This window comes from Macaca mulatta, chromosome 8 (genome assembly GCF_049350105.2).
Source record: "Macaca mulatta isolate MMU2019108-1 chromosome 8, T2T-MMU8v2.0, whole genome shotgun sequence".
NCBI lineage: Eukaryota > Metazoa > Chordata > Mammalia > Primates > Cercopithecidae > Macaca > Macaca mulatta.
In genome coordinates, this window is record NC_133413.1 from 61,762,957 (window position 1) to 62,916,389 (window position 1,153,433).

At 38.5% G+C, this 1,153,433-nt stretch overlaps 4 protein-coding genes and 3 pseudogenes across 10 annotated transcripts; 3 read left to right on the plus strand and 4 right to left on the minus strand.

Annotated features, from left to right (window-relative positions):
* Positions 1-151,061: 151,061 nt before the first annotated feature.
* On the minus strand, positions 151,062-655,179 carry PXDNL (peroxidasin like). Its single transcript, XM_015145355.3, has 23 exons — positions 654,471-655,179; positions 493,133-493,204; positions 432,860-432,931; positions 392,627-392,698; positions 333,696-333,767; positions 324,035-324,106; positions 315,316-315,485; positions 312,688-312,805; positions 297,991-298,160; positions 291,554-291,820; positions 287,035-287,151; positions 285,044-285,202; positions 264,273-264,385; positions 261,466-261,622; positions 250,182-250,290; positions 248,283-248,440; positions 245,215-246,709; positions 212,610-212,744; positions 209,855-210,063; positions 184,170-184,284; positions 179,697-179,826; positions 154,236-154,349; positions 151,062-153,476 (listed from the first exon to the last, which is right to left on the minus strand). Exons 1-23 carry the CDS (start codon positions 654,632-654,634, stop codon positions 153,378-153,380), a joined length of 4,359 nt encoding a protein of 1,452 aa, XP_015000841.3. The 5' UTR covers positions 654,635-655,179; the 3' UTR covers positions 151,062-153,377.
* On the plus strand, positions 165,763-166,490 carry LOC144330949 (18S ribosomal RNA; annotated as a pseudogene).
* Positions 166,611-167,994, plus strand: LOC100499551 (MTRNR2-like). Its single transcript, NM_001195073.3, is given in 1 exon segment — positions 166,611-167,994. A coding segment is annotated over 1 exon segment (75 nt). The 5' UTR covers positions 166,611-167,525; the 3' UTR covers positions 167,601-167,994.
* LOC106999760 (ribosome biogenesis protein BRX1 homolog pseudogene) lies at positions 264,549-274,738 on the plus strand (annotated as a pseudogene).
* On the minus strand, positions 563,072-569,019 carry LOC114680378 (transcription factor BTF3-like; annotated as a pseudogene).
* Positions 655,180-661,502: 6,323 nt separating the features above from the next.
* On the minus strand, positions 661,503-744,337 carry PCMTD1 (protein-L-isoaspartate (D-aspartate) O-methyltransferase domain containing 1). Of its 7 annotated transcripts, none has more exons than XM_077942722.1 (7): positions 743,155-743,336; positions 704,545-704,946; positions 689,136-689,238; positions 682,928-683,119; positions 677,127-677,298; positions 674,737-674,860; positions 661,503-664,623 (listed from the first exon to the last, which is right to left on the minus strand). In XM_077942722.1, exons 5-7 carry the CDS (start codon positions 677,178-677,180, stop codon positions 664,256-664,258), a joined length of 546 nt encoding a protein of 181 aa, XP_077798848.1. In that variant the 5' UTR covers positions 677,181-677,298; positions 682,928-683,119; positions 689,136-689,238; positions 704,545-704,946; positions 743,155-743,336; the 3' UTR covers positions 661,503-664,255. The 7 variants fall into 7 exon arrangements, with proteins under 7 accessions (XP_077798848.1, XP_077798846.1, XP_015000823.1 ...); XM_077942720.1 differs by lacking the exon at positions 682,928-683,119 and adding an exon at positions 729,704-729,795; XM_015145337.3 differs by lacking the exons at positions 682,928-683,119; positions 743,155-743,336 and adding exons at positions 729,704-729,795; positions 732,214-733,956.
* A 207,455-nt stretch (positions 744,338-951,792) lies between these two features.
* Positions 951,793-1,060,620, minus strand: ST18 (ST18 C2H2C-type zinc finger transcription factor). The gene is made up of 20 exons (XM_028852671.2): positions 1,057,742-1,060,620; positions 1,055,629-1,055,659; positions 1,021,553-1,021,743; positions 1,013,231-1,014,022; positions 1,008,007-1,008,141; positions 1,006,302-1,006,392; positions 1,005,149-1,005,253; positions 1,002,519-1,002,712; positions 1,000,044-1,000,255; positions 990,925-991,170; positions 983,962-984,077; positions 978,460-978,522; positions 977,628-977,696; positions 974,165-974,227; positions 973,983-974,063; positions 972,875-973,096; positions 967,039-967,127; positions 959,250-959,353; positions 957,209-957,352; positions 951,793-954,282 (listed from the first exon to the last, which is right to left on the minus strand). Exons 1-20 carry the CDS (start codon positions 1,057,794-1,057,796, stop codon positions 954,142-954,144), a joined length of 3,144 nt encoding a protein of 1,047 aa, XP_028708504.2. The 5' UTR covers positions 1,057,797-1,060,620; the 3' UTR covers positions 951,793-954,141.
* Positions 1,060,621-1,153,433: the final 92,813 nt, after the last annotated feature.

The following is a 1,153,433-nucleotide window of genomic DNA, read 5'->3' on the forward strand; positions in this document are numbered from 1 at the left end:
ATTTTTTCATGCATCTGTTGGCTGTATGAATGTCTTCTTTTGAGAAGTGTCTGCTCATATCCTTTGCCCACTTTTTGATGGATTTGTTTTTTTTTTTTTTCTTGTAAATTTGTTTTAGTTCTTTATAGGTTCTGGATAGCCCTTTGTCAGATGAGAAGATTGCAAAAATTTCTCCCATTCTGTAGGTTTCCTGTTCACTCTGATGGTGGTTTCTTTTGCTTTACAGAAGCTCTTTAGTTTAATTAGATCCCATTTGTCAATTTTGGCTTTTGTTGCCGTTGCTTTTGGTGTTTTAGACATGAAGTCCTTGACCATGCATATGTCCTGAATGGTATTACCTAGGTTTTCTTCTAGGGTTTTTATGGTATTAGATCTAACATTTAAATCTCTAATCCATCTTGAATTAATTTTCGTATAAGGAGTAAGGAAGCTATCTAGTTTCAGCTTTCTACATATGGCTAACCAGTTTTCCCAGCACAATTTATTAAACAGGGAATCCTTTCCCCATTTCTTGTTTTTCTCAGGTTTATCAAAGATCAGATGGTTGTAGATGTGTGGTATTATTTCTGAGGCTCTGTTCTGTTCCATAGGTCTATATCTCTGTTTTGGTACCAGTACCATGATGTTTTGGTTACTATAGCCTTATAGTATAGCTTGAAGTCAGGTAGCGTGATGCCTCCAGCTTTGTTCCTTTGACTTAGGATTGTCTTGGCAATGTGGGGTCTTTTTTGGTTCCATATGAACTTTAAAGCAGTTTTTTCCAATTCTGTGAAGAAACTCATTGATAGCTTGATGGGGATGGAATTGAATCTATAAATTACTTTGGGCAGTACGACCATTTTCACAATATTGATTCTTCCTATCCATGAGCATGGTATGTTCTTCCATTTGTTTGTGTCCTCTTTTATTTCACTGAGCAGTGGTTTGTAGTTCTCCTTGAAGAGGTCCTTTACATTCCTTGTAAGTTGGATTCCTAGGTATTTTATTCTCTTTGAAGCTATTGTGAATGGTTCATTCATGATTTGGCTGTCTGTCTGTTACTGGTGTATAAGAATGCTTGTGATTTTTGCACATTAATTTTGTATCCTGAGACTGCTGAAGTTACTTATCAGCTTAAGGAGAATTTGGGCTGAGATAATGGGGTTTTCTAAATATACAATCATGTCATCTGCCCTCGCCAGAACTTCCAACACTATGTTGAATAGGAGTGGTGAGAGAGGGCATCCCTGTCTTGTGCCAGTTTTCAAAAGGGATGCTTCGTTTTTGCCCATTCAGTATGATATTGGCTGTGAGTTTGTCATAAATAGCTCTTATTATTTTGAAATATGTCCCATCAATACCGAATTTATTGAGCGTTTTTAGCATGAAGGGCTGTTGAATTTTGTCAAAGGCCTTTTCTGCCTCGATTGAGTTAATCATGTGGTTTTTGTCTTTGGTTCTGTTTATATGCTGGATTACGTTTATTGGTTTGCCTAAGTTGAACCAGCCTTGCATCCCAGGGATGTAGTCCACTTGATCGTGGTGGATAAGCTTTTGGATGTGCTGCTGGATTCAGTTTGTCAGTATTTTTTTGAGGATTTTTGCATCGATGTTCATCAGGGATATTGGTCTAAAATTCTCTTTTTCTGTTGTGTCTCTGTCAGGCTTTGGTATCAGGATGATTTTGGCCTAGTAAAATGAGTTAGGGAGGATTCTCTCTTTTTTCTATTGATTGGAATAGTTTCAGAAGGAATGGTACCAACTCCTCCTTGTACCTCTGGTAGAGTTAGGCTGTGAATCCGTCTGGTCCTGGGCTTTTTTTGGTTGGTAGGCTATTAATTATTGCCTCAATTTCATAGCCTGTTATTGGTCTATTCAGGGTTTCAACTTCTTCCTTGTTTAGTCTTGGGAGAGTGTAAGTGTCCAGGAAATTATTCATTTCTTCTAGATTTTCTAGTTTATTTGCATAGAGGTGTTTATAGTATTCTCTGATGGTAGTTTGTATTTCTGTGGGGTCGGTGGTGATATCCCCTTTATCATTTTTTATTGCATATTTGATTCTTTTCTCTTTTCTTTTTATTAGTCTTGCTATCAGTCTACCAATTTTGTCGATATTTTCAAAAAATCAGCTCCTGGATTCATTGATTTTTTGGCGGGTTTTTTGTGTCTCTATCTCCTGAAGTCATATTTAAATGAGATTAACATTCAAATCAGGAGGCAGAGTAAAGCAGAGTGGCCTCCTTAATAATAGTGGGCCTCGTTCAATCAGTTGAAGACCTGACTAGAACAAAAAGCTGATTCTCCTTCCAAACAAAAGAGAATTTTGCCTTTCTGACTGCCTTTGAACTGAAACTATTTTTTTTTTTTTTTCTGGCTCTGGAGAAAAAAAAAGCAAAAAAAAAAAAAAACAGAAAAAAAAACTGTTTTTTCTGGCTCTGACTCTGGTTCTGGCTCTGGCTTTTGCCAGTCTTCAGACTGAAGGTATTTCAGAATATCTAATAATCACACAAGTAAGAACCTTTTATATCCAATCTATGCAATATTTCATCATCTGCGTATGAGTTTCTATTTTCCTAACAATACACACACACACATTTTGTGTATTAGATTTATTTTTCTACACTAACTGTAAATTTTTATTTCTTTTTGCTAAGAAATGTGTTACACTTTTCTGCAATTTAGAACTCCCCTCCTGTGAACTGCCCTGTCTTACTGTTTGCCTGTTTTGTTATTTCTTTATTTGTTGTAGAAATTATTTATATAATCCTAATAGTAATAATGTCTAAATTATAAATGTAAAATGTTTTATCAGTTCTAAAAGTGATTGTGGATTGCTTTTTTCATTTTAGTATCATAATTTAAGAACTATTAAAATTTAGTCTTACTGTAGTATAATTTGTTGGTCATATCCATTTGAGTTTTTGTTTCTTTATCTTAATAGATATTCATACTTTGGACCAATAAAGATTATGCCAGGTATTTTCTTCTAAAGTTTATAATTATTTACTTTTATATTTATATCTCTAATTCAACTTTACTTTAATAAAGAATAGTGTTTCAATGTTTTGTTTATCCATATGAATAACCAGTGGTTAGGGTATAATTGGTTGATTCTTCCCCCACTCTTCTGTGTGTACCCGAATCATATAACAGCAATTATATGATATATAAAACAAATGTATAGCTTGGATGTATTTTGGTATTATCACAACTTTCCAATATTTCTCTCTGGTAAAGCAATATTTGTCTTCAATCTATTTCTTCAGTGTATTTAGGGATATTTTTGGCCACTGACTTTTCCAAAATAAATGTATACATTGCTTGTTAAATTTTATTTGAAAACACATGCTAACCTTATTTTTAAAGAATCTCTGCTTATAGATACTTTTTTAAAAAAATCAATCTGCTTTTACTGACTGTATTTAAGAATGTGTATGACTTCTCAGTTAAAGTCTTCTCATATGTATTCCAACAAATACATAAAGAACAACAAATTATTCTACATAAAGCAACTACAAATATTTTCCTAGACTTATTTCTATTAGTTCTAAAGTTATCATAAATGTTAACTCTTTTAATACTTACATATTCTCACTCTTTGTGAGAACATTTCTGTGATGATATTGAGAAATACAATTGATTTTTCTAAACTTAAATTTAGTCACCTTGGTGCATTATCTTACTTATAAAAACATTTCTCCATAGACCCTAGAGGATTTTCCATGTATCCTTTCAATGATCTGTTAACCATGACTCTGGTTTTGCCATGGCAAATCATTATACCTTTTTAAAAAATTTTCCTTGCTGAAAAGGACTGCCCATACAATATTGATGAAAAATGTTCGTAGACACATTCTTACATGATTTTAAAGAAAATGTAACGGGATAATTCTGAAGTAAGCAAAATTTCCTATGATCTTTCTCAAATGAGGAATTTTATTGTTGGATTCATTATGATCAATCTAGTTTTCCCTGTAAAATAAGTTTTGCATTGAATTTTTCATAAATGTTTTAAAGTTAAATTATCCTGATGAGATTTTAGTTGCTCATGATTTCTATTTTCATATAAAATTGCAGAATTTATTTTGCTAATAATCCTTTAGAGTGGTGGTATCTAGAGCTATAAGTGAGTTTGGTCAGTATTTTTTTCTGGATTTTGCATTATTTGCTTTCATTTTTTCTTTAATACCTATTGGCTTCAAATAAATAAATTAGAGAATGTTCACTTTATTTGCAGTTTAATCCTAATTTGGTTACTGTAGCATTTATTTATTTATTTATTTATTTATTTATTTATTTATTTATTTTTTGAGACGGAGTCTCGCTGTGTCGCCCAGGCTGGAGTGCAGTGGCCGGATCTCAGCTCACTGCTGCAAGCTCTGCCTCCCGGGTTTTTACGCCATTCTCCTGCCTCAGCCTCCCGAGTAGCCGGGACTACAGGCGCCCGCCACCTCGCCCGGCTAGTTTTTTGTATTTTTTAGTAGTGACGGGGTTTCACCGTGTTAGCCAGGATGGTCTCGAACTCCTGACCTCGTGATCCACCCGTCTCGGCCTCCCAAAGTGCTGGGATTACAGGCTTGAACCACCGCGCCCGGCCAGCATTTATTTTTTAGAAATTACTTCTAAAATTATTTGTGTTGTTGCTTTGAGGAGGCAAAATTTAAACTACTGGTTCAACTGTTTTGTTTTTTTAAGTATTTTTTAAATACCTATGTCCTTCTGTTTCAATGGTCATAAGTGATTACTTTGGGAAAATTTTCCAATTATTTTATATAAATTTAAAGTTGATTGGCATGACATTTTTTCCTAGTAATATGTTAGGCACTTATGAATACATAACTTTGTCACTACATGCATTTATGCAAACTGGTTTTCTTTCTGTTTTTATTGATAAATCCTACCAGATACTTTTCTGTTTATTATTTTTAAACAATCAAAGTTTTGATGCTCTATTGAATGCATTTTTATTATATTGGTATTTGATTTTACCTGTATTGTATCATCTTTTTCTATTTTGGGTTTATACAGACACAGATATTTAGTAAATTATTAAGTTGGATGTTGATTTTATTAATTTTCATCTTTTTAAGCAAACATAAGAATTTAAGGGTCTGAAATTCTTTTGAAATATGCCTTAGCTACGTCTCATGAATTCCTATCAAAAAAATATTTTCACAAGTACAAAATTTTAAGGTATTTTTGTACATTTTCATTTATCAATGAGATATTTACAGGTGGGATTTTAAGTTTTATTTAGATATATAATTTGTAGTTTATTTTATTGTAAATTTATAATCCAATATTTTTGTTGTCAGAGAATGTCATATGTGTATTAATTTTTTTGATGTCTGTAAGAGTTGGATGTAGGGCTTAGAAAATAACCAATATTCAAAATGTGTCTTGTATGCTTAAAAATATTGCACATATCTAAGTTTTGTTTTTTATTTTCCAGCATTTTTGAGGTATAATTGTAACCATGGAACCAGCTCCAGCTGACTAATGATTGCTTAAATTGTTTCAGGTGGTACAGAGCCAAAATTGCCCAGCCATGGTCAACAGAAAGGGCTTTAACCTCATAACTCTGAACACCACCAGCCTGGCAGAACAGCAGAGACTGTTGGCATCACCAGGGACTAGCTGGGACCACTATAAAAGCTTGACTCACCCTCAGCTCGGAGCGACAGATTCGAACGTTGTCTCCTGTCCCCTTGCCAGCTGACTTGCAGTAAAGCTTTTCTTTTCTCAAAAGATAGTGTCACGGTGTTGGTTTCTATGCCCATCAGACAGTAAGCCCATTGCTTGGTAATGTAATTTACAAACAAAATTAAAAAATACTTAAAGTGTACAACTTTATGTTTTGATATATGTACACACTGTTAAATGACTACCACAGTCAAATGAATTTGCATAGCAATCACCTCACATAGTTACCTTTGTGTGCATGCATGTGGGCTGATGGTATTTAAGATCTATCCCATTAGCAAATTTCAATAATATAATATATTCTTATTAACCCCAGTCACCATGCTATATACTAGGTCTGCAGAATTTATTCATCTTGCATAACTTCAGCTGTGTGCTCTTTGACCAACAACTCCCTATTTCCTCCACCCTGTAGGCACTGACAACCATTACTCTACTCTGTGCTTCTGAGAGTTCAACTTTCTTATATTCCACATATAAATAAGATTATGCAGCATTTGTCTTCCTAAACCTGGTTTCTACATTTGCTTGCTGAGTTTGCAAAATGTCCACAAGATTACATGTCATTTATGACATTCAGAATGGCTATATTCTTAATTGTTTATGTTTGTTTAACTGATCAAATTCTTAGAGAACCATGCTATAATCTTGCATGCTAATGTCAAATTTCCTTTGTAAGTCTATCAGTAATTTTTCATCGGGTGTACAGAAGGTATTTACCATAAAGTAAGTTAACCTTTGTATTAACTGAAATGTAAACTCTATTCAGACCTTCTTAATGTTTTGCCTAATATTATTTTTTCTGTTCCAGGATTCAATTCAGGATACCACATTTCTGGCAGTGGCAGGTTCTTAGATTTTCTTTTTTTTTTCTGACTTTAATAATTTTGATGACTACTGTTTAATTATTTTGTAGAATGTCCCTCAACTTGAATTTGCCTTATGTTTTTCTAAATTAGACTGGGACTTTTGGGATTTAAGGAGAAAAACCAAAGATATACAGTTCATTTTCTTCCAGTATATTAGGGGTATATACTATCAACATGACATCACCATTGAAGTTGACTTTGATCACCCAGTTGAGGAAATGACACAAGATTCTTTTGGTGCCATTTTGCTAGGCAGAAATCTCCATGGTCAGAAGTGCCTATGACTTGGCGTCACTTGGTTCTGGGCTCACCACTGGGCTCACCACTGGGCTTACTCTGCCCACCCAGCCCGACAGGCTGTGCTTGGTTCATGCCTGGATTTTGCAACCACTATGGGCTCTGCACTAAACCCAGGGCTGAGGCTGGCATGCCATGACCTGCTTCCACCTTGGGCGCCTGCATCTGGATGAGGGGAATTCAGTGATGCCCAAAAATTTGGAAATGCAAGCAACTGTGGAGTCCCAAGTGGTGCTATGCCTCTTTCCCAGGGAGTCCCAAGGTCTGAGTCCCCAAGGACTCAGCTTGGCAAACAAGGGTGGTGGGGGGCTTGTTGCAGTTCATTTGTGTTATGTTCTTTTGTTTGTTCTCAGGCCCCACAGCATGGTGTATGGTGGGGTGGGGGCATGTTACAGTTTATTCATGTTACAGTTCATTTTTACCACTTGTAGCTTGGCGAATAGGGGTGTGTGGTGCCCAGCAGCTTGGCAAACTTGAGGGAGGGTTTATGATGTTACAGCTACATTCACATAGTCTGTTTGGTAGGTTCTGTGTTATTGTCCCATGTCCAAGAGGAATGAGGTGCACTGATACCAGAGAGTAAGCAAGATGGAGAATAGATTTGTTGAGCAACAGAAGGAAAGTTATCAGCAGAGAGGCGACCCAAGAGTGGGTAGCCCTCTGTGTGAGAGAAAGTCAGTAGCCCAATGTGTGGCTGAGACCAGGACTTTTATGGGCTCAGAATGAGGGAGTGAATGCTGACTGGTCCATGGGTAGGCCTAGAAAAAGCACCATTTGATTGGGTAAAAGGCATTGAGGAACTTCTCACTTCAGTTGTGGCTTTTACCCAGAACTGGCAGCTCAGTTCAGGCTTTAAATTATCTTTGGTTTGAAGGTCAGGTTTCACCAGGGACCCACCCCTGTCTGCCTAGGGATGTGTCTATCTCCCGCCACTATCAGTAATAATTACCAATACTTACTCTCATTTATAAGTAGGAGCTGAAAGCTTTGTACACACAGACATAGAAAGTGATATGATAGGCATTGGAGACTCAGAAGGGAGTGAGGTTGGGAAGAAGGTGAGGCATGAGAAATTACTTAATGGGTAAAATGTACATTGTTTGTGTGACTATTACACTAAATGCCAGACTTCTATGCAATATATTCGTGTAGCAAAACCGTCATTGTGTCCCTTAAAGTTATACAAACAAAACAAAGCAAAAACAGAGTATCTCATAATTTATTTTTTTAAATTAACTCAAAATGGATCACGGTGGGGAGCAGTGGCTCATGCCTGTAATCCCAACACTTTGGGAGGCCAAGGAGGGTGGATCACTTGAGGCCAGGAGTTCAAGACAAGCCTGGACAACATGGGGAAACTCCATCTCTACTAAAAATAAAGGATAAAAACACTTGGAAGCGCTGTGATTTCGATGATGATTGTGCTTTTTAATCTGTGTTGTTTGTATAGTCTGCAGATGTGGATTCTGCCTCCTGCAAGAAGTAGCTCACCATGACAAAGCTGCCTTTGCTTTTATCACTTTGCAAATCAAAGAAGGGAGACATGTTGGGAACAGCCCCCCCACCCCCCACCAAAAAAAATCTGGCCATAAACTGGCCACAAAACTGACCGTTTTGTTCAGATCAGCTGAGCATAGTGTGGCCATGGCATGCAGACTGAGAGGTGCAATTTAAGCTAAACACCTTAGGGGACCAATTAATAATTACTCCATAGGAATCATTGTGCAGCGCCTCTGCCTGTTCTGCAATACAATCTTCCTAAACAAATATGTTCATTTTTTCTGACCAGGTTCAATTTTGTTTACAAATAGGTTTTTGAGGGCGGTATGCCTCAATTACAGGAGCAGATTTATTATGGTAAATACTGAGATCAGAAAGCATGTGTAACTGTGTCATAGAGTGATTACATCCAAGCATTATTACCAGCCAAGATTGATAAATATGCCCAATAAGTATAATTGTTCTCTGTGTCAGCCCTTGCTGAAGGAATACTCATGGCAATGGTGGTCATCACTATCATAGCTACCATTAAATTACTCATTGTGACTGGTTGTACTGCTTTCCTCAGGTTTTCTTCCACCATCTGTGACAGTTTCATGATCTGTCCCCAGGTGGGTGGCTGTGTTCAGTGGGTGTTGCGCGTTACAGTTGAGGTCCTCCTCAGCATCAGCCTCAACATGGCTGCAAACAGAGGATCCTCAGGATCCTCCCGGAATCTCTTCCTTGGCATCTGGCTCATGATAAGGTTTCAGGTGTCTTGATGGTATCCAAATCAGCTGTTGATTTTGGCCTGGAGAAACACAAGCATACCTTCTACTCCAAGTTATTATTTTACCTATTTCCCAAACTTTTGATACCGGATCTCTCCACCAAACCAGTTGTTCTGCTTCTGTATTTGCAGCTGGTTTCTGTAGATGCTGTTCAGCTGCTGATAACATCTGGCCATTGGGCAAGCTCAAATATTTTAAAGTTAATAATGCTAGATTCTACTGTGTATGGGCTGTCCCATAATCCCTATTTCTTCTCTTTTTTTGGGGGGTTTTGTCATCAGTTGTTCATCTGTATGAATTTGTAACTGAGCATTTTCAATTAGCTGTGTGGAATGAACCATGTATGAAGAATCACAAATCACATTAATAGGTATATCAAAAGCAGTCAATACCTCAATTACAGCTATAAGCTCCACTTTCTGAGCTGAAGTATAGGGCGTCTGGAAAATTTTACCTTTATATCCAGAATAAGAAGCTTTACCATTACTAGACCCATCTGTAAAACAATGAAAATGCTTAGCAGGATGCAAGTTGTTTACCACAGGAATTGTAAATGCAAACCGTTCATAGTCTTGCTCAGCTAAGGGGATAGTAAAGAAAGTCTTTTAAATCTATGACTATTAAAGGCCAATTTTAAGTTATCTAAAGCCTCCAGTTTCTCTTTACTCAGAGGCCATTGTTCTATCCAAATTGGCTTATCTGTTAACCGTTATAAAGGTATAGATTCTGGAGGCTTAACAATGGCCACCATCAAAATTGATATCCCAAACCTTGGCAGGAACTTTGTCTTTCCACTTGAAGTGGTTCTTTCAAACCCTGCACATTTTTTTCTAGTCCCATACCAGGGACATACCTCATTTCATGCATCATACGTTGATTCTGAGGGCTATATAATTGTTCTGGAATTAGAACTTATGCTCCCCATTGTTGTAATAAATCTCTTCCCCATAAGCTTATAGGTGCAGAAGTTATAATTGGTTGAATAGTCCCAGGTTGTCCATAAGGCACTTCACAATGCAAAATATAACTACTTTGATATACTTCAGGGGCTTTACCAGCTCCAACTATGTTAAATTGAGTGGGTTGAATTGGCCATGTGGATGGCCAGTGCTGTATATAAATGACTGAAATGTCCATTCCTGTATCTACCAAACCTTTAAATTTCTTTCCCTGAATAGTTATTTCACAGGTAGGATGTTTATCAGTAATTTGATTTACCCAATAAGCTGCTTTGCCTTGTTTATTTGTGCTTCCAAATCTTCCTGTTTGTTTAATTTCACTTTTTCCCATTCCCACATACGGCACAATCAGGAGCTGTGCTATGCGCTCTCCTGGCCCTGCTTTCCAGGGAACAGAAGTAGATGTAACAATTAGAATTTCCCCATTGTAATCTGAATCAATGACTCCTGTATGTATTTGTATCCCTTTTAAACTTAAACTAGACCTTCCTAAAAGTAATCCTTTGTCCACGCTGGCAAGGGTCCACAGACTCCTGTTGGGACGTTTTGTGGGGGTTCCCCAGGCAGAAGGCTCACAGCTTTTGTGCAGCATAAATCTAATCCAGCACTACCGTCTGTGGTATTTCCCAAAATCGGGTTCCCATCTTTATCAAACTTAGAGTGACACTGTTTAGCCCAATATTTTCCTTTTTTACATTTTGGACATATTTCGGGCTCAGCCATTTTCTTTTTTCCCCTATCTGGTGGCCTAACTCGCTGATGTTTTCTACATTCTTTTTAGTATGACCACGCTTTCTACAGTTAAAACAAGCTCTAGGAAATGGAGTATTTCATTTATCCACTCTCAGTCCTGCCATTGCCTGTGCCAGCAAAGTAGCTTTATGCAGATTACCTCTGATACCATCACAGGCCTTGATATAATCAAGTAAATGTGCTTTCCCTCTGCTAGGTCGCAGAGCAGCCTGGCAATTGGGATTAGCATTGTCAAAAGCTAGTAACTGCAGCACTGTATCCTAGCAGCCAAATCTGCAATCACCTTTTTAAGAGACTCCTGTAACTGAGCTATAAAATCCACATATGGTTCTTTTGGTCCCTGTTTTAGAGCACTAAAGGAAGGGTATTATTCTCCACATGAAGCGATTTTTTTACCCAAGCTCTTATGCACACTCCTCTAAGCTGTTCTATGCCATCATCCTGCATGACCACTTGTGTGTCTAAACCAACCCAGCCACCAACCCCCAATAGTTGGTCTGCAGTTATATTAATTTGAGGTTGGGGCTGGACATTGCGAGCAACCTGAATGGAAGCTTCATCTGCCCACCAACTTTTAAATTGTAAGAACTGAGCAGCAGTTAGACAAGCTCGAGTAAGAGAGTCCCAGTCAGTAGGAATCATCCGACTGGAAACAGCAAATATTCTTTAACAGTCCCATTACAAAAGGAGAACCTGGTCCATGCTGATTTATAGCTTGTTTAAATTCTTTGAGTAATTTAAAAGGAAAAGGCTCAAATGTAGCTATAATATTTCCCTGTTGATCTGGGGGGTGTATTCTAACAGGGAACTGCTGAGCCTCTAAATCACCATCTCATCTAGCTTCCTGAATTTCTACCTGAATAGGACTAAGAGTGGTCGCTCGAGGCCCTGCTCAAACAGTCACTGGGGCAACTACTTTTCACCTAGTGTCCTCTGGAAAAGAATGATCTGGAGGGCCATTTTCTTCAAAATAATAATGAGGGGGTGCAGAAGGGTACGGATGAACCTCTCCCTCCTTTGCCACTTTAGCTTTAGCTGGCAAATAAACCTTCTCTGTAACCTCTTCTGTTACTTTGTTATACTCTCCTTCCTCATCATCATCAGTGTGAAAAAGTTCCAAGGTGGAATGAACCAGACCCCACACTTGTCCCATTGTTACCCTGACACTTCTGAGCTCCCCTTCTTACACACTACGGGGATTGCTTTAAGAGTACTCGGGTGTCCTCCAGCGAGTTCCATATTCTCCAACCGCTGCTCCAGTGACCCTTCAACCTGAATTTGAGCCCCCATGATGGACGTCACTTGTCGAGACCAGCTCAGGTGGGGAGATCCTAACCCAGTGGTGCTAGAGGAATTAAAGACACACACACAGAAATATAGAGGTGTGAAGTGGGAGATCAGGGGTCTCACAGCCTTCAGAGCTGAGAGCTGCAAACAGAGACTTACCCACATATTTATTAACAGCAAGCCAGTCATTAGCATTGTTTCTATAGATATTTGATTAACTAAAAGTATCCGTTATGGGAAATGAAGGGATGGGCTGAAATAAAGGGGTGGGTCTGGCTAGTTATCTGCAGCAGGAACATGCCCTTAAGGCACAGATCGCTCATGCTATTGTTTGTGGTTTAATAACACCCTTAAGCAGTTTTCCTTCCCAGGTGGGCCAGTGTTCCTTGCCCTCATTCCGGTAAATCTACAACTTTCCAGCATGGGCATTACGGCCATCATTAACATGTCACAGTGCTGCAGAGATTTTGTTTATGGCCAGTTTTGGGGCCAGTTTATGGCCAGATTTTGGGAGGCCTGTTCCCAACACAATGTGATGTGTGCCTGTAGTCCTAGCTACTTGGGAAGCTGAGGCATGACAATTGCTAGAACCCAGAAGGCAGGGGTTATAGTGACCCGAGATTGTGCTACCGCACTCCAGTCTGGGTGACAGAGCAAGACTCTGTCTCAAAAATTAAAAAAAAAAAAAATTTTTTAAATGAATCACCAACATAAGTGTAAGGCATAAAACTATAAAATTTTAAAATAAAAAATAAGAGAAAATTAATCTGACCTTTAGCTGGCAAATAAATCTGCTCTGTAACCTCTTCTGTTACTTCATTATACTCTCCTTCCTCCTCATCATCAGTGTGAAAAAGTTCCAAGGTGGAATGAACCAGACCCCACACTTGTCCCATTGTTACCCTGACACTTCCGAGCTCCCCTTCTTACACACTACGGGGATTGCTTTAAGAGTACTTGGGTGTCCTCCAGCTAGTTCCATATTCTCCAACCATTGCTCCAGTGGCCCTTCAATCTGAAAGGCTGGTGAAGAGTTCTTAGACTTGACATCAAAATTACAAGCCATAAAAGAAAAAATCTAAATTGTATCTTGTCAAAATTAATTGTTTTTACTCTATAAAAGCACCCATTAAGCTGTAGGCTTGAAGAAAATATTTCTAAACCACATTTCTGACAAAGGACTCATGTCTAAAATATATAAAGAACTTCCAAAACTCACTGCTAGGAAAAAAAAGCCCATTAGAAAATAGACAAAAGACATGAGCAGACATTTCTCTGGCATCTAAGTGTATTAAAACATGTCAGTATTATTAGCTATTAGGAAAATGCAAATTTAAGGCCATAATGAAATATTCCTGCATGCCTATCACAATAGCTAATTTTTTTTAATGACAATAACAAATGCTGACTAGAATCTGGAAAACCTGATTACTCATATATTGTTGCCAGGAATGTCAGATAGCACAGCTTCTCTGAAAACAGTTTGTCAATTTCTCTTCCTGCCTTCCTGCCTCTCCTTCATTCTTTCCTCCCTCCCTTCTTCCCTCCCTCCCTCCCCCCTTCTCCCTCTTTCTTTCTTTCCTTCCTTCCTTCCTTCTTTCCTTCCTTCCTTCCTTCCTTCCTTCCTTCCTTCCTTCCTTTCTTTCTTTCTTTCTTTCTCTCTCTCTTTCCTTCCTTCCTTCCTTCCTTCCTTCCTTCCTTCCTTCCTTCCTTCCTTCTTTCCTTCTTTTGAAGGAGTTTCACTCTTGTTGTCCATGCTGGAGTGCAATGGTGTGATCTTGGCTCACCGCAACCTCCACCTTGAACCAGGTTCAAGTGATTCTCCTGCCTCAACCTCCAGAGTAGCTGGGATTACAGGCATGTGCCACCACACCTGGCTAATTTTCTACTTTTAGTTGAGACGGGGTTTCTCCATGTTGGTCAGGCTGGTCTCAAACTCCCGACCTCAGGTGATCCATCTGCTTCAGCCTCCCAAAGTGCTGGGATTATAGGCGTGAGCCACTGTGCGTGGCCCATTTGTCAGTTTCTTACAAACTAAACATGTGTGTTGGTGAAAGAAGCCCCACACCACCCAGAGGAACCCTGAGTCTGGCAGAGACAAAGGAGTTAGAAAGAGATAGAATAAGCATTTAAAAGGCGGATCCAGGGGACTGGAGCATCAGATGCTTGCTCACAGCCCAGAGCTCTTGGGCTCCACTCAATTAATTGGTTTACAAGCTCTTTGTTCTTAGGGCAGATGGGAAGGGGAGGGAGGAATGAGGAAAAGGATTAATCAATGAAGGAGAATTCGTGAGTCATTCAATAAGATGTATAGTAGTGGCAGTTTCTGTGAATTTCCTTGAGCAAAGGCGTGTGTCTGAACTACTTAAGATCTTTAACTTGTTGGGACTGAAATGGGTGGGAGGGTGGCAGCGTGTTTCAGGAGGAGCCAAGGTGTTTGATTATACTCCACTGCTTCAAGGGAGTGTTATCTCCCTGAGCAATCTATGGAATGCCGCTGAGCGGTTATGCTCTCAGGGCATAAAGACATGAAGGCAATAAGGAGACTTTTCTCCTCAGAGGCCACCCATGGCTTCCCATGGGTGTCTCACACAGGGGAGACCAACTCAACTGGCACCCCAGACACTCTCTTTCCCACAATGCGCTTAGCACATAACCCAGCAATTGCACTCCTGGACATTTATCCCAGAAAAATAAAAATGTATGTTCACACAAAGTTTTGCATGTGAATGTTTCTAAAAGCTTTGTTTGTAATAGTCAAACTACAAAAACAACACAGACGTCCTTCAACAGTTGAATGATTAAAGAAACTGCAGTACATCAATACCATGAGATACCATGTAGCAATAAAAGGGAAGGAACTATTGATACACACAACTTGACGGCTCTCCAGGGGATTTTGTTGAGTGAAAAAAGCCAGTTCCAAATGATTACATCCTTTAAGATTCCATCTAATTAACTTTATTAAAATGAGATGATTATAGTCCTGAAGAAGGCATTAGTGGTTTCTAGGGATTAAGTGAGAAAGGAAAAAAAAAATTATCTGAGGAATGGGGAGCCCCTTTAAATTATCAAGCTCAAGGAGGCATTTAAAGTGTCATGTCAGTCAGGTCACACTCCCCCTTGAGCTAAATAATTACCTCTTGAAGCCGCTTGCTATGCTCTAGACTAACTCATGCCAAGTAGCCATAAATGCCATACACTCAATATCTCAACAATGTATAGCCAATCACTAATCAATGTTATTTTGCAAGCCAGTGACAATTCCTGATGAGCAATTTACATAATTACCCCCTCTCCTGATTCATCATTTTTTTCTTTAAAACCTTGAGCCTCTCCTTTGTTCTCTGGAACACTCTCCATGGCAACCTAGAACTGTGCCCTGGATTGTAGTCCCAGGCTGCAGTCCTAAACCTTGGCCTAAATAAACCCTCTGTATTAATTTAGCATCAGCTTCTGCCTTTTAGGGCAATGTAGTGATGGGTGAAGAGGGAGGTTGCAGCTTATAAAGGGTCACACAAGGGAGGTTTGTCCTCTAGCTTGACTGCAGTGGTGACTCTACAAATTCACACATGATAAAATCACCAAGGACTAATTGCACACACACACACACACACACACACTCACATGACTACATTTAAAACCAATAATATTGGAATACAGTCAATGGTTTATATTAATATTCTCCTACTGCAATATTTGACTTTATCTAACCAAGGTGTTACCACTGGATGACACTGGGTAAAAAGTGTGTGGGCTCCATTATTTCTCACAACTGCATATGAACATACAGTTATGCAAATAATATAAATAAATCACTTAGACCAAATGTATCTTTTAGGTATTAAAAAAGTTAAAACCTTTATAATAATATTAAGAATTATCATCATTATTACTAGTCACTTGTAGTCTGAAGCCTGAGTCCTTCCTCCTTATCTTCTAAGTTATTGCAAAATATTGGATCAAAGTTTGGTTTTCTTCTAACAAGTTCATGAATCTTCTTAAAACTCATTCTGAACTGATTATCAATTACTTCTGCCTTAGCTCGGTTTTATTTCACTGAATAGCCACCTTGTAGCTATTTAAACAGAACTCACTTATGATGCACCAAGTACTGTATCTTCCCCAAGAGACATATTCATAATTTATATTCCCATCCATTTTAAAGTGATTCATTCTTGTCATAACATTGTCTTACTAATTAGAGTCACATTTCTTCACCATTTCCTTCCAAATCTCTCAAATGTGACATCTAAACAGCCTCCTTTTAAGACTTGTATTCATCTGTAAATGACTCCTTCAAGGTCATTGATACCTTTTTGCACTGCTGAGAACACTTTCTAAGTCCATTACTTTCTATAAACCTGACATAAATAAGTCCACATTAACGTTTTCCAGTTGTCATTCACAGGAGCAGTAGAGTTTTGAAATTAAATCAGTAAAATAAAAGTCAGAAAATCTTCCAACTCAATCATCCTATTGATTTACTGAGAATGTTTAAACACCTAAGGTAGTGGTATTATTTTTCAAAGAAATCAATGTTTCATATGATGTTTTCTTTGCAATGGCAAATACTACTTTTAAATTAGCTCAATTTATTAATATTGAGATGTGAGTACTGGGAACAGAAGAGTGTGATCCCTTTAAATGATATGGAAGTGGGTAAAGGAAGTGCTGGGTAGACCAGGGCATGGTTCCTGGCTAGGGCTCTACCCCAGGGAGCTAGGTGGATACAGGCACTTCTGCCTTTGCACCCAAATGTTGCATTTTTCCATGACCACCCTGGCCCACCACGCCCCCCATCCTGGGCCTATAAAAACCCAAGACCCTAGCAGGCAGATAGAGCTGCTGGACAGCGACAGGAACACATTAGCAGAAAAAGACAAGTGACTGGACATCAAGAGGACATCGAGGGGAGCAGACCAGTGAAAGAGCAAACCAACAGATGCTGGCACCCCCGCAGGCCACTGATCAGTGGAACAAGGCTGAGTTTGGCCGGGGTAATTGGAGGAGAGCCGGGCCACTGAGCAGCCCAGCTCTAGGCTAAGACCATCTCCCTTCTGGCTCTTCCACCTGCGAGAGCTACTTCTTCTCCACAAAACTTTGCACTCATTCCCCAAGCCCGCGTGTGATCTGATTCTTTCAGTACCCCAAGGCAAGAACCCCCAAGTACAGAAATCCCTCTGTCCTTGTGACAGGGTAGAGGGTCTAATTGAGTTGATCTACACAAGCTGACTATGCATGGCAAAATTAAAAAAACAAAACTAAAAGAGCACCCTGTAACACACACCCACTGGGACTTCAGCTGTAAACATTCACCTCTAGACACTGCCGTGGAGATTAAGCCCCACAGCCTGTTCATCTTTATGACCGCCTAGAGGTTTGAGTAGTGGGGCACTGAAGAAGCAAGCCACACCCCATCACGCGCCCTGTGAGGAAGACAAGGGAACCTTTCCCATTTCAATATTATTAAGACTGCTTGCTAATAACGAGATTTGAAATGGGTACTCTTTCAAAATGTTAATATACACAATATGCCTGTGCCTTTATGTTTTTTACAATTAACGTTATTATGTGTTTCTTGCCTTGAGATCCTTTCCAAGGTGCCCAACTATATTAGTTGCTTTTTGAGTTACTTCTTGAATTGAGATGTCTTCAAGACATTAAGCCGAACACAACAAATTTGTTTAAAAGGAGCTTGTTTTTAGTGCTCTCTATGTAAACTCTTTAAATGTTCTGACCTAACGTCTCAGGCTAACTCCTATTTTTGCTTTTGAGAAGCCTCACTTTAGGGAGCAGTTGGATCCTCTTATCCATTTTATATTTCAAAATCTAAGCCTCTAAACAGACATTCCATGTTTAAAGGGCTCCCAGAACTCCTGTGAGGTGAAAGTAGAGGTGGGGAAATGTGGTTTGGTCACTGTGAGAGTTGCCCACTTGCTTTTGTCACACAAAGGCAAACCTTCAAGCTCTTGCATAATGGAAGGAATGATTGAGGCTAGGCCTCATGCTTTTTATAATGTGGGATTTTTATGCTATGTTGTATTTTTCTTTCATCTTTTTCTGGCATGCTAACTATTTTGCATACATAATCTCTTAACTGATTTCATTTGCTCAGGGATCATAAACATTTTATATGCTATTGAAAGAAATTTTGCCTTTGATGTAGGATGCCTGGAGCTTAAATTTAAAATGTATCATTCATTACTGCACATTTTTCAACATTCTAAAATATATTTCAACCAAAACTATATCACAAACCAGAATAAGTAATGCTGATACGCTATTTGAAAGTTACAAGGACTAGGTCATTATCACCACTAAAATCACCCCTGTTTTGCCTCTATATGGATGGATTCACATAGAAGTCTAAGTAAAAGAGAATTAAAATATAGCTAAGATGTTTAATTCTCTCTTTCATATAATTATGTATAATAATGTAAATAAAATAGTCTGTTGAATCATAATGGTGTTCAAATAATATAATTTTAGCAACTCTATCTTTAGGAATGGAAGATAGAGTGCAGACTATCCTTTAATAAATATAATGGCAATAACTAATGGAGTCACCCCTTGGCATCTAGTGAGGATTGGATCCAAGACCCAGCGATACTAAAATCCATGGATGCTGAAGTCCCTTATATAAAATGGCTCACTATTTGCATATAATCTATACACATTCTCTCCTATAGTTTAAATCATGTTTAGGTTATTTATAATACTTAATATATCAATGTCATGTCAATTGTTATCATACTGTATTTTAATTTGTGGTTTAAAAAATTTTTAAATATTTTTGATTAGTGTTTGGTTGAATTTATTGATGTGAAACCAATGAATAGATGGCTGACTATATATAGATGCATTTTTTCAGTTAGTGAAGAAATTTTATAAACATAGTTGACTGTAATAACACACACACACACACACGCACACAACACAGTTCATGTCTTTCCAATCAGAAAACAAACACAGATTAGGTTAGCTTTTCTCAATAAATTTTCTTAGAATATACTTTCTTCATAGTTTCCAGTTGTCTATCAAATGGTTCATAACTCCTTTGGCAGTTTCAGAAGAAATGGCAGAGGCAAGTTGGTCTACAAACATTCCTCAATTTGCATGTATTTCCCATGGATAGTTTTACCTAGAGATTTTCTGATGTGTGTCAGTACCTTAGGTCATTTCAAGCAAAAAAGAAGGTTCAGTAAAGCCGATCCTAATGTAAAAGGTTGATACGTTTTAATCATGAATTTTTGCATTCAGCACTATTTATTTGTATTAATGACATTTTTGTTGCATCCTTAATTTTGTACCTAATAGGAAAACAAGCATGGCTAATAACTGAATTGGTTCATATCTAGCTTAAGTTAGTTAGCTACCATTCCTCTTGGACAACCTATTTCCACAGTCATACATTATTACTTATTTTTGTTGTATTCCTCTTATTAAAATATCATTCATTGTGCCAGCAGTTCATCAACATGCATCACTGACTTAAAAGGATTAATTAAAGCAAAGAATACTAATTCCTAATAAAGATAAAACTAACATATAAAGTATAAAAATAAACAACTGATAATAATAGAAATGGAAATGGTGAACATAAATCAAGAAATGTGATTTGGAATATGAGTGAGAAGAAAATATTGAAATGTTCTGATTGCACAAACATTCTGAAAAAGCAGACTTTGACTAGAAAGAACAAAAATAATTATCTAAAAATTATTGTTCTAATACTGAAAATCCTTAGTTTCCTGTATATTATGTTTTACAAATTTTATTAGAAAATGGCATAAATCTAATAAATGTATCATTCTCATTTTCTGAAAATTTTGGTTATCTAAAATTTGAATTTAGGTTTTCTAATACATTAATTTTTGCCCAGAAGGCTTACAGAAAACCTAAACTAAGGAAATATCATTTAAAGGAATACCAGTAATAGCAAAAACTTATTCAAGTTACTTTATTACTAGCCAGGCACAGTGACCCACACCTGCAATCCCAGCACTTTGGGAGGCCAAGGAGGCTGAGGAAGAAGAATTGCTTGAGCCCCAGGAGTTTGAGGTTACTGTGAGCTATGATTATGCCACTGCACTCCAGCCTGGGTGACAGGGTGAGACAAGTGAGACCCTTTCTCTCAAAAAAAAGAAAGAAATAAAAACTCTTACTGAGAAAATTAACAACTTGTACCAAAGTTAATTTTTAAAAATCTTATGATTTAGGAAGAAACAGAATGGATGTTGGCAGAATTAGTTATCATTATAATGATGTGGAAGTTGCACAAAAGTAGAAGAATAATTATTCTTACATAAGTGAAGTCATAAGAGAACACGAGGCATCCCCTGCCTCAGCCTCCCAAGTAGCTGGGATTACAGACATCCGCTACCATGCCCCACTAAATTTTTTTGTATTTTTAGTAGAGACGGGCTTTCATCATATTAGCCAGGATGGTCTCCATCTCCTGACCTCATGATCCACCCGCCTCGGCCTCCCAAAGTGCTGGGATTACAGGCATGAGCCACCACACCTGGCGAGAACATGAAGCATCTCTTAGCGTACATGTGGTAGTCATTTAACAGAGAGTGCTTTCTTGGTGGTTTTCCCTAAGTGAGAAAGGTTCTCATATTTACTGAACATTCTTTTTGAGTCATGGCAGAGACTGAAATTATATTTCAGAATTAGACTGCATTTCCAGATACAGCAAGAAAGTGCCTTAATGCCAGCCAGCAGAATTGTCTGTTATATCCACAGACAATCCTTGGTGATGGATAGCAGACTTCAGGGTCAAAAGACCCAGGGCGAGTATGGCTTCGGTCAATTCTCGACATGACTGCTGGATTGTCAGTCGTGAATGGGCAGCAGGACCAAGCCAGACTTACACAGATTTGTTCTCTGTCCAAGGAACAGACACACACTACATTTATGAAAATGAGAGGATTTTAAAAATTCTTCAGATAGGCATATCTTAGCTTATTTGGTTCACTGAAATTCCTGACACTCTCACTTCACTGATGAAGTTTTTTTTTTTTTTTAATGTTCAGAAAAAGTATTACAGTTTCTTAAGAAAGCAAACTGTGGAAAAAGAAACTCGACAATTGAATAATTGAATTTTACCCAATTGTTAAGTCTTTGAAAACCATGTCTAAATTCAACAGCAAAGCATGGTGAAATTTATTCCAGACATGAATGCAACCAAAGAGATGATAAAAGATTATTTCCTTGCTTTCTTCAAAGCCAAAAATTTAGACTTTCAGTATATTTATTACTCATGCACCATGAAAAATGTCTTCAAAGTTTCTGAAGTTGTCAAAGGCAAGTTGTTTCCAGTACTGTTTTACAAAGCTTCCAACACCCCTTCTTTTTCCTAGGAGTATGATTTTGAATTAGAAATGTCTGCCTTAAATAAAGATTAATTAGAAAAACTAATGGTATATTAAACTTTGCTTATTGCTCAAGCTTTTTCTTTTTGAGTTTTACATAGATTCATTTGTGAATTGCAAAACGTATAACTTTCTGATATGAGTGTGCAAACATACACGTGTATACAAAATGCATATTATTGCAACTTTAGTTTTTCTTAAATTTGTTTTTTCATCTGTGGTATAAACATGATTAACTGATCCACAGTAGCCAAAAGTCTGAGAAATGTTATTCTAAATGTAATATAATTTATAATTTTATTTTTACTTTAATACAATATGGCATACATAACAATTGACTAACTGTTGTCATTAATTGATTAAATATTAATTAACAAAAATTGTGAAATTAGTTCAAATTAATATGTTGTTTGCTTTATGATTCTTGTCTCATCATATTTGTGAGTAAAGAAGTAGCTACAATTTTTTTTTAGTCCTATGGATTATCTCTAATTGCTAGGAAAATAAGGAATTTACCTCGTCTGGTATATCTTAAGGCCTTGCTGTTCAAAGTTGTGTGTATTTTATCCTAAGGTGGGAAGGTTTGTAGGTTATAAGTAGAAAGGAGGACTTTTTTGAATTATATATTTAGAAAATCATTTTGTAGAGATAAGCAATGGGGAATGCTAGAATAAATCACAGCTACTGGATTAAAGTCAGTGACATCAGTATGAACCATTTAGCTTCATATAAATACTGATGGATATCCATGCATACATACATATGTGTGTGTGTGTGTGTGTGTGTGTGTGTGTGTGTATGTTACAGAGGTGTGAAGAGATACAATTAGTATCCATTCATACATATGTTTCATAGTTCTATGCACTAAAAATGTCTAGAAATAATAACATCCCAGAAGCACATCCAGTGCCCTTATCTTGATTTCTGATACTGTTCTCCAAGTATAGAAACAAGAACTCTTTGGAGAAATGGCTCATTCAAGGGCTGGGAAAGAGATTATACAAGATGAGACTAGAACGTCTTGCAGATCCAAAAAGTAAGGAAGAACTAAAAAATAAAATGATAGGGTTGATTGAAAGAGATACAGGAGCCAAGTGAAAGAGCTCTCGATGGCAAGCTGGAAACATTGAAGTGAAAATAAGTAAAATCATATTGGCAAATCACCCAAAGTATAAAATAAATATTAATGAGTTCTTACCAATATAATTAAATGACTAAATAAATACGTAAATGGAGGAGAAGAGAAAAATCTCCCAAGGAGAATACCAAATTATCTACATATTCCTTCTTCAAGAAACTAGACCACTATAGGGACAACCCTTAGTGACTTGTTTACAAAGAGTATAGTAAAGAAGTGAGAGGAAGTAAGTTGACATGGAGGCACCTGAGGAACACTACCTCAGTCAGATGATCAAGGGGAGCATCATCAGTGATGAGTCACATGACAGCACCGCCCTTGACACACATGACATGTTGGAATTGCACTTACCTCTGTCGTCTTCTCCCCAAAACACAAAACCCCAGCCTGACTTTCAGAAAAACATCAGAGAAACACAAGCTGAGTGACATTTTACTGAATGTCTCTGACCAATATTCCTAAAAACTATCGAGGTCATCGAAATCAAAGGACTTTGAGAAACTGGCACAACCCAGAGCAGTCTAAGGAGATACAGTGACTGAATACAGTTTTCTGGAAGGGCTCCGGGAGCTGAAAAAAACACAAATAGGAAAAAACTAACACATCCAAGTAAAATATGGAGCTTAGCTTAAAAAATGAACAAAAAATTACTCTGACTACTCTAGAAAGAATGAGATTTGGGGCATGCGCTTGCCTACATAGTACCCTTTCTCTCTTCTTTATAATTACCTGTATGTACTTAGCTAAGATCCTGTATTTGCCAAACTCCTTTGTGGGAGCATGGCTCTATTTACTTACATCCAATGAGATGTAAGCCAGATCGTGTGGAACCTCTGAGAAGACTGCTGAGAGGCAGCTGTTTCAGCTGGGGGGCGAGGTCTTACCCACCACTTCTCTATGCAGCCTGAGATAGTGACATGATGGAAGAAGCTCTGTAGCCATTTTGGATTAAAGTGACCTTGAGGATGGCAGCCTCACAATGAAGATGGCTGAGTAGAGGACACACGAGCCTGGGTCCCTGATAACTGTAGAAACATCACACGTGCCTTTTCTAGCCTACCTTAAAACTGCTTATTTTGCAAGAGAAAAGTGAGCCTTTTAATATTGAAGGCATGAGTTTTCTGCATTGCACATCTGAACTTACTCTTACCTGACATAGGCAATATTTGGAAGTGTCAAGGCTAGTTAATAGAGTATTAGTAGTGTGAACCATTTGATATTGCTTTTCTTGTAGGTGAAAAAAAATTCAAGCATTAGCAATTTAATTTCGTTCATTCTAAATAGTGTTAGTCTAAGTAAAAGTGTGACTTAGTCTAGGATTTGGAAATGGGAAAATCAGAAAGGTTCAGGGTATATGTGGAAGATCAAACTAATAAGACTTAATGATGAATTATATACTTTGTAATTAAAACAAATGAAATGAATGTGGCATCTAGCTTCCAGGCATTAGCTATTGGATGCATCCTGGACAGAAATTGTTGGGTGAGGTGAGGTGAGTGCTGGGCAGAGGTAGCATCTGGCTCCTGCCAACCAACGACACCCCTCAAAGCAGGGCAGCAGTTTTCCCTGAAGCAGGTCTGAGTCCAGCATGTCTGGGTGCTACAATCTTCCAGGGGGTTGCCTTATTTTCATCACTCCTTACTTCAGTTCATTCACCACCATCCCTGGATATATTTCTCAAGGAAGCAAACACTAATTTGCTGTGCCATCCCCTTGTTTGCTATTTTTTAGAGACTAAAAAAACAAACTACTACACCAAGTTTTGACATTTTTCTCTATACATTTTAACACTCAATCATCTGTTCCAAACCCAGTACTCCTCGCTTTCCTACCAAAACCCTGATTATCAATTAATCTACATACTGTCCTTTTCATACCTGAGGTGTATTTCTTCTTCTGTGTCTTCTTTAGCTTCTCCAAACCTATTTGCACTCCTACTTCTCTACCTGAATCCAGTTTCTTTTACCTGATCTTCTCTTCCCCTATCACTGAATCCAAACAATTATTCCTTCCTCTGATCCTGTTCAGCACTGAATTATAACATTATTCCACAGATATATCGAATAAGGGAGTGCTTTGACTGAGCCCTTAGATTTGCTGCATTTGGTTCTTCTAATGATGTTATTAACTCCTTAGTAAGTAGAAACAGGCCTTATGTGTCTATTTTTGGTATTTAGCATTCAGTTTAGTATTTATGTTAGTCATGAACACAACATAGCTTAAAAATATAAGAATTGCTGTAATTTCTCAGGGTAGTTCACCAAGTAAAGGCAGTATTTGGTGTAGACACGATTAGTCATTTCTATTCATTTGTGCCACCTTAAATGGTAGAATATTACATACAAGGATACATTGTCTTTGTTTGGTAAAGAACAATGTCAAAAAGACCAGTTATTCAAATCTGCAAGCTAGAACATCAATATTGGTCATATTTAAATTTATTTTTGTAGAGAAAGTTTTATAGAAGCATAAACTATGGCTTAAAGAACAATTTAAAAATTGAAATCATACCATATATCTTGTTTTATTAATTTATGTTACCATAATCCTTTGCACACATTTTAGTAGAACTGCTAGATCCCAAGAGTACATTTGTTTTGAAGGATTTTGCAGCCACATTTCCTCTAGATGTGAAAACACAGTGCATATGTCATCTCTTTCCTAAGAAAGATGATGCCCTTGGCAGAGTTACCATCTAAAATACCCAGGACCACTCTACACAGAGCACGTGTGTCATCCATCATTTCACTCAGAACATTACAGTCCTAAAGAATGATGTCTTTTTTACCCTGAGGGCTGCATCACTTTCAGGAACAGCCATGGAAATATTTGCCAAATGAGCCACATTTCTAAAGAGGGGGTGATTGCTATTTTGGTTGATCAAAATATATCACTTAAATTGGATAATTTTAATATAGAATGTGAGGCATCGCACTTTTCTAGAAACGTGAAATATTTCTATTTCAAGTCAGTCATTACTCTGTGGCTTAACGCTATACGTTCTTACCTGAATGTTGTCTTTAGACTGTCCCTTTTGTGTTCCTTTTGTACATTCACTTACGGTTTGTCTACTTCATTTTTTGTCACTTTTCAGTGGGTTCCTGTTAAAACACTTGATACCCTGGCTAACCTAACAAGAATGAGTCAAACTGGGACTCAGAAAAAGCTGGCTTCACTATAATGTTGGTAATACTACCAATATTTTGCATGTGGAGAAACAATGATTAAGCAAAAAGCAACTATCCGAGGATAATCCAGTAATAAATACGTGATGCATATTCAAATGCAGGTTTCCTAAATCTGCATGCTTCCCATTGTATAATTATAGATTTCATAAGTTGTGTGTTTTATGTTTGCATAAACAGGCACAATTCCTCTTTGCTTTTGAAATAAGTCTTCGACTTCAAAAATGAGCTACTCTGCTTCCAATTTACTTTAAACAAAATACAATTTAGGAGGGTAAGAATAAAGGAAATAATATTTAGAGAATGCTTGCTACATGTAGCTGACATTAAGCTACAAATTTTATATGTTAATTAATCATTTCCAATTGGTAGCTTTCATCTAGCATTTTGCAGAAACTCTTAATCTCATTGGCAGTTAAAAGTGCACTGTAGGGTGGATGAATTTAGCAAAGGCAATCTATCCTGATGATTGTATTCACAGTGTATAGCTTCATGTCATTTTTAATTAAAGATAATAAATTGGTTTGACATGAATAGTTCAATTTCATGCATACTCATTTATTTCAATTATCTATTCAATAATTAGTAATTCCAACCTTATAGAACATCTTAAGGTAGTAACTAGAATCCTTAGTTTTTTTATCCTTTGACATTTCATGGGCTTTCATATTAATATATGAAAGGGACTTTCAAAATGTTGAAAATTCAACAGTGCAGAAGCAGACAATGGCCCTATTCTCATACAACAGGGCTGACTTTGCAGTAGGCTAAACAGATAATAAACGTAGTAAAGTAATACTAAGTATAATTTTTTTTTCTTTTTTTTTTTTTTAGAAAAGTCTAGTCAGGCGCAGTGGCTCATGCCTGTAATCCCAGCACTTTAGGGAGCCGACGCGGGTGGATCACCTGAAGAGTTTAAGACCAGCCTGGCCAACATGTCAAAACTGCATCTCTACCCAAAAAATACAAAAATTAGTTGGGCGTGGTGGTGCGCACTTGTAATCCCAGCTACTGGGGGAGGCTGAGGCAGGAGAATCGTTTGAACTCAGAAGGTGGAGGCTGTAGTGAGCTGAGATCATGCCATTGCACTCCAGCTTGGGCAACAAGAGCGAACCCTGTCTCAGAAAAAAAATAAAAAAGAAAAAAAAAGTCCTTTGTTTCATTAGGCCTTTCTCCCCTTGTTATCCAGCCTTATTTCAAAGTGGCACTGAAAGTTTTTAGCCCCTCTTTATTTTTAGTCATTCAGATCAAATGCCTACCATGATGAGCAATAGTGAGGAAACAGGAACTTCCAAGAACCTTCCTAGAGCTCACTATAGAGGTTATATAGTGTTCTTAATTACCATCCATCATTCAACGTGGCTTTTCAATTGCAACATTTTTTACACAATCTGCTTGTCCCTGTTTTACTTACTTATAAATAAGAGTAGTTTCTGCCAAACACGTTTCTCATTTGTGAAGCACAATGGACACATGCAATTAATGCATTAACTATGGTAGACCACATGGGCCTCTTTTTTTTTTTTTTTTTTTTTTGGCAATTGTATCCTTTATTATCTATCCACAGTGGTTTCAAACAAGCATTGGGAGCAATCACAGGTAAACACTTTCCCCAAGTTCTCTGGAGAGTGCATCATAATTTAACTCTCTTGTATACAACTCACTGTTCCTTCTCTACTGACTTCATTCTTTTTTTTTTTTTAATTATACTTTAAGTTCTAGGGTACATGTGCATAACGTGCAGGTTTGTTACATATGTATACTTGTGCCATGTTGCTGTGCTGCACCCATCAAATCATCAGCACCCATCAACTCGTCATTTACATCAGGTATAACTCCCAGTGCAATCCCTCCCCCTTCCCCCCTCCCCATGATAGGCCCCGGTGTATGATGTTCCCCTTCCCGAGTTCCAGTGATCTCACTGTTCAGTTCCCACCTATGAGTGAGAACATGCAGTGTTTGGTTTTCTGTTCTTGTGATAGTTTGCTGAGAATGATGGTTTCCAGCTGCATCCATGTCCCTACAAAGGACACAAACTCCTCCTTTTTTATGGCTGCATAGTATTCCATGGTGTATATGTGCCACATTTTCTTAATCCAGTCTGTCACTGATGGACATTTGGGTTGATTCCAAGTCTTTGCTATTGTGAATAGTGCCGCAAAAAACATACGTGTGCATGTGTCTTTATAGCAGCATGATTTATAATCCTTTGGGTATATACCCAGTAATGGGATGGCTGGGTCACATGGTACTTCTAGTTCTAGATCCTTGAGGAATTGCCATACTGTTTTCCATAATGGTTGAACTAGTTTACAATCCCACCAACAGTGTAAAAGTGTTCCTATTTCTCCACATCCTCTCCAGCACCTGTTGTTTCCTGACTTTTTAATGATTGCCATTCTAACTGGTGTGAGATGGTATCTCGTTGTAGTTTTGATTTGCATTTCTCTGATGGCCAGTGATGATGAGCATTTTTTCATGTGTCTGTTGGCTGTATGAATGTCTTCTTTTGAGAACTGTCTGTTCATATCCTTTGCCCACTTTTTGATGGGGTTGTTTGTTTTTTTCTTGTAAATTTGTTTGAGTTCTTTGTAGGTTCTGGATATTAGCCGTTTGTCAGATGAGTAGATTGCAAAAACTTTCTCCCATTCTGTAGGTTGCCTGTTCACTCTGATGGTAGTTTCTTTTGCTGTGCAGAAGCTCTTTAGTTTAATGAGATCCCATTTGTCAATTTTGGCTTTTGTTGCCATTGCTTTTGGTGTTTTAGACATGAAGTCCTTGCCCAGGCCTATGTCCTGAATGATATTACCTAGGTTTTCTTCTAGGGTTTTTATGGTATTAGGTCTAACATTTAAGTCTCTAATCCATCTTGAATTAATTTTCGTATAAGGAGTAAGGAAAGGATCCAGTTTCAGCTTTCTATTTATGACTAGCCAATTTTCCCAGCACCATTTATTAAATAGGGAATCCTTTCCCCATTTCTTGTTTTTCTCAGATTTGTCAAAGATCAGATGGTTGTAATGTGTGGTATTATTTCTGAGGAATCTGTTCTGTTCCATTGGTTTATATCTCTGTTTTGGTACCCGTACCATGCTGTTTTGGTTACTGTAGCCTTGTAGTATAGTTTGAAGTCAGGTAGCGTGATGCCTCCAGCTTTGTTCTTTTGACTTAGGATTGTCTTGACAATGCGGGCTCTTTTTTTATTCCATATTCAAATCAGTTTTTTCCAATTCTGTGAAGAAACTCATTGGTAGCTTCATGGGGATGGCATTGAATCTATAAATAACCTTGGGCAGTATGGCCATTTTCACGACATTGATTCTTCCTATCCATGAGCATGGTATGTTCTTCCATTTGTTTGTGTCCTCTTTTATTTCACTGAGCAATGGTTTGTAGTTCTCCTTGAAGAGGTCCTTTACATCCCTTGTAAGTTGGATTCCTAGGTATTTGATTCTCTTTGAGGCAATTGTGAATGGAAGTTCATTCCTGATTTGGCTCTCTGTTTGTCTGTTACTGGTGTATAAGAATGCTTGTGATTTTTGCACATTGATTTTGTATCCTGAGACTTTGCTGAAGTTGCTTATCAGCTTGAGGAGATTTTGGGCTGAGATAATGGGGTTTTCTAAATATACAATCATGTCATCTGCAAAGAGGGACAATTTGACTCCTTCTTTTCCTAACTGAATACCCTTGATTTCTTTCTCTTGCCTGATTGCCCTAGCCAGAACTTCCAACACTATGTTGAATAGGAGTGGTGAGAGAGGGCATCCTTGTCTTGTGCCAGTTAACAGTGAGTAAAAGAGCTAGGGTAAAAAACGCTGATGTGATGTGTCTCTTTTAAAAATACTTTTACATGATGTGTCTTTAACTTAAATTCTTTGATGAGTCTGAAAGAAGAGAAATTCAGTGATTTAAGTGTTCATTTTTTACTAGTGTGCAGACTTCCTCTGTGTAACATTTATTTCGTTGCTTCTGTTTTATCGAGCCTTTCACCTTCATTTAACTTTGCTGATGTTCTAATGAGTCAAAATTTGAAAAAAAAGAGCGTAGTTTTATACTGATAAACATGGACCCTGAAAAAAATAAAAAGAACATGCAAATCTCATTATTACTTTTATAATTTAGTTTATGCTTTTAGCTTTCCACATTCAAAAGTTTCCCAAACTAAATATCTAACCAGAAATATTTGAAAAGCTGTTTGAACATATCACTGTTTTTTTGGAAATGACCTGTCTACATTCCTTGGAGAATGTTTAATTGTTGTATTTATTGTAGCCAATTCTTTGAAAAATTAACAGTGTCTCCTAACTTGCTTTTGTAATCTTTGTTAGCATACAAAATTGCAAATAAGGATAAGAAAAAGTAATCTAATGATCAGTATGAAATGTATATATTTGAAAATGTCTTTCTCTTATCCTAAAATTCATAACAAACCTAGGTAAAAATAAACTATAGGGGACAATCAAAGTCTACCCTATCTGTGATTAGAAATTTTGTGACATTCTTTCCTAATCCCTAGTTGGCTAGCACAATTGGAGGAAATCATCTTAATGGATACATGAGAGTCATTGATCATAGACTTTTCCCTGTCTACTTCTTACTACACAAGGGAATTTGAATTAATAAAATTATACAATTTCTCTTCATTTACTTAGAAGAATTCTCTCTTTCTAGCTGCATAGTAGGGGATAATATCCTCAGGGATATGGAGACAAAAGAATTCATCCTATGCCAATTTATTGTGGTAGGAAGACAAATTATCCTACATTAACGTAAGCCTGTGGGAGCTCCTTCCAAGGACTGATGGCAATATAGAAATACATAATACACCTAATGTAAAAGATACAACTACCATGTCTCTAGAATAAACAGAAGAAGGATACCTTATTTATCTTGCAATAGGCAAAGACTTCTTAAAGAGGACACAGAAAGCATTAACCACAAGATAAAAGGCTGACCTTATTAAAATAAAGAACTCAACAAATTAACAACAATCCTTAAGTTTGTGAATACATAAAGAAGACTGGGAGGAAATAGCTTCGATGCATACTGAAGAGAGGTTTTACTTCCATAATACATAGAGAACTCATAAAATCAACCAGAAAAATGGAGAAAACTAATTATCAGAAAATTAAACATTAAAATGAGAATGAAATATTACTGCAATCATTCTCAAGTATCTAAAACAAAAATGAGAGACAACAGCAAGTGTAACATGGACATGGAGCAATTAAAACTCTCATACAGGCTGGGTGTGGTGGTTCATGCCTGTAATCTCAGAAATTTGGGAGGCCAAGGTGGGAAGATTGCTTGAAGCCAGAAGTTCAAGACCAGCCTGGAAAACATAGTAAGATCCTCATCGCTACAAAGCGCGCGCGCACACACACACACACACACACAGAGAAAAACACTCTCATACATTGCTGAGTGGGAGTGTAAATTGGCTGTCCACCTTGGCAAATCATTTTGTAGTATCTCCTAGAGCGAATCATACATTCACACTATGACCTAGCCCTTTCATTCCTGCCAATGAGTGCTTATCCCCAACAAATTATATGCAAAAGAATGCCCATACTAGTATAATTCATAATTGCCAAAAATGAAAACAATTCACATGTCTATAAACAACAGAATGAATAAATATAGCAAGACATGTTTATAAAAGTGTATTTGACATAGCAACAAAATAAAACTAATTATTATCATAAACAAGAACATAAATAAATTTTACATCACAAAAAACATTCATGCTGAGTAATTTCATTTGTTCGAAGTACAAAACCAGGCAAAACTGGTCTGTAAAGATGGTGGTCTGAATAGCATTGGTAACTGACTCAGAGGTGACCTGAGGAGGTCCTCTCAGATGGGTAATGTTCTATATGCTGATTGTCTCAATGATTTCCTCCTGACATGCTCCCTTTGCCCAAATCCAGTAATAATCCATAGGCCCTATAATCTACAGATGCCGAACATTTGGCTCAGCCTTCCAGGACACAGAAAGGTGGAGATGAGAGAAGGAAAATCTGAAAGAACAAATGAATATCAATCCCATTTCAAGATTTTGAGCAAATATGTTCTAGAGCAGGTCTGGAATCATCTTTAGTCAAGGGTATGGCTTCTTATTTCAGTCTTCTGTTTTTTTTCTGGCAAAATTGTGTTATGATTAATTAGGTCAAGAAAGTGCCACCAAACAAATTTGGAAGCATAAAATAACGTCTTAAAAAGTAAGAGACACTAATAAATAGTGGTTAAGAGCTTGCATTTTGGAATCATAGCTGGGTCTAATCTGTGCCCCAAGGTTCTTATTTCCAAACTTCCAGCACTAACATTTACATTGTTAAGATATGTGAGGGTTCAATGAGATACTGAAGGTGAAGCTTTTGATACAAGGCCCAGCACACAGTAAATGGCAGCCAACTGACATTAAGAAGCTGTGTTGCAATAGATGAAGGTTGTATAGTTTTCAGCCCAGGTCAGCGTGAAACAAATGACTCCCGAAGTAATTTTGAGGTACATAGGGAAGTGAGAGGGTTCTGAAAAACAGAGTGGTCAAATATATCAGTCAAGTCAAATGCAGAAAATGAGTGATTTAGGACGTCATACTTACAGCAGATGGAATTTTGAGTCCCTGGAATATTTTTAAAATCATGATTAATGAATATAGTAAATACAATAGGAAATGGAAAACCGATAAAAGATCATTGGGAAAGTATCTGTAATAGTCAGTAGGACTCAAATGTCATTGTCCTCCAAATGACAAGGACATCAGAAATTTCATGAGATTGGCATGAAACAGGAATATAAAGTGCTAATGCACTTTGTAGGGAAGAATTTATTAGCCTCAAAAATAGCATATTCAGGGAGAACAATGGTTATTGCTGGGTTCTGAATCCCTTCCCCCCCAACAAAGTAGAACAAATCACTCTTAAGATGACTAAGGACAACAAGTCCACATGTGACTGCAGTTTCAGGAAATACAGATGTGAGAGTCTTCAAAATACTGTAAAATAGTGACAAAATAATAACAAATCTGATAGATTGAAGCCCCCATGCACCACTGTAAGCCTGAGGACGCCAAGGGCTGGAAAGAGCCACAGGGTACAAGAAACACAGCAGCCAAATAAATAACCAATTCCAGTAAAATCCTGTGCAGAGGGAAATCTATGCTACAAAGAACATCATCGGTCAACTGAAAAAAATAACATATAGATGATTAGATTTTTAAAGCTCATTTTTTTTCTTTTTTTTTTAATTAATTTATTATTATTATACTTTAAGTTGTAGGGTACATGTGCATAACGTGCAGGTTTGTTACATATGTATACTTGTGCCATGTTGGTGTGCTGCACCCATCAACTCGTCATTTACATCAGGTATAACTCCCAATGCAATCCCTCCTCCCTCCCCCCTCCCCATGATAGGCCCCTGTGTGTGATGTTCCCCTTCCTGAGTCCAAGTGATCTCATTGTTCAGTTCCCACCTATGAGTGAGAACATGCGGTGTTTGGTTTTCTGTTCTTGTGATAGTTTGCTAAGAATGATGGTTTCCAGCTGCATCCATGTCCCTACAAAGGACACAAACTCATCCTTTTTTATGGCTGCATAGTATTCCATGGTGTATATGTGCCACATTTTCTTAATCCAGTCTGTCACTGATGGACATTTGGGTTGATTCCAAGTCTTTGCTATTGTGAATAGTGCCGCAATAAACATACGTGTGCATGTGTCTTTATAGCAGCATAATTTATAATCCTTTGGGTATATACCCAGTAATGGGATGGCTGGGTCATATGGTACATCTAGTTCTAGATCCTTGAGGAATCGCCATACTGTTTTCCATAATGGTTGAACTAGTTTACAATCCCACCAACAGTGTAAAAGTGTTCCTATTTCTCCACATCCTCTCCAGCACCTGTTGTTTCCTGACTTTTTAATGATTGCCATTCTAACTGGTGTGAGATGGTATCTCATTGTGGTTTTGATTTGCATTTCTCTGATGGCCAGTGATGATGAGCATTTTTTCATGTGTCTGTTGGCTGTATGAATGTCTTCTTTTGAGAAATGTCTGTTCATATCCTTTGCCCACTTTTTGATGGGGTTGTTTGTTTTTTTCTTGTAAATTTGTTTGAGTTCTTTGTAGGTTCTGGATATTAGCCCTTTGTCAGATGAGTAGATTGCAAAAATTTTCTCCCATTCTGTAGGTTGCCTGTTCACTCTGATGGTAGTTTCTTTTGCTGTGCAGAAGCTCTTTAGTTTAATGAGATCCCATTTGTCAATTTTGGCTTTTGCTGCCGTTGCTTTTGGTGTTTTAGACATGAAGTCTTAAGATCAACAAAATTGACAGACCACTAGCAAGACTAATAAAGAAGAAAAGAGAGAAGAATCAAATCGACGCAATTAAAAATGATAAAGGGGATATGACCACCGACCCCACAGAAATACAAACTACCATCAGAGAATACTATAAACACCTCTACGCAAATAAACTGGAAAATCTAGAAGAAATGGATAATTTCCTGGACACTTACACTCTTCCAAGACTAAACCAGGAAGAAGTTGAATCCCTGAATAGACCAATAGCAGGCTCTGAAATTGAGGCAATAATTAATAGCCTACCAACCAAAAAAAGTCCAGGACCAGATGGATTCACAGCTGAATTCTACCAGAGATACAAGGAGGAGTTGGTACCATTCCTTCTGAAACTATTCCAATCAATAGAAAAAGAGGGAATCCTCCCTAACTCATTTTATGAGGCCAACATCATTCTGATACCAAAGCCTGGCAGAGACACAACAAAAAAAGAGAATTTTAGACCAATATCCCTGATGAACATCGATGCAAAAATCCTCAATAAAATACTGGCAAACCGGATTCAGCAACACATCAAAAAGCTTATCCACCATTATCAAGTGGGCTTCATCCCTGGGATGCAAGGCTGGTTCAACATTCACAAATCAATAAACATAATCCAGCATATAAACAGAACCAAAGACAAGAACCACATGATTATCTCAATAGATGCAGAAAAGGCTTTTGACAAAATTCAACAGCCCTTCATGCTAAAAACGCTTAAAACTCATTTTTTAAAGCAAGCTAAAGAGAGTATCTATAGAAAGACTTTGAGATTTGAATAAATAGCAGTGCTGGCCCTTTACAGCAGGGAACTGGTGACTGGTTGTGGAAAGAGTCAGAGAGAGGTGCTTGTACTTTTTAAAATGTTTCACCATGATTATGTGTATGTGTGTGTATGTTCACGCATGTGTGTGTGCATATTTCTAATAATAAATACTTTTTCTGAGTAAAGTGGGAGTTTTTGAAAGGCTACCGGCTCAGTTGCACAGAACATGGGCTCTGGAGTCAGACAAATTCCATCTCCTCCCACTTACTGGTTTACCTCTATCATGTTATTTAAATTCTTAAGCCCTAGCTTTATATCTAGATTACATAAGGATGACCTATGGTTGTTATTGCAATAAGTGAAGGAATTGGTATAGATTTCTGAAGTTTGTTAGCTCCCTCAGTATGTTGAAAGTCATCACCATTAGGCTCTGGGTACCTAACTGTTTACACAGACAACTGCAGTGACAACTAGGGCATCCGTGCTAACTGCAGGTCAGAACAAAACTCTGTAGTCACTCTGCTCACTAAGATGAGGAAACATGGAACATATTTAGAAAGGGGCACAATAAAATGCTATTGGGCGGAGGTTTAAAGGGCCTGAAAATCCTAAATTTGCAGGACCACCTGTTCCTTAAACAAAGTGAAATAATTTTTGTTTGGTTTGTGTTCGGTTCATTTTAAGAGACTTGTGACAGCTCTTATATTGACAGTAGTTATTTAAAACTTTTAAAATTACACATGAAATCTCTCAGTCTATGTGAGGAAAACCTTTAACCTCAGACACATGGAAACTTGGGTTCAGTGTACTTCATTTTAAAAAGTAAATAATTTTTATTTTTGACTTCAGGTTTATATAAATAATTAAAAATTACTTAAACACTTAAACACGCTTTTCTTGTTTGATTCTTTTGAACAACAACAAAAAAATAACTTTCAAGACAAGCTCCATGAAGATGCTTTGCTTTTTACTTTTTTTTCCCTATGGATAACTTTATGGCAAATGCTCCAAGATGTCAAAAACCTAAAATAACTGTGCATTCAGAAAAAAAAATTTCAAAACTAAAAAAATTTCAAAGAAGAGTAAAATGACTAGAAGAAACAATGTGGATATTTATTTATTCTTATACTTTTCCAGTCAAATACATTTGAGGTCATTTTTAAAAATAAATACAAATAACAAAATGGAAACTATAGATGAAGAAGAAAGATCGGGATACTTCTCAGCAACAAGGAAAAAGAGGGAATTGAGAGGTGCTGCCCCTCCTCACTTGAGGGAAGGCTCCTTAACCCCTCTCAGGGTTACGCATGTATTTTAAACAATGACAATAACAACAAAGGGTCACCTACAATGACAGGTACATGCTATTGCCTCCATAATTAAATTTAAAATTGTATGTATTTGTAGAAGAATACAAAAGTTAAATATATTCCAGAACATCAGAAATAAGCATATTTATATTTTTATCAGAGAAATAAGCCTTTTGATTTTTCCTTTTAAAAAGATTTTTATTTTAGAAGAGATTTAGATTTATAGAATTATTGCAAAGGTAGAGCAGAGAGTCCCACGCATCCTAATCCCTAGTTTCCCTTATGAACACCTCATATCAGTATGGTATGTTTTTCACAATTAATAAAAAATATTGCTACATTATTATTAATGAAAGTCTATACATTATTCAGATTTTCTGTTTTTCTCTATTTTTTTCTCTTCCAGGATCCCATCAAGGATACTACCTTTTACTTTGTAGTTATGTCTCCTTACATTGCTTTTCGTTGTGATAGGTTCTCAGACTTTGCTTATGAATGTCATTAGAATTTAGGAAATTATGTGTCAGATATTTTTTTGAATATCAATCAATAAAAATTATCTGTTGTTTTTCTCCTGATTAGACTGGGGTTATGGATTTGAGGAGTGAAAACACAAGGGCAAAGTTCTATTCTCATCACATTACATCAAGGGTATGTATTATCAGCATGACTTGTCACTGTTGATATTAACCTTGATAATCTGGTGAAGGAAGTTTTTGTCCATTATTTCCACCATAAAGTCACTGTTTTATTTCTCCCTTCTATAAAGTAATCTTCAAAAGAAATTCACTATATATACCACACTTTTCACTTGGCTCCTCTATCTTTTTGATATATCCCATGATTGTGTGTGTGTGTGTCTGTGTGTGTGTGTGTGTGTGTGTGTTGTGTTTTAACATTTTCTTATTTTCTGATCCTACAAGATGCTCAAGGCTGATCTTGTATATTTTCTGTCCCAGTCAAAGAGTCAGCCATTTCTTTAAAGAGTTCTGGTTTCTTTTGTCAATGAATGGTACAAAAATCCAAGATCTAGGATATCTTTTTATCTAGGGCTTTTTAACTGACAGGACAAGAAGATATTTAGGTGTGTATATATCTATGTATAAAAACATATGTATAAATATTTCTATATATAATTTTATGTATATTAACATAAACATGAGTTCATACTGATATCTCCAACTGTAATCATTTCTACGGGGAACAGTCGCAACTTTTCTCCTGGTTTGTCTGTAAGCTCCTACTCCAACACTTAAAAACAGGGCTCTCACCCTCTGCCATCTATTTACTAAATTGTTCAATTCCAGTGTACATGTATGGTGGCTTCAGACTTATTAACCCATATCCCCATGGGAAACAACTTTATCAACTACAATGCAATTCTTATGCACGTTTCTTTTGTCCAGTTTCTTGTGCACAGACTCCACACTGATTTTCAAAGATATTTAGGTCACCAACTAATTGCCCACTTCCATCAGTGAGATTGTTTCTGACATTTTTAATACTATTAGATTATTTTGTCACATTATATACCTCATCCTGTTGTCACCCAATCTCCTGAATAATTTTCTAAATTTGCGTACATTAAGGTGCAATCTTTGTTCTGTAACTTTCTATGGGTTTTGACAAATGCATAAGCACATGGATCCACCATTAGAGTATCATATGTAATAGTTCCAATACCCTATAAAATGCCCTATATTTCACCTATTCATCCTTCTCTCACCCCAAACGTCTGGCAATCATTGATGTTTTTTATTGTCTTTATAGCTTTTCCTTCTACAAAATGAAATATAATTGAAATTTTACAGTATATAGCTTTCAGTCAGGCTAGCTTCTTTCACATAACAATATGAATTTAAGATTTAGGTCTGTTTTTTTGTGGTTATATAGTCCATTTTTTATCCCTCTATAATATTCCATTGTATGGATATTCCACAATTTGTCTATCAATGTCTATCCATTCACTTCTTAAAAGTCATCTGGATTGCATGTAGTTTTGAGTAATTATAAACACATCTACTAGAAATACAAGCATGTAGGATTCCATATGGACATAAGTTTACTGGAGTGTAATTATTGCATTGTATGATAAGACTATGTTTAGCTTTGGAAGAAGCTGCCAAACAGCCTTCTAAAGTGGCTGTGCCATTTACTTTCACACCGTGAATCACCAAGAGCTTCTGCTGCTCTGCATCCCCACAGCCATTTGTATTTTCAGTGTTTTGAATTTTAACCATTCTCAGGGGTATATATCAATTTTACTGTGATTTTCATTTGAAATTCCCTAATGACAAATAATGTTGAGTATATTTTCATGAGTTTATTTCCTCTTTGTATAACTTCTCTGGTGAAATGTTTGTCCAGATTTGGATTACTTTTAACTAGGTTGTTTGTTCCTCGTTGTTGATTCTTAAGAGTTCTTTGTATACTTTTGATATGAAATTTTCATTATATTTGTATTTTGCAAATATTTTCTTCCAGTCTCTGGCTTGTCTTTTTATTCTCTTAACGATGTCTTTTGCAGAGAAAAAAAATTTAAGTTTGATCAAGTCCAAATTATCAATTTTCTCTTTCTTGTATCATGCTTTTAGTATTGTCGCTATAAAAATATAATTAAACCATTGGTAAGTATTTTTTCTCTTATAATGTCATGTAAAAGTTGCATATATTTTACATTTTACAGTTAGGTCTATAAGCAAATTTGAAATAATTTTGTAAGAAGTCTAAGGTCCTTGTCTAGGTTTGGAATATTTTTAAAAAATTTTTATATACAGACATTTTAATTTTTCCTCAGCATTTGGTTGAAAGACTATCCTTTCTTCATTGAGTTGAATCCTTTGTCAAAGGTCACTAAACTATATTTCTGTTGGTCTATTTGTGAGATCTCTATTGTAGTTCATCCTTCTATATGTTTATTATTTTGCCAATAGTAGACTGTCACTATTACTTGTGCTACGTGGTAAGTTTTACAATCAAGTAGTTTGGGTACTTTGACTTTGTTCTTCAGTCCTGTATTGGCTGTTCCAGGTCTTACCTTTCCATACAAACTTTAGAATCAGTTTGTCGGTATCTCAATCTGTTCCAGCTGCCGTAACAAAATGCCATAGAATGAAGCTTTAGCAACAAGCCATTTATTTCTCACAGTTCTGGAGACTAAGGTGTCTGAGATCAGAGTGCTGGCTAATTCTGTTTATGGAGAGAGCTATCTTCCTGGCTTGCAAATGTCTGCCTTTTCCTCTGCCCTCCCATGGAGCAGAGAGATAACCCTCTTTGTCCTCTTATTGGTCACTAATCCCATCACAAGCACCCCACTCTCATGACCTCATCTAACCTAATTAGCTCTCAAAGGCCTCATCTCCACATACCATCACACTACGAGTTAATGCTTCAATATATGAATTTGGAGTGGGGTGCAAAATTCTATCCATAACAGTCAATATCTACAAAATACCTTGCTAGGATTTTTATTTTCATTGTGTTGACCCTAGAGATCAATTCGGGAAGAAATGATATCTTAACAATGTTGGGCCTTCCAAACCACGAATTTGGAATATCATTCCATTTATTTAGATATTCTTTGGCTTTTTATCAATGTTCTATATTACTTTCACACATATGTTTTCTGTAATTTTAGCTTAAATATTCTATTTATGTGATATTTAAATAATATTACATTTTTAACCTCAAATTCTAATTATTCATAGTTATAGTATAGGAAAGCAACTGAATTTTTGCATAAACTAAACTTAATTATAAGTTGCATAAGCTTTTTATGTAATTTTTTGGGGTTCTCTCTATATAAAATCATATAATCTACAAATAGAGTTTCTTTCTTTTTAGTCTGTATACATTTATTTTCCTTATCTTGTCTTACTGTAGTAGGTAGGAGTTCTAGCACTATGTTGAATAAGAGTTGTGAGAGGACCTCCTTTGTTAAGTATGATTTTTACTGTAGGTTTTCTGTGGCTACACTTTATCAAATTCAGACCGTTCTCTTTCGTTCATAGTTTGCTGATAGTTTTTATAATGAATGGATATAGCATTTTGTCAAATTATTTTTCTGAGCCAACTGATATGTTTTAATTCTTTTGTCTGTTGATTGGATACATTACATACATTTATTTTCTAAACTTGCACAACTGTAGTAAATCCTACATTGTCATGATGTACTTTTTTGCATTATTAGAATTAATTTACTAATATTTTGTTAGTATTTTTGCATCTCATTTCATGAGAGATAATGTTCTATTTCTTTCTTTTTATCTTTTATCTGGTTTTGATAATAGGATAGTTCCATACTTATAAAATAAATTAGAAAGTTTTGCTCTGCTTCTATTTTCAGGAAAAGTTTATGAATAATTGGTATCATTTCTTCCTGTGTTTTGTACAATTCACCAGTGAAACTATTTTGACTGTTGATTTATTCTTTAGAGAGCTATGAGTTATTGATTCAATTACTTTAATGCATATAAGCACTGGGAATTCAGGCTGCCTTTTTGCTTTGTGTGAGTTATGGTAGTTTGTGTCTTCCAAGGAACTGGTCTATTTCATCTAGTTATCAATTTTGTGGCTAGAGAATTGCTCATATATATTTACTTTTTAATTCACTTAAAGGGCCTGATATTAGTGTTGATCATTTTTGTATTTTTGATATTGGTAATTTCTTTATTCTCTTTCTTTCTTTCACCTGCCTAGAAATTTATTACTCCTATTAAACTTTTCAAAGGTGGATTTTTTCCATATTTTAAATTTTATTAATTTCTGTTCTAATTTTTGTCATTTTCTTATGTTTTCTTTAGCCTAAAGGATTCTTTTGTCTCTATTTTTATGGTGAGAGCCAGATTATGGAGTCTAGATCTTTCTTCTCTCTTAAATATACTTTGAATGCTACAAACCTTCCTCTAAGCACTGTTTTGCTGCTTTCCACACATTTTGATAGTGTGTTTTATTTTCTTTAGTGCAAAACATTTTTAAATTTCTCTTAAAAATTCTTGTTTGATCCATATATTACTTAGATGTGAATAGTTTAATTTTCAATTGTTTGCAGATTTTCTAGGTGACTTGTTGGTACTCTTTTCTAGTTTAATTAAATTGTTCCTAAGGACATATTCAGTATGCTTTCAGTTTAAATGTTTTCCTTTATTTTGTTAATGTGCTGTATTACATTGATTGATTTTTATATGCTAAACTATCCTTGTATTCCAGGAGTAACCCTCACTTGCTTATGGTGCATAATCTTTTTAAAGTGCTGCTCTATCCTGTCTGCTGGTATTTTGTTGTAGATTTTTACATCAGTATTCAACAGTGTCATCGGTCTGCATTTTTGTTTTTTTTTTTTTGTTTCTGTTTTTGTTTTGTTTTTCCCTATACTTCTTTGTCTGGCTTTGTATCAGGGTAGTGCTGACTTTATAAAACGAGTTTGACTGTATTTCCTCCTCTGCAAGTTTTTAGAAAAATTTGAGGAAGATTGGTGTTAATTTAATTCTTTTAAAATTTTTAAGGTGTGTTTATGATGCAGATTGTGGACTATCTTGATAAATGTTTCATGCAAGGCTGAGTTGAATGTGCATTCTTCAGTTGTTGGATGTGGCATTCTGTAAATGTTAACTAGATCAAACAGATTGATAGTGCTGTTCAAATAAAATATATCTTTACTGCTTTTCTAGCTGCTTGAGCTATACATTACTGATAAGGTATGCCAACATCTCCAAACATAATAGTGGATTTATCTACATCTTCTTTCAGTTCTACCAATATTTGTCTCGCATATTTTGATGATGTATTGTTTGGTGTTTATGCATTTAGGATTTGTATGTTTTCTTGGAAAATTTGCCCCTTTATGATTATATAACGCTCTCCTTTTCATTAATAATTTCCCTTGCTCTAAAGGCTTGTCTTTAGTTAATATAGTCATTCGAGCTTTCTTTTGATTTTTGTTAGCAATATACATTCTTCTCAATCTCTTTACTTTTAACCTGTCTTTATTTTAAAAGTAGACTTACTGTACATAATAGATAGTGAGTCTTGTTTTATCATATATACTGGCAATCTCTGCATTTTCACTGGCATATTTAGACCGTTCAAATTTAAGGCGATTATTCCTATCTTTGGATCAATATTAACTATGTTTGTAACTCCTTTCTATATATTGCCAAAGACTTCTTTTTCTGTCCTCTATGGACTTATATGAGTATTTTTATATGACTCAATTTTATCTTCTCTTTCAGGATATCAGTTATACCTTTTTAAATATTTATTTTATTATTTTTTGTTGATTTCTTAATTTTTATTTTAGATTCAGGGGTAAATGGGCAGGTTTGTAACATGGGTATATTTCAGGTCACTGAGGTTTAGTGTATGATTTATCCCATCACCCAGGTGATAATAGTATTACCCAATAGGCAATTTTTTACCCAAACACCTTTCTCACTCTCCCCACTCAAGCAGTTCCCAGGGTCTATTCTTACAGCTTTGGTTTATGTGTATCCAATGTTTAGCTCCCGCTTATAAGTGAGAATGTGCAGTATTTGGTTTTCTGTTCTGGTGTTACCTCACTTAGAATAGTGGCCCATAATTCCAGCACTTTGGGAAGCTGAGGCAGGTGGGTCATGAGGTCAGGAGTTCGAGACCAGTCTGGCCAACATGGTGAAACCCAATCTCTACTAAAAGTAGAAAAAATTAACCAGGTGCAGTGGTGTGTGTCTGTAATCCCAGTTAATCCCAGCTACTTGGGAGGCTGAGGCAGGGAAATCGCAGGAACCCAGGAGGCGGAGGTTGCGGTGAGCCACGTTCACGCCATTGCACTCCAGCCGAGTGACAGTGCAGTGTGAGACTCTGTCTCAAAAAAAAAAAAAAAAAAAAAAAAAAGAATGATGGCCTCCAGCTTCATCCAAGTGGCTGCAAAGGGCATGATTTCATTACTTTACTTTTTATGGCTTTGCAGTATTCCATGATATATATGTACCACATTTTATTTATCCAATTTACTGTTAATGGGCATCCACTTTGATTCCAGTCTTTGCTATTGTGAATAGTCCTTCAATGAACATGCAAGTACATGTGACTTTTTGTTAAAAAAAAAAAAAAAAAACAGTTTCTTTTCTTTTGGGTATACACCCACTGGTGGGATTGCTAGGTTGAATGGTAGTTCTGTTTAAAGTTGTTGAGAAATCTACACGCTGCTTTCCACAGTGGCTAAACTGATTTACATTCCCACCAGCAGTCTCTAAGTGTTCCCTTTCTCACATCTTCACCAACCTCATTGTCTTCTGACATTTTTTTAATAGCCATTCTCACTGGTGTGAGATGCTGTCTCATTGTGGTTTTGATGTGCATTTCTGTAATGATTAGCAAAGAGTATTTTTTCATATTATCTGTTGGCCATATGTATGTCTTCTTTGAAGAAATGTCTGTTCATGTCCTTTGTACACTTATTTTCTTTCCTTTTTTATTTTTATTTATTTATTTTTTTGAGATGGAGTCTTGCTCTGTCACCAGGCTGGAGTGCAATGGTGTGAACTCAGCTAAGACGTTCTCAATCTCCTGACCTTGTGATCTGCCCACCTCGGCCTACCAAAGTGCTGGGATTACAGACATGAGTCTCCGTGCCTGGCCCCTTTGTACACTTTTAATGGGGTTGTTTTTTGTTTGTTGAATTAAGTTCCCTACAGATTGTGGACATTAGACCTTTTTTGGATGCATAATTTGTGAATATTTTCTCCCATTCTGTGGGTTGCCTGTTTACTCTGTTGAGAGTTTCTTTTGCTGTACATAAGTTCTTTGGTTTGATTAGGTTGCACTTGCCAATTTTTGGTTTTGTTGCAATTGCTTTTGAGGACTTAGTCATTAATTCTTTCCCAAGACTGATTTCCAGAATGGTATTTCATAAGTTTTCTTCTCAGATTCTTATAGTTTTAGATCACACATTTAAATTTTTAATCCATCTTGAGTTAATATTCGTATGTGGTGAAAGGAAGGTTCAATCCTCTGCATAAGGCTAGCCAGCTATCCTAACAGTATTTATTGAACAGGGAGTCTTTTCCCCATTGCTTCTTATTGTCAACTTTGTCAAAGATCAGGTGATTGTAGGTGTGTTGCTTTATTTATGGGTTCTTTTGTCTGTTCCATTGGTCTATGTGGCTGCTTTTCATACCAATACCATGCTGTTTTGATTACTATAGACTTATAGTATTGTTCTATGTCAGATAGTGTGATGCCTCCAGCTTTATTATTTTTGCCTAGTATTGTGCTGGTGATTTGGACTCTTTCTTGGTTCTATATGAATTTTAGAGTAATTTTTTTCTAATTCTGTGAAAAATAACATAGGTATTTTGATAGTAATAGCAGTGAGTCTGTTCCCCTGTGCAGTATTGTCATTTTAACAACACTGATTCTTGCTACTCATGGGCATGGAATGTTTTTCCATTTGAATGTGTCTTCTTTGATTTCTTTCAGTAGTGTTTGGTAATTCTCATTGTAGAGATCTTTACATCCCTGGTGAGTTGTATTTCTATAGGGGTGGTTGTAATGTCATCTTTGTCATTTTGGATTGTATATATTTGAATCTTTTGTTTTTCTTTATTAATCTAGCTATAGATCCATCTTGTTTATTCTATTGAAGAGCAACTTTGGGTTTCTCTGATCTCTTCTATGGATTTTTTGCATCTCAAATTCATTCAATTCTGGTCTGATTTTAATTATTTATTTTCTACTGCTAGTTTTAGGGTTTGCTTGCTCTTGTTTTTGTAGTTTTTCTAGGTGTGGCATTAAGTTATTAATTTGAGTTCTTTCTAACTTCTTGATGTAAGAGTTTAGTGCTATAAATTTTCCTCTTAACATTACTTTAGCTATATCCCAAAGATTCTTGTATGTTGTGTCACTCTTTGTGTTAGTTTCAAATAGTTATTTTTATTTTTGCCTTAATTTTATTCCTAACCAAGTCATTCAGGAGGAGGTTGTTTACTTCCACGTAATCATGTGGTTTTGAGATACTCAATTCAGGTCTGATTTTGATTATTTATTTTCTACTGCTAGTTTTATGGTTTGTTTGCTCCTGTTTTTGTAGTTTTTCTAGGTGTGGCATTAAGTTGTTAATTTGAGTTCTTTCTAACTTCTTGACGTAAGTGTTTAGTGCTATAAATTTTCCTCTTAACATTACTTTAGCTATATCCAAAAGATTCTTGTATGTTGTGTCACTCTTTGTGTTAGTTTCAAATAGTTATTTTTATTTCTGCCTTAATTTTATTCCTAATCAAGTCATTCAGGAGCAGGTTGTTTCGCTTCCGTGTAATTGTGTGGTTTTGAGATATTATCTTGGTATTTATTTCTACTTTTATTGCACTGTGGTCTGAGAATGTGGTTGATATGATTTCAGTTTTGTTTTTTTTTTTTTAATCTGTTGAGACTTGCTTTATGGCGGAGCATTTCGTCAATCTTGAGTATATACTGCATACAGAGAAGAAGAATGTATATTCTGCTATTGTTGGATGGAGTGTTCTTTAGCTATCTATTAGGACAAATTGGTCAAGTATTGAATTTAAGTCCAAAATATCCTTGTTGGGCTTCTGTGGCAATGATCTGTCCAATACTGTCAGTGTGATTTGAAGTATCACACTATTCCTGTATGGTTATCTAAATCATTTTGTAGATCTCTAAGAACTTATTTTGTGAATATGAGTGCTCCAATGTTGGATGTGCATATATTAAGGAGAGTTAAGTCATCTTATTGAATTGAACCCTTTGTCATTATGTGATGCCTTTCTTTATCCTTTGGAATGGTCATTGTTGGTTAAAGTCTGTTTTATCTGTTATAATAGTAGTGATGCCTGCCTTTTTTAAAAATTTTTGTTAGTGTGATAAATATTTGTCCATTTCTTTACTTTAAGCCTATGTGTGTTGTTAGTTGTGAGATGAGTCTCTTGAAGATAGCAGACAGCTCAGTCTCGCTTCTTTATCCAACTTTTCACCCTATGCTTTTTAAGTGGAGCATTTAGCCTGTTTACATTAATCATCAATAATGATATGTGAGGATTTGATCTTGTCATTCTATCATTAGCTAATTGTTACGCAGACTTGATTGTATAGTTGCTTTATAGTGTCAACAGGCATACCTAAGTGTTTTTGGTGATGGCAGATATTTTTTCATTTTCATACTTAGCACTGCCTTTAGGACCTCTTGTAAGGCAGGTCTAATGATAACAAATTCATTTAGGATTTTCTTGTCTGAAAATGAGTTTATTTCTTCTTTGCTCAGTTGGATGGAATATGAGATTCTGGGTTGGAATTTCTTTTCTTTAAGGATGCTGAAAATAGGCCCCCAATCTCTTCTGGCTTGTAAGGTTTCTGCTGAAAATTCTACTGTTAGTCTGATGGGATTCCCTTTGTAAGTGAACATCCCCTTCTCTCTAGCTACCTTTAGGAATTTTTTTTTTTTCACATTGGCCTTGAAGAATCTAATGACTCTTATGTCTTGGGGATGGTCACCTTGTCCAGTACCACACAGGGGTTCTCTGTATTTCTTGAATTTGCATGTCAACCTGTCTGCTGAAATTACAGAAATTTTCATGAATTATTTCCTCCAATATATTTTGCAACTTGCTTGCTCTCTCTCATTCTCATTTAGAAATGCCAATGAATTATATGTTTACACAGTCCCATATTTCTTTACATAATCCCATATTTCTCAGTTTTTCTTCATTTGTCAATATTCTTTTTTCTTTATTTTTGTCTACCTGCATTGCTTTGAAGGAGCTGTTTTCAAGCTCTGAGATGCTTCCTCAGCTTGATCTATTCTGTTGTTTATGCCTTGTTTTATGAAATTCCTGTAGTGAATTTTTTATTTCTAATAATTCAGTTTGCTTCTTTCTTAAAATAGCTATGTCATCTTTTTACTCTCTTGGATTGTTTTACTGTTTTCCTTAAATTGGGTTTCAACCTTCTCTTATATCTCATTCAGCTTGCTTGCCATCTAGTTTCTGAATTCCATTGCTGACATTTCAGCCATTTCTATCTAGTTAAGAACCATTGCTAAGGAGCTAGTGTAATCCTTTGTAAGTAAGAGGACACTCTTAACTTTAAGAGTTGCCAGAGTTCTTGCACTGGTTCTTTTGCATCTGTGAGGTCTGATGTCCCTTTATTCTTTGAAGTTGTTGTCCCTTGAATGGGGCTTTTTGTTTTTATGTTCTTTATTGCCCGGGAGGGTTTGACTGTGGTATGAGTTGTATATAGTCGAATGGCTTCATTTCCAGATCCTTTCAGAGGGCCAAGTTTCAGCTCAGCAATCCTGAACAGATTCTGGAGCTGGAATCAGGCCCTTAACTTTGTCCTCTGGCCCTTGAGGGGTAGCACTGGCTGCACCGCAGGGCTGAGTTGCTCCCAAACCACTGGCAACAGCACTCCGTGGGGGTTGTGTGCAAAAATGCACTGGCAGGCAGCATGGGGGTAGTGTGTGAAGGTGCTCCAGTGGGGTGGTGGCAGAGTCATGGCCAAATGCATTCCAGTAGGGCAATGATTGGTGGGGGCATCTTGGAGGGACACACTCTGGTGGGGAGCTGTCAGCAAAAGGACTTTGGTGGGGTGGCAGGGGCTGCCTGCAAGAGCACTATGGCCACAGCGACTGCAAAAGTGCTTTAGTGAGACAGCTGAAGATGTTTGTGAGCTGGTGTTGTCAGACAGGGACTCTGGAGGGGGCCATCAGAAAGGGGGTGGGGTGCACAAATGAAACTCACCCCTGTGCCAGAAGAAAGGCAGCCATGCTTTCTCCAAGTGCAGCAGATAACAAAGTTAAAGCCACCTGGAGGAATATGGAGAGTGTTGGGGGATGGGTGCCTATAGCATCTTCCACCACATCCTTTCCCCCACTAACTCAACTGAGCTCTGTGCAGATTCAAGCTCTATCTTTGCCAAATCTCTGGGCAGTTTCTCCTGCCAACTAAAAAGACCTTGGGGCTCATGGGGTCATCTATACTAAGATTCCGGAGATCTGTGGAGATAGAGGGCTGATCTATATTTCGCTCACCCGTTCCTTAGAATCCATTCAGAACCAGGAATGAGTCCTGATGCTTGACCTCAATTATACTTCTGATTTTTTTAAGTGCTTTTCTTACAGTTTACAACATAAATTTTTGGCTACTTCAAGGCCACCTTAAAATGATACTATTTTTCATGTTACTTCAGGCAACTTATAATGGAGGATCCAAATTTTGACTCTCACATCCCTTGTGACAAAGCTTACATTTAACTTATTCATAGGCTGTAAATTCATGATACTTTATTACTATTATTACTTATAATAAATCATTATCTTTTACATCATTAAGAATTATAAATAATAAAACATATTAATTTACCAAAAGTCATTACTTCTCTGTTGTTCTCCATTTCTTTACATTGATTCAATATTCTGACCTAAATGGTTACTTCTTCCAGAATAAAAAATAATAATAAACCTTATAAAGCAGGTCTGTTGGCCATGAATTCTATTTGTTTTTGTGTGAGAAAGATTTTATCTCCTTTTACTTTTGAAAGGTAATTTCACAGGGTATAGAATTTTAGGTTGGTAGTTTTTGTTCTTTCAACATTTTAAAGACACAACTTTGTTTTCAACTAGATTTTCTTTTGTTTATGTGGTTTCCAATAAGAATCTGATGTTTCTGCTATTCTTCCTCTATAGATAAAGTATTTTCCTCCACTCTGGGTCTATTTAGAAGTTTATCTTTGTCTCTTGCTTCCTGGAGTTTTAATGTATGTTTAAGGTGAGAGCTTTTTGGTTTTCTTGTTTTTGTATTTATTTTGCTGGGTGTTCTATAACCTTCCTGATTCTGTGATTGTCATTAATTTTAAAAAGTTCTCAGCATCATTACTTCACAACTTTCTGCTCCATTGATTTTTCTTCTCCTCATGATACTTGATTACACCTATATTACATCATTTTAATTGTCCAACAGTACACATAGATTCTGTTCTATTTTTTATCCCCCCCAACTTCACCTTTTAATTTCATTTTGGGAAGTTTCTGTTAACTTATATTCATGCTTACTGATCCTTTACTCAACTCTATCTTGCTTCCTTCCATCCTACTGATGACTTCAAATGACATTTTTAATTTGTTGTAGTGTTTTTATTCTTAACATTCACTTCTGATTTTTAATTAAAAATACCATATCTCTATTATGCATCTGGTCTTTTATGTTCTTACTTTTTTATTAGAGCCCTTAACACATTAGAAATCATTTTTGGTGTTTTGTTTGGGGGATTTTTGGTATTTTTTATTGAGATAAGACTTAAATAACATGAAATTAATCTTTATGAAGTGAACAATTCAGTGTCATTTAGTGTATTCACAATGTTGTACAAGTATCACCTTCATCTAGTTCCAAGACGTGTTCATCATCCAAAACAAACCCCAGGCACATCAAGCAGTTATCCCCTACTGCCTTCTCCCCAAAAACCACCGGTCTCCTTTCTGTTAAATGGATGTATTTATTAGGCTAGTTCATATAAATGGAACCATACAGTATATCGCTTTTCACGCTTGGCTTATTTATATTAGTATGATGTTTTCAAGGTTCATCTATACTGTGGTATATAGTGGATTTCATTCCTTTTTAAGGCTGAATAATATTCCATTGTGTGGATATACCACCTTTTGTCAAATGTCAAATGTCCCTTGATAAGCATTTGGGTTGTTTCCACCTTTTGGCTATTTGAATAGTGCTGCTATGAATATTTATGTGGAAATATTTGTTTGAATATCTATTTTTATTTCTTTTGAGTGTATACTTAGGAGTGAAATCCCTGGGTCACATGGTAATTCTATGTTTAAAATTCTGAGGAACCTCCAGAGTGTTTCCCATCGTGGCCACAACATACTGAATTCCCATTAACAATGTACAAAGTTTTTAATTTATTCATATCTTTCCCAATACTTGTTATATTTGTTTATTATTATTTTTTGATTGTCACCATCTTAGTGGATACAAAGTGATATTTCATTGTGGTATTACTATGTATTTTGCTAACGATTAATGATGTTGAGGGTCTTTTCATGTGCTATTGGCCATTTGTATATCTTTGTTAGAGAAGAAAATAATAAAAATAAGAGCAGAGATCAATGAAATAGAACACAAAAAAAAGGGGAAAATCAACAAAACAGTAAGTTGATTCTGTAAAAGATTAGCAGATTTTTTAAAAGTCTAAAATGTTGGAGCAAGAGAAAAGAGAGAGAAAAAATACAAATTAATAATATCAGAAGTAATATATTGAATTTCAGTACAGATCCTACATATTTTGAATCCCTTCTGTCAGTAAATTACAAGACTTAGATAAGTTGTACAAATACATTGAAAAAATTAATTCATTAACATAAATGCAAGAATAAAATTAACACTGCATATTAATCTTAAGGAAATTACATTTGCACTCAAAACTTTCTATAGAAAAAATTTCCAAGCTCTAATTGCTTCACTGGTGAATTCTGCCAAAATTTTATGAAAGAGATCAATAATACATTTTTAGAAAATAGAAGAAAAATAGCTTTACAATGACATTATAAGAAACAAATGTTATAAACCAATTATTCTTCATAACATACTGGCTAAAAGAAAATAAACAAAAGTAGTATAAATCAAAACTATTATTAAACAAGAAGTATAATCCATTATTACAGAGTAGGATTTATATTAGAATTACAAGTTTGCTTTTACATTAATAAATATATGTATGTAATTTAATACTTAAATCATAAATAGAATAAAAGACTATGTGTAAGGTTTAACAAAAACTGTCCTTTCCCTTTCTTCATGAAAATTTGGTCTTTGGTTGATTCCCTGCTTTTGTTTCTATAGAAACTAATGGCATGCTTTACTAGACAATGCTGTTTATGGAAAAGCTGACCGTGGATAGATACATTGCTCCTGTAGTGGCAATTATATATACAATATTCTTTCCTTATCCCCAATTTTGTTTCCATACCTTCAGTCACCCCACTCAACCATGGTCCAAAAATACTAAGTGGAAAATGCCCCCCAAAATTCCTAAGTTTTAAATTACATGTCATTCTGAGTAGTGTGATGAAATCTTGCCCTATTCTGCTTCATCCTGACTAGGATGTGAATCTTCCCTTTCTCCGGTATCTCCACTCTATGGGGATCTCCTGTCTGCCTGTTAATCACTTAGTAGCCATCTCGGTTAACAGATGGATTGTGGTGATATCACAGTACTTGTGTTCAAATCACCATTATTACTTAATGATGACCCCAAAGCGCAAGAGTAGTAGTAATGGCAATTCAGATATACCGAAGAGAGGATGTAAAGTGCTTCCTTTAAGTGAAAAGTTGAAAGTTCTCAACTTTATAAGGAGAGAAAATCAAAGGTATGCTGTGATTGCTAGCATCTATGGAAAGAACAAATTTACCTGTGAAATTGTGAAGAACGAAAAAGAACTTCAGACTAGTTTAACTGTTGTACCTCGACACCGTAAAATTACAACCACAGTACATGAAAGGTGCTTAATCGAGATAGAAAAGGCATTACATTTGTGGGTGGAAGACATTATCAGAAACATGCTCCTAATTATGGCAATTGGGTTCAGCACTGTCCATGATTTCTGGCATCCACCTGGGGTCTTGGAATGCATTCCCTGTGAAGCAGTGGGCACTGCCATATACTGTGTGGCCCTTCTATCTTTTGGCTTTTTTAAATGAGATAACTTGTGAATGGGCAGGTTATAGGGCACTGAAAACTATGGTTATGGAGCTATTACAGGCTTTTGGTGAGAGAGTGCAGCTTCTAAGCCAGCGGAGCTCCTACACCAATAGGAATTTTTAATAGAAATCCACGTTTATGATTGTATATCTTCACTGCATTTTACCATGGGTCTTATTGCAGACACCGAATCAACTCTTTTTAGGTACATCTGTTTAATAAAAGCTAAAGAGTTTGATATATAACTCACTGAATCATGCAGTAGTTCTTATCATGTCAACATATTAAGTTTTGATAATCAGTTATTTTATTGGTGAAATATTCTATAGTTTTAAACATATATCTTCATTGAGAATCAAACCACGCATTTTCTTGATGGTGGGAAAAGAAATAGTGTTATATTTCAATAGATCACTCTAAGTGATTTATTGAAGTATTATTCTTTAAAAGTTAGGCAATACTGATTAATTATCAATCAGGTCTGCAATATGTGAAATTGCAAAGCAGGTTATGGTTTATAATGATCTTACATGGTTCTCTTAATCTAATTGTAATTTTTCTTTATCATTTTCTCTACTAAACACTAAAATTACAAGTTTGTTCTCTTGAACAAAAAAAAAAATGTTAATGTATTCCTCCTGCTAAGATCAAACTATATTTTTTTGGTGACTGGAGGGTACGTGTCCTGCTGAGGTAACATAAATTGCTACACTTCCCTAAGAGTGTTCAGTTACAGTAACAATCTACCCTGCCAGGTCCCAGCAGGAGAAAATGACTCACTTCTAAATCTAGTGAATATCCAGACACATTTAACATCTTAAAGTGTACTTTTACCAGATGATTTTTAATATATATGTCATAATATATATTATGACAAAATTATTTTATGGATTGTTATCCCAAAAAGAACCACTCAAATCTGAAGATTATAAGCACCTATTGATTAATTACTCACACTTGTCAAGGGTTTAGAAGGTTATGGCAATTTAATAAAATTCACAGACAGTCTGGGCATGGCAGCTCATGCTTGTAATCTCAACACTTTGGTAGGCCAAGGCAGGCGGATCATGAGGTCAGGAGTTTGAACCAGTTTGGCTAACATGGTGAAACCCCGTCTCTACTAAATATACCAAAAAAAAGTAGCGGGGCGTGGTAGCAGGTGCCTGTACTCAGGAGGCTGAGGCAGGATAATCACTTGAACCCCAGAAGGCAGAGGTTGTAGTGAGCCTAGATCACGCCACTGCACTCCAGCCTGGCAACAAGAATGAGACTCCGTTTCAAAAAAAATAAAATAAAATAAAAAATATTACAGGCAGAAACAAATTTTTCCTCTTTTGGAAAATATACATTTTTATCTCCAGTCTCCAGAACAATATTAGGTGAATGTAGGCTATGATGATTTGAACTTTGATCTTTTAAATTTGCAGTGACACTAGAGTTGATATTTTGCCACTGAAACATAATATAACCGCATCTTGCTGGGAAAACATCAGGAAAAGTGGTAATTCATAATAGTATATTAATGAAAATCAGACTGACTCCTGACTCCTGTAAGGAAGGATGTTATAGAAGTTGGGAGGTATAAAATGCTTAAATTATCTTCATCTCTTCTCATTTCTCACCCTCTGCATCCTTATGCCCCAGGATGTTTTGGAAATCTCCAAGGCCAGCAGAAAAAGGCAAAATATTTTTCAAGTGCTTAAAGGAAAGTACTGTTAACCCAGAATCCGATTCCAGCAAAAATATTCTTCAGGCATAAAGGGGAAGTCATGACTTTTCAGATGGCAAAAACATACAGAACTTGTCCCCAATAGGTTTACCCTAAAAGAATGGCAGAAGGAAGTTCTCTAACGGTCAAGATCTGTGGCTAGTCAGTAGCCTAGTCAGTTCTTAGAACTGACACCAAAAGCATAATCCACAGAAGGAAAAAATAATAATATATAGAACTTCATTCAAATGTTTAAAAGTTCCTCTGCTAAAATTCTCATTGTTTTTTACCCACAAATAAGGCCTGTCTCTCTCTCTCTGCTTTGAAAATATTTTTCTTGGTTTTTAGTTTTAGAAGTTTGAAGATGATGTATCTTGCTGTGAATGTATTGGAGTTTATCCTGTTTGGTGTTCCCTCAGGTTTATGTCTTTTGCCAAATTAGGGAAGGTTCTAGCCATTATTTTTTCAAGTACTTTCTCCGTCAGTTTCTCTTTTTTCTCTCCTTGCAACAGTTTGATAACATGAATGTTAGAAATTTTATTGCAACCTTCTCTGTTTCTGAGGATCCACTCCTTTCTTTTTAGTCTATTTTTTCTGTTAGGCAGATTGAATAATTTCAACTATTTTATCTTTCAGTTCACGTTTTCATTTTATGCCCCCTCCATTCTATTGTTACACACATATATGGAAGTTTTATTTCAATTATTATATTTTTAAGTTAAAACTTCTATTTTTTTGTTTCTTTCCTGAGACTTTTCATTTTTTTTTTACATTTTTATAAAGCATATTTATAACTGCTCCTTAAAGTATTTTAATAATGGCTTCTTGAAAGTCTTTAATAATTCTAACATCTGTATCATCTTGGTATTGTCATCTGTGGATTATCTTTTCTCATTCAAGTTGAGATCTTCCTGTCTCTTGGTATGATGCATGACTTTCCATGGAAACAAGCTGGGATCTTCAGACTCTGCTATATCAAACATTTCTGGAACCCTTAAGGTCATTATATTTGTTTATCATTATATTTATCATTATATTTGTATATCCATGTTATTGAATGCAATTGCACTTTGTTCATTCATATCAATGTATAGTATTTCATTTCTATTGAGAGAGTACACTTATTATATATACTTTACAATATATAAATTGATAGGTTAGACTTTATTTCTGCATATACAGATAAACTTTATGTTGAAACCATTTTATATATTTTTTAAATCTTGAAGCTTATGAATAGCTCTGCAGTGATAATCCTTGATGTATCTTTTGGTGAATATATGTCCTTATTTTAGTTCACTAGCTACATAAGAGTGGAATTGTTGAGTCACAAAGTGTACATATACTCAGCTTTGACAGATACTTCCAAACAGTTTTCTGATATGGTTGTACTAACTTATTTCCCATTAGCAGTGTATGAGAGTTTCAGTTGTTCCATACTCTTGACAGCCCTTGGATCACTGTTTTATTTTAAGCATCATTGGTGATTGTATCATTGCACTGTGGTTTTAACTTGCATTTCTTAGACGAAGACTACAGTGCTTCATGTGTTTATTGTACATCTGAATATCCTCTTATTTGAAATATCTCTTCAAAACTTTTGCCCATTTAATGTAGAATTGTCTTTTTCTTTATTATAAATATATTGGAGTTCTTTATATTCTCTGAATATGCATGTGTTTTAGAATCTATATCTATACTAATGTAGATATAGATCTATATCTAAATGATTATCTTCTATGTCTCTGTAGGCTATCTTTTCAATTAATGTTATCTTTTGATCTGAAGTTCTTATTTATAAGTAAGTGTGATACAGCAATTTTTTTTTGTGGTTAGTGCATTTTTTTCCTCCTTTAAGAAATGTTACCTCCTTTAAGGTCATAAAAATATTCTTCTGTGTATATTTCTAAAGGTTTCATTGTTTATATTTATACCTATAATTTATATTTATATAAATATAAATCTATATATTTATATCTATGATTAAAGTGGAATTGATTATTGTAAACGGCATGAAGTAGAGACAAGAGATTTTTTAAATCTAATAGATTAAGAGTTACTTATTTACAAGACCATTTTTTTTCCACCATTACAATGCAGCATTACATTTTTTTCGTTAACAGGTAAAGTACCCCTATTCCTGGATTCTATCCCTGTTTCAATTTCACATTGCCTCATTTACTATCACTTTATAATAGATCTTAAAAGAGAGAACATTAGGAAGTTTGAATAAATAATAATTTTAAATTATCTATTACAGAAAAATCCATCTTTATTCTTTCAATTTTTTTATTTTAACTGAAAGACAGCCTTGTATGTTTCAATCATGTACATATGGTGTTTTGAAGTTTATATATATTGTGGAATGCTTAAATCTAGCTAATAAATGCATTTTTTGTGATTTGATAAAAACACACAACTTCACATTCTTTACTCTTTCAAAAGTAGAATGTATCTTAATTATAGTCACCTTCTGTACAAAAGATTTCTTGAAATATATTCCTTCTATACAATTGTGGTTATGTATCTTTTGACCAAAATGGATATTTTTCACATGTAATAAAATTTTTTAGTTTTTATTTCTTAATTACTAAATTTTATGTATAAAATAAAATTCTTCATGTGATTTTTAAAATTTTCTTATATCTAAGAGAGATGAGCAGGTCTAATAGCATTTGGAGACAAATTTACATTTGTAAATATAAATTAGCTATTTGTTTGTTTCTGGATAAGTCCACAAACATATCCAAATATTTTTTGCAGATAAAGCTGATGATATCACATAAATAACCTTTTCTGCAAAGTTTATATTAATTATTAGGATATTTTATGAGAGTTTGCAATCTTATACAATCACTTATTACAATCTTATACAATATTTTATAAGACTTTTGCAATCTTATATGACCTTATATAAGATCATTATTTTGATCAATGATGAACTGCACATTCATCTCATAAAATTATAATGAAGAGGCTGTGCCTGGTGGTGCACACCTGTAATCCCAGCACTTTGAGAGGCTGAGATGGGCAGATTGCTTGAGCTCAGGAGTTTGAGACGAGCCTGCACAACATGGAGAAACCTCATCTTTACAAAAAATGCGAAAGTTAACTGCACATGGTGGTGTGCACCTGTAGTCCCAGCTACTGTGGGAGCTAAGGTGGGAGCATTGCTTGAGCCCAGGAAATCGAGGCTGTAGCGAGCCCAGTGTTACTGCACTTCAGCCTGGAGCTGTTACCGCCCCTAGAGACCTTCTAGTGGGACAAGATGTGGAGTCGGAAGACAGTGATATTGATGATCCTGATTCTGAGTGTAGGCCTAGCCTAAGGTGTGTGCCTTAAATTTTTTTTTAAGTGTGTGTTTGCAATTAAAATTTTAAAAGGTAAAAAATTTTAAAAAAGAAAAAAGTACATAGACAAATGATAGAAAGAAAATATTTTTGTACAGTTGTACAACATCTTTTGTTTTGTTTTCTTCTTCTTTTTTTTTTTTTTTTTTGGAGACAAAGTCTCACTCTATCGCCTAGACTGGAGTGCAGTGGCATGATCACAGTTCACTGCAACTTCTGCCTCCCAGGTTCAAGCGATTCTCATGCCTCAACCTCCCAAGGAGCTAGGATTACAGGCATCCACCACCACGCCCAGCTAATTTTTGTATTTTTAGTAGAGACGGGGTTTCACCATGTTGGCCAGGCGGGTCTCAAACTCCTGACCTCAGGTGATCCACCTACCTCGGCCTCCCAAAGTGCTGGGATTACAGGTGTGAGCCACCGCACCCAGTCGTGTATTGATTTTAAGAGAAGTATTATTACAAAAGAGTAAAGGAGTATAAAAAAGTTAAGTTTATAAGGTAAAAAAAGTTATGCTACGCTATGATTAATTTATTATTAAGAAAAGAAACTTTTTAAAAATTAAGTGTAGTGTAGCTTAAACATACAGTGTTATAAAGTCTACGGTAATGCACAGTAATGTCCTAGGGCTTCGCATTTAGTCACCACTCACTCATTGGCCCAGAGCAACTTCCAGTCCTTCAGGCTCCATTCTTGATAAGTTCCCTCTACCGGGGTACCATTTGTCATCTTTTATATTATATTTTTACTGTACCTTTTCTATGTTTAGAAACACCAATACTTGCCATTGTGTTACAATTGCCTACAGTATTCAGTAGAGTAACATATTGTATAGCTTTGTAGCCTAAGTGCAATGGGTTATACCATGAATCCTAGGAGTGTGGTAGGCTCTGCCACCTGTGATTTAATTATGTATTTGTCAGATCATATCCCCATTATTAAGTGACACATGATGATAAATCCTAATTCTGAAAAGAGTCAGGCATACTTAGGTACTTTTTTATTATCTCCCTGCACCTTGCCTAGCAGATTTAGCCTCAGGCCCTTGGCTAACTACTGACCATCCTGAATGATTTATAGCTTCAACTGCCCATGAGACACGCTCCCAGGGATTTCTGATCTAGAGGTACATAAATTTATGACTTAACTACTTTGATGTAAGTGATTGACAAACAGACACTTGTACAGATCAAGGAGCTAAATCAGTTTATAAATTTAAACCAGCCATATACAGATATGAGCATAAATAAATGATGCATAGAATCTTTGAGACTATCTCCTTATCCTCGGAGTACAACTATGTTGGATTTATATTGTAGCCTACTAATGATACAAGTTGGAAAGTTGTTGATGAAAACATCCACCCACTTTTCTTACAAACAAGGTTAGATATTTTCTCTTCCTTACATTTCTACAAATCTATGACTTGCAAGCTCTCTCTCTATATGCTCTCAGATAACTTATACTATAACTTATATCTATGACACTTTGGTACTAAAAACTGCTAAGCTATTATATGTACTATGCAAATATATAACATAAATACTATGATTTTCAATGGTCAAGAGTGTTACTTAAATTTTATTTAGTTGAATTCCATATAGACCCCCAAGTGATTAATTATATGTGAAAAAATATAATTTTAACCAAGATAATGTCAAATAAAAATGATATATAGGATTAGAGAAAATATATCAAGAATCTGCTCTTGAAAGCCATTGTAAGTTGTCAAATATCCACTAAAGAGCGAGACTCTGTCAAAAAAAAAAAAAAAAAAAACCCACAATGATATATCATTTTATGCTAGCAATAATGGCTATTAGTAAAACACCAAAACAACAGATATTGATATGGATATGGAGAAAAGGAAACATATATTGTTGCTGGGAATGTAAATTAATTTAAACTCCATGGAAAATAGTATGGAGATTTCTCAAAGAACTAAAGACAAAATGACCATTCAACACAGCAATCTTACTATTAAGCATTTACCAAACAGAAAATAAATTGTTATATCAAAAGGGCAGTTGAACTTGCATGTTCTTCATGGCACTATTCAAAATAGTAAAGGTGACCAACAATGAGTGTCCATCAATGGTTGACTGAATAAAGAAAATGTGGTACATACCCACCACGGAATAGTATGCAGATATAAAAATGAACTAAATCATGTCATTTGCAGCAATGGGGGTGGAGCTAGAGGCCATTATCCTGAGTGAACGAACTCAGAAAACCAAATACTACATGTTCTCACTTACAAGTTGTATCTAAACGATGGGTAAATGTGGTCATAAATAAGAAAATAATAGGCACTGGGGACTCCAAAAGGAGGGGGAAGTTGAAAAACTAACAAGTACCAGGTTCACTATTTGGATATTGGATACATCAGAATCCTAATCCCCACCGGTATGCTATATACTCATGCAACAAACAAGCACATGTACCTTCTGGATTAAGATAACATAACATAACATAAAATAAAAGTTTACAGTTAAAAAAAAAAAAAAAAAAAAACCTGTTGCAGCCCAGCACAGTGGCTCACACCTGTAATCCTAGCATTTTGGGAGGCTGAGGCAGGCAGATCACGAGGTCAGGAGTTCAAGACCAGCCTCACAAACATGGTGAAACCTTTTCTCTACTTAAAATACAAAAATTTGCTGGGCCTGGTGGCACGTGCCGGTAATCCCAGCTATTCAGGAGGCTGAGGTAGGAGAATCACTTGAACCCAGGAGGTGGAGGTTGCAGTGAGCCGAGATGGTGCCACGGCACTCTAGCCTGGGAGACAGAGTGAGACTCTGTCTCAAAAAAAAAAAAGAAAAAAGAAAAAAGAAAAACCTGTTGCTAAATCAGCAGTCTGATTCAGAAAATATTTACTTATTTTACTTCAAAATTGACCCCAAGTTTTGTACTCATATCCATTAATATATTTTCCAGTTTTTTTATGCAATCATTATTTTACTCTGAGGCAATAAACATTTCTATTTTTCTTTGGAGTGCCAATTTGATCAAAGTTGCAATTATCCGTCTAAAAGCAATGTTTAATATACCTAAATTGCTTGTTTCAAACATAATTTATTGATGAAACAAACATATTTCCAGCTCTTTTCTCAATGGCCACTTCCACTAGAAAGGCTAAAAAATAAATAAAACATCAATATATAATTATGGTCTTGTAGTTAAAGACAACCCTGTGACATCATTTTGGTCGAAAAAGGATTTATAGAATTATAATGGTAGGGTATAGAAGGTGTTGGTGCTTTTAGAGTAAGGGTGCATTCACAGCTGGTGCTATTTCTCATTCTCCTTCCCAAGCTTCCCCCCTTTATGATGGTCATGATGTTTCGGACGATCCCATGTGTCTCACAGGAACGAGCTGACAAGCATAATGGAATGATTTCCAGAATGGCTACGTGAGGGGCTTGGCAATTCTCTTCCCCGTAAAACAACCAGTTAACTGATAAAATATACAAGAAACACCCACTTACCTTAAAGTCTCTGAAAACTGATCTAATTTCATGTAGCAAATGGAGAAACAGTTATTCAAAAATACCTGCTAACTTTCTGTGAGAACAGCAAGAATCTGTAGCATTTACAATCTGCTTCAACTAACTTCCCATGCATGTTATAAGGAGTCTCCACCTTGACAGTACAACCAAGAAAGAAGGATCCCTTTTCTCACTGGTGGTAGCCTGAATAGTATTTCGCTCACGTAGGAACATGGTACTGGTAACTATTATCTCCCATAACCCAGCTCTCTGTGTAGAAGCCTTAATCTGAGAAGGCACAGAAAGAGGACTAGGTTTCCCTTCCTTCACCCAGCTGACACACATAAGGCAGAACCTCTATCCAGACACGTTAGCCTAATAAAACTAGGACCCATATCTTTCCGGCCACAGCTAATGGTATGACAGAAGTTCATACTAGGAAAGAATGATGGGAAGACCAGGAGCTATCAACCCTCTCCTCCACCCCCATGTCCACTCATGGAACAATGGTGTCATTCTTGAAAAGAAAAATATAGTAATCAAAACACCTGAAAAATTTAAGCTATAGAGAGGAAAAAAGAAAAGGAGGTGCCAGAACCTGCCTTAAAGAGAGTGCAGATCTTAGATTTAGTGAACAAAAACTTCAAAAACAGCTATTATACATTTTTTCAAAGGACTGCCAGGAACTGTATCTAAAGAATTAAAGTATAATGACAAGTTTTTATCAACTAGAGAATATCAACACATAAATAGAAATGATAATGAAGAATCAAATGGGAATTTTAAAGTTGACAAGTACAATAATAAAAATTTAAAACTTACTGAAGGGCTCATCAGTAGATTTGAGTTGACAGAAGTAAGAACAAATGAACTTGATAAAATTAAAAGGTAATTAATGATCAGAAAAACAGATAAGAATGAAGAAAAAGTTAACAGAACCACAGATAAATGTGGGACAACTTAAGCAGTCTAAAATATGCACAATAGGAATACCAGAAGAAGAGAGAGAGAAAGGAACAAAATACCATTACAAAATAGTGGCAGACACTGCAAATTTGATGAAAAACACAAATACTCTACATATTTAAGAAAATAAACAATCCTTAAGTAGGCTAAATACAGAAATATCCCCACCAAGAAGCATCATAGTCAAAAGGTTAAAAGCCAAATATAAAAAGAAAACTGTGAAAGCAGCTACAGAATAAAAATTCAGGCCAGGCACAGTGGCTCATGCCTGTAATCCCAGCACTTTGAGAGGCTGAGGCGGGTGGATTACCTGAGGTCAGGAGTTCAAGACCAGCCTGGCCAACATGGTGAAACCCTATCTCTACTAAAAATACAAAAAAAAAAAAAAAAAAAAAAAAAAAAAAATAGCAGGGGTGGTGGCTGGCGCCTGTAATCCCAGCCACTCAGGAGACCAAGGCAGGATAATCGCTTGAACCCAGGAGGTGGAGGTTGCAGTGATCTGAGATCGCGCCATTGCACTCCAGTCTGGGCAACAAGAGCAAAACTCCACCCACCCCCCAAAAAGAAGAAAGAAACAATAAGTTCAAGAAGTTCTGAGATGGCATATTAAAAATCCTGAAGACAAAAAGAGAGTCTACCAAAAATCTTATTCCCAGGTATACATATTATTCAAAAATGAAGAAGAAATGAAGATGTTCCAAAGCGAGAAAAACAGAAAATTGTTGCTAACCCACTTGCCTTAAACAATATACTAAAGGAAGTTCTTCAATGCGAATGTGACAACAGATGGTAATATAACTATACACACTCCCACATATCAAAATAGCTTCAGTAAAGGTACTTTTGTAGATAATGATAAAAGACAAAATAACTATATGATAAATTGTCTTTTTTTCTTCACTTATTTACAGGGCAAAGAGACTGAATTAGTCATTTTTAAATTTCCCACAAAGAAAAGCCCGATTCCAATGGCTTCACTGATGAATTCTACCAGATATTTAAAGAAAACTTAAGACTAATAATACCTCATAAATTTTCAAAAAGTTGAAAATAGAGAGTACATTCAAACGTAATTCTATGAAACTAGAATTCCTTGATATTAGAACAAGAAAAAGACGTCACAAGAAAAACTGCAGACCAATGCCTCTTATTAAAATAAACATGAAAATTGTCAACTATAATTATCTGAAACCAGTGACATGCGAAACAGATTACACACCTTCAACAAGTAAGATGTAGCTCAGAAATGAAAGATAGGTGTAACGTGTGAAAATAAATCAACGCAATATGCCATATTGATAGAATAAAGGACTAAAACCACATTACTTAATCTGAAAAGACGCAGAAAAGCCATCAAACAAAATCCAACACCCATTCATAATAGAAACACTAGACAAACTCAAAGTAAAAGTGACCTTCCTCAATCTGACACACAGCATGTATGAAACACCCAGAGCTAATATCATAATGAATGAAGAAAAATAATGCTTTCACTCTAAAATAAGAAAGAAGATAATGATGTTTGCTCTCACCGCTTCTGTTCCACTACACGCTACATGTTCTAGTCAGAAAATTTAAGCTAGAAAAAAAAATCCAGATTAGAAAGGAAAAATAAAACAATGTCTATTTACAGATGACATGGTATTTTATATCTACAACCCTCAAAATTTACTAAAATACTAATAAATGGGTTCACAGAGATTAAATGATACAAATTCCACATACAAAAATTAATCATCTTTCTATACATTGGCAATGAATAAAGCAAAGAGGAAGTTAAGAAATGATTTTATTTATAATAGCATCAAAAGGATAATAAAATACATAGAAATACATTTATCAAAATAAGTGCAGTATTTGTAAACTGAAAACAACAAAATATTGTTGAAAGAAATTAAGTTCTAAATTATTCATATGGCAATGAGTTAAGATTATTAAAGTGACAATACTCCCTCAAATTTTATCCATATACCATGAAATTCAAAATTCCAACTAGATTTTTTGGAGAAGTTAACAAGCTCTTCCTAAAATTCACATGGAAGTCAAAGAACCAGAATAATTCGTTAAAACAATGTTGAAATAGAAAAAGTTGGAGGAGTCACAGTTCTCTTTCAAAAACTACAAGAAAGATATGTGCTGAAATAAAACAGTGTGGTGCTGGAATAAGAATAAACATATGGATAAATGTATTAAAACTAAGAGTTGAGAAGTTAACCCGAATATCTATGATCAATTGATCTTTGGCAAAGAGTTCTTAGCCATGACACCAAAAGCAAGATACATAACTTTTCCTCTGGGACGATTCTGTTAAGAAGATCCAAAAACAATTGACAGACTGGGGGAAAATATTTGTAAACATGTTATCTGACAGAAATCTAGTTTCTAGAATATATAAGGAACACAATGGAAAAATACAATGTACTCTAATCCAAAAATGGACAAAATCATCAAGATTTATTTCACCAAGAATACCTGCTGCCAAATAAGCACATGAAAAGATGTTCAACATCATCAGTCGTTAGCAAAGTGCAAATTAACACCATGATGAGATGTCACTTTGTGCATATTAAAAGAGCAAGGCAAAAATATTATATATGGTATTGACAATACAAAAATGCTGACCAAGATTTGTAGAAACCGGTGTTCTCAATCATTGGTGGTAGAAATTTAGAATTGTACAGACACTCTGTAAAATAATTTTGCAGTTTCTTCATTGAAAACATAAGTAATCACACATTTAGTAGATAATCCAGCAATCGCCTTACTGGGTGTTCATCCCAGAGAAACAAAAAGTTATGTGCATGCAGAAACATGTACATGATATCTCACAGAAACTTTATTTAAAATAGCCCCAAACTGGAAACAATTAAAATGTTTCTCAATAGGTGAAGGATGAGATATACTTCTATGCTTATATGGAATACTACTCATCACTCGACAGAATTAACTATGAATACACATAACAACTTGGATGGATCTCAAGGGCATTATGCCGAGCGAAAAAAGCTTATCTCAAAATGTTGCATACTATATGATGCTACTTATATAACATTCTTAATGCGACACAATCATAAGACTGGAGAACAGATTAGATTCCCCAGGGTAAGCAATGGCATACGGGGTTGGGGCAGGGCTGCGACTAAATGGGTTGCACAAAGGAGATCTTTGTGAAGGTGAAATAGTTCTGTATCTAGATTGCAGTGGTGGTTACACAAATATGAGCATGAGATAAAATGACACAGAGTTATATTTACACATTGAGCCAATATTAATTTCCTGTTTTGATGATGTATTAGAATTATGTAAGATATATTGAGGGAAGTTGGGTAAAGGATGCAGGTCTTTTCTGGAATATCTATCCAACTTTCTGTGGTTACATAATTACTTCAAAATAAAAATTTAACAAGAGAAATTTACAACATAGTTTTATCTAAAAAACATAATACTAAGTGAAGTAAACCAGTCAAAAATACTGTTTATTGCATGATAATGTTTATAAGACATTATCAAAATAGGCAACTATAGAGAAAGACAGTCTGCAAGTGGTTGCCAAGGACTGGAGGTGAGGTGGGGCAGGACAATGGTGAAGAACAGGTAGTAGGTACAAGGATTTTTTGGGGGATGATAAAAATACTTTAAAATTATATTATGATTGTATTTGCACAACTCTCTGAATACACTACACCCCATTGAATTGTGTACTTTAAACAGATGAACTTTATAGTGTGTAAACTGTAACTCTGTACAACCGAATAAAATGAAGAATATCTGAAAGTCCCTGAGGTTTACTAAGGCCCTGGCCTTGGCCTTGAGCTCAGAAGTTGATGATGCCATCAGGATCCACTGAAACTAGATGGATCTGCAACTTGTTGTGTTTCATAAGCACTACATACTTTGAAATTATAGATAAAGCTCTTATTAATTAGTTTTAACCATTGCATGGCATTCCACTGTATGAATACACAATGGTTATGTATTCTTATTTCTATATACAAGTAATTTGTGTATTTCTCCTTATACTCATAAAGGGGAATTTTATATTGAAGAGAACAATTTTTGTGTTATGACATGAGCCTATCTTAAACTTTTTAGATGAAGGCATATTTTTCTATGAAGCAATGGACCAATTACTCTCCTACTGACACACTGTGTCATCCCTGTTTTTCAGGTTGTTTCCTGTACTTGTTATTGTCAGACTTTATTTTTCAGTAAATTGCTTTTAAATTGCACATCATTGTGAATTGTATTTTCCTAATTTCTAGTAAAATAGAGTAGGTTTTTAAATGCTTATTTATTTTACATTTACAAATCAGAAAAAAAATCATTATATGATTTACCCATTTTCTATTATTTTAATTGCAGCATTTTTCCTTTTAGATTTGTATGGTAGCTCTAGGAATCTTTATTGCAAATATCCTTTCCCAGCTTCTGGCAAGCCTTTTTTTGTTGTTTGTAAAGTCTTTTTTAGATTCCTAAAGCCTCTGTTCTAATGGAGGAGAAATAATAGTTGTCTTTAAAAATTGGTGTGTATTTTGTATAATTGTTAATATTTTATTTTCATACTTTGATTTTTCTTAAACCGAAGCACCTTTCTATGTTTTAGGTAATGTTATATTTTTTTCCATATAGATAATCAATAGCCCCAGTATAATTAATTAAATACTCCATTCTTTGTGAATTCATACTACCACTCTAAGATGCTGACTCCAGAGATGTTTTGAGATTTATTTTACTAGATACGTGAGTGCACTATCTGGCTGTCATTAACATTTTGTATTATATATAAGCCTCTAGTTTTCAGGACCATGAAGTGAATATAAATTCAAACTCATGACTGATGACATATGATTATGAGTCTGCTGGATGAAATTTGTCCACCCAGTGTCCTGATGAGGCAGATGAATTTGACCTTGTTGCTGCTTTACACCAATGGGGAGATGTTTTGATATTCATTGTTTTGCTGAAGATATAGTCAAGCATCAGAAGTTCCTCAGCACTGATATGGTTAAAACGTCTTATGTCACCCAACGTTCAGCCTATTTTTAGTATAAAAATTCACTAAATTAAAATGATTTTAATTTTTGATATTTGAAATAGTTGAGATAATTATCTCAAATTATAATCCTCTAAGAAAGTTCTAAGCATATTTCCAAGGGGGGAGGGGCGCGGAGACTATTTTAAGATATTTAATTAACTTCTAAATAAATACCATACATACCACCCCACAACTCTGTCAAAGCAAGATAGCCATATTTGCTATGTATTTCTAATGAAGTCGCTGAAATGTTTCTTATGTCACATTTTCAAAATTCCAAGTCACCTATACTGTAACATAGTGTAGCGTATTTTCACCTTCAAGGAAAACCTATTATGTGGCATTAAACAATTGCTCTCCTAAGCTTTGCTACAGCTCATAATTTTTGTTATAGAATGTAATTACTGTTTTTTTAATCATGAGATTAGCTATGCTAGACTACACAGGTAACAGTTCACATTTTCTTCTTTGCTTTTTAAGTTATGCATGAAGATATACCGATAAACTCTCTCAACTTAATCTCTGAGTACATTACAAATGAAACAGATGTCTCTGAAAAAATTTGTATCAAAATAATTTTTTAAATTTCAAGCTCATTTTTCAGTAAACCTTATTATAAAATTAAAAGTGATTATCTTTAAGAAAACATTTGCCTTCAATCTTTTCTCTACACAACCAATTTAAAAACTCACATATTTTAGAAACATTCTAATTTTCTGACAAAATGTGAGAGCTATTTAACTATGTTTTAAAAATATGAGGCATGAAAGTATGAGAAGCTATGAGGTTGGTTTGTTAGAGATTCCACAGGCACTAGCAATGTGATCCCAACAACATACAAGAAGTTTTCATTAGGATTACACACAACTGGGCAGAGCGGTATTGCAGACTGCAGCTGATCAGCTTTAACGTTTTCAAAAATAAAAAGAAAGAAGAAAAATTGACAAATAGGTAATGCATGTATTATTAAATACCTTTTGTTCGACTGTTACCATCACCTGTATCAATATTTATTATTTCTATTGCCAAAACATTATTCATATACACTGAAAAGACAAACAAAACACAATTGTTAATGTTGAGTTTCCTTGCATTTTTTCCTCCATATTCATGAAGAACTCAATAAGAAGGAGGATCACAGAGGTCACAAGACTAGTGAGGGCCCCCTAGCATTAGAAGGCAAGTGGTGTTGTTATTCATTTTTTCTTTTGTTCAGATTTTTCCCAGCCAAAGGTTTCCAGGTCTACAGATCCTAGAAGGTGATTACTAAAGTCTAGGAGTTATTTCTTTTTAAATGAATGTATTGCTCAACTAATTCATGTTTGTTGTAGAAAAACTATAAAACACAGATAAGCATACAATAAACAATCACTTCAAATCCCTACAATTGAGGCAAAAACCCTATGCCAATTGAAACAATTTTAAATGTAGATGTGTGTTTTTTATGAACACAAAGAGTGAAATTGCCTTTGACTATGATAAGTCCAGAAACCAGAACATTCTGCTACTGTATTGCTAATTATAATTCTCATAAATCAAATCAATCTCTTTTCTCAAAATCAAATTCAAACATGTCACTATTTTTTAAAATAAAGAAATCCATCCCAATGTACCCTAAAAGGTTCTGTGCTTTTATTTTACATGATCTTCATCTTTCAGAGCCAGAAAGCAAGAAATTTACCTAAATTTATCTAAGCTTTGGCTTTTTTTGGACATATAATGTTTACATATCATAAAGTAAACAACATGTGTCAACACAAAAGAAAGAAAGCTGTGAAGTAATTTGAGGCTCCACTGCAATGTTCTAATTTTATGGTCTCCTTTATTTCCTTGAAATAAGGTAAATGGAAATTAGGATGGCATTTAACAAGAAGAAGATGCAGGGGCTCTAAGGAGGAAAATGAGCAGGATCCTTGTAGCTGTTTCCAGTGTGCTTACCTCTTGTGTTAGGTAGGAGAGTATTTCTGGTTTCATTACCCATGAAGAGGCTTCCAAATGGATGCCTCCCCATAGGGTTCCCAAGCAATCATTCCATTAGTCAATGAATAAAGAGACACTCAGTGACTAAGTCATCAGACTAATAGCACATTCACGGGTTGTAATAAAGGAAAGTTAAACAAAGCCTCTGCTTCTCACAGAAAGTCCAGAGTCAGAGACATACCTCTTGACCCACATTCCACACCCAAAATATTCCCTTGTCCTCTTAACTAGGAAACTGATTTGTCTTTTCTTTCCATTCTCTGTGACCATACACTAATTAAACAAATATGTGTTGGGTGTCAATAAGAAATAATTCCTGTCGTTAACAAGAATCCCTCCTTAAGTTCCAACTTGAATCTTTCTGATTTCAAAGCTGCTGCTCTCAGGTAATAAAGTATACTGCCTTTTACAGAAATAGTATTATTTCATTTTCCTTCCGTAAGTTTTTGTCTAACATGTGCAACACACATGCAAGGGGATACAATCTCCATCACTTTGATGAGAACCTGAAAACTAGAAATATTCAAGCAAACTTTCCAAGATAAAAAGCAGGTAAATTGCAGAGCCAACATATGAACACTGTTATTCCAAATACGTGAGTAGAATAGAGATGAGGTGGACACAAACAATGCCCAGTTTCTGACCCAGGGTAACATCCTGAGTGGTAATGCCACCTAAATTAGGGATAGCAGGTTTGAGGAAGAAGAAAAATCAATGATCATTGTATCAACTGAGTGAATAGAAATTGGAGGTAAGATAGAAGACAAAATTTATCATTTTGTTTTCAAGAATTTTGCAGACGACAGTCAAGGAAAGGTTTAAGAATATCTAGATACACAAATAAGATCAAATCAGCATGAAACTTTATTATTTTAATTGCTTAGCTTGTTAGGTTAGTATGTTTCTAATAAGATGACAGAAACTTGAGGATATTTGTTGACTTGAGAAGCAAAAGGCAGAGATGAAGGAGCAACTGAAGAAGGGAATTTGGAAAGAGTGTTCTAAAGAAACAGGAAAGAATGGGATCAAGAAACAAGAGTGCAGGTTTAATTTAGACAAAAGACACTTGATTTCAATCAAAAAGACATTTGATTTCAATAACCTTAATTAACTTCTATGGTATTCTGCTTTGATGTCACTAATTTTTTACTAGCAATATTTGTCTACCTGTTACTTTGAATTTTATGACAATTGAATTATTTTTAATCAACTTCCTTATGAATGTATAATACAAATATACATGGTATGGTTTTTATTTTTGTGATTGGACACTGCATCATATTAGTAGTCATTAGGGCAGTCTGCATACTACAAAGTGTAGCAGAAAGGGGGTGACAGAAAGATCCTCTGTAATGTTGAATCTCAGACATTCCTATCAGTATCAGGTCTTCAAGTTGAATTGGGCAATTATTGCTACTTCCAATCCATGGGCCTCTGCCCATGACTCTTCTTGTCTTCAGAATTCCAAATCTCAAAACTATAATAAAGTTACTAAAACATTATTAGTGTAATCCATTTCAAATGAACTGCCACATACATATAAATAAGCAATAGATGGTTTAAGGAAAGAGCCATCAAATCTAAAAATTTAAAGCAAAGATTCCAGGTTGAAGCTTGAGTTCAGTTAACATGGTTTACTCTTGGACTCTTGGTTTTTTGCCAGTGGTGGTAGGACATCTTTGCATGCTTTTGAAACTTTTTAAACATGTTTATGTATGTCAGTGAAAGTTGTTAATCCAGGTGTTATTTTTCTCTATAATTAAGCTTCCTAGTCATCCAACATTTTGGGTAATAGCATAGTTACCATCTCATTAAAAATGTGAATGCCAATGAAGAAACATGTTTCTAGAATGAAGCACCTTCTTTCTTTTTACCAGGTCACTGTGACAGAGATGAGACATTTGATTTCAATAACCTTAATTAACTTCCATGGTATTCTGCCTTGATGTCACTAATTTTTTACTAGCAATATTTGCCTGCCTGTTACTTTGAATTTTATGACAATTGAATTATTTTTAATCAACTTCCTTATGAATGTATAAAACAAATATATATGGTATGTTTTTAGTTTTGTGATTGGACACTGCATGATATTAGTAGTTAGGTCCTACCACCCAAATATGTTGTGTCCCAGCCCTATGTTTGCTTCTTTATAACTTACCACAATGAAAGTTTGCTCATGAGTGTTTAGTAGGTTTTTGCTGGTATCTCCACCTGGAATATAAGATACAAGCACAAAACTGTCTTTCTTTTCACTATTCAATTCTCACTGCCTAACCGAGGGTATGGATTAGTCACTTAATGTTTGCCGAAGAAATGCTTGAATGAGCCAAATCTTTGTAAATGTTCCAATTGATTTGCTTTCTACAGACCTGGATTTTGATCTCCCTTTTTTTTTTTTTTTTTTAGTTTAGTAACTTTAGACTATTTCAATGATTTTCTTTAACAGTAAGATGGATAGATAGATAGATAGATAGATAGATAGATAGATAGACAGATATGTGAACTTTATCAATGATATGGTTTAGATCTGTGTCTCCACTCAAATCTTATGTCAAATTGTAATCGCCAGTGTTGGGGGTGCTGCCTGGTGGGAGGTGATTAGATCATGGGGGCAGTTTCTAATGGTTTAGCACCATCCCCCATGTACTGTCTCATGATAGAATTCTCATGAGATCTGGTTGTTTAAAAGTGGGTAGCACCTCCACCCTCCATCTTTCTTTTTCCTGGCCATATGAGATGCCTTCCTTGATCCCCCTTTGCCTTCCTAAGTTTCCTGAGGCTTCCCGAGAAGCAGAAGCTGCTATGCTTCCTGTACAGTCTGCATAATCATGAGTCAATTAAACCTCTTTTCTTTATAAAGTACCCAGTTTCAGGTATTTCTTTATAGTGGTGTGAGAATGGATTAATACAACCCAACTCAACTCATTATAGATGAACAAACATATTTTTTTTACTGTATTCTTAATTACAGTGGTTTGGTTTTATATGTGTGCTTGCATCTTGTTTACAAATGATCATATTTTTAAAATCCAGCTGTACTTCAAATAATCAAATAAGTGGATTATAAAAGTATTTTCATTTTAACCACTATAAATACAGATGCTGCTAAGTTGTTAATTTCCTGAAAATAATCTCTTACATCTGTTTAAATCCATTAGAATACAAATGACAAGCGAGTTCTTTGATACTTATTTTGATGTCCTTAGAATGCATTTATCTCTTTCTCGGAGAGTTAATTGTTTATTTTTTCCTTAAATATCCTTTTAGAAAGATATCATTAATGTTTATTCTTTTTTCTTCCTACTGTTTGACCTCATTTGTAGGTTTTCCACAAAACATAACAGCTTGGATTTGGTGAATGGTTCATCACACGAATCAGAATCTCTCCCTAGCCCTAGTTTAAGAATCCTTAACATGATTTATAACTTCTCCCAATTTCTTTTTACCTCCACTTTCCCATTTATTAACATCTTTACAATTTTACTCTCCCTTCTAAATATATTTCTTCTCAGCACAAGTCAGTGTTTTAATACACTCTTGTGAGGACAGGGAGAGCACACTAACCCTGGAGAGGAGTGACAGCCTGAGAGATTAGAACATTATATGAGAAATTTGACTAAAATTAGAAAAGCAACAGATGCCTTTCTCCCGAACAGGTCTCAGGAGCATGACTTGACCCAGGAGGTTTAGTACATGGTCCTGGGATTTAGCCGTGATGAGGAAAAATGTGCAGTGCCTTGGGACACTTGCCTGTTTAAATCAGTGTTGCCAATCATTGTCTTTGCCCTGAATTTTTAAATATTGACTTCCATATTTGCAAGGCAAATGCTCTTAATTTCTGATGCAGTTAGTGAAGTCTGCCATCTACTTTGTCCCAAGCCCTTTAACTGACATAAAGAGAAAGGAATTTTAAGAATCGAAGTATGTAAAAGCCAAATTGTTCTCTCTCTCTCTCTCTCCCCCCTCCCCCCACCCTCCACCACCCAAACACACACACACACACACACACACACACACACACACACGAAGAAATAACAGTCCAGCGAGTTTGAGTTATTTACCTGTTATCACAATGGATGGGACACCTTCCCTGCCTCTCATTACATTTATGCCTATGGCCCCTGAGGAAGAGCAGAGCTTAAGAAGAAGTCTGGCTCCCTGATCTCCATGTAACTCTACCAACCAGAAACAGATGACCAAAAATATAAATCCAGGTATTCAGATTTCTAACGTGATCATCTGGAGATTTAAATGAATTTTTATGATTAATCACGATGATCTAAATAAACAAAAATACTTATATTAATTGTATTTTGGCCACATGATAAGAGTCATATGAATTCCAACTCTTCGTGGCTGGTTAGCATGTTCAACAGAACCCCTGAAGATAGAAAGATATATCAACAGGTAAATACAACCTCTCCACGTTTATTATACATTGAAATTAGAAGCAACAGGAAAAAGAAGGTGAATGGAGGTAAATGACTCAATTGAGAAATTAGAAATATGGCCAAGTTCTGCTATAAACATACTTTGGGTTTTGGTTTTCTTTCTTTGTTGCCATTTTTCTTTGCTGTACTTGAGCAAAACCATGATTACCAACCGTATATGAGGTGCGATCATTCTTAAATACACTTTGACATAGAGATGGTAAACCCAATAGAAACATGACTCATCCCCAAATGTATACACTATAAATTCATGATGCCCGAATTGAACAATTAAAGATTTAGAAGGATTAGTCATCCACATTTATTTTTTTAAATAACTGTAATTGCAAATAATGTACTTTACATTATACTGTAAGATGTAGTAATGACTGAATAAAATCTCAATGTAGGATAATTATATAAGAGTACCCCAATAATACCTGTGATGATAATAATGTCTCTACCTGCTATCAGTGATGAAAAAGAGTATGAATAGGAAACCTGGTTAGCTCAATTAAGGCTTTTAATAATAAGGTGAGTACAACGTGATAAGTACAATGTTTCGCATTAAACATATTGGGTATATTGAATATTATGAAGGAAAATGGAAAATTCTAATTATGAAATAAAACTACAAAGATAAGTGATATCAGAAAATGGGAAGTAAAAAATATAGTCTTTGTTACCCAAGAAATTAAAACCCAAGGTTTTAGTTTTTCTTTTCTCTTCATTTATACTTTTCATAGATAAGATAGTTAATATTTAACTTGATATTCTTGAGCAAAGTTGAATTACAAGAATTTTTAAATTTGCATTATAGATTCCAAACTACTTTGGAATATTCTCCACACATTTAAAGGACATCTTTTTCAAAGCACCATGGCTTTAGAGATAGAAAGGGTTTGACAGGGTGCTATTAATTATGACATTTTCACAATTATTTTCAAAAACTAGCTGGAATTTTTATAAATAATGTATTAACCTGATGCGATGAATCTAGATAGCAAATTATCTCTTACACTTTTTTTAATAAAAGCTAATGGCACTTGTGGAAATACATCGATCTGACTCCATCAGAAAACACTTGTAACATGGTAATGAAAACCTGAGTACCATAGATAAAACACAGCAAATGAATTTCCTCATGTTATGAGAGCAATATCAAGCACAATGTGAATGTTGCTATTAATTCTTATTTTCCATTATTGTTGCAAAATGTTGTTAAAAGCATTTGTGAATTCAAACTAATTAAATCTTTTGACCTACTCCAAAAGAAATGATCCCCCAAGACATAGCTTCAAAAATCTAATTTTCCTTCAAACTGTTGTATATTTGAGGGCTTTAATTAATTCATTAGTTTATTTAATATGATAAAATTAATCTTGATTTTGCATTTCATTTTAATAACTTTGATAGCTTAAGAACTGCATTTGATCTTATGATAATTTTGCCTGAGATGTGTTATAATCTTGAAGGATTTCTCTGAATTCCCATTTGCAAATAGTCTCAGAATTTGCAAGTATTTGCTTGTTGAGCACAAATACATTTAATGGTAAAAGTAGCAAAAATGCAGACAATCACAAATAAACACTGAAAATAAACACAAAAATGTGTTTCCAAACTTCTTTATATAATTTTTTTACGGACTTAGCCTCTGATTGGAGAAGAAGTGCTAATGTGAAATTCGAAGGCTTCCCCCAGGAGACTTCTGATGACTCTTTTAAAGTGCATTATTCAGATTAGAGTGAGCAGCTGCTCCTGTGCCCAACTGTGAATAGTTCTGAAAGCTTTTCTCTATAAGTCACTGATCCAACTGTCATAGTTCACAATAATCATGCTTTAGGTTAAGGCCTTAAAATGTCCCCATTAAAATACATATGAATTAATTGGCAATGGGGTGACAGGTAGAGGGAGACTAGATTAATCCAAAGATTTTCAAAATATTTTTGAAAGGTTTCATGAACAAGTTTTACTCATAAAGTTTGAAACTTAATTCCACATTAATTCATTTATTCACAAGTATTTATTTGTATGGACTAGACACTATTCTTGGTATAGTAATGATTCAGGCATATGTACCAGGGGAGCATCTGCTCTGCTGTGGCCTGCAAAAGACCTTTGGGTTTCCTGAAGCTCTCACTACTTATCCCACCTAGTGTCACTTAGCCTGCACTGCTTTGTATTGTGTATTGCATGGGATAGCAATCTCCTCCACCCATGGTGTGTCAGATACTGGAGGGGTGATTTTATTTGACATACAGCACTGATCAATGTCTCACTGTGAAGTTTAGAGGATGCTGATGATAGATTGAGCACGTGTTTTATACATGTATATTCTTTGACTTACAACTTATGTATAGTGTCTTCTAGTTCTATTTCCCAATGAGCTATTTGAGTTAACTGGCTCATTTCCTACTGAAAATAAATTTGAACTCCACAGGAAAATATCCTGATTTACTTAATTGCAAAAGGTATGTCAATATTTGAATACCCAACTTTTCAATTCCAATCATTAGGGACTATTTTCATAATATGTTGAATTCAAGGACTTCTAAAATATAAGCAATGATTTGGGAAAAGAAAAGATGAACTTGGAAGCTGTAGAGTCTCTACAGTAAAAAATAATTGGTTATGTTCTAGCTGCATGGCTCTAACTTCTTCAATCATAACAATGTTTACTTAGTACCTACCATGCACTAAAAAGAAGTACAAGACATTGAAGACATAACTCTGAAACAATAGGTGCCTTATAATAATCAGCTTATGGTCTAGGAACACCTAAATAACTACAAACAGGGCAATAAATACAGTCGTGAGGTTTGTACAAAAAGTCAGGGAGATAAATGGAAACCACATCTATTGTATTTTGAGTGATCAAGGCAGGAGTATTTGGAGAAATACAGCAGAAATCAGCCAAAAGAGGAGGGAGATAGAGGATAAACAAATTCTTTCAGAAAGAAAAAACATGGACATAAGGTGGACAGATGACATAGAGTAGAGTTTATTGATGAAACTAATGTGAATTTCTATATTTTCTCTCAAAATGAGAACCATTATGCTTGTTATACTTACCCCACAGGGATGTATTTATAAAGAGCAAATGAAATGGAAATGTTAGAGAATATATATGAGAACTGGAGTATTTCTAGTTTCACTAGGTGGCTTCTATTCATAGTAAAGACTTTTCTAAAATTCTTGTTAACTGTTATTCAGTTTGTTGAAGTACAAGTAGAAAAACAGTTTTAGTTAATCAAATGTTTAAATATTATTACTCTATGTATAAATATACTATATTTTATCAATTCTTTACAACATTTTTGTATCTTAGCTAAAATCCCTTATATATTTTTACTTTATAAATTTAACATATCAAAATTTTTAAATACCTAAATGTCTAACAAAACATTACCAATTAATAAATGTCCTATAAATCTAATGAGTTAAGCTCATAAAGTTAATATATTTTAAGTTCACTTAAGTATTTCAGGGTTGCTTACAATCTTAATGAAAATCCCTTTATACATTTTAATATTAAGTGTAAACATAATTAATCTCTTTATACATTTCAAATAGAAAAATGAGGCTTATCCGTTAGGTCTCTATTGTACCAAATTATTTTAAACATAACAAATACCATTACACTAAATATACATAGTTGTTACAAATATAACACAAAAATATTCAAATGATGAGTGTGATTGGCTTCGTAATTTTGAATATTTATTTCTGGTTATTCTGAAATTCATATTCAATGCTTATCTACTACCAATTGTATTATTCCAAACAAATCAGGATTCTCTTTTCAGTATTTTTATGTCATCCATAGAGATATTTTTTCAGAATGCTGGTGTCAATACTTGCTTAATATACTTATTGAGACCATGAACTCCTGTAGTCACAAAAACAAATTTCTATGATTTGCTAAGAACTACATTCCTACATATTCACCTGATTTAAATAGGAAACCTACCAACCAAATTTTCTAATCTGTTCATCGAATTCAACTAATTAGTTTACTGCCAAATTCTATTCTAAAATATTTTTCCTCTTTCTCCTATGTGATAGGACCACAATTTATGTAGCTATTTTTATTTCGTTCCATTAGATTTTTTTTATCTGTCAAAAGTTTGTCACATAATTCACATTTGACATACAGTCAGTACAGGTCCTGCCCTAGGCACTGATGTGGAATGAAGAGACACAAAATTCATTCTCCCATGAGGCTTACATTCTCATGGGGTCATTATCGACAAGGGCTTACATAGAAAATTAAATAAGATTATGGAATAGTAACCAAGTAATTTCTTTCATTAGTTGGTCAGATAAGCCCATTCCCAATAGAAAATGAGCAGAAACTTTAAAATCAGGGAAGAAACGTGACTGAATAGAAGGAACTGCTAGTGCATTAGGATTGAACATAATGTATTTAAGTGTCTCAAAATCAGGCAAGCAGGCCAGAACATAGAAAATTAAGGAGGGAAGTGTTGGACAGATACCTGCAGGCCAGATCTTTCAGACACTTTTAGGCAAGGATAAATAGAGTAAAAAGTCATTGTATAGTGTTAAGCAAGGGTGGGCATGGGTGCATTAAAAAAAAAAAAAATTCTACTGATTACCATGTGTAAAGTAATTTTAAGAAGCTAGATTGTAGATTGTAAAGTAGTGAGATAAGAATGCAATTAATCAGGTACCAGTTGTTGGGAACTCAACTAAAGAAATAAACATGAAGGTGGTAAGAAATGGTCAGACTCAGGATATATTTTAATGTTAGAATATGTAAGAGTTACTGAGGGACTGAATCTGGTCTTTGAGGGTAGAAGGGAAAATCAATTACTGCTGATGTATTACTCTGAAATTTGGAGTTTGAGAATCATGGTTGTGAGAGTTCTATTTTGGACAAGTTAAGTTGAAAATGTCAATTTAACATCCAAAGGTTGATGTCAAAGGCACCATTGATATACATCTGGGGTTATGGAGAAAAATCAGGGCTAAGAAACATATTTTAGAGTCATTGACATATAGGTGTATTTAAAGCCATGAAAAGAGCTGAGATAATATAAAGAGTAGGTAGACAGAACAAGATCAAAGGGCCTGGGAACAAGTGATGCAATATTTTGTAGATGAGAAAAAAAGAAAGACGAGCCAGGAGGAAAAAAGAAAGAAAGAAAATAGATGGTGAAATATTTTATAGAAGGAAACACTGAGTATTTTGTTTTCTTAGAAGACCAGGGAAAAAAGAGTTCAGGATGGGAGGTATGGTCAACAGTGCCAAATACTGAAAATCAGCTGGGTGAGATATAAACAGAGAAGTGAACATTGGATTTGACAACACAGAAGTAAGGTCAGAGCCTGACTAGACAGGGTTGAGAAGAGAATATGAGGTAAGGAAATTATGATAGTGTCCGTAGAAAATTCTTTCAACAAATACACGTTATCTTGTTCTTTTTGTTAGTCTAGTAGAGAGATGAGACAATATCTAGAAACCTATGTGGCATCAAGGGGTCAGGAGACAGTTTAATATTAAATGAACACATGATTTTATGCTGATATAACTAAAACAGTGAAAATAGAGATATGCTTATGCAGGGGAGAGAAGAGATAACTGGCAATAATTTAATATTTGAGATGTAAGACCAGATGAGATGTACTACTCAAGTAGAGATGGATTTTTCGTAAGATCTTTGGTAGCAACTAGAACAGTTTGTTCTTATAACAAGAAAATAGAGAGCAGGGAGTAAGAAATGTAGTAAGAAAATATGACCAGATTGCTTGGTCATACTTGAAAGATTTCAAATATCCATTTGAAATCTGTGATCATGAATTTAAGTTAGACTCTTTAGCAACTATCTTGTTATGTTCTCAGGCAGAATAGGGGCTAAATGAAGCCTGCAATCTTTGATTTTCTATCAAAGTAATTTAACAGGAGAAAGAAGTGAGAGAACTAAGAATGTCTGCAAAAGAGAAATTACAGCGACGTACCATGAAATCCAGGCTGGCCAGGGAGGGTTTGACAGCACAATAGGGCAACTGACAATGAGAAAAAGAAGTGGTGATGCAGTTTTGTTGTTGGCGATGAGATTACTGATGTAACATGGAAATGGACCGGGTGGTGCTGCTAAGTGAAAATGTTGTCAGTGAGGAGATGCAGTGAAGGCAAATATTATCTACAATTGTTGACGTCACAAGGAATAGAGATAGAAAGGGAAATGGAAGGGGAGATGTTAAGCAGGACAATAAAGTCACAAATGAATGAAATAGAAATGACTAGGAGACAAGTAAATTATAACCAACAAGAAGAGGTAGCAGAGGTAACATGAAAGTTTAAAATTCAGAATGAAGACTTAATTAAAGGGAATAGTAACTAAAAACTTTTGCCATTTCTAGACTCTGTTATTTTTAAATTTTTCAATGAAGTATATAAATACCAAATTTCTTCCTTTTAAATTACTACCTTATAGCCATAGAAATATAGATGGCCTATAACAAATACAGTTTCTTAAAAACCCACAATACTAATGCAAATTTACCCCATATAGAATGTTTAGCTTGTTAAATATATGTATATTGAAAAAACTCAAAATCTTCTATACATCTTAAAGTAAGAGTTGATAATCTTTTTTCTGTAAAGGGTGAGAGTAAATGTCTTAAGTTTTATAGGGCAAGCAAGCTCTATGGCAATTACTGAACTCTACTACTGTAATGTGAATGCAGCCATAGATAGTATGTAAATAAATTTGTGTTTTTGAAACAATACAACTTTATTTATAAAAACAGGTGATGGGTTAAATCTGACCTCCTGGTCTTAGTTTGCCAACAGTTGAGTCCAACAACCAACTTAATTAGAATCTCAATTTTAAACTCTAGTGGATTATAAAAATCAATAATAGCAATGCCTTTATATCTATATCTCTAAATATATATTTAAGTGGACAGTATTTGGAATTGAGTTTTGACCTATGAATATTTTGCCTTACAAATATTTGAAATTTTGGAGATTAAAGACGACTGAGTTATGCATAGTTGCTCAGCATTCTAAAGACACAGCATGTAGACAAATTCAATATAACATACTTATCATTGGCTGGGCGCAGTGGCTCACGCCTGTAATCCCAGCACTTTGAGAGGACGAGGCAGGTGGATCACAAGGTCAAGAGATAGAGACCATCCTGGCCAACATGGTGAAACCGCGTCTCCACTGAAAATACAAAAATTAGCTGGGCTTGGTGGCATGCGCCTGTAGTCCCAGCAACTCCGGAGGCTGAGGCAGGAGAATTGCTTGAACCCAGGAGGCATAGGTTGCAGTAAGCCGAGACCGCACCACTGCATTCCAGCGTGGTGAATGTTACCTATATGTATTTCTTCAAAAGGTAAAATAAGATAAAAGATGTTTGAGGAAAAAAGTGTCATACTAGTTGCTCTTAGAGGAGTTCATTTAAATACGTGTTTTAGATAAAATTGTACATCCATCATTCATGATCTACAAGATCAAATAAAAATGAAGTTAAGGGCCGGGCGCTGTGGCTCAAGCCTGTAATCCCAGCACTTTGGAAGGCCGAGGCGGGCAGATCACGGAGTCAGGAGATCGAGACCATCCTGACGAATATGGTGAAACCCCGTCTCTACTAAAAACACAAAAAAATTAGCCGGGCGAGGTGGCGGGCGCCTGTGTTCCCAGCTTCTCGGGAGGCTGAGGCAGGAGAATGGCGTGAACCCGAGAGGCGGAGCTTACAGTGAGCCCAGAACGCGCCACTGCACTCCAGCCTGGGTGACAGAGCGAGGCTCCATCTCAAAAGAAAAAAAAAAAAAGAAAAAAGAAAAAAAAAAATGAAGTTAAGATAAAAATGGCTTAGGGTAACTTTCAGTTTCCAGTCTGGCATCTAAGGGCTCCAAAAGTTATCACTTCCATCTCTACAAGAAGATAAAAGAAACTGAACAAATTGAAAATCGTCAATTCCTTTTAGATCTTTCAGAGAATTGAAGTCAACACGTCAGTCACTGTCCCCCAAAATTAGAGAGACAAAGCAAACTAACACAGGAATAGAAAAACAAAATACCACATGTTCTCACTTATAAGTGGGAACTAAACATCAAGAACATATAGACACAAAGAAGGAAAAACCCACACCAGGACCTACTTTAGAGCAGAGGATGGAGGAAGGTGAGGATCAAAAAACACCTATCAGGTACTATGATAATTACCTGGGTGATAAAATAACCAATACACCAAATCCCCATGGTATACAATTTACCTATATAACAAACCTGCACATGGGCACTTGAACCTAAAATAAAAGTTAAAAAAAAAATTGGAGAAACAGACAGGCACATACAAAGTATCACAATATGTCAGAGCAGAAGTCAAGGAGCAAAAACTGCTGCTAGAGCCAGTAGTGAGGTAAGAAAACGTAACTGTAATTTAAAAACTGTTGAAGGTTTAGTATGGACAAGAAAAAATCTACCCCTAGTCATATAAGATTCAAACTGCAGAAAATCAAAATGAGAGAACATTCAAAGGAGTCAAAAGCAAAAATACACTTTATCTATAGAGAAGCAAGGATAAGATTATATCTGATTTCAGACACGATGCAAGTAAGAAAAGATGATAATAAAATATTTAAAACAGTGAAAGAAGAAAATGTGACCAACCTAAATTTCTATTTTCTATAAAATTATCCTTCAAAGATAGAAGAAAAATACAGATTTTCTGAGATAAACAAACGTTGAGGAAATTTGTTACTGTTAGACCCATCTTGCAAGAAGTGTTAAAGCAATTTCTTCAGAAAGAAGAAAACTTATATAGGTCAGGAAGTCATATGTACATTTTATTAGTCTGCTTGTGATGCAATAACAAAATACTTGAAACTCGTAAATTTATAAAAAATAGCAATTAATTTTTCCACAGTCTGAAGGCTGGGAAGTCCAAGATCAAGGTGCTGGCAGATTCATTGTCTGATAAGGACTCTCTCTTTCTGCTCCCAAGATGATGTCTTGTCGCTGTGTTCTCTAGAGGGAACAAACACTGTGTCCTCATATGGTGAAAGGGGAACAAGGGGTGGTAGCTCTCTGAAGACCCTTTTATGAGGTTTTAATCCTATTCATGAAGACAGAGCCCTCATGACTTAATCACTTCCTCAAAGGCCTCATCTCTTAATACTGTCATGTTGGGGTTTTCATTCCAACATATATATTTTGAAGGAACACATATGTTCACACCATAGAGCCTGCAGTGATAGCAGCCTTGAGAACATTTATTTCTCCTTGGCTTCACCCCTAACGAGGTGCCATATGATTCAGAGCTTATTTTTGGAAATATTTTCACAATTACCTTTAAAAAGTTTAACAATAGCAATTTGATGTCAAACTTAATGGTATGAATGTTATCACTTGTGAACTAATAGTACCTTGCATGGATATGTTTAAGATTAAACATGGGCCTAGAACCATTGAATTGGGAAAAATGAAGAAACATTTTAGGAGAAGGAAAATATAAATTTTTGTAATTGCATTCATCTTCACCTGTGATTCTCACTCTTCTCAACCCAATAAACCTTACTTGCATTCCTTATGTTCCCTCATAGTCATTATAAAGACAAGATCATCTACACAATTAAGTCAACCTTTCGAAGTTTTTTTTCCTATCTGCTTAAGGCACTTATGTTTCAGTTGTTCATTCCAATTTCCAATGAGATAACTGCTCTAAGGCTGACAGAGATGGGGTATGTTCATGTTATGTTTTATTGCCTTTTTTTGTTATTATTTGCATTTCTTACCAAAAAAAATAATTTCAAGTTCAATCAAGAATTTGCTGTTTCAAACCTTTGATTGCATTCTCTGAGACTACTTGCATTATAAGTTAATTGAGAAATGGGTTAGAATAGGTGTTCATCTCAGTTAACACCCATTTTTATACCTCAAAGAGATCTGAAAGACCAGCAATGCACTCAAATCTTTTACTAGGGAATTTTATTCACAGCTGTTTTCAAGCATTTATTTCCTATGAGTGATAGGTGTTATTTTTTAAATCACATTGGTGGTTTTCACTGGTGCAAAAGAAAAATGTTATCTCTTTGCCCATTGATGAGTGGCGTAAGTAACTATCTGCCTTTGTATTTCATGAATTCAACTAGCAAGCTTAGGAAACAGACTAAGGCATCTGAGCTGGTACCTGGGCTTTGGTTTTGTTTTGTTGTCTTATTAGTAGGAAGGTGGTAAACAACTCATAACCAATTAAATTGTCATAAAAGTTTACATACGAAATGCAGTTATCTGGAGCGATCAATTCTGCCCTGTGTTTTACTGAACAGTGTATGTTTGATATGTAGACATTAGCAGAAAACCAATTTATAGTGCTTAATATTATTAATAATGAGATATTCATTAGTGACACAGGTTAGTGAAATATCACTACAAATAATTATGTGTAATAACTCATTACCCAGCATAAATGTAAATGCTCTTTAGTTTCAAATTTTTTGTGATGTTCAATCTCCTTACTTTGAGAGAAAAGCATTTACTAGTTGCCTGTCAATTATCAAAAATGCAAATATGCCCTAGTGACTTACCATCCCTTTTCCAGTTTTTTGTTTATTTGTTTGTTTGTTTACAAAATATTACTAATCTTTGCATGAATGTAAAGCACCTAGTTACGTGGTTCATTTGGCTCAAATTTTAATGAAGTATATCCATTAAATTATCCGGATACACCTACTCTAAATTAAGAGTGTTCTAAATATTTCAAGGAAATTAACAAAAGAATGTATATGCTGTCTCCCTATAACTGAATGAAAATTAGGTAAAACAGAAATCCCAGTGAAGAGTCAATATTATTGAAGTGAGAGAAAAAATAATGAGGTAACAAAAGGATCAAGCAGAACACTAATGTCTTTTGACATCTCTCACAAATCTGAAGTGGACAACATTCTCCCTGACAAGCTCAGCCTCTGTGCTCTGTGCTGCCAAGTGCTGCCCACCCATCAGTGTGCAGAGGCAGCCTGTGGGCAAGGCTACCTCATGGGCAAAACCAGTATTTTGTAAAAAGCTTGAAGGAAGCGTTTTTATCTAAAGCTTGACAAGCATTGATTCCACCGAATTTGATTAAAAACATCTATTAATGTCAACCTTTAAAAATAACAGTGAAAAGCAAACAAACAACTCCATCCAAAAATAGGCGAAGGATATGAACAGACACTTCTCAAAAGAAGACATTTATGTGGCTAACAAACATATGAAAAAAAGCTTATCATCACTGGTATTAGAGAAATGCAAATCAAAACCACAATGAACTACCATCTCATGCCAGTCAGAATGGCAATTATTAAAAAGTCAGGAAACAACAGATGCTGGCGAGGCTACAGAGAAATAGGAACGCTTTTACACTGTTGGTGGGAATGCAAATTACTTCAAACATTATGGAAGACAGTGTGGCGATTCCTCAAGGATTTAGAACCAGAAATACCATTTGACCAAATACCATTTGACCCAGAAATCCTATTACTGGGTATATACCCAAAGGATTATAAATCATTCTACTATAAAGACACATGCACAAGTATGTTTATTGCAGCACTATTTACAATAGCAAAGACTTGGAAACAACCCAAATACTTATCAGTGAAAGACTGGATAAAGATAATGTGGCACATATATGCCATGGAATACTATGCAGCCATAAAAAAGAATGAGTTCAGGTCCTTTGCAAGGACACCGATGAAGCTGGAAGCCATCATTCTCAGCAAACTAATACAGGAACAGAAAACCAAACACTGCATGTTCTCACTCATAAGTGGCAGTTGAACAATGAGAACACATGGACACAAGGAGGGGAACATCACCCACTGGGGCCTGCTGGGGGGCAGGTGAAGGGGAGGCATTAGAACAAATACCTAATGCATGTGGGGCTTAAAGCCTAGATGACAGGTTGATAGGTGCAGCAAACCAGTATGGCACATGCATACCTATGTAACAAACCTGCACATTCTGCACATGCATCCCAGAACTTAAAATAAAATAATTAAATTTAAAAAGAAGTTCCTCAAATAGGACTCAGCTCAATATCTCTGAAGTTCTCTCAGTCTTCTCACCTCTCTGTGTTGCTTTTATACTTCAAGTTTTACATCTGTTCGAGGCCCAGAGGAAGACGGAACCGACTTACTGCAGCTCTCTCTTTTTTGTTTGTTTGTTTGAGACAGAGCCTGACTCTGTCATCTAGCCTAGAGTGCAGTGGCACCATCTCAGCTCACCGCAACCTCCACTCCCTGGGTTTAAGCTGTTCTGCTTCAACTTCATCAGTAGCTGGGATTACAAGTTCCCACCACCATACCCAGCTAATTTTTGTATTTTAGTAGAGACAGGGATTTACCATGTTGGCCAGGCTGGTCTTGAACTCCTGACCTCAAGAGATCTGCCTGCCTCAGCCTCCCAAAGTGCTGGAATTACAGACCTGAGCCACCATGCCCGGCCAGCTCACTCTTAAAAATCAAAAGCATGACTCCCTAGTAAGCCCTCACAACAACCATTGTGTCTTATGGGCTTATAACTGGCCAAATGCTCATTTCTGAAATAATGCTTTTGGCCAAAAAAATTGGAGCAACTAACATTGTCTGAAGAAATCAGTGTGTGAAGGGAGATGGGAGTAATCTGATTTAGGTAAAATAATCAATGCCTATCACGAAGCAGGAAAAATGATCAATCTCTTCTCAAAGCACAGAACTGCTAAAGAGAGAACGACACATGGAAGCATTTTGGAGAAAGAGGAGCACTACCAACTGTACATCCAAAGCACAGAGATCTAGAAAGAAGAAAAGTTCCTAATTTTCAAGTCTTCACGTAGGTCATTTCTATTTCGCATGCATCCACTGCCAATGTGTGTGGTATCCTGGGACTTTAGGCATTACATCTTGCCTTAGAAATTAGCTCTGACCCGTATTTGGTTCACATGAGTCTATAACGAGCAAATACAATATAACAAAATATTTGTACTTTTCATGAACTGGTACATTAGTAATGTGTTCATGGTTAAATAAACACAATATTAGAATACTTAATAATAAAGTGATAAATACTGTGTCAATTATGAAATAACTATTTTACTAAATAATGAATCAAGAAATATTATTTTTAAATGCCAACAGTTTGATCAAAACTTTGGTTCTACAAGTTTTAGTAAAAGCACGTCTATCAGTTTTGAGATGGTTCACTACTACAACAAATGTCAATCTCTAAATAATTATAAACAGTACAGAGAAAGAAAGCTGATTAGCAAATGCAGCAAATAAAGTCAGGAATAAGTCTGCTTTGTCCAACAACTTCTCACCCAACAGCCATCACACATTTAGCATTTGATTATGCATGTGTTAGAGAGGCATGACATTCCATAATACAAAATTATAACTAAAAGCCATCTGTTTCTGCTTATGTTTTAGCAAGTTTTTATAATATGAAAACAGCTATTTTTCACCAGAATAGACAGCTGGTTTGTCTTAATGTAGCCGGTCCTTAAATTTGACATGCCAGTCAAGCCACGAGGGGAGAACAAAATATATAATTTGATATACCAGCAATGTCATTGCAAGAGAATGAAATGTAGAAGCCAGTATGTGTGTGTGTGTGTGTGTGTGCGCGTGCGTGTGTGTGTGTGTGTGTGTGTATGGTGGGGGGTGTAATAGAAAGATAAAAATTAGAAGGGAAGAAAATTTTATTTACAAACAACAAGCATTACATAAATTTCAGATGATTCACATTTAAAAGATATACTAATATTGATTTTTTCAAAACACTGTGCTTAAAACAAATGAAACCAGCAAAATCTCCCTGAGATTATATAAATAATTTAAGGTAGGCCATCCTCTGTCCTCAGCCCACTTGTATGGAACACTCCACTACAAATGTAAGGAAACTTAAACAATTTCTTCACCATCATGCCTCTAATTCACAAATGAAGAAACTAATTAAGTCCACACGAGGCAGAAGAAGAAAAGTCCAGATTACAACTTGGATACTAAAACTTTATCTCCACTGTATCAGACTATTTATCTGATGCAAATCATTCCCTGTGTCTCCACCTAATCTGCTAATATTCACCTACATACAATTACTCATTAAGATCCTTCCGGAATTCAATTGAAATTCTTTTCAGTCAAACATTTCCCTAATTCTGCTTTCCACTAAAATTCGGCTTATATTTAATAAATTACAGGAAGCTATTCATGATCACTCACATACTTCTTAAAGTCCCTTGTGTCTGATCATTAAGATTCATTGTCAACAAATGTACATAGAGATGATTAATAGTATATTGGTTTTATACACATTACACATAGTTCAATAAGTAGTTAATTTAACTGTAAAACATATCCAATGTTAAAGCAAATTACAAGTAATGTGAGAATTTAACCAAGGCAAACTTTTGGAATGAGCTGCCAATTTCACTTCATTAAGGTTTTGGTGAACATTTACTTTCTGTTTTCTGACTGATTAACTTTTGAACTTCTATGCCTCATGCTAATTTAAATGTTACACTGATTATGGCAAATAAACATAGAATCCACAAATCCCCTCTATGAAAACTGGCAGTATTGAGTAAAAATTAGTATCATCATAAAGTGTATAAACTGTGCTTTCTGATCTAGCTTTTAATTTATGACCACACTTCTCAGCGGGTCTTCAGCTTCCTCATGCTCAACCCCCCAAAATTCTATTAAGCTTTCCCAATAGCCCTGCTACTCACTGTGCTGAATGAACTATTTCTCTCCCTTTCTGTCTTCTCCAACTGCTAGCACCCGTTTATTATTTTCTATTAGTGGATCACCTTTATTTCTATTTCCTGAGAAAATACAAGCTCTAAGAAGAAAATTACCAGTTTTTTCTACCATCCAACTAACTACAAATATTCTTGTTAGTATGTGAGAGCTGTATCTTGTTCAACATAAGAACAATCCTTCTGCTTGTGAACGGATTCTACCTTCTCTTATCTTACTAGAGCTTAACTCCTAAAATTATTTCTTCTTTCTCTTAAATCATCAATTTCCATCTGTGTAATCACATCCAAGAAACTGGATGAAATTGCTTCCACTTATTCAAAGTATCTCCTTAACCAAGGCAGATGTTACAGTGAGCCAAGATCACTCCACTACACTCCAACCTAGACAAAATAGTGAGACTCCGTCTTTTAAAAAAAAAAAAAAAAAAAAAAAAAAGTATATCCTTAACACTTTAAGCTTTTTCATTTGGGTATTAGGCCATTTTCATACTGTTATAAAGACATACCCAAGACTGGGTAATTTATAAATGAAAGAGCTTTAATTGACTCACAGTTCTGCAGGGTTGAGGAAGCCTCAGGAAACTTACAATCATGGTGGAAGGGAAAGAGGCATTTCTTACATGGCAGCAAATGAGAGAGAGAATGGCAAAAGACGAGGGAAACTTATATTAATAAAATCATCAGATATTGTGAGAACTCACTCACTATCATAAGCACAGCATGGGGAAAACCGCCCCCATGATTCAATTACCTCCACCTGGATTCTCCCTAGCCAAATGGGGTTTATGGGGATTACAATTCAAGATGAGATTTTAGTGGGGACACAAAGCCTAACCATATAAATTTGCCACCTCATTTCTCTGCTCATTTTAATGGCAAAATTCTTTTAAAGAGGTGCCTAATCACAGTCTCCCCTTTTCATCTCCCACAAAACACTCTAATGTGAGTTTTCCCGCCATCACTGCACTAAAATCATTCTCATCAAGGCCTCTGAGAGCCTTCTTTTCTTCAAATCAAATGACCTAATATCTTACTATTCTTCATCTACTCAAACCCTTAGCAATGATTAATATGCTCAAATCACTATTCAACTGTTCACTGTTGTACTGGAAACTGCCGTTTTTCACTTAGTCTTAGAGAATGCACTTCCTTGCTTTTCTGCTGACCCCACTAGACATTCTTCTCAATTTCGTTTGCTGTCTCCCTTTTCCCCTTACCTAAATATTGAATTGCCCTAGATCTCAGTTTTTTCTTTTTTTTTTTTTTCCTTTCAAACTGCACTCCCTCTATTTGTGATGTCATGCTGTATCATGGCTGTCAGTAGGATGACTACAAAATAAGTACCTCTAGTTCTAGACTTTCCCCTAGAGTTCTATGTTACTTGCTCAGTTTTCCATTGACATGCTCAATCACACCAAAATTTATATGAGCAAAAGGAAATGTCTGAATCCTGATGACTCCACTCCTTAAAAATAATTTCCTTTTTTAGTCTTTCCAAACTCAGAATGACCATTTGAGTAATTAGGCCAAAACATACATAATATGGTTTGGATCTGTGTCTCCACCCAAATCTCATGTTTAATTGTAATCCCCAGTGTTGGAGATGGGACAGTGGAGGTGATTGGATCATGGGGGTGGGTTTCTCAGGAATGGCTTAGCACCGTCCCCTGAGTGCTATCTGTGAAATAATGAGTGAGTTCTCATGAGATCTGGTTCTTTAAACGTGTGTGCCATCTCTCGTTTCAGCTCCAGCCAAGTAACATGTCTGCTCTCCTTCACCTTCCACCAGGATTGTCAGTTTCCTGAGGCCTCCCCAGAAGCCAAGCAGATGCCAGCATCATGCTTCCAACCATGAGTCAATTAAACCTCTTTTCTTTATAAATTATCCAGTCTCAGGTATTTCCTTATAGCAATGCAAGAACAGGCTAATTCAATACACTTTATCCTTTATTCTTTGCTTTCCAGTAAACCTATATTCAATCAATCAGAAAATCCTACTTCGAACTACACCTTGAATATGTCCACTTTATTCTATCACTTTTTACTGGTAATACCTTCCAAACAGGTCTCCATAGTGACTTTCTTGTCACATGCATAAGCATTTCTTCATGCAGCATTCAGAAAACTCTTCCAAAAATGCAGAAGAAGTTCTCTTGCTTGAACCTACCACTGGCTGTTAATAATACTTAGAATAAAATCCAACTTCTTAGATCCATCAAGATCTAGCATCTCCCTACCTCTCCAGTCTCCACTTCTCTTCTCCTTGTCTCCTGCAATCCAAATATCGGATTTTTTTGTTCATCTTCAAATTTTATATATAACTTCACTCTAGCAATTTCACCTTTAGCAATTATTTGAAAGTTGAGTAATTTATTTTAATTCACTTTATGCCTTTTTCAAAATCTAAGTGCTATTGTTCTCATCCTTTGATCTGATTGGTGGTTAGCAATTATTTGAAATAACAAAACAAACAAGTAATAATGTTGAATTTATATAGATATTTATTGTACTGCTGTTAATGATTATATGAGATATTAAAATGACACAAATAATGTGAAATATGTTTAATAAAGTTTCTTACATGGAGTAAATGAAATAATAGATTCAAGAGTAAATTTATTGATGTGACACTATATACTAGCAAATGAAAAAAACTGTATTAAAATTTCCACAGTATAATTCTGAATATATTAGAAATAATGAACAACCAAACATGTAAAAATGGAGTATACACATTAATATGTTAACAGTAATAATTTAAGTATTGGAGAAAAGTTAATTTTAATCTTATTTGAGCTTATTTGTTTAAATATGTTATATAATAACATGTATCACTTGGGAAATAAAGAAAATGTATATCTATAAAATGTTAAGGATTATATTTACAAGAAGATTTTGAAAACACAGCCAGTTGATTGAGCCCTCATCTCCCTCTACTGAGAAATGCATGGGACTACCTCTTCAAATAAATACCAGGACTTACAGGGGACAGCGTTTGATGCTTTGTATTATATTGGGGGGTTTGATGGACTGGACTGGCGTGAGAGTCCGTCCACTAGGGTGGGAGCCTAACAATAGGAATTGGAAAGGAGTTGATATTAAGAAGATCTGTCTTTGCTGATATCTGGGGACTCCATGAAAGAAGGAAACTGTTGACCATTCTGAGTCCCTAGAGTCCCAGAAAGCAAGAGTGAGTATAAGGATGATGTCTTTTGGGACTTTCATAAAGTAAAAATGAGGCCATAGTAAAACAAAGAGCCTTTCTTCAAGAACTTCAAAACAGAACCGGCTTTTAGTCCTCAAGTGCAGGGACAGAAATGGGAAGCCCATTTGCATTTTGTCCTCACTGGACCTCTGCTATTTAGAATGCTGCAGCCACCTTGCCTAAGCACACATGGGCCGACAATAGAGAAGTGGAGTGCCCATCTGAATTCACAAGAACTTACCACCAATCAGATAGAAAGATGAGAATAATCGGACTTAGATTTTGAAAACGAGTGAAGTGAGTTAAAATAAATTACTCAACTTTCAAGTAAAGTTTCGTTCAAAAAAGAGAAAGAAATGAATTTTATAAAGACAGTGAGACAAACAAAAAACTTCAAACTGCTCTGATCATTTTCTACTGCTCTGTAACAATAGCAACACTGCAGTTTAAGAAGCCAATGTTTGTTTTCTACAGTTACCGTGGTTTAGGAACACAAGTAAGGAGTACTGCGTCCTGTGTTCAAGGTCTGCAAGGCATCAATGAGGGTACCAGCCAAGTTGCATTCCCATGTGGACATGCAGATATTTCCAAACACGTTCAGGTTGTTGGCAAAATTCATTTCCTCCCAAGTTTAGAATTTAGGGCCCCAGCTTCTTGCTGGCTATTGTCTGAGAGTTGCTTCAGTTGCCATGGGACCTCTCTGATGTGGCATTTTTCTTCTTCAGGGCCAAGAGGAGTAACATCCATCGTCACTGTCGTATTCTATTGATTGGAAATAAGTCCCAGTCCTGCCCACATTCAAAGGAGAAGATTGTGCGGGAAGTGAACACTAGAGAGGAGAAATTACTAGATATCATCTTAGAGTCTGTCTGCCACACAAATAAAATAATGAAAAATGTAGCTAAATTAAAGGAATTGGGTCATCACTGAGACCTATAATGAGCAAGAAATATATCAAGTGAGAGATCAAAAATTAAGAGGTTAAAATCATGAGGGGAAGGTCAAGGAACTGAGTGATGGAGTCAGAAGACCTAATGTATGATAACCTGGGGTCTTAGGGGTCGAAAACACACACAGGATAAAAGAAATAGAAGATTGTGGAGACACAGTAATCCAATAAATAACAGGAAAACAGTTCTCTTTACTTGATGGAAACAATGTAATAGAAACACTGAAGTCTGAAAATCAAATGGGTTCATAGAGTTCCAATCTATATTGAGGAAAATACACACACATACACATTTATACACACACATATTTATACAAACACACCCAACCCCCGCCCCCCCCACCCCCACACACAGACACACACACCAGGGAATCTTCCTGAGTATACAACTAGTCTACGTTTTCCAGTCTTCTTTGAAAGTAGATGTAGCCACAGATGAATAATTTTTGTTAATAAATTCTGAAAGGTATACCACTTCCACACCTGGCCCATGGAAATTTATGAAAGCTCTTCATGTTCTGTTTTCACACATAGGGTAGGTGGAATGGAAGCCACTCCTCAGGCAACTTTGTAAAGCACACTTGAGCTGGTAGAAGAGTCATCAGACGTGATGACAAGCTACAGGAAAAGCTGCCTGCTGCCTGGTTCACCTGCCGCCAAGACAGAGCATATTTGTCAGTAAGTTTCATGCTCACAAAAATAGAAGTAAATCCTTCACTTGCCTCTTAGAATCAACACTGTAGAAATAAAGACAAAAATACAAAGAATTTATGAAAAATAATATTATTTTGAAGTCTGTGGACCTGGAACAAATAGAAGTTTTATAATTTGGGGCTTTGCTATAGATACACTGGTATATTCACATCAGCATATATCATTCAGTTATTCAAAAGAATAAATGAGAATCAGTGAGTTGAAATTATTTTCGTAGTGTCTCACCCTTGATATGAAGAAGAAAAACAAAAAGTGGGAAAGTGTGTTTAACGAAGTGTCATTAAAAACGAAAAATATCAACATTAACTTTAAAAAAATCACTTTATGGGGCAGGTGCAGTGGCTAACACCTGTAATCCCAGACACCTGTAATCCCAGCACTTTGGGAGGCCGAGGCAGGTGGATCACATGAGCTCAGGAGTTCGACACCAACCTCAGCAACACGGTGAAACCCCGTCTCTACCTAAAATACAGAAAAATTAGCTGGGCTTGGTGGTAGGTACCTGTAGTCCCAAGTACTCAGGAGGCTGAGGCAGGAGAATCGTTTGAACCCAGGAAGCGGAGGTTGCAGTGAGTCAAAATTGCACCACTGCATTCCAGCATGGGTGACAGAGTGAGACTCTGGTTCAAGAAAAAAAAGTCACTTTATAAATACTTCTATGTTTACAGAAAAAGAATGTTGAAGGATATACATGAGATTGTTATAAAGACAACTTAAAGAGAGAAAGGAAATGATACTAGTAATGGGAAGAAGAATGAAGAGGATCCAGCTAGAAAAAAATAAATTTTAATACACTAAAAAGAATTAATATGATCACATTCATAATTAATGTAAAAGCCTCTTTATGTATATATGTATAAGGAAGTTAAATAGATATTTATTAAACAATTTTAATTATCTCAAATTCGCTTTCTATAGTTATATGGCAGACCTAGAATAGGATAGTTACCAATGATGCGTAATGTGTTGTTTCTCAAAGATACTGGGGGGCAAAGGATGCATGGAAAAACACGGTCATCCAATTATTGTCCTAGATCCTGTATTATAACCTTAACATTTTAGAAAATTTATTTTCTCTCACTTTAGTGTTTTAAAAAAAATTCATATAAATGCCAAACCTTCCAATCTATTCAAATTGAAATGATGCAAATATCTATTCTATATGTATTTATCTCCATATATATTGATCTTTTCTTTGTCTTAATCTGTTGTTTTGAAAATCATATCAAAATAGGAAAATATAAGAATGATCGATAAATTATTAAACATATTATATATTCTTCAAGGACATAACACTAAACTTTGTTACCTGGGATTGTTTTAAAAATGGACTTGCAAAAACCAATCATCTGCTTTCCTTGTTTCTATCAGTTTTATATATTAGTATTTTACAAGAAGCCAATTTATTATTATGAAATTTTTACTTTAAGAACTCTCATTTTGACAGCACTCTTTACATGTTGGCTTAATAATAATTTAGTAATTCAAATCAGCCAAAATGCTGTTTTGCAATTTTTAAAGGAATAATCTCCATTTACATTGAATTACAAATGTATCAAAATAATGAGAAATATATTAATATTCACAATATGAAATACACAAATTTAAGAATGAGTTTAGGGGACATTATTCTATATGCAGAATAATCAGTAGCCAGAAAACAAAACTAAATACTCAAGTTGTTACTGGAACTTTGTGAAGAATGACATTTTCTCTCTGAGTCTTCTTTCAATGTCTAAGAATTACTAGTTAATTAAGTGAAATCTTTAAAAAGCGTTTGGATCCTCAAAGTTTTGCTGGATGGCGCTTGACTTTCTTAATGTGCTCAGTTTGTTTTCTATAGCTTGCCATTGCTGTCTCATGTCAGAATTCTTTAGTTATTCCTTTTGTTGTTGTGTTTGGTTTGATTTAGTTTAATTTGGTTTTGGTTTTATTTGTCTCAAAGTACGATACTACAGACCTCTTTTCCATTGGGTAGTCCACTACTCTACAGTATACAAAATAGATATTCATCATCTCCAAAATTTTAGTAATTTTTTTCGCTGACTAATTTGTCACTTACTGACCTAACCAGTGAATATCTAAATATGATAGTAAAGAGCTGCTATTTTTGAAATAGTCCCTTTAGAAAAGTAATAAACTTCATTTTATTCTATCTATTAGAAATATAAATATTCACATTTAATTTTTGTAGAGCATTTTTCTACAGCATTCCAATAAGCCATATATAATGGATGTGGTCTTCCCCATGAAAGAAAAAACAAGTGGTCTGCTCTCTGGCAGTGCCTTTTTTCCCATCAGATCAAGGAAGTACATGCAGTGTAATAATATCACAACATCCACACATGAGGAAAGTCATCTAGTCCATCTAGTCCACACTATTCTGTGTATCCCAAATAAATATAAATAAACTCTTTTAGAAATCAATACTGATAATAAGAAGAAAGAAAAATAAATTAGCAAACCAAAAACATTTTTGGTTTGTCTATTAAAAAAAATGATCTATTTGCATCTCTTCCTTTGAGAAATGTCTGTTCAGATCCTTTGCTCATTTTTAAATTTGGTTACTTGTTTTCTTGCTTTTCAGTTGTTTTAGTTCCTTATATATTTTAAATATTAGTCCTTCATCAGATGTATGGTTTGCAAATATTTTCTCCCATCTCGTAGGTTGTCTCTTCACTTTGTTATTTCCTTTGCTGTGTGGAAGATTTTTGGTTTGATGCAATCCCATTTGTCTGTTTTTGCTTTTGTTGCCTATACTTTTGGAGTCTTATCTAAGAAATCATTGCCCAGAACAATGTTGTGGATTATTTTTCCTATTTTCTTCTAGTGGCTTTATAGTTTAAAGTCTTACATGTAAGTCATCCATCCATTTTGAGCTATTTTTAAAATAGGATGTGAGATAACTTCTAATTTAATTCTGCTGCTTGTGTATATCCAGTTTTCCCAGCACCGTTTATTAAAGAAACTGTCCTTTCGCCATTGTGTTCTTAATATCTGTATCAAAAATCAATTGACTGAGAAAAGCTGGGTTTATTTGTGGGTTTTCTATCCTATTCCATTGGTTGATGTATCTGCTTTTTATGTCAGTGTCATGCTGTTTTGGGTCACAATAGCTTCATAATGCATTTTGAAATAAAGGTGTTGTGATGTCTCCAGCTTTGTTATTTTTGCTCAAGATTGTTTTGGCTATTTCGGGACTTTTTTGGTTTCTTATGAATTTTAGGATTTTTTTCATATTTCTGTGAAAATGACATTAGAAATTTGATAGGAACTGTATTCAATCTGCAGATTATTTTGGGTAGTATGGATATTTTAACAAGATTAATTCTTCCAGTCTATGAACATGAGGTATCTTTTTATTTAATTGTGTCTTCTTCAGTTTCTTCCATGATATTATATAGTTTTCAGTATACAGATACTTCACCTTCTTGGCTAAATTGTAAATGGGATTGTTTTCTGGATTTCTTTATCGAATAGTCTATTTTTAGAATATAGAAATGTTACAGATTTTTGTATGTTGATTAATGATTGGCCAACAGCTATAAAAAAACTTCAACATCTCTAATCATTAGAGAAATGGAACTTAAAAACACAAGATATCGTATCCTGCCTGTTAGAATGGCTACTATCAAAAAGACGAATGATGACGTGTTGGTGAGAATGTGGAGAAAAGGCAATCCTTGTACATTGTAGGTGGGAATGTAAATTAGTAGATGTATTTTGGAAAAGAATATAAGGTTTCTCAAAAAGCTTAAAATATAATTGCCATATAATCCAGTGCTTCTGGTCATATATCCAAAGGGATTTAATTAGTATGTTAAAGAATATCTGCACTTCCATATTCATTTCAGCAGTTTTTACTTTAGCCAAGAAAGGGAAGCAATCTAAGTGTCCATCAATGGATGAATGGATAAAGAAAGTGTGAAAAATATAGATAGATAAATAGATAATGGGGGAGGCTATGCATGCATGAGGGTAGGAAGTTATGGGATATCCCTATACCTTCCTCTCAATTTTGATCCTCACCTAAAATTGTTTTTTACAAAATAAGTCTAAAAAAACCTTACCATAAAAGTGAAACTTTTAATAGTATATAGTATTTCTAAAGTGAGCATCTCATTTGATATTATAGCTGCCCTGTTTATTTATTTAAATAGATGCCTGTATAACAGAATTGAGTTATTTGTGTTTTTTTTTTTTTTTAGTTGTACTCACAGCTCTAATTTATTATAGCAGAAGGATATCAAGAAAAATCAGCAAAGGTAAAAGGTGAATGAAAGTCTCAGGAAATCAGGCACAAGCTTCCAAAAATTCTCTCCCAGTAGTTACACAGGACATGGATGGCAACATGTATGAAATGCTGTCTGCCAAGGAAGCTTATTAGAGACTCACTCCCCAGGGGTTTTAAAACTTATTTTAAACTAACAAATAATAATTATGTATAATTTTGAGAGTAGTGTGATGTTTTGATCTATGTATATATTTTTAAAAGATAGATTGAGCTAGTGAGCATTTACATCACCTCCCCAATTTATCTTTTTTTGTGGTGAAAACATTAAAAATAAATTTTAGCAATTTTGAAATATACAATACAGTATTATTAACAGTGGTGAACATGGAGTGCAATAGATTACTAAAACTTCTTCCTCCAGCCTAACTGAAACTTTGTACCCTTGGAAATACTATATACTATTAAAAGTTTCACTTTTATTGTAAGGTTTCTTTTTTAGACTTATTTTTTAAAAAACAATTTTAGGTTAGGAGCAAAGTTGAGAGGAAGGTATAGGCATATCCCATAACTTCCGAACCTCATGCATGCATAGTGTCCCCCATAACAATATCACCACAAAGGTGGTACATTTGTTCTAACTGATGAACTTATATTGGCACATCATTATCACCGAAAAGACTATAGTTTACGTCGTGGTTACTCTTGGTGTTGTACATTTTCTGGGTTTGGGCAAATGTATAATGACATGTAGTTATCATATAGAATAGTTTCACTGCCTTTGAAGTCCTCTGTGCTCTACCTATTCATCCGTCTCTTCTAATCATTGGCAACCACTGATCTTTTTATCGTCTCCATAGTTTTGCCCTTTTCAGAATATAATGTAGTTTGAATGACACAGTATGCAGCCTTTTCAGACGGTCTTCTTTCACTTAGTAATATGCTTTTAAGATTTCTTCATGGATTAAGAGCTTATTTCCTTTTAGTGTTAAATATTATTCCATTGTCTGGATGTATGTGTTTATCCATTTACCTATTGAGGGTCATCTTGGGGACTTCAAAGTTCGTCAATTATGAATAAAATGGCTACAAATATCCATGTACAGGTTTTTCTGTGGACATAAGTTTTAAACTGCTTTGGGAAAATACCAAGGAGCATGCTTGCTAGACCAGATGGTGAGAGTATGTATAGTTTTGTAAGAAATCATCAAACCATCTCCTAAAGCGTCTGTACTGCTTTGCATTCCTTCCAGCCATTAATAAGGATTTCTGCTGCTCCACATTCTCACCAGCACTTGCTGGTGTTATGAATTTGGCCCATTTTAATAGGTTTACAGTGGTATCTCATTGTTTTAATTTTCATTTACCTGATGGTATATAAATGATGTGGAGCACTTTTTCTCTCCCAATTTGCCATCTATATGTCTTCTTTGGTGAGGTTTCTGTTCAGGTCTTTGGCTTATTTTTAGTTGATTGTTTTATTATTGTTACATTTTAGGAGTTTTTTGTATATTTTGGATAACCATCCTTTATTAGGTATGTTTTCTGCATATGTTTTCTTTCAGTCTGCGGCTTGTCTTTTCACTCTCTTGACAGTATTTTTTTGCAGAGTAGAAATATTTAATTTTAATGAGGGTCCAGCTTATCAATTACTTCAAGGATTGTGTCTTTGCTGTCATAACTTAAAAGTCATCATCAACCTCAAGATAATCTAGATTTTATTCCATATTATTGTCTAAGAGTTTGATAATGTTGTGTTTTACATTTAGGTATGTTATCCATTTTGAGTTAATTTTTGTGAAAAGTGTAAGGTCTGTGTCTAGATTCCTTTTTTGGCATGCGAACATCCAGTTGTTCCAGCACCATATGGGAAAACATGATCTTTGCTTTATCGTCTTGCCTTTGCTTCTTTGTCAAAGATCAGTGGACTATTTCTGAGCTCTCTATCCTGTTCCATTAATTAATTGTCTATTTGTTCACCAATACAATATTGTCTTGATTATTGTAGCTTTATAGTAAGTCTTAAAGTTGGGTAATACTTGTGCTCCCACTTGTCCTCCCACTTGTCCTACTTCATCAATTCTGGGTCTTCTGCCTCTCCATGTAAGCTTTACAATCAGTTTGTCAATACTCATAGACTAATTTTCTGAGATTTTTATTGGGATTGCATTTAATTTATAGATTGAGAAGAACTGACAATATGGAGTCTTTCTATTCATTAACATGAAATATATCTCTGTTTGTTAGTTCTTTGATTTATTTTATCAGAGTTTTGGAGGTTTCCATGTATAGATTTTGTACATGCTTCACTAGATTTATACCTAAGTATTTAATTTGAGAGGAAGTGTTAATATAAATGTATTATGTTTTTTATTTTAAATTCCACTTGCTCATTGATGGAATAAAGGAAAGTTGTTATCTCCTATTTATTAAACTTGCATGCTGCAAACTTGCTATAATTGTTTATTAGTCCAAGGAGTACTTTGTTGATTCTTTCCATTTTTCTGCACAGATGATCAAGTCATCTGCAAATGAAAACAGTTTCATTTCTTTCTTACCAATATGTCTATCATCTATTTCCTTTTCTTATCTCATTGTAGTAGCTAGGACTTCCAATACAATGTTGAAAACCAGTGGTGAGAGGACATACTTGTTTCGTTTCTGATTTAGTGAGAAAGTTACTAATTTCTCACATCAAGCATGATGTTAGCTTAGATTTCCTGTAGATGTTCTTTATTGAGTTGAGTAAGTTCACCTCTATTGCTAATTTACTGAGAGTTTGTATCATGAATGTGTGTTGGAGTGTTTCAAATTATTTTTCTCCATTTATTGTTGAGATCATGTGATTTTTCTTCAAAAGTCATTGATGTGATAAATTACATTAGTTGATATCTGAATGTTGAACCAGCTTGCATACTTCAAATAAATCCCATTTTATCATGGTGTGTAATTCATTTTATAAGTTGTTGAATTCAATTTTCTTTTTTTATTATTATTATTTTTTTTTATTTTTGAGACAGAGTCTCTCTCTGTCACCCAGGATGGAGTTCAGTGACGCCATCTCGGCTCACTGCAAGCTCTGCCTTCCGGGATCACCCCATTCTTCTGCCTCAGCCTCCCGAGAAGCTGGGACTACAGGCACCAGTCACCACGCCTGGATAATTTTTTTTGTATTTTTAGTAGAGATGGGTTTCACCATGTTAACCAGGATGGTCTCGATCTCCTGACCTCATAATCCACCTGTCTTGGCCTCCCAAAGTGCTGGAATTACAGGAGTGAGCCACCACGCCCAGCCAAATTCAATTTTCTAATAGTGGGTGTTTGTACCTGTGTTCATGAATAATATTGTCTATAGTTTTCCTTTCTCATAATATCTTTGTCTGATTTTGGTATTAGGGTGATTCTAGCTTCATAGAATGAGCTAGAAAGTATTTCCACTGCTTCCATCACAAATAAAGAGATTGTAGAGAATCTGGTAGAATTCATTTCTTAAATTGTTTGGTAGAATTCACCAGTGAACTCATTTGGAACAGATGCATCGTGTTTTGGAATGTTATTAATTATTGATTCAATTTATTTAATAGATATAGGCCTATTCTGATTGTCTGTTTCTTCTTGTGTAAGCTTTATCAGATTGTGTCTTTCAAGGAATTTGTCCAGTTCATGTGTTATCAAATTTGTGAGCATAGAGTTTTTCATAGTATTCCTTCGTTATCTTTTCAAGGTCCATTGATGTCCACTTAATATACTGATGTCTCCTTGTTCATTTCTGACATTAGTACTTTGTGTTCTCTCTCTTGTTTTCTTAGTTAACCTAGCTAGACACTTGTCAATTTTATTAATCTTTGTGAAGAAGCAGCTTTTTTTAATTGTGTATTCTTATTAATTTCCTGTTTACAATTTTATTGATTTCTGCTATTCCATTATTTATTTTATATTGTCAATTTTGTATATAATTGTTCTTTCCTTTCTAATTTGCTAAGGTGGAAACTTGCGTGATTGATTGGGAATACAACAATCATCTTGGCAGGGTTGTTTTTTTTCTGTTAACACTCAAATATTTTGCTTCACTTTTTTCTTGCTTATATGGCTTCCGAGGAAAAGTCAGATATAGCTATGATATTTTGCTTCTCTATAAGTCATATGTGTTTTTCTCTAGCCTCTTTCAGGTTTTGTTATTTATGTTTGACATTTTTTTTTTACTTTGAAAATGATACATCTAAGTGTAGGGTTATTTTGACATTTATCCTGTATTAACATTCTCTGAATTTCCTGAATCTTTGGTTTGGTGTTTGACATTAATTTGGAGGGATCCTTGGTCATCACTGTTTCAAATATTTATTCTGTTCATTTTTTTCTTTCTTTCCCTTCTGGTATTCTCATTACATGTATGTTGCACATTTTGTAGTTGTTTCACAGCCCTTGAATATTTTGTTCTTTTTTTTTTCATTCTTTGTTCTCTTTGCTTTTCAGTTTCGGGAGTTTCTATTGATATATGCTCAAGGTCATACATTTTTTCCCTCAGCAGTGTCCAGTCTACCAAAAAGCCCATCAAAGGTATTCTTCATTTCTTTTACAGTGTTTTGATATTTAGCATCTGTTGTTTCTTTCTTTGGATTTCTATCATTTGTTTGAGTTGCCCATCTGTTCTTGTGTATTGCCTACTTTAGACATCAGAGCCCTTAGCATATTAATCACAGTTATTTTAAAATCCTTGTCTGATAATTCCAACATCCCTGCCATGTCTGGTTCTGGTGCTTGATCTGTCTCTTCAAAATGTGTGTGTGTGTGTGTGTGTGTGTGTATATATATGTGTGTGTGTGTGTGTATATATATATATATATATATCGAGAGAGAGAGAGAGTTTTAGTATGCTTGCACCTTTTTATTGATAGTCAGATAAGATGTACTGTATAAAAGGAACTTCTGTGAATAGGCGTTTAGTAATGTGGCGGTAAGGTGTGGGGCTGGGAAGAATCCTATAGTCTTATGATTAGTTCTCTGTTTTTCAGTAAGTCTCTGCTTCTGGGCTATGACTTTCACAAGTGCTTCTCTATTTTTTTCTTCTTTTTCTCTCATTCCATATGCAAGGCTGAAGTAGGCTGGACTTGGGTATTGCCCTTTTCTCTGGTAAGTTATGCTCTGGCATAACTCCAGCAGGTTTGGCTCTGGTTAACTGTATCAGTCAGCGTTCTCTAGAGGGACAGAACTAATAGGATAGATGTATATTATGAAAGGAAGTTTATTTAGAATTGTCTCGCACAATCACAAGGTGAAATCCCCAACTGACCATCTGCAAACTGAGAAGCGAGGAAGCCAGTCTGAGTCTTAAAACCTCAAAAGTAGGGAAGCTGACAGTGTAGCCTTCAATCTTCGGCCAAAGGCTTGAGAGCCCTGGCAAATCATTGGTGTGGGTCCAAGAGTCCAAAGTCTGGAGAACTTGTAGTCTGATGTTCCAAGGCAGGAAGTATCTAGCACAGAACAAAGATGGAGGCTGGAAGACTCAGCACATCTACTCCTTCCAACTTCTTCTGCCTGCTTTATTCTAGCCACCCTGGCAGCTGATTAGATGGTGCCCACCCAGATCGAAGGTGGGTCTGCCTCTCCCAGTCCACTGACTCAAATGTTAACCTCCTTTGGCAACACCCTCACAGAGACACTCAGGAACAATATTTTGCATCCTTCAATTCAATCAAGTTGACAATATTAACCATCACAAGTCCACCCCTTGAAAACTTGAACCCATACACATCTCCAGAAATCATATATAATCTTCAAATAAAAACAATAGTAAGGTCATAATTATGCCTGACTTAATATGGCTATCCTTCGTACAACCAGAAACACACTAATCCTTAACCTAAATGCTATTACATAAAGTTAACAAACACTTAAATACTGATATGAAGTCAGTAAACATTATGCCACATGATAAAGAAAAAGAATGAAATAAAATGAAGATATTTTCTTACTACAAGTGTATACATGCACAAACATGTTCTTAACAAAATAAGGAGGAAATACTCATCACAATTACAGTCCTTGTTTCTGCAACTGGCCATGTGGTTATAACTAGTATTGATGACTACCTTCTTCTACTACTCATTCTGTATCCCTTTTGTTTTTAGTAAGCACTTCAGTGGGTCATGGATTTTTTTTACCTGGTGAGATGAAGCAAACCTTCATTCCTGAAGAGTCTGGACCATTAGTAGGTCCTGTCTGGATTGGGTTGTTGTAGTTTCTCATTGACCTTAATCGCAGTTCATGATAATACTAAGAGATGCCCTAAGGGATCTCCTGTATTTCACACATTCTTCCTCACCTCCATTGTGGGCAGTAGATTGATTTCATCTTGATAGTCTAGATCAATCACCACAGCCAACACTGTACCTCCCTTCTTAGCCTGTTGACTTAGAGGTAGGAGGATCCCAAAGTGGCCAAGTGGCAATCTTAATTTCCAGTTTAATGGAATTGTTGTGTCTCCTGGTGGCAGCCTTCCTCCCACTGAAACTAAGACCTCTTGGCCAGGAGAACATAATGCATTGGGAACAGGAAGCAAAATCTTGCTAGCGGGTCCCTAGGGATGATGGTGAGTGGTGTCATCTCCACTTCTACCCCTTGAATTCTGGAACTGTGAATCCTGGTATACACAGCTTTCTAGAGTACTTATTTCTCAAGTTAAGAGGGCAAAACTTGTTATGAACAGAGTGCCCCAGCATATTTCAAAATGGTTCATTTTCCTTTTCTCCTGCTGGAAGTATGAGGGGATTTTTCTGGTTTCGCTGTGAGAACACTGTGGAGCTCCTGAAGGTAAGACTCACAAAAGCATGGTGGAACCCTGGATATTTTAATTCTTAGATTTGTCCACACCTGGACTCCAACAATTCTCGATTATGTTTCAAGTTCTCCTACTCCAACACAGGTTCCTGTGAAGGTTTCTACTCTAGCATGTTGTAATTACTTTTCTCTACCTGTCTATCTCTTCAATTTTGGCAGCAGTAGTTTGCCTTGTGACCTCACTTCCCTTATGAATCTCAGAAGAGTTGCTGACTTTGTATTGTGTTTAACTTTTTTCCTGTGATTAAGACAAGAGCAACATTCGAGGTCCTTACATGTGGAACCTGACCAACTGACTTTTAATATGGATTAAAATTTTTATATTTCTGACCAGTTCCTTTTTTCTAAGATTTTTAATAAAACATAAGTAAATGACTTTTCTACAGCTTCATCCTCATCAACAATAACAAAAGCACAGGCCTTAAAAGATTCAGGAAAATAAGCATTTTATACACTTTCCATATTCTCATACAGAAAACAAATTTCAGGCACCTTAAACTACTCTTATAGGTTGAACTCATCTTCAATAACCTTATTTTGTAAACTGCAGATTAAATGTTTTGTACTTTAAAGTCACAATGTTTTAAACTTTTTTGTTTGGTCGGTTTGTAATCCGGTCAACATGTATTTGTGAAATGCCTACTAAGAAAATAAGCACTGTGTTAGACTGAGAATGGAGGAAGATAAAAGGTGTTTTGTTATTGTAAACACTATAGTATTTTATAGCAGACAGTTGTGGAGAAATATAATTATACCATAATAAACTTGTTATATTTATATGAGTTACAAAGGGCTTAAGGTTCCATCTGTTTATTTCAATTGAATATATGAACAGAATTCAGATGAGAAATATTTATGGTTGTCCAGTATGGACTTTAGCTAATCTTTAGCTATCATAATATCTAATTAATGATTATGCAACTTTTTCTATAAAAAATAAAAATGGAGGGATATCAGCTGATGTGTTTACAAAATGTCTTTCTTTTCTTTTTACTTTTTACTAAAGTAGTCATAATAGCAAAAGATGAAACTTTATTTTAACAGAAGAAAATTATTTCATTTCTGTTATTCATAAGACACATTTTATATTTGCAGCAAAATAAATGTTATATATGCCAGAGTGCAAAGTTCTGTAATGAAATTGGAGGTGGAGAGGAGAAAGTTAAGGCAATCTCTACCAGGGAGAGAGGCAGAAAAATATCAGCCCCTGCCAGAGCAGAAATGCCCTTAGGAAAAATGTGGCAACTGAAATAAATTGTAAACTAACCTAGCATAGGGATTAATAGGGCCCTTGGAATTAAATTTCTACCCAATTTACTTTGTCTCATGCTGTCTTTATAGTAAATTTTAAGACTCGGACCTCAAAATAAATAATATACATTTTTAAAGCAAGGTATTTTGCAAGAGTTGGCTGATTTTGTTTTTATGCCACATAATATGTCTCTATTATTAAATTTTAAGTAATACCTTCCTATTCTTCTATGTGCCTATTCTTTTATTATTTTCTCACCAAAATAGTTATTAAATTTCATTCCTTTCTCCCTTCAAAGACACCTTGCTGTTTTACACTTTCATTATTTTTCTTTTCTTTTTTTTGGAGACGGAGTCTCACTCTGTTGCCAGGCGGAAGTACAGTGGCTGGATCTGGGCTCACTGCAACCTCCGCCTCCCAGGCTCAGCCTATCAAGTTGGTAGGCCTCCTGCTTCAGCCTACCCAGTTGCTGGTACTACAGGAGCACACCACCACGCCCAGCTAATTTTTGTGTTTTTAGTAGAGAGGGAGTTTCACCATGTTGGCCAAGATGGTCTTGATCTCTTGACCTTGTGATCAGCCCGCCTAGGCCTCCCAAAGTGCCGGGATTACAGGCGTGAGCCACTGCACCTGGCCTATTATTTTTCTTCTTGCTTTAATATTCTTCTTGTTTTATTCTTCTTGCTTTAATATATACTTTATTTTTATTTCATATAACTATTTATTCCACTGAAATTACTGAAAAAATAACTACTTCATTTGGATAGAGATTGAACAAATGGTAGTGACTCAAAATGTATATTGGTGATTGAATTTATTTATTACACATACCAATTATTTCTAACTCTACTTTTTTCAGGTGGTTAATAACATATGGAAAACTCTTTGACCTGTTATGTTCCTTGATACTTCACAACAAAAACTACTATTTATTTACTACTATAAGTTTACTAAATTCCTCTAATTTACAGAATACTTAATTTACTGGATACTTAATAGGCATTATCAATTCAGTTCTTACATCAGTCATATAGGATATATAATTTATGACCATAGTTTAGAAATAAAAATGATACTTTGACAGGTTTATTCATTTGTCCAAGTAACGCAACTCAGTAGAAAGTCAGAATTTAAACATATCTACCATGTATGTGCTATTCTTTATCATCTATTTTACCTCCACAAGGAAAAAAATATGCTCTTAATTCAAAAGCTTATATGTTCCTTAGATGAAATAGAGGAACGTGAGATGATCTCAGGTATTAATTAGGCGAATGGCAAACAGAAATGAAAGGAAAACAAGAAAGATCTCAAATTGGGAACTGTGTGGATGGAAAGCCAGATGTTTCAGAAACCTACAGAACAGGAAGGAGGCCCTGACCAAGCTCTTCAGATGGCCTCCAGCTATATGTCACTAAATTGAGAGAAATGCTTGAGTTGAACAAGGAAGTGAAGACACTAAGCAGTGGCACAAACTAATTTCAGAAGAGTACTTTGATTTTGGCTACTGGCAGATGGAATTGGGTGGAAGAAACAGATCAAAAGTTTACTATCTAGGACAGGGCCTCTAGAACCTAGAACCTGAGGCCAGGATTCAAGTGTTGATACTTTATTTGGAAAGTGCAGGCTCAGGGCTGTGAATGCAATGAAAAATGGAAGTGAAGCACACAGAGATCAAAGCTTCAGGATGAGCCTCGAAGACACGGGGGATTTCTCAGGCAGGGCTGTAATCGTATCTCAGAGTAGTTTACAAAAGGGACAGAGGAAGGGGGTGCATCCGCTTCACTCCCTCCATGTCCGTTTCCTGTCAGTGGAGAGTTTCTCATGGTGGGTCATTCCAGGTTGTGTCCCCCAGAGCGAGTTTCAGCGGGCGGGGGCCGAGGGCGCGGGCCTCCGGCCCCGCACTCACTCGGAGAGGCCGGCGGGCGCCGCTGGCCCAGGGCAGTGATGGGCTTAGTGCCCGAGCCAGCAGTTGCAGAGGTTCCGCCGGGTCCCCCAGCACTGCCGGCCCGCATGCACCGCGCTGGAATGAGCCTCAGCCGCCTCCCTGCGGGGCAGGGCTTGAGACCTGCAGCCCACCATGTCGGAGCCCCCACCTCCGCGGTGGGCTCCGGCGCTACAGGAGCCTCCCCGACAGGCGCCGCCCCCTGCTCCATGGTGCCTGGTCCCATCGACCGCCCAAGGACTGAGGAGTGCAGGCGGGGCTGCGGACTGGCGGGCAGCTCCACCTGCAGCCCCAGTACAGGATCCACTAGGTGAAGCCATCTGGGCTTCTGAGTCTAGTGGGGACTTGGAGAACCTTTATGTCTAGCTAAGGGATGGTAAAAGCACCAATCATCACTCTGTGTGTAGCTCAGGGTTTGTAACTACCCCAATCAGCACTCTGTGTCTAGCTCAAGGTTTGTAAATACACCAATCAGTACTCTGTAGCTAGTTAACTTAGTGGGGACTTGGAGAACTTTTCTGTCTAGCTAAAGGATTGTAAAGGCACCAATCAGCACTATGTCAAAACGGACCAATCAGCTCTCTGTAAAATGAACCAATCAGCAGGACGTGGGTGGGGCCAGATAAGGGAATAAAAACAGGCTGCCTGAGCCAGGTAGGGCAACCCCTTGTCCTACCCTTCCGTAGTGTGGGAAGTTTATTCTTTTGCTCTTTGCAATAAATCTTGCTGCTGCTTACTCTTTGGGTCCATGCTGCTTTTAAGACCTATAACACTCACCGCGAAGGTCTGCAGCTTCACTCCTGAAGCCAGTGAGACCACGAACCCACCAGAAAGAGTGAACAGCTCCAGATATGCTGCCTTGAAGAGCTGTAACGCTCACCACAAAGGTCTGCAGCCTCACTCCTGTCAGTGAGACCAGGAACCCACCAGAAGGAAGAAGCTCCAGACACATCTGAACGTCTGAAAGAACAAACTCCGGACACACCATCTTTAAGAACTGTAACGCTCACCTCGAGGGTCCGTGACTTCATTCTTGAAGTCAGTGAGACCAAGAACCCACCAATTCCAGACACACTATGAAGGAAGCAATAGCTGAATCCGAAACACCCATTATGGTGTATTACCTATGAAACTACAAGGCTGGACTAAAAATGTCTGTGAGTTTTCAAGTCTAAACAGATATTTATGCTCTCAAACTTATCCAGTCTATTAATTTTGTATGCCTGTCTTAACAAATTACCACAGACTGAATGGCTTAAAAATATATAAATTTATTTTCTCATATTTATGGAGACCAGAAGTCCAAAGTCAAGGTGTTGGCAAGACCATGGTACCTCTGAAGGCTCTAGGAAAGAAACTTCCACGTATATTGAGACTCCTGGTAGCTCCATGCATTGCTTACCTTGTGGCTAATTCTATTTTCTGCCTCCAACTTTGCCACATTCTCCTTCTGCCCAGGACTCTTCCTTCTCTTTCTCTGAAAAGGACAGTCATCATTGCCTTTAAGGTTCATTCAGGTAATCCAGGATTATCTCATCTCGAGATCCTTAATTATATATCCAAAATCCTTTTTCAGATAAGGTAACATTCAGGGATTCCAGGAATTAGAATATAAAGCTATTTTGGGAAGCCACCATTCAATCCACTACAGGAATAGGTTGTTAAATGCAACAGTCTTTAAAAAATGAATACTCTCCAACATCCACTGCAAATGTGGCCTGAATTGCGAAGGTCAATAACTAATCTTCCCAGGGGCTGAGTTGGAGGCCCTGGAGAACAAGATAAGGGAATTTTTCATGTTTCAGCACTAGGGAAAGATGGATCAGCTAAAAGATGCCATAGCTGGGGCAGAGAATATTTGTAATCCAGCAGGATTTAATAGTTGCTATAAAGTAATGCCATCTTGGTGTTTTCCATCTTTGTCTGCTCTTTGTTGGGGTTAGTGAAACTGACCCAACAGTCACATAAATAGTTTTTTGGATAAACAGAAATTGACGCTCTGGTCTTAAAGGTTAAAGCTTACATTTGCTTCATCTGAGTTCCTTCCTCAGGAAACCACCTTCAGGTCTCAAAAAAAGTATTAAAGAACTGAAGCTCACCAAATCGCCACATCCGGACAACATAATATGCCACCTTCATTCATCATGATTGCTTCCTTGTTCCTCCCTAGTTCTTGTTTTCTTACACATTGTTACATTTCTTTCCTGCTATGGAAACCCCTAGTTTTAGTCTGTCAGGGAGTTAGATTTGAGACTGAGGTTACATTTTCTCTGCTGCAGCACCAGATTTAAGCCTTCTTCCTTGGTAATACTTGTAATCTCAGTGATTGACACTCTGTAAGGTGAGCAGCAGGGCCTAGGCTGAAGCCCTGGTGTTTTTGGTAACATTACATCATGAATAACTTGGGTGTGCTTCACCACTGAAGGTATCCAAGTGTGTGAATGCAGGGGAAGGTTGAAGGGAAGCAGGCAATTTTTCTGTGTATTTTTAAGAGGCGGTCTCACTCTGTCATAATTTGCGTTTAATTTAAAAGTTACAGGAAGCTACCTCCCAATCTCATGAAAAATGCTGCACATCACACACAAATCTTAGATTTAGTGGTTCCACCCCAATTGTCTTGACTGAGTAAGGGATGACTATCTATGGAATGAAGAAAGGTAAATAGGGTCACCTGGCAGAAACCGTTAGTTGTTCACAAAAAAAAATAAAATAAAATAAAAAATGTTCTGTTCTTTCTTTCCTAAGAGCAGAATTGTAGCTTGTGGTTACGATATACACTACATGGAGACTGCATATATCAGTCATTTTACTGCTAGATGTGGCCTCATGACTGTTCAAAACCAATGGATGGTGAGTTAATGCAGCACAGGTGTGTCCTGGAAAGTCTTTAGCATGCACCTTGCCATGCCATTTCTCCATTGTTGCTGACTGGAGTAACCAGAAAGACCTTGAAAGTTTCATGTTCCAGGGAGTAGAACCATTGTCAGCTGATGTCGCTGAATGATTTTTCAAGACAAATACACTATGGAGCTGCTCAGTGAAGTATAGGATACACTGAATTCTTACACATGTGAAAAATAAAATACTTCATCCTTTGTCTTATTATTCTGAAGTCTCTTATTACAAAAGGTAAGCCTTTTATTTTGGAAGAATTTTAGATAGTTCACTTCAATTAAAATTATTGTTCAGCGATTATTGTTATTACAGAATGCACTGGCTATTGTGGGGAAGAGTAAAAACACAGACAGAGAGAGAGGATCAATGTTTTAAGGAGCTTTAGGTTATTGGAGGTATCCGAAGAAATAACAGAGTAAAATACCAGACAAATAACTAGAATATGAACTCTCATATAAGTTCTAGAGCAGATTGTAGGAAGAGCCAAATGTGCATTGGGAAATCAGAAAAGACATGACAGAAAAATGTAACATTTGGACTAGAGATTTGGTTCAGATAAGAGGTTGTCAGGTGTAAATCCAGAGGAGAGAAAAGAGCAACCGAGTAGTTTTACACACTATAGTAAGAGTCATGTGCATATGCAAATCTGTGATAAGCACATAACATGTTTAAAAAATTAGCTACATCCTGTGAGGAATATAAAAAAATAATGACTGCTTCTCCTCTCAATGGACTTGCAAGTTAGCAAGGAATACGACACAGCCACAGAATTAACACTACACACAGAATTTAATGAGTGCTACAAGGGATATATAAATAACCTGTTAAAAAGGAAGAGCTCCACAAAACTCTTAACCCTTTCAAGCAGCAATATTGTCTTCATTTGTAAAATTAAAAAGGTACATGACAGAACCCACAATGTTATTGTTTTTAATGTTAAATGAGCTAAGGACTGCAGAATATGCGAGTGCCTTAAACATGGTAAACATGCTGGTGTGGAGATTGTTGTGGTTTTCGCTGTGGTTGTTGCTGTGTTTTGCGTTGGGTCCTGGGGGTTGTGTAGAGTTTGGATAATCAGACTTCACATCAATTTTGGTAGAAAGACTAGCTTGCACAAACTGTAAAATCAGGAATATCCAGGGACCATTCAGAGCATAGGGGACAGTTTGCTTTCTTTGTGACATGATATAGACAGGGTAGCAGATGGCCTCCCTTCACTGCCATGCTAAGAGGTTTGGATGTCGTTTGATTGGTGGGGACAGGCTATGCACTGAATGCATTTGAGCAAGGAAGCTGTAAGTTAAAAGTTTTCGTAAGTTTTTAGGCCAGATTAAATTTCAGAGAACCTGGAAGTAGAGTGACCCAGATAGAAGGCTATTTTCATAGTCTAGTGAGAGGTAATTAAAGTGTAGAGATAGAGCCACAGATGTGGGGAAGAAAATGAACTGAAGAGTTTGCGAAACATCACAAAGATATAATTTATAGAATATAGCAATTGATTACATACGAGAACTGGTAAAGTGAGAAAGAGAAAAATTTTTAAAAAGCTGTCAGATTTTTAAGTGGTCAGGATCATGAAGGTGATAATTTCAAGAAAGAAGTAAACAAAAAATGCTGGTTTGTTTTGGACATATTCTTTGATGCAATGGTGGAACATGTTGGTAGGATTCTCACTTAGCAGTTGGAAATTTCTGATTGGCAGTTGGAGTGAGAGCTAGCTAACATGCAAGCTGTGCTCTTAGTGGAGAGAGCTGAGGCAAAGAATATAAAGTAAGGTTGTTTTGATACTCTGGCCTGGAGATTACTCTGCTCTTTATTTCGAAGGGGGCATTCAATAAATATGTGTGTCAAGACAGCTGCGGAATTTGGCAATACCTCTGTCTCCTCATATTCATACCAGCAAAGTGCAGACCTCGTTAACAGCCCTGTTATTCCTCATCTGTGCCCTTGTTGCTCAGGATGTCAGACAATGCTGGTAATGAGCCTGAGAGTATATGTATAATTCCTTTAGAAGATGAATACAAATGTTAGCTTGGCCTTCATTCCCTCAAAGTTGTACTGTTTGTCACAAGGAAGAGAAAAATATCGATTCAGAATAGATTAGTAAAACTCTACCTCGTTGTCATAAAAAAAAAAAAAAAAAAAACCCTGAAGAACCTACTTTCTTGTTTTCAATACACTCATTAGGTTCATTACTTCAGTTGATTCATTACTTTATCTCTCATATCTGTCTTGGTGATGGAAGTTTATTTGAAAGTTTATTTCCCCCAATTTTATAACAGTTTCCAACATGTGTTCATGTTCCAAAGAGCTTCTGTTTTTTTCTTCCAAACTCAGTATTCTTCATTAAGTATCCTAGTATTATCAGTATCTCCTGCTCGCTGATCTCCTAGTATTATCAGTATCTTTACACACATGCACAGACACATGTTATTGAATAATTCATAATTTAGGATAATTCATAATCTTCCCAGAGAGTACACTAACTCATCTAATACTGAAAATAAAATTCAAAAATGTGAATTAGTCCCTTCTTCAGTTACTATGAATTTAACAAACTGAGATGTAGCTGCTGCTTTGAATATTTTTACAAATGGAGATTAATGTTACATGACATATTTGAACAACTTACTTAATTATTTACTTATAAATATAATCCCTGGAATTAGCTGACTTAAAATATTGCCCTGACCACATTTTGGCTGTATATTTTTTAAGTCACTATAACTCTCTTAAGTGAAAGATATCATTTGCAAAATAGATGCATAATTGGTTCTCATCCCTCTGGGATGTGAGCATGAGAGATAACTTAGTAGTGCCAAAGATGATAATTAGGGGTAATGGCAGTAGTCGTCCTAGTGACAGTAGCAGTAATAGTAGTTAGTGGTGGTACTATTGGTAGTAGTGATGGATCAGTTAAGAATTTACTTCAAAGTCTTGATGGATATTGAAGAGGGGCCATTCGGATGTAGATAAGGATAGAGGACTATGCAGAGTTGCCCAAAGATAAAATGAAGAGTTAGGAGAGAGAAAGTTAAGACTGACCTGGGACAACTCCCCAAATTGAGAAGATGAAGGAGGACGAGCCAGCAGTGGAAAACTGAGAGAAAAAGAAGCGACGGGGTCAAAGAGGAAACAGCAGTGAACCTTGCCAGATGCTGAGGAGAGTTTCAATAACCTGAGCATTGAACAAGTGTGAAATGGGTTGAAAATTATCTATCTTCAAGGCAGTGAGAACACAATACAGGTAATAATAGGCTTAAGGAAAAAAGGTGGTAAACCTAAATATGCCGTATGAGATTTTTTTTGTGGTAAAAGAAAAAAGAGGACAAAGATACATCAGTCATGGGAGGTTGAGAGAAGAGCATTTTTGCAAATGAAGCACAGAAACACAGCCAGGCCCATTTGTTTGCACATTGTGGATGGCTGCTTTCTCTGACAGACAGAGCTGCCTCCCTAGGACAGAGTTGAGAGGCTATGACAAAGGCTGCATGATACACAAAGCTGGAAGTACTTACCTTTTGGCTCTTTATGGAAAACGTTTACCAACCCCAATTCTACGTGATCCTGGGAAAACTGATTTTGGAACTTACAGATAGAAACATGTTTACTCCTCCTCAAATACATGTATTCAAAAACTATCTATCTATCTATCTATATACACACATATATTTTTATGAAAAAATATTTGTGCAGATTATTTATGTAGGTACCAGCTCTCCATTCTTGAATGAATAGCTTCTAAGTTCCATAAATAATCCACTGTCCCACGATAACCTTTTTTATTATGTCACTAAACAAAACCAATAAATTCCATCATCATTCTCTCAATTACATAAAACTAAATGCAAATAAAAGTTTAAAACTTTTCATCACCAAAATAGTGTTAGAAAAGCAACTTTATAAAAATAGAATAATTTTTCACATTTCCTACTATTTGAAGGTGCATTTTAGAGTAAGTGTTTGAATTTATGTATAATAAATCACAATTTGTGAGCATATTTAATCATTTTATATTACAATTATTTTTAATATGAATCATTAAATAAATTATCACATAATGAATTAAGGAATAATAAAAAAGCATTTATTACTTCTAATATGTATAGTGTCATGAGTACAGAGAATTAACAAACTTGTTAAACACCACCTTAGTGAGTTATGGTTTCTATAGTACTCAATAAAAACAGATGCCAAATTTAATTGAATTTAATTATACATTTCTCTTGTTGGAGTATATTGAATTTGAAAATGCTAAAATTTACTCATTAGTTCTAGGCACAAATAGACAATATGTCTCATATATTTCAGGAAATGGGTAATAATATCTGACTCCTCAATTTTCGTGAGAAGCAAAATGGAATGTGCTATTAAAAGTCTTAATGCTAGATGTGTTGCAGCTGCCAAATTCTAAAATTTCCAATTAATGACTGTACAATAAACATTAAAATAATAAGCAAAATAATTAAGAGTGAAGCTTACATATGGCTTATATGCTTTTAACTAGGCGCTTAGTTTCCAAAGACCAAGAGCTGCAGCACTAATTTCATTGAGAGATTTTTTAAAAATTAGTGTTCTTCAGAGAATCTAGATGAATATTCAGAAACAGTTAAGCATGTTAAGTAAACTTTCACATAAGAATGTTTTTTAAAATTGTGTTTGAAATGTAACCAACACATTGGTGTTGATTCTTCCTTAGACAGTGTCAATATTTTTTAAATAAACCTAAAATGCTTGAAATTTATCTGTTTGTATACTTTGTAATGAAATTAAATTTACTATTAATTTTCTTTATCAGAGATTTTAGAACTCTCTTTAGATTTTTATGTTATAATATTTTTGATAAATGTGCCTGAATTTCTAGCATCTTAAGAATTTTAAATGATCAGGCTAGGCACAGTGGCTCACGCCTGTAATCCTGGCACTTTGAGAGGCCAAGGCGGGTGGATCACCTGAGGTCAGAAGTTCAAGACTAGCTTGGCCAACATGGTGAAACTGCATCTCTAATAAAAGTACAAAAATTTGCCAGGTGTGGTGGCGCAAGCCTGTAGTCCCAGCTACTCAGGAAGCTGAGGCAGGAGAATTGCTTGAACCTGGAAGTTGAAGGTTGCAGTGAGCAAAGATTGCACCATTGCACTGTAGACTGGGTTACAAGAGCAAAACACTGTCTCAAAAAAAAAAAAATTAATGATCAACAATGACTTGGCTTTTATTGTTGCACCTTCTCTTGGAAAAGTAAGCAAAACTGCCTTTGATGGTAAGAAAAAAATACCTTTTTTCTTTTGAACTTGAAAATGTTTTAGAGAAGAGATAGAGTAGATGATATTTGAGTCACTAATAACATCTAGATGCCTTAGCTGCAGAGAACAATCAACTCCTAGACTTCTTTAGAACTATATTCTCAAGGATGCAGAGATATTCTGGCCTATCTGTAACACTTACTCTGAGGACGACGCAACATCAACTAAAACATTTGCTACTTAAGTTATGTTATTATTGGGAACTTAGGTCTCTCAAACTAATGCTTCAGAAGATTGCCTCTTGCTCAACAAGAAGAAAATGTCAGGACTTTCTCTGTGGCTCGATGCTGTTGGCCATGAAGAGTGTCCAGGGACTGAGCAGGTGCAGGCTCTGTGCCAGGCAGGCCAAGACATGCATCCAGCTTTGCTGTCACTAGCCCATCATCCAATTCTGCCTAGGGAGAACAAAGTTGGGAATTCAGTAAGAAGTTAAAGATGAAAAGGGGGACTGCTATGGCAACAAAAAATGCTGGATTTCTGTTCTCACACACTCTGCATAAATGTCACCAGAGAGGGGCTCAAAAACCACTGCTCCCATGGCCTGTGTAGGACACAGGGACATCAGAGGCACATGGGGATGACTCTAGGTGGAGCTCAGAGAGTGAACAGAGAAGGCTATGACTGGAAGGGGCTGTGTTCTCCCTATGGCAGGGCACAAGGTGTGCTTTCTCCCGGCCAACTGTGGATCTCCTGAAAGAGATGCAACTTGAACCATCGCCAACAGATCCCATGGTGCTGAAGAGGACTGCCTGGTGGCTGCGTGACACTGACAAGAGCTGCTGCATAGGGGCTAAGTGGGAGTCACCTGCGTCCATCTGGAGAGGGTTTCACCTGACTCAGAAAATTACCAGGTGTCCTGGTTGGGAAGTCTGAAAAATCCACGGTGGCCTTTACCTAAAAGGCAGCTTTTAATTCTTTTGGAGATTTAGGAACATATTGGAAATATGATTATTATTAATAAGTTGATAGAAACTTTATACCTCATGGCATTTTCTAACTCTTAATTTGAAGTTCAAAAAAGGAGCTCTTTGTTTTCCTCTACTGAATTAAGAATTCCTTTTGTGTGTTTGGCATTTCAGCAACCTTGCCAAGATATCTGTCACCTCCTAATTTCTTATCTTCACTCTCTTCCTCTCTCCGTGGGGTCTCCAATATCTCCAAATTTTGGTGGTCTCTACATAAACTTTAAAAAAAAAAAAGCAAACAAAAATAAACAAAGGCTTATTTAACTCATTTCTCCTCCTCACTTGAGAGGAGCTTTTTTTCCATTGCTATAATTGTGAAACAAATGTTCTATACCCATAGCTACTATTTCCTTACCAACAATTTGTTAGTATGCCGAAATGCGTTCTTTCACATTTACTCTATCAAAATCACCCTTCCAAAGACCTTAACCATTTGCATCCTACCTACAAAAAAGAGTCCTGTGTTTTTTCTTCATTTATTCTCAGTCACATCTTGAGAGTATTTTCGTTTTTTGCATCATTTCTATGGTGGGTTTCAGGTGTCAGAAATAATGAGCAAAGTCTCACTGATGCAATGAACAAGAATAGAAAACTTTTATTAAAAGAGGAGATTTTGACAAATGTGGTTAAAATTACAACTTTAAGAAGTAAATAAGACATTTATAAGACAATATAAATATATATGATTTTTTGAACTAAAAAATTACAATAACAATACTTAATAAAATATAAAGATAATATGACTTCTAAGCATTCCATCGCACCAAAAACTTTTCCTCCTCTTCCAGCTGCAATAGAGATAAGAGAATTTACCCAACAAACATATTGTCTATAATTTGACATATGAACGTTACACTGAATAGAACTCAAAATGCCAACAGCCATTAGTAAGTGTAAAATTGTGCTAAGATTAAATGACAAACCTTTGCCTTTTTAGTTTTTCGTTTGAATATGACTTTGTATATTTAAGAACATCATAATTTCAGGAGAGTGTTAATAAACTTTCTGTCTTGATAAATTGCTGTCATTATCTCTAATAATTTAGATCCTATAAATATATGCACACTTTGGAAAATAATAATTGCATAATTCCTAAGAATATAATTGATAACACATTAAAATTATGAAATTTTAAATAAATTTATCCATATCTATTGCCTATTAAGAATTCTTGGCCAGGCGCAATGGCTCACGCCTGTAATCCCAGCACTTTGGGAGACCAAGACTGGTGGATCACGAAGTCAGGAGATCAAGACCACCATGGCTAACACGGTGAAAACCCATCTCTACTAAAAAAATACAAAAAATTAGCCAGACATGGTGGTGGGTGCCTGTAGTCCCAGCTGAGGAAGCTGAGGCAGGAGAATAGCATGAAATCAGTGAGCCAAGATCGCACCACTGCACTTCCTGCCTGGGCGACAGAGCAAGATTCCGTCTCAAAAAAAAAAAAAAAAAAAAAAAGGAATTATTGACAGAGTGAACATCCTTGCCCTACTCATAGGGGTACATACTAAGTGCTTCACCAACACACCAGTTGTACTTGAGTCTATATTGGCAGCAAAATGGCGAAAATGCTAGATATTTAAAACACTTTAACAGGTCTGTTGAAGGTCTAAGCTAAATGGAAGACGAATAGGAAAAAGCTTTGTTTATTTACCCTCATTGTCTTCAGATGGCTTCTAACCCATTTCTACCTCCAGCCTTTTCCCCTCTCCAGAGCATATCTCACAGCTTTTCTGTTGGTCCTGAACAGGCTAGTGCAGAAGCTCTATCTTACATGCAATGCAAGAATTCTTCCCACCTGTCTGCTTAGTCATGATCCTTGGCTGAGCGGCCTGCAGTGGGAAAGGGGATTGTGCCAGTGTCTTTCTCTTTCTATATGGCTCCTTTTTTTCAAGGAATTCAAGAATCGGGCAGTGGAGTGTCAATTAGAGGAGACAGTTCGTACATAAGGTAGTACATGGCATGGCATGCATTCTGTTACTAGAGTTCTCTCTTGTTAATATGATAGTGTTCAACATGCTTCCTATTTAGTGTATCTCCAAATGTCAGTACTCACATGCAGTATCTTATGGACTCTTGAAACTCTTCAGTGCTTCCCAGTGCAAGCAGAACATTCACTAATTGCCAAGGAGACTACTTGTTGCCCAGTTTTTCTATAGTAACAGAGATTAACTGAACAAATGAAAGCCAAGCTAAACAAGATAATTCTCAGCATAAACTGTAGCTTTCAGTGGCTGCCTGACTAAGGTCTCACTGATGGGAACTGGAAATGATATAAGCCATTTTCACATAGAACTCAGCTAGTCTCAGCTAGAACTCAGAGGTATCACATGCCAGCTTTGACCATACAGAGGACAGTGTCCTAGGAGATGATGAAATAACAGATGGAAGGATCCTGGATCCCTGAATGATTATGTGGAGCAGAGATGCCTTTTCAATCTGCACCACCAACCTCTGAAGAGTTATGTCAGAAAATTTGTAGGCCATTGTATTGTAGGACCTCCTTTTTATTAGCTTAGACATTTCTCTTTCTAATAGTCCAACTCAACTACTACGACTTACCCTCAGCTCCTGCTTTGTCTCCCTCATCCTGACAGAAAGCACCTTCTTGGAAAGATCTTACCATAAGGATTGTGACCTGTCTACTTCCTGAGTTGTCCAAAATACCCAAGAGAAATTTACATACCATTGCCACTTCAAACAATGGAGGCACTGCTCCATGTAGCTGCTCTTTCAATTAAAGCAGATAGCACTGCAAACCTCCTACTTTCTGATTTCTACAGGCAGAACACAGTAAAGAGTCTGTGCATCCTGGCTCTGAAACATGTTGTGAGAAGGGAGATCTCAGTGTTTCCTTCCTCCATACCCTGGCCTCTTCCTCAGTACCCTTCCCTAGAGTTTTACATGTGGTTTACTGGAGGAAGACCAATGAAAGGAAAATGCCACTGCATCCACACATTATCTAGCTTGGATAATTCTTTTCAGACATTTAGGCTGGGATGGGGTGAGTTATTAATACTCCCTCAATCTGTTCTCTATTCAGCACTGTGATGGTTAATTTTATGTGTCTACTCAACTCAGTGTCCAAATATTTGTTCAAATATTGTTCTGGGTGTGTCTGTGAGGGTGTTTTTGGATGAGATCAACATTTAAATCAGTTGACCGAGTAAATCAGACTGCCCTCTCTGATATGTGGGGAGTCCTTATCCAGTCAGTTGAAAAACTGAATAGAACAAGAAAGGCCAAACATCCCCCGGGGCTGGAGGGAGTTTATGTTGCTTGATTGTCTTCAAACTGAGACATTGGTTTTTTCCTGCCTTGAACTGAAACATTGTCTCTTCTTGGGTCTTCGGCCTGGTAACCTTCAGACTTGAACCACACCATCAGTTCTCCTGGGCCTCAGGCTTTGTGCTGCAACTGAAACTATACCATTATCTCTGTGAGGTCACTAGCTTTCCAACTACCCTGCAGATTGGGACTTATTAGTCTGCATCCAAAATCCTGTGATCAATTCCTTATAGTAAATCCCTTTATATGTATGTGTGTACACACACACACACACACACACACATATTCATATACACATTATATATACACATATACGTACACACATATACATATACACATATATACATACACACCCATATATATATGCACACTATATATACACATATGCATACACACATATATACATACACACATACACATATATACATATACACATATATATGCATATACACATACACACATATATACATATACACATATATACATACACACACATAAATATACAAATTATCTACACACACACACACACACACCCCTAGGTACTCTGCTCCTCTGGAGAATCTGACTAGCACAAGCACCTTTCCTTTTAATGTGGGAACTTATCACCTAGTCTCCTTAACTTTGGGACTTTAACTAAAATTCTGAGACCACAAGAAAAATTACACTTATTTTCTTAGTAAATATGTTTTAGTATCAAATCCAGTGAGAAAGAGAAAAATATACTTCAATATAGCATGTGTTTTTGACCTAAAATTTAAAAAACAAAAAAAACCCTTTTCAAACAATGGAAGCAACTAGAAGCTAAAGGATTCCAGGAATGGGTGTGGAGGGGAGAGGACTCAATCAGATTTTGTGTCAAATAAAGATTACCTATATGGTAATTTTAATATTTAGTGAAATAAAGATTACTAATGTGTAAGTGTCCTTACTTCCCATGCATATTGGTAAGCAGGCCATTTAAAGTTAGATTTGAGCACATTTCTGTCTCTCTCTTTTGTCAGATACCAAATGAGGTCAATTTAGAAATAAACCTAATTGACATGAGTTTGTATAAGTAAATGCTGTTGGACAATTTTTCTTAGAAGTTGTAAGTAAAGTAAGAAGAATAGTATATTTCTGTCTCTATTCATGTCAATAGTTTTTAAGATTAGGTGGTTTTGGTTACATGGATGAGTTATTTAGTGGTAAGTTATGAGATTTTTCATGCACCTGTCACCCAAGCAGTGTACACTGTACACAATATGTAGTCTTTTATTCCTCAGCCCACTCCCAACCACCCCCCAAAGTCCCCAAAGTCCATCACATCACTCTATATGCTTTTGAGTCCTCATAGCTTAGCTCTCACTTATAAGTGAGAACATATGATACTTGGTTTTTCATTCTGAGCTACTTCTGAGTTAGAGTAATGGCCTCCAACTAGATTTAAGTTTCTGCAAACAACATTATTTTATTCCTTTTTATGGAATGAAGCATTCCATGGTATATATATATATATATATATATATATATATATATATATATACACCACACTTTCCTTTTTTTTTTTTTTTTTTTTTTTTTTTTTTGAGACAAAGTCTCACTCTGTTGTCCAGGCTGGAGTGCAGCAGTGCCATCTCAGCTCACTACAACCTCCACCTCCGGGGTTCAAGTGATTCTCCTGCCTTAGCCTCCTAAGTAGCTGGGATTACAGGCACCTGCCACAATGCCTGGCTAATTTTTGTATTTTTAGTTGAGACAGGGTTTCACCATATTAGTTGATCTGGTCTCGATCTCCCAACCTCAGATGATCTGCCTGTCTCAGCCTCCCAAAATGCAAGGATTACAGATGTGAGCCACCACACCTGACCCACATTTTCTTTATCCATTTGTTGGTCAGTGGTCACTTTGGTTGGTTCCCTATCTTTGCAATTGCAAATTCTGCTGCTATAAACGTGCATATGTATGTGTCTTTTTAATAGAATGACTTCTTTGCCTTTGAGCAGAGACTCAGTAGTGAAATTGTTGGATTGAATGGTAGTTCTACTTTTAGTTCTTTAAGGAGTCTCCATACTGTTTTCCAGAGTGACTATACTAATTTACATTCCCACCAGCAGTGTAGAAGTGTTCCCTTTTCACCATATCTATGCCAACATCTATAGTTTTTCCTTACATTTTAATTGTGGACATTTCATGTTGTTAATTTTAAAAACTATTTACACATTCACCAACTTGATTTCCTGCAGCAATTCTGGGATCCACCCAGCTCCCTTAAATGGATGCCAGAGAGGACCCCAGGGCTTAGAGTCACCATTGTTTTCATATCAGGGCAAGGAGAGGTATTCAGAGAATTATACTTTCCTTTAAGTAAAAACTTTGTATTTTTAAATTATTTTAAGCAAGAATTAATTATTTTCAGCTTTTATTTTAGATTAAGGGGGTACATGTGCAGGTTTGTTACCTGAGTACACTGTGAGATATTAAGGATTGGAATACAATTGATGCTGTCACCCAGATACTGAGTATAGTACTCAATACTTAATTTTTCAACATTTTTCCCCTTTCCCTTTCTCCCCCCTTGTATTAGCCTGTTCTCATGCTGCTGATAAAGACATATCCAAGACTGGGTAATTTATATAGGAAAGAGGTTTAACTGACTCACAGTTCTGCAGGGCTAAGGAAACCTCAGGAAACTTATTAATACAATCATGGCAGAAGGGGAAGCAAGCACATCCTTCTTCAAGAGCTGCAGGACAGAGAAGTGTTGAACAAAAGGGGGAAAAGTCCCTTATAAAAACCACCAGATCTTGTGAGAACTCACTATCACAAGAACAGCATGAAGATAACTGACCCCATGTTTCAATTACCTCTCACTAAGTCCCTCCTAAGACATGTGGGGAGTATGAGAACTACAATTCAAGATAAAGTTTTGGTGAGGACATAGCCAAACCATATCATTCTGCCCCAGACCCTTCCAAATCTCATGTCCTCACATTCCAAAACCAATCGTGCCTTCCCAACAGTCCCCCAAAGTCTTAACTTATTCTAGCATTAACTCAAAGGTCTAAGTCCAAAGTCTCATCTGAGAAAAGGCAAGTCCCTTTGTGTCCAGAGTTGGTTCCTTCTGGTGGGTTCATGGTCTTGCTGACTTCAAGAATGAAGTCATGGACCTTTGCAGTGAGTGTTACAGCTCTTAAAGATTGCACGGACCCAAAGAGTGAGCAGTAGCAAGGTTTATTGTGAACAGCAAAAGAACAAAGCTTCCACAGCATGGAAGGTGACCCAAGAAAGTTGCCACTGCTGGCTGGCAGTGGACAGCTTTTATTCACTTATTTGTCCCCTCCCATCATGTTCTGTCTCTGTCCTATCAGAATGCTCTTTCTTCAATCCTCCCTGTGATTGGCTACTTTTAGGATCTTGCTGATTGGTGCATTTTTTTTTTCTTTTTTGAGGCAGAATCTCACTCTGTCACCCAGGCTGGAGTGAAGTGATGTGGTCCTGGCTCACTGCCAGCTCTGCCTCTCAAGTTCATGCCATTCTCCTGCCTCAGCCTCCCAAGTAGCTAGGAATACAGGTGCCCACCACCACACCTGGCTAATTTTTTGTATTTTTAGTAGAGACTGGGTTTCACCCTGTTAGCCAGGATGGTCTCAATCTCCTGACCTCATGCTCTGCCCAGGTCGGCCTCCCAAGGTGCTGGGGTTACAGGTGGGAGCCCCGCCTGATTGGTGCATTTTACAGAACACTGATTGGTGCATTTTACAATCTTCTTGCTAGCTACAGAGTATTGATTGGTGTGTTTATACCGAGTGCTGATTGTTGCATTTGACGATCCTCTTGTAAGACAGAAAAGTTCTCCAAGTTCTCACTCGACCCAGGAAGTTAAACTGGCTTCACATCTCAATCCCGGCTCTAAACAGGACACCCCAACTGCTATTGGGAATTGGGCGATGACTGCTCTAGCTACTTCCTGCTGGATGGGGTGAAGAAGGGGCCCTGCAGTTGTAATGTTCTCCTGAGGGGAACTCTCTGGGCCAGTTATTGGGGGAAACAACCCCCAATATTTCAATGTAGGTTCTTTCTATTTTCCATAAGTGTCAGCTGTGAAATAAAGAGAAAGAGTACAAAGAGAAGAATTTTACAGCTTGGCCTCCGAGGGTGACATTGCATATTGGTAGGGCCATGATGCCCACCTGAGCTGCAAATCCAGCAAGTTTTATTAAGGATTTCAAAAGGGGAGGGGTACAAGAACAGGGAGTAGGTCATAAGATACATGTTTCAAAGGGCAAAAAGGAGAACAAAGATCACATGCTTCTGAGGAAACAGGACAAGGCCAATTCAGAACTACTGATAAGGGTCTATGTTCAGCTGTTCATGTATTGTCTTGGCAAACAACTTAAAAGAAAACAGGGTTCGATAGCAGAGAACCGGTCTGATCACAAGTTTACCAGGGTGGAGTTTCCCAATCCTAGTAAGCCTGAGGGTACTGCAGGAGACCAGGGCATATTTCAGTCTTTATCTCAACCGCATAAGAGAGACACTCCCAGAGCAGCTGTTTATAGATCTCTCCCCAGTAATGCATTCCTTCCCCAAGGTATTAATTATTAATATTCCTTGCTAGCAAAATAATTTAGCGGTATCTTCCTCACTTACACGTCCATTTATAGGCTCTCTTCAAGAAGAAAAATATGGCTCTATTTTGCCCAACCCCACAGGGAGTCAGACCTTATGGTTGTCTTTCCTTGTTCCCTGAAAATTGCTGTTATTCTGTTCTTTTTCAAGGTGCACTGATTTCATATTATTCAAACACACATGTTTTACAATCAATCTGCACAGTTAACTCAAATATCATAGTGGTCCACAAATATCAAGCTGAGATATACATTTTCAGCTTACAAAGATAACAGGATTAAGAGAGTAAAGAAAAGATAGGCATAAGAAATTATAAAAATATTATTTGGGAATTGATAAATGTCCATATTAATATAAAATCTTCACAATTTATGTTCCCCTGCCATGGTTCTAGCCAGTGCCTCCGTTTGGGGTCCCTGACTTCCCACAACATCCAGTCAAAGGGCCTGTGGATTGATCCAGGGGTCCCTGGTAGAAGTTGTGAGTTGAGCTTATTTGGGGTTCTATTAGTAAGACCATCTGTAGCTTGATGGCCTCACTCCCGGAGGAAACAAATTTGATAAGGAGGTTTAAAATGCTGGGTCTAAAGGCAAGTAATAGCAAGATGACTGTCATGGTACCTAGAAAGGGGAGAAGCCATGTCACCCAACTCCAGAGGTTGATATAAGAGTTTGAAAGGCATTGTCTGATTTCAGAAGCCTTTTCCTGTAAATGCCAGTGGGATCTTGTACTCTCCCTAACTGATTAGTGCAAAAGCAACACTCTTCCCCTAAGAAGGTGGAAAGTCCTCCCTTCTTAGGAGTGAGGAGGTCTAGGCCTCAGCAGTTTTAGAAAGTCACGGCTGCCAAATAGTCTATTTGGGGTTGTAGAGTAAAGATAGATTCTATTATTTCTTGCAAAGTGTCTGAGAAATCCTTTGAAAGTGTGTGGTAGTAGGATTACGAAGTGGACAAACTTGCTATTCTGGCTCCTGTAGCAGTGGCCATTCCTAACCTTGTAAGTAGGTGTATTCGTTATATGGCCCTGTGCTGATGGACTTGAGTTTTGAGGAGCACTGATAGGGTCTGATGTCCTGGAGCAATGTCAATGTTGGGACTTAGGAAGACTAAGGTGCAAGTGCCTGTCCAGTTGGTAGGGAGGCAGATATAGGTTGAAGTTCCACATAAGAAGAATATGCCTTGGCTGTATAGACAGAACTGGTTGTGTATGTTAAAAAGGTGTGTGAGTTTGTTGTTTTCATTTTCCCATACCCCTAGAGTACTTGCCAAGGTGGCTCTGGTGAGCAGCTGGAAAGGGGTGTTGGGAGCAAACTGAGTGGCTCCCTGTGTTCTATTTTCCCATTAGAGAAAATATCATTTTGTATCTGCTAGAAACCATTCAAGGGAGTGATAGAAGGAGGGGATGAGAAGGCATTCACTAGTGGTGGAGGCACTGCTTCAGGGGGTTTGGGGGGTGAATCGTCATGCAGGGAGCATGTTTGCCATCACAAAATCCAGACTATTTGTTAAGCAGGGAGAAGGTGATGATTTTTGGAGGCCCTGAGAAGCAGACAAGCCATCTGAATGGAGCTGTTTGGGTGACTCAGAAGTTACTATAATCAATTGGGGCTTAAAGTTGTAGGGTGTAATTACACTGATGGGATAGTAGGTGCCCCAGAGGCAGGCCTGATAAAAGGTTGTGCTGGATGCATAAGGGGACTTGGAAAATTAAGATGGTATTCATGGTTACAGGGTCCTGTATGGCTTTTCATTGCTCATGTAATAGGTGAGGTTGGAAATATAAGAGAGTAAAAGTTGGATTGTGCATCCTGTTAGGGTGTTCTTAGTCCTATCAGAGATGGGGAAGTTGGCTAATGATTGCATATTTAGAAGTTGGAAAGGGTCTTTTCCTTCATAATGAGAATGGTAGGTTAAGTTAATAAAGACCCAGTTTTTTGCAGGAACAGAAGTGGCAACATAAGCAGTAACTGATAGAGAGATACAAAGTCAACAGTCGTTTGCCAGTGAAGGGTTGGACTGGTTTAACAGAGAGTGGGTTAAGTTGAGAGTTTTGTAGAGGTAATTAGGAACCAGTGGAAGGGGAGGGGTGACTATCTGGGGTATCCCAGGAAGCAGGAGGAATAGATAGGCAAAGAGTAAGTAGGAGGGTAAAGATGGTACCCTAGAAGATGAAATTATTTTATCCAGTCTAAGTTAAAGGTAGGAGTAAAATTGTTGTCAGAAGGAAGGATGATAGAAAAAAGGTTGACGTGATTAGGATTTTTGTCCCAGCAGGAGCTACAGCTGCAGTCCTACTGCAAAGAGTATGTTAGTGTACTGCTTAATAATGTGACAAAACAGTAAAAAAAATTCCATTAATAGGGCAAGGAGAGGTGTTAAAGATTATGTAGATTTTCACTTATTTTTTAAGTAGGAAAGGTTTTTCCTCAGGATCAGCTGTAGGAGTCCTTTTACTCTGGGATGTTTCCTTCCAAATTAGGAGATGCAAGGCCTCCAGTGGCTCACAGGTGTATCGAGGCTGGTCTGGCTGATCTTGGGACTCCTGAGCTGTCGGTCGTGCCGGTTCCTCAGGGGATGTCCTAAGTTTAACTTAGGTGTAGTGAATCCAAGATTCCATTCCTGCCACCATAACTGCAGTGGGGATAGAGAGGATTACTAAGTATGGTTTTCCCACAAAGTATCCATAGATGGGGAGGTACAGGGGAGGGATTTGACCAACACTAGATCTCTTGGTTGAAACAATTCCATTCTCTTTACTCTGTGACATCCTTTGGGTAGATTTTTAAGGTTTTGTTGATATTTTGCCAAAGAAGTTATATATTTGACCAAGTTGTCTGCTTCCTGATCAAGTAGGAGGTCATTTGTGAGAAAAGGTCATCCATACAGCATTTCATATGGACTGAGTCCCATTTTGTGAAGAGAATTTCAGATTCTCAATAAGGTCATGGGCAAGAGAGTAGGCCATAGGAGGTAAGTTTCTTGTGTTAGCTTCCATAAATGCCTCTTGAGTGTCTCATTTGCTTTCTTGACCTTCCCTGGGGATTGTGGCCTCCAGACGCAGTGAAGGTGATATTGTATCCCTAGTGCCCTAGAAATTCCCTGAGTTACCATGGCTTTAAAAGCCAGACCATTGTAGATTTGCAAGCCTAGGGGAAGACCAAATCTAGGAATTATTTCATGAATTAGGACTTTAACCACTTCCTGAGCCTTCTCTGTCATGTAGGGGAAGGCTTCTATCCAATTTGTAAAGGTATCAACACAGACCAACAAGTATTGAAATCCCCTTGACCTAGGCATATGGGTGAAGTCTAACTGCCAGTCCTCTCTGGCATAGTGACCTATTCTTTGTTCCCCCAGAGGGGCCTTACAATGACCCCAAGGGTTATTCCTTTGGCACACCTCACAGACTTTGACTACTTGTTGGATGCTCCGGAGGAGATTTGGTCCTGTAAATAAGGATTTGGCCATTTGATGAGTGTTCTCAATACCCATATGAAAAGTTTAGTGGAGTATCTTAAGTATTTTCCACTGGCTAGCTTCGGGTATGAGTACCTTTCCCTCTTCTGTTGTTAACCACCCCAAGGGGAGAAAACTATGCCCCCATGAAAGTTCCCATTCTGTTTTGATCGGGGAGTACTGGGGCTTAATCTCTTGGAGAAGGTTGTTCCATATCAAAGACCCTTCCATATTTATTTCTAATGAGAGGTTCCACCTGGCAGCAATTTTGGCCTCACTGTTTGCCCAACAGTTTCCTTCTGCCTTTTCTCCTTCACCTTTTTGATGGCTTTGGCAGTGTAAGACTGCCACCTCCTTGGGTTTTTGCATTGGGTACAATATCTCCATGATTTCATTGTGGTATTTAATGGGGGTTCCCACAGGGGTTAGGAACTCCCTTTTTTTCCATACTGTAGCATGGACATGTAGGATTAGGTAAGCATACTTGCTATCTGAATACACATTTATTCTTTTTCCCTTTCCCAGTTCTAAGGCTCAGGTAAATGCCACTAGTTCTGCTAACTGGGCTCTGGTCCTTGGGGGAAGAAGCTTATTTTCAAATACTGTTACATCACTAACTATGGCATAACCAGCCCTTTGTATCCCATTCTCCACAAATGAACTTCCATCCGTGTATACGATAAGGTTAGGGTTAGCTAAGGGGACTTCTAAGAGATCCTCTTGGGTGGCATAAGTCTGGGCTACAATTTATTGGCAATTATGCTCAATTGGTTCCCCACCCTCTGGGAGAAAAGGGCTGCACATGTGTGTATTTGAAGCACCAGTCCCTCAAAGAGTAGCACCTGGTATCTAAGCAGGCAGTTGTCTGATAGCCATAAACTTCCTTTGGCACCTAGTATGCCATTTACATCATGAGTAGTCCAGACAGTGAGATTCTTTCCTTGTACTATTTTGATAGCCTCTGATACTAAGATGGCCACCACCACCACAAACCATAAACAGTGAGGCCAGCCTTTTGCTACTACATCAATTTCCTTACTTATGTATGCCACTGGTTGTGAGGTTATCGCACAAGTCTGAATAAGGACTCCAAGAAATATCCACGCTCTTGCTGTGGCATATAAAGAGAAGTTTTATCCTGTGGGAAGGCTTAAGGCTGGAGCTTTTGCTAGGGCCTGCTTTAAGGTTTTGAAGGCTGTTTCTGCCTCTGGCTCCCATTCTGCTAGATGAATATTTGCCCTCTGTGTCTCCTTGATTAGAGTATAGACTGGCCTGGCCATCTCGCTATATCTGGGGATCCATAGTTGGCAAAAGTCGGTGATTCCAAGGAACCCCCACAACTGTTTTAATTTCTTAGGGTGAGGATAAGCCAGTATAGGCTGTATTCATTCCTTGTTGAGGGCCCTAGTTCCTCTGGCTAAGATTAGGCCTAGATATTTGACTTATTTTAGGCAGAGCTGGGTCTTTGGTTTAGATACCTTGTACCCTTGATTAGCTAGAAAGTTTGAGAGATCTAGAGTAGCCTGCTGGCATGACGCTTCCAAACTGGTAGCCAAAAGTAAATCATCCACATACTGAAGGACCAAAGTGCCTGGACTTGAGAAGTGGCCTAGAGCTTGGGTCAGTGCCTGACCAATGAGATGAGGACTATCCCTAAATCTTTGAGGCAAGACCATCTATATAAGTTGGAACATGTGTTCTGTGGGATCCTCAAAGGCAAAGAGAAACTGGGAACCAGAGTGCAGGGAAATGCAAAAGAAGGCATCCCTGAGGTCAAGAACAGTGAACCATTTGCTTCTTCTGGTATTTGAGAGAGCAACGTATAAGGGTTGAGTACAACTGGATATAGAGGAATTACTACCTCATTGATGAGTCTAAGATCTTGTACTGGTCTCCACTGACTGTTTGGTTTTCATACCCCTAGAATTGGGGTGTCGCATTTTCTTACTAAGCCTTGAGTTTTAAAGGTCTACCAATATCCTGTAATCCTTTATGAGCTTCAGGCCTTAAGGGATATTGCCTTTGATAAGGAAAAGTGGTGGAATCTTTTTGCTTGATTTGAACCAGACAGGTATTTCTTGCCCTTCTGAATTGTCCTTCCAATGCCCAAACTTCAGGGTTGATTCCCTCCTCAAGTAGGGGACAACAAATGGGTAACTTGTTCACCATATTCATGTAGATAATAGCTCCAGTTTCGGCTAATATGTCTCTCCCTAATAAGGGTGTGGGATTTTCAGGCATAACAGGAAAGGCATGTGAAAAGAGCAAAGTCTGTCAACTACAACTGAGGAGGTGGGAGAAATACCTGGTTACAGGCTGTCCCAGCATTCTTCGGATGGTAATAGACCTTGAGCAGAGCCATCTGGGGCAGAAGATTAACACTGAGAAGGCCGCACCAGTGTCCAGGAGGAAGTCAATTTCCTGGCCTTCAATGGTTAAACTTACCCGGGCTGAGTGAGGGTGATGACATGAGCTGGCACTTACCCCAGGTGCCCTCAGTCCTGTTGTTGGATCATCTGGTTGGGGGCTTCTGGCCCAGAGAACCTTTGTCCTCTGGGCAGTATGCCTTCCAGTGATTGCCTCAGCATAGTGGACATGGGCAAGGTGGTGGCTTGTTTCTCGTTGGGCAATCTTTTTTAAGATGTCCTTGCAAACCACACTGATAACAAGCCCTACCAGGTGATTGGCCTGCTCCATTTTCTGTCCTGTCTGAACAACCAAGGTTTGTTTGTCTGAGGGCCACGACTAAGGCTGCAGCCTGTCTCTTATGTCGCTTTTCCTTTTTTGGCCTGTTCTTCTTGGTCCCTATTATAGAACCCCAAGGTTGCCAGGTTTAATAATGCCTCCAGATTTTGTTCAGGGCCCAAGGCTTGCTTTTGTAGATTTCTCCTGATATCTGCAGCTGACCGTGTAATGAACTTATTTTTGAGGATCAATTGACCCTCAAGGGAGTCAGGTGATGGGGGAGTATATTTTCTTAAGGCCTCCTGTAGCCACTCAAGGAAGGCAAAAGGATTTTCTTTCTTTCCCTGGGTTATGGTGGACATCATTGAATAATTCATGGACTTTTTCCTAGTTCTCCTTAGTCCTTCTAGAACACAGGTGAACAGATGTTTGCAACTCCAGTCCCCATGATCTGAGTTGAGGTCTTAGTGGGGATCCATAATAGGGACAGCTTGCTGACCAGTAGGGAATGTCTCCCTTTCTTCAACTGTCATTCTATCATCTATTTGACTAAGATACCAGATATCTCCAAACTCTTGAGCTGCAGCTAAAGTCACATTCCTTTCATTAAAGGCCAGGGTTTGTTCTAATAATAGCATGATATCACTCCAAGTGAGGTCAAAGATTTGCCCTAGACCCTGTAGGACATCTATATACCTATCAGGATCATCTGACAACTTCCCCAGGTCTCCTTTGATCTGCTTTAAATCAGAGAGAGAGAAGGGGACCAATTCTTCTTCCCCTACAGCTTGAAGGGGGTGTAACCAATAGCCCAGGGACTTTTGTGGTCCCTTGGAGATTGCTTGTTTACTTCTGGGTGGGGGAAATTAGAGGAGGCTTATCATTAATAGGAAAGGGAGCTGTAGGAAGGCTAGGATATGGAAGTAAGCTGAGAGGTCCTCCTGTGGGATGTAGATTGCAAGCTTTGCATAGTTGTGGATTATCCTTCAATGAAAAGAAAGCTTGGACATAAGGTATTTCACTCCATTTGCCTTCCCTCTTACAGAAAAGGTTAAGCTGCAGGATAGTATTGTAATTTACACTTCCATCAGGTGGCCACTTCTTCCCATCAGAGAGAGAATATAGGCACCAGGCCATAGTGCAGAAAAAAAAATGAGCTGCCTCTTTTTCAGTGTTTGAGGGTCAAGTTGGTCCCAATGGCTTAGGATGCATTTCAAGGGTGAGCCTGTTGATGGCTGGGTGTTTCCCAACTGAAAGAAAAAAACAAAACAAAACAAAAAAAAAACAATAAAACACCCTGGACCCTGCTGTTTGGAATAATTGAGCTCACTGAAGCAGCAGCAGAAACACTAGTTTTCCTCCTAGACCACAATGAGGACTGAGGAAGGTCGGATTTAGTGGCCCTTACTGACACATTCTCAAAAACCTGCACCCTTGCCTTTCGTCTTAGACCACAAAGAGGATCAAGAAAAAAATCTAATTTAGTGGCCCTTACCAATGTATTCTTTTTTTTTTTTTTTTTTTGAGACAGAGTCTCTCTCTGTCATCCACGCTAGAGTGTGGTGGTGTAATCTCAGCTCACTGCATGCTGCGCCTCCCAGGTTCACACCATTCTCCAGCCTCAGCCTCCCAAGTAGCTGGGACTACAAGCACCCACCAGCATGCCTAATTTTTTGTATTTTTTAGTACAGACGGGGTTTCATCATGTTAGCCAGGATGGTCTTGCTCTCCTACCTCATGATCTGCCTGCCTTGGCCTCCGAAAGTTCTGGGATTACAGGTGTGAGCCACCATGCCCAGCCACTGATGCATTCTTGAAAGCCTGTTAGAGTCCTAAGCGTTTTCTCCTGTTGGTATTGGGACCTTACCCTTGTTCTATAAAGACGACATGCCTCAAAATGGAGCAAAGAGCCATACCCTGAGGGAGGGAAGGGATCTCCAGGGTTGGAAGAATGATGTCTTTTGTCCTCACTTCTCATCATATGAATAGGAAGGATGCAATTTCTGAGACTCCTCATATTCTAGCTTTCGGAATAGCCTTTGTTAGGCCTGCTAGTGGGAGGCGGGATCCTAAAATTCCAGATAGTACCCTCCCTGAAAGGCCTTTGGGCAAAAATTGTCTTTCTGATTGGTGAGTCTGGGTGCCTAAGGAAGGGAACAGATAATCAAAATTTATACTAGAAATCATTCTTATAGGAGAAACTAGAAAAGCACCAGAAACAGGGAGTGGCTTTTAGAAGCGGGCTAGCCTCGGAGAAGAGAGGTGGGAGGAAGTTTGACAGGTATTAGGACCCAGGATGAAAAGGTCAGGATAGATAGGAAAGATGGACAAGTCTCGCTTGGGCAATGTAACTTTGAGAGTTCTGCTCATGGCTGCAGGGTCAACCAACTTTTTGTCAGGAAGCTGAAGTTGAATGGCTTCCCTCTCTGTTGACCCTCGGCTCAGCCCTAAAGTATAAGAAAAGTGGAAGCTGGTTCTGTGCAAACCAATGTTCCCAATTCTGAAGAGTTGGGGATAGTTAGAGAGCCCTTTCCCAGAAAGCCTGACACCCTTGTCTTTAGTCCGGCAGCCAACAGGTGCCCAGTGTTTGGCCCCCAAATTCTAAGGGAAAACAGGACAGAACAGCAAGCAAAAGGAATCCAATGATACTGCATGGCGATACCCTGGACGAGCTCCCAAAATGTGTCTGGATTTGGTTCCTTCTGATGGATTCACGATCTTGCTGACTTCAAGAATGAAGCCGCAGACCTTGATAATGAGTGTTACAGCTCTTAAAGATGGCATAGACTCGAAGAGTGAGCAGTAGCAAGGTTTATTGTGAAGAACAAAAGAACAAAGCTCCCACAGTGTGGAAAGGGACCAGAGTGGGATGCCGCTGCTGGAAGGAGGTAGCCAACTTTTATTCCCTTATTTGTCCCCTCCCATGTTCTGTTTCTGTTCTGTCAGAATACCCTTCATTCAATCCTCTCTGTGATTGGCTACTTTTAGGATCCTGCTGATTGGTGCATTTTACAGAATGCTGATTGGTGCATTTTACAGAGTGCTGATTAGTGTATTTTACAATCCGCTTGCTAGCTACAGAACACTGATTGGTGCATTTTACAATCTCCTTGCTAGCTACAAAGCACTTATTGGTGTGTTTTTACAGAGTGCTGATTGATGCATTTTGCAATCTTCTTGTAAGACAGAAAAGTTCTCCAAGTCCCCACTCAACCCAGGAAGTCCAGCTGGCTTCACCTCTTACCTTCTGCCTATGAGCCTGTAAAATCGAAAACAAGTTAGTTACTTCCTAGACACAGTGATAGTAAGGCATTGAGTAAATACACCTGTTCCAAATCAGAGAAATTGGCCAAAACAAAGGGGCTACAAGCCCCATATAAGTCTGAAATCCAGTAGGGCAGTTGTTAATCTTGAAAGATCCTAAATGATCTTCTTTGACTCCACGTCTCACATCCAGGTCATGCTAATGCAAGAGGTGGGCTCCCACAGCCTTGGGCAGCCTTGGAGACTTTGTTGGGTACAGGTCCCCTTCCAGAGGCTTTCATGGGCTGACATTGAGTGTCTATGAGTTTTCCAGGTATATGGTGCAATCTGTCAGTGGATCTACCATTCTGGGGTCTGGAGGACAGTGGATCTCTTCTCACAGCTTCACTAGGCAGTGCCCCCACTGGGGACTCTGTGTGGGAGCTCCAACCCCACATTTCTCCTCTGGCCTACCCCAGCAGAAGGTCTCCATGAGAGCTCCACCACTGCAGCAAAACTTCTGCCTAGACATCCAGGCATTTCCATACATCATCTGAAATCTAGGCAGAGGTTTCCAAACCTCAATTTTTCACTTCTGTGCAATTGCAGGCTCAACAACATGTGAAAGCTGCCAAGTCTTGGAGCTTGCACCCTTGGAAGCCACAGCCTGAGGTGTACCTTGGCCTTTTTTAGCCATGGCTGGAGCAGCTGGGATGCAGGGCACCAAGTCCTGAGGCTGCACACTAGGCTGCACACAACAGGGAGCCTTCGGTCCTGACCATTAAACCATTTTTAACTCCTAGGCTTCCTGGTCTGTGATGGGAGGGGCTGCCACGAAGGTCTCTGGCATGTCCTGGAGACATTTTCATCATTGTCTTAGTGATTAACACTAGGCTCCTTGTTACTTATGTGAATTTTCTGCACATAATTTCTCCCCAGAAAATGAGTTTTTCTTTTCTATTGCAGGGCAGGCTGCAAATTTTCCAAACTTTTATGCTCTGTTTCCTCTTGAAACCTTTGGCACTTAGAAATTTCTTCTGCCAGATGCCCTAAATTATATCTCTCAAATTTTAAGTTCCAAAGATCTCTAGAACAGGGGCAAAATGCCGCCAGTCTCTTTGCATAGCAAGAGTGACCTTTACTCCAGTTCCTAGCAAGTTCCTCATCTCCATCTGAAACCACCTCAGCCTGGACTTTGTTGTCCATACCACTAGCAGCATTTTGGTCAGAGCTATTTAACAAGTCTCCAGGAAGCTCCAACCATTCACACATTTTTTTCTTTCTTCTTTCGAGCCCTCTAAATTGTTCCAACCTTTTCCTGTTACCCAGTTCCAGAGTTACTTCCACATTTTTAGATGTCTTTACTGCAGTACCCCAATGTCTGGTACCAATTTACTGTATTAATCTCTTCTCACACTGCTAATAAAGTCATACCCAAGACTGGGTAATTTATAAAGGAAAGAGGTTTAATTGACTTACAGTTCCACAGGGCTGTGGAGGCCTCAGAAAACTTATTAATATAATCATGGTGAAAGGGGAAAAAAAACAGTCCTTCTTCATGGGTCAGAAGTGCTGAGCAAAAGGGGAAATGTCCCTCATAAAATCATCAGATCTTGTAAGAATTCACTCACTCATGCAAACTGAGAGTAACTTCCCCCATGATTCAATTACCTCCCACTGGGTCCCTCCCATAACGTGTGGGGATTATGTCAACTACAATTCAATATGAAATCTGGGTGGGGACACAGCCAAACCATATCACTCCTCTAGTAGTTCTCGGTGTCTATTGTTGCCATTTTACATCCGTGGGTAACCAGGGTTTAACTTCCACTTATAAGAGAGAATATGCAGTATTTGGTTTTCTGTTTCTGCATTAATTTGCTTAAGATAGTGACCTCCAGCTGCATCCATGTTACTCCAATTAACGTGATTTCATTCTTTTTTATGGCTTCATAGTATTACATGTTGTATATATACCACATTTTCTTTATCCAGTCCACCATTGACAGGCACTTAGGTTGATTCCATGTCTTCGATATTGTGAATAGTGTTGTGATGAACATGTGAGTGCATGTGTTTTTTCTTTGGTAGAACAATTTGTTTTCTTTTTGATATACATCCAGTAATGGGATTACTGAATTGAATGTAGTTCTCTAGTTCTAAGTTCCAAGTTCTTTGAGAAATCTGAGGGACTTATACTTTATTTTTATTTCATTGATTACTTTTGTTTTGCTAGTTATTGAATTTATGCTTATTAATTTGTACTTAATTACTTTTTATATAGACATGGTTTGTCATTTCCTACTCCAATTCTCATATAATAAACTGGGGATTTATAAATGAAATGCAAACATGATTTTCATAGGAAATATTAACTCGACTAATTGCTTGGTAAAAACACTCAACTTTGTATTCAAAACAATATCCCAGAAACCCAGGTGCCTCATTCAACCTGTCTATATTCATTACATAGTTTATTTTTCATTTGTTTAAAAATCATATTCTAATAGTATTCTTCAAGGTAAAGTTTGTATTATTTTGCATGTTCTGAAATAAATTAAACTGTGTCTGCATTGTCGACATTGTTCAATCTTTTGTTTTTGTCCTTATTTTGTTTGGTCTAGAAATAGAAATAAAACCTTGGAAACCTTGGAAATGTGAAGTTATAGAAGACTGAGCATGTGTCACAATAAAGACAATGTTTCTGCCATTCTGAGGAATTGGCAGACCTAGTGATTTTCATGCTATCAGCATCCATGAGAGTTTGCAGCCACTCCAGAGGGAGAGAGAGGGGCAGCCAATTAAAGGCTGAGATGAATACAGATAAGCTGGCTGCCAATAAAAATATATATTAATAAAGTGTTCAACAGTTGAATTTAAAATTCATGTAACAAAGGAAAAAAACAGTATCTGCATCCTTTGGTTAAGAATGAAACAACACAAATAAATAAACAGTAAAGCTTACAAAAGTATTAATGAACCTTCTCACTCTCCCTTCAGGCTTAAAAAAATCCTAATTATAGCAGCCAAAAGGTAGAGCTCATCACAGGCAGGTGGCAGCTCCAAGTAAGTAGGCTGGGCTGATTTCTCTCTTTTTCTTTTCCTTTTTTTTTTTTTTTTTTTTTTTTTTTTGAGATGGAGTTTTGCTCTTGTTGCCCAGGCTAGAGTGCAGTGATGTGATCTTGGCGCACTGCAACCTCCACCTCCTGGGTTCAAGAGATTATCCTGTCTCAGCCTCCCAAGTAGCTGGGATTACAGGTGTGCACCACCACATCTGGCTAATTTTTTGCCCTTTTAATAGAGATGGTGTTTCACCATGTTTGTCAGGCTGGTCTCAAACTCCTGACCTCAGATGATCTGCCCATCTCGGCCTCCCAAAGTGCTGGGATTACAGGTGTGAGCCACCATGCCAAGCCGGCTGATTTCTTTATTAAAAGTCCTATTCCAGCACTGAGCATGACACTGAAAAGATGGAAGACTTTCTAATTCATTATAAACAATACAGGGAGAACTCTTTCCCAGTGAACAGCGGCATCATGTTTAGCAGCATGGAAATTGCCACACTTGCTCCCCCTACCTAAGGGAAGGGGTTTACCTTGAGGCCAGCAGTGCACTGAAATGTGCCTCTGAAAGGGAATGCTTGTTCTCTGGTGGAGCTTGCCTGGAGCCTGCTGGGGCTGACAGTCCACACTTAGACTCTGCACACACCACTGCATTTCATGCGTGAACAACACATGGCCCAGGGACACTTTCTAGCAAGACAGCACTGTGTCTTGGAAAGGGAAAGGACCTTAGGATGTGTATTAATCCATTCTCATCCTGGTGATAAAGATGTATCTAAGACACAGCAATTCACAGAAGAATGAGGTTTGTTGGACTTACAGTTCTATATGGCTGGAGAGGCCTCACAATCATAGTGCAAGCAAGGAAAACCAAGTCACGTCTTACATGGGTGGCAGCAGACAAAGAGAGAGAGCTTGTGCAGGGAAACTCCCATTTTTAAAACCATCAGATCTTGTGAGACTTACTCACTATCATGAGAACAGCGTGGGAAAGACCTGTCCCCCACAGTTAAATTACATCCCACCAGGTTCATCCTGTGAAACGTGGGAAGTGTGGCAGTTACAATTAAAAATGAGATTTGGGTGGGGACACAGCCAAACCATATTAGGGTCATTTGTTCTGGGTTCTTTTCCTATTTTTGCTGTTTTGAGTGATCTTATGCACATCATTTAATGTTACTAAGCCTCAGTTTTTCAACTGCAAAATGACCATACTTGCCTCACAATACTAATGTGACAATCTAATGTTTGACAGCAAATACCAAATTTAATTGTGAAATGCTAAAATCATTCTACTTAAATTCAAAACCAAGAGGAATGTTCTTTGTCATTATTTCTACTCAAAATTGTGTGGAAGATTCTAGTCAATACAGTAATAAAAAATTATGGAAAAAATAGAATGTATAGGATTAGAAAGGCAGAAACAAAAATTTGAATACTATCTAGAGTACCATAGTTTTTCCAACAAACTCAAGATAATCTAGAAATATACTAATAGGACTAAAGAACTCAAAAGTGTTCCTAGCTCTATTATCAATATAAAAATTTATTGTACTCCTGTATGTCAGCAATGAACATACAGAAAGCATACTTTTAAAGGCATACATTTTATAGCACCCACAAGAGTTTAATATTTATAGGAATTCATCTAAAAAGATATGGAGCATATTGATGAGGGAAAATGCAGTACTACTGAAAGAAGACCAGAAAAGACTTAAGTAAATGGAAAGACATAGGGTATCATATGTGAAAACACTCAATACAGTAAAATATCATTTGCCTAAATTTACCTATCAATTCAATGCAATTTCAACTAAAATCCCAATGGGATTCCTTTTAGGGAACTTTTAAAACTGACTTAAGTGTTCATATGGAAATGCTAAGGTCTAAATCAAGTCAAGACACTGCTGAAGAAGAGAGGGGCTCCATTAGCCCTCCTAGATATCAAGACCTGCTATAAAGCTATGGTGATGAATGTCTTGTAGAACTGTCACCATGATAGACCAATGCAACAGAGCAGACAGCCCAGAAACAAACCCACAACACAAGGAAACTTCATAAGTAGCAGAGGAGGCTTGAAAAAACAGTGGAAGAGTGCTTTGATGAATAGTGCTGTTTATCCTTGTTGAAAGATTGTAATTAGATATACATAAAAAGTAAATTTCAGGTAAATCTAAGATTAATGTGTAAAAAGAGGAAAGTACTTTAACATTGTTTTTGAAAAATAATTTCAATAATTTATGAAAAAATTATTGGAGAATATGTTGTACTCAAGGCTCAAAAAGATTTCTCCAAAAGGCACAAAATTGTAATTATAAAGGAAAAACTGATAAAGTCAACTATTTTAGAGCCTGACACTTCTATATTACGAAAGATACTGACAGGTAGAAAGACAAGTCTAAACTGCAGAAAACATTTCCAATACACGCAAGTGACAATGGATTAGAATGGAAGATACATAAAGAACTCCTAAAAATCTATATATATAGATAGATTTCATATATATAAATAATATAAAAATGTATATTTTATATATATATATATATATAGAGAGAGAGAGAGAGAGAGAGAGAGAGAGAGAGTTGGAGTCTCGTACTGTTGCCTGGGCTAGAGTGCAATGGTGCGATCATGGCTCACTGCAACCTCTGCCTCCCAGGTTCAAATGATTCTCCTGCCTCAGCCTCCTGAGTAACTGGGATTACAGGCGCATGCCTCCATGCCCGGCTAATTTTTTAAATTTTTAGTAGAGATGGGGTTTCACTATGTTGGCCAGGCTGGTCTTGAACTCCTGACTTCGTGATCTGCCCACCTTGGCCACCCAAAGTGCTGGGATTACAGGCATCAATATATTTTTTAAATGAGAATCCTAACTGAAAATCAAGCAAACAATACAGAAAGATAATTCATAAAACTTATAGGACATATTAGCGGAAAATAAGCAAACAAAAATACTCTCCTTTTTATTTTTTGGCAGAGAAATGCGTATTAAAATCACAAGGAGACAGAATATAGCAACAAGATTTTGCAAGTGTAACAATGCTAAGACTCCTACGTAAGCATATGGGGACATAAAATTTCTAACATTCAGCTAGTGGAATTTTAAATTTGCACAACCCCTTTGCAGAGTAATTTGGCAATATTTGAGAAATATATGCATACACTATGAACCAGCAATTATATTAAATATATTCACATATACACTTGTGAGTATACATTCATTGCATTCTCTCTACTATTCCATTAAATATTTCATAATGAAAATATGCTTTCTTTGAAGGTGAAAAATGTTTGTGTATGCATAAACAGAGATGAGAAGTAATTTAAATCTTTTTAGCTAACCTGAAAACTTACTATATGCGTGCTTCTATAACACACTATTTTATTCTTAATTGTGTCGCTAGTAACCTCTCCACTTTTGGAAAATTGTTCTAGGCATTTATGTTTCCTGTTAGAAAGGGAATTATGGAATAAAAAGAATTCATGTCTCTATCTTCCCCACTATCATCATCACATATTTTGCATTTATTTATTTATTTATTTATTTATTTATTTATTTATTTTGAGACGGAGTCTTGCTCTGTCGCCCAGGCTGGGGTGCAGTGGCCGGATCTCAGCTCACTGCAAGCTCCGCCTCCCAGGTTTACGCCATTCTCCTACCTCAGCCTCCCGAGTAGCTGGGACTACAGGCGCCCGCCAACCCGCCCGGCTAGTTTTTTTGCATTTTTTAGTAGAGACGGGGTTTCACCGTGTTAGCGAGGATGGTCTCGATCTCCTGACCTTGTGATCCGCCCGTCTCGGCCTCCCAAAGTGCTGGGATTACAGGCTTGAGCCACCGCGCCCGGCCATATTTTGCATTTAATGTGTGCTCAAAAACATTAAGAGTTTGAGAAGCTTGGCGCTCACTAATTCAGGTCCAGCAAAGAAAGCAGGATGTCCTTTGGGGGTGAATGTCCAAGAAGGAGTCTTGGAAAACTATTGTTTCTGAGCTACATATATGCACAAGCTCTGGTTTATGGATTCTTCTGAATTTTTAGGACTGGATAGAATACTGACAGGATAGTGTTTAGGGGCTCATCTCCATTGACATAATTCCATTCCAAACCTCCAGTGTGGGTCAGTATCCCCGATGTATTGAGATACCCTGGGCACCGGACTGTGAAACTAGAGGCCTGTTACACGGTGCCCCCAGAAAACAAACATGAATGCTTAAAAGTAGCAGTGTGAGACTGGGAGCGCTGGCTCACGCCTGTAATCCCAGCATTTTGGGAGGTTGAGGTGGGCGGATCACCTGAGGTCGGGAGTTCGAGATCAGCCTGACCAACATGGAGAAACCTCATCTCTACTAAAAATACAAAACGAGCCGGTGTCATTGCACTACAGCCTGGGCAACAAGATCAAAATCCCATCTCAAAGAAAAAAAAAAAAAGTAGCAGTGTGTTCCTCAGGATGAAAAGTTTATTTGTTTATCTCCAGTGTCTGATATAGTAGTTACTGCCATTAAGAAGATTATATCTAGTTTTAATGTTTTCTAACTCCCCTTTTAAATGTACTTTGGTCTAATCTGTTTTTAATCTAATTTTGCAAATGTTTAATTGCATTCTGCTCAACCACTAAGAAAGTATTGTGATACACTCTAAGTAGTTTTGATTATATCATGAATTATGCATTTCTGTCAAATGGTTATTTTCTATGGTTTTCCATGTCTCTTTTTTGTGATATATAAGCATAAATAACTTCTAGATATGAATAATACATCAAACAAAGTAGAGCTCAATAGTATTAATGCACTTTTATATAAAAATCAATGGCTACTTTTTTGGCATTCAATTCCAACTTACTGCCTGTTCACAGTGATATCTGCTCATTTGACATTCTTGAAGAAAAACAGAACTGAGACAGCTGAAATGTATCATTCTTTCTATAATAAAAATCTGAAATATAGATCTGTCAGATGACACAGTTTCTTTATAATAGAGGGATACTCAAAAGCCAGAATAATTTATTCAACTTGTATACTTTATTGATTTTTGGCTGGGAATACATAATAGAGCCCAATATCTGGAATAGTTCCTTCACCATTTTTTTTGCCTTTTTAAAAATTAAATGTTTTGTTTTTAGATTTTGTGGATACATAGTAGAAGTATATATTTCTGGGATACATGAAGTGTTTTGATACAGGAATGCAATTTGAAATAATCAAATCATAGAGAATGGGGTATCCATCCCCTGAAGCATTTATTCTTTGTGTTGCAAACAATCTTATTACCCTTTTAGTTATTTAAAAATGTACAACTAACTTATTGTTGACGACATTCACCCTGTTCTGTGTTCATAGAGTATGTCTTATTCATTCTTTTTAACTACATATATATTTTGTACCCATTAACTAACTGTTATATAAGTTTGATATATAGAAATCAATGTAGTTGTGATAGACACCAAAGTCCTCTGATCAACAACCATTTGCAACCTTTTTCTCTTATGTAGCCACCCCACTACAGAAACTATGAAAGCTAATCACTCATGTTCCAAAGTTCCTTTGCTTTTATGGGTGCTGAGGCAGCATGGTACTAGCCAATATAAGCAGAAATTGACTGGAGGAAAGAAGTTCTGTGCAGGTTTTGATTTTCTAACAAAAGGGACAGAAAGCCTTAAGTATAAATGTCTCCTGGTGTTCACAGTTATATGAAGAACCTGAGGCACCACATATGGCAGGAAGAGGAAGAGTACAACTAAGAGGTTGGCTCTGCCACTGCATGAATGCCGACAGACACTATATTCACATTTCTATTTTTAAGACATTATAAATAAGGCTGATATTGTTTGGCCCTGTGTCCCCAACCAAGTCTCATCTCAAATTGTAATCCTCACATGTCCCAGGGTGAGGCCTGGTCCGGGGTGACTGAATCATGGGGGTAGACTTCCCCCTTGCTATTTTTGTGACAGTGGGTTTTCATGAGATCCGGTTGTTTAAAAGTGTGTGGCACTTCCGGCTTCACTCTCTCTCTCTGCTGCCGCCACGAGAAGACATGCCTTGCTTCCCCTTCGCCTTCGGCCATGATTGCAACTTTCCTGAGACCCCCAAGTCATGCTTCCTGTCAAGCCTGTGGAACTGTGAGTCAAACCTCGTTTCTTCATAAATTACCCAGTTTCAGATAGTTCTTTACAGCAGTGTGAAAACAGATAATACAAAGGCTAAAAGCTTCTCACAAACAAAAGCTACTTCTAACTCAAACACCAAATAAATAATCTTTCTATTAATCTAGCTAGTTGATTTATAAAGAATTAATTTCCATTTTTTTCACATATCTCTTACAATCACATACTACTTTTAATATTTTCTTTATAGTTCAGATTCTCATATCTTATGCCAGAAATTCAGTTAGCACCTTTATTTGTCATTAGAGTGATGGTGAAGGAGTGCATTTAGCTCATAATGGATCTATTATCACCTGTTCTCTGTGTCTCACCCATTTTGTGTTGACATAATCTACCCCAAGTATAAAATCTGGGTCCTCATGATAAAGGGATAAGCCTCTGAATAGTTCTGGCTAACAGAAACTTTCTTCATGATAGAAATGCCCTTGAGTGTACTGTTCAGAATGGTAGTCACTAGTCACATTTAGCCATCGAGCATATGAAATACGCTCAGCACAAACGAAGAATGCAAATGTTAATATTACTTAATTAAAATTGAATGTATCTTTGCCTTGTGACTACCTTATTGGACAGTAGAGACTACAGAAACCAAGAGAGAGTGGTCTAAGTTCACTATGACTGTGGCTTTCAGACTAAATTTTAGATTTAGTTGTCTCTGGTGCCTTCCTGGTGCCTTCCTGTCTAACCAAATTTGCACATGTTCTTCAGACTTAAGTTTCTAAAGCACTAGGTGATTTCACCTGGTTGTTCAAAAGTTGTATGGGATACTCATGAATTAAAAATTAAATTTCAACTTCTGATATTGACATTCAAGATTCTTCATAACTTAGACTCTCTTTTTCTGCTGAAGTTCCTCCATATATATGTTTACGTTTACCAAAATGGTCTACTCATTGTGTTATTCATAATATATTCATAATTTTCTTTCCTGTTTGCAGTAATTTTGCCACCTGCAATGTCCTGCATGCATCCGTAGGTCAAATTAAAAAGTTTTGTTATCTTAACAATATTAATTCTCTAATTCATAGACATAGGATGTCTTTCCATTTATTTAAGTCATCTTTAATTTTTCTAAACAATATATCGTTTCCAGCATAAACATTTTTCAGCTTTGTTAAATTTATTCATAAGTATTTTTGTTAAATTTATTCAAAGTATTTTATTCTTTTTTGATGCTAAAGTCTTTTTTGAGTCTTTTCCTTTTTTTTATTTTGCTTATTACTAGTTTATAGGAGTATAATTGAATTTTATATATTGATGTCATATTTCTGCAATGTTATTGAACTTGTTTATTATTTCTAGTAGTTGTTAGTGGGGTTCTTAAGACTTCCTATATATGAGATCATGGTTTTCTTCAAATAGAAATAGCTTTACTTCCTTTCCAAAATGAATGCTTTTTTTTTTTTTTTCATTTTCTTACCTTATTGCATGGCAAGAACTTCCATCACGTAACTGAAGTGTTGAGAGTGGGCATCCTTGTTTTGCTCCTGATCTTAAGGGCAAAACATTGTCTTACAACGTTAAATGATTATGTTAGCTTTGGGTTTTACATAAGGGCCATTTTCAAGTTGAGACAGTTTCCCTCTATTTCTAATTTGTTGAGAGTTTTCACTGTGAAAAGACATTAAATTTTGACAAATGAAATTTCCATATATTTAAGATAATTGTGTGAGTTTCTTGCCCTTTATTCTCTTCATATTGTGTATTATATTAACTGACTTTAAGATGTAAAACCAACTTTGTAGTCTTGGGATAAATTTCACTTGGCTGTGCATGTATCATATATACGTTGCTGTGTTCTGTTTGCTAGTACTTAGTTGAAGGTTTTTGGATCTATATTCATAAGATAGATTGGTCTTTAATTGTAATATATTTGACTGATTTTGGTATTAGAGTAATACTGACCTCATGGAGTTTGTTTGAAAGTGTTCCCTTTTGCTGTGTTCTTTGGGGGAGTTTGCAGCAGTTCTAGAAGGGAGGTTTATAGCAAAAAAAAAAACAAAAAACAAAAAACACACACATCAAAAACAAAAAGATCTCAAATGAACAACCTAAAGTTACACCTTAAGGAACTAGAAAAAGAAGAACAAATCAAGCACAAAGTTAGTGAAATGAAGGATATACTAAAGAACAGAGCAGAAATAAAAGAGAGAAACTAGATCAACAGTAGAAAAGATCAACTAAGAGTTGGTTTCTTGAAAAGATAAACACAATTGCAAACCTTCAGCTGGACTAAGAAAAAAAGGCTCAAATAAATAAAAGCAGAAATGATAGAGGATATATTAAAACTGATACCACAGAAATGCAAAGTATCATACAAATCTACTATGGACAATTTTATGCTAACAAATAGGATAACCTAGGAGGAATGGATACATTCATAGACACATACAACCTACCAAGATTTAATCACAACAAAATAGAATATCTTAAGCCCAGCCGAATTCTACCAAACATTTCCAGAAGAACTATCAGGCTTTTTCAAACCTTTCCCAAAAAAGTTAAGAAGAGGCAATATTTTCAAACCCATTTTTCAAGGCCAGTTTGATCCTGATATTAAAGCTTTATGAAGACACCACAAGAAAATAAAACTACAGGTCAATATTCCTCATGAACATAGATGCAAAAATCGTCAAAAAAAATATAGGTAACTGGGCTGGGCACGGTGGCTCATACCTGTAATCCCAGACAGGGTTTCACCATGTTGGCCTGGCTGGTCTCGATCTTCTGACCTCAGGTGATCCACCTGCCTCAGCCTCCCAAGATGCTGGGATTACAGGCATGAACCATTGCACACAGCAATTTCTGCCTTTTGATCAGATTTTCAGACTAACTTTAAAGTGAATATATTTCTCTCAATCAGCTCCCTAAGCATGAAAGAGTACATTTTCACAAAATTTATTCCTACCAAGTGTATATAGTATACTAGTGCTGCTTCATATTATAGCTAAAAAACTGTTATATTTTTGCTTTGCTTTACTGTTACAGGAAGTCTTGAACATATTTTGTTTTTGATGTTATACAATAAAGTGAATGAACTTTAAGCTATATTATTATAAAGTAGACTCTGCTTTTACTCTACAACTAGGATACTTTAACATCTGTCTCAACTTTCCTTGCACAAAAGAATATTAAAAATGTGTTTTGAGAATGCAAATAGCTGCTATAAAAGCTTAACAAGTCAATGGTGGATTTTTTCAAATATCTCAACTGCAAAAGCAGAAAAGTGGTGTCATGTTGACGTAGAAGATAACACATATACTATATGCGTTTATCTTTCCCTACAAATTTTCACTCTGATTATTGGGTTATTAGTTATTGAATATTGATTCCCCTTGCTTGCTTCTATTTTTAATGTTTGTTGATAACTAACCTCAAGTATAGACTGGATTTCTGTTCCATCTCAGTACACAGTCAAGCATGAAAAGCCCAATGTCCATGCCCAGTCTCTACTTTGGAAAAGGGGCAGCCCCCTGAGCTCTGTGATACTCCCAGACATAACCATTATCTGTCCTGGCCTTTCTACACCACAGGTAATTTAGGATTTTGTGCCAGTGTGTTTGTTGTAGGCCTGAGATTTGCATGTGTTTTGGTGTGGGGGTGGGGAAGGGTGAGGGCAAATCTGATGGTTTGTTGATACCATCAAAAAGAAACAAGCTCACTTACATTCCTAATCCCCGTCTTTGGAAACCGAAAACTGTGTAGCTTCTTTGTAGTCCTACATCAACAAGATACCACTTTTCTGCTTTTGCAATTGAGATATTTCATGATTATACTATTTAAATGGCTGTAACAGAGGTCTTTATTTTTTGTCTGGTTGTTCTAGTGTCATTTTCTTTGCAAAAATTATTTGAAGATGGTGAAAGTGTTGTGGGTGGCCTCCTAAAATTATAGTTGGTTTTGAAACTACCACTGTTGCTGCTACCCGTAGAGCATCTTGCTACTTGGAACACCGTCTGGGGCTTCGAGTCAGCGTGACTTCATATTTAAAGGTCAGCTCAGGTTTTTGGAAGTCAAGCCACTCCATTTTGGACTGCCAACGGCAACCCGGATGCCAGTGTGGTGTGCTGGCTCCTGTAATTTCCTAGCTGTTAATGTAATGACACATGGCTTCCAACTGTGCTTCAGTAAATTGCTTCTTCTTAAGATGCGTTACCATTCTTGGATCTCATAGTGCACACATATTTCAATTTTAAAGCAAAAAGAAAAGGAAGAAAGAAAAAAACGGTCTATCTTATTGCCTAAAGGTAATTGTGTAAAAGAGCCATTCCAGCATCGTGATACAAAAAGACTCTGGTTCATATTTCATGCTGATTTCTTCCTTTTGCTCACACAGGAATATCCAGCAGTGACAAGAAGAACACATGAATCTTTCATCTGTAGTCAAGAAAACTAGTTTATACATTAAACACTTTCAGGATATACATATTTTATATGTCTAATTAATAAATTTAACATCCATTTAGTCCAACGAAATCAATTTAGAAGACCAAAATACTCTATTGTGGCCTTCATCACTTACAAATAAGAAGTGATTAAATAAATGAATACATTATTTATCAAATTTCCTCTTCAAGATTGCAGAAAACTCAGTGATACCGTGGGAATTCTTTGAACAAAAATATAATTTGTATCTTTTCCATAGCCTACTATAATGCATGTATATTCATCAAGAGAAATGATTTTAGTTAACCTATGCAAATATGAACTGTTTTTAAGAAGAATGGATGAGAAAGCAAAAGAAAATTTAAATAATTCATAAATGTCAGTTTTCCAGAAACCAAATGAAGGATTTTAACATGAGGGAAATGAGAAGATAGTGCATTCCATTAAAAGAGGCATGTATTCAAAGTGAATGGGGAGAAATCTGATTCTTGCAACCCAAACTGCTTTAAATTTTTTAACATGCCATCAGTCACAATAAAGAAACCAAAGAATCTACTCCTCAGAATTTGTTTCCTTACTGGCCCTGTTTTCATATAAAAATAATTAAACCCAGTTATAATAACTATGAAAGTATTTGGAACCATTTGCAGCAACTAATGTAAACAGTGTTCTTTATAAAAATAAAGACAAAATAAAGAATTCCTGGAGATCCAGATGCCTGGATTTTCTAATCTGAATTATTTTAATTGAGTGAAGAAATCATAACCATACTTTGTCACAGGAGAAGAGTGAAGAAGGATCTTAACCAAATGTTGTTTAGGATTTGCTTTTGAAGTTTTGTCTTGTATAATTTATGCATTAAAAATACGTAGTCTGTCACCAGGGACAGCGGCTCATGCCTGTAATCCTAGCACTTTGGGAGGCCAAGGCAGGCAAGACCTTTGAGGTCGAGAGTTCGAGACCAGCCTGCCAACATGGTGAAACACTGTCTCTACTAAAAATACAAAAATTAGCTGGACTTTTTGGTGCGTGCCTGTAATCCCAACTACTTGGGAATCTGAGGCAGGAGAATCGCTTGAACCAGGGGGGTGAAGGTTTTTGAGCCAAGATCATGCCCCTGCACTCCAGTCTGGGTGACAGTGCCTCAAAAAAAATAAATAAATAAATTTCAAAAATGAAAAGAAATGTAGTTTGAGTGGAGGTAGGAGAAAGGTCAGACAAGACTCTGGGACTATATATATACACAGATAAATATATACAAGCATATACACAAGCATATACAAATATATATATGTACATGATACACATATACACTGTGTATATGTATATTTCAAAGAAACATTGCTTCTGTGACAATATCAGTCAAATAAGTTGGTTTGCATGACTCTTCTATTTTCATTTAAACTTCAAATCCTTTGAGAAGTTAGGAGCACATCCTTTACATTTTCTGCTGCTTAACATCTGAGACAACATGATATTCAGTACTCTAAGAAGCAGTGTTGCTTTTTTTCAAGGCATATAACTGACTTTTATCATATGGTCCCATGCCACAAGGCCGTGACTACACATACTGGTTATAAAATAAGCACTATACATTTTGGTCATCATTATGCTCTCTTTTTTTAAAAAAAAAAAAAAAACAACGGAGTCTCTCTCTGTCACCCAGGTTGGAGTGCAGTGGCGCAATCTCGGCTCACTGCAAGCTCCACCTCCTGCGTTCACGCCATTCTCCTGCCTCAGCCTTCGGAGTAGCTGGGACTATAGGTACCCACCACCACGCCCGGCTAATTTTTTATATTTTTTTAGTAGAGACGGGGTTTCACCGTGTTAGCCAGAGTGGTCTCAATCGCCTGACCTGATGATCCTCCCGCCTCGGCCTCCCAAAGTGCTGGAATTACAGGCATGAGCCCCCGTGCCTGGCCTTTTATTTTTTTAGGAGTCTTACTCTGTCACTCAGGTTGGAGTGTAGTGGCACAATCTCGGCTCACTGCAACCTCTGCCTCCTGAGTTCAAGTGATTCTCCTGTCTCAGCCTCCCAGGTAGCTGGGATTACATGTGTGCTCCACCATGCCTGGCTAATTTTTGTAATTTTAGTAGAGACGGGACTTTGCCATGTTGGCCAGGCTGGTCTCAAACTCCTGACCTCAGGTGATCCACCTTCCTCGGCCTCCCAAAGTGTTGGGATTACAGGTGTGAACCACTGTGCCCAACCTCATGCTCTCTTTTTATAAAGGTACCATTTCAAATGCTTGTCATTCCCAGTAGTGGTGATATCTTAATAGATGGGTGATTCCTAAGCAGTCATCACCTGGAAGACTCCACTTAGGTGTTTTTTCCCCACTGGGTATTTTTATAACCCTCCACTGCTAGTGCAGAGGGGAACAGTGACTAAAGGTCTGTCACTTTCTTCCCAAAATGTTCTAAGATTCAAGCTTTTTTCTCATATTTTCCATTACTCCCTTCCACCCCAAATGCCTACAGTGACGCGGCCTATGCATCAGAGACCTGTGTATTAAGTGCTCTGTGCTTACTTGTGGTCAGAGAGAACTGCAGAGGCTAAAAGTAGAAATCATTCAGATGTGATCAAAGTGAATTAATGCTCATCACTCAATTATACTTCACAATTATAACTGCTTTCCACAAGTTTTGAGATACTTTTTAGTTTTGGGTTCAGTCTAAATATTTTATAATTTCCATCCTAATCTATTTTTTGATGAAAGTATATGCATATACTATCATTTTGTTAATTATTAGTTTTCTATTTTGAGTGTATTTGTTATGAAGTAATATACAGTGTAAAATACCACTCGATCGCTGAAATTTGTTAAAATATAAAGTGCAACACAGGGTCAGTTTTTCAAAATGTTTCCTATTTTCCACCAGTTCCATTCCTTCTCTTAGTATCCTTCAGAATTTTTTACTATCTTAAATCCTTGGGGTGCTAATAATCCTATTTGTTGTGATTTTTTCACTAATCTGTGTGATGAGCCGTTTCCTCATATGGTTTGTGATTTCTTTATTGGGACAGGGCAACTGTTTACATCCGTTTCCTAGCTTGGGATTTCCAAACCTTAAGGCTAGTGTCAATTTAACTGCAGACCTCCACAGGGCATGGGATAAGAGTTTCTTCCATCCCAAGCTGGGAATAGAAAGGACCTTCTCTGCAGCATCCCTGGATTGGAGACCAGATTTTCCAGGCATCCTCCATGGGAAGGACGTCCTAAGGAAGCAACTTGGTTTATGCTCATAGCATTGTCCTGGCCCCAGGCTGCACCATCTAATCCCAAGTGTGAATTTAAAACACCAGCCTCAACTTTACCAGGCCCTACCTATATCTGACTTTATTTTGTCCCTGGCTTGCCTTTTGTATCTCTTGATTTAGGTTCCTTCCGTTGTAAAACTCAGAGACTTTCCGTGTTTTTTTCCTCTCATATTCAATTACATATTTCATGTTCTGTATCATATTTTGTTCAGCATTTTAGAAACCTGAAACAGAACAGGATTCTGGTTAGTTCAGTTTTCCATGTCATTAGAAATTTGGGGCATGGGTTTAAAACATAAAACGTAGTCTTGCAGGCTCTTTGCGCTTCTAGTGTCTGGGCTTTGATTTAACACTGGGCACTAGAGCTCCTTGTCTTCATTGTGCTTGGTTCATTACCAGGATCAAATTGGAATGTTCTCCAGATTCATCAGCATAGACCTGTGTGGCTCCAGCCTGCTCCTTTAGCTCTGCCTCCATGCTCTGCCCTTCAGAGTCACTTGTACATCCAGTTCATGTGTTTTACCTTTATACATTTTTTCTTTCTTTTGTGGGCAAATGGTATCACATTGTCAATCACATATTCCATGCCCTGACAGCAAGTCGTGTTGTTTCTTTCACATGTTTTTCCAAAAAACAGATTACTTGATACTTTCCACTTCTAAACGATTCTAAATTTCTAAAAATCCAAGTTCTCCTCTAACTTGACTTAGTTTCTTTTCTCTCAAAATATCATTACCACTTCACGTGTGTAAGTCTTATCAGCTTACGTAGCTTTTACCCAGCTCATTTATTTTTGATGTGATACTTTCTTTTAAAATCTGAAAAATGGAAATTTCTACTACACACACACAAAGGCACATGCACACACATACACACACACAGGCACACATCCTAAAATTAAAAATAGTCATTGCACTTAGACTGGAGAAATGAAGGACAGGGTATATATCCTTGGGAAATATTTGAAATTTTTACCATTTGCAATATTATTTTCAAGAATAAAAACAATATTAAAAACATAGACAAACAAGTGTTATACAATAAAATGTACAAAGTAAAAAGCAATTTATATGACTGAATTATAATGATGTCTATAAAGTTGGCTGAATTTTCAAGTTACCTTGTCAATCGACAAACAGTTTTTAAAATCCTCATGTAGTCAATCCAGTTCCATTTTAAATGATAATTTCATTCTGTTATTTTAATATCTGTTTATGTTATATGAGCCAGTCATATTAACCACGTGACATCCAAGTTAATGTGTGGTTAGTGTGTAAAAAATAAAATCAGCAATCACATAGGTCTTGTTTAAATGGCAGTAAGATGAACAACAGCAAATGAATATTATGAGAAACCTAAACTTGACCAAGTTCATTCATAATTGTCATTTGTTACTCTCATCTGCAGGTAAGCTTACTGTGACTGTTTCTGAGGAACGCATTACACTTACATTCAGAAGATTTAGCTGCATTTCACCATGTTGGGTCTTAAAAGGCCACCAAATGTCAAGCATCTGAGATTTGTTAGGTTTTATCTTTTAAAACTTAGTATAATAAAAAATTGTTTTGGATTTTTAAAAGCCATGAAATATAAAACTGTTATGGCATATTAAGATTTATCCTTTTAAACTTTTTTAGTAAAAATTAATTTGGATCTTGGGAATCACTAACACATTTAAAAACAAATATACTACAAACTCCAGAAACATCTTTCCTCACTCACGATAAAAAAAGCTACCAGAATATTTTCTCTAAAACTAATACTGCATTTTACAAAAGAACTCTAAATATTGGGAAACGATGCCTATTTTTAAAAGTTTATTTTGTAATTGAAAAACAGTAGCGCTGTCTCTTTGAGGCCCTCTCTTGGCAGCACACTACATGAAATATTTCCTCAAAGGGTTTGGCTGTCATGGTTGCTTATGCTTGTAATTCCAGTGCTTTGGGAGGTTGAGGAGGGACGATTGCCTGAAGCCAGAAGTTTGAGATCAGCCTGGGGAACACAGTGAAACCCTATTTCTACAAAATTAAAAAAAAAATTAGCTGGACATAGTGGCATGCACCTGTCCCGCCACCCACTCAAGAGGCTGAGATGAGACTATTGCTTGAGCCCAGGAGGTGGAGGCTGCAGTGAGCTGTGATGGCACCACTGCACTGCACTCTAGCCTGGGTGACAGAGTGAGACCTTGTCTCAAAAAAAAAAAAAAGCCTTGGCACAAAGTATTCTTTAAAAAGATCTATCAACCCCACATATGAGTACATATTTTTATATCAGATTTTAAAGGCTCTGATCTAATATGAAGTGAAAATCACCTAAATTACTTAATACTCAATTCTGAGTATAAATACACTTGTCTATGGGGTTCTGTGTCAAATGCTGTAAGAGAGTGCCCAAATTAGAAGAACCCTACAGCAACACCTTTTGTAAAAGTCAGAAACACTTTCAAGTCTGCTTATAGTAAATTCAGATTGCTCCTGAATTTCAGGCTTGGCTCTATTTCAATTTTGACATCTCAGGAATGGTAACAATGACAAGTAAGAGGAAGGCAGACATTGAGCAATTCTGCTTTAGTCTCTTTCTTTCAGAGAGTTTGCATTTTTCAGCCACATGCAGAACTAACAAGTTCCCTAAAATAATGATATTCCTTTACTGACTTTTTCCTTATGTCCCAGGACTTAAGAGACTAATGAAGGTTAAGATAAATGCCTTCCCAGCAAAATCTGACAATTGTCTAGGTTGTAGATCTGAGAGAGGGGGGTCAGTGGGGAGAACAGCATCACAACATTGTCATGAAAGTATCATAGACCCTTCCAGATGTTTTCGTAAGTGTGAAACTCATTATTTCAAAATTCCTGCAGATTATGAAACCTGGAGACCTCTCTAAATTCCAAAATTAGAGATTTTCCACAATACTCGTATATTTTTTAAATATTCCATGGTATTCTTTTTATTTCCAGATGCGGTATATAAAACTGACAGCTTACAGTAAGAAATATTTCTTATGATAAAATATTTCCTATACACTTTATTGCTTTTAGTTTTGAATTATTTCAAGATGTGTTAGAAAATGAACAAAATAAAAGATCTTCAGTATATGTAAGATTAAATGAAGTAAGTTGCTTAAGTCAGTGGTTTCCATATCAATGATGTGACTACAAGTTAAAAGTGCCAAAGTCCTAAGTGTCTCTTCCTGAGAAATTTCCCATTCAGGGCTCAAGAGCACAACACTTTTATTAGCGTTTCTCTGGGGAATCAGTTGGCATTCCTCAGTCTCTGCAAACTGGACAGCAGGTTCCTTTTACCAATTCAGGACTGGGACAGGGAGCCGGCGGACAAATCTCCACCACACAGGTGACCTGGCCACTCTGAAAGGCAACATGCACATATCACCTCCATGTTTTTTATAGTCAAAGTACTTAAAAGACAAATAAATATTTATTATAATACATAATCTAATAAGCTGACTGTCTCGATACAATAAAAATTGTTCATAGTATAAGCTCATTTTTGCATGGTTTCTATTCAATCTTTCTTTCCACACATTTGCAGCGCGAAGAGCAAGGCTGCCCTATAAAATGTTACCTACCGTATCGTACCATATGGTAGGATTAGCTGAGGAAGTTCATACATTTCTAGATGGCTGGAAAGAATCAGCTCTGTTCAAAAAGCAAACTAAATAACAAATATGGAGCATGTTTTTTTGTTTTGGTGGACACCATGACAACACTTTTTTATTTTTCCGTAAAATTGGGTAGTTTACCAAGTGCCCACAGTGTTTATAGTGAGCCTGACTGGAGAATAATGAGATGAACTCAAGTCCCAGGCTGGCTCAGTTTACTTGTTGACATAAACTTCCTTAGCCTCAGCTCCTTTGTCCATCAGTGAACATGGAAAAAGCTCGTTGTCTCTGGCAAGTGCTCATAAGATTGTGGCTATACTTTTTTATCAGTAAGCAAAAACCTCAAAATTTCACACCAGTACCTTGATCTTAAAAATATACCTAGAATCTATTGATATAAAGTTTTTTTTTTTCTCCTTTTGAATTTTTCAATTATGCTTCAAGTGGCTGGCTAGGAGAAGTGAAATGGGGGGAGCTGGAGGGGAAAACTTCTCGCAGCACAAACCTCACAGACGCAGTGAGTGCAGTCTTCTTTCATCCAGCGCTCCTCAGCCTTCCTTGGAACTCCTTTAACATCTGTACACCCTGCCTGCCTCAGGCGTGCCTCCAGCTTGTTTATCTGAAAGAGGAGGCAAAGGAAAGAAGAGTGGGAATTGAAGCGGATAGCAACAAAGCCAATCAATAACGTGGTTTGATGAAATGCTCTATTCTGTAAGCACACACCTAGAAGGCAAAAGAAACTTCAAAGCCTACATGATTTTTCTTAATATTTTCCCCCAGAACTTAATGAGCTTGATTCATCCAGTATCCAAACTAATAAACAGTTCTGTAGGTGTTAAAAAATATTGAACATGGACCTAGAGTCTGAAAGAGTTAATTTCTAAAGGAAGGGGAATTAAAATCAAATGAATAAAATTACATATTTGGAAAATCTTCTCAATAAGCATAAATGTAAATTCAACTAATAAGTATTTTTATTATTTGTCACCCAAGTTGTTATAAAATAATATGTATTTAACAGATATTTATTAAGTTTCAAAGATGAAAGCAAGCAAACCAGGGTCTCTCTGGCTTTACAATTTGGTAGAAAGGCCAATAAATCACGGCTATAAGCCATTAGATAATGACGGTCTTTAGGAATCCCAAGGAGAGCAGAAGGGAAGTTGATATGGTTTGGCTTTATGTCTCCACCCAATCTCATGTTGAATTGTAATTCCAAATGTTGGGGGAGGGACCTGGTGGGAGGTGATTGGATCTTGGGGGTGGATTTCCCTTATGCTCTTCTCATGATAGTGAGTTCTCAGGAGATCTGATGGTTTGATAGTGTTTGGCAGTTCCTCCCCCATTTGCTCTCTCTCTCCTGCTGCCATGTGAAGAAGGTGCTTGCTTCCCCTTTCCCTTCCACCATGATTGTAAGCTTCCTGAGGCCTCCCAGTCATGCTTCCTGTGGAACTGTAAGTCAGTTAAACCTACTGTCTTCATAAATTGCCCAGTATCAGGTAGTTCTTTATAGCAGTGTCAGAATGAACTAATAAAGAAGCCACACTCAGTTCTGCCTCAGGCAATGAGGGGAGACCTGATTTTATGGACTGAACTGTGTTCCCCCAAAATTCATAAGTTGAAGCCCTAATCCTCCATGTGACTATATTTGGGCATAGGGCCTCTAAGGATGTAATGAATATTAAATGAGGTCATGGGAGTGGGGCTCCAACCCAATAGCACTGGTGTCTTTGTAAAAAGAGGAAGAGACTCCAGGTGTGCTCACACAGCGAAGGCCATGTGAGGACACAGGGAGAAGGTGGCCATCAGCAAGCCAAAGAATAAGGACTTGGAAGAAACCATCCCTGATGACACTTTGATGGTGGACTTTCAGCCTCCAGAACTGTGAAAAAATAAACTGTTTAAGTTACCCATTCTCTTGTATTCTGTTATTGTGCTGAGCAGACTAATATATGTTATACGGAGAAAAGCATTTGAGCTGTAAAAGATGACCATGTCTTTCAGGAGAACAAGCAGGGAAAAGGCATTTCAGGCAAATGGAAAAAAAATATATATGTTAAAGCATGGGCACCACAGATAGATCGGTATTTCAGAAATGTACATTTTTCTCCCCTCCTTCATTGGGGACATCCACAGAGAACATGTTAGTGGGAACTGAGGTGGGATGAGTGGGCAGCAAAGAAAATTAGGACCCTAAAAGTCACATAAATTAATTAAGCGCAGTCTCCAGGCAATGGGAAATAACATCACAACGATCACTCCAGTGGCAACATGAAGGATCATTGGTAAGAAACTAGCAACGAGACCAATATGGGCTCCACTGAGGAAGGAGGCAGTGAGACTAAAAGAGCCATGTAGCAGGTAGAGGACATTGGCTAGATGTGGGTTTAAGAAGAAGAGAAGAACCCAAAAAATCGCGATGAACTCAGGCTTCATTTAGAAAGCAGAAAGTCTTGATGTGAAAGAATTTTGATTCTATAAATTCTTTTCACCACTTGTGCATTGAAGTAGGACAGGAGGGTTGGCTCTTGGAAGATAATTTAGCATGAGTGCCTACACTTGGGCAGTGGCATCCACCCATTCATTACTCAACAGATATATTCAGTACCTGATATGTACCAGTTAATACACTAATAAACTAGCAGGACTTGATCCTTGACTTTAGTTGAGTTGCGAGAATGGAGAGGATAAGACAAATATTACAATGCAGGCTTGAATGGCAAGGCTTCACAATAACCAGATGTGAACCAAATAATCCATTGCTCGAGTGGGGTCATGGGTTTGAAGTATGAAAATCACAAAAAATCTCTGAAGATATTAATGAATATGTCCTAGCAGACTAGGACACATAGAAAACTTTTATTTCCAAAAACACCGGGAAAATGCATATCTATTATAAACTTTAGGCACTTAGGACAGTAAAACTCTTTCAAACTTAAATAAAATGACAAATTAATAAATTATTTAAGGGAAATAGTTTTGCTTTTTTTGTTTTGATTTGTTTTTTGAGAGAGTCTCACTCTGTCATCCAGGCTGGAGTGCCGTGGCATCATCATGGCTCACTGTATCCTCAACCTCCTGGGCTCAAGTGATCATCCCTCCTCAGCCTCCCAGGTAGCTGGAACCACTGGTGTATGCCACCACATCCAGCTAGTTTTTTGTTGTTGCTGTTGTTTTGTAAAGATGGTGTCTTGCTATGTTACCCAGGCTGATCCTGAACTCCTGGACTCAAGCAATCCTTCTGTCTTGGCTTCCCAAAGTGCTGAGATTACAGGCTTAAACCACCACACCCTGCTCTAAGAAGGCAAATAAATAGGGTTTTTGTTGTTGTTGTTGTTGTTGTTGTTTTTGAGACAGAGTCTAGCTCTGTCACCCAGACTGGAGTGCAGTGGCGAGATCTCGGCTCACTGCAAGCTCCACCTCCTGGGTTCATGCCAACTTTCCTGCCTCAGCCTCTCAAATAGCTGGGACTACAGGTACCCGCCACCATGCCTGGCTAAATTTTTGTGTTTTTAGTAGAGACAGGATTTCACCATCTTAGCCAGAATGGTCTCGATCTCTTGACCTTGTGATCCGCCCACCTCAACCTCCCAAAGTGCTGGGATTACAGGCATGAGCCACTGCGCCCGGTCAGGAAATAAATACTTTAAGAATCTTGTATGTACCAGGACAGAGTGCGGTGGCTCACACTTGTAATTCCAGCACTTTGGGAGGCCAATGCTGGTGGATCACTTGAGGTCAGAAGTTCAAGACAGTCAGCATGGTGAAACCCCGTCTCTACTAAATATACAAAAAATTAGCTGGGCGTAGTTGGGGGCACCTGTAATCTCAGCTACTTGGGAGACTGAGGCAGGATAATCAGTTGAACCCAGGGGGCAGAAGTTGCAGTGAGCCAAGATCATGCCATTGCACTCTGGCCTGGGCGGCAAGAGCCAAAACTTCATCTCAAAAAATAAAAATAAAAATAAAAAATTTAAAAATGATCTTGTATGGACGGTAAGTATAAGAAATACAGTGTATGGGAGTTTTGTTCTAGGCTTTACTACAAAGTCTTGATAATAAAAGGATGTAACTTTCCTTTTCCTATCACCCCATGTATTCATTGTTAGTATACAGAAATGCCATTAATTTTTTATATGTTTATCTTGGGTTTATGTTGTATCATCTAACCTTGTTCAACTCATTTATTCATTTTAGGAGTATTTTTGTAGATTCCTTGAGATTTTCTATGTAGGTATCTGTATCACCTGAAAATAGTTTAATTTCTTCCTTTTCAATCTATAGGTCTTTTCCTTTTCTTGACTTATTGCACTGGCAAGGACTTCCAGCATTAGGTTGGATAAGAGTGGTGAGAATGGATATCCTTGCCTTGTTTGCAATGCCTTGCAATTTTATGGGTAAAGCATTCAAACATTCACCATTCAGCATGTAAATGGCAGGGTGATGTTTCCCTTTTGCTGCTTTCAAAATGTTTTCCTTTTTGATTTTAAAAGTGTGACTATGATGTGTCTTGGTGTGCATTTCTTTGGAATTGTCCTGACTTTCTCTCTTCTTTCTATCCAAGACTTGAATAACACAAATGTTGGATGTTTTATTAAAATCCCACAGGCTTCTTAGGCTCTGCTCATCTTGTTTTTGTCTGTGCTGTCTCTGTTGTTGAGAATGTATAATTGCTAGTCTTCTATCTTTCAGTTCACTGATTCTTTCCCCTCTGATCTATATTCTGAGTCCATCTATTAATCTTTTTTATTTCTGTTATTATAGTTTTCAGTTCTAAAATCTCCATCTGGTTTCTCTTTGGGCCTTGTATTATTTTGATGAGATTTTTCATCCATTTTTCATTTGTTTACAGTGTGTTTGAAATTGCTCATTGAAGCATTTTTTATGATTGCTTTATTTATTTATTTGTTTGTTTATTTATTTTGAGACATAGTCTCACTCTGTCGCCCATGCTGGAGTGCAATGGCGTGATCTCGGCTCACTGCAGCCTCCTGCCTCAGCCTCCTGAGTACCTGGGATTACAGGCATGTGCCACCACACCTGGCTAATTTTTGTATTTTTAGTAGAGACAGGGTTTCAGCATGTTGGTCAGGCTGGTCTCAAACTCCTGACCATGTGATCCACCCACCTCAGCCTCCCAAAGTGCTGGGATTACAGGTGTGAGCCACTGCACCCAGCCTATGACTGCTTTAAAATCTTTTTCAGATAACTGCAATACCTCTATCACTTCAGTGTTGATTGCCTTTTTTCATTCCATTTGGGATCTTCCTAGTTCTTGGTATGGTGAATAATTTCCTATTGAAACCTGGAGGCTTTGGATCTTACTGAAGCCTTCTATTTCAGGTATTTTCCTCTGAAACTGCTGTGGCGTGGGAAGAGGGGTCCCACATCATTACTGCCATGTGGGAATAGAAGTCCAGGTTCCCTCCCTGGCCTCCGTTGACACACAAAGGGGTTCTTTTCATTACTTTTGGGAGGAATTGGGGTTCTGGCTCCCTGTCAGGCCACCTCATAACCCTCCTGGATGGGAGGTGTAGTATTCTGTGAATCCTCCCCACACGGCCTCCATGCATCTCAGGATGGAGAAGGGCAGGGCAGCCTTATCACCCCCTGAAAAATGGAGAGCACTGGAGCCTCCCCTAGGCCTTCTCTGCAACCACCCCAGTGAAGAGGGAGGGGAGCTTCATTCCCGCTGAGTGAGGACGCAAGCCCAGGCTCCCCTTGTGACCTCAAGCTTTTGAGTGCAACCATCTGGCAGGACGATTCCCTAATTTCCTACTTGGCTTTCTCAGACAGCAGTCTCAAGGGGTCCTTAGGTGCCTCAGTATAGCCTGGGGAGAGTGAAAGCCACCTCCTCACTTGGGCTTTGCTGGTCTTGCTGGAGGTGGGGGCCACAGTTTCTTCTGTGCTGTTTGGCTGGGGAAGAATGGTTATTGTCTAAAAGTTACCTGTATTGCTAGGCCTCCACTGTTTTGGCCTGTTGTCTAGAGGGACTCAGGTTTTGCTGGGCCTTTTTCTGTGTCTGTTGATATGCTCAGGTTGGTTGCTGGCTTCTTCAGCTTGAAGCCTGAGCTACATGAGGAAAAAGTGCCCAGGAAAGAGCATCACATTGCTCCTGGAGTCCAAGGTCCCTGATCAGTCTGCTTTCTTGCTCTTCACCATTCTGAGTCATCTAATGTTTGTTTTAAACGTGATATCCAGGGGTTGTAGCTGTCTGTACTATAATCAAGAGGCGTCTGGGTGCAGTGGCTCATGCCTGTAGTCCCAGCACTTTGGGAAGCTGAGGCAGGTGGGTCACTTGAGGTAAGGATTTCAAGACCAGCCTGGCCAACATGGTGAAAACCCGTCTCTGCTAAAAATACAAAAGTTAGCCAAGCATGGTGGTGAGCGCCTGTAATCCAAGCTACTCGGGAGACTGAAGCACGAGAATTGCTTGAACATGTGAAGCAGAGGTTGCAGTGAGCTGAGATCGCACCACTGCACCCTAGTCTGGGCGAGAGAGTGAGACTCAGTCTCAGAAAAAAAGTAAAAATAAAAGAAAAATAAGCAGGAGGCAAAAATATATCTACTCTGCCTTCCCAGAAATAGAATTCTCATTAGACACTATTTCATATAACATTTTTACTTAATTTATTCAAACTATTGCAGTTGTAGATTTCCTAAGGATATGTAATCAAAAGTGTAGCCTCCTCAGCCTCACTGCATTCCCCAAAAGGCAGCTGCTGTGTCAAAGTATATAATACTGACAATGATTGTGTCATTGTTGCCCTGCATTCCAGAAGCATCCTTATCTGCATGGTTCCTGCTTGGGGTTGAGCTGCTTCACTCCCCAAATTCAAATCTTGAGGATCTAACCCTCTGTACCTCAGAATGTGACGTTTTTTGGAAATAGGAGTATTGCAGATGTAATTAGTTATAATAAAGTCATGTTAGAGTAGAGTGAGCCCCTACTTCAATGTGACTGATGCTCTCATAAACAAAGGAAATCTGAACACAGATTGGCACACAGGGATAATCCCATGTGAACATAAAGACAGAGATCTACAAGCCAAAAAACATCATATTCTGAGGTACTGTCTAGTGAGACTTCTATTGCCTATCTCCTTCTGCAACAGGAAGGTGTACTCCAGATAAAGATGCTCCTTCCTCTGGGTTGGAGGACTGACAAACTGCGGAGGATAGACACAGATGAATCCCAAAGAGCATGCAACGTGAGTGAGAAACAATCCTCCTTGTTGCCGTAAACTGAGATTTGGGTTGTTACTGGAGTGTAACTTAGCAAAACCTGTCTAATTCATGGCTTAATCTAGACCATGCTGCTGTATAAAATGCAAGTGAAAGAAAAAAACTCTCACCATAACAACAAGAATTACCAAGTTATTTTCTTCAGTAATGGCCCTGATACAATGATGTAAGTGTCTTTTCACTGGGAGCTGTACAGAAACAGTTATGGGAAATTTAGAAGGGGTTTCTTATTAACCAGTTCATGTTTCTGAAAACCTTTTGTATGCAAAATTAAAAGGGTTAATGGAAAATACTGCAGAATTGTAACTACATAAGCTTGAACTATAAAGTCAAGGGCACTCCAAGATTCAATGTTGTAAAGTTCAATACTTTTGCTCGGTGTACTTAAGATGCATCTCCAGATGTTTTATGCAAGAGCATAGCCCATAAACCTGAAGAGCCAAGCTCCTACAAGATACCAGGACTTTTAAATGGGCAAAGAAACCTCTCTGGGTTGAGAAATATGAGTAAAACATAAAGCAACTCCAGTGTTAGTTCCAGCATGTAGCAAGCTTGTAAATCATCACTCCCATCTTCACGACAAGAAAAATTGGACACACTGAAAATCAATAAATTTCTTAAAGAGCTAAGGTTGCAGGGCAAACCACTAAGGTGAAATCTGAAGAGACAGGAGGATAACAAGAGAGGCAGCAATCAAGATCTACTTACCTGGAACAGACTGACTGAGCATTGAGCCATACTGGTGGGAACACCCTGATGGTTAGTTTTATAAGTCAGCTTGGAGAGTGCTTTTGGATGAGATTAACATTTAAACTGGTGAATTCTGGGTAGACCTCATCATCGAATCCGCAAACATGTCATATACCAACGCCTGAGCCCTATCTATCACTCTCATTGCCACTTCCCTAACAAGCGCCTACAGTGCTCGAACTATTCTTCTCATCCTAACAGGACAATCTCGCTTCCCAACCTTAGTCAACATTAACGAAAACACCCCCACCCTATTAAACCCAATCAAAAGTCTCACAATCAGCAGCCTACTCGCAGGATTCCTCATTACTAACAGCATCTCTCCCACCTTACCTCCCCATCTAACAATATCATCTCACCTAAAACTCTCGGCCCTGTACATAACCGCTCTAGGCTTCCTAGTAGCCTTGGACCTTACTCTTATAGCCAATAAGCTTAAAATGGATATCCCATCATACATATTTAAATTCTCTAACATACTAGGATATTTTCCCATTACAATTCATAGCACAGCTCCCTACCAAAACCTACTTATAAGTCAAAACCTAGCTTCCCTTTTACTAGACTCAATCTGACTAGAAAAATCTATACCTAAAACAATCTCACATACCCACATTATCACCTCCATCCTCACAACCACTCAAAAGGGTATAATCAAATTTCATTTTCTCTCTTTCCTTATCCCTCTCACCCTAGTCTTATTTCTAATAACATAACCTATTACCCTGAGCAATCTCAATCACAATATATACACCAACAAACAATGTTCAACCAATAACTACCACAAATCAATGCCCATAGTCATACAAAGCACCCGCACCAATAGAATCCTCCCGAATTAACCCCGGCCCTTCTCCCTCAAAAATCACTCAACTCCCTATATTGTTAAAATTAACCACCACCACTAACCCATCAAAATCTAAAACCCATAAAACCAACCCTACCTCCATCGCTAATCCTACTAAAAGACTCCCCAGAACCTCAAATCCTGAGCCCCATGCCTCAGGATACTCTTCAATAGCCATTGCCGTAATATAACCAACAACAACCATTATGCCTCCCAAATAAATTAAAAATATCATTAAATCCACATAAGCTCCTCCATAATTTAAAATAATAACACAACCAACCACACCACTAACAATCAATGCTAAACCCCTATAAATAGGAGAAGGCTTGGAAGAAAACCCCACAAATCCCATAACCAACAGTACACTTAATAAGAATAAAATATATGTCATTGTTTCCACACGGGCTCTAACCATGACTAATGATATGAAAAACCATCGTAATATTTCAACTACAAAAACACCAATGACCCCAACACGCAAACCCAACCCACTCATAAAAATAATCAACCACTCCCTCATTGACTTACCCACCCCATCTAATATCTCCATATGATGAAACTTTGGCTCACTCCTTGCAACCTGTCTGACCCTACAAATCATCACAGGCTTATTCCTAGCAATACACTACTCACCAGATATTTTCTCCGCCTTCTCTTCAGTCGCACACATCACTCGAGATGTAAACTATGGCTGAACCCTTTGCTATCTCTACGCTAACGGTGCCTCTATGTTCTTTATCTGCCTCTTTCTACATATTGGCCGAGGCCTATATTATAGCTCATTCCTCCTTCTAGAAACCTGAAATATTGGCATTATACTTCTACTTATAACTATAGCAACAGCCTTCAGAGGCTACGTACTCCCATGAGGCCAAATATCATTCTGGAGTGCCACAGTAATCACAAATCTTCTATCAGCCATCCCATATATCAGAACTAACCTTGTCCAATGAGTCTGAGGCGGATATTCAATTGACAATCCCACCCTCACACGGTTTTTCACCCTTCACTTCATCCTACCCTTTATTATTACAGCCCTTACAATTCTACATCTACTATTTCTACACGAAACAGGATCAAACAACCCCTCCAGAATTTCCTCTCACTCCAACAAAATTACCTTTCACCCCTATTATACAATCAAAGATATCCTAGGCTTAATCCTTCTCCTTCTCGCCCTAATAATACTAGTATTATTTTCACCCGACCTTTTAAGTGACCCAGACAACTATACTCCAGCTAACCCCCTAAACACCCCCCCCGCATGTTAAACCAGAATGATACTTCCTATTCGCATACGCAATTCTATGATCTATCCCTAATAAATTAGGAGGAGTGCTAGCACTCCTCCTATCAATCCTCATTTTAGCACTTATCCCCATACTCCATAAATCCAAACAACAAAGTAAAATATTCCGCCCACTTAGCCAATTCTTATAGTGACCCCTAATTATAATTCTACTAACTCTCACTTGAATCGGAGGCCAACCAGTAAACCAACCCTTCATCATTATTGGGCAAGTAGCATCCATAATACACTTTATCACAGTCCTAACCTTAATACCACTTGCCTCCTTAACCGAAAACAATCTACTCAAATGAACCTGCCCTGGTAGTATAAGTTAATACACTGGTCTTGTAAACCGGAAGTAGAAACTTCTCCCCAGGACAACTCAGAAAGAAAGCACTCAACTTCACCACCAACACCCAAAACTGGCATTCTAATTTAAACTACTTTCTGTATTCTATGGGGTGCAAGCTTTAAATGCAACTTAAGTACTAAGTTATTTTATCAGACCCCAATGAAAATCGTGCATTACTGCTATCCAACATGAATATTATACAGTACTATAAATGCTTGACTGTACATAGCACATGCTCTTACATATTTGCTAACTACCCTTGAAAACATGCTTACAAGCAAGAACTCTAATGATTTAACCAACCGTAGAACATAACACTAACATTCAAAGATCAAGCATCTTCCCAAGAATATCAACTAACACAACTGTTCATTTACCATATATAGCACATTAAATCGTTCATTGGGCATAGCACATTTTAGTCAAATAAATCCTTGTCACCACAGATACCCCTCTCAGTTAGGGGTCCCTTGTTTACCATCCTCCATGAAATCAATATCCCGCACAAGAGTGCTACTCTCCTCGCTCCAGGCCCATAACACGTGGGGGTAGCTATAGTGAACTGTATCCGGCATCTGGTTCTTACCTCAGGGCCATAGAAATCAAGATCGCCCACACGTTCCTCTTAAATAAGGTATCTCGATGGATCACGGGTCTATCACCCTATTAACCAGTCACGGGAGCTCTCCATGCATTTTGTATTTTTTATCTCGGGTGTGCACGCGACCCCATCGCAGAAAGCTGGCCCCCCCACACTGTATGTCGCAGGATCTGTCTTTGATTCCTAGTACATACCATTGTTGATCGCACCTACGTTCAATATCCCAGCCCCGCATAAATATCATAAGGTGTTACTTAATTCATGCTTGTATTAAAAACATAATAGCATGTTATTTAATTCATGCTATACGACACGTCCTTCTTTACACTATAAAATCACAACAAATTTTTTACCAAACCCCCCTCCCCCACCTCTGACTTTTTCCCTAAAAATATACTTTTGCCAAACCCCCAAAACAAAAGCCTTAATCCACTTAGCCAGAGCCTATGTTTTCATCTTTTAGCTGTGCATAACTTCAACTGCTACCCCTCAACTAACACAACCCTCATCTCATCCCACTACTCTCAACCTTAATCTCTTCTTTATTCTATCCCACCTATATACTTATCCACTACCAGACCAACACCCTTATTATCACAGCCCCAAAGATAGCACTTCACAACCACATACTCCTCCAAAAATCTAACAAAACCCCGTTTATGTAGCTTAATTTACCTAAAGCAAGACACCGAAAATGCCTAGATGGGTTTATATACTCCATAAACAGACAGGTTTGGTCCTAACCTTTCTATTAACTCTTAGCAAGATTATGCATGCAAGCATCCTCGTCCCCGTGAAAACACCCTCTAAATCACCACAGTCAAAAGGAGTAAGTATCAATCATGCACAACGCAGCTCAAAACACTTTGCTCAGCCACATCCCCACGGGAGACAGCAGTGACAAACCTTTAGCAATAAACAAAAGTTTAACTAAGCTATGCTACATTCAGGGTTGGTTAATTTTGTGCCAGCCACCGCGGCCATACCCAAGCTAATGGAGACTGGCGTAAAGAGTGTTTTAGATCTATTCTAATAAAGCCAAACTCCATCTAAGTTGTAAAAAACCCTAGCTGATGTAAAATAAACTACGAAAGTGGCTTTAAAATTTCTGAACACACAATAGCTAAGGCTCAAACTGGGATTAGATACCCCACTATGCTTAGCCTTAAACCTCAATAGTTAAAACAACAAAACTACTCGCCAGAATACTACAAGCAACAGCTTAAAACTCAAAGGACTTAGCAGTGCTTCACATCCCTCTAGAGGAGCCTGTTCTATAATTGATAAACCCCAATTCACCTCACCATCTCTTGCTCAACCTATATATGGCCATCCTCAGCAAACCCTAATAAAGGCCACAAAGTAAGCATAAATGCCCCCGCAAAAACGTTAGGTCAAGGTGTAGCTTATGAGATGGTAAGAAATGGGCTACATTTTCTACCTCAGAAAACCCCATGATGACTCTTACGAAACCTAAGAGCTCAAGGAGGATTTAGCAGTAAATTAAGAATAGAGTGCTTAATTGAATGAGGCCATAAAGCATGCACACACCCCCCGTCACCCTCCTCAAGTATATTTAAGGATCAACTTAACTAAACACCACCTCATATTTATATAGAGGAGATAAGTCGTAACACGGTAAGTGTGCTGGAAAGTGCACTTGGATAAACCAAGGCATAGCTTAACACAAAGCATCCGGCTTACACCCAGAAGATCTCAACATAATTTGATTGCCTTGAGCTAATGCTAGCCCCAAACCTAATCAACACTAATACCAAATTAACCTCTACAAAATCATTTACCCATACAAAAGTATAGGCGATAGAAATTTTATCCTGGCGCTATAGACACAGTACCGTAAGGGAAAGATGAAAAAGATTAACCAAGCACAAAATAGCAAGCACTCACGCCTATACCTTCTGCATAATGAAACAGTTTCGCAAAGAGAACTAAAGCCAAATTCCCCGAAGCCAGACGAAAACTAAAACCAAATTCCCCAAAAACAGCTAAAAGAGCACACCCGTCTATGTAGCAAAATAGTGGGAAGATTTATGGGTAGAGGTGACAAGCCTACCAAGCCTGGTGATAGCTGGTTATCCAAGATAGAATCTTAGTTCAACCTTAAGTTTACCTACAGAATCACTTAATTCCCCCATAAGCTTAATTGTTAGTCTAAAGAGGGACAGCTCTTTAGACACTAGGAAAAAACCTTATATAGAGAGTAAAAAAACCCAGTTCCCATAGTTGGCCCAAAAGCAGCCATCAATTAAGAAAGTGTTCAAGCTCAACATAATTATCTTAAAAAGTCTCAAACATTCTACTGAACTCCTCACATCACATTGGATTAATCTATTATTTCATAGAAGTGATAATGCTAATATAAGTAACATGAATATTTTCTCCACTGCATAAGCCTACATCCGACTGAAAAACTTCACTGATACTTAACAGCCTAATATCAATAAATACAAACAAAGTCAATATTATTCATACTGTTAACCCAACACAGGCATGCTTTTAAGGAAAGGTTAAAAAAAGTAAAAGGAACTCGGCAAACTTAACCCCGCCTATTTACCAAAAACATCACCTCTAGCATTACCAGTATTAGAGGCACCGCCTGCCCAGTGACACATGTTTAACGGCCGCGGTACCCTGACTGTGCAAAGGTAGCATAATCACTTGTTCCTTAAATAGGGACTCGCAAGAATGGCACCACGAGGGTTCAACTGTCTCTTACTTTCAACCAGTGAAATTGACCTGCCCGTGAAGAGGCGAGCATAAAATAGTAAGACGAGAAGACCCTATGGAGCTTTAATTTACTAACGCAATCAAAATCATATAAATCTGCAGACTTTAAACTACTACACCTGCATTAAAAATTTTGGTCGGGGTGACCTTGGAGCATAACTAAACCTCCGAACAACCTATGCTAAGGCTACACAAGCCAAAGCGAGTCAACATCCATAATTGATCCAATAACTTGACCAACGGAACAAGTTACCCTAGGGATAACAGTGCAATCCTATTCTAGAGTCCATATCAACAATAGGGTTTACAACCTCGATGTTGGATTAGGACATCCTAATGGTGCAGCAGCTATCAAGGGTTCTTTTGTTCAACAATTAAAGTCCTACGTGATCTGCGTTCAGACCAGAGCAATCCAGGTTGGTTTCTAATGTGGGTGGGCCTCATCCAGTAAGTTGAAGGCCTGAATCGAACACAAATAGCAGCCTCCCAGAGCAAGACTGACTTCTCCAGCAGATAGCTTTCTGCTTCATCTGCACCATCAGCTGTCCTGGGTATTCAGTCTGTCAGGCCAAGATTTCGGACTGTCCAGCCTCCATAATGGTGTGAGCCAATGTCTTTGAATACACATATCAGACAGACAGACAGACATTTCCTATTAGTTACAGTTCTCTGGAGAACTCTGACTAATACAAACACTTAAATGGTAATTTTAAGAAGTTGCTGGAGGCTTCCTTCACTTTTTTGTTCCAGTCAGGCCCTGAACAAATTGAAGGATGCCCCCCTACAGTGGGGAAAGGCACCTGCTTTTCTCAGTTCACCAATCACCAATCCTAATGCTAATCTCTTCAGAAATACTCTCACAGAAACGTCCAGAAATACTATTTAACCAGAGAGCTGGGCATCCCACGATCCAGAAATTGACACATAAAATTGACTATCACACTCAAGGTGGCATGGGAAAGAATCTGTTGACCTGAAGATATGTCAGTAGTAATTTCCCAAACTAAAATGCAAAGAGAAAACTGAGAATGAAAAACTAACAGAAAACCTAAGAACTACAGGGCAATGTAAAAATTGTGAGCGTGACAAACTACTAAGTGTTACTGTCTTAGTGAGGTAAGGTACTCATGAAGTTTAACTGAAGGAAACTTACAAGGTTCTCATAGAAGACATCCAAGAAACATCCCCTCCTGGCCCTGGCAGGGGCAGGGGAAGATATCCTTTGTGAAAAACACCCAGAGCCTTCTCCATAAAAAAGGCCTCTATACCAAGGGGAAGGAACTTGAAAGGGTACAGTACTAAATTCTAAAACAAACTGGGAAAAGGGATTCTTATCCGCTGCATCCTACTCCAGGCTTCCTGACTCACCTAATCGGGAAAAAGCCAACGGAAAAACCAGGGGTCTGTCCTCCAATGAAATAAATTACCTGCACACCAGCCAGGGAAAGGAGTAGGAGGTGGAGAAAAAGCCACACTACTGGAGCAATGCTTAAGAAAATCACAGCCTCAGAGCGTAAGCCCACTAGACAGCTGAGGATTCATCAGAAGATGATATAATATTTCCCATCCCCACACCTAACCAGCACATCAACAGGATGCCAGCATAATAACAGTGATTACTGCTGAAGCAGCTGAAAGACATGGACTCTCTCTAAGGAAGAATACATAAGAAAGGCCAAAGTCAGTAGGAAAAACAAAAACAAAGACACTGGAGGAATTTAAAGCCATGGCATCTACAGTTACAGGAAACACTAAACGCAGCACAACATTCAGCCTTTTCAATACAAAAACCTAAAAAGGCTTATGACTACAGTTCCTATTACCCAAGACATCATGTATGGCTTTAAACAAAATTTACAAGGCATGCTCCAAAGAAGGGGAAAAAACACAGTTTTAAGATGCAAAGCAAGCATCGGAAGCAGACCCACATGAGACACAGATGTTGAAATTATCTGGAAGGGATAAAACTAACTATGATTAATCCATTCGTGGCCCTAATAGAAAAAGTAGGCAACATTCAAGGAAAGATAGGTAATGTAAGTAGAGAGAGAAAAATGCTGAAGAACAATTAAAAGAAAATGCTAGAAATCAAAACTATAACAGAAATGAAGAATGCCTTTGATGGCTTCATCATTAGACTAAATGTATTAGTCAAGATTCTCCAGGGAAATAAAACCAATAAGACGTGAATGTGAAGAGGTTTACTGTAAGGAATTGGATCCATGTTTACAGAGATTAAGAAGTGCCACAATCTTCTGTCTGAAAACTGGAGACCCAGGAATGTCAGTGGTATAGTTCAAAGATTGGAGAGCCGGAGAACAAATGGTATAGATCAGTCTGAATCTGAAGACCTGAGAACCAGGAGTGCCAAGGGCAGGAGAGGCTTATGTCCCAATTCAAGCAGTCAGGCACAGTTAATTCAACCTTCTTCCACTTTTTTGTTCCAGTCAGGCCCTGAACAAATTGAAGAATGCCCACCTACACTGGGGAGGGGCGCTTGCTTTTCTTAGTCCACCAATTGTAATGCTAATCTCTTTAGAAACACTCTCACAGAAACATGAAAAATACTGCTTAACCAGATAGCTGGGCATCCCACGATCCAGAATTTGACACATAAAATTAACTATCACATTCAAGGTGACAGGGGAAAGAATCTGTTGACCTGAAGATATGTCAATAGTAACTTCGCAAACTAAAATGCAAAGAGAAAACTGAGAATGGAAAACTAATACAAAATCTAAGAACTACAGGGCAATATTTTTAAAAATGTGACTATTTAGAATCCCTTATAATTCCATATTAATTTTCAACAGGCTGTTTCATTTCTGCAAAATTGGTGTCCAAGTTTGCTAGGGCTGTCATAACAAAATACCACAGACTGGGTAGCCTAAACAACAGAAATTTTTTTTTCTCAAAGTTCTAGAGGCTAAAAGTCCAAAATCAAGGTGCCAGCATGGTTGATTTCTTCTGAGGGCTTTCTCTTGACTTGCAGATGGTTATCAACTACATCCACATTATGAGGTACTGGGGATTAGAACTCAACATGAAAATCTGAGGAAAAGACACAATTTAGTCCATAATGCTACACCCTTTGAACCCCTAAAATTCATGTCTTTCTCACAGGCAAAATAAACAATTCACCCCATCGCAATAGCCCCTAAAGTCTTAATCCATTCCAAGTCCCAAATCTCATTAAAATATCATCTAAACCAATTATGGGTAAGACTAGAGTATGACTGATCCTGAGAGAAAATTCCTCTCAATCTTTTAACCTAAGAAACCTAACAAGTTATTTGCTTTCAGAATACAATGGATAAGGACTTCCGGTAGATCATAGCAGACAGGAGGCAGGACAAGATTGCAGCTCCGGATAGTGCAGCATTGCGGAGGCTGTCATTGTGAAACTTAGCTCCAGATCAACTGCAAGAATAAAACAGCAATCCCGAGAGGATCTACAGACCCTCTGAAGGAAGCAGACTGCTCCTGCAGGACCCAGGAGTCACCCCAAATACTGTAAGTGCCCCAAGTGCAGAAGTGGGAAAGGGAGACCCTCCTTTCCCAGACACACACCTCCACTGGCGAAGCTGAAGGTCTGTTTGTGGGAGATGTTCCCGACTTTACCTGAAGCTGAGTTGAGTTAGAGCCAAGCCAAGTGAAATACCAGGGGGGAGGAGGCAGCAGGGAGACCCTGAGAGCTCACTGAATCCCCAAGCCGCCCATTCCTGCCTGACACCACAGGGATCCGTCAGGAGAGAGCCAGAGGAGCAGGGGATAAAACCCCACTGGAGAGAAGGACTTCCCTAGCTGAAGTTTGTAACAATTTGAGTGGGGCCAGAAGCCTCCTAGCTGGAACTCTGGGGCGGTAGCAAATCCAGCTAGCAGACATCAGAGGCAGGGAAGAACTAAAACCCTTTTCTTTTCGTAGTTGGGAGGCTGAAAGCCTGAAAGCCTCTGGCAAGTTTTCAAGCCTGCCCTCCACCTGGAAACACACTCGGGGCTGTTGCAGGTGGCACAGTGGGAGTGGGACCGGCCCTTTGGTTTGCATGAGAGCTGGGTGAGGTCTATGAGTGCCAGCTTTTCCCCACTTCCCTGACAACCTGCATGACTCAGCAGAGGCAGCTATAATCCTCCTAGGTACCAGGTACACAACTGCAGTGACCTGGGAATCTCATCCCCATCCCCCACAGCAGCACAGCAAGACTGGCCCAAGGAGAGTCTAAGCTCACCCACGCCTAGCCTGGTCCCCACCTGATGGTCCCTCCCTACCCACCCTGGTAGCAGAAGACAAAAGACATATAATCTTGGTAGTTCTAGGGCCCAGTCCCTCTCTGTACTACTACAGCTGGTGCTTTCTGCAGAGCACCACCTCCTGGCCGGGGGTCAACCAGCACAAAAATAGAACATTAAACCACCCAAGCTAAGAACCCTCATGAAGTCCGCTTCACCCTCCGCCACCTCCTCCAGCACAGGTGCTGGCATCCATGGCTAAGAGACCCATAGACAGTTCACATCACAGGGCTCCATGCAGAAACCACCAGGACCAGCCAGGAGCTCAATAAACTCACTGAATGGCTAGACCCAGAAGACAGACAACAATCACTGCAGTTCGGCTCACAGGAAGCCACAACCACAGGAAAAGGGGGCGAGTACTATATCAACAGAACACCCTGTGGGACAAAAGAATCTGAACAACAGCCTTCAGCCCTAGACCTTCCCTCTGACAGAGCCTACCCAAATGAGAAGGAACAGAAAACCCTGGTAATATGAAAACACAAGGCTCATCAGTGACCCAAAAAATCACACTAGTTCACCAGCAAAGGATCCAAACCAAGAAGAAATCTCTGACTTACCTGAAAAAGAATTCAGGAGGTTAGTTACTAAGCTAATCAGAGAGGGACCAAAGAAAGGCAAAGTCCAATTCAAGGGCTTGTATCAAAAAATGATAATGGAAGTGAAGGGAGAAATACTCAACAAAATAGAGTGCTTAAATAAATAACAATAAAAATTCAGGAAACTTTGGACACACTTTCAGAAATGCAAAATGCTCTGCAAAGTCTCAGAAATAGAATTTAACAAGTAGAAGAAAAAAATTCAGGGCTCGAAGACAAGGTCTTTGAACTAACCCAATCCTACAAAGACAAAGAAAAAAGAATAAGAAAATATGAACAAAGCCTCCAAGAAGTCTGGGGTTATGTTAAACGACCAAACCTAAGAACAATCAGTGTTCCTGAGGAAGAAGACAATTCTAAAAGCTTGGAAAACATATTTGGGGGAATCATCGAGGAAAACTTCCCCAGCCTTGCCAGAGACCTAGATGTGCAAATACAAGAAGCACAAAGAACACCTGGGAAATTCATTGCAAAAAGATCTTCAGCTAGGCACATTGTCATCAGGTTATCCAAAGTTAAGACGAAGGAAAGAATCTTAAGAGCTGTGAGACAGAAGCACCAGGTAACCTGTAAAGAAAAACCAATCAGATTAACAGCAAATTTCTCAGCAGAAACCCTACAAGCTAGAAGGGATTGGGGCCCTATCTTCAACCTCCTCAAACAAAACAATCTTCAGCCAAGAATTTTGTAGCTAGTGAAACTCAGCATCATATATGAAGGAAAGAGACAGTCATTTTCAGACAGCCACCATTATAAGAACTGCTAAAAGAAGCTCAAAATCTTGAAACAAATCCTGGAAACACATCAAAACAGAATCTCTTTAAAGCACAAAGCACATAGGACCAATAAAACAAAAATACAAGTTAAAAAGCAAAAACAAAAAAGTATGCAGGCAGCAAAGAGCACAATGAATGCAACAGCACCTCACATTTCAATACTAAGATTGGAAGTAAATGTCCTCAATGCTCCACTTAAAAGATACAGAACTGCAGAATGGATAAGAACTCACCAACCAACTCTCTGCTGCCTTCAGGAAACTCACCTGACACATAAAGACTCACATAAACTTAAAGTAAAGGGCTGGAAAAAAGCATGTTATGAACATAGACACCAAAAGTGAGCAGGGTTAACTATTCTTATATCAGACAAAACAAACTTTAAAGCAACAGTGGTTAAAAGGTCAAAGAGGGACAGTATATAATGGTAAAAGGCCTTGTCCAACAGGACAATATCACAATCCTAAACATATATGCATCTAACACTGGAGCTCCCAAATTTATAAAACAATTACTAATAGACCTAAGAAATGAGATAGACAGAAACACATTAATAGTGGGGGATTTCAATACTCCACTGACAGCACCAGACAGGTCATCATGACAGAAAGTCAACAAGGAAACAATGGATCTAAACTATACCATGTAACAAATGGACCTAACAGATATATACAGAACACTCCATTCAGCAACTATAGAATACACATTCTATTCAACAGCCCATGGAACTTTCTCCAAGATAGACCATATGATAGGCCATAAAATGAGCCTCAATAAATTTAAGAAAATTGAAATTATATCAAGCATTCTCTCAGACCACAGTGGAATAAAACTGGAAATCAACTCCAAAAGGAACCTTCAAAACCATGCAAATATATAGAAAATAAATAACCTGCTCTTGAATGAGCATTGAGTCAAAAGCAAAATCAAGATGGAAATTAAAAACTTCTTCAAACTGAAAGACAAAAATGACACAACATATCAAATTCTCTGGGATACAGCTAAGGTGGTGCTAAGAGGAAAGTTTGTAGACCTAAATGCCTACATCAAAAAGTCTAAAAGAGCACAGACAATCTGAGATCACACCTCAAAGAACTAGAGAAACAAGAACAAACCAAACCCAAACCCAGCAGAAGGAAGGAAATTACCAAGATCAGAGCAGAGCTAAACAAAATTGAAGCCAAAAAAAGTACAAAAGATAAGTGAAACAAAAAGCTGGTTCTTTGAAAAGATAAATACAATTGATAGACCATTAGCAAGATTAACCAAGAAAAGAAGAGAGAAAATCCAAATAACCTCACTGAGATATGATACAGGAAATATTACAACTGACACCACTGGAATACAAAAGACCATTCAAGGCTACTATGAACACCTATACACACATAAACTAGAAAACCTAGAAGAGATGGATAGATTCCCGGAATTCCTACCTACCCAGAAGAGAAAACGTATATTCCTTCCTCATATACTTAGAGTCCACAAGAAAATCTAATATGAGTTTATTAGATCTTCTCATCTAGACATTTTCTGCCTCACCAGGCACCTTGTACGTTGTTTTGACAATCTTGATTAGCTAATCTCCAGCCACACTGAACATCACTCTGTTCCTTACATATGTCATAACCTATTTAACCTTAACTGTTTCACCTTCTATAATTGTTATTTAGTAATAACATTACCTGTCTCCTAATTTTAAAAAGCCTCTGGAGTGTCTTTTATTCCTTCCTTTCAACCATCTACCTTTACTTGTTTAATAAAGTGAGGAGACTGGGTTTTCTGGAATAGTTCTAATGTATGTGTTTTTTTCCCAGGCCTAATTAATTTTAGGTTAACAAATTATAGTGGCCAACATAGTAATCTCCATATCTCTGTTTATATCAGTTTGTTTATTTGTTTTATGTAATTGGCATTCAGAACGGAATTCTGTCTTTGTGACCACAAAGTATTTTTCCGACCTCATGTACCATCTTTCCAATACCTAACTGATTACCAAGTCACAGTGAACTAAATAATCTTCCTTAACTATGGTCTCTAGTTAGTCTACTGTCAACTTGTCATCATCCACACCCTTTTCCACCAATCTCAGAAACAGAAAATGCTTCCTGGATCTCTTTCCTTTTGTGGTTTTGGGTTAGAGTCTACCAATGAGAGGCACTGATACAAGATTTCGAAGCAGACGCCGTTAGTTAGTATCCTAAGTGCAGTTGTCAGAAGATGCATAAAGAAGGGTTGGGTTTGGGGATCCTGCACAAATGACTGAGATGTGCTATGGCTTCCTGGTGAGCTCCCTCCAGTAGCTGTTTCCATGACCTTTGTTCTCATTGCTCCAACAGCTGTGAGAATCTCTGATTTCTCTTATTAAAACCTTTTCTATTTGTAGTACCTCCAGCACATGCATGCACACAGTTTTGTAATATCTGTGAAGACCTCACTAACATTTTGATAATAATTAAACGTGTAAATTCTTATATCTCATCCCATTGTTCATTATATACCCTACACACACACACACTCACACACACACACACACATATCCATGCCCCCTCCACAGTCAGGTAAACTAGATACAATCTTAAATAGAAATAATAAAATGTTCTGCATGTAATTATGTGTTATTCTCACAATAATCAGAATCAAATAAAAAGGGCAAATATAATTTACTGGACCCAACTACTTACACAAGAGCTATAACATGTCATGGAAATTTGCAGACCACTTTCGTTAGCTTGATGCCATCATGGTTAATAAATCAAGACCAAAAAGTATCATTCCTAGACATTCCAAAGTTACTTAACAAAGGTAAAACTTCAACAGCTTGAAATGTCAAGACTGACCTTATGTTGCAGCCCATAAATGTAATGTCACCTAGAGTTAGGAAGTAAAGGTTAGAAATCTTTGGCTGAGGTTTGGAATCCCCTCGCATCTAAGGGATGAGTCTCAAGAACATTAGTAATCTCCCATGATGAGGCCCATTATGGGATACAGATTCTCTTAAACATTCTAGATTCTGTTTAATCTATTTCTTTGCTGTCTAATTTCACTTCCAGAAATATACATGCCCTTTATCTCTATGCTCATTTTTCATAAAACAAAGGGTTTTTGTAAAGAGCAAACTTTTCACAGGACTTACTGCATCCACACTGGTGAGTAATAGAAAAACCACAAAGTGGCATACATTGGACAATCAGAAATGTCCTTCTCCAGCTAACAGGCTCACTGTTACAACCTACCTTTCAATGTGGGCCATTAAAAATTTATTTCTCAGTATAGTAAGTGACAGATCAGTAGTAAGTACTAATTTCACAAATACTCAGGGCTTCTCGCATCCCAAAAGACCGTTTGCCCTCACAAAAGTCTGTCTGTCTTCATCATCCCCATCTATCTTTGGGTGCTCCCCATTCTAGTTGCACCTGACAGTCACCCAGGAAATCTGCAGTTTATCATTGCTGTCTATCCTGGGTTCTTTATTTTTCTCAATCCCCTTTAGATGACCTGGGTTGATTTCTGGCTTCGGTCAATATTCCTTATTGCTGGTGTTATGTCATGTTTATTTATTGTTTAAATCCTATCAGTCAGGCATTTGCTACATGTCACTCAGTGTACATGAGGCACTGGGCACTGCTGCAACTTCTTTCCACCTCTAAAGCCTGGTCATAGCTTGAGTAAGTCACTGACCTCTATAAGAGATCACAGGACCTTCTAGTTCTCTCATGGAACCTTGCCCAGCCTGTCATACACCTTAGATTATGGAGAGATCTAGAACTAACTTTTCATGCTCCAACACAAAGAAACTGGTTATTTTTAAACACGGACTTTATACCAGGCTCTGAAGATACCCCTGTGAAATAGTCTCAACTATTAAGAAATTAACAATGGAATGAAAGAGACAGACGATTAAACAGGCAAAAACACTCCACCTTGATACATTTAGAGATAAGTACTAAGAATGCTACTAAACACCTAGAAGGGACAACTACTGCAGTCTTGGGATATGTTTAAAAACATACATCTCTGGGATGTTTTTAATCACTACTGCACACATCAGATACACAATTATCACCATCAATATGTAATGAAATTGAAATTGAACTGAAATGTTGCTCGTGGAATCTACCTGTGTCTATAAATCCATAAATTAAATTTATGAAAAAATAGTTTGTTGAGTGATATATGAGTTAATGTTTAAATTGTTCGGGCCCACCTTCTTTAGCCCAGTGCTGAGGACTTTTCTTTGCTCTTATAACTTCTCTTCTCTGACACACATTAACTCACTGGCATGAAACAGGGTTTGCAGACTCTGTGACGTCCAGAGTTCTCAGTCACCCCAACCATTTCATGCTATCTATCTTAAGGGTAACCTAGAAGCAATGCCTCATGGCTTTCAGATTTTTATAGGACTCAGATTGGGCCAAGCACGGTGGCTCATGCCTGTAATCCCAGCACTTTGGGAGGCTAAGGCAAGTGGATCACCTGAAGTCAGGAGTTTGAGACCAGCCTGGCCAACATGGTGAAACACCATCTCTACTAAAAATACAAAATGAGCTGGGCATGGTGGTGGGTGCCTGTAGTCCCAGCTACTCGGAAGGCTGAGGCAGGAGAATCGCTTGAATCCGGGAGGCAGAAGTTGCAATGAGCTGGGATTTCACCACTGCACTCCAGCCTGGGCAACAGAGTGAGACTCCATCTAAAAAATAAAAGAACAAACAAACAAACAAACAAAAGAAGCAGATTGGATGGCCAGGCACAGTGGCTCATGCCTGTAATCCCAGCATTTTGGGAAGCCAAGGTGGGTAGATCACCTGAGGTCAGAAGTTCAAAACTAGCCTGGCCAACATGGCAAAACCCCATCTCTACTAAAAATACAAAAATTACCCGGTCACAGTAGTGGGCACCTGTAATTCCAGCTACTCAGGAGGCTAATACAGGAGAATCACTTGAACCTGGGAGGCAGAAGTAGGTTGCAGTGAGCCAAGATCATGCCATTGCACTCTAGCCTGGGCGACAGAGCAAGACTCCATCTCAAAAAACAAAAAAAGGAAAAAAAGATTCAGATTGGACAAGTGATTTCAATGGTCAGTATTTCTGGTCAAGTGAAGGCACTGATATGGACCGCAGCTGCAGGCAGCTTAGCCTCCCAGTGGGAGCCTCTCAGGGAAGCATACGCACCTGGTAATCACACCCCTTCACCTAGGACTAGACGTGCTCACATCCAAAAGAAGCAATCATATTTTAAGGGGCTTGTAGTTCACAAAGTCCTTCTGTTCTAGAATCTCTTTGGATCCTCACAATAGCCCTGAAGGTCAGATGAGGATACTTGTTCTGAATGATTAAATAAATTGACTGCGTCAGGCCAATAGTGAGGACAGAACTTCCTGATGGCAGACCCCGGGCTCAGTCCATCCCCCTACAGTGTTTTCTGCTTTCAAGGCTTTGATGCTATGAAGAAAAGCATATACCTCACAGTGACATTACTATCTAAGAAGCAGACAGCTTGGCATCATGCCTTAAAAGAAATCAGACGTATATTTTTGAATAAAAACATCTACATTGCTATTTCTAATACAAGTCTTTTCCTTCTTGTTGATTCATCCTTAAGTTTTAGGAAAAATGAAATAAGGCATGAGCCAGAACAACTGACAAAATAAGGAAAAGTAGAGCGGGTTGTGGGAATGTTGTTTTCCACAGCTTTGTCAGAAAAAGAAAGCCCGAGAAAACAGTAATTCCTAAGAAGCTTCTTTGACTCTACTCCAAGAAAAATTGATAAGAAAAATATACATCGTGCTGTTAACAATTATATCCATCTGTGCAGATGAAGCAGGCATCAAGTTCACAGTTATTCAGACAAGTGCTGGTGAGGCACTTGGAAGCAGCAAGTGGAGCTGGTGCTGACCAAATTCGTGCCAGTCAGAGCCCTGAGCATTAGGTAGAAAGGATAAGGCTCTCTGCCTCTTTGTAGTGTGAGTTTCCCCAAGCCCTCCTTCCCTGACTCAATTCTTATTACAATACTACTCCCTGCTGGCGCAGTGACTCACACCCATAATCCCAGTACTTTGGGAGGCCAAGATGGGCAAATCACTTGAGTCCAGGTGTTCAAGACCAGCCTGGCCAACATGGCCAAACCCCATTTCCACTAAAAATACAAAAATTAGCTGGGTGTTGTGATGGGCGCCTGTAATCCTAGCTACTCGGGAGGCTGAGGCACGAGAATCACTTGAACCCAAGAGGTAGAGGCTCCAGTGAGCCAGGATTGTGCCACTGCATTCCAGCCGGGGCAACAGAACAAGACTGTGTCTTTAACAAAGCAAAAGTAAAAGCAAGCAAAGAAAGCAATACAACTCCCTGTATAGGTTTTTATTATTCTGATACTGTGCTGTATTTGTGGAGAGTTACTGGACAGATCTTTTATGTTTAGTTGTTCCAATGCATACAATAAGGACATGTTATCTGAGGAGAAAACGAACCTGTTCTCTGAGTGCCGTGATGGTTTCCTGAATTTCCGCTGCAAACGTGCTGAAATCTTGGGAGAACTTTGTTTTTTCCAGAACCGTCACATTTCTTGCATCTTCACCCACATATATTTTATCTTGTTGCCTGTTTATAACAAGAAGCAAATAAAATGCTGAAAAATAAAATTGTGTGAGGATTTTAAAATACCATCCAATCTTCTTTGGTCATTTGGCAGGTACGAGGCATTGTGACTGGTGTTCTGTGTGATCTTAAAAGGAAAATGATATGAATGGGATTCAAAATTAAAATTAAATGGCAGATAAGATGATAATCCAGAGTGTCACATCTGGTTCATGTGATTTATCTAAAATGATAAGAAAGTATTTCTTATGACATAAAGGGAATGTCATGTTGTATTACATATATATTTGATATATTATTTCGATCTTAAAGTATGTCTTTTGCTAATGAATTCCTCATTTGACCTTAAACAGTGAAAAAGCAGTGACAAATTTAATATAACATGTTATCCAGTAGCCAGGTAGGAAAGTTGCTTTCTCTATTATAAATTCATGTCAAGAACTAAAATAAGATAAGGATACTATGAGTGATGAAAATCTAACATTTAACCTGATGCAAAATAGCTCAGTCTTGTTGATAATAAAAGGATATAAGGAAATCATGGGTTGAATTTAAGATAGGTTTCTTAGAGTTTACTGAAATTATCAAGAAACAGAAGCAAAAAACCAGTTTGGGAAATAGAAATGAAATTTCTTTCTATTTACAATTATGATGTATTGCTAAAAATATTTTTAGATAGATTTGATTTATTGGGTATGATATCTGTGTTTCAAGTTCTCAATTTTTTTCCAAATTTTGTAAAAAGTTACTCCTTGTGAAGAAACCATTATAACTTTCAAATTGTTCTGTTTTACTCTATTTGAAATGTGTCTTCCATTGTTTACTAAGAAAATGGCTTGCCAGAAACAGTACATTCTATGAGCCTATAAAACAAGTTATAAATCAGAGACATAGTATAGAGTTTACATCAATCAGGAAATTTTAAAAAGGGAAACACAGAAAAACAACAAAAGTTACCAACAGCAGTAGTTTAGGCACTGGATAACTCCATGTCCTCTGAGACACTGCGAGCTAGAGGCACCATGAATGAGTACTGACCACATGCTAGCTCCTATACAGTACTGTGTTAAAAGGTTTAAATGTACAAGTGTTGTTAGGGATAATACTGATGCAAATGGTTGGACATTTTACTTTCACAATGCTCTCTTCTGTAAATCTTCAATGTCTAATCAAAGGTTTTTAATCCTGAAAAAGCCTGAATGACTGTATGAAGATATAACCAACAGTCTATAGACCACATGTGGGCACACAAGGAAGTGGCTGATGTTGGTGAGCCCAGATGTTGTGGAGTAGGAGAGTATTCACAATTTAACAAGTATGTGTGGGTATGGGCCATGCATCAGGCATTCTGCTCAGGTAGATGGGTGCAGCATGTGAGGGTGCTGCCGTTAGGCTCCTCACATTCTTTCAAAAAGAACAGTTGGCAAAGAAGCAAGACATATAGCATCCGCACTAGGAAGACAATAAGAGGTATAACCTCTTATTTGTAGGCAACAATACTACATTTTAAGCTTTACTGATGTACAACTGATACACACAAAAACACACATATTTAATGTATACATTTTGATGAGTTTGGACATGTGCATATATACCTGTGATACTACAAAGTACTCAATATAAATATACTCACCACCTCCAAAAATTAACTTATTTTTTTTCATGTGTGCATGTGGTTTGTTTTGGTTTTTGTTTGTTCTTATGATGATATTGAATATGAGATCTATCTTCTCAAACTATTTGAAAGTGTACAGTACCATTTATTAACTATGGGTACTAGGTTGTACAGCGAATCTCTAGAACTTATTTGTCTTGCATAAGTAAAACTCTTTACTCATTGAGCAACAATTCTCCATTTCTTCCTCCTCCTAGCCCCTGACCACCAGCATTCTATTCTCTGCCACTCTGAGTCCAACTCTTTTAGATACCTCATACAAATAGAATCATGCAATATCTTCCTTTTGTGACTGCCAAATTTCACTTAGCATAATGTCCTCTAGAACTACAATGACATAGCACCTCACACCTGTTAGGATGACTATTACCAAAAAACGAAAGATAACAAGCGTTAGTGAGGATTATACAATGTTGGTGGAAATGTGGGATGGTGTAGCCACTGTGGAAAACAGTATGGAGACTCCTCAAAAAGCAACATGGAACTACCATTTCATCTAGCAATCCCACTCCTGGGTATACAGCCAAAATAATTGAAATGAGGATATCAAAGAGATGTCCGCACTCCCATGTTACCTGCAACGTTATTCATAATTGGAACAATATAGAAACAATATAAGTGTCCATCAATGGACAGATGAACAATACTGTATTGTACACTGACAAATGCGTTAAGAGGTATGATCTCATGTTGTTCTTATCACAATAAAATAAAATTAATAAAGTAAAATAAAATATATAAAAAATAAAGTTTTACCCATAAAAAATAGTGTATGCTATTTAAGAAGACTTGCAAAATGCAGTAAAGTGTAAAAGAAAAGTCATCAGTACTCAATTAAAAAATGGGGGAGGGATGACCTATATTCATAAGAATAAACGTTTAACATAATTATTTATATTTTTAGTTTGTTATTTCATTTACAAATAGGTTTTTTCCATAGTAAAGGTAGCACATGTTATTTTAGAAAAATATGTTAAAGCAGAAGTGCAGAACAACAACAACAACAAAAAACATTTAAATTAATCAAGAAAAATGATTCTTTTATCTCAAAAATTACTTCACATTGTTGATTTCTGATTAAAAAAAAAAACATTTAGAAATCTCTGAAAAGCACATAATACGAGGAATAAAATCCCCGGTAGTCTCAAACAAACATGAATGCATAAATAAATAAGAAGGCAAAGCTTTCTACCTGGGAGCAGAGCAGTAATGAGTATGGGAAGCTGTATAAAGAGAATCCCATGTCAGGTCCACGTAGTTAGTGCCTGCTCTGCGCAGGCAGGAGTTGAAGTGCTAGCGTGCACTTTGTGTCATTTAACTGCCCAGTTCTATAAGACACTTTAACTAGCCTGTGTTTCCGGTGAGAATACTGCAGCTTAGAAAGTTCTTAACATGTCCACAGTATACAGAGCTGTTAAACTGCACAGCTGGGATGCAGATTAGGATTCAAAAAAAAGGGCCTTGCTCTTAACCAGTACATAGTCTATTTTCCATCCATAGAGAGTGGTGGGTAATTTAAAGAATGATCAGATTTACATTTTAGACAATTTGGAAGGATGGAAGAGAGGCAAGGAGCCCAGGTAGGAAGGTTTCTGCAAAAAATGAAACACAAAAACTTGTATCCTCAAGTTAAAACAATAATCTTGAAAAGTAGGTATTACATGCCCATTTTACAGCTGAGAAAACGGAGATTTGGAAATTTTATATAACATGCATAGTTATGAAGCGGTAGAAATAGGATTTGAATCCATGTGCCTGACTCTAAAGCCTTCACACTTCCTGTCCAACAACACTATCTCCTCTCCTCAATCTTAGAGTACAGGGCCCATATATTGTTCGAGTTTACAGCTGTAATTGAAGAAATGGATGCCAAAAATGGATTTTGAATTTGGCTGAATTATACCACTTAGGAGGCAGCTATGGACAACAAAAATAGGATATATGGTTCCTTGAAAGAATCTGCATGGCCTATGGAGCTGTGAATTGCAATGTTTATTTTGGTAACTTAATTTCACAAGTAGGTACTGACTCCTTATTCAATGAAAAGGAGTTACTGGACATATCTATGCACAAGGTAATGTTTCTGCTTTCAGAAGCTTCCAGGTCAACAGTAGGGAGAAACTTTTGAAAGCAACACTTTGTATCAAGCTAATATACAAGTTACATAAAAGAAGTCCTAAAGGATTTCAAAGGAATAAGATTGACATTTCTCAGTTTTCTAAGAATTCAAAAATATTCCATCCTGGTCACAAATCAAGCCTTGCTTGCCATGTACTATTCATGAATTCAAATCAACTTAACATGAATTAACTTAAATAGATACTATTACCTTTCTCACAAACAATATGCTATTTCACATTTTCAAAAAGAATCTGAAAAATATCAACCCATAATGTCATTTAAGGGGTCAAAACGAGCATCATGCAATGTAGTTTTCTGAACTTTATTGAGAAAATTCATTGTCAAATACGCTCTGGCTGGGCTACTGCAGAGTGAAATGGAACCCAAACACATTACAGAACTCATTCTGTGTTTGCTCCTTTTCATGTGGTTCATCTTATATGTAAATAAGTTAACTGTGGTCTCTATTAAAAAAGATTAAAAAAAAATTGTAGGTTTGAAGCAAATCTATAGTAAGTTGCCTAAAGAAATGAGATATTTCTATACATACCTACTTCTTAGATGACTTAACTCCATATCTTTCTCATCAGGATAGTTGTTTCCAGCTGAGCGTTTCTTTTGAGATTCTTGTGTCACTTCTCTGAACTGTCCTCTACTCCTACAGTCTGTGGAGAAAGAAGTAACCACAATAGCATCATGTGAGATGGGATGTCACGATCTCATCTAGATCATTTCTTTAATGGTCAGAGAGGGTAAGAGTGCCAAGAAGAAAGAGCAGAGAGCGAGAGTGAGAGAGACTCATTTAGTCCATTGCATTTTGCTGGGTGACCACAGTCTCAGATACTTGCTTTTGCATGTCACCGAATCTCTGTTTTGCAGCAGCAAGTGGGATGCAGAGCAGTCTGCAGAGCCTCTGGAGGAGCCCCAGGGAGAGTGATGTTGAATCTTAGTAAGGGCATAGATTGCACAGCGTCTTTTATCCACTAAGGACTTGGTACAATGAAGAAAGAAGCAGAAAAGTCCTGGGTGGAATGCTTGAAATTTGGCAACTCCTCAAAGTGTCTCAGGCACACCTGATACCCACTAGGGATTTGTTTTTTAAGATGCCCCCTGTTGCACGTCTGTACTGTGCCCTCAAAGTGGTTAAAATGGTAAGTTTTATGTTATGTGTTTTCATCACAATCAAAAAGATATGAGAATAACATGAAAAACTTGTTGCAAATAAATATGGAACTTTAAAAAGTGGTCTCTGATATAGTATGCATGTCCCCCTCAAACCTCCTGTTGAGATGTAAGCACCAGTGTTGGTGGAGCCTGGTGGGAGGTATCTGGATGTGGGAGTAGCTCCCTCATGTCTTTGTGCTGTTCTTGCCATAGTGAGTGAGTTCTCGGAGATCTGTTGTTTACAAGTGCGTGGGACCTCCCCCTACTCTCTTGCTCCCGATCACATCACGTGCCCTGCCTCCTGCTCCCCTTTGCCTTGGCCATGAGTGAAAGCTTCCTGAGGCCTCTCTAGAAGCTGAGCAGATACTGGCACCAGACTTTCAGTGTGGCCTATAGAACTGTGAGCCCATTCAACTGCTTTTATTTATAAATTACCCAGTCTTGGGTATTTTTTATAGCAATGCAAAAACTGCCTAATACACTCTCTGAAATTTCATATGAAAACAGATGGTCTGGAAACTAAGATATTAGAATGAAAATGAAAAAGAATGATATAGGAATCAACATTCCCAGATAGTAAAACTATTATACATGAAGTTCAAAAATAAAAATTCTTAATACTGATGGGAAAATGACTGAAGAAATAAAGCAGGATAACAACCCCAGAGCATCTTACCATGCAATCAAATTTAACACATTATATTAGGCAGCACAAATTGGAAAATAGAGAGAGAGTACTTTTGTTCTGGGCAACTAGCAAGTTATTCCTAAAAGAAGAGAAAGTGAAAACAACTTACATCTTCACCTTATCATACATAAATTAAATTCAAGAGGGATATGACATGAAAGATTATCAAGCAAACATGAATATGAAATGTAGGATGATTTTTAAAATGACACAACAAGCTGCAAATGCTATAACACTAAACAAAATAAGAGTAAAACTTATACATATGAACTCACTGATATTAAAACATACCAGAAATAAACTAAAATGGAAATATCCCAAAATGACAACAGTGACATGTCTAGAAAACTGGTTATGATTGTTACTTGTTTTCTTTTTTGATTTGTACTTCTACCTTTTGTTTTCTTTTGTCCTTGTTTTCAATTAAAAAAGTATTTATAAAATCCAAACACAGTTCACTGAAGAAAATCCAAGCCTTCTTATAAGGTTTATAAGTTAATTATCATATTGTTGTATATTACCATAATTGGATAAAAAATTTCTGGAGGCCAAGTGCAGTGGCTCATGCCTCAGCCTCCCAAAGTGCTGGGATTATAGGCATGAGCCACCGCGCCTGACCTATTACTACTTTTATAATGATGAAGTCAAAACATTCTAGATAAAGCTGTACATTATACTAAGGGACCCACAGGTGCTTATTTTCCCCTACTGTTATGCTGTTACTTCAACTTAGTACTTTACTGATAATTAATAACCCATAAATATTCACAGTTCTGGGTAAAAAAAAAAATACATAGAAATTTTTAAGAAGAATACAACTAAAGAAAGTAAACTTCAATCACAAAATAAAACTCAGTCTTTCTATTTCTGAATAGCACACAGCTTTTGTCAATAAATATTTATGGAGTTCTTACTGAATTAAGGTATTAGGCTAGGCACTGTAGAGAAAATAAAAATGGATAAGCCATGGTTCCTGATTTTCAATAGGTTGCAAGTATTCTCCCCACTACAATGCAGCATCTCCAGCTAAGCCAAATATCTTTCTTTCCAATTCTCATATAAAAAGGAAAAATGTAGAGAAAAGGCTCTGCAGATAAACTCTCATCATCTATGGTCTTTCATTATTTTGTAGAAAGATAAAGCTTTAGAATTTATTTACTTTAAAGCACCAATAGATTGTTCAAGGTCGTATAAATAGAACCCCAAAGCAAGGAATCGTATATATAAAATCACAGGTATACAGAGATGAGTACACCTGAACAGAAACAACCCACAAGACTGCAGTGATGTGGCAGCTTTCTTGTAATGTGACAGCTAAAATGTTGTAGTTCTGACATCATTTCTTTTAATTCACTTCATTATTTATTCCTAGATACTGCCAAAGAAGCAGAGTGTCCTTGATTGCTGAATATTTGGCTGTTAAGTAAACAACATTACATTTAAATTCAATGTTAGTATAGTAGATGCTTTGATTTTATCCCTATGCATATTTATCTTATATAAATATATACATATGCATACATATATATCCATGTGTATGTGTATATATACCTACATATGTTGAAGCTCTGTTCTTAGGCTTTACATGAGTTATTTATTTGAAACTTTACAATAACCCATACTCAATATTATCTTCCCTATTGTTAACCTGAGGAAATTAAGGCACAGAAAGATTATATTATCTCATACGAAGTCTTACAGCTTTTCAACCGAAGAGACAGGGTTTAAATCCAGATTATATTATCTTGTACAAAGTCCTACAGCTTTTCAACAGAAGAGACAGGGTTTAAACCCAGACAGTCAGACTCAAAAGTCATAATGCTACAGCACAGAACGAGGAAAACAGAAGAAGGTTAACTCCTAGATTTCTGCTTATGCAACTTGCAAATAATAGGGTCATTATTTGTTAACTGAATGAATGGATGGAGGGAGGGTGGAAAGTAAAAGGAAATGACTTAAATTTAGCTCAGCTTAAATTTCTGGTCTATGTATGACATGGGGGCGATAGCAGATAGGGTTTTTGAAGACAGCAATAGATGTGGATGAAGATGCAGCCAGATAACTCGTGTTCAAGGGGCATAATGGTGTGTGTGTGTGTGTGTGTGTATGTGTGTGTGTGTGTGAATCTTCCCATTCAGGGCAGCCTTGGTTGCCCCCACCCCAACCCTGCTCTTGCCTTTGCTTTGTGAATGGTGACCTAGATTCTTAGTGAATGAAACAAGGTCCTTCCCTATGTAGCACCTTCTTGCCTCTGCAGTCTCATTTCTCCCTAATGCACAATCCACAGCCAGTTATCCTGCTCCAACTTCATTTGGTCTCACTTGACTGACAAATGCCATAGATGTCATGTCAGCCTTCTCCAGGAAGCCTTTCTCAACTGCCAAGAGCAAGTTGGATGTAAACTCATTGTACTCTCTCAACACTCTCTGGATACAATGGGTCTCACTCCTCTCATTCTCTGAGAAGAGCAGAAGAGAAGGGCCTTGTCCTACCTACCGGTTAATCCTCAGCACCTGCTTGTGGCATGTGCCCAGTAAATGCTTTAATAAAATTAGAAAATTCTCAAGACAACAGGTTGCTTTAGGAATGTGTCTGAATATTGCAGTTTATTGGAGTGGATTGACAGTCCATGGTGAATAAACAAGGTCAAGTTTGGGAGACTGAGCTATAGTAGCTCAGGCAATCATGTGTCTTTCCATGAACTGATCAAAACTATGCAACTGTGGAACACTAGTATCCCAATGCTGCACTCCATAGATTAAAAATACGTCAAAATTGATTTTTTAAATTGGCAAAAATATATCTGATTTTCATTTTCAACACTTTCAGCACCTCTTATTTGCTTGCAAAAAGGGAAAAAGTACAAATAACTGAGAGCAAATTTACAAAACTGACAATAAATTTTCGGGACGCTTTGAGAATGAGTGCATTCATATTGCATATGAAACATCTCCGTTGTCTGGGGTATATGCCCTGGTTCTTTATCTCATACCGAGAAAAAATTCAGGACACGGACACACACGAGGAGTAGGTTTAGAGGAATAAAGTTTAATAGACCAAAAAGAAGAGAAAGAGAAAAAGCTTCCTCATTCTGGGAAAGCTGTTCGCCCAAGAGAGGGTCTCTGGTTTGGGACCTAATGCAATCAATTTTGTACATAGGCTTGAGGAGGCAGTGATTGATTTACATAGGGTCCAGGGGATTGGTCTGATCAGGTATGTCATTTACATAGCCTAGGAAAAGACCAGCCCTCCCACCCTAGTCTTTTATTATGCAAATGCAACTTCTTCTTCTTCTTTTTTGAGAGGGAGTTTCACTCTTGTCGCCCAGGCTACAGTGCAATGGTGCAATCTCAGCTAACTGCAACCTCCGCCTCCCGGGTTCAAGTGATTCTCCTGCCCCAGCCTCCAGCATAGCTGGAATTACAGGTGTGCACTACCCAGCTAATTTTTGTATTATTAGTAGAGACAGGGTTTCACTATGTTGACCAAGCTGGTCTCGAACTCAGCTGATCCGCCCACCTCGGCCTCCCAAAATGCTGGGATTACATGCGTGAGCCACCGCATGCGGTCGCAAATGCAGCTTCTACCTGGCGGCCACCATGACACCCGCACATGTGGTGACAAGAAAAAGGGAGCAGGAACCGCCATGTTGGATGGACTTGGCTCTTAGCAGCATGTATTTACATACGCATATCTATGCTTGCAGCCTGACCTTTAAGACTGCTTTTTGTTAGAGAAGAAATGATTTGGGGCTGCTTTTTATTAAAGGAAAATTCCACGGAGAACTTTTACCCTCGCTAACTTCCCAAAATAATTTCTTAATAATTCATATATTAATAGCAAAATGGCTTCTAATTCTCATAAAATAACTGAGTATATTAATACATCATATCCTTAGATGATGTTTCACCTCAATTAGAATCAATACTGAACTGAACTATTCCCACAATTGTTTTGAAGTGAGAGGGTTCCAGTAGCAACCCATTAATATTTCTTCATACTCTTACTGGTATTTCACTTTCTTATTACAATTGTTTTAGGAATCTATCACAGTGTAACAGGTTACTACAAACGCAATGACTTAAAATGATACAAACGCATTTTTATGGATTGCTGCGTATTCCCTCAAAATTCATATGTTGAAATTCTGGCAAACCACGAAAAGTAGGGGGAGGGGCATGGAATGCATTCTCCCACACAGCCTCAGTTGCAACCAGCCCTGCCACCACTTGATCTTAGACTTTCTGCCTCTGGAATGGGGAGACACGTTTTGCTGTCCCGTTTGTGATGCTTTGTTACAGAATCCCAAGCAAACTACCACACGCAGCACATCACACCTTCGGTGGCCAGAATTCAGGAGTCCAGGCACAGATTAGCAGGTCCTTTGCTCAGTCTCATGAGGCTCCAATCAAGAGGTTAGTGGGGCTACATTCTCATCTCATCTGAGGCAGAATCTGTGTTGGCAGAACTCACTTCCTCGTGGTTGTGTTACTGAAGGCCACCTGGAGGCCACCCACAGTTCCCTTCCATGAGGCCCTCTCCATAAGAAATAAAAATCAGAAAATGTTATCTCCACAACATAGTGGTTTGCTTTCTCACAATCAGCAGGGGAATCTTTCTCCCTCTGTCTACTAAGACAGAGTCTAATATGAGGTAGCTTCATCGTAGGAGGGACACCTCATCACCTTTGCTGTATTCTACTGGTTAGAAGCAGGTCACAGGTTCTGCTCTCACTAAAGAAAAGGGATGACATGAGGGTGTGACTCCTCAGGGTTACCTTAGTGTGTGGTCATCTCAACAACTATCTACTGCACACCGCACTCAACTTGCTCTCATGAATCAGGGAGATAGTTCTCACCATTAAAAAATTCACTGTAGTATGGAAATCTTGTAAAAAGCTAAAAATAGAACTACCTTTTGATCCAGCAATCGCACTACTGGGTATTTACCCAAAGGAAAAGAAATCATTATTTCAAAAAGGCACCTGCACTCATATGTTTATCACAGCTCTACTCAAAAGAAGAAAAATATGAGATCAACCTAAAAGTCCATCAATGGATTAAAAAAGGTGGTATATATTCACCATGGATGATATGGTTTGGCTCTGTGTCCCCATTCAAATCTCATCTCGAATTGTTAAGTCGCACATGTCCAGGGAGGCACCTGATGGGAGGTGATTGGACCATGGGGGCGGTTCCCCCATGCTGTTCTCATGATACTGAGGGGGTTCTCATGAGATCTGATGGTTTAAAAGTGAGACACTTCCCCTTCACTCTCCCTTTCTCCTGCCACCTTCTGAAGAATGTGCCTTCTTCTCCTTTGCCTTCCACCATGATAGTGAGTTTCCTGAGGTCTCCCCAGCCATGTGGAACTGTCAGTCAAAAACCCTCATTTATTTGTAAATTACCCAATCTCAGGTAGTACATCTATAACAGTGTGAAAATGGACTAATACAATGGACTAATACTCAGTCATAAAAAGAGTGAAATCATGTCTTTTGCAGCAACGTGGAGGGAATTGGAGGCCATTATCCTAAGTGAAATAACTCAGAAACATAAAAGCAAGTAGCTCATGTTCTCACTTATGAGTGGGAGCTAACAATGGGTACACATGGATGGACAGAGTGGAATAACATGCTGGAGACTCTGAAAGGTAGGAGAGTAGGAGGGGAGTGAGGGCTGAAGATTGCCTATTGAGTACAATGGTACAAAGAAGTATACAATTAAAAAGCATTCCTATATCTCAGGACTCTAAGAAAGAAAATGGTGACAAACTTCTTCTAATTTTCAATTTCGTTTTTCTCTCTTTATCATTATTGGAAAAAATGTTATTATTGTGTTATTGTGTATGTTACTATGTACTATATATATTATACCTATATAATACATATTAGATATTAGATGAATATATAATTTCTTATAGTTATTACTTCTGCCTCTTTTATTTTTTAAGCCAGCTATTAGATTTATTCATCACTTCCGCTTATATCTTCATTCAGGCTTTCTCAGAACATTCATATTTATTTAGCTGTCTTTTCTCTACCATCTTTAGCTGTGTGTTTTGTTAATTTATTTTTATTATTTCATTTTTAATAAAACTACAAGTTTGTTTCTGTATTTACCTCTGTTACCCATAAATTTTGATAATAATGATGTCATTAGTATTTTTAGATATTCAACTTAAATTTTGTTGCCTTATTGATAAAATATTTATTTGGTCTAATGACTAAAAAAATTCTAAGTAGCTATTTTCTTTTAAACTTGATTATTTTAGATTAGTTGCATTGTGGTAAAAGATAATGAAGTTTGCTTTTGGGAAATTTAGTGTTTCTAGTGACCTAGCATATAATCAATATTTGAAAATCCTTATGAATATTTGAAGATAAAGTTAATTTTAGCTTATAGGGACAAAGTTAAATACATCTTTCACAAATTGATCTCATTAATAATATTCAAACACAATTCTATTAAGCTGTGCTGAATGGATGCTAAGCTATTTCAAAATTGAGATTGAGAAAAACTTCTTTTTTCAGTTAATGCTTTTCTTACATTCAACTGTGTATTGTTATTGCCACTCCCGTTTCTGTGTGCCTGACTTAACTTTGATGTATGCTTTTATATTTGACCATGTTCAATATTTTACTTATGTATGGCCCTTGTTAATGGTATACAGTTAAAATCTGCTTTTTAGATACATAAAGCAGTCTTCGACTTCCAGCAATTCTCTTAAGGCACTGAAACTTCAGGCACATTTGGGTCTTATGAAGATTTTAAGATTTTTGTTCTTCAATGTTTCCTTTAGACTGCACATTGTTGGTTTTCCCTAGTGATTTGCAGAGCATATATCCTGTTTACCAAATATTTTGCATTTTATGGGAACATATTTGAAACTAAATTTCATTAATTATCAATGTCATACTTTAACAATATTAGTAATTACAAATGTAATGAGGATTTCCAAATTTTCTAATTTTTATCATTTATCATCATGCTTATGCTAAGTCAATTTTATCAGTAGAATTTTGATTTCCTTGATTATGGCACAAACAAATGGACAATTACAAAATTTGCTAAAATAAGTAGATTGGTAACAAGGACTTGTGAATGTTGTTTAATTGCACCTGCAATGCCTAACGTATTATGCGAACACTCTTGATCCTATTGATTAGCTGATATGAAAAATTAGCTTAAATTGATGTTAAAATGTCAAGATTCTTGCATTTGTAATTGATTAGCATAAGATTCTACAAAGGAAGGTCATCAGCTACAAGACAGTTCTCATATTTACTAAAACGCACATTTCTAATGGGAAAATACTAAGAGGAACATATCTGATGGAAAAATACCGAGAGGCCCTACTTATCTGATGATAAAATAAACTTCTAGTATTAAGAAACCATTTTCTTAAGCAACTTGGTGAAGCCCTGCTAATGAATTGCCTAATCCTGGTACAGAAAGATTTTTCTTTCTTCTATGATATAATAGATTGTAAATAAATGCAAAATGCTGTATTTGGAAGATAACTTATTCTTAGAACTTATGAGAGGGTTATTTTCAAGGGAATGCTTTGTACTCTATGTAAAGTCAACATCATCAGTAGAGTTTGATTAATATTGTATATCACTGAACACTCATCCTGTTTTGTATCATTTCAGGGCTACTTATTTGCCCCATTTCCAATTGTAGTGTTCTCACCTTGATTTCCACAAGTTTTGCATGTAAGATATTAGGTACTAACAGACCCAAGAAGAGTGGGAGATGTCCTTATGGTGTTCTATTAAAAATAGCGAAAACTTTCAAAGACAAACCTGAGATCACTGTTGCAATGTAATTGCTTCATTAAAGCTTTATAGGAGTTGTTGAAATCTTACTTCTTTAGTAATACTTAGAAGGCATTGTATAGGTTCAGCATGAAACAGCCACAGAGCATCATGAAATATGATGGTAATAAAATTAGTCTCTTATGAAAGAAATTAAAGTTTAATTAGTTTACAAACATAAGCACAATTTATTTGAAAGAAAGTCATGAGCAAACCTAAATATATTTACATTTGTACATAAAACATACTGTATTTACAATTACTTGATGCTTTAAAGACAGAAGTTAATGTGAAGTATGAAGCTGGAAATTACAAGACCAGATGGTTCAATAAATCCCAGTAGAAAATATACATCTGTTGACTCTTTGTGAAATTGTTTTACTTGAAGGAAGTTTTATTTGAGTGGCATGAAATCTTAGTACATCACTTATCTTGTCTTAGGAAATATCCCACCCGCCTTAGATGTAAGTTTTTAATTTCTAAAATAAATGAGGGTAAATCATTTTCTGTTCCAGGTTGAAGAGAATGCTTTCTATTTTGTGCAAAGTCAGTTTTATCAGTAGAGTTTTGACTGATTTATGACACAAACAAATGTGTCAATTGCAGAGTTTGCTGAAATTAGTAGATTGGTAATAAGAACTTGAGAATATTATTTAATTGCATCTCTAATGCCTACAGTATTATGCAAAGACTCTTGATCTATTGATTAGCTGATACTGAAAATTAGTTTAATTCGATGTTAAAATATCAAGATTGTTGCATTTTCAATTTTTTAGCACAGGATTCTAAAAAAGAAGGCCACCCAGCTAAAGAAGAGTTCCTGTGTTTACTACTGGCGAAAGAGATTTGGAGAAAATCATAGAAGGTATAACAAAAGGAAAACTAGCGATGAGGTGACTTGGTGGAGTGCGGAAAACAAATGGACTTGGCAATGGGGAGTCTGAGCTCTATCCCTAGGTCTGCTAATAAATAACTGAGGGCAAATTACTTAAACCTTTCCAACTTTTGCTTCCTAATCTTAAGATGAAGTGTTGGGTTTTTAATTTTGTTTCTTAGTCAAATAATCTCTTAGGTCACCTCCAGCTTCAAAAATCTATAACTGGCTGGGCGCGGTGGCCCACGCCTGTAATCCCAGCACTTTGAGAGGCCGAGGTGGCGAATCATCTGAGGACAGGAGTTTGAGAACAGCTTGGCCAACATAGTGAAACCCTGTCTCTACTAAAAATACAAAAATTAACTGGGTGTGGTGGTGGGTGCCTGTAATCCCAGCTACTCAGGAGGCTGAGGCAGGAGAATCACTTGAACCTGGGAGGCGGAGGTTACAGTGAGCCGAGACTGCCATTGCGCTCCAGCCTGGGTGATAAGAGTGAAACTCTATCTCAAAAAAAGAATTAAAAAAAAAAAAAAGAAAATCTGTACCTAAGATAGCTAAGGAAAGAAAAGAATCTAGGAATATAATGTGAAACGTTCTATAGAGTATGTTAAGTGATATAAAATATTAAATCTCAAAGAAAATATGAAAATTTTTGCTTTATCTTTTATGCTGGTAAAATAAGATTCTTGGCTTTATCATTATATTCATTCATTTATCAATCTTGGTTAGTGTGATCTTTTGATAACTACGAATTTAGCATTTGTCTTATGAGGTTTCCCTTTTCCTTAAAAGCAAATCAAATCAAAAAACATTTTGAACACTTGCTGCTTATAACTTCACCAGCTATGGATCTGTAGGAGCTCTCTTGGTTCCTCATCTTTTCTTAATATTTTCAGTGGGCACTTACTGTTTCTTAGGCCTTACCTACAGCACTGAATTACTATGTTTCTGCTGGGTAAAAGAACAATAACTCCAATGAAGCAGCTGATTCATCTGATAATTATCACCCAAACCACCCTACTGTTTATATAAGCTCTGAGTCAACTTGTAAGTTGTTTTGCCATAATTTGGACACTGTCAGTGGAATAGCATTTTCTCATGTACCTAGAAAAATAAAAAGCCCTCCTCGTGGACAACAAGCAACATAATCTTTCGCCAGAATATCCCATTATTTGAATCAGAATATAGTCTCATTATCCTTACCAGTATTAATCCTTCCAGAGTGCTGTATTAATGAGCTAAGTTGTAAGTATACTGGTTTTCTCCTACATATCTTGTACCAAAGACATCCATTCACCTGAGGCAAGAGTATACACAGAAGCAGCACAGAATTCCTGGCTTGCCTCTGCCATGTTTCTACATTCTCTGGTACCACTGATAGCAGTTCCTGTGCAAACACAGCATTCCCGGAATGACTTCCAGTAAAATGCTGGGTGGCCAAAGATAAATGATTCTACAGAGAATATCAAGAAGTGGTCCCTAAAGGAGGTCATCTGAGCGGATAGTATCTGATGTGGCTTCTTCGGATGCATTTGCACATATTTTTTCACACATACTTAGATGCAACTTGCTCATATTGACAAAACCGGAGTCAGTATACACACACAATGGAGAGTATAAATCTATGTGTCAAAATAACATGGGCAGAGAAATTAACCCACAAGGTAAAAGCAAAAAGTTGGCAACCCCAGAGTGGAACAAATAGGATGCCTAGGGAAGAAAAAATCCCTGACTTTTTTGGAGATTAACCACATGATTTTTATTTTTTCCTCATGGAGGGCTTGTAGGTTTATTTTTGAGTAGGAAAGAAATATGTCAGATTGGACAATTCTGTCAATATCCACAACATACCTTTAAAGCTATGCTTACTTCTGGGGATCACACTTTAATAAAGACCTTAATGAACTATAATGTTCTGAAAGAAAAACAGATTAGCAAAATCAGAATAATGAAGCAACTCTAAATCATGCAGCATGAAGAAACTAGGGAGTTTACGGTGAATGGTGTCTGTTTAGTGCAAGAGAAAAAAGTCATTATAGAAAAGAAAGTCATCTTCAAAGGAAAAACGTAATGTAAGGAGAATTAGAATTATCCCACGTTTCTCCACAAGGTGAAAATGACCAAATGGAAACCTGTTATGATAAGTTTCATCTTAGTATAAGATTAAAAATGAAACCTAATGAATTATTTTTAAATGAAATAGATTGCTCAGACGATGTGGGCTCAGAGCCCATGGGATTTCATCTTCTCTCTTCCCAGGCTAAAAGACAGGAGGGGGCCAGATGAAACAGTAAACAGGTAGTACCAGTTTTGCTTTTCACTTACGATAATCCTGAGGATCCTTCTAAGAGCTTTTTCGTCTTCAAAGAAATCAGTATTTTAGAACTGAATTCTAGGTCACCCCTTAGCTTCAGATCAAAACTGGTTTACTCAGACCTTGTGTCGGTACATTCCTAGCTCCCACAATAGTGTGAAAAAAATGATTAAACAGGATCTTCTGTGACCTTGAACAACCAGATATGCTGGATAATGCTGTCAGACAGGAAAGCTCACATGCCTGTGCTCTCCCCAAAGAGCTCAGGCCTTGGTCAGCATGCACCTCAACCAAAGACAAGAGGAAGAGTCTCCCTTGGCCCTTACATGAGGTCCTCATCACAGGATGCTCATTGCAGCATGCAGACCCTGAGCTCACAACGATTTGGGAGCATGGTGCTCTGAAGATGAGCACCCCAAAGATGGGTCTTCTTCCCCTCCCCCACAACCCAAGGGGACAGGCCTCCCCTGGGCAAGTGGCATAGGGACATAGAGGCCACAGTGTGCTTGAGAGGAGAGGGAAGCCCTGGGGAAGAATGCAGCACACAATCCTCCTGAAGGCCACAGCCCTGGGGGAGCCACGCCCAGCTCTCCCCAACTGAGAACTCAGAGCAGCTCACCTCTGAAAGGACTTCATGTTCAGATTTCTGGGGTTGCTCCGAGAGCTTCTGCCCTCAGAGCATGCAGCGTGTCTCCACTTCTCAGAGGGCCAAGAATGAACTGAATAAATGGGTTGTCTTCCTGCTCTAGCCTAGGGGAGGCTGATGTCATAGCCCAGCCCAATGAACCTGTCTCCTTCTGCTAGGTTTCTGCCATGGAGATAACCTTGACAACTGGAGCCAAGATAAAAAAGTCACTGTCCATGAAAGGGTCCTGAACAGTCATCAGAGAGAGAAGCCACTTTCTCAGTGAAAACATGACCCAAGGGACGGAGATGACAAAAGAACATCTGTTTAAAATAGTAACAATAATAAATATTAATAATACAAGCAGTTAGGCATTTCTGATGCTGCAAATGATGCCCTAAAACTTAAACAGATGATGTTGGAACTAAGAAGTTAAATAGATAAATTTAAAAGGAGGTTGATCTCTGTTGAGACTGATTGGTGAATTTGATATAAGTGATCATGTGCAAAAAATATGTCAGAGCATTTAGCAAAAATATAAAAGAGAGTAATATGAAGGAAAAGAAAAGAGACTTGGAGGGTAGACCTAACGCTCAAATAAAGAATGTTTCAGAAGGAAAAAAACTATTTGGAGGATACATAGAGATATACAGTAATTAAGGAAATATATGCTTGTTGAAGAAATATGCAAATCTGTGAATTGAAATTGTTCCCTAAGTTTGACACTGGATTGATAAGGAAAGTTACATCTAAGCATATTCTGCTCTAATTCTGAACAAAAGATCTTACAGAATCCCATTAAAAAAGAATTAGAGACACCTATTTAAGCAAGGGAAAATATCCAGACTGGCACCTATCGCACCTATCCTTCCAATTGCAATATAAGAAGCTAGAAATCAGGGAAGGAACACTGGCAAAGAGTAGAAAAGATCACAGTCCAGGAATCCTGTGCAAGTAAGATGTTCTTCACTGTTCAGCAGGAAAAAGATACTTGAGCATAAAATATTATTTGCAGAATACTTTACACAAGTACTCAATTTGAAAGCTTTACTTGATAGACCACTTTAGGAAAAGAGAAAAGAAAAAAAAAAAAGCAATGAGTAGTAAAGGCAAGCATTTTCCACCTATATATGCACACACCTATACATGTGTACACTTACTCTTGTGTAACCTGAACATGTATATATCTATACATGCATGTACACAACCATTCATGTATATACTTTTGTGTACACATATAAACATACCCATACATGTTTACAAATATACATGTGCCCACTAATACATGTACACACATCTACATATACACACTCATACATGCTTATACATATAATACCTATTCATGCATATGACTATACATGTACATATGCATACTTAAATATGTATATATCATACATACACATAGCTATACATGCCTATACTATATATACATCTACATGTACATGCTTATGCATACACATGTATATATGTACACAACTACACATGCACACACCCATATGTATACACACACATGCATGCACACACCTATCCATGTACAGTTATATACACACATACATACACATGTTGTTAAATTAAGTTTAGCCCAAAGCTACCTCCTTACATATTTTAAGTTCAGCCTAAAGGTTTTTCCAGACATAGTGAACTGTAACCTAACTGGATGTGTAAACAGACTGTAGTTTACACTTGTGTCAATCACTAAGTTTTGGCCAATCAAAGGCAGCCAACTGTTCTAATTGTGTTCAATAATGCAAACGCTGGTCTGGAACCAATCTGGCTGTTTCTGTACCTCACTTCTGTTTTCTGTACATCAGTTCTCTTTTTCTGTCCATAAATCTTCCACCACATGACTGTGCTGGAGTCTCTGAGCCTACTCTGGCTCAGGATTCTTCCTAATTAACAGATGGTGTCAGAAGTGGGACCTGAAGTAGCACTTCCCCTGATGCCCAGGAGCAACAAGTGACCAAGTGAGGTCCCTGCCAGGCCCACTGTGGTCACTGCTCTCTCACAACAGCTGGGGATCCTGGTAAATTCTCTCTCAGATTCCAAAGCTCCACAGATTTGTTTTTACCTCTCTCAGTTTGTTTGAGCAAATTTTTTATCTGAACTGCGTTCAGAAAACACAACAGAAACTGGACTGATGCAGAATCACATTGAATCTGATATTAACTTGCTTGGATCTGGTAGAGGCCTCTTATGTCTGACAGAAACTGATAATAAATGGAAATATTGCAGGAGGTGTAAATTTCAGCTTTTGGAAATTCACAAGGATTTTTGTGTTCTACCGCTTCCTAGCACTTTTATTTTTTTGTGTGCTTAGGTAGGAAAAAAAATCATTGACTAAGTTGATTAAGGAGATCTGATAGCCAAAGCCAAGATGTAAGCTAAAAAGGAGATCCTTAGTTTCTAAAGAACTGAATAATCCACCTTCCAGCTATGCCTACATTTGCATGTATAAATATCAACTCTGGAAGCAGCAAACACTTATAGAAGTGGTAAAATCTAACTAAAGGTAATTTAAAATTAGAATGGAATGTTCCAAATGAATAACACCACACTTTAAGCAGTGAATCTGAAAATGAGAATTCCTAGCCAGGTGCGGTGGCTCACGCCTGTAATCTCAGCACTTTGGGAGGCCAACGCAGGTGGATCACTTAAGGTCAGGAGTTCGAGACCAGCCTGGCCAACATGGTGAAACCCCCATCTCTGCTAAAAATACAAAAATTAGACAGGCGTGACAGTGGGCACCTGTAGTCCCAGCTACTTGGGAGGCTGAGATAGGAGAATTACTTGAACCCCAGGATCTTGCCACTGCACTCCAGCCTGGGCAACACAGTGAGATTCCATCTCAAAAAAAAAAAAAAAAAAAAAAAGAAAAGAAAAAGAAAAGGAGAATTCTTGAATTAGTCTCATTTAGGGATGCCTATTGATAGGCAGAAGCTTCTAAAAAGATTTTATTATTTTTACTTTCTTTAAAAGACTTTTTATACATGGAAAATAAAAAGTTTAAGTGACTAATTGAAAAGAAAATATCTGTTAACCTTTTGGTTTAGTTATTATTCTTCCCCAAAGGCAAAAAGAAAGGTATCCCAAAGTGTTTACAAAAGATAAGACCTTCGGTAAAGTAGACTGTCTTCTTTCTCACAGCAATCCATGCTGAATCCAGTCATGGAAAATGCTTTCTTTGCCCTATTCCTTAATGGACTCCATGCTGAACTCAGTAATTTTAGCTAAGAAATAGTAGCTAAGTTAAAAAGAACACCCATGGAACTAAAATATGCCTTTCTGAAATTTAATTGGCTATCTTTAAACCTTTTTGTAAAAGAAATCTACATTTATAAAGGAAATTTGCATTTTTAAGGATATCTGCCTGTGTACATTAGAAACTCTTGCCATTGTTTTCAATTTACATGACAAGTCAAACATTTTTTAAAGTGCTTTACATACTATCTTGTCTTAACTGAACTTTTACTTTTACTGTTTTTTCCTTGGTTTGAGCTGATGATACAATATTTAGGCCTAAAGTCTTAGCTCTGTGCTGTCGAAATACAGATTTTCTTGTTTAGCCTGGGAGTTGGCCCTTTAGAAGTACAGATTTGGGGTTGCCTGGCTGGAGGTTGCTTAGGGCAACGAAGCATGTGATTGAAAGAGGGATAGTCTAAAGAGAGAAAGTAAAAATTATTTATAAGCTAGCTTTATGAAAGCCAGAAGATCTGTTTCTGTCTGTGTTCATATGTCTACTATATATGTTAAGTGTATGTGATAAGATTTGGTAAATAAAACTGTTTTTAAATTGTTGGCAAAATACGATTGGTTTCAAAATTGTCAGTTAAATATAAGTAGGTACTTGTTTGATTTGACTGTGAGCTTATGGTTTGGTTTTGAGAGTCTGGATTCGGTGATCTGGACAGATGGCCATGGTGAGGTCTGGGGATAAATTCTCAGTTCCTAGAACAGCACCTACAAGCCAGGATCAAGCCCAACATGGCCCCTTCTTCCCTGGCCCAGTTTTGCCTCCTGGCTTCTCTGGAAGGGGTTGTATCCTCCAGTCATCCTCCTCACAGCTGTTTTCTGTCCTGACTTCTGCATCAGGCATGGAAATTCAGGACTTAGACAGGCACTGCCCTTCATAGTCCTCCTGGGTGCCACGTGGCTAAATGGCATATGGGGGAAGACATTAGCGAAGGTACTGTAGCAGGACAAGTCACAGACAAAATCCCTCAGACACCAAGTTAAAGAAGGAAGGGCTTTATTTGGCTGGGAGCTTTAGCAAGACTCACGTCTCGGAAACAGAGCTCTCCGAATGAGCAATTCCTGTCCCTCTTAAGGGCTTACAACTCTAGGGGTCCACATGAGAGGTTGTGATTAATTGAGCAAGCAGGGAGTATGTGACTGGCGGCTGCATGCACCAGTAATTAGAATGGAACAGGAAAGGGATTTTCACAGTGCTTTTCCATACAATGTCTGTAATTCATAGATAACATAGCCAATTAGGTCAGGGGTCGATCTTTAACTACCAGGCCCAGGGTGTTGCGCCAGGCTGTCTACCTGTGGATTTCATTTCTGCCTTTTAGTTTTTGCTTCTTCTTTCTATGGAGGCAGAAATTGGGCAGAAGATAATATGAGGGGTGGTCTTCTCCTTTAGTACCTGGGGGAAGACATTTTCAGTGCATGTTTTCTGATTGTATGAAAGCTTTCCCATGCACAAGGGCTGAGGTTATAACAGTAGCTAAAAGACTATTCCTGGAGAAATAGCCAGAGATAGAATACTTATTTCACTGGACAACTTATAAAACAGTTAAGCAAGGTATTATAGATACTATAGTACTGGGCAAAGCTAACTGAATTGACTGAATTGTTTTGGTCAAAGATATTGTAGATTAATGACAATCAGTCCCACTTCTGGTGTAAAACGTAAGTTGACACCTTTATTATATCATTGAAAGGCCTCTCCCCCTAATAATACAGTCTCATACACCTTCCACTAATAAACTCTGACATAACTAAATGCAGCAAAGCCTTGATGCACTATGTCAAGGTGTATTTTCACAAGGTAAAGAAAGCTTTATATGGTGATCTTACTGAAGACAATCAACCCCTTCACAACCTAGAACCTGAAGACTGAATCTTCTGAGAACAACATCAGCATTGGCCTTTGCCATCACATTGTAGCAAAACTTTGAGACCTTAAACCTTGGGTTCATGACCTCACAATTCAGAAGGTCCCCTCCACACTCTTCCAAATGTATTCCCACTGGAAACTTTAAGGTAAAGCTAACCAGGAAAAGTTCTCCCCAGAAGAAGATGACACCATTGATATGGGTAGCTTTTTCACCAGATCGAGAATCAAGACTTATCTGCTATCATAAGACTCTTATCTTTCTATTTTTTTCATTGTTTATACTTCTATGAACAACAAAAGTGAAAAAGGAGACTGTTGTGTGGACTCATGGGGTATACTTTAATTTTGTGAAAAATATTGAAGCCAGCCTTATACACAGACAACTTTATGCTTTGATAGATGGAAGATGAAGGGCCAGTGTAAGTGAGAAATGTTCATGGTACATTTGTTGTCTCATAATCAGTCAGAAACAGAACATTGATACCCTCCTCTTAAGCTACATCATAGGTTAAAGAGAACATTGCTGCCACAGGTTATGGAGAAAATTAATAGGAAGCCTTCACTCTTCCTAATGGGCATCTTTTGTTAGGTTTCTTTTCCCATGGTTTGGAATAAATGAAGCAATGATTAGAAATTTATCCCTCATGATAGGCTCTTACAGCAGATAATACTGTAAATGCTATGTTATACAATAGACTTTATTTTTTTTCTTTATTTTATTTTAGAGATGAAATCTTGCTCTGTAGCCCAGGCTGGAGTGCAGTGGCACGATCTCGGCTCACTGAAAGCTCTGCCTCCCAGGTTCAAACAATTCTCTTGCCTCAGCCTCCCGAATAGCTGGGATTACAGGCACCCACCACCACACCCAGCTAATTTTTGTATTTTTAGTAGAGATGGGGTTTTACTGTGTTGGCCAGCCTTTCCTGGAACTCCTGGCCTCAAGTGATCTGCCCGCCTTGGCCTCCCAAAGTGCTGGGATTACAGGATTGAGCCACCGTGCCCAGCCGGTTATACAACAGACTTTAAATGCTCCTGTGAAAGTTGTGCTAAATAATAAAATTGCTCTAGATTACTTAGTGATAAACAGAGAAGTGTCTGTGCGGTTGTTGGCACTTCTTGTTACCCATGAAGAAATACATCACATCAGATATTATAGAGATTCAGTTGTAAGGAATTAATGAGCAGGCTGCTTGGTTAAAGTGAGTAGATTCTTTACCTAGCACATTCTTTGACCTATTTGATTTTATTTGGTTGGTTTGGTTTACAGGACCCCAGGTAAGGAGCATACTCCAAGCTCTTGGTATTATCCTCCTGATAATCATAACAGCAGTCTCCCTGCTGCATTGTATTCTCTCAAACATTTTAAGCGTTAGCATGCAGCCATCTGTAGAATGTCAAACGGCCTTTCTTCAACTGGAATGACAAAACTCAAAGGAACATGTGACCATGAGAACATCGTAGCCTATGAATGATATGCTGAGACAGAAAACCCAAAATGATGGTAACGAGAGTGGTGATCAGGCCCTAAGTATTGTTCACACACTCACCTATGTGAGAACCTTACCAAAAAGGGAGAGGAGGCTTTAAACAAAATTATGGGAGGTCATTGTTTTGGACTGGGCTCCTGCACTAGGCCCCAACAAACCAGACAAAAACAAAATGGAGGCACTTATGCTAAATGCAACATAACCAAACTGAAACTTTAAGAAAGGAGATAGGTCCTAAAATGACTATATTCCCCCCCTGTAAACAGCAGATTCCAACAAAAGAAGATTGCCCCTACTCTAACCCTCACGCACACACAAAATTACTTAACGTTTAGGATGATGATAGAGTGATGTTAATTCCTGAAGTTTTGGTCTATCTCCCAAAGTTGAGAGGATGACCAGAAGAGAGAAATTGCTAAATTAAGTTTAGCCCAAAGCTGCCTCCTTACAAATTTTAAGTTTGGCCTAAAGATGTCTGGGCGTAGTGAACCTGACTGGAAGTGCAAACAGACTGTAATCAACTCTTGTGCCAGCTGAGCCTCATAATCAGTTGGCCAATCAAAGGCAGCCAACTGTTCAAATTGGGTTCTAAAATAAGGCAAAACCCGAACTGTGACCAATTTGGCTGTTCCTGAACCTCACTTCTGTTTTCCGTACATCGTTTCTCTTTTTCTATCCATAAATCTTCGTCCACCACGTGGCTGTGCTGGAGTCTCTCTGAGCCTGCTCTGGCTCAGGAGGCTGCCCTTTGTCAATTAAAGTCTGTGAAATTCAATTTGTCTAAGGTTTTTAACAATGTACACATCTGTATGTGTACACACCTGTACTTGTATACAGACATAGATGATACGTTTTATGTATTATGTAAATAATGCATATGCAAATAATGGGAAAAATAAATAAGGCTAATTTGAAAAGGGAAGCTCTAAATAACAGTAAATGAAGTAACTAAATTAAAGAAAGTCCCCACATTAATGAAGCCCTCTGTACACTAGGACCTCGTGGTAGGCAGTACACAGGGAGAAGGAGCAGCACAGATGAAATGCAGCAGCTACTTTGCTACAGAGAGGACCAAGGGACTGAAAGAAATCTACTTAAGCATAAAAAAATTCAAATAAGCCAGGCGTGGTGGCCTACACCTGTAAGCCCAGCACTGTGGGAGGTCAGGAGTTCAAGACCATCCTGGTCAACATGGTGAAACCCCGTCTCTACTAAAAGTACAAAAATTAGCCAGGTGTGGTGGTGGGCGCCTATAGTCCCAGCTACTCTGGAGGCTGAGGCGGGGGAATCACCTGAACCCGGGAGGTGGAGGCTGCAATGAGCCGGGATCGCGCCACTGCACTCCAGCCTGGTGACAGAGCAAGACTCCGTCTAAAAAAAAAAAAAAAGAAAGAAAGAAATTCACATAAAAGGAAGCAAGTACGTTGCTGCTGGGTAAATGATGAAACCGTTTCAATTTAGTAGTAAGCCTGGGATGTTCACCCTCACCTTTGTTAACAGATAGCATTGGCAGAGAGCTCATACAGATTGATTAAAGGACAAAGACCATGAACACACAATGCACACAGCCAATCCCCAAAACCAAAAACCATGGAAACAGCTGTTTAAACATACTAACAGAGAAATGAAAATTAAAATGAGCTTGAGATAATTAAGTTTTTACTCACTGCACTATCAAAAAACTGAGGACTATATTACCAATTGCTGGTCGGGAAATAAAGTGGGTATTAATATAATTGTGGAATCATAATGTTTATCTTTTTAGAAATAAATATGACAACACCTTTTTTTCATTAAAAAGCCTATATCCTGCACCTCAGCAACTTTACTTTGGGAATTCTATAAGAACCTAGCCTATGGAAATATAAGTCCTGATATGCAAAGTATGGCTGCATAAATGTTGGTATATACAATCCTATCCATTAAACACTAAGCAATATTTTAAAGGAATTACTTATATAAGAAATACATAGAATGACTTGAGGAAATTTATAAAAAAAATGCATGATATGGAAGTAGTTAAGCGCAAAAAGGAAAACAAAAACACCATGCTGTTTTAGAATGGTCTCTAGTTTCTGTGAAGAGAAACTGAAATTCATGGGTTAAAAACTGTGGGTAGGGCCAGGTGCAGTGGCTCATGCCTGTAATCTCAGCATTCTGGGAGGCTGAGAGGGACGGATCACCTGAAGTCGGGAGTTCGAGACCAGCCTGACCAACACGGAGAAACCTTGTCTCTACTAAAAATACAAAAATTAGCCAGGCCTGACAGTGCATGCCTGTAATCCCAGCTACTCGGGAGGCTGAGGCAGGAGAATCATTTGAACCCAGGAGGCAGAGGTTGCGGTTAGCTGAGATCACACCATTGCACTCTAGGCTGGGCAACAAGGGCAAAACTCCACCTCAAAATAAAACAAAATAAAACAAAAACAGTGGATAACAAACTTCTTCATTGAACATAATAAATGACATGAAAAATGCAAACCAAATCCTTAACACCCCAACTTTTTCCAGTTTGATTACCCATACAAACCCATAGTCTTACAGCTAAGTGACACAAATCCCAGCTGCATTATTTAGATCTCATGCCTTCTACCTTCAAAGAATAACAAGATATAATGATGTAAATCTTGATTGTATTGAATTATCACTGTTTAAACAGACTCAGAGTCCATTTCAATGTGTTTAGGAATTTAGGAGAAGAGTTTCTCCAGGATTTTTAAAAAATGTAGTTAAATTTGGAAGATGCTGATATCAGTATTAACCAGTAGGCTATTATTCATGGGAAACAAAAATGAAAAAAAAAAAATAGCCCTGTTGAAAATAAAATTATTCTATAAAAGCAACATAAAGAGCTGAGGGTTAATTTAATCATACATTTCATTCTAACAAAATGAACCACTAGGACTGCTTGGAGTGGCCCTTTACATCCCAAACGAAGGTCTCTATTTTACTCTAGGATAATGCTAGTTAAAACAACTAAATCCACTGGGCATGGTGGCTCATGCCTGTAATCACAGCAATTTGGGAGGCTGAGGTGGGTGGATCACTTGAGATCGGGAGTTCAAGACCAGCCTGGCCAACGTGGTGAAACCCTGTCTCTACTAAAAATACAAAAATTAGCCAGGTGTAGTTGTGTGGGCCTGTAATCCCAGCTACTCGGGAGGTTGAGGCTGGAGAATCACTTGGAACCCAGGAGGCAGAAGTTGCAGTGAGCTGAGAACGCACCAATGCACTCCAGCCTAGGCAACAGAGAGAGACTGTTTCAAAATCAATCAATCAATTAATCAATCAATCAATCATTTAAGCGCCATCGTTTATTTTAATCTGAGAATGAGATTAGCAAAGGAGAGGGAAGAAATCTATTAATACAACATGAATGAACACACAACAAAGACAAGTGTATTGAGTAGTGACATAGTTTCTAGGTCCTTTAACACACCTTCTCTGTCTGGGAAATTCACAACTTCAGGTCTCAGGGATGGACTCAGTGGAGTCAAACCAGCAATTCTCAACTGCCTTAATTAACTCAAGCCATTAAAATGTATACCCTATCTGAAACTACGGAGCCACAGCCTAGAAACTAGTTCCTCAGAGATCTGAGTGATTCAGCAGGCCCCTAATCTACGTAGAGCAATGTTTCTGTTAATTGGGAAGTGTAAGAAGCCCATCCCATAAGAAAGTGGTCCACTTTTGAGCAGTTACTAAACACCTTTTTTTAAGCCACTCATTTTAAACTGTCTTTTAATTTTTCTGAAAAATCCATGCTTGTTAGTCAAAAAGTACATAGAAAAATACATGTGTATCCATTTGTAATGGTTCTCATTACAAACATTACATTATGGTTGGAACTACATAAGGCATATTCATATCCTTAGGTAATTTTGCTACTGACATGACTTCTGAGCATTTTTATAGTGTCATTAAAAAAAAAAAAACTGTATTTTTGTTTCCAATTAAGTAGTAGATGTTTACTACTGGCTTATTCATTTCCAGAGATTTTTTAAAGGCACTCACAGAGAAAGAGTGTTATTATTCATTGGGACCACAGATCTTGATAAGAACACTGCACAAACTCAAAACCCCAACCCACTCCTGGTCTGTTACATCCTTGCATTGCATTTTCCATAACAAACGTTGCCCACAGCAGACGCATTACCATTTAAGTAACCAGAGGAGCCCTCTTCCTCCGAGTCTTCAATGTGGAACAATGGCAATGGGGGGAGGGCAGCAGAGGAACTGCCCTTGGTGGGGGCCTGCTTGCTGTCTCTGTGCCATGCACCTACCCTACAGGTGCTACCAGGTGGCGGTGGGCACAGAGGAAAGAGCCGAGTCCTTCAGGTCAGCTGTGGGACCTTAGAAAATGTATTTAGTTTCCAGGAGCCTATTTTCCTCATATGTAAATCAGGGATAACAACACCCACCTTGAAAGACTCAGGACAATTATACGAGCTAAGTGTTTCCATGAATCACCTATCACATGGCCAGAGGTGAGAAGAGCTAGAAATGGTATGCGTCAGTATAAGGGGCACCCAGCCCTGGCCTCTACACGGAGCGATTGCTTCCTTGCAGGGCACCACTCTGGTCATCACAGCCCACACCCTGCCATGCCATCTATCTCTCCCTCTGCTTACCAGGCCCTATGTCTCATCCCAGGGACATTGGAGAAGAAGCAAAGGAGTGTTAGTAGTTGCCATTAATATGGTTTGTATACTGTTCCTTGTTCCCCCAACATTCTGAAGAGGGGGGACTATTTCATTATTCCTGGATCTAATTACCAAGAACTTGAGGTAAGGAAAGAATGCCGCCCTCACTGCAGTACTACATTCCTTTTTGCTGTGTCCAATAAAGCACCACCACAGTGAAAAAGACAACCTTGACTCAGGTGTCATTGAGACTGGCTCTGTCACCCAGGCTGGAGGCACGATCTGGACTCACCACAACCTCTGCTTCCAGGGTTCAAGTAATTCTCCTGCCTCAGCCTCCCAAGTAGCTGGGATTACAGGAGCCCACCGCCACGCCTGGCTAATTTTCGTATTTTTAGTGGAGACAGGGTTTCGCTATGTTGGCCAAGCGTGTCCTCAAGCAATCCACCCACTTTGGCTTCCCAAAGTGCTAGGATTACAGGCTTGAGCCATCGCACGCAGCCAGTGTTCTATCACGCTTCTAGCAGTGGCTTTCAATTTCCTCCCCTGACCACAAATCTCTAGTACTACTTAGGTACTGAGAATGATCATTTCAGTCCTAGAGAACATCAGAACTCCCAGGCCCATGGCCACTACATGGAGCAGGTATGAAGCTGTGGTGGCACTTGTGTCGTTGGCGTCCAGAGGAGCCGCAAGTATCCTCCATGTAACAAACACCTGTGACGTCTTACCTGTGAAGACGTCAGCATATTCTGCTGGAGAACCGTCAAGTCCTCAGTTCACCTCTAGGTTTCAACAAATGATACATCTTTTCTCTGGCCCTGGCTCCACCACTTACTCATATTTGGACTTTGAGAAAGTCGTCTAATATTTTTGAGCCATACTTTCATCAAAGGAGAAAGAAATCCATATTTCTAAAGGGATATTGTGAGAACAAAACGGACGCTTATAGAAGCACCTTAGGGAAAGTTTGGTTCATAAACGGTGATGTTGTAGATACCACCAATTCTGTTGTGCCATTAGGGAAAGTTTTTTCCTGACTCTATCAAAATTTCCTTGTACTTCCAATGAGCACTACTGCCACATCTTATAAAGAATGAATAGTCTAAGTTAGCCAAGTTACTATCAACTTTCATTTCTCTCTTGTTAGATGAACACCAAGAAGTAGATATAGTCAGTACCAAGCAGTTGGCGTTTGATCTTTGGTGCAGAAATCTGAAATGCAGTAAGAAGGCAGAGGCCAGTTTTGACAACAAGTGTCCCCATTCTAACAAGGTTAATGTGGAATGGAAGAGGATGGGCAGGTTGGGAGCCTCTGTTTTTCCTGGTGTCCACCCCTTCATCATCCATCAGATTTCCAAAAGGAAAGTTCTGTGTTGTTGGCTTTTTGTGTATCTTTGTTTAAATCACATCTTTGACACTGAAAACAATTCAAGCGCATGAACATGCACATCAATCTAGATGAACATGCACATCAATCCACTCACTGCATTATTACTGACCTGCACAGCAGTCTTGCCACACTCGCAGGTCCACCTTTGGGATCTCGCTGCAGCTCAGGTAATCCTGTGGGTATTCTGCCTTTACAAAGACATCAGCCTGCACTTGCTGAATGCTGTCACCATTGTCACAAAGCACTCGGCCCAGGGACGCCTGCTTCAGCTGAGTGAGTTGTGCCGGGGTAAATACTCCAGGATTTTCATACCAGAACCTGATAGTCAACAAAAAAAGCATTGTCGCGGGTCTGTGGCCTGAGAACTCAACTGCATGACAAACAGCCACAATGCACCAAGAAGAGCTCAACATAAAAGGCGCATACTGAAAGGATTATGCTTGTTCTCCAACTGAGTATCCTTTTAATTCCCTCCAATATTTACAACATTCTTACAACATTCTTAAATCCCATGCTTCCAAACTGTCATCACTTTCTACCTCAAGCTTTACGAAATGATTCAAAGGAAAGTTTTCTAAGGTTTTCCCCCCAAAAAGAAAAGTCCATTATTACATTTTTAAAATTTATTTATTTATTTATTTATTTATTTATTTATTTATTTATGTATTTTGAGATGGAGTCTCACTCACTCTGTAGCCCAGGCTGGAGTGCAGTGGCAGGATCTCGGCTCACTGCAACCTCCACCTCCAGAGTTCAAGCAACTCTCCTGCCTCAGCCTCCCAAGTAGCTGGGATTACAGGCTCCCGTCACCATGCCTGGCTCATTTTTATATCGTTAGTAGAGACAGGGATTTGCCATGTTAGCCAGACCAGTCTCAAACTCCTGGCCTCAAGTAATCTGCCCACCTCGGCCTCCCAAAGTGTTGGGATTACAGTTGTGAGCCACTGCACCTAGCCCTATTGCTACATTTAAATTCCATGAACTAACCTTAGAAATTGTCTGAGCAAGGTAATATTAACATGTTTGCCTACAAAAAGAGTATCACTTTTGATAATTAACATATACTATTTGGTTGTATCTATCAATTAACTAGAATAAGCACATTCAATTTTAAATGAAAGGATATGATCAATTTTAAATAAAAGATTAAAGTCAATCTTTGGGTTAATTCAGTAAAGTCAATCCTTGGGTTTAATCATTCAGTAAATATTTGAATACCATATGCCAAGCACTTTTTCATACTGGGTATAGAACAGGAAATTAAGATGGTAAGCAAAAAGACTTCTTACCACTCTCTTGATGTTATGGACTGAGCTGTGTACCCCTAAAATGTATATGTTAAAGTCTTATGCCCCAGTACCTTCGAAGGTGACTCTATTTGGAGATAGGGCCTTTACATAGGTATTTCAGGTAAAAATAGATCATATGAGTGAGCCCTAACCCAGTATGACTGGTGTCCTTATAAGAAAAAGAAATGTGGACATAGATACAGAGGGATGACCAAGTGAAGACCCAGGGAGAAGATGCTATCTACAGGCTGGAAGAGACACCCCAGTAGGAATCAACTCTGCTGATGCCTTGATCAGCATCTAACCTTCAGAATTGCGAGAATAAAAAATTTCGTTGTTTAAGCTATCCAGGCTATGTGACTTTGTTACAATAGCCTAGCAAACTAATATATATGGAGAAGACAGCTTACCCCCCAAACTGAAGCTTTTTCAATTATTTTCAGTCTTTGACTACATATATTCTTAAACTATTGCCAATTGAGCATATTAACCCAATTGTGTGGGTCAAGAAATTCAATGTTAAAAATGATTTTAAGGAAATATACTATTAATTGTTACCAATGTGCAATAAAGGGAATTAAATCCTTTGCTACTTTCTCTATAATTTGTAAGTGGAAGAGATTTGAAAGGAAATTTAAAGAATAATTTTTATTGTAATTTTAATTAAAAATACAGCTCTGGGCTTTGTTTCAAGTCTTATATACATTATCTCTGCAATACTACAAAAGGTTATATTGTCAAACAGATTTACAAGATTCCTAGATCTTACTCAATACTAAGCTTTACTAATGATTCAGAAGATACCATGCCCTGGAACATACTGGATCCCAAGCAATAGAAGAGCACATGTCCACTCAGGAGAGGGTGCTTAGGTTTGTGTTTCCTGGTTTTTATTCATGGTTAGTTTTGGAACAGTAAAGATATTACATGACTAACTTACATTCTCCAGCCCGCTGTTTCCCATTATTTCATGATTAAATTTATTTGCGATGAACAATTTAGATAAACCAAGAAATTTTAGAGAAGAGTTCCCAGCTATCTTTCCACTCGTAAATGCCCTCATAATGTAATTTTACAGGGAGATCTGGTCTAGGGTCAGCAGGTCTTCCTCCATGAGAATGAAGGGAGGGAATCTCAAGGCTGCTCTCAATTCCTTCCTTCTCAACATCACTGAAGGTTGCAGACATCTTATGGAATAGGTATAATTGTTATTCACACTTTACAGATGAGGAACCTGGTTCCAAGTGATACATGTCCAAAGTTAAACAGCTGTGAGTAGTGAGACTCAGATTCAAGCACAACGTAGTCCATCTAGCTGTCAATCTCTTAATCACCCACTTCTATTGCTTTTTGAGAAATTCTGTTTCTTCTCTTCTTACAAAGATTTACAAAAATAAATGCTATCTGATAATAATGGTGGTTACAAAAGTTCTGTCACCAAATGCTGTCTGATATTTATTATACTCAATATGCATTAAATCATAAAAAATGTGAATCACAATAGGTTATACATATACATTTCAGGTCAAAAATAACTTCTGTGATGTTTAATAAGTATAACAGATAATCCTTCACCTATCTCCATCTCTTAGCCGCTGAAACTGGGTAACAAACAGGCACATAAGTGTTGGTCCCACTCTCGTACCAGGAATCAGGTCTTCAACCATAAGGGCAGGCCAGAGGTCAATGTCACCTGGAGAGCCATACAACCTGGAACAGAGACAGGCAGACAGCACATGTCTGAGACCAGAAGGGGCATTGAAAATATTCCTTTTATGAATGACACCAAGCATTATTGTATCCACACAAAAATAGAAAAGTAGATATGATTATTACTGTGTTCTCATTTCACAGGGGAAAGCACTGAGATGAAGGAACCCTCAGGGATTACCCCACAGGCAGGGTCATAACCTATCCAAGGACATATGACACGAAGCCTCATGCAATGTCCCCTGTGCAATTCTTTATAATTATTCTCTAAGCATATGGAATATAACTGTGTATGTGTGTATATATATATATATGCAAGTGTCTGTGTTATGCTCATGTATAAATGCATCTAGCTAATTCCTTCAGAAATACATAGAAAATTAACAATTCGGCATTGAGAAATGTCCACGTCAGTGTATATGCTAGGTATGCTAAAAAGTAAAAAGTCAGAAGAAAATCATAATTTGAGGAGATGATAAGATAATGAGTGTTAGGTAAGTTTCTCTTGCTAAAAAGGCAGTTAAGTATTTGATCTAAGATTTGAAGCAATTTTTTAAAAACAACAAACAAACAAAAAAGCACAATGCAAATGTTGATTATAAGCCAACAGCCATGGCTCAGTATTCACTTAGAGAAAGAAAATATGATCCATATCCTTGACACTCCTAGTAGGAGTCACTCTTATTGTTTTTTTTTTCTCTGTACTCTAATGATAAATGTGACACCAACTTAAATTGTCCCTTGTTTTATTTTATTTCATATATATGATTCCCTAAACTACAAATAGTTCAGTGTGCATATTTTAACCTTGTCACAAATGGAAATATAGTGTTCATACTTCCTTTTTCTCACTCAACAGTTTACTTGGCGACGCAATTGTGTGGTTGCATACATTTGTACCTTCTTCATTTTGTCTGCTGTATAATAAACAGTCTATTATTGGAAACCATTCCAATTTAGTTTAGTTACACTGCTGATGAATACTTGTGAGGTTTTCAACTTTTACACTATGAACATTCTCTACATGTTTCTTCATATGCACAAGAGTTTCTCTAGACTAGGCATCAGCAAATTTTTACCATAAAGAGCCAGAGAGACAGTATTTTCAGCTTTGTGGGACAACTGTGGGTTCTTTTGCAACTACCCAACTCCTGTTTTGCATAAAAGCAGCCATAGACAACATATAAACAAATAGACATAGTTGTGTTCCAATAAAGCTTTATTTACAAAATTAGGAAAGTAGGTCAGATTTGACCAATTGGCTGTGGTTTGCGGATCCCTGCTCTAGATTATGTTGCGCAAGAGCTAGAATTCTGAGTGCAGAGTATAATATCTTCAATTTTAATAGTTAATGCCAAACTGCTATCCAAAATTGATGTATGATTCATATTCCCGTAATGAGTATACAGAATTACTCTGTGATACATATCCATATGTATATCTTCAATTTTAATAGACAATGCCAAACTGCTATCCAAAATAGATGTACAATTCATACTTCCACAAGAAGCATATCAAAACTCTCAATGCCACCTGGAAAGTCATACAACCTGGGACAGACGGGCATATTATTCCTTGACACATTGTAACTTATTCCATTTTACTTTATTTTGTTAGTCAACTCTCATCACTGCTGCCCTTCCCCGCTTTCTCCTTCTTGGTTTCCATCTTCATTGTCCTCTTATTTATCTTCATCTGGCTCCTCTTTGCTGCCACGTCAGCTCCTCTTCCTCTTCCTCTGCCTCCTCCTCCTCCTTTCTTTTCTTAATTTCTGATAATAGGTGGACTTTTTAGATTTCCAAGTGCTTGCTTGAATGTTTGAGGGCCGTTTAATTCAGGTGTGAATGTTGTGTTATTGTTTCCTCCTGTTTCAATTCTTTTTTTGAGAGATTTTTCCTGAAATGTTTTGATTTGCATTTCTGTTTTCTTGTTACATACCTTTATTTGAAATTGGTCTCTCTCTCTCTCTTTTAATTCCCATGCATTTTCATGAAATGAATTTCTGGTTCAATAGCATACTTTTCTATCACTATAGGGAAGTGCAGTCTTTTTGATGCCTGCTTTGGTGGTAATGGGGAAAAGTGGGAGTTAAAATGTTTTGTTTCTCTTTAAGTGCTACAGCATCCTTAATTTAATTTCATTCTGCTTTCATGTCACTATCAAATCTGAAGGGGCACTCTACCCTTTCTCTACTTACCTCCTTCTTACGCCCCTACCCTCCCCCCAAAAAAAGCCATCTCTGGACACTCTCAGATTTGTAACTAGTGTTGATAACTCCCAGGTTTCCAGAATTTCATTTGACAACCTAATACTTGGTGCTGGAGTATTTCCTTCCAGAGGATTTTTTTTTCTTTCTTTTTTTTTTTTTTTTTTTTTTTGAGACAGGGTCTCACTTTGTTGCCCATGCTGGACTGCAATGGTGCAATCACACCTCACTACAGCTTCAAGCTCCTGTGCTCGAGGGCTCCTCTTGGCACAGCGCCAGGATGCCCCATCCTTTTCTATATTTTACCTTCCCTCCTTCCCATTCCTTTGTCCATGGAGATTTTTCGAATTAACTTACCCTTCTTTTCCCCAAACCCACAATGTCAGGCCTCTGAGCCCAAGCTAAGCCATCATATCCCTAGTGACCTGCGCGTATATATCCAGATGGCCTGAAGTAACTGAAGATCCACAAAATAAGTGAAAATAGCCTTGATGACATTCCACCATTATGATTTGTTTCTGCCCCACCCTAACTGATCAATGTACTTTGTAATCTCCCCTACCCTTAAGAAGGTTCTTTGTAATTCTCCCTACCCTTGAGAATGTACTTTGTGGGATCCACCCCCTGCCCACAAAACATTTGCTCCTAACTCCACCGCTTATCCCAAAACCTGTAAGAACTAATGATAATCCCACCATGCTGGCTGCCTCCTTTTTCGGACTCAGCCCCCCTGCACCCAGGTGAAATAAACAGCCTTGCTGCTCATACAAAGCCTGTTTGGTGGTCTCTTCACATGGACACACGTGAGACATTTGGTGCCAAAGACCCAGATCAGCGGGACTCCTTTGGGAGACCAGTCCCCTGTCCTCACCCTCACTCCATGAAGAGGTCCACCTACAACTTCAGGTCTTCAGACCAACCAGCCCAAGGAACATCTCACGGATTTTAAATCAGGTAAGAGGTTGGAGAAGAGATTTCTCCAACCCCTCTCACTATCCCTCAACCTCTTTCTCCTTTCAGTCTTGGTGCCACCCTTCAATCTCTCCCTCCTCTTAATTTCAGTACCTTTCCTTTTCTGGTAGAGACAAAGGAGATGTGTTTTATCCGTGGATTCAAAACTCTGGCGCCAGTCACGGACTTGGGAAGACAGTCTTCCCTTGGTGTTTAATCACAAGGGGATGCCTGCTTGATTATTCACCTATGTTTCAGAGGTGTCTGACCACATGGGGACGCCTGCCTTGGTCTTTCACTCTTAGCAGCAAGCACCGCTTTTCTGGGGAGCAAACAACCCCTGACCCCTTCTCTTCATGTCTCCACACATTCTCCACTTTACTGGGGGGCAAGCACTCCCCACCCCTTCTCTCTGTGTCTCTACCCCTTTTCCAGTTTCCTGGGGGGCAGGCACCTCCCACCCCTTCTCCACTTTCCTGGGGGCAAGCACCCCCCACCCTTTCTCCACTTTCTTGTGGGGCAAGCCCCTCTCACCCTGTTTCCACTTTCCTGGGGGGGCAAGCACCCCCCACCCCTTCTCTCTATGTCTCTACCCTTCTCTTTAAACTTGCCTCCTTCACTAAGGGCAACCTTGCACCCTCCATTCCTCCTTCTTCTCCCTTAGCCTGTGTTCTCAAGAACTTAAAACCTCTTCAACTCTTGCCTGACCTAAAATCTAAGCTTCTTATTTTCTTCTGCAATGCTGCTTGACCCCAATACAAACTCGACAGTGGTTCCACAGAGTCAGAAAATGGCACTTTCGATTTTTCCATCCTACAAGATCTAAATAATTCTTCTCGTAAAATGGGCAAATGGTCTGAGGTGCCTGACGTCCAGACATTCTTTTACACATTGGTCCCTCCCTAGTCTCCGTTCCCAATGCAACTTGTCCCAAATCTTGCTTCTTTCCCTCCCGTCTGTCCCTTCAGTCCCAACCCCAAGCATCTCTGAGTCTTTTGAATCTTCCTTTTCTATGGACCCATCTGACCTCTCCTCTCCTCCCGAGGCTGCTCCTCGCCAGGCTGAGCTAGGTCCCAATTTTCCCTCAGCCTCCACTCCCCCACCCTATAATCCTTTTGTCATCTCACTTCCTCACACCCGGTCCGGCTTACAGTTTTGTTCGGCGACTAGCACTCCCCGACCTGCTGCCCAGCAATTTCCTCTTAAAAAGGTGGCTGGAGCTAAAGGCATAGTCAAGGTTAATGCTCCATTTTCTTTATCCAACCTCTCACAAATCAGTTAGCGTTTAGGCTCTTTTTCATAAAATACAAAAACCCAGTCCAATTCATGGCCTGTTCGGCAGCAACCCTGAGACGCTTTACAGCCCTAGACCCTAAAAAGTCAGAAGGCCGTCTTATTCTCAATATGTATTTTATTTTATTACCCAATCTGCTCCTGACATTCCATAAGCTCCAAAAATTAAATTCCAGCTCTCAAACACCACAACAGGACTTAATTAACCTTGCCTTCAAGGTGTACAATAATACAGTAGAGGCAGCCAAGTAGCAACTTATTTCTGAGTTGCATTTCCTTGCCTCCAGCCACATCTCTAGCACACAAGAACTCCAGACACCTGAACCGCAGCTGCCAGGGGTTCCTCCAGAACCTCCTCCCCCAGGAGCTTGGTACAAGTGCTGGAAATCTGGCCACTGGGCCAAGGAATGCCTGCAGCCCCGGATTCCTCCGAAGCCATGTCCCATCTGTGTGGGACCCCACTGAAAATTGGACTGTTCAACTCACCTGGCAGCCACTCCCAGAGCCCCTGGAACTCTGGCCCAAGGCTCTCTGACTGACTCCCTCCCAGATCTTCTCGGCTTAGCAGCTGAAGACTGACACTGCCCGATCGCCTCGGAAACCTACAGGACCAACACAGACGCTTTGGGTAACTCTTACAGTGGAGGGTAAGTCTGTCCCCTTCTTAATCAATATGGAGGCTACCCACTCCACATTACCTTCTTTTCAAGGGCCTGTTTCCCTTGCCTCCATAACCATTGTGGGTATTGACGGCCAGGCTGCTAAACCTCTTAAAACTCTCCAACTCTGGTGCCAATTTGGACAACATTCTTTTATGCACTCCTTTTTAGTTATCCCCACCTGCCCAGTTCCCTGTTTTGATCGAGACATTTTAACTAAATTATCTGCTTCCCTGACTATTGCTGGACTACAGCCACATCTCATTGCCACCCTTCTTCCCAACCCAAAGCCTCCTTCTCATCTTCCTCTCATATCCTCCCACCTTAATCCAAAAGTATATAGGATACCTCTACTCCCTCCTTGGTGACAAATGATGCACCACTTACCATCCCATTAAAATCTAATCACACTTACCACACTCAATGCCGATATCCCATCCCACAGCATGCTTTAAAAGGATTAAAGCCTGCTATCACTGGCCTGTTACAGCCTGGCCTTTTAAAGCCTATAAACTCTCCTTACAATTCCCCCATTTTACCTGTCCAAGAACCAGACAAGCCTTACAGATTAGTTCAGGATCTGCACCTTATCAACAAAATTGTCTTGCCTATCCACCCCGTGATGCCAAAGCCATGTACTCTCCTATCCTCAATACCTCCCTCCACAACCCCTCCATAACCCATTATTCTATTCTGGATCTCAAACCTGCTTTCTTCACTATTCCTTTGTACTCTTCATCCCAGCCTCTCTTTGTTTTCACTTGGACTGACCCTGACACCCATCAGGCTCAGCAAATTACCTGGGCTGTACTGCCGCAAGGCTTCGCGGACAGCCCCCATTACTTCAGTCAAGTTGAAATTTCTTCCTTGTCCATTACCTATCTCGACATAATTCTTCATGAAAACACGTGCTCTCCCTGCTGATCGTGTCTGACTAATCTCCCAAACCCCAACCCCTTCTACAAAACAATAACTCCTTTCCTTCCTGGGCATGGTAGGATACTTTCGCCTTCAGAACCTGGTTTTGCTATCCTAACAAAACCATTATATAAACTCACAAAAGCAAACCTAGCTGACCCCATAGATCCTAAATCCTTTTGCCACTCCTCTTTCTGTTCCTTAAAAACAGCCCTAGAAGCTGCCCCCACACTAGCTCTCCCTAACTCATCCCAACCCTTTTCATTACACACAGCCAAAGTGCAGGGCTATGCCGTTCGAGTTCTTACGCAAGAGCCAGGACCATGCCCTGTAGCCTTTCTGTCCAAGCAACTTGACCTTACTGTTTTAGCCTAGCCCTCATGTCTGTGTGTGGTGGCTGCTGCTGCCCTAATACTTTTAGAGGTCCTCAAAATCACAAACTATGCTCAACTCACTCTCTACAGTTCTCATAACTTCCAAAATCTATTTTCTTCCTCACACCTGACACATATACTTTCTGCTTCCTGGATCCTTCAGCTGTACTCACCCTTTGTTGAGTCTCTCACAGTTACCATTGTTCCTGGCCCGGACATCAATCCAGCCTCCCACATTATTCCAGATACCACACCTGACCCCCATGACTGTATCTCTCTGATACACCTGACATTCACTCCATTTCCCCATGTTTCCTTCTTTCCTGTTCCTCACCCTGATCACACTTGCTTTATTGATGGCAGTTCCACCAGGCCTAATCACCACTCACCAGTAAAGGCAGGCTATGCTATAGTATCTTCCACATCTATCATCGAGGCTACTGCTCTGCCCCACTCCACTACCTCTCAGCAAGCTGAACTCGTTGCCTTAAGTTGAGCCTTCACTCTTGCAAAGGGACTATACATCAATATTTATACTGACTCTAAATATGTCTTCCATATCCTGCACCACTATGCTGTTATATAGGCAGAAAGAAGTTTCCTTACTATGCAAGGGTGCTTCATCATTAATGCCTCTTTAATAAAAACTCTACTCAAGGTTGCTTTACTTCCAAACGAAGCTGGAGTCATTCACTGCAAGAGCCATCAAAAGGCATCAGATCTCATTGCTCAGGGCAATGCTTATGCTGATAAGGTAGCTAAAAAGCAGTTAGCATTCCAACTTCTGCCCTCATGACCAGTTTTTCTCCTTATCGGTCACTCCCACCTACTCTTCCACTGAGACTTCCACCTATCAATCTCTTCCCACACAAGGCAAATGGTTCTTTGGCCAAGGAAAATATCTCCTTCCAGCCTTATAGGCCCATTCTATTCTGTCGTCATTTCATAACCTCTTCCATGTAGGTTGCAAGCCACTAGTCTGCCTCTTAGAACCTCTCATTTCCTTTCCATCGTGGAAATTTATCCTCAAAAAAATCACTTCTTAGTGTTCCATCTGCTATTCTACTACTCCTCAAGAATTTCTCAGGTCCCCTCCCTTCCCTACACATCAAACTCGGGGATTTGCCCCCACCTAGGACTGGCAAATTGACTTTACTCATGTGCCTTGAGTTAGGAAACTAAAATACCTCTTGATCTGGGTAGACACTTTCACTGGGTGGGTAGAGGCCTTTCCCACAGGGTCTGAGAAGGAAATTTCTTCCCTTCTGTCAGACATAATTCCTTGGTTTGGCCTTCCCACCTCTATGCAGTCTGATAGCAGATCAGCCTTTATTAGTCAAATCACCCAAGCAGATTTTCAGGCTCTTGATATTCAGTGAAACCTTTATATCCCTTACCATCCTCAATCTTCAGGAAAGGTAGAACAGACTAATGGTCTTTACCTCACCAAGCTCAGCCACCAACTTAAAAAGGACTGGACAATACTTTTACCACTTGCCCTCCTTGGAATTCAGGCCTATCCTCAGAATGCTACAGGGTACAGCCCGTTTGAGCTCCTATATGGACAGTCCTTTTTATTAGGCCCCAGTCTCATTCCAGACACCAGACCAACTTGGACTGTGCCCCAAAAAACTTGTCATCCCTACTCTCTTCTGTCTAGTCATACTTCTATTCACCGTTCTCAACTCCTCATAAATGCCCGGCTCTTGTTTACACTGCCAGTTTACACTGTTTCTCCAAGCCTTCACAGCTGATATCTCCTGGTGCTATCCCCAAACCGCCACTCTTAACTCCCTCTTAAAGTAAATAAATAATCTTTGCTGGCAGGGCTATGCTGAACCTCCTTAGGCACTCTCTAATTAGAAGTCCTGGGTCCTCCCAATTCTTAGTCCTTTAATACCTGTTTCTCTCCTTCTCTTATTCCGTTTAGCTTTTCAATTCATACAAAACTGTATCCAGGCCATCACCAATAATTCTATATGACAAATGTTTCTTCTAACAACCCCACAATATCACCCCTTACCACAAAATCTTCCTTCAGCTTAATCTCTCCCACTCTAGGTTCCCACGCTGCCCCTAATCCCTCTCAAAGCAGCCCTGAGAAACATCGCCCATTATCTCTCCATACCACCCCGAAAAATTTTCACCACCCCAACACTTTACCACTATTTAGTTTTATTTTTCTTATTAATATAAGAAGACAGGAATGTCAGGCCTCTGAGCCCAAGCTAAGCCATCACATCTCTTGTGACCTGCACGTATACATCCAGATGGCCTGAAGCAACTGAAGATCCACAAAATAAGTGAAAATAGCCTTAACTGATGACATTCCACCATTGTGATTTGTTTCTGCCCCACCCTAACTGATCACTGTACTTTGTAATCTCCCCCACCCTTAAGAAGGTTCTTTGTAATTCTTCCCACCCTTGAGAATGTACTTTGTGGGATCCATCCCCTGCCCGCAAAACCTTGCTCCTAACTCCACCACCTATCCCAAAACCTATAAGAAGTAATGATAATCCCACCACACTGGCTGCCTCCTTTTTCGGACTCAGCCCACCTACACAGAGGTGAAACAAACACCCTTGTTGCTCACACAAAGCCTGTTTGGTGGTCTCTTCACACGGACACACATGAGACACAAACTTCCAGGGAACGTGGAGTTCCAGTGGCAGCTCTGAGAACTTGTTATTTTCAGACTTGCCATTGAAATTCATGCCATTTTCTGTCTCTCACTAATTCTGAAGGTATTAGTCATGTGTTATTTTGTGTTCTCTCTGTTGATCTTACAGATTCGGAGAAGGCTGTGGTGAGAAATTTAGAAGTAAGGGACAATTATTTTCCTAGGTCTAACCTGAAAAAATGTCTTTTTCAAAATTTGTGGTAATCTGAGGGGTGTGAAATGATGTTTCATTATGATTCTGGATTTTCCTAATGAATTATACAATTGAATATCTTCTACATGTTGATTGAAAATTTAGTTTTTTCTTATATGAAATGTGTATTTATACCTTTTACCCTTTTTTAATTTTTTTTTTTTTTTTTTTTTTTTTTGCTTACTGTTAATTCTCTACATATTCTGAATGTTAATACTGTGATCTACGTCTAAATGTATTCTTTGTATTTGTGGTGGATTATGTTGGATTCTCATGAAAATATTTTCTTAATCTTAAGGTCATTTTATCAATTTTTATATCAATTTTATAATTTTTTGTACCTTACTGAAAATTTCTTTCTTTCCCCAATGCCATAGAGATAGTCTCTTTTATTTTTTGTGAAGTTAAAATTCTGCCTCTCAGATTTAAGTCCCCAATCTATCTGGAATTGATTTTCATATAAGATATGAGATCAGAATGCATACTCATTTTTAATCCAAGGGTAGCCAGTTGGTACCACACCACTTACTGAATATGTTCTCACTTCTCACTGATGTTTCTTGCAGCTCTTTCGACTTCCATATATGAGCTGTTTTTCTTGTGGCTCTCTATTCTATTCTACTGTCCTAATTACTGAAAGCTTTATAGCAGTGAACTTGGTTTCCCTGCTTGGGCCACATTGAAAGAAGAAGAATTGTCTTGGGCCACACATAAAATACACTAACACTAAGAATAGCTGATGAACTAAAAAAAAAAAAAAATCGCAAAAATAAATCTCATAATGTTTTAAGAAAGTCTATGATCTGTGTTGGGCCACACTGAAAGCCATCCTGGGCTGCATGCCTCCCACAAGCCGCAAGTTGGAAAAGTTTGTTTTATAGAAGAGTTGCTAACTGGAACATCACGCCACCCTACTATGTTCCTCTTGGCCATCAGCTTTACCAATTTAATTTTAAAATCAGCTGTTGATGCCACAAAGAAGCATTCTTCATTGGCATTACAATAAATATATCATTTGGGGGAAGCACTGACATATCAGTATTACTGAATCTTTCTACACCTAACATTTAATTAATGCTTACAATAGAATTTTGAGATGTTCTTTATTTAGTTAGGATGTTCCATTTTTCCTAGGATACTAAGAGCCTTTCTTAAATTCTAGAGAAATGTTGCATTTTACATGGATTGTTTTTTCTGCCAGTACTGAAATGATCACTTTTTACTTTTTATTCAGCTTATGACCTAAATTATATGAACACTTTAAAAATCTTGGACCAATTATATTACTGAAATGAGCCTATTATGGTCATTTTATATATATGTATGTATATATGGCACTCAACTTAAGTTTTCAATGCTTTGTTTATAATTTTTATACATATTTATATGAGATGCTGTCTTGTAAATTTCCTTGCCTCGTACTGTTATTATTTATTTTAACATCAAAATGTTACTGGCCTGAGAAAGTAAGTTAGTGTTCCTTCTGTTGCATTCCCTAAATGATTCCATGGGCCTTTGGAACCACCCAAATTACATTTATAAGTGGAACACTAGGCTTGATTTTGTATAGCAGTTTTAGGTTCCCAGCAATACTGAGTGAAAGATACAGAGATTTATCATACACCCCTGCATTACTTCTTTAAAATAAGTAAAAAAAAAAAAAAAAAAAAAAGGATATATTGATCTCTGAATGGCTAGAATTAAATTATTGCAGAATATGAGAAATAATAGTAATGGAAATCAGAAAGTTACATAGGGTCAGATTTATGTCTATGAACTGTAAGAGTCCAGAAAAAAAATAGTACTTAGAGGTTTTAGAAGTTAGAACATTGAACTTTTCCCAGAGAGTATAATCCTGGCTTTGTTAATTTCAGTTCTTCATCATTGATCTGTTTCTCATCTCTTAAATAATGCAGCTAAGCGTCAACTATTCCTGTCCTTATTGTTCTATATTACTTTACCATGGCTCACCACAGCAGGTCCAAGAAATGCTGAGAGTCTTTGTGCCTATCCTATATAAGTAACTTATTAATCCTGTATAGCCTATGTTTGGAAAAATAAATCCTCTCCACTTTCCTTAGAGGGAAATCCGAGATCCATAAGCTCTCAAAACATTTCTTATTAATTCATCTGCATTACTCTGGAGAATATCAATTCTATTTTTTAAAATTTTTTCAACTATAGACATTGTAGCTCTTCTTTTGTGGTTATAATTGGTCATTAGTAAGATTATAAAGCAGCTTCTGTGTTAATAGCTTTGGTATGTCATTTCACTCATCAACTTTCACCCCCAAACCTAATGTTAAATGTTTGTTCCATAACTTAAAATGATAATCCATTATAAGGCAGCATGGTTTTATGACTGCAAAGAGATTTGTAATCTGACATGGCATCTAAGGGACACTGTCCCTGAAGGTGAGAATGACAATACACACCAAATCCCTTTCTGTTGTATACAGCAGCAAATACAAAGGGCGCTGGTACTTTTGGCCAGAATTCCCCTAAATGCAGACAGCATGAGAGAGTACTGCCCAAAGCAAGGCTGCAAACTGCCATCATAAAATCTCCTGGCTTTGGTAATGTACCATCTAACTGTGTTTAAATTTACCTTCTAACCTTTTCCATGATTGCAAAACAAAAACACACATGAAATAATAAGAGTAAACAGTCTAGCTATGTTTAAAAAAAAAGTGTGCTTTTGTCGGTACTTTGATATACAGAGAGTTGAAAGAAGATTTGCAGACCTTGAAATGAGCTATTTCATGCCATAAAGACCACAGTGTCAATTCATATCTAATTTCATAATAACAGTTTGACTTAAAGTAGGCTTTAGAAGGAAGGATAATAATAATAACTTTCAATCAACTGGATCATTCACAGAGACACAAGGGCAGAGGTCCTGTATGGAATTTTTTCAGGGTTATACATGCTCACCTGATTCAGAGAGTGAAAGACAGATAGTGCAGCAATGTATGGTTTTAATGAAACAAATAAAAATCCTTCCCCAAAACACAAAGCAAAGGTTCTTTGTGATCAAGTGCCCTTGTGGAAAAGCTTTCTGAGAGACATCTGGATTTTCAGAGCAAATATGATCATTTAGTAGCTTTTAGAGAAAAAATATATTTGAAACATGTCCTTTGGCAAAAAAAGGCAAAATGCCCTTGTGTACTCTCACACAGAATAAAATTTCCTCTGCCTCAGGAAGATTGCATCCATTTAAGGGAAGTAAATGACATTTTACATCAGAGAAATTAAAACAATGAAAACATCCTATCCCACCAGCATGATTAGTCAGATCAGACACATGGTACAAAATAATCTTATGGTTACCAGCACTGAAATAAAGGTGAATGACAAAAAAAAAAAAAATTCTTATGGTTATTTTGAGTCACTAACAACACCAGACAGAAAAATTGTTTCTTTACCTGGAAGAAAATTTTCCGAGAATACTTTTTATTAAAAACTATCTTGGGCCTCTAGATATTTTCTCAAAAATCTTAAGGACACCACGTTTTTGTAAAAATAAATTTTTCTACAATTAAAAATGTATGCATTTTAGTAAACTATATATAAAGCTCTATGTTAACAAACATCTCTGTAACAGAAATAGCACAGAAAAGTAAACAAATGGGAAAAATGATTCAAGTGATTTTTACTTTTAAACAAGTATATAATACTATTCATTTATGGGAGGAGGAACTTTTCTTTCTACTACTACTTTAAAGGAGGAAAATAACCTAAGCTATTTATACAAGATTTTACATAGAACTAAAATATAATAGTCATCAAATTTTCAAAAGCAGAATACAGAATATAGAACTCTGTAATTATATCTAATAATAAAAATAATAATTTAAACTTTGTTCCATGATTAGAAGAAAAAGGAAAGAAGGGCTATAAATATAAGAAGAAAATTAAGAAATAGAATAAAATCAATGAAGGCAGAGACATCAAGAACAAGACAGAGATAAGTCCAGGCAGTCATTGAGACTGAGCTAGACTTCCACATAAGAAAAGAGACAGGTCCATATCCAATAAAAATTCACATGTATTGAACAGTAGCATATTTGAACAATACTTACATCATGATAGCTATTAACAATTAAATCATTTTTAACTCCAATGGGTAAATTTGCTTTTCACTGTCACCTCAGGATGAAATACAAGTAAGTTTTTTAAAAGCTATTTTATTAAATTCTACCTACATACAGTAACCCTTTGAAATCCTGGGCCTGAGACATGTTCTCCTTTTATTTAAACGGTTGACTAAATAAACATCAAGTATTAAGGACACACAGTGTCCAGGTGAGACTACCCACATCATAACCACAGAAGCAGAAAAATAGCTAAAAAGGAAAAAAAAAAAAAAAAAACACTTTTCACTGTGTAAGACAATGTCATTAAATGTTATGTTTACACACTACATAAGATTAGTTAGCATACATTCTGGGTAAGTAATCTACAGTAATAAATCATGCTTTTAATTCCTGATTGAGAAGTTAAAGATTAACTTGCCATTTAATCCACATGTTCTTAAGGGTTCCCTGAGTTTTCTAGCCACCAGTCTAGACTGAAAAAGGACTAATTAACAGCCCCTAATTTAAAGAGCATAGACCAGTCAGAAGGCATAAACAGATATTTAAAACATAAACTACATTTTTATACCACGTGATATAGTTTGGCTGTGTCCCTGCCCAAATCTCATCTTGAATTGTAGCTCCCATAATTCCCATGTGCTGTGGGAGGGATCTGATGGGAGATAACTGAATCGTAGGGTGGTTTCCCCCATACTGTTCCCCTGTTACTGAATAAGTCTCATAAGAGCTAATGGTTTTATAAGGGGTTTCTCCTTTCACTTGGCTCTCATTCTCTCTTGCCTTCCACCATGTAAGACATGCCTTTCACCTTTCACCATGATTGTGAGCCCTGCCAGCCAAGTGGAACTATAAGTCTATTAAACCTCTTTTTCTTTATAAATTACCCAGTCTCCGGTATATATTTATCAGTGGCATGAAAATGGACTAATAGACCATGGTATTGATAAAAAGCAGATAATGAATAAAAGAATAGCTATTCATTGGTGGAATTCAAGACACTTAACAGAAATGTTGGGTGATTTATTCTTTTTTTTTTTTTTTTTTGACATCAGAGTCTTGCACTGTCACCCAGGCTGGAGTGCAGTGGCATGATCTCAGCTCACCACAACCTCTGCCTTCCAGCTTCAAGCAATTCTTCTGCCTCAGCCTCCGGAGTAGCTGGGACTACAGGTGCATGCCACCACACCTGGCTAATTTTTGTATTTTTAGTAGAATTGGGGTTTCACCATATTGGCCAGGCTGGTCTCGAACTCCTGACCTTGTGATCTGTCCTCCTCGGCCTCCCAAAGTGCTGGGATTACAGGCGTGAGCCACTGCGCCCAGTGGGGTTATTTATTCTAAGCTCAAAAATCACACCCCTATGTCATGATACTGGTAGTAGTAAGATAGATGACTGATAGAAAAAGAGATAATGATAGATATACAGAGATGACAGAGAATTAGAAACAAGTGACAGATGACTGATAAAGATAAGAGCTAGAGATAATATAGATAGATAAGAGATAAAGAGAAATTATAGAAATAGATAATAGATATATAAGTACGTAAGTGGATAAATAAATGATAGATGGAAACTTCATCTCTACTAAAAATACAAAAATTAACTGGGTGCGGTGGCACGCACCTGTAGTCCCAGCTACTAGGGAGGCTGAGGCAGAAGAATTGTTTGAACCCAGGAGGCGGGAGGTTGCAGTGAGCCAAGATCGTACCACTGCACTCCAGCCTGAGTGACAGATGACAGAGCAAGACTCCATCTCAAAAGGAAAAAAAAAAAAAAGAAAGAGTCTTTTCTACATACCAGCCAAGTGACAAGCATTTTATTTCTATTATTCTATTTAATCAACTATATACACTTGATTTATAAATTTCATGTATGTCCTCAAAATTGCAAAACTATTTTGGCTTGACGCTCTGACTTTTTTCCAATCTTATGAAATCCATGACAATGTGAGAGCTTCTCCACTCAAATCTGATTTCCCACTGTTCTACTCTTTCACAATCAGAGATGAACTAAGCTTTTCCTTCATTCAGCAAAGGAAGCCTATAGTCAGGACCTCCTCAACTATCCACCACAAACCATGCCACTGCACAGATCTCATAATTGCCCCCCACTCTTACAATTCTCCCTTTTAGATAACATTCTAAACTGATGAAAATTATGCAGTTATAAAAATGAGCAGGCTTCATTTTCTTTCTCCAGCTCATCAGTCCCAATAGGGCCTATTGCATTGAAATTTAAAACCAATGTTAAGTATGGTAATAGGGCCATCTTTGTTTCCAGGTGGGCATTCTCCAGGGAGGGGCCATAAGGACGTCTCACTTTGTATGCCAGGTCCCAGCAAATAGAGTAACTGCTGGCTGTCATGAGAGCCATGTCTAGAAGAAGTCAGAGATTGCCTCTGTGTGAGAGTTTAGCAGGGCTTGTCACAGATGCAGGAGGAGAGACAGGTCACACAATTGCTAGTTTTTTGCCTTTTCTAAGCCAGTGAGTGCTTCATCATTCACTACAGTATCAGCTGTGTACCTTTTATTAAGCAAATAGGTGGAATAAAGTAGATACAATAAATATTTATGAATTAATGTAATTACTAATTGAATAAATACACGGATATTACAGTAAAAAGAGATGTTTCTATTTCAAAACCGCTAACAATGTTTTTGTTGTTGTTATTTTCACCTTAAATATGTTTTCAAGTTTTATCAAATGTCATTTTGGCATACTCTGAGATGACTGAATAGGTTTTATAACTGTATATTCTAATAGAATGCCCTATATTGATACTAACTCAGTTTTATATTCTGGACTTATATTAATTATTCCTTCTTAATCATGTTGGACTATTCTTAAACTATTGATGATTTGACTGACAAGCATTTTTTTCTAAATGTTATTACCTAAAAAAAATGACTTTAGGGTTAACATTACAGATCCTTTCTTAAGGTTTATACCAGAGCCATGCTAATTTCAGATAATAAATCAAGTAGGTTATCATCTTTTTATATATTCCATAATACTGCATAATGTGTTCTTTAAAATTTGAAATGTTTTGTCTAGTTAGAACTCAGAAACTATTAAAAGCAATTTTTCAATTATTTCAAATTAATGTAGGCTCTGTCTTGATATTGGTTTTCTTATTATTCTAAGACCAAATGGAAAATTATTCAATTACTATGATTTTCAAGCTATCTTTATAAAAACACAAATAGTAATTTTTTAGAAATCTGTTTTTTTATGTTTTTGTAACTTAACTTTCAGTTTGGGAATATATTAATCAGTCTTTTTTTTTCAACTTTTTACTTTATTAACTTTTGCTTTTGTATTTATTCTTTCCAACTTGAGTTAGGCACTTAACATAAGTGAAAAATATCTGCTATGCTCATCCTGTGAGATTTTTGGTTGTTGATTACCATAACCTCACCTATCTAGACTGATACAGGTTTTCAAATACATACATTCTACTTCCTATGTGAGATGTTCTGCAGATGAGTACATTGGTACTGGTTCTGTTCATTAAATGTGAGGACTCAAGTCCTTCTTCAATTTTATAACTCTTCTATTGCTAACCCTTCAAACTGGGTCTCTCTCTCATTCCTGTTTTCTACCTCTTGGAACTTCTATAAATGTTTTCAATCTTTTGTCTCTATCTCTAAATCTCTTATTATTTATTCTTCTCATCTATCTGTACTACACGCTGAGTGAATTCTTCAGATTTATCTTCCAGTTCACCATTTTTTTATTCAGCTATTTCTGGTACGCTGTTTCACTATCTATTGAAATCTTAATTTCAATTATATATATCATGTCTTGAAATTCAGTTTTTCAAATACCTGTATTTTTACCTTTTCCTTTTAACATGGTTTCTATTCATTCTCTTAGTTATGTTAAATGCACATACTTTAAAGTCTCTCCTATTGTTTTAATCTCCCTAAGTTCCATTTTTATTTTGTTTTGTTTTGTTGCTTTTCATTTATTCTCATTACTATCTTGCAGCTATGTATTTGCTGAAATGAATTTTAACTTGCATGTGTGAGAAGGAGAGAACTTCTTGGGAGTTTGGTTTGTCATTCCCGTGACTGTCTGTATGCACTGGGTCATAAAAGAATGCCTAGAGAGTGATTTCACATGTGCTTGTGCCAGGATTTCAGCGGTTTCATGTGCCCTGGGCTGTTTTTCATGTTAATTTATCTTCTTGTCTTTCCAGCACCATGGTGTTTGAGTAAATTCAGATTCTTTTCCTGTGTAACACAGGCTGGCATTAGAATTTCAAAAATTTTCCTGTTTTATTTTAGCCTCAGTCCCTGATGTTTACTCGAGAAACCATATTGCTGCTTCCTCTTTCCTGATGGGAAAGGACTTTCTAGTTCCCTTCATCCTGGCAGAGATGAGGCAGGATTTCAGGCTTTCTGCAGAGAACTCTGTTTCAGGACTCTGATTGGGTGGATTCCATATCTCCTTACCCTGAATGGGTACTAAAACCTAAACTTCTGATAACTAGGACCAATGTCTATGACTGATAATCCCGGGCCAAGACAGCACATTCATTCCTGATTTCTCTCTGGCTTTTAAGTTTCCTTGTCCTTTCTGATATATAAGAATTGCCCTTTTTTTTTTTTTTTTTGAGCTTGTTTATCTTTAAAGCCATTCTTTATAGTTTTACTTTTTGTTCAATGGTTCTATGTATTTTTTAGCAAAAAAGAAGATTATTTTACCGATTTGATTGTTTGCCAAGAAATTCTCAACCTGCCAGTGAAAAGAGGCTATTCTTCAAATGCCTTATAAAACACATCATTCTCTGTTTAAAGTAGCTTTTATATCACATTTCCCCATAATGGAATAGGCAAGAAAAACAAAGAAGAGTTTTTAATATTATATATAGCACAAATATTTACATGTTTTAATTCATTTTCAAATATTTTCAGGTAACTAAAAGTAGAAAATAAACTAATGACTTCATTGGCTATAGAAGTCACGCCCCCCCACCGAAAAAAAAAAATTCTATTCTAGCTAAAAAATGTTATGAAGTAACATTAATTGTTAATGAGAAAATTAGGGTATAGGCAAAATTATCCAAATGTTGCATAGAACATCTGGCATTATGCAAAATGAAAGTAAATATTGGCTTAATTCAGTCTTTAAAAACATTCTAAACTGATTCAAACTAGTTTTTGTCTGCCTGAGGCTCATAAGTATTTGCAAAGGAGAATATTTTAGAGCCATTTAAAAGCATTCAGTAAGTTTCCTGTGGCAAACAATGAATAATATGCCCAGGGAAGTGGAAACTCAGATGGATCATGCAATTTGCCCAAGATCACAAAGTTAATTACTAGGAACTCAGAAAAGCACCAAGGTAGTATTTTCAGCACATTTTCCGAAATTCCCTGCCTTCTCCATATTAATTCTGGATGAAAGAAGTACAAATATTAATTCACAGATATCTTTATTACAATTTATAAAGGCTTTAAAATATTTTCTGTACATTCTATAAATTTGCATGATAACAGTTATTGCTCTCTTCACACAAAAACATAAAGCACATTGGTTGCTTTCCCCAATTCCAGCCAAGAAGTGAAGATGTGGATTCAGGTTCTCTGAGGATCTCTATTTGTTTAATGAGGTGACAAGTCGACCTCACTAAATGGCACAAAGCACAGATTTCCAACAGCAACAGTGGCGCCATTTCTATTGTGAGGTTAGGAGAGATTGATTGGCATAAAAATTAATAACAAATTTCCTCAATTTTAATGTAAAGAGAAGACTAGAGAGTATACAAATGGGAGTATTCTCTCTCTTTTTTTTTGAGAAGGAGTCTCGCTCTGTCGCCCAGGCTGGAGAGCAGTGGTGCAAACTCAGCTCACTGCAAGCTGCACCTCCCGGGTTCACGCCATTCTCCTGTCTCAGTCTTCCAAGTAACTGGGACTACAGGCACCCGCCACCACGCCCGGCTAATTTTTTGTATTTTTACTAGAGACGGGGTTTCGCCGTGTTAGCCAGGATGGTCTGGATCTCCTGATCTCGTGATCCACCCGCCTCCGCCTCCCAAAGTGCTGGGATTACAGGCGTGAGCCCCCGCGCCCGGCAGAGAGTATTCTCACTTGCAGTCATTTGAAAATATATTTCCTGAGCAAAAGAAAACACTGAGTTACACATCACTGACTATGAATTTTACTTAATTTAAAGCCAGTCTCCTGTGTTTTCATTCTGAAGTATACATTTTATGTGAATGTCATGCTGCTCTGAAAGGAAAAGGAAAGAATTGCTACCTACAGAAAGACAGGTTTCCACCTTACTTAAAAAATGTTTTTTCTTTAATTTTCCTGAATTTTAATTTCCTAAATTTCCATAATTGGAGACCAGTGCAGATTCACTTACACATGGCAATCAGATGTGTGCATAGAGTTAGCATCCAGGCACTCTGCTAAGTGCTTGACATGCTTTAAATTATTTCATCTTCTCAGTAAACTGATGAGATATATACAGTGATTATCCTCATTTTAGGGATGAGAAGTATGAGCCTATGAAGAAGTACAAAAGGCTCCACAGTGAGAAGGAAATGAAGAGAGCACGTATAGCACTATGGTCTGACATCAGAGCCTTTATGCCTGTATTGCTAAGTGCTGGATTATGCTGTTTCTCAGTCTCCTTCTGTGCTAAAGTTGAAGCAAAACAGAAAATAAAAACAAACATTGGCAGTTGCATAATAGCAGTGCACCACCCTTCAAAGATATGCATGGCCTAATCTTTGGAACCTGTGAATATGTCACCTTACATGGCAAAAGAGATTTTGCAGATGTGATTCACCAAAGGATATCAAGAGGGAAAGACCATTGTGCATTAACTGGATGGGCCCAGTGTAATCACAAGAGTTCTTAAAAGTGGAAAAAGGAATAGGAGAGTGAAAAGAAGGGGCCACAGCGAAGGAGTGTGGGCAGCCTCTAGAAGCGGGAAAGATGGGAAAACAGATCCTCCCAAGAAGCCTCCTGAAAGGGCACAGACCTGATTTTAGCCCAGCAAGACAAATTTCCGACTCCTGGCATCTGAACTATAAGACAATAAATCTGTCTTTTTTTAAGGCATCTAGTTTATGGTAATTCATTATAGCAGTCACAGGAAATAATATAGTGGCTAAAAGCATCAACTTTGGAATCATATAGATTCAGATTAAAACCCGCATTGTCCACTTGACAACTCCATGTCCTTCGGAAAGTTAACACCATGAGATAATGAAAGTGTTAATGGAAAGTGTGAATGTGCCCAGGGCATATACAGAAGAGATCCACCTCAAACTATTCTATTCATGTTGGAGCACGAATAATTATTTTAAAAAATAGCACTTCATGTAATAAATTGTCTTACAAAATGAGAGGTGATGTATGTCACAAAACACTCCTTTTTGTGCAACATATGCTGACCAAATATGAAGAAATATTATTACTATTAGATTAAACCTACCCCATCCATAAAGCCTAAGAGGTTAATAAGAAAAATATGGCTTCCATTTGGGGACTTTTTTGATACGACTGTCTCATATTGAGATGAGAAAACTATAACTCTGAAGAGAAACAGAATCATTCCCAAATCCTGAGATATATTGGAAAAACTCATCAAAGAATATCCTTCTTCAATTGTGCTTTGATTCTGCAACAGTAGGCGTAGGCAAACTGTTCTTAAAGGGTGACTAGTATACCTTTGGACTTTTCAAGCCATACAGTCTTTGTTGCAACTATTCAACTCTGCCAGGTAGTGGGACATAGAGAATGTTAAGTAAATGTGTCTGGCTATGTAACAAACTATTCACAAGAACAACAGCCAGCCTGCAGGCTGTGGTTTGCCAAACTCTGTGTTAAAGTGGCATCTTGACCTGAAGGTTGTTCACTCTAACTCTGAAGTTTTAGCACTCACAGTGCCGTTTTTTATTCTCAAAAGTGCCCTGGGGTACATAGCCCTGGTCCTACGGCCACATAGGACTAGAAGTCTCTGCTCTGCCCAGGATCCCACAAAGGCACTTGGTTGTGTATCTATTCATCTTGGAAGACCTCAAGTGTAGACAGGGACTGTCCTAGACATATGGCACAATGGTCATCCCTTGTCTGCCTCACATTTCACAAAGATGAGCACAGTCAACAACCCCATGAGATACAACCTGCTCAAACGAAGGGAAAGGGTGTGTCATGGGTCTGTATTTGCTGAGTAACTACCCAGAGGCAGAGTTCACAGGAAGCAAGTGAAGATGACTCTATAGAGCCCTAACCACAAGGGCCGCTCCCGAGACCCTAGAGAGGGCCTGCAGGATGTTCACGCAGTCACAATGTGCATAAAGTGTGTGTGCATATAAGCGTCAGGCCTCCTTGACTTTGTAGACACTATTTCAGATGCTGGGTGAACACACTCAACAAAAGAACTCTCAGAAGACTGGGATGGGGCTCAACAAATTCAGAACTATCACCTGCTCACTCACCCTCCAGAGATCATCAATGCAGGTATGGTGTTCATTTCACCTGTGCTGTCTCTCCCTCAACTTCTGTTTAAAACAGTGACTTAATAAATGTCTGTGAAATGTAGATATCAGTGCATTCAATGCAGGAAGAAAGGTAAGTCATTGTAAAGGAAAATATTTTTTAAAAATGATTTACTGAGTTAAAGAGATTGGAAAAAAGGGAATTAAAATTATGAGACCAAAGAAACAACCAAGACTTTCTAAGTACACATTGAATTGAAAAATAAAGGGTGAAACTGTGAAAGAGAGGATCTAGAAAGATTAAAAGACGATATAATTTGGTTTCAAAGAGGATACGAAATGTCACAGAGGAACGGAAAAAGCAGTAGAAAAGAGGACATTGAGAAGAGATATATAGAAAAACAGGAAATAAATGGCTATGTTCCTTCTTGCTTGCTTGCTTTTGTTTTGGCTGAGAATAAAAGAGCTTTCCAAAACTTTAAAAAATCTATTATTGCCTAATGAGACCCATACTTAACTCCAATTTACTCTCAGGGCAGTTAGCCCACCACCCCCGACTCTGCCAGCAGAATGCCACTGAGTAATGGGACTGTCACAGGACAATTCCACAGCTCCCCACTGCTCCTTTCTTGTTTTTCGAAGGGAAGATTATCTAAGACTATAGCTAATTTATGGCTATCTACGCCTCTCTTGCTACAGGTACTGACACTAATGGATCTTAGCTGCACTTGGCTGAGAAATAAATGGGTTCTATAGATCAGCAATAAACACAGCTACAGCAGGGAACGCAGCTTCAGCAGACCACCTATGCCTGCGAGAAGAAAGGGATGGACTAGACAGGGAATGGGAATTTGACTGCAGGATTCATGTGCGTATGATGTGTGATTGGGATGATGGCTAATCTGAGTTTTTTCTCTTTCCATACGCCAAAGCCAGATGCCTGGTTGCAAGCCTCTGGCTGCAGGCACCATGTATGCTGCTGGATGGGGTAGTGCAGCACAGGGACCTGGGAAGACCCACTGTCCCCGGAGGCCTTCCCAAGGGGAGTGCAGAGCACCTGTGGCTCCACATGACTCAGCAATGACTGTGGCCTGAGAGTTCCTGGTTGCACAGAAACATCAATCTGGGATTTAAAAATAAACAGGCCAGGTGTGGTGGCTCAGGCCTGTAATTCCAGCACTTTGGGAGGCCGAGGCAGGTGGATCACCTGAGGTCGGGAGTTTGAGACCAGCCTGACCAACATGGAGAAACCCCGTCTCTACTAAAAATATAAAAATTAGCTGGCATGGTGGTGCACGCCTGTACTCCCAGATACTTGGGAGGTTGAGGCAGGAGAACCGCTTGAACGTGGGAGGCGGAGGTTGAGGTGAGCCGAGATTGCACAATTGCATTCCAGCCTGGGCAAAAAGAATGAAACTCCATCTCAAAAATAATGGTAATAATAATAATAAACAAATAAACCATGCATACTGTAGTCCAGATATTCTTTCCAATCAGCCCTGCTGTAAGATCTTGTGTTGGAAGCAATTTTCAAGCTTTTCCTCACAGAAGGAAAAAAAGGACTTACTCATATTTTCAGCCTCTAAACAGTCACTTTGCACTTGAAACCTGCAAACTTATTTGCTATACTTTATTTTTGAATATTTTGATCGCTGTCTCTGCCATTGCCACTCAACTGTGGTCTTCACACAATTGTTGTATATGAACCTATATATATTAGGCCTGATACAAAACCAAAATATGTTATTAAGGGTTTTGGCAGATACATAAAAAGTTGAACACATTTTAGTTTACTACTGTTCTTAAAGTGACTATCAACTGGGGACCATTCTTGTACAGCAAGTCCTTATGAAATAAAATATAAGCATGCCTGCTAACAATTCCAATTTTTTAGTTCCTTAGCTAGACATGGGTTTTGAATCAGTTCTAATGTTTATATTCATGTTACAATTATGACCAAATTATACTATTACTTTTAAAGATTTTGGAACTGTTGTTTAAATTTCTGGTTTGCTATTTAGATATGTTAAAAATGCAAATTGTTTACATAGTTCAAATCCCTAATCTAAGGCCACAGGAAATATAACGCCTCAAAAACAAAAAACTAAACCAACAAAACTTATGCGCTCCATTAATCCTTCTGCTTGTTTAACAAATACTAAGAATCAGGCATTGTTAGACACTTAAGGAGATAAGCCACACTCCTCCAGAATGTTCACATTTTAATATGGAGGTTGCGTATATAAATAGTTGCAATGTACTATAAGCATTTTAATATTAATAGGTGCAAAGTTCTGTGATATTACCAATGAAAAAATAGTTCTGCAGGGGTAACAATATTAGGTGCCATACAAAGGAAGAAATGCATTGCAGGAGGATGTAAAGAGAGCTGCTGTGAACATTCAGGTGTAAGTAGGGAGAGGCCTAAAATACATAGTTAATTACGGTAAAAATTTTTCATTTGAACAATTGCTCAGGAGCTAAAATTTTAGGGGAAAAATACAATTTAGAATGAATGTAAACTTGTTTCTGGCTATGGTGTGATGGAAAGGAGACTAGTTTTCCCATCATAAACAATCACAATCTCAGACTGAGGAGCCTGAGAAGAGGGAAACTCATGACAATGGCCTCAGTTTCCGTCTAGGAGAAACTTCCCACACACTGTACAGAGCACTAGAATCCCAGCACAGCAAGGTGCAGCTGCACTCAAGAGGCTGCCATCCCAGTTCCAGAAAGCTGAAGCAGCTGGGAACAGGTGGCGGGGCCTGCAGTGGGGAGGGGGCAGACATTTACCTTGGGGCCCCTCACAGCCCTGGGGATGGCTGGCTGACACCTGAGCAACAGGAACTGCATGAGGTGTACACAGGGCAACTGCTGCAGAAGGTTGAATCAGAACACGGTGATGGCTGTAACACCTCAGTAACACCCAGAGAGCAGTCAGACAGCAGTTTGCCAAGTCTCCGAGTCTTAACAGAATAACTTCTATCCTTATAAGGATAAATTCTACTCAACAGAGCTGAAAACCAAGCCCTGCCAAGATTAGCATGGCCCACAGCATTTGGAAGTTCAGCCATCCCACGTCAGCGAAGCTTAGGAGACATTCATGGAGTTTCTACATTTTCACCCAAATGAAGCATAAAACCTATGCAAATACAAGACAGAATCACAGTAATTGATATTCACTTAGAAATTACAAGACAGAGAAAGAAGCAAAATTGGAATTCACACTTAGGAAAGTAATGAACCCCTGAATGATGGCTGTAATGTTTAATTTATCAGAAAAGGACATTAAAGCCACTATTATACATGTATTTAACAAATTAAAGAAGGTATGCTCTTATTGAATTAACATTTAAACAAATATAAAAAGAAAATTAAAAATCATAAAAAAGGTAAATTCTAGAACTAGTGCAATAATCAAAATGAAAATTTCAGTTGATATATGTAAAAGGAGATTGAAGATGACAGTAGAAAGTCTGTGAACTAGCAGGAAAAATCAATAGAATATTTCCAACCAGAAGAACAGACGGGAGAAAAAAATTAAGCAAATATAAAGTCTTCTACACTGCCAGTGGGAGGGAATAATATTACAACTGCTTTGGGTAACAATTTGGCAGTTTCTTATAAAGTTAAACACAGAGTTACGAAGTGACCTAGAAATTATACTGTTAGGTTTTTATTCAAGAGAAATGGAATCATAGGCCCACAAAAAGACTTGCATATGAGCGTTCATCGCAGAGTTATTCAGAAGCGATAAAAACGGGAAACAGCCCAAATGGCCACTTCAAATAGAAAATTAAACAAATATTTGTATATTCATACAAACAATACCACTCACAATGAACAAAACATATGATCTACAGGTGCACTTCACAATATGTGTGAACTTCAAAAAATCCCAAGCAAAATAATCTTAAAACAATACGTACGGTATGATTCAATTTATGTAAAGTTCTAGAAGAGACAAAATGAACATACAGTGAGAAAATTCCAATATGTGTTTGCTGGGAAGGGTCTGGGTGAGAAGACAGACTGCAAAGACCATGAGCTATGCTTCCGGAATGATGACAATGCTCTTTGTCTTCACTGGGGTAATGATTACAGAGGTATGAATATTGTTCAAAGGCATCAAATTGTACACTTAAAAGGTGTGCATTGTACCACATGCCACTTTTGATACATGATGTTAATTGAAAATTTTAGTTTAGTTTAGACAGATTTTGGTGATTTAAAGACAAAATGCATTAAATTGCATTCAGATATATACTCTGTTGGTAACATAGAATTTAGACGTGAAATAAAGCATAAAGATTTCTATAAAGTATTTGCTATGATTTCATACAGTATATAATGAGGAACAACTGAATATCTTCATTTCTGTAAGTGTTAAATTTTGGTAACATAATGGTAAAGATTTCTTCAGCTGAATTTTTATAATTGTAAAATAATCTATCATAGTACTACACAATTTTCAAAGGCAGGAATAAAAAGTAGATTCTCAAAGTGAAGAAGTTATACACAGATTGTGAGTATCCCTTATCCAGCTTGGGATCAGCAATGTTTCAGATTTGGAATCTTTTTGGATTTGGGAATATTTGCACATACATAATGAGATATCATGGGAATGGAATCCAACTGTAAACACCAAATTCATTTATGTTTCACATACACCTTATAAGATATATTGCAGCTGAAGGGGGTAGTGAAAGTCTTTTTTCCCTCGGGGATGCTTTTGTGCACCTCTTTTAACTGAAACTGGTCATATGAGTTCGGGATGGAATTTTCCACTTGTGGCATCATGACAGTATTCAAACATTTTTGCTTTTTGATTTTTGAGCATTTGAGGAATTTTGAATTTTTGGATTAGTGATGCTCAACCTGTATATATTTATAACTTCTAAAACACAATTACTAAGACTCACCACTGTCTACACAACTGATGTTAAATTAATGTCATACTTTAAGGCGTTAAATTATTTTGCATTCTGTTCTTGCTAGACAAACAGAACTGCATGCCTTCTAAGAAATGGACCTTTGGGGATAACTGACTGACAATCTTATTTTTAGTTGGCCTCTTGTCACTTTTTATTTGCTCAGGCATGTGTGTCTTCTGTGTTGTAGGGATATAGTGTTGACAGAATGAGTTTTGATTGGTTAAGTGTGTGCATTTTTAACTTTTTGAAATTGGGGTTAAGATCATGTAAGAATCAAACATGATGTTCTCTGTTGTAACTTCTCATTCTTTTGTATAAAAGATTATACAAAAGATTATAATCATAGTTCATTGATGCCACTTAATAGTTGATGAAAAAATAAATTGGTAAGAATAAGCGTAAAAATCTAGTTTTCACCTAAGAACATTTCTCTTGTCAAAGGTGTTCAAGCAAAGAATAATTTTCCAATCAAGGCCCTTGGAAAATTAAAATGAATCTCACCCAAGCAAGTCCCACTTTCCCTAATGAAATATCTAGAGAGCAGCTGCTTTGTGCTAGGCCCTGGGCTGAGCTCCAGGGATTCAAAGATAAATTAGACAATGTATCTGCTACCAAGCAGTACATACTCTTGGAACCTGTCATTCAATTAATATGTTCTCTAGAAAAGCAGAAATACTGTGCAATGAAAATGACCAGGGATGGCAAGGCTCTAAAACTGGCATTTAGAGTCAAACAACAAAATTTGGTATAATTGTATAATATAATATCCTTATAAAAGTATTGCTTAGAAAAAAATGTGATACTTAAGACTCTTGTGCTAGCTATATCATAAAAGACTATAAACATGTGAGTAGGAGAGAGCCATCATCAGTGCACCATATGCATAAATTAGGAGATAGGAGAGCTGAGGGAGAAAGGAAGAAAACGCTGAACAGAAAGAAGCAGAGACTAGAGATGAAAACAAGATGCTGGTCCTCCAGAGGTTTAAGCAGCTCAGGACTCTCCTGTGATGTAAAGAACAAAGTCACTGCCTCCAAAAGGGATAGGAGAAAAGGACTGGTCCTTGACTAAGAGTTCATGGTAGTCGCAAATCTGGGGGCTGCTTTTTGGCCAAGGGAGCAGCCATTTGAAGGCATGTGGGAGAGAAGCACCCTTTTCCTGTGTCTGAGATGCCAGCAAGGAAGGGATACTACATCAGTGAAGGAATAGAGGGCACCCAGGAATCTGTGAGTCCTCTGAAAATACACACAGAATGTGGGGTCTATTTTTCTATCTTTGCTGTATCTTCCTGCAAAAGAAGTTTCATAGATTCTACTAGATTTGTGAGATGGTCTTATGTAAAATGGTCAACAATCACTGTGTTATGGCAATTAAAGTTGCTCCTGGGCCTAGTAAATACTCAGGAAAGGTGAGGGGGTAGCGCCGATGCAAGGTCTTTTAAGGCTGGCATGAATGTAAAAGTTGATAAATAGTTAGCAGAGGAATGACAGCTGAACATGCAGAAGAAGGAAAAGTCAAGCCCACGGGAAAGGGGCGACCTTTCCTGGCACAGGAAGACAAAGACAGACAATGCAAGTTTTTGGGAAGGAATCATGCGATTTCACCTCCTGAAACCCAGAAGTGGAAAGAGGGAAGAAATTAATTTTTTTTTTTGTTAATTTGTCTGTTTATTTTTAATATTATCAAGTGAAGCTATCATAACATAGGTACATATACAGAATATAAGTTACTTAATTGGTGAAATATGATCTATTTTTTTAAAGAGCTGAGGCAGGGCTGGGTGTGGTAGCTCACATCTGCAATCCCAGTACTTTGGGAGGCTGAGGCAAGCGGATCACATGTGGTTAGGAGTTCGAGGTCGACCTGGCTAACATGGCGAGACCCAGTCTCTACTAAATATACAAAATTAACCAGGCGTAGTGGCACACGCCTGTAATCCCAGCTACTCGGGAGGCTGAGGCAGGAGAATCACTTGAATCTTGGAGGTGGAGGTTGCAGCAAACCGAGATCGCACCGCTGCACTCCTGCCTAGATGACAGAGCAAGACTCCGTCTCAAAAAAAAAAAAAAAAAAAAGCCGAGGCAGTTACACATTTTTGTGATTATGAGTGACAAATGAAGTTATACTTACTCAAAACCAAAAGTAACCATATCCACAAAAAATCACAAACAGTATTATGTTTTCAAAAGAAGATTAAAAAATAGCTTTAAAAACGGTCTCTCTGGGAACTTACGTTCACAATTCAGTGGATAACTGATCTTCACCTTCTGCTCATTACATGTTTTAGGAAGAATAAAAAGAAACAGTGTGATTCTTGAGAGCAAGAATACTCTTATAAAAAGAAAATAATTCATTTTCATATGATCCCGGAATAAAACAAGCTCTTTAAAAAATAAAACACTTTCGACCAAGAAAACAAAATGAAAAAAAGATTTCCTGAGCTCTTGGTACTGAAGGAGGCAGGATGTTTGTACATGTCACAAATCCTACTGGCAAATGCTGCGGTCTGTGGATCTCAGAGCAGTGAACTCAGAGGAGTAGATGCCGAGGAACCCCACCCAGCCCCTGCCTGCCTCTCCCGGAACTCCTCTGCTGTCCTCTCCTCTAGAGGGCAGTGTTCCATGTACAATTCCACTTAGAAAAAAGTGTGTCAGTTTCGCTGGTGCGTCTTAATGTTATGGGGGTGAGATGAGTCCAATGCTAATTCTAGGATTAGACTCCTTGGTGCAGCAAGACCCATGGCGTTTCATGTCTCACACATATCACAGGGGCCCTGGTGCCAGTCTTGACCCTACTTCTCATGTATCTCAAATGTCCTTCTTGGCACTCACAGCCAAGTCTTTCAGAGACAGCTGCCATCTGCTTTAGGATTGGGTTTCCACACTGTTATGATCTAAATGTATCTCCCCCAGATTCAAATGTGGAAACTTCACCTCCGATGTAATGGTATTGACAAGTGGGGTCTTAGGAGATCAGGTCATGAGGGTGGAACCCTCATGAAAGTTATTAATGAATTATAAAAGAGGCTTCACATTTGCTCCTTTTGTCTTCCCTCCACTCAGCCACGTGAAGATACAGGGCTCGAGACACATCTTAGAGGCAGAGACAAGAGCCCCCACCCAGTGGACTGAAGTGATTTAAAAACAAAGTCCTAAAACCACACTTGTGAATTGATACAAAAAGGAAAAGAAGTAATAGGGTAAAGAAATACTATGTAAATTAAACTACTTAAAGCTATGTTATCTTCGGCATTCCTGAGAAATTGCAATCTACAGATTTGAGGACTAACACTGTAAAAAAATTCCAATTTATTTATTTTGCACTCATAGTTGAATGAGTGTATGTTTCATATTTTACAAATTTGCTATGAATGGAAGGGGAAAGTCAGGCATCTGTAACAGCCTAAGCGAAAAGCATCTGGCTTCTGCTGACTTCTGGCAACCCACCCATGCCAGTCAGCAATGCTCTCCTCCTCCTGCTGATGCCAAGCACCAGGATGCACAGAGTTCCACTAGTTCAAACATTCTCCCAGGCAAGGATAACGACGCAACATTTAGGCTGCATAGACTCTTGGGGCTCATATCCCATATACATGAAAGGAACAAATAGAAAGGTCACTGAGTGAATGCTCAATGCAGTCTCCCCAGCTGCTGTCCGTTTGAAAGGGCACTCATACTTCACATCGGCCACTGCAAGGATGGACAGTGGCCCGCAGTGGAGGCTAATACAGCTAACACTAGAACCACATGATTTAGGAGGAATTTGGGACAGGAAATTTGTAAGAAGAAACATTCCGGGTATTCTAATTTGTGGTGAATTTACAAGTTAGCTGCCAATTGAGAAGTGGGACTCAGATTGCACAAAACATCATACTCCTAGCTTTTTCTAATCCAGATAATCTACCCACAGGAAACATTTAAAATTCTGATAGGATTGCATACATGGCCACAAGCCTATCTGTGCCATCTTTGAGCTTCTCCTGGATGACTCTAGTAGCTGTGGGATTCCTGGCTGCTATGCTAGCCTCTCCTCCTTACAATACACCTTCCAGATGTCTGCCAGTTACTGTGTCAGGGAAGAGTCTCTCTTCAGGTCACTCTCCTGCTTTAGAGTTAAATACGGAGTGAAGATCAGATTCCCTTGCAAGGAGCACAGCCTCTTTAAAACCTGTCCCCTATTACCTTTTTGTTCTCTCCTCCTGACACTCAACCCCACGCCTTCCTGCTTTCAGTCCCTCACCCCAGATGCTACCTGCTGTTCCCCATCATCTAGCCTCTTACACTGAAACTTCTAAGACTAGATCAAATGGCATCTCTTATCAGTGGCTTGCTGTGAGCCTTCCATTTCTCACCGCTGTGTGCTCACAGCATTTAATCACGACTTTTACCAAGCCCTTTCCACACTGATCACGGCAGCTCCCTGGCTCCCCCTACATGCTGTCAGGCTTTCCCTGTGTGGATGCTGTTTCAGTCATCTTGGCTCCCACGCCTACCACAGGGCTGGATCTGAGCAGATGTGCAATATCATAATGCCCCTGACAATTGAAATTATCATGTTATAATAAAATATCTACAGCTAACATTTATTGATTGCCTATGATGCAGGAGGAATGGGGCCAAGTATCTGATGCATTTTATGTAATTTAATCTTTAAACAATTCTGAGAAGAAGGTGCTACTTTCTCATTTTATAGGTATCCTGAGATTGAAAACTGTTTACTTTTCACAGGCTCTCGGTACTGTTGGGTGGTAGAACAGAGATTTAAACCAGGTCTTCGTGAATCCAAATCATTGTCCTTTCCAAAAGAAATGTGCAAATTCAATCTGCGGGGTGCTTTGATTTCTTTTAAATACATTACACATTTTCACAGTTTGATATTCCACATATGTGACAAATTCTATTGGCATAGAAGTATTTATAGCCTTGGTTTTGCAAAGAAAGGCCTAATCTTGGCAATTGGCTACAGAACTTATAATTTAAAACTTCTTTGAAAGATTTCACACAAAAATACCTTAAAATATTAATAAATATTAGTCTCCTATATTTAACCTACTGCAGACAAAAGTTCTTTATGAAACTTTTAAAAATATATATATATTTTTAAAGGAGGAAGGTTGGTGAGCATGAGAAACAGTTGAATCTCATTCCTGGAAATGTATACTTATAGTTTTAATGAAACTTCAAATCCTGTATGTAGAAAAAGTAACAGTAATATTTTAATGAAAGACATTAAAGGTGCAGTGAAAAAGCTCCAACTTAAATTCCGACCATGAATTAGAACTATCACAAAAAATAATTTGTTTTTATTGTCACTACTTTTCTCTCCCTAAGAAGGCCTATGTGATGGGCCAGTTTATTTTATGAATTTATATCAGAATGTATGGTCTCATATCAACAAAAGGGGCTTGCTTGGATTACCACAGAACATAAATGGGCTAGATATGCTTGCCTTGCCTCTCCTAACTGAAATGCAAGTTAATAGGAGGTAGCAATATTTGCATTTCCAAGGAGGTGGGTAGAAAAAGGAACAGAAAGGGGGACTTCAGTTTCTGGTGAATCCTTCCTTTAATATTAAACCTCTCCAACAACAAGTACTAAAAGCTCTGCAACACCCCCAGGGAACCAAATTCCAGCCACACAAAGTGACCTTTAACACTTTTACCTCTCCTAGGAAATGTTTAAATCCAAGCAACATTTGCATACTTACTTTCTCAGTTTTTGTCTAATCTCTGAATCTTTAATTTCATTTTGAAGATCCTCAAAGTTCTTAACTGAAGTCAAATTACAGAAAACTCTGAAGTCAACATATGGTGGGATCCCGTGGTCTCTACCCCTTTGGATGATGGTGGCAGCCGAGTCCACTGCTGCAGAATAAGCCGCGGAGAAGAGCCTCTGTGTCAGCTCAAGACTGAGAAGGTAGGAGGTTGCCCGCCATTTAGCTGCCACGCCAAACAGCCCCCGGAGGACCGGGTCTATCCCACCTTCCTTAATTATTCTGGATGGTGAAAAGAACGCTTTATTGAACGGAAGGTGGCCTTCGGAAATTTCACCTAAGGTGTCATTCAGTCGGTAGAGAATAGGATTGATTAATATGTGGCCAAATCTAAAGGCTGCAGTAGCAAAAGAGTTAATGATGCCCGCATTCACGTTGGGGTTGTAGCCCCGGTAACCCCTCAGCATCCTAGTGCCAGGGTCCCCCAGGACCTTAGGCAGCCAGTGGCTGTAGGTGATGTGCTGCAGCTCCGCACCTACGATCTTCCTGGCTTCCTGGTAAACCGTGTCTCCGTCCCAGTGGGGGTTTAGGGCGGACAGCTCCCTGGCCAGCCTGTTGTGTTCCCGGAACCACAGGGTGTGCATGGCGGTCAGAGCCAGATGCTCGTTGGCCCGGTGGTCCCCGGCCAGGAAACAGGGGCTGTCCTGCTCCTGTCGCTCGCACCCAGTGGGTGGGTCTGTAGAAAAGGGCAATAAGTGCTTTCCCGAAGGAGGCCAAGGCAAGCCTGTCCTCAGGAGTCCCCGAAGCACGGAAGGGTGTCTGAGAGCCTGGGATTCCCGCTCCGAGCTCCCGTAAACGTTGGAGCCATCGATGTAGGCTGTTTGCTGGTTGATCTGCTCTCGTGCATAGACTGAACCCACCTTCGCAGAGGGTCGGCCGCTGGCACACGCGGGGCTGGAGCGCGCGAAGAGCATGCAGGTCGCGTGGGTGCCCCGGGGGTTGGCGTGCCGGGTGTTCATGGGGAAGCACGGAGGGTCGTTGGTGCAGACGGAGCTGCACGGCCGCCCATCCAAGAAGCGGGCTGTGCTCAGCGCGGGCACTGTGTGGCCCAAGTCGTGCTCTAGAAACCAGCCCCAGTGCATAAGCATACGTGTGTAGCTGTGGTCGGGGGTGACGGCCGCAGCGCGCGCCCACACTGTGGCGACCAGCCGGGGCGGCGGGAGGGGCTGGCGGGAGCCCACGGGAAGGCCGAGCCCGCGGGGCGAGCGGATGCCATCCTGGTAGGCGGGTTGCAGCAGGCGCGCGAAGGCGGTCAGCGCAGCGCCCCACGTGGGCTGCTGCAGGTTGTTGCACGTGCCGTCGTGGGCGCGGTACTTTCTGTGGAAACATGGGTGGGAGCAGTTTGGCAGAGGCCTGCGAGCTGTGCATCCAGATAAACTGGCGATGAGGCCGAGGGAGCGCGGGGACACCAAGTCATTGTACCGGAATTCTGAAAGACACGCGGCAAAAGCCATGAGGAGGGCGGGCCTGGGAGGGCGCGGGCAACTTGGAACTCCAGGTGCTGCGGGAACACCCCGCCCGCCCTGGGTGGACAGAAGCCCTTCTTACTTCTAACAACATTTCGTTAGGTCACAACAAAAGGGGGGTTCATTCTATAACACTAAAAGATGTTTCCAGAAGATCCCTGGATTATTTTTGTACTGTTCATCCTGTAAACAATGGCTAGCTGCTAGAAGCAGCAAAATGGAAAGAGAACAGGTGCCAGCCAGCTACTAACTTCTACTCTGTGCCTTTACAAGAACGATGTTGGCAAGGATTTGTTCATCCACATCCCAGAATTGTTTTGTTGATTTTTGTTTGTTTCATTTCAGAATTTTTTCTCTCAAGTTTTGTGCTTCTAGAGAACAAGGTCAAAGAAATGTCACTATGGATCATGTGAATATTAACCCACATGATATTTGACAAGGAGGGATTAAGCAGCAACTTTCTGAACTACTATAAGCTGTCATTCCCTGGCAAACAGGCAAAATAATAAGGGACATGCTTGGAGCTCTACCTTTTAACAGGGCTTAAAATTCCAGCTTTCTCCCAATGCTACAAAGACTGTTCACTAAGTCGTACGAAAAGTTACCATCCCTATTTAATCCCCAGAAACTGGCAAGCGATAATGGGACCATTTGCACTTTATCTGTGTTAGCCAGCTCCTGGCTGGATCCTGAGATATCCTAATCTTGGGAATCTGGATATTTTGGCTAAAGAAGCTTTGAAAACCCATCATACTGGCTGGCCGGGGACAGTCATATGCCCGTTAGGGAAATTGTACAGAGCTCTAAGGACTGAAGCAAGCTCACAGATAGGCCTTCTGCACCATGTCTCGGTTGATTTTCTGAAGGAGAATAAAGAAAGGGTAAGCCGATAGAAGTTGATGCTGTATTCACAGCACAAATAGTATGTAGCAAAGAATCTTCATTTATTTCATTTGAAAGAGAACAACTTAGAAAATCTGAAAGCTTTCGATATCATCTCATTTGACATATACTAAGTAGATGTCTGGTTTTAAAAAGAAATACACAAGAACTTGCATATACCAAAAAGCAAAACAACAACAACAACAACAGAAAAAAACAAAAATCAAAAGAATTGGGGAGGGATTATAAATATTATAAGTGGAGAAGAAATTTCAAGTAAATTCACTGAATGATTCAGGTGATTACAAGGATAAAGTAGAAAAATATTCCCCTGGTAATAAAGCATTTCTCTGTAAGACACAATAATATCTTTTACATTTGAAATGCAAGTTCACTTAATATAAGTTTCCTAAATTTGTTCTCTATACTTATAACTGTCAAAAGCTGAGACAAGTTTGAATATATATTTATCATCCTTACTTTGGAATTACAGTTCCTATGAGAAACATCTGTATTTATTTGGTAAAAGTAATAAGTAAATTAATTTCTAAATCCCAAGATATTCTGGAGATTAAAAGTTCAGTGTCCATTGCTAAGGTGGTAGTCAGTTTTCTGTGGGCAGTAGGCCGAGAACAGAATGGTTTTGCGGCTGACCTTTGCCTTCCAAGTCCACAGTGAGTCCCTGCTTCGCACGTTCCCGTATCAGCTGTAGCGTGTGCTCAAAAATCTCCCCTGCTCTTGCCGTTTCCACAATCAGTGGGTCACGCGGGTAATGAAACTGAGCCAGCAGGTCACTGGAGGTGTGAGGTTTTCTGCAAATGACAAAACACATGATTCTTTACAAAGCAAGACTGCAGAATCCATGAAGCTTGCAAATACTGTGCATTTAAAAAGGCATTTCCCAAACGTTCGAGAAGAATGAAAGCTCCACCACTACCATAGAAGCTCTACAGAGGAGCTGTGGGCTCTTTTCCTATTTTGCTAACAACTTGATTCCAAATGTTAGTCCCAGTGCTGAACTCAAAAATATATGTTTTTAATGAATGGATGATTTAAACAATAGTTTTATGCAGTAAACATCCATGGTGGGGTTCTAAACTGGAGGGGTCAATGAATGGATTCTAGGGGGCTCAGTAAACCTTCTGAAGTACTATGCAATACCTCGGTCTGCAAGACTTGGCATTTTGTACCTTCTCTTCCTTAGTGTAATCTCCTAGAAATTCCCGCTTGCCTTTAGAATCCGGCTCAGGCCTCACTCTCCCTGTAGAGTTTCCCTGAGAGCTCTGACAAGCTATCACTCCATCTTCTCTATTACTCCTGTATCCTTAAATACGTCTCTTATATACTCAGTAAGATGTACTTGAATTGCTGACATATTGTCTCCTCTGCTAAAGAAAGAACTAGGTTACTGATGAGATATTGACCTATTATTTATCTTGTATCCCAAATACCAAGCCCACTGACCACCACACAGTAGCAGTCTATGCACATTTGTAGAACTGAACTAAATATGTTAAAAAGAAATTTAAAAGCACTGAGAATGTGAAGCAAACTGTCTTAGAGACTTTGGTCGACTAAGGTACATCTCATCCTCTATGTCTTGAATCTTAATAACTTGAGGTCACAGAATAATAATAATTATGCTAGTAGCTCACTTTGGTTAAGCACTTTCTATTCTCCAGGCACTGCTGAAGCACTTTTTACATATTATCTCATTTTTTCTTCCTAGCAAACACATCCATGAAGTAGATCCTAGTGTTATCCCAATTTTACAGGCAAGGAGCCTGAGGTACAAAGATGTTAAGTTACTTGCCCAAGGTCACCCAGACAGAAAGTAATGAAGTGAGCAATCAAGGAGAGAATATAAATCGGCTGCGTGGTTCTAGAACACACGCCCATGACCACAAAGCCATTCTGTTTATGGATGTGCAGGAAGCCAGATGAGACTCAATTTGGGATTTTACAATGTCCCTTTTTGACCACTAACTGCAAATACTGAATATGTACTTCATTCCATTATGATGAAACCAACAATCATTTTTTTTGTTGTTGTTAATACATCCTGATGTCACAAACACAGAGAAGTTAATGGGATTGGAAGTTTTCACTAGTCCACAAACATTCCAATTCAAATTAAAATAAAGTAAAATGACAAATATCCTAAACATAATGTTTGTCGTAGCCTCCCAGTTTATACCGAGGTGTGTTCAACTTAATAATCATTCTCAATTCACACATTGCAGGAGCACTGCATCTGACACTGTTTGGTGGATGCTGAGGTAACAGAGCCCATTACCTAGTGTCTATTGTCAGCCTGTATAGCATGGACCTTTGGCATATATTAATGCCATTTAGATTCTATGGGGAAGAAGTGTCCCCTTTTTTAAGGTGAAATGATAATAATAGCTAGCTCAGATGGGGACGCATACACAAGGACTAAAGAAAGCATTCTTTTGCAATTTTATGCACTATAATGTGACTTATGGAGATGATAAAAACCAAGTAGAACAGAAATGAAAACAAGTTTTCAATCTATATAAAATAAATTCTTACTGTGAAAATAAATGTCTTCGTGTGGAGTTAATTGCACTGTCAACTCTCTGTACAGCATCAAGAATGGAAGACTCAACAAAGTCATCGCCAGCTTGTCTACCCTGTATAGCTTTAAAAATCAATTCCATGATTATAAATATCAAACAGACTTTGAAGTTAGGCATGATATGATATAAATGGCATTACATTTTTAAGAGAAAACCTCTAAGACAATGAAAATGTTATACAATATCTACATGATAATGCCCATTGCAGAGAGTAGGTAATTATCTTGAAGCAAAGCTTCATCTAACAATAACAATGTTATTTAGAGAATTAAATTATTCCAAAATCTAGTAAAGCTATGTGAAATATTTCCTTTTGAACAACGCTGATTCACGCGGGATCCAGGTTTGTCAGCAATTTGTCATCTTGGAGAAGGCATGAAATACCTATCTCTTCAGCCACCTTGCTGTAATGTTAAACATTAAAGCAAAGTGAATATTGTTCCATCCCACAGAGGCTTCTTAAGGCAAGAATTGAACTCTCAGTAAGATTTATGGGAAAATTAATTTATGCTTTTTTATAGCTCTCCAACATGTGAAAATACTGCAAAGTTGAATCCTGTAGACAAAGGAAGCTATTTACTTACAGCTGATAATTTCCAATCTATTGAATCTTCTTCAAATACTGGTTTAAGAAGTTTAACCATAAAAGAACAAATACTAAATAAAAATAATTATGAATGAATATTTACAGTTCATATCAGAGATATAATCAGCACAGTATCTAATTCATTTTGAGATATTAAAAGTAGAGTAACATTTTATATGACACAGACAATGAAAACAATAACTTTTTAGCACTGCTAAATACTGAAAGCAAAAGTCGATATAGCTTTAAATGTTGAGTTTGAAATTATTGTCATTTAGGGGAAGTAAAAGTGATTACAAACTTAAATAGTAATAGGAAGGTATTGTATGTATTATCAAAAAGAACTCACAATGAAGTAACCAATGTAAGCCTAAGTCAAGGTGTTACCACAATATAGTATGGTGCTATTTTAAATATATGTATCTATATATGTGTTTATATACATATTTAAGCATATATATTTCACAATAGATGTGCCCATATAGCATTCTACATCTAGATATTACAGGAAAAATCCTGTATATTATGACCATCTATATACCCTAGATTTTATTGTCTTAAAAAGACCACTAACATAAAACAATGTAAAGAAAAAAAATACCAGTGGTAGGGAAATATTATAAGGAAAAAATAAAATTCAGGACTATACTGAAACTCCTTCTTGGCAAACTAGATTATGTTCAGCAATTGTGAGTAAGTAGGTGGCTCCATTGTCAAGTCATTGCAGCCTTTATCATGACCACAAGATTGAGGCTCAAAATGGCCAATGTTGCTTTTCCTAGTCCAAAAAGTACATGGGATTGACCACATATTAGCTAAAGATAATTGAAAGAAAAAAAAAAAAAACACAAAAATTGATTAATTCAGTTGGATGAAATTAACAATTTCCTTTCAAGTAAGAATATGAACAAAATAACTAATAAATGACACAAATAGCTGACAACATTTGCAATCTCAAACTCTGATCCAGAAATGATATTCTGTTTCATACAAAGAAACTTTATAATACACTAAGAAAAAAATATATAGGCAAGTTATAAAAGAGGAAAGCTCAAAAGTTAATAAGGATATAACAAGCTCAAAATCACTTGTAACCTCAAAAATGAAATTTAAAGTGTCAATGAACTACCATTTTATGCTTATTCTGGCAAAAAATAAAAAGTTGGTTAAAGCCAAATTTTCTCAGAAGTGAGAGTTCCTATAAATCCTTAGGCAGCCTGATAGGACTGTGGAATTGACACCTATTTTGGGGATTGTATTTAGAGCCATTTTTGGCTGGAAAGAGATTGTGGTTGTTACTTAGTAAAATTACATATGCACACATCCTCTCATCCAGCAATTTCAATCCCATGCATATATGTAGAAAAATTATAATTGAAATCCACAAGAGTATGTATGATAATGTTTATTGTAGCTTTGTGCAGTAGGAATTGTAGAAAATTGGTTGTACAGCAGTGGAAGTGTGGGTGTATTAGTCTGTTCTCACATTGCTATACAGAACTACCTGAGACTGGATAATTTATAAAGAAAAGAGGTTTAATTGGCTTACAGTTCCTCAGGCTGTACAGGAAGGATCACTGGGGGGGCCTTAGGAAACTTACAATAGTGGTAGAAGGTGAAGAGGAAGGAAGCACGTGTTACATGACTGGAGCAGTAGAGAGAGCAAAGGGAAAGAGGCTACACAATTTTAAACAACCAGATCTCATGAGAATTCACTCACTATCACAAGAACAGCAAGAGGGAAATTCACCCCAATCACCTCCCACCAGGCCCCTCCTCCAACATTGGGGATTAAAATTTGACATGAGATATGGGCGGGGACACAAATCCAAACCAAACCAGTGTGCAAGGAAAATGTGGTGGATGTCCAACGTGCATGCAACAGTTAGAATTGCAAGTGCATGCAACAGTTAGAAAATGTGGTGAATGTTCAACGTGCATGCAACAGTTATACATGATGTAAATGACGAGTTGATGGGTGCTGATGAGTTGATGGCTGCAGCACACCAACATGGCACAAGTATACATATGTAACAAACCTGCACATTATGCACATGTACCCTAGAACTCAAAGTATAATAATAAAAAAAAATAAAATAAAAATTTAAAAAAAAATATTCCCAACATAAAAAAAAAAAAAAAAAAAAGAATTGCCAGTGCATACGTGGACAGACACTTAAAAGATGCTTAAGGTAAAAATTAGAAAACTAGAAAGAGATTACCATAAAATGATTGAATTAAAATATATAATACTTAGATGTAGTATAGTTGTTACATACATAGCAAGGATGACGGAAACAGAGTATGGACATAAAAGGGAATTAATTAATTAGTTAACTAATTGAGTAATTAATATAATTACTATGATTACGAGAAAATAATACTATAAATATAGCTACATTAGTCTGCTTATGTGTTCAAAAAAAGTCAGTAGGAATGAGCCTACTTAATTTACTTTTACCTTAGAAATAAAGAAGCTAAAATCAATCAAATCAATCTGCACTGGCATGTATGACTTGATTATTTAATCAACATATTAGATTTTCTTTGTCCCTTTTACTCCTTCACTTTTGGACCTCAAATATAGAAAGCATCATTAACTACATGCTTCTGTTTGTGTCAGGTATTGTCACTGGGCCACTGCATCTGGGACAAAATATGTTATCAAAGGACTACTTGGATTGGGAAGTAAGAAGGTTGTGTGCTAGGACTGAGTTACCCTACAGGATGTAGTGCTATTGACATGCCAAAATTTAAAAGGCTATTCACTATGGTGGTCAGAAGTTGATGTAAAGTATAAATTTCAGGAAATCATCATTTAATATGTGAATGTGAATTGGATTGATATTTTTGCTTTTATTCTATTTATAAAATTGTTTTGCTGCTATAGTTGTATAAGATTTACAAGCATGGGCCGGGCGCGGTGGCTCAAGCCTATAATCCCAGCACTTTGGGAGGCCGAGACGGGCGGATCACGAGGTCAGGAGATCGAGACCATCCTGGCTAACACAATGAAACCCTGTCTCCACTAAAAATACAAAAAAATTAGCCGGGCGTGGTGGCGGCGCCTGTAGTCCCAGCTACTCGGGAGGCTGAGGCAGGAGAATGGCGGGAACCCGGGAGGCGGAGCTTGCAGTGAGCCGAGATCGCGCCACTGCACTCCAGCCTGGGCGACAGAGCGAGACTCCGCCTCAAAAAAAAAAAAAAAAAAAAGATTTACAAGCATGGGGATTTTACAGCCCTTGTCTTCATCTTTCAGCGCATCCATTAAATGGAAAGAGCAAGCCTTGCTCAGCACAGAGCTCAGGGCTGATGTGATTATCAGATAGCAAAGACACGCAAAGTTCTTTCAAAACTGCATGTCACAATGCACATATAAGGTGACTTTCATGATTAATGTGTTTTAAAACCCACAGGCAATCTGTATCCTCACACGATTATCAATTGATACTATGTTATACTGTCATTTCCTTCAATACGATTTGCTATTTATCTATAAGAATCAGAAGTCAACCAGCGTGTAAAAGTGAAAAGGAGAAGAAAATTTGGAAAATAGAATAGTATGCAAATACTCTTTGAAATATTTAAACTACACAAATAGAAAACACATAAAGTTGTTCAGATTCTTAAAAGCACATTAAATACATGATATATTCAAACAAAAACATTCTTGATAACAAAGCTTTCTCGTTTTAATGTTAGTTGTGTTTTTTTAAGTTTATGTGGTTTAAGAGTAAACTAAAACTAACTCTTTTATTATTCATTTGATTTCAGTGTTGTTTGGTACAAATTGCAAAAATAGTTTTATAAATTTCTTTAGAACAGCACTGTGTTATGTAAGCAAATCCAATGTGTTGGGGGCACATTAGAATTAATCAATACTGTTGTAGTTATTTGTCTCAAAAATCATCTCAGTTAATGGCCTAAGGAATAGAATAATCAGAAAATTCTGAGCATATTCTCCATCTTTTCGTGCAAAATTTTACAGGAGTAGAGGGACAATTAGATCATTTTTCTTTGTTAAGTCTCAGGGTTAATAAAAATGAGAAAAAGGCCTCAGTAGATTTACAAAATGAACATGTTTAAAGTTATTGATGCACATCTACTTGCAATCCTGTCCCTGTATCTATGAGGCTATCACCATTATTGATGGTAAATTTAAATGGTAATATTGAGTCCTTTCAGAAAATGGGGAGCTTAGGCCACGTGGCCACTCACTGCTCTGCATGAAAGGCCTGGTTCTGGGTCACTTGGGGACTGAACCTAGAGATGGGATGGGAAAACTAAACAGCTGTGCTCCTCTGTCACCATTGCTAAAATATGCCTAGACCTCAATAAAGGCTGAGATTTTTTCACAATTACCAATGGGGTTTTGAGTATCTTTTTATCCTCCGCTATTTCCCCCTGGGGAAGAAAATTACCAGATGATGTAACTATCATAACTAAATAGGTCTTATCACTCTCAGTCTTTCCCTAAAAAGAATGATGCTAACACTGACATATGTGAGGGCTGTCCTAGGACACCAGAGACATGACCACAGCATACACACTGATGGTAATGACTGCCTTTATGAAATCATTTTCTTTCAACAGCAGAGAATCTGTCTTACTCATCACTTTGCATCATTAAACATGGAAACGATTTCATTGCCCTGGAGAGCTCCACTGTTTTTCACAGACTGGAAAAGGAAAGGCACCATCTACTTTGTTTAAGGTTATGGTGCTCAGATTACAACGTTTTATTTGTTTTCTTTATAATGTTTAAACTATTCAAACACTACAACACCAAAAATCTGGAAATGCTACTTACACATTAAATGTATATGTTAAAATTTTGAGAGCATTTATCTCAGGATAGAAGTATGTGGTCACTGTGTATTTTAGTACAAAATGGATGAGAAATGTGTTACTTTTAACATAGTTAAATGTAATATAAACATAAGTGTATGTATACTAGGCAGATGCTGTTGTTTACAGAAATATTTCCCCATTATTGTATTATTAAAGTTTGACAAAATTAAAACAGAAAATAAAATTAAAAGCTTGGCAAGAGAGCAAAAATAGTTTTTAAACTAATTTACACCCTATTCAGAGTAAATTGTAAAATGTAGTAAAACAGCAATTTAAAACTCTTCAATCACCAATTTCACATCATTAATGTTTGAATAAATATAACTAGTGAAAATATTTCAATACCTTATTGTCCACTCATAACTGCAACAACTTCAGTGGCTTAGAAATTGATGTTTGTCTACACCATGACAAATATTGGGATTAAAATGTCCAATAATTCAAATAGTGAATCGTTTATACAGAGTTTTGAAAAATAACTAGAACTCACAAGAATTTAACAGGTTAATTAATGTATAGCATTTGGAACACATGTTAAATGCTCAATAAATGTTAACTCTTATTTTTACTAGTGATATTCCTATGAGTTTAGTATAAGTTATTTCATTAACTTCAAAGAAAAGGTCCCACTAACCTAAAGTCAGCTAATGTAGCCTTACATCTTCAATCAGTTTAGTTTGATAATAATTTATTGGGTTAAGGATACAGTTGAAGTAGCGAATATTACAGGTGGGAGGATAATTTGGAAAGTTATTTCCAAACCTACATTCAAAATGATGAAAGACTGAGCCATAGAACAGGAGTCACATAAAGAAGAGAAGTGGATTTTCACATAGGTGGGAACTGAACAATGAGATCACTTGGACTCAGGAAGGGGAACATCACACACCAGGGCCTATCATGGGGAGGGGGGAGGGGGGAGGGATTGCATTGGGAGTTATACCTGATGTAAATGACGAGTTGATGGGTGCTGACGAGTTGATGGGTGCAGCACACCAACATGGCACAAGTATACATATGTAACAAACCTGCACGTTATGCACATGTACCCTAGAACTTAAAGTATAATAATAATAAATAAATTTAAAAAAAAAGAAGAGAAGTGGAAAAGAAGCAATTTTGGGGGAGGAAAGACCAGTGAGGCACTGAGGTGGGGTAAGGGAGCCAGGGAGGAAGATAAATCATGAGGGCAGCTTCCTGCTTCTGCTATGAAGGCATGGTAGGAGGAGACAAGGTATTCAGGGAAAGACCAGGGGTTCAGATTCGAATATGTTCAAGATCAGTTTTTAACACGAGGAATTGCGAGGACCGTGGGTCCACCAAAATGAGGTGCCCAACAATTAGACACTAACTAGGAATTTCAGAGTATATTGTATTGCTAAGCATTGTTTTCATACAATTTAAACCAGTATATGCATGTTACATGCTCCAAGTTTTTCATTTAATAAATTATGGGTCATCTTTGCATTTTTCACCTTGTCCACATATTAGTTCAATGTCTCAATGGTAAGAATTTTATCACAGACATGCCATAAAGTGCTTCCTCATTACCATTGCACTATTTTTGTAACTATTGTTTGAATTCTATCATGGAAACATAGAAATTCTATGCCAGAAAATACTCTTGAGAGAGTTCAGGTCCATCTTTTAAAAAAATAAGAAAATCAATTCCAGTCAGGGGTAAGGAAGTTATCCAAAGTGGCTGAGATCAATGAAGTCTGATGGCTTAACTCAGGGTTTTCGTCTCAGTATCTCACACTTCTAATGTTTCATATAAATGTGTTATGTATTCAGTCAAACCGAATCATTTTCACTAGCAAGAAATGGGTCTACACTTCACAACACTTACGAGCACTTTGTAGTTAATATAATGTAGTGGACTGTTAACAATAAATTATTCTTAAATATTTTTAAAAGCCAATAAATATATAAATATTTTATCTAAATAAAATGTGTAACATTTAGATACAAAATATTATCTAGAAAAAAGAGAGAAGTGGGCAAATAGAATTAATATTTGCTGATATAAAATACATTAACAACATCCTAAACAAAAGGATAGCTTCCCAGTAAATACTGTATCAATCTTACAAGTTATTTATGTAAACTGTTTACAAATCTATTAACTCTAAAGGGAAAATGAGCTTTCTGAAAAAATTACAACTGTAGAAATCTTTTTGTTCTTTTGCTATCATAGATGCCCTGCTACAAACATCAGTCAGTAAAACGTGAATTTTATATAATGCCTAGATGGTTGTGTACTTTTCATTATTCCGCATCACTTTCTATGGCTGTAATTCCCAATGTAAATTAGAAACTCAAAAGTCATGATTACTTACTTGTGTCATTTACTCCACAAATGGAGTTACAACATTCTACTATGACTAAGTGGGGGCAGCAAGATTGGAAAATCCTCCTGCAATGTATGAATTTTTCCTTTTAGTTATAATGACTTGGTGAATGAAAGGGTCTCGCTCATAAAACATTAAATGTTACTTTATTTTGCCATATTTCCCCTTATTCTGCTAGTTTGGGTTTTATAAATACATATACACTCCTGTCTTGGATATTAATTTTTCTCAAAACTTTTAAATTTGTATTCTTTCATCTTTCTTTTACTTTATTAAAAAATATTTCTAACATGAAATTTATTTGGTATAAATTACTTTTCTCTCATATTGACATATAAATGCCCCAGAGCCAAAAAAGTTTTTCTTTGTTGAATAACATTTATTTTATTGCGTTATTATCTCCTTATAGCCTGTTTCAACACCATAGAACAGAATATCTCTGAATGTTATCACTGTTCTGAAATCTGGTAAATAAAGTGATTAATGCATTTTACTGAATGTTTTACTTCTGTTTTGTTTTTGAGATGAAGTCTCACTCTGTCACCCAGGCTGGAGTGCAGTGGTGTGATCTTGACACTGCAAGATCCACCTCCCAGGTTTAAGTTATTCTCTTGCCTCAGTCTCCCAAGTAGCTGGGACTACAGGTGCGCACCACCATGTCTAGTTAATTGTTTGTATTTTTGGTAGAGACAGAGTTTCACTATTTTGGCCAGGCTGGTCTCAAACTCCTGACGTTGTGATACACCTGTCTCAGCTTCCCAAAGTGCTGGGATTACAGGCGTGAGCCACTGCACCCAACCTGAATGTTTTACTTTTAATACGTATGTGTAACTACATTCAGTTAAATTTCTGTTAAAGACGATGAAATTCTTGTGTTGGAGATTCTGAAATGTTTTTTTCACTGTGATTATAGTGCTTCTGTGTGTGTGGAAGAGCAAGACAGAGAGGCAATACAGAGAGAGAGGATGTTTGTTTGCATATGTGTTTAATGGCAAAGATTTTTAGCATTTCTAAAACATTGGGATATTAATTTAAATTCTGTAATAACTTTTTCCCAAACTATCTCAAGGGCATTTTTCCACAGGTCTCATAAATAGTTGAAGAGCAAAACCTGAACTCCATAAATTTATAAGAAGCACAACTACCATAGATTTTAAATCAGGAAAATCATGAACTCATAGAGAATAGCAGAGTGAGACTAGGATTTTGTAACATTAATAAATTTTAGGTTGAGGATGGTGGCTCACGCCTGTAATCCCAGCACTTTGGGAGGCTAAGGTGGGCGGATCACCTGAGGTCAGGAGTTCAAGACAGGCCTGGCCAACATGGTGAAACCCCATCTCTACTAAAAATACAAAAATTAACATGGCATGGTAGGCGCCTGTAACCCCGGCAACTCGGGAGGCTGGGGCAGGAAAATTGCTTGAACCCGGGAGGCGGAAGTTGCAGTGAGCCGAGATTGTGCCACTGCACTCCAGCCAGAGTAAAAAGCAATTTTATAAGATAAACAACCTCTGACACTATTAGGACAAATATTTGTTGATTACTAAACTACATTGTTACAATTTTAAGAATATTATTCTACAAGAAGACATTTTTACAATATGGTATAATGAATGCATGCTGACTGATGTGCTGCTAATGAAAATATACATTTTATTTAAAATACCTAGACCAGGGATTCTCAACCCCAATGCCTTGAGAATAAATCCATACTCCTCACTGAGGTTTGAAGATCCTATGACAGGGGTCCCCAACCCCCAATACTGGTCATAGCCTGTTAGTAACACAGCAGGAGGCGAACAGCAGGTGAACAAGCATAACTGCCTGAGCTCCACCTCCTGTCAGATCAGCAGGGGCACTAGATTCTAACAGAAGCACAAACCCTATTGTGAACTGCACATGTGAAAAATCTAGGTTGTGCACTCCTTATGAGAATCTAATGCCTGATGATCTGTCACTGTCTCCCATCACCCCCAGATGGGACCATCTAGTTGCAGAAAAACAAGCCCAGGGCTACCACTGATTCTACATTATGGTGAGTTGTAGAATTATTTCATTATGTATTACAATGTAATAATAATAGATATAAAGTGCACAATAAATGTAATGCACTTGAATCATCCCAAAGCCATCTCCCCACCCCTGGTCTGTGGAAAAATTGTCTCTGACGTAACCAGTTCCTGGTGCCAAAAAGATTGAGGACCACTGACCTCAGAAGTTTGATATCTCAGAATATGTAAGTGGAAGAATATGAAAGTATTCATATGATAGGAAAATGGCAAATCTTTATAAATATGAGTTGATAAGCTAAATCTATTTTTTTTTTGAGGCGGAGTCTCGCTCTGTCGCCCAGGCTGGAGGATAAGCTAAATCTATTTTAAGTCAGGCCTGTGTTATGAAATATTATTGTACATAATAAAAGAGTTACCCAATCTCTTTTATAAACCCATAAGGCCTGGAAAAACTAAAAGGTAAAAAAGAATGTGTAAAACTATATTTATGAAATTTGTTCATTTTTAAGGAAACCGAAAGATGAGCAAAGCCCAAAATAGCATTCCAGATGCTCATAGCTAAACTCATTTATTTCAACTGTTGATTAACAATACAGCAAAAACTCCTGAACCCATTTGCAAAAAAAGCAACACTGATGTCAACTCCCATATGCAGACATACTGTGCTTTCCTTCAATGCTTCCCCATGTAGAGAACACACCAGGCAATCTTCACAGCCTGTCTCCACTTGTAAATAACCTCAGCTGAGTTTCAGTACAGTCTACGCAAGCCTGTCTACAAATGGACTCTCCCATCTCTCTTGTGAACTAAATAATGAAAAAAAGAAAAAAAAGATTTTTTATAAGACTACGGTAAACAGTATTTTAAACAATCATTATATATAATCAACCCGCAGAGGGTTCTAGCTATATAACTAGATTGATGATAGAATGTAAAAAGCTATGTCAATTATGTTGGCCAATTATAAATGCCTGCAAACATTGAGATATTTGTTCTGGTGGTTGTAAAGCTTACTTGGGAGTTTGATGGATTGATTTCTAATTTTAAACTGGGATTAAACATACTAGACTAGAATACGTAGTATATGTTGAATTTCATATTATGCTTCAACCTGCAGCTCCACATTTTGGCTATAAATACATCTTGCATTCTATAATTTTTGGATTGTAAGAAAACATGATACACATTTGCAAATCTTTGCTATTTATGTTCTTTTTTAAATTGTTATTTTTCACTTTATATCCCTTAAGACTGTTTACATTTAAAAGTTTTTATTTTAAAAAGAATAAAACAGCTTTAACTATAAACACACTTGACCAGAAAGAAAGCATAAGAGAGCATGATTAGTGAGGTCAGTCAGATAGGATTAGCAGTAGAAGCTGTTCAGAGACAGTTATTTGGATGTTGTAAATGGAGCTACTTACAAACACCTACCAGTGACTGTAAGAAACATGTTGGTCACAACAAGGCCAAATGAATTCCGAGCCACACATTCGTATCTTCCCTGGTCAGGGAACCCTGCATCGTAGATAGTCAGCGTGCCTTCACCATCTACATGGAATTTACCACTCTCAGTTATCTGCACACCTTCCTAGGGAACAAAAAAGAGTTGCCACTGGATGGGTATGGTTCCTTAAAAAATCATTTATTTACTTTTTTCAATGTGGGTTCGTTTGTTCAACAGACATGTACTGCATGTCTGCTGTGTGTCAAGTACTGGAGGAGATACATGAATCTAGTGGAGAGAAGGAAGAGAGGAAAAGAGGTTTCTAGGAAGTGTGGTTTTTCTCTCTCTAATTATTAAATATGATAACCAAAAGTTAAATCATGTAATTATTTAATAGAATAATTATTTTAAAATTATCACTCCAATGAATGGAGAGACATAATTGATTCATATATTCCTTACTGCTAAAGATAATTCTGACAACTACATTTGGTCGGGCACAGTGGCTCATGCCTATAATCCCAGCATTTTGGAAGACTGAGACAGGAGGATCACTTGAGCTCAGGAGTTCAAGACTAACCTGAGTGACATAGCAAGACCCCATCCCTACAAAAAAAATAGAACAAAAGTCAGCCTGGCATGGTAGCATGTGCCTGTAGTTCTAGCTACTCAGGAGACTGAAGTCAGAGGGTGGCTTGAGTCCAGAAGTGTGAATCTGTAGTGAACTATGATCATGCCATTGTACTGTAGCCTCGACAACCTCACAAGATCCCATATGTAAAATAAAAAATATTACAAATTGACAAGGAGAAGTATGTTCACAAATCCATCATCCAAAAACATCAAAATATTTTTATTAACGTATTTCTAATTTCCCTTCTATTTCTTCCTTGCATGTACTCATATGTTTTGTATAGCTACACTGATATGTGTATTTTATATATATATACACAATTAAAATATACTGTAAGAAGATAAAAATAACTAAATTTTATATGAACTATTATTAAAGTGCATTTACTTTTAATTAATATAGATTTACATACTTTTCATTATTATGGACTTAATTTTAAAAAGTAAAAGAAATTGGCCTTAAGAAATTGCAGTTAAAATGGTGTGCCTCTCTGCCCTGCCTCTAGCCCCAAAAGACTCACAAGAAACAGAGGATGGGAGATATTTTTTCAAAAGAACTCACACTCCAGCTATAGCCAACAGGCCACAGTGTAACCGTGAACGTTTCAAGTGAAAACAATGTTTCACAGGTCTTCGGATTCTCACAGCTGACTTTACCCAATTCTGAAAAACAAGTCCAGGCGATTGGTAGCTGGTAACTCAGAGTAGGGAGTGACAGGAAGTTGCAGGAACCTACCAGATGAGAGGGCAGATGAGAGAGACCAGACACAAGGCATGGATGAGGCAACCAGGTGCACAGGTCACAGGGCCCAGCGGGTCCTTCCTTCAGAACCACACCTTCCCTGTCTCAGGCTGGCTCACTACTAAATTTTCTTTCAAAGTTGCTCCCTTCTCCTCACCTATTGCCAGAGCTCCAGACTAAATTTATAGCTCTGAAATATCTGCTTGGAGTCTCAGCAATCAGATAGCTTTCCAGAACATTCCTTATCTGCTTATGGTAAGGCTTTTCTATTGCTGGTAGCAAAGGTATGCTAACTCATCCCTTTTCCAAACTCGTGAGCTGAAGAGGACTGTTATGAAGGGTAAATGTGATTGTGTGTGTAAAATGTCTGGCATAGAGTCGGAACTCAATCAGTTTGTGATTAAAAGCTACCTTTTACAAAGTAGACGCTGAGATATTCTGCTGATGTGATTATATAATGATGCATGTCATAGAGTGTAGAATAAGGCTTTAGAGACTGCCCAAAATGTATATTTTTCACACTTTCTATTTTTAGCATAAAAATATTTTAATGTATAATATCAAATTAAAAGGGGTTTTAAAAAATATTCAGACTAATGAGAGGACGTGAACCGAAAGACTCATGATTGAGACCCCTAAACTTACTCTTCATAGAGACTGACATGTGAGACTTGCTACAGCACAAAAGAAGGCCTTGTTAATATATGGCAGCAATAAAAATAAGCCAAGTGGGTTTTGGAAAACAGTTTTGTAACCTTTCACAGATTTTATATTTTGTCAAAATGTTTCAAAAACTGACATTCAGGCGTGCAAATTTGTTGATTTTTAAGAACACTGAAATCTGAGACCGACCATTTTGTTTTGATGAAAAACTTAAAACAGAAGAAGCAGTTATGTTGGAAGAACATGGTTTCCAAAAGATGTAAGATACATAAGTAAGGAGCTATTGTTTCTTTAAAGCCATTCAGGGTTTGAAACTTTAGAACTACTTTTTCTTGTTTCTTTAACATTAGGTTTTCCATTCCTTTCCTGTTTCAGCCAATGACCTACTTTTAATCCACTTCTGAGTTATTAATTTAAAATGGTTTCTTATTAGCCACTAAACTCTTAATTTATATGTGTCAAAACCAATTTTCCTTAGAGGAATTCAGTTATGCTTATGAAGTTTTCATCACCAGGCAAATGAGAAAGGATAAACCTTATCAAAACACTGACCCAAAATCAGATACAGTTACTTAAAAAAAAAGAAAGAAAGAAAAATAAGAAACAGGAAATAAACCTGCTGCAATGTAAAAAGTATTATTTGCTAGCAAAAGTTGCAACAGTAAAAAATCAATATGAGAATGATTACCTCCACTTCAGTGGGTCGATACATCTGTCAGTGTTTTTAATATTACTGTACTTTAGTTGAGATCTTACCTTATTCCAAGTAATTATGGGCTGTGGTTCTCCTTGAGCATGACATGAAATGTTTATATTCTTTCCAACCTCGACACTTGTATCCTGAGGACGTTGAGTAAACACTGCAAGAGCTGTAGAAACAAACCAAAATAACATCATGTCAAATAATATCATTTTTGTCAATATATGCCAGCTGAGTCAAAGGTATGAATCTGAATGTCACATTGGTTAAGCACACTAGTTTTTTAAAAATCAATTACTTGGACATCTAGGGGAATAACAAGCATCACACCCATGTTGGCACCAAGTAGAGCAGAGGTGAGAGCAGGAATTAGGCAAAAGGAATGCCCTGAAACTTTCACTACATTTGCATTTTTAACACGTATCTCTTCAGCTGAGCTGTGGGTACAGCATTTTCATTATTCTGTCTCAGTACTTTTTGTTAAGTGTGAAATAAAACTATATGGTAACATCAAAATTTATTTGTGGCTAAGATAAAAAGATCCAGCTCTTCAGTGAGCATCTCATTTCCTCAAAAAACACAAACTACCATAACACACCTAATATGAAATAGATAATTGAGATAGCTCTATAACTATTGAAAAATGAATTCCTAATCCTTAAAACTCCCCAAATAAGAAATCCCCAGGAAGGAATTAAAATTATTTTACCAGGGAATTTGACCCAGTGTTTAAAAAATGTAACAGCAATTTTATAGACTCTCCTCTATAAAATAACAGAGGAGGGAATATTCCCCAACTCCTTTTGGGAGGCTCATCCTAATATCAAAACCAGATGATAACTATAACAAAGAAAAAAAAACCACAGTCAAATACTTCTCATGAACATATACACAAAAATCATTAACAAAATATCGGCAAATAGAATGTATCAATATGAAAAGGTTTAGACATCATGAGCAAGTAAGGTTTATTCCCAGGATGAAATACTGGTTCAATATTTGAAAATAAATCAATATAATCCATCGTATTAATGGCTAAAGAAGAAAAATCACATAATAGTATCAATAAATAAAAAGTGCTTGCATATATTCAGCACTCATTATAAGTTAAAGACCTCTCAGAAAGAAAATAAAAATAGAGGGGAACTTCTACAACTTGGAAAAGAACATGTACAAAAGCCCTAGAGTAAGGAAACACAGTGAATACTTTTCACATAGAAAATAAGGCAGGGATATCTGCTCTCTCCAGTCTTATTCAACACAGTACTGCAATTTCTAGCCTGTGCATCATGGCAAGAAAAGGACATAAAAAGCAAACAGAATGGAAAAGAAGAGATAAAACTGTCCCTATTTGCAGATGAAATTATTGTCTATGTAGAAAATCCTAAAACATATCAAAAATACTCCAAAGTGAGTTCAGCTAGGTCTCTGGATACAAGACAAATGTATTAATATATAGATAGTATTTATTTTATATACAATCAATGAACATATGGACATGGATTTTTTTAAAAAAAATTGCTCAAAAGCATGAAATAATTAGGTATAAATTTAACAAAATATCTACAGTACTTATAAACTAAAAGCTAAAAAATACTGTAGTACAAAATCAAAGATAAAAAAATGAATAAACACATATGCATGGATTGAAAGTCTAAAGACAGTAAACATGTCATTTCTTTACAAGTTGATATACAGGTTTAATGTAATTCTCATTAAAATTCCAGCAAGATTTTTTCATAGATATAGATGAGATTATTCTAAAATTTATGCGGAAATGCAAAGGAACTAGTATAACTAAACAGTTTTGACAAAAAAGAATAAAGTGAGAGCAATTAATCTACTGGATTTTAAGATGGGTCATATAGCTGCAGTAATCAAGACTGGTATTGAGGAAACGGCAGACACAAACACAAATATCAGTGGGACAGAGCAGGAACCCAGTAATGGACCCACACAAATATGCTCTATAGATTTTAACAAAAGTGCAGAAGCAGTTCACTGGAAGCCTTTCAACCAATGGTACAATAGCAAATGGATAACTATAGGCAGAAGAATAAACCTTTACTTAAGCCTCATACTTTATAAAAAAAGTAAATCAAAATGGACAACAAACTTAAATATAAAATGTAAAACTATTATTTAAAAAATAGGAGAAAATCTTTGCTATTTAAGCCAAAAGTTCTTTGACTTTGCATAAAAAGCTTGATCTATTAAAGAAAAAAATTGGTAATCAGGACTTCATCAAAATAAAAAATTCTGTGCTGTGAACACCATGCTGAGAGTATCAGAAGGCAAGTTATAGACGGAGAAAATATTTGTAAACCACACATGCAGAAAGGAATAGGGTCTAAAATATATAAAGAACCCAACAATTCAACAGTAAAATACCAAACACTTCAAACAGATAATGGACAAAAGGCATGACATTGTACTGAAGAGGATATACAGATGGCAAATCAGCATATGAAAAGGTGCTCAAAATCAGAAGTCATTAGTGACATGCAAATTAAAACCACAAGGTGATATTACTACACACCTATAAAAATGGCTGAAATACAAAATAATGAAATTACAAATTGCAGGCAAGGATGCAGGGAAACTGAATTACTCATACATTGTGGGTGGGAATATAAGATGGTACAGGCACTCTGGAAAAGAGTTTGGAAACTTCTTTAAAAATTTAAACATGTGGCCGGGTGCAGTGACTCATGCCTATAATCCCAGCACTTTGTGAGGCTGAGGTTGGCGGATCACCTGAGGTCAAGAGTTCGAAACCAGCCTGGCCAGCATGGTGAAACCTTGTCTCTACTAAAAATACAAGAAATTAGCCAGGCATGGGGGTGCGAGCCTGTAATTCCAACTACTTGGGAATCTGAGGCAGGAGAATCGCTTGAACCCAGGAGGTGGAGGTTGCAGTGAGCCACTGCACTCCAGCCTGGGCAATAGAGTGAGACTCCATCTCAAAACAAAACAAAACAAGTCCAAAAATGCACAAGCCAAGCCCTATGGTAGTAAAATATGCAGTCTTTTAGGAAAGCTACCAAACTGTCTTCCTTTTTTTTTTTTTTTTTTTTTTCTTTTGAGACAGGGTCTCACTCTGTCACCCAGGCTGGATCTTCGATAAAGGAAATAAGCGCTTTCATCATATCTTTCTTGTATGTTTCTGTATTTCTGAAAAAAAATTATGGTAACATCAAACATTTATTACTGACAAAGATAAAAAGGTTCAGTTCCTCTGTTGGAATCTTATTTTTCTTATGTATTTAAACCTCATGCTATATTCTAAGTTAACACATGCATTTCAGAATGCTGAGACCATGGCTGATTGATGCCTGACAATGCATAATGGACATCTCATGAGGACCAGGGTCAGCCTATGAGGCAGTGACGCTCCTGATCCAATCAAGACGTCTCCAGTGTCTCACTTTTCACATCATAGCCTCCTTTGTCTGATGTCCTTTATTGCCAGCTGCTTTCACCTCCTGTCACAACAGATGCTCATTACCACGAGCTGTGCCATCACTTGTAATATTTTGGAAATATCTAACACCACACTCTAAAGCAAAGTTCTTCTAACTATGCCCTTGCATCTCCTCATTTGGACTTTACCTAGACTTGGAAGGCGATCTGCTTCTTTCCTGGTGACCAACAATCTTCTAGTCTCATTCCCTTTCTTTTTCAGCCAAGCTCCTGTGATTAAATAGAAGCTTGAAAGATCCAATCCTTCAGGATGAATCCCAAGCGGCTAACTGTGCTTAAATGTAAAATAGAGCCAAACAGCCATTTCCTGACCAGAGGTGACACACATACTCTGAGATCCCTGAAAACACACATCTTTTTAACTTCAAGACCTTCAGAGCTTACCTGAACCAACCAATCAGAACTCAGCAAGTTTGAATCATTCATTTGCATAAATGAACCTGATTGGGAACGTGGGCGGAAACTTTTGCTACGAAACTTGAACTCTCTCTTTGTTCTCTGGAACGCACCTTTGTTTTACACTAGGGGTTGTGTCTCTCCAGTTTGCAAACTGTTCACTGGAATAAAATCTCTCCTTCAAATTCCTTTTCAAAGAACTTTTATTCAGGATCCCAAGTTTTATCACCTTTACCACTTTTCTTCCAAAATGCTAAACTCCTTTACCCCATTGTTCTTTCATTCAACTACCCTCCACCATTTTCTTGCATTTCTTCTCACAAAATATCTGGAGTAAAAACAGAGTGATCCTATGTCCTGGTTTGTCAGGAACAAACTGCCCTTGTCAATCCAGATCCTATTTTACATCAACAGCAATGAATTTCAAGCATTCACTTCTCTTTCAAGTCACCTACTTCATCTCTTGGAATACCCTTCTCCTACACAATATTGACTTCTCCACAAAGAAAACAGAATCCATCAGACTATAAATTCCTCAAATCCTATACTCCTCTTCCACAGAGGTGTCATTCAATCTATACACCCATTCTTACCTCCCCTCCTATCCTCATCTAAATTGAAAAAATAACTCTTCTTTTAAAGGTCACTTGCAAATCTCACCCCATCTTGCCACCTGAGTGATCTTAAATTATTTAATGCTCATGCTCTTCCATCTTTTCAGCCTCTCCTTCCTTTAGAAAATACCTAGGAAAAACAGGCCCTTCCCCTTGTTCCGCATGACCCAGCCCCATCTCCACGGCTGTCTCTTTACTGTTTCCCTCTTCACTTGTTTCCAAGAAACAAATACGTTTCTCTGCTTATGGCCCTTCTATCCCCTTTATGCCACACCACTTTCATTAAGGCTTCGATTTCCTTGACTGTATGAAACTGCCCTTGTTCAGACCCTTAAAAAAAATTCCAATCTTTACTGAATGCAACTTTTTGTGGCTTTTGACACATTTGATTCTCTCCTTCTGGGAATAACTTTTTCTTAGCTGTTAAGACTCTTGTCTCCTCAGGGATTTTGTGTAACCCAGAGGCTGGGAATTCCTCTATGGTATCACTCATAGCTTTTTCTTCTCTCTACATGCCAAGGGGTTCCAATTGTTGGTCTTCTCACCTTTTCACTCAATGCACGACCTCAGTTCTAAATTAGTTCATTAATAACCATGGAGTTTACATCTTAGGTCCACGCTCAGAAACCAATCGTTTCATGGATACCTACATTAATTCTCAGAAAGGATACCAAATTTAACTTTTTCCCAAGCTGTATTGACTATGTTTTCCCATTTGTTAATTGAATTCTTTTTATTAAATTAGGGAATTCTTTATATGTTACAGATATCAAAACACAAAACACACTTGTCAGTCATATATATTGCAAATATCTGCTATTTCTGACTGACAAATAGAATATCCAAATTTTAATGTAGATAAGATTATCCTCTTTTCTGATAGGCTAATAGTTTCCTGTAATTTGTTTTGCAAATCTTTCTATACTACTATCATAATAATTTTACTTCTTGTTCAAAAAGAGTTAAATGTCTTAAATATTAAAACATTTTTATCTGGAATTGATTTTGATGTGTAGGGTGATATAAAGATGTAATTTCACCTTCTCCCTGTGGATAATGAGTTTCCCAGAACTATTATTGAGAAGCCATAGTTTCTGCTCATGCTTACACATACCGTTTTTTTTGTTTGTTTGTTTGTTTGTTTTTTGTCTCTTTGGTAAGTTGTTAATCCTTGGGCCAATCATACAATATGTTATTCCTGAGTAGTATACAGTAATACCATCTTGGTATTTGGATGATCTAGGTTATTTTTGGATTTTTGTTATTCCATATGCCTTCCAGAATTATCCTTTCAGTTTCCATCAAGAACTCTTTTAGGGTTTTGATTGGAATTGCATTGATCTATAAATCAATGGTGGAAGAATTAGCATCTTTACAATAGTAAGTCTGTCTTCTTCAATTTCTTACAATGACATTTTATTTTTCTTCTACACAATTCTTGCACATCTTTTGCTAGATTTATTTTTAACTATACTTTCTCGTCATTTTAAGGAGTTGTTGTTTTTAAAATAAAATTAGTTCTAGATCCTTGAGGAATCGCCATACTGTTTTCCATAATGGTTGAACTAGTTTACAATCCCACCAACAGTGTAAAAGTGTTCCTATTTCTCCACATCCTCTCCAGCACCTGTTGTTTCCTGACTTATTAATGATTGCCATTCTAACTGGTGTGAGATGGTATCTCATTGTGGTTTTGATTAATTGGATTAAGAAAATGTGGCACATATACACCATGGAATACTATGCAGCCATCAAAAAGGATGAGTTTGTGTCCTTTGTAGGGACATGGATGCAGCTGGAAACCATCATTCTTAGCAAACTATCACAAGAACAGAAAACCAAACACCGCATGTTCTCACTCATAGGTGGGAACTGAACAATGAGATCACTCGGACTCAGGAAGGGGAACATCACACACCGGGGCCTATCATGGGGAGGGGGGAGGGGGGAGGGGGGAGGGATTGCATTGGGAGTTATACCTGATGTAAATGACGAGTTGATGGGTGCAGCACACCAACAAGGCACAAGTATACATATGTAACAAACCTTCACGTTACGCACATGTACCCTACAACTTAAAGTATAATAATAATAAATAAATTAAAAAAAAAATAAAATAAAAAAAAAAATAAAAATAAAAAATAAAATAAAATAAAATAAAATTAGGCATTTTGTTGCTGGCATGTAGAAAGAAAAATAGTTTTTACTTGTTAATGTCATATCCAATGATCTTCCTGAACTCTTAAGTCTGATAGTTTATTTCTAGATGTTTTTGGATTGTGTATGAGGAAAATCCTATTATATACAAATAAAATTGTATGTATTTCTTCTAAAGTCATAACATTTGTTTTCTATGTCTTGCCTTTTTGTAAAGACTAGACCTTCCATTACAACACTGAGTACATGCAATCTTCTTCCTAATTTTCAAAGGAATATTTCGGCCAGGCGCGGTGGCTCATGCCTGTAATACCAGCACTTTGAGAGGCCAAGGCGAGTGGGGATCACTTGAGCCCAGGAGTTTGAGACCAGCCTGGCCAACATGGTAAAAACCTGTCTCTACTAAAATACAAAAATTAGCTGGATGTGGCGGAGCGTCCCTGTAGTCCCAGCTACTGGGGAAGCTGAGCCAGGAGAAGCGCTTGAAGTCAAGAGGTGGAGATTGCAGTGAGCAGAGGTCGCACCACAGCACTCCAGCCTGGGTGACAGAGTAAGACTCTATCTCTAATAATAATAATAATAATAATAATAGAAATATTTCTAACATTTCACCTTTAAAAATGTAATTTTCTATGGTTTTATTTCTACAAAAAAGGGTGTTTTTTGTAGAAAACATTTTATTTCTATATTGCTAAGACCTTCTCTTAATAATTAGTTAATAAATTTGATTGAATGTTTTCCCTGCATCTATTAAAATGATTTGTCCTCCATTAATCTAGTAATATCAGTGGAGTCAGTGGGGCAATGTTTTTTACAGAGATTAAGATTTTTTTGTCCATAATTTCTTTTATTAATTTGAAGTGTATTTCCTCTTATATTATCTGCAAAACTTTGTTTAAGACTGGGTTGACTTTTAGGACATTTACAGAATTCATCTGTAAATTTGCTGCCACTACTCCTTTCTTAACTTTTATTTAAACAATTAATTTGTTGGTTTTCTAATACATCACTTTCACTTTTCTGATTTGAAACTTATAATCGTATTTTTATGCTTTACTATTTACCCTTAGTATCTGTGGCATTCATACTTACAAGCCTGAAATTAATAGATTAACCAACCTATTAGCCAACACCTCATCTCAGATATGTAAGAATATTATAAAACTTTAATTCCAATAACCATTTTTCCAACATATATTCCATTGTAAGTCAGTATTTAATTGTATAATTTTATTCAATGTCATACCTTAATGATTACAATTATTATTGAATGTAGAAAATATTTTAATATTATCTATATGTTCGTCAGGTTCTTTATTCACTAGTGAATTTCTTTTTTTGAATCTCAGCTCTTTTAAGATTTTGTCTTTCTTCAAGAAGATAATCTTTAGCCCTCATTCTTGAATGCTTTGATGGGTATACAATACTATATTCTCAGTTTTATTTTCTGAAACTATCTTTACTTAGCTCTTATCCATGAAGGAGTTGATGCTTATATAATATTAGATTTACAGTTATTTTTGTCAAAACACTTTGAAGAATCGATTCCAGCATCTTTTGGTTTCTGTTGCTACTAACATAAAGCCTGTTGTTAGTTTAACTGCTGTAAGTGATTTGCCTTTTTTCTCTGACTGTCACTTCACTCAGCTCTCTGCTCAAATGTCATGTCCTTCTAGAGGTATCCCCTGACCTCTCTTTTTAAATGACATGTCCTGGTACATTTTTCTGGCCCTATGCCTTGTTGCTTCTTCATCACACTTAACACTCTCTGGAATACAGGATATTTATTTCCTTTTCTTTCCCTTCAGATGAGAAGCTTATTTTCCAAGAGAACAGGGATTCTTCTGCTGTATTTACTGCTAAGTCACCAGTGACTAAAATAGTGATACCACATGGTTTGTACTCAATATACATTAAATGTATTTTGTACCATGTACCAAACGGTTCCAGAATGTTTGCTAATAATCTTTTTGGAACTACTAGGAAATAAGAAGGTTAAAAATACTAGAATTAAGACACTATGAATTCTAGTATGCTCTACTGCAGATTAATGGCATTGATATTATTCCCCCCAAATTATGATAATCATGAGCATTTATTAGATGAGGAAAGTGAGTCACAGAATTATGACAGAACATAACACAGATCAGTTGCTATAGACACAATATATCATGATTTTAGCATTCTATAGATTGCCTCTTTACAGAGATGAGGTAGTAAAAACAGGGTACAAAGGAACTCTTTATAAAGGATTTCTAATGATTGAACATCTATACCCAAGAAATATCAATTAATAGATCATGTCACCCAGATAAAGAGCTCTGTCCTTTCCACATTTTATCAAGTATATGGATAAAAACACACAAAAAATCTTCATTGGCCGGGCACGGTGGCTCACGCCTGTAGTTCCAGCACTTTGGGAGGCCAAGGTGGGCAGATCACGAGGTCAGGAGATTGAGACCATCCTGGCTAACATGTTGAAACCCCGTCTCTACTAAAAATACAAAAAAAAAAAAAAAAAAAAAAAGGAGCCAGGAGTGATGGCACGCACCTGTAATCCCAGCTACTCAGGAGGCTGAGGCAGGAGAATCACTTGAACCCAGCAGGTGGAGGTTGCAATGAACTGCGATTGCTCCACTGCACTCCAGCCTGGGTGATAGAGCAAGATTCAGTCTCAAAAGAAAAAAAAAAAAAAGTTCTCACCAGTGTTTCTTGTTTGCTTGTTTTTTGTTTGTTTGGTTTTTTAGATGCAACATATTTGGAAGATATGACTGACTCCAGTCAAGAATGGAAAGGTATCGTTGCAGCCTGGTAGAATGGCTGAAATAAACAAGTTAAAATTTAAAAATGTATAAATTTGGGGAATTTTTTAGATTAAATAAAATTTTCTTTACAAATAGAAGATGTAGATAATGAGAACAAATAATTAGTGTGGAGGCAAGGTGGCGGCAACCAAGAGGAAACAGTATGGAGGCGTGGCAATTCAGACAAAGAACCCAAAAAGAAACAAAAAAGAGGACGAGTGGCCAGCTAAGCTGCGAGCCACCGCAGAGGAGGTGGAGGAAGAAGATGGAGACTGGATCCCAGGCCGTGTTTGCAAGGGGGAGTGAAAAAACAAGGAATGGATATTCATCTTTTCTCCCAGAGGAATAAATAAATTTCAGAACAAGACATTTTATGCAGGACTTGAGAATGTTGATGCCTCATTCTAAAGCAGACACTAAAGTGGATCGTAAGTATAAATAATTTGTGATTAGCGAGCTCTGTGAAATGAAAAACGGTAATAAATGCATATACTTTGAAGCTAAGAAAAAACAGGATCTCTTTATGTAGCTTTCAAATTCATCTCATGGACCATCTGCTAAATTTCTTGTTCAAAATATTCATACCCTAGCTGAACTAAAGATAACTGGAAACTGTTTGAAAGGTTCTCGGCCCCTTTTGCCTTGACCCAGCTTTTGATGAATTACTACATTATGGTTTGTTAAAGGAACTCTTAATTCAGATCTTTAGTACACTGTGCTATCATCCCAAAAGCCAACCATTCATGGTCCATGTGTTCACTTTCACCTTTTTGGATAATAGGATATGGTTTCAGAAGTTTCATATCATAGAAGAAGATGTTCCTCTTGTAGAAATAGGACCTTGTTTTGTCTTAAATCTCATAAACATTATTCAGGGAAGTTTTGGAGGATCAACTTTATATGAAAATTCTCACCACCAGGCACCAAAAATGCATTGCCATGTCATAATATCCATCACACCTGCAAAATACAGAGAGAGTCAGCAAGTGAAAGATGTGCAGAAACAGAAAGAAAGCGCCAAAGATCGTTCTTCCTCCTGATCCCCCTGTTCAGACCACAGTGGAATAAAATTCAAAATCAACTCCGGAAGGAACCCTCAAAACCATGCAAATACGTGGAAATTAAACTGCTGCTGAATGATCATTAAGTCAACAGTGAAATCAAGATGGAAATTTCAGAACTGTTTGAGCTGAACAATACTACACAACCTATCAAAACCTCTGGGATAAAGCAAATACGGTGCTAAGAGGGAAGTTCATAGCCTTAAATGCCTACATCAAAAAGTCTCAAAGGGCATAAACAGACAATGGAAGGTCACACCTCAAGGAACTAGAGAAAGAAAAACAAACCAAACCCAAATCCAGCAGAAGAAAAGAAATAACAAAGATCAGAGCAGAACTACATGAAATTGAAGCAAACAAGCAAAATACAAAAGACAAATGAAAAAAATAAAAGCTGGTTCTTCGAAAATATAAATAAAATTCATAGGTCATTAGCAAGATTAACCAAGAAAAGAAGAGAAAAGAACCTAATAAGCTGAATTAGAAACGAAACCGGAGATATTACAACCAATACCACAGAAATACAAAAGATCATTCAAGGCTACTATGCAAACCTTCATGTGCACAAACTAGAAAACCTAGAAGAGATGGATATATTCCTGAAAATATACAATCCTCCTACATTAAACCAGGAAGAAATAGAAACTCAGAATAGACCAACAGTAAGTAGTGAGATTAAAACAGTAATAAAAAATTTGCCAAAAAATGTCTAGAATTCACAGCTGAATTCTATCAGACACTCAAAGAAGAATTGGTATCGATCTTACTGACACTATTCCACAAGATAGAGAAGGGGGAATTTTCCCTAAATCATGCTATGAAGCCAGTATCATCCTAACACCAAAACCCAGGAAAGGACATAATAGAAAAAGAAAACTACAGCCTGGCACGGTGGCTTACTCCTGTAATGCCAGCACTTTGGGAGGCCGAGGCAGGTGGATCACAACGTCAGGAGATTGACACCATCCTGGCTAACACAGTGAAATCCCATCTTCACTAAAAATACAAAAAAAAAATTAGCCGTGCGTGGTGGCTGGCGCCTGTAGTCCCAGCTACTCGGGAGGCTGAGGCAGGAGAATGGCGTCAACCTTGGAGGCAGAACTGGCAGTGAGTCAAGATTGCGCCACTGCACTCCAGCCTGGGCAACAGAGTGGGACTCCATCTCAAAACAAAAATAAAAAAGGAAGAAAGAAAACTACAGACCAAGATCCCTGATGAATATAGATGCAGAAATCCTTGACAAAATACTAGCTAACCAAATTCAACAGCATATCAAAATGTTAATCCACCATAATCAAATGGGTTTTATAACACGGATGCACAGATGGTTTAACATATGCAAATCAGTGTGATACACCACATAAACAGAATTAAAAACAAAAATAACATGATCATATCAATAGATGCAGAAAAAGCATTTGACAAAATCCAGCATCGCTTTATGACTAAAACCCTCACCAAAATTTGCATAGAAGGGAAATATCCTAAGGTAATAAAAGTCATATATGATAAACCCACAACCCAACATAATACTGAATGGGGAAAAGTTGACAGCACTACCCCTGAGAACTGGAAAAATACAAAGATGCCCACTCTTACTACTTCTATTCAACATAGTACTGGAAGTCCTAGACAGAACAATTGAACAAGAGAAAGAAATAAAGGCCATCCAAATCAGTAAAGAGGAAGTTAAACTCACTGTTTGCTGATAATATGATTGTATACCTAGAAAACCCTAAAGGCTCCTCCAAAAAGTTCCTAGAACTGATAAATGTGTTCCGCGAAGTTTCAGGATAGAAAATTAATGTACACAAATCAGTAGCACTGGTATATACAGGAGCAACCAAACTGAGAATCAAATCAGGAACTCAACTCCCTTGACAATAACTGCAAAAAATAAAATAAACTACTTAGAAGTATACGTAATCAAGGAGGTGAAAGAGCTCTACAATGAAAAGTTCAAAACACTACTGAAAGAAATGATAGATGACACAAATGAATGGAAACAGATCCTGTGCTCATGAATGGGGATAATCAATATTGTGAAAATGATCATACTGCCAAAAGCAATCTAAAAATTCAATGCAATTCCCATCAAAATACCACCATCATTCTTCACGGAACTAAAAAAAGCAATTCTAAAATTCAAATGGAAGCAAAAAAGAGCCTGCATAGCCAAAGCAAGACTAAGCAAAAAGAACAAATCTAGAGGCATCTCATTACCTGACTTCAAACTGTACTATAAGGTCATGGTCACCAATACAGCAAGGAACTGTTATAAAAATAGGCACATAAACCAATGGAACAGAACAGAGAACCCAGAAATAAAGCCAAATACCTATGGCCCACTGATCTTCATTAAGGCAAACAAAAACGTAAAGTGGGGAAAGGATACCCTATTCAACAAATGCTGTTGGAATAATTGGCAAGCCATGTGGAGAAGAATGAAACTGGATCCTCATCTTTCACCTTATACAAAAATCAACTCAAGGTTGATCAAGGACTTAAATTTAAGACCCGAAACCATAAAAACTGTAGAAGATAACATCAGAAAAAACCCTTCTAGACATTGGCTTAGGCAAAGACTTCGTGACCAAGAACCCAAAAGCAAATGCAACAAAAACATAAATAAATGAGACTTAAACTAACAAGCTTCTGCACAGTAAAAGAAATAATCAGCAAACAGACGACCCACACAATAGAAGAAAATCTTCGCAATCTATGCATCTGATGAAGACTAATATCTAGAATCTACAAGGAACTCAAACAAATCAGAAAAAAAAAAACAAACAATCCCCAAAAAAGTAGGCTAAGGACATGAATAGACAATTCTCAAAAAAAAGATATACAAAGGGCCAACAAACATATGAAAAAATGCTCAACACCACAAATGATCAGGGAGATGCAAATCAAAGCAAATATGTGATACCACCTTACTCCTGCAAGAATGGCCATAATCAAAAAATTAAAAAAAAAAATGATGTTGGTGTAGATGTAGTGGAAAGGGAACACTTTTATACTGCTGGTGGGAATGTAAACTAGTATAACCACTGTGGAAAACAGTGTGGAGATTCCCTAAAGAATTAACAGTACAGGCCAAGTACAGTGGCTCATGCCTGTAATCCCAACACTTTGGGAGGCCAAGGTAAGTGGATCACTTGAGGCCAAGAGTTTGGGACCTGCCAGGTCAACATGGCAAAAAACCATCTCTACTAAAAATACAAATGTCAGCCAGGCATGTCAGCATGCACCTGTAATCTCAGCTACTCGGGAGACTGAGGGAAGAGAATCGCTTGAACCCTGGAGGCAGAGGTTGCAGTAAGCCAAGATCGCACCACTGCACTCCAGCCCGGGTGACAAAGTCAGACTCTGTCTCAAAAAAAAAAAAAAAAAAAAAAAAAAAAAAGAAAAGAAAAGAAAAGAAAAGAAAAGTAGAACTACCATTTGATCCAACAATTCCCCTACTGGGTATTTACCCAGAGGAAAAGAAGAGATCATTATACCAAAAAGAAACTTGCACATGCAGGTTTATAACAGCACAATTTTCAATTGCAAAAATATGAAACTAGTCCAAATGTCCATCAATCAACAAGTGGATGAATAAATTGTATATATACACACACACATGCCATGGAATACTACTTAGCCATAAAAGGGAATGAAATAATGGCATTTGCAGCAACCTGGATGGAATTGAAGACTATTATTCTAAGTGAAGTAACTCAGGAATGGAAAACCAAATATTTTATGCTCTCACTCATAAGTGGGAGCTAAGCTATAAGGATGAAAATAGATAATAATGATACAATGGACTTTGGGGACTCGGGGGAAAGGATGGGAGGGTGGTGAGAGATAAAAGACTACACATTGGACGCGGTGTACACTGCTTGGATGATGAGTGCACCAAAATCTCAGAAATCACCACTAAAGAACTTACTCATGTAACCAAACACCACCTATTCCCCTCCAAAAAAATCCCATTGAAAAATAATAATAATAATAATTCATGTCGCAGTGACCTCTGGGGATGTTACCAGTGAAACATCATGAATGAGTCCACACCATCCATGAAAGCGCTCCCACATTGCAGCTATCCCACAACACTCTACATAGCTCACAACACATGTTGCCCTTACTGACTGACGGTGCACATTTATTCAGTATTTACCTTCTGCTTACAAAATATATTTTAAAATTAAAATAACGGCTAAAGTATCTATCTAGGAAGGAAGTTACACATTTGAGTCTGAATTGGGACACAGAGAAATACCTGAGACCAGGAAGGGTCTGAAAACACAGGTAGCAGGGTATTAAGGGAGCTTTTCCATCTGTCTTAGTATTGCTGCTAAGGCCTATGGCACAGGGAGAAAAGTGAGATGTGTCCCAGCCACCAGGTGCAGAGGGCCAGCAGGATTGCACTGCCTCTCCCCTGTGGGGCTTACTGAGCAGATCCAGAGTCTGTCCAACACCACCAGGTGACTGTGGGAGAGAGGGTCCCATGTCTTTGGGCAGTGCAGTGCTGAGGGGAAGAGTCATCATATAATTTGGCTCTGTGTCCCCACCCACATCTCACTTTGAATTGTAATCCCCACGTGTCAAGGGCTGGACTGGGTGGAGATAATTGAATCATGGGGGTGGTTTCCCCCATACTGTTCTCGTGATAGTGAGTTCTCACGAGCTCTGATGGTTTTATAAGGGGCTTCCCCCTTTGCTTGGCACTCATTCTCTTTTCTGCCACACTGTGAAGAGGTGCGTTCTGCCACGATTGTAAGTTTCCTGAGGCCTCCCCAGCCATGCAGAACTGTGAGTCAATTAAACCTCTTTTCTTTATAAATTACCCAGTCTCAGGTATTTCTTCATGGTAGCATGTGAACCGACTAATACAAGGCCCTTCATTTTCTTGGATATGGAGAAGAGAGTTGCCTCCCATAAAATTGAAAGTGTCACGCAGAAGCGGAGACTAGCATTTACTTCCCTAGTTAGATGTCTGCTTGGTCAGTGGACTTGATGACATGGTAGAGGTGAACAGCAGCAGAGAACTAGAAAGCAGAGGCAAACCTGAGAGACAGAGCAGCATGGCAACGTGACATGCTATAACAAGTCAGTGCCAATTTATTTTAGTGCAAAAAAAAAAAAAAAAAATGAAATCCATGCACAGTTTTTTCCTAATATGCCTTCTCCATGAACTTTCTGAAGTCCCTCAGCACTGGTACACAGAGAGATCACTGTGATGATTACAGATTGATCACTGTGGTGGTTAGTGGTAACCACAGAAAATGGTGACTTAAGCTGTCTTTCAGGTAATAAATGATCTGTAGGACTGTACATTGAGTGAGGAAACCCTGTTAGCTGGGGTTGGTTCTAAGAGGACGTAAGATTGGCTGAAAGACCAAATGCTGGAGCTGGATGTCTCACATCAGGGAATAGAGTACTGGGAGGACTTCAATATGGCCTCTGAATAATACACACATGAAGCCTGGGAGCTGGCCACGCAGAACACCCTGATGACCAAACAAGGCCACGCAGCAACAGGAGGAGAGGTCGCCACACTGCTGACTTCCAGTCAGTAGGCTTTTCTCCTCCCTTTTTCTGTACCCTCACTGGGAAGGACACCTCCAGAACAAAACCCATGTGACATGGACCCAGGGTCACTTTTCCATATGTCTATTAAGTTAGTCCCAACTCTTTTATTATTGAGTTGCTTTCTTTACTGACAGAAAATGCTATGCTTTTCGTGCATTAATTTCCAGATAAAATGGAACAAATTTGTAGATTACATATTGTTTTCTAATATGCCATCTGGGTATATTTTAATTATTGTAGGTTTATCATGCATTTTAGTATCTAGTATAATTAGCCCTCCTTGATTCTGGTTCTTTTTCAGAATTTTCTTAGTTATTCTTTCTTACGTCTCTTACCTAATTTTGGTGATTTGTCACTCAACTCTATGTTAAATGACAGTGATGAGAGTAGAAATCTTTGTTCTGTTCCTTTCTTTATGAAAATATTATCTTATTCATTGATTAAGCAAGATTCTAGCTAATGAGTTCAGTAGACCTATTTTATGTTAAAGAAATATCTGTTCAAAACTATGTTATGAAGAGTTTTTGATGAGAATGAATGTTGAATGTTTAACAAATGCCTTTTTAGTAGCTATGGAAATACTCATGATTTTTCTTCCTAAATCTATTAATATAAAATATGTCAATTAATAAAATATATTCTTTCCTACTACTGGTTTGCTCTTAAATTTCTGGAATAAATGCCACTAATGTTTTGAATGTGCTACTGGATTCTTTGATACCGATGATTATATTTATTTATTTTCAATTTGGATTTTTGTGTGGATATGTAAGAGCTTTGCTTTTTTATCTTTCATTAATTCTTAGAGCTTTATTATCAAGATTATGCTTGCTTTTAAAAAATACTTTATGACATTAATATTTTCTAATCTTTGAAGCAATTTAAATAACATTGGAAATGTTATTTAAAGGAGTGATAGTTCCTCCTAGAAAAGTGCCTGACCACATGATTTACGAAACGTAGCTTTTCCACAGGTTTAACACATGGAATAATTAACAACCTCTACAGCCATGCCAGAGAGTCATAATTTGAATATCTGTTCTGCTCTGGTCTCTGGCAACTTGTTTTCTCCTTGTAACATTCTGTTAGATTTCTCTCTCTTTTGACATAAATTTTCATTAATTAGATTTTTCTGTAAAATTAGTAATTTTATCCATTGCTTACAAATATTTGCATATAATTATCCAAAATACTAGTGGAAAAAATAAAATGCATAAGTAAGGGTTAGAAGCACCTCTGGAGTGAAAAGACACTGTCAAAAATGCATGAGGGATATGAAGACAGATATGAAAAAAGCCAGCATAATGCTCTGAAAACAAAGAGCTAAAAGGAATTGAAGACAAAGAGAGAGAGCTAGACATTTGGGCAAAGAAGATCAACAGATGAGTGGCACCCAATCATTTTGGCCTCAGGAACCCTTTACTTTTAAAAATTATTGACAAGCACTAAGATGTTTTATTTATATGGCTCACATGTGCATCAGAAACTAAAACTGAGAATTTAAAAATTTATGTGCTCGTTTTAAAATTGTGATTATAAACTCATAGCATTTTTAAATAACAAATTTTTCTGAAAATTATATTTTCTAAAAAAAGTAGTGAGTAGAGTAGCATTGTTTTACAAATCTCAATAATAGAAGAACTGCTTCCAAATTCAATCTCTTACAATTAGTTGTTTTGATTGAAGTCTATGAATAAAATATTACCTCACAAACACATGTTTTTAAAAGTATAGGAGTATTTTTAAGGATTTTTCAGATAATTGTAAACTTTCTTTGATACTATACCAAAATTTGACAATTTCCTTTATGACACAAACTACTGAAAGGACATATATGTAAAGGTCAAAATTTAATGAAAGTAATATTTCCCCATTTCATCAATAACAGCATCAAGTTACATTACCTTTCTTTTTTACTTTCTGCTACAAACAAAGGATATAATGATATACTCCTACCATTTGGCACCCACTGTCTTGGTTCAGGCTGAGGCTCCAGCAGTTTTACCCACCATGACTTTTGCACCATCAGCGCAAATGTCAACCCAGCGAAGAGGCAAATTACTGATACTATTAGGAGAAAGTTTTAACCTAGGAAATCCCCTCAAGGGTCTGGGGATCTCCCTCAACCAGCAACCACGGAACACACTTTGAGAAGTATTGCAACATACACAAAATGTGGAGGTTCCCCAAAAAGAAACAACTAATGAGACAGAAGCAATGTTAAAAGAATTAATTCAAGAGAACATTCCTTAAATAAAATAGTATTTGATTCTTCATAGTAAAACAACAACAAAAACAACAACAACAACAACAACAAAAACACCTAATACCCAAAGGAAATTCAACACTAAGACACCTTAGGCAGAATAAGACTGTCATAGCACATGAAATTCATGTGCCCAAAATATAGTCAAGGAAGCCGATTTCTAGCTGGAAACAGATGAAGGTTCTGCAAAGTATTACTGGGAACAGGTACTGGGGGGAAAATGTTGCTCATAATCTCAGAGATAAAATGATTCAACCTGCTATACTTTTTCTTGAATTCATTCACTCTTCCCTGCCCACCACTGTGATCCTAGTTTATAGATCTCGTATCACTTGGTGACAGTAGTAGCTCCAGTGGTTTCTGACTTTCATTTTTCTCTATTCCACGCTATCCTATCCTCTTTAGGTTAACAAATATTCTTTATACATATGTATATACATATATATATATTTTTGAGATAGAGTCTTGCTTTGTCGCCCAGGCTGGAGTGCAGTGGCATGATCTTGGGTCACTGAAACCTCCTCCTCCAGGGTTCAAACGATTCTCCCTCCTCAGCCTCCCGTCTCAGTCTCCCGAGTAGCTGGGACTACAGGCACATGTCACCATGCCTGGCTAATATTTGTAGTTTTGGTAGAGACAGGGTTTCACCATGTTGCCCAAGCTGGTCTCAAACTCCTGATCTCAGGTGATCCACCAGCCTCAGCCTCCCAAAGTGCTGAGATTACAGGCATGAGCAAGTACCACACTCAGCCCAGGTTAACGAATATTCTGAATAATCAATGTGATCAAGACTTTCAATAGCTTCATAGTCTGAAGTCTAGATCTGATGTGTTCCAATTCAACTAACCATCCCAACTAACTCCTTCCATATGGCTCTCACTATTCACAAAATCTGGTGCTACACTTAGGGCTCTTTGTTCCTTTGTTCTCTAAAAAACTTGTTTGCTTCCATATTCATGCCAATTGCTAGTGGCATTTTCTCAACTATGGATATTTGGTAGATTTACCAAATTCTTCTACATATGCCAACTCCTAGATTAAATAGTGTATTCTAATACTAATTTCAACAGGGGCAACCTAGAGTGGTCTTAGAGAGTTGAGGAAGCCTCCTTAGGGAAATGAAGTGGCTTCTAGATTGAGATCTAAAGCATCAACAGGAGCAAGTCAAGTGAAAGGATTTGGTAATGGGGAAAAATCAAGATGAGGCTATTTGATGTCCTTACCTCATATTTGGTTTTAATAATATGTGTGGACTTACTATTGGTCCCATTTTAAAACATACTATGTAAATACCACCTAATTTTTGGATTTTACTTGAACACCAATTCAAAAGTAGTTTGAAACATTCTGCATACTCGCTTTTGTTATTTCCTCTTAGACAGAAAGGTTTGCCAGGGCACATCATAGCTTGACACCTTTCCACAATTGCGTTTTCAAATCTTCCCACTCGTTTGAGTTGCTATTTGCACATCTTCCCTACAATCCTTTTTCCCTCTCATAGAACCTCAACTTCCTTTAAAAAAAAAAAAAGTTTAATATGTCTAAAATACAAGGGGAAAGTAATTTCTAACAGACCATATGTAGACAGTAGCTCTGTGTAGGGTTTCATCTGTGTTCAGGCATCATGAACATGTCAGCATTCCCAAGGCTTCTTCTCACACCTACGTTGACACATGCAGCAGAGCTTTGCTTTTCCTTCCCCTATGCTCTCATCAACATATGTTACCTCTGAATTGAGATCTACTACGTCAGAACAAATTGCAGCAAATTGTGGAGAGACTCGGGAAATTATATTTAAATGTACAGCAGTGCTGAAAATGCAGTTTAGGTGCTGTGCATTTTGTAATTAAGTTCCATCATTTCACCATAAGCCAGAAACTAAGAAAAAATTTCAATAGTAATTAATAACAACCATTTTTCATTTTTATATTGGAATTATCTTTAAAAATTCAGATCTTACATTTTTTCCCTTTTTACCTCTCAGTTGACAATAAATTATGGATGAATAAGACAATCTCATTCCACAATATATATTATGTAGGATAAACCTAAGTACAGTTGTCACATGAAGAGTCTGAAGGGAGTGTCTTTACTGTATTCCTAATACCACTGAGCATAAAACATACTTCAGTGTCAGAGTGAGATTCAGTCTGTCAGGCCTGAGAAGCTGCATTCTTTTGTAAGATAGTCTAGGCAGGTAGGACTAAGTAATCATAGTAATGGTAAAAAATTTTGTAAGAAAATCTGAAATGGCATTTTTAAGGAAAACATAATCATAATTAGTATGAATGAAAGTAGAATTCTAAAAAATGAAGTTATATAAAAGACTGATTGGAAGAAGATATCAAATTTGCATTTCTTAGGTCCTATGACTATATATATATAGAGAGAGAGAGAGAGAAAGAGAGAGAGAGAGAGAGGTGCACACTTCAGAATGCGAATATGAATCACAGTATGTATTACCTTTGGGTTTTACAGTCAGCTGCACAGACACTTTTTTCACCCCCAATGAACTGACTGCTTGACATTCATATTGGCCTTGATCGTGCTGTGCTGCATGGTCAATTCTCAAAGTGCCAGAGGAGAGAACTGTATGCCGGCCTTCCACAGGGAGCTGCCCTCCTGCAAAAAGAGGTAAAGAAAGTATTCTACATGGCCCAGAGCACTGAAAGCCAGAGCTGCTGGTTGTCCTGGGTAAAGGGTGAGGCCTGTCTTTCAGGAAATTCTCGGTGCTAGGCTGTACTGTGTGGGTTCTGCCCTAGCATTGCAACTCCAGAAACACAGCATCCCCATGCCACTTGTCGCCAAACATCTGCTACTGCATCGTAAGGAATTCTCATCTGTCATCAGAACAGCCCAGCCTCCTAATGAATTTTTAACCTTCATGTTTGTGCCCCTCAGCCTTACTATAATCAGAAAGCAAATTTCAAAACCAATCTGATTCTTAAACTAGATTTTCAGATATCTTCGTGACAATTGTCTATCATGTGTATGCAATATTTGGAATACAACGTGATTGAAATACACTTAAAATTCAGAGGCAGCATATCGAAAATGGTGATTTTGTGACATTCATGCTGTTACTCTATACAGACAACCAGAGGCCATTGTACTTTTCACTTCTGAGCTTATATGAGCTTCTGAATCCTTCTTAACACTTTATGCTTATGGTCATTAACAATTAAATCAGATTATCATTTTCAACTAGATTAGTGAAAACTTGTGTCTTAATGAATGTCTTGTTATAGATGGAAAAAGGAATAGCTAACCCTATTGAGCGTACACACACTGTGCCACCAACTGTTCTAAATGTTGAAGAGTATAAATTATTCAAATCAATCACCACAACTACCCTATGATGTAGGAGTGTCATCACCCCCAACATAGCAACAAGGACTCCAGAAAACAGCAGTTAACACATTTGCCCAAGGTCACATGACAAGCAAATGGAGGAGGAGTGGAGATGTGAACCAAGGCTTTATGGAGATGTGAACCAAAGTCTACCTCCTATCAACTAATCTCATAAAGAACAAAGCAAAAAAATTAATACAAGAAATTCATAAATGTAGATGTATTTTGAATTTTATTTAGTACCTTAACTAATATGGAAAGTAGGATTTCCGAGCCGGGAGGAATCTCAGACAAGCTCTCATCCAGCCAATTGTCAATCTTGTTCTGTTATGTGCCCAGGTTCCCTGGAAGTGTCTGGCCCCTTGGTGGGGCATAGGGGGTTAGATCCTTGCCAGACCCACGCCCAACCCACCCACACTTCAGGAACAGCGGCTCTTTTTTGCGGCTTCACTTCGGATTTCATTTCACTTATGATTTCATTTTGTACTAGATGAAAATTCTCCCACTAAAAAAAAATGTTTAAAACTGCTACTCTTGTGGCTGGGCGCCGTGGCTCACTCCGGTAATCCTAGCACTTTGGGAGGCCGAGGCGGGCAAATCACGAGATCAGGAGATCAAGACCATCCTGGCTAACACGGTGAAACCCCGTCTGTATTAAAAATACAAAAAAAGTAGCCAGGCGTGGTGGTGGGCGCCTGTATTCCCAGCTACAGGTTGAGGCAGGAGAATGGCGTGAACCCGGGAGGCGGAGTTTGCAGTGAGCCAAGATCACTCCACTGCACTCCAGCCGGGGCGACAGAGCGAGACTCTGTCTCAAAAACAAAAAACAAAAACAAAAACTGTACGCTTTCCAATAATTTTATTTTAAAAATCAGGAAGCCAAGTCCAACAAGGGATGATCTCAGGAAGGCCACACACTCAAATGCCAAAACTCAAAACCCACAAAAATTATGATGATGTTATTTTTAGATCAAAGATTATTTTCTGTGTAATTTTTTCATGTCCATGATATACCTTCGATAATTAATTTAAACCATGTTTTTTACTCTCCACAAAAGAAGGCGTTTACTTTCCCCCACAATCACTTGTAGATGTTCTAATACCTGTTTTTGTCCAGACAATTACAGGAGGTGGGTTGCCGTCAGCTTCACAGAGCCACTCTACAGCATGTTCTTCCAGCACCACTTGATCCTTGGGGGCTACTGTAAATTGTGGAGGAGCTAAAGAGAATGAAACATACATCAAAATTGAAAATTATTTTACAAATTTTCAGTGCCAATAGAAAAAAGAAAATGTGTTCAAATATGTCGTGTGATCAGAATTTGTTTCCAATTATATATAAACAAGGTTATAAAGAGGGTGGAGATGCTTCTGTATGTTTGTGCCTGTTTGCAAGGAAGCCAGAAATACACACATCTGGTCTGCAAAGCAGAACAGCAGTAGCCAATGAGAAGAAACGATTTCTAAATCTTATGGCAGCTGTTTCCCATGATTAAATCATATTGGTTATCATTTTACTAGATGTGATAAACATATTTAAAGCTACAAATCATACTTTAAACTATTAACAAAACCATTTTCTCCAAATTTTCACATGCACAATAAAATTTGAAACGAGTTGATTTTTCGATTTCAGAAAGAAAAATAAGCTCCTTAAGATTAATGTTCCTACAACACTTGAAATTATACTTTTGAAAAAGTCACATTTATGTCAAAATTCAGAGTTCCAAATATTCAGATTTTGTATTATTGATTTTATATAAATAAGAAATAGCTAATTATTGCATATACCATTCCTGAAAAGGGATTCTGTCCATGACTCTTTGATTGAATAAAAAAATAAATCAATGTGGCCATTTAAGAAGAGCACAATGATCCCCAGTAACGCCTAAGTAATCAGAAGAACTTTCACAATTGACTTTGTAACTGGAAAGGGGTCCCAATACAGACCCCAAAAGAGGGTTCTTGGACTTTATGCAAGACAGAATATGAGGCAAATCCATAGAGTAAAGTGAAAGCAGGTTTATTAGGAAAGTAAAGGAATAAAGAATGGCTACTCCACAGGCAGAGAAGCAGTATAGGCTGCTTGGCTGAGTATACTTACAGTTATTTCTCGATTATGTGCTAAACATGGGGCGGATTATTTATGAGTTTTCCAGGAAAGGGGTGGGCAATTCCTAGAACTTAGAGTTCCTCCCCACTTTAGATCATAAGAGGTAACTTCCTGACATTACCATGGCATTTGTAAACTGTCCTGGTGCTGGTAGGAGTGTCTTGTAACATGCTAATGCATTATAATTAGCATATAATGAGCAGTGAGAACAACCAGGGGTCACTGTCATCACCATCTTGGTTTTGGCAGGTTTTTTGCCAGCTCCTTTACTGCATCTTGTTTTATCAGCAGGGTCTTTGTGCCCTGTATATTGTGCCAACCTCCTATCTCATCCTGTGACTAAGAATGCCAAACCTGCTAGGAATCCAGCCCAGCAGGTCTCATCCTCATTTTACCCAGCCCCCATTCAAGATGGAGTCACTCTGGTTCAAATGCCTTTGACAACCTGACAAATCATTTCTCTGCCTTGTTAGATTTTTGCACAATTCCTCCTACCCCCTTTCTTGCACCTGCATCGGGAAATACAAGAAACATGCCAAAGTAAATAATATTTGGCAAAGTGTATTTGTTGCACGTTTCATACTGTGTGCAGGTACTAAAGAGTTTTTTAAAGTCATCATCGATTCTAAGTAAGGTGCTGGACTAAATAACTATGGTATAAGATAAATTTCCAAGTCACACAAATTCACGGAAACCCTCAGGAATGCCTGCAAGCTATTTGTAATAGAGTTCTAGAAGAGTCAAGCTGGAAAACAGCCCACAAATCAGCAGTCTCAGGCTCCTCACTGCACAGATGAGAAAATTCAGACTGTGGGAGGGAGGATTGAATTTCTCTCGGTCAGAGCTAATAAGTAGAAAAGATAGTAGAGAATCTGGGCCGCTCAACCCCCAGCCTGATGTTCTTTCCAGAACATTATACTAACTCCCAAAATTACTAAGAACAACTTAAAAGGAACAAAAATATTTCTACATTAAAAAATAGATTCATGACACAGTAAAAGAGCTATATAACAAAAGATGATAGTAGTTAGGAGAAATAATGCAGTCCTGGTTCTAGGGTTGGGAAATTTGATTTCAACTTTTGAATAATACTAACTTTGATAATTATTAAAATATTAAAATTTTATTTTATTTTAATTATTAAAAATATTAACATTTAATAATAACTTTAATAATAGTTAAAGTTCACAGTTAGCCAAGTCTGTGTGAAAAGAATTGTTAAGCTTCACGTGTTCTCACTTTTAACAGAACCCAAGATCCACATCTTAGCAAAGTATAGAAAACATTTAAGAAAATAGTCAGTTTACATTTGTTTCTAACACTAAAATGAGCAGCTTGCTAGATCGATGAAGAAATTATGAACATCGCCAAAGCAGGCAGAGAAGGTGGAATAATTAGACAGGAATGATGAAGCTGACGTCTTTGGGCTTTCCATTTAAAATGATGGCCTTCTGAGACCCACCTCCAGTGCTAAAATAGCACATGCTGAGATGAAGTGTTTTGCTATTTTATTAAAATCTAAGATTCTGGCTATTCATTAAGGTGCTGCCTCACGCATAAAGCATTTTGATTTACATTGCTGATAACCATAGGCCTTTTTACCTATGTGTCCACACTGTGATTCATATCTTTCATTGAAGCTTTTTTGTGTCATTTTATTTATTATTTATATTTGTTCCAGTCAGTCTGAAAAAGGAAGTTTATCTGTGGCTAACTGTGATTTCGGTTTAAATAGACATTAAAAGATCAAGAACATGGGTAGAAACCTGTTAAAATGACACAAAAGGAGAGCTCTTAAAATGTTTAATCTATGACTAGGCAAATAAAATCAGCCTTTTAAAGAAATGTATAGAACGATTAACGGACCATTTTGAAATCAATTAAAAATCTGGACACACAGATCCAAAAGTGACACAAGTACATGGTCACAAATAACAAAGGACAAGCAGATGGCCATTTCAGTGCAAACTCACTGGCAACAAGAAATCATTAACATATTGCGGTATAAGAAATAGGCAGGATGGTAAATGTTACCAGAGTTCTGTTAAGCATTGACTGACGCAGATGAGCAGATAGAAGCATACGAAGGAAGTACATGGAAAAAGCTGAGAAACAAAAGCCTAGCACAGTGTCGAATACAGGCAACCACTAACGTGTGAAAGTGATCAGGCATTAGGTTTCTAAAAAAACAGACATTGAACACAAAATGATGTAAGCAAAACAAAACCCAAACACAATGTCTCTGAAAGCATTTTTCAATCTCAACATATTAAAAGTTTAAAAATAATGTCTGGATCCTTTAAAAGTAATTTCCCCCAAGAAAATATTTCATTTCTGCACCTTCTTATTAGAGGAAGGAAAGTATTTTCAGGATATTAGCAGTTCTAGGGAAAAACACAATTTTTTTTTCCTGAGACATGTAAATAGGAACAAGAAAGTATTGATCTATTGCTACTTAAGGAGTTGATGCTAAGCGGTTCAAATTAAAAAACATTCTCTGAATGCAGGAAGCCTAGGCTAGAGGAAGCCTTGTGCTTTATGGAGGCCAAGACCACTCTTGGGGTCGCTGGAGCTCACTGTCCTGAAGCCCTCCCAACTCAGGCACTGCACTAGGCTGGCCACTTCCATTTTTCTCTGTTCTAAATTTCACAAGGTTCAGTGTTTTGGTAGACAACATCCCATGCAAATCTTAAAATAATGAAACTTAACTCAATCAAAATATTCATGACATTGGGAAGCCCTTAAAACGGATCATGTGAATTACCGTACTCTCATCAACTGATGAAAAACTGTTTTAGAAAGAACAGGACTTTTGGTATGACTCCAATAGCACTTATATTATGCTGTTTACTAAACTCTAACCCTACAGGAGGATGGCATGCAAGCACACATGCACACACACACACACACGCATACAAACAGGTACACACACACACACACACATGCACGCACACACACCAGAAAGCAAGGGCCCACCCCAGGCTGAGAACTAAAGTACAAAGAAGAATGTGCCTTCTTTATAACACGATTGCATGCCCATGCATATAAATTAATTTCTGGATTCAGAATAGTTTTATTATTGCTGTTGTTAAACAGCCTGGCCTTGCAGGAGCCTTCAACATGTCCTCAAGCTCTGTTGAGTAGACAGTTTGGTAAGTGACTATGAACACAGGGCACAGCCTTTTCACTTCCATATCTGTACTGTCTTTCCTGTATCTGTAAAATATTCTGAAGCACAAATATCTCTTGACAGTTTCCTTCCAGATTAATGACTCCATCTCTTTTGTTGCTAATGGTTGATTCTGACCTTTGGATAAAGATTGAAGTAGGAAAGAAAAAAAACAACTTTTAACTTGAAACAGATTGGCTTTGAAAGTTTTATTGTGTCAAGAAATAATTGGCAAATAAAAATCTCTCTCCACTGATGTACATGACGTTATTTAAGTTGAAAAATAATTTTCTGAGTATGGCGGGAGGAACATTTCAATCATGACCTTCTGCTCCCATACCTTGTACAATTATGTTTGCTGTAGCTTGAACAGAGCCGTAGCTATTGTTAGCATGACAGGTAAATCGACCATGATCCCGTTGTGTGATGTTCTGTAAGTAAAGTCCACTGGACGTTGCCACGTGCCTGGATCCATCCAGCTCCAATCCATTGTCCCTGGTCCAAGTGATATGGGGGTGTGGGTGGCCTGTGGCCATACATTCCAAAGTTGTGCTGGTGCCAATTAAAACCTCTGTGTCCTGGGGCTGGATTACAAAGGCTGGTTTGACTGATGGTAAGGGGAGAACAAAACAAAATCCAGCAAGTAAGAGTTAGGAAGATGTATTTATTCTGCATTGTGGTTTTAAGATTATTGTCATTTTCAAAATGCCTTTAAACTAAAATATTACATATATACATTGAATTCCCAGAGAATTAAATCTAAAATAATGAAATGTGGATTTGCTGTGAGTACATACTTTTTAAAAAAGATTGCTTGCCTTGATATCATGATATATTATAGATACTGCAAAGCACCTACACAATACATATTCCTTATTTTCGGGGCTAAATGGTTAAACATTCCCTCTTAAGAATACTCACATTTTTAAAAAATTTAGGCACATGTCACTGGGAATAAATAAAAGTGCTAAGTCTAAGTAGTCATTTCTTCCTCCTGTTTGCTACCTGGAATTCGGGCAGGAATGCATTTGGGTTACAGGAGCCACTTTGTGATTAAGAGGTGAAAATTATGAGGAATAAAGAAACCTATGTGCAAAGCAGATCAAAAAGCAGAAAGAAGTATATTATTGGCTCATTGGGGTAAAGTGGTAGCTCTGTGACAGACTACCCCTGTCCTACTTGTGGCATACAAATTAAAATACACATGCACACACACAAACCCACACACATAGATGTTATGCATTTAAGCCATATCTAGCCAAGCTTTCAATTACTTTCAGTTAAACGTATTATAAATTGATTCATCAAGTATCCATGTAAATAGAAAATTTAGATTTTCATGTAAGGAGTTCCAGTCTTACAAATTCATAGGAGATTCTCTTTCTGGAAATCTCAAGCAAAAATTAAAAACTTGCTAATGTGTTAAAAATGCCTAATGATTGAGTCTAAGTTTGGGGAGGGGGGCTCCTCCATTCCTGAGATGAACATACTCGGGAGAGTGGAAATAAATTAAATTAATCCAATTCAACAATAAATGTTTAATTTAATTCCTAACAATAGTGAATGTCTTATGTACATCAGTAACATGCTGGATGTTGGAAAGATACACAGATGAACAAAAGCACTCCTCCTTGTGTGCTCCTACTCCAGCTGCATGAACAGAGGACAGAACACATCATCCATAAAACCACAGCATGCCTCAGAAGGAATTGTCTCAGAGTTAGATGTAAATGTGATAGGAGAACATTCTGGCAAGAGGTAAGGGAAAGTATAGGGAAAGCTATTATAATAATTGAAATAAATGTTCTGAAGTCAGTCAGTAGCAGTAGAACTGGAAAAGGAGATAATCTGATGCATCTTAGAACTAAATTTTTACAGAATTGTGGAAGGAGTCGCACTCGAGGGTGAATCGGAGGTTGCCGGAGGAGAGTAATGATATCAATAGAGATAGCAAACACAGGATGCTGTGGCTTTGTGCGGGCAAATGTGTTTGAGAGATGTAAAGATTTACATGTGAAGATAAAAAGAAAGTCCTGGCAACGTCCATTGAAAGCTCAGGCAGGATCTCAGCAATAAACACTACAAATTTTACATGAAGTATGAAAGCTGAAGGTCTGGGAAGAGCTCAGATGGAAGAGGAAAAAACTGTGATTAGGGCACGGGGGACTAGAGAAAGGGAGGGGAGGACAGCACTATAAGGAACACCACATTTTAGGCAGACAAATGAGATTTAAAAAAAGAATTGAGGACACTAGGAGAAGATCGAGAGGAAGTCATCTCCTCAAAGTAGAAATGAAATTGAGGCAATAATTAATAGCCTACCAACCAAAAAAAGTCCAGGACCAGACGAATTCACAGCCAAATTCTACCAGAGGTAAAAGGAGGAGCTGGTACCATTCCTTCTGAAACTATTTCAATCACTAGAAAAAGAGGGAATCCTCCCTAACTCATTTTATGAGGCCAACATCATCCTGATACCAAAGCCTGGCAGAGATACAACAAAAAAATAGAATTTTAGACCAATATCCCTGAAGAACATCGATGCAAAAATCCTCAATAAAATACTGGCAAACTGAATCCAGCAGCACATCAAAAAGCTTATCCACCATGATCAAGTGGGCTTCATCCCTGGGATGCAAGGCTGGTTCAACATACACAAATCAATAAACGTAATCCACCATATAAACAGAACCAAAGACAAAAACCACATGATTATCTCAATAGATGCTGAAAAGGCCTTTGACAAAATTCAACAGTCCTTCATGCTAAAAACTCTCAATAAATTCGGTATTAATAGAACATATCTCAAAATAATAAGAGCTATTTATGACAAACCCACAGTCAATATCATACTGAATGGGCAAAAACTGGAAGCATTCCCCTTGAAAACTGGCACAAGACAAGATGCTCTCTCTCACCACTCCTATTCAACATAGTGTTGGAAGTTCTGGCTAGGGCAATCAGGTGAGAGAAAGAAACAAAGGGTATTCAGTTAGGAAAAGAAGAAGTCAAATTGTCTCTGTTTGCAGATGACATGATTGTATATTTAGAAAACCCCATCGTCTCAGCCCAAAATCTCCTTAAGCTGATAAGCAACTAAGTCTCAGGATACAAAATCAGTGTGCAAAAATCACAGGCATTCTTATACACCAGTAACAGACAAACAGAGAGCCAAATCATGAATGAACTCCCATTCACAATTGCTTCAAAGAGAATAAAATACCTAGGAATCCAACTTACAAGGGATGTAAAGGACCTCTTCAAGGAGAACTACAAACCACTGCTCAGTGAAATAAAACAGAACACAAACAAATGGAAGAATGTACCATGCTCATGGATAGGAAGAATCAATATTGTGAAAATGGCCATACTGCGCAAGGTAATTTATAGATTCAATTCCATCCCCATTAAGTTACCAATGGCTTTCTTCACAGAATTGGAAAAAAACTGCTTTTATGTTCATATGGAACCAAAAAAGATCCCGCATTGCCAAGACAATCCTAAGGCAAAAGAACAAAGCTGGAGGCATCACGCTACCTGACTTCAAACTATACTACAAGGCTAAAGTAACCAAAACAGCATGGTACTGGTACCAAAACAGAGATACAGACCAATGGAACAGAACAGAGCCCTCAGAAATAATACCACACATCTAAAACCATCTGATCTTTGACAAACCTGACAAAAACAAGAAATGGGGAAAGGATTCCCTATTTAATAAATGGTGCTGGGAAAATTGGCTAGCCATAAGTAGAAAGCTGAAACTGGATCCTTTCCTTACTCCTTATACGAAAATTAATTCAAGATGGATTAGAGACTTAAATGTTAGACCTAAAACCATAAAAACCCTAGAAGAAAACCTAGGTAATACCATTGAGGACATAGACATGGGCAAGGATTTCATGTCTAAAACACCAAAAGCAACGGCAACAAATGCCAAAATTGACAAATGGGATCTAATTAAACTAAAGAGCTTCTGCACAGCAAAAGAAATGACCATCAGAGTGAACAGGCAACCTACAGAATGGGAGAAAATATTTGCAATCTATTCAACTGACAAAGGGCTAATATCCAGAACCTATAAAGAACTCAAACAAATTTACAAGAATAAAACAACCCCATCAAAAAGTGGGCAAAGGATATGAACAGACACTTCTCAAAAGAAGACATTTCATACAGCCAATAGACACATGAAAAATGCTCATCATTACTTGCCATCAGAGAAATGCAAATCAAAACCACAATGAGATACCATCTCACAGCAGTTAGAACAGCAATCATTAAAAAATCAGGAAACAACAGGTGCTGGAGAGGATGTGGAGAAATAGGAACACTTTTACACTGTTAGTGGAACTGTAAACTAGTTCAACCATTGTGGAAAACAGTGTGGCGATTGCTGAAGGATCTAAACTAGAAATACCATTTGACCCAGCCATCCCATTACTGGGTATATACCCAAAGGATTATAAATCATGCTGCTATAAAGACACATGCACATGTATGTTTATTGTGGCACTATTCACAATATCAAAGACTTGGAATCAACCCAAATGTCCATCAGTGACAGACTGGATTAAGAAAATGTGGCACATATACACCATGGAATACTATGCAGCCATAAAAAACAATGAGTTCGTGTCCTTTGTAGGGACATGGGTGCAGCTGGAAACCATTATTCTCAGCAAACTATCGCAAGAACAGAAAACCAAACACCACATGTTCTCACTCATAGGTGGGAATTTAACAATGAGATCACTTGGACACAGAAAGGGTAACATCACACACCGGGTCCTATTGTAGGGAGGGGGGTGTGGGGAGGGATAGCATTAGGAGATATACCTAATGTAAATGACGAGTTAATGAGTGCAGTACACCAACATGGCACATGCATACATATGTAACAAACCTGCAGGTTGTGCACATGTACCCTTGAACTTAAAGTATAATAATAATAATTTTTTACAAATGCTCATGGGTGCGAGATCAGACTTGACCTAGAGGCAGAAGGGAAGGAGGCTTTGGAAGGAGACAGTGGTGTTTCAATTAGAAATTACTTGGTGTAATCCCAGCACTTTGGGAGGCCTAAGCAGGAGGATCGCTTAAGGACAGGAGTTTGAGTCTGCAGTGAGCTGTGATCATACCACTGCACTCCAGCCTGGGTGACAGAGTGAGACTTTGTCTCTATAAACATTTTTTAAAGAAATTACTTGGGAACTATGTGAGAAAGTATCATATTCAATCAATTGGTAACTCAAGTGACTTTTTTTCCTGGAAAACCTCTTGATTCCTGCAGTTTCCTCCATTCACTTTGCCACTGCCCTATCCATGCTGCCACCAGCTCTGCCCTGTGGCAATTGCCACTGCTGACTTCTTCATCCTGATATGCCTATCTTACCATGCCCTCCTGTTTGTTCTCTGAACTGCCGCCGGCATCATTTTTCTAAAAGAAAAATCTAATTTTGATCATCTCAGTGTAGCGTCATGAGTAGTCTGAGTGATCTGACACCACTTCACACTCCTCACCAAATCTCGTGTCATTCCCAGCCTCTCCTCTCTATGCTCCACGATCATCTCTTGAATGTGCCTTGCTCTGTCTTCCCTATGCTGTCTTTTCTCCTAAAATGATGCTTCAACCCTACTTCTCTGGCTCTCTCTCACTTGTTGTTTCTTTCAACTTAAAGGTCACTGCTCTTGGGAAGACCTGAATGAATGCAATCCTCCAAGGCTGCTGCTCTAAGTGCTCCCCTCCAGTGGGATGGGCTGGAGCTGGCTCTGGAGGGCCAGTTGTCAAATTTTCAGTATTCTGCAAACTGATTGCTACACAAAGTCATTCTTAAAATTTTAATTACATAAACTTACAATCAAATAAATGTTATTAACATCAAAACTAACAAATTCATCCCTATTTTTTACATTTTATTATTATCTTCGGTCTCAGGGTTATTATGCCCACTGTGTCTGCATGCTAGAAATGCTATATTATGATGAACTTCTGTGCATCTCTTCCAAACTCCACATTAAGTGATATCATTTTGGTAACCAGGAACTAGCCATGGTGAGATTATTTATACAACAGATACTGACAAATGCTGCAAGTCAGGGCTCCCTGCTCCTCAGAGTCAATTTACTAACATTTACCAGCACACAACTGTCCTTTATGCTTCTCTTCCCTCTTCTTACACATCACAAAGCTTATTTCTTGAATTATGGCTATCATCTAATATATGATAGCCTCAGTAAGGTGAGAGACAATGTATTTCCATCATGTCAACATGCTATTAATGAACATTTGTTGCAGTCATCGCGTCTGGTTTATATAAGCCACTGAAATTATGACAAAGCAAAGCCCCTGGAAGGTTAAATAAGGAACGTGGTTGATAACCATTCAATCTTCAACAGCTAGCTCAGTGGGCATTCAATAAATATGTGTTGGATGAATTCATGATGAATGAACGATTGAATGAATTTCTGAAAAGAGTAATATTCCTGCCTAGGTAACACTGGTTCACTCTGCGTAAGGATGCTGGAGAGCCGGATGGGGAATCAAAAGGAGAAGAGAAAAGTCTTGGAACCACAATGTGCTGTACCAGAAAGGAACAAAGGCAGGAAATTAAAATAAACTTCAAGAGGAAAAATTCAAGTTTCTCTAAAACGAAATTAGAAAAACAACAGCCAATGGAAATAGCTTCACTTTGAAGCATTATATACTCTAAAGCAGGAATATTATGTCATTTTCCAGTGCAAATAACTGATAGAAGCAGAAAATAATAGTTTTACCTGGACGACCGGAGTATCTGAGCATGGCACTCTGTGTCTTGGCTTCCCCAGCGGAATTTCTGGCCATGCACTGATAGACACCTTGGTCTGACTCTCTGGTGTTTTGGATCATGAGTGTGCCATCATCAAACATATTAAGTCGAGTATCATCTTCCAAATCCAATGAATGACTGGAAATATATGTTATACATGTATATTATTTAATCCCATTCATGTTTAAAACTCTTAACAAGACTGAGAATATAGTACTATATAGCTGTGTTTCATGTCTACCCAATTTGTTAAATTTATTTTACCTGAAAACTTTAAATTATTTCACTTTAAATCCTAGTTATCTTCTTCCTATTTCAAGATTACACCCTGAACAAAGACTGTGAGTCACCATTTGATAGAGGGAAATGGGGTTGAGATGTTCTGCCTTCCTGAGTGGCATGAATTTAGACACTGAAGCAAACACTCCCATATGACAGACACTTCAGCACATTTTTATACATCTGAATGCCCATTTTTCAGAAAAGAAATCACCAGATGGTAATATGTAATCCTTTTACCTCCTTCCATGAGTCATTCAGTATTCTTTCATATTTTGTTAAAGTGTAAAACAAATATTCCTATTCAAAACAGCATGGGCTCAAAGCCAAGTAGAATTATATGACTGAGCAGTAAATAACATACCTACCTACCCAGTTGTTGAATATCAGGCCCCTTTCTCTAACTTGAACCATTTGGATACACTAGAAAATTCCCATTTATCAATTAAGTGCATAATCCATTGAGTGCAATAGGTTCAGATGTGCAACATCATATTACATCAATAACCACAAGAAAGGGAGTGCCTGCATGAGTTATTTTTAGCAATAAATGCAAAGCTACTGACACAGAAACATACGTTAGAAATTTTTACAGATTTTTTTTCTGGCCAAGATTTTTTTTCTTTAAAATATTTAATGATTATGTATGAGAAGGTATATAGATTTTCACATGTGTATGCTTAGTACTAATGAACGTGCTAGACATAGACAAAGGAAATCTACTCTCCTCCATTTTCATCACTCAATACATATTTATTAAACACTGGCTAGATGTCACCCACAAAAACATCATTCACAGAGAAAAAAAAGTCCAGTAGGAGAATCCCATAGTTCTCCCTCTAATTTGTGTACTTGTTTTATAAAGCCAGGTAAACATTTTCCTACAAATTTCAAAATGTACCCACACTAAAGAATAACAACCTATTCCCATATAGGTAAAAGCAGTAAAGCTTGTTAAAGAGATGAAGAAATCATCATTCTTATCTAACCATTTTTGTCATGAAAGATAAGAAAGAAACAGACAATCGTCATATTTCACTTTTCCGTTGTAGAGCAGAATCACAGAGTGAAGGCAGGAATGATGGAGACAATCTGATCTTCTTCAGCCGTTGGGTGAGAAAAGCCCAATGTGAAGAAAAAGTACCAATTAGCCAAATAAGAAATTTAAGTTGTCATTTTTGAACAGGTTAGTTTCAGAAAAAGCAGGCCCGCTTTTGAATAGCCAGCAATGCAAGACAAAGGCAAGAAAAGGAGAAACTGGATGCTCCTATCCATATCACCTGTGAAGTTTCTCAGTATAAGTAGCATGGAACAAACATCAGAAAGAATTTTTTTTCAAGACCGGGAGCAGTGCCTCATGCCTGTAATCCCAGCACTTTGGGAAGCCGAGGCAGGCAGATTGCCTGAGGTCGGGAATTCAAGAAATAATATTTTTTCTTAAAGTGCCCAATTCAAGAGGCTCATTTAGTATTAAGCAATTTAATTATTTTAAATGCAATTCTAAGATTATCTAACACTGAACCCAAATAAGACTACTTGCAAAGGAATATGATAAATGATGAAATCACATTTTTCAGAAGATGATTTAAGTTCCTGGAATTTTGTTCCAAAACTTTGCAGCCCAAAATTTCAAAGGCTACCAGATATGTATGTGCTATCTATCATCTGGCTACACAATGCAATAGAATTCACCAAGATTCATTATGTTAAAAATGATATAAAACAGGCAGTAGCACATTACACCCATAAATTCAAAATGCATCATTCCTTTTCCTAGTAATTTCCCTCTTTGTTCATAACCTCTTCATTATGCTCATAAAACTTGTTTGCTCATGAATCATGATGTTCCTTCCCAAAAAATCAAAGTCTTCATGTTTCAGTATATTCCATTCACATTGTCACTTTGATGCAAATAGCAATCATATGTAAAAACACAAAGGTTTGCAGAAGTAGAATATATGTGAATATATTCTATTTTTCTTGAAAATGTATACATAAACATATTTGATTTAATGAAGACATACAAATAACTTCTATTAAGGTGTTTCATTACAACAATCATTTGTTAAGTGCTTTCTAAGAACTAGGTGTTGTAGGTAGATAACAGAAATATAGATAAATAAGTTATCACCACACAAATTAAAACCATCTTCTACAGACATACACAATGACTCACACCTGTGATGCCAGCATGATGGGAGGCTGAGGTGGGAGGACTGCTTGAGGCCAGGAGCTTGAGACCAGCCTGGGCAACATAGTGAGACCCTGACTCTAAAAAAACCTAAAAATTGTCCAGATGTGGTGGCATAGGCCTGTAGTTCCAGCTACTTGGAGGCTGAAACAGGAGGATTGCTTGAGCTCAGAAATTCAAGCCTGCAGTGAACTATGATTGTGCCACTGAACTCCAGCCTGGGCAAAAGAGTGAGACTCTGTCTCAAAAAAACAAAACAAAACAAACAAAAAAAAAACTCCACATAGAAAACCACCATCAACCACAAATTATAGTATAGTTGTAAAGTTTGCTTATAATCTACCAGAACTATCAATCATATTTACCATGTTTAGAATCTGAATTTATCTAGAATGGCCTAAATTTCCATAGCTAAACCTCAACATTAAGAAAAGTGTGGAAGACAGCCAACTAGATGCAGCCAGGAAGCCCTTCTCCCACCAAGAGAAGTCAAAATATTGAAAAAGCCATCACACTTTAAACAGATCTTTTGAGGGAAAACACTGATGATTGCTAGAGGGGAAACGCAGACACTGACGCTGAATAGGGTGGAAGCTGGGAAGCCTGCACAGATTCGCCAAGTGCCAAGACCCATTCTTCATCCTGATCAGGTCCTAAGGAAGAGGTGAGTGAAGGAACTGCAGGGCACCACACCCCCGCCATGGACCTCTGGGATCCTAGCTGCAAGAGATCCCATGACCCCCATAAACATTTAAATTGGTGGGGGAAGGCAGCGACAGAGCTTGAGCCTGCATGGAGCCCAGGTTTTACACATGGGGCAACTCCAGCAAAATGTGACCATAGGTACCCGTGCCCCCAGGCTCTCCACTTTGCTCTGAGTCACTCTAGCCCCTGTTGACTGCTGGGTTGGGATACAGCAGGGCTGCCTTTCCTACAGGACTGGGGCCAATCTGATCTGCATGCCCCCTTGTCTCTGGACCCTCCCAAGGACCCAGCCTAGCTGGTCCCATAAGAGCATGCATACAACACAGCCTCCACTGCCCAGCCTGAGTGCTTTGCCAGCAGCCTGAGAGCGCTACAGCCTCCCCAGCACAGCCAGTGCTTGACCCCAAGGGGCTAAAGGAGAAAACCACAGACTCAATCCCAGCCCCCGAGGGTCCAAGCACACACACAATTGAAGGATATCAAGCTGAGATCTGTGACCAGAGATTGATCAAGGGAGGAACCCCCAATCTCAGAACACTGTGAAGAGTGAGATGCAGATTTGTGTTCTGGCACAGGAGCTGGGTGTGCCTCCCTGCCACAGGGCTAGTATGGGAAGGATGTGGCCTTTCTGCTAGCCACAGCCTCTGCCTGAGGGAACTCCATGGCCTGAAACACCTGACAGCCCAGCCATCTGGGTGCAGAAGGCTTGGGACAAACCCAGAGGATCGAGTAAGCTATAGGGTAGCCACCAGGAGACCTAGTCAAGGAAGCACAACCTGGGCAGTCCCCGCAGCCATCTGCTGGGCAAAAAAACCCAAGCTGTGGGCACTACACCAACTGCATAGCCAAAATAATTCCACCGTGCCCTGGGTCCTCTGCCCTTGACCTCCTACACAAACACCACCGATGGACATCACAAAGCACAGAGGACCAGTGGGTCACTAGGGAGTTGTGAGTCTCCCTATCGTTTGGCTCAGGTTTCCCCTAAGAGTGAGAGTAGCACAGCCTGTCAGGGCCCCTCTGGGCCTAAGAAAATGTAGGTGTGTCAACAGTGATCAGAGGGGGCCCCACAAGGCCCAGGAATAAACTTGGCAAGGAAATATATCTCTCACTCCCTGTCTCTCCCACCCCAGAGCACTGCAGCAAACAAGAACAAGCTGAAATAGAAAAGAAGTGCACAGCTGAGGAAGAGTCTGTCAGTCAGCCCTTACTCTTAAGCATCATCTACTGAGCTGCAGCCTGAAATATACCACCAAACAAAAATTCTTTCAGCACGCATCACCCATGAAACACAATGCAAAAATCTAGCCACAAATTAAGTACCCGCACAGAGCCTTGATATTCGGAAAGCACACAGAAGCAAAGTCATGCAACTATATTCAACATACACCACAGTCAAGATCTCAAGGGAAATAAAGAACATAAAAACAAAAAAGCCCCATACAAATGACAACAACTTCAAAGAGATAAAGAAACACCAGCCCTCTTGAATGAGTAAGAATGAGTGGAAGAACTCTGGCAATTAAAAAAGTCAGAGCATCTTATTACTTCCAAAAGACTGCACTGACTCGCCAGCAATGGATCCTAACCAGATTGAAATGGTTGAAGTGACAGACATACAGTTCAGAATCTGGATGGCAAGGAAGCTCAATAAGGTAAGGAGAAAGTTGAAACCTAATCCAAGGAAGCCAATAAAATGATCCAATAGTTGAAAGATAACGTAGACATTTTAAGAAGGAACCAAACTGAACTTCTGGAATTGAAAAAGTCACTACAGGAATTTCATAATACAGTTAGAAGCCTTAAAAACAGAACAAACCAAGCAGAGGAAAGAATCTCAGAGCTCAAAAACTGGTTGTTTGAATCAACCAAGTCAGACAAAAAGAGAGAAAAAAGAATTAAAAAGAAGGAATAAAATATCTGAGAAATATGGGATTACATAAGGAGACCAAACCTACGATTCATTGGCATTCCTGAGGGAAAATGAAGAAGAGTAAACAACTGGGAAAATACATTTGAGAATATAGTCCACAAAAATTTCCCCAGTATTGCTAGAGACATCAGCATGCAAATTCAAGAAATTCAGAGAATCCCTGTGAGATATTATACAAGATGCCCCCAAGACACACAGTCATCAGATTCTGTGAGGTTAACGTGAAAAAAAACAAAAACAAAAACAAAAAAAACTTAAGGGAAGCTAGAAAAAAGGGACTGATTTCTTACAAAGGAGCCCCATAGGGCTAACAGCAGACTTGACTGCAGAAGCCTTGCAAGCCAGAAGAGATTGGGGACCTATTGTCAACATGCTTAAAGAAAAGAAATTCCAAACAAGAATTCCATATCCAGCCAAACTAAACGTTGTAAGTGAAGGATAAATAAAATTCTTCCCAGACAAGCAAATGTTAACAGAACTGGTTACCACTAGAAAAGCCTTATAAGAGGACCTTAAGGGAGTTCTAAACATGGAAACAAAAGAATGATGCCTACTACCACCAACACATATTTAAGTACATACCCCATAGATAGATCCTATAAAGCAACTACACAATCAAGCCTGCCAAACAATCAGCTAAACAACAAGATCAAAACATCACATATCAATATTAACCTTGAATGCAAATAGTCTAAATGGCCCATTAAAAAGGCACAGAGTTGCAAGTTGGATTTTTAAAAAGACCCAAACTTTTGGAGTCTTCAACAGACTCATCTCACATGTAATGACACACAAAGGCTCAAAGTAAAAGGATGGAGAAAGATCTGTCATGCAATTGGAAAACAAAAAAGGGTAGGAGGTTGCTATTCTTATATAAGATAAAATAGACTTTAAACCATCAACTATAAATAAAAGGACAAATAAGGGCATTACATAATGAGTTCAATTCAACAAGAAGGCAAAGAAATTCTGAACTTAAATTTGACAGTTGACCAACTAGACTTGATAGCTACAGAACACTTTGTCCAATAATAACAGAATATACATTCTTCTCATCTGTACATGGAAGATGATCACATACTTAGCCATAAAGCAAGTCTCACTAAATGCAAAAACATCAAAATCATACCAACCATACACTCAGACACAATGTAATAAAAATAAAAGTGAATATCAAGAATAGCTCTCAAAATATGGAAATTAAACAACTTAATCTTGAATGACTTTTGGGTAAACAACAAAATTAAAACAGAAATCAAAAAATTCTTTGAAATTCATTAAAATAGAAACACAACACACCAAAATCTCTGGAATGCAGCAAAAACAATGTTAAGAGGAGAATTTATAAAGCTAAACGCCTACATGAACAAGTTAAGAAAGATCTCAAATTAACAATCTAGAGGAACAACAACAACAACAACAACAACAACAAAACAACTAGAATAACCCCAAAGTAAAGCAGAAGAAAAAATATAACTGGCCGGGCACACAGTGGCTCATGCCTGTAACCCCAGCACTTTGGGAGCCTGAGGCAGGAGGACTTTTTGAGCCCAGGAGTTTGAGACCAGCCTAGGCAAATGTAGAAAGACCTTATATCTACAAAAAATGAAAATATTAGTTGGGTGTGCTGGCATGTGCCTGTAGTCTCAGCTACTCAGGAGCCTGAGGTGGAATGATTGCTTGAGCCTGGGAGGTCAAAGCTGCAGTAAGCTATGATTGCACAATTACAATTTAGCCGATCTAGCCCGGGTGACAGAGTGAGACCCCATTTCTAATATTTTAAAAAATCAATTTTTAAAAATGAAATAACCAAAATCAGAGCAGAACTATATGAAACTGAGACACAAAATCCATACAAAAGATCAATGAAACCAAAAGTTGGTTATGTGAAAGGATGAATAGGATTGATAGAACATTAGCTAGATTAACAAAGGAAAAAAGAAATTAAACAACTTAATCCTGAATTTCAAACTGTTGTAGTATCATCTTTGTCATTTCTGATTGTGATTATTTGAATCATCTCTTAAACCAGGAAGAAACTGAAACCCTGAACAGATGAATAATGAGTTCTGACACATGGGCAAAGGGAGGGGAACATCACACACCAGGGCCTGTCTCGGGGTGGGGAGCTAGGGGAGGGATAGCATTAGGGGAAATACCTAATGTAGATGATGGGTTGATAGGTGCAGCAAACCACCAAGGCGCATGTATACCTATGTAACAAACCTGCACGTTCTGCACATGTATCCCAGAAAGTAAAGTGTAATAATAATAATGAGTCTGAAATTGAATAAGTAATAAAAATCCTATGAATCAATCAAAAAAGACTTAGACTAGATGGAGTCACAGCCAAATTTTACCTGACATACAAAGAAGAGCTTGTGCCAATTCTACTGAATCTATTTCAAAAACTCAAGGAAGAAGGATCCTCCCTAGCTCATTCTATGAAGTGAATATCACCCTGATACTAAAATCTGGCAGAGGCACAACAAAAAAGGAAACCATGGGCCAGCATCCCTGACGAACATAAATCCCAAAATCCTCAACAAAATGCTAGCAAACTGAAGCCGGCAGTACATCAGAAAGTTAATTTACCACGACCAAGTAGGCTTTATTCCTAAGATACAAAGTTGGTTCAACATACGCAAATCAATACGTGTCATTCACCACATAAACAGAATTTTAAAAAATTATATGGTCATCTTGGTAAATCTGGAGAAAGCTTTCTATAAACTCCAACCTTCCTTCATGATTAAAAAAAAAACCTCAACAAACAAGGCATCAAAGGAACATACCTCAAAATAGTAAGAGCCATCAATTACAATCCCACAGCCAATATCATACTGAATGGGCAAAAGCTGGAAGCATTCCCCTTGAGAACCAAAACAAGACAAGGATGTCCACTCCTATTCAACATAGTACTGGAAGTCCTAGCCAGAGCAATCAGGTAAGAGAAAGAAATAAATGACATCCAAATAGAAGAAAAAGTCAAACTATCTCTGTTTACTGATAATACGATTCTATACCTTGAAAACCCTAAATCTGCCACCAAAGCCTCCTAGAACTGATAAAGGACTTCAGTAAATTTTCAGGATACAAAATCAATGTATAAAAAATAGTAGCATTTCTGTACACCAATAATGTTCAAGCTGAGAGCCACATCAAATATGTAATCCCACTTACTATAGTCACAAAAAGAAAAAATATCTAGAAATATATCTAACCAAGTAAGTGAAATATTACTACAAGGAGAACTACAAAACATGGTTGAAAGAAGCCATAGATGACACCAATAAATAAAAAAGCATTTTATGCTCATAAATTGGAAGAATCAATATTGTTCAAATGGCCACACTGCCCAAGGCAATTTACAAATTCAATGCTATTCCTATCAAAGCACCAATGCCATTTTTCACAGATTTAGAAAAAAAAAAAAAAACTATTCTAAAATTCATACGAAACAGAAAAAGAGCCTGACTAGCCAAAGCAATTCTAAGCAAAAAGAACAAAGCTGGAAGTATCACATTATCCAACATCAAGCTATTCTACAAGGCTACACTAAACAAAATATGGTGCTAGTATAAAAACAGAAACATAGACAAACAGAACAGAATAGAGAACCCAGAAATAAAACTGCACCCCTACAGCCATCTGATCTTCAACAAAGTCAACAAAACTAAGCAATGGAAAAGGATTCCCTATTCAATAAATCGTGCTGGGAGAACTGGCTATCCATATGCAGAAAGACGAAACGAGACCCCTATATATCTCCATATACAAAAATCAACTCAGGATGGATTAAAGACTTAAATATAAGACCTCAAACTGTAAAAATTTTAGAAGAAAACCTAAGAAATACCCTTCTCAACATCAGTCTTGGCAAAGAATTTATGGCTAAGTCCTCAAAGCAATTGCAATGAAAACAAAAATTGACAAGTGGGACCTAATTAAACTAAAGAGCTTCTGCACAGCAAGATAAACTATCAACAGAGTAAACAGACAACTTACAGTCTGGAGAAAGTACCCACAAACTACACATCTGACGAAAGCCTAATATCCAGAATCTACAAGGAACTTAAACAAATCAACAAACAAAACACAAATGACCCTATTAATAAGCAGGCAAAGTACAAGAACAGACACTTCTCACAGGAAGGCATACAGGCAACTAGCAAACTTATGAAAAAAATGCTCATTATCACTAATCATCAGATAAATGCAAATCAAAACCACAATAAGATGCCATCTACCACCCATCAGAATGGCTTTCATTAAAAAGTCAAAAAATAACAGGTCTTGTTGGGGCTGCAGAGAAAAGCTAATGCTTCCACACTGTTGGAAATGTAGATTAGTTCAGCCACTGCGGAGAGCAGTTTGAAGACTTCTCAAAGAAGTAAAAGTTGAGCTACCATCCAACACAGCAACCCCATTACTGGATACCAAAAGAAAAATAAATCTTTCTACCAAAAAGACCCATGTGTCCATATGTTAATTACAGCACTATACGCAATAGCAAAAACATAGAATCAACACAGATTCCTATCAATGGTGGATTAGATAAAGAAAATGTACTACATACACACCTTGGAATAATATGCAGCCATAAAAAATAACGGAATCATGTCCTTTGCAACAATCTGAATGCAGTTGAAGGCCATTATCCTAAGTGAACTAATATAGGAACAACAACGACAGCAAATAAATACTGTTTGTTTTTACAAACTTACAAATATTCTCACTTGTAAATAAGAGCTAAATATTGGGTACATATGGATGTAAAAATGGGAACATTAGACACTGGGGAATACGTGATGGAAAAGTAGGGAGGGAGATAAGCATTGAAAAACTACGTATTTGTTACTATGCTCACTTCTTGGGTGACGGTTCAGTCATATTCCGAACCTCAGCATCATGTCGTATACCTTTGTAACAAGCCTGCACTTGTATCCCCAGAATCTACAATAAAAGTTGAAAAAGAAATAGAAAAGTCTGGTTGGTTTTTACATCTCTTTCATCAAGTCATTGTCTTGCTCAACATCTTCTAATGGGTCTCAAAGTTTGTAAACTGAAAGCCCAAGTCATTAGTTTTGCCATTATTATGCAATCTTTTTCTATTTCTCCCCAAGATAAAACCTTAATTCTTACAAATGTGCTCTACACACTTTCCTGAAACTAACCTTCATTTATTTTCATTCTGAGTTTTTAATTATTCTTTCTTCAGCCTGGAAGGTTTCTCTCATCTTTGAATCTATTCAGTTATTCTAAAACTACTTATTAAGTGCTGGTAATCATTTCATTTTCCTTCTGAGAAGCGTAAAGAATCTCTAAAATTATCTTGACAAATGACTGTTTTCTAAAATTTGTTTAAATTATAATAAAAGGAAGGGATTTTCATGAAATCGATTCTTAGCTATGAGTTGAGATTTTGAGTCTTTGTGTCTTTTGTGATCAATGTTGATAAGTGTTCTATAACTGCTTGAAAATATAGTATGTTAGCTTTGTATATAGTAGATATCATCAGTGTTCTAAGTTATGTTTAGATATTGCTACTAATTTTTGTTCCTAATCTTTCTGGGAAAGCAGTATTAAAATTTCTTGCTATAATTGGATTTATGTAAATATATCCTTATAATTCTCTCAATCTTGTTTTATTCTTCAGCAGCTATTTTGTTAGGTATATAAATGTTCATGAATTTTAAATTCAGGTAAATTACAATTTTTATCATTAAGTATGATCTAATGATATGCGATTACACTATAATATTCTTACATCATCCTTATCTTGATCAGTATAACTTAGTTGATATATTTGTTTACCTATCGACCTTCCACCTTTCAGTGTCATAATGTTTCAGATATACCTCTTATAAATAGCATATAGCTAGATTTTAAAATTCAATCTTATGTCTTCAAATAGACTATTTATTGTTTTTATTAATATGTTTAAATTTATTTCTGATGAGTTATTTTATATTTTCTCTTTCCCAAGCCTTTTCTCTGTCTTTTTAATCCATCCCCGCTTCCATTTTGTGTATTGATCCAGTTTTCTTTATCCACTTTTTTTCTTCTCCTAGTGTGGAAGGATCTTTCTGTTAGTATTTCATCTTAATTGTTAACATGCACTCTTGACTTAACAGAATTCACAGTATCACTCTCCACCTAAAAAATGAGGCATGTAAAATAATTTAATTATTTTCTCTCTCCTTATAACTCTTCTATTAATATTGTCTAACATTCTACTTTTTTCTTACTTTAAAGTTGTTCAATCCTTAATTTAGTAATCTAAGTTTATTCATATTTATCAACATGTTTAAAACTTTCTTTGTTCAAATTTGCTTTTTGCAAATCACATCTTTCTTATTGGATCAAATTCTTACTTACTGAAACACATCTATTTGTAGTTCTTTCATCAAATATTCCTGAATAAAGCTCTATTCTTTGCCTAAAAATGGTTTTATTTTACCATGTCAGATAATTTAGCTGGATGTAAAATTGAAGGAAATCAGTTATTTTTCCTTAACATCCTAAATATATTTCATTGTCTTCTGTCTGACGTAAAGTTTACTGCAAGTATAATTGCTGCACATTTGAAGGTAATCTGCAAATTACTTGTGAATGAAAGATTTTTGTCTCTGACTTTCAATGTTGTGATCACAATGAAGAGTACAGATTTATTTTTTAAATCGTATTTTGGAATCAATATACTTCTCATTCTGAAATTGTGTGACTTTTTTATTTCTGGATAATTCTATCGTTACCTTTTCAAAAGTTTCCTTTAGCTCACTCTTTCCCACCTGCCTTTCTGGAACTCCTACTGGATAGACACTAGACATTTGCATTGTAGCCTCCATGTCTCATAACCATACGTAAATCTGTTTATTCCCACATACCTACTTTCTAATCTTCCAATTCTACCTCTGGTTGTGTCTAATCAGTTTTTAATCCACTCATCTAAGGACCCTAAATCCAGGCCCTCTCGAGGGGAGTAGAAAAGGATAATGATAATGAAAGGACAGATGGGTGGGTAGCTTCTGAGTTAGGGTATTTTTTCTTACCCTAGTTCATGTCGAACAGATGTTTGTTTCAAATTATTTGCTATACCACACTTTATGCTCCATGCACTTTCAGGATATATATTATCTTTCTATAAAAAATACTCAACAGTAAATAATCAATAAGTTAATAGTTGCTCATGTTAAACATGTTAAACATTTCTTGTCATAAACTCTTCTTTCATCTTTAATTTTTTAATATAAAATGATTAACATTTTAACGAACATTTTTACCCATACTTTTTTTCTTTATTCTATTCTTTCTTTTTAGATTTCTTTGTTTTCCTTTCAACTGCATCTTAGCTTCTTTAGTCACTATATTTGAAACTTTTATGTCATAAGTTAAAATAGGCAATGTGATTTTTTCACTTGTTTCTTTCTAAATACTAGTGAGTATCTTTGTAACCTCGAACACATCATTTTAAAATTTAAATTGTAAGAAGGCAGAAAAAGCAGTTTTAAGACATTACAAGCAGTGATTTCTGTTTCTCAAGCACACTTGAGCAATCTCAAGATGGAAATAAATTGAACACTTCTATCAATTGAAATCTTTCTCATGGGCTAGATTCCAGATTTAATACTATTCATAATTGCCTTCTATATAAGTTATTTTTAACCTATACTTACTAGACTTTTTACAAGAATTTAAAACACATGGCTTAGTTTCTGGCTACAATTATAAATCAAATTATATGCAAAAAGAAAAAAAAATGTATAATATGTTTTAGAATATTTTATACAGACAAGCAAAAAGAATCAGAGTTGATTATACACGTGACAAAAGAAAATCAGTGAAAGTTTGTACAAGAATGGAAGGGACACGTGAAAACCATGCTAACTATCAGTAACATAACTAATGATAATATAATTATCCAAGTGCTATCATTGAATTATATTAGGTATATAGTGCACTTTATGTTTCTATTTTACTTTAACTACCAGTTCAGTTTTAAAACAGATATATAGACCAATGGAACAGAACAGAGGTCTCAGAAATAATGCCACACATCTACAAATATCTGATCTTTGACAAACCTGACAAAAACAAGCAACTGGGAAAGGATTCTCCATTTAACAAATGGTATTGGGAAAACTGGCTAGCCATATGCAGAAAACTGAAACTGGACCCCTTCCTTACACCTTATACAAAAATTAACTCAAGATGGATTACAGACTTAAACGTAAGACCTAAAACCATAAAATCCCTAGAAGAAAACAGGCAATACCATTCAGGCCGTAGGCATGGGCAAAGACTTCATGACTAAAATACCAAAAGCAATGGCAACAAAAGCCAAAACTGACAAATGGGATCTAATTAAACTAAAGAACTTCTGCATAGCAAAAGAAACTATCATCAGAATGAAAAGGCAACCTACAGGAGAAAATTTTTACAATCTATCCATCTGACAAAGAGCTAATATCCAGAATCTACAAGGAACTTAAACAAATTTACAAAAAAAAAATTCAAAAAGTGAGCAAAGGATATGAACAGACACTTCTCAAAAGAAGACATTTATGTAGCCAACAAACATATGAAAAAAAGCTCATCATCACTGATCATTAGAGAAATGCAAATCAAAACTACAATGAGATACCATCTCATGCCAGTTAGAATGGTGATCACATTTAACTTTTTAAACGTTTGTTTTTACTATTTAATTTTATACTCACAGGTTTTTGAACTCATTGGTTTTATGTTTTATCAACTAGTACCATGAGCATAAAATAAGTGACTAGCTTTTTAAATAATTTTGCATGTCATTTATTGCTAGTTTGCTTAAATAATCCTATACTGATTTACCATAGGAAAGTTGCAATATCAAATATGAAGTATCAGTTTAAATCTGAAATAACTTAGATGTGGCTATATCAAATTATATTCAGCTTTAAAACAAACCAGTTTGTTATTAATCCCAACATTTCCTTCTAGAAATAATACAGAATTATTTTAGTCAGTTACAGAATCACTAAGATCTGGAAATGTATAAGTTTTTTGTTTTTTGTTTTTTGTTTTTTGTTTTTCTTTTGAGACGGAGTCTCGCTCTGCAGCCCAGGCTGGAGGGCAGTGGCACAATCTCGGCTCACCGAAAGCTCCGCCTCCCAGGTTCAGGCTATTCTTCTGCCTCAGCCTCCCTAGTAGCTGGGACTACAGGCGCCTGCCACCACACCCGGCTAATTTTTTGTATTTTTAGTAGAGACGGGGTTTCACCATGTTAGCCAGGATGGTCTTGATCTGCTGACCTCGTGATCTGCCCACCTCGGCCTCCCAAAGTGCTGGGATTACAGGCATGAGCCACCGTGCCCGGCCGGAAATGTATAAGTTTTAAGAAAAAGGCCTTTACATAGCTTGAGTTAGTCAAAAGATAAAAGTTAAAAGACTTTTTATCTTTAAGAAACTCTGAAAATTTTATCAATTTCTTCTCTAGATAAAGAAGTTAAATTGAGTTAAAAAGATAGCTGAAATCAGAAAGAGAATCACAACCCATGTCCATGCTCAGTATTTACTTGTTGTGTATCCAAATAATCTCAGGTTTGGGGTTTCCTTCTGCCCGACAGGTGAAATAGACAGTATTTCCTGATGGTACCTCCACATCTTGGGGCTCAAAAGTAATTCGGGGGCTCTCTGCAACAAAAGAATTATTAATATATTTTTCAAAGATACAAAATTATGGCCTTCTAAGATGCTGAGAAAGAGATATAGGCAATTTAAATTTATTTCTACATTAAAGTTTTACACATCGAACTGCATTTACCCAGTAATACATGCACCAGGTTAGAGATTAGACATATATTTGACTTATACTTTAGAAGTTTGAAAGATTCACTGCACGAAGGGATCTCCAATGAAGTAAATTAAGTAAATTTTCCTGTGCTTTTATTTCTAGGAGCTCAACACAACCATATTTATGGAAGGAGTTTTATTTTATGGATCAATTTTTCAAACCAAGTACTTAAACTGAGCTTGCAATTTTGCAGGCACTCTTCCTAGACAATTAGCCATCTAAGCACCCAACCACCCACTTTACACAATTTACAACAAGTGATATGTCTAGACCTCAAACCTGGTTGAGCAAAATTCTTATCTATATAAATGAATGATTCCATCTTCCAATAATAATTGAGTGGTAAAACATGAAAACACTTAAATTATTTTAATAAGAAGATGGAGTGATTGATTTTGTAATGAATCAGGTAATTTTATCGAACTTAAATTATAAAGAACAATGCACAAAAGGAACTTTTAGTTTTCTATAGTTTCACTTAATTCCCTTTAAACCTTTCTAAGTAACAAAACTCTTCTTTTTATAAGTGCCTTATCTGAAATTACCTGTCATTAACCATGACTATTATGTCTGTAGAACATTCCGTAGATCTTTACTAATCTTGCATACTTCATTGAAAGTCCATATAATTAATATCTTGGCTTTATTCTCTTTAGATAAGTGATTTTATTCATTTATGTAATTAAAAAAAATAATTCAACATCAGCTATGTGCCAGACAAGGCACTAGGACTAGTGATGAAGCAATGTTCAAAATAGACAAGGTCTCTGTACCAAATGGTTCACAGTTTCATTGAAGCAGTTGAAAATAAACACACACACAAACACACACGCGCGCACACACACACACACACACACACACACATATTAACATGGGCAGCAACTGCTTAGATGGAAAATAAATGATGTTTTGATGGATTATAAAAAGGAACCTGATTCAGTATGCAGGGATAGGTAGGACAGTGGGAAGGGGGTTTAAATGAAGGCTTTCCATGGAATTCATATTTAAGAGGAGAACCATGAAAAGAAGTAGAATCAGAACACTGTAGGCAGGAAAGACAGCATGTAAAAAGTCCTTGGGTTGAAGAAAGACTTAAGAACTTCCAAGAATGGAGAACACTGAAGTGGCTACAACACTGAGAAAAGAGTAAGTGACTGGAGGAGCACAGTGTAGCCAGGAAGGACTGTACAAAAAGAATCAACAACATTAAGAATTGTGTGTTTTATTTTAAGGTAGGAACCTATATAAGGATTATGGGTGAACAAATGATGTAATAAGATGTGTTTTTAAACAATTTTTCCAAACATAAAGGAGCAAGAAAAATGAAAGCTGGAATATCAGTTAAGATGTGAAGCAATCCAGCCAAACTTGACTGTGGTTTGAACTAGAAGTTAGTAGTAAAGATGGGAGCTATGGACAAGCTTGAGAATTTTTGGCAGTAAAGACCAAGTCAATTTTCTTCTCAATTTGAATATAAATTAATTATATTGATGTGATTTTTAATTACTTGTTTAGAGAAATTCAAAAAATGACTTGCCAGTGAGAGAGTGGAAAGCAAATTTTTGCTGTAATTACAGCAGTCATGTGAGCGAATCTCCAAAACACTGATTTATCACACACAAGCACACACACACAAGGGTGTTCATTTTTTTCTATTTAACCCGAAATACAAGAATAGAGATACATAGAGATATATCCTTATATTCACTTGAAAAGCTTTAAATGAAAATCAAATAATATTGTAATCAGCCACAATAAATTATTTAGGTAAAGCCTATTGTGTTAGTAAGGTTGTCAGAATATAACCATATGCTTATTAAATCCAAGGCTTCCATTATTTAAAAATTTACAATGAGACAGTAAGACTGATTTTCATTATTTTAGTCATATTCATGATCCCATTATACATTTAAAAAATCAATTACGGGATTTGTTGAGGGGCTTTCTCAGCAATAAATATTAGCAATTATTTGATCTAAAGTTGAAACCCCTAACTTATTGATTATTAACACTAAGTCATACCAAGGAATAAGTGGAGATTTTAATGTTGGATACCACTTCTGGTGACCTTGTTGAAAATCAGTTTTCTCAATATTTTTCCCCTGAAATTATGGAAATTAGATTAAATGTTCCTCGAAGACTCTTTCAGCTCTTAATTTTATGTTGATAAAACCATCTTTAAATGAAAATGCAGATGATGGAAAGAAAATTGGCAATACTTTTACCACATTCCTTAAAAACACTTTCCAATAACACGTTCTTCTAAAATGCATATTATATAATAAACCTTTACAGAAAGAGAGCAAATGAGAGACATTTCTATGTTATGTACACATTGAAATTTACGTACGGCAATTGAATTCCTCTACTGTTACTGAAGCAACTGCACGTCCTTGGAGTCTCCTGGGATATTCACATGTAGCCGCAGCCTGGGTGTGGCCGTGTTGGGCAAAGCCTTGTAAAAGCTCCCCCAGCCACATCAGATCACAGTCACAAACCAGGACGTTGGAATCCAGACGCCTAGGAATGCAGGCAAGAAGTACAACTGTTAAAAGGGACTATTAATTTATATGATAAATCTTTTGAGTGGTAATATTTAATTTCCCCCTGATTTACCTTGTCTGTTACATTTTTGACTCCAGTATTCTATTAACCAATAAACAGATTTTAAGAATCACTTAACTTGTTGCATATCTTGCACAAAGTAGACACATTTTCATATTAACCATGTTTTTGAGAAGTCACTTTAAAACTGGAAAAGCAGTTTTCCCTTAATGTGCACTATGTCTATTACAAATAAATAATTGTGAGGTGAAACGAATCCTTATTTGTTTTAGAGAAATGTAGAATTAAAACTGTAAGTATGGCCAGGTGCAGTGGCTCACGCCTATAATTCAAGCGCTTTGGGAGGCCTAGGCAAAAGCATCACTCGAGGCCAGGAGTCTGAGACCAGCCTGGGCATTCTAGCAAAGTTCCATCTCCAAAGATAAAAATTTTCTTTAATTTCTTTATGGTTTCAACTTTTATTCTAGATTCAGGGGGTACATGTGCAGTTTGTTACCTGGGTATATTGCATAATGCTGAGGTTTGCGGTCCTGTTGATCCCATCACCAACATACTCAACATAGTACCCAACAGTTTTACAACCCTCACTCCCCTCCCTCCCTTCCCTCACCAGTAGTCCCTAGTGTCTATCATTGTCATTTTTATAACTATGAGTATCCAATATTTAGATCCCACTTATAAGTGAGAACATATGGTTTTTGGTTTACTGTTCCTGCATTAATTCACTTAGGATAATGGCCTTCAGTTATAGACATGTTGGGCAAAGGACATTATTTCATTATTTTTTATGGCTATATATACAATTTTTTTAGTTAGCCAGGCATGGTGGCACCCGCCTGTAGTCCCACCCACTTGGGAGGCTGAGGTGGGAGAACCACTTGAGCCCAGGAGTTGGAGGCTGCAGTGGGCTGTGAAGGCATCACTGCACTCCAGCCTGGGTGACAAAGTGAGACCCTGTCCCAAAAGCAAAAACAAACAAACAAACAAAAAAGCTGTAAGTATGGAAGGGTTCCAGTTTGCTTTGTTTATGTGTTATAGAACAAGGAAGCTGTAATGCGGTGGTGGTATTTCAATATTTTTGGATTACTCAAAAGAGTGGTAGAAGCTTTGCTGCCCAAAGGAGGCTTATAAATGTGATGTGTGATCCACGCAGCTCCCCCAGGAAGTTGGCTTTTTTCTTTTGTAAACTCCTTGGCATTAATATGGATAGGCATGTGTTCTCTGTGTTTTCCATTTGCTCTAAAGGACAGAAGCCAAGCTTTCCTTTTTTGTAATGCTCAAAGTCCCGGTTAGAAGGTCCCCCTCTGGAATTGCCACATACAGACTGTAATAGGAAGGCAATGGCTCTTTTCATTTCTTTATGATGTTTCCTAATATAGGCACACAAGTTATTCATTTTTGCCAAGGTTTACTGTGCTTCACTAATTTTTTCTAGCATATTTTTCCTCATGAAATAAAATAGATCACCAAAGAGATTTATGTGTATGTACCTCCATTCTTGCCAAAAGATGTCTGGCAAAAAGGTATAGAAATGATTAATACTTTTTTCATTTCTCCCAGTGGGTTAAAAAGGGAGCTTTTGCTAAGTGGAATTCACAAGTCTGTCTATGGTGGCAACTGGATCACACTCTATGCAAGGAAGTCCAGCAATGAAACAGTAATGTGAACATATTTACAATAGGTGTTAGATTGCTTCTACCTGATTGTAAGAAGTAGTGTCCTATGTGACTGGAGGAGAATACAAAATGCCACAATTTTAATAACTTTTAATCAAAATTATTCATGAACAAAAGTCCTTACAAATATGGAAAACAAGCACACAAACATAAATTAAATCTAAAGATATCAATTTGCAAATAAAAATATCACTTCATTGTATTAATTTAGAAATTTGCATCAATGTCATGATACTGGAAGAGACAAACCTGAAAGTAAAAAATTGTGCTATTCTCTAGACGTAGAAATTAAAACACTTCCTAAAACAACTGTATACATTTTAATAAAATTAAGAAAGTCTTATTATCTGACAGTTTCATAAAATGTTTTGTAGATACCCAATTCATATGACTAATTTTTATAACTGTATCTAAATTTTATTATATTACCCTGAAAATGATAGCTATATTTAGTAGCTTTAAATTGCTAAAGGGAAAAAGATTTGCACTTATTGAAAAGTTAGTTAACCATATAGATATTATTTGCTTAATGTTTCCAACAAGACTTCACACTAACGTGAGAATATAAAGCCATGGCTAAAGTAGGGAATTCTGTCAGCCTTGTCGGGAGTGAAGTGTAAGTCGTAAAAGTCAACTAGCACTTGTTCAGGAGAGCGCTGTTGGTTCAGCGGGCCTTGGCTGTTCCTTGTCACTGACTGATTTATTGTACCAGCTACATGGCTATAAAACAGATCTTGTTCAATAGTATTGTGTTCAACATTCACATTTACATTTTGAGTTTAATTTCTTGTAATTTTCTCAAAAAGGAACATACAAGAACTTACTCCTCTAAATATAAAGGAGTAAGTTCTCGCTTCAGCATCACCATGACGTTCGTCTAAATTGAACATAAGCAAGGATGTGAATATACATCCCCTGGGAGCATCCCGAGCATGGCAGCCTCACCATGCAGTTGTCCCATTTCCCAGAGTCATCACTGCTTACTCATCGCCTTCCCTCAGTTATACCTTCCCTTATGCGTCCTCATGCTTATGTGTTTTGGTAACAACTAAGCACAAGATTTCATTTCTTTCTAATTATTATTTTCAATTTAAGATACTCATCCATAGTGGAGTTGCAAAACATGAAGAAAACAACAAAAGGATACAGATTTTCACTTGCCAATTGAAAAACTCCTTTTGTGTTTGGAAAATAATCTAGTAGTAAAACTATACTTTCATATGATAATCTGAGTAATCTTTATAAATAATTTTCAAATTTATCATGAGAAAACGTTTTCAAAATTTTGCCTATAATTTAGAGCCATGATTATTGAAAACTAAGAAGCAATAGGGTCAATCAATAAGAAAGATGTTTCTTATGAACTTTTATTAGACTATACTAAATATTGAATACACTATGTTTAAAATCATTATTTTACTGTTCTCCATTTTGAAAGTGCTCTTACATCAAATATCATACCAAGTATAATAAATGAAAGCCCCTCTGATGGTATGCAGTCAAGAATCACAGCACTAAAATAATTACTCACTTGCACATATTCTCTGCTCAATGAAAAATTTCAAAGGAAAAAAGTGGTGCCAGGTAAATTAATCTTTTCCATTTGAAAACAGTAACACCTCACTTGTACTTACACAATCCCTTTCACTTAGAGATCCAAAAACACTTTTAAACAAAACAAAATCAAGAACATTTTATTGATTTTTATAGTCCACTTGTGAAGGGTGTGATTGTCATGAGTTAGAAACGGTATGACAGATGGAGAACCCAGCGTTGGATGACCTTCATAGTGCCAAGCCTGGAGTCAAGGGCAGAATTCCCGCTGCTTTCTCTGCCCTCACATGCTATCAGTGAGTGGACACTCCTCAGTTGAAAAACTTTATTGTTGAAGGTGGAATTTATTTAATAGTAGGCGTAGCCCTCTATTGCTCTCCTATATTCTGTTGTTCTCATCTAAATTGTAGTCTAAATAAGACAAAAGTTGAGGATTTGGAATAAACAGATGCCCAGTTTCCACCCCATCTTGGACCCATCAGGATTTCATGGACCCTGAGCAGTTTGCTCAAATCATCTGTGTGTCAGTTTCCCACAAAATAAGTTCATAAAATAAAGATACTTCATCAAAATAACACACTAAAAAAATCATCTGAAAACATTTGGATGCACAGTGCATGCATGTAAGGTGCATACTGGCACATCACTGTAAGGAGAACTCCCTCAGCCTCTTTATTGGCAGTTATTTTTGCATGTGTGTTCCAGCAATGGAGTGAATGCTGTTTCAGTAAATGTAAGAGGAGGCTGGAACAAAAAAGCTGCTACTAAGATTTAACAGGAAAGAATAATAAAAAGAGATTAGAAAAAACTAAGGGATTTGGCACTTCAAAACTTTCTCTGAGTCACAGAAGGCAAAAATGACCCAGATAGAAATTTATATAGACAAGAAACACTGCATGGGAATTATAATTGCAAATATACAAAGACAGTGATTCTAACCGTATTTGATGTAACAAATTCAAAAAAAGAGAGAAAACAGACAAGTAGAAAATAATACACAATATTTCTCCCACCACCAAAATGGAACATCCTATGACCCTGTTACAAAATGTCTTGGCATTTTGCATATCCCACATAGGACTGAAAAACAAGAATAAATGGATGTGTTATTCCAAATGGCTGGTGCAGCCAGTTCTGACAAGTAAGAAAACTTTGGCAGTCATCATGGATGGAACTGGAAGCCACTATCTTTAGTGAAATAACTCAGAAACAGAAAGTCAAATACCTCATGTTTTCAAGCTTACAAGTGGGAGCTAAATAATGCATACACATGGATATAGGGAGTGAAATAATAGACATTGGAGAATCAGAAAAGTGAGAGGGTGGAGTGGGCGTGAGGCATGAGAAATTATCTAATGGGTGCAGTGTACACCATTAGGGTGATGGCTACACTAAAAACCCAGATTTCACCACTATGCTATATATCCATGTAACAAATCTACACTCGTACCACTTTACAGATAGATTAGATAGATAGATAGATAGATAGATAGATAGATAGATAGATAGATAGATAGATAGATATGGTCAGTTGATGACCATATCCAAGACTTTTGAGGGCTTAGATACAGTCAAAGAACATCAAGAAGACTGGGAAGCAGCATTATGTGTGTCTGACATGAGAATTACCAAGAGAGTAGGAAATAAAGACTTGAAGAAAAGGATTAGGAGTGGATGAAATGTCTCCTTGATTAAACTCAAAGATTACGAGCGTTATTTCTGGGCACCAGTTGGGCCTGGATTTATTTTCCTCAGGGCTCTGATTTTTACTTAATCATAACATTCTCTTGCTCATGGACCTGTGTCTAGGAACACAATATTAGAAGAGCAACCACAACAAAAGTGGCCTCTGTATTAGGCCATTCTTGAATTGCCATAAAAAAATAACTAAGACTGGGTAATTTATAAGAAAAGAGATTTAATTGGCTCATGGTTCTGTAGGCTGTACAGGAAGCATAGCACCAGCATTAGTTCTGGGGGAGGCCTCAGGAAGCTTTTACTCACGGCGGAAGGAGGAGCAGAAGCAGGCACTTCACATGGTGAAAGCAGGAGAAAGGGTGGAGAGTGACACAGGTTGTAATGACCAGATCTCAAGAAAACACACTCAATATTGGGAGGACAGCACTCAGCCATGAAGGATCTGCCCCCATGAACCTCCCATCATTCCCCACATCTGACACTAGGGATTACAATTGCACATAAGATTTAGAGGGGACAACATCCAAACTATATTAGCCTCTGATATGGTTTGACTGTATCCCCACCCAAATCTCACCTTGAAATGTAAAAATCCCTAAATGTCAAGGGCCAGGTGAAGATAATTGAGTCATAGGGGTGGTTTCCCCCATACTGTTCTCATGGTAGTGAATAAGTCTCACAAGATCTGATGGTTTTATAAATGGGTGTTCCCCTGCACAGGTTCGTTTGCCTGCTGCCATGTAAGACATTCCTGTGCTCTTTCTTCATCTTCTGCCATGATTGTGAGGCCTCCTTAGCCATGTGGAAATGTGAGTCCATTAAACCTCTTTTTCTTTATAAATTACCCAGTCTCATGTGTGTCTTTATTAGCAGTATGAGAACAGACTAATATAGTAAATTGGTACTGGGAGTGGGGCACTGCTGTAAAGATTCCCAAAAATGTAGAAGGGACTTTAGAACTGGATAACAGGCAGATGTTGGAACAGTTTAGAGGGTTCAGAAGCAGATAGAAAACTGTTTGAAAGTTTAGAACTTCCTAGAGACTTGAAGGGCTCAGAAGACAGGGAGATGTGGGAAAACTTGGAATTTCCTAGAGACATGTTTAATAGCTTTGACCAAAATGCTGATAGTGGCATGGACAATAAAATCCAGACTGAGATAGTCTCAGATGGAGATGGGGAACCTGTTGGGAACTGGAGTGAAGGTCACTCTTGTTATGCAAAGAGACTGGTGGCATTTTGCCCCTGCCCTAGAGATCTGTGGAAATTTGAACTTGAGAGAGATGATTTCAGGTATCTGGTGGAAGAAATTTCTGGTTGGCAAAGCATTCAGGAGGTGACAGTGCATAAAAATTTTGAAAATTTGTAGCCTGATGTTGCAGTAGAAAAGAAAAACCCATTTTCTGGGGAGAAATTCATGCTGGCTGCAGAAATATGAAAAGTCATGAGGGGCCAAATGTTAATCACCAAGACAATGGGGAAAATGTCTCCAGGGTATGTCAGAGAACTTAATGGCAGCTCCTCCCATCACTGGCCTTGAGGCCTAGGAGGGAAAAATGATTTCATGGACTGGGCCTGGGGCCCCCCTTTTCTATGCAGTTTCTGAACATGGTGCCCTGCATCCCAGCTGTTTCAGCTCTAGCCATGACTAAAAGGGGTCAACATACTTCTCAGGTCATTGCTTCAGAGGGTGCAAGTCCAAAGCCTTAGCAGCTTACATGTGGTGTTGGGCCTGTGGGAGTACAGAAGTCAAGAATTGAGGTTTGGGAACCTCTGCCTAGATTTCAGAGAATGTGAAGAAATACCTGAATGTCCATGCAGAAGTTTGCTGCAGGGATGGGGCCCTCATGGAGAACCTCTGCCAGGGCAGTGTGGAAAGAAAATACGGGGTTGGAGCCCCCACACAGAGTCCCTACTGGGGCACTGCCTAGTGGAGCTGTGAGAAGAGGGCCAACATCCTCCAGACCCCAGAATGGTAGATCCACTGACAGCTTGTACCATGCACCTGGAAAAGCTGCAGACACTCAACACACCCCATGAAAGAAATCAGGAAGGAGGCTGTGCCCTGCAAAGCCACAGGAGCAGAGCTGCCCAAGACCATGGGAGCCCACCTATTCCATCAATATGGCCTGGTCGTGAGACATGGAGTCAAAGGAAATCATTTTGGAGCTTTAAGATTCGAAAATCCCACTGGATTTTGGACTTGCATGGGACCTGTAGCCCCTTCATTCTGGACAATTTCTGCCATTTGGAATGACTGTATTTACCCAACACCTGAACCCCCATTTTATGTAGGAAGTAACTAACTTGCTTTTGATTTTACAGGCTCATAGGAAGACGGGACTTGCCTTGTCTCAGATGAAACTTTGGACTGTGGACTTTTGAGTTAATACTGAAATGAGTTAAAACTTTGGGGGACTGTCAGGAAGGTACGATTTGTTTTCAAATGTGAGGATATGAGATTTGGGAGGGGCCAAGGGTGGAATGATATAGTTTGACTGTGTCCCCACCAAAATCTCATCTTGAATTGTAATAATCCCCATGTGTCAAGGGTACTAAATCACAGGGGCAGTTTCCCCCATATTGTTCTCACAGTAGTGAATAAGTTTTATGAGATCTGATGGTTTTATAAATGGGAGTTCCCTGCACAGGCTCTCTTGCCTGCCACCACGTAAGACATTCCTTTGCTCTCTCTTCATCTTCTGCCATGACTGTGAGGCTTCCCCAGTCATGAGGAACTGTGAGTCCGTTAAACCTCTTTTTCTTTATAAACTACCCAGTCACGGGTCTGTCTTTATTAACAGTGTGAGAACAGACTAATACAGCCTCCAAGGCCAGTGATGGATACACCTGTGTGAGTTTTCCATTATGTGCTCCCTGACTGACATCTGGGAAGCAGGCATCTATCCTTTTCTGATAACTGGAACTTATATTTGTGTTTGGGGTCGAGGACTGGGGGAGGGCGGGGGGCGGTAACCACAAAATAAAACATCAGTAGTGTAGAAGGCTACACACAGATGGGAGTGAAGAGACAGCTGGAATGAAGGAGGGTGGAGACAACGGTGTAAAAAAGTGATGGACATCAGCCCACGGACAGGAGTAAGGAAGGCGTGGAGAACACAGACTTTGCAAGCATGGGGATTTTTGTTTTGTTTTGCTTAATGTAGGAGGAAATGAGTAGGAAGACAACTCCGTACAACAAGGGAAAACTGAAGCCTGGCCCGAGGAATCAGATTTTCTTTGGAACTTCTCACATCTCTTTACTCATAAAAAAGTTAAAGGAAAAGGAAGCCTTGGGAGTCTTTAGATTTAGCCAGCAAGGATATTACAGAGAACCAAGGAAAACTTCTATTTTCAATACTCCTTTCAAATGTCACTTCTAAGAGAATACATGAAAGCCCAGAAGACTATCTGGGTTCTCTATCGCTCTGCAGTTAACAAAACCATTTTCTCCCTAACATGCTAGAACTGCAATGTCTTTCACAGCAAAAGCAGGAGAAGGCAACCAACCATAGTTTGGGATTTGTTTTGGAGGAAATTATAAGGTTTTTGTGTTAATGCACTTGCTTTCACTTACAATCTTTTTAATGAATCCAGATTAGAAAAGCTCCCAGCCGGGATTTTAGATAATTTGTTGTTATGCAAAAATCTGAAAAACAAAAGATAAACTTTAATCACCATACAATAATAATGAGTTTGACAAACAAAACCTTTCTTTTCACCTAACTGTGAATCCCATACCTTTTTTGAAATATTTCAGTGAGAAAGGGCAAACAGAAGTCAGAGTGTCATTTACACAACCATCTGTTTTAAAGATTTACATATCTCTATCTACCACTACTGTATGGGTATTTTTTCACACCTGTATACTTTTGATTTTTTTAGTTTACTTAGAGATTATAAATGCTAAAGAGAAATCCATAAAAATAAACATTTAAGTATGACGAAATCAAAGTAAATAGTCAATGTATTCATTATCAGCATGCAATGTACACATATATCAAATCAGCATGTTGTACACCTTGAATGCATACAATTTTTATTTGTGAACTAAATATTTTAAATTTAAAAATAATGGCACAGGCCAGGCATGGTGGCTCAGGCCTGTAATCCCAGCACTTTGGGAGGACAAGCTGGGCAGATGACTCGAGGTCAGGAGTTTGAGACCAGCCTGGCTGACATGGTGAAACCCTGTCTCTACCAAAAATACAAAAATTAGCCAGGCATGGTGGCAGGTGCCTGTAATGCAAGCTACCCCAGAGGCTGAGGCATGAGAATTGCTTGAACCGGGGAGGTGGAGGTTTTAGTGAAGTGAGATCGCACCCCTGTACTCCAGCCTGGGTGACAGAGTAAGACTCTGTCTCAAAAAAAAATAAAAAAATAAAAAATAAAAAAAGTGGAACAACAATATATGACAACAGATGCCTGCAGGTGCCTGAGTAACTGATGTAATCCTGCACGTGTGGGATCACATGGAGATGTGCAAGCTCTGCTGCTCAGTCAGCCATTTCTACATGTCCAGGGCCAGATCACAGAGAGGTGCACTTATAAGGCCGTGCCCCCTGCGAGGTGATGGAGGGTGGTGGGAGGAGGAGAAGATCCAGGCCTCAGTACTTCTCCCTCTCCCTCCATCCAAGCAGTCCTGCACTGGCTTTGGCTTTCTCCATACTGCCTTGGCTATACCCATTCTCCTCGTTATGACCAGAGAAATTGTGACCAAGAAAATCGCCAGCCAGGGACTGTCTAGTAACGAGGACCAGTGAATACATATTCGCAAAAAGCCCATGTGTGAAGAGAGAAAACACGATGGTCTCTGCAATACAGAGAAAAGATGGAAACCAGTTTTATTAAGACTCAAGGATATTAGCATAAATAATCAATTTATATCTTAAACTTAACAATTAGCTACATCCAGCCACTTTATGAACTATACTTCATGACTAGTACCTCTGTCACAAAATTAAATAAAATTATGTGGCCATATTTTCTTATCAGTGTTTTGCCTTTATGTTTTTGGCTTTATTTTAACTATATTAAGCATTAAGGTCGGGGGAGTGAGCTGGGGCCAAACTATTTCTACTATTTTGGGAACTTGAATTTCACTGATGCACATCTGAGAAGATAAAAAGTTTTCCTGATCCTTCCTATTTTGATTCCCTGTGCTTGTCTTTACCGGCCCCATCTGATTCACCCAATTCAGAAGCATTGGCTAGAGATGATGACATGAAGATGGATATTGACAAAGACTCTCTGCTTGACCAAACTCTACACAGGTTCTCCTGAGCTCTTTTCCAACTAGACCTGACTTTCTGCTTTCCATGTCCATCTCTACATTGTCCAATTTTAGTAAGAACCCTGCTACTAAGTTTAACCAGCACCTCCTGCCCCTTGACACCTGAAATTCCTCATCCGCATCATTTCCCATGTGATATTTGATCATCACAAAGAGTCCTGTTAAATAGGGTCACCCTGAGCCTTTCCCCTAATGTTTCCTCTGGGTGATTTTTCATCCATTGACTCTACCCTGCTCCTGGGCTATCAACTCCCACTTGCTCACGGTGTATTTGGAATTCAGCCCAATCTTTCTCCCCCAGTGCATAACTCCATTGCACTGGGGCCCTATACCTATACCTGTCACCATGGCCCTCCTTGAATAACATCTTTCTTGCCATGCTTTAACAAGCGTTGTTGAATAACTTTTTCTTCAACAATGTGCAGATGTATGACGCAGTAATTCTCATTCTCTACATCAAGCCCTAGCCGTATGCCATTTCCTTATCTTGGGGAACACTGGAACAGAGTTTCACGATGGAGAAACAACTTATAGTAGATTGCACTGAACCTTGGGAAAAGCCAAATTACCAGGACAATTTATGCCTGCTTTATTTTTGCTAGGTAAAATCAAAGCTTTCTTCATTATTTTATAAGTAGTGCAGTTCTGCAAGATAACAACAGTAGAAAGACTGTTGTTCTTTCTTTAAATGTATTTTAGAGGCTGGAAATTGCATCCATGATTGAATATTGAAAGATATTATTTATTTTCCAAGCCAAGCAGACCAGAATTTATTGCTTAACAGGCAAAACAAATCAAAAGAAAAGTAAAACATTTCCATCATCACAGATTTTGAAGCAAGGTATGAAGCAAGGTATGTAAATATTGAAAAATCATTCTTGAATTTTTTTCTTAATTTTGTACAAATGGTGACAAAATATCCAAATCAATGATATTTTACAGCAGTTTATGTCAAACATGTTATATGATTCCCAAATCAGATATTACTGCTACTTGATATTTCTATAACAATTTCCTTTCAAGCAGATTAATCTAAGTCTCAGTCCCTTTAGGTATAAAGGAGAAATTATGATAATAATTGTCATTGTTTATCTCCTAGAATACTATCCTAGTAGTATTCAGTAAATTAAAACAGTAGTACTGTTTTAGCAGTACTGATTTGCATGGGGTGCAAAAATGTGTGCTTGTAGTTTCTTTTTTTTCCTTTCTTCTTTCCAACTTTCCTGAAATTAATCTTCATAACAGTTCTGCAATGCATTTGTTGATTTCTGCTTGTAGACGACTTTGATTGCTTTACTCCCAACAAGAAGCTGAAAAGCACTTCTTCCTATGTTAAAAAGTTTAGATAGATAGATAGATAGATAGATAGATAGATAGATAGATAGATAGATTTTTTTTTTCTTTTGAGACAGAGTCTCACTCTTGCCAGGCTGCAGGGCAGTGGCAAGATCTCGGCTCATTGAAACCTCCGCCTCCTGGGTTCAAGTGATTCTCCTGCCTCAGCCTCCTAAGTAGCTACAGGCGCACGCCACCACACCCAGCTAATTTTTTGTATTTTTAGAAGAGACAGGGTTTCACCATGTTGGCCAGAATGGTCTCGATCTCTTGACATCGTGATCGCCTGCCTCAGCCTCCCAAAGTGCTGGGATTACAGGCAGGAGCCACTGCACCCGGCCAAAAAGTTTATATAATTATTTGCTGCTGCTGTCTTCTGTCAAAGATGCTTGATCAAAAAAATAGTATTTGAGCAGTATCTACTTTTATACAAAGTTTATACAGAGTTTATACAAAGACTTGTCTCATTCCTGTGACAGAAACATGCATATTATCCAAAAAAGTCAAGTAATGAATGAGCACTTTCCTCATAAATGTTCTAAGAAAGTAAATCTTCTGCCTAAGGTTTAGGTTAATGTTTCAAGATGTATTCCTTGAAAATCCAGGAGACTTTTGAGAAGCAGAGTAAAAGTCATATTCAGATCCTACTCCTTGAGAAAACTTTTTGAAATGGCCTCAGCTTTAGTGAGGTGCATACCAGATAGAGACAACATTGTCTAGTCTGGTGGACTCTGTGTTCTTTAATACCAACCATAAATTTTTAGCCAAAAAGTCCAAATTCTGTAATGCTTGACATACTTTAATGAAAGCACTACTTCGATTTTCTGCCTGAGCACCAAGCTCTAAAGCAACTTGAACATTCTAATCCATGTGGCTCCACTAAATGTGCTTGGATTCTTTTGCTTGGTAACATAATAGTAAGTAGTTGATTGTGTTTGAAGATAAGACTTATCTTTTGGAGAAAACCTAACTTGGTAAAGTGAAGATTTTCAAATCAATCCTTCTTTTTATAGAAAAGAGGGAGATGCAGGACTTCCTTGATTGTATTGAGATCATGACTTCACTGACAAGAGCATTCCTACCCAGGTGTTAGAGGTTAGTACTTATGAATATAACACAAAGGGGCTTTTGTCAAATCATGACAATAAAGAACCATTCTAGGCATTGTGCTGCTGCTGCTGAATGCACATTACTTGGCTATGTGCAGTTCGCAGATAAAGTCATGGTAAATTTGCTTGAATTTAGAAATGCCTTAATAGGATAATTTTAGCAATAAAAATATTATTTCAGCAAACAAATTTCAAAGTTACGGGGAAAAGAATTTTAGTCCAAAATAGTGAAGTAGATATGCAAATCTTCCTCAATCTCTTTTGAGTCTCCACTGAAATAATTACCGGGATGCTTAATATGAACAAATATATCCATATTCATCAAGAGGGCAGAATGTGGAAGGTCACCAACAGATAAGAGTATTCAGCAAATTCTAGATAAATAAAATGCATGAGAAAATGTTGACAGATTAAATAGGAGAGAAAGCTGCAGCCCAGAGAATCCTATGAGGCGGAGCAATCTGACTATGTGTCGCCCAGAGACCCCAAACAGTTAAGGCAGGGGCAGAGGAGGGAGAAGTGAGATTGGAAACAAGGGTTCACAAAGACCTGGATGGAGAAACACAATAATTAGTAGCCACCATCCAGAACACCAACAGCTAAGAGGAAAAATGTTAATGATATAGTGATAGATGAGATAGACATAGAAATAGAGATTTTTTCCCAAAGAAATTGAACAAATTGAAAGAAGAAAAGTAATGGAATTTTTGTGGAGCTGAAACCGAAGCGAAAAAGCCTTCCTCATTCTGGAATTTTAGGAAGATAAACCTGCATTTTACTTCCAATTGTGCAAACTAAAATTTACACCAAAGGGGAAATTTTGTAAGAAAATAAACTTATGTAAAAGAGAGCAGGTGAAACTCACACTACCAATTGAAATGCTTCTAATTTCAAATGTCAATAGACAATGAAGAATCACAAGGCATGGGAGGTTAATTAGGAACATGAAAAAGAAAGACCAACATTTTAAAAAAGGAAAACAATGCCAGAAGAAACAGAGAAATTCCAATAACTAGAGAAAAAAAGTAAGAGAGCATTACAATTATTACATGTACTCAGAGACTTCAATATATATCATACTTATAAAAAAAGGATAAGTTTCTATAGAAGATAAATAAATGGGAAACAAGAAAGATCTCTTAGGAATTAAATTCTGATTAAAAAATATTTTCACGTAGTAAATGTCAAAAATTAAGTAAAACATACCAAATTAGGAATCAAAATGACAAAATAACAGATATTATAAAACAAAAGATAAAAAATGTAGAGATCCAGATGATCTAATATTCAATTACAGTATGTCTAGAAGAGAAGACAGAAGGAATAAAGGGAAATATAGTCAAATAAATAATTAAAGATAATCTTTCAAAATTGTGGATGGATTTGTCTTTACATTGAAAACTCCAATAATTGAAAAGTCACATTCCTTGATGTAAATTGATAAGATTTTATTTTGATTTTAACTATATATTTATTTAGAGACAAGGTCTCACCCTTCACTCAGGCTGGAGTACAGTGGCACAATCATGGTTCATTGCAGCCTCAACCTGCTAGGCTCAAGCAGTCCTCCTTCCTCAGCTTCCCAAGTAGCTGAGACTACAGGTGCCTGCCATCACGCTCAGCTAATTTATTTTTATTTTTATTTTTTGTGGAGATTGGTTTTTGCTATGTTGCCCAGGCTAGTCTGGAACTTCTGGGCTCAAGCAATCCTCCCACCTCAGCCTCTCAAAGTGCCGGGAGCGCAGGCCATTACACCTGGCCTGTAAGATTTTTAAAAATAAAGAATAACCATAAAATTTTAAACCTCTCTGTGAAAATAAAATTTATTTCCTATAAAACAGAATGATAATAGGCTAGAAGAAATAGAATGGACTCTTCAAAGATCAAGGGAAACTTCTTGAACTTACAATTTTATAACAGATGACCTATCAACTAATTATGAGGAAATAATACATACAATTTCAGGCATTCAAAGATTATCAAAACGATCTCCCTTAAGACTTTTCATAGTAAGTTCTTCAACATGTGTTCCAGCAGAACAAAGAAGTAACACAAGAAAAAGGAAGAATGGAGATGAGAAACCATGGACTTCACTCAAGCAATTAGTGAAGGGAAATTCCAGGTTGATGGCAGATGACACTAATCCTAATGAAAAGTCAGTTCAAATTAGAAAACGGGTTTCTGGTGTAAAAGAGAAATGACATGGTTTATATAATTTGGTGACATAAAAAATGTGAAGATATTGCAAAAGCACATAATGCATTTAGAATGTTCAGGAAGAGCAAAAAATATATACGAAAGTAACAGTTCAAATATGAACCAAAGACATGACATTATTTTAAATAATTTAAATCACACAAGAAAATTGCCCTTTTATTAAGACAATTATTTTTGAAGTGGCCAGATTCATAATATTTACACAAAGAGAAAGAAATAAAATGTGAGCATGTTTCCTGACCCTACAATAATTTAGTTAAAATAATATATACTTTCAATTGTTCAAGGTAATTTATGGTCAACAGCAAGAAATTTCATTGTAGTTGCAGGGTAGGCTAAACATGTTGAATATCTGAGTAATATAAAGATAATAACATAGCTAACAGAGTGAAGATGTGTATATATATATATATTTAGTTCACTTATCGGTATGTAATTGACCTTCTAGTGTGTGTGTGTGTCTGTGTGTGTGCATGCATGTGTGTGTGCATGCAGGTGTGTGTGTCTGTATCACACAGGGATAGCATAAGCAAGATAAATTCTGATCTTCAGAGTGAAAATTGGTATCTTCTACAGTGGAAAAGGAATGAAATAAAAATCTATTACCTATTTGTGACAGTTAATACTGAGTGTTAATTTGATTGGATTGAAAGATACAAAATATTGATCCTTGGTGTGCTTGTGAGGGTGTTGCCAAAGGAGATTAACATTTGAGTCAGTGGACTGGGAAAGGCAGACCCACCCTTAACCTGGGAGGGCACCATCTATGATCAGTTGCCAGCGTGACCAGAATAAAAAGCAGGTAGAAGAACATGAAAAGATTAGACTGGCTTAGCCTCCCAGACTACATCTTTCTCCTGAGCTGCATTCTTTTTGTCCTCAAACATCAGACTCCAAGTTCTCAGACTGGCTTCCTTGCTCCTCAGCTTGCAGATGGTCTATTGTGGGACCTTGTGATTATGTAAGTTAATACTCCTTAATAAACTCCCCTTTATATAGCATCTATCTATCCTATTAGTTCTGTCCCTCTAGAGAATCCTAATAATTATGATGGCAACAACCAAAGAATATAAAAGAGAAATAGCTAAAAGAAGCTGCCTTTGGAAAGAGGGTCCAAGATCAAGTTTTTTTTCAGGAGCTCTATTGTGTGATATGATTTGATACACATGTCTGCACTACAAGGTTAAAATAGATACAAATATATTTAGACAATAGGAAAGAAACCAGAAACTAAAACTTTTTTAGTTGGTCCATTCCATGCCTTCCGAGCCCACTCATGGATCCCAAGCTAAGAAGTCCTTTCTATAAAGGCAAGCCCCACCACCACTGCCATGGGCCTGCCTGCCAGGGCTTCCACACCTTCCCAGGCAGCAGGACTCTCCCCTTCCCATCTTCACAGTTTTCAGGGCTGCTGTTGGTGAGGATTTTGAGTCTTGATGGTTTATTGGCTTCACAGCAAAAATACAAGGCTTAGTGGTTTATTGCTACACCACAGGAATACAAGACTAACAATTTGACAAAAAAAAAAAAAATCCTTCAAATTAAAGTTGGTGTCTCATGTGTTTTGAAGGTATCAACCATTGTGATGCTAAATCTTGAACAATCCATCTGTTTTGCACCATGGCTGTCCTGCACAGGGCTGGCTCCCTGCTCACACAGGTTAGAGCAGAAAAGGAGTAGTACAGCACATTTTCCTACCTCATTTCCTATTCACGATCACATGCCTCCAGCACAAAGTAAACAAAAGCAAACCATGTGATTGTATGGCTTGCAACTGCTACACTTCCATAGGCAAATGAGGTTGCAGTAACTGCATAAGAAAGTGGTTAACTTGCTCTCCTTAGTCTTTAATTTTACTGATCTATTTTGTGTATTATTTAAGGGCATCCTTTTTTAAACATAAATTTTTAATTCAAATTTTCTTTTAGGGAAAACAGATTTCTGGTTAAGGTTAGCTATGTAATTCCACACTTTCTTTCTTTTCAGAGAAAAATAGCATATCATCAGCTAGATACAATGAATTTATTAATATAAGGTATTAGAAGAACTGAAGTAGTAGAGTATCTTTATTTGATAAAAGACAAAACAGAAGAAGGCTGTCCAAGTGCCCCTGTGGTTTGTCATTGTCTGTTTAATAAGCCTTTATTGAAATACAAAATACATCCGGAAAAGTGCAGACATTGTGATGTAGAGTACAATGCCTTGCCTGAAAGTGAACACAGCTGTGTAATTACCACCCAGGAAAAACAAAGAACACAAAACATTGCCAGGCCTACAGAGGCTCCTCCTGCCATTTCTAACGTCCTCTCTCCCACCAAAGGTAAGCAGCATTTGACTTCTCAATACTGCATATATTACTCCTATCTCTTAAAATTACTTTTGAGGATAAAATAGAACTATGGAATTTCCAGTGTTCAGATTATTCTTCTCAGAATGTTTCTGACATCCATCCATCTTGCAGTATAGTATTCTATTTTATGAATGTACAACAGCTTATTTCTCTACCATTTTGTTATTGGAGACTTGAGTAGTTCTCAGTGTGGAGTTACCAGAAATAATGCTGCTGCAAATACAAGAACACATCTTCTGGTGCATACATGTGTGCATTTCTGCTGTGTATATACTCAAAAGTGAAACTGCTAAGTCATAGGGGATGTATATGATCAGCTATACAAAATTCTGCTGTAAGGTTTTGTTTGTTTGTTTGTTTCTTTCTTTCTTTCTTTTTGAGACAGAATCTTACTCTGCAACCCAGGCTGGAGTGCAGTGGCACGATCTTGGCTCACTGCAACCTACGCCTCCCGGGTTCAAGCGATTCTCGTGCCTCAGCCTCCCGAGTAGCTGGGATTACAGGAGTGTGCCACCAGGCTCAGCTACTTTTTTGTATTTTTAGCAGAGACAGGGTTTCACCATCTTGGCCAAGCTGGTATCGAACTCCTGAATGAACTCAGGTGATCTGCCCACCTCGGCCTCCCAGAGTGCTGGGATTACAGGTGTGAGCCACTATGCCCGGCCCCTGATGTAAGTTTTTTAAATAGCTTTCCCTCATTGGTGAAGTGCTTCTTCCTCTCTTTTGCCCTATTTTTTAATTGGCTATTTCACCTTTTCTCCATTGATCTTAAAGTATAGAAAGCTTTATGTTAACTCTGTTTTATAGTGCCAAGGTACAGGCTATGCCTCTAAAGCTCACGGCAAAGTGGCCTGATCTCCATGGCAGTCAGATGGGTTGTATAAACGGAAAATGTAAAGCAGAAGGAAAGGACATCTAAAGGGTCAACACTTACAGTCGCTCTAATTTCGGAAGGTCTCCAAAGGTCTCTGGCTGTAGCGTTTCTAGTTGGTTGAAATGAATGTACCTGGAAGGCAAAAATTCAAGTTGGTTATTCCTTGTGCTGGTGAGTAAAATAAAATGTTTGAAGAATTAGCAATTGCTTCAGCTGAAATTGTGAATTTCACTGGCTCCAACCACTATATGTCACATACCAAAATCAGAAACTCAGATATTTTGTCGCTTCTGTTCTTCACAGTCCTGGGTCTAAAATCCTGATGTTCCAAAGGGGAATCCGAAGTCCACCCAGAAAGGGGGATGATGCTGCCCCCTTTTCCCAGGGAGCCTCTTGAGTCGATGCTAACTGGTTGTTGAAATTACTCTTTTACTCATTAAAATGTTTAAAGTAGGTGAAGTTAGGGTAATAGTTAAGATTTCAAACGTAATAAGATACATTACAAGTGACCACACGCTTATTTACATTTCAGAACAGGGAGAAGTGTCCTGTCTGAGGGAGTCAAAGGATGACCTATTTGATGTCATATGATCATCATACTCGAATTAATCCTAACCCTGGGGGATCGATGAGAAGTAATGTGTCTTATTTTAATCCTTTTGGAATTAGAGTTTTTCAGACCTCGGTATCCCCTCTGTGCAACTGATCCAGGAGTTATTTCCTAAGCTTCCATTTCAGAAAGGCTTCTCCTAAAACAGGGCAACTGAAGACAGAAAGGCTGGCATTTCCTTCAGAAATCTTGTGATGAAATGGAGAAGCATGCTTCCAGAGCAGACAGCTGAGCAGACCTTTGCGAAGCAAATCTTCCCAACAGACAGAAGGATCCATGGGGAAGGCTGCACACTCCTCTTAGAAAATTTAAATGTATTCCCTGAACCTGACTTCTCAACACAGCTTTTTCAAATACTATCAATGAAACCAACAGTAATATACAGTAGTCTATAGTGAACTGCTGAGGAAAGCACTGCAGATACAAAGTTATCATGAAAAGCAACAAAGTTTCACCCTAAATTGGAAAAAGAGGATATTGTACATGTATGTGGGAAGACACAGTGAATGGTACTTGATTTTGTCAATGGGAAGCTATCTGACTTGAAGTAAGGGCAGGAAAGTAAAAAGAAAGCTTTACAGCCCATGTTTGCATAAAATGTATTTATTTCATCACAATTAGAAATATTTTTGAAAGGAGAAAAGAAGAATGTTTAAGAAAAAATACTTTTACTTCATTCCTAGGCTTCCTTCTTATAAATCATTATTATAGGAAGAGCACTTGGGACACCTAATGAAAAAGTAAAATAATCACAAGAGAATGAAAACCATGTCGCTGGAAACGTATGCTTGTTTCAGATTACCTTAGGTTGGATCCAGAGTCAGTGCTACACTATACCACTCTCTGAAATTCAGCATCCTGGCCCTTGTCCCATGCATTCCTCCCAGGAGTTCTGTTCATTTTAAAAGTGGTGACATTTTACAGTGGTGACATTGTATAAGACCCAGCAATAACTGCCTTAGGGATAGCATGAAACAATTTTACCTTGGTTGCCTTGAATTATACACACACTCACACTCATAACAGACTCTCACACATACAGACACTCTCAGCTTCACACATACTTTCATAATCACAGACACACACTCTCACATTATTTCACACTGATACACTCTAACACACTCATATGAACACACCCTCGCATGTTGACAGACTCCCTCATACTCACAAATGCTCACACTCACACACTCACTCACATATACTCATATACACTACCACACTTACGCTAACACACACACACTCGGACACGCGTGCGCACTCACACTTGTTCACATACACTCTCACATACACTAACACACACTGTCACACTCAGATACACATCTATACACTCGCACACACTCACCTAATCTCACACACTCACACACTGTCATGCTCACACTCACACTGTCTCGTACACTAACACACTTTCACACACTGACACGTGTATTCACATATATGCTCACATACACTAACATAGTCACACACACATAGTCACTCCCATGCACTCACACACTGTCACCCACAAAATCATTACCTGCATCACTGGTCTAGCACATTAAAAAGGAGGTAGGGGCTGGGAGAGTGAAAACGGATATGAGGGAGGAGTGTTGGGGGGTGACTGGCTGCTGAAAGCGGGGAAGAGAGAGAAGTCTCTGTGACTGCAGTGAAGAAAGAGCTAGAAAGAGGGTCCATTACAAGGTTTCTCTTCCCAAGTGAAATGTATCGCATCATTGGATTCCAATCTCTGTGTATACTGGACAGGCCCAGGTCTGTAGAGTACAAATAGACATTTTATGAAGACTAGGAATAAGTGCTGATGAGGGCATCAAACTTAGCATGAAGTAAATAAGAGCAATAGCAAAAAAAAAAATTTATTGTCCTAAGTGCTTTACATGTATTTAGTCATTTTTAATTTTTTGCAACCGCACTGTGTGGTAGGTTTATAAATACCCCAGATAAGGTAATTTGTTCAGTTTCACACAGCCAGCCTCTCTTAACGGCAAGCGGGATGGCCATGCACGGGCTCAGCTGACACAGAGTACCCAGAGATGAGCTATGGAAACCTGATCCAAGAATCCCAGAGCAGAGCCTTTCTCGGGTATGGAAACAGATACTCCACAGGGAGAAGGAAAGTGCCCAAGGCCACAGAGCCAATCAATGGTAAATCCAAGCCACAAACCCAGCAACACTCAGGCTCTTTACACTCCTGTTCTCAGTTTGCCTACATTAGTGGCTTTTTAAATGTGAAGCTGTGGGGTTCTTAACTGGAGGCAAGTATCGCATTCCAGTCATAAAACAAGCTAACAGGTCACAAGAAAGGAGTCACAAGCCAGGTCTGTGGTTTAGCCAAGCTAACAACTCCCAGATTTTCAAAGTGAATATTCTAGCCTATGTATAAGTTCAGCAGAAGTGTTTTGTTGTTGTTGTTGTTGTTGTTGTTTTTGCTTTCAACTTTTTAATGCTTTGGAACAATTTATTATAAAGAAAACTTGAGTTTAGCATAAGAATTTTCAAGTAGCACTAGTATTCCTGACATCATTGATCAAATGTGTATCCTCCATAGTTTGCACAGGTGTCTGCATTGCTAGAACTAGAAAGAAAGACAGCTTTCACTTGGGAGGGCATCTTACACACTGAGCCACCTAAAACTGGGGCAAAGAGACAATCTAAAGGGTAGAATAACATACAACAGTTTATCTAATATCACATAGCTACTATGTGATTTACAATCCACAGTAATTAATAAATATAGATTTAATATTTAAATATTTCACAGGTAGCAATTCATACTTACTATGAATTGCTCATAATTCATGAGAAATGCATAATCTCCTTTTCCACAATGCACCCACTGACAGCCCACTAATCACAGAGCCCTGTCTATTCCCCATCCCAGCCATGCTTCCCTAGAATAAATCACTGCAATCTTAGACTCACCCAGGGATGCCCTGAAGGACAAATGTTTTCTGCTGGACTTCAATCTAATACACAGTAGGGTAAGCAACTGGTATTGGAATTCACTACCAATGAATAAGAAAAATGCATGTAAGATTATTTCCTTGCAGGAAAATAAGACAACCCAGAGAGTTCTGTTCGATTATAGTGCAAGTATATTTAAGTTTTGTGTCCATATGATTTGCCAAATTTTCTAACAAAAATTGTTTTCAAAATTTTTTTAAAACTGTAAGTCAATTTAAAGCAGTAGGATGTTTTAGGTTATATGTGTTTGATTTATGTGATGGCTTTAATAGATTCAGATAAGGAGGGAGTTAGCTTTGATCTCCACTCCCTTCTGAGCTTTGATAAGATAGCAAGAGTATCCTCTCCTATACCTTATTTTTCTAGGCTGTGGATAACCCTGTCATTTTTGGATATCTATTGCAGGTAGATAAATATGAATGATTACTTGAGAGGATTTTAAATCTGTTTAAGTCACTTCATCAAGTTTACATGTAAATGAATTAGTAGTTATCCCTTCATTTAAAGCAGACAGGAAATTATTGCCATTGTCGTGTCATGTTGATTCATACTTAGCTTCCCCAGATGCTTTCATCAACACCCCTGGCTTCAATTATTATCTCTATGCAGAAGACCTACAAGTTACATCTCCAACCCAAATTTACCTCTAGGACCTAAATTCATGCACCCAATGTCTTCTTAAAAGACATTGTCTTTTAAGGATTTAAGACATCCTAGATGTCTCAAGGAACCTCAAATCCAATGTGTCAGAAACCCAGCCCAGGATCTTCCTTCACCATACTGGCTGTCCTCCATTTTTGCTTGTCTCAGTTCATGGCACTGCTGTATATCTATTTGCACAACTCAGAAAACCAGTACTGACCCCTCCGTCTCCCTCACTCCCTGTATCTTACCCAATTCTGTGTGTGTTTGTTTGTTTGTTTTTTTATTTTGCTTCCTAAATGTCCTTGAATGTACTCCATTCTCCTCTTACCCACTACTTCCACACTAGAGCAAACTATGCCCTCAGGTACTAAAATATAAGAACTTACCCAATTCTGTGTGTGTGTGTGTGTGTTTTGTTTTGCTTCCTAAATGTCTCTTGAATGTACTCCATTCTCCTCTTACCCGCTACTTCCACACTAGAGCAAACTATGCCCTCAGGTACTAAAATATTAGAACAAAATGGTCTCCCTACATCCATCTGGTCTACCCTCAAAAGAAATACAAGACCCTTAAATGACTTTTAATTTCTATAGAAATAAAGACAGAATTTTTTAACAGAGCCCAAGTTCTAGCCTGTTCTTGCCTGAAAATGCCCTTCCAGTCTCCCCTTTATCCCCCTCTTGCCCCACCTCAATCCCAGTGCTCTGGCCTCCTCCCAGCCACATACCTGCCATACTCCTGCCCACAGCAGTCTCTGAATGATTGTCTTGGTAGCCCAGTAAACCTTCCCACCCTTCTTGCCTGGTAATTCCGGACTTGTTTTCAGATCTTACTGTGCTCTTTCCTTGGAAAGCCTTCCCTGCACTCCTGGTCTAATGCCCCTGTTATGGGTTCACCCAACATTGTACTGTTGCAACGTTATATTTCTTTGAGTGATTATGTGATCCATGTCTGTCTGCCCTAACTAAACTCTAAGGTCCCTGAAGACAGAAATCATATTGGATTTAAAGAAATATTCACATCCCTAGTTTCTTAGCAGAGTTTGACAAATGGATAGTCAATGCATAGCTGATCACTGAAAGAATGAATGACCAGTCAGTATTTTTGCATGAGCATCGTCTTTGTAAATGTGAGGATAAGACATTGAACTCTTCATATGTTCTATGGTATAAAACAAAAGATGGGAGTATGAACCCTAATAAAAGCTTTCTGAGTTAATATCAGCTCAACAACCTAAAATGGTATTACATTTCCTTGGGGGAAGAACCATCCCAAACATTTACACAAGCCTGACTTTAGTAAGATCTGTAATAATGTATGTTTAATTGTATTTCCTAAAACTTTATAGAATCCTTGAGCACTAATGAACCTAGAAGGCATCTAGCAAAGTCTTCCTGGGGCTTCTCCAGGAGAATCCATCTCACTCCAAAGGGACATGTTAGAATCACACATTTTTGTGAGCACTGAAAACACATGTGACATCTCTTATCTGAGTAAATATTTATTTATACAACCACCCCGAGGCATCAGGCCACCAAACTGAGGACAAAAATCTTCCTACAATCTTTAAAACATGCAGAGCAAGAACATGTGGCCAGAGAACGACAACAAAAATAAGAGAATGATTCTCAGGGTGAGAAGTTGCTGCTATCGCTTTAGCTTTCAGCGTGAACTCACTGAGCCACATAAAAACAAATGTTCTGTGCCGTATGATCACCTTGGCAACCTCCATCTAAGGCAAGAGCAGAGATGGAGAGAAAAACACTGTATTTATCTGTATCTAACGGCACAATCAAAATAGCATATACAGTCAATGTTCTCAACCTTTTTGTATAAAGTAGCTGCTTTTTATATTCTCAAAATCCATGAGATTATAAAGAAAAAAGGCGTACTGTTGGTAGAAGGAGGCTGCACACCAGAGTGTGTCTGTGTGTCTCTGTGTGTCTGTGTATGTAATTGTGCATGTGTCTATATGTGTGCAAACACAAGCTAAGGATATCTGAATCTGAAGCCAGAAATACAGGGGATATAGAAAATAAGATGTCAGCAATCCTAGCACATGAAACAGAGCTTAGAGGAAAAGCAGTTTGCTGATAGCTGGCTTGGAGATCCACCGTGTCCTGCCTCACATCCACGGGCTGGGTGCATGGAGATGACACCAACTTTCTGTATAATAATTTCAGCTGAGATTAAAATAGGCACTTTTTAGCTTCATTGCACAATAGCAAGCAAGAATTATCTATTACACCAACAAATTATTCATAGAGTTTAGGAATTAATTAAACATCCGAATGAAGATCCTTATTTCAGAGCACAGTAAATTATTTCAACTGATTTTAAAGGAAAAACTGACTGAATTATCATAATCCGTTGTTTCCAGAGAAAAGCTTTCCAGCATCTCATTTGCATGCTGTGCTAAAGTCAATAACAGTATATTCTACCAAAATTCTTTATAAAGAGAATTATGTTTATTCTTAAAGAGTTAAAACCAGTTAAAAATCATACTGCACAAGCTTTACTCCTTGGGAAGTTATTTCAATCCTAAATTAGAATAGTTACAGAAAAAGGCTGGGCACGGTGGCTCATGCCTGTAATCCCAGCACTTTGGGAAGCCAAGGCGGGTGGATCACTAGGTCAGGAGACTGAGACCATCCTGGCCAACACGGTGAAACCCTGTCTCTACTAAAAATACAAAAATTAGCTGTGCATGGTGGCACGTGCCTGTAATCCCAGCTACTCGGGAGGCTGAGGAAGGAGAATTGCTTGAACCAGGGATTCAGAGGTTGCAGTGAGCCAAGATCGCACCACTGCATTCCAGTCTGGGTGACAATGCAAGACTCTGTCTCAAAAAAAAATAGTTACAGAAAAAGTCATGTTTCTACAATAGTTTAGATATTGTGCGATTGAGAGTTATGAAAAATCTTTCACACTCTTTGTTCAATCTCTATCTCTTTTTGTCTGAACTAATAGCTATAAATGTTCCACATAAATCCAGTCTCTTCTTTCCAACCTACACTATGTTGAATTATTTGGTGGTTCTTCCTGAAAAAAATGCAGATTAGTTCATCCACTTTATTAAGGATCATCAATGTCTTCTCACCGTCTTTAGCAGGAATTCAAGGATTTTCAAGATTCAGCACCAACTTTTGACTTTCTCCTCCCTCATAAGTCTGAGCACTCTCTAACTAAATTCAATATCTCCGGAATCACTCCTGTTTTTTTTCAGTGTCTAACATTCAAAGTGTTTTCTCACCCATTAGATCTCAATGGTACTTTTTTTCATTAAGGACTTAGTGACTGCTTGTGTCAGACGTAACTTCACTCCTCTGGCTCCTTTAGTATATTAAAACATTTATAAGTACTTATTGAGTGCCTGTGAAGTGTAAGACAAGATCCTTGACCTTCTCAGTGATTGGAATTAGGTAAGTGGTAAAATACAAGGAATCGATGACCACAGTCTGGAAGAATATGTATTATGATAATGGGATGCAAGGAATACCATGAGAATCCAAAGATCTACATTCGATTTAAAGATAAAGAAAGGTTGTACAGAGAAAAGGATTCTTTACCTAACTTTTATGGCAAACAGTAATGACCTAGGAGCAAAAGAGAAAAGACAGTGTAGAAAATGGGGAGACAAATGTATGTGAGGTGCAGAGGCATTAAAATGCAGGGCTCTTGTACAGAATAGTAAGGAGCTGAATGGGATAGAAGCACTGGTTGCCTGCAGAGCTCTGGAAAGATGGACTTGGGCAGGAACCGAATCACACATTTCCTTTGCACTCAACAAGGTGGTTTGAGCTTTACCTTAAAGATATAAGGACACATGACAAGATTTAAAGAAAAGAAATTTCTTAGTGAAATTTTTATTTTACAATATTACCAGCATCTATGCAAACAAAGGACTGGACATTAGCTAGAGAGAGAGACTCTAGCTAGAGCAATGGTGTGCAGTGGTTTTCAGCTTAGGATAATTTTGTTTTGTCCTCCTCCATCCCCCCAGGGAATATTTGGCAATGTCTGGAGATGCTTTTATTTGTCGCAGCTGGAGGTGGTGGTGCTACTAGCCTCTAGTGGGTAGGGACCAGGGTGTTGCTCAACGTCCTATATGACCTGGGCCAGCCCCACAATATTACTAAGCCCAAAATGTCAACAGTGCCAGGTTAAGAAACACCTGAGCTACAGCCTGCTTTATTTTCTGAGCAGGAAGGAGTGGTGGTGACGATGAACGCCACGTGGAGCCTCAATTGAAGGCTGCAAGAGCTTTTCCAAAGGATCCTAGAAAATGAAATGATAGAAAATTTTTAAAAGGGTGCCAAAGAAGAAGAGGAAAGAATTAATAGAAGCAAAGTGAGGAAGACCCTGCACAAGACCAATGGTACTCGATGGCACCAAAAGGGCTATTGGAAGATGTGACTGTAAAAAGGAGGCAGGAATGTGTCCCAGTGAAACCGGCTGGAACAGAGGAAATGGGCACTAACCCACAATCATCTCTTGTCACAAGGAAAACTAGTGAGATGTCTATTAGCTTTGCCCTCAATTTTCCCCTTAAGGTAAAAGGCAAAGTCAAAGGTGAAATATAAGAGATATGTCGAAAAGAAAAGCAGGGGTGTGAATTTTCAATTGTGGCTATATCACGCAGGACAAGGAGCTCAGCTCCTTTTGCTCATCACTGCTAAAGCTGGGACTGAGTTCTTAGTCCTTTCCCTAGTGGATTTTCAGCAGCATTGGAGTGCATCAGTTAGTCCCTCTCCCTGCCATGTTCTTCCCTGGCTTCCAGGACACCATCCTCCCAGATCCTCTCCCACCTCAATGGACATGCTCAGGGCCCTTCACTGCTTCCTTCTCTTTCCCCAGGCTCCTGGACTGGAGTGCCTGGGGCTGAGTCCTGAGGCTTCTCCTTTTTTCCAGCCAAATTCAATGGCATCCAATACTGGGAACATGAGCACTTTCAGATGCCAAAGATACCCACATTGCACAGCTAGTCCTCACCGCCGCCTTACATTGGAGACCCATGCCCTACTGCCAGCCCCATGCCCATGGGGCTGCCTAGTAGACATCTCAAACTTGTTGTGTGCAAATCTGCAATCCTGATTAGTCTTCATGCCCACTTCCCAGCCTGTCCATCTCAGCTGAGGACCATACTTCCTTCTAGTTGTTTAGGGCAAGAATCTCAGTAATACCTTCAACTTCTTTCTTTCTCCAACATTCTACATCTAAGTGATTGGTTGCAAAAGAAATCCAGATGGTGCACCCATCCCAAACCTACCCTGCTGCCTCCTTAATCTGAGACCACACCACTTCTGGCCTATTGTACAACAAAACAACCAACTGGTCCCTGCCCTTGCCAGGCCATAGCCTATTGTCAACATAGTCATCCTTGTTGAGATAAGAGATTTTAGATGTTCTCACCACACAGACAAAACAATAAGCGTATGAAGTAAAATAGGTTAATTAGCTTGACTTGGCCATTTCACAATGTATGCATATATATAAGCATCATGTTGTACATTATAAATATATACAATATTTATTTGTCAAATAAATCTCTATAAAGAAGAATGCAAGAAACATAGAAATCAGAGTGATCATTGTAAGGCCTGTTGGATCAGGTATGCCAACTGTCCTTCAAAACCCTCCAGTGCTCACTCAGAATAAAATGCACATCACTCAAAATGATACAAATCAAATCTGTTCCTCTGATCTACACAGTTCTGTGCTACCTGGGCCTGTCTCTCTGCTCCAGCCACATCAGTATCCAAGCTGTTCCTCTCACATGCCAGGCTCACTCCTAACTTAGGGTGTTAGCAGTGGCTGCCTCTCTGCCTGCACTGTGCCTCCCTGGCATGCATGTGTCTCCTTCCCTGCCCACAGTATATCTGTGTGTGTGTGTGTGTGTGTGTGTGTGTGTTTACACATTTAAATATTTGCCAACGACTTGCATTACACTATGCAATATGCTTGTTCATTTATTAGTTTTAAAGCTTGCCTTCCCTGCTAGAATGTTAGCAGGTCCATCAAGGTCAGGAATTTTATGTTTTGTTTAGTGCCACAGCCCAGCTCCTAAAAGAATTTTGGCATGCAAAAGACACCCATTAAAACTGAAAAATGATAATATTATCTATATTGCAGGGCAGCTGCAAGATCAGAGAGAATGCGCAATAGACGTTTAGTACAAGGTTCTAGAAAGGCAGAAGGCCAAGTCACCTATGAAATGTGGGAGGAGTATTGGATCTAAGGCAAGAGGGGCACCTTGGGAAGAGTCCGCAGAGCCAGCGAGAGAAGGAGCTCCATTGTGCTCCTTGTCATTGCTAGACCATGGTCAAGTTTTAGTTTTCACCTTTATTGACCCATCGAGAGCATGATCCTACTGAGAAACTCATCTCACCTAGTTCTAGAAGATCACACTCTCTAAGACTTCTTCTTAACAAACATGAGTTTCTGGAAAAATTGAATTATTTGAGGATCTACCTGAAATTCGAGATGGGTTTGTTGTTACTCAAAATAGTACAGTTATGTGATTTTGTGGTTTCCTTCAACACAGTGGAGGAAATAAAGAAATAGAAGCTGAAGTTGGCTCATATTTGAAGCTAAAGGACAGCAGGAGCATAGAACAAAGCGTACAGAGGAAAAGAACTATAGGCCACATGCAGAGGGACTTAAATCTGGAAAGCATGGACAGATTTTAGATGAGATAAAACCGTACCATGAGGTGAGGCCTGAGACATGACCTAAGAAGCACAGGAGACCTGAGGCTCATCAGGCGATATTTTGGAATTTAAGATTCCTGGGGCCGGGCACTATGGTTCACGCCTATAATCTCAGCACTTGGGGAGGTCAAAGTGGGTGGATCATGTGAGGTCAAGAGTTTGAGACTAGCCTGGCCAACACGACTTTACTGGTTTGCCTGTGAATACTGAGATATGTAGGGGCTGGTCTGTATTTTTTTAAGCACTAATTAAAGGGTTTCAGGCTCAGGAAATTGATGTTGTCAGTGCTGCAATTTAGGGTCACGGTTCAGTCAAAGGTGGTACGATGGAACAGAACAAGGGATGAATTAGCTATGCAGATGCTATCGTGGTCTAGGAAAGAAGAAATGAGGCAGCGGGTCTCATGTGAAGCAGAGATAATCCCAAGAGAAAATGCAGAAATGGATCCCAGAGGCTTTTACAGGGGAAGGATGGGGCAACAGAAGCTTGAGCACTGGACACATGGAGGCCCGCACTCATCTTCTTATTTGACTCCTCAATCACTCTGTGATGCTGTGGCTGGTGATACTTCATGCCAGGGCAGTGGAAGATTGCAGATCACCTGTAAAAATCACCTAGCACCTTTCTGATACATGGCAGAAGTCCAAGGCAACTAGAGAGTAGAGGAGGTTGAGAAAATCCTTATGGTTTAGAATGTTAGACAGGGGCCAGCAGTAGGGAGGGATATTTGGTCTTCTTCCCTCCAGAGTTAATAGAGCATACAATAGAGCAATGCAATAATAGAGGGGCTGGTTGCTGATGGAGAAGTGACTCCCAATGCTGGGCTCTTTGTGAAACACTGGAATGGACAACTTGGTTGGTGCTGAGGTCAGCATGGGGACTTTTACTTCATGCTTCCAAATTAAAATCATCGGGTCCCCTTCCCAAGCTTATGTGCAGAGATATGCAGGGCCTGGAGCATGTACTCCAAAGCCGTTCACTGACCGGGTTTCAAGGAGGGGGCTGCAGGCCAGACTCAGTCAGGCAGGGCAGAAAAAGGATAACTAGTGGGCCATCCCTGAGGTCACCGCAGAGCCACCCTGATCCAGGGACATCAATCACCAATCAATCAAATGCACTTCCCCCTTTCAAAGGGGGAAGTGTTTGAGAAGGGGGAGAAACGCCCAGGATGAAGAGTGCAGTGCCAGGCTTGAGAAGAAATGTGAGAAAAACACAAGAAGGGGAGAAGGTAAAGCCTCCTTCCCTAGTAGACTGTATTTGCTATATTTCTTCTCAGCCCTGAACCTGAATGCCCCCATCATCCAGCCAAGTTACTTGCTAAAAGATTTCAGTTGAATTTAAAAGCAAAGGAATGGCTGCCTGCTCTGACATCTTCACGCGCCATGATTTTACGGCACTGTGTCCGTGCACAACGCTCGTAAGATCAGACCGCACCCCTGAAACCATTCCCATTAAAAAAACTCAAGTGGGGAGGTGCGCACAATTTATACACCTGCTGACATTTTGAAAATGAAACAAGTACAAGGTATTTCAGAGAAGGGCAGCATAAAGTGGAAATTTCAGAACTCTTGCCATCAAGAAAAGAGAGCAACAAAGTTAGATCCAGAGGAGGAAATAAATGTGTGAAGAGGAGCAAAGACAGCCTCCTGAGATGTGAGGACAGGGGTGAGAAGTGGACCTGATGTGACATGGATGGTGGGATTTCTAAGAAGTGAGAGAAGCACAGAGAGAAGTCAGAGAAGAAGGATCAAATCACAAAGGAGATATTCCAATATGTCCCCCTCTCAGCCATAAAGTGAAGATCTGTTTGGAAGAGTAACATAGAAAAACAGAGACCGCGGCATTGATTCTGTAACAGGGAAACAGCAAATGAATGAATATAACACACTCCATTTTGTTTCTTTTTAATTATACTTTAAGTTCTAGAGTATATGTGCACAACGTGCAGGTTTGTTACATATGTATACATGTGCCATGTTGGTGTGCTGCACCCATTAACTGGTCACTTACATTAGGTATATCTCCTAATGCTATCCCTCCCCCATCCCCCGACCCCATAACAGGTCCCAGTGTGTGATGTTCCCCTTCCTGTGTCCAAGTGTTCTCATTGCTCAATTCCCACCTATGAGTGAGAACATGCGGTGTTTGCTTTTCTGTTCTTGTGATAGTTTGCTGAGAATGATGGTTTCCAGCTGCATCCATGTCCCTACAAAGGACATGAACTCATCCTTTTTTTATGGCTGCATAGTATTCCATGGTGTATATGTGCCACATTTTTCTTAATCCAGTCTGCCATTGATGGACATTTGGGTTGGTTCTAATTCTTTGATATTGTGAATAGTGCCACAATGAACATATGTGTGCATGTGTCTTTATAGCAGCATGATTTATAATCCTTTGGGTATATACCCAGTAATGGGATGGTTGGGTCAAATGGTACTTCTAGTTCTAGATCCTGAGGAATCACCACACTGTCTTCCACAATGGTTGAACTAGTTTACAGTACCTCTAACAGTGTAAAAGTGTTCCTATTTCTCCACATCCTCTCCAGCACCTGTTGTTTCCTGACTTTTTAATGATTGCCATTCTAACTGGTGTGAGATGGTATCTCATTGTGGTTTTGATTTGCATTTCTCTGATGGCTAGTCATGATGATCATGTGCCTGTTGGCTGCATACATGCCTACTTTTGAGAAGTGTCTGTTCAAATCCTTGGCCCACTTTTTGATGCAGTTGTTTGTTTTTTTCTTGTAAATTTGTTTGAGTTATTTGTAGGTTCTGGATATTAGCCCTTTGCCAGATGAGTAGATTGCAAAAATTTTCTCCCATTCTGTAGGTTGCCTGTTCACTCTGATGGTAGTTTCTTTTGCTGTGCAGAAGCTCTTTAGTTTAATGAGATCCCACTTGTCAATTTTGGCTTTTGTTGCCAATGCTTTTCATGTTTTAGACATGAAGTCCTTGCCCATGCCTATGTCCTGAATGGTATTGCCTAGGTTTTCTTCTAGGGTTTTTATGGTTTTAGGTCTAACATTTAAGTCTCTAATCCGTCTTGAATTAATTTTTGTATAAGGTATAAGGAAAGGATCCAGTTTCAGCTTTATACTTATGGCTAACCAGTTTTCCCAGCACCACTTATTAAATAGCGAATCCTTTCCCCATTTCTTGTTTTTGTCAGGTTTGTCAAAGATCAGATGGTTGTAGATGTGTGGTATTGTTTCTGAGGGCTCTGTTCTGTTCCATTGGTCTATAGCTCTGTTTTAGTACCAGTACCATGCTGTTTTGGTTACTGTAGCCTTGTGGTATAGTTTGAAGTCAGGTAGCATGATGTTTCCAGCTTTGTTCTTTCGGCTTAGGACTGTCTTGGCAATGCAGGCTCTTTTTTGGTTCCATATGAACTTTAAAGCAGTTTTTTCCAATTCTGTGAAGAAAGTCATTGGCAGCTTGATGGGTATGGCACTGAATCTATAAATTACCTTGGGCAGTATGGCCATTTTCATGATATTGATTCTTCCTATCCATGAGCATGGAATGCTCTTCCATTTGTTTGTGTTCTCTTTTATTTCGTTGAGCAGTGGTTTGTAGTTATCCTTGACGAGGTCCTTCATATCCCTTGTAAATTGGATTCCTAGGTATTTTATTCTCTTTGAAGCAATTCTGAATGGGAGTTCACTCATGATTTGGCTCTCTGTTTGTTATTGGTGTATAAGAATGCTAGTGACTTTTGTACACTGATTTTGTATCCTGAGACTTTGCTGAAGTTGCTTATAAGCTTAAGGAGATTTGGGGCTGAGATCATGGGGTTTTCTAAATATACAATCATGTCATCTGCAAACAGGGACAATTTGACTTCTTCTTTTGCTAATTGACTACCTTTTAATTCTTTCTCCTGCCTGATTGCCCTGGCCAGAACTTCCAACACTATGTTGAATAGGAGTGGTGAGAGAGGGTATCCCTGTCTTGTGCCAGTTGTCAAGGGGAATGCTTCCAGTTTTTGCCCATTCAGTATGATATTGGCTGTGGATTTGTCATAAATAGCTCCTATTATTTTGAGATATGTTCCATCAATACCAAATTTATTGAGAGTTTTTATCTTCAAGGGCTGCTTGAATTTTGTCAAAGGCCTTTTCTGCATCTATTGAGATAATCATGTGATTTTTGTCTTTGGTTCTATTTATATGCCGGATTACATTTATTGATTTGCATATGTTGAACCAGCCTTGCATCCCAGGGATGAAGCCCACTTGATCATGGTGGATAAGCTTTTTGAAGTGCTGCTGGATTCGGTTTGCCAGCATTTTATTGAGGATTTTTGCATTGATGTTCATCATGGATATTGATCTGAAATTCTCTTTTTTTGTTGTGTCTCTACCAGGGTTTGATATCAGGATGATGTTAGGCTCGTAAAATGAGTTAGGGAGGATACCCTCTTTTACTGTTGACTTGAATAATTTCAGAAGGAATGGTCCCAGCTCATCTTTGTACCTCTGGTAGAATTCGGCTGTGAATCCATCTGGTCCTGGACTTTTTTTGGTTGGTAGGCTATTAATTATTGCCTCAATTTCAGAGTGTTATTTGTCTATTCAGGGATTCAACTTCTTCCTGGTTAAGTCTTGGGAGAGTGTATGTGTCCGGGAATTTATCCATTTCTTCTAGGTTTTCTAGTTTATTTGCGTAGAGGTGTGTTTATAGTATTCTCTGATGGTAGTTTGTATTTCTGTGGGGTCGGTGGTAATATCCCCTTTATCATTTTTTATTGCATCTATTTGATTCTTCTCTCTTTTCTTCTTTATTAGTCTTGCTAGCAATCTATTGACTTTTTGATCTTTAAAAAAAAAAAAAAAAAAAAAAAACAGCTCCTGGATTCATTGATTTTTTTTTTTTTAAGGTTTTTTTGTGTCTCTGTCTCCTTCAGTTCTGCTCTGATCTTAGTTATTTATTGCCTTCTGCTAGCTTTTGAATGTGTTTGCTCTTGCTTCTGTAGTTCTTTTAATTGTGATGTTACAATGTCAATTTTGGATCTTTCCTGCTTTCTCTTGTGGGCATTTAGTGGTATAAATTTCCCTCTACACACTGCTTTAAATGTGTCCCAGAGATTCTGGTATGTTGTATCTTTGTTCTCTTTGGTTTCAAAGAACATCTTTATTTCTGCCTTCATTTTATTATGCACCCAGTAGTCATTCAGGAGCAGGCTGTTCAGTTTCCATGTAATTGAGTGGTTTTGACTGAGTTTCTTAATCCTGAGTTCTAGCTTGATTGCACTGTGTTCTATGAGTTTGTTATAATTTCTGTTCTTTTATATTTGCTGAGGAGTGCTTTACTTCCAACTATGTGGTCAATTTTGGAATAAGTGCAATGTGGTACTGAGAAGAATATATATTCTGCTGAGTTGGGGTGGAGAGTTCTGTAGATGTCTATTAGGTCTGCTTGGTGCAGAGCTGAGTTCAATTCCTGGATATCCTTGTTAACTTTCTGTCTCGTGGATCTGTCTAATATTGACAGTGGGTTGTTAAAGTCTCCCATTATTATTGTATGGGAGTCTAAGTCTCTTTGTAAGTCTCTAAGGACTTGCTTTATGAATCTAGGTGCTCCTGTATTGGGTGCATATACATTTAGGATAGTTACCTCTTCTTGTTGAATAGATCCCTTTAACATTATGTAATGGCCTTCTTTGTGTCTTTTGATCTTTGTTGGTTTAAAGTCTATTTTATCAGAGACTAGGATTGCAATCCCTGCCTTTTTTTGTTTTCCATTTGCTTGGTAGATCTTCCTCCATCCCTTTATTTTGAGCCTATGTGTGTCTCTGCACATGAGATGGGTCTCCTGGATATGGCACACTGATGGGTCTTGACTCTTTATCCAATTTGCCAGTCTGTGTCTTTTAATTGGAGCATTTAGCTCATCTACATTTAAGGTTAATATTTTTATGTGTGAACTTGATCCTGTCATTATGATATTAGCTGGTTGTTTTGCTCGTTAGTTGATGCAGTTTCTTCCTAGCATCGATGATCTTTACATTTTGGCATGTTTTTGCATTGGCCGGTACTGGTTGTTCCTTTCCATGTTTAGTGCTTCCTTCAGGAGTTCTTGTAGGGCAGACCTGGTGGTGACAAAATCTCTCAGCATTTGCTTGTCTGTAAAGGATTTTATTTCTCCTTCACTTATGAAACTTAGTTTGGCTGCATATGAAATTCTGGGTTGAAAATTATTTTCTTTAAGAATGTTGAATATTGGCCCCTACTCTCTTCTGGCTTGTAGAGTTTCTCCTGAGAGATCTGCTGTTAATCTGATGGGCTTCCCTCTGTGGATAACCCAACCTTTCTCTCTGGCTGCCCTTAACATTTTTTCCTTCATTTCAGCTTTGGTGAATCTGATAATTATGTGTCTTGGAGTTGCTCTTCTCGAGGAGTATCTTTGTGGTGTTCTCTGTATTTCCTGAATTTGAATGTTGTCCTGTCTTGCTAGGTTGGGGAAGTTCTCCTGGATAATATCCTTCAGAGTATTTTCCAACTTGGTTCTATTCTCCCCATCATTTTCAGGTACACCAATCAGATGTAGATTTGGTCTCTTCACATAGTCCCATATTTCTTGGAGGTTTCGTTCATTTCTTTTTACTCTTTTTTCTCTAAACTTCTCTTCTCACTTCATTTCATTCATTTGATCTTCAGTCACTGATACCCTTTCTTCCAGTTGATTGAGTCAGTCACTGAAGCTTGTGCATTTGTCATGTAGTTCTCGTTTTTATCTCTATCAGTTCGTTTATTGACTTCTCTGCATTGGTTATTCTAGTTAGCCATTCGTCAAATCTTTTTTCAAGGTTTTTAGTTTCTTTGCACTGGGTTCGTAATTCCTCCTTTAGCTCGGAGAATTTTGATTGTCTGAAGTCTTCTTCTCTCAACTCGTCAAAGTCATTCTCCATCCAGCTTTGTTTTGTTGCTGGTGAGGAGCTGCTTTCCTTTGGAGGGGGAAAGGTGCTCTGATTTTTAGAATTTCCAGCTTTTCTGCTCTGCTTTTTCCCTATCTTTGTGGTTTTATCTATCTTTGGTCTTTTATGATGGTGACATATAGATGGGGTTTTGGTGTGGATGTCCTTTCTGTTTGTTATTTTTCCTTCTAACAGTCAGGATCCTCAGCGGCAGGTCTGTTGAGTTTGCTGAAGGTTCACTCCAGACCCTGTTTGCCTGGGTATCGGCAGTGGAGGCTGCAGAAGAGTGAATATTGCTGAACAGCAAATGTTGCTGTCTGATCATTCCTCTGGAAGCTTCGTCTCAGAGGTGTACCCGGCTGTGTGAGGTGTGAGGTGTCAGTCTGCCCCTAGTGGGGGATTTCTCCCAGTTAGGCTACTCGAGAGTCAGGGACCTCCTTGATCAGATAATCTGTCCATTCTCAGATCTCAAACTCTGTGCTGGGAAAACCACTACTCTCTTCAAAGCTATCAGACAGGGACATTTACGTCTGCATAGGTTTCTGCTGCCTTTTGTTTGGCTATGCCCTGTCCCCAGAGGTGGAGTCTACAGAGGTAGGCAGGCCTCCTTGAGCTTTGGTGGGCTCCACCCGGTTCGAGCTTCCTGGCTGCTTTGTTTACCCACTAATCCTCAGCAATGGCGGGTGCCCCTCCCCTAGCCTCACTACTACCTTGCAGTTAGATCTCAGACTGCTGTGCTAGCAATGAGGGAGGTGGGCATAGGACCCTCTGAGCCTGGCGCAGGATATAATCTCCTGGTGTGCTGTTTGCTAAGACTCTTGGTAAAGCACAGTATTAGGGTGGGAGTGACCCGATTTTCCTGGTATTGTGTGTCATGGTTTCCCTTGGCTAGGAAGGGGAATTCCCTTCCCCCTTGCGCTTCCCGGGTGAGGCAATGCCTTACCCTGCTTTGGCTCTCACTTGGGCTGCACCCACTGTCCTGCCCCCACTATCTGACATGCCCCAGTGAGATGAATCCAGTACCTCATTTGGAAATGCAGAAATCACCCGTCCTCTGTGTCATTCATGCTGGTTGCTGGAGGCTGGAGCTGTTCCTATTTGGCCATCTTGGTGCAGATCCAACAATCTCCATTTTTGTTTAAGGGATCTTTACCCAATCTTGCATGTAGGATAGGATAACTTTAGAGCACTGAGATAAAATGCGGAAACAGCTACATGCAGTTTTTGAAGCTAACTCTGGGATTAAAGGGGAAGTATGTAAACATCAAATGATGTTTTGCTGAAGATTTACAGGAGCATTATGACCTGGCCAAGGATAAAATTCCCAACCTTCTTGGACCCTTGCTGGTGCCCAGATGTCTGCAGTCATGATCACATGACTCTTGATCTCAATTCCCTTCTCTCCACCCTGCTTCCCTTAACATAAAAAAGAGCCCAAAATATATACTGACTTAAGATGGTTCTTAGGACACTAGTCTGCCGTCTTCTTGGTTTACTGGCTCTTGAATAAAGCTGCTTTTCTTCCCACCAACTATTAAACAGTGAGCAGCCCAAACTAAGTTCTGTTCCAATTATAAGGCAAGGAAGGCATCCTGGAAGGGTCTGTGCTTGCATGCTGTGGAAAGATCCACCTCTCCCTCTGCCTCTTGAGTTTTCATACAAACAAAATCAATTGTACATAAGCATCAGGAAGCTAAGATTTGTTCAAACAAATCAGGACTCTAGCTAGCAGCAGTGTTGAAGACCTGGTTGCAGAGGGGAGATGAACAAGTGGTGGGTGGGGTGCAGGAGTTGTGATGTGGGCTGATGCTCACAGGTGAGGCTGTGCTGCTCTCCAGGTGAGGATGTACATGTGCAGGCAGGGTCTCGGCATAAACACTCTGAGGATGGAAGCAGTGAGGAAAGGGAAGTACAAGAGGTCAGCACTGATGTGCCCTGGACTGTGCCTTGTGAAAGTTGCTTCAGAATCACCAGGGCCACCCCGAGCATGAAGGTGGTGGGCCCACATCTTAGTAGCAGGGGAAGATGAGTCACACTGTGCAAGTGACCAGGAGAAGCCTCAGCTTGCACACCAATGCAACCTTACTGCATTCTTTCTGTGACTTCAGACAAGCATGGCATTTGATTACTACAACAACAGAAACTTTTAAATAAGAAAGAGAATGAAGCTATAATGAAAGTTATAGAAATATTAGCAATGGTCACTGATGCACAACATTGAAACATTTTCTATAAATATGTTTTCTCACAATAGTGAAAGAGAACACACTATAGATTAGTATCGGCATGCATGCATGCCTCCTTTATTCTAAATTGGCCTTAGAAACTCAAATCTCTTTCTAAATGTATATACTGTAAAAGTTATATTTAAATTTGCTCCATAAGATTCCAACCAACTATAAAATTCTACAATGTTCTAAATATTCTGGCCTGGAAGACTCTCCCAATTAAACCCATAAAGCCAGTTTCCAGACATAGTTGATTGTCACCTGCGGATTTACACCTCAGAGAGAACTAGACACAGCTTTAACCAAACCTGTTCATAAGTGAATATTGTTTCTCCTCTATTTCCATAACAATGGTTTTATTTTACATTTCATTTCTGGATGTAAGCCATATACAAATTAGAGGAGGACAGTCTGCCATGAATAGAGCCCCTTACAGTTATTGAAGAACACAGAGCTCTATTCCTCACTGAGGAAGTTGGTTGATGCTTGAAATCTTGAGCATATTTGCATTGCATTGAGAATAAATGGCTTTTATCTCTGCTGGAGCCATAAGAAATAAACTAATAGTAGGCTTTTTAACATTTAGAGGATAATAGGATAGGGAACAATACTAGGACAAAACCATGATGATAGTTGTATGAAATAGTTAATGAGTAAAATTGCAAAGAAGACTCAATTGTTTCAGTCTGCATTTATAACATATTTCCAAATTATAATCCTTATTTCTTTCCTTTTAAGTCACTAATTTCAGATGTAATAGAAAATGTCAGGTTGCTACATACAGAACCATCAGTGGATGAAGCTTTCCAAATGCAACATTTAAGACTCGGGGCAGCAGACTCAATACTATATTATGAAAATTCACATGCTTTGATAATTCAAATGTTAATGACATAATTATTTGTAATACACCAATCCTTCAGGTAGCATCTTCCAATAGTACAATCTAAATGCCTTCCAACACATAGGACTGACAAAGAAAGGTAGAATAGAAATCAAATGGTGCTCCTGAGCCCCCCGTTCAATACTTTGAGCAAACGACACCACTTAAGTATGTCCATACCCACATCCACTATGCCACTCCACAAAGTCTAAGCAACTGAGCAAGACCCTCTGGGGCTTCATGGAAAGCCCAGAGACATAATACATACAGCCCTGGAAATGGGAGAAAGTTACATCCCCACAATGACCTCCAGAAATCAAAGTATTGAAGAAAAGAGGCATTTGAGGCAAGCCAATGTCCTTTTCATTCCCACAATCATTGTTGCTCTGTGCAAAATTCCCATTTCATAACATACACTTTTGGAGAAACATACTTGGAGAAACTTTGGTCTGAAGCATCATGACATTGTCTCAAGCAGATAAATACATAGTAAAGAATAAAGAGAATGGTTAGACCTAAAATTATACTAAAAGCAAACAGCAGCATGAAGCCAGGAGGAGGCTGTGTCCTCACCAGAGCTGAGCCTCACCTTACAGGGACCTGAGAATCTCAGTGTTGAAGACCCCAGGTGTGATGCCTGCTGAGGATAGAAGGGAGCAAGGGAAGTGAGGGACAATCGGGGCGATATGGAAGCACCCTGGTCATGGACTTGCAGGCTCTTCAGGGGCTCGGTGGAAGAGAGTTTAGATGAAAGAGCATGGGGAGATCATCCACAGACGTTGGGTTCCAGGGTGCAGGTCACACCCTAGCTGGTCTGTGCTGGTGTGAGGATCCAGGGTGGAGGCATTGTCGAGAGGTGGAGAAGGAACCCACTGTGAACACATACCTGATAGTTCTGGGAAGCTGACTTGGAAACAAAGTGCCCAGCATCCATGTTCTCCAGGCATTCTTGATACACACCACTAAACACGTACCCAAGCACACTGTGGATGCTTCTTTAGATATTTCTCTTCCCTGTCCATAGCAAAAGTCCTTGGGAGCTGTGAGGAAAACACGTTCCTTGCCTTCATTTTCTGTTCCTCTTGTCCTCCCTCAGGAACATCTCACGGAATTGATGGACTGTCATCCTCCTCCCACAGTGGAGAGAATAAGCTCTTGGCTTGACTTGTCTGATTTCTGGAAAGTAACTGGAACTCCCTGAGAGCTAATGTTCTTATTTGTCACAAGTGAAAATAACAATCTTTTGGAAGTTTCATGGGTGTGAGTGAAATATTCATATATATAGACATACAAAGCACAAAGTACAGACTGTCACAATATTTGTGATTATTTTAATATCATATTTCTATTAGTTTTTTCCTCTTTCCTAATTTCACGTTTTATAAGATTTTAAAGTACTCACCTGGTTCAAGTTTTTATAGTAATAAAGATATATAGTAGTTTTTAAAATGCTTTAAGTAACTTTATAAGCCTCTGGGGGGTGAAATTTCAATTTAGGATCATAACTGAGGTATAACAAGGCGTATTATTTTCAATAATAAAACAATTGAAAGATATAGTTTCAGCTTTGGGTAGATTTTCTTTCTGTGTTTCTGACTTTTAAAGGATATTATTAAAGCCTCTTTTGAAATAAAATTATGTAACTTTAAAAAACAAATTTTATATATATAAGATCATTCTGAGATGAGTAACAGCATTCTATAATTTAAATCAAAGAAATATGTTATATTTCTTCTATTCAATTTATATAAAATATGCATGGTGAAAAGCAGAGCTCTGGTTGTGAAAATACAGTACAGCCACTTTTGATTAGAAACACAAATTCAAGTCAACTCTAGAAAGAAGTTAATTTTCACTTGGCCTGTAGAGTAGATAAACTGGTATTTAAGCCTGAGCCTCTGTGAGTATCTTGGCTTTGACAGACACAAATTACAGCCTTTCCAAGAATATACTTTCATTTATATTTCTCCTTCAGAGTAAGAGGATTGATAGTCAGAAAATCCACCATGATGAGTAATTAGGATTTGTTCATGGTGCTTTATTTTACTTTAAATTGACATTCTATCCCAGTATATTTCTAGACAAAATTAGTTTTACAATATTAGCATTTTCTAGAGAGAGCCATATTATTCTCAACTGCCAGAATGAGATGAGACATGCAAAGAAATGATATAACATGCCTCAAGTCACATCGTCCTTTCTGTTCTTGCCATCAGCTACATCGTAAATCATTCCTTGGTAGTAAAATGCTGCCAGGGCCCCTTTAACTGTTTCCTGACACTAGGGACCAATTAAGATGTATAAACTATACATTTAATAGATGCTCCCTGCCTAAAAGAGTTAAAATGCCTCTGAGGTCCTACTTCAACACCAAAGCCTGACAAATAAAAGAATTAGAAGCAAGCAAGCCATAGAGCTTGACACTGTTAATTCCTATTTATTATTAAACCCAATTATCAAAAGTTCTAATCGTCCAGTTTTTATTTCGTTTTGGCATATTCTGTATATTCTTCCTTTTACTTTGTTTTAAAGAAAAATGTAAAACAAATAAGTAGAACACCAGTAGTGATTTATTTCAATTCATCGTAACCTTTCACTACTAATGCTCAGCTCTGATTGAATATTATATTTACCCAGACAACATTTTTTTAAAATCTAGATCTTTTAGATTTTTTATCAGGTATCCACCCTGAGAGATTCTGATTTCACTGGGCTGGGTGGTACCCAGGCACTGTTATTTTTCAGAAATTCTCCAGGTGATTCTTATATAAAACTCGAATGGAAAACCATTGTTTTATAGCAATGAAATGTAGATCCTATATCATAACCAAAATATATTAAAATATATTGCAGTACTTTCTAAAGAAAATATTAGTATATAGTGTGCAAAATGATTTTATTGTACTAAAGTTTAAAACTAATAATAATGGTATATATAATAATGCTCAGGATGCAAAAATAGTAATAGAACCCTTTCTTATCCATTGTTGGCACAATTGACAACGTCTTGCTAATGCTTTCTAAGACTTGGTCTAGCTTCTTTGTCAGAGCAGTAGATTTGTTATTTCTAAAACGCCAGTGTAAAATAAAATGTATCATACTAGCATTCTACGGCACACCAAAGATGAGTGATAACACTATTATATGTGTAATTGTCTCTTATATGTTTTATCAAGGGATAATTTTACATGATTTTGTTCTTTTTCCTAACTGGTGACAAGCTTTCAACTAGCTTCAGAGGGAGAGCTGAGATTAATTGCAATCTAGTACATTGTAACTGTTGCTTCCTGTTTGTGAAGATCAGCATCTAATCAATAAAATATTAATGACTTTTTTTCAGCTCTTCTAAATTAACAGCTAAAGGCAAAGAGTTGTTTTTGTTCTCCACTCTATTTCTTTATTTCTTTATAGTTGGGTATAAAATCAAATGAAACGTAGTTTTCCGTGTGATTAATGTTGACTTTAACAGATTGCTTCTGTTTGGTGTAGTTAGTTCCTTAATTTATCTTCATATAATGGCAAGGCTCTGTCTCTAACAAACCTCTTTAAGGCTATTGTTTCTTAACAGTGTTCTTCCTAACGTCAGGGTCAGTGTATCTTATTTTGTTTTTATCATAGACTTATGTAACATGTTAATCTTTTTGAAGCACAAATAAAAAACAAATGGCTAACTCTCATACCTATTGAATAAGAACTTCTGTGAGGAGTTCTATAAACCCACAGACGGATTCCAATGCTGAATTTCCAATTGGCCTATGAGAGCTCCTGAAGCTCCACTGGGCACATGTTACTGATTCTTGGACCAAGACTGCCAGAGTCCCTGTTCTCAAGGAGCACACAACACTTGGGAGAATCAAGTGTTTCTGTGCACATCAAACCTATGCACATCAAACAATCACAGCATAAAACATATACATATGTATATATGCATATGCATACAACCATAGAACATATGCTCAAAACTGTGGAATACAGCTGAGTATTTTCATTGGTAGAAAGTGACAGAGATCATTATGGACTGAAGTTGTCAGGGAAGATGTTAATATAACCTTGATTTGTGTCCTGAGAAACTCTTATAGAGGCAGGAACATAAGAAAGAGGTTAGTGGTGGGAAAACAGCATAAATCATAGCAGAAAATAATACTAACCTCACTAGAGGATTCACTGCGCTGCAGAAAGAGGAGGAGGTGACTGACAGGTTACATTACACTGCACCCTGAGAATGAGAGGGAGAGAATCTGATTTTATCACTGTAGGGGACATGGAGCAATTGTATATTAATGAGAAAGAAAGTGGCTGAGGATGAGTCTGACAGGGACACTAAGAATGGGCTCCATAGGAGAAATGATGGTGGCAGAAAAACCTGGGAGGTGGTAATTGCAGATGTTACCTGATGAAGGGAGGCACAAGTGAAGAAAGAAGGGGTGGGAGGAAGGAAATAATTAAAGGTTAATACAAAAGACAAAAGGCACAGGAAATAAAAGAGGACTCCAGGATTTTGGTCAGAAATTTTTTAAAACAGAAACGGAAACTTTGGGATAGGAAACTGATTTGGCCATTAGGAAAGTGGAAGTAATGACATAAGATGGATTTTTCCTATTTTGAGAGTTTGAGAAGAAATACAAGTAAAAATTGTCATTGGTAATCTTAATTCTGTGATGGTAGGATAAAAAATTAAAGTAAGACAAAAATCTAGATTGGATATATAGAATAAAGACTAACATATAAATAATAGCTAAGTACAAGAGTGATCAAGAATTTCCCGCAGAAGGCTGGGCGAGGTGGCTCACCCCTGTAATCCCAGAACTTTGGGAGGCTGAGGCCGGTAGATCACCTGAGGTCAGAGGTTCAAGACCAGCCTGGCCAACATGATGAAATTCCATCTCTACTAAAAATTAGCCAGGCGTGGTGGTGTGTGCCTATAATCCCAGCTACTTGGGAGGCTGAGACAGGAGAATTGCTTGAACCTGGGAGGTAGAGGTTGCAGGGAGCAGGCATTGTGCCACTGCACTGCAGCCTGAGCGACAGAGCAAGACTTCATCTAAAAAATAAAAATAAAAATAAAATAAAAAATAAAATAAAAGTTTCCTGAAGAAAATGGAGAAAAGGAAAACACGGAAAAGGAGAAGGAGGAGGAAAGATAAACTGTTTATCATATGGAAGGGCTCAAGCTGCAATGGCTACACACATCTCAAGACTGAGTTCATTAAAAAATAAAGATCAAGAGAGATGAACAAGAAAAACTGCAATGGTTGTATAGGTGCCGAAAGGGCGAGTTCTCTCAAGGGGTAAACAATAATGAGAGATTAGGGCATCCCAAGAGACTAGAAGTCAGGATTCCTGTCCTTACAATAAAAACAAGTTCAACGAAACGAAAATAACTACTTTTTTTGGACCCACCAGAGAACTGAGGTCTCAAAGCAATGAGCTACCCCTAAATCTGAAAAGACAGGCACCTTTCAGGCAGAAAAAAACAACCTGAGATTTGCTTACCAGGAGCGGAACACCGCAGGAAGCCACAATCTGGGGGGAACGGCAAGGTTGGAATTTGGAGGAGTTGCTGGCGTCCAAGTGTGGACTGAGGGTGTGGGGATCTGCAGGCTTTTCCTCCAGGAAGAAGCTCACTGAGACCCACAGAAAGAATTCAGGGGAATCTGAGGGAGCTTCCCTCACACGCGGCAGGAAAAGGGAAAGAATTATCACAGTGCTGTCTGCCCAGGCCCTGCTCCCTCACAGAATTAAAGTCTCAACCTTGGGAAGAACACCGCCAGAGGGCAATAGTGAAATCCCGCTCCATGGGCCCCTCTTCAACCCAACTGTAGCTTCTACTTTCCCTCAGAAAAATAAGTAAAAGAAAGAAAACAAAACATCCGTCTAGAAGGGCAAGCGCTTGGAATATGTGATCTGGAACCTGGCTGCAGGCAAGGGACTGGGGCAGGGAAGTGACTGGGGCCAGTCACTCCACGCCGCACCAGGAGGAGGGACGGAAACACGCGGGAGAGCCACACCCTGGAGACACAGGCCCGACACGCACCCAGAGGATCCAAATCTCATTGGAAGATCTGAGGACCTCCACCCACCATTTCCTCCCCCTATGCTAATAAATCTCCAGGAACACGAACTATGGGTCGGAGTGAGAAAAGCTCTAAGGAGCATCACAGAGGCCAAACCTGAAACGGGAAGCGAAACACGGTGCACCACAAGAAACGGGATACTCTCCTGCCCACACGGCCAGCAAACTTCACACCGCCCGGCTCCTGCAGAGCAACGCAAATCCTCACACTGAAGCCTGCATACCTCAGCACCTACCGCCTTGCTCAACACTCCTGGCCCTCGAACAAAGAAAACTTACAGGCATACCAAAAGTCAGAAAAACACAAACATTCCAAAGAAACAAAACAATCGCCGGAACCAGACTCAACATGACCAAGATGTTGGCATTTATCATACAGGGAATCTAAAATAACTCTAACTAGGCCAGACGCAGTGGCTCATGCCTGTCATCCCAGCACTTCGGCTGGGTGGGAGGAGGCGGAGGTGGGAGGATTGCTAGACGCCAGGAGCTTGAGACCATCCCGGGCAACAGAACACATAGCATGACCCCGTTTCTGGAAAAAAAAAAAAAAAATTAAAATATTAGCCAGGTATTGTATTCCTGCCTGCAGTCCCAGCTTCCCAATAGGCTGACGTGGAAAGATCACTTGAGCTCAGGAGTATGAGGCTACCGTGTGCTGTGATTGCATCATGGCACTGAAGCCTGAGTAACAGGGTAAGACTATGTCTCTAAAAATATAAAAATAAAAAAGTCTTTACTGGAAAAAGTAAATGACTTATAAGACTAGATAGATAATCTCAGAGAGATGGAAACTATAAAAAATGGAAAATACTTTAACTCAAAAACAATAGCAACAAAAATGCTTCAGCCTCGTTAGTAGATTTGACATAGTTGAGTAACATAGTTGAGTAAAGAGTAGCTAATTTGAAAAAAGTCAACAAAAGTTGACTCAAAGAGAACTGAACTAAAATAATAATAATAAACAGATATCCAAGAAATGTGGGAAAATAGTCGTGATGCATACCTAGTTAAAAACAGAAACCAGCAGAATAAATCTTTAAATAAATAAACAATGGCTTCTTTATAGAAGAAATAATGGAAATAAAAGTTTCCAAAATTAGTGTCAAATATCAAGCTAAAACTCCGAGGAGCTTAGACACACCAACAAATACCAGGATAAATACCAAGAACTACATCTATGCATGACATAATCAAACTGCAGAAAACCAAAGACAACGAGATATCCTTGAAATCAGTCAAAAGAAAGGAAAAGGAAAAAAGAAAAAAAAAACTTATCTACAGAGGAACAAGGATAAGAATTACATTGAACTTCTCATTAGAAATCATGCAAGCAGGAAGAAAACAGAGTGAATCATTTAAAATATTAAAAGAGAAAAACTGCCAATTTAGAATTCTATACCCAGTGAAGTTGACCTCAAAGATGAAAGAGAAATAGACTTTCTCAGACAAACAAAAACTGAGGCAAAATAAACATAACTGAGAAAATTCTTCCGGCAGAAAGTAATTATATAGGTCAGAAACTGGGATCTACACAAACAAGGAATGAGCGTTCTAGAGAGAAAAAATTGAGAGAATAATCTTTTATTTTTCTTATTTTTAAGTTCTCTAAAATTCTAATGAGAAAAGGAAATACAGTGCAAACTTCAAAACTAACAAGTCGATTGAACCTGGACTATATGGAATGGGAATCAAATAGGAAGGAATAATATATTATAAGTGATGTTTTTCAGAAGAAGATCATCAAAAATAAGAGAAACTATTTAGTAAATCTGTAAAAAGGTATTTGTAGTCCCTCTTCTTCTGGGTTCTCTGTTTTGACTGCCATCGGATCACGTCTGTGGAATTAGTTATGAAATGAGCATGGGTCTAAATGAGAAGATGACCATGCCCCACAGGCAGACTGGCACGCTGAGCTCCAGCATTAAAGGACTGGTTGAAAAACTTATAGTAGAGTAGAGGAAACTAGAACAAACTACCAGAGAAGTTCATTTTTCATTGAAAATATAATATGTCCATTTTCTTCTATTGTAATTGGCCTTATGAGAGAATGTAAGGTCGGGTGAGGTGGCTCTCGCCTGTAATCCCAGCACTTTGGGGGCCGAGGTGGGCGGATCACCAGAGGTCAGGAGGTCAAGATCAGCCTGGCCAACATGATGAAATTCCATCTCTACTAAAACTGCCAAGATGAGCTGGGCATCGTGGTGCATGCCTGTAATCCCAGCTACCAGGGAGGCTGAGGCAGGAGAATCACTTGAACCCAGGAGACGGAGGTTGCAGTGAGCCAGGATCATGCCATTGAACTCCAGCCTGGGCAACCAGAGTGAAATCCGTCTCAAAAGAAAAAAAAGAAAAAAAAAAAAAAACAGAGAATGTAATAGAAGTCTCTTCTCATTTAGTAAAATAGTTTGTCTTTGTGGGAAACTTATGACCATTAACTGGTTTAGTTTCTTTACCTAGAGATGAAATTACGTACAACAGTCATATCTTTTTATGAAATCAAGCTTCATCAAAAGAGAAAGATAACTATTTTAATGATAGGTTAAAATTGTATATATTTTATTTTAACCTATCATTTAAAAACCAGCCATGTATCCTGCAAACAGAGTATAAGAGGAGCACACTTAAATATCTATGATGTGTCTAAAGAAATAGTACATGAAAAATCAATTAAGATATTAGGATTTTTGAGTGATACAGATATAAAAATATTCTCACTTACGATAGAATGTTGTGAAACATCTATAAGATTTATCCACTTCTATTATTTACTAATATTGCTTTTGGTAATAATAGCTGTAAACTACATTTGAAAAATAAAATTTTCTCTCTATACAAGTTGTGTATCCCATCAACATAGCTAACTATCTGTGGCATATGGGAAAATCATTGACTTGTGGTCTAAAAACCTGAATTCCAGTTGTGTTCTGCTATTAACTTATCTTGTGATTTTGAGAAATTCAGTTCTTTCTCAAGTATCTAGTGTTCTTTTTCAGCATTTAGCTCTTAAGTGTATCAACTGAAAAACAAGACAAAGAAAACACAGATAAAAGAATTCAGCTAGATGATGCAAAAAGTCCCTTCCAGCGTGATATGAAAATGCTTTTAGGAAAATGAGAGTCAACATTATCCCAGGAACCTAGTATTACTGGAAACTGCACCTGCTTTTGCTACTTGCTACCTTGGAGGCTCCCACACTCTTACTTTAAGGTGGGCAAGTGTGATCTTCCCCTTTGTACAGGAGGTCCCTCAGGCCCAGGGGTGAGCCTGAGCAATGATAGGAGAAGTATATTAATCGATTCAAAATTGAACTAGACCAGGCAAAATTTCTTTTTTAATCCCTGAAAGAAATCAGAGAATTCTCTGATCTGTCAGAAATGAAATCAGGGTTGGAAAAGGAAAATTTCCATGATGTTTAAAGAAAGTGATGGGGAAAAAATGTTAGCATCATGTCTCAACTGTGTCAAGATCAATCCCTTCAATAAATGATTTAAGCATGTAACTGGGGCCTCTGCAGCAGGATGTGGGCACCCCACTGCATGTGTGGAACCACCTATATGATGGGCTTGTCCACAGGGTTCCTCATGGCACCCAACAGATTATGATGGAGTCATACCAATTGATATATGACCTTGTTTTAAATACAATCCTGTTATGACACACTGTTAAATACTCTCCCTAACATGACATCTAGTTGTTTTCATCCTCTGAAAAGTTGTTTTCTTGTAATGAAAACAGATAACTTCAAAGCACATAATAGGTATACAATAAATAGTAGTTCTTATTAATTAAAATTAAAAATTAAAGTTCTTCTTGCTGAGAATCATGTTGCAGAACTTGGGAATAATTTTTTTATGGCTGGCATGTCATAGACAATTGGCTTGGTAGCCTCCTTTTTCTCTAAAAGGGCAATGCATTTAAACAGTTATAATATGGCCGGGCGCGGTGGCTCAAGCCTGTAATCCCAGCACTTTGGGAGGCCGAGACGGGCGGATCACAAGGTCAGGAGATCGAGACCATCCTGGCTAACATGGTGAAACCCCGTCTCTACTAAAAATACAAAAAACTAGCCGGGCGAGGTGGCGAGCGCCTGTAGTCCCAGCTACTCCGGAGGCTGAGGCAGGAGAATGGCGTGAACCCGGGAGGCGGAGCTTGCAGTGAGCTGAGACCTGGCCACTGCACTCCAGCCTGGGCGACAGAGCGAGACTCCGTCTCAAAAAAAAAAAACAGTTATAATAGCTTTTAAAAACCACTTCCTAAATCTCTTCCTCTAAGCTTTGTGAAATACCATCACAAATCTCAAAGTTTAGGCAAATCTTTCCACCTAATAGGGAGTGAAGCGCAAAACAGAAATGTATACAATTGAGTTTTTATTTTAGATGTGAAACTTTTCTCATGACACCACCATTAACTAAAAAAACAAACAAACAAACAAACAAAAAGATTTCTATAAAATAAGTTCTTCTCAATTGATTTTTTAGTTATCTTTCAAAAAGTATCTTTTGAACAGTTTGAATGTGTCAGGAAAATGCATCTTTTACTTTTTGTGTGTGCCTAGTTACAGAATGGGAAATCATCAAATTCTCTTCCATGGTCACTGTTCTCCTGAAATAGAAACAGCACAATTTCAGAGGAAATTGCTCTTGGGAGTTTTCCAACCCAATACTGCAATCTTGAGATTTCTGGAATCTTTGAACAAGCTTAAGGTTAGAAATGCAAAAGTTCCAAACCAACCCAGAAAACACTAAAATTGTTGACTCATACACCCTCGCCTTGCTGGAACAGCAGCGTGTTGAACTCTTCCTGATGAGGCGCCATCCCAGAAGACTGAGAACTGACAAGAGGGAAGAACAATTTTAAAGCAAACACTGCTTCTCCATTTTTAAAAATTGCTAGTTGGGTTTATGTGTCACCTTTATTAAAAAAAAAAAAAATCTCTTAAAAGTCTTCACACATCATTTTCGCCACAACAGGAAAAGTGCAGGAAAGTTCTGCGAAGCCTTTTTTGCTTTTCTTCTGACCCGCTCATGATTTCTAGTGGCATTATCATTTTTGTGAAAATTACATATACATTATCATTTTTGTGAAAATTACATATTCTTTAAATGGGTAGATTTTATGGTATGTAAATTATAGTTCAATAAAGCTGTTAAAAATGATAAATGGGTTAAGAAAAATTCAAACAATACAGAAAAGTGCATTAAAAAACCCTAAAAACCCAACTGCCCAGTAATTACTCCATGTAACATTTGTCACTGCCCCTGGGTCTGCTTCGCTCTCTATCTGTACTCACACACACTCAGAAACGTGTCTCCAACTTAATACAACATCTATTTTCCCTCCTCCATCTCGGTAAACAAAGTTCTAACATGGAGACAGAAGGAAAATCAAGGCCCAGCTAAAAGCATCAGCCTAGTACAAAATGTTGGACAAAATAAAAAACATTCCAGTGTGGTGACTCTGATGCTATAAATACAAATTAAAATTAAAAAACCTAAAGCCAGTGATCCTGGCTCAGGGAAGATTCTGGCATCCTGTCTGTCCTCTTAGCAGAGCAATCCCTGAGCACTGAAGGAACCGGAGCATGTCCGTGGTCAGCAGTTGCGATGACGGCCATCAGACAGTAGGGCCAGGGGACTGCACGTTACCCGGGAAATGCACAGGCCAGAACTCCATTGTGAACCCTCCCACAGATTTGTCGTAAAGACACAAACACTGATTATATGGAGTTGTGGCAAATAAGACAGAGGAAAACCCAACCCAGAATACTGTGCTGTGTGTCTAATGGCATGCTCACTCATACAGCTCTTGTTAGGGTGAAATACTGCTGAAACTCCAGAAATCTCTCCATCTGAAATGTTTTGCATGTATAGTTTTTTCCCCTCACCGAAATGAAATGTCACTGAAATGCCATCATTTTACTATAATCTGTCCTCGGAATGTTCCCAATGTGTGTGTGTCAATCACAGGAGTCCTGGATCAGCCACGACAGACAGGTGGACGCATTCCTGGCCTCTGCAGTTGGGCACTGGGCTGGCGAGGCAGGTACTGCGAGTTAACAGTGCCACCTTCAGGACACAGAGGGCAGAACAGAGCATATCAGCAACAGAAAGAGCTCTCTCTAAGAACGAGAAATCTTCAATTTGACTCTTTTTAAAAAAAAAAAAAAAGCGAATTACTTTTCCTGACTCTCAATTTGGATGCATGCAGCCCATTTCTTGAACAGTTGCCAGGATATCTTCCCGAAATGAAGGTCTGATTCTCTCACTGCTCTGTTTCTCCTGATCGGTCAGACACCTGAGCTTGCCATAGAAGACCCGCAATGATCTGGGACCTACCTACATGGGTTCCTGCCTTCACACCTGCTTCCTACCTCCTGCGAGTATGTTGGTTCAGTTCCCTACCTGCCATGTTTTCATGAGTTAGCGCGTTTGCTCCCTGCCACCTCATATTTCCATTTGCTTGATAGGCTCATTTTACCTGCTTTCCACCTTCTAATTCCAATCCACACCTGGCAAATATTCACTCCTCATTGTAGACCTCCACCAGAACAATAAGGAGAGCCAACACATTGTGGCATTCCGTGGTTGCCAAACCCTGTTCCAGCTACTTTGTATGAACTATTCCTTTTGTTCTACAGCAACCTTGTGAGGTGAGTATTATTATCCACAGGAGATGTTATGGCCCAGGGCTCAGAACAGCTGTCTAAGTGGTACGACTTTTCTGAGTGTAAATACTTAAACTTAGCTGCAGCAGTAATGGCAGTGGTTGCCAACACAGGTCTGGACCTCATAGTCCTTATGACCTATATGTAGGAGAGAGAACCATCTGCAGGGGTGTGAAGGAAGGCTAGAGTTGCTATCATGAAATTGTGCAGAGAGTGTGACAGTAGGAATCCATGATGGAGAGACAGAGGTTACTTGTACTTAGCCTTGAAGAGAGAATCAGTCAGGGAAAATATGCAGAGAATGAAGCTTGCATGGAGGTTAGGAGTGTGGATCTGGGGCCCAGCTCCTGGGTTTCAGTCATGGCTCCAACACTGGCTGTTTGAGCTGGGCCAAGGAGTTTAACCTCAATGTGCCTCAGGTTCCTTATCTGTCTAATCTAGTAGTTTCTGTGCAAGATAATTTGGAAAAAGAAGAAACCAAAGGTATCAGAATTAATCAGAGGGCCATTGCAATATTACAATGGCCAGGAGAGGATTAAAATATTAATTAAAAAAATGGTCACTTGACTCATCCTTAAGTTGTTTATACAATTACTATGGGATTGAAAACAACAGACTCCGCTTCTCCTGGCAGCTGAGAAGGTGACTCAGGGACACAGAAAATAAAGAAACAAGTTCTACCAGCTAGTGTCATAAAGATGCAAATAATTTCACTTAAGGATATAACAAAAACTGAAGGCAAAAAGTGTGTTACCCATAGTGCTATTTAAAATAACAAAATTTTAAAATATGCGGATGCCCAACAATGAATGTTTAAAATGAATGATAGTACATTCATATAGTTAATACAATATACAGCCATTACATTGTGTTATCAAAGAATGTTTCATGTTGTTATAAACAGCCCCGCAAAGATGTAAATGCATTAACCTCTGAACCTGACTGTGTTACATTACATGGCAAAAGGGACTTTGCAGACGTGATTAAGATTAAGAGCTTTGAGATGAGAGATTATCTTGGATTATCTGGGTAGGTCCAATCTAATCACACCAGTTCTTAGAAGTGGTAAAGGGGGCAGAAGAGCCCATCAGGGAGGTGTGACATAGGAAAAGGGCAGAGATCCAGAGCATAGGAGGGACTCACTTTACTGTTGCTGGTTTTAAAGATGGAAATGGGACTGCAGGCCCAGGACTGCAGACAACCTCTAGAAAGTGGGTTTTTACAGTTTCCACGACTGCAAGAAACTGAACTCTGCTCACAACACAAGTGAGTAGGAAGCGAATTCTCCCCTAAAGCATCCAGAAAGGAGCACACTCGTGCCGACACCTAGATTTAGCCAGGTGGGACCCACACCGAAATTCTGACCCAAGGAAATGGAAAACAACTAATTTGTATTGCTTAAGATGCTATGGTTGTGGTGATTTGTTATGGGAGCAAATATAGTTACAAATCTGTATATTGTTATACAATTATAAACATTATGGACAATGTCAGGTTTTTTAAAAGCCCAGCATAGCACTGCATAGATACTTTAATGTCACTCACATCCCAGCTGTATATACACATGCAAGAAGAAAATGAAATATACAAAAATATTTTTCAGAGTTTGGGGATTATGGGCATTTTCATTTCCTCTGGATATGTTACCCATCGTCACTCCCTCTTATCCCTTCTCCCACTCACTGTCTTTCTGGATGCTAATCCAACTGGGCTTCTGCCTCCATGTTTGCACCTGGAGCAACAGTAATGGGTAACTAGTTTGCAAAGTCGAATGCTCTTTCCACTATCCTCTTACTTGACTCATCAACAGCATTGCCCACAGGTTATTACTCCTGAAGACCTAAAAGTGTTGCTTATTGGGCTCTGGGATGCCTCCCCTAGGATCTTGTAATTGCAATTGCCTGTTCTAAGTCTTTTTTGCTGTTTCATTCTCACCTCTCGATCTCCAGATGTCTGGGTGAATTGGGATTCAAACATTAGATCTCTTTCTGCCACTGGGTACACTCTCCTTAACCCATCTCATCCATCCTTTGAATTTAATTCATATCCATATAATGATGACTCCCAAATATTGATCTCCCAAGAAGACCTCTACTGTGAACTCCAGAGGCACACAGCCAGCTACCTGTCCCTGCAGTCTAACCTGTCCAACCTGAGTTCCCAGTCTCTCCCCATAACCACACCCCTTCCATTCTTCCACATCTCAGTACATGAAAACTATTCTTCTAGACTAGGCACTATGGACATTTGTGAGGAGCTGTCCCATGCTTGGTAGGAAGTGTAGCAGCATCCCTGGCCTCTACCCACAAGATGCCTATAGCAATCCCCCTTCCCCAGTTGTACAACGAAAAATGCATCGACATCGTTAAATGATCCCTAGGGAGGCAACTTCCTCAAATCCCCTGTGAGGAAGCACTCATCTAGGCCAAGAGCTTTGGAGTTCTTGAGGATATAGGTTGAAGATAAACCAGACAGACTATTAGATGATCAAGGGGAGAGGTAGGGTGGGCAGCTGGGTGTGTGCATCTGGAGTTCACAGTAGAGGTCTAGTTGGGAGATCAGTATTTGAGAGTCATCATTGTATGGATACAATTTAAATTCAAAAGATGGATGAGACGGGTTATGGAGAGTATACCTACTGGCAAAAAAGGGATCTAGCGAGTGATTCCTAAGTTCCTCTCTTCTCCTTTTTGCTCACCTTATAAATCCATTTGTTCATGACATCTGCCTTCCTTACCTTCAACCTAAATCCACAGTAGAAACACTTCTCCCCTGCTCCTCCCCTTCCCTGGCCTCTAGTCTTCCTCTTTCTCTCTACTGAATGGATCAAAGCAGCCAGAATGATCCTTTCAAACATAAATCAGATCTGTCATTGCTCAGCTGGAAATTCCCAGTATCTTTTTCCTGCTCGAAGTAGAGCCAATGTTGCTGCCATGACCACGCGGACTGCCCACAGCTGCTCAGGTGTCTCTGTGGCTCTCCACTCACCCCAGTACAGCACATCTGCCCAACCAGCTCCCTGCTTTTCCTTAAACACACAGTGCCTAGTTAACTCTGACCTCCGGCCTCTGCACTCACACTCTGCTTGTAATGCTCTGTTCCTGAGGCTCCAAGCCTCAGTTCTGCTGTGAGGGCTTCCCTCCACCCTATTTAACACCGCACCCCACCCTTGCACCATTTCCCAGTAGCTACAACCCTCTCTCTGCTACTCCACATATTAATGTGTTCCTTTGTTTCTCTCTCCTCCCTAAAAAGGAAGAACTGTGAGGCTGATACTTTTTTTTTTAAATCATTGATTGATTTCCAGTGCCTAGATAGAAAATGCCTAGCACAAAATAGATGCTCAGTAAATATTTTGAATGTGCACAAGAATAAATGAATGAGTAAATGAATGAACTGTAATCATAAGAAAGTCCAAATAGGGAAAGTTACTGCCTGTCACTTTTAAACTTTCAATCAGTCTATGAGCCTCTCATCTGACACTAACAGAAAGAGGGCATTGGCTAAAACTTCCAAGCCTACAGACAGAACAGTCTCCCCAACAAATGCCCCCAAAAGTGTGTTAGCTAGAGCTGTCTAGAGCTACCAAATTGCTTAACCAAGGAATTGAATCCAGTGGAAGGAGTTGTAATTTTGCCCATCAGGATGTGACATGCATTGTAGACCAGTGATGACTGCGTCCTTCAAGATCTCCATGTTCTCTAACGAGTCTTTGCTTGCTTGCTTTTATTAAACCTGTTCTACTCCTCCCCACTCCGCCCCGCCATCCCCAGCGTATACTGAAGAGGTGGAGTGGATAACCTGTCTCCCAGTCATCAGCCCCTGAGGGCCACACCTGGAGCAGCTGTGGAGAATGACAAGGTGCAGAGATCCCAGACACTCAGCTGCTGGTTGGAATGAGACGGGCTCAGGCTGGTCCCTGGGGAGAAGGTAGGTGTATTATATAGCAAGTAAGGCATGAACACAGGGCTCTGTTGGGTCAGCAGAGAGATGGAACATGAGACACTGTGAGGTGGGCTTGTTGCTGTTGTGTTGTATATAAGCCCTAACTTATACAGATCTATGGGCAAGAAGGAGCTTAAGTCAAGTGAAGAAGATAGGGATGAGATATGAGGAATGGTGGAGAGAATCTGCAAAGTCTTGGAGGTGATAGAAGAGGAAACGCATTCAAAGAAAGGATGGGGATTGCCATCACACATCTCAGTAGACAACACCCAAGTTCAAGTATAGAAACAGAATTCAACCATTGCCAAACTCCAATCATAAAGTAATGGTGAAGAGCTCCCCCCACCATCATCATCCACATTCAGTTGCAGACATCCCAAGAAGCAAGAACACTCCCTAAACACGGTTTAATGTATACCTTCTCTTGACTAAATTTTGCTACAACAGCTTGCGAGCATTGCGATGGCTTCTTGTGTAGATCAAGGTGGTATAATAATTGAGGTTGCGGGGTCTGTTCTGTCTACGGTACAGAATGCAGGTAAGTATGACTAATGCAAGGCATGCTTCTCTTAAGATGGCTTAGTAATAGCCTTCCCATTAGAGGCACTGACACTGGAAACAACTTTTATAATTGCCACTTAAGAATCAGTGGCCAGAATTAAGAAAAGAAAAAAGATTGCTAAAACAGCAAAGCCTGTTATTTTTCATAGTATTATATAGTGATATTCTCATGAAGAACCAAAACTCAAAAGCAAAAGACTTCAGTTTGTATTTGGCATTACTGTTCACCAACTGTGCAACAATGTGTGACTGGGTGAAACTCTCTGAGATTCTGCTGCTGCTTCTATAACCGTTCTGACAGCAATGGTTACCTCACAGTTACTAGAGTATTAATGCCTCAATGTGTACAAAAACACTGTTAACAAGGTTGCCTGACACCAGTGTGTGATGTTATTACTATTATTGCTGTTTCAGTAGAAGTGAGAGTAGCATCTTTGAGTTTGTTTGTCTGCTTTTTGGTTTTTAACTTCTCCTTTGGTAAGTCATTGGTGCAGGTTCAATTGAAAAGATATCAGCAGAATGTAAAGGCTTCAGACAGCTCACTAATTCAAAGTGTGGTCTCTTTGACAAAGTCCTCCCAACGAGATATTAGTGATAGTCTTCTGGTGCTGACTCTTCTATTTTCTCCTTTCACTACCCTGGAACATGGATGCAGAGCAGCTTTCATTAAAGATATTAAAACAGAAGATAGAATAAGCTTTCTTCTCAGATGTAATCATTGAGTTACCGTACTAACTCCGAAATGCCTATACCCAAACTTCTTGTTGAATTAAATAAATGAAACTCTTTTTTGATTAAGCCACAACTCTGGCTGAATGTGAAACTGAATACAATTCTAACTGAATCAAGGAGGAAAAAAAAGTGTCGCCTCCTGACTGCCATAGCAGCATCTCCAGAAGCTGATTCAAGAAGCAGAAACATGGCCCCATACTACAACTTCTGAATCAGAATCTTCTTTTAAAAAATATCACTAAGCATTCATATGCTGTTTATTTATTTATATTTATTTACTTTTTTATTTTTTGAGGCAGAGTCTCCCTCTGTTGCCCAGGCTGGAGTGCAGTGGTGCAATCTCAGCTCACTGCAACCTCTGCCTCCTGGGTTCAAGCGATTCTCCTGCCTTAGCCTCCAGAGTAGCTAGGATCACAGGCATACACCACCATGCCTGGCTAATTTTTGTATTTTTAGTAGAGACAGGGTTTCACCACGTTGGCCAGGCTGGTCTTGAACTCCTGACCTCAGGTGATCCACCTGCCTCGGCCTCCCAAAGTGTTGGGATTACAGGAATGAGCCACTGTGCCCAGCCTCATATGCTGTTAAAAGTTTGAGAAGAACTGGTATAGACTTCTCTTTTCTTCTTTCTTTTTCTCCTTTCTCCCCTCTTTCCTCTCTTATTTTCCTTATAAAAGAAAAAAATAATCCTTGGTCCTCATAGAATCTCACAGGACAGGCATAGTGGAGATTATTCTTGCCCCTTCCCTGCATTCACTCTCTTTTACTGTGACTACAGTTCTTACCACGTTTCCAGCTTCTGTAATCTGTGTAAGGCTGACCCCAGCCCTGGACTTGGCGGATGGAACAAGTGATTGAATTCAGTGCAACCAGAGCATGCGGACCCCTGGCCATGGTGACCAGGCCGGCAATGGGCACCTGACCATCCCAGTCAGTCCACTCAGGACCACACTCTCAGGCCTTGAAATTTTCCTGTATATTTGAGTACCAAGTTCTAGCTTAATGAACAAGAATGGGGATAAAATGAGGAGGCTGGAGCCCAAGCAACCTTTTTATACAGTTATAGAGCTTGAGAATAAAACTTGACACCAAGGACATAGGAACTGGAAATGGAGAGAAGAAAACCTTATACTAAGTCGCATCCAGACTATGAGGCCTCATTTTTTGCTTAAGCCAGTTGAGGTTGAGCTCTCACTCTACCACTTACAGTGCAATGTATGCTTAATTATGTACATAAAGGGAGGAAAAAGAACAGTAGCTGAACGGAAATGTTGGCTCAAGATATGGGCTTTCTTGGTGAGAAAAACTTGAGCCCACACTGAAAGGAAAGAGGTAATGAAGGTGTGAAGGGGAAAAGCAAAAGAGAACGGGAAGGGCTCAGAGAGCGAGTATGACACCGTCCAGGGAACAGGCCTGACAGTGCCTAGGATAAGGTGGCACCGAGTTTGTTCAATATCCCAAGTCTTTCAGTGTTTTTAAAAAATGCATTTATTCTTTAAGTTTTTGGATTCTTCTTTCTTCATAATATATCACAAATTTTATCAGATTTTCAAAGGTTTATGCTTGGCAAACATGAGTAATTGCTACAACACTAAATGGAACTGAAGAGGTCTGGTCCCCAACAGTTTTCATGCAATTACATAAAAAATTAATGTCTGAGAAAGTGGTTTCTGCAACAAACGTGCTCTGAGGTGTAGAAAAGAAAGTTAAGAAGATGACATCTTCATGACTTCTACTTCTTAGGTACCTGAACTCAGTGTTTATAAAAATCCATTTAAAGCGCAAACCTAATGTGCTTATTTGGCTGGTGCCCGGCACAGCTTTTATGCCAGAGAAAGGCAGACTTTGGCTAATGGGGCTTATAAACCACCGGTGACGGTTGTTAGGAGAGGGTTGTAGACAGAAAAGGAAACATAAATCCCAGATAAGACTCGGATAGTATCTCTAGGACATGTAATACCTTTAAGGTAGAGATAATGATTCCTAACCCTGACCACACATTAGAGTCTCATGGGGAACTCTGAAAAAAAGCCACTGATGCCAGCACCCTCCTACTGAGACTCTGCTTCACTGTGAGTGCGGGCAGGCAGTTCCTAGGTGATTCTAACATGCTGCGGGCTGGACACCTTCTGGCTGGGGACACTACTGAGCACCATGATAAGACAGAAAAGTTTTCACTCATCTCAACCTATCCTCTTAAAACACAACTTAGAAAAGGAAAATTTAATCAGAACCTCAGGCATATAAATTGGCAGCAATTGTTTGCAGAGTCACTTCAAAACATATTCAGACCTATCAATTTTATTCTTCTCTCTAACCATTTTAAAAACTGCACTGCTTGAAGTTGGACATGAGTCCCCTACCTCCCTGTGATCCCAGCCAGTGACAAGTACCTGTGAGCAAACAAAGAGCAACAGGGGCGAAGAGAGATGTTCAGTTCCACCCCCTGCTGACCTATTTCTCAGTGTGAGTGTCTGGGCCTTTTCCTCAGAAACCTTGAAGAGCCCCCAAAGGATATCAGAGAACTTCTCTGTTTTTAACATGTGCTTCCTATTGAAGAACAAACTTGGGCATTTTCAAAGTAAGTTATGCTCTTTACATCATACGGGCTTTATCTAGAATTGCATAGAAGAGGGAAAGGTCTTCAAACCCTATTTTTTTTCATGCGGTGCCCAAAAAAGAGGTTTTACCAGTGTTAGACTCATGAGAAGGAATATCAGTGAGGAATCAGGACGGAATAGATCGGAGAAGCCACACCACTTCCAGCTAGCATGACATACAGCCAATCCTGCCCCAGAAAAGGATGCTCTCACAACTTAACAATAGAGAACGTTGTATTACTATTTTCTCATCAAATGTGTCTCCAATTTGCTACAAATAATTACATAATGCAGAATAGAGCTATTCCTAGAGAGGTGCTTACAAATAGACTTTGACTGATGCGCAGGGAATGCGGTGAAATTGCAGTGCCTACAACTGCTCTCCAACCCTCGTATCCTCAGGTTCTGTGAAAGAGACACCAGTGATTCTACCCAACTTACACAGGATGCTGTTTCCAGACAAAAATGTGCTTTGATTTTTCCAAATAATTTAGATAACTAAAATGTTTGCTTTGGTATGATTCTACCAAAAAAAAACATGTTTCATTTGTCTGTACATTTATAGTGTGTTTGGTTTTAGAAATTCCAACAAACTGATCCATAGAGTCGATATAAATTCAATCAGAATTCAGAAGGCTTTTTTTTTTCTCAGACCGAAGGGATGATTAGAAATAGACAATCTAATTCTAAGATATATATGAGAATTCAAATAATTTTTAAAAATAAATCAGCCGGGTGCAGTGGCTCACACCTGTAATCCCAGCCCTTTGGGAGCCTGAGGTGGGTGGATCATCTGAGGTCAGGAGTTTGAGACCAGACTGGCCAACATGATGAAACCTCATCTCTACTGAAAATATAAAAATTAGGCAAGTGTGGTAGTGGGTGCCTGTAATCCCAGCTACTCAGGAGGCTGAGGCAGGAGAATCACTTGAATCTGGGAAGCGGAGGTTGCAGTAAAAACCGAGATCGTGCCAGTGCACTCCAGTCTGGGCAACAAGAGCGAAATTCGATCTCAAATAAATAAATTAATGAATTAAAGTTGGAGACACTTTACTGTCTGATTTTAAGACTTGCTATAAACCGCTGAACAAAACTAAGGGTGAAATCATGCAATTATCTGGTGAATAATAATAATATATTTGTCTTTGTTTTTTGTTTTATGTTTTTTGTTCCTTCCTTCCCAATCTGAATTCCTTCCATTTATTTTCCTTTCCTTATTAGAATCATTAGAATCTCCGGTAAAATATTGAGTTGGAATCATGTAAGCAGACATCCTTACCTTGTTCTTAACCTTAAGTTATTCAGTCTTTCACCACTGAGTATGAAATTCACCAAGGGTCTTTCCTAGATATCTTTCACCAGATTAAGGAAGATCCCATTTGTTCTTAATTTGATAAAGGTTTTCTGTCATGAATAGATGTTAAATTTTTCCATCTGCTTTTTCTGCATATATTGAGATGTTTTTATTTTTTTTTAATCTGTTAATATAATAAATTACATTTTTGGTTTTCGAATGTTAAACTAACTTGCATTCCTAAAATTAAACTTACTTGGGCATTATTTATTTTTACTTTTTTCTTATATTGCTGAACTCAATTTTCTAATATTTGATTAAGGGATTTTGCTTTATTTTAATGAGAAATATAGTTATGTTGAAGGTCTTTTCTGATGTCTGTGATTTTGGTGTCATAAAATAATTCTAACTCATAAAATGAGTTGAGAAGTATCCTACTAGAAGAATTTGTACAGAATTGAATTTGTTTGTTTCTTAAATATTTGTTAGAATTTAACAGTGAAGGCATTTGGGTGTAGAGTTACCTCAAGTTGGTTGATTCTGTTATTCAGGTCTTCTTTATACTTACTTTCTGTCTACTTGTTCTATCAGTTACTAAAAGAGAAGCGTGGAATTTGTTTATTTCTTTTTTCTGTTGTATCACGTTTTGGCACCTTGTATTTTGTAACTCTTGTATGATGTGCTTGCCTGGTAATGTTTGACTGGATGATGGAAACTGTGATTTTTAGATTCTTGGGTGCAGATTTTGTTTTGTTTTTTTTTTTCAAGAATATTGGACTTTCAGCCGGTCGCAGTGGCTTATGCTGATAATCCCAGCACTTTGTGGGGCCAAGGCGTGCGAATCACGAGGTCAAGAGATCGAGACCAGCCTGACCAACACGGCGAAATCTCGTCTCTACTAAAAATACAAAAATTCTGGGCGTGGTGGCGTGTGCCTATAGTCCCAGCTACTTGGGAGGCTGAGGAAGTAGAATCACTTGAACCTGGGAGGCGGAGGTTGCAGTGAGCCAAGATTGCACCACTGCACATTGGCCTGGCAACAGAGCGAGACTCCATCAAAAAAAAAAAAAAAAAGAATATTGGACTTTCTTCTGCCACACAGTTACATTTCTTGGGATCGGTTTGATCCTTTCAGGTTTACTTTTGTGCTTTATAGAGCACGCCCAGAATGATCTTCATAATAGGGCTCATATAGCCTTTCTACTAAGGTGACACTTTTCTGAGGGCTCCATCCAATGCCGTGCAGCAAGGTCTTTCCACACTAGCTGGTAGTAACACAAAGTATTTCCCACCCTGAGTGATTTCTGGGAAGTTTTAGGCCTAGGGATTTTTACTAGTTCTTTTCTAGCCACAAGTAGTTTCCTCTGACACGTGCAGGTCAGTGTCCGGCCAAAGATTTTAGGGGAAGCCTCTGCAGGTCTCTAGGGCTCTCTGTGTAGCTCCCTGCTCACTGGTCTCCTACACCACTAATTTTTACGCTAGGCTTCCTGAGCCCCAGTCTCTGTCTCCTCAACTTGACAAGGCTGCTGGTCTCTGGTTGGGAACCCTTCTCTGTACTTGAGCATGGAAACCACCTCTGGAAAGCACCAAAGAAAATTCACAGACATCAACCGGTGTGTCCCTTCCCTCATGGACCACAGCCCTTCACAGCCTGCTCTCCAGTTCTCCAACACTGCCGTTTCATGTGTTCTGATTTTCTAGGAGTTTTTAAAAGCAGAATATTAATCTGGTCTCTCCTATTCCATCATGGTCAAAAGCAGAAACTTGTTTCTGTTTTATAATTCAATGAAAACTCTCCCAGACATTATATATCAAAAGTGCTTTTTGTACTAAGTTGCTAGTCATCATGAGGGAAAAAAATTACATTAAATAAAGTCTTTTGTAAAGAACATTTACCACCACAATAGTCTATGTTTTATTCTGAATTTCAGGCTTTAATTTATTTTGAGAAAGGGAGAAAAAAAGAGTATCCTCAACATTTAAAAACTGGTTTGGCACTCAGGGGCAGTCCATGGTATTCTCCTATTAAATAGTACCTAACAGAACACAACTTCAAACAAGGTTACCCTGAGATCATGATAAAATGAGCCAAAACAAGCCTACTTTATAATTTTGTCTCAGCATAGACAAAAGCAAGTTTATTGTACATTATGGACTGAATGTTTATGTTCCATATAATTCATACGTTGAAATCTTAACCCCAGATATAATAGTATTTGGAGACAAGGCCTTTGAGAGGTAATAGAATTAGATTAGATCACGAGGGTAGGGCCCTTGTGATGGAGTTAATGCCCTTATGAGAAAGGAAAAAAAAGAGAGGGAGAGAGAGAGAAGTCGGCCAGGTGCTATAGCTCATTTCTGTAATCTCAGCACTAAAAAAGGTACCCTAGTAAAATATCCCACTTAGAAATAAGTAAATGGGTAAAGAGAAGAAGAGATAATAAATATAAGGCTATGCACTGAAGAGGAAATGTAAGTTAAGAAATAACGACTATGGGGAGGATCACAAGGTCAGGAGATTGAGACAATCCTGGCTAACATGGTGAAACCCCTTCTCTACTAAAAATACAAAAATTTGCCGGGTGTGGTGGCATGCACCTGTAATCCCAGCTACTTGGGAGGCTGAGGGAGAAGAATCGCTTTAACCCGGGAGGTGGAGGTTGCAGTGAGCCGAAATAACACCATTGCACTCCAGCCCGGTGACAGAGCGAGACTCCATCTGAAAGAAAGAAAGAAAAAGAAAGAAAGAAAGAAAGAGAAAGAAAGAAAGAAAGAAAGAAAGAAAGAAAGAAAGAAAGAAAGAAAGAAAGAAAGAAAGAAAGAACAGACAGACTAGTCAAAGTAGATTATAACTCTTCTAGTTCAATGGTCATATAAGGAACATAGCTAGAAGATACAATTTTTACAAAAGAGATATTTGGTGCCTACTAAGGAGGCAAGAAAAAAGAAAAATTTATTGGCAAGGATAATCAATAAAAATATGAAAATATGGCAGCTCTATCAGTGAAATAAAGGCAGAAATTGTAGATGAGGAATAACTGAAAGCAGGATGATTGATTAACATCAACATTAGTAAACGGTGCTTTCTAAGAACATACTGATTACTCTTGTTCTGAAAAGTGGAGTGATTGAAGAGTTCTCTGTGCCATTTGTAGAGTAGAAATATCCAGCTAACAGGATGTGTATGTAAAAGGAGAAAATAATACCTAATCAAAAGGTCTTTACCTTTGGTAAAAGTTCATTATATCCTCTCAAGTCTGTTCATTTTAAAGTACGATATGCTTCATGTAACTGAGCATGAACTTTCCTGAACAAAATCTGGGGTGGATGGTGAACACGAAGTGCAGATATGAGCACAGAAGCTCTAGCTGATGCTGCAGGCAGGGGGGAGGGCGTGGCAGGGGGGAGGGCGTGGCCTGATAATAAATTATCATCTATTTTCTTTCATAAAAATTCAATGATTATAATTCTTACAAGATGATTACTCCTCCCTATGCTATCTTCTGCACTGACACAATCAATATAACATCAGGTTATTCTTCAGAACTATCTAGCCCTCACTGATGCTTAAAGTAACATTTTTGTTTATTCTGTGACAATGTTGTGTTTACCAAATTTCTCTTGATGTAGCCAACACATAGAAAATAACCTAATGCAACATAAAGAGAACATTTATACTTGAAACTAATGTAGTTTGGCAAATTTTCAATCAGCAAAAAATCAAGAAAAGAATAAGGCTAACAAATCCTTCTTCAATGTCCCTTCCTCACCCACCACAACCCTACTTTTTAGGCTCAAAGGCTATGTCATGAAGATAATAGGAAAATCAAAAAGTGTATTTTTATATTAATAATGTTCAACATTTATGTCTGTAGCAGGATTGACATTTCTATACTGTGCTGCTGTCAAGACCTCTGAAAAGATCTATTATTTGTCTCTGCCTTCCTCAAAAATAAATTTAATTTAAAATGGATGATGTACAATAAGAAACATTAAAATAAAGACAGTATAAAGAACAAATATCTCAGGCACCTTAAGATCTATCACTATTCTGTCAAGATATACTAAAATAAAATTGACTTTTAGAGTTATGATTAAAATTATGATAAATCTTAAGGATTATAGATTACATGTTTGGAAACCAAAAATTCTCTTTGAATAGTGATTCCCAATAGCATGGAATCAGTTTTAAAAAAGAAAGCAAAAAAGTCTGTTTTCTCGGCTTTAAATACTAGGATTACTCAATATTAGTCAAACCAGTAATTATTATCAGAATATAAAGCACTTACTGCTGAGAATTATGTGCATTTTAAATGGGAATTAGAACTTTTCATATGCTAATTTTTATAAGCCATCTGTAAATATATTTGATGAAAAACATCACAGTGATAAGGGCTTTCCATTTTGTCTTTATTTAAAAATGTATACTTGATTGGTTAATGTGATGATTTAGCAATATAGTAAACATTACCTAAAGCATTACACAATTTAAAATTATTTTTTAAAAAGATGAAGGCACACATTTTATCACAGTGATAGTTTATTAGTCATTGTCTTAGTTTTGTGCTGTTCTTTAAAATAAATACCACAGACTTGGTAATTTATAATGAATAGAAATGTATTAGCTCATGGCTCTGAAGGCTAGGAAGTCCAAGATTGAGGGGCCAATCGCCCCCTCAATCCCATGTCATCCCATGGCAGAAGGGCAAAGAGAGGGTGAGAGAGAGCCAAAAGGGGAAAAAGCACTTCCTTTCATAAGGAACCCAATCCCAAGATGTGGAACTCTCCCCTACAGAAATGGCATTGATCTATTCATGAGGGCAGAGGCTTCTTGGTCCAACCTCTCAATACTGCTACAAGGCAATTAAATTTCAACCTGATATTCAGAGGAAACAAACATTCAAACTTAGGTTTGTCTTACATTCAAAATATGTTAATTTCATCTCTATACCTCAAAATCTTAACTCATTCCAGCATCAACTGAAAAGTCTAAAGTCCAAAGTCTCATTTAAACCAGATATCAGTGAGTAGGGGGGATGACGGATGGAAGACAGGACTAACGGGCAGCTCTCCTTTGGACAGACAGAACAGCATCTGGAGACTTACATTGTGAACTCTTTCTTCAATAACCACTACAGGAACATATGAGGAAAACCAAAAGAATTCACAGACTCTTTGAAAGCAGTTGCTTGCTGCTACAAGTGCTGTGAGACAGCCAGAAAACTGTGAGTTCCTAAATTGTTAGAGGGGGAAAAGTCAGCCTCTGAACATGCATTCCCACTGAGGAACCTAAAAATCTGGATCACAAAAGAAGGATTTAACCTTACCTGTAGCTGAAATGGATTTAAGGAGCTGAGTCTATAGCCATACCACCCTGAACGTGCCTGATCTTGTTTGATCTCAGAAGCTAAGCAAGATCAGGCCTGGTTAGTACTTGGATGGGATTTAGGGAGCTGAGTGAAATATAAAAGTAGAAAAAGCAGCAGGAAGAGCCGTTTAGGCACTCCTGGTCACCAGCTTGAGCCCAGGGAAGCCATTCCTAGCCTTACCTCACAAAGGTCCTTGGGGAAGGGAAGGCAGCTAGCAGAATTGGGGAGGGGCCACAGGGTGAAGGAAGCTCCTAGTTGAACTTGGTAATAATTGCAACTGAGCATGAACTTTCTTGAACAAAATCTGGGGTGGAGAGTGAACACAAAGTGCAGAAATGAGCACAGAAGCTCCAGCCAATGGTGCAGGCAGGTGGGGAGGGGGAAGGCCTGAGAGCCCTACTTGCTTTCTTAGTCAGGAGGCAAGATCTCAGCCCTGCACAATGACTGCATGGATATAAATTCAGTGCAGATGGGCGGGGCACAGCAGGAGTGGGGCGGGGCACAGCAGGAGTGAGACTGGCCTTGATGGCTCCATGGGAACAGGGTGAGGCCTGTCACTGCTGGCTTCCCCCAATTCCCTGACAACCTGTATGAAGCAGCAGAAGCAGTCATAATCCCCCTTGGAACATAACTCCATTAGCCAAAGAACCACCCCCTCAATCCCCCACAGTGGCCGCAGCAAGCCCCACCAAAGAAGAGTCTGAGATGGGGACTGCCCAACCCTGCCCCCACCTGATGGTTTTCTCTACCTGCCCTGATAGCCAAAGGCAAAAGACATAAACTGTTGGGAGCTCTATGGCCCCACCCATCACCTGAGAAACCTGAGTACCTAGCCTGACCAATGTAGGGCAAACCTATATTCCCCTCTTATTGCCACAGCTGGTACTCTCTTGAAAGTATCACCTCCTAGCTAGAGGCCACCAGCTCAAGCTATTATTTCAACTCAGAACAACCCTGCTCCAAAGAAGGAGCAAACGGCAGCAAATTTCACCAGCTGCAATACCCTAGCTAACCACAGATCCTCTGGCCATGTGACAGCTTCACCACTAGCATAATCAGCATTCAAGAAAAACAGCACACTAAATAAAACTCCAATAACAGACTCCGACAGAGTCCACTTCACTCCCCCACAACCTCCACCAGAGCAGGTACTGGTATCCATGGCTGGGAGACCTAAAGACAGATTACATCACAAGACTCTTTGCAGACATTCCCCAGCACCAGCCTAGAGCCCAGTAGCCCTGCTAGGGGGCTAGACGCAGAAGAGAAATACTGGTCACCAAAGTCTGGCTCTCAGAAAACCCTATCCCTAGGGGAAGGGGGAGAACATTATATCAAGGTATCACCCCATGGGACAAGAGTATCTGAACAGCAGCTTGAGTCCCAGATCTTTCCACTGAAACAGTCTACCCAAATAAGAAGGAACCAGAAAAGTAATTCTGAAAGTATGACAAAACAACGTTCTACAACATTCCCCAAAAGCTCACACTAGCTCTCTAGCAATGGATCCAAACAAAGAAGAAATCTCTGAATTGTCGGATAAAGAATTCAGAAAGTTGATTGTTAAACTACTCAGGGAAACACCGGAGAAAGGTGAAAAAGATATTTAAAAAAAATACAGAATATGAATGAAAAGTTTGCAGCGAAATAGATATCATAAAGAAAACACAGTCACAACTTCTAGAAATGAAAGACGCACTTAGGGAAATACAAATACACTGGAAAGTTTTGAACAATAGAATTACACAAGTAGAAGTAACAACTTCAGAATTTAAAAAAAAAAAAAAAAAAAGGCTTTTGAATTAACCCAACCTGACAAAGAAAAAATTTTAAGAATGAACAAAGCCTCCCAGAAATTTGGGATTATGTTAAACAACCAAACATTAGAATAATTGGTGTTCCTGAAGAAGAGATATCTAAAACTTTGGAAACTTATTTGAGGGAATAATCAAGGAAATCTTCCTTGATCTTTCTAGAAGTCTAGACATCCAAATACAAGAAGCTCAAAGAATACTCAGGAAATTTAACACAAAAAGATCATTACCTAGCCACATAGTTATCATGTTATCTAAATTCAAGATGAAGGGAAAAATCTGAAGAGTTGCGAAGCCAAAGCACCAGGTAGTCTATGAGGGAAAACTTGTCAGATTAACAGCAGGTTTTTCAGCAGAAACCTTGCAAGCCAGGATTGGAGTTCTATCTTTAGCATCCTTAAACAAAATAATTGTTAGTCAAAAATTTTGTATCCAGCAAAACTAAACTTCATAAATGAAGGAGAGATAAAGTATATTTCAAACAAAACAAATGCTGAGAGAATTCACCTCTATCAAACCAGTACTACAAAAAAATGCTAACTCTTGAAACAAACCCTCAAAATACACCAAAATAGAATCTCTGTAAAGTACGAATCTCATAGGACGTATAAAACAATAACACAGTGGATATAAAAACAAGGTATTCAGGCAACAACTAGCACAATAAATAGGAGAGTACTTCACATCTCAGTACTAGCATTGAATGTAAATAGTCTAAAGGATTCACTTAAAAGATACCGAATGGCGGCCAGGAGCGATGGTTCATGCCTGTAATCCCAGCACTTTGGGAGGCCAAGGCGGGCGGATCACAAGGTCAGGAGATCCAGACCATCCTGGCTAACACAATGAAACCCTGTCTCTACTAAAAATACAAAAAATTAGCTGGGCGTGGTGGCACATGCCTGTAGTCCCAGCTACTCAGGAGGCTGGGGCAAGAGAATGGCGTGAACCTGGGAGGCAGTGGAGCTTGCGCTGAGACGAGATCGCACCACTGTACTCCAGCCTGGGTGACAGAGCGAGAAAAAAAAAAAGATACGGAATGACAGAATGCATAAAAATCCAACAACCAAGTCTTTCTGTCTTCTAGAGATCCACCTAACACATAAGGACTCACATAAACATAAGGCAAAGGGGTGGGAAAAGGGATTTCATGCAAACGGAAACCAAAAACAAGCAGGAATAGCTATTCTTACATCAGACAAAACACACTATAAAGCAATAACAGTTTAAAAAGACAAAGAGAGACATTATATAATGCTAAAAAGATTAGCCCAATAGAAAAATATCACAATTTTAAACATATATGCACATAACACTGGAGCCAAATTTATAAAAGAATTACTACTTGACCTAAGAAATGAGATAGACGGCAACACAATCATAATGGGGACTTCAGTACTCCACTGACAGCACTGGACTGGTCATCAAGACAGAAAATCCACAAAGAAGCAATGGACTTAAACTATACCCTAGGAAAAATGGACTTAACAGATATTTACAGAGCATTCTACCCAATAACTGAAGAATATATATTTTTTTCATCAGCACATGGAACATTCTCCAAGATAGACCATTATGACAGGCCACAAAACAAGTCTCAAGAAATTTAAGAAAAATGAAATTATATCAAGTACTCTCTCAGATCACAGGGGAATAAAATTGGAAATTCACTCTAAAAGGAACTCTCAAAAATATACAAATACATGGAAATTAAATAATCTGCCCCTGATTATTCAACAATTAAGATGAAAATTGAAAAATTGTTCAAACTGAATGATGATAGTGACACAAAACCTCCGGGATAGAGAAAAAGCAGTTCTAAGAGGAAAGTTCATAGCATTAAATGCACACATCAAAAAATCTAAGAGTACAAACAGACAATCTAGGTTCACATCTCAAGGAACTAGAGAAACAAAAACAAACTAAACCCAAAACCAGCAGAAGAAAAGAAATAACAATGATCAGAGCAGAACTAAATGAAATGGAAACAAACAATACAATACAAAAGATAAAACAAAAAGCTGGTTCTTTGAAAAGATAAACAAAATCAGTAGACCATTAGGGAGATTAACCAAGAAAAGAAGGGAGAAGATCCGAATAAGCTCAATCAGAAATGAAATGGGAGATATTAAAACCAATACCACAGAAATACAAAAGATCACTTGAGGCTACTATGAACACCTTCATGTGCACAAACTAGAAAACCTAGAGGAGATGAATAAATTCCTGGAAATATACACACCTCCTAGATTAAACCTGGAAGAAATAGAAACTCTGAACAGACCAATAACAAGTAGTGAGATTGAATAAAAAATTGCAAACAACAACAACAAAAAGTCCAGGATCAGATGGATTTACAGCTGAATTCTATTAGACATTCAAGTAAGAATTGGTTCCAATCCTACTGAAACTATTCCAAAAGATAAAGAAAGAAGGAATCCTCCCTAAATCATTCTATGAAGCCACTATTACCATAATACCAAAACCAGGAAATGATGTAACAAAAAAAGAAAACTACAGACCAGTGTCCCTGATGAACATGATGCAAAAATCCTCAACAAAAACCGAGCTGACCAAATACAACAGCGTATCAAAAAGATAATACACAATGATCAAGTGGGTTTCATACCATGGATATAGGGTTGGTTTAACATATGCTAGTCAATAAATGTGATACACCCCTTAAACAGAATTAAAACAAAAAATCATATTATTATCTCAGTGGATGCAGAAAAAGCACTTGACAAAATTCAGCATCCTTTATGATTAAAACCCTCAGCAAAATTTGCATAGAATGGACATACCCTAAGGTAATAAACGCCGTCTATGACAAACCCACAACCAACATTATATGGAAAGCACTACCGCTGAGAACTGGAACAAGACAAGGATACTCACTTTCACCACTTTTATTCAGCATAGTACTGGAAATCCTAGCTAGAGTAGTCAGACAAGAGAAAGAAAGAAAGGGCATCCTAATCAGTAAAGAGAAAGTCAAACTGTCTCTGTTTGCCAATGATATGATTGTACCAGAAAACCCTAAAGACTCATCCAAAAAGCTCCTAGATCTGATAAATGAATTCAGTAAACTTTCAGAATACAAAATCAATGTACAGAAATCAGTAGCACTGCTATACACCAACAGTGACCAAGCTGAGAACCAAATCGAGAACTCAGCCACTTTTACAACAGCTGAAAAACAAACAAAACAAAACAAAACAAAACAAAACAAAAAACCTTACAAATATACCTAACCAAAAAGGTAAAAGATCTCTAAAACAAAAACTAAAAAATGCTGCTGAAAGAAATCATAGATGACACAAACAAATGGAAACACATCCTATATTCACAGATGGGTAGAATCAGTATTATGAAAATGACCATACTTCCAAAAGCAATCTATAAATTCAATACAATTCCCATCAAAATATCACTATCATCCTTCATAGAACTATGAAAAACAATCCTAAAATTCATAAGGAACCAAAAAAGAGCCCACAAAAGCAAGACTAAGCAAAAAGAACAAATCTGGAAGCATCACAATATCTAACTATAAGCTATGCTACAAGCCTATAAATACCAAAACAGCATGGTACTACTGGTATAAAAACAGGCAAGTAGAACAATGGAATGAAATAGAGAACTCAGAAATAGAACCAAATACATATAACCAATTGATCTTTGGCAAAGCAAACAAAAACATAAAGTGGGGAAAGGAGATCCTATTTAACAAATAGTGTTGGGATAATTGGAAAGCCACACGTAGAAAAATCAAACTGGAACTTTTTCTCATCTAATACAAAAATCAACTCAAGATGGGTCAGAGACGTAAATCTAAGACCTGAAACCATAAAAATTCTAGAAGACAACATTGTAAAAACTCTTCTAGATATTGGCCTAGGCAAAGACTTCATGACCAAGAACCCAAAAGTAAATGCAACAAAAACAAAGATAAATAGATAGGACTTAATTAAACTAAAAACCTCTGCACAGCAAAAGAAGTAATCAGCAGAGTAAAAGACAGTCCACAGAGTGGGAGAAAATATTTGCAAACTACGCATCTGACAAAGGACTACCATCCAGAATCTATAAGGGAACTAAAATGAATCAGTCAGAAAAATGCAAGCAATCCCATGAAAAAGTGGGCTAAGGACATGAATAGACAATGCTGAAAAGAAGATATACAAATGATCAACAAATATATGAAAAAATGCTCAACATCACTCATTATCAGGAAAATGCAAATCAAAACCACCATGCGATACTACCTTAGTCCTGCAAGAATGGCCATAATGTAATTAAGAAAACAAAAAATATCAGATGTTGGTGTGGATGTGGTTAAAAAGGAACACTTTTACAATGCTGGTGGGGCAACCACTAATACAACCACTACAGAAAACAGTATGGAGATTCCTTAAAGAACTAAAAGTAGAACTACCATTTGATCCAGCAATCCCACTACTGGGTATATATCCACAGAAAAAGAAGTTATTATATAAAACAGACACAAGCACAGCTATGTTTATAGCAGCACAATTTGCAATTGCAAAAATATGAACCAGCTTGAATGTCCATCAACCAACAAGTGGAAAATGAAAATGTGGTGTATATATACCATGGAATACTACTCAGACATAAAAATGAATGAAATAATGGCACTTGCAGCAACCTGGATGGAGTTGGAGACCATTATTCCAAGTGCAGAAACTCAGAAATGGAAAGCCAAATGTCGTATGTTCTCACAAGTGCGAGCTAAGCTACGAGGACACAAAGGCATTAGAATGATACAATGGACTCTAGGTACTCGGAGTAAGGATGGAAGCGGGGGTGAGGGCTCAAAGACTATGCATTGGGTGCAGCGTACACTGCTCAGGTGTTGGGTGCACCAAAATCTCAAAAATCACCATTAAAGAACTTACTCATGTAACCAAACACCATGTGTCCCTCCCAAAACTATTGAAATAATAGTAGTAATCATAATAAAACATAGACAAAAATTTAAATAAGTCAGATATGGGTAAGACTCAAGGCATGATTCATCCTGAGGCAAATTTCCCTACAACTGTGAGCCTGTGAAATCAAAACCAGTTACATGCTTCCAAAATGCAATGTGGGACATGCATAGAATAGACATTCCTATTACAAAAGGGAAAAACAGGCAAGAAAAAAGGAGCAACTGGTCCCAAATAAGTCCACAATTCAACAGGGTAAACAACATTAAATCCTAAGGCTCTAGAATTATCTTCCTTGACTCTGTGTCCTGCCTCCTGGACAAGGTGGGGTAGGGGTTGGGCCCCCAAGGCTTCAAGCAGCCCAAGCCCTATGGCTCAACACAACCAAAGCTCTCATGGGTTGAAGTCTTTTGCCTGCAGCTCTCCCAGGCTGACATTGCACATTGGCAGCTCAATAGTTCTGGGATCTTGGTGGCAGTCCCACTCCCTTTACTCCACTAGGCATTGCCCTCACAGGGGCTGTCTGCAATGGCTCTGCTCCTGTGAAAAGGCATTGCCTGGGGCTCCAGGCTGTCCAAGACATCCTTTGAAATCTAGATGGAGACCATTTTTGACCCCGTAGCCCACTCATTCTGTGCATGTGCAGAATTAATACCAAACTGCAGACTCTGTAAGCAAGTGTATAAACTATGCTTTTTAAAGATGTTCTTCATCATTTAGTTTAATGCCTTGCTGTGAGAAGTTTATATATGCGCACTGAAAACATGAAATGAGTGTATTACTTCAAAGATGCATTGTAAGCTGCTTTACTACAGTGAATTGAACTACTTCCCAAACAATGAACTCTGTAAACAAATGTACAAATATGCATTTAAAAGATGTTCCTTACCATTTAGTTTATTGCCTTATTGTGAGGGATTTTATATATATATACATATATATATACACACACACACACACAGAAAATATAAATTTGGGCATGTTACTTCAAAGATGCATTGTGAAGCACTTTATTAAAATAAATTAAACTGTTTAACACTGTGAACCTTTTAATCACATGTTTAAGACATGCTTTTTAAAGATGTCCCTTGCTCTTGTGTTCTAAGCCATAATGTGAGGAGTTTATATATCCACATTTAAAAGATGAATCAAAGTATGTTACTTCAAATATGTATTGTGAGCTGACTTATTACAGTGAATTGAACTGTTTACCATTCTGTGAATTCTGTAAACAAGCATATAAAATGTTTTTTAAAGATGTTCTATACCAATAAGTTTAAAGACTTATCGTATGAGGTTTACAAATACATACTAAAACATAAATCTGCTGCCAAGGCTTACCACCTACATTCTTCAAATTAGGGCATAATCCACACCTGAGCCCACTTGAGTGACAGCTGAGGTGACCAAGGAGCACTGTTTAGGAATTTGGGGGGCAGAGACTTAAGGTGGTGGAGGGTAGTGAATGCTGATTTTTTTCAGGCATGATGAGCTGCTCTCTTGAGGCTGCCTCAAAGATCTCTGAAATGAATTGCGTGTCATTCTCCCATTGTCTTGATGAATGGCACCTGGCTTCTTTTATCTACTCTAATCTCTTTATCAAAGGATCAATTGGCTGCACCCTTGCACTTTTTTTGTTCTTTACTTGGCCAGGCTGTGAATTTTCTAAATTTTTATGTTCCACTTCCATTTTAATTAAAAATGTCATCTTTAAATCATTCATCTCTTCCCATATTTTACTCTAGGCATTTAATAGAAGCCGTGCAGCTCCTTCAACATTTTGCTTAGAAATTTATTCCACCAGATGTCCCAATTCATTCTCTTAAATTCAGCCTTACATAAAGCCCTCTGGTATGGACACAATTCAGCCAAGTTATTTTCCACGTTAGAAAATAATGGCCTTTATTCCAGTTTCCATTACCTTGTTCCTCATTTCTGCCCAAGACCCCATCAGAATTGCCTTACTGTCCGTATTTATACCAGCATTCTGATCATAGTTACTTAAGCAACCTCTAAGAAGTTTTAGACTTTCCCTACAGCTCTCCTTTTGTTTTGAGCCCTCACCAGAATTGCCCTTAATGATCTATTCATGGCAATACAAGCTTTTTCTATCCTGCTTCTCCAGATTCTTCCATCTTCTACCCATTATCCAGTTCCAAAGTCACTTCCAAATATTCAGGTGTTTGTCACAGTAACACTCTACTCTTTGGTAACAGTTCTCTTTCTGAGTCATTTTGTGCAGCTATAACAGAGTACCACAGATGGAGTAATTCATAATGATTAGAAATTCATTGGCTCACAATTCCAGAGGCTGGGAATTCCAAGATTGAAGGGCCAGCATCCTTTAAGGACCTTCCTGCAGTATAATCCCATGGCAAAAGGGCAAGAGAAGGCAAGAGAGAGAGAGAAAGAAGGATCCTAGTTTGTCCTTTTATAAGGAACCCACCCCCATGATAAAGAGCTTGCTCCCACAATAAGAAACTCACTTCCACGATGACAACATTAATCTACTCATTACCTTTCATGGTCTAATCAATCCTTAAAGTTCCCACTTCTTAATGCTGATACCATGGCAATTAAATTTCAGCATGAGTTTCAAACCATAGCAGTCATATAAAAGGAAATTAATAAGAGGCAAAAGTAGAGCAAAGGCAATTAAAAAACTTTTTATGATTGGTTGACTGTGTTTTAATACTATAACCTTCAGCCTTCTATGAAAAAGAAATTTAGATTTCTTCTGACCATACTTATTACAGAAATAATTTAAAATCATGTTTTGAAATTAAGAAAACACATTGAATATGGAAACAAAATTGAGGAGCAAAAATTTCTGATATACAGAAATCCTGCCAATACTTAAAAACCAGACTGCATTCTACATATCTGAGTTTCAGAACTATCCCACAGGTTGTGAAAAATGGGAAAAATCTTCTTAATTATCTAATTAGTATTTGTGTTTCAAACACTTGTAATTGACAGAAATCTCTGAATAAAACATCAAATTGCAGTTTAGTAGCAGTATTAGTATACAATATGACTTTTTGATATTGAAGGATTCATATTTCACACTGAAATTATGATGGTGAATCTGAGGTTTTCATAAAGTATCAAATGCTAAGAAGTACACTAAGATAGCAGTCAGTTTGAGTTGTAATAATAATGCTACAGGGCTGGACATGGAAGCTGATGCCTATAATCTCAGCACTTTGGGTGTCCAAGGTGGGCAGATCTCTTGAGGCTAAAAGTTCGAGACCAGCCTGGCCAATGTGGTGAAACCCTGTCTGTACTAAAAATATAGAAATTAGCCAGGCATGGTGGGGCATACCTGTTATCCCAGCTACTTGGGAGACTGAGGCACAAGAATCACTTGAACCCGGGAGGCGGATGAGCTGTGATGGGACAACTGCACTCCAGTCTGGGCAACAGAGAGAGACTCTGCCTCAAAAATAATAATAATGATGATGATGATAATAATAATAATAATAATACAGACTCTTAATTTGGGGCAAATCATTTAACTAACATTGAATTTAATTTTATTATCTGTAAAATGAGAGGTATAATCCCATGCTTTAGAAGTTCTAATGTCAGTTAAAAGCTTGACCTTCTTTCATAAATTATAGTCACAGCTATAAATTACCTTCTATAAAAAGCCTATTTTATGTCAAGTAATAAACATTTTTGCTTAATAAACATTATTGCTCTTTGCATGCAATACCTTAATATGCACCGCAGAAATATGTGCATTTCAGGATTTGGAAACAAAGGTTCATAGAGGGTAAGTTGCCCAATGTCACACAAGTAATAAATGCAGTGCTGGAATTCCAGCTGAGTTCTATCTGTCTTCTATCCTTAGGCCAACACAGTCATACATTCTGATTTTTATCCAACTGATGACAGATATTCAGTCATTCAAGCCACATGGCAAAGTTTAAAATAATTGTTCAGCTATCACATAATGGCATTTAAAAAGCTGTCTCTCTGAACCGTCACCATGAGTGATTTAATAAAAAAGCTTCTATTACTTACAGATGTTCCAAAGATATGAGTCCTTTAAATGTTTGCTTATCTAGTGCATGGATTTCATTCTTGTATAGGTACCTGGAAAATATATAGAATCTCATTAAATTACAAATTAGTAGAGATACTACCTGTCTTAGATACCAACTTTTTAAACTATAAGCTGTGGACCTTAGGAGCTTTGTGGGATGTCCATATATTCCCTAACAATATATAGAAATTGTTATTTCATTTAAATGTGTTCAATTGGTAAGAGTTCTAAACCTCTCTCATCAAATTCTCAAATGGATCCTTGGTTCAAAACATTAAGGAACATAGAGTATTTGTGGAGAAATTCTGACTAATGGAGTCATTTATATTGAGTAACAACTTCTCTAAGAAAAATATGTTTGACTATAAATAATTTTTTTAAATTTATTTTATGACACTGAATATATTCAACTGGTAGTTATAAAGCTGGCAAATACCACCATGAGATTCATCTTAAGGGACTAAAACATCTTAGAGATGCGTAAGATGAGTTTTGATCCTCCTGTGGCTGCTGTTGAAAATCTGCAGGAAAGAATACTGTAAATGGATTTATAAATACGATGATACAACTAATCTTACCAAACGGTTTAAAGAAAACAATTTATGTGACATATGAGCACTTTCTCCATCATTTTTCTTCAACCATAGGTTGGTAAGGTGATTTCTTCCCCACACTCTTTGTTAATGTCATGAAAATAAAGCCCTGGATCATTTCTACTTGTGCCTCCCAAGGTTTGAGACTACTAGAATTCCTGAAACCTTCTATCAAGTGTCTTTGGAATGTGCTCTTGCATATTATCGGTGCATCAGAATCACCTGGTGATTTATTAAACACACCAATTCTAAAGTCCACCCACAAACCTACTCAATCGGACTCTCTCGGGATATTTTCTAGATAATTCAATTGCAGCTCATCTGCAGTCCTGCCTTAAAGGCCATCAAAATCACAATTCTGCCTAAAAATAAAGAAGGGACTGACTTTCTATAATTTGCTTAGTGAAGCTTTGAAAGTTCCAAACCAGTTTCTTTTCCCCCAGTTTAGGACTCCAGTCAGTTTCTAAAAGTAGCAGTGACTAGTGTGGGTTTACATCTAACTAGATATTGTTTTTCCACAGCATTAATTGATACTACGGAATATTTTGCTTTTACTCCAAATCTCAAAAATACAGCTACATGTTAGAATTCAAGAAATACAATATTTTAGAACCATGTTTTTTCAAACGTTTATAGGAAGCATTGAGAAGTCGCAAAACTCACTAGTGGTTCTCAAGTGTGGATGTATGCAAATCATAGTGTAGGTACATGAGTCAGTAGTATTTGCAAGGCCTCATTTTGAGTTCTACCCAAGCCTCATAGTGATGTCTGGGTCCCTGCCTCCACAAATTCTGATTTAATGATGGATCCAGGGTACAGACTAAACATTGAGATTCTTCATAGCTCCACAGGAAATAATAATATGCAGCAAGGTTGAAAACTACTGTTACTAGGTACAGAACCAGTGAAAGTATTCTGTAAATGAACCCCACTGGATTCAGAAATACCTCCTGGTAAAGGCCCTTAAACTATTAGAATGTTGAGAGCCACGTGACTTCAAGGGTGTCATGTCTTGAGGTACAAAGAAGTTGACTTCTACTGAGAGGCATACAAGCACTATACTTGGTTTTTATTATTATCGTCAATTTTAAATAATGAGGGACTGTTTCATAAAGATAAAATGAAATCATAAAATATTTCATGAAGGAGTTTCAAAACCAAAAACTAAAGATTTCCCATAATATTTTATCTCAGATATACAGATTCACTTTAGACTGTTATATTGTAGAAAATGGTTCAGGAGGCCGGGCGCGGTGGCTCACGCCTGTAATCCCAGCACTTTGGGAGGCCAAGGCGGGCGGATCACAAGGTCAGGAGATCGAGACCACGGTGAAACCACGTCTCTACTAAAAATACAAAAAAAAAAAACTAGCCGGGCGAGGTGGCGGCGCCTGTAGTCCCAGCTACTCAGGAGGCTGAGGCAGGAGAATGGCGTAAACCCAGGAGGCGGAGCTTGCAGTGAGCCGAGATCGCGCCACTGCACTCCAGCCTGGGCGACAGAGCGAGACTCCGTCTCAAAAAACAAAACAAAACAAAAAAAAAAAAAAAAAAAGAAAATGGTTCAGGAAAAATAAGCACAAAGTAGGGGGGAAAGAAGAGAATAGAACTTCTGCAGTCAGATCTGCACAAATTGATTAACTCAGTAAAGTATGAGTTCCAGATATGTTACTACCTGTATTTATGTTGTAGGACCAACAGGCTTGTATGCTCGCTGAAGAGTAACAGACCAATATACTGAGATGGCAGAGTTTGCAGCAGAGAAAGAGTTTAATTATCAACGGGTAGCCAAATGAAGAGACAGAAAGGACCCTCAAGTTCTTCTCCCCAGTGAGTTCTGGGCTGGGGTTTTTAATGGGATAGAGGGGGGAAAGAGGCTAGAAAACTGGGGTTGTTGATTGGCCGGAATAAGGGGGATATTATTTGGATGTGGAAACTGCATTCCTTGGTGAGTCAGCTCCTCTTCAGGTCCTTCAGACCTTATTGGTGTGCAGGACCGAAAAGGATGTCTCAAATGAAAAACTTAACATTTCACAATTCTCAAGTTGTTATCTACAGAGCAGTTAAGGAGAACTATAATCTTCATGGGTCTATGTGATTTTAGGACAATAGGCACCAAACGGCTATGAGGAAGGGGTCAGAGAGCAGTTGATCTCATGATGAATGCTGATGTGCTGAAAGTTTGGCTTATTTTTGTTTCTTCCCACCCTCCCACCCACCTTATTTCCTGATAAATTTTATAAAGTTTATAGGAACCGTTTCATTAACACCAGCCACACAGCTTCCAATTTCCCATAGGATAATGGTATTCAGCTAAATTCAAATCTCTCCACACACCTCTGAAAACCACACAGTTTAACAAGAACAAAAACACATCACCCAGAGCACAAGCTATGACAAAACCAGAGAAAGAGAGCATTAGCAACTTCATTTAAGTGGGGAAAACACTAAAGGCATCTCTAGAGTCTACCCTCAGTAGAGTCAAGTGGGGATTTCACAGATGAAGGGACTGTGGTAGAAGGGGTAGAATAACAAAGGGTGAGAGTACCACCCTGATGAGAACCTTAGATTGAGGAAATTAGAACCCTGGCTCCTAAGGAATTGAAAGAAAGGGCTTGGAAAATGAGTGGGAGAAGTCACCTTGCTAGCATGGGGTAACTTGTGGAGAATTGGTGTTAACAGGAAAGAAGAAAGCAAGAAGTCAAAGGTAAAATAAATTAATACCAGAATTTTAAAAATCAAGATTATTGCGTACCAAGATAATCACTGTAAGGAAAATTACCTATAAATACTGAAAGGAAATTAAGAAAAACAAATCTGATATTAAATTTGATACAAATAGAAAACCTAGAAATAGAAATTTTGACCAAAATCTAAATAAAAAATCAAAAAGATATTTCTCAACTATTTCATTTACAATAGCTTATACATAAGAAGCTACCTAGGAATAAACTTAACCAAGGGGGTTAAAGACTTCTACACTGAAAGATACAAAACATTACTGTAAGAAATTAAAGAGAATGTGAATGAATTGAAAGATTTCCCATATTCATGGACTTAAAGATTTGATATTGTTAAAATGTCAATACTACTCAAAGTGATCTAAAAATTTAATACAATCCCCATCAGAATTCCAATGACAATTTTTTTTTGCAGAAATAGGGAATCCCATCCTAAAATCTATGTGACATTTCAAGAGGCCCTGAACAGTTAAAACAATCTTGAGAAAGAATAACATAGTTGAAGATTTTACGCTTTCTGATTTCAAAACTTATAACAAATGTATAGTAATCAAACCAGCATGTTACTGGCATAGAAACAGATATATAGACCAATAGCAAGTCCAGAAATAAGCCCTCGCATATATGGTCAAATGATTATTTACAAGAGTGCCAAGAATATACAATGAGGAAAGGAAAATCTGTCCAATAAATAGTGTTGGGAAAACTGGCTCTCCACATGGAAAAGAATAAAACTGGAACCTTCTCTCATATCATATACAAAAATTAACTCAAAATGAAGCAAATACCTAAACCTGTCAGAAGGAAACATACAGAGAAAGATCCATGACCTTGGGTTTGGCAAATATTTTTATTATTATTATTATTATACTTTAAGTTCTAGGATACATGTGCACAAAGTGCAGGTTTGTTACATATGTATACATGTGCCATGTTGGTGTGCTGCACCCATTAACTCATCATTTGCATTAGGTATATCTCCTAATGCAATCCCTCCCCCACCCCCCCCCACAATAGGACCCGGTGTGTGATGTTCCCCTTCCTGTGTCCAAGTGATCTCATTGCTCAGTTCCCACCTATGAGTGAGAACTTGTGATAGTTTGCTGAGAATGATGGTTTCCAGCTGCATCCATGTCCCTACAAAGGACATGAACTCATCCTTTTTTATGGCTGCATAGTATTCCATGGTGTATATGTGCCACATTTTCTTAATCCAGTCTGTCACTGATGGACATTTGGGTTGATTCCAAGTCTTTGCTATTGTGAATAGTGCCGCAATAAACACACGTGTGCATGTGTCTTTATAGCAGCATGACTTATAATCCTTTGGGTATATACCCAGTAATGGGATGGCTGGGTCAAATGGTATTTCTAGCTCTAGATCCTTGAGGAATCACCACACTGTTTTCCACAAAGGTTGAACTAGTTTACAGTCCCACCAACAGTGTAAAAGTGTTCCTATTTCTCCACATCCTCTCCAGCACCTGTTGTTTTCTGATTTTTTTAATGATTACCATTCTAACTGGTGTGAGATGGTATCTCATTGTGGTTTTGATTCGCATTTCTCTGATGGTGAGTGATGATGGAAGGATTCCCTATTTAATAAATGGTGCTGGGGAAATTGGGTAGCCATAAGTAGAAAGCTGAAACTGGATCCTTTCCTTACTCCTTATATGAAAATTAATTCAAGATGGATTAGAGACTTAAATGTTAGACCTAAAACCATAAAAAACCCTAGAAGAAAACCTAGGTAATACCATTCAGGACATAGGCATGGGCAAGGAATTCATGTCTAAAACACCAAAAGCAACGGCAACAAAAGCCAAAATTGACAAATGGGATCTAATTAAACTAAAGAGCTTCTGCATAGCAAAAGAAACTACCATCAGAGTGAACAGGCAACCTACAGAATGGGAGAAAATTTTTGCAATCTACTCATCTGACAAAGGGCTAATATCCAGAACCTATAAAGGACTCAATCAAATTTATAAGAAAAAACAATCCCATCAAAAAGTGGGCAAAGGATATGAACAGACACTTCTCAAAAGAAGACATTCATACAGCCGGCAAATATTTCTTAAATGTGACACCAAAAGCAAAGGTAACAAAAGTAAAAATAGATAAACTAGACTACACCAAGATTTAAAAGTTTGGTATGTCAAAGAATACAAGGTGAAAAGACAACCTGCTGAATAGATGAAAATATTTGCAAATCATATATCTGATAAGGAGTTAATATCCAGAATATACAAAGACCTTCTACAAGTCAACAACCACAACAACCAAAAAATAAAAAAAAAATTAAAAATGGGTAAAGGACTTTAATAGACAGTTCGTCAAGGAAAATACACAAGTGACCAACAAGAATTCACTAATCATTAGTGAAATGCAAATCAAAACCACAATAAGCCATCACCTCACATGTTAGGATGGCTACTTTCGAAAAGACAAAATAAGCATTTGTGAGGATGTGGAGAAATAAGAATCCTGTACACTGTTGGTGGGAATGTGAATTGGTACAATCACTATGAAAAACTGTATGGAGAGTCCTCAAAAATTAAAAATTCAATTACCATCTAGCAATTCCTAGGAAAATATACTTCTGGGCATATATCTGAAAGAACTGAAAGTAGAGATATCTGCACACACATGTTCCACACCAGTACTACTCACATAGCCAAGAGGTGGATTCAACCCAAGTGTCCATTGGTGTGAATAGAAAAACAAAATGTAGTATATACATACAATGGTATATTATTCAGCCTTAACATTTCAGGAAGCCAAGGCAGGAGGATCACTTGAGCCCAGGAATTCAAGACCAGTCTGGAAAGATGAGATAGCAAGATCTCATCTCTACTAAAAATTTTTTGAATTAATTTTTTTTTTTAAAAAGGAAGGAAATTCTGACACATGTTACAAAATGGATTAACATTGAGGATATTAAACTAAGTAAAGTAAACCGGTCACAAGAAGACAAATACTATATGATTCCTCTTGTATGAGGAAGATAGAGTAGTAAACTCATAATGACAGAAAGTAGAACAGTGGTTGCCAGGGGCTACAGAGAGAAGGAAATGGAGAGCTGTTTAATGGGTACAGAGTTTCAGTTTTGCAAGATTAAAAAGTTCTGGAGCTTGATTACACCACAATGTGAATATATTGAATAATACCAAACCATTTAGAAATGTTTAAGATGGTACATTTTATGTTTTTTTATTTTTTAATATGTTTGTATATTTTACCACAATTACATTTTTAAAAAATGTTAAAAGGACATAAAAATTGTCTAAATTATATAAAATAACTGTGTCTGCATAAAAATTAAAACTACATCCAAAATAGTAACAATGATAACAGGCCTGGGGTTTTGCACAATTTTATTTTCTTCATTGTTCTTTTTCATATTTCAATATTTTCTAAGATGATTATATATTGATATATTGCTTTTTCACATTTATTTCATATTTATTTGTATTATATGAGTAAGAAATCACATCACTTTATAAAATATACAATTTTTTTAAAGAAATAAATCAAACTCATCTACATGTTCTTCACCCTGGATAATAACATTACTTTTAAAATGTTGTTTTATATTTTGTGTTATCTTTTTTTATAAAATGATATTTAGTGTATATTTTGTTACTTTTTACCTTAACACTGGAAGATGTTAACCAACTTATTTTATCCCTCCATGCTTCATTAAATTTCTTTAGATAACTAAAGATTCTTTCCCTAATTCCAAAAAACATTATGTGAAATTTATAGCCCCAATAATAACATACTCATGAAATCACAGAAATCAAACATCATGTATTTCCTTTTAAGTCTCACATAGCTATTATATAGGTTTGACACTAAAATTTTTGGGAAATGCTTGCTGAAGTAATGTATTAAATTTTTCACTCCACACTCTCAGTGTAGATAAAAATTATTGGGCTACTGGACCAAAGAGTGTTATAGAGGGGAGCAATGAAAAGCCTAAACCCTCCCCATCAAACACAGAATTAGTTCCAAGGGAAGAGTAATAAAAATCAAAATAGTTGGTAGGTGTGAGAATAGAGTCTGCACCCCCATTTCCTGATGGTCTGGAAGATGACAGACATCACAGATAGGTTTCTAATCTACAATGGGACCACAGAAGTGCTGAGATGGCTGCAAGATGCATCAAGGCATAAAACTAACCTGACAAACCACTGAGCTCTTCAATGGGGTGGGGAAGAGACAAAGATTTTTGCAGGCCTTATAGTGGGTGGATGTGACACAAAGAGTCATAACCTGCAAGGGAGTTGCAGTTGTAATGAGGAGATGTCACAGTAGAGGTTGGTTTGCTCTTGCAGCCCTGTGACAAGAAAGAAACAGAGTAGCCCCAGATGTCATGACTGTGCTCAAGGACAACCTAGACTTGTGTTCCACCTCACAGAATGAGAATGATCACAGACTAGAGAGCAAGCGTAATACCTCCATGAAAACAACCAAGAGGTCTCATGAAGTCATATGGAGCGTGGGCAGCCATCTTAGCCCAGGCTGCCATAACAAAACTGCATAGACTGGATGGCTTGAACAATAGCAATTTATATGCTGACAGTTCTAGAGGCTGAAAAGTCCAAGATCAAGATCTGGCACTGTTTAGTTTCTGAAGTCTCTCTTCCTGGCTCACAGATAGCCACTTTGTCACTGTGCCCTTACATGGCACAGAGAGAGCGAGAGCAAGCCCTGATGTCTCTTCCTCCTTCAAGGGCACTACTCCCATACAAGGGCTCCACACTCATGACCTCACCCAAACCCAATTACCTGCTGAAGGCTCCACCTCCAAATACCATCATACTGGTTCTTAGGGCTGCAAGATAGGAGTCCTGGGAGGATGCAAACATTCAATCCATAACAGTATTTTAGATTGAATAGAGGGAAAAGAACGAGTAAAGGAGATTCTGAACAGACTCTGTTTAACCCAAATGATAAGTTGACTCAAATTGGGCCAAGATATTTTCTGCCATTATGTGGAATGAAGTCCAAAATAAGAATTCGCTTACCAAAAAAAATTTTTTTGCACTCCTCAATACATAGACTGATAAATTCATACTTGATACACACCCCATTTAAACATATTTCCATGTGAAGAACTACACAGTAAGTTGCAAAAGTTGCACACCTCAGTCTCTGTGTGGTATCACGCCCCGGTCAATGTGTTTAAAAGGCAGTACAAAGCAATCTAACTTTATATTATCTATAAAAATTCATGCAGATTGTAAAATAATAGTATATGTGAAAATAAAAATGCAAAAGAACTTAAAATGTGAAATAAATTTAGTTGTTAATTCAAAGTTGGAAAGTCGTTTCTATACACACAAAATCTAGAAGTCATGACATAATGTTTGACTACACGAAATGTCAAGGAAATTGAAATCTTGTTTTCTAAAAGATCCTACATTTAATTACCTCCCAGTATAAAAGGACACTTGCTATTCAGATTTTATTTTCAATTGCTATTTTTCACTAGAAGAAATTCAACTCTTTGAAGACACAACTGCTTCCAGGTCTGGGACATCAAAAGTATATGACACAATGTTTGACAAAAAGCACTCAAAATCTAATGGGATTATGTCAAAAGTACAAAAGAGTTAGCTGGAAGAGTCTTCCACTGGTCAAATTTGGGACTATTTGAGGGTTAGAAAAAGGGATAATGGAACTGATTATAATACATAGAATTTATTTTATTTCCAACTTTTATTTTCAGTTCTGAGAGCACTGTGCAGGTTTGTTACATAGGTAATTGCAGGTTACAGAGGTTGCACAGATTATTTTGTGCACCCTCTGTGCTAGTGCTTATTATCTGGGTGACAAAATAATCTGTGCACCCTCTATGGCCTGCAATTAGGGAGTTTTTCCATCTTCATCCTCCTCCCAACCTCCGCCCTCAAGCAGGCACCAGTGTCTATTGTCCCCTTCTTTGTGTCCATGTGTACTTAATGTTTAGCATTTCATGAGTCCACTGAGATAAGGGAGAAAAAGAGAAAACGACAGAGACACAACATGATGGGGCAGGGGAACAGATTCCTTCTTTTCAGAAGAATACCAGCTACTACAGGGAGTCATAAAATTAGGAAATCATAATTTTGCAACACAGTATAAAAGTATATTTATGCAAGGCTCATCAACGATGCCAAAACTATTGGTGAAATTTTGTGTATGGGAAAGCAATTAATTTTGATACATTAATCTCGAATCTTATAAACCTTGCTATAATCACTTATTAGTTCTAGGAGATTTGTGTTGATTGTTTGGGATTTTCTTGATAAGTAATCATGTAATCTGCAAACAAAGACGGTTTTATTTCTCCCTTCCCAATCTATTGTTTCCACATTTCATTAGCTAAGACTTCCAGTCTGATGGTGAATAGGGATGGAGAGAGGTCCTGGCCTTGTTCCTGAGCCTAGTGGGAAAGCAATACAGGTTAAGCATCCCTAATCCAAAAATATGAAATCTGAAATGCTCCAAATTCCAAAACTTTTTAAGTGAGGACGTGATGCAAGGATATTATTCTATACCTGACTTCCTGTGAGAGGTCATAGTTAAAACTCAGTCACATAACATACAGCTTATTCAATGTCCCCAAGGGAAAAGGGCTCTCCCAGCCCCCTTCAGTTGCAATATATCTTTTGTTAAATAAATAAATACATACATAAAGTGCACAGTAACTTTTTAGTTGAAAAACCACATCATAGGTGGAGGCTGAAAGCCTGCCATTGTTTGTCGTTGCTGTTGTTCAACAGCTGATGCAGGTATCTGGTGATGCCACTGCCCTGCTTAGGTACTCTGCACAGAATATTTTTTCACTGTAAAAATAATATGTCATTTTTTACTATTAAGTACTTATGTGTGAATAAGTATAAAAAAAAGATTCCGAGTCAGGAATGAGAGTCCTGCCAAACAATAACAGATTGTCTACACGGACGGCTGAGACAGCGACATCTTGGCTTTCTGATGGTTCAATGTACACATACTTTGTCTCATGCAAAAAACTATTAAAATATTTTATAAAATTACTATCAGTCTATGTGCATAAGGTGAACACATATAATGTATTGTGAAACATAAATGAATTTCATGTGTATATGAATTCCATCCCTAAGATTTCTCATTATGCATATGCAAATATGCCAAAATTTTAAAAATCTGTAATTCAAAATATTTCTGGTCTCGTGCATTTCATATAAAGGATACTTAACCTGTAGTTTCTCGCCATTAAGCATTATATTAGCCAGAGGGGTTTTTTTAGATCTTCTTTATTGAGTTAAGAGAGTCCCCTTGCTTTCTATTTTGCTCAGGTTTTATCACAAATCGGTGTTCAATTTTGCCAAATGCATTTTATGCATCTGCTGATATAATCATATCACTTTTCTTTTCTAACCTGTTGATATGATGGATTACATTATCTGATTTTCAAATGTTGAGCCACCTTTGTATACCCGGGATAGTACAATTATTTTTATATATTGTTGATTTGATTAGCTAATATTGTGTTGAGGATTCTTGCATTTATATTTATGAGAGATATTGGTCTGTGGTTATCATTTCCTGTAATATATTTTTCTGGTTTTGGTATTAGGGTAATGTTGACCTCAGATAATTAAAGTTAGGAAGTATTCCCTCTGTTTCTGTTTTTCTGGAACAAAGTATAGATAATTAACATCATTTTTTCTTTAAGTGTTTGCTAGAATTCACCAGGAAAATCATCTGAATCTAGTGCTTTCCGTTTTGGAAGGTTATTAATTATCAATTCAATTTGTTTAATAAATATGGGCCTATTTAGATTATCTTTTTCTTCTTGTGTGGTTTGTTACATTGTGTCTTTCAAGAAATCAGTCCATTTTATCTAAGTTACCAAATTTATGGGCTTAAAATTGCTAATAATACCCTTTTATTATTCTTTTAATCTCTATGGCTCACTAGAGATGGTCTAATTTTATATGTGATATTAGTAATTTGTGTTTATTCTTTTTTTTTCTTCACTATCCTGGCTGGGAGATTGTCAATTTTCACAATTTTTTCAAAGAACCAGTTTTTACTTTTGTCAAATTTCTGTATTGTTTCCCATTTTCACTTTTATTGATTTCTGTTCTATTTTGTAATTATTCATTTCTTCTGCTTGTTTAATTTTATATTGCTTTTGTTTCTCTTATCTCCTATGATTGGAAGTCTAGATTATTGATTTTATATACTTTTTCTTTTCTAATATATGCATTCAACACTGTATCTCTAAGGACTGCTTTCTCTGCATCCTACAAAATCTGATGAGTTGTACTTTTACTTTTATTCAGTTTAAAATACTTTTAAATTTCCCTTGAGACTCCTTTGATCAGCATGTTACTTATAAGTGTGTTTAATCTATAAATATTTTGTTATTTTCCAGCTATCTTTCAGTCGTTAATTTCTAGTTTGATTCCATTGTGGTTTGAGGACATACTTTGTATGCTTTCTATTTTTTAATTGGATGAGATGTGTTGTATGGCATATAATATGGTCCTTCTTGGTGAATGTTCTATGTGAGCTTGAGAAGAATGTGTATTTCTGTTGTCATTGGTTGGAGTAGTCTATAAATGTTAATTAGATCCAGTTGAGTGATGATGCTGTTCAGTTCAACTATATCTTTACTAGTTTTCTGCCTGCTGGATATGTCAATTACTGATAGAGGCATGTTGAACCCTTCAACTATCATACTGGATTCCTCTATTTCTTTTTGCAGCTCTAACAGTTTTCACCTCACATATTTTGCTGCTCTACTGTTAGGTGCATGTTAGGTGCATATACATTAAGGATTGCTGTGTCTTCTTGGAGAATGAATCCCTTTACCATTACATAATACTCTCTTTATCCCTGAATTCTTTTTGTTTTTGTCATTAAGTCTGCTGTATCTGAAATTAATATAGCTACTCTAGTTTTCTTTTGTGTTAGCATGATACAACTTTCTCCATCTCTTTATTTTTAATCTACCTATAATTTATATTTAAAGTGGGTTTCTTTTAGAGAGTGTATAGTTGGATCTCATTTTGTTAATCTACCTGTCAATCTCTATCTTTTACTTAGTGTATTGAAATCATTCACATTTAAAGTAACTATTGGTATGACTGAATTCATAGCTACCATATTTGAAATTATTTTCTATTCACTGTACTTATTTTTTTATCTTCACCTTTTTTCTGCCTTCTTTGATTTTAATTGAGCACTTCACATAATTCAATTTTTTCTTCTCTCTTAGCATATCAATTATGCTTGTATGCTTATATCAATATTCTTCTTTTAAAAATATCATTAATTGTGAATGGAAGTTCATTCATGATTTGGCTCTCTGTTTGTCTGTTACTGGTGTATACGAATGCTTGTGATTTTTGCACATTAATTTTGTATCCTGAGACTTTGCTGAAGTTGCTTATCAGCTTAAGGAGATTTTGGGCTGAGACAATGGGATTTTCTAAATATACAATCATGTCATCTGCAAAGAGGGACAATTTGACTTCTTCTTTTCCTAACTGAATACCCTTGATTTCTTTCTCTTGCCTGATTGCCCTAGCCAGAACTTCCAACACTATGTTGAATAGGAGTAGTGAGAGAGGGCATCCCTGTCTTGTGCCAGTTTTCAAAGGGAATTTTTCCAGTTTTTGCCCATTCAGTATGATATTGGCTGTGGGTTTGTCATAAATAGCTCTTATTATTTTGAGGTACGTTCCATCAATACCGAATTTATTGAGCGTTTTTAGCATGAAGGGCTGTTGAATTTTGTCAAAAGCCTTTTCTGCATCTATTGAGATAATCATGTGGTTCTTGTCTTTAGTTCTGTTTATATGCTGGATTATGTTTATTGATTTGCAAATGTTGAACCAGCCTTGCATCCCAGGGATGAAGCCCACTTGATCATGGTGGATAAGCTTTTTGATGTGCTGCTGAATCCGGTTTGCCAGTATTTTATTGAGGATTTTTGCATCGATGTTCATCAGGGATATTGGTCTAAAATTCTCTTTTTTTGTTGTGTCTCTGCCAGGCTTTGGTATCAGGATGATGTTGGCCTCATAAAATGAGTTAGGGAGGATTCCCTCTTTTTCTATTGATTGGAATAGTTTCAGAAGGAATGGTACCAGCTCCTCCTTGTACCTCTGGTAGAATTCAGCTGTGAATCCATCTGGCCCTGGACTTTTTTTCGTTGGTAGGCTATTAATTATTGCCTCAATTTCAGAGCCTGCTATTGGTCTATTCAGGGATTCAACTTCTTCCTGGTTTAGTCTTGGAAGAGTGTAAGTGTCCAGGAAATTATCCATTTCTTCTAGATTTTCTAGTTTATTTGCGTAGAGGTGTTCATAGTATTCTCTGATAGTAGTTTGTATTTCTGTGGGGTTAGTGGTGATATCCCCTTTATCATTTTTTATTGCATCTACTTGATTCTTCTCCCTTTTCTTCTTTATTAGTCTTGCTAGCGGTCTGCAATTTTGTTGATCTTTTCAAAAAACCAACTCCTGGATTCATTGATTTTTTGGAGGGTTTTTTGTGTCTCTATCTCATTCAGTTCTGCTCTGATCTTAGTTATTTCTTGCCTTCTGCTAGCTTTTGAATGCGTTTGCTCTTGCTTCTCACAATTGCTTCAAAGAGAATAAAATACCTAGGAATCCAACTTACAAGGGATGTAAAGGACCTCTTCAAGGAGAACTACAAAACACTGCTCAGTGAAATAAAAGAGGACACAAACAAATGAAAGAACATACCATGCTCATGGATAGGAAGAATCAATATCGTGAAAATGGCCATACTGCCCAAGGTAATTTATAGATTCAATGCCATCCCCATCAAGCTACCAATGAGTTTTTCACAGAATTGGAAAAAACTGCTTTAAAATTCATATGGAACCAAAAAAGAGCCCACATTGCCAAGACAATCCTAAGTCAACAGAACAGAGCTGGAGGCATCACGCTACCTGACTTCAAACTATACTACAAGGCTACAGTAACCAAAACAGCATGGTACTGGTACCAAAACAGAGATATAGATCAATGGAACAGAACAGAGTCCTCAGAAATAATACCACACATCTACAGTCATCTGATCTTTGACAAACTTGACAAAAACAAGAAATGGGGAAAGGATTCCCTATTTAATAAATGGTGCTGTGAAAATTGGCTAGCCATAAGTAGAAAGCTGAAACTGGATCCTTTCCTTACTCCTTATACAAAAATTAATTTAAGATGGATTAGAGACTTAAATGTTAGAACTAATACCATAAAAACCCTAGAGGAAAACCTAGGTAGTACCATTCAGGACATAGGCATGGGCAAAGACTTCATGTCTAAAACACCAAAAGCAACGGCAGCAAAAGCCAAAATTGACAAATGGGATCTAATTAAACTAAAGAGCTTCTGCACAGCAAAAGAAACTACCATCAGAGTGAACAGGCAACCTACAGAATGGGAGAAAATTTTTGCAATATACTCATCAGACAAAGGGCTAATATCCAGAACCTACAAAGAACTCAAACAAATTTACAAGAAAAAAACAAACAACCCCATCAAAAAGTGGGCAAAGGATATGAACAGACATTTCTCAAAAGAAGACATTCATACAGCCAACAGACACATGAAAAAATGCTCATCAACACTGGCCATCAGAGAAATGCAAATCAAAACCACAATGAGATACCATCTCACACCAGTTAGAATGGCGATCATTAAAAAGTCAGGAAACAACAGGTGCTGGAGAGGATGTGGAGAAATAGGAACACTTTTACACTGTTGGTGGGATTGTAAACTAGTTCAACCATTATGGAAAACAGTATGGCGATTCCTCAAGGATCTAGAACTAGATGTACCATATGACCCAGCCATCCCATTACTGGGTATATACCCAAAGGATTATAAATCATGCTGCTATAAAGACACATGCACACGTATGTTTATTGCGGCACTATTCACAATAGCAAAGACTTGGAATCAACCCAAATGTCCATCAGTGACAGACTGGATTAAGAAAATGTGGCACATATACACCATGGAATATTATGCAGCCATAAAAAAGGATGAGTTTGTGTCCTTTGTAGGGACATGGATGCAGCTGGAAACCATCATTCTTAGCAAACTATCACAAGAACAAAAAACCAAACACCGCATGTTCTCACTCATAGGTGGGAACTGAACAATGAGATCACTTGGACTCGGGAAGGGGAACATCACCCACCAGGGCCTATCATGGGGAGGGGGGAGGGGGGAGGGATTGCATTGGGAGTTATATCTGATGTAAATGACGAGTTGATGGGTGCCGACGAGTTGATGGGTGCAGCACACCAACATGGCACAAGTATACATATGTAACAAACCTGCACGTTATGCACATGTACCCTAGAACTTAAAGTATAATAATAATAAAAAAAAATCATTAATTGTTAACCTACAGCTTACAGTTAACATTTACTATAACATTTACTATAAGTCTACTTTCAGGTAACACTATACTACTTCATGGGTAGTGCTGGTACCTTGTAACAGAGTACAGTCATCCTTCAGTATGCACAAGGGATTGGTTTCAAGACCTCTCAAGAACACCAAAATCTTTAGATGCTCAAGTTCTGATATAAAGTCATGCGACATTTACATATAACCTATGTACATCCTCCTATATACTCCAAATTATCTCTAAATTACTAACAATACCTAATACAATATAGAAAACTATGTAGATAGTTGTTTAACAGTTTAGAGAATAGTAAGAAAAAAATCTGTGTATGTTCATACAGGTGCAATTTTTTCCCAATATTTTCCATCCACGATCAGCTGAATCCATGGATGTGAAACTCACAAATATGAAGGGCTAACTGTATTTCCAATTCCCTTTTTCTATCCCTGTTAGCAATTATTCCTGTCATTCCACTTATCTATAAGCTACCAAGTTTATTGTATCTATTATTATTCTGAACAAACTCTTATCTGTTATATCAATGAAGAATACAAAATAAAAGATTATATTGTACCTTGATTTATTCCTTCTCTATTGCTCTACCATTCTTTGTATGAATCCGAGTTTCAGATACATATCATTTTCTTTCTCTTTGAAGGATTTTATAAGCATTTATTGCAAGGCAGGTCTACTAGTGACAAATTTCCTCAATTCTTATTTGTCTAAGAAAGTCATTATTTCCTCTTCAATTTGAAGGATTTTTATCAATACGGAAGTCTAAACTGGTGGGTTTTACTTTCAACATTTTAAATATTTTACTTCATGCTCATTTTGCTTGCATGGTTTCTGAGAAGTCCAGTGTAATTTGTATCCTTGTTCCTCTACAGGTAAGGTGTTTTTACCCCTGGCTTTCAAGATTTAATTTTCTGTCTGTTTTTCTGCAATGTGAATATGCTATGCCTAGGTATATATCCTTTGATATTTATTCTGCTTTGTGTTCTGTGAGCTTTTGGGACCCGTGTTTCCCATCTGTCATTATTTTTGAAAAATTATCAGCCATTATTACTACAAATGTTTGTTCTTCTTTCACATTTTCTTCCAATCTGGTATTTTCATTACATGTATGTTACACCTTTTGTTATTATCCTGCCTTTCTTGAGTATTGTGTTTCATTTTTCTATCCTTTTTCTCTTTGTATTTCAGTTTAGGAGGTCTCTATTGACATAGCATCAAGGTCACTGATTCTTTCCTCAGTCATATCCAGTCAAGTGGTGGGCCCATCAAAGGCATTCTTAACTTCTGCTACAGTGTTTTTATTTCTAGCATTTCCTTTTCATTCTTTCCTAGAGTTTCCGTTTCTTGCTTAAATTACCCATCTGTTCTTGCATGTTTTCCACTTTTTCCATTAGACTCTTTGGCACATTAATGTAGTTGTTTGAAATTCCTGAGTGAGCATTCCAAAATCTCTGCCAAATCTGAGCCTAGTTCTGATGCCAGCTTTATCTCTTCTGACTGCATGTTTTCTTGCTTTTTAACTTTCCTTATAATTTTTTTAAAAGGTGACAGTTCCTGTAACAGAAACTAAGGTAAATGATTTTTCAGTACTGAAAGGTGACTTGCAGCTTATTTTCATATGGTTCAGTAAAATGTAAAATGTATAATGCATACAAATATATAATGTGCCAATTTCTAATTAATTTCCATTCAATGGTGGGTTTACAGGCATTTACTTTCCTGTATGCTTACAAATTTTCAAGGTAAAATTTTGAGAGCAAATATGAAAAGTTTAGGATGCTAATAGCTACAACACACAGTTTTTGTTCTTTCAAAAATGTTATGATGAACATACAGAGATAAACACACATGACAATTGTATGTCACCCTATGAAGGCAAATAAACATTTTCTTTATTTAAAAGCAACATAATTTAGTATTCAATATTATCCCTTCAAAAAGGATTAGGAATTTCTTCCAAGACGTAAAAATGCTATCTAAAATAACATTAACTTAAAATTTTTGGTACTACTGAATTATGAGATAGTTTTTATTATCATATTTACTCATCATAGTTTTTTCAAACCATTAAAATATTTTAAACATTTTGAAAGGAAGATAATTCTATGTAAGGAAAAACTGTAAGTCTAAAATCAAATTAATACTCCAGCAAAAGTGACAGCTAATTTACTTCTGTAAAGCCATGTTTCTGACCAATAATACATCAGAGATACACGGGCATGAAAATCTTCTAAAGTGCCTTGCTTGAGACAGTTTTACCAAAAAAGAGTTAAAATTTTTTCTCAGTAAATAATGCATTTAGATGTTTTACCAAAAATGGCACAATTTTCTGCATGTGCTTTTGTTGCCTGGCATCACTGCGAAGCTGCAGAGCAGCTTTGGCAGCACCAACCTCCTCATTTCTTAGTTACAGTGTTTACACCCAGCCTCGGGCTGCAGTGATCAGCTCAGGGAAAGACATGAGCAGTGAGACACAAGGAGACATTTGCTGGGATTCTCATATATTTTAAAAGTTTAATCTGTCTTCCTCATGAGCCATCAGAAGAAATCCATTATTTTCCCTGGATGGGGCAGTATGAAGAGTCTGGCAGAGAAGTGTTGCTAACTGGAAGGGAAAACATGACGCTGTTGTGGTCCACTAGGTAGAGCTGAAGGATGAATTAAACCCGGGAGAGGCCCGCCCATCCTGAGAGATGCAGATGAACTAGGCTCTTGGAGAAATTGTTTGAGCCATTAGGTTCGCCTTGGTCATCATTACTTCTATGATATTTACATCTACCTGAGCAGTTTGTTTGTATTTTTATTTGTTTGTTTTGGTCTATTGTCACCAAGAGAATCTAAACTGACATTATACTTTTTAAAAAGAAAGGAAAGGAAACAAAAGAGGAAAAAAGAAACTTTCATTTTTCTTTTATCATTGCCTCCTCATCCTTTTCATCTATGAATTCTTCCAAATAATGGCTTCAGCAACATGAAAACCCACCAAATCTGAAGCATTTTTATTTTTAACAATACTACCATGGGAAGCTGTCTCCTGTCCTTTTATCCACTATTCACGTAGGTTTACTAACAATAGTGTATACTTATAACGTTACATTTTGCTCATTTGGTAATTCCAATATTCAAGCTAGAATTCATAAGGGTCAAGGAAGTAGATATAAACTGTATAAAATGGTAAATGAGAAATATATATGAAATTCTTACTCATAATTCAATATATTTAAAATGTATTACGTATATTGTAACTAAAACAAATGATATATATGCAATAGCTGTTAAATAGGCAAAGTTTGTGCTGAAATCAGTTCTATTCTCACTATATTTAGGGGCAAACTAAAGTTTCTCCTGTATCCTAAAACTGTGTTCTGCATTATTTCAGAGTGTAATAATTCACTAATTTCCAAAGATCTTAAACAGTAACAGAAAAGGACAATTAAAAAAATTTCACCACTTCTATCAGTCCTTTTTTTTCTGAAAAAAAAAATTGTCAGATAAGCCAATGACAGTAAAATTCTATCTATTAACATGTACAAACATTCCAGAAATATTTTCACTTGAGATTAGAGTGCGGTTCAACAACAAACTTATGTTGGTTCTACAACAATCAAAGCCAGGAAGTTAAATTATCATTTTTGATTCAACATTTATTCATTTTGGAAATTAGGTATTAGATTATTGCCAGTGAGCTCCAAAAATACAGTCATCAGTTGAGAAACATCCTCACAGAATCCAAAAATATATATTTAGATAACAGATATGTATAGAAAATAAATAATTTGATAAGAATTTTATGTTGACATGTTTCATTAAATATTTACACATCAACCTATGTATTTACACTGATGGTGGCATTTTGAGAGAGATTATGCCCAACTGTAAAAATAAGGCTTAAGCTAAAATGATATTTAAACTATAGAAAATGGCTTATACATAATCTATAAGACTCCTTCTAAGGGAAAAGCTTCTGAAGTTTTGAACTAAAGAACACATTTTTAGAACATTCTTCTCAAATGATAATCTAAACTTTGATTTAAAATCTCAAGACTCTCAACCAAAAGTGTGGTAAGCTCAATATTATAGGACAGAAATGTGAGTTTTGACTCATTTATGGAACTCCCAGAATATTGAGCTTATTTGTGTAGAGTATTAATACATAAAATCATAAAACTAATCTGAAAATTCAATGAGACACTTACAGAAATATTTTGTAAGACACTGTACAAATGTAATATATTAAAAATTACTATCAGTAAGGTGTTTGACAAACAAATGATGAGCAAGAAATGTGTAGAATAAGTGAATGAACACAGATTATCCCTTACTTACAATAGTTTCCCTTTATGACAGTGCAATAGCCATATGCAGTCAGTATGCTTTTGACCTACAATAGGATTTCATCCAGATAAACCCATCATAAATTGAAAACAGCGTAGATCAAAAATGCACTTTCCACTTACAACATTTTAAATTTATAATGGGTTTATCAGGACATAACCCCATAATAAGTTAAGCAGCACTTGTATGTAAATTAATAAAAGTAATCAATGAGTAAATGGTTGCATGAAAATAAGTTTTGGAATTCTACTTCTGTTATACACCAGAAGAACTGAAAGCAGCTACTCAAACAGATACATGCAAAGCAATGTTCATAGCAGCATTATTCATAATAGCCAAAATATAGAAATAACATTGAACAGATGTGCCACACTTAAGCAAAATATGGTATATCTGTACAATGGAATATTATTTGGCCTTAAAAAGAAATGAAATTCTGATACATGTTGCAACATGGATGAATCTTAAGAGCATTACTCTGAATGAAAGAAACCAAAACAAAGTTGAAAATACTGAACTATTCACGAAGTATTTAAAATAGAAAAATTCATAGAGACTGAAAGTAGAATGGGTACTATGAGGGGCTGAGAGTGGGAGGAATAGAGGGTTATTTAATAAGTATAGTTTTTGTTTGGGATGATGAAAAAAATTCTAGAAATGGATAGTGGTGATGGTTGCACAATATGGTGGATGTACTTAATGATACTAAGCATTAAGTACTAAGCAGTACTTAATGATATTAAAATGATTAAAATGGCATATTTTATGTAATATATGTCTTACCACATTTTAAAGAATAAAATTTTATCACATATTGGAGAGCTGTGATTATTACCTAGTTCTCTTTGTTTAAAAACACACACACACGTAAAGTAAAAATGCTCAAAAGTGCCTTTCTCATATTTATCCCACTAAGGGCTACTAGAAATCTTGGACATTACATATAAGACAAACATAAGAAGCCTCTGAAAGGTAGAAAGCAAATTTCCCAGGAACTTCAGGGCCCAAGATATGACACAATGGTAATTTTCTAGGTTTTCTTTTTGCTCATTTATTTCAAACTTAGAGCTGAACAAGCAAAAGCCTAGAAAATATCAATGAGTACAGATGACAAAAAGTCCAAAAATAAGAGGAGAGATAAGTCTAGCAAGACAGAAAACTTTCATAAAATAATAACTCTATTCTAGCCAAACACTACAGAAGAAACTATGGTTGCACTCCCACTCATGCCATTAAAGTCAACTGGGGATCCTAGATCCTCACCCTTGTGAGGCTATGTTGAGGCACCCAACACCCCCATAGCCGTGTTGTCAGAGAAGGTAAAGTAAGGAGCTGGAATTTTCATTCCAAAATGGTGATAATAATGAAATCCACTCTGGTATCAGTACAGACCCCATAGAAAGCCTCGACCTCCACCCCAAACCAGCAATAAAGAGCTGTCCTTCCTGCTCCCCACTGGAATGGTGTCAGAGGGAAACCAGTGGATAGTCAGCATTTTAACCAATATGAAGCAGTGATGATGCCACCCCCACTACATGGTATCAGTGCAGTTCATATGGGGAGCAATAATAAAACATTTATACCCCTCTTGAAAAAGAAAGTATCAGTGGAGAGCCTGCCCTACCAACTCCGACTAGAAGTAACAAGGAATCCCACCACTATGTGGGAATCAATGGAAGCTACATGGGAAACCTGGACTCCTATCTGCACGTGACAATAATGAGGAAGCTTTCTTTCCTTTGATAGCAGTGTAGGAGGAAGTCAGCTAAAATAGAAAATTCAAGTAAGATCCAGGATCTCCTCTCCCCCCAAAAAATGATATCATAGTCTTTACCCCCAGTACCTCAGAATGTGACTGTATTTGAAAATAAGACCTTTAAAGAAGAAATTAAGGTAAAACAAGGTCATCCAGATGGGCCCTAATTTTTATAAAATTAGCATCCTTAGTATCTCGAAGAAAATAAGATTAGGACACAGGCACAGAGGAAAGACTATGTAAAGACAGAGAGAGAAGACAGTCATTCTGTCAGCCAAGGAAAGGGCCTTTAGAAGAGACCAAAATTACATTTCTATTGTAAGCCACCCAGCCTGTGGGACTTTCTTATGGCAGCGCTAGCAAAGTAATACAGATGACATCAGCAAGATAACAGAGATGTTAGGATTATATAATAGCGATTTTAAAAGAACATCATAAAAATGCCTCAGGAAGCAATCACAAACAAGATGGAAATACATTTTTTAAAACCAGCCTTAAAAAATAAATAGGAAATATAAAAAGATCCAAACAGAAACTTTAGAATAGAAAAATACTTATCTATTGAAGTATTAAAAAAAAAATCAATGGATAAGTCAGTGGCAGGATGGAGAAGACAACAGAAAAAGAGGTGAACTTGATGAAGAGTAGTAGTTATTACTCAATCTGAACAACAGAGAGAACATAGACATTAAAATATAAACTGAGTCTCAGGGACTTGTGGGACTTTAACAAAAGATATGGCATTGTTTTCAACACAGTCCTAGGAAGAGAGGAGAAAAAAAGGATGAGACGAAAAAGTCTTTAAAGAAATAATGACCGAAAACTTCCAATGTTGGCGAAAGAGATAAATCTACAGATTCAAGGAGCTGAGTGAGCCCTAAACAGGACAAACTCAAAGAAATCTAAATCAATATACTTCATATTCAAATATCAGAAAACTAAAGAAAAAGAAAATCTTGAAAGCAGTGAGAGAGGAAAGATAGCTGGAAGAATCATAGAAATGACAGCAGATTTCTCATCAGAAACCACAGAGGCAAAAGGAATTGGCACATTTTTGAAGTGCTGGAAGGAAATATTTGTCAACCCAGAATCCTATATCTAGCTAAAATACTCTTCAGGAATAAAGGATAAACCAAGACATTCTCAGATAAGGGGAAATTAAAAGCATTTGTCAACAGCAGAGCTATTTTGAAGGAATGGTTAAATGAAATTCTCTAAGGGGAAAGAAAATAATAAAAGAAGGAAATACGAAGCATCGAGAAGAAAGAATAATAGAAAGAGTAAAACTTATGGAGAAATACATTTTACCATTTCTCTTTGGCATCCTAAATTATGGTTGATAATTGAATTAAAAATAATAGCATTTTCTGAAGTAATTCTCACTGTATGTAGAGAAAATAGTTAAGACAATTATAAATCAGGGAGGGTAAAGGGACTTAAGAAAAGGAAAAATTTTATACTTAAATAAATAGAATGACATTTGAGGAGGCTGTGATAAATTATGTATATGTATTTAATACCTGAGCATCCACTACAAAAGCTGCACGAAGACTTAAGAACTAACAGATAAATCAAAGTACAATTCTAAAACATGTACAAATAACCAACAGGAAGGTAGAAAAAAGAGAAAACACAGAAAAGGGAGAAAATAAAAAATAGACAGAAAAGAAAAATTAAAATGTGAAATTTAAACCCTAAACAGCTTGGCCAACATACTGAAACCCCATCTTGACTAAAAATACAAAAATTAGCCAGGTGTGGTGGTGCATGCCTGTAATCCCAGCTAGTCAGGAGGCTGAGGCAGGAGAATTGGTCGAACCTGGAACCTGGAAGGCGGAGGTTGCAGTGAGCAGATATCAGACCACTGTACTCCAGCCTGGGCCACAGAATGACTCCCTCTCAAAAAGAAAAAGACAAAGATTGGCAAAACAGATTTTTAAAATATGACCAGCTATATGCTGTCTATTAGAAAACAAGATCAAGTAAAAGGATATGAAAGTGAAAGTATGAAAAAAGTTAGGTCATGCAAACCTCAATCAAAAGAAAACAGGAATGGTTCTATTAACATCAGAAAAAGTAGGCTTCCAAATAAAGGCAATGACTAAAGATAGGGAAGAATATTTTAAAAATATTTTAGAAAGGTCAGTCCACCAAGAAGACATAGAAATATTAAATGTATGTACCAAGAAACAGAGCTAGAAAACATGTAAAGCAAAAAATAGAACTGATGAGAGAAAGAGATAAATGCATATAGTCAGAGATTTTAATACCCTTTTCTCAACAATTGATGGAAGACCTAGACGAAAATCACCCAGGAAATATAAGAACTCAATAACATAAAACAATACAGTCTAACTCACATTTACAGAACACTCCTCCAAAAACAAAAACTGAATTCAAATCCTTTTTGAGTTCCCACAGAATATATATCAAGATAATGTCCTGAGCTATAAAACAATCCTCAACAATTTAAAATATTGAAATCATACAGAGTATATTTTCTGAACACACAAAAAGCCAATAGCAAAAAAGATAACAGGAGAATATCTAAACACTTGGAAACTAAACAACACACTTACAAATAATCTACGAGTCAGAAAATCTGAAAAGAGCTTAAAAAAAGTACATCGGACTGAATGAAAATGAAAATACAACACCAAAAATTAATGGGACATAGCTAAGGTAGTATAGGAAGGAAAATCTATCATATGAAATGCTTACATTATAAAAGAGCAAAAGTTTCAAATTAATAATCAAAACAACCACTTCAGAAACCTAGAATACAAGAGCAAAATAAACTCAAAGCAAGAAGAAAATAATAAAAATAAGCAAAACTTAATGAAATTCAAAAACAGGTAATCAACAGAAAATCAGAGAACTTAGAAAAAGCTGATTATTTTAAAAAATTAGTAAAATTGAAAAACCTCTAGCAAGACTGACAAAGAACAAAAGAGAGAAAACACAAATACCAATATGAGAAAATCACTACAAATCCTGCAGACATCAAAAAGGTACTAACAGAACACAACAAACAACTCTACACATATATATTTGACAAATTAGAAGAAATGGACAACTTCCTCAAAAAGCACAAACTATTAGTTTACCCAGTGTGAAAGAGATAATGTGAATAGTGCTGTAACTGTTTAAAAAATTGAATTCAGAACTTAAACATTCTCGAAAAAGAAATCTCCAGGCCCACATAGAGTCATTGAGGAATTTTATCAGACATTTAATGACGAATTTAACACCAAATCTACACAATCTTTTCCAGAAAAGTAGCAGAGAAGTAATACTTCTCAATTCGCTTTATAAAGTTAGTATTAACGTGATACCAAAACCTGAGAGATAGTAAGAAAAAAAGAAACAACATGCCAATAACCCTCATGAATGTGGATACATAAATTGTCAAGAAAATATTAGCAAATGTATTTGAGCAATATATTTAAGAATTATACTCCATAATCTAGGGAGTTGTATTTCGGAAATACAAAAGTAGTTCAATATTCAAAAATCAATGAATAAAATCTACTCTCTACATATTTATGTGTGTATATATGCATTTATATATATATGAATTTATGTATATATGTATTTATATATGCATTTATGTATGTATGTATATAGAGAGAGTGGATTTTATTCATTAATTTGAAAAGATTAATATAATTGAAAAACCTCTGGCAAGACTGACAAAGAACAAAAGAGAGAAAACACAAGTACTGATATGAAAAAATCACTACAAATATATATTATATATATAAATATAAAATCAGGCTGAAAAAGAAAAGTCATCTAGTCACAGCAATCAATAAAGAGAAAAACCTTTGGCCAGGCGCAGTGGCTCACACCTATAATCCCAGCACTTTGGGAGGCCGAGGCGTGCAGATCACGAGGTCAAGAGTTCGAGACCAGCCTGACCAACATGGTGAAACCCTTTGTCTACTAAAAATACAAAAATTAGCCGGACGTGGTGGCACGTGTCTGTAATCCCAGCTACTCAGGAGACCGAGGCAGGGGAATTGCTTGAAACCAGGTGCCAGAGATCACAGAGAGCCAAGATCGTGCCATTGCACTCCAGCCTGGGTGACAGAGTGAGACTCCTTCTCAAAAAAAGAAAAAAACTTCTGACTAAATTCTATGTACATTCATGATCGAAGCTCCAGGAAAACAGAAATATAGGGAAATGTCCTTAACTTGGTAAAGAGCTTGACAAAAACCTACAGCTAATCTTATCCATAATGGTTTAAGACTGAATCCTTCCCTCGAAGATCAGGAGCAAGGCAGGAATGTCTGCTCTTACCACGCCATTGGAAGACCTAGGCAACGAAAAAAGGTCTGGAAAAATAATATACAAATCAGAAAGAAAGAAAGAAAATATATTCCTGTTTACAGATAATATGCTTATGTATGTAAAAAATCCCAAAATTATCTTAGAATTTAAAAAGTGAGATCAGCAAGATCACAGTATACAAGGGAATATGGAAATCAATTGCATTACTAGTTTCTAGAAGTTACACTAGATTTCTAGTAGTAATGCTAATATTTCATTTCGGCAATGAAAATGTGAACATTGAAATTATACTAAAAAGCAATACTCTTTACAGTCACTCGAAAACAAAATACTTAGGTATAAACCTACCAAAAGCTTTAGAGGATGTTTATTTTCAAACTTTAAAACACTGATTTAAAAAAAAAAAAAAACAGATCTAAATAAATGGAGACATACCTTGTTTATGAATTAAAAGTTTCATAGAGTAAATATGTCATTTAGCCCCAAACTGCCATATAAATTTAAAACAAGCTACGAAAATTCAAGCAAGACTGTTGTACATGTAGACAAAATTATATTTTAATGGAAGGCAAAGAATCTAGACTAACTAAAAATTTTGAAAAAAAAATAAAATGGAAGGAAACTGTCTACTTGTCTTCAGGATGTATTATTTAGCTAATCAAGATTATTTGGCAAAGGGGTAAACATATAGGTAAATGTCGTAAAATAGAGAGCCTAGAAATAGACCCTCAAAATATAGCCAACTTATTTTTGACAAAGGTACAGAAGTAATTCAGGGGAAGAAAGAAAGCATTTTAACAGGAGGTGCTGAAGCAACTGAACATTCATGGCAAAAACACGAGCCTTGATCTAAGCCTCACACCTTACACAAAAACTAACTCTAAGTGGGTTGCAGAATTAAATGTAGATATGGAAACTATAAATCTTTCAGGAAAAACAGCCAGGAGAAAATCTTCTGGATGGATAGGCAGGAAAAGAACTGTGAGACTTGACACCAAAGGTATAATCCATAGACAAAACCTTTGATAAATTGAACTTCATCAAAATGAAAATATCTGCTCTTCAAAAGACCCTGTTAAGAAGATTAAAAGCAAGTTACAGACTGGAAGAAAATATTTGAAAAGTACATATCTGATAAAGGACTAATCTCTAGAATATATAAACTCTCAAAACTTAACAGTACAAAACCCCACAATCTCATTAGAAAGTAAGCAAAAGACATGAGCAGACACGAACAGAAGATAAACAGATGGTAAATGCTCATGACAGATATTCCACATCATCAGCCATTAGAGAAGTATAAACTAAAATTGCAATGAGATATTCCTATACACATATCTGAATGGCTAAAATTATAAATAGTGACAATATAAAATGTTGGCAGGGGTGCAGAGAAACTGGATCACATACTAGTGAGAATATAAAATGGTACAGCTCCTCTGGAAAACAATTTATCAGTGTCTTTAAAACCAAACATCCAATTACCATGTGACCCAGCAATCACACTCCAGGATGTTTATTCTAAAGAATAAAAAAATTAAATTCACCCAAAAATAGTTGTGTAAATTTTTATTTGTGTATGAAGCAATGTTAATCACCACCCTAAAGATTTTAATTCTGAATAACCAGAAACTGGAAATAACTCAGATGTCTTTCAATAGGTGAATGGTTAAACACACTGGTATATTGATACCATGGAATATTACTCAGCAATAAAAAGTAATAAACTATCAGTATTACGCAAAAACCAGGATGACTCTCCAGAGAATGATGCTACATGAAAATAAAAGGCAATCACAAAAGGCTATATATTTTATGTTTCAATTTAAATAACATTCTTTAAATAAAACCATGGAAATGGCGAATTGACTGGTAGTTGCCAGGATTTGAAGAGGGGGTGGGCAGAGGGAAGTGGATGTGGCTATAAAAGAGCAACATGAGGGACCTTGGGTGGTGGAAATGCTCTTTATCTTGACTGTATCAATGCCAGTATTCTGGTCACACATTGCACTATATTTTTTGCTATATTTATCATCGGTAGAAACTGGATAAAGAGTAGATGTTATCTCTCCGTGTACTATTTCTTACAGTTGTGTGTGAATTTATAATTATCTCAGAAAAAAACATTTTATTTAAAAACATCTGTTGAATGAATGGATGTTGAAATGAATGAATAAGTTAACTGAAATCATTTTCCCTGTTGCTGTATCTAAGTCCAAATTCTGTTCTCTGGAACTACTAAGGTTAATTTAATTCATTTTATCGCACAAAACTAATTTGTTCCACACATCTGTTAATTAGACTTTTGAATATCATGTTCCACCAATGTCATCCATTCTACAGTTTAAAAATACAGTTGATATTAATAATCATTTGTTTAACATGTGTAAGTACTAGGGACTGCATACTATTGCCTGGAAGACAAAAGTAGTTAATAAATTCCTTGATATCAAGTAGCTTATCGCTAGAATAGAAGGATACAACTATGTGAAAACTCAGATATTGAAATCAGAGGGAGAGGAAAGGAAATAATGTCTTACATGTGAGAAGTACCTCTGGCTGGGGAAATCTAGAAAAGTTATATAAAGGATGTGAGTTGCTGGCTGTTCATGAAATAGATGCATAATAGAAGGCAAACTTCAAAGACTTTTTTGCATAATTAGCAAATATGCAACGCAAAAATCTACTGAATCTATTTCTCCCTCTCTTCGCAAACCTGAAAAGGATTCTCTCACTATGGACCTTACTCTAGTGAGTACGTAACAGGCAGAAAGGTGGCTGATTGGGAGAACTGGACTTGAGTAGCCTGAAATCAAAGAAAAATCAGGAAAGAGGAAGGAGTGAGTAAAACGTCTGGAGGAAAAGAAATCTTGTAGCCTTGGATCATTCTGGCTAGGGTAACAATATGACTGACCCCAATCATCTGTAAGGTTGACCTTGTATTACCAAACAGCTTCATAAAAGCATATGCTTGGGAGGCCAAGGTGGGCAGATTGCCTGAGCTCAGGAGTTCAAGACCAGCGTGGACAACATGGCAAAAACCCATCTCTAGTAAAAATACAAAAAATTAACTGGGCATGGTGGTGTGTGTGTGTAATCCCAGCTACCTGAGCAGCTAAGGCACAAGAATTGCTTGAACCTGGGAGGCGGAAGTTGCAGTGAGCTGAGATTGCACCACTGCACTCCTGCCTGGGTGACAGAGTGAGACTCTGTCTCAAAATTAATTAATTAATTTATTAATTTTAAAAAATAAAAATAAAATAAAGAAATAAAGTATATGCACCAGAAAAAGAAATGAAATAAGTTACCTTCGTGAGAAATTCATGAAAGCATAAAATTAGGCATCAAAGAGTTTGAGTCAAATTAAAACACCCATGTTCATCAGGGATACTGGCTTGCAATGTTCTTTTCTTATAGCATCCTTGCCTGGCTTTGATTTCAGAGCAATGCTGGTCTCATGAAAGCAGTTTGGAAGTCTTCCTTAATATTAACTCTTTTGAAACATTTTGAGAAGGATTGGCATTAGTTCTTGAAATGTTTGGTAGAATTCAGCAGTGAAGCCATGAGGTCCTCGGTTTTTATTTGGTGGGATATGTTTCATTACTGATGCGATCTCCTTACTCATATGCCTGTTCAGATTTTCTTTTTCTCCCTCATTAATCTTTTTTTAGCTGTCATAGAAAAATTTAATTACATGGAACACATGAGAATATATTAGGATTTTTTAAAGCAGTTTACAAAATGATATATTTTTTTAAATTTATTTATAAATAGAAAAAGTATACTTTTAAGTTTCCTATGGAGCTATGGACTGAATTGTATCCCCTCAAAATTCATATGTTGAAGCTCTAACCCCAAATGTGACTATATTTGGAGACAGGACTTTTATAAAACAGAGTTAATGAGGTCATGGGTACGATCCTAATCCTACAGGATTATTACATAGCACGGGTACTGAGGAAAGAAGGTGGCTGTCTGCAAGGAAGAAAGCACTCAGTAGAACTTGACTATGCTAGCACTCTGATATCAGGCTTCCAGACTCCAGAACTGGGAGAAAATCAGTGTCTGTTGGTTGAACCATCTAGTCTATGGTATTTTGTTATGGTATCCTGAGCCTATTAAGATATAGAGTAAATGTAGGTTATTCTCATGACTAGGAAAAGATCTTTTCAGCATTAGTAACAACTTTGAAAGGCTCTGACAGGTAAATTTTATTTAAAAAGTGTTGCACACAAAAACACTTGTCTGTATTCAGGGTCATAGAGTTCTTTTGAAGGACAATTTATGATGCTTTATAAGAAATCCTACATTACCTTATCTGATGCTTAGCAACACTGACATTTATCACTTGTTACTCCCTTTTACTCTTGATTTTATGATCTGAGCAGATAGAATGTGAAATGATGTTTTTTTTAAATGACTTCATCAATTGTGATAAAATTACATGCTTTAAATTCCTCAAAAGTAAGACACTACAGTTATCTTATATTAAAGCAGTCATTTGAAATTAGTCTTATATAACTAGGATGATCACGTGCTTGATTGGCTTGGGACAGCCTTGGTTTATATACTCTATACTAGCATAATTGTTAGCAGTGCCTGCTTTCACTCTCAAAAAAAATCCTGGTAAATGATGGCCAATCTACATATAATCAATTACAGAAGAGGATAGTTACATTGAAGGAATTTTATAAACATAGTGCTTAGTCTGGGGAAGGAAATACCATCCATCATTAAAATCTGAAAAATATGGTTCTCACAGTATACAATATTCAATTATGTAAATATTTTTCCCACAGGGAACCAAAGTAAATTTTGTGAGTGAATTGAAAAATACTAAGAACAAGGTGCCAAAATATTTTTTAGGTGATTGTGTTAGTCCACTCGCATCGCTCTAAAGGAATATCTGAGACTGGGTAATTTATAAATAAAAGAGTTTTATTTTGGCTCCCAGTTCAGCAGGTTGTGTGAGGAACACAGCGCCAGCATCTGCTTGGCTTCTGGTGAGGGCCACAGGAAGCTGACCATCGTGGCGGAAGGCAAAGGGGGACCCAGCATCACACATGGAGAAAGGAAGCAAAAGCCTCCTCATCAATCTTGAAAGGTTGCAGGTTTCTAGAAATCTTTCTTCTATGTTATCAAATTTTGGGGTGTGTAGTTGTTCATAGCAGTCTCATTATCTTTTGTATTTCTGTGGTATTAGTTGTAATGTCTCCTCTTCCCTGCTCCAACTTCTTGAATCTCATTCTGGACATTCATGACTCCAAATGCCAAGGACATGGTAATTTACTACTGAAATATTAAGATAGAAAACAAATGAATAATGTTCCTCTACTATATCAGTTCATAGATTTTATGAGGACAGAGCCAAATCTTTTTTGCTCACCATGACACAACTAGAGCCTAGTATAGTACTTGGCATGGCAGGTGTTTGTTACATTATCATTGGACGGATGAATAGATAAATAGATGGATAGATGGACATTAAATAGATTGTTGGATGGATGAAAAAATGGATGAACACATGGATGAAAACTAAAATTTCTTAATCAAAATATGCTGACAAAGTAATTATATGTCAAGATTATAAAGTAATGCTACCTAATTTTCACAAAGAGAAAATAGTTGCAAGTACAGAGAGAAAAGATAGATGTATAGGAAGGCTGGATGAGTGGCTCAAAAAGGACCTTCCAGAAGTTCCTCAACTTGGCCTACAAAATGAGTTTAGTCAGAGCATCTGAATATATTTTATTCTTTTGGAAACTAATTTTCCCTATCCAAAGTCACACACACACAAAAACTAGTCAATAAATCAATTAATTAATAAAAAATGTTACTTCCTTGAAGATTGGGCTATTTTTCTCAGGTAGTCAGCATATTCTTTCCTTGATGGCAAATCTATATGAGATTCAGATGACAATCAGGATGCTTGATGAAAATAGATTCAGAGCTAGATGATGCTAATGCTTGTTCTCATTGAGTTATGACCATTTGATGCAGCTATTTCTCTAAGTGGGTAAACCTGCGGAGTTGACCAGACCACCCCACTCCGTAAGGCAGGGAATACTTTCCCAGGCAGGGTAGGAGAGGTGTCACTGCTCTTCACTCCCACCCCAGACCACCTGCTCTGCTTCTGTTCCCACATTTTTTCCTCAGAAGGCCCTGGTATTTTCATATTTGTGTCCTTGGTAAAATTAATTACTGTGTTCATCTATCCCATATATAAAACCTTACAAGTTTGTTGCATAGATTACTGACAGTGTACATCTCTAATAACATAGTAGGTAAAAAAATAAGTGATCTGTTATGTGATCATCAGAGTCATGGAGCAGGAGGTATTTTCAGGAAGACACAATATCCCAGCATAATACAGTTGCCAAGAGAGTATGTGAAGCTGGCAATTCCGAAGGATATCAAATGTCACATACTAGGAACTTTAGAGCTCCAAGTTTGAGGAGTTGATTGTCATGAAGGCTGAAGATATAAATAAAGTTGAATTTTATATGTTCTGTTAATGAGATTTTACTTCATCCCAAAAACAATGGGAGCCACTGAAGAACTCTAAGAAAAATGGGCTAATCAAGTCTTTTTTTTTTTTTTTTTTTTTTTTAAGAAAAGATGACTAGTTGCCCTTCAGAGATTTAGAAAGGGAAAGATTTGGGCAAATAAATAAAGTTTTGTACAGGCAAGGGTGATGGATATGGAGGATGGAAGCTAAGGCAGCACAATGAGGGTAGATAGGAGGGGAATAGAGCAATGTTAACCTAGACCCTATAGGACTTAACAACTAACTGGACACAGCACGAGAGAAAGTGGGAGAAGGCCAATATGATGTGCAGATATTTAGTTTGGATGACTGTATGAGTCTGTCGTCATTTCCCAAAATAAGAAGCACATTTGAAGGGGAAAGTAAAGAGTGGGTTTGAAGGGAGAAAGATAATGAGTTAAATTTAAGTCACGTTGAATTTGAAGCTCCTGTGGGACATATCAGTGGAAATATTGAGTTAGAAATTGCATGTGTATGGATTGCGAAACATAAAACTAATCCAGGCTAGAAATAAAGATTTGGGAGCCAGGAGCATCTACATGATGACTGATACCATGGAAGCAGATATGTTCCAAGACAGGGAGGTGTAAAGTGGGAAAAGAGAACAGCACATGAGCAAGAACTCAGGGTGAAGGAGTCCGAGCAGGCAGGTCAGCAAATGGCACACCAGGAACATGCAATGTCACTAACACCAAGGAGATCAGAGGGTGAGCAGTCAGTGCAGGAGACCATGAAGCCTCGTGAAACATAATTAAACACAGAACGGTTCAATATGTTTAACAACATGAGTGGCCTTCATCAAAAAACCTTTAGTAGAGTGGTAGGAATGGAGACTGGTTTGGAGTGAGTAGAAGTAAGAAAGAGCTAACTACACAGAGACAGAAAACTTGGCACACAAACCCCCCTCCCCCATGATCTGGTCCTTTTCAAACTTACTAGCCTTATTTCTCATCATGCTCCATTCAGGCCCTCCCATCCATTCATTAAAAGATACTTGCCATAACACAAACATACCAGACTGTTTGCTGAATTTTCTCACAATCCTCTTGCTCCTTCCATCAAGTCCAACCTGCCCCCCACCCATTGTGGCTCCCCAAATAGACATGGCCCCTTTTCTCTTTGAGCTCCTACTGCATAATCCATCCTGAACACTAACCCCGGATGTGCTTGTGATTAAAACCCGTACCTCAACCCCTGGAAGCTCCAGACCTATATGAATGTGATAGGGTGCAGAAATTGCAAAAAATTCCTCCCATCCCTGATTCATACCCCTTTGCAAAGTGATTAAGCTGCTTCATCTACCAAAATATGGAGCCTGTTTCTCCAGTGCTGAATCACATCTCGGTCATGTGGCTTGAATGGCCAAATGGGACACTGGCAAACATGACACAAGCAAGGCGTGGAAAGCACTCATCCCTGATGATGCTAGGGATAAGGTAATTGTGTAAACAAGCACAGAGAAAGAGAAGCCACATGGAAAAGAAAAGCATCCCAGCTGATACTGAGAAATTGCCAGCTATGTGAATAAAGTCATTCTAGATCGGAAGGTCTGAGCCAACATAGACAAAAAGAACTGTCTCATTAGTCCATGAAACAATCATGAGAGATAAAATGTTTGATTGTTTTAAGCCACTAAATTCTGCAGTGGTTTATTTCACAGCAAAAGTTGAGAAACTGGACAAGAAACCGCAAGGAAATTGCACTCATTTTATTAAGATTGTCAGTAAAACCCAGGGAGTAAGAGATTTCAGAACTGGTGAGCATTGTGTCCTTCAAGCTTATACTATTAAAGGTCACATTCTTCAATGGCACTTACTTGCCTACTATTTCAAAAAAAAAAATTTATCTGTAGGATACAATAGGAATGGGGCAGACTCCCAATAAATTCAAAGAAACTGGAGAGAAATGGAGAAGGCCAATACTGAGGACACAATTGCAAGTGACACATTCAGCCAATAATCTAAGTAGGTGAGTTTGTGCAGAAGGAGCAGCATTCAGTAACAGGAGTTCATAAGGACAAAGCTGCTCAGAGCTGGGCTAGTAGGAAGAAGAAGCTATAATTCAGATAAAATACTAAACTTAGAGAACAAGAACCATGGCCAGAAACAGAATCACAGATTTGAATATGGAATAAATTTCCTCTTTAAATGCTAGCAATTGATGCCTAGTTTATTGCAGACATGCACAGAGATGCATTAGTTTTTTGCCCCATGGGTAATTGGAAACTTGTGAAATTATCAGTGCCCTTAAGTAACATGACTATTATCACATTTTGCATTACAGTGATTTGATATCATTATCAATGCCCGTAAGTAACAAGATCATTATCATTTGGATGTCAAGATGTTTCTGAATAAATAAATTTTACTTTGGAGTTTATCATTAGATTAAGTCAAACGGTTAAAAATAATGAACATTGCAATGCTATTCTTAAGGGTTGCTAAACCAAAGAAAAGGAGCTAAAGTTTAAGAGTCTGCTAAACCAAAGAAAAGGAGCATTTTGCTCTTAGATCTTCAATATGTCTTAGCTCTAAAATTCAGCTAATATTAAACGAATCACTATAACCCAAAAATATTCTCAAACAATTGTATTTTTTTTAATTTGAAAGCACAACTTGTCTTAAGACATTTCAATTTATTTTTTCCCAAGGGGATCAGAGATACATTTTGGTTCAAAACACACAAGAATTTCAGATGAGTTTACAAATGCTTGCGTCTTAGGGGAAAAGCTATACTATCCTTTGTGTTTGACAGGATAAAACTGCAGTTCTGTGGTATAAATAGCTTAATGAAAATTAACCTCCTGAATATACAAGCACTATAACAACTTTTTGTAACATAAATACTTGTAATCTTTGGGAAAGTGCACACTATAAATAATTGATAAATACACATGTTGTTGAAACAACAGAGGCATTTAATAGTGTTATCATTCCTCTCTTAAGAATAATTACTTCAACATAACTAAGATTGTTAATTAAGCAAATATCAAGCATTTATTGAGTAACTTATGTTCATATATTTATTCAACAAATATTTAATGAGTAGTTTCTGTGTTCTAGATACTAATTCTGGATGCTGACATATGGGATAAATAAGGAGAGCATGGCCACCTGACCTCACAGAATCCAGTGGGGAAATAATAAAATAAATAATTTAACAAATAGATGAGAAAAAATAAACTTTTGTGGTATATGCAATAAATGAAATACACAGGGCACCACGTTAGGGAGGAAAAGAGAAGTATTGGTTGACTTAAGGTGATTCCTAGAGGACATGACATTAAAGCTGGGACAAGAAAGGGAAAATAGTCAAGGAACAAACAAAAAGCAGGGCATGCCCAGGGTCAGAGAGTAGAAAGGCAGCGCTTACCATATTTGAAGAAATAAAAGAGCAGTGGATCAAGTATAAAGAGCAAAGAAAAGGTATAAAAACTTGCAGGTATTGTATGCATTGAATGTGTCTTCTAACTCACAACACTCTTTCTCTACAAAATTCCCTGGTTACTTGGCAATGTTATTGAAAACATGGTAAAATTTACTGCAGTGGGCACATGAATATGTTCACCATGTACTGCATCACACATTTTTTATCCTTGCCTTTTAAATAACATATCTTACAGAAGCCCAGACTTTTTTTTCACTTAATAACTAGTGTTTTTAGTTGGCCAGAGCATTGATTAGAAGTTATGTGAAGTGATTTTTTGTTCTCACTCAGAGCAGAGAATACACTTGTGTATGTAACTGATCCAAGCCTCTGCAACATTGAACATTTGTCTTATTCAAAATTAATTTCCTGCTAATAACTGTGATTTTACTATATTTCCTCATTGAATATTAGTGCAAGTGATGAGATTCCTTCTAAATTGGTTTTTGAAAAGCCATAAAGGTTCTTGTTTTGTTTTATTAATTTGTTTTTTTTTACTATAAGAGAGTTACTCTTGACATGCCAATGAGTAGAGAACTACAGAGCAGGACTGAGATGAAACATAGGGAGAAGGTCAAGCTCCTTCACTAATGAGCAGCAGGCTTTGCACACCACCAAAGTTTGAGGGATACTTAGTACTGTGTAAAATATGGAAATAAAGAATGGCATGTACCCACTGGGCATGTGCTATGGTTTTAATGTCCCCTCCAAAATTCATTGAAATTTAATTTCCAGTGTAACTATGATAAGAGGCAGGACCTTGAAGAGGTGATTAGGTCATGAGGAATCTTCCCTCATGAATGGGTTAATGCCATTATCACAGGAGTGAGTTGGTTATCACCAAAGTTTGGCCCTTTTTCTCTCTGTCTTGTGTGTTTGTTTGTTCTTCCACTATGTTATGACACAGCAAGAAGGCCCTCTCCAGATGCAACCCCTTAGTCTTGGAGCTCCCAGCCTCCAGAACCATGAGCCAAATAAACTTTACTTTATAAATTACCCAGTCTGTAATATTCTTTCATAGTAGCAGAAAACAAAGACAGAGAAGTGGTATTGAGAGGTGGATCTGTTGTTCTAACAGATACCAGAAAATGCAGAAGTAGCTTTGGAACTGGGTAATGGGTAAAGGCTAAAAGAGTCTGGAGGAGCAGGCTAGAAAAACCCTAGATTACCATGAACAGAATGTTAAGGGTGATTCTGTTAAGGGCTTATAAGAGGAATCTGTAGAAAAGGTATGGAATGTCTTAGATATTAAGTGGTCGTGGCCAGAATGTTGATAGAAACACGGACAGTAAAGGCCATTCTCATGAGGTCTCAGACAGAAATGAAGAACAAGGTATTGGAAGCTGGATTAAAAGTCACCCTGTTATACAGTTGCAAAGAACTTGGCTGAATTGTGTTTGTGTACTAGGACTTTATGGAATGAAGAACTTAAGGGTCATTAACTAAGATGTCTGATGCAAGAAATATCTAAGCAGTAGAGCATTCAGGTTGCTGCATAGCTACTTCTAACCACATACATTGAGATGCCAGAGGAAAAAGCTTAAAGATGGAATTTATAATTAAAAGGTAAAAAACAGAAAGATTTGGAAAATTTGCAGGCTGCACATGTAAAGAGTAAAGAAGCATGTGAAAGAGAGAATACTACAGGTGTGCCCAAGTGACCATTTGCTAAAGAGTTTACCACAGATAGTGATTCAGGTGCTATTCATCAAGTGAACAGGAGAAAGACCTCAAAGGCATTTCAGAGGCCTTCAAGTCTGCCTGTCCCATCACAGGCCTTGAGCTCTAGAAAAAATAGAATAGTTTCAGGGAATGGGCTCAAGGTACCTTCCATGGAATTGCTGCTCAGAGCCACATTGGGCCTCTGCTTCCTGTGTTCCACCACAGTGTATGCCTCAACCAACCCCACCTATAGCCTAAGTTGGTTCCTGTGCAGTGTGCATGCAGTAAGCCTTGACAGTGTCCACATGTTATAAGTATCCAGGCTCACAGAATACAAGAGCTGTGGGAGTATGGCTCCCTTCACCTGGATTTCAAAGGATGTATCAAATAACCTGAGAGCCTAAGCAGAATCCTGCCACAGGTGGAGCCTCCACAGAGAGTGCTCACTAGGGCAAAGCCTAGTGGATCCATGGGATTGGGCTGCCACTGAGACCCCAGAGCTATAGGGTCACCAGTGGAAACTCTGGCCTGGGAAGGTCGTAGGCATGAGACTCCAACCCAAGAGAACTGAAGCATGGGCTGAGCCCAGCAAAGACATGGGGTCGTGGCCACCTGAGGCTTTGGAGACCCAAATTCCCCAGTGTCCAGAAGGTGGCAAATGGAGTAAATGATTGTTGTGGAAGTCTGAGGTTTAACATTGTTTTCCCTATTAGATTTTGGACCAACTTAGGGCCTCTTGCTTCTTTCTTTTTGCCTATCTCTCCCTTTTGTCATGGGAGTGTCTATCGTATGCAGGCACCATTGTCATATTTTGGAAGTAGATATCTTTTTTTTATTTATTTCACAGGCTTACAGCTGGAGAGGAATTTGCCTCAGGATGAATCGCACCTTGAGTCTCACCCATATCCGATTCAGATGACATTCTGGACTTTGGAGTTTTGAGTTTGTGCTAAAATAAGTGAAGACTTTTGGAGCCACCGAGATGGAATAAATATATTTTTGTATATAAGAAGGACATGAGTTTTGTGAGGCAAAGAGGCAGAATGCTACAGTTTAAATGTTTGCTTCCTCTAAAACTCATATTGAAATTTAATTGTCACTGTGATGGTATTAAGAGGAGGGACTATTAAGAAGTGATTAGGTCACGAGGGCTCTTCCCTCATGAATGCAATAATGCCATTATCATGGAAGTGGATTAGTGATTGAGGGATTTCAGCCCCCTTTTTCTCCCTGTCTGTATGCTCATTTGTCCTTCCATCATGTTAGGATGCAACCCCTTGATCTTGGACTTCTCAGTCTCCAGAACGATGAGCCAAATAAACTTTTTTTAAAAAAAATTAATTACCTAGTCTGTGGTATTCTGTTACATCAGCAGAAAATTGACTAAGATGGTATGTCGGATTTGTTATGAAAGGTTAGGCGAGCAGATGGAATTGACTGACCTAAGAGGAAACTGAAACTTCAGGACTCAGTAATTACCAGAGCTGTGGGAGACCTCTATGTTAGGCTGAGATGTCTCAACTGAACACAGGAGGCTTTGAGGCTCCGGACCTGGGGTTTAATAAGAATTTCAATGGTTTCGAAAGATACTACAGTCATATAAATTTGGTCAGAGCTAAAGACTGGAATGGTGTTCTTCTCTTCAAGAGAACAAATTTTTAGCAGTGTGCTTGATTAATCTACAAATGAACATATTTGTATAAAAATATTCATTATCACCTTAATATTGTTTTAAAAAGAAAGTTGTAGCACTCACTCCAGCTGAGATAAAAGCCCTTGTAGTTTGTTTCTTCAGCCTCCAACCTAACCATATCCAATCATGACATCCCACCATTGAAATTATCAAACTCCAATGTTTCTGAGTCAAACAGGCAGTTGTTTAAAATATTTTTATTCCCGTTTACCAATAATACACAAAAACCATGAAAATTGTCAGTGATCATATTTGTGACCTAATCTTTCCAAAATTTGGTTCTTACCCAAGTTTATTAAAGTTCCTAACTGTAATGTGTTCACTGGCTTTGGAAGGTCTTGGATGGATAAGTTGTTGGCATAAAGCTCCTTTAGCCAACAAAAAAAAGAAACCCTTTTTTGGGTGTATGGAATTTTTTACAATTACTGAGTAATTAAATTTGAATGTGAAATATTGGAAAACTGTTTTGTTTTTATTTGTGTCCAATTTAGACCTTACGGCAAGAGAATTGTGTATATTCAAATGTTTTCAGATGCGCAACCTATTGAAAGCAATAATTTATTGCACTTAAGACACGTTCATATGTGAGTTTTATATAAAGGTTGAAAGTGCTTTTCATGAAGGTAAAGAATTATTTTAATTTAAAGTAAACGTGCACACAAAAAGGCAAAAATAGTCAATCAACACCATAAGCCATTGTTATTTTTTCTTATAACTTACAGATATTGCAAATTTTCAAGTCCTTCAAAAGCACTTCTGGAAATCTTTCTGATGTGGTTGTTGTTCAGCAGACTGAAAAAACAAAAACAAACAAATAATTCCCAAATGAGAAACAGATTCTGCAAACATCAAAATAGTTCTGCTAAGTATAGTTCTTTGCACAACAGAAAAATATTTACTGACATGGTTCACTAAATTTGGAAATTTATACTTTAATTCCCGATTCAAAAAAGTGATATAAAACATTAATTTGTCACAAAGACTTTTCAAAAATAATTTGTGTTTATTAAATGACCCTAAAACATTCCTAAAACAACTTTGCAACCCAGAGATAAAATTCTTGTTTTCCTGAAGCACGTCATCTAAAAGGAAAATTATCAACATAGCCACGGTAACAAAGGAACATATTCCTAAACAAACAGATGGAGAGTATTGAACACTCAGTCTTAAGCATCTTCCTTGGAAAAATAAATATCACAGCTATTGGCACACAGTGGACTTTCATTGTGTATTTGTTAAACTGTCAAACCAAGAGTCAATTACACCATAGGAAGTGAGGCTCTTATTATAGTAGTATCCAACGGTCCAAAAATGATTTCTAAAAAATCCAGGGAGAAAAATAACAGGTGGCAGAAATAAATCGAATTTGAACAGTAAAACAAGTTACAGAAAATCAACTTTCAGTAACTTCAAAAACTTCAGAAAAAGCACTCTGGCAAATGAAAATTATAAATTTTTTTTCTGGTTAAAAACACTTAAAGTTTCTTTCAAATTTAAATTATTATGGCATGTCTAAATATAGAGGGAAAGTCTGCTAATTAGATTGGCACACATGTTCCTGAATATTCTATACTGTCTAAAACCCTCAAAGCTTCTAAAAATCTACTGCGAAAGTCCAATGCTGGAGGATTCACTTTTAGTATATTATAAAATATTTGTTTTGTGGGGTTTTTGTATGAATGATTAGGAAAACAGAAGTGTTTTGGCCATTGGAGCAGATGATTATTTGAGTTATTATGCACAATTTCACAGGCAGCCTAGAGATTCCGAAGCTCATCTGTTCCTAACTGATTCACTGTAGGTCTCGCTGTTAAATTCCCCAAACAGCATCTGAAGTGGCTGACACCTCACCTGTGGCACCAGAGCCATTTCTCACCATTTGTGACTGCCTAGTGTCCTGGCCATTGGGAGGCAGAACAACCAATCTACAGCCTGCATTGGAGCTGATGCCATACAGAGATAATGCCAATTTTCATGGATAATTCTAAGCTTCAGTCAATGAGCCATTCAACTTTATAGTCCACCATGTGTTCAAGGAATTTTTAAACAGGCTGAAAGCAATATAACTAGTTAATGTGTAATTAATACCAGACACAAACCTTGTCCTGGGAGAATTTGCTGTTTAGGTACTCTCTCATTCTATTGTTCAAAATTAATTAATGCACTTCTGTTAGGTCCCCAAACCACCACCATGCAAATATATTTACTTGAAGAAATGACTATTCTGTCCCTCTTAGTCTATTAAATACAATATGCACCAATGCATGTAGAATAAACTATACATGTGTGTATACATACATATGTGCATGTGTGTATGTAATTTGCACATCTGCTATGATGCATGTATATGTGTGGTATGTGACACATGTATATAGTCTCAACCTCATATTAATCACAGATCACAAAAAACAATTTGAGTGACTATTTTCTTAAATCTTCCAACGATGGTGCCTAGGAGAGAGAAATTGACTCACTTCATACAAAAGCTGTCTTTGGGCATTAGTGTTAATTATCTTTCAAAGCCACAGTTAAGAAATGGAAAAGATATTACATACCATAATTAGTCTTTCTTCAGTACATTAAATGTGCTTGAAGCCTATGTTTCTGCATATTCTTTTATAGTTATTTAAATTTTAACAAAAATAAAACACAAGATTTCAAAAACTCACACTGAAGTTATGATGTGCATGACCTACAGTATGAGATCAAACAATTTAACTTGTTTTCTTGAAAATGTTTCTATTGCTGACAAGAAACCAATTCATTAAAATGGTTCACAGTTGAATGTATTTTCCAATCACAAGTACATATTTCTTGTCAAGTTTTATTCAGAGCATTATGGTTTCCATCAAAATATCTTTACTATAATTTTAATGGTTGGAACCCTACCCAAGTAATGTTTTGGTTAAGTGGTTATAGAAACTGTCATTTATATTATTTTGTTTTGTTATTCATAAAGAAAATGCATTCAAAATTTATGAGTGGGTCTGCTAAAATTCAGGGCATAAAACAATACCTAACTTTCTTTCATCAAAAATCAGCACAAGCTTAGGGAAATTTGTGGCTGTATCCTATATCCTCATGACGCCCATGATGCCAAAGGAACAAAACAAAACAAAACAAAACAAAAAAGAAGCAAACAAAACCTGCAAGAAGAAAAAGTAAAAATTTTACAGGTTTTATTGAGAAAATAAAACAATTTCTGAAAACAGGAGATCTGAACATGCTGATGATCAAACTTTTGGGGTAAAAGAGGAACCAGTAATAGACCAATGGTCCAGTTTATTAGCTCTATCTGTTTTTGCTGAAACACAAAGTCTTACCCAGAGTATGCCCACATACACTTGCATATTTACTATTATAGAAACGTATACTGTGTGGTTGGAAATATTTTATTAAAAACCGTAAGTGACTGCTAGAAAAGATTAAGGCAATTTGCATAATCAGCAATTCATCAAAGCGTAAAATAAAAAATAAAAATAATAAAATTTATAAAGAAAAACAGAACTCTCTCCCATCTCACACGAAATTTCTGCTGGGGTAATGCCAAGATTTACTCCACAAGTGAATCATTATCTCTGCGTAGAAATACAAATAATATACTTTTTGTAAGTGGTAATAATGTTGGTCTGTTCCTGCTTGTTATGGTTATGCTTATTTTCATTTGGATACTCCAGAAATATGGTTCTGCTACTCTTAACATTAGCAGTTAAGGGTTGTGAACTTCATTTCTGTGCATACTAAAGTAAACATAGTATGAAATCTTCAATGAGCATAAATCATTATTCTGGAGTGATCTGCATAGTCACCAAGCAAGAGATTCATGGCAAAAGTCACTTATAGCTACCCTTGATTATCTGTCACAGCCACAGAAAAATATTTATATAATCATAAACAATGCATAAATCATTTGCAATTCAAAACCATAAGAAAAAAAAAAGGAAAAGGAGAAAGGAGAGGAAAAGGAAAAAGGAAAAGAAAAGAAATCAGGCTGATTTAAAGAACACAAATTTATTATTTTTTCCAACTTTTATTTTAGATTCAGGGGGCACATATGCAGATACGTTACCTGGGTATATTGCATGCTTCTGAGATTTCGGGTATGGATAATCCCATCACCTGGTACTGAGAATAGGACCAAATAGTTTTCCAGCCCTTGCCACCCTCCCTTCCTGTCTACTCTAGTAGTCCCCAGTGTCTATTGTTGCCCTCATTATGTCCATAAGTATCCAATGTTTAGCTCCCACTTAAAAGTGAAAACGTAGTATTTGGTTTTGTTTGTTTTTTGTTTGTTTTTTTTTGGTTCCTGCATTAATTCACTTAGGATAATGACTTCCAGATGCATCCATGTTGTTGCAAGGAACATGATTTCATTCTTATGGCTGCGTAGTATTCCACGGTATATATGTACCACACTTATCCAGTCCACTACTGATGGACACCTATGTTGATTCCATGATTTTGCTATGATGTAGACTGTTGTAATTAACATATGAGCATATGTGTCTTTTTGGTAGAATGATTTGTTTTCTTTTTTATATATACCCAGTAATAGGATTGCTGGGTCAAATGGTAGTTCTGTTTTAAATTCTTTGAGCAATCTCCAACCTGCTTTCCACAGCGGCTGAACTAATTTACTTTCCCATCAACACTATAAAAGCATTCCCTTTTCTCCACAGCCTCACCCACAGCTGTTGCTTTTTTTACTTTTTAATAATAGCCATTCTGACTATTATTATAGAGGTAGTATCTTATTGTGGTTTTGATTTGCTTTTATTTGATGACTCGTGATGATGAGCATTTTATCATACGTTTGTGGGCTACATGTATGCCTTCTTTTCAGATGTCTCTGTTCATGTCCTTTGCCTATTTTTGTTGAGGTTATTTGTTTTTTGTTTGTTCAATTGTTTAAGTTTCTTAAAGATTCTAGATAGTAGACCTTCATCAGATGAAGAGTTTGCAGATATTTCCTCCCATTCTGTAGGTTGTCTGTTTACTGTGTTTTTAGTTCTTTTGCTGTGCAGAAGCTCTTTATTTTTATTAGGTCCCACTTGCCAATTTTTGTTTTCTTTGCATCTGCTTTTGAGGGTTTAGTCAAAAATGTTCTCCCAATGCCCATGCCCAGATGGTATTTTGTAGGTTTTCTTCTAGAATTCTTAGAGTCTGAGGTCTTAGATTTAAATATTTAATCCATCTTGAGTTAATGTTTGTACACAGTGGAAGGTAGGGGTCAAGTTTCATTCTTCTACATATGGCTAGCCAGCTATTCTAGCACCATTTACTAAATAGGGAGTTTTTCCCCCATTGCTTATTTATGTTGACTTCATCAAAGATCAAATGATTGTAGGTGTGTGGCCTTATGTCAGGGCTCTGTATTCTGTTCCAGTGGTCTATGTGTCTGTTTTTGTACCAGTACAATGCTGTTTTGGTTACTGTAGCCTTCTAATATAGTTGGAAGTTGGGTAATGTGATGCCTCTGACTTTGTACTTTTTTAAAGATTGCTTTGGTTATTGGGGCTATTTGGGGTTTCATATACATTTTACAATAGTTTTTTCCAATTCTATGAAAAACTACACTGGTAGTTCGCTAGGAATAGCATTGACTCTATCGATCACTTTGAGCAGAATGTCCATTTTAACAGATATTGATTCTTCCAATCCATGAGTATGGAATATTTTTCCATTTGTTTGTGCCATCTATGATTTCTTTTAGCAGTTTTTTGTTTCGTTTTCCTTGTAGAGGTCTTTCACTTCCTTTGTTAGATATATCTCTAAGTATTTGTGTGTTGGGGGGGGGTGTATGTCTACTGTAAATAGTACTGCATTCTTTTTTTTTTTTTTTTTTGGCTTTTTTTCTTTTTTCTTTTTTTTTTTTTTTGAGATGGAGTTTCACTCTTGTTGCCCATACTGGAGTGCAATGGTGTGATCTTAGTTCACTGCAACCTCCACCTCCCAGGTTCAAGCAAGTCTCCTGCCTTAGCCTCCCGAGTAGCTGGGATTACAGGCATGTGCCACCATGCCTGGCTAATTTTGTATTTTTAGTAGAGAAGGGGTTTATCCATGTTGGTCAGGCTGGTTTCGAACTCCCGATCTCAGGTGATCCGCCTGCCTTGGCCTCCCAAAGTTCTGGGATTACAGGCATGAGCCACTGCACGCAGCCTAGAATTGCATTCTTAATTTGGCTGTCAGCTTGAATGTAATTTGTGTATAAAAATGTTGTTACTACTTGTTGCATGTTTATTTTGTATCCTGAAATTTGTTGAAGTTGTTTATCAGTTTCAGAAGGCTTATGGTGGAATTTTTAGAATTTTAAGGCATAAAATCATATTGTCCACAAAGAGAGGTAGTACTCCTTTTTTTCCTATTTTGATGCCTTTTATTTCTTTCTCTTGCCTGATTGCTTTTACTAGCACCTTTAGTACTATTTTGAATAGGGATGATGGGAGTTGGCATCCTTGTCTTATTCCAGTTCTCAAAGGGAAAGCTTCCAATTTTTGTCTGTGAAGTATGATGTTGGCTGTGAGCTTATCATAGATGGCTTATTATTTTGAGGTATATTCCTTCAATGCCTTGTTTCTTGAGAGTTTTCATTATAAAGAGACATTGAATTTCATCAAAAGCTCTTTCTGCATTTATTGAGATGATCATATGGTTTTTCTTTTTTAATTCTGCTTATATGGTGAATCAAATTCTCACATTTATTGATTTTCATATGCTGAACCAATCTTGAATCCCAGAAATGAAGCATATGTGATCATGGTGAACTAATTTTTTGATGTGCTGCTGGATTCAGTTTGCTAGTATTTTGTTGAGGAATTTTATATCTATGTTCACTAGGGATATTGGCCTGTAATTTCATTTTTTATTGTATCTTTGTATCAAGGTGATGCTGGCCCCCAAAGAGTGAGTTAGGCAAACATGCCTCTTCGATTTTCTAACGTAAGTTTGAGTAGAATTGGTGTCAACTCTTCTTTGTACATCTGGTAGCATTCGGCTGTGAATCCGTTTGGTACAAGGCTTATTTTTTACAGGTTTTTATTACTGATTCAATTTTGGAAGTTGATATTGGTCCATTCAGCATTTCAATTTTTTCCTGATTCAATCTTGGGAGATTTGTCCTTACAGGAATTTATCAATTTCCTCTAGATTTTCTGGTTTGTATGTATAGAGGTGTTCATAACAGTCTCTGAGGATCTTTTGTATTTCTGTAGGATTGATTGTAATGTCTGCTTTGTCATTTCTGATTGTGCTAATTTGGATCTTCTTTTTCTCTTTGTTAATCTAGCTAGAGGTCTATACATCTTGTTTGTCTTTTTAAACAACCAACTTTTGATTTTGTTGATTCTTTGTATGGATTTGGGGTCTCAGTTTTATTCATTTCTGCTTTGATTTTATTTACTTCTTTTCTCCTGCTAGTTCTGGGGTTAGTTTGTTCTTGTTTTTCTCATTTTTCCAGCTGTGATGTCAGATTGTTAATTTGAGATCTTCCTAATTTTTCGAGGTAGGCATTTATTGCTCTCAACTTTCCTCTTAACATTGCTTTTATTGCATCCCAGAGATTTTGATATGTTATGTATCTGTTTTTATTTATTTCCAATAATTTTTTGATTTCTGATTCATTGTTTACCCAAAGTCATTCAGAAATAAGTTGTTTAATTTCCATGTAAGGGTATGGTTTTGAGAGATCTTTTTGAAATTGACTTATATTTTTATTCCACTGTGGCCCAAGAGTATGATTGGTATAATTTTGATTCTTTTAAAATGTATTGATACTTGCTTTATGGCCAAACATATGGTCAATCTTGGAGTATGCTCCATGTGCAGATGAGAGAATATATATTCCGTGGTTGATCCATGGAGTATTCTGTAATGTTTATTAGGTTTAACTGGCCAAGTGTTGTGTTTAAGTCCATAGTTTTGTTTTGTTAATTTTCCGTCTTGATGGTCTGTCCAACGTTGTCATTGAGTGTTGAAGTTCATAACTATTACTATGTGGCTGTCTACATCATTTTAGATCTAGAAATACTTGTTTTATAAATCTGGGTGCTCCAATGTTGGGTGTGCACATATTTAGGATAGTTAAGTCTTCTTGTTGAAGTGAACTCTGTCATTATGTAATACCCTTCTTTGTCTTTTACTGTTGTTGATTTAATCTCTGTTTTATCTGATATAAGAACAGCAACTCCTGCTTTTTTTTCCATTTGCATGGCAGATTTCTCACTAACCCTCTGCTTTGAGCCTATTGGTGTCATTATGTGTGAGTTGAATCTCTTGAAGACAGCAGATGGATGGGTCCTCTTTTTTTATCCAACTTGCCACTCTGTGCCTTTAAAGTAGGGCATTTAGAACATGTACATTCAAGTTTAATATTCATATGTAAGAGTTTGACCCTATTACAAAATTGTTAGCTGTTTGCTTTGTAGTAGCTTCTATTGTGGATTTTTTTTTTTTTTTTTAACATATAGGGTCTGCAGGCTATGCACTTAAGTGTGTTTTTTGGTAGTAGGTATCATTCTTTTGTTTCCATATTTAGAACTTCATCAAGAATCTCACATAAGGCTGGTCTAGTGGTGATGAGTCCCCTTAGTTCTTGCTTGTCTGGAAAAGATTTTATTTCTCCTTCATTTATGAAGCTTAGTTTGGTGGGATATGAAATTCTTGGTTGGAATCTCTTTTCTTTAAGAATGCTGAAAATAGGCCCCCAAACTCTCCTTACTTGTAAGGATGTTAGCCTGATGGGCTTCCCTTTGTATGTGATTTTTTTTCTTTTCTTGAGCATTGACTTCGGACAGTCTGGTGACTATATTCCTTGGTGATGTTTGTTTTGTGTAGTATCTCACAGGTGTGCTCTAGATTTTTTTATCTAGATGTCTATATCTCCAACTAGATTAAGGAAGTTTCCTTGAATTATTCCCTCAAGTTTATTTTCCACATTGTTTGCTTTTTCTCCTTCTCTTTCAGGAATACCAATAATTCATAGTTTATTTTGATTTACATAATCCCATATTTCTTAAATACTTCATTTGTTTAAACATTTATTTCCTTTTTTAAATCAGATTATGTTAATTCAAAAGACCAGTCTTCAAGCTCTGAAATTCTTTTATCTGCTTAGTCCATATGAATTTATTATTAAGTGAATTTGTTAACTTTTTTCTTCATGTATATTTCTCAAAAAAAGCAGATTTACATGTGAAATATGAGTAACAAATTCTAAGACTTCAAAATTCTAATGTTCTTTGAAACAAATATTATTTGAAAGAAAGATGTAGTTATTATGAAAATTTATGTTCAGGACCATGTGTTTCTTTTGATGTACATTAACTTAAAAAATCCTTTGTCTCACATTTTCACTTTGTTGTGTATCTTTTCTTTATCAACTTATTAAAAACCCTTTGTAAGCAAAAAATTAAACTTTTGTTTATAATGTTTTAGAATTATTTTGTCAAAGTTTATATAATTTATACTTTTAGCTTTCTTTATTGTTTGTATTTTACAAATGTTTTAAATTTTTATGTAATAAAATTTATTGTTCTTTTCCTTTATGGCTTTGGATTTTGTATCATACTTAGGCTTTCCTCAATCTAAGATTACATTAAAATCCCAATATTTTTCTTAAGCTTTGTAGTTTCATTTTAATGCTTTAATCTTTGAATCATCTTGAATTAACATTTTTTCCAAATTGTTTACATATTATCATTACTATCGATTGACATATTTACAGTTTCTCCTGTGATATGCAATATTAATATAATTATATGCAAATCTCCATCATGTAACTGGTTCCCTTTCTAGACACACTGCAATGGAAATATTTACAATATTATTGTTTTTTAATATTTTACTCTTTATATAGGATAGTTTCTACCCCTGTCTTTTACTATTTTAATGATTAATTTTAAAGATATTTTTCTGGGTATATTTTAGGAATATCCTTCAAGCTTCAAAAATTTCCTTTGCATATTTTGACTAATATTAAAATTTTACCATATTGACTTTACCTTTCATTTTTCTGCTTATCTAAACCATCTTTTTAATCTTAGTATGTTTTAGAAGTAGTCACCTTCTGTGTGCTATGTATTTCTTATCGAGTCTGTTGATACTTCTTATGTCTTCCAGTTTGCTAAGCTGGATATTTTCTTTTGTCATATTTTGTAACAGATGACTTTTTGAATATAGGATATTGATTTTTTCATATCAGTTGTTACTATAATTCCTTATTATACTTCTTTATTGTTTTTAACCATTTGTAAAGTGAATGTAGGTTGCACGATATAAGCATATCCTATAATGATCATGATTTTTTTGCTTTCTCTTTTCCATAATTATAATTTATTTCTATCCCTAATAATGCTAGATAATATATCTTTAAAATGTGCTTTGAAATAATGATGATAATGGACATTCTTTTAGAGTTTTGACCTTAATAATTATGATAGTTTCAGACTAGTCAGGTTGGAAGAGAAAAAATTATAAAGAAAATATGTACCAGGCAACTCTATTACTAAATCAGGAAACCGGGCAGTGACAAAGGAGTGTCATTGTGCTCATGCTTTCTCTTACCACTAGTAATTACTATCATAAGCAGTACTAAAGATATGACTTTTTTGTAGATCTATACCAAAACCAAAGAAGTAGTACATTTTTTGTAATACTGTCAACATATTATAACTGCTTTAAGAAACCTTCCCCCAAAATTTTAATAAAATTTGTTTGTTAAATTATTCAATTCCTAAAATCCATTGCTAATACTTAAACACTTATCCATAAATTTAGGCTTCTAAATAGTGTTAGGTCTTTCTGTTATTTTCAGACATTATTAATTTCAAGACTTTTTACCATCCTGTACCCAGATACACTATACTTGTATACATCTATACATACATCCAAACACATATGCAACTGCTATTGTGTCATCTTCTGACACACAGAGCAAATATCTCATCAGAGCTTGTATAGTATTAGGAATATACATCATCATATGACTTCCATTTTAGTAGAACTATAATGCTACCATGTATCACATAAGTAATCCATGACAACTATATAAAAGTTAGAAAATACATATTTGCCCAAGTAAAATTAAAAGAAACATCACTATTCAGAAATACTAAGTTAATTTTGGTAAATATCTTCTAAGTTTTAGAATTACTCAATATTTATAAATTGCCCATGATCAGCAGCTAGTAATTTTGTATTTTCTTATATTCTTGCCTTGTACCATATAAAATATAAATATTATTCTAGGACATATTTATGAGAGATATAATGACATATACTAAGTAAAAAGCAATAATTTTCTTTCATTTGGACATATAGGTAACAAGATTAAATACTTTTGAATAAGTCAAGATGAGAAACTATCAATTTGATAAAGTAATTTTATAGAATTGCTGAAATATAAAAGAGCTCAGATTGGTTGATATTTTCCAAGGTTTCCTGTCTTTCTTCCAGGTTTGGTCATATGACTATTTGTTGCCAATCTGTTATGGTCACAGGCTTTATGTAATTTTAAAAGAAAAAAAGAAAGAATCTGAATTCAAAAATGTGAAATGCATACAGATACAGTCATTATTAAAATTATTAATATAAATATTCATTATTAAAAAGAAAATCATGAGGCCATGTTTAATATCAATTTGCTAAATACATTTTAAAATCTAAGATCAAAGATGATGCTCTTAAATATATGAGTTTAATAATGAATCATTTAATTTCCTGAATGTTCAATAAAGGAAAAATTATAGTTAGATGTTGTTGGATTTGAATGTGTCCCCCAAAAGTTCATGTGCTGGAAACTTAATCCCTCTGTTCTCATGAATAAATTTATGGATTAATGATGGCCCTGCCCTCATAAATGAGTTAATGTTGCTATCAAAGGTGTGGGTTTTGTTGTCTCCCTCATGAATGAATGAATGTTGCTATCACAGGAGTGGGTTCATTATCTCAAGAGTGGCTTTGTTATAAAAATGAGCTCTCTGACTCTCCTGCTCTTGCCCTCTCACCATGTAATGCAACCCATCATATTATGAAACAGGAAGAAAGCCCTCACGAGATGCTAGTGCCATGCATTTGGACTTCTCAGCCTCCATAACTGTAAGAAATAAATTTATGTTATTCATATATTATCTTGTCATAGCAACATAAAATAGACTAAGACAGATCTCTTTTTAAAAAAAGAAAAGATGCCAGATGCTATGAGATTGTAAATTGTAATAAGATTAACATTCAGCAAACGAAGAAAATCTCCTTCTTTTAAATTACTCATGTACGTGCCATGAGAGGCTAAACTGACATTGCCATAGAGTATCATAGAGTTTTAGACATAAAGAAACCTCAAAAGTTATTTAACTTTGAATTTTTTGTCTGTTTTGGCTTTTGTGATAACAAAACTAATGAAACATGAATTTATCTCTCATCATAGCATATTTTTAGGGAATGGGTCTATTTGTGCATGCTAGCCGTGGATCCTTTATGTTCCAGTGGGAATGCAGAACATACGACGCTTTCTGTTTGTGGTTCTTGCATAGCTCATTGAAAAAGGCAAAATACAATTAACCTTTAGGTATATGCATTTTCCACAAGTAGAAATAATATTCTAAAGTTCTTTAACCAAACTTTTGAAAGCAGAGTTTTAAAGAAATTCAAACTAGCCTTTAACATCTAGAACTGTCCTCCCCAACTGAAATATAATCTGAGCCACAAATGCAAGTCACATATGTGATTTCTAATTTTCTAGTAGCCACATTTTAAAAAAGTAAAAAGAACTGGGTAAAATTGATTTTTATGATGTATCTTTATCTAATACAGTGTATTGAAATGATTATCATTCTAATGTGTAACCAATATAAAAATTATAAATAAGATATTTTATATTCTTATTTTCAGATGTCTTTGCAATCTGAATGTCTTTCACACATACAACAGATAGCAGCTTGGACTAACTACACGTCAAGTGCTCAACAGCACCCACCTGTGGCTCATACATGTGGCTACCATATTGGACAGCATAGTTACTTTGCTCACACACTGTCAACAGTCCCTACAAAATCTTTCTTCTCTAAAAATGCCCTGTAATCCAGAAAGAACTCACATCACCATTACCTCTTCATGCAATTTAGTAAAACTTATGTGTTTGAGTTTTTTTTTCTGATACAATAATGTACTTAAATATATTGTGGAATGCAATTTACTTGATCCATGTCTTTAACTGAGCACTCTAGAAACCAATATTTATTGACTCTCAGGCTCCATGATCCCATAGACTGATCTGTATAGTAGTGGACATGGGAAATGGGGAGGGACACAGTTAGAAGCACTTTCCTAAACCCTTCAGATGATTGTCCATATGCAGCTCACAGGTCTCCACCTGCCAAATTCACATGACATTTTTGAGAGTTAATTGGCACTAATAGAAGTAATTAGTATGATCTCATTTCTTTCTTCCAGAGCCTTCAATCCCTGATGTTCATAACAAAGGAGGCACAAAGCCCAATTATTTTTGGCTCTTGGGCTGGTTGTGATCATCATACATTAACCAAGTTTCTACCTCCACTGCCAGTAACTGCTGGGGCTGCTAACTGCAATTGTTGGGAAGCCACTCCACCTCTACCCACCAATATTGCTTGGCACTGTAAGAAAGCAGAGAGGGACTGGGTGCGGTGGCTCATGCCTGTAATCCCAGCACTTTGGGAGGCCAAGGTGGGTAGATCACCTGAGGTCAGGAGTTCAAGACAAGCCTGACCAACATGGCAAAACCCCATCTCTACTAAAAACACAAAATTAACCAGGCATGATGGTGCAAGCCTGTAGCCCCAGCTACTTGGGAGGCTGAGGCAGGAGAATCACTGAAGCCCGGGAGGGAGAGGTTGCAGTGAGCTGAGATTGCACCACTGCAATCTAATTTGGGCAACAGAGTGCGACTCCACCTCAAAAAAAAGGAAGAGGGGAAGGAAGGAAGGAAGGAGGGAGGGAGGGAGGGAAGGAAGGAAGGAAGGAAGGAAGGAAGGAAGGAAGGAAGGAAGGAAGGAAGGAAGGAAGGAAGGAAGGAAGGAAGGAAGGAAGGAAGGAGAAAGAAAGAGAAACAAGTCGGGCGCAGAGGCCCCCGCCTGTAATCCCAGCACTTTGGAAGGCCGAGGTGGGCGGATCACGAGGTCAGGAGATGGAGACCATCCTGGCTAACATGGTGAAACCCCATCTCTGCTAAAAATACAAAAAATTAGCCAGGCATCATGGCGGGTGCCTGTAATCCCAGGTACTCGAGAGGCTGAGGCAGGAGAATGGCTTGAATCCGGAAGGCAGAGCTTGCAGTGCGCCGAGATTACCCCATTGCACTCCAGCCTGGGCAACAGCACGAGACTCCATCTCGAAAGAAAGAAAGAAAGAGAGGAAGAGAGGAAGGAAGGAGGGAAGGAAGGAGGGAAGGAGGGAAGGAGGGAAGGGAGGAAGGGAGAGGGAGGGAGGGAGACAAGGAAGGAAGGAAGGAGGAAAGGAGGGAGGGAGGGGAGGGAGGGAGAGAGGGAAGGAAGGAAGGAAGGAAGGAAGGAAGGAAGGAAGGAAGGAAGGAAGGAAGGAAGGAAGGAAGGAAAGAAAGAAAGAAAAAAAAGAAAGAAATGAAAGAAAGAAAGAAGCCAGGAGCAGTGGCTCCCACCTGTAACTCCAGCACTTTGGGAGGCCAAGGTGGGCGGATCACGAGGTCAGGAGATGGAGACCATCCTGGCTAACATGGTGAAACCCCATCTCTCTTAAAAATACAAAAAATTAGCCAGGCATCGTGGCGGGTGCCTGTAATCCCAGGTACTCGAGAGGCTGAGGCAGGAGAATGGCGTGAACCCAGAAGGCAGAGCTTGCAGTGTGCCGAGATTACCCCATTGCACTCCAGCCTGGGCAACAGTGCCAGACTCCATTTCAGGAAGGAAGGGAGGAAGGGAGGGAGGGAGCCCAAAGTCATGGGGTCATCAGGTTCATCTCAAGACAACTCTGTCATTGACTTCCAGGTTTCATTTTTATTACAAAGCCACAAAGCATTAATAGGACAAAGGTAAAGAGAAAGTAGTGCATTGAGTGAGGCCTAAGGAAAAGCATATGTTTTCTCTGAATTTTATGTATAACTCTTGAATATGAAAACACTCAAATTGACGAGGTGCTCTCTCAAGTCACTTAGCCCAGCCCTCTCCCAATTCTATCAGGATTAAGTGGAAAATTCTAGAGATTTCACTGTTAGTGACTCCTTGTTCTCATAAAGGCATCTTTAAGGATTTACAGTTCTCTAAGGATGAATGACAACCTTGAAAGAGAGACTCCAATGCACTGCAAGGAGCAATATTAATAACTCAAGGTCATGTGTTCTAATTCTCAATAAATCTTATTGATTACTTAATATTTTGGAGTTTGACTTTTCCCATATGTAAAAAAAGAAAAAGTAATAACAACTGATATCACACAGTTGATTAAAATGATGTACATCAGAATAAAAAACTAGAAAAATTCAAGTGGTAATTTATAGAGTATGAGGACTCCAGTGGGGGCAGGTGGTAATTAACTACCTAGGAATATGGAATTGTCCTTGGGAGGACACATCAGGAAGTGTCCTCTAGCCCGGAGTCCTTGACCCCTGTGCTCCTGACCTTTGGGGCCACATAATTCCATGTTGGGAGGGTTGATGTCCTGTGATTGTAGCATGATTAACAGGGTAAAATCAGAAGTGAGAACCAGGTAGCTAAAGTGAATTAAGCTAAAATTGGTCAACGTGGTGATGGAGATGAATAGAGTTGGTAGGAAATAGGAAACAAAGGTGAAACACACATAGATGGACAAGTGCAGGTGGAAGGATAAATCCAAGAACAAGAATAACATGGGAAGAAATGGGAAATCTCAGGAAGAGTTAAAGGGAAAATAGCAGCGAGAGTTGTGGAAGCGGAAGAAATTGTTCTGGAGGGCTGCTTACTGCTTGAAATGCCTTTTGTTTCAACTTGTTCTTCACAGGATTGGGGGAAGCTCTCAACATTTTAAATGTGCAGAGAGAAGCACTTCTGGCATCGCCAGGTAACGAGATAACCAGATCACACCTGGACAATTTCTGGGAGCTGGGGGGTTCTCTGTCTCACTGTCTCTGCTTGCAAAGCCCCGTTTTCACTCGCTTGTCACCATTTGCTGAAGGAGATCAAGTTGCAAGGTCACATGTTACTGGCCTTATATTAATACAATAATCTTTCCATTTTTTTCAACACACAGTTCTAGCAACCAGGAATAGGTATAATAATTCGCTTTTAATTAAAGTCAAGGAAAAGAGAGCACAAGAATTTGTCCACAGGTCAAGTTCCTTTAGGTGGTTACCCTAAAGACAAATTACACCTGTTGGTCCTTGTGAGAAGAGACACCCATTTTAAGCAACAAGAAGCCTGTGCCATTTGGGACCAACTGGGCTTGGAGTCCACATTAGATTACATTGTTTCAAGTTCCTCAGGCATCATTAGCACCATCCATAGCTCTGGAGCTCTATGGAATACATTTTTAATAAGCTAGTGTGAAGGTTTTATTTACAATAGTATATAAATATTAGAAATTAAAAGCTATACATTCACTATTTCAATTCTATTAGTATTCAGTCTTCAGAACTACCAGTTATTGATAGACCTTCCCTCTCTTTATGTCAAAATATTCCTGGAAGAAATGTAATAAACTATTTTAGGGAAGAGGGTGAGTATATTTATTCATTTTCTATTGCTATGTAACAAATTACCACCAATTCAATTGCTCAAAACAATACTCCTTTATTATCTCAATTGGTTTAGGAGTACAGGCATGGCTCTGTTGCATCCTCTGCTAAGGGTCTCATCAGGCTGAAATCAAAGTGTCGGCCAGGCTGAATTCCATCTAGAGTAAGAGTCCTCTTCCAAACTCTTTCAAGTTGTTGTCAGAATTCAGGACTTTGCAGCTGGAGAACTGCAGCCCTCAGCTGCTAGTGGCCACACTTCTCCATAGGCATCTCATGGCATACTCTGTTTCTTCTTCCAGCCTCTTTTAAAGAGCCCATCTGATTAGGCCAGGCCCACATAAGATGATCTGCCTTTTGATTGACTCAAAGTCCATTCACAGACCTTCATTAAACACGAAAAATATCTCTCCATCTTTGCAATAGTGTGAGTAATCACAAACCCTGAGTCTAAGCAACATGGGTGACATGAGTGACACCCATCATATGCAGAGGCCTCATCCACATTCCAGGACAGGGTCATTGTATGGGTATTAGGGGGTCATCTTGGAATTTCTCCTATCACCTTGAGTTGGGGATTAGTAATTGAGGCAGATTGTTTGGCTTTATTTGTATATCCAATCAAAATAGTATTATTATTATTTTAATTAGCATGCCATGTAATATTTAATAAAAATGTTAAATATGAAAAAATTATGTTTTATTTAGGGATATATGACACCCTTATTAGAAACAGAAATAAGTATTTAGAAATTTATAATAGCAATTTCAGCATAGCAGTTACTTTGATCATGAAAAAAGAGGATGTAATTGGGTTTATTGTTGGTTTGTTTTTTAAGTGGAATGGTAGTTACATGAGTGTTTATTATAGTGTTTTAGATCTTTTAAGGAGTCTTACTTATTTTATGATAAATGTTTAAATATAGTGATTAAACATTTTTTTGTGTAATTGACTCTGTTTTCAAAGTTATATAACAAAGCTTCTGCCTTCAACAATCTCAAAAATCTAACAAGGGAAGAACCAGAGAAATAAGAAATGACAAATGTCTTACAAATTTTTGTGTGAAAAGGACTATGGGATAGGTCACGCACCCAAACAAAGGTTTGAATGAAAGAAGCAGGAAGTTTCCCAGGAGGGAGCACGGCTCTCTGGAGGAGGGGTGGGAACTGTCTGCTGAGTGGGAGGGGAGAGCCCAGAGATTCCCAGGAGGGAGCACAGCTTTCTGGAAGAGAGGTGGGAACTTTCTGCAGAGTAGGATCAAGGCCAGAGTTTCCCAGGAGGGAGCACGACACTTTGGAGGAAGGGTGGGAACTGTCTGTGGAGTAGGAGGAGTGAGGCCAGGAGCAGCTGGGATGCTGAAGGGAAGGCCCGGGGCACCAGCAATGGGCAGCTCAGAGGGTGCTCTAGGGAAGGGAGGAAGCCAGAGGAGCAGATGCAGGCAGATCTGGAAAGACCTGGGTCACTCTGCTACGCTTCCCTTTCTTCTCTTGAAAGCACTGGGGACTCAAGAGTCTTTTAACCAGAGGAATAATGGTATTGGCAAATATCGACCTGGCAACAGGATAAAAGTGGGTTCCTTTGTTAGTTTGCATTGGAGGGAGGTAGAGGAAGGTAGAGGAAAGGAGGCTGGAGTTTTGAAGAGCACATTGGTGGTTTTGCTTCCAACCTCCACTCCTTCTCTCCTTCCCAGCAACCCTGTCCTGTTCTGTAGGGCCTGGTTCCTTTGTCCTCTGACCTCCAGTTGGCTTCGTGAAATGGGCAGCACCAGATGTAGGAGGAGAAAAGCAAGTAAAATTGAGATATTTACTCGCTACCTACAGATTTGCGGGAGGCTACCGCCATCGAAAAACCCACAGTTCATGCTGAGTATCTCTCTCCACGCAACTCTCTCTGCATCTCTATAGCTGGTGTTTGCTTCTTCCCCTTGTTCCTTTAGGGTTGGTAAAGTCTGCCAGGCATGGTTCTATGGTCTGAATGTTTGTGTCCCCCACTGCCCCAAATACCTGTGTTGAAATCCTAACTCCTAATGTGATGGTATTGGGAAGTGGGACCTTTGAGAGGTGATCAGGTCATGAGGGAGGAGCTCCCTTGAATGGGATTAGTGCCCTTATAAAAGAGACCCCCACAGAGCTCCCTCCCCAATTCCACCATGGGAGAACACAGGGAGAAGTTGGCAGCCTGCCTCCTGGAAGAGCCCTCACCAACCCCTGGCCATGCTGTGCCCTGATGCAGGACTTGTGGCCTCCAGAACTGTGAGAAATAAATTTCTGTTATTCATAAGCCACTCAATCGATGATATTTTGTTATGTAACAAATAAACTAAGACACACGGGATATTGCAGTTTTCCTTGTTTTTCAACACCATGTCTGAACCTTTGTAATAGTTCCTTAACTAAATTCTCTTCAGAATGCCCAATCTGTGTGTCATCTGTTCTCTGTCAGCACACAGGGCGCCTAACTTGGGAGGTTACTACTGCGATGTAAGGCAGACCCGGCAAGGACCTAAACTAAGGCTGCGAATAGGGAGACGAAGCATCAGAAGGATTAGAGGGAAAATCAATCACAGCTGATAAGCAATTGACTATGAGGCCATAAGTGAATATCAAAGGTTATTCTCAGGTTTCAGATCTGGATTACCAGAGGGTGCTGTCACTGTTCACCAAAAAGAAAAAGAAAAAAAAATGTGTGTATATATATATATATATATGCCAGTGGGATGTGAAAATGTTAAGCCAGGGTTGATCATGAGTTCAGTTTAGGAGAGAATATATTTGAGATGCTTTACAGGTAGCAAAGTATAAATGCATTGATTCAAGTCTCAGGACTGAGATAAGGCCTAAAGACATAAATTTGAGCATCACTGGATGTACAGGCAGTATCTGAAGACAAGAAAGTACACATGATCACCCAGAGATTTTAGGTAAAGAGGGTCCAGGGAAACATCACAGCTTAAGGAGCAGGGTGGGGAAAGACAAACTTGCAGAGAAAAGGATGATTTCAAGGATGGAGTGATCATTACTATCAGAATTACTAAAAAGTCGAATAAGAGAAAAACTTTGCTATCCACAATAATTTAGCAACTGCTTCTCATGGATGCTGACATATTGTAACTAAAATGTCACTTCCTCAGGTTGTCTCTTTTTTCTCCGTTTTCTTCATAGGATTAATCATGACATTTACTTTTTATTTGACAGGCTCACCCTCTAAAATGCAAACTCCACGAGGCACATCTTCTATTGCTTGTTTATCCTTATACCAAGGGAGCAAGCATAGTTGAATATGCATTGCTTAAGTGAAAAAGTCATTGAACTGGGAGGCCATTATTATCTTTTGATGTGGTCTCAAATTAACCATCATCCAAATTATTCTATTTATGTAGTGTTAGGTGCCCTGGTCTCTCTGTCCTAGGTTTCTGGGCCTGAAAGAAAGTGCACTGAAGCAACAGGAAGTGATTCTGCACTGCTTGTGGCATTACCTTCCCTCCCACCTGATGGTCGTGCTATCTTCATATTTTGTACACCATCGACTCAGTGAACAGCTAGTTTCATGTATTCCTTTAAAGAAATGATATGTAAGAAATAACTTTCAGAATTATGGAATCTAAGAGCAACAGATCAGTCAGCACCAATCATTCTCTTATAATTTCTCTTCCATTACTCCACCAATTATTTCAGCCAGATTACTGTGTAAAATTAAGATTAGCCTAAAGCTGTCTCCTTACATATTTCAAGTTTGGCCTAAAGATTTCTTGGTATATAGTGAACCGTAATCTAACTGGATGTGTAAACAGACTGTAACGTACTCTTGCAGCACGCAACCGAGTCTCAGCCAATCGCAGGTGGCCAACTGTTCAAATAAGGTGAACTCCAAGATATAACCAATCTGGCTGTTTCTGTACCTCACTTCCATTTACTCTACCTTACTTTCCCTTTTTTGCCCATAAACTCTGGCCACATGGCAGCACCTGAATCACTCTGAACCTATTCTGGTTGGGAGTAGAGATGCCTAATTCACGAATTGTTATGTCCTCAGTTAAACTCTGTTAAATTTAATCTGTCTAAGGTTTTTCTTTTAACCCTGTATTATAGAGATCGACTTATAAATTCACTCAGATGATTTTTAAAATCAACTTTAGATTTTTTTACATTTTTATTATCTACAAGTTTTATGAAAATAATGATCATCTGCCTGTATCTGACATAGTACAAGGATTTAAGAAAAACTTAAATGTATCCAAAAAGGAAGAAAATATAAGACTCCTCAGAGGGCAACACGATCTGGAAATATTTCAGCTTCTTAGTAGGAGAAATAATCTGAAGATAGAAACTTAAAAAGTGCAAGATGATAGAAGTAAATAAGCAAATAAAAAATGTATCTCATTTTCAGTTAATTTGAATAAAAACATATTTTGGTTATTAATTATGTATTTCAAATTCCATTTTATAGTTGAACTTCAAAAAGTTTAATATTATATAATGTTCAAAGAAAATCAAATGCAGATTTTCATACCTTTTCCTCTGACTTCAATCAGACATGCTCAGTGGTTTTCTATTCAGAATGTGCAAGTTAATCTCTAGGTTGTAAACGGCACAAATTTCCACTAGCAGCACAACATAAAATAGCATGTCTGAGCTCACAAACCTATTCCTTCTTACTGGCATTTTTTAAATGCATGAGAATTTGCTCATTTAAAAAAAAAATCCTTACAATATTTTTCTACTCCTCAGTCAACCTAAGAAGCTGACTTGTTTTTTTCCACCAGTTTCTCTATGAAAATTATATGAAATAGAAAATAGACAATGCTATGTATGTAAATAGTTTTTGCCCAACTGTAAGTATTATGGGCACAAAAACATTTATTTCTGTGATGTCAGACTCCACTACATTTTCTCTCAAAATACATATTTCAGAATTAAAGCAAAAATTTTTTGAGCATCGTTAAAGTAGAGAATTCAAACTTAAAGAGTCTGTGGGGAAAAGAGAGGAAAAGGCTGGAAATGGAGTCACAGAGTCCTACATAAATCTACATGAGGGATTGCACCTAGAAACAGGAATTTAGTTTGAGAGTTAATTTCTTCAGTGTGAGTGAAATTTCAAAGCTTCAGTCACTGGCAGGATTCAAGTATTCATTATAAGGTAAACTCCTTAAGACAGATTTTACCAATGATGAAAATTCACTGAAATAACACATTTACAATTCATAATAAAAAGAAACAATTTGACAAATGAGAATTTCCAATACGATGTTGAGATCAGCCCTCTGCATACGTTCCTTGCTCCTCAGTGTTGTAGCCCGTCAGTGCATGATGACAGTGCATTAGCATGGCGGCAGACAATGGCCATGACCACAGCAGCCTGAACGTGGCACCTCTATGAGACTGTCCATGCAAGTGTCACCTGACCTCCACCACCCAGCCATTGACTCTGCCCGGTGACTGCCTTTCTCTATCAGAGCAATGGCCCCACATGCTAAACCACAAAGATCCACTCCAACTGACATACAAAAGTATCTGGCAGGTGGGGTGGAGCCCAGGCCTGAGATGGACTAGCTTGGAGCAATTAAGGAGCAATTAGGTTGTGCCTCTGAAGATGTCTGCACACGTGCATGGACCAACAGACAGCTCATTTTCAGTCTCGTGTTTTGAAAAACACAGGAAATCTTACATTCAAAAAATCTGCACAGATGGTTTCTGGTACTTTTCTAAAGTGTCCATGTGAGAGCAGCCACAGATAGAAGGGAAGACACAGCCTTGCATGTAGATTTGTCTGAGAGAGATCACCAAGGTCCCCTCTGGGATCAGCCACGACGCCACACTTCCTACACCTTACCTTCAAAAGAGCTTTTCTTTGGGCCAAACACTAAACTGAAGAATGTATTTCTAGGGAAAAATACACAGAAACACACACACACACACATTTGTATCCATAGGTATATGGATATCTGTGTATGTACAGTGATCCCTGGGTATCTGAGGGGCATTGGTTCAAGGACCTTCCTCTAACACCAAAATTCAAGGATGCTCAAGTTCCTTACATAAGATGATGTAGTACTGGCATATTACCTACATGTGTATACTTTAAATACTGCTGCATACTTTAAATCATCTCTAGATTACTTACATACCTAAAATAATGCCTACACATCACTTCATTCCCATGGATTCAATGAGGTACATGGTGTGAAATTCAACTTTTTCTTTTGAAACTTTGTGGGATTTTTTTTCAAATATTTTCAATCCGAGGTCAGTTGAATTCAAATTTGAAACTCACAGATATGATTGATTGACTGTACTTTAAATAATCGCGAGATTACTTATAATATAATATAATATAAATGCTATGTAAATAGTTGTTATTCTATGCTGTATTTTTATTAGTATTATTTTAATTGTTTTAATTGTTTTCTTTTAAATATTTCTATCTGTGGTTGGTTGAACTCTGAGAATCAGAACCTGTAGATTCAGAGGGCCAACTGTACTTAAATGTATATCTAAAAGAAGAAAGGGAGTTAGAGAATTGGGAGAATAGACTGTTAACAGGGAGTCCCTGGGGAAGCCTGAGAGCAAGAATTGAAAAAAATAATTCTCCAATTTGTCAATTTGGCCAAATGCCATCTCAACCTTCCTCAATCTCTATAAATTAAATAAATGCACATGAAATTTAAAAGCAGTGTAATTTTAATGGACCCATTTCTTAAAGTTAGTTGACATTAAAAGACAGCATTTGTTACTGTATATTTGGTCATTTCGATTTGCAAAAGATTAATAGGAGGTAGCAAAAAATGATGCAAATAAAAGATACAAACACTCTGCCAATTGTTTTAATTAACTTCAAATTACAATTGCATTCTTCAAGTATGATGCTTTTCTGTTAAATGCTCTAAGTGTCTTGGTTGTTTCACTGCCACTGCAAACAGCAATGCCAAAAAGAATGCTGAATTTCCATCGGGTTTTCACATGTGCCACATAATGACTGGGAAGCTTAGAGAAATATGACTTTGAACTGATAATGACTTCAGGCTCAGTTAATACTGCATAGAAATCTACTAAACATTAGTAAGCTGGTGCTCTCTAGGTGTTGGGACTTTCCTTCAGGTTTAATTGCTAACATTCCAATTTTTGTCTTTTAGAAAATGTCTGTAGCAAGTATGCATTAATTTTGCATTAAAAAAATGAAACAAGCACAGTAATTTAAAAACACAAATGACATATGGGTTTAAGAGATGCCCAGCAGAGCTACTTCTCCCACTGACAATGGAAAGAGAAGAGAAAGCCAAGAAAGAGGTTTTGAGAATTGTCCTTTTCTTTTTCCTTCTGCCTGTAATGGAAAACACACAAACACACATGCATGCAGGTGCACATGCACATGCTGTGAGGGTTCTTCCGTGACAGCCTTGCTCCAATACAGGGATTTCCAAGTGGTTATAAAATGCCTTTTGAAGAAAATCCCACCATTTTGAAAGTTGCTGCTTCTTTTCTGACTGCCAAGTTGCAGCTCCCTGGTGAGTCATTGTGCAACAAAAATGGCCTTCTGGGCCCCCAGGAGCTGCCTCACCACACAAGCTGCCAGTCACCCGGCCCTCCAGATGGCAACAGCAGGACTGAAGCTAAAGGGCAAAGACACTGGTGATTACCAGAGCAGAGAATGGGACAGAAATAGGAAATACAAACAAAGCAAAGTCTGAAAGGCGAGGGCCTACAACCTGGAAATCAGCAGGTGTTGGCATTCAGGAGGAAGTTCTTTTCCTTGGACTTCAATATACTTAATAGTAAATGAAAAAATTGAATGAAAACTTGCTGGATGGATTGACTAGGGGCAGAATCAGGATGCAGCTGCAACCGGGAACCAGGCCTCATGGAACTGCTATGATATTCCTCCAGTAAACTTTATCTGCTTTTAAAGAGAAAGTGCAGTAGTCTCCAGCTACCTGCTGCATGGTTCATGTTTTAGTTCTTTCTCAGCTAATGGTGAAGTCGGCCTGAGGGTGTGAAACCAGATAGGAGGCCTCGCAATAAAAATTAGTGCCTGGGGCCTCTCCCAGGGAGGAGCAGGTGTGCAGAAGAATAAACTTGAAATCAAACTCCCCATGGGACCTGATAACTCCTAAAGAGAAGCAGTGAAGTACAGTGACTGTCGTTTGGTGCTCTGCACTCAGCAGACCTAAGTTTGAATCCCAGATCCAGATCCACCCTCCTAGCCTGCAAAATAAGAAACATAATAACACCTCCCTTCCCTTGCACAATTGTTCTGAGTGGTGCTGACTCTGGATCTTCAAGAGCACTCAAAAAATGTTGGTGGTTCTTATTAAAAGAGTGGTAAATATCTGAGCTCCAGCATTCTTTTATGCAGACAGATGCTCTAGTATTTCTTTATATTTCAAGAAGTATTTCTAGACTTGGAAGCACAGTTCTGAGAGTATGACCCGTAACGTAGATCAGACATCTCATAGAGTTCAGAAAATGATACCCCAAAGTGATGGCCTCCGAACTGGCCTCAGAAGCAAAGTCTCTCTCTGATCTTCTGCTCCTCTGTCTCTCACTATTTATTCTCCCTCAAGTCTAGCTTCTTCCCCAAGGTGGACATAGAAACCAGAAGCCCCTTTCCCTAAAGTCAGCGATAAACCATAAAAATATTTCTCCAGCCTTCCCTGCCTTTCTGTGTAAGAGCTGGCCATAAAGAAATTCTCTGATCTGTTTTGTATAATGGTAGATCATATGACCCCCTTTCCAGAAAGGGTCTAGCCTCACACCTTGGAGGAAGGAATGCTGCAGAAGAGGCCAAGAAGAATCTGAGTGGACAGGCCTTGCCAGGTTGTGTGATTTGGGTCTGTGTCCCCACACAAATCTCATGTCCAGTTGTAATTCCTAATGTTAGAGATGGGGCCTGGTAGGAGGTGATTAGATCATCGGGATGGATTTCTCCCTTGGTGCTGCTTTCATGATAGCGAGTGAGTGCTCATGAGATCTGGTTGTTTAAAAGTTGGTGGCACTTCCGTGCTTTCTCTTCCTCCTGCTCCAGCCATGTAAGACATGCCTGCTCCCCCTTAGTCTTCCACTATGATTGTAAGTTTACTGAGGCCTTCCCAGACATGCTTCCTGTACAGCCTACAGAACCGTGAGCCAATTAAACCTCTTTTCTTTATAAATTGCCAAGTCTCAGGTATTTCTTTATAGTAGCACAAGAACAGACTAATACACTGTGTTTCCTTACTCTGTCTGTTAGCATTAGATCATACACTTTCATGCAATCAGATTTCCACCCAGCTGCTCATTCTTCATCAAACCTAGGCATAAAAATCGGCAGTTTTCTCTGTATTTGGGGGCCTTCGTTCTGAAGGCTCCCATATCACATAAAGCTTTAATTAAATAAATCTGTTCTACTCTTCTATTGTTAGCCCGTCTTTTGTTACTGGACTATCGGCCATCACCCTTATGATGGGTGAGGAAAGGAATCACACCATTTTGCCCTTATACCTCAAAAATTTTGTTGTGAAAACCTATTTTTAAAGGAACAGCTGAAAATACAGTTTTGAACAAAATGAAGGTGTTGTAAAGACAAATTTGGAAAAAATTTTTCAACGAATTGAGAATAGCCGAAGACCAGATAAAATGTATGGCCATATTTTTTAGATATCCCAAAGTAAGTTTCTATATTTTGAAGGTTTCACAAATGCCTCTAATCCTGAAGAGGTTGAAAAAAATCTCAATATGTGAGGTGGAAAATAAATAAGTTTCCAAATCTGCTGTACACAACAATGTACTTTAGTCCTAGAGTGATTTTTAGGTAACACATGACCAACATTTTCCCTTAATTTCTTGCCTATTACTGACTGTTTTCTTGGAATTCCAAGTATTACAAAAGCCGAATTCATTGTGTGAGTATGATATTTGCATATTTCCAGCTGAGACTTTCTTACAACTCAATCACTTTTTTTTTTTTTAGATGGAGTCTCACTCTGTCACCCAGGCTGGAGTACAGTGGCGTGACCTCAGCTCTCTGCAACCTCCGGCTCCCAGGTTCAAGCAATTCTCCTGTCTCAGCTTCCCAAGTAGCTGGGACTACAGGTGCATGCTGCCACGCCTGGCTAATTTTTTTTGTATTTTAGTAGACATGAGGTTTCACCGTGTTGCCCGGGCTGGTCTCAAACTCCTGAGCTCAGGCAATCCACCTGCCTTGGCATCCCAAAGTGCTAGGATTACAGGCGTGGGCCACCACGCCCAGCCTTAAATACTTTTATTGTTACAAAAATAGTTTCTTCTGACAACTGAATAAATTCCTTTTGTGCACTTCTCAGGACAATATATTGTTATTTTTGTAAGCAGCTACAGATATGAGAATTAGCTTGCTAAATAGCAATGTCGTTTGCCCTTTAAGAGCTTAGTTATGGATTGATTCATGAGTCACACTTTTCATAATATTACTAATATACTATGAAATAAAGATAAACTACTTTCCATCTTGCCAATTCCTCCCTTTAAAAATTGGTAGGAGTATATATCAAGTATATCTGTATTCAAATGGATTTTATAAATATTACTCTCAAATTTTCTCTGCTCTCATGCATAAGGATTTGTTACAAATATCTACACATCATAAAATTTCTATCCATCTGTAGATTCTAGAATAGTGGTTGATTGCTAAATAGTAATACACAACCTTGTATTCTGTATAATATAAATGGAGTGATAACAAAAGTTGGTATTCTAAAACTACAGAGCACTTAAAATAATTGCCTGTTATGTGTTGGCATAATTAAAATATTGTTGAGAAAACTATTAATGCATTTATATAAAATAACATTACAAAAGAATGTGTGTGTGTGTGTGTGTGTGTACAGCAAAAGCGTTATATAGTGAAGCAGAAATTCAGATTTTGGAGGATATTGTAGACAGGATTCTAAGATGCCAGACCCCAGGATCTATTCCTCAAGAATGGGACTTTGAATATAATGAGATATCATGCCTGTGACTATGATACCTTACATATATAAAAGTAATTTTGTAGACCAGGTGCAGTGACTCACACCTGTAATCCCCATACTTTGAGAGGTTGAGGTGGGTGGATCACTTGATCCCAGGAGTTTGAGACCAGCCTCGACAATATAGCAAAACCTTGTCTCTACAAAAAATACAAAAATTAGCTAGGCATGGTGACTTGCACCTATAGTCCTAGCTACTTAGGAGGCTGAGGTGATAGGATCACTTGAGCCCAAGAGGCAAAGGTTGAGTTGCAGTGAGCTGAGATCATGCCATTGCATGCCAGCATGGGCAACAGAGTGAGACCCTGTCTAGAAAAAAAAACAAAAAAAAGTTATTTTGCAGATGTAGTTAAGTTTACTAATCAGTTGACTGATTAATTGGGTGGTTCTGGTTTAATCTCAGGAGCCCCTAAAAAGTAGGGAGTTTTCTCTACTTCTGGCAGAAGGGGAATTCAGAGAGATTCAAAGCATAAAAAGGAGTTAGTGGGCCTTTGCTGGCTTCCAAGATGCAGGGGCCACCTGTCAGGACCAAAGAGGGGCCTCTGGTAGCTGAGAATAACCCCACCCGCTGCCCGGCAAGGAAGCAGTAATCTCAGATCCACAATTCCAGGAACTGAACCCTGCCAATGACCTAAGAGTTGAAGCTGCCAGACTTTGAGCCCACAGAACTGTGAGCTAATAAATGGGCACTGCTTTAAGCCACTGTGTTTGTGGGAATTTGCTATGCTGCCATAGAAAATTAGTACAGAGGAATACTTTATGTTGTTTGGGGTTATATAAATGCCTGAAAATCTGCAATGCAACAATGTATAAATTAAGCAATGTGGATTAATGTTAGAAATCACCCAGAACAATGCCTAACACATTTTTATTATGATGTATTAACATTTAAGAAGTAGAAACCTAATACAAAGTAACTGCATAATAGCATAATACCACAACCAACCAGATGAACAAGCGGTGGTAGAAAACGCTCTGGAAAAGGACATAAGGGAAGCTGGTGCTCCTGCCAAGTGATCAGTATGAACAGCTCACCTGGGCTCAGTTTCTTCTGCAAGAGGAGTTAAGTGTACTAACTTATTTCTAATGATTGATAAAGACTAAGCCAAGTCTCAGTTCTCTGAAGGCACCTACCCTGGGCCCACTCTGGCCCCAGCTCCTGCTGCGCTCATTCTGCCTGCCCACTGGGCCACACTCGCTGGGCCCAGCTCACCTCAACATGGAACAAACAGAGGGTGCTAAGCAGCTCAGCAGTTTCACATTCACATCTAAGTGGAAAGACAAAAGGAACTGCTGCCTTCCCTATTATATGTACCTGTTCAAAACCTGCTCTGCTCAGTATAAAGCTTCTATTGTTACTTTAACAAGAAGTACAAAGGTTTCTGTAATTCCTGGTTTGAAATTTCGATTTTCAGTTTTTGTTAGGCTGTATCTTCTAATCGCACTACCCCAAGGGCCTCTTTCCTTGTCCTCTCTCTGGCTACAGCCTCTAAGACGAAAATGCTCCGCCTCTGCTGGAGGAAGCGATTCCCCAGGGCAGGGAACAGAGGCAGAGAGCAGCACTCTGGGCCCAGCTAGTTTAGGTCTGATGTCGGCACCACCCCTAAGCTAGCCTTGCTTCATCCAACCTTGCAGTGCCTCAGTTTCTCCAGTGGGTAACAGTAGTAACACAAGGAACTGTTAAAAAGATCACATGAATTCTGTATGCAACGCACTTAGAATAGGTGGGGTAAGCGTCGCTAAGTCTTCCCTATTCTGTTGCTCCAGGCTGTTTCACTCTCCACCTAGAAGCACATGTGTGCGCCTGTGCATGAGCATGCGTGTATATTTGGCACATTATCAATACTAGCATGTAATTATGCATTCTCTGCCCTCCTTCACTGTGCGGAAGGTATTGGAGGGCTTTTTATCTGTCACTGGGACCTTTCACAGCAAACAGCAGACCCATGGGCACGCCAGCGGCTCCATACGTGCTCTCGGCAGGACAGAGTGTGCAGAGCTCAGCCCGGCTGTTGTGTTCCTCCCTTTCTCACACTGTTATTTCCCTTCTTTTGCTGTTTCGAAAAAGGGATGCCATAAAGTTTGCTTAAAGTGTGTGAAACTAGTGATGAGGATGAATCCACAAGCCAGGCATGGTGGGTGACTCACACCTATAATCCCAGCATTCTGTGAGGCCTAGGTGGTAGGTTCACTTGAGGCCAGGAGTTGGAGACCAGCCTGTTCAACATAGGAAGACCCCATCTCTACAAAAATTAAAAACTTTGCCTGGTGTGGTGGCGTATGCCTGTAGTCCCAGCTTCTTGGGAGGCTGAGGTGGGAGGATCACTTGAGTCTAGGAGGTCAAGGTTGAAACAAGCTGTGATCATACCACTGCACTCCAGACTGGGTGACAGGCAAGACGCTGTTTCAAATTAAAAAAAAAAAAAAAAAAAAAATCTACACAGGTAAAATACCTCCTTCCTCCTTGTCAGAATCCTATCTGCCCCCAGAGCATAAAGTCAACCAGAAACGACTCTGAAGATCCACCTGACCCCAGATATCTGGGAGCCAAAGGACCACAGACCAGTGGCATTTACCTCTCCATGCAGCACCAGACCAGGCCTTGCCAAGAGAAATTCATCCAACCCAAGGCGGGGAGAAAATGCAACAGTAAGACAGGTGTCGTTTTGTTTTCTATTTTAACCATGAGATAAGTACTTATTACCAAAATTGTTTTGGTACTATTTCCTTTGAATGTAGCATTTTCGCATTGCTACTATTAATAGTATTCTTACTGCAATCATTTGACATTGTACCATAGAAATATTTACATTTGTTCTCATAGTCTGTTATAGCTCTATTGACTAGAAATAATAATGTTTTCTAAAACAAGCTATCACACACTATAAGTAAACAATCACAAATATAATTGCCAACATTAGAAATAAAGAAATCAAATAGAAAGTGTTTAGAGCCTATTCTACCTTAGCATGTCTTTCTGATTATATAGATTTATATAATTATATAATTATATATTTTATATATTGTATATATATGTCCTTCCTTTTTCAGACTGGAGTCAACATTACTAAAATCAAATCCTGTCCCGGGAATGTGATGTAGCCAAGGTCTCAGCACTCCCAGTCTGAAAGCCAGAGCTCAGGTGTCATATCAAACATGAATCTGAAATCAATGAGTGAAGATAAAGGAATTATGTATATTTGACGGTCATCATTACCCATCAATTATTGTGCAGATGCTTTGTCAATAAAACTTACATTTTACATAATCATAATTCTAAACGTTAAATAGTTAACACCTAAATCATGGGTTTTAAATAATTTAAAATTTTTTATAGTTATTATGAAAAGTTATCTACCATGTTCAAGGCATATTCCTAAATTCTGGGGCATATAAAGATAATAAAATACAGACCATGAAAACCTGAAAAGTTACTGAAGGTGCCTGAAAAGGTAGCTACACAATAGAGCATTTACTTTGGAGTCAGAGTGAAAGGACACTGCACATAAGTTCTTGCATAAGTCACCCAACATCTGCTCCCAGCGAAAATGGTGACTTTATCAGAAACTTCATTAGCATCCGTAAGATGTTAAAGACAAAAACAAATTAAGACTCTTCCTTCCATAGGGAAAAAAGTGATGTATGATTTTAAAATATTACTCTCAAGTTATGTAGCACCCCTGTGACTTCTAAACATCACCACCATCAAATATTTATAAAGGCAAATATTAGTAAATAGAATAATCCTCAATCCCAAGCAGGCCAAATCACACTGACTAATTCAGTCATTTTACAACCAACTGCATAGACACTTTAAGATTCATTTAAATTGAAAACCGGTATAAAATATAAAATATACAATAATATATTTCTCCTAGAGAAAAATCTATACAGACTGTGCAAAATGTCAGGGTTCAAATTTCATGCCATGGTCTGGAGGGAAAGCAGGAAGAAAAGTAAAAATTTTGATCAGAACATGGTAGCACATGACTGGAATTGCTTAAAGGAAAAATCAAGTTGGTAAGTTGGAAAGAACAACGTAGAAAGTTATAGTCACACAATTGAAAAAGAGAGGGAAATTAAAATCAGCATTGAAATGATAATGACTTCCTGGTTAATGCCTAATAATTGCCTCTCTTTAAAATATTTATTTAAAATAGGTTTTTTTAGTACTCTATGATCTGGTATTTTCTCTCTCTTCTTCTTCATAATCAGACTTACTTAACAGCCAAGTAAAGATTTAAAGTTTGCCTTCCACTATCTTATAGTCTTTGAGACTTCTCAAAATAATAAGCAAATTAGGATTTCATTGTATCATACCAGAAATAAGTTCTTTTACATACAAATGTCTGTCATAAAGCAATAATCTAAACACTCAACAAAAAATGTAATTTTAAAACCTAATTTTATTTGTATGCTAAAAATGTGCTAATCACCACCATCAAATGACCTGAATTAATGAGGAGGCAATAACAAAAATCATTTTATCATAGATAATAATGAGAATGAACACTTGTATAATACTTGCTATGCACCTGCCACTGTTCTGATAGTTTTCTATCTGCCTACTTACCTGTCTATGTCTGCCTGACTACTCATCTATACAACTACATAAACCGTGATAACCTTCAGTGGCTTTTATTCTATCTGATGTATCGATATAAAAACTACAGTTTGGTTATGACAAGCGAACCATTCTCTATCTCAATCCATGCTTCTAAAACCTCATTTTGTAATAAGGGGTGCTCTGATGGCAACAGCTGTCACTCATTGTGGTGAGATTCCCAGTTTGACTGACTTGCAGGGGACCCCTTCTTTCTTAAATTTTTTATCTCTACACTAAACTACTCCCTCTGCTATCCTCACAGCTTTCCCAGGCAGCAGATATGTGCCCTGTTTGGAGCCTCCAAACAAACACCCAAGCTTGCCGCACTCAGTTTCTACCTAACAGCACCTGGCACAGATGAACTTAGTTATGTCAGCAACCATTCAACAGTAGACCCAGAAAAATGTAAATGCAACCTCTTTCAAAAGCCAATCAGCTCGTCAATGTGAACCAAAGAGGCAATTTCTCTTTCGAGAAATATTTAATTTAAACACCCAAATCAGTAAACCTAGTAAAATATTAATATAACTTCATATACAAGCCAATTTGTTATTATGAACCAAAGAGGCAATTTTTGTGATAAATATGTAAGTGGTGAGTGATGGCAGAAAGAATCAAAGCTGTTGTCATCCAGGCTCTGTCCATTGAGCAGTCTTGGATGTCTGTTCACATTAGCTGTGCTTTCTTGAGGTTGCCAGTCATACTTATATTGAATCCATATTTTCTCATAATAGAGATTTAAAAACTTACAAGAGCATGTTTAATAAGTTTCTTTTAACATCAACAAAGCATATATCTTTATTTGGCTGGATATTTTTGATTTTGGTAATCATAAATGGTGTATTTTCCTGAAACAAATTAATCACGAACCATGTGTAAAGCAGCAAGCCAACTGTACTTTTAGGAGTACAATTAAATTTCTCTATGACTTTGCTTCCAGTGATTCTGGATAAATTTGAATACTAGCAGGTCACCAGTGGTTACCAAGTTAAAGACAGAAAATTCAGAGCAGGGTCTCCAAAAGATAAAATCAAGACGCTTGGAAAAATTAAAAGGTGAGATTTAATAGGAAGTCAGCTATTTTTAATTATTTGTATATGATCATCCAATTTATTGAAAATTTTTAAAAATCTTAAACAACCTTCATTCGGCAATTATGTTCATGTGGTCAAGGAATACACATTGAATATCAATTATGCACTACTAGACATATACATTTATTACATTTCATTATAGTGGCAAGAAACACAAGATAAAATGTCAGAATGAAAAAAATGCCATGAGACGAGGTGAGGTCAGCACACATGGAATAGAGCTCCAAGGGATCCTCAGAGAAACATTAAAATATCAAGCAGTAACTGTCAAAACCAACTTCGTCTGAACTCTAGAAAAGTCAATGGTTTACAGCAACAAAGTGAAGGCTGAATGAAGAAAAAGACAGCTTATAAATTGTAAGAAGGCTTTGTGGGGTTTTTACTTGCCCTTGCCCCACCCCCATCCTGGGTTCAAAGGTGATCTTGATATCAGCAGTCCAGGGTCCTGGGCCCTGGTTCCGGAGGGAGCAAAGCAGATTCATTCTCAGAGAATTCTCAAAGTATTTGTCCATTCGAACCTCTCTGGGGGCTACCTAAAAGACTGAGACAAGGTGCTTGTGTTCATTTCACTGAACTTAGAATTCACTCAGGGAAGAAAAGCAGCAGCCATTCCTCAAAACTATTCTAAAGCCAAAAAACAACTCACAGGCATGTGGGCACAAGATCACAGTGTAGGCCAATAACAGAGCAGCAAAAGCCTAGAAGGAAAGTTGAGAAAAGGGTTTCTTCAGAAAATTAGGATATTCAAAAGTGGCTGTGTACACTGGGAAATTTAGAAAGCCACAAGCATATCCAGGACTGAACTCAGGCTCAGAAAAGACCCAAGAAAACTCTGTTTGCATTTTTTGACTGATCTCTTGATTCAACACAAATGGAAAGTAAACACTGAAACAGAGTTGTAAATAGTTTTGCTAAGCACTGAAGGAGTCCCCAGGCAGGAGTCAATATACAAGCTTTGGGAGAGGCCTGCCTTCCTTCCTTCCTTCCTTCCTTCCTTCCTTCCTTCCTTCCTTCCTTCCTTCCCTCCCTCCCTCCCTCCCTCCCTCCCTCCTTCCTTCCTTCCTTCCTTCCTCTCTCTTCTTTCTTTTTCCTTCCTTCCTTCTCTTTCTTTCTTTCTTTCTTTCTTTCTTTCTTTCTTTCTTTCTTTCTTTCTTTCTTTCTTTTCTTTTCTTTCTTTCTTTCTTTCTTTCTTTCTTTCTTTCTTTCTTTCTTTCTTTCTTTTTCTTTCTCTCTCTCTCTCTCTTTCGTTTTTCATCTCTCTCTGTTCTCTTTTCTTCTTTTTTTTCTTTTTGAGACAGAGTCTTGCTTTGTCACCCAGACTGGAGTGCAGTGGTGCTACCTCAGCTCATTGCAACCTCCAACTCCCAGGTTCAAGCGATTCTCCTACCTCAGCCTCCTGAGTAGCTGGGATGATAGGTGCATGCCACTACAACCAGCTAATTTTTATATATTTAGTAGAGATGTGGTTTCACCATGGTGGCCAGGATGGTCTCGATCTCCTGACCTCATGATCCATCTGCCTTGGCCTCCCAAAGTGCTGGGATTACAGACATGAGCCACTGCGCCCGACCTCTGTTTTCTTTTTTTTATTTTTCATTTTGATTCCTGGCATTAGGGAAATCTCTACCAAAATTCTAGCTGAATAGAAGTAAAAAGAACAGTCTTCAGAGACTACACATAACAAAAAGAAGACTTTACAAAAAAATAGTTTACAAAAGTCACTAACAGCAAACAGCTACAGACCATAGCAAACAAAAACAAATCTTGAAGAGGGGAAAAAAACTGATTTCCAGAGTCACCATATTATATATTCAAAATATCCAAGTTGCAACAAAAACTATGAAGCTTACAAAGAAGCAAGAAAGTTTGTCCAATTCACAAAAGGCATAAAGAAAATTGTCCCTGATGAAACAAACACAAACATTGGACTAACTAGACAAAGACTTTCAAATCAACTGTCTTAAATATGCTTTAAAAAAGCTAAAAGAAACCATGGCAAAGAGATAAAAGGAAACTGGGAGAACAATGTATGAACAAATAGAGAATATCCATAGAGAAATAGAAATTACGTAAAGGAAGCAGACATAGTGGAGATGAAAAATATAAAAAGACATATTGTAGCTGAATAATACAATAGCCAAATGAAAGACCCACTAGAGAGTTTCAATAGCACATTTGAGAAGGCAAAAGAAAGAATCAGCACTCTGGAAGATAGGTCAGCTGAAATTATCCAGCCTGAGGAGCAGAAAGTAAAAAGAATGAAGAAAAATGAACAGACCCTAAGAGACTATGGGACACTATCAAGCATGTTAACATACACATAAATGAGAAATCCCAAGAAAAGAGAAAGAGAAAAAGAAAAATAAAGAATACTTGAAGAAACAGTAGACAAAACCTTTCCAAATTTGATAAAAGATAAAAATCTGAACATCTAAGAAGTTCAGTGAGCTCCAAGAAAGAAAAATGCAAAAGATCCACAGAGAGACAAATTATTGTCAAATTTTGATAGCCAAAAACAAGAGAATGTTTAAAGCACTAGGAGAGAAGCAACTTGTCATGTACATGTGATCCACAGTAAGATTAACAGCAGATTTAGCATCAGAAACCATAGGGACATGAAGGAAACAGAATGACATTTTAAAGTGCTAAAAATTTTTAAAACTGTCAACAAAAGTCTTTTATATCTAGCAAACCTATCCCTCGAAAATGAATAATAAAATGGCATACTGCCAAAAGCAATTTAAAGATTCAATGCTATTCCTAGCAAACTACAAATGACATTTTTCAAAGAATTAGAAAAATCTATTTTAAAATTAATATGGAACCAAAAATAAACCCATATAGCCAAGGCAATCCTAAGCAAAAAGAACAAAACTGGAGGCATTACATTACCCAACTTCAAACTATAATACAAGGCTATCGTAATGAAAACAACATGGTACTGGTACAAAAACAAACACATAGACCAATAGAAAAGAATAGAGTCCAGAAATAATGCCACGCACTTACAACCATTTCATCTTAGACAAAATTGACAAAAACAAGCAGTGGGAAATTACTTCCTATTCAATAAATAATGCTGGGATAACTGGCTAGCCATATGCTGAAGATTAAAACTGGATGCCTTCCTTACACCATATATAAAAATAAATTCAAGACGGATTGAACACTGAAATGTAACATGTAAAACTATAAAAACTTTATAAGATAACCTAGAAAATATGAATCTGGACATAGGCCTTGGCAAAGATTTCATGACAAAGATGCCGAAAGCAATTGCAACACAAACAAAAAGTGATAAATGAGACCTAATTAAACTAAAGAGCTTCTACACAGCAAAGTAAACTAGCAGCAGAGTAAACAGACAACCTACAAAATGGGAGAAAATATTTGCAAACTATGCATCCAACAAAAGTCTAATATCCAGAATCTATAAGGAATGTAAAGAAATCAAGCAAATCACAAACAACCCCATTAAAAGTAGGCAAGGGACATAAACACTTTTCAAAAAAGTCATACATGCAGCCAACAAGCATATGAAAAAATGCTCAACATCACTGATTGTTAGAGAAATGCAAATCAAACCCACAATGAGATACCATCTCATAACAGAATAGTTATTATAAAAGAGTCAGAAATAACAGATGCTGGCAAGGTTGTAGAGAAAAGGGAATGTTTATACACTGCTGGTGGGAACATAAATTAGTTCAGCCATTGTGGAAATCAGTGTGGCTATTTCTCAAAGAACTTAAAGCAGTACTACCATTTGACCCACCAACCTCTTTGTTGGGTTCTGTCATATAAATTGTTCTGTCATAAAGACATATAAATTGTTCTGTCATAAAGACACATGCATACCTATGTTCATCACAGCACTATTCATAACAACAAAGATACCGAATGAACCTAAATGGCCATCAATGGTAAACTGGATAAAGAAAATGTAGTATATCTGTAATCCCAGCACTTTGGGAGGCCGAGACGGGCAGATCACGAGGTCAGGAGATCGAGGCCATCCTGGCTAACACGGTGAAACCCCGTCTCTACTAAAAAATACAAAAAACTAGCCGGGCGAGGTGGCGGCGCCTGTAGTCCCAGCTACTCGGGAGGCTGAGGCAGGAGAATGGCGTAAACCCGGGAGGCGGAGCTTGCAGTGAGCTGAGATCCGGCCACTGCACTCCAGCCCGGGCGACAGAGCGAGACTCCGTCTCAAAAAAAAAAAAAAAAAAAAGAAAATGTATATATACGCCATGGAGTACTATGCAGCCATTACAAAGAATGAGATCATGTTCTTTACAGCAACATGGTTGGAGTTGGAGGCCATTATCCTTAGTAAACTAATGCAGGAACAGAAAACCAAATACCACATGTTCTTACTTATAAGTGGAAGCTAAACATTGAGAACACATGGACACAAAGAAGAGAATAAGAGATACCAGGGCCTACTTAGGGTGAGGATGGGAGGAGGGAAAAAAATTGAGAAACTACCTATTGAGTATGATGCTTATTACCAGGGTAATGAAATAATCTGTACACCAAACCCCCATGACATGCAAATTACCTGTATTACAAAGCTGCACATGTACTCCTGAATCTAAAATAAAAGCTTTTTAAAAATGAAGAATACTGGCCGGGCGCGGTGGCTCACGCCTGTAATCCCAGCACTTTAGGAGGCCAAGGCAGGCGGATCATGAGGTCAGGAGATCCAGACCATCCTGGCGAACACGGTGAAACTCCGTCTCTAGTAAAAATACAAAAAAATTAGCCGGACGTGGTGGCGGGCGCCTGTAGTCCCAGCTATTCTGGAGACTGAGGCAGGAGAATGGCGTGAACCCGGGAGGCGGCGGAGCTTGCAGTGAGCGGAGATCGCGCCACTGCACTCCAGCCTGGGCGACAGAACGTGACTCCGTCTCAAAAAAAAAAAAAAAAAAAAAAAAAAAGAAGAATATTAAGTCATTTCCAGATAAACAAGAGCTAAGAGATTTTATTGTTAGTGGACCTATCCTACAAGAAATGTTAGCGGGAATCTTTTGGGCTGACATGAAAGGACACTACGTAACAGCTCTAAACAATACAGAGAAGTGAAAATATCCAGGAGAGATAACTATATAGATAATTACAAATGACAGAATTATTATATTTCAAGGTTTAAGTCTTCTTTTTATTTCCATATGATCTAAAATGTAAATACATAAAATAATAGCTATAAATTTATGTTCACAGGCACCCCATAATAAAGGCGTAATATGTAACAGTAACAACGTAACAGTGGAGGTACAGATTGTATGGAGCAGAGTTTATGCTATTGAAGCTAAGTTGATATCAATTACCTCATGTCTCATTTCTCACGGAAATGGGATCAGAATCAAAACAGTAAAATAAAAAATTAATTAAATGCAAAAGAAGGTACTAATGGAGGAGAAGAAGAAGAAAGGTGTAAAACACACAGAAAACAGGAAAATGACAGAAGTAAGCCCTATCTTACCAGTAATTATTTTTAATATAAATAGGTTGAATTCTCCAATCAAAAGGCAGAGAGCAGCAGAATGACTTTTAAAACATGATGCAAATATTTTTTTTGGCTATGAGTCCAAAACAACAAACAACAGAGCCCCAAATTATATGAAGAAAAAAGGACCACTAAAGAGAGAAAGAGATAGTTCTACAGTAATAGTTGGAGACTCCAATACCCTACTTTTAATATGGGTAGAACATCTAGACAGAAGATAAATAATGATATAGAAGACTTGAAAAGCACTGTAAATCAACTACATCTAACAGGCTATATAAATATATTTACACCACAACAGGCAGGGTGTGGTGGCTCACGCCTGTAATCCCAGCACTTTGGGAGGCCGAGGAAGGCAGATCACTTAAGCCCAGGAGTTCAAGACCAGCCTGGTCAACATGGCAAAATCTTGTCTCTACAAAATGTAAAGAAAAATAAGCCAGGCATGGTGGCACATGCCTGTAGTCCCAGCTACTCAGGAGGCTAAGGTGGGAGGATCATTTGAGCCAAAAGTTCAAGGCTGCAGTGAACTATGATTGCATTACTGCACTCCAGCCTGGGCAACAGAGTGAGATCCTATCTCAATCAATCAATAAATAATTTAAAAAACAAAAATAAATAAAAATATTTACACCACAATGCAGTTAAAGAATAAACATTTTTTCAAGTACTTATGGAACATTTAAGATGGACCACATATCAAACCATACATTCAAGTATTAATAAACTTTAATAGATTGAAATAATACAAAATATCTTCCCTAACCAAATAGAATGAATTTAGAAATCAATAACAGAAGTAAAACTAGAAAATTCATAAATATGTGGCAATTAAACTAAATATCCTTTTTTTTTTTTTTTTTTTTGTTTTCCGTAATTTTAGATTTTCTGTTATTTCAGATTCAAGGGGCACATGTATAGGTTTGTTACCTGGATATACTGTGTGATGCTAAGTTTTGGAGTATAAATGATCCTGTCATGCAGATAGTGATCTCGTTACCCAATATGTGGCTTTTCAGCCCTTTCACCTTTCCCTCTCTCCCCACTCTAATACCCCCAGTGTCAGTTTGTTCCCATCTTTATGTCCATATGCACCCAATGTTTAGCTCCCACTTACAAGTGAGAACACATGGTATTTGGTTTTTCTGTTTCTGCATTAATGTGCTTAGGATAATGAGCTCCAGCTGCATCCATGTTACTGCAAAGGACATGATTTCATTCTCTTTTTTGGATGCATAGTAGTTCATGGTCTATGTGTACCACGTTTTCTGTATCCAATCCACTGTTGATAGGCACCTAGGTTGATTCTATCTTTGCTATCATGAAAGTGCTATAATGAACATATAAATGCATGTGTCTTTTTGGTAGTACAGTTGGTTTTCCTTTGGGTATATATCCTGTAATGAGATTGCCAGGTCAAATGGTTGTTTAAATTCTTTGAGAAATCTCTAACCTGCTTTCCACAGAGGCTGAACTAATTTACATTACCAGCAATAGCATATAAGTGTTCTCCTTTCTCTGCAGGCTTACCAGCATCTGTTGTTTTTTAACTTCTTAATAATGGCCATTATCTGCAGTGAGCTATGATCATGTCACTGCATTCTAGCCTATGTGACAGAGCCAGACCCCATCTCTAAAAAGAAGAAGAAGAAGAATAGCCATTCTGACAGATGTGAAATGGTATTTTATTGAGGTTTTGATTTGCATTTCTCAGATGATTAGTGACGTGGAGCATTTTTTCATATATTTGTTGGCCGCTTGTATGCCCTCCTTTGAGAAGTGTCTGTTCATGTTCTTTGCTCACTTTTTGATGGGGTTATATGTTTTTGGCTTATTTAAGTTCCTTATACATTCTGAATACTAGACCGTTATTGGATGCACAGTTTGTAAATATTTCCTTCTATCCTATAGGCTATTTATTCTGTTGATAGTTTCTTTTGTTATGGAGGAGCTCTATAGTTTAATCAGGTCCTGTTTGTCAATTTTTGTTTTTGTTGCAATTGCTTTTGAGGACTTAGTCATAAATTATTTCCCAAGTCCAGTGTCCAGAATGGTATTTCCTAGGTTTTCTAGTATTTTTAGAGTTTGTGATCTTATATCTAAATCTTTAGTGCAATTTGAACTTATTTTTTTATACAAGGAAAGGTAGGGATCCAGTATCATTCATCTGCATATGGCTAGCCAGTAATTGCAGCACCATTTATTGAATAGGGAGTCTTTTCCCCACTGTTTATTTTTTTTGACTTTGTCAAAGATCAGTTGGCTGTAGATGTGCAGCTTTCTTTCCGGGTTCTGTATTCCGTTCCATTGGTTTATATGTCTGTTTTTGAATCAGTACCATGCTGTTTTGGTTACTATAGCCTCATAATATAGTTTGAAGTTGGGTTACGTGATGCCTCTGGCTTTGCTCTTTTTGCTTAAGATTTCTTTGGCTATTTGGGTTCTCATTTGGTTCTGTATTAATTTTAGAATAGTTTTTACAATTCTGTGAAAAATAACATTGGTAGTTTGATAGGAATAATGCTGAATCTGTAGATTGCTTTGGGCAGTATAGCCATTTTAATAATGTTTATTCTTCCAATCCATGGGCATGGACTGTTTTTCCATTTGTTTGTGTCATCTACGATTTCTTTCAGCAGTGTTTTGTACTTTTCCTTATAAAGCTCTTTCACCTCTTTGGTTAGATGTATTCCTACATATTTTATTTTTCTGTGGCTATTGAAAATGGGATTGCAGTCTTGATTTGGCTCCCAGTTTGTACGTTATTAGTGTATAGGAAATGATATTGATTTCTGTAGATTGACTTTGTATTGTGAAACCTTACTGAAGTTATTTATCAGTTCTGGGAGCCTTTTGGTGGAATCTTTAGGATTTTCTAGGTACAGAATCATATTGTCAGTGAAGACAGATAATTGGACTTCTTCTTTTCCTATTTGAAAGGCTTTTATTTCTTTCTCTAGTCTGATTTCTCTGAATAGGACTTTCAGTTCTGTGTTGAATAGGAGTGGTGAGAGTAGGCATCCTGTCTTCTTCTAGTTTTTAAGGGGAATGCTTCCAAGTTTTGCCCATTCAGTATGATGTCAGATGACAACACACTGTTTAAATGACAAATGGGTCAGAGAAGAAATCATGAGGGAAATTTAAAAATAATTAGGACAAATGAAAACAAAAAATACAATATACCAAAACTTATGGGATGCAGTGAAAGCAGTGCTCAGAGAGAAATTGATAACTCTAAAGGCCTACATTTTCAAAAAGTAGAAGATCTCAAATCAATAACCTAACTTTACATTTGAAGGAGTTAGAGACAGAAAAGCAAGTTAAATGCAAAGCAATAGAAGGAAGAAAATTAAGATTAGAGTGGAGATAAATGAAATAGAGAAGAGAAAAACAATAAATAGAGTCGATGAAACCAAAAGGTGGTTCTTTGAAAAGATCAATAAAATTTTAAAAACTTTAACTAGGCTAACCATGAAAACAAGAAAAATAAAAACTGAAGAAATACTACTGACATTATTAAAGGAGATAAATAAAATATAAGAGAGTATTATTAAAATTGTACACCAACAAATTAAATAACCTAGATAAAATAGAGAAATTATTAGAAATAGACAAATTACAAAAACTGTCTCCAAAAAAAGTAGAAAATCTGAGTGGGGGGTGAAGTACTCTTTAAGAGATTGAATCAGTAATCAAAAGCCTCACAACAAAGAAAAGCTCAAGACCAAATAGTTTCACTGGTAAATTTTATCAAATATTTAAAAAAATAATGCCACCTCGTCTCAAAATTTTCCAAAAAAATAGATGAGAAAGGAATGCTTTTAAACTCAGTATTAGCCTGCTACTAAACACAGACAAGACACCACAAGAAAACACAGAGCAATATCCTTTAGTAATATTGATGCAAAATTGTTCAACAAAATACTGGAAAATTGAATAAAAAGCATAACATAACCATTATTCACCAGGATCAAGTAGATTTAACCTAAGAATGCAAAGATAGTTTAACATAAGAAAATCAACCAATGCTATACACCACATTAATGGAATGATGGAGGAGAAAACACAATCCTATCAAATGATACCTAAAAAGTATTTGAAAAAATTCAACACCCTTTTATATCAAAAAAGAATACTCAAAAAACAAGTAATAGAAGGAAATTTCTGAACATAACAAAGAATATTTACAAAAAATCCACAGATAACGTTATACTTAATGGTTAAAGAAACCTTCCCCCTAAGATCAGAAACATGACAAAGATGCCTATTTTCATCACTACTATTTAACGCTATATTGGAAGTTCTAGCCAGAGCAGTTAGGCAATAAAAAGAAATACAGGCATCCAAACTGGAAAAGAAGAAGTAAAACTATCTCTATTCACAGATGGCATAATGTGTGTCTAGAAAATCTCAAAGATTTCAGAAAATAACTACTATAGATAATAAATCAATTTATCACAGTTGCAGGTACAAGATCAATATGCAAAAATCAGCTGTGTTCTGTACATCAGCAATAAATAATCTGAAAAGGAAATTAACAATTATACTTATAATATCAAAAAGGATAAAATGTCTAGAAATAAATTTAACCAAGATAAAGGCTTATACATTAAAAACTACAAACATTCCTGAAAGAATAAGGATGACCTAAATAAATGAAAAAGAACTTCATGTTTATGAATTGGAAAGCTTAAGATGTTGAGATTACAACTACCAAAGTGATACACAGATGTAATACAATCCCTGTAAAATTTCCAATGACCTTTTTTTTTTTTTTTTTTTTTTGCAGAAGTAGAAAACCTATCCTAAAATTCATATGGAATTTCAAGGGACCCCTAGTCTATTTTCATGCTGCTATCAAGAACTGCCTGAGCCTGGGTGATTTATAAAGGAAAGAGGTTTAATTGACTCACAGTTCTGCATGGCTGGGGAGCCCTCAAGAAACTCACAATCATGTCAGAAGGTGAAGCAGAAACAAACACCATCTTTAGAAGGCAGCAGAAGAGAGAGTGAGTGCCAGCCAGGGAAATGCCAGACACTTACGAAACCATCAGATCTCGTGAGAACTCACTCACCGTCACTAGAACAGCATGAGGGAAATTGCCCCCATGATTCAATTACCTCCACGTGGTTTTTCCTTCAACACTTGGGGACTATGAGGATTACAATTCAAGATGAGATTTTGGTGGGCACACAAATCAAACCATAACAATCCCAAATGGCCAAAACAATTTTGAAGATGGTTGTGCTGGCTCACAACTGCAATCCCAGCACTTTGGGAGGCAAAAGCAAGAGGATTGCTTGAGTCCAGAAGTTCAAGACCAGTCTGAGCAACACAATAAAAGCCCCAGCTCCACAAAAAAATAAAAAATTAGCCAGGCACATGCAATCTTAGCTACTCAGGAGGCTGAGGTGGGAGGATCACCTGAGCCCAGGAGGTTGAGGCTGCAGAGAGCCAAGATCATGCTACTGCACACTAATCTGGGGATCCTTGAAATTACATGTGAATATATTGATCTTGTACTTGCAAACGTGAGACATTGATTTATTAGCTCTAGTAACTATTTTGTGAAATATATTTTAGTTTTCTGAGGAAATTCCGTACTGTTTTCCATAATGGCAATATTAATTTTCATTCTCATAAATAGATAAGATGATTACTTTTCAATTAAAAATAAAGGCCAGGCATGGTGGCTCACATTTGTAATCCCAGCACTTTGGAAGGCCGAGGCAGGCAGATCACAAGGTCAGGAAATCTAGACCATCCTAGCTAACACAGTTAAATCCCGTCTCTACTAAAAATACAAAAAATTAGCCAGGCGTGGTGGTGGGTGCTCAAAAAATAAATAAATAAATAAATAAATAAAGTTAAACAAGTAAAATAAAACAATTATTTTAAAAGATCACATTTGATCAGAGAACTAAACAAAGTGAAGGAGACAGTCATGTCAGTCTCTAATAGTCTGGGTAGAGATCAGTACAAATATATAAACCCTGCAGCAAAGGCACATTTGATATATATATATAGGTTGTTTTTGTGTTTGTTTTTGTTTTGCGACAGAGTCTCACTCTGTCACCCAGGCTGGAGTGCAGTGGTGTGATCTTGGCTCATGGCAAGCTCTGCCTCCCAGGTTCACACCATTCTCCTGCCTCAGCCTCCCAAGTAGCTGGGACTACAGGCGCCCGCCACCATGCCCGGCTAATGTTTTGTATTTTTAGTAGAGATGGTGTTTCACCACGTTAGCCAGGATGGTCTCGATCTCCTGACCTTGTGATCTGCCCACCTCGGCCTCCCAAAGTGCTGGGATTACAGGCAGGAGCCACCGCACTCGGCCAATATTTATATATTTTAAAAAAATAGAAGCCTATAGTATCAGCAGCAGTGTGAAGCGGGCTGAGTCTAGGAGCTCACGTCAGAGAAGTGCCCCAGGCTGATTGTAGAGGGCCATATAGGTTATGGCCGGGACACGAATCCGTAGGTGGAAGAGAAGACTTTTCAATCAGTCACGGTTCTCCAGAGAAACAGAACCAATAGGAAATATATGGAGATATAAAAAAGAAGATTTACACAGGAATTGCCTCACATGATTGTGGAAGCCGAGAAGTCCCATGATCTGCCCTCTGCAAGCTGAAGACCCAGGAAAGCCTGTGGTACAGTCTGAAGGCCTGAGAGCTGGCCGGCTGATGGTGCAGATTCCAGTTTTGAAGTCCTGAGAGCCAGGAGAGCCATGGGCAAAAGATGGATGTCCCAGCTCAGCATTCAGGCAGAGTGCAAATTCCTCCTCCCTCTGATTTTTTGTTCTCTGCAGGCCCTCAGTGGATAGGATAGCACCCACCCACACTGGGGATGGCCATCTGCTGTCCTCAGGCCACCGATTCATGCTTATTTCTTCCAGAAACGCCCTCACAGACACACTCAGAAATCATGTCTAATCACATAACTGGGCATCCTGCAATCTAATTAATTTAAAATTAACCATCATACCATCAACGGATGGTGTTGAGCAGATGATTGAGATGATATAACATCTATTTAGAGGATCACACGGCTGCTTGAGGAGCGGGTAAAAAGAGGCAGGGAGACCATTTAATTAGCTTTGGCTTTAGGTGACAGGCAGTGAAACCAGATGACTGCTGATAGCAGTGAGGTGGTGAACAGCTCAGATTTAAAGTATATTTAAAGATAGAATGAAGAGGATTTGCTGATAGATGTACGGTTTGAGGTAAAGAGAGGAGATTAGAATGACTTTAACATTACAGGCCACCTGATAGAATAAAAGTAACACAGCCTGAAATGGAGAAATTTACAGGAGGAGCAAATTTGGTAAAATATATGAATCAAAAGTTTGATTTTATAAATACTGAGCTCGGGATACTGACAAGCCTCAGATGTTGTGCAGACAGTTATATGAAATCGAAGTTCAAAGTCATCGTGAAAATATAAATGTGGAGGGTCCAGTGTTTAAAACCACGGTGCTGGACATGCTCACCTCGAAGGGGAGTGTAAGGAAAGGGCTGCGCGCTGAGCTGTGAGGCACTGCAGCATAAAGACTGAGAAGAGGAAAGACAGAGGGAAAGGAAAACAAGAGACATGCCATGGGTTAGGAGGATACCAAGGAAAGGGCTGTGTTATGGGATGCACTGTGTTCCCCGAAATGTGAATGTTGATGCCCTAACCCCTCATGTGACTAAATTTGCAAGTAGGGCCCCTCAAGAAGGAATTAATGTTAAGTGAAGTCTTAAGGACAGGGCCCTGATCAAGTAACACTTGTGTCCTTATAAGGAGAGGAAGAGACAGCAGGATATCTGTGTGCAGAGAAAAGGCCAGTGAGGATGCGGGGAGAGATGACATCTACATGCCAAGGGGAGAGGCCTCAGGAGAAACCAGACCTGCTGGCACCATGATCTTGGACTTCCATACTCCAGGACTGTGAGAAAACACATTTCTGTTTTTAAAGCCACCTGGCCTGTGGCATTTTGTTATGATAGCCGTAGCCAACTAATACAAGTGATAACACAAAGTGCAATTAAGGAAAATATTTCAAAAAGGAGGAGTTGACCCCTGTTTCAGATATTACTGATTGGGCAAGCAAAACAAGCACTGAAGCATACCCACGGGCTGGGGCACCCATGGCGGTCGACGGTTACCTGGGAGACAGCCTTTCAGTGGTGTGTGGTGCTCCAGACTGACCCGGGTAGGTTCAAGAGAGGAAGGGAGGAAAGCACACAGATAGAAGGAGAAATAACAACACTTCTAGGAGCCTTGCTCCTAAGGGGAGCAGGAAAATAGGGAGGTAGCAAGAGAGAGGGAGAGAGATGTCAGATCAGAGGAAGTTATTTCTTCATGTTACAGAATTTATTAAATGTCAGTATGTTTGTGTGAAAAGTACAAAAGAAAATGACAAACTGATGATTAGGAGAGATAGGGGACAATCGCAAGAATCTGCCACTGCCTGGGAGAGAAGGAAGTGATCTAGGGCACAGGTGGTTGTGGAAAGGGGCCAGGATGGTTTTTATTCAATGCAGCAAGAGTGAAGAGAGAGCCGATGGCCTGGAAGTGCAAATGTCTATTACTACTGGTACTTCAGTACGTAGATATGCTGTAAAAAGGATACAACGTACTTTTAAGAGAAATGTATGCTCTTGGGTGTTTTCACCATTTTGGAGCTTTCTTTGGGAAACCAGGATGTATCATCCCTTATACAGGGTCTATAAATTCAGAGTAACATAAATTGAGGCAAAGGAAAATCATAAGAAGTCTCTAAGGAGACTTCATGGCCCAATTAGTAAAGTCCACACCTTAGAGCCAAGAAATATCTGGGATGTGCCTATCAGAGAGCTTTTATAAGCCAAATTTTCCTGGCATCCACCCCAGAAATGTCTCTCCTGATTTCTGGCCAGTATCAAAATACCAACACATGACAAGAAGTTGGACCAAGGGGGAAATGAAGGTGAAGAGAACTTCTCAGAGAAGGTGAGTGATGGTAATTGTGCTGCTGAAGCTTCACCTGTGTGTTCTAGGAGTTCCCCAAAATGAGGCAGAAAAAAACTAAACCGTTCCACTGAGCACTGTGCAAGCCTTTTGGAAAATACAGCAGGTTCTATATTTGCATAATGTAGAAAAATGTGAGTCATCATTTTACAACGCAGAAGTTAAAATTTCCCCAAATCACATAGAGACGGTAGTGTATGAGGGGCAGTATTATGGACTGTCTAGGAGCATGAACTTTGTAGCCAGAGCCACTGTGTCAAGGAAAGATCTACCACTGCATTTTTCTGCAAGTCTGACAAAGTTAGCTGACTTCTCTGTGCATCAGTGTCCTCCGCTGTAAAATAAGGATCATGATAGTGCTTCATGGGGTTTATTAAATTAGCAAGTAAATGAAGAACACTTACAACAGTGTCTCCATAATACTGACTTTATTTTTAATATTTATTATTAGAATTTATAGTTAGACACAGAGAAGGGACTCAACAGTATTAGCTTCTTTCTTTTTATTTTTTGCCTATTTTTTAATATCAAGAAGAGCACTGTAAAATATTGAATATTTGATTCTTAGATGGTATGATGTCTTGGGCTTCATATAATGTTTCCTTTTATGGTATTAATTTCTAAAGTCACATAAAGTGTAGATATTTTCATGCATCATTCTTCTTTTTGCAACTCAAAATTAGGGTGTCTAAATATATGTTACTCTTACAGTACAACTACTATAATTACTCTTATTGCTCCTATTACTACCACCACCAATCATAACTAATGATAATAAACTTTTACCTTTCTGTGGTAGGCTGAATAACGGCCACCCAAAAATATCAGGTCGTACTTCCTGGAATCTGTAAATTTTATCTGACAAGAAAAAGGAATCTTCAGGGATGTGATTAAATTAAGGATCTTGAAACAGGGGATTATTCAGAGTAGGCCCTTAATCCAACCACAACTATCCATGTAAGCAAGAGACTCTACAGGCACTGAATAGAAAGCAGTTCTTAGCAAGAGACAGAGGCAGAGATTGGAGTGATATGGCCTCAAGGCAAGAAACACCAAATAATGCCAGCACGCCCTGGATGCTAAAAGAGGCAAGGAGAAGTTTCTCTCCCAGAGCCTCTGGAGGGCAGGCAGTCCTGCCTACACCTTCGTTTCAGGTTTCTGGTCTCTAGAATTGTGAGAGAATCCATTTCTTTTAGTTTAAGACATCAAGGCTTTGGTGATTTTTTTTACAGCAGCCCTGGAAAATTAATATAGCTTCTTTGCATCCTCACACTATATTTTAAATGTATTATTTTGTTTAATCATTACATTAATTATATGAGCTATGATTATCCTCTTTTATAGATATGGAAACTAATATCATATAGCTAATGAAAGTCAGAACTCGAGCTCTCACCCAGGTAGAAGATTCTAAAAGCTATCATTATGTTTATACTTATGCTGTTATAGTGATTTCATGTGTTTTTACTAAAATGTTTTACTATGCTTAAAAACTATATCAAAAATCACATTTAAACAACATAATAAAAAATTACAAAGGGGTAGAAATTCCAAATTTGATTTAGTGCTCATACATTTCCTACTTACATACTTTCCTTTTTCTTCTACTAACAGGACACATAAGTGAAGAACAATGAAGAAGAGGATGAAACAATTAATATGGGTGCAAACATTTCATCATTAACTTTTAAGGGATTTTTAAAGAAAAACTAGTAAAATTTCCATGTCAAACAGCATGCTTTAAGAAAAGAGAAACGTCTTTGGCTGGTAACTGTGTCTTCAGCCCTTCAGACAAGACACGCTCAAGGGAAAAAACAGCAGTAGTTGCAGTACCAACATAAATCCCAGCCTTGGTTTAATTGTCATTTTCTCATGAATCTGAAAACAGCCTTTTGAGCTTGAAAGAGGAAAGTCGGCAGATAACACACCTGTCATGAGATGAAACTTTCCCATTAAACATACTGTGTTTTTTAACCTCTAATTATAACAATTTTCCTTTTGAATCTTGCCTATAGCTGCATCTTTTATTCTTTTGGAAACTGGGTAAACGTTTATTACTAGAAGACATAATCTCTTAGCTTTGTAGGTGAAGAAACTGTGATCCAAGGAGTAAAACAATTTACTCAAGGTCAAATATTTAGTCATTGTAAAGCACCTACCACAACACTTCACATATAACATGTTTACAATAAAGAGAAAATCCTTTTATAATTTTTAATTTTATATTTCTAGTTGGGGGGAGTCTGCAATATATTTTAGTATTGCAAATTGTGCATACATTAATGCTCTTTCTTTTAAATTATGTATTTATGTTACTTTTTATTTTTGATTAAACATTTTATTGACTTTAGAAAAATTCTCATTATTGATCTGTTTCACAGGTGACACATTCTTTGGACAATGAAAATCCAGGCCAGTGGAAGGTCCCATGCCCACGGATCCTCCCTCATTGCTAGCACAGCAGTCTGTGATCTAAAGGCAAGGCAGCAGCAAGGCTGGGGGAGGGTCGCCCGCCATTGCTGAGGCTTAAGTAGGTAAACAAAGCGCTGGGAAGCTCAAACTGGGTGGAGCTCACAGCAGCTCAAGGAGGCCTGCCTGTCTCTGTAGACTCCACATCTGGGGACAGGACACAGCTAAACAACAACAACAACAACAACAACAAAAGCAGCAGAAACTTCTGCAGACGCAAACGACTCTGTCTGACAGTTTTGAAGAGAGCAGTGGATCTCCCAACATGGAGGTTGAGATCTGAAAACAGACAGACTGCCTGCTCAAGTGGGTCCCTGACCCCTGAGTAGCATAAATGGGAGACATCCCCCACTAGGGGCAGACCGACACCCCACACCTCACACGGTGGAGTACACACCTGAGAGGAAGTTTCCAAAGCAAGAATCAGACAGGTACACTCGCTGTTCAGCAATATTCTATCTTCTGCAGCCTCTGCTGCTGATACCCAAGCAAACAGTGTCTGGAGCGGACCTCAAGCAATCTCCAACAGACCTACAGCTGAGGGTCCTGACTGTTAGAAGGAAAACTAACAAACAGGAACGACACCCACACCAAAACCCCATCAGTACGTCACTATCATCAAAGACTAGAGGCAGATAAAACCACAAAGATGGGGAAAAAGCAGGGCAGAAAAGCTGGAAATTCAAAAAATAAGAGGACATCTACCCCTCCAAAGGAATGCAGCTCATCGCCAGCAATGGATCAAAGCTGGATGGAGAATGACTTTGACGAGATGAGAGAAGAAGGCTTCAGTCCATCAAACTTCTCAGAGCTAAAGGAGGAATTACGTACCCAGCGCAAAGAAACTAAAAATCTTGAAAAACGAGTGGAAGAATTGATAACTAGAATAATTAATGCAGAGAAGGCCATAAACGAACTGACAGAGATGAAAACCATGACACGAGAAATATGTGACAAATGCACAAGCTTCAGTAACCGACTCGATCAACTGGAAGAAATAGTATCAGTGATTGAGGATCAAATGAATGAAATGAAGCGAGAAGAGAAATTTAAAGAAAAAAGAAGAAAAAGAAATGAACAAAGCCTTCAAGAAGTATGGGATTATGCAAAATGACCAAATCTACATCTGATTGGTGTATCTGAAAGTGACAGGGAGAATGGAATCAAGTTGGAAAACACTCTTCAGGATATCATCCAGGAGAACTTCCCCAACCTAGTAGGGCAGGCCAACATTCAAATTCAGGAAATACAGAGAACACCACAACGATACTCCTCGAGAAGAGCAACTCCAAGACACATAATTGCCAGATTCACCAAAGTTGAAATGAAGGAAAAAATCTTAAGGGCAGCCAGAGAGAAAGGTCGAGTTACTCACAAAGGGAAGCCCATCAGACTAACAGCAGATCTCTTGGCAGAAATTCTCCAAGCCAGAAGAGAGTGGGGGCCAATATTCAACATTCTTAAAGAAAAGAATTTTAAACCCAGAATTTCATATCCAGCCAAACTAAGTTTCATAAGTGAAGGAGAAATAAAATCCTTTACAGATAAGCAAATGCTTAGAGATTTTGTCACCACCAGGCCTGCCTTATGAGAGACCCTGAAGGAAGCACTAAACATGGAAAGGAACAACCAGTACCAGCCATTGCAAAAACATGCCAAAATGTAAAGACCATTGATATTAAGAAGAAACTGCATCAACTAACGAGCAACACAACCAGTTAATATCATAATGGCAGGATCAAGTTCACACATAACAATATTAACATTAAATGTAAATGGACTAAATGGTCCAATTAAAAGACACAGACTGGCAAACTGGATAAAGAGTCAAGACCCATCAGTTTGCTGTATTTAGGAGACCCATCTCACATGCAGAGACACACATAGGCTCAAAATAAAGGGATGGAGGAAGATCTACCAAGCAAATGGAAAACAAAAAAAAGCAGGAGTTGCAATACTAGTCTCTGATAAAACAGACTTTAAACCATCAAAGATCAAAAGAGACAAAGAAGGCCATTACATAATGGTAAAGAGATCAATTCAACAGGAAGAGCTAACTATCCTAAATATATATGCACCCAATACAGGAGCACCCAGATTCATAAAGCAAGTCCTTAGAGACTTCCAAAGAGACTTAGACTCCCATACAATAATAATGGGAGACTTCAACACCCCACTGTCAACATTAGACAGATCAACGAGACAGAAAATTAACAAGGATATCCAGGAATTGAACTCATCTCTGCAGCAAACAGACCTAATAGACATCTACAGAACTCTCCACCCCAAATCAACAGAATACACATTCTTCTCAGCACCACATCACACTTATTCCAAAATTGACCACATAATTGGAAGTAAAGCACTCCTCAGCAAATGTAAAAGAACAGAAATTATAACAAACTCTCTCTCAGACCACAGTGCAATCAAACTAGAACTCAGGACTAAGAAACTCAATCAAAACTGCTCAACTACATGGAAACTGAATAACCTGCTCCTGAATGACTACTGGGTACATAATGAAATGAAGGCAGAAATAAAGATGTTCTTTGAAACCAATGAGAACAAAGATACAACATACCAGAATCTCTGGGACACATTTAAAGCAGTGTGTAGCGGGAAATGTATAGCACTAAATGCCCACAAGAGAAAGCTGGAAAGATCTAAAATTGACATTGTAACATCACAAATAAAAGAACTAGAGAAACAGGAGCAAACACATTCAAAAGCTAGCAGAAGGCAAGAAATAACTAAGATCAGAGCAGAACTGAAGGAGATAGAGACACAAAATCCCTCCAAAAAATCAATGAATCCAGGAGCTGGTTTTTTGAAAAGATCAACAAAATTGATAGACTGCTAGCAAGACGAATAAAGAAGAAGAGAGAGAAGAATCAAATACATGCAATAAAACATGATAAAGGGGATATCACCACCGATCCCACAGAAATACAAACTACCATCAGAGAATACTATAAACAACTCTACGCAAATAAACTCGAAAATCTAGAAGAAATTGATAATTTCCTGGACACTTACACTCTCCCAAGACTAAACCAGGAAGAAGCTGAATCCCTGAATAGACCAATAGCAGGCTCTGAAATTGAGGCAATAATTGCCTACCAACCAAAAAAAGTCCAGGACCAGATGGATTCACAGTTGAATTCTACCAGAGGTACAAGGAGGAGGTGGTACCATTCCTTCTGAAACTATTCCAATCAACAGAAAAAGAGGGAATCCTCCCTAACTCATTTTATGAGGCCAACATCATCCTGATACCAAAGCCTGGCAGAGACACAACAAAAAAAGAGAATTTTAGACCAATATCCCTGATGATCATCGATGCAAAAATCCTCAATAAAATACTGGAAAACCGGATCCAGCAGCACATCAAAAACCTTATCCACCATGATCAAGTGGGCTTCATCCCTGGGATGCAAGGCTGGTTCAACATATGCAAATCAATAAACATAATCCAGCATATAAACAGAACCAAAGACAAAAACCACATTATTATCTCAATAGATGCAGAAAAGGCCTTTGACAAAATTCAACAGTCCTTCATGCTAAAAACTCTCAATAAATTCATTATTGATGGAACGTATCTCAAAATAATAAGAGCTATTTATGACAAACCCACAGCCACTATCATACTGAATGGGCAAAAACTGGAAGCATTCCCTTTGAAAACTGGCACAAGACAGGGATGCCCTCTCTCACCACTCCTATTCAACATAGTGTTGGAAGTTCTGGCCAGGGCAATCAGGCAAGAGAAAGAAATCAAGGATATTCAGTTAGGAAAAGAAGAAGTCAAATTGTCCCTGTTTGCCGACAACATGATTGTATATTTAGAAAACCCCATTGTCTCAGCCCAAAATCTCCTTAAGCTCATAAGCAACTTTAGCAAAGTCTCAGGATACAAAATTAATGTGCAAAAATCACAAGCATTCTTATACAACAGTAACAAACAGAGAGCCAAATCATGAATGAACTTCCATTCACAATTGCTTCAAAGAGAATAAAATACCTAGGAATCCAACTTACAAGGGATGTAAAGGACCTCTTCAAGGAGAACTACAAACCACTGCTCAGTGAAATAAAAGAGGACACAAACAAATGGAAGAACATACCATGCTGATGGATAGGAAGAATCAATATCATGAAAATGGCCATACTGCCCAAGGTAATTTATAGATTCAATGCCATCCCCATCAAGCTACCAATGAGTTTTTCACAGAATTGGAAAAAACTGCTTTAAAATTCATATGGAACCAAAAAAGAGCCCACATTGCCAAGACAATCCTAAGTCAAAAGAACAAAGCTGGAGGCATCATGCTACCTGACTTCAAACTATACTACAAGGCTACAGTAACCAAAACAGCATGGTACTGGTACCAAAACAGAGATATAGATCAATGGAACAGAACAGAGTCCTCAGAAATAATACCACACATCTATAGCCATCTGATCTTTGACAAACCTGACAAAAACAAGAAATGGGGAAAGGATTCCCTATTTATTAAATGGTGCTGGGAAAATTGGCTAGCCATAAGTAGAAAGCTGAAACTGGATCCCTTCCTTACTCCTTATACGAAAATTAATTCAAGATGGATTAGAGACTTAAATGTTAGACCTAATACCATAAAAACCCTAGAGGAAAACCTAGGTAGTACCATTCAGGACATAGGCATGGGCAAAGACTTCATGTCTAAAACACCAAAAGCAACGGCAACAAAAGCCAAAATTGACAAATGGGATCTAATTAAACTAAAGAGCTTCTGCACTGCAAAAGAAACTACCATCAGAGTGAACAGGCAACCTACAGAATGGGAGAAAAGTTTTGCAATCTACTCATCAGACAAAGGGCTAATATCCAGAACCTACAAATAACTCAAACAAATTTACAAGAAAAAAACAAACAACCCCATCAAAAAGTGGGCAAAGGATATGAACAGACATTTCTCAAAAGAAGACATTCGTACAGCCAACAGACACATGAACAAATGCTCATCATCACTCACCATCAGAGAAATGCAAATCAAAACCACAATGAGATACCATCTCACACCAGTTAGAATGGCAATCATTAAAAAGTCAGGAAACAACAGGTGCTGGAGAGGATGTGGAGAAATAGGAACACTTTTACACTGTTGGTGGGATTGTAAACTAGTTCAACCATTATGGAAAACAGTATGGCGATTCCTCAAGGATCTAGAACTAGAAGTATCATGTGACCCAGCCATCCCATTACTGGGTATACACCCAAAGGATTATAAATCATGCTGCTATAAAGACACATGCACATGTATGTTTATTGTGGCATTATTCACAATAGCAAAGACTTGGACTCAACCCAAATGTCCATCAGTGACAGACTGGATTAAGAAAATGTGGCACATATACACCATAGAATACTATGCAGCCATAAAAAAGGATGAGTTTGTGTCCTTTGTAGGGACATGGATGCAGCTGGAAACCATCATTCTCAGCAAACTATCGCAAGAACAGAAAACAAAACACTGCATGTTCTCACTCATAGGTGGGAACTGAACAATGAGATCACTTGGACTCGGGAAGGGGAACATCACACACCAGAGCTTATCATGGGGAGGGGGGAGGGGGAAGGATTGCATTGGGAGTTATACCTGATATAAATGACAAGTTGATGGGTACTGAAGATTTGATGGGTGCAGCACACCAACATGGCACAAGTATACATATGTAACAAACCTGCACATTATGCACATGTACCCTAGAACTTAAAGTATAATAATAATAAAAAAAAAAAAAGAAAGAAAGAAAATCCAGGCCAGGCATGATGGTTCATGCCTGTAATCTCAGCACTTTGGGAGGCCGAGGCAGGTGGATCACCTGAGGTCAGGAGTTTGAGACCAGCCTGGCCAATATAGTAAAACCTCATCTCTACAAAAAATACAAATAATTGGCTAGGCATGGTAGTGCATGCCTGTAATCCCAGCTAGTTGGGAGGCTGAGGCAGGAGAATTGCTTAAACTCCTGAAGCAGAGGTTGTAGTGAGCTGAGATCCACTACTGTACTCCAGCCTCAACAATAGAGACTTTGTCTCAAAAATAAAAAAATCCAGTTATTCACCTTTGAATTGATTCCATAGGAGTTCTATATCTTAAATGCTCCTTTATTGTATAGAGCAAAATAATGACAAAGTCAAGAGATTAAGAGTAATACTCAAAATTTAACAATGTACAGGCATAGATAAAAATAAATAAATAAATAAGTCTTCCAGTAGATTTTAAAGTCAACTATTTACTAATTGGAAGTTTACTCTGATCTGCCCTGATTCTTCTCATTCACCCTATAGCCACCCATACTGTTTCTGCCATGATCGACAATAAATTTTCTAAAATAGACAAGACCATTTAACTTGGTTTTATTCTCCTGATGTTGTGATTTTGTTTTGTAGGATAATAAGAGAAATTTATTAGGAAAAGATCAGCCAGAGTCCTTTTTACATTGCCTTACCATGACCATCTTCCAATAAGCTAACGCTGTATTCAGTGCTCAGGCCCTATTGCTTGTGGAAATTGCCCTAAGAGAACTACATCTAGGATCAGATCGGGTCAATAGGCAGAAGAATTGGTCTCAATGTTGGTGAAGTTCAGTGCAATTTATGCTGCAGTGCCAAATTTGTGGAGATAAATTAGTCTATTAGCCACTAGTGATAAGGCTGATTATTGAACAGCAAAAGTGAAAATAATGCATTTACTTTTGAATTCGGTAAGAGCAAAGACAAAATGACCTAACTCTTATCAGCGGTTTTGTCACAAATCGATCACTAGCTCATCATATGCCACTATCTTCTCAATACAAGCCTCACACAAAAAACTACCACTAATATAACGTGCTGTCCCCTGAGACTACATACAGACTGGAAAAGAAAACTTTTTATTTCCAAAAGACATGATTGTGTACTTACAAAAATCCAAAGGATATAAGCAAATGAGTAGAATTAGTGAGGTTTAATTTAGTAAGGTCACTGGAGACAATATCAGTATACAAAACTCAATTGCATTTTATCTACTAGCATGAAATAAATAGAACATATAATTTAACGCCATTTAACAATAATATTAATACATACATTAAATAACTATATGTGATACTTATTTAAACATTCTACATACTGCATCTATATCTATATATCTTACCTAGAAATAAAGCGTAGCATATATATTTGGCTGAAGAGATTCAGCCAAATTAGAATAAACAGACATAGATGAGTGTAGGGAGAGAGAGAAATGTGAATGTGGCAAAATGTTAACTGGTGAATTTAGGTAAAAGATACACAGCAATTATCATGCCCTTCTTTTGAGATTTGGGTAGCTTTGAAATTTTCAAAATAAAACGTCAGAGGAAACGTTAGTAAACTTAAGGTTTAAGGAGTTAAATAACTTGCTACACTTCACAAAACAATTGGAAGGACCAGAAATACCCCCCAGCTCCTCCCATTTGACATTCTTCTCAAGGTTCTTTTCACCTTGCTTTTCAATTAGGCCTTCCTTCCAGAATGCAGCTGAGTGAGGAGTGTCAGTCCTAGAATCAGATCTTCGTATTTCCGTTGTTGCTATTTAAATAGTGGCATGCATTTATTTTATTTTTGTGGTATAGTCTAACCTTTTGTCCTTGGCATTTATTAGCTATTGCTGTTCCTCCAGGGCTCAATCATCTTTTTTATAAGCATAATTGTGTTGTCCACAGTTGAATTTGAGCCTGTTTCCCAAATGTATTACTCTTATCAGTTTCATCCAGAAACTGGAAGGCGGAGGCACCCTGGCAAGTCACAGAGCTCTGCCAGGCACCACTTCACTGTGCTGCAGCGGGTGAAATTCAGGGTCTGATAACATATACTTGATATTACCCTCTAGTACTTACGCTCCAGCAATACATAACATATCCAGATTTTTAATTAAGTAAACCTCTTAGCAAGCTCTGTTTAATACAAAAATGCCAACTCTTTTTGAGAAAACCCTCTCTTTTACGATATAGAAGCAATGTGGTTGGCATTTTTTTAAACTGTAAGAAAACAATGGAGTTTCTATGCAATTTACTATAAAGGCAACCCAAGGAAATAGAATCACCAGATGCTTGATTTCGCTTTGTGATGCTATGTTGGTATAAGAGCCATATGGTCAAAATTTTTAATATTCTTCATGAAAATTTTAACTTTATTTTTTAAAAATGTGTCCTTATTTCTTTTGCTTTTACAACAAATTAGTAAAGACCTTTGGGTCTTCACTTAACTAGTCTAACAGAAATTCCTCTGAAGTCTCAGGAGTGGTGTCTCATTGCTTAACTCATTTTCTAGACAGAAATCTCTCTCTCTTTCTCTCTGACTCTCACACACACACACACAAACACACACACACACACCAACCACATGTACACACAACTTACTGTTTAAATGATCTACCATCTGTATTCCAGGGAAGTACTCTTCTGAGTGCTATCATGAGAAACCATATAGCCCAGCAGTTAACAGTTCAAACTGTGTGGAACCCTGACTCTGATCCTTTCTATCTGCCTCCATTTGGGTAAATTACGTTACAGCCAGGAACCTGAATTTCCTCATCTGTAAAATGAACATAGTAACACTTACCACAAAGCATGAGAGAAAGGAATATAGATAATGTATATAAAGCAACTGGTATAAAATGAGGCTTACAATTAACAGCATAATTACTATTTTATTATGGTTTTCTAATAAAAAAATATTTAGAAACAAATTAATATTATCCATGGTTTCTGCCAAGTGAAGAAGTGGATTATTCATCAATAATTAATGTTCATCAATAATTGTGTACTGTAACTCCAAAATGTGGCCAAACCCCAATAGATTTTATCAGTTTGTTACACTCCTTGAATTTTTTAAATGGCAACTATCTCTATTGAAAATATTTGAAAACATTTTATCATATTCACCATTTAATCAATGAATAAAATATTTGGTTATCTATCATATACATGTTTCAGTAGACAGTGGTGAAAGGTTTCATTGATGGTGCTATTCAACTATTGGACACCCCAGAAATACTCATTAGAAGATACTCAATAGGCTGGGCACGGTGTCTCATGCCTGTAATTTCAACACTTTGGGAGGCCAAGGCGGGTGGATCACGAGGTCGGGAGATTGAGACCATCCTGGCCAACATGGCAAAACCCCGTCTCTATTAAAAATACAAAAATTAGCCGGGTGTGGTGACAGGCACCTGTAATCCCAGCAACTCAGAAGGCTGAGGCAGGAGAATTGCTTGAACCTGGGAGGTGGAGATTGCAGTGAGCCAAGATCGAGCCACTGCACTCCAGTCTGGGCAACAGAGCAAGGCTCTGTTTCAAAGAAAAAAACAATAATAATCAAATGCAGATCTTTGGGCCCATCCTGAGAAGTCCTAAATTAGGATCCCTGGGGAAGAGGGCTGGGAATTTGCATGTCCACAGGCACTCCAAGAAATACTTTTGTAATTGCACTTTGATAATCATTGCTTTATTTTAAAACAAAGAATAAACCCTGCAGTCCTTACTTTCTTATGTTCTTACATCATCCCAAACAGAGACACTGTGATAAAAATATGTGTGTTCCGGCATCAGTTACTGGAAAGAAACCAGATGGGAGAAACACAAGTGTAAAGTTATGATCTCAACTCTAAAGTTAGAAGGGCTAGCTTGACCTGAATATGGTGAGTTCTGCCAAGTTGATAAAATTGCTAACTCTATCATGAGAATATTATGACAAGAAGACAAACACACCCACATGGGTCTAGCCTCACTGAACATTCTTAACTTTCAGTGTGTTCACTCAGTGGATTAATCTAAATGCAGCATAGGAAGATTTTACACCTTGAACCTCCGGTCGTCACCTCTCATAGGTCTCTTCTCCTTATAGCATTTACTATACATAGAGATTTTTTTATTACAGATATATTACAGTTGGGTGTTGGCTACCTGACTGCCCCACAATGTCAGACCATCAGTTCTATCATAGCAGGGGCATGTGCATTTGGATCCAAATACAAAACCAGCCAACTGGTAGCCCACAATAGATAAAAGATACTGTTGAGTGAATAAAATAAATGCCTTTTAACTTGGAAACATTTATCGGTGCTTAACCCTAAAGTTGTCATTTTTTCTCTGTGTGATTTTTTTTCATTTAAAAACTATCATAAAACAGCATCTCTATATGATTCTAAAGTTTCTCTTTGTTTTAGAGTATCACAAATAAGAAGGCCTAGTAGCATACTGAGTAGAGCATGTGCTTTGCAGTTAGGAGGTTGTGAATTTTAATTTCATTTCTGTTGCTTTCTTGCCATGGGACTCATAGACAAGTTATTTAACCCCTCCTTCTCTCTATTTCTTCTTCTCATGAAGCTTTTCTAAACCAATAGAAAACAAATAAATTGGATAAATAAGAATCTCTTCCACGTTCAAAAGGTTATAAAAACATAGGCAGTGTAAAGAAGCAGCAGAATTTTCCCAGTTATAAGACATCTACAAGGTGTCATTCTTCTACTAGCTGTTCTTGATGCTCAGAATGATTTTCATGGTAAATTTCAATCCAACCAGCAAATAATTTTAGGAATCTTACAGATAAGCAATAAGTACTCACAGAGTGTTCAAATTCTTGAGTTTCTTGAAGGCGCTCCCTGGAATTTCTCTTATTCTGTTAAACCTCAAGTCTCTGGGAACATAAAAAGGTGAAGAACAATCACAATATGTTGACTGTGTTCTGCCATTATTTCCAGAAGCTTGAAAGTTAAATCTCCTTTTATGATCAAACATACAGTACTAAAGGACTAAATATCATTAAGACAGAACTAGTGCACATCATACACTAATCACTAGGGAGGTGCACTGTTTACAGAAAATTTTGCATCTCTGGGGCCATATGCTTGTCACAGGATGCCAGACAAATGTGGCTACTTATAGAGCTCTGCGAAGTGTTAAAGACAGTTACACCATTTATTTTAGGTTTTATTTGTATGCCAGTAAAACAAACTCTATACATGGCAGCATGTCAATTGAGTACATTTAGTTTGGAAAATAATTGATGTATTAGATGTCACATATTGACTCAACACCACTGTTTGAATTTACCTAAAATTATTAATTACTTAATTTTTCTTCACAGTACAGGAATACAATGGCCTTCCATGAAGTATTAAATCAACAGAAGAATTAGTTTGAGAGAGACGTTACTCCACAACCAACATTCTCTTTCATGAATTCACATCTTTTTTATTCAGCATGTGAATAATTGAGTGTCAGCTACGTGCCACCTATCATGTTAAGTAATAAGGATGCAAAGATAAGCAAGATAGGATCCCTGCTACTGAGCCAGATAGTTCAGTGGGGGGATGACAGGGAAGTTATTACACGACTAGGATGTATAGTGTTTGTGATGCAACAGAGGATCAAACAAATGCCATGCACACTTCGAATGCTTAGGGACTGCTCTGCCTCAAGCCCCTCTATCATTTGGAGAATGAGTCTCCCCACTCCATGTCATTATGGTAAAGACGTCAAGCAGGGGCCTCTTCCTGCCCAGAACAGGGTGGTTAACTGGGGGCAGCATCTCTACGGACATACTGTTACTTCCATGGGGAACATATGACCCAAGCAAGGCCAGCAGGAGGTGTTTTTAAGCATTGACGTGGCTGCTGAATAAAACAGTCATGTTCTGTCTCTGGGGTTCAGAGCTCTAAGGAAAATGAGCATCTAGGGCCACTAACTCATATTGTCCACACTAGAAAGCGCCAGCCTAGGAATAAAGCCCAGGAAACACATAGGGTCAAAATAGCAAATGAAAGAAACAAAACCCTGGACCCAGGATTGCCTGAGACCAAATTTACTCCTTGACTTTCCAGATCCCTGACACCAGGAACTGTCATTTTGATAAACTAATTTGAGCTGAATTTCTCTCTCTAATGCAAGGAGTATAGAACAAAGATGAAGTAATTTGCTTGGGAATGTTAGGACCAAGGAGAAGTATATCAGGGAAATTTTATAGGATGCTAGAATGGCAGTAATAGAATAAAATGAAAACAAAAAAACTGTCTTTACTTCCCTTCAATTAATTTCTCAAAACAAAACTCTTCACCACCATAAAAAGTTGTTCTATCGTAGAATACTTGACTTACAAACTTTATAAGAGTACCTTAAAATCTATCATCTATCACTTTGTCTTTCTCTAGACTTTGCCAAAATTAGCAAAATTTTATAGGAGCTATTATTTTCAATTAAAGTTACTAAATAACTCAGTGACTATACCTCCTTGCTAAATGGAATGCACTGCATATATGTCATGCATTGCTGTTTAGTATGTCTATACTCTATTGGTAAAAGAAACTGTAAGTTATATGAGATCCTCCCTATAAACATGTAAGACATTAAGTTATATAGACCCAAATACCCTGGAAACCACTGCTTTCTCTTAAAAACAGAAGCTAAAAATTAATAGTTATAGAAAGGGCTTTCCTCTTGCATTAAACAATAGTCCTAATAATTCTCCCAAAATGGGATTCCAACAATACAAGAAGGAAGCAAATATAAAAAGATAAACCATTTTCCTTATTTTAGGCTTTGACATTTCTGAAAAATTCAGAAAAGTACAAATGAGAAAATAATAATCCTTACTGTCTACATCCAGAATTAACTACTATTAATATTTATATCTTGATATAGTTGCTTCTACTCATAATTTCACGTGTGTATTTTTACTACATAAATTATATATAAAAACACATTGTAGATAAAATGAACATCTTTTAAGCACCATCTTAATTTTAGCTTTGTCTCCCACACCAGATATAACCACTCATGTATTTGACAGTCCTCTTCAGACATACATTTCTATGTATGTGGATAAATATAAGATGAAATGTAAACACATACAGATACTTCTTGACTTATGATGGGGTTATGTCCTTATAAATCCACTGTAAGTTGAAAACATTACAAGTCAAAAATGCATTTAATACAACCGAACTACCAACATCATAGCTTAGCCTAGCCTACCTTAAACATGCTCAGAACACTTGCATTAGCCTGCAGTTGGGCAAAATTATCTAACACATACCCTATTTTATAATAAATGTTGACTATCTCATGCAGTTTACTCACTATTGTACATTACATCAAAATTGCAACCATTTAACAACATGGTAAAGTCAAAAATCATAAATTGCACCATTGTAAGTCAAAAACTGTCTATATATGAAAATAAACCTAATATATGGGCAAATTTAAAATATTTTGTGCTTTTAAATTTACAAAAAAGCGCTATCAAATGTTATATGGTTGTTAAAACTTCCCTCTTCCCTTCCACTACATATTTTCTATGTTATTCCTTGTCTAGACATGAAGGACTAGGTATTTTTGTCTAACTTCTCCACAGTACTCCACAATGCAGACAGACTACACAGTTCCTTTATAGATTCCTTTACTGACAGACATTTTGGTTGTTTCCAAATTTTTGCAACATTATTTACTAACAATATTGCAATAAATATGTATGCATGTCTCCTTGTACCCTTGAAAAAAATGTTTGTCTATGCTAAATATTTGGAATTGGGATTGCTAGGTTATAGGGTAGGTACATCTTCAGTTGTATGAAATGATGCCATTGCAAATTTTGTTTTCAGTTACATACATTATAACGGTAATATAACTGAAAATAATGTGAAAAGATGCTTGAACTCATCACCAAATTACATAGTTAAACTTATCACTGGATTGATTTGAAAGCCAAGGTGCTATATGTATCTGTTATCAGAATTTCCTTCTTGTTTTTCTCCACAAGTAAGCAGACATAAGCTTTTCTCCCACAGAGACAGTCTTGCTCGTAAGCTGGTGCCATAGCAAGGTCTCCAGGGTACCCAGGCTCACCCAGTGGACTGTAAGACTCTGCCCACTGACTTTGGCCATGCCCTGTTCTCACCACTGAGGCATGCTCAGGGACTCTCTTCCTGAGAAGCAGAGTGTGGACTGAGCTGGGTGCAGTAGCTCATGCCTATAATCCCAGCACTTTGGGAGGCTGAGGCAGGACGACCTCTTGAGCCCAGGAGTTCAAGATCAGCCTGGGCAACATGGCAAGTCCCCATCTCTACAAAAAATACAAAGATTAGCCAGGCACGGTGGTGCACACCTGTGGTTGCAGCTACTCAAGAGGTTGAGGTGGGAAGATTACCTGAGCCCAGGAGGTCAAAGGTATAATGAGCCATGATCACACCACCGCACTCCAGCCTGGGCCACAGAGTGAGACCCTACCTCAAAAAAAAAAAAAAAAAAAAAAATGGTTGGACTCCCAAAGATTTTCTCCAGATTGACTTAAATTCCAATAAGTCATATTCAAATATAAGTTGTAAGATAAATGTGATCCTCTTGAAATACTATGTGTAGGTGAGACTGAATGCAAAATGTTGTTAAGAGATAAAATCAAAAGTCTGAACTTGAGCCCCTTCCTGAGGAGACCCAGGCCACACAGCTCATCCAGTGAGGTGTGGGGCCTCCTGCTAATCTCTGGGTTGAACACAGTCTCCAGATTTGTTGTGAGTAGATGCTTGGCTATCATAGCTAAGAATCTCATGCTCGGAGAGCAAAACAAATGAGCTGAGACGCTCAGAGAATGCTGTCTTACCAGGCTGATTTCTGTTTGCGTGTTGTAGTTGTTTCTCTGAAATCTGAGAAATATTCTTTCTGGCAGAAAGCCTGTCTTCCCGAGAAAAAGATCAACCAGCTCTGTACCTGAGCCAAAAGCATTCCTATTGAAGGTAAGGATGCAATTAAGTCACCGGAATGGCACAAGCCTGCCACCGCAGAAAGAGAGGCAAGCAGGTTCCCGTCTCCCTGAGCTACCATGAAGGGCAGGAGGGAGAAGGTGATTCCTAAAAGCTGGGCTGTTATTTTATTGGGAGACATGCACTCCTGTGCACTGCTGCCCGCAGCCCACTTTTGGCATCAGAGTGAGGGCAGACTCCGCTCCCTGTAGCCAGACCCTCTGTCAGTCACTCCGATCAGCCCCACTCCAGCTCCCGCCACAACGCCTCCCTTAGGCGATGCCCTTTGTGACTGCTCCTCATCCAGCATATCAGAACGGTGCTGGGACACTGTCGGGACACTGCCACGCTGCCCGACCTTGGAGTCAGGGGAAGAATCAAGGAGATTTTTCCACACCTCTCCCTGTTGCTCTAAAACAAGCCTTCTTCATCATTTCATTTGACAGCCCTGTCATTGTAGAAATTGGAAATACATTTTCCAGGCTTGAGACGATCGTCTGGAGGACACCTTCTGTCTTGACTGATTCCCAGTCATATCCCCAGCTGAGGAAGGCTCCTGAATTTTCTCGAATCTCTAGTGCACTTGCTGCCTTCCAGTTGCCTCACAGCCAGGGCTTGAGGCCATCTTCCGCTGTTGTTTGCTGGCCCAGTATTAGCCTGCTGTAGTGGTTAATTTTATGGATCAACTTGGCTAGGCCATCGCACCCATGGAACTCAGCTTTTGGCCAAACACCAATCCGGATGTTGCTCTGAAGGTATTTTTTTACAATATGATTAATATTTAAATCAGTAAGCTTTGAGTAAAGCAGATCACGCTCCACAATGTGGTTGAACCTCATCCAATCAGTTGAAGGCCTTAAGAGGAAAGCCCCGGGTCCCCTGAGGAAGTGGGAAGCTGCCCCCAGACTGCCTTGGACTTGAGCTGCAACATCGGCTCTTCCCTGGGTCCCCAGCCTGCCAGCTGCCCTGAAGATATCAGAGCGGCCAGCCCCCACAATCGTGTGAGCCAATTCCTTAAAATCTCCTTCTCCATATACATACACACATCCCCTGTTCCCTGGTGGGCAGGTGTTGGTCCGGCAAAGTCTGTAAGGAGACCACAGTGTGAGGAAAGCCAGAAAGGAAGGGCAGACCTTGCAGGAATCTTGTCTGCAGTTAGTGTGAGGCAGGTGGCAGTGGGGTGATTTTTTTCTTTCTTTCTTTGGTACGTTTGATACTTATCTACAGATCTCCAACAATAGCTAAAGCACTTATACATAAATAGGAATACTATAAAGGTTTCAAAGAAGACACTCAAACAACTTTATAAAAGTTCTTCCATCTAGCATCTTCACTTTGCTCCTCAATGAAATTCCCAGCCCACATCTACACTATTTTCCAGAAAACGATTTCATTCCCCGTCAAGCTCGTGGATTAGACCAAGGAGAGCTGAGACTTGCTCTGCTAAAGTGCTTGTTCACAAAGTCGCTGGGATCAGAAAATCAATTACAATTGACCTTCCTTATTTTCGGGTCTGCAGATTCAGTGGACTGCAGATCAAAAATATTTGGAAGAAGCAATAAAAAATAAAAATATGGCCAGGCGTAGTGGCTCATACCTGTAATCCCGGCACTTTGGGAGGCTGAGGCAGGCAGATCACAAAGTCAGGAGTTCGAGCCCAACCTGACCAATATGGTGAAACCCAGTATCTAATAAAAATACAAAAATTAGCCGGGCATGGTGGCAGGCACCTGTAGCCCCAGCTACTTGGGAGGCTGGGGCAGGAGAATCTCTTGAACTCGGGAGGTGGAGGTTGCAGTGAGCTGAGATCGTGCCACTGCACTCCAGCCTGGGTGAAAGAGCGAGACTCCATCTCAAAAAATAAAATAAATAAATAAAAATAAAAAAAAATAAAAATACAAACTTTAAAAAATACAGAATCATAACTATTTGCATAGCACTTACATTGTATTAGGTATCATAAGTAATCTAGAGATGATTGAAAGTATAGGGGAGAATGTGCATAGTTTATAAGCAAATACTACAGCATTTTCAATCAGAAACTTGAACAGCTGCGGATTTTGATATCCTGGGGGTTCCTGGGACCAATCCCCCTCAGATATCAAAAGAACAAGTGTACTTTTTGGGTCTTACTGTTGAGCACTGTCAGGCACTCATGGGAAGTTAAAATAGGTCAGCAGCAAGGGAGCACACATATGTATAAACATAAAAACTAAGGGGTGCACATTTCATCAACATCCCAGTTTTTAGAAACAACCAGTACTACTTTTATAAACTTGAAAGACTTGATCTTTTTTAAACGAAGCTGGCTTGCTGATCAGTCAGCCCAGCCTTTGACTTTACCTAAGAGAAAGCCAAAAGGGAAGTGGAGAGAACAGGAAGGCACTCCCATACTCATCCTAGCTGAAGTTCCAGACACTGTTTCAAGACAGGTGTTAACATGATGATTTTAGAACTGAAGTTAAGACTCAGAACATCAGATTCCCCTCAAAGCAAAGCCAGTGGCCATGGGAAATGACCCTTAAGTGTGTCTGCTGATGCAGCAGGCACTCCCTCACTGCCTCCATTGCCCCGCCTGCACTTAAATGTGTTGTGAGGAAGCTGAGACCCTAGTGATGGACCAGCAGGTCCACCATTGGCCGACCACCAAGGGCCCAAGGCTGCACCAGAAACCCATCTCCTGATTTCCTTGTTAGTACAATTTCCACCTCATTATCCTAAACCGAGTTCCCACTTTTCTCAGGCAGGGCAATTAGTGTTCCATGTTAAATCCCTTCTCTTTGAGGGATTATGTGGTTAGAACTAACAAACACCCTTTATTTCCTCTAATGAACTGACAATGACCGAGTTAATGCAAGGTGTTAACCAGTTCAAGGCAAGTCAGCCTTGACAGGAGTATGAGGCCACCTTCTCCAGGTCATTAAAAGCATCCGAAAGTAAGGAGAGTACTGCAGTTTTGACGGTGGTATCCCTGTATGTGGGAATCCAGTGTAAACTGAGAAAACTCACAGAACAGTCCCTTCCAGATTTCTTCATCTGCTATGTCTAGTTCTTCCAGCAGGTGTCACTAAAAGGTAGCCCTCTCTTAACAGGACAGCGAGCTGGTTTCAAGAGCGATGAAGCGGCCAGACATGGTGGCTCACTGTGGGTGCTGTAATCCTAACACCATGGGAAGCCCGAGATGGGCAGATCACTTGAGATCAGGAGTTCAGGAGTTCATGACCAGCCTGGCCAAGGCAGTGAAACCCTGTCTCTACTAAAAATATAAAAATTAGCCGAACATGATGGCACATGCCTGTGATCTCAGCTACTTGGGAGGTTGAGGCAGGAGAATCACTTGAACCTGGGAAAGGGAGGTTGCAGTGAGCGGAGACTGCACCACTGCACTCCAGCCTGGGTGACAGAGCAAGACTTTCTCAAAAAAAAAAAAAAAAAGAGAGAGAGAGAGAGAGAGAAATGAGGGGGTTTGATCTGTCCTGAACATTGCAGTGGGAGAAGGACTAGGCTACATCCGAAGAGCGTCACTGGGTCACATTCATTTGCGTGTGAAAATAGTTTCCAACTGCAAAGTCTAACTCTGAGGTCATCATATGCCGTGTAATATAAAGTAATGTCTTTCACTTGGAAATAAGAAGCTCTAAGTGAATTTTTACACAAAACTAAGGAATAACCTCTTCAATTGCTAACTTTGTCATTCCGGAGAAAGTGAGTTTAAAAGTAGTAAGATTTAACTTTTCAAATGAATTAACATAATTCAGTTTTAGGATCATTGTTACATTATGCAATGATTTCCACTGTTTCTGTGCCCCACACACCATGTTAAATGCGGCTCCTCCAAATGCCTGTGTGCCTGGGAAGACAAACTGGCATTACTGGATCTCACTAGACAATACCAGCACATTTGCACATGAGCCAATAAACACAGCATGAAGACAGAAAATGATGGAATCACTGAGATCAGACTTGGTTATATCTTTATCCGGCATTATATTTGCCTTGATTGTCCTTCCTGTCTCCTACTGCTCAGCTGCTGCTTGGCTCTGGGGGAGTCAGACACATTCTCCCGGCCTGGTTCTTGACCATTTATACAGCAACCTGGGACTTGGCAGGAGTGAGATGCGCTCCCAGGTGCTCTGTGGTCCCACTGTGGATGAAGCTGAGCCTGTCTGCGTGGCTGTCACCCATCTTCACACCCTGGCCTCCCCCAGCCCTCCCAGTCACACTGAACCTGCTCATCACAGCCTGGTCATACTGTTTTCCAGCTCTATGCAGGTGCACATGTGGTTCCTCTTCCTGGAATGCCCTTGCCTTTCTTCTCTCCTTCCCACATCCGTGGTGAAGTCGAGGGCAGCACACCTCCCAGGGAGCACCCGCGCAGGAGATCAGGAGAAGCACAGGGGTGGCAGCTGCCCTGCCAGCTGCACCATCTGCTTGGGTGCCTCTTGCTGCTGATGCCAGGACTGGCTGCCACACTGGAATGTGGATTTCAAATTCACCCTTCCTTTCCTTAGAAAGACATTCCCTGACAACTGCGCTCTGGGAACCCCTGTGCTCCCCTAAGGCCTTTGCAATGGAGGCAGTTAGCGCAGTGGTTGGGAGTGCAGGCTTCAGCCAGGGAAGCGAACCTGCAGTGGGTCTCCCTGGCCACCCTTGAGCCCAGCGGCTTGGATAGGCCCACACACTCTCAGGACTCCTTATCTGAAAATGAGCATAATGATGCTCAGTACTAAACGTGAGGATTTATCCAGAGCATTTAGAATAGTGGCTAATAAGTGCTTGTAGTCATGACATGACCAATATCAATACAGACACTGCTTTTATAACATTTTAAACACCATGGTGTCATTGTCTCATAACTGTCTCTGTTCCCACCCAACACAGCCAAACTGAGAGCTCCTGAAGAGCAGGGAAATGTCTAACTATCTTCTTTATATGGAAAATAAAGCATAAATACTGACACAGAGTATAGAACCAAAATCATAGCAATAATAATATTGTTAGTGAATGAATCACTTATGGCTAATAATTGGAAAAATTCAAAGTATTCTTTCCTTCCAATTCAAAACCAATTGTTTAAAGAAAAGAAAACTCCAGTTAACAGAATGTACATTCCTCTACAAGGCTAGCCAAGCCGGTCACTGTCACTTGTGGTTCTGTGCAGATCTGCCTGAGTGTTGGGAAATGTGTACCGTACACCACAAAACTCAAATCTCCATACACCAACCACTTCATTCCTGTGATGATGCGAGGAAGCTGACAGAGACAGTGGATTTTGCAATAGTCTGGAACTGTCAACTATGCAATGTTCTTTTAGGAAACTATATTTGTCTGTCAACATTTTAGTGAATTATTTAACATTTTTGCTCTATCTCTTACACCGATATTTGGATACCAATGATAACAACCGAAAAAATATTTGGCAATTTTGTTGGATTTCTTCTTCTTCAACCCACTGCAAGCTAACCTCCTCCTTTATCACTTCATTCAAATCATCCCAGCCTAGATCACCTCTGAATTCTTGACGCAAAGTCAGTGAACTGGAGGCATCATTTTCCTTGATCTTTCGGTGGCATCTGATCATGTTAGCTCTCTTCCTCTTTAAGCTACCCTTGATCTTCTCCTTTCTCTTTAAACAGTCTGTCTCAGACTCTTTTTCCAGACCATGTTCTTCTGCCTGCCTCTGTATGAACCCTCTTCTCTCCTCCCTTGACCTTCCTTTAGCAATTCCATCCACTCTTTGGTTTCCATGCAGCTATATATAAGTAAGTAAGCAGAAACTATACACATGAGGAAGCATAAGTGTGTGTCTATACTTAAAGAGATACATGTACATATATACATGTATATATACATATACATACACACAAACCAAATCTTTCCCTTTCTCTTATTGACCATGCCCTTCGTACTTGACATTAATCTACCCATTTGACCTCTCTAATAAATGGGTTACCAGAGATACCTCAATCTACCCATTTGACCTCTCTAATAAATGGGTTACCAGAGATACCTCTCAACTTTGCCCAAAGTCTTAAAAAAATCCTCCTCTTCTCCTCTTCTCACTATTTTTCTATTCTCAGCCCAGACATAAAATCAGAGTCCTAGGAGCCACCCATTCTTTCTGACTCTACACGTTCATGCAGCTACGAAGTTCTCTGCACTTCCCAAGTGAAGTCCTCTGCGCTTCCCAAGTGAAGTCCCATGCCCGCATCATCACTGTCCTGATGGGCCATTCTCCTGCACTCTATACGCCCCTCTTGCATGTAGCTGTGGGGGTCTTCATAGGAAAGCAAACTATGTTGGTTTTTCTGTCTATTTATTTTAATTCTCCCAGTTTAAAATCCTTCCAGACATGGATTTCCATCACCAGCAGAGCCCAACCGTAGTGGCCTGTGTGGTCTGAGACCCACCCCGATTTTCTCTGTTTCCCTCCCTTAGGCTTGCCTCTGATACCCTGTGCATAAGCCCAGCCCAGCGCTTCCCACCCCAGCACACTGCAGGATGTGTCATACTCATCATCATCTCATCCAATTTCTTTCTAGAATTCCTTCTCATCATCCAATGTTAGAAAATATCCATCCATCTTCAAAAATTCTGCTCAATCACGATCTCTTCCATAAAGCCTTGAATCTGATAAGAAAGCCTGATTATGCCCCCGGCTTGCTAGCCCCTCCCTTGGCTGCTATTCTGTAAGTGCCCCGACAGCCCACAGCTTCTGTGCCTACAGAGCATGGCCCCAAGTCACTGTGTTCATTCAACAAAAAGATGAATGAATGAATGTTTTACACTCCTTGAAGTTCCAACAAAATGTACCTTTTCCAAAAGCAGAGCGCTTTTCTTTCTCAACCCTCCATGTTAGCTCTACTAACTTTACACGTGGTGAAAACTGCACAAAATGTATTTATCTATTACTTACACAAAAATGGTTGCCCCCTTTTCTTCACCAATTTGATATTTTTCATGGCTGGTTTACTGCAACAGTATTTTTGTGTTGTCATTTTCCCTACAGTGAGATCAGCAAGAACTTTTCATCCAAAGAGCTATGGATGCCAAATACATAAATGTCTACGACCTTGCTACACTATAGAACTAGATAGCGACCCAGAGAAATCACTGTGCCAAGAATGTGACCGCAAGAGCTAAGGGCTATTCACAGCAGAGCTGTTTGGAAGTACAGCTTCAGTTCTTCTTGCTAAAAACACACAAGGAGGGGGCTGCGTTTTCTGAATCCATTTGCACTAGAGACATGCTTTGAATTAGCCTCTAGTATACAATTACATCACGTTTGCTCATTCCATGGCAAAAACCTTTTGTTTTAAAGGTCAGAAATGAGTTTTCACAAATCTGCTTCCATCTGCATTCCATGCCTGAAAATCATCCTGTGTGAAATGTCAGCTGACACTGAACTCGCCTGCAACATGGCTGAGCACGGGTTGAGGAGACACGGGACTCACCATTTCTGATTTCACAGGTGAGGAATTCTTGTGCCAGCCCCAGAAAGTTTATCACCAGTGTAGCCATTTAAAAGAAGAACCGACCAGTCGAGTATTTTGGTGAATGTTATTCTTCCTCTTCCACAAATATTTACCATAATCCAAGGCTTCTTTCTCTCTCTCTCTCTCTCTTTTTTTTTTTTGTTTGTTTTTTTAGATGGAGTCTCACTCTGTTGCCCAGGCTGGCATGCAGTGGTGCTATCTCAGCTCACTGCATCCTCTGCCTCCTGGGTTCAAGCAATTCTCCTGCCTCAGCCTCCTGAGTAGCTGGAACTACAGGTGAGCGCCACCACGCCCAGCTAATTTCTATATTTTTAGTAGAGATGGTGTTTCACCATGCTGGCCAGGCTGGTCTCAAACCCCTGATCTCAAGTGATCTGCCCGCCTCAGCCTCTGAAAGTCCCGGGATTACAGGTGTGAGCCACCGTGCCTGGCCACCAGATATCTCTGACAGGATCATGGTAATAAGACAAAAGGCTGAAAGGAGAAAAGCACTCTTACGAGAAAGATTTTGCTTAACTTATGGTTTCAGCAGGGTCTACAACATGTCTGTACAAATGTATATGACTGCTGGTTCTGTATTTCAGTTCAGAGGATCCAGTCATAATTCATATCACATAATATTCTCCATATCCCATTTACATACACAATTCTGGCATCATTATCAATATTACTAAAAATTCAAATAGTATATTAAACAATACCATCTTTTCAAAAAATTATTCTTCCTTTAGGTGATATGTGTAGTAAATACTTTAACATATTTTTGTCAAATATTCCAGAAATTTATGGAAATATTAGCTAGTCAGAAGGTCCATAAACTTTTAAATGTTCTTGCATATAATAACTGATCAAAAACCATTTGTTGACAAATGATAGATGGATGGATGGGTGGACAAGTGCATGGATGGATGGATGTAGGCTCTTTGGAGAAAATAAATGTTAATTAAAATAAATATTATTAAAAATAAATAACACAGTAGCTTGCATACTGAAGTCACTCAGAAATTCTATGATAAATAAATCTGAATTAATGAATAATAATGAATGAATATATTAAAATATCAACTTATTTTCTTCCTCAGGTGAACTAAAAACAATTATTTCAACATTATGCTGAAAGAAATGTTGTTAATCAATTATTTTGATTCAGACTTTTTAAATGAGGAAATATAGTGTAGAAAAGTTCACGGAATTAACTAGGATCAAAAAGAGAACTAGACTTTAAGTCTTCTGACTTTGATTAAAGTGATATTCCATTAGAGCACATTATTATTTACTTCTAGTAACTGAAAAAAAAAAAAAACTTCTGTTACGACCTACTTTCAGAATATATTATAATGAGTGAAGGAATACTGTACAATTCATTGTAGTTTCTAGTCAGCAGTTTTATTGTATGACTGCAATGACGGAATAATTATAATTGCTTACTTAGGTTTTGGAAACATTTCCAACCTCCTGGCCAATTTGTAATTTAAGGCATCCGTTAGTCTCTTGATTAAGAGATGGTTGGTTGGTCAGACTTTGGAGGTGTAATTTCAGGGTTTCATATGGGCTACAGATTGGCAGGAATTTACCACATATATGGGCATACACATACACACAACACACACTCTAAAAGTTAGATGGAAATCCTGATTTAATTAGCCAAGGATTAGAAAATGACTATCAAAAGCAAAATGTCCATGCTGGGCAGAATTAAATTTAGCCAAGCTTCCCTGACCCCTGGAATCCAAAACAAAGACACGTTAATCTAATGGATGGGATTTCTTAATCATTTATAAAATGGTACTTTTTTCACACACATTTTTAAAAAATAACTCCATGAACACCTTAAGAATATAAATATACTCCATCTTTCCATATGTTCACTAATTCAACAAATTGTGAAGAATGAAGTAATACCATTATGAAGATTTCTTGCTTCAGGCTGGGCACGGTGGCTCACACCTGTAATCTCAGTACTTTGGGAGGCCAAGGTGGGCAGATCACTTGAGGTCAGGAGTTCTAGACCAGCCTGGGCAATACAGTGAAACCCCGTCTCTACTAAAAATATAAAAATATAGCCGGTTGTGGTGGTGCACACCTGTAATCCCAGCTACTTGGGCAGCTGAGGAAGGAGAATTGCTTGAACCCAGGCGGCAGAGGTTGCAATGAGCCGAGACCACGCCATTGCACTCCAGTCTGAGCAACCAGCGAAATTCCATCTCACACACACACACACACACACACACACACACACACACACACACGATTTCTTGCTTTGGATGGAAGAATTACATGAAGAGAATACAATCATGCCTGACTTAATGATGGTTATACATTCATAGAAATGTCTTGTTAGATGACTTTGTCCTTGCACAAAGATCATAGAGTGCATTCACACAAACCTACACATGGCAGAGCCTAGTACACACACAAACTATATAGTGTATAGAGTGTACTCTGTTGCTCCTAGGCTACACACCTGTGCAGCATGTTACTGTACTGAACATTGTAGGCAATTGTAATGCAATGGTAACTATTTGTGTGTCTAAACATAGAAAAGGTATAATAAAAATATGATATTATAATCTTATGGGACCACCATCATATGTGGCTCATTGTTAACCATAACATCATTATGTGGCACATGACTGTATCTCCAACTTTTTATTTATCATTTTAAAATTTTTCATTGCTGATAAAATGTGATGCAGTAGAAAGATCACTAGATTTTACAATGAGATTTGTTAACCCACTGCATGACACTAGCAACTCTCTTTAACATCTAGAAACTAACGTGTCCCCCAATGAGGAAAAGAGGAGCTGTATTTGGCTCTGTACTAAGTGGCACTCCTGGAAAATCTAACAATTACATATAAAATTATAAAATCGCCATTAGTCTGTGTTAGCTTAATAATTCTTACCAATATCTTTTCATTGCCATGCATAAAGTAGAATGCCATGACTCAAAATTCTATTGAGGCATCTTAAGAAACTTCAAAATGAAACAAAACTAAGAAAAATAAGACTTTAAACCAAGTATTGGGTTCAAAGAATATGCAAAACCTTTGTAAAGATCATTTATGTTAGCCAAGAAACAATTGTTGTGTGACTTGACTTGAAATAGTATGAATTTTGTGGTATATTCCTATTTGGAAGACTTGACTTGAAATAGTATGAATTTTGCTGTATATCCTTATTTGGAAGAGATTGACAGACAGTATTCCATTCGATTGCAATTGAAGCTGGTGACTGGAAAGAACCAATGTTTTCGTGGGTACACAAATACACATATTCATGCAGAGAGAAAAACAGCAGTTGTGCATGGTACTTGAAATTCATTTGCCCCAAACAAAAATTTTATAGCGTCTTCCTTCTTTGGAATTAGAAGCTAATACAACCTGGGAAGTTTTCTCCTTTTGTGGTCTTCCAGAAATAACAGCAACAGAGACGTCTATAATTTTTCACTTTTTACAAAATCTATTTTAAAAATAAAGGGTTGAGTTTTCTCCAGAGTAGAAAAAAATTATACACTCTACCACCACCATCATTTTTCAAATAATCTACGAATTTTATTTTCAGAGTTTACTTACAGTAAACCAGAAGGAAAACCAGAAATTAAGTGGAACTGTTCTCAGTAGCCCCAGGCCCCTGTCTCTCCAGACTACTCCCCCAGGACTGTGGCCCCAGACCAGCTCCCAGCAGGCTCTGCCGAACACTTGATCACTTACAGACCTTCGCTCCCCTCTCCTTTATCCCAAATTGCCCTGAACCTCCATTCTCACTAACTTCACCACGTGTCAGAACACTGCACACTCACTTTCTCTCCATCTCCTCCCTATCGCACACTCACCAGTGTGTAGTAGTCATAAACATTTCAGAATGAGTAGACAAATTTGAGTTATTTGAAGAAGGTTAACGAGCACATATTTTAAATAATGATTACCAAGAATTAGCATGGTTTCATCAAGAATAAATTAACTATTGCAAGTCAAATCATTATTTTTTCGAGACAGAGTCTCACTTTGTCACCCAGGCTGGAGTGCAGTGGTGCCATCTCAGCTCGCGGCAAACTTCGCCTCCCAGATTCAAGTAATTCTTGTGCCTCAGCCTCCCAAGTAGCTGGGATTACAGGTGCATACCACCACACCCAGCTAATTTTTGTATTTTTATTACAGACAGGGTTTCGTCATGTTGGCCAGGGGGGTCTTGAACTCCTGACCTCAAGTGATCCACCTAACCTCAGCCTGCCAAAGTGCTGGGATTAGAGGCATGAGCCACTATGCCTGGCCTCAAATCATTGTTGAACAGAATCTTGGAAACTGACTAATGCAGCAAACATAATAGAAGTGGCTTTAAGTAAATTATCTCACAAGGACCAGGTGGAAATGTTGTGAGAAGTTGATCCATAGCTGCAGGATGAATGGATTAATTTCACATTAGAAGGCGATTTCTACAAGAGTGCTGGAATCCTATGGCTTCGTTTCTGCTAAGTTCAACATCGTATTAATGAAAAGGAGAATAGTAGAGAAGGAAATGTCAAAATTACAAATAACCTGAAGCTTTTGGGGAAAGGTCATATGGTGCCTATTAGAGTCATACTCTAAGTCGCTGTTGGAATCATGGCACATTTTAAATATAAAAGAAATACAAAAGAAATAAATGTTCTTGTCATTGCAAATAGCATATTATATAAGTCTAGGGTGAGGATAAATAACTTTGGGACTTAATTTATATTATAAATTAGTGCTTTTAAGGATTAGACACTAGGTACTCCCCGAGGTTCTATAAACTAAAAATAATTAGTTCCATGGAAAGCTAGTATTAGCCAGTATTAGTCAATGAAAATAACTAGGAAAATATAATATTGTACTATTAGACTATAGAAGAAAATTCACCAATTTTAAAAATATATATTCCTGATTTTCTCTGAAATTCTTCAGTTGTGGGTGAAACTTACAAGAAAACAGGATTAAATTCAGGAGAAATAAATTCAGATGGTGGAATGCAGATAAACCATATTAGAGGAGAAACGATTGAAAAAAACTGAGGGGTGTTGAACTTTGAAAGATGAGAAATACGCACTCACTCTCTTCAAATATTAGAAAGTATAGAAATTCCAAGTTTTACACATATATGTTTAATTGAACTAAGTGACCAACAAACAGAGAATGATAAATAAATTATGGTACATCAATATTTAATGATGTGGGGAAATGTTCACAACATAGAATGTAGTTCTGAAAATAGTGTATCAAGCCAGAGTTCAATTACAATTTCACAGCTGAATGTGTTTACAAGCACATACAGGAAAACCTACAAGAAAAGATACTAAATGCTAATAGTGACTATTGCTGCAGGGTAGAAATATGGGCGACTTTCATTTTCTTTTTTATTCTTTGTTACATTTTCCAAACTTTATACAATAAACAAACACTTCTTGGGGATGGTTCCAAGAGAGCTGAATAGGAACAGCTCCAGTCTACAGCTCCCAGCGTGAGTGATGCAGAAGATAGGTGATTTCTGCATTTCTAACTGAGGTACTGAGTTCATCTCACTGGGACTTGTCGGACACTGGGTGCAGGACAGTGGGTGCAACCCACTGAGAGTGAGCCGAAGCAGGGCGAGGCATCGCCTCACCCGGGAAGCACAAGGGGTCAGGGAATTCCCTTTCCTAGCCAAAGAAAGCCGTGACAGATGGCACCTGGAAAATCGGGTCATTCCCACCCTAATACTGCACTTTTCCAATGGTCTTAGCAAACTGCACACCAGGAGATTACATCTCACACCTGGCTTGGAGGGTCCCACGCCCATAGAGCCTCACTCATTGCTAGCACAGCAGTCTGAGATCCAACTGCAAGGCAGCAGCGAGGCTGGGGGAGGGGCGCCTGCCATTACTGAGGCTTGAGTAGGTAAACAAAGCAGCCAGGAAGCTCGAACTGGGTGGGGCCCACCTCAGCTCAAGGAGGCCTGCCTGCATCTGTAGACTGCACCTGTTGGGGCAGGGCATAACCAAACAAAAGGCAGCAGAAACCTCTGCAGACTTAAATGTCCCCGTCTGACAGCTTTGAAGAGAGTAGCGGTTCTCCCAGCATGGAATTTGAGATCTGAGAACAGACAGACTGCCTCCTCAAGTGGGTCCCTGACCCCTGAGTAGCCAAACTGAGAGGCACCCCCCAGTAGGGGCAGACTGACACCTCACATGGCCGGGTACCCCTCTGAGATGAAACTTCCAGAGGAACGATCAGGCAACAACATCTGCTGTTCAGCAATATTCACTGCTCTACAGCCTCCTCTGCTGATACCCAGGCAAACAGGGTCTGAAGTGGACCTCCAGGAAACTCCAACAGACCTGCAGCTGAGGGTCCTGACTGTTAGAAGGAAAACTAACAAACAGAAAGGATATCCACACTAAAACCCCAACTGTATGTCACCATCATCAAAGACCAAAGGGAGATAAAACCACAAAGATGGGGAAAAAAAGAGCAGAAAAGCTGAAAAATCTAAAACTCAGAGCTCCTCTCCCACTCCAAAGGAATGCAGCTCCTCATCAGCAATGGAACAAAACTGGACAGAGAATGACTTTGACAATTTGAGAGAAGGCTTCAGACAATCAAACTTCTCCGAGCTGAAGAAAGAAGTTGGAACCCATTGCAAAGAAGCTAAAAACCTTGAAAAAAGATTAGATGAATGGCTAACTAGAATAACCAGTGTAGAGAAGTCCTTAAATGACCTGATGGAGTTGAAAACCATGACATGAGAACTACGTGATGAATGCACAAGCTTCAGTGGCTGATTCGATCAACTGGAAGAAAGGGTATCAGTGATTGAAGATCAAATGAATGAAATGAAGCGAGAAGAGAAGTTTAGACAAAAAAGAGTAAAAAGAAATGAATAAAGCCTCCAAGAAATATGGGTCTATGTGAAAAGAACAAATCTACATCTGATTGGTGTATCTGAAAGTGACAGGGAGAATGGAACCAAGTTGGAAAACACTCTGCTGGATATTATGCAGGAGACTTCCCCAACCTAGCAAGGCAGGCCAACAATGAAATTCAGGAAATACAGAGAACGTCACAAAGATACTCCTTGAGAAGAGCAACTCCATGACACATAATTGTCAGATTCACCAAAGTTGAAATGAAGGAAAAAATCTTAAGGGCAGCCAGAGAGAAAGGTCGGGTTACCACAAAGGGAAGCCCATCAGACTAACAGCAGATCTCTCAGCAGAAACTCTACAAGCCAGAAGAGAGTGGGGGCCAATAATCAACATTCTTAAAGAAAAGAATTTTCAACCCAGATTTTCATATCCAGCAAAACTAAGCTTCATAAGTGAAGGAGAAATAAAATCCTTTACAGACAAGCAAATGCTTAGAGATTTTGTCACCACCAGGCCTGCCCTACAAGAACTCCTGAAGGAAACACTAAACATGAAAAGGAACAACCGGTACCAGCCACTGCAAAAACATGCCAAATTGTAAAGACCATTGATACTAGGAAGAAACTGCATCAACTAACGGGCAAAATAACCAGTTAATATCATAATGACACGATCAAATTCACACATAAAAATATTAACCTTAAATGTAAATGGGCTAAATGCTCCAATTAAAAGACACAGACTGGCAAATTGGATAAAGAGTCAAGACCCATCAGCGTGCTGTATTCAGGAGACCCATCTCATGTGCAGAGAGACATATAGGCTCAAAATAAAGGGATGGAGGAAGATCTACCAAGCAAATGGAAAACAAACAAACAAAAAAAGGTAGGGGTTGCAATCCTAGTCTCTGATAAAACAGACTTTAAACCAACAAAGATCAAAAGAGAAAAAGAAGGCCATTACATAATGGTAAAGGGATCAATTCAACAAGAAGAACTAACTATCCTAAATATATATGCACCCAATACAGGAGAACCCAGATTCATAAAGTAAGTCCTTAGAGACCTACAAAAAGACTTAGACTCCCACACAATAATAATGGGAGACTTTAACACCCCACTGTCAACATTAGACAGATCAATGAGACAGAAAGTTAACAAGCATATCCAGGAATTGAACTCAGCTCTGCACCAAGCAGACCTAATAGACATCGACAGAACTCTGCACCCCAAATCAACAGAATATACATTCTTCTTAGCACCACATTGCACTTATTCCAAAATTGACCACATAGTTGGAAGTAAAGCACTCCTCAGTAAATGTAAAAGAACAGAAATTATAACAAACTGTCTCTCAGACCACATTGTAACCAAATTAGAACTCAGGATTAAGAAACTCAAAACCACTCAACTACATGGAAACTGAAGAACCTGCTCCTGAATGACTAGTGGGTACATAATGAAATGAAGGCAGAAATACAGATGTTCCTTGAAATCAATGAGAACAAAGACACAATACACCAGAGTCTCTGGGACACATTTAAAGCAGTGGGTAGAGGGAAATTTATAGCACTAAACACCCACAAGAGAAAGCAGGAGAGATCTAAAATTGACACCCTAACATCACAATTAAAAGAACCGGAGAAGCAAGAGCAAACACATTTGAAAGCTAGCAGAAGGCAAGAAATAACTAAGATCAGAGCAGAACTGGAGGAGATAGAGACACAAAAAAACCCTCCAAAAAATCAATGAATCCACGAGCTGGTTTTTGAAAAGATCAACAAAATTGATAGACTGCTAGCAAGACAAATAAAGAAGAAAAGAGAGAAGAATCAAACAGATGCAATAAAAAATGATAAAGGGGATATCACCACTGACCCCACAGAAATACAAACTACCATCAGAGAATACTATAAACACCTCTACACAAATAAACTAGACAATCTAGAAGAAATGGATAAATTCCTGGACACATACACCCTCCCAAGACTAAACCAGGAAGAAGTTGAATCCCTGAATAGACCAATAACAGGTTCTGAAATTGAGGCAATAATTAATAGCCTACCAATGAAAAAAAGTCCAGGATCAGAGGGATTCACAGCCGAATTCTACCAGAAGTACAAGGAGGAGATGGTACCATTCCTTCTGAAACTATTCCAATCAATAGAAAAAGAGAGAATCCTCCCTAACTCATTTTATGAGGCCAACATCATCCTGATACCAAAGCCTGGCAGAGACACACACAAAAAAGAGAATTTTAGACCAATATCCCTGATGAACATCAATACAAAAATCCTCAATAAAATACTGGCAAACAAAATCCAGCAGCACATCAAAAAGCTTATCCACCACGATCAAGTTGGCTTCATCCGTGGGATGCAAGGCTGGTTCAATATGCACAAATCAATAAAAGCAATCCATCATATAAACAGAACTAAAGAGAAAAAAAAAACATGATTATCTCAACACATGCAGAAAAGGTCTTTGACTAAGTCCAATAGCTCTTCATGCTAAAAACTCTCAATAAATTCAGTATTGATGGAATGTATCACAAAATAATAAAAGCTATTTATGACAAACCCACAGCCAATATCATACTGAATGGACAAAAACTGGAAGCATTCCCTTTGAAAACGGCAAAAGACGGGGATGCCCTCTCTCACCACTCCTATTCAACATAGTGTTGGAAGTTCTGGCCAGGGCAATCAGGCAGGAGAAAGAAATAAAGAGTATTCAATTAGGAAAAGAGGAAGTCAAATTGTCCCTGTTTGCAGATGACATGACTGTATATTTAGAAAACCCCATCATCTCAGTCCCAAATCTCCTTAAGCTGATAAGCAACTTCAGCAAAGTCTCAGGATACAAAATCAATGGGCAAAAATCACAACCATTACTGTACACCAATAACAGACAAACAGAGAGCTAAATCATGAGTGAACTCCCATTCACAATTGCTTCAAGGAGAATAAAATACCTGGGAAAGCAACATACAAGGGATGTGAAGGACCTCTTCAAGGAGAACTACAAACCACTGCTCACTGAAATAAAAGAGGACACAAACAAATGGAAGAACATTCCATGCTCATGGATAGGAAGAATCAATATTGTGAAAATGGCCATACTGCCCAAAGTAATTTGTAGATTCAATGCCATCCCCATCAAGATGCCAATGACTTTCTTCACAGAATTGGAAAAAACTACTTTAAAGTTCATATGGAAATGAAAAAGAGCCTGCATTGCCAAGATAATCCAAAGCCAAAAGAACAAAGCCCAGGAGGCATCATGTAACCTGACTTCAAACTATACTACAAGGCTACAGTAACCAAAACAGCATGGTACAGATACCAAAACAGAGATATAGACAAATGGAACAGAACAGAGCCCTCAGAAATAATATCACACATCTACAACCATCTGATCTTTGACAAACCTGACAAAAACAAGAAATGGGGAAATATTCCGTGTTTAATAAATGGTGCTGGGAAAACTGGCTAGCCATATGTAGAATGCTGAAACTGGATCCCTTCCTTACACCATATACAAAAAATAATTCAAGATGGATTAAAGACTTAAATGTCAGACCTAAAACCATAAAAACCCTACAAGAAAACCAAGCAATACCATTCAGGACATAGGCATGGGCAAGGACTTCATGTCTAAAACACCAAAAGCAATGGCAACAAAAGCCAAAATTTACAAATGGGATCTAATTAAACTGAAGAGCTTCTGCACAGCAAAAGAAACTACCATCAGAGTGAACAGGCAACCTACAGAATGGGAGAAAATTTTTTCAATCTACTCATCTGACAAAGGGCTAATATCCAGAACCTATAGAGAACTCAAACAAATTTACAAGAAAAAGACAACCCCATCAAAATTGGGCAAAGGATATGAACAGACACTTCTCAAAAGAAGACATTCATATAGCCAACAGACACATGAAAAAGTGCTCATCATCACTCGCCATCAGAGAAATACAAACCAAAACCACAATGAGATTACCATCTCACACCAGTTAGAATGGCAATCATTAAAAAGTCAGGAAACAACAAGTGCTGGAGAGGATGTGGAGACATAGGAACACTTTTACACTGTTGGTGGGACTGTAAACTCGTTCAACCATTGTGGAAAACAGTGTGGCAATTCCTCAAGGATCTAGAACTAGTAATACCATTTGACCCAGCCATCTCATTACTGGGTATATACCCAAAGGATTATAAATCATGCTGCTATAAAGACACATGCACATGTATGTTTATTGCAGCACTCTTCACAATAGCAAAGACTTGGAACCAACCCAAATGTCCATCACTGACTGACTGGCACATATACACCATGGAATACTATGCAGCCATAAAAAAGGATGAGTTCGTGTCCTTTGTAGGGACATGGATGCAGCTGGAAACCATCATTCTCAGCAAACTATTGCAAGGACAAAAAACCAAACACCGCGTGTTCTCACTCATAGGTGGGAATTAAACAATGAGAACACTTGGACACAGGAAGGGAAACATCACAGACTGGGGGCCTGTCATGGTGTGGAGGGAGTGGGGAGGGATAGCATTAGGAGATCTACGTAATGTAAATGATAAGTTAATGGGTGCAGCAGACCAACATGGCACATGTGTGTTATATATATATGCAACAAACCTGCACATTGTGCATATGTACCCTAGAACTTAAAGTATAATTAAAAAAAAGAAAAACAAAAACAACAACAAAAAAATACTTCTTCTATAAGTTCAAACTACATGAGTTACCAAAAAATATATACTTATAGGGTTCCTCCAAGAAGATAAGAAAGATCACCAGCTGTTGGGAGACAGATTTCAACTGAATAAACATTTTAAGTTTCTAAATCAGGAAAGTGAATGACCTTGAGAAGCAAGCAATGTCCTTGACTGTGGGCATTTTGATAAAGACTAAATGATGACCCAACTGGAATAGCATAAAGAAAAATCAATTAACAGATGTTTTTAACTTTTTTGATCCTTTTAATGCAAATAATATATAATCCCTTAACTGTGCAAACCAAGATTAGAAACCCAAGAATGCAAAAGCTCTGCCTCTCTACATAGTTGAGTTAAATATGGAGAGGATGAACAGAAAAACATCAGCCCTTCAGGAATTTAGACTTAAAATTTAGCCTTTTATAGGTTTTTGGATGTGGGCATAACTTTTTTCATATTTAATTAAGGCATGCCACCAGGTCACAGATGCCAAATAAAATTAAAAAAAAAAAATCCCTGAAGACTTAAATAGGAACTTAAGAGGCTATTTTTAAATGCATTGGTTAAAACAATAAGACTAAAAACTTGAAGCTGCATTGAGTTTATTGGCCCTACATGTATTTTCTTGCTTCCAATGGTTTTCAACCATTTAATTTCAGAAATGCCATTTCATCTCTTTAATACTCAGCACCTCTGAATTACATACATTTTTCTTCTATTTCCTATGTACTAGGAGCAGGATTTAAGTCATTGCCTCTTTTCCTCCAACTATTGCTGAGAAGGCACTCTATTACATATCCTAAAAAGACAAAAAGATTGCATTGTGGCTTTGTGAATCTGTTCAGTGATGCATGAAACTCAGGCTGACTGGTGCCGAGATGGATTCGATGACTCAAGCTGAATAGCCCTGGGAGCTGGAATCCCTCAGCACTCGTTAACTGAAATGTAAAGGAAATAATGGCAAATTGACTGCCTTGAATCGAGCATAAAGGAGAATGCCGGAAATAATTAGATGCCATGACTTTGGAAAGAGAAACTTCTTGCAGATTGCTTCCTTCAGACAACCTCGGACTCAGGAGTTTTGTATTGTTCACTTAACATAAGTGACTATGATTGAATTATAAGTTCTCTAGGGAAAGCAGCACACTGAAATGGATTATATCATGAATTTAGCCTGGATGAAAGTCCTTGCTCTGAAATTCCAAGTAGCATTGGTGTGGCTATTGGGGCAACTTTCTGTGCTGAGGAGCATGGACCTGAGCGTCAGGGGTTTGGCTCCTGGTCCTGCCGTATCCATCACGGCAGCAAAAGCGACTGCCCCGTGGGCGCTGTGCAGCCTTCTTACACTTTGCCATGTTAGACTGGCATGCCGCTCCTATTTTATATAAAATGTAACTGAATATTAACTTGCCCAAGCACAAACCAAGCGTGGTTTCACGTCCAGATTTGTCTCATTCCAAAGTGTTTAGTTAACGCTCTCCTACCCTTTGTTAGATTGTGGAAAAATTACATTATTTTTCCTGACTTAGATTCCTTAATTCGATGACCTGGAAGTCCTTCTCTAGTAGAAATGGTCCATGAGTCCTTGGGAAACTGAGAACTAGCTCTGAGCTATTACCTGCCATTTATTCTACATGGCCCATCATTTGCTAAGCACTCTCCTACTTCTTCAATGCACCTGTTCCATACCCTTGTCACTCACTTGCTCTTATAAACACTAGTCATTTCTCCATTTGGAGCACTGATGCTCCCCTTGGCGATGATCTGAATGTCTTCCCTCCCAAATTCAGATGTTGCCAATGTGATGGTATTAACAAGTAGGGCCTTTAAGAGGTGATTAGGCCACAGAAGCTTCTCTTTTGTAGATGAGATTAAGGCCCTTATAAAAGAGGCTTCCTGCAGCATTGGATTCACTTGCTTTTCCACCTCCGGCAACCTGAGGATATAGCATTCCTTCCCTCCAGCAGACATAGCAACAAGGCACCACTTTGGAAGCAGACAGCATCCCTCATTGGACAACCAAACCTGCCAGCCCTTTGATCCCAGACTTCCAGAACTGTGAGACATAAATTCCTGTCCTGTAGAAACTGCCCAGACTCGGCCAGGCACGGTGGCTAACACTGTAATCCCAGCACTTTGGGAAGCTGAGGCGGGCAAATCATGAGGTCAGGAGTTCAAGACCAGCCTGACCAATATGGTGAAACTCTGTCTCTACTAAAAATACATAAATTAGATGGGTGTGTTGGCACACACCTGTAGTCCCAGCTACTTGGGAGGCTGAGGCAGGAGAATCACTCAAACCTAGGAGGCAGAGGTTGCAGTAAGCCGAGATCACACCACTGCACTCCAGCCTGGGTGACAGAGCAAGACTCCATCTCAAAAAAAAAAAAAAAAAAAAAAAAAAAAACTAGAAGAAAAAAGAAAAAAAAAAAAAAAGAAATTGCCCAGACTCATAATCTGTTACAGCAGCACAAACAAAGACACCCTTCAGTGGTTTTCCTGCTGCAAGGGAGCTCCACTTCAGTCAATACAGAAAGAAGACTTTCTAAAAGTCACGTATAAAGATTCTTAACCCATTACATCTCTTACAATTCTTATCTGGTCATCCATTGCATAATATTCAATAATCTGTGTTTGGAGCAAGTTACTAACAGCTCTAAGCCTTTGTTCCTCCTTATAACAGGGTTAAGATAATCACATGGAAGAATAGATATAGATGGTAAGTCCCCAGTAAACATGCCTTATTACTCAGATTGTTGTTGACTCTGTTACTGACGTTATTATCTTTACCTCTGAAGAATGCTCCACTTCATCTTCTAAACCCTTTGGTGCCTTCACCTATGCTGGCCATTTGCTCTCTGATGAGTGTCCATTTTCTCTGTGGTTCTCCTAGGATGGACTCACCTTTCTATTGTTTTTTTCTTTTTTTTGAGATGGAATCTTGCCCTGTTGCCCAGGCTGGAGTGCAGTAGCACAATCTCGGCTCACCACAACCTCTGCTTGCTGGGTTCAAGCAATTCTCCTGCCTCAGCCTCCCGAGTAGCTAGAATTACAGGTGCATACCACTGTACCTGGCTAATTTTCATATTTTTAGTAGAGATGAGGGTTCACCATGCTTTCCAGGCTGGTCTCGAACTCGTGACCTTAAGTGATCTGCCCACCCTGGCCTCCCAAAGTACTAGGATTACAGGCGTGAGCCACCATGTCTGGCTGGACCCATCTTTGACCACCAGCCCTCCCTATCCTGTTTTCCACCAGAACTGTCGAGCTGCTCCTATCTGGTGTAGAATTACCAAACCACGTGGAAATAATGTATCTCTTGCCAAATGCCTCCAGCTCTTCTATCACAATTAGTTTTTTGAATAATTAGGATAGGTTCATTTTCATATTCTTTCCTCATCACTATATATTATCCAGCTCAGTGTCATATATCCCTTGGCCAAGTAATAAATGTTATTTGATTAATGAAAAAGAAGATCAATAAGTAACCCTGTCAAAAAATTTTTCAGGCAACCCAGGAATAAACACCTCAGGGCTGCGAGTAGCATTCCAGGTGGGAATCGGCTCCTGAAATGGGTCGCGATACAAAGAAAAAGGAACCAGAGAGCACAGAAGCTTATCCTCTTAACTGAATCATCAAGCCAAAACAGTTCCAGTTGCAGTAGCTGCAGGATTCAAACAGGATTGTTTGCTCGAAGCTCTAATTTAGAAGATGAAAGCCTACTCCCAGAGCCTTCGCTTTGTTTCTAATTACTTTTCCCATTTGTTTTGGTGAAGTGGAGAAAAATACTTAGTAAGCATTTTTGTTGCCAACTAGTTGAGTAAGTTTCCGTTGTTCAGAGCCTCGCATAAAAGCCTCTCATCACCCTGCATACCTCTTGGCCATTATCACATGATCTCCTGATTATTCTTTGACATAGATGGATAATCTGTGTGATATATTACAAACGTTTCCTATCATCGACCAAATCATTATTCTCTGCTGCTTAAAGCAACAGAAAAAAAAAATGTATTTGTCTACTCCATTCAGGGGAAGAGAAATTTCTCAAATTGTCTGATGAGGATTTAGAGTGCTAACCTAGTTAAAACCTAAAGACTTTCTTGATCACACAGTGACTGACCAGTTCCAGTGCATAAAATGACTCAATCCACAGTTATCTGAGAGCCTTGCTTATAAAACATCATTTTGTGCTATGTTTCCAGTATGCAACAGAACTGATAGCTCCGGTATTAATTAATGGACTTAGGTGTTAAAAAGTTAAAAATAAATGAGTAAATAACAACTATTTTGAAGTCACTATTTCTAAAACAGATGGCTTTTACTTAGGAAATAGGCTAAAACATAATGTAGAATGGTGGTTTCTTCTAAATAGACATATACTACTTCATATAAAATCTTTTCCCAAAATAAAATCTTTGGATAATTTATAACTTTTCTAAAAGCACACTAATTTATTTATCATTCCACAATGAAAGTAAACATGGAAACTCAAGGATCTGGCACTAAACCTTAAGGATAGCTGGGTTCCAGCTAATACCGCTACTAGGAACAGGGCTTCCTTCCTCAGAAAGGCCATGATGAATTCCTGGAGTATGTGCTCAATAACCATAAAGAGTTTGCAGGGCTTAAAAATCACATAACTAAGAAGGGCCATAAAGATTTTCTCATAAAACCTCTTGTAAAGAGAAGGCATGTTGCTCAAAGAATATCGTGTATGAAGAAGGATATCTTTGGATCTCCATTCCCGCATAAAACATTATTCTTGAAGCATTTGTCCGGACACGCTCTGGCTCTCCTCAGTATAAGGAGAAGTAGGAGGCATATGGTGGATCTTCAAGAACCCAACTTGAAGGAGAATTGCATTCTTGGGTATCTTAGTATCATCAGTTCTCAGACTTGTTTCTTCAGTGGAGATCACTGAAACGCTTAAAGCATAGCACCTGCTCGTCATGTTGTAAGTGGTTACTTACGCATTTAGCCCACACCTATTTTGTATGTCCCAAAGGTACTCTGTAGAATTTAACATTAAAAAATAGAATCTGACATTGATTTAACAATTACTACTTATTTTAACTGGATTGTTTTGACTACATAAAACCAAACTCAATCTATCAACATTTGTTTCATACCTACCATATGCCTGACGTTGTTCTAAGTTCTGGAGAAACAATGAGTGAGACACGAATCTTTGAAGACAATGGCTTCAGAGAATCTGGTTTGGCAGAAAAAACATATAAGCAAATAGTCCCAAGAACTCAGGTGGATGCAATCCTATGATCGAGGTAATGCAGAGGAAAAAACTGGCACTTTTCCCACTCTGAAGTTATAAGCATTCCTTCCTTCCTTTTAGCTGAACATTTATTTAGGCTAGACAATGCATCCTCTTTATTTTGAAGCCTGGGAAACGGGCTGTTACAGTGGAAAGAGTACACACATATTGGACAGAGAAACCTGCTCAGAAGTTTAGGCCTCACACTATAGTATTATGACATCAGGTAATTTGCATAAATCCCTTAAGCCCCAGTCTTCTTATCTACAAACAGGGATTCCATGAGATATTATGATGCATATAGATTACCTAAAACACCTTAGGTCAGTCATAGGTCTTGTGCAACCTTGAACAAATTACTTAACATATCATTTGTAAATAGGAGTAGGATTTGCTAAATCAGGGGTGGAGAATACAGAGATTGCTGACATTAAGTGACTGACACATCATGCTCAATAATTTATATCTACTATTAGTAGTAGTATGACTTTATGCCCATCCTTGGATCTACATGCATCCCTTTTATTTAATGTCATTCCTGAGGAGTCAGGGACTAGATATTTTGCTTTGCATTTGGGCTTCATGCTTTGACTTCCAGAGGGACAATTTGGCATGTAGTGCAGTGTTGTGAACACTTTGATAGAACTTCAAAGCCTGGTAGTTGAATGCCCTTACCTTGCACAGAACAATGGCCTGATAAGTGCTCATTTCATGAATAAGCATCGCCTTCAGGAAGCTAAGCACTAACCAGTTATCCATCCCATCAGAACAACTTCACCAGAGTCAGGATGCTTCGTGAAAGGGCCAAAGTTGTCCCTGTTTGTACACTCATAACTCTCTCCCGGGACACATGTTCATTAGCTGCAAAGAATCGTTTCATTTAATTTTAAGTTATTCCCTGAAACTTGTATGTGAATGAGACACTATAAAGTTCACAGGCTACTTCTATTCCTATCACTTATACTTTGATTTATGCTTGAAAATATTCACTTTCTCTTCATTTACAATAAACTCTGACGGTTTCCTTCCCATTTATGATGGAGCATCCAAGTCTCGAGGCTCGTGCTGATGACCTAGCACTGTAATCTCATCTTATCCACAATGGAGAGTCACTGCCTGGGCAGAAATGGTTTCACCAAAGGCCAGGTGTCTGTGTGGTGCCTGCATGTGGTGTGCATGTGGCTTGGGAAGAGGCTCTTGAGGTGTGAAATAGAGTTGTCTTCTTCAAAACACGGGAAAGTAGGAGTGATACTTTTGCTTGACTGTTTCTTGAATTTTCCAGAGTTTTCATGAGTGCTTTGACAATGAAGTTTATATCTAATAGTGCACAGGCATCTTCCAGTGACAATTTCATAAATGAAGGTGTATTACAGAGAAAAAAACATTGTTTTCTTGATATATTTAACCGTATATATGTGTGTTTAAAATAAACTGATTACATATACACACATTTTCAAAAACAATGCTTTTTTGGTAGTGAAACTAAGTCCTAGTGCAAACACAAATTTACTTTTATTGAGTGGGGAAAAAAATGCCAGTAAATCTTTGGTGCCTTCTTGTCATCTCACGGAGGTGCGAGGCCACAGCAGTGACCACGGGCGTCCTGCAGCCGGGTGGCTGGGCAGCGAGTCTCCCATGTAGGACTGCTGCTTGCTCGCTGTGTGATCCTGGGCAGGATTTTAGCGTCCCCGCGCCCAATTTTCTCGTCAAATTGTTTCTGTCTCATAGGACTGTTGTGAAGATACGTGATTAGGGGACTTAATGAGGTAGAACACATTCATTTAATCAGCAGGAGATGGTGCTATTTTAGTATGGAATTTCCCCTCACACCACATTTCTAGAACTAACTGAACCCTAGAAGACCAGGGTTTTGGAATTTGCCCAGAAAAGTCAGTGGGACATGTTGTGGTATTTTCGTCCAGACACATGTGGTTTTTTGTCCAGAAGAGAGAGCTAACTGTCACCCCCAGAGCCAGAAGGGGATCTTAAGGCTGTCGATTCGATACAGGACTGGTGCACCTTTTCCAGTGCACCTTTTCCAGTGGACCTGAGCATGCGTGGAGCAGACCCACTCAATGGAGCAAACTCTTTGTAAGAACACAGGAAAACAAGGGAAGAAGGAGGTTTCTTCAGATTTCATAGGCCAGACACAAACCCTCCCATCCCCAAGATCCCAGCCCCCAACACCACCAGTCACCCTCCAGAAGTCCCCATAAGAGAACTGCTCTTCATCATTGTTTTACCTCTTCCTTCCACACCCCACCCCACCTCGCCTATCAGTACCAATCCCAGAATTATTTGTGCATTTCTCTCTGAACTTTCTCTCCCTCTTCTGGTCCCAAAGAATCAAAAATGGGTATCTGGCTCCCTGGTATGTATTCACTCTTGAGGTTCCCTGGAGGAGCCTACATGCATCCTCTGGTTTTCCTGGGCAAGGGCCCTGGGGCCCTCAGCCCACACGCTGCTGCAGCTCTGCAGGTAAGCAGGGCTGCAGAGTCACCCAGGCCCTGGCGTGTGTCTCAAGCCCTGCTGCCCTCTTAGGGCACTCCCACCCTGTCTCAGGAAATGTCTAGCATATGGCCATGGACAACAATATTGTCACGAGGTTGTGACATTAATCGAAAAGAACACTAGCGTTTTCAAAATAATCCAACTTGTAAATAGAAACTATGGCTTTACTGCAGTTTTGAAGCATTTTTTCAACATATGTGCAATGCCATATTTGCAGCACATGGTCTGCACACAGCAACCACTGAGACTCCATCTCTCAGCGGGCACTATGTTTCCACTGGGCATGAGTACACTCAATGCTCTTCATTATGAAATCTGTATAAATCTATCATACAAATGACAGCAGATAGGCTAAGATCACATTTAAGATATCTTTCATAATGCATTAGTATATGCTCATTGTAAAAATATTTTAAAATATGAAAAGTTATAAAGTAGAAAAGTACGTGCCAGTGCTAAAATACAGTTAGCAAATTATGTTATATAAATGCTATGGTTAAAAAAAAGAAAACAAAAAAAAACAAAACAAAAACCCAGCTATTACATATTGAACATCACAAAGACCATAAAATGATCTGTATAGAATATTTTAAATATGATCTTACCTGCTCAGAGTTTTATAAAGAAAAATCCCAGCCAGTGAATTTTTATTTGAAAGGGCTGCCAAAAAAACAGTTGGCATTTTCTGGATATGTTTGCTACCGAGGGCTAGTGTCTACCATTGCATTGTTCAAATATTAAAAACCAAAAGAGAATAGGCAATGACACTAAGAAGCTTCTAGCAAGTCTTTTGCCTCATCTCCTCCTGAGAGTGCTGAGAAACTCTTTGAAGGGGGTGAGGGGCCCTTGTAATTGGTGCGGTGTCCACATGCTTGGAGAATGAGCAACTCTATGTATGTGTTCAGGGCCCTCTGTTCACGCATAGCTCTGTCCTTAACCTGTTTGCTGCTGAATGACTGGGCTGCACATCTGCGACAGCATCATGCCACTTACTCTCCCCTAACCTACCTCCTCTTTAGCTGCAATCAAGCTTGCCTTTGTTAACCCAAATAGTCTTTTCTTAGAAATGTGTATAATATTGTTCATTGCTTTTTCAGTAAGAAGCAGCTCAGAGACAGAGTGGAGAAACAAATGATACAGATACAACTATACAAGAGAGAGAGCAAGTGGTATGATTTGACTAGAGCAGTGGTTCTCAGTCCAGAGTTCATCAGCATTTCCCAAAGGGCTTGTTAAGAAGGGATTGCTGGGCTCCACCCCAGAGGTTGATGAAGTAGTAGTGCTGCAGTGGGAGGCTGGGAATTTCCATTTCTAACAAGTTCCCAGGTGCTGCCAATCCTACAATTAAGGAACCACCAGAAAGCTAATATCTCTTTGAGATCCTAGTTTCAATCTTTTGGATAAATATTCAGAAGTGGAATTTTTGGATCATATGGTAGTTTTATTTTTAATTTTTTGAGGAATCTCCATACTGTTTTCCATGGTGGCTGCACCATTTTGCATTCCAACCAACAGTGTACAAAGGTTCCAATTTCTCCACATCCTTACTAACACGTATTGTCATATATATATATATATATATATATATATATATATATGCCTGTTAGAAATGCAAATCAAAGCCACAGTGAGGTAACACCTCACACCAATTGATACCTCATTTGGTATCAATTGATGCGATACCTCATTGTGGCTTTGATTTGCATTTCCCTAATGATTAGTGACATTAAGCAATTTTCATCTGCCTATTGGCTATTTGTATGTCTTCTTTGGAGAAATCATTCAAGTCTTTAGCCTATTTTAAAAATTGGATTTTTGCTTTTTTTTTAACTACTGAGTTATAAAATCTCCTAAATAATCCCTTATTTGATATTGGGGAGAGGGGAATGGGGAATTAGTCAGAAACAGGCATAAAGTCTCAATTATTCAAGATGGAAGAGATCCAGAGATCTGCTATACAACATTGCCCCTGGAATTAGCAATGTGGTATCCTACACTTAAAATTTTGTTCATAAGTAAGATCCTGGAGCAAAGAAGAAGCTCCCCTCAGAGATATTTTTGTCTTGTCTTCTCCTCTAAGCTCCCCTAAATTCCCTGAACAAAAAAGCTTCATGGTAGACCATGCTTTCAGGCTGTACTGAGTTTTAGCAGGACTATAAGAAAAGAGGCAGAGATTCCAAGGCATGCAAGACTGATGTGTAGGCAAACAGCTTGAGTGTAGCAAGGAGGAAGGCAGAAAGCACAATTGGATTTCAAGGTTCACTTTCCTCTTCCCCCTCGAATATGTTGTTCTTACCTTAAGTGTTCCAAAATGGATTTTCTGCCCCTTTCCCTCCCATCCATTTACATGTCAAAACCTCCAGATTGAATAAAAGAATGTATAAAAGAAAATTACACTTGACAAATTAGCCAGTTTAAATTAGCAGTTCAGAATTACTACAATAGGACACCAATATCTATGCTATGTGTTTCCAGCTACAGAGCAGTAAATCAAAGCTGAGTTTGGTTTTATGGCTGCTAGTACTTGCATCCACAGGCTTATAAAATATCTATAATGATTTATAACAGGAAAGGAGCAGTCATTGTGTCCAACTCACAGACCTCACATAATGTCTTTGCAACTGATCCACTGTCAAGGCCAAAGCAAAAATTAAGACTAGGATTTACCAGGTCAGATCAAGTATTCCATCGTCACCATGAACATAAGGGTCCCCGCACGAAGTATTCTAGGTGCTTCTAGACAGTGTAAAAGGCATAATTCCAGGATAGCCCTCAAGATTCCCATATCCTCAACTTTCAAAATTTCCCAGCAGACAATAATCTAGGTGGAAAACCTGTGCATAATGATCTAAGCCCAGAACCCAACTCCATTTTACACACTGCATATGCTTGTATAATTCCCTTCCATTCAGTGTGGGCAGAGTCTGTGAAAATGATGGGATGTCACTGTGTGATTATACTGTTACATGCAAAAGGAATTTTGGAAATGTGATTAAGGTTACTAATCAGTTGACTTTGACTTAATCAAAAGGGAGATCATTCAGGTGGGCCTGACTTAATTACACAAGCTCTTTAAGTCTGAGTCCAGAGGTCAGAGGAAAAGTCAGAGATTTGAAGCAACACAGACATTCTCTTGCTGGTCTTGAAGGAGCAAATGGACATTTTGTAGAGAAAGCCACTTGGAAGAGAGCAGTGGGCAATCACTAAGAGCTAAGAATGGTCCCCAGATGACAGTCAGGAAACAGGACCTCAGCCCTATGACTACAAGGAAGTTAATTTTGCCAACAGCCTGCATGGCCTGCAAAGAACCCCAGCCTCAGATGAAACAGCAGTCCAAGCTGACATGATCTCAGCTGTGGGAGACCCTGAGCAAGAACCTAGCCATGGGATGCCCAGACAGCTGACTGGCAGACTGGGAACTAATAAATGGATATTGTTGGCAAGCACTCAGTGTTATTCAGCAATAGAAAACAAATTCAGACAACTTTTGTTTGTTTGTTATGGTCATTGGCACAAACCACTGTGTCTCACTGTGCTGCTTTTATTCTCTTCCCTTCCTATTCTTATTATAGTTATCACCACTCTCTGTCAACTCTACTAGAAACCTCATGTAAAATGCAGGTGGGCTCTGGGCTCAGATTATTATGCACAGTTTTTCACCTAGATTAATGTCTGCTGGGAAATTTTGGAAGTTGAGGACATGGGAAAGTTCTTTACCAATTAGGTCTGTCCCACATAATACAGGTTGTCTAACAGGCTACAACTTCATTCTTCAAATGCCAGTTCATGTTCCCCAATTACTACGGCAACCAGCATCATAGCCCCACATTTGGCAAAGCCCTCACAAGTAAAACCATCTCCCTGAAAATCACTAATTTAGCCCCACATAGCTGGGCTCTCCTAGTCTCACCACTGCCTACTTAGCCTCTCTGGGAACTCTGCTGTCACTTAACATTCTCTGGATCAGGGCTAATATCATTTTCTACACTCTGAATTCTTCCCTATCCTCTTCAATTTCAACCCCTTCTTCGTTTACCTACATACACACATATACACATAGGCACTGTGGTGCTTAAAACAAAAGTTGGCTTCAAAGAACTCATCAAATCTGCCTTCCTCTTAAAGTCTCAGAAGCTCATCTCCTTTATTCATACACACTAATTAACACGTTGTCTCCCAACTTCTTGAATCCATTTTTTCCTTTTATTGCTATATTATTTATCAATAGTGTTGGCATATTGTTATGTTTTTGTGTTATCTGTTATGTTTCCTATTACATTTTTAAAGGAGTACCCACAGCAACAAATATTCAATGAATTAATGAATATTACATAAGGAGTATAAGTAACATGATACGTTTTAGCATCAATTTAGACATTCAAATTTCAGAAGTTCTTCCCATTGACTAAATTCAAATACTCTTTTCACAGTCTGAGGATGGAATGCTTAAAGGTTAGCATCCTCTGCCACTAATCTTCCCATTCTTTCTAATCAGCCATAGGGAAGTATATGTAATCTCTGTCCTCAGTTCTTCTTCCCAGTGGGATGAGGAGGACATCAATCTGGGAAACAGATTCACTCTAAAGCCAAGTACACTATGAAATTGTTTTCAAACAGTCCTCTAGAACTCTCTTGGTAATGTGATAACAGCCCACAGCAATGGCTTGGCCTGTCCATGTCCCTGGAGATAATGTAATATAAGAAACCACAGCCATGCTTTCTTCCCAGCCTGGAATGATCCACAGTGGCCATGAGCCAGTAGTTGGAGTAACAGAGGTATGGAAGCCTCTGCTGCCCCACTGCCTCATACAATGAAATAGGAATCAGCAAAATAGCAGTAACTGTTCCCCAATTGGGGGGTTGGGGGGTCTCTAATTTAATAAGTCCCACTTGACTAGCAGGCTCCCAGACCAGTATTTGCAACACTCATTGAGCAGGATGGCTGGAGACAATAGTAGTTTTTTAAAATCATGGTGCTTTATATGCATGAGAATTAACCAATAATTAAAGGAAAAATGTTAAATCCTCAACTCATATGAAATATCAAAATCATTTCCAAATAGATAAGAAGTTAAATCTAACTCAAAAAATCAAATAACAAAAATATATAAGATTTGAATGATGAAATATTTTGTGGGCATAAAAAATGAAATAAATGACAAACGATTACCTCAAAAGATATGCATAACTTTAAAAATGTAAAACCTCATGATAAAAAATAAAAAGCAAAAGGCAAACCACATAAGAAATTATTATTATCAATTAGAAAGGGTTAATAGTCTTAATATTTTGCCTTTTACAAATAAATAAGGAAAACATCAAAAACCCAGTAGAAACTTAAAGATTAATAAAGGGACATTTTTCAGTCAAATAAATAGAAATTAATTATAGACTTAAGAAAACTGTCATTCTTATTAATAACCAAAGGAATGCAAATACAATTTCTCATCTTGTGATAAGATGTGATATCACATGGTAAAAGTTTAAATAATAATATTAAAGTGTCTTATGAAGTAGTAACTACAAAACAAAATACACGTTTCTATTTAATATACATGTTAAATAGTCAATGGTAGCAAGAATGTAGCAAAACCAAACACTCCTGCTGTGAAAACAGAAATTGTCAACCACCCTTCTCTAAAGCAATTTGTCGTTATATTTTAGGAGTTTCAATATGTCAGATGCTTTAGTCTAACAATTGCATTTCTATAAATAGGAAAAATAACAAGATATGATAAAAATGTTGATGATATGATATTTAAAAAGAATGTCTATAGTCATTATCTCAGCTGTATTATATATGGTATATAGCTAGAAGTAAACCTAGCAGAAAATGTTAATATAACCACTTCCAGTTTGTGAAAATGAATGTTGCTTCTTTTCTAAGTTTTCTACATGAGAATGTAAATAATTTCATTATTAGAAGATCACCAAAGACCTACTGAATGGAAATAGAAGAGTCATATGACTGATTCCACTTGACCCAAGTTCTTTCTGTGTGGCAGGCCAAGTGCAATCGCCAGAGATAGAAGTTCCTGTATTCACGGAACTCATCGTCCAACACAGGAGACTGATACTTTTTAAAAATAGTTATTGTAATAAAGTATGACAAGAGTGATAATGAGAATGGAGCTGTCCTAGTGAATAAGCCAAAGACATTCCATGGGGGTGGAGGGAAAGTCATGCCTCAGTCACCAAAGCTGTATGTAATGAGTGAACCATGGTCCGTGTGCCAAATACAGCCTGAATAACTTCACTTTAGAGCCCTCAGCATGTTTCCAGCACGAAAGATTAGAAAGCTGTGAATGTGTTGCCCCACTTTTTAAATAGCACAGATATTGACATTTCGATTTCTACACAGTTCCAATGATCTCAATGATATTCTTCTGTTCAATGAAGTAGGAAATCTAGATTATAAGAAAATATAGATTTTCCTAAAGCAAGAGAAAATTACTTACCTTTGGCAAGAAAAAATCGTGATCAGTAAACATTTTTTCCTTACATATTTTAATATGACAAATCTTGCTACACAGCCACTGCGGCAGATCAGTATGACCAGAGGACGTACCACTGGGTGAGGGGAGGAGAGCCAGTGGCATGGGTGCAGGAAGATTGGAGTCAGAAGCATGTCAGTCTCAAAGTCAGGTAAAAAGACTGCGACCTTATCTTTCAAGTATCTAGTATTCATTTAAGAATTTTAAGAAAAAGAATAACATAATCTGATTTGTGTTTTAGAAAGGGCATTCTGTTGGCTGGTGAATTTACAAGAACCACACACAGAACACACTGCAGAACAGAAAATGAGGTCAAAGCAACACATTAACAATTTATGAAGGCAGGTCTGGGTTCAATGATAAGAAAGTTGAACAAACACAATTTGGTGACCCCGTGGACTGCAGCCAGTTGGAGGAAAAGGGCGGAATCTTGGGTGATCCTGAGTTTTCTGACATGGATGACAGAAAGAACATCCAATGGTAACATTTAATTTTTATTTTATTAGCCCCTCTATCCTAAGCTCTAATGCTTGCAGTGCCCATTCTGAAGGCATGGTGCCACAGGCATATCTGTACAGTCACTACTGGTTCAAAAAGAAAAAAGAAATTGGCTAAGCACTAGCCAATCTGAAGACAGAAAATCAACCTGAGGGGAACAGATGTTTCCAAAATAAAGGAGGGCATGCATATTTTTAAAAGAATAATCTAATTACAAAAGCTAACTTCATTCTTACTGAAAGAAAGCCAGGTTAATTAGATCTGCAGGAACAGCACCATCTTCATTCTTGAGCAGAAATCCTCATAACCCACCAAGTTTCAAGGCCTCACTTTACATTGCTGTAAACAAGGAGGTTCAGACATCTCTCAATTGGACGGGTCCCAGCATGTTTCCCTCACAATGCCATTAGGAATCAGGAATCGGGCTTTCAGACACTCCTGGCTGGGAATCACCCAACAGTCGCACTCCTGGGGCTGCCTGTATGGGGCCCATCTGTTCAAACAGCAGGTTGCCAGCCCACTACTCTCTTGGAGTCCAGCCACAGGTCAAGGATGAAGCCACATGGAGTCTCCTTGGGCACCTATTGAAGCGTGGGAGCCGCTCTGCAGCCGGAGGCTTATTTGCCCAAGCAACCGTGCTGTCGGCTCCTTCATGATTTCTTTCAGTTCTCTGTACTCAGCTCCAACTTATGGGCCATCTCAGACGTCCAGATTTTTTTTTTTTTTTTTGCTTCATTTTGGGGATTAATATGTAAATCTACTACAGAACGTCTTTACATATTTATGATCTGCATTTCACAACCTCTCTATTGATCAAACCAATGAAGGGCAAATCTTTCTATCCTCTTTTGACTCATTAGTTTACTTTGCTTGGGGAAGTGGTTGGTTATCTCATCCTCATATGTACCAGTTAGTCTTATGGGTGATGCCCCAAGTAATGATGGATTAAGAGGCTGTTATCCAACTCTTTTTTTTCCCCCAATAAAGGTAACTGCTTCCTTAATTTCCCACCCCAGTGAACCCTATGCTGAAGGAAGAGAAGATAGACCATGAATATATTTACGAGAAAACCAAAACAACAGGGAAGTTTCTGGAAATTTATCTCCTATCACTTTTGATTGTGGTAATGTAAGGAAATAACATAAAGAGGAGCCTGGTTCTATGAAAATAGGATTTAGCCATTCTGAGAAGAATGACGTTCCACTGAGGCACAGTATGGGCCATTACTCAACTAGTACAGATTTAGCTTTTAACATCTCTGATAAATACGAGCCTTCGGCACAGGTTCACCGCCACAGGGATGTCTCCTTGAGGTTCACAGGTTGCATATTCAATTTCCTTCCAAACAGCTAGTGGAAAAAGTCTAATAAAGATTATATCAGACTCTGTGAAGTAAGAAAGAAATACTAAAGAAAGTCATGTCCTCCTAACCTCTTTGATAATAAAACCCAGCTTTTTATATTTTCCCTTGTGCAAAGACCAAACCAACATAACTGCGTTTAGATTGTCAATAGCTGATAAGCTAACCTCATATGTGGAAAAAGTACTGTTTTTCCAAAAACATGGCTATTTAGCTAGAGACAAACATTTACAAGTTAGTTTGACTTAAAAAAGTTAATTTAAAATGAAAAAAAAACACACCCCAGTATAAAATAAAGTTTAAAGTTGAACAAAACTTTCTTTTTTTTTTTTTTTTTTTTTTGAGACGGAGTCTCGCTCTGTCGCCCAGGCTGGAGTGCAGTGGCTGGATCTCAGCTCACTGCAAGCTCCGCCTCCCGGGTTTACGCCATTCTCCTGCCTCAGCCTCCCGAGTAGCTGGGACTACAGGCGCCCGCCACCTCGCCCGGCTAGTTTTTTGTATTTTTAGTAGAGACGGGGTTTCACCGTGTTAGCCAGGATGTTCTCGATCTCCTGACGTGATCCGCCCGACTCGGCCTCCCAAAGTGCTGGGATTACAGGCTTGAGCCACCGCGCCCGGCTGAACAAAACTTTCTAAGGAAGGTCATGAAAAGTCATTAAGACAAAGGCACAACTAATTAATAGTACCACAAAAGAATGCCAAGACAATCCCTCTTTCTTCCTTTCTTTTCTTTCTTCCATGATGCCTACTTCTAAAAGCACTACCTTATTAACACTTTTTTACCAAACGTTGTAATTTTTCAGAACACTCATCCTCGGCCCAGGCCAGCAGAGGGAGGAAGGCAGATGTGTGACTCCCTACATCCATAGATGAAGTTTCAAAGGTTGCATTTCAAATCCCCACTTTGTTAGGTGATCTAAATAAGCAGTCTTTTACAAGTTCAGGTCTCCATTGAACTTATAACCTAAATTTGAATTGTTCATAAGTAGAACCAACACAGCCATGAGCATCTGAGGCAAAAGCAGACTCGCGCTGTTGCAAGTAGCAGCAAGGGCCCCTGATTAAGGCCTGTAATATAAGCCATCCCTCTCCATCCCCTCTTTACTGAGGCCACCCTGTAAAGGACAACAAACCTTAAAAGCAGAGTCTGAGAGTTTTTATTATTCGATTATTTCTGTCAACATGTGCTTATGACAAAACCACAAGGATCTGACTGATGAGCATAAAACAATATCCAATACCAATTAGCTTTGCTAATTATTGTTGGTTCTCAAAAGTCTCTTTCCAAGAAACTCAAAAAGAAGTCCAGAGAAAGACAACTATTAAATTATTTGAATATGAAATGATTTAAATATTTTTCAGTCAGTATCCATATGGGAATTTGGAGTGGTAAATATAGTAAGTTCAAGGGGAATAAAGGAAATAGAAAAATTAAGTTTTACATGAGGAAAGTCCATGAAAGTATAACACATTTTCTTTGCCTTGTTTACAAAAACCTCTTAAACAAGTCTTTGAAAATTTAGTAATAAATCAAAAGGTTAAAGAAATGAGAGGTTGTGGTGGGGGCCAAATTTCACTGGAGAATAACCCAAGAGAAAACCAAGGAAGAAGTCATTGAAGTCAGAAAGGGGAGAGGCTTCCAGATGGACACATCTTCCCATGCCAGCACCGTAATTCTAGGGCTTCAAGTCAAAATGGACTAATTTCTTAACTACGACTAAACCACAGCTCACTAGCTGTGGTACACCACAGTCTAAAATGTGACTTCTCCCACTGAAAATGCTCTTTGCTTTAACGAACAAGTGAAAGTTCTCATCTTCCCCATGGAAAACATCCCCTAGCAGAGTTACGTAAGTTCCTGTCTCAACTGCTCCAAATTGAAACACAAAAATTACACAAAATACAGTAGTTAAATACATTTTACAGATTATATTTAGGCTCACATCAGAAGTCACAATTTTGTAGCTTCAATCATTATTCTTGCTGGAAATTTTGAAATTTATTTTCAGGCAAATTCTCCAGACTTAAACACAATCTATGTCTTCAAAGAGATCAGAGCCTCTATCTGTCCAGAGAATCTTACTCAGTGATCCTAATACACTCAAAATAACTGAAATTGTTTATGTCAATTCTAATATAAAAAGAAATGCCACGAAAGTCGCAGACAATAAGAAAATCTTTTCCATTTAGTACAGGAGGGCAGCACAGAAGAGTAAACAGTCCAATTTGTTCAAACCACTAGGCAAGCTTAGCGTGGTAAAGAATGTACTGAAGATTTGTATGTAAGCTCTAAATCACTGCTACCAATGTACGCTGTCGTTGCATTAGGATCAATAGCAATACAAGGTATTTACTTCATGAGAAACACTAGGTTTATGCTCTACATTATTTATCCTCATTTTACACAAGATAAACACAGGGTGAGTTTAAGTTTCTTGCACAACATAACCTGTTCAATCTTTCAATGAAACATGGCCGGGCACTATGACTCACATCTGTAATCCCAACACTTTGGGAGGCAGAAGTGAGTGGATCAATGAGCCCAGGAGTTTCAGACCAGCGTGGGCAACATGGCAAAACCCCCTCTCTACTAAAAATACAAAAATTCTCCAGGCATGGTGGTGTGTGCCTATGGTCTCAGCTACTTGGGAGGCTGAGGTGAAAGGATCAGTTGAGCCAGGGAGGTAGAGGTTGCAGTGAGCCAAGATGGCGCCACTGCACTCCGCCCTGGGTGACAGAGCAAGACCCTGTCTCAAAAACAACAACAACAACAAAGGAATTTGAAACCAGCACTACTATCTCTTTCATTCAGGCTTTTAATACATAGACTATAAATGACACAAAGCATCTTTCATTGTTGATAGATATGTGATCAAATCATATGTTATTTTGAGGAAATCTCTAGAAACCAACATTTTATCTTAATGAAGATGATAATATATTCCACCAAATCACACTTCTGTTTTTCAAGTAATATTCGAAAACATCACTCTTTCTGGGGAAACAGCCACTTTCTTCTCATCACCCTCCACCCACCAATGGGAGGCAACATGTGTTAGCCTAGTATCCTGTGAAAAATGCTTCATCATGGGAGGCTGAGGTGGGCAGATCACTTTAGGTCAGGAGTTCGAGACCAACCTCACCAACATGGTGAAACCCTGTTTCTACTAAACAAAATACAAAAATCTGGATGTGGTTGTGTGTGCTTGTAATCCCAGCTACTTGGAAGGCTGAGGCTGGGGAACCACTTGAACCCAGGAGGCGGAGGTTGCACCAAGCCAAGATGGTCCTACTGCCCTCCAACCTGGGCGATAGAGCGAGACTCTGTCTCAAAAAAAAAAAAAAAAGGTTTCACCAATAACTCTGTGACACATATGAGGGAGAACTCACACTCAAGCCTTGCAGATATGTTAAATAGACCAACAGGAATTTAGGTGCCCATATTCTCACGTTTACAGTAACCTTTCATCAGGGAGAGAGAGCTGCTGATGCCTTAAATCTTGATTTGTACATTGTCTGACACAAAAAAGAACCACGTGACTCCCAAACTCTCTAATCTTTAGTAGCTAGGCATTGTCAATCATGCAAATGTAATGAATTTTAAGCAAAGTCATCTCAGGTTTTTCCCTGGCCTTTCTATTAGCAAGCTGTATGAACCCAAACAAAGCATTAACCTCTCTACTCTCCAGCCTTTCCATTTGTAACATAACAATGCAAGAATAGACTTCACTTTATTTAAAGTTAAACAAACAGACATTGAGCTATAAGGCAGACATTAAGACCATCTGAGTGTACTTTCTAGAATAAAATTTTATGAAATCTACATGCATCCAAATCTTATAAGGTTTTATGGTACATTGCATTTAAAGTATATTGTTAATGTTTAAGCTATAAGACTTCCATTGTCTTTTTCTGGCTACATGGAAGTTGAAACCAATAAACCATACAGTGTGATTCTATCTGAGTGGGTTCAGAGCCTCTGTGAAGGCTGGGCCAATAGGTGAGGCCATGTGCATAACTATGTTTATTAGAAATGAAAGGATGGATGCTAAGGGCTGGATACCTTCAGAGGCTGTGTCAGCAGAACCTGTGCTGCTGTCTGTACCTGCTGTGGTTCTGTGGTTTGCTCTGACTGTAACAGCACTTTTATTTAATCAAAGTTCCCTTTACTTCCCACTACTGCACTTAATCAATATAGTTTTTTGCTTAAGAATGAAAGAAAAGGTGAAAATAAATGAATTATCATTTCCTATCAGTAGTCATGATAGTTTCTCATTTAATAGGGGTTACGTTTACCTTCAGCATAGGATTTTTGCAAGAATGAATTGGTATCACCTATTACAGCACTTAGCACAGAATTAGCACATACTAGGTTCCCACCTTATCATTATTATTACCAATTATATCGGGGAGACAGATCAGAGTAGTAAATTCCAGTGCTATAACACACACATACACACACGTATGCACACGCATACATCTTGTGTTTGGTGTCATTATGTTTTGGTCTTGGTGTTGTAATGATTATTTAACAAATTCATTGGATGAGTGAGACCTCAGAGACAACAATCCATAGCACAGGGCACTCCAGCATGCTCATTAACTGTTCCCTCCCCAAGTGAAAATAGCAGCCATTTGTGTGAGGCTGTACGGTTCCCCTCACTTGCACGTAAAATGATTCAACTCGTTCGTTATTTTAAGAAAACATGAGCTTTCTTTTGCTAGAAAAGCTAAGGTGACTCTGAAAGCAAGGGAATGTGAGAGCTGAGAAGCTTCCAGAACTGAGTGCCTGGGGACTCTGATAATTGGAAAGTTATTTGATCTCTAACTCCATGCTCCCTCGACTATTACTGAGTATCCTTCACAGGCTAGTGGTTTGGACAACCAGCTTTTGCAGCTTCCTCGGGGAACAGAACAGGGCTGATACGAAGAAGTACATTTAGAGGTGAATGAAATTTCAGCTCCCAATTTCCTAAAATACTGCACAAAGGTACAAATTCAGGCCTGACATTATCTGAAACAAATGTCATGCATTCCATTTCCCCATGATCTACTTTAGTTCTTGGCCTTGTACACTTGATACAGCGATGAAAATAGCACTGGTTTCATCTTAGGCAATAGAGAGACTCTGGCTGCTGTGGTCTTAATTGTGTCCCCCTAAAATTCTTATGTTGAAGCCCTAAACGCCCATCTGACTGCATTAGAGACAGGGCCTTTAGGGAGGTGATTAAGGTTAATTGAGGTCTTCATGGTGGAGCCCTCATCCAAGGAACTATTGCCCTTATAAGAGGAAGAGACCCAGATCTCTTGCTCTGCCATGTGAGGACACAAGGAGAAGGCGGCCGTCTGCAAGCCAAGAAGATTCTCACTATGCTGGCACCCTAATCTCAAACTCTCAGCCTCTATAATGGTGAGAAATAAATTTTTGTCATTTAATCCACCAAGTCTGTGGTCTTTGTTACGGCAGCCCTCGCTGAGTAAAGCACTGATTCAACTGGGAGGATCTTCTGGGCGGAGCAGGATGCAAGAACCTGCTCCCCGCTAGGCACAATTCAAGGCACATGACTTTCTCTGTGCCGACAGGAAACACACAGATCCATTCACAGGCATATGCACATTCACATACATCCACACACAGGTCCACACACATCCACACACATCCACACACAGAGGTCCACACACATCCACACACAGGTCCACACACATCCACACACATACACACACATCCACACACAGAGGTCCACACACATCCACACACAGGTCCACACACATCCACACACATACACACACACGGGTCCACACACATCCACACACAGGTCCACACACATACACACACAGAGGTCCATACACATCCACACACAGAGGTCCACACACATATACACACAGGTCCATGCAACACACACAGAGGTCCACACACATCCACAAACACATCCACACACATATACACACAGGTCCATGCAACACACACAGGTCCACACACATCCACACACAGGTACACACACAAGTGCACACACACATTCTACTCTGCAAGAGACTTTGCTGATTATATTGTTGCTGTTTCAAAGCAGAAACAATAAACAGTAATAAATGCATCTCTTAGGAAAGTTATAGGTGAAGAAAGTTTTTAGATTTTCTTTTTTTTTTTTTTAATTATACTTTAAGTTCTAGGGTACATGTGCACAACGTGCAGGTTTGTTACATATATATACATATGCCATGTTGGTGTGCTGCACCCATTAACTTATCATTTACATTAGGTATATCTCCTAATGCTATACCTCCCCCTCCCCCCTCCCCCCTACCCACAATAGGCCCCAGTGTGTGATGTTCCCCTTCCTGTGTCCAAGTGTTCTCATTGTTCAATTCCCACCTAAGAGTGAGAACATGCGGTGTTTGGTTTTCTGTTCTTGCGACAGTTTGCTGAGAATGATGGTTTCCAGCTGCACCCATGTCCCTACAAAGGACACGAACTCATCCTTTTTGATGGCTGCATAGTATTCCATGGTGTATATGTGCCACATTTTCTTAATCCACTCTGTCACTGATGGACATTTGGGTTGAGTCCAAGTCTTTGCTATTGTGAAGAGTGCTGCAATAAACATACATGTGCATGTGTCTTTATAGCAGCATGATTTATAATCCTTTGGGTATATACCCAGTAATGGGATGGCTGGGTCAAATGGTATTTCTAGTTCTAGATCCTTGAGGAATCGCCACACTGTTTTCCACAATGGTTGAACGAGTTTACAGTCCCACCAACAGTGTAAAAGTGTTCCTATTTCTCCACATCCTCTCCAGCACTTGTTGTTTCCTGACTTTTTAATGATTGCCATTCTAACTGGTGTGAGATGGTATCTCATTGTGGTTTTGATTTGTATTTCTCTGATGGCGAGTGATGATGAGCGTTTTTTCATGTGTCTGTTGGCTGTATGAATGTCTTCTTTTGAGAAATGTCTGTTCATATCCTTTGCCCACTTTTTGATGGGGTTGTTTGTTTTTTTCTTGTAAATTTGTTTGAGTTCTTCGTAGGTTCTGGATATTAGCCCTTTGTCAGATGAGTAGATTGCAAAAATTTTCTCCCATTCTGTAGGTTGCCTGTTCACTCTGATGGTAGTTTCTTTTGCTGTGCAGAAGCTCTTCAGTTTAATTAGATCCCATTTGTCAATTTTGGTTTTTGTTGCCGTTACTTTTCACTTAAACATGGAGAAATAAGCCGAGCACAGTGGCTCACGCCTGTAATCCCAACACTTTGGGAGGCCAAGGTGGGAGGATCACTTGAGGTCAGGAGTTCGAGACCAGCCTGGCCAACATGTTGAAACCCCATCTCTACTAAAAATACAAAACTTAGCCGAGCGTGGTGGCGGGCTCCTGTAATCCCAGCTACTTAGGAGGCTAAGGCAGGAGAATCACTTGAACCTGGGAAGTGATTTAACCCAAAGTTGCCGTGAGCCAAGATCATGCCACTGCATTCCAGCCTGGGGGACAGAGCAAGACTGTTTTGGGGAGTGGAGGGAAGAAATATACTAAATAAGGAAATAGCAAAGGTAATTATTTTTATTTTTAAAAGATTTACTAGGCTTATTGGCTTACATATATTCAATACAAGCATATGTAGTATGACAGGTCCCCACAGGGTTACTTAAGGATGTATGTCCACTGTCTGAACCCTGAAGACCAGGCAGTGAGCCAAGACCATGGTGCTCAGCCAAGGAGTGGATGTCCCTGAGAGCCCAAACATCTCAGAGAGTATCTGAGAGCCTACTAAGGAAAACAGTGTCTTCACACACACATAGTAAGCAAAGAGCCAGAAAATTAGCTTAAAAGTAGCTTAGAGACAGGAGTGATGCAGATTCCTAGAGCAGCCCTGCACCACCCAGGAGTGCCTTGTCTGTCTTAATAAACTCATCTATTCACCAAGCGGAATTTGTCTGAGTCATTCTTTGGTCTCTTGGCTCCTTCCTAGTTTCAAGGGGATATTACAGTCCCAAGTTTTCCTCATAACAGCATATTTTGGACATACTGTGGGTTCCATTCCGGGCCAACTCAATAAAGCAAGTATCACAATAATAAAGTGAGTTAAATGAATTTTTTGGTTTTCCTGTACAAACATGTTACGTTTACACTATACTATGGTCTTTTAAGTGTGCAATGGGCAATGGCACTATGACTAAAAAAAGTACTTAAGTAAAACATACTTTATTGCTAAAACATGCTAATGACCATCTGAGCCCTCAGCAAGTTCACAATAAATTTTGCTGGTGGAGGGTTTTGCCTCAATGTTGATGGCTGCTGACTGATCAGGGTGGCAGTTGCTGAAAATTGAGGTGGCTGCAACGAATATAATTCAATATAATTCAATAATGAGGTTTGGTACATTAATCAATGTATTCTGCATTGATCGATGCAAAGATGCATCAGTGCATTGGTGCATTCTTTCATGAAGAATTTCTCTATATCATGCAATGCTGTCAGACAGTATTTTACCTACAGTAGAACTTCCTTCAGAATTGGAGTAAATTTTCTCAGTCTTTGCTATTGCCTTATCAACTAAGTTGACATAATATTCTAAATTGCTTTGTTGTCATTTCAACAATGTTCACAGCGTCTTCACTAACAGCAGATTCCATCTCGAAGAAACCACTGTTTTTGCTCATCCATAAGAAGCAAGTCCTCATCCGTTCATGTTTGATCATGAGATTGCAGCAATTTAGTCACATCCTCAGGCTCCACTTCTAATTCTAGTTCTCTTGCTATTTTTACCACATCTGCAGTTATTTCTTCCACTGAAGTCTTGAAGCCCTCAAAGTCATCCATGAAAGTTGGAATCGGCTTCTTCCAAACTCCTGCTAATGTTGATATTTTTATTATACCTTCTCTCATGGATCATGCATGTTCTTAATGCTATCTAAAATGGTAAATCCTTTCCAGAAGGCTTTCATTTTACTTTTCCCAGGTCCCTCAGAGGAATCACTGTCTATGGGAGCCACAGACTTAAGAAATGTATTTCTGAAATTGTAAGACTTGAAAGTCAAAATTACTCCTTGATCTATATGCTGCAGAGCAAATATTGTGTTAGCAGGCATGAAAACATTAATCTCCTGGCACATCTCCATCAGAGCTCTTGGGTGACCAGGTGCTTATCAATGAGTGCTAATATTTTGAAAGGAATCTTTTTTTCTGATCAGTAGGTCTCAGCAGTGGGCTTTAAATACTCGCTAAACCTTGCTGCAAAGAAATGAGCTGTCATCCAGGCTTTGTTGTTCCATTTCTAGAGCACAGGCAGAGTACATTTAACATAATTCTTAAGGACTCTAGGATCTTCAGAACGGTAAAAGAGATGTGGCTTCAACTTAAAGTCACCAGCTTCATTAGCCCCTACCAAGAGAGTTAACCTGTCCTTTGAAGATTTGAAGGCAGACATTGACTTCTCCTCTCTATCTACAAAAGTCCTAGATGGTATTTTCTTCCAATAGAAATCTGGAACCACCTTCATCAATTATCTCAGCTGGATCTTCTGGATAACTTGATGCTAAGCACTTGCACTTTTATGTTATAGAGATGGCTTTTCCCTTCAACCTCATGAACCAGTCTCTGCTAGCTTCAAATTTTCTTCTCTAACTTTCTCAAATCGCCCAGCCTTCATAGAATTGAAGACAGTGTGGTCCTTACTCAGTGCTAGGCTTTGGCTTAAGGGAAGGTTGTGGCTGATTTGTGCTTCTATCCAGACTTCTATAACTTTCTTCATATTAGCAATAAGGCTGTTTCGCTTATTCATGTGTTCACTGGAGTAGCACTTTTAGTTTCCTTCAAGAGCTTTTCCTTTGCATTCACAACTTGGCTGTCTGGCACAAGAGGCCTGGCTTTCAGCCTATCTCAGCTTTCTACGTGCCTTCCTCACTAAGCATAATCATGTCTAGCTTTTAATTTTAGGTGGGAGACATGCAACTCTTCCTTTCACTTGAGGACTTACGGGCCATTGTAGGGTTATTAACTGGCCTAATTTCAATATTACGTCTTAAGGAATAGGAAGGCCTGAGAATAGGGAAACAAGTGAGGTAACAAATAGCTGGTCAAGTAGGTAAGAACACACAGGACATTTGTCCACCATCCTATATGGACATGGTCTGTAGCACCCTAAAACAATTATAATAGCAGCATCAAAGACCACTGACCACAGACCACCATGACAAATATAATAACAATGAAAAGATTTGAAATATTGTGAGAATTACCAAATTGTGAGACTGAGACATGAAGTGAGCACATGCTGTTAAGAAAATAGAGCCCACAGACTTGCTGTGGGCATGGTAGTCACAAACCTTCAATTTGTAAAAAATGCAAGCATCTGTGAAATGCAGTAAAGTGAAGTGCAACAAAACAAGGTATGCCTGCATATACATACACACACACACACAAACACACACATATACACACACAAACATATATACACACAGATGCATACAGACACATATACATACCCACACATATACACACAAACATACACACACATATATATACATACACATGTACATATGTATACACACATACAAAAACAAATACACACAAATACACACACATACATACATCCACAAGTATATGCACATGTATACAGACATGCACACATACACATAAACACACAAACATATACATACCCATATGCACACACATACATATATACACACACATATATCTACACACACATGCATACACACATATACATACACACATATAAACATATATATACAGACACACAAATACACATACATACACATTTACACACATACCCATATACACATGTATACACACACACATACATACACATGTACACATATACCCATATATACACATGTGTACACACAGACACAAATACACGTGTGCACAAACATACACACACAAATATATGCACATGTATACACTCATATAAACATGCATACATAAAAACACATACATGCACATGCATACACATACACACATAAACAAACACACATACACACATAGACACATATACCTATAAATACACACATACACTTATGCACACACACATATATACATACATATAAACACATACACACAAGTGCATATACACACATATGCACTCATACACACATATACACATACACTCACAAGTATATACACACACTCATATACATACACAATATACACACACATATACACACATACACAAATTCATATACACACATATACATACAGATACAGAGATGCACACACAGATACACACACATATACACACAGAGAGAAATTCTAATACAATACTATCTAGGTTTCTTGTAGAAAGCATCCTAACATTGAACACTGTCATTTGTTTTTTCAAAATTGTATGATTACAAGTACATTCAGGATAACAGTTTCTACATTAGATGACAAATTATAAGAATTATTATTAGCAATTCAGTTAGTAGTATTTACCATTTTTGCCTTCATTGTTTTCAATAATACTATATGTATATTACAGGTGAAAATAAAAACTGATGAATGCAGGCAAATTTCAAACAGTGAGTCACTGGGCTCCTTCACCCAACCTGCATTATATACTTCTCTTTCAAATTCAATAGGTCTTCAGATATTGTTTTGAATAATTTGTGGTGACTATCATTTCAGAACAGATTTAATGCATTATTCAATTATAATCATTTTCTCCTTGTCTTAGAGGAGGGTGAGTTAGAAATTCCAGAGCTTAGCTTTCAGGCCAAAAAATTATAGAACTGTTCTTCCATTCTACTTTGCCAACACTAAGTGATCCTCTCGCTTTTGAGTATTGGGTAGCTAATTAAAGCAATTAGCATCATCTCTGCAGTCATATATTTCACACTGCACTCCACATTGCTGTAAGTAAATCGATTACCAAAACAATAGATTTACATTAGTGAGAATTCTCTTTTCCATTATAAATTGTTCTAATTCTTTCAAAACAAATTTTATCTCTGTCTGAAGGTCTGATTGTTTTTCCATAAAGGGAAGTTGAGATACTCAACTATATCTTGATTTAAAAGCCAGGACAAGATTTTTCAGATATGGGAATTTTAGAAATGCAGTCTCTTTGTTTACAACCAAGTCCAATGGCTCTTGGATGGGAAATCTTGAAGCCAGTTGTTCTCAGCTCGAACTGCCCATGAGATTCACCCAAGTGAATTTTTAAACTCCTGATGCCTGAGCCCCACCCCAGCTATTAATCAACTTATTTTTTGTTAGTACACTAAAAGTGAAAACACTATATTAATTAAAAATTGCTTATTTAAATATGTTTACAATACTAGAAAAATAAATGTTTTCCTTCCAGTCTCGCTTTTGAAACAACTTATTCTGGTTTTTATTTTTTCCCAATTTTTCAAATACAGAATGGTCAATTTGCATAATGTATCTGATAAATATTGCAGAGGCACCCTCTGTTATTTTATTCATTTGTCTTCTATAGTAAACTTGATGAAGAAAGACTGACTTTTAGACTGACTTCAGAATGACTTGTTTGCTAATTGGCATTGACTCTGCTACTTCCGTAAGTGATGGAATGCTGGAACTGAAAGTTGAAGTGGAAATGTGACTTTCACTTCAGAGCCCTGGGAAATTTCGGGTAAGAATTGAATGAGAATAGTGGTAAAGGTTTCAGTAATAAACTTTGGCAATATAGTAGAGGGAAAAACTTGTTTTAAATCCAAGTACATAGCCATGCAAATAAATCTTCCAGCTTTCACTGGAACTTGCAGGTCAGAATCAACTAGCATGCTCCCTTTTTCCAACAATCCTGTTTGAAAAATTCTAGCATAGTTATTAGGGTGTGGTTGGGTATAAATTTCAATCCTGCTTTTTATTAACTGTGGGACATTGACAAGGTAGTAAGCTGGGTGCCTCAATCTCCCCATCTATCACATGGATGTAATAACAGTACCTATGCCATTCTGCTGATAAGAAGATTAAATAACATCACCGACTTCATGAAATCAATGTGAATTGTTATCATGTTCCCAGAACTGTACTTAGAGCATCAGAATTTGTTCTAAGTACATCAATGGCACCCACTTGATCAGTTGTTGTCAAGTTTATCTAATCAATCCAGAAATATATTGAAATACAGAAACAAAAGAAAACTTCCGGGGTCTGTTTTCTATTTCGACATAATCTATTTGGCCACGAGGAGGGATTCTGGACTCTGAAAACCTGAGCAGACTCCACATTTTTAATTATCTCATTTTTATCATCACATTTCCTCTATATTTGGAATAATCTTTTTCAGTAACATTCTTTTTCTACACTTTACAATCACTGATGCTATCTGAACTCTTTATTAATCAGCTAACGTTGAATGTGCATACAGCACCAGGTATACTGTGTGCAAAGCTGCTGAACCCATGACATTTTGCTGATAATCTTTTAGTTTTCAGGGAACTTCTTTTAATTTTCTGTGCTATCTAAGTAATTTAAATTGAATACGTTAATCAAATTGTTCATTCTACACAGGAGTAATTTAACAGTAGAGCACAGATTTTTCAATTTGAGGTTCTTTTCATATCAAAAAAAAAAAAAGGATAGTGGCATTTCTCATTAACAGCTGTGCACAGAATGCAGCCAAAGAAAATATTTCTAAATATTTCCCTAACAATTACATATTCTTTATTTATGGAGAATTGATCATTAATTTATCTGTTAATTTTATTGCATTTTTTCAAATAAATCAGTACAATCATATCTTTGCGAACAATCTCAGGATTGATTTGTTTTCATTTTTGCTTCTCTACCTTTTATTTTCCATCTTGCAAACCACTAACTTCAACTTTAATCCAACGCTTCTCAAAATGTGGTCACTGGAATCCCTGCATCTGGTATGCTTGATAAAAACACTGGAACCCAGACCCAGCCTCACCGAGCCACCCTATCAGAAACTGTGGCCAGCAAGTACTGCCTAGTGCTGAGAGTAACTTCTTGTGTCCACTCATCATCAACCCCTGCAGGATTTTCTATTTAATTTAATTTGTTCATACATTTTTAAAGGATAAATAATTTAAATGCAGCATGATTAAAAATCCTTTTGTAAATTTGAGTTGCATAGTTTTTCACACCAAAATCTTTTCTTGGACAATTAATTTAGAATATTTGCCTTTATTTCTTCTAATGTTTTCCAGAGCAAAGCAGTATAAAATTATGTTAGTATTTTTATTTTATCTGTTTTAGTTGGGAGAAAAACTATTATCACAAGTCTTTCCGACTTGGTAAATCCCAAAACCAACTTACTACAAATATGCATGTACTCATGACATTGCCGATAAAATAGAGAACTACCAAGAACATTGAAGTCCCATGTGTGTACCCCTTTCTGGTCTCATGTTCCCACAGAGATGCAATCACTAACCTATTCTTTTTCCCTTTGTCCCTTCCTGGATTTTCTTTCAATTTACCATATAAATGTGTACCCATAGACAATACATAGTTAAGTTTTATATGTTTTGAGCATTACATAATGTGGGATCACATGCATATATTTTGCAAATTGCTTTTTTAACTGATGTTTTCAACAGTCATTTATGTAGATGTATGTAGTAACAGTTCATTTATTTTTTACTGCTGTATAGTATTTCATTTTGTGAATATACCACTGTCTATCCATTCAACTATTCAAAGATATTTGGGTTACTAACAATTACTTGCTGTTACAAAGATGTCATTAGCAGTCTTGTTCATATTTCCTAGTGTCTGTGTGCAAGAATGTATCTAGGTTATGTACCTGGAAATAAAATTACCTGCTCTAAGTTATGCATATATTCCACTTTACTAGTCAAGAACAAATTGTTTCCCTGAGTGTTTGTATTAATTCAGACTCCCACCAGCAGTGTATAACACTTCTCATTGCTCCACATGGATGACCACACTTAGAGTACTCAAACTTTAATTTTAGCCAATGTGGAGGAAGTGAAACATACCTTATTGCTGTTGCAACCAACTTGCATTTCTCTGATTTCTAATGAGGCTAAGCATTTTTTGGTGGTTTATTGGACATTAATGTGATCTCTTATATAAAATGCCTTTTGTATTGTAGTCTCCTTTCTATTCTTTTTCCATGCTTATTGATTTTGAGGACTGTGTATATTCTAGATCTTAATCATTAGTCTAATACATGTAATATATATACATTTTCTTTATTGGACCTTAGTAAACAGCACATACACATAAACATTTTATACTAAATTCTCATATCAGGGATATTGGAGCCATCCAAGTAATGTGAATTCATGCCGCAAATACTGTGGGCTGGTTTATGATTAGGATTTCTCAGAAAAAAGTAAATAAATGGTTTCCCTTTTTTCACTTGGTGATAAGACTGAGACCAGAAAGAATTTGTACTGCCCGCTGGATCAACCTTTGACTGAGGCTTTGATTCTCAGGCATGGGGGGTCTCCACATAACTGAAGGGGGCCCTGGGCCCCCAGGGATGTGACCCACCCTCTAGAATACCTCAGATCCAGGACTCAGTCACCTGTCTAGGTCTGGGCTCTCTCTTCACCTTAACATTTGAGAATAGCTCTCATTTTTTGTCATGTCAACTGTAAAATTAAAGGGAAGCTCCTGCTACACTCTCGTACTGGAAGAGCTCCTTAGGTTACTTGGTCTGGCACATTGCTGATAAAACATCCAACAAATTAAATTAAGGACTAATGCCACGGGGACAATAACATGGTTCACAGTGACGATAAGCTTCATGGGAAGCATGGTGGTCATCTAAACAGTAATTGTACTGGCTACTGGCTAACTCTGAGGGAGAAGAAGGAGGAAGAGAAGGAGGAAGAGAAGGTGATAATTTCTCTATCAGAAAGCGCATATTACTTAAACAAGATAAATGAACACGGTGAGATAATGTGTGTAAGAAATAATATTTTCTATGTTAGGAATTCCTTGTTTTACTTAGATTTGTAGTACATTTAAAATAAAGGAGTGAGCGTGTTCATTCTCTCAGTCCATTGATTTCCTTCTTTAATGTCAGCTACAGAGCTCAGCTTCTGGCAAAGACAGACCAAATAGTTCAGATGAACCCTCCTGGTGAAAACACGGTGTGTGTGTGTGCTCACGCGCACACACACGTGTGCAGATTCTTACATGCACAAAGATATTCATAATTTACATTTATTTTAATTGCATTCCCAGACAAAGTGGAAAGAATGAGTTAGAAGCAGTATTTAACAGGATAATGGCTGAGAATTTTCCAAAACTGACAGAAGGCACCAAGATGAAAATAGGTAAGACTTGACCAGGCACGGTGGCTCATGCCTGTAATCCCAGCATTTTGGGAGGCCAAGTTGGGTAGATCACCTGAGGTCAGGAGTTCAAGACCAGCCTGACCAACATGGTGAAACCCCGTCGCTACTAAAAATACAAACATTAGCTGGGCATGGTGGAGGGTGCCTGTAATCCCAGCTACTCAGAAGACTGAGGCAAGAAAATTATTTGAACCTGGGAATCAGAGGAGGCGGAGGTTGCAGTAAGCTGAGATCGCGCCACTACACTCCAGGCTGGGTGACGACGAGAGCGAAACTCCATCTCAAAAAAAAAAAAATTGGTAAGACTGTTTACCTCCAATACTTCACATTCTATTTCAATCAGTGAGTAAATGCATAGTTAAAATACTGGTGCCAAGGGAGGAAGTAGGGAATTCACACAGGAGGAACACCCGATGCAAATTGGAGCCATCAGAAAAGGCTTCCACAGTAGATTTTGTGAGAGCTAAAGCATGAAGAGAACAATTGCTTATTTTAACATAGTTATATTTATTTTCATTAACCACCATAATAATTTCAATTATTTTTATGGTAATAGTTTTCTTATTATGCAAATGAAGGAGTAACAGGATTGAAATAGTAAAGTTGAGTTTACAAGCTGAGCACCAGAAAAACAAATAAAAGAGACTAATTTTTAACATCTTATCTATTTGAGTTTCAAAGATTCCCTCAGAAAAGCCTAGATTTGTCAAACATTTGAAATAAATGCCGTTGGAAAATCAAACTTCAATATGAAGTTTCTTAAGCTCCTCTTTGCTAAGAGTGTAATTTTCCCAATCAGTGAATGTATTAACGAGACTATCAAACAGACTTCAACCTTTGAAGCTTTGATTCTCAGGCACGGGGGGGTCTCCATTTAACTGCCCACTGAAGGGGTCTCTGGGTTTTCAGCAGAAAAAATGCTTGGGTTCCAATGAGTTCCGCTTTGTGTAGCATTCAAAAGAGAATTGCACCATTACTGAATCTACACAGACGGTTTTACTACTTATGATAGCCTAAAATTTATACTCAGTTCTCATAAACAAATTTATGAGTAAGTTATTTTAGTAATTTGTTATGTATCATGCTCACTTCTAGTAGAACTGAGCATCTCTGATATTTTCAGTGGTTTGTTTTGCTTGCTCTCTCTCTGTCCAATGGAGTAAATAATCCTTTAATAAAAACAGAGGCAGACACATGACAAGCAGTTCATCATGTGAGGAAATTCACAGTTAGACAAGTATGCTTTCAAATAGAGAGTCCCTTTTTAAATCTTTTAGGGGAATTTTTAAGCTCTATTGAGACATAGTTGATATTTGTATATTTAAAATGCACTTAATGTATATATTTTGATGAGTTTGGACATATGCATATACTCATGATACCACAGCCGAGTACTACTAAACATATTCATCACCTCCACAAATTTTCTTGTATTTTTTTATGGTTTCATTTTTGTTTTGTTTTGTTTGGTTTGGTTTGGTTTGGTTTGTGGTAAGAGCATTTAACATGAGATCTATCATCTTAAAATATTTTAAAGTGTACAATTCTGTTTTATTAACCACAGATACTGTTCTGCAAAACACATCTCTAGAACTTATTTGTCTTGAATAATTGAAAAGTCATACTCACTGAGCAACAAATCCCCATTTCCTCCTCCCCACAACCTCTGGCAACCACCATTCTATTCTCTGCTTCTGTGAATTTGACTATTTTACATTCTTCATATGAGTGGAATCATGCAGTGTTTGTCCTTCTGTGACTGGCTTATTTTACTTAACATAGTATCTTCCAGGTCAGCTTATGTTGTCACACATGGTAGGATTTCCTTTTCTTTTAAGGCTGAATAATAGTCTACCTGTGTGTGTGTGTGCACGCACGTGCATATATATATACGTGCACACATGCACATACAAATATATATATATTTTCCTTATTCATTCAGATGTCCTTGACCTTTTGTGTAGCAAAGGTCAATAAATAATTTCCATCATAAGAACCACATCTAAATTTAAATCTTCTTGATATTTACTCATGCACCGATTCATTAAATCAATAAATATTTCTAAAAGACCCACTTTGTGCCAGTCTCCTGTACTAGTTCCTGAGAATATATGTCGAGTAAGGGAAAGTTTTTGTCCTCTCAAAATTCCAAGTTGCAAGAGAGAAAAACAGGTAAGTCAGAGTATGATGAGCCCGTTGATTGTGATTCACCTGGAATGGCTGGAACAGAGAAGGGCACCTGAGTCACCCTGGAGAAGGAAGGGGAGGCCCTGGAGCTGGCCTGTCAATAAGACAACTGGCTCCAGGAAGTCACTGTCTGTAGTCATCTGTCTTCTTATCTTCCATAAGCACCTGCTGTAGGCTCTGCACAATGGAGGTGAAAAGACAATGGAGCTAAGAAAGCAGACTGAAATAAAAAGAGAGCTCACAGACAGAAGAATAATGTAAAAAAAAAACAGAACCCTTATGAACTTAAATTGTAGGAAATTGTAAAGAACAGAATTGCCATTGCAGAGAAGTGAAGTACATCAGCAATGTGGAGTACAGGCTGAAATTCAAAGGAAAAGAACACCGATATAAAAATCAGAGAGCTCACAGACATGGAAGAAAAATAATGGAGACCCTTTGTAGGAATAACTAGAATCCTTGAAGAAGAGAACAGAATCTTTGGGGAAGAATGCTCAAAAACATAATAGACCAAAATGTCGAACTGAGAGAAGCCCTTAGATTCAGTTTATACCAAACCAAATTCATGAAAAATAATTAATTGTTAAGCCTGTGTTCCACAGGATGTTAGTTCAAGTGCTGAAGTTTCAGGCAGGCACTAAAATTCAGAGAGAAGTCAAAGCAGGAGTTATAAATCTAGGATATACTAGCAGGTGAATATTTAAACTGTGGGACCAGATGAGATAATTAGGGAGAGGGGCAATAGGAGAAAAAGATAATTTGAAATGACATGCTTGGGCATTCCAGCCTTTGGGGTTTAAGCAGAAGATGAGCAAGGAATGAAGAAGGAGCCCTACTGAGGAAGGGGAAGTGAGTCAATTAGCAGATAAATGTGGAAGTGTGGTAAGCCTCATTAGTAATCAAATAAATGCAAATTAAAGAGATCAAATTTGATTTTAATCGTATTGGCAAGAATTAGTAAATTTAATTACTAATGTCAATTGGAAATCAAACTTGCAAAACGTAATTATACATTTTGAACATCTTTTGACCCCGAATCCCATTTTTAAGAATTTATTGTAAGAAACTGACCAGACAAGAGCACAAGAATGCAAACTCATCACAGTACTGTTTATAATCAGTAAATTACTAAATTTCTATAAAGAAATGAAGGATAACTTAATTATGGTACATGAACATGGTGGGATTTTATGTAGTCATTAAAATAAAGAGGATATCCATGTACTTAAATATGTATGTATGAACCAACATTATTTACATGATATTTACAATATAGTATAACAAAAATATTGTTTATAGAATATCATTAAACAAAATTGATTATAGTTACACAAAATTTTGCACCTATTATCTATGTGAAATTTTAGTCAATATGCAAATATCTATGCACACAAATAGTCCAAAATGATAGACTCTAAATGTTAATGAGGAGTAGGAGTTTTCACAACTTTGACTATAATGTTTATATTATTCCATAAGCATTTTTATAACAACCATATATTGCCTTTTTAGTTAGAGGAGCCAATCAAGGTATTTTAACTTTGAAAAAAGAGATAAAAATACTTCTTCTCCTCATTCCTCAGCTTTCCCTTTTGTCTGCTCTACTGATCCCTTTAACTGCACCACCCCCAGTGTAGACTCTGAGACTCCACCAAAAATTGATTCTGGGCAGCCAGACAAAATCTTTCTTGCTCTAGATTTTATATCATATCACTTTTATAGAAGCAAATAGATTTCTCCTTCCATTTGAGTGAATATGAAATTGTCTCTTTTTAAATTTTTAGAATCTATTTTAACTGACAAATAAAAGTTATATGTATTTATGGAATGCTACATGATGCTTTGATATATGTATATATTCTGGAATGGCTATATCAGGCTACCTAACAAATCTATTACTTCACTTATGTATCAATTTTTTGGGGGGTGAGGACATTTAAAATGTGCTTTTATAGCAATTTTCAAACATACAATACAATGCAACTAACTATAGTCACCATGTTGTACAATAGATCTCCTGAATTTATTTCTCCTAATGAAAACTTTGTATCCTTTCACCAATCTAAGCCTACATACACCTAAGGTGACAATCTAAGGTGAAATACACCACCTCCCTTAGGCCCTGGTAGCTGCCATTCTGCTCTCTGCTACTATGAATGAGCCTGAAGTATTTGTCTTTCTGTGCCTGGCTTATTTCACTTAGCATAATGTCTTCTAGGTTCGTCCACGTTGTCACAAAGGGCAAAAACCATATGGTCATACCAATAGACACAGAAAAGCCATTTGACAAATTTTAACATCTTTTTATAATAAAAACCGTCAACAAATTAGATACAGAAGGCGTGTACCTCAACACAAGAAAGGCCGTGTATGGTAAGCTCACAGGCCTCACACTCCATGGTGCAAACTCAAAAGCTTCTCCTCTAACATCAAGAACTAGATAAGAATGCCCACTCTCACCATATGTATTCAACAGAGAACTGAAAATCCTAGCCACAGAAATTAGGTAAGAAAAAGAAATATATAAAAGATATCCAAATCAGAAATGAAGAAGTTAAATTGTCATAGTTTACAGACATCATGGTATTAGATATAGAAAACTAGCAGTTACACCAAAAACTGTTAAAACTTTAAAATTATCTTTTTATTTTATTTTATTTTATTTTTGAGATAGAGTCTCACTCTGTGACCCAGGCTGGAGTGCAATGGTGCGATCCTGGCTCACTGCAACCACCTTTCAGATTCAAAGTATTATCGTGCCTCAACCTCTCAAGTAGCTGGGATTACAGGCGCCCACCACTACACCTGGCTAATTTTTGTATTTTTAGTAGAGACAGGGTTTTGTCATGTTGGTCAGGCTGGTCTCAAACTCCTGACCTCAAGTGATCCACCTGCCTTGGCCTCCCTAAGTGCTGGGATTACAGGCATGAGCCATGGGATCCAGCCAAAATTATCTCTTGAACTTATCAATGCATTGTGATTGTTTGCTTCAGTTATACATATGGCTTGTCTTCAGATTATAAACATTACAAAGATCTAATACAGTTGAGAGTTTGTCATGAAGCTCCTGAATTATGAAAAAGAAATAATACATGGTTGGGAACCAGAGAGCTATGAGTTCTAAATTCTACATGTATTCTATTCTCCAATTACTTTGTCAACTTACTTTTGTTAAGTGACTTTGTTTTGTTAAGGAACTTTGTATTCTACAATTTCCAAATGGAAATGCTGGCCTAGACCACTGTGTCCAAAAGTGTATGTGTATATATATGTAGTATATAGTTAAAAGTATATATATATGTAGTATACAGTTAATTTTATAATGTGTCAACAAAAAATACTTGTAGCTATCCAATTTTCATTAGGCGTATCTGACTGCCTTTACCTTATTCTCATTTTTCTTTTTATCCAGCATTTATTATTACTGAAACACCAGGGGTTTGTTCTAGGTCCTGCTGCTTGCAGCACAGAAAGCCAATCACTGAGACAACAAGCATTGCCAAAGAAGAAGGTTTACTCCGGTACTGCAGCCAAGGAGATGGGAATTCAGTCTCAAATCCATCTCCCTGCTTGACTAAAACTAGGGGTTTAAATAGCAGGGAAGAAATGTAACAAGGTATGAGAAACCAGGAACTAGGAGAGAGGCAAGGAAGCAATTATGAGGAATGAGGCATCTGTCATCTCATTGTCTGGGTGTGGTAACATGGTTAGGTTTCAGTTCTTTGATTTTTTTTTATTTTATTTTTATTTTTTTATTTTATTTTTTTTTTTTCTGAGAGGTCTGAAGGTCTTTTCCTGAGGAGGGAACTCAGATAAAACAAATGTAAGGTTCAACCTTTAAGACCAAAAGGGTCAATTTCTCTGTTCATCTAAAAAAAAACTACCTGTGGTACTATTGGGTTGATTTCAGTTAATTTTCATTAGGCACATCTGACTGCCTTTACCCTACTTTCATTTTTCTTTCATGTAGAATTCACTACCAACTGAAATACTATAGCATATGTTTATTTATTAGGTTTCTAATGTATTCTCTCTCTCTCTCTCTCTCTCTCTCTCTCTCTCTCTCTCTCTCTCTCTCTGCTAAAATGTAAGCCCAATGAGGGCAGTAGGTTTTCTCTGTTTAACTCACTCATATCCCAACCACCTAGAATCATGCCTGGGACATATACTAACTTAATAAACATTTGTCAAATAAGTATTTGGACATTGATCACATGTATCAAAGTTAATGTAAACAGACAACCTTAGCTCTTATAGTATAAGAAACATATAATGATTTTAGCTTCTATAGTATAAGAAAAAAGTCTACATTCTATATATGGCACATTGTACAGACAAATCTAGATTAAACATAATGCTCAAGAAACTGTATAACTGGGCTTATTGAATTCCTGGCACTGTTAAAATATTCCTTTTAAACTTCCGTTTTGAAAATATTTGTAATACCTTATGATTAATGTGTAATAAAAATGACTTTTTTTCAATTATTCATAATTTTGCAGAGTCTCAGAGCATTCATTCTAAACATTACTTCTCATTATGCAACAATAAACCATAGAAATAAAAAGTCTAGAAGGCTGAGCTACAAGAGTACTCATCACAATTAAATCTCTAATATGAGCTAATTTTAAGGTTATTTTTATTTTTCTCCTAAAAATGTGAGTCAATAAAAATTCTGCTAAACTAGTATTTGGAGTTTAAACGTGTCTGGCTATTTCTAAATGACTTAATATGAAACGCATTAACTTAAAACAAGCATACATTTTTATCTTTAGAAAATCATGTTAGATAAACTTGAACTTTAGGAAGTATTTATAATATCAGCTTGCTGCTGTGCAAAGGCATAGCTGCCCTAAGGCTAAACACATAGAAAGTTTCACCTGAAATAGATAGCGCCACAAGGCATTCTTTATCTCAGGTTTGATATGCCTGTCTTTTTTAAATAAAGGAACTTTAAATTCCTAGGCAGTCTTATCAGAAGCGGCAGCTGGCTAAATGTAGAATGATTATATAACTTGGCATTCAAACAAGGACACTTGAGAATGAAATGAAATACCTTTAACCATCACCCAGAAACAGAGCCTTCTGTCACCCACCCCAGTTGAATAGGCAAGGCTGGCCAACATTGTCCTCACACCTGGTTAAGATAGTTTCTGTCAAGTAATCTGAAGATAAAACCACAGGCCTATGTATATTAAGGGCCAATTGTTTAACCACAAACAATTCATTAAGCGTAAATTAATATGCTAAAAGACTTGGTTAGTCAAAACAAGCTTTATCCTTTTGTCATCAAAGTAGAAAAAAAAATTCAATGAAGAAATAAACTGCTTGCCATGAAGATAAACACATTTTTTTGAGGAATCATTTGTAGTATAAGAAGAGCTGATTAGCAAAATCCGATTTTCTGTTGTAGGCCTTTAATCTCAATTAGGGTTGAAATGTATTCCCAAAAGATAATAAATGTTAGATCCAAGCAAAATAGTCACTTGTTTTATTGTAATAAAAGTGATCTACCAAAAAACCCCACAGTCTTACCTTTCCTCCATATTGCTTTAATTCTCTACACATTTATGTTTGCAAAATCCATATAATAAAAGCATAAATTGTTTTTTGGAGTTTTCAAATGAAGAAAATTATATAAGAGCCGGTAATTTTTATCACCCTGAAATGCTTTTTAAAGCTCTTCAGAATGGGTAGTACATTGAGTTCAACTCCTTTTTAAGATTAGAATATTGTAATAAGTAAAATCAAGTCATCCCTAATGATTACAGCATAAATTGGCCACATTATGTAGAATGTTATCCTCTAGGCCTTATATTTTTGACTTAATAAATATGCCCATACTTTGTGCACCCAGATTCTCTTTTCTGCCACATGGAAGGATGACTTATCATTGGCTACATTGCACTTTAAAGAATTCAAGGCGTCATTTCTCTGATTTAGTAATATTGCTGCGCTATTATCCACCATCTTCATTTTATCGCACGGAGGAAGCATTCTATTACCACTACACTGTTGGCCATATAAATACATCTAGAGCAAACAGACACTTCAGTCATTCTGGGAGGCTGTCTGTGCTCTATTTATTTATTCTTTTTAATAGCTTAATGGGAAAAAAAAGATTTTGGGGGTATAATATTGTGGAAAATGTTTAAGTTTAAATATTGAGATTGTTAAATGTTGAACTTCCATTACCTGTTGCTACTCTGAAAGCATTTGAAAATCAAGAAGGTATGACATTTTCACACAGAGAACAGTTCAGAGGAGAGGATAACAGTTCAAAGGAAAAATAAATGACAAGAGGGGAAGAAAAATGGTAACATAGGTATTTGTTCCATTGCATCATTTTGTAAAGTAAAACAAATCTCCTGAATGGACAAATGAAATACCTTTCCATTCAGACACCTTTTCACTTCAGTATTATCCTCTGTTATCCCATTCAACTTACAAATTCAAAAGCTGCAATTGTCTTTTTTCAAGGAAACAGAGAAAATATTACTGAGTTGTTAGTATCCTTCCTTCTACCAAAGAATAAATTGTAAGTGCCATAAAGAGAGCATGTCCAACCTCACCCATTGCCAAATGAAAACCCTTTCTCAGTTTCCACTATGGGGAGTATCATGAGAGCAGCATTAGTTGCCAATATTTTTGCCATTTTTCAGCTCTTTAAAAGGCTTCTATTGCTTCTTAAAAGATAAATATTAAATGTAGTATATATCTGATAAGGAATTAATATGAAAGTATTTTTTAAAACTCTGGCAACTCAACAATAAAAGACAAACAACACAATTCAAAAATAAGTGAAGGACTTGAATAGACATTTCTCCAAAGAAGACATACAAAGGGCCAAGAAGAATATGAAAAGATGCTCAACATCACTGATCATCAGGGAAATGCAAATCAAAACCACGATAAGATACACCTGATTTTGAATGGCAAAACAGAGAGGGTGAGAGATTGACTTAGTTGCAGAAAAACACGGCTAGTAATCAGTGAAGCAAGGACTTGAACTCCAACTGACTCCACCAAACACAATTTTAATCACTACACTAAGCAGTAGAGAAGAATGAAAAAAATGTCTTTTGAATCAGACACATTAGGTTTGAACGTCAGTTGTGCCGTTTACCAGCTAAGTGATTGAGGAAAGTGTTGATTTCTCATATTCTTAGCTTCTCCAACTCTATAAACAGGCACCTCACTGACTTCCTGTGGCAGAAGGTAAGAGAAGATCAACATGTAGCACATCACCTGCCATAAGAGGAGGTCTGCAAATGCTACAATAGAAATAGTTTATTCACCCTCCAAAGATCCTTATGAATACGGGGGCAGGGTGTCTAGTCAAGTTAATGGTGTGGAGGTAGCAGGTGTCAGCTGACTCAGGAGGTACAGTAACCTGAGGCAGGGCTAACTTCGTTTCTTTGGATATTGGTTCTTCTGATCTGCAACCCAGTGTTTTATCTGAGCTGCCTGTGTTTCTTATCAGGTACAGTAAATAACGGTACTTGAAAGTTCAACAGAAGTTTAAAACAAAGCTATTCAGTCCACTCGGAAGAATCTTACAATATGCAAATTTAAATTCAAGAGTTTGCCTCTACCCTTTTGATTTATAAATACGGATGCTGTACTATGATTGCTCAACCATAGACTGGATTGACACCTACAGATCTCTGTATCATGAAAAGTTACAGTCACGCCCTCAACTAACACTCACTGACACCCCATAACAAAACTCCATGGAGAGATTCAGTCATTCATCAATGTCAGAAACAAAATTCCATGTGGGTGCCTGCTTTCAAAACACTGAATTCCCATCTGGCAAGATCCTAATGAACAAAGGAAAGATCTATGTTTAATGAAGCAATACCCTTTCGGTAGATATTTCTTGACAGCTGTACCTTGGGGCCATTGCATTTCTGGCAGCCTTGCTACACCTTCAAAAGGACAAAAATCCTAAAACAATCATGTATTCAAATGCTCAAGTGCACAACACATAAATTCTCCTTTCCCTCTTGCTGATTCCATGGAATGAGACTAACTTTCAATCAAGCTAGTTGAAGTGAGGTATAGTTAACTAATTTTACTTTATGCTATGTGTTTTTTAAACTGTGCACTCTTGCTGTGAAACAAGGCTGAATCAATGAAAGCCAAATGTACCTTTAGTGAGGAAAAGGCCCTGTGAGATATAAAAGACATTTTAGAATCCATAAGGATAATAGTGTAAGAGCTCCAAATGTGTGCCATGATTTTCTCCAGATTACTTTTTGTGTATCTAATTCATATTTCAGAAAGTAAATGATAATATAGGAAAGTAAAAGAACAGAGAAGAAAACATTGGCAGCACACAGGACCTACACCAGGCATCCCCAAAGGCAGGTGGAAAACGATTGCACCCCTAGCTCCTATAATCGTCAGGAAGAGCAGAGAAGGCTCCCTCGGGCCCCTCACAGCAAGCAAGGGGAAGACATGCAAGATTTTTCAAAAGGCAAGATTCTAATCGCTACCTTAAGATTTGTAAATCCAAGTACTCTTTTGTTGTTGTTTTTTGTCTACTCTATTATTTAGGAATGATTTGGGCTGCAAATAACAGAAAACCCTAATCAGACTCAAACAGATGAGCTATTTGCACCATACAAGACCAGAGGAGGTTGTCTAGGTGGCTGCAGTTGCTCAGCAGTGTCAACAAGGACTTTGTGCTTTATCACCCTTAGTATGTGGCCTTCACACTCATCTTGACAAAATAACTTTTGTCTTTACCAGTGAGAATGAGAAAGAAGGGGCTTACCAATTCTAACTGTCTCTCCCTTTTAAAAAGATGCCCTTGATTCCTGCTCTTGCAGATATCTTGTAATAGTATAGTTTCTCTGAAAGCAGAACTTGAGATAAAGACGTAGCTCCAGGGAGTTTACACAGGAATGTGACAGGGAGCAGGTGTGAGGAATGAAGAAACCTGGAAAGGAGGAAAAACCATTCTAAGGACACATTGGCCAGTGCCATAGATGACTTGCAAAAGAACTGCAGAGTCTTCCAAATGTTTCTCAGAACTTAGACCTGGCGGATAAAAGGGGACACATCTGTCTGTTTCTGCCATCCCATCAGTCACAGGTGCTCCATGAGTGCTAACATCCCACATCTCTAGTGTGGGCTATCCATGTTGCAGGATCTGAGAAGCCACACAGCAGAAAATAAAAGCCATGACCTGGGCTGGAAGCACAAGCTGCAAGGTTGTCCCTGCATAATCAGTGTTTGTGCATGACCAGAGACCACAATCAGCTGGAATCAGAGGAGAGGCTCAGGGAAAAGGAAATAGTGCCCATGAGTGGGGCCAGGATAGTCCTCACCGGCCAGGCCCTTCTGGCCTCTGCAGCAGCAGGAGAGGGAGAGAAGATGAGTATTTGTGGTCAGGCAGCGTCACCCTGCAGGATTCTGTCGGCAAAAGGGAACAAGAAGAACAAGAATGGATGCTGGGCAAGCCACCACCAGAGTCAGCTGCCACTCACTGGCTAACTGGCTAATTATAACGGGGGTTTCCAAAAACTTATTGTCACCTAAAAGCAAAGTGAGTCATGCTGAATATGTTTTCTTTTAAATTGTTGTCCTTTGAGCAAATGAGCTAGATTTTTTTTTTAATTACTACAACTTGTGCTAAATTCTTCTCTGATCAAGAGAAAGCAGAGAGCGGTCACCACTTCTCTTAAATGTCTTGCTTTTGACACAGCTGTCTGAGGAGGCAGGCCTGGCTGGAAGGAACAGGAGCACGGGCGAGTACCCAGGAAGGAAAGCAAGGCCTGGAATTGATTGTCCCAAGAAGACTCCAACGCCACAGCCACAGGCAGTCTCAGGGGTCTGGAAGGAGGGAGACCACCTTCCATGTGGGGGCCAGGGACTGGGGTGGAGGAGCTGGGAGATTGTGCAGGACTTCCATTTTTAGCCCTGGACCCAGCAGGGAAGCTCTCCACCCTTTAGTGAATGACAAGGATTGGGGAGCACCAATGTAAAACCAAAGGGCTGCACTGGAGGTTGGGTGAAAAAGGTAGAAGTTATCTGTACACACTTTCCAGCATTCTTCTTTTTGGTTTTCTTCTCAAAAAAGATAGTAGCCTTCCAAAGTGAACCAAGAAATACCAACCGTGGCTCGAACTTCTTAGTCTGCCTCTAACTGCATTTTCATACATTGCCCTAAAGGGGCACACTTCTCATCGCTTACTAGTCACATTTGCTTCAGTTATAGTTTTCATAGAATTCTTTTGAAAAGTATGCTGTGACATCTCATTCCCTGTGCTATAAAACTCAAAGATGGACACATCTGCTTGAAGAATCTTGTTTCACAGTTTCCCCTGTGACAGCTCGTATGCCCCGAGGACTGCCTCTTGGCCCCGCTGTGGTGTGTTAGGTACGCTCATGTTGATCATCTGCATGAGCTCCTTCGCTGATTTCATACTTTAAAAGCTGGATATTTTCCTTTTTTTTTTTTTTTTTTTTTTTTTTTGAGATGGAGTCTCGCTCTGTCGCCCAGGCTGGAGGCAGTGGCGCGATCTCGGCTCACTGCAAGCTCCGCCTCCCAGGTTCCCGCCATTCTCTTGCCTCAGCCTCCCGAGTAGCTGGGACTGCAGGCGCCTGCCACCGTGCCCGGCTAATTTTTTGTATTTTTTTAGTAGAGACGGGGTTTCACAGTGTTAGCCAGGATGGTCTCGATCTCCTGACCTCGTGAGCCGCCAGCCTCGGCCTCCCAAAGTGCTGGGATTACAGGCCTGAGCCACCGCACCCCGCCAGATATTTTCAATTTACCAGGATCCTGAACTCGTCATTTGTGTTAAAAAAATCAGACTTCCTGAGTTTGGGAGAAGTTTTATACAGAAGCAAATTGTTCTTAAAAAACGACTTATATGGCATTTTATTCTTTATGTCTGAACTGCATTTTTAAAGCTGTGTTTAATACTCAGTAATTTTTTATTACACTTTGAAAATGTTTTTGGAAGGGTTTTCATTTATGTTTATTTTCCCAACTTCCTGCTTTACTGTCAGCTGTTATTTGTAAATAGATACTATTTATAAATCAGACTTATTGGCGTAATTGTGGTGTTATTTATATGAATCGCATGTAAATAAGTATGCTCTTTTTTGAGAATAGTATTTTTATTTTTATTAACCAAAATTTTAAAAAGAAATGTGCTATCCTGATATTCCTGAGCAGCATATAGATGAAGTCTCACTTGAGTAATCCCTACATTCAAGTGACATTAATTTAATAAGCTCTTGAAAATTGGGTATATTTCTCACTTCCTAGCTGGATATTTTGGTGAAGCATCTAGGACACCAACACCATCACCTTTACAGCAGAATAAACAGCATATTCACACAGCTAGTGGTCACCACGCTTTTCCATCTTGCTGCCAGCTCCCTACTGGCCCTGTGCAGGCTCCTGTCTAGGCTGGTGAAGGCAAGATAAGAGCAAGTGTTCAGTACTTCCAGGCACAACAAAGGGAACTCCGCAGGCTGACACAGACGCTCGCTCGCATGGAAGGAAAATCTCATTTTCCTCCCAAAGCTGTTCCACCACGGTCCCCGGATATCCGTGGCTCTTCTGGATAGTGACAGGGAGGGAGCTGAAGCACTGTCTCAGAGGCTGCAGAGCCAAAGAACGAGTCCTCAGAGCCACCTTGCTGAACCCTGAGACTCAGAGCTTCAGTCCCAGGTTGAGCTTCAACCCGCAGACAACCTTCAAAGGACACACCAGCACCCCAGAATCAAGGATGGCCGAAAGTGAGGCTGGCACTGAAAATGAACAGAGACCACGAAAACTAAAACACTCTTCACACTCAAGAACTCACTTCATTTTTTTTTAATTAGACAAAGAACTCTATTAATCTTTGTTTCAAACTTTATTCCCAGGTTTTTTTCAGCTTAATTAGCTGCAAAGAATGAATTGTGTATAAGCAAAACCTAAAAACAGCTGAAGTATCTAAGGCACTTGGGTTTAAAAATGTTAGAGATTTAGTTTTTATGAGATCCATAAAGAAGACAATTTTGAAAAGCAGTCATAATATAAAACAGCAGCTCCCAGTAACTTCTGCAACTTCTATTTTCTTTAGAAGTTGACTCAATTCACTTCACCTCATTCTTGGAAGCCTCATCAAAATTCTCCACAAGGTCAGGAACTTCATTCTCACCATCATCGTCATCCTCTCCAGCAGCAAGTGGTGCTTTTCCATCTACAGATAGTTGGGCGGAGCTCCAGCCAGTCTCCTTAAACTAGTCAGACTGTCTGCACCAAGCTGGTTTACAATGAAAAACCAGCTGGTAGCATTTCTTTCAGCAGCTTTGTCCCAGCATGGCCTGTCAAGGTGAAAGTGTTCACAGAGGTACCTGACCTTTAGGGTTGCTAAAATGGATTGCTGTTCATCGGTTTGTAAACGTATTCACCTCTTCAGTACCAGAGATAGTGTTTACCCCTAACTTCTTTAAGGAGAGCTAAAGTTTTTTATAATCTGCTGCAGCTGTTCTTCTTCCTTCTGCAAGCAGTTGCTTTCTCACCAATGCACACCGGTGCCTGCTGTCTGCTGAGCTTTCCCTGATTCATGATTGTTTCTTTCAACTTGTTGGAGAGGAAAAGGGGCAGCAAGAGGGACCAGTGAAATGGGGGAGTTCCCTGACCCACCTTGCAGGAAATGCGACAGGGATGTGGCTCATCTGTTTGGCCACCATGTGCACTCCAACCCCTATGGGAGGGGGAGCACACAGACGGGCAGGTGCAGGAGCCAGGGTAAGAGCCCCTGGGCTCTGATGCCACAGCAGTATCCAGGGGTGGTAGGCTGAAACTCCTGAAGCCTAAGTGGGCATATGTTACAGTGCATTCTTTTAGCTTTGCAGTTCGCAGGTGACTTACATGTTAACCAGCTCAGTGCCCTCTTGGTACCTGGGTCCTTGTTCAGCGTCCAGGAAGAATCAAGTCACACACAGACTCAGAGATGAACGTGGGTTTTTTATTGAGTGGTGAGGTGGCTCTCAGTGGGGTGGATGGGGAGCTGGAAAGGGGATGGAGTGGGAAGATGATCTTCCCCTGGGGTTTGGCTGCCCGGTGGCCCATCTTCTCTCCCAGTGTCCCCAGCCAAACTCCTCTGAGCATTCAGACGCTCCTTCTCTTCTCTATGCTGCACCGTTCTGCCATTCTTCTGCTCTTCTGTTTGTCCCCTCATGGAACCCGGGGTTTGGGGTTTATATGAGTACAGGAAGGGGACATGGCAGGCCAAAAGACAACTTTCTTTTTCCTATTTTTGGGAGCAAAAATAGGAATGCCTGTTCTCATTTAGGGCCACAGGTTTCCAAGCTTGGGGGTGGGGACTTTGCCAGGGAACTGCTTTCTTCTATCCAGTATTTCCTTGTCTCCTGTCCATATCACTAGGGTTGGCACTCAAGGGATCTCTGGTAGAACAGCTGAGAGTAGGCACTCACACGTGGGGATGCAAAATGGCCTCAAGAATTCATTTCTATAGCATATACCTGCCCCACACACAATGAAAAGAAAAGAAGAAAAGGAAAGGAAAGGAAAGGAGGAAAGGAAAGGAAAGGAAAGGAAAGGAAAGGAAAGGAAAGGAAAGGAAAGGAAAGGAAAGGAAAGGAAAGGAAAGGACACAAGATAGAGCTATATTAGTCAAAGTCTACAAGCAGAATATCTGGGGAAAAAAACCTATAAAAGACAATTAATCTCCCTTCTGGATAGCACTCAGAAAAAAGATTTCACTTTTCCAATTAGTGTGAAATTAACTTAGAGAAAACAGGAACATGGTAAAGAAAACACAAATTGAGAGTCAAATGGACCTGGATTCAAATCCAGACTCTAATTTACTATTCCTAATTCATCTATGCCTTGCAGATACAGATGAGAAAAGGTAAAAACAAAACTGAAACCAGACTCAGACACTGGCTTCCCAGAACTCTTGCCCTATCAGGTACAAGGGACACTAGACAGGCAGTCCTGCAAGGGCGGTATCAGCCTCAAGCAAGCCCTGAGCCAACCCAATACCCTAGTCCAGAATGTTAGGAAAGGCTCTGCTGTGGCCCAAATGGAGACAAGTCCATCAAGGAGAGAAACACATTGTGTGCAGTTCCTCAGTCACAGAGAACTTGGAGGGCTCCACTGCGAGAGCAGTTCGGGGTCTCTGTGCACGGGGAGCAGTTCAGCAGTGAGTGACTTGCAGAAGGTGGGCCAGGGGCTGGGGGAGCACCAGCAGGTCGACAAAGGTCCTCTGAGCCAGATGGGGCTGTTGCCTAAGGGCAGTCAGCAGCCACTGAAAACATTAGGCAGGGAAGGGGCGTGATCAGGCTTGTCTTTACAGAAAGTTCACTTTTGCTGTCAATGAGAGGACTGCGTTGGAAACAATAAAACTGGTAGCAAGGAGTCTGGTGGGAGCCACTTGGAATAACTCAGGAGAGAGACAGTCTGCACCTGAACAAGATGACCACAAGGCGGCAGGGAAGAAGAGGAAATAAGATGGAGGAGTTTGAGGGTTGAATTGAATAGGGGTGGAGGGTGCAGAAAAGGGAAGAGGGAGACACTGAGCGGGATGGGCCTCTCTTGGCTATCGCTGGACTAGGGGTGGGGGTGGGGTGCTACTCACAGAGCAGTGACCCATCTAAGACAGGTTGGGAGGACGGGTGGAGACTGTTGGCCAGAGCTCAGGAGAGAGTTTGGGGCTACAATGGCTATTTGGGGAATCTCTGCAAGGTTGTTAACTGATGGCATGCAAGTAGAAGAGGCCACAAAGGGAGAGTATGTAGAGAAAGGATCCTAGAGGACAGGCCTATAAGGAACAGCTGCTTTTAAGAGCAAGCAGAGGAGTCTTTAATCCATCTTGAATTAATTTTTGTATAAGATGTAAGGAAGGGATCCAGTTTAAGCTTTCTGTATATGGCTAGCCAGTTTTCCCAGCACCATTTATTAAATAGGGAATCCTTTCCCCATTTCTTGTTTTTGTCAGGTTAGTCAAAGATCAGATGGTTGTAGATGTGTGGTATTACTTCTGAGGCTCTGTTCTGTTCCATTTGTCTATATCTCTGTTTTGGTACCAGTACCATGCTGTTTTGGTTGACCCAGCCATCCCATTACTGGGTATACACCCAAAGGATTATAAATCATGCTACTATAAAGACACATGCACACATATGTTTATTGCGGCACTATTCACAATAGCAAAGACTTAGAACCAACCCAAATGTCCATCAGTGATAGACTGGATTAAGAAAATGTGGCACGGCCGGGCACAGTGGTTCATGCCTATAATCCCAGGACTTTGGAAGGCCGAGGTAGGTGAATTACGAGGTCAGGAGATCGAGACCGTCCTGGCTAACACAGTGAAACCCTGTCTCTACTAAAAATACAAAAAAATTATCTGGGCGTGGTGGTGGGCACCTGTAGTCCCAGCTACTTGGGAGGCTGAGGCAGGAGAATGGCGTGAACCCAGGAGGCGGAGCTTGCAGTAAGCTGCGATTGCCCCACTGCACTCCAGCCTGGGCGACAGAGCAAGACTCTGTCTCAAAAAAAAAAAAGAAAAGAAAAAGAAAAGAAAGAAAAAGTGACACATATACACCATGGAATACTATGCAGCCATAAAAAAGGATGAATTCATGTCCTTTGTAGGGACATGGATGAAGCTGGAAACCATCATTCTCAGCAAACTATCAAAGGACAGGAAACCAAACACTGCATGTTCTCTCATAGGTGGGAATTGGAAAATGAGAACACCTGGACACAGGGTGGGGAACATCACACACCGGGGCCTGTCAGGGAGTGAGGGTATGGGAGAGGGACAGCATTAGGAGATATACCTAATGTAAATGACAAGTTAACGGGTGCAGCACACCAACATGGCACATGTATACATATGTAACAAACCTGCAGGTTGTGCACATGTACCCTAGAACTTCAAGTATAATAATTAAAAAATAAATAAATAATAAAAGAGCAGGCAGAAGAGGTGTCATCAGAGGAGATTGGGAAGTGGGTCCGCGACAGCTGGAGAATAGAGACCCCATCTGTTTGGTTATCCATTGCAGTCGCAGGTCTCCAAACAACGCCTGAGACAACAGAGATATCTGTTATGTAAATTAGTTGCTGAGGACCACATGACATTGCAGAAGACAAGGAAAAATCAGATGTCAGGAAGAAGAGCAATCTCAAGAGAACTTGAAGTTGTGTTTACCTGTGGAAGGTGTTTCTGTCCTTTGAGAGTAGGACACTGTGAGCCACCATAAATAGTTCTCCTTAGTCCATAAAACGCCGTGGACACTACTAGCAAAGTCCACTGTAGGCAGAGGTGAGTAACAGGCTTCGTGTGGGTCACCCCAGCCCTGTGGAAGCCGGTTTAGCGCAATGAGACCTGAAATAGCCTGAAAGCTCTCAGCTCCCTGTCCGTCCTTTTTATCATCTAAGGATCCCCTGCCCTGTCCTTGTGAGTGCCATGAGCTCTATTGCCTTTCTCAGCAATCACTAAAATTCATGCATGTTTCAGTTTACCCCAGCCCAGCTTTTCCTCCAGGAACTACTCCCAATTGCTCCCCTCACCCAGGAGCCAAACTCCTCTAACTCTCACCGACTCCACCTATTGTCCTTGGACACTTTTTTTTTCTTTTTCTTCTTTTTTGGAGATGGGGTCTCACTCTGTCACCCAGGCTGGAGTGCAGTGGTACCATTATAACTCTCTGCAGGTTCGAACTCCAGATGTTTATTACTAATTTCTGGGTATTTGCTGTCTTTTCTATTCAACCATGTACTAAGGGGCTGAGGACAAGGTCCTTTTAAGGGTTTTCTGGACCCACAATGTCTAGAAAGTATCAAACCTTCCATAAATATTTGTTGACAATCAACAGCCCCATCATCATCCCCATGGCGCCATGTACATCGGTCACAGAAAGAATACAACATTTGCCACAATGGGTAGGCATGTCGGTGTTTTTGTCTTTCCCATTGGCAAGAAATAAGAGCATTAGAAATAAAAGCGATGTTTTTATTAGTAGTACTTGAAGAAATCTGAGTAAACTGATTGAAAATTCTATTTATGTTTGTAAATGTGGTTCTAACACCACTTACTTTATTTTCTTTGATCATCTTAGCTACAAAATAAAAGTAGCACTTCCAGAATGGAAGGCTTCTATAATAAGAACAAATTCAGGGGCAGAGTGTTCTCTTTCCTTCCCGGGAGCATTGTCTTGGCCTCTATCATGGAAGGAGGAGAAAATCTCCCACCTCAGGCTCTTGAAGCACCTCATTCCATTAGCTGCCTGGTTGTCAAATCTGTGTTACCAAGCACTCCCAGGCATGAATTATAAGTCTTGGGAGATTGGGAACAACAAAAGAACATTTTGATTGGGGATAGAACCCAGTTGTCTTTAGTAAGACACCTTAAGGTGTTTTATGTGCTGCAAGGATGTGTAGTAGATGGTCAACAGGCAAGTATTCACACACAGGTAAGACACAGGTCATCTTACATGTGTAAGCTGATTTTATGGGTCATAATTTTTCAAAAACTTTGCTTCATTAGGCTTAAATGTGACCACTGACTATTTCAACAACATTGGCCTCTACGTTTTGGCTCAGTCATTAATTATTGATGTAGCCTTGATAAAATCACTTCAGTCTCTGAACTTCAGCTTTAACTGTAAAATAAAAAGGATCTGTTCAATGTCTCTTGAATCTCTTGAAATTCTATCCTTGATTCTGAGACTTAAACATTACAGAAAGAAATGCAGCGTTTTTTGATGCCCTGTGTGTATCTCAATTGCAGCTCTAACTGCAATCTACTCAAATCAGTTCTTGAATAGTTCATCTCTCCCACTAAAACGAGCTCCATGGGAGCAGGAATGAGTCCCATTACCTCTGGTGCCCCAGGTAGAGCGAAGAGCTCTCAGCACCCATGGGCCCAAAGTCCCTTACCGAGTGGATGAACACGCTGGCTCTACGCCGGCTCTTGTACCTCTTGATCCTGTAGCCTGCTTACATCCCACTTCACCTCCGGCTTGGTGAACTCAAGAGAAACGGAATTCATTGAAAGGCCCATGATAGCTGCCCTTACCTCCCTGTCTTATGTCTCTTTGTGCCCACAGAAACCGCCTGGGACCAGAAAAAGGTAGATGTGACTGTGCAAAAAGATAGAAAGATGAGGAAGACAGGTCTTCTTACATGCCTATAAGGTCGTTTTATTAATCACTATTCTTTGCTGTTCAACTGAACTATTCTTTAACTCACATTCTAGGTTAGAAGATAACCTAGATTCTAGATTCCTAGAATGTTCAACATTAAATGATACTTAAAGCAGCACAAGGCTTCACCTAAAATAAATCTTGAAGTGACTTACAAAGCTAATGAATCTGGTGTGGCTCCTTTCAATATTTTCATTACATTGAGCCACTAAAAGCTCATTTTAAAAATCTAGGATTTGAAAAAAATAACCTACTATACTGAAAAGTTTAATTTCATTTATCACCATTTTGGAATAATCTACCTGAATAAAGTTTCAAAGTACTACTAGATTCTTAGACCCAGGCAATACTTTATAGTTTTAGTAAGGACTTTCAACCCTTTTCTTCCAGTTCAAGAAAGGCTCCCCACCTTCCTAAATGACAGAACAACCATGATCCTTGACGGGCCTCCCTCCATGGCCAAGAGCATGAAGCGTACCTTGAATAAAAGTCTAACTACTCCGTTTGTCCTTATAAGATGACACCAATATAATACAAATTGGAAGAAATGTTTTGCATCAAGAAATAAATTGTTCCTGAGATGCTAGAAAACAAGTACTTATAGTAAGTGCAGACTAGGAACAAGATTGTTTGCCTGGAAATTTCAAACACTGAACCAAAATTCCTTATGTTGCTTGTACTAAAGAGCATGGCATTTTGCTTTGTAATTTTGCTTTTAATCTATAGGATCACTTTACAATTACATACTCTCAAATCAAAGTAAAAGCACATAAAAATGATTCCATAGTACTGCTACACAGTGGGGGTCCGTAAACATCTGCACCATAACCAACATAACAAAAATGAATCAAGTTAAACAATAGTGCAAAATACTATAAAAACATTTCTCTTCATGGTAATGCTGGTGTTTGCAATTGTCTACTGTTGCAAGATCACTTAGAAGAATACAAAACCCAAGCATTTACTTTGGGAATATAGAGTTGTTAAAGCAAATAAGAGGAAGCCCTTGCCCTAAGATTTCCTCTGTACCCAGAGCTCTATGTAAGCAAACTGAAACTTGGCTTGGAGGGCATTGTTTTATAACTGACTAAGAAAAGGAAAAATGAAAAGGAAGAAACATCTAGACTCAGTCAATCACAAACAGCCAAACACCAGGTTAGCTGTGGAACTAGGGACCTACAATCACGCTAGGCCTAAATAATGCAAACACCTACGGTAGGTAATCAGGAAATGTCTTAACTTTGCTTCCACGTTCAGCCTCTGAAAGCTTGCTGCTCACACTCTAGCAGAGCACTCTGAGCTCTGCCGGGTTTGAGTGCTCCCCAGTTCATGAATTCTTCTTTGTTTAAATAGATTCTGTTACATTTATTTTCTCTAAAGCTTTCCTTTTAAGAGAGTAAACAAAAAAGAAAAGTTAAAAGTAAAATTTTGTTCTCTTACATTTCACATATGTATTCTATTGCTTAACATATTAAATACAGTCATGCACCACACAATGATGTTTCAGTCAGTGATGGACCGCATGTGCACTGGTGGTCCCATAGGATTACAATGGAGCTGACAAATTCCTATTGCCTAGTGATGTTGTCACCATAGTAAGGTCATTGTGTAATGCATTACTAACATGTTTGTGGTTATGATGATGTAAACAAACCTGCTGTGCTTCCAGTGGTATAAAAGTCTAGCACATACAGTTATGTATAGCACATAATACTTGATACAACAACGACTATGTTACTGATTTATATATGTATTATACTTTTAATCATTATTTTACTTACTCCTTCTGCTTATGTATTTTTTCAAAGTAAACTGTAAATTAGCTTCAGGCAGGTCCTTCAAAATGTGTTCCAGAAGAAGCATTGCTGTCATAGGAGATGACAGCTCTACGGGTGTTACTGCCCCAAAAATGTTCTACTGGGACAAGATACAGAAGTGGAAGATGGTAATATTGATGATCCTGATCCTGTGCAGGCCTAGGCAAATGTGTGTGCTTGTGTTTGTGTCTTAGTTTTTAACAAAAAGTATTAAATGAAAAAAAAATTAAAAGTTTTAAAAATAAAAAATGTATAGAATAGGGAGATAAAGAGAGAAAATATCTTTGTACAATTGTACAATGTGTTGGTGTTTTAAGCTGAGTGTTATTACAAAAGAAACAAAAAGTTAAAAAAATTAAAGTTTATAATGAAAAACTTTATAGTAGGCTTAGTTTAATTATTATTGAAGACAGAAAAATGTTTTACAAATTTAGTGTAGCCTAAGTCTACAGTGTTTATAAAGTGTACAGTAATGTACAGGAATATCCTAGGTCTTCACGTTTACTCACCACTCATTCACTGACTCCCCCAGAGCAACTTCCATCCTACAAGCTCCATTCATGGTATGTGCTCTATATAGGTGTACCAGTTTTTGTCTTTTTTATGGTATTTTTCTGTACCTTTTCTATTTTATATATGTTTAGATACATAAATACTTACTCTTGCATTCCAGTTGCCTACAGTACTCAGTACAGTAACATGCTGTATAGGTTTGTAGCCTGGGAGCACAATGAAAGAATCACCTAATCAGGACGTACCCCCATTGTTAAGTAAGACGTAACTTAAACTAGATTTCACTAAAATTAAAAACTGCTATATGTGAAAGACACTGTCAAGAGAATGAAAAGACACGTGACAGACTTAAAGAAAATATTTGCAAAATATATTTCTGATAAAGGATAGTTATCCAAAATATACCAAAAAAATAAAACTCAACAATAAGAAAACAAAAAATGGGTAAAAGCCCCACTAACACCTCACCAAAGAAGATATACAGATGACAAATAGGCATATGAAAATATGCTCAATATCATATGTCATTAGAAAATTACACATTAAAACAATGAGATAACACTACACACCCATTTAGAATGGCCAAAATCCAAAACACTGACAACACTAAATGCTGGTGAGGATACTGAGCAGCAGAGACTCTTATTCGTTGCTGGTGGGAATGCGAAACAGTGCAGCCACTTTGGGAAAGTTTGGCAGTTTCTTACAAAAATAAGCATACTCTTGCCATATAATCCAGCATCTGTGCTCCTTGGCATTTCCTCAAATAGAGGAAAACTTAATTCACATGAAACCTGCACACAGATATTTATAGAAGGTTTAATCATCATTGTCAAGACTTGGGAGCAAACAAGATGTCCTTCAGCAGGTGAATGGATAAACTGGAGTACATCCACACTAGGAACTATTAACCAGAAATGAGCTATCAAGCTATAAAAACACATGGAGGAAACTCAAATGCACACTACTAAGTGAAAGAAGCCAATCTGAAAAAGCTATGTGCTCTGTGACACACTATGGCATTCTGGAAAAAGCAAAACTACGAAGACAATAACAAGATCAATGGTTGCCAATGGTTAGAAGAGAAGGGGGAAGGATACATGGAGCACAGAGGACTTTTAGGGCAGTGAAACTGTCCTGTATGATAGTATAATAGTGAATATATGCCATTACACTTCAGTCAAAACCCCTAGAATGTACACCAAGAGTGAACCCAAGCAATAACTATGAACTTTGAGTAATAAATATGTGTCAATGCAGGTTCATCACTTGTAACACCTCATGCAGGGTATTGACAGGGGGTAGCTTATGGCACATGGGCACTCCGTACTTTCCACTCAATTTTGCCATGAACCTAAAACTGCTCTGACTAATAAAGTCTATTTTAAAGTGTCAACATAACCAAATAAACTTTCCTGAATTTTTTTCCTTCATTACACATTTTTTATTTCAAAACCAATTTTTATGTATAGCTCATTCTATGAATATATTATTGCTATATTTTCATAATCTGGATGTCATCAAACTATAGGCCTTATTTTGTAGTTACAGGAAGAAAACCCCCAAGTAATCTCTGAGCAGTTTACCAATTGTCTACTATGTACCACTGATGTGTCTATATGCCATGAATGTAGAGATTATTAAGATGAAATCTCTGTCCCTAACGGCTAACCCTCTAATTCTCTAATAGAAAAAGACAGAAAAGTAAACAATCAATAAATATTTATGTACAAATAAACACTTAGATGGTATATTAGTCTGTTCTCATGCTGCTAATAAAAACATACCACAAGACTGGGTAATTGTTAAAGGGAAGAGGTTTAATGGACTCACAGTTCCACATGGCTGGGGAGGCCTCACATTCATGGCAGAAGGTGAAAGAGAAGCAAAGTCACATTTTACATGGAGGAAGGCAAGAAAGCATGTGCAGGAGAACTGCCCTTTATGATACCATCAGATCTCCTGAGAGTTATTCACTATCACAAGAACAGCACAGGAAAGACCTGCCCCCATGATTCAATTACCTCCCACTGAGTTCCTCTCATGACATGTGGAAATTATGAAAGCTACAATTCAAGATGAGATTTAGGTGGGGACACAGCCAACCATATCATTCTGCTGCTGGCGCCTCCCAAATCTCATGTCCTCACATTTCAAAACCAATCATGCCTTCCCAACAGTCCCCCAAAGTCTTTATTCATTTCAGCATTAACTCAAAAGTCCACAATCCAAAGTTTCATCAAAGACAAGGAAAGTCCTTTCCACCTAAGAGCCTGTAAAATCAAAAGCAAGTTAGTTAATTCCTAGATACAATGGGGCTATAGGCATTGAATAAATACACCCATTCCAAATGGAAGAAATTGGCCACAACAAAGGGGTTACAGGCCCCATGCCAGTCTGAAATCCAATGGTGTAGTCAAATCTTAAAGCTCCAAAATGGTCTCCATTGACTCCATGTCTTACATCCAGGTCACACTGATGCAAAAGGTGGATTTCCATGGTCTTACACAGCTGCACCCCTGTGACCTTGCAGGGTACAGCCCCCTCCTGGTTGCTTTCAGGAACTGGCATTGAGTGTCTGCAGCTTTGTCAGGCACACACTGCAAGCTATGAATGGAACTACCATTTTGGGGTCTGGAGGACGGTGGCCCTCTTCTCACAGCTCCACTGGGACTCTGTGTGGGGCTTCCCACCCCACATTCCCGTTTGCACTGCCCTAGCAGAGGTTCTTCATGAGGGCTCTGCCCTGCAGCACACCTATGCCTGGACACCCAGGCATTTCCATACATCCTCTGAAATCTAGGCAGGGGTTCCCAAACCTCAATTCTTAACTTCTGTACACTCACATGCCCAACACCACATGTAAGCCATCAAAGCTTGGGGCTTGCACCCTCTGAAGCAATGACCTGAGCTCTATTTTGGCCCCTTTTAGCCATGGCTGGGACACAGGGCATGGAGTCCTAAGACTGAACACAGCAGGGGGCCCTGGACCATTTTTTTTTTTTCCTCCTAGGTCTCCAAGGCCTTTGATGGAAGGGGCTGCTGTGAAGACGTCAGACATGTCCTGAAGATATTTTCCCCATTGTCTTGGCAATTAACATTGGATTCCTCATTACTTATGCAAATTTCTGTGGCCAGCTTGAATTTCTCCTCAGAAAATGGGTTTCTCTTTTCTATCACATCATCAGGCTCCAAATTTTCCAAACTTTCATGTTGTACTTCCCTTTTAAACATAAGTTCCTATCCCAAACCATATCTTTGTGAATACATAAAACTGAATGCTTTTAACAGCACCCAAGAGCACTTTCCTGCTTAGAAATTTCTTCTGCCAGATGCCCTAAATCATCTCTCTCTAGTTCAAAGTTCCACAAATCTCTAGGAGAGGGGCAAAATGCCACCAGACTCTGCTAAAACATAGCAAGAGTCACCTTTATTCCATTTCCCAACAAGTTCCTCATCTCCATCTGAGACCACATCAGCCTGGACTTTATTGTCCATATCACTATCAGCATTTTGGTCAAAGCCATTCAACAAATTTCTAGGAAGTTCCAAACTTTCCTACATCTTCTTATCTTCTTCTGAGCCCCTCAGACTGTTCCAATCTCTGCCTGTTACCCAGTTCCAAAGTCGCTTCCACAGTTTCGGGTATCTTTACAACAGCGCCCCACTCTACCAGTACCAATTTACTGTATTAGTCTGTTCTCATCCTGCTAATAAAGACATACCTGAGACTGGTTAATTTATAAAGGAAAGAGGTTTAATGGACTCACATTTCCACATAGCTGGGGAGGCCTCACAATTATGGCAGAAGGCAAAGGAGAAGCAAAGACACATCTTACATGGCAGCAGGCAAGAGAGCATGTGTAGGGAAACTCCCCTTTATAAAATCATCAGATCTCATGAGATTTGTCCACTATCATGAGAACAGCTTGGGAAAGACCCATCCCCATAATTTAATTACCTCCCCCTGGGTCCCTCCCATGACATGTGGGAATGATGGGAGCTACAATTCAAGATGAGATTTGGGTGGGGACACAGCTAAACCATATCACATGGGATCCCAGGAGGGTTTCAACAATCTGTTCTCTGTTCACTACAAATCCCAGGTGCCCTGTGGCCACTTTTAGAGCAATTTGTCACCTTGAGTAAGAGTCTAAATTCTGTTTGTCTGCTTTGTTCTGGCAACAGTGCCTGTCACATGGTAGGTGCTCAGTAGTTATCTGTGGATGAGCATGACTTCTAGAAACACTTGCTTTAGAACCAAATCCAAGAGTAAATCTAAGACTGAGAGGAAAAGGAAAACCCTGTAGTGTCCTTACTTGAGGCTGTAAAACATATTCACTAGCATTCTGATGAATACAGATAAGTAACATATTTTCCTCCCCCTTCCCTCATTTCTATCTGCAAATGAATCCTATAAAGCAGTTTAAGGCTATGGGCTTCCAAAATGTAACTCAAGTGTGCTCACCTGGTGGATTTTGGTTTTAGAAAAGTAGAACAAAGTAAAAGATTTGCACACCTTATGTTTTAGTTTCTTATAAAACTAAGCATTTTCTTGCCATTTCTTGGTGATTTGCTCTCAGAAAAGGAGGAAACATGGAGGAGGAAAGAACAAAGTGAGCAAGGAATGTAAATAAAGGAAAAACAGGCCGGGTATGGTAGTTCATGCCTGTAATCCCAGCACTTTGGGAGGCTGAGGTGGGCAGATCATCAGCCTGGCCAACATGGCAAAACCCTGTCTCTACTAAAAATACAAAAATTAGCTGGGCATAGTGGCGGGCACCTGTAGTCCCAGCTGCTCGGGAGACTGAGGCAGGAAAATCGCTTGAATCCAGGGGGCAGAGGTTACGGTGAGCCAAGGTCATGCCACTGCACTCCAGCCTGGGTGACACAGCAAGACTCTGTCTCAAATAATATATATATATACACACACACACACACATATATATACACAAATATATATTATAGATATATTTTATATATAATATATATATAAAGGAAAAAACAAAAGAAGGGATATGAGAAGGTTTGCTTGAATTCTGAGTAGCATATCTGCAAAAGAATATTCCATTTTATATTAATAAATATCTTGAATACATGTTTTATGGTTAACTCTAGACATCATTGACTTAGAATGTATCTTTCAAGCTGAGGAACGATGTTCTGACCTTATCAGCAAAGGGCAGTTAATTCCTGTCATTACACGAAATCTCACTATCAGTATTATGAGGAGCTTTGAAAGATCAATAGCATAGCACCTTTCTAAGTTTCTTGTTTGGATAATTATTTTAGGACTTAAAGCTCCAAAATTTTTTATTTTCAAAAAAGAGTTTGTTAGGGAAGAGTAGAGATAAACAGTGAATTCAAACAAACTATTTTTTAAATTATACACTGAGAATAAGAATCAAAGAAATTAAAGTAAAAGAGGACATACTAGAAAATACTCTTTTAACACCCTAAATTCCTTTTGGCATACAGTTGAGGTAAATTGTTCTATTTAAGTCCCACTTGACCTTTCAAAATGGTGGAAATTACTTGGTTGTGATAGTTGGGGTCAGAAACAGGAGTCTAAGTTGATGAGTGAATAATCTCTAACTCTTTTGGAACTTACAGCTCATCAACATCAACACGTAATATTTATATGACAATCTTAACATCTTAACATGAGACAGATAAAAGACATAGACAATAAAAATAGGCATTTTGCCTAGCAATTTCAAACAAGTATCTATCTAAATACATGGCAGAGCTACCAGACAAAACCATCTGGTATTTCCTAGGTTGACACCTAATAAATCAAGTAAAGACAATATTTTCTACTCTGCTCTTTAAAACCTCCAAGGAAAATTAAAAGACAGTGTTAAGTCAAGCATGCAGCTGCTGAGACTCAAAACAATATTACATAGCAAAATTAGAACTGCCGAAATCTGAGCATGAAACGCAAATACAGTGAAGCTCTTGAAAGTCTCAGGTTTAAAACATTGAATTGAAAAAAACATAATAGGGATGGAGATACTGGGGAGATGTTGATCAAAGGATATAAAATTTTAGTTAAACAGAAAGAATAAATTCAGGAGATCAATTGTACAACATGGTGACTATGATTAATAACAACATATATTCTTGAAAATTGCTAAGAGATTATACTTTAAGTGTTCTCATCACAAAAAGATAAGTATGTGAGATAATGCAAGTTAATCGGCTTGATTTAGCCATTCTACAATGTAAACATATATTGAAACATCATGTTATATGCCATAAATATATATAATTTTTGTCCAATTAAAAATAAATTAAAAATTTGGTCAGGTGCAGTGGGTCACGCCTGTAATCCCAACACTTTGGGATGCTGAGGTGAGTGGATCACTTGAGATCAGGAGTTTGAGATCAGCCTGGCCAACATGGTGAGACCCTGTCTCTACTGAAAAAAAAAAAACAAAAGTTAGCTGGGCATGGTGGTGCATGCCTGTAATCCTAGCTACTCAGGAGGCTGAGGCAGGAGAATCACTTGAACCCAGAAGGCGGAATTTGCAGTGAATCAAGCTCCTGCTACTGCACCCCAGCCTGGGTGACAGAGCAAGACTGTCTCAGAAAAAATAAATAAATAAAATTAATTAAGCAAGTAAAAAATGTTTTAATCATAATTAATTCTTCAACTTAATAGTCTAAAAAGAGATAAAAGTTCTCTAACTGTTTCTGGACAGGTTTAGGGGGTTCCTCCCAGAAAATATTGTCTTTCCCCCTACCTGCCTCCCACCACAACCTAAACCTAATAAACGCCCAAGTCGAATTGTTAATGATGTTTTAATTGAGGCCTGTACCCTTGAAAGAGCCATAATTTTTAAGCTGAGTTAGACATTTAGAAGATAACATCACTGATATTTTTCCTGTGATTTTTATGTCTAAATAAACTAAGAGAAGGGATTTCAAAAGTATTTATCATTTGCGAGAAACAGCTCTGAGGAGAGGAGCATACATTTTTGTCACACAGAATATGGCATTGTTATATACATTTGTATAGAGTGAATGTGCACTATGCCAGTTGATGTTTATCATAGCCCTAAGACAGAAAAGAAACTTTTTATGTGAGGAACACGAACCTCTTTAAATTATCAGGCCCAGAGAGGCATTTAAAATGTGACAGCAGACATATCTCACTCCCCTTTTAACTAAAATAACGACCCTTAAAGTCATTTGCTAGGCAGGCTCCAGACTAACTGACTCCAAGTAGCTGTAAAATGCCACACACCTTATGGTTCAACAATGTACAGCCAATCACTAACCAGTGTTATTCTGTAAACCAGTGAGAATGCCTGTCAAACAACTTTGGATCAGTCCACTCCTTGTTCTGTTTGTCTTTAAAAACCTGCCTGTAACAAAGGCAAAGACAGCGTTCCCCAAGGCAACCTGAAAGGGTGTCCCAGGCAGCTGTCCTCCCTGTGGCTAAGGTCAACTCTATAAATTATATTTTGTGCCCCAGTTTCTTCCCTTAGGTAGACAGACCTTTGTGGTGCATAACGGCAGTTGTAAAGAATAAATGATAAGTTCATTATTTCCTTCATCCCTTATTTCAACAAATATTGATTGCTGAAATCTTAATTTTAATTAAAATGTTTGGAAAGCAAGAGTCTTAAAATAAAACTAATGAAAGAAAGCAATTCCACTTCTTCCTTTAAGTGTTAACTATATACAAAGTTTTAAGGTTGACATTTTTAATACCTAAAATGAATTTCTTTATCCATAAGAGTGACTGTTCTTTAGATACCAAAACAACTCTAAAAAATTAATTGGCTCATAATACAAAGAATTTCAAACTAATTTTCAAAATGTACTCCCTGGATTGTTTTTTCACTCCCACAAACTTGGCACCTCTGCATTTATCAATGTCCCCAAGATTCCAGTTTGTATTTCCAGCTGCCCAAAGACACCTTCATTTCTGTCACCAAAATGACCATCTCCTTACCACATTTGAAAAAAAAAAAATGCAAATAAAAGATAAAACTCTCTTTTTCGACTAATGGAAACATCATGTGTCCTCTACTCTAAACCCTTATAGTAGTTTCTTTCAGTAACAATAACATCTGATTTTATTGCATTTTGTTTTGTTCTTCTGCAACTTCATATGTGACAAACTTATGTGCCCAAAAAGAAGCACTGCATGAGACTTTAACTTTCATGTGGGCAATGACAAAGACTACCTAGTTCAATCCCATAGGCTTATCATTCAGGTGCAGCCTGGTACCCAGCAGGCATTAATGTGCATTTCTTCAATGAATAAAGGAATGAGCACCCTGCTCGAGGCCCAACCAGGGCCAAGCCCTCACCCTTTCTCCTCTTTCTACCCTAATGAAGAGCATCTCTCCCAACTAGACAGGAAGACCTCATGGTCTTTGCTCCTCTCACCTGCATAACCAAGTCATGGCCAAGACTTACTCATTCTGCCTCTGAGACATTTCTTCATCCTGCCTGCTCCTCCAGTTCACCCTGTTGTTGTCTGAAAGATGTTCACATTCAGTGCAGTTATCTTTCTGCAAAGTTTGCTGTCAGAACCCCCTACCACTCCTTTCTGCCCATCTCTTCTCACTAGCCCCCATTAATCCCATCGCTCCTGCTAGCATGCTTTCTATATGTAGATGGGATTAAGATTCACTCTTGCTGGATACCTGTCCCTGTCAATTTGTGAAGTCCCCAGTGATTGACATGGTATGGCCACCTGCCCACCCAGGGGCCCCAGCTCTCAGTCTCACTCTTCCCCAATCTCTTGTGTGCTCTGTCCTCTAGTCACACAGATGACTGGGACCACAAACAAAGGAATGTGATGCTGGCAGCACAGTTCACATTGAATATTGGACCGACTAAAGTCAGTAATGCCCACCAACTGGACCCCACAGGGCCTTCTAACAGGCTTTTCTGCATCCTTTTATTCCACCCACGTTACAAATATAGTGAGATTTTAAAAGCAAGTCTTACTGACCTTCTTCCTAAAATCTGTCAGTGTTTTCCTGTTGTTCTCAGGGTTTTGTTTTAAGCAGAAATGTACTGTGATTTATGAGACTCTGCCCCTGATAGCCAGCCCTGCTCTCCAGGCTCAGCTCACCTTTGCTCTTCAGCCAAAGCCACCATCTTCTGTTTACCAAAACGTGCTGTGCTCCTCCCGGTATGCATATCGAGTATGTGACTCTTGCACCTAACATTCCCTCTGCCAAGAACATTCCACTTGCTGTCCACTTGGTAATTCCTCTTTACTCTTCAAATTTGTCCTCAAATGTCACTTCCTCAGATTAAATCTTTCTAGGGCACCCTCTTTACAATTTTATATAGCAACTTAGCTAAATTGGAAACACATGCGCGTGCGCGCACACACACACACACACACATACATATAAGATACTCTATGTGAATACTACAAACAACTTTATTCTCATAAACTTGACAATGTAAAAAAAAAATGGAAAAATTCCTAAACAAAAAATCACAAACTACCAAAACTCAATTGGGATGAAATAAACAAATTGAGTAGTCCTATAACTATCAAATAAATTGAATTTGTAATTTAGAAATTCCCAAAAATGAAATAGTCAGTCCTAGATGGTTTCATTGGAGAATTCTAACAACATTTTTTAAAGAATAACACCCACATTACACAATCTCTTCCAAGAAATAGAAGACTAGAGAACACATCTCCACTTATTCATTGAGGTCAGTATTACCCTGACAACAAAATTAGTCGAAAATAGTACAAAAAAAAGAAAACTACAGACCAATATCTCTCATGAACGAAGGCAAAAAAGTTCTTGGCAAAACATTATCAAATCAAATCTAGTAAATATAAAAGGAATTATATATTTCCCATGACCAATTGAAATTTATTTCAAGTGTACAGGCCTAGTTCAACATTCAAAAAACCAATCACTATAACCAATCACAGTAAACATGGTAAAGAAAAAAATGTATAATCATATCATTTTACACAGAAAAAACACTTGACAAAATCCAACATCTGTTCATGATTAAAGAAAAAAAGAAACTTAGAAAACTACAAATGGAGCAGAAGTCAACCTTATAAAGAGCATCTATACAAGTCCAACAGTAAACAATGGTCAGTGGTAAAAGACTGAATGATTTCTCTTAAGATCAAGAACAAGAAAATGATTTCCCCTAAGATTAGAAACAGGAGTGTCACTGCTCTTATTCATGATAAGTATCAGAAATTCCAGCCAGTGCAACAAGGCAAGAAAAAGAAATAACAGGCATACAAATTGGAAAGAAGAAAATAAAACTGTTGTAATTTGTACATGAGAAAATCACAAAGATTACAAACGAATATACTAAAAACAACTAAAAATCTCCTAGAAATAACAGGTGATTTCAGCAAGATTGCATGAAATAAGATAAATACACAAAAATCAATTTCATTTCTACATGCTAACAATGAACTTGTAGAATTCACAATCTGAAACACAAAACCATTTATAATCACACCAAAGAAAATGAAATACTTAGAACATGTGTATAGGATCTGTATTCTTAAAATTACAAAATGCTGATTAAAGAAACTAATGATATCTAAATAAATGGAAAGACATACAATGTTTGTGGATTGAATAACTCAACATAATAAAGATGTCACTACTTCCCAAATTTGATCCTGATGTGTAATGCAATTCCTATCAAAATTTAGCCAGGTTCTTTTTCTAGTAAAATGATATGATTATATAATTTTTTCTTTACTGTGTTAATGTGATTGGTTATAGTGATTGGATTGAGTACATGTCTTTGCTATTGTGAATAGTGCTGCAAAGAAGAATGTGTACATGTATCTTTATAACAGAATGATTTATATTCTTTTGGGTATATACCCAGTAATAGTATTGCTGGATCAAATGGTATTTCTGGTTTTAGATCCTTAAGGAATCACCACAATGTCTTCCACAATGGTTGAACTAATTTACATTCCCACCAATAGTGTAAAAGGGTTCCTATTCCTCTACAGCCTCGCTAGCATCTGTTGTTTCTTGACGTTTTAATAATCGCCACTCTGACTGGCATGAGATGGTATCTAATTGTGGCTTTGATTTGCATTTCTCTAATGATCAGTGATGTTGTGCTGTTTTTCATATGTTTGTTGGCTGCATAAATGTCTTCTTTTGAGAATTTTATATTCATGTCCTTTGCCCACTTTTTAACGGGGTTGTTTTTTTTTCTTGTAATTATGTTCAATTTCCTTGCAGATTCTGGATATTAGACCTTTGTCAGAGGGATATGTGATGAATTACATTTATTGATTTGCATATGTTGAACCAGTCTTGCATCCCAGTGATGAGGAAGACTTGATCATGGTAGGTAAGCTTTTTTATGTGCTGCTGGATTCGATTTGCCAGTATTTTATTGATGTTTTCGCATCAATGTTCATCTGAAATATTGGCCTGAAGTTTCCTTGTTTTGTTGTGTCTCTGACAGGTTTTGGTATCAGGTTGTTGCTAGTCTCATAAAATGAGTTAGGCAGAAGTTCCTCCTTTTCAGTTGTTTGGAATAGTTTCAGAAGGAATGGTACCAGCTCCTCTTTGAAACTCTGGTAGAATTAACTGTACATCTGTCTGGTCCTGGTTTTTTGTTTGTTTATTTGTTTGTTTTTTGGTTGATAGGCTATTTATTACTGCCTCAATTGCAGAACATGCTATTGGTCTATTCAGGAATTTGACTTCTTCCTAGTTTAGTCTTGGGATGGTGTATGTGTCCAGGAATTTATCGTTTTTTTTCTAGATTTTCTAGTTTATTTGCATAGAGGTGTTTATACTATGCTATCATTGTGTGGAAGTCTAAGTCTCTTTGTATGTCTTTAAGAATTTGTTTAATGATTTTAAGTGCTCCTATATCGGGTGCATATAGATTTAGGATTATTCATTCTTCATGTTGAATTGATCCCTTTACCATTATGTAATGTCCTTCTTTGTCTTTTTTTATCTTTGTTGGTTTAAAGGACAGACAACTTTATTCTAAGTTTTACAAGGAAACACACAGGATCTAACTAGCTAAAAAGACAATTCACAAAATTTGAAAAAGAATAATTTATTGAGAAGAATCAATCTAAGAAATGTTAAGGATTACTACATAGCTACAGTTTCAAGACAGTGTGGTATCAGAGGAGAAGTAGACATATAGGTCAATGAAATAAAATAGAGAACTCCAAAACAGACCCATACAAATATGTTCAAACAATTTTTGACATCAGAATAATTAAAATAAAAGATTGTAGTAAGGTCACATGTCAGTGAGGATGCGGGTGAACTGATTACTCACATCGCTGGTGGGAATGTAAAATATCACAATTCTGGAAAAGAATGTGGCAGTTTCTCATAAAACCAAATGTGTATTTACCATTGACCCAGCAATTACTCTATTTGACATTTGTACTAGAGAAACGAAAACAAATGTACACAAAAATACCTGTTCATAAAAGATCACAGTTTTCTTATTTATAAAACCCAAAATGTGGAAACAACCAAATATGCTTCAGTGTTTAACCAAAGGGTTAAACAACCTGTGCTATATCTATACCATGGAATACTACTCAGCAACAGTGAAAGAAATGATGCATACCACAAATTGGCTGGATCTCAAGGGAATGACACTGAGTGAAAAGCCAATCTAAAATGTTACATACTGCATGAGTCCACCTATGCAGCACTATTGAAATGACATTATTAAAGAGACGAGAAGAGATTAGTGGTTACCAGTAGCTGAGGAAGATGAGGAAGGATGACAGGGACTATAAAAGGGGGGCAGGGTCAATCCTTGTGACGAAACTGTTATTTTGACTGTTGCAGTGATCACACACAGCTACTCAGATGGTAAAGAGGAGTAGAACTAAATTCCCATGGTTGGGGGAGAACAGTGTACATATAAAAACAGAAAATCTGAATAATATCCCTGGATTATGTCAGTGTCAATTTCCTCACTGTGATATTGCACTATAGTTTTATCGGACGTTAGTTACCATTAAAGGATACCGAGTGACCGGTATACAAGATCTCTCTGTATTATTTCTTACAACTTCATGTGAATCCACAGTTATCTCAAGCAGTTTTTAAAATTTAGACAAAAGGGGGGACAAAACATCAACAAATGAAGAAAATGTTTATATATATAAACGTTTTATATATATAATCAATAAAACTTTTATATAAATATAAAAATTTTACATATAAATGTGTGTATATATGTATATATATAAAAATGTGTGTGTGTGTGTATATATATGTGTGTGTGTGTATATATATATATCTCAGAGAACAAGATAGCCGAAGTGAAGCCAGACAAATAAGCTATAACAAATTTCATGGACAGTGACTGTTTTGTTTGCCACACTAAGCGTTTGATGATTGTCACAGGAAAATAGAAAGAGAATGTTTCCTGATAAGAAGAAATGTGGCCCAAGCCTGAAGCACTTGGCAGATACTGTAAAGAGAATCAAATGCAACATGCTGAAAGAGCACAGGCTTTGGAACCAACGGAGCCTGTTGGTGATCTATAATTTAATCAAAAGTTTCCTAAAATTTAATAAATTCTGAAATATAAGTGGAACAATAGGTAGTCATTCAGTTCCAGTAAAGTATTTCTGCAACATTATCAATTTGCAGAAGGGCAAAGAGACACACAAATGATCTTCTCACTTCATTTGAAATTAAAGTTCTTTTGCCATCTCATTAAATGAAACAAACGAAGTGACTTTAAAAGTACACTATCTGGAAATCCACGTGAGAGCCAGGATGGAATGAAGGAGGCAACTTCCACTTTTAATAATCCCTACTTTTGTTTTTGTTTTTCGTCTTTTGTTTTTTGTTTTTTTGAGACAGGGCCTCACTCTGTTGCCCAGGCTGGAGTGCAGTGGCATGATCTCGGCTCACTGTAACCCCCACCTCCCGGGTTCAAGCTATTCTGCTGCCTCAGCCTCCTGAGTAGCTGGCATTACAAGTGCCCACTACCATGCCTGGCTAATTTGTTTTGGGGGTTTTTTTGTTTTTTGTTTTTTGGGTTTTTTTGAGACAGTCTCGCTTTGTCCACCAGGCTGGAGTAGTGCAGTGGTGCAATCTTGGCTCACTGCAACCTCTACCTCCCAGGTTCAAGCGATTCTCATGCCTCAGCCTCCCAACTAGCTGGGATTAGTGGTACCTGCCACCACACGTGGCTACTTCTTGTATTTTTAGTAGAGTTGGGGCCTTGCCATGTTGGCCAGGCTGTTCTTGAACTCCTGACCTCAGGAGATCCATGCACCTTGGCCTCCCAAATGCTGGGATTACAGGCTTGAACCACAGTGCCTGGCCCCTACTTTTGTGTTTGTTTGTTTGTTTGAAGATGTTTATCTTGGTCAGTTGGGAATATCTGGAATAAATGTTGGAACCTTTATTTTTCTGATGTGCTGAGAGACAGAGAAAGGAAGGAAGGAGGCAGGGAAGGAAGGAAGGAAGGAAAGGAGGAAGGAAGGAAGGAAAGGAGGAAGGAAGGAAGGAAAGAAAGACAGAAAGACAGAAGGAACAGAGAGAGAGAAAGAAAGAAAGAAAAAGAAAGAAAGAAAGAAAAGAAAGGAAGGAAGGAAGGAAGAAAGGAAGGAAGGAAGGAAGGAAGGAAGGAAGGAAGGAAGGAAGGAAGGAAGGAAGGAAGGAAGGGAGGGAGGGAGGGAGGGAGGGAGGGAGGGAGAGAGGGAGGGAGGGAGGGAGGGAGAGAGGGAGGGAGGGAGAGAGAGAGAGAGAAAGAAAGAAAGAAAGAAAGAAAGAAAGAGAGAAAGAGAGAGAGAGAGAAAGAAAGAAAGAAAGAAAGAAAGAAAGAAAGAAAGAAAGAAAGAAAGAAAGAAAGAAAGAAAATTGACCACTCCAGCCTGGGAGACAGAATGAGGCTCCATCTCAAAAAAAAAAGAAAGAAAGAAAGAAAAGAAAGGAAGGAAAGAAGGAGAGAAAAAGAAGAAAGAAAGAAAGAAAGAAAGAAAGAAAGAAAGAAAGAAAGAAAGAAAGAAAGAAAGAAAGAAAGAAAGAAAAAGGAAGGAAGGAAGGAAGGAAGGAAGGAAGGAAGGAAGGAAGGAAGGAAGGAGGAAGGAAGGAAGGAAGGAAGGAAGGAAGGAAGGAAGGAAGGAAGGAAGGAAGGAAGGAAGGAAGGGGACAGAAAAGAGAAAGAGAAAGAAGAAAGAGAGAAAGGAATGAAGGAAGGAGAAAGAAAAAGAAAGATAAGAAAGAAAGAAAAGAAAGAAAGAAAGAGAAAGAAAGAGAAGAAAGAAAGGAATTCATTTTAAACTCTGGAAATGACATTTACTGATATGATACTATTAATTTTAAGATGGATGTTGATGATACAACAAATTGTTGAGAAAGCCACTTATTTGTTATTTTGTCATCTATTGCTTACTTTGAGAAAATACCAAGTGCCTATAAGATAACTTAAATATAAAACTGGCTCTAGAGGATTGCTATCCAATAGAATGAAATCTTCAAGGACTTTTCATCAGTAATTCAATGGTATGTCAAGATTAAGATTCTAGCTTTCAAAAAACCTCAAACGCTACTCAAAGAAAAATTAATACAAAACAAATAGAAGAAAGTCAATACAACAAACAAATAACCACAAAAGTAACCCTGATTCTGTTGGCCCAGCCCCTCTACCTTGCTTCCATTTAAAAATCCTATCCATCTCTCTAGCAAGTCTTTAAAATACAAAATTATCTTAAAATTTATAGTCTTATAAAAAGCTAATTAAAAGAAAGTATGAGCTAAAGCAGCAGATTTATTCATTTTCAGGCTACCTGATCTAAACCAGAAGGCAAATTGACACCCTGTTCCCAGAGTCATGTCCCCTTTCAGGCCGAGACAGTGGAACATCACCTTGCCTCCATCCTGTCCTCTAACCTTCCTACTCCGTCAGGTACAGAAGCCCAGCCACCCTGAGGTCAACCTCCACACTCTTCCAAGAGTCATGGCAACATGAGAGAAATTCTCCACCACTACTCCCTTTTTTTTTTTTTTTTTTTTTTTTTTTTTGAGGCAGAGTCTCACTCTGTGGCTGGAGTGCAGTGGTGAGGCTGGAATGCAGTGGTGCAACCTCGGCTCACTGCAACCTCCACCTCCCAGGTTCAGGTGATTTTCCTGTCTCAGCCTCCCAAGTAGCTGGGATCACACCACGCTCAGCTAATTTTTGTACTTTTAGTAGAAGGAGGATTTCACCATGTTGACCAGGCTGGTCTTGAACTCCTGACCTCAGGTGATCCTTTTGCCTCGGCCTCCCAAAGTGCTGGGATTACAGGCGTGAGCCACCACGCCCAGCCTTACCATTATTTTTTAAGACACACAGTTTCACAGTTCTTTAGTAAGACTTTCTATTAGCAAGACTTCCATCTCCAGAAAGCTCCAGAGATGTAGGCATCATCTCTAGATTTAGTTAAACCCTTCTAGATTTAGTTAAACCCCTCATCTTCAAGAATTCGTTCTCAAGGGACAGTGCCAAAATGCACCTGCAATTAAAGAAGCATCCATTTGAGGAATCAGGTGTCAGTCTTCTCTTCTTGCAGGACTTCTCAATCTCTCCAAGATATTATCTTAAAGCAGTCCCACCCCTAGTAGAAGAGGGAGTGGCCACCAACCATGGAACTTCCTGAAAGCCCAAGGACATTGATTACAGTTGATTTTCTCCCCTGTCCTCTCTTCATCTAGAACAGGCAAAGGGTGTCAGGCAATGGATAATTATAGAAGGGCCTCGTCTGTGTCCTATTAGGGTACCGTTAACTTTCTTTATAAGGAGGGGAAACTGAGCATCCATTGTTGGCATTGGTGAGTCTTGGTTACCATTTCTGGAGCAACAGATAAGTCCCCCTCAAAAGCTTGTTACATATGTAGTGTTTATCTCGGGGCTGTGGTATTAGGGAGGTGGATAGGTGAACTTCTATTATCTACTTTATAAGCTCCAGTAATGTCTATTTGTTGCTTCTTGTGGTTGAAGAAAATGTTTTTGTTGTTTGTTTATTTTTTGAGACAAGGTCTCACTCTGTGGCCCAGGCTACAGTGTAGTGGTGTGATCACAGCTCACTGCAGCCTAGACTTCACTGGCTCAGGTGATTCTCCCACCTCAGCCTCCCAAGTAGCTGGAACTACGGGTGCACGCCACCATGCCCAGCTAATTTTTGTATTTTTTGTAGAGACAGGATTTCACCGTGTTGGCCAGGCTGGTCTTGAACTCCTGGGCTCAAGGGACCCTCCCACCTCAGCCTCCCAAAGTGCTGGGATTAAAGTGTGAGCCACTGTGCCAAGCCAAATGTGCTGATTTACAGTTAACAAAGAAACCTATCAAATATTTTTAAGAAAAACAAAAAGCTATAGACTAATACGGAAAATATTTTATTATAAACAAAAAAACTCATGATGGAGTTTTGTTTGTCTATAGCATGAAATTCAGGCTTCTCCTTGTGAGACTTAAAGACCTGATCCAACCTTCCTTCCTGGTGCCCACCCTTTCCACTGGACATGGGTACCCCAGACACACACACCATACACTGCTGCAGGCAAACAGTGTGCTCCTTCACTTTTCTTTTTAATTGTCAGTGTTATTTCATTCTTCTACATTGCTCTTTGCCATCTTTGCCACCACCATCAGGTGAACTCAGTTGCTCTCCAGTATTTTTAAGTGAACTCACAACGTAGAAGGGTGGGAGAAGTATGAGTTAATTTACTCTCAGTGGAGAATTACAAACTAACCACAACACAATGTGGACAGAAACAACAGGTGGCATGTTTAATGTGGCATGCAAGCAAGGATTAAGAAGAAATTCATTTTCCCCTGGAATGCCAAGGAGAGGTCCAAATTGATGCCCTTTTTTTTTTCGAGCTGGGTTTTGGATTGCAATTGAACCAGGAAATAAGGGGAGTGGCAGAGCTAGGGCAATGCTCCAGCTGTCCGGAAACACTTTCAGGCTACACCTTAAAACGAGTTCAAGTACAATTAGCTGGTGTCACACTAGCTCTGTCTTTTAGCTAAATAGGATCAAACTTGGGTCAATTCCCAGGTCATAGTTTTAATGAATTCAACCTGGTCATTGAAGCAATAAAAGATTTGTTTGTGTTTAAAAGTCACCTTATTCCAAAATAGCAGGAGTAGGGAAAGAGCTCATTTTCAGAGAACAGCCTGCCTGGGGGTCTGATCTCAGCTTCCACACACAAGCTGGCAGGATGGAAAAGGGTTATTTATCCTCCCTGGGTTGCAGTTTCCTCTTGTTTACATAGCAGCAATAACAGTACCTCTAAAAGCATCTGAGTGTGAGTGGTAAATGAGTTAATATATTGAGAATGATTAGCAAGGTAATTTACTCAAGCTCATTTGAATAGTTAGTGTAGGACACAGTCAGATGGCTTCTAACTCAAAGCTTCCTAGTCATATAACAGCGGCCGCTAAGCTACTAAGTGACAAATCATAAGACACATGGGGGACTTACACACACATGTGGTCAGTTTGCATCAGTAATTGATTCTCTAAATATCAAATTAACATTTGCCTACTTTTTTGAGATTGACTCCTCATGAATAAGGTGAACTGAGTGAGTTTGATTTCTTTCTTCTAGTGCATGTTTCAGAAGTGGGGATGGAAAGGGTTTTGTCCTCAGTGGAGATCATCTTTCTGTTCATTGACACGGGCCCTGGCAGGGAGAGCTGGGATTGCCTCAGAAGGTGAGCAGCTCAAACCCTGCATTGTGGGTGAGCAGGCAGGCAGGCAGGCAGGCAGGCAGGCAGGGTGGCGCACTCCTGAGTGCCACTGCATTCCTGCAGGCCACCTGGTCCCGACTGGAGCACAGCATCACTGCCTGGGCCGAGGCTTACTGTCCTGGATTAGCAAGAACAGCTGGAAGGTTTGTTTGGGCATGGGGTGAAGGAGGGGTTATTTTTAAAAACTGTGAACAAGTGACCATAGAATTAAAAAGGAATTGAGGATTGGGACAAAGAACGACATGAGGTCACAAGCCCGTGGGTCCACTCAAGTGTCCAGAAGCCCCTACCTTCCTCAGTAGCCTCCTGCCGTGGGTCTTTCCCCTGGTTCATGGGGAAAACACTCATCAGTCCAAATGCCTACCTTAAAATACTCAGCAGTCCGAAACAACCTGCCAAAACTACCTGGGAGAGTGCAGTGTTTGTTTTCAAAATTAAGGCACTAAAAATAAGCAGAATGCATTTCATAGGAGATATACCTAATGTAAATGATGAGTGAATGGGTGTAGCACACCAACATGCACATGTATACATATGTAACAAACCTGCATGTTGTGCAATGTACCCTAGAACTTAAAGTATAATAATAATAAAAAAGAAACGCAGTTTATTTAAAACTACCTATTGTCTCCTTCAAGTTCCTTAGAGTTCATTATGAATTTGAAGGCATAAGCAGTTTAAGTATGATAGGCTAAATTTAGCCAATACCTGAAAAAATCAAGCTAAAAGGAATAGTTATGAATTCCTTTAAAATAATTTTAAACATTTTGGTATCAGTATTAATTACATGCTCTAAATTATTCATTGATACTAATTATGTAACACAAGGAGGTACAAATACTTCAAAGAATGTCTGCAGATGATTATATAAAAAGAATCTTCTAAGGTACATCCTATGACACTCTTGGAAGGTTTAAGATTTTAAATAGATACTATTCTATAGCCATGGGTCACCTAACGACGAGGATATGTTCTGAGAAATATGTGTTCTGAGAAATATGTCCTTAGAAGATTTCAATGTTGAGCAGACATCATAGAGCATCCTTACACAAAGCTATATGATAGAGCCTACCACGCTCCTAGGCTATATGGTATAGCCATCAACACCTGTGCAGCGTGTCACCGCACTGAGTACTGTAGGCAACTAAACATGATGGTAAGTATAGTGTATCTAAACATATCTAAACATAGAAAAGGTACAGTAAAAACACAGCATAAAAGATTAAAAACGGTCCACCTGCACAGGGCACTCACCTTGAATGCAGCATGCAGGATGGAAGTTGCTCAGGGTGAGTCAGTGATTGAGGGGTGAGTGAATGCAAAGGCCTAGGACATTACTGTACACTACTGTAGACTTCATTAACACTGAACAGCTACACTAAATTTATTTTTGTTTATTTATTTATTTTTGAGATGGAGTCTTACTCTGCTGCCAGGCTGGAGTACAGTGGCGTGATCTCACCTCACTGCAACATCCGACTCCCTGGTTCAAGCGATTCTCCTGCCTCAGCCTCCTGAGTAGCTGGGATTACAGACACACACCACCATGCCCAGCTAATTTTTGTATTTTTAGTAGAAACAGGGTTTCACCATGTTGGCCAAGATGGTCTCCATCTTCTGACCTCGTGATCCTCCCACCTCGACCTCCCAAAGTGCTGGGATTATAGACCTGAGCTCCCACACCCAACCCACTAAACTTATTTTTAAAATTTTTCTTTCTTCAATAAAAATTAACCTTAGCCTATGTAACATTTTTACTTTAGAAAGTTTTTATATTTTTCAACATTTTTATCCTTTTGTAACACTTAGCTTAAAACACAAACACATTGTACAGCTGTACAAAATTTTTTTAAATCCGTGTTTACAAGCTTTTTAAAATTTTTTGTTAAAAACTAAGACACAGACACACACACTATCCCAGGCCTGCACAGGGTCAGGATCATCCATATCACTGTCTTCCACCTCCGCATCATATCCCACTGGAAGGTCCTTAGGGGCAAAAACACGCATGGAGCTGTCATCTCTATGATAACAATGCCTCCTTCTCGATATCTCCTGAAGGACCTGCCTGAGGTTCTTCTTGAGTAGGTTCATTTATACCAACATCACCACAAACGCCTGAGTAATGCATTGCTCTGTGACAGTAAGACAGCTATGAGGGTGATAGGAACTTTTCAGCTGCATAATAATCATATGGGACCACTGTCATATACACTGTCTATCATTCACCAAAACATCATTATGTGGTGCATGACTGTATTATCTGACAATCAGTGTAAACCCAGGATAACATTTAAGCAAGGGCTCTTTGTAAATCTGTCTTTAGTTCCAGATGGCAGGAGATGATGTTCTCTTATTTACTACCCTGACAGTTATCAAACCTACCTGAAAGTCCTTTTCTTCAAGCCAGTCCCCAGTGCCCTAAGGTGTTAGAGGAAATGTGATATGACTCCCCCAAACATGCATTCTTTCAGGGAACAGGTTTTATAACACACACGCAGTCCCCCAGCTGCCCCAGGGCAGGGTATTCATAAAGTGTAAGAGTAGCTGCCATGAGGCCACCAGGAAAGAGTAAACCAAATGCCACCCACTGCCACCCACGCAAAACGCCCGAGAATCCCTGAGCCCTCCTTTGATGACGGCCTCCCAGGGATGGACAAAACCTTCCTTATCATGGAACTTCATGCCCTGGCTGACCTCCAAGTCATTCCTCAGATGAGATCCTCAAAGCCCTGTTTACAGGAGCTCCTCCGATGGGGATTCTGGGATTATTTGCTTCATTTTCTGGAGCTCTGAACATCAGTAGGGATTGGATTACGTCTCAGGGAGCTGCTGCGTTGCCAGGAACCCCAGGTAAAGCTGCACCACCTGGCAAGTCCCTAACCCAGGTCTTCCTCACGATCTTTTGCTTCATCCCATGGTAACTGAAATACTGCTCTACCCCTAGGGAATGTGGAGGCTGATACATGTGTGTTGAATTTAGATATTGAAATACTTGGGAAATGCGTTCCGTAAAGCCAATGATTTATAAATTCCAATGAACTACACTGATCATCAGTGTGCATCTCCCACTCCACTTCCCTTATATCCCTTCTTCTCTCAGAGAATGCACTCTTTACTCAGGACAGGTACAGCCCAGACTTGTGTACAGTATAGACTTGTTAAAAATATCCCAGGCCCTGCTGAGAATAATAGAAACGATTGCCTCCAATGTACCTCATCAAGCAACATTCACACACACCAATCAAAACACTCTCACAAAACAGGAGAAAAGTTCACAAATGATCCAAAGTAGACAACATGTTGACATCTTCATGAATATGAACCACATCAATATTTATGTTCATAATTTATCTCAGAGCTTAGATCTGAATTATAGGCTGCAAGTGGACTAAATTGCCTAGATCCAGCCCAGCACGTCAGCTTCCCAGCAAACATGACGGAAGAGCCAACTGAAAACAAAATCCCTTTTTACTGCATTATCTACCCAAAGTTTAGGTTGTTGCTCAACATAGACAACCTTCTCAAAAGCACAATTGGCCTTTACTAATACAGTAGTCCTTGCTTACCGTGGTTTTGCTTTCAAGTTACCTGTGGTCAGCCATGGTGGGGAAATAGGTAAATACGGTAAAATAAGCTATTTTGAGAGAGCGGGGAGAGAGACAGAGAGAGAGGGAGAGGGCACATTCACATAATTTTTATTAAAGCATATTGTTATTATTGTTCTGTTTTATTAGTTTTGCTAATATCTACTGTGCCTAATTTATGAATTAAACTTTATCATAGGTATGTACATATAGGAAGAAATAGTACATACAGGGTTCAGCACTATCCACGGTTTCAGGTATCCACTGGGGGCCTCACCATGTATCCCCCCATGGAGAAGCGGGGATGGTTGTAAACAGACAGTTTAGACAGAGAACTCTTCCCTAGCTAGGGACAAAAGTTACAAATACTTTGGTAGTTTTTAATTTTCTGCTGAGGCAGGGAAAAAATACAAAGTCTATCCAGAGAAAATGCCAGTTATTTTTTTTTTCAAAGTTTTAATCTTTATAGAGGAGAAGTGCTTTCAGACAGTTGCAAAGATTTTTCAAAAAAGAAATATCATTGCTCTTATTTTGCCAAGAAAAATTGAGATACTTCATCATAGGTCATATCAACACGTTCTGGGTAACAAAATTCTCATTCTTACAAGGCTAAATATGTAAGCACATGTGCTCTAATCTTAATTATCTGAAAGCTCAAAATTACTGATAAAATATAATTTACAATGACATCAGACTCTATTGAAATACATCACCATTAAAGATCCTGTTTTTAAGATCAAATGCTATTAAATCTTTATTTTCTGAGTAATTCCTGTAAATTTGATTGAGTTCTTTGTAGATTCTGGATATCTTTGTCAGATGAGTAGATTGCAAAAATTTTCTCCCATTCTGTAGGTTGCCTGTTCACTCTGATGGTAGTTTCTTTTGCTGTGCAGAAGCTCTTTAGTTTAATTAGATCCCACTTGTCAATTTTGGCTTTTGTTGCCATTTCTTTTGGTGTTTTGGACATGAAGTCCTTGCTCATGCCTGTGTCCTGAATGGTATTGCCTAGGTTTTCTTCTAGGGTTTTTATGGTTTTAGGTCTAACATTTAAGTCTTTAATCCATCTTGAATTAATTTTTGTATAAGGTGTAAGAAAGGGATCCAGTTTCAGCTTTCTACATATGGCTAGCCAGTTTTCCCAGCACCATTTATTAAATAGGGAATCCTTTCCCCATTTCTTGTTTTTGTCAGGTTTGTCAAAGATCAGATGGCTGTAGATGTGTGGTATTATTTCTGAGGGCTCTGTTCTGTTCCATTTGTCTATATATCTGTTTTGGTACCAGTACCATGCTGTTTTGGTTACTGTAGCCTTGTAGTATAGTTTGAAGTCAGGTAGCATGATGCCTCCAGCTTTGTTCTTTTGACTTAGGATTGTCTTGGCAATGCAGGCTCTGTTTTGGTTCCATATGAACTTTACAGTAGTTTTTTCCAATTCTGTGAAGAAAATCATTGGTAGCTTGATGGGGATAGCACTGAATCTATAAATTACCTTTGGCAGTATGGCCATTTTCACAATATTGATTCTTCCTATCCATGAGCATGGAATGTTCTTCCATTTATTTGTGTCCTCTTTTATTTCACTGAGCAGTGGTTTGTAGTTCTCCTTGAAGAGGTCCTTCACATCCTTTGTATATTGGATTCCCAGGTATTTTATTCTCTTTGAAGCAATTGTGAATGGGAGTTCACTCATGATTTGGCCCTCTGTCTGTTATTGGTGTGTAAGAATGCTAGAGACTTTTGCACATTGATTTTATAGCTTGAGATTTGCTGAAGTTGCTTATCAGCTTTCGGAGATTTTGGGCTGAGACAATGGGGTTTTCTAAATATACAATCATGTCATTTGCAAACAGAGACAATTTGACTTCCTCTTTTCCTAATTGAATACCCTTTAATTCTTTCTCCTGCCTGATTTCCCTGGCCAGAACTTCCAACACTATGTTGAATAGGAGTGGTGAGAGAGGGCATCCCTGTCTTGTGCCAGTTTTCAAGGGGAATGCTTCCAGTTTTTGCCCATTCAGTATGATATTGGCTGTGGGTTTGTCATAAATAGCTCTTGTTATTTTGAAATATGTTCCATCAATACCGAATTTATTGAGAATTTTTATCATGAAGGGCTGTTGAATTTTGTCAAAGGCCTTTTCTGCATCTATTGAGATAATCATGTGATTTTTGTCTTTGGTTCTATTTATATGCTGGATTACGTTTATTGATTTGCATATGTTGAACAAGCCTTGCATCCCAGGGATGAAGCCCACTTGATCAAGGATATGAACAGACACTTCTCAAAAGAAGACATTTATGCAACCAACAGACACATGAAAAAATGCTCATCATCACTGGCCATCAGAGAAATGCAAATCAAAACCACAATGAGATACCATCTCACACCAGTTAGAATGGTGATCATTAAAAAGTCAGGAAACAACAGGTGCTGGAGAGGATGTGGAGAAGGAAACAACAGGTGCTGGAGAGGATGTGGAGAAATAGGAACACTTTTACACTGTTGGTGGGACTGTAAACTAGTTCAGTCATTGTGGAAGACAGTGTGGCAATTCCTCAAGGATCTAGAACTAGAAATACCATTTGACCCAGCCATCCCATTACTGGGTATACACCCAAAGGATTATAAATCATGCTGCTATAAAGACACATGCACACATATGTTTACTGCAGCACTATTCACAATAGCAAAGACTTGGAACCAACCCAAATGTCCATCAATGTCAAACTGGATTAAGAAAATGTGGCACACATACACCATGGAATACTATTCAGCCATAAAAAAGGATGAGTTCGTGTCCTTTGTAGGGACATGGATGCAGCTGGAAACCATCATTCTCAGGAAACTATCACAAGGAGAGAAAACCAAACACCGCATGTTCTCACTCACAGGTGGGAATTGAACAATGAGATCACTTGGATACAGGAAGGGGAACATCACAGACCGGGGCCTGTCATGGGGTGGGGGAAGGGGGTATGGATAGCATTAGGGGATATACCTAATGTAAATAACAAGTTAATGAGTGCAGCACACCAACATGGCACATGTATACATATGTAACAAACCTGCACGTTGTGCACTTGTACCCTAAAACTTAAAGTATAATAAAAATGCATATATATAAAAAAAATTTCTGAGTAATTCCTTTATACACTTTGTCCCTATCAAAGTATCTTTCATTTTGTTCTAAAATTTTACCACCACTTCCAATCCATGACTTCTCTGTGAAAAATGAATAAGTGAATTGGCGTGTTTATTTTACACTATGCTGGAGCTCATGTTTTCTCTGATATCTCACACAATTACTTCAGATATTAGATGACTGTCTGACCCCAGGTCACCATAGATTCGAAAGGTCTCGGCAGAAAAAAGGGAATTTGCATTAGAATATTTGGTCTCATTAAAAACGAAGTCCTCCAATCATGCCATCTGATCATGCCCAGATTCCATAGTGAACAAACTATAAGAAGCTGGGGTGGGAAACAGACGTGTGCTTTAATACTTTTTCTTTCTGACTTCCTCATAATTCTACCCAGTCCTCAATAATCCTAAAAGAAAATAAAGGTTTAGAAAACTAAACTCTTGTAAGATTATACTTTCCTTCTAATTTCCCCTCTTTATCAGTTAAGAGAAATACTTCTGTCCTTCAACTCAGGCGTAGAAGTGTTCCTGAAACAAACGGAGGGTTGGGCTGCTATTTCTCGTGGCCCAATAACAAGATGCAGATGAACTGGGGAGGAAGAGAGTTTTTATTTCTGCCACCAGTTACAAGGAGAAAGCCTGGAAATTATCGCTAGATCAACTCAAAATTACAAAGTTTTCCAGGGTTTATACACCTTCTAAACTATATGTCTACATGTAAGTGTGCATTCATCTAAAAAATAAGTGATTAATTTCTTCTAATCTATAACTAAGGTCTGAATCCTGAAGACCTTCCTCTGGAGATTCAGTAAATTTACTTAAACTCAGTGGGTCCAGGTGCTGGAGTGATTACCCTTATCTTGTCTCTTGTTAAATCACAGAGGTTTGGGGAGTTCTTTTGGACCCCTCATAAACTTGTTTGTGGAGGCCTGGGAGTTTCTTCAGACCCCCAATAAAATTTGTTTAATCCTAAATGGGTCCTGTTAAGAATGCCTTCATTATCTTACCATGTTTTAAGGCCCAGGAAAGGCCTACGCAAGACTCTTGGGCTTTTGTTACATTTCAGCCTTTGTATAAGGGCACTGGCTCTCTCAGCTTTTAATATTTAACCCCTCAGTCAGTGCGGAAACAGTTGTTATGGAGGCCTATGTTAGTGAGACCTGGCCTGCCACAGAAGGGCTACGTAATGCAGATCATGTATTCCAGCATCGTGAACCTCTGTCACCTACAATCTCCTGACTAAAGGATGTGGGGTGGGCTTGGGTGTGCCCACACCTCCACAGTAAGTTGTACTGTCCTCATTGTTCATTTTCCCAATGCCCCTCTTATTTAAAATTACTGTTCATGCCTTTAGTGATATTTGTACTATAAGAAAGCATCAAGTTATACCTCAGGGAATCTGTTTGGCATTGAAGGAAAAATCTTGACTTTGATGGCAGATGGAAGTTAATTTGGTGGTCACCTCTCAACTCCTCGTGAATACTTTCCACATTATAAAGTCTGCTCACAGAGAATGAGCAGGTGTGAGGCATACCCAGGGGCACAAATGTCTACAAATGGGATAGCTGTGATGTCTCAGATTAAGACCAAGGTGTCTGCCAGAGTCCTGGGGAAAGGCTTCGCGGCGACTGCCAACATGCGGCTGTCTCCAGCCGGTGCCATTCGTCCTGCACATCAGTGAGTATTTGGCCATTTACAATGGAATAGTAAATATGGAATAGCACAATTATTATTCAGAGCACAGATTTGACCTACAAACGTATTTCTCTTGATTGCATAACATCTAACAGGGAATATAGTTTCTGGAGAAGTCAAATTCCCCTTTCCATGGTCCATTTCAGTTTATCCAAAGCCATAATGTGCTATGGCTATTTAAAAAAAAAAAAAAAAGGTATTTTTGAATACGAATCACTCATTTCCCTGTTTAAGCTATTGTCACATGATTTCCCAGGTGGGAGATGATTGATGAATACTAGGCAGAATCCTTAACAAAGAGTGTACTGAAGGAAAGAGTAGGGAGCCACAAGAATTATAATAATCCCTCATTCTATCAGTTGGAGGATGAGAATGTATTTCAAGTAAACTGACATAATTCATTTGGAATTGCCTTTTAATCAAAAAGAAGAGTATCTTTTTATGTGTTCATTCTGATCCGTAGTATCGCACGATCATCCTTAAACAGGAACTCAATGAAATACTTTAACCTGCGCGTCTCACACTAAAAGGTTCATTGGTGATCCGGTTCATATATATATATAGATATATTTTGCCTGAAGCAAGCAGAATAAAAAGAACAGAGATAAATTCAGCTAAGGTCATATTGGGAAGAATCCCTTACAAAGAAGGAAAATGAAAAAGAAATCAGTATATAATGGGGAATAAACCATGAGGAAATTACAGCAGATGAAAGCTGATCATCTACAGCAAACAGGGCAAAGGTGGTACCAGAAGCAGATGTACAATTAAATCAGGAAGGCTGAGAGATACTGACCCACAGCCTGGCTGCACTGCAGCTTGGCCCCCTTACATACAGTAGGCATTCCTTTGTCTGACTTGATGAAAGTCTCACTTAACCTCAACCGATTAATACGCCTCTGGCCCTGAAATTACGTATCTCGATTATCAAGCCTCTAGAGACCTGAGGCATAGTTCTACATTCTTTTCTTAGCTATTTTGATAACAAGCCCCAAGGATTTATACAGAAAGTTTTGTCAAAACTATTCTCAGTCTCAGAAAATGTACAGTGTTTGTTATGTGTGTATTTAATACAAGGCTACAAAATGACTTTCAAAGCCTAGATGCAACAAGATAAAAGTGGAAGTTCTTATTTCACATATCTGGAGGAAAGAGGATTTTACTATAGGAATTTATTCATACCAATCTCTTTAAAATGTAGATTGTCAGTGAAAAAAAATGTAATGAATACCCAGGTGCCAAATCCTGTGGGCACTGGGAAGTGTGGTTGTGTGTGCCCTCAGGGGCTGTTGATCCCATTGCAGGTGGTGCTGAGAGTACACAAAAGAAACCCACCGTAGGATGCTACCCCGATGTGAAGCCTGCCCAAGGGCAGGGGAGAAGCCATGGCTTCTGGCTGAAGGGAATAAAAAAGGTTTCCCTGAGAATGAGCTAGTTCATCTAAGCCTTGAAAGTCAAGTTATTTCTTTTTCTTTTTTTTTTTCTTTTTTTTGAAGTGGTGCCATCTCGGCTCACTGCAAGCTCCGCCTCCCGGGTTCATGCCATTCTCCTGCCTCAGCCTCCTAAGTAGCTGGAACCACAGGCGCCCGCCACCGTGCCCGGCTAATTTTTTGTATTTTTAGTAGAGACGAGGTTTCACCGTGTTAGCCAGGATGGTCTCGATCTCCTGACCTCCTGATCGGCCTGCCTCAGCCTCCCAAAGTGCTGGGATTACAGGCGTGAGCCACCGCACCCAGTCGAAAGTCAAGTTAATTCTGACAGGTGATTTTTAACAAGTAGTTTTTAGAGAAGTAGGAGAAGGCAATATTTGTTCATTCAGCATTAAAAAAAAATTTTTTTAGAGAGATGTGGTCTCACCATGTGGCCTATAATGGCCTCAAATTCCTGGCCTCAAGGGATTCTCCTGCCTGAGACTCCCCAGTAGCTGGGATTACAGGTATGACCCGCGGCACCCTGCACTGCAAACACTTATTAAATGCTTACTCTGCACGAGTTACTAGAGAATACAAGAGAGAACACAGGAAATGATGAAAGTTCCACCATTCAGGCTGGCCTCTAACATCTGTAGAGTCTGAACAAAAGGACAGATGGACCCCATACCATACATCTAAGCAGTGAAATGTAGTAAATTAAACTGTAAATAAAATATGTTCTATTCTCCTATCTTGAGAAGTATACCTTCATAATGACAAAATGTTAAAATGGTAGAGTCATGGTCAAATACTCATGATGATGGAATAGAATGATTTTTTTTTTTTTTTTTTTTTTTTTGAGACAGAGTCTCGCTCTTGTCGCCCAGGCTGGAAGGCTGGAGTGCAGGGGCACTATGTTGGCTGACTGCAATTCCCACCTCCTGGGTTCAAGCAATTCTCCTGCCTCAGCCTCCTGAGTAGCTGGGATTACAGGCGCCCACCACCACACTCGACTAATTTTTGTATTTTTAGTAGAAACGGGTTTTGCCATATTGGTCAGGCTGGTCTCAAACTCCTGACCTCAGGTGACCCACCCGCCTCGGCCTCCCAACGTGCTGGGGTTACAGGCATTAGCCGCCATGCTCAGCCTATTATGCGGTTTTGAGACGTCCCTATGATGTGCTGTGACGGCAGATGAGTAAGAAAATCAAGACACACACAACTCATAAATGTTCATCTATATATTGTGTCAAATTTATATTTTTCCTTTTTATTAACAAAGTCACTGTGTGTTCACAGTCAAAATTTTCCATGTAATTTTGTTCTGTTGAGAGCAGTGCTAAAACTAGGCCATCTTTCTTGAATCACGGTAGTTTATTTCACCATAGAGAAATATCATTCTGCTAAGTCAGCAGCAACTGTCAATAAAATTCTTTATTTTTAGGCGATATTTAGACTCAGAAAAAATTAGATTTTACATACATTAGGTTGGTGCAAAAGTAATTGCGGTTTTTGCTATTACTTTCAATGGAATTAGAAATTCTAAGGACAGGTTGCAAATAAAATTATTATCCTAGGAAAAAACTATAATATTTTAAAATGTATCATATAATACATGAGTATCACATGTATTATAAATCACACCATCTCTTTAAAAAAATCTGAATTCAACTGGGCGCAGTGGCTTACCCTTGTCATCCCAGCACTTTGGGAAGCCAAGCTGGGCAGATCACTTGAGGTCAGGAGTTCGAGACCATCCTGGGCAACAAGGCAAAACACCATCTCTGCAAAACATACAAATATTAGCTGGGCAAGGTGGTGCACCTGTAGTCCCAGCTACTCATGAGGCTGAGGTGGGAGAATGGCTTCAGCCCAGGAAACAGAAGTTGCAGTGAGTCCAGATAGCATGACTGCACTCCAGACTGGGTGACACAGTAAGACCCTGTCACAGAAAAAAAAAAAAAAAAAAAAAAAAAGAAAGAAAGAAAGAAAGAGAAAGAGAGAAAGAAAAAGAAATGCCTGAACCCATACAATACTTCCAAATTTTTTCAAATTTTTCTTTGCTGAAATATTTCATAGAAAACCTGTAATTAAGACATCTCAGTCTATAGTGGTGAGAAAATAGTATCTATATAAATTAGTTTTGGAATTATTTCTACAGGAAGCTTCATAGTAATGCAAATATCTCCATTTCCTTTTTCTAATATCCTTATATTTTACCGCTATGTTACTTTAGATGTATCACATGAAATATCTTCCAATTTAGAGAAAAAATCTTTAAAAATCATTTTATGTTAATTTTTTTTCTCACTTCATTATGCATTAAAAGATAGTTTCATTTTTATTTTGCCATTTTAGATAGTTTTAATTTGTTTTATTTTTCTAATCTGTACTACATGTTCAGACATTCTACCCTCAAATTCCAAAACCATGTCTTTTAGACTTAGAAACTATCCATTCTTCTCAAGAAATGTTGGATAGTCAATGTCAAAAGAAGTATCATTATGTTTGGCTAAATATTGGACATTTGTATGTTTAGAACATCATACCAAAGTTTTATATTGGCTATTACTTCTTTTCATCAAATGGTACTAATTGTTTTGCTAGTTGTTCATAATTTTTCAGTTCTAGTCATTGTATCAGGTATACTTTTCTCTGATAGTGATTTTTTTAATATTCACTTTATCAAGAACCTAAGTGCTTCCATCACAAAGAACTTCATTACCCAAAGCTGGCCTTGAAGATTGGCTATAAAACATGTAACTGTAGTAACAAGGATATACTATCTTTGAACTTAAAATAAAGGTCAATTCCTCTAGACTTGTTTTCCATCCAGTGAAAAATTGCAGTCATTAATCTGAATCAGATTGCTTTCTAAAAGAAATCCTGCTGATATCGAGGATTGAAAGGCACCCTCCAGGATCAGCTTCTGTAAGACAGCAGGCTCCGTAGTGCCCATCGTCTGCACCCGTGGCTAGTTCTGGGAGGACAGCGTTCCTTGTCTATCAGCTGGCCCAGCTGCCTTTGCTGCTTCTAAGCTGGAAATTAGATGGGAACACTTTTTTGATTTATTCTTGTGATTTTGATTAGGATTTCAAACTTTGCTTATAAAAAATATAAAGGAGTTTATCAGACCTGACTACATGGCATATGATGAGAAAAATTGTCTTGCTCATCTCCATTGTTATGGCCAGTAGCAAAAGTCTAAATAATTTGCAATGTCCAATTGGCTTGTTTTTGTTATTAAATCTGGAAAATGTGTTATGTACTCTTTGCAAATTTTATATGGGTCGTGCTTGACAGAAGCCTACTCTTTTTTTCATTGTTTCAGGAATTTAAAAATGTAAGCAGATTGCCTCTGAATTTCTTTGGTTTTTTTCTGCTGCTTCCGCCCCTTTTCTGAGCTCTATTTTTGTCTTCTATTTCTAGCCCCATTTTGACATGAACTTATTCTTAGTGATCTAAAGAACTTCCAGCCTGGGCAACAGAGCGAGACTCCGTCTCAAAAAAAAAAAAAAAAAAAAAAAAAAAAAAAAAAAAAAAAAAAAAAAACTGTAATTGTATCCAAAGACTACAAAATTTGAATATATTCTCATGAAAATACCAATTAAACGTAAAAAACTGAATATATATTTTTCGTGTACTTTGAAAAGTTTTTTAAATAATATAAACTACCTTAAAATTAAAGGCAAATATAAATAATAAAGTCAAATTTTAAATCAAATTTATTGAAATGAAGCTAAAATCTTTTTCTTTTTCTTTTCTTTTTTTTTTTTTTTGTGAGACAGAGTCTCGCTCTGTCGCCCAGGCTGGAGTGCAGTGGCCGGATCTCAGCTCACTGCAAGCTCTGCCTCCTGGGTTTATGCCATTCTCCTGCCTCAGCCTCCCGAGTAGCTGGGACTACAGGCGCCCGCCACCTGGCCCGGCTAGTTTTTTTTGTTTTTTTTTTAGTAGAGACGGGGTTTCGCCATGTTAGCCAGGATGGACTCGATCTCCTGACCTCGTGATCCGCCTGTCTTGGCCTCCCAAAGTGCTGGGATTACAGGCTTGAGCCACCGCACCCAGCCGAAAATCTTTTTCTTATGAAGATTTAATTACATCTTATTAAATATTTTTACAAAAGTAAAGCTATTTGTAATTAAACTTTCAAGGTCTTCATAGTCACCGGTGGAGAGAATCTGTATCTCATCTCACACATATTATAGCTAAACATACATATATATGAAAGTAAGAATATTGTGAATTTAAGAATAAGATGAATTGTCTAATATTCCTTAGCCACCATGTGCAACTATCACAAATTCCATGCTAATGTATGAGTAATTCCCGACCATATTTGGTTCATAAAGAAATGCAAGGAAATAGATGTTCAACAATACATGGAAAAAACACTTTGCAAGAATTAGAATGCTATTTCACGCTATCTGAGGGAAGGGATTTGACAAGTGATATGGTTAAGCTTTGTGTCCCCACCCAAATCTCACCTTGAATTATAATCCTTATAATCCCCATGTGTCAAGGGCGAGACCAGCTGGAGATAATTGGATCACGGTGGTGGTTTTCTTCAGGCTGTTCTCGTGATAGTGAGTTCTCATGAGATCTGATGGTTTTATAAACGTTTGGTAGTTCCTCCTCGATGCATTGTCCTTCCTGCCACCTTGTGAAGAAGGTGCCTTGCTTTCCCTTCATCTTCCACCATTATTGTAAGTTTCTGAGGCCTCCCCAGCCATGCAGAACTGTGAGTCAATTAAACCTCTTTCCTTTATAAATCACCCAGTCTCAGGCAGGTCTCTACAGAAGTGTAAAAATGGAATCATACAGCTAGTTAATGTGCTTGTGTTTTCTCTTACCTACAAATTTCCACAGCTCTAATCCTCCCTGAGCGCCAAAGCAGTGACTCTCTCCAGTGTTGCCACTGCTACAATCTGCCATGAATCTTGACAGATTTGGAAACTCAGTATCACCTTTTGTTTTGAGGACAAAGAGCAAGACATGGGGAGAAGCATTTCTTGGGGCTGGAATAGAATGGATCATGAGAATAGGAGTCAGCGTTTCAGGGTGCTCTGTGCCAGCACCGAGCACTGGACCTGATGTACACAGGCTCCCAGGGGTTCTTTGTTTGCCCTGGGTAGGTTGAAGAAGGTACCTCATCTACTCAGTCTTGTGATACTCTCCCACAGCCACTAAGCTCCAGCCAACCTCCCTGCCCTCTTTCTGTCCAAATTTATTCCTGCCTTAGACTTCACATCTCTGCTTGGCTGCCTCCTCTGTCTGAAAGCGTCAATTTAAATGCCACCTTCTCTGGCAGGCCAGCCCTGATGAAGTTGCTAAATAAGCTCATCCCCCTGCCAGCAGTGTCCCCTCACTGCATTCCGCTTCCTGCATAGGACGTCTCAGAATTTGCACTCTGTATTTGATCGTTTTCTCTTGATTATCTATGTTCCCGATTTGAGTGTGAGAGCCACAGGGGAGGGCCATGAAGCACTCTGACCAGCACAAAATAGGCAAGCCCTAAATACTGGAGGGAGAGAGAGAGGGTAGGAGAGCGGAGAATCCTCCTCAGGCAAGAATGACTGATGGATTAGTTCTCCATTTAAAAATACTTCCAGAGATGACCATTCATTTGTCATGCTTTAATAGCTGTGCTGCAAGAAACTAAATAGCAATAAGCAAGAAGAACACAAATTACATCATTCTTATACTTGACCGAACGTCAAAGGAGCCGAGTTCCCCACCTGCTCCAGTTTCCTAGACAGATGTCTGAACATTTAATTTAACATGGGTCTTCATTTCCTGCCCAGTGAAATATCTTGCTTGGTGACAGGGTTGTTACAAGGATGAATTAGCCAAGGCAATGTGCTCAGGGCACCAATGGTCCTCAGTAAATCCTGCTGACCTCAGCCGCCCCAAATGCTCAGGTGCTGTTTCTTGGGGGTCCACTTAAGGCCCCTGGCAAACTTCTCTACCAGTTCTGAGGCTACTTTTCTCCAGGTAAAGGAAGAAACTCAAATTTCCTAACAATCAGCTCAGAACCCAAGCTATCCTTGTTGGTATTTATATTTTATAAACAAAAAAATGCACTTTCATATGTTAAAACTCTGAAGTCCATCAAAAACTGACTCCTTGTCAAGACTAATTTGAAAATCTCTCATCCTTAACAAGTTTAAAGAGTAAAAGTATATATTAATATTTACACAAGTACCAGTTAAGTTTCACACTTGATTGCCTAACTCCACATTCTAGCTGGTGTTTAGTGTAAGATGCTACACCAGTAGGAAGGAGTAAGAGAGTTAGTGAAGTTAGTAAAGCTCACAAAGTAGTATCGTTTATTGAGCTTAAAAAAAAAGAGCTATTGTGAAATTACAGTGAGTAGCATTGTGTTCTAAATAAACATTCAGAGCACAGAAATAAAATAAATCCTCCCTTGGAAATTTGTCACAGGGTATGAGACAAACATGTACTCTGACTTACTCATATACTCAAACGCAAATTTTGCTGTTTGATGAAGTGCTTGAACTTTCTAACTCCATGTAATATTAATGTATTGCAATGAGATTTAGATCACCTTCTATTTGAATAGCACATCATTTATAAAGCAGTTTTTACAATAATGTGAACTGGTGGCATTTTAAAACTTTAGCATTTAACATCCACTATTTGTACCAGCAAAGAGTGCCCATAGTCATTGGTGCACATTGGGATTCCAAAGTAAGTTCGAAATTCCCCTTGTCTCTTTATGTCAGTAATACTTGTGTGCTTTAGTTCATGGTGAAATCCCTGTTCCCAGCCAGGTTCATGGTTAGCCTGAAGGAAATCACTTAAACTTTTCTGTTTTATACTTTTTGGGACCGAGTCTCGCTCTGTCACCCAGGCTGGAGTGCAGTGGCGCGATCTCAGCTCACTGCAAGCTCCACCTCCCGGGTTCATGCCATTCTTCTGCCTGAGCCTCCCAAGTAGCTAGTTCGACAGGCGCCCGCCACCACGCCCGGCTAATTTTTTTCTTTCTTTCTTTTTTTTTTTTTTTTTTTTTTTGTATTTTTAGTAGAGACAGGGTTTCACTGTGTTATCCAGGATGGTCTCGATTTCCTGACCTCGTGATCTGCCCGCCTCGGCCTCCCAAAGTGCTGGGATTACAGGCTTGAGCCGCCGCGCCCAGCCTGAAATCACTTAAACTTTTTAGTATGTCCTTGAATTGAATGAGAGGCATTACCTGATATTTACAAACAACAGGGTTCCCCAAAATCTCAGGGCATTTGCTGAGAATGTATTATGAAGAACATTTCCTAGAAGCTAACAGCTCTGTTCCTGATACTTGCTAACCGAATGGCTTTGGTTTTACTCATCTGTAAAACGGGATGAGAAATAATTTCTACTATAAGGGATTCTTTTGAGGATTAAATGAGACTGTATGCATGAATTTCTTAGCTCATATCCAGTGGTCAATAACTGTCAGCCATTATGTTATTATTACCCCTGATAAATATTAAGGGTATGCCTCACAGTTTTTATGTATGCATATACAAATATGTATAATATGCATATATAATGTATATTTACAACAAAAAGCTAAGATTTAAAGCTCTTAATAGACTTGCTCATGTCAGAGTTAAAATTTAAAGCGAGGTTTTCTGGTATTCTTTTTTAAAATGTACTTCCACCTGTGATGACTGTACTTACCTTATCTGAAATATTCCACTTACTTTAGTGCCTCTGGAGTTTATTGTCTGAGAAAAGGTATTCCAAAGATGCTTAGTGAAAAAAAATAAATATAATGGAAAAATTCACCTTATTTAAATCATTTCTCTTGCTAGATTAAAATTCTCTTTTAAACTCAGAATGTATTGCATGCACACACACTAATTTCTAAATAAGTGTGCATTTTTTGGAAGCTGTGAAATGTTTCTGTACTCTACAGAGCAACTGGGAGATAGAGAATCTTAGAGTGTAGGATTAACAGAGAACATGGGAAACAAAAGTAAACTGAAAATAAAACAATGAGTAAATAGAGCTCTACTTTTAAGATTTATGTCAGTATAACTTCAAAGGCATACATCCATCGAATAAATGAGCTGGAAGAAATGAGGACTATAGCTCTGATTTTTTTTATCTTACCTAAATTCTTAGGGGCCTGGGAGTCATGCCCTATAAACCATAAATTCTCACCAAATACATACTGTGACTTACTTTTCAATCTGACTCTGGCATAACATTATGAGACAAGGAAAAAAATATTTAACCCCAAAATATATTTCCTTGTCATACCTTGAAATTACCCTGCAAAGTCTCTTACGGGAAAACTCCACATTCTATAGAGAATCCCCTTCCCCCTTTGTTTTCCTTCCTTTCTTCCCAGATCCAGGAGATAATCAACTAAGAGTCAGGCAAGCTTTTAAGTCCAATAACAAACAGTTTACAACCTGCTCCTCTCTCTGAAGTCTGCTGTCTGAGAGCTTCCTCTGCACAATAAAACATGGTCTCCACAATCCTTTATGTTTTACCTGAACATTCCTTTCTGTGGATCCCAGGTCTTTAGACAAACTCAACCAATTGTCAACAGACAATGTTTAAATTTACCTATAGCGTGAAAGCCCCCACTTTGAGTTGTCCCACCTTTCTGAACCAAATCAATATATTTCTTAACTGTATTTGATTAATGTCTCATGTCTTCCTAAGATAAATAAAACAAAGTGCCCCGACCACCTTGGGCACATGTTCTCAGGACCTCCTGAGGGCTGTGTCATGGGCCATTGTCACTCATATTTGCCTTAGAATAAATCATTTAAAATCATCTTACAGAGTTTGATGCTTTTCATCACCAGAAGCTATATAATAATCAACCCAGCCCTCTCATCTTTCAAATGAGAAAACAAGGCAAAGAGAAAAAAAAAAAAAAGTGTAACAGCTTTCTTGAGATATACTTTGCATAAAATGTATATATTTAAAATGTACAATTCAGTGATTTCTAGCATATTGACATAGTTGTACAACCATCACCACTACCTAAATTTAGAATATTTCCAACACCCATAAAGAAACTCCATATCCATTAGCAGAAATTCCCCCATTGTCCCTTATACCCAGCCCTAGAAAATCACTAACCTGCTTTTCTGTCTCTATCATTTGTCTATTCCAGATATTTATATAAATGATATCATAAAATATGTAGTGTTTGTGACTGGCTTCTTTCACTTAGCAAAATGTTTTGAAATATTATCCATGTTGTAGCATGAATTAATACTTACGACCTTTTATTGCCAAATCATATTTCCTCTTCTTCAGTTTTTTGGAAAAATTTGTGAAGAATTATTAATTATCCTTTAAATGTGTGGTAGAATTCTTCAGCAAAGCCACCTGGACCTGGGATATAACTATGAGAATTTTTGAAATTACTAATTTAATCTCTTTACTTGTTATAGTTATATCTACTCAGATTTTCTAATACTTCTTAAGTCTGTTTTGGTAGTCTGTGCCTTTCCAGGAATTTGTTCATCTCATCTCAATTATCTAATTTGTTCATCATATTGCCTTATAATCCCTTTTATTTCTATAATTTCAGAAATAATGTCCTCTCTTTATTCCTGACTCTAGTAATTTGTAGTAATTTGAGTCTTCTCACTCTCTCTCCTTTTTGGTCTAGCTAAAGATTTGTCTATTTTTTGACCTTTTTAAATAACAAACTTTTGGTTTTGTTGATTTTCTCTATTTTTCTCTAGTCTCTATTTCATTTATTTCAGCTTTGATCTTTATGATTTCCTTCATTCTGCTTGCTTTGGGTTTAGTTTGCCCTTCTTTTTCTAGTTCTTTTTTTAAGTGAAAGTTTATTGATTTGATGTCATTTTTTTTAATATAGGCATTTACAATTCCAAATACCTCTCTGTCCATGACTGCAGCTCCACCCTATAAATGTCGTTATGTTTTTATTTTCATTCATCTTAAAGTATTTTCTATTAATATTTCCATTAATATTTTCCATTAATATTTCTTCTCTGAATCATTGTTTATTTAGATGTGTTTTGGTTTAATTTCCACATAATTGTTAATTCCCCCATTTACCTTCTATTATTGATTTCAAATTATATTCCAGGTAGTTAGAGATCATACTTTACATTTGTATTATTTCAGTCCTTTTTAATTTAGTGAGGCTTGTTATATGGGCTACCATACGAACTATCCTAGAGCATGTTTTACGTGCACTGAGAAAAATGTGTACCCTGCTGTAGCTGAATGGTGCATTACATAGATGTCTGTTAGGTCTAGCTGCGTTATGGTGTTGTTCAAGTTTTCTATTTACTTGATCTTCCACTTAGTTATTCTATCCATTATTGAAGTATTGAAGTTTCCAACTATTACTGTTGAATTGTCTATTTCTCACCTTCAGTTCAATCTATTTTTATTGCATGTGTTTTGGGGATTTATTATTGAGTGCATATGTAATTATTGTGTCTTTCTGATGAACTAACCATTTCATTATTTTAAAACAGTGTCCTTTGTTTCTAGCATAAATTTGTCTTCAATTCTATGTTGTCTGATATTACTACAGCCACTACAGTTCTCTGTTGGTTACTATTTGCACAGTTGATATGGTTTGGCTGTCCCCACCCAAATCTCACCTTGAACTGTAGCTCCCATAATTCCCACATGTTGTGGGAGGGACCTGGTGGGAAATAATTAAACCATGGGGGTGGTTTCCCCCATACTATTCTTGTAGTAGTGAATAAGTCTCATAAGATCTGATGGTCTTATAAGGGGAAACTCCTTTGGCTTGGATCTCATTCTCTTTGCCTGCCACCATGTAAGACATGCCTTTAATCTTCTACCATGATTATGAGGCCTCCCCAGCCATGTGGAACTGTGAGTCCATTAAATCTCTTTTCATTTATAAATCACCCAGTCTCAGGTATGTCTTTATCAGCAGCATGAAAACTGACTAATACAACACTATTTCATTCTTTTCCTTTCAACTTATTTGTCTTTGAAGTCAAAGTGTGTCTCATTAATAGCATATAGTTGGTTCATGCTTTTTAATGCATTCTGCCAATCTCTGGCTTTGATTAGAAAGTTTAATCCATTTATATTACTAAATAATTAATACAACTATTAATAAGGTTTGATTATATTAATTTGTATTATATTTCATTAATATTGTTATAAATAAAGATAAAGTGGGATTTACACCTTCCATTTACTTTTTGTTTTCTGTATGTCTCATATCTTTTTGTTCCTCTATTCCTCCATTACTGCCTACTTCTTTGTTAAATCAAAATTCTCTACTGTAGCATTTTAATTCTCCTGTATTCCTTTACTATAGTTTTGGAGGTGTTTTCTTAGGGATTACAGTTAACATTTTAAACAACTCATTTGCATTAATACCAACTTAATTTTAATAGTATAGAAAAAATTTCGCTCTACAGCTCTGTTCCCTTCCCACTCTTCTATATTACTATTGTCATGCAAATTTCACCTCTGTATATTTAAAATCCATCAACAGCATTTTGTCATTATTATTTTATCCAGTTTTCTTTTAAATCAGAAGAAAAGAGTTACTAACAAAAATACATTTACACTTTTACCTATGTAGTATACTTTGCAGTGCTTTTTCTGTGTATGGATTTGAAGAACTGGTTAGAGTCCTTTATTTCAGCCTAAAAAATTCACTTTAGCATATCTCATAGAGCAGGTCTGCTAGTGATTAATCCTCTCCATATTTGTTTATCTGGGAATGTCCTAATTTTCCTTCACTCTTGGAGGATAATTTTGCTGGATATGCAATTGTTGGTTGACAGTCACTTTCTTTCTACACTTTGAATATGTCATCCCACTGCCTGAAGTCTCCATGGTTTATGATGAGAAATCAGCTATTAGTTTTAATGAGGATTATTTTATTTGTGATACATCTTTTTTTTTTTAAAAAAAAGATATCTTCAACAGATTGAGTATGGTGTTTCTAGGGATGGATCTCTGAGTTTATCCTACTTGGAGTTCATTGAAGTTGTTTGATGTGTATAATTGTTTTTCATCAAATTTTGGAATTTGTTGGAATTATTTCCTTTCTTTTTTTTTTTTTTTTTTTTTTTGAGATGGAGTCTCGCTCTGTCACCCAGGCTGGAGGGCAGTGGCTGGATCTCAGCTCACTGCAAGCTCCGCCCTCCAGGTTTACACCATTCTCCTGCCTCAGCCTCCCGAGTAGCTGGGACTACAGGCGCCCGCCACCTCGCCCGGCTAGTTTTTTGTATGTTTTTAGTAGAGACGGGGTTTCACCGTGTTAGCCAGGATGGTCTTGATCTCCTGACCTCGTGATCCGCCCATCTCGGCCTCCCAAAGTGCTGGGATTACAGGCTTGAGCCACCAGGCCTGGCCAGAATTATTTCTTTAAATATTCTTTCTGTCCCCTTCTCTCCCTCATCTCCTTTTAGAACTATGATCATGTGTATGTTGGTGCCCTTGATGGTACCCCATAGAGCTGTTTAGAGTCTCTGCATTTTTCTTCACACTTTTTAAATAATTTATACTTCTACTGATGTTCTCTATCTGGTTAGACATCATTCCTATGTCTGTCCTGCTATTCTTTAGATATAATTTCCTTTAGTTCTTGGAACAAGTTTATAACAGCTGATTTAAAGTCTTTATCTAGTTAGTCCAACATCTGAGTTTTCTTATGGATAGTTCCTATTGATTACCTTTCCTAAGCTTGAGCCATACTTTCCTCTTTCCTATATTTTTTCCTCTTTGCCTTTCTCTCTCTGTCTCTCCCTCTCCTTCTTCTACCCTCCTCCTTTCTCTGTGAAAACTGAACATTTAACATAATATAATAAGGCAACTCTAAAAATCTGAACCCCTTCCTAGTTTTCGTGTTTTTGCTGCTTGTTTAGTGATTTTCTTGGATGAGTTTTGTAAAGTCTGTATTCTTTGTCATATGAGGTCACTGAAGTTTCTACTCAGTTAGCTAATTGTTAGTTAGCTAATTATTAGACAGAGATTTCCTTAAACACCTTGAACCAATCAGTCTCCCATGTTTTGTTCAGGGGCTGTATATGTATATGTCCTGAGGCATGCCTTCAACACTCTGAAAGCTTACTACTGTGCCTTAGTCTTCACTTCCTGTTTTGTAGGGCCTCAAAGGTCACCTACAGATACTCTTTTCAAATCTTTACTGCATATTTACATGGTCTTCTAGATCCTCTGGAATATGTCAGAGAAACATGTTTTCAAAGCCTGTTACAGAGGTGTTTCATTTTCTAGATTTTCCTTTTAAGATTTTTGGCCATCCTCTTGTTTGCCCTAACTGGTATCACTGCCATGGGCTACTTTGATATATTAAATAATTGCTGCTGTAATTGCTGCTGATGTTTTCAACCAAAGCCCTGAGGATACCGCGTTGCAGAGATAGTTATGAGTGAAGTCAAGTAAAGACATTTGTGAATCCAAATTTTCCAGAAAGTTTCCAGATAGGACAAATAATGACAATCATTGGTCTTTGTTTAGGATCTCCAAACCTGTTCTTTCCTTTTAGTGGTTTCTAGGCTCCTGATTTTCAGAGTTACCATGGCTGTGAGGCTGTTGGTTTTCAAGGCTACTGCGGAACTGGAGAGAAAGTGAAGGGAATCAACTAAGTTAAAACATCACAAAGCAGGGAATAAAGCTCACTGTTCTTACTGAGATTCAGTCACTTTGTATAAATGTTCTTTGAACTGTTGCAAGCCTTTAATTTCCAGACTTCTGATTTTTAAAAATTTATTTTATCAGATTTTACCAGAGTTTTTTTGTTTTGTTTTGTTTGTTTTTGCTTTTGTGGAGAAGTGGATTTTTGAAAGTCCTTGCTCTGCCATTCCAAAAGTGTTTCCTCTGGCCAAGAGAATTCAACTGACTTGTTTAAGGTCAACAGCTAGTTGATAATTGAGTCTTTATATGAACTGAGTTTCAAGTCAAATTTGGTGACCTTTCTGCTATAATAGGAGTAAATAAATTATAGGAAGTTAACTTCATTATATTCAAGTTTATATAAGAGTGAAATTTCTGGGAACAAAAGAACTCATGAGAAAACTCATGATGTCAATAACAACCAAGTTCTAAATTTTCAGATAATTATATTAACACAAGGCTGGAACAGCTTTCTCAGTATTCAAAACAAGCCATGAATAATTTAAAAGAGAAAAGGAAAGGGAACCTGTGAGCTCTAAGCTGGATTGAATCATTTATATGCAGATATGTGCACACATACTCACATTGTAACTACAAAACACAGAAGTGAGGCATGTTCAACAACCACCATTCTATGTATTATAAATTAGGCCAAAACAGAATGAATAAGAATGCACATCAGTCAGGTGCAGTGGCTCACACCTGTAATCCCAGCACTTTGGAAGGCCGAATCGGGTGGATCACGAGGTCAGAAGATCGAGACTATCCTGGCTAATACGGTGAAACCCCATCTCTACTAAAAATACAAAAAAAAAAAAAAAATTAGCCAGGCATGGTGACAGGCACCTGTAGTCCCAGCTACTCAGGAGGCTAAGGCAGGAGAATGACGTGAACCCATGAGGCAGAGCTTGCAGTGAGCCAAGATTGCATCACTGCACTCCAGCCTGGGTGACAGAGGGAGACTCTGTCTCAAAAAACAAGAAAAAAAAAAAAAAAAGGAATGCACATCACTGGTAAACAGAAGAATTGTGGAATGAACTGCACATTTTCTATTTGAGTCATATCAAAGTCATTCCACCAAACATTTATTAGTGGTTTACTATGTGCCCAACAGTTCATATGGGAAGAAATGCTAACTGCTACTCAGAATTTGTAGTTGAGACCCAGAATCACATGAAGATTCAGCCAGCCCCGCATCCACTCTCATAAAACTGGTCCAACAGTTATCATTACTCCAAAATGTTGCTCAAATATTGGAAAAGCTTGATGAACTCAAATCTGTGCAAGCTCTGGGCTCCTGCCACCTGCCTCTGCTCTTACCCCAACTCATGAAGCAACCTTTAGCTTGCTTCCCACTTCTGGCTTTGTGGCTGAGTAGACTTCACCCTGGTTCATGATATTTGATAATTGATGCTGCCTTCACAGCTAATAGCCCCAGCCTCCGGGTAGTCTTGATTACCCTGCTGTGAAGCCTTTGCCTGTTCTCTCTTATGTGCCTTTAAGAATTTGATTGTGTCCTACTTCTTCAATGATGCCTTCTTTTCCTGTGATACATGTTTTGACATGTAATCATAGCTATTTCATACTAACACAAACTTAGAACCACCATGTATTAGAACTGAAACTGAAAGTTAATCTGATTAGGCTCACCAAACTTGACCTGCCTTGCTTGTTCTCAGTCACTTGCTTTTAATTGATTTTAAAAACCATGTAGCTAAAAGTCATGTATCTAAATAATCTATAACTAAACTTCCACCATCTTTCTTATAGACAATATCTCCGATGCATAGGTCACCATGGAAATGTTTGCTTAAGGTGTTTTTCAGGAACATGGAGTCAGCTTTTGTCCAGTTCAACCCAGTTGAGACCACTGACCCTTCAACTGGACCTGAGTGAATGTCCAATGGGTGACCTTTTGAGGTCAGAGGGCCAAAATCTCCACCCTCAGCTCTTAGTAATGATATTATTTTGCGAACATGCATCCCATGAAGAGCTATGAAGCTCAACTATACTTGCACAGATCCCTGATTACCTCATTTTTCCTTATACCCAATCACCTTTCACCATGCTTCAGATCACCTTGCTCCTCTATCCCATAAATATTCCTAAAATCCCATCTCCAAGGAGACAGATTTGAGAGCTGTTCTCCCATCTCCTCACTCAACTGCCGTGTGAATAAAATATTTTCTCCACTGCAAACTTGTCATGTCAGCAACTGGCTTACTGTTCAACAGGCAGAACGAGCCTAGTTTGGAACAGAACCACCACACACCATTCTTTCAACAAGCTCTGATTGAATAGCTGTGATCAAGGTGACAAAGACAGCCTTGGCCTTCATGGAGCTAATAGTAAAGTGAAAACAGGGCTGCAAGAACACTGGCTTAGCTGGAGGGGCTCAGCATGGGGACGGAGGTGTCCAGACTTCTGCTCCAAAGGAGTTTTTTCCTCCAGTTTTTTGCTTGTTACAGATGTAACTGGCTTTTCTCCCCACTGGTCCATGAGTCCAGGAAGCAACAGTCTTTATATAATCCTTTCCGTGTCTCCTGCTGTTTCCTCCTCTCTCTTGATCAGAATGCACAGGCCTTCAGCAGGATCTGAGATGTGAACTACTCACCTAATTTAAAGTCAAAACAGCTACGCACTCTCATATCACCAGTGAGACAGATATCTTCATAGCAAATTAAGGTGCAGATAATGAACATGTTAAAGTTGGGAGAAATATTTCAGGATACCTTGGGGCAGTGAGCCATGTGCTGCCTGCTGTCAATGATAGATGGATCTGCTTGGCAGGCAGCTGTCAGAGGGAGGGCAGCTCTTCATGTACAAGACATAAACATCTCTCCAACAGTGACCACTACTGCACACCACACCATCTTCCCACGAAATGTAAGTGCTGTTCCCGCCAGCCATCACAGACACATGGACAGCAGCAGCAGCAATGGCAGAATCTTGGAATCCTAAAGACAATGACACACATTCCATAGCATGCTGCTATCAGTCTTGTCTCTGGAAGCCAAAAACAATAGCAGAACTGAAGAGTGTTTTAAAACCATGGACCTACAGTTTGATTTTCAAAAATACATCCAAAATAAAAATATGTCTAGCCAAATTTGCCAAGTGACACAAGAAACATTCTGTGCTCCTGATAAATCTCAACACCACAGAGAATGTTAAGGGAACGTTTCAAAACAAACAAAGCCAATCCACAGCAGTCCTATAAGACAAATTTCAGCAAACGAAGACTACATTTATCCATTCATTTACAGCAAACATTGAATTAGAAGAGTTATAAAGAGTACACTTTTCTATCTACACCAGAAGCTTATAATTTAGAGGAAAAATAAACATATAAATTATGAATAATAACACAATCTACCTACTGTCATCTTCACATGGCCTGCAGTGACATGCGAAGTGCCCTTTGGTGTGTCAGGGACAGCTCCTGACCCTGCTCCCTGACCAGCTATCCCTCAGATGCCAAAGACCCCTATCTTTGGGGAAGTTAAGGAAAGATGACCCAGCAAGTATATCACTTGCTTTTGGGGTAGTCCTTGAGCACAGAATAAAGACAGAGACAGAGAGAAAAAGAAAAAGACAGACAGAAGCAGAGAAAGTCAGAGAACAAGAAAAAAGACAGACAAACGAGAGAGAGACAGAGAAACAGAAACAGAGACAGACAGAAAGAGACACAGAGAAAGAGACAGGGCTCTTCTACCTGAAAGCAGCTGAGCATGAAGCTTCTGGACCAGATGGTGCTGCCTGTGGGTGGCAAGTGCTCCCGTGATTCCACACCTCGGCCACTGGTCCACACACGTGGTTCCTCTGCCTGCCTCTCCTCCAGCTGTGGCACTGATATACACACATATATACACATATACACACACACACACATATATATATAAAACCATGAGGTTCTCTGACACCACACGATTTCCCCAGAAAGCACAGGTATCCAGCCAGAAAAGAGAGAGTGGGTCATGTGAGGAGGTGTGGCCTAGTGGAGCAGTTGGGAGGGTCCACTATGGTCCCTCTTCCTCCATGCCCACACCACCCCTCGGTGTCCCTCCCTCTCCTGCTCAGCTCGTAAGTTACTCACCCTGCAACCACGTCTCACCTCCCTCCTGTTTCTCACTCTCTTTGATGAACCAGCAGCACTGCCTGGCTCTGGGTCTCTCTCTCTCTCTCTCTCTCTCTCTCTCTATATATATATATATATGGCTGCTCCACTGGACCACACCTCCTTACATGCCCCACTCTCTCTTTTCTGGCTGGATACCTAGAGAACCTCATGGACTTTTGAGGATCCCATTTGTTTTTTCAGAAGATTCTGGTAAACTATTTTGAGGGTGGGTGGGAAAGCCTGAAGCCAAGGCTGCCTAAGCTCATCTGGGCAGACCTCAAGCAGCTGCTGTGGTCATCAGCGAGCTGGGCAGAGCAGGGAGGCACAGAAGCCACCAGGCCAGGTCAGCCCTGAGGACTCCAGGAAGGCTCTGGGGGAATTCGCTCAGAGCAGAGGGAGGCTGAGGATCGTAAGTTCAGGACTGATCTTATTTTGCCTTCAGGCTGGGGCGACAGTGACTGGGGTTGTATGAAGTCTGCGTGGAAGGTGGGAAGGAGGAAGAGGCTGAAGACATGGGACTGAGACAAGGTAGCATGGCTCTGTCCTGCAAAGGTCAGGGGCAGAGTTAATGAAGTTAGAGTCACCATAGAACCAAGAGGACCAGGGAACCAACAAGAGGGAGTGCCACAGGAGTGCCCTGGAGGGTCCAACTTGGAAAACTGAGAGGCACTGACCCCATTAAAGGCAACAGCAAGGAAACTAGACACGGACGGCATTTACTGCACACTAATGTGCCTGCTATGGCTCTAGGTAAATTATACATACCTACTTCAACCCTTACAGCAACACAACTATGCTCTAGAGCGTCAAAGATAAGATGTAGCCTGGAATATGAAGAGAATGGGCTAAAATAGTTTGGAATAAAGAGGGTCAGAAATAGCAGGATGATAATAAGATCAACTATGGATAAATGCAAACCCACACATTTGAAAACAAAAGCGCTAGCTAACATTTGACTATTTGCTCTATGTCAGACACCATGCTTAGCCTTTACATATATTATCTTATTTAATCCTCATGACAAACAAGGAGGTAAGTAGTTTTCTTATCCCCCTCCCCACCCTCCTTTTTTAAAAAAATCATATTCAAGTTCAGTGCTAGTAAGGCAAGGAGCCAGCCCCAGCTTCTGACTCTAGAGCATACCGTGGGAAGCACCACATCACAGCCATTCTTTCACTTGGCCACAGGACACAGACACAGGCTTCTGTGGACCCTCTGGGAGAAGAAGGGGCTGTAAAACAGTCTCACTGCATGATGCTACTAATGAGCGGGGAGGGACGTCATAGTGCAGAGAAACAGACTCAGGGTGAACTAGACACGGAAAAGGCAGACCAATAGCCCAACTCCTTCCATGATCACCTTCTAGAATTTGTTCCCAAGTTTCCACCTCAGGAAACAAGAAAGGCAATGCAGATTTATTTTTGTACTGGGACTCCTCTTTAGAAGTCAAATGAAGTCAAATTACTTTGCTACAGTTTTACAATGATAGTTACTTTTATTCACATTTATTAAGTTTAACATTCTGCTAAGAAACAATGGTTTCAAACTTTCACATTGAAAAGTCCTCCTTTAATTAAGCATACAAAATTTACCATTTTCAACAGTAATCCATTTGCACAACTCATTTCTCAAGATTATTCCACTAAACTGAATCTTCATGTGTAATATATGAAAAAGTGATTTGTAGACTTTCTTTTTTTCATGAAATACTAGCTTAAACATTAGCATTGCTACAGGGATTAAGATTTAGAAAATCTTAGGGACATGTAAATTGAGATAATGAAAAGATAGCTAATATGTAGAATAGAATTTTAAATGAGCATTAAATACTAATTGTCAGTGTAATTTCAGCACTTTGAAATGAATGTTTTTATTTAGTCTAATTTAGAAGAAAGTCATTTAAGTAAAATTCTGCAATTTTAAGTGTTTAATGGTAGTTGAAACAACAGGATTCTTTCATTTTATAATATTCAAAATTTTAAGTGACTGTTTAAACTGTGATTTGCATTCTGTTTCTGCTACTGTTTGAGAGGAATATCAAAACAGTTCTTCCCACTTAAAAGCAATAATACTGCACCTCCTAAGACTAAAAGGAATGTAACTTCCAATGGTACTCACCAGTTAATAAAATATTTTTTACTAACTGCCATTTTCAAAGGTTATTCTTTATTGCTTTCCAGAGAAGTATGCTCACTGTTACTTTTTCTAAATTATCCATGGTGAGGAAGATTAAAATATTAACAACTTTAGATTGAGTAGGTGTTTAGCCATATAAACCTTCTGACTATGTAACTTCACACAAGAAGCTTAAAAAGGTAAATTAGGGGGCTGGGCTCAGTGGCTCAGGCCTGTAATCCTAGCACTTTGGGAGGCTGAGGCAGGTGGATCATGAGGTCAGGAGATCGAGACCATCCTGGCTAACACGGTGAAACCCTGTCTTTACTAAAAATACAAAAAATTAGCCAGGCCTGGTGGCAGGCGCCTGTAGTTCCAGCAACTTGGGAGGCTGAGGCAGGAGAATGGCGTGAACCTGGGAGGCGGAGCTTGCAGTGAGCGGAGATCGAGCCACTGCACTCCAGCCTGGGCGACAGAGCGAGACTCCATCTCAAAAACAATAATAAAAATAAAAATAAAAAATAATTCCCCTATGTTATTTTATAACGTTTACATAAAATGGCAAGAAAAATACATTTAATATCATAATACATTTTCAATCCTCAGAATACAATCCTGAGATACATGATACATTTTAAAGTTATTGTGAAATCTTACTCTGCATAGAATTCACCCAATCAAGAGGTTTCTGAAAGTCTATGGTAACAGAATGATTTATTTCCTTCTAAAATTAAATATGTACCTAAGTATAATATAGTGGGCTTTGTTCTCCCATTAAATACATTGAACATATATTTATACAATTGTTATTCACTTAGGTAAGTTGCTTATTAATTACTATATATCCATCCACAAAGGCCATTACTACAAATTCATAGGCTGATCTGATTACTAAAATAAGAAGACTCCGTAGTTTAGGAGTGAAAACAAAGCTAATGTAATTTTGCAACCCCCAAAGAGAAGAAGCTATGTAGAGAATAAGCAGAAAATCAGTTGTCTTAATATTTATGAACTTTATCATGAAATTAATCAAAAATACCAAAACCAACTTAAACAGCTCGTTCTATTGCCATTCCAATGAGTAACGTTTTCAAGTCCATGTGGAATACATTTCTCTGATTCTCTACAGGGTTCATCAGTGTCACTCTGACAAAGTCTCTCTCCTTGAGTAAACCTTATACAGGCTCCTCTGACCCCCTCTTCTCAACGAGGCCTTGACCTGGCACCTTGCTCTTGGCCTGCTAGCCCAGTGGTAGCAAGAATACTGCTAAGTTGGATTTTTTAGCAAGAATTCCCCCCACCCTTGATGTCCCCTCTTAAGTCATTTTCCATCCAATGATTCCCTCACTCTGCTCGCTGGGCGTAATTTTCCACTTGTCTTGGCTTATTTAAAGTTGAGTCCCATCTCTTTCCCCTACTGCAATGGTCTTGACATATATCACAATAGTCCTGAATAATTTTTTCTTTAACACTCTCCCTTCTGTTTTGTTCTGGTTTCAATGCAGTGTATTAGCCCAGGAACAAATGTAGACTAGACAATCAACAACAGATGGCCCCTCTACACCTTACAGATGGCAACTTATGATATGTCACTATGGGTTTACAAAAGTCCAGATTCAAACTTCCAATATTTTCATATTAAAGTAAAAGCAAAGCAAGTATGCAAAGTAAAATGCTTTAGCTACTCATTTCCTATATGATGTCTTAGAGTCACATGCCCATTTAATATATGTGAAATGGGTGATAGTCTCTAAAACCTGTTAAATATCACTGCTTCCTCCCATGGTGGGAATACAAGTCCCAATCTTCCAACATTGACCCAGTAGGGTGACTGTGGCAAGTCGCTTAATGCCTCTAAGCCTGCTTCCACATCCCCAAAGCAGGAATAACATTATTATCTACCTTATAAGATGGCTGTGATAATTAAATGTGTCAATACACACCAAGTGCTTGGGATGACACTTGGAATGCCGATCAACAAAACTGCACAAAAATAAATCAGAAGGAGAAAGTGAAACCATAGTTGCCACTGGGTACCAACTGCCAGATAAAATATCATCATCAGCCATTCACAGAAAGTGGTCCATTTATTTTCCAACTTTACGTTCAGTTCTCAAGTTTCAGTTCATTGAATTTTTAACACAAATTTAGTCAGTACCAAGTACACAGCCTTCATGAAGTCAACTGGATGTCATTAAGTCATTCTTTGGTGTCGGCCAGGCAAGGTGTCTCATTGCCTGCAATCCCAGCACTTTGGGAGGCCAAGGTGGGCAGATCACCTGAGGTCAGGAGTTTGAGACCAGCCTGGCCAACATGGCAAAACCCCATCTCTACTAAAAATACAAAAATTAGCCAGGCATGGTAGTGGGTGCCTGTAATCCCAGTTACTTGAGAGGCTGAGGCAGGAGAATCGCATGAACCCAGGAGGCGGAGGTTGCGATGAGACGAGATTGTGGCACTATACTCCAGCCTGGGAGACAAGAGCAAAACTCCGTCTCAAAAACAAAACAAAACAACAACAACGAAGAAGTTATTCTTTGGTGTGTATTGGAAAATAGGAAAGGAACAGAAATATAGAGCCAGGGATGAAAGCCATAGATACTAACAAATGATCACAAGCTCAAGACGTGAAGTAAATACTTATCAATAGGCCGGGCATGGTGGCTCACGCCTGTAATCCCAGCATTTTGGGAGGCTGAGGCGGTCATCTCAGGAGGTCAGGAGATCAAGACCATCCTGGCTAACATGGTGAAACCCCATCTCTACTAAAAATACAAAAAATCAGCCAGGTGTGGTGGCAAGCACCTGTAGTCCTAGCTACTTGGGAGGCTGAGGCAGGAGAATGGCGTGAACCTGGGAGGCGAAGCTTGCAGTGAGCCGGGATCGCCCCACTGCACTCCAGCCTGAGCAACCCAGCAAGACTCTGTCTCAAAAAAAACAAAAACAAAAACAAAAAACAAAGTATCAATAAATTAATAAATAAACAAAACCAGTGTGACCTTGTATTCCTTCTCAAAACATTTTTCACTACTATGAATTTCATGACAGCAACTTTGGAGGGGGCTACTAGGAAGTTCTTTCCTGTCTCCCACGTGGCAGGCTGTTTCTTAACTTAACCTATGTAATATCCTCATCACTCCTCTCCACACACATTTTTTAAGACATAATTTGCTAATTGAGCAGTTACTATGGATCAGGAGCTCTTGAAGGATATTATGCTCATTGTTTATTTTCTACTCACAACTTTTCCAGTGAGATATTATTATTATTACAGAAGAAGATACAGGCTCCAAGAGACTGCATATGTTGCCCAAAATGGCAGGACTGGAAAGTGGCAGAGCCATGATCCAAGCTCAAGTCGGCTAGACTTAACATCCAGCTCGTTCTTCTCTGCTTTGGAGCCTCTCATGCGTTCACTTTTAAATGAAAGATAATGATGATTCTTAAAATAACTGCTATGTCTTCTTTTTGGCATTGCAATTGCTGCCAGAAGCTATATTTTATTTCTGATTCAGTTCTTGCAAGTATCCTTCCTTTCCAACAGTATGCTCTTTTACTTTCTAAAGAACACACTGAATTTTGCTATTTACAGTTCTGAGATTTAAGAACTGACAATCTAGGAGGAACTTTTATGTTGCTGATGACTTTTCGCTGGATCTTGACTTTTTTCCACTTCAGGGACATCACCTTACCTGGCTCTCATAGAATTGTGAAACACTATGTCCATTGATAACCATAAACAAAGAAACATGTTAAAATAAATAACCACTAATCAAAAGGGGGTAGAGTAGAAAAGATAATACTGTAGTGAGGCTATGTGTAGATATTAACATTTTATGTTTATAGGTTGACAGCTTTCCATCAGTACACAAGCTCTATGTGATTAAAACGTGCCCTCCTCCCCTATGCACCTCACCAGTTTTCAAGTGTCCTCCAGGCCAAGGCTGTGTGCAAGGGAAGGCCACACATATCATGATCTGACAGCAAGGCGAAGTCCCTGTGGGCACCTATGTGAGTTTCCGGGGTGTCTGAGAGAGAACTGCCATCCAATCCAAACAGCCTGTCACAAAATCCCAGATGTTGGGAACCGCTAACGGTAAAGAGTGAGGAAAGGAATCAAAACAAGCCCAGTGGAGACGGCACAGTACAGTCATGCACGGGGCAGAGAAGGAGGGGATGAGGCTGCCACTGACAACTGGTGCATTACCTGGAGAAATCCTGTGTCCAGAGAAGTCAGGCTCAGGCAGCAGAAAGGAAGGAAGAGCAGAGATGGGGAGTGCTGATGGCACAGAACTCCCAGTTCTGGTCCACCAAGTACGTGTGCCCATAAATTCTATCTCATGGATTCTGCTCTGACAACAGTGCATGTTCTTGGTAACCAGAAGGCTGTCAAGTAATAGTTGGCTGTCTTCATCCCTTTTCAGCTGTGATAATGATAGCAGCACAACTGAGATCAAATATAATCACACACAAACACAAGGCAGGCGGGGACATCACTTGGCAGTTGCAGGCTGTAAGGGGGCATCTCGAGCCTGGCTTTTCAAAGCACTGTTACCACACTCACACTATAGTCACCAGCGAGCTTGTTAGAAATGCAGAGCCTCCACCTGGCGCAGTGGCTCATGCCTTTAACCCCAGCACTTTGGGAGGCTGAGGTGTGTGGATCACCTGAGGTCAGTAGTTCAAGACCAGCCCTGCCAATATGGGGAAATCCCGTATCTACTAAAAATACAAAAATTAGCTGGGCGTGATGGCGGGTGTCTGTAATCCCAGCTACTAAGGAGGCTGAAACAGGAGAATCACTTGAACCCGGGAGGTAAATGTTGCAGTGAGCCAAGATTGCTCTGCTGCACTCCAGCCTGGGCGATATAGTGAAACTCTGTCTTAAAAAAAAAAAGAAATGCAGAGCCTCAGGCCCTCCTAAGACCTGCTGATTCCGAACAGGCTGTATAACCCAGTGATTTGCATGCACAATAAAGTTTGAGGGACACTAATGTAGGTAGTTGAAAATGCCACCAAAATGAAATAATATAGATTTTATCAAAGAAAATTCTCAGACACCCCAAAATACATATGTAAATTCCCATGATTCCAAGAACCCCAGGTCAAGAAACACTGTTCTAGGAGACCATGCACATACTTGTTTATCCTACACTGAGAAACCTTTAAAACTCATGGATAGGGAGTTTCTCAGTCAGTTTGGGCTGGTGTAATAAACTACCATATGCTGAGTAGCTTATAAACAACATCTTCTCACAGTGTCTTCAAATAATGGAATAGCTAAGCTCTCTGGGGCCTCCTTCTTTTCCTTTCTCTCTTTTTTTTTTTTTAGACAGTTTCACTCTTTTCACCCAGGCTGGAGTGCAGTGGCGTGATCTCAGCTCACCGCAAACTCTACCTCCCAGGTTCAAGTGATTCTCCTGCCTCAGCTTCCCTAGTAGATGGAATTACAGGTGTGCACCACCACGCCTGGCTAATTTTTGTATTTTTAGTAGAGACAGGGTCTTGTCATGTTGGCCAGGCTGGTCTCGAACTCGTGACCTCAGGTGATCCACCTGCCTCGGCCTCTCAGGGTGCTGGGATTACAGGTGTGAGCCACCGCACCTGGCCTCTTGGGCCTCTTTCATAGGAACACTAACTCCATTCATGAGAGTTCCACCTTTATGACCTAATGAGACCTCCATCTTCATGACCTAATCCTTTCCCAGAGGCCCCACCACCAAATACCAACACATTGGGGGTTAGGATTTCAACACATGAATTCTGGGTATCACAAACACTTAGAGGTCTACAGCACATAGGCTAAATAAAATATTTACATTATATAGACATGCATTATGGAAATGAGACCTCTATAAATCAGAAGGGTGTTTCCTTGGTGACGAATGTTTTCTACAATGAAAAGGGGGAGAGGAAGCAGGCAGCCTCTTATTTCTCTGACTTTGTATGCCTTGTGTAGATGCGTGGCGCACATGCATGCATGTGGCTTTGATTTGCTATTTTCTGCCATGTTGTCTGAAAGTGTTAAAGAATGAGTAATCTTGCAGCCATCATAAAAGAGCTGCTGATTCAAATGGCTTTGGGCTGCCAAGTCACCATCAGCTGGGACTTCACAATGCACGGAGATACATCAGTTTTCTGGGAACACATCAGTTTCCCTGTGGCTCTTCATCCAGTTACATAGGGTTTGGTCTCTTGATATTGATTCACTTTACAATTTTTCTGATTTTTACTTTCTTCTACTCATAATCTTCCTTTTAGTGGAAACTGTGGCGTAATTGCATTCACATAAAACATGTTTCCTGGGCTCCTCTGCTGCCAGACATAGGAAAAGGCCAAGGAAGATATGTTAGCACAGGGGAGAAACAAAGTGGTCCAGCCTGGCAAGAGGTGCCTGATTGTCTGCTGCTCACATGAGCTCACGAACTCATTGATCCTCACTATTCAATATCCATTTCCAGATATTATCCTCTGATGACATAATCCAATCCAGAGCAAGAAAAGCAAAACCCCTGTTGGAACACAGGTACATGTGCACTCTCACTGCCAGCCTTGGCCAAGGCTGCTCCTGCCCAGAACACCGCCCCACCATCCTCATGGTGACTTCCAGTTCATCCTTAGCTATCACCTCCTCACCACATGTGTTCCAATGACCTGCTGCTACACAGTTAACCACAGTGTAGTTCAGGAATTTGGGCAAAACACAGTAGGGTGGGCTGGCCCCTGCCCATTGGTGTCTAGGGGCTCAGATGATAAGAAGGAAAGATTGACCTCACAGGACCATTGCCAGGAGTGCCCACCCACAGCCTCTGAGGGCTGGACCCTTACAAGGGGCCCAGTGCTCCAGGAATGAGTGTTCCAGCAAATAGAGCAGTGCTGCCTGGCCTTCAGAGATGCCTTGGGCTTCCCCCTCATTGTGCTGATTAAAGCAGTCACAGCACCTCCAGGTTCAAGGAGAAGGGCTCAGTTCCAAGCTCAAGGACAAGAGGGTCAAAGAATCAGCCACCATGTTTCAAAGCCACCAAGAAAGAGAAGTGTCGAATCCTTAAATATCAGGATAAATGCTTCTCTTATCAGTTCCCTTCTATGGCAGGACTAATCACAGCCTTTGGAAGGTTTACTCTCATTCTCCATAGACTATCAGCTCCTTAAATAACTTATTCATCATCTTCTGCCTAATTATTACTACAGTGCAGGGCACATAGTAGTCACTGATAAAATATTTGTTGAAAAAATTGTTCCACACAAGAATACTTACAGATGCTCCTTAATCTCTTCTCATATGTATTGACTTACACTGAATAATCTGTCTAGCATATTCTCACTCCTTTATGGCATGCTAAATGCAAGGAAGAATTTCAGTCTATGAGGCATGGCTTCCAACCAACGCCTCCAAGTCATGCTACTTATCATGAAGCCAAGTTATCTAACAACAATCTTCTGGGGTTAATATAACCTTATCCCATAAAATTTCTCTTATAGGCAGAAAATTCACTTTAATGGTTTATGAATGTCCTGAACATGTCAGACTGTTTCCCTACTGAGCATTCCCTCTGTACTCAATTGAAGAAGCACGACAATCTGCGATTTTAATATTAATAAGGCAAATTGACTTACAAAAAGGGTACAGCATTCTTGCATCCACAGTGGCTAATGGTTTAGGCAATAGGCAATATCCAGACATGCATATAATTATATGAAATTTGAGTTAAAATGTATTATTGCATAATTATGAGAATAGCTTCCTCTTGGGTAAAAAGTGTCAAGATGGGTTTAAAATCAGCGTCGTTTTACTTGGAGACCATATTATTCCAGTTTCTTTTGCTACAGGATAAATTCATAAGTTGTAAGCAATTGGTGCCTCGAAACCAGCTGGCATCATGTAGCTGTGCACAACCCAAACATCATCAAGTGAAGTGCTTAGTACGTCCACCAGGCTGTATGCACAGCCCGAAGCGCCCGCAACTACTGGACACTGCAGAAAACCTCCTTCTGCTGCTGAGTCCAGTAACATGTAATGCCTTTACTAACAGAGAATAAAGTGGTTCCAAATAGTTGTCCTTAGGGAAGACATACAGAATGGAAATTGGATAACTTAACCCAGCTAGATGCTTTTGATTGGTCTTCTGGAATGTTCACATCCCTTTAAAACTTTGCAGAGTTCTCCCCAGCAGTATAGGAGATGGAAGCCAAAAAGATAACACAGGATACTTTGAATTTCAGTTTTTTCTACTCATGCATTATTTTAACTAAACCATATAAAAATAATGCTCTACTACCTTTGATATGGAACAAACAATGGATAAACTCCTGGAAAGCCATTGCTGAAACACACACATCTGAATTTGGGGGAAAGGTGATCTCTAAGCAACAGCGAGAAAGCCATATGTAACAGGAATTTTGAATGAAATGGGCGTATTAGCCAGATAGCCAAGTTCCTACCACAGCACTCCCACAAAACTGTTGATATGTTTAGCGAGGCTTAGAAGTAGTCTCACTAGAAAGAAATTGGTAAAATGGAATTAAACATTATAAGTCAATAGGGCCAAAATTATGTTTTTAGATAGATTTGGAGGTTCAGTTCTTGAAATTCCAAAGTCGTGCTTGTTCATATCTTCTGAAAGATATATCGACTGTGATTAAATATTTTCTTTCCCCCCAAAAGAAACAATTTGAAAAACACGTGAACTAGCAGGTATATGTTGATAGAATAAATATGGCATAACAACACTACTCAGAAATCTCTGCTCAACATACTCTTAGTTTAGCAAACTGTAAAGTCTTGTGAGACCAAGAACTATACAAGACTCCTTTTTTTTCTAGCAAGAGGTGGACATATTTGATAAATCATTTTACTTTCTCCGTCAACTCTTGAAAAGACATTTCAATGAGACATCACTTTTATATTTGTTAATGTGCAAGATCCCTGTAAAACTACCAAGGAATCAAACTGCATATTTTACCAGTCAAAACAAATTATTTAGCCTTGACGAATTATGCTTTTCTATTGTTTTTATGAATTCTTAAGCAGATCAATCAGCATAACACACTCATACCAGAATCTCATTCATGAACTTTATATGTTTCTTTCATATTTGCCATAAAGGCAATGTGAAATCATTGTGAGTAGCAGAGTAACCATAGGGCCTTTAGACAGTTCACAAACATTAAATAGAAAATACAATAGTTGGATAATCGAGTTGATGTACTCCTCTCATTATAGTCAATCTTAGCATTGCCCCTAATTGGATCAACATCACATGGAAACAAGTGCAACAAGTTTCTAGTAATAAAAGATAAAGGAATGCCTGAACACACAACAAAGAGTGTGCTTGCTCATCAGAGAGGCACTTATTAGGAGGCACAGAAATTTTTCCTGCAGTTAGAAAAAAAAAAAATCATTCTGCATTGCTTCCCTTTACGATGTTGCTATACATTTCATAGCATAGAATAATATGTGTAGAAAAAAATAATACAATACTTTAGTACCCAAAGCAACTGAAAACACAAAATCATTCATTTAACTCCCCTCTTCTTAGCAGGGAAAATTATATTTCTATTAAAATTAAAATATATTCATATTTAGGTTTTGCTTATTGAAATAATGTAAATGCCCTAGAAAGCAATGCTTCCATGATCATAAAATTATAAACAAACAACAAAGACACATTTTAAGCATCAGTGGTTATATATCTCTCTCAGGCAAACGGTCTCCAGTGAAACTCCTGGGCTTACCATCAAGACCTTTTGTGGAATTAAACATTTTAGATGGAACAAGCTGTTTCTAGGGTGCACTTGATGATGGTCCTTTATGGTCTTCTAAAACTTGTCCTCACTCTAAGTCCAGAATCCACTGTTTTGATTTTATTACCAAAAATACAATGCTGGTTGTTTGTACCTGCCAAAAAATACTTGAATGAAATGATTAACATGGTTCATTAGATAATGCCTGAGGACATACACATTGAAGGCATATTTCAAAGGAACAAATGCCATTTTATTATTACGATGATTCATACAATGCACATTAGCAATACACGTACAGGTAGACTTTGTCTTATTGTGCTTTGCTTTACTGTGCTTCGGAGATACCGTGTTTCTTAAAACCTGAAGGTCTGTGGCAACCCTGCGTGGAGTAAGTCTATTGGTGACACTTTCCCAACAGCATGTGCTCACTTCATGTTTCTGTATCATATTTGGGTAATTCTCCCAATATCTCAAACGTTTTCATTATTATTGTATCTGTTATAGTGGTCTGCGTTCAGTGATCTTTGGTGTTATTATTGTAATTGTTTGGGGGACCATGAACCACAGCCATGCAAGATGGTGAACTTAAATGTTGTGTGTGTTCTGACTGCTCCAACCAGCTGTTCCCCCCATCTCTCTCCCTCTCCTTGGGCCTCCCAATTCCCTGAGAAATTATTGGGAGGTCTATTGAAATTAGACCAACTAATAACCCTCCCGTGGCCTCTAAGTGTCCAAGGGAAAAGAAGAATCGCCAGTCTGTCACTTTAAAACAAAAGCTAGAAATGATTAAACTAGTGAGGAAGGCATGTCAAAAGCCAAGATAGGGCTCTGTACCTTAGACCAGAGCAAAGCCCTCACTCTCTTCAATTCTGTGAAGACTGAGAGAGAGAGAGATGAGGAGGCTAGAGAAGAAAAGTTTGAAGCTAGAAGGGGTGGAGCGAGATGGCAGAACAGAAGACTCCACTGACCATTCCCGCTTCGAGGACACCAATTAAACAACTATCTACAGGAAGAAAACACCTTTGTAAGAACCAAAAATCAGGTGAGCACTCACATTCCCTGGTTTTAACTTGATATACTGAAAGAGGCACTGAAGAGGTAGGAAAAACGTTCTTTTTACTTTTTAAGGAAAAAAAATTTTTTTTTTTGAGATCGAGTTTCACTCTTGTTGCCCAGGCTGGAGTGCAGTGGCACCATCTCGGCTCACTGCAACCTCGGCCTCCTGAGCTCCAGCGATTCTCCTGCCTCAGCCGCCCTAGTAGCTGGGACTACAGGCACCTGCCACCACTCCCAGGTAATTTTTGTATTTTTAGTAGAGACAGGAATTCACCATGTTGGCCAGGCTTGTCTTGAACTCCTGACCTCAAGTGATCCACCTGCCTTGGCCTCCCAAAGTGTGGAAAAATATTCTTGAATCACTGACAACACCCTTTCCTCATTCCCCTACTCCCATCTTCACCCCCACCCCTTCAATACATTGCTGAGAGCATTTCTGTGCCCTGGGAAGAAGAAGAGCCAGCAATTGTGACACATTGAAGCTAGCAGAGGTTGTTCACGAAGTTTAAGGAAAGATGCCATCTCCATAACATAAAAGTACAAGGTGAAGCAGCAAGTTTTGATCTAGAAGCTGCAGCAAGTTATCCAGAAGACCTGGCTATAATCACTGATGAAGCTGGCCACACTAAACAACAGATTTTCAGTGTAAAGGAAACAGCCTGCTATTGGAAAACAATGCCACGTAAGACTTTTGTAGCAAGAAATAAGTCAATGCCTGGCTTCAAAACTACAAAGGACAGGATGAACTCTCCTATCAGGGGCTAATGTAGTTGATGACTTTAAGTTGAAGCCAAATTTTATTTATCCTTCTTAAGATCCTAGAGCCCTTAAGAACGATGTTAAATCTACTTAGCCTATGCCCTAGAAATGGAACAACAAAGCCTGGATGACAGCACATCTGTATACAGCAGGGTTTACTGAATATTTTAAGTCTACCACTGAAACCTACTTCCCAGGAAACAACAACAACAACAACAAAAACGATTCCTTTCAAAATATGACCACTCATTTAGAATGCACCTGGTCACCCAAGAGCTCTGATGGAGATGTATAAGGAGATTAATGGTGTTTTTCATGCCTACTAACACATTATTCATTCTGCAAGCTTGGATCAAGAAGTAATTTTGATTTTCTTTCTTTTTTTTTTTTTTAACAATAACAGAAATTTATTTCTCACAGTTCTGGAGACTGAGAAGTTCAAGATTGAGGTACCAGTATATTCACTGTCTAATAAGGGCCCAGTTTCTGATTAATAGTGTCCTTACTTGTCATAATGAGTAAAGAGAGTTCGCTGGGACTTTTATAAGGGCACTAATATGATTCATGAGGGCTCTACCTGCATAAGCTAGCACCTCCAAAAGAACCTCTCTGAAATACAATCACATTGGGGATTAGATTTCAACATATGAATTTTGGGAAGACACAAGCATTCCAGCTATTGAATCTCCTTATTACATGACATAAGATACATTTACTTCACACCATAATATTTAAGCATCATTAACTTACATCATAATATTTGTGTTACAGGATACCAGGAAGAGTGAGCATCAGTTAAGGATGTTGCATTTTCTTCTGTGGAAAGGGTTAGTATGTTTGGTTGTATTCAGGATAGTCGTATCATGTTAGGCAGAGGGATGAGTTCGTCATTTTCTTTATTTAGAGATTTATGCATGGTTTAAGGACATGTGGAGTCTCTCAAATTTACAAGGAATCAATGTTATGGTTAATTTTATATGTCAACTTGTTCTGCTATGCTAGGTTAGGTTAGTTGTCTAGTCAAACAGCATTCTGGATGTTGCTGTGAGTATATATTTTTGGATGTGATTAATCTTTCAATCAGTAGACTTTGAGGAAAGCATATTATGCATACCCTCCATAATATGAGTGGGCCTCATGCAATCAGGTAAGGAAATTAAGAGCAAAGATATAGGCTTACCAAAATATAAACAATTCTACTTCAAAATTGCAACATAGAAACTCTACCTAAGATTATGGTTAGCTGGCCTGTCCAGTAGAATTTGAACAGAAATATCACTTCTATTTTTACTTGAATGTCCAGATTGCTGGCCCATCCTACAGATTTCAAATTTGTCAGCTCCCACAACTGCATAAGCCAATTCCTTAAAATAAAAATTATTTTCTGTTTCTTTATTATTATTATTATTATACTTTAAGTTCTAGGGTACATGTGCATAACGTGCAGGTTTGTTACATATGTATACTTGTGCCATGTTGGTGTGCTGCACCCGTCAACTCGTCAGCACCCATTAACTTGTCATTTACATCAGGTATAACTCCCAATGCAATCCCTCCCCTCTCCCCCCTCCCCATGATAGGCCCCGGTGTGTGATGTTCCCCTTCCCAAGTCCAAGTGATCTCATTGTTCAGTTCCCACCTATGAGTGAGAACATGCGGTGTTTGGTTTTCTGTTCTTGCAATAGTTTGCTGAGAATGATGGTTTCCAGCTGCATCCATGTCCCTACAAAGGACACAAACTCATCCTTTTTTATAAAAGTCTTTATAAAAGACTTTATAAAAAGTCTTACTATTTATGAAATACATTTCTTATGGCTACAGCTGCCATAGATAGCGAATCTTCTGATAGATCTGGACAAGGTACACTGAAAACCTTCTGGAAAAGATTCACCATTCTAAATGCCATTAACAACATTTGTGATTCATGGGAAAAAGTCAAAATATCAACATTAACAATAGTTTGATGAAAGTACATTTTAACCCTCGGGGATGACTTAGAGGGGTTCAAGACTTCCGTGGAGGAAGTAACTGCAGATGTGGTAGAGAATCTCAAGAAAACTAGAATTTGAAGTGGAGCCTGTGATGTGACTGAATTGCTGCAATCTCATAATCAAACTTGAACAAATGAGGTCTTGCTTCTTATGGATGAGCAAAGAAAGTAGTTTCTTAAGACGGAGTCAACTCCTGGTGATGATACTGTGAACATTGTTAAAATGACAACAAAGCATTTAGGATAGTACATCAACTTAGTTGATAAGGCAGTAGCAAGGATTGAGAGAATTTACTCCAATTGTAATAGTTCTACTGTAGGTAAAATGCTATCAGACAGCCTCACATGCAAAAGAGAAATCTTGTGTGAAAAGAAGAGCCCATTAATGCAGCAAACGTCCTTGTCTTATTTTAAGAAAATTCCACAGCCTCCCCAGCCTTCAGCAACCACTATCCTGATCAGTCGGCAGCCATCAACAGTGAGGGAAGACCCTCCACCAGAAAAAAAAGCTTACAACTTGGAGAAAGCGCCAATGATCATCAGCATGTTTTAGCAATAAAGTGTTTTCAAATTAAGCTGTGTACATTTTTTAGACATAATGCTATTGCACACTTAACAGACTACAATATAGTGTAAACATAACTTTTATATGTCACATAAAACCAAAAAAAAATTGTGTGACTCACTTTTTTGCGATATTTGCCTAATGGTAGTTGTCTGAGACTAAACCTGCAATATCTTTGTAATGACTGTATGTAAATTAGCTAATAATTTTGAGAACCATTAATGATTTAGAGGACTAGGAGGTATTCCTCCTCTGGAGCTAGGAATGAAATTATTGTCATCCAGAATGAGTGACTGAGAACGGGGAAAGGATGAATTCTCCAAAGGAAAGTCCCCTGCTGGGAAAGTGGTGGGGGTGCAAAAGCCACCACTCAATTGTTCAAGGAACAGCCTTTGGAGTGGAAGAGACAGTAATCATTCCAGCTTGGACATGAAATGAAAAACCAGGAGTAGAAATGTATTAGATAAAGACGTATTTGCACTTTAAGTCCTATGGAGTGTAACTAGTAAGAGCTGCTTCACAATCTTAGACTTAAGACATCTTTGGGTCGGGCGCGGTGGCTCAAGCCTGTAATCCCAGCACTTTGGGAGGCCGAGACGGGTGGATCACGAGGTCAGGAGATCGAGACCATCCTGGCTAACACGGTGAAACCCCGTCTCCACTAAAAAATACAAAAAACTAGCCAGGCGAAGTGGCGGGCGCCTGTAGTCCCAGCTACTCGGGAGGCTGAGGCGGGAGAATGGCGTGAACCCGGGAGGCGGAGCTTGCAGTGAGCTGAGATCCGGCCACTGCACTCCAGCCTGGGCGACAGAGCGAGACTCCATCTCAAAAAAAAAAAAAAAAAAAAAAAAAAAAAAAAAAAAGACATCTTTGTAGCAGGGAGTCTGGTATCTCTCTCAGGGCTCCCTCTTCCCCCTACATGACAAAACTCCTGCCCCATAGGGAGTTAGTCGAACCAGTGGTTCCCTTTCTCATTACTGATCAGGACCACCTGTGAAGTTGAGGGCTCACAGTCCCACAGCTCATAGTCCCAGTGCTGGGATGTGTTCTTGGCCTCAGTTCAGCTTTTCTGGAAAAAGCGACCCCATTCTCACATTGCTTGATCTCAAGTAGGGGTGTTCCAAGCTCTGGCTCCCAAGGCTTTAGGACTCAGTGCCCTATGCTTCAGTTCTGCACTAACTGCCTTCCAGGGCACCAATTACTCCACAAGGGCCAAGTCAAATGAACTACAATACTCTCTGTCCTGTGGATCCAGAATTAATATTCCTGATTTCTCCCTGGGAATGCACACCACTAGTGCCTTTCCTTTTTCTTTTTCTTTTTTTAAAAATACCCCATTTATTTGGACATAGTGCTATCTGCCCATCCTTTTTAGGGCAGCCTCATTGAACACTTTCCTACTTTCCCTATTCTGCAAGACAAATTGCACGTTCTCAATAGTCACTAGACAATGTTGCAAAGAGTGGCCCACAGCTTTCTCTCTTCATTGTGCCCATTTTTTTTTGCCTTTTTTTGCTGTGTTTTTGTGTTACTCATATGGTGATGTTTTAGTTCACTCCAAATTGGAGATTTATCCTTGATTGATATATACAAGACTATTTCTAGAAAAGATTTGTCCTCAGAATGCCTTGCCAAAGAGGTAAATTTCAATTTTTCTCTTTTCCAGGAAGGATATGCATTAACAAGCACAGATGGTGAACAAAGGTGAGACGGGCATGACACGAGTCTTCAGGGATGACCAATGAGGGGCACTCAGTAGTGCCAGGGCAGCCATTGGATATAGTCTTCATTATATAGATGGAGAAAAAAAAAGGAAAACCCAGAGGCTGGGGGCTTAAATGATTTGCCCAAGATCATACACCTTCTTAGTGCCAGAAGAAAACAGGCATTCCGACTGGCGGCCTTCCATGACATCATGCCTGTGCAAATGACAATCACATCACGATAAATAACACGAAAGAAACTGTAGCCATTATCTTCTATTTTGCACTGGGCCTGCACTTGGCCTGGTTTTTCCAAACATACACCAGACTTGAATGACACAAGGCTTACCTTTAGAAGGTAAAATCCACCCAAGGAGTATCCTTCAGGGGAAAGAGCACACAAAAAAGTTTAGAATTTAGAAGGAAGAACAAATATTAGGAAATTAAAGGGAACTTGTGTTACTTATCTTTAGACTCATTTATTTTTAAAAAATGAATCATTGTATTTGCTATTATTGCCCTAAATATATATGCAAAATATTTTTCTAGTAAGTTTTTTTCACTATTTTTCAAGTCTTGGAAGTTTAAGCCGTCAATCTAAGATGTAACAAGACTTACAATGAGCAATCCAACGCTTGTTTTTTAAAAATGTCTCTAATGCATTGAAATCTATGAGATCATTCAAGGATAATTAAATGTGACGTTTTAAAAGGGAAAAAAAAAGCACAGTATGACTCTATGGTACAAGAACAAAATTGTTTAGATATAGGCATGGGAACAAGTCACAAGTTAAATTTTTTTCATGTTAATTTTCATTAATAGAATTTTTATTTATTTATTTATTTTTTGCACAAACTCCCATTTTGAAAGAGAGATGAAATGAAATACCATTCAAAAGGAAGAGGAGGACGATTCTTTGTCAACCACACAGGCATTCAAATGGCAAGTGTGGGATTTTCTCCACCACGAAGTGAGGTACAGCTGGCCACAGACCCCAAAATGAATATTCAAAGAAACATTAAATTACTTTAAATTTTGCCTTTAAATTCCTATCCCGTTTGCTAATACTTTCATGGAAGGTTCTGTCGCCTTTTTAAGATAAAGCCTTCTCTTTTCTAACACGAGGTCCTGAGTTGCAAACCTTTTCTTATTTTCTCTTCTGGCATCCAGGAGCAACTAGGGCAGCATTATTTTTTCTATGAGGCACAGAGATTCCAGGATCCCTTTCTTCCCTTGCCTACCCGTGGGCCCATGCCGGAGGGGCAGCTCTCTGCGACACTGTCCGCACTGATGAGCGAGGGAAGGGCCTGGACACAGCGGAAGACGGCGGAGGGCAGCCGGGGCGAGGTGTGGGTGGGCCCAGACCCAGGTGCCGGCAGCCCTTACTCCTGCTGCTGTGTTGAGGAGGGCTGCCACTCTTTTTTTGTTGTTGTTTTTTAATATGTGCAAAACATTTATTCTGGGAATCTAAAATCTAGACAAAAAAAAAATATTGGGCTTTAGAAAAAGCCTACACCAAATTGTCTTATTTCTTCCCTAATACAGAATTCTGTACAGAATACATACAGAATAAGGAGGCGAAAAAACTTAAAAAATAACATTGCTCCAGTTTGCCTGCAGGTATGTGATTTAAAATATCTCCGTTCTATTGAGGTATAGGATGCAAACTTTGGTTAAATTAGAAAAATTAACAAACCCTTTTTAAAAAAATACAAAACAAGCCCCCCCCCCCAAAAAAAAAGCCAAACAAACAAAAAGCCCTAACTTTGTATCTTTCTTGGTACATAAACAGTAACTACAAAAAAAATTCATTTGGAAAATGTGTTCATTAAAAAAAAAAAAAAAAGAATCCCTCTTGTAAGTTCTCAGTTGCCGAGTTTAAAAACGGCATTTAAATGATCTGTTAAACTCAAACTGTTCCCAAGCACCCGCCCCATGTCAGGAAGAACTGGATGACCGCCATTTCTAGAACCCGCTGCTGCGGGGAAGCCAGATGAGCAGGCTAGGTGGAGCTCCCGGAGGGTCGGCGGGCGCAGCTCCCTTGTGCTGGCTCCTAGGCGAGGGAGAGCCCCGCGCTGCATGGGGAAAGTTCCTGCCCCGCTCCGCTGCCCCACCCGCTAGGCCGCAGGCCCTAGGCGTCTCCATGCCGCCCTGTCTCCACCTGCGCTCCTTGCCCCAGTCCGCGAGGTCTCGGGTCACGACATCGCCTGTCTCGCGGGTACGCATGGCTCCCTCTGCACTTAGAGCACAGCCACCCCCTGGACCGGTGTGGGTAGGCCCCCACATCCCCTCCTCGTCTGCTTCTACAGGTCCACCCTTCTCGTGCCCGGCCTGTCCCCACCTTGTGTGCCTGTGTGGCCGCGCTCAGTACGGAACTCGGAAAGACTGCTCCCTCTTGCGGTTGAGATCCTAGGGCCAACACCCTCTCAATGCATCCAGACCAGGGAATCCTCCCGCCCCGACCCCAGGTCTCACATCCCCGGCACCAGGGAAAAGCATCTCATCAGGCCCTGCTGCTACAAGGAGAGCTCCGCGGGGCAGGGCCTTGCCTGTCTGGGCCCCAGCAAGGAACAGGTGCAAAGATGAATCTGTAAAGTGATGGAACCCTAAAGATGCTACCTGCTTCCCAGGGGGAGTCGTGAGAACTGATCTGTGTGCCTGTGTCCTCCTGCCTTTAGTCAAGCGCCAGGCACACAGGAAAGAAACACTTGCAAAAAAAAAAAAAAACTACCGGTGCATCATTAATGCGGCCAGAGCCTTCACATAACAAATGCTTATTGCACACATCCTGTATTCCCGGCACCATGTGTTATGAGCTGGGGATGGAGTGCTCATGAAGACAGAATGATCCCTTTTGTGGAGCTTATGATGTCATGGGGAAAACGTTAAATAATACAAACGTTGATTAAAGTGGTCAGAAAACAAGTACACAGCATGCCACTGAAGCACAGAGCAGCGGGACCCAACCTGTTAAAACATTTGTGTATGGGATTCTCAAATTCCAAATCCTGAGGCCTGCCTGTTCAGCCATGTAAACAGCCCCACCAGGAGGCCTGCCTTCCTTGCAGGTCTCCTCTATTTTTTTGCCAGGGCAGTCCCTGTCCAGGGCTCCCTCTCCAAAGCTAATGCTGGCTTCACTCCTCTTCTATACCCAAGAGATTTTAACTCAAAAGTGAAAGCTTTTCCCAATCTACTCCTTCTCCCTTGCTTCTAGGAACTTTCTAGATCTCCAAAGTTTTCTGATTTTTTCTAGACCACCACCCTCTACCTCCCCAGGGATTCCCTTTTATTTTTAAAAACTCTAAAGCTCCAGGCTCCTACAGCTGTGTGTGCACAAAAACAAATAAAACCCTTAAGTCTCCTTCCCCACACATATCTTTCAAGGAAAAGATGAGGGGGATAATTTTCCAACAGCACAAATCTCAGAATTCTGATAAATACAAACTAGAGATGGGGAAAAATATTACGATTTACAAGCTATGGTTTTAATTGGTATGAAACTTTGGGCAGAACTTTGACGATCATGGCTTGGAGAACTAGGAACTTTTCCTGTGTTCAGTAACGACTTGGAAGAATTGCCCCCTCTCTATTACACAAAGATGCTTGCTAAAATACAGTGGTGGTTTGGGACCAGAGCAAGATATGAGCACAACGACAATTATATGAAAATAAGTATGCCTCTGCACTGAAAACCCCGTCTACGAATTTATTAGATTCCCGCCTACTAAACATACTCTCCAGTATCTCACGTATCTCTCACACCCAGTAAAAACTTTAGTTTGCGGGGGAAAAAAGAATGTTTCTGAAAGTTAAATCATCATTTCAGGAACGTGCAATCTTAGTAAAGTCAGGCAAAGAGTGAGTGTTTCCAGTGCTTTCTCTACAAAAGTAACTTTTTGGCTTCAAGAGACACTAGTTGATCATTTTCGTAATCTTTGTAAATATATTTCTTTGTACCCTGCCTTATTTTTTAAAAAGAGATCCAGAATCTTTTAGAATTTACCATTTTCACCTCTGCATTTTAATGGATACAATAATACTAGTACTTATAGGTGAAGCTAACATTTGAATAGTTCCTGGTACATGGTAAACAAACACAAAATTATAGGTGAGGAGACTGACACCAAAGGATTGAAGCCACTTGCCCAAAGACACACAGCTCATAAACTATGAAGGGGAAATTCAAGTGCAGGCAGTCAGGCTCTGGGATCCAGGGTCTTAACTACTGAACTCTCTTGCCCCTCAACTAGATCTGTGAGCCAGAAATACATTGTAGGCAAAGCCTAAGCTTGCCAAGAGTCGTCTTCTTACACAGAGAAAGACCAATAGATCATGTGGTCACATGACTTCCATAGGATTTATTCTGTGAGACTCAGATCATATTCACAACTGTATAGTCCAAATTGGCCAGGACTGTGGGTGACAGTGCCTTTCAAACTACACAGAGGTGACCTGCAATCATTCAGGAAGGCACCCTTAACAACTGCTCAGAGCCTGAAAGTCATGAAATGAAAAGCCATTCTCTAACAGTGAGAGAGCACCCAGGAACTGGGTCAACCCAATGCAGCTGTGACCATGTCATCCAGGTGACTTTCTGCTGCCTTAGTTCCATCATCTTGGTCAAATTCATTGGACGGAGAAAAGTATGGAAGGGTACATAAGTAGTTTTGCATAACTTATCCCTGCTGGTGCATGCAACCCTAAAAGTCAGGTGTTCATACAGCTTCCCCTTAGTAGAGTTAGCTTCCCACTCTCTCTAGACAGTTCAGGTTAGTACTTGTCCTGCTTTACTAGATAGTGGCAAGTAAAAATTCAATAGTGGATATAAAATCCTTCAATGCTTAATCATTATAGAGGCTGTTCTTGAAAGTTAGATTTTTTGTATAGGCTCTATTCTCAGTACAAGAACCTAGATGCCCAGGTAAGATTCTGCAATAGATTGTAAATCTGATGATGTCCCACTTAGAAAAAATACATTATTTTCTGTTTACAGAATCTTTTTCCCTTCTTTTGCATTCAAAAAGTTCAAATAAACAAATATTAAAAGAAAAATATAATCAGAAATTGTACAAAAAAAAGAAAATAAATGATTTAGAAAAAGTAGGTGGAAAACATTGAGTTTTACCTTCTCCCTTAACTAAGAGCAATCAGCTACTTGAAATCTTTCCTCAGGGGCCAAGATGGCCAAGTAAAAATAGATGCAGTCAGAGGCGCCCACTGAGAAGAATGAAAATGGCGAGTGAATCCTCCACCAGCAACTGAGGTATCAAGGTTCTCTCACTAGGACTGACTAGGTGGTCGGCATGACCCACGGAGAGCAAGAAAAAGACGGGTAGTGTGACAGCCCACTTGGGAGCCACACAGGGCAAGGGGAGCTCCTACCCCCAGCCAAGGGAGGTGATGAGTGATCATGCTACCCTGCCTGGGAAACCATGCTTTTTCCACTGATCTATACGACTGGGGGATCCTCATGAGCCCACACCACCAGAGCCTTGGGTCCCAAGCATAGAGCTGTGCAGATTCTCAGCAACCACTCAGCTGGAGACTGCCTAAAACTACCAAATTCCTGGAAGGAGAGGTGTTCATCATCACTGCAGCTGCCTGCTGCCTAAGACGACTGAACTCCCAGGGAGGGGTGGCAGCCATCACTGCAGCTCCAGTTTGCCATTTTTTCCCCTGCTGGTGCTGGGAAGACTGGATGGTTTGGACCCAGGAGGAATTTCCCACAGCACAGGATAATGGCTGTGGTAGATTGTGGCCAGACTGCCTCTTTAGGCCAGACCCTGAACCAGCCTTCCTCACTGGGCGGGGCCTCCATGCAGGAGTTTCTGCAATTCCAGCCAGGGGTTTAGGGACAACACTCTGATCTCCTTGGGACTGAGCTCCTTGGGGGAGAGGCAGCCGCGGTTTCCATGAATCAGCAGACTTAGTCTTTACCCCTGTGGGCTCTGAGAACCAGGCAGTCTAGACAAATGGGATGTCCCCCAGCACAGCACACCCTATCCACCAAGGGGCAGCCAGAGTGCTTTGTTAAGCAGGTCCCAGATCCCATGTCTCCTGATTGCGTGAGAACCCCCACAACAGGGGTTGCCAGAGACTTATACAGGAGTGTTCCCACTGGCATCAGGTCAGTGCCCCTCTGGGACAGACAGCTCAGGGGAAGGAGCGGCAGTCATCTTTGCTATTCTGTACCCTCCACTGATGACACTTGCATGAAGGACCCAGGTCTGGAGTGGAACCCCAGCAAACCACAGCAACCTTTGAAAGAGGGGCCTGACTGTTAAAAGAAAAACAAACAAGCAAACAAACAGCAACAACAACAACAACAGCATCAACAAAAAAGTCCCCACAAAAACCCCACAAAGGTCAGCAGCCTCAAAGATCAAAACTAGATAATATCACTCACAAAGATGAGAAAGAATCAACAAAAAAAATGCTGGTAGCTCAAAAAGACAGAGTACCACTTCTCCAAATGATCACAACACCTCTCCAGCAAGGGCACAGAACTGAGCAGAGGCTGAGATGGATGAATTAACAGAAGTAGGCTTCAGAAAGTGGGTAAAAATGAACTTTGCTGAGCTAAAGGAACATGTTCTTACCCAATGCAAACCAGAAGAGATTAGTGGACAATATCAAACATTCTTAAAAGAATTTCCAACCCAGAATTTCATTCTGCCAAATTAAGCTTCATAAGCAAAGGAGAAATAAAATCCTTTTCAGACAAGCAAATTCCGAGGGAATTCATCACCACCAGGCCTGCCTTGCAAGAGCTCCTGAAGGAAGCACTAAATATGGAAAAGAAAAACTGTTACCAGCCACTGCAAAAACATACTGAAGTACAAAGACCAATGACACTGTGAAGCAACTACATCAACAAGTCTGCAAAATAACCAGCCAACATCATGATGACAGGATCAAATTCATACATAACAATATTAATCTTAAATGTAAATGGACTAAATGTCCCAATTAAAAGACACAGAATGCAAGCTGAATTGAGTCAAGACCCATCAGTGTGCTGTATTCAAGAGACTCATCTTGTGCAGACACAGACAGGCTTCAAATAAAGGGATGGAGGAAAATTTACTAAGAAAATGGAAAGTCGAAAAAAGCATCCTATTTTCTGACAAAACAGACTTTACACTAACCAAGATCAAAAAAGACAAGGAAGGGCATTACATAATGGTAGAGGGATCAATTCAACAAGAAGAGTTAACTATCCTAAATGTATATGCACAAAATACAGGACCACCCTGATTCATAAAACAAACCCTTAGACACCTACAAAGGGGCTTAGACTCCCACAAAATAATAGGGGGAGACTTTAACAACACACTGTCAATATTAGACAGATCATCAAGACAGAAAATTAACCAGGATATTCAGGACTTGAACTCAGCTCTGGATCAAGCGGACATGATAGATATCTATAGAACTCTCCATCCAGAAAACAACAGAATATACATTCTTCTTGGTGCCACATGGCACTTACTCTAAAATCAATTACATAATTGGAAGTAAAACGCTCCACGGCAAACGCAAAATAACTGAAATCATAACAAACAGTATCTCACAATACAGTACAATCAAATTAGAACTCAAGATAAAGAAACTCACTCAAAACCACACAACTACATGGAAATTGAACAACCTGCTCCTCAATGACTCCTGAATAAATAATGAAATTAAGGAAGAAATCAAGAAGTTCTTTGAAGCCAATGGGAACACAGAGACAATGCACCACAATCTCTGGGACACAGCTAAAGCAGTGTTAAGAGGCAAATTTATAGCACTAAATGCCCAAAAAGCTAGATGCAAGGGTCTGTCCCACAGACCATGACCCAGCGATGGATAAAGTACACTGACACACAGATATTCTGCTTTGTCAGTTTAGCTGAGTGTCTGGGCCACTATTTGCAACCATGGCCTCGACTTGCCAGCAAGACTCACATTTATTTAGTAAAGATTAATTGACGAAGGTCATGAGTAAACACACCTGTGGGTAATTAACCTGGTCACCCCCGACCCCAGAGAGAGACATCATGCACCCGCAAATGATCAAAGGTTGTTCTTAAGACCACATGAGTAAATAAGTTTATTAGGTAAACTCCCCACATCCTTTTGTACTCACTTTAAGCTTTTTACTTAAGGTGAGGATCAGGTTGCCTTCAGCTATAATCCATACTAAAGCTATGCAAACCTCTCAGCCTTCCAAGAAGGTTTGTGGCTATTACTATAACTATCTTTAATATTTTCCCACCAGCCTGAATGAACCCCCACAGCTAGAAAGATCTCAAACTGACACCTTAACATCACAATTAAAAGAACCAGAGAACTAAGAGAAAACAAAATCCAAAGCTAACAGAAAACAAAAAATTACCAAGATCATAGAGTGGAATTGAAGGAGATAGAGACCACACACACAACAACAACAACAACAAAACCTTCAAAAAATCAATGCATATATGAGCTGGTTTTTTGAAAAAAAATTAATAAAATAGACCACTAGCTAAACTAATAAAGAAGAAAAGAGAAAAATCAAATAGACACAATAAAAAATGATAAAGGGGATATCACCACTGACCCCCAGAGAAATACAAACAACCGTCAGAGAATACTATAAACACCTGTATGCAAATAAACTAGAAAATCTAGAAAAAATGGTTAAATTCCTGGACACATACACCCTCTCAAGTCTAAACCAGGAAGAAGTCGAATCCCTGAATAGACCAATAATAAGTTCTGAAATTGAGGCAGAAATACTTAGCTTACCAATCAGTAAAAGCCCAGGACCAGATGAATTTACAGCTGAATTCTACCAGAGGTACAAAGAGGAGCTGGTACCATTTCTTCTGAAACTATTCCAAACAATTGAAAAGGAGAGACTTCTACCTAACTCATTTTATGAAGCCAGAATCATCCTGATACCAAAACCTGGCACAGATACAAAAAAAAGAGAAAACTTCAGGCCAATATCCTTGATGAATACCAATGCAAAAATCCTCAATAAAATACTGGCAAACCAAATCCAGCAGCACATTAAAAAGCTTATCCACCGTGATCAAGTTGGTGTCATCCCCAGGATGCAAGGCTAGTCAACATATGCAAATTAGTAAATGTAATTCATCACATAAGCAGAACTAAAGATAAAAACCACATGACTATCTCAATAGACACAGAAAAGGCCTTCAATAAAATTTAATGCTGATTCATGTTAAAAACTCTCAATAAACTTGGTATTGATAGAATATACCTCAAAATAAAAAGATCCATTTATAACAAACCCACTGCCAATATCATACTTAATGGGCAAAAGCTGGAAGCATTCCCCTTGAAAACTGGCACAAGACAAGGATGTCCTCTCTCACCACTCCTATTCACCATGGTATTGGATGTTATGGCCAGGGAAATCAGTCAAGAAAAAGAAATAAAGGGTATTCAAATTGGAAAAGAGGAAGTCAAAATGTCTCTGTTTGCAGATGACATGATCCTATATCTAGAAAACCCTATCATTTAAGCCTGAAAGCTTATTAAGCTGATAAGCCACTTTAACAAAATCTCAGGATACAAAGTCAATGTGCAAAAATCAAAAGCATTCCTATAAACCAACAACAGACAAGCAGAGAGTCAAATCATGAATGAACTCCCATTCACAATTGCTACAAAGAGAATAAAATACCTAGCAATAAAACTTAGAAGGGATGTGAAGAACCTCTTCAAAAAGAACTATAAGCCACTGCTCTAGGAAATAAGAGAGGACACAAACAAATGGAAAAACATTCCATGCTCATGGATAGGAAGAATTAATATCATGAAAATGGCTGTACTGCCCAAAGTAATTTGTAGATTCAATGCTATTCCCATTAAACTACCACTGACATTCTTCACAGAGTTAGAAAAAAAACTACTTTAAAATTCATGTGGAACCAAAAAAGAGCCTGTATAACCAAGACAATCCTAAGCAAAATGAACAAACCTGGAGGCATCATGCTACCTGACGTCAAACAATACAACAAGGCTACAGTAACCAAAACAGCATGATACTGATACAAAAACAGACACATAGACCAATGGAATAGAATAGAGATCTCAGAAATAAGACCCACACCTATAACCAGCTGATCTTCAACAAACCTGACAAAAACAAGCAATGGGGGAAGGATCCTCTATTTAATAAAAGGTGCTGGGTAAACCGGCTAGCCATATGCAGAAAATTGAAACTGGACTCATTATACAAAAGTTATACCTTATGCAAAAATTAACTCAAGATGGATTAAAGACTTAAATGTAAAACCCAGAACCATAAAAACCCTAGAAGGAAACCTAGGCAGTACCATTCAGGACATAGGCACAGGCAAAGATTTCATGATTAAAACATCAAAAGCAATTGCAACTAAAGCAAGAGTTGACTAATGGAATCTAATTAAACTATAGAGCTTTTGCAAAGCAAGAGAAACTATCATCAGAGTGAACAGACAACATACAGAATGGGAAAAAATTTTTGCAATCTATTCATCTGACAAGGCCTAATACCCAAAATCTGCAAGGAACTTAAACAAATTTACAAGGAAAAACAAAACAAAACAACCCCATTAAAACGTGGGCAAAGGACATGAACAAACACTTCTCAAAAGAAGACATTTATGCAGCCAACAAACATATGAAAAAAGATACAACATCACTGATCATTAGAGAAATGCAAATGAAAACCACAATAAGATACCATCTGATGCAAGTCAGAGTGGTAGGGTTTAAAGAAGCCAAGAAACAACAGACGCTGGCAAGGCTGTGGATAGGAACCTTTTTACACTGTTGGTGGGAATGTAAATTAGTTCAACCATTGTGGAAGACAGTGTGGCAATTCCTCAAAGACCTAGAACCAGAAATACCATTTGACCCAGCAATCCCATTACTGGGTATATACCCAAAGGAATATAAATCACCTAGAATCAGAAATACCATTTGACCCAGCAATCCCATTACTGGGCATATGCCCAAAGGAAAATAAATCATTCTATTATAAAGATACATGCACATATATCTTCACAATAGCTAAGACATGGAATCAACCCAAATCCCCATCAATGAGAGACTGGATAAAGAAAATGTGGTACACATACACTATGGAATACTATGCAGCCATAAAAAGGAACAAGACAATTTCCTTTGCAGGGACATGGATGGAGCTGAAAGTCATTATCCTTAGCAAACTAATACAGGAACAGAAAACCATACACCACTTGCTCTCACTTATAAGTGGGAGCTGAACAATGAGAACACATGGACACAAGGAGGAGAACAACATACACTGGACCCTGTGGGGGCAGGGCAGAGAGGGAGAGCATCAGGATAAACAGCTAATGTATGTGGAGTTTAATACCTAGGTGATGGGTTGATAGGTGCAGCAAATCACCATAGCACACGTTTACTTATGTAACAAACCTGCAAGTCCTGCACATGTATCCTGGAACTTAAAATTAAATTAAAACTTTAAAAAAAGATATTATTCCTGAGAAAATGTAAGACATAAGTAAATAAAATAATTATTACTATAACCAACATTGGGAAGTTTAAAAATATAATAATTGATTGTTGTCTTGGGCTGGTGCCATGAGAGCTGTCTAGGATTCCCATGCAAACAGAGTTATAGTCCCTACTTGGTGGCTGCTTTTAGCTGACTTGGAACATTTTAAAAATAAGTTCTAAACACTGCAACAGCTTTTCAACTATACTTGTCTTTAGAGTTGGCCAAAACATAGACCATGGCAAAATCAGCCTCTCTCTAACAGGGCAAGGTGAGCCAGGAAGGGAATGGCTCCAGGTAGGGAGGCATTCTGATCTAGGTATGAAGAACAAACCGTTTTACTGTGCACCTATATCTGATTTAAAACAAGGGTGCCAACTAGAGAGATGGAGATCTTTGTACGTTTCTCCCTACCCACGCCCACCCCTCACAGCATTACAGGATTAACCATCACATCAGCACTCAAATATTTCTCATATCTGCTTGTCAGAATATTTAGCTTCTAATTCTCTTTTCTCCCTTACCTCATTTTCCCTAGAAACTTTTGCCTTTGGAATCTATTTTCCTCTTTGAACAGGCACATGCCACAAGCCTTTTCTGTAAGAGTAGTCAACACAGGTGAGATAGTAGGTGAGGCTTACAACTAAAATCGTTTCAGTCCAGGCAACTCCCTGTTAAACACAGAGTGGTCCACAGCACTCTTAGAATGGAGGGCCTGCCCCATGTCAAACTTTCAAATGGGCAATATTTTCAGCACCCCTCAAGTTTCACTGGGCCAATTGGCTCATTCCTGCATGCAACATATGTTATGTTAATATCCCAACATAAAATATGTTGGTATGTAAAATATTTTATGTTAATATATTTTATATTGTCTATCTTCTCTGTTCTCTGCCCTGAAGGAATTCAGTCTCTCAGAAAGACAAGTTAATAATGCTAATTCCACATGGTATGTTCCCTGATTCAGATAAGACAGGAAAAGTGTTTCATGCAGCCTGGGAGTAATAGGGAAAAGGAAGGCTTCCCTGAGGCGAGCTCTGAGCTGCTTCTGCAGAACAAGCAGGAGTAGACTCAATGTGGGGAAAATGGCCATGGATGCATTCCTGGCAGGAAAAACTGCTGTGGGAAGTCAGGGACCCTGAACAGAGGGACCAGCTGGAGCTGTGGCAGAGGAACATAAATTGTGAAGATGTCATTTTAATATGGACACATATCAGTTCCCAAAATTAATACTTTTATAATTTCTTATGCCTGTCTTTACTGCAATCTCTGAACATAAATTGTGAAGATTTCATGGACATTTATCAGTTCCCAAAAATAATACTCTTATAATTTCTTCCGCCTGTCTTACTTTAATCTCTTAATCCTGTTATCTTCATAAGCTGAGGATGTTCGTCACCTCAGGACCACTATTGTACAAATTGATTGTAGAACATGTGTGTTTGAACAATATGAAATCTGATTGTAAAACATGGGTGTTTGAACAATATGAAATCAGTGCATCTTGGAAACAAACAGAACAACAGTGATTTTAGGGAACAAGGGAAGACAACCAACTGTCTGACTGCCTGCGGGGTCGGGCAGAATAGAGTCATATTTTTCTGTTTCCAGAGAAGCCCATAAATGGACGTGCAAGTAGGAGAGATATCATTAAATTCTTCTCCAAGCAAGGAATATTAAATGTTAAGACCCTAGGAAAAGAATTGCATTCCTGGAGGGAGGTCTATAAACAGCTGCTCTGGGAGTCTGTCTTACGCAGTAGAGATAAGGACTCAAGACTGCATGTCTTGCCTCCGTTTCCCTCCTGAGCTTACATATTTCTGAGCCCCTACCCTTTCTACCAGAATGCCCAGGTAAAACACAACAAAATTTAACAATGTACGAACCCCAAATATCCAAGACAGGTCTCAGTTAATTTAGAAAGTTTATTTTGCCAAGGTTGAGGACACACTCCCATGGCACAGCCTCAGGAGGTCCTGATGACATGATAGAGCACAGTTCGGTTTTATACATTTTAGGGAGACACGAGACATCAATCAGTTTATGTAAGATGAATATTGATTTGGTCTGGAAAGGTGGGACAACTTGAAGCAAAGGAGAACAACTTGAAGTGGGGAGGTGGCTTCCAGGTCATAGGTAGATAAGAAACAAATGATTGCATTCTTTTGAGTTTCTGATTAGCCTCTCCAAAGGAGGCAATTGGATACAGATTTATCTCAGTGAGAAGAGGGGTGACTTTGAGTAGAATGGGAGGCAGGTTGGTCCTAAGCAGTTCCCAGCTTGACTTTTCCCTTTAGCTTAGTGATTTTGGGGGCCCCAGGATTTATTTTGGTTTCACACTCTCAATGATTCAATTTTTTTCTCCTCTTTTTCACTCATTTCTCTGTCTTTGTTGCCCATCTAGTTGACAAACGAGGACATTCACCAACCCTTTTCACTCCATGAATACAGAAGCAGAATTGGTCCTTCTAACACCAGACTTGTACTGTCATTCAACTTTTCCCATGTGTAGTAGCTCTCCAACTAGCACAGGGACCACAGCTTTGCTGCCTCAGGTTGTGGCTACTCTCCACAAAGCTATTATTCCATAACACATCTCTTCACTTCATTTATAGAATCTACAGTAGGGTTGAAAGGCAGTGCTTAGTGTAGGGAACACTGTTCTAATAATTTAATCAGCATATGCCATCTAAGTACAGGCTGTTGTAGGATATCCTGGCTCCATTGACCTTCTAAAGCAATTTGTCTGTCCATTTGTTTTTCTTTTCTTTTTTTTTTTTAATACTTTAAGTTCTAGGGTACCTATGCACAACATGCAGATTTCTTGAAGGATGACTCCCAAGTCTCTAGGGTACATTACGCCTCGGCCAGTGGTGCTGGCCTTTACTCCTCTACCTCCTCAAGCTGTCCCCTCCACATTGTCCCTGCGTCCATTCTCCTGCTTGGGCCCCATCCACACTCACCTGCCCTTCCTTCCAGAACAGCCTCTTCCAGCCCCTCTCCACAGGATCACACTGGCCTGAGTCAGGAGGTCAGTGACAGCCACTTTCAGTTTCATTTCTCTCCCCAACAAGTCAACCACTGGGGGAAGTTTGAATGTTGACACAGTTCATCTGGGTCCCATTGTGCTTCCCCTCAACAATGCCAGGTGGGTGAAGGTCCAAGGAGTTCAGGCCTGTTCATTACTGCCAAGTGATCATTCAAAGCCAGCAAGTTATGTCAGTTACAAACGAGCTATAAAAAATTTTGTAACAAAGGTAAAAGTAACTCCTATTAAGTTGTATTTTATATATATATAATTTAAATTATAAAATTTTATATATAACTTATAAAACTTTATATATAATTTAAATTATAAAATTATATATATATGTGTTTGCTGCCTCAGATTGCGGCTGCTCCCTATTATTCCATAACACATCATTTTTCATTTATATATATTAAAGTGTGTGTGTATATATATATATATATATAAAATGAATGGAAATTGGAAAGAGCTGAAGGAATTCTATTTTCTTCTTGAACAAGGTGAAATTTTTATCAGCTGGACACACTTTTTCATGACTGAGCTTAAGACATTTTCCAATTCCCCACCGCCATCTTATTCCTCGAGTTTTGTATTATTTGGACAGCAAAGAAAGCTTTCCACATAAATAAAATGCCTTTAAATTAAATGCTTAGAATTTCACATTGTAAATACTTTTGTATTTATGACTTTCAGGAAAATCCTCAATCATTAAAACAGCCCTAAGCTTAAAACGTATTCTAATATAATCAAGGTGGTTTTTAGAGCATGTTCAATTTGCAGTTACTGAGTCCATTTCTTAACCAGTAACTAAGCAAATTAGGAAAGTGCAACCTAATGATCCTGGCATAGGATAGAGTCAAATCACACTCACCATACAGTGCTTCTGATTACTGAACAGGCTCCCTAAAGATGCTGTGTTCGTTACTGGATATTTTTTTGTTTGCAAATTCTAATTCTGAAAGATTTGTTTTACTAAAATCCACAGCATGAAGAGTGAAATTTTCTCAATGGCAACAGGGTTTTTGGTAAATGCTATTAGTTTAGAAACACAATGATATCTTTATAGTAGGAATGAAATTAAAATTGGAGGGGCAGTTTTGCATTTTTCTAAACTTAAAACCCTGATCAACTGTAACCAGTCTTTAAAATAATACAGTTTTCTTATCTATGATTTAGGAAAATATTTTCTGCATTCAGGTTAAAATTTTGAAACATGTAAAAATGGAAAAAATCCATTTTAACACTACTACTAATTTTAACAATACTACTAATTAGCATTTACTAAGCATGTTGGCCATTTGCAGAGCTAAATATATTATTTACATCATTTCCATGTTACAGTGACAATAAACATACATAAGGGTGGTTTAACAAAAACTACTGGTTCTACTGCTGGTAAGAAATTCACCCAGCTTCCATTTGCCTTAGTTTTCAAAACTTAATTGTTTTTTTCTTTTTCATAATTGTTATTGTCACCTTTCATGATATTGCTGACATAAAATGCAACCCTACATCAAGGATTTTTAGCCCCAGAGGAGTAGAGGACCAATTTTTACAGGTTTTACACATACTTCTCAGCTTTTATACCATTTCTCCAGTAGAAGTCACACACTGAAGGTCCTGGGCAAAAAGCAGCCTACAAATACGCATGGTTGGGCTTGTGTATTTTTGCCTTTCCATTTCTAAAAATGTAATTAGCTGCTAATATTGAAAAGCTAGGGAATGTCACTTTTGGCTTCTATATTTTCTTGAAACTATGGCCCAAATCCCCAAAGCCCATCAATTAGCTAAGTAACTGGTTGCCCCCTTAGCAAGAGCTGCCTCTGCCTTCATTACCATCCCGATACTCCAAGCTTCAGGCTAGTTGCTATTCATCACACAGTAGTCTGTCTTTCATCTACCCCACTTCCCTCAAATTATTTACTGGCAGGTTCCCAGAGATATTTAAGTTAGTAATTCCTGTCCTGAATTGCAAACATGATACTAATAGCGAAAACTTCCATAGTGTTTACTAGAGCTAGACAATTTCCTAGGTACTTAAAATGCATCAATTCATTAAATCTTCAAAATAACCAACAAGGTGAACACTGCATTAGTCTGTTCTCACACCCTGTGATAAAGAAATACCTGAAACTGGGTAATTTATGAAGAAAAGAGGTTTAATTGGCTCATGGTTCGAAAAGCTGTACAGGAAGTATAGCAACTTTTGCTGGGCTTCTGGGGACGCCTCAGGAAACTTACAATCATGGCAGACGGCAAAGGGGAAGCAAGAACTTCACATGGCCGGAGCAAGAGGAAGACAGAGGCAAGAAGAGTTACATACTTTTAAGCAACCAGATCTTGTGATTACTTCACTCTCACCACGACAACACCAAGGGAGGTGGTGTTAAACCATGAGAATCTGCCCCCACGACCCAATCACCTCCCACCAGGCCCCACCTCCAACATTGGGAGTTACAATTCAACATGAGATTTGGGTGGGGACACAGATCCAAACCATATCAAACACTATTAGCATCTCCATTTAAGATTAGGAAACTGAGACACCAAGAAGTTGAGATTTTGTCCAAGGCAACACATTTTGTAAGTGGTGGCATGAGACTCCCAGACAGGGATCTGGCCAAGGGCCTGAGAATCCACCATTAAGCTTTATTTATAAACACAGTGGAAGACTCTGCATGACAATACTGACATCATTTCAATTCTGCTCATTACATTTAGAAGTGTGTGTCTAATGGGTGCTAATCTCTTCTTTGAAACACTTAGGAAACAAAATTTAGGTCGAGTTGTACCTCAGGTAGCTCCAAGACACTTGATTAGCCAAGCAGCCCCTTCTCTTAGGCTTTGCTGCTATCTACCAAAAAACTGTCATTACAAAAGGACAAATGGCTGGTTCTCAGTCTGAAGGCACCTGCAGAACTGTGTTGTCCACGTAGCAATAAGCAGTGCTCCCAAGTTCAAGAATCTTTTTAGTTATTACAGTAAGACTTATTTTGCTATGTGCATGCATATAAAATTAATGAAATGCTTTACAGAAATGAAAATCTATGGATAATGTCATTTTCTATGTAAATACCATCAAATTGGACTTTTTATTACCAAGTCCTCATTTTGTGATTATGACTGACAAATGTGTGGCAATGATCCTCTTAAACATTTATATCTCAGAATTCCAGAAATTTTAAGCTATTTCCCTCTGCCCAAGAATGGACTTGAAATACCACAAGCAGTTTTGTCTTCCATGAACATGAGACAACCCACAAAACATTTATTATAGAGCAGGAAACCTCTTTAGGCTGCATCTTTCAGCATTTTTCCTTTTCTTCTGTTTTTTTTTTCCTTAAATTTTTGAATTTGTTGTCTTTTTTTTTTTTTTAAATAAACCCTAGAAACAGATCCTTTTCTTCTTTTGTGGTGATTTACCCTTCTAATTATCTAATTATGACTTAATTTAATCTAAATAAATTAAAATGTTTGAGTTTATTACCTTAATATTAAAGATGAGAAGACAGTATTTGAACTCAGACCTGTTTGACTCCCAAATTCTGGTTTGCCCTGCTATCCTGTAATGCCTCCTAGATGCCGATTAGTCTAAGCGGTTGCTCCACAAGGCTTTTAAGCATTCAAGAACTCAACTGGACCATTTGAGGGTCTGTTCTGGGGACAGACAGTGCTTCAAGTGCTGAGGGCTCAGGACTTCACCCTCCCAGGAGGTACACACAGTACAAAGCCTAACAATTTGTCAGCATATAATCAATTGAAACCACACTCTAAAGTTAAATTAGTTCCTTCCAAATGGGGCTGACATGTACTGACCAATTAAGAGGCCCAAAGATTTGGGAGCAGAGGATGAAAAGAAACAAATTGAGAACGTATGCAGGAAAATTACTGAAGGAAGATTGAAGATGAAAATTCTCAATGGTAAGTTCTGGAAGATGCTGGAAGAGAACTGAATCCAAAACAAATATATTTATGTCAACTCAGCATTGCTCACATTTTTCTAGTCTAACAGAGCAGAACCATGAAACTGAAAAGTGAGAAGCCTCTTCTAAGTATACAAGCAGGGAGAGCATTAGGAATCGTAAATTAAAAGGACACAGGTCCTAGCAGAGAAGCAATGAAGCATTGCGGAGGGTTTCCGGGGAATTTGTGTGAACTTACAGAACTGTGGTCTGCTGTGGTATCTGAGGAATGTGGTCCAGCATCAAGTGCATGCAGCGGACAGTGCTCTTAAAGCAAAGGCACCGGCTGGGGCAAGGCATCCCTGGCAGGCACCATTCGGCCAGGAGAAAGAGAGTGGTCCAGCAGAACAGTCTGGGCTCCATCGCTCCATTCACTGCTGGCCACGCGAAGCAGCAGCCGGAGGGACAGCAGCAGCTGCAGCTGCAGCAGCAACCGCTGTGGTGGTGATGGTGGCTGTTGGGCTGAGCCAAGTTTGGGAGCAGTGGTGGAAAGCGGCTCCCAGGGAAAGGACACCCCTCTGACCAATCCAGGAGGAGGGATATCACATTACAGGGCTGAGGGCACAAGGGGCTCTAGGAGGCACTAGACTCCCAGAGGCGAGGACTGAGAAGCTTGTCAATGCAAAAGCCTCTTTCTAAAACACCATGTGTTTTAGGCAGCATAATGAAAACAAACTTTCCCAAAGTTGCTTCCACTGCACATTTGATGAAAACCCCAGTCTCTTGGCCCCTAGCTGTCCTTTTGAAGCCCAAGTTGATTAATAATGTATTCAAACAATGCAGAACAGCTTTTCTTCTTTTTTATCTGGTAACATTACCAAACCCTAAAGGACAGGCAGAGTTCTAATCCGTTCATCTAAGTGCACATATTCTTTCCTTATTCCAAACTATGCTCTTTAAAAAAAAAAAAAAAATGGTTTCATTTCCTTCAATATATTCTGCTTCTGAAACTCAACACATTTCACTCATGTAAGACTCAAACGGGCTACTTCTGATTTCTTCTTTTAATATTTAACATTTAAATTTATATGCTTAAATCCACGAACTCACATACCTCCTTGAAGAGGAGACAACTGATGGACAAACCTAAGTATGTATATGTAAAGTCAAACAGGTGTGAGCTCCCTCAGGACACGCTGGCAGCAGTGGCCCTGCTGGCTGCAGACTTTTCATCAGCAGTTTGAACTGGTCATGTTTCCCTGAAGTGAGCAGCCCCTCGTTGCAGATGTGTGTGAAAACTTAATAAATATGGAAACATCTACTTTTTGGTCATTCTGTAAGAAGGTATTTTAAAACAGATTTTTGGCTTTATAAGACTAACATTTTCAAACAAAAATGTTTTAAATACATAAAAGTAATAGAAAACAAATTAAAACTTGCATGGTCAATCCCAGATGATCAGACTAGTAGACCAATGTCAGGAGCAAAATAAGTTCATCTCTCTGCAGAAATTTTTCAGTCCCTTTACATTCTACTGTAGGCGAATACTGCCCTCTTTTGGCAAAATGTTCACATCTAAATATGTGATTCTGGGGAGATTAAGATGTAAAAAGAGCTAAAAAAACTAATCTCCATGAACAAAAATGATTTAAACTTTACGTTTGACATTGTTCACGTGACTTTTATTGTCCAAGTATACCAACAAAGCCAATAAAGGAAATTTATTCCTTTAAATCCCCCCCAACAATCACTATGTTCTTGGCAGTGCCTGTGATTTGGAGGACATAGACAAGACCTGCAGGTTTGTGCCTTGTTTGCAATTCAAAATATAAAAAACAAAAAAAATAAACAATATAAAATATAAAAATATCTTGCATTCATAAAGCAGACTTAAAAAGGGTAGGGGCTCAGAAATATGTAAGTTTGGGAGGGAAATAAGGGCAAGACATGAAGTTCTAAAAGTCATTGAGCTAAGGGTGTATACGAATTAGGTCGAAGGAAAGAAATCCTGCAAGTTTTTGTGCTTTGTTGTCAGTTCAAATTATTTTAAAAAAATCTTGCATTCATAAAGTTTTCTTGTTTTCTGAGATGGAGTCTCACTCTGTTGCCAGGCTAGAGTGCAATGGCGCGATCTCAGCTCACCGCAACCTCTGCCTCCCAGATTCAAGTGATTCTCCTGCCTCAGTCTCCTGAGTAGCTGGGATTACAGGCGCCCGCCACCACACCTGGCTAATTTTTTGTATTTTAGTAGAGACGGGGTTTCACCATGTTGACCAGGATGGTCTCAATCTCCTGACCTTGTGATCTGCCCGCCTTGGCCTCCCAAAGTGCTGAGATTACAAGCGTGAGCCACCGAACCCAGCCCATAATGCATTTTTTTTTACTGGAAAAAAAAAATACAAAAAACTTTCCACTTTAGAAATCTAAACTTATGTTGAATGAAAAAAAAAGAAAATCTACTGATTACCAACTGTCAGTACAGGACTAAGAACTGCAAGGCATGACCCTGCTCATGATCACAAGTCCTTCTGGACAATGACTTAGGACAACTTTCCAGCTGAAAACGACTAAATGTGCTAGATTTATTAAAATACTTTTAAAATTGTATAAATGCATCAATGTGCTATTACTGAGGAAATCAGTAAGATGTATACAAGAATCCAAAAAATGAAGTGGACATGAGTAGCCAGTCAAGTGGGTAAACAATGAAGGTCGGTGCAGCTTGAGACTGTCTGCCCAACCATGTGAAAAGGAACTGCAGGAACTGGAGTAGCAGGGATACAGGAAAAAGAAAAGTCCTTTCTTAGGAGAGAGTCTTATTTCAAAAATCTCCTGCATAAAGCCACAGCCACATCTTAAGGATGAACTAGAAATAATTCTGCCCCCTGCCTCCACTTCCACCCACTCACTACACAAACCAGAAGACACAAGGAAAATGACCTATTTCAAAGTTTGCTATGGGGAGGCAGCAAACAAATCTTCCTGGAGGCGTGGTACCTCCAAGATAGCCTTTACATGGATTTTCGGGCAACTCTACTTGAATGGTACAAAAAACTTTAAGTGGAGCATTTATAAAGGTCATAAGTTGGCAGTGCTCCTGGCAAAAACAACCTGGGGCCTATAATAATTCCCACAGTTTACAAAACAAGCTCAGTCAAAACCCACAAAATACAAAAGAAACAAACAGTGTTATGAAAGCTAGCCATCAAACCTTATGAGCATGAGCCCACTTTAAGCGTTCAGATACTGGAATCCAACATAGAATAGAATTAGGCAGTATGTTTACAGAATTGAACACAATAAAGAGTAGAAGACTATAAAACAACTAGGCAGACTTGAAAATATAGAACTACAAATTTAAATATAACAAATATTAGAACTCAATGTAAGGGTTTAACAGCAGATTTAAAGCAACTAAAGAGAAGATTCGTGATAGGAAGATACTATCTAAGGAAATCTAGATTTCAATGCTGAGAAATATAAAGTTGAGATGATATTTGTAAGAAAAAACATGGCCAAGAATTTCTAGAACTGATGAAAGAGACGAACCCACACAGCTACAAGAATAGGCAGAATAAATGAAAAGATATTCATACCCAGGCACATTATATCAAACTACAGAAAATTAACTGTGCCAAGACAAGAATATTAACAATGTCAAGTAAAATTTTTAAAGCAGACAGAAATAAACACACCAAGCTATTTACTTAAAAATAAAGATACAAAGGCAGTAAAATAAGAAATAAGGCTCCACCATCATTCTTCACAGTATTAGAAAAAACAATTCTAAAATCCATATGGAACCAAAAAAGAGTCCATATAGCCAAAGCAACACTAAGCAAAAAGAACAAATCTGGAGGCGTCACACTACTTGATTTCAAACTATACTATAAGGCAGCAGTCACCAAAACAGCATGGTACTGGCATAAAATCAGGCACATAAACCAATGGAATGGAATAGAGAACTCAGAAAAATAAACCAGAATACTTACAGACAACTGATCTTTGACAAAGCAAACAAAAACAAAGTGGGGAAAGGACACCCTTTTCAGCAAATAGTGCTGGGATAATCAGCTAGCCACATGTAGGAGAATGAAACTGGGTCCTCTTTTCTCATCTTATACAAAAATCAACTCAAGATGGATTAAGGACTTAAATCTAAGACCTGAAACTATAAAAATTCTAGAAGATAACACTGGAAAAACCCTTCTAGACATTGGCATAGGCAAGGATTTCATGACTAAGAACCCAAAGCAAATGCAATAAAAACAAAGATAAATAGCTGGGACTTAAAGAGCTTTTGCACGGCAAAAGGAACAGTCAGCAGAGTAAATAGACAACCCACAGAGTGGGAGAAAATCTTCACAATCTCTGTGTCTAACAAATGACTAATATCCAGAATCTCCAACGAACTCAAACAAATCAGTAAGAAAAAAAAAATCCCATCAAAAAGTAGGCTAAGGACATGAATAGATAATTCTCAAAAGAAGATGCACAAATGGCCAACAAACATGAAAACGTGAAAAAAAAGCTCAACATCACTAATGATTAGGGAAATGCAAATCATAACCACAATGCGATACCACCTTACTCCTGCAAGAATGGCCATAATAAACAAACAGTAGATACTGCTGTGGATGCGGTTATCAGGGAACACTTCTACACTGCTGGTGGGAATGTAAACTAGTACAGCCACTATGGAAAAGAGTGTGGAGATTCCTTAAAGAACTAAAAGTAGAACTACCATTTGATCCAGCAATCCCACTACTGGGTATTACCAGAGGAAAAGAAGTCGTTATACAAAAAAGATACTTGCACACGCATGTTTATAGCAGCACAATTCACAATTGCAAAATCATGGACCAACCTAAATGCCCATCAATCAATGGGTGGATAAACTGTGGTGTATATATATACGATGGAATACTACTGAGCTATAAAAAGGAATTTTAATGGCATTTGCAGCAACCTGGATGAGACTGGAGATTATTATTCTAAGGGAAGTAACTCAGAAATGGAAAATCAAATACCACGAGAACATCTATGTTCTCACTGATATGTGGGAACTAAGCTATGAGGATGCAAAGGCATAAGAATGATAAAATGGACTTTGGGAACATGGAGGTCAGGACGGGAGGGAGGGTGAGGAATAAAAGACTACAAATAGGGTGCAGTGTATACTGCTCTGGTGATGGGTGCACCAAAATCTCACAAAGCACCACTAAAGAACTCACTCATGTAACCAAATACCACCTTTACCCCAATAACCTATGGAAAAATAAAAAAATTAAAATTAATAAACAAATAAGGCTGCTCTTGCTCATCACTATTCAGTTATACTGGAGGCCACAACTGGCAAATCTGGCAAAATAAAAAAACCAGGAGGGAAAAAAATAAAACTGTATAAAATTTATTCAAATATATGATTTCCTATAAAAAAACTAAAATAATCAAAAGAGATAGTATTGGATTTAATTAATGTATAAAAACAATTAAAGGAATAACATACAATTTTAATAAACTACATCACTGAAAAATATAAAATATCTGCAACCAAATGTGACAAAAGATATTAGACCTTACAGCCAAACCATACTTAATAAGGTCTAAGAAAAAAGAGGTGCCATATTCATGGACTGGGGGACTCCCTATCATAAACATGTTGATTCTTGCATAAACTGATCTATAAATTCAAAGTGATTCCCAAGGAACTCCCAAAGAGGAGTGTGTGTGCGTGTATGTAATCTGAGAAGCCAATTGTGAAATTTAAAGTCTACAGTCTACAAGTTCAAGAAACTCCTAGCATATAAAGTGAAGGGATTTATCGTACTAGATCAAGAATTATTGTAAACCTCCAGTAAATAAAATTGTGTAGTGTTGGCACTGGGTTATATGATCTGACTAATAAAACAGAAAAGAAAGCCTAGACACACATCAAAAATACATGAAAACTTACGACAAAGTTAACACTGCACATCAGAGAAGAAAAAAAAAATTTTCAAAAGATGGTTCTCAAACAGTTGATCAATAAAGTAAAAAAAGAAACCGGACTATTATTTCTCACCATACACAAAGATCAATTCCAGCTATTGTGCAGATTTAAATGTGAAATGCAAAATCACAGACCTTCTGTAAGAAAATATAGGTTAATATTTCCATGACCTTGAGACTAAGGGTGAAGGAAGATGAATCTGGCAATTAAAATTGAAAATGTCAATTCATCAAAAAACATCATAAACAGAGTAAGAAACCATAAACTGAGAAAAGATACTTGCAACACATATAATTGACAGTGGAATAATATCTAGACTGCAAAAGGAAATCCCACAAAACAATTTTTTAAAAGAAATTACTCAATAAAAAATTTTACAAAAGACTTGAACGGCACTTTGCAGAAAACCAAGAAACACTTGTAGATAAAACCCCCTTAATAAATAACCTTCATGAGTTACAAAGTTCCCTAAGAAGATATTTCACACTGCCAAACAGGCAAAAGTCTGTCATGTGTAGGTGAAGATGTGGAATAACTGGGATATTTAAACATTGCTAGAAGAAACATACTGTTTAACATACTGTTAAACTATTTGGGAAACAAATTTGCACCACCTAGGTAAAAGTGAATAGAAATGATTTCCTACGACCCAGTAATTCTACTCCTAGATGTGAACTCTAAGCAGACTCACACATGTCACAAGACATAAAAGAATGCTCACAACTGAACTATTGAGGGGACAAAAAATGTCCACCAACAGTAGAATAAACTGTGAAGTGTGAATGTAACAGAACAACATACGACATGGGGCAATCGCAGAAAGGTAATGTGAAAAAGAGAGCTGCCGAATGCATACAGTAGGATCCTAGCATGTATGAAGCCAAATACATTGTTAGGGGATGCAGGCATGTGATAAATTGAGAACAAAAGGCAGATTATGATAAACACAAAATCCCGCCTCCTGAGCAGGGAGGGATTAAGATGTGGTTGGGAAGGGGCACACAAGAGACTGTAAAGCTATCAGTTGAACCTAATGGGTACACACATATGTACCTACATGTACACTAAATTATTTCTTATACTTCATATTTTATAAATTTCCCTATCTACTGAATATTTCATAAAAATAAATTTTAAAAAACTTCCATACTCTTCAGAGATGGCAATAGTCAAGACAGTGAGATGTCCAAATAAAGACAACTGTATGCCATAATTGAGCATATCCATAGGTATACTGAGATTGCCTATATTTAAAAAGAAGAAGACAAACATAAAAGTCAGGCCATGGGAGAATAATGCTTAATTATACGTAATTGTTTATTTAAAATAATTTTCCAAGTCTTCCAATGATTTAACAGGCTTTGCTTCACTTTTATCATCTCAAACAGCTAGAAATCAACACACACTTTTTGTATTGTATTTTACCACTATGTATGCTATTTTAACATTTTTCTTTATTAAGAACCAAATATATTGACCAATAAGCAATATATATTTAAATTATCTTCTTGGGTAGCTCTGAGGTTGCTGATGGCTTCTTGGGATTAATCTGATGCTGGAAGCTATCTTAGGCCCTGTCTCTAACTCACTATGTTTCAGGCAAAACATGCCACAGTTCTAGGTCTGTTTTCTCATCTGCAAAATAAACACCCAAATTAGATGATACTTGTTGTTTTATCTGGCTATAAAATTCCATCACTGTATTCCCCATCATTTTCACTTACTTTTACTTAATCTTTATTTACTAATTTTCCACCTATAAAGCATAATTTTCCATACTCAAGTAAACATAAATTCATTTAAAAAAAACACAAACCCAAAATATTCTTATTCTATCTGCATTAATAGATAAAAAGGCTTTAGCTCTAATTTTCATTTTTTATTTCTACCTCTTAAAGTCAATGATAAAGTCACAAGTGTAAAATGAATGCATTTAAAAACATAAAAGATACACTTCAATGACAAGAAATATGCAAAGATCATGAAAATCTACTGTACACTTTGCCAAGGTCAAAGAATAAAAGACAATATGGAAAAGTCAATCTTCAAATATATCCTTAACAAAAACTCTCTCCTACATAGTAAAAGCATCACCTAAACAGCAGCTCCAACCAAAAAATTTTTTTAAAAAAAGCAGGGGAGATGGGACAGATAACTTTCTCCAGGTTTTCCAGATAAAAACATGTGGTCACCAGGAATTCAAGGTAACTTCAAAAGCCGCATTTAATTCAAAATAAAATGAACATTTCTGACAGATGAAAACAGTATGAAACTGATTTTTTTTCTTTCCTAGATACAAATGATATGGGGCATTTCTTAACAGTTTAGTAATCATCTAAGAATAACTGTAGAAATAACCCCAAATCTACCATCCCAGCCACTGGTATAAAACAAACACCTTCCATGAAACTGTCTTTCACGTAACTAAAATATCCTCACTTACTTGGAACAATTTCGTGCTTACATGATCACAACCACTTGTTTTTAGATGCTGTGGGATTGTGGGATTACTGGAGCTGAGATTTTTGAAACAATATCTGATTCTTAGCAGAGAGGTAATAATCCTTTCACTATACATTGATTGGGCTTCCTTAACCAAATCTGAGCAACTACTATAATAATAATGCTGGTGGTAGTCCATGATACTCTCAAATTTTTCCCTTTAAGAAATATATAAGCCATGTAACTGTAGCAAATATGTTACATTGTACACTTTCTTAACCCGGAATGGCTGTTTTCAGGCCTTATTAGGAAAACAAACAAACAATGGTAGTTACTACCTGTTTTTTATCATTCATAAGCTACAATAAAGTTCAAATATGGACAGTTTAATTGTGTGACATTAAGTAAAAAACGAAAACCATTATAGTTTTACCAAAAGAAACACAAAAAATATGGGAAGAAGTGAAATGAACAGGGCATAGGTCCCAAAGATTACATTATGATTCTCAACAGGATTTTCAAAACAAAGGGTATCTACATACAATTTCTGTGAATATTTCTTATACTAGAAAGATCCAAAGCAAATGTAGGCTCAGCCCTACCTTGTCAAAGATAAATATTCAGATAAACTAGAAGTTCCATCTGCTAAAGTGCATCCGCTGACCAGGTCCACCCTGGCCCTGCTACTTACAGCCATCCAAGAAAGTGGCCTCACTCATGCTTATTCACTCATTCTGTGTCCTATCAAGAGTCACACAAAACAATGGTTTTGCTTTTTTTAAAAAACCAAATACTTTATATGGTGAACTACAGAAAAAACAATTCTAAATATACTTTTAAAATTCTAGAGAGTTGAGATAACCTTTCTTTAAATACTGAAAATGTAAAGGGTCCATATAAAGAGTTGTATTAAGTATATACTTTCTATTTTAATAATTCACTTGCTGTGCTCTTAAAATCTCTATGAGAGAAGCAGATATTTTACCCATGTCTTTTGGTAAGAGATTCAAAAGCAGAAGTAGCAGGGCTGTAAAATTTCATAAAATTTGTGGGATTTTTTTAAAGCTAAATTATTCAATATCTTGTATTGTTATTGCACTCATGTATTGCCCGGAATATATATACAGCAACCCAGCAACAGTGATTGCAACACAAATAAGGTAAATAGGTCTACAAAGCATTTGATTTCCTTATTAGATAAATGAAGTTTTCATAGAGGAAATGCAAACAACTGCAATTCAGATCAGGTTATATAAGCTTAACAATTATTTAAACCTTATATAAAATTAAATCTAACCCTCACCACTACAAATCTGTAAGGAATCAGAAAAGGATTTATAGTACACAAGTCTTGACTACTGTTGCATTCCACTTTGAAACCACTCTAAGCTAAAACAACATTTTACCAAGATTTAAAGAAAAATAGATTTTATAAAAGGGATTCTTTTATTCACTGAATACATCATTTGTGTTACTGACAGAAACAAGTGATAATTTTTTTCCACTATAATTTGCTCTGATGAAAGAAGTAATTCTTTTAACTCCTAACAAATGCTACATTTTCAAGACTAAAGGAATTATCAGTAGGCATTCTTTCTTCTTGATCTAAGTTATTTGTCTCTAAAATATGTCAAGTAAGCTTTTAAAGATTCAGGGAGGGGCAGCTTCATGATTTTTTCTCTCAGTAAATTTTGAGGTGGCTCCTCTGGCTTCATCGCTTCACTGTGATCTTTTTCTTCCTCTTCTTTGTTATCTTCTTCCATTTTTTCATCCTCCTCACTGTCTAGAGGCTGAGGAATAAGCTGATTACCCACAAATACGTAAGTGTTAATTCTCTGTTTAACTCTCTTTCTTTTCCTTTTGGGTGGAGCCCTTTGAGGAATCCCCTTGGCCTGCATCTCATCATTTATGAAATTTCTAAGTGTGCGTCGAATGTAAATACGAGCCAAGTCCTGTAGATTCCTGACAGCACAGGGAGCTAAAAACAAACACAAAACACAAGAAAGAAAACATTAATCTATTGTTCACTTTTTTACATAAAACAAAACGTGTTTCTTAGCACATTTTAGAAAATACACAAAATATAAAAACTCTACCTTTCATCTAACAAAGGTTTCGGAGTAGTCATCATATGCCAAGGACCAATGGATAGCACAGAAGTTAAAATGTACAGGGGCGTGTGTGTGTTTGTGTGTTGGCATTTATATGCATAAAAGTTCTCTGGAAGCGTAAGAATTTAGAAACAGGGTACATGACCATGAAATAATTAGGAGACAAGAGCAGGAGAGAGACTATCCTGCATATCTTTTATACTTTTTGATGTATAAATCATACGAAAAGTACTATCTATTCATAACAACAGAAGTGAGATCCCATCCCCTATATAGTTTTTGTTTCTTTGTTTTGAAACAAGGTCTCACTGTAGCCCAGGCTGATTGTGTAGTGGCACAATCATGGTTTACTGGAGCCTCAACCACCCAGGCTCAGGTGATCCTCCTGCCTCAGCCTCCCAAGTAGCTGGGACGGAAGTGCACGCCAGCACACCTGGATAATTTTTTAATTATTTGTAGAGAGGGAATCTTACTATGTTGCCTAGGCAGGTCTCTTTAACTCCTGAGCTCATGTGAGCCTCTCATCTCAGCCTCCCCAAATATTGAGGTTACAGGTGTAAGCCATCATGCCCGGCCCTCTATATGTAAAAATGAACAAAAACCATCTGCTCTGCCCATTTTCCAAAATTGTTCACTAAGTTGTTTAACATTCATCAATAAGTAAGTATTAACCTATATCTGCCAGGCACTGTTAAAGAACCCATGTAGACACACTGGATGATTTAGATCACCAAGTCTGCACTCCCTGCACTTATGCAACTTACATAATCAGGGAGGAGTTGGTAAACAAAAATCAATTATAAAGAAGAAAAATAAGGAATACAAGAAAAAAAACAAAACATCAATGATATGACAGAAAAAGTGGGGTTCTGGTTTCTTTCTTTTTTGTTTTGAGACAAGAGCTTTGCTCTGTCACCAGGCTGTAGTGCAGTGGAGTGATCTCAGCTACTGTAATCTCCGCCTCCCGGGTCCAAGTGATTCTCCTCCCTCAGCATCCTGAGTAGCTGGGCCTACAGGCGTGTGCCACCACGCCTGGCTAATTTTTTGTATTTTTAGTAGCGATGGGGTTTCACTGTGTTAGTCAGGATGGTCTCAATCTCCTGACCTTGTGATCCACCCGCCTTGGCCTCCCAAAGTGCTGGGATTACAGGCACGAGCCACCACACCTAGCCCTGGTTGCTTTCTATTGGGTGGTCATAAAGGTCTCCCTGAGAAGATCATGTCCTAGCTAAGATCTAGATGATGTAACAGCCATGTAAACATCTTGGAGGCAGAGGGAACAGCAGAGCCCTAAAAGGTAAACGAGCTTAGCATGTTAAAGGAGCTGAAGGAAGGCTAGTGCAGATGAAGTTCGGAGCATGAGAATAGCCGGAATACTTTGGTAATCCACTTGAAATATGAACACACTCTAATGGAGAGTGGCAGTATAGATGGGAGAGATGGACAAATTCCAGGTATAATACATTCTGAAGATAGGATGGAAACGGATTGGCTGTAGGGGATGAGAGAGGGAAAAAAATAATCAAGGAAAACATCTAAGGTTTTGGCCTGAGCAACTGGGCAGATGCTGGTATCAGTTACTGACATGACAAAGACAGAGGAGAGAACAGGTTGAGAAGAAAATTTTAAAATGTACTTAGTTTGTGTTAGATGTGAATTGTCTATCATTTATCCAAAGTGGAGATTTCAGAGATAATTAACAACTACAATGTCATACTCGTCACCATTTTCAATGTTTTACAAGTAATAACTCAATGTTAGGAGATTACGTACTGAATGCAGGTTTTGACTGCAGAGGGTATGCTGCCTTTCCCACCATAAGCCACCATAAGATCACGACTCTGGAGCTCAGGGGCAAGGTCGGGGCTGGAGATGCTAATCCCATGTCAGCAGCCCATCGTGACATGCAAAGACCAAGAGTAGAGGAAAGCACCCAGAACTAAGCCTGAGAGAGCTCTGTAAAGGAACAGAGTGAAGAATAAATCTACCCTAAAGTTTTAGAAATTATAAAGGAGCTAGGAAATAGAAACTGTATCAGTCTTTTCAGCTGATCTTGGCTCTTGAATTTTTCTGTTACTGGTATTCTCTGTCAACACTGTAATTATGTTCTTCCTTTGCCAATACTGCATGCTATTCCAGCGATGTATCTTTCAATCCTAAATCATCAGAGGAATACCTGAAATTTATCAAGACCAACTGGACCCAGCATGGAAAAAGATTCAGACTTGACTTTAGTAGCTGCTAACACTCAGAACTCCTAAAGTAGCAGTCATGTGAGCGTCATTTAAAAGTTCTTTTGGGCCAGGCACAATGGCTCAAGCCTGTAATCCCAGCACTTTGAGAGGCTGAGGCAGACGGATCACTTGAGCCCATAATCTTGAGACCAGTCTGGACAACATGGTGAAATCCTGTCTCTACAAAAAAAAAAGAAAAATTAGCCGGGCATGGTGGTACATGCCTGTAGTCCCAGCTACTCAGTAGGTTGAGATGGGAGGATCATCTGAGCCTGGGTAGGTCAAGGCTGCAGTGAGCCATGGTCATGCCACTGCACTACAGCCTGGGTAACAGAGTGAGACCCTGTCTCAAAAAATTTTAAAAATAAAATTAAAAAGTTCTTTTGACTGACACAAAACCTTTTAGATAAGTCTCAGTCCTAATTATTCAAACATCCTCCATATTGTCTATTCCTTAAGAGTACCTTGTTTCCAATGCCTCCAGTTATGAGATTAGGATTTAACAGATGAGACAATACTAATCCTGACTGCTAGGAAAACTTATTTTAAATTTAAATAGAAAAAGAGGGAATCCTCCCTAACTCATTTTACGAGGCCAGCATCATCCTGATACCAAAACCTGGTAGAGACACAACAAAAAAAGAAAATTTCAGGTCAATATCCCTGATGAACATCGATGGGAAAATCCTCAATAAAATACTGGCAAACCAAATCCAGCAGCACATTAAAAAGCTTATCCACCATGATCAAGTCTGCTTTATCCCTGGGATGCAAAGATGGTTTAACATATGCAAATCAATAAATGTAATCCATCACATAAACAGAACCAACAACAAAAACCGTATGACTATCTCAATAGATGCAGAAAAGGCCTTTGACAAAATTCCACACTCCTTCATGCTAAAAAAACTCAACAAATTTGACATTGATGGAACATATCTCAAAATAATAAGAGATATTTATGACAAACCCACAGCCAATATCATACTGAATAGGCAAAAACTGGAAGCATTCTCTTTGAAAACCAGCACAAGACAACGATGTCCTCTCTCACCACTCCTATTCAACATAATATTGGAAGTTCTGGCCAGAGCAATCAGATAAGAGAAAGAAATAAAGGGTACTCAAATAGGAAGAAAGTAAGTCAAATTGTCTCTGTTTGCAGATGACATGATTGTATACTTAGAAAACCCCATCATCTCAGCCCAAAATCTCCTGAAGCTGATAAGCAACTTTAGCAAAGTCCCAGGATACAATTCAATGTGCAAAAATCACAAGCATTCCTATACATCAAGAACTCCTAAAGTAACAGACAAACAGAGAGCCAAATCATGAGTGAACTCCCATTCACAACAGCTACTAAGAGAATGAAATATCTAGGAATCCAACTTACAAGGGATGTGAAGGACTTCTTCAAGAAGAACTACAAACCACTGCTCAAGGAAATAACAGAGGACACAAACAAATGGAAAAACATTCCATGCTCATGGATAGGAGAATCAATATCATGAAAATGGCCATACTGTCCAAAATAATTTATAGATTCAATGCTATCCCCATCAAGCTACCATTGACTTTCTTCACAGAATTGGAAAAAACTACTTTAAACTTCATATAGAACCCAAAAAGAGCCTGCATAGCCAAAACAATCTTAAACAAAAAGAACAAAGCTGGAGGCATCACACTACATGACTTCAAACTATACTACAAGACTACAGTAACCAATGGTACTGGTACCAAAACACATATACAGACCAATGGAACAAAACAGAGGCCTCAGAAATAACACTACACATCTACAACCATCTGATCTTTGACAAACCTAACAAAAACAAGCAATGGGGAACAGATTCCCTACTTAATAAATGGTGTTGGAAAAACTGGCTAGCCATATGCAGAAAACTGAAACTGCACACCTTCCTTACACTTTACACAAAAATCAACTCAAGATGGATTAAAGACTTAAACATAAAACATAAAACCATAAAAACCCTAGAAGAAAACCTAGGCAATACCATTCAGGACATAAGGATGGACAAAGACTTCATGACTAAAACACCAAAAGCAATGGCAACAAATGAAAAAACTGACAAACGGGATCAAATTAAGCTAAAGAGCTTCTGCACAGCAAAAGAAACTATCATTACAGTAAACAGGCAACCTATAGAATGGGAGAAAATTTTTGCAATCTATCCATCTGACAAAGGTCTAATATCCAGAATCTACAAAGAATTTGAACAAATTTACAAGAAACAAACAAACCCCATCAAAAAATGAGCAAAGGATATGAACAGACACTTCTCAAAAGAATACATTTATGCGGCCAACAAACATATGAAAAAAAGCTCATGATCACTGGTCATTAGAGAAATGCAAATCAAAACTACAATGAGATACCACCTCCAGCCAGTTAGAATGGCGATCATTAAAAAGTCAGGAAACAACAGAAGCCGGCGAGGATGTGGAGAAATAGGAATGCTTTTACACTGTTGGTGGGAGTGTAAATTAGTTCAATCATTGTGGAAGACAGTGTGGCAATTCCTCAGGGATCTAGAACCAGAAATATCATTTGACCTAGGAATCCCATTACTGGGTATATACTTAAAGGATTATAAATCATTGCACTGTGCATGTAAACATACATGCACACGTATGTTTACTGCAGCACTGTTCACAATAGCAAAGACTTGGAACCAACACAAATACCCATCTGTGATAGACTTGATAAAGAAAATGTGGCATATATACACCAATTATGAAACAATTTTTCATAACAATTTATGAAGTCTCTTCTGTCCCTGAACTTTAAACAATGCATCTTTCTTTTTAGAATGTCTTCTCCCCAACCCCAATAAAAAAAACCACAGAAAGAAACAGGATTTTTAAATGTAATAAAATTAGTGGCGAATCAAGATGAAAAATTATGACTCCACTTTAGTAAGTTGTTTAATATGAGAAATTTGATTACTACGAGATACATTTGGCAAATAATTTCTATATTATTTTTGGTTTTTTTTATAGTCGCATTCTTTCATATTTTAATTCCCTACAATTAAGGAATAATGTCCTCTCAACAGCAAGCTATTTTGACTTACTTCTCTACACCCACAAAAACTTATTCTCCATACATCCTATTAAATTTTGGCAAATACCAATTTTTAAAACTTTTTTCATGCTCTATTACTATATGAAGCTTTTTTTTTTAGAAATTCACATAATTCCTGACTTTTTATAAGTTACTGTTGGTTACTGATGACTTTTCTCTTTATTGTAGAATTTCAAGTACAGTAGTCTCCCTTTATGCAGTTTCACCTTCCACGGTTTCTGCTTTCTACGGTCAACCAAGGTCTGAAAATATTAAATGGAAAATTTGAGAAAGAAGCAATTCATACATTTTAAATTGTGAGCTGTTCTGAGTAGTGTAGTATAATTTCATGCTGTCCTGCCTGGGATGTGAATCATCCCTCTGTCTACCATTTCTGCACCATATATACCACCCATCTGTTAGTAACTTAGCAGCTGCCTCAGTTATCAGATAGAAAAAAACATAATACATACAGGATTTTGTACTATTTGCAGGCCCAGGCATCCCCTGGAGGGTAATGGAACATATCCCCCAAGGATAAGGAGTGATGACTGTATACACAGAAAAGAGTCAATGGTTTAATAACTCCCATATATCTGGGCACTCAGCTTCAACAATTATCACTCTTCCCATCACCACCCCAGATTATTTTGATGAAATATTTAGACATATCATTTAGTCTGTAAATGTTTCAGAGGTATAATGGATTTTTTTTTTAATTTAGGCTCCTTTCCATTTTACCCTATTCTATTGAATTTATTCCTATTTTACATTCACTGTTACAAATGTCATTCAATCCAACCAATAGCAGTCTTACCAGCTACTTAGATTTGTGTTGAAATTCTTAAAATGAGGGAAAATGGAAATTGTGCATTCATAGCATATTATCTATGTCATTAATGAATTATGTTATTATAAAAATATATTTACAACCAAAATGCTTCTAAAATAAACAAGAAAACGATCAGATAAAAAATAGAATGACTACTGATAGAATTCTGAGATTTTAACAGTGTCAAAGTAAAATAGTTAAATAGCTGCTGCACAGAAATCAACAAGGGATTCTATAGGCATTCTTAGGTATGACACTTATGGTTGGGCCACTGTCAAAGCCAAGCTGTGTCAGAAAATTTTTTCATTACTTCCTTTTATTACTTCCCATCCAGTTAGGATAATTAAAACAAAATTATCATAAACTATAATTCTAATGTTTGAAAACTAGGAAGAAAATAGTTTTGTTATTATTGTTGCAAGGAGTTTTAAGTAGGGACCGGTAACTACAGTATAGCCTACTATTGCAAATAGTACTAATATAGCATAAATATATAGAGTATACAGATAGTCCCTGACTTCTAATGGTTCAATGTAGGATTTTTCCACTTTACAATGTGTTTATCAGGATGTAACCCCACCTTACGCTGAGGAGCTCCTTATGTCTCACAATGGGGTTCGGGTTTCTACTAAATGAGTATCACTCTTGCAACCAAAGTAAGGTCAAACCATCCTAAGCTGGGGACCATGTTCTGTGTTACCAGCATTAAATCCATTTTCCACTCAACAACGTTCATGATTTACAATGGGTTTATCTGGCCATAGTCCCACCATAAGTCAAGAAGCATCTGTAGTCTACTAAAAAGTAGAATTCATGGAAACAATCATATAATGCATACACAGCCAAGTGATAATCACTGATTCTGGTGCTAGAAAGAAATGGATGTCCTATATTTTTCTGTGTCTCAGTGATACCTGTTTTTGACTAGATGGGAAGTTTAAATAAACATTTCAACACAGTAACCTCATGTTTCCAGTCTCCTTTATGATAATCCTTTGTTTTTTTATCATTCTTATTTTAGCTTTAATTTTGTTTTATATGGACTGTTACATATGGATTAAAATCCTTTTTGTAAGTAGCGAAAGTATAGATTACTAACAAGTATATTTGGGAAAACTGGTTGCTAACATTTTCCGAATTATGAAAGGTTGAAACTGTTTTAGAACTGACTGCTTAACTTCCTTCTAAATGAGATCACAATAACAGCACAGAATCAGAATCTATGACTCTCACAAATCTGTAAAGAGTGGTCAACGTATCACCTTTGACAGTGGCTCCCATTAGAGAAAAATGCTTGCAAAGCACTCTCCCAAGCTCAAGCTGAAGAAACATTTACGCCGCTAACACTCTGAGCAAGCAACACTCACCACAGAGCCATGACAGCCTCTCTGCATCACTGCACACATTCTTCCTAAGGGTGGAGGAATGGCTAGGCTTGTATATTTCAGGTATATAAAAAGCAGCTGGCCATGTTTGGCTGTCATTCCTTTCTCTTTTCCTCTGGGATGTGCCTACTTTCGTCTGGGACTCACACACATTGACTAGGCTCTATTCACCATATATTTACAGGTAGACTCTCATGGTGGCAGGCTGGCGCCACTGCCTGAAACTGGGTGGGTGGTTGGGTCTAATGTAAGGGTTGTGAAACCCTGTCTCTACTAAATATACAAAAACTAGCCAGGTATGGTGGTGGGAACCTGTAATCCCAGCTACTCAGGAGGCCAAAGCAGAAGAATTGCTTGAGCCCAGGAGGCAGAGACTGCAGTGAGCTGAGATCGTGCCACTGCATTACGGCCTGTGTGACACAGTGAGACTCCATCGTAAAAACAAAACAAAACAAACATTACTTCATATAATTTTCAAAAACACTCCAAATGTCCCAAAGTCATGCGGCTCAAAAGAGAGTAGAATGAACACTGAAAATAAAATTGTATCTTTCTATAAACCCAAGTTCCTATGAAATAAATTCATTTAAAAGGCAAACTAAGTCAAGAGGTTCCTTTTTGGTAAAGAATTTTACCTCATGGTTAAAAATACTATGATCTAAGCCAAACCAATTAATACCACTCTCTCCTCTCCATTTCAAGCTCTCATTTGCTCCATTACGTTGATCACTCCCTCCTTGAAACTTTTCTTTCTTGGTTTTCAACACCCTGGGACCTGACCCTAGTTTGCCCCCACCACCTTTGACCCTTCCTTCGCTAATCCATTTTCCTCCATTTTATCTCTAAATTGGTGAACCTCAGGTCCAACTCCAATATCTCTTCTTTATTTCTACTCTCCGCTAAGTGATCTCATCCATTTCTATCTATCCCTAGCCTAAAATGCCATGTTCATGTTGAGGGGTCTCCATTTATACCTTGCTCATGAAGCAGGTTTGTGCCACCTGACATTTGTCTGTATGGTAACAGACAACTCAAACACGATTAAAGGAAAATGTCAGATCTTTCTATTCCTATTTCCAAATTATGCCACTTCCAGTCTTCCTAGCAATAGTAAATAACACCAGCACTCAGCTAGCCTCAAGGGAAAACAAATTCCTCTTTTCCCTCCACCCACACTCTCCCCAGTCAGCTATTCTTCTGCCTTCAGACAACACTATCCACACCAACATCCACTCTCCCGTAGGTGTTTAAGAAAAGCCTCCTGACTGGCCTGCCTGCCTTTTTTTCCTATGATAATCCATCCTCCACAGCCAGCCAATGAGCTTCTGCCACTCTGGACCCTATGCCTGGTCTGAGAATGACCAAGTTCTCTTCAGACTAGATAAAGCCTTTTATATTTATTGTGTCTCTGTATGAAAAAATGCTGCCACTAAATCTTGACGTGGCAAGTTTTTTTATATCATTCTGGTCATAATTTAGATGTTGCTTTGGCAGAAAGGTCTTCCTTACCACCATACCTATAGTAGATACCCTTCCCACAACCAGTAACTTGCCACATCACAAACTATAATTAATAAATTTGGTTTTGGTTTGACCTGCCCCTTCTTCTTATGTTTCCATGAAGGTAGCTAACAGTGTCTGGTATAAGGTGAGGGCTTTACTTTACCAAAACAAAACAAAACAAAACAAAACAAAAAAAAAAAAAAAAAACTGAGGCCCAGCGAAGTGGCTCATGTCTATAATTCTAGCACTTTGGGAGGCTGAGGCAGGTAGACCACTTGAGGTCAGATGTTTGAGACCAGCCTGGCCAACATGGTGAAACAGCATCTCTTCTAAAAATACAAAAATCAGCCGGGCGCGGTGGCTCACGCCTGTAATCCCAGCACTTTGGGAGGCCGAGGCGGGCGGATCACAAGGTCAGGAGATCAAGACCACGGTGAAACCCCGTCTCTATTAAAAATACAAAAAATTAGCCGGGCGCGGTTGTGGGCGCCTGTAGTCCCAGCTACTCGGGAGGCTGAGGCAGGAGAATGGCGTGAACCCGGGAGGCGGAGCTTGCAGTGAGCCGAGATCGCGCCACTGCACTCCAGCCTGGGCGACAGAGCTAGACTCCGTCTCAAAAAAAAAAAAAAAAAAAAAATACAAAAATCAGCCAGGCGTGGTGGCGCACACCTGTAATCCCAGCTACTTGGGTGTCTGAGGCACAAGAATCACTTGAACCCAGGAGGCGGAGGTTGTAGTGAGCCGACATGGCACCACTGCACTCGAGCCTGGGCAACACAACGAGACTCTGTCTCCAAAAAAAAAAAAAGGCTGAATAAATCCACTAAATATCTTACTGTATAAGTATTTAATTCTTCATAATTACATAGTTTTAAATCCCAAGCATAAAAGCCAAACACCGTAAGTCACAATCCAATCAGAAAATATGAAGAGCTACTTACGGAGTCCCACAGAATCTGGTTTGCCATGATCATTCTTACTTGGTTGCACAAGTGGAGCAAATGAAACAGCAAGGATATTTTTACTTTCCCAAGTGTTCTGTCCAGTTCGCATAATCTGTGTTAACTATTTAGAGAAAAAAAAGAAAGAAAGAAAGTGAACAGCTTAATCCCAGCAATGTGGTCACCTTACAGTCAAAACTGTTTTAAGGGAACAACTGCCAGTCAGAGCTATACAATCACTTATATTTAAATGTGACCAAATTAATTCCATTTAAATATTTACTATAAAATATAAAAGGAATGAAACTATTTGCTGTTAATACAGATATTTTAATGCAAATGGGATACTCAAATATGGCCAAGTGAGTCTGCAATGTTAGATTTGTGGTCTGACAGTGTCTAGAAGAAGCACTACAATCCATACATGCCATTGCCTTTCAAAATACATGTCTGAGACAGGTTCAGTAATTTGGTTAAGGCATTATATTAATAAGACCATATTTTGACTACATGTTGACTTCATGCTCTTCCATGATATTAATGGAATACAGATTCTAATTCGACCCCCAACTTGATATCTCACAAATCAATGTAATTATAAAGAGACTAGAAGTTTTATCATTTCAGCAAACGCCCATCACTGGTCACAGGAAAAAAATATTAGCTCAATACACATCTTGTTCAGGTTTAATTAGTATATTCAACTTAGCAGCTCGTTACTACATTTGATGTTTGTAAAATAGTATACAGTAAATGTTTAACAAAATATTGATGAGAAAGTCACATTTTACATATTTGAAAATGTATTGTTAAAGGAAAACAAAACAAAAAAAAAATTGTTTAACTGGGAGTCTAAGCCCTGGAAGCATTCTAATAACATTTTTCCATGAACTTTTAAAAATGAATATTGATATACTCTTGCCCTTTTTAATATCTGACAAATGATTTGCTACAGAGCACAGTTCATGGTGATAGTGAGATCCACTGAGCTGCAAATGACACATGGTGATGCTAAGGGATCCCAAGATAAATAAAAATAAACTCCACAACTATCATGCTAGGACCCAGTCATCTTAGATACTCTACCTCAACTACACAAACTGCAGGTATTTTAAACATTTCAGATTTCAGTTAATGTAAACATAAAAGATATTTTTTAAATGTGTTTTTATAACTTTTTTAAGTAATTTGCTTTTGAAAGGTATACCCGTTTTCTGAGTAAATTAGTATTTCATACATTATACCTAATAATTCCAAACCAAGGCTAAAAAAGTAAAATTAATAATGTTCATAAATAGCTGCAGAATATTTTCTAATGAGTCTACTTGGTAATAATGAAGATTTTTTTAGTTCACTTGTTTTCTTTTTTTTTTTTTTTTTTTTTTTTTTGAGACGGAGTCTAGCTCTGTCGCCCAGGCTGGAGTGCAGTGGCCAGATCTCAGCTCACTGCAAGCTCCGCCTCCCGGGTTTACGCCATTCTCCTGCCTCAGCCTCCCGAGTAGCTGGGACTACAGGCGCCTGCCACCTCGCCCGGCTAGTTTTTTTTTTGTATTTTTTAGTAGAGACGGGGTTTCACCGTGTTAACCAGGATGGTCTCGATCTCCTGACCTCGTGATCCGCCCGTCTCGGCCTCCCAAAGTGCTGGGATTACAGGCTTGAGTCACCGCGCCCGGCCACTTGTTTTCTTAATGAAGTTAAATAGTTCAAAATCAAACCACAAAGAGGATTTCTTTTCTTTTCTGAGACAGGGTCTCACTTTGTCCCCCAGGCTGGATGCAGAGGCATAATCATGGCACACTGCAGCCTCAACCTCCCGGGCTCAAGTGATCCTCCCACCTCAGCCTTCTGAGTAGCTGAGACTACAGGTGCATCACCATGCCTGGATAATTTTTGTATCTGTTTGTAGAGACGGGGTTTTGCCATGTTGCCCCGACTTGTCTTGAACTCTAGGGCTCAAGCGATCTGCCTGCCTTAGCCTCCCAAAGGGCTGAGATTACAGGCGTGAGCCACCATGCCTGGCTAGGATTTCCTTTCGACACGTTCAAAGAACTGAAGAATATGGGAAACTGAGCAGCTAGTAGAGATCATCACATTCAACTTTTGGGAAAGCAAACTAAAGAAGAAAGCAGCTTGCTGAACACCAGCACAGGGAGTAACTGAGCTGAGTTGAAAGCCCAAGTTACCTCTCGTCATAGTAGAGAGATATTTTCTCTATCTCCTTTGTTTAAATAATTAAGATGTTTCAAGTTTTGTCTAAACAAATAAGACAGATCTGGTGAAAAGTATTTTTTCTTTAAAAGTTACAATGTACCTTTCACTGAATAAAATTCCTCAACCTTAAACAAATGTGCTTGCTTCCTAAGCCACTAAAGAAAAGGAGTGGAAGTTACCTGATCCTCTATAGGCATGACTAATATGCCTCCAACTTTTAGTAATATTTTCATGTAGTTTTCATGGTCTTTCTGGACTCCAGCTCCACAATAAATTCGATCATACTGATGACTGTCAGATGCTATCTGGAGGCAATTACCGACAACAAATGCAGGTTCACAGAACTCAAATCTGCATTGAAAAACAAACATATTTTAATTCATTTAAGCAAAATATTAGATCTAAAAATTTACCATAATCCAGTCCTTTGAAATAATGGAAGTTACCAAAATTAATTATAAGGATAAAATGATTATAAACTTTATTTAAATATAATATTTATTAAGTTTAGCACTCATCAAATATATTGTTTTATTATCAATAACATAGGACAGACGTGTTTTCAAAACATTAACATTTTTGGCCACACTGAAACCTCACTTAAGTGTTAAGAAATAAATATAACGAAAAGCTCATCACAACCTCAATATTGTGACACTCCCAAAGTAACATATGATAACAATGAGAATCATAAGGATCAATAAATGAGAAAAGGCTTCACTTTGCATTGTCCTTTCCAAAAAAGGTGAGGGGCCAGCAGAAATGAGAAAGGTTTGTATAGAATTCATCTCAGTTTGACATTTTTGCTGAAGGTAAAAGTGGGAGAGCTTTGTCAAAAAAAAGATACGAGTGTCCCCACCACACACCCCTGCAACCAGTAAGGTTAGGAAGAGTTTCTAATAAATTTTGACTGAGGAACATTACTGATTGGGACAAAGACCAGAATGAATACTAGTTTTTTCATGTTGCTGCTTTGGTCCCGATGATCTCCCTAAGCAACATGAGATATGGTTTCAAAGGTATTTTATCTGGGCTGCTTGGTCCTGGTGACAGTGTTGGTTCATGGTACACAGAGTTACACTTTTACAAACTATCCTACTTGGACTTCTACTTTATTTCTTAAATTTTGATAAAAACAAAACTGAAAACAGGCTCTAATATAAATGTAATTAAAACCCCAACGCACTAATAAGACAGGTAATCTTATTAAAATTAATTCGTATCCTTTCACTTTTACACTGAATAAGGTTAATATGATCATAGAGCAAAAGCACACTATTATTTAAGGATGAAATAATTTACATTAAAAGGTTTGGCATGCAGTGAAAAATAACACTGATCTGAATCACAACCATTTTTACTCTGTAAAATATATTCTGTCCTTTAGTAATTAATAGACTTATTACACAATTAAGTTTCCATTCAGAGTCACTAAAACACAGACACATCTATTTCCTAAAGAAGAAAATTTACCCAAATCTATGCCCTGTTCTTCATTTCTTGTCTTTTTGGTGGAAGGGGACAGAAGGTGGGATGGGAAGGGTCAAGGGTATCCCTGTACTATTGTCTCCATGCCCCAACGCTAAGGCAGTCCATGCTCCATTATTTCTTTTACTGTAACTGTCACCTCACTGATCACATTTTTCAGGTCTCTCTTCCATCCCTTTGCTCTCTACTGCGCAGGATAAGTTCAAGCTCCTAGGAGTGCTCTGTGGGGAATCTTTATGAGTCTACTGTCAAATCGTTCTACTAGACTCCTTTCCTGTCTATGCCCCAGCCTGAACATACTACTCTGCAGGCAGACTGAATTACTTGCTTCTAATTCCTTACAGGAACCATCACACAGTGTTTTGAAATCCTGCATCTGTGTATGTGCTGTTCCCTTAACTTAAAATATCCTTCCCCTCTCCTTCTACTCTTAATGCCTGATATCCCTTCAAGATATAGCTCAAATATCAGCTTTGCAATGAAATCTTACTCCATTCTTTAATAGCATCTCATCCTTTCTACTTGCACAGCACACAGAAAATGTGAATTTACCTATGTTAGAGAATCGTATTTAATTTCTCTTTTATACTCAAAACTATGCCATAATCTTGGATTTTTAAAAATATAGTCAAAATGTAATTTTCGGCTTTTAAGTAATTAGATACTGTAGATCACGTGGTTTAATCATCTTATCACAGTAAGCATTCTTTAAAAATAAGTTGGACTATTTCAGTAAGGTCTACCTAAAAACTTTATAGAAATTCATTTTAAATGCTTTAATTTTATCATAATTTATTTCAACCTCATAATTTTCAGAATGAGACTAAGGAATTTAAATAATTAAAAATGTTTGAATTATTAAACCTCTTTATCAGATACATTAAATCAACTAAAAAATATGCTTATAGTTTTAAAAGCTTCCTACTAGTTAAAAATATGTGGTAGCTTACAGAACTATTGCCAAGGAAAACACCACTACAGGTAATGACAGCTTACAATTAAAACCACTTTTCATATTAGTGGTATTTTATACACATTCATCACAGCAAAATAAGTTAGAAATAATTTAGTGTTTGATTCTAAAATTAAATGTGTGCTTTGGACAAGTTACCTGATACCACTAATTGCACACTTCCTTCAGTCAAATACTATTTGCTGAGCACTAGCTTTGTGCAGTGACTGAGAATACAATGGGAGACACTCATGTTTATCTCTAATGGAAGAGACAAACATCAAACAATCCTATTAATTGAAATATAAATTACAACTGTGATAAATGCTCTAAAGGGAAACTGACAGGCATGGGGATCAGAGAAGGGCTCCCTGAGAAATGGCAAGCTGGGATCTGAAAGGTGAGACAGGACAATCTAGAGCTGCCCTATCAAGATGAAAGCCACCAACCACTGTGGCGAGTAAAACCTTAAAATGTGGCTAGTCCAAGATCAGAGACTTTTTAAAACAATGTAAAATATCTAATTCTTTTTATATTTGCATATTAAAATATATATACTTTTTAATAGTCACCTAAAATGAAAATACTAAATAACTACCCTTTTACTTAACAAAGAGTTGCTTCTAATACTTTAACACAATCGTCCCTTTGAAACATTTTTAAAATGTATTTTCCTGCTATCTCTTTGAATATTTCTTCTGAATTTAATTGTATCTCCATCACCTATTAGTCCTCAAAACACATGTATTAAATAAATGAACTAAACAAAAAAAAGAAACATAAATTTTTAACTTAACTACCTACCAACGTTGAATATGAACCCAAATTTGACAAATTAAATATGCTAATCACAAAAATCGCAGGAGTAGAAGAGAAGCTTTTCTAGAAATAAAGTTACAGAAAAAGCATATGCTTATGGTACTTCTTTTAATTGTTTTAATTTTTAAAATATAGACAGAGAGTCTCGCTATGTTGCCCAGGCTGGTCTCGTACTCCTGGCCTCAAGTGATCCCCCCACTCCAGCCTCCCAAAATGCTGGGATTACAGGCGTAAGCCACTGCGATCAGCCACCTATGGTACTTCTCTGTAGTAACATAATGGTTTATGTTTTGTTAAATTGGTTATTATAATAACTGTAACTTCATGTTACAGAATACAGTTTTTTTCCCAACATGCCAAAAAAGGAACAACAAAATAAACTCTTGCCTCTAACGAATAATCAACTCTCCTATAACTAAAAGGCAGGTTTTTCTTGGACCAGGGGGGTCTTTCTGAAGATCTCCAATCAACCGACCTTATTATTCTAGTAAACAACATGAATGTTTTTCCCTCTAATGTAAAGCAGAACAAGTATATCTACTTCTATCTAAGGGAAATTATTAATACAAAGGATAACTGCAGAGAAAAATCAAAACTCTAAATTAATAAATTTCTAGTAATTGCAACTCTACTTCTAGCAAACACATATATGGGGTCTTTATACTTTCACTTAACATGTTTAAATTGATTTTCTTTAACAGAATACTCAAATTTGAAAGTTTCCTTGAATTTAAGACAATATTCAAAAAGGGATGTACTATTACTAAGTTTAAAAATAAAAAATTGAAAGATATAAATAAAATTGGACAAAAAAGGATATTTTTAAATGTCGGCACTAACAAATCTAGAACATATTAGAGAACTCATATGCTAAACATATTGTAAGTATGGCTTAACCTTTTCTAGCCATAATACATAAAACTTCACAGTTAGTTAGAGAAAAACCTCTCAAACTGCATATTCTTACTTTTTTTCAATCTGTAAAGCAATTAGGGATTAACTTTCCAATAAAGTACTTATAGATGAACTTAGGTTTTTCTGACTGGGCACACTTTGAGAATCTTAGACATTTAGTATTCTGATACTAACATCATGACTTATTTATGTATCTATTTATTTTACTTTGAGAGGAGGTCTTGCCCAGGCTGGAGTGCAGTGATGCGATCTTAGCTCACTGCAACCTCCACCTCTCAGGTTCAAGCAATTCTTGTGTCTCAGCCTCCTGAGTAGCTGGGACTACAGACGTGGACCACCACAACCAGCTAATTTTTTGTATTTTAGTAAAGATCAGGCTTCATCATGTTGCCAAGGCTGGTTCTGAACTCCTGAACTCCAGCAATCTACCTGCCTGGGCCTTCCAAACTGCTGGAATTACAGGCATGAGCCACTGCACCCGGCCCATAATTTATTTTTATACAGCATTTCATGTAAACAAATTCATACCAGTCAGGTTACAGAGTGGCCAAAATTTCAGTTAATATTTTTTCCAAAAGTCTATGATTACAGTTTTTCAGGTAGGCCAGGTGTGGCTCTTCACTCCTATAATCCCAGCATTTTCAGAGGCCAAGGCAGGAGGATCACTTGAGCCCAGGAGTTCCAGACCAGTCTGGGCAACGTGGCAAGACCCTGTCTCCACAAATTTCTTTTAAAAAATCAGTTGGGCATGGTAGCACACGCCTATAGTCCCAGCTACTCCGAAGGCCAAGGTGAGAGGATCGCTTGAGCCCACAAGCTGGAAACTACGGTGAGTTATGACCATGCCACTGCACTCCAGCCCATGTGACAGAGCAAGACCCTGTCTCAAAGAAAAAAAGAATTCAGGTAAATGTTTACTGATATTTATATATGTGAATAACTAGATGATTGATTCAAGACACAGATGGTGGCTACCATGCTATCGAACAGAGTAAATTACAACTCCTATTGATTCTTCCAAAGTAGAGAAGAAAATAAACATTTTTCCTCCTTAGGCTCTATCTTCTAACTTCTGTATCTTACCTAAGTTTCCATAAACCTATAGAGGTAAAGGACATATTTTAAACTACAAATACAATTTCTGTAGAATCTCTAAGACTGAACAATAAACTCAAAGGAAGTTCTCAAGTTTATTACAAAATAATACTATGTATAAAATTACACACAGAAATTATGTTAAAAATGGTGAAAGAAAATCTGAAATCTACCTTTTTACATCAACACCACAATAAACGAAATCTGAGAAGAAAAAAATGGCAAAAACTCTACTAAAATGATACTTAATACGTGTTTATAATTACTTGCAAAAGAGTGGTTGGTGTGTTCCTTCCCTAATTGTTAGGAGTTCATTAAAATTTTATGTTTGTAAGTAAAATAAAAAGTAGCAATCATTTTTATTCTTTGAAAAAAATGTTCAAAACAAAATTTCCAAGATAGAGATGTCCCACACTCCTAAATTATGCTACCAAAAATGTTATATGTATACAGAAAAAAAAATCAACAGTCCTGAAATGTGTATAATAACCACAAAATCATTCATTCTAAGCTTATAATAATTTATTGATTTAAACCTGAAAATTCAATGAATATTCTCAGACTCTCTTATGCAGATAAGGAAAAGTAATTGACATACTCTTAATAAAATGTACCCTGAAAATCATTTATGAAGAAATATAGAGCACATAAATATCTCGGTTTAGAACATGAACACTTGCCCAAAATGACACCGGGATTCTAATGACTTACCTTAGCAGTGGTTTTCTTTATAGGTGCAGGTTGGAATATCTTCATCTTGAGATGGACAGATGATTTCGTTCACAGCAGGGACCTTGCCAACTTGCCCATATAATTCTTTTGATAAGCTGCTAGGAGATCAGGGTGACCTAGCCTTGCCCTGTAGCTTCCCTCTTAGACGGATAGTCTAGGTCTAGGAGCTGACTGAGAGTAGAAAAAACAACATTCCCCTTCAATACACTGTTGAAGTGGGGCTGACAATTTGCACACCTAGTTTATCATGTGCCACAGGATGCTGTTATTGAAATTTTAGACAATTATTCCGGTGGAATAAAGAAATTTCAAGGACGTGGAAAAGAATCCTACCTTGTTCTCACACCTCATCCAAAACAACCTGCCAAATGAATCACAACAACTTCTTTTTCTTGAAATACTTTGTCAAAATACACATTTTGAGTTTTAAGAGCCATGACTGCTTTATTAAGACAAAACAAAACTTCAAATTTTTCCATTGTGAAGAAAACCAAGGGAAATGTTAAACTCTTGATCTCCAAATACACTTATACCATTCAAGGACTCCAACAATCAATAATTAAGCTATTTAATTACAATTTTTTGAAAAACTAAACTTTACATTTTCAAGTGTTTTCCCTTTCAAATGAATCAAACTCATCTCAGAATAATTCAGAATAATTCCAAGCAATGTGTTGCAAGTAAATACAGTTATTGTTCATTAAAGAAAGCATCAGAGAAATTCATAGTAACAAAAACAATCTCCAAACATTTTACAGGAAATGTGACACATAAGTCATACAAAGGAGAGCCTTTTATTGCTGAAATTGTATTTCAACAATTTCTTCTCCTAAAAATGTGTTTGAAGCCATGAAATTTTTCCCCATGCCATTTCTAACAGAGGTTAAAATATATAACCGATAGTCCTGATGACTATTTTCAAGGATTTCTCTCTCTCAACATCTCAATGTCTGTCATAATTGTAAACTGTATTTACGTATCTGTCACAACTTTAAAGTATATTTACAATCTCTAACAATTATTATAAAACTACTTCTAAACATTAGAATACCAAAATGTTCACATATTTGAGAAATATTTTGAATACTGAATATATAACGAATTATATATAGGAAAACTCCTTTAAATAAATGTAATTCTCATAAAGATGAAGTAAATAAAAGATGATAGAATATACAAGCATCTAATTTTCAAATGCAAATCATATGTGAAAAATGAACATATAATTTAAAATAAAATTAGGATAGTAGACATGACAATATCAACTAAATCTTCTAAAATACAAAAGTCTACTCTAACTCTACATATAAAACTTATACCTCAGCTAAATTTGAGTAATGAATTGCCTCCCCCACCCATCTCTGACCCCAATAAAAATTCATGCCATAGGCAAGTCTCATTAATGAACAAGATATGCTCTTTAATATAAATGCTATAGTGAATTAAATACACTATACATTAACAGCATTCCTTAATTCTAATGTGAAAAAAGTAAATAATGAAAATAAAAGTACTCCTTCAACTTTCCTATCTAGGAAACTTTCCTATCCAAGTTGCTAGGCTGTAATTCACTGATAGCAGTACCTTGCTGGAAAGAAATATTAGAATAAATCAACATTGACATCATAAGAGCCAAATAGAACTAAGTAAAAAGACTCCCAGGCTCAGGTTATAGCCTCTTTTTCTAACCCTCAGTTTTCTCATCTGGGAAATGTGAACACCAATTAATATTGTCTCTAGAACTGTGGATAAAACATTTAGAATGGTTAACACTAATGAATAGACAATGCATATTAGGTGCTATCATTTTGTATCATCTCATTATTATTTTCATTATTCATATCATGACTCATTTACATGGCAAACTATACGGAGACAATGGTCTTTCATTCATATGGAATGAAAATCTCCAATAATTCAAACTACATTATACTAATCTGGCTACTGACACTGTCATACTCTCACAGCTATAAGTCACCCAAAAAGGAAAGAATATAGGATCTATTGGCCTAATTAATGCTTTACAAGAAAATGGCCCTCTCTAAAGCATGCATTCTAGGGAGCTAAATCAAATACATACATGTATATGCATTACATATGTGTGGTTATAAATAAATGCTACACTAATAATCAATTCATTTTCAAAGTATTTACATGGTAAAAAGTCTACAATTCAGGTTCCTTTAACATACTCTTCTAAGTAAAGCTGGAGATTTTTTTTTAACCGTACATGAGCAAATACTGACTCATAATTTTACTTTCCCAATATCCTCCTTCCCTCTCAAAAGCCAGATACCTAAAGGCCTTTCCTTGTGTAGCTAAACATAGGATGTTTAGGAGAGCGTGTATAAAAGTACAATAGGAGTCAGCAAACTATGGAGAGCAGGCCAAGTCCAGACTACAGCTCATAAACAAAGTGTTTTTGTAAATAAAGTGTTACTGGAATACCCTCAAGCCCGTTCATTTTCATGGCATTTGTGTCCAGTTTTATACTGCAAAGGCAGAGTCAGGTGGTGGCAACAGACACCATTTAGATTAGCAAGCTTAAAAGATTTACTAATCGGGATTTGTGGGAAAAGCTTGCCAATGTTTCACAGGACCCTTGAAATCACATCATTTTTATAAGACAATTTCAGTGAATTTAAAAATACCGTATGTATCAAAGGAATACATCAGACATAAAACTTCCCCCTTCCCTCCCACCTCCAGTGCAGTAAATCCAGAGTAGCCTCTCCACATTATTCCATTTGCTGATATAAGACTAAGACATAGAAAGTTTAAAAGTACTTACTTATTTCTAAAGAAAGAATACTACTTTCAAGACACAGGAATCAAGCTTTATACAACATAAAAACATATTTGTATTTTATTTTGGGAAAAGGTCTCACTCTGTTGCCTAGGCTGGAGCGCAATTGTGCAATCTTGGCTTACTGCAACCTCCGCATCCCGTGTCCAAGCGATCCTCCCACCTCAGCCTCCCAAGTAGCTGGGAATACAGGTATGTGCAACCGTACTCAGCTAATTTTTGTAATTTTTTTTTTTTTTTTTTGTAGAGACAGGGTTTCGCCATCTTTGCCCAGGCTGGTCTCAAACTCCCAGGCTCAAGCAATCCGCCTGCCTTGGCCTCCCAAAGTGTTAAGATTACAGGTGTGAGCCACCACACCCCAGCCTATATTTGTATTCTTAAAAAGGTCACCTAACATTATATATTCTAATGCTGATTAGTGTATGGATTTTTTTCCCCCTCTACTGCATTTGGGAGTTTACTACGATCTTAAATATATGTATAAAACAAAACTTTAAAAATGCAATTCAAACCATAAGTGACATGATAATACTTTTGAAAAGGGGACTGATTAAAAAAGATCCAAACCAACAGGATAAAAAAAACTGGAAGAATATTAGGTTTCAGCTATTTATTCTCTCTCCATTACACATAATCAAGGATAATCTGGTACTAAGGAATATATAAACAGCAATTAATTTTCCTCAGTTATCTTATATTTTGTTAACTAAAATCTGTATTTTGATGAACCATAATTAAATAAAACTGCTTAGAAATGAGATTTTCAAACCACTTGGCACAGCAAGTTTGTAAAATATTTTAAACTTGAAAATAAGTTTAAATATTATCCACAAACATCAAGACAAACTGAAAATAATCAAAACACATGTAAGAAAAAATCATTTTTATAATTTGTCACTGAAACCAAACTGTATAAAAGGAACAACAACAAAAAAAAAAACACTGAATCCAGCCACTCATTACATTATGCAAAATGAAACATTTTCCTAATACCTACTACTCCTTGTATATAAGCTACTTTATAATCTGAAACACGTAACAGGAATGTTTTGGTACACTGAAGATTAGGATAATAAAATTGTCAGAACTGTATTCTTCATGACTAGTTCATGAATTAAGAATCTGTTTCAAAAATAAGCTGTAACAAACACTTTAGAAACAACTACATATAACTAAAACAAGGCCATAAAAAATTACAGAGAAACATTTATACCAGTCATCACTGTATTTGATGATTCATCATTTTATGAATAACAAACCTGTGTAACACAGTAATGACAAAATAAAACTAAAGAAATATAAGCCAGGGAAATTTGAGTATTTTACAATTACAAAAAAAAAAAAACACCAATTTTAAGAATTTTTAAAAATTGAGATACTTAAATAAGTAGTCTTCAAACTTATCTGTGTTGTGGATTATTATTTAAATTACATCAACATAGAAACGCTTCAAATCACAACATATTTTACTGTTTCCCAGGACTATACCCTCTTGCCAGCAATAAGCTTGAGCTCCACAGATACTTGTACAGAGTTGCTTCACTGATTCAAGAGTCTTCCTTGAGTCTGTTCTGCTCAATTAATGACCCAAAATGGAATTATCTGTGTCTTCATGTATTAATAGGTGAAATCTATTAATAACTCAGCAGAGCTTAAAATAGACCTTAAACATTTGCTTTTACTAATACTTTTATATTTTCTAAGTTGAAATGTACTCAAAGAGCCCTTTTGTGTACACTGTTTCGAGATCAAAACAAATACTTAATAGCAATTAAATAAAATAAATAAAATTCTATAGTTCTAATGACTGTATGAAAATACATCACGACTACATCTTAAGCACTTACCATGCTACTATAATCCTTAAGACAGAGAGAAACGATAAAGACAAAAAAGGATGCTAAAATTGAATCCAAATTTCTTGTCAAATAATTTGGACTAAAAACTTTTATTTCTGCCAAACGTGCTTTTCTTGGAAATAGGATATGAACCAACACAGTAAGCCTTGAAAAACGAATCAAAATGTGCATTACGTGTTGTTAAGACAAGCATAAATAAGATATAGGATGGTGTTCAGTAAATTAATGCAGAAAATTCAAATGGCTTGCTTAAATCCATTGAATTACAGTAAAAATAAAACCTGAGCATTTCCCAACTGCCCCATGCCTGCCTGCTGCCTGCAATCTTTAACACAGTTACAATCACACCTAGGTAGACACAAGATCTTGCCTTCATTGTAAGTATTGAGGATTTTGCTCCATTACATCAGGTTCTGTTCTTCAACCAATCAAATGCCACTTGCCAGAGGATAAATACAAACTGGGATTGCAAAGGGGAATGAAACAAAAGTACAAGAGGAAGGGGAGAAAAGGCAAAGGGAGGAGGGGGAAAATAAACATTCTTCTGAAGATATTCACAAGGTTTTTTGGCTTCTTCTCTCCGGTGCTGTCCTTCAATCTAGATCTTTCTAGAGAAAAGTCCTCAGTTCTGATCTAGCCCCCTCCCTCAAGTTTTGGTCATAGCCAAGGGCTGAAGATAAATGAGGGCCCACTCCCAACAAGCCAAGCTGAAATTTTCAGTTTTTGCCTAAAACTTCGTTCTTTAAAGTGACTGTTCTAAGCTTGTGTTTTCTATCCTTTTTAACACTTTTTCTCTTTGAAAATAAGATACACAGAGAAATGAAAGATGTAAAAGCTCTCCAAATTTTACACAATTTCAAAGAGCTCATGGATTTCAGTGTAAGTGCCCTTGCTCCATAGTAATGCAGAATTTTAGGATTATACACCAAATGGACTTTTCCTGCCAGCCCAAGGACCAAAGCCTGTGCAATATTTCTTCTAAGGGGAGTTATATTGTGAGTTTAAAACAATGGTTTTATAAACCAATTTCTCGTAAACAATCCTATCACAAGATATATCAATGTATTTCTATTATCATTTCTTCTGGATGTATTACAAAGTAGCTGAATATGTTAAAGTTCTTTGTATACTGACAGGTACCACCTCTTATGTTACAACTGAAGAGGACAAAACTACTAAATTACTATCCAAAAGGTAAAAAAACCAGTTCCAGACAAATACTGCAATCACAGCATTACATTGTATCTCCAGAAAAGATACCTGAATAATGTTTAATGAATTCAACATTACTAATAAAGTGCTAGTAGCAAAAAATTACTATATTTATAATTTACTATAGAATTACATACAGGTAAAGTTATAGCACAGAATAATATTAACTTTTTCTCATTTTATGGTGCACTGATTTTTGCTGCATTCAATTGAGTCAGTCAGGATCAATAATAGTGTTCAAGAATAGTCACGTTGCATATATCTATTTATTAAGTGATTTCAAACCAAAACTATAGATATGAATACTTACTTATCAAAGCTATCACTATTTTTGATGAAGCTCTCCAGTTTTTCCTTGGCATATTCCACCACATCTGAATGAAGCTCAATCCCATGATTTATTCCAAAAGGACCTGCAATCGTAGCAGCATTTTTATAAAAGATATTAATAATATGCCCTTACAGAGCTCTTTTAAGTTCTGCTCATTTATACATCACAGGAGTACTTAAAGATGGCTTGAAATATGCAAATACCTCCTAGCTACAGATTTAAAAGTTGAATGGAAATCCATGTACATTGCTTTAATATAAAAAAGGAAAAAAAACAGTTTGCCTGAGTTTTCTATCAAAAAACACTACCAGGCATAAGGTTGAAACCTACAGAGCTGTCCCAAGAGAGGAGCTTATCTGGCAGGACAAAACTTCCAAAACAATAATATTTCTAAATGAAGTTTAAGTTACTTGCTATTATTTTATCATTTGCTAAAAAATTTGTAATTCAACATACTTAAAAACATGCGCTGACACAGATACTGCATGAATGTCTCGGGGCATTCCTATCCCCAGCCAGCAGAGGCTAAATTCCCACCCCATTCCACGCTTTTTGGAGCTCCCAGTGCCTAGCAGAATGTGGCCATCGGGCAGCATGCTGGACTTGACCCTCATGCTCCAGCGTATTTTACACTTCTCACTTAGGATTTCTCTTTACATATGCCCATGGATGGACTGACCTCCCAGGAAAAGGGGAATGAATAGAGGAGAGCGTTCTCAGCCCCCAGAGAGGTACTTGGGCTGGCTCTTTTCCCCCACCCTGGTACCAGCTCACACTGAAAATACGAGGACTCAGTATCTCCTAAAGCTACCGTACATACATACTAACCTGCCCCATGACCCACATGAGAATATAACACACAAATTACAGTTAATCCCTTTTCAGCTTCTGAAATTAAGCCAACCAGGTTTTCCACTCAACATTTTTTCCTTTAACATTAGACCTGGAAGGTGTATTATTTTCAGTATCTTTAGGAAATATTTAACTGGATATACCCTCCACTAAATGTCTAAAACAACAGCGCATATTTGGATTGTTTCTACTGACCATTAGGTACTTTTAACCAAAAAAATCACAATCATAAATTGTCACGTTTGAATGTTCAAACAGTACATGTAAAATATGCTTTGCCGTCTAAGAAATATCTAGACTATACAAATTTAACCAAAATGTTCAGATATAATCTTCAAACCAAAATCAGATAAGAATAATGCCTTCCCCTAGTATACTTTTATAGTTTTTTAAAAACACTAATTTTACTTGAAAAATGTGTTCAGATAGGAAAATTAAATAAAAAGGTGCTTGATTCATCAAACCACAACAGAATTAACTTCCTTTGCAATGTTTTTACATTTTACGAATTGCCCTGATTAAAACAATGTTAAACTTTTTGCTTGTTTCCTTCCTTATGAACTCTTAGCCTTCATCTGAAAACTGGAACATCTGTCCAAAATCATTTATGACTCCTTGCAATTACTATTACTAGAGATAAACTGAGTAAAACTAAAATCTTTTATATTCAAAATAATAAAGCAGACAAAAAATTTAACTTAGAAAAGCACACAGTGAAGTCACTTTTCAATACATTAAATGTGAATATTCTGAGAATTTGAATTTCCATAGGTGTCAACATATAAAATGTTTTAAAAAGCCAAATAGTTTTCCTTATTTAAAATAATTCGAATACAGGCAGGATGTGGTGGCTCATGCCTGTAATCCCAGCACTTTAGGAGGCCAACACGGGCAGATGGCTTGAGCCCAGGAGTTTGAGACCATCCTGGCCAACGTGGCAAAACCCTGTCTCTACTAAAAATAGAAAAATTTGCCAGGTGTGGTGGTGCACACCTTTAATCCCAGTTTCTTGGGAGGCTGAAGCATAAGAATTGCTTCAACTCAGAAGACGGAGGTTGCATTGAGCCAAGATCTTGCCACTGCACTCCAGCGTGGGTGACAGAGCAAGCCTCTGTCTCAGAAAAAGAAAAAAAAAAAATCAAATAAAGCTACACTTACTTATGTACACAGTAAGAAAAATACTATCCTATGACATAAACCTAATTTCCCTTTCTTCCTTTTAGGGTGATCCATTGACTATAAAACATGAGACGTTTACATTTTCATTATCCATTAAGAACCTAGGGTCAGGCACTGTGACTCACACCTGTAATCCCAGCACTTTGGGAGGCCAAGGTGGGAGAATTGCTTGAGCCTAGGACTCTGAGACCAGCCTGGGCAACACGGCAAGGCTTCGTCTCTACAATAAACAAAAAAGTAGCCGGGCTTAGTGGTGCATGCTACTTGAGAGGCTGAGGCAGGAGGATTGCTTGAGACCAGGAGGTAAAAGCTACAGTGAGTTTGTTGTGTTCCTGCCACTGCACTCTGGGCTGGGCAACAGTGAGAAACCGTGGTTTTGTTTGTTTTAAAAAAGAAGAAAAAAGAGAGAAAAAAAAATCTAGTTACATTTTTATAAAAACAGAAAAACCAGGGTTGCATAGATAGTCCAATTAAAAAGGTTAATATTGCTGGCACTCTATGTTTCCTATAAGACTCTATGTTCCTGTCACTGCAGTTCTGGGCTGGGCAACAGAGTGAGACCGTGTCTTTAGAAAGAAAAAAAAGAGATAGAGAGACAGAGAGAGAGGGAGGGAAAAAAAAATCTAGTTACATGTTTATAAAAAAGAAAATCCAGGGCTGCATAGATATGAGATCAATTAAAAAGGTCAATACTACTAGCACTCTATGTTTCCTGTAAGACAGAATATGTAAATATAATAACAAAGGTGTTAAGAATCTATAATCAAAGCTTCTAATCCATAGTTCAAACTGCACTATTAACAGAAAGAGTCTGAATTTCAAAGTTCTAGGCTCTCAGTTAAAGATGCCACAGGTCTCTTTTTCGTTTTATTTTTCCTGCTTTCTGCTTATTATCTAAAAGCAAAGTGTCAACTTTTGCAAATAAGCTTAAAGAAACTTTCTTTTTTTTCACATAACTTGTTTTTCATACTACTTTGACACAAGATATTTAATAATGAAAGATAAAGACAATTCATTAATATGTAAAGGATTTGACAAACAACAAAAATACACATGTAAAATATGCTATGCATTAATATCGAATGTAAACACCAATTATGATTTTTTATAGATGAAACTGTTTAATTTTCGATGACATAGAGGGACATCTCTAATGATAACTACTTAACAATGTGAATGGTAACTAACATGTTCAAAGTAAATTAAAAAGAAAAATGCATTAATAAAAGGCAGAATTTAAATAGCAATGTCACCAATATCTCATTTATTTAGAATGTGATATACACCTTGAATGCATTAAGTGTATAAAAATGTAATGCAATGCTGATTATTACAACTCACATTTGGTATCTATATTAAATAGAACAACAGGAGAATAAAACAGAAAACTGAAAAAGCATACATAGCTGCTTCTGAGAAAGGGGACTAAGAGATCTAGGGTGGTAAGGAAACATTTTTATCATTATATGCTTTTGTATAAAGTTTGTTTTAACCATTTGCATGTATAACTTTTTTCAATCAAAAAACAATGGGCTACTGAAAGAGTTTTAAAAAGAGCATAAATGTTCTAATAAATAAACAAGTAATATATAGCTAATAGAAAGGTACAAGTTGTCAATGGAAAAAAGTGAAATGGTATCCAAAAGATGATGATGTTAACAGGCCAAGTGAAGCATAAATTTGACTTAGAATTCCAATGTTATTTTGTATTCGCCAATGTGAAGATTTTTCTATGAAACAAGGGCTTAATTTTTGTAACATATATTTTTGAAAAAAAGAAAATGTTGACCTTTAATAGCTAAATATTAAAGAGAACATAGAAACATACAGTGAAGCCAAAGTTTATTAAAACAAATACAGTAATTAGAAATACCTAGGAATCTTTACATAAAAAATAATTTTTAAGGTTGACAAATCCCCATCGAGAACAATAACAAATATACTAAAATCTAAGCTGCTTTCAAGTTTTCAAATCACATTCATTGGATCTAATTTTCTAATAATTGGATCTAATCTAGTTCATTTATCATTTACCAATTAGTCAAGAACCCAAGCTTGTACATAAAAGTCAATAATTACTCGATTTAGGCATCAAGTGTCTATGCAATACCAATTTTTTTAATTTATATCTATGTTCACCCCGTGTAATGTCCAACAGTTTGACAGTGTGGTGCCGATAAGTAGAAGACTGAGGCAGACCAAGGAAACCTAAGAGTTCCACACTGCATCTGAAGGAAGTTCACTGTGCCTTTAGTATTTTGTGTAACGCTAGTTTACAGAACATAGCCACAGGCAAAAAGTACTTCATAATACATAAAGTTCTAAAGGTGAAATAATTCAAGATCCATCATTTCAGCTGAGGACTCTGAGATCAAAATACTGGTATGGTGAGAAAGATAGATGAAAGGTCAGATGTCTTGGTTTCCAATCCCAGTTCCTCCTAACTGTTATATAATCTTAAGACCAGTCACTATAAGACCGGTTCCCACTGTATAAAAGGAGTCCCTGGGAAAAAGCATTAAATTTACGTAAAAGTACTGTGCACACTGTAACGTAATAGACAGATAAACTGTTGTTAAAAATTATGATGTGCTCTCTCCCCATATACAGGAATAGTTAGTTGTAGAAGCATAATTATAACCTATATAAAGGGTTCTCAACCCTGACTGCATATTAGAATAACCTGGGAATTTTTAATTTTTAAAAGTAGATTAAACTTAATTTGATTTAAACTGTAAATGCCTGGGACCTACCACAAACAAATAAAAAGGAATCTCTCAGGGTGTGACCCAGGGTCTGCAGATAATCCTAACATGCAACTGGGGCTGAGCAGTACTAGCCACCTTATTATAAAGCTCCATCTGAATTATTTTTTAAAATCTGTTTTGGACTATCCAAATCTCTGTTCACATTATAGTAAAGTAACATCAAGAGTTAATAGCTACCAGCAAAAGTATTTTGGCTAAAACTAAATATTCACCACAAGGGGGAGTAGGTGGATCAGTTATTAGGTTTCTATGAAACTAATATAAAGTCAATGAGAATTAAAATATAAATATAAAAGGATCTTTCAAGAAATTACAATGACATTACTAATTTTAGTTATATAAAATAAGGTATCTTTATGAAGATTTACAAGCAACTTTGTAAGTATTCAAGGAGAGTAACGGGTAAAAAGTTGACAGGAATAGGTTTCACTCTTTCCACGAATATCCTGTGGTATAATGCACAAAAATAAAACAGACCAAAGGTGAATAAAGGAAAAAGGAGGAAAGCAATTGGCGAAAGGCTAAGTAATTATTAACTAGACAATTAAGAGAAGCTGTTCTAATATATTCCAAACACTTATTAAGATATATTTATTTCTCCCATCCAACTATATCACATTGGGAAAAACATCAAACACTGTCAAATTTGTCCTGAGTCTTGCCATGTTAGCTTAACCATTCTGAAGCTAGTAAGATTAGACCTTGTTCTTTGCTCTCCAGCTTTGGGAAAGGCATCATGTAACAAGTCCTGCAATTTACCAGAAACACGTTCCAGTCCCTCGCCTCCTCTCAGTCTATGGCTATGCAAATGCTACTCTCTTTTATCACACATGAATCTTAGAAATATGTTTACAAAAGATCTCAAAGTGTTGGTTTCACAGTTACAGAGAATGGAACCAAGGCCCTAAGTAAACCATATCTCTAAAATGTCGAAATATCAAGAACAGATGTCACAATAAGTTCATTTACATATTTCTACACAATGTGCTAATATTCAAGACTAATAGGTCAAGAACAACCTATGACTATACCCCAACATGCGCAATGTAATATTAAAACAGAGATTAAATTTCTAACAAAGAAAATTCAACAAGCTGAGGAAAAAATTTGTTAAGGTATAATACAGAATAGTTTAAAAAGCTAATTTAAACACCTTCAGATTTTGACTCAAATTCTTTTTTTTTTTTTTTTTTTTTTTTTGAGATGGAGTTTTGCTCTTGTTGCCCAGGCTGGAGTGCAATGGCATGATCTCACCTTCGCATCCCGGTTTCAAGCGATTCTCCTGCCTCAGCCTCCCAAGCAGCTTACAGGCATGAGCCACCACACCCGGCTAATTTTGTATTTTCAGTAGACGCAGGGTTTCTCTATGTTGGTCAGGCTGGTCTCGAACTCCTGACCGGTGATCTGCCCGCCTCGGCCTCCTAAAGTGCTGGGATTACAGGCATGAGCCACTGTGCCCAGTCTCAAATTTTTCTTAATGCAATCATTTTCCCTGGAAGACATTTTCATCAGCTCTTTCATTCCACTGCACGTCTATTTGTGAAGTACATGAAGATACCTGGGACCAGCATGGTAATAGATTCACATAAATACTCAATAAATATTTGCTAGACTAAATGAAGAACAGCCAGTAAGATTAACACCACACTTTTATTGCTAGTTCAGAAGCATCACACACAATTTCAAGGGTAGGAGATGTGTCTTGAACACTTTCATATCCTCACCAGCTGGCACAGGGTCTAACATAATACTTGCTTAAAGAATGATAAAGTACATAAATGTAGCTACAGTCTCAAATTTAAAAGGTTCACAACGAAGACTGAAACAAATGATATCCACAAAGTATAAAAATATTTTTCATGTCTTGATTTTAAAATAGTGCCTGACCAAAAAAATATGTTAAATCTATATTATCTGATGGTAGGGAATGATGCATGCCACAGAAGTAAATGTTATTAAGTACATTCCATTCAAAATTAATTTCTTATTAGTTTTAGCTGCTTGAAGAAATCTGTCAAAATTCAACAAATATTTTCCTTTTACTCCTAAATAAATTTGCTCTGACTCCAAGCCAACTATCCTTATAAAGCCTGTGAAAATCGCAGTGTCCTCAGAGCTCTATAATAAAGTTATCGTCAAAGTGGGGAGGCAACTAGGTAAAATATATGAGAGGAAAACAAGGAAAATACTTCGAAGTATTTCTTTTGATACTTTTAAATTTTCAGCCCTGTGATTATGTTACCTACTTCACAAAATAAAATTAAAAAGGAGAGACTGGTACTCAAGCTTCTGCATTATATAATTTAGAAGAAAAAAGGGCTCTTCATTAAGAAAGGAAACAGGAGAAAGAAGAGAATTTGGTAACTTTTTGTCACATGTGCAAGAGGGCAGGAAAAAAGCAGTTGGGGAAAGGCTTCAATTCTGGAATCTTCTGTACACTGGAGAAGAAACAGGATGCAGGCACCATGTTTAAGAATCCAGCTTGGGAGTGCAGCCTGGAAGATCAAGAATGTCCAGAGCTTAGTTGCCAGACCTTAGAGGCAGAAATCTATGAATCCTTTGCACGTGGATGTTAAAGAAAGAAGAAAGATTCACCCTTCACTACAGGATAAAGTCAAAGTTGCTCCCAAAAGAGGACAAAGTATTTATAAACATAACACATAGACATGTGAAATCCAAGGAAACAATTTTTGGCAAGGGTGTGGGAGGGTAGATGGACTGACCCCACAGGAACCAAATCCAGAGAGAATGTGAAGGCAGGTTCCAGATGAGACCAAGAACTCCAGCAGACCAAGCAGCCCTGCCAACTCCAGCCAACCTCTGGCTGTAACCTGACACATTCAGTCCAACATCCAACTCAGCCTAGGGAAGACTGTGTCACAGAGTAACAAAGATAACTCTGTAGGTGCCAGCTCCTACACAGGGAGATAGAGATTCACAAATTCTACACTTAAGGAAACAAATTCAGAACGGTTTAGTACTTTTCTCGAAGTAACACGCAGTCAATTCTCATTATTTACTGTGTAATAGTTATGTTCTAAAAAATACAGCAAACATTGAATTGGCAAAAAAATGAACTGTTGCTCCTTAGGAAAATATGTACATACATAAATATATCAAACAGATTATAATATTAAATCCTGAGAACTCATCCTGGTAGAGGCTATATTATTTATTTTACAAAAGAGAAAATAAACTTAAAAAGTGTTAGTGACTTGCCTGAGCCACCCCACGAACTGTTGCCAGAAATGGGATTCAAGTCATCAACAGGCCCCAGCGCAGACTGCAGCTTGTGACAAGCCTTTGGTCATCTCTGTATGACCACGGAGATAAGTAGGCAGAGAGAGCTTCACTTTATCCCACCTCAGCTAGGAAGATGCAAAGCAGGAGACTCAAATTTTTTGTTACTCTCTGCAAGCTCGCAAGTGATCATAAAAGCAGTGTGGGTTTTGATTTGGGGAGTTCAAATTAAGTATTAGTAAGTAGGTGAATTCTCAAGAGACAAAATTTGCAAATAGTAAGGATTGGCTGTATTTGCTACACAGACAACCTTGGTTGGGAAACAGTTAATCACAAAGATAAAACTCAAAATGCTCAGAGAACCACCTAAGCCACTTCACATCACTGGAGAAATTTCCTCCTAACTTCTAAGAATAGTATGAAAAAATATAACCAGAAGAAATTAGTATGAAAACTTTGTAAAACCTGTATTGCTTCCTAATATTTATTATTATTATTTACTATTACTGTATAATCAGCAGTAATATTATTCATAAACACAAAATCACCTGGGTATTGATTTTCAGAGTTAGCAGCAGTGAAAGAGGTGGTTGTCAGTAATGACTTCTACTGCACAACCAGTGTAAGTGAGAGGGGAAAAAAAAAAAATCTAAGAAATAGAACAGTGGTGGCAACTCCATATGGAGCACAAGGGCAGAAAAAAGACACCCAGAAGCCTAACTAGGACTAAGAAGTAATAGTTCAAATAGTTAAAGAGTTTCATGAATTTCGTAAAATGTGATTAGCCTAAAATAAAAGGTTGTTTTCAAAACAGATTTGCTGACAAAGCCCCCAAATAAATCACATATTGAGAACAGATGGGCCAGGCGCAGTAGCTCACGCCTGTAATCCCAGCACTTTGGGAGCCCGAGGCGGGCAGATTACAAGGTCAGGAGATTGAGACTATCCTGCCCAACATAGTGAACCCCGTCTCTACTAAAAATACAAAAATTAGCCGGGCATGGTGGTGCATGCCCGTAATCCCGGCTACTTGGGAGGCTGAGGTAGGAGAATTGCTTGAACCTGGGAAGCAGAGGTTGCAGTGAGCAGAGATGGCACCACTGCACTCCAGCCTGGGCAACAGAGCAAGACTCTGCCTCAAAAAAAAAAAAAAAAAGGCCGGGTGCAGTGGCTCACACCTGTCATCCAAGCACTTTGGGAGGACGAGGAGGGTGGATCACCTGAAGTCAGGAGTTCGAGACCAGCCTGACCAACATGGAGAAACCCTGTCTCTACCAAAAATACAGAATCAGCCAGGCGTGGTGGCACACACCTGTAATCCCAGCTACTAGGGAGGCTAAGTCAGGAGAATCGCTTGAACATGGGAGGCAGAGGTTGCGGTGAGCCAAGATCATGCCATTGCACTCCACCCTGGGCAACAAAAGTGACACTCTATCTCAAAAAAAAACAAAGAACATTATAATTCCTAAAAAGAAAAAAAACAAAAACAGAGCGAGGCATGGTGGCTCACACGTGTAATCCCAGCACTTTGGGAGGCCAAAGTGGGCAGAACACTTGAGGTCAGGGGTTCGAAACCAGCCTGACCAACATGGCAAAACCCCGTCTTTAATACAAAAAAAAAAAAAAATTAGCCAAGCGTGGTGATGCACACCTGTAGTACTAACTACTCAGGAGGCTGAGACAGAAGAATCAACTGAACCAGGGAGGCAGATGCTGCAGTGAACTGAGATCACATCACTGCACTCCAGCCTGGGCAACAGGGTGAGACTCTGTCTCAAAAAACAAAAAGATTTCCTTTAAAAAAAAAAGAAAAAGCGTTAACAGTATAGAGGAAAAGCTGAGGTTTGTTTTGATGCATAAAACAGAGTATATCTTATAGAGAAACCCTGATACCTGCAGAATGTGTTTTTTGTTGTTTTTGAGACAGAGTCTTACCCTGTAGCCCAGGCTGGAGCGCAGTGGCGCGATCTCGGCCCACTGCAAGCTCCGCCTCTCGAGTTCACGCCGTTCTCCTGCCTCAGCCTCCCAAGTAGCTGCGACTACAGGTGCCTGCCACCACGCCCGGTTAATTTTTTTTTTTTTTTTATTAGTAGAGGCAGGGTTTCACCGTGTTAGCCAGGATGGTCTCGATCTCCTGACCTTGTGATCCACCCACCTCGGCCTCCCAAAGGGCTGGGATTACAGATGTGAGCCACCACGCCCGGCCCAGAATGTGTTTTATCTTACCAAGAAGAATGAGAGGTGAGGAATGGGGGAACTGACCACCCTGGATCTCCCTAATTTTTCAGCTTAAAGTAAGTTAATAAAGAACATTCTTTAAGAGGCACTTAAAAGAGCATGAAAAAACATTTGAAAATTCTATTTGTGATAAAGACTTATATCCAAAATATATATAAACAATACTTACAATTCAATAATCAACAACCCAATTAACAAATAGGAAAAGATTTGACTAGTCATGTCACCAAAAAAATATACAAATGGCCCATAAGCACATGAACAGCTATTCCATATCATTAGTGATTAGGGAAGAGCAAATTAAAACCACAATGAAATGCTACTTTATATCAACTAACATCGTTCTTTAAAAAACGAAGTAACAAGTATTAGTGAGGATGTCAAGAAACTAGAACCTCATATAACGTTGGTGGGAATGTAAAATGGTGCAGCCACTCTGGAAAACACTTTGTTGGTCTCTTAAAAACATAAATTTACCATACAGGTTAGCAATTCTACTCTTTTAAGAATCTACCTAAGAGAAATGAAAACGTATATCCACACAAAGATTTGTACCTAAATGTTCATAATGGCATTATGCATAATGGCCAAAAACTAGTAACTCAAATGTCTATTAACTGGTGAATGGATAAACAAAATGTAGGCCGGGCGCGGTGGCTCAAGCCTGTAATCCCAGCACTTTGGGAGGCCGAGACGGGCGGATCACGAGGTCAGGAGTTCGAGACCATCCTGGCTAACACGGTGAAACCCCGTCTCTACTAAAAAATACAAAAAACTAGCCGGGCGAGGTGGCGGGCGCCTGTAGTCCCGGCTACTCGGGAGGCTGAGGCAGGAGAATGGCGTAAAAACCCGGGAGGCAGAGCTTGCAGTGAGCTGAGATCCGGCCACTGCACTCCAGCCTGGGCGACACAGCGAGACTCCGTCTCAAAAAAAAAAAAAAAAAAAAGTAGTGTGTATCTACATGATGAAACAGCATTCAGCCACAAAAAGGAATAAAGTACTTAGACATGCTACAGCATGGATGAACCCTGAAAATGTAATGCTAAGTGAAAGAAGCTGGATTCAGAACACCATACATTGTATGATTTCATTTATATGAAATGTCCAGAAAGGACAAATCTATAGAGACAGAAAGTAGGTAACTGGTTGTCAGGGACTGGCTGAGTACTGGGAGTGGATGCAACTAGGCATGGGGAATAATCTTTTCAGCACATTGGAAGTATCCTCAAACTGTATTGTGGTAATGTCTGCACAACTCAGCAAACTTAACTAAAAATCATTGAATTGTACTCTTAAACGAGTAAACTTGATGGTATGTGAATTATACCTCATTAGAGGCAGAGGGAGTGAGAGAATATGCATAAGCATGCAGGCAAAAGAGAGAAAGCACAAGCGCTGAGGTCAAAGGCGATATAGGTTAGCTGAGTAAGGACCACCTAACATCCCATGACAAAGAGTGAAAGAGTGTAGAGGTCAAACATGATGGCAGCAGATAGCTTAACTAATGCTTTTGAATAACATGGCAACTGCAGTAAGTTTCCTGCTTACCAACTGTCACCTTTAGGAAAGAATGTTGTAGCAGCAAGGTAGTGGCATCTATAGTGCTGGATGACACTGGCAGTCTCCCCAAAATCAATCCTAATAATTAGGGAACTAGGCAAGAGACTAAGAGAAAGTCATTAGGTGGGATGAATCTGTATATGTTTTATAAGATACCTAGAATTTTTATAGTATGGATTATACAAGAATATGAAAATGAATCCCTAAGTAAAAAGGATCAGGATTGAGAATCCCTACCTGAATCACAAAGAGTTTATCATAATAACTTGCCTTCGCGGTTCTGATACTCAATTCAGTTATGGAAAGCAGAGGTAAAATATAGGACGTGGGAGGCTGCTTTTTTTGCATCCTATTTTTCAATGGAATTCCCTGAGAATGAAAAGACAGTACTGAGAGGAGAATCAATTAAGTACTAGATCTTTATGAAAACCCTTAGTTCAGGGAAAATATTTAAGGAGAAGCAAGCAGGACATGAAGAATTACCTTCAATTTGAAATTCAAAAACATGTCTCAATGACACATCTCAGGAGTTGGAGTGATCTATTCTCCATTGTCTTCAATAAAAGTAAATTTATGAATAATTCCCTAAAGTGTGCTTTAATCATAAGAAATTTTCTAAGGAAAACCCAGTACAAAAATTAACCATGCGTATTGGTACTCCCAGCTACTCAGGAGGCTGAGGCAGGAGAATCACTTGAGCCCAGGAGGTCGAGGCTGCAGTGAGCCAAGACCGTGTCGCCACACTCCAGCCTGTGCAAGAGACTGAGACCCTGCCGAAAAATAAATGAATAAATTAATGATAAAAGAAAAACCTAACTTAGTCTCACTGAATTTGTGTTTCTGGATTTGTGTTTCTGGAATGAAGTAGAAATTCCGCAAGGGGTTATCTTCCTTAACTGTGTTACCAAATCACAGATGCCCCACTCTCCCTACTTCGGCCGGGACTCCTCCAGAGTTTACTACTAAATATGTACTACCCATAGGACCCACTGTCTATGGGGAGCACCCGTTATCCCCATCTTGTTAGTGGAAAAGAAAAATGGCTGAGCCATAGTGTTATAGTTTTTTTGTTTTAAATAAAGAACTTCTGTTAATAAGGTGGCTGTGAAGCAGTGGAGCCAAATTTGATTCACTACACTCAGATAATCACAGGGAGCATATGAGCATGCTCCTCTGGATCCAGTTCTAAGTGATTTTTACGGATGTATACCTTCCCCTCCATGACATAAAACACACACAATACACAAACTAAAAATAGAAAGCAGGGTAAAAAAGATAAAGCTTCCTTAGAAGCCTGGTGAATTTAAGACTTATTAGCTGTAATCATAGTTTTACAGACTGTTGTTTCTGCTTCTCCTTCTTTAATCTTTCTCACCAAAGGAATATTCTTAATCAAAACGAGAACAACTATATCTTGGTCTTAACTTAGCAGGATCACATGAAGATAAATCCTGGAATAGTATCCAGGAGCCACTGCCATATATGTAAGATCCATGATTCCCTAGAGCCTTGTAACAGGAGGAAACCATCTAGCGCATTGCAGATCATTTACACCAGTGGTCCCTTTCCCCACACTGCCCATGTCATGGATTAAAAGACATTCATGATACAACAAGTTTGACATCTGCCTACAGTGCCATCTGGCCACAGACATCTAATCTCTTGGAGCCTGGGACTAGACAATGAGTCTAAGAAGGCAACCTCATTGCTGGCAAGATTGCAAATTATGATGCATACCTCCCCCATCCCAAGTTTGGCTAGATTGACCTCCCTCAGCATGAGCCAGTTGGCATATACTAGAGAAGTGGAAGACAGAATAAACAGGCACTTTCAGGCTGGCCAAACATGGTATAAGGCTTGGACTCCAGCCCAGAGTTGCCAGAGCTGGTTAAGAAGTGTTCAAGGATAGCAATTCCCATTTTTTTTTAAAGAAGCAGCTCTCCCTACTCTCACCTTTAGATTTTGCAGACTGTCTCAAACCCTATAGATTCCTTTTTCAAAGAAAACTGGTGATAGAAGTGACAGACATCTGGAAGTTCCAACCTGTTAAGAAATTCCTGTCTCAGGACAGGGAGGAGGGCCAAATTTAAATGCAAGCTTCTAAATTTCTCTTTATCGATGAAAATTAATAATTTCCTATCACCTTTGAGCAGTTCTTATACATTAGGAACTAATTCAGTTGCAGAATGAAAGGCTTCCACCCCCACTCTTTTAAATGAAACAGATGGGAGGTCCCATGACTAACAGAGTAAGGAACTAGCTAGTGTGTACAGAGGAAATTTCAGACCTGACTATATCTTAAAAGTCATAATGTGACCACATAATTTATTGTCCAAACTCAGACACTTAGAGGAATAAAAGGACACTATTAATACTGACAATAGGAAAACAGAGATAAAGTAGGACTGTCCCAGCATACTGGAACATAGTCACCCTACTAGAGGATATGTCATTCTCTATTTAAAATTCTTCAATGATTCCCCATCACTTTAGAGTGAATTTTACACCACATTCTCATCCTTATTAATTTAGGGATATACCTCAACTATAGTACCTATCAGACTACATGAAGGCTGTTGATTTTCTTATGTCTTCTCACACCCCACCCACCCCCTCAAATAATGCTCTATTTTAACATATGCCACACAGTAGCAGCCAGTGAATACGGCAGCTGAACTAAATGGCTTGGTAAACTTCATAGTTGGTCATCCTCCATCCAACATAATGTCTTACAGCAGATCTTCCTCCACCCATGTGTCTTCCAGCTATATTCCATACTATCCAGTTGTCACTTCCTAAATATGTGACTTTCAGGCAAGTTATTTAACCTCCCTGTGCCTTTGTTTACTTGCCCATATAAAAGGATTAATAATAGTCTGTACTTCAAAGGAGTATTAGGAACACTGAATGAGCTAATACACACACACTGCTTTAAACAATACCTAGCATTTAACACCCAGTAAGCTCTTTGAGGGCAGAAATCTTAGTCCCTTTTGATCACTGCCATATGTACATGCCAGGAACAACGCTTGGCAGAGCAAACACTCGAAAAGTTTGCTGAAAGCTTAATGAACATATACTTCTTTCTTCTCTATTTTTCTCCAATCCCTTGCTTTACTCTGATAGTGCCACATCTTATATATCCCACATTCTCCTGTCTCTCTAACAAAAACCTGGCACAATGCTCTTAGATAACCATCAAACTTTATATGCCAGAAGACAGAACACTCTACCTGAAATAGATTAAATATTACTCCTGAGTTTCCTGCCTACCAGCGCTTGACTTGAAGTATAGACAATGACTAACAGAGAACAATCAGTTCCCAGAGCTACTGTAAGTTGAGGATTACACGTGGGAACTATCAGGGTAAGGACCGGGAATGAAAAAAGATTACTACTACTTTGTGTTTTCACATCTAAGTAAGGAAGATACTACATTGAGTATACACATTCAAACATACTGTATACAAAGTTACAACTCCTATAAATCATAAACCATAATACAAAATAGGCTTATTTTTTAAAATAGAATTTTACAAAAATAAAATTACCTAAAATTAAGCCCACCATTGTACTTAAATATCCGGTTCCACTTCCCAGGTTAAGAAAAGACAATCCTGGTTGAAGTTTCAATGCTTCCATAACTTCAGAATAAATGCAAGGTGCTGACAAGTGGATGTTTCCATGCTTCCAGGCTAAGTCTTTGTAAGCATTGTCTCTGTAGCCTTCCAAATAGTAATCTCCACGATCAATCGCTCTGAAGGCTTGCTCCACTCTTTCAGTACGAATATACTGAGCTTCTTTTAAATTATCAATTAAGTCATCATTATCTTCCCCAGCACTCACAGCTCCTCCCATGATAGTATTCAAATCAAATCATAAATTTAAAAATGAAATAAAATTAGTAGAAATGGCTTCCAATATTGCACTTGATTTCCAAAAATAAATTAATCCTGGAAGGGAAGAACAAAAATAAACAGGTTTAAATTAATGCTCAAAAGCAAAATAACTCGTTTATTAAATGTATGTCATTATAATTAACTACCATTTCTCATGGAAATATTCTGCTCCAGGCATAGTGCTAAACTCCTTCTTAACTATATTACTTTATTTAATCCATATAGTAACCACAAAAGGTAACTTATATGATCTCATCTGTACAGATGGGAAAACTGGAACACAAAGAAGTCAAGTAAGTCACCTAGTACCATGAAGCCCATTATGGTGGCCACTAGTTACACATGGCTACCTAGATCTAAATTAATAAAAATTAAATACAATTTAAAATTCCATTAGTCATCCTACCTGTATTTTAAGTGCTTAATAGCTACTTGTAGCTAGTGGCTACCATACTGGACAGCACTACTCTGCAAAGTGACACTGTCAAGACTTGATCTCAGGTCTTTAAAGTCAGAAACCATGCTTTTTTTTTTTTTTTTTTTTTTTTTTAAGATAGGATCTCACTCTGTCAACCAGGCTGGAGTGCAATGGCATGATCTTGGCTCATCCCCTCCCGGGCTCAAGTAATCCTCCCACCTCAGCCTCCCAAGTATCTGGGATCACAGGCGCATGCCACCACGCTCAACTAATTTTTGTATTTTTTTGTAGAGATGGGGTTTCACCATGTTGCCCAAAATAGTCTCAAACCCCTGAGCTCAAAAGATCCATCTGCACTGGCCTCACAAAGTGCTGGGATAACAGGCATGAGCCACAACGCCCGACCTCCTCCATGGTCTTAATCACTGAGCCACACTGGCTTCTTTATAGTATAGTATAGTATAGTATAGTATAGTATAGTATAGTATAGTATAGATTAATTTTAAAAATTGATTTTAAATTCCTGAACTTAAAAACAATTTGAAAATGCACTACATAAATTTAAAATGTTAACACACAGAACAACATATTACTCGAAACACTGAACATAAAATGCAAAATAAACAAACCCCAGACTCATGTTTATTAACACACTTGTGTGCTCTCTGATAGTTTTGTTTAGCAAACCTTGTTGTGATAGAAACCACAAATTTTATTAACAACTTCAATAGTCCAAGCACTAGAACATATGTTTTATACACATACATACACACACACACACACACACACTGAACTTAAGAGATTAAACTCAGCATCTGAATGCATCTAAGTGCAATTTGAGAAAACTTAAAACATTTCAAAACATAATACTGAATATACAATTTAAGTTTTATTCAACTATTGCTAGTAAGTTAATGTATCAATTTCTGAATTAATAAATCAGTAGAGGAGAACATGTGAAATGAAATACCCATGGCCAGTAACAAGAGTTATGACAGTTAACTCTGGCTAGGCTGTACTCCAACTCTTGACCCTAAAGAAGTATACCAGTTAGGGTCTCAAGTATCCCTAGGGTCCTCAGGCCCCTGGCACCACTGGGGCAGCTCCCCCAGTACAGCCTATCATATTGTCTTTGTGTCCGCTTTGTCCTTTCCTACAATTGCCTCAAGAACTTTTGGAGTAGAGGAAATACTGTGAATTCACATTTAATTCATTCAAACTCACTCATAACAAGTTGGCTGGCTCTAGCACCTTCAATCCTCAGAAATACATTAAGTATAAGGGCTTACAGCACCCATCTCCTCAATGAATATATTTTGTAGAATGTAGTGCAATGGGAGATGTCAATTCCCTATTCCTTCAACAAGTCTTGGCTGTGGCATCTCGACTTGCTGAGTCCAACTGTAGCATTTCAAGACTTTTTTTTTTTTTTTTTAAATAACATGGCCTTTAAGCACAAGTCAACTTTTTCATCTGGCACTCAGAGTGAATCTTTTCCTAAGGTAAAAGAAAAAATGGTTATATTACACTAGGAGATAGTCTTTGTCAGCATCCAGTGAGGCATCTGCCTAAGGATTTCGTAAGAACAATTCTGAGACACAGATATTTGGCAAATTGCTGTACTGTATATGCCACAATTTACTAGAAAAATGATTCCCTTTGAGTGGGCTCTAGGGCTTAAGAAGGATCTGATCCTGCTTAGGTCCTTCTGAATTCCATTCAATTCAAAATTATCATAGCAAAACAATCAATCAAATATGGTCTTTACTACACAGCTCACATTTTTGGTGAGAAAAAGGCAAGAAGAAGAATGAAATAAATAAGAACTACCGCCATTTACTGACAGATACTGTATAGAGTGTATTTGCAGCTCGTTAAAAATTACTATAAGCCAGGCCAGGCACGGTGGGTCACACCTATAATGCCAGCACTTTGGGAGGTTAAGGTGGGCAGGCGGATCACTTGAGGCAGAAGTTCGAGACCAGTCTGGCCAGTATGGCAAAATCCTGTCTCTACTAAAAATACAAAAAGTAGCCAGATGCGGTGGCTCACGCCTGTAATCCCAGCACTTTGGGAGGTTAAGGTGGGCAGATCACTTGAGGTCAAGACCAGCCTGGCCAACATGGTCAAACTCTGTCTCTACTAAACACACACACATAAAAAAAAATTAGCTGGGTGTGGTGGCACACAGCTGTAGTCTCAGCTACTCGGAAGGCTGAGCCAGGAGAATTGCTTGAACTTGGGAGGCAGAGGTTGCAGTGAGCCGAGTTTGCACCACTGCACTCCAGTCTGGGCAAAAGAGTGAGATTCCTTCTCCAAAAAAAAAAAAAAAAAAAAAATCCAATCAAATGACTGCATGATTTTTAAAAACAATGACGGAAGAATGGATTAGAAAAGCAAGATCCAATAATATGCTGCCTACAAAAGACTCACTTTAGCCTTAGGACACACACAGACTGAGAATAAAGGGATGAAAAATGATAACCAAAAGAGAGCAGGAATGACTATACTTCCATCAGACAAAATAGACTTTAGGTCAAAAACTGTAAAAAGAGACAAAGAAGCAAAGAAGGACATTATTTTATGTCTTGTTCAAGAGAATAGAACAATTTTAAATAGGAGCACCTAAATATATAAAGCAAATATTAATAGATCTGAAGGATGAGATCAACTGCAACACAATAATAGCAGAGGACTTCAAACTCCATGTTCAACAATGGACATATCATACAGACAGAAACAGTGGACTTGAACAACGCTTTAGACCAAATGGACCTAACAGACATATATAGAACATTCTATCCAACAGCAACTGGAATGAGTATTCCCCAGGATATATTATATGTTTGTCTACAAAATAAGTTTCTATGAATCTAAGATCAAAATTATACCAAATATCTTTTCTACTCGTAATGGAATGAAACCAGAAACCAGTAACAGAAGGACTTTCGGGACATTCACACACACACAGAAATAAACAATATGCTCCTGAAAAACCAACTGGTCAAATAAATTTAAAAAGAAAATAAAGATATCTTGAGACAAATGAAAATGGAAACGCAACATACCATAACTTATGAGATGCATCAAAAGCAGTTGTAAAAGGGAAGTTCACAGCAATAAATGCCTATATCAAAAGAGAGTAAAGATTTCAAAAAAATTCAAGAAACTAGAGAAAAAAGAACCAGTTAATCCCCAATTAGCAGAAAGAATGAAGTAAGATCCAGAACAGAAATAGATAAAATAGCAGAAAGAAAACAGAAAAGATCAGTAAAACTAAGAGTTGGTTCTTTAAAAAGATAAACAAAATCAATAAACCTTTAGCAAACTAACAAAAAAAGAAGGCTCTAACAATAAAGTCAGAAATGAAAGAGGAGATACCACAACTCAGAAGATACCACAGAAGTACAAAGGGTCAAAGAGATTATGAACAATTATCCACCAACAAATTGGATAACCTAGAATAAATTCCTGGAAATGTACACCCTACCAAAGTTGAATCAAGAAGGAATAGAAAATCTGAACAGACCAATAACAAGCTAGAAGACTGAATCAGTAATTAAGAAATCTCCATCAAAGAAAAACTCAGCACCAGATGCCTCAAGGTGGAATTACACCAAACATTTAAAGAACTAATACCAATTCCTTTTCAAATCCTTCCAAAAAATCAAAGTGAAGAGAATACCTACAAACTCCACTTACGACTCCAGTATTGCTCTGATACCGAAGCTAGACAAAGACACTACAAGAAAAGAAAATAACAGGCTAATATCCCTGATGAACATATCTGCAAAAATCTTCAATAAAATACTAGCAAACGAAATTCAACAGAACATTAAAAGGATCACTCACCACCAAGTGAGACTGATCCCTAGAATACAAGGATTGTTGAATATACACAAATCAATAATGTGATGGATGTACCCTATTAACAAAATGAGGACAAAAACCCTATGATCATTTCAATAGATGCAGAAAAAGTAGTTAACAAAACTCAGTATCCTTTCATAATAAAAACTCTCAATAAATTAGACACAGAGGGAAGATATCTCAACATAATAAAGGCTGTATATGAAAATTCCACAACAAACATACTCAGTGATGAAAAGTTGAAAGGTTTTCCATGATCAGGAATAAGGATTTCTATTCTTACTACTTCTATTCAACACAGAACAAAGTTCGAGCTGGAACAATTACACAAGAAAAAAAATAAAAGGCATCTAAATAGGAAAGCAAGAATTGAAAATACCTCTGTTAATTGATAATATAATCTTACATGCAGAAAATTGTAAAGACCCACCAAAAAACTATTAGAACTGCTAAACAAATCAGTAAAGTTGCAGGCTACAAAATCAACATACAAAAGTCAGTAGCATTTCTTTACACTAACAACAAAATCAATTCCATTCACATCAAAAAAAAAAAAAAAAAAAACCTAAAAGTAAACTTTAATCCAGGAGGTAAAAGATTTGTATACTAAACACTATTAAATATTGAAAGAAAATTGTAAACACCACAAATAAATGGAAAGGTATACCATGTTCATGGACTCACATAAATAATAGTTAAGATGTCCGTACTGCCAACAGTGGTTTACAGATTCAACGTAATCCATATTAAAATTCCAATGACATTTTTCACAAAAATAGGAAACAATTCTAAAATTTGCATAGAATCATATAGGCAAAAAGAAGAAAACTAGAGGCCTCACATTATCTGGCTTCAAAATCTATTACAAAGCTATAGTAATCAAAGCAGCATGGTACTGACATAAAAACAGACACAATGACCAACCAAAGTAGATGGAGAGACCAGAAATAAACTCCACACATTTCTGGTCAACTGATTTTCAACAAAGATACCAAGAACACACAATGAAGAAAGCACAGTCTCTTCAATAAGTGCTGCTGGAAAAATCAGGTATCCACATGAAGAAGAATGAAACTGAATCCTTATCTCACACCACATACAAAAATCAACTCAAAACAGATTAAAGATTTACATATAAGACCTGAAACTATATAACTATTAGAAGAAAACATAGGGGAAATGCTCCATTACATTGGTCTGGGCAAAGATTTCTTGGATATGATCCCAAAAGCACAGGCAACAAAAGCAAAAATAAACAAATGGCACTATATCAAACTAGAAAGCTTCTGTACAGTAAAGCTTTATTAATTGTTTACAAGCAGTAAAGTGATAACACATATAGTAACTAAAAAAAAAAAAACCCGCAAACCATCCATCCATACATCTCATAAAGGATTGCAAACCATACATCTGACAAGGGATTAAGATCCAAAATATAAAATGAACTCAACTGAATAGCAAGAAAACAAATATGCCAATCAAAAAACAAACAAAAGACCTAATAAACAATTATCAAAAGAAGACATATAAACAGCCAACACACATGAAAAACTGGTCATCGCAGAAATGCAAATTAAAACCACAATGAGATATTACTTTATACCTGTCAGAATGGCTATTATCAAAAAGACAAAAGATAACAAGTATTGGTAAGGTTGTAGAGAAAAGAGAACTCTTGTGAACTGTTGGTGGAAATGTAAATTAATACTGCTGTTACAAAAAACAGTAAGGCTCCTCAGAACACTAAAATCAGAATTATCCTATGATCCAGTCAGTAATCCCACTTCTGAGTCTATATCCAAAAAGACTGAAATCAGTATGTCAAAGATATATCTGCATTCCCATGTTCACTGCAGCATTATTCACAATAGCCAAGATATGTAAGCAGGCTAGGTGTCCATCATCAGAGAAATGGGTAAAGAAAATGGTGTGTGTGTATGTGTGTGTATGTATATGTTTATATATATAGGAATTTGAGAAAAAGAAAAAGGTAAATATAGATTTACCTTATTTTATATATGTAAAATCCATTTATATATATAAATGGATTACTATTCAGCCTTTTAAAAGGAGGGTAATTCTGTCATTTGCAATAACATGTATGAACCTGGAAGACATTATACGAAGTCATAAGACATACTAAGACGTAAGACAGGCATGGAAAGTCAAACACCACATGATCTCACTCATACGTGGAACCTAAAATGCTTGAACTTATAAAAGTAGAGCGTGAAATGATGATTACCAGAGGCTGGGGCAGGAGGGTAGATGGGGGAAAGGGGAAATGCTGATCAAAGGGCACAAAGTTTCTGCTAGACAAGAGAAATATGCTTTACTAATCTTTACAGAATGGTGACTATAATAAATAAAAATGTACTGTGTTATCTCAAAATTGCTGAAACAGTAAATTGTAAATGTTTTCACCATACAAAATGACAGCTTGGTAAAGCAAATTTTTTAATTGGCCTGATTTAATCATTCCACATTGTAAACATATTGAAACATCATATTGCACCCCATAAATATACAATTATTACTTGCTAATTAAAAATTAAATAGGATTTTAAGGAAAAACCAAAATTATAAAGAGAATTACATTACTTGGTGTGGGGGGTGTGGGAGAATGACACACTGTTTACATAGTCAAAATACTATAAACATAATTGCTTATTTAGTTTTAATACTCATTTAATCACACTGAGTGAGAGAGGAGAGGAAAGGAGTGGCATGGGAGCTAAAACCTCATCTATGATGACAGAATGTAAATGCTGTCCAAAAGTAATGAATAAAAAGGAAAAGCAGCATCTTGGTTAGCAATGTGTACGTTAAATACCCTACAAAACGGCTATATGTGTTAAGTTCCTTCTGGAATGTGAGCCTGAGGGTGAAAACAGGTGAAGCCAGGGATTGCTAGGCTTTGGCATCAAGGCTTGCAGTATCTTTACAAATTATATTACATGTATTATTTGAACAAAATTGGTGAGTAAAGGTAAAATTAAAGGGGTTATAGAGAGAGCACTGATGAAGTATAATAAAGCTATACGGAGAGTTTCCTAAGGAATAAAAATACATTAATAAGACAGTCTAGGGCAGAAAAATAAAGATACAGAAAGAGAAGATTATTACATAAATAATAACTTAAACCACACCAAAGAGTTTCACAGATACAGCTCTTCTTACCACATACATTATTGCTGAATGTAGAAACTGAATTATAAATTACATTTGTATAATACTCACTGATTTGATTACAATGTGCCTTTGCAGAAAACATGAAAATAAAGTAAAATTAAAATTTTCGTAATGCTAGCATTCAAAGAACCACTGTCATTATTAACTTTTAAGCAATCATATACTTCATTTTTTTAAACACATGACTGGTATTATACTGTATATATTGTTCAGGACTTTCATTTAATAAACCTTAAGCATTTCCTAATACCATGAGACACTCTTTCCAAATCCAGAAGTATGATATTCTACCACATGGATATAGCAGGATGCAACCAATCCCCCAATGTTAGACTATGAATAATCAATATAATCAATATTAGAATTGATTATAATTGATGTACACTTGAGAAGCTCGTAAATCAAAGTCTGTAGTGAATATTGTGGTAATTCAATAATAATCCTAACTTGAAATGTACAATATTTTTTATGAAAGTAAAATAAACACTAATAAAAAGCCAGCGTAGCATTAGGTCATCAGTGTCTGCCATTTGTTACTTCTAAGATAATCTCATCTCAATCATGGAAAAGTCAAATGCAAGTCAAGAGACCAAGGTCTAGCCATGGTTTCATAGATAACTTTGCTGTACTGATCTGGCCAAATCCCCAAAATGTCATTTCCTCACCTGTGAAATAAAAAAGCTATATTCTGCAGCTCCTAAGGTCCCTCAGACCTCTAATTTCCATGCTATTTTAGCATTGGTCAAATCTGCACTTGAATATAATCAAGTTTTAGTTATCTAGTAATGGCTGCTGTCCATGCCTTGCATTTCTGTTACTTTGGTCACAATTTTTACTGCCTCACTCCTGCCATTTTCTTTTCCACAAAGAAGAAACAATTTTAGGCGAGTTCAAGTCCTGCACTAAACAATAAAAGCAAAATAAGGAATTTGAGAGAAAGAAGAAAAAGGTAAATTATAGAAAAAGATCAAGTGTAAGAACATAATAAAAGGCTGAAAAACTTAAGCAGATACACAGTTATGTCTGTTTGAGAAGGAAGTCATCATGTTTCCTCATAAAACACAATTTCACTCCTTGGTATTTTTCTCTCTGCTGTGTGTTGGGTAGGGGCTGCAGAGAAAATAAAGGGTACATTCACATGTGCACACCTGAAACTATTTGCAAAGTGTTCCAAACGTTTCTTGCTATTATCCCAAAATTTAGAACTGTGACTTAAATCTATTTGGTTTTAGGAAAGAACTGCCAAAGGCCCCATACAATATTATGGTGTCTCTTACGCAGTTTAAGGATACCTTATGGAGCATTACGCACTGACAAGTTAAAGGAGGTAGGAAGCAGATCAATGGCAGACAGATGTTGCAAGGTGGGAGCAGAACAAAATGAATGCTGATTCACTTTCCTTTCCTCCTAGCATCCAGAGGGAAGCAGTCAACTGCTCTTTGCTGCTCCTTTCTCTGCAAAACTGAGGACTAAGCTCACCCAGCTCTAGAGGGAAGCTCACTCACCGGTGATCCAAAAGAAAACACACAAATTGTGGCCATGAACAAAGAAGGCTCCTCATGTCCTCAAAGCTCTTGTCATGGGATTCATGGACCAAGCCTGCTTTAAGTGCAGAGGCAACTACACAGGGAAAACATTTTTCTCAGTGATGGGACTGATAAAGAGATAGGATGAAATATAAATAAAGAATTATGAAAGAAAATAAATGGTTAAACTAAGGTTCACTATTCACTTGCCAAAAGCTGCCAAGAACATCCACTTTACTCTATAATCAATGATGAATACAAATCTTAAATTTTGTTTAAGTAGTGATAACACATAGAGCAGCAATTTCCTATATGCCTACTACACACCTAGCACTGTGCTCTAGTTCTTTACCATACTACTGTGAAGAGGCACGAGATCATATGAGAAGCTCACCGCCCTTGAATAACTGAAACACTACTCAAATCCAGCCTGTGAAGCTATGAAACCCTCTGACACAGAACTATTTGCTCAGAGGCTCCTGACGCATAATTCAAAACTAAACTTTTCATTAACTTTTAGCTGAAAAGATGTTCAATTCAGCTCTCTTTCAACCTCCTATATTTTCTTTTTCCTTTTAGTATTCTCAGCTTCAAAGGAAGAATGAAGCAGCTGTGGGTGGCAGGGCAGGGAAGCATCTGATGCCATTTATTGATCATGCAGCCTCAGGCAAATTACTTAATCTCCAGTTTCCTTATCTGTAAAATGAAAATAATTACCACATCATAAATTTGTGATGATTAAATAGTACACTGAATATAAAATTCCTAACATATAGCTGTCCAATAATATCAACTTATTTTCATTTCTGTGACAGAAAGGGCACGTTCTAAACTTTCATTTTTAAGCACGGAAGATTGGAAAGGGAAAATTAAAAAATACTGCTTCTCAAATCTAGCGAAGGTATCGCCTACTGACCTCCTTAAAGAGAAATTGAAGAATGGAAATGGAAATCCTGAAGTTAGAGGTATCTAAAAGAAAAACAGCCAAGGACAGGATATACAGAAGTCTGTGGAAAAATACTTACATTCACACATAAGTTGACTGCGAGAGAGAAGTTAAAGTGAAGAAAAGACAACACAGTTATCTTCTGCCATGCTCTGGGCCATCAACTGTGCTGAAGGGCCTAAATTAAGAGTAGCTGCCCTTCTGCGCTCACAGGGAGTCTCAGAAGGAAGAATGAGCTTACCTGGGCTAAGACAACAGTCAGATACTGACCCTCTTTGGTTTAAGGTCCATCTCACTAGCTAACTTTCGCCCTGGCTAATACTTTTACCTCTAATAGAGCATTTGTTATATAATTTAGCAAAAATTGTCTTGTAAAGTTTTCTTTGGTTCCACATATCTTTTCTGTCCAGACTGTAAACTCACTGAAGGGAAAAATAACATCTTATATTTAATGTATTTATCACAGTTGCATGGTCTTAGCAAACATCTAAGAAACAACTGTTCACTAAGTGTAAAACACTGTGAAAGTTATAGTTTTCTACTCTGGAAAGTCCTTCCAAATTTCAGTGTTCCCAATGGCTACAGGAAAGTCGAAGTACATCAAGTACATTTTTGCTTCTATATTCTCTTGACTATCTTCTTCCCCTACCCCTCCAATTCAATAATACAAATAATTTTTTTTTAAAGAAGCTCTCTTGGAAGCATCCACATTACACATTTTGATACATGGCGAATTTTAAGATGCCTATATTCACAGATGTAGCTTCCAACTTCCCCCACATCCTTTTAATTTTCATATTCCCCTTGGCTTGGAAACAGTGTGAACTCCAAGATAGAGAAACAGTAGATGGTAGTTCTACGACAGTTTTAGCGTATAATATTTGAAGTGATAAAATAATATATAAAACTTTAAAGGACAAGACATGAGGCTCATCTAGCTGAAATTTTATCATTTTGAAAATTATAGGACTTTATGGGTCCCCAAAGGCTTTCCTCTTCTCCCTTTTACTCAAACATCTGAACATAAGACCTTTTCAAACCTATATTACTACACGTATTGCCCTAAACACAACTGCCTATTACCAACACCCTCTACATGCAAAGTTCCACATATCTTTGAGCTAACAAAATTAATCCTCAGGGAATAATGGCCTCAGATTTAAGGATTACTGGTTAGCATTATCTGGATTTTTCAAGAAACAGAAGTGCTACACTAACCATCCTTAACACTTTTTAAAATATATATACATCCTTATGGGAGCTGCAGCCTAGAAAAACCTTTAAAACAAGTTGTTCACCTCCTCTAATTCAGGAAAAGTTTAAACAAAATATTCATTAACTGGCAACAGTTCTTAGGAATGTACTGAGATCAATAGGGAAACATGATTTTTTAAAAAGTACACATTTTCAGCTCTTCCGAGTTCAGGATTTCATAGTGGGGCTTATTTTATTTGAAAAGCTAGGAATTTATAAAGAACAATATTTGAATTTAAGAATATTCCAAAGCAAAAATGCACAACTGGGAACTACTCATCACTTCAGATGATCTGTATCTGTTCCCTTCCATGAATATACCATAAAATAAACCAAACATGAGCTCATACCAAATATACTCTTTCCATATATTAATGTACTGTGGAATGCAAAACTGGCCTTGTCATACTATATGATTTTAAGTCATTATCTTTTCTGGTTTTGGTTTTTTCACCTGCAAAATCAAGTCATTAAATCAAATTATCTCAATGACCCCTTTAAGAACTTTCAAAAAATCTAAGCATATTTACTTATTTACAAAGACATACATAGGTTAACTACAAAGTTTTTGGACTTATAAAGTGGCATCTTCTAAAGTCCAAAATGCTAATTTTATCTACAGATGAACACCGGCAAAAGCTATATAAAACAAAGCAGCTAAAGTATTATCTATAAGTTTTCAAAGCACTTTTAACATCAATTCATACAATTTCTTAAGTATCACAGGAATAAAGGCAGGATGGGTAGTATTACCTGCACCGTACAAATAAAAACAGACTGAGAAAGAGTAAATTACTTGTTCTGGATTTCCCACACAATAAAGGGATATTTCAATCTTATTCATAAATCTTATGCACTACTAAAAATATTGTAAGAAGAAACCACAACAAAAAAAGTCTGAGACCCCTGAGAACAATGCACACTTAAAAAATGATCCTACAGTTTAATTTCATTTACTGGAGCAAGTAATTGTACCCCTACTTTTCTGAATGAACCAGAGAAAGTTTAAGCAATTCTTGAAAATGTACTGTCATCATCAAATCATAGCAATGGTATAGGCTCTAAAGTGCTGGGAGGGTCACTGATACAGTTTTAATATTGTCACAGCCCAAATCCCATGTTGAATTGTAATCCCCAATTGCAGGCAGCGATTGGATCTTGGAAGTGGATCTCTCCTGTCTTGGTGCTGTCCTCATGACAGTGAGTTCTCTGGAGATCCAGTAGTTTAAAAGTGTACGGCACCTCCCCCTACTCTCTGTTGCTCCTGCTTTGGCCATGTAACCTGCTTGCTCCCCCTTCACCTTCCAGCATGAGTAAAAGCTTCCTGAGGCCTCGCCAGAAGCCAAACAGATGTCAGTATCCCACTTTCTGTAAAGCCTGCAGAACCATGAGCCAAACAAACCTTTTTTCTTTAAAAATTACCCAGGCTTAGGTATTTCTTATTTTTATTTTTTATTATTATTATTGAGACAGAGTCTTGCTCTGTCACCAGGCTGAGTGTAGTGGCATAATCTCAGCTCACTGCAACCTCCGCCTCCTGGGTTCAAGCGATTCACCAGCCTCAGCCTCCCAAGTAGCTGGGATTACAGGCATGCACCACCATGCCCAGCTAATTTTTTGTATTTTAGTAGAGACGGGGTTTCACCATGTTGGCCAAGATGATCTCGATCTCCTGACCTCATGATCCGCCCACCTCGGCCTCCCAAATGCTCAGTTATTTCTTTAGAGCAATGTAAGACTTGAACTTTTAAATTATTAATTTGTCATCAATGATTCCACAAGTCAATAAAACTCACTTAAAGAACACCATCCAAATTGAGTAACCAAAATGCTTGTGAAAGTTTTTTACACTACAGTTCAGAACTTCCCCCGCCCCCACCCCAGGGCTGCATTTAACAACTTCTTCACCGTCGAACCAGTAAGTTAAGACACGGGCACACCAGGGAAAGAATTTCAAAGAATGATTTCAGGTCCCAGAGACAGTCTTTGCTCCAGAAAATCAGTTTCTTAAATGGTTAGTATATTTTCAATAAGCTGTTTAAAAATTACTTTCTTTTTTTTTTTTTTTTTTGAGACGGAGTCTCGCTCTGTCGCCCAGGCTGGAGTGCAGTGGCCGATCTCAGCTCACTGCAAGCTCCGCCTCCCGGGTTCACGCCATTCTCCTGCCTCAGCCTCCCGAGTAGCTGAGACTACAGGCGCCCGCCACCTCGCCCGGCTAGTTTTTTTTGTATTTTGTAGTAGAGACGGGGTTTCACCGTGTTAGCCAGGATGGTCTCGATCTCCTGACTTCGTGATCCACCCGTCTCGGGCCTCCCAAAGTGCTGGGATTACAGGCTTGAGCCACCGCACCCGGCCTAAAAATTACTTTCAACTTGGTTATAATAAATTCATAAAACTAAAGACATTTAAAATCATAAAGAATTATTTCATATTAATTGGTCTTCAAACCGTAAACAGTAGCCAGTGAGTAAAATTACCTTTATTAACAGTGTATTTTAAAATACACTTCACATTTTAAATTCAACAAGTGCTCTCAAATGCTCTTTAAAATGCTTTCAATAAAAAATTACTCAACAACATTACCTAGCATTTGGATATTTAAATTTTTAAGTGTTTTATATAAAAAGATTTCATGTGATGATTTCCCCATTCAATAAACAAAAACTGATCACTTGTTTATACCTCAGGAACTATAATAAGCATGAGGATTCAAGGATCATACTCCAGAAGCTAAACTCAACTAAAGAGCTCTCTTATGAGGTAAGAACTGAAGAAGAGATCACTCCATTTCATCAAGAAATTGAGCCTCAGCAGTTGCCTTGTCCAAGATGACACAAGTTAGTTCCAAGTTATATATACTCAGAAAAGAGAAAACCTACTTCAAATATTACAACAATAGGAATACAAGGCCAAAAAGATCTAATGTATTCCTTTGCTTGTATTTCTTAAAACTAAGTAAACATAATGTTTCTTTTAAAAAGAATTTATTCTTTATTTCAATATTCAAGTTACTTACAGTAACTAATATGACCGAAACTTATGATAGCTTACAGAACATTTTAAGGGAAAGAAATACCAAAAAGTGAACCACTACAGAAAACAAAATCAGGTTTTCTTATTATTTTTATTCTTGTTAAGGGATTCACTCTCTTCACAGAAAAATTTCATGAATTATTTTCAACCTCCAAATACAAATTATATAATTCAATTTAGTAACTATTATCTAGACTAAATCCATACAGGTTATGGTGGGAAGTCATAACACTCAACAAATGTAAAATTCTACTGGTCACAATTCAATAGGATTTATATCAGTAGGAATATAACTTAATTTTACTTAACTCATTTGCTACTGCTTAGAAGGATCATTTGTAGAATGAAAATTAGTATATCAAATCATAATTTCATATCAAGTTGTATGTTCATTCTGAGTCACAGTCTAATAGAAAGTGCTCTTTTCAATATAAATAAAAATTACACTTAAGGAAAGCATCATATAGTGTGGGTGTTTGGACCAATGGCTCATATCTGTAATCTCAGTACTTTGGGAGGCCAAGCAGGGAGGACAACTGGAGCCTAAGAGTTTGAGACCAACCTGGACAACGTGGAGAGACCTCATCTTTACAAAAAACTTTAAAAATCAGCCAGGCATGGTGGCACATACCTGCAGTTCCAGCTACTTGGAAAGTCGAGACAGAAGGATCACTTGTGCCCAGGAGTTCAAGGCTGCAATGAGCTATGATTGCACTACTGCACTCCAACATGGGTAACAGAGCAAGACCATCTCAAAAATGTGTGTGTGTGTGTGTGTGTGCGTGCGTGCACGCACACACATGCGTGTCATCACTATTATATCATTACTGATGTAATACATATAAACTGTCTACAACAGTCCTTGATGCCTACCACATGCTCAATAGCTGTTGCTTCTATTACTTAATAGAGAAACTACTTAATCCTTCCATAAACAAACATATTCCCATTTCAAGAAACATTAGTCGAGTTGATAAAACCGGGAAATTTTTGTACAGTTAGTAAATACACATAAAATATTTTTGATGTTAGGTGCCAATTTTCAACAAGATCTCAGCAGCTTCACGGTGTTTCTGAGGGAAAACAAAGCATGGAAAGACGGGGTATAGCCTAGACTATATCCTATGATGTCGGATGGAAATGGAGGAGTCAGTGAGAACTCACAGTGTGAATTTTAAAATACACACAAACACACACACACAAAATAGAAAACTGCAGAAATATACACATATACATATTTTTCCTTGCTTATGAAGGTCTAGAATACACAGGCAGATGTTAGAAACACACCAGTAACCATAAGAAAACCTAGCACCCAGATCTTGGTTTCTAAATACTGTTCTCCTAGGCAAAGAAAAGAAACTAGGGTTCCTTGGGAAAATGACTGACTGCTAAATTCAGGCAGGGAAAACATGAGTCTGAAACACCTTCTTAAGACAAAATATGGAAGTCCTCAAAAAAATGAGGAAATGTCAAAGATACAGAATCTGGCTTGAAGAGTCTTCTGTTGGCCAAACTGAGTACGTTTTGGGAATCTACGTAATAGAGATTGATGATAATAGTCATAAAATAAAATGAGAATCAGAGAGTCCATACCTAAATGATGAATGAACAAATAAGTTGGGGGAGAAGGAAAAGCTCTCACAGTAGAATGGCAACAAATAAATATAGAAGAAATAATGGTGTTAGAAAAATACCAATGGATGCTAAAACCAGTGTGTGAAAATTTGGTGAGGAACAGGATTATCTGCATAATCTCAAAGTATCTCTCCACAAATTACCAATTAATAAAGGGACAAAAGAGTCACTTCACAATGGAGAAATCCAATGAACGCCATCTGAAGTAATCAAAACTAACTTCGCTAACATTGGGCCTCTTTGAAATGTTTGCTTCTTGGTGCCGTAAAGAAACAGCATTTGAATATAAACTTAATTGTTTTAGCAAGGTCATTTTTTTACTTTTTGTAGAAAGGGTACACTTGCCAGCAGTTTTGCCATGAGAGTACACCAAACAAAGGAGACAAGGTCATTTATAACCTGATGTGGTCACTTTACTGCTCTGTCTGGTTTTCATTGGCTGGAACAGGACCTTACATTTTGTATTTGACCTGACTGGACAGTAACTTAGAACTTTTTAAAACAGGCAAAGGTAGAGGAGAACAAAGGAAGGAGGAAGTAACCTGCAGAATGCTGAAAAAGGTAAAAACACTTTTAAATAAGGAAGAGGAATAGGCTATGACTTAATGTTTGCTTGGATCCAGTAAAAGCATGCCAGGGCAAATATTTAGGCTAATTTGTGGGAGCTACGAACATAAAGTACATCGATTTTTTTCTTATGGATAGCAGATACTTCAGAACATTAGTACAGGTCTTTGAATAAATTTTGCTTTTAAGAGAAGTTACTATTTATTCCTAATTAGACAGGGAAGAAAGTCTTCGAACAGGAACCTTTATTTTACTTTTTACAGGCCAAACCAATGCACCTACTGATGTATGTCCTGAGATGGATACTTATCATATCCATGATATTCCTGGACTAGATCCTAAACTAAGGGAGAAAGATACCTACAGGATACATTATTGAAAACAAGTGGCAGAATATGAATACAGGTTATATATAAATGGTATTGTATAATTATTAAACTTACTGATTTTAATAACTATACTGTAGTTCTCTAAGAAAACATCCTTGTTCTTGGAAAATATGTACTAAAGTAAAAAAAAAAAAAAAAGAGTACTCCAAACTCCTCCAAATAGTGCAGAAAACAAATGTGTGTGTGTGTGTATGTGTGTGTGTGTGTGTGTGCGTGTAATAAAGCAAATGTATCAAAATGCAAGCAACTAATGAATCTAAGCGAAGGGTGTACTGGAGTTCCTTGTACTCTTGTGCCAGTTCTTCTACAAGCTTGAAATTCTATCAAAATAAAGATACATAAAAGTAAGCCATTGTGAATCTAAGCAAAGGGTGTATAGCAAGCTTGTCCAACCCACAGCCCATGGGTCATATGCAGTCCAGGATGGCTTTGAATGCAGCCAAACACAAAATCATAAACTTTCTTAAAACACTATGGGATTTTTTTTTCTTTTAGTTCATCAGTTATTAGTGTTTGTGTATTTTATGTGTGGTCCATGACAATCTTTTTCCAATATGGCCCGGGGACGCCAAAAGATTGGACACCCCTGGTATACAGGAAGAAGTTTCTTGTGCTATTTCTCACAATTTTTCTATAAGTTTGAAACTATTTCAAAATGAATTTATATAAATACATGAATTATGAGTTAAAATGCAAGCAAGATCTTCATGCCTGTAATCCCAGCACTTTGGGAGGCTGGGGCAGGAGAACTGTTTCAGTCCAGGAGTTCGAGAACAGCCTGGGCAACATAGTGAGAGACCCTCATCTCTACAAAAAAAATTTAAAAATTAGTCAGGCATTGTGGCTCATGACTATAGTCCCAGCTAATCAGGAAGTGGAGGTTGGGTGATCCCTTGAGCCCAAGAGGTAAAGCCTGCAGCAAGCTATGATCACACCACTATACTTCAGCCTGGGTGACAGAGCAAAACCCTGTCTCAAAAACAAATAAATAAAGCCTAAGGGGAATAGCAGATTAATGGAAAAGAATGCTATTTTGTGCAGACAGGAAATAGATGAAAGACAACTTGACTTTTAAAACTATGAGTAAGGCTCATGCCTGTAATCCCAGCACTTTGGGAGGCCAAGGTGGGAGGACTGCTTGAGCCCAGGAGTTCGAGACCAGCCCTGGCAAAATAGTGAGACTCTATTTCTATAAAACATTTAAAACATTAGCCAGGTGTAGTAGTGTGCACCTGTGATCCCAGGGACTCGGAACTCTGAGGTAGGAAGATTGCTTGAGCCTGGGAGGTCAAGGCTGCAGTGAGACGTGGTCATGCCACTGTACTCCAGCCTAGGAGACAGAGCAAGACCCTGTGTCTCAAAAGAAAAAAGAAAAAAAAGCAAGAACTGAGCAATCAGCAAAGATAATTCCTTCACAGTATATATTTCCTAAAGTTCACTCCTAGACCTGTCACATGAGGGGGGAAAAAAAGCAAAGAAAAATCACCTTAGGAAGGAATGTCATATTGTTCTTCTCAGTTTAGGTTGGAGAAAAGTGGCATGACTAAAATCAAATAAAGTTGGAAATGTAACAGGAAACTTATAAGAGCCAAAACCAAATCATGGGAACAAACTATAACAAAACAAAGCTTTAAAGAAAATGGTAATTTAAAACTAAAGTCAGTGTATTCATGTTCATGATTATCCCACTAAACTATAATTTAAGAATCTGAGGTGGGCTATGGGAATTCATATATAAATCAGGTTGAGGAAAACACAGATTAATAGGAAAGTGAAACTATGTGAAAACTGAGTACTTACAATTTACAAGTCAACAGGTTCTATTCAATTAAAGCTCAGTCACACACCTGCCTCTGAGCAACCAAAGCAAAATAAAATAACCAGAAAAAAAGAGAGACAACTATGTATCTCATTTCAGGTAGAGAAGACATTCTAAATTAAAAAGCCACAGGCAAAATGTAAAAATGATAAAAACGATATATTCTATCTGGCAAAGCACAGAGTAAAACATCAAAATACAAACAAACTGGGTGAAAAATTGCAACATGTGGCAAAGGGTTGATATCCAAATTTATAAGAATTATTTACAAAGACACATTTTTAATTTTTGTAATAAAAGGGCAGAAGGCCAGGTGCAGTGGCTCATGCCTATAATCCCAGCACCTTGGAATGCCAAGGCTGCAGGATTATTTGAGGCCAGGAGTTAGAGACCAACCAAGGCAACATAGCAAGACCATCATCTCTACGAAAAAAAAAAAAAAGTTTTTTTAAAAAAAATAGCCAGGTGTAAGTGGTGGCATGTACCTGAAGTCCCAGCTACTCAGGGGGCTGAGGCAAGAGGATCCCTTGGGGGAGTTTGAGGTTACAGTGAGCTACAATAGCACCACTGCCTCCAGCCTGGTCAACAGAGCAAGATCCTGTCTCCTTTTAATGAAAAAAAAAAAAAAGGGGAGGCGGGCAGAGGAGACAACAAGTATTTACCAGAAGAATTACTAAACCACAAGCAAATATGAAATTATGCCCAACCTCAGTGGCAATTAAAATGCAAAATTAGAAAGACAACTTTAGGCCTGTAAGATTCACAGTGATTTTTTTAAAAAAACTTATTGAAAAAGGTGTAGGAAAACATGTTTCGTATTTGTATTTCTTACTACGTTATCTTATATACTAATAATAATCCCCCACGTCCTATCCTTAGGAAATATCAACTCTTCCACCTTTATTGGGAAGTCTAGCATCTCTACTGTAGTCTTCTCTACTCCTCAACTCCTACCATAATCAGGGGCATCCTCAAGGTACATGAACAACCTTTTCAATCTCCAAAGGAACAACTATGACACCTTTAACTGAGGACTTGTATCACCCAATTGCCCAACCTGAATCCTTACTTTTTTCTCTGACCTGATTTTATGTCTATTTGGCTTGCTGTCTGCCACTACAGTCAATGTCACTAGTCCTCTACCCCAAGGATCAGCAAACTTTTTCTGAAAAGGCCAGATAGTAAACATTTTAGGATTTGCAGGCAATAGTTTCTCTCCCAACTACTGAACACTGCTGTTGTAGGGCAAAAGTAGCTATAGACAACTTATAAGTGAAAGAACATGGCTTTGTTCCAACACAATTTTATTTCTGGACACTAAAATTGGAAAGTCATATCGTTTTCATGTCATAAAATCTTCTTCCAACCATTTGAAAGTAAACACCATTCTTAGCTGCAGACCACACAAAAAAAGACAGCAGTCCAAGTTTGGCCCATGGGCCACAACGGGCTAACACCTACTCTCATCTTCTTCCCAAATCAATCCCATGAACATTGCTTCACTGAGTCTTCATTACTCCCAATCCTTCATTCTAACTTTCTGCCTCACTCATCTTGCAAACTTCTGATCATGGAACAAGCCAATAATCTCTCTTCTCCATGGACTGTTTTATATTGTGAAGTGTTACTTAAGAAAGAAATCCAGTGCTTGTATTGGTGCCACTAAAAATTCATAATCTTCAAGCTTAACTGGATTTTCAACAATGCCCAGCAATATCTCTGTGTTTATTCACCTCTGGATCCCACTCCCCTCCCACAGCAAATTCATTACCACTACTACAACCAACAACCTCTCAAGACCAGGCTCCCTAATTCAACAAAGGGTCCTGCTTCATCCTCCACAGAAAAACAGGTCCTAAGGCAAAAAGCCTCAATTTGCCAGACTGTCACCCTAATCCCATCCCATTTGACAAGAATATTACAAATATGATAGCATTTATATTTACATCTACAGACAGGCAGAGTGTAGTAAGTTCAACTTTCATTTGGACCCCAACAGATCTGATTTCATCCACCTTAATAATTACTACACTTAGTAGTTGCCTGGCATTCAACCAACTGTTTTAGAATTGTCTTTTAATTATCCCTCAAAAAAACCTTCAAGGTAGGTTTTATTATACTGATTTTACAAAGAAAAAAATGTAGAGCTGGGCTTAAATCCTTGGTGTAATTCCAAAGCTGCAGAACTTTGCTCATATCTGGGCTCCATTTTTTTCCATTTCAAAAGTGCATTATCTAATCTGAGCCCTGAATACTATTTCAGGGGCACCTCCAGCCATCTCTCCTCCCACACCCTTTGCTGAAGTTCCCTTAACCACAATACACTTCAAGCCTCCATGTTCTTGCATATGCATTCTAGTCTCTACCTAGAAAGTCCTCCTTGTTCACTAAGATGCCACTAATGAGTCCCCTCCTCTTAGAAATCTCTAAGTCCAACCCCAAAACACTTATGAGCCTTAGTCTTTTCAGGCTGTCATAACAAAGTACCATAGACTGGGTGGCTTAAACAACCCAAATTTATTTTCTCAAGTTAGAAATCCAAGATAAAAGTGCCAGCAGAATCACTTTCTGGTTCTTGGCTTGCAGATGGTCACCATCTTGCTGTGTTCTCACATGACCTCTTCTTTGTACACACAAAAAAGCATGAGGGAGCGCTTGGTGTCACTTTTTAAAATGATGCGATTGGATCAGGGCCTCACCGTTATGATCTTCATTACTTCCTTGGAAACCCCTTATTCAAGTACAGCTACACTGGGCATGGGGTATGGGGCGGTCAGGGTTTCAACATATGACTTTTGTGGGGAAATAAACATTCAATCCATAACTGTACCTTTTTCAAAAGCTCTCAAACACCCTGAGCCTATGTGTATCTCTGTATCCTCTCTCCACAAAGTGACTATCCTGTTTCCCAACCACTGGACTGTGGCCTCTTCAAAGTAAGGGTCTACATGTTAGTCACTTGTTTACTTCTGACACTTAGCTGAATGCCTTATAACAAAGATAGTATTCAAGACTGCTACTAATGAATAACTGAGTGCAAGTTTCTCAGTTATTTAAGATCATGAAAAGAAGACATATATCTATGTACTTGACAAATTACACCCTCCACTGGACATTAACATAGCCTGTTTGGGGTATTATATTTCATTGGAGAGAAAACACAAGTCTTTAAAAGCTTACAGTTTAATTGTGAATATCATACTTTAAAAAAAAAAAAAAGAAAAAACGGCCGAACGTGGTGGCTCACGCCTGTAATCCCAACACTTTGGGAGGCCAAGGCAGGCGGATCACGAGGTCAGAAGATAGAGACCATACTGGCTAACATGGTGAAACCCCGGCTTTACTAAAAATACAAAAAAAAAAAAAAATTAACCGCGCGTGGTGGCCTGTGCCTGTAGTCCTAGCTACTCGGGAAGTTGAAGTGGGAGAATGGTGTGAACCCAAGAGGCAGAGCTTGCAGTGAGCTGAGATCGCGCCACTAGACTCCAGTCTGGGCGACAGAGCGAGACTCTGTCTTGGGGGTAGGAGGGAAAAAACAGACAAAAAAGGTAAGGTAAATGCTTCAGAGTTCAAAATAAGAGAAAATGAACAGGGAATATAATAGCTAGATGGAATAAAACCTATGAAACCAAAAGTATTATCATCAGATTATAAAGTATTTAAACTTGTAATTTTCCATGGCCTGAATTAAGTAGCAAAGACTGTAGTACAGATGCCATAGTTCCCATTAAAGGTGAAAGAGTTGATACTTCAGTGTCCTAAAGCTAGCAAGTGGGGAGACTGTTATTAAGAGTAAAATATATATATATATATGTATATATACACAGACAGATACTAAGAGAGGGACACACACAAAAACACAGGGAGAGGAAAGAAATTCAACAGATTTTCCTCTGAATTATTAATGCAATATTAAGCCACAGTAAATCTCACAAAAGAGCAAATATTTTAAACAGTTTTATAAATATTAAGTATAAGGAGGTACACAAAGGTTGGCAAATGCCCAAGATATTTTTAAAATGTGTTCAGAAAGTCAAATTGAAAACAACCTAGGTATGTGTATTTTCTAAATCATTCCCTTGATGTACAGACCTAGCTAGCATAAGGTAACAAGGGCTTTTTTTAGGCCTCTGAATTCCCTGCAGTTGAATTACTGTGACAAAAGCAATAAAAAGAGGCCAAGTAAAAATCAGTCATATTATATTGCTGAAATTTAAAAACCTCATTCCAGAACTTTAAAACCAGTTGTGTTCACAAAAACAAAGACACAGTTCATAAATATTCTTGTGCAAATAAACCCAAACAAAATAGGCACTTTGATATTTGTGAAAAGCAGGTCAAGAGAAATAAATAAAATCATAAAATTATCTAGTTTGCTCTGTCATTCATCAGACAAAACTACTCGTTCAAGGGCATACTGACAGATTTGTGGCTCCAGGATCTTGAGTTTCTTTTCAATAGATCCTAAAATAAAAGCTATAAAATATGACATTTTCTGAGATAAAATGCCTTCTTTGGGTCTGTTGCTATCTGCTGAACATTACCTATCAGTTGGGATTGAGACAGTGTTAAAGCCTGATATTGTTAAAATAAACCAGGTGTACCTCTTAAAAATACAGACAGAGCCACTGATCTAAGTCAGTGCAGTAAAAACAAGCAGTGCCTAAATATTTGGTTCAGGACTACAGTTTCATTTTTATATTTCAGTATGAGAGAATACAGGAGGCAAGCAGGAAATAGCCACAATCAGCTGAACTGGGAACAACCAAACACAAAAGCAGGAATTGGCCTCTAAGTCAAAAGGAGTGTACCATCATTTTATCTAGAAGAAAAGTTTCTGAATGACAAAAGGAAATAAAATAACAAGTATGTTCTTCAAGAAAACCCTAGTGTAGTAATATGCTGCCCTGATCCCACCAGGGATTAGGCACAAATAAATATTCTTTTTAACACCCACTGCCTCAATCCCAACTGATAGGTAATGTTCAGCAGACAGCATTGGAGAAAACACTGCAAGGGGAAAGGACTTTGCTTCCCAGCCTGGTGCATTGCTTGGCAGGCTTTCCCAGCACCAGGATGCTGCAGTGCATGACAATAGACAGCTTTCCCCAGCACTCTCTTTTGGACAGTTTGTAGAACACAGCCTCTAGCAAAATGCCTCTATGAACATCTTTCTATGGTATCCTAGAGGACAGATTTCTGGCAAATTCCATCAACTTCTCTGCCATCCAATAACCTATGGATATACCCTCTCCAACAAGACCTGATCTCAGCCTGGGATAGTCCTCTTCTTTGGGTGCTCAATTGTAGTTCTAGAAGTAGTGACTGTTTATTACATCTATTTCTATATTCTGTAGCACTTTCTGTACTTCCTACTAGCTCTGTTACAGTAAATAATCCTTTACAGTAAACATTCTCTGCTCAAATTACTGCATGATTTCCTGACTGGACCCAGATTTATATAATCCGAAGACCAGAAAGACTACACACAAGCCACTGAAATAAAGACAGAAGTTGAGCAATAAAATTAACTAAAATACAACAGATACTGATACTTGGCCAGACAAAGCATCCACAACCTCCTCAATTTAACTTAAATTACTATATCACACAAACAGCCTCTCATCCTTTTCATTTTAACTTCTAAGTATTTGGGTGCGGGGAGGGTATCTGCTTCTTGGCAAAATTTTGAACACTTCTTACCACATTTTCTGCGTTAAGAGAGCTGTCATGCTGATCAGAGAGGGGAAGTTAGATGCCAGCAGTGACTAAGAGTACTGAGAGTGGCAGTTATCAATTCTACCACCTTCAAGTTCCTACCTAGGACAATACATCATACAAACTTTTAGACAGGAGGATGCCTTAGTGGCTTCATCTACAGGAGTTGGCTTGAAAAGAGCTTGTTAACTGAAGCACATGTTTTTTCTGGTGCCCTTGCTTCTCTCCTATAAACTTACATGATTATTAACACACATGGGAAATGACAAAATAAAACCACTGAAAAACTCCTTAAATTTCACGTTGGCAGGGGTAGGCAGGCTAAAAATACAAATTCACAAAGGAGCTATTTGCAGAAAAACAATTTTACAATAAAGCAACAGTAAATGACACTAAATAAATCACATACTTTGTCACTGTATTAAAATGCAATACACTCACCACCACAGAAGAGTGGTAACTGTCAGAAAGACAGCCTTATGACTCTACAGGGGCATACGTTGTTTGTGCTGGGTCAGAAGGTTATACGTGTTCTGGAAAAACAAAAACACTTTCAATGATAGCAATTTTTTGTAATTTGTGTTATCCAATGACATTACTATAAATTCTCCTTTAACAACTCGAGAGCATAGAGTGGAAATGCATTTTTGTGTACTTACAGTGAATGCACAGGGATATTCTTTCCTACTAAGAATAAAGACTATGTATAATTTTTTAAAGCACAAGGCTCTTTCCTCCAAACTGGTAAGAATCTTTGCAGCAAATTCACAAAGACCTCAACTTCTGTCTGCTTTTCTGCAATTTAAATAGCTGTTAATTTTGTCCCTTCCTCCAACATATTGCCGAAGAGACTTCAAGACAGGTATTTTTCCTTTCTCCTGTTGGACTTACTCAAAATCATCATCCTCTTTAGCAGAAATTTTCCAGTGCATTCAATAAGTTTCTAGATTAATTTCACTGGGGAGGGAAGTTCTATCATTTCAAATTTAGAATATATCTAAAACTATAGCCCCTCACCTTTCAGACCAGGTACTCTTCAATTACTCCCATTCCCCTTAGTGAAAAGCCCTTTTGTGAATATCCCTATCCATTTTTGCTAGATTACTGCAATGAACTTCAAGATGATCATACCTGTAGTTGTGCCAGTTTCAATGGCATCCTATATGCCATTTTGATTCATCTGCCCAGTATATAACTTTTATCAATAAAGAGGCTCCAAAAATCCAGAGGTACCCCCAAGATTCTACGAAAATGGGAAGAAATCTCACTTGGCAGGACTCAATGCTGCCCCCATTTAAACACAGCTGCACTAGTTGTATCAGTTTTATAAATGTCATCTTAATATTTTGTTGGGGACAGGCTGTTTAGAAGTCATTTCCATAAGGATTCAAATGGCCACAGTGTATTTACCTGTATTAGTTTTCTATCACTGTCACAGCAAATTAGCATAAACTTTAATGGCTTAAAACCACACAAGTTTATTATGTGATAGTTCTGGAAGTCAGAAGTCTGACACACGGGTCTCATGATACAAGTCTCACCGGGCTAAGATCAAGGTGTTGGGGAGACTGTTCCTTTCTGAAGGTTCTTTGGGAGAAATCTGTTCCCTTGTATCAGTGTCTAGTGTCCATCTGCTTTTTTTCTCTCTCTCTCACGCCTCATGGCCCTCTCTTTCCTCCGTCTTCAAAGCAAGAATCATGGGGCTGATTCCTTTTCCGCTGTCTCTCTGGTTCTTTCACTCTGCCTCCCCCTTCCATTTTTAAGGACCCTTATGATTACACTGGGCTCATCGGGATAATCCAGGATAATCTTCCTATCTTAAACTGATTAGCAACTTTAATTCATCTGCAACCTTAATTCCCCTTTGCCATATAAGGTCACATATTCGCAGGTTCCAGGGATTAGAACATGGACCTCTTTGGGGGGCTACTATGCACCAACCACACTACCCAAACTTTGACTCCTACTCTTCAGGGTAATGCTGTTCCATAGGGAATCAGACACAATCCATCTTAAATATGTATACCGGCAGCCCAAATCCATCCCTTCTTCTCCCATTTCTCATCCAGCATACAGGTGAAGAAACAATATGGCAAAAGGATCAGCAGCAAGAAATATGCTTATTATTCCTTGACAGACGTGGAATTTATTTTCTCTTACAGGCAAATAATACAAGGTTATGTTCTTAAGATAGTCTCAAATCCTCTAACTGAAGCAATAACTATGTATAAACTAACAGTGCAAGAACATCCTGAAGACCCTGAAACTCAATTTTAAGTAGCAACTGGAAACACTGCAAAAAATGAAACTATCAATTGTCTGGTATGGTAATTATCAAGCCACACAATCATTTTCCTCTTGTTTAAAAAAAAAAAAAAAAAAAAAAAGGGGGTATGCTCAGTCCCAACATCTGAGAACAGTTTCACACAAAAAAGTTTTCATAATTTTTTTTTTTTTTTTTTGAGATGGAGTCTTGTTCTGTCACCAGGCTGGAGTGCAGTGGCACGATCTCAGCTCACTGCAACCTCTGTCTCCTGGGTTCAAGTGATTCTCCTGCCTCAGTCTCTCAAGTAGCTGAATTACAGCTACCACACTCAGCGCCATCACACTCAGCTAATTTTCTTGTATCTTTAGTAGAGACAGGGTTTCACCATGTTGGCCAGGATGGTCTCGATCTCTTGACCTTGTGATCCGCCCGCCTTGGCCTCCCAAAGTGCTGGGACTACAGGCATAAGCCATCACGCCCGGCCAAGTTTTCATAATTTCTAGTATCTTACTCTATTAGAAGAAACTGTGCCTAAACATAAACTTCAAGTTTAAAACTGTTTACAGTTCATTCCTAATTCCTGACCTTACTTTTAGGATAGTAGAAAGCTACCATACAGATTCATTCTGAGTGCTTACAGAAGTTCAGTTCAATAGAGTAAGACCCTGTATATGATGGTCCATACCTTTTCTTAGCTGTTGGCATCCAACAGGATATAGTAGTAGATTCAAAACTGTCACTTCAATGCAGGAGGATTCCAGGTTGGGCCTCAAGAGGGAGCATCCTTTTTTTTTTTTTTTTTTTTTTTGAGATAGAGTCTCGCTCTGTTGCCCAGGCTGGAGTGCAGTGGCCGGATCTTGGCTCACTGCAAGCTCCGCCTCCCGGGTTTACGCCATTCTCCTGCCTCAGCCTCCCGAGTAGCTGAGACTACAGGTGCCCGCCACCTCGCCTGGCTAGTTTTTTGTATTTTTTAGTAGAGACAGGGTTTCACCGGGTTAGCCAGGATGGTCTCGATCTCCTGACCTCGTGATCCGCCCGTCTCCGCCTCCCAAAGTGCTGGGATTACAGTCTTGAGCCACCGCGCCCGGCCTGGAGCATCCTTTTAAAAACAGATTCCCCTGCAGGTAAATGACTTTTGTGTATCACAAAAAAATGAATGTGAAGATACACTAGATAACAAAATATTAACACATTTAGGAGCAGGACCTGATTTTTTTAATGCTCCCACAGTAGAAGGCACTACAGGTTATGAAAAGAAATCAGCAGGCCCTGACCTTTATAAATAAGCTTTGGGGTAACAATGAGAAAGAGATCCAGAATCAAACATATTCATGAAAGTCTGAACTCACAGCCTTTATTTTACCATTGGCCATTAACCTTTCTATGACCTACCTTAGTTTTAAGAATCAAATGAAATAATGTACATATTTCATTTGATTCTTAAAAATTTAATAATTTTTATCTAGCACCGAGTAAAACAAATCAACGTTACTGGTAACTGAAAAATACTCCTTTAAGATCCAAAGATTAAAAACAAACTAATGAAAGTCTTTATATAGTGTATCAGTTCTATAGTCTTAGCGAATTACCCAGCATAACTCAACCACTTCTTAGTGGCTCAGGGTCATTATGAGGAATATTATGATAATGGTATGCCAGGAGCACCTCAGAGACCAACACACACAGTAAAAGCATTCCACCATCTGGAATTGCTTTGCTCTCTCACTGCAGTAATTTCTCGTTTCTTTTTTGTGTGACTAGATGATTCAAATCTGCTTTATTTTACACACAACTATGTTGGGTCTAATGTGACTCCACAGTCTGTCCCTGACTATATAGGACACATTCTCCTTGCTTTTCCTAGGCCTTCTGTTGTTATTGTTAACTCCTCACTCACTACCTACAATATTGGTAAGAGACCATGAGGTTATAAGTCCAAGTTTGGCCTCTACTGAAAGTGGATATTGCTTCTAGGTTAGGTTCGTCACTTTCTGTCAAGTGTTAATTGATCTCATAATCTCTGAAAAGTAGCATATGACTCACAAAATAATATATAACTTTTATTACTGATTATTAGTGCAACTACCATTAATTAAGCACTTACAGCATAAAGCTTTGAGGTGTTTTAAGTATATTAACACATTTCAGTCTTCATAAAATTTTTTGTAACAGCATTACTTTTAGGGATGCGAAACGAAGGAAAGGGATTAAATAACTTCCTTAACCTTTTACAGCTAGGAGGAGGCAAAACTGGGGTTTAGTTCTAGATCTATCTCACATTAAACCCTATTTCTTTCAACAATGTTGATTGCTGAGTCTGATACCACCATTTTATAGAAAATAAAGCAGATTGAGGAAATCGAAGTCACTTTGAATTTTAGCTCATGCATCTATAAAACAGGAATAATAGTACTTTCCTACCTCTTTGACAAGACGCAAAGTTACATGAAAATGTGAAAAGTATCAAATTTAACAGGGTCTCATGCTGACTACAAAATGCCAGGAAGCACCATTCCCACAGAAAGTGTCAGTTTTCCTGAAGCAGTACAGGGAATGCCATTTATTATATTCTATGTGAATATACACGCATATATATATTAGTGTATACACATACACATACATGTATACACATACATATATTAGTGTGAAGTGAATTAATTTTATTAAGTGCTGCCTAGATACAATAAAACCAGTGATTACTCGACAGTGATAACTGAACAAGTCCTTAACAACAACAACAACAAAAAAAGCTTATATAAAGCCTTTTTGTCATAAATAATGAGGTAATTAAACTACTTTAAGTCCAAGGGGATTACCTCCCTTTCCTTTAAAGCCAAATCAACTGCATGAATGGTTATAATTCACAGATATTTATATAGATCATTGTAGAAATGCCTAAATCTTTCCATTTCTAATTTCTCTGGTTCATAAAAAAATAAAGGTTCAAATTACTCTATTTACAGGGAAACGTCAAGCCCATTAAAATGGTTTAGATGCATTTAAAATAATTCTTTCACAATGGGATTTACAATGCATGTTAAATCAGTATAGAACACTGGTAGGCTTTTCCTTGAAACTAAAATTAGAGTGGCTGCCTTTGCATGTTCCAAAATTTGTTCTTATACAGTTGAGTATGAAGACTGACCAGAAAATTTTAAATCTGCTCTAGCCACCAAGAGCCTATAATGAAAACTTAGAATACCAAGACTTACAGGAGTAACAGAGATAAACCATCCTTCTAAAACAAAGACTGTTTTGCATTTGCTTTTTGAGCTATGACATTTCTAAATAGTTCCTTCTATTCAAGGCCCAATATTTTAAATATGGACTACAAAGATATAATGATATGTAATCAGAACAAAACCTCTATACTACTTAAGCAATAGCAGTGACAGAGACGCACTGACTGATCCACCCACCAGCACACCTGTGGCTCCCATAACCAATACCTAAACACCCATGTGCTTGGCTGTACAAATGTAGACATCCCCTAACAATGTTAAGCCAAGGCCTTACCACAACCTTGGTTACTTAAAGCACCACTTCCTAGCACAGATGCAACCAGGTCAGAGAAAATGCAAGCACTCACATTTTCCATTCTTCTATCACCAAATGCATCTGCCTTATATGGCAGCAAGACATAAAGCTGGACATTTCTCGTGGTGTTTTCATTTAACACAGAGTTCCCTCAGAATTAAAAACCATACAAGCCCTAGATGATAACATCCCTGTTAACCTGTTTCTCCTTTTCTTTATCCGTATTTTCTAGTCTTTCCACAATAAATTTCTACTGCTGTTATACAGGGAAAAAAGCAAAATCAAATAAATGAGCTTTTACTTATTATGTTCACAATATCTAGGAAAGTATAATTGACCAAAGAGAGAATCACAGGAGCTCAGAAATGGGTCAGTGCAAATGAACCACTGTTAAAAATAAATCTAAACCATATGAACGTAGGCAGCATATACATACCACCCTAAAAATAAATGACATGAGGTCGGGCAAGGTGGCTCACTCCTCTAATCCACTTTGGGAGGACAAGGCAGGAGGATGGCTTGAGCCCACGAGTTTTGAGACAAGCCTGGGCAACACACTGAGACGCCTATCTCTACAAAAAATGAAAGGAAAAAAAACACATTAGCCAAGCATAGTGGCACATGCCTGTAATCCCAGCTACTGGGGAGGTTGAAGTGGGAGGATTGCTCGAGGTCAGGAGGTGGAGGTTGCAGTGAGCCGAGATCGCACTACTGCACTCCAGGTTGGGTGACACAGCAAGACCCTGTCTCAAAAAAAGCCAAAAACAAAAAAAACAAAACTCAAATCCCAAATTTAGCATAGAATGTCTGGAAAATAGAGAGAATATATCATTATTCAATAAATTATATGCCACTATTTAAAAAAATACATATATATATATAGCTTGAGAAACCTTAAATGATCTGCAGAAATACCTGCTAAAACTAGCTACACAGGCTAAATAGGTAGTACCGTTTACACAATAACAGTGTGTATTTACAGCCCCCTTGGATCTAAAGGAATTTTCACCATATATTTACCTGGTATCCCACCAACACCTTCTTCTCTTGTTAAAGATTCTGACTTTTACATTCATTCCATTTACTTGTTATTCAATAGAATTCTGACTGACATTTTTAATATGCATGAATATACTGTTTCTGTTTATATGTAAGTCCGAAAGGATTCATACCAAACTGTCAAAAAACCATTACCCCAGCAAACCATGAGGAGCAGACACGGATGATGGGGGCCTGCTTGTTTAACTTCATTTAATTTAGTAATTTAAATCTTATTTCTGTATATACAATCATTTTTCAATAAAAAGATTAATGACCACATAAAATATTGCATGCCACAACATTTCCTTCTAGATGACACAAAGGGATCTAAATTCAACCCCTGAATAGGTTTCCTATGTTAAATATACCAGCATAGGCTATAGATGCAGACACCAAACTCCAGATACCAGGTATCCTTTCTAAACACTGAACGGCTAATACATGCAGGGCTGACCCTTGCCCAGAATGGATCATTTGTCATGGCAGCTGCTACCCATCACCACTACCATCCCAACTCTTCCAACTCAACTGTTAATTATGGACTCTAGCAGATGTCTTCACATAACCCCATAGTTCTCTCCATTCACTTACACACTAATCATCAGGTCAGAAAAGGAACCAAAAAGCCCATTTCAGCTTTCAAACTTTATTTTCCCCTACAAGGAAAGACCACCTACTTTTTACTTTTCTTCCTTCAAAGTGTTGTCACAATGGTTGTAATAGTCGGAAACTAAATGCTCATTAGTAGGGAATATAGTTAAATCAATTAAAATTGATATACAATCTACAGCTGTAACTACATATAATATACTCTGAGGCTGAAATTTTTTTTAAGAATGAAGTAGTTCTTTATCTCCTCACTGTCATGTGAAAATCCAAGTGAAAAAACAGCAGTGTCTCTCATCTTTATGTAAGTGGAAAGAAAAAGAAATTTATTCATATTTCTTTGTACATACAAATAAAATAATAGTTTCTATTATATCATTCTAGAGATAAATGACTACTTTCCAGGGGGAAAATGGGAGGCTGTTGAAGACACATTTTCAGTTTATATATTTTTTGTATCACTTAAAATTTGAAACATGACCATTTTTAAAGTCAGTGAATTATTTTAAACTCGCTTACACCTTGTATCTTCAAAGAAATATTTATGATTAATATTTTATAAAGCTAAAGGCAGGTAGACTACAAACGGATTAGTCTGAGAATCAGTCTCATTCCTTTATGAGCACGCATTCTAACATTCCAAAAAGAAAACGTCTCCTCCCATCACCAAGATATCCTACGCTCACAATTCCTAACAGAATTATACTTTTACTTTCTAAAGCAAGAATCATCACTTATTAGTTAGCTAAACTGTAAACAACACAGGGCGCAATGGCAGACAGAAGAAAAAACTGTAACTTCTGCATGACAACCATTAATATCGATAGATTATTTTAAGAAAGTCTGAAATTTCATATGAACTCTTCAGCAATGTAAGAATTATGTATAACCTGTGTGAGGGCATTTCAGCTGATTGTACAACTGGAGCTTCCTGATATCACCAAAAGAAATAAAACAATACTAAAATATAGACAGAGTTGTACTCCATCTTTCACATCTATGTAAGCTTTAAGAAACTATAAGATCAGAGAGTTTATGAGAATACTGCACTCATTAGAAAACTTGTCTGACTCAACAGCATGGAAAATAATTCACATGGTAAATCATTATTTTTTTTTAATTTATATACAGTACCAAGAAAGGATATGTGCACACAGAAAAACAACACTGATCTGTCTTAAATAAACAACATAATTACCTTATAATCTGAAAACAAAGAATTCATGATAGCCCACAAGAAATTTAGTTCTGTTATGGACACACACAATTAAAAATTCTAACAAGCTAGTGCGTGTGTGTGTGAGAGAGAACGAGAGAGAGAGACACAGAGAGAAACTAAAATCAAATATACTGCTTAAATACCATTGAAAGGGGTAGTTTACCAGGGATCATTTTCATACTTATTTACCCATACTTCCTGAGCACAAGACACAAGGAACAGTAAGACATAGTTTGTGCTTCAAGTATCTTATATAATCCAATTACAACTGTTAGAGTACTCAAAACAAATTTAGAGTAAAAAGTATCATCATAGTTTAAACAGCTGTATGAATGTGCAGGAGATTTTACTACTACACTACACAGACTGGGAGGTAGGGGCTCTAGGGAAATATGGTGTACGCTGTATAAACTAGACTTTTACATGGAGGACTCCTAAAGGCAGAGATGGGAGAAAGAAAAAAATTCCAAGAAATGGAAATGCATGAGAAACAAAAAAAGTAAAGTAAAACTGAAGTTTACATTCTCTTTGGAACAGCTGCTGGAACATAAAGAATATAACTTAAAGTTTAACTAAAACAAGAAATAAGTTTTGAAAGGGGCACTGAAGTCAAAAGGGAACACTGAGGAACTCGGGCTTTCTTCCAGAGTGGATCAGGAGCCACTCGGCAGAGGCGCAGTGGTCAAGAACACAGACTTGCAAGAAGACATGTTGGGATTCAAATTCCAGCTCTTCTACCTACTAACAACTCCTTCAAGATCATGAAGTTCCAATTTCTTCACCTGTAGAATGGGGATAATATAAATTATAATGACCACATGAGAACAAAGGATTCACCACATTGACTGACGTAAAAACACCCAAGTGAATTTGTTTTGTTTGCTTGTCATCAAGCAGGGAACCTGATCAGGACTACATTTAGGACAATTAATAAGCAGTATTCACAATGAATGGCAAACCAAGAGATTAATGTCTCTTGTTGTGTATATGACTACTGGAAGAATTAAAAAAAAGATAAGCGAAATCAGGAACCACAATGCCGTAAGATGACCAAAAAAAAAATTCTAAGAAAAGGAGAGAGAGAAGAAACAAGGATGACCTTTTGATTTTGAGTCTAGATGACTAAGAAAATGCTAAGGTCATTAATACAAACAAGGAAGAAGAATCAGGCTTGCAAAAGAAGTTTAATTCTGAATCTACTGATTCAAGATTACAAAATTACAGCTACTAAGTTGATCAGGGAGAACAACGTTGGTAAATCTGAAGCTTAGGAATTAAAATAAGGCCGATGATACAGAATTGGAAGCCTCAGCAAAGAGGGTGTGGGGAATGAGCAGTTGAAACCATGGATCTGTGTGGGATTGCCAAAGCAGAGAACGAATTCCAAAAAGGAAAAGAACTAAACCTAAGGTAACACCTAAAGGCAACACCTATCTGAAATTCAGGAAGTGAGAGAGAAAAATGAACAAAGGCCCCAAGAAGGGTGAGTTGGAGGTGCCAGTTTGTGAAAGTCACCAAGACAGACCTTCACAGCATTTCACATTCTGCAGCTCTTTCAATGCTCATTATAACTTTAGATTATAAACTGAACTGACTTCACCAATTGGTAATACGATTATCATAAAAGGTTTTTAAGAGTCTGCAAGTTACGGAAGAGCGCTCGGTAGAAAACACAAAAGAGTGTTTTATGCAAATTAGTGTTTAAGCCCCAAGAATATTTTAAGCTCTAGAAATCATACATGATGCATGTCTTGTATCAAGACATAAAGTTGATTTATTTCTGGCTACCCGTGCATATGTGTTTCAAAAAGGATTTTCAGGTTAAATTGGAAAATACGCTATTTCTTCCCATCAGCAATATCTCTCATTAATTTTTGCGAATATACATACACATAGTGTTCGATTCCCAACCCTTCCCCACTTCAACAGCTTTTTGAAAAACCTTACCATATTCTAAAAGCGTCTTTAGGGGGCTGAAATATTTCTGTGTTACCTAACTATAAAACCCACTCACATCCAACATCCAATGTTAAGTTACCAAGAGATAATCAATGGCAGATACGCCACTTAGGTATGAATCCAATTACCATCCTTAACAATTGCCAGTAAAATGTCAAAGCTTTTCCTATATTTTGGTTTCTTCTCAAATACAGATTACAACTGACCATGCTTTATTAATTTTAGTATTTGTCCCATTTATTTATTTATTTATTTATTTATTTTTGAGACAGAATCTCACTCTTTTGCCCAAGCTGGAGTGAAGTGGAGCGATCTTGGCTCACTGCAACTCCGACTCCCAGGTTCAAGCAACTCTCCTGCCTCAGCCTCCCGAGTAGCTGGGATTACAGGTGCCCACCACCACACTCGGCTAATTTTTGTATTTTTAGTAGAGACGGGTTTCACCATGTTGGCCAGGTTGGACTCGAACTCCTGACCTCAGATGATCCACCTGCCTCGGCCTCCCAAAGTGCTAGGATTACAAGCGTGAGCCACCACGCCCGGCCACCACATTTCTTCCAACTAAGTAGTTGCCACATCTAATGGAAAATGAAAAAAGATTAATAAACCACAATATTATGCCTGTCATTATGCATTTTAAGGGACTACCAAATATTTTTAAATACCAAGAATGATATAAGTAACTTTTAATCTTTTTAGACTTTTTTAGGGCCCTCTTGGTATTCTTTCTAGCACATTAGTTTACAAGTTCAACTACATTCATAAAAATGTTTACTGATGTGAGATTATCCTTCTGAGTTTGTAAGGAATATGCAGCTGAGAGCTACAATTTACAATAATATCCCAATTTACCATGGCACCCAGCAGTGTCTAAAGTAACACAAATCCCCATCTTCTTGGTTAACAGCATAAGATCAAGGAGTTTAAAATTTTAGTAATATGCCACCAGAAACCTCATCTAAAAAAATACCATTATCGTTTCACACTATATTCTCTAGACTATTTTAAATGCATGTGATTATATTCATGTAGTTATTTTGTAAGGAACATTTCAAAGACAGCTGAAAAAAACCGTAAGGGCAACAATTTTATAAGGCAGTTTTCATTCACAGGAGGTAAAACAAGAGCAGAAAACACAGGTTCTTGGATTAAGTACTCCTGAATATAAACACGCACTATTACACACAAAAAAAAAGGGGCAGTGGGATCTTGAGCAGTTTTCTCTCTCAAAGCTTCTGTTTATTACTCTATAGAATGAGAAGTTATGTTGTTGTTATGAGAAATATATGAGCATATTATGTTGTTACTCTATAGAATGCCAGTTATGTTGTTGTTATGAGAAATATATGAGCATATTATCACCAAAAATAACTAAAATGTCACGGATATATTTTATTCCTTTCAAGCAGTTTCTAAATAATAAAATACACAATTTGGCTTAAAATTTCAGGCTATGCATGTTTAGAACCTGACGTTGTTCGTGATTATCTTCCTCAGTTGTTCTTTCCCTGGAAGCTAGCACCAAGATGAACACACAGTACATTTTTAATAAATATAGGCTAGTGATTAAATTAACAAAGCCTCCAGCTCTTCTGCACACAGAAATACAGCATACAATGGGGATTACCTACATTTCTGTCTTACTAGTAGGCAGTGCAGTATCACCCTTCCACTTCCAGTTTACTCCCTATGGCTTACTTACCAAAATATTTAATCCCCGTTGCTTTTTTTTGTCTCAGGCTAGGGCCACTAGCTTTCTACCTTTCCTACCTTATCTTTCCTTCACATATTAGCTACTTCATGTTAAAGTAATTACAAGTGTTCAACTGACCATGTGGAATTAAAATTTACTTCGAAAATATGAACTCAAAAAAAAAAGTAAACTAATTCAGCAACCTTATGTTTTATGGAGTCATCCAGCCTCATGTAAACTACCATTAAGCAGTATGTAAACATTATTACTCAATCTGCTTAATACGAAAGTAATCTCGTCGGGCCTCCGACATCCTGAAAGTTTTGCCACACTGTTTCAAAATATTGGCTTGTAGACCTTTTCAAAGCTACTGATTACTGAAAACTTGGCAACCATGTTTAACAATAAAGAAAAGCCTTCCCCGAGCCTACGTAGATTGGATTCTCTAATACATAGTAATAATGTTTTCAAAAAGAATGAGGCGAGTAATAAAATGGAGGAATATCCATGATGCATTGTTGGCTAATAAAACGTTGTACTGTACTATGTATGATCCCAATCTTGTTTCTAAAGCACACTCATTAAATGCACAGAAAAAAAAAATTCTGAATAACTACCCACCACACTTGGCGAGTGGCTAACCTAGGTAGTAAGAAGGGGAAATATGGGGGAAAGGGCTCGAGAGAGGGCAGGTTTCTTCATTGTTTGGCTGCTTCATTTTTTCTCAAACAGCACGCAGTACTTTTGTAATTAAAAAATGATAAATGGAGGAAAAACACTGCTAAACGCATACTTTTTCCTCCCTAGCACATTCTTCTGATTTGTAATGTTAAAAATATAGCTCTAGTTTCTCGATTCTAAAAAGAGCACACACGAAAACAAAATTAGAGAAGTTCCAAAAAATCTTGGATTTGCAAAATTACTCCCTCGGGTTCTCCCCGTGGGTCCTCTCCATGCCGGTGTCTGAAATCCCCCAAGCAAGCGGGCACAGCACTTCTCCTGAACGGTAGTAGACGCTCACAAACACAAAAAGAGCCCTGGGCGCCTGCTATAACCTCTCAGTCCCCTCCCAGCACCCGAGGCTTCCCCGAGCCTACGTAGATTGGATTCTCTTCCTCCAAAACCAAAACAACAGAAGTCACTGGGCGGATCCAAAACGGCCCTAAGGGGCCCGCGTGCATCTCACGACGCCAGCCTGGGGACTCTGGTCCCCAAGCCCAGGTCAGAGCCGAAGGACGGGCCTGACGACGCGGCGCCCCGGCCTCCCTCGGGCCCCCGACCTCCCCGGCCCCAGGGACCCCGGCTCCAGACCTCCAGGCTTCGCTGGGCCCCTTTCGACTCTCCGACCTCCCGAGTCCTCTATCCCGGGTCCGTCCCTCCCTCAACCTGCCCCGCAGCCCCTCCGTTTCCCGGCCCCCGACCTGCCTGTCCTTAGGTCCCACTGCCCCCGACTCTCGGCTGCCGTCCCCGTGGCTCGCTAGCCTCCGAGCGTATCCCAGTCGCCCGCCCGGCCACAGCACGCGGGACGCGCACACCCCACGACCCCGAGCCCCCGCTGGCGGCAGCGTTACCTGTGGCGCGGGCAACGGCGCGCAGGCCAGACGCTAGGACTCGGCGGGGTCCGCAGCAGCCAGACGCCGCCACCACCACAATAACAACACGGACACCACCGCCGAGTGGAGAGGCGGGGCCCGGACCCGCGACTGGAGCAGCCAGAGTCCCGGCCTCCGGAGCCGCCGGAGACAGAGCATGCGCAGAGAGTCACGGGCACGGGGGCAGCTCCCCGCGGACGCCAAAGTCAACAAGGCCGGGAGACGCCCCCATCTGGCCCCGCCCCCTCAGGGCTCGCTCCACCCCCCCAAGCCCAAACAACGCGAGGCCTGGGCGGGCCAGAAGACGACGGCTGTAGGGGAGATCCCGCGAGAGCGTGGCCTCCACCTCTCCTCTCCACCCCCATTTCCACGTTCGCGTATCAGCGCGGGGTTTCTGGCTTTTGGTGGTCTCAGAGCTACGTAGTGTCGGGGAGTAGACACAGGGTGTCCTTTGTGTTGAAGGACAGTGTCTTAAGGTGTGGAAGCGTTTTTGAGGTGTATTCCTGGGTTTGGAGGCGAACCCCCGAATGGTTACCGCCACAGAGACTTTGCGGAGGGCGCTCACTGGCTTAGGCGAAGGCTCAAGACTGTGCTGTTTTTTAGTGGCCCCTTGGCGTCCAGAAGTTCCCCCGAGCGCCCACCGTATGCACTCCCGCCGCCTGTGCCCCGCCCTACCTGTCAGGCGACCGGGGGCCTCAGCTCGGGGACGCCCGGAGTGGCCGCCTTCTCGCGTCTTGCTGACCCGGGGCTGGGGCGTGTGCTTCTCCTGCAGCGGACGGAAGATGCTGGGCCACGCAAGTTTCCCTGGGCTTGGTTAACCACCCCAAAACCCATTTCCAGAAGGAAAGGGTGTTGAGGAGGAGGGATAGAAAGTCGAGAAGAGGGCCGGACGGAGTGTCTCACGCCTGTAATCCCAGCACTTTGGGAGGCTGGGAGGGGGGTGGCGGATCACCTGAGGTCAAGAGTTCAAGACCAGCCTGGCCTAGGCCTACATGGTGAAACCCTGTCTCTACTGAAAATACAAAAATTAGCCGGGTTTGGTGGCACGCACCTGTAGTCCCAGCAGCTCGAGAGGCTGAGGCAGGAGAACCTCTTGAACCTGGGAGTGGGAGGTTGCAGTGCTGAGGTGGCACCATTGCACTCCAGCCTGGGCAACAAGAGCGAAACTCCATCTCAAGAAAAAAAAAAAGTCGAGAAGAGGAAAGGAGACATAGGGGCAGGCGAGCCGGGTAAACACTGCCACTAAGGATCCTAAGCAGAGAACATGCTGTTGGTACTTGTAAGACTCCTAGCAAACTGCATTTAATTTTTTTCAATTAGTTTTAGTGTACATAAAGGCATGTCTTTTCCAAATACTCTAATTTTTGAAGTGTTTTTCTTTCTTGTTCATTAATCTTTGTGCGTTTCTCTCCAGTCTCTAATAGTAGGTTGTGGCATGATTTGCTTCCATCATGTGAATTCTGTTGGGTTTTGATTTTCAAATAGGAGAGTGAATGTAAGCTGTCCTTACAGGTTACCTAAGGTAAGTTAGAATTAGAACGTCTTTACGCTAGAACTACTGCTTCCCACCATAACCAACCATCTGCAAAAGCGTTCAGAAAGAACATGCTAGGAAGGTCAAAAGCTTCAAATCACGAAATAAGAACTTGAAAACAAGAGCAAAATTGTTGCTGAGGCAGTCTGCCATTTAACTCAAAAGCTTCACTTTATTTAAGTATGAGTGCATATTCAGTGGACATTGAGCTCCGAACTGTTCAAAATATCTGCCCATCTGCATTCTGAAGTAGAGCTGCAGGTCACACGTATTAGCTCCATCTTTGGATTTCTGCCTGGACCCAGGGCACTCCTAACCGTTATGGGATCATATAACAATCTTACAGGATGAGTTTTCTGCTAGTCCAAGCAGAAATTTTGGCACATGAAAACATCTTACCATAAACAAAAAAAGTACAAATGGTAATAAGGAAAATAGCTAAAATGATTAAACAACTCTTACAGCCTTTTCCCCTGTTTTCTCTACATTTTTTCAAAACATATTTTCCTTTACTCTCTTCCTTCTGCTATGGGAATTTTTCAGGGTTCTAGACCTTTTTTCTTGTCTGCGGCTGTGAAGTTAAACACGGGTCATTTTTTAAATAAGACTACTAGTGAGTACCTTCTTAATAAACAAGACCAAGTGCTACTCTTGTGGGTGAGTAGTTGAACAGCAAGTAAAGCACTCTATCAACTCTAATTTTCCTGTGGTAGGCACACCCCATCTCCACCTTCACATCTTTTCTGATTATGCCTCCATACCTTACACACATAATTTACTTTTATTTTTTTTTAAAGAGACAGAGTCTTTTGCTCTGTTGCCCAGGCTGCAGTGCAGTGGTGTGATCTCTGCTCACTGCAACCTCTGCCTCCCGGGTTCAAGCAGTTCTCCTGCCTCAGCCTCCCAAGTAGCTAGGATCACAAGAGCGCACCGCCACGCCCTGCTAAGTTTTGTAGTTTTAGTAGAGATGGGGTTTTGCCATGTTGGCCAGGCTGGCCTCCAACTCCTGATCTCAAGTGATCCACCCGCCTCGGCCTCCCAAAGTGTTCGGATTACAGGCATGAGCCACCGCGCCCGGCTTCTTGTGTGTGTTCCTACTAAATTGTAGTCATGAAAGTTGAGCACATACCCAGTATGCTCACTGTTTCTCTCCAGGGCCTGATATAGTGGCTGCTACAACATTGATACTCTGCATTTGTTGAATGAGTAATTTAAATTTTAAGTTATCATCTAGAATCATTTAGAGATTTATTTAGACTTTGATAAATTTAGATAGCCCACACACAATTTATTCCTAGAGTTCTTGATACGTTGTTGCAGTAAGTTTGGTCCTTACAACAGCAATAACACTGTAATAACTTAATTCTTCGTACCAGATTGCTTCACTTTTTTTATTAAGCAGAAAATACCCAAAGTAAAATTGAGCTATTTGGGACTCCTTTCAGAATACTATGTAGGCCGAAGCACTGTTGTATCAGAAGTGCTCTGTTACTTGAATTCATAAGATATTCAACAAATAACTACTTACTAAACTAAATGGTATTCAGCATACAGCTATTCTCACCATGCTAGGAGTTCACATTTTTCATATGTGTGGCAGTTAGCACTGGTGCATGTTTCCTTCAGCCTCAGAAATGGAGGTGTCTGCGTGTTGCCCAGATCTACCTTGAAACCTGTAGTTGCTTCCTAACACCTAAGTTGTATAATGGGACTTGATTATGTTTTATAGAGCCAAGTCTGGTCCGTGAGGACCGAAAGGATTTCCTCATCATAACTCTAATTTGGCCTGCAATGTCTGGGGAAAACCCAAAACTAAAATCTGACTAAATATGGTACTGTTTTCTTCTGCAGTTTGATTTCCTTGTACCATTTTCAGTACAGTTAAATTCATCACCTCCCCCACCTCACCATCCCCCTCCCCCTGCAAAAAAAAAAGAAAAAGAAAAGCGAAAACAGAAGTATTTTCTCTCTTAAAGAGAATTGTCTTTGGCCAGGCACAGTGGCTCACGACTGTAGTCCCAGTCCTTTAGGAAGGGAGAATCATTTGAGCTCAGAAGTCACAAGATTTCAAGATCAGCCTGAGCAACATAGTGAGACCTCATCTACAAAAAATTTAAAAATACGTGAGTGTGGTGATGCATTCCTGTAGTCCCAGCTATTCCAGAAGCTGAGGTGGGAGGATGACTTGAGCCCAGGAGTTAATTACTAATTGGATGTAGTCTGCACAGGCAGATTTCATTTTCAGTATTAAAAAGGTCAGTAATTTCTGGAATATTCACTTGACAAATAATAGGATTAAATGTATCGTAAATTGCACATACAATCCCTCAAATACATAGATTCCAATGCTAGGATAACCTTCCAATCAAAGGAAATATAAATTATCAACAAAATGAATTTCTTTTAGAAAAATAAGCATTTATAATTTATTGTCTACAGTAAGCAAAAAGTGAATTTTAACTCAAAAATTAAAATTACTCTTATATGGTGCTCGATCTATGTAGATAACTTTCCTTTATTAAAAATTCTGCTTAAAAAAAAAAAATCATGGAGTGGAGAAAAAGAAAAACTTCTGCTTGTAAACTAAGTGCACCAAAACTGTGGATAAACGTATTTTTAATGTATATGTAAAATTTAATATTTTTTAGAGAATCTGTTAAAGTTCAATAAACATTTTCTGACACTGTGATAGATACTGAGGATATTGAAATAATACATGATGTAGCTTCTGTCTTAATAAACTTACATTCAAATAATAGAAGGTGGAAAGTGACCCTTGACATAATAGTAAGAGTACAAATAAAATGCTGTTGCTCCATAGTAGTGTTCCATGGCAGAAATCAAATTTGAATCAAGCTTTGAAATTTGAATAGAATTTTTGAATTATGGAGACAAGAGAACAATTATTTTAGGGACATGGAATATAAAAGAATAACGCTTACATAGATCATTTGTTTTCAAAGAGCAGAGATTAATCTGCTTTAGCTAGAACATAGAATGCAAAAAAAGATAATAGGAGATAAGCCTAGAAAGGTAGACTGCAGCCAGACTTTGATGGTCATTAGGTTGGATGCAACAGGCAACAAGGAGCCAAAACTTAAATGTTCACTTTTATGTAAATGTAGCTGACTCAAGTACCTTATATTAGAACTAAAAATTATGCTGTATATAACTATTACTGTAGTTAGGTAAAACCATTTCAGAGTCTGCTGTGTTTATTTATGAGTGTGTGTGTACATATTATATGTATGTATGTGTTTTTCTAAGTATGACATTTGAATTCTGAAATGAAGATGAAAAAGGCTTTGGTCAGTAAGCCTATCTTCCTTGGTCAGATACTGAACCACAGTAGTAAGTCCAGGCACTGAAATGATAATTCATATGTATGGATTCTTCTTTGCTCTAGGTTGATGAACACAGCAATTATGAAGAGTTGACTAGAACCAACTGATCTTTTTTTTTTAAATTCCACTAAATAAAGTAGTTTGCTAAAAATAATAGTAAAAGTAGGAGCTGTGACAACAAATTCATTCTTAGGGCAGAACAGACTATTAAATGAAAAATCCTAGAACAAAAGCTAGCCTAGATAATGAACATGGGTTTTTTGTTGTTTTGGGGTGTTTTTGTTTGTTTGTTTTTGTTTTGTTTTGTTTTAGCAAAAATATGTCAAAATGTTATTTAAATTCTGTGTTCTTTCAAGGAGATATTTACAGAAAGTGATCCACACCAAAGTCCCTGGAAAAGTGTTCAGTGTTACCCAACTTGAAGGTCATGGCTAAGTGATAAATGTAATCTAAAAAACACAGGTGGTTGGATCACACTGTTTCCACTGCCCCTGCTGCCAGGACTAGCTGTAAATCAGTGTGTAATATGAGCAGCATGTATTGCAGCTATCCTCCCTCCTTTCTTTTCTGTAACCTCAGTAAGCAGTGCCCTCAAGCTGCCTGCAGCTGTGTGGGTGCCCCCTCTATGGTATCATCCATGCCTTCTCCATCAGTGCTGTCCTTTGACCCCATCTTTCTTCTCCTTATCTGCAATGTGTCCTGCTGGACCCAGGACTCAGCTAGAACCATGTTAGAAAGACATGATTTTAAAAAAAGTTAATGACAAGATACTTAATACATGAAATCAGCTTTATTTCCTTCTGGGAATATTTTTATTTAAACAATTCTTTAAAAATCTACAATTTTTACAAAGGAATTAAATAATGATGTTCTATTATAGGGAATTTGAAGCCTCAGGAGTAAGCTAAGGCTAGATTGTTTTAGGCAGGAGGACTTTCTGTGTTCTTAGCTTCCCTCGGTTTCTAATTAAAAGGCTGAAAAATGAGATACATCTCTGACATAGTTTATACAGTGGGGCTCCCACGTCCATGGGTTCCACACCCTAGAATCAACCAACCATAGATGGAAAATATTCCCCCAAAAAATGGATAGTTGTATGTATACTAAACGTGTAGACTTTTTTTTGGTCATTACTTCCTAAACAACACATGCTGAATTTCCTACCAGAGACAAAAGTTTCAGTCTTATTTTTTATATACTTATATCTTAGGCAAGACTTTAATAAACCAAGAAATGGTTAATTTTAACAAAACATATGTTAATATACCATTAATGCCAGTGCATGAATCAGCTTACGGTTTTTATTCCTAGCTACTGTTTTTTTGTTTTACTTTTTGGAGACAGTCTCACTCTGCTGCCCAGGCTGGAATGCAGCGATGTGATCATAGCTCACTGCTGTCTTGAACTCCTGCGTTTAAGCGGTCCTGGTGACTCTGCCTCCTAAGTAGCTGGAACTACATGCATGTGCCACATCATGGAGCTAATTTTTAAATTCTTAGTAGAGATAGAAGTCTCATAATATTGTCCAGGCTGGTCTCAAACTCCTTTCCTCAAGTGATCCTCCTGCCTCAGCCTCCCAAAGTGCTAGGATTACTAGTGTCAGCCACCGTGCCTGGCCCTAGCTACTGTTATAAGTTCAGGAATATCAAAGAAAAAAAGCACCAGACAGCCAGGCATGGTGTCTCACACCTGTAATCCCAGCACTTTGGGAGGCTGAGGCGGGCAGATCACGAGGTCAGGTGATTGAGACCATCCCGGCTAACACGGTGAAACCCCATCTCTACTAAAAATACAAAAAATTAGCTGGGCGTGGTGGCAGGAACCTGTAGTCCCAGCTACTCAGGAGACTGAGAAAGGAGAATGGTGTGAACCTGGGAGGCGGAGCTTGCAGTGAGCCAAGATTGCGCCACTGCACTCCAGCCTGGGCAACAGAGTGACGCTCCATCCCCCCTGCCAAAAAAAAAAGAAAAAGAAAAAAAAAGGCTCCAGACAAGGTAAACAGGAAAGGAAGACTTTATATAACATTTACATTGTATTAGATATTATTAGAAACCTAGACGTTATTTGTCATATATGGGAGGATGTGCATAGGTTATATGCAAATACTACCCTATTTTATTTCAGGGATTTGAGCATCCAGATTTTGGTATCCAAGGGTGGGAAGTCCTGGAACCAACCCCTATGGATACTGAGGGGCAACTGTATTTTTTTTTAACACCGTTTTCTTTTCCCCTAATGTATTTTAGCAGATAGCCAATTGTATGATTCCTTGCCTTGGTGACGTAATGAAGTTTTTGGCAGGGCAGAAAGCAGACTTTTCTTGTACAGCAATGACCCCATATTCCTCCCCACACTGTAAATGGAAAAGAGGAATATGGATCCATTGAGCTGTAAAACAAGACAAAATCTGTTTACCAAACAGTATCATAGCCACCTGCTAAACCTCGGGGGAAAATGGATGCATGCTACACCTAGGGAGGCAGGAGTTTTCCACGTGGGGTTTCCACCTTTGCCTCATTTCCTCATGCCCCACATATAGAATTGAATATGCAGAACCTCCAGAACTGAAGGGTCCATCCCAGCTAGGACAACAAGCCTCTCACAACCAACAGCTTATGACCCACAGAGCCTCCTCAATGATTTGACCATATGTGAGATTCCAGAATATTTTAATCATCCTGTAGATAGGAGACCTGAGAGTGTAACTCAAAGAAAAATTTCTCATTTGTTTCAAAAAATATGAGCTTAAGGTCAAAATTTATTATAGAAAAAAATTTAAATAATTAGAATATACTTGACTCACCAGATTTTCTAAACTGAGCTATCCTCTATGACTAGGCAACATTACCTTATGATCTAAAACTTATACGATCTGTTGTGGTTGTTTAATGACATTCCAACACGTCATCAGAAAATATTCTTAGAAAGCTGTCTGGTGGTCAGGTGTTCTCAACACCTCGACTTTTGCTTGCCACGTACTTCAGATGACAACACAGTCTGGTTTGCCCAAGTCAGTCCCAGTTTATGACTGTTGTGCTGATGTAATTACTAATGGTGTACCAGTCATTCTCAGAAGCGTCCAGGTTTGGATGATAAATTTTATATTTTTATATATATATATATATATATATATATCCACATATAATTTATAAAAATTATGTATATATCTATAATATATGCAGATATAATTTATATATCTGTAATATATATATATTATGTAGTTATAATTTTTGTCATTAAAAAATTATATATATATCCCTATATATAATTTATATATTAAAATTATAACATAGCTATATATCTTATATAGAGAGCTATTATATATATAATATATATGTATATCTATATAAGTTATATAGAGAGATATGTATAATTTATCCTCCAAACCTGGACACTGCTAATACAGAACTCATTTAACTGTATCAGTCTGGATGGGCTAGATTATGCTGCTCTAACAAGTGGCACAAAATTGCAGTGGCCTATCGTGGCAAAAGTTTATATATCAGATGGTATTCCAGGGCAGCTGTCCTCCATGAGTTGGCTTAGCACTTCTGACACCATCATATTGACATGTGCTTTCTATTGTTGTTATGACGGAAAGAGAGCTCTTGCAGTGTCTTATGCCAACAAATAAGTGATCCTGCCTGAAAATGGCACACATCACTTCTGTACACATTCATATAGCTCAGACTACCTGCAAAGGGACAGGTACTTTTCCCATTTTCCAAGAAGAACAGAATATGAGTATGAAAAGTCCCAGTGCTACAAATTCAAGCAAGTAGCCACATACCAATGAGATTATTTATTGTTGGAATTATGAAGCTGAAAAATGTATTCTTATATGGGCAGATAAATTCCTTTGCCACTACCTTAGTCACAATCTTGGTAATGATAAGTCTTTGAGGATCCTAACTTAAAACAGTTCTTATGGTCCAGATAGAGTTTTTAAAGTTTTGTCACCAAACGAGGAGCAGTAGCAAAGAAGAAAACAAAATGCAAAACATGAATCAAGATCCTTTTAAAAAAACAGGAATAATAAAAAATAAAAGTTGTAAAACAGAAATGCATACTTCATAAATATGTGCATTTTATAATCCCCAACTTAAATAGTACTCAGGAATAAAAGACTGTAAGGTTTTTTGTGTATTTATATATTTATTTTTGGGACAGAGTCTCAAGCTGGAATGCAGTGGCACAATGTTGGCTCACTGCAACCTCTGCGTCCTGGGTTCAAGCGATTCTCCTACCGCAGCCTTCTGAGTAGCTGGAATTTCAGAACCCCACCACCATGCCCAGCTAATTTTTGTATTTTTAGTAGAGACGTTTTGCCATGTTGGCCAGGCTGGTCTCAAACTCCTGACCTCAGGTGATCCACCCGCCTTGGCCTCCCGAAGTGCTGGGATTACAGGTGTGAGCCACTGCGCCTGGCCAAAAACTGTAAGTTAATTCGTGTACATGCATTAATAGTCTATTATACATCTATTGGGAAAATTAACTGTTTATGACTGTAGAGACAAGTTCTTTGTTTCAGTAGAAAACTATAATACCCCCTTGTGGGTTACCAGATTCTAGTCTTGTACGTTGACTTTGAGCTATTTTTCACCTCTTTGTAACCTACATAGTTTTGTTGCCTACTTGTAAATGGTACTGGACTCTGCTCTTTCACAAATAGTGTCAGTCTTTATCAAATTTTCAATTCTTCTAGTTTCCTTTAATATCTGGCTACCACTCTCTGAAATTTCTGATTTTTCCTCTACCTTCCTGACTTAAGTAAAACCTGCCTTTCCAGATCCTTATTGGGACTCTAGGTTGTCTTGTAGCTAGTCTTTTCTCCTAGATCTGCAGAAATCCTGCAAGATAAATTTCCAAGCGCTCATCATCACAAAAGTTCATGTTAGGGCATCCTTCATGCCCAGAGCTACTTCTCTGGAGGCCGCTCAGGAAGTTCACTGGAACTCCAGCTTCTGTCACACTCTGCTGCAGGAAATAGCCATGATCATGACAATCTCACCAAAACCTCCCTGAGGTCTGTGTCATCACCAAAATGTTCAAACTGCAAACCAGAAATTGGTTTGCAGTGGCAGTTGGATTGCCACTGCCATCCTTATTCCATCTTCTACAGGTGCTTCAAGCCTAAAGTCTGGAATCACCAGCTGGCTTCATAGTCTGCTCCAACAATTAACTTTTGTTTTTCTTTTATTTTCATAGGAATACCCTTCATTAAATGCTCTTACCATCCAACAAAAAGTCTTTACTGCAAGTCTCAAGAGAATAGTTTAGCTTTTCCTTGATTAACAAAAGGCAGCCAACTTAGAAATGAACTTATTGTTTAGAGGAAAGAAAAATGTCTGTTCTTTCCTTGAACAAGGGAAAAGACTAACCACACTTTATTTATTTGTGTGTGTGTGTTGCGTGGTTTTTTCCTTTTTTGAGGCGGGGGGAGGGGACAAGGGCTCACTTTGTCCACCCAGGCTGTAGTGTGGTGGTACAATCAGCTCACTGCAGCCTCGAACTCCTGGATTCAAGAGGTCCTCCCACCTCAGTCTCCTGAGTATCTGTGACTACAGGCATACTACACTGATCCTGGCTAATTTTTTTTTTTTTTAAATATACAGATGGCGGTCTCACTTTGTTGCCCAGGCTGGTCTCAAACTCCTGGCTTTAAGTGATCCTTCTGCCTCAGCCTACAAAGCAATGGATTATAGGCATGAGCCACTGCACCCTGCTTGACCAAACTTTTGTAACACTCAGCCCTCTTCTTGGCTAGGCCTCACGTTTGACCTGCTGGGCCTGGTTTAGCAAGAATGCCCACACCCTTGGTACTTGTATTAGTCTGCTCAGGCTGCCTTATGGCAAAATATCATACACTGAGTGGCTTAAACAATAGACATTTTTACACAGTTCTGGAGGCCAAGGACAGTTTGCTAGCATGGATGGTTTCTGGTGAGAGCTCTCTTTTTGAGTTCAGATGGTTACCTCCTCACTGTGTTCTCACATGGCCTCTTTTCTGTGCGCCAGCAGGGACAGAGAGTATGTCTCTTCTCATAAGGACACTAATCCTAGCGAATCAGGGCCCTATTCTTATGATCTCATTTTAATTTTAATTTTAAGTATTTCCTTACTCCAAATATAGCCACAGTGGGAATTAGGGCTTCAACAGATGAATTTGGGTGGGGAGGGAGGACACAGACATTCACACCATAACAATAAATCAAGTTCCCCTTAGTAATTTTTCATCCACTAACACCTCACCTTGCCCACTGGCTATAAATCCCCAGGTATCTGGAGTTGAGTTCAGTCTCTTCCTTACTACAGTTGTCTTGAATAAAGTCTACCTTGCCTGTTTAACTTGTCTGGTACATTTTTTTCTTTGATAATCCTGCACTTAAACAGTAGCCAAGGCCAGGCATGGTGGCTCACACCTATAATCCCAGCACATTGGGAGGCTGAGGCAGGAGGATCACTTGAAGCCAGGAGTTTGAGACTAGCCTACACAACATAGCAAGATCCCATCTCTGCTAAAAATGTAAAATTAGCTGGATGTGGTGGCACAAACATATAGTCTCAGCTACTCAGGAGGTGGAGGCAGGATGATTGCTTGAGCCCAAAGGTTCAAGGCTACAGTGAGCTACGTTCACATCACTGCATTTCAGCCCGGGCAACAGAGTGAGACCCTGTCTCCAAAAAAAAAATTTTTTTTTTTAAATTAAAAACAATAGCTAGGAATAAAAACCATAAGCTAATATATATACTTGCATTAATGGTCTATTAGCATCTTTTGTGGGAATTAACCATTTCTTGGCTTATGAAAGACTTGCCTAAGATATTAGTATGTAAAAAATATGAAGCTTTTTACTCTGGTATGAAATTCAGGATGCTTGAAATTGTAACATACCTATGATCAAAACTCCTCAGTGAAAAGTCTTTCCCAACTAGACGTGAAAACTATTACCCAACTAGATGTCACTGGCCATCTGCTATGATGCAACAAAAGAAAATATAGTCTAGCTAACTCTTATACCAAATAGTTGTTGAGTGTTGGGGAAGTATTTGGTGCTAGGAAGAAGTTGAGGACATATATAAGACAAAGGCCTTAACTCTCAAATGCACTTGAGAGTGCCTGAAAATACATGTATAAAATCTTTCCATCTGTATATGGTAAAGTAAAATAGCATAACAAAATCTTATTGGTGTATCAAAGGATTTCAGTATTTTCTGCCTCACTATTAAGAAAAGTATGGATAGCCAAATAAGTTGTTTTAGAATGGTGGTATCATTTATCTCATACTACCCAGCAAATGCTTTTTGTAATGAAAACTAGACTGAAAGAGGTGAGTGCCTCTTTTAAGCCAGGATTAATTATAAGTAATATGGGCAGAGTCATGTTAATCACATAAAACCAGACTAGCTGGACTTAGAAGGAGATTAATATTCATAATGACAAGGAAAATCTGAAGAAATCTTGCTACAGACAGTATTATATTTATGGAGTAGTCTGCCTGAAGTGGAAGAGCCCACCATCTTTTTCCTCTATCCAAAGAAAGATTACAAGTCTTTCTTTTTCTTTTCTTTTCTTTTTTGTTTGCTGTTTTGAGACAGGGTCTTGCTCTGTTGCTCAGGCTGGACTGAAGTGGAGCTTTCACAGCCCACTGCAACCTTAAATACCTGGGCTCAAGCAATCCTCCTGCCTCAGCCTCCTGAGTAGCTGGGACCACAGATGTGCACCACCACGCCCAGCTACATGTCTTTCTTTTGGGGGCAGCAGAAACCTGGGCAGAGGAGGAATCCTGATATACAGTTCTGAAACAAAGTGGCAGAATTTGTAATACAGAAGAAGGAACTTGTGACTGGTATTCTGTTATCCACAAGAGTAAATGTTCCCAAATAAATAAAACTGGGATATGAAATGGTGGGGTGCGTGGTGCCTGTCATGAAAAGAAGGTCTAGATTGCAAGAGTAATATTGGAGAATTTTGGAGATGTTTTACAACCAGAGAATAAAAGACCATCCTTTTGTCTGACATGGTATAGTTTTGTGCCCTTTACATACAATGAGAAAACAAAAGCTAAATAAAATCATAGGTCCTGATCCTCCAGTGCTTAGATACACTTAATTTAATTTTTGAAATACTTAAGCCTACATCAGAGATCATTGAGTATTCACTTGGGGGAAACAGAGGAAGCAATGGCTCACCCCTGTCAGAGAGGATCAACAACCTGCAGACATTCCTTATTATGAGAGATGGGTAACTGGAGTCTGCTTACCCTACTTCCAAAGCTTAAATATTCAGCAGTCAAAAATTGACACAGAGCTGTACAAAGGAATTGGAAACATTCATCTTTTTTTTTCATTACGGTATTTCAAGCGTATAGAATGGGACTTAAAGTGAAATACAATAGCCCCTTGTTTGAATCCACCCACCCTTGTATCCACTCCCCAGAATCAACAAGTTTTAATTATTTCTGCTTTTAGTCCTATACTCCTATATCTCTATTACTTCTTCTCTAAATAAGGTGATTATGCCATTATTGCTTAATTTAACAACTTGGTTCATTAATTTTTATCAACTTTAGGCTATTATGAGAATTTAGATTTAATGCCCCCATTCAGTTTTATCAGCATTTTTTTTTCTTTTTTACCTTTGTAACTTTGGCATTTACCATTGTAACTCAAAATCATATCATGTTCCATTTACAAAGATAGGCTGTCCCTACTCTGCAACTGAAAAACGGGCCGGGCATGATGGCTCATGCCTGTAATCCCAGCACTATGGGAGGCCGCGGTGGGCTGATCATGAGGTCAGCTGTTCAAGACCAACCTAACCAATATGGTGAAACCCCGCCTCTACTAAAATTACAAAAATTAGCCAAGCATGGTGGCGTTTTCCTGTGGTCTCAGCTACTTGGGAGGCTGAGGCAGGAGAACCACTTGAACCCAGAAGGTGGAGTTTGCACTGAGCCAAGGTTGTGCCACTGCACTCCAGCCTGGACAGAGCAAGACTCCATCTCAAAAAAGAAAAAAAAAAAAGGAAAGAAAGAAAAATGGAAGTGTATTCCTTCGATTCTCCTTCCACCTCTATTCTGTCTTTCCATCTCCCAACTTTTATAAGCTGTGTTTTTGCTTTTGTGTATCAAAGTTGATCATGATTATGTTCTGTTCTGCAACCATAGCTCTCTGCCATCTTACTATGTAGGTTTTTTGTTTGTTTGTTTTGTTTTTTTTAATTTTTTGTAGAGATGAGGTCTTGCTCTGTCACCCAGACTGGAGTGCAGTGGCACGATCATAGCTCACCGCACCCGCAAATTCCTGGGCTCAAGTCATCCTCTACCTCTGCCTCCCTGAGTAACTGAAACTACAGGTACAAGCCCCCACACCTAGCTAATTTATTATTATTATTATTGTAGAGACAGGGTCTCACTATGTTGCCCAGGCTGGCTTCTAACTCCTGACTTCAAGCAATCCTTCTGCCCTGGCCTCCCAAAATGTTGGAATTACAGGTGTGAGCCACCACTGTGCCCAGCCCAGTTCCCTCATTACTAGAGCTATGTAAATATTGTTTTCTTCAGAAACAACGTACCATTTAAGAAGAAATATTCAAATTCATATTCCTTTCCTATAGCCTACCATTTTCTTAAAATTATGCCATGTTTTCATTTTGCTTTCTCACAAATTTTTGTGCTTTTTTCTTTTAGAACTGCTTTTGTTTTCCTTGTTATGAAAAAAAATTCTTTCTTCAATGTATTTCTATTATCTTTAAATTTTGTACTCATTCTTTTATTTGAATAAATTTCTTTTTTTTTTCTTTTTTTTTTTCTTTTTTTTTTTTTTGAGATGGAGTCTTGCTCTGTTGCCCAGGCTGGAGTGCAGTGGCGCAATCTCGGCTAACTGCAATCTCCTCCCAGGTTCACACCATTCTCCTGCCTCAGCCTCCCAATTAGCTGGGACTACAGGCGCCCACCACCACGCCCAGCTAATTTTTTTGTATTTTTAGTAGAGACAGGGTTTCACCATGTTAGCCAGGATGGTCTCAATCTCCTGACCTCGTGATCCGCCCGCCTCAGCCTCCCAAAGTGTTGGGATTACAGGCGTGAGCCACCGCGCCTGGCCTATTTGAATAAATTTCAGATTTTTTTCTGCTTTCACTTTTTATTTTTAAATAATTATATACTCACAGGCAGTTGTAAAGGTAGCACAGAGTTTCCATGTACCCATCATTCAATTTCTCCCAGTAGCTATCTTACATAATTACAGAAAAATATCAAAACCAGCAACTTGATATTGCTGCAATATGTACATAATTTTATGTAATTTTAGCATACGTAGATTTCCGTGATTGCCACCATAATCAAGACAGAACTCTTCTGGTACCAAAAAGCTGTCCCTTCTGGTACCCCTTTCTAACCATATCCATTCCTCACCACCACTATCCCTAACCCTTGGGAACTACTAATCTGTTTTCCATCTCTATATTTCTTTTTTGTTAAGAATGATTTAAAAATAGAATCACAGTATATGACCTCTTGAGACTGCCTTTTTCTTTTCACTTGGAATACTGCCATTTAGATTCATTGAAGCTGTTGCATATACCAAAAATATCTCTTTTATTGTTAAACAGTATTCCCTGATGATATGGTCTGACTCTGTGTCCCAATCCAAATCTCATCTCAAATTGTGATCCCCATGTGTCCAAGGAGGGACCTAATAGTAGGGGATTCCCTTCCCTTTCTTGTTCCCCTTCCCCTTCCCCTTCCCCTTTCCCTTCCCTTCCCTTCCCTGCAAAGCTGTAAGTCAATTAAAACTCTTTTGTTTAGAAATTACCCAGTCTCAGGTAGTATCTTTACAGCATTGTGAAAATGAACTAATACACCTGGTATGGATATATCAGAGTTAATTGAACCATTTGCCTATTGAGGTACACTTAGACTGTTTTTTTCTATGTTGGGCTATAACAAATAAAGCTGCTGTGAACATTTGTTTACAGGTTTTTCTGCAGACAGTGTTCCTTTCACTGGGATGAATACACAGAAGTACAATTGCCGGGTCATATGGTAAACATATGTTTAGGTTTTTTAAGGATCTGTAAAAAAATATTTTCCAGAATAGCCGTACCATTTGACATTCTCACCAGCAATGTCTAAGAGATCTAACTTCTCCACAGCCTTACCAGTCTTAAGTTCACTACTTTTTACGTTACTTATTCTAATAAGTAAGGATGTTGAATATCTTTTCATGTACTTATTTGCCATTGGTATATCCCCTTCAGTGAAATGTTACTTTGGGTCTTTCTCTGATTTTCTAATTGAAATTTTTTGATATATTTAATACCTTCCAAATTTATATTTTTTGAAAGTTTTTGTTTGTGTATTTGTTTTGAGACAGGATCTCACTCTTTAGTCCAGTCTGGAGTGCAGTGGTGCAATCACAGCTCACTGCCATCTTGACCTTCTGGGTTCCAGCAATTCCCCACCTCAACCTCCCCAAGTAGCTGGGACCACAGGCATGCACTACCATGCCCAACTAACTTTCTGTTGCTGTTTTGTAATGATGAGGTCCCACTATGTTGGTCAGGCTGGTCTTGAACTCCTGGGCTCAAGCAGTCCTCCTCACTCAGCCTCCCAAAGTGCAGGCGTGAGCCACTATGCCCAGCAAACGTTCTTTATATGTTTTAGATCCTTTGTCAAATATATGGTTTGCAAATACTTTTTCCATGTCTGCACTTGTCTTTTTATCTTTTAACATGGATTTTCATAGAGTAAAAGTTTTTGATTTTGATGCAGTTCAGTTTATCATTTTTGTCTTTTATGAATTGATATTTTGGGGTCATGTCTAAGAATTCACCAAATTCTTAGGAGTTTTCCAAAAATTCCCAGGAGTTTTCTATTATCTTCTAAAAGTTTTAAAGTTTTAGATTTAAATCTGTATGATTCATTTTAAATTAATGTTTTATATAGGATTTGAAGTTTAGGTTGGATTTCATTTTTTTCCTATAACATCTAATTGCCCAGGGCCATTTATTGAAAACACTATTCTTCCTCTATTACATAGCTGTTGCTGTTTTAGTTGTTTTGCTATTATTTTGTCAATAATCAGTGGCAGTCCATATGTAGAGTTATTTTGGGGTTCTTTATTGTGTTCCACTGATTATGAATTTATCCCTACACCAGTGCCACCCAATCTTTGTTACTCTAGCTAAAAGTTTTGAAAATGAATAGAGATTCTGTCTACTTTGTTGTTCTCAGAATTGTTTTAGCTGTTCTAATTATTTTGCCTTTCCATATATAAATTTTAGAAAAATCTGATCTATATCTACAAAAATAATCATCTGGGATTTTATTTTATTTTATTTTATTTTGAGACGGAGTCTCGCTCTGTCGCCCAGGCTAGAGTGCAGTGGCAGGATCTCGGCTCACTGCAAGCTCCGCCGCCCAGGTTTACGCCATTCTCCTGCCTCAGCCTCCCGAGTAGCTGGGACTACAGGCGCCCACCTCCACGCCCAGCTAATTTTTTTGTATTTTTAGTAGAGACGGGGTTTCACTGTGTTAGCCAGGATGGTCCCGATCTCCTGACCTCGTGATCCACCCGTCTCGGCCTCCCAAAGTGCTGGGATTACAGGTTTGAGCCACCGCGCCCGGCCTCGTCTGGGATTTTAATAGTGTCACACGCATCTGTGTGAAGAGACCACCAAACAGGCTTTGTGTGAGCAACAGGGCTGTTTATTTCACCTGGGTGCAGGCGGGCTGAGTCCAAAAAGAGAGTCAGCAAAGGGTGGTGGGATTATCATTAGTTCTTATAGCTTTGGGATTAGGCGGTGGACTTAGGAGCAATGTTTTGCGGGCAAAGGGTGGATCTCACAAAGTGCATTTTCAAGGGTGGGAAGAATTACAAAGAACCTTCTTAAGGGTGGGGAAGATTACAAAGAACCTTCTTAAGGGTGGGAGTGATTACAAAGTACATTGATCAGTTAGGGTAGGGCAGAAACAAATCACAATGGTGGAATGTCATCAGTTAAGGCTATTTTCACTTCTTTTGTGGATCTTCAGTTGCTTCAGGCCATCTGGATGTATATGTGCAGGTCACAGGGGATATGATGGCTTAGCTTGGGCTCAGAGGCCTGACAAATAGAAATTGTGTTAAATTTGTACCTCAATTTGGAGAGAATTGGTATACTATGTTGTGTTTTACCATTCACGGCCAGAGAATATCTCTCAGTTTATACTATCATTGATTCTTTTGTCTGTGTTTTATAGGTTTCACCATGTAAGTCCTGTGCATATGTTATTAGATTTACACCTAAGTATTTCACCTTTCTTAAGTAATTGTGAGTGGTACTGAATTTTTAATTTCAATTTCCACATGTTTATTGCTAGAATATAGAAATGCAATTGATGTTTGTATGTTGATCTTGTATCTGGCCACCTTGCTAAACTCAGTATTTCTAGAAGTTTTTTGTGTCTGTGTGAGCATATTTCTTAGGGTTTTCTATGTCAGTTATCATGTCATCTGCAAATAGAGACAGTTTCTTTCTTTCTTTCCAATCTGTATGTCTTTATTTCCTTTTCATTGTGCTACCTAAAACTTCTAGCACTATTTTGATTACACATGGTTAGAGTGCATATCCTTCCTTGTTTCTGATCTTAAGAGGAATTAACAGCCTTTCATAAATGAATATATGTTATTTATAAGGTGTTTTTGTAGATGTTTTTTATAAAACTGGAGATATTCTCATTATAATATGCTGCTGAATTTTGTTCACTAATTTTTTTGTTGAGGATTTTTACATTTATATTTACAAGGAGTATTTGTTGGTAGTTTTATATTCATGTAGTGTTGTCTCCCTACCTGGCTTTGATATCAGTGTAATATAAGCTTCAGAAAATAAGTTAGGAATTGTCTCCTTATCTTCTATTTTTTGGAAAATTTTGAGAAGAATTGGTGTTAATTCTTTAAACATTTGGTAGAATTCAACAGTGAAGCTATTTACTCTTGGGCTTTTCTTTGTTGGGGGATTTCTCATTACTAATTCAATCACTTGTTATGGGTCTAATAAAATTTTTTATTTCTTCTTGAGTCAATTTCTTCTTGAGTAATTTGCATGTTTCTAGAAAATTATCCATTTCACCTAGGTTATCTAATTTATTGGTGTACAGTTGTTTATAGTATCATCTTATAGCTTTTTTATTTCTGTAAGTTCATTGGAATGTCACCAATTTTATTTGATTTTAGGTTTTTGTGTCTTCTTGCTTTTTAAAAATGTCAGCTAAACTAGATTGATTTTTGTTTTTTAAAAAAAGCAAGAAGATGCAAAAACTTTGTCAATTATATTGATCTTTTAAAAGTACCAACTTTTGGTTTTGTTGATTATTTTGTTTTTTAATTTCATTTATTGTTGCTATAATTTTTATTATTTCTTCTGTTCACTTTGAGTTTAATTTGTTCATTGTGTCAGTCAGAGATCTTCAAAACCAATAGAAGATATACAGACTGAACAGATGTAACACCAATTATACATAATTTCTTCCAGAAATTAGAAGAGGAAGAAATACATTGTAAATCATTCTATGAGGTAAATGTTACCCTAATAATAAAACCAAAGACATCAGGAAAAAAGAAAACCACAGACCAACATCTTTCTTGAATAAATATGCAGACATTCTTAACAAAGTAATAGTGAAGAGAATTCAGCAATATGTAAGTTGGCTTTTCCTTTATTCAGTGTTCACTTTGATTCTGTTTCCCACATTTCTAGCAAAGCTAATTCTGAAAGTTTCTACTTCATTTTTTGTGCTGTTTTTATGTTCTGGCAAAGCTAATTCTGAGAGTTTCTGCATGATTTGTGTGTTGTTTCTGTGGAGGACAGGGTGCTTGAAGCTCTATACTCTGCCATTTTTGCTGATCGCTTATTATTTCTTTAAAGGTTCCTCGGCTGACTCTAGTGAGGAGCCAAGATAAGAGCCACTGAAGTCACTGCCTCCTTCCCTACTGTAATTTATTGCCACTATACCTCTAGTTATATCAAATAGCTTATTGCTGTGGAGTCTGCTCATGCATTTGTTACTGTCTTTGAACTTTCAATGCAAGGTATTCTACCTTTGCTGACTCTTCCTGGGAGAAACATACAACCTCTTTACCACCTTCATAATTGCATATTTGTTTGCCTTCTCAACTGAATTGACTCTTTGAGGGCAAACACTTTCTCTTACTCACCTTTCATACCATAATGTCAGACCCATAGTCAAGAGATGTTAAGTGAACCACAAACTATGTGTAGTAAGTGCTTGCTAAAAATACATCCATTAAAAATGGTTTCTGGGTCTTAGTCTAAAGAGAAACAAACACTCACAATCTTTTGTTTTCTGTTTGGAACATCATTTTCTTTCTCAGGCAATAGCAGCCCGAGTAAGGGTAACCAAAAGGTATGAACAAAAATAACTGCAGTAAGAGAAATAGTTCTTAGTCCCAGATCCCACCATTTTAATAAGTCGGGGTGCTAACTCATTTCCAAATGCATTCCTTCCCTTGGAAATGTGCGGAAATGGGTGCCTCCTGTGTCTCCCTGCTGCAGTCCTGGGGCTATGCTCTGTTCTGCTCTCTTGACCTTAACTGCTGCAGCTTCTCTGGGTCTTGCAGATTAGGGATGTGTCTCTTCTCCCTGTCACTGTCCATGTCATCCCAAGTGTCCATGCTTCCCATTTCACTGCCAACCCACGGGCTCTGGTAGTTATGGATCCAGTCAGACATCTAATAGCTACAGTGTCTTAGTTCATTCAGGCTGCTGTGATAGAACACCACACACTGCATGACTTAAAATCAACAGAAATTTATTTCTCACAGTTCTAGAGACTGCAAAGTCTGAAACCAAGGCATTGGTAGATTTGGCAACTGGTGAGGGCCCACTTCCTAGTTCATAGAAAGCTGTATTCTCATTTTGTCCTCTTATGGTAGAAGGGGCAAAGGAGCTCTCTGGGGTCTCTTTTATAAGGGCACTAACCTCATTCGTGAGAGGTCCACCTCATGGCCTAATCACAATCCCAAAGGCCTCACCTCTTAATATCATCACACTGGGAAGTAGGATTGTGACATACGAAGTTTAGGGGGATGCAAACATTCATTCCATTGCATATGGATTCAGGTATTAACTCTATCCCCTATATTTTAAAACATTTGTTGGTTTAAGAGGTATCATTGTATTTCAAACAGAGGTGGCCTTGAGAGCTCAGGCTTTTGTAGAATATATTATTCAAATGCTCTTTAGTCTCCTAACTCTCCAATTTGAAGATTTGAGCCTTTTTGTGTTTAAAATGTGAATTCTCACCATTCTCTCTTTCTTAGAATCATGGTCCTAGTTCTGAGTTGGGCCCAGGAGTTGTAGTTTGTGACATATCCCTTAGGGGATGCTGCTGCAGGCCTCATGGGCACAGGCAGCATAGAGATAACTACTGTCATCATTGTTTGTCTGTTGTAAGCGCTCTAAGCATCACAACAGTGCTTACAGTTCACCTGAGGTTCCACCTGATTGACATATTTATTTGTAATGATATCTGGAAATTTACAATTAAGATTTTTAAATTTATATTTTTAAATTAGAACAAAGTAACATGCATGTCGTGGTTAATATAAATCATATATTGCTGCTGGACTTGTAACAAAATCAACCGTTCCTTCACCCATCCTTCCTCAACCTTGGCCCAACCATCCCAGGGAAATCCACTTTTAATCATTCCTTTTTAATTTTGTTGTGTTGCTCATTTCTTTAATCAAAATTATGTTAAGTGCTGTTTAATATTTATTTTCAGACATTGTCATCCTCCTGCAATGATGGTTGTAGAGATTCTTCACTTAGTACACTCATTGCTGCTCTCCTATTTTTTATTTCTTTGACTATATCTTCTGTCTTTAAAAAAATCTACATAAGCCTGTATTTCCTATTCCATTGAGCACAGGCAGTCTCTTGAGTCCCTACTCTACAAGAGGATGACATTCATTTCCACACTTTCTCTTCACCTCTTCTTCCCACCCCACCTTCCAATCTATGCAAGTGCTCAAGGTCAATGTTGTTTCTACTATTTATAATATAATTATAATTAAATTATAGGTGTCCTTCAACCTGGGATTTTATGAATATAGACAATAAAAAGGATTTAATGATAAAGCTTACTATGGAATGAGAATCACACCATTTGCAGTTTAAGTAGCATAATTTTATGCAACAATTATGCCTAATGTATATTAATATGCTTAAATGGTATTCTTAGATTAGCTTTCACTCTTTCTTCATTTAAAACAGATAAAAACTTTAGCCAGCTAGCTTTATCTATTGTATATTTTCCCTCTTTTCTTGTTGCTTGAGTTCTGTCAACCCTCTGTGGTTTTTGCCTACTATGTATCTGCACCAAATGCTTGATGCTTACTTGTAGCTGAATCTTGTTAAAGAAAAAAATTCTATCTGGGCATGGTGACTCATGCCTGTAATCCCAACACTGTGGGAGTCTGAGGCTGGAGGATCACTTGAACCCAGGAGTTAGAGACCAGCCTGGACCACACAGTGAAACCCTGTCTCGACAAAAAATTTTTTAAAAAATTAGCTGGGCATGGTGGCACACACTTGTGGTCCTAGCTACTCAGGAGGCTGAGGTGGGAGGATCACTTGAACCCAGGAGTTTGAGGCTGCAATGGGCTGTGATTGCACCACTGCTCTCCAGCCTGGGTGACAGAGACCCTGTCTCTCTCCAAAAAAAAAAAAAAGAGAAAAAGAGAAAAAGAAAAAGTTATTCAGTGACGCTTGTTAAAGTACAGTTAAGGCAGACAGCATTCAAGATGATCTCAATAGGTATAGGGACCATTGTAACAAGGTCTTGCAATGGAGAGAGAGATTGGGCTTAACTCCAAATACAGCATGGGCAAGTAGGAGTTGATAGCCAAGGAGTAGGGTTGGGGTCAATGAATAGAAAATTAGTAAGAGATAGCATAAGAGATAGCATAAGGGAAAGAGGAATTCTGGCTAAGCTGACCTACAGGATTCTTGCTGAAGGCAGGCAGGGTGATCAGGCCCCCGGAACCAGGCCTGCGTCTGCCTGGCCTAAACCCAGTAGTTAAAAATCAACTCACGACTTAGAAACCGATGTTCCTGACATTGTATAGAAGAACATTGTGAAACTCCCTGCCCTGTTCTGTTTCTCTCTGACTACCAGTACATGAAACCCCTATCACATATCACCTAGATTGCTTAATCAATCACAACCCTTTCATATGAAATCTCCAGTGTTGTGAGCCCTTAAAAGGGACAGAAACTGTGCACTCGGGGAGCTCGGATTTTAAGGTGGTAGCTTGCCGATGCTCCAGCTGAATAAAGCCCTTCCTTCTACAACTCAGTGTCTGAGAGGTTTTGTCTGCAGCTTGTCCTGCTACATTTCTTGGTTCCCTGATGGGGAAGCGAGGTAACTGATGAATGGAATGGCCGAGGCAGCCCCTTAGGTGGCTTAGGCCTGCCCTGTGGAGCATCCCTGAGGGGAACTCTGGCCAGCCTGAGTGACGCTATCCAAAGGGCACTCCCAGGTTGGCAATTGTCCTGGTGGAACGCCTCACCAGAGCAGCTCGTAGCAGGCCCCGGCGGAGGATTAACACAGTGGCTGAACACCTGGAAGGAACTGGCACTTTGAGTCCGGACATCTGAAACTTGTTAAGACTAGTTTTTGGAACTTGCCCCTCTCCATTTGAGTGGAAGCGAGGCCTGATCACCCGCAGTGTGCCTGTATCAGCATTTTTGTTCTGGTTTTGACTTGACTTGACCTGGTAAGACTAGTCTTTGAAATTTGCCCCACTCCATTTGTCACCCACGGTGTGCCTATATCGGCAATTTTGTTGTGGTTTGGACTTGACTTGAATTGCTGGATACTTTGGTTTTGGTTTTGACTTGGCTTAAATTTCTTGGTACTCGGATTTTAAATTTCATGGTATTCTGATTTTGGTTTAGAATAAATGCTACAAGTGTGTGTGTGTGTGTGTGTGTGTGTGTGTGTGTGTGTGTGTCTGTCTGTCTTCTTTACCTGTTCTTTGTTTTGTGGTGATTGTGTGGTGTGTGTGGTATTTTGTCTTAAAAAGACATGGGTCAAGTGCAAAGTAAGCCCACCCCATTGGAAACTATGCTAAAAAATTTCAAGAAAAGAAAAAAAGGGGGGAGGCAGAATTTATATTAAAAAAATTATATAGTAAATTCTTGTCCTAAAATAAATTAACTAGTTTTTAAAAAAAAAAAAAGTTTGTAATAAGTCAAAAAGTTGAGACATGTCAAAAAAATTGTCTGTGAAAGTTGTAAAAAAAAAGTTATAAAAATTTTTTATGCAAAAGAAGTTATATAATTTAAAAGTAATAAGGCCTCCTGAATACGACTGAAAAAAACAGTTTATGTGCAAGGTGTATAAAAAAAGGTAAAATATACTTTTAGTAAAAAGATTATAGGGAGACATAAGAATGTGGATTTTTACCTACATTAAAAGGTTAAAAAAATTATTGTTTTAAAAGTTTAAGCAAGTTTTAAAATGTTAATTATAAAAAAAAATTCTGTGTGTAAACATATTAGCTAAAGTTAAAAAGGTATCATCCAGTTTTTCTGTGAACTTGACATTAAAGTAAAAATGCAATGGGTTTTTCTTAAAGCATCAGCCTGCTCTTTAACAAAAATTATAAAAGGTTAAAAAAAATCTATAAAATTGTACCTGATGGTCAAACAAAAAATTAAATAAATATGTCTGTAAGGTTTTATTAAAATTAAGATTAACCTTAATAACACACTAATATAAAGGTAAAATTTAACTTATCTGGTATAAAAATAATACAAAAAACATTATTAAATATAAAATGGTGTTTAGCTTTTTTTGGTCTAAAAACTAATAAAAATAGGTGCTAAAGAAAACGTTCATTTTACTAGAGAATCGTAGAAGTTAAAGACTTAAAACAAACTTTGGCAATTAAGACAGGATACCAAGATGGAAATGCCTGGTTGAAATGGATCAAATATTCCATCTACATGTTAAACAAAAACAATTGTTATGCTTGTGCACATGGCAGGCCAAAGGCCCTGATTGTCCCCCCTCCACTAAGGTAGTCCTCCAGTCGACCAGGCGTGGGCTGCATGGTAGCTCTTTTCCAGGATTCTATAGCCTGGAGTAATAAGTCATGCCAAGCTCTTTCTACTATATCCCAAAGTCCCTGCGGGTAAGCCCCCAAGAGCCATCCAGCTTCCGTCTCTCAACGCTAAGTTCACTTCGTGTCTCTCACAGCAGGGAGAGGAGACTTAGCATTCCTTGGAGACCTGAAGGGATGTAGTGAGCTTAAAAATTTTCAAGAGCTTATCAATCAGTCAGTCCTTGTTCATCCCCAGGTGGATGTGTTGTGATATTGTGGTGGACCTTTACTGAGAACTCTGCCAAATAACTAGAGTGGCACTTGTACTTTAGTCCATTTGGCTATCCCTTTCACCCTGGCATTTCATCAACCAAAATAATAATAATAAGACATCATAAAGCGAGAGAAGCCCCTTATAGGTCTTTCAACTCTCACATCTATTTAGATGCAATTGGAGCCCTGCAAGAAATACCAGATCAATTTAAAGTTTAAAATCAAATAGTTACAGGATTTAAGGCAATATTTTGGTAAATGACAGTCAATAAAAATGTAGATTAAATAAACTACATCTATGACAACCAACAACAACGAGCTTCTCATGAGTTAAAGAGAAAAACTCATGTGGGCCCCAGCCCTGAGGCTACCTGACCTGACAAAACTCTTTATACTCTATGTGTCAAAAAAAAAAACAACAAAATGACAGTTGGAGTTTTAACCCAGACTGTAGGGCCTTGGCCAAAGCCAGTGGTCTATCTGTCGAAACAACTAGACAAGATTTCCAAAGGCTGGCCCCCATGTCCAAGGGCCCTGGCAACCACGGCCCTGTTAGCACAAGAAGCAGATAAGCTAACTCTTAGGCAAAAATCTAAACATAAAGTCCCCCCGTGCTGTGGTGATTTTAATGAATACCAAAGGACACCATTAGCTAATAAATGCTAGACTAACTAGATACCGAAGCTTGCTCTGTAAAAATCCTCACATAACCTTTGAAGTTTGCAACACCCTAAACCCTGCCACCTTGCTCCTGGTATCAGAGAGCCCAGTTAAACGTAACTGTGTAAAAGTATTGGACTCAGTCTATTCTAGTGGGCAAAACCTCCGAGACCATCCTTAAACATCAGTAGACTGGGAACTGTACATGGATGGGAGCAGCTTCGCCAGCCCCTGTAAAGTGACTCTAAAAAAGACAACAAGCCCTGCTCCAGTCACATCCGGAAGCTGGCTGGTCCATGCACAGCCGAAGCATGAGGAAACTCACTGTGGAACTCATTTTTCTTAAAATTTGGACTTGTACAGTAAGGACTTCAACTGACCTTCCTCCAACTGAAGGTTATTCCCAGTATATACATCAAATCACTTAGGTAGGAAAAAAATTGCTACAGTCCTATTATTTTATGGTTATTATAGGTGTACCAGGACTCTAAAAAAAAAAACTTGTTTGTATAATGACACCCAGTACGAGATATGTAATCCAGGAAATGATCAGCCCGATGTGTGCTATGACCCCTCTGAACCTCTCATGATCACAGTTTTTGAAATAAAATTAAGAACTGGTCCTTTTCTAAGTGACACAAGTAAAGTAATAGCTAGAACAAAGAAAAGAGGAGTCCCCGAAAATGTAACCTTAAAATTTAACGCCTGTGCCACTATAAATAATAAGCAGCATTAGATGGGATGCAGTTCTCTAGATTAAAAAAAAGGTTACACAGCAAAAAATAAGTGTTTCTGTCAAACATCATATTTATGTAAGATGTGTCAATCTGGTCTTGTGTCACTTACACTACTTAAAAAATAAATAAATAAAAATAAAAAAGATCTTGTTTGGCTCCAAAAAGAAAAAGTCAGCCCCTCCTGCATGAGTGGGAGCTACAACCCTTTAAAATTGGTAATCACAAACCCCTCAGATCCAAACTAAAATAAAAAAAAATACGTAACATTAGGCATTAATAAAAAAGGACTAGATCCTAGCGTAAACATCCTAATAAAAGGCGAGGTTCAAAGACACTCTCCAGAACCAGTATTTCAGACTTTCTATGATGAACTAAATGTGCCAGTACCTGAGATTCCAGGAAAAACTAAAAGTTTGCTTTTGCGATTAGCCAAACATGTAGCCCAGTCTCTAAAAGTCACTTCATGTTATGTTTGTGGAGGAACCGTAACAGAAGATCAACGGCCATGGGAAGCCCAAGAATTAGTTCCTACAGACCCAGTTTCTGATGAATTCCTGGCCCAAAAGAACCACCCCGACATTTTTAGATTCTAAAAGTCTCAATTATTAGACAGTATTGCATAGCTAGAGAAGGAAAAGGATTCACTCATCCTGTAGGGCAGCTTAGTTGTCTTAGGCAAAAGCTGTATAATAGTACTGCAAAAACAGTCTCACCCAAAATTCCACCAGGACTAGACTGCCCCCACCGGGTTATACTGGATATGTAGACATAGAGCCTATGGTAAGCTGCCTGACCAGTAGACAGGTGGTTGTGTTATTGGCAGTATTAAACCATTTTCTTCCTACCGCCCATAAAAACAGGCAAACTCCTGGGCTTCCCTGTCTATACTTCCCATGGAAAATGAAGCATAGCCAAAGGTAATTAAAAAAATAATAAATGACCTCCTAAAAAATTATACAATACTATAGGCCTGCCACTTAGACACAAGATGGCTCATGGGAATACTGACCCCTATTTACATGCTCAACTAAATCATACAGTTACAAGCTGTTTTAAAAATCATCACTAATAAAACCAGTCAAGCCTTGACTATTCTGGCCTGGCAAGAAACTCAGATAAGAAATGCTATCTATCAAAATAAATTGGCTCTTGACTACTTACTAACAACTAAAAAAGAGGTCTATAAGAAATTTAACCTTACTAATTACTGTCTACACATAGATAATCAAAGACAAGTAGTTGAAGACATAGTCACATGTGCCTGTACAAGTGTATCACAAATTCAACCCTGAAGTCATGTTTAACAATTAGTTGCCAGCACCAGGAGGATTTAAAACTCTTATAATAAAAATTATAATTGTAATAAAAACCTGCTTACTGCTCCCTTGTTTGCTACCTGTACTTCTTCAAATAATAAAAAAAGCTTCATAGCTACCCTAGTGTACTACATAAATCACTATCAATCTATTAAACAAAAAGACATAAGTAACAAAAATAAGAGTGAAAATTCCCACTAATAAAAAGTGAGAGTCTCAAAAGGGGGGAAATGAGGAAAGAGAGAGACCCTCTCATATTATTTTATACTGTTTTATACTCAGTACCTGTTTTAAGAAAAAACAATGAAGTAAAACCAAAGACAGGCAGCCCGGCGCCAGGCTCAGAACCAGGGTGGGTCTGCCTGGCCTAAACCCAGTAGTTAAAAATCAACTCATGACTTAGAAACTGATGTTCCTGACATTGTATAGAAGAACACTGTGAAACTCCCTGCCCTGTTCTGTTTCTCTCTGACTACCAGTACATGAAACCCCTATCACATATCACCTAGATTGCTTAATCAATCACAACCCTTTCATATGAAATCTCCAGTGTTGTGAGCCCTTAAAAGGGACAGAAATTGTGCACTCGGGGAGCCCGGATTTTAAGGCGGTAGCTTGCCGATGCTCCCAACTGAATAAAGCCCTTCCTTCTATAACTCAGTGTCTGAGAGATTTTGTCTGCGGCTCGTCCTGCTACAGTGGGGATGAGGAACCTGATCACATAATGAGGATGATCCAATATTGAGAATGGGAGCTTCTTGTTAAACTACCTAAGCAATACACTTTGCTAAAACTGGATTTTATAAGAAAGCACACAGATGGGCCTAGCAGATGATTCAGAAGCGTGACTAAAGTTTGGCCAAGCAAGGAATCTATGTCAGTGGACAAGGTGGACTTTGTTACTAAACATCCTTTGACCTAGTCTTGGATACAATTGTTTCACATATCTTGAAGCAGAATGCAATATGCTATGCTCCCTTAGGAGGAAATTATAGCATCAATCTCAAGTCCTTACTTAAAGCAGTTCTCAGTCTCTATACCTCTAATGGCTCCAGATTTCAATTTCTATTAATAGCTTCCATTTGATTTCTAAGAATGTCTTTCTTCCACAAAAGGTGGATAAAATACTTGATTTTGGTTTTATATAATCTAAGAAGGGTGTGTATATATGCTGTCCTGAATTTTAATACTTAGAATTCTGGTAGACATACAGCCTATTACATACTATGCAGTTTATATTTTACTATCCTTTATTCTCTCTTTATCTCATCTGAAGCATCAGCTCCTCAGAGAAATTTTCATTCTTTTCCCAGCCCCAGTCAGGTCCCCTTTTTGTTTTCATCGTAGCTCTCATAGCTATGTTCAGTGATGCCACATGTGTGTTTGTGAGTCTCCACCCCACTAGCATATGAGTTCCATGCTAGCAGACACTTTGTTCCTTTTTCTCTCTCAGTGCTGTATCCTGAAAGCCAACAGTGACCAGCAGGGAGTGGCTTAGTGAAGATTGTTAGAAGAGACAAAATCTCTCTTCTTCCTGGTACAGAACCAGGCTATGTTTCCTAGCAAGCTGCGCAGTGGTTTGGTCAAATGACTAAATGTTCATGAATGAAATGTGAGCAGTGGTGATTTGTGTCCTTGGAGACTTATGCCTTACAATAGTGTCTGCATTCTTCACGGTCTCCTTCCCTTTCTCCCAATGATCCAGCTTTAGCCAGGCAGATGTCACCAATACCCTAAGGGAAGGAATGAAGTTCCTGAATATGAATGACTTCCTAAAGTAGAGCTGCCCCACCAAGAAGACAGCTTACTGCTTGCAACTGTTAATGTGAAAAGAAGTAGGTTTTTTGTTTGAGTCTTTGTTGAGGCGCTTTGTAATGGTAGTGTCAATGAAGAGTCAAACTCTATAAAATATTTAAAGAGATTTACTCTGAGCCAAATATGAGTGACCATGGCCCATGACACAGTCCTCAGGAGGTCCTGAGAACATGTGCCCAAGGTGTTTGGGGTGCAGGTTGGTTTTATAGATTTTAGGGAAGCATAAGCTATCAATCAAATACATTTAAGGATACATTGGTTTGTTCCAGAAAGGCGGGACAACTTGAAGGGGGTGGAGCTTTCAAGCTATAGGTAAATTTAAACATTTTCTTGTTGACAGTAGATTGAGTTTTCATCTAAGAATCTGGGATCAATAGAAAGCAAACGTTCAGGTTAAGATTGTTAGGGACAAATCGCCCCAAAAAAGCTTCTTGGTACTGACAACTACCCTCCCTAAACCTCTCCAGGATACCCCTCCCCTTCCCCCAAGCCTTTTTACATTTCTAAGCCCTTATCTAGGCGCCACCGTGGTGAAGCCAGCAGACTTCACTTATCAGACCTTGCTGTGATGAGCAAACCCCAATTACAAACCATTCAGACCACACAGGGGGAGGTCGTGGGAAGCATAAACAAACTTTACCTACATCCCCCTGTATCATAAACATCACAAGGTGGTATGTGGTAGAATTAACCAGCAAACAACCCCAGGGTCTCTCTCCCCCATATAAACCCCTCATTTTGTAAGCTCAGGGCTGCCTCCTCTGTCTATAATGGAGCAGCCGGTAGGTCGAATAAAGGTTTGCCTGAACTTGGGTCTCTCTCTTGTCCTTTCTCTCGCCCACCTTACAAAGATGAAAGATTGTGGAAACCAAAGTTCTTTTGAAGTCTCATAGTGGCTGCCCTTAGAAACAATAGATGACAAATGTTTCCTATTCAGACCCTTTAAAGGGTGCTAGACTCTCAGTTAATCTATTTAGAATTGGAGGGGCCTGGAAGGAAAAGGTCTAGCTGTGTTAATAGTGATTCTTTATAGATGTGAATTTTCCCCCACAAAGGATGGCTTGCAGAGCTATGTCAAAATGTGACCAAAAAAAAACATGTTTTACAGGTAAAATATTTTTATTTTCTCCCTTGTCTCATAATGTTATTGACAGAGCAGGAGCATCCCCATCTTGGACAAGCGCTGCCATTTTAAAGTTCACCTTGATCAAAAACTGCCTAAATCCAAAGGGCATCAGCCTAATGGCTAAGGTCAGCATGATCATAAACCACAAATGACATTTCCGACCAGAAACATTGCAACAGTAAGATAAGCCTGTCCCCAACCAGAGACATGCCAGCCCCAAGATTACCTCCCCACCAACTGGAGAGATGTCAGCCCCGAGATAACTCCCCTCCTGCTGGAAAGATGTCAGCCCCAAGATAACCTCCCCTCTGAGCAGAGACATTCCAACCCCGCCATAAACTTCTCCCCGACACGGAAACATTCCAAGCTTGTGATAAGCTCTCTCACCCTAAAAAAAAAAAAACACCTGGAAGCCCCTCTCAGGTTTATTCTCCAAAATAAACATGTCTTTAACTGTTGAGTCACTTTTCGTGTTTCTTTCCTCTTTCTTTAATTTACAGTTATGTCAGAATCAGGTTTGGAAAATAAGTTACAATATATAGGGTTAAATAAAACCTGTCTGATGAGAATCTATGATGGTAGGGCATGACTCTCCAGACTCCTTAGATAGGAATTTGGGCAAGATAAAAAATAATCAGAGTTTAGACCTCAGTAGCTTAGCTTTTTACCCAAATAAAGTAGGTCTTAAATAAGTATTTGTTGATCAAAAAGTTGGGGCTTAGAAACTGATACTCCAAGATGCGGTAGTTTGATATGCTGAACTGAAGGAGCCTCAAAGTCTCTCTGACTCTCCACTTTCTTTAGTCTCTCAATCCTTTGTCTGTCCCAAAGCATAGGATAAAGTTGTTCTCTGAAGGTCCCTTGTCTGCCCGAAATCCAGACCAACCAAAGAAGAAAACAATTACCTCTGATTTCTTCCCTAAGTTTTCATTAACTGAACTTTTTACTGAAACACCAGGGATTCTGTCTAGGACTTGTTGCTCCATGTACAGAATGCCAATCACTGACTTAACGAGTATTGCCAGGGAAGAAGGCTTTAATTGGGTGCTCAGTGGAGGAGAACAGGAGGTCAGTCTCAAATCTGTCTCTCCAACTGACCAAAATTGGGATGTTTAGGATGCAGGAGTTTTTGCTCCTTAGTTCACCTGAAATCCAGGTCCTTGTTACACGACCAGGGAAAAATTAGACATATGGAAACATTGAAAGGTGAGGAGAGCAGAATTTATTAAAAGAAAGCTCTCAGTGAAAAAAAAGGGGGTCCTGACAACAGGCTCCCACCTCACAGATTGAATACCAGGGCACCACACACACAAGCTGAAGAATCCAGGCTCCTCCCTACTGCATAAGGAGCTAATCCCTGGTGACTCCACCCCATACTCCCAGTACACAGGCAGGCACCCAGTCTGTTGTGGGCATGTCCAGACAAGGCCCTAGGCAGGTTCCCCATCTGCACAAAAGCATCTGATATGAACACTGTGGGATGGATCAGAGATTCTCTGGGTATCCTCCCTTATCTGCCTCCTGAATCTATCACTTATATAGAGGGGAAGGCAGGGAAAACAGAAATTAGGGAGGAGTAAGGAAGCAATTTTGATGGATACAAGGTTTGGCATCTCATTTTCTGGATGCGGTGATCTGATGAGTTTCAGTCCCATGCCTGAGGGTCAGTATCCAGAGGAAGGAGTTCAGTTAAGACAAATACAAGTTTTAAGATAGAGGGTCAATTTCTGTGTTATTCAAAAACCCATAAATATCATTTCTATGAGACAGTTTGGCCTGTTTCAAACTTATATCACAGGAATCAAGAAACCATTGTCTGCCCTGTAGGACCAGAGTTTGTCCCAGGTCACTGCATGTTTTTCAAGCCCACTGAAATCCCCTAAAAATAATTTATTACCCCCTAAAATAATCTACACTTCTCCATCATCCTTTCCCCTAAGAAGAAAGGTATATAACCATCTACACTTTATGGGTGATGCAGCAATCACGCTGTGATTTCTCCTGCCCCCCCGTACACTAATCAATGGGTATGCCATTTCTCCTATCAATCTGCCTTTGTCAGTTGATTTTCAGTGAACCGTCAGAGGGTGAAAGGAAAGTTTTCACTAGCCCCTACAGAATGAATGAATAAATAATCATATTTCCATTTATAGTTGGGGAAACAGAATAGAAACTTATAGGTGTTGCTCAAGGTCACCTAATTTTGGATTTAATCCCAATTCTCATTCCAAAGTCCATGATTTATTCTGTGCACTAGCAGTTCGTTCTTTTTGTAAAAAAAAATTTTTAATTGTGTTTGTAGAGACAGTGTCTCACTATGTTGCCCAGGCTGGTCTCAAACTTCCGGGCTCAAGTGATCCTTCTGCCTCAGACTCCCAAAGTGCTGGGATTATAGGCATGAGCCATTATACCCAGTTAGTTGTATCTCAAGCTTTAGCCACATGAAGACCACCAGAAGAGCTCCTCAGGTTGAGAGAGAAATAATACAGGGTGGTCACAGGAGAAAATTCTAGGCAGCAGTTTCACATGACTAGCCAAAGGAAACTGTTGAAATGGCTGCATACGCTAGGGGATGATAAAACCTGAAAACCAGGGAGTGGATCAAGCTGGCTAAGACCAACTGGACCCAATATGGTGCTGGATTTGACCTAGGTTTTACCTAGGACCTCATTATATGCTCATTAAAACATTAAATCCATTAACCACCAGTGCCATGACAGTTTCGGGAACATCTATATTTGGGGTAAAAATGGGTGGTACTGCAGTTCCAAGGAAACTTCACCTTTTTCCAGAAATCTGTGTGAATATTCCTTGGTTTATTCACATAAAGGTAGAAGCCTCAAACCCTGTTGGGTGCTACTCTCTCTCGAGTACAACTGCACTCCCTACTCCCCTTTCTTGATTATATACTTCTCGCTTCACAATAAATCCCCATAGCCTGAGAGGTCAAGGTTGCAGTGAGCCTTGACTGTGCCACTGTACTCCAGCCTGGGCAACAGAATGAGACCCTGTCTCGATCCATCCATCCATCTATTCATCCATCCATCTGGATATTGCAAGGAGCTAAAAGAAAGTCCCACACAAATTTAGGTTTTATTTTCAGATAAGCTCTTCTATCAATCCAGAATGAAAAGGTATCACAGGTTACCCACTTGAAGCTGCATCCTCCTTAGAGGAACTTTCACAGAAGCTGTGTGCTGTCCTCCATTTGCTGATTTGAAGTGTAAATTTCACCCATGCAGAATCTTTTAGGGAAATTCTCAAGACCATGATTATATTTTACCACTATAAAGGTGGACTGTGGTTTCTGCAGATGACCACATTGAAAAACACTTCTTCTTGTATTGAAAATTAAACTATTTCCTACATATTCTTTGCAGAGAGGACCAAGAGCTGGCTCTGAGTCTCTAAGACCCAGCGGTGTGGGGAGTGACAACGTCCACCCTAGTGTCCTGGGCTCCACCCTCAGAAATTTGTAGTTGCAAGGTCTCAGACAGCACCTAGAATTTTGGGGACTTCTTTTCCAAGTGTGAAAGGAGGCTCCTTTCCAATCATTATGTTTTAAATTTACTTCAGAGCTCCAAGGGACCCCTGTCAGAAGTGTTTTTTAATAGCCTTTTTATTTTTCACCCAGAGTAACACTTAAAAATAACAAGGTAATTTATGCACCAGTTGCTTCAATCTTCTACTGGAGCAAACTTTTTGTTGGCAGTGTTTTGTTATTGGCTGATATGTTTCAATGTTCCAAGAACTTGAGCCCCACACCTCACAGAGAGGTGACCACAAAAATGCTCTTTCCTTATTTATCATGAGGCCAACAACAGTACCTACCTCATAGCCTCCTCTAGAAGATTCCATAAGTCAACTTTGATTGTAAAACACTCAGGTCACTGCCTGGCACGTAGTGCCATTTATCAGTTTGTGAAGTGAACCCATGGTCAAATTTTGTAGTGACTGCTTTGCCCTGGGTAAGGGAAACTGCTACTCTCTTTTATAATTGTTAGTAGCATTAAATTGCAACTCTACCTTTCTTATTTAGGGGCACTAAGGGGGGAACTTTACTTTGTGACAAAAATATAACAAAATCTTAAGCATACAGAAGTGCTAAAACAAGGTGTAAAAACAAAAAGAACATCTGTATTAGTCCATTCTCACATTGCTATAAAGAACTACCTGAGACTGGGTAATTTATAAAGAAAAGAGGGTTAATTGGTTCACAGTTCCATTGGCTGTACAGGAAGCATGGCTGGGGATGCTTCAAGAAGCTTACAATCATGGCAGAAAATGAAGGTGAAGCAAGCACATCTTCACATGGCGAGCAGGAGAGAGAGAGAGAGAGAGCAAATGGGAGACTGCTACATACTTTTAAACAACCAGAGCTAGTGAGAACTCACTCACTATCATGAGAACAGCAGGGGGGTAAATCAACCCCATGATCCATTCATCTCCAACCAGATGCCTCCCCCAGTATTGCGGATGACAATTCAACATGAGATTTGGGTGTGGACACAAATCCAAACTGTATCATCACCTCATGCTTTTGTTCTGTTTCCATGTTGGAATTTATCTGGAGCCTGGAGTAGCAGTGCCAGATGTTCCTTATGACAGTTTATCAAAGCCAGCTTTGCAGAGGTGAAGGAAGCATTGCTACATGGCAGTGAGCCAGGAGCACAAACTGTGGGATCTAAGAGTGGCCAAGGCTTTCTTGCTACATTTAGGAAATGGTATTTTTGATACACATCTCAGATAATTCTGATAGAGGTGACTTCATTATAGACCACAGGCTCTTTGGCTACCCATATAATGGAAATTAAATCATGGCCAAGTAGATTTTCCAGATAAGACTTTTATTACGGGGCTTATGCTCAAGTGCAAGGGAGACAGCAACGGTGAGGTGTAAAGATCCTCTGACTAGCTCCCAAGAAAACGCCCGTAGGGATTTTTTTTTTTTAATTCGATAAAACATGGGAATTGATTTCAAGATTAGTGTATGCAGGCTGGGCTGGGCAAAGAATGTGAACGGTGGGGGATGCAGGTCAGCATGTCTGGTTGTGATGGTTCTCTTGAGTAATGAACCATCTGGTGGTCTGGTGGGGGCAGCAAAGCTGGAATCAATTGTTCAGTTTTTCTTCCCAAGAGAGGACATTTGCAACTTTGGTTTGATGTTTAGCTCTCCTAAGGCTAGTTTCTGGAATTTTCTAAGTAAAAGAAATGGTTGAACTTTATGACAGCACGGAAGAATGGCTATTTTCTTTGTGTGACAGAAGCCTCAGGGTCAGTGGATATAGCATCCATGAAGTAGTGGTGTGGGTTGTGTGAAGAGAAGAAAAAAATAAAAAAATATATGAAGGAGAAGTCGTGTCCCACTCCTGTTCTATCTCAGTCTGAGGATTGCACTTTGAGAAACACAAGTCACCCTTAGTAAATTTCAATCAAACTTCTAACTTTTGAATATATATTGTAATTTTAATTACTTATTAGTGACAGAGTCTGACTCTGTCACCCAGGCTGGAGTATAGTGGCATGTTCATAACTCACTACAGTCTCAACCTTCCGGGTTCAGGCAATCCTCTTGCCTCAGCCTCTTGCACAGCTGGGACTACAGGCACATGCCACTACACGTGGCTAATTAAAAATTTTTTTTCATAGAGATGGGTCTTACTATGTTGCTTAGGCTGGTCTCGAACTTTTGACCTCAGGTAATCATCCCACCTTGGCCTGCCAAAATGGAATTACAGGCGTGAGCCACCGTATCGCTCCCATATTATAATTCAATTGGACAAATTGCCTGAGATTTTTCATTCTTTGTCATTTTAGATGAGATGAAAATGAAAGACTTAGTAACAGTTATGCTGGAATCTTACATGCAAATGCATGTTCTTTGAATAAGAGCAGGTTTCTTTATTTAGCATTTCTAATTTAATCCTTGACATTAAACCACATTAGAGTCTTTAATTCTTTTACTGTTTTATAAACTACTGAGAAGCAACTGAGAGATTGAAGCAACTCTGGTGCATGTATTTTTAAAAACTTACCATTTGTCTAGGTGTGAGCATAGCATCTAAGCAATGAGTGTAATTTTGTACACTGGGATTTTGTTTAGTGTGCCTGCAGTGTACCATGGAAGAAAGTCTAACAATGCTTTAACTAGGTTTATCAAAAATAAGCAAAAATTCAAGATGGATCATGCTATTAAAATAAGTATTCTTTTAGCCATAGCATATATTTAAGTACATGAAAGTGTGTGGGTTTGTTTTTTTTTTTCAGTTGATAAACATGAGAATATTTGCAGATGAATATTATCCAAGGCTTAACTTGTACCTTTGTCCTTATATAAGTGTCAGAAAATGGCTCATGTCCAACAATTTTTAAAAAACAGAACCATAAATAAATATCACATCTCATAGAATTCACGGTTTTCCCCAAGATGAAAATTGCAGGAAATAGAACTGTTGAATTCTAGGAAGTTGTCTACACCAAAGACAATGGAGTTTTAAATCTTGACATTCCTTTTGAGTCACGCCTTTTCAGATAAGCATGTGGGACAGTGGGGGTTATCTACAGTGAATTTTGGTTATGTTTTTGGTATTATGAAAGTTCGGATCTTTTCAAAATGCTCAAGTTTACCCTTATGTTATAGCCCAGCATCCTGCTAGTCTTAGTTGAAAATAAAAAGGAGCATACCACTGAAAAATCAGCATTTGTTTTCTTCAAGTATCTCTTAACGAATAAGAATGCCATTTAGTTAAAAAAAAAAAAGTCTTCTGTCTTCCAACATGACATAACAGAACCTTGAAGGATTTATATCTTGGAAGGTGAAACCATTATTCCCTGGTTAAAATGATTAATTTACAAAAGCAACAGATGGTAAGGAGTAGAGGAGTTACAGTGTCACACTGTATGGGAGAGAAAAGAGAAGTTGTTACCCTATTTAAAACAAACTGAAACAGAGAAAGAAACTCAGAAAATGCACACAGGAAGTGACTAGCAGCAATGGAACAAATGGCAGATGTTAAATGAAACAGCATTAAGACTAAGGCTAAGTGAAATTATATAGGCTCTGAGTGATTTTATGAAGGATGATATTTATGACTTACGTTTGGAACAGTGTATCAAGAAGATTCAAGAGTAAACTCCCTGTCCTCATCATAGATGAGGGCACCGTCTTTCTGGCCTGAGCTATTTCCACAGTCTCTTAAGTGACCTCTCCGTTCTCAGTCTCTCCCAACTCCAGTCCAACTTGTACATGACCACCGTGACAACCCTCTACGTTAAGACCTTTATATCTTGACCATTACTTAGAGAACAAATTCCAAACTTCTTAGTAATAGTAACCCAGCCAGGCGTGGTGGCTCATGCCTGTAATCCCAGCACTTTGGGAGGCCAAGGTGGGTGGATCACCTGAGGTTGGGAGTTCGGGACCAGCCTGGCCAACATGGTGAAACCCCATCTCTACTAAAAATACAAAAAACTCTCTGGGTGTGGTGACGGATGCCTGTAATCCCAGCTACTCAGGAGGCTGAAGCAGGAGAATCACTTGAACCCTGGTGGTGGAAGTTGTAGTGAGCCAAGATTATGTACACCATTGCACTGCAGCCTGGACAACGAGGGCGAAACTCCATATCAAAAAAATAAATAAATGAATAAAAACATAACCCATAATTCTTTGGAACTGTAAGATCTATGTAAAATTGCACAAACCCTGGCAACTTTAGAGTCTGTGAAAGACCAACAGCCCTGAAAGAGTTACAGGGATTTCAGCATCTGTTCTGCCTCCACACTTCTGTGCAAAGGCTGTCCTTGGGTACCACCAAGTTGTTTTGGTTCCTTGGAAACCTAATTCCAAGGAAACCTAGTTTCTTGATCAGTTTCCAGAAGAAAATGAATCAATGGTATGGTCACACAATGTATCTGCTTGGGAGTATACAGAGTCATTGAATGCCTGTGGTTCTTTCTTGAGGAGGAGCTACACTGTGTACAGGCTACACACAGTGGTTCGCTCCCTCCCTTTTCTCTTCTTTCTCTTCACATTCTTCCCTCATCTCCTTCTTTGGGGCAAAACAAAGCTTCTCTCATTGTTGCATGTGAGGGTTTTAGAAATGCTTTCGGCTGCCTGGACATGACTTTTGGGTCTCAACATCTATCTCAGGGTGCTAAAGCTTTCTTCTCACTAAGGAGAGTTCTCCAGTGCTGGATATTTTCTCGTTGTCCCTCAGAATTTTCTGGCTATCCTGCTCTATGGTCCAGGAAGGGTGGGAACTGCATCAACAAAAACCTCTTATCTTAGGCCTCCAGGTAGGTTCAGCCAATGGGAGGCAGCAAGCGATGGCACGGGCCTGGGGGAAGGCAAGGTGTGGCAGGGACCTCCCCTGGCCCCTGCTCTGCACCAGGTCCTGAGGGTGCTCTGTGTTTCTTCTGGTTGCCCTCTCTGGGTTCTGATCTTCCTTCTTTGGCTCCTTCAGGCCCAGGGCTGGCAAAGGCTTTCTGTTCCTTCTTGGTATCTTTAAACTCAGACCTACCTTTGTAGATAACTTGTTAATGCTCCTCAAATAAACCAGCTTGAGTGTGCCAAGACCCTGAGCTCCTATGAGGGATATGGTGCCTGACACTGTGACAGTCATAATTTCTCCACTTGCTGACACATAGCATAGGAAGTATTTACAGTGCAGCCCCACTTTATGTTCCCATGCTCACCAAACCTCCTACCTTTCTTTGACCCTAACAGTGTTTTGTTTTGTTTTGTTTTGTTTTTGAGACGGAGTCTCGCTGTGTCGCCCAGGCTGGAGTGCAGTGGCCGGATCTCAGCTCACTGCAAGCTCCGCCTCCCGGGTTTACGCCATTCTCCTGCCTCAGCCTCCCGAGTAGCTGGGACTACAGGCACCCGCCACCTCGCCCGGCTAGTTTTTTGTATTTTTTTTTTTTTTTTAGTAGAGACGGGGTTTCACTGTGGTCTCGATCTCCTGACCTTGTGATCCGCCCGCCTCGGCCTCCCAAAGTGCTGGGATTACAGGCGTGAGCCACCGCGCCCGGCCCTTAACAGTGTTTTAACTTCATGCCTTTATGCACTTAGGGTTTCCTCCTGCAATGGGGTGCCTTTTTCTCCTTTTCTGCCTACCACCAATCTCTTCATCTTTAAGATCCCTCACAAACGTCACTTGTCTGAGAAGCCTTTCTTCTTACCTCCTCCCCAGAAAGACTTGAATTCTGTGCTTCCATGCGACACTCTGTGGCATGTCTGTCTCCCCACAGAAATGATACCTTCATTCATGTAGTCATTCCCCCCAAACAAATATTTATCAATTATCCTCTATGTTCCAGGCACTATGATAAATTCATGGGAACACAACATCAACAAAACAAAGTCCCTGCCCTCATGGAGTTTATATTCTAGTGAGGGGACAAACAATACATTCGTGAACAAGTAGATTGATGATTATCCAGTAAAGGTGAGTATTATGGAGATAAATGAAGCAGACCAAGAGATGACCTGTGTTAGAATGAGAAGTTTCCAAATGAGGAAAGAATTGTTGCCAGGAGGTCTGAGTGAAGAGCTGGTGGTTGAGCAGAGACCTGGATGATGTGAGGAGAATATCTGAGGATAAATCTTTTAGCCACAGAAACAGCTGTGCAATAGTCCTAGGGGTGGGGAGGAAGTGTGCTTAGCATGTTTGAGGAAGGGCACAGAGCTAGCGGGTTGGGGGAACATTAGGATGTGAGATGAGGGCCACTCAGGGTGGGTGAGCCTAGGATGAGTCTTGCACCACAGGATCACAGATTTGGAGTCCCCTGAAGAGCTATAGGTAGGGGTTACCCTGACTTGACTATGCACTCTGTGAACCCCAGTGGTTTGTCTAGAGCCTGGCTGAAGGGATAACTAAATTGTAGTAGACCTCAGTTAATTCTGTAATTTTTTTTTTCTCCTTTAGCCAACATAACTTTCCCAAGTGTTATAAAAATATCTGTGGCCTGTTTTAAAGATATAACACCAGGCAGAACAGCTGACATCCAAAATGACAAGGCTGTGAGGTGACAACTCTCAGCCAACCCTGTCCCCTCCTGGTGTCTCTGCCTCTGTGTCTGTCTCTTCGTGATGTGGAAAGTTTCATTCAGATCTCAGGCTCCAGGCAAACTCTCAAACACCATGCAGCCAGGAGGCAAGGATGCCATTCTACCTATCAAAGCCATAAGCTTATTTTTCACAAAATTTGGCCAGTTAGTTCCGTGCTCTTAAGCCATTTTTCAAATTATAAATGACAGCAAAAAGAAAAAATGACTTAGACTAAGAAAAATAGATACTGATAGCCCATGTACTAACTAGAATTATCTCCTTGCTAAAATATATATATTTGTTGGGTACCCACAAATATACAGAGGAAAATAACAAACATTGGGGACTTCAAAAGCTGGGAGAATAGGGAGATGAGGGCTAAAATATCACCTAATGGGTACAATATTCAGTATTTGAGCAACAGGCATACCAGAAACCCAAAGCTCACCGTTGTACAGTATATCCATATAATAAACCTGCATATATCTTGAATATATATATATAATGTTTTATGATATTGTCATTCATGAATCAAAATGTATAATTACCTGTAAGAGATACTTTTCTTTTGTAAATTTTAGCATAATACAAATATGGCAAAGTAAGGAACTACAAAAGAACAGAAAACAGTTGTCCTCTGGCTTCCCACTGAATATTTATTTTAGCTTCCAGATATGCAAATATTTGAATAGAAGGAAACTGCATTGTAGAAGTTTATTTTAGTTACAATGAGATTAATGGCATCTATTAGACATATTTTGTGATTGAGTATTCTGAAAGAAAAAACTGCTTAAAATATTTTTTTAAAATTTCATAACTCTACAATTCTGAATTCTTTATTCATTAAATAAATAGCACATCAAGAAGGCTTGAATATAAACAGATTGGTCACAGAAATCTAAACCTATACTTAATTAAATTTAACCAATAAACCCAGCTCCCCACCAGTTTGTGAGTGCTGGCACACAGCAGATGGTCCTCGTTGTTTCAGTAACATCACAGGGATTTACCCAAACCACTGTGATGCCAATCCAACCAAAACTCCTGATGGAAAAACTTCAATCTCAGGAATTCAGTCTGGAGACTTGCTCTATGAAGAAGATGAAGCTAAAAAAAAAAAAAAAAAAGAAGATGAAGCTATGTAGAAATGTAGCATAAAGTGATTGCTTTCCTAAGGATTGCTTAATTACCATATTTTTCTTAATTTTGGAAAAAAAATTTAATAAATCAAATACAACAAATCCACCAGACACCAAAAAAGGAGAAATGAAATTTAATTTCATTGTAAGAGACTTGATTTAGGCAGAAGAGAGACCTTTGTAACAGAAAAACTATCTAGACATAACCATCCTAAGAGGCATTTGTTACCTCATCTGTAATAATATGGCAGAAAGCCAGTTTGAAATGACTGAGGTGTTTTAGAGGTTAAAGAAATGAATGTTTTTGAGAAATTAAGCAGTCTTCTATTCAAATAATTGTGGGTGTTAAACATTTTTAGAACTCATCTTTATCCTTCATTATTAATAAATTGGTATTATGTAAGAGTTCATTTTCATTCTTCATCAGGGCTGCAACTCTTTATCCATTAAACAATTGACTCCTCATTCCTCCTTTTCCCCAGCCCTTGCTAACTGACATTGTTTCCTGTCCCTGTAAATTTGAGTACTCTAGTTACTTCATAAAAGTGGAATCACACAGTATTTTTCCTTTTGTGTCTGGCTTATTAGTGTGATGTCTTCACGGTTCATCTATGTTGTAGCATGTGTCAGACTTTCATTCCTTTTTCAGGGCGAACAGTTTTTTATTGTATGTATATAACACATTTTGTTTATCCATTCATCCATTGGTGGACATCTGGGTTGTTCCCACCTTTTGGCTATTGTGAATAATACTATTATGAACATGGGTATATAAAGATTTGTTTGAGACCCTGCTGCTTTCAGTTCTTTTGGGTGTTTACTCAGAAGTATAATTTATGGATCTTTTATAATTCTGTCAGAGGCATGTGAACCAGAGCAACTCCATCTTAAATAGGAGCTGGGTAAAATGAGGCTGAAACCTACTGGGCTGCATTCCCAGACAGTTAAGGCATTCTAAGTCACAGGATGAAATAGGAGGTCAGCACAAAGTACAGGTCATAAAGACCTTGCTGATAAAACAGGTTGCAGTAAAGGAGCCAGCCAAGACCCACCAAAACCAAGATGACTGCAAGAGTGACCTCTGGTCATCCTCACTACTAGACTCCCATCAGCACCATGGCACTTCACAGGTGCCACGGCAATGTCAGGAAGTTACCCGATATGGTCTAAAAAGGGAAAGCATGAATAATCCACCACTCGTTTAGCATATCATCAAGAAATAAACCATAAAAATGGGCAACCAACAGCCCTCAGGACTGCTCTGTCTATGGAGTAGCCATTCTTTTATTCCTTTACTTTCTTAATAAACTTGTTTTCACTTTGCACTGCAGACTCGCCATAAATTCTTTCTTGTGTGAGACCAAAAACTCTCTCTTGGGGTCTGGATGGGGACCCCTTCCTGTAACAATTCTCTGTTTAATTTTTGGGGGAACTGTCATACTGTTTTTTTCTGAGCTGTACCATTTTACATTCTTACCAGCAACAAACAAGGGTTCGTATTTATCCACATCCTTGCCAATGAAGTGGTGTAACTGTCTGGGGTAAATACCCGAGGTTCGTCGTCTCACGCCAGAGAAATCAAGGATGCAGACACACGAAGGGAGGTTAAGAGCAGACGTTTAATAGGTGAAAGAGAAAAGAGAATAGCTCTCTCTCCTGCAGACAGAGAGAGGTTCCCAAGTGGGTCTTCCAGTTTCATGGTGAAATGCAGGGGTTTTTATAGACAATCTTGAGGAGGTCATGTCTGATTTACATAGGGCCCGAGGGGTTGGTTGGACCGGTGTGTCATTTGCATAGTGCACAAAGAAGCTGGCCATCCCACCCTAAACTTTTTAAAATTTATTTTAATTAATTAATTTATTTTTATTTATTTATTTAATTTAATTTTTTTTTTTTTTTTTTTTTTTTTTTTTTTGAGATGGAGTTTTGCTCTTGTTGCCTGGGCTGGAGTGCAATTGGTGTGATCTCTGCTCATTGCAACCTCCACCTTCCAGGTTCAAGTGATTCTCCTGCCTCAGCCTCCCGAGTAGCTGGGATTACAGGCATGTGCCACCATATCCAGCTAATTTTGTATTTTTAGTAGGGACAGGGTTTCACCATACTGACCAGGCTGGTCTCGAACTCCTGACCTCAAGTGACCCACCCGCCTCGGCCTCCCAAAGTGCTGGTATTACAGGTGTGAGCCACCGGGGCCCAGCCCCACCCTAATCTTTTATTATGCAGTTGGGGTATCTACCTGGCAGACACCATATTTCCTGTCTTTTTAGTGCACATGTGGCCACAAAGAAAAGGGAAGCGGGAACCTCCACATTGAACATGTCTGGCACCCAGGTAGCCTTTTTCTATTGGTGCAGCTGCCAGCATTTACCTATGCAAGCTTCCAGCTTGCTTATTTATGTCTGCAGCTTGATTTTACAGGCTGCTCTTTGTTAGAAATGAAGTGATTTGGGGGCTGCTTTTTGCTAACAGGGAATTACCAGGGATTCTCTTACCCTTACTATCTACCTAAATATTTCCTTTTTAGCTCCTGTATCACCAACACTAGTTATTTTTATTTACTCTTTTGATAACGGATTTTTTTAGTGAGTGTAAAGTAGTATCTCAATGTGGTTTTGATTTGTATTTCCCTAATGGTTAGTGATGGTAAGCATCTTCTCATATGGTCATTGGTTCTTTGAATATCTTTTTTGGAAAAATACCTTTTCAAATCCTTTGTCCATTTTTAAATGGGATTGTTTGTTTTTTGTTGTTGAGTTGTCAGGGTATTAAAATATATATAATTTTCAATGTTAATCCTTTATCAGATGCATAATTTGCAAATATTTTCTCCCATTCTGTAAGTGGCTGTCTTAGCTAGGACAGCCATAACAAAATACCATAGACCACATGGCTTAAGCAACAGAAATTCCTTTTCTTACAGTTCTGTAGTCTGAGAAATCTGGTTGATTTGGTTCCTGGTGAGGACTTGTTTTGCTGTCTTATAGGCGGCTCCCATCTTGTCCTGGGGCATTAAAAAAAGCCAATTATCATCTTAAAGAGAAGGTTGAAACCTACCTCTGTAAAGCAGAGGTAGGTTTCAACCTCCAAATGGAGAGGAGATGGAATGATTTAGTTCGTCATAGGAAATCTGGCACCACCAAAGGTTAACCTGACATCTGTCTGAAGATTTGTTTTCAAGTCCCTGCTCAGCATGGTTTCCTTTGTGACCTCCAGAAAGTCACTCAGATTCTTTGAACCTTATTTTTTTCATCTCTAAGCCCTCATTTCATTCTGATTTCTATTTAGATAGATTATAGGACTAGGACTCATGTTTTTCTTCTTAATATTGAAAAGGCTATTCCAAGACATCCACTTTACCATGAGAATCTAATCTGCAGAGGATACAAGGACTTGAAGTAGCTCAAATTATACATTTAGAACATGTTCAATCCAGGGTCATTACTCAGTTTACCTTTGTATTTCTTTCTCCATAATCATATTTTTCTAATTTAAAATATTATGTGGTGCTGTAAATATATTTCATAACTACCTTTTTTACATTCTTCCATGTAAGGTCACTTAGTGTTTTAACTTTATTATCAAATTAATTTTACTCAATATTATTGTACAAGTTATTAAAATTTTATTGCTAATAATTTTCAGACAGTTTTAATTAATAAGCATTTAATATTCAACATTATGATGCCCACATTTGAAGTATAATTTCCCCTTGCTTAAATTGCTTTTCAGTGCCCACCAGTACTGTCTTACAACACTAGAAATTTCATATTATGGTAAACAAATGATGGTAAATTTAGGATAAGATGTGTTTAGATTCAAGTTTGTAGATGTCAGTGCACTTTGAATGTATTGAGTCATCTTAGAGCTGGTCACTGTTAGTGGATTACAACGGTTTGTTATTCCTGTTTTGCTGATAGGTAGCACATTCAGAATATGGGGTTTGCACACCATTGGTAAACATAGAACTCCAGCCTCCTGTGTTGGTAGTTTTCCCTCTTTAAGATTCCTGACAACTCTGCAATCAGCTTCTCTTGCTATGTAGAGTTAAATGGATGTTGGAAAGCTGTCACTATTTATTCTTAAAGGATTTCTTTAGATGGTGAGAAGGACTTCTGCCCAGGAAGCTAGTCAAAATGCTGCATATATGAGAGGTCTGAGCACATTCACAGGTCCCTGCAGCTGTTAGCACCTGTCTGTGAGCAACCCGTGATCTTTGATCTCTTCTTCTGGTAGATGCTTTAATGGTGAGGAAAACCATATTCTGCATGACTCCTGATGCCATATGGCTACTCTGGCCACTGAGAGCTGCCGAAACAACTAAAATAACAGCCTGACCTTTCATTTTCATTTTCTACTTCAGTGGGAATGTGAAACTTTGCAGCTTTTATCTGGGTTGTATGTTCAAGTTTATTTGCTTGCTTGTTTGTTTATTTAATGTATACTGATTATAGGATACATCAAATGTAAAACTTTCAGATATTTCCATAGGATCACAATACTTTTGTATATTATATGAGTAGTTTAAAATTTTATTCCTCTGTTTTCCACTTTTCCATTTCAATCACCTGATTTATAATGTCACATCTCTTTGAAAGAACTTAAAGGCAAGACATTTCCTAGTATCAGCCGGCATCAGGACTGAAATAGTCTTTGCAAAATTACAACAGTGAGAAAAAATTGACATCAGAAAATTATCACAGTAACAAATCTGCTTGCCTCCAACCTCCAACCTATCCATGTTCATTCCTGGACACAGGTCAAACTAACTTTGGGAGGAATTTAGTTTATAGTGTAAATTTTTTTTTTTTTTTTTTTTTTTTTTCTGAGAGAGTCTCACTCTATCACCCAGGCAGGAGTAGAGTGGCATGATATCACCTCTTTGCAGCCTCCGGCTCCCAGGTTGAAGCGATTCTCCCACCTCAGCCTCCAAAGTAGCTGGGATTACAGGTATATACCATCACACTCGGCTAATTTTTGTATTTTTTGTAGAGATGGGGTTTCCCTATGTTGGCCAGGCTGGTCTCAAACTCCTGACCTCAAGTGATCCATCTTCCTCTGCCTCTCTAAATGCTGAGCCACTGCACCCAACCTTATAGTTTAACTTTGAAACAAAGATAATAATAGCCCTTTCCAGGAAATTAAAAAAAAAAAAAAACCCTCCTTGAGCCAAAGATCCCAAGATTCCCAACCTCCCCAGTTGCTCGTACAGATAACATCACTATTGTAAAATCTCAGATTGGTGTTCGAAGTATTTTTTCCAACCCTGCATTCTGATAGCTCAACTGGCACCACCCAGACCAGTAAAGTGGTTTAATTGGTCATGTAGCCCCCCACCCCCAAACTGACTCAGTGTAAGAAGATGGTTTTGAATCCCTATGATTTCATTCTCGACCCGATCAATCAGCATTCCCCATTTCTCAGTCTCCTGCCTGCCAAATTATCCTTTAAAAACCCTAGTTCTTTATAACTCAAAAAACGGACTGATTTGAGTAAAAGCCTAGTCATTCATCTAGCCAAATCTCTGTGCATTAAACTCTCTCTATTGCAATTCCCATCTTGATAAACTGACTGCATCTGGGCAGCAGGCAAGAGGAACCCATTGGGCGGTTACAGGACCTTTGTGATTTTGTGCTGCTTGTCTCAAGTTGTAGGTTCAGGATATGATGGTGGAGACAAATGACCAAGTTCTGCTTTAGTTAGGCCCAGAGGGCATCACCTGTGCATTTCCATGCAGAATCTACATTGTGAGCTGCAATGCCACAACCCCACCTGTCTGACCACCTCCTGGAGTAAGAGATAGCCTGCGGATGACTCCAGCCAAAGGCGTTGAGGACAAAACCAAATCAAAACAGACAACAGAAACAGGAGGAGGTGCCAATACTAGAAAAAAACAAGTCACTGATGTCAGTAAAACCATCAGGATAAATACTGTGGAGGAAGAGTGGTCGTGAGTTGGACTCACTCAGATCAATAAAGCATTTCATACCTGGTGCTGTTCCTAGATGCTTGCATGCAGCAGCCTGCCAGAAGTAGAATGAAATCTGTGGAAATCTCATAATTACTAGCTGCTGAGTATATGTCCTTTCTAATTTGTAGAGGAAGATGGACCTTAAGATAATTACCTGAAATTATAGAGGGTGTTGACATCTATATTTCCACCCTTGATGTCTTCTCTAAGCTCCAGATTCATATATCCAGCTATCCCTTAGAAAAAACCAAACTCATTATGTTTCCTCAAACTCATTCTTCTTTTATATATATATTCAATGTGTATATATATGTGTGTGTATATATATATTTTTTCTTTTAGAGACAGAGTCTTGCTCTGTCATCCAGGCTAGAGTGCAATGCTGCAATCATGTCTTACTGCAGCCTTGAACTCCTGGGTTCAAGGGATCCTCCCACCTCAGCCTCTCAAGTAGGTAAGAATACAGGAGTGCACCACCATGCCTGGCTACGTATATATTTTCAGTGTCATCTCATTCACAGTTATGAACTCATTGTATATGTAGTGCTAGTAAAAATGAGAAATTAAATCAATATTTTTTAAACTAAACCGACCCTGATAATGTAAGTGCATGTCAGTTAGGATCCTTTCTTCTACTTTTAACATATTCTAAGCTCAATAAATCAGAAGACATATTTTTCCTTAGGAAAGTTCTTAAGGGACACTTTTTCCCTTTCTATGACTCTCAGACAAACTCCAGCATGGTCTATTGGGAATAAATAACACCCAGTGAAGAAAACTGGAAGAAGAGGAGAGAGGAAAGGCAAGGCCATCCATATAATGAAGAGAATGTTGTCTAGAAATGAAGATGAGTAAGAGAAGGAATTATGAAGGTCAACCAGCAACAAAAGTCCTTCTACGATTGCAAAACTCAGGTTAGGACCTAGAAATGGTGATAAGCTGACCTCTAAGTTCCCAAAGGCAGAGGGAAGTCAACGCGTTGCAGGGTAGAATCATCGAAGGCTCTCCTCAGAGTGTAGCACCCTGAGCCATTGCTGTGAGTCGCTCAGATGCACTGTACATGCCTGATGGACATGATGCTTGGCCATGTGGGAGCCACGGGAAAAAACTTCCCCTTCACCCTCTGAAGTTTCACTAAAAAATGAACTCGCAAAAGGCAGATTCATTGGAGAAAAGGCGTACAGGTTTATTAACACGCACACAAGGAGAACCACAGAGTACTCACCCACTCCCTAATGGGGTTCAGAAGCTTGTCTGCTATCCTGGCAAAACAGGGTATGGGAGGGAGAGAAGAGGAATTCTGTTGAGGGGATTACCAGGAAGAATGAATAGATCAGAGAATAGAGATTAATTTATACATCGTCTTGTGAATAGGTCTGTTCAGGCATGGTTACATTCTCGGTCTTATAGGGAGGGGAATTAAAAACAACTGTTCTCCTTAATGGGTTTGGCTGTTAGGCAGATAAAGAAATCTCAACTTCCTTCTGTGCTTTGGGAGAAACAGTAGAATGTGGATCGGGGGGAAAGACCTTGAAGCTTCTTCGGTTCAGCATGTCAAGATGCCATATTGTTGGGGTATTATCTTCTGAGCCCCAACAACCAGCGCCTCACCTCCTAGGACACCTTGCCTGGGTGCTTTCTTCTCTGCTTCCACCCCAACCTATAGAATTGCAACTGAAACCACCTTTGCAAAGATTACGATTACGACAGTGAGAGAAATCCAACAGGGCTGACTCCATCTTGCGTCTGACCACCTAGCTGTCCCGGTTTATTCCTAGGTAGAGGCCAAGCTAACTTTGGGAGGGATTTTGTTTCTAGCTTAACCTTAAAACAAAGATGATAACAGCTCTTCACAAAACTAAATCGCATTTGTAAAACTAATGAAAGTCCATGAGAACAGGTGTGTGAGAGGGGCCTGAACTCTGCTAAGATGTTGGTGTAGTTTCTATAGTAATCTCTTACTGCTCCAGAGTCATGTGGCAGAAGGCACAGGATTCATGACTTCCCCAGTTGCTCCTATAAATAACATCATGATTGTGGAAGCTAAGATTGATTTTTTGCAACATTTTTCAAACTTACTGTACCCGGACTGTGACTCATGACCCAACGGGTCCTGTGGCCCCACCCAGAGGACCATTTTCCACATCCCTATGATTTCCTCCCCAACCAATCAGCACCACCCATTCCCTAGGTCCCTGCCCACCAAATTGTCCATAAAAACCCTAGCCTCTAAGTCCTTGGAGTGTCTGATTTGAGTAATAGCTCTGTCTCCCATGTGGCAGTCTCATGTCAATTACTCTTTCTTTCCTGCAATAGCATGGTCTCAGTGAATTGGTTTTGTCTGTGCAGCAAGCAGGAAGAATTCATCTGGTAATTACACAAGCCTCAAGCTTGGCCCAGGTAAATTCTCTTATATTAGTTTTGCCTCAGGTTCTTCCTTTTAGGTCAATAATATTATTATTATTTTTTTAATTTGCTTACTTGTCAGTTGACTGTTGTCACCACACAAGAAAATAAACTGCACAAAAGGAGGCAGCTGAACTCTCGTTTAATGGTGTAGATTCAGGATCTAGAGTTGTGCTTGCAATTCTAGGAGCTCAACCAATGGCTGTTAAGTTAGTGGATAAATAAAATGCTGACTTGATGTAACATCAGCATCATGGGGTAAAACATTGTATCTCAATCTTACTTCAAAGGAGGTTTTGGTCAAGGCTCCCCTGTAAACAAAAATCTTCCTTCTCTTAACATGTAAAGTCTATTACTAACTTGTAAAGACCCCTTTCTAACTTGGAGAGGGTGAAGGCCTCACAAGAAAAGACACAGGGCCGGTTATCTGAGGGAACTCTTGAGTAGAAAAGGAAATTGACAGCACAAAGGCTGTAACAGTGTCTAGTCCTGGAGATTAAAGTGGGGGAAATGCCATTGAAAGCAGGTTGGGTTTCAGAGCTCCCTCCCTCAATTGTGATGCATACTACAAGATCATAGTTCTGATTAGAATGTCTTTTTTTTTTTTTTTTTTTTTTTTTTGAGACAGAGTCTCGCTTTGTTGCCCAGGCTGGAGTGCAGTGGTGCAATCTTGGCTCACTGCAACCTCTGCCTCTCAGGTTCAAGTGATTCTCCTGCCTCTGCCTCCTAAGTAGCTGGGACTACAGATGTGCACCACCACGCCCAGCTAATTTTTGTATTTTTAGTAGAGACAGGTTTTGCCATGTTGGTCAGGCTGGTCTCGAACTCCTGACCTCAGGTGATCCACCCACCTTGGGCTCCCAAAGTTCTAGGATTACAGGTGTGAGCCACCACACCTGGCCAAGCATGTCCTTTTAAATCTCACCTGGTATCACAGGGAGAGAGGGAATGAGAAGGGGTTTTAAAAGGATATGCCTTTAAACAGACATGCTTTTAAAACCCCTTCTCATTCCCTTTCTCCCTGTAATACCAGGTGAGAAGAGATAAGATAAGAACTTTTATCTGAGGACTGTGAATCCTTTTAAACAATCAGGCCCAGAGATATAAATCTGAGGACTATGTGTCCTTTTAAACACTCAGGCCCAGAGATTTAAAACTTCTGCTCTTTCTCCCCATGATACCAAGTGAGAAAAGATAAGAACTTTTGTCTGAGGACTATGAGTCCTTTTAAACAATCAGGCCCAGAGAGAAATAATGAGATGGAAATCATGTCCTACTTCCCCCTTGAGCTACGTATTCACATCTTCAAACCGCTTGTGGTTGGACACAGTGGCTCGTGCCTGTAATCCCAACACTTTGGGAGGCCAGGACAGGAGGATCACTTGAGACCAGGAGTTCAAGACTAGCCTGGGCAACAAAGTGAGAACCCTGTCTCTACAAAAAATGAAAATTAAAAAAATAAAAATAAAAAACCCTGCTCTCTATTGCCATAAGTAGCTATCAATTAACCCAATAATGCCTCACTGGACACCATAACCCATTCCCAGTAGCTTAACAAGGTATAGCCAATCACTATTTAATGTTATTTCTGTAAACCAACGTGAATTTCTGACAAACACTTCGTATGAGTCCACTCCCTGTTCCCCTTTTCTGCCTTTAAAATCTACTTGGAACTGCTGCTACTCAGAGTGTATATTCGGGGCAAATTGAATAATGCTCTTGGGTTGCAGTTCTCAAACTTGGCCCAAATAAACTATTTCTATTAATTTTGCTTCCGTTTCTCTTTTTTTTTTTAGGTCAACACAGATTCTCAGAATTAAACATTTCCATGTCCCAGAAGATGGCAAAGTCACTCACAAAAATACCTCAAAATGTGTTTGTCAAGAAATTACACTTTCTCTTGATTTTGTGGACCACTTTCTAATTTCCAACCCAGATAAAAGCCTCCTAGTGAAGCTGGTATTTCCTAGCACATCCCTCTACCCTCCCCAGCACACTGTTCCATCCCTGGATGGCCTGTCCACAGACAGCACTCCTGTGTGGCCACTGGGGGAGGCAGCTGCATCCCAGAGATGGTGATGTCCAGGGCTTGATAAGGAAGCTCTTTGTGTGGCCTGGAGATGTCCCGGGAGCTGGTTGGTGCCCATCTTCTCTCATTTCCTTACCACCTTCTTTCTTGTGTTGCTTTCTCGTTCTAAACTCCCTATGGTGTTGGAGCAGCCAGAGAAGAAATGTTACTAGAGCTGTTACCGCTACCTACAAGGAGCCCCATTCTGCACACAGAGGCTGCTGGCTCCTTTTTCCCAATCACAGACCAGAATGTATGTGAAAGAAGATGTGGCTGTTCTGCAGGTTGGAGCTCTAGGATCGGAAGAACTCATCTGTATCACATATGATCCAGCTGAAAGTCCCTACAGACTGGGCCCTCTGTGTTTTTAGAGGCAGCTTCCAAGGGCAGGAAGACTTCCAGAGTGCAGGACTGAGCCTGCTGCTAATCTTGTTCTGGTCGAGAGTTTGATGAGGGAGACAAGAATTGTGGAGCGAGAACAGCAGCAGCAGCAAATCTGCAGAGAGGAATGCCAAATTCACTGCTATGATTTTTTTTTTTTCTTTTTTTGAGACAGTTTCACTCTGTCATCCAGGCTGGAGTATAGTGCCATTTCCGCTCATTGCAACCTCTGCCCCCCCCGGGTTCAAGCAATTCTCCTGCCTCAGCCTCCTAAATAGCTGGGATTATAGGCATGTGCCACCATGCCTGGCTAATTTTTGTATTTTTAGTAGAGATGGGGTTTTGCCATGTTGGCCAGGCTGGTCTCAAACTACTGACCTCATGTGATCCACCCGCCTGGCCCCGCAAAGTACTGGGATTACAGGTGTCAGCCACCACGCCTGGCCTGCTGTGATTTTTCATTGAACCTAGTTAACTCATTTTTAACCCCTATTTTTGGTACAAAAATAAAACTTAGGTTGTAATCAACTGGTGGGCTCTTTCCACCTACTGCACAGATAAGATCAGTCCACGGAGACCACAGGGTTGCAGTAAAGAAAGAGTTTGATGTGAGGCCAGCCACGTGGGAGAACTGGAGTTATCACTCAAATCAGTCTTCCCAAAGGCTTGGACGTCAGGATTTTTGTGTACAATTTGGTGGGCAAGGAGCTAGGGAATGGGTGTTGCTGATTGGTAGGGAGTGAAATCATAGGGGTGTGGAAAACAGTCCTCATGTGCTGAGTTTTCCTCTGGGTGGGGCCACAGGACCAGCAGAGTTATGAATCCAGGTGGGGCCAGTCTGAAGAACATCTCAAAAAATCAATCGTAGGTTCTACAATAGTGATGTTATCTATAGGAGCAGTTGGAGAAGTCACAGATCTTGTGACCCCTGGCCACATGACTCCTGGGCAGTAAGGGATTACTATGCCTACATTTCAGCAGAGTTCACATCCTTCCCACAACTCTAATCTTGCAGTCCTTCATTAATCATACAAAGGCAGTTTTCAGTCCCTGAGCAAGGAGGGGTTTGTTTTGGGGCGGGACCATTATCATGCTTTATTTCAGGTTAAACTATAAACTAGATTCCTCCCAAAGTTAGCTTGGTCTACGGCCAGGAATGACATGGACAGCTGGGAGGGCAGAAGCAAGATGGAGTCAACTATGTCCGATTTATCATACTGTCATAATTTTTCAAAGGCAGTTTCAAGGTTACTATTCTCATGATTCAACACATCCTCAAGGAGTGAGATTGAGTCTGTGTAAGTGTATCGTGACTTTCCATAACACGCCTTGTCATGCAGTCTTCTACCCTGCTAGAACTGGAATCTGGCCTCGGCTGGTTCCTACCAGCAGTACTGCCATCACCTCATCCTCATCTGCCCCATCTGTTGTTTTGGAACCACTTGTATCCTCTGAAATACATATGTTGAAGTCCTAACCTCTTGTGCCTCAGAATGGGACTATGTTTGGAGATAGGGTTTTAAAGAGGTAATTAAGGTTAACTGAGATAGTTAGTGTGAGCCCTGATCCAAAATGACCCTTATAAGAAGAGGAAATTTGATGCTTATACTCACAGAAGAAGAAATCATTTGAAGACACAGAGAGAAGAGGGCCAAGGAGACAGGTCTCAGAGAAACTAACCCAATGACACTTCGTCTTGGATTTCCAGCCTCCAGAATTACTGGAAAATACATTTTTCTTGTTTAGGCCACCCAATCTTTACTACTTTGTTATAGCAACCCTAGCAAACTAATGCTGTCACCAACCCAGTGTGAAAATGGAACATTCCCAATTCTCTTGCTGTTAGGCCAAGCTTATTTGTAATAGATTCTTGTTTTCAAAGGATATATATACATTGAGATTCTCAATATATTTGTTAAAATACATTGTTTCTTGTTAAAAGCATAGGACTTTGAAATGTCTTTGTGTTACAGATACGTAGATGTTCTGAGCCATAATTTTTGGAAAATGCTTTCAAAGAAAAGGAAATCTACTGGACAAATAGTATGATTAATGGGGATCTAGTGACAAAATAATTGGCCCTAATTGGATTTGTGATGTTTTTGCAGCTTGAAATTAGCTTCAAAATCCAACAATAACATGAAAGAATGTTCAGTATCATGAATCAAATTAAAACCACGATTAAATCACCTCACTTTCATTAGGGTAGCTACTATTAAAAAAAAAAAAGCAAAACAAAACGGAAAATAACAACTGTCGGCAAGGATGTGGAGAAATTGGAACCCTTGTGAAACCATCCCACAGTGTTGACAAGAATTGCATGCTGGGTTCTGGACAGAGGTAGTTCCAATTAAGTACTAATCAGTCTGCACTTGGGCCCACTTCCTCGTTGTCAAAAGTCATGTAGCACTAGATGCTGACCATGTACACATCCCCACTGTTCCTATAGATGTGATCTCTGACATTAGAATCATAAGGCTTTTGTTTAAGGATCACTTATAATGTTTTTCAGACCCCAAATTCCAGCAGCCAGTTTGAAGACTCCTACAGAGTAATGGGATCAGCATGAGAATACAGCTTCTCCGTCTCCCTATCTCATGACTTCACCCTCTACTCTTCCAACCAATCAGTGATCTCCACATTGCAGCCCATTCCCACACTCTTAAAAACCCTTACTCTTCAGGGAGACAGATTTGAGGTTTCTTCCCATCTCATTCAACAACCCTACAATTAAACCCCTTTCCCTGCTACAACCTGGTGTCCCAGCTTACTGATTTGCTGTGTGCATTGAGCAATGAACCTATTTCAGTTACACTTGTGCACTGTTGGCAAGAAGGTAAAATGGTACAGCCACTATGGAAAATGGTATGAAAGTTTCTCCAAAAATTAAAAATAGAATTCTCATGTAACCCAGCTGTCCCACTTCTGGGCATGTACATCCAAAGGAAGTGAAATCAGTATCTCAAAGAGACCTTTGTACACCCGTGTTCATAATAGCATTATTCACAGTAGCCAAAAGGTGGGAACAATTCAATGTCCATTGACAGAGGCACAGATAAACAAAATAAAGTATATACATAACAATGGAAAATTATTCAGCCTTGAAAAGAAATGAAAGTCTGGCATGTACTATAACATGGATGAACCTTGAGGACAGTGTGCTAAGTGAAATGAGTCAGAAGCAAAAAGACAAATATTGTATGATTCCACTTACATAGGGTACCCAGAGTAGTCAAATTCATAGAGACACAAGGTGTCCACTGGAATGGCGATTGCCAGGGGAAGGGGAAGGGAAAATGGGGAGCTGTTTAAATGAGTCCAGAGTTTCAGTTTGGAAACGATGACAGAGCTCTGGAGATTGGTTGCATACCAATATGAACATAGATAACAGTATGGCATTGTACATTTAGAAATGATTAAAATGGAAAATTTTATGTTAAATGTATTTTACCACAACCAAAATTTAAAAGAAAGAAAAAAACAGCTATGAAGATTTCTAAGTTATTTTGCCATGAGGAAAAATAAATAGATCCCATAAAAAAAATCCTGAGTGGATCTGGTAATGTCATTGTGTATGTAAAGTCGTTTTCTTGAGCAACATAGGGAATAGTCTTTAATCCTTTAAAATATCACAGGAAAAAAAAGCGAGTAAAAGTCACATTGCTCTGCCTCAATTCACAAGAGTTTTTGTGGAACTCAATTATTGGTTGATAGTGGAAGCTCTTGCTGGATAATTTTTCACTTTTCTGATCATCTGGGGTAGAGTTTTAAGACTTTACTAGTTCCTCCCCGTACAGAGCTATAGGATTCCACTTGACCATGTTGCTCTCCCATTTCTACATAGTTTTAAAAATTATAGAATATCTCTTTTCATGGTGTTTGGTTCTATAATGTTTTAATTATCAGCGGCTTATGAAAAAAGTCAATGTTCTACCTCTTGATTCTGATGGCCATTTTCATACTCATTGTAGGAACTACAATATTGTTTTCTGTCTGAACTTGCAGTCACAGAGCATGAAACAAATAACAATTGAATTCTAAATAACTGCTTTCCAGATTTTGTACTGGCTATCTAATTCTATCTATCTATCTATCTATCTATCTATCTATCTATCTATCTATCAATCATCTATCTTATAGCACTGTGGAATTTAATTTAATTAGTAGTTAACTATTGCAGCCTACAGAATGTTAAAATAATTCTGACGTTATTAATGTCCCTAAACCTACCAGTAAGCCTCACAGAGAAAATAAGTTTGTTGGGCATGACGCTTAAACTTTAAGAGTATTTATTATTTAATAAATTAATGGTTCACTGAACCAGACCATCTATATAGCTTTATAAACATTTACTTGGTTTTATAAACAAAAACCTACCATGGAAAATGTAATGCACCACTCTTAAAGGCATTGGAAAATATAAAGTTGTTATTTTAAGGAAATATTTCCAGTTAGATTTCATGTAGCCAATATTAGCAAGGATGTTAGGGTAATGGGGATTAGGCGACAATTTACATACAGCCTCTCAGAAAAGCAAGAATCAACCCACTGTAATGGAGACTATATTAAGTAGTTGTAAGGATCTTATCAAAATTAAGAGAATCCTGGCCAGATGCAGTGGCTCATGCCTGTAATCTCAGCACTTTGGGAGGCAGAGACAGGGGGATTGCTTGAGTCCAGGAGTTTGAGACCAGCATGGACAACATATTGAGACCCTGTCTCTACATAAAAATTGTTAGTAGCCAGGTATTGTGACAAGTGCCAGTAGTCCCAGCTACTAGAGAGACTGAGGTGGGAGGATGGCTTGAACCCAGACAGTCAAGGCTGTCATGAGCTGTGATTGTACCACTGTGCTCTAGTCTGGGTGACAGAGTGAGACCTTGTCTCAAAAAAATTAAAATTTTTAGTTAAAATTAAAAATAAAATAAAATTTAAAATAAATTTTAAAATTAAGATAATCTTAAAAAAATATTTACCCACACTTAATACTCTTCCAGAAGCATTGCTGTTGAAAGAGGTCCTAAGGTGACAAGTGCTCCTGGGCCTTCTCAGATAGGGTAGTGGCCCCCCTGAAAGTCTTGACTGCAGCAGAATTTTCAGTTGTACACACCCTCTAGCATGAAACAAAAGGCAGAGGGCAATAATCACCCTCAAAGAACTGTAATATTGTGGAAAACATTTCTTTCAAATAAAATTCCTGCATTTCAGTAATTACAAGCACACCAATCTTGAAACTATCGTGTGCCTTTGTCAATTTTCAACACCTTTTTTGAGATTTTAACTGACATGCAAAATCATCACTCACTGCAAAAGTACAATTCAATGATTTTTCGTAAATATTACAGAATTGTGCAATTATCACCACAATCCAATTTTAGAACACTGCCATCTCCCCAAAAAAATAATTCCCACCCCTACTCTCACCCTTTGGCAATCATTGATCTGCTTTTCAGCTCTAATAATTTGCCTTTTCTGAATATTTTATAGTAATGGTGACATATAATATGTGGGCTTTTTTATTTATTTCTTCCAAGTAGCCTAATATTTTTGAAGTTCAGCCATATTTTTATGTATATCAGTAGTCCATTGCTTTCTGTTGCTTGATAGAATTCTAGTGTATGGGTGTACAACTTTTTTTTTTTTTTTTTTTTTCTGGAGTGCAGTGGCACAATCATGGCTCACTGCAGACTTGACCTCCCAAGCACAAGCAATCCTCCTACACCTCAGCCTCTAGAGTAGCTATGACTACAGGTGCTTGCCACCACACCCGGCTAATTTTTTTTTTCTTTGTAGAGATGGGATCTCACCACATTGCCTAGGCTGATCTCAAACTCCTGGACTCAAGCAACCTTCCTGCCTTGTCCTCCCAAAGTGTTGGGATTACGGGAGTGAGCCACTGCACCCAGCCGACGACATTTTGTAATGCCCTCACCACTTGATAGACATTTAAATTGTTTCCAGTTTGGGTCTATCATGAATTAAGATGCTATTAACTTTCACATATGTATCTTTATTTTGTATTTTTTTTTTTTTTGAGACAGAGTCCCACTCTGTTGTCCAGGCTGGAGTGCAGTGGCATGATCTCTGCTCACTGCTACCTCCGTCTCCTGGGTTCAAGCGAATCTCCTGCCTCAGCCTCCTGAGTAGCTGGGACTACAGGCTTGTGCCACTACCACTCTGGCTAAGTTTTGTATTTTCAGTAGAGACGAGGTTTTGTCATATTGGCCAGACTGGTCTTGAACGCCTGACCTCAAGTGATCCACCCGTGTCAGCCTCCCAGAGTGCTGGGATTATGGGCATGAGCCACTGCACCTGGCCCTCACATATATATCTTTGTATGGACATACGCTTTTACTTTTCTTGGGTGGATTCCTAGCAGTGAAATTGTTTGGTTGTATGGTAAGTTCATGTTTAACATTTTAAGAAATTGTCAAACTCTTGTCCAAAGCAGCTGCACCATTTGCATTCCCACAAGCATATGTGAGGCTTCCATATTTTCCACATCCTTGCCATCCCTTGGTAAGGACTGCTATTTTCTTGATAGCCTTGTCACTTGGTTTTTATGATAAATGATGCTCTTGATTGTCAGGTTTCTCTCTGAAAGGCCATTCACATTCCTCACAGCTGGGGAGGAGGAGGAGGCAAGGATGTCAAAGATATCTTTGTCGAGGCAGAGCCAGATTAGAGAAATGTGGCTTAGATTTGGGGCAAGTAGATAAGGTTTCTAATAATGTCTCCTCTGAACGAAAATTATTCACTGCAGCCTGCAGGCTTCCCTGCCTTTCTCCTGCCACCCTCTGGACGAGTCCCAGCCTGCCCAATGAAACCACCTTGGGGAGGAGATGAGCAGGAAGCCATGAGAGCAGGCAACGAAGAGCCTGGCCTCAAGGTCCAGGTGAGCATCATAACCAGTAGATACCGGAGAACAGATGAGAGTCAAATGCCGGCTTCTGCCTGCTCACAGAAATCAATTCATACGTGGAGAGCAGTGTCCAAGGCTGAACTTGTTTCTCAGTTAGAGTCCTCTTTTGGGGACTGGAGCAGCAATCCCCACTTACAAACATCAGCAGTGAGGAAAAGTATCCCCACCAAGTTTGTGGCCATGACATTTTTTGCTCATACGCATTTGTAAACCGTTCTTCCTCATTTTCTAACCACATAAACGTTGATAGCAATACCTATGTGTACATAGAGTTTAGCGCTATAGAAAATGCTGCTGCATGAGTCATCTTGCTCCAGGCTTACAGAAGACACTGATCTCTGAAGGCTGCAACAGCCTGCAAGTAACAAAGCCAAGTAGCAGAGCTCAAGCTGAGTGTCTGCGGCTGCAAGTGTGGGCCCTGCCCTCACATCCTCACTGCTCAGTCACAAAGCAGAACCAATTTTTTTTTTTTTTTTAAACAGAGTCTCACTCTGTCACCCAGGCAAGGGTGCAGTGGTGCAATCTTGGCTCACTGCAACCTCCCCACTTGGGTTCAAGTGATTCTCCCACCTTAGCCTCCCGAGTAGCTGGAATTACAGGCTTGCGCCATCATGCCTGGCTAATTTTCGTACTTTTAGTAGAGACGGGGTTTTGCCATGCTGACCAACCTAGTCTCAAACTGCTGACCTCAGATGATCCACACGCCTTGGCTTCCCAAAGTGTTGGGATTACAGACGTGAGCCCGGCCAGCTGAACCTGTCTTTAGAAGACTCACAAAGTTGCCCTGTGTGACTGCTTACTTTTTAAAAGCGAATGCAGTATTTGAAATACAGAATCACAAATTAAATCAATATTAGTAAAAATAAAGCAATACTAATAGGCACTACCAAAATTAGCAGATTGTTTCCACAGTGCTTGAGCCAATAGAAATGTACACTTTTTTTTTGCCTTATGCACAAATGTGCTGTTTCACTTCACACCAATGATCTGAATGAAAATGGCTTCCTTGATAAGTGCAACTGTGCTACTGCCTTATAATTACTCTATAACTCAGAGTTCTTTAGCAGCAGGGAACACACACCAAATAATGATTCTCAACTCTTCCAGAATTCTTCCCTTGTGGTCATGCTTGCAGCTGTCTGATTTGTACCTTAGTAGTATCATCTTACATGTTCTAATAAAGTGTTCCCAAACCATGTTCTCTGTAACACTAGAGTTCAGCAAGTTAGTACTAGATGTTCTGTAAAAAATAAAAAATAAAAAATAAATAAAACTTTTTGTGACCAAATAATTTCAGAAAACATAGGTTAAAACAAATTTAAACAGATTCTTTAAGGATTTTCTGAGTCTTTATTATGCCAGTGAACATGTGGATTGTCAAGAGGGACTAGCATATTCATTGTTTCCCAAATGTATTCATTTCAGAATTTTTAAAAATTAATATATTGTGGGGTATTTTTTAACATATTAATATATTGCAAGATATTCTCTTTGTATTTCTATTCCCATCTTTGAATACGCTGCTATATTGAGATACTGACATTAATTTGCCTGAAAAAAAAAACTGCATAGAGCCACTAAATGTGGTGGAAAGTGTTTGAGGGTTGAATGTGATAAAGCAAAGATATTAATCAGTTATCTTGAAGACTACAAAGCTTGTTTACTTCCACATTATGAATTTATGGTAAGAATAGCCATCGCCAAAAATACTCAGACCATTTATTTACTATTAAATATGAGTCGCCAGCTGTGGTGGCACACACCTGTAATCCCAGTTCCTCAGGAGGTTGAGGCAGAAGAATTACTTGAACCCGGGAGGTGGAGGTTGCAGTGAGTCGAGATCGCCCCACTGCATTCCAGCATGGGCAACAGAGTGAGACTGAGACTCTGTCCAAAAAAAAAAAAAAAAAGATGACTCTGAAACTATTGTTATCCTATGTCAATCTTCCTTATATCCTCTAAGATAGAAAGCATTACCCTTAATTTACCAGAAACAAGGCTTAAATAATTGAAGCAATTTTCCCAAGATCGTTCAGCTAGTAAAAGTTGCAAAACTATGATCCAAAGCAAAGTTTGTACAAATTTGTATCCCAACTATTCTCTGTACTTCTCTGTTCTAAAATGAATCTCTACTTCAAGTGATTTAATATTCTATAATTATTAGAGATTTGATTGATAAGGATTATGACCATATAGAATTTAGAACTTTTGAAATAAAGATTACAGAGCAGCAAATATTATTCTGGCATTAATTTTCTTTTTCTTTCTTTCTTTTTTTTTTTTTTTTTTTTTTTTTGAGACAGAGTCTCGCTCTGCCGCCCAGGCTGGAGTGCAGTGGCCAGATCTCGGCTCACTGCAAGCTCTGCCTCCCGGGTTCACGCCATTCTCCTGCCTCAGCCTCCTGAGTAGCTGGGACTACAGGCGCCCGCCACCTCGCCCGGCTAGTTTTTTGTATTTTTTAGTAGAGACGGGGTTTCACCGTGTCAGCCAGGATGGTCTCGATCTCCTGACCTCGTGATCCGCCCGTCTCGGCCTCCCAAAGTGCTGGGATTACAGGCTTGAGCCACCGCGCCCGGCCTTTTCTTTCTTTCTTTTTTTTCTTTTTGAGACGGAGTTTCGCTCTGTCCCCCAGGCCAGAGTGCAATGGCGTGATCTCACCTCTCTGCAACCTCGGCCTCCTGGGTTCAAGTGATCCTCTTTCCTCAGCCTCCTGAGTAGCTAGGATTACAGGTGTGCGCCACCATGCCTGGCTAATTTTTTTTCTTGTATTTTTAGTAGAGATGGGGTTTCTCCATGTTGATCAGGCTGGTCTTGAACTCCTGACCTCAGGTAATCCACCCGCCTCGGCCTCCCAAAGTGCTAGTATTACAGGCATGAGCCACCACACTTGGCCTTAGTTTTCTTTTTCCAGGCTTTGGCAATTAGTTTTCACAAAGTTCTTGAGAAATTATAATTTTCTGGAAACAAAATAGAAACACTGTAAATACATTTAATGGAGTAACACTTGATAATTCTGCCGGAAAACAAAAACACTCCTAAATGTTGTGAAAAACAAGCTGTGGAGTGCAGCTGTAAATTCCTTCGTATCAGATTCTAGTACCAGATGCTGTGAGAAAAGATTTAAGAGTCTGTGTGTGTGTGTGTGTGTGTGTGTGTGTGTGTGTGTGTGTGTGAGATGTAACTTGGAGAAAGATCAAATTAAAATGGAAAATGGAGGAGGTATTTTTATAGTCTCCTCATTTGCACTCCAAGTTAGGAAATGGCTGTATAAAGAGATGACCTCCAAGAACCTTTATAGGACTGATGTGGCTTGACCAAGACAAATATAAATAAAGAATGGACAGTGGAGTCATGGCTTAGGGTGTGACAGCGGCCTCTAGTACTTGAAGAACTGTACTTTGGTGGGAGATTAAGCTTTTGTGTCACCTGGAGGAAGAATCCTGATAAATGGGTTGTGAAGGGGTCAGTCCACCAAGGTGGTTAAGCCCGAACCTGGAGTCCAGCAGCTCAGACTCACATGCCAGCTTACTCTTCAATAGTTATGGGAGCTTGGACATGGTAGTCAATTTCTTTAAGCTTCATTTCTTCTTCTTTGTTCTAAGGAAACTCATACTAACCTCATAGGGTTATTGTAAAAAAAAAAATGAGATAACATTTGTAGTGTGCTCAGTCCATTGCCTGGCCCTCCATAAAAGCACTGTAAGTGGTAGTAATAACAACACAGTCATTGGGAGTCAGACTGTGGCTCAAGATAAGTTAGAACTTCCTAAAAGAAGGAGGTAACTTATTCTGGAAGTGCTAAAATTTAGCTGGGATTGTCTCCTGTTAAGGAAATTAGAGAGAAAATTTAAGATTGCAGATGGGCTTGCTGCCTTCCCCTGACTCCCATCTCCTTTGTTTCTCAACTGGTGGCTTGCTCATGCCGAGTCACCTCTCCATTTTCAGAACAGATGATGGAACATTAAGTGATGTGGGTGTAAGCTTCTCACCTGGCCACTGTGAGGCCAGATGACAAAATCCACAAGTGTAGGAGTTAGTCCTCTATGGAGTGACCTTTGAACAATGAGAAATGGAACACAGAAGTGATGCGGGACAGGTGAGCCCCCAGATTGGGGCTTAGCCTGGGAGGGTTCTTAGCTTCACCCAGGAAGAAATTCAAAGACAAACCAGTGGTGTTAGACGGTAACTTTTATTGAAGCAGCAGTGTACAGCAGTAGCAAAGGGACTGCTCCTTGCAGAGCAGGGCCCCCCTGTAGGTAATGTGCCCAGAGTAGCAGCTCAGAGGCAGTTCTGCAGGCATATTTACACCCACTTTTAATTATATGCAAACCAAGGGAAGAATTATGCAGAAATTTCCAGAAAAAGGTGGTAATTTCTGGGTCATCAGGCCTTTGCCAGGGAAAGGGGGCAGTAACTTCTGAGTGTTGCTGTGGCAATGGTAAACTGACATGGCACACTGGTGGGTGTGTCTTAAGAAGAGGTGCTTTCACCTCTTCCCTTTTTTGGCTAGTTCTCAATCTGGTCTGGTGTCTGAGCCCTGCCTCCAAAGTCAAGTCCCACTTCCTACCTCAAAAGGAGCTGGGCAGATACACCTCTCCCTCCTTTCATTCTGCTGTGGACTACTCCAGAGCCCTGCGTGAGGATAGGCTGGTTAAAAGGCTGTATGTAATTTGCAGACAGCTGTGGCGTGTTGTACCACACAGTGTATTGTCTCATGTTCCTTTGCCTCAGTTTGTCTTTTTCCTTACCTCACCATTCCAACTGTGCACCTCTCAGATAAGCATCAAAGCTGAAGCCTTGAGTCTGGCTCATCTTCAAAAAATAAAATAAAATAAAACAATTTTAAAAGGCCAGGCATGGTGGCCATGCCTGTAATCCTAGCACTTTGGGAGGCCAAGGCAGGGGGATCACTTGAGGTCAGGAGTTCAAAACCAACCTTGCAACATGGTGAAACCCCGTCTCTACTAAAGATACAAAAAATGAGCCAGGCGTGGTGGTGTGTGCCTATACTTCTAGCTACTTGGGAGGCTGAGGCAGGAGAATCACTGGAACCTGGGAGGCAGAGGTTGCAGTGAGCTGAGATTGCACTGCTGCACTCCAGCCTGGACAATAGACTGAGATTCAATTTCAAAAATAAAATAAAATAAAATAAAATAAAATAAACCATCTGGACTAAAAGGTGTTTCTTGAAATCTAAGATTTGCTTTCATTGTAAAGCTGACCTTTGACTTTTATCTCATTAGACAGGATGTCATATACACAGCAAATCAACTGATTTACCTAGGATTTCTCTACCTCTTTGAAATAAATGAATCATGTTTTCATGATATTAGGTATTTACATAATACCTTTGGGGCCAAGTGGCCTCTTCTTTCATACAAAGTGTGATATTGCTATAGGGAACATTAATCTTATGCAGGCCAGGGTGCTGATTATTCTTGAAAAAATAGTATATGGTGACTTTTTGCCTTTTCTGCTACTTTGTTATACCCTAGTACACTGTGACACCTCCCACTAGTACTCAGGAAATAGTAAATGGTGTGCTGCCTGTGTTGAAGATGTGACTGGGGTCACCATTTTATAGATTTGAAGCTTCCGGGGTTAGGGGCTAAAATCCTAGTTTTTGTTTGTTTGCTTTTGTAGTTAGGAATAACTGAGAGCTGAGAGTACAGTTGTTCATGCATTTTCTGTAATATGTGCCCTTTGTGACTTAATGTTTATTGATCTGTTACTCACTAGACTCTGTGACAAGTGCTGGAGTTAAAATGATAAACTGGATAAACATGGTCCCTACCTTTGTGTAACTTACAGTGTGGTGGAGGAGATGGTGAAAAATACAATGACATAAACAAAATAACTAAAAATGGTGACACATGCAATGAAGAAAAAACCAAATCAGGGCACTGGGAAAGAGAAACAGAGGGAAACCTGCTGTGGAGGATGGCCAGGGAAGTCCTCTCTGAGAAGGCAACATATAAACCCAGCCTTGCAAGAAGCAAAGAAGCTGGCAGTGTGCAGAGTGGCCATGGAATGCTGAAGGGGATCAAGGAACCCATCTGGGGCCTGAGACAGACGGAGGGGCAGGAAAGAGGCCATCCAGGTGGGCACTGGTGTTGCATTCTGTGAGCTGGGTTTTTCTTTCTTTCTTTCTTTCTTTCTTTCTTTCTTTCTTTCTTTCTTTCTTTCTTTCTTTCTTTCTTTCTTTCTTTCTTTCTTTTTCTTTCTTTCTTTCTTTCTTTCTTTCTTTCTTTCTTTCTTTCTTTCTTTTTTCCTTCCTTCCTTCCTTCCTTCCTTCCTTCCTTCCTTCTCTTTCTTTCTTTCTTTCTTTCTTTCTTTCTTTCTTTCTTTCTTTCTTTCTTTCTATGAGATGGAGTCTTGCTCTGTCACCCAGGCTGGAGTGCAGTGGTGTGATCTCAGCTCATTGCAGCCTCTGCCTCCCAGGTTCAAGGGATTCTTCTGCCTCAGCCTCCTGAGTAGCTGGGATTATAGGTGTGTGCCACCATGCCTGGCTAATTTTTGTATTTTTTAGTAGAGACGGGGTTTCCCAATGTTGGCCAGGCTGGTCTCAAACTCCTGACCTCAGGTGATCCACCCCCCTCGGCCTCCCAAAGTGTTGGTATCATAGGCATCAGCCACTGCACCCGACTGAGCTGGGGTTTTAATTTATGTGCAATGAAAAACTGCTTGAGAATTTGAAGGAGAGAAGTAACACATGCTCCAATTTAAGTACTAAGAATTTTACTCTGGTTTCTGTGTGAAAACTGATTTGAGTAAGGGAGAGACCAGTTAGTAAGCTGTTGACATGATTACAAACCCTATGATGAGAAGAACCAATGACCTACACCAGTGAATGGTAGTGGGAGAGAGAGTGGTAGATGATTCCAGATATGTTTTAAGGGGAAAATCGACAGAATTTACTGATTGGTTGCATATAATGGGTAACAAAAGATAGGGATCAAGATAGATCACTAGACTTTGACCTGAGATATTAGGAGCATGGTGGGAAAGATTGGGGAAGAGGGGTATGCTTACAGGGAAAAAATAGATCATTCCAATTTAAATATTTACAGAGATATTTGGAAAAGTCAAGCAAGCAGTCAAACATATAAGTCTGGACTTCAGAGGAGTGTTCTGGGCTAAAGTGATAAATTTAAGAGGCATCTGACATAGTTGATATGTAAGACATAAGATAAAATGAAACCTCCTATGAGGAATGTTTAGAGCACCAAGGGTCTAATCCTGAAGAAAGCTGGCAAAAAGATTAAGGAGGATCAACCAGGTAGGAGGAAAAAAACAGAGAGGTTAGAGCCCAGGAGCTAAGGGAGAGAGTGTTGCTGGAGGGGGGCTGGGCAGCTGTGTTGGATGCTACTGAAAGGTTGCCCAAGATAAGGGCAGAGAAGGTCCCACTGCATAGAGTGACAGGGAAACCAATGAGCTTGGCAAGGCTGGGTGGTGTGATCAAGGCTGGAGCTAGACTGGATTTCCTCAGAGAAAAGGTGAGCTGAGGAGGCCAAGTCAGTGTGTGTGTATACAGAAAGCATTTTGGTGGTGGTTGGACAAATGATCAAGGGATGGTTTCTGCACTGGCGAGGAGTAATCCTGGAGACAGGAAGAGACTGGTGATTCAAGAGACAGTAGACAGAAGAAGGCGCTGTCTGGGGGAGACAGGTAGAGAGATGCGCCAAACTACAGATAATGAGATTGTCCCTGGGTATTAGGAGTGTGTTAGTTTCCTGGGGCTGTCGTAACCAGGTACCGAAACTGAGTAACAGGGATAACAAAAATGAACTGTGTCACCGTTCTGGAGGCTGAAGGTCCAAGATCAAGGCGTTGGTGGGGTTGGTTCTTTCTGGCCACGAGGGAAGCATCTGTGCAGGCTTCATCCCTCGCCTTGTAGGTGGTGTCTTCCCCCAGGTCTTCACATCGCCTCCGCTTTGTGTGTGTCTGTGCCCAAATTTCCTCTTTTAAGGACACCAGTCATATTGGAGTAGAGCCTACCCTCATGACCTCATTTTAACTTCACATCTTTAAAGACCCTGTCTCCAAATACAGCCCCATGCTGAGTTACTAGGAGTTTAGAATTTCAACATGTGAATTTGGTGGTTGGGGATGCTGGGGGTGGGTGGGGGGATATAATACATCCTGTAACAAGGAAAAACATTTCTTCTCCTGTAACTGAATGAGAAAGGGTTGGGGAAGTCAGGGCTAGGTGTTTAGATTGGTGATGAAAGGTAGAAAGGTACCTAATTTCATGGCTTCTAACCTCAATGCGACAACTATGGGTAGAAGATAAGAAAAGAAAAAAAGTTTGAAGCAGTTGCCTGGGGAAATGGGAACATTGTATTACTAAAGAAACACAGTAGGATTCCTGGGCAGCAATAAGGGCCTATTTCAGTTTTGTGGTCATGAATTTAAAGTGAAACCATTCAGCTCAGCTTGTAATTTCCTGTAGCAACACGCAGCTGCTCTGGAAGGCAGAGGGAAGCAGATGGGATTGTACCAAGCAAGCGTCACTTACCACTAGAAATTAAAATAGTGTGCAATTTTGAGAGAGGTTTAAAATAACACAGGCATTTAGATAGAATCTATCACTCTCTTTACCAAATATTAACTGCTGCCAATTGCACCTCCGTTTCTGCTCCTCTCTGAGCTTAAACAAATCAACTTGCATTAAGTCTTTTCTTAGAATCTGAGACTTTCTGCAGTCCATGTCACGTGTCTGGGTTTCAGAATACCTGAACCTGATAAGCAGGACCCTCTAGACTAGAGTCAGGGGTGTCCACAAGCAAGCCCTGAGGGAGGACAAAAGTTTGCCTGAGGCCAGAAGGTCAAACTAAATTCCTCCCTGGTGAAGAACTTGCGATTCATTTACTTTCACATTTCCTTATAGCTAGGGAGCTAGGAAAGGTGACTACTTTTTATGTTCACAGCCTAAAGTGAACTTTTATTTATTCGGTCAGCAAACAGTGTTCTGTGTGCTCACTGTGTGCAGGTGCCACTCTCCTCAGTGTTAGTGAACAAGAAAATGTCTGCATATAAAGTTTGGTAGTGGAGATGGAAAGGGTCACGAAACCAAATAAAATGCTAATGTTGTTTTAGATAGGGATAATGCTGTGAAGAAACAAAAGCACAGTAGAAAGTTAGGGAAGAGAAAGGGTTTGGATAGGGTGATTGCATGAGCTCATGAGACAGGGTGATTGCATGAGCTCATGAGGGGTTGCATTTGGGCAGAGCATGATGAAAGCCAGAGAAAAACACACTTTAGATCAGGAATGTTGCTTTTTGCAGTAACTTTTTGCTAAATTGCAGATTAAGTGATGACAAATCTGCCTCATAAGGGATTCTACTTCCTAAAACACAGTAGTTTGTATACAAACTTTGATTTACCATTGCTTTGATTATAAACATACAACAATGTAAAAAAGTTCTATTATAAAATTATTAGTGAGTACAGATTTATTATTTCCAATGCATCAAATGGTTTCTCTATTATTTGAAATCTTAGTGGATGACTAGTGCTCATAAAAAATTTAATAGAAACCTTGAAGCCACTTGGATTCTTGATTTTCATAGACAACTGAGAGACACCAAAATAGTGCTCCTTAAATCATTACAACTGCAAAATAGGATTTAGTACATAGTCAACTCTTGTAACATAGAAGACATTTCCATAACACAGCATTATCACATGACCTTTTTCCAAATATAAATTCACTTCTCCGCCAGGTTTATGACATGATAGCTAAACAACTTTGGTATTAAAACCAGTGGAGACAGTTAGAGAGGGAAATAAGGAAGCCTCCCTTGCATATGACATATTATGTAGATGTGTGTATTCATGTCCAGGATTTCTATACTGCCACTTAGTCAAGAAATCTAGAAATATAAGAGCAGATTTTCATTAAGATAAATAAGTTCCAAGCATGTTACTTCCTTTAGGTGATGGCTTTTATAGGGCAGTACTTGGCATCTGGTTATTTGTCACATAGTTGAAAATACACTGTTGACACAATCTCAATCATGAGCAACACCCACCAAGAATGGTGAGCTCTGGAGGTGTCTCAGAATCCTAGTGGACTCTCAGCTTCTTGTTTCCCCAGTGAAAGACTGGGAAGACAATCAACTGCTCAGTCAGAGGTGACTTAGGGAGATTGTAAGGTAATACCAGGCAAACAGTTGGTCTTTCAATCACTGGTTCAGTATGTGTTTCTCTACAGAAGGTAAAAGTATTCCATGTCTTGCTCTCTCACTCCTAGTCAACAGCTGAAACATGTGGCAACCATTTAGGCCATTAGCTATTATTTACCAAAGGTGAATGGAGTTAGTTTTATCTTCAAAAGTGTTTTAAGACCAGAATATTGAGGACAATGAAGCTAACATTAGACATATGCCATCCCAGACTCCCTTATTCACCTAAAAGTTAATAATAGGACTATAGCAACATCCTCTCAGTCTTTGCTTTTTTTTTTTTTAATAACAACTTTATTGTGATATAACTCATATGTTACAAATTTACTCTTTTAAGATGTACAATTTAGTAGTTTTAGGTATATTCATAGGTATAATCTATTCATAGCATATTAACAGTATATTCTAATTTTAGACATTTTATAATACCTCAAAAGAAACTTCAAGCCCATTTTCTCCTGCCAGCCTCTAGCAACCTTTCTGTCTGTATTAATTTACCTATTCCTTATTAAATTACTTTCTTGTCCATAATTATGTCTTCCTGATTTATTCTTTAATTATAAAAATATCCTTTATTTCTAGAAACAATTTTTGTCTACAGATCATTTTGTCTCATATTAATGTAGCCACTCCACTTTAGTTTGGTGACTATTATCTTACAAGATCTTTTTCCATATTTGCTTTCAACTAATTTGTGTCTTTGACACTCAAATGTATCTCTTGTAGACAGCATGTAGTTGGAGCATTTTTTTCTTTTTTAAAACCTATTTTGCCAATCTCCCACTTTTTATTGTAATGTTTAATCAATTTACATTTAACATGATTAACAATGAGGTAAGATTTACTTCTAGCATTTGGCTATGTGATTTCCTCACCTGTTACATCCCACTGGTTTCTCTTTTTTTGTTAGATAAGTGTTTCCTATTGTACCATTTTACTATACTTTTTACTTATTGATTGACTTCTTACTATCTATTTGACTCACTACTTTAGATTTTATTTCTTGTTCCTTTTACTATATTTTTTGGAGTTATTTTCTCAGTGGTGTCCTAAATACTACAACTAGCATCCTAATTTTAAAAATCTTAATTTTGGTAGTATACAAAAACTTCACACAAAAATAACACTCTTTCCTCCCCCACCTCCTTTGTGCTGTGATTGTCATTCAAATTACCTTATACATGACAAGCTCATCAATACATTTTAAAAATTATTGCTATATGCAATTTTCTTTTAAATCAGATTGGAGAAGAAAACTGTTATATGTGTACTGTCCTTTATGTATGCCTATGTGGCTATCTGTATCAGTCCTCTTTATTTCTTCATGTGGATTTGAGTTACTGTCTAATGTCCTTCATTTCAGCCTGAAGGACTTCCTTTAGTATTTCTCGTACAGCAGGGCTGCTAGTGATAAATTTTCTTTTGTTTTTCTGGGAATAGCTTAATTTCTTTTACATTTTGAAGAATAGTCTTGCTGCATACAGAAATTTTGGTTGGCAGTTGTTCTCTTTCAGCACTTTTACATATGTCGTCCTACTGTCTTCTGGCTTCTATAGTTTTGGATGAGAAATCAATTGTTAATCTCATTGAGAATCACTTGTGTATGATGTATCATTTTAAGGTTCTATTTTTGTCTTTGTCTTTTAGCAGTTTGGCTCTGATGCAGTTTGACTATGATGTAAATTTATTTAAATTTATCCTATTTGGAGTTTGTAGAGTTTCTTAGTTGTCTAGATAATGTTTTACATGGATTTCTCTAAAATTTAATAATAAAATAATACAATTTAATAATAAAATAAATTTCAGCTTTATTTCTCTAAATATTCTTTTTGCCTCTCTTTCTTCTTCCTCCCCTTTCTAAGGAACTCCATTATATGTATGTTGGCATATTTGATGGTGTTACACAGGTTTCTGAGGCTCTGTTTGTTTTCTTCATTCTTATTCTTTGTCTTCCTCAGTTTGAATAACCTCCTTTGATTATCTTCAACTTTTATGAGTCTTCAGCCATTCAGGTCTGCTGTTGAGTCTTTTCAGTGAATTTTTTTCTTTCAATTATTATACTTCTCAAATCCAGAATTTCTATTTGGTTCATTTCTACAATTTCTGTCTGTTTGTTGGTATTCCTCATCTGGTAAGGCAACATTGTCATGCATTATTTCTTGAGGAATTGTATTCTTTAGCTCTTTGACATATTTATAATAACAGATTTAAAGTCTTTTAGCAGTAAAGCGCTATATCAGTACTATATCAGCAATAAAGTACAATATCTGAGCTTCCTTGGAAAAAGTTTCTGTTAACTGCATTTTTTCCTATGCACAGGCCGTACTTTCCTGTTTCTTTGCATGTCTCATAAAATTTTTGTTGAAAAGTGAACATGTAAAATATAGTGCAGAAAAAAGAACAAATTCCAGAAATACAAAACAGTAACAAACAGAGTAGATATTAACTCAACTATATCAATCACTTTAAATGTGAATGATCTAAATATGCCAGCTAAGAAATAGAGACAGATGGAGTGGGTAAAACAAAGTCTCAATTAATGCTGCTTACATGAAATTCACTTTATGATGACACAGATAGACTAAATGTAAAAGGATGGATGGATGTTTAGTCACGCAAACACTAAACAAAAGAAAGCTGGGGTAGATAGTTATCCAGAATAAAGAGCATAATTACATAATGATAGAGGAATCAATTATCCAAGAAGACATAACATCTTTAATGTGTATGTGCCTAACAACAAAGTGTCAAGACACGTGGGACCAAAACTAATAGAACTGCAAGAAAAAAAATAGAGAAATCTATGATTATATTTGAAGACTTCCACACCTCTCTATTGTAACTGACAGATTAAGCAGGCAGAAATTCAGCAAGGATATAGTCCAACTGAAGACTTCTATCAATAAACTGGATCAAACTGACATTTAAAGAGCACATCATTCAACAACAGCAGAATGCACATTCCTTTTAATCTCACATGGAACACTTACCATAGACTATGGTGATGATAGACCATATTCTGGGTCATAAAACACCTTAAGAAATTTCAGCAAATACAAATCACACAACATATATTCTTACATCATAATAGAATTAAACTACAAGTCAACAATAGAAATATAACTGAAAAATTCTAAGTATTTGGAGACCAAATCATGCAATTCTAAATAACACATGGGTCAAAGGAAGAGTCACAAGAGAAATTAAAATGTATTTTGAACTAAATAAAATCATAATTCAACTTATTAAAATTTGAGGGATGTAGTAAACACAATGTTTACAGGGAAATTTACAGCATTCAATATATATAGTAAAAATGAAGAAAGATCAAAATTTGGTAATCTAAGCTCTCATCATAGGAAACTAGAGAAAGAAGAAGGATAGAAACCTGAAGCGGGCAGCTGAAAAGAAATAAAATTAGACTATAAATCAGTGAAATTGAAAGCAGAAAATCAATAGAGAAAATCAACCAAACCAAAAACTATTTCCATGAGAAGATCAATGAAATTGATAAAACTGTAGCCAGGCTAACCAAGACAAAAAGAAAAAGTACAAAATACTAATATAAGAAATGAAAGAGGAGCCATCACTGCTGATAACATGGACATGAAAAGAATAAAAAAAGAGGGTCAGGTGCGGTGGCTCATGCCTGTAATCCCAGCACTTGGGGAGGCAAAGGCAGGCGGATCACAAGGTCAAGAGATCAAGATCATCCTGGCCAACATGGTGAAACCCCGCCTATACTAAAAATACAAAAAAAGAAAAAATTAGCTGGGTGTGGCAGTGCGCACTTTTAGTCCCAGCTACTCAGGAGGCTGAGGCAGGAGAATTGCTTGAACTTGGGAGGCAGAGGCTGCAGCAAGCTGAGGTCGTGGGTGACAGAGTGAGACTCCATCTCAAAAAAAAAAAAAAAAAGAATAAAAGAATATTATAGAATGTTATAAACAAGTCTATGCCCACAAATTTTACAACCCAGATGAAATGGACAAATTTTTTTGAAAGGCATAATCTAACAAAACTCATTCAGGGAAAAATAGGTAATATTATTAGGTCTTATTTGTTAAAGGAATTGAATAAACAACCAATAAGTTTCCAAAATGATAGCATCAGGCCCAGATGGTTTCACTGGTAAGTTCTACCAAAGAATTAAGTGAGAAATAATAGCAATTCTTTACATTCTCTTCCAGAAAATAGAAATAGAAGGACCTCTTCTGAACTCATTCTATGAGATAACATTTTCTTAATACCAAAACCAGAAAAAGACAACTGGAACAACTAGACATCTCATGTAAAATACATGAATAAATCTAGATACAAACTTCAGGCCTTTCCCAAAAAATTAACTCAAAATGGATCATAGATCTAAATGTAAACCATAGAAACTTTACAGTTTTATAACCTCTAGAAGATAATAGAGAAAATATAGGTGGGAGATGACTTATTAGATGCAACACCAAAAGCACTATCCATGAAGGAAAAAAATTGAAAAATTTTTTTGTTAAAATTTAAAATGTCACGTTTGTGAAAAATACTGTTAAGAGAATGAAAAGACAAACTTCAGAGTGGGTGACAATGTTTATGGAACACATATCTGATAAAGAACTTATAACCAAAATATACAAATAACCCCCCACTTTTTTTGAGACAGGGTCTCATTCTGTTGCCCAGCCTGGAGTGCAGTGGTGCAATCTTGGTTCGGTGTAACCTCTGCCTCCTGGGCTCAAGTGATCCTCCCAAGTAACTGGGACTACAGCAAATTTTTTTTGTAGTTTTTGTAGAGATGGAGTCTCACTATGTTACCCAGGATGGTCTTGAATTTCTGGGCTCAAGTGGTCCACCTGTCTCAGCCTCCCAAAGTGTTGGGATTACAGGAGTGAGCCAGCGTGCCCAGCTCAAAGAACCCTTAAACTTGACCATAAAGAAGCAAACAACTCAATTTAAAGATGGGCAAAAAAAAAAAAAAAAAAAAAAAAAAAAAAAAAAAAAAATCTGAACAGAAAACCTCATCAAAGAATATATACAGATGTCAAGTAAGCATAGAAAACAATACTCAACATCATATGCCATTAGAGAATTGCAAATTAAAACAATAGTGACATATTATGACACACATACTAAAATTGCTAAAATCCAAAGATCTGACCATACCAAGTGCTGACAAGAATGTGGAGCAACAGAAACTCCCTCGTTCTTCACTAGTGGGAATGCAAAGTGGTACAGCCACCTTGGCAGACAGTTTGGTAGTTTCTTACAAAGCAAATCTAACCACGTAATTCAACAATTATGTTTCTAAGTATTTCCGCAAGTGAGTTTAAAACTTATGTTCATAATTTGCTCCCTCCTATGGCATTAAAAAAAAAATTTGGTTCAGGAGGTATGTATGTGGATTTTTATATGGTTATATTGTGTAATGCTGAGGTTTGGGCTTCTACTGAACCTGTCACCCAAATCATGAACACAGTACCCAACAGGTGGTTTTTCAATCCTTGTTCCCTTCTTCCTCCTCCCCATTGGAGTCCCCAGTGTCTACTGTTTACAGCTTTATGTCTACTCACACAACTTGTACACAAATGTTTATATTCATAATTGCAAAATACTGGAATCAAACAATATATCCTTTGATAGGTAAATGGATAAACAAAGTATGGTACATCCATATAATGGCATATTACTCAACAATAAAAAGAAGATGAGCCATTAAACCAAGAAAAGACATGGAGAAACCTTAAACACATATTGCTGAGTGAAAGAAGCCAGTGTGAGAAGGCTGTATACTGTATGGCCCCAACCATATAACATTCTGGGAAAGGCAAAAGTATGGAAACAGTACAAAGATCAGGTGGGCGCAGGCAGCCTCAGTCTGGTTGACTTTGCAGAGCTATGGAGGATGGCTTCTGCTTGGATTTCAGGGGTTCAAGCAGCAGGAGGCTTGACCCAGGGCTCATCGTGGAGCAAGTGAAAGTGCAGATTGCATAGCACCTGCAGACAGGTGCTTCCGGAAGCACATTGGGAAGGTGGGTTGGGGGCTCCTGGGACAATCTCAAGCAGAAGTGCATCCTCATGTGAATAGTCTGCTACATGGACACCTGGAACACCGTGTCCTGTGCCCACAACTCCTGGCTTCAACGGGAACAAGCCAACTTGTGATCAGGAGGCATGACACTAGCTGGACGGCCACCCTCTGGCCTCCCCACCCCATTTCCATTCCCATGTATGTGCATTGTGAGGTGGGGGCCAACATGTGTGCACTGACTGCCCATTGCTTATGGGGATGACACCGTGCCAAGACAGATGGGACTGTGTCACTCCTGGCCTCCACCCTGCCCCCTGTCACTTACCCCTGCCAGTGAGTGTGGCTTGGGTCTGGTTCCTTCCTGAAGTGCTGGCAGCCCAGCAGCACCTCCTTCAGGCCTGAGGGTAGGTGATTTCTCCCCTGGTATACCCAGGTCATCTTAGTGACCTGGGCAGAGAACCCTTCTTTTATTTTATTATTATGATTTATTTCAACAGCTTTTGGAGTACAAGTGGCTTTTGGTTACACGGATGAATTATATAGTGGTAAATTCTGAGGCTTTAGTACACTGTCACTGGAATAGAGTACAATGTACCCAATATGTAGTTTATCTTGCACCCTTCCTTCCCCCTCCTACTTCTGAGTCTACAAAGTTTATTATATCACTCTGTATGCCTTTGGGTATTCACAGCTCAGCTCCCACTGGTAAGTGAGAACATACGGTGTTTGGTTTTCCATTCCTGAGTTACTTCACTTAGAATAGTGACCTCCAGCTCCATCCAAGTTGCTGCAAAAGACATTATTTCACTCCTTTTGATGGCTGAATAGTATTCCATGGTGCATATATACCATATTTTCTTTATTCACTCATTGGTTCATGAGCGCTTAGATTGGTTCCACATCTTTGCAATTGTGAATTGGGCTGCAAGAAACATATATGTGCCTGTCATATAATGACTTCTTTTCCTTTGTGTAGAGACCCAAAGGTGGCATTGCTGGATCAAATGGTCGAACCACATTTATTGTTTAAGGAATTTCCATACTGTTTTCCATAAAGGTTGTACTAATTACATTCCCACAAGCAGTGTATAAATAATCCCTTTATACCACATCCACACCAACATCTACTGTTTTTGGACTTTTTACTAATGGCCATTCTCCCAGAGGTAAGCTGGCATCTAATTGTGGTTTTACTTTACATTTCCCTGATGATTAGTGATGTTGAGCATTTTTTTCATATGTTTGTTGGCCATTTGTATATCTTCTTCTTCTTTTTTACATTGCCACCATAGAAGCACTGATTGTGTATCTTTTGAGAAATGTTTGTTCATGTTATTTGCCCGCTTTTTGATGGGATTATTTGCCTTTTTCTGGCTGATTTATTTGAGTTCTTTGTAGCTTCTGGATACTAGTTCTTTGTCGGATGCATAGTTTGCAAATATTTTCTCCCATCCTATGGTTTGTCTCTTTACTCTGATGATTACTTATTTTGTTGTGCAGAAGTTTTTAAATTTAATCATATCCTATTTCTTTATTTTTGTTTTTGTTGCATTTGCTTTTGGGGTGTTAGTCATGAATTCTTTGCCTATGCTGATGTCTACATGAGTTTTTCCAAGGTTATATTCTAGAATTTGTATGGTTTTGGGACTTGAATTTCAGTCTTTGATCCAATTTGAGTTGATTTTTGTATAAGTGAGAGATGAGGATCCAGTTTTATTCTTCTACATGTGACTTGCCAGTTATCCCAGCACCGTTTATTAAATACTTAATTTATGTTTCTGCATGCTTTGTCAAAGATCAGTTGGTTGTAAGTATTGGCTTTATTTCTGGGTTCTCTGTTCTATTCTATTGGTCTATGTGCCTATTTGAATACCAGTACCATGCTGTTTTGGTCACTATACCCTTGTAGTATAACTTGAAGTCTGGTAATGTGATGCCTCAGGATTTGTTCTTTTTTACTTATGATTGCTTTGGCGATTTGGCCTCATTTTTGGTTCCATATGAAATTTAGGATTATTTGTTTTTTCTAATTCTGTGAAAAATAATGTCATTTTTTTATGGGAATTGCACTGAATCTGTAGGTTGCTTTGGGCAGTGTGGTCATTTTCACAGTATTGAGAGAACCCTTATTTTGACCTTGGAGTAAAGAGTGGTCAGACACCACCTGAGCTGTGACCTCTTGAGGGTGGACAAGTAAATTGCTGGAGGAGAGGCAAGAAAAAAGCAGTAAAAAGATCAGTGGTTGTCAGTGCTTCACGGTGAGGGGAAGAGAAATGAATAGGTGGAGTACGGTGGAGTTTTAGGGCAGTGAAACTATTCTGTATGGTACTATAATGGTGGATTCATGTCTTTAGACCCATAGAATATAAAACATAAAGAGTGAACTTTTGCAGCTTGCCAGGAGTCCAAAAAATAAAAAATAAAAAATAATAAAGGGCCAGGCATGGTGGTTCATGCCTGTAATTTCTAGGAGGCTGAGGTGGGAGGATTGCTTGAGTCCAGGAGTTCAAGACAAGCCTAGGTAACATAGTGAGACCTCATTTCTAGAAAGCAAAAGAAAAAATTAACTGGATGTGGTGGTGCACACACCTGTGGTCCCACCTATTCAGGAGGCTGAGGCAGGAAGATTGCTTGAACCCAGGAGGTTGAGGCTGCAGTGAGATATAATTATGTCACTGCATATCAGCCTGAGCAATGGCTGGAGGACCTGTACCAAAAATAAAAACAAAACAAAAATAAAAAAAGAATGAACCCTAATGTAAAATATGGACTTCAGTTAATAATAATATATCAACATAGGCACATCAATTATAACACATATATCACACTAATTCATTGTTAAGAACAGGGGAGCTGGCCTGGCATGGTGGCTCACACCTGTAATCCCAACACTTTGGGAGGCTGAGGCAGGAGGATCACTTGAGCTCAGGAGTTGAGATTAGCCTGGCCAACATAGTGAAACCTGTCTCTAGTAAAAATACAAAAATTAGCCAGATGTGGTGACAGGCAGGTGTAGTCCCAGCTACTTAGGAGGCTGAGGCAGGAGAATTGTTTGAACCTGGGAGGCAGAGGTTGCAGTGAGTCGAGATTGCAACACTGTATTCCAGCCTGAGCAACAGAGCGAAAATCATTCTCAAAAAAAAAAAAAAAAAAAGGAACAGGGGAGCTGTGTGAACTCTGTACTAGCTGCTTAATTTTTTATTAAACCTAAAATGGCTTTCAAAAGGAAATCTATTAATGAAAACACTATTATAGTGTGGCAACTCTTAAAACCAGATTCCCCTCAATCCCCAGGGTCTGTTGTTGTTTATGTTGCTTTTGTTTGTTTAAAGTCTTTTCTGAACGAATTCCATAAAGGCTCTATTCTTTGTTCTGTGTGGCCTCTGAAGTATCTGCCTGGTTAGCTTAGGGGTCAGTTAATGATTAGACAGAAACTTCCCTGAAGGCCTTGAGCCACTGTCTTCCAGTCTTACAAGGGCCTCTGAGTACACAGTGGGGCACATCTGCAATGCTCTGGCAGTTTGCAACTCTGCCTTCACCTTGACTTCCTGTTTGCATAAGGCCTTAAGCACCTCTGGGTGAGAGATTTGGGACTTTTCAAGTCCTTACTGGTTATGTACACAGCATTGTACATGGGTGGGTCTTTATTTTTCCTATGATATTTTGGACATATTCAAAGTCTCTTATTGATATCTCATTCCCTGAATTTTCCTTTTAATATTTGTGGCCAGGCTCTTGCTTTCCCCAACTGTATCTTGGGATCAGGCTTGCCGGGAGCTCCGTCATTGTCCTGCTGTCTCCGGTGGCTGCTGACTTTCAAGACAGAAACAGCTGCCAGGCTGCTGCCTTTCAAGGCTGCCATGGGGATGGAAGAGGCTGCTTCCAACACCACGAAGCTCACTGTTTTTGCTGAAATTTTGCCATGCTCTTGAATAAATATTTCGCAGATTGTTGTGAGCCTTTGGCTAATTTTCAGAGTTGTGAAGATGTTGATTTTGACCATGTTGACAGTGTTCACGTTGCTTTTTGGAGGAACAGATTTTCAGAGGTCCTTATCCCACCAATTTGGAAGTGTTTCTCCCAGGCTTCTTTTCGTTTCTTTTCGTTTCTTTTCTTTTCTTTTTTTTTGAGACGGAGCCTTACTCTGTCACCCAGGCTGGAGTGGTACATGCCGTGATCTCAGCTCACTACAACCTCCACTTCCTGGGTTCAAGTGATTCTCCTGCCTCAGCCTCCCAAGTAGCTGAGACTACAGGTGCATGCCACTGTACCCAGTTAATTTTTGTATTTTTAGTAGAGACAAGATTTCACCATGTTGGCCAGGCCGGTCTTGAACTCCTGGCCTCAAGTTATCCTCCCACCTTGGCCTCCTAAAGTGCTGAGATTACAGGCGTGAACCACCACACCCCGCCTCCCAGCCTTACTTTTTACATCAGCTTTGCTCCATACAAGTGCCAGGGGTTACATAGGTAAACCTTATTTAGTTAATCTAATCATGGAAACATTTACATTATATATTACATAATTATTTTAAATATATAAGGTGTGGTTATTTTTTAAAAACTAGCTGCTAACTTATTTTACTTCACTTAAAGCCTCAGACTTTTTAATTCTCGAATTTATCATGCATGAGAACCCTGACTCTTGCTCCTGACTGTTCTTTAGAATCACCTAAGGAACTCTAAAAATACTGATGCTGAGGCTGTACCTCAAGCAAATTGAATTGGAATCTCTGTGGGTGGGACCCAAGCCTCTGCAATATTATTTTTAAGCTCCTCAGCTTATTCTTATTCTCAGAGAGGGTTGAAGGTTGACAATCCCACAGCGTTACGTCTGGCACTAATTGATTTGACCTATTTTTTGAGTATTCAGACAAAGAAGGAGGAATGAGCTCTAGAAAAAGCAATGGACAGTGATTGCCACCAGAGGTAGGTCAGCCTCAAGAGTGTCTTCAGTGGCGAATAACACAAGGAATGTAAAAGTACTGAAAACTGAAAATCACAATACAAATAAATAGTTTTACTGTGTTTCAAAACTATTCCAAGAACCATATATGTACATATGTCCATCTGTAAGGACTGGTTAATTCTGGTATATTATCATACATTGGATATTTATGGAAAGGTTCCAAATGCAAAGCTTCTATTGACGCCAGGACATGCTACCCTCTTGGCATTGACATATGACAGTATGCTCAGTATTGCCAAACAGAAAAGTGTCCCTAGCTTCAATGTCCAGAGTTTTTATTGGGGCTTCATTTTGTAGGCATGATTGATTGATTGATTGATTACCCCGTGGTTGAACTCAGTCTCCCCACCAAAGGTTGAGCTGATATTACATGGCCCAATGTACCTACCACGAGTCAACTTGCTAACATAAACCATTAGCTCTGGTCTGCAGGAGGATGAACGTGAAAAAAAAGGCGCTCCTATTGTTCCAGAAATTCTAAGGTTTTAGAGAGTACCTCATAGGACAAGGTCAAATTCTTTGTTACACATATATGAAAACTGAAATTTAAGCTGTTAGGCTAGTGTTATTTAACAAAATCATAAAAATTGAAATTTGTAAATATGAAAATTGTGCATATATTTACACATGCATGAATTGCCTACATAAAATAAAAAGCAATGTTTTTATTTAGGAAAACAGTTTGTCAGAATGTACCAACAAGTCTTTTAAAAAAGCATACATCTAGGTGCCATCATCTCATACTGTGACTAATTCAAAGAGTAACATCAAATATTCAAAAATTTATGTCAAAGGAAAAAGAAAAATAACTTAAACTGGAAAATGTTCACATTTGAGGGAGTTTAATGCCGCTATTTTCATGCATAAAATGGAGAAACATTTTTACATAATGTTACCTGAAAAAGTGTATAAAATTATACGTGTAACATGAGTCAACTTATATTTCAGATGGCATACTAAATTTTGTATAGTAGTTACCTTTAATCCCTAGGAAAAAAAGTAAATTGCTAACTCATTTTGCTTTGCTATATATTTCAATTTTTCTATAAACTGGAGTTCTTAAAAAAATTAAAATTTAGGTTCGGCATGGTGGCTGACGCCTGTAATCCCAGCACTTTGGGAGGCTGAGACGGGTGGATCACTTGCGGTCAGGAGTTTGAGGCCAGCCTGGCTAACGTGGTGAAACCTCATTTCTACTAAAAATACAAAAAAAAAATTAGCTGGGCATTGTGGCATATGTCTGTAATCCCACCTACGTGGGAGGCTGAGGCAGGAGAATCACTTGAACCGGAGGTAGAGGCAGGAGAATTGCTTAAATCAGGAGGTGGAGGTTGCAGTGAGCCAAGCTCGTGCCACTGCATTCCAGCCTGGGCAACAGAGTGAGATTTTGTCTCCCAAAAAAAAAAAAGTTAAAATTTAAAGCAGATATTAAGTAGTTTTGGGTTTGACATATTTCTTATTGCGGTACCAACATTGAAAAGTGATTTTTAAAGACAAGGTATTTAGAAAAAGAGGATTTAGGATAGACTTTTGTTGACTACATTCTATGCAAGATTTTTGGAGTATGTAACTTTCTTGTCTAGGTATTTTTTGCGGGGTAGAGATGGTGCAGAACTTCTATCAGATGTTCAAAGAATATGCAAACTCAGAAAAGTTAAGAACCACTCAGAGAAAATTTACCAAAGGAACACAACAGGTGAAACTGTAAACAGAAGAAGGAAGAATAATATTTTGATGGGGAAAACAAGTCATAAAGGGTTTTCTTAATACAAAAAGAGCTAATATTGCAGAACAAATTAAAAGGTATGGGTTTTGAAACTGGTGGATCTGGGGTCAAAGTCCAGTTCCATCACTTAACTACAATTGTCATGTGAGCAAAGTTATTCAGCATCTCTTCTATGGTTTGAGTATTTGTGTTCCCCGCCTGAAATTGTATGTTGAAACTTAATCTCCAATGTGATAGTTGTAAGAGGTGGGGCCTTAGAGGAAGTGATTAAGTCATGAGGGCAGAGCCCTTAGGGATGGGATTAGTGCCCACATAAAAGAGGCCAGAGGGAGTTTGTTTGCCCACTTCTGTCATGTAAGGACACAGCAAGAAGTCACCATCTATGAAGCAGACATCAAATCTGCTGGTGCCTTGATCTCAGACTTCCCAGGCTCCAGAACAATGAGCAGTTTCTGTTGTTTATTCATTACTGCAGTCTAAGATATTCTGTTACAGCAGCTGAAATTGACTAAGACACTCCCAGAGTGTATCATCTATATAGTTCAAGTCTGGAATATTGATTAAAACTGGGTGAGAGTTGCTAAGTACTGTGCTCAATAGTTTACGTGTAGCAGCTCATTGATCTAATGACCTTAGGAGGCAGGTAATATTGTCCTCATTTTAAAGATAAGAAAGGTGAGACCTACCCAACAGGATAACAAAGAAGCCTGCAGTCAGTACTTAGCATGTGCTGGCTAAGAAAACTAGAAACTGCTCATTTCCACATCTATTGAGTATAACTATATTATTCTTGCCACAGAGCCATTCCTATCCTTTCCTATCCGCTCCTCTCCCTGATATATTACAGACTGCTGGAAATACAAATTAACATTTTTACTTTAATCCACATTGATACCCTTGAAGGAGTAAATATTGCAAACATGTCCAGTTAAATTTCCCCAGAGGGACTCTGGAATGCAGGTCAGACTGAATGTTCATTGAATACAACAAGTCTGTTGAGAGATTTTACTCCAAGACAAAAAGTCTCTAAATAGAATATAGTAATTTATTGTTGAGAATGATAAAGTTGTGATTACTGAGAATACCAAATTATACCCACTTCAGGAAGGCTCCTTCTATTCATTCTCCATCCGCTCCACAAATACTTGTTGAGCAGCTAATTAGTGTCAGATCATCCACAGGATCCGGGCACAGCAGGGAACAGACAGACACAAACCTCCTTCCAGGCATGTGCTCTTAAGAGTGCCTTATGTACTCTTCATGCCTGTTGCGTCTAGCCATTTCAATGAGCATACACACCATGGTGTAAATATGGATACATATTTCTGGAAAATTCCTAGTTAAAATTGGACCTCAAGAAACTACAGTATTAGATTACTTGACTCAGTATATCTCCGCCACGTGGTGACACAGGCTGCAAATTTTAGGGATAATGCCTAAAGCAGTGGTCCCCAGTGTTTTTAGCACAGGGGATTGGTTTTGTGGAATACAATTTTGCCACGAACCAGTGTGGGAGGGATGGTGTTGGGATGACTCAAATGCAATTGTGCAATTTATTTCTGTTATTATTACATTGTAATATATAATGAAATAATTATACAACTCATCATAATGTAGAATCAGTGGGAGCCCTGAGCTTGTTTTCCTGCAACAGGAAGGTCCAGTCTGGGGCTGATGGGAGACAGTGACAGATCATGAGGCATTAGATTCTCATAAGGAACATGCAACCTAGATCCCTTGAATGCACAGTTCACAACAGGGTTTGTGTTCCTACGAGAATTTTTTTTTTATTTATTTCTTATTTTTCTTATTTTTTTTGAGCCACAGTTTCGCCCTTGTTCCCCAGGCTACAGTGCAATGGCTCTATCTCGGCTCACTGCAACCTCCACCACCCAGGTTCAAGTGATTCTCCTGCCTCAGCCTCCTGAGTAGCTGGAATTACAGGTGCCTGCCACCGCCATGGCCAGCTAACTTTTTTTTGTATTTTTAGTAGAGATGGGGTTTCTGCATGTTGACCAGGCTGGTCTTGAACTCCTGACCTCAGGTGATCTACCCGCCTTGGCCTTTCAAAGTGCTGGGATTACAGGTGTGAGCCACTGCGCATTCTCATTCCTATGAGAATCCAATGCCGCTGCTGATCTCACAGGAGGCAGAGCTCAGGCAGTAATGCCAGTGATGGGTAGTGGTTGTAAATACCGATGAAGCTTTGGTTGCTTGCCCACCGCTCACCCCCTGCTGTGTGGCCCAGTTCCTAACAGGCCACAGACTGGTACCAGTCCACGGCCCAGGGGTTGGGGACCCCTGTCCTAAAGGAAAGAAGGTCATTTGTTAATCTTGTAAACCTTGCATTATAAGACCATGTTGTGATACTTCTAAATCACTTTTGTGTCAAAAAAGTTGTCTATTTTTTTAATAAGATGACTGACACTAAAAAACATTAAGTGAAGAGTAACTCGTACTTACAAACTTTCCAGTCCAAAATATTTTTGTAGTGGATTTCAAAGTACTGCCCAAGGAGTAGGGAAACCGCCTTTGCAAAATTATAACTGAGGAGAGTATGACGGTGAAATAAATCAGACCTAACACACTCCATTTTGCTTCTAACCCTTAAGCTATCCTTGTTCATTCTTGAGGGTAGGCCGAACTAACTTTAGGAAGGAATTCAGTTCATGGTTTAACTCTAAAGCAAAATTGATAATAGCCCTTTCCCCAAAAGACTCCCTTCTTGCCTGGGGACCAGTCTGCCTTTGCAGGACTAACAAATTAGCTACAAGATTAGAAATTACAGTTTAGGGATCATTCAGCATCTAGTTCCAAGAGTCTGAACCTTCCCAAATTGGTCCTGGGGATAACATCACTATTGTAAAACTTAAGATCAGTGCTTGAGATATTTTACAATATCTCACAGCTGCACTCAGTGGATCAGCTGACACCATCTAGACCAGTAATCTGGCTCAACCAGTTCTGCCACCCCACCCAGGAACAGAAAGCAGCAAGAAAAACTCACTGTGATTCCACCTCCAACCTGGCCAATCAGCACTCCCCATTTTCCAAGCCCCTACCCGCCAAATTTTCTTTAAAAACTCTGATCCCTGAATGTTCCAAGAGACTGATTTGTGTAATAATAAAACTCTGGTCTCCCACACAGCCGGCTCTGGATGAATTACTTTTTCTCCATTGCAAGTCTCTTGTCTTGATAAATTAATTGGCTCTGTCTAGGCAGCAGGCAAGGTGAACCCATTGGGCGGTTATGGTAGTCCTAAAAAGAGTTACAGACTTAACTCTTACAATACAAATATTTATGTGATATTGTTGGTAAGTCTATTCCTTGCCTAAGTTGTTAATTAATATTATTGTAAAGAAAATGTCACTTCATCTCTTCTTTTTTGTTTGTTCTTTCCTTTTCTCTTTGTGGCAGTAATGAAGAGTAGCAGAAGAATGTATTACTCGGGGTTCTTAAAGTTCTTAATCTACCAGAGTTTGTAACATGATTCTTATTTCTTTTTACCTAGTAGAATGGAGTGAGACAATTCATGTGTTTTGCTAACAGAGCAAATGCAGTCAATGTTGAAGTGTAAAACTCCATTAGTTTCTATATAGGTCACTTAGCTTTGTGGTATCTCATGGCCATAGAATGTGGCTTTAATTAACTCTGGTCAGCCATTGTGAAAATATGCACCGAAAGTTATCCAGTGGATTGGGTGAGAGATGATAACAAGGTGAAAATCCACCAACATCACAGAAAACCAGCTTCAGGCAACTATCCTCCTTGGTAACTGGTTGGCATTGTTATCCTAAATCTGAGATAATAAATATTACGTAACAAATTATTGACAGATTATTTATTATTCATGACAGTCCAGATGAACAGATATCTTTGCATTTCAAATGACTAATGTCCAGTAAGTGACAGATACACTGTCACGGAAACTTTTTGAGAAAATTATTTATTTTATTTGTATTTGACATTACAAAAGGACTTTAAAGCACCAATCCTTTTCCAATCATTATAGGAAAGCCACACACACATGTGCACATTATAGGAAAGCCTCACCCACACGAGCACATAGACGTGTGCTTGACAAAACCATGGAGCTGAGCTGCGTAAGAATGCTCTGTCTCAGCGTATACTGCTCAGGTGATGGGTGCACCAAAATCTCACAAATCACCACTAAAGAACTTACTCTCATGTAACCAAATACCACCAGTTCCCCAAAAAAATAAGGAAATAAAAAAATTCATATAATAATAAAGAATGCTCTGTCTTTCTGTTAGAAATAATAATGCCTCTCTCAGTTGTTGTTTCTCACCCGACAGTCAAGGTTTGTGTTGGGGGGTGGAAGCGGTGCTAGGTAAAGCGTTAATAACATTTACCTATGAGCAAAAAAAAAAAAAAAAAAAAAAAAAAAATTAGAAAATTAATTTTACACAATAGTGGTTGGCTATTGATATTTTTTCTCAGAAAACATTTTAATGTTTAGTCCTTTCCATTGTGAAAACCCAAAACCAAGCGTACACTTATAGTGGCTTCTCTCCCGTAAGGTTTTAGCATTCAAACTTGCAAATTACAATTATATTAAAAAGTTCAATACTTCCAAGGGGTTGCTGAGTTCTAAGGAGGGAATGGCAAACTGTTAATTTTGTTCTCCTAATGCAGCCTTTAGTGATCTTCAAAGTGACTGTGTTTATAGAAATTATTTAAGCAGATAATAGAGCAAACCTTTTACTGTTTTAAGACAGAGTATCACTCTGTCACCCAGGCTGGACAATCTTGGCTCCCTGCAACTTCTGCCCTCCCCAGTTCAAGCAATTCTCCTGCCTCAGCCTCCTGAGTAGCTGAGATTACAGGTGCCTGTCACCACACTCAGCTAATTTTTTGTATTTTTAGTAGAGACATGGTTTCACCATGTTGGCCAGGCTGGTCTCGAACTCCTGACCTCAGGTGATCCACCCACCTAGGCCTCCCAAAGTTCTGGGATTACAGGTATGAGCCACCGTGCCCAGCTGGAGCAAACTTTTTTTTTTTTTTCCTTAACATGGAGTCTCACTCTATCGCCCAGGCTGGAGTGCAGTGGCACAATCTCAGCTCACTGCAAACTCTACCTCCCAGGTTCAAGCGATTCTCCTGTCTCAGCCTCCTGAGTAGCTGGGACTACAGGTGTGCCACCATGCCTGGCTAATTTTTGTATTTTTAGTAGAGATGGGGTTTCACCATGTTGGTCAGGCTGGTCTCGAACTCCTGACCTTGTGATCTGCCCGGCTTGGCCTCCTGAAGTGCTGGGATTACAGGCATGAGCCACTGAACCCAGCCAGAGCAAACTTTTAACACACAAAACAGCTATGATCCTTTGTTGACCATAACTCTAATAAATGTAAAGGAAGCAAGAAGACTTTTCAGAGCTTTCCCAATCAGTCAGAATATGCAATGGCTGTCTTAGAGGGAAGCATGGATGATAATAGGACACACTTTGTAGGTATCATGCAAATAACATTTTTTGATGAACTATATTAATTTAGGTATTCAACTGTGAGGTTGTAACACAATTATCTCTACTTTTATTTGAAGTACCACACATACTTGTATATTTGAAAGTTAGTCATATAGATTGGGTCATTCTTATCACACCCAACTAAAACAGAGTCAAGAGCCACGGGTAGAAAAGCACTTGGGGCACAAAACATTGCTTCAAAAATGTAATCCACTGCAAGATGGCTATTGAAGCTGGCGGCTGTAGCCTGAAACCAGGTTTACCTAATAGCTACTGAAATAACTTGCTGCAACTCCACCAGTCATGCACAAATCAGAGCTTGCCAGCTCGCCAAAATTTTGCTAGTGCCGATTAATTTTCTTTCAAAACAATATGTAACATTGCTCCTTTTTGCAAGATGCCCAACTTTCTCTTTGTTCTTCAGACACACGGAAGAGCACCTCGTCTGTGTGTATGCCCCAAATTGCAATTCTTGCTTGCCAAATAAAATGTTCCAAATTTAGAGATTTATCTCTTTATTTTATATGACTTTGACATACTTGTAGTTTTTGTTTGTTTATTTTGTTTGAGATGGGATCTTGCTCTGTCATCCAGGCTGTAGGGGAGCGGCATGATTATAGTTCTCACTACAGCCTCGAATTCCTGGGCTCAAGTTGTCCTCCTGGCTCAATTTCCCATGTAGCTGATACTATAGGTGTGAGCCACCTTGCTTGGCTAATTTTTTTTTTTTTTTTAAGTAGAAATGAGATCTTAGTATGTTGTCTAGGCTGATATCCAACTCCTGGGCCTCAAGTGATCCTCCTACCTCAGCGTCCCAAAGCCCTGAGATTACAGTTGTGAGCCATTCACATAGTTTAAAAGTCAAATTGTCCTTCATCAATTTCCTGTATCCGCCTCCCTATCCCAAATCCTGCTCCTAGTTACAATCACTTGTAGCTTATTTAGCAAAGTCCAATGGTCTTACTTTTAAATATCATATTTTGTTGTCTTTTTTTTTTTTCTTTTTGAGATGGAGTCTTGCTCTGTTGCCCAGGCTGGAGTGCAATGGCGCAATCTCGGCTCACTGCAACCTCCACCTCCTGGGTTCAAGCGATTCTCCTGCCTCAGCCTCCTGAGTAGCTGGAATTAGAGGTGCCTGCCACCACACCCAGCTAATTTTTGAATTTTTGGTAGAGATAGGGTTTTACCATGTTGGCTGGGCTGGTCTCAAACCCCTGACCTTAGGTGATCCACCCTCCTTGGCCTCCCAAAGTTCTGGGATTACAGGCGTGAGCCACCACATCCATCCTTGTTGTCATTTAAAATTAATTTTTATTACTCATTATTTTTTATTTTCTGTTATGGAAAAAGAAGATTAAGCCATATTATCCATCCACAACTTCCTTTCTCTCCAGCTTGCTATTATATGGTTTTATGGGACTTTGCGTTCAGCATGATTAGCAAGTTCAGAGGAGAGCATGTTTTTTGGCAGCCACCCTCCCTAATCCTCCAGCAGGCAATCTGGCCCTATCTAACTCTAGGCGTCTTTTCTAGTATCCCTGGTACCCTGTGCTCCAGGCACAAAGGGCAGTTTACCCTTCTGAGTGCACCCTGGGGCCTCAAATCCTTTCCTTACCCAGGGCCAGTCGCACCCGCCTCTGCACCTTGCAGACCCCTCACTCCTTCAAGCCTCACCTCTTCAGATGCCTTCCCCACCTCGCCAAGCAGAGGCTGCCACTCCCTCGCTGCACTCCCACAACACCATGCCAGTACCTCTGCCATAGCAATTACTGGGTTAAAGAAGATTAGAGGCAAGACGGATCATTTAAGATTGTTTTCATCCTGTTATCTTTTTCCAAACCAGAGGTGGAAGAGACAAGACTAAAAGCTGAAGAGGGTAGAAGCAGAAAAACTAGCCTTGTTTTGTTTGTTTGTTTTTTTCTAGGAAGACTGAGGGAAATGCAAGCAGTACTCCTAGGGTCTCTATGCTCAGGTAGAGAGTTTGAGAAACATGTCTTAAGTCCATGGAGTGCATGACTGGTGCCTTCCCTCCCAATGTCCCCAGCAGTCACCATGGGCCAGTAGGCCTGACTCCTGAGCCAGCATCTGGTATCCTCACGAGAGTCACCTCCAGGAGCCCCAAGGGGAACCCGCTTGGTATCACACACCTTAGTGGCTTCTTTCCCTTCCTGTTTCACTTCTCCTCCCTCTACAGGTAGTATTTCCTGGAATCAACTTCCAAATCATTGACTTACATGCTCCCTTTTTCAGAGTCTGGTCCTGGGAGAGCCTAAGTTAAGAAAGCACTTGACTTCTTTCAAAATTACTTAAGGTAGTATGCACTATGCCTGGACCGACCTCACTCGGGTCAGGATTTGAATGTGCCTTCCTTTGCTGCCAGATGGGTGGCAAAGGCCATATCTTATTGATGTGACTCTTAACAGATTATTTGTGAAATGAATAAATGTATGGATGAACGAAAGATGTCCCATAGAAGCCATACAGTAATACAAGGGATTTCTAAAATTCAACAAGTTAGATTCCCTGTTGCTTCTCTGTTTCAGCAAACATACCCACTCATCATGAACTGGCTCAGCTTAAGTAATGAATAGGCTCATTAAATATTTTAGTCATATTCACACTCCTTTAATGAGTTGTTTTTTCCGAACTTACATAGCATATTATTGGCTTTAAATATATTTTCACTATTTAAAAATAATAATAATGGTAATGTTTCAGCAGAGGAATTTTTAATTTAGAGTTTAATGATCCTAGAGACTCATTACTTTGCTTTCTTGAAATACAGAACCAAAACATTTTTATCTCATCCTAAATCACTTTTATGAAGCTAATTTTCTCCACCACTGAATTTAGAGGAAATCCTCTTAATTTGGAGCCAGACATTACGTAAGATGTGTTGTCTTAAATATATAAGTAAATATTAAAATAACATTTTCAATATTATGGAGGATATTTAAATTGATATTTTAAGGAATCAATATATAGAAACTGAAAGGAATAAGTGTCATTTTTAGCTTGTCAGGAATCAAGTTTAAGACATTAAAAAAAAAGTATATATACATATATATATACACACACACACACATATTCCGCCAAAGATTGTTGATATCTTTCATATCACATGCATAGTTGGAAGGCATTATAATTTGGTGGCATCCAAAGCAAATGTTATTTGTCCTTTCTGTATCACTGCATGTGAACACAGCTTCAGGGATGGTACACTTCTTACTTTTTAACTAACATTCATGTGCTGCTAGGGTTTTGCTATAGGTGGAATATTTGTGTCTCTCCAAAATTCATATGTTGAAGCTGGCTCAATACCAAATGTCACAGTATTTGGAGGTGAGGATTTAGGGAGGTAATTAGGTCATAATGGTGGAGCCCTTATGAATGGGATTAGTGCCTTTATATAAAGAGACACATGGGAAATGATCTCTCTCTCCATGAACTGAGGACACAGTGAGAAGGTGGCCATCTGCAAACCAGAAGGAGAGCCTGAGACAGCAACTAAATAGGCCAGCACCTATGTCTTGAACTTTCCTGCCTCCAGAACTGTGAGAAATAAATGTTTGTTGTTTAACCTACCAAGTCTCTGGTATTTTTTAAAATAGCAGCCTGAGTTAAATAGCAAGTTTCCAAGAGTGAACTTTCACATGAGGCTTACAGGAGGGCTCAGGAGGACTTGGCAGTGGGGATGGGGGTTGGTTCTCAGAAGACCATCTTGTCCCTGACAATCCAGCATTTGGTGAGTGACACTAGTCAGGTCACTTTTCTGGGCCTAAGAATCTCCAACTCCTATAGATAAATAGTACAGTCTGCCCTTCACACTCTCTGAAATAGTGTGAGGGTGAGATGAAACACTGATATGAAAAATGCCTTAAAATCTGTAAAAACTCATACATGAGTAAATGTTTTGTTTATTCTAAGATTTATGTCTGCCCTTTCTGTCTTATGAAGGGAGAGACAATGAAGTATTTTAGGTGTAAGGGGAAGGAAGAAGAGAGATAAGTGAATACACATCTTATTGTATTGATTGAATGTCAAATCAACAGACACAGATTTTTCCCTTTAATTTCCACTGGTCAACCTCTAGGTTCCTAGTTTCTTCCTACCTAACATAAAGGTTTGGAATGGTTTCTAAATTTTTTTGAGATACTATGAGGAAAGGTTTCTATTAAATTTATGGATAATTTTTAGAAGGAATTTACTAAATAGATGTTGTGGTTCCTTTGGAAAAAGTTCATACTACAGAATTATGTTTATTTAGAATTGAAATTCCATTTTGGAATGTAAGCCCTTCTCATTTCTATCACACCTCAGTCATTTCTGTCATGAACAGTAGGCACCCCCACAAAGCCGACATAATTTTCTAGGCTGACAATGACTTGCTTCTTGACCAAACTCTAGTCAGGCTCCTCTGAACCCTTTTCTTGACTAGGCTTCAACCTTTGCCTATGAAAACTTGAAAACTTCAGACTCTCAGCACAGATGAGTTTGCTCACCTTCTGCACTAAGAGATTGAATAGGCCGGGCGCGGTGGCTCAAGCCTGTAATCCCAGCACTTTGGGAGGCCGAGACGGGCGGATCACGAGGTCAGGAGTTCGAGACCATCCTGGCTAACACGGTGAAACCCCGTCTCTACTAAAAAAATACAAAAAAAAAAAACTAGCCAGGCGAGGTGGTGGGCGCCTGTAGTCCCGGCTACTCGGGAGGCTGAGGCAGGAGAATGGCGTAAAAACCCGGGAGGCGGAGCTTGCAGTGAGCTGAGATCCGGCCACTGCACTCCACCCTGGGCGACATAGCGAGACTCCGTCTCAAAAAAAAAAAAAAAAAAAAAAAAGAGATTGAATAAACAGTCACATAGTTTCTAATAGCTCAAGCCATGCCCCTAGAATGATGACTCCAAACCCCGTAAGTTTTTGCCTGGAAAAGCTCAAGGCTTCCAAAACAATTCACTGTGTGTTCTAGCCACAACCTGCTCGTCTTTTAGGCTCTGTGGGAGGTTAGAAGTTAGCAAACCCAGATGGCCTAGGCACTTGGACCAGCCCCTGACTGATTTTTGTATTTTTTCACTTCTCTGACTCTACTGAGCCCCCACTGGCCCTCTTCCTACTCCCTCATTCTCCTTTTATAACACAAAGTCACCTCTGCACAAATCCGAGTTGAGTTCAGTTCATTCTGGACTCTTCCCTATTGCAACAGTTATTCCTGGTTAAACGCTGTCCTTACCACTTGAACTAGTGTCCTCCTTTGTTTATCTCTTGACAAGGCCCAGTGCAAAATGAAAACACAGGTGCCATGTTCAAAAAGCACGAAAAAGTGTTATTACAGGTGCTAGAATAAAAAGTTTTTTTCTTTTCATCTAACATCTATTTCTGAACTGGTTTTTGTTTTTGTTTTCATTTTGGTGTTTAATATTAAGTAAAGAAGAATTAAAATTTTAAATATTAGCATGAAGTTTATGCTTCATCTTTATACTATGCAATGCCTGTTTTAAATGTAGGTGTAAAGCATTTAACTCTTATCACCTAAATTACACAAGTTATACTTGTCTATGTCTATACATTTCATTTTTGACAGAATAGTGAAAATACTTATGATGAGAGACCAAAATAGACACCTCATTATCAACTAAGATGGACTCTAAAGTTAAGGAAAGAAAAGTTACCTATGGGTTCAGGGTTCAGGGCAGCAGGCATGGCAACTCCCTAAATTTCTACAGCTGCAAGAAAAACCACGGTCTTGCTAAATTTGCTAAGAATAGGAGCTATTAAACAAATTATCACATTCTTCCTAACTCTGATTTATAATTCAGATCACTGCAACTCTGGACAGAGGACTGACCTTACAAATACTCTTTTCTGACAAGCAACTGCAGACCTTAAGCTAGTTTCAGCAGCTTATGGAAGCTGCACACAAACTGTTCCTGTGTCTTGTAGTTCACCTTTTGATGTAAAGAACCAAATTCCACCTCATTTGTTTGTTTGTTTGTTTTTTGAGATGGAGTCTTGCTCTGTCACCCAGGCTGGAGGGCAGTGGCAGGATCTTGGCTCTCTGCAACCTCTGCCTCCTAGGTTCAAGTGATTCTCCTGCCTCAGCCTCCTGAGTAGCTGGGATCACAGGTGCCTGCCACCATGCCCAGCTATTTTTTTTTTTTTTTGTATTTTTAGTAGAGACGGGGTTTCACCTCACTGGTCATGGGGGCCTCAAACTCCTGACCTCAAATGATCCACCCACCTTGGCCTCCTAAAGTGCTTGGATTACAGGTGTGAGCCACCAGACCTGGTCCCACCTAGTTTTGATGCTAAAACCCCACTCCAAAGTAAACATTCGATGTATGTTACATACATGTTTACCCATTGCACATGTGCTTGCCTCCCCTAATGAGTATGTCTGGCTTTCCCCCTCAACACGCTGAATCCCTGGGACTCTATTATGTAACACAGACCTTGCAGGGCATAAAACCCAAGCTGCCCTTTCCCTCTTCAAAGAGAGTACCTTCGATCCTCGCTACAAACTGTCTTTTCATGATTTGTAAACTGCTATCACAAAAAAGTTCTCCTTTCTACTATTCAGCAATTCTGGTGGTCTTTTGGAGGACACATTGCACAAAATAACTTTCTATTTTGCTTCTTGATATGTGCACGTTCTACCAATGCTCTCTGCCTTTGGCTTAGCAACAAGTAAGGGAGAACTGAAAGGTAAAGGTACTCTGTGTTGCCCCTTTTCCCTTTTCTTCCCGTCATTATCTTCAGTGAATACAGGGAAGAGTGTAAGCAGGAAAGAGTTTGAGAGGACTCCTTGGTGGTTCGTGTTTCTTCACACACTTTCTGCCTTCTACTGGCAAGTTGTGGCTTGCAGGGAAAGCATGTCCTCTCCTGGCTCTCTGCCATAGACTTTATTTTTATTTTATTTTATTTTATTTTAACTTTTTGAGACAGAGTCTTGCTGTCACCCATGCTGGAGTGCAGTGGCGTGATTGTGGCTCGCTGCAACCTGTGCCTCCTGGGTTCGAGAGATTCTCCTGCCTCAGCCTCCTGGGTAGCTGGGAGTACAGGGATGTGCCACCATGCCCGGCTAATTTTTGTATATTTAGTAGAGATGGGGTTTCACCATGTTGGCCATGCTGGTCTCAAACTCCTGACCTCAAGTGATCTGCCTTCCTAGGTTTCCCGAAGTGTGGGATTACAGGTGTGAGCCACTGTGCCCGGCTGATAGACTAGGCATTCACCTAGTCCTCACTTTGAATATTTTTGAACTCCAGCATGGCACGGGTCTCCTGGAATTCTGTGGTCATGGGGTGTCAGTGGGCTGCATGCATGAATGAAGTTGCAAAGAGCAGCCCTGATCCCCTGTGCTCATGGACAGGCTCCATTGTCCCATTGCACCTCACTGACAAAGCACAAGTTCGGAGATAAAATTATTAAGAATTTCAAACAGTGACAGCAGAAAATTAAGCCAACTATGGGTGCTTCTGAGAGCCAGGCCACATGTGACTATAAAGGTTGTGCAGCAAGCCGGTGCTAGCTCCCATCGCACCAATTGTTCACCATGTCCTCAAGACTGCATGACTGATTACAACTGTTCACTGGTTTCCTTTTCTGTTTAGAATACCCTCTGCTCTCTTCTCTAAGTGGCTAATTCATTATAAACTGGCAACTCTACCCAAGAGATCATTCTTGATTCATTCATGCAGGTAGACTTACTAGTTGTTTCTCTTTTGTTCCAATAGCATTCAGACTGTTTGCCAATGATCACTTTCATAACTTACAATACTGTGAAGACCTGTGCATTTGTACACAAGAATAAGCAAGAGTCCAGGAAAGGCTTTATTTATCATGATCTTTTCATGATAAAAGATCTTCACCCTCCACCCACTGACCACATACAGTAGGAACTCCAGCGTTGGCTGAATAATAGGCTAAGGCTTTAAAATGACGAGAAACACTAGTTAGCATGAGTATAAATTACAATCTCAGGATCATTGACTCCAAATCGTCCTAATTTTCAATTTTTCATTTAGCAAACATTTATCAGGCTCTATTGTAGGCCCTCTATAGAGGAGAGAAGGACAGAGGCAAATCCCTGTCCCCTGGAGCTTATGCTTCTAGTGAAGCGAGGTGTGATGGTGAGCTTTCAGCAGTAGGTAATTGTGTGATGTGAGCTCAGTTAATGCTACCAAGAGAAAGGAAAGATGGTCAAAGGATTGAGGGTGGCAGGTGCTGTTTAGACAGGGCTGTAAAGGAGGCCTCTGAGTGCAGGCAGGAAGAAGTGGGGCGAGCACATGCTCCCCTTCTGGGGGAGAACACCCAGGCAGGCACCTGGAAGGAGGGACATGGTGGAGATACTTGAGGAGGAGCAAAAGGCTGAGCATGAAACTTTAAAGAGAAACAGGATGTTTGCACAGCTTCCAAAATATTTTCTCTTCACTATGATACTTTTAATATAGATCCATACACTCTTTGACACTCCTCCCTCCAGGGGTGGAGCTTGACCCTCCTCCCCTTGACTGCAGGCTGGCTTCTAACAAATGGGGGCACAGAAAGGGGAAAAAGAGCATCTTCACAGTGGAGAAACCTGTCATTTCCCCTCAAGACTTGGAAGATAATGTTCACCGCTTAATAGCAACTTAATGGGTAGTAAGGATTCTGCTGCCAATTTGGTTCTCATTCCCCCAGCTTCTATCTGAATGCTATTAGCAGTTTTATTTGTCCTTTGGGTTCTTTTATTTCATCAGGATGTGCACAGGTGTTGGTCTGGGACTACTTATCCCAAGTGATATCTGATTAGTGATTTTAGTTTGGACATTTTTCCCCTCCAAATTTCATGTTGAAATTTGATCCCCAGTATTGGAGGTTGTGCTGAATGGAAGATGGTTGAGTCATGGGGGGAGATTCCCCCATGAATGACTTAGTGCTGTCCCTGCAGCAAGGAGTAAGTTCTCTCTCTATTAGAACGTGAAAGCTAGTTGTTTAAAAGAACATGGCACCTTCCCCTCTGTCTTGCCATGTGACATGCCCGATCACCTTCTCCTTCTGCCACAGGTGGAAGCTTCCTGAAACCCTCCCCAGAAGCAGATGCTGAAGCCATGCTTCTTGACCAACCTGCAGAGCCATGAGCTTATTAATTACCAGCCTCAGGCGTTCCTTTATAGCAGCACAAAATGGACCAATACAATTAGCAATTTGAATTTAAAGACATGTATTTCAGCCTGGTGTGGTGGCTCACACCTGTAACCCCAGCATTTTGGGAGGCTGAGATGGGAGGATTGCTTGAGTCCAGGAGTTCAAGACTAGCCTGGGCAATATAGCAAGATCTCATCTCTACTAAAATTCAAAAAAATTAGCTGGGTGTGGTGTGCACACCTGTAGCCTCAGCTACTTAAGGGGTAGAGGTAAGCAGATCACTTGAACCTGGGAAGTTGAGGATGTGGCAAGCTGTAATCCCACCATTGCACTGCAGCCTGGGGGACAGAGCAAGACCAAAGGAAAAAAGAAGAAAAAAAGAAAAAAAAGGACTTCTGTGTTTCTTTTGGTGGGGAAAATATTATTCTTATTTGATTTCTTTCCCTCTATTATTTCATTTGTTTTATCCTTCTAGAACTCCTTCTAAAAGCATGTTAGAGTTTGTGGATTTATCCTTCCTGCGATATTTTCCGATATTATCCATCTCTTTGTCTTTCTCTTTTATGTTCTTGGAGAAGTTTTGACTTTGTCTTTTGACTCTGTATTTTAGATTATTAATTTACTTTAATCATGTCTATTTTTAAAACATGGCTGTTCTAATTTTTAAAAATTTTTTGCAATTGCATTTAAAAACATTTAAAGAGTCATGTTTATTAAAACATTACACAGAATTGAAACTTATACAGAATAAAATTTACCCTTTTTAGGGTATAGTTCTATGCATTTTGACAAAAGCATAGACTCATGGAACCATCACCACAATTAGGATATGGAATAATTCCATTACCCTAAATGACAATCACATTTTAAATTATTGTTTTGGTTCCTTTTTCTATAGAAAGTTGTTCTTTAAGCAAAGTGAGAGGCATCTCACCACCCAACCTCAAACTATATTATAAGGCTACAGTAACCAAAATAGCGTGGAACTGGTACAAAAAAAGACACATAGACCAATGGAACAGAGTAAAGAACTCAGAAATAAGACTGCACATCTACAACCATCTGATCTTTGACAAACCTGACAAAAACAAGCAATGGGGAAACGATTCCTATTTAATAAACGGTGCTGGGAGAACTAGCTATTCATGTGCAGGAAATTGAAACTGGACCCCTTCAATACACATATAAAAATTAACTCACGGTGGATTAAAGACTTAACTCAAGGTGGATTAAAGACTTAAATGTAAAACCTAAAACTATAAAAACCCTAGAAGAAAATCTCGGCAGTACCATTCAGCACACAAGCATGGGCAAAGATTTCATGACAAAAACACCAAAAGCAATTGTGACAAAAGCAAAAATTGACAAATGGAGTCTAATTGAACTAAAGGGCTTCTGCATAGCAAAAGAAACTATCATCAGAGTGAACAGACAACCTGCAGAATGGGAGGACATTTTTGCAATCTATCCATCTGGCAAGGGTCTAATATCCAGAGTGTACAAGGAACTTAAACAAATTTAAAGACAAAAACAAACAACCCCATTAAAAAATGGGCAAAGGGCATGAACAGACACTTCACAAAAGAAGACATTCATGCAGCCAACAAACCAGAAATAAAGCTCAACATCATTGATTATTACAGAAGTGCAAATCAAAACTACAGTTAGAAACAATCTCATGCCAATCATAATGGCTACTATTAAAATGTCAAGGATCAACAGATGTTGGTGAGGTTGCAAAGAAAAGGTAATGCTTTTACACTGTTGGTGGGAGTGTAAATTAGTTCAACCATTGTGGAAGACCATGTGGCAATTCCTCAAAGATCTAGAAGCAGAAATACCAATTGACCCAGCAATCCCATTATGGTTATATACCCAAACGAATATAAATCATTCTAATATAAAGATACATGCACACATATGTTCACTACAGCACTATTCACAATAGCAAAGACATGGAATCAACCCAAATGTCCATCAATGATAGGCTGGATAAAGAAAATGCAGTATATATACACCATGGAATACTATGAAGCCATAAAAAGGAACAAGATCATGTCCTTTGCAGGGACATAGATGGAGCTGGAAGCTGTTATTCTTAGCAAATAAATTCAGGAACAGAAAACCAAACACCACATGTTCTCACTTACAAGTGGGAGCCGAAAGATGAGAACACATGGACACATGGGGAGGAACAACACACACTGGGATGTGTTGGGGGTCCGGGGGAGGGAGAGTATCAGGAAGAATAGCTAATGGATGCTGGGCTGAATAGCTAGGTGATGGGTTGATCTGTGCAGCAAGCCACCATGGCATACATTTACATGTATAACAAACCTGTAAGTCCTGCACATCCCGCACATGTACCCTGGAACTTAAAATGAAACTTGAAGAAAAAAAAAGTTAAAAAAAGAAAGCTTTTTTTCTTTTTTAAGAACAAATTAATTTTGTTCTAAAATATTTTCTGTTTCCTGAATTATTTTAGGCTTTTCAGAATCAATTGCTTGGTCTGGTGATTCTCCACCCTCCCTTACAGATTGCTGATGTGGATTTCTCGGCAATTCGTCACAGGTCCCTTTCTCTCTCCAGCAAGTCTCTCGCTTGAGCAACAGCTGCATGCATGCAGGATCTGTGGAGGCGTGTGCCACCCATAAGAGGAGCAGGCTGTGTGGACGGCAGGCATCACTTTAGGGCCAGTGGGCACGATGTAGTCAGGCGGACTGAGGGTCCCAAAGGCAGCAAAGAAAAGCCGCCTTCACTTTGGCTGTGGACTTCCACTCTGGGCGAAAGTTCTTTTCTCTATTCTCTCTTTTATGCTTGTCATGAAGGACCAGAGGTTCTTGAGACACACGTTCCCTGTCTCAGGTATCTACTCCCCATTAGAAACCTTCCTGAGACAGTAGTTCTCTTTCTTCTGATGCCATGTTTCAGCTGGAAAGCACTTGTTGAGACCCACTACTGACTGCTACTGTAGTCTGCGTGTGTGTTATGGGGGTGGATCTGGGGGCAACCGGTCCACCTGCTCCACAGGAGGTGCTCGTTATCAAGGCCCCAGATCTCTTGGCCTCGCCTAGGGGCTTAAGGTTCCCTGTAGTGCCGGCCTTTTCATCTTTTCTTCTGCCGCGTGGCTTGCACTATGGTTTCCTTTACACACCTCAATCTGTCCTCCAGGAATTGCTCAAAAGTTCTCTTCCATCCATACCTATTCCCTGTTTCTCAGCACTGTTGTGGATTTCTTGTTTCCATCCTTCCTTCTTTTCCTTTGGCCTCCCTCTGTCCTTCTCCCCTCTCTGCCTCTCTCCCTTCTTTCCTCTGTTCCTTCTTCTTGTGTGTTGTGTCATTTTTAAGGGATTTGTGTTTGGAAAGAAATTGGATTCTGTTATCAGTCTACTATCTTAATCCAATCTTTATTGTTTGTTTGACACTTTATTTTGTCAAAGTCAAATAAAATAAAGAGACCAATCCCTAAAATGAAAATGCTTTATTTGGGAGGAAAGCATCACAGTTCAGGGCATACACGCAGACTGCAAGGTCATTAGTGAGTCTCAAGGAAAAAGAGGTTAGAGGTTTTACAAAAAGGAGAAATATTGTATATTGCTCTTTGAGAAATTTCATTGGCAGGTTCTGAGGAGCTGGCAAGTTCTGATTGGTGAGTGATGGCAGCGGGCAAAACTAGTCTTAGAGTTGTAACAGGTGTTTCGGTAATCATTAGATGAGACTTATTTCAGATTACAGCAGGCAGTTTCAGCTGCCAGGCTTGCAGAAAGTTACATTTATGGAGCAATATTTTGTGCCCTGAGTGCTTTTACCCTTGGCCTCTCCATTCAAGTTGTATGATAAACAAGAATGACCCACTTTCTATGATAAACTTTCACAATTTGTATACTCATTACAGAGGCAACCTAGTATAATGGTTGAGAGGTTGTACTGTGATACCAGACAGCCTGAGTTAGAATATCAGCTCTTTTGCATAATATCTGTGTGACCTTGGACAAGTTGCTTTATTTTTCTGTGCTTCAGTTTTATCTGTAAAATGGGATAAAAAATAAAATAGTTTCCTTTTTTTTTTTTTTTTGAGACTGAGTCTCGCTCTGTCACCCAGACTGGAGTGCGGTGGCACGATCTCGGTTCACTGCAAGCTCCTCCTCCCAGGTTCACGCCAGTCTCCTGTCTCAGCCTCCCGAGTAGCTGGGACTAGAGGCGCCTGCCACCAGGCCCGGCTAATTTTTGGATTTTTGGTAGAGACAGAGTTTCCATGTTAGCGAGGATGGTCTCGATCTCCTGACCTCATGATCAGCGTGCCTCGGCCTCTCAAAGTGCTGGGATCACAGGCGTGAACCACCGTGCCCAGCCAAAATAGTTTCCGTTTTTATCCTATTTAGTCCCATAGAATAGTCTTCTGTGAGACTGTTCTAAGGATTAAAAGTGAATATATGTAAGTCACTTAGAACATTGCCTGGCACACATTTTATTATTGTTTTATGTACTATGTTCTTAAAATTCAATGAGTTATCTCTTTGATTTTTTTTTAATGTTTGCTTTTATAAATTGCACCAACAATTCATTTTGTTTACTTATTCTTAAGGTAGAGCAACATTATTTGTATAAAATAGTTGCACAATATATCAACAACTAGAAACAACTCAAATATATAACAATTATAGAATTAATAAGTAAACCACAGAATATATTATTATAAATTAAAAGGAAGACATGGAAAAATAGATTCACGAAAACTTTTGCATGAACAAAAGACAATAAAAAATAGAATACTTAATGCTATTTTTCCACTGATTTTATATATAACTTTGAGTTCTTAAAGAATGGAATCAGAAAAGTTGTACTTTATCACTTTTTAACATGGTGGATTATTATTTTAAAGGCAAAGGTAAAGAGAAGAGACACTGTGATTTATTTAATAACCATGACAATTTTCAGGTACCTCTAAGCTTTTCCAGTCATGGGCATAGACAATGCCTGCTTTCACCGAGCCTGTCTGGAAGCAAAGTCTCCACTACCATAGTTACCACTGGGACCCACCCTAGTCTAAGGAAATGATTCCAAGACACTCTATTTTTCTTAAATGAAATAGCCCTTTGTGTCTCAACCTTTTGAAGGCAGCCCATCCCACCTATGTTGCAACATCACAGCTAGAGTCAGATTTTCTAGCAAGATGTTTCCAGTGAAGAACATAGCTTTATTGTAGCTTAGATGACGAGACTCCAAAGAAGTCTGGAAAAGATGGCTCATATTAAACAATAGGCAATATAATGCGAAGGTAAAATAGAAATTAGGATACCGTTGGTGAAAAATATTTTAGGTTTTCTTTTAGGGCATGTACTGGGATAGGATGAGTGAAATATTTTAGAGAGTGTTTATTTCCTTCTGGTATAATTTAGGATCAGAAAACCAGCGAGGTTTTGTTTTGTTTTGTTTTGTTTTTTGAGATGGAGTCACTCTGTTGCCCAGGCTGCAGATAGTGGCACAATCTTGGCTCACTGCAACTTCCGCCACCTGGGTTCAGGTGATTCTCCTGTCGCACCCTCCCAAATACTTTGGATTACAGGCATGAGCCACCACATCCAGCTAATTTTTTTTTTTTTTTTTTTTTTTTTTTTTTTTTTAGATGGAGTCTCACTCTGTCGCCCAGACTGGGGTGCAGTGGTGCCATCTCAGCTCACTCAATGGCAAAACCTCCTGGGTTCATGCCATTCTCCTGCCTCAGCCTCCCGAGTAGCTGAGACTACAGGTATCCACCACTATGCCCAGATAATTTTTTGTATTTTTAGTAGAGACAGGGTTTCCCTGTGTTAGCCAGAGACCTCGCTGTCCGCCTGCCTCAGCCTCCCAAAGTGCTGGGATTGCAGGCATGAGCCGCTGTGCCCGGCCTAGCAAGGTATTTTATTTTTTTTAATGTGGGCAGAACATAGAGAACTAGGGATTTGGTTAACATGGGATTTAAATAAAATACACCGTTTCTCCAATTACATTTTGGAGATTTTATAATTTTGACATCTAAAAATTATCTGTATTGAAATATTTTTAAAAGTGCAATCATATTCAATGCTAGTATTGAGGGAACAAAACACATTTATATACAACTATCTTGTTTTTTTGGCCAGTGCCTTCTTCAGCATATACTACTATTTTTTAAAAATTAATTTGTAAACTAATGTACAAATCATGAAAATAGTGTTAGGCTTGTCATCATTAACATGTTGCTTAATCTTTGTGTTTTAAATATATAAACAAGGTGTTTACATTAATTATTTTTCTTTTAGCACATCAAACTTAGTATAGTAATATGGATAAACCCTGATTTGTATACCTCTGAAAATCACATTTGGAAAGATACATTACATTCCTTAACAATGTCTCTCTGATTTTTTTTTCAGTTTTCAAATTAAGAGAAAAAATGAAATGTGACAACTGAGAAATATGAGAGTCTATTTACTATAAACTAGTTTACAGATTGAGTTAAAATAATGAGACGAGGAGACTTCTGGCAGACACACAGGACTTGTTTACATTTTGATTGCAGTTTAATAATTTGCTGATTGCATTATAATCACAGCAATATTGCATTTTAATCACATGCATACATTTGGTTGACTAAATTAATGCCTTTAAATCATAATTTGATTTTTGCTAATACATAACCAGTTCTTTTTCTGTCCCTGCTCCAGTGAGGATAATAATCAGTGAGCATGGTTTTGGATGAATTCTTTTTGGTAAACTCCCTAGCCACATTCTGCTTCTTGCCTGCTGAAGACATCCTCTTTCATACAAATGTGGAATAATGAATAATGCTTCATAGAATAATGTATAATGAACTGGAAGGAAACCTCATCTAGCATAAACCTGCAATATTCTTTGTGTGACTAAAATCCACAATTACTGGAGCAGAGAATTGCCCTGCTCCTCCTAAACTATGTGCCTTTCCTTCATGGTGCTAAGGTCTCTTGGCCTCAAGTGGGCAAGTGGCTGGGATGAGTCCTTGTGGAAGGGGATCGCAGGACATGTCACAAGACCTTTTAGAATCTGCAAACACTGTTGCACATTTTCAATGTACTCCTTTCTCCATTAGTCAAGCATGGACGCATTTTTAGTAGAAAAAAATTACAAGAAGGCAAAAAATTATTCACAATCCCACTGCCCAGATAATCTCTGTGCCATTTAAAAAATAAAACATGGGGCCGGGCACGGTGGCTCATGCCTGTAATTCCAACACTTTGGGAGGCTGAGGCAGGTGGATCACCTGAGGTCAGCAGTTCAAGACTAGTCTGGCCAACATGGTGAAACCCTGTCTCTACAAAAATACAAAAATTAGCCAGGCGTGATGGCAGATGCCTGTAATCCAGCCACTTGGGAGGCTGAGGTGGGAGAATGACTTGAACCTGGGAGGCGGAAGTTGCAGTGAGCAGAGATCGTGCGACTGCACTCCAGCCTGGGTGACAGAGTGAGACTCCATCTCTCAAAAACAAAAAACACACAAACAAAAAACGCGGGAAATACATGAATAGTAGAAAATTCAGAAAACATACAAAATAATTTGTAGTGAAAGGTAAATCCTTTTGCATTTCTTTTCACCTCATTCTCTTTCTACAAAGCCAGTGTCTTGAGGCCTTTTGAGGACATTTTTTGTGTCTTTCTAGCAGGATGGGAGGATAATGCCCCTGAGGTGTTGGGGGCAGGGAGGCAATGGGCTCAAGCTTTTTTTTTACCTCCCCAAGCTCTGGGTGTGGGATTCAGAGGCCTTGTGAACAGAACAAAGACTGAGGAAGGGTCTGACTTAGGGTGTTGGGTGGTGCAAGCATGTGGGGGGTGGCTGGAAAAAGAAGGTGGCTCAATCCACTGAGAGTCATCAGGACAGACTGGTCTGGTCTGCACCCTGAAGTAGGGACCAAGGCTGGAATCACACACCTGGAGACACAGTGGATGAAAGGCCTTAGAGGAAACCATGAGGACAGGATGCAATATCTTGACCTGGTGGTAGGCTTCCTATGAATCCCAAAGCCAATGAAGCCAGGAAAAAAGACAGGAGAGAAACCCTGAAAACGGACTGTAACTGGAGTTAACTTGAGAGTGATGGGGTTAAACAGAAGCAATCACATTGGCAGGCAAGATTAAATTATTTCCACCATCAACAGTAATGGGTGTTTCAGAGCTAAGTTAACTTTTTTTTTATTTGGAGACAGAGTCTTGTTCTGTCACCCAGGCTGGAGTGCAGTGGCAAAATCCTTGCTCATTGAAATCTATGCCTCCCAGGTTCAGACGATTCTCCTGCCTCAGCCTCCCAAGCAGCTGGGATTATAGGAATGCACCACCATGCACAGACAATTTTTGTATTTTTAGTAGAGGTGGGGTTTTGCCATGTTGGTCAGGCTGGTCTCAAACTCCTGACCTCAGGTGATCTGCCCACCTTGGCCTCCCAAAGTGCTGGGATTATAGGTGTGAGACACCACTCCCAACCTGTTAACTTCTGTAATACAAAAACATTGTTTTAGTTCTTTATATTTGAGTTATGACTTTCATTAATAACCTTGTTCTACTTGAATTTTATTACTCAATCCTTACAACTTTAGGCAATACTATTATTTCCTTTTTACAGATGAGAAAACTAAGGCTTAGACTGATGAATTGACCCAACGTTACATAGCTAGTAAGTGATGCACCCAGGTTTTGTGTTCAGATCCCCAGAGTCCAAAGTTATTTTGACCCCTGTATCAGTCAGGGGACAGTTAGGAAATAGAAACCACATCATTACTTTAGGAGAGAGAATCTATGTAACAACTGTTAACTAATATGGAACAACTGGTGAGGTGGACACTAATTTTTCATGGTGGCAACAACTTCAGAAAGCAGCTACTACCTTTTGGGCTAGGAGAACAAAGGGAAGTGGTTGGAATCAACAGAACTTAGATACTTGCAGAAGGGCCCCTGCACCGTTAGGCCTCCGTCTGAGGGCACGTAATCAGACTGGGCCTGTAAATTCACTAATGCTGTTGTAACAAACTACCACAGTCAGTGTGAGGGAACCTTATTGGCTGCCAGGAAGAGGAGGCAGAGGCAGGATAGGCAAGAAACAGAAAGTGGTGTCTCCATTCTTTTTCCTTCAACCTCCCGTCGGTCACTCTCTTGCATGCTTCAGTTGGTGAAAGCTGACATGGAGCCAGTGGCCAGAATATCAGTGAGGTCTGCTGGATCCTAGCAGAGTTAGAAGGATGGGTTCAAGGCTGATAGTACATTGGTAATTGACACAGTCAATGCACACTCCTTTCCACACATTTTTGGATTTTCATACAATATCCAAAACAACTCCCTACATCTTCCTAATTAGCTGCAATTATCCTTAGTACAAAGACTGTCTCAATCTCTCCTCCAAACAAGGACACACAAAGTCCCAATAGTTATAGTCTGTATTTCTGACTCTGTTAATCCTATTAAAATTCAGTCACAAACCTATGTGAATATTCTGCTACCTAAGCAGGAAACTATCATGCTAACTATCACCACAGATCTTGAATAAAAAATAAAGGGAAGGAGAAGAGAAAATTAGTTAATGCTGCTCTAGTCCTCTGACTTTCTTTTTCTACTACTTACTGTATGTTTCTTTTGCCCTCTTACAGGAAATGAACTGGTTGTGATATTTTACCTGACAGAATGACCCAAACCTTCCTTGCCAAAGTTTTTGAATTATCTGTGGTTCTGTATTTTTGTAGTAGTTGTTTTTGTTGCTACAATTTTCCTGGAAATTTTTAAACTGTGCATGGATATACTAAGAAGCACTCATAGAAGCCCGTTGTTTTCCAGACATTAATCCATTTTGCCCCTATGGTGTAGGAGAAACCCAATTTCTTCTTCATAATCAGGATCGAATAACCAGGGAAGTAGCCCCCATCCTTGCCTATTGTTTCAGTAGCATGAGGATTCCAAAAGGCCAAATGATGTTCTCTACTTCCAGGTCAACGAGACTATCAAAAGACTCCTGGTGAAAGAATTTCTGACATGTGAACCAAAACCTCTAGACCAGCAGAACTCAAAGTCTCAGTAATGGGAAGTGAAATTTTGTGAGAGGGTTATTAGGTATTGTCATTGGTTTTCTTATCCTGATAGAGAATGCTTCAAAGGCTTCCACTAGGCCTTTCCTATCATAATGGACCTTGCTCCAAGGGTCAGAAGGTCAATGTGGGTATTCTGCCGGTGGTTGAGTGTGTTTATTCCAATAAAAGATTTAGCAAAAGCAGGAAAATAAGCATAAGTTTGGTTCGTGGACCTACTGGTCCACTCGAGCCCTAACTTCATTGATCATCTCACCATCATAACCTTTGCTTTGACTGCTATACCACCATGGCATTTGGGTCCCCAGGAAATAGTGTCAGTTCCGAATCAGTGCCCAATAATTCCTAAAACATCTAGGTACTTCCTTTTTTCCAAATAACAGTAACTTCATTAAATAGCCTCAGGTCCCTTAGGGAGAGCTACAGGAAAGGACTTATAGTATATACTTGGATTAGCACAGCAGGGTCCTGCAAAGACCTCCACTTACACATGTAGCACCATAGGGTATTATAATACTTTCTTCTTGATATCATGAGAACCCATTCCTGAATAGATTCCTCAGCTTTCTGTTAACAGAAATTAGCAACATCTTGCAATGGTTTTGGTGCATAAACTGCTTCCTCCAGAATTTTACTTTGCAATTGTTCACCTGGAGTTGCTGATATATGGCACTAGCTTTGGGTCTACAAGAGGTGGCCATGTTGGATCTTAAGGAAAATAGATATTGCCTCACATGGAGACTATCCCAGGTGAGCTTACTGCATGTCTTCAAGTGAGGGAAGGCTAGTCTCCTCAGGCCTGGAAGGGCAGACTGCTGCCACTGGAATGGAAAAATCAGAGAGGCTTGGGAGTTAAAGATTCTCAGCTTTCTCTGGACTCACCTAGATGTCCTTTAAAAAGCCTAGGATCCCATTCCTTCTCAATCAGTGCTGTAACCTTGACTCAAGAGATTTGGCGAGGTCATGATTTCAACTTATGCTGTAATTTCTGCAGCCTTTGGAATTAAGTTTTGTGTACAATTTTTAACACTAGAACAATGTAGCTACAATAAATAAGAAACTCTTTTAGGGCTGCTGTAGAAGCTTTTTGTTCTGTGATTTTGAGGGTTTAAACACCTGAGCTGTGCTTCTTTTCTTTTCTATATTTTTATTTTTGAGAAGGGGTCTTGCTATATTGCCCAGGGTAGTTTCAAACTCCTGGGCTCAAGTGATCCACCCGCCGTAGTCTCTGGAGCAGTTGGAACTCCAGGTGTGCAGTCGTATCCTGCCCAGTCATTTTCTTTCTGTGAGCAATCCAGGGCATTTAGAGGAAGCTATTCCAAATCATTGTCTTTGTAGAATTCATTCCTGCAAAATGCCAATGGCAGCAGCCACTTGATCCTGTGGTCATTAATTACTCTCAAGCACAGCTAACTAGTTATGCCTAATCAGGATGCTCCTACGGGCCTGGGAGAACTAGCTCCTTCTCCCAGCAGGGAGGTTAGCATGATGATCAGGTCCCAGTCACAATCCAAACCATACCTTTTTGGGGTATACTTATTGGGACCACTCATAGCACAAATTTCTATATTTTCTTTAGAGTCAAATTAAGAGACAGAACCACACAAGTTATTTTAGCAGATAATTTAATACAAAGAATTGTTAACCAGGTATTGAAATAGAGACAACTCAAAAAGCCAGACATCACCAAGGTAGCAACCCTCACCGAGGGCTGGTGGAAGAAGAAGTTAGAATATATAAATTTAGAAGCTTGGAGACCCACGGATCCCAGAGACACAGATCGCTGGACTAGGATGCTCTTTGGCTGATGCTGATGTAGACACTGTGGGGCTGGGACCTTGGCTTTTAAGGAGGGACTGACTGCCTGGTGGCTGATGTTGTTGTGTTTTATGTATGTGTATATAAAATACGTGTATGTATATATATATTTATACAATAGATACTTTTTTGGAATCATTTCAAAATAAATATCAGACATCATGATATTTATGCCTAAATACATCTCTCCTATTCTTTTTACATTATTATTCCCATCTACCCCAAATTTTATATTTATTCAATAATATTTAATATCCAGTCCATATTTAAAATTATCCAATGGTTCATGAAAATCCTTCAAAGTTCTTTTTGTTTTTTAAAATTCAGGACTCAATCAGGTTTCACTGCTTATAGTTTCTTGCCCTATCTCTTTTAATCTAGACCAGCTTTTCTTTTCCTTTTTTTTCCTTCCTTTCTTTCCCTCCATCCCTCCTTCTCTTTCTCCCATCTTCCCTTTGTTTTTAAAGACAACAAAGGGAAGGTCCAGACCACTGTTTTCATTGAATGCTCCAGTTTCTGGATTTGTCTGATAGTTTTCTCATGATTAACTTTGGATTAAATATGTAGGGGAAGAATACAAAATCAATAATGTTGTATATTTTCAGTGGTAGCAATGACTTCCAGTATATCAAAATTATCCACATGAAGTGGTGGATACTAAATGACACTGTCCCTTTCCAAAACATAATGTAATAATTATAGTCATTTGATCAGGTACTAAACTGGGTGCTGTGCATATGTTATTTGCATTCTCAAAACAATTCAGCAAGGCATTATTTATATAATTTTGCATATAAAAATAGTGTTAAAGATAATTGCTGCCCAACATCCATTTTCTTCTTCTTTAGCAGCATAATTCTGATTACATTTGTAACTGACAGTGTACCTAGTTAAAAGCCTAAATCTCTACCCTCTCTTATTTAGTTAGATGAGGCCATGTGACCACATTCTGTTCACGGAGATGTAAGCAAATGTATTGTTTGAGATTTCTGGGAGTCTACTGAAGGAACTTGGGCTGAAGACAGTTGGGCTTCTGACTGTCTCCTTTTTATTCTTCCTGCCTTCTGGACTATGAAAGCGGTAGCTCAAGCTCCATGTGCCACATTGGACCATGAAGTAATTTTAAAGATGGAAGTCACTGAACTCAGGATTTAAGGATGAAAGAGCAGTAAGATGTAAAGTCTCGGGAGGGCAGGTAACTGTGGCGCTCAGATGTAACAGAAATACATGTCTATGTTATTTGTCACTGCCATTTTGGATTTTCCTTTATATAACCAAGCATAATCCTGATACAGAATTCCAGAAAGATTAAATACATTGCTTTAGATAATGCAGTTTGTGAGCAGCAGATCCAGGATTCAAGCCTAAGATACAATCTTCCTGTGCATCTCATAAAAATAATGCAGCAATGAATAATAACACATCATATATTCATACCAATTCACACCACTTCATTGATTCAGCACACTCTAACAACTCCACTGGCAGAGTTTATGGTACTTAAATAAACTAGCAAAAAACTATGTTACTTTATGTGAGCATCAAGGCAGGATAAGAGTTTTTTCAAAGTTCAAACAATCCATCATCCAGATCACAGATTGATTAAAATCTGTTTTAATCTCAGCAGTGAGCTTTATCTGCAGCAAGCTTTCTATAGTTGCAGTTTCTGAAAGAATACAGTTGTAGAAAGCTCTAGAAATGGGGAGCTTTTTCAGGCTGCTGCTGATCCAGTCCCAAACTGTTGGGAAGCTCTGTGTCCACGTGGCTGAGGCCAGGCTCGCTCTGCCGGCCTGGGTGCTGCTCTATTCTGGGAGAAGCTGCTGTTGAAGTGCACAGTGGCTTCATAGCACAGGCTGAAAAAATAATCCTAAAGGAGCTAGAGAAAACTGGCGTCTTTTCTCTGAATTCATGATCCCCGTGTTCTTTAGAGTTTAAAGCAGCATCCATTTTTACTGATTCACTAGTTTGATTTTCTATTTTAAACAATAAAGTCTAAATAAATAATGTGGAAGGACCACTCGTTAGAAAACATAAATTTCACCCAAAATGATACAAGAAATTTGGTTTCAACCTCTCTGAGAACATTGTCATCTTTTTCATTTACACATTCACTTTTAAGCCATCTTAGGTATATGATGATGTTTTAATAATTAATATAGTAAATTAGTGTAATTAAAATAATTATAACCTAACAAATTAAACTTTGTATTTTGTTTAACACTTAAACATATATTGGTGAGTTAGATAATGATTAAAAATTACACCACTAGGGCCCTGATTTAATTAGTATTCTCTTGACAGGTACAGTTGCTAAGTGGTAAAAATTATATATTTTGTCATTTCATTATAAATTGTCATTATAAATCATTTAATGATTTCAAAGAAAAACAGACTTCCCTTTGTTCCATATGATATTATGAAGTTCCTAAAAGAAGATTTGCTGTTCAGAAAAGACAAATTGAGTGAGAGATTTGTATGCTAACCATTTAGTTCGTAGTTATTGACTACTTTAACATAGTAATAAGGCGTAATAACTTTGAGACTAATTGTAGAGGCATTTGAAGGTGAAGCATGTGGAAATGAGGGGAAAAGCCATAGGAGGCTGGGAAGCCACAAGGGGACTGATGCAGCTGGAAGGCTGTGCATGTAAAATGTCCCTAATTATGTCACCATGGAGTCGCCATCCAGCCCTGGAGGGTTAATGGTCTCCCTGAGGTTCGTCCAGGGAGATGATTGTCCCCGGGCTTTGGTGACTATGTGGTAGACCACCTAACCTGGGACACTTTTGAGAATGAAAAGGGGCCCCTAAATTCTGAAAATTTTATAATTTTTGAAATATCAATTTATTAATCAACATATTGGTATTATTATAGGGACAGACTCATAATTACATTAACAACTATTTTCAAATATTAATTCCAAAAATAGTGTATATGTACATATGTTAAAATACTTAAAACTACCTTATATTGATGATATCATTAAAATAATATAAGCAGAATCATTATTTTTGGTATATATTTGAATGTTTAAATTAATGTTTTAGACATTTAAGAAACACTATGGCACTGGTATTTTTCTGAAACTTTTTTTTTTTTTTGAGATGGAATCGCACTCTGTGGCCCAGGTGGGAGTGCAGTGGTGTGATCTCAGCTCCCTTCAACTTCTGCCTCCCGGGTTCAAGCGATTCTCCTATCTCAGCCTTCCAAGTAGCTGGAATTACAAGTATGCGCCGCCACGCCCGGCTAATTTTTGCATTTTTAGTAGAGACAGGGTTTCATCATGTTGGCCAGACTGGTCTTGAACTCCTGACCTCAAGTGATCTGACAGCCTCGGCCTCCCAAAGTGCTAGGATTACAGGTGTGAGCCATCAGGCCCGGTTGATATTATTTTTTAATGCAGCTTTTATTTTGTTTTTTAAAATAAAATTGCCAGCAGTATTTTTCAAAGTTGCATTTAGGGCTAATAAACCTGAAATTATTGGTACTTTCCCCTGACTTCAGTCTATGGGCCATAATAACTTTTAGTTGAGAAAATTCTCTACAGATGTTGAAGCACTTAGCCTAGGGTAAATTTTGACAAGTAGAAGATAATGTGTTTGGGGATGATAATACAAAACATTTTAGTCGGAGGCATGGTAAAAACAGGAATCTTACTAAGTCAAGAAAATTGTGGCATAGAAAAGATTTGGATTTGGCTGTGGTGCAGACATAATTGACAGTTGTGTCCACACCAGCTGCAGTGTTGTTTCAATGTACAGAAAAGCTGCAGCTGTCAGAATGCACACTTATTTGTAAACACAGCAGTTTCTGAGCACAATTTTCTTTAATCTGCAAGTGCCTGCAGGTGTCTGTAAAAGGGAGGTGTGAGTACTACTGCTACTAGCCAGGGTCAGGGAGAGGCAGGTGCTGGCAGAACCAAGCATACCTCAGTCAGCCTCTGTGATCACAGGTGTCTCACACACTAGTAGCCGACTGAGCAGGAAGTATGGAGTGCAGGTCCACAAACCCATTCCAATTCTTTTAATGCACCTATTAGTACTGCTGTAAAATTTTTTTAAAACCCAGTAAAAGTGTGAAACTGGATGATTTCGTAAGGGCACTGGGCATCATTCAAGACTGTTCCGGCTGCCGCAGGACAGATGGCCATCCCTCCCGCGCTCTAGATCAGTGCTGTTAAGTAGAAAGAAAATGCGAGCCGGACATGTAGTATTATTACATTTTCAGGTAACCACATTAACGAGTAAAAGCAACCGGTAGAATTAATTTCAGTGTTTTCCCAATATATCCAAAATGTTATTTCTAATGTGATCAACATAAAAATAGTTAATGAGATATTTCACATTCTTCCTTTTTGTGCTAATTTCTTGAAATCTTTTGTGAATTTTACAGTTATAGATCCTCTGTTTGGAGAGCCACATTTCAAGCCTCAATGACCACCTGCGGTCGGTAGCCACTGCACGGGGCAGTGAAGCTACAGATGAGAAACGTGCGTCGTGAATGTTCACCGCGGCGCCTGAAATTGTACAGCTCGTAGGAAGCAGAGTCGTTTTTGAGCCCAGGTCTGATGACGCCAAGGCTGGGTCCTTTCCACTCTTCTCTACCAAGGCAGCTGGAGTCTCAGCGTCGGAGATGCCACCGCCCCTCAGTTAATGCGCCCCATGTGTCCCCTTGGTCCCCCAGGGCAGAGGTCTCTCTCTTCCTCCCTGTCTTCTTTCTCCTTCTCTCCTCTCCATGGTAACTGCTTTTCCGCGCCGGGGGGCAGTGGAAGGAGCGCCATGTGCAGCCCACGGCGGTCAGTAGGGGGCGTCACTGCAGCCAGCGCGGTGCGTAGTGCGGGCCTCCTGCGCGCCCCCAACACCCGCAGGGGCGCTGGAGCAGGGCGCATGCGGTGGGAAAGAGGGTCCCCCAAGGGCGGGCAAATCACGGTAGAACCTGTGTGACGGCCCCCTCTCCACAGACGAAACCTGTATGGCAGTGAAACCAGGGGCCCGTCTTCAGTTTCGCAGTTTCAGGAATTTGATTTTATCATTTTGTTCAGAAACTTTCAGATCTAGGAATTGCAGCGAAATTCGAAGAGACCGACGGAATGGTTCCAGAATATAAGTCCGCTGGCAGGGTAAGTGTCCTTTGCACGCGGTGCTCTTTCCTCCTAAGGAACAAAGTCCACACCTGGAGTTTCACCACGGGTACAGAATGGAAACGGAAACCGCTGCGTATGCCGAGGGTAAAATTTCCCTGAGGCCGGGATCATGGACTGAGCTGTGTCTCCCCAGGCCTTGCACCGCTCAACTCCTGTGTTGAAGTTCTAACTCCCAGTACCTCAAAATGTGAATGTTTTTGGAGATGGGGGTCTCTAAAGAGATGAAGTTCAGGCTGGGATTGGTGTCTCACGCCTGTAATCCCAGCACTTTGGGAGGCCGTGGCGGGCGGATCACCTGAGGTCAGGGGTTCAAGACCAGCCTGGCCAACATGGCGAAATCCCATCTCTACTGAAAATACAAAAAGTAGCCCAGCATGGTGGCGGGCACCTGTAATCCCAGCTATTCAGAGGCTGAGGCAGGAGAATAGCTTGAACCTGGGAGGTGGAGGTCGTAGTGAGCCGAGATTGCGCCGCTGCACTCCAGCCTGGGCGACAGAGCGAGACTCCATCTCAAAACAAAACAAAACAAAACAAAAATGGATAAAGTTCAGATGAAGTCCTATGGGTGGTAACTAATTCAGTATGACTGGTGTCCTTATAAGAGGAAGAGATGAGGACACATACACACACAGGGAAGGCTGTGTGAGGACACAGGGAGATGCTCTCTACTGGCCCTGGAGAGAGACTTCGGGAGAAATCTCCCCTGCCCTCACCTTGATTTTGGCCTTCTAGAGCCTCCAGAATTATGAAGAAATAAATGTCCGTTGGCTTAGCACTCCCAGTGCTTGGTACTTTTTTCCGGCAGCCTTAGCCAGCTAGTGCATGTGGCACAGGCTGAACTGCTCCATCTGTTTCTGAATTGCGCTCTGCTTTTAGGGCTGTTCGACCCAGATGCCCTGCTTCCCGGGTAGGTCTGACCTGCTGGCACATTTTCACTATTTGTATTTCCCTTCTCTGAACTCCTTTCAGACTTCCATTATTACACCCAACCTATGAGACGGATTCTGTCACGATTTCCATGACTTTTGTGAGGTCAGGGGCAATAGTACAAATTAGAAGCTATAAGTCAAGCTAAAAGCTGTTTTAAAATGCCTGTTCTAGCCTCATACCTTTCCTAATAGTGAGGGAGTCCAGGCATCACGTTCCAGCTCTGGGTATCTCTGAGTGCTCCTCTAGGATGCAGTGGTGGACCGGGTGGCCTCGCTTTCCGCTAGCCGCCGGCTCCCTCCCGCACCACTGCAGCCTGTGACTCTCAAAAGCCCCTGCTGGGCTAGTCCTCCTCTGGCCTAAGGATACAGACGGGGGCCAAGGCCAGCCTCTGGGGCATAGCCCCAGGAAGAGGAGCACAAGACCCTGGGGATGCGCATGGGCAGCTTGGGAAAGGAACTGTGAGTCCCTCGTCGCTGGAGGGTATGGAGGGGACACCCTAGGACGACCTAAGGGGCAAAGGCCATGGTCTGGGCCCGTCTTTCCTGCATGTAAGGAAAGCGCTGAGCTTCATTTTAGTTTTCTTATAAGTAAACTGATAGGGACTTAGCTCTCCTTTAGCTACTCGCTTATTAGTCCAGCAATTCCCCAGAATGACTTGAGTTCTATTCACCATAATCGGTTCAATTCCACCGTTGTAGCAACATTCTGTCCTCTCTTCTAAAAAGCATAAACCCTGCGATTGCACAGCCACAGGCACTGCCTATCTGCTTAGTGGTAAGGAAGGAGATTTCCCCTCTGCAGGGGAGCAGCACTTCCTCTTCCCGGCCCGGGGCTCAGCCACATCCTGTTCCAGCCCTGCCCTCCAGTGGCGCTCAGATGCAGCTGCCCTGCCCTCTGCTGGACGCTTGGGCAGTGGCGCACGCACTTCTCCCTTCAACTGACTGAAATCCAGGCCCTCCTGCAGTGCACTTTTACCCACTTATTAGGAAGGAAAAGTGGGTTTACTATGGTCTGAGTATTTGTGTCCTCTGAAAATTCATATGTTGAAACCTAATCCCTGGCGTGAGGGTATTGGGAGTTGGGGTCCTTGGAGGTGATTGGGTCATGAGGGTGCAGCCCTCATGAATGGGGTTGGTACCCTTGTGAAAGAGACCCCAAAGAGCTGCCTCCCCACTCCACCATGTAAAGACACAGCAAAAAGACAGCCGCCTAAGAACCAGGAAACAGGCCCTCACCAGACCCGGCATCTCCTGGTGCCTTAATCTTGGACTTCCAGCCTCCATGAGTGTGAGAAATAAGTTTATGTTACAGCAGTGGAAACTAACACAGGATTGAATGAATTTAGATTTAGATGATTTTGTATTCTCCTTTACATTGTGTTATCTTTTAGTTTGTGAAAAACTAGGATTGTTTTCATGATATATTAAAGCTAAGTTGTCAAAGTACTTACATATTTTACTTAAATAGTACCTTGTGCAAGGACAAGGGAATACTTTTAGATGTTTCTAACTCAGTTACAAAAAAAAAAAGACCTGCTGATAAATAATAGCATACTTAATTGTAATAAAATCTACGAGGTCTTAGTAGTTCACTATGACATGACAGTTGACTAAAATAAATCTCCTTTGAGAAAAATTGCTTATAACTTTAAGGAAACAAATAATTTTCTACAACTAATATGCTTAAAATATAGTTTCAAAATCTTAAGGTTATGAATCCTTGGAATTACTAAGATAAACCTTCCATTTGCATAGAAAAGTGTTTTTTGTTGTTATTAAGAAATAGAAGGAAAGAGCTACAGAAACATAGAGTGACTAGAGATGTAATTTTCTTCATATTTTTCTTGGAAGGATCATAACTCACTGCAGCCTCAAATTCCTGGCAGCCTCAAGTGATCAGTCCTGGATTACAGGCTCTGGCTGCTGGCCCAACTCTCTTGTCTTTCTTTCTAAACACAAAATAATGGATAAACCGTTACTTTGTATTGTTAAAGTGCATTTGTCAAGGTTTTCTTAGTGAAAAACTTATGATTCTTAGTTTCAACTATGATCTAAATCAAGTTTGAGTCAAAGAATTTGGAGCCCATAATCTTATAGATTCTTAACCATTATTTATTAACCATATATTTATTTAAAATAACTTTTTTCTGCCATTTCTGTGACTTCCATGATTTCTGCCATATATATGTATACTTTTCTCTTTCATATCTTTCACTTTTTATACTGTTTGCCTGAAATTACTTAACATTTTCTTTAACTGGGCTGATCGCAGCATCCAGCAAGGGAAGGGAACTTGGTGGTGTGAGAGATTAGCAGCCTAGCAACCTTTCTAATTTGGCCTCTGGCTGAGGTAGGATTCAAGAGCCTGGTTTTGTTTTCCTGAGTTTATTTTTTATTTCTACTTTCTGTTTATGACAAGTAATACTGTCATGCTACTTACAGTGGTAGTAAGAATATAAGTTTTCCTTTTAAAACGAGTCACTGAAAAGAAAAAAAAAAAAGACCAATGTTTACTCTACATACAAAAAACAGTAAAAATGCGAGGTAATGATTCGCGTTTAGGAAACAGCCCTAATTCAGCCCTTATCAATTCTCCTAGACTGTTGTAAGAGCTTCCAAAGTGTTCTCCCTGCCTTTGTTTGCCTGCACACTGTACAGACATTTCCTCACACAAAAACATAAGTCTCCCTAAGTTATTCCCTTGTCTTTTGATCACTGAGTGCCTGCAGAATGCCTTTTACCACTGGCTATTAAAAAATGGAAACTCTTTGGTGTGGTATGAATAGAAGGGTGCTCAAAATCTGAGCTCTTGCCATCACTTTCTCCTGTGAACTCTGTGCTTAGAGTAACTCTGTGGTAACATATGTAATACTTCCCTAAAATGGGTTTGTATAAATACATAATAATCTTGTATTGCTAGACAACCTAATTTGGTTTTCCTGCTATCTTTTAACCTTTCCCATTTAACAAACATTCATTCATAAATTCCTTAGTTTTCCCAAACTTCTTTTATACCCAGTCTATAAATGGAATAAACTACGTAGCATCAGGAACAACTTGTTGGGCTTTGTTGCTACTTAAGTGTTATGTGCTATTAGCAGCATTTGAATACTAATGATATGCTGGATCCTATTCATAATGAGATACCCTTATAGCATTTTTTAATCCAGTCTTTTGTTGGATATTACAGGCTAGTAACCGTGCCATTGCTCAGATTACAATGGTGAACATTTCTGATATGGTTCCTCCTCTCTTGGAGCACACACCCTGGGGCTGATATAGGTAAATAGGTGACTACAATCCAGGTGTGTTAGGGAAAGCCCAGAGTAATTTAAAGGAGTCTTTGACTGATACTCAGGAATCAAAAGAAGTGCATCTCAACTGAGGCCTGAATGATGCGTTAGCAGTTAGCCAGGTGAAGACAGAGAAGAGGGTCTTAGCAGAGGGAATAGCATATGTACAAGCTTGGAGGTGAGTGTGCATAGTGGATTAATACCTGTGAAGCATCATAAACTATGCTTACGCCAAGCCAAGCCACCTGAAGCCCTTGACCATGGCATGCTTCTGTTAACAGTGACACCTTCGTTTCTGTGGATGTGGCACATGGAAAAAGGATGTGTCACAATCCATGAAGCTAAATGTCAAAGAGAAAAGAAGACTTTCATTGTCATCAACACTGGGCTACATTCCTTTCCTAAGGCAAGGACTTCGTAGACCCTTCTTTCCAGCAGAGATTGCTCAACAGGGATTAGGGAGGTACAAGTATTTTGAGACGTGAACAACAGTTGACCTTGCGAGGTTTGAAATAAACATTTGATGGGAAGGTAAAAGCAGATGAAGATGTCATTTCAGAGCCTCCTCTTGTGTACTCTTTTGACAGGAATTAGGCTGTCATTCACCTTTGGGGTGAAGCCAAGTGTCTTCTGGAAATCCACTGGCATGGGTTTTGTAGTTACACCTGTAGTGTGTGGAAGTTTATAGGATGTACTCCAGGGCCCAGTGTGAAGCCTCTCTCTGTCACTCAGCAAGTGTGTGATTTGGGGCTGGTTATTTCAGCTTTCTGTGCCTTGTTTCTCTATCCTGAAAACTGGTGCTAACAGTAGTACCAACTTCAACATGCTTTTGTGAGATTAAAACTAAATAACTACAACACTTAGCATGGTGCTGGGCATGTGTTGGGCACCATGTAAGTATCTGCTTTACTATTATTTGCTGTCAGAATGCAAAGGCACAGGTTCACTGTTTGGGCTACAGGCCACTGATTCATCTAAATCTTCACTTACTTACCCTCTTCCTTCTTCCCTCCTGCAGTGGTTTGAAGCAAACCCAAGACACACCATTTCATCCACAAATACTTCAGTATGATTGAAATCTAATTTAACAGTTGCATAATACTCTACCAAGTGGACTTTTTAAACTGTCTTTAAACATTCCTTTCTAGCCTGCCAGATTTTTAGGTGGCAGATTTTAAACTTTTTACTATTGAGCATAAATTGTTTTCTGTATACATAGTATATGTTTCTGTATATATATTTCTATAACACACATATTTCTATAAGTTTAGAATTTTTCTCCTGAATTAATGAGACTAAAGGGTATGAACTTTTTAAAGACATTTACCTGATACATATTCCTGATTCTTAACATTTAGGATAAACATTTAGTGTTAATGAATATTCCCACAAGCAACATGAGACCAGGGATTTAGTCTATTTTGTTCAAGGCTTTATCTCCAATAGTTCGACCAATGTCTACTACATAATAATGCTCAATAAATGTAAATGAATGAATGGCAGTCCTTTTATATTGTTCGTGCTAATATTCATTCACTCGCTGGACAAATATTTGTTGAGGACACTCTCCATTCCAGACTTCATGGCAGATACTGGATACACAGGGGAAAACAGTATTGCCGCCATTCCTACCTTCATGGAGCCGGTCGTCTCCTTCAGGGTTCTAAACAGGCCAAGCTCCCAAGAGGGAGGTGCAGGGCTGGTGCTGCCCGGCAGACTCTTGGCCTGCAGTGAGATCAGAATGGAAATCAGAGCGAGCATTCAGAACATGTGCAGCGACAACATAACAGAGTAGTTTTACATTTTATGCATCTTATAATAACAAAAATTTATTTGTATTTTGTATGTTTAAAACAATCACTTTCCTAGTAATTTATTTTTATTGTATTCTTAGAAAAGTATCTGTCCAAGAAGAGGGGAAAAAATTAGCCCTTCACTAAAGATACAATGAAAAGACAACATGCTGCTTGATTTGGGTGCATGAGGAAAATACTAGAACTTTTTCGCATGTATTCATGTATTAGAAAGGCAAATGAACTTCAAGAGTGTTTGGTTAGGACTGACTCTGTGTCATCATGAGGCCTGTGTGGCCACTTTTCAAGAACAGTTGCCAGGCCTCCCCAAAGAACAGTGCGACATCCACTACATCTGGGATCAAGGGCATCACCTTCTCTCTGTTTGCTTTCAACATATTGTAATAGTTTATGGTTTGGTTGAGCTCAGTTAAATGTATTTGCAGATTACATTATCTGATACTAACTAAACCAACACTACAAAATGGACAGGAGACTAAACAGATTCATGTGAAGAAATCACGAATTGAAAATAATGGCAACAATAAAAACACAAACTAAAAATAAGAAATGGTAGAGTTCTCACTCTTACACCTAAAACAAGCTCGTGGCTGGGTGTGTGGCTCACACCTGTAATCCCAGCGCTTTGGAAGGCTGAGGCAAGTGGATCAGTTGAGGCCAGGAAGTCCAGCCTGGCCAACATAGCGAAACCCTGTCTCTATTAAATTTTAATCAAAATTTAATTTTAAAATTTAATTTAAAATTAAAAATACAGAAAGTTACCTGGGTATGGTGGTGCGTGCCTGTAATCCCAGCTGCTGCAGAGGCTGAGGCAGGAGAAATGCTTGAACCCAGGAGGCAGAGGTTGCAGTGAGCTGAATTCTCACCACTGCACTCCAGTCTGGGTGACAGAGTGACTCTGTCTCCAAACAACAACAACAACAACAAAAAAAAACCAAGCTCATTATCAGTCACATATAGGACAGGAAGAAAAAAATCAGACCTAACAATAAGTCACACAAAAACTGAAACTATCAGTAAGAAAAATTTGAAAAATACATTTATACCAATAATAATGAGCCTCACCCTAGTGTTTTGATAGATATGTGAATACTAGCAAAAAGCAACCACAGATAGCCAAATACCTTCAAAGCAGACATATGGAACAAAAAGACAAATCTCTACATTTTTGTAGACATGTTAATTAAGATAGAAGGTGCCTGGTAACCACCCAGTGCTATGTATTGGTTGCTAGGAAAAAAAAAGTTAAAAGCTCAGCACAAAAGCCTCTTTTTATGTCTATTTTTAAAGTTTTTGTATGCATAGCAAAAGGCAAACAGCTACATCTTATTGGAGAACTACCAAAGACCCTCAGGAACACATCTGTGGTTGAGGAAAGTGGATCGTGCTTGTTGCGGCGAGAAAAAACAAACACCGTGGAAAACCGTGGATGTCTCAGGAAGAGGGTGATGAAAAGAAAGTATTATAGGATTTGGGTTTGGAGTAGGTGATTTTGAAAGAGGGTTTCAGGGAATGGGGCTTTGGTAAGGATCATTACTGTCAGGAGGCAGGGGCAAATTTACAGTTGGATGGCTTAATCTTTTCTTACAAGATGAGAAGCAAGGCTGACACGGTGATTTATAAAGAAGCAGCAGTTACTTATACTAGCCAGGAGAGGGGGATGTTTGGTCATTTTGTGGTTTGAAAAATGTTTTTTTCAAAAATTTTTCATTTTATTGTGGTAAGAATGCTTAGCATGAAATCTATTTTTTTTTTTAACAAATTTTAAGTGTACAATATATTATTGCTGACTCTAGGTACGATGTGATACAGCAGATCTCTACAGTATATTCATCTTGTTTAACTGAAACTTTGTCTGTTGATATCCCCATGTCCACATTTCCCTATTACCAAGCCCTTGTCACCACCATTTCAGTCTTTAATTTAATGAATTTGACTATTTAAGATACCTCATATAAGTGGAATCATACAGTACTTGTCTTTAAATATCTGGCTTACTTCCCTTAACATAACACTCTCAAGGTCTTTCATAGTGTCATATTGCAGAATTTTCTTCTTTTTAAAGGCTGAATAGTATTTCATTACACAGACGTGTGTTTATGTATATACTTTTTTTTTCTTTTTGTTTTTAGAGATAGAGTCTCGCTATTTTGCCCAGGTCTGGGACTCCTGGGCTCAAGCAGTCCTCCTGCCTCAGCCTCCTGAATAGCTGGAACTATAGACATGCACTACTGTGCCTGACATGCCACATTTTCTTTATCCATTCATCCATTGATGATTAAACAACAGTTAGATTGTTTCCACTTCTTGGCTGTTGTGAATAATGCTGCAAATGAATACGGGAGGGCAGACATCTCTGCAAGATCCTGATTTCAATTCTTTTGAATACCTAGGAGTGGGATGGTTGGATCATATGGTAGTTCTCATTTTAAGTTTTTGAAGAACCTCCATACTGTTTTCCATAGTGGCTGCACCATTTTGCATTCCTGCCAACAGTGTGCAAAGTTTCCACATTCTTGCTAACAGTTGTCTTTTGTTTTTTTGATAATAGTCATCCCAGCAGGTGTTAATGAGATGATACTTTGTTGTGGTTTTGATTTGCATTTCCCTAATAATTAGAGATCATGAGCATTTCTTTTCTTCTTTTGCTGTCTTTCTTTGTGTTTTGTTTTTCTTGTACTCTTTGTGTTGGTGTCTGCTTATTAGACAAAGCAGCCACCTCTGCTGGTCTTCATGGACTGGCCTCGTTCAGGAGATGACCCCCATCAATCAGACTGGGCAGAGATTCTGGGGGCCTCTACAAAATCTTTACCTTCCCAGGAAGAGGCAAGCAGCTATGATTTTGTTCAACCACTCCGTGGGGAGCGGGATGGGGAGCTGTGGTCATTGCCAGCCCGAGCTGCTGTTTCCACTCCCCTCCAGGATGGTAAGCTGTGGTAGACCTGTCTGAGCTTCCAGTATAGCAGGACAGTGGTCGATCTTCTGGGGAGCCCCCTTGGGAAAGTTGGGGTGCTGGATATGGGAACCAACCGCTTACCCCCTTGGGAGAAACCAGGAGCTAAGAGGTCTTTTTCTGATTATATGGCACTGCACTAGGGACAGGGACCCCAGTGAGTGGGTGTCTCAACGTTCCCTACCAACTTTGGTGAGTCAGTTTTCATGGAGTGCAGGAGCTTGTCACTTACTTTCTGAATTTCTTTTTCTTTTTCTTTTTGAGACGGAGTCTCGCTCTTTCACTCAGGCTGGAGTGCAGTGGCACACTCTCGGCTCACTGAAAGCTCTGCTTCCCAGGTTCACGCTATTCTCCTGCCTCAGCCTCCCGAGTAGCTGGGACTACAGGCAATCGCCACCACACCTGGTTAATTTTTTTGTATTTTTAGTAGAGAAGGGGTTTCATTGTGTTAGCCAGGATGGTCTTGATCTCCTGACCTCGTGATCCACCTGCCTCGACCTCCCAAAGTGTTGGGATTACAGGCGTGAGCCACCACGCCCGACCTCTGAATTTCTTACAAAGGGAAATTGTCTTAATCAATCATGACCACAGAATGACCTTATCTGATTTTTGTGTTCTGTGAAATAGTTTGTGTTCAACAGTATGGAACACCCAGGCTTAACTGTGAAAGCCAGACTAGCACCAGGATGTCAGTGGCATGTTGATCTTTTCCAGAACTTTGGCATTTATTCTGAGGAACCAGGAAGCCACTCCAATATTTGAACAGAAGAATACCATTTTCGCCTTGTGTTTAAACAGGACCACCTGAGATGGTAGGTGGAGAATTTATTTTACAATATGGTACTTTTATATATTAAGGAAGACTTAAAGTTATGTACTAATCTTTCATAAAGTGGCTTCAAATACTCCTTTCTGTTGGTCAGATTTTGTCAAGGCGTCTTGCATTATATCTTACTGAAAATGGCAGAATATGACCTGAAAAATAACAACCTTGATTTTTTTTTTTTTTTCTTTGAGGCAGTGTCTCGCTTTGTTATCCAGGCCAGAGTGCAGTGGCACAGTCCACTATAATACCTCATAATTAAACCATTAATTAGTTTATTTAATAAACTAATATAAAAATTAGTTGTTATTTATCTTTTATCAAAAATTCAACCAAAGTTTTGAACATTAAAAAAAAATCTGTAAAAATTTTACTTGGGTCTCTCTGACATCTTCACTGCACTTAATCACATTAGTTTAAACAGTAAAAAAAGCGAAGGAAAATATTAGGCACATTATATTATACTGTAGAAGTAAAAGAGAACTTTGTATTTTGCTTAGTCATCCTTTTATTTTAATAAAAGTTGAAGCTTATCGGTCAGCATATGCAGTGATACACACTCAAGCAAACACATAGAAAAGCATCTCAGAGGTTGTGTCGAAACGTAATAAAGCTTGTCCTCCTTTCTAGAATTAAAGGAGCATTTAGAGAAATGTGGTTTTTGCCAGGCTGCGTGATCACAGAATGTCTCTGAGCCTGTCATGCCAAGCTTGAACAAACCAATGTGAAGATCCTCTTCAACTTCTTTCTTTAAAATTTTTTATCATTCTGCACAAATATTCCTTTTTACTATCAATCATTTAAATATGTAATTATTAAATATTTAAAATGTTCAAAAACCACAGTAAAAAATGCAACAAGAACCTACCACCTGTATTTCACAGATGTCAGCCTACTTCCATGAGAAAAAAATAGCCTCAGATATTTTCGTAGAGATTAACAGACTTAAAGTTGTGATTTTGTTGACAGCCAGTGGGGAGGGAAAGATTCTATTTGATGTCAAATGGATGCAATATATCCGTCTAATTTAAGCACTGTTGATGCTATTTAAATATTTCTATAGTATTTTCACCACATCTTTGTGATTTTAGGTTGTCTATTTTCCCTCCGCTATTGACCTATTCATTGTGAAATGCTACTTAGGATTTAGGATGTCTAGACTATGAAAAATTTTATAAAATATATTTTACAAAGTGAAAAAAATATTTTGTGAAAATAGTTCTGAAAGTGAAGATGCTTAAATAAATATTTTTTAAAATCATGTTTTTTATATTTGCCACCCTTCTCTTTTCTTCTTGGCATCTACTTTCTTTTGTTCTTAATCTTCTTTTTCTACCCTCAATAATTCCTGGAAGATCTCAGTTGAAAACAATTCTGTCTTCCCTTAGTATTCTCTTTCTTAGTCTACCCTAAGAGTTTGGGTAAGATATTAGGTTGTATTGTATTTTCTCTGAATTAGATACGATTCTAAAAGAAAAAACATATGTACTTAGGTGACTACATATCATTCTGTAATGTATATATTTTCTAAAAACTATGAGATATAATTATATCTGTGAGATTATATCTCATAGTTTTTAGAAAATTAGAATTTAAAAAGCCAAAGTTGTAAAACTAGAACTAAAAAAACCAAAGTTGTAAAATTAGGTGCATTATTGTTGATAACCACTGTTTTGATTATAATTATGTTACTAATACATAGAATTTAGTACTTGATTATTTTTCACTGTCGATATTGAGAATGTATTCATGTATATTCCAAATTAAAAGAAAACTAATTCTAATATACTCTCTCTCTCTCTCTTTGTCTCTCTCTCCCTCCCTTCCCTCTCTCTCTTTCTCTGTCCTCTAGGCTTATAATCTATATCTTTTACATTGAGAAAATGAAAGTATCAGTTGATAATTCCTGCCAAATGACCACATTCAGCCACAGTTAGTATTTTGAGAGTACAAGAATAAATTGAGCAAGCAACATTGGAATATGCACTTGCTCCTTATTTAGGCAATATTCCTGACAGACCAAGAATGGATGGCTTTAGCACCCACTCACCTTCCTCAGGCCCCTTTTGACCAAGTGTACGCCACCTCATCAGCATCTCCAATTTGTTCTTGACTTTCCTTCTCAATAAGCCTTTGTACTATTCTCAGTCTGCTCCTCTTCACTCCGACATCTTCCCTTTCTACCCATTTTCCACATAGCCAGTGATATTTTGTATCTTATATAGCACTAATCTGACCATGTTCTGCTTAAAAACCAAGCTAGCATGCAGGGAATACAAAACTAATTTGGATGACTTTTGTGACCTTCATGAACCTGCTCTGGCCTGTCTTTTCAGCATCATCCTCAGGTTCTCATTACAGCATATAGCCTACCATGTGGCTATTAGTCCTTCCATGAAAACTGTGTGTTTTATGTCTCTATGCTCTTTTTGGCAAATTGTTTTTTTCTAGATGCAATGTCTTTTCTTCCCCTCTTTGCTTGGCACAACGTGACATAATCTTCAAGGCCTAAGTCAATTGTCACCATCTCTCCAGGAAGAAAGAATCATGCACTCTACTGTGGCCCCACTGCTGTGTGTCCAATCTTAGAGCACTGATCAAAGTGTATGCCATTGGTACAAATCTAACTCCTTTGAGAAAGCCAAGTCTTTTTTTAAAAAAATAGCGCAAGCTTTGGAGCACAGGATATAAATTCCAGCACTGCAACCTTCAATTCTGAAGACTTTAGATATAACCTTTTCTATGCAAAGAGAATAATCATGTCTATCTTGGGGTGCTATTATGTACAAGGCAATCAGTAGATGTATTGTTTGTTCTCCATACATGCTGTCCAGATTATGATCTCTTTATGGTTCTATTCAACCTTCTATCTTTGCATCCAGTACCTAACATAGAGTCTAGCATGAGGTAAACTCTCAAATATTTATTGAATGAACAATAGCATATATAAGCAGAAATTAACTATAGGCATTGGCAAAGAATGCAACTGAAATGTATATGATATACTCCATTAATATCAAGTATATAAATTCTAGCTGGACTTGAGGTATAGTTAACACGGAGAGAAAATCGTATCTTGTCATTTTATAATAAAGTGTTTTCAATTTGACTTCTGATTAGGTAGGCAAACCAGAAACCCAAATTCTATTTCCTTGATTTACTTGTAGAAAATTATTTTCAGGCTGAAATAACTGGCTTCTATCCTTTAAACTCAGAATTTATAACTCACAGGTCCTCAATCATTCGAAATTTGGTTAAATACAAAATCAAACCTAATTCAGACCATTAATTACAGAGCTCCTAATGTTCTATTCAGCTTTGATAGCTATATTCTCTAGAAGAAAACAGCAACAATTATAAAACAGTTATTTCTGTTGGCTAGGAAATTTCAAGTTCTTTGGGATTTTACCCAACTCTGCATTTATTCACATATTTTCCCTCTTGTTAGGAGTAAGGTGCATGGGGAAATTGCACAGATTAGCTTCAGCTACTTTGCATTCAGCATCACTAAGAGTAAGCCAGGGCTGTGGAGCAGGAAGAGTGGACAGATGTCATTTTGCCAGCCCCGTGTTTGTTCCTTCTTCTGGTCATAGCACCCTCATTTTGCATTAGGGATTTAACCCCCTGCACTGCCTCAGTCTTGCCAACACTGTAAACCAAGGCATTTTTTTTTCCTGTCCCTTGCCATCAGTGGTGACCTATCTAGGCCAACCACACGCTCTCTACCCATCTCGGACACCACACCCAGATGTCAAGGTGTCTATTCATTCCTGCTTACCAGGTCTCTAGAGCTGCCCTTCGTTCCAGTCTGCCCAAAGGCCAGTTCTGCAGCTTCCCTTCAATTCTGGGAACTACCTGAGGTCCTTACAATAAATCCCTTTTCACTTACAAAGGTTGAGTTCCTGTTACTTTTAATCAGGGAATCCTAACTAATACATACAGGAAAATTTATTTTACAGGAAAAGATATTTTAATTCCAGCATTATCTTATGCAATATCAAGTAGTTACACCCAATCAATCCACTATACAATAATCAATGTCTGACAACAGATGGCTCCTGTGACTGGGAGCGGGCTGCCAGCCCTCCAGAGCTCGGCTTTCTCATCTGTAAAATGATGATCATAAAACTACTAGATACTCTTTTTTTACTAGGCTTGCTGTGACAGCAAATTTTTTTAAAAAAAGAAAGTGTTTTTCGAATCACGAAGCACTCTATAACGTAAGGTATTTAACTTACATTTATTCTTTTAATAAACATTTCCTACAACACAAACTGTTCCTACAAAAAAATTACCATGAGGTTATTTTTGTGTTCATAGTGAGTGTTTCAAAGAAGTAGTCAGCTCTATCCAAAAGTGTGAAATCCACATATCTGAACGCTGACAATGTCCAGCATGTGTGATGGCTCCTTGTTTTGCTTTGGTTTGCAACAATCTCCAGATGGCCATTGCTTTGTTTTGTGTTTAATGAGTTTGCATAGTAAAGAGTATATACTTAGATATTTTGAGAGAGTTTTGAGGGAGAATATCATGGTATCTGTTGAACAATTTCAGTTGGCCTTTTTCTATGTCAAAATGTAACATGAGGCAGGTCGGGTGAAGGGGCTTACACCTGTAATCCCAGCACTTTGGGAGGCTGAGGTGGGCAGATCACTTGAGGTCAGGAATTCAAGACCAGCTTGGCCAACATGTCAAAACCCTGTCTCTACAAAAAATATAAAAAATTAGCTGGATGTGGTAGTGCATGCCTGTAATCCCAGCTATTCAGGAGGCTAAGGCAGGAGAATTGCTTGAGCCCAGGAGGCAGAGGTTGCAGTGAGCTGATATGCCACTGCACTCCAGCCTGGGCAACAGGGTGAAACTCCGTCTCAAAAAAAAAAAAAAAAAAAAAAGTAACACCAATCCTCATTGTCCTTCTTGAGGGGCAGCGATGTATAGTGGAAAAACACACTTAATGTCAACTGGAGCATTGGGGTCCAAGGCCATGCTCCTCATTCATTATCTTTGTGTCTTTAGGAGATTGGTTTTCTATTCTACACCCTTTCCTTGTCTGCCAAATAAACCCAATCTGTCCTAAGTTGTAAGAATTCAATGAGATCATGAATTCTTTCTGAAGTGCAAAGCACTAGCAAAATGTAAGTCAATGTTTATCCATCAGGAGTTATTATTTTCCTCCAATCAAACAGTTACTTAATATTACTCACATTTCAATCATCTCATTATCACCTTCAGCCAAACAGACATTCTCGCCTTTTTTTCTCCACTAGGGTATTCTATGATTGATATTAAGAAAGTACAATGTGTGACTCAATGTCATTTAGACGAGGCTGGTCTGTGTGAACAGGGACAAGCAGCAGTTCTATTCTCTTGGAGCTTGTTAGGTATCTGCATTGCTGGTTCCACTGCAGACAGGCCAAGGCAGACCCCTGTGGCAGAGCCCAGGAATCCACGTTTGAGTATTTGAGTAGGCGTCTGAGCAGGTGCTTGAGCAAGTGGTTGAATAGATGTTTGAGCAGGTGTTTGAGCAGGCCCTTCAGGGGATTCTGATGTCCACTTAGGTAGAGAAGCACTGGCTCAGACCTTTTCATTCCAGCTTCTCATTTCTACACCAAATGTAATTTTTCATTTTACTCATAATAACTATAATATTAATGATAGTACAATCACAGTGATGGTATAATAATAATTATAATAACCATGTTGCCCCTCCTTCCTTTAGGCTAATATTCATCTGAAGCCTGAGTGACTCCAAAAAGATGACACTCTTCTGTCCACCAAAACCTTCCAGAGGCTTCCTGTGCTCACTTGAAGTAAAATCCGAAGTGCTGACTGTGATGACCGGCTCCCCTAGCAGGCCTGCTGCGGGACAGCTTCTCCACCAGCCTCCCGTTCAAGGCCTCTACTTCTGCCACTGTGGCCTCTGCATTGTTCCTGAGCATCCCAAGCACATTCCCACTTCAAGGCCTTGGTGCTTGCCATTTGTCTGCTTCTCTCCTGGTCTATGCCTGGCTGGTTCTTGTTTCTTTTGAACTCTGACCAGGTGCACCTCATGAGAGAGGCCTTCCTTGACCTCCGTCCTCCATTCCTGTCACTAGCCCCATCTGACAGGGTTGCCCTCCCCCTCCCCTGCCCCCATCCCTGTGTAAACCCCATGAGAGAATGGCCTCTGTCCTTAGGCAGATGTGTCTCCCCAGAACCCAGGACAGGACAGTCACACGGGAGGCAACCAACACACTTTTCTTAAATGATGGAATAAAGTACTGACTGGGTTTCAAGCACTGATGTGGTTTGGCTCTGTGTCTCCATCCAATTCTCATCTCCAATTGTAATCCCCATGTGTCCAGGAAGGACCTGGTGGGAAGTGACTGGATCATGGGGACAGTTTCCCCCATGCTGTTCTTATGACAGTGAGGGATTTCTCACAATATCTAATGATTTAAAAATGGCAGTTTCCCCTGCTCTCTCTCTCTCCTGCTGCCATATAAGATATGTCTTGCTTCCCCTTTGCCTTCCACCATGATTGTAAGTTTCCTGAGGCCTTCTCAGCTATGTGGAACTCTGAGTCAACTAAGCCTCTGTTCTTTTTAAATTACCCAGTCTCAGGTATTCTTTATAAGTGAAAATGGACTAATACAGAGAATTGGTACCAAGGTAGTAGGGCATTGCTATAAGATACCTTAGAATGTGCAAGCAACTTTGGAACTGGGTAACTGACAGAGGTTGGAACAGTTTGGAGGCCTCAGAAGAAGACAGGAGGATGTGAGAAAAGTTTGGAACTTCCTAGAAATGTATTGAATGGTTTTAACCAAAATGCTCATAGTGACATGGACAATGAAGTCCATACTGAGGTGGTCTCAGATGGAGATGAGAAACTTATTGGAAACTGGAGCAAAGGTCACTTTTGCTATGCTTTAGCAAAAAGGCATGGCATTTTGCCCTGCCCTAGAGATCTGTGGAACTTTGAACTTGAGAGAGATGATTTAGGGTATGTGGTGGAAGAAATTTCTAACCAGCAAAGCACTCAAGAAGTGACCTGGATTTTCCTGAAAGTGTACAGTTATATGTGTTCACAAAGAGATGGTTTGAAATTGGAGCTTATGTTTAAAAGGGAAACAAAGTATAAAAGTTTGGGAAATTTGCAGCCTGACCATATGGTAGAAAAGAAAAACTCATTTTCTGGGGAGAAATTCAAGCCAGCTGCTGAAATTTGCATAAGTAATGAGGAACCAAATCTTAATAGCCAAGACAATGGAGAAAATGTCTCTAGGGCATGTCAGATATCTTAGCAGTAGGCCCTCTCATCACAGGCCCAGAGACCTAGGAGGAAAAAATGGTTTCGTGGGCCAGGCCCAGGGCCCAACTTCTCTGTGCAGCTTTGGTACTTGGTTCCCTGTGTTCTAACCACTCCAGCTCCAGTACTGGCCAAAAGAGGCCAAGGTACAGCTTGGGCCATTGCAAACCCCAAGCCTTGGCAGCTTCCACATGGTGTTGGGCCTGTGGGTGCATAAAAGACAAAACTTGAGGTTTGGGAGCCTCCACCTAGATTTCAGAGAATGTATGGAAAAGCCTGGATGTCCAGGCAGAAGTTTGCTGCAGGGGTGGACCTCTCATGAAGAATCTCTGCTAGAGCAGTGCAGAAGGGAAATGTGGGGTTGGAGCCCCCAAAAAGAATCCCCACTGTGGCACTGCCTAGTGGAGCTGTGAGAAGAGGGCCACTGTCCTTCAGACCCCACAATGGTGGATCCACTGACAGCTTGCACCATTTGCTTGGAGAAGCTGCAGGCACTCAACACCAGCCTGTGAAAGCAGCTGTGGGGGCAGAGCTGCCCAAGGCCTTGGGAGCTCACCTCTGGATGTGATACATGAAGTCAAAGGAGATTTTGGCTCATCAAAGGAGATTAATGGCTGTTTGGTCATGTTTCAGACTTGCATGGGACCTGTGGCCCCTTTGTTTTGAGCATTTTTTCCCATTTGGAATGGGAGCATTTACCCAACGTTTGTACCTCCATTGTATCTTGGAAGTAACTAACTTGCTTTTGATTGTACAGGCTCATAGGTGGAAGGGACTAGACTTGTCTGAGATGAGATTTGGACTTTGTACTTTTGAGTTAATGCTGGAATGAATTCAGACTTTGGGGATTACTGGGAAGGCATGGTTGTATTTGGCAACGTGAGAAGGACATGAGATTTGGGAGAGGTCGGGGTGGAATGATACGGTTTGGATCTGTGTCTCCACCCAAATCTCATGTCAAATTGCAATCCTCAGTGTTGAAGGTGGGACCTGGTAGGAGGTGACTGGATCATGGGGGTGGGTTTCTCATGAATGGTTTAGCACCATCCACTTGGTACTGTTCTCGAAATAGTGAGTATGTTCTCCTGAGATCTGGTTGTTTAAAGTGTGTGGCATCTCCCCTTCCCCATTCCCTTGCTTACTACTGCTCTTGCCATGTAAGATGTTTCCCCCTTTGCCTTCTACCATGATTGGAAGTTTACTGAGGCTTTCCAAGGAGCAGAAACCTCTATGCTTCCTGTATGGCCTGAAGAACTGTGAACCAGTTAAACTTCCTTTCTTATAAATTACTCAGTCTCAGGTATTTATTTATGGCAATTCAAGAATGAACGAATACAGATATAAATACAAATGTTTTATTTACTAAGACTGCCAGCTTTTGGCTCTCCTTTCTGACAGTTCAACAGAGTCCTTCTTAGGTGTCCAGTCAAAATATTGAGTATTACACTTTGACTAAGCACAGCTTCCTCTCTGGATGTTTTTCCTCCACTATCTTGAAAAACAGTTCAATGCAAAATGTTCTATGAAATGAAAAAGAAAAGTAATAATTTAACCATGAGAAAAGCTTTTTTTTTTTTTTTTTTTTTTTTAATTAGATAGTGTCTCATTCTGTCACACAGGCTGGAGTGCAGTGGCACAATCTTGGTATAGCCTCAAACTCTTCTGGGCTCAAGCAATCCTCCCACTTGAGCCTCCTGAGTAGTTGGGACTATAGGCACGCATCACTATGCCTGGCTAATTTTTGTAGTGATTTTTTTTTGTAGTGATGGGGTCTCCCCATGTTGCCCAGGCTGGTCTTTAACTCCTGGCTTCAATGATTCATCTGCCTCAGCCTCCCAAAGTGCTGGGATTACAGACATGAGCCATTGTGCCTGGCCTAGTGTCTCCTTAATTATGAAATAATAGCCAATAATCAGTAGCCATTTGAGGAAAGCCAATGAAGAAAGAAACTAAGAAAGAAAAAAAGAAAAAGAAAAAGGAGGTAAGGAGATCAAAGAAGAAAAGGAGAAAGAATGAACAAACCAAAATAGGAAAAAAATAAAGGAACTCAATGGGGAAAAATGATAAATATGTTAGAATAAAACGATAAAAATTATATTTAAGACCCTTGGAAAAATAAGAGATGACATTTTATTCAAGAAAACATATCAGAAGGCTAAGGGCAGAAAAAGGGAACAACACAGAACTCTGAAAAATTTAAGAACTGAAACAAAAATTCGGAAGATAGGGTGGAGAAAGTCTTCCAGAAGCAATTAAAAAGGTATAAAGAGAAAAACAGGAAAGATAATACTTTTTTTAAAAGTCTGTGAGTTTTAATGTCTCTTTAAGAATTTCATTAAAAGAATAGAAAAAAATGGAAGAGAAGAAAATATTTCTTAAAATGCAGTTTTTCTGTTTTTCGTTTTTGTTTTTTTTTTTTTTTTTTTTTTTTAATTTGAAGGACATGGCGAGACACTGTAGCTCACGTCTGTAATCCCAGCACTTTGGGAGGCTGAGGTGAGAGGATCTCTTGAGACCAGGAGTTTGTCTGGGCAACAAAGTGAGATCCCCATCTCTATATGAAAAAAAAAATGTTTTAAGAATAATAAAAAATCTGAAGGACACCAGTTTCTGGGAAATTTAAGAAGAAATAATGATAGGGACCTTGAAAATCAAGCTAATATAAATGAGTTAATTCATAAAACTGCACAGAAAAGAAAATGTGTTTATAGTACACTGATTGGCTCTGGAGTTTAAAAAGAAAACAGATTGTCAATAGTGTTTACACTCAGTATTAATCAGGAAACTGTGATCTGCTTCTATTTTCCTCCCAATAGAATAAATTCTTAAATTTCCCACCAGTGCTCTCTGAACGCCTTTGGACCTGGTCCTCTGCAGAGCCCACACCTCCTGCAGTTTATCAGGTGCCGTTTTCCTTCTTCCCTAGAAGCCCCCATGCTCAGGCTCCAGTTGGCATTGGGTGCTCCCAAGCTCTGCTGCATGGCTGTCCCCCTGGGCCCCACTTCCCTCTTTTCTGTGTCTCATGGCCTGTTCTCTGGAACCTGCCTTTTATTCTATTCTGATGCATGCTTGGTGTCAAGGAACACACCCTCTTTTCAACAGAGTTGTGTTTTAGTGTTAGAGAAAAGCAGGGGCAACCAGGACCTAAATCCCTGTCTTTCGCATCGGTGTCAGGAGAATCTCTCTAAACAAATCAACAAACATATTTGAGACAGTTTCTACCTAAAACTGGAAACAGGAAGGTCAGTGCTGAGGAAAGAGCTAAATGAATTGAATGTGGCAGGCTCTGAGGAGGATGCCCAGGAGGAGTGAAGGGGCAGGACAGGGACAGACTATGTGACTTTAATGGCATGGAAATCTATCACTGCAATGGTTCAAACATTAATTTTAAATAAATACATAATATAAAAATTTTAATAAATGTATTTAAATAAATTTTAGATAATAAGTATAATAAATTATACTTTTCAGGAAAAGTATAATTTCTTTTTGATACTTTCCCTATACTATTTCTACATTTTCCATTTTTTTCTATACTTTCCTAACTTAGGAATCTATGATAAAGGTATTCCTGGAACTGGTTTTGTAACTATATGTGAGTACCAGTCAGGGGACCCGTGGGGATAAGAAGACACTCTTTAATGAGGATCATTTTAGGAAGATTTAATAAAAGGCTACATACAATGAGTGGACCGAGTGTAAGAAACCACCAGGGCTGTGCCCAGAATGCAAAGGAAAGTCGTTTGCAGCCACTGCATTAGCAGAGCTGGAGCCTAGGTGGAGGGACTCACTGGCTGGGCTGGGGGAGGGCCAGAGGATAAAAGTTTAGCTTCTCCTTCCTCCCTCAGATGTCTTGCCCAGGCTCAGGAGCTGCTGGAGGCAGGGAAAAAGGATGAAGGCTGCATCTGCAAGAGGCACATTGAAATCACCTGCAAGACAGGTACGCGAGCAAAGCGAGGCACGCACTCCTGCCGACTTACTTCAGGCACAACTCAGATAAAATGCACCTAGCTTAGCCCCTGTATCTGGCAAGTCTCCACCTCTGTGCCCAGCGGAAATTGGAACTCTGACATCTGTGTAAACACCTGGGCCCTATTTCTCTTCCTGTTCAGTCTAGACTTCTACACTTTGGCCCCTGTGCAACTGACTTCATTTTCTGAATTCACAAGCTGTTTGCCTTCTTCACCTCCACTAATCTTTTGCTGTGAGCAGCGTCATTTATCATGTACTACTTGCCTGAAAGGCAGGCAGCACAGAGGGATGTGAGTGCATGGGATCAAATCCCTACGGCTCCATGCCAGCCCCACGACTTGGGAAGTCGTTTTATCTCTTCGAGTCTCATTTTCTTCTTTAGAGCATTGGGGAAAATACTTCCTAAGTTTTCTGTGAGAACTAAATAAGATAATGTATATGAAGCAACCAGTACAGTGGCCAGTAAGTACCATCTCTTTCCTGTATTCCAGACAGAGAGGGCATAAGACATTCAGAGAATGTCGAATAGGGGTGGTGAGAGTAGACCTGATGAATTCCAGGAATCAAGGGAGAGATAGTTTCATGGGAGAGAAACCCCTAGACGTTTTAGAAGCAAGTCAAAGAAAATGCTGTGAAAAGTAAGGTCTGCTTTCTTCTACATTACAACACAGGTAAGGGACTAATTTTACTACGTAAAATTTTACTATGTAAAATTTGGTGTCTTCACTTTAAAAATAGGGGGGATCATCATTGTCCTTCTCTGCTGTGGTAATGCACAGTTAGTGCTTAGAACAACATCAGGCTCGCAGAGGGACTCATGCCGGTTAGTTTCAGGTGGTTTCTTGAGCCTTTGAAACTTGTCCCCTGCTCGCCAATCTCCAAATTTCTTGTTGTCTTTTGGTAGAATAAAAGCCAATATATAACAGGAGTGTGATTCTTTACTCTGAAACAACAAAGAGAAAGGGAACTGGAGTAATAAGAACAACCCTACAGCCAATCTTTAGAGAAGGGAGTAAAGTGTTCTATGAGCAATGCAATGCACAGAAAGAAAGAAAGTGAGCTCAATTTTTAGAGGATCCAGTTGCTTTAGGGGACCCAGCTGTCAGGAGGCCCAGGTGTGATTTTCTGACTCAAAAATATCCACTGCCCATCTGCAGGCTCCTGTTGGCACCCAATTGTCTTGTGCATTTCCAGAGTTCTTCTACGTCCAGTTCTGGGGGCTATGCCTTCACACAGCATTCTCTGGTGTGATCAGGAACATGTCTTCAGCTATACAAGCCGGGCACTGCTGGTGCCTTGTCCATGAAGTAATGCTTCAAGCAGTCACTTCCACCATCCCCAGGCTTTTGTGCTGATGTGTTTGCATTTATCCTTGTGCTTGGATCTCTTTGCTCCTTCTGAGCAATGTATACTGCCAGCTGTGGTGAGGAGTACTCTCTGGTAATGTCAATGACTATGTTCACTATATATTGAGCTTTGCCCATCATTGCAAAGCAGAATTCGGCGTAATATGAGATGTGTACAAAATGTTCATCTTCTGTCTGAAGCTTTTCTTGTCATTGAGTTATTATATTAGTGTTAGGGACTTTTTGTCCATCCAGCAAATATTTATTAAATATCCATTACATACCAGATACTGTAAGGGTGAGGATAGAGAGGATATACAGATAGAAATAGCTAGGCACAGTGGCTCACACCTGTAATCCCAGCACTTTGATAGGTCAATGCGGGAGGATCACTTGAAGCCAGGGGTTCAAGTGCAACATAGTGATACCCCATCTCTACAAAAGAAAAAATGATTAAAAATAGCAGAGCATGGGGGCACGTGCCTGTAGTCCCAGCTACTCGGGAGGCTGAGGCGGGAGCATCACTTGAGCCCAGAATTTTGCAGTGAGCTAGGATTGCACCACTGTACTCCAGCCTGGGCAACAGAGCAAGACGTTGTCCCCCCCCCCCCAAAAAAGAGAGAGAGAGAGAGAGAGAGAAAGAGACACATTATCTTCTTGGGCCTACTGTCATATTTATAAAATGGATTTAAAATTTTGCATATACACTCGTCGTAAGGTAAAATACAACAGCCTTTGAACTACGAGTATTTGATCTGAAAAGTCTGCTTGGACAAGGCCAAGAGCATGGACAGTGCCTTTCTCAGCCGGTTTATTTCCTTAAAAATCCACTGGAGTTGCTATATAGGAGTCCATATTAATTTTGTGAGGACGAGCTTAGAAAATGTTTTCTTAATTAGAAATATTTATGTTTATTACAAGAGGTGATAAGAAGATAGGGATAGAAATGCTGCATCAGTGATGACTTTTTGGGTTTTTCAGAATGATATCTGGAGTCTTAAAAACCAAAGTTGTTCTTCATCGGATTTTTCAATGTAATCAATATGTTAAAATATGCTTCTTATTTTGAATAGTGGACTAGGTACTTGCACAGACTTTAAGAAATACTTAGAGCCATGGGGTACTGAAAACATGCGTATTTTTCAAGTTAGAACAGTGTGAATGGCGAATTGTACTTGCTTCTGGGTGAGTAAATAATATTCAGCCATTTAATCCTATTATCAAAGTCAGTTAACAGAATCCAATTTAAATACCAGTTGAGATTTGTTTATACAGATCTGAATAATGAAATACTGTAGATCTTCTGGCGTCTGATTCTAAGATGAATACTTGTTTGTTTCAAACTTTCCAACATGCTTCTGATAAACTGAAGACCTCTGTGTGTGTGGGTGGGGGGGTGTATGTGAGGGCATGTGTGTGATATGTGTGTAGTGTGTGTGTGACTGTGTGTGGTGTGTGTATATGAGTGCGTGTCAGCATTAAATACATCCCTGAAATTTGACTAGCTTTTACTTTTTCCATCTTCATTGAAAGAATGCAAATCCTATTCCAATAGCAAGTTTTTCCCTTGACTAGTATTCAGATCTGCCACAATTTTCAGGAAGAAAAAGGAAATGTAGACATTCATAGACTTGAGCTGATTCTATACTAACATCTTTGTAGTAAACCTTTGTTTTATTATTGTTGAATAATAGTGTAATATTCAAGGACATGTTAGATATGCAGTTTTTGACTCTATAGAAAAAGCAGGAGAAAAAGTCAAAATGAATTGAAATAAAAATAAAGCTGAAAAAGGGCAGAACAATACATCTTATAGGAATTCAGAAATCACAATCAGACATGCAACTTACAGAGCCATAAAAGATTTGATCTAGAAAAAATCTTAATAATAAAATTTATTTTCTATGTTATCCTCAAGTAGTCATAATTAAACGTGTTCCAAAATTTAAAGTGAGTCAACATTCCTAAAAGTTGTTTTGACATTGAGAGCTCTTTTCTAGAGGAAAAAAAATTCCTTTATTTTGACACATTTAAAATAGAATAAACTTTTAAAGGAAGCCAATGTAGAACGTAGTGCTAATTTTTGGAAATATTTGCTGAGTTTTAAAATCTTTTTTAAACTTGAAAATTTAGAGTACATATAAATAAAATAAAGACCAGATAGGTATTAATTCAGATGAATTTTTGCCCTTGTCACTAACTTTCATGACATATAAATGACCAAAAATGTTTTTATGAAGTTCAGGATAGAGTTTTAAATATTGGGCCGGGCGTGGTGGCTCAAGCCTGTAATCCCAGCACTTTGGGAGGCCGAGATGAGTGGATCACGAGGTCAGGAGATCGAGACCATCCTGGCTAACACGGTGAAACCCTGTCTCTACTAAAAAATACAAAAAACTAGCCGGGCGAGGTGGCAGGCGCCTGTAGTCCCAGTTACTTGGGAGGCTGAGGCAGGAGAATGGCGTAAACCTGGGAGGCGGAGCTTGCAGTGAGCTGAGATCCGGCCACTGCACCCCAGCCTGGGCAACAGAGCCAGACTCCAGCTCAAAAAAAAAAAAAAAAAAATTGGTATGTGGTGCTAGAGTTAGTAATGGAATCAGTTGTTCAGGGAAGTAGGCTGAAATCATGTAAATAATTCACAGAGTACCTTTACAGTAGATGTTATTTTAAAAAATACAAACATGAAAATTTGTAAATGTAATTCTTCTGCTTACTAGAGTACTTTTTCATTTCTAATAGTACCCCAGATAGTCAAGCTATATTTGGAAGGTTGAAATTATTTTCATAAAGACACAATGTAGAACGAGCTTCAGGCCTTCTTTGGTATTAAATTTGCGAGAGACCCTCTTGAAGCCTACTACAGTGAAGGCATGATTGGATGTTTAAATTTTATTTTATTTAATTTTTTGAGCAGAGTCTCACTCTGTCGCCCAGGCTGGAGTGCAGTGATGGGATCTCAGCTCACTGAAAGCTCTGCCTCCCGGGTTCATGCCATTCTCCTGCCTCAGCCTCCCAAGTAGCTGAGATTACAGGCGCCTACCACCACGCTTGGCTAATTTTTTGTATTTTTTAGTAGAGACAGGGTTTCACCATGTTAGCCAGGATGGCCTCGATGTCCTGACCTCATGATCCACCCGCCTCGGCCTCCCAAAGTGCTGAGATTACAGGCGAGAGCCACCATGCCCGGCCTGGATGTTTAAATTTTTTTGAAATGAATCCCTCAAGCTGAGTCTATGCAGTATTATAGTCATGAGCCACATAGCAACATTTCAGTCAATGATGGGCTGCATATGTAATGATGGTCCTATTCTGTCTATTTTTACTGTACTTTTTCTAGGTTTAGATATGTTTAGATACACAAATACCATTGTGTTCCAGTTGCCTGCAGTATCCAGTACAGTCCCATGCTGTGCAGGTTTGCAGCCTGGGAGCAATGGGCTGTACCATATAGCCTGGGTGTGGGGTGGGCTCTACCATCTAGGTTTGTGTAAGTGTACTCTGTGATGTTCGCACAATGTCGGAATTGCCTAACAATACGTTTCTCAGAAGGTGTTGCTATCATTAAGCAACACACAGAACTGTAATTGAAAGGACTTTGTGGAAATTATCTGATTTGGAGTGAATAACCGTACCAAGTTCAGATGAGTAAATCTCAAGGTAAATACTTGGAGAATGACTTGTTTAGTTAATTAGTTTGCTAGGGCTGCCATGACAAAGTGCACAGACTGGGTGACCTAAGCAACAGAAATTTGTTTTCTCACTGTTCTAGGGGCTGGAAGTCTGAGATCAAGGTGTCAACAGGGTTAGTTATCCTGAGAACTCTCTCATTGGCTTGTAGAGGGTGTCATCTTCCTGTGTCTTCAAATGGGCTTCCCTCTGTGTCTCTCTGTATCCTAATCTCTTCTTAAAAGGACACCTGCCATACTGGATTAGGGTCCACCCTAATAACCTCATTTTAACTTAATCACCTCTTTAAATGCCCTATCTCGAAATACAGTCTCATTATAAGGTACTGGAGGTTAGGACCTTAACACACGCGTTTTGAAAGGACAGAAATCAGCCCACAATATTTAGCTTTTACAACTTAAATTAACCTGACAAATTTTGTGTCAGCCTAGAACTCTCAACACTCGGAACTTGTCTTGGTATTCTTCTGTTGTTTAAAATGTTCTCATTTCCTCTTTAGCTTCCCAACATTCAGAGAAGCCAAATGTTTTAGTATCTTGGAGAGGAAACTCACAGAGTAACATATTTTGCAGAGGTAAGATCCCTTTACTGACTCAGGGCCTGCACATGGCAAGCTCTGAAAAAACAACTTGGGACTCCGGATGGGGGCTGGCACCCTCACCTGCTTTCGGAGTTTCCTTCCTCTAAGACTGAATGCTTCTCTCTCTGTGCTTGGGTGGTTCACAAGCAGGTGGGTAGCCCTGAATTTCTGTGCTTCTGTCAACATCTTCTTTTCCTAATAACCTTAAGATCCCTCCCACCGCCATCCATGAGAGACATATTTAGCATGTTCCAAAGTCTTATTTGCCTTTTTATTGCTTCCCAACCCAAATTGAGAAATTAAAACACAAACCCACTTGCTCCACATCTCCCACCCTCTCTGGGCACTTTTGTGTTCTACTTTCCCCAAATCCTTCTCTAGATGGTTGAGCAATAGACAATACTTGGTGATTCATTTCTGTCATTTTCCTTCTGCTTCACCTCCATGCTGTTGGTTTAGCATGATCTCATTACTTCTCATCTGCAAAGTTAACTGTCTGTCCTTCAAGTAAATTGGTCATTAATATCTCTCATTGCTTTTAATTTTCACAACTTGAATTGGAAATGGAAATTCACTCTATTGTTGTGATGAATTATCCTCTACAGTCATCTGAGAGTCATCTGTGACATCTGCCTTCCCTCTGCATTCATGTTGTTTTCACCGGTTGCTATGGATGGCTCCTACCCACCATCTTCAACACACCCTTTCTTTTCATTCCCGCTGTCACTGCCCAGTTCCCACCTGCATAATCTCCTGCCTGGATTAAGCCATACAAGCCTCCAGTCTGGTTGTCATACCTCAAATATCAACCTCGCCTCAACACATTTGCTACAATGTTGGTGGAATAAAGGAACTTTCTAAAACTCATACCCAATGGGGTGATTCTCCTGCTTAAAATTCTTCAATGGTTTCCAACTAAACAAATTCTAAAATTGTTTTCATGACATTTGAAACCTTTGAGACTAGAATTCCTTCCTATTTCTTGCATGTTTCGCAGTCACATCCATGCTAGGCTATGCTGACCCCTGTCCCTGTCACTGGGAGGCCTTCCATGACCTCAGTCTGCCCTTCTAATGGACCTAATATGACACTTGCTTATTTCATACACTGTAGTCGATTATTTTTTACTTGTCTGATTTTCCTTCTAGAGTCTAGACAAGGAGCCTCAATGAGCACAGACTTCTCCTTTTAGAATGTGTTTGTCTTTGCTTGTTTAATATAGAGTAAGTCCTCAGAACTTGGTTGGATTAATACACATTTATAAAAATCTGAGGCCAGACTATATTCCTAGTACCTTTGTAAAAAAATTATGTAATTATCAATAATTTCTTGAGTAATTGTCATTATTTACACTTAATGTATTTCCAACAAACTGAGTTATCTGACAAGCTTATACCATGTTAATATAGTGAGGCTAAAATGGCAGGAATTGCCCAATGCAGAATGAGTCGGTGTGTATAATGCCATCTTGACTACTGGGGGACAACAAATGAAAAAGTAAAAACAAAACACACAAAAAACTACCTGTCAATAGCTTTTTTTTTTTTTAAAAGGTTGTTAATTGTGACTCTGAATTTAATTTCTGACTTATAAAAATCTTTAATTATTAAGCTGTTCTCTTATAGCTATCGTGTTTTTTTTTTTTTTCTACTGAACACATTTCCCCTTCCCCCGTCAAACAGGGCTTGTAGTAAGAACACGGTCAGGACGATCTTGGCCTTTGGATTCCATTAGGGTCATATTTAGGACTTGGCCGGAGCAGGGATTTGGCAGCCACTCACCCCTCTCTAACCAGCATTCTGTTTGGCAAAGCCTGCCAGGTGCCTGATTGTGCAGAGAAATGGGATGGGATCACTCAGTGTGACAGTCAGGAGAGATTTCACAGATCACAAGTGTTTGGAGAGGCAAGTCAGAGCTGAGCCATGGCAACGTGGCTGCGTCGCACTGAGTGGGAGTGGCCTGCCAGCAAGAGTCCAAGGTCACGGGAGTCACCTCGCCTTTGGACAAGGGCCCAATGCAGAGATGCCTCAAGGTACACCGCTGGTGCATGTAATTCTTTTGAAAATTCCAAACTATGCTCTTTACCTGGTCAGCCTGCAAGCACAAGGAAATTGGAATTTAACATGACTTGGTGGATAATAAGCCTTTAAATAATGACATTTTTACAGTCTGTCCTCAAAGGAGTACAATGCCAACTTTGTTGTGAGGCAGATGGTGGGGAAAAAGGTGGATGTGAATCTGATCATTTAGCAGGCAAATTAATTTATGTGACAATAACCAGCCTCCAAATTGGGTTTATTGACTCATTACATTTTCTCCCTATGAAATTTAGTAAAATGCCAAACTCCACATTTTAGAGGAGCTGAAGGTTATTTTCTCATTTTAAAAGGGAGCACATTCAGCATTTGTTTGAATCTACATAAATAATATTCCCCCAGCTTCAAAAAAGTTGGTGATTTTTTTGTGGTTTAAGGAAAACACATTTGTAATAAAATTACAGTTCCTTAGGCAATCCTCAATTAATCTTAAAAATAATCAATTACTTAATTTATGGATCACTTTTTTGGGGAGCCAAAGTAATTTTCCAAAAAAAAATTAAATAAATTAGATCAGTAAAACCTCAAATCATCTTAATAAGTAAAAAAAAAAAAAAAAAAAAAAAAGAAAAAAGAAAAAAGAAAACATGAAGAGAAAAGAGAATGGATAAAAGATTTTAATGTCATCTTAACTGCTCTCTGAGTTGAAGAAATCTGCTTACTACGGAAAGGTGATCTTATTTGATCTTCTAAGGTCAACTGAGTAAAAAGGAAAATAGAAAATCAAGAAGAGAAACAGAAACACAGACACCATTTCTTAAACTATATGGTAGGTGATACAATAAAGTCTTATAGCCCACAGCTTAGAATTGCTGTCTCCAGTGCACAGGTTCAGGGATGTCTGTGGCCTTCCCAAAGCTGGCCGGCTGTGGCATGCCACCTCATCACGCTGACAGCTGAAGCCTGGACAGGTGCATGCTTCATCCTCCTGGGACTCCCCAGGACCTACCCAATTACAGGCTCCTGGACCAGTTCAGCTCCATCTTTTTCTAGCCACATCCTCTCAAAACTTTGTCATTCTAGTTTTTGCTTCTCTCCACATGCTAAGAAAATCAGGTAGAGATTTCTTTTCTGTTGGCAATACAAGCATCAGCAACTGTTTTTAAATGTATTTTTTAATTTAAAAATTACATAAATACATTGACACAGAGAGGGGAACATCACACACCGGGGCCTATCAGGGGGTGGGAGGGCAAGGGGAAGGAGAGCATTAGGACAAATACCTAATGCATGTGGGGCTTAAAACCTGGATGACGGGTTGATAGGTGCAGCAAACCACCGTGGCACAGGTATACCTATGTAACAGACCTGCACATTCTGCACATGTATCCCAGAACTTAAAATTTTAAAAAAATTACATAAATACACTCTTGCTGGCAAAAACGTGGACAGTGGGGATAGATGTAGACTAATGAGGGCATGCTCCCTTTTCCTCTCCGGAGCATTGAGGTATGTGGCTGTGTATTTATGAAAGCAGGGGTATGAATATGCCGATATTGCTCGATTTGTTTTTTAAATCAACAGGCTGATGTCACGATGATGGTTCCCTGACTTGTATTAGTCACAGAATAACGTGCATGTGCCACATCACTGCACACATGATACCTCAGACTTTTAATGGCCGCTGGTATTCAAAAGTGAGGATGCATTCCATTTTGTGCATCATAGCTTTTTGTTTCCTTCTCTGAGGCAGATGAAAGGGGATACATCTTCCTTTTTATGGACAAAAATTTTGACTTCACCATTTCCTTATGTCTTTTTCAGAAGGAACATTTGGCAGGAGACATTGGAAAATAAGTGTAACAAAGCATGTGAAGGGTTAATAATCAACAATTTATTTGGAAAGCAATTTATCAAGAAATTATTCCTATACAATGGCATGCTGCAATTGCTGGTCCACCCAAAATATCCCCTGGTATGGCTGCATTGTCATCATGTCCTCACATGGCTCCTGCTGGCCCTGGTCTCTGCAGAACCTTCCCTGTCCTCTGCCTTTCCTACCTCCCCCTAGCATGGAGCATCACCTCCAGACTCTTCTTCTTAAATGCCGACCATAGTATCTTGTGCTCAGAACCTGTTAATGGCTTTCAGCAGCCAGACTTGAATGAACTCTGAGTTCCCCACAGTGATGTCCCTAGCTCCTCACAGCCCAACTTCAGTTGTAGCCAGAGGAGTGAGTGTTCTGATCGGTCTCAACAGGTGATCAGCTGTGATCCCATCATTGATCCTCCCCCGGTCTCAGTTTCCTCATCCATAAAGGTAAGATCTTGACTACAAAACCTATGTCGTTATTTTCCATTGTGAGACTCATAGCCTATTTCAGCATTGATCAAAGAGTTCCGAAGTTCTCTTTGCCATGCCAACTCTAAGATCAGCAGTATCTTTCATCCCCACTTCAACGCAGTTTAAGATCTTTTGAGGGATTTTGCTTCAATTTTAAACATATGAGTATTGATGTTTATTGAAATCCCAAAGCCGGATGGCACTTGGCTCATTCTCACATCCTGGCACCACTTTGCAGCCAGTGACATGAGGTGCCTCTGCCAGCAAGGCCTGTTTTAATCAAAAGCTTTCATCTGAAATGCAATTCACAATTTCTGGGTGGTAAAGAATGAATCCCCACAGGATGACAGTACAGAGCTGTAATGCTAAGCTCTTTAAATGCCTTTGACAGGAGGTAAAAGGTCTGAAACACACTTGCTTCAAGTACTCTTTGCAGGGCATCATCCTAAAGACAAGGAATGCATAGGATGACGCCCCTGCCCTCAGGCAGATTAGAGTCCAGTAGCAGATAAGCCATGGCTACACTGTGTCAGAACATGGAAATGTCGCTAGAGAAGCATTAAGAGCTCTGAGAATTCATAGAAGGGACACAAGCACTTGTGACTGGGAAAAGGAAGGAAAGATTCATAAAGAAAGTGGAATTAATGTTGCCTGGCTTTGTCGTTGTTGTTTGTAGCAGTTAAAGAGGCTATTAAGAAGGAAGTTGGAACTGTAGTTTAGAATTATGTATACAGTGAAGTAGGTTTCTTTCCCCTCACCTCCACACCTAGTAAAATTGTCAGCTGATTCTCAGAGATTTAAAAATCCTGTGAAGGGACAGATGTCATGCCATCCCGGAGCATATGTCCAGGCATTTGAGTGGTGGGAGAGCTGGAGAGGCAGAGTTTCAGGCGGGAACCAGAGAGCTGCAGCCATCACTGTTTGTAAGTCTCAACCAACCTAGCCTTATCCAGTAAACCCTTGTTACCATGGCTGAGGTTTTAGTGGCTATAATCCTGCATACTTTGGTTCCTTCTCCAAGCCTGGGAGCAGCAGAAAAATAGATGCAGAAATCAGACAGGTGGTCCAAGTCACATTCACCCTATTCCTGAGGAGTCTAAGGTGGGGAGTGCAGGGGTCTGGACACGACTGGGCTCTGCAGCAACCCTGTGCCCCCTTCCTGCCACCTGTGTTGACTTGACCTCCCAAGCCACAGGCCTCCCTGCAGGGGAAGGGTGACTGAAGATCAAGCATAGATTCCAGGTCATGAGGACAAGCAGCTAGCCGCAGAAGAAAGGACAGCTATGCATACAGATGCGGTTCCCTCTTGGAACTGATCAATCTGAAGAGCCACGTCTCCTCTGGGGACAACTGGGAAGCCACGCCTCCTTTGGGAATAGCAAGTGTCCAACAGAGGCAATGGCCAGAGGCCAGGTGTGCTTCTCTAGTGGGAGCCTCCCACAGAAATAGCCAAGGCATGTGAACATTCCTGAGGACCTGTTTATTTTATTTTTATTTTTTATATATATTTTTTTGAGATGGAGTCTCACTCTGTCACCCAGGTGGGAGTGCAGTGGTGCAATCTCAGCTCACTGCAAACTCTACCTCCCCGGTTCAAGCGATTCTCCTGCTTCAGCTTCCCAAGTAGCTGGGATTACAGATGCCCACCACCGTGCCTGGCTAACGTTGTATTTTAGTGGAAACAGGATTTCACCATGTTAGCCAGACTGGTCTCAAACTTTTGACCTCAGGCAATCTGCCTGCCTTGGCCTCCCAACGTGCTGGGATTACAGGCTTGAACCACCATGCCTGGCCGCAATTTTTGCTTTTTTTGAAACAGGGTCTTGCTCTGTAACCCAGACCAGAGTACAGTGGCACAATCATGGCTTTCTGCAGCCTCGAACTCGTGGGCTCAAGCAATCTTCCCACCTTAACCTCCCACGTAGTTGGGGCCACAGGAATGCACCACCACATCCTGCCAATTAGTTTCCTTAAACAGGCTGCGGTTCATCCCCAAATGCAGGAAATGAGCAGTTTTCTTCATCAGCTGTGCTCCAGTTTACTTGAGGTGAGTGCCCTGACGTTCAGGTTTGCCTGTAGCATTGCTCTGTTGAACCAGCTTAATTATTCCCATTTTGCTCTAGAACTTTGCTGTCCCAAGGCTGACAGTCATTTCCTATTCTACTCTTCAGCCCTTGGTGTGTACATTTATATGCATACATGTGCTCATGTATGTATACATGTATATATATAATACACTCATGCATAGCTGGGTATGGTGGCTCACGCCTGTAATCCCAGCACTTTGGGAGGCCGAGGCGGGTGGATCATGGGGTCAGGAGATCGAGACCATCCTGGCTAACACGGTGAAATCCCGTCTCTACTAAAAATACAAAATATTAGCTGGGCGTGGTGGTGGGTGCCTGTAGTTCCAGCTACACGGGAGGCGGAGGCAGAAGAATGGTGTGAACCTAGGAGGCGGAGCTTGCAGTGAGCCGAGATCGCGCCACTGCACTTCAGCCTGGGTGACAGAGTGAGACTCCATCACAAAAAAAAATGGTATCACAGTTAACCCAAGCAAAGAACTCAGCAGTTAACATCATCTAGAACCACATGGTTGGCACCAACCTGAGACCAACCAGGGAAAGACAAGGTGACATCTGACAGAAGAAAGAAAATTGTTGTCAGCCATGAGGCCATTGTATAGACTTGGATTTAATGGCAGGACTCATTCATCGAGCTCATCATAGTTGGGGAAAATGCTCCTCTCCACAGGCTGTTTCTCCTCAATACTTTGAAAATTTTCTTGCAAAATTTAGATATTTGCACTACTAGCAGCTGTAGACCCTAGATTTTTTTAACTTTTATTTTTGCATTTAATTAAATGATTTTTTTTTAAATTTTAGGTTCAGTGAGGGTGTACATGTGCAGGTTTGTTTCACGGGTGTATTGTATGATGCTGAGATTTGGGCTTCTATTGTTCCGGCCACCCGAATAGTTAACATAGTACCCAATAGGCAGTTTTTCAACTTGTGCCCCCCTTCTTCCCTCCCCGTCCAGTAGTCCCCAGTGTCTATTGTTTCCATCTTTATTTCCATGTGTACCCAATGGTTAGCCCCCACTTATGAGAACATGGGATATTTGGTTTTCTGTTCCTGTGTTAATTTGCTTAGGATAGTGGTCTCCAGCTGCATCCATGCTCCTTCAAAGGAATCTCATAAAAAAGAAATATCTCATTCTTTTTTATGGCTGCATAGTATTCCATGGTGTATATGTACCACATTTTCTTTATTCAGTCCACCATTGATGGGCACCTAGCTTGATTCCGTGTCTTTGCTATTGTGAATAGTGCTGCAATGAAAGTATGGATGCATGTGTCTTTTTGGTAGAATGATTTATTTTCCACTGGGTATGTACCCAGTAATGGCCTTGCTGTAGACCCTTGATATGTTGAGGTGCATTTCTTTCCCATCCAGCATAATCAAACCTCTATTTCTAATGCCCCCTTTTTCTGGTGGCCCTGACCTTTTAGGATTGAGCTGAGGACAGGGCTCTGATCAATGCCACAGCTCCTGTGCTTTCTCCTGAGCTTCGTCTGTACTGCAGTGGCTGCCACCATTACCTCTGGATGTTGAGTTGCAGGGACTGTGCTGTCTGCCTCCCCCGCAGGAGTTCTCCCCTGGAGAGTCACTGTTGGCAGATGAAGAAACACAGCTGATGCTGTGGAAGCCAGAGCCCTGAGGTTTCTGTAGAGGATCAGCCCTGCCAGGGTTCCTCCTCCACACCCTTCCTCTCCTCACTTCACATTTCTCAGACAATGAATATCTTGTGATCCTTTAATAACAACATACATGCTTCTTTCTGCCATGTGATTTTCTAAAGTAGTGTAATATCCCTTGGTATTCTATTTTCTCTGTTGTTCCCTTGATCTCTTCTAAAATATTCGGATGAATTTTTAAAAGTTTAACTTTTTAAAAAAAACATTTGATCCCTCCCTTTGCAATTTGCTGAAATGGAGTGCTTTATTTATTTCCATTGTTTTAGACCTATATATTTCCAGATGTTCTTAGATTCTACCTCATAGAAAAAGATATGCAGCCAAGGAGTTCTGGGTCAGCTGGCAGCATCTATCCTCTTGCCTCCTCACTACGTAGGGAAGGTTACCTGGGTGATTTGACATTATACACAGCTTTAACCAAGAACCGGGCTTTTCAGCAAACCAGTGACTCTAGGACTGTGGCTCCCAGGCCAATACCATCATCATCCCCTGAAAACTTGTTAGAATGTAAATTATTGTGTACCACCTTATACCTGCTGAATTGGTAACTCTGGGTGTGGAGCCAGCATCTGTGTTTAAACTGCTGATGCTCAGTCAATGTTAGTCCAGGCTTCTTCATCAAAAACACCATAGACTAGGTGGCTGAAAAAACAGAAATCTATTCCTCACAGTCCCAAAGGCTGGGCCATCCAAAATCCAAGTGGGGGCCAATTGGATTCCTGGTAAGGGTTGTTTTCCTGCTTTGCAGACAGCCACCTTCTCACTATGTCTTCACCTGGTAGAGAGAGAAAAAGAGGGATCATCTCTTTCTTGTCTCTTCTTAATCCTTTCATAAGGGCACTAATTTCATTCATGAGGGCTCCACCCTCATGACCTAATCACCTCTCAAAGGTCCCACCTCCAAATACCATCACACTGGGGGGTTAGGATTTCAACATAGGAATGTTAGGGGCCTACACATTCAGCCCATAGCGCTCAAGTTTGTGAGCCACTGCCTTAAACAATATCTAGGCTCTGACTAGCTCAGCCACATCGGGTTAGGAGGAAGGCCTTCCTTTGTTCCCTGGCTCACTGGAGAGTTCTGCAGGGTTCATGGATGTGGCAGCTCATCTTCTTCAGACAGCTAGCATAGCAGAGGTCATCGTAGCACTGTAGTGAGAGCTCCCCATGCTGCCTGTGCTCCAGCCAGCTCCAGTGGTTCACATAGAGCAACTCAATAGTCTTAATGACAGCCTTAATAAGATAGGTTCTCAGTTTATACTCACTTTTTATCTCTCCCTCTCCCCTAACTGTGGGCAACCAGTGATTCTTTTACTGTCTCCATACTCTTCCTTTTTCCAGAATGTCATAGAGTTGGAATCATACATTGTGTAGCCTTTTCAGGTTGGCTTCCTTCACTTAGTAATACGCATTTAAGATTTCCATGTCTTTTCATGGCTTGAGAACTAATGTCTTTATACCTCTAAATAGCATTCCACTTTCTGGATGTACCAAAGTTTGTTTATATATGCATCTACTAGTTTTATATTCATTTTACTGACAAGAAAGCTGAGGCACTTTGGGTTAACAACTTACCTAACCCCACATAGACCATGGGAGGCAGGGGCAGGGCTGGCACCGAGGCCGCACGATCAGCAGCCGTGCTCATTGCCAAAGAAACCCACTGTCCTCAGCTGACCGGGTCGGAACCACCTCTATTCTGTCGCTCACAAATACTCAAGCACTCACAGATCTCCTTCACATAAACCAGTCTTCTGAGCCTCGTTAGCTCTTATAAAAATAACTCATATAACACTCTTGATTGAAATAATATCCTGTGTGAAAAGCCCATATGGTTTCTTTCCTGTGGATTAGCTTTCTCTAAGAAGTTATTGAGAAAACATTTCACAAAAGATGCCACATATCAGGTTGCCACACATTGGTGGCCAGTCAGGGCCATGCATTTTCCCCCTACACATAACTGAAGGCATGTGCTACCAAAAGGGCATTGGTTTTTGTACTTGGAACCTGTTTGCCAAAAGGAAAGCAGCTGCCCTGAACCTCAGGTTCAGGAAGGAAGGAAGGAAGGGCAGAAGGAAGAAAGGAAGGAAAGGCAGGAAGGAAGGGAAGGAAGGAAGGAGGGAGGGAAGGAAGGAGGGAGGGAAGGAAGGGAGGAAGGGAAAAAGGAAGGAAGGGAGGGAGAGAGGGAGGGGAAGGGCAAGGGAAGGAAGGAAGGAGAGGAAGAGAAAAAAAGGAGATGAATTAATATATCCCTCTCAGGCTTGTGAATATGAAGTGAGCCGATGAGCTAGAGAAATCTAGCATGAGCCTCACCAGGAGGTGCTCAGCCTGAATACTTTCTCCTTTCAGTCAGAGGCCAAGCAGCTCCCGTAGCTCTGTGGTTTCTCTGACTGCTTGGCTCCTTGGCTCCTTGGTTTTTTGGCTCCTGTGGCTCCCATGGCCCTGATAGCTCACCTGGCCATATGGCATTGCTCCCAACAGCAATGTCCTGTCCTGGGGCTTCTCCACTGAACCTAGAATTGACCACTGAGCTCCAGGACCAAGTAAGACCAAGGATTACTCAAGCACCCTTAAACCATGAAGGTTTTATGGTAATAAGTCCTCAAGTCATAGAGATTAGAAATGTTAGGTGCCCAGAATATAAAGTGATTTATAAAAATGTATACTGTGTAAAATTCCATATTCCGCATATATAAAAATAAAAATGGCAAAATGTGTTTCTTATGTGCATATAAAGGTACCCTGTACTGAAAGTATTTAGCTTAAGTTTGAGCACACCTGGAGAAAACATCGTCAAGGCAAAAGGCAGGCACCTGGCACCTCCTCACCTCCCTGGAGCAGGACTCTGTTTGTTCCTGTAGAGGGAAGTACAGACAGCCCGGATGTCAGGGGCCCCAGTGCCTTGCTGGTGACACTTGCAGCTGAGAAATGTAATCTTTCTCCTGTCGGCATCACTGGACCTATTTGCTGAGGGCAGAGCAGCTTTTCTGTAGTTAGCTGATGCCAGAGCCATGAGAAATGTGGAAGGACTGTGGGAGCCTAACCTTGTTAGTCTTAGGAAATTAAGGTGAACGTTTTCTTTTTAGCTGAATGTCCAAAAATTTATTTTTCTTTCTGAAGATACTTAGGAGATTCTTTGACTCAGCTGTAGTAGTTAACATTTCATTAGAATTGAAACTGAGTATAAAAATCATCTCATTGAATTAAAGCAAAGGGCTTCTTCCGGAAAGTGGCACCATGTGTGAGCCCAGCCTCGCTCCTGCTGGTGAGAGGGCAGACTTTGCAGTGTGGTGAGCACCTGGAGCTCAAAATGGGGCTCCTGGAGTGTTTTCATCCATGTAACTGTATGGACTCAATCATGTGTCCCGCGTCCACCTGCCGACATCCTAATCCCAGTATCTAAGAACGTGGCTGTATTTGGAGACAGGATCTCCAAAGAGGTAGTTAGGGTACATTGAGGTCTTTAGGGTGGACCCTCATCCAATATGACTGGTGGTGTTTTTATAAAAAGAGGAGATTAGGACACAGACAGAGATGCCAGACAAGCACACACATGGAGAGACACCACTGCAACATCTGGGCAGAGGCAGCCGTCTGCGAGGCAAGGAGAGAGGCCTCAAAGAAACCAACCTTGATGACATCTTGATCTTGAACTTCCAGCCTCCAGAATTGTGAGAAAAATATATTTCTGTTGTTTAAGGCACCCAGTTTGTGGTACATTGTTATGGCACCACTAGAAAACTAATCAGTAACACATTTATTTCATTTTTCACTTTTGGTCTGAATGAACAATAGGGAATGAAGCATTTATCCTGATTTAGCCCCACAATCTGCCTTTTTCCAAGAAAGCAAGGAGAACATGTGTGAGTTCTATCTTCAAATCCTTATCTCCTACCAAGTGGTATGTTTTGTGAGAATAATAACAGATAGATTATAATTTTGAGTCAATTCTAAAGTTAAAAAATACACTATGATTAATACAAATTCTTCTAAAAATAAACATGACATATACATTCCATTAAATTAGGGAGTGATATCATTTCACAGTTGGGAGGACAGCATCTGACTTATTGAAGCAAAACACTATTCAATGAAGTCAGGATTTTAGGGTCTTAGTGAAATATTTTGCAATATAAAACCAGCCAGTATTCATAAATTGGAATGTAAATTTGCCTTGGTCAAACTTGCGCAATTGCTTCTAACAAAGATAATTTTACAAGACTTTTAAGTGTATGCTTGAATGTTTATTCTAGCTTCCCAGATTAGATAGCAATAGGAACTGAATAGGAAATTCAAAAAGCCTAAAAACTTTCAAAAAGAAGTAGTGACTACTGTCCACATTTGTGTTGTATGCATTCACAAAAACAACCAGATGTTACAGTCATTAATTGTCTGAATATCTCTAATCAATGACAAAAAGCCTAAAAAAGTTTAAAGGTAATTAACAATGATGCTCTAAAAGCTTTCTTTAATGTGCATTCATCTGCAAGTATCAGAGGCTTTTAAAAGGTTTTGTATACACTGATATTAAAGCAGTCTTTTTTGTGTGATGTTTTGTCTACTTGCTTTTGAATAAGTAAAAATAAAAACCTGTTGTAGCTGATAGCAATTATAGCAAAAAAATTTAAGCCAATCTGCATTTCAGCCAAAGGATGTGACCTGAACTTTTGATTCTAATTCCTGCTCGCATGTTATTTGAGACTTCTTGTTGTGTAATTAGAATAAAGGCCACTGAACAAGTTAAATGAATATTAAAACATGAGTGGACAAAAATGTGTCTATATTGTCTGATTTCTTAAACTGCATTCACGGTACATGAGTGTTTGTTATGTAGCCTCAGTACTTTTTGCTGTGTCTGAAATATCTCATGATAAAAATAAAATGAAAAAAAAAAAAAGATGTGTTCCCAGCATTTATTTATTTCCCTCTTTTGTGGGTCTTCTGACAACTGTTGGCTCCACCCTTCTGTGTAGGGCGGGTCCTAGGGGTGGCATGGGCTGTGGGATCACAGGTCTCAGGACTAGCTTTGGCATAATGTACCCTGGCTTTTAGTCTGTTCGTGCCATCATTTAAAAAAGATACTTGAATAGATTCTTGCATTGAAAAGCACATAGTAGGGGATCAAAATGGATTTTTGATGAGTGGGAATCGCACAGTGTCTCAGGAAGCTTGTGTGGGATTGTCAGAGATTTAAAAGAAGGGTTCCTTTGACACTGGGGTGGGAAAAGCAGAAAAGCCCCTGTCAGGAGCTACCCATCACCAGTCACCTGTGAAGGCAGATTGCTTTTTTAAGTGTTGAAAATAGAAGAATGTTGGAAACAAAGTAGCTGCTTACTACATAAGGAGTGTGAGAAGCATTTGGGTAAAAGAGCTCTACATTTAAAGCCCTGACCTATCTACGCAAAAATATTGAAAATTTGTTATTTCACAAGTAATTATCAAGGAATTATTATATTGCAAAAGCTATAAATAATATATTGGTATGATATACGGCCCAAATTCAGAAAGTTTACAAAAGTACCACCGATTTAATAGTAATGGTTTAGGAAAAAAGAAAGTATTATTTCATTAAAAATACATATTATTGGCTGGGCGTGGTAACTCACGCCTGTAATCCCAGCACTTTGGGAGGCCGAGGCAGGTGGATCATGAGGTCAAGAGATCGAGACCATCCTAGCCAACATGGTGAAACCTTGTCTCTACTAAAAATAAAAAAAGTAGCTGGGCATGGTAGTGCACACCTGTAGTCCCAGCTACTAGGGAGGCTGAGGCAGGAGAATCACTTGAACCCAGGAGGTGGAGGTTGCAGTAAGCCAAGATCACGCCACTGCACTCCAACCTGGCCAAAGAGCGAGACTCTGTCTCAAAAAAATCAACCAAACAAAAAAACCATATTATTTGTGAAGCACATACTAACTGCAGAGGTGGTAAAATGTGAAAAATCATGCACCTTAGATTTGAGGAAATATGACACGATAGGAATTGACCTAAATCTTCACATACTCTATCCTAGAGAGGAGAGGATAGTGCAGATGTATAAGAGCTTATGCAGAGTGCTTTAGGTCAGGCATGGTGGCTCATGCTTGTAATCCCAGCACTTTGGGTGGCCGAGGCAGGATGATCACTTGAGCCCAGGAGTTGGAGACCAGCTGGGGCAACATGGTGAAACTCTCACCTCTACAGGAAATAAAAAAAAAAAATTAGCCAGGAATGGTGGCACATGCCTATAGTCCCAGGTACAAGGGAGGTTGAGGCAGGAGGATCACTTGAGCCCAGTAAGTCAAGACAGCAGTGAACCATGTTCCCACCACTGCACTCTAGCCTGGGCAACAGAGTGAGAGCACTGTTAGAGTTGGCTAATGTTATTACTTCTAGTTGCATGACTTTGGGAAAGTTGTTTAACTACTTTAAGCCTTGGTTTCCTCATTTATAACATGAGAGTAATCATTGTCTACTTCATATGGCTAGGGGAATTAAATGAATTATCAGATATAACATGCCTGGTAGTGTTGGGTAAGATCGTAGAAATGGCCACGGTTATTTTCATTGCGTGCAATGTCAGGAGTCATCTGTGGGTCTCATTCATGCCTATGTCCCTGCTTGTCTATTTTCTGTGTTCCCTCTGTCCTCACAACAAATCAACCCAAAATTCACATTTCACCTACATGTTTCTGTGATTTCTGCCCTGGAATCTGGAAAAACAGTGATCATTGATTGAGTGTCATGCAGGTTCTCTCAATAAATTACCTCATTTAATCCCCTTGACAATTTCTACAAGGTACATGGGATTAACCTCATTTTGCACATTTATAACTAGGGACAGAGACAGTAAGTGACTTGCTCAAGATTCTAGAATAGTGAAGAATATGCCCGGGAATAAGAATTAGATCTCCAAAGCCCATGTTCTTTTGACATGATTTTGTTCAGTACCGTCAAGCATGGCTATTATTTGAATAACCAACCTGGTTTCCTACTATGCTGTCTTATATTTTTTTTACTGTTTCCCTTCCCCATCCCCCATTCATGTTTAAAGTAGGCAACTGTTTTTGACACCCTCTCATTACTTTTACATCGTGTGGATGATTTATTAGTCCATCCCTTCTCTGAGACCTACACATCTTCACTTTGGATTTAGATGAGGGCTGTGTATTATTGCACACTGAGCATAGCTAGGGAGATTCACCTAGTCTGTGGGCCATGGCTCAAAGTCTGAGACCGCCAATCTACTTCTGCCTACTAGGGCTATTTCACAGAAGTGGAATCACACAATATGTGGTCTTTCGTGCCAGACCACTTTCACTTAGCCTGATGCTCTCAAGGTTCATCCGTATTGCAGCGTGTATCAGTACTTCACTCCTCTTTATGGTTGAATAATATTTCATTGTGTGTATATACTGTAATTTGTTCATCCATTCATCAGTCGGGGAACATTGGGTTGATTTTACATTTTGGCTGTTGTGAATGGTGCTGGTATTAACATTGCTTTACAAGTATTTATTTTATTATCTGTTTTCAATTATTTGGATATATACCTAGGAGTGGAATTCCTGGATAACCTGGTAATCCTGTGTTTAACTTTTTGAGGAAATGTCAAACTACTTTTTCACAGTGGTTGAACCATTTTGTAGTCTCACCAGCAATGTATGAAGGTTCCAGTTTCTCCAAATGCCCACCAATGCTTGTTATTTTCAATTTTGAAAAATTATAGACATCCTTTTGGGTGGTAAATGAAATCTCACTGCGGTTTTTGACCTGTGTTTACCTCATTCAGGCACTTTTTAGGTATTTGTATATCTTCTTTGGAGAAATGTCTATTTATATCCTTTGCTCATGTCTTTTCTATTTTTTCATGATGATATTCTTTAAAAATGTTTTTAAAAATTTTTTGTGGGTACATAGTAGGTGTCTATATTTATGGGATACATGAGATGTTTTGATACAGCCATGCAGTGCATAATAAACACACTATGGAGAATGAGGTCTCCATTTCCTCAAGCATTTCATTTATTCTTTGTACTATAAATAATCCAATTACACTCTTTCAGTTATTTTTAAATATACAATTAAGTTTTTACTGACTATAGTCACCCTGTCATGCTATCAAACAGTAGGTCTTACTCATTGTATGTTTTTTATACCCATTCACCATCCCCACCTCCTCTCAACACTCCCACTACCCTTTCCAGCCTCTGATAACCATCCTTCTACTTTCCATGTTCATGAGTTCAATTGTTTTGATTGTGAGATCCCACACATAAGTGAGAATATGTGATGCTTGTCTTTCTGTGCCCGCCTTATTTCACTTAACATAATGATCTCCAGTTCCATCCATGTTGTTGCAAATGATTGGATCTCATTATTTTTTATGGCTGAATAGTACTCCATTTGTATATGTACCATATTTTCTTCATCTGTTCATCTGTTGATGGACACTTAGGTTGCTTCCAAATCCTAGCTATTGCGAACAGAGCTGCAACAAATATGGGAGTGCCGATATCTCTTTGATATACTAATTTCCTTTCTTTTGGGTACATACATACTATTTTTAGTATTCTGAGGAGCCTCGCAACTGTTCTCCATAGTGATTGTACTAATTTACCTTTAGCCGTATCTTAGTGTGTCATTTGTCTTTTTATTATTGCGTTGTAAGTATTCTTTACATATTTTAGATATGAGTTCCTTATCAGATACATGCTTTGTAATTTTGTTTCAGTTTGTGGGTTGTCTTTTTTACTTTCTTGATGGTGTCCTTTGATTCACAAAACATTTACATTTTAAGTCCACTTTTTTTATTTTTCTTTTTTTGCTCATGCTTTTGGTGTCATATCTAAGAATCCATTGCCAAATTTAATCTCATGAATATTTATTCCTGTGTTTCCTTCTAAGAGTTTTGTAGTTTTAGGTTTCAGTTTAGGTCTTTAATCCATTTTGAATTAATTTTTGTATATAGTATAAAGTTAAGTGTTCAAATTCCTTTTTTCTTTTTTTTTTTTTGCACGTGGGTATCTGGTTGTCCATTTGTTGAATGCATTATTCTTTTTTAATTGAATGGTCTTGGCATTCTTGTAGAAACTCAATTGATCATAAATGCATGGGTTTATTTCTATTTGATTCCATTGATCATATGTCTATACTTATGCTAGATTAATTTGTCTTACTTGTTGCCTTATAATAAGATGTGCAGTCAAGAATACTAAGTCCTTGAATTTTTTATTTCAAGATTGTTTTGGCACTTCTGAGTCACTTGAGTTTCCATACGAATTTTAGGAACATCTTGTCAATTTATAAAAAACAAAGTCAGTTGGTATTCTAATGTGGATTGCACTGGATATATTGATTGGTTCGGGTGGTACGAACATGTGATGGTTTTACACTTATTTATATATTCTTTAATTTCTTTTACTAAGGAGTTGTAATTTTTACAGCATAAGTTTTACACTCCTTTTGCTAAATTTAAAGCTAAGCATTTTATTCTTTTTAAAGTTATATAAAAAGTTGTTTTCATAACTATATTTAAAGATTGTTATCAGTATTTAGAAATACCATTGATTTTTGTATATTGGTCTTATATCCTACAACTTTGCTGAATACATTCTAATAATTTTAAAGTAGATTAGCTTGGATTTTTAAAATATACAAGGTCATATTATCTGTGAATAGAAATGCTATTAAGTCTTCCCTTCCAATCTGGTGCCTTTTCTTTCTTTTCCTTGCCAAATTTCCCTGGCTAGAACCTCTAATAATGCTGAATATAAATGGTGGGAACAGATACCCTTCTTTTATTTATGATCTTAGGAGAAAGTAACCAGTTTTTCATATTGGGTGTGATGTTAGTTTGGAATTTTTACAAATTTCCTTTGTCAGATTAAAGAAATTTCCTTCTATTTTTAGTTCGTTAAGAATTGTTTTCATGCAAGGGCACTGGATTTTGTCAAATGCTTTTCCTGCATTAATTGAGATCATCGTGGTTTTTGTTTATTATTCAATTTATATAGTACATTACATTAATTAATTTTTACATGTTAAACCTCACATTACTGGTATAAATTCAAATTTGTTCATAGTGTATAATTTTTATTTTTTAATGTTTCAAGTTTTAGCTTGCTAGTATTTTGTTGAGAATTTTTGCATATGTATTCATAACATATATTGGTTTGTAGTTTAAAAATATTTGGCTGGCTTTGGTGTCAGGGTAATAACTAGTCTCATAGAATTAGTTGAGAAGTGTTTTCTCTTCTTTTTATGAAAGGGAATTGTTTATGAAGAACTGGCATTAATTCATCTCTAAATATTTTTAGAATTTACTAGTGAAACCATCTTGGCCTAGGCATTTCATAGAGGGTAATTTTTTGATTACTATTTTAATCTCTTTATTTCTGATAGGCCTATTCAGATTTTTATTTTTTTAATTTCATTTGGACTTTTATTTTTTTGTTGTTTGTTTTTTTGAAACAGGGTCTTGCTCTGTTGCCCAGGCTGAAGTGTAGTAAAGCAATCATGGCTCACTTGACCTCCTGGGCTCAAGCTATCTTCCCTCCTCAGTCTCCCAACTAGCTGGGACTACAGACATGCACCACCATGTCCATCTAATTTGTTAATTTTACAAAATGTTTTATTATTTATTAATTTTTTATTTCAATAGTTTTTGGGGAACAGGTGGTTTTTGGTCACATAGATCAGTTCTTTAGTGGTGCTTTCTGAGATTTTGGTGCACCCATCACAAAAGCAGTGTACACTGTACCCAATGTGTAGTCTTTCATCCCTCAACCCCCTCCCACCCTTCCCCTCGAGTCCCCAAAGTTTATTATATAATTCTTATGCCTCTGTGTCCTCATAGCTTTAGCCCCCACTTACAAGGGAGAACATACAATGTTTGGTTTTCCATTCCTGAGTTACTTCACTTAGAATAATGGTCTCCAACTCCATCCAGGTTGCTGGGAATGCTATTGTACCTCACATCTCAATACTAACACTGAATATAAATGGCCTAATGCTCCACATAAAAGATACAGAATGGCAGAATGAATTAAATATATATATGAATAGCATATATTTGTGTGTATATATATACACACACACACATATGTAATATTTTCTTTATCCACTCGTTGGTTGATGGGCATTTAGGCTGGTTCCATATTTTTGCAATTGCAAATTGTGCTGCTATAAACATGTATATGCAAGTGTCTTTTTCATATAATGACTTCTTTTTCTGTTAGATACCCTGTAATGCAATTACAGAATCAAATGGTAGATGTACTTTTAGTACCTTAGGGACTCTCTGTAATGTTTTCCATAGTGGTTGTACTAGTTTGTATTCCCACCAGCAGTGTAAAAATATTCCCTTTTTACCACGTCCACACCAATATCTGTTCTCTTTTGATTTTTAAATTATGGCAATTCTTGCTGGAGTAAGGTGGTATCACATTGTGGTTTTGATTTGTATTTCCTTGATCATTAGTGATGTCGAGCATTTTTTCATGCCTGTTGGCCATTTGTATATCTTCTTTTGAGAACTGTCTATTCATATTCTTTGCCCACTTTTTGATGAGATTATTATTATTATTATTTTTTCTTGATGACTTGTTTGAGTTTCTTGTAGGTTCTGGATATTAGTCCTTTGTCAGATGCATAATTTGTGAATATTTGCTCCCGCACTGTGTGTTCTTTGTTTACTTTGCTGATGATTTCTTTTGCTATGCAGAAGCTTTTTAGTTTAATTAGATCACATCTACTTATTTCTGTTTTTGTTGCATTTGCTTTTGGGTTCTTGGTCATGAACTCTTTGTCTAAGCCTATGTCTAGCAGAGTTTTTCTAATGTTATCTTCTAAAATTTTTATGGTTTCAGATCTTAGATTTAAGTCTTTGATCCATCTTAGTTGATATTTGTATATGGTGAAAGGTGAGGATCCAGTTTCAATCTTATACATGTGGCTTGCCAATTATCACAGCATCCCTATATTGAATAGGGTGCCTTTTCTTCACTTTATGTTTTTGTTTGCTTCATCGAGGATCAGTTGGCTGTAAATATCTGACTTTATTTTGGTTCTCTATTCTGTTCCATTGGTCTATGTGCCTATTTTTATACCAGTACCATGCTGTTTTGGTAACTCTAGCTTTACAATATAGTTTGAAGTCAAGTAATGTGATGCCTCCAGATTTGTTCTTTTTGCTTAGTCTTGCTTTGGCTACAGAGGCTCTTTTTTGGTTCCATATGGATTTAAGGATTTTTTTTTTCTAGTTTGTGAAGATTGATGATGGTAATTTGATGGGAATTGCGCTGATTCTTTATATTGCTTTTGGCAGTATGATCATTTTCACAATATTGATTCCACCCATCCATGAGCACGGGTTGGGTTTCCATTTGTTTGTGTCAACTTTGTTTCATTTATCTTCTATGATTTCTTTCAGCAGTGTTTTGAGTTTTCCTTGTAGAGATCTTTCACCTCCTTAGTTAGGTATATTCCTAAGTACTTTTTTTTTCTGGCTGTTGTAAATGGGATTGAGTTCTGGATTTGTTTCTTGGCTTGGTTGTTTTTGGTGTATAGCAGTGCTACTGATTTATGTACATTGATTTTGTATCCTGAAACCTTGCTGAATTCATTTGGCAGATCTAGGAGTTTTTTGGATGAATCATTAGGGTTTTCTAGGTCATTGGCCACAGCGACAGTTTAACTTTCTCTTTGTTGATTTGGATGCCCGTTATTTCTTTCTCTTGTCTAATTGCTCTGGCTAGGACTTCCAGTACTATGTTGAAGAGAAGTGGTGATAGTGGGCATCCTTATCTTATTCCAGTTCTCAGGGGGAATCCTTTCAACTTTTCCCCATTCAATATATTGTTGGCTGTGGATGTGACATGGATAACTTTTATTACCTTGAGTTATGTTTGTTCTATGCAGATTTTCCTGAGGGTTTAATCATAAAGGGATACTGGATTTTGTCAAATGCTTTATCTACTTTTGTTGGGATAATCATATGATTTTTCTTTTTAATTCTGTCTATGTGATGTATCACATTTATTGACTTGTGTATGTTAAACCATCCCTGCCTCCCTGGTGTGAAACAGTTAACTGTTTCTTGGATAGAGTTAGCTAGTATTTTATTGAGGATTTTTGCATCTATGTTCACCAAGGACATTGGTCTGTAGCTTTTTTTGTTGTTGTTAGGTTTTTTCCTGCTTTTGGTATTATAGTGATACTGGCTTCATAGGATGCTTTAGGGAGGATTTCCTTTTTCTCTATCTTTTGGAATACTTTCAGTAAGATTGGTACCAATTCTTTGAATATCCAATAGAATTCAACTGTGAGTCCATCTGGTTCTGGATTTTTTTTTTTGTTGGCAATTTTTAAATCACTATTTCTATCTTGCTACTTGTTACTTGTCTGTTTGGAGTGTATATTTCTTCCTGATTTAATTTTAAAAAGTTGCATATTTTCAGGAATTTTTTCTTCTCCTCTAGATTTGCTCGTTTGTGTGTGTAAAGGTGTTCATAGTAGCCTTGAATGATCGTTTGTATTTCTGTAGTATCAATTGTAATATCTCCTATTTCATTTCTACTTCAGCTTATTTGGATCTTTTCTCTTCTTTTCTTGGTCAATCTCCCTAATTGTATGTCAATTTTGTTTATCTTTTCAAAGACCCAGCTTTTTGTTTCATTTATCTTTTGTATTATTTTTGTTTGTTTGTTTTAATTTCATTTAGTTATGCTCTGATCTTTGTTATTTCTTTCTTCAGCTGGGTTTGGGTTTGGTTTGTTCCTATTTCCCTAATTCCTTGAGATGTGACCTTCAATTGTCTATTGGTGCTCTTTCAGACTTTTTGATGTAGGCATTTAATGCTATGAACTTTCCTCTTAGCACTGCTTTCCTATATCCCAGAAGTTTTGATAAGTTGTATTACTATTAGCATTCAGTTGAAAGAATTTTTAAATTTCTATCTTGATTTCATTGTTGACCCAAATATCATCCAAGAGCAGATTATTTAATTTACATGTATTTGTATAGTTTCAAGGGTTCCTTTTCGATTTAATTTCCAGTTTTATTCCACTGTGGTCTGAGAGAGTACTTGATATAATTTTGATTTTCTTAAATGTATTCAGACTTGTTTTGTGGCTTATCATATAGTCTATCTTAGAGAATGTTCCATGTGCTGATGAATAGAATGCATGTTGTTGGAGAGAATGTTCTGTAAATATCTGATAAGTCCATTTGTTCTAGGGTATAGTTTAAGTCCATTGTTTCTTTGTTGACCTTCTGTCTTGATGACCTGTCTAGTGCTGTCAGGGGAGTATTGAAATCTCCCACTATTACTGTGTTACTGTCTATCTCACTTCTTAGGTCTGGTAGTAATTATTTAATAAATTTGGGAGCTCCAGTGTTAAGTCTCTATATATTTAGAATTGTGACATTTTCCTGTTGGAGTAAGCCTTTTATCATTATATAATGTTCTCTTTGTCTTTTTAAACTGTTGTTTCATTAACATTTGCTTTGTCTGATATAAGAATAGCTACTCCTGCTTGCTTTTAGTTTATATTTACATGGAACATCTTTTTCCATCCCTGTACCTTAAGTTTATGTAAGTCCTTACATGTTAGGTGAGCCTCTTGAAGACAGCAGATACTTCGTTGATGGACTTTTTAATTCATTCTGCCATTCTGTATCTTTTATATGGAGCATTTAGACCATTTATATTCAGTGTTAGTATTGAGATGTGAGCTATTATTCTATTCATCATGCTAGTTGTTGCCTGAATACCTTTTTTTTTTTTATAATCCTGTTATTTTTTTATAGACTCTGTGAGAATTTTCCCTTAAGGTGGTTCTATTTTGGTATATTTTGAGGTTTTGTTTCAAGATTTAGAACTCCTTTTAGCATTTCTTACAGTGTTGGCTTGGTAGTGGCCAATTCTGTCAGCATTTGTTTGTCTGAAAAAGACTTTATCTTTCCTTCATTTGTGAAGCTTAGTGTTGCTGGATACAAAATTCTCAGCTGACAATTATTTTGTTTGAGGAGGCTAAAGATAGAACCCTAGACCCTAATTTCCTTCATAGGTTACCAGATGTTTTTGTCTCACAGCTCTTAAGATTCTTTCCTTTGTCTTGACTTTAGTTAACCTAGTAACTATGTGCCTAGGTGATGATCTTTTTGCAATGAATTTCCCAGATATTCTTTGAGCTTCTTGTGTTTGGATGTATAGATCTCTAATGAGGACAGGGAAGTTTTCCCAAATTATATCCTCAAGTAAGTTTTCCAGACTTTTAGATTTCTCTTCTTCCTCATGAAAACCAATTATTCTTAGTTTTGGCCATTTAACATAACCCCAAATTTCTTAGAGGCTTTGCTCATTTTCTAAAAATTGTTTTTTCTTTGTCTTTGTTGGATTGGGTTAATTCAAAAGCCTTGTCTTTGAGCTCTGATTCTTGTTTGATTCTATTTTTGATACTTGTTTGATTCTATTCCTGAGACTTGTTTGATACTTGTTTGATTCTATTCCTGAGACTTTCCAGTGCATTTTGTATTTCTGTAAGTGTGGCTTTCATTTCCAGAAGTTATGATTTTTTTTCTTCATGCTATCTATTTATCTGGAGAATTTTTCATTCATATCTTGTATTGTTTCTGGCAATTCAGAGATTTCTTCTTGGTTTGGATTCATTGCTGGGGAGCTTGTGTGATGTTTTGAGGGTGTTATAGATCCTTGTTTTGTTATATTACCAGAATTATTTTTCTGGTTCCTTCTCATTTTGGTAGACGATTTCAGTGGAAAGCTCTGGAACTCAAAGACTGCTGTTCAGATTCCTTTGTCCCATGGTGTGATCCCTTGATGTGGTGCTCTCATCCTTTTCCTAAGCATGGGGCTTCCTGAGAGCTGCAGTGATTGTTACTGCTCTTCTGGGTCTAGCCACCCAATGGGGCTACCAGACCCTGTGCTGGTGCTGGGGAATGCCTGCAAAGAGTCCTGTGATGTTAACTGTCTTCAGATCTTCCAGCCATGGATACCAGCACCTGCTTTGATGGAGGTGGCAGGAGAGTGAAGTAGACTGTGTGACAGTCATTAGTTGTAGATATGTTTAGTGTGCTGGCTTTCTCGGATGCTGAATATGCTAGTAGTGAAGTTGATACATGGATAGACTCAGGACCTCTGGTTAGCTAAGATGTTTCAGGCATTGGAATTAGCTATTGTTAACCCTATTTCTTGGGAGTAGAGTTATTTTATCATGAGTTGCTGTAATGGCCTGGGTTGGTGGCCTCCAACCAGGAAGTGGCACTTTCAAGAGAGCACCAGCTGCAGTAGTAGAAGGGAGATATAAGCTTGCCCTAAGTTGACCAGGATGAGTAAGGCCAGGGCAGGCAGTGGGCAGGACCATAAAGTTCCCCAGAGTTTATGTCTTTTATGTTCAGCTACAAGGATGGGTAGAGAAAAGCCATCAGGTGGGGACAGGGTTAGGCAGGTCGGAGCTCAGATTTTCCTTGGGCAGGGCTTGCCACAACCACTATGGGGGATGAAGGATGGTTCTCAGGCCAATGAGGTTATGTTCCAGAGGGGATTATGGCTGCCTCTGCTGTGCCATCTAGTTTGCCAGGGAAATGGGGGAAAGCCAGTAGTGATTGGCCTCACTTAGCTCCCATGCAGTTGGTGAGGCTGGCCTTCCTCCTGCAGTGCTCTGCTAACAGTGATGAGTTTAGATCCAGGCAGCCAGTGTGTGGGACTCAGATCTTGCCCTAGGCCATAAACTTTGTTGCTGAGAAAGCAGGTGCAGCTTTCAGGCCTCATCCCTCCTTATCTGCCCACAATGCTAGCAGTGACTCCTGTGCTCATATCTGCAACAATTCCCATTCAATTCCTTGATTCTGCTCAAGAAAATTTGTGCTCAGTCAAAATTACTACAAAATTCATCTGGAAACTTCTTTTACCCTGTTCACCCTGTGACCCCTCCCTAATTCCATTGGCTGCCTTCCTCACGGTCCCTGTGAGATGTAGTCAGGGTTGTCTTCCCTGGGCCCAGGCTGGATACCGGAAGTGCCTACAAGTCTCTTCCTGCTGCTGCTTCTATTTTTATGTTTTGCATGGCTCCCTAAATCCGTTTCAGCTCCTGGTAAAGTTAAATGCTTTCTCCCGTGATCTGGATTTTCGGGTTCTCCAGTGGGGATGTGTTTTCCGAGGTAGGTTTCCCCCCTCACACTTTGGGAACTCACAGTTTTTCACCTGTCTCGTGGAATTTACAGTGACATGACACTCTTTTGAAAGGATCTGTGAATTCTTTTGGTTTTCTTGGTATGCTCCTGCAGTGGTTCTTGGAGCAAAAGTTCATGGTGTGAGTCTCCACATGTTCTGTCTGTCCAAGTGGGAGCTGCATGTTAGCCCCATCTCCTCTCTGCCCTCTTCCTTTACTCTCCCTATTCAGATTTTCTATTTCTTCTTAAGTCTGTTTCAGTAATTTGTATTCTCTGTGAATTTGTCCATTTCAACTAAATTTTCTAATTTATTGACACAATTGCTTGTACTATTTCTTTATAATCCTTTTGCTTTTACTAAGATTGGAAATAAAGTCTTCTCTTTCATTTCTGATTTAGTTTTCCTTTATTTTTGAATATAAAGTATGTCTTCTGTTGACAGCATGTATTTGGATCTCGTTTTTCTTAAATCTTGTCTGACAATTTGCTTTTTGATTGGGTTATTTAATTTGATAACATTTAACGTTATTATTGCTATAGTTGGATTTACATCTAACTATAACTTCCAATTTATGGAATTGGAATTCCATATATTGGATTTGTATCCAACTGTATCAATAATAACATTAAATGATTACATGCCATTTTGCTTTTTTGTTTTTGTTAATATCTCATGTCTTTTCTGTTCCCTTATTACTCCTTTTTTGCTTTCTTTGCCTTTAGTGGATATTTTCTAAAGTACCATTTTTATTTCTTCAATAAGGTTATGCTATTTTTTAAGTTGTTTTCTTAGCAGTTGCTCTAGGGCTTACAATATGCACCGTAACTTATGAAAATCAGCTTCACATTTGTATTAATTTAACTCCAATGAAATACACAAATGTTACTTTTATGATGCTCTATTCTTTTTTACTTTTTGTGACATCATTGTTATACATATTACATCTGTAAATGTTACAAATTCAACAATACTTTTTCTTTTGAGACAGAGTCTCTCTCTGTCACCCAGGCTGGAGTGTAATGGTACAATCTTGGTTCACTGCAACCTCCTCTTCTCGAGTTCAAGTGATTCTCTCACCTCGGCCTCCCAAGTAGCTAGGATTACAGGCATATGCCACCACCCCAGCTAATTTTTGTATTTTTAGTAGAGATGGGGTTCACCATGTTGTCCAGGCTGGTCTTGAACCCCTGACTTTGTGATCCGCCTGCCTCAGCCTCTTACAAGCATGAGCCACTATGCCCCTCGTCAACAATACATTGATTACCTTATACCATCTTATAAGTGTTTTAAAGAAGCTGAGAGAGAAAAGGAAAGCAAGTAAATAAATATTTATAGTCTTTGTTATATTAACCCTGTTTTTAAAAATTAGTGCAGGTTCTCTTCATTTGTTCTGTGGCTTTGAGTTGCCATCTGAAGTCCTTTCCATAGTCCAGTATAGCTTTTCCAACTCACCTCCTTTGTAATGTTATTGGCAAATATATTGCATTTTTATATGTTATAGGTCCAACAATAAAATTATACATATTTTTGTTTTTTATCATTAATTTTTAAACCAGTTAAGAGAAGGAAGGGAGAGAAATATGCACTTCTGCTGTCCTTTGTAAATACCAAAATACCTTTAATACTTAGCTTTTAGATCTTAATTTTTCCATAGAGATTATGATTATTGTCACTTGCTTTCATATTAAATAAAGTTCTTTAGTGTTTCTTGCAAGGTAAGTCCACTAGCAACAAATTCTCTTAGTGTTTGTTTGCATAGGGGTGTCTATATTTTGCCTTCATTTCTATAGAATAACTTTGCTGAATATAAGATTCTTCATTGATAGTTTTTTTTCCATTTCTTCCAGCCTTCTTCACTACTTTTCTTTAACTTACTTTTTAACTGACAAATACAAATCGTGTATATTTATGGTGTACAAAATGTTGTTTTAAAGTATATATACATTGTGGAATGGGTAAATTGAGCTAACTGACACATGTGTTACCTCACTCTTTATGGTGAGAAAATTTAAAATCCACTCTCTTAGCATTTTTTTGAGAATGAAATACATTGCTATTAACTATAGTCATTATGTTGTACAATAGATCTCTTTCACTGATTCATCCTAACTAAAGTTTTGTATCCTTTGACCAACATCTCCCCAAACACACTCTCTTTTCCCAGACCCCAGTTAACCATCATTCTCCTCTGTACTTCCATGAATTACTTTTTTAAATTTCACATATAAATGAGATCATATGGTATTTATCTTTCTGTGCCTGGCTTATTTTACGTAACACAGTGTTCTCCAGGTTCATCCATGTTCTTGCAAATGACAAGATTTTCTTCATTTTTAAAGGCTGAATAGTATCCCATTCTGTATATACTGTATTTTCTTGGCCTCCATAATTTCTGATATGTCAATTATAATCTTATTTGGGACCCCATCTAGATAATCACTTATTTTTCTCTCCCTGATTTCAAGATTTCCACACGAGGTTATTCTACTTCGTTAGTGTATGGTTTTAACAATTTTAAAGCTTTGTTAATATTTATTTTGTTCAGTTTCAGAAAACAAGATGTTATCTTATGGCTTCATTCTGCCATTATTTTATTATTTCATTCTGCCATCTTGCTTCAGAGGAGCCTCTCAAATAAAAGAAAGATGGTGGAAATTTGCAGTTTCATCATCCTACTTCTTGAGACCTATCTGAAAAGACTTTGCATCTGTCGTGAGGTAAACCAAGAATGTCCAAAAACTAAGCTTGTATATTTCTGATGTGGTCTGGGTACAAGTGTCGTAAGATCCCTCTCTCCTACTTTGTAAATTAACATGAAGATATGTGTGACCTTATGAAAACACACTGTGACCATCACCAGTGACATAATACACCCCTCCATGCCTTACATTTTATAATTGAAATTAGCAGTCCATGGATGGCATTGATGTTCAATAGCACAATTGTGCCATCTGTTTCAACACCACAGTTTGGGGGATTTCCACATAGTACATTGAGGGATTATTTTAAGAGGCGAATGTATGATGAAGTCCCCTAATAGTGCCTCTTTACTAAACCAATTTGGTATTTATAAATGCCTAGGGGGAGAAAAAGTTACTGAAATTGCATCACCACCTTCAGAAAAATTTTCAAAGGGCGTATTTAATATTAATGTAGTGTACAATTACTGTTGGGCTCCTGCCAAGAGTGCCAGCAGAACATAGGCTGTGAATGTCCCAATGTGCCTGAAAATTATTTTAATTTACAAAAACCTACTCAAGCTGCTGTTTGTAGATTTGAACTTGAGGGCAGATTCTGCAAAAAAAAAGTAGAACATTTGCAAAAGTATGCAAATAGACATCAGAATGAAGCCCTAGGTTTATAGCCCGTTAAAGTACCTGAGGTCACAAGACCCAAGAGGAGCTATTAAAGAATATTCAAAAGGGCGAGATGCTTCAGGAGTCCAACCTTGCAGGAGAGTTCAAACATGGGTATAAGAAAAGGAGGGAGGCGGTATTGATGGAACGTACCTCAAAATAATAAGAGCTATCTATGACAAACCCACAGCCAATATCATACTGAATGGGCAAAAACTGGAAAAATTTCCTTTGAAAACTGGCACAAGACAGGGATGCCCTCTCTCACCACTCCTATTCAACATAGTGTTGGAAGTTCTGGCTAGGGCAATTAGGCAAGAGAAAGAAATCAAGGGTATTCAGTTAGGAAAAGAAGAAGTCAAATTGTCCCTGTTTGCAGATGACATGATTGTATATTTAGAAAACCCCATTGTCTCAGCCCAAAATCTCCTTAAGCTGATAAGCAACTTCAGCAAAGTCTCAGGATACAAAATTAATGTGCAAAAATCACAAGCATTCTTATACACCAGTAACAGACAAACAGAGAGCCAAATCAGGAATGAACTTCCATTCACAATTGCTTCAAAGAGAATCAAATACCTAGGAATCCAACTTACAAGGGATGTAAAGGACCTCTTCAAGGAGAACTACGAACCACTGCTCAGTGAAATCAAAGAGGACACAAACAAATGGAAGAACATACCATGCTCATGGATAGGAAGAATCAATATCGTGAAAATGGCCATACTGCCCAAGGTAATTTATAGATTCAATGCCATCCCCATCAAGCTACCAACGAGTTTCTTCACAGAATTGGAAAAAACTGCTTTAAAGTTCATATGGAACCAAAAATGAGCCCGCATCTCCAAGACAATCCTAAGTCAAAAGAACAAAGCTGGAGGCATCACGCTACCTGACTTCAAACTATACTACAAGGCTACAGTAACCAAAACAGCATGGTACTGGTACCAAAACAGAGATATAGACCAATGGAACAGAACAGAGTCCTCAGAAATAATACCACACATCTACAGCCATCTGATCTTTGACAAACCTGAGAGAAACAAGAAATGGGGAAAGGATTCCCTATTTAATAAATGGTGCTGGGAAAATTGGCTAGCCGTAAGTAGAAAGCTGAAACTGGATCCTTTCCTTACTCCTTATACGAAAATTAATTCAAGATGGATTAGAGACTTAAATGTTAGACCTAATACCATAAAAACCCTAGAGGAAAACCTAGGTAGTACCATTCAGGACATAGGCATGGGCAAAGACTTCATGTCTAAAACACCAAAAGCAACAGCAGCAAAAGCCAAAATTGACAAATGGGATCTCATTAAACTAAAGAGCTTCTGCACTGCAAAAGAAACTACCATCAGAGTGAACAGGCAACCTACAGAATGGGAGAAAATTTTTGCAATCTACTCATCTGACAAAGGGCTAATATCCAGAACCTACAAAGAACTCGAACAAATTTACAAGAAAAAAACAAACAACCCCATCAAAAAGTGGGCAAAGGATATGAACAGACATTTCTCAAAAGAAGACATTCATACAGCCAACAGACACATGAAAAAATGCTCATCATCACTGGCCATCAGAGAAATGCAAATCAAAACCACAATGAGATACCATCTCACACCCGTTAGAATGGCGATCATGAAAAAGTCAGGAAACAACAGGTGCTGGAGAGGATGTGGAGAAATAGGAACACTTTTACAGTGTTGGTGGGATTGTAAACTAGTTCAACCATTATGGAAAACAGTATGGCGATTCCTCAAGGATCTAGAACTAGATGTACCATATGTCCCAGCCATCCCATTACTGGGTATATACCCAAAGGATTATAAATTATGCTGCTATGAAGACACATGCACACGTATGTTTATTGCGGCACTATTCACAATAGCAAAGTCTTGGAATCAACCGAAATGTCCATCAGTGACAGATTGGATTAAGAAAATGTGGCACATATACACCATGGAATACTATGCAGCGATAAAAAAGGATGAGTTTGTGTCCTTTGTAGGGACATGGATGCAGCTGGAAACCATCATTCTTAGCAAACTATCACAAGAACAGAAAACCAAACACCGCATGTTCTCACTCATAGGTGGGAACTGAACAATGAGATCACTTGGACTCAGGAAGGGGAACATCACACACCGGGGCCTATCATGGGGAGGGGGGAGGGGGGAGGGGGGAGGGATTGCACTGGGAGTTATACCTGATGTAAATGACGAGTTGATGGGTGCAGCACACCAACAAGGCACAAGTATACATATGTAACAAACCTGCACGTTATGCACATGTACCCTACAACTTAAAGTATAATAATAATAAATAAATTAAAAAAAAAAAAAAAGAAAGAAAAGGAGGGAGGCAGGTAGCTCAGATAGCTCTCTCTTATGGAGTCTTTTTCACCTCGCCTTTTCTCTTGGTTCTGGTAATTCCCACTTTCTCTCTTCTAGACTCTCTATCATTTTATTAAGCTGCAAAAATGAGCTTGCTTTTCCTCTACATCTCCTTCCAGATAATACCCTAAAAACCTTACTTTTCCCTAGAAAATATATTTTCATACGCTAAGAGCCATCTATTTTAAAATGAATTATGTATCTTTCTCAGTGTTTTACAAAGCATTTTCTCCCTTAGCACTATATCACATTATTATATTTTCATGTTTAATAGAATATTTTTGTATTGAAATTATGCACAATTGCAAATTATCATTAGACTGAAAGAGGACAACACAACACTTAAAGTATAAATAAGCAGAGCTTGCATGAAAGACTCTGAATTGGAGCTTTTGTATCTTTGTTAATTATCTTTTGGATTATGCAGATGGTATTTTGCAATGGGGCAGCAGAACGTCAGTTTTCTCTGAAGTTCTGCCATCTATTGGTTAATTCACGCAATAAAAATTTATTCTAACATTAATTAAAAACAACCACCATGGAAAGTCTTTCTATTTATGGAATAGAAAATATGTACATTCTTTGTAGAATTATGTAAAATTTTTCAAAAACAAAGTCTCTATGATGGAGCTTTAAATATAAACTTTAGTGCCAGCAATTAAGTGTAATTATTTTTATTAGACCTATTTTGTTTTTATGGCATTGTGGCCGAAGCTGAAGAATAATGGAAAAATAACTTGCTAAATATCAAAATATTATATCCAACCATCAAAAATGTAATACTAACTGTGATGTGTATACGATTTCATTTTATGGAAAAAGGAGGTAGTTTAAAGAAGTTAAGTCACATCCAAAATCATACACAGCATAACCAACAAAGTCAAGATTTCAGGTCTGTTTGTCTAATTTTATTTTTTTCTCATACACAAGGAAACAATGTTTGTTTAATTTTAAAGTTCATGCTAATGACAAGTGGAAAAGCAGCTGCTCAAAGGATCTATAATCTCAGTGGCTATCAAAATAGTCACTTTAAAATATATATATATATATATATATATATATATATATATATATATATATATTTGTATAAATAATTATAGACTGTGTCCTTTGGATGGCTGTGGCCTCTCCTTCTATGGCAGGCATAACTAATATCTTATAGTAACCAAGACACCTACTGAGTATGCCCCGTGCAGTCACCACACCCATGGTCCTGCAGTGGACACACAAGGAGAAGGAAGTTCCCAAGTCTAGAAATTAGATTCTCAGTAATGGGAAAAAGGATGGAAGAATAAACTTAGTTGTTTCAAAGACATCTCACTATTGTTATTTCACTTAATCATCATCATGAGGCAGTGAGGCAATATTATTCCCATTTCTATGCAAGAAGACAAAAATTAAAGGTAAGGGATTCAGTCACAGAGCCAATGTGGTAGAACTGGACTCTGACTCAGGTCCTCAGACTCAATATCCTATACTCTTTCTACCCATTAAGTGAATGAATAATTAATAATTAACTCTGAACAAGAAGAAAGAACTGGTTGGTAAAACAAAAAGTTAGTGGACTATTGGAAGAAAGTTGGCTAGAGTATATTTGTTGCTGCAAAACAAACTCCTTAAAACTTTGTAGCTTAACACCACAATCATTGTAGGTTACACATTCAGAGAAGGCTCAGCAGGATGGTTCATCCTACTCTAAGTGATGTCTTCTGAGACTGGAATGTACAAGATATTCACTTCACTAATTTCTGGCTTCTCAGCTAAGTTGACTTCAGTAACTGAGGGCTGGTTGGGGCTGCTTTATGGGGACGATATGCCTATGCCTAGGATTTTTGGATTTCTTTGTTGGCTGTGTTCTTTGGTTCTGCACTGTTGTAGCCTCAGGGGTCTCTCTCTATCTCTACTCCTCTCTCCCTCACCCCGTATCCTGTTTACATGGTGTTACTACATGGTTTCTTCACATGATCTTTCCAGCAGGCTAGCCAGACCTCTTACTTGAAAGCTCAGGGCTCCCAAGAGAGCAAAAGTAAAAGTTTACAGAGCTTCTCAAGATTAGTCAGAACTGGCAACATCTTTCCTGACTTATTTTAAAAATTAAGTCACAGGCTCAGCCTAGATTCAAGGATAGGCATAAATAATGAGAAGTATGGGTAAATGGAGGTACTAATTTAATGAATTACCATAACCCTGACCCCTAATGATTCACAGTTCTACCATATACATTATATATTCATTCTCTAGAATGCCTTCCAAAGTTGTCATTGTGTTATGACATAGGGTTCAGGCTTGAGGTTCAGGGTCTCCTTACCTAGTTTAGGTCCATGTGCAGGTGATGCTCTTCAGAAGTGGGCCCTCCGATGAAATCAAAATTCAAGTTGTCTTCCATACACCTAACACACATAGGTAAGGCTGTGCCAGGAAAACCAAAAAGGCTTTCCTATTTACAAAGGGTGAAAACAGAAGGCCCACAGTAGCCTGTGAATTCATAGAAATTTTGAAATCCTGACAGGCATAAATTTGTCATTCCTTGACTAGGTCCCAGTTCTGCCCTCAAGGAGTGTTTCTTCATGGCCATTGGTTCCACCCTCAGAAGTATTTTTTTTTCCTATGAGAAATGGCTTTTATTTGGAGTTGAGTGGTTTTCATAGCCTGTATATTGGGGTTCCCAAGACCACCTTAGGCCCGATGATTTACTAGAAAGACTCACTGGTCTTGGAAGCTTTATTCACACAGTTATGGTTTATTACAGTAAAAAGATATAGATTAAAATCAACAAAGGAAAGATGCAAATGGTGTGACTTCCGGGAGTAACCTGGTGCAAGCTTCCAGGTGTCCCATTCCTGTGGAATGTACTTAATTCTCTCAGCAACGATGTATGACAACCAGAAAAGCTCCCCTGAACCTTGGTGTCCAGTGATTTTGTTGGGAAGTCACTCAGAATCCTTCTTCCCCTCAGCAAAATAGGCATTCACTGTAAGTCATATTGTCAGCATAAAGTAATTGTCAAACTGGTACTGTATGTCCCAAGGCCTCAGGCATACCAAAACACTCATCAGGTAGCATATTCCAGGTCATAGAGCTCATATCCCAGGAACCAGCCAAAGGCTAGTCCTGAACACAGACTTTCCCTCAGAATGTGCAGGGTTTGAGCAACGTGGGTCTACTGAGTTAACCCTTTCCTGCACGATTTAAAATTATTTTATCATTTTAAACTTTCTCTGGTCTTTTGAGTTCAATATAGTATAATTCTTTAGAAAGTTAATACATTTTCTATGTATCGAATTATAAATTTACTGTATTCATTAAAAGCTATACCCATAAATCTCTTCAAAACAGATCTCTTTCCACTTGGACCTCAAAATCAGAGTGATAGGGGATAAATTAAGATTCTTAAAAGCCCCACCGTCTATCGGAATTGTTCCACAATGTCTTAAGTCTTTCTGAAGTGTTAACAAGTGTTTCACATATTTTTGTTCCTGTAATAACTCTTTTACTGGGAGGGCCCTGGATTTGATCTTTATTCTGAGGAAATTACTAATTCACTCTGAGAATCTTTTGCTATAAGAGATGGGATGAGAAACAGTTTTATGTTGGAATCCTAAAGTCGTGGTTTATTTATATTTACCCTAAATTCTTCTTGAAAATAAAACTTTTATCTCTCTTATTTTATTGCTCCCAGTTTTATTATAGGCAGCTGAAGGAAGCTCCTTAGGCAGATCCATCATTTTATTAGGAGCTCTTTCTCCGTCCATTTACGAAGGCAACAGTTCTGTGTATTCTTCTGCCCCCATTTTCTTATGAAGCTTCTGGTCCTCCCTCTCAGCGAGGCATCTTCAGGCTTGCCTCACTGCCTGGCCTCAAAGCTAATGTGGCACAGTCCGGTGGTAAAGTCTTCTACCATGATGATCGTTTGGGCAATTTCCCTTAAAATTCCATCAGGTTTTGCTATATCAACATGAATCATAGAGCCACTTTTTAAGGTGCATACAAGTTCATAATTTCCTTATATCTATTAGCTTAATTGTTCCTTATAATTATTACCTATCATCTCACTTCATCTGTCTTAATGCTTTATCCTCAAAGTCTCTTTTGTTTGGTATTAGTATCTCTGCCCTATCTTTTGGTTTGCCAGTCATAACCTTTTTCTAATTCTTTATTTTCAGCCTTCTGAGTTTCTTTGCTTTACTTTTGTCTTACATAAGCACCATGTTGCTGGATTTAAATAACTCCTTCCAGTAATAATGGTTACAGGTACATTTAGATACGATTCTACCATCTTATTTTGTGTTCTGTTTGCCATTTCTGAGGTGAGGCCACTTGATCCAAGACCTCAGGGATGAAAAGCATCCAGCCTTGGGACGTGCCCTTTGCAGGCAGAGAAAAGAACAAATGCAAAGAGAGGAGGCAGAAAAGCACTCAACAGAGCTGAGGACTAGGAGGAGGCCATTGTGACTGAGGTGTGGTGAAACAGTCCTGCAGGGTGGAGTAGCTGCAAGGACCCCCATGGTGGAGGGGCTTGTAGCCATGGTGAATGTTGAAGGAGTTCTATGTCCCCCAGAGAGGGCTTTCCATAAGGAGAAGGGTCTTGGCTTCTTTCTGTCTGAGAGAAACCAGTTCACCAGATGGTGAGACATGGAGAGTGGCAGAGCAACCCTTCTGTGTTCTCTTTGTTGGGGATCCACCTGCCTGCAGAGGGCACGTGTCAGGTTTGTGCTCCACCATAGGATGAACACTCCCTCTCCTGTGCTGGGACCCACAATTTTCCGGCAGTACCACTGTCTAGCCCAGGCCTCTGTGCCAGCAGCTCACTGGCCCACACTCACAGGCTGCATTCCCCAATGTTGTCAGAAGCAAAGGTTATGCTTCGACCTCTATATGCCTGGCTCCTGTGTCTGGTAGGATACAGAAATAGTATTTAGTCAGCCCATGGGAAAAACAAACAAACAAACAAACAATATCATACAACTTACGTATTTTTTTCAAACTGCAATGGGAAGAATTTGAAAGATTTTAAGCAGTAGTTTGGGTTGAAATTATCTGATTTATGCTCTATAAAGATAATTTTTACTACTGAGAATAGAATGGAACATAGTGGTCAAAATTAGAAGCCAAGAAGAGAAGTGAAATGAGTAATGGGGAGGAGTTTATGATATTCCTTGAACTTAGTGTTAGCACTTGAGTGGAAGGCGCTGCTAGGAGTTTCAGTGGAAAGCCTGGGAAGGTATCACCTTTAGGGGTTTATACATAAGATCTGTGTTTGGGGTTTGTTGAGTTTGAAGTGTCCATTAGTGAAGTATAGATATCAGATGTGTAATTGAATTTGATGCTGAAATTTAGGGTTACATCAGAACTGAAGGTTTACATTTGGGACTCGTCAGCAAAAGGTCGTATAATGCCCTTGGATTCTGTATGAAACCTAACACGTGTTTGATAGCTATAATTACAGGGTGATCAAGGCTGATGCCATAACTATGCAAGGTGGGGAGAAGATGCAGGAATGCACGCATGACAACCACCAACAGTCGGGATAGCTGCTTTATGAACCTACTTACTCTCCTCACAGTCGAGATCATCAGGAAAGAGTCATGGCATAAAGCTGGAAGAACAATGTCAGGAATATTTTGTCTAATCAAGAGGATGAACCATAATCTGATGCAATCTCCGATTTTAAAATTACTTATTTCATCCTTTATAATTTATTGCTAATGTATAATTTCATGTATGTTATTAATCTCACAAAACATAAACAAAATTTTGGAAAATTGAAAAATGGATGCATGAATGTTCAATGAATTGAACATTTACTGAAAACTCAGTAACTATTCAAACGAATGTTCAAATCAGAAAAAAAATTGACTTAAAATTTTGTGCTGCTTACCTGAAAAGCACAGTGCAAAAGGATTGAGGGAAAACCTTAATATATAAGGGAACAGAAGCAGATGCAAAATCTATGGATAAATATATGATTTTTCATTATTGAAGAAAAGTTTGGATTCACTTGGAATAATGAAAAAAGGTAGGAGGAGAATGTACCAAAGTATTTGCCTTTTTGGAATTGAAAGTTTTCAACTATAAAATTTAACAGCTTGATGACATAAAAGGATGAAACTCTTAAAAAAAAATGACACAAAGTGGACTAAAGCCGCCATCACAACCACTTTCAGGAAAATATCTACAAATAGATTGTCCTCCCATTATTAGATTGGTGTTAATAATTATTCAGGCGCCAAATGGTAGTTTGGAGAATTACTGAGGGAAGATTTTCAGACCAATTCTCCTATTTGAGACATTCTGAGACTTAGAAATGTGTGGAATTGAATTAAGCACTGGTGAAACAACTTGTTTTCTCTTCTCTGTTACAAATAAGCCTCTCTAGCATTCTGGTTAAACCTCATAGCCCCTTAAGGGGAGGGGAGAAAAGGACCTAACATTTACGGAGGCCAGTGGGGTGAGATCTGCAGTCAGTTCATAAGGTTTCAAGGGGAGTTAAGACCCTGTTGCTGCCTTCAAGGAGCTCATTTGGCTACTTGTTTGATCTCACAGCAGTTTGCCGTGACAAGTAAAATTGCTCCTGTTGGCTGAGGACACTGAGGCTGAGGAGGAGGGAGTGAGAGGATGAAGGGAACCTGTCTAAGGTCTCCCCTGGTGTGACGGGCAGGGAATCTGGCCCAAGCTGGCTGCAGAGCGGTGGAAACTGAAGGTTCAAGATATGCTTTGTGGGTAGAAGACCATCAATAACAAAGAGTTTGTTATTCATTCATTAAAGACGTGCAATGTATTGTCAGTGCAGCCATACCAGGCATATGGAGGGAAAAGAAATTACATTCATGAGAAGAGATGCATCCTTTCTCTTAACAGTTTATAACCTAACAGGAGGTTGATACAGTAATTATGAGAAAAATGCAATGTGGAAAATACCATGAAAAGAAATACTATGGGTGTCTACACTTCACTCCTTAACAACTTATTCTAGTGACTTAGCCCCCACAGAATTCCTGGGTCCCATCAATCTCTTTTGATCAATATGGACATTGATTATCAAAGGCTTATAATCAAACTTGAGCAAATTAATAGCTCCATATATGCATAATTGGTTGATTATTTGTGGGTTATATATAATTCTTCCCACTCTAGTCACTCTGTATTATCCCACAATTTTCATTATTTCATATTTCCCCAAAATGTTCAGGGAACACAGGAATTGCAGAAATGAAACTCAGTAACTGTATGTCTTATTTGCATATTTGGTTAAAAAGAAAAGATGAACGATAAATTTTTAAACTACCATTGGATTTCAATTATTCATGCCTTCATTGGCTTCTCTTTTTATTTCCAAAAAAGTTTATCTGCCTTTCCAATAATTTGTCTCAATGTTATTAAGAAGTAGGTACATTAAGCTAATATCTTAAAAAATTGAATCAATGTGAAAATTTTAAAAATTAATCTTGAAAGATAGAAGTTTATGATGATAAAATTTAAAAGTTCATATGAAAAGGAGATTTAAAATTTCAACTATAATTTTATTACCCCAAGATAGCCACTGATAATATTTTGTTATAATTTTACATTGTTCTGGAGCTCACATTTTTGTCTTAAAAGTATGTAAGACTTTTTTCTGTATTAGCACATATGCAGTTGGTCTTCTCTATTCGTGAGTTCCACATCTGTAGATTCAACTGAGAATTGAAAATATTCAAAAAATAATTGCATCTGTACTGAACAAGTACAAATATTTTTCTTGTCATGATTCCCTACACATTATAGTACAAATACTATTTAGATAACATTTATATTTTATTAGGTGATATAAATAACCTAAAGATGATTTAAAGTATATAGGAGGGTCGGGTGCAGTGTCTCATGCCTGTAATCCCAGAACTTTGGGAGGCCAAGGCAGGTACATTGCTTGAGCTCAGGAGTCCGAGACCAGCCTGGTCAATACAGTGAAACTCCGTCTCTACTAATAATACAAAAATTAGCTGGCTGTGATGGTGCACACCTATAGTCCCAGCTACTGGGGAGGCTGAAGTGGGAGAATTGCTTGAGCCTTAGAAGTGATCACGCCACTGCACTCCAGCCTGGGTGACAGAGGGAGACGCTGTCTCAAAAATAAATAAATAAATAATATCAAAAGTATACAGGTGGATGTGTGTAGATTATATGCAAATACTATGCCATTATATATCAGGGACTTGAGCTTTGTTGGTTTTTGATACCCACAGTGAGAGGTGGGGAAGAGGGTGTCCTGGAACTAATCCCCGGATACTGAGGAAGACTAACTCTTCATCACCTTTCAACGATCACATAGCATTCTACTGTAAAAATGTGCCATAAATGACTAAACTATTCACTTGCTTAACAAGGTATTTCTATATACTCCTTATAAACAAGGCTTCTATGAGTATCTTTGTACATATATTTGTTTTATTAGGTCTCATATTTAGAAATAAAATTGCTAGGTCAACGGTACTAACATGTTTAAGGCTTTTGATACATATTGCCAAATCTTCCTCCAGAAATGAAGCAATCAATGTTTCTGAAAGCAGTCTAGTAGAAAGCTTATTTTCCAAAACTCCCTATCATTACTAATTTGATGAATAAAGATAGCTCATTTTAATTAAAAATGTAAAATCTAATACTTTAACATTTTAAAGTTTAACCTTTTGATTTTTAAACAGTTGTATACAGATGAGCAGAAAACAGGAAGAATTAAACACCCACTCTAAGCACTGAGCACACCAAGTTAAGAAAAGCTGTTTTGGATTCCACACCAGGTAGGAACTGAGAAGCTAAGGATTAGGCCCAACAAGGAAGAATAAAGGCAGGAGAAGGGACCTTCAGTCATAGCTGTTATCAGCCTTGGGCCAGCTTCACAAGGAAATTTGAGAGTAACTCAAGCTTTGGTAAACACTCATATGAATTGTCCGGAGATGCCTGGGGAAAGAGAATGAAAATGAGAGGATAAGGAACCTTGGGACAGGAACCCAGACGGAAATTATTACAGGAGAGTAATTAAAATGCCGTGACAACCCTCTGAAGTTGAAAGAGAACAGTGCACTGGAGTCTAAGGCTTTGTCCTTTTCCGGCTGTAACCATTGCCTTCCTGTCTCCTTCATAGACCTCAATCATGGAGATCCGTAAAAGACAGTGATCACTGATACCTTGCTATTTTTTTGATTTTTTAAAAAATGTTATTGTACAGGCGTCTTTACTTTGCATTAACACATGATGCATCTCAGGTGAACATGTTGAGATAGTCTCCAGGGAAGTTGGTAGGGAGGGATGATGGGGAAGACACACAAAATGTCTGCCCCTTCTGAGATAGGATTGCCAAGGAGCTGGCTAATGAGGGTGCACAACAGTGTGCCTTCACCAGCACTCCCAAGGGTATAAATAAAGGAGTTAAATGAGTACCTGCTATACCCATACAGGCAGTCCGGAGTGTACAGAGGGAGCATGACAGGGTACGGCCTCCCACAAGTCTTATACCAGCCTCCACCCTAGACAGAAAAATCTAACTTCCTTCTGGAGACTTCCAACTGCCCATCCTACTGATAAAGCAACAGCAACAAAGAGACAATTGTGGTTGCTCACAGATTTGCAGGTGGGAAATGCAGAAAAACTCTGGTCCAGAGTAAAAACAGCTTATCTTACATGTCCTGATTCTTCTCCATCATCTCTACCACTGAGAACACCAGTAGTAGGCATGGCGGCTCATGCCTGCAATCCCAGTGCTTTGGGAGGCCAAGGCAGAAGGATCATGAGCCAAGGATTTGGCAACCAGCTTGGGCAACATAGTGAGACCCCATCTCTACAGAAAAAAAGGAAGAAGGAAAGAGGGAGAGAAAGAGAAGGAAGGAAGGACGGAAGGAAGGAAGGAAGGGAGGGAGGGAGGGAGGGAGGGAGGGAGGGAAGGAGGGAGGGAGGGAGGCAGGGGAAAGGAAGGAGAAAAGAAAGAAAAGAAAAGATAGCCAAGTGTGTTGGCGTGTGCTTGTTGTCCCAGCTACCCAGGAAGCTGAGGCGGGAAGATAGGTTGAATAGAGGAGTTTGAGGCTGCAGTGGGCTATGACTGTGAAACCGTACTTCAGCCTGGGTAATAGAGCAAGACCTTGTCTCAAACACACACACACACACACACACACACACACACACGCCTGCACATATATCAGTATAATGTATATGACCCAGCATTTCTAGAGATCCTTTATAGGCATGATTGCTGTCCCTTCCTCATGGAAACAGTCCTGTGAAGGTGGCAAGCTATGACTGTTTTTAATTCTTGTGGCACTTTTAACGTTCTTATTAAATCAAAAGAGGGACTGGCCTATTGAACTTTCCTCAAATATAGAATGATTCCATGTGCAAAGGCTCATCAGCTCTGCCACAGGAAAAGTAATATGGGGTGCTGGGGACCTTAAACTGTCCTGTGGTTACACATTAGACTTTCTATCTGCCCTTCAAAAGACGGTAGGTCTCAGAACTGGTTTGAACCTCTGGAAAAAAAAGAAGAAGAACTCTCCCTAGCAGATGGCTTGAATAACTCCAGCAGAAGGCTGACGCTAATGTAAATAATATCTAAATGTTTAATACTTTTTAAAGTAGAGGATAAATGGATAATAGAAAACTTGGGCTAGCCTCAGTCCCTTATTCCTACATAATGAACACCTTGTTTGTTTTCAAAGAATCAATATTTAGTTTAACTGAAATATTTGGGACATCATTAATTTTGACCAAAGGTATCCAGCTATAACATTTATTTCAAAACCAAGCTTGTGACAGTTGAATTAAAATATAAATATTACTTTTTCTCTCCACAAATAATGTCACAAAACAAATTATTTTACTCATGGTATACATTAGAAGAAATTTACCATGTGTTAATGGTTCTCCATTCTAAAGTTAGAAAGTACCCACCTTATAGGAATTTCAACGCATATTATAATTTTTTTCTACTGTGAATTTGATATTCTAATATAATCTGTCATCACTAGAATCACTTCCCTTAGGTCATCTTAGGGAAGTGGCTGTAAAGTCTAGAAGAGAGATGTTGATTTGATCTGTTCATGCATAAATAAGCTTGCATGTGGCTCAGCCCCAAACAGAAAATTATATTAATGTGGAAATACTCGATTAAATGAGATTACTGGTTCCTGAACAATTCTCTTGATGGGTATAGAATTTCTTTTGTTTGTTCCAATATGTTTTTTAAAGCAAACTCTAACCTTCTTAATTTTCCTTTGATCTAACGTCCTTTGTAAACTGCAGCCTTGACCAGATGAGTTTTGTTCTAAGAGTATTAGCTTCTATTATCAGTGCTGGTGTTAAAAAGGAGACTCAGAGGGAGATACAAGGAGCAATAGAGAGGCAACAAAATGACTGCAGGAGTTGAAATTGTTTCACTAGGAGGATTTTAATAATATGTCCTTAGAAGAAAAAATACCTAAAAGTTCATCTAATCCAACTTCTTATTGTATTATTGTGGAACGTTGAGCCAGAGGACATAAATGGCTTAACCAAAGTTAGAGGCAGGTCAAAAGCTAGAATATGTGTCACCTGAGTTTAATTTAGTGTTCTTTCTACCTTGATGTTTCTATTCATCTATCCATCTATCCATCTATCCATCCATCCACCCATCCATCCACCCAGCCACCCATCCAACCATCTATTGATCTCTATACCAATATCTACGTAATCATGACTTTCTCTCTCTCTCTCTCTCTCTCTGTGTGTGTGTGTGTGTGTGTGTGTAGTATTTTGGGGGAAAATTTTCTGAAGTATTTTGTTCTCAGAAAGTATTTAAATTTGAAAGAAAGTCTAGAACCATTTCCTCCAGACTATGTGACCTTGATTCTTGAAGGAAACTCAGAATTTGAAATAATATAAACATGGCTTACTAAAGAATTTCACAGACTAATTCTGAATTGGGAATTTAAATTACATATTACTCACATTAACATATTTTTATCACCTCTATACATCAAAATTAATTTATTACTAATTTAATATATTGTTGCAAAGTCACCTAACCTGCCAAAGAAATGAGGTTGTGGTAGCAAAGCTGGATGAATATACTACCTGTGGGAAAAATACTTCAGAAGGAAGATACACAAAAATATTTGGATTACAATAAACAAATGATAGATCAGAAAATCTCTGCTTGGCCCATGTGTTTCTCCTGACCTAAGTAAAACTTTATTAATATATTTTTGTTTTAGATATTGTAGATCAGAAATTTACTTCTCAGATTTTGTTCCTAATGACAATAGTAATAATAAAATGTTAACAGCCAATGTGCCAAGCACTTTCTAATTACACAATCAATTATTTTAGAGATAAGAGAATCTACGTTACCTCTAAGATTCTGACTCAGAGCCAAGACATTAACAAAGGTGAGGAGAGACTGATGGAGGAAGTGGTTACCTGGGAGAATTCAGATCCCTGATAATACAGAACATCTGTTTCCTCGGTGTACAAGGACAGGAGGAACAGGGAACATTTATTAATTAAAGAAATAGAATATGATATTTCTCCACTACTCATCTATGCATTATTTTCTTCCCCTTGACAAAAACTGAAGACAAAAAAGATTCCACTATTTGCCCAGAGAATGTGCTTAGCACTTTATGCAAGTTACCTCACATCAACCTTGACAGTAAATATAATTTTATCCTATTTTAAGAAGATGAATATCACCCAAAGTCTGTCCCGGTTAGCCAGTATGTCACTCTCCTATACCCATCTGCGGACCCACCCAGCTTGTTCTGTCTGTGCCTCCCTCTTTCAATCTCATACCCTCCTGGTTCTTATCTCTGTTTCACTTTTATAACCCCACTCCCTTTCCTTTGTACTTAGCATTTGATCTTCCTAGCTGTCCTTGAAGCTCCTTCAGGCTTTTGCTTTATTTTTTTTCTGTGGGAAACTGGGCATGACAGTTCTGTGTGATTCCTCTGACCAGGATGTTAATTCCAGCAAAGACCTAAGCCTTGGGGAGGCCCAGCTAGTGGGTCGTTGAATAGACAGGATTCTTTTGGTTGAAGTGAGAGAATCCCAAATCAAATGAGCTCACATAAGAATGGCAATTAATTGTTGGGAAGAAGGTTCTGGAAACACTGTGCCCTGACATTTCCTTTCCCCTCCATTTATCACTGAACCATGCATCTCCTCAGATCTGTGGCTGCTATCACCTGCAAAGTTCTGGGTTTGGGAGAGATCTCAGGTTCTGCTGAATGTCCCTGGGCACTTCGTTCTATGGCGATAGGCCAGGCAATTAGCTCACAGGCAGCTTAGTGATAGCGACTGAAGGGCTGAAGACACTAGGGCAATCTTGAAGGTAAGGAATCTGTGAATCTGGGAGAACATCAGTCCAATGTGATGGGTCCCGACTGACTGGATCTTTGACGTTAGGCAAATACAGAGACACTGGAAAGCAAGAAGCTTGGGCATGGCGAGGACCAGGAGGATAGTGTCAGTCTACTCTGTACTGAAAGCCCATAGCAAGAGTGGAGAGGAAAAAGACAGCAAGAGCCCAGTTTGTCTCCCATTCCCTAATGAGCAATTGATTCAAGGAAAGACTGAAGAGGGGTGAGATGTCTGTATCAGATATTCCAGGAAATGAATCCTTGTTCCTAAGGGAGTGCCATAGGAAGAAGTGGACCGTCTTCATCCTCTGCCAACATCAGCCTGAGCTGTGGGCAGTTCAGGTGCTGCTCAGGAGAGTAGAGCACAGAAATGGGAGGACCCTGGAGTTTGACTGAACTCAGTGAGTCAATGAGCCAACCAACCCTGAAGCTTCCCACATCTCTAGACACCCCATTGTGTGAGATGGCACGTGTCCTTGTTTAATCAAGTTGTAGCCAGGGTGTTATGTGCTGCCTGATGCAACCTAACTGATGCAACTTGATAAGAAGTTACAAAGCAATTAAGTTAAATGGAATTATTTAACTACAAAATGAAGGATGGGGGTGGAGTGATAAAGAGAGGACAAGAAGAGACAGTTATATATAGAGAGAGGAGACAGAGATAGGGATAGAGGACGTACAACTATATGTAAGGGGAAGAAAGTGTTCAGAGCAACTGCTTAATAGAAATCATTACAAAGTATATACAGTAGTACCCTTTTATCTGTGGTTTTGCTTTTTCCGGAGTTTCAGTTACTCATAGTTAACAGTGGTTGCAAAATATTAAATAGAATATGCCAGAAAAAAACAGTTTCCAAGTTTTAAATTGCAGACCATTCTGTGTATTATAATGAGATCTCTTGCTGTCATGCTGTGTCCTTCCCGAGATATCGATCATCCCTTTGTCCAGCATCTCCAACTGTTCATGCTCCCCACCCAGTAACCACTTAGTAGCTGTCCCAAGCCATCAGATCAACAGATCACAAGCCGACGACATTTTGAGAGAGAAAGGAGAGACCACATTCTCATAAATTTTATTACAGCATATTGTGATAATGGTTCTACTTTATTATTAGTTATTGTTGTTAACCTCTTCCTGTGTCTAATTTATAAATTAAACTTTATCAGAGGTAAAAATGTATGTGTATAGGGCTCTGTATTATTTGTGGTTTCAGGCATCCACTGGAGGTCTTAGAATATACTTCCCGAAGAGAAGGGGGACTAGTGTAGTAGAACTTTGGAAAATGTGTAACACTAGACTCCAAAGTTGCAGGAATCTGACACTTCACCAAAGACAAGAAGTTAAATTACTCCTTGAATTACCAGTGAGGTTGTAATCTTTTTTTTTTTTCTTTTTTTTTTTGAGACCGAGTCTCACTCTGTTGCCCAGGTGGAAGTGCAGTGGTGTGATCTTAGCTCACCGCAACCTCTGCCTCCCAGGTTCAAGTGATTCTCCTGCCTCATCCTCCCAAGTAGCTGGGACTACAGGCAACCGCCATCACACGCAGCTAACTTTTGTGTTTTGGTAGAGATGGGGTTTCACCACGTTGGCCAGGCTTGTTGCGAACTCCTGACCTAGTCATCTGCCCATTTCAGCCTCCCAGAGTGCTCAGATTACAGGCCTAGCCACTGCGCCTGGCCTCTAATCTCTTTAAAAAACTCTTACATATGGCATCAATTAGTAATTTACTTAATTAAAAAATCCATTCAACATGAAGAATTGTATACTTTTAACAGTAAGGAAATGTGATCACCCACATTTAGTATTATTATTTTAATCATTTGAAAATTTACTTCCACATTCTCACAGCAGTATTGCCAATTTATCCACTTACAGCACGAATCCCTCTCCCACCAGCAACCAGCCTCCATAAAAATGGAATTTGGAAAATTATAAAACTCCAACTCTGTAATGAGTGTTTGAGTGTTTACTGAAATTTATCGTATGGAGCACATGAGAGAGAATACCATGCGTTGTAAAATGACAGGAGTGTTACTATTTCACATTTTTAGCTAACAACAACTTTTAATGCTAGGATGGACTTTTGAAAGCTGAGACTTACGTTTCTCACTAGTTTTTAACAAGTTTATCAACTACGTATTTTTTTTTTCCTACCGAAAACTACGTTTTAGATCAGGCAATTTTCACAGATTTACCCAGAACCGGTCAAATGCTCCTTTTCTTTGGATAAGAAACACTTCATTTTTGTCTCTGAGTTTCAGACCTGCACACCAGCGCTGGTGCAGGGAGGGTGGACAGCACACGCTGACTGCTTTTGTGGCTGAAACGAGCTCTGCACTGGCATCAGTGGGGATGTTTGTTTGAGCGCCCCTCAGCTGCCCAGGGAGAAACTGCAGCTACCTAGCCTGAGCAGTTCCTCTCTTCCACTTTTTTTTTTCTCTTTGTTTGTTTTAAACAAGATAGAAGAAGTAACAAGATAATTAGTTTGTCAGTCTGCTGCTTATATCTCAGTCAGGGCGGACTTCACATGACAGTCTTTAAGACTGGCTGAAAGGTTAAAATTTTTAAAAATCTAATATGGTATTAACAGAGTAAGTGATAAATTTTAAAAGTATATGAGAGGCTAGGCGCGGTGGCTCATGCCTGTAATCCCAGCACTTTGGGAGGCCGAGGCAGGCAGATCACGAGGTCAGGAGTTCAAGACCAGCCTGGCCAATATGGTGAAACCCCGTCTCTACTAAAAATACAAAAATTACCCGGGCATGGTGGTGGGCGCCTGTAATCCCAGCTACTTGGGAGGCTGAGATAGAATTGCTTGAACTCAGGAGGCGGAGGTTTCGGTGCCACTGCGCTCTAGCCTGGGCTACAGAGCGAGACTCCCTCTCGAAAACAAAACAAAACAAAACAAAACAAAACACACACACACACACACACACACGAGAAAGAAAGAAAAATAAATAAAAGTTGGTTGGGGATTGTTTTAGTTTGCTAGGGCTGCCATATCAAAGTACCAAAAACTGCAGAGCTTAAATAGGAAATACTTATTGTCTCACAGTTTTGTGGGTGAGAAGTTTGAGATCAAAGCATGGGCAGAGTTGGTTCCTTCTGCGGGTCCTGAGGGAAGGGTTTCCTTGGCTTGTAGGTGACTGTCTTTATGTTCACAGGGCATTCTTCCTCTATAGGTCAGTGTCCTTATCTCATTTTCTTTTTTCTTTTTTGAGACGGAGTCTCACTCTATAGCCCAAGCTGGAGAGAAGTTGTGTGATCTCAGCTCACTGCAACCTCCGCCTCTGGGGCTCAAACGATTCTCCTGCCTCAGCCTCCCCAATAGCTGGGACTACAGGAGTGTGCCACCATGGTCAGCTAATTTTATTTTATTTTTTTGTATTTTAGTAGGACGAGGTTTCACCGTGTTGCCCAGGGTGGTCTCGAACTCCTGAGCTCGTGCTATCTGTCCGCCTTGGCCTTCCAAAGTACTGAGATTACAGGTGTGAGCCACCGCACCGGCCTCATTTTCTTATAAGGACACCAGTCATACTGGATTAGGACCCACGCTCATGGCTACATTTTAATTTAATTACCACTTTAAAGATCCTACTTCTAAATGCTGTAGTCACATTCTGAGGTACTAGGGGTTAGGACTTCAACATGTGAATTTCGGGGCACACAATTCAACCCAAAACAGGAAGAAAGTATTTTTATTATAAGTAATTTGTATATGGAAGAGCAAAAACAATGTGAACAAAAAATCACAATGTGTGGGCAATATCTAGACCCAATTTGATAGATATAAATGAACTTAGATTTCATTTTTAAAATACTGCTGAAATAATCTGGATATATTTCAGACAAGATCAGGCACATTCAGAATGGTACGATCATAGACAATCAGGATATATTTCAATGATTAAGAACTTAACGCAAAGTAACAGACTATTGTAGCCGTTTCTTACATAATTCAATACAGCAAAATTAAATACCACAATATGTTTCCACTTGAGTCGTGTAAAGGTGGTTTTCTTTCTTTCTTGTTTTTAATTTGAGATGGAGTTTCGCTCTTGTTGCCCAGGCTGCAGTGGCACAATCTTGGCTCACTGCAGCCTCTGCCTCCCAGGTTCAAGTGATTCTCGCACCTCAGCCTCCCGACTAATAGGATTACAGGCGCCTGCCACCGCACCCAACTAATTTTTGTATTTTTGGTAGAGATGGGGTTTCACCATGTTGGCCAGGCTGGTCTCGAACTGCTGGCCTCAGGTGATCCACCCGCCTCAGCCTCCCAAAGTCCTGGGATTACAAGCGTGAGCCACTGTGCCCAGCTGCAAAGGTGGTTTTCTAACATATTAAAGCAGAGTAGAATTGAACAAGACCTAAAAGTTGTTCTTTTATAATGATAATTGCTGACTTGAGGAAATAAATCTAAGTCAAATAATTGAATTTTAAGTTTCTAACAATGGTTGCAATTTGTGATATCTAAGATAATTATATCTCCCAAATGATTATTAGTTTTGAAATATAGGATACAGTTTGGTACAAAGGCTCATTATTTTGAACACATGAAATGTCTTTTGAATAGCAGTCAGACTTCCAAAATTTTGAACATGACATAGTAACTTACAAAATTAGCACATTTCCTCTGAAGAAATATTATGCCAGTGAGGCAAATCTATCAAGCAGGTTTTTTTTAAAAAACATTTTTCTTGAGGCATCACTGATGTACAATAAACTGTACATATTTAAAATGTACATTCTTTCACATTTCTGTAATGGGTGAAACCATAATCTACATCAAGATAAGAGGGTGTACATTGCACCCCAAATTTCCTGGTCCTCCTTAGTAATCCTTCCCTCATGCCTCTCCTCGACCCTATCCTCCAAACCCAGCCAAACGCTCGACAACGTTGAACTTGACCTGAGCCCTGTGCTCCTGAAAAACAGTAATGGTGAAGACACCACCCTACAACCCTTCGTTTTCAAAAATCTTCCCATCATTTTGCATCCCATCATTTCCCAAAGAAAGAGCTAACCATAAACCCAAATATTCTGAGATAAGATCCCTCTCCATCTTTCCTCATGACTCCCGTTTGAAGACTCAATGAATCTCTTGTTTAGCTGCTTCCTTTTCTCAGAGATGTTCCTTATAAATGAACATTCTCCCTATTGCAACAACCTGAATAAAATCATCTCCAGAATTGTCCTGTGCATTTGGTGTGTCACTGTGGTGCTGTGACTCCACAGGATTGGACCTCATCTGTGAAGCCCTGTTCACACCGCCCAGTAAGGAGGCCTTCTTCACAGGGCTCTTCCCTGACCTGCCAGCTGTGGACCAAGGGTATGTCTGACATTTGGCCCTGTGCTCTGCCTCCTGTCCAAACTCTCCCCTTGTAAGGTTTTGGTTATGCTTCTTTTTGAGTATTCACTCGATTTCTGGTGCCAGCTTCTTTTGATTTTATTGTCTAACCATTTGGGATTCTCTGTAAATGAATTGATGATTTATAGAAATCTTATGTCTGCTGTGTGAAAAACAATGGAGAATCTGCTTTGTTTTTCTTTTATTTTAATTTGAGACAGGGTCTTGCTGTGTCACCTAGGTTGGAGTGCAGTTGCACCATCATAGCTCACTGCAACCTCGCAAACTCAAACGTACCTCCTGCCTCACCCTCCTGAGTAGCTAGGACTACAGATGGGCACCACCACACCTGGCTAATTTTTGCACTTTTAGTAGAGACAGGGTTTCGCCATGTTGGCCAGTCTGATCTCAAACTCCTGACCTCAGGTGAACCGCCCGCCTCGGCCTCCCAAAGTGCTGGGATTACAGGTGTGAGCCACCACGCCCGGCTGAGATAGGCTTTTTCTGTATTGACCAGGTTGGTCTTGAACTCCTAGGCTCAAGTGATCTGAATGCCACAGCCTCCCAAAATGCTGGGATTACAGGTGTGAGCCACTTCACCCAGCCTGTTCTTCTTTTCTGATTGTCTATTTTGAGCTCAAATCAATTAAGGATTCACACTCTCTGGGAAGAGAACAGCTTATCGATATGGCCTGGTGAGTTTTGTAATTCTGTGTTACTCTGACCCATGGCTGAAATTCTGAACTGAAGCTATAAGCTTTCTCGCTATGTCATATTGTTTATGTTTCTCTGTCTGTAATTTAGAAAGACATTTATCTCTCATTGTGTGAGTGTGTAATGTTTTCCTACCTCCAGATGGTATTAATAACTTAAATTATAAAAATATTTTAAAGGGACACTACGCTGATTGGCTTGGAGATAAATAAGCATTTCTATCATTGAATATTCCTAAAATTCTCAGAAATTAAGGAAATTTAACTTGCACTGCTTACAATGTTCTAAAAAATTGTATTCTTACAGAAACCAACTCAAACAAACATTTTCTCTACCGTAATCAGCTGAAGATAATCAGAAGTTCAACTGCCTGGCACTGCCAGCCTTTGTCTCCTTTCCTTCTTCCTCTTCTGCCACAGCCCCTGCTGCCTCCACTGCCAATGTTAATGCTCGAGGAAGGTCCTCATGATCTCCAGAGGCTTTATCCAAAGAACACGTTTCCATTATGATCTTATTGGACCTCTTTGCTACATTTGATATGAACTTTCTTCCTACTTCAGAGCTTCTGCTTCCCTGAATTCCATGATACTTTTTCCCAGGGCTTCTCCATTTCTTTTCTTTCTTTCTTTCTTTTTTGAGACGGAGTCTCACTGTTGCCTGGGCTGGAGTGCAGTGGTGTGATCTTGGCTCACTGCAACCTCCACCTCCCAGGTTCAAGCCATTCTCCTGCCTCAGCCTCCCAAGTAGCTGGGATTACAGGTGCATGCCACCATGCCTGGCTAATTTTTGTGTTTTTAGTAGAGACGGGGTTTCACCATGTTGGCCAAGCTGGTCTTCAACTCCTGACCTTGTGATCTGCCTGCCTCGGCCTCCCAAAGTGCTGGGATTACAGGCGTGAGCCACTGTGCCTGGCCTAGGCCTTCCACATTTCTGACTGGTACTTCTTGGTCCTTTTTTTGGTAAGTCTCTCTCACCCACTGTAAACATCACACTCCTCACTGCCTTTCTCTTTTGTATACTCTTGTTTTAAGGCCACTGAGAGGACAAAGACTTCCTTTGAGTAAATTACACACAATGGTCCCCCTTGCTTTTGTAGAGACAGGTCCTTCTCTCTTGCCCAGGTTGGACTCCAGCTCCTGAGCTCCAGGGTTCCTCCTGCCTCAGCCTCCCAAGTAAGGAGCTCCTTTTAAGTAGATGGATTAGCAGAAGGTAAAGCCAATTCCTCTTGTGCCACAGCCTGGACCAGGACGTAAGTTTGGTGAGGACTAGATTTTACCCTCATTCATGTCTTGCAGGTACCATTGAGCCAGTGCACAAGCTGTGCAGTTGTACAGGGATCTCTCTCACTGGGTAGTATTCTTCATGCTCGTGGTTTTTTGTTTGTTGTTTGTTGTTTGTTTTTTGGGGGGTTCTTTTAATCCTCGCTGTTTTTATTGTTTTGGGAAATGCAATTTAAAAAATGGGGGAGGGGGGGAGGTGTAAAAATGTCTAACTGCACCAGAACTTTCCTACTTTAACACACCAACCTGTCATTGCACTCTGATAAATGAGATTGGCATGTATAATCAAAACAAGACTCACATCCAATTTTCATGTTTTCTGAGAGCAGCAGGACATACAAAAGCACCTGGTAATACGTTTTTTTCTGGATAAAACTACATTTTTTTTTTCTTCAGACTAGTTTTTCAACAAGGTTTTTACTGACCAGGTTTTTCAACTCCTCTGTTTAATAATAAAAATTTTACAAAAATATATAGGTGTTAGGAAAATTCTTCAGGAAGTATTGGAGGAAGGCAGGATAAAGAATTTGCTACATAAGGAAATGGCTGCTGTTAAAGAATGCATATATTTAATGATTAACATTTTTAAGAACCTGTTTATAGTGTTTCTTTGTGTAATTTTTTTCTGTATTTACTTGGTAATGCACCTGCATGTCAAAGAAGAATTTGCAAGAAAAAAATGCAAACAGATATTAAATAACAATGAAAAAGATTATTGTTATTTCCACTAGAAGTCAGATAAGAGAAACATGTGGAGATTTTTTTTATCCTGAATCTTTCCTGAAATACAGTAAAGAGGAGCTGCTTGCAATATATATTAAACACAATCACAGATTTGCACTTCTTTCAGCTTTTCCATTGAGGGAAAAGAGAATGAGTCTATTACTGTAAATTATACTGTTGAAATTGTATCAATTTATTACCCTGATTTTTTAAACAAAATGAATAGTTTATGAACTAGTAACAAAATTGTAGGCTTTTACAATGTTATATTATTTATCCAATTGTTGCTAAACTGACTCTCGTAAGGATATATGAAATTCTGTATCTTTTATTAAAGGCATACAATGTGAATCATAGAAAGGAATTCATAATTCTATTATAATAACTAGATGGCCACACACATCTTTGTAGTTAATATATATTAGACGTTATGTCTCCTTTAAAAGTTACATTAAACATTAAAACAGTAAAATCTGTACATGGTACTAAGAGTTTTATCCCCCTTTGCATCCAGTAATGTTGAAAGATTGAAAAGCTGGGCTTGGGGTTAGGGAGACTTGGTCTCAATTCTGGGCCAGCCTCTTGGTGGTCCTGTGATCTTAGGCTGGTCGTCAACCTCTCTGCAGGACACTGCCTGTGCTCATGATGGAAGAGGTCTGGTGGAACAAGGCCAGCAGCTGTAACTGCTTTGAGCGGTGACCAGAAATCTTATGAGGCAGGAATTTAGAGTGAGTGGTGACCAGAAGAACGTACTCTCTTTGAGAACCGTAATATGTATTGGAGAAGGTGCTGGAATGCCCATAGGATATGTGGTAGAGACTTGAGCTGAATCACAGTTTCCTTCAATAGCCAAATGATTCCAAAGCTAGAACTCGAGGATGTTCCTAATACTTACAAATAATGCTGCCCAGAGCTATTGTTTTATCTTGTAACAGACAGTGCAATAATTACAACAGACTTTACAGGTTAAATGTCCATCTTATTAGCTCACTCTACCTCATTGCCGAATGTCACTGATATGTCACAATTCCTTATGGTAGGCCCCAGGCTTCCTCCTGTCTTCTCTCACCATTCTTTTGTGACACCTGGTTCCTTTTCCTTTATTGCCTTTACTCTAGTCAGTTTGCACCGCTCAATATTTACCTAAAAACTCCATCCTGCACATTACAGCTTTCCTCTTTTCATGCTATTTCCTTCACTTAGAATGCCCATCTTTTATCCTTTTTTCCAAAATTCCATTTATGCTTCAAATCCCAACTCAAATGCTATTGCTTCCATGGGGCTTTCTTTGGTCTCATCAGAGTTATTCTTGTGTGCTCTCAGAGCATTGTTTTGAGGGTATTTTTCCCTCTGTACAGTGCTTGCTGCATTCTGCTTTGTGATATAGTGATGAGAAAGAAGGCTTCCTGGTGAAGGGAGTGCAGTTGAGGTGCATGCTGTGTGCACCACCCAGCTCTCTAGCTACCAGAGTGAAGCACTGAGCTCCCAGCTGCTGGGAGTATGGGTGACTGGCCCCTGGCAGCTGAGTCCCTTTCTAGAATAGAGCTGTCTTGGCCGGGTCGTATCCTCTTTCCTGGGCTGCTAGTCTAAGGACTCATCCATCTGGGATGGCTGGGTTTATAAAGGGCAAGTCCCCTTGCCTCAAAGTGAAACAGCTCTGCAAGGCTGTCTCAGTTCCAGAGCTTCCCCTGGCTCAGCCAAGATCTTGGTGGTGACTACATCTGGGTTCAACTCTTCCTTCTGCCCTATCCTGCTTTCTTCTCACTCCTTAAGACTTGATCCCAAGGGCATTCCCCATTAAGTTTCCTCCATGCAAATTTCACCTCAGCATCTCTTTCCTGGGATCCCACCTTTTCCTCATTGTCAGCACTTGGCATGTGTCTGCGGAGGTACTGAGACTGTGTTGATTCAGCAGAAGAGAGGTTCCTGGTCCTACCTTTTAATCAAAGCTCAATATCAAAAAGGTATCCAGTCTAGCTCTTGTTCTCATGACATCTTTGTGTTGTTTAAAGGACTTATCTAGGAGACTGGGTCTTTTATTCTTAGGTGAAAATGCAACAAATATTGAATTAAATTAAACCTATGTTTCCTACAGTGGGAGAAACAGTTAAAGAAAGGTAAGAAAATCATCCGAGATCACACATAAAAGAACTAGATCTACAATTTAGTCCTTTCCACAGTAAGGACATCTTCCCATGCATATAGAGTCTGTGACTTTCAGTTCCAACTGAATCGTTATAGAAATTTAAAAAAGAAAAGAAGAAAAGGAGTTTATCTCTACATTGATGTTCATGTTTCAGGCCCGACTTTGTTGCTGAACTAAAATCCAGACATTCCTTGTCTCTCTGAAGCCTGGGCTCTTTTCTGGGTGTTCTCTAGCTATAGTTGGGAGAGTCAATTTGGACACAGAGTCATGAGTAATTCGGGATGTGCGTCCACAGTAGCTTTGGATTAAGAGCCCCCAGGTCTCCAGCAGGAATGTGCAGCCTCTGCCCTGCTAGGCGTCACTGTCTTGGGCACCCTTGGGGGTTTCAGGTCTCTGTGTCCAGCAGTGCAACTCCTTAGAGCTGTGAGATGTTGGCAAAAATGCAGAGTAAATTAAATAGGGCTCAGGCTTCTGTCTCCAGCATTGGACCCTGTGGTGTCCTGAAGGGAGGAGGTTACATCCACTTGACAGTTTCATGGGCCGGCTGTACGAGATGAATTCTCTCTGTGGTTCTGGGTGGGAAATGACTGAGGGAAGATGATCTTTCCTTCTGACTTTGGGAAGCTGCTCTGCAGATGACCCCTGAAGAAATTGCACACAGTGCAGTGATGTCTGCTTGGTAATCCTTGGGAGAAACACGACATGCCACACTATGGCTATATGTTATGCTTTTGCCTTATCACATCTTTGCATTCCCTAAAGGTAATAAAAGTAAACTTAGTACGGGAATTTTTAGAAGAAACCCGAACATTCTAGAGACAATTAAAGGACATTATAAAGAGAAATTTATATTAAGGACTACAAAATGGAAGAGTGAAAATCAATAGACTATACGTCTATTAAGCAGGGCTTTTGACAAATTAAATCAGAGAATATGTCAGACTAATTTTCAAAGAGAATACTGCATAGGGTTGGTTGAAAGAGAATTGTTATAACAAAAGAGATGGAAGAAAAATTACAGTGAGGTGCTGAAAGGTGATGAAACGAGGTCATTGTTGTTACTGTCTATGAAATACATGTAAATCCCCCCTTCCCATTTTAATGAATTACAATCCACAATCGTGTAAACCAATCCTTTCACTAAAGAGTTAAAATTTATTTATATGTGACATAAGCTTTCCTTGCACTGTGTGTCCTAAGCAAATCAGGTGTTTGAGGAATCAGTTACAGAAACAGCCTCAAAATCATGGAAGGACATTCAGAAAAATGTTATCCACTCTGGTAGGAAATGAGTTTTGAAATTAAGAGCATCGTGGGAAATGTGTATAATTCAGTCCTAGGAACAGGCTAAAAAAGGCTATTGAAAAGTTGATTTACTCATTGTTTGGTGCCAGATCCAAATGTAATTGCAGTGGAAAAATTAGCACTAGATTATTGCATAGCAGTTTTGAAAAACTGCGTCTTGGCCAATTTGTTTTTCTAAAGCAATGTAACATTAGCTAACATGAGTCAGGCTGTAATATTTTTCAGGCTCTGCCTACTTAGTGCCAAAAACCTTTAGATGAGAAGTGAAAACTGTATTCATATAGATGCAGATGTTTTTGGCTCTAAGACACAAATATTTCACTGAAGTACGTACGGTTTTTGCTAATATGAATTATAGTTTTTCAGAAGTTTCGGGTGGGAACAACAACAACCATTAGCTTGCTCAGTAGGTTTTTGTGAGGCTGCCTGTCCCCGCCTGGCCCTTCTGACATCGGCCAGGCGCTGACAGGCAGCCTCAATCAAGACAAGTGCCTCAAGTGGTTACCGGGAGGCGGATCCGCCTAGTGTTTGGCCACACCCCATTGCTGCCCCGGGGCTGCTCCCCTAACCCTTGTGGAGTCTCAGCCCAGATCCTCCAGAAGTTTCTGAGACCAGGATTCTTGCCAATGTGAGAGTGGGAGGTGTTCCTAAGGAAAACTGGTCTGGGAAGAGTGGTGAAGGATTGGGAATATGGACGGACAAAGGGCCAGGCTAGGGGCTCACCCGACAGGGGAACACTGGGGACCCTGCAGCTCCCGCTTCCAAGCCTTGTGAGTCAGGGAGAGGGAGCTGGGGTAGAGGAGGGCGGTGTTCGGGGAGCGGGTGCAAACCCCCGGGCCCTGCCACCCTGGCGACACCACGGCAGCCTGACGGGTGCGTGCATCAGTGGTGTGCATCCCAGGCAGGGGTCACACCACTGTTAAAGGAATCCAGGGCGCCGAGACCCCAACCCCCTGGCAGGGCTGAGAGGACCCTCCCGTCCCCTTCCCGGAGCAGCCTCCGCTGGGACTGCAGCTTCTTGCTCAGACTTCAGGACCGGCCCAGACCTCAGGGCCTCCTCTCCACTTCGCTCTTCTTATCCCTGATGATATACTTGAGCTCCCAAGTCTCCATCCTCTCTGGCTTCCTTTCCTGTCCACACATGTAAATTTTCACACTATCGGGAGTGGGGAGGTGGTGGGGGAGGGAAGAGTTTAACCGTGGTTACTGCAAATAGGTGGGAGGACGGGGCGGGGGGGGGACTCCGACGTACCCCTCAGTGTGCCAGGCGAAGCATGTGTCACATTTCAAGCCTGAACTTATGTTTGAAACTATCCTGGATTATCTCCACTTTATGGTAGAAGCTGAGGCTACGTCTTAGCTCAGGGCTGCTGGGAAGTATCCGCCCAGATCCGACCGGACGGGGTCGGGGGAGTGCCTGCCAGGGCGCGGAGGGGAGGAGAGGTGGGTACAGACTTCAGCCTGGGGCGAGTCTGACCCAGATAAAGGGGCAGGTGGAAGAGGCTGGGGCTGAGTGCGGTTCCAGGAGGTTCCCAGGCTGTGGGGAGGCTGCAGCCAGTTTCAGGGGGGCGCTGCAGGCCGGGTGGAGGCAGCGGGGTGGCTTTGGCGCGTGGCCCCTGCGCTATGTGCGCCAGGGAGCCTTGGGGCTGGGGACGCTTCGAGGCCTCTCCGGACCCCACCCACCGAGAGGTTAAATACCTTTCTGCGCGCACCGTTGGCCAGCGGAGGGCTGGGGCTCAAACCCTACCCTTTTCGGCATACCCTGCTGAACTGAGTTCTCCACATTTTCTAGAACTTTATGTATTTCTGTATTTCACAGGAGAATTGAATTGGGGTCTAGACAAGTTCGCTGCTTTCCCCCCCCCCCCCCGAAAGACGATACGGTGAAAATGGAAAAAAAAATCCAGAGCTCGTGGTTATGTCACATGAGGCATTGCGTGATTTTTCAGGACACCGCAAGTATTTCTAAAACTGAAAAGCAGTGCCGCACTGAAGATTAATAGTGATCGCAGTTGATACAGAGTGTATAAATGAGATAAATACTACACAACTCTACTCTTTAAAAGTTGACCCCGTGTTCTCACACTTGTTATCATTCAAGAACCTTGAGCAGAACTGGGTCATATATTATTTTACATTTGGGAAAACAGGAATAGGGAGTATCTGGTGGCCTTTTCGATGTCACTCGCTAAGTCTTTCCTTCACTGACTCATTCACTCAGTTACTCTAACTCTGTGCCGGGGCCTCTCCCCATTCCTGAGAACAGTGAGGACCAGGGTAGAGATCTGGCCCTCCTGTAGCTCGTGTTTCAGTTCCACAGTCACACACAAATTGTGAAATGTTTGGTGTATCTGAAATGCCAAACACATGGCCATCCTGTCGGTGGGGATGTCAGGCTCAGTGGGAGCGGAACCCACTGGGATGGGTGTCCAGGAAAACTGGGCCTTTTAGCCCCTTCTAGTTGAATCATATGGATAAGTGCATATCAAACTTTGGGCATATGTAATCCATTTAATGAGGGTCCAACAATTTCAAATGTCCATTTTTAGGAAGCAAAAAGACTGTTCACAATTTTAAAATAATACAACAAAAATAATAGTTATAAAAATTATGAATTTAAAAATTGCAGTAAACGGGATACCATAATTTGAAAAATGTTCATCCAATTCTACCCAGGATAAATAAGCCACAGGTTCAAGCTCCCCATGGACTTGGCTCACATCTCCTGGTGGAGAAAGTGAGATGTCGGCCCCTACATCCATTCTCTCTACCTACTGAGGAACAGAACTCCCAACACCAGTTCTTAGCTATGCACATTATTACCCAGAAGCAAAGACTTCCCTCGAGTTAGGCAAGGCCATGTGACTAACTCCAGCCAATGAAATGTAAGTACAAGCGGAATAGGTGGTGTCTAGGGTGACTGATTAAAGGGATATGGCTGAGCTCTGGGGGTTCCAATTTTGCTCTTTGGTCTTTCCTCCTTCCATAGTGTAAGATGCAGGTGAAATGGCTGGAGCTCTAGCAGCCATCTTAGATGATGTGATAACTTTGTGGATGACAGGTTGATTGATTAGAAAGGTAGATGAAACTAAAGCCTCATTTTATTGCTTACCAGCTGACTTCTTTAGAGAGACAGAGAGAGAGAGAGAGAGAGAGAGAGAATTTCCTATCTTTTTAAAGTTACTCTTTCTGGGACTTTAATGTTGTCCAGATAAACCAAATCTAACACAATTAAAGTGCACTACTCTTTATTTCTATTAAATTGGGAAATCCTAACATCATTATAAGTCATTAAGATGAGAGCAATTGGTCAGTGGTTCTGACAGGAAGTTCTGGATCTGAATTGAAACTGGACCCAGAAATAATGCTGCAATTTCTTGCTCCTTACTAATTTCGATTATTCAAACGTCTTAAGGTGACAAACACCTCACATTCAAACACTAGGAGATTAAGTGTGAACTTGAACAATAGCTCTAAGTGGAGTCCTAATTCTTTCCTTGGTTGTATCTGTCTCTGGAAGCATTTTGGAAACTATTTGGTCTTAGTGTCGTTTATATATAAATAATCTAATAATGAGTCATTGATTTCTTTCTTCAGTGAGCAAAGAAATAATTGAGTAATCAAGTACTGTGAAACATTGAGCTTCAGGTGATTGGACTGTTTGATTCATAATTTGTTTTATTCAAGACACCCTACCATCTTGCTCTCAACATTAAAAGTTGTGACATTTTGGCTTTAAAGTTCAGGTTCAGTTTAGGTAAGATGCTGAATGTGTTTGAGATCGAAAACTGACAAAGCTCAATGAAATCTCAGAGACGGTTTTAAGTAACATTATCAGGGTAATGAGAAAATATTTTTATCTCATTCCTTATTCAAAAAAATGTTGGGGCCAGGCACGGTGCCTCACATCTGTTATTCCAGCACTTTGGGAGGCCAAAGAGGGAAGACCTCTTGAGGTCAGGAGTTCAAGACCAACCTGGTCAACAGAGGGAGACCCTGTCTCTACAAGTAAATAAATAACAAAAAATCTTGAATTGCACTTACACCTTCTCCTTTATTAGAGAGCATACTAATATGTGAAGAAGTAAACTCACTTACTAGTTCTTCACCAAGCATGTGTTCCCTCTCTTGATATATATACATATATATACATATGTATCTTCAGTGTCCAAAGATAAATTTTCAGTGTCCCCTATTTCCTCCAACGCAGCATTAAGATCAGAAACATATTGCAGTGCCAGCTGCTGTCTGTGAACGAAGCAGTTTCTGGATGGGCATTCAAGTTTAGCCAGTTTTATTCCAATATTAATGCCCTTCCTTTTTTCACACTTAGCAGGTGTTTCAAATTAGTACTAACTAAGTGTAAATAATGGATCAAAAATAGTCATTAATTTAGCAAGAAATCTCACAGGCTTTGGGTAATAACTGCACAGGTCTCCCTCACTCACTTTGTGGCGGCATTTTATAGTGTGAGCAAGTGTGGGCTCCAAACTCACTAGGGTAGAGTTAAAATCCAAGCTCTGCCACTTAGGAGCTTTGTAATCCTGTCTTAAGGAATCTCTGTGTGCCACTAAAATGTATGTGTTGAAAACCTAATCCCCGAGGCGATGATATTAGGAGGTGGGGCCTGTGGGAAGTGATTAGGTCATGAGGGTTGAGCCCTCATGAATAGGATTAGTGCCTTTATAAAACACACCCCCGAAAGTTACCTTGATTTCTTCTGCTTTGTGCGGATGCAGCAAGAAGACAGCCATCTATGAGCCAGGAAGCAGGCCCTACCCCGCATTGATCTTGGTCTCCCCAGACTCAGAACCATGAGAAATAAATTTCTGTCATTTACAAGCCACCCAGCCTATGGCAGTTTGTTATAGGAGCTGACATGAAATAAAACCGTGCCTCAGTTTCCCCATCTATCATTGGTGAGAGTGTTAGTATCTGCCTTATGGGAATATGCTTCTTTAAGTTTAAATTTTTATGTTGGAATTCCCACCTCTCCATGTCACTTCAATAAATGTTTTGTGTGCTTGATTCATTTGTGTGCATCAGAAATATAATACAACAAAACAAGACAATGAAAACATAATCAACTTAAGCAATACGGCACAAAGAATATGAAAATACACTTGCTGAGATGAACTGCACCCCATTCACTGAATGTTAGGTAGCCTGCGTAAACCAACCCAAGCCATTGTATAGCTCATCTGTAATTCTCAAGGACCTAATGATAAATGGAATTTCTGTGAAAACTGTAATTAAATTCTCCTGAGTAGCTGGGACCACAGGCATGTGTCACCATATCCGATTAATTTTTGTATTTTTAGTAGAGATGGGGTTTCACCACGTTGCCCGGGCTGGTCTTGAATTCCTGGGCTCAAGTGATTCACCTGCCTCGGCCTCCCAAAGTGCTGGGATTACAGGCAACCGCCACCATGCCCGTCCTATTCCAACCATTATGGTCATCTTGTGAATCAGAATTTGGTTATGTAGATGGGTAATTGTAAAAAAAAAAAAAAAAAAAAAAAAAAAAAAAAAAAAAAAAAGCTAAAACGAGTAGGTTTTCAGGTTGCATCAGGTCAGGCACATTTGATACATTTGTGGATTTTAGAGTGTGATTTAGCCACTCTCTTTGTCTGATCATGTAAAAATTGTTATCCTTTTTAGATATTTTCTGTTTTGGTGTGTTTCTCCCTCACAAAAACGGAAAAAAAGCATTGTGATTTCTGAGCTGTAGGAAAGATAAAAACTAGGTTATTTCCTTGGCTTTTCTTTTTGAACACCTTGTTTCTTACAGAAAAAACGGTAAAGTAGCACTGTTTAATAGAAATGTGGGGAGAGCCACACATGTTATTATATATTTTCTAGCATTCCCTAGCATTCATACTGAAAATGAATAAAAAGAAAAGGGGAAATTCATTTTAAAACTAGACTTTATTTAACTCAATATATTCAACACATTTTTATTTCAATTTGTGGTCTTGAGCCATAATTCAGTGCTCTACAATTACTGTTTTAAGAAGTGCAGCCAGGCTGCGATGGAGAAACCAGTGGGGCAAGAGGCTAAAAGGAGACGTTGGAGGGAGGGAGAGCAGAACTCCCTCCACGTGATGGGGAGAAGGCTCCACTCAGTGCTGAGAAGAGGATGCATACAGCTGTGCCCACGCTACTGAGCCGCTTTATGAATCCTTTAAAAAATCTCCTGATTATCATAACTCATAATTTACAGAATTGTTGTGAGAACTAAATAACATGTATAAAGCACTTGGGAAATTTCTGGTGAATATTAAATGCCTGATTGATGTTAAAACACACAGACACACCTTTATAAAAAGCTTCAGGGTGCCTTGCAGTGCCTGTGGGGACTTTGAACATTTCCAAGACCACGTGTTAACTTCTGCTGCTGCCCTTGAGGAATTTGTATTGACATTTGACACTTTTAAAAACCTCATGTTATCAGGATGGATAAATTTTCTTATTTTCGTTTCTTCTCCTTTCCTCCATTCTTCCTTTCCTGGTTTTGTAGACTACGTACAGTTTTCCTGCTGATCTAGATGAATCTCTGGCGATGAAAAGGGTACATGGGAGAGATAAAAACATTCCCTTTTTTTTTGTTGTTCATAGAAATATCCAAGAAAGTTGTTGAAAACATTTACAGTTACACTTACAGCTTTTCAATTATTCAAAATTGAAGGATTTATATACATAATTACCAAAAAAGTGGGGCTATGGATGGAAGATACATTGGCGGGTGTATGTAGACATTACTTGGGTCTGTCAAATGCTGGCTGCCACAAAATACAACTGAAATAATCTATTGATAAAACAAAACTGAGTTTGCCTTGACAGATCTTAACAGCATGTGAGGAAAGGGGGCTAGCAAGCATGGGGTATTTATGTGATTTGAGGGGACTGACTTAAGGAGGGCCCTTGAATGTGAGGGCATGATTAGGGTTGGGCAAGTTCACAACATAACAATTTAGGAGAAAGACACACAGCAAAGCCAAAGTTTCCATGTGAGTCTCAAAGAGTAAACAATCACTTGACATGAATGAATGTCCTGAGAAGGGGTATTTATTCTGAGAGTACATTGAGTAGTTCTGGTTTTATCTGGTTCGGGTAAATGGATTGTTAGGAAGTTCTTGGAACAGATAATGAAGATATTTTCCGTTTTTTATCCTGGGCAAGAATTTCCTGGAATAGTAAATTCATGCTAATGGAGCCAATCCCATAGTAGAGGCTTGTCCATGCAGACATTGACCCGTGGCCCAGGCAAGAAGCCAGCGGCGTGGGTGTGGATGTTTTTGTCCTTGGGTCTTTGATGAGACACAGAATTTGAGCGTTCTCTCTCATATTTTTGAAATTCAAGTATACTAGTCTCAGGGATCAATATTTACAAAGATTTCTGATAGTTAAAAGTTTGACCCTTTAAGAGCATTATTAAAGTGTGTCTTAATACATTTTGTGTTGTTATAAAGGAATACTGGAGGCTGGAAAATTTATAAAGACAAGAGGTTATTTGGCTCACGGCCCTCCAGACTGTACATGGAGCCCCATGCCAGCATCCACTCTGGTGAGGGTCTTAGGAAGCTCCCCTTCATGGGGAAAGTTGAAGGGGCCCTGGACTGTGCAGAGGTCACATGGTGGCAGAGGAAGCAGGGCAGAGTGAGGTACCCAGCTCTCCTTAACAACCAGCTCTCTCAGTGAATGGAATGATAACTCACTCCCTCCCCACCCCCATAGGGACATTAATCTATTCATGGGCAATTCATCTTCATGACCCAAACACCTCCCACTAGGCCCCACCTCCAACACTGGGGATTACATTTCCACATGAGGTTTCGGGAGTCAAATATCCAAACCAGAGCAGCACGACATATCCCCAAAGTGCCACTCGCACTTTCGAATATCAAACCCATAAATCTAACCCTGGATTTCACTTAAAACTGAACAAGGCTATCAGTTACAGAAGGCAGATGATTACATTTATATATGAGAATATACATCTAAGTGGAAAACTCTACTAAAACAGCAGCTGTTTCTGAAGAGCAGGGAACTTCACATTCTATTTATGTTTTAAAAATTTAGTAGCTGGTAAAGTTCAGGACAAACTGTCTTTTTATTTGTCGGGGGCCAATTCAAAACTGTCAAGCATACACAAAGCGGCTAATGACAGAACAAAATATTTATATTGGTTTGCTCTAAAAACAATAAAAAAATGAGCAATTTACATTTTTCTTATTTTTGGCTATTTATTATAACCCATATTAAGATTTTTCAATCCCAATTCATCAAATACATTATTAGGATGTCACTTTTTTTTTTTTTTTTTTTTTTGAGATGGAGTCTCGCTCTGTCGCCCAGGCTGGAGTGCAGTGGCCGGATCTCAGCTCACTGCAAGCTCCGCCTCCCGGGTTCACGCCATTCTCCTGCCTCAGCCTCCCGAGTAGCTGGGACTACAGGCGCCCACCACCTCGCCCGGCTATTTTTTTTGTATTTTTTTAGTAGAGACGGGGTTTCACCGTGTTAGCCAGGATGGTCTCGATCTCCTGACCTCGTGATCCACTCGTCTCGGCCTCCCAAAGTGCTGGGATTACAGGCTTGAGCCACCGCGCCCGGCCGGATGTCACATTTTTTATGATACACAAGAAAAATACATCGTAAAGTGTGGTGTAAATGTGAAAATGATGCTTCTTTGAACAACTTTTCCTGGAATGGGCCCTGGCATATATCTTAACTGTTTCTTGCTGAATGACTGTGCACAGAGGCCAGTAAGGTGCTGGCCAGCACAGCAAGTATGGCTAAATGCAGTCGTGGCGGCCTGCAGAAGGGACAGGAACTTGCCTCTGGATCAGAGTTGAGTTGAATTCTGACCCTGGTACTTATCTCTGGGGCATCAAACAATGAGTAGAGTTTACTCTCTCTAACCCTTGGTTGTCTCTCAGTGTAATGTTGATCATAAGAATTCTGTTGCAGTGTGACTATGAAGCTTACAAGAGGGAATTCAGTGATGTACTCGTTACCGTAGTGTTAAGATTGAGGAATATTGGAATACGTCTGGATGCTGGCGTGCATCTCAATCTTACCTCGTTCTTATTTTCTGTCCTCCAGATGAAACTACATCAGACAGGTGATGAGACAGATCCTGTTGGTTAGAGCATCTAGGTCGAGAGGTCTACACGGGGCTCATTTACTTCTAAATGTGCAAGTCAGTGAGTCCTGCTATTGTCCTCATTAGAGAAGGACTATCCACAATAGAATTATTTTTGTAAAAATAGTGACAAAGGATTTGCCTTGCTTTAATCAAACACATCTGAGGTGGAATCCTGGCTTCATCATTTCCTAGTTTTACGGTCTTGAGCAAGTTACTAACTTTGCTAAACACCAGTTTCCTCATCAGTTTAATTGTGCATGGTGATATTTGCTTGATACATTTTGTGAGATGAAGTATACAAAACATCATTGATTGTGTCTGACAGCGGGGATAGTTATTAGCCAATTAAATCTGCTTACTTTATAATTATCTGCTGAATAATGAGAGGAAATAGCAGGGCACTTTTCCCAGACCACAATAAAATGAATGTAATGTGTGAAAAGAGATGTAGAAAACATTAGTTTTTACAAATATTAATAAAATACTTATGTACCATAACAAGTTAATTTTTGAAACTTTTTCTAATGGGGTAAACCAAAAAATTATTCATCCCCTTCTTTTTATTCAGGTCCTTGGTTCCAGTAGAAGGGTTTTAGTCTTATGTCTGAAGGCCCCAGGACTTTTCATGGGATGGTAATGATAGTCTCTATACACCGGCCTGAAAATGATCGCAGCAACACTCCTTACCAGTTTTTATTTGTACCATACCCCACATACACAGCATTGAACACAATTTTCTTGCCCTGATATATGAAATGTTAATCGTCTGAATTGCTGGAACAAATTATCTGCAGTGAAAATCGGATCTTGTCATTCTCTGATTTTAAATTTTTCTTTCACATGTTGACGTCTGTGGAAGTTAGAACTCTTTAGCATGCCAGTCTACAATATGACCTCCTCCTCTTCCCACTCACCTGGGCTTTGGCCTCTCATCTTCTCACTTCTCACCAATTTTTCAGTGCTTTAAATATGTGAAGCTGCTGCCTTGATGATTGCCATACTTTTGCCCATGCTGTTGTCACTGCCTGCGGCACGTGTTCTCAAACTTGCCCTGCTGAATTGGAAGCAGTATTCTTCCTGGAAATCCAGGTTTGTTAGGTAACCCTCACATGGTTTCCACAGGAGCCTGTGTATACCCAAACCAAAATATTTCACTTATTTCATTGTCTCCCATGAGGTTGAACTCCCACGGGAGTAAGGAAGTGGGCCCGGCATAAACGCGTTCCAAGTAAACATCTTTTTGATGAATGGATGACTCTTAGTCACCATTTCCAGTAAGACTGGTGCTCTTCTTATGACGCATTGTTGACAGAGTTGTAGACACTACTCATTGATATAAAATCCTAATCAGAGGCCGGGCGTGGTGGCTCACGCCTGTAATCCCAGCACTTTGGGAGGCTGAGGAAGGTGGATCACCTGAGGTCTGGAGTTCAAGACCAGCCTGACCAAGATGGTGAAACCCCATCTCTACTAAATACAAAAAATTAGCTGGGCATGGTGGTGCATGCCTGTAATCCCAGCTACTTGGGAGCCTGAGGCAGGAGAATTGCTTGAACCCGGGAGGTGGAGGTCGCAATGAGCCGAGATTGTGCCATCGCATCCAGCCCGGGCAACAAGAGCGAAACTCTATCTCAGAAAAAAAAAAAAAAAAAAAAAGTTCCAATCAGAGCAAGATGCACATGCTTGGCTAAGGGTAAGCTAAGAGCCTGACTGAGCAGATTTGCATTTTGTGATCCATTTTATGCACGTCTTCAACATGTGAATGTGGTGACTAAATGAAAGCTATATTGTGCATTAATGGTTATGTTTTGGCTCCTGGTAAATGAAGGTCTCCCAAGTACAACTCTGACTTTCCTCTTTGGACCCAGACTTCCCTTCAGTCAATTTGGCTTCATTACATGTGTTAAATAGATTTTTTTTTTTTAACCAGATCAAATGTAGGTGGAAACTTATTCTAGAGATGTATGAATCTGGGCAGAAACTGAAAAATTAAATTAGGATGACTATTTGACATTAGATAGAAAGAACACATAAGCAGAAGGCGTGCTATCAAGAATTTATTATCATTTTTCTTTAATTCAAGTTTCTTTAATTTTAGCTTATATGAATCTAGAGATATACTCTGTATCCAAAGTAATTTTGGAATCAGGAGGGTGGGCCCTGTATCTTGCCACCTATTAGATCTGAATGAATTTGCTGCCACTCCTAGCAAAGGTCTTCCTTATGTCAAAGCATTCTCTGTTCTGGAGGTGAATGCCACATCAAAGGCAGGGACAGCTTGTCAACTGGCCAAAAGTCCTGTCCTCTTTAAGGCAAGCAGACCAGCTGTCAGAACAGAAATGTCTCCGAATGACTGGCAGGCTCAAGTGCACTCTGGGGACCTCACCAGGGCTCGTTCTGGACAGTGGATTCCATGGGAAGGGGATACTAGTCTCTAGATAACAGCCTGAGAAAGATCACATCAAAACTCGTTATCAGTTTTTATTTCCTACCATACACCAAATGTACAGCACTGAACACAATTTTGTTGCTTTGATGTAAGAAATATTAAATGTTTGGAGAAACAGTATACAAACAAACTACCTCAAATAAAAAAATGCATACATCATTGCCTTTTTGTTGTTTACAAAAGACCAATTTACAGTATTGATCATTAACATAGTTGAAAAGAAAATAAATTCAGTGCACATTACAAAACACATCAAGTACAAAGTAGGCAAATAAATACAAACATACTTCACAAAACATCCTGCTCAAACTATGCCAACACAAATAAATTAACCTGAAGTCATAGTAAATCATAGTAATAAATATGTAGGTTGGTAAGAGATTTCTTTTAAATTAAATAAAATATATAACAAACTTGTTAAAATATTTAGCAAATTAAACGTTTGTCTTTGTAATAAGTGAACTCATTTGTATGCATCCATGAAGTACTGTATAGCAAAATGTTTGCGAGTACATACTGTAATAGAAAATTTTGTTTGGTGTCCCATTTATAACAGACAGCACATATGGTAGCTCATTTTTTAAATTGATTTTTAAATAAACACCGTTTCTACCTAAGAACAGACAGTTCATCTTCACTAAACTAAGATTCAAGAGTTCAAATGAACTCCAAACCAAACATAAGCCTCACTTAATGCATAACAATGACCACAATTTCATGGGAGTGGAATTATTGTTGAGTATTGTTTTTCATTTGTGCAGGTAACAGTAATAACAGTGGAATATATCAAGCCTGTGAATGCCATCACGTTCCATCTAAATATCCATGAGGTTAATAAAAAATAAACACTTTCGTTTATAGCACAGAAAATTAAGCCCACACTAAGTTCATGTGTACATTTACACAGAGGCACGTCTGCACATGAAATGTGTGTGCACACCAAAAAGGCAGTTTAGCTGGTTGTCTATACCTTTTCCTTAAAAAAAATAAATATAAAAAAACTTTTGAAACAATGCTTAACTACTTTACAATCCCTGAAATAGACATTGCCTTTACTATAGCAACTATGAAACTCTGACCCATTCAGAAATTCAAGATTGTGGGCTCAATTCAAAGTGTGGATGAGTGTGTGTGTGTGTGTGTGTGTGTGAGAATGCCTGTGTGTGTGAGTGTGTGTGTATATTTTGTAGTACTTGAAGGTCTATGGCAAGATTTCTATCAAATTGAATGTTGTCTTGTTTCCTATGGAGGGTGAGACCCAAGTTGCCAGTGTTTGAAGTAATCACTCAGATTGGAGTAACATTTCTTCATGTGTTACTATATTTTCCATTCCTTTCCAGTCAACCCAGTAAGATAAATGCTATTTCAGGGGATACGGTATCTACAAAATTTTTCATTTGGATGTGTTTGTATTTGCTAAGTACAAATATACACCAATATTGTCACTTGTATATTGTACCAACATATGGCAGGAAAGCCTGGCTGGTCACACCAAGTCTTATTTTTCATCTTGGGAAACGAGTTGCCAACGATCTGATATGACTTGAAAAACAAACAGACAAATCTGCATCACTAAAAAAGCTTATGTTTCTTTAAAACATTTCAAATAAATAATTCATATTAACGAAAACCGTCCAGCCAAGTCGAATACTTTGCTGATTGCTATGTTTAATTATTGCTAACAAATTCTGAGCAGGCTGTTTTCCAGCATCCTGTGCTTTTGTGAGTGCGGATTACCCACTAGTGGGCGCCATTTGTCTTCTTATTCCTTCTGTGCAGCTCACCTTACCACAAACTCATTTATAAATACAAAAACCAGTGAAAGGTGGGGGAAGAAGTGTGCAATAAAAATCAAACTCAACTATAGTGCAGTCCTTAGACAAGGATTTCCTTCACCCTTTCCTGTTTCCTCATTAAAACCCAGCAAGAAAGATGACTTGAGAATAGCATTTCTATTTAAATCCTATTGGAAAATAAATTAATAACACACTTGTAAAAATATGGCAGACTTCAAAATGCAGTTAAAAGATAAAAAACTCTTCGATTAGTAATAAATAAATTATAAAAATGTCACATTTATTTTACATATACTTTACAAAAAAAGAGTACAATGAGGAAATAAAAGAAAATCATATGAAAATAAATAAGATCTAATAATTGACTGCATTGCTTTTAATCCAAGAAGTCTATCATAGTTTTTCTTTCCTTTTTATATCAGCTGGGGAAAATAAAATTAGTGCAATGTTGCAATTGTAAATGCAGTACGGCAACCTCCACGCCTTAGCAGTACACGAACCACTAACAGATCCATCTGGAGTTTGCTGCTGTTGGTAATTTCTGTTGCCCGGCAGTGCTGTGATCCTACACATGGATACCCTTCACTGCCTGTTTGATACTTTCCAGTAGAGCTTTGCATTCCGGGGAATAGTCCCGTTCCAGATTGCTGTACATGTCTGTGAGTGTATTTACATATGCTTCAAAATTCTGCTCACTGATAGGTCCCTAAATGGAGACAAAACACATTGACCCAATCACAGTGGTTCAGGCTGAGGGAAAAGAAGGACCCAGTGACATCGAAGATCAGTGATCCGGGAGTCAGGAGGGAAGGCAAGGGTGCATATGGCTGCTGGAGTTGCAGGAGATGGAGAGAGATGGAGTGTGTGTGGGATTCATCTGTTCACTCTTAATTCGGGAGACGAATGTGACTGACTTGTACAGTATTTGGGGTTGATTTGGAGCGCATAAAGTATATGTCTGGCTGTGGACTCAGACTCCACAGAACTTTTCTACTTCTCTTGGGAGGCAGTCTCAGCCTTGACTGCACATGCCTTGCACAACAGAGGCTCCTGTTTGTGGAAGGTGAATATTTGTGAGGCTGGGAAGGGTTGCTTGTACTAAGTGGTGCCTTTAACAGCACTGGGCAGAAACTTAAGGTATTTAAGATTTGAGCAAGTTACTCAGTAACAGTTGTGATGGAAAATTTTCCTCCTCCATCCTCAGACCCTTTGAACCTGTTTCTCTCCTGTGGCATCATCGTAATAACACTTTTTACATTTCTCAGTCTTTGCAGGCAGAATATCAATTTCACAAAGTTTAAATTTATTCATCCCCTATTCTTTTTTTCTTTTTTTTTTTGAGACAGAGTCTCGCACTGTCGCCCAGGCTGGAGTGCAGTGGTGTGATCTCAGCTCACTGCAACCTCCGCCTCCCAGGTTCAAGCGATTCTCCTGCCTCAGCCTCCCAAGTAACTGGGATTACAGGTGTGCACCACCACACCCAGCTAATTTTTGTATTTTTAGTAGAGATGGGATTTCACCATGTTAGCCAGGCTGGTCTCAAATACTTGACCTTAGGTGATCCACCCGCCTCGGCCTCCCAAAGTGCTGAGATTACAGGCGTGAGCCACTGCACTTGGCCTCTCTGTTCTTTTTGTATGTGTTGGTCTCTCCTTTACCCAGTGTGATGCTTCAAGGAGAGCACAGGCTGGATATGTGTAAATTTCACACAAATGTGAAACGGAATGAATATCACAAGGGGAATGTTACTCAGTCATTTCTGTTGCCACCATTTTCCCTCCTTTTTAAAAACACATGGCATGAGACTTACTTTGCAAGGTGCTTGGAAGAAAGGACATTTAAATGACAAAGTATAGTGCTATTGTTGCTATTTAAGGAAATAAGCTTTCTAAATTTGAAGCTATTTGGTTGTGCTCTGCTCGGCAAAGCGCTGATCTAAATTATTAGTATTGTCCAATCGTGATTCTCTGTCCCCTTCACTTTCCTGCCTTTGCTGTGCCTTGTGTTTCTTGGAGAGTCAGGGAATGGGATGGGGACCCAGGTAGCACAGTGGATAAAGGCCACTCTGCAGGGCCGGGCCCACTTACCTTGTGTTAGCTTTGGAAACTTGATCAAATTAAGTAAGCTCTCTGAGCCCTGATTTCAACTATGGAATGGGAATACTAATGCTCGCTCTTTGGTGCTTTTGTAACATTTTGTGTGATCAGCCCTAAAAATCACCACTGGAGTGCTCTGTGTGGTGAGTACACAAGGCACAAGTTAACTTGTGTAGTACCTATTTTTTATGGCAGCGGTGAAGAAGAAAATACTAAGGAATGCATATTCAAAGTATGATTTATGCAATGTTAATAACATTACAATGATTTTGAATAATTATCTTAATCCTTACCATAGTGGCATCATTTATTTTGCTTTGTGTTCATTATTACATTATTGATTTTTGGCAGGTGGGAGTCAAGAAACATATTTGGAATTGTTTAAGATAAGAACTCCATGCTAAGAACTTGGGTAAAATTGAGGGGCTTAATGTTTCAACCAAAATCAATTATATTTCTTTATCACATTGCTGCTTCCATAAATAATTTCATATATAAAATTGGCATCCTTGGAAAAATTATTCTAAAAATTTAGGTTCTGAGGAGATTAAAAGCATTCAGCAATATAGACTCTCCTCCAAATATTTGTCTGTATTTAAGAATATGTAAAAGAGGCTAATTTTCTATGAATTCCAAATACAGTCATGCAATGTATAACAACATCTCAGTCAATGATAGACTGAATATATGATGGTAGTCCCATAAGATAACAACAGCATATTTTTATGGTTTAGATATGTTTTTCCATGTTTAGATACAGAAATACTAGTAATTGCCTAAAATATTCAGTACACTAACATGCTGCTCCAGTGGGTAACCTCAGAGCAGTAGGCTGTACCATATAGCCTGGGTGTGCAGTAAGTAAAGTAGGGTCTGTCATCTGGGTTTGCAGAAGTTCACTGTATGATGTTCACACAGTGCCAAAATTGCCTAAGGGACACATTTCTTAGAATGTGTGCCCATTATTAAGTGTTGGAGGTCTATAGTTGCATACCTGAAAGACATGCTTCGATTTTGAAAATGAGGATTCCTTGCTCATTTTTTTTTTTTTTTTGCTTTTTATTTTATATGAGGAGAACTGAAGTAGGTTCTTCATACTTCCATATGAAGAAAGCACCTAGTCCATTGGGAATTGAACATCTTTGATTACAGTTCTTGAATTGGGTGGATGATGCAAATAATGGTCTCAGATTTTATAAGACATGGAATCTTCTACTTGGAAATAACATTTTCACTGAGGGAGTTTTGCCCATTCAACTTTCACATGACATTATGAACCAAGCTTCAAAAAAATCCTTTGTTTTTAAATGACTTTGGCCTCTAAAAAAATTCTTGGCCTTAATATAATTTAAATAAATGTATCTACCACGTTCCCAGAGAGGGAGATTACTCCAAACCAGACTGTGATGAAGTGTGGTCACTCTGTGACTGCTCACAGGTCTCCTCAAAGCTCAGTCATGGCAACCCCGTCGGTAAATGCATGATGACACTGCAAATGCTTGTAATGGAACAGCGAGGATCTGGCCTTGAACTTACCATCTGTGGAAGCTGGATGTCAGCAAGGCTTGAAATGAGAGCTTGGCTCAGACCCGCCAGCTCTTTTAGCAGACTTTCATTGTTCTGTTCTATGAGTTTGTTCTCCTCCTCTATCGTCTTTAAGTTGCTCTCCATAGACGTGATCTACAACAGAAATAACTTGGGAATGTGAGTAGTGGAGTTTGGAAGGATCGCAAAAGTTTTCTCCCTGAAAGAAAACACACCAAGTGAATCTGAACACTAAGAGATGCATGCATGCAACTTCTCAGCATGAAGCTGCAGCCCCATTGGATTGTTTGAAGTGCTAGAATCACATCTCCAAATTTTCATCTTCAGCCCAGACTTCCTCAGGAATTGTGAAACTTCTCCACGTGGCTGTAGGATGGATATGTCAAACTCAACATGCTTAAAGCAAACTTTGCTATTTTCCCCAAACCTGCTCCATCTGCTGTCTCCCTTTTCCAGTCAGCAGCAACTCAGCTTAAGTGCAGATCCCCCATGACTCTTTCTTTCATACCTCTCCTCCACTGGCGCCTCCTTCAAAATATCCAGGATGAGACCACTGTCCCCTCCACACTGCTGCCCCCTGGGCCAAGCCACCAGTGTGACTGTGCTGCCTTCTCGTGGGTGGCCCTGTGTCTGCCATTACCCCATTTAATCTATTCTCAGCCTTTCCTCAACACAGCCACCAAGATGAGCCTCTTAAAATGCAAGTCAGCATGTCAATCAGAGAGGATGATGTAACTCGTTGGGTCAAAACTGTGTTACAGTTCTGCATACATTCAGAATAAAAACCAAGGTCTTTGAAATGGACTAAGATGCCCCATGTGAGCTGCCCTGTTGCATCTGAGACTGTTCTCCTGTGACCTGCCCCACCCAGCTCACTCACCTGCGACCACATTTCTCTTTGCTATTTCTCAAATCCCCAGACCTTCTCATGATGAGTGCTTTTGTGCTTGCAGGGTTTCTTCTGTCTGAAACACTCTTTCTCCATACCTGTTTGGCCAACTCCCTCATTCCTCAAGTCTTTGTGGATGCCTTTCTTCTCCCTGGGGGCTGGTGGTCCCATTAAGTATTGAAATACAGGTACTCACCCAGCCCCCTGCCATTCTAGCATACAACATAATTGATCATTTATGACTTTTTTGTTTAGTGTCGCTTCCTCCTTCTAGACGATAAGTCTCAAGAGGGCAGACGCCTTTGTGTTCTTTGCTAATGGTTTTCTAGAGGAATTCCCATGATTTCTAGACAAAAGTGTCAATCTGTGGACCAGATGGCCATTAATTGATGATGGCAACAATGGTCACTCTGGGTAAGGAAACCAAAATTTCAGATGGATTAAAACCCGTTGTCTTAAGCTGTTGTGTGAGGACTTCCAAGAGATCCAGTAACTATGGTGGTATAAAAATCCCCTGCAGGGAAAGGGAGAAAGATACTCAGTCCTATTCTCTGTCTCATTCTTTTGCTGCTAGCTTGTTGCAAGAGAGTTATGATTTGTGTTTTAAAAAACTTGAACTGAACTGTTAATTTCCATGGGATGAGGCAGACATTATAAAGAAGAATGCAGAATTGAGAAATTACTTGGGTTTTTAGGTAAAGAATTTGCTCAAGAAAATGTTCAGTAAGATCTGTTTCTAATAAATACTTACACATTCAGAGGTGTTCCAAAAACATTAAATGAAAAAGTTGCTATATTTTACTTGAATTTTGAATGAAACCAAGGATTCTTACCTTTTCATCACATTTTTTTTCTAATGCACTACGTACTCCACCAGACTGTTTGATTATAGGATAATCTGCCTTGTTTGCTTATGAAACCTTTGATGCTACCAGGACAAAAACAGGAGACAGCTTGCCCACAGCTACTGAATCAATGGTAACCTGGGGTAATCCAGCTATTCAGAATTTTACAATAATTATGGAATCTAGAAACACTCAGCATATTGACTCTAAGATATCATATATTTTCACACAAGCTTTAAAAAGTTCAATGTTTTGTTTCCACCAAAGATTAAGGATCATGAATTACTTTTTTTTTTACCTGAGTCTGAAGTTTCATCATATCTGCTTCAATTTTAAGGTTGGATTCATTCAGTTCCTTTATTTCTTCATCCAAATGCCTAATTTCTTCATCACTCTCTATTCCTGTAAAGAGTAAGACTACTTAGTTCGAACTGAAAACTGTTAACAATTGAATCATATGTTTAATTTGTAATTTGCTACTTGAAAATGAGACTTCCATTTGAAGTGTTTTTACCAAAACAATGCATATCCAGGATTCTGAAAAAGTGGATAAGAGAAATTGCAGATTTAATTTCTTGGTAAGAAAGAAAAGAGAGAGTAGAAAAGTGCCACCGTTACATGTAGCTCGGTTATGTCCCGGGGTGCTGCCAGGCGTGTTTGTATATGTATCTTCAATTACATCTCACCGCACCCTACAGCGGGACTCGCTCCATTATACCCTCCTCACATATGAAGACACCGAGCCCAGAGAGGTTAAGTGAGGCCTCAGGAATCACTGATAGAAGTTAAATAACCTGCCCAAGTTCAAATTAAGAGGCAGAGCTGGGATTAAACCTCAAAGCCCTTGCATTCCCTTATTCAAAATGCTGCAAGGACAGTTTTATGCTGAGTAATTAAATATCTGTTTAGTTGAATTAGACCTTAGGAACCATGACTGGAGGCAGAGCTGCGGGGCTGCTGGCAGGTGAATTAGAGTCCAGAGACACATTGGCAGAGTCTTCCACATGGACATGGATGAGGAAAATGTAATTTAGGGGGAAGGACATCAGCTTGGGAGTTTGAATCCTGTTCTTGAACATGGGCAACTTACTTATCTTCTTTGTGCTTCAGTTTCTTCTTCTGTAAAATAGGCATGATATCTACACTGTGAGAATGAATGCAATAAAATGTAGAGCGCTAAACATACCACAGGCTCTCAATGAATGGTGGCTATTTCCCATGATTACTTTGTAGAAGGAGTATGACTACATTTGAAAGGTTTCAAGGACTGGGGAAGGTAGTTAATATTAAGGATGCGAGAAGCAGGATTGGAGGTAATTTTATCTCCTAGAAGAATGAGTCTGAACCAGAGTGACAATGAAGAAGGACACGTGAACTTCCACAGTGAGACTTCATAGGAGCAATTTCATGAGAGCAGGATAAAGGGTACTTGGCCTGACACTTGGTTTGAAAGAGATCTGAGCTCTTATACTTTGCTAGGGTGACTACTTTGGGAAATAATCCATTACCTCCTGAAGGTGGATGCTCACATTCTCTATGACCCTCCAATTTCTTCCTTAGGTACACACCCAAAACAAATCGTTGTACACAGGAAGCATGCATAAGGTGTACACAGCAGTATTGCTCGCCAAAAGCACAACTTGAAAGGAAGCCACATGCCCACCAAAAACAACACGGGTGACTCTCAGTAATTTAGTGGGAAGAGAAAAAAAGTAAGCCGAAAGTTACGTCACATACAGCATGATAAAACAGATGGCTATTCTGTGGGTACTTACTGCTTTATTAAAAGTAACTACTTGATAAAGTGAGCCATGCATGGACCAAAGAAGAGAGTGTGTCATAAGATTGATATAATTCTGGGCTCTAAGATTTAATGAAAAAAGGAAAACAAACCAACATATAAGACTTAGGTATCTTAGTAGCTAGACCGGTCTGAATATGAGTCAACAGTATGACATGGCTACTAAGAAAACAACCAACAGTTACCCAGGACCATACTCATGGAACTACAGTATCTGGGACTCAGGATTCATTCTGCACTGTCCGGCTGTGTCTGGAGAATTGCACTGCATCTTGGAGCACCGTATTTTACTGGTTGGTGCACTGGTGCAGGAATCTCCTCTCAGACAATTGATGGGTAAGAGCTGGGGAAGAAAGGACTGAAATATCTGGATTCTCAATGAAACAGGTATTTGGAGTGCTATCAGCACTTGAAACTTTTCTGATTTGAGCAATTGAAAACTTCTATTGCTATAAATTTCTTTGACATATTGTTTTTCTTTTCTGCCTTTTTACAGTAGAATTCCACCTCAGAGAATGCTATTTTCTTACATAATATCTGGTGAGGCAGACAAAAACCAAGGAGATGCTTGTAAAACATGAAGTGCTCTGAAGGAAGCACAGAGGCTGCGGGGGTCCCTTCACTGGAGAAGATGCACTCCTTTCAAGGCTTTCAAGATCAGAAGGAGGCAGGCCTGTGAAAAACCAGCCAGGAGTTGAGCATCCAAGAGGAGGGAGGAAGTCCAGAGTCCAGTTGGGAAGGGAGTGGGTGCCCCATGGACAGCAAGACAGTGAATGGTGGGAGCAGGCCATGGGGACATCCTGGGAGCTTAGGTTTATTCCAAGTGCAACAGGAGCCAGGGAAGACTTTTAGGTAGGGGATCCGGGATGATCTAGTTGACTTTTCACAAATGTAATTTGGAGTTTTGAGTAGAGGATAGATTGGAGAAGAGACAGAGCAGAAGCCTGAAGACCCATGGGGAGATGATTGCTGGAGTCCTGGCTGGGTGTAGGGAAGTGAGGCCAAGAGAAGGAGACAGACTCAGGACCTAATCTGTAGGCAGAATTTGCAGGACTTGTGAGGGCTGGAGGTAGGGGGCGAGAGAAGAGAGGAATCGACCCCGACTGCTTGCTTCTGCCAGAGTAGGTGGGCAACTGTAGAGCTGTCTCTGTGATGAGGCAGACTGGGGGGCTGAAACTTGCAGTAGGATAAATAAAAGTTCAATTTTGGCTAAGTTATGGGTGCTTGTGAGAAGACCGTTTAAGTGACAGCCTGGGTTCTTGGTTCTGGGACTATATTAGGATTATGTTTCCCTGAGAGCCAACGTTCCTGAAGACACCCCAGACTCATAATCAAAATGGGGCCATTTGGAAGATGCCTGGAGCTTGTGAGGGAAGATCATAAGATGAGATCTCAAAAAAGAAACAGTGTCATGGGATCTAATACGTAACAGGCTCCCCATACATGCTCATAGAATTAGTCAATGAAGGAATTAATGTTTTTATTATAATTTCTGGGATCTGGGGAGCTATTTTAGCCACAGGATAAATGCAACCAATTTCTTTGTAATGTTTCCTGTTAACATATCACTTTATCTGTTTCCACTGAGTCACTTATCCGTCAAACTTCTCTCTATGCACATAGTCTTTAAAAACCTTTGGATTTCACTCTGCACTTCTGAATATTAACTCATATGATCCTCATTTAAAAACCATGAGATAGAAACATTTATTACCTCAAAGTATGCATGGGAAACCAAGGTACAAAGTAAGTGGTACAGCAGGGATTCAAACATAAGCTCTCTGGTTCCAGAATATGTTCTTTTAACCATGAAAATGCTATCTTTATTCATAGATGTTTCATCTGTTTTGGAAGTATCAGTAAAATGTGTGCCCTGATGTTTACAGATATACTTCTAGTAGGGTGTTGGACTAGCTAGGTATGGCTGATGATCAAGGAAACCATATAAACTATCCACTAAATTATTGTTATTATTATTATTATTATTATTGAGACAGAGTCTCACTCTGTCACCAGGCTGGAGTGCAGTAGCATGATCTTGGCTCACTGCAACCTCTGCCTCCCAGGTTCAAGCAATTCTCCTGCCTCAGCCTCCTGAGTAGCTGGAACTACAGGCGTGCGCCACCATGCCCAGTTGATATTTTTATTTTTAGTAAAGACAGAGTTTCATCACGTTGGCCAGGATGTTCTCCATCTCTTGACCTTGTGATTCACCCACCTTGCCTCCCAAAGTGCTGGGATTACAGGCGTGAGCCACTGCGCCTAGCCTCCGCTAAATATTTTACTTACTCTTCAGCGACTTTGATTCTTTATATAATTCATCTATGTAAAAGAAAGAGATTATGCTTTCTTTTCATTTAATAATTCTAATGTTTAGTTGGTACTAATCTGTGCCTAATTTGCATATTTGGGGATTATGTTATATATTATATTTTCTTTATATTCTGTATAATTATGCAAGTTATGTATATACCTGTATAGAGCAGGTATTCTCAACTTTTAAGAGGCTTTAAGTCCTATAGTTACGTTTTTTCATATTATACAAATGAAGCAATTCTATCATATTTCAAACAAATTCTATTATATTTCTTGAGTGAACTTTTATTTATTTTTTATTTTTTATTTTTTGAGATGGAGTCTCACTCTGTTGCCCAAGCTGGAATGCAGTGGTTCGATCTCGGCTCACTGCAACCTCTGCCCTCTGACTTCAAGCGATTCTCCCACCTCATCCTCCTGAGTAGCTGGGATTACAGGCACCTGCCACAGCGCCTGGCTAATTTGTTTGTTTGTTTGTTTGTTTTGTTGTTGTTGTTGTTTTTGTATTTTTAGTAGAGACGGGGTTTTACCGTCTTGTCCAGGCTGGTTTTGAACTCCTAACCTTGTGATCCACCCTCCTCAGCCTCCCAAAGTTCTGGGATTACAGGTGTGAGCCACCGCGCCCGGCTGAACTTTGATTTTTAAATTGTGTTTACACCACAAAATTGTACTTTTTTTTTATTTATGGGAAAATGAACTAATGTAAATTTGGCTATTTAGTTACTAAAGGAGTGAAGAGAGTTAATATCCAGAAAGAAATGATATATAACAATGTTTAGGACACACTATTTTGTCACATGAGAAGAGCTAGAAGGAGGTCCTAAGTGCAAGACCATATATATAGACCAATTATCACAACTTCTGCTTGTTTCTACAAAGCACAGAAGGACTGGCATTCTTTCTTATACAGATGGCCTAATTTTATTATCAAGGACTAATAAAGGTCTTTAAAAATTAACGTGGCAATTTAATTATGGCAAGGATGGAGAACTAAGGATCAATTATTCTAAAATTAATGTACACATTTTTTGATATAGACCCTCCATGTTTAAACTGGCTTGTGCATAATATTCCCCTAAAATATTATCTAATTCAACTAATTGCATGAATGATTTGTACCTAGTTTAAATTAATATAGTGTGCTAAAGTTAAAGCCATATGCACTTTATATTTCATTGCAATTTGATTTGATATTTTTAATGTCTGAAGGTGTGTTCATTTACATCTACTTTAAAGATCATCCAGAGAACAGTCATTGTGGCCTCACTTTAAGGTAAGGGATCATGAGACACAGTATTGTTAGAGAAGACCCCCAAATCACTTTAGGTCCTTCTTGACCTTCAACGAACCACTGACCTGAATTCAGGTGGGCTTTTTCTCCTGCAAAGTCATGGTAAGTTCTTAAGCTTTACAGAGCATCAGCCTCTACTTTCTCGGATTGTAAAACGTGTACTTTTCCAGTTAGTTACCTGTCCACATAGAATGACTGCACCCTGACACTTGTCAATGGGTTCAATCCAGCTCGCTGCTGCTCTATATTCTTTGAAAGCTCAGCTGAAGATGCTAGACGTATAGGGACCCTTTGAAGTGTATGTGCTCAGCCCTGCTGCTCCTGGGTCTCTGTGCAAGTCTGTGCAAGTCTCTGTGGGTTCCGACAGACCACCTGCTGCTGGCCCCCTGCAAAGCTCCATCACAATTTGAGGTAATGACGCCAGAGGACTGTTTTGTTTTTATCTTTGTTAGGAGTGGCCTTGTAATTTATATTCTGTTGGATGGATGGTATTGGTGTTCTCCTAATGAGAACTCATAGGAAATATTTTCTTCATGCACTGGGTTCCAGAAGGAGTTTTGCTCTGAATTTACTTACTGCCACGTGATCCACATGGCGATTATAGCTTTCTTCTGTTGTTGGTTTCTAAAAGGCAAGGTCAAATTTGCGATCCTTATTTACCCAGCGAGAAATGACTCTTCACACACGTCTTAGTGTCCTCAGGCTTGCTCCGTCTTGCATTCTTATCTTCAACTTTCCTTTATCTCATTTTTGAATTAATTTTTTGTTTTGTTTTGTTTTGAGACAGAGTCTCACTCTGTTGCCCAGGCTGGAGTGCAGTGGTGCTTTCTTGATTCACTGCAACCTCTGCCTCCAGCGTTCAAGCAATTTCCTGCCTCAGTCTCCCGAGTAGCTGGGACTACAGGTGCGTGCCGCCACACCCGGATAATATTTTTTTGTATTTTTAGTAGAGATAGGGTTTCCCCATGTTGGCTAGTATGGTCTTGATCTCCTGACCTTGTGATCGGCCCACCTCGGCCTCCCAAAGTGCTGGGATTACAGGCGTGAGCCACTGCACCTGGGCGAGTTAAATTTTTAACCAGCATTTAAAAAAAAGTTCATGTAGCTTTGCAGTCCTTATCCTTTAAATACTATTTGAAATGGGATGATAAATAAAGACACACTAAATTGTCCCAATGTCACTGCATATGTACTTAGAGGTATTTAGGGAATGGGGAGTATTTCCAAGGAGGAGTCAGAACATCTAGGGAAAAGCTCTTTTACTGAGCCTGTGAATGTTGGAAAGACGGGAGGAGGCAGCCGGGGCTTTATTCCTCCTCTGCGTGTACACTCCTCCTTCGGCGCTTAGCGGTGAGGACCCACGGAGAGAGAGCACCCCCGCCAAGGACCGCTTTAAATAAAGCAGATGAAGGCCTCGGAGGGAAACAGTAGGAAGCTCGAGTGCTTTCCCCCCCTTGGATACCACATATCTTCTTTTTAAAAATCACACACACAAGTTAAAAAGATTGAGCTTCAGGGAAAGTAACAACAGTGAAAGTCCCCAGCTCAATTCGAGTCATGTGCCAAAGATGCCATCAAATAAAGTCTCCAGAGCAAAATAATTGCTCTGCCATTGTTTCTCAAACGCTTTGGAATGATCTTTGATGGAAAACAACACAGGCCCCAGATAATGCTGATTAGAAATCTCAAGAAATGCATTCAAGAATCAAAGGAAAATTGGAGGATCCAAACAGAGAACTCAGAAACTGTATCTCTGAACTCGGAAAGCAGATTGACACTAAGGAAATATCTAGGGAAATGTAGACTTAGGTAAAGATCTGGATGCTAAATCCAAACCTTCCAGAATCTCTATAAAAATATCATGTTGAGCACAGAAGAACACAATTGAAGGATTCAAATATAGATGCTAGAAATTGCTTCCTGAATTTTTATAGCGGATTTATACCAGAAAAATGTGCACATACACACACACATGTACACACAAACACACATGAGAGAACACACACATGTGAGAGAGACTGAAGGACACAACTTCCACTAGTGTATCTTTGTTGCTGTTGTTTTGTTTAGAGATAGGTTCTCTTGCTGTCGCCCAGGCTGGAGTACAGTGGCACTATCATATCTTACTACATCAGCCTCGATCCTGGGCTCCTGGTCTCTACAATCCTCCCATCTCAGCTTCCAGAGTAACTGTGACTACAGGTGTGCACCACCACACTGGGCTAATTTTTTTTTTTTTTTAAGAGATGCGGTGTGGCTGTGTTGCCCAGGCTGGTCACAAACACCTGACCTCAAGCAATCCTCTATACTTGGCCTCCCAAAGTGCTGGGATTATGGGCATGAACCAGCATGCCCTGCCAACCACCAGTGTATCTTAACCCATCATACCCCACTGCTTGACTTTCTCTGTTGGAGATCACTCCTTACTTAAAAATAACCCATCATACCCCACTGCCTGACTTTCTCTGTTGGAGATCACTCCTTATTTAAAAATAAGGAAGACACCAAAAAATTGTTTTTAAACAAAGTTATAATTTTAGTTCAAATCTGAGGAAACCTTTCTTCTTGTACATTAAAATTACACTTCCCACCTAGTGAATACTTTGACACACGAAACCCTTTAGGGAGCCAGGGTCTACACCCTGGAGGAGGTGGTGACAGCCAGCCCTGCGCTCTTACCCCCGGTTGCTTTGAGCTTGATGGTCATGAGTTCTTCAGAAACCTTGCCCTTTTTGATAGCTTGTGCATTGAGAGGACATCCAGATAAGCTGTGAAAATAGAAATTGTACTAATGTATGAGATGTATATTATTTCTTATAAACATTAAGATGTTTTATTCACAACCTACTATTTGTGTTTTTGCTGCCGATTAATTACATTATAACCCATAGTCTCTTTGTAGAGAGTAATGAATACACATCCACTAAAGCAAAGGCAAAATGCCCTCAAATAATGTAAAATGTTTTGCTTTCTTTCCTTAAATCAAGATACAAATAGTTACTGCTGATACACAATTATTATTTAATTTATTTTGTTAAATTGCTATTCATCTGCATTTAAGTAAGTTCTTTTGTTTAGTCGTGGTTACTTTATTTTCTGTAAATGTGAAATTGTACATATATATTATGAATAAGAATTGTTCCCAATTAGTCAAAATTCCATGAGTAATAAAGCAGAATCTAGTTCTTCCTGCCTTTATATAAAGTGTTCCTTGATCTTTATAGAATTACTCAATACAAGCCAAAATAAAGCCCTATCCCACACCCCCATGGCAAATTCAGTTTGGTTATGGGAACGTTTTTTAATTTTTTTCTTTAATTTTTACAACATTTTTCATTTTAAAAAAAATCTGTACCCTGGAAGGAGAATAAGAGGAGCTGCCACAAGTGTATTCAGATGCAATCACTGCAGAGGCAGTCTATTACATTGCAGTGGTGTTTATAACCCTTTCCATTTAGTAGTGGCACTCTTCAGCAGGGTTTCTTTCCCTTAATGTCATCTGTTTTATTTAAATTGCACCAGCATGATAAATGACAACATTGAAGAAAACTTGTTTTTCATCATTTATGATCAGATAATTTTGTTGTTCTATCCAGCCATTAATTCCTTTGCAATCTTGCTGCGTTTCCGTAGAAACAATTTTTAGATCAAAATAGTGATGATCATGATCAGTCATTTAAAGTCTTTTTTTCTGCAGAAAGTTAGTTACAATTCATCTATAAAGCAATCATTTCACCCTGAAGCTTGGGACATTTGGCAGAGTGAAAGAAAATATTTCTGAAGCAAAGCCCTTAATAAATGTGTGCTTAATTACTGTATTTTTTCAAGAATACTAATTATTCTACACTGAGTCTATGAAATATAAAAAATAATAGACATATGCTATTACATATATAGAAAAGGGTATGTAGTTTGCCTAATTTGATAAGCTATACATTTTTCTACACAGAAAAAGAAAATAAAGAAAAGCACAAACTCAACTTGGAAACTGTGTCTTCTATTTTCAGAAGCTTCTCACTGTCAATTGTGGCCTATAAAAGTTTCATTATCTGTTTTATAGGGAGTTTGCACGTCTGTCTTGTTTTATGTCACATATTGTATTCTGAGAAAATAATCATGAATATTTATTTGGCAAACTGGATATTCAAAGGTGACCTTTAGTAAGTCCATTTGTAACATAATGGATATTAATATCTCATTAGAACTTCTCTGATCCTCACCCTTAAAGGATCTACTCTGTTCAGACAACACGCCGGAAAACTTTCAGGGTGACACAGTGTTGTGGAAAAGTTAATGAAGCCTCCATCAATAATTACATGACTTAGAAGCAAAGAACATAGTTATGAAAGAGAGGCTTTGCTTCCAAAATGCCACTTGATTTTGTATCTTCCAATGTAGTTTTCATATCTTCCAGAATATAAAATGAATCTTAAATTAAAAAAAAAAAAGGGCAGGAAAAGCATTTTAAAAGTTCTTTTTCCTTTTGAAGGCAGATGTTAAGAGGCTGAGGTATTTGGCTCCATATTGGAAAGGCAGAAAAAAAAAATGTGCTTTCTATGGTTTTGACCAAAATTACCATTCTATTATGACATAGTGAGGGATTTTTTATTTTTTATTTTTTTTGAGGTAGAGTCTCACTAAGTCACCCACACTGAAGTGCACTGGTACAATTTGGCTCACTGCAACCTCCACCTCCTGGGCTCAAGCAATTCTCCTGCCTCAGCCTCCTGACTAGCTGGAATCGTAAGTGCGCACCACATCTGGCTAATTTTTATATTTTTAGTAGAGACAGGGTCTCACCATATTGGCCAGGTTGGACTCGAACTCCTGACCTCAAGTGATCTGCCCGCCTTGGCCTCCCAAAGTGCTGGGATTACAGGCGTGAGCCACGGTGCCCAGCTGCAATTTTAAATTATATCTTCCTCTGCCTTCTTAAAGCAAAATAGCAGGTGATACAATGTATGTTGTGAACATAATTGCTTACAATATATTACTAAGCTTCAATAAAATCACAAAGATATGGCATAGCACTAAATGAGTTCTATCAGTCACAGGACTTCTGATTTTAAAGCTACAAATATCCATAATTGTGTGTGTGTGTGTGAGTGTGTGTGTGTGTGTTTTAACATATCAGTTATCTTCTCAGATTGCTATTTTTTTCAAAGGAAATATTTTGTCATATAGAGATTTAAAGCAAGGTTTGAAGGTAGTTATTATATAAATATAATATGGATATAGTGTGGGGGTCAAATTGTTCTTAACCATCCTACAAAGTGTGTTTTGTAATTATTCCCATTTTGGTTGAGAAAATGTCTATGCACTGGTGCCTGTGACACCTCAGCTTGGTGCCTGGCCCATGGTGAGGACCCATCATCAAACCTTAGGGGAAGCAGGATGACACTGGCTCTAGCATGCCAACCTGTATTCAAAGCAATTCCATAACTTTCCTGTGCTTGTTTCGTCTTCTATCAACTGAGGATAGTTATAATACCTGTAGTTCACAGGGTTTTGTAAAGGTTTAAAGGAATAAACCATGCAAGCTACTTATAACAGCGCTGTCTATGGGCGAGAACCCCAAATACGTGTCAGCTATTTTTAGATAACAAGTGATGGGAAAGAATACGAAGAACCTCAGAGATTTCAGAACCAAATTTGTAACATATAAAAGTCAGTTGTGAGTTATATTCCAAGTCATATAAGTCATCCTGCATATATACACATAGGCTTAATATTATCTTCACAAACAGGAAAGGCGATCATCTGTGTTGAACCCCTACTGTGTGCCAGGCATAAGCCAGGCGTTTTGCGATATTATTCCATTAAATTCTACAGATAGGCCTGGCACAGTGGCTCATGCCTGTAATCCCAGCACTTTGGGAGGCCGAGGTGGGCGGATCATTTGAGTTCAGGAGTTTGAGACCAGCCTGACCAACATGGTGAAACTCAGTCTCTACTAAAAATACAAAAAATTAACTGGGTATGGTGGTCCCAGCTACTTGGGAGGCTGAGGCAGGAGAATTGCTTGAACCTGGAAGGCGGAAGTTGCAGTGAGCTGAGATAGCACCCCTGCACTCCAGCCTGGGTGAGAGTGAGACTCCATCTCCAAATAAATAAATAAATAAAATAAAATATACGCACAGAAAAGAGACAGTTTTCCACCTTAAAGAGAATACCCCACATTAAATACAGTTTCTTAAATATTTGAAATCACAAGAGAAATTCAATTCCATTAAATTCTACACATAGAAAAGAAAGAGTATTCCACCTTAAAGAGAATACCCCAAATTAAATCCAATTTCTTAAATATTTTAAATTGCAAGAGAACTTTTGAGTCAAGAATGCTGAAATCTGAATTACCTTTGTCTACATTCTTCACTGCTTTCCATGTCCTAGAAAATAAAACCTTGGAGGCTGAGTGCGGTGGCTCATGCCTGTAATCCCAACACTTTGGGAGGCCAAGGTGGGCAGATCACCTGAGGTCAGGAGTTCGAGACCACCCTGGCCTACATGGCAAAACCCCGCCTCTACTAAAAATAAAATATTAGCCTGGTGTGGTGGCGTGCACCTGTAGTCCCAGCCACTCAGAAGGCTGAGGCAGAAGAATCATTGAACTGGGGAGGCAGAGGTTGCAGTGAGCCGAGATTGAGCCACTGCACTCCAGCATGGGTGACAGAGTGAGATTCTGTTTCAAAAAAAAAAAAAAAAAGAAAATGAAAAAAGAAAGAAAGAAAGAAAATAGTACCTTGGCGTTAATATTGCAGCCTATATTTTTGAAATCAGAATTTTCTTTCTCTCATTACGAAATACAGAATATGTAAACAGCTACCTATGATGTGTATTTGCAATTTAAAGGATATTCTTTTTTAGAAATGGGGTCTTGTTCTATCACCAGGCTTGAGTGCAGGGGAGCAATCATAGCTCACTGCAGCCTCAAACTCCCAGGCTCAAGCAATCGTCCTGCCTCAGCCTCCTGAGTAGCTGGAACCACAAGCATGTACCACCACCAATAAGCACTACTTATTTCCCCACTCCACTGTTAGTGGGCACCAAGGTTGTTCCCAGCGTGGAGTTGGTAGAGCAACGCTGCTCACGTGTGGTCAGACAGACCTCCGGGTTCTCATAGGCAGAGATCCTCTGGGCATAAGTCTGGCCGTGTGCTGGGGCAAGTGCATAGTTCAGTTTTCAACTTGACTCTTTAAAGACAATTTGCTTCTTAAAGTGGCACTACCAGTTGCTCTGCCACCTACAGAGTGTGGGAGTATCTGTTGCTCCACATCCTCACCAAGCCTTGGCATCATCATTTAAAACTTCTTCACTATTTTTAAAGATAACTTCATTATTGCTAACTGAGGGATGTGCTCACCACAGTACAGCATTAATATTTCATTAGCAGGATCAATGTGGATATTACTGAGGTCATTACAAGGAAGTCAAGCTACTGTATAGTAAATGTGCCATTAGGCACACTTGATTTGTGAGTGAAGTTCCTGAATATAAAATAGTAATTCAAACTCAGAATAAAATAAAGTGTGCTATTGTGGACATAGGTCTACATTTGAAAACCATCAAAAAATAAACCACTTGAAAAAGTCAAGTTTTCTCCATAAACAGGTTTTACTGAATATTTAAATACCTTCAAACGAGCAATTCCTGGAAGGCTTTATTTTCTGATATCATCCATATAAATCTTTAGAACTGAGCAAAATCTCAAAAAGCCCCAATTTTGCTCAATGTTTACACTGCTCATATACAAAACATCAATGGTTTCCTAAAGCTTCATTGGATTTTAAACCAGCATCATGTACAGTGACCCAAAAGATGAGACAAGACCCCACTGATGGCAGAAGTATGTGGGGAAGCTTCTAATCTTTTCCTTTAGGTGGAATGTGAACCAAAAAGCTGGACAAAGATCCCTATTGCCCAACAAAGGGCTTGGTTGAATGCGTGACCCTCGGTGGTAAAGGAATGCAGTCACTGGGAACTATAAAAGGGTTTCCAGATCTCCTGTATCCTGCTGCTCACTTTGCAGTCACTGTGTCATTTTCTTTCTGGCTGCTGCGGATGAGTCACACCCTCCCAGTAGCAAAGTAACTACAATTTTGGCCCCAAATTGAGCCAGTCCATAAGACAGAGGGAATTCTATAAATATGTAAAGTGAAAGTTTGCAATTACATAACATAATAGAAGAGATATCACCACTTGGAACTGAAGTAAACCATTAAATGACTGAACCGTTAAGAAATAGCAGCCTAAGCAATATTTTAGAATACAAATAAAACCAACTCTACATTTTCTAGAGCACTTGAAAACTGTGTAGTAATTTTAAGAAATAGAGAAAATAACATTTTTCATTCTTCATGCTCATCCAATATCTATACAACAAAACTTCATGTTATGATATCTCAACTGTTACAGTGAACAACCTTTAGGGGGTTGTTCACAACCCTCTCCCCAAGGCAGCCTAGGTGACAACCGATCACAACACTACAACAAAAAGACAGAAAACTCATGTTACCTTCGGTGGGTGACAAAAACATTATTTACATGGCCCAGCCCATTGCAGCCTGGCAAGGGACAATGTGGTAGCTCTTGCTTGTTCAGTTTCCAGGAGAGGGAGGCTCCATTGAGAGGATTCTCCTTCTGTCTCTTGGCAGCCAGAGGACAACCAGAAGCTGTGCGGTGTGACGTGTATTTACCTGATATGTGACCTTGGCCATCACACCCTATCACAGGACATCTAGAGAGAAAGCAGAGACATTACCAGCCGGGAAGAAGGCAGTGATAGTCCTATGCTCTCCAGAGAACAAGCCATGCAATTATAGAGTTTTAATAAAAGATGCCAACATAACCAGCAAAACAGCATTGCATAAGCAGGCTCTGAGCTACGCGATTTTCATGTATTATCTCACTTAATATTCACTACAATCTACTGGGTAGAGAGTATTATTATCCCATTTTGCAGATGAGGAATAACGAGGCTTAGAGAGCTCAGGTAACTTGCCGCCCATTTTATAAGAAGTGGAGCCAAGTTCATGCCCACACTTTTTAGGTCTAGAGCCAATCACATAAGGACTATGTTATGTTGCTTCCAAGGACCAAAGGTATAACACGTTAACTGCCTTGACAGATGCTACATAGCACATTACTCATAGAATTGGAATTTGGGTTTCTAAATGTTTAAATATTGCATTTAGAACTGTTGTTGAGAAAACAACTTAAATTTCTACGTGTATATCTGCATATATCATCCATGACCTTCCTTAGAGGAAGGAATTCAATTTAGATATAATTTCTCCTTAAGCAAAATTAAAGTTTCAGGGGAAAATGCTGCCATATTTATTACTGTATAGCACTTCCACAATACTACTTTCCTTTAAAACAATTGAGAAACGTGTGAAACTGTTATTGTTTAAAAAAATCTTTTGCATTATCAAAGAGCTGTGGAAATGTAGCTATAAATTGGAAACTTTTCTCAAACCACCAAATAGTTTGACTCATACTTATATTTAATAGGGTACACCTTCCCTGAAACTCAATCTATGTTCAATTGCATCCCAACCAAGGTCCCTCCCATTTTGCCAACAAGAGACAGCTGACCCCCGTGTCTCAACTGTTGCACTTACTTCAGTTCAGGGTCTTCTTTTTCTTCCTTGGTAGGGGTCATTTTGACACCACCTTTCCTTGCACGAGGGCATCCGGACAAGCTGAAATAGGGACCCAACAAAGAACAAAACAAAATTATGTGATCTCTCTGACTGCTGCCGACAAGTTCATTTCCACATCTCAGAAATAGGATTAATCCTACCTTCTGTGGGAAGCATAATTTCCAGTCACGTGCCCCGAGCCATCGCAGCCTGGGGTTGGACACCTGGAAGGCACAGGAAGAGAGCATGGGCCAAGAAGTTGTAGTGGAGGGAGCGGGGGTCACACCCCAATTATTTAGGTTCTTTGGTAATCACATTAATGTTCCAAGTCTCTGCAGTTCACATGGAGGTAGGCAGGGTCACACAGCCAAACATAACTAAAAACAATGAGCTGCTTTTTGTGTGAGACTGTTTTTGCTTAAATGTAATTATGTTTTGGTTAATAATCAATTTAAATATTTTTTAGGATATATGACTACTGAGCGACAATGGATTAATTGTTATTTATTGTACTTTTTTTTTTTAAACCTCATGTAGAAGGGACTTGAAAATCAGTCCACAACTTATTGCTGGACTTCTGTCTACGTCATGCAAAGCTCTTATCTTTTATGTAAAAAGAAAACTTTTCCAAATTATTATTATTATTATTGAGATGGAGTCTTGCTCTGTGGCCAGGCTACAGTGCAATGCTGTGATCTTCACTCACCGCAACCTCCAACTCCCAGGTTCAAGTGATTCTCCTGCCTCAGCCTCCCAAGTAGCTGGGATTACAGGCACATGCCACCACACCCAGCTAATTTTTGTATTTTTAGTAGAGACAGGGTTTCACCATGTTGGCTAGGCTGATTTCAAACTCCTGACCTCAGGCGATCTGCCCATCTCGACCTCCCAAAGTGCTGGGATTACAGGCATGAACCACTATGCCTGGCCTCCAAATGATTTTTATGAATAATTTATTTTCTCTGATATGCTGTGCCACTATGATAATCCATTGATTTCAGATGAACAACAGTGATACTTGTGAACTGCAGAGACTTGGAACATTTATGGGATTACCAAAGAACCTCAATAATTTGCACCTGGTCTGTCCTGCCTCATGGCTCAAGTTAAACAGTCTTTGGGGAAAATCCATCAATAACTACATCAACAATCAACCATTAAATCTGGAATGAGAAAAGTGAAAAACGACAGGGAATCCAATTTCTACTAGGAATGCTGGTTAGGAATAGGTTTCAAAATATTGTTAAATATAAAAGTTTACGTAGACTTTCACCTTTTTGCTGTCTTTTTTAGAAAATCCCAAATGCAAACAAAAACTAGAGGCCATCACAAAATGTTTGCTTTTCTGAATGCACACTGTGGTTCAGATCAAAAGTTCCATTTGAGAAAAACGATAATCCAAAGAAAAATGTGTTTACTATCCCTTTTCTTCAATTCAATTCCCCTGAACTTTCACAGAATGCATTTATATTCAAGTCTGAGTCAGAAAACAGGGAATAAATGCCTTTTTTTTTTTCAAATGTAATATAAAATGAGCACGCATCTCTTGCGGCTAACCAGAGCAACCTACATTGAGTCTTTTATTAACCATTTAAAGACATAATATGTATCCTCCATAATAAGAAAGTTTTACATGCTGGTCTTTCTCTATTAACATGTTTTAGTAAAAAAGTGGTTTTATAGCACATTGATACGGAAATATCTGTGTTGAATAACAGCTTTTGGGCATTCTCCATGAATATCTAAACAAGAAGTCAATAAAATGTCTCTTGGATTTTTCTTGCATGGAAGAGATTTTCTTGTATGGAAAAAACATATCTATGGAAAAAAACCAAAGACATTACTTATTGGAGAGCTGCATAAAATATTAAGTAATGAGTATTGCTATAGGATGTCTAAATTTACATATTTTCAGTGTATTACCCACATTTTTCTAGAAGTTAGTTTTAGAGAAAATATTTAAGAGACCCAATAGCTATAATTCAGATGTGGCAATGTAGAAATGTAGAGCTGATTCGGTAAGATGTTTTGGTACATCTCACTCTTCAGTCTGTTAATTCTTAGTTTCTACTTACTACTTATATTTTAGTCTAGAAAACTGCAAGTCAATAAAATGACTTCTAAAATCCACACTGACAAAGTAAATTGTACTTTACACCGAAAATGAGAAAAGTGGTCAGGCACGGTGGCTCACGTAATCTCAGCAGTTTGGGAGGCTGAGGCAGGCAGATCACCTGGGGTCAAGAGTTCGAGGCCAGCCTGGCCAACATGGTGAAACCCTGTCTCTACTAAAGATACAAAAAGTACTCGGGTGTGGTGGTTGCATGCCTGTCATCCCAGCTACTCAGGAGGCTGAGACAGACAATCTCTTGAACCTGGGAGGCAGAGGTTGCAGTGAGCCGAAGACTGTGCCATTGCACTCCTGCCTGGGTACCTGGGCAACAAGACCAAAACTCCATCTCCAAAAAAAAAAAAAAAGACCAAAACTCCATCTCCAAAAAAAAAACAAGACCAAAACTCCATCTCCAAAAAAAAAAAAAGACCAAAACTCCATCTCCAAAAAAAAAAACAAGACCAAAACTCCATCTCCAAAAAAAAAAAAAAAAAGAAAGAAAAAAGAAAGAAAATGAGAAAAGTGTATTTCATAGTTTCTTTTACTATTTTTGGTACTAAGATTCCAAATTTTCAAGTCTGTCCATTATCACACCTTCTTTCATAAACTTAGTTTTAAAAATTTTTAGATAAAAATATTTTAAACAACTTGAAAAAGTGAAAGACTAACAAAACACTAAGAAAATATAATACTATTTTATATATTATAATATAATATAATATGATGTATTCTAATATAATATAACACATGAAATGTTACATGTGTTTTAGACACCAAACGCTGATGCTGCTACCTACGTATATTGTTTTACCAGTAGATATAATAACACTCACTTTTTCTAACACTTTATTATTTGTAAAAAAAATTAATTAGTTTTGTTTAATCCTATTTCTTTATCTTTTAAAATTTATGCCCTATCATATTTCTAAGGAGGTAAAAGGTTGATTATAAATGTTTATTGTTCTATATGTAATATAATAAGATATGAAAATAAACAAATGTATTATAAGAAGATGAGCAGGAAAAATGAAATCACTAAGTAAAAGTTAATATATATGTGACTTTGACATCTTGTAGATGAGGCAGGAATGAGCCCAAACTGTTTTTGGCACCCAAAGTGAAAGGCAGTTGTATGAATCAAAATATTCAGCAGGTTAAGAATTATGCAATTTCCTTAACATTAAATGGCAGGTATGCTTTATGACACCTTCACAGGTCTGATTTAATACATAGATTCTGAAATTTACAGAAAAAAGTATTGTGTTTATTACATCACTCTTTTAAAAAATATTATACAATACAAAGCTCCCAAAGCAAGCAAATTAACTAAATTAAATTACAGTGATTTTGTTTCAGTCATCCCAGCGCTTTAGTGAGAAAGTGCCTTTGCTGTGATCTCAGCAGGCAGGACGTACTGCTTGTTGCTGATCACTTGGGCAATGAATGGGCATTGAACGAGAGGGTCCTACCGTGTGGACGAAGGGCAAGCCGGCCACGCTTCCCGCACTTACTTAAGCTCCTGAGAGTTGGCAGCCATGAGGGATTTTAGAGTCTTATCTGCTAAAGGACATCCAGAAACACTAGAGAGGGATGAGGAAAAAAACACAACACAACACTGACATATACAAATCTGAGTCAAATGGCGTCCTGAGTCGTGAACATACATTAAATTATTGGTGACTGGGGATTGGGAAAAAAAATAACTGGCTTTGAATCTGGCTTTTCTTTTCTCACCAGTCTGGGCCGGTGGCACTTCAACTGTTTCTCGTAGACTCGGAGTTTCTGTTTATCAAATGAATGACTTTAGCCCAATGAGACTCCCCAGCTCTAATGCTCAGGATGCAACGAGCATTAGAGTCCGTTCCTGCTGCACAACCAGGTGATGGTGCTTTTCCAAAGGGAAGACAAATCCCATCAATGGAGATAGTAGGTGGAAAGATTAAAGCAGCCCCTTTGCACTGTTTAATCTCTCGAATGCCTCAATTTGTTATTTGCCCAGGATTGAGGGTATTACTTTCCCTGGGGCAAATGGTCTATTTGAGTCACTCTGTTGTATTTATTCCTCATTCCACATGAGTCCTCAAGCCACACAGAACCGAAGCCTGACATGAACTCAACTTTTCACTTATAACCCGGACTACAGGATCAGAAAACCATTTTGACCAAGAATCATGATTTTTATATCACATAATTTTATTTCTGACAAACCAAATAAACCAAAAACCCAACCAACTCACTCTCCATTTCCTGCTTCAGATAATACACAGCTAGAAAGGGTGAGAATAAGTATTTAAAATAGAACAAGACCATGAAAATCTGACTGCACATGAGGTCATCGGGTACCTGCGATGAGACGCATAGTTTCCTGTCACGTGGCCACTTCCATCACATCCTGGTGTTGGACAGCTGAGTCAATAGAAGATACATCATTAGAGACAAGCGAATTTCACAGGTTAATTTCCTCTGCCCAGTAGATTATGGAGGAGGTAGCTTCTCTGTGCCAGATAAGTTAACATAGTATAGGACATGCAGAAGCTAGTGTATCAAGGATTTATATTATATAAGAACCAGCAGACTACCTAAAAGAAAACTAAAAATCATAGCATGATGAGTTACTTCCTTAGGTATCTGTTTCAACATCACATTCGATTATTTGATTCCACTGATGTGGGAAAGTGATGTCCTAGTGATGTTGTGAGTTAGCAATCAAAGATGTTTCAATTCATTTGAAAAATATATATGTTGCTGGGCGTGGTGGCTCACGCCTATAATCTCAGCAATTTGGGAGGTGGAGGCAGGTGGATCACCTGAGGTCGGGAGTTCGAGACCAGCCTGACCAACATGAAGAAACCCTGTCTCTTCTGAAAATACAAAATTAGTCAGGTGCAGTGGCGCATGCCTGTAATCCCAGCTACTAGGAGGCTGAGGCAGGAGAATCGCTTGAACTCAGGAGGTGGACACTGTGGTGAGCCGAGATCGCACCACTGCACTCCAGCCTAGGCAACAAGAGTGAAACTCTGTCTAAAAAAAAAAAAAAAAAAGAAAAATACATATGTTACAAAAAATAAATATTAGAAACCCACGCTTTACTATGATACCAGCACCAATTGTATGACATATTCCAGAAAGAAATTTTTGTGAGTTTTTAAGAGCAAGGCAGCCTAGTAACTTTATAAACATTTTAGAAAACACTGAAAACCTTTGACTAAAATGTAAACTGATATTTTAGGTGGGAAAGTTGCTGACAGTATGAAACAGGCAAGAAGTTCAGTCTGTAAAGCATTCAAGCAATTTCAACCAAAGCTTGAAGCCAGCAAAGACAATTGCTAATTCACCATTAGCCTAAGAATAGGCTCTCAGGCCATCTGCCAAGAATCTCACTCCATTAAGATCTGTGCCCCTGCATTTCATTTTATCTCAGAACCTGGTCATGTCCTGTCCACCTTATGTGTGTTGTAAAAATAATGTAATCAGCTACTCAGGAAACTGAGAAGCAGGAGGATTGCTTGAGCCCAGGAGTTCGAGGTTTCAGTGAGCTATAACTGTGCCACTGTGCTCCGGCCTGGGTGACAGAGTGAGACCCCGTCTCTAAAATAATAATAATCATGAAAGAAGGTAGTTAGGAAGCAGTTTTCTTCCACAATTAATAGATTCCTTGGTTTCTCAGTCATTTAGTTTCCTCTGATGGTGTTCGAAAGTCACTCATTTGTGGGTGTCACTCATAAGCAGGTGAACCCCAGCCTACTCAGTGTTATTTGCGGTGGTGTCAATAATCAGAAGGGAACATCAACTATGCCAGTCATGCATCTGCTCTTTTTTTTTGACATCCTGCCTAAAGCAAGGCCTTATCCAGATATACAGAATACAGGTTTTAGCTTTTTGAAGGGACATTTTGGGATAGACTAACACTATTCCTATATTTTCTGAGTTCTCACTTTCTAAGTATTTTTATTCCTGTGATCCACTTTCCAATCATTTTCAGGTATCTAAAGAAACTATAAGAGTTACAGCATTCCCGTCTTTCAAAGGAATGGTTGATTTTCAGGGTCTGATCCAAGCTAAGTCATTCTGTCTCCTTTCCCCGTCCCTTTTCCTGGATGAGATATCAGAAAAATACTGTAAAACTATAAATATATGTTAAAAAGTAAAGACAAAAACCAGTTATTAACATTTTGACTGAGTTATCTTGCAAGTGCCATTCACTCACTAAATGTAAAAAAATCTTTTCTGAACATTATACAACTGGAATATTCAGAGAGGTGTTTCAATTGCCTGGGAATTCCCACTTTAGAAATATATCGCCACCTAGTGTTAAAAACAGCATTGCATTTTGTATACATGTATAATTTTTTTTTTTTTTTGAGATGGAGTCTCGCTTTGTCACCCAAGCTGGAGTACAGGGGCTCAATCTTGGCTCGCTGCAACCTTTGCCTCCTGGGCTCAAGAGATTCTCCTGCCTCAGCCTCCTGAGTAGCTGGGATTACAGGCATGTACCGCCACGTCCGACTTATTTTTGTGTTTTTAGTAGAAATGGGGTTTCACCATGCTGGCCAGGTTGGTCTCGAACTCCTGACCTCAGGAGATCCACCCGCTTCGGCATCCCAAAGTGCTGGAATTACAGGCGTGAGCCTCCACGCCTGGCCTATTTTATATTTTTAAGTTACTCCCATTAATATTGCCAGGAGAAGCCAAGAAGTGCCAGCGGTTTTTAAACATCAGCTATAAATTACCTATAAAATATAATAATAAAATATGCATTTAATTAGTTGATAATTTATTTTTAAGTTTGGCGGTATTAAAAGTTCAAGAAATGATGAAAGAACTGGAGACAACGTTATACAGGGAAAAGTTGCAGTTTAGAATTTTGATAGCTAGACTAAATTCCAAATCTAGAGTGAAATATCTTACATAATGACATGTGCCAATATTAGTTGGGTGATGTATTTTGGGAAAGTTTTCAGATGAAAATATAAAAATTGGAAGAAAGAAACTAGCTAGTTTTCTCAATAAGTGGCACTGAAACCGTAAGGAAATTCTAAGATAATTAGTGACATCCAAAAAGTCCTAATCTAAACAAAGTTTTGGTGAGTAATCAAGGTACTGTTAGAAACACAAAGCATAATATAATAAGGACAGGGTGACATGGAATGTGGTATGACTTTTACAAAACAAATATACCAATGCAGATACATGCAAATAAGTGATAGCCATTAAAGCACTCACCCTGTCTAAAATGCATGAATTAGGCTGGGCACAGTGGCTCATGCCTGGAATTCAGCATTTTGGGAGGCCACGGTGAGTGGATCACCTGAGGTCAGGAGTTCGAGACCAGCCTGGCCAACATGGCGAAACCCTGTCTCTACTAAAAATACAAAAATTAGCTGGGTGTGGTGGTGGGCCCCTGTAATCCCAGCTACCCGGGAGGCTGAGGCAGGAGATTGAACCTGGGAGGTGGAGCTTGCAGTGAGCCGAGAACATACCACTGAACTCCAGCCTGGGCAACAGAGCAAGATTCTGGCTCAAAATAAATAAAATAAAATAAAATGAAATGGATGAACTATGAGGCCTCTGAGAGAGTAATTTCTTAAGAATTTTTGGAATGATTATATTCAAAAAATCATTCAAAATCTTTTTGAAATCCTTCCTCTTTTATATTTACCTTCACACCATGGAGAAGTGCCCTTTGCAAAATAATCATGCTTCATTTTTCTAACCCAAAATGTTATTGCAGGTTAATTTTCAATCTTTTACACTACATTTAGTTTGGGATGACTTTTATCAATTTCCAACAATCTACCTTTGAAGGATAAAAATTTGCCATTTTTGAAGATATTAAAAATAACACATGGAAAAAAATACACACAAAGATGAAAAGTTTCTAACAGCAGGTCCACGTGGGAAAAGGTGTCTGGCTGGCCTACGTGGCTTCTAAGAAGTTTCTAAAAAGTTAGAAGTGGCTTCTAAGGTCTCAAGTCACTGAACCTGAAACCGTGTTCAATCCGATTTAAGTTCCAGCATGTTTGGAACCATCCGTTACCATCAACTACCAAGCCCCAGGCAGACATCAAGTTTATAAGGGAGCATGCTATTTCAGCCAGTAATGTTTGCCTACAAAATCCTTCGAGAATGCAGAGTCTAAGCTTATTTTAAAGTCATTCACATGTCAACAGGGCAGTCCGATGACAGACTTGGAATAATTTTTACTGAACACCTACTATGTGCAAGGCCCTGTTGTTGGCACCTGCATTTGAAATGTATTGCCTGCTCCCAAGTCACTGTCCATGTAGGTGGGTAAATAAGAGGTTGCACAGTGCATATGATGCACCAATGGTGTGAACAAGGTAGAGAAGAGGAAATAAGGGGAAATAAGAGGTTGCACAATAAATATTAGGAACCAATGATGCGGACAAGGTAGAGAGCAAAGACAGAGGAGAGAAGACCCCCAGCACCCACTTCGTGCCCTCTGAGGCTTTGTTCTTGGTGAGGGAGGCAGAAAATAGAGTGGAGGGAAGTCAAGAAAAGATCTGGGAATGGGAGCATCAGGGCTGGGGGTGGGGAAGCACAGTAGCCTGAAGGCCTCTCAAATAAGTGATGTTTGAGAGAAGAGCTGTGCTGAGGGAGGAGAGGATGTGGGCCCTGCAGAGGCCTTGGGGACAGCATTCTGGGCAGAGGGAACAGCAGGCCTAAGGCCCTGCCTAATTCCTGGAGTGCTTAGGGGAAGCAAGAAGCACAAAGTGGGAGGCTGGGGGAGGGGAGCACTCACTGCTCCTGTGGGGTGGTGGGTGGACATGTGGAGGTCACAGCACGGTGGCAGCCAAGGAGTCCTCAGCAAGAGTTAGTGCAGATGGCAGGAAGGAAGGGTTCCAGGATGGAGCTTAGAGGCACCCTACTCTTTAGATGGCTACACATGAGTCTAGAAGGGCTAGCAGTGAGATGAGGGAAGAGTCCAGAGGTGAGGCATCCTAGAGGCCAAGTGTAGACAATGGATTGTGGAGGAGGGAGATCAGTTCCGTGGCATCCTGCTGCCTGTCAAGTAGGAACAGGAGGCTCCAGGACCAAGATCCTGATAGGGGAAGGGGATGCTGAGGGAAGGAAGGTCCCTGGAGATCTGTCTGGGAAAGATTCAGGAGGGAAACTGCATCACACAGTAGCAACAGCTTTCTGGATATGTTCAGCTGGAAAAGGAGGGGGACATAGAGAGTCCAGGTGGAAGCTGCGTCAGGAGAGGTTTTTACAGTTTTTTTTCTTTGAAAAGTTTAAACATATTTTTGATGAGGGATATAGAAGAGAGGGTACAGGCCTGTCCTACGTGGACGCGTTACTCCTTGCTGCAAACTCTCATTAACTGACAGCTTTAAATAGATTTATATATGAGTAGATTTGATTAATATTTAATCACACATGGGAAACAGTTTCCTGCATTTCATTCACTCATTCACCCACTAGTACATTACTCGTACTTACTGCCTTCGGGTACCCTGCCCTTTAAACTCTTCTGGGCCTCAGAACCCCTTTGAAAATGCGATGAAAACCAGTAACTCCCTTGCTCAAATAACAATTTACATCAAGTGTCAAAAGGTTGGTAGAGTCCCCAAAGTCAACCCTTAGATCTGCGGGTCAATGGTTATCAGGTTAAGAAGCATTCTAATTGTGTTACCTTATTTTGTTTTTTAATCAACAGGTTTTTAATTCTGTTAGCATATGACCATGTACACCCTCTTAGCTCAGGTGAGGTGCATGTCTAATGTTTAATTGCTGACTGGTAGAAATCACCCTAACGTCAACTGTATGAACTTGAATCTTCGTTCCAGAATCTTCGAGGGCATGGCACTGGGCACTACTTACGTGATTAGTTCCTTTTTGAGATCTCTCGCATGAAGCTTGGGTTTAGGGCTTGGTATAGAGGCCTCTCCAGTAAACTTTTTTTCCTCTAAATTTTCTAGAGAGCTCACTGGGTCTTTCTGGAAAAGAAACAAACAAACAAAAACAAACACAGAAGTCATTAGGGAACCCTGGAAAGACAACTAGATTTAAAATCACTGGGGCCAGGATTGAGTTTTTGGCTTTGGATTTGGACTTGGACTTGGACTTGGCCGAAATACCTTAGAGGATTTGTATAAGAAATAAATAAGATAGGCCAGGCAACATGGCTGATGCCTGTAATCCTCGGTCTTTGGGAGGCCGAGGCAGGGGGATTACAAGGTCAAGAGATCGAGACCATCCTGGCTAACATGGTGAAACTCCATCTCTACTAAAAATACAAAAATTTGCTGGACATGGTGGTGCGTGCCTGTAGTCCCAGCTACTCAGGAGGCTGAGGCAGGAGAATCACTTGAACCCGGGAGGCAGGGGTTACAGTGAGCCGAGATGGTGCCATTGCACTCCAGCCTGGCGACAGAGCAAGACTCCATCTCAAAAAAAAAAAAAAAAAAAGAAAAGAAATAAATGAGATAATAATAATATGTCCTGGTTGCAACAGATCTTTATCCTAAGTGAAGAATGAAAAAGTGGAATTGATATGGAACACCTTTCAAAAGTTCTCATTTTGGCAAATGTGATTCCAGAGGTAGGTATTTCTTGAGCCATGTAATTAGTATTTTAGTATGTTTCAAGGTTTCTTGTATTAGAAATGCTCCCTAGAGAGCACAGGAATTGTTTATATATCCAGCAGTCATAACAGCAGTAAAGCCAAAGAAATATTGCAAAAATGAATCACACAAACTTTTAAACAGAAAAGGGGGAAGTTTTGGTTAACTGAATGCCCTTTTTAATGTACAAATAATTAAGATCTAAATTATTCGTTTAAATATGTAATAACTGAGGCTACAGTATTTAGGCATTTAATTTGATCTTTCTGGATAATTCCTTTTACTTTTGTATTACTTCCCGTTTTTCTGAAATTACTTATTTTGCTAAGTTGGTATCCTGTCACTTTCCTTCCTGGATGGAATGTCTTATTGGATGTTCCTAATTTTCATGCTCTTCTCTTAAGTTTAATACCGACCTTGATTTCATAAAGAAGACTCACTAATCCTTTCAAAGAGTTTATTTACCAAGTGATGTATTATTTCACAGATAACAAATGATGGTTTTTCTCGATCACATAATTAGCTTACTTTCATCATTAATCTTGTATTCAGTAAATATAATAATTTCTGGATTTAATATTAAAACCAGATGAACTAATATAAAAAAACTGTCTTCTAAATCTCAAAAGTACTGATATATTTAAGGTAAGTAAACTATTTTGAATTGTTCAAAATAAATATTTTTAAATTAAATGAATATAAAAATACTATAGCAAAATATAATTTTAGTAATTCTGAGTCTACATTCAAAAGCAATGAGAAAATAAACAAAATTCCTGGATTTTCCCAACCAAAGAAAAATTCTAAATACTGATCTTAGTCATCAAGGCAAATGTAATTTTTTTCATTAATTACTTGGATAACAATTCGATCAATTATTTTACATAAGAACACACTGTAGTAAATACATCGGTACACAGTCTCAAGTGACATTGTCTTCAGATTACATTAATGAAACCTGATTTAGGACAATTCATCAATATTATTGATGGTGTTAAGTGTTTCATTTGTTTTACTGGTAAATGTTTGAAAATGGAAGCCGATAAAAATACACAATTTAAAGATAAAGAGAAATGTGTGCTTGATCATAATTCCACACTAGGATGCAAAGAGAGGTGCTAGTTTAATGCTGCCTCCATGGATCTACAGCAAAATAGATGATTAGCGCTTATCCTTTTAAAGTGTTATGCTGTAAATGGCTAAAATGAAAAAAAATTCCAAATTTTAAGGCCTTAAACCTGATAATTCCACCATCCACTTTATTTAGTCCTATCTGGATTTGGCCTGAGTAGTATTTTCCACTATAATTTAAAAATGTCTTGGCTTTTTGAAAGTAGATACAAATGCTAAATCCAATATTGTCTCAACGTGGAACATCCTTCGTTTTTCTGTTTAGATGCTGATTTTTTTTTTTTTAATGAAAATGGCATAAAGTAAAAAGAGCCATTTTATTACTTATGGCAAAGTTATGAACAAAGTCTCTCCAAGAATACCTGTATATTTACAGATGATTACAAGTTTCTAGCTGTTGTTTTAGGCCTGAATCTATAATTATGGAAGGCAAGAGAATGGGGAATTTTGAAAGAAATAATCAATTATGAAAGTTTAAGTTATTATTTTACTAAATAATATAAACATAAAACTTGCAGGATATATGTTATTTATTTTGGTATAGTAATATGTGGTAATGTTTCAACAGGATAATTTTATTGCATATGACCTTTTAAATATTTTGTAACTTTAACACATAGTCATATGCATACAATTGTTTTATGAAATAATTGTCTTTTCCCCTTTTCTTTGCTCAACATTCTACCCTTAGAAACCTGCAGAGAGTATATGTATTAAAATCTAGGTGGCTGTCACTAAAAGAATTAGTTTTGTTATGGAGGCATTTTATATTGAATGAATTCCTAAACGGCAGCCAGTGTAAATCAATAGCATTTGTAAAAATCTTTTTCCAAAATTTAAAGTATAATTTTGAAAATAATAATTTTATTTTGTGATTGTGTAAAAGAGGATGTGGTATATATGTGTGTGTTTAGAGAGTACATGCATGCAATGAAATTCCTTTAACGTACAGATGGAAGTTTATATTGATTTCAGTAAAGACCAGGACATAATGGTAACATGAATAACAGATAATAGCATCTGGCACTCTTAACATTTTAAGCCCTGAAATCTTTGGAGAACTGACAGTTGAATGAAAGTGACAGCCCTAGTTATTTCTCAACACTTTCCTTTCGAGATATTTTGAGTTTTTTCCAAATTCAGGAATTTTTTTTAGGGGGCATCTGGACAGGCTATTTCACTGAGAGAGACAGACAATATTTTCTGAAAATTACCACCAAAATTAAGCAACTGTTGTGCATATGAACTAGATAACAATGAATTAGAAATAATCACTCAATTTCTGGTTGTGTATGTGTCTTATGTGGTGGGGGAGAGGAAAGTGGCAAAGGGAAAGATGTGGGTGGGAGCAGGGACATACCACATTCCAGTCTCCAAATGTGAACAATAGATTGTCTGGAACACACGTAGCTATTCCAGGGAAGCTCACTGGAAAGTGACAAAATAGGACCAGTCCTGGAACTGGTTTTTGTAGTCACATCGTGTGTACTTGCCTGGGTCACACGAGTTCCAGTCCTGCACCCGCAGAAACACGTTAGACAACTGTTGCTGCCAACACACCTTGCCACCTGCCATTTCTTCATTCTTCTCTTTTGTCTGTACTATTAAATTTTTCTCAACATTCCCTAAGCAGTCTCCAGTTTTTGGTGATTTTTTTTTTTCTTTTCCTTTTCCTCATTTACCTTTTTCTCTTTTTTTTCTTTGTTGTAGGGAATTCTAGGCCTATGACTTAATTTCATATGACCAGGAGCAACAACTTTAGCTCCCTAGGGTTCAAATTTCTCCTCTAAAAAATTTGATAATCATCCTGCTTTTCAGGATTATTGGGATAATGAGATATTGTATATAAAGGTTCCCTATCTTTATTTTATCGTACGTGGTATCCCTCTGATAGCTTCTCAATGAGCACATTTAATACAATCTAATTTTTCAGAATAATACCTACCAAACATTACATTTTTCATTTTCAAGATTCAGAACAGGATGTGAAAAGTACTGTTAGTAGGTTACCTTGGCACAGATGAGGGAACAGAGAACAAGGGTGAGAAACCATATCAGGAGTTAGAGTGATTCAGAAGTACTTTTATGTGTGTGTCTCCACCAGCCTTAGCGTCCCCAAGCAATGAATCACCCTGTTCAGATAGCTGGGACAATAAGCATTTAGCTTAGACAAATATTCTGTCAGCTCAAACCTAGGGCAAGCACTTTGAGTCCAAGAGCTCACTTAGCATCTCCAAAGTCCTCTCTGATACTCTTAGTGACACTGAATTCCCACATAGCTTCTAAATTCCAGATGTCACAATACTTAGGTTGAAAACTGTAGCAGTCCAAGCCTGTGTTGTCAGACCTGGAGTAAGTAAGCCATTCTGTAAAGAGCATAAATCCACTCTAAAGAATCCCATTTTGTGTGTGTGAATTTGCTGGGAAATGAAATACTGTCCCAGATATATATGCATGAGATAAAAACATACTCAAGTTGAATCTATAAAGCTACAAAGATAAATCCAGATGATTTTTTGAAATTAAGCAAAAGCAGGATTAAAAAGTAACGTAAAATATTTCTTACGAAATCTCATTTTCTGGCATTCTAGGTGATAAGAACTGTGGCTAAGGAGGTGATAGGAACGGGTCTCTGAGAACATGAAGAGTGCAATGTTGACATCGTTGCTGAGGGCACAAAAGTATAATCATTGTCAAACAATGCAAGACACCCTAGATGAAGATGAGAACCTACCTGAGGCAAATGTGTTTTGTTACTACCCAGGATTGGATGCTTATGCCTGACACTTTCTGGTGAATGCATTCGCCATAATCACAAGGATGAGTGCAGAAAGCCCAAATGCCACTCTGCACATGGCACTGAGATACTCCCAGAAATGAGAACATGTGGGATTTTGAACCTGCATGAAGCAGTTATACTTAATTCATGAGACACTGTCCTTCCTGTAACATAAGGACTTCTACTGGACCCACATCCACACATCCTGGGCCAAGGGTCAGGTTTCCCTTTAGGGCTGTAGACGCAATGTGCCATGATCTGAGCAGCAGTGGCCTGGCTGGAGATTAAGCAGTCGTGTGAGTTGAAGGACATTCCCTTACCCAAAGCTAACTCTGCGTCAACAATTTTGATCTCATCACAATTGTGCCTCTTAACCTTCCCACTTCCTAGCTTACTGCTTACTTCCATGTCAGTCAAGATGTGCAGGATACTCGAGGGATGTGAACACTGACAGACTTTTAGATGATACACATAGTCAGAATTAGGTGTAACCTCTGTTCTTTGGCACAAGTCTGAGGTGGCAGTGGGCACAGTGGTGGGGGGAAAGATGCACTCTTGCCAGTTTGTGGTTGTCATTTAAGGCAAATGAGCTTCTTATACTTTGCATGTGTCAGTTTCATGTTCGTTATAGTCAAACATGTATTATTTTAATAAATGATTCTTCTAAAATAGTACTATGATAGATTAATTAAGGCCATTCTTAGATGCTTTGGGTGAATCTTGAAAAGCCAAGCAGAATAAAATGACTAAGGCCAGTATGAGAGAATCGAATCAAAAGCTGCAGTGTGTGAATCCCCTCATCCTTTCATGTGATGGCTTGAGTGGTGGAGACACACAGGCTGCCTCAGATGCTGAGGGCGTCTTCCAGGGGTCCACACCCAGCCACCTGATGCAGTTAGCCATTCCTCCCTCTCCACATTGTGTGCCTGTGCATGTTACTCTGTTTATCAGTATATTTGGTTACAGGTCAGTCTTCTGAGCACACACATGACTGTGGCACACAGGCATGGTAGAAGCGTGTCCTATTCATTGCTGTATATCCAGGTCCCATGTCACTGACTGGACTTGGAGATGTTGGCAAAACTGTGCTGAATGAAAGAAGGAAGAAAGACAGAATGGAAGGAAAGAAGGGAGGGAGGGAGGGAGGAAGGGGAGCAGGGAGAGGAGAGGGGGAAGGGAAGGAAGGGGAAGGGGAAGGGGAAGAGGAGGGGAGGGGAGGGGAGTGGAGGGCAGGGGAGGGGAGAGGAGGGGAAGGAAGGGAAGGGAAGGGAAAGGAAGGGAAGGGAAGGGAAGGGAAGGGAATGGAAGGGAAGGGAAGGGAAGGGAAGGGCAAGGGGAAGGAAAAATAGCCCAATCCTGTGATCAAAACTGTGTATGTTGACTTATACTCTGAGATGTTAAGCATGTGCAAAAATCAAATTAGATCTCACCACCCAAAGTCTCTAAACTTCAAAAAGCTGTAAAGGGTGTTGCACACTTCTGCAGAGAATGGCTATTTCAATTCTTTACACATATCAACTGGCAAGCCCATCAACAACTTCCCTGACAAACAGCTAAATAGGATTACTTACTGTAATAATTAAGGTCACATCTGCAATTACATAGTCTAAACAATTGAGAGTTCTGACTATCGGTTCTTTTGAATGACACTGAGTAGTCCATGGCTAATCAGGTCTAGTCAGGTGGCTCAAGCCATAAGGCAAAGGTTAGATGGATTCCTGCACCGTCGCACCATCTGGCTTTCGGGGCCAAAACCACCTCCAAGATAATCAAATACACAAATAGATCTCCTTGACTTTAAGATTAATTTGATTTAGACATCCAACATTTTGATCCAAAACAATGAATCTATACATAGGTATGCTAACACAGTTCCTTCACAAAACCATGGAAAGAAATCTGACATGACTCAAAGATTCTTACTTGACCCTGATTTGATTTCATCTTCAACCCTCTGGTTCAGAGAGAATTAGTAAGCTGGCATTTCAATGTTGAGCAATACATTGCCCCTTACAGCTGTTATATGAAGGGATAGATAATATAATCTCTTGGGCAGGGCACAAAATTTCAGCCTTAATAGGAATAAAATTCACTATAGTGACATTATTTTAGGCAAGTGATAATGAAAGTTGGATTTGTTAATGAATTTCCTCTGGCATTAAAAATCATCACTTTATCAAAATCTAAAGCAAGGTACAAAATTACATATCATCTAAACAGGAATGTGAAACATAATTTAGGAGGGAAGAGCTAGTGATACCCTGCAATCATGCTGTCTTCAACGTACTGATTGACATATGGAAACAGTACCTCTTTCTCCTCCTCTGTCTTCCCGTGAGTTTTGCTATAGTTGATAGGAGTGTCCCAGCCCTCTTGGTCACAAAGAGCCTGATAGAATGCCGCATTGACCAGAATGCTGCTTGTTTTGAATGGGGAAGAGGAAGGAGTTGGAATAGAAGTGTTAGAGGAAGTTAGGGGTGCAGCCTTGTCCAGGATTCGATTTTTTTTCATGCTTAAGTCCAATGTGCCATTTTCATCCACTTCTATTTCGGCTCCCTGGTATACAATAGGAAACAGAAAACCATTTAAGCAGTTTGCAGTTACAGCCTAGCCATGTGGGGCTTTTAAGGGATCATTTTAAATGTAAGCTTTTATGTAAGTATATCTGCTTTTAAATCTAGCTTTCTGATTTGCATTGGGTAATGTTCAATTCTTAGGCAGACTTTAAGAACAGCCCCATTAGTGAGCTTTGTGTTTCTGGGTTTAAACAAAGTAAGCTTAATGTAAATAAGATGCTCCAAATACTAAATGTATTGGCTAAAATGGTTTTATGAAAAAAAAATATATATATATACACACACACACACACATATACACACACATTTACAAGTTTAGCTTTACATCTTCTTTTCTAGTTTACAGAATTATCACTCCCAATTCATCATTTAAAGCATTCACATTTGTGTTTATCAAAAGGCATGTATAACTTTCCAACCCTTCAAATCATAATATTAATCTCACATGAGAAATATGCAAAAATAACCCGCTGGAAGATAATTTTTATTGGAATATTAAACTAATATAAAAGCAACATTTTACCCTAGGCTATTTGAGCCGTAAACGCTTTGCTCAACTGTAGGGGGCAGGGACACGGAGGCAGACAGTGCAAACCACACTTCACCCGGTGGTGATAGAGGGCGTGCTTTGGGTAGCAGCTGACAGCCTGACTGAGGTTGAAGCCCTATAGTGAAAACTTCAGAATACTACAAAAGGGCTTATTTTCTCCACATTTAGTGTGAGACTTAAAACTAAATTCACTGCACAATATTTCTTCTTGAGATACCTTCTACCTTTTGCCATGTGTTATTTCTTGGTTTTGTTTTTCTGTGTCAGGAGGAACAGTACCCCATTCTGTATTTGGTTCAAGCTCCAGCAAACTGCTCACGTGCCTCGTATGTTCTGCAAGATTCGCACACTGGGACGGCTCATGTGGTGTCATGAATTGTGAACATTACTATGCAGTCATTCTCCGAAGGTAGGAGGAAGGTGCCTGTCCTTTTTCTAAATGGGTCAAATAACACCTTTCTGGTATTTTCTCCATCTTCCATCAATTTAAAATTAACTTCCTGATAATTTGGCTACTCTCTTTTTTTCTTTTGGCTGGCCACTCTTCTTTGAATATTTAGCAAGCTCCTTAACTCTTGTGGTAACCAGATACTTCCCAGGGGATTTGTTTTAACTCTTCCCTTTAAACAACCCTCACTCCCAGCCCCTAAACAGGCGCCACTGGTCTGCGTCAGCTGGTCTTGCTGCTTGTGCCTGACTTAGAAAATAAAAGCCCTTCTTTTATTTGCTTGTTTTACCTGCAAAGTTCGTATTTTCAATCTCTCAGCCTACGAGATAGATATGCTTTACTACATTTGTGGGAGGTAAATACACTTCTAATATGCTGTACTAAGATGCTTTGGCCGTATCTTTCTGTCCCTTTTTAGTAAATAGTTTAATCTCTCGTGATAGTTTTAAGCCCCGAATTTGGCAATACAGCTTATCCGGGATAATAACTTAGTAACCACAACATCTTATGCCATCTGTATAATATCAAATACATTTTTATACCAGCATTAATAAACCTTAGTTACAAAAATCCAAGATATTAACCATATCAGTGCCACGTGTGCTCTCTCTCCACGATCTCACAATGTATTCTGCCAGGAGCGCATCAAAACAATTTTTGGCTTCGTAGCTGACATGTAAATAGCAATGAAACAGAGCTATAGTAATCAAGTTTAATGGCCAACGTAAAGTAAAATGCTAAATATTGTAGTTGCTGACATTTTTCATAAAAAAATAAAAAAAAAAAACTTGGGTTAAGACTGCACAACCAACATTCACATAAAATTCCAGACCTCTGTGACAGATGGCTTAGGAAAAAGAAGCCATGTGACTGGGCTGCAGAGTTTTATAGTGCAAAACCCATAAATAGTGCAGATTCGATTTCTCTGAAAAATATCAACTCTTCCAAGACAAGATTAATATATATTTTAGTTTTTACAGACAAAAATTCTAAATAGTCCATTAAGACAATGATAGATTCTAGGAGTTGTTACGATTACACATTTCGAGTCAATCGCTCCTAATGTTTAAAAGAGGCGCTTTCCTACATCCTGCGCCCAGCCTGCTGCTCTGAGCACCTGACTTCACTGGGAGAGAGCGGGCGGCTCGCTGGGGAGCAGGGTACAGATGGGCTTTAAGTGAGCGCACAGATGCCTTCAACAATTACACGCAGTACCAGAGAAGGGTCCCTTTCTGCCCATAGATGGGCGATCACACGTTTACAGCATGGGCTTTTATTCAGAGCAGTATCAATGGGCATCACTTCTCTCTGTGCTTGAAACTCCAAATGGCAGCACAAAAGGGAGGGAGGGGCTGGGGGAGCTGTGGCAGATATGCATCCCCCACCCACTCAAACTTCTAATATTCTGATTTCTTCAAGTGTTATTCTGGATCCTTATTTTAAGTATTTAAATTTAAAGTTCTCTTGGGGGTAGGTATAGGATTACTGCTATTCATGCTCTTTCCGACTGAGAGGGGATATCCCAGGCCATCGATTCTAGCCACTTTTGAGCTACTGATGATACTACCTATGTTTTATTTATTCATTAAGTTATTGAGAAAGCACTTCACATTTTTAAGACACTATATTCTAGGGAAAATAAAATTGGAAAATAGGTTGTTTCTGCCTTCAAGAAACTTATTTTTTATGCATATAGATTTTTAGTGAAGGTAATTTTATAATTTAATGGAAATTATAATTAAACTGAAGGTTGAACTAATTACTCATTGTAATCCTTACCTTTACTACAAAATAAGAAGTGACCTAGATGGCCACTAACAGAGAAATACTTAATGAAAATATGCTACCCCTATTTAATGGCATATTATGTGGTCAGGAAAGTGATAATTATGAACACTGTTTCTACATGGAAAATACTTGTATCACTGACAGCAGAGAACAATGTGGCATTCCTACTATATTTGCAACTAGGGAAAAAAGAGAGAAATGTGTTTTCTGAAAAAGAACCAAAAGGAAAATACAAAAACGATTGTAGGTCTTTGCATATAGAAGGTAGGCTTGTGGCTATTTTCTTCTACTATTTTTCAGGCAAATGATAACATTATATTGTTTTAGCAATTTTAAGTGATCACACATTCAAAGTTTGCGACAAAGTAAAGATAAAATTGGAATTTTAACTTAAATGTTATCTTGTGAAAATTATTAATTTTCCAAACATTGATAAAACAAGAAAGCACTATTTTCCTGACTTGGCAAGCTGTCTGCTGAATACAGGATGGGTCACCTGCCATCTTTTCCCTGTTGACTTGGCTGAGAGGAAGTGCAAAACTAAGTGTCCTTCTGATTAGGTTTCTGCCATAATTAGCCCCTGGCTTTCATCTAGCAGCTGATGTTTTTTATTCTTGCTTCAAGGTTTTTTGTTTTGGGGGTATCTTTTCCATACTGAAAGCTATGTTAAATATGTTTCCAAAGTAAGCAGGGCATTAACAGTAAACAGATGAAATGAAAATATCTTATTCTTACTAAATGGTAATTATTAAAGCTGTTTAGATTATAAATTTGCAAAATACACTCAATATAAACAGAGGAGAAATGATCGGAGAAGAAATAACTAATATAAGGTATAAAATTTAAATGAAATTTAAAACAGCTTCCCCAAGATCTTTGGGACTTGGAATCACAGTTCACGCTGGTTGGCCAGGAGCTTAGCTGCTCTAAGATCTTAAGAAGAGAAGTTAGACAGGCATTAGTTAAAATTTCTGTTCCAATAATTATGGTTGTGCCACTCAGAGAAAGTACTTTAGTATCTCTGTACTACTGTTTTTTCATCTGCAAAATGGGATAATAATATCTGCTTTACAGAAATTCTAGGGGATTAAAAGGGATTAATGTGAGCCACATGATTACTTATAGTACCTGGCACATAATACGTCTTGCATAAATGACAGCTGATAATCATAATAATTTGACCGAGTTTGTTTTTTCAACTTTTACTTTAGATTCAGGGATTTGGACGAGGTTTCTGAATACCAAAAGAGACATGTCCTTAGGCTACTATACACAGGGCTAAAAAGCCAATTATTAAATATCTGGTTTCCTTGCACCTGTATCAACCAGTGCCTTGTGATCCCTGACCCAAGACCCTCATAACATTTCACTCAGAATGTGTGGCAAATCTGCCCCGCTCTTAAAGTTACCAGAAAAGGCGGCATCAGGGTTCTCACCGCCCAGAGGGTCGCCAGACTTCCTGATACCAGGCGGCAAGAATGGCGATGCCACATCATGTTATTTCTAGGCCTTGTTCAAGCACAAAACAGACTTTGAACTTTAAACATTTCAAGCAAGTGTCAATTTTTTGTTTTCTTTTAAGGCACACTCTGCATATGCCATTTTGTCTAAACAGGTGGGGAAAACACCAAAACAAACAACAGAATGCCTGGCAAGCAGCAGTGATGAGGATAAAGATAGACTGTAAGGCCTGTTCCTACCTCTGGTGATCAGGGTGGGAGGAAGGAAGAAAACGGGGGTGCATCTGCCTGAGGCCTGTACCAGAGGAAGATGCTCAGGAGGCCCAGTAGACCCAGGACTCTCTCCCACCTGTGGCCCTGTGGCAAGACCAAAGGGGAGCTCTTTGGAGCTGTGGCCCCTTTGTGTCTTCCAAATCATATTAATTCCAAATTAAAATGAAGGACACTATATGCATCTTACAACCAAGTTCTAGAATCAGTCTGGGTACAGTGGTTCATGCCTGTAATCCTAGAATTTTGGGAGACTGAGGCAGGAGAATCTCACTTGAGCCCAGAAGTTGAAAGTTGCAATGAGCTGTGATCACACCACTGCACTCCAGCTTAGGTGACAGAGCAGATCTTCTCTCAAAACAAAAAAAAAGAAAGAAAAAAAGTTTTAGAATAAAAATAAAGTTGATATTGTGGCCCACGCCTGTAATCCCAGCACTTTGGGAGGCCGAGACAGGCAGATCACCTGAGGTCAGGAGTTCAAGACCAGCCTGGCCAACATGGTGAAACCCTGTCTGTACTAAAAACATAAAAATCAGCCAGGTGTGGTGGCGCAAGCCGGTAGTCCCAGCTACTTGGGAGGCTGAGGCAGGAGAATTGCTTGAACCCGGGAAGCAGAGGTTGCAGTGAGTTAAGATTACACCAATGCACTCCAGCCTGGGCGACAGAGTGAGACTCTGTCTCAAAAAAATAATAATAAAAGAAAATTTTAAAAAATTAAGTAAATAAAGCTAATACTTCAGACAAATTTACCTTTAACCATTATGTCATCCACTAAGCATTGATAGTGTTAATTGTTTTCTCCTGATTTAATTCCTCAAAGAGATACATATTGGTGGTACAAATATGTTATATCTATGCTGGATTGTATTTTAACAAATAAATAATTCCTTTGAAAATCTTCTGCCTTCGGGACATAATGGGCTCTGGTTTGGGCAGTGATTGGCAATGTCACAGCACTGGTGCCTTCAGACTGGAGCGTGATGGGAGCCTACACTTGAGGGATGCTGGTTGAGTGAATGGATGACCATGTGAACAGCAGCATAAGCCCTCTGTGTTGGGAAGGGGTGGATCAGTGACATGTTCCAGTTTTGGGAGCCAAGAGACTTTGCAAGGAGGAGAACATTTTGGAATGTTCTCCTCCTTCATTATATTTTTAAAGTGTGTAGGAAATAAAAGTTTTTTTGCCCCTCTGAAAACAACCTATGATCTTCTATAAGAGTAGCGATTTTACAAAGCACCAATTCAGATTGCCCATTAAGCTTGGAGTCCGTTGTAAGATTGCGTACAGCCAGTTAATCTGTATTAGCCCCAACATGTGGGCATGAAGGCAATTTCAAAGTTAGTGTTCTTTGGCTTGATGTCAAAATGGTTGTGCCCATGGGTGACGGTAAGATCTGTAATTCATGCTCCTATGGGATGCTTTATGCAAATAAGAGATGCTCATTGTGTAAAAGAAAGAACTGGATGCAAATAGAGGGGAACTAAGAAATCAACCCTCAACCAAGTTCTGGTCAAATTCCCTGCAAAGCCACCATGCCTTTCCTGGACGAAAGGAAGCTCGCCTTTTCAAGCTTAGCTCTCTACCCTGAAGGCAGGGACAGCTCCCAGAGGGTCACTTCTTTTCTCCTGCTTTATTGGTAAGCTCCTCAAGAGCAAAGTCTATGACTGACCCTAACCTGTGGCCGGGGCTGTCCAGCACTTAGAGACCTTTGGTTGGTTCAGCTATGAGTCCATCTACCAGGATAGCTTGCTAATATATCCAAAGTGCTCCGCTGAAGCTGTATATTTCAAGACCCTTGTTTCTACACATGAAACTCAAGAGATCTATGGATTTGAGCTATGAGAAATAAGCATACTAGTAGCCTACCATCATGGAAGAATCAAATAATAGGGGAGAGAGAATCAGGCTAGCATTCAATGTGGAGGCAAAGTCTGTCTCTGCTTATTCCTACATTAAGTAAAAGGCAGAACTGACAACAGAAAAGGCCCACATCAGGCATGGTTTCATCAGAGGCTCAGTTTCAGGGTGAATTACCTTGGCTTTCTCTCACTTTTGCTAAAATAATTATCTTTTGTTAATTCAGGAATATATGAGATTCTCTTCAACATTAAGAAAATAAAGTCCAACCAGGATAGATTCGAGAAATTGTTACAGTTGTATGCAAATGTGTGCACGTGCATGTGTGCACGTGTGCGTGTGTGTGTGTGTGTATGCATGCACTGGCAGAAGGATTCTGCACAAAGTGACCATCTAGGTCACCATATTTATCCCATTTTAGCAACTACTATGCAAAGAAGACAATTTTCATGGGAAAATGGTTTTTAGAACTCCCAGCATAACAAACTCCTTTGGGAAGTCAATCTGTGTGCTCTCTGTCTCCTCCACCCTCGTCACCACATCTATTGTTTGGTTTCTGCAGTTAAGACTTGGTTGGCACTGAAAGGCTGAGGCATGCGGTGAGCTCCTGTCACCTGGGCATGCAGGATGAGCTCCGTGGAGCAGCCTGGCACCAAGCTCTCCCGCCAGGAGCCCGAGAACACACACTGAAAATCGACTATTTGGTTTTTTGAAATGTGTCCATCTACCAATTGCTTTTCTAACCAAAAATATGTTTTTAAAAGAGAACATATATTGATAAGGGGAAAAGCACTGTAATTTTAGTCATCTTTGATATGTTGCTTGGTGTCATTGTCATAGAAGACGGAGAATCTAAAGGTGAGAGGCAGAATTCTGAGGAACAGGAACACATCTATAGGCATAGATGGACAGTATTCATTCCAGAACCCCTTACCCAAGTAATTTCAGTAACATTAATAATTATAATATTGGTTCCTATATTCTCATAGGACAGCCTGAACAACCAAATGATAAGGCACTAAGAAGGAAGCTATTTTAGTATTTCTCCAAGTAGATAGCTACTAGAATATATATACCTTTTAAAATGAGAACTTTATTCAGATTTTAAAAAATGAATTTCAAAATAAAGTTGCTTTAAAAATTCCCTAAATCACCTAGGTAAATAATTTGTGGTTGGAATCTTTTGAATTTGGATGGCCTGGTATACATATGTATATCTTTTTTATTTTTAGAGGATGTGCTTCTCTTTGTTTAAGAACCTCATTTGTTTAAAAATTGTTTTTGAGTGGTTTTTGGCCACCAACTCTTCCTGGGGTTTACTTGGCTCAGTTTTGTCCAGAAGCTAATTCTGATTCTTCTGTCAAATGCTCGGTGGCACCGTGTTACCTGCTCTCCTGAAGGCCTGGCACAGCACAGGCAGCAGCTGACCATGCCGGGGACCCGCACACTTAAAGGGGAAAAGACAAGCCGTGGTCTTCAAGTGCTCAAGTTTCAGGGTTGGCATTTAACTCAGAAAATCTTCCACATAAAGCAGGGTAACATTTCTTCTCAAGTGAGTCTGGGTAACTTATTTCCGTGGCTTCAGCCATCTAGGTAGGGAAATCATTTCTTTGAACTGAAGCCCTTTCTGTAAATAGGAGTTTCTGCTCCAGCTGACAGCAGGGGCAAATGGCTGAGCCGCTCTTACAAGCTCTGTGGATCGCTGTGACTGTGGCATCAGAAGCCCTTCGCTGTCAAAGGGCATGAAGGATCTTTGTTTTTTTGTTTTCATCAAGTTACCTCTCAGTATCAATTGGGAAGGAAAGGAGAGGGTATTGGAGAAATGTGATTAATTTCATGGGCTTCAGAAATGTGGTGTTTTTAAAACTTCACAGAATGTGATTTTGTATTTGAATGCCCTGAGTTCTCAACTCTCCCTGAATCATCTCCTGTTGATTTAATGTATCCAGGTTCTACCACATGTCCCTGGAGAATACTGTGGCGACTCAGACTATCTTATGTTACACAATAGTAACATGTGCAATGATAAAATTTCATGGGTCAATTTTGCAAATGTTTTACAAGTCACCCTTTGGTCACACATTTCTTACCATCTTTGATTTGCAGACACTGGAAAGCTTCCATTGTTGAGTTATTTTAATAGCAACCCTCTTTTCTCGTGTGCCAAATTCCCCATTGCAAAAATAGCTTGGAAATGTGTAAATTCTCCCCAGCCCATCTCTGTAACTCACTTCTCCCCAAACTTTGGTACCCCAACTTCAAGAGGAGCCACGAGCAAGATGAGCACACTTTCATCCTTCTTTGACCCCACCAAACTCATCCCTGCCTGAGTTCCTCTGAGCCTCTTCCTGAGACAGGGAGGGGATTGCTTCAGAGGTGGGGGAGTGGAGTGGTAGTGAATGTGGTTAGGAACATGAAAGGCAGTTTATTCTCACGGTTCAGTCGCTGGCCCACCCTCCAGGCTCTTGGACTGGCCTACCTTGGCATGCAGACTCTGTGGCTTGTTGGAGAGGATGTCTGTGGCTTCCCTGCAGCGGGTGGAAAGGTTCAGGATGGCAGCAGCTGCTGCTATGTGGGTGTCTTCACTACATTGACCGTAGCTATAAGAGCTGGCACGGCCAGGGCTCTGGGTGTGGGCGCCTGCACTAGGCAGTCGATTAGGAAATTTCACTGGATTTGAAAAATGCTTTGCTGTTGAAGAGAGATTTGATTAGCAATTGCATGTACGTGGTTTTAGTCATTAAGTAGATTTGTTTTTTTTAAAGACGTAACTTCTTGCATTAAAATATGTGAAGAATAAATTAAAACACGATCCATTATCCATGGGAACATTAAATGAAGGTTATCCAGACCTGTTTTCCCAGAGATTCACAGAACAAATGATGTAATTGCATGGAGAGAAAGCCTATTCTCTTAATATTTTTGTATTTACACTTCTTATGACAAAAACTCCATAACTAATGTTATGGGGCAGGTGCACTGGCAACATTTGTGACAAAAATTGTAGATAGAAAAACGCACTAGCAAAACCCACCAGGGACTACAGAGAGTTTAAGGCAAGCCCACTGGAAAACTGCATATATGTGAGTACCAGTGATTCCACTGGTGGAAAAAAAAATGTGTCCTTTCAATATTTGTTTTCACAATAACAATTTCTACTTAGACATGGAATTGTATTTTTATTATTTGATATGCAGGCTTGTTTTGTCCTTAAACCAGTAGAAGTTGTTCTTCATCCAACTAGATGGAACTAAATAGATGGTGGAGTCTTTAATCAGCTGGCATTTTGCATATTTAGGAAGAGAGAGATAAATAAAGGGCAGGGAGGAAATGTTCTCAAGGTGAACAGAAAGGCAATTTAGTTATCAAGGCTGAGTTTCCATTTTATGTTTCTGTTGTGGGTACCAAAGCATTACTGAGAGATAGAATTAAACATATTTCTCTTCATTCTTGAGTATTTGTAAACATCACTCAAGGTTACAGGAGAAATACTCAAGATTTAATGTGAGTTAATATAAAAACATTTAGCTTTTTATTTTATATTAATTTTTTTATTTTAAATATTTGATTCTTACTTTTCATAAAACAAAACTTAAAACACTGGCAAATGTTATATTTCTATAATTACAAGAATATGAAAATGTCACTGAATGTTTTGCACTTTAAAAAATCAATATCCATACTATATGAGTGCATTGAATGCTCTTAGTAACTAGCTTTGCCAGAATTAAACATATATGTATGTGTGTATACTGCGTGTATATATAATAAAATTGTATATCTGTATAGGCACACATAAAATTGCATGGATAGATAGATATAAAACTATGTGTGTATAACTTTTCCCCTAAATCTAACAGGTTGTTAGTGGTTATTTATGTTAGTTGGAACGTATATTTGATAAGATTAAGTAAAATATCTTTTAGAGTGTAATGTACCTCTCCCTGATAGGCAAATTCCTTTCAAGTCTGTTTACTACTGGGTTTAGATGAAATTCTAGTTCTCCGAAAGAATTCATCAACATCACACAATGCGGTAAACATTCTGTGCTCTTAAGAGCACTCAGTTTCCGTAGCCTGGTATAAGTTCAAAGGGATTCTATGGCTATGCAGAATGTTGTAAAAAATTCATGGTCTAGGAGAACGCAACGTGTGCATTATTTAGCTCCTTCCATTGTGGAAGTTAAGTGACCATAATGAAGAAATCATGGCCTCGATTGGTTCCCAATATTTACTTTCACACCTTTTCATTAGAATGTTTAAGGACTCCCAACAAGTTGAAGAAATGTGTAAGAAGAAAAAACACCAGGTTTTATATATTATACCATACTTGAGTTATGGTGTTCTATATGGATGTGTTAGCATTAAAGAATATTAATGCATTTTAAGTGTTTCCATATTAATGCTTCAGTTTGTGAGTAGTTTCCACAGCCACACCATTCTTCTATTATAGTAAAATCCTGACTTTCAGATTGTTTCTTAGACTTCTCACCTTCCCTTCCACCTTCAGTTTGAACGCTTTTGCTGAGTTGAGTAATATTTTAAATAGCATTTCAACATTTTACCTATTAATTTCCATAATTTCAATAAAAATAAATATTACTGCATTACAACAGTCATCACATTTTTCAATATAGTAATCCAAACTCCAGCTAACTGTGAGTTAAATATTTCTTTAGAATTATTGTAGTTAGATTTAACAATAGCATCATATTTGCAGAATAATTAACTCATTAACTATTCACTATATTATGTGTAACTTCAGTGTAAAATCAGTAACATTGATCAACTTATTATTGTTTTCCTTATTGTATTTCACTCGAATATATTTCCTCTCCTGCCAGCTGTATGTAGTATATCATATATTTAAGTACAGCCCCCTGGCCCCTGATACACACATACACCCATACACAAGAAGCATTTTGGAGAAATGGGTATTAGAACTCAAAGCTTACATTCAGGAAATGGTGGTGTTTTTCTTCCTTGCACTGTTTGTATGAGAGGGCGTTTACCAAAAACTTGGGCATCAAAACTGGCATAATCAAATGGTACTTTTCCAAACTTCTCTTGTTCTTTTGACACTGTGGCTCTGGGAGAGGTGATGGCTTGTGACGGGAAATTGAATTCAATTTGCTTCACCAAGCTTGTCCTGGAGAGGGGGGATGAAGCAGTTCAAAAGAAATATAGTGAAACTACTGGTGAGCACATTAGTGTCAGAATTTACAATAGATACGTGCGTCGCTCCTGAAGGTATCCACAGAGACACTGAACAATAAGAGAGATGGGGCCATGGCAGGACAGAGCAGCGTGCTCCGGACCCATAGGGCCAGATGGAAAGATGCTCTGGGCTGTACGTCGCTACCATGATGCTGCGTACTCTGTGTCCCAGTCCTCCCATCAGCAAATTAAGAATATGCAATCCTCCATTCATCTTATGAAGACATCATGAGCAAATATTTGATGCTTGTTAGCATTTTGAGTTCTTAAAGGAAAGCCATGTCAGGTGGGTGTGGTGGCTCACGCCTATAATCCCAGCCCTTTGGGAGGCCAAGGCGGGTCGATCTCAGGAGTTCGAGACCAGCCTGGCCAACATGGTGAAACCCCCGTCTGTACTAAAAATGCAAAACTTAGGCAGGTGTGGTGGCACACACCTATAATCCCAGCTACTCAGGAGGCTGAGGCAGGAGAATCACTTGAACCCAGGAGGCAGAGGTTGCAGTGAGCTGAGATCATGTCACTGCACTCCACCCTGGGAGACAGAGCAAGACTCCATCTCAAAAAAAAAAAAAAAAAAAAGCCATGTTACCATCAGTAAATACTGGTTAAGGCACTGACAAGGTGTGCACGTTCTGCTTGTTAGATTTGTTCATTAGATTGGCAATGAATAGTCACAACTGTGACCAGTGAGGAAGTGTCATTATATTCCGTTCAGAAGTGATGCTAAGCCCTGCTCAGTCCTACAGAGCTGGCAGAAATCTGATGCCTAAGAGGGGCAGTGCAGATACCAGAGATTTGATTCCTGAATTGGGAGTTTCTTCCTGGGCTTTCACCTTTTTTCCCTGCCTTCAGTCAGAATGTTTTTGCTGATATATGTAATACTTTAAATGGCATTTCAATATTTTATCAACTGAATTACCATCATTTCAATATGAATCACATTTACTGTATTATAATATCTATCACATTTTCAACATAATTATCACAATCTAAGCTAAATGTGAATTATATATTCTTTTAGAATTGTTGTATTTGGATTAAACAAGGGCATCATATTTATGTAGCACTGATTCCAGCCAAGTAAAACACAACTGATTTTCTGCTGTGGTCTAATGGTAAGAGAACATAAACAAATATACTTTCAAAATTTAGCAATATTAAAATATATATTTTTCTCTTTTTTCCACCAAAAATCATCAAACTCATCAGAATGTCAAAGTTTTCAATGAGTTTTTTTGGATTAGATTTTACAAAAACTTTTTAGCTGCTATATAAAAACATCTGAACAACGAGTTGATCTTATTATTGCCTATATAACCTGGTTTAGAGCCTTAAAGCTGTATATATATTCTAATCTAAAACAATATTAATATTTTAAGAAATGAGCAAAATGAAATTCAATGTTCTTTCTATATTTGCTAACTAACTTACCTGGGGAGAAACTAGAGTATACAGTCATACCAACCAAGAATCCTACTTTAAGATTTTTAATTGCTACTTATTCAGTAATTCATGATTTTCACTTGACATATGTTCTTCACACATGTGATTTAAATGCCAATTTTGACTCTTTTAATCAAATCTATAGAAGCAAAATATTAAGGGAAGCCGTATCTTGAAAACGTGGAAATGTCTAATAACTGGTTTTGTATTTCAGTGACTCAGTAACAATAGTTATCTGATCATCTAGCTTAATCCTGAAATCATTTTCCCTACAACAATGATTTTATGGCAATAAACATATAACTTCACATTAAATATCACCATACATACATACTTTAATATTTAGATATAAGGTCTTCCAAATTTCTAGACATCACCAAGAGCCTGGGAGTTACCAGGACCAATAGGAGATATTTTATTAATAGCTGTCAATCATGGAATGAATTTTTGTTTTAAATACATTATATGTGCTTGTGGAACTGAAGGATGAATATATAACATCACATATTTTGCTATATATATGTGATGAAAGGTAGCAGTGACTTTTGATGGCATTTTCTCCTGGCGGAAAGGTGAAGTCAGTGATGAAGGGGTGCTCATTTGACTTGTGGGTATACTTAGTAACCCACAATTCTGATTAATGTAAGCTATGGTATATTCATTCTTTTAGATTCACCCCTATTATGTTACCTTGGCAAAGAGATGACTTTCAAGTTAAACTTCTGAAGAGTTTAGTAGTTCATTTCAGCAACGACGTCATTAACTAAACCAGCCTCTGGTCTAGTGGGGTGGGCTGCACACCCAGGTCTACTGGGGCTGAGAGGGGAGGCCGAGCCACAGGGAACTGACACACGAAGGGCCAGAGGCCCCGCTGTGCAGGAGCCTGGATGAAGAGAGCACCGAGAACATCGTTGGGGGTTCATACCTGTGGGCCTGGTCAGGACACTGCCCAGTTTGGGGAGAATCAAGCTGATTTTTATCCTGGGACATTGCCAGTTTTTCAGCTGCAGCAATTGGACAACCAGAAAGACTGTTTAAAAAAGGAAACACAGGAGGATTTGAGTTAAAATGATAATATGATTTGTTTTGGCATGTGCCTCACAGCACACTTGGCACACACTAAATGTTAAGTCATATTAATAGTTCACTTAGCACCACGCACACACTGAAAGATCCCAAAGGGTTTTGCAAACTACAGTGTCAATACTTGCTCCCAGCCCCATCTCAGAGGTGAAAGGTAGCAAACTCGTTTTTAAACATAAAAGCATTATGTAAGGGATAAATAGCGAAAGCTTTTGGAAACTTCTTAATATTCTAAGTGAAGGTGCTCATTCCAATTGCAATGTGTCCAACTGTAGAAGTTAGCATGATAACTCCTTGACTTATCTTGGCATCTTTAGAAACATTTTAGGAACTCAGTTCTTCATCTTAGTTGAAATTCAAAGTGCAGAATGTGAAGTTTGCTGGCATAGTGCTTATAGGTCACATAGTACCTCACTGCCACATAATCGACTTGTAATATAAAACGTGAATATCAAACCATCAGCATTTTCACCCCAAATATTTATAGATACACAATACATTTGCATGTAAATGCACATATGTGTGTCTTATGCTAGTTGCAATTTCAATGAAATGATGTCTACCCTACACCTGGTTTATAGTTACAACCACTGAAGCCCTGTTGGTACCTTTTTAATGTCTATTGGACAGGATACAGGATAACCTAGAAGCAACTCTTTGCTATGTTAAAACAGCAACGGTGAGGTTCTGGAGCAAATGACAACACATTCTATTTGTATGATTATATCAATAGGTAACCCCAGCAACTTCAAATGTAATATTTTTTCATTATCATAACTGGCTGCTAATAGACACATTTCTAAGAAAGCAAATGATGAGGTCCTTTCTTTTTGACAATGCACATGCTGAGAATATTTCTTCTCTATTTCAAGTGTCACATATTGCATAGTGATGCAGCAATTTTCATCACACATTGCTAACCCATTATTTTATTGGTGGAACATTGCTACCACATTTTTTTAAATGCAAAGTGATTGTCGTCTAATGAGAATTACCTCCTGTGGGTGTTGCGGTTGCTGTTCACATGACCCCTTCCTGTGCATCCCGGTGTGGGACACTTGAGCACATTTTCATGCATGGCAAGAACTAAGCACAAAACAACACATAAAGGAAAGAATACTTTACCATAAATACAAAGCACACTAACACATGTATCTCTCAACTTTGCATTTAAATGACTTTAGTTCCATCATCCACCATGCTTTTTCTATTCAGACACAAACAAGTGAGCATGGAAGAACTTCAGAAATCAAATCCAGCAAGCTTGATGAAGTTTTAATTTCTCTAAACTCCACATTATGTTTACACTAGACTTCAATGAGATGATTCTGCTGATATTTAATGTATACTGAAAAGCTTGTAACCTTCCCTTCCCATGAATGTGATTTTCCCTGGGGGATGGATGGAGAACACCATTTGTCATATAGTTCTTTCTATCTTTTCCCCGCAGTTTGAAGTTCTGTGTATAGTTTTCTTTATTTTCTAAGTAATATTATTTTGATTCTTTGTCCATCCACCCCCTACTCCCCACACCCCACTGCCGTTTAGTTACTGGGAGAAAAGTATGATTGAGCGAACAGCCAGAGAACCAGTCTGAGGAACTGCTAATCTGGCAAGACAGCACTGAGCTGATGAGACTTAGTGACTTGCAAAATCTCACTTTTGAGAAGATTGATGTTGAGCACTTCCATTTTTGCAATTTGTTTTGGCCCAAAAGATGTCTCAATAAGTAGGTTCACAAAGTGAACAGGTCGATATTGTACAGTGTAGAAGGGGCAGCTCTCTACTCCACTGCCAGTGGACAGAGAGCTCACAGCAGGGCTGAGGGTAGAGAGGGGGCCAAGGCTTGCTCCTACTCAGGGCCCTCCATTGCTGCAGGATGCCCTGAGACAACACCAAGGAGCGTGTTCCCACTGCGAGAGGAAGCGAGGAGGACAATGGTTACCGCCTTGTGATGCCTCAAGGCAGACTGGTCCTGAGCTTAAGGAATCCATGCTTCCAGGTGAAACAGAACTGTGTAGTCACACAGCTTAATAACCACGCCTTATTTTTACATTCTGATGATTTAACATCTGGGGCCTTGCTGACTGTGGAGGGACTGCTCCTCCCAGGCTACCCAATTCCCAGAGAGAATGAACAACTTTCCCACAGCACACTTTAAAAATGCAATCCAGCCTATCTGGAACCCACAGCCCAACTACCTCCTTTACTGGGCACTCACCGTCTGGGGCACTGTTCTTCTGACCTGATCCCTCCAGAGGCAGGTACTAGACAACTAGGGACAGCCCTTATGTCCCCAAGCCTGCTGAAATCATTCAAACTGGCCAGTCCTAAGGTTGCTTACCCTGCCCCATCAGAAACCACCATAAAGACTCTGGCCCACTGTCTGCACTCCCTCTACCCCTGAACTCCCTGTGCTTTCCTGGGTGGCCCTCGATGCTGTGGCCTGGCCCTTCCTTTGGGCACTGTGAGGAGCTAGCTGTTTTCCTATGGCAATTGTCTCTTGATCTGTTGGCTTTCTTGCACCTTGAATTTTCTATAAATACACTGTGTTTTAAAACCCACAGCTAGATGGAATTGGCTTGACACAGTTTAAAAAACTCTGTTTCCATTCCTAATTCCAAATTGGGAGAGAAAGATCTTGATGATCAGGTGTGTATAAGAAGGAGGCTTCTGCTTTGAGGGACAAGCAGTACTCACTTTCCAGGGGAACCCGCACTTTGTGGGGACACCCCGAAAGGCTGCGGTGGTGGGGGTAGAGCCCCGTCACGTGTCCCGTGCCATCACACCCAGGGATCGGGCACTTGGTCTCCCTTTTTTCAGGCCTTGGTGAATCTATGGAGAAATTAAATTGAGAAATGCATTTGGTTATTCTTGTTTTTCTTCCCATTCAATAGAATGGCCTTGCAGGGTAACATTCTCACTTCATTCAGTTTTACTGTTATAAACATTCTTCTCACGTTGCCTTGAATAAGACCCTCAACTAAGACCTGTGGAAACAGAAAACATGTTTTCAATTTTCTTGGTTTCATAAGTAAAGGCTGACACAGGGCAAGGGAGTGTTAAAATACAGAGATGGTTTTAAGTTGTCATGTCACATATTGCAGTTAGAGCCTCATTATGAAAAATCAACCCTGTGCCAGGGGATGAACAGGCTCCCGAAAAGAAAAAAAGTCAGAAAGAATTTATTTAAACCAAAACCATTTCTTATTGAAAGTCTAGAAAAAGATGGATTCAAAATGACAAAAACAAAGAAACCACCATATCTGAGAAAGACCCGTCTGGCCTTGGCCCTGCAGGTCCCTGGGCTTGAGGGTGGACAGCAGAGCCTGCTCCCTGCAGAGCAGCTGGCAGAGTTAGGACAGGGCAAGGATACTGGCTTGTGTCTTGTATGTCCAGTGCTAGTGATTCACGGTCTCGAGATTCCAACACCCCCACGGGTTGCCACTTGGGATCAGCGTGCAGTGAGTACGGGGAAGAAGCTGCTGATCTCACTCTAAATGCAGAATCCGAAAACTGAGACAGCAGGAAGACTTGGAAGGGAAATGTTCTTGCAGGAGGCTTACAGAAAATAAAAGTGCAAAGAGTGCAGACCACGGAGCAGCAGTCCAGAGAGCACCCTCAGGAACACCAGTGTGGGTGGGGCCCATGGGAGCAGCCAGGCATGGCGAGGGACACCACCTGCTCATGCATTTTCTGGGAGCCTGGGGAGGGGGAGGCTCCAGACAAGCTTGGGGTTTGATTTTCTGGCACACACTTTGCCACAACTTAAAGGGTTACATAAATATATGCAATAAATGAGGACCAAACATGAATACTGGTGAGCTTAGAACTAACACAGATGAGGCCTTATTCAGAAATGTTCACATTCATGCCTGAGATGGCAGATAAAGTTGAAACAGAGATTCACTCCTAGAGCCAAATTGCCCCCCTAACTTGTGCTGGGAATAACACCAGCCATGGGGAGCGCCTGTCCCACGGCACTTGGGTCAGGGAGAAGAAAGAGCATGAGAAGATGCACAGGAGCCCTCAGAGAGGGGCAATGCAGGAGGAAAGGAGGCTACCGGGGTCTGCAACATGAGGCCTCAGGAATAATGAGCACCTAGATGCTAAGAGTGAAAACAGGGGCCTGGCGCGGTGGCTCAAGCCTGTAATCCCAGCACTTTGGGAGGCCGAGACGGGCGGATCACGAGGTCAGGAAATCGAGACCATCCTGCCTAACACGGTGAAACCCTGTGTCTACAAAAAATAAAAAATAATAATAATAAAAAAATTAGCCGGGCCTGGTGGTGCGCGCCTGTAGTCCCAGTTACTCGGAGGCTGAGGCAGGAGAATGGCGTGAACCCGGAAGGCGGAGCTTGCAGTGAGCTGAGATCGGCCACTGCACTCCAGCCTGGGCGACAGAGCAAGACTCTGTCTCAAAAAAAAAAAAAAAAAGGGAGTGAAAACAGGCAGTGTGGTCCTGCCCGAGAAGATGCTGACAATGGAACACGGGGCCTGCGTGCGAGGGTGCGGAGCCTCCTGTGCTCCTGTGCAACGGAGCACAAAGTCTGGCCACTGTCACGGGATGCGACAGACATTTCCTGGGCGCTGTATTGCGAGAGCAGACGTGCCTCTGCCATACCATGGCACCCCAGTTGCTGGATGATCAACAGTCCTGGGCAGATGGGGCACAGCAGGTTGAATGTAATGCAATTATATGGGGGCATGGATTCAGCAGAAGGGGGAAGAGCCAAGGATCCTTCCAGTGGTTCTGTGCTGAGGGTCAGGGAGGTCAAGAGACAAGGCAGGAAGTCTCAAATGAGCAAGGAATGGCCAGATGATGGGGCTGCGGCCAGCAGGGGGCATTTAAGGAAAGATAGGACCTAAATGTGCCGGTGTCAACACTATTCTCTCTGCATTTCGTAATAGACAAATTAAGAGTTTTGCGATGCTCTGTGATTTGCGGATATATGTTTTATTTAATCCAAAAATAGTGCCAAATTTCAAGTTGATGTGAAATCTGTAGACCAGTAGGTCCAAATTCTTAAAATCTGATTAGGGGAACTGAGGGGCCTGACACCATAGGAGAGTAAGTTAGAAAAAAAGGAGAAGAGCAATAATGTGTATTTCGATGCCCTTCCTCTCTTGGACCTTGCCCAGGTAAGGCCACGTTTCTAAACCACATTGAAAGGATTGGCGTCGCACACTTCCCCTCCTCACCACACTGTTTGTCTGCAGGAAGCCGGAGAGGGTGCTAGAGATAAGGCAGGCTGGCTCCTGCCCAGGTGCAGCCCACTGACAGTCCACCGTGCCCCTTTGTCTGCAAGTCCCTCCTCTGCTGGGTGAAACACAGATGCAGGGAAATGCTCTGGAGGGCAGAACCTGTTTGCTTGATAAGAAGCCAGAGCTTGAGCTTGGGGCGACTCTCAGGCTTGGCTCTTCCTCTGTTTTCTTTGTACAGTGTTGCATAATGAGGGTGACCTTATACTCTGGTGATGTTACACCTTGGTTTTCCTGGGACTGTCCTCATTCACATCTGATGTACTCATGTAATGGTTCATAGTGTTCCCCTTTTCACAAGCAGGACAGTCAATGACATGGCGACTGTACTTACATTGCAACCTAAATCTCACTAAATGCTTAGTGGCAAGAGTCTAACCAAACTAATTTTAGAATTGCTGACTCATCTGAAAACTGGGGTTAAATGAGATTTTAAAACTCCTGAGTTTTCTCCTTAACAGTGAAGTTGCATGGGCAAGGTGTCTGGGAAGTTAGGCTGGTATTTTGGAGAATATGGCTATCAGTTGGGATGAGCATTGAGTTAACAGCATGGAGCGCATGTCAGAGACAAAAAACATCCTTCTTGTGCCATTAGATCCCACATTGGGAACAAGGAACAGGAAAGGAATACTCAGTTTGGACTCTGCAGGCCTCCTCTAGACTAAGCCTGTGGCTCTTCAATGTGGGCTTCACCTTCTTCACCTGTTTTGCTGACTAGCCTGCCTGGTCTTGATCTTGCAGAGGCTGCCCCCATGCCTCAGGCACTAGGATATACCGCTGACTCATCCAGCCCTAGTAGGAATTCGGTAAGTCTCCAACTGGCCCAAATGTTTACAAGCACAAATTATATGCCCTTAATTTTTGAAAACAAAAAAAGAAGTTTTAAAAGCTCTATAAAATTATCCAAAGGATCATCAAATACTTTAAGATGTGGCTCAAATAATTAAGTTTCTATAAATACTAGGTTTAATTGCCTGTAAGGTATCATCAATTGTTTAACAAAACAAAACAAATCATCATTTTGTGTGCTACTTAGAAAGAAAAAAATGATTGGTAATTAAACTATGGTATATTCTTCTGAGTTCAGAGATGATAAAATGGAGAAATGATCATGCCTGTAATCCCAGCACTTTGGGAGGCCGAGGAAGGTGAATCACGTTCGAGACTAGCCTGGCCAACATGGGGAAACCCCGTCTCCACTAAAAATACAAAAATTAGCTGGGTGTGGTGGCAAGCACCTGTAATCCCAGCTACTCGGGGGGCTGAGGCAGGAGAATCACTTGAACCTGGGAGGCGGAGGTTGCAGTGCACTGAGATGGCACCACTGCACTCCGGCCTGGGTGACAGAGCAAAACTCAAAAATAAATAACTAAATAGAAATGATATCTCTTAGGATCAATAAAATATAGTATGTCAGAAATTGTGGATTTGGGGAATTTTGAGTAAATCCCATTTTTTTTTTCTGATTTTGTAGTTTCCTTAAAAAGTTAAATACAATAAGTTGCACATTAGTGGGAGTGCAGAGCTAGATACAGTGTCCTGTCCTGAACCACAGGCTAGTCATTAATATTCTGTCCCCACTCCAACCCTTGCAGGATGTTTGCATGGCATTATCTTGCTCCTCACTACATGACACCATTTTATCCTTTTTTGTTTCCTCAGCTCAGAGCTGTAAGACATTATTTGTCAAGATTGCAGGTGAGTGCTAAAATGGATTTAAAATGACAAAATACACAATTTGTTTCTGGATAACTCTCAGCAATCAGAACTTCTCAACCACACTAACATGTTATTCTTGTAAGCTGTTTGGGTCCACTGCCCTGATTTTTCCTAAGGTACTCCTCTCCCTAATTCTGTGGCTCTCAGGTTTCAGAGAGACCAAGAATCACCTGGAAGCTGATGGGAAAAAAAAGTGCAAATTCTGGAGCACTGATGATGATGGAATCTGAAAATACTCATCTTAAACAAGCATTCTAGACACTAAGGATTGCTCTTGGGAAGCTCCATAAAACTGCTAGAACCAGCATCAGGCTCATCTGGTGTAAGACTCTGGGAAGAAAGAGCAGGGCGAATGCTCCAGCGAAGCAGGAACACACTTTTCCCAAGGCCTGAAGAACAACTCCAAAACCTCCTCAAAGCACACCTACTCTCTCATTGAAGTTTGGCCCAGAGATGTACGAGCCCCGAGTTAGAGAGCCAGTGAAAGTGTAGGCTCATAAACGCATTAACATCCAGGTTTATCCCAAAAAGGACCAGAGCATCCTGCCTGGCTTGCAGTTTTATCCAAGGATGAGGGTGGCAAAGGAAAATTAAGTTTCTGGAATTGATTTAAGATCCAATAAATACTGATGTACTTCCAATAATGTCAAATAAAGTTATTTCTAAAGGTATGATGCATTTTTAAAAAGCAGTTAAATTAAAAGAAATAGATTCAATGAACTTTTTTTCATGTGTGAAAATACCCAAAACTAACACAGCTTGACTGGAGAATAATCTAGAGAGTGGGGGAAAAGAAAGAAATTGTTTATTTTATAATTATACATTGATTTTTAAGTTGCATTAAACTGTCAAAAAGCTATCTGAAAAAAAATCAAATCTGACTTTTTTTTTTCAAACCCTAAAGCACTTTTATTCCTAAAATAAATGCAAAAATGGGTCTTACGTTTATTGTGAAAGATTTGTCTTCCACCCATGTCAATAACTTTGGTTTGCCTCCTTTCTCCTGCTAGGTGCTCCAGCAGGAACCTGTCCAGTTCTTTGTAGGTGTTATGGAAAACACAACCTCGCTCAGCCTGCAGAGCAATTGCCTGCTCCAGCAAACTTAAGTTCCCCTTGGCCTTTTCCAGGTCACTAGACTTTTCCGTCATTACTGCCAGGCTCTCGCTATCTTCCTCCTCAACATCAGGGAATGAGGGCTGGGTGTTGCCATCCAGGGGTTCTGCATGAGCATTCTGTGGGTCTTTCCTTTCTGTTTCAGAATCACACCTGTTCTCACAAGGGATAAATTTGTCACCCTCAGTTTTTATTTCAGGAACTTCCAATAGGTCTTTTTTATGATCTGTTAAAACATACTTTGGGACTCTAGGTGGTTTGGTTTCTTCTGAGAAATTGGAGCCACTGTCCCAGCCATTTTCTGCACTTTCAGAGTTACTTTCATTGTCATCAGAGGAGCAGAAGGGTGGCTGAGAATCATCGATCTTGTCTCTTCCATCATCAGAATGAATCAGAAAACACTCGTCTGCTTCATCGCTCTCTGCTTTTAAAGATTGGATGCCACTGTCATTTAAGTTTTCACTTGTGGTCTGAACAGACACATTTTTTTCAAATTTCCCCAAGTGCATTAAAGACTTGACCACGAGCTCTTGATAACAAGAGTATCTGTCTTCCTTCCTACTGGAGTTTTCTTGTGCAGCTGAAAGGAGACTTTCATCCATAGGTTTTATCATGACTTCCTCTACGGAAAAAGAAAACCAATATTTGAAGAGCAAGAACAAAAAATATTTTAGAAAATTGCAACAAGTTATATGGATACACACACATGTATTCACATACATATGTACATACACATACATATATGTACACATATACATACATAGTATGTGTAATATATAATCTCTATTAATTTTATAAACATTGGTGAGAAAAACATATATCCTCTTAAGAGAAAACTTAGACCTTAATATTCTAAGAACTGTGTTAAAAGAAATGAGCTATTATAATTTCCAACATGTTAAGAGGTAAGTACCTCTGAGGTATTGACCAAGAAAAGAAGTAGACACTTAACACTAATAGTATTTGCTGAATGTGAAATTATTGTTACTGTACTTCTTATATTCCCAACTCTTAGGCAACCAGAAGAAAATCAAACATATATAATAGTATACATTGTAAAGGAAATATTAATCAGTTTCTCTGTTAGCATGGCAATGTATTTTCAAAGCCATTTGGTTTATGTTCTCTACTCTCTAGTCTTTCTCAGACATACTTTCAGATTTTATGGACTGATAGCTAAGATACAATACATCTTTCTGAGGTTTTCAAGACTTCCTGTTTACCTTTGTAATTGTCATCCTAAAATTCCAAATTGAAGGAAACACAAACAGGAAAATTAGCATGATCAAATCATATCTTAAATAGTAGTAACACATTTTCTGGTCCATTACGTGCATGCACTTGTGTAACAAGAAAATGAAACAAGGTGGGGCGTTGGAGAGTGCTGAATGGTAACTAGCTGTTCTCAGTACAAGGCTGCTTTGGGTCCTGAATGTGAAGGCACCCCGTGAGAGGCACTCCGTGAGAGGCACCCCGTGAGGAGCCCCCTCGTGCCTGTCCATCCAGCACAGTCTATGGAGTGGCTATTGTCCCAGGCAGCCATTGTTGTCTGTGTCATCCCCCCCTTGCTCTGGGAGTGGCCAGGTTGCGGTGATGGAGTGTATAGACGATAATCAGCCTACCCAAGCCTGTCCCAGTGCAAGACACAGCAAGTGAAAGTGGATTCACAGGTGACTCCAGCCCAGGCCCAGGCACTTGGGGTGTGCCCAGTGCACACCAGTCTGCGAAGTGCCTGCAACACTGCCCAGACATCCAAAAAATAGGAGGCCTGTTTCTGTGTCTCAAAGGCAGGGTGGGGGGATGGGAAGCAACCAGTAATAAGTCCCCATTAAAGACTGTTAAAGACACCAAGAGCAGTGCATTCTGTGCTAATAAACATCTTTGGAGGGAAGAAAAGCACAGCCATCGGTGTGAGCGCTGAGGGAGAGAGTGCCTGTGTGGAAGACAATGTGTCTTTTTGGTCTCATTTAATTTTTTATAAACATTGTCTCTGACAAGGACACTCAAAAATACATCTCCATCATCTTCCTTTCTGGTAATTATCTCCCTAAATCAACACTGGACTGCCAGGATCAAGTAAATATTGCCATAGTAACTAAAAGCATTTTTGGATGAAGGGAAGAATTCAGTCACAACACTAGCCCCTGTAAATAATGCTGATTATAGGGTGCAGTCTTTTGTTGGGATCTATTCAACATAAACTGAAAAATTTAACATTTTAGTTCCTAGAAAAAAGGCTGGATAAACAGGCACATAATATTTGATAGGATGGCCTAGCCTCTCCTGAATTCATATCAGAGGAACTCCAGGTTTAAATAATATATTAAACATAGTCTAAAATGCAAATGAAGTTTTTCTCAATATCACAGTTGGCTATTAAGAGAAAGTGTAAAGGGTTATGATAATTTTAAAGTATTATGAACTACAGAAAACAAATAAAAAGCATTTTCAGTGAATATGCTCAATTCATTGAACTATTCTCTCACTCCACTTAACTACCCACATGTGTATGATAATGATTTATAGACATTATACCTAATTATGCATATTTGGGCTGTGTTAGAGTGCTAACAAAAGCTCTAGAAAGCAACAATTACCTCTGTTGCTTAGCTACATAGTTTAAAATATTCCTATTAAGTGCAGATCACCAGAGAGGCGGGAGTGACAAAAATGCACATGTGCACGACAATGCATTTCACTGTGCTGCTGCCAACTGCTCGCATTTTGGGTCATTTCCAGTTTACATAATTGTTTGGTTCAACTGTTTGTTATATGCTAAAAGAAAATATTTATTAATTATTCCTCAGAAAAAGAGGAGCGCCACCGACAGAGGTGCCTGCACAGCACACGCGGGTTTCTAGGGATGTTCTGCAAATCTGCAAACCAACTTTCCACATTCCATCCCCCTCCCAGGCTTTCACTGGAGTCATAAGAAAAAAAGTTGGGTTTGCTTTGGAAGCTGAGAGATCTGTGATGGGGCGCTTGTTTCTCCCAGCTTTGCAATGAGTTGCCTTCGTTTTCTCAGGCTGTGTGTGTTTATTTCCTTTGGGGGCCTGGTGATTTATTTTGTGCCTCTGCCACTGAACCAACCTAAAAAACGCTGTTGTTAGCATCAGGTGGACTTAGGCTTGAGTTCTGATCCTGCCACCCTCTCTTGCGAGCTCAGTGGGGCTGCGTCACCTGTCTGAGCTTGGCACCACCACTGGCACATTGAGGAGAACAGTTATCACCCTGTGCACCCTGTGGGGGCCACACGGGAATACCCAATAGGCATCCAGTCAAGGGTGGCTCTCTTGCCCCTGCCCCAGATACTATTTTAGAAGGTAGTCATGGCAGGGGTTCTATGCAACCCTTATCATAAATAAGATGGGCTTTTTTACCTAGGATAATTACTAACATTGACCCCCAAGGATGGGCAGAGTTCCACTGTTGAGAAGGCTCAACTCAGTTCATCCCCACTCCCAGCACACTATGCCATGTTCACTAACTGCCTTTGGAAATTGAGTGAGTGCATGATGTGCAATGTGGAGGGAGAAACTTCTAGGGGGATGAGGTGGTGTGGCTGGCCTGGCACTACCTGCTATGTGACCTTGGACAGGCCCTTGGTTGCCTGAGACTGGGTCCTCATCTTCAAAACAAGGAAGATCCAATGATCTGATGACTGGATGGGTACTTCAAGGATCCCTCCTAGGACAACAAACTGTTATGTTCCTGGCATGGTGTTCAGCTGTTTATTTCATGTAATTGTCACAATAAGCACAAGAAAGGCATTTTCTACTCCAGTTCACAGAAGGAAACTACAATTTTACAGAGGGCCAGGCTTGCTAGAGACCACATGGCCAGCCAGTGCAAGACTGAGACACAGGACCAGGGCTACGTGGTCCCCACTCCAGCTCTGCCCTCTGAAACATGCTACTCCAGGTCCCGCAACCATGGAAGGCCATATGTCCTGGTTGGTGTTTTGGAAACACAGTGACCCTTAGGAGAAATGACTAAGAACACTAGTAGCTCATTATTTTCCCAAGTTTGGATATTTTCAAGAGTGAATTCATATGCAGAAGATACTAGAATGCAATTGCCAGTTAACTTTTTTTCTTTTTCTTTTTCTTTTTTTTTTTTTTGAGACAGAGTCTCCCTCTGTCACCCAGGCTGGAGTGCAGTGGCTCAATCTCTGCTCACTGCAACGTCTACCTCCTAGGTTCAAGTGATTCTCCTGCCTCAGCATCCTGAGTAGCTGGGATTACAGGAAAGCGCCACCACACCTGGCTATTTTTTTTTTTTTTTTTTTTTTGTATTTTTAGTAGAGACGGGGGTTTCAGCATGTTGGTCAGGCAGGTCTTGAACTCCTGTCCTCGTGATCAGCCAGCCTAGGCCTCCCAAAGTGCTGGGGTTATAGGAGTGAGCCATCACACCCAGCCAGTTGTCAGGTAACTTTCAAGGAGAAGAACGATGATGCTCAAATTATAAGTAAAATAAACAACACGACCAAACAAAACTAAAAGTGAACCAACCTCAACTTTCTTAACAACAAAACTCTAATAGGTTAGAAAATTTCTAGGGTCAGCTCTTGGGAGGGCATAACCAGAGGGTTACAGCCAGAGAGCAGACTGTTCACTGGTCCAGGCCTTTCTCCATCCTGAGTGCATTCACAGTGCGGGGAGATGCTGGGATGCTTTTCTAGAGTAAAAAGTAAATGCTTCTGCCTGATACATACAAGGTCACAGTTGTTTATTTACTTTAAACCAAGACCTCTACTCGGAGTTTTCTGGTAATCCTACAGATACATATTAATGAATCCTGGCATAGATGTTGGCTGTTCTGCAACGATACAACTTTAAAACATCCTCTGAAAGTCACAGCATATTTTGAGTTTGTCTCCTTTAGTAACACTGGAAATATAATTGGATTTCAGTTCTGTTTCTGTAACTAGCTAGGTTACTTTTATAGGTAAATGGGCTTTCCCGGCCTCTTGAATATGTACATTTTGCTGGGAATAAAAGCCTTGGAAAAAATGAATTCATCTTTCAAAGTTCTGAAAGCAGAGTGGTTTATCCCTTATTTGCTATTAGTTGAAAGATAATATGTGTTAAAAGTGTCCTCCCAGCCCCTAGAACTTCTATGACTGTGGCAGATTTCCCCATGAGCTTGTGGTTATGCTGCTGGGGACCCCACACCGGGGCTTGGTTAATCTTCCTTCTGGTGACTCTCATTCTCCCTGCCTGTGTCAGGAAAGCCTGTGCTTATTGCTCTTCCTCCCTTCTGGCAGTACTTTGCAAGCTCGTCTCCTCAAGAAGGAAGAGGTAACTGCATGGTTTGTCCATATTCTCTTCTATCCCCTTAACAGTGATCTGCATCTTTTTGAAAGACAGCAGGTTGAGGATATGGATGAAGTTTGTGCTATAAAATGGAATAAAACTTTGCAGCATTCAAGCTTCTGACCTCAGTCTCTTTCTGAGCACTATCCCTTCTCTCATTATCTGAGCTTCCCAGCTGCAGATGATATAATTGGGAACACACCTGGCCAGGTAAATAGCCTGGGGCAACCAGAGTAAATGAGAGGCCAGATGAAAAGCCCTATGCTGGCTTGGGCACTAACTCAGCTCTCCTTCCTCGTAGTGGGGTGGGGAGTAACTTGTTCAGAGGGCCGAAGGCAACTTAGAATCTTTGTTCTTTTGACCAGGCACAGGGCCTGCCATTCCTGGAAACTGTGACTGCATAATTTGACATTGTAGGAACTTTGCCCAGTCTGCATTCTGAAGGTAGTCAGTGCGTGAGGACAGCTGAATTACAGAGCATAGTTAGCTGGGAAATAATTATTTTTGCTTGTCCTTCCAATTGTTTCCTAATTATCTTCCTTCTAACACCTATAAGATGCATTACTTTCAGCATCAAATCTCTTTGGTCCCCAGTGATTTCATCTGTAAAACTGTGCCCATAATCACACATACTCGTGGCATTATGTGGACTAATCGATATCATTTACGTGTCTGGAATATATTAAGAACTCAAAAACAATGGTCACCACTGCTGTAATTTTAGCGTATTCATTATTATTATTAGTGGTTCTAATATGAAATATGAAAATAGTTAACCTTTTCTTGTGAACCTGCAAATAAATGTCCATTAGTGCCTGTAACTGTGTGTTTAACTGGAGGACATCTGGACAATATATTCAGTTGGTTAATATGAAACATGTACAGTGGTCAACAAACTACAATAGAAGGTGACAAGTCAGCGATCCAGATATAGTCTGTTTTCACAACAGTTACAAGAATGTGCTGATGCAAAAGCACACACATTTTCTTAAACGCTTGGCTAATTAATGTCAGTTGGTGTATTATACTACAAGTCCAACCACAAATGATTCAAAGACTTTCCCTAATACTAGATTCAACCTGCAAATTTTCATGAATCAACAAATAAAACTGAGCCATGCACGGTGACTCACACCTGTAATCCCAGCACTTTGGGAGGCTGAGGCAGGTGATCACTTCAGGTCAGGTGTTTGAGACCAGCTTAGCCAACATAGTGAAACCCTGTCTCTACCAAAAATACAAAAATTAGCTGGGTGTGACTGTAATCCCAGCTACTTAGGAGGATGAGGCAGGAGAATCGCTTGAAGCCGGGAGGCAGAGGTTGCAGTGAGCTGAGTTCCCACCATTGCACTCCAGCCTGGGTGACAGAGTGAGACTCCATCTCAAAAATCAAAAACAAAACAACAACAACAACAACAACAAAACGAATAAAATTGATCAGTTCAAGGAAACAAAAAAGTCAAGGGTGATTATAATTTACAGATGAGCTATGAGGCTTTAAATCACATGCTAAATACAGAAAAGCCAAAGAATTTACTTAAATACCTTCAAATCAGAATACAGCTTTGTTTTAACCACAGAACTGCAAACTCTACTTTCAAGTCAGTATTACTGAATCTAGGATGATTCTGAACTGAGATTTGTGCTCACTCATAAGTATGCCCTTAAATCTTTTATATTAATTCTTATTGCTAACTATAATTCTACATACCATAAAAATGTATTATATAAGAATCTCATTGCCTTTTGTTTGCATATTTAGTACTTCTTTTTAAGTAACAAATTATTTAGTGTATTTTGATTCCTTTAAAATTCACATTCAGAAAAAAAAATTATGTTTAGTAGAATATACACCTAGTTTCATTTTTCTACTAAGTCAAGTTTTAGATCTTAATTTTTTCTATAACTTTTGAGAGTTTTTGCATGTCGCTCAGCTTCGCCTCATGCACAAAGTGATCAGTGATGGAATTCCAACTCCTAGAGGCATGTGACTACCAGGAACTAATGCGAATAACATTCAATGGGGAAAAAAGAAATCCTCAAATTTTGAAACAGTAACTATATTTCACTTAGCACACAAAAGTTTGTTTGATGAGTAAGTGAAGAAGTGAATCAATGAACTGAAATGTGCTGCTAAAGGGAAACTTAAGTAACTTATTTTTGAAATAATGAGCACAGTGATATACATCATTTTCCTTCAGTCTCCTTCTGAAGAAGACTCTAGTCTGCCAACTTGAGGTTGCTTCTATATGTGATTGCTATAAGCATTTATTCAAAAATACTAAAAATATTAAGGCCACAGACCACTTGCATTGGTTCATGTTGTTATTACCAATTATATTTTGGAGTAAAAACCATACATGTTGATAAAAAAAATTTAAAAAATGTTTTAACTGTAATATATACATATATATCATAATCACTAATGAACATTATATTTAACTTGATCATTGCAAAGGTGTCTTAAAGTTTAAATATGCCCTTCAATCTAAAGGATTCTTTCAGGAATCCTTCCTATTAGGAAGAAAAAGTACTCTTCAACTCTAAGACTTAGTATCTTGCATTTTCTTCAAAAAGAGGCATAGTTCAATTATCTGCTTTTGAAAATGGATAGGGCAAGACTCTCTGTTGCTTATCAATGGACCCTCCACAGTTACTGATTAAAAAGTGGGTCCTCAATAAATAAATATCAGGTAAAATAAATGTTTGATTTTGCTTCCAAATCTGAATATACTTTTACAACCATACCAACCATACAAACCACACGCTCTACATGAATTAGCACAGAGTCCTTGGAGCCAGGGAGCAGGTAAAGTTTAGGCTCTCCTCCTTGCTACCTGCAGTAGAGTGATCATGCGTTTCCAAGGGGCCATCGTCCTCTGTCCTGTCGCTGCGGTCTTCTTGGCAGTCTGTGTTTGGGCTGTAGTGTCGGGGCTTCATTAGCAGGGACTTCCTTTTGTTGACTGGAACCCCCAAAGCCGGATCTTCAGCTCTTCTCTTCTTTGCCATGGAACAATCATAGGCAACACTGTAGTGATTAAGGAAAATTAAGAATATGGTAAACTAGCATTTACTGCTGTTTGGCATTTAACTTTCATGAAGTCTAACCTAAAGCCTTTGGAAACTTGGGACTAGAGGTTTAGGGTTGGTCATTGGCACTAACAAAAACATCCCATCTGTGGACTCCACTGAACTGTGTGGATTCTATTTTACTGCCTATCAGAATAGTTGTTTTTTTTTTTTTTAAATCATCCTTAATCCTGAGTAAGCATATGTTAATCTGTGCTTTGCTTGGCACTACACTAAATACCCAGGGAGGGATGAAACAAGATTTGCACTGGTTTGCTAATCCTAAGAAACAGCTAATGTGAAAAATATACCACCAGATACAAAAAAAAAAAAAAATGTGTCCAGTATGGATAAATCACAAGGTTTTTCAAACAGTTGTTTGCTACTGAAACTGCTTATCTCTGCCACAGTTGTGGCTCAAACTTGAAATGTCACATATCTTGTACTTTCACTTAAAAGAAAGAAGCATAGAGCAAGGGGGCTAGCTATGAACATCCTGTCTCCCATCTCCAGTCATCAAACACAAAAAAAGTGGAAAGATGCTACATGGCACTCTGCCTTCTGATTCTCACTCACTTGGCACACAGAACAAATAAAAGGAGGAGAAATAAGATTGGATTTCACAAAAATGGACAACAGTTTATCCTCACTCCTGTTCTCATATGGTTTTATTTGGAAATGCTCCTGAGGGTGGCCCTTTCAAAATAGATTTCCTACATATAGCTCGCTCAGAATTAATGCAGATCACTCTATGTGTGAAGTTAAGACAAACATTCTCTTGGCAAGATCCATGAAAACCAGAGGGTTTAGCCAACTGTGAGTCTATGAGAGATATTTATTAAATGTACTTTGAAGAAAAATGTGGAGCTTTAGATGAAAAGATCCAGAGAAGAGAATCCTAGACTCAGAGTAAAAAGATATGACTTACTCCATCTCTAGAAGACGACTAAATCCTCAGGAATATTACTAAATAAAGAAAGGCCTTAAACCATTATTTTACAAGCATCAACGCAAAAGATGGTGGCCTATTCATGACAATGATTCAGTTATAGTCACACAAGAACTCTTGGCTTTAGAAGAGTAGATTCAAAAACTTCCAATGGGGGAAAAAGTGTCATTTCTTCTAAGAAAGAAGAAAAAGATCCTGGAAGAAGAGATAATTAGAGAGCTGGAAATGTCTTTAAGAAGATTAAAAAGTAGAGAATTAAAAATCACCCTGATGGGTAAAAGAAGAGTGAAGTTTCTAAATCAAGCAATATGCTTTCACACAACTTCTCTGATGAACCTAAATGTAAAGTGACCATGTACAGAATATGGAGCAAAATAGAATATAACCAGATGACCATGGGAGCAAACACCGCCATGATAAGAAGATGGGGCAGGAAGTGAGGACCAACATGGACTGCGTCTGCTCATTTGTCAAGGAAAACAGAAGTCTACACCATAGATTATGATGTAGTGAGAGCCAGCACAAAGAAGCAGAAACACCCTTATGCTTGCCTTCTTTGTCAAAGGAGACTGGCTTTGAGGGGCTGAACAGGGAGGCAGAATAAACAGATCAAAGAGGCATAGAATTCCTAGAGAAACTCTCTTCAGGAGGTTCAAGAGGTTCCCTAAAGTAGTTCAAGTATCCTGAGTCAAATGAATTTCCACCAAAAAAAATCCTTGCAAAATATAAAACTAAGATCATTAAGCCATCATCATGAGCCAAGATTTGTAGCAAATGGGAGAGGCTCCTACGTCATTCAGATATTAAAGCAGGGAAAGGAAATGGATTCTAAAAGTCATAGTAATTTAAGCATAACATTGGTATTGGGAAAACAGCTAACAAAGGGTGTTAAAGTGAAGATGTTTCAAGATCCTGATTTTAATTCTTTTACATAAATACCCAGAAGTGGAGCTGCTGGATCATATGGTGGTTGTATTTTTGAGGAACATTCACCCAGTTTTCTACATCCATTACATTTCTATGTTCATTGCAGCTATCCCCAACAGCCAAGATGTGGAAACCACCTAAATGTCCATGAATAATTGACAAATGGATATGTGGTGCATACATACAATGAAATACTCTTCATTCTTTAAAGAGAAGGAAATATTGTAATATGTAACAATGTAGATGAAGCTTGAGGATGTTATTCTCAGTGAAATAAGCCAGACAGATGAAAGACAAATGCTGTGTGACTGCACTATAAGTATCTACAATAGTCAAAATTATAAAATCAGAGTGGGATGGTGGTTGCCAGGGAATGGGGGAGGGGGAAATGAGAGTTATAATCAAACAGGCATAAAGTTTCAGTCAAGCAAGATGAATTAGCTCTAGAGATCTGCTGTTCAACACTATACCTAGAATCAACAATAGTGTACGGCACACTTAAAAGTGAGATCTCATGCTGCATCTTCCATAATAGAACTGAGGAAGGAGGAGAAGGAGAAAGAGGAGATTATTTGTTGGCATCAGGAAGCATTCATCAGTGAGACCTCGGGTGGCAGGGGTGGTTACTAAAAGATTGGTCATCAAAAAGATTGTCATTTATTTCTTTGATGACTGGAGTGATGAATGGGCCTGAACTCATACTACCTTTAAGATCCTTACAAACTGTATCTTGTTAATATCATCATCCAAATGTACTTATAAAAGCTAGTAACATTCCCAGAATCACATTAACTGCTAATAGTGGGGCTGATATTTGAATCCAAGTCTATAGGGCCCCAAAGCTCACACCCTCTCCTCCATTTTACTACATCAGGACATAGACGTGGGTAATTTCTGTATGCATTTGATAATTGGTTAAAGTAGAACCCGGATGAAACAGCAACCTCTCTAACTAGAAGAAAGGTGCCTGACACAGGACCTTGCCCACTGATTTGAGTGAGAATATATACAACAGTCATCCAGCCTGAAGAAGACACTGAGTTGCAGCAATGAGAAACACCTTGCAAAATAATAACTAAGACACTCCCAAAATGTCTATAGCCTGCGGCAGGAGAATGAACCTAATGAGATGGCAGTTGATGACTATAAAAATCAAGTTCAACATTTGGGTCCAAATAATAACTGTGTGAGTGTAAGATGAAGAGGATATGTAAGGTTTTTATCAGAACTACAAGTTTAGCTTATAATAAACTATTGTATTTGATAATAAGAGTATGTGAAATCACGTAAGTAATACTAGCTGTGTAATCTGCAACAGATAGTTAAATTTTTGGAATATCAAATTCTTCATCTACCAAATGGAATTAATAACTTCCATATCACAGGGTTTGTGGATAAAAGAGATAATATCTGTGCTAGTAGTGACAAAAATAGGTAAAGATGGAACTGTCCTGGCTCCCAGCTCAGGGCTCTCTGGACTCCATCAACACTGGCTAATGCTGTCACTTTGCAGCATCACAAGCTTTCTCCCTGGCACGCTACAGAGATTTATGCATGCATGTATGTCCATAAATGCATTCTACTTTTTAACATATTATTTATATTTACATAAATTGCATTAGATTTACACATAACATTTGCTTTAAGTCTCACATTCTGTGCATTTCTCCACTGGAAAATACCCACAGCCCCGGCAGCATTTGGAACTAAAATGAAAGGCTTTATAATAAATATTACTCTTTGTGTGTGTATGGAAAATGGTCCCTTTTCCTAGTTTTCCCCGAGGGCACACTATTTTGGCTTTATTGTGACACTTCACTGTGACACTGCAATGAGGGAAAGCCATGCTTTACATGTCACTGAGAGAAATGCCACAAAATGCTAACATATCTTCTCAAGGTTGCCAGAAATCATTTCCACTGGGTTGTGTTTTCCCATCTGCGGAGCTCCGAAATGTTAAGGAAATAAATGAGCTCTATTATCTATATTTTTCTAGTAGATGAGAAAGAAAGAGAAAAAATACACTCAGCCCTGCATTTATTGTTCTATTCAATCAAACTGTTGCTTTAAACATCCAGCGTCCCCCAGGGAACTTTATCAATGCACCAAATATCTTTCAACTCTATACTTTTCAGGTTTTGACTATATTAAAATATATTTAAAAGATCTGTATTTTTTACTTGAAACTTTTTGATTACATATTTGAGAAATGCCTTTACTTAGAAACTTGAATACTCATTTGAAATGGTATTCCCTTTGATGACAACAGTTGGCTGAAAATTTTTTTGAAAAATAATTGAAGCAAACCATAATTAGATAACACTAGTGATCAATTCTGCACTGGAAGTATGTTGAGAAGTCAAATAAGTTGACCTTTCAGGTTTCAGAAAAGATACATTAGGAAAATGTGAAACCCCCACATCTAGAGTTTTCAACTTATCTACTATAGTAATACATTCTCAATGAAGTTTTCAGAAGGTATGCAACATATTTTTTAAATGTAGGTTCAGCAATAGATGCATTCTGTGCACACATCCCAAAAAGAATAAAATACAAAAATAAACAAAGATTGTGAACCTCTGAGTCCGAGGAAAACACTTACATGCTTTAACATTTTCATGGAAAATTCTTAACAGGTATTCCTACTGATTTCTTCTAATTAGACAGAACACCACAGATTCATTGAAAGGGGCCAAGAAGTATGGATCTGAATTAAGACTAAGAAGATTGATGGAAAAAAACAAAGGTATGATGATTTAAAAAGAAAAAATTAAACTATTATTATTTGCAGAGGCATGATTGTGTCTGAGGAAAATCCAAAGGAATCTACAGATACAATTTAAAAACAAGTACATTTAGTGAGTTCACTATTCAAAAATTCATTGTACTTCTATAAACCAGTCACAAACAATTAGAAAATAAAAATTTAAAAACATTTGCAATAGCATAGAACTATGAAATACCTACGAATAAATCTAACAGATGTACAAAGCTATACACAATAAAGAACATAGTGAGAAAACCAGTGAAGGCCTACATAAATAGAGAGATGCAAAGTGTTCATGGATGAAAAGACTCAGTATAGTAATTTCAACTTTCCCCTTCTTTGTCGATTAGATTCAATGCAATTCCTACCAATACCTCCAGAGGATATTTCTTAGAAGTTAACAAATTAACTCTACAATTTCTGTGGAAATGAAAAGAACCAAGAAGAGAAAAGACAATGTTGGAAAAGAACAACAAAGTTGGAAGACTTACAATGTTGGATGTCAAAACTTATCATAAAACTGTGGTAGCTGAGATGAGGTATTATTGGTGCAAACTTAAAAAAAAAAAACCAGACCAATGGAACAGCATAGATATTCCATTCATCGGGTCCAGAAGTAGACCCACATATATATGGTTAATTGATGACAAAGGCATCATTGGGCAAAGGGTTGTTTCTTCAGTGAACAGTGCTTGATTAATTGGATATCTATCTGAAAAAGAGATGCCTCTACTTGTACCTCACAGTATATACAATAAACTCCAGAAGGATTGTGAATTTGTACTGTAAAATAATAAAATTTCTAGAAGAAAATGTGAAATAATATCTTCAAAATGTGAGATAATATCTTAACGACATTGGGGTAGGCAAAATTTTCTCAGGCAGATTACAAACAACACTAATTTAAAGGAAAACACTGACAAATCAGAACACATTAAAATGAAAAACTTTTATTTATCAGAAGTTGCCAACCAGTAAGGGGAGCCTCCTATTAACATTCCACTTCTCCATCCATTTACACAAGCACTGTCAGGTTGTGAAGAGTCATGAACCCCGCTTCTTCATATGCACACTCTTCTATACGTATGACACGCTATATGGTTTTCCAAAGACCATTAAGAGAAAAGATGCAAGAGTGGGAGAAGGTATTTGCAGTACCTACATAAAAAATAACTTATATACGGAATATATAAAGAATTCTTCCAAATAAATAAGAAAACACAGACTGCCAATTTTTAACCTAGGCAAAGTACATGGGCAGTCACTTCACAAAAGAACTTTTGGCTGATACACAAATGCAAACGTGCTCAGATTCTTTCATCTCCAGGGAAATGCAAACACCTACACTTCGGTACTGTCCATGACAACTGGGATGGCTAAAATGAAAAGACCAACAAAACCCCAAATGTCAGTGAGGATCTCAGGCAACTGGAACGCTCATACACTACTGGCACAGGTAAATCAGTATGGCTGCTTTGGAAACTGCTCGGCAATATCTACTAAAGGTGAACAGATGTCTACCCATGGCCCAGAAATTCCATTCCTAAGTGCATACCTGAAAGAGCCATGTCTATATATGCACAAAAAGGCATGTTCAATAATATTCACAGCAGTAGTCTCTCCCAAACTGGAAACATCGCATAGTCCTTTGACTGCAGAATGAATAAAAAGATGGTGGAATATTCATGCCCCTGAATATGCTAGCCATGAGGAAAAGGCAACTGTTGCTACAAATAACACTGATGAATCTCATGCACATATGGTTGAATCAAAGAATCTAGGCAATGAAAGTGCATACATAATGTCCAAAACCAGCACAATTAATCGATGAAGGCAGAGTCAGGGGTGATGACTTTTGTAAGGGTCACGGCTGGGGGAGGTATGAAGGAAATGGCTGGGTTGCTGATAAAGTCCTGTTCCTTGTTCTGATGGTGGTTTCATGGGTATGTTCATCTAGTGAAAACTCATTAGGCTATACATACATAAGTTGCAAATTTTTTGGATATGTGTTATACTTCAATCAAGTGTTACTTTAAAAAAAAAAAAAGAGTCTTAGTAGGTCCATTTGCAGCCTGATTATGTTCAGCCAATGTAAGCTGCAAATTTCTTTGATTACCAAAAGTGTTTATAGACTAAAGTTAAAGGTCCTGACTTTAATTGTAGGTTCTAACCCAGTGGAACCAATGATAACAGGTAAGATTTAGTGAGTACTTGCAATGTGCCAGGGAGTGCTCTAAATAATTTACATGTATCAGCCCACTGGATTCTTGTAATAATATCCTGGGGTTGGTGCTATTATATCTCTAGAGCTCAGAGAGGTTGATTTGTAAAATATAAAATAGCCATTAATGAAAGAGCCCAGATTTGAACTCAGGCAGTCTGGACCTAAATTATACCTATAATTACTTAATACTAGCCTTAAAACTCTCCATATCATACTGTTCAATGATTTAATGAGCTTTATTTGGTTTAGAATTACAGTCCTCAACTTTTTCTTAAAGGATAATAGATCACTTTTTTGAGATACTGATGGAGAAAATTTTCCTTGACCTAGGAAAGGACAGGCATTTTTCATTTACTAAATATAAGATGAGGCATGATTAAAGAGAGGTGATCCTTTTTGTTTTTTGGTTGAGAGTTTGTCTTGCATATGTTCTCAGTGGTAGCCGCGTGTGCATTTGACCTAATTACCCAATACATAAATTACTTAAAGAACCATGTCTGAGTTAATTTGCATTTCTATACCACATTTCTAAAACAAATGCAATCTATACTTAAAATAATGATTATTAATTAATGCAATTGATTTTTAATTCCTTTTGCGTACTTCTAGTTAAAACAAAACTCAACAATTATTCAGCGATATCAATGTATATGGCCAGTACTATATTTCCAGCTTGTATACCTTTGGAAATATTCACCTATTCAATAAATATGTAATAAGTGCTAAATAAACATTTATTTAGCAATGTCCTAAGTTTTAAGGATATAGCATTGAATAAAATTGAAAAAGTGTCTCTCTTCCTAGAGTTTTATTATGGAGAAAGGAGATAGAAAATTGTTAAACTGAGTAAAATACTAGTATGTTCGAAGATGTTTGCTTTGGAAAAAGATACATCAGAGAAGGGAAATAGGAAATATAAGTTAGCAAAGGATCAGAGTTTGAGATCATGTGGTCAGGAAAAGCCCCATTAAGAAGATTGAATGTTAGTAAAGATCCGAAGGAGGTTAGGTAAGGGAGAAAATGCAGAAACAGTGGGGCACAAGATTGCAGGCAGCAGAAACAGCAGGTACAAAGGCCCTGAGACAGCGCTGTGCAAGGCACATTTGAAGGTGAACACGAAGGCTCAGGCGCAATGAGGGAGGAGGAATAATAGGAGATGAGGTCAGGGAAATAATGGATTCAGATTATGCTGAGAACTACAGACCATTTTAGGAACTTTGACTCTTAGTGAGATTTGAATATGTTGTAGTGTTTTGACAGAGTGACAGGGGCTGATTTGTATTTTAGGAGGACTATTCTGGCTTCCATGTTAAGAACAGGTTGTAGATAGAAGGTTAGAAACAAGGAGCATGGTCAGGGGTTATGGCAATAAACCAGAGGAGAGATGTGAGTGATTTGGATTGTGGCTGTACTAGCAGTGGTGGTGAGAACTGGTGAGATTCTGAATACATTTGCAAGAGAAAGCAAATGGAATTATGAGAGATTAGATGATGGATGTAAAAGACAGTAAAGGGTCAAGGATGCCTACAAGGATTTTCTCTTAAGAACTGGAATCATGCAGTTACCATTTCTGAGATGGATAAGACTTGCAGAAGCAGGATTCACAAGGGTTGGAGATCGGGAGTTCAAACTGGAGCACGTTAAACTTGCAACGCTCACTGCATATGGTGACAGGATCTGGACCATTTGGCTGATGCACTAAAAAATACTAAATCCTGAGAGTGCCCTGGACCCTCTGAGCCAAACAATTAGTCCCCTTCTCCCTGCATCACATTGGAGATGATGAATACATGCTTCCATCACCCCTCCTTGCCCCTTAACAATAACCAACATCAACACACCACAGCATCTGGCTTTCTAAGAGTGGGAAGGGTACATGGGCCAAAAGGAGCTGCAAGATCTAGCTCATATGCATGGCAGGAGCTAGAGGTTTACAGACAGGCTGGATCCTGAAGGTGCTGGATCAAAGGTATGGAATATCAACTTGGATAAGGGAAAGTTGATGTGCAAGCCATCTCCTATACTGCATTGACTTTTGAAAGCCTAGAAAAACAATAGCTCACACTAATCAGTGATTCCAGAATTGCCATCGCAAAGGATAAAGAAGGGATCAAAAGATTCAGAGAAGTGGACATGCTAGGACAGATACCTTGCATAGGCCAGGAAACCCATCCCAATAAAAATCCATGATCCTTGGCTTTTTGTCTCTGGGCCTGAGGCAGTCCTTAAACTCAGAACCCAATGATTGAAAGAGAACAGCCCGTCCTTTCAAGGAAGTTCCCTATGGTGAAGGTCTCCCTAGTCTTTTTTCTTAAGGACCTATGGTCATTTACTTGGAGAACAATTGCCCTGGGGAAAAAAGACTACACAGCATTCAAGGACTATTGCACTCATTGTCTGAGTTGATACCTAGGGACCGAAGCTTCATTATGGCCCTTTGATAGAGTGGGAGAATATGGGGGCAGATCACAAATTAAACCCTGTCCCGGGGGTGTCCTGGCTTCACAAATTTTTCTCATGGGTGTACCACTGGTCTCTGCATGTACAATTGGTGCAGATACATATTGGCTTCTTGGCTAGTGTGGTAGGAGCTAATAAAGTGAGACCCACAAATGAAATCCTCTAAAACTTCTCCCATTCTGTTACCAGATAGTAGATTTAAACATTATATTCTAGATGGAATGGCAAACACTAGTACAGGCTGGGTATCTCAAACCTGAAGATCCAAAATGCTCCAAAATTTGGGGGTGGAGCAAGATGGCCGAATAGGAAATCGTTGGAACGTACCTCAAAATAATAAGAGCTATTTATGACAAACCCACAGCCAATATCATACTGAATGGGCAAAAACTGGAAAAATTCCCTTTGAAAACTGGCACAAGACAGGGATGCCCTCTCTCACCACTCCTATTCAACATAGTGTTGGAAGTTCTGGCTAGGGCAATTAGGCAAGAGAAAGAAATCAAGGGTATTCAGTTAGGAAAAGAAGAAGTCAAATTGTCCCTGTTTGCAGATGACATGATTGTATATTTAGAAAACCCCATTGTCTCAGCCCAAAATCTCCTTAAGCTGATAAGCAACTTCAGCAAAGTCTCAGGATACAAAATTAATGTGCAAAAATCACAAGCATTCTTATACACCAGGAACAGACAAACAGAGAGCCAAATCAGGAATGAACTTCCATTCACAATTGCTTCAAAGAGAATAAAATACCTAGGAATCCAACTTACAAGGGATGTAAAGGACCTCTTCAAGGAGAACTACAAACCACTGCTCAGTGAAATAAAAGAGGACACAAACAAATGGAAGAACATACCATGCTCATGGATAGGAAGAATCAATATCGTGAAAATGGCCATACTGCCCGAGGAAATTTATAGATTCAATGCCATCCCCATCAAGCTACCAATGAGTTTCTTCACAGAATTGGAAAAAACTGCTTTAAAGTTCATATGGAACCAAAAAAGAGCCCGCATCTCCAAGACAATCCTAAGTCAAAAGAACAAAGCTGGAGGCATCACGCTACCTGACTTCAAACTATACTACAAGGCTACAGTAACCAAAACAGCATGGTACTGGTACCAAAACAGAGATATAGACCAATGGAACAGAACAGAGTCCTCAGAAATAATACCACACATCTACAGCCATCTGATCTTTGACAAACCTGAGAGAAACAAGAAATGGGGAAAGGATTCCCTATTTAATAAAGGGTGCTGGGAAAATTGGCTAGCCATAAGTAGAAAGCTGAAACTGGATCCTTTCCTTACTCCTTATACGAAAATTAATTCACGATGGATTAGAGACTTAAATGTTAGAACTAATACCATAAAAATCCTAGAGGAAAACCTAGGTAGTACCATTCAGGACATAGGCATGGGCAAAGACTTCATGTCTAAAACACCAAAAGCAATGGCAGCAAAAGCCAAAATTGACAAATGGGATCTCATTAAACTAAAGAGCTTCTGCACAGCAAAAGAAACTACCATCAGAGTGAACAGGCAACCTACAGAATGGGAGAAAATTTTTGCAATCTACTCATCTGACAAAGGGCTAATATCCAGAACCTACAAAGAACTCCAACAAATTTACAAGAAAAAAACAAACAACCCCATCAAAAAGTGGGCAAAGGATATGAACAGACATTTCTCAAAAGAAGACATTCATACAGCCAACAGACACATGAAAAAATGCTCATCATCACTGGCCATCAGAGAAATGCAAATCAAAACCACAATGAGATACCATCTCACACCAGTTAGAATGGCGATCATGAAAAAGTCAGGAAACAACAGGTGCTGGAGAGGATGTGGAGAAATAGGAACACTTTTACACTGTTGGTGGGATTGTAAACTAGTTCAACCATTATGGAAAACAGTATAACGATTCCTCAAGGATCTAGAACTAGATGTATCATATGACCCAGCCATCCCATTACTGGGTATATACCCAAAGGATTATAAATTATGCTGCTATAAAGACACATGCACACGTATGTTTATTGCAGCACTATTCACAATAGCAAAGACTTGGAATCAACCCAAATGTCCATCAGTGACAGACTGGATTAAGAAAATGTGGCACATATACACCATGGAATACTATGCAGCCATCAAAAAGGATGAGTTTGTGTCCTTTGTAGGGACATGGATGCAGCTGGAAACCATCATTCTTAGCAAACTATCACAAGAACAGAAAACCAAACACCGCATGTTCTCACTCATAGGTGGGAACTGAACAATGAGATCACTTGGACTTAGGAAGGGGAACATCACACACCGGGGCCTATCATGGGGAGGGGGGAGGGGGGAGGGATTGCATTGGGAGTTATACCTGATGTAAATGACGAGTTGATGGGTGCAGCACACCAACATGGCACAAGTATACATATGTAACAAACCTGCACGTTATGCACATGTACCCTACAACTTAAAGTATAATAATAATAAATAAATTTTTTAAAAAAATGCTCCAAAATTTGAATTTTGGGGGCATTGACATGATGCCACACGTGGAAAATTCCACACCTGACCTCATGTGACAGGTGCAGTCAAAACGTTGTTTCATGCACAAAATTTTAAAAAATATTGTACGAAATTAACTTCAGTCCATGTGCAAAACACGTATATAAAACAGAAAGGAATTTCATGTGTAGACTTGGGTCCTGTTCCCAAGATATCTCATTATGTATATGCAAAAATTCCAAATTCTGAAAAATCCAAAATCCGATACACTTCTATGTCCCAAGCATTTCAGATAAGGGAGATTCAAGTTGTACCACCCTTAAAACTTATAGAATGCATGGTTGATGGTCCCTATCATTTTTTTTCCATTTAATTAACCAGTGTGGACCCTACAAGACTGATCCTGGAGGCCGACAGTGGACTGCTGTCAAGTCAAACAAGTACTGATTCCAACATAGCTGCTATGCCAAAATATGAGATCTTTGCTTTAGTGGATTAACATAGACTCAAATGCATGTTTTGCAGTTCCTGACATGGTAAATGTGTTCTTTTCCATCTCTATCAGGAAGCAGAACCAAGAGTCGTTAGTATTCTGACGATGAGATCATGCAGAGCTGTGATCTTGCTGAAGGCCGTGCTAACTGCTGTCCTTTGTCAGGATGTAGTCTGAAGGGACCCAGAGAATCTGGATAACCCACAGACCATTCCATTAGTAAATTTTGTTGATGATACCATGCTAAGGAGAACAGAGAAGCAAGAAGTGGCAAGTATTTTGGAGGCTTTGACAAGACATCTGTGTTTGAGAGGTGGAAGATAAGTCAAACGAAGATTCGGGGTACACCGTATCAGTGAAGCCCTTAGGGGCTCAGTGGTCTGGGACATTCTGGCATGTGCCCACTTATAACGAAGGACAAATTATATTGCATCTCACACTTCCCACCACTGGGAAGGAAGCATAATGTCGTATTGGCTGTTTTAGGATCTGGTGATAGCATATTCCACACTTGGGACTACTGCTCTGAATCACACATTGAGAGACAAGGCCAGTTTTGGCTGCACGGTGAGTCCAGGCTGCAGTGTGGGAAGCCCTGTTGCTTGGACCATACAACCTGGTAAAGCCAATGGTTTGTTTAGAGGTATCTGTGCTCAGAAAAGATGCCGATGGAATTCATGGCAGGGTCTAACAGACAAATCACAATGCAGACCCACAGGGGACTGGAGCAATGCCATGTCATGTGTAGGAGAGAATTATACACTGCTAGAAAAACAGCCCTAGTAGAGATAAAATCCCTGACCATGTGTCAGAGCCGACCATCATGAACTGGATTCTATTAGACCCACCAAGTCATAATGTCAAGCAGGCCCAGAAACAATCCATCATGAGATGGAAAGTCAAGATTCAGCTGAAGGAAGTCTAGCGGGAACAAGCAAGCCACATGAGCAGGCAGCCCAGACCCACGACATCCACCACAGTGGCAGGAGTTCCTCACATTTGACTGCCACATGCAGAGCATGTGCAGGTTTCTGAATGCCAGCTATGAAGAAAAGGAAGAGCTAGTTCGTACATGGGTCACCTGAGCATCTGAGCACAGTCTGAAGACGGTCAGCAGGTCGCAACTTGAGGGTGAGTCTGAGAGGAGCAGAGAGAAGTCGTCTTCCCAATGGGCAGAGTTATAGGTCAGGGCTTCGGTGCAGCTGGTTCTCCACTTTGTGTGGAGAGAAAAGTGGCTGAGGTAAGAAAATATGTGGGCCCATGGGCAAAGTGAAGAGCTTTGCTAGTCAGGCAGGGACAAGGGGATGAATGATTTAACTGGAATATCAGGGAAAAGGAGGTCTGAGGAGGAGGCATGTGGGTGAACTCAGGAGACTGGGGGTGAAATGGGAAGGTCTTAATTTTGCATGATAACAGTCACTGAAGGGCATTTACCAGAGGAGGCATTAATCCACCCACAGACAGAACAACCTGACCAGGTGTTGTCTAGTCTGTTTTCAAGCTTCCCAGGGCCGGCACAGTGAGGTCATTGATGGGACTGGGCAGGGACTGGGGCATTGAACAGGCCCAACAGCACAGGCTCTCACTAAGACTGATGTAGCTATGCCCACAGCCCAATGTCCAATCTGCCTCCAAAATAAATCAATGTTGACAATGAATCCTCCCAACACGGAGCCATTCCTGGAAGAAACCAAGCAATCACCGGACCCTTCCACTCTAGAAGGGGCAGTAACTGAACTTGACTGGAACTGACACGAATTCTGGGCACGAGTTTGCCTTCTCTGCCTTCAGGGCCTCAGCTGGGACAATATCTACCTGAGGTCATGCAGAGTGTCTGCTCTACCAACAGGAAATCCTCATGCATCTCCCTGGACCTAGGAACCCACTTAGGAAAATAACCGTGGAAATACAATCATAAGATTCACTGATACTATCACATATCACACAGCTCAGAAATTGCTAGCCTGATGGAGCAGCAAAATGACCTCGTGGAGGCACAGCTGAGAGGCTAGCTTGGAGGTGACACCTACCAGGATGAGTGTCTTCCTGAGAGGCATCATGCCTAATAAAAAATCATTAGAGAATGCGATGTCTTCAACAGTTTGAATATAAGGATCCAAAAACAGAAAAGGTACAGTTAGAAGGAGATTGGTTTACCATAATTCCTTTACTACTTAAAGGATTTGTACATTTATTACCCCAAATCTAGGTCCTGTGGGTCTGAGGATCTTGGTTCCCAAGGGGAGAATGCTGCCACTAGGGTACATGGCAAGAGTCCTATTCAACTTTGAGCTCAGACTCCTTCTCAGTCACCTGGGTTCTTGTGCTGAGAGACAACAGGCAAGGAAAATAGTCACCATCCTGGCGGGAGTCACTGACCATGGTCACTGGAAGTTGTAGGGCTGGGGGCTTATTACATATTGGGACAGGATATATATAGTATCCAAGCGATCCACTGGAGGTATCTCTTTACTGTTTCTGGCCCAAACTTGCCAGCAAATCAACAGGTTAGCAGGCAGAGAATCTGAAGGTCATGGCGACCAAGGGCTCAAAGGATCTGAGTTGTGCAACCAAGTAAACTGTCTAGATAAGCAGAGGAACTTGGCAAGGATGAAGGGAATGGGTAGAAGTATAGGTACATAATGAAGTTAATATACAAAGCAAGTATAAAAGGATTCAAGTTGAAAAGGTGTAGATGTTAGTGGATACCATGGTATGCACTTCCTTTTCCCGTCAGGACTAAGGTGCACATCTTCCCCACTGGCTGAAAGTATGGGGAGCTGATGGGCCTTAGCTGAATTCACTTCTGAAAATTGCCCTCAACCAGAGAGCCATTTAACCCAAAGTCATATCTCCCTGGGACAGCCCATATTCACACTTGCCTCAAGGCAGGACTGACTCTGAAGAGGAACCTATCACCAAAGCTCTTGGCAGAGTTGGCTAAGGCTTCCATAGAACCTGCACTGCAATTCAACCTCTCTCTGCCCAGTCCTGCTTCCCTCACATCTGACAGGTACTACTCCCTGGCAGGCTGTGCTGCAAGATACACAAACAATCTGTACATGGCTAACTGGGCTGCATTTTTAGGAAATCAGGAGACAGGACCCTGGGGAAAAGTTACAGTCTTGTGCATTCATCTGAAATAGGCCTTGTGATTCCTAAGAGAGTTAACGGGCCACTGTAAATGACAAATTCACTTTTACCCAGTGAGGACTGTGAAGCTATTGCTCCTTCTGTAAGGATAATCCCTGAACTTCATGAGCCGACTCGCTCACCTATGTCTTAGAAACTTTGTGACCACACTCTTGTTTACAGAGCTACAGTGTGTCCAATAGTGAACCTATAATTGAAGCCTTCTCCTATTACTCATGTCATAAATTCAGCAACTAATAAGTTGTTGCTATTTATTGATGGTTGGTTTGCTGTCATGGAACACTGATTCCATTGACAAGGTTATCTGATAATATCAGGTTTATAAAAGGGGAGAATTTTTTTACCATAAGGCCAAAGCTAACAGATGCTTTTTTTCTCGTTTAGTTGGGATTAAGTCTTATAAATGATAAATTAATTGAATATCGTCTACCACAGAATTTTTTTCATAAAATAACCAAGCCATTACAAGATACAATTTAATAACAGTAAGAGGAGTAACAGGAAATTTCCTCTGAATCGTGAGGTAATAGTAGGTAGGTGGGATTCCCCGGCTACCACTTCACGCTGGATGAATAGACCTTTCTTTGTGATGTAATTCCGGTGACACCATCACAACACATTGCTTCTGTGCCAGCAAGGCATTTGGCATTCACCCTGATTATAAACCTTATCTCTCTACATTATAATCATCTTCCCCAGTAACCTGGAAACATCTACAAGAGAACAGAAACCGTTTCTTGCTCGTTTTTATATCTCTTGTGCATAACATAAGGTCTGTGTGTTAGGAGCATGCTCAGTGAATGACCACTGAAGTTAAGCCCCAGTCAGATGCGAGCATACGAAGATGTATGTTGGTGAAAGCACACATCTTGCATCTGGAGAACTGCCTTCCTCCGGGAGAGCCATCAACAGCCACCCATTACTGTGCAGATGATGGGACTAACTTCCCTTATCCATGTGGGCTTCTCTGCCCAGCTCCCCACCACTGAGGATGTGTTTTTGCTAGACAGCCAAAGAAGAGACAGGAAGTAAGTCAGCTGAAGCCGGTGAGCCAAGTAACCCTAACTGGTCCACACAAAGATTGACTGAATGACCGCGACATCATGAACTGATCAGTTCCAAAATCTGCTCTTCAAAAACATGAACAATCATACAGTTTTAAAGATAATTTAATCCTCACATGGACCAAAGTTTTTAAAGAAACAACTGTTCAGTCATTGGCTAAAACACAAAATTATACACCAACATTTGAAATACCATTTAATATAAAATACAAATAAATGTCTTCCAATTTACACTCAAAGACAGTATGTCTTAGTTAAATCATTTGGGCACTCCCAAACTCCTCTTAAGTGCCTAGAAATTGACTGAGCAGTTCAGCTACTGCATAGCCATGGATTAGCTATACAATATAGAAACAGGATCTGGCTTCTTCAAAAAGGTGACATAATGGATCATAGGGATGTACCGGAAAGAGTAGAAGTTGAATATAATAAGATAAAATTAGAAAATTGAAGACACTAAGAGATGAACATTATGTGGCTTTTAGAATCAACATACTGAAAGAATTCAGATACAAAGAGAGATTTATTACTATTTTTGTTTGCCAGTGAATTTGGCTTCATTAAAGCCCACACTGTTATTTTAATTTGAGTAATACTTCAAAATACTTTCTTCTGAGTATATAATACAATAAAATATATGTGATTTTATACTTATTTTGTCAAACAGCATTATAAAACAAAAAGTATTAGGAAAAATTAAATGAATTATCTTATTCTGATCATAAAGACAAAAATAAAATTTACTTAGTTTATGAATATTTGCCTTACCAAAATCATCACTACATCTGAGGAAGGAATATTTAAAATAATCTTTAAAAAACATTTAAAGAATATTATTGCAGCATTTTAATTGATCTTGGATAAGTACTGAGTTTTATTATAGACTGTATCTGCTAAAAAATATTAAATGTGGTTGAGTAACAAAAGCACCTTAATCATCTAAGGTAATCATATTCCCATTAAATGAATTTATAGAATTGAGTTCAAAGTGCCTCAATTTTATCTTAACTAACTTGGTGAATAATCTAAATTATCTTGTTTTTTCTTTTTTTTTTTTCTTGAAGTTTGCATTTCTAACCAAAAAATAAAGTAAAACAATAAGAGCTGTGAAATTCCACAATAATGGGGGATAAAAATCCTGTACTTTATTTGTATATATCATCTTAGCATGTGATCAGACCACATCGATTCCACATTTTGTAAATTCACAAACACCTAGTTTTAGAAGAAAATAAAATGTTCCCCCATTTAGTATTTCATCTAATTTGAAATAGCAATCACGTTACCAAGCAGAAATTTTATTAGCAGAATATGCTTGCAAAAAATGGTTAATTAAAAGCAAAAAAGACTTGGGTGCTGCTTAAGCACAGAAGTAGAGGTCTAGGGCAGAGGGTAAGACTGGGAGGTGCCCTTGTCTCTCCCCTTCTTTCCTCCCACCTGCCTAGGCTAGGGCTACAAGGCTGCTCCTGGGTCAGTGGAGGAACCAACCATGCCGGCTCAGTTTTTCCCTGGGAGAAAGTTTGGTAAACCCTAAACGTCATACTTAAAAGAAAAAGAAACCTTAAATACAAGTATCTTCATATTCTTTTCAAAACCGCCCATGAATGATGCAGAAGCTTCATTCACCCCACCACGTAATCCACTTCCTCTGTTTTTATTTGGCAAATGCCTGCATTCGTCCTGTGAGGACTGATGTCCTATGAGGACTGATGTCCCGTGTCTTTTCTCCCTGATTTCATACGGCAGTCCCCCCTTGTCCATGCTTTCATTTTCCATGGTTTCAGTTGACTGTAGTCAACCGAGATCTGAAAATAGGTGAGTATAGTATAATATGTATTTTGAGAGAGAGACCTCATTTGTATAACTTTTATTGCAGCCTATTTTTATAACTGTTCTATTTTATTATTAGTTATGTTGTTAATGTCTTTATGTGCCTATGTTATAACTTAAACTTTATCATAGGTATGTATGTATAGGAAAAAACATAGTGTATATAGGGTTTGGTACTATCTGAGGTTTCAGGCAGCCACCAGGGTCTTGGAATTAACCCTCAAGGAGAAGGGAGCCAACTGCCATTCACGCATAGCACAGGTCCCAGGGCCTCCTGGAGGTAAGGGTTATTTGCTATGCATCTTCTAGGCACTGTGGAAACACTTTTTGCAGTTTGAGGAGAAATGGAACCCTTGCATGCATACTTCCAAGAAAAGGAGAAACAGTTAACTTTGTCGTAAAAGTTGGAGTTCAAAGTAAATTGCAGTTATTTTATAAACAAGATAAGAATTTTACATTTTAATGGAGGTTGTTGAATAGAATGCAGAACCAGGAGCCACGTCCTAGCAAAATCCATTTCAAAATTCTATTTCGGCTTTCGGTGTTGAATGGGGACATTGGAACATAGTAAGTGACAGTGATTGTAAAATACTTAGAAAAATGCCTGCTGCAAAGTTACTCTTAAACAAAAGTAACAAAGGCAATTAATATTTTATTCATGTACCTAAACTTAAGTTCATGTGAATTATCCAGACAACTCGGGATGTGTTGGGGAGGTTATTGTGGACAGCCTAAGAAAATTGTCTCTGTAACACATCATGTCCAAATCCATCAAATACTAAGTTCCTATTTATGTTTGTGATGCAGGCACAGCCTTACTAATGAAAACGATCTCATTTATTCACAAAGTAAACATCATTAGCTGATGATGGGGTTGGAGCTTCTTTGTTACTCTGGGTCAGTCACCCCCAGAAGCACTCAAACCAGGGCCACATATGTAAAATTGAGTTAATTTAGGAGGGCTTTAAGTGAAGACCAGGAAATATAAAGGTCTAATTAGTACGGTAATGAATAAAGTACAGATGTCCTTCTGTTCTCTAGCATGAACACTTAGAGTAGAAATCTGAAGAAGGAAAGATAAAATAAAAAGAAGGAACAGTGAGAAAGAATGGGTAAGATGGAAGAAAACAGAAGGAATGAAGGCAGGGAGGCCAGAAAGAAGGAAGGGAACTAAGTGTGCACATGTCACAGTTACATAGTCAAAGGCTAGCAGAAACACAGACACAGCACAACCCACAGAGAGACAGCCTACAGGGCAGACATGATAATAGAAGATAGAGACCCACAGAGGGAAAAAAGCAAAACAAAACAAGCACATACACACACACACATACACAAAGACAGAACTTCTTCAGTAATATGAGCAATATAGTACTTTTCTGGCTTTTTAAGCTACTAAGACAAAAGGCTTTCTAAAGACCATATGGCTGGGTTTTTTTCCTTTCTTTTTTTCTTTTTTCCTTTTTCTGGGAGACAGAGTCTTGCTCTGTCACCTAGGCTGGAGTGCAATGTGCAGTGGTGCGATTCGGCTCACTGCAACCTTCATGATTCTCCTGCCTCAGCCTCCTGAGTAGCTGGGACTACAGGCATCTGCCACCAGGCCTGGCTAGTTTTTGTATTTTTAGTAGAGATGGGGTTTCACCATACTGGCCAGGCTAGTCTCAAACTCCTGACCTTGTGACCCCCCAGCCTCGGCCTCCCAAAGTGCTGGGATTACAAGCGTGAGCCACTGCGCCCGGCCATGGCTGTTTTATAACTACTATCATACATGTCAGTTTCACTTGTTGACATTTAGCCGAATATGGAGGTGTGGCTCATAAATCTAGGCTCCTTTTTAGTTTTCTGCACACACACAAAAAACTAAAAACCTATAGATATACACAGGTCTTTGCTAAATATGAATAAGATTTGTTTGATATTTGGAATACTTCCATTTATCCTTCTCCACTTCACTGGAACATTGCATGAATCATTTAACAGAACTCACTAACATCCTGGAGTAATATTTAAAAGAAGGACCATGTGTTACAGTAGTCATGTGCATACGGAGTTAGCAAGGATCACCTACTTTGATATATTATTATAATTATGTGTGTATAAATGTATGTGTAGTATCTCTATGTGTGTGTGTATGTATATATATATGTATACACACAAATCTGTGGAATGTTTCCGCAGCCAAGTATCCTATTGAATTACAAATAACTTGAAACAGAAATAACCTGATAGAGGAGCACTCAGCTGAAAATGAAGCCTGCAAGCTCCACATATCACTTCCTGTAGCCCTAACCCCTTCTACACGTACCTGTGCCTTCCTCCGCATGCAATACCAGAGCTACTGACAAATGACACTTCCCCAGGCCCACCTCCTTCCAGCCCCACTGAGGAGCTGTGGGCACCTAGAGGTCAATAGGCTTAGCCCCGACACTGCTTCTGCCATGGCCTCATTGGTACTCTTGGGGTGCCCTGATATTTCCATTCACCGGTGGAGGTGGAAGTGGCTATTTTGCCAGTGCTTACTTCCTAGTTTAAGATTTCATCACATAACCTTTTTTTCTTTAACATTTCATATTCTTATTCAGGTTATTATACAACTGCTCTTTCTGGAGAATGTCAAAGCCACCCGTGACACGGTTCTGAGCCAGTCTGTTCATCTAGACAACGTGGACAGTAGCACTCACCTCCTGGTACTAAAGATCAAGCAAGCAAGACAAGGCATTTAAAGGTGTCTGCACAGTTTCTGAGACACAGGCAGTGCTTCAGGGCATGGAAGGGCTCAGGATGCTCAGTTTACCCTTTGAACCTCATGTTGGCTGGCTGGACTTCTGGGAGCTATCCTGCAAATGTAAATCATTACTTATAGGGCTGTTCCCATGGTACACAGGCATCGCGTGGGGTTAAAAACCTGTCTGCAGCCTTGGTCTACTGTGTTGCCAAGAGATTGCCCTGCATCTGTTATAAATATAGAAATAAACAGAACATCAAAGCTTGATTCATGAAGGCATAAAATTATAAAAATTGAAGACTTTTGGATCGTGAACTACAAGCTTTCTTCTGATATATGATTTTCTGTTGCTTTTAAAAGATGAGGATATCTTGTTAAACAAAGGCCAGTAGAAGTAAATTCAAAGTAATGGAGAGAACCGTGTTTCACATGTACTCAAGGAGCAATCTCTATTCCTATATATCCTTGCTCCTTTGACCCAAGACCAGCTAAACCCATAGCAAGCCAAGAACCAGACTTCTGGAAGAGTTTGCCACACACTCTTGTTTAGCTCATTTGTATGGAGTGCCTGCTCTGTGACAGCAGAAGTTCCTGGGCAATTTCTTTTCCTTCAAACTCAGGTCAAACCCCCAGTCAGAAGGAGCTGCTCATTCCACTGTGCTCCCTTACATAAATCTGTTGTATAGGAATTACCACAATGTGTTTTCATGACTTGTAGGTGTTAGCTTTCAGAAACTGTGAGTTCCTGTGTCTCATTCCAATGCCTTCTACAGTACTCAGAACACATTTATTCAGTGTTTTTTTTTTTTTTTTCATTACCTCCTATAATGTGGCAGGCACTATTCTTGATGTTGTGGGTATTATCAATGAGATAGGAGATTCCTGCTCCACAAAACTTATATTCTTGTGAAAAAAATACAGATTAGGAACAAAGTAAATAAGTAGTTGGATTGTGTGTCAAAAGGTGACAAATTTTTTTCATAAAAAATAAAGCAGAAGGAGAATAATAAAGAAAGCTGGAATAGGGGCTTGTAATTGTAAAGGCTAAGGTCAAGGAAGTTCTTGCTGACAAGGAGGCATTGAGCAAAAACCTGGTGCAAGTGAGCATGTGAGACGCACAGTTGTGCAGGGAGCAACATTCCAGACAGTGGGAATAGCATGCCAAAGCCTGAGACTTGGCAGGTCTGGGGGACCCAGCACGGATTCTAGTTGGGCAGGGGGCAATGAACAGGCAGGGAGACCAGGCCAGAGTAAAGATGTAGTCTTTTTCTTTAAGAAAGGGGAAACTCATTGAAGGGCTTCTGACTGTCTCATGGAGTGAATCTTACATGAGGAAGAACAGAGGCAGGAAAGCCGTGAGAAGGTGCTGACAGTGATTGGAGTGAGCTGTGATGGCTTAGGGGCCTGTGACAGCAGCACAGGTGGTGAGAAATGGTCAGATTCATTTTGAAGTTAGAGCCATCAGGATATTTGGACAGACTGGATACAGAATCTGAAGAGGAGAGTCGAGGATGCCTCCAAGACTTTTGAATGTCCCCATTTACTGATATGGGAAGATGATGGGTATATCGATTTATGGCAGAAGATAATGATTTTAATTTTGAATACTTATCAGAGATCCATTTGCAGATGCTGTCTACACAGTCGGTTATATGAGTCTGAAATTCAGGAAAGAGAGAAGTGCTGGGGATGTAAAATTATGGACATGCAAATGTATTGAAAGCCCCACGGAGATCACCAAAAGATCACCACCAAAGAGGATCAAGGATGCACCTTGGGGAATCCAGTGTCAGAGACTGGGGTGTTGAGGAACCAGCAAGCAGACCTGAGAAGATGCAGTCTGAGAGGTAGAGGAAACCAGGGAGGTTGCAGTGTTGGGAAGCCAAGTTTCTTTGTCAATGGCCAGGCTTGTGTGAGCCTTCCAGCCCTTCCTTGAAGAACGCAGAGCTTGCTGATCCTCCAGGACAGACTGTAGGCTCTGGGTCGGCTTCCAAAGACCAGGAGGATGGCCCTTAGGGTCTTGGGAGAATTACCTTGAGCACTTTGAGGAGTCTAGGAGTCTACTTCGCTCTATTCTCACAGGGGCAATCTGGAAGAATAGAATTTACCCTGAGCCTCGACACTGGAGCAAAGGCAAAGAGAACGCCCCCAGGGGCATGTTACAATATTTCCCTATGCAGGGTTCACTCCCCTGCCCTGATTTTGCAGGGGACCCTAGAAGAACATTCCCCAACCCAGTTTTGAGAACCACCCCCAGGCTAGCCTCCCAGAGTAGTTCCTGTGCCTCAGGCAGAGAACCACAGTGAGAATCCTTTCAACAAAACAAAACAAAACAAAACAAAAAACCCACTGTTCAGATGCAACTCTTCGTCCCAATCTACATTGTCCATGCCCGGCTGTTCAGCTTTCAATCTCGTCTAAGAGTTCCCGGGTTCTGGCAGTCACTTTGCTTTCTGGCTCGGCAGTCTGACAACACGCCCGTCCTCAGACTCCCTGGGCTGACCCCTTCCTACAAGCAGCTCAGGAATGGGCAGTGGGCGCATTGTTTCCAGTTTTATTTTCTCTTCCCAGTTGAAAATGACCAAATGAAACCAAGTGAGACATTGGCAGAATTAAGAACATCTCCTTTGTATGTCTGATACTTTGATAAAATACACTTATAAAGGAAGACCCTTATTGATTGTAGAAAAATGAACTAGAAACGATTAAACAGAATAGGCTGATTTGTAATTGAGGGGCCAATGGAAACTGCTGGCTAAACAGCCTTGGTTTTAAAGGGGCCAGAACTAGATTGTTACGTGGGTAGGGTTCAGGTGTTCTTATCACAATAAAATAAAATTTTCTTAAAAATATAAGTAAAGGGATAGAATTAGGGAAAGAACTTACGATCTTGGAAGGAAAGAAGTTGTAAGCACTTTAAAGACAGTTATAGAGAATCAACATGTTAAATAGAAATGCGTTTATCATGAATTACAAGCTACATTATTTATTCTCAAAACAAACAAGGGTAGATAATGTAAAATAAAATATTTCTCTAGTAACATCCTGTACGAGGCCTACACTGGTAAATAAAACAGATTTTTTGTCTTTAAAAAGTAGTCAGTATATTAAAAAGGCAGAATTATATATGATAAAGTTTTGTTTTTTTAAAAAATATAGTTTTTTCCTTTTTTATTGTCTCCCCAACGAAATTGTAAAGCCGAAGGCAGATAATCTGCTTTCTTCTTCTGAATGGGTGGACAGATGGATGAGTGAATGACAAAATAGCTACAATTCAAAGTAATAAGTGTTTTGAAACAGACAAGTAAAGAACTGCTTAGGGAACACAATGGGAAAAAGTCTTAGTCTGGGAGGTCATGGGGATACCTCATGGAGAAGGTGGTGTCAGTCTTGAGCCTGAAAGAACGAGTACAAATTCCATACGTCAAAAGACAAAGGAAAGAATTATGTCAGGCATGGCCTAGAACAGAGTTGAGATGGAAAGAACGTTTTCTAACATGAAAAATTAGAAGTAGCGTTAGATGTAGGATTTTCTCAGAAAACAGGATGGTGATGATATTGAAAAAACAAAATTTGTTGGTGGGAAGGGGGATAAAAATGATTTTCTCCTACAGGGAGAAGAAACTAAATGAGAAGAAAAATGATGCAAGCAAAAAACCCAAATGAAAAGGTAGCAAAGGAGAATATCAAAGATAAAAATGAACTCACAAGATACAGCTGAATACATCAACAGGTTAAACATACAGGGATAGATAATGTAAAATAAAATATTTCTCAAGTAACATCATGTATGAGGCCTACACTGGTAAATAAAATAGATTCCTTGTCTTCAAAAAGTAGGCAGTATATTAAAAAGTCAGAATTAGGTATGATAAATTAAAACTTTTTTAAAGGTATGTTTTGAGATGGAGGGGGCAGGGGAAACTGTGACACCAGGGCTCAAAGTGCTCTATGCAAAAAGTTTCATTAGTCAAGAAGGCAGCAAGGCTTGGTCTTTGACCACTTTTCCAAGGCCACACAGCTAGTCAGGGAAACAGCCCTGGAAACCAGTGCTGCTGTTAACCCAGTGTTCATTCCACCACAAAAACTCTCGACTTTTCTGCCAACCTTCATACCACAGAATTTGACAAACCAGTCAAATTCTAGGCAAGGGTTTGCAGTAGAGTTTTGAGAATTTGCCCATTGAGACAAAATATTGGAAACCAGAGCACATGATATTTGGATTGTAGGGAGTTCATTTGTCAACATTATGGGACACATTTTATTTCAGTTCACATTTTAAGCAGCAAAAAAATTTACAAGGTGTCAGAAACATTATGTTTACAAGCATATAATATAATTAAAATGAGACCTCAAATAGGTATAGTTTACTTAAAAGATAGCAAGATAGGAAGTATTCTGCCTGATGATTAAAGTTCATGCATTTCTTCAAGTAGGACCGGGGAGAAACGAGATATGCTGTCAAATAATTTTGCTTGCATTGGAGGTGCTGAAGAGTGCATGAGGGTGAGAAGATTTGGACCAAAGAGAACCAATGACCTGTGCAGTGCCTGAGCAAGTCCAAAGGAGCTTTAGGAATTTAGTTTCTAAATTACCAAAGCTGCAAGGGAGCTGTGTGACAGACATATGGAATTTGACAGAGACTTCAGATGCTGTCAGAGACATGTAATGAAATACTCTGAGAACACAATCTAGGTGGTTATAGAGTCATCTGTGGAAGCATATAAAATAGGATCTTAAAAGTTTCCATCCTTAAACTCTGATTTCTGATACATGATGAATGTTTAAGGAAGATCTGGTTGATCTCAAACACTTCTAAGAGATAAAAACAAAGATAGACCAAGAGTTGTGCATTTTGCCACACTACTGTCAAGATTTGGACATTTGTTCTGTATTCTGCTGTTTTTCTTCAAATAGAAATGCAAACAATGATTAACATTCCCCAAGAATTCATAGATCAAGAAAATACCAAAGAAACCCAGACTTTTGACTTTTCAGCCAACCTTCATACCACTAAAAATTAGCAATGGTGAGAAGAGTTTTTCTAAGTAATTAGTAAAGTTCAACCTATGGTCTCTGTGATGTGTGCCTCTCACACTTCCAAACACCCATTAATTTCTTATAAATCTTGTTAAAAGGCCAGAGAGAGCCCTGGAGTCTGCATTTCCAGTGAGCCTCCAGGGGATGCCATGGTTCTGAGCCGGCAGGCTCTGGGGGCACCTCTGAGTCCCAAGCTGGACGTGATCTCCTCTCACCCTCAACAATGCTGTTACATAACACCCTGGGTTTGTTACCAATGCTGTGAATTGCATATCCACTGCAACATCTAATACTGTGCTAGAGCACAAGAACAAATATCAAAGGAAATATTCATGCCTCAGTCAAGAGTGGCAAATTCTGCTGTGTAAAAGTATTTATGTTACAAGAAAAGAAAAGCTAAATGGATGAAAAAATTATCTCTGTAGGTAAGCTCTGACAATGCAAAAGCAGCAATACAAGTCAATCCTCACATATAGCCTGCAGTGGTGATATTTTGCCACAGTTTTAGAAGATGTCTGATTTTTAGAGATGTTAGTGCCTTAGACTCTCAAATCCTGTAATCTATTGGTTGACAGAGGCCACCAATATCCTTGTGATAATAGTTGAATGTAGAGAAAAACAAGCAAAGAAAATGAAGCACGTTTTCCTGCTCTTATTTTGTTTCTGAGTCTCTTAACTCTATGGACATTTATTCATTAGCTCCATAGTATTTTTCTAAAATACAGATATTAAGATTTAAAGTACACCTTAGACAAGTTGGGGAGTGCTCTGTCCTGTGTAATCACCATTTTATATATATACATATATATACACACACACACACTATGCTTTATTACAGTGTGTTGGTTGGTATAATCACGGTTATATATATTATGTACTATGTAATTTATGTAATATATACATTTTATTACATACATGTGATAAAAACTGGAAAAACCTTAACTATTTAGTCCTTTGTGGTTAGGGTACTATGAAGGAAGAGGATTCCACTTTTAGTCCATTTGTAAATGACTATTACAGGCCTCAGGTGTAGGTTAAGTGACTCACACCGCCCATACTGCAAAATCAGCCTTGGAAGTACAAGGCCCTTGATAGGTCATCGCTTGGGAGATGGCATTTCAAAGGAAAAAACAAATAAAATGGATGTATATTTGAGTCATTCCTAGATATTTTAACATCTACTTAAAATCACATAATTATCTTCTAGGAAACAATTTAGAAGGAAATGGTAGTGGTCTGCTTTTTTTAATTTTTTTTTTAATTTTGATTTTATTTGTATTTTATTTTATTGTATTTCCTAGATTGCACAATCTAGGCTCACTGCAACCTCCACCTCCTGGGTTCAAGCAATTCTCCTGCTTCAGCTTCCCTAGTAGATGGGATCACAGGTGCGTGCCACCACCCCTGGCTAATTTTCATATTTTTAGTAGAGACAGGGTTTCGCTATGTTGGCCAAGCTGGTCTCAAACTCCTAACCTCAAGTGTTCCACCTGCCTTAGTCTTCCAAAGTGCTGGGATTACAGGGATGAGCCACCATGCCCGGCCAGCAGTCTCTTTATAATTAGCAGTGCAGGGAATTATGAAGATGTGGCAGGGTTTGTCGGAAGGTTAGGATACTTTTCAGCTTGATATATTAATTTATTGATAAAATTTAAATTAATAGTCCCCCCAAGTATGGATGGCAAAGTGGCATGCAGCAGCCTGCAGTGGCAGCAGACAATATCCCGTGGCTGCAGGGGGTGCGGGCTCTGGACTGGAGACGGGACCTGAGTCCTGACTCTGGTTCAGTCGCTTCCCTGTCACAGGCCAGGTATAAAGCACTTAACTTCCATGAACTCAGCACATATGAGTAAATGCAGGTAATGTCATTTGTCCTGACGACCTTACGGGCTTGCCCTATGGCTCCAACCAGATGCTGTGCACATTGTTCCAACAAATCATTCAGTGCGTACCTGTTGAGGCCCACTCAATACACCTTCAGCGCTAAATGCTAGAATAGGCTATGCAAATACATAAACATACAAGAGCGTTAGAGGTCATCAGCTTTTCTTGTTAAACTACAGACTCTTTTTTGTTTTTATTCTTATTGAAAGCTTCCCCAATATATTTTAAGACACTTTTCTGCCCTAGTAAGAACAGTACAGTAAACAAAAAATAATCTCTGCAATGCTTCTGTTGGTGTGAGACCTCCAGCCTCATGTTCCACACGGAGCCCCTCCATCACACAGAGGCATGGACAAGACCGATGCCGGGGTGACTGAACCCTACAGACAACTCCCCCACACCCTGGAGGGACACTTCTCCCTTCTAAATTAATCCTCATCATCAGCTTCTTGGGTGATCAGTCTCGAGTCCCTCTCAAAGTGGCTTATAGGTAAAAAGGGTTTTCTTGAAGGCGTTAGTTTCTTGGATTCTAATGTTCAGGTCTGTCCTAGTATTGAAAAAGATACATTGCCAACATGATATAGTAGTTACGCTATTAAATCTCTAAAACATTCATTGAGCCCCACATTTGGAAATAATACCACAAAAAGGAAAGAAGAGAGTTTCTCCCTTACTTTCTCTAACCTCATGATTAAAATGATTAATTTCCTTTTGCCTGGCTGATGGACTTATGGAACACTTAACTATTAGAAATCAGGATCAGTTCACTTTTTTCTTTAGTTGTCACCTCCAGAAATCTGTATGTAATAAGTTCCAATAAAATTATGACCACTAAAGGAAACTGAATTCTAAAAAAAACTTCCAAAATATTAAAGTATTTATTACTGATATAAAGACTATAGTGAATGAAATAAGAGAAAAGAAAAACTAGAAAGCCATCTAGATCTGTAATGCCTAACAATTTTCACATACTCATGAAATGTTATTGTTAAATCTATAACTAGGCCAGGCATGGTGGCTCACACCTATAGTCCCGGCACTTTGGGAGGCCAAGGCAAGAAGATTACTTGAGCTCCAGAGTTTGATGGAGACCAGGCTGAGCAACATAGTGAGAACCTCATCTGTACAGAAATAAACAAAATTAGCCGGGTGTGGTGGCGCATGCCTGTAGTTCCAGCTACTCCAAAGACTGAGGTCGAAGGATTGCCCGAGCCCAGGAGGTTAAGGCTCCAATGAGCCAAGGTCACACTACTGTACTCCAGCCTGGGTGACAGAGTGAGATCCTGTCTCAAAATAAATAAATAAAATAAACCTATAATTTATTGATTAGAGAGCTCATAAAATATTTAACATTTTAAAACTTAGAGGAAAATGCCAAATGATAGGATTTTACATAAAGTAAGAAATTATGTAAAATAAAACAAAGAGAGAAACTTCAATTAAAACTTTCATTACCAAACTTAAGCTGACAAATTGGTACACAGCAAAAAGACCGTGAATGGACAGAGAGATTTGACTCTAATATGCTTAAGAGGCCTGAATTCATTTGTCTCTCTAAGTAGTCACATACGAAAGTCATTTCAGGGGCTAGAATATATTTTCCTAATTAGAGGAAGGGGGCTGGACTGGTGTAAAAACACTTTGCCAATGCAAGAGACAATTACCAATATTAGTAGATGCAATAGCATGAGGTTCAGACTAAGGATAATAGTAATAAAAGAAAAGCGCAGAGATAATTCAATGGTCATGATTTAGAAAGACACAGGAGAGCCTTCTCGACACCACCTGTAACCTGAATCGTGTTAGAGGAAAGACTGGAAATGCTAATAGGGAATATGATTAAAGGTGGGCCTGTGGTTATAAATTGCTTTTTTAATGGTGATGATAGTAGCTGACATAGAGTATAATAAGAAGATGAGAATGTCAGTATCAATTTTATTAGTGCCATGAACAATATACAGTATATTTAAATTAGCTTCATTTGTATTAGTACTTTTGTAAGTAGTCGCCCTAGAAGCAATAACATGTCCAATGCATTCTAAAAAGAAGAACCAAATAAAGTTGCCAGTGTTCTCTACAAAATAGCCATAACTTTTACGCTGGGGAAAACATGCCACATTTCCTAAGATATTCAGAATTCAGGCACACAGTTGTGCTGGATCACAACAAACCTGTGGAAAAAATTGCAAGAGGAATTGCAGGAAATGGACAAAAATTTAAAAGATGCTAAAAATATAAGCTTCCATATGAATCAGTACTTTTCCCCCAAGATTTACATAGAATAATAATTAAAATCGATGTCTGGGTCAACTTAAACTACTTAAGAAACAACTTGGGGCCGGGCGCGGTGGCTCAAGCCTGTAATCCCAGCACTTTGGGAGGCCGAGGCAGGTGGATCCCAAGGTCAGGAAATTGAGACTCTCCTGGCTCACACAGTGAAACCCTGTCTCTACTAAAAATACAAAAAATTAGCCGGGCGTGGTGGCACATGCCTGTAGTCCCAGCTACTCCAGGGGCTGAGGCAGGAGAATAGCTTGAACCTAGGAGGCGGAAGTTGCAGTGAACCGAGATTGCTCCACTGCAGTCCAGCCTGGGCAACACGGTGAGGCTCCACCAAAACCAAAAAGAAACAACTTGGGACCTTGTCTGTCTAAGCACGGTCATTCTGTTGAACAGAAATGATTATAAAATTTCAAATAATCACTTAGTGATTTTTATAAGCTGGATCTCGTTAAAGAAAAATAGGTGAATTAATGTTTTTTATAAATTTTCCCAACAATTATCATCAGCTTTCTGAGTTACTCTAATAACAAATAAGTTAAAATGAAATATCTGACAAAAAATAATCTTTAGAGAATTAGGAAAACAGAAACATTATTATCTTAAACTACATTATTTGTCCAAATTTAAGAAAACTAGGCTGTTTGAAAGATAAACCATAAGGGTTAAAAATATAGACTGTGAGAAATTTGTTGCTTACATCGCTTTTTGGTTTCTACTCTAAACAGTATTAATTGTGTGTGAGAGAAAGACTAGTCTGGTGGGTGAGAAGCTGGCCTTTGAGTCCGAAGTCTGGATTGCCTACCAGCTGTGTAGCCTTGGGTTATTTCCATAAATTATTTATTTTCACTTTATTCATCTGAAAATTGAAATATCAGAGTTTCTGCCTTATAAGGTTATCGGGAAGATTAAGTGAGATAATAGAGATTAAGAAAGCCCAAGAGTGTCTGGCACATAGGACCCCAATAAATATTAGTTTATTGGCTGGATGTGGTGGCTCATGCCTGTAATCCCAGCACTTTGGGAGGCCGAGATGGGCAGATCACCTGAGATCAGGAGTTTGAGACCAGTCTGACCAACATGGAGAAACCCCGTCTCTACTAAAAATACAAAATTAGCCCAGCATGGTGGCGCACACCTGTAATCCCAGCTACTCTAGGGACTGAGGCAGGAGAATCACTTGAACCCGGGAGGTAGAGGTTGTAGTGAACTGAGATCGTGCCATTGCACTCCAGCTTGGGCAACAAGAGCAAAACTCTATCTCTCTCTCTATATATATACATATATATATAATTATTATTAATGCTACTGACATGCTCAAATAGTAATTTCTATTTCTCCACACAGAGCACAGTAAACATTTCTTCCCACAAATTTGCTTCTCTCTGCTAATACCTAACTTTTTCTCTATGAATTATATTTTTCTTTTTAGGCCAATGTACACACATTAATTCCTTAAAGATTATCTTGTATAAAAGTTGCCTTCAAGAAACATCACTAAAATTAAGGGCTTTTTTTCTCCAAATGGCTTGATTCCTTTAAAAGGCTCTGGTGTCCCTCACCATGTAAGTGAGTGGCCTCGTGTCCACGGGCACACTGATTCTACAACAAGAACCAAGAAACCACTCCAGGGACTGCAAACACGTCCCCCACTTGGAGCACTGGGTCATTTTAAACTTCTCTTGAACATTCTACAGGGGATATAAATAAAGCCTCCAGAAAGATAAGAATTTTAAATAAGAGCAAATTCTAAAGGCAATAATTTAAATGACCAAGGTTATTCAACAGTTAATCCTGTCCAAATGTAGGGGTATACTATATGTCCTGTTCTTATCAAAATACTTTCAAAATCAAAATTCTTAAGCTGGGTGCAGTGGCTCACTCCTGTTAATCTCAGAGCTTTGGGAAGCTGAGGTGGGAGGAACGCTTGAGCCCAGGAGTTTGAGACCAGCCTAGGCAACATAGCAAGACACTGTCTCTACTAAAAATATAAAAATTAGCCAGGTGTGGTGGCACATACCTGTACTCCCAGCTACTCAAGAGGCTGAGGCAGGAGGATTGCCTGAGCCCAGGAGTTTGAGGTTGCAGTGAACCATGATCGCACCACTGCACTCCAGCCTGAGAGACTGAGTGAGACCGTTTGAGACCATGTCTCAAAAAAATAAATAGATAAAAATAAAATAAAATTCGTAAGACAAAATTGATTACACAGGTAGGGCCATGGATTCCCTACTGAAAAACTCCACAGAGAAGAGCATCTGCATGAATTCTAACAGATAAGTGTTTTGCTACATAAATGAACCAAGGCTATGACAGAGACCATAAGCCACATGGAAGCAACAGTGACAGCCTGTGTTTTAGGGGAATCACAAGCTCAGTTGCCTGGAGAAAGAACTGTGTAAATTGCATACCTTACAAAGTTTAAGTGTATTAGACACTGTTACACATCCTCCATTTTTCAAACATTTCCCTGAGGAACAAATACAGACCACTGCTGTTTCTGGAAAGGTGGACTACATAGTGGATTTGGGACTTCCTAGGTTGTCAATAGCACATGTAGATAAATATACAGAGCAATTATCTTGTTCCTGACAGAAAATGTGTCATCTGCATGTGTTTCTTCCTAAAAAAATATACTTTCTTTTGACTACACCTTGACAAAGACACTGAAAGAAAATCTAATTAGAATTTATCCTGGAAAACATGTTAGGGTGGAATTTTCACAATATTGTCTAGGTGTAGTAGCAACAATATCTGTGATGAAAATGCATGAACCCACTCAAAAAAAACTATTGGTCACACTATGTTCCCATGTTTAGGTTAAAAAATTAGTTGCCTGATGGAATCATCTAATAATAATAATAATAATTATTATTATTATTATTATTTGGAGATGGAGTCTCACTCTGTCACCCAGGCTGGAGTGCAGTGGTATGATCTCAGCTCACTGCAACCTCCACTTCCCAGGTTCAAGCAATTCTCCTGCCTCAGCCTCCTGAGTTGCTGGGACTATAGGTTCACGCCCCCATGCCCGGCTAGTTTTTTGTACTTTAGTAGTATCGGGGTTTCACCATGTTGCCCAGGCTGGTCTCGAACTCCTGAGCTCAGGAAATCTGCTCACCTCGGCCTGGAATCATCTAATTATTTAATGCAAGAAGTGGATAACTTAGGATCTGGGTTATCCACCAGTCAGGTTCATGGATAACAGCTCAGCTCTTCCCTGACCATCAGTGTGAAATCCAACCGCATGCGAGGTGTGCACAAAGGGAGCACACGCTTGATGAAGAAAAGTGGGCTACCACTCACATCACAGCAAAACGTTGTTTTGTTATGTCATTAATACAATAGATTGAGTTGTTCAGGATCAAGTATCAGTACAGTTATTCTCCTCTGCCTTCCTGGTGCATACAGAGCGTCTGGATGAAAAAAGCCCTTTCGCCAATTCCTTCTGTTAAAACAAGTATTCTGAGGCTTCAGAAGTACAAATTATTCAAATAATCAAAGCCCATTAATGTGAAAAAAAGTAATACAGGGCAAATCTTACCTGAGCTCCTGGATTAGCGAATCCATTGGCACTGTTGACAAAAAAAGAAGAAAAAGAAGACCCAATCAGTTGATAATTTTCAAAACTGTATAATGGAAACTTTTCACCCACCTAGAGGTAACGACCAACAAGTTTCTCACTGGGTGGGTTTATCTTTTCTTGCTCTGGTTCTTTGGAGATGAGAGGACAGATGGATGTGGCCCAGAATAGGCAGACTGTGGGTTGAGTACCTTGGGTGACCCTGGGGCCTGGTAATCATAGATTGGATTTTCCAGGTACCTGTCCTTAAAGATTCATTGAAAATTCACAGGAGCACAAATGACTCAGATTATTTTTTAAATACATTTTATTTTTAGTAGAAAATTATTCAAAAGGAATCTCAAGATTATATTTTTAGTAATATTAACACATATTCAAATAAAACTGGTAAAACTTTACTAAATAAATATGTCCCATGCTTTTACTCGTAAACTTCCTCCATATAGAAAGGGGAGGATGAGCTTCAGCCATGTTAATATCACCAACCTTTTAAAAATGAAGAACTTACAGGAAAAACAGCTTTGATTTTTCTGACTGAAATGATGGGAACTAAAGAAGTTCATGTTTATAAATACCTGCCTACACAAGGATAAGCAGCATATTGAGAGAGACAACAGGTGGTTTCAAAGATTACTCATGCCTCACGAGAAACAGTTGTTTCATTTCTAGAAGAACATTTTGGCTCTATTAAGGGTGTTCATGCCTGTGCCAGAGGAATTTAAAGTCCAAAAGGAATTGCAAATTTTAAAAAACCCACATTTTAAAAGTATGACAGAATACTGTGCTTTTAGAAGTCAAAAGAAGAAATTCAAATAATCCAAATACACACCCTAGCATGCTGATATTTATGGCAGGCATAAACTTATTCCAAATAATGGGTCAAATAGCTTTTCTTAAGCTGGTATCCTATTGAGAAGTTTGCTCCATAAAAAAGCTATTGTTTAGAAATACTACATTCCAAATATTAGGATATATAATGTGGTTACTTTAAAAGTAATATAAAGTAAGACTGGAAAATAATACAGTATAAAATTTCTGTTTAGGTGGAAAAAAGTCTCATGAGCACAGCATTATTCTGCATTTTGGTTACCATGGTTAATGATAAGCATGGTTATATTTTAACTGAAAACAATTATCCTTGAATTTATTAAAAATTTTGGGATTCTGGACTTTGCTCAAAGAGGAATTAACTACCTTGACTACATATACAAATATACAGGTAATGAAAGCATTCCATTTGATCAGCCACTGTCAACTGTACATCTCAACACCCTTCTAAAGAGCTGCAGGGTTACGGCTTTGCCGCAGCTCTTCCTCTGTGAGGTGGATTCCAAGGAGGGTGGGGTGGGGGCGGGGGGTAGGGAACAGCTATCCGAGTATTTTCAGAGGCTGTGGTGAACCTAGAGTTTTCCACTTAGAATTAAGGGTCACAAAAATATAGCCAATTATAATAAAATTTATTTTCCTTAAGGGGTATTATTGCCAGTCAATCCTGTTTTCCAGATGTTTAGATCATCAAGGGCCTGTTTATATTTCAATATTACATTACCATCTGTTGGTTACAAAAAGAGAGGGATAACCAGCAAGTTAAACCTTCCAAACATCAGAGCTGCTGGAAATTCCCAGCAGAGACAGTCAAAAAACAAACACCATCATTTTACTTGAACTGAGTTTAGGTTGGGAACCACTAAACCAGATAACATAAAAATCAAAACCTGCTTTGGCAATAAACTAATCATTCTGTCTTTTCCTTTGGCCATTAATTTGAAGTTTTCCATGAAACATCCTTCACTTGCTGAACCTTATGCTTTTTTGCGTGATGTTCAAATCCACTCATGATTGCATTTTGTAAAAATTAGCATCGTATATCATTTGGACTTTTCTGAATTCTTTAACTCCTAGTTCATAATATTTTGCCTCTCCATGCCAAGAGCCAGTGTCCTAGCTTGATTTGAAAAAAGAAGCCCCAAGGAAGTTGTAGTCATTCTGACTGCACAGGAGGGACTGAGCACTGGAACTCTCATATTTCATGGTGTGGTAGGCATAGTGTCATAGAACCTGCTTGCTAACTCACCCTCAGTTCCTTTAGAGCGAGTACGCAGCGTTTTATCTTCAGCCTCTGCATCCATCTATAACATGAACACAAAGTCCTAAGGTCATTCCTTTGACATTGACCAAAATATGAAAACATGTAATTAGAAGTTCTGAAGGTCATTATGAAAAACAGTAGCCTTCCATGCTCTTGACTCACAGCCCGGCTCTATAGTACATAACCGTGACTCCCCACACACACCACCAGCTTTGGAAATACATCCACAGTTGCTGGAAACCAGAGAGAACAGCGACAAGAGGGCAGATGTCCTTGTCCACAAGTGTTTGAAGTGACTCAAACACTTCTGGCATTACAAAGATGGAAAAAGGCTCGTCTCATTAACAGTGGCTGTGAAGGAGACGAAACCTCACATGTCAAACCAAAAGATTTCAGACCAATTTACTAAAATCTAAGTCCTTTCTTCTGAATACATATCTCTTTCTAAGCTTGGGAAAAAAATGATTCCTTGTGAAAAAAATACCATGAAGACAAACCCCTGAAATGCCCCCAGAAAATACCATTAGAAATTTTGATTATCAACAATGACATACGTTTACTCTCATAATTTCAGAATAAATGCCAGTTATAATCATTCAAAGGTATAAGGAAGGTGAAATTTGAGTGATATATATGTCAGTGTCAAATTCCCCAAAACATCATTACTAAATATTTTAAATGTCATCAAATCAATTATCAAAGGTATGCAAAGACTTTAAAAGCCTGTTGTTTTCAGACTCTGACCATGATACACTCATCCATTTCACTAGAATCCACTAATCATCTCTTAGTCTAATTCACTTCTGTACATTATCAGAAGAAATTCTTAAACGTAAATAAGTTGCTTTGCTTGTTGAAAATCAGAGGCAGGCAGAAGGTGCGCTCAGTGGCTCCCATCCTTAAATCCTGACACTAGCTCCGATGCGGTGTGACTGCAATGGTAATGGGAGCTGCATTTCTGCTCTCAGAGGCTGAGTTGTGATTGAAGGCACTGACCTGCCATAGACTTATAATAGGGGAGCAGGTGTGGCAATGATGGACTTTAATTTCCTTTAATAAACCTTTTATGTGCCACACTTTTACTGCCATTCGACGCTCTCCAAGGTCCTGCACATAATAGGTTCATTACTTTTGATTACTATAGTCTATTGAGACAAACAACTCCAGAACACACTATATATTATGTTCAGTTAAACCAATATAGACTATTTATCCATTGTGCATTTTTTCACCTGCAACACTACAGACAAAATTAACGACAGCTCTCGTAAGCTAAAACTATTAAAACCACCAGAACTCTTTTGTCATCATTTCATAATAAACACCACACCAATCGCTGAACTGCTTTTTAAACTAGCAAACAAAAAGTGTTCACTGCCTTTGCTGAACGGCAGTTGCTATAGTCTAAATAAAATGGTCCATTGTTATGAATACTTTAAAACTACAAAATAAGAGAAAACAACAATGAAACACGGGTGATTTTTTTCCTGTCGATTTTCCTTCTTTTCAAGCCATATGAGTTTATGACAGATGTGACACTGCCTAAGATGAAAATGGTTTGGTTTACTCAGGATAGTAAGCACTGCGTTGTGAAATCCCCCTCTGCCCGTGAGTATCTCTGTTGCATACAAAGTGGCTCAACTCTAGCGAACGCCCCTCCATGTGCTAAATGAATAACTAGATGACAAGAGATCAGTAGCATGTGAGGGTTAAAATAATGAAAACCAACACATATTTCTGAGGAAGCCACTTCTATGTGTGAGCCTCCACAAAGCAACACCAATCTATTGTTATCTTGCCACATGGATGCTATTAACTCACCCTAACCCTCTGAAGAATTACCCAGAAGGCAAGGATGAACTCCGTGAGTTTCTTTAGCAAAACTAAACATAACCCGCAAAGAGTGCCAGTGGACACAAATCAAAATTTCAGAAGCACACTTAAGTGCAATCTTCTTTAGACCAGCTTTAAGCTGAATTCTATTTTGCAATTCAGCTACCCAAGGGCCTGGTTGCCTTGTCACCACTCCAGGCAGCCGCTCCCCACTAAAGTCATTGGAAAGGATACATAAATATTCATGGACCTCCCTTTGACTGTGCTTGGAATGCTGGTCTCATAATTGTGTTCTGTTTGAGCTATTGTCCTCTTGTTGGTCTAGGATATAGATATCCTATACAAACATATTTAAAAACTGAGAACTCATTCATAGAACTAAGTTTTCAAATTTAACTTGTGGGTCAAGTTGCAGGAGTGAAATGGATCAAGGCCATAATATACAACTCAATTGTTTCACTTGCTTTCTCTTCTTCACATGTAAAAAACAAAAGTTACTACATTGTGTCTACTCAAGTCTGGGGGTCATTGGGAAATAAGAACATAAGAAACCCAAGGCGTATGTGTTTTTCAGTGTGGAGAGTTTATTGCTCAGGAGATAGTGCTTTCTTCTCATAAATCTCAATTCAAAAATAGGTTTTGGTTTCTAGAACCTTGTCTATGGGAGTAGATATTTTAAGTATTCTTCATTTGGATTATTCTCATGGACCCCAATAAATTGCCAATGGAAAGGTTTAAGTCTTGTAAAATCAGGCCTCATGTTCAATGAGTTCCTTGTCCAAGTAATGGATCATTAGAAGTGGAAAAAGATTTCTACTTCAGTGTGTGTGTTCAGGCCCCTGGGATGGGGTGGAGGTAGATTATCATTCTTTCAAAGTCTTCCAGAATTAGAGATGAGGCACATGATTATGATGTGATTCAAGAAATCAACCTAATTTGTACTGCAGTCTTGAAAATTACACTTCTTATTGGGAACTTTGTTTTCTTCTCCCTGGAAAAGAAGACTTGATCGTCTTTACTGCTTAAGCCCCGATACTACTGACAAGCTTGTAATTAATTCTGTAAAACCTAACGAGTCATTTCTTTTCTCAAAACAGATGTTTTATTTTTTAAAAAAGCTGTCCCTTTCCAAATTTCTCAGGGCATTTATATACTTCATTCTCATATACCTCATTATAGATGAAAACCGACAGAAGGTATATTCTGAAATTCCTATAATGGGTTCTTCCTGGCTTTGAGAATCTACTTCTCGATAGGAGTAAGAACAGTAAGGGTAAACTCTGCCACTCTTATTTTCCCTAACTTGAAACTACTTTAAGAAAAAAGTTCAGTTTAAATGATAACTATCAACTTATTATGTACAATAGTTACATAAAAAGGAGAAAAAAGTGGTTCTTGCTCAGTCACTAATTCTTAATAATGCCACGAAAAAACATTTTGAAAAGGGCTTAATGTTCCAGTTTTCTGGGGAGAGAGGTGAATGCAAGGTGAAATGGCAATAGGAAAAGACATGTATAAAATAAAGAGGCCAAAAAGCAAAACTTGGAGGAAAACATGCAAGAGCTAACAATGGAAATAAGCAGGCATACAATGAGGAAGAAAAATGACCAGAAAATGGAATTGAACTCTTGAGTTGAGTTTGGAAAGCTCTCATTTAATATCTTTATGTACTTACAAACCTATAAACAGATGTATAAAGTGATTTCCTAGTACTTGTACTTGACGTCTTTTCTTACTGGAGTTTACATCAGGGGCAATAAGCAGGTCTCTTCCACATCGCCCCAGTGCACAGATCTGGTACCTTCTTTTGGACTGAAGAGGAAGTCCTGGAATTGCTGTTTTGTGGGAGGGAAGAGATTCAAGGAGCAGGACATAGAACTCATAAACTCCATTTTGCTTTCATTCACACAAGCCAATTACTGACATGTGTGGAGGTTTTATTTCCCTTAGATTTTATTTTTCACTTAAAATTCTATTTTAACCTAATGACAAATAAAACGAAAACACAAAACAAAACCCAGCTGTCCAAGTAAAAATTTAATTACTTATTAAAAAACACTGTCTAGTTAGATAGATATATCATGCAGGTAGCTACTCTTTGCTTTTTTTTTTTTTTTGAGATGAGATTTTGCTCTTTTTGCCCAGGCTGGAGTACAATGGCATGATCTCGGCGCACTGTAACCTCACCTCTGCCTCCCGGGTTCAAGTGATTCTCCTGCCTCAGCCTCCCAAGTAGCTGGGATTGCAGGCTTGTGTCACCATGCCTGACTAATTTTTTTTTTTTTTTTTTTTTTTTAGTAGAGACTGGGTTTCACTATGGTGGTCAGGTTGGCCTTGAACTCCTGACCTCAGGTGATCCACCTGCCTTGGCCTCCCAAAGTGCTGGGATTACAGGGGTGAGCCACCACACCCGGCTGCCACTCTTAATTTAAGAAGTCCATCACACACATTCAACTTGCAGTAAGCTCCCTTTTGAACCAGATTTTGCTCTGCTCATCTCCTGAGATTTTTGACCTGGCAGTGCGGCTCCATCGCTGTTTCACATTGCTCTTGTGAGATGTCGTTTCAATCCTGGGGACTCACAGCAATGGTGGGAGGAAGATCTGTGACTGCTGAGAAGAGCAGCTGGGGTCCTTTCCATGAGGAACGCTTTATCTACAGTGGACGCTTCCTTTTCAAAAAACAAGTGTTTAAAAAAAATGGTGAAGAAAAACTCAGGAAGTTGGAAATGGCTAGGCCCAGAAAACCGAACAACTAGATGACGCCAGCATCTTGGACTGAAACTTGGCCAAATTGAAGAACAAAGAATCTTCCACTGAGTGCCCTTTCTTTTGATGATTCTGGCATCATTTTGTTTTAAACATAGCTTTGGGGCAGCTCACAATGGGAGCAAAGATGTTTACCTGTCACACAGCAGAAATCATGGGAAAAATGAGCTGCAGTACTAAAAGGATGCTAGTTGACTTGTGGAGAGGAATACTAAGAATGTTTAAGTATGTTTTTTCTCTGTTCTTCCCTTCTTCTTATTTTTCTAGTTTTGTTTTCATACATTTATTAGTAACTCAGGAAGAATAGGAACACATTCAGAAAGTAAACTTTAAAAAAAATTAAATTCTAACAAACCCATATCTTTTTTATGCCACCTGTGATGACATATTTATAATTTTCAGAACTTTTCATCTTTTATTTGCACACTATTCTTGATTTCAATGCTCTGTTCTCATATACCTCTTATTGTACTGTCTTTGGTTCTATATAGAGAGCTGAAGAATCGAAGGATGTGTGCACTTTGGATTTATGATCTTTCTCCTTGTCTCCCCTAATCGCTCCTACCCCTGTAAATACCAAACTCAAAGAAAAACCTAGATTCAGTACGCTGTCATTTTAAGTACAGTTTTCTGGGAAGCAGATCTTCCTGAGGGCCATGTGTAGGCACATTCCCCTCAGAGGAGATGATTTTCAAAGGAAATTTCCTAGAGCTTAGGATGCACTGCCTTAAATGCACTGCCTTAGGCCGGGTGCGGTGGCTCACGCCTGTAATCCCAGCACTTTGGGAGGCCGAGGCGGGTGGATCACGAGGCCAGGAGATCGAGACCATCCTGGCTAACACGGTGAAACTAAAAATTTAGCCAGGCATGGTGGCGGGCACCTGTAGTCCCAGCTACTTGGGAGGCTGAGGCAGGAGAATGGCGTGAACCCAGGAGGTGGAGCTAGCAGTGAGCTGAGATGGCACCACTGCACTTCAGCCTGGGTGACAAAGTAAGACTCTGTCTCAAAAAAAAAAGAAAAAAAAGAAAAAAGAAAAAAGAAATGCACTGCCGTAAAGAAATCTGAGACCTGAAACAAGCTTGGGTAGCATCGTAAGGTGAATGGTTGGTTTTCATTCTCCCTGATTTCTGCGTTGTCACTGCTGGTGTAGACTTCATCCTGCAACTTTGTGCAACTGGCAATGCTGAATATAAACCAAAGCCATGTGTTGGTGTCTTTTTGCCAAACGACTCCAGCAAATAGTCCTATTATTCCCTTAGGTAACCAACTTGTGCCAAGGATTTCTATTAGTCGCCGTACCACGGCCTCAGAGTCACAGCTTTGTGACATTAGGGGACAATCTCCAGCTTTATGTTTTAGAAGACGGTTTGTTTTTTGATATATATTTTTAATATGCCCAGTTTAAAGATAACTCGGGGCAAGTAACACACTAAAAGGGCCTCTAAAATTTTTTTCTTGCTGATATTTTGAGATGCATCTGTTGCAAAATATGTCAATGTTAGAAATCAAGCTCCTTCATATAGGGATAGATCATTTGAAATAGATTTCTCTCAAGAATAATCCAATTCCTTACTTTTTAGTGTTTGCATAAATTCACTCCAGAAGTCATCCACAGTACTTTTTAAAACATTGTGCTTTTAAAAATCTCGCTTATTTACTCTTAATCCATAAACAAACTAATTTCTAACACAAATGAATGTAAACTGGATTTCGAAAAACATTTTAACATAGAAACTTTCTTTAAAGGCAAACATGTGTGAACAAATAACACATACCAATCAATATCAAAAGGGCTGTAGGCTCAGAGGACTTTGCCTATTTAATATTTTAAAATATTAAATAGCTGTGCTTCTGAAAAAAATCACAATTCTAAATTCAGCACTAACAATAAATTTGTAAGCAAATCCACAGAGAAAGATCTGTTGTAGAGGAGAGCTTTCATATAAATTCTTTGATTGAATTCACTTTCTTTCAACGTGTTCTACTTTTTAATAAATAAAAATGTTGCCTTACCTCTCTTTTTCTCCAGGTAACTTGTATGCCAACTCAGTTTGCCCTGCTGTGTCAGGGGTACTAAATAAATGACTTTGTCTGATTTAGTGATAAATCCTGAAATTCATTCTATTGAGATAAGAAATCAAACAAGAAAAATATATCAGGCTGGACGAATAAATAGAAGAGCAGCAATAAACACTTAAGTGAACAATCAACAAAGTGTTGACACTTATCTATAGTTTGGTTGTACTAGAGTACAAATAGAATGACAATTCTTATACTATGTATCAATGGGAAAAATTGTTTTTTATTTTTTAAGGTAAGCCAAATTTATTTTTGTCTTTATTACCAAACTATCTATCTATCTATCCATCTACTTACCTCTGTATTACTTCTTCAATTTAGTTGGGAAGTTCGATAAGAGGGACTCTCAATGATCATTACTATTATTTTTATTTTTAACCACCAAAATAAAAAGTTTAGAAAAGATTTGGAATGTACTATACTCAAGCGGTCACAAAAGGCAGATCCAAAATGTATTCGTTTGTTACTTAGGGTTCTTTTTAAAGAGACCATCATAACATGATACTAATCCTTTTGCTAATGCTTTAACTTTTTGTCCAATGAAACGATTTGCCCTTGGTTTACTCTGTGTTCAGTCATCATACACAGAGCTGCCTCACCTCTATTTGGTCCTGGGGATGAGCACAGAATCAGTTTTCATCAGGCCATTTGGCCCTTGAGAGAAAACTTTGAAATTCAGTGTGGTGCACTCAACGTACTACAGGAACCAATTTATACAAATACCATGTATATCCATGCACAATTAAAATGTTTATGTCTGGCAGTTCTGATGTTTTAAAACACAAGCCACCAACCTTCCTTGCAGAAGATTTCTGCCGTCCTGCCTTCTCTACCCTTTGCAGTATATCAAAGTGCTCAGCTTTTTAATCATAGATTTCTGTATTTCTTGTAGGATTTGACCAGACATTAAGTAGATGCTTCTTCAACTCAAGTCAGCAACTATAGTTCCTGTGGAAAAATGGAGACAAAATTCTCAAGTGATAGAGCAGATTACTGCACATGATGTGAGAATTGAAAAGTAGCACAGGAGCTTGGGAATTCTTAGTTCGTGTTTGATTGCAACTAAAAAAAATGGCTTTCTCTCCAAATGTTTTTGGCCTATTCTATTGCACCCTCAGTTCAGAAAGAGTTCTGAAGCTTTCCACCTGCCTATTCCCCTTTGTTTGCCATACACTAACCTAAAACAAAAGATCCTGGAAAACAGTCACACTGGCAAACAAAGCTCTTTCTAAATCCTGAAAGTAATGGCTTTTTGTCTAATACCCTATCGTGTTATGTATTTATTAGCAATACATTTTCCATTTATTTTCTCAAAGATTGCCAATAAAGAACTGAATCACATAAGGGAGTAGCTGTAAAGCCTCTGAGTTCCCTAATGTCAAACTCATTAGCATTCGAATAAGCACACAGCAGCACATCATCTGCACAATTGCAATTTTTTACTACTTTTAATAGCATTTCTCAAAGGGCTCATTTTCAACTTTCTTCAGTGGTTAGTTGGTTCTCAGGGGAAAAGTAGCTTCCTGACGCTCACAGCTTCCACTCAACAGCCCGGCCGTTTGCTGTCAGATGCATCAGCCCTCTGCCCTAACCCCATCTGCCGTGGCTCCCCTCCCTGGGGAAGAGAGTGAAGGCAGCACAGCTGAGATCGGCTTGGAGAAGTGCACAGAGGGCACTGACAAAATATAAGTTTAGAAATATGATTTGACACAATAGAGCTCATGAAGTCTAAGCACACCAAAATACAAATGGGAACGAGGAGCCCTGCAGAGGCTCTCCATCCATGTGTCTATCATTAATAACTCCACCCACCTGCTGTTTGGAAGCACACCCTTGGCAGATACCAAAAGGAATCTGCCACTGACATCGGATCCCTCTAGCCCCTGCATGTGCACTGTTAGATCAAGGAGATACCTTTAAAAAACCATTTGTCTTAACTGCCATACTTTTTTGAGTTTGATCTTAAGTACGTTATGAGAGTTAAGGCCTTACCAAAATATTCATGCAGTATACATATTTTTGAAGGCAGTTAACCTAAGACTTAGAATCTTGATCAAGCTCTCAGAACTTGTAACTGTTAGTTTCAGCCCCCGCCTGCTTAGATGAATACTTCTGCATTGAAACTCATTTTTTAATGAAAAAGGAATCTTAAAAAAGGAAACAATAGGACAAGCAAGGTGTTAGTAACCTAATGGGCTACCCAATTCTTAAGTGTGCTCTCTGATGATGACATGGCTTTGCTTGTTAAATGAAGTCATCACGAAGGACTACATTTGTCCACTTTACTATCTGCCAATAATTAGGGACTCTCAGTCCTTTATGGCTGCTTAATGGGTGAGTACTACTTCTGAGAAAGACAATTCTTTAAACCTGTGCTACAAGGTAATGAGTCTGGTGTGTTACTTTCTTCAAAAATAGAGTATATCAGATTATATTTTTTCAGGTAGAATGAATGACCTAAACTGATAATGATATACATGTTAATTGTATCCCCAAAGTAGACAATCATAGATTTATTTATGGGTCCTTGGCCAGGTGTGGTGGCTCACACCTGTAATCCCAGCACTTTGGGAGGCCGAGGCAGGTGGATCACATGAGGCCAGGAGTTCGAGACCAGCCTGGCCAACATGGTGAAACGCCGTCTCTATGAAAAATACAAAAATTAGCCAAGTGTGGTGGTGCACACCTGTAATCCCAGCTACTTGAGAGGCTGAGACACAAGAATCACTTGAGCCCAGGAGACAGAGGTTGCAATGAGCCAAGATCGCACCGCTATACTCCATCCTGAGCAGCAGAGTGAGACTCTGTCTCAAAAAAAAAAAAAAATTTATTTATGGTTCCAAAGGATGTAATTTTTTTTTAAGTCCTCAGAACTAAAGTCAAAGGGAAAACTTTGTTGAAACAGCAAATGAGTTTAATATGAAATGTATGTAGCACGCATAGCCTTGTACTATAGTAACTAATACAAGGTCATCAGCATCACCAATTTCATTTTGGAACTTGCATACCACGGGAACCAGAACATTCTGTGGTTCTGATATAAACCACAGCATCCTCTCAGAAGTTCAGAATGTTGATACAGACTCCAAAGACCACTCTGAGATTTGTTTATTTTTAATAAGTAAACATAAAAATTTTAGCACATTTACCTTAGTATTGCTATCCCTTGAGGCCATATCTTCACAATTTACAATAGATTGAGCTCTTAATCGCTCTTCTAACATTAATATCTTCACCAATTATTTGTTAGTTGGAATGATGAAAAAGAGGGGATTAACCTTGCCTGGCTCAGTTTTTTGAATGTTAAGACAAGTTCTTTACAGTCCCAAGTTTCTAGCTTTAGTTTTATATTAGTCAGTATGATACTTTAAGTTATAGTCAAGTTTGTATAACCCATATTGCTCCATTAAATTTCTAATGAAAACTTAAACCCTTTATTTTAGAGTTCCTAATCAATCAGCTGCAGAATTGGTATTTTCAACATAGCAAGAGATTATATATTTAGAAGTTGATGAACAAAAATTATGTAAGCCTTTTCCACTTTATATTTATGCCATCAAAAATGACTTTCTTCTGCCTAGCTTTCCAGGTTGATATTAGGGCATATGCTTCGTTGGCTGGAGCAAATGAAGATAAGCACTACATTTCATTTAAGATGTTTAGGCAAAGACAAACACTCTTTGTTGGCCATAAACTTCATTTTTACCACCAGCCCAGAATTAGGCCCCTGATCACAGCAGGAGTAGAAACAAGAGCTTCAGCAAAACTGGAATCACTCTGCAGGATAAACAGCTCCCATGGCAAAGTGGGTCAATGGTATCTCGCTTACTTTTAGGGAGGATGTCTCAGATTTTAAATCGTTGCATATTCAACAAGATGAATTATTTGATATTAGCAAACAGACTACTTTTCTTGATCACCTTTTAACATTTTTTGCCTCCCCGAGTGATTGCTGTAAATATACACACAAAACTTCTTGTTATTCAGTATAGCTTGTCATTTTAAAAGAATAAAATTTGTCAATGCACACAATTTCTGTGGATTAATTTAAATGATTTTTACCAGTTTGCCCAGCTTTTTGAAATCTCTGCCTTAAGAACCTTTCAAAGAATTTTCAGTACAGGGAATGCTATAGCAACTCTCATAGGCTCTCAGAAAAACGCAATTTTTGCTTTTGCAGATTGTTAAAGTCAGAGCATCACAATAACTTCCGGTTCTCACTGTGATAGATATGAAGTAATTGCACTTACACTAGTACGCGTAACAGTGTTTGTATTTGTCCTTCCAGTCCCTGTAAAAATAAAACATAGATCTCTTCTCCTTAAGCTCTGAAGCAATTCCAATAACTTATGCAAGACCTATATTTCTCTCTGCAAGATGATTTAACTTTCACCTGATTTAAGTAACAAAATAGCCCTCAAAGATACTTAAAGCCTTGCTGTAATTAACATAACTGCATTTAGATGCCATTCATGACAGATAATTCTAACACCTTGTGGGAAAAAAAAGTTGCATGCTGTAAACATTATAAACATATTCAAATAAGCTTAACACAATCTGCCATGCTTATTTCTGCCTAGATCATGGACCAGCGAAATGGTTAATGCAAATGGATTTATAATTTGCTTTGGGGGGCCAGTTTCTTCTCCTTATTTATTAGCCCAGCTGATGGGGCAGATTTGATGAGGCACTTCTGGAATAATTGAGTCATCACACAAAGAAGGCTGCTAGCATTCAGAGTGGTTTTATCAGCAGCAAGCAGGCCTGATTACTGACAATTACACTCTGATCCGGTGATGGAGGAGAAAGAGCCAACGAGTGGGAAATGTCCGTGTTTCTATCCAGGAATAATTTCTACATTCATTTTACATGCTAAGTGTTTCCTATCTCTGCATAATAAACTGTAAACAGGAATAGATGGCACAATGTCCCTTAATATTTCCTGGTAATGAAGACACAAATGTACAGTGAGTGCTGATAAATATAGATGAAACATAAGCTATTCTCCCAGTCTGTATTGTTACCTTTAAAACAAATGCATTTTTGTGGTAAAAGCATAATCATAGCTAATGCAAAAAAATGACAGAAGATTGAAACTGTCCTTGTAACTACATAGAAACTTTGTAAAAGTCCTGTTAATCACTGCTGCTTTAAAGGCTGGCGAGCTGAAGGTGAGATACTAGAAACCACATCATTTTGTTTCTCAACAGTCAACTGTGAAGAACTCCTTGGGTTAGATGCAGCAAAGGACAGAGCAACAGTGACCTCCATTAACACTCAGAGAGAGCACATCTCCATGCTAAACCGAGAAAACAATGAAGCTGGCACAAGGCGACATCTTCACTAGCATGGATTTCAATTTCCCTTCCATCAGGCCTTTCAACAAAACATTGACCATGAATAGTAAAGTTAGATCTAAGATTGCTTGATTCGTCAAGCAGAGCAATGCATTGCTGTCTTTGGGGTGGCATTTTTAACCACTTGTTTACAAGGTTTATTAACAAAATACTATGAGCAAAAAACGCATCTCACAGAGATGCTGGATTAAACTAGCTTTCCCTGTAACCCAGAATCTACTTGGAAACACCTAGAGAAAGGAAATGTTCACACTTCTTAATGTGCTTCCGTAGATTTTAGTGGGAAAATTTTAATTTTCTGTAATATTAAGTTTCCTCTTTTAAAAAACCAATCAGGTACGAAGCTCCACATAATGAACCTGCCCGGGTCTGTTTGCTTAATCTTTTCTCTAAAGCCCCTTCCTGGCTTCCAAAGAAATAAAAGTTATTCTCTGTTTTCCTGTGGTAACTATGGAAACTCTGTTTTATTAAACTAACCACTTAACTTCAAGGCTTGTGTGGCAACTAAATGTGCTATTTTCAGTAAATCTATACTAAACAACCTGATAATGTCAAAACATTTTTAATAAAGTTCAAAGAGCACTTGTTGATTCACAAATAAAGCTTTTTATTATGTAAAGGGAATTTTCTCTATTTAAGCTATTTCATTATATAGATTATTACACAATGTACTTGATAGCTTTAGACATTTTCCATTTTCCTTATCTATCTTTAAGAGGTTCTTTAGAATTTTTTCAAAAATTCTGCTATTTTTCCCAACAGTAACTGTTTGTTTTTCAAAAAATCTTCCTCATATTTTGTACCTTTGAATTAAGATAAAATATAGTTATTTATCTTTGTTATCTGACTATGAAATATGGAATGGGAGAATATACTGAAATTTGCAAAGCAAATGACACAACTCAATTGTGGAGGTCAATGGGGCACTGGATTTTTGCAGAATGATCCTTGGATTTTATTCTCACTACAGTGTTTAATTTAATACAGATTTTTAAAAAATACGAGTATTATTCTCCTAAGAATTTACTCATTATTTGTTCAGTACACACATATTGAGAAGAAATCTACAGATTGCCCTGCTAGACAGTGGGCATAAAAGGATACGTAAAGCACAATTCTTGTTCTCAAGAGTTCAAACCAGGAAGTTGAATATTCTGATATTATGTGCAAGGTATTATTACAGAGGGAGGCAGAAGGAACAATGGGAACACAGACTTAGACCAGACTGGAAAAGCTTCCAGAAGATGATGATTCCTGAAAAATTCATCCCTAGAGAGATTCAGAGAACTATGACTAGGATAAAGCAATGTCCCCAAAGACCAATTGAAAGGACACCAATGGTTGAAATTGTTCTTGGCTTTGTTAAACAATGAATTAAAGCCATATTTTTATATAGTTACAAGAGGGTCAGAGAATTGATGGTCAAATTAGATACCTAAAATGAAATGTTTTGAATTTGATGATTTCATTTCTACGTTTCAAAGGAACTTTTTCCTTTAGCGTCAGAACTGCAAGATCTGTCTGCTGAAATGTGATTTGTCATTCATATTGTGGTTGACAGCATCACCCAGAATTCTGTATTCCAATAGTGTTTTGATGGCACTCTCATCTTGATGACGATGTTCTGCCTGATATTAGCTTGTCTAGGTCCAGTTTCCCTTCCCTGGGCTGGTGGGTTCATGGAAGCAAAGGGCTCTATTGTTGACCTTTTGATGTAACATAATTTTGTGGCCATAATAGGTGCTCAATACACTATTATTGAATTGAATTGAAATAAGTGAAAAATAACACTTTTCAGATGCTTGAGATAATTGTTAATTGGATTTCAATACAAAACAACCGAGACATTTTAGCATCTGGAATAGTATAGATTTTATCTGTTTGATTGCCATGCCAGTTAAGAAGAATTTACAATTTTTTCTTCTTTTATGTTGAAAACATCAGCTCCCAACATGCAAAGGAGAGCAAGTGTGAAGTGTAATAGATTTTATGGTCAGATTTTTTCAAATATCTACTTTTATCTCATTTACGTGAAAAGTTATGGCTTATGATTTAAATGGATCCTTTTGCAGGAATAAAAGTTAAATGTAGAATAGAAATAATAGTTATATTTTTCCAGATTTGGAAAGAAAACTATATAGGAAGATCTTCAACTCATTTAAACTATAACACAGTCCCTAGTTCTTAGACTTCACTTTTCTCACTTATAGTTTCCAGACTGGCCTGACTATTGTGCACCTACATTTATTTTAAGCAATGTATGTTCATATATTCATACTGATGACTTTTGTATGGGAGAGAAAATGGCACTCACCATAAGTAAAGACAAAACCAATTTATTTTTTAATCAAAATGATGAGGCAACACAGTATTTTCTAAATAAATACACCTCACCTTTACCAAACTCACAGAGTGATAGGCATTCTTGTGAGAATTTGTATGTGCTTTCTTACTTAGTCATCTTAGCATGTCTATGGTGAAGTATTATTGATGTTACATATGAGAAAAGGGAAGGAAATTGAGCTCACCACCTTACCCGGGGTTCACACAGGTAGAAAGAGGTAGAACCAGGATTCACATGGCCACCATCTGCTTTCAAACACTAGGCTCGGCATTCTTTGACTGTCAGGTCTCTGCAGCAGAGACCTGGCCTTCTGTCCCTCAATGTTCCATTCCACTCAGCCATGCTCAGGTAAACGTGGACTCACTAAAAAGTCCAATAAAGCGTGTACTCATTTGTACCTTGGGTGACACAGGTATTGCATTTACAAATATTTCATATAAAGAATTTCTGGGGAAGGAGGGTGTCACAAAGTAGAAAACAGAACTCTCTGAGTTGGCAATAACCATCATTCTAATTGACAAAATCAATATTCCAATTCTTACAGACTACCAATCTTAGCCTCTCAAGAACATTTTCTCTTTACTCAAATGCAGGAATTTACTTATAGGATTTAGATTGCCAGCTGCAAAACATGTCCCATCTATTGGGGGCTTATTTTATGTATTAGTTTTCTATTGCTGCTGTAACAAATTTTTACAAATTTGATGGCTTAAAAAGGCAGAAAGGTGTTATCTTATAGTTTTAGAGGTCCAAAGTCTGGTATGGTCTCACCAGACTAAAACCAAGTTCAGCTACACTCCATTCTGGAGGTTCCAAGGGAGAATGCATTTCCTCACTCATTGGGCTGTTGGTGGAATCCAGTTCCTTGCTGTCGTAGGACTGAGTTCCCTGTTTTCTTGAGGAGAGCCATTCCCAGCTTCCATAGCCCACTCCTTTTTCGGTGAATGGCCTGCTTCCTCCATTTTCAATGCCAGCAATGCTGGGTAATGTTGAGTCCCACTCACATCTCATCTCCCCAGCTCATTCCTTGGCCTTTTTCTGAAGGACCATGTGATTAGTTGGCCTTTTTTAGATAAACAGGATAATCTCAAAGGTCTTCATTAAATCACATCCCTTTTGTCATGCAAGATAACATATTCACAGATTTCCGGGATTTCATGGATATTTTGGGGGGAGGGTACCTTATCCTGTCTACCACATTTTTAAATCATACATGTTAATTCTGAATGTCTTACATATTAATGCCCCTAATATCAGACATATGAAGTCATGAATCAGGATGAGCAGGTATAAACACTCCTCAAAAATCTATATGAATATAACCCAAATTACCATGAGGATACCAACAATAACCAAAGCAAGCATTTTTTCTGGTCCTCTAAAATGAAGTTCCTTAACTTCTCAGGTTTTTGATGGATGTTGAGAAGTTGGAGATTCTTTTTCTTTGGGGGAAAAGTTTATTTTTAAATAGATTTTACTTACCTTCCCTAAAAGCTACTGGATCTGAACTGGAGAGTTTCCATCACTCCTGAGGAAAAGCATCGGAGGAGGAAAAATGGAAAGAAAAACAAAAAGAAAACATAATTAAATGGCATTTATCTACAGCTTATTAACTGTATAAAACAATCCTTTCAAGTAATTTCCATGCTGACTATTAGAATATGGGTTAAGGTATTACCGATCTTCAATAGTTAAACAATATTCATTTGAAAGAACTCTCCTTAATGAGAAAAACAGGTGTCTACTGTTATCAGAAAATGCTTTTTAGATTTGAGGCCTTTTGTTCATAAGTACATTTGAGAACCTTTTCTAGGGACACACCTGAGAGTGAAAGTGAATTATCAATGACAATCTTTTCTGGGAAAAAAAAAAAAAAAGAATCAGTGGTTTAACACTAATTTCTAATCAGATCCTACAGAAAGGAACAGCCCGCACGGCAGCTGTACTTTTCCCAGGGTTAATTACCTTTCACTGCTCTCTACTAATGAGTCAGCTGTTCCTGTCATTGCACACTACACTGGTTCATCTGGAACTCTAGCTGTGGACAAACACAGGAGTGACAGTCCCATTTACATACGGGGTGGGGGCATGTTGTGTAAAGATTTCAAAAGGATTTTTTAAAAAATCCTTTAATCCTCACGTGTCTCCACGCTAAAAATATTTTTACAAAGAAGGTTGTACTTGGTCAGCTACTGTTCTTCCTCCCAGATCCCTGGGTTCACCACTAGTAGATATAAAATAGTGCCGAACCCTTGGAAAGAGGCGAACTTCACCATCTCCACAGAAAGCTTTGTCTCACTGATGCCTTGACACCAGAACAATCACCCTATAGGATGGAAGGATAGCCTCAAAAGTTTGCAACTTCTACCACTAGTAAAAAGACTTCTGGAAAAATTCATACTGCAGAAAATTAGACTCAAGGTAAAAAACAACCTAAGAGAAAAAGATCCCCAAAATATCTTAGCATTGCTTGTACATGAAAAGTGAATTAGAAAATTGCAAGTTCCACAAAAAAAAAAAAGTTGGACTTGAAAGCTATGTTTTGACCTAATATGTCTAGATCACTGTGGGAAATTATATATATGTATGTGTAAGTGTGTATATATATACAATTTATTACCCAGATAATAGCTCTTTCATATAGTGGCTCTGCTTTCCATCCCATAATGCAGACACAGTGGGCCCTTATATATTTTTTATCGTGGCAACCAGAAGTTTAAGCATCACTTCCCTCCTTTTAATTCCAGAGGTAACTGAGAGGGATGTCCAAACAGTAAGCATACACTGAGTTCCACTTTCCTAGCTTCCAGAATGCCTCTGAGTAAAGGATACCCTCTCACTGGTAAGTTCCTCACTTTAAGTCTTAAAATTTTAGAACAGTGGCTCTCGGACGTTAATATGCATCAGAATCACCTGGGCGGGGGTTTTTTTTGTTTGTTTTTTTGTTTTTTTTTTTTTGATGGAGTCTTGCTCTGTAGCCAGGCTGGAGTGCAGTGGCATGATCTCGGCTCACCACAACCTCCGCCTCCCGGGTTCAAGCGATTCTTCTGCCTCAGCCACAGGAGTAGTGGGGACTACAGGTGCATGCCACCACGCCCAGTGAATTTTTGTATTTTTAGTAGAAACGGGGTTTCATCATGTTGGCCAGGATGGTCTTGATCTCTTGACCTCGTGATCCACCCGCCTCGGCCTCCTAAAGTGCTGGGATTACAGGCGTGAGCTGCAGTGCCCGGCCGGGTGGCTTCTTAAGTGGCACGTTCTGGTGCCAACACTCTGAGGTTCTCACAAGGGTCCAGGTGCTCCTGTTGCTCCATGGACTGCACTGAACAGCAAAGTGTCAGAGCAGTGGCTGTGGAACCTCAATGACATCAGAATCTCCTGGAGGGCTTGTGAAAGCCCAGGCTATGCATTCCGTAGATCCGTGGTGGGACATGAGAATGTGCATTTCCAAGTTCCCAGATGATGTTGGTGTTGATAAGTTTGCAGACCATACTTTGAAAACTACTTCTCAGGTATTCAATATTAAATGTGTTGAAGAATCCCAACCCCCAAAAGCTAAATATACCCACGTAGAGCAGAAGTGCTTCCACTTTATTTTTGAGCTATTTATTTGCTCTGGTTTTAATACTCTACGATAGAAAGGAACAGATAAAAAGTGAATGTTCTGGCCCATCATTGAAATACATTCTCAGATCCACTTTATAGCTTATTGAACTTGATCTTCCCTTCAGATGAAGCCATTCATGTCAAGAAAGAAACGGCAATTATGTACTTCTTCATTCAAGGTGCCATTATCAAATATAAGCTCACAAATTACAAATCTAAGAGTTTGCACAATATTTAAACTTGCCAAAAGCAAATAAAATACGGGAATGAATTAATTACAAATTATATTATAAAAACAAATTTAAATGTCAAACAAAGATGCAAATTTCCTTGAGACATTCAATATTTTTATCAGCCCTAGTAAATTCTGACTTACTTTCCAAATGGTGCAGCAGGTTTCTTATATATAGTGGTATATGAGGTGTTCCTTGTTGATCATTGCTATTTTGAAGAACACATTATCCTGAAAACTTCTTGGAGGATGGAAACATTTTAGTCTAATACTAAAAATATATTTGCATTGCTGTTCACGTAAATATCTCTGTGATAAAGCTGTTACAAGGGTATTTTGCAATATTGTTCACAGGAATACATATTTCAGGAAGAAGGCAATAATAAGATAAATTATAGAATAAAACATCTGCTGAATATCTTTCAATAAAGAGATGGAGGGTGCTTCTCTAAACAGCAAGTCATTCACCAAGCAGAAGTTAGGTGCTTTGGCAGTGATCTGCTCAGTTCATAAAGGACTAGTTAGTGTTCTAAACATGAACTTATCAACTAGTTCTCCAGTAAAGCTGGGAGAATGTAAGCACATGAGAAAGATTTTAAAAGAATCAGTGCCCCTTCTGAATTCTCACTGCCACCTACTTGTTTTTGCTGTTCCACAGATATTTATTTTAAAAAGCTACTTTAAAATATCAGTCTCATCTAAATACAAGAGGATAATATCACAAATAAAAAAATGTGATTAATAGCAGTGTAACTAACCCTCTTGGTATAGAACACTATTATTTAATTAATTCATTAATTTATGTACTCAAATCTTCATTAAGCACCTATTCTTCTGGAGAATGTTTGTATAAACCAGTGGAGTCCTCAGTGAGTGAAGAGGGGTGTATAGTGAATGCCACTCCAATAGTGAATCTATTTCTGTTGCATAAATCAAAGAGATAATAAAATAAAAATCTCCCTGCAGATGTGGAGGCCAAATTTATTTCTTGATAACATGGGAGAACAATCTGATAAGTTTGACAAAAACTCCACCCTAGGAGTACAAACATCAGGGTGTGTAGTTTGAGTGAAGAAGAATTCCTAATCCTACAGATCTAGGATGGACAGACATTCTGTTGTCATGGTGTGAGCCTGTTGTCATGGTGTGAATGTCAAGATCCTAGTTGATCCCTCTCTCCTTGGATGCCTTTCAAGAGTTACAATGATTCAGATTAAATAAGTGCCTCTAGTTATTTGAATATCTGATTGATAGTTGTCTTCCATGACCAATGAGAGGTCAGTACAGTTTATGTCAGGTGTTTTGTCCAATGCTTATCCAATTTAAGTCATTATTTTCATTGGCTTTCACCAGCCAATTGGCTTCTCTCTAGATCACAGTGTCTCATTAGCTGTGGCAAATTACTGAGGGAATCTGACCTTTTTGGTTTTCTTTTTAAAGTAAATTAAATTTAATCGAATTTGTTATTGGATATTGACACATTATAACTATATGTTTATGGAATACAAAGTGATGTGTATGTAGAATGCAGAATCATGGAATCAAGCTAATTTGCACATCCATCACCTCAAATATTTATCATTGATTCCTCTTGCCTAACTGAAACATTGCACCTTTGACCAACATCTCCCCAATCCCTACTACCCCAACCTCTGGTAACCACCATTCTGTTCCCTGACTCTATGTCCAGTCCTTCTTGGTTTTCTGTCCAAGGTAACAGATTATTTATTTTTTGGCTATGTTAAATTTTTCCAAAAAAAAGCATGCACAGGCATTCCCAAAAAATGCCTTAGAAGAACAACAGAATCCCAGCCTTTAAAGATCTAATTTATACAAGGTGCTTTCAAAGTGAATGACAACCACTAAGGAAAACGGTGTTGAGATTTCTTAAAGAACTAAAAGTAGAACTACCAAACTCGGCTCACTGCAACCTCTGCCCCCGGGTTCAAGTGATTCTCCTGCCTCAGCCTCCTGAGTAGCTAGGATTACAGATGCCTGCCACCACGCCCTAATTTTTTGTATTTTTAGTAGAGACAGGGTTTCGCCATCTTGACCAGGCTGGTCTGAACTCCTGACCTCGTAATCCATCCGCCTCGGCCTCCCAAAGTGCTGGCATGAGCCACCAGGCCCTGCCAGAACTACTGTTTGATCCAGCAACCCCACTACTGCGTATCTACCCAGAGGAAAAAGTCATTATACCAAAAAGATACTTGCACACGCATGTTTGCAGCAGCACAATTTGCAATTGCAAAAAAATGTGAAACCAAGCCAAATGTCCATCAATCAACAACTGGATAAAGAAACTGTGTGTGTGTGTGTGTGTGTGTGTGTGTGTGTGACAGAATGCTACACAGCCATAAAAAGGAATGAATTAATGGCATTCTCAGCAACCTGGATGGGATTGGAGACCATTAGTCTAAGTGAAGTAACTCAGGAATGGAAAACCAAACATTGTATGTTCTCACGCATAAGTGGGAGCTAAGGTGTAAGGATGCAAAGGCATAAGAATGATATAATGGACTTTAGGGACTTGGGAGAAAGGGTGGGAAGAGGGTGAGGAATAAAAGACTACAAATTGGGTTCAGTGTATACTGCTTGGGTGATGGGTGCACCAAAATCTCACGAATCACCACTAAAGAATTTACTCATGTAACCAAATATCACCTGTTCCCCAAAAACCTATGGAAATAAAAAGTTTTAAAAGCAATAAGCATTAATAAAAAAAAAATGACACAGATGAATGCCACTTAAAAAATACATAAAAATAAAAAAAGAATGTTCCTTAAAGGAAATTCTTGCCTTGTGGTAAACTAGATGAACTAGAGTTCATCTCCTGAACTTCTCCTGCCCCACACCTGGTCTCTGGGTTCCCACAGGAAACCACACCTGCTCCTATGGTAGCCCCTAACCCACAGAGGAGTCCTGATTCAGAGCTCATGATCAGCTTCAGACTGGAAGCTCCTACAGGAAGGGCAAGGGGGCTCTTCTCTCTGCTTCTCCTTTGTAAGCAAGGTGCTCCTGAGGGCATGGCCTATTCACATGAGAACCAGCTGACTAAGTGTTGTATTAAGAAAAAAAGGGAAGTATGATGAGGCCCCTGACCCTGTGATTTGAATTTTAGGAAAACTATGGACCAAATATTTAGAGATAAAACAGTAAATATCCACAGCCTGTAGCAAAAAGTGATGCTGGTGAAAACATGCAGTTCCAATTCATTTGTAAGACTCATACATGTGAAGCTTAAACCAGGTAATTCTGTATTATTTGTTATATCTCAAAACTAGTGAAATAGGAAATAATCTTATGAACAGTTTACTCATAAGTTGAGATTAGTTTTACAAATTAAGAAAATACAAATGGATAAAAAGCCTATGCAGTATTGCTGTATCTTCGACATAAGAACAACTATCAGCTTTGGTGCAGGGGGAGCGGATATTAACACTGAAGGACCGCCACTGCCAGATCAATCATATGCTACAATTAAAGGAGTGACTGGCATATTAAAAATGCCGAAAGAAAATACTAAACTAAACTGGGTAGTTCTGAAAATACCGGGCAATAAATAAAAAGAAAATAGAAGAAATAAAATATTATTTATCATGACAATATAAATGAATATGCTAAGCAACATACTGATCTTGGATTAAATAGTGGCAGTGGTGGGAAGTAGAAAATAGCAGATGATGCTTTAAAATGGTCTAAAGGAGGCAACAAGTAAGCATGAATCAGAGGAGGCTTCCAGCAATTGCTGCAGTCACTATACATTGCCACTGACGAAGGCATTGGACTAGGCATTGCATAGTTATGGTATTTAAATCTCACCACAATCTAAGGAGGTTCACATTATTATTCCCAATTTAAGCTGAGCGAACTTAAGTCACTCTTTTAGTACGAGCTAGTATTCAGAACTATATCTAGGCTGAACGCAGTGGCTCACGTCTGTAATCCTAACACCTTGGGAGGCCAAGGCGGGTGGATCTCTTGAGTTCAGGAGTTCAAGACCAACCTAGCCAACATGGTGAAACCCTATCTCTACTAAAAATATAAAAATTAGCTGGGCACGGTGGCAGGTGCCTGTAATCCCAGCTACTTGAGAGGCTGAGGCAGGAGAATCGCTTGAACTTAGGAGGTGGAGGTTGCAGTGAACCGAGATGGCGCCACTGCACTCCAGCCTGGGCAACAGAGTGAGACTCCCTTTCAAAAAAAAAAAAAAACAAAACGATATCTGATGCCAACATTCTTTCTGCTGTGTAGCTCTAGCTAAGATGGCAGTGGAAGCAAGATACCTGAACATCTTTCTTTGAGAAAATCATAGAAAGACCCACAATGATAGGGTGGTCTCTTAGGGAATGTGAGTTTTTGTGCTGAATTAGACAGGAGATAGACTGGATAGACTATTGGAATACCAGTCAAAAAAGCTAAGATAATGGGAACACTGAAATACGGTAAAAATCATAAACCTGGTATGCTGGGGAGGACAGCAATAAATGACCTGGGAAATACTTTACGGATGATTGGAGACTGTGAGCACTGTCTGATTCAGCAGAGTTAGAACGGTGACACACTCTGTCTCTCAAGTAACACCAACCTACGTTCGAATCCTAACTCTGCTGTTCTGTGATTACAGAACTGCAGTTACCTCCCTCACCATCAGGTTCCTCATCTGTTAAAAGGGACAAACAGATCCTCCCTCTAGAACTGCAAGGATCGCATGAGATGCCACGGATAAAAGCATGGTACACAGTGGACCTTCAGTAAAATGCCATGATCCAAAAAGAGATCAGTCCCTAGGCAAAGCCCACAGGTATGTGGTCCACAATGAATGCCCCAATGTGGGCATGGCGAGGACTTGTGTTGATGAGAGTAATTACATCTCTGAGGATTAAGCAGCCCATTTTCTTCAAGAGAACATGGAGTTAGTAGGATAATTCGTTAAGCATTCATTAAAAAATATTCATTTTTTTCTATTATTCTATTATTTCTTTACACTAGATACTATTATAAATGCTTTATGTATATTAACTCAATCTGCATAACAAATGTATGAATCAGGAACTATTAATTATTTCCATCTTTAAAGTTAGGAGATTGAAATGCAGAGCATCTCAGTGCTTGCCTGGGGCCACATAGCTCCTGAGGAGTAGCACTGGGATTGGACTCTTGCACTCAAGCCCATTTGTTAGATCAAAACAATCTATCATCATCACAAGATGGGTGATGGAGATGAAGGGATGGATAACACAGATATTATGGAGCCAGTGTGGGAGCCAAACTCAAAAACAAGGAAACAATAAATATTCAATGCAGTTGAAAGCAGTGATAAATGCAATGGGACAATAATGTAGGCTAGAAGATGGGCTATTTCACATTGAGGCAGGAATGACCTTTGCTGACTGAAGAAAGGATGCAAGAACCATGTGCCATAGTGTAAACAGTTAAAGCCCTTGTACCTAGAATAAATAAAAAACCATTACAGCTCAATAATAAAAAGACAACCCAATCAAAAATGGGCAAAGGACTTGAATACACATTTCCACAAAGAATGACCACTAAGCACATGAAAAGATGTTCAACATCATTAGTCATTAAGGAAATGCAAATTAAAATCATGATGAGATACCACTGTGAACCCATTAAGACGGTGAAAATAAAAAAGACTGACAATAGCAAGTGTCGAAGAGGATGCAAAGAAATCCAGCCTTCACATGTTGCTAGTAGAAATGTAAAATGTTCAGCAACATTGAAAAATAGCTGGCAATTTCTCAAATGGTTAAACATAAAGTTACTATATAATCCAACAATTGACTTCTAGGTACATACCCAAGAAGAATGAAGACATGTGTCTACTTGAGAAATTGTACATAAATATTCATAACAGCATTATTCACGGTAACCAAAAATTGGAAACAATCCAAATGTCTATCAACCAATTAAAGGAACACAAGAGGTGGTACATCCAATCAGTGGAATATTATTCAGCAATAAAAAGGAATGAAGTACTAAATTAGTGCAACCTCTATAGAAAACAGTAAAGACATTTCTCAAAGAACTAAAAACAGAACTACCATTCAATCCAGGAATACCACCACTGGTATCTACCCAAAGGAAAAAAATTATTACACCAAAAAGATACCTGAACATGTATGTTTGTTGTAGCATTAGTCACAATAGCAAAGACATGAAATCCACCTAATTGTCCATCAACGGATGACTGGATGAAGAAAATGTGGCTTAAACACGCATGTGCATATACATGTATACACCATGGAATACTGCTCAACCACAGAAAAGAGTGAAACCATGTCCTTTGTAGCAAGATGAATGGAACTAGATGCCATTACTTTAAGGAAAGTAAGTTGGAAACAGAAAGTCAAATACCACATGTTCTCACTAATAAATAGGAACAATGTATGAACATGGACATAGAAAGTTGAATAATAGACATAGGAGACTCGGAAGGGTGGGAGGTGGGAGGAGGGTGAGGGATGAAAAATTACTTAATAGGTATAATGTACCCTATTTGGATGATGGTGACATTAAAAACTCAGACTTCACCACTGTGCAATATATCCATGTAACAAAACTGCACTTGTACCTCCTATATCTATACCGATAAAAGGAATGAAGTAGTTATATATGCCGAAACATGGATGAGCCTTGAAAACATGCCAAGTAAAAGAAGCCAGGCAAAAAGATCACATATTATGTGACTCCATTTATATGAAATGCCCGGAATAGGCAAATCTACAGAGACATAAAGTAGATGAGTTGTTGTGCAGGGCTGGGAGGATTATGTTGCATCTTCCCTTTGGAAGGTGAGAGATAAGGGGTGCAGAGTTTCTTTTTTGGAAAATAAAAATGTTCTAACATTGACCATGATGATGAATGCAAAACTCTGAATATACTAAAAACCATTAAACTGTACACTTGAAATGGGTAAATTGTATGATATGTGAATTATATCTCAAGAAAGCTGTTAAGAAAACAGGTGGAAACACAGAGACCACAGTAAGATGCCTGCATGCTATTTTAAGAATGATAGGCAGTTCTTGGACAGCTTTGAGCGCTGGCATCACACAGGAAAATCAGTTTTTGGACCATGGCAGTCAACTGGGTATGAGAAGATGAGCCTAGATGGGGTGGAGGTGGTAAAGGTGAAGAGAATGCAAGCAGTTGAAGTTCTAACTCCATTACAAAAAGAAAAAGCAAAAAAAAAAAAAAAACCACCCCACAAATTAAGAACAGATGTGTATCAGCTGCCTGCTATGATCCAAACGCATGACTTTCAACTCCCCAACATGGGGTTTCTATTAGAGAAGGCAAGCTCTTCCTTCTCTCATGCCTCCTACTTTTTCTCTATAGGACCCCAGATGGGGAGAACAGTTTCCATTTCCCAACCCCAATCTCCTTTTTTGAGACAGGATCTCACTCTCTCACCCAGACTGGAGTGCAGTGGCATGCTCATGGCTCACTGCAGCCTTGACCTCCCTGGCTCAAGCAATCCTCCCACCTCAGCCTCCTGACTAGCTGGGACCACAAGCACAGGCCACCACACTTGGCTAATTTTTGTATTTTTTGTAGAGACAGAGTTTTGTCATTTTGTCCAGGCTAGTCTCGAACTCCTGGGCTCAAGCGATCCGCCCACCTCAGCCTCCCAAAGTGCTGTAATTACAGGCGTGAGCCACCAAGCCCAGCCTCCACTTTCCCTTTAGCCTTTCTAATTGCATGAATTGTTTAAGACTGTTTCAAATCCAAGAGAAAAATCGCTAGCTTTTCTGGTTCTCATTAGTTTTTTAGTTTTCTAAGTTTCTATGCCAATATCAATTATATATAATTGATGTATGATAATATAAAACTTAAGTGTTAGATAGAATGTTTTCTTTTTAATTATACTATGTAAATATAATAATTAACAAAGACTAACATGTTAAAGGAACTTGTAGTTTAAAACTGTTTCACACTGAGTCTACAGAATTTTGCTACCTCATTTTACAGAAAATTTTGAGACTATTAATTCTGAATAGTCTTAACATCTCATCTGTAGGCTTATACAGGTGTCTTAATCTGTGTGCATTCCTCCTTTCTTCTGGTTTTAGAGGAAGAAAAGAGATCCTCTCCTTTCGAAGGATGGGTTCTTTACTGGGCTCACTTTACATTTGTTTCCTGCTTCATCTACTTTTTCTTTCTTCTGTATCTGAAAACTTTTCTGTCTTCTTATCTCTCCTGGTTCTTTCTCCTCGGCGTAGAAACACATTTATTCTTTACATATTACTATCTCTGTTTTTCAGGGTCAAACTTCTTAATAGTCCCAGAGGCTTCCTTTCTTTTCTTACCTTGCTTTCACTACACAACTCATGGACTGCTATCTGGCACATCTAATGGTGCCGGATCAGTCTATTTTCAGAGCAACTCACATGATTGCTCAGTCTTTTCCTAAATAAGCCATTTATGTCTCTGGTTTATGTCTCACTCTACATATTCTCCTTGGAAACCACATCCAAAAGTGTATCTCTTCATCCCAGGTCTCACTCCTGAATTTCAGATCCACTAATCAACTGTACATTCAATGTCACCACCCGGTTGTCTCTCATTCAATATGTACAAGAAAGGACCCATTACTTTTCCCTCTAAACAACCTCTTCCTTCCGAATCTCCTATCTTGGCTAACCATTCATCTGGTAATCCAAGCCAGATACCTGTCATTTATGAGTCTTTATCAGTTTTCAAATATATGTCCTGGGCTTGCCTCTTGCATAGGACAGGTCCTACTGTACTGTGATTGCCATTTGCTCCTGTCACCTGCATTGGAATAAGTTCCTTGAGTACTTATGTCTACATTCTCACTTCTTGATTCAGTTGCTGGAAACTAGTCAATGTTCAATATGTTTGTTGAATGGATGGATTCAAGACTCCTTAAATGCCTCTTCTGTAAAATCTTCCTTGATGCTACCTTTAAACAAAGGTGGTCCTTCTATTCTTTAAGACAGAACTTAATTTTTTAGAGGAAAATAGAATTGGCCACGCCTGGTGAAGATGCTCTGGCCCCACATACGTTAAGGCTGAGTAATATAGTGAAACTGGATGTGGCCACAGCCTATTCTGTCTTTGTAGAGGGTGCTGTGCAAGTCTGTCCTAGCATGTGAACAAAAACCCAGACAAGGTTGGCAGCTTTGCCTACGTATCACTTTCTTCTACTGTGGCTTATAAGGTTATTAGGGGCAGATGCTGTGGCTCATATTCACTGTCTACACTTCTGATACTTTTAGGCCTGTAAATATTTCTTAGTCAACTGATTGCACAGAACCTAAATAACTTGCTCACAATTTTCTAACTAACGTTTTTGACTTCATTGTCTTGGAAACTTTAGTACATGAAAAATACAAACATCATTCTAAATCATATTCAGCTGGAATAAAATATCTTAATCTCCTGTGAACATGATGTGACATCTACCTAGGAGGAACTATAATAATGTAATTGAAACTCTTCCTTCTTTTTTTTCCATTAGAGGCACAAAAATGGGGAAATTCTTCATTTCTACATGCTTTCTTTTATAAAAGCAAACATGTACACATATCTCAATATGTTAAAGTTTCTCCGCTAGGTACTGAGAAGAATAAAATGATTTTAAATACAGTTTCTCTTCTAAGTGATTTTTGTCAGCCCTCAATAACTTGACTCTTTTTACTTATTAGTACACTTTCAATATGGCATTTTTCAAAAGACTAAAAAACGCTTGCAGATTAATCTATAATAAGTTAAGGAAACTATACAAGCATTGTAACAGTAACTACCTAATTAAGATCTAAAATACAAAATAAATATTACAGTGTGTCTAAACATATTAGCAACCTGTAATCTATCTTTTCAAATATTTTTTAAAGCAATTGAGCCTTCTTTCAAGTGCAATCTTAGTGACAAGCCCATAGAGTAAAAGCACAGAGGCAGACTGTTGGGTGGCTGCACACCCACTCCGGGGGCTATGGTGCCTGAGGTTGAATCCAGTCTCTGACCAAGCAGCTCTGGCATCACGGACAAATTGCATGGCTCTCCATGGTGCAGTTTTCTCCATGATAAACAGGGGATGCTAGCCGACCTTATCTTATAGACTGTTGCTTTGGTGACATTGTGAGAATAAAAAGAATTAATTAATATAAAGTACTTAGGTAGCCAGGCACTGTGGCTCATGCCTGTAATCCCAGCAGTTTGCGGATCCGAGGCAGGCTGATCATTTGAGGTCAGCAGTTCAAGACCAGCCTGGGCAACATGGTGAAACCCCATGATTTAGTAGAGGTTTAATAGAAACCTCTACTAAAAATACAAAAATTAGCTGGGGGTGGTGGCAGGCACCTGTAATCCCAGCTACTCGGGAGGGAGGCTGAGGCAGATTTATTTGAATCCCGGAGGCAGAGGTTGTAATGAGCGGAGATCACGCCATTGCACTCCAGCCAGGGCAACAATAGTGAGACTCCGCCTCAAAAAAATATATACTTAGAAGAGTGGTTGGCTCTATGTCAGTGTTATTATTATTATTATTGGACAAAAATATTTTCTGCTTGACACTAAAATACTCAGAGGAAGAATTCAATTACCAGATGTTTCTATGTATCTATGTTTATATTGACAGAGCTAAGATTTCTGGCTATTTGGCCAAATGTTGAACTTTGGATCTAATGTGTAGCATCAGAGCTGAAGCTCCTGTGATTCTCAGAACAGGCTACTTCTGATATCAAGGTTAATTGGTGTGCTAAATATACATGTCTTACAGAGGTATAATGAGTGCTTCTGCAGTCTTTGAATTATTTTTCAAATTCATAGGATGTTTTAAATTTTAAAAAGTTCATGGAGTTATAGAATTTGGGGGATGTAAAGGGCTCCAGGGGTCCCCTAGCATGACCCTTAATATGACAGATCTTATTAATAAGAAAAATAAAGCAACTTGTCAAGTCACTTCATCAGGATCATTCAACTACTTAATGATATTTAACTATGACTGGAACCCAGGTGTACTTGGGACTCAGCGTCATTTGACACTATATTGCTGTCACAGATTTTTCCTCTCTATTCTGTTCCCAGAGACACTGTATCCTAAGGAGAGATTAAGGGAAAGGGTGTGGGGAACAGTCAGATTTGGGCTCAATCTGGGTTCAAGGTTGGTGACATAAGGAAGGGCATCTTCACATCTCTAGTCAGTTGCTTCATTTGTAAAAATAGGATACTAATGGAATTATTATGAGCACTAAATTACATAATGCATCTAAAGAACTTGACACAATGCCTGGCACAGTGTAAGCACTTCACAAATGTTAAGGATCATTATTATAATTATTGTCACATATATCACCATTGTTCTGAACAAATTATATGTACAATGTTGGTACCAAAAGTTCTTTTTCTCATTTACCAAACCCTAAGACGTATTTCTTCAGTCAATGATTTTCCATAGGGTGGCAGGGAGTGGGTGTGAAAGAGAGAAAGAGAGAGAGAGAGAGAGAGCTGTGCATATGCATGTTTCCATTATTTGACAAAGTCAGGTAGCCCTGGATCCTATGGCTTCTTCAATTCCCCTCAGCTTACTTGCAGTCCCTGTGATAATGGCCTGTGTGCTAACCCTAATATGCAAAACCTGACCCTTGGATCCTCCAGCTGATAAGATTTGATTATGGAAGAAACATTCCCAAGGAAGTAGGGCATCGGTTATGGAACTTCACCAAACTTCAAATGTTTACAGTAGCAAAGATGGGCCATGATGAGACTGAATGAGAAACCTGGTCAGTACATGATTTACACCAAGATAAAAATGCTTGGAAATTTGACCTCTAAATCAAAAGGTCTGTATTATCAGCTGTAGCTGTTCTACAATCTGAAATCGAAAGCTGGAAGGGTCTTCAACTGAATGTGAGTATTTCAGAAAAATAAATACCAGTGGGATATTCTATTAGTTCTGAAAGTCTAAGTGAAATATATCTAATTTACCTGTGAAAACCAATGTAAGCAATATTTGGAAGAGTTTTCTTGTTTGCTCATTTTGTTTAGAGTTGGAACCTGCTTTTCAGGAATGAAATGACAGAGCTATAATCCCTAGCAAAAAAATTCCCAAATACATCATAGAAACTAGGATAATCCTTCATGAAGTCAGAAGCAAAAAAAAGAAAACAGGAAATAACTTCCTTTACCATTAAAATAACCACAGCATCCACTCCTATCCCCATTCTTCCATTTCCCCAGGTCTGACACTCTGCAGATGACCGCCCTTATTTGTCCCTACATGTTTTCCAAAATATAAAAGTGAAATAGAGTCCCAAGGGCACTGTACTTGAAAGGTTATGAGAGTTAGAGAATTTTAACCATGCCTGCCAAACCAGCAGATGGCTTGTGATTATAATTATATGCATCAATAAAACGAATAATCTTTACAAAATTTGAATTTCTACTAAAGTAAGGGATTTAGTAAGCAGATGCAACAGAATGCATTTTCTTTAACCCTTTTGGTAGACACTAGTGTCTTTCACACACAAAAAAGATCCAGGACTGCGTAGATAGTAGGTTGTGTACTCTAATTTTTGCCCCTTTCTAGAGTAGTCATAGTGTCAGCCTCAATCTTTTCCTGATTTCATTTACTTCATGAACATATTTCAACCTCACCTCATTTTCACCCTTCAGAATAGAAATGTTAAGACTAATTCTCCACCATTGTTTGATATTTGAAAGAAAATTTAAAAGAGGTAAATACCTTCATTCTAATTCATACCAAGTATACTATAGAAACAAAAGAGCAAACAGTGGACACATCTTTCTATCTGATGGTATTCTTTTACAAATTAGATTTTCAATAACACGTTTTTGTTTTCATATTCTCTTTAATCTACATTCCAGGAATGAAAATACTCTTTATTCTATTTAAATAATTAACCATTTCCTTTCAGTTTGCTTCTGCCTGTCATTATAAGTAAGAGTAACTAAGTTTTATCTCATGCCAAGCATGAATTCACTCATATTGAAATTGGATATATATATGACACATCTGAAAAAAAGGATGGGGTGAGGTTTACACACTGGCCTTCTGCCATGTTTCCTTCATGAAGGAACCTCAGAATTTAGGGAATTAAGTTAAGCTAGCTTTGTTTACTTTCAAATCTTGGAAGGAGTAGAGAAAATGTACCACAAAAATTTTCATTCTTATTTTTTTATAAAATAGTAATGGAAATATTTTTATAGAATTACCAAGTGTAACTCTTCATTAGAATAGTATCAATTAATATACATTTCACCCAGCATACCAACAAATATAATATTTAAGAATATCTGGAGAACCTATATTTAGTGCAGATATCTCTAGCACCTTCAAAGTTAGTTGCACTATATAAATCAAAAAAAGTAAAACAGTCTGATCTAAAATGTTCTTATAGTATTGTAGTTAACTCCACTTAATAGTATAAACAAGTTACTAATAAAACTTTAAAGGCATTGACATTTTTGCAGGTCAATGCAATTTACCTATGGACACAAGATATACGAGATCAGAAATTCTCAGCAACAAAATTCTTTCAAGTTACAACTTAAATATATAGATCAAACCCTATCAGAACAAATGTTCTGACAAGTTAAACCAAAAGAGTAATAAGTTTTTGCCTAAAAATTTATAAATTTGATGTAACATTTGACAACACTATATTCAAATACTCGTAAAGAAATTCAGATATCTCTTGAGTTCACTAGAATGGAATTTTATCTCCTAAGATTAAATATTCAGCAATTAACTGGGTTCAAGATTCTTTACATAGGTGATAAAAATAAATAAAGTAAAATATTTTTCAATTATAACATCCTTAAAGAGGGAAAACTTAAACCAAATTCAATGTATCAATTAAAAGAAACAATCTAAGCCAAAAAACTTATGAAATAAATCCCAAAGGGGCAAAAAAATTTAAAAAAAAAAACAGAAAGAAGAAAACCCCATAATCTTAAGAGTTAAAGACCTATGCTGTAAATACTTAAGTTATAGATGTTTCCTTTTTAAATTCAATGAAATTAAATATTTCTGCTTATAGGGAGTTTAAGTTGACGAGTAATAAAATTTTTAGGTATACTTTTGTTAGCTACTAATAAAACTCTGCATAATAAGCCAATTTAATCACATATGCTTAATATATGTTTAGAATTTTTAACATGTTACCTTAGTCTTGATATGAGCACGCAGACACATAAAATGGAATTGTCACAATGCTTCAGGGACACTCACAAAATTGGGGGCTCTGGAAATGAAAATACGAGAAAGAGTTCTGTACTGGTACGAGAGAATGCACAGGCGGTGTGTGACATGACATTGGCACGTCCACTCGCTGCCTCAAACCGCAAGTGAAAGTTAAAAACACCAAACACAATATGCCAGGGGCATTAGGTAGATGATCTTACTTAATTTTCACATAAGTTATAAGGCAACATTTATCTCCCATCACTCTTGCTCCCATCTAACAGACTAGGAAACCGAGGCCCAGAAAAGTTAGAGAACTTATCCAGGGCACAGACTGAGTCAGTGGAAGAACCAGGTTTCAGATATGTGAACTCGAAAAGGGAGTGTTGTAGATTCTCTTGTCACTTTGTCACTCATATGCACTTAGGATGACTGCCTTATTCTCTAGCAAGCATTTTATAGCTCCTCTTAGATGGGGATCCTTAGGGGTGGAAAAGAGGTATTACTAACAGCATCTACTACAGTCCTCTGAACTAAGCAGTTTTAATATTTATTTGTTAAATGAGTGAATCAGAATAAAAGTTCAGTAATACAAAGTTTATTTCTGACAACACAAAATAAGTTTCTCAAATTTCTTTAAAGAAGGAAGTTGTCAAGTAGATAAAGCCATGCATATTTTCTTTAAATAAAAAAAATATATATTTCAGATGCAAGACCCATATAGGTGGAAACAAGTTTACATAAACCAAAAGTAATGATCTGGGCCTTCTCATTTTAATGACAACACAGACCTATTCTGTTTTGAAGAATGACAATTACATTTCTGTAAAAGTAGCTCCACTCCTTTTCATCCACAGCGATGCAACTAAACGAACTTCAGTCAAGTTTGTACACCCTTTGCTGTACTGGTAAGGATGTGGGTAAAATATTTACAGCCAGCCAAAACAATTACGTGTTTTCTGAAACATTCACTCTTGTATTAACAGGAGGGAACATTAACAACTATAGAAAAAAAAATTGTAATACATGAGATTCAAAAATAAAACATTCATCACAAAAAGAGAGCCTAATACATTTATAATGCCTGAAAGAGTGAACTAGTTGCACAACTCTGCCTTAAACTAAATTTGTTAGGCAGCAACTGTAGCCATTTTTAGATGGTTTGCTTTTTCCATGATTTCTATCACATGAAAGGCATAATGATGATATGACATATTAGAAAAATCTCAACTTAGTAAAATCAAAATCTATTTTCCCCACATATATTTTACTTGAAATTAAAAAGACACTATTATACCACTTTCTTCACAAAATTTATTGCCTCCTTATTTCTGGCTATTGTTAAAACAATACTTAGAGTTGGTAATATACAACATATATTACATTCTCTACAGACACGCATATAGTTCTAAACAAATTAGATAAACAAAATGAATGTTAGGGGCACATTTAATAGAGGAAAAGTACTTCATGAAAAAAATGATTAAGAAGTATGTGACCTCTGATCACCCAGACCGTATTATTTACCTATATTATGAATCTTTCATGAATACTACTAATAAGCTATTTATTTAGTATCACAATACTGCTATATCCTTAGAGAAATAAATATTTTTCAGTATAAGTAATGAAAGTTAGCAAACTGATTTCTATACAGAGTTTTAATTCACGAACAGATGATTATGACATGCCATTCTAACATTAAATGACAGTGGCTTTAAAATTGAATACTGATACTGATATTATGAACACATCTATTTTAAAACACCACACTTACATTAACAATACTTTTTAAATATTTTCGATGAGACCGTCAGAGTTTATTAAACCACTGACAACCCACTTAGCGGACAGTTCTTAGAATAAAATATTTAATTTACCTGAATGTCTTGTAACAATATCATCCTCTCTTGAACTAAACATCCTCTGAATACACAAATCTAAGGCAGACAGACATTTCAGCAAGGCAAATAAGACTTTCTGGCAACTTCCTGTTGCCATATTTCTCTAAAAGGATCCTGCAATGTTACACTTCAATCCTGCAAACGCATTTTTCCAAGGGACACAGCAAGCCAATGCTGCTCCAGTGTCAGAAGCTTTGATTTTTTTCCCAAGTACAGCAAGCAAATAACCACTAATCCTATTCAATATTACAGATTCACAGTAATGATACTATTTCCAGATTCAAGAGAAATTAAATACAAGAGGAAAAGAGGAGCTTTTGTTTTCTTGTTTTGTTGTGCTTGATTGGTTGGTTTTTAAGACACTGATGAAGGAAATAGTTATTCTATCTATGTTATTAAATATATATTAGGGGCTGGGGCAATTTTGCTTTGTCAAGAATGAACTTCACTGCTCACATTCGTGCCCCAGGTTTCCATTATCTTTCAGAAGCAGTAAGACTAACTAAATTTAAAGTTGCCTCGTACATTTGAAAGTTTTCAAACCTGAACCAATAACCTGAATGGTAGTTATGGGCAAAAGCACCATTTCTCCAACAAATAGCCTACCTCTCAAATTCAAGTTCACTTGCATTTTGGGGTTTACTTACTTTTTAAATTTACAAACTTTTGTGAAACAGCAAAACAAAACAACAATAACAACAAAATAAGAACACTGATCACTGAAGCGGTATTTCCAGAAGTGATAGCAAAATCCCTTCATTCTGACCTACTTGTCGAGAAACGGACTTTCAGCCCCACGGTTAGGCTAAGATCTGTTCCACTTTCTCCCTAGGGCTTAATTGCCAGACTGACTTACCGGTGCCTCCTAGCCTTTGTTCTGCCTCTCACGCTGACATCAGGGAAGCAGTGATGTAGAATAAAGCAGGGGTGGGCTAGGTTAGTCCAGTGTTTGTGTCGTTGTGTGGTGTGCAGGGACACTCTGTGATACTCTAGTGAGCTGCTAAGCTTTTTTTGTAGGCTTTGTGTCATTTACTTAACGACCAATCTCATTAGCTGCCAGGGTACAATGGGCTGATGCATTTTCTATGTACATACTCCACACAGTGACCCTCAAGGTTGCCGAAGGTCTATTTAATCAGTCAAATGCTGAATATATTTGCAGTAAATCACTAAAAAAATTTAAAAAATATGAGAATACTGAGGTGTCTTACAGACTTAATATTTCCTGGTGGTTATTTGCAGGTAATAAAATGCATGCATATTTAGCCCAAACAAGGATAGAGCAGGTGGAGATGAATTGTGGTTTCCACTGGTTTGCACTGGTGACCTTAATTTTAGGAAACTTTCAGATCAAAGATATTTTCTCTTAGCAAGGAGCCCAGATTTGAAATTTAATTTCTGTGTTAGTTTAATCATATTAGCACAACAAAAAAGAATTGCTTTCTTGAGCAGTTTCTCCTTCCTCCTTCCTCGCCCCCACCCCAGTCCTACCCCCTACCCAAGCAGCCTCAGACCTGGCAAAGTTGCATTTATGCCCTCTTTCAGTTACAAGGTAAAAACCCTTTTAACTCCTATGAAAAATGAAATGCTGAGAGCACTATGAATGACGACAGCTGTCCATAAGTATCAGGGAGAGTTCTATTGTCCAGCTTGTCCCTGGATAAAATGAATACTTTACAGCAGAGGCTGTTCAGCTTGGCTAAAGAGTGTGGGGAGAAGGGGAGGAGGTCACTGGAGATTTCGCACACTAATTTAATCTGGGAAAAGGACAGGCTCTGCATCTCCCTTGAACAGACTGGCAGCAATCTGGGCCCCCACAGAACTATCTCCTTTTGCCTGTGCTCTATTTATTCCTTATCTCTGTTTACCAACCGCTAGGTCCCTTTCATTCACACCACGAGGCCGTTTTCCTACTATCAGTCAGCAGCTGACACTGTGGAAGAGCCTCAAAGGCAAAAAAAAAAAAAAAAAAAAAAAAAAAAAAAAAAAAAAAAAAAAAGATCAAAACTAAACCAAAGCTGTATAAACAATGCCACAGTACAAGTAAATGCATAAACCCTGATTCTTAACCCAACCCACAGGGTGCAAACAGAACCTTTATAGTAAATCCAACAAACCCACCACAGTGAGCTGTGGGCCGCAGAGAAAGAAAAGTCAAAACACCATTCATGAAATCACCATCCAAAAAAAAAAAAAATTGCTAAAATATACACTGGCTACTGAAGCAGCCTTACTTTCAGGGATATTCTTATCTCTATCATAGATCAATTAACTGGCCACCAAGAGATACTTACCTGGCTGGGAAAGGTGACCTATACATTTCTAAGGGAAGCCTGGCTCTCATTAAAATGCCAGCAGTTAAAAAAATATCCACCAACATGATTACAAGCTAAAGAGGATGAAGCAACACCAACTTTTCCAACACCTTATCACACTGATTGAATTTAAACAGTTCAAGACTCTTGGTATTAAACCCCCATTTTTTTTAAGTAAAGATATTAAAAAGTCCTGTACAATCCAATCAATGAAATCTTCTTCATGTCTTGTGGATTTTACCTCCTTATGTCAAAATGATTAGCATGGCAGAGAAGTTGGGAGAAGACTACTTCATGGACAACTTTTTAATATTTTGAAGCACTCTGCAGGGTGTGATCAAAAACGGAGATTAGAGCAACTAGTTTAAAGTGTGGAAAGAGGAGAAAATAAAATAAGTGTTTTTTGAACTGTGTAACCTTTGAGGAAATACAAATCTTGAAAACTTTACTTATATTAATGTTAAGTGCTAAATACTTACCTGAATATTTCAACAAATGGGAAAAGCCCTGCTTAATATAAACATTTCTTTGAAGTGATTCAGAATTTGTATATAACATATATGTGTATGTATAGACGTATATATATGAATATATTATAAGCATAGGTATACACACTGCCTCTCATATACACATACACAAAATGAGAAGTGCATAATTTCTAATGCCTGGAGTTCCTCAGATTAAAAACTGAGATTTACTTTAAATTTCCCTGGGCTTTTTTAAATCATTGAAATGATTGGGAATGATTGGTTATTGTCATAAAAATCAACACCGCATTGACTCAATCACTAAGATCTTTACCAGCAAAAGGAAAGACAATGCAGCTCATTATCTAGGATGATCAATTGGTCCAGATTTCAGTTTGTGTTTTCACCTATATGCATTATGAGCAATGAAGTCTTTACTACTTGGATCCTTTTTTCCAAATGAATTAATGAATTAAATTTATCCTTTCACCAGCTGCTAGGCAGCAGATGGAACCATTTCTGAAGCCTTGTTGAATTCAATCCATAAAACTCATTTCCTAGGATTAGCCGTCCAAAGTTTCTTTTAATGTTTATATACCGCTTGGGATTTTGAATTTCATGATGTTAAACTTTCAATTTAACTATTCTTTTTGCATTTCATATCAAACAATTATGATCTTTTGGATTTCTATAGCAGACATGGCAGGTCACATAAGGACAAGAATTAATTTCAAGAGCAATAAAGTCATGCAAGTTACATTTTTTTGATATGTCTGTTCACATTGCTCTACTACCATAGAAACTATTTGCAATTAACTGTTGTCAACCTAAAGAGTTATATATTTAATAGCTATACATTTTGTTTATTTATGCATAAATAGTTTAAAGCTGCAACTGGAAACATTCATTAACATTACGAGAGCTTAAAGTTTTTCTGGGTTTTGCAATTAGTTATAAGAGTAAGGTTGTTACTTACTGCAAGTAAGATTGTTAATTATCTACAAATAATTTCTGTATATACCAGATTAAATTTATCCAATGAGAATTTAATTCTGACTTCTAAAAAATGGAAATAAAGACAATTATTCAGAGTATGTATGTTAACTTTTTAAGGAGGCAGCTACCATGGACAGCTCCTAACATTTCTGCTCTTTTCTAGGTCATTTGCAGTTGTCTAATTTAAGAGAAACCAGGAAACTTCAAATCTTACTAGTTCATGTTATAGTTGAATACTAATGACCACTCTGAAAAAAAAAAAAAGACTCCTTTAAACATAACCACATTAGGATCTCATAAAAGTTTCAATGTACTTTGAAACGTTTTAAATACAACCACCTTATGCTCTCTAAGGTACAGTATATCCAAATTTAAAATATAAAAGCTTTTAAGCTTAAAATGATGCTCCTACCATAACATAAATACAACTAAAAAAGAGTGAATTGCTTTTATGTGCAACAGTGATTTCCGCTAATTTGGCAAGAGAAATCTATATTAATCTAATATTGTAGTAAGCCAAGAAGGCCACATAATAATCACCACTGAGTAATTGAATATTTAGAAGAAGGAGAAAAGAGAACATTGGTAATCTTAAGTTACAGGCATAAAAGTAGGATACCATGCAGATGATATTTGCAAAGCAAAATAAAAAGCAAAGTTAGGGAAGTCTAATTTTAGTCTTACTTTGGATTCTGAATTTGATTATTGCCTAGAACTTATTTACTATTTCCCTAACATAATGATAGTGCACACGATTATATTCAACATTTCTTCATCAGTTTTTTTTTTCTTTTTAGTGTACTGGATTTTGCAGTATTAGCTGTGGCATGAGAGTTGATAGAACTTTTTTTTCTGACAATTAGCTACTTTTTTATTTGGAAAATTAAGGTGATAGAAGTTACAGTGCATACTTTGACTGTTGACTGCCTTGTTCTTTGAAACTGAAAAACACTCCAGTTATTTCCACATGTACCAAAGTAAGCATCTTTAATAAATGCTTTATTAAAACAAAAGTAATATGAGGCAAAGTATTGTTTATCAAAGGTTTTGAAATTTTTCTGTATAACTAAGTAATATTTCATTGAAATCATCCTTCCGCAAAATTTTGTTCAAGATCAGTATTTTCTCTTTCATTCTTCAGCCTTTCTGGTATTATTTATTCTTTAACTTTCTGATGAGTCTTCTGACATCTACATTTATCAAAAATGAACAGTATCATTTTTATAGGAGGCTACTCTTATCCAATTCTCTAAATATTTAAAGACAAAATTATAACTACCATACTTATCAATTTAAATTTCCTGGGGACCTCCCACAAACTCTTTTCCTTATGTATAGCTACTATCAGAATTTGGACTTTTCAAAAAGCATACATAAAACATCTTTTTAATATCGGTTATTCATATACAATTGTGTTAACTTCTCATCCCTCGCAAAGATCTCCACAATTCTAGAGAGATGTCAGATTTGGGATCTCACTGGTAATTTTTGCAATCTCATAATTATTTCCACTTTACTTTTTTGCTAAGCAAAAAGTGTACTAAATCTCATTTCATATCAAATAGTCTCTGTTGCAAATTTGCACGTTTCAAAAATCTATATGAACAAAAGCGTTACTGGTGCAGTATAAATGTAATTGCACCATGACATTTTATTCTGAAATTCTTCTCAAATCAGATACAATAAGCTTTATTTATTTATTTATTTGCCAAAGAGAGAGTGAAAGTGTGAGAGACTGAGAGACAGAGAAAGAGGCAGAAAGAGAAATACATTTAAAATAATGCTCAAATATACATCACAACAGACATCAGAAACAGAAGTTCAAAACAAACATCAGAAAAACCATCAACACAGTTCTAAACTTCAACCTTTGCTAACATCCACCCCCCCAAAAAACAAAAGTGAATGTTCTGACTTAAGACCTAAAAACTTGCTAAAATTCCGAGTGACTTAAATGTCAGTGTGAGCAGTATGCGGTTCAAAAGTTTTAAACTTACTTTTTTGTTTGTTTCCAAAACTTATATTTCTCTCCTCCCTGGTGTGCTGAACGGAAACACTAAAGCTGTTTCTTTGAAAGGTAGTTCCCATGATATGACATCCAGTGCCTTTGACTGCTTAGAGATAAGCACCTGCGTTTGTGTCCCCTCCTTACGTCACACCTCCCTATTCAGACCTTCTCAATATGATTCACATTTGCACATCAACAGCCTCATGCGCATACACAGATTTTTTTCGGCTCTGGGCCCAAAACTTTCACTTTAATTTTCATCACATGATTGCTGTGGCATATGTCCTTCCAAACCTCCCATATATCAGTCATCATGCAAATGAGATGGAATATCACTCCTCTGCAGCAGATGGCCAGGGATGATAACAATGGCTCAACAGAGGAGATTCAATGTCCCTGACTTTATCGCCACGGCAACAACAACCTAAAATATATGTAATGGAAGTGGTGCTTATTAATTTTGCAGGCTCGAGTGTTCTGATTTTGTGAGTGAATGGGCTGAGTTAAAAAGGGGGCTGTGTCCTCCTGCCTCTAGAAGACTATCTATAAAAGCCAGGGACCTGGAAATTATTTTCAGTGACTAAGAAGGCAACAGCCTAGCAATTATTTGAGTAATTAGGTGTAATTCCTCCCTGTAGGCCTTGTACCCTCCTGTGCTTGCTTCACAGAAGCTCACGAATTAGACAGGCACAGATACTGAAAAGAAAAGTGCCTCAAGATACAGCGGGAGAGCTTGCAGGGGCCCTGTCACTTGGCCTCCACCAGGCTTGGTAAACACAAGCCCCAAGCTATAAGTAAATAGAGGCCCCACTTCACAAACACAGACCAATTAAAATGACAAAGGCAACCACACTTCTGGGTGGAGCTTAGGAAAGCTTTATGCTGCACTAGACTCCGTGTGAGTGGCACACAGAATGGTCTCTGCGCGGCCCCGAGCGCTCTATTTCCATGACTGGCTGTCAGGATTGGACACTTGCTCCCACGTCTCTGCAGGTTATGCTGCTCTCACAGGGATTTTTTTCATGGGGCTACTTTTTTCCCTGACTCCAAGTGGACATTTGATACCCTTCCCACTCCTAACAGTATTTTAAAAAATTAAGTAATGGAAAAGGCAGTTCATCCTCCCAAATTTGCCACAAGCCCTTTTACATCTTAAAGGAATGACTGTCAAACGGCCCAAACCAACGGGAGCTTTTATGAAACATGCAAGGATGAAAAATGGAGTGAAAAACCTGTCTCCAAATATTTTCCTGGAAACTCTTTTGAAAACACCCTCTACAACATTTTTCATACTAATCAATAGAAAGATTTAATTTTTTTCTGCTTGTAGGGCTGAACTACATATTAACATTTTTAAAACTAAGTTTCCTTATTTTTCACTGCTTTTAAGAAAACCACCATGGAAGCATCATCTTATAAGAGCAAACTCTACTCTGTGTCCATTATAAAAAAGACATGAATAAGAACTTGTTGCCTTGGAAGAGAAGAGCTGTAAAAATCAAAGAGGAATTCAAACCTTTTCGTGTCCTTTCAACATTCAATAAACCTCAGACACTGTGCAAGGCTCTCTGTACAGATGAGGCACATGAGAGAAAATAGCTCAGTCTTCTCTTCCAGAAAGATCTAAATAAATTGTTCGAGGTCCCTTGCCCCATTGCTCCCTCACAGTGTTTTGGTTTTTTGAGAGGCACTTTCACCCCCTCTGGCTGGCCCCAGCTTTCTTTCCCTGGAGTTCATTCCTCCCAAGGAACAGGAAGCACAGGAGAGAAAATGGAGCCTCCTAGCCTGTGATGCTAACTTCCTTCAAGTCTATATCCATCAAAATAAAGCCAGTCCATCACTTGCTTAAATGGGGTGCAACACTACATGCTTTACCACCTGACTTTAAAAACAGTTATCTTTCCCATGCGAGGGAGTGTATGCATGCAGATTCACTTTCCTTCTTAGCATGTGGGCTAATATCAATTCATCAATGTTTTGCAGTACATTTGGCATTGTGAAGAATATAATTGCCTAGTGCAAAATTTCATTGTGCTATTTAAAGGTGATACTCCAACGCAAAGACAAATTTGGAGCAGCAAATGTCCAATCTGATTTTTTGCTTGTTTGTTTTGAGAAGTGTCTCCCTCTGTCGCCCAGGCTGAATGAAATGCAGTGGCACAATCACAGCACACTGCAGCCTCAACATCCAGGGCTTAAGCGATCCTCCTGCTTCAGTCTCCCAAAGTGCTGGGAATACAGGTGTGAGTCAGTGCGCTCGGTCATCTAATCTGAAAATTCCCACACTAAGAGTATACAGAGAACTTAAACTCCATGTGAAATGAATCTCTACACTGAGCTATCAGTGATAGCATTAGTGAACCAATACATGAGGCAAATGTGGTTGCCACAGGTACAGTGTGGCGACAACATGGATTTCTAGCTGACAGTTCACCTGATCAATCTTAGTGGTTTTAATGAATATCATAATCAGAAATAAAGTCACCTAATAATAGGAATTAAAAATAATAGCTCTTTGGGACACAAATGACATACCATACTATTCACCTATTTTAAGTATATAATTAAATAACTTGTAGTATATTCATAGTTGTGCAACTGTTAGCAAGATTTTAGAACATTTTCATCATTCCTTGCCAAAAATGTCATACTCATTAGCAGTCACTCCCCATTCACCACACTTCCACCCACCAATTCCCTCCCTCACACCCAGGCAACCACTAATCTATTTCCGTCTGTATAAATTTGCCAATTTTGGACATTTTATAGTAATGGAATCACATAATATGTTGTCCTTTATTACTGGCCTCTTTCACTTACCACAATACTTTCAAGGTTTATCCACATTGTAGCATGTATCAGTACTTTATTTCTTTGTATTATTGATTAATATTCTATTATTTGGATATACTACATTTTATTTATCCAGTCATTGATGATGGACACTTATAAATAAGGATACTATAAACACTCATGTACAAGTGTTTGTGTGGACTCATGTACAAGTGTTTGTTTTTATTTCTCTTGAATAACTACTTAGAAGTAGAATTGCTGGATCATTTGGTAATCTCTATATTTAATTGTTTGAGGAACTGCCAAAGAGTTTTTCAAAGTGTCTGCACAATTTACATTTCCACCAGCAGTGTATAAGAGTTCCAACTTCTCTATATACTCACTAACACTTGTTATTGTCTATCTTTTCTATTATGACTGTTTCAGTGGGTGTGAGGTGACATTGCACAGTGGTTTCGATTAGCATTTCCCTAATGACTAATGACACTAGCATTTTTTTTATTGTGCTTATTGATCATTTGTATATCTTTTTTGGAGAACTGTTTATTCTGAGTTTTTACCCAGTTTTAAGTTATTTGTCTTTTCATTATTGAGTTGTAGATGCTCTTTATATGTGTATTCTAGATTCAAGTTTCTTATCAGATATAGAATTTGCAAAACTTTTCTCCCATTGTGTGGGCTGTCTTTTCACTGTCATGTTTTCCTTTAAAACACAAAGGATTTTATTTTGATGAAGTTCAATTTATCTATATGTTTCTTTAATTATTTGTGCTTTGGTGTCATAGCTAAGAAACTATTGCCAAATTCAATGTCACAAAGATTACACCTGTTTTCTTCCAAGAGTTTTAGAATTTTAATTCTTACATTTAGGTTTTTTATTCATTTTGAGTTAATATTTGTATCTGCTGTGAGGTAGAAATCCAACTGCATTCTTTTCCATGTGAATATCCAGTTGTTCCAGCAACATTTGTTGAAAAGTATATTCTTTTCCTATTGAACTGTCTTGACACCCTTGTTGGAAATCAATTGATCATAGACATGGGAATTTATTTCTAGACTCTCAATTCTATTTCATTGATGTACATATTTATCCTTATACCAGTACCACACTGTCTTGATTACTGTAGCTCTGTAGTGAGTTTTGAAATTGGGAAGTGTGAGTTCTCCAACTTTGTTCTTCTTTTCCAGGATTGTTTTGACGATTATGGGTCCATTGAATTTCTATATAAAACTTAGGATCAACTTGTCAACTTCTGAAAATAAGCCATCTGGGATTTTGATAGGGAATGTATTAAATCTGTACATCACTTACAACTTCTAATCCATGAACATATCTTTCCATTTATTTATTTTGGCTCTTAAAAATTTCTTTCAACAATGTTCTATAGTGTTCAGAGTTAAGATTTACACTTCTCTTGTTAAATTTATTCCTAATTGTTTTATGCTTTTATAAACCATTGTAAACAAAATTGATTCCCTATGTTTATATCTTGCAACCTTGCTAAACTTGGTTCTTAGCTCTAAATAGCATTTTTAGTGGGTTCCTTGGGATTTTCTAAATACAAATCTGTATGAAAAATCATGTTGTCTGCAAATGGAAATAGTTTTACTACTTCCTTTCCAATCCAGATGACTTATATTTCTTTTTATTGCTTGACTGTCCTGGCTAAAACCCCAATATAGGGTTGAAGTGGCAAAAGCAGACATCATTGTTTTGTTCCTAATTTTATGGGGAAATACTTTGGTTTTTAGCATGATATTAGCTAATTTTGGAATTTTGGAAGCTCAGCTTAAAAGCGTTTTCAACTTAAAAAGCTAACTGCTTTCTGGCACAGTAACCTGCCCTACATTGGTGCAACCCCTAGGGAGACCAAAAACAAATCCTCTACTCTAAAATTTTACAAGTCTCTTGTGTGAGACCTGTCATGGTGCTGGCCAGACCTAATCCCTAGCTGTCCCTCTAAAACCTGCTGAGACACAACTAGAAGAGCCTGACACAGGGCATTCATTCTCTCTAGATTGGGCTATCTTTGTGACTCAGAGCATCCATGAGGTAGTCAGTAACAGCCTGGCAGGGCTAAGTGGGAGAGTTTCCCTTTGGATACTTCAGGTTCTCATAGTAAGGGTCAACTGGACCCCAAGTTCAGTGATGCTGGAGAAGCCAAACTGCAAGTTTGACTTCTGGGTCTTCCACCTGTCATGCCAGCATTTGTGCCATGCTCAGTCAGATTCAGGTGTAGACAGCACACCTAAATTCCACCTGCTGCCTGGGATTAAACCAATCAACCTCTAGACATAAGTTTATTGCCTGTTCACTTCATACTTGCAATATTTAATCTCTACATGTGGACTCTGGGTAATTTCTCGATCTATTTGCAGAAGTAGTTATATTTATAGTCAATAAGATGTAGCAAAGTAAAATCAGATATTATTAAAATCATAAAATCAAATGACATTTTGATAATGAATGAAAGATGATAAATGATTCCTATAATGATGATGATGATGATGATTATATTAGCAACAGTAATGATAGCTAAGACTTATTTTAGTGCTTATATTATGCCATGCACTGTTCTGAGTGCTTTTCATGGGTTAATTAGGAAGCAGAGGCACTCTTCCAACTAACTTTTCCCAGTCCAAACCGTTAGCCACTGAGCTAGAATTCAGACTCAGATGCTCTTAACCACAAGTACATGCTCTTAACCACAAGGCAATACTGTGAATTTCACTTACATCTACACATCCTACCAGCCAGTAAAAACCACCATGGATATGATAAGGAAACTCTCCAGTGAATTTTTCAGTGACCCTTTTCTTTTGTCCTTTGTCTTTTTTATAAGAAATTTATACCAGTAAAAAAAGTTTCTAATGCTGCATCTTCTAAACTTTTACAAAGCTGTTATCACTTAACAAAGTGAACTTTTCTTCAAATTGATGTCATCAATAAGAAATCTTACTTATTTTTCTTTTAGCCGGTGATTCGCTCCATCAGCAGAGTGAATGTGAACACTAAAATGAACATGACCATAATCTAAAATGAATATGAACACTAAGACGTAGTTTACAATATGGCGAGGAGTAAGGTATTTGCTAAGGAGTATTGTCTATCTATGTATATTTCTATACCTGTATGTATATCTATACCTACACCTATGCCTACACCTACGGCTGCATCTATATTTGTCTATTATGTCTATATTTATATCTTTTCAATATGGCTTTCATATCAGATGGATAAAGTTCTTGTTCTTCACAAAGCAACTGAATTATATATGGTCCATGCATTTGGTACACAGCTCAATCACTCTGTCTTGTTCTTATTTATCATGTGACATGTGGCATCACCAGCTGCATGAAATCTGGCTTAAGATCCCTTTGCACACTTTATATGTATGATGAAGTGGAGCTTTAGATCATGGACTGTAGGTGACCTGAAACAGTTCCTGAAGTGTTCATCTACTTCATTCCTCAACCCTCTTACTCCCTCGCATTACTAGAGCTGGAAGCCCAGCCCTGGGCACGCACTGGGCATGTGTAAGTCATTCTAGCTGCACAGGTCAGTAATTTCTCATTTCTATGCACACTTCCTTCTTCTATACACATACACATACCACAGTTTTTTTCTATTTAGATTGATTTGTCTTAAACTAGTTTGTTCTCCTTTTTACAGAAAGTCAAGTAAAGCTTATAATGACTCCACTTAGAAAAAAAAAAACACACATTTCCTGGACAGATAATTTAAGTTCCAAGTTGTCTTCTAGCTGTGATTTGACATAGTAGACCACAATGTCTCAAACAAAGGATTCTCTGCAGCTTCCACAATTAGTTTTGTAAATGTGTATGGAATAAGTGTCTTTATGACTGAATAGTTGGCATTTAACACAACAAAAAGAAATGACAGAGCAAAAGAGGAAGGATGGTTTCAAAATGGCCTAAGCAAAACCAACAAGCCTGTTGGCAAACACTCTGAATGTCCTGGGATTGGAGGTGAGGGTGACATGCTGTGCTGATGCTCAGCTGCTGCCACTGATGGCTAAAGAGGGAAGAAAAAGAAAAAACACATCTAAATAAATCATTTGCAAAGACTTTTAAAATGGGTGAAGTGTTTCCAGAGTTCACACAATATTTTTCTTACACTTTGCTGAACAGACATCATGACCAGGGGCTATTTTGGCCCTAATCCCAGGAAATGAGGCAAAGATGACAAATGATGTGATTTGGGGGACTGTCTCGGATTTGGTGAGTCTCCTGTCATTCACTATTCATCTCTGCTCTACACCGTGGTTAAGAGCTTTCAGTCGTGTGGAAATGTTCAGTTTGTTAATGAGATTGTTCACCATTTCACTGCTGTAGGATTCAAGACCCTTTCTCATTTTCCTTGCTTGTTCTATGTTAACTCCCAAATATAAACTTTCTCAATCTTAGCAGGATGTTCAGATTTTAAGATTCTAGTTCTGTTGAGTCACTGATTAGTTACCATGCTGAGAATTATTTCTCTTTGCTTCCAATTTGGTTTCTATAACACATCTACCCATCCACGGCCTTGAGACTCAAACAAACCTTTTAGCATTCCCACAGCTCCCCACATCCCTTTAAAAATGTCTTTAACTACCTTTCCAACCCTATTTCCAAGGTTTTGACCCAACATTTCATCCTCCATTATCTGGGCTTTTAACATCTCCCAGGACCCAGTCTTTCTAAAAGCCCCAGAGAAATGTGTCTCATTCCAGGTCATCCTATTCCCAGCCTTCAGTATTATTTTTCTAAAAAGGAAATCCAGTGATCCCCATCCTGATGGCTTTCCTTTTCTTCCTGACAAACAATTAGACTATGTTTCCAACTGTCTTACTCAATTTTCTGTTGCTATAAGAGAACACCACAGATTGGGTACAAAGTTTATTAAGCTCATGGTTTTGCAGGCTGGGAAGTCCAAGAGCATGGCACCAGCATCTGCTCAGCATATGTTGAGGGCCTTCTTGCTGTGTCAAAAACATGATAAAAGGATGGAAGGGGAAGAGCATGTGTGCAAAAGAGAGACCTTGCTTTTAAAACAAAGCCACTCTAGTGAGAACTAATCCACTCTTGCAATAATGGAGTTAATCCATTTATAAGGGGGGAGCCCTAATGATCCAGTTGCCTCTCAAAGGCCCCATCTATCATCACCACCACAATGGCAACCAAGTTTCCAACACATAAACTTTTGGGGCATGCATTCAAACCACAGCACTGACACGCCTTTGAAGTTAGGTGTGGGTCTGTGCCAACGCAGTGCAGCAGTATGTGCCAACGCAGTGCAGCAGTATATGTATTTGGAACTTCTGGTATGGCAGTAAAACCCGCCCAAACAAAATCTGTAAGTTTTATTCCCTTCTACCGACTTCACAGGATGACCTCCAAAGCCACATGTTGAAGATGGCAGAGCTCCAGTGAATCTGAGTCCTGAATGACTATGTGTACCAAAGCACACAACTTCCCTCACAAAACAAGAACCTTTAAGACTATTTACATGACCAATAAATGAACTACTCTTGTGTTTGTGTCATTGTACATTTTTCTGCTGATTTCTAATAAAGTTTGTATTATCCAAATAAATACATCTCCTACGTAAGAGTCTTTTTCACCTGTAAGATTAAGTCCGAATTTCTGAGTACCATTTGAACTTTCTCTGTTTTGCCCAAGGCTGCCTTTGCAACTGCCTTACCTCCTACTCGCTGCACACAGACTGCACTGTTGACTTCTCTCCATTTACTGAAGGCATCATGCTCATTCTAGCCTGGGGAAAACTTTATTTAATCTCTAGACATCATTTGCGAGGCATAAGTGACTGTCTCCCAGAAAACTCTTATCAAAAGGGGCCAAAACTTTTTCCACTGCTCAACTCAGGCTGAGTTGTTACAAAGGTTGCGGTTTTTCCCCTGAAGCCCACATCTGTAGAGCCCCTTCGGCTGACGTTGTGCCTCAGTGCTTCTGTGAAGGGCTTCTCCTGTCTCCTTGGCTTTTAGTTGCCCCAGTTTGAATTCTCACAAAGAGCAGTTTAAAAATAGTGCTGGTTTCCATTTCCCACACACATCCAGATTAGAGAATGATCAGTGATTAGCACATTGCAATTTGAGAAGACTTTATTCTTCTGGCATGTACAGAGAAGATGTGGTTGCTCCTGGGCTCCTCCATCTAACCCATTTCCCAGGTAGATATACAGATAGCTCAAGATACTTCAAGCTTTGCAGAGAAAACAAGCTACCTACATAATCCCAAAATATTAAAATAGATCTATAAACCGTTGACATTGGAAGATTTTGAAGTTATCAAATGCAAGTGCTTACCCAGAGCTGAATTTCACAGAACATCTCTGACAAGGATGTACTCAAGTGACTGTGGAGGGCATCAGTTCTATCTATCTATCTATTAGCGTGGCACTCTGAGTGCCAAGTGTTGTTCCTCATTTTTAACTATGGTTATGATCAATATCTTGGTGTTCTCATTTTTCTGTGTATATTTAATCCTACTAATTTCTCATAATACCATGTAGATTTTATTTTATTTCTTTTTTTATTTTTTATTTTTTTAAAGTAGAGACAGGGTTTCACTATGTTGGCCAGGCTGGTCTTGAACTCCTGACCTTAGGTGATCCACCCACCTCAGCCTTCCAGAGTGCTGGGATTACAGGTGTGAGGCACTGTGCTGGCTTTTTTTTTTTTTTTTTTTTGGAGGGTGGTGGGGACAGAGTCTTGCTCTGTCACCCAGGCTGGCGTGCAGTGGCACGATTTGGCTCACTGCAACCTCTGCCTCCTGGCTTCAGCCTCCTGAGTAGCTGGGATTACAGGTGCTTGCCACCACGCCTGGCTAATTTTTGTATTTTTAGTAGAGCCGGGGTTTCACCAGGTTAGCCAGGTTGGTTATGAATTCCTGACCTCAAGTAACCTGCCCGCCTTGGCCTCCCAAAGTTCTGGGATTACAGGCGTGAGCCACCACGCCTGGCAATACCATGTAGATTTTTGTAAGTGAAATCCATCAGAGCTCCCTTTAGTTATCGTACACTCTTTAAAACAGTGATTTTTTCAACTGAATTTATGTCCAAGTGTTTTGGGGTACAGTGTCCTAATTCGTGAACATTAAGGAATAAGATTTTAAGAAAACTGATACCCATGTGGAAATTATAGAGATGCCTTTTTCTTATCAATGAATCTAGCGTGAAAATCACTGCAAATCATGTTTCACCCATCTGCGGTTTAAAAATTACCCATATCAGCCAATTAAAACATGTCTCTAAGATTTTTTGTAATTCAGTTCAGCAAAACAAAGCTCTTGTCTTTCTTGGGTGGCTGTGATATTTATTTGAAGCTATGGACACTAGCAGGAGAGAATGAAGCTCATTAAAAAAAAAAAAAAAAAGGAGAAATCCAGACACAAGAAGCTTAAGGGATAAAGTTCCCGATTTTAATCATTTCTGAAACTCAAATGCATTCCTGCCCTTCCCACGAAACCTGACTTTTGTCCTCATAGTTTGAATTATTAGAATTCTGTCCTTGTGAACAAGAGACCTGATAAATACATAGCATTTATTTTAAGTGCAAGAAGCTGAGTAATATTCAAGAACAGCTTTTGAAAATGAGAAAACAAACAGAAGTATATTGAAGACAAATCTAGACTGCCCAGGACACCTGAATCTAAAGATGCTCAAAGAGTTAAGACACAGCTTAAAGGAGAAGTTCTGGCTCAGGGGAAATGTGAGAAGGTGGCCTTCAAACACCAGTGATTTCTGCAAATTTTTGTCTGTAATTGTTCATTTTCTAGAAAACGTTTCTTCTACCTGGTCCCAAATGCTCCTCTCTAGTCTCTTAGTGGAGAATGAGACAGGTGCCAGCTACCAAGAAGTTAAATTCCAGAATAAACAGAAAAACAAATGAGTACAAGGTGATGGCTGTGCGTGAAATAAAGCTGCACGATGGAACTGAGAATGACTGGGTAAGCGTCGGACAAATGATGGAAGGCGTCACTGAAAAGATGATGTTTGTTACCTGAAAGACTAAATATCTGATGGCAGAGAGCCCCAAGCAGAGGACAAGGCAACTGCTGAAGCCCTAAGGAGATAGAGCAGGAGCCTGGTATATTTGAAAGAAAATAGGAAGAGCCTCCGGTGCAACAGGTGAACAATGGGGAGAAGAGGAAATGAGGTCAGAGACCTGGCCAGGATCCTGTGATTTGGGGTTTAAGGCTGTGCCAAGGTGTTTGGATTTACTGTAAGTGTGATGGGAAGTTATGGGAGGGCTCCAGTTAGAGGAGAAACACAATCTGGCTTCTGTTTTTAGAAGATTGCTCCAGCAGCAGTATGGAGAATAAATTGAAGGGATACAGAGGGCAAGCAAGCAGACAAATGAAATGGCATTGAAACAAAGCAGACAGCCAAAGGCAGCTTATGTTCTAGAAGGGTGGCCATGGAGATGAAGAAGTATGGTCGATTCAGGAAATAGTTTGGGAATAGAATCCACAGAATTTGCTGGTGGTGAAATAAGAAATACTTATTTTTGGGGACTTGAACAACTTCATGGAAGGTAGTTCATTTAGTGTCAAAGGGAAACTGAAAGAAATGCCCTGGTGGGTTAGGAAAATAGAGTTATCTTGTAGCCATGATAAAATTAAGAATAAAATTATTATTTGGGGATAATTCTGGACTTTAGTGGAAAGTCTCATTTGGAATTTGGGTGTCATAGCCATGTAGCTAGTATTTCAAGATCAAGGGACTGGATAAGATTCCACAGGGAGGCTACAGTGAGGAAAGAACAGAAATCTAAGGGCCACACCATAGAACAAGCTTATATTTAGGGACAAGCCCAGAAGGTGAAGCCAGGAGAGGAGGCTGAGCGGAAGTCACAGATGTCAAGAGAAAACAGTTGATTAAAAAGGAGCACGTGATTAACTGTATCAAGTACTGGCAGACAAATTAGTTGAGGACAGAAAAGATCATTGAATCGGCAATTTGAGGTCAATAATGTGGTCAAATACTATTTAAACTATGCAAGAGCAGTTTTGAAAATGGTGAGATTGTCAAGAACAATTAAAGGGAAAAATGCTATTGTAAGGATAAAATGTAATGATCTGAGGGAAAGCCAGGATGCCCAGAAGTGGAGGCTGGGCTGATGGATCTTTCAGGACTTGTTACAGTGGCAGTGAGCAGAGTAATAGGGATGTAAGCGTAGTTGGAGATGGGACCAGGGAAAAACTTCTTTAAACTGGAGATGTTGTTTTGTGCTGAAGACACCAGAGAAGGACAAACTGCTAGTGAAATAGAGAGAGGGTATGGTAACAGGAGCAAACCCTTAAAGAAGTGGACAGGTGTGGAATCCATTGCACACATGAAAAGAATGTATAGATTCAGGATGGCAGGCAGATCTCACAGGGGAAGGATAGCAGAGTTTCTGCCACTTTTTTTTTTTTTTTTTTTTTTGAGACAGAGTCTCACTCTGTTGCCCAGGCTGGAGTGCAATGGCGCGATCTTGGCTCACTGCAGCCTCCACCTCCCAGGTTTAAGCGATTCTCCTGCCTCAGTCTCCCGAATAACTGGGAATACAGGCATGTGCCACCATGCCTGGCTAATTTTTTTGGTATTTTTAGTAGAGATGGGTTTTCACCATGTTGGCCAGGCTGGTTTCGAACTCCTGACCTCAAGTGATCTGCCCACCTCAGCCTCCCAAAGTGCTAGGATTACAGATGTGAGCCACCGCACCTGGCCTCTTCCACTATTTCTTAGAGGAGCAAGAAAGTGTTGGTGGTTTGGGACTAGTGGGGGCTATAAAGCAGTCCCCTTTCTCTGCAGCCCTGTGCCTCTGGGTCAGTGTAGGTGTAGAGCTGAGGGGTCTCTGGAGAGGAGGAAGATTAAGTCTTAAGCAGGTGAATACAATTGAGGGCAGGTGTAGCAGAGGGCTGTGGTGGCCCTGAAGGGGTGGAATGATGAGTCATGGACACCTGTGCTTGGAAAGGCTGGGGACGTCATCATGGGGGGGCGGGGGGGAAGAGGGCGGGATGCTTGGAATGACTTCTGTGACAGTGCAGTGCAGTCGTTGGTGATGATAGGGTCACAGGTATGACAATGGGGATGAACTCTGAGGGGATTAACAGGTAAGATCCTGGGAGGTGAGGAGGTGGTGAACGAAAGGTCATACTTTAGGGAGCCAAGCATGTTGCCAAGAGTGGTATTAGGAGGGTGGTGAGAAAGAGGACCCTGGACTGGGGCTGGAACCATCTGGGAATATGCAGGAGTACACAGGAACCAGCAACAAGGAATAGCAAGGAACCTTAAGAGAGCAAGACTTTGCAATACATTGGAATGTTGGAAATTTGCAGAAGAAATAAGTTGAAAGTAGCAATGGGGTGCAAGACCATCAGCTCTCCTTCTAACTCAGAGGTAAGTTAAAAAATAAACATACCCCCCCAAACCCTCTACACTCCCCTCAGAGGAGATTTAGTGCTGACGGTGTCCTCAGAAGACAGTGTACTAAAAGTTCCACATCTCCAAGAGCTTTAGTATTGAATGGGGAAATACATACCTATTATTAGCCAACCAAAAAAGCACGGTAGAATAATTATTATGCAGCCTATACTTAAGATAAGTGTTATACGTTTCCTTTGCTGCAGAAAAATGTTAAGCAGGGTATTCTCTCAACACACTTCACCTGGGAATCCACAGAGAGCACATGGCTGCCAGGCTTGGTAGCAAAAAGCAGAAACTTCTGGCTGCCAGGTCCTGAGCTGATCTTAGACACATTCTCTCTGGGAATTCCTAGACTGCTGTCTCATTTCCACTTCCATCTCAGCATCTAATTCATCTAGGGCAGACATCTGAGATCAGAGTGAGATTAATAGGACACAGACCAGGAAAATACATGTAATGATCATAGTTCACCCCAAAATATGAACTTGGTGACTTATTGTTATTTGTTTACCCTCATCAGCAAGTTCCCTTTGGGAGGAATAGAATGCATTGGAATGTGTCACTGTGTGTTTGCCGATTAGGACAAAATTCAAATACTGAGAAATATCAGAGAGTATTTTGGTCCATTGTGAATGGGTCTGTACATCCTAAAATGAATCCTCGTCCTTCTTTATCTCCAGCAACTGAGTGGTAATGAAGACAGCAATCACAGCCTTCCCAGGTCTTCTCCTATTCAAAGAGTTGTCTGCAAGTTTTAAGTGTGTTTCAACTACCATACTAAGCATTGACAAAAGATGTATAGACTAGCTCCTGACTTAACGGGTTTTAAAAGCTCGAGCATACCAAGGACACACATGAAGGAAGAGCTCCTCCCGACATTCAGCAGGCCTGGCACATTCTACAGATGGCTGGGTGGGGACACAGAAGCAGAGAAGAGCATCTGTCTATCTATCTATCTATCTATCTATCTATCTATCTATCTATCTATCTATCTCTATCTACCAAAATATTGTTTGCCTAGAAAGAACTTACAGCAGCTTATAAGAATTCATGAAATACACAGGTGTGTAATAAATCTAGAGGAGGAGCAAAGGAAGAAAAAACCAAGCTAGGAGACATAAAAGAGGCCAGGCATATGCTGAAGAACACAAGAACGCAGAGCAGAAAGCCCTGATCCCTTGGGGCTGGAAGGTGGCACATGCCGCCAACATTGCTGTAAAGCCTCTTGACAAGCACCATGTAAGGGGCACCTGTTACACAGCTCACAGCACCAACAAGGTCACAGCAGACCTGCTGCTTGGGAGAAGTGCAGCTACTCTTGGCACTGAGGTCAGACTGAATGTTTGTCTTACTCTGCAGAACACAGTGGGCAGTGCCCTCCACAGCATCCTCACAGCACGTTTTGATGCTGTTCCTCAGTACAGAATGCTGACATCAGTGTGTGGAGTCCAAACTGAACAGTTCTGCTGCTGTAACTTAATCTATGGAAAAATTTTAGACTACCCAGGATATTCTTCAAACACTATCACCAGATATTACTTCTATCAAAGATGTAGGCCAATGCTGGGCGGCAATGACTTTACACCTGAATAAGTGACCCATCACCCTCTATCTGGATGTGGACTGAGAGTTTACACCCAGGAAACCATTCTGATGAATTCTGTTGCAGAGATAAATGGGTGAATGCATTCTCACATGGCCTGAATCTGATGGTTTTCTCCAAGAAAATGGTGATGACAGGTGTAACCGGATGCCCCATTCCAAAGGATAAGATTAATGTAGTTCTGGCAAACCAGGCTTCAGAAAGATCTGCAGGTTGTCACTTAATAGGATGTTAGAACTACATGAAGGCAAAATCTGTGTCACTGCTACAGACATCCCTGAGACAATACTAGCTGCCTGTTAGGCCAGCAAGCAGCTGGGCTAGGTGCGAGTTCAGTGCAAATAAGGGTGACTCCATGCAATCAGAAGCCACGTGTTGGAGTGGTCCTTGGGCAAATTAGAGTGCGTTATGAGCTGTTTGGATTCTCCTCTGAGTGACTCTTCCATGCATACTTTGAGAGCCAGAAGGAGAGTGACTCTTTTCTCTGCACTGCCAATTTCATGGTGGGATTATGTCGTCAAAATGGGAGATGGTCCTTAGAAGTCACTGGGAATTATTTTACAGATGTCCTTATTTTACAGATGAGGAAGTTGATAGAAGTTGGCGCAGGCCCAGTTTACTGGATTGCATATTGGATCTCTGACCCAGAATCTAATGTCTTTTATTCCGGCACTCTCTGCAGAAACATTCTCTCTTACAAGTTCAGAGATGGAAACTGCCGAGTGAGTCTGTGAAGGCTCTTAAAACTTATGTTGTTGAAGAAAAGTCAAAGTCATCCTTGAGTTTAAAAAACAGCTTGTGTTAATCAGGGCAAAACCACATTTTTATCCCTTGTAAATGATCTGTAATTTTTAATTAGTTAGTTTCCCCTCCCCAACACATGTAATATTTATCTAGAGAAAATTTGGAAAATAAAACAGAACGACAATAATTTGTTTTATTTTCCTACAGAATTTCTCTCATGGAAAAATGTTTTTCTTATTTTATATTATTGTGAATATACTGCATATAAAATTTTACCTTTTAACTTCATTTAACCTCATAGCATAAGAGCTAAATCATCTAAACTCTGTAAAAATTATTTTAGTGGATGACGTCAACACACTTAATTTCATCAAATGTTTGCTCTGTGATAAGCTCAATCATTTCCCTGCTGTGCTCCAGGGGCTTTTTAGTGGCTCTCCATTATACACAATGCTGTGATGGACATCCTTGTTTGAAAATGTCTTTTTCCCTTCTGTGTGTGTGTGGTGAGAACACTCACGACCTTCCCTCTTCACAGATTTTAAGTATATAGTACAGCATTGTTACCTGAAGTCCCCATGACATGCCTTAGATCTTTAAAACCTACTCATCTTGCACAACTGAAACTTAAAAATTAGTAAGTCTGTGATGTGATGGATATGAAATTAGTTTGATTGTAGTGATTATTATACAATGTGTCCACATACCAAATCATCATGTTGTACACCCTGAATATATACAACTTTGAAAAATGCATCTTCTAAGAAAAGAAAGTAAGCAAGTGGTTGTTTGGGGGTGATGCAGGGGTAAGGGGTGATAACTGAAGGCTACATTTTTTTTTGAGGTAGTGATTATGTTCTAAAATTGATAGTGGTGAAGTGTACACAACTCTTCAAATTTATTTAAATCTATTGAATTGTGCACTTTAAGTGGGTGAAGTGTGTATTATGTGAATTATGACTCAATCAAGTGGTTATAATTTTTTTTTTTTTTTGAGATGGAGTCTTGCTCTGTTGCCCAGGCTGGAGTGCAGTGGTGTGATCTCGGCTCACTGCAACCTCCACCTCCCAGGTTCAAGCCATTCTCCTGCCTCAGCCTCCCGAGTAGCTGGGACTACAGGCGCCCGCCACCACGCCCGGCTAATTTTTTGTGTTTTTAGTAGAGACGGGGTTTTACCATGTTAGCCAGGATGGTCTCGATCTCCTGACCTCGTGATCCACCCGCCTTGGCCTCCCAAAGAGGGTTATAAATTTTTAAAGTCTCTTTCCTTATTTAGAATTATCTCAGAAAAAAATTTTAAAAATAAAAATACTGCACCAAAGTGTATCCATGTATTTAAAGTGTTTGATACCTTCTTCCAGATTGTATTCCACTACAGTGGTACCAACGCACACTGCCACCATGGATCCAGGAGAGACTTTTCCCATTCTCTTTCCAATAGTGAATCCGTAGTGCTGTTGAATAGCTTTCAAATCTCACTAAGGCACTATTCCTTGCCATGTGTAACATCTAGGGGCTTACCAATAGATACTCAATACCACCACTTCATAACTCTTCCCCAATTTTCCCTCCCTGAAAGTGCATGGAATCATGAAATCTAAGATTTTTGCAGGAAACAGATCTCACAGAAGTCATGAGTATGAATACCCATGTGGTTTATAATAATAGTTTTCCTTTAGTTTCTCTGTTCTCCACCCATGCATTATTAATACCTCCAAATGACATTCAGACTGCGATTCTGTCATTTATCTTCCTTCCTAACATATTCTTCTTTAAGTCATCATTTCCTTGAAGACAGTAGCTATTTTTTACACAACTGCAGTGCATTGTACAGTGTGTAATGCTGAGAAGAAGCTGTTCAACAAATGTTTGTGGAATACACAGATAAATGAACAAATGCTTTCTTACTGGTGCTGCAAGTAACTTTAAAGTAAAGTTTTGGTCTATTCACTTCTTAAAGGCCAAACTTAGGTTTATATATTTTGTCATTAAATTGAAGAGAGAACAAGAGGACATGCCTAAAGTTTTTGCAGATTAAGGCAGAGTAGTGGTTCATAAATGTTGAATACACGACTTTCTTCCCTAAGAACTATCTGGAGACCCTTATCTTACCCCATACAGAAAAATCAACTTAAAATGGATTAAAGACTTAAATGTAAGATCAGAAACTGTAAAATTCCTAGAAGAAAACAAAGGGGAAAAGTTTCATGGCATTATTCTTGGCAGTGATTTCATGGGCATAACACCAAAAATACAGGCAACAAAAAAACAAAAATAAACAAACGAGACTACAGCAAACTGAAAAGCTTCTGCACAGGCAAGGGAACAATCAACAGAGTGAAAATGCAACCCACAGAATGGGAGAAAATATTTGCAAGCCATATATGTGATAAGGGGTTAATCTCCAAAATATATAACGAACTTCTACAACTCAATAGCAAAAAAATCTGATAACCCAATTTAAAAATAGCCTAAGAACTTGAATAGACATTTCTCCAAAGAAGACATGCAAATGGCCAACAGATATATAGGTATAGATATAGATATAGATATGTTCAACATCACTAATCATCAGGGAAATGCAAATTAAAATAATGAGACATCACCTCACACCTATCAGGAAGGTGATTATAGACAACAACAAAAAAGACAAGTGTTGCGAGGATATGGAGAAAAGAGAACACTTGTATACTGTGGTTGGGAATGGAAATTAGTACAGGTTCAGCCATTATGGAAATCAGTATGGTGATTCCTCAGAAAAATTAAGAATAGAACTACCATATGATCCAGCAATCCCTCTTCTGGGTGTATATCCAGAGGAATTAAAATCAGGGTCTCAACACTCCCATATTCACTGTAGCATTATTCACCATAGTTAAGATGTGAAAACAACCTTCATAAATGACAAGCACTGCATTCCACTCATGTGAGGTTATCTAAAATAGTCAAATTTATAGAATCAAATAATAAGATGGAAATTAGCTGGGAGGGGAAAGAAATGGGGAGTTATTAATCAATGTGCATAAAATTTCAGTCAAGCAAAATGAAATAAGCTCTAGAGATCTGCTGTACAACACTGTACCTAGAGTCAACAATAATGTGCACTTAAAAATCTGTTAAGAGAGCAGATTTCAATTAAGTGTTTTCAACACAATTATTTTAAAGACTATATGTTTAAAAGAAAAAGACTGGAAAGGTTCTGAAAAGAGCCAAAAAGTCCATCTGAATTACTAACATCACATCCATATCTATGTTAAGCAGTAGTTGGACAGTTTTATCCATCATCCATCTGATACCAGCCTGAGTTGCAGTCTAAGCTGGGAATCATGGAGAGGGGAGGACAGACTGAGCCCAAATTATACTCACATGTGCTCAATAAACATCTAGTAGAATAAATTAAATTTGAATAAAAAAGAACTATCTGGAGAATTTCAACACAACAGAAGAAAATTTACAAAAGTTGTAATTCATAGGAGATCTTAATAAAAAACGTTTTGAAACGTGAGAGCCCCCAGGTCCCCAAATGCCATAATAGCAGAATGAGTTGCATTTCCAGAGCACAATAGTACGGGTTAACTCGGAATATTCCACAATTCCCCACGTCTAAGAGTTACAGTCAACTCTAACATCATATGCATTCAGTTTTTCGAGCTTAAAAGTATACAAGGATCTGTCAACAGAAGCCTTTTATTTCTTTTACAACAAGAGAACACTGTTTATAATGTGACACTGGCTGCTCAGGCAAAATGGGTTCTATTAGAACTAATTTAATTTTCCATAAGTTGGTCTATTTGCATTTTGAGTCCCCAGTTAGATGACTAGGTGCTACTTTACAGATTGATCTTGTTTCAAGCTCTAGTGTATGGACAATGCTTAATCAGTGTGTATATCAGAAAATAAACATAATCATCAAGCACACTAATTAAGCCTAGAAAATGTTGCAACATGCATACAGTGTATGGATTAACAAGGCAATTCATTAAAATCTCAATTACACATACTATATTTCTCATACATTTTATTCCACAATGCTTCAGACGAGTTCAGCAGTTCTATAACCCATTGACACTACTCTCTTAAGTGAATTTCTTTTAAATCATGACACATCTGTGTATCCTCACTACACTGAAGGCCTCTACAGTAGTAACACTTCTGGCCTTAAACCGGATAACTTCGCAAACTTTTTTAAAGAAGTTAAAGAAGAAGGGGCCAACTGTTAATAGGAACCTTGAAAATAATTGAGACTGAAAGATAGAAATGTATCAAATGCAATCATCACTAAACAGTATCCTATTTCCACACTTTCACTCCTGAAATTTAATGATTGATATTTAGGTGCTACACAGAATTCCTTTAGAAGAAAATACATCAAAAAAAGTTAACATAAAATACATTATGTAGATAAAATGTTTCATGTAGATAAGACATTCACATGTGTATATACATATATATGTTAAATACTAGAAATGTATGTATATATGTAAAGTATACATTTCCTTTACCTGCAAACTTGGCTTTCAGCAATCAGTTATTTCTCAACCAAAATTCCAGTAGCGAGTATAACAGAAATAGGAAAAAGAGTTGTATGATGTTTCCGTTGCAAATTTCTTTTTTTGTTGTTCTGTCAAAAATCAGCCATTTCCTAAAAATATGTAATAAGTGGGGAGAAGGAGACAGGGGTAGGTCCTGTTTACTCCATCTTCTTCAACACCTTAATTCATGCATGCACTGATGTGTTTTCATAGTCACATTGTATCGCATTCTCGTTGCACATAGTTTTGATACGCAACACATCAATTTTCAAGGAACCATCACATTATAAGCAACAACCCAATTTTTAAAACTTGTCCAGATCTCCAGTCATGTTTTGGAGTCTATAAAAACCAGTTAATTTCATATTTTAATAATTCTTGTATTTTTCCCTTTTCCCCAATTTTTTTGTTTCAAAGAAAGCTATTTATGAAACAGTGTCATTTTGTTTAAATTTCACCTTTTTACTTGTTAAGTACTTACTTGTGGGAAATACACAGAACGTTGTTTATGTTTTTATCTTAAGTCAAGTCAAAAGTCACAAGAGCTTTGTGACATTTTAATCCTGATGTTTTTTTAAACTGAGAATGTTACTTATTCCTCCAGATTAAAAACCTGCCAGCATTGGTAGGTTTGGTTTCTGTATGATACACAGAAAGCAAAAGCCCTAGACATTAACCAATATAAAATTTGAATTTAAATACTTAAAAATAATTTAATGAAAGATGTTTCCATATTTTTTTTTTTACTTCAAGCAAAAACTAAAAATAAACCTTAACTATTGAACCTGGAAATAGGGAAACTACGTGAGTAAATAAAAACTTGTGACCTTGTGAATGGCAACGACACTGTTTTCTGCCATCTATGATGTTGCTTATTTTGTCCTTTTAAAAAGTAAATTATAAATAAAATGAGATGGATGACTTTTGCTAAAGTTCAGTTCAAGTTTAAATTCATTTGTTTCAGTTTATCAACTTTGAAGCGATTTTGTCTCAGGGCATTTCGTGTGTCATATCATCACGCTTTGCAAATTCAATCCATCACAGCTGAAGGTCCAAACCATAATCATTCCTTCATTATGAAATGCAAGTGCACGGAAAGTAGATGTGTATCTGGGGTAAATTATTATCCTCTAACTAAAAAGTTGGAGGAGTTATAGAAAATAGGCTATGGTTTTTAGAAACTAAGCAGACATATCTGTAAAATGAAGCTGTTAGAATAAATCATTTAATATTTTTTAGGAGAAGGGCATCACAAACCATTTTGTGAAGCAAATAAAACCTGCGAGTCCTGTTCATGAGTACATCTGCACAGTTACCAAGATGAGATTCTTCATAGCACTGTGAGATGGTGCTTCTCATACCCACACCTCATAAGTGACACAAGAGAAAACAACCAGAAGTCCCCTAAATTTAGGAGGTCAGAGTCCATCAGTATAGCAAGCAGCAAGAAACAAATGTGAGAAGCACTTCTTTACGGACCCAGGAAAACACACCACCCTACGCTACACAACACACACACACACCATATGCATACCACATCCTACACATCATACATGCAGACCACACAGACCACATACCACACACACACACACACCCTACATGCACACTGCACACAAGCCATCACACATACACACGACACAATGAAACACACACCACGCATATCACATACCACACACACACCACATGCACACCACACACCACACATAGCACATACACACCACACAGGCAAACTACGCACCACACACACCAAACACACACCACATACACACACCCCATACATACCACACACACACACCACATGCACACATACCACATGCACACCATGTACCATACATCACACATACACACCACACACACCATGCACACAAACACACACCACACACACACATCACACATGCAAGCCACACACCACACACATCAAATGCACACAAGATACCACATGCACACACACCACACATACCACACAGGCATAACATATATCATACATCACACACACACACCACAAACTACACATATACCACATAATCACACACTACATACACCATGCACACCATGCATACACATACCACACACCACATACCACACACACACATACCACACAGACACTACATACCACACCTCACACAAACACACCGCGCATCACACATACACACCATACATGCACAGCCCCCCACACACATGCCACATACTACACATACACACACCATATGTTCACACACACATGCAACACCTACACACACCACACCTACACACACCACACACAACGCATGCACACCAAACATAAGATGACCTCTATGAAAGCAAAAAAAGAAAAGTTATTTTCCCAGTTCTTTTAGACATTCCAGGAGCTAGACATTATGCTAGACATATGCTAGACATTATGCTAGACATTCCAGGAGCCTACGTTGTGTGGCAGGAGGCAAACACCTTGCCTCAGTGAGGGCGTGGTCCCTCCTGGTGCCCCTCCGCCCATTCTCTCTCCGATCACACACCCCCAATGCCACCACAGCAGATCACCTCAATTACCATCAACAAAACCAAGTCCATGCCTTTATCTCCACAGGGAGTTAAATACTCTATTTTGAAGGTGGAAAATAAAGAATTATCTGCTATAAAATCTTTTTTTTTTTGAGACAGAGTTTTGCTCTAATTGCCCATGCTGGAGTGCAGTGGTGTGATCTCGGCTCACTGCAACCTCTGACTCCTGGGTTTGAGCAATTCTCCTGCCTCACCCTCCTGAGTAGCTGGGATTACTGGTGCCCGCCACCATGCCCAGCTAATTTTTGTATTTTTAGTATAGATGGGGTTTCGCCATGTTGGCCAGGCTGGTCATGAACTCCTGACCTCAGGTGATTCACCCACCTTGGCCTCTCAAGGTGCTGGGATTATAAGCATGAGCCACCGCGCCTGGCCAAAGGCTATAAAACTTTATGTTTCAACTGTGTTGGAGACCTCTTGGGTCAGAGACTGCCTGAAGGACTGCAGAAGGCATGGAGTGGCACGGTGCTGAGAGAGGCTCAGAAGCCACAGGAAGCACTCTGGATGTGAGAAACAGAGACCAGCTAAAGACACTCGTCACCATCACATCCACTCCTGCTCATCTCACATCCACTCCTGCTCATCTCGAGCCTGGTTCTTGGGTGACATCATAAACCACCTCAAGTCCTCTCCGCTTCCAGCCCCTGAACCATGGAAATCAAGGATCTTCTCTTTATCCTAAAGCATGATGATACCTCCCTAATAGCAGAATGTAGTACTTTTCTCCACTTTCTTCCACTGCAATGTTGAGATTTCTAACCAAGGAAAGAATGTACCATATCATGATGTTCTTAGACTGCAGAAGAAATGTATTAAATATCATTTTATCTATGTTTGTGGTTTTGATGATCTATGCTTTGCCTCATCGGAAAGAGGATTTGAAGTACTTATAAATATGCTCTTAAAAACATGCTAAACATATAAAATACTGTATTTCTTCATCAAGGTGAATAACTTTAAGAGTAGAAATAAACTTAGATGCTTAATCTCACCATCAGCAATACTTAGAAATCATAAAATAACAAAAGTATTTTAGGTCATCTTTTAATTCAAGGATTACTTAAAAGTTCTACATTTTCCAGGTCTTGTTGCTGAGATGAGTATATTTTCATATGAAGAAAAAGTGATCCTTTAAGACCATTTTTATCTCATAATCTTTTATTTTCTGTGTTATCAGAGCAACCACACAGACCTGATAGCAATTCCATTATTGATAACAGCCATAAAATAGAAAATGGGTAATTGGAGTGAACAGGACACATCATTAGGTTTTGCATAATATTGTATAACTGCACAAAATATTATTAATTGTTTTTATAAAGATACAATATGCTTTAGTAGACAGAACTTCCTAGCTGATAATAGCAATACCACATTTACCAATGACTCTGAAAGCTACACATTTTGGCTTGCTTATCTTGAGTTGGATGCGTGGATTTTAATCTAAACGTTGACAGCATCCTCTTAACAGATTTTAGGCCAGGAATGAGCATAATGATTGTCCCCTGACATCATACATTCTGGGAAAGAGCTTTCTTCACAGAGGATGATAAGGCATTATGTAGATTCTATTGGCTGAGCTATATGGAGAGTCAATGGTGTAAAAATAAAAACACCTTCTTGTGCAAAAAAATGAATATACAGAATATTTTTAAACATAGGCAAATGATTAAATAACATATACATGGAGGCAAGAAAGGAAGCTGACAGATATCTGGGGGACATCTACCAACCTCTGGTTCCCTGGAGCTCTGGTTTTAGTTCACTCTGCAAAGTGAATGGAGATAAAGCCCTATCCTAGCTATTCAATTTGGGAAGGAGATTTGGAGATACTACCCCTTTTCCTTCTACTCCCAACGCCCGCTCCTTGGGAAGCCCAAAGCCTTGGAAAGAAATGCTCATGATGAAAAGAGAACTAGGAAAAAAACACAAGCACACACACAAACAAACACACTTGCCCTACCAAGAGTCACTGACAGAAAACTGTCATGCCTCGGACCTGCCTCTGAGAAAAGGTGGAAAACCACCTACCTAGATATGCAGAGTAAAAATCCCACTTTCAAACAATAATAATAACTTGTAACAAGAATTCGGCCCTCACATGGGCATGGCACTAGAATTCACCTACTGTTGTGGCCCCTAAAAAGGCCTAGTTAAGAGTTTAGTTTTCAAGTGGTCTGGGTTGCCTCCTGCTGGAGGCAAGTACAAATTCCCCTGAAGGAAGAGATTTGCAATGAATCTTGGAAGAATCCCCCAGGTAAAGTTCCAATGCATACAAATGCTCAAGTCTTTTAAAAGACAATAATAAATCAGAAAATAATTTTTAAAAAAATAATAAAACTAATGAGTGAGAGACAGTAAACAGAAGAAAAAGACAGCAGTGTCAGACCCATAAAGACTGCAAATTGTGGGAATAACAGTTAGAGAATATAAAATATTTAGCATAGTTAAAGCAGTCAATGAACATATCTAATCTATGATTATTGAAGAGGAAACTATTAAAAGTGACAAGGCAGACTGACAAAGAATTAAGTATAACATCTAGGAATAAAAACTACGTAACAAATAAAATAATAACCTTGGCATGCGTACCTAACAACAGATTATATACATGTAAAGAACTGGGAGACACATCTGAAGGAACAACTCAGACTATAGCACAGAGATAAGGAGATTAAAATATTAAAGTTATGAAAAGATATGGAACACAGAGTGAAAAATCTTAACTCACATCTAATAGAAATCACAGAAAAAAATAGTAAGAAGAATTGGGGAACTGCAATATTCAAAGAGAAGCTGGGTGGAAATTTCCTCAGATTTCTGAGTCATAATGAACTCTACCCAGAATAAATTTTAAAAATCTAAACCTGCATACAAGACAGTAAAAATGCAGAATACTTAATAAAGAGACAAGAATATTTGTAAAACAGAGATTATTTGAAGGGAAATATAGTGAGTTGGTAGCTATCTTCTCCACAACAAAAAGGAAGCCAGGTGTTGGTGGATGAGCATCTCTAAAGGCTGAGAGAAACTAAGAGAAACACCACCAAGTCGGATATGCAACGTGAACAATTCTGTCTTCACCATCTTCAAATAAACACAAATTAAAAGACTTCACTACACATAGACCCACCTCTAAGGTATCTCTTAAAGAATGTACTTCAGGAGGAAAAAAATCATCCAAAACAAAAATCTGACATGCAAAAGCAATGATGACTGGAGAGGAGGGTTAGTTTGTGGGCTAAACAGATACCAATGCTAGAAAGAATAAGACTCACACCTTATTTTGGGGGAAATTATTAAAGTTTGAAAATAATACAGGAGGCAGGAGGGTGGCTTTGAGTTGAAGAAGCCCATGGTTGCATTGTTAGAGAGAATGGAGAAGGTCTTGGTTAATTTTAAATTTAAGTAAAACATAAATGTGAAAATTTGTAGGAATAACCACTAAAAGAATGAAGTGTTGAATTAAAAAAATTAATCAGTTTAAAATAAGGTAAGAAGGAGGAAAAGAAACAAAGAAAAAGCAGAGTAAAGAGAAATTACCAGATACAATGGCAAAAATAAATTGTAATATACAAAAAATCACAATAAATGTAAGGAGACTAATCTTTCTAGTCATAAAACAACATTTTCATGGCTCACTTTTTAAAAATACAACTATATGGCTTCTTAAATCCTTATAATCTATGTACACATGAACATATATACATGTATATATTACATATTTATATTATGGATGAGATGTATAATCACTTATGTTTACATGTGTATAACATACACCTAGAACTTAAGAACAAAAAGCAGAAAGTAAAAAGTTGTAAAATGTATCAAGCAAACACAAATCAAAAGAAACTATATTAATATCTGGCAAAATTGATTCAAAAGCAAAGGCATTATTAAATGGCTTTATTATTAATGACCTTATTTAAGTTCTTTTATAATGACAAAATTTTCAGTTTATCAGGAACATATAACAATTTGGGACTTGTAAGCATCCATTACCACAGCCTTAAAACATGTAAAGCAAAAATTAAGACAAATCTAATAAAAATGGACACATCTATCATAATATAAAAGTTTTAAACAAATCCTTCCAGTAACTGACTGATAAATCAGACAAAAGTCAGTCAGGCCACAGATGATTTAGATAATACACAGACTTGAACTAAAAGACACATATACCCCAAGCATTCCTTATAAACATACACAGAACATTATAAAAATAATGTTATACTAGAAAATAAACTCAAATTAGTAATATCATAGAGACCATGTTAGGTAAGCAAAAGGTAATTAACTTAGAAATCAATAACAAAGAGTAAGTTAAAACCACACATTAAAAAACTAAAAGTTTAAATGCTTCTAAATAACTCATAAAGCTCATGGTAATTAGAAAACACTTTTACAGAAAAATAACAAAAATATTACGCATTAAAACTCACGGGATATAGGAAATGTTATCTACTTAGGGATAATGTGTAGCCTTAAATGTATGTATATTTTACATTAAAAAGAAGAAAACTTGAAAAGTAATGAGTTAAACAGCCAGTTTAAGAACTTGGAAAAACAAACAAGAAAATAATCATAAAGAAATGCTAAGAAACAAAGTAACAAATAGCAAATTTAACATAAATGAAAAGAAAGATAAAATTAAAAGGATCAACAAAGTCAAGCATTGTTTGAAGAGGCTAATGAAAAAATTCAGATGAGAATGATCAAGGAAAGAAGAATAGTACGAATAAACAGTATTAGAAATGCAAAAGAAGGAAAACTCATGGAAACATTAGGAATGTGAATAATCTGAACAACCTTATATTTGAAGACTGGAGACACAAATTCCTCTAAAAACATAATAGGCTAGCCTGTCTCAGAATGATCTAGATAGCTAATGGTATCACAGAATTAATTAAATTGAAATCGTACATTAAATTATCCCCTGAAAAACAAACAAAACAAAGCTAAACATCCTGAATGTGGCATATATACATCATGGAATACTACTCAGTCATAAAAAGAATGAAATAATGACATTCACAGGAATCTGGATGAATTTGAAGATGATTATTCTAAATGAAGTAACTCAGGAATGGAAACCAAACATTGCATGTTCTTGCTCATAAGTGGGAGCTAAGCTATGTGAACACAAAGGCATAAGAATGATACAATGGACTTTGGGGACTCAGGGGAAAGGGTGGGAGATGGGTGAAGGATATAAGACTACACACTGGGTACAATGTACACTGCTTAGATGATGGGTGCACCAAAATCTCAGAAATCACCACTAAAGAACTTATTCGTGTAACCAAACACCACCTGTTCCCCCAAAACCTATTGAAATAAAATAAAAAAAGCTAAGCTTTCTGGAACTTCTTTTTCCAGAACATTAACAAAGATATGATTCCAATCACATTCAACTCATACAGAAAGGAGATACAAAGGGGACAGACACCCTTCAATTCATTTTATGAAGTAAAGTAGAATAATTCAAAAACCAGGGGGAAAAAAAGAAGAAAAAACCTAAGAGAAGGAAATTCCAGGATAATCTTACCTGTGAACATAGACAAAAATCCTGAACAAAATATTATTAAACCCATCTAATAATGTACCAAAAAGATAATCCATTGTGACAAAATTGGGCTAATTAATTTCAGTAAGTAAAGGTTCATTCAACATTAAAAATTCTAATCATCTAACAGCTTACACAGAAAAATTAAGTGTATGCCGATGGGTGGCTGACCACTGTGGGCCATGGGAGGTTCAAGTCACTGGGGACCTCTGAGGGCCTGTGAGAAACACACTGAGGATGGCCCCACCAGGGGTGAGGAAGCTGGGTAGGTGCCACCCTCCATTACTGGATGTGAGGATCTCCCTGGCACCCCTGGTCTACCTTGTGTAGGCTGAGCACAATCTCAGAAAATAGTCCACAGGCAGAGAAGCTTAGGTGCTCGAGGTATGAGCCCCTCGGCCAGTACGAGAACCATCCTCCAGAGCCGCAGTGCCTCTGGGGTGAGTCACGGGGAAGGGTGGGGCTCTTACAGCACCTGCCACTTAGACAAGGAAGAGCAAGGGAAGAGGCCCTGAGAAAGTTTGGTGCCCAGTGCCTTCGGGAGTAAGGAGGAGGATGCAAGACCTTGGATAGTAAGGAATTGGCTTTCTCATCCAAGAGAACGGAGGGGTTTGGGCAGAAGGGTGGCATATGTGACGTGCGCTTTTAAAGAGGTACTCTGGCTACTGTGCCATGAATAGTATATAAGAAAGCAAGAGTGGAAGCAGGAACACCAGGTAAGGGGCTACAATCCAGGCTAGAGATGATCAAGGATGGATCAGGGCACTGGGGACTGAGCCCAGGAGAAGTGTTCGCATTCTGGATGTGTTTTGGTTAGAACTGATGACTTGCTGATGGATTAGATATGGAACGGGTGAGAAAGAGAGAAGTCAAAGATGGCTCCGAAGTTTTGGGCTTGACAGTGGATGGAAATAAACTAGGAGAGACCTGAGCTAAGGCAAAGATAAGGCACTCGTGCCTAACCCACCATGATGGAGGTGACTGTCAGACATTGAGATGGAGATGCTGAGAAGGTTTGGTAACGAGTTTAGAGATCAGGGAAAGGCAAGCATTGGCAGCACAGCGATTGTGTCCAAAGTTGCAAGACTGCTTATGAGATAACTCAGGTGTGACCCAGGTCACTCCACAGTCTGGTAACTGACAAAGAATGAGCAAAGACAATTGAGAAGGAAGGAAGAGCAAGTGAGACAGGAAGAAAATGAGGAGATGGCAGTGAACTGAAAGCCCAGTTAAAAAAAAGAAAGACACTTCCAGAAGTCAATGGTAGTGATGGAGGTTCAGGAAAAGGAGAGTCATCACGTCAAATCTTGCTGAGAGGCCAAGTACAGGAAGACTGAGATCGAGACTCAGCTGCTGGAAGTCATGTGTTAAAGGCACTGTTGGCTTTCACAGGGGCAGTTTCTTTGCATGGAGCAGTGACCTTTGAGAGGAGTACTGACAGTTCTGGCAGGAAAGTGAACTGCATGTCACATCCCTGGGAGGCAGTTAGATGGGAACTTGCAGAAGTTCTCTTCTGAGTCTGCAATTTCCTTGGTAAAATTTCATCAACTGAGAGTGAATATGGAGGAAGAAGCGTGGGAGGTTTGAGAAGACAAGAAAAGATATGAAATAGTCTTCTACAAGAGTAGAAACTTTTGTCGTGAATGCACACGGCAAATCCATAGTGATGGCCACGTGGAATTGGGGCTGATTTTACAATGGGATCCGTCAGCTTGGTTGATTTTTCCTGAAGCATTTAACCCACACTGGTACACATGCAAGGAGGCAAAAATAGGATTTCACCAAGACTGGAATTTTGTCAACACAGTAAGATGAAGCAAGTGAGAGGCAGAGCCAAGGTGGTGTGCGTGGAGGTGATTTTAAGGCTGATTATGGAATTGTGGGCTTTAGGCCCTGCTGTGTTCAAAGGATGTTACGGTTAGAATATCAGAGGAACTGCCTGGACGAGGGAAGGCAGTGTACTCAAAAGTGATTTCTTTTTTTTTTATTTAATTTTTTATTATACTTTAAGTTCTAGGGTACATGTGCACAACGTGCAGGTTTGTTACATATGTATACATGTTGCTGTGCTGTACCCATTAACTCGTCATTTACATTAGGTATATCTCCTAATGCTATCCCTCCCCCCTCCCCCAACCCCACGACAGGCCCCAGTGTATGATGTTCCCCTTCCTGTGTCCAGGTGTCCTCATTGTTCAATTCCCACCTATGAGTGAGAATGTGCGCTGTTTGGTTTTCTGTTCTTGCGATAGTTTGCTGAGAATTATGGTTTCCAGCTGCGTCCATGTCCCTACAGAGGACATAAACTCATCCTTTTTTATGACTGCATAGTATTCCATGGTGTATATGTGCCACATTTTCTTAATCCAGTCTGTCACTGATGGACATTTGGGTTGGTTCCAAGTCTTTGCTATTGTGAATAGTGCTGCAATAAACATACGTGTGCATGTGTCTTTATAGCAGCATGATTTATAATCCTTTGGGTATATACCCAGTAATGGGATGGCTAATTGGTTATCATACTTTTAAGGATTTATTTCCCTTCTATATTCTGTCTCATGTCACAAGGCACAATTAAGACAAAAGACACAGGCAAGAGGGAGGAAACGTTGAACAACCATAAGGAAGAACATTCCTAACAATAAGAGCTGTTCAAAATTGGTTATCATACCTTTAAGGATTTATTTCCCTTCTATATTCTGTCTCACGTCAGAAGGCACATATACACCATGGAATACTGTGCAGCCATAAAAAACGATGAGTTCATGTCCTTTGTAGGGACATGGATGCAGCTGGAAACCATCATTCTCAGAAAACTATCACAAGAACAGAAAACCAAACACCGCACGCTCTCACTCATAGGTGAGAATTGAACAATGAGAACACTTGGACACAGGAAGGTGTATTTCTAGTTCTAGATCCTTGAGTAATTGCCACACTGTCTTCCACAATGGTTGAACGAGTTTACAGTCCCACCAACAGTGTAAAAATGTTCCTATTTCTCCACATCCTCTCTAGCACTTACTGTTTCCTGACTTTTTAATGATCACCATTCTAACTGGTGTGAGATGGTATCACATTGTGGTTTTGATTTGCATTTCTCTGATGGCTAGTGATGATGAGCATTTTTTCATGTGTCTGTTGGCTGCATAAATGTCTTCTCAAAAGGTATTTCTTAAAGTGAGGTAAGGAAGCCAGTGGCAGACCCTTGAGCATGAGGAGGGATACAAGTAATTGAAGGGCTAGGTCTTGGAAAGAATAATCTCTGACACAGCTTCTATGTGGATGTTGAAATCGCCCAGAAAACATCACCCAGAGTGTAAGCCCAGAGCTCAGGGAAATGAGGGGAATGACCAATGTGTCTCCAAGTGACCATCCCTATGAGAGAACACAGGGCATGGCTGTGCAGGGAGGAACCAGGATGGTCTAGAAGCAGTGACAGGGAGCCAGGAGGACACATGTCTCACTGGGGTGGACCTGAGAGAGGAAAAGCATCACACTCAAGGGGAGGCAGTGTCCTCTGGGAGCACCAGGTTTTGGTTAGAAGAGCAAGTTCAAGAAGTCCAGGTTACAGAAAGCTTTACTGATGATGAACCATGAGTCCCAGACAATTCCGGAGCTTTGAGAACTGAGAAGGAATGGGAAATTGAAATGGACTAGGGAATGTGAAGACCCTCAGGGGAACTGGAGTGAAGGAGAAATATAACCCTCCCCCCAAAAAAATCAAATGTAGTTTAATTATGCATTGGCTCATTCTCATCACAATTTTTTTTAGGAAAATTGGTTATCATACCTTTAAGGATTTATTTCCCTTCTGTAATTCTGTCTCATGTCAGAAGGCACAATTAAGACAAAAGACACAGGCAAGAGAGAGGAAATGTTGAACAAACATAAGGAAGAACATTCCTAACAATAAGAGCTGTTCAAAATGGAATGTGCTAACTTATCACTGGAAGGTGTGGGGAGAGACTGGATGGCTGTCTGTGGGATGCTTCTGAGATTTTCCACAAGGACTAAAGCTGGATGGGTGGCTTCTAAGACCCTTTTCAGTTCCAAGACTCTCGGGATTTGGTATCCATTACATGAGAAAAATAAACATTTATCCTCATATTCATCATTGCCATAATGCTTGATTCTGGTCCAAACTAAAACCAATGATATTGGACCATTCCCCTTACACAGTCTGATTTTTACTCTTAAAAAATAAAGACTAAAAATATAATTCCCTACATGTAATGACGATGGAACTTCTTGTTCCCTATATCCAACACCTGTTGCTAACTTTCTGTTGCTGAGAAAACTGTCTATACCTCAACAATAGAATTGCCTTGTGTTTTCTTTATCTGCTTTGTCATTTGTGCCCAACCTCTCCTCCTAACACAAGAAGTCAGATGCCAGACTCTGACCCAGAGTGGTCGCCATTAGCGTTGCGTGGGGAGCAAAAGGTGCTTCTGAGTCCAAGAAAAAGGTGGCTGCCAATGACAAGAAACACACAAAGCTTTCAATCCGAGAGCCTGGGGATCAAGGCTAGAATTTGAAACCACATTGAGTCCCCAGAGGGACTCAAGGCTGTGACCTGAAATGATGGGCCCCCTGCTGATGCCGAGAAATGCTATCAAGGCCTTCAACTTCCTTGGAATATATCCAATTTCTGCGACATTTTTCTAGTAGTCTTCAGTGGCTCTTTCCCAAGAGAAGCATGTCTCTCCTGAATTAGGTGCATTGACAAATCAAAATACCACTTTTGAGGTTACTTCTCTTTGCCTTATAGTTCCCTACTTCTCCTGGAGCCAGGACAGTGTTAAACTTACACACTTCACCCTAAACCATCTGGTCAAGCCTCTTAGTCTTTTATTCACTACAACACCCGCTGCTACTGCTGCTACTACCACTGCTTGATGATTCCAGACATTTATTTTTTTGCCAGACAAGATTTTTAAAAAATCTTTCTGCTATATCCTTGCCAAAAGGAGTTTGTTTTTGCCTTTCTTTCCTATTAAGTTCGTTTGGCTGCCTAGAATAATTAACTGAAATCGAAGTTGTTCTCCAGGAATTTAGAGGACCATGTATCAGTGAATATTCCTTCACATGAGGTTTAGTTTTGGTCAGTTTGCAAATGTCCACACTCAAAAATGGAAGAGGGTGAGCTTTAAAAGGAAGTAACGTTGTGTTGTGCATTGGGCACAGTACGAAGCTGGCATTACTTTTTTTCCGTTTTACATGTAAGAAGTAACAGCATTGAAGAGATTAACTGCATTGCCTAAAGTCACATCATTGTGTGGAAAACAGCAGAGTAGAGCTTCAAATGCAGGTATCGGACCCAAATTCTATAACTGTCTTATGCTACATTACCTCTTCATGCATGATGCTTTTCAAGCTGTCTGTGATCTTCACATAAGTAAAAAATATTCTTACCATCATTATGATCAGCTCTTCTTTATTGCAAGTTCTTTTAACTTAACAGGCTATAAAGATGACAAAAAGTTGTGAGAGCTGGCCAGTAGCTAGGATATACATATAGGTGCAGAAATATGGGTCACCTCCATTTTGTACTGACTATGCGTGGTCAGGCATTTGGGGTTTTCCTCACGTTTGAAACCAGTTATGTCTGACTCAACAATTCATGCTCATTGCACCAAGCCATACTGCTTCACAGCAATGGTATCTGGCTACTAGATAATCAAGTCTTTGGTTCTCAAAGCATGGTCTCTGGGCCAGCATCACCTGGAAACTTGTTAGAAGTGCAGATTCTTAAACCCCACCCCAGACCTCCTGAATCAGAAACTCTGGGGCTGTGGCTTGGAAGTCTGTGGTTTAACCAATCCACCAGGGCTTGATTCTGGCTAAGTGTGATACAGGCACGCTCAAGTTTGAAAACTAGTGGTCTAAAGAAAAAAAAAAACTGGGCAAAAATCTACAATATCCAAGGCTGAAATATGTTACTAATTTTTTATACAAATACTTTTCCAAAAAATCTAGAATTTCAGTAAGCCTTTTAAACATTAATAGCAGGATATATGAAGGTCCAGATAAATTAGAAAAAATTCAAAATGATGGTCATCCCCAAATTTCTATGTACATAGAATCTATCCATAATACCAAAGGTTTTGCAAGCGTTGCTGAACATTTTTTAAAGCATTACATAGTATGCTAAGATTACGGTAAAATTATCTGGGTAATTTTTCTGCTATATTAACTAGTTTCTTTTTCTCTTTGTGTTTTATTACATTCAAGAAGATGATGTCTGTGTATTCTTTGTCTCAAAGAGGAGGTAGGGGAGCCTCCAAGTCTTCCCAGCGCTTTTATTTCGAAAACCAATAAACAAGCAAAGAAATATAGAATTTAAAATCTTAGTCCAGTTGAGGGGGTTTTCAGACACAGAGCAACATCTGAAACAAATCCTTAATAGAAATTCTCCCAGAACAAGTAGAGAGAAGGGAAGATACCGGTGGCCATGAAGAAGGGAGCTGCCCTGCCTCAAGGCTATGCAGAGAGTACACCGCGTGCACTAACAACCAAGTAACCCCCAAGCTTTGGCACTGCGTATACAAAGGTGGACAGGCAACTTCAGGCAGAGCTGAAGTTAAGTTTTTCTGCTCACCCAGCACAATGGACGCTCTGAACTAAAAACTAAGAGGCATTTTTTAAAATGATGTTACATATCTGAGCTAGTGGGCTGAGATTCCCACCTATTACATCTTAATTTACACTAATTTTACAGGAGTCAATTCAGCTTCCCAGGGCTTCAAACAAAAGACCCGGGGACCAAGCTGAAAGCTCTAAGACGGACTGAAGCAGATTTGAGCAGTTTTCCCATGCAAAGGGCTCAGAGGCTCAGGAAATATCAGTCACAACCATAAACTGAAGCATGTTATGTGCATCCTGTGAAAAACTTTCTTTCTCCAACTAATCTGAGAGAAATCTACCTCAAATATAAACAGAACTGAAGCTAAATGCCGACTTCATCACCCGGCCCTATGCCTGATTCAGTACTGCTAGCAGTGTTTCAAAAGTCCCTTCCATGGGACAACCAGTTCATCCCTTGGTATTACCCTGAGTAGCAGCAGAAGCCACTCACTTCCACTGTGATGTGCTGCGTGGGACCGTTGCATCCTCACACAGATTCAGAAAATCTGCAAATTAGACTCAGAAGAAGGGCATGAGGAAGGAAAGGAACAAGATCAGGCCAAGATGAGAAAATATAATGAGAAAATGCATTTAAAACAATAAGAAATTCAGGTAATCATTCAGTGTTGCCTATTAAGACTATTAATAGGCCAGGCATGGTGGCTCATGCCTATAATCCCAGCACTTTGAGAGGCAGAGGCCAGTGGATCACCCGAGGTCAGGAGTTCAAGACCAACCTGGCCAATAGGGTGAAACTCATCTCTACTAAAAATACAAAAATTAGCTGGGCGTGGTGGCGCATGCTTATAATCCCAGCTACTTGGGAGGCTGAGGCAGGAGAATCACTTGAACCTGGGACGCAGAGGTTGCAGTGAGCCAAGATCACGTCACTGCACTACAGTCTGGGTGACAAATTGAGAAGCAGTCTCAAAAAAAAAAAAAAAGTGTTATTAAAACTTTAGGAGGATAAAGATTGTGGCTATTGGCCCACAAACATCAAAAAAAGTCATCAAAACTATTGGCTAGAGCAGATTCTGAGTACAGGATGGAATTCTGATAACAGCGTCAAGGAGAAGAGGGAAGGTGAGAAATCTTGGCAGCGTGGGCTTTGCTGACTCCACCACTAGCTCTGCCTTCTTGGGCACCTGGAGATTCATGGCATGTGTGCAAGGTCCTGGAACCTTTCTCCATTTTCCTACATGACCATCAGAGTTCAGGAACTCTCCATCTGCACCTGTAACTGCAATGAAAGGTAACTGAGCTGTAGCAAACAACCTTTCCTCTGAATCAAAGAATTCCAGCCCCTGCAGGTCAGAAAGCATCTTAGATGCTACCCCTCTACAGATGGTAAAAATAGGGTTGAATTTTTCAAGAAAGCTTACATTAAAGCCTGGGTCTTAGGCCAGGCACAGTGGGTCATGCCTATAATCCCAGCAATTTGGGAGGCCAAGGCAGTGGGAGACCAGCCTAGGCAACACAGTAAAACCCTGTGTCCACAAAAAATACCAAATATTAGTCAGGGGTGGTAGTGCATGCCTGATGTCCCAGCCACTTGGGAGGCTGAGGCAGGAGAATCACCTGAGCCCAGGAAGTTAAGGCTTCAGTGATCGCACCACTGCACTCCAGCCTCGGGGACAGATCAGGACCCTGTCTCAAAAAACAAACAAACAAACAAACAGAAAGAAAGAAACCAACAACAACAACCTAGGTCTTTCCATTGTAGCTTAATGATGATATGAACTAAGAAGACTTCAGGAAGCAGGAAGTTTTGCCCATAACACCCCAGTGTCATGAGGATTTTGATGTTGACCACCATACTGCAAGCAGGCCTGCTACTCTGAGCTCCTCCAGCCGATGTCATTCACTTTTTTCTCCAGGAAAATAAGCCATTGGGGTGGGCTGCTCACAATGTTGAAGTAACTGATGATCACTTCTGTCAAATTCACTCTCTCACCCTCCACATTGCAGGCACTCATCAGCTTCTCTTTGACTTCCATCCCAGTGGTGGGAAGCGGGAGCCACATGGAGCACATTGCATTGTTGGAAAGGTAGATACTCACATCTACAGGGTTGCAGCTGGGTGCTAGGTTCTTTGACAAGCCTTGCCTTTTACCCCTGGTTAGAGATGGGGGTGATTATACCCTTTTCTTTTAATAGACTGGGAAATGATAGTTCAGAGAAGCAAAGTGACTGGCCTGAGATCATGGAGTCAGTTAAAGGTGGAGCAAGGATTGGAACACAGGTCTTAAGGCAGCATCTTCAGGTGCATCGAACTCTTATGATACACCGGGTACAACTCCAGTGGGGGCATGTCCCTCCTCACATGGAGACCATCTGTCTCCGGCAGCTTTGATCTCTCACTGCCTTTCCCTTAGCCCAGCCCCAACCGCAAATCCACTCCTCCTTCATGTGACCACCCTTTATCTTGCTGACACCCAGCTCACTGAAGGCTCCCACCTGACCTTATCTCTCCTTGATAAGCATCCTTAGCTCCTTGGTGGGCTGGGCATATGACAGGATTTGGAGACATCTCACTCTCCTGATGGATTTTCAGTGAACACATTGTGTTCCCGCAAAGGGAAATGCTACACTTCAGACCTGCTCAGAGATGAAGATGCTTAATGAGTAAGAGCTTGAGATGATGGAATGCTTATGTATCAATAAATAATGCTTTCAAAATTATCTTTAAAGCACAAAGGATGGAGAAACCAAAAAAGGTTGATGCATACTTGTCCCATTTGATATTAGAAAGAGGGAGGTTCATCAGTAGAACTTCCTCTGTATTGAGGCAAGTATGCATCAACAGAGGCAAGTATTCCTCAGTACAGAGGAAGTTCTCTGACACAGAGTTCTGTGTAAGAGGCAGGGATGTTGAGTCTTACTTCTGAGTGTGTCTCTAGGACCAAGCATAAGGTGTGGAAGACCCTTCTGAACCCTGCGCATCCAGTTGTCTCCTTTTAGCCCACAGAATCTGCTCAGGGAAGCCTTTCTTTACCAGCCCTGACCGCCACTCTCCCATCCTCTCCTCACCAACCAGATGAGGTCAGGTCTGGTTTTCCTGATACAGAACCTCACGGACTCCTGTGCTTTCCTCCCTGACTTCCTCATTATCACCTTGTTTGTACTCTCCACCACCTTGTTCTCGCCTTAAGGCTTCCTACCAATCGTTCGCCCCGTGAACACTGTGTTGCTGGTTGCTGGTGTCTGTCCATCACCAGCTTAAACAGCATGTCCTTGTGGAGTGCCAGTTCAGAACATCACCCCGCAGTCACCCCACGTCACAGTCTCTGTCCATCAGAGTGCCCCATTGAGTTCAGCATAGCATCCATCACTGCCTGATACTATCAGCTTATGGAGGAATCTCTTTTCCCACCACAATATGAGCTGCAGAAGAACAAAGATTCCATCAGTCTTTTTCACTGCCCCAACCCTACCTAGTAGGTGTCACCAAACATCTGCTGGTTAAGCTCCCATTTTTCAACCAATGCCTTTTCTTCCCCACCACAGGCAGGTCACACACACACAGGCTGTTTCTTAGTTGCACCCACACGATGCCCGCGGTGGCTGGCAAGGCACTGGCACACAGGGCAAGCCCTATCAGTGTGTGGAGATGCTGACTGCTTGTTAAGGTTGTTATTTGCTTTGAAAAAGTGAAATGGACCTACCACCACCTTTAGCTTAACCACTTATCAAAAAAGTTTGACATTGTTGGAAATTGTTAAGTTGAATATTAAATTAATCTTGCAGTCTTTCTCTTTTGCAGAACCAATTTAATGATGCACTTGATGAGTGCTTTACATAAATTATACTCTAGATAAATTCATCCACTTTAAAGAACTACAACTACTCATTAAAACATATATGTATTTCTATATCTTCTTTTGATTTAGAAAAAAACCTTTATTATATTGTATCCTTCAAATTCTCACTTTTCAGTTTCATTCATAGATGTGATTTCCATTATTTTACATAATATTCATATAATGGATGGAAGAAAATGTACATTAACAAGTTTTGTGGGGGTTTTTTTGCTTTTGTTTGTTTGTTTGTTTTTATGGAGACAGGATCTCACTTTGTTACCCAGGCTGGAGTGCCGTGGCAAGAACATGGCTCACTGCAGCCTCGACCTCCTTGGCTCAAGTGATCCTCCCACCTCAGTCTCTCGAGTTAGCTGGGACCACAGGTGCGCATCACCACACCCAGCTAATTTTTATATTTTTGTACAGATGATGTTTCACCATGTTGCCAAGGCTGGTCTCGAACTCCTGGATTCAAGATGTCTGCCTACCTCAACCTCCCAAAGTGCTAGGATTACAGATGTGAGCCACCACACCCCACCATAAACAACTTTTATTTACTGAAAATTTCTAAAGTAAATATTAACTCTTCTTTGAGAAAATATATTTAACTTGCAAAGCAGACATATGCTCACTGATACCACTTCTGGGGCTCCATGCATTAATGTTGAAAAAACATTTATTTCTGCACAGTGCTTAAGAATTACCTATTTAAATGCTTTAATAATGCAGTGTCACTTTACTTACACACAGAAATGCACTGATGTCAGAGGTACTGCTGCTTGGATGCCAGATGGTACCACATCATATGACAGTGGGAAGACAAACAGAACTGGTTACATTTTGTGCATGCATGTGTGTGCCTGTGTGTGTGTATCAGTGACAGAAATGCTTGATTAAATATATTATGTGTGCATGAACTATCTGCTAGGAGATGTGATGATACTAGAAGATATTATTTCTTACAAGTATATGTACCTAATGCCTTAAGCAGCCTCAGGTGTGTGTCTATCGAACAGAATCTTTACACTCTGGACTCTGACGTGGTATTAACATAAAATGAATAAGCTACTGACACACTCTGCTATGGGGAGCAGTCTTGGCTCAGCATTCCTGTCAGCGATCACTGGGAATACCGAGGAAGCCATTTAACTCCAATGTGTGTCTATTGAGTTTAATTGTTTTTTACTTTTATTCAGATTTACAATTGAGTGTTTTTAAATGATGGGACTCATCTACAAAACCTCATTCCACAAGCAAACACACACAAAGCCTTGGTTTTGTAATACTGAGACACTAGTGTTTAGAAATTGGCCTGTCAATCAATTCGGTCTCCTCCCTTCCAATAAAGAAGGGAAACCTCAGATATGGGATCTGTGTATAATGAAGTTATTCTGGCCTCTTTCCTATGAACAAATAGGCACCCAGAACTCATCAAATTATATATCATTCTAGGATGGCCTCAGCTCTGTCTATACAAGTTTGGCAATTAATCAATCATGAGAATTACGTGCTTTCCCTCTGGACCTTGAATTCCTTGTGTGTAGCTATTTATGTGTCCACATACATACCCCTAAAATGTGGTTTTGCCACTTGTGAGAAGTAGCATTCTCCAGCTTGACACAGGAAGTGTTTTAGTTTTTCATCTCACCTTCTGCTTCATTAGAGAATTACCAAAGGTGGCAAGGGAGAGCAGAAACAATGCAGTGAAGGGTCAGGAGGCAGCACTGGCTGCTCTGTTCTGCAGGGCCAGGCTGTGCAGGACAGGGAAGCCCTGACTCTGCTGCATGAACCAGAGATGGCCACCATGACTGATCTGCAGGGAAGAGGGAAAAGCTGGGTGATTTCATGTGTACAGCGCATGTGCCAATGTGACGGGTAACTTAGGGAGCACGTGCTTAGTGGTAAGTGCGTTTTTTCCTATCTGCTTAGTGTTGAAACAGCTTTCTTCTGCTCTGCACTCCAAAATAAAAGTGAAAGGAGAATGCTTTGCCCCAGTGTTTCTGTCTCTCGGGTCAGTGGCCAACATAACATTTGTCACAACGCTTGGCTCTCTCATTTCTTACATCCAGAGCATGGTTCTTGTGGGAGTTCTTTGTATGACCTATAATTTTTTTATGCTTTTGTTATATTTGTTGCTTTTACTTTCTCTCTTTTGTCTGTGAAATTTGATTGAGCTTGTTGGCGATTCAGTTTCCTCATTGATAAATGGGAGTAATGCCTTCCTCCTATGATTATCATGCAGATTAAATAGGATATTATTTATACATAATATGTCATTTTTGAACTGTAACACACTACACAAATGTTAGTAAACTTCTGAGTGGAGCTCCAAGATTATATCAATAATTTCTTGTCCTAGAATTGAATCTGAAGCCTCATCTCAAAGTGGAGAAAGATGATTTCCTTTAAGTTCAGATTCAAGTGACTTTCACAGCTGACTCGGAGTTCCACGCAGTGGCCCATAGCCCACTTTTCCATGTGCTTTTGCACACACCCTCCGCACTGCACAAGGCTCACAGGTGTATGACTTCAAGCGACCAGTGAGTCCAGGGCACAGTTTATCTGTTTAGGTGAATTTTAGTGCAGTGCTAATGGGGCTCCAGTCCCACCAGAGCTTCTCCAGTGCCTCTGTGAGGCACAAGGAAAGGACGTTTCCACATATCATAAGTGGAAGAGTCTTTAAACAAATTTGCTCTGAATAAGGTGGGAAGTATCACTGGCCCAAAATGAAACCAACCTGAGATCCGTCATTCACTCCTGACCCTGAACCAGAAAGGAACTGAAAAATTGACTGGTTGAACTCCCTGAAACAAATGATGCTTGAGTGGTTTCATGCATAATAACTGCCTTGAATGTAAATGGGGCCATCAGTCAGCAGGATGCTGTGGGTTCCCCTCCACCCCTGTGAGGCCCCTCCCGTGGGGACCAAGACCCCCAGGAACTTGCCGTTCTAGCACATCCCCAGCTAGTCAGGGCCCCTCCTGACCAGGGACCAAGGCTTCGGGGAAGACTCTGGAGAAGGCTCAGAAGAAACTGGTAGGCAGGGATCTGGCATCTGTCCCTCCCTGACAATATTATTAGAGAGTTTTGCATTTTAGCCTTGGCAGGCTTACACCCTGCTCATACAAAAGTAAATAAGACAGGTGGTGCTTTTCAGCGTATGCCTAGAGCGAAAACTAAAGCAGATTCCTGCAGTCTCAGTTCTTCCTGGGCACTGAGTCAGGAGCACCATAAGATTTGTCTCTATACTTCATCCTCTCAGTTCTTATATGGAACATGTGATTCTTGGCAGGGTAAGCCCCCACATTTAGGCTAACTCTCTGGACTCATGGCTACTCTGTGGAGAGGACGATATTGCTGCAGGAGCCATGCTTACCGCCTTCTCACATACATTTGTAAGTTGCTATATGCTACTGTGCTTTATCTCTTAAAACAAATATATGCTTATATGCTTGCCATTTGTATGATGAACTTAGAATGAAAATAAAAGGAGATGGATAGGAGTCATTTTCGGACAAGATTTACCTCTAAGGAGTCTGCCAGGCAGCAATTCATTTCATCACCTCCAGCCTGACAAACCATTGACATTAAAGCAAAGGCATGTCCTAATCGTCACGCATGTAACCACTTTTTTTCTTTTTTTCACATTTGTATGCTAATCACGAGAAGCAAAAATAGACTTAGATTGGAAATCAAAGATTGGTTGTATACAGGTAATAGAGTGCTTGAACGCTTTATTTAAAGATAGAAGGCTCTTGAACCAGGCTTTATTATTGAACTAAGACTATCTATCCTTTTTGACACTTTTTAAATTAAGTTCTTCCTCTAATTTATGTTTTTGTCAGCTTTCTTCCCTTACCTGGTTTTAAGCTGGCTTTTTTTCCCTCTCTCTCTAAGTAATAAACTACTCCAGAGGAGAGAAAAAAAATTTTAATGACCCTCGAAATTCAGATTAACAAAATGGATCATTTTGTATACAGCCACAGAATTATGAAGCCTTCTGAAATATCAGTACAGAAATTTCGCCTGATGCAAAATTTCATTTTCTCTCTCTCTGACATATCTCTGACTTCCCCTTTTAAAAATGGAGTGGTTATAGTCCCTCTTTAGTAAGGTCAAACACTGAAAAGTAAAGGGGTTTCAGGGACAATTTTGAGGCTCAAATTAAAGAGCTTCTCTTTTTTTTTTTTTTTTTTTTTTTTTGAATTAAGGGAGACAAGCTCCAACAATGTGTTAGCACATCAGATAGAAAATAGTTTGTCGAAGCTGGACTTGCAGCGCCAGTTCTGCCTGCCTCTTCCCCGCACGCTCAATCTGCCTCCTTATTATTGTTAAGCCAGCCTGCCTCCCAGTATGTTCTGCGTCCCATCTGACTTCCGCAGAGTTCGAGGGAGCTTAGGACAAACAGAACAGGGGAGCAGCTGCATGGGATGAGTGGTGGCAGCCAGATAATCTACCATGATGTCTTTCTGGAAGAAAAACTGGGGACAACGTAATTTCCCCAACTTAACCCCTGCCTGGAAAATGCAAGCCAAACTTAACAAGCAAGTTCGGCAGCTGCTTGGCGTCATTTTGTTTTAACATCATGCATATAAAAAAAGAAATAGTGCAATGCTAGGGGAAAGGGGAATTTTCAATTGCTTAGACCTGATAAAGAAAAAGTAGCGATCAAAAATCATTTTTAAAAATAACAATGACTTGTTGGTAACATATTTTCCCCTACGGTTATTTGATTTCTCAACAGACACCTTTCATTGACATCTGGCTGATTTCCACAAATGGCATGTTTCTGCTTTTCCCACATTAGGGAAGCTGGTTCTTTGGCCCAAAGTGCTTTTACAGCCTACCTGTATTTTACCAGCCCCTCCTAGGCTGAAGGAACTCCCTGTCCTCTGCAAGAATGTCAAAAGCCACCCATCTTTCACCACCTAATGGTCCCATCAGCAGAGAGGCACACAGCACAGTGAACATCGAGCATGCACACCAGCAAGCCCAGGCTCGAGTTCTGACCGTCACTTACTGGCGGTAATGTAACTAACTCAGCTTACTTACTTTCTTGCTTGCTGTAACTCAGCTTCCTTATCTCTGGAATGGGCCAGTAATTGATTCTACCTTTCCAAGTTACTGTGTGCACTAGAATAAAGTCTGGCACATAGTAGGCACTATAATACTATGTTTGTTAAGCTAAATAGAATCAACGTATTTTATTTTAAAATACTTAATCAGACAATGATTTATTAAATAACCATGAGAAATCGCAGCGCCTGGTGCTACAGATAAATCTCACATGCTTTAAAAAGGTTGCAGTCTAGTACAGGAACTAAGACAAGTGTGCAATTAAGTACTAAACAAACAGAATCAAGACTAGACATGTTCTAAGCATGAATTCCTAAAGAAAATATCAATAGGGTATAATTTAAAAAAACATATTAGGCCACCACATCTGGCCTAATACGGTTTTTATAAGAATTACTAGCTCTTAATAATGAGATAATAATGCGCAAGTCCCAGAAATAAATGGGACAGAACTGACATCCCGTGAACAGATCCCAACTCATCTAAGAATCTGTGTGTAGCGTAGAAAGCTTCACCTTGATTCCACAGGGACCAGTTGCAGCCCTGTGTGCTGACACCGCAGTGCAGCGCAGGCTGTGGGGGGTGCAGTCGCACATGAGCTCAGAGCCCGGCTCCCCAACTTCCAGGCCCTGTCATTGTACATGAAGTATGTGACAGTGCCACAGCCCCCTTCCCCTATCTCTAAAATGGGGTGCTAATACCTGCATTACTTCACTGGATTCCTGCAAGGAGGAAGCAGTGCATGTAAAGCACAGAGTACTTGCTCAATAAGCGACAATATACGGTACAATCTTTTTTAAAAAAAATTTTTAAACAATAATTTACATGCATTCCTAACTTGTAAATATAACACAATAAATTTCAGACAAATTAAAAAGTAAAAATTTAATGTTGAACTTAAAGCCAGCCTAGAAAAATAGTATGTTTGTTCTGGCAGGACTAAGGTTCTAAGAGAAAATCAATGGAAGACATTATAAACAACAAAAACAATAGGTTTGACTTTATAAAATTTGAAAAGTTAAAGGTGCCTGCATCAAAACATCATAAATTATAAAAGCTATTAATAAAATAGAAATAATTGTAACAAACATGTAATGTATAACTAATTCCCAGATTTTACAACAATACATTTTAAGTTAATCAGTCAAACGGCAAAGAATAAGAAATGACAAGTCACATACGAAGAAAGCCAAATGGACATTTTTCTAAATGTCTGCTATGCATGCCCAGGAAACAAAGTGACCATTACCACAACTATGAGTAAATGAGAGCTGTTCACAGAAGTTGTCTAAAATGGGATTTCTCACCTGAAATTAATTGACAATAGCAAACATTTTAATTCTCGTTGTTTTCCCCAATGACATTCCCTTTATGTTATCTTCTATAACCTCATTCTTGCACCCTTTGGACCCAGCTCTCTACTTCTAAATTGACACTGCCAGGTGGAATTTCAGACCCTGATGCAGGGCTAGCCATGAGAGCTTCATCAGAGTCCTCCGCTGGTCCCTGGCTTTCAGCTAGAGGGGGACCCTATAAGGCATTTTAGGGCTTACCCTGGAAATAGTACATTTCAGTGCTGCACATATTTCACTGGCCTGAGTGCAGTTATTGGCTCAAAATTAATGCCAGAAAGGCTGAGAGAAACAATCTGTGTGCCCAGGAAGAGGAACTGGGATTGGTGGGCATCTAGCTGGTTTCAGCTACATTATGATACATTCAAAGCATTGAATATTAAGTAGCACTATAAAGGGATGTTTCTGAAGAATATTTGATGACATGGAGAAAGCCTCATTTTATGGTTATGATTCAAAACAAAATGTTGGATCAGACAATTAGCACTAATCTAATTAAGTAAAAGGCATAAATAGATGTGACTAAAAGTTATATATCAAAATATTAACAACTGATAAATTACAGGTACCTTACATTTATTTTTCTACTTTCCTCTTTTCCAAACCATGTGTGACAAGCATGTATTATAATTATTTTAAAATTTAAAAAAGACTGAGAAACTTTCCTTTGAAGATGGAGATTTCAGCTTAGCATTCAACTGCATGGAGCCACGAAATTATATGAAATTATATCAATAGATTTACCATTACTTTTACACATTCTCCTTTTTACATTTTATACTTTCCATTCAAGATACTATTTCTACCTGAAATAGAGAACTAATCATTGTCTTATTTCCTCTTCTATCTTGAAAGACTGTTTTGTTGGGTTTTTCTCTTGGCACAATGAAGATAATCTCCCTTCTCTGGCATCCATTGTTACTGCTAGAAATTCAGCTGTCAGTCTAATTTCTGTGTCTTTGTAAGTGATCTCTCTTCCCTAACTAGTCATTCTCTTTGGTCTGAATTTTTATTACTGCGTGTAGATTTCTTTGTATTTTAATTGGCTTTGGAATTGTTGGGTTTCCTGGATTTGGGCCTTGGTATCTTTCAACAATTCAGTAAAATTCCCAGTGATTATATTTTGGAATATTGCCTCATCCCCACTCATCTATTTTTTCCCTCTAGGGCTCAGATTTATATGCATATATATAAAATCATACACACGCACACACACATATGTATACACACATATGTGTACATGTATAAACGTATCAGCCATTTGATTTCTTAGCTACTCTTTCATAGTTCTTATTTCTTTGTTTCTCTCTGAGCAGCATTTTAAATAATGTTTTTAGTCTACCTTCTATTCATGAATTCAATTCTCTCTTTAATTTTGTCTAGTTTGTTCTCCTGTAATCTTGAAAAACTTTCAATCACATTTTTATTACTAGTTGTTACATTGTGTTCTTTTTCAAATCTTCAAAGTCAATTTTAAAATATCAGTCTCCAGTTTTGTATTTTCAAGCCTCTCTTTTTATCTTAAAACATATTAAACTGACTTATTTTCTACTCGAAATTGGATAATTACCCTCTCTGAAACATGTGCAGGCTGTGCTTTGCTCTGTTATTTCTCTTATTTCCTTTGGAGGTTTTCAAATGTGAGTCCATGTGTCTTGCAAAAATTTTTTCAGGCCTACATGAAGTAGCATTGTTTTGGAGCAGGTTTTTATTTGCTTTTTTGCCAATCACCTGAAAGTATTATCAACCTGAGACCACTTTAAATTAAATTCTCAATTTCAGCTTTTCAACTACATAAGTGGTATGAACTCAGGCCAAAAGTGGGTGTAAGCTTCACCTCTGGGTTACAAATATTCATGGAAGTTTACTTTTCTGCCACAGAGCTCAGTTCAAGTCATGCTATTTTAAGGTGTGTTACCTCTCCTGAGGTGTAGCCCCTGGGTCCTGGCTCTGCTCTGGGAAGCCCACGATGGATTTCTTCCTTCCTGTGCCTCTTGTGTCATCAAAACAGAAGCTCTAGACCACAGCATTGGCAGATAGCACTCTTAGGGCACAAGTTGCTTTGACACTTTTTGATAAATTCGTTGAGGTCCCTGATTGTAAATGGTTTTCAGCCTTCTGTTGATTCCTTCTGCTTATTTAGCTCAGTGGTATATTTCAAAACACAAATAATCCGGCTTTTTCGATTTTTAAAATGTTTCCATTGAGAGGGTACGTAAGTTGGTTCTTCCACCCTGCTGCCAACCATGGAATTGCTTTTCTCTGTTTGTAATTTCTTACTTATTAAGCCAGGTAGTGAGGAGATGGCTGCGTGTTATATTACTATACAGATTCTTGAATACTTGAACATTCATGGAACAGAATAAAAGAGGAACCAAACATTAAGTTCAAGAAGATTTTAGAAAACAAATTTTAATAAAAGTAGATTAAAGAGATGACTAAATTCTTAATATGGTAAGTAACTTAGAGAACAGAGAATTATATGTAGCTATGACAAATATATTTAAGCAATTCGTTCTTTGTTTTCTTTTTTGCTTTTTGCCCAAATCTATGATATAGACTAGGAGTTGGCAGACAGAACTATGGGCCCAATCCTGCCCTCCACCTGTTTTTGTATGACTCTCAATTTAAAATGGTTTTTACGTTTTTTAATAGTTGGGGGGAAATGGAGAATAATATTTCATGATACATGAAAATTATATGAAATTTACATTTCAGTGTTTATAATAAAGTTCTATAGGAACCCAGCCATACTCATTTACATCCTGTCCCTGGCTGCTTTCATGCTAGAAGAGCAGAGTTGAATAGTTCTGATAGTGACCGTATGGCCCACAGAGACTATTATTTACTCCTGACCCTTTATAGAAAACCATACTAACTCCTGGGAAAAAAAACAAACCTCTAGCAGAACTGTCAGAATGAGATGTGAGAGACGGAAAGAGAAAGAGAAAGTAGAGACTCACCATACACGTTTTAAAATGGAATATAACCACAGATACAGAAGAGATTTTAAACATTACAACTTTCTTTGAAAGTAAATTTGTAAATGTCAATGAAACAAAGTATTTTCTAGGAAAATGCACATTAACAAAATGTCATCAGGAAAAAGTAGATTGTCTGAATAGATTTCTAATAATGGAAGAAATGTTTAAAGTTGTCACAGAGATATACCTCCTTCCCTTCAAAATGGCCATACATGTTAATGCTATTATAAGCAGGTTGCTTCAAATCAAATAATTTCTATTTAACTCCTTTGAGGAAAAAATTAGAAAAACAATCTTTTCAATTTCCTAAAATAGTATAATCTTGATAACAAAATATTGAAAAGATAGCTTAAGTGACACCAAACTACTGAAAAATAGTCAAATTAAATCTAACCATATAGTTAAAGAATGGTGTGCTATAAACAAGTACTATCTTCTCTAAAAGTGTAAGAATAGTTCAGTATTAAAACGTTTAATAATGCACTGGTTATGTTACTAAGTCATAGAGGAAAAGCAAACTATCATCTCAGCATATGTCAAAAACGTATTTGATAAAATTCAACATTCTTGATAAAAACTCAGTAAAACAAGAATTGATATTTATTTCTAATATGATATATAAAAAAGTGTATCTCAAATCAACTGCCCACATTTACACAAATTGAAACACTGAAAACATTTCCAATTAAGAAAAGATAAATTATTGTCACATTATTCAACATTTCTCTGAAAGTACAATTCTATGAAATACTAGAAAGTCAATAGAAAATCCATCACTATTTGCAGATATTATGATTTGCTTGTAAAAATCCAAGAAAAGCAATTGAAAAATGATGAAACATATTATTCCTGCCTGCCTGTCATCCTTCCTCCTTTTTTCCCTCCTTTCCTTCCTTCCTTCCAGGATGGTACTATATGTCAGAGTCAAAGTTGCTGAGGAAGGCATCCAAGTAAGGAGGTAGCGTGGGCACGCCCTGGCAAGGCTACTGGAGTGCAGGCCAGGTGAGGACAGTGTCCACATAGTCCAGGAAGACTGGCATGTGGGGTCAGAGCCACAGCAGAGTGAAGATGGCTTCCCTCAGAGGGGCTGCGGGACTCCGAGCCTGCAGAGGGCATCTATGCAGAGTGAGAGTGGCAGCCTGTCTGTTTCTGAGGAGGGCATCCACCTAGGTGCAGGAGAAGTTTGGGAGCAACGGGGTGGAGAGTGGACACAGTGGCAGAGATTGGTTAAATACAGGGATGATAAATGAATAAGAATGTATGTTGGGGATGTTCAAAGCCACGTCTCCCAATGTCAGAGAGAAATGCTACAAATGTGGAAAGAAATGCTACAAATGTGAAAATTAAACTAAACCTTCAGGTTCTGGACTGGAATTGGAGGTATAGAATCATTGTTTTCAATAAGTACATGCTTTTCAATAAGTATATAAATTGATAGATGCAGAAATAAATATAGATTTCAACGGTGCATGCATGCCTGTATTTATGTACGTTTATTTGTTTATGTAGAAATCTATTCCCTAACTCTGTTCAATGAGAGAGTCTGTCCGCAGCCACACCTCCACGGCAATGGGGACACCAAGCACCCAGGTCTTGGTTGCTAAGTACTGTTCTCCACTAGCAGGGAACTGGACTCCTCAGAGAAATGGCTGAATCCAAGGCTGAGGCAAGGGCAGAAAAGCACAAAGTCGACCTGAACACTTTATAGTGTGAAAAAATTATGGGAATATGTCAAAAGGACATGAAGCCAGCTTGACAGAGTTCTGTTGGCCATATCTGGGGCAATTTGAGCATCAACATAAATAATGATAGGAACTTATAACCCCTTGAATAATAAATCTATACAGGTATAAAAATATATTTTAAACACTAGAGCAAAACAACCCCTTCCTTAGAGTAGAATACCAAAAAATACATGTAGGAGGAATGAAGTCATTAGAAACATCATCATTTGTCAATCCTAATAGTAATAATTAAATGAGCCAAGAAGCATCAATGGATGCTAAAAGCCAATGGGTGAAGGTTGATAGGAAACTTTCTTACCTAGTCTCAAAGGACCTCCCATTCCAAAAGCAAAAAAATTCTTATTTATTAAAAAGGAAAAAAGAGTAACTTTATTATAGGGAAACCTGGCAGATACTACCTTGTGTTAGTTTCTGAAGGGTGCCATAACAGATTACCACAAAATTGGTGGCTTAAAATGAAACAGATTTATTCTCTCACAGCCCTGGAGGCCAGAAGTGTGAAGTTAAGGTGTCAGCAGGACCATGAACCCTCTGAAGGCACGGGGAAGGACCCTTCCTTGCCACTTCTTGCCTCCAGTGGCCATGGGCAGTCCTTGGGGTCCCCTCGTTTGCAGATGCATCACTCCATTCTTTGCCTCCTTTGTCTTGTTGCCTTCGTCCCTTTATGTTTGTGTTTTCATGTCTCTCTTTTCTTGAAAGAACACCAGTTATTGGATTTAAGGTCACTCTAATCCAGCATGACCTTATCTTAACTGGATTACATCTGCAAAGACTTTATTTCCAAAGGTATGTGCATGTGACCACACTCACAACTATCAGGGTTAAGAGTTCAATGTATCTTTTGGCGGCACGCAATTCAACACATGATACACCTTAATCAAGAGATCACAGTGGACATAAGTAATGGGACCAATACAACTTACACAACATTTGATAGGCTGCAATGAAGAGGAGGTAACATCACTTCTGTGATGTTCCTGCCAAAGATCCACAAACAATGCAAACATGAAGAAACACAAATTCATATGGACATTCTATGAAATGATCCACAGTGTTCAAAAGCATCAAAGTAGTGCAAGTTAAGGAAAAACTTAGGAATTATTCTAGATTGAAAGAGTATAAAAAAATAAGACACTAAATGCAGTGCTTTGTCCTGGATTGAATCGTTTTCTTGTAACAGACATTATTTGATACAATTGGCAAGACTTGAATGGGGTCTCTGGATTGCATGGTGGAAATCCAAGGAGTTAATTTCCTGATTTTCATGGTAATTTACTATATTGTGATTACGTCCTTTCTTGTAGGAATTACTAAAGTATTTGGGGTGATGGGGCATCATGTTGGCAACTTACTCTAAAATAGTTTTGGAAAAAGCACCCTTTACTATTCATGAATGTCTTCCGTAAGCCTAAAATTACTTCTCAATAACCATCATTTATAACATAAAAAGCAATAAAGATTAAAATAACTGCAGGATATAAAATAAACTTAGTTAAATGAAGAAAGAGACTATGTTCCTCGATAGAAATAATCTGTATGTTTAAAATAAAGTTATCATATAAAATTCCAATTAAAATACTAGAATTTCTTAATAGAGTAAATCTGAAAAAGATCACTGTGTGAGTACACACACACACACACACACACACATGCACCCACACACCATCCTATCTATACTGATAAGGTTAAAAGTAAGGAGAGAAACAATATCAGAGAATTAAAATGTAGATTATATTAATTTAAGCAGTTAGATGGAATTTTTAGAAATCATTTGGATTCAGAAATATTAATTCTAAAAACTTACTGGAAGGAAATTATCTTATATAACTTAAGAAAGATACATACATAAAAGAAGCTCACTGAAATGATGTTTATCATATCAAAACTTACAAACAAGGTAAATGAACAATGATGTGCATATTGTTGGATTTAGGATGATTTTCTTTTTTGTGCTTTGTTTTAGTCCATTTGGGCTGCTATTACAAATTACCATAAGCTGGGTAGTTTAGACAACAGAAATTTATTTTTTGCAGTTCAGAAGACCAAGAAGTTCAAGATCAAGGTCCTGGAATAGTCAGCATCTGGGAAGGGCCTACTCCCTAGTTCCTACATGTCCATTTTCTTGCTGTGTTCTCACATGGAGGAAGGGGCAAGAGAGCTCTCTGGGTCTCTCTTACGAGAGCACTAATCCTATTCATAAGGGTTCCATCACCTTGGGGGTTAGGATTTCAATATACGAATGTTGGGAGGGACACAAACATTCAGTCTATAGCATGCTTTAATTGTATTTGCTCTTTTTTCTTTAATGACTGTAAAATTTACGTAATCCATGTAATTTAAAATGTAAATGTAAGAAGTACATTGTGCTGAAATGTTGAAAGATAATTTAAAAATAAATAATAGCTTAAATAGTAGTAGGAAATTCTGGGGTCTGGCTCATGGACAGTCCCTAGTCCAATGTAGCATAAGAATAATATAGTTTAGGTAATGTCTATATGATATGGCTAGAAAATGGTTTATACCACAGTAAATGGAAGCATTTATTATAGTAGGTCATGTCCTCCTTTTGGAAAAAGCCTTTCACTTGGGCATCCTAGAAAACCTTGCTCGGTTTTCCTCCCAACTCAGTGGCCACGCCTGATTCTCACTCCTCGTTCTCACCTGTGTCTGTGTGGTGCATGAGTACTAAGCTGTTGGTCTCCTTGATCCTCTCCTTACCCTCATTCCTGTGTTGCTGTCATTCAGTCTCGGGGCATTAAAGACAATTTCTGAGCTCGCAGCTCTCACAGTTGTAGCTCCCGCTTGGACCTCTTCTCTGAACTCACTTGTCTGTCAAACGGCCTACTTGCATCTTCTCTAGGATGTGAAATAAAAATTTCATATGAAAACTTCTTACCTTCTCTTTCACCACAGCTGCCTAGTCTTCCCCATCTCAGCTAATGCCAACCCATTCATCCAGATGCTGAGTGTGAAAATCTAGAAGCCTCCCTGTCCTCTATCTTTCTCTCACTCCCCGCATCCAGTGTATCAGCAAATCTTCTGGGCTCTTCCTTCACAATATCTCCAGAGAAGACCATTTCTCACCACCTGCAGGGTGCCCATCTACCACCATGGTGCAAGCACTCAATCTCCTGCCTGGATGACTGCAAGTGTCTCCTAACAGGACTCCTGGCTTGCACCATTGCCTCTTCACTATGTCCTCTCAACTAAGCCAGAATGCTCTTTTTAAAGTGTTTATCAGATAAAGCACCTTGCAAATTCTTCAGGGCCTCCCTGTGTCTCTCAGAGGGAAGGCCTCATCCTTCCAATGGCCTTGAGGCTGCAGACCCAGTGGCTCTCCGTGATCTGTCTGACGTCTTCCCCTACACCTCCCCACTCGGCCACATTGGTCTGGCCACACAGCCACGCTCCACATCAGGTAGCACGGCTGCCTAGGTTTAAACACTCTTCCCCACATTCGTGTTGCTCATTCTCTCACCTCCTTTAAATCTTTACTCAAATGTCATATCTTCAGTGATGCCAGCTCTGGCCGTCTTAGCTAAAAGGCTAATTTGGTGCCTCTTTGCCGTGAGCTGAGGCCTCCCTAGAATGATCACATTCTGGCATGCTTAGCAATTCCCTTGTTTATTACACTGATTTTCTGGTCCCTCTGCTGCAATGCGGAATCCTTAAGGGCAGGGATGTTGGTCTATTGTGTTCCCTGATATGTAGAACAGAAGAGGGCTGACATAGAGAAGATGTGCAGTGAGTTTGTTGAAAAAAACAAATACATGAAGAAATAAATACATGAAAACAAATATTGGGAAGGGCATCATGCACCAAGGCGAGGGGTGTGTAGTAAGTCCGGTGTGTGAGGTCAAAAGGGAAATCCATGCAAGATTTCTAGAAAATATAATGGGCTATATAGTAGCCGAATAATCTGATAACAGTTTGAAGAACAAAGTATAATAGCAGAAAAAGAGTCAGGACACTTGCTAGAATGTGGTGGCCCTGGAAAGAAGCAAAGGCCTGAAATAGGTCAGTGGTGGTGCAAGTGGAAACCAGGGGCCCTGAGGATCCTGGACTCACCTGGTTTAATTATTGATATAATACAAATGAAAGAAAGAAATAGAAATCAAATCTATTTCCCAAACTTTGATGGAAAAGTCACATTCAATGGCAAGGACCACAGTAACTTTTGCACCAACCTAATATATTATTAAGTTTATAAATATGTAATACATTTAGACATTAAATTTAGCATATTTAATAGCCCAACGTTTATTTGAAATATAAACTAGGGTCCGAATGTTCTCAGGTACAACTTTCAAACTGAGGTTTTGTCTGTAGAATAAAAAGATTAAAAATTCATTTGGGCTCAGGGGCTCAAGCCTGTAACCCCAGCTACTTGGGAGGTTGAGGCAGAAGGATCACTTGAGCCAAAAGTTCGAGACCAACCTGGGCAACATAGTGAGGTCTTGTCTCTAGAAAAAAAAGAAAATCAAGATGTGAACTGCTGGAATTTTGACTTAAGAAGAAAATATACCAGAGGTGATTCTAGAGCAAGAATTATATGAAATTACCAGTACCCGTAAAATGATTCCCTAAAGTTCTTTGAATTAGCCCAAATTTCAAGCTCCAAAATGTGGTAATTCGAATAAGATCCAGAAGGGAAGACAAACAGTGAACAAAACTCAGTCTTGTTAATGGTTAGAAGAGTTCTATTATCTTCATCTTACTTTTGGTCATTCTGTCAAAGTCCATGTTAATCAATAATCTTTAGTTACTAGGGAATTCAGGAAGTCATATATACATTATATATCATAACAATATTAACTATTGGAACTCCAGATTTTTATTTTTTAGATTTTCCCTCACCCACTGCATAACTTTAAATGACTATACTTTTTCTGATTTATAAAAGCAATAAGCAGACAATTGTGAAAATTTAGAAAAAGTAAGAAAAATCATCTCTTAGCAACCAAATAATCACTGTTAAGATTTTGACATAGCCCTTTTATTTCTTATGTATGAATGTGTATATGAGGATGTGATACCCAGACATGCAGTTTTTAATGCTGTGTACACTTGTCTGTATTTTCTTAGTTATTACAGTGGCCTAAGCAACCCCTTGTTGCTGTAACTCTTTTCATGACTCACTTAATGATTGCATAATATGTTCCGCATGTATAACTTGATTGACTACTCTCTAATGTTGGGTATACTGATATTTTGCTTGGAAAGGGTAAATAAAATTTTCATGTGTACAATGAAGTGAAGAGAGAAGAAAATAGACACTTGGGTAGCATGAATGTCTTCATCTTGAAATAGGAGCACAAAATGTTTTTTAAAGAAACCTGAAGAGCCTTTTCTTATCTCCCTGATTCCTGCCAGTGACATACTTTGGAACCATGTTGAAGGTCATAGGAGCTCTGCCAGGAAGACCCAGGGAGAATGAATGAGCATGCATCAAACTGTTCTCTACATTTTTAGACCTTTTTTTAAACATTCACTCTAGTCTGCTCTCTCATACCAAGACTGGTCCCAGAGCACAATTAAACCGAGGCAAACAAACCACATGGCGGTGAGCAAAAGTGCCTGCACAGAGCTATGCCACTCTCACTATTTTTTAAAATCCAAAGCAAAGAATATTATTGTTATTTTGTATCTTGTAGAACATTGTACTATACGTTTTCTCACTTAATTTCCAAAATAACTCTGTGAATTTGGCAGTACAGACAATTCTATTATTTCACATTTAATAGATATGGGCTCAGACAGGCTGGATAATGTTTCTTGAAA

Bases quoted from the DNA above. Each gene is read 5' to 3' on its own strand.
- PCMTD1 (XM_077942721.1), bottom strand. From the start codon at position 704,851: ATGGGAGGAGCTGTGAGTGCTGGGGAAGATAATGATGACTTAATTGAT. The intron at 677,299-689,135 runs GTAAGTATTCAT...TTTTCAATGCAG, and splicing joins AATAGTGATAGCTTTGATAA to ATTTGAGTTCTGTGAACCTG. The intron at 674,861-677,126 runs GTAACTTCCACT...TTCTCTAAATAG, and splicing joins TCATGCCTATAGAGGATCAG to TTAACACAGATTATGCGAAC.
- PXDNL (XM_015145355.3), bottom strand. From the start codon at position 654,634: ATGGAGCCCAGACTGTTCTGCTGGACCACTCTCTTTCTCCTGGCCGAA. The intron at 287,152-291,553 runs GTATGGGAGCAG...CATTCTCTTTAG, and splicing joins AGCAAACATAATTGTACAAG to CTCCTCCACAATTTACAGTA. The intron at 154,350-179,696 runs GTTCGTTTTCTC...CTCCTCTTTCAG, and splicing joins TCACGGCACTCAGAGAACAG to ATAAACAAGCTGGAGGCACG.
- ST18 (XM_028852671.2), bottom strand. From the start codon at position 1,057,796: ATGGATGCAGAGGCTGAAGATAAAACGCTGCGTACTCGCTCTAAAGGA. The intron at 1,008,142-1,013,230 runs GTAAGACCCATT...ATTTCTCCATAG, and splicing joins ACAAATCTTTCACAATAAAC to ATTCACCAAGGCCTGAAAAA. The intron at 1,005,254-1,006,301 runs GTAATTCTCATT...TTTTTTAAACAG, and splicing joins AACCGCAACACCCACAGGAG to TCTTTCTGGTTGTCCAATTG.